This window comes from Bos grunniens, chromosome 5 (genome assembly GCF_055505025.1).
Source record: "Bos grunniens cultivar Pamir isolate PY7600 chromosome 5, Bosgru_T2T1.0, whole genome shotgun sequence".
Taxonomy (NCBI): Eukaryota; Metazoa; Chordata; class Mammalia; order Artiodactyla; family Bovidae; genus Bos; species Bos grunniens.
In genome coordinates, this window is record NC_141169.1 from 51,965,207 (window position 1) to 53,041,537 (window position 1,076,331).

At 38.1% G+C, this 1,076,331-nt stretch overlaps 2 protein-coding genes, 1 long non-coding RNA gene and 1 pseudogene across 24 annotated transcripts; 2 read left to right on the forward strand and 2 right to left on the reverse strand.

Moving 5' to 3' along the window:
• Window positions 1–1,797: 1,797 nt before the first annotated feature.
• USP15 (ubiquitin specific peptidase 15) lies at window positions 1,798–136,663 on the reverse strand. 5 transcript variants are annotated; one of them, XM_086400242.1, is made up of 22 exons: window positions 136,564–136,663; window positions 110,716–110,843; window positions 95,434–95,564; window positions 82,293–82,419; window positions 71,452–71,597; window positions 66,102–66,163; window positions 50,797–50,883; window positions 44,855–44,999; window positions 22,934–23,107; window positions 21,331–21,489; window positions 21,028–21,252; window positions 16,965–17,048; window positions 16,780–16,874; window positions 16,491–16,682; window positions 15,485–15,600; window positions 15,030–15,302; window positions 14,565–14,635; window positions 14,106–14,221; window positions 13,346–13,495; window positions 11,329–11,432; window positions 5,942–6,030; window positions 1,798–2,247 (listed from the first exon to the last, which is right to left on the reverse strand). In XM_086400242.1, exons 1-22 carry the CDS (start codon window positions 136,650–136,652, stop codon window positions 2,065–2,067), a joined length of 2,946 nt encoding a protein of 981 aa, XP_086256368.1. In that variant the 5' UTR covers window positions 136,653–136,663; the 3' UTR covers window positions 1,798–2,064. The 5 variants fall into 5 exon arrangements, with proteins under 5 accessions (XP_086256368.1, XP_086256369.1, XP_086256370.1 ...); XM_086400243.1 differs by lacking the exon at window positions 50,797–50,883; XM_086400244.1 differs by lacking the exons at window positions 50,797–50,883; window positions 66,102–66,163; window positions 71,452–71,597; ... (2 more) ...; window positions 110,716–110,843; window positions 136,564–136,663 and adding an exon at window positions 47,584–49,119.
• Window positions 136,664–220,732: 84,069 nt separating this feature from the next.
• Window positions 220,733–784,728, forward strand: TAFA2 (TAFA chemokine like family member 2). 18 transcript variants are annotated; one of them, XR_015163864.1, is made up of 7 exons: window positions 220,815–222,218; window positions 553,952–554,072; window positions 616,658–616,764; window positions 739,843–739,995; window positions 741,067–741,191; window positions 782,049–782,286; window positions 782,594–784,728. XR_015163864.1 is itself a non-coding variant. In XM_086400264.1 (6 exons), exons 3-6 carry the CDS (start codon window positions 616,659–616,661, stop codon window positions 782,603–782,605), a joined length of 396 nt encoding a protein of 131 aa, XP_086256390.1. In that variant the 5' UTR covers window positions 220,828–222,218; window positions 375,239–375,348; window position 616,658; the 3' UTR covers window positions 782,606–784,728. The 18 variants fall into 18 exon arrangements, 16 of the variants coding, with proteins under 16 accessions (XP_086256387.1, XP_086256375.1, XP_086256378.1 ...); XM_086400264.1 differs by lacking the exons at window positions 553,952–554,072; window positions 782,049–782,286 and adding an exon at window positions 375,239–375,348 and having other exon boundaries at window positions 220,828–222,218; XM_086400258.1 differs by lacking the exon at window positions 782,049–782,286 and having other exon boundaries at window positions 220,828–222,218.
• Window positions 763,456–764,139, reverse strand: LOC147371946 (sentrin-specific protease 8-like; annotated as a pseudogene).
• A 25,923-nt stretch (window positions 784,729–810,651) lies between the features above and the next one.
• LOC147371947 (uncharacterized) lies at window positions 810,652–821,073 on the forward strand. The gene is made up of 3 exons (XR_015164835.1): window positions 810,652–811,344; window positions 814,438–814,558; window positions 816,430–821,073. It is a non-coding gene; the product is annotated as an uncharacterized LOC147371947 (long non-coding RNA).
• Window positions 821,074–1,076,331: the final 255,258 nt, after the last annotated feature.

Below are 1,076,331 nucleotides of genomic sequence, written 5' to 3' on the forward strand. Positions count from 1 at the left end.
AAAGTTTACTAGTTGGTAGATAGGAGAAAGCCTGTAAGCTCTCTGGGTGCAGGGATATTGTTTACTGCTAAATCTCAAGACTCTAATTGGTATACAAACAGTTGCTCAATGAATATTTAAACTGAAAAAGTCAACTTTAAAACATGTCCTTAACAGGAAGATTTACCTCACTACGACATGTTTTCCTTTCTATTTTTAACTATATAACTAAAAAGTAGAGCATATGGTCACTGACCATAAAATAGGGGACTTTTATTAAAAGATTCAGAGTAAGAAATAAAAGACTAAATAAGGCCTTGAATAGCTTTATTGAAATCTGTATAAATAAACATGCACATTTCAAATGTAAACTCAAGTGAACTCAAGTGCAGACAAAATTTTAACCTCTGTCATGCAGGAGGTTAGTTTACATTAAAAAAAAAAAAGAAAGAAAGAAAAAGAAAAGGAAAGGATAAAAAGGAAAAACGCAAAACAGCTTTAAAAATACCAGGATGAAAAACCAGCTTTAATATTAAGGTATAAAGCAAAGCCATGATCAACATACCTCATTTATCCTGGTTAAATGCATTTTTCTTTCACGTTTAAATGCTAACATAAATAAATAATTTACCAAAATGTGCACTCACAGAGTGAACTTTTATTTACAATACACAATTTATAATCTATTGTATTTGATTAGTTCAAGTGAAGAACATTATACTTTTTGCTTTACTAATAGTGGGACACGTAGCAATTTCTCAGGTAGTCGATATGTGAAATGTGCCCCAGCATTTATTTTCTATTAAAGGCAGTATTATATGCCAATTGACAATACATTCTTTCAACTAGATCGAAGGGGAAAAAGCAGCAAATGAAAAATGTTTCAAATGTTCACACATATTTTTGGCATCCTGGATCCTTGAATGTGGTGAACTAAAATCAACTTCAAGGTTTGTATGTTATATATACTGTACAGGTTCTGACTCTGGAACATGCAATGCCAATTCTCTTGTAACAAGTTCCCTTCTGAGAAAAGCTGTAAGGCTATGGTGAATTCCATCAGGAACACACAAAGAAAGTTAACAGACCTACCTTTAAAGCCAATTGTCCATTAGTAATTTAAAGGCCAGAAAAAAATTTCTCACCTAAGCTTGATGCAATCATTACTATGGATACAGAATACTATTAAATTTGTCTTTATATTACAATACTTGGGAGAGCTAAAAGTTGCCAAATTACTAAAAAATGGGGTAGAGAAAAACAGACAGCCAAAATTTTAATTTTGGACCAACACCAGATTTAAAGATATGCATTTTAAATTTAAAGTAAGTAAAAAAGAATTTGAATATCTAAGGAATAGATCCCAACAGCAGTGAAAAATACTTACATTTAACTGAAAAGTGACTTTCGATGAAGTGTGAAATCTAGAACCTGTTTCCACAGTAGTAGTAAGATGAACATAATATTCTGTTTTTTTATGGTACTACAAAAGGAAATAACTTTTTCAAGACTGCTTCTTGTATCATGATTTAGTTTTATAACAGGCCCACACTGATTCCAGGTAAAGACTTGGAAATTTGGTTTTCCAAGAATACTACTGCAGTATTTATGCCACATTGATACTGCAGCTCATTATCATAGTAGTATGTGGCAGCCTAATGCACATGAACTAGATTATCCAAGAACTAAGTTCAGCCATAGGTTTCTTGCAGTTATTATCTGAGCAAAATAAATGACCAACATCCACAAATTTAACATTTGTCATCAATTAACTCACATCCAAAAAATTAAAGAAAACGTAATTCATCAAAACAGCAGCAAACTTAAAAGGGATTTATTTGTGATTTCCTATATATATTTAGCTTGTAAATACAAGACTGTAAATGTATTAAGAGACAATTTATGTTAAAGTTTTCATTGTGTTTCACTTCAAGTACTGCACAAGTTAAAATCTGATAAAGGATTTACATTCAGTGATCTGAAACTCCCCATCTCAGACTTTTGTTTAATGTGGTGGGTAACTTCATCATTTCAATAGATACCACCAGCAGGAAAGTCTCTCTTTTATGGCTTCTAGGACTTTCATTAGTTAGTGTGCATACAGTTCTCGTTTTCTATATCATTGTCATTATCATTGCTATCTTCATCACTTTCTAATGGGATGCCTGTGGCAGCTGAAGCACCTTTAGTTTCTCGGTCAAGGGGGAAAAAGCCAGTTCCACTGAAAGTGTCTTGTCTCTGGTAGAAGAGTACATATGCTGCTTTGGACTGTTAAAACAAACAAAGAATATTATAATGGTTATGATTCTCAAAGATCACATTAAATATAGAATGAATTTTTAGCTGATAACCAATTTTGGTGATAGGATATAAATCAAGAACACCACACATGGTCAATGGAGGTTACTAAAATTTATTAACTATATCAATAGTATGACTTCTATCTATAAAGGAAGAATGGTCACTGGATTTAACATTTATTCTCTTCTAAGTTAGCTGGACAGATAAATCACAATGCAACCATATCACAGATTCACCTTCTTACTCTAACATGAAATAGAATTCTATGCCTTCTTTCCTCTTGTCTCTAAGGACAAAGCAAGTGTCTTTCTAATAGTAATAGCTTCATTCTGTATTTGTTCTAGATTCCAACTTTTCTTACCATCTTAAGGATACTGCTCCATCAATCATCACTGTGTAACTTTAATGAGTTCTTATCTACTGGACTTTTTTGGCATAAAAAATACTTAAGTCTTCTCCCTCATAAATTCCTCTCCATTCCTTTTCTAGCTGCCATATATCTCTTACTCTTCCTCGCAGCCAGGCTGGGGTCTATAGAAAATCTAATATTCATCATTTACTCTCATGCACACTCCTCAATCAATGTGATTGCTGCAACCACTGTAATGAAATGCCTTTCACCAGGCTCAAAACCCTCTTATAAACAAATTAAATGGGTGCCTTTTTTAGCCAATCTTTCAGTGGCATTTAATGCTTTACTCCTCCTCCTGCATTAAAGCATTTTTGGCTTCTGTTATACTACTTTTCCTTAGATGCTTCATCTCTACAGTTTCTTCTGATTTTCCTGTGGGCTCATTAAATCCTGACTTAAAGTAAAAAAAAAAAAAAAAAAAAAAAAAAAATCATGTTTTCAGTCCTCAGCTCACTGCTCTTCTGAATATGTATCTTCCCATAGGTGACTCATTCAAACCTATGGTTTTAACTGCTACCTAGAACAGACAATTCAAATTCATAACTTAAGCCAGTTCTCACCCCTGAACTCTAGTCCAATTAGTCCAACTACCTAATGGAAATTTCCACAGAACTATTATACAGGTATCAATTTCACAGCAAATTTTCTTATTCACTATCTTTGTAAATGTCAAAGTACGAGTCATCATCTCCCTCCCCCCTCTATATTTACATGTCATCTTAATCAAGTTCTAGTATTTCTATCCATTAAAGAGCTCACAAATCCATTCTCCCCTGTCTATATACTTATTACCACTGATTTAACTTTAGAAGATCTTGTGGCTTAAATTTCAGGACAGCCTCCTTTCCTCTGGAGGCTGAATAATGGCCTTTGGGCTTCTTTACTGGGTGCCCTCCAATCTGTCTTCTAAAGTGTTCTCAAGACATGTTAAGATGGAAATTTAATAATGTTCTTCTGTTAGTTAACAACCACCCAATACTTCTTACAGACTTTAAGAAAAGATCAAAACAACGAAGAACTCATCTTTCATGATCTGAGTGCCAAGTTTACCCCCGGTCTAATTTTTGCTCCACATTCCTAACAAGTCTTTTGTTTCAGTAACACCAAATTATTTGCTGTTCCCTTAGCTAAATGGTATATTCTGCCACACCTCCTTGCTTTCATAGCTACTGTTCTTTTTGCTAAGAATATCTTTGGTTTTGGTTATTTTGTCTAATTTACCACTATTCATATTTGCAGACTCAGATCAAACACTCCCTGCACTGGTTCTGTTTCCTTACACTCCAATTAGTTGAGACAGCTGCCTCAATCTATACAGTCAAGATATTTAACAGTAATTATCATATACAATTGTCAATTCATGTCTCTGTCACCTATAGATTGTAAGCTTCTTGACATTAGAGATAGCTGTCTTTTTTGGCTTCCCTGGTGGCTCAGATGGTAAAGAATCTGCCCATAATGCAGGAGACTCAGGTTCAAACCCTGGGTCAGGAAGATACCCTGGATGAATGGCTACCACTACCCACTCCAATATTGTTGCCTGGGAAATCCCACGTACAGAGGAGCCTGGTGAGCTACAGGACTAAACGATTAACACTTTCACTTTCAACCTTGTGTAGAATAGTGTTATATATAGAATGTATTCAAACACTTGTTGACTAAATGAAGAATTATTACTGTTAAAATGTAAGGTAACATCAAATTCACATACTGTATATAAACAAGATATTTATCTGAAAGCAATATTAGGGCAGTGTTGTCAAATAGACTTTGAAGGAGAAAGTAGGCAACTTAAGGGTTTTGGTTGGGAGACTAAAGAAGAGAACAGAACTGAAAAATGAGGGATATGATATAAAATTAGAAGTCTAAATATACGACAAAAATGTAGTTAACTTAAGCATAAACACATTTTAAAAAATACTAAGACTTCAAAAGTCTCTTTTTGTTCTTTGCTGTAGCTATAGGGAGATAAGCAATGATATGTATGTATATAAATCATGTGTACAAACAGGTGATAAAGATATAAAACATCTATAAACAACTCAAAATAACTTCATATCTATGTATACAATAACTGATTAAAACTATGCCAGTAACTGGGCTCAGAAGTTTATTAATTTATTAAACTGACTTTTAAAGCATTATAAACTAAAACAAAACAAAAAGCTAGTCTCTGCCCTCAAGGAATACATAATTTAAACTGGGAAATAAAGTAAAGCAATCAGTGCTCCCCACATCAACAGAAAACCTCTGTATAGGAAATATCATTGCATGAGGAAATACTACATTTCTCATTCATTGTAAATACTGTGATCAATAAGCAAAATTTATAAAGGCAAAATTTATAGAATAATAAATTCTTATCAAGCAAGCCTTAGTTTTCTTCTTAGAACATTATTAGTCACCTGTCATCTATTCATCAATCAATAGAGGCTACCCTGGTGGCTCAGCAATAAAGCATCCACCTGCAGAGCAGGAGACCATCTATAATCTAGGAGGCACAAGTTTGATCCCTGGGTCAGGAAGACCGCTGGAGAAGGAAATGGCAACCCACTCCAGTATTCTTGCCTCGAAAATGAGGAGCCTGGCAGGCTACAGTCCATAAAAGTTGGACATGATTTAGTAACTAAACCAACACTGTCAATCAATATTTGATAATAAAAATGTGCTCTGATAGGAAACAAAGCAAATGCCAATATTTTTGCTCCAGCTATGGCTGACAAGCTGATGCAAGTGTGAGCAGATGTAACTTCCTAATTTTTCTACTATTCAGAAAACATCAGACAAATACACAGGGTTAATTCTGAAAATTTTGTAATTTGTTTTACCTAATTATATCATTTCGAGACTTTGAATATGTAATTGTCATAAAGGATAAGACTTTTCTTTAAATATCTCAGGTATGGTAAGGCCCTTAAAAGTTTTTTATTTTTCTAATTTAGCATTCTGACTTTAGCCAATGTCTAGAATGTCTGAGCCTATTGTTCAGGGGAGAATTTAATATTTTCATTAGAAAAGTCCAGTTTTCATGTTGAAAACTACCAGAAAAGTTTTCATGTTCAACTTATGCTTCTGCTAGTGGACAAATTTAGAAGACAGATCTCCACTTAAAAGGACAATTTTATGTTATCTTTAAATAAGAACGAGTCCCTCAACTATTAGAACTGCTAGAATATAGACTATAGTGCTCCATGGGCCCCTTTTAAAACAATGGATTCCTTGATCTTCAAGATTAAAAGACATACTTACCACAATCTGGTCTTCAGACGCAGTTGAGACACTACTATCATCAAAGTAGTACCATTTTCCATCATCTTTATTTTTTGCGAAAGCAGTATCTAATGAAAAAAATACAATCACTTCTATCACTTAAATGATCTGTGGTTTTCTGGGAGGGAACCCTCATGACTTTAAAATTGTCTATATAAGGAATACCTATTAAAATTACATGATAATCACCTACATTAGGCCAATCTATCGTATATTCAACTGATTCCAATGTTTAAAGGTTTTCAGAATAATTTTCTATAATCTGGAAGTCTATGATACTTTCTATCTATACTTTTTTTTTTTTTAATCCCAGGAACATACAGGGCATATTTATTATTTTTTTAATACAAAGAATAACAATACTAATGACAATAAATGGTGATTAGCATTTGTATCGGGCCCAGTGCTGTATTATTTCATAAAGAAGGTATTATCATTACTATTCTTCTAATTTTACAGATGAGGAAAGTGAGGCATCAGGAGAAGTTTAATTTGTCCAAGAGTATAGCTGTTAGGCAGCAGAGTTAGGATTTACACTCAGCTCTGTTTATGATTCCAAAGTTTGAATTTTCAAGTGTAAGTTTAAATTTTCTATGACCAATATTTTTTCAACAATACTATAACTCATTGATCTGTATTGTTTTGTTTTTTTTTACATCAGAATCATTTCCAGTCTTCAACAAAAGTACAGGGCAAGAGAAATGTAAAAAGCGATCAATTAATCTGCACAAATTTTAAAGATTTGCTTTATCATTAAGTTAAAAAAATGCCCACTTTTCCTATCTCATACTTTGTATAAACTACCCAATAACTAGAAACAAAGCTGCAAAATGTACTCATAACAATTATCTGCTGTCATAACTTTTAAAAAGTGACACTACAGATTTTGTCTTCTAAATAGTTCTACTCCTCTTAAAATTATTCTTCGGAGTGAAGCCCATTATGGGTTGTAAATTTGTCAATCTGAAATCAAGTCCACCACATTCACAAATTTAAAGAAACATATTTTCAGACCAATAAGTCTGACACTAAAAGGACAAGATTGAACAATAATATTGGGCTTCCCTGGTGTCTTATCTGGTAAAGAATCCACCTGCAATGCCGCAGACCTGGGTTCAAACCCTGGGTTGGGAAGATCCCCTTGAGAAGGGAAAGGCAACTCACTCCAGTATTCTGGCCTGGAGAAGTCCATGGACTGTATAGTCCATGGGGTCACAGAGAGTCGGACACGACTGAGCAATTTCAAAAAAAAAGAAAAAAAAAAGAGACACATCTAACAAAAAGGCACACAGAGTTTGCAAACTAAATGATGGTATCAAAAGAAAGCTAAACTAATATTTGTAATTCTGAGAAAAAGACAAAATGAAAAATGAGTATCAAACTCAGGTAAAAAAGAATAGATAAAAGAAGAGCTATCCATTTTAAACATAAATGCAACTAATAATGCAAAACAACTAATAAAACTGTTAGATGAAACAGATAAATCATTTTAGTAGTAGTCCTGACAAATTCATCCCAGAAAAAGAATGAACATCAAAAATAACCAGAAATAGTTGTGATTTAAATAAAACTAATAAGATTAACTGTAATAGAAACAGAGAACTCTATGTTTGAATGGGGAATACATAGGCTTTTAAAGTACATAAACATTTAAGAAGCAGTCCATGTATTAAGCTACATGAAAGCCTTAATAAACTCCTAAGGTTAATATAGATAATGGCCCTAATTACTATAAAATAAAATTAAGAAAAAAAGGACAGCTTTACAAAAAATATATACTTGAAAAAGCACATGAGACAATCTTGTGATATTCAGAAAATTATATAGGAAACTAAAAACATACACAGAATTCAAAGAAAAAGAAGACTACTTTTTAAAAATTTATGTAACAGTGATAGAGTATTTAAAGGAAAACTTATGGCTTTGATTATAGCCTTCAACAGAGGGAAAAGAATGAAAACAAAGTTAAGGATGCAACCTAAGCAACCAAAGGAATAACAGAGCAAACTCAAAGTAACAAGAGGAAAAACATACCAAGGAGAAGAGAAGAAATCAACAAGATAGAAGACATACCATGTATAATAAAAAAAAAACAAACATAATACAATAGAAAGTCTAATTCTTTCAAAAGACAGAAAAGAACAAGGGACCAAAAAATATAGCATAAGAGTATTATAAACAACTATTCTCAAATAAATTGGGAAATACACATTTTAAGAAAAATGGAGAATGTCAATATGTACACATTCTGCAAAAAGAAAATCAATAAACATGACATAAATAGAATAATTTATGCCTGAGAAGTCCAAATAGTTTTATTGGATGAATTCTACGAAACTTTCTTACTAGTTAATTCTTATATTATACTAGCTGCTTCAGGAAACATAAAACAGTAAAATGTCCTAGCCTGTTTCATTAGACTAGGTCATAATCTTGATTCCAAATTCAGACTTAAATTGAAGAAAGTGGGGAAAACCACTAGACCATTCAGGTATGACCTAAATCAAATCCCTTATGATTATACAGTGGATTGAGAAACAGATTTAAGGGCCTAGATCTGATAGAGTGCCTGATGAACTATGGACAGAGGTTCATGACACTGTGCAGGAGAGAGGGATCAAGAACATCCCCAAGAAAAAGAAATGAAAAAAAGCAAAATGGCTGTCTGAGGAGGCCTTACAAATAGCTGTGAAAGGAAGAGAAGCGAAAAGGAGAGGAGAAAAGAAAGATATAGCCATTTGAATGCAGAGTTCCAAAGAATAGCAAGGAGAGATAAGAAAGCCTTCCTCAATGATTAGTGCAAAGAAATAGAGGAAAACAATAGAATGGGAAAGACTAGAGATCTCTTCAAGAAAATTAGAGATACCAAGGGAACATTTCATGCAAAGATGGGCTCGATAAAGGACAGAAATGGTATGGACCTAACAGAAGCAGAAGATATTAAGAGGAGGCAAGAATACACAGAAGAACTGTACAAAAAAGATCTTCACAACCCAGATAATCATGATGGTATGATCACTCATCTAGAGACAGACATCCTGGAATGTGAAGTCAAATGGGCCTTAGAAAGCATCATTACGAACAAAGCTAGTGGAGATGATGGAATTCCAGTGGAGCTATTTCAAAGCCTGAATGATGATGCTGTGAAAGTGCTGCACTCAATATGTCAGCAAATTTGGAAAACTCAGCAGTGGCCACAGGACTGGAAAAGGCCAGTTTTCATCCCAATCCCAAAGAAAGGCAATGCCAAAGAATGCTCAAACTACTGCACAATTGCACTCATCTCACACGCTAGTAAAGGAATGCTCAAAATTCTCCAAGCCAGGCTTCAGCAATATGTGAATCGTGAACTTCCAGATGTTCAAGCTGGTTTTAGAAAAGACAGAGGAACCAAAGATCAAATTGCCAACATCCGCTGGATCATGGAAAAAGCAAGAGAGTTCCAGAAAAACATCTATTTCTGCTTTAGTGACTATGCCAAAGCCTTTGACTGTGTGGATCACAATAAACTGTGGACAATTCTGAAAGAGATGGGAATACCAGACCACCTGACCTGCCTCTTGAGAAACCTGTATGCAGGTCAGGAAGCAACAGTTAGAACTGGACATGGAACAACAGACTGGTACCAAATAGGAAAAGGAGTACATCAAGGCTGTATATTGTCACCCTGCTTATTTAACTTATATGCAGAGTACATCATGAGAAACACTGGACTGGAAGAAACACAAGCTGGAATCAAGATTGCAGGGAGAAATATCAATAACCTCAGATATGCAGATGACACCACCCTTATGGCAGAAAGGGAAGAGGAACTCAAAAGCCTCTTGATGAAAGTTAAAGAGGAGAGTGAAAAAGTTGGCTTAAAGCTCAACATTTGGAAAACTAAGATCATGGCATCTGGTCCCATCACTTCATAGCAAATAGATGGGGAAACAGTGGCTGACTTTATTTTTTGGGGCTCCAAAATCACTGCAGATGGTGATTGCAGCCATGAAATTAAAAGACGCTTACTCCTTGGAAGGAAAGTTACGACCAACCTAGACAGCATCTTAAAAAGCAGAGACATTACTTTGTCAACAAAGGTCTGCTAGTCAAGGCTACGGTTTTTCCAGTAGTCATGTATGGATGTGAGAGTTGGACTATAAAGATAGTTGAGTGCAGAAGAACTGATGCTTTTGAACTGTGGTGTTGGAAAAGACTCTTGAGAGTCCCTTGGACTGCAAGGAAATCCAACTAGTCCATCCTAAAGGAGATCAGTCCTGGGTGTTCACTGGAAGGACTGATGTTGAAGCTGAAACGCCAATATTTTGGCCATCCAATGCAAAGAGCTGACTCATTTGAAAAGACCCTGATGCTGGGAAAGATTGAAGGCAGGAGGAGAAGGGGATGACAGAGGATGAGATGGATGGATGGCATCACTGACTCAATGGACATGAGTTTGGGTAAACTCCGGGAGTTGGTGATGGACAGGGAGGCCTGGAGTGCTGCAGTTCATGGGGTCGCAAAGAGTCGGACATGACTGAGTGACTGAATTGCTAATGAAAGAACAACTAAAAAAAAAACTACAATATCATTTCAGACATGAATTAAATTTTATTTAATCCTAAACAAAACTAGCTAACCAAATCCAACTGAGTATATTAAAAAAAATATTTAATGAATAGGATTTACCCCAGAATACAATGATGGTTCTTCAGAAAAACCTATCAACTGGAGAGCACAGATTGGTATAATCATCCTGGAGTGCCGTTCACAGTACTTTACTCCAACCCAGCAATCTTATATCTGGGTATGTAGCTCAAAGAAATTCTCACATAGGAGACTAAAAACACTGATGTTTACTGTTCTCGAAATGGTAGAAAGTTAAAGTTAATGTGGATGTCCACCGTGAAGTGAAAAGAGAGAATATGGTAGATGTAAGTCATGAGTGGTTAGAAGCAATGAATTAAATTGACACAAGTAATATGGAGAAGTCTTAAGTGTCAAGAGAGAAGAGTAAACTCTACAGCAGAGCAACAATCATATAAATTAACAATGATGTGTGATTTGTGAGAGCGCATACAACAAACATGTTAGAAAGGGGAGGAGGAGGAGAAGGCGAAGGACAGGAGCCCTGAACGGACCGGTGATTTCCTGTGCTCTGAGGAGTATGATTAACTCAATCCTCTTCTCTTAATGTTAAAAAAAGAAAAAGAGTTTCAAAAGCTGATTCATTCATTAATCAATATCTACTGATGTAGACACAGTATCTACTGTGTAAGACACATCTCACATTTTTCTTTTAAGAAGTAATAAATATTTTAAGGAAAAAAGTCTGGCGTTATTAAACATCATGACTTTAGTAAAAAAGTAAATTATCTACTTACAGTGTCCTCCTCCCATTCCTCCATAGTGGTTGGAAACGGCAATCAAATTATAGCGGCAAGGACCTGCATTTGGATTAATTAGGAATTCTGACATATCCAAATCACTGTTTAAAAAAGAGATCAAGTTAATTTTATGTTTCCCCTAAATGTAACGAAATTTTACTCTTCAGTCAGTGTTGTTTGACTCTCATTTAAATATACTCCTATACACACACACATATATATCTCATTAAAGAAATTACTAAGGGCCAAGTAACTATAAAATTATACAAATACCCTTGAGATTTGAGTGTTTCAGCAAAAATTTTCTTAGGGATTGAGAGAATTTAAAAATTCTCCACTGATCGTTTGTATTCAGATTAGTATTTTCATGCTAATACATTTCTTAGTATAAGAGGAATTATAGACATCACCATTTATCATGTGGGTTCTTTTTTAAAGTCATTTTCAGAAATTATTTATTTAAGGAAGAATAAAGGGATAGTGAAAAAAAACTTTCTTAGAAATTGTATCCTAATTTGAATATAAAATATATTTAAATATAACCCCAATATCTATTCTATGTTTTCCAAGTTTTGATGACCTATGCATCCTAAATGAGCAACATTCTCTGAAATACAACCAGCTGTTTATAATTTATCACACACAAAACTGGAATATGACCATTTTATAGTTTATCTTTTTTTCTGGTTATTCTTTTTATATTTGTATAATTAAAAAGCAATAACAATTCTAAATTTCAAATAGATCTCTAATAGATTTAGCTTATCATTACTCTTGTTTCTTTTTTTACTCGTATTTTCAAAATGCTGTATTCTTGAAAAGTTTGATGGCTCATAATTTTGTTTTGTTAAAGAGAAAATAAGCATTTTTATTCTATAATTGCAAAACATTTTCAATTTTAAATTTATAAACATGGATTAGAATAAGCAATCCAGAGAATGTTTTCAGTATTACATTATTTATTTCCTTCCAGTCACCTCTGCATGCATATACAACACCAGTCTTCAGTATCTGTTTACTTACAAACTGTAGTAAGTAAATTTGGTATGCCAATATTATGAAATATGAAAGAATACTGCCAATTTTTTTTTCAGGAAAATGGGAGAGCAGCATGGTGTTTTTACAAAATAGGGTGTAATGAAGTCCTTCCTGGACTCCATGAATGAAGATACATTATTCCCTTTTTGTCCATCTGAATTCTCAATGATTTTAATTTAAGAATAAAAAAAGACTACTGATATGCTGTATATAGACTTCTTTATATATTTTTACAAATAGGATGACTTACTCTGGACACTGAAATAAGAAAACCAAAAGATGACAATAGGAATGACTTATTACTCTACTGATCATCTGCCTTCTAAACAATTCCACTATTCAGTTTTCACATTAGTTTTTTTTAAAATGCATTTAGGAATAATGGAGGATTAATGATGAAAACAAAACCACTAAGATCCCATGAAGTATCTTAGATTTACAAACAGGGCCAGTGAACTCAAAAGATAATGTAACATAAAATAAGTTTTACTTTTTTTTTTTAATGTATTTTCTCTTTGTCCTTTGAAAGATCTCTTAAGGAATAAAAATTGTTACTAATCCATACAAATTGCTAGAACAACCCCAAAAATACACTCAAAAACTGAGACTGGATCTAAAACAAAACAAATGAACAAATATAACAGAATAGAAACAGACTCACAGATACAGAGAACAATCTTGTGGTTGCCAAAGGGGAAGACGGGTGGGAGGATGGGTAAAATAGGTGAAAAGGATTTAGATATACAATAAGTCGAAAGGACTTAATGTATAGCACAGAAAGTACGGCTAATATTATAGTAACTTTGTATGCTGTGTAATGTATAAAATTATCAAATCACTATACCTTACACCTGAAACCGCATAATATTTAAAGTCAACTATGTGTAAAAATAAATAATAAAACACCTACAATTTGGGAGTGATGTTAAAAAAAGTTAGAGGTGCCCAAGGTTTATTAAGTTCAATCAGAACTTACTTGATAGGAAAATCAACTAAGGTATCCAACTTGTCTCTCATGTATCGACTATAAGAAAATCGCTTGAGATGTACCACAAGTACTGGAGGCAGAGACCATAAATCCAATTTCTTTGTGGCTTGCTGATGTTCTTTACAATTGGGACAATACCTAAATATATACAGAAAGATTTAAAGTTTAGTAGAGATAATGTCAGAGGTAATATCAGGTAATGCCTAATATGTAAAAGACTGACAGGAACTTGTTATTTTTAATCAATACATGTTTCAAATAGATTTAAGTAGTGAAAATGAGTATGTAAATAAGTATCCAAAGAAATAACGAGGGCTAGATTATTTACATTTTAGTAAGCTAAAAAAACATGGATGTAGCAAAACTGTGCTGAAATAAAGGTATTAGAAAAATCTTGAGACTTTCTGGACTCAAATTAGTAACAACACAAAAGATATTGTGATTTTCCTAAAAAAGCTTCTGTTGGAATACCTCCACAGCTAAAAGTTCCTGGAAAAATGTAACTAAAATGAATTATTCATAGTAAAAGAGCTATTATGGAAAATATACTAAAACAAGATTAAAACTTAACATTATAAAACTTTAAAGACATTTTCATTCTTAATATATTATTAGCATATAAACAGATGCTTATTGTTTAAAATATCAAAGGGAATTTAACTATTACTTTTTCAATTTGAGGTAGCACATACATCAGTATATACCCTTAAAAAATAATTAGAAACAATTATTTAATTTTGTCTCTTACCAGGGATCTTCAGCACCTAGCTTTTCTTTTGTTGTAAAAAGCTCAATGCAATCTTTTAATTTCACAAAGGGTTTTTTAGGAGGTTTGTATTCCACACTTTCATGTTTTTCAAAATCCTAAAGAGAAGTATTTCTTGAGTTAAGAAAACAAATGAAACAAAACTAATTTTAGTGATATCATATTACTATGAATAGTCATGAAAAACTCCTAAATGTTCTAAAATAAATCAAAAGCTTATTTCAGCTGACATTTACAGTATTTCTAACACTTCTTGTATACATACCTATACAGACAATCAGGAAGTTTAAATAGTAGGTTCAAAGAAGATGAACCTTTTGTCTTTTAACACATAACCATTTTTAAAATTGCAAAATAAACATATTTGGTAGAAGAAAAAGAGTGTAACAAAACAGTGTGATCAATATGGAAAAGAGAAAGAAGGAATGAGCGATGACTTACCTCAGCAGCATTTTCATCAAAATATCTTTTTTTCAAATCAGGATCCCAATCCAAAGCAAGGAAAGACCTTTCTAAGGTGGAAAACATATTTTTTTCTTTAAGATTTAATATGCTGTATTGAGTTAATATATTTTAAGATATAAAATAATACATTTTAAGATATATAGCAGAATAGAGAGATTGCTGTACTAGGTGATCAGGGTAATTTGCTATTTCCAAGCCATTAAAATATTTTAAAAAAGATACAAAACTTAAGCGTAAGTCCAATCTTCATTTAATAAACGCTGACATGTTTTAGTATACTTAGAAATGAAGGCTTTTTATTTAAACATGTAGATAGATAAGTAAATGTTACTTCCTAGGACAGTGCTGAATTTCAAGGTTTCATCTCAAAAAAAACCAAAAAAAAACCCCCAACACACTTTGGTCAGTTTAGTGTTTAAGTCATTTTCCACAAATACTTACCATCTAACCTAAGCTGCCTATCATCAAATCTTATATGCCTGGTATCATCTTTGATGTAGTTGATATCAGTATTGCCTAAGTTGTTGAACTGGAATGTAAACAATCGCTTTTTGTGTCCCGTGAGTTGACCTCTGCAAGTTTCTTCAGTACATAATCCATTTTCAGAATCATTATCTCCTCCAACTGAATCTTCCGACTGACTGTTCTCATTCTCGGAGGGCAGTTCTTGATCCTGGCTGGATTCATCATCTGGCTCATCTGTTTCCATTTCACCTAATATTAGATATTAGAAATCTTTATATAAACCCAATGCTACATTATTAATACTTATTGATATGAACATTTTCCCCCCCAGGCTTGCAGATATTGTTAAGTTCCTTAATCCTCATCCTCTTAATTTCCCTCTGCAGCAATAACCCAAGAGAAAATTTTACAATTTAATACATAAATCTTACTTGGTGAGCCTTCTTCATGGATGCCATTTGGGCCATTCCCATTAATATTTTGGTCCTTACAGCAGTGTAGGGATCCTTCAGTGTCTTCAGTGTCAGTAGATATTTTGACATATCGGCTGAAATAAAATCAGAAATCAAACAAGTTCAGTTCTACTAAGGTAAAAACTTAGAAAAGTTTTCCATTCTTTCAATAAAACAAAACTTAAAAATGCAATTAACAGTGGTCATTTAGTGGATTCAATGATAAATTCAGGCTCAAGGTATGGTACCATAATCATCTGTGTTTGGCTGTCTTAAAAAAAAAAAGTTAATTTGTTACTTCTAGGGTTTTAACATCTTCCTCTTTTATGTTAAAAGTTTGTGGGAAATAATTTCATAAAATTATTTTATAAAGATTCTCATTTAGATGATGTATATATATAGTACACTAAGACCACTTACAGATTGTAATGTGATCTTTACATATGGGTTATGGGACTATAATGATTAAAACAGGTATGCAAGAAAGAATACTAAATATGTCAGTTATAACAGATAAAAGAAAGGGAGTAAATGGCATTCTTGATTACTCTAATTCAAACCAAGGTTCAATTCAAAAAGATGTTGCCTTAGAAAAGAAAGAATCATAAAAGCTTATCCTTTTAAATAAAACTATTTATTATTATGAGTTCTTGTTATCAGTATGAGCGCTGTGTATAAAGAAATGAAGCATAAGACATTTGTTATGATTTCAAAGTGCATACATGATAAACTATTTTCTTCCAACTATAAACTTTTGGTGTAAAACAACTAAGAGAATTTATGCTTCCTGTATTTGAAATTATCTCAGTGAAGCGTTTCACATGATCAAGAAACTGATTAGCCTATAATTTGATTTCTTACACTGCTACCTGTCTAAACAAAGATAATATAGATGACTAATTATGTTCTGATAGTACCTTGCATGTTTGCTTTTATTAGCTATTTAATATTTTATTTTGTTAATGCAGAACTGTTTGGCACTTACCACATTCTCACAAGCAAAAGATTATAGAGTTTATCTTCAGTATTGTTTCGTGGAACAGCCATAAGAAAAGGCTGACCAAAAAGTGAAGAACCAGTATGGTGGGTGTAACTTGAGTGTCTAAATTTTTCTCTCAGGCAAACAGGAATAATCACATGCTCTGTATCTTCTGTCCTATTTATGTTAATCTCAAACCTGCAAGGATAAAACTGACTGTAAACTTTGAAAATTTTATGATATTTCCTTTCATTTTTTTCTCAAGAAATATTTGTGCAATGAATTTCATACTTACACATAAATATCATCACGTTCCATAATACTACTAAGATTTTCATCCATTGCAAATATTCTGTGAAATCTATGATTGTATATATCAGTAACTATCATCTAAAAGGAAATAAATTTCTATTAAGCAGGGTTTACAACAGTGAAAAACTAAACTCCAATTTACCTACTTTAAACCCAGAAACATCCTACCTTATCTGCAGGTACGCCTGACAAAAGAGACAATGCTGTACAAAGATCAAGTATGTTTCCAATTTTGGGGACAACCACTTTGTACTAAAAAACAAAAAAGAAAATTGCAATGACTTTATTACTTTGGAAAAAATACTCACTAGTGAGACTAACCTTCTGGTTGCTTCCTCACATTCACTTGGCATTTGGCTCACAGTATCTGTCTCCGATCTTGCCATTGTCCTGGGTGACAAAGTCCATGTGGACAGTTTATCTTAGCCTTATTATTCCTTCACTGCTCAATTCAAAGGCCTACACTTGCATTTAACCATGGTTCACGTCTCAGACCTTGCCATCTCCTTTTCCACCTGATACCTTAAACTCTTAACTGTCTAAACACTATTTATTTTTCCTGGAGACCCATTCTTTCCTATTCTTGGCTTGCACTGAGATATCTAGTCCTTTTAACTCTCAGTTTTTTCCACTGGCTCCTTAATATCTCCATGCCCTTCCATCCCCATGATTTATCCCTTCATTCCACTGCAAAAACTTTTAACTACTTTATTATTCAGCTATTCAATTTTATTCTTGCTATACTTTCTTAGAGTTCTTTAGATATGCCGGAGTAAATTGCCCAACTTTACAGACTGGTGTTTGTACTACAAACTCACAGTGCCCAATCTCAATGGATCCTTCAATCCTAGCCAGAAATTCTTCTGTCTCCTTTATTTGCTTATTCTCATATTTCTCTCAATAACTATTTAAAATCGTCACTATTTCTTAGGCTTCCTATTTCACCATTACTCCTCTCACTATCAGCAGAATACCTATTTGAGTGAGAAAACAGCCTAGGCGATAGGAAAATCTCCAACTTATTGTTTCCCCTGTAAACCTGAGTCTAAAAAGTCCTTTTCTCTGTCTCTTTTGATACAAGGAAAGGGAATCAGGTGGTACTCTTCCCATTCTAAAAGTGGTTTAAAAAGATGCAAACAATTAAAAAAAAAATGCTTTGCAGCTTAAAACAAACAAAAAAAAGACTAACCCTGGCATCTATATATTCTCTTCTGACTCCTCTAGAACATAAACTCAGCAATTATCCTTTATTTCATTTTATCTTGGTGGCTCAGACAGTAAAGAATCCACCTGAAATGCAGGAGACCCAAGTTTATCCCTGGGATGGGAAGATCTCCCAGAGAAGGGAATGGCTACCCACTCCAGTATTCTTGCCTGGAGAATTCCATGGACAGAGGAGCCTGGTGGGCTACAGTCCATGGGGCTGCAAAGAGTTGGACACAACTGAGCGACTAACACTTTCACTTTACTTTTTAACTCTTATAAAATCAGAAATGTCTCAAAAAACAAAACCATCTCTCGTTGCTTTTTAATAATTCTCCACTAATTGTCTCCCTTTCTCTTCTGATTCATAAATAGCCTTGTTAAAAGTAATGTCCACACTCTTGTAACTTATCTCCCATTCACTTATTAATCCACTCCTGGCTTCTGTCCTCACCTCTTTAACCTGTGATCAAGGCTACCATTTAACCAAGTCTTTATCAGTCTTTATTTTATTATCTCTCTGTAGCAAGACTGCTGACCACTGCCTCCTTCAAAATCTTCCTTTCCCTACAACACTACTACATCTTATTCTTTTCTAATGCCTTGGTCAAATCTTCTTGAGGAAAGAACTAACCCTCTAGTGTAATCCTTCAGGCTTTTATCTTTAGCCTTCTTGATTCTATATGCTCTCCTTAGATTAGGTGACAATATATCCCAGTTTGCTTTGGCCAGTCCTGGGTTAATCTCATGTCTTGGTATAATTATTAATATGGCCCTTTTCATTTTTCAAATTTCTCTGGTTTAGATGATCAATTAAGTTATCTCATCCTTCTAATACATTCCCTACCATCTTCATAGAGCTCACCACTCAATTTATCTCTCAAGCATAGATCTCTCTCCTCTAGTCTACACATATAAAGTCAATGCTTATTGATACTTCTCCCAAATTTTCCTCATGATTCTCAATTTGTCCAATACTTAACACAGATTTAAGTCATGTTAAATCAACATATCCAATACTAAATTAGGCTGCTTCTTAAAACTTTCTTCCTATATCTTCCAGTAAAACAAGCAGTACCATTCTCCTCAGTTTTCCAATCCCATAAACTTGAATATCTTAATATATTTTCAACTCCTATATTCAACTGGCTTCTACCTGCCTGTCATCCTGATACTTAGCTCGAGAGTCCAAACCCTTGTCATCTGTCATCTCATCACTACAAAAAAACCTTTTATTTAACCTTTTACTTAGTACATCTGATCTAAGCCTCTCCAATCTAATCTCTGCACTAGCCAGTGTTCTTTCTGAAACAAATCTACCATACCATCTCTTTACTTAATAAGCTTTAATGGTTCCTTTAGTCTTTAGGATGAAGTCCAAGCTTCTTGTGATAGCACATTAAGCTTCTTTGTGATCTAGCTTCTGTTTACCATATTATCTACCTGTAGTTTCCAGAAGTGGGCCATGTTCTCTTTTGCCTCAGCCCTTTCTTTGTATGTGTCACTCTCTTGGTATTTATTCCCAATTTTCATGTGCTTAAATCCTAATCATTCTTCAGGATTCAGCACAGGCGTCACTGCCAGTTTGGGTAGGTTATTCCTTCTGTATACTCCTCGAGCACCCTGTCGGAGAACTCTTCACACTGTATGACGAACTTCTTGAGAACAAGGACAAGGAATACCTTTGTACATCCAACACCTTGCATAGTATGTGAGTTCAATACATAATACATATTCAATGTAATTACTAACAAACTTCTTAATTTAAATCAACTTCAGTGATGGGAAACTCATCTGATGGGCTAACCACGCTAATTCCTTTTTCTCTAGAGCCTGTGTTCCCGCTATCTCCCTGCCCTGTGAGGATGCATTTGAGGAGGCATCCATCTGTAAGTGACGAAGAGAGTCAGCATTAGAAACCACCAAGCTGGTTCTCTATATTCTTCCATTTCCGGCCTCCAACTGTGGGAAAATAAATTTCTGTTATGTCACTCAGTCTGTGGTATTGCATTATGGTGGCCTGAGCAGACTAATATAACTTATACGCTCTAAAAAACTGCACTTCTGGCTGGAACCTATACTAGGATTTTAGTAAACAATTTTTTAAAGGATGAACTATGTTTACTTTATTTACCAGAGTTTTATACTCTGAAAGTACCCAACACATATTTGAATGAATAAAATTTTTGAACACTTCTAAGTCATGAGGATTGGGAATAAAAAGATTTCCAAAGTTCCTTTCTTCAAAGAATTCACAGTCTAGGGGACAAAATTTAAAATAAACCAAAGGTCATAAAAAAAATTGGTAGGTGTTAAAATAGAATTTAGGGGAACAGAAGGTAGAAAAGGAAGGAAATACTTTTATTAGGGTAGGTCAAATGTCAGAAAAGGATTAACTGATTAAAAAAGGGAAAATACGTAGTACTTTGCTTCATAAAATGTAAAATAACCCAATTATAACACTAGGCAATGGAATCAGGCAGACAATTGATATTAAGGTCTACCACAGGGCTCTTGTATAGAATAAAGTTCTTCTCTTCTTGTGTAGACTAACCAAACTGTTAAAATATTAGAACATTACTGAAGCAAGTATTCTTACCCTAATTAATTTCCACTTCTCTTCCAGGTTCTTAAAATGCTTAAATATTACAAGTATTTTAAATATACCATTGTCTTATCATATCATGAATCACAATGTACAGCAAATATTAGTTTCACTTCCAATGGCCAGTAGGAAAAAAATTACAATGAAGATTAAAGAAAGTTCCAGTTGGAAAACTGGGTAAATAATACTATATTATTAATCTTTGTAAGCTACTATTCCTAACCATATTATAAAATCAAACCTCTCATTTTTCTTCGATAAGAAAATGCCTTTGAGAATTTTTTTTTTAACATGATGAGTTGTACTAATTTTCAAAGTATTTAGCATATAAAAATCTCTTATGCAAAAAAGTTTATTACTGAATTGTACTTCAGGCATAAGGACTCAGCACTAACAAATTCCAAGAAAAGAATCATTACTTACCTGCATAGGTTTGGTAAGTGGATCCATTCTAACTAAATAAACTTCCAAGGTACGTTCCTTCTTCATGGGCAATGGAAGTGTCAAGTAACAAAAAGGATCAAATGTTACTGAAATCTTAGCACATTCCGGACAAACTAAAGTTGATTTAAAAAGGCCATGAAATATATCTACTATGATAGAGTCATTTCTTTTTAAATGGTTTTCCCAGGCTTCTTCAGCAACTACCTATAAGGAAAACAGACACACATTACACAGAGATATCACATTATTGTAACAATGTGACAATAATATGATTAAATTTACCTTATCTGGTCTTCCATCAGCATCTTTTAATTGTATATATGGTTTTTTCCTAATTCTATTCAAATCCTCATGTAGTCCATCTAATAGGAAAGCTAATAGTTCTTGACAGTCCTGCTGCTGGTATCCAGAGAACTGAGGTGCAAAACGTCCTACTTGTGTCTGTAAGAAAAGCAAAACTATAAAATCAGTTCTAGGGATTTAAAAAATTTATAACTGATAATCCATATCTGTGAATTCATCTACTTCCTAAAATTTATTTGTAATCCTGAAATCAACCTGTGGCACTTTTGCGCTAATTTTCAGATATGATAATTACATATGGATAAATACACATAAATAATTACATATCTAAAAATATTTTAATAATGGTAACTAATGTGTAAAATAGAAAAGAAACGTTGACCTGAGGAAAGAACAATGAGAAAACATTGCAGTTTTGTACAAAGAATTGGGAAACACTAAAGACTTGCTCTTAGTGGAAGCGATTCCATGAACAGAGGAAGCCTGGTGTCTATGGGATCGCAAAGTGTCGAATATGACTGAGCTCACACAACACACAGACTTAAAATTCAGTAACATTTTTGGGTCACTTGAAAACTACAGTGCTCTCATTTAGCTTCTGTGTTTAAAGAGAATAAATCTCATAGAGACAAAAGGAATATTCATGCTCATACATACTTTTTCTAGTCATTGCAGTGCTAAGTATTTTTTTGATGAGACTGAAAAGAAATGTCAAAGAAAAAAGTCAGGTATCAAGGACCTATTTACAATGTAATTTTAAATGAGGACATCTTGTAAAATGAAAAGTAACTGGAATTACGGATAAAGGCTGAGGAATGATTTGTCTAAACCAGTTGGTCCAAAGTCTGGAAAGTTAAGGAACAAATGTAGGAGCTTTTCTGCTTTGTTGCTATTTATTTTTAAAAGAACCAGCATACAGTTAATAAAATGTTGTCCAGTCGATTTCCTATAAGAATATCATTTAAGTTGTATAAAAAGTGATTGAAAACTGCTAGGAAGAGCTCCTGGAGGAGGAAATGGCAACTCACTCCAGTATTCTTGCCTGGAGAATCCCATGGACAGAGGAGCCTGGAGGGCTACAGTCCACGGGGTCGCAAGAGTCAGACATGAATGAGTGACTAAACTACCACCATCACCATACTCAATATTTAGTGCTTGCTTTGCAGACTAATTTCAGTAATTTTTCAAACTTATGACTTTCAAAATAAGAGTCCTTAGAGCTTAATGATATGCCCAAATTTAGTCTTTACATTTGTATAAAATATTTAGGTAGGTTTCTTAGAGATATGCTGCAGTCTAAAACAATCTGCAAGTGCTCACTGCTGTCTGTCTGTTGTCATTTTGAACCATGCCTGTATTTCTCAACTTTTATTTATGTCCTTTACCATCTCCCGGAACTCATCTGTTCTGTACCCCACCCTGAAAATTTAATACTTTATTTGCTGCATATCTATTTATATGCTAAGTCCCTCTGGAGGGCCACAAACCATTATAATAGCTATGATTCTTTGCTCTTTTCCCAAAGACTTCTGTCCTCTTGGGGGTGAAAAGGACTTGATGAAAATGTATTTAAGATACTAACCTTAAAGGCTCTTGGTGTGACATAGCTGTACTTTCCAGACCACATTTGCTTGATCAATTCAGCATAAGATTTAGCTATTTCACCTCTCATTCCTAAGGGATTGTCAAAATTCAGTTCTTCTTGATACTTATCATTCAGAAAATATTCAGTAAGTGGAGGTGTATTGCTCAAACACTGCAAAAAATAAAATATATTTTCAAGTAAAAGAAACCATACATATTAAACACTAAAATGCAGAAACAAAGTGATTATATATATATATATATAAATTTACATTGATGGCCTCTTGCACTAAAATAAGTAACTGATCAAATAAACATTCAAATGATGTACTCAACTATTCATTTCCCAAATTTCAAGTCAATTATTTATAGTAAACAAAAATGCTAGTATCTGTTGCTGCAAAACCTACATTAATTTTAACCACAGCAAACTACTGGTTAACTGGGAGAGAAGTTCAGAATTTTTTTTCTGGGAGAAATTATGGATTGTCTAACCATCCCAAGCATTTGCCAATTAGCCTGAGTAGGAGCTAAAAACTGAGATGGAACACAAGTAAGAAATGAACTTTAAAGAGGTATTTACTGCTTCCATTGTCAATTCATCATCATGAAAGAGCAGCCTTCTAAGTTTTCCTTTTGGGTCAATCATTTTCTAGAAGGGACAGTACAGATCAGCTGAGCCTGAGAAAACAAACTTCTATTATGTGAACTCTGGCCAATAGTGTTCTTACTTCTTCCAGCTCTATTTAATAATACAACAACCCAATTTTACTTTATGGTATGATTAAAATTATGAGTAAGTTAATTCTCCAGCTCTATTCCATTTTGAATAATTTAGGATCTAAAATAAAATAGACAGTGGGAGTACAGTTTTCCCAGAATATTTTATCTCAAGCTAAAATAATTTTAAGTTGATAATGCTATATAATGTGACTTCATTTTGAACCCAATATTACTTTATCAATTAGATGTCTAGAGCCATTAAGTAGAATATGTAAAGACTGACACAGGCATAGAGTCATAGAGGTAACTTTTTGGCTGCAGGAAGATATTTGTTTTGGAGTATAGTGACAAAATGCTTTAAGTGAAGCTAGCTCTTTGCATGTAAAGTAGTAGAAACCCATTCATAGAAGAGTTCAGAATTCATATTAATGGAAATGAAAGTTTTTCAAAGCTTGCTTACCACTCATAAGAACTAAGTTAAACAGTCTGGGTAACTATGAAAAATTAAGCCTGCTGAGTTTATGCTGATAACTTGGATGTTATAAACTATATGTCATATACTGTTTGGCTAAAACTTAAGCATATTCAATCTTAAAAATAAATCATGGTGTTATATTTTGTGTTTTCAATTAAAAGTCAATTTCTGTGTACTCGTAACCATGATATCTAATTTGGAATTTTCTGTCTAATAAAAATAATACTGTTCAAGCTGGTAGCCTGGCCCCAACCTCAAGATAAGAGGGAGAACTCTTTATAATATGGAACTTGTTATTACACTATTTTAGGCAGTGAAAACAGTATCAACAGTCAAAAAATGTTTGAGGTGGGCTACATAGGCTGTGATTTACAAGTTATTTTCAACAGTAAAAATTTTTATTTTATTTTTTTACAGTATAAGATGCAATTAGGGAAGGATTTTTTTTTTTTTCTTTTCCGTACTTTTGCTCCTAACTCCTTTTATATCTCAAATTTTCCTAATCTTACAGGCTTTCTCAGTTTCATTTTCTTTTTATAATATATATTGGTTTTATACCCAGCTTGGAGGTAGGGGCCAGCAACCTAGAATATACCATGACTACACAGGGCATAAATGCCATCACTCAGTAGTATCATCTGATTTAGTACAAACAGGACCAACACTAAATTGTCAATGAAGCAAAGTGGAGATAAGACAGCATTTACAACAATTATAAATTAGTTTTCAAATCCTTATATTTGATCAGCTCAGGGTTATACTAAGAATGTATAATATTCTACTACTGTGTGCAACAATTATATAAAGAAGTTAATGTTTTACCAAACACTTTAAAGAATCAAGCTGTGCAAACATGAATAATTCTTGCAGTTTGCTTTTACTTATTCATAGTTATCCTTATCTTGCAAAGAGCTTCCAACTATAATTAAAAAATTTTTAGTTTTGCATCCATAGTGATCTTTCTAAAATTTGTCACTAAAATTTAAGACTTGATTATGTCACTTCCTTGCTACAAATCCTTTAATAGTAATCTCAGACTAAAATTTCAAATTCAAAAAGACAACACCTATTAAACCTCCCTGGTCCCTTTTTGACTTTCATTTAATCTACCATTTGCTTTGTAACAGGTCTCTACTTGGATTTTTAAAGAGAACAGTGCTTATTTTCATAGTGACTCATGCCAGTTTGAAACTGATTATAATTAACTGATAACAAACTAAACAACAAAACACAATGGTTCAGTAAATAATTGCCTGTATTTCCTGTCAAGATATAAAAAAATTTTTTTACTTTTTTTTAAAATTAGAGGATAACTACTTTACAACATTGTATTAGCTTCTGCCATACGTGAATCAGCCATAGGTACATAACCTATGTATCCCTGAGATAAACCTTATTTTAAATGTGAACTATTAAGTCCTAAATAGTCTCCCAAAGCATCTTATTTGTTAAAGGTAATGTTTTCAGGAACTCATGACCTTAATTTTTCTAAAAATTTGTACAAATACATACAAATACAGATATTCAATTGTTCTAATACACAGTCCATAGTATTTTAAAAACTAAACTGATATCAGATTTTTCTTCCACCTCTTGAAAATACCATACTTTTTTCCCTTGCTTTGAAAATAATGGAGTCATTATATTCTTGAAATAATACAAAAACCAGTTATATATTAAGTTCTCTTTGGGTATCAATTTCAAGGTACAGTTGGAATAGAGCTCAAACAACTAAAATATTTTCACGTTCCAGGTGATATCAGTATTCAATGCCATCGCTCTGGCAGAAGAAAAGAAGCTGGTTTCTTAAATTTGCTCATAATACAATTGATTTGTAATTTATGCAACTCATTACTCAATCTTTTATCATGAGGCTTTCTCAGAAACATGAACACCTTTGACAATTACCAGAAAATTTGATATTGGACTGGCTTCCATTAAGTACAATATTTTAAAGAATAAAGATAAATTTAATTAGTACAGTAATAAAAACTAGAACCAGAGTTCTAAAGCATATCTCTCAAAGATTCTTCTAATATAAAAAACACCACTTTCCTATCTGTTTGGAAGTGTTCCAAGATAATTCCTTTCCTAAGGCATATGAATTCCTATATATGTAGACATAGAAAATGTCCTTATTAACTCATAAGCTACTTTACTCCAACAACAGAATATAGACCAGAAATCATACAACGTACGTTGTGCCTATGTGTATATATCTCTTATTCTCAATACTTTCTGAACTGGAGAAAACAACCACCACCACCCACAAAACTTTCATCCATAACATACATCATTTTTCTTATAAAAAACTGAGAATTAAAAAACAAAACACAAACCCTGAGAATATATATGAATGTATCATAAAAACAAAAAAGGATTATATAAACAATATTAGCATGTTATTTTTATGGCCACTTATGAGTTTTTTTTGACATTCTACTCGTCATATGACATGCTGAGCTTCACCTCTATTACATTCATTTGATTTCAAAGCTTGACACTGACTAAATGCCAATACTTCCATAGTTTAAGAACTAGCTCTTACAATTCACCATCAAAAAACGAGGTCCAAATATAAAGTAATGTGACTAATCGTAAAACACGTATCTTAAGCCATATTTTGTTTGTATTACAATTGTATTTAGAGTCAGTCCTAATATTGCATAGAATTTTGTCAAATACCATTTTAAAAATGAATCAATAATCAGACTGAAGAAAAAGATTCTGTATTAGTAGTTTCAATTCTTTTTTTCAGTTCTACCTCTGTTAATTGCTACCAACCCAACTCTCTCCACCCACCATCACGTGTGCGTGCTCAGTCGTGTGACCCCACAGACTGCAGCCTGCCAGGCTCCTCTGTCCATGGAATTTTCCAGGCAAGAATACTGGAGTGGGTTGCCATTTCCTTCTCCAGGGGTAGTTTCAATTCTTGATGCAAAAGAGAAAAAGTAAAAAAACCTACATTAATTAACAGGCAAATGCACTTGTTAACTAGGGTAAATACTCATTTAAACTTTTTATGATCCCAGGGCAAGTTAATACTGTGCAAAACTGACAAGAGCATTTGAAGATCTAAGTATTAAAAACTAAATTGTGTATTTAGTATATGGTAATATGAATACTAAAATTTCATATTTAGTATATAGTAGACTTTGGTACCCTTGCCTGGAAAATCCCATGGACAGAGGAGCCTAGTAGGCTGCAGTCCATGGGGTCGCTAAGAGTTGGACATGACTGAGTGATTTCACTTTCACTTTCTTACATTGGAGAAGGAATGGCAACCCACTCCAGTGTTCTTGCCTGGAGAATCCAGGGACGGGGGAGCCTGGAGGGCTGCCCTCTATGGGGTCACACAGAGTTGGACACGACTGAAGCAACTTAGCAGCAGCAGCAGCAGACTTTTGGCATTCATTATTTTAGCCTGTGTGACTCAGCATCTTCACAGCTGGCTAACTGGAAGGTTCAGGATATAAGCTAGTATGAAAAGATGTTGGTCCAGGAAGAATGATGAGAATGGTGTATTATGTGCAAACCAATCATTCTGTGAGCAAATGTATCTGTTCCTCAATGTGGCTTTATACTTCTCTACTTGTGCTCACATATGCATTAAAATCAAAATTGCATGTAAGAATGTGAATTTGAATTAGGGATCTTATGATATATTTCTTAAAGTATTAAGACTGAGCCTTAGCATGTACTCTTTCCCTTAGTATGTTCTTCCCCTGTAAGAAATTCCTACTTATTCTTTAAAACTCATCTCAGTATCTCAGTACCTCAAAGATAAACTAATGTTCCTTCTTCTGGACTAACTCTATTAACTTGAACTCTTATACTGTCTTTATCCTGAGAGCAGAGTCCGTGTTCTATTCACTTTTGTAACTCAGCATCTAGCACAATGCCTGGCACATACCGTAATAAAGGTGTGATGAATGAATTTAAAACTTATATGGTAAAGCAGTTCTTACAGAGACTGAGAACAGTGGGAAAACACTTGACTAAGATCTGAATTGCAGCCTGCTATATAACTATAACTTACTCAAAGCTCTACAAGTTAAAAAATAAAAGTCCAAATAATGCCTAAAGAGGGTTTCTTAATGAAGAAAAAGTTAACTAATGTGAATTCTCCAAAAAATAACTCTCAAGATAAATCCATATAAGTAAAAGATACGTGAAAGGAAAATATATGGTAATATATTTTCATGATGACTCTTTCCCTCAAATCAACCTGGAACTAGACATAATAATTCTTCAGAGAATTACTCTAAATAATCAAATATCTCATCTACTGGACAATGTATATGGATCAATGTATACAGACTTTTAACCACTGTCACCATGAAGAACTCTTTTTTAAAAAATGCATATAGTATTCAACTATTTTAAAAAGTGTTAATTATCTATGAAAAACTCTGGTTATACATTTCCACCTTTAACCCAACATGCTATAATTGGTGTTATTATGTGAAGTCTGATTTTCTCTAATTATTTAAATTTCTTGGAAAGACTACAATGATTTTTAAAAATAACTTCCTTAAACACACATGCAAAAATCCTATTGTTCTTATATTACTGTCAATAAGTTCTTCCATTAAATGTTCTGATCAGTAAGACTGATGTTTCTAGAATTCTCTGAAAAAGTGACTCATTTTAAGAGTCTCTATTTTGTATTTCACTACAATCTTTCAGTTTTTAAAAAAACTGACCAAGTGATATCAAGTTCTACTACATAACCAAATCTCAAGTCTATAATCAACATATTTTAGGAAATGAATAATTAATAGCCATCCCAATAACTTGTAATGAATCTGGAATTTCCCCAGTACCTGGAAAATAGTCAAAGTAATCCCCTTCAAAAAGAGAAAGTTGTCTTTTGTAATGCTGAATATGAACCACTCCCTTTCTGTTCAGGTGCTCCAGAAGCCCAATTTTCAAGTGATCATGTATGCTCACTATTTTAGTAAACCGGTAACTAGAACAGGAAAGAAAACAAACTTAATTTTTGATTACCTAAAGCCTTTGAGAATTGTGTAACTCATTCTGTAACTGATCAAAATGTAATCCCACTCACAACTCTTAAAGTAGCTACACTTTCAAACTGACCAATGCTAAATATAGGAACCCAACCTAAAATGGAAATTATTTTCTTATGATTTAAAAAATAAAACCTAAAGTAATCCATGGTTAAAGTAATCTTAGAATACCCCCCAATATATTTTTCTGGATTTTAAGATTAGATGGATAAAGAATTTTCAGATTTGTCAGATTGGACGTTTTTTTTTTTTTTTGTCATGACAACAGTATAAACATTCTAAAAAGGTACTGTATAACTCCAAAGCATTCTATTAAAACTGGGATACTGGCTCTATTTATGTAATAAAGTAGTGGATAAGACAGAAAAGTATGATGTAGACTTTCACAATGAAGAACTACAAATCTAAGCCTGCCCTTTCACCATGGAGATTTGAAAAACGAGATTTATAAGACACTTCATATTTTATTTTTTGTTATTTTTCTCCTTAGAAAAGGAAAATCTCATATTTGAGGGATCAATTTTGAAGTTTCTCTATATATTCTGGGGAAACAAATACAACTAAAGCCATGTTTTGCTTTACATTTCCATTCTCCAAGTTTTCTTTAAAGAATAAATTTGTGTATGTAAAATACAAATGGATATAATTTTCTTTTTAGTTTTAAAAAACTTTAAATATTTTTTTCCCTCTCCCACCTACTTAGTGAAGAGAGAATTGGCATACACACTACTTAAAATATTGGAATTTTACATAAAGCAGTTTTAAAGGCAGCATTTTTAACTAAACAAAAATATTCTAACATTTTAACATTTTACCATTAATCTGGCACTATGCTTAGGACATGAAAAAATTAAACTTCATTTAAAATCTCTGCTATCACCATTTTCTTCAAATTCTATGGAATCTATTTTTCACACACTACTTGAATTTAATAAGAATTATTATGAAAATTTAGTTAGTATGACAACTAATGGGAAACCTTTTGGCTAGCAAAGAAATGTCAATGCCTCTTCCCCTTCACCTACAGGACTGAGAAAGAAGAATTCTGTCAGCAAGACTACACTGCTACTTACAGTATCTCCTGTAATTAGAACTGTCATGCTTAAAAAAGCATGATTATATAAGACTAGTGCTTTTTCATATTTAAAGCTAAAAGTAGAAATTGGATAGAAGATCCACTGGATAGAAGATACCACAGAGATATATTTCAAAACTTTTGGGATAATGATTATATCAATAAGGATACTACAAGCTTCAAGAAGTTGCATGATGTTTTAAAACTAATGGACTGCCAACAGCAATTGTAAAAAAAAAATTTTTTTTAGTAACAGGTTATATATTGAATGATTTTATGTTTAGATATTCAGTTTACTGAAAGCATTCTAAAGCTAAATGATTCTAATAACATTAGTAAATGTTAGTGCAAGTTGTATTTTAGAGGACTAAAGCTTACAAACTCAATTTTAATGTTTAGCAGCTTATCTCCTACTCTGTTTTAATAATTCAGAACTGGCTCACAATAAAATTAATGTCAACATTTTAAGCAAGGAGACTGTCAAAGGTTTTAAGAAGAAATAAACTTTTATAATTTTGTGAGTGTTCAGTCCCTCACAAACAATATTCAGTAAAGAAACATTTTTGAATAAATGAGCATTAAGAACTGCATGAACCATTCATCTTTTAGATCTAGGCACATACAGAAAGGTATAGCAGAATTTTTTTAAAAAAAGCTTCACTGACTTACTACATTCTTTAAGAGAACCACCAAGTCATATACTTCTCTGTATCGTTTTATGGCACTAGGCACATAATTGACAATATTTAAGCTGAGTTGAAACAGAAGTTTAAGAACTATGTGATAACATGAACTATGAAGGTTTCTATTTTCATAATAAAAAAGAACTCAACAAATATTAAGAACAGAAGATCATTATTTTAAGAGTCTCTAGAAATATAATGTTCTAAAATGATGTTTTCATATCATTCACTGTGAAATCATTAAAGAAACACTTTGCACACGAGTGAGGGTATGTTCTGACAAGCTGTGATTAACATGGCAGGCCACTTCAAGTGCTATCAAACTGGTTACATTGGCAGGTCTTTGTAAGAACTACATATATACATATATATTACATGTTATAATTCTTTTAAAAATTATTGTGCTCTTTGACACTTAGCTCCAGAAATATCATTAATGTGGTACAGGTCAAGCAAATATTTCAGGTAAATTTTCCTAACTGAGTGTTTTTCAAACCATCTATGTGGAGGGACTAATATGTTTTAAATTCTTCAAATTGTCATAGACTGATACTTTATAAAGTTCATAAAATGAAAATGAACTACTAGAAAAATGAAATAAGAAACAACATACAGAAAACAAAGCCCCATTTTTAAATTATTAGATTTAATAGAAATGAAATTACCTTAACTACTATGAAAGCTTTGGATCACTTATGCTTAATTTGTACAGTTATTTTATTGCTGACCAGCACAGTCTCATCCAAACACTGTGAGAAACACTATTGTAATGTATTGAACTATTATCTGCCATCGTATCAAACATTGGGGATATAAAAGAAAGCCAAAGACAGTCTCGAATTGTATGATTCTCACTGCGCAGTAGTTATCCGTCCAGAAGAGACAGAGGAAAAGAGGTGTGTGTGCATGTGTGTGTGGGTGTCCATGAGCAAATATGTGGGTGTATGAAAGGCAACTAGGAAGGAGGCAACATTAAATATAAAGAGACCTCAGACTTAATAAATTATGAGAATCCTTTTAGTTAAGGAGCTAGGTAGGGTCCAATTTGGATTTTATCCTTTAGGTGATACGAAATGAGTTTTAAGCAAGGAGGTATTTGCATTTAAAAACAATGACACTTTGTACTAAATGAATTAGAAGAGAATAAATGATGAACAAAAAGATGAGTTAGGAACAAAGAAATGAGTTAGATATATTTTTCAACAGTTCATTTAAAAGGCACTCAAGTGTTAAAATACTGTACTGGCAGGACAGAAAAGGATAGATACAAGTGATATTTAAGAACAGTAGAATCAACAGATTCTGTGGTAAGTCAGGTTTTGACTTGGGTCAATGATTGCACCTATAAGGTAGTATACTAAATAAAAGCACTAAGCTTCTAGGAAATACGTTCAGTCACAGACATGCTGAGTTTGAGTTATCTGTAATATTATTTAGTCAGGGATGTCCATCTAATAGTTACATTTTGGAGGAAAACTCAGGAGGGAGAATTATGGTGGAGAGAGCTTTGCGATTTGTCAGTTATAAGCAGATTTCAACTAGAGGGGCTACAAAGAGCCTAGTGAAACAGGGAGTCAAGAATGACCTTTCCAAATATAATTTCTGTGGAGTGGTATAATGGTCACAGTGATGATACAGCAGCAGTTGATACCTACACAATGCTTGTTATGTGCCAAGTACTTCTTAAGGATTTTATCTCCATGTAACAGATAAAATTAAAAAGTTTCTTATCCAAGATCATACAACTTGTAAAGTTATAGAACTAGGATTTGAAGCAGTCAAACTGCAAAATCCAAGCTTTTACCTACTGTGCTATGCTGCAGTCATGAGGATTACTGAATGGAATATGAGAAAGTAGGGAGAAAGCACAGACCATCCTTTTCAAGGTCAAGGGTACTCCATCTTCCTCTTACCTCATTTTTTTAAATAAGACTTGACCATGTACATATGTTGAAAGGAAGACAGTGAAAAGGTGAGGTTAAAGGTATAGAACAAACAAGAAATGATTAATGGAACAGGTTTCAGGGAAGGTAAGAAAGGTCTCAGGAAGATGGTAGTATAATTATGATGATATAGATACTTTGATATGGTATTCAATGAATATAAGAGGAATCATAAAGGATATATTAATACTAGGAATTTCCTTATGAACAGTAACATTCCGGTAAAGAACTTGTTTTTAATTTCTTTTAGGAACAGTTAATGGCACCCCACTCCAGTACTCTTGCCTGGAAAATCCCATGGATGGAGGAGCCTAGTAGGCTGCAGTCCATGGGGTCGCTGAGGGTCAGACACGACTGAGCAACTTCACTTTTCACTTTCATGCATTGGAGAAGGAAATGGCAACCCACTCCAGTGTTCTTGCCTGGAGAATCCCAGGGACGGGGGAGCCTGGTGGGCTGCCGTCTATGAGGTCGCACAGAGTCGGACACAACTGAAGTGACTTAGCAGCAGCAGCAGCAAGAAGAGTTACTGAAAGCTTTCTCTTGGGCAAGGTACATGATGTTTAAAAAAGCCCTGGGCAATTACTGAAAATATCAGTAATTGCCTGATATTTTAATACTGAAAATTACACAAAATATCTCAATTTTATACCAGATCTATTTAAAAATATATGTATTCATTCATATATGCATAATAAACATGCATGTGTATGTATACTAGTGTTTGTGTATGTGTCAGTCAATGACTCGATTTATATTCAAAGCAAAATCTGTCTAAATGAACACAGATCTTTAATTACACATGAGACCTGATTATTAAGCAAAGAGTGATTTTCCAGTAAACCCTTCAAATTCAAATGAATGTCATCTTTGACGCAATTACTTTAGGAGACTTTATGTTTGTTTCACTGATACTGTCACTGCTCAAAATATTTTAGGTACTTCTCTTTTTAGAGCTGACAGATGTATGAAAAAGCACTGTTATCTATATAGCATCCAGGAGGTATCAATATGTTTATTGAGTGTATGAGCAATGTGTTTTTTGCTATGGTAAAATAAGATTTCTGATGTAGGGATTTCTATGATAAAAAAAAAAAAGGGGTGCTCATCTGAACAAGTATGAGCTCTAATGTTATATAGTTCTACCTCTGGTACGTCACTGCTATTTTTATCACCAGGTTAACCAAACATAAGTCTTAGTGAATAATGTACTCAATCAAATGAAATCAAGAACCAATTCAACTGTAACCTCCTTAGGGGAAGCCTCACTTATTTCCCAATAGATCTCTTCTCTTTGCTTCTAAAACAGTTGGCTATCATGCTTTCTATATCACATATTATACCTTCTTTATTTACATGTTTATCTTATTCACTACACAATGAAATTCTAGAAGACAGGCACTGTCTTTTTCAACTCTGTATTACCAATGTCTATTCAACTCTGTATTACCAATGTCTAGAACAATGCTTGGCACAGAGTAAGTCTCAATGTATGTTTATTGGATTAGCTAAATACATTAGCCACCCAAAACAAGAAGACTAGCCTAGCTGCTCTTAATTTCTTTGACCCCTTTTTTTTTCCAACTCGAGATGAACCCAATTGTCTTATTGTATGAACCCAGCCATCTATTTTATGCATTATGTAGCTAAACACTGTTAGAATTTTAAGTGAATAAATTTATATCATTCTAAATTGATGGTCTTCAATCTCAAATGAGATCTCAGTATTGCTGAGCAATCTTGTTCTTGTGTTCTTAGCTTATAATATGGTCTCATTCTTTTGGAAGTCATCACAAAATCAAGAAACTACTTGAATCCATAATCCCCTTCTATTCTCTTGTTGCAACAGTAGTATCTTTCCTCCACTCACATGTTAAACTGTAAATCTTAGTTTAGTCCTGGAATCTCTTTTTTACAGATGCCCTCTCTTTACAGATGTAATCATTTCCCTGATGTTAAAACCAACTACAAACAGCCACATTTTTATTTCCAGTCTAAGCCTGTGTCTGTATTCCATACTCTTAGAACATCCATCTGTCTATGATGTATCAACTTGGATGTTTCATGGGCATGACAAACTGCATAAGCCTAAAATTAACTCATAATCTTCTCCTTACTCCAAACCTACCTCCCCTGTGTCTCTCCTCCCATTGTTATCATTATGTCATCATTATGATGTACAAGCCAGAAGCCAGACACACACTTGTGATTTCCTTTACTTTTCATTAATTTGAATGCTGGCTACATGCCAGACACTGTTTGAGGTAGCAGGGCTATAGCAGTGACTAAAACAAAGTTCCCATGCTCATGGAGCATGAATTGGAAGTAGGGAGAGGCAAACAGACAAAAAAACTCATATATATACATATGTGTACATATATATATATATAGAGAGAGAGAGAGCACGAGTGCCCAAGTATCAGGTGGTCATGCAATGGTAAGGGCAATTACCACTATATATAGAGCGAGGAGGGGAACATCTGACTCATATAAGTATAGAGACCCCAAGGCAGGAACATTTGTGGAATACGTGAGGGGGCTAAGTGAGGAGGGAGCAGAGTGAGCATGGAGGAAAGTGGTAGAAAATAAGATAGCAGGAGCCAGATCACGCAGGGCCTTATAGTCTCTTTTAAGAACTGTAGCTTTTGCTTAGTGAAATTAGAAGGCATTCAGTGATATGAACAAGGAGTAACAGGAAATGTTTTAATTAAAAAAAGAACCACCACAAACCTATTTATTTGGCCGTGCTGGGTCTTAGTTGTAGCATGTGGGATAGTTCCCTGAACAGAGATTGATCCCAGGCCCCATGCATTGGGGGCATGGCATCCTAGCCATTGGACCACCAGGAAAGGCCCTATTTTAAGTTTAAAATGATCTCTCTGAAAGTTCATTTTTGAGGATGAATCATAAGGGCTAAGGGTATAAGCAGAGAAATCAGTTAAAAGATAACTGCAGTAAACTAGATGAGATGATAGCTGCCTGGAACCTTTAATGCCTTTGTAATGCATTGAAATCCAAATTCCCCCTACATGATCTGGTCTTTGCCTATTTCTTTGAACTCATTTTTATCACCACCACCCCCATTTTAAATATTATCCCACGGGTTACTCATCTTTGGCTCCTCAAGCTTGCCTGCCTTAGGAGCTTTGCACATGCTGTTGCTCTGTCTGACTTCAATTCTCACCTGCCTAACAATTATTCTTTGGTCACCATTCAAACATTATTTCTGGGGAGCATGACATCCAGTATAAATCAGATGCTCTCCCAGCTCTTGTTATACTCATTGTACCTTCCATGATTTTTTCTCTTTATGATGCTTATCATGCTCACAATTTAATGTTTATACTCTACTAGACTAGGGCTTCCCTAGTGGCTCAGACAGTAAAGAATCTGACTGCAATGCAGAAGACCTGAATTTGATCCCTGGGTTGGGAAGATCTCCTGGAGAAGGAAATGGCTACCCACTCCAGTACTACTACTGCCTAGAGGATTCCATGGATAGAGGAGCCTGGTGGGCTACAGTCCATGGGATCATAGAGTCAAACATGACTAAGCGATTATCACTTTCCTCTGCTGCTGCTGCTGCTAAGTCACTTCAGTAGTGTCTGACTCTGTGCGACCCCATAGACGGCAGCCCATCAGGCTCCCCCGTCCCTGGGATTCTCCAGGCAAGAACACTGGAGTGGGTTGCCATTTCCTTCTCCAATGCATGAAAGTGAAAAGTGAAAGTGAAGTCGCTCTGTCGTATCCGACTCCCAGCGACCCCACGGACTGCAGCCCACCAGGCTCCTCCGTCCATGGGATTTTCCAGGCAAGAGTACTGGAGTGGGGTGCCACTGCCTTCTCCGTCTACTAGACTACAATTCATGGAAATAGTACTCTTTTGTTCACCACAGCATAGTCAATGTCTCCCAGAGTGAAAGGCACTTAGTGAGCCTTTGGTGAATATTTGCTGAGTAAATGAATGGATGTGCTAAGTCACTTCAGTTGTGTCTGACTCTTTGCGACCCCATGGAGTGTAGCCCACCAGGCTCCTCTCCGCATGGGATTCTCCAGGCAAGAATACTGGAGTGGGTTGTCATTTTCTTCTCCAATGAATGGATGACTTAACACTTATTATTTGAAAAAAATTATACAGCTTGATCCCCTACAATATTCTGGAGATAAAGCTCTGAATAACATTTTTTGAAAATCAACTTTATCATCAAAGGAAGAGAAATATCCATCAGTGATATTCAGAAGAATGAAAGCAATTCTAAAAGGAGTTCTTAAATTATTTCTAACACACCATCAAATATAATCTCCCAGGGAAAGTGTCTGAATCATAAAATAGTAATACTACCTTATGGAAACATTTTGTATTATGGGGACCATATATTTGGCATAAACATAAAAACATTTTTAATGGATGCACAACAATGTGAATATACTTAATACCACTGAACTGTACACTTAAAGATAGTTGAAATGGTAAACGTTGCTATGAATATGTGACCACAATAAAATAAAAGATTTTAAAAGCACTTCTTACAAGTTGACTAGTATAATTATGAAAGATACATTATCTCAGCATGTCTGAATTAAAACTGGCACACATCCTAATGTCAGCCAGTTTTAACTCATTCATTAAATTGTCTTAGTGAATGACAAGTTACTTAAACTTTCCTTGCCTCAATTTCCTCTTCAGTGAAATAAGGATACCAGATGCCCTAACTCAAAGGTCTCTATGAAGGGAAAAGTAAGAACATGACAGTGATAGGAAAAACCACCTTTACTATGCAAAGAAGGATACTGTTACTATCAAAGGTTGTAGGTTCACTGCTGCTGCTGCTACTAAGTCACTTCAGTCGTGTCCGACTCTGTGCGACCCCATAGACGGCAGCCCAACAGGCTCCCCCGTCCCTGGGATTCTCCAGGCAAGAACACTGGAGTGGGTTGCCATTTCCTTCTCCAGTGCGTGAAAGTGAAAAGTGAAAGTGAAGCCGCTCAGTCATGTCCGACCCTCAGCGACCCCATGGACTGCAGCCTTCCAGGCTCCTCCGTCCATGGGATTTTCCAGGCAAGAGTACTGGAGTGGGGTGCCACTGCCTTCTCTGGTAGGTTCACTACTGGGCTCTTAATATTTTAATATGAGTTTATGAGAATTAGTAATCTATTTTAAATACTATTATTAATTAAAGCAATGGTTTTTAGTAACCAACTCGCTCGCCAAGTATAGTTTAGAAATTATTGTAAAGAAGTGATTGGTAACACTAAGCAAAAGTTTCCATATAGATAGTACTAAAAAAAAAAAAAAAAATGAACTAAGCTAACCCCACTCCAGTACTCTTGCCTGGAAAATCCCATAGACGGGGGCGCCTGGTGGGCTGCAGTCCATGGGGTCGCTAAGAGTCGGATACGACTGAGCGACTTCACTTTCACTTTTCACTTTCATGCACTGGAGAAGGAAATGGCAACCCACTCCAGTGTTCTTGCCTGGAGAATCCCAGGGACGGAGGAGCCTGTTGGGCTGCTGTCTATGGGGTCACATAGAGTCGGACACGACTGAAGCGACTTAGCAGCAGCAGCAGCAAGCATCCATTATTGGCAAAGAAAAAACACTAATGAAGTTGATCACTGGTAACATGAATTACCACAAACTATTTTTACTCACAAACTGAAATGGAAAGATGATCTTAAGTGTGACAGTAGGAAAAAAAAAATCAAATAGAGAGGGCTTCTTGTAATTAAAACAGCATAACATTAACTGACTAGAATTTAAATACATACATTAGGACAAACAGGCAAAAGATAAAAAGCCTTTAAGATATATTTAGCATGGCCTTCTGCTTTCTAAGGCTCTATCTGTCCAATAGCTTATTTTTTCCAGTGACTAATAATACCAATTTATAAAATTTAGAACATAAACCTGATATACTTCAGAACATTCCAATCATAATGTGTTGAGTGACATGCATATTTTTAATAAAGGAAAAAAAAGGATTTTGGAAAAAGTTTTTGACGTCAAGGAAATGAACTGTTTTTGATTGTTTAGGTAATACAAATAAATCTGAAACCATTTTTTGTTTTCTTGCTTCTTTACTATGCAAAGAAGGGTACTTTGGTAACTACTAAAATGGGGCAAGTTTTAGTAGTTACCATTATAAAGACTGACATTTCTTATGTTTCCAATTACAAGTACTTTGAATAATTATTAAAATCAGTACAAGATAATTCAGTCTGATTATATTAATAACTGCTGCTATATGTTAGCACTCCAAGTAATTCTACCTCGTGAGTGTAATGTAAAACAATTCTGTATTAAAATCAGATGTTATTATCTACAACTCCTTGAAATAATATTATCTACAACTCCTTGTAATCTGTACTCATGTCATTTCGTATTCTAGAATTAGGGACTGACAAAACATAAGAAAATTTATATTAACAGAAACAGAAGCATTAATCATAGAGAAATGTGTATATTAATTTGGAAGAATGTGAAGAACAGACAAGTAAGATCACTGGTTATGAAAGGCATATTTTCATGATCAGAAATCACCATTAGCCAACTTACACAGGTACAAGGCATTCGATCAGAGATACTGCTTCTGCCCCAGTTATGAAAACTAAATACTTACAGAATTATGCTATATATATACTCTTTCCCCTAATAATCTGCCTGACATTAAGGTTCTCTTTTCCCAGTCCCCTTACTTTTTCTAAAGGGAAGAAATATGTCTCCCTTTCCCTAGTTCAAACAAGGGAGAAGTAAAAACACTGGCATCTGTGATAAGAAAGTGAATGTTCTAAGTAAGGTTGTTTCCATTTCTTTACCTTTATCAAAATGGAAAGATCTGATTGAGTTGCCATTTGACAAGACGATTAAACCGTATTTATGATGCTAGTCTGCCATGTAATTTTAGGTACACAGTATGGAAGGAGCTCAAATATATTGAGTTTAATTAATTGCTTGGGTAAAAATCTGCCATAAGAATAGTATTTGAATTTTTCATCAGCCACACTCTCAGTTTATCTGAAGTTATCATTTTCTTCAAAATCTTAAACTATTTAAAAAAAATTCTTGTTTCTGTGGTTAGGTGTTTCGTTTTTGTGATTGAAAGAAACTATGTTCATTTATTGAATCAAAAGTTTGGTTAATTTGAATAAAAATTAGAAAGTTTCATGTTAAACTGTGTTTCCAAAAATTTCTTCCAATAAATGCAAAAGAAAGCTCGAGGAAGGTATAGAAAAGCATTATACTTAGTTCTGTTCAAAGCTATGAAGTACTCCAACACAGAAATAATAGCTTTAGTAGTGACTTTTTCACAGTTTTGCATTATATGAGAATCCAGTTTCTTAAAAGAATGTTATTTCTGTGTAATATTACTCATTCTCTTTAATTACATCTTAAAAAAAAAGACTTTTCAACTTTCTATATTCTTTGAAAACTTTCAACATTCTTTGGAATTTACAGAATAACTTTTTACCTAACCCAACAGACCATAGGAAAAAGCTGACTTTAAAAACATTTGAAATTTCAACTGACATTTATGACAAAGGATAAAAAATAGGTCCTTATCATCTCTTTTTTTCAATGACTTCTTAGTGTCTATTTTAAAGAAGCCCTATTACTTTCAAGTAAAGAGTTTGAAAACAACCATCTTACGCCATGCTGCTTTCCAGTGGAAAAGACCATATCACTCCCTTGCTTCAAATCCATCTGAAGAGTTGCTTCTTCCAGGAAGCCAATCATGAGCATCCTACGCCTTGACAATGAAAAAGACAAGGGTTGGAGTGCTCCTGAAATCTACTCAACTAATGCTAATTAAAATTACCTCAAAAAATGCAAATTTTAAAAACCAGACATTTTCTCAATGGAGTAGTATATTAAGGGCACTGAAAAACTACTTTGCTAACTCATTTTGCTACTGGAACACAGTGATGTATGCCTATAATCATAACTACTGAGGAGGCTGAAGCCAGAGATTGCTTGAACTCAAGAACTTTAAATTTCCTGCAGACTGATTATTCATGAAAAGTTCTATGCTGTTATATCCCCTGCTTAGTCAGTATGCCTAGGAGAGCTAAGTTAACAAAGCTCAGAAATGGAGATGATAAATATCGTTATTGAAATAACACTAAACGACAACAACAAAAAAGTTAAAAGTACATTCAATTTTTCCTTCATTCGCTAGGTCCAGGCAAAGCGGAATAAGACTTGTAGGAAAGGAGAAAAAATAAACACAGGGACTATGGATGGTAGAATTTTCCCACAGTCACTCTACTTGCTGCTGCTGTTGCTGCTGCTAAGTCGCTTCAGTCGTGTCTGACTCTATGCGACCCCATAGACGGCAGCCCAACAGGCTCCTCCGTCCCTGGGACTCTCCAGGCAAGAATACTGGAGTGGGTTGCCATTTCCTTCTCCAGTGCATGAAAGTGAAAAGTGAAAGTGAAGTTGCTCAGTCGTGTCCGACTCTTAGTGACCCCATGGACTGTAGCCCGCAAGGCTCCTCCGTCCATGGGGTTCTCCAGGCAAGAGTACTGGAGTGGGTTGCCATTGCCTTCTCCGGTCACTCTGCTTAACTCCTTCAGTAAAAAAAAAAGATAAAATATCAACGTAATGCCTATTCATTTATGATGTGCCAGTCACTATCCTAAGAACTTTATATTCATCAACTCAATCCCCATAAAACTCCTAAGATAAGGGGACTATTGATATTATTTTCCTCACCTGAGGAGAAAAATAAGTTGGAGAAATAACTTATACAGGGTAGCACAGCTAATTAGTAGGAGAGATGTTAAACTACTCCTAAAGTCCTAGGATTCCATGAGCATGCTCCTGGGGCCATTAAATAGAAGAAAAGCAGACAGCACTCTGGGTACTTCAACCAACCAAAGCAACTTCATTGTATCTATTTAATTGCTGAGGAGACAATTAAAGTTTTCACGGTAATAATTCAAAAAAGATTTCACGTTAAAAAGCAAAACATCTGAAAATTACAATATCAAGGCTATAATCTTAATAGGTCAGGACATATGTCTAAATGTATCTCACATGTTTGACATCTAGCAAATATTAACTAGATAAACAAACTATATGGAAGTACTATACTCATCAGAAAAATTTAACACTTATCCATACCATTAAATCAGAGAAAATCTTGAGTACCAGCATTTTTAAACTGAATAATAACAAAGATAATATTAAATAACACTCAAATTTGTGCTGCTTAGTTTTTAATCACAAATGATCAATTTCATTATCTCAAGGCTACTGATGGGTTAAGCATAACCTATGCTCACACAAAAAAATTGCAATGCTTTTGCACCCATGTTTTTAAAGATATTGTCAACAATTATACTGCCTGATGTACTAATGCTCACTCATATCTTTTAGAATTACTGAATTAATAAGAGATTATATTACAATTCAAATTGTCAGTAGAAAATTTATTTTATAATATTTATTGAAGTTAATGAACTATCTTTCATTTCACAGAAGTTACAAGGAAACTTAAATGGTGAATTTTCTACTTCAAAGCTGACATCTAAAGCAATTAAAAATTATAGATGCTTTAAGAAAATAAAACTGAAGTACTAGCTTTTCGAATTCTGCATGTGGATTAAAATTCAAAAGCAGCAAAAATTAAAACTAATTTTTTCTCTTCCCCAACTTGGAAAGTTTTATTTTAATGCGAGTAGTTCTTTAAAATACTTTGCTGAAATTTTCATGAAAAATTTCTCTTTTATGATTATCAGAAAATTACAAACTATCACCCTAACAAACCTCATCCTCACATCTGTATCTCAGCTGAAATGAAACAAAAAGTGAAATATATTAAAGAGAAGTCAGCATTAGGTATACCAGTTTATTGTAATAAAACTGCTTTCAACAGAAGAATAAAGTAGTAAAATGAAGTTTTTACCTTAAATATACACAAGGGAAGTTCAACAAATGCCAAATCTAGCTCAACATAGTTGATTAGTAGATTTCATTTTAATATTCATTTTTGAGAAACTGAGTTAACCATATGGGGATAACACTAAATAGACTATAACAAAGGCACAGGAAATGAGAATGTAATATTGCCTTAGAAGAAATTTAGTTTGAATGTAAGCCAAAGACTCTCTGGCATTAGCATGAACACTAATTCTTGTTCTAATGGACTGAAATTTTTTATGCTTATGCAACTACAATTTTTACAAAAGTCCTATTCTTAATCCTTATGAAAAATCACCAAGATTGGTTTTCCATACTAGAATGTTAAAACAAAAACAAAACCCAAAAGACCTCAAGATATCAAGCCTCCAGAATGAAAATAATTTTGGTAATGCAAGGATAAGCAGTTGTATAAAAATTAATGTGACTGGCGATATGAGAAAGGGTTTTCTGATACTGATATAACCACTGTTTATATATATAAAACATTTTCCAGAGATGGCGCTAAATATGATTTTTCAGTGATTAGGTAGAGTAGTCCAACAGATACAGAAACAAAATGACAATGTCTGCCCTGTCCCTATCTCAGAAAGCTCAGCAGCCATGCACTGTATTATCTAAATTAAACTGTCAGGATAACAATAGTTTTGGCTTGTTCTTTTCAGATGAGTTACCTTTCTCTTCTTCCGAAAAATAAAGACAAAATATTTTAAAATTAAATTGTCTAACTAGTGCTAGGATCCTAGAAAAAAATTTTGGATAAAGTGATTCACATTAAAGTATAAGCAGTATTAATCATCAAAGTAGGTTTAAAGGAAAAGTTTATTAAACCTACACAATATCTGCTTGAGCAGACAATTTATTGACTGGCTCACCTTTAAACCAAGATATCTGGAATTTATCAATTTTACACACCCTAGTGTGTGTCTTAAAAAAACTGTCAACTCCTAGTCAAGAGTTATGATGGCTAAATTCTAATTTTTCAAGAATGCTATAAAGACAATGGTTAATTTAGGAAACAAGTGGATTAATGAGAATGTATAAATTATTTAGAATTTTGAATGAAGAAGAGTCCTATACTTTTTTCAGACAGTCAAAAAGATTTACAAGTATGTCCTTTTCAATCTACATTTGTGTTTAATCTGTATCTTTGGAGGGTGCCTCCTGGGCATAGGCAATTCAGTATTTAAATCTGAATAGAGAACAGAATACTGTAGATTTAGAAATAAAATTCATAATTGGGGGAAAAAAAGACTTGACAAATGTAGGTAAAATTCAAATATCAAAATAGTATACCATTATCTTGGGCTCTTTGAAACACAAAATTTTATTTTAAAAGGGAAATAAAATAACCGGCTATAATTTTATGCATAGTGACAGTGATATTCAAGTATATACAGATCTTGTTACTTCTAAATCAAAGATATCAGTATTTCACAAGTAAAGTTGGAAGAAGGTACAGACAATAGGAAGAAAAAGGAAGCTCTATGGAACAGACAAAGGGGAAAAAAGGGCAGTGATCTCTTATATCCCCAAATTGAAAGAGCATTAAGGGAAAGTGATTTTTTAAAATGCATATACAAAATTTCATTAAATTTTATTTTTTAAAATCTTAATTTCACATTAAGGTAAAAAAAAAGATTTAAAAATAATTTTTTTTTTTTTTTTTAGAGGTAGAACATTGGTGACCATAAAAAGCATTTTCTGAGATTTCTACCCATGTCTTAAAAAACAAGAGACTTCACGTAAAGGAGAGATCTCACTAGTTTTTTTTTTCTTCTCAGAGACCCTAGGTTTTCTGATTGGAATTATATTTTCCCATGAATTTATATTTAATCTACTATGTGATAATCAATCACATGCCACCTAACTGAGAAGCATAAGGTATTCTACTACCAGCATCAGAATGAAACAAATGTGCATTCTTCAAGCTTCCATGAAAACAAAAGCTCTTCAAACATATTATATAATATTCAAGTTCTGACATGTAAAACCCAACTCTATTCCTCCTGTATTAATGATTTCCATAAAGCACAGGAGTTTCACTTTGTTTGGAAAGACCTACCTGAAAAGCTGAGTTCATGAAACACGTATTTCCCAAATTACTTAGGCCACAGAGGCCTGGTTGTTCATTGTTTCTTCCAGGTTCTGAATAATCATAGTTCTTATAAGCGGTATATGATGGGAGACAATAATTTGAGTTTTTCACACTGGAAGAAAAAACAAAAAATATTTTTCATAATGCACAATTATCATCATACAGTTATAATGAACAGGGTCCTATTTGAGATAGGTGGTCAGTTATTAATTTTTTTATAAAGTACTTAACTGAGGTACTTCTAACATGAACCCAAATCACAACAATCCCCTTAATTAATTCCTCATTCAATCAACAAAATCACTGTATCATATACCACATCAACCAATACAAACCACATTATATCTTTCTACCCTTAATTAACTGGAGCAGCTTCACAGCTTGCTCTGTTCTTCACTGCTCCAACAAATTTGAAAAATTCAGATTTTAAACACCACCCGCAGCAATAAATCACCTCATTTATGTCCATTTTACATATTGCTATTGTAATAGAGTGGGAACAAGAGAAATAGGAAGACTTGTGCTTTAGTTACAGGTAAGAGCACAGATTTCCAGGGCCTCTGTGACATCACTATTCTGATGCACTGAAGATTCTATTTATAGTATTCTATGCTAGATCAGCAAAACTAGTATTCAAATGCAGAAAAACATCTGGGATGATTAGGTATGCAAAACTGAAATGATTCTAAGCAAGTACATTTCAGTATTATTATTACAGAAAGAATCTTCTAGCTTGTTAGATAAAAGGAGTTTATTTAACTAGATAAATACAACTTCAGGATAATATGTACTATGATGAGTACAATAGATAATAATCTTTAAAAAATGATGTAATATTCAACCTTTAGAGAATCAGAGTAATTTTACAAAGAACTAAGAAAATCAATAAGCTAGATTCCTTTTTTTTATATGTAGTTAAAAATTCGTTTGTGGAAAATAATGGCTCCTTAATTTTTTTTTAATGAATTTATTTATTTTAATTGGAGGTTAATTACAATATTGTATTGGTTTTGCCATACATCAACATGAATCCACCACAGGTATACATGTGTTCCCCATCTGGCTTCTTAATTTTTAATAGGTTACCTTATAAGCTATTTATGATGAATGCTTTGGATAAACCTAAATAAGAATCAAGGTCATTTGGTAAAAACAAACAAAAGAACACACTATCACAAATAAACTTGGTAAATCAGTAACTCTGATAATCTCAATTGGCTATAATTTATTCCTGGTATTACTTTTTCAAAAACAGTTTTTACTTGTAATTTCAAATAACTTTTCATTGTAGCTTCTATACTCTCACTTTATAATTACAACAGTTTAAATGAACTGTACTACTGTCTGTTCTAACAAAACCTTAAGTAAACATACATGCCCCAACACAAAATCCTATCAATCAATAATTATACACATAATATTATACCATTAATATTTTTGTATTCATTACAAATAAAAGATCAACTCTCATACTAAAAAATTAATCTACCCTAAACTTAAAAATAGCAGGGTCCAAAGCGGATTCATGTTGATGTGTGGCAGAACCAATACAATATTGTAAAGTAATTAGCCTCCAATTAAAATAAATAAAAGTGCTTCATAGACTTGTAGCTATTTACTTGTTTTAAAGTTAGAGGAAAAAAAATGGGTTCAAGCATCTTTCAAAGATCACTAGCCTTATAATTTTTATTACCAGTAACTAAGTCCAAGGCACCTGTCAACAATTCAATATATATTAACTTAATAACTGATTCTTGACTCTAACTTCTAGGATATGTAACAGAAAAACTGAATTGTGTTTTTCTTTCTTCCCTTTTAGAAGCGCTTAAAATCAAGGCCAAAGGTCTACATTTTCAACATGTTGAAAACCAATATATATATATATATATATAATTGTTATATTTAATATATGTATGCTATATATATATATATATATCAGCTATAAAATTATAATAAAAGAAGACATAATACAGAGGGAAAGTAGGCCCAAATGTATGTTCATGCACATACACACACCCATATCCACACTCACATCCAAGCAAATGAAAAGACTAAAAGCACACTTATAAGCTTATTCATATTCTGATACTCCCTACCCCCAATAACAAACAAATGTTGAAAACTCAACTCTTCTTTGTGGCAAGAGGATGGAGTTTGCTGGGACAGGGATTCCTATTTACTGAAAAATGAATACAAAACTCATATGCAAAAGCAGTGTTTGGTTTTATCTTTTAAGATCTGAATACTTAAAGGATATCTGTGTTTTAGTTTAAGTGACAGGATAAGAATAAACCTTGTCCAAAGACTGAGATACTAGTCTAGATGCTCAATGATAATAATGAAAACAAATTAAAAATATTTTAATACTGTTTTCATTGGTCACTTAAAATCCACATCTTTTGTGCTCTTTAAATCAAATAAAGTCTGCTGAGGAAAATACCAAAGCCAGCAGCTCTTTAAACACTTAAACAAAGAACATGGAAACCTAAGCCCGAAAGACAGTTTCTATACCTTTCATGATGACTTCTGCTATTTTTTCCTAAAAAGTGTAAGCTAGTCCTTATCCCATAGGGTTTGCTACTTTGCAAAAATAAATGAGTTTTCCAGGAATCTTAATAAGAATTTTAATACTATATTAATTATGTATTATAAATCTATCATCTTAAATGAATATACATTTAAAAGTTTATGCTTACTTTGCAGTTAATGAAATGATGCTTCCACCAAGTAACTTGTCAAAAGCCAGATCACTAGCTAGCTCTGGCAGTCGTTAGTTCCAGTTCCTTTTCATCGCTTAATCTCTTACACAAAGTCATTTCCATTGCAAATGAAAGAGTTTTAAATGAATTAACAGAAAAACAGAATGTGCTCTGATGTGGAAACCCATGAGTTGAGACAATAAATACATTGAAGATATTTATTTTTAAAGGCAGTATTATAGCAAAACAAATGTAGCAAGACAGAAGAAAATGCAGCGAAAAGAAAGATTTTGGCATATATAATGAATATTATATGAATTAATAAGAAAACTACAAGGAAAACAATATTCAGGCATCTGATTCTTCATAATATTAGTCTTTAATAAAAACTTAATCTTTATTAAACTTATACAATTCCAAGTACACTTTGTTATTACTATAACAAATATTCTTATTTCTAAAAATGAAAATTTTGTATCTTAATAATGTATCAGTTTAAAGCTTGAATTTGTAAATAAATGCCATATAAACTTGTATGTCAGAACTATTGGTTTTAACATGCACTTTCACTGGAGTATATAGCCACATACATGAAGTTTCATAAATGTACTTAATTTAACAATGTTACTACCCATTTTACATACTTTTAATTAAAGAAATCATGCTATTTCCATCTGAAGTCTTAAGCAGCTACTTATTTCCACAAGTTGAAAAGAAAGTCAAGAAGTAAATTTTATGTAAGATAATTGTTTAGGTAAACATGACAACATTAATTCAAGTTTTTTCAAGTTAAAAAAACTCTTCATTTCATAAATGTTTAAATTTTGTTCCTTACCTAAGAAAGGTAAGTTTTACTTTGAAGTAAAGTGGTACCAGCAACTATTTACTATTAAAATTTCCAATATGAAAGGACTATTTTAGTGTCTACACAAATATAAATAGCTAAAAACATAATCTAGTCATAGGAGTATAATCATTATTCATGTTTTAAATTTAAGAAACCACTCCCAATTCCCCTTTTTAATATTTTCTCCAGTCAGAGGTTTTGAAATCACATTGTACTGTCATATTTTTACAATGAGAAGGAAATAAGACAAAAATAGAAGCACCAGACCACATGTACTAATATGGCTACTCTGGTCAAAATACAGTCTATGTTCAATACAGTCTATAACATTGTTCAATACAATGTCAAAAAACCTCTCTCCAAAGAATAACTATAAATACATGTAGAGAATAACTAACATGTATAGAATAACTATAAATACATGGAACCAAATTCTTTTACAGTAAATGTGGGAGCCATCTGCAATCGGCAGAAACACAAATATTTTATCTCATATGAGAAAATTACTTTTAATGAATTAAAAGATACCATGTAAAATACAAACCAGATTATAGGAGGATTCCTTTCACTCTTTTGCTTGAGAATAAACATTTTTGAATAGAAGAGAACATACTACATTGAAATTTTGGATATCCAGTGTCTTCAATATTTCGCTATTATACTACAGTGTGCATATCTTGTTACTACTGAAATAAAGGAATAAATGTTTTAAATCTTGATACAGATAGCAAACTCTTTTCGAGAAAAGTTGGACTAACATTCCAACCACTCAAACAGAATCCTTACAAGAAAATATATCATCACTTAACTTTTCCCAGTGCGATGGAGGTGGGGGGAAGTAGATGGAGTTGTTAATGGTTTTAATTTACCTATCTCTAGTTAGTGAATTTGAACATTTAAAATGTTTAATTCTTTTATTTTTACAGCCCAGCTACATCATTTACTCACTTTTCTAGCCATCTGAAAAAATTCCTTGCTGGTTTTTATAAGCTTGCTATATTAAGAATATTTGCCCTTCATTGCCATTTCTGGCAAGAATTTTCTCCACTTATTTGCCTTTTAATTTTTATATATCTGACAATTAATACTTTTTAATAGCAATCTAATTTTTCTAACAGCATTTCCTGGATAATCTGCCCATTCTCCATTAGTCTAGAATATTGATACTTTCTGGTCACATTAAATTCTTTTGTATGTAACAGTCTGTTTCTGAGTTGTCTTTTCTATTCCATTGATCTGGAGGTGTATTACTGGGTCAGTACTTTGTTGTTTGAATTCTATCTTTATAACAGGTTGTGATATTTAATAGGATTAATCATTTTCAATGTTTTTCCTTTCCAAAGTTATTTTGGCTATTCTTATATATTTATAATCCAGATGTATGTTAAAATTGGAATCATTTTATCAAGCCCCACCCTCCATAAGAATTTTAAGGGAACATTAATTAAACCTATAAAGTCAATTAATGGTGCTTTTTAAAAGAGTATTTCACAAATAGTCTCAAGTATTTTTGAATTAATTCTCTAGAATAATCAGATGTCATTTATGAACTGGACAAGCAGTGTAAATATTTAATAGCATAAACACTGTAAATCTAATATAGAAGTGACAATGTATACATCCAAGAAGTAAAAGGATGATAATCATCTCTGGATTAAAGTTCTTTCCATAATGGACCAGACTAATTATAGTTTTCTTTTTAGCCTTTCCTATAAAACCATGTCAATTTTCAAGGCAATATATCCATGTCAGATGTTATTGTGAATACCAAGTGACTTTCATCATTTTTCTTATAGCAATATATTCAAAGGCACACACTGTCACGTAATTTTTATTTATCCCAAGATTCTGAGTATTCGTGGTAGAGCAAAGGAATTGTTTCTCCAAGCTATTTAAGAAAAAGTAATTGCTTTTTTCATAAATAAGAATTTGTATACACTTTTCAATTTTACTGACTGTACCTTCCAACTGAATCACAGATACACACTTTAAAAAAAACACCATATGCTGTCTGTGATTACATGTCTAGTTCTAAAATGACATCTGAAATTCATACTCTTCTTAAAAATTTGAATGATAACAGACTTTATATATGTCAATAATTAGCATTTAGAATATAAAACTCTGAAAGTGCTTTATTTCTCTTTTAGTAAATTATTGTAGTATATATATTAAATCAAGAAGTTTATACTTCTGCTTGCTTTCTTGCAAAGTTACTCTTAGAAGAACTGACAAGTGATTTAAAAGAAAATCAATTTTAATGCATTAAGACTTTTTTATTCTGAATTTTAGTTACAAGAGATTTTTTGCAACCACAATAGGGTGATCAATTAAACAAAGAGTTTTTAAGATTCAGTGCTTACTTTCTGTTGTTGATGTTGTTATAATTATTTGATAGAGATGAAGGAGAGATCTTTGGTAAAGTTGAAAAATTGGATGCACCTGGGGACCTTTAAAAATATGAAAATGTTAAATTAGATAAAAAATGCTGAATTTTGAAATTAATTATGAAATAAAGAAAAGAACTAACAGATGACAATGTATGTAGTAAATGAATGCTGGAAAACAGATTTATGACAAAATCATCATCCTTTGGTTTTCAATTTCTGATGTATTCATTCATATAAAAAATAATGGTATATAAGGGAACTATTTTCAAAAGAAATTTATCAAATTAAATATAACACTTAGTATTATTCTCATAAATCTACTAATGCAATACACCCATTTCTGAGTTCAGGTAACCATTACTGATATTTTACAATCAATAATTTTCTTAAGTCAGTGGAATTAAAATACTGAATTTTTAAAGGAAGCATGTTAAAGAAATCCACTTTGTCTCAGTAGATACCGAGCACGCATGCTCAGTTGTTCAGTAGTGTCCAACTCTTACAATCCTATGGACTGTGGCCTTTTAGGTCCCTCTGGCCATGGGATTTTCCAGGCAAGAATACTGGAGTGAGTTGCCATTTCCTACTCCAGGGATCGTCCCAACCCAGGGATTAAACCCACATCTCCTGCACTGGAATGCAGATTCTTTACCACTGAGCCACCTGGGAAGCCCCCAGAGTGTACCATGGCATTGTGATTATACACAACACAGATATCAGAGGATTTACCAATTTTAAAAGTGTAAGGCAAGAGGGATAAAAGAGCAAAGAGAATTCCAAACATAATCCCATGAAGCAATATTTGGCCAAATTCATCCCTGCAAAAACTGAACAGATACAAATCTGACTGCATACTACACACCTCACTAGTTCAGATCTTTTTGGAGAAATCTCAATTACTAGTGGCTTTTAATCAACAAATATGATTTGAAGGCATGATTTATAATAAACAAATCCATGATATACAAACAATTATTTTCGAGTACTTAGAAGTTTCTGAAAGATTTAATTTTTCTTGTAAATTTGTACTCAAATTTAATTTACTAGGCAACATCTAGGCCACAGGCTGTAGGGCCTTAAGAAGTTAATACTTTCAGTCCAGTATCTTAGTCATCAGAAATTCTAAATTAGTGAGGCCTAAAGTGATTACTGTTTTAAAAATTATTTTATTTCTTTTACTCAGGTGACAATGAACACCAATATGGTCAATGAGCAGGAAAGTATATAATCTATAAAATTTACTTTTTGGTAATTTGAATTTTGCAAAGTGGTCAGTAATAAAATTTCTTACATATAAAAATTTTATTTAACTTTTGAAGTTTTATGAAATCTTGGTAAAATTTTTTCTTCATTTTAAAGGAGGATTTTTTTGCTGTTGTTGACTATATACAGGTAAGATTATATCAAGTGGGACTTCTATTTAGCTGCCTTTCTGACAGAAGACCCTTGCAAGATTTTATTTAACTGTACTAAGCTCAAAACAAAAAATATAGCCACCAAGTTTTAATATAAAACAATGTAGAAGATGCACTTAAAATGCAATTTTAATATATATACTAATATTTTAAGGTATTTATTTTAAAATGTTAATAGTAATAAAGAAGCATTCTGGCATTGTTTGCCTTCATATTATTAATGCTAAATTAGGGAAACAAACTAAAAACACTGCACCTAAGTTATAAGAATTAAGGAGGTTAATCTTTCAAAATGTGACCCATGTGACTACAATTTAATTCAACTCACTACAAGTTTTCAAGTATACAGAAAGAGAAATATTCCCTTAAATTTTACTTATACTAAAAGTTATGAAAATAAACATTTTATTATAACATATATTTATTATATATATGGCTAAGGTCATATATCATGTGAAATGCCTATATATACACACACACACACATATATATATTTATATAAGTGAAAAAGTTGGCTTAAAGCTCAACATTAAGAAAACTAAAATCATGGCATCTGGTCCCATCACCTCATGGCAAATAGATGGGGAAACAGTGGAAACAGTGGCTGACTTTATTTTTCTGGGCTCCAAAATCACTGCAGATGGTGATTGCAGCCATGACATTAAAACACACTTATTCCTTGGAAGGGAAGTTATGACCAACCTAGATAGCATATTAAAAAGCAGAGACATTACTTGGCCAACAAAGGTCCGTTTAGTCAAGGCTATGGTTTTTCCAGTGGTCATGTTTATGGATGTGAGAGTTGGACTATAAAGAAAGCTGAGTGCTGAAGAATTGATGCTTTTGAACTGTGGTGTTGGAAAAGACTCTTTAGAGTCCCTTGGACTGCAAGGAGATCCAGCCAGTCCATCCTAAAGGAGATCAGTCCTGGGTGTTCACTGGAAGTTCTGATGTTGAAGCTGAAGCTCCAATACTTTGGCCACCTGATGTGAAGAGCTGACTCATTTGAAAAGACTCTGATGCTGGGAAAGATTGAGGGCAGGAGGAGAAGGGGACGACAGAGGATGAGATGGTTGGATGGCATCACTGGCTTGATGGACATAGGTTTGGGTGGACTCTGGGAGTTGGTGATGGACAGGGAGGCCTGGCATGCTGCGGTTCACGGGGTTGCAAAGAGTCGGACACAACTGAGCGACTGAACTGAACTGAACTGATGGTATATATGTGCTGTGCTTAGTCGCTCAGTTGTGTCCGACTCTTTGTAACCCCATAGACTGTAGCCCGCTATGCTCCTCTGTCCATGGGGATCCTCTGGGCAAGAATACTGGAGTGGGGTGCCATGCCCTTCTGCAGGGGATTTTCTGAACCCAGGGTTTGAATCCAGGTCCTCCACACTGCAGGCAGATTCTTTACCGTCTGACCCACCAGCTGCTAAGTTGCTTCAGTCGTGTCTGACTCTGTGTGACCCCATAGACAGCAGTCCACCAGGCTCCTCCGTCCCTGGGATTCTCCAGGCAAGAATACTGGAGTGGGTTGCCATTTCCTTCTCCACTGACCCACCAGGGGAAGCCCCAAAATAGTGGAGTGGGTAGCCTATCCCTTTCTCCAGGGGGGCTTCCTGACCCAGGAATCAAACCAGGGTCTCCAGCATTGCAGGCAGATTCACTACCATCTGAGCTACCAGGGAAACCCATATGCAGGTGGGGAGTGTGCGTATGTGTCTGTGTGTGCGCGAGTGTGTGTGTGTGTGTGTGTGTAACGTTTTTTCTGCCCATCTGTCAGTTTTTACTATTCATTAGCAACTCTACTCCAAGACAGTACAGGATTTCTTGCCCTTGTTAAGTCCAGCAATACAAAGACAGACACAGTTCCTGATCTCAAATAGCTCATAATCTAACGGAGAAATGACACAAGCAACCTATAAAACAGTTTAAGTTCTAAAACAAATTTTAAAATTATAACAAAATCAAATTTTGTGGGTAGTACATGAAGTAATTTTAAAATGTGCACAGCTGGAAGGGTAGGTGGAAACTGGAACATAAGAGTATTCTAGGTGCAAAGAACAGTATGTGAAAATGTGTGGAGCTACAGAAATCATGATGCGTTAGGGAATTATCAATAAATAGAAAGAGTAGGAAGTGTGCAGTGTTAGAAACAGAGGTTAGTAAGGCAGGTGTGATAATAAAGAACCTCTTATGTCCTCTGAAGGAGTCTGAATTCTATCCAATTGTGCTGTGGCATATTGAAAGATTTTAAGAGTATCAACATAGCCAATTTGTATTCTAGAAAGTTAACTCATGAGGAACAGAAAGAGACTTTAGACTGGAAGAGCATTTAGGAGACTACAAGAACAACAAATGTGAGAAGTAATAAAGGGGGACTAAGACAGTGGAGTGGGCACAGGCAACATGTCTTGGAGATTCAGAAAACAGTACTCAAGGTGCAATCCATGGACACCGAGCGGGCTACAAGATCTTTTCCAGGCAGCAGTCCATGAGGTCAAAACTATTTTCACAAAAACACCAACATGTTATTTAAACATAATCTGACTTCCTTCACTGGGTAGATATTTGCACCAATAGTACAAAAACAATGGTAGATAAAACTGCACAGTGCCAAAGAGGGCCTTTTACAGATTACAATGTGAATGATGTCCCCAGAGTTGTGCAGTATGAAACGTGCAAAAATAGGCAGGCAGCCCTAGAGAGGAAGAGAGCCAGCCAGTTACAGGATTGGTCAGAGTCCTGAAAAACTGGTATAATGGTTTCAAAATAAGAGAATTTCTGTACGAGATAGTTATCAAAAAGAAGTATTAAAGAGAGAGATCAAATAAATTAGGTTTTAAAAAAGTTCAATAAGGACTCTGCTACAGAGAAGGCAATGGCACCCCACTCCAGTACTCTTGCCTGGAAAATCCCATGGGCGGAGGAGCCTGGTAGGCTGCAGGGTCGTGAAGAGTCAGACACGACTGACCAACTTGACTTTCACTTTTCACTTTCATGCATTGGAGAGGGAAATGGCAACCCACTCCAGTGTTCTTGCCTGGAGAATCCCAGGGATGGTGGAGCCTGGTGGGCTGCCGTCTATGGGGTCGCACAGAGTCGGACACGACTAAAGTGACTTAGCAGCAAATCCTGAATAGGTGATAAGGAATAGTAAGCACTGCCTTTTTAAAGAAGTTGGCTATCAAAGGGAGAAAAACTAAATGATATTCAGAGGAAATTAATGGTCTTGTTTTTAAAGATGGGAGAGATTTGTTTATATCTATCAGTTAGCTTGGAAAATGATACTGGAAAAGAAACAAAAGCACAAAATAACGTTAACTAGTGTCTACTATATATGGGCAGTATGCAAGGCATTTATATACACAGGAGTGAGTTGATAATGAAGGAAAAGCAAGGTCAAGGAAACACTCGGATAAATCCATTGGTAGAGAGCTTGCTTTTAAAGAGCACAGAGATCAGAGCTGGATGGATGTGGTCCACAGGTAAATAGAAAAGTTTGATAAAACTTTTTAAATCCTGATACAGACATTATTGTTAATAGTTAGATCACTTATCTACTGTGATTCCAACTTCTGACCTAGATTACACGTAGCCCAATCTAGCTAATATTTGTGGAATTAATTTAGGGGTTGATTAGTCAATCTATGGATTATAGCCTGAACACTAACTCTTTCTTTAATACAATTTGGGAATCACACTGTTTACTAGCAACTTTGCACTAACAGCTTTCTAAAGAGATGAGTGAAAAAAAAATGCTTAGAATATTATGCACAAACTAGATGCTAAGCCAGTTATCTAGCATTAAACTCATTTTGGCTAGTTAGGGCTAAGTGTAATATAAGACAGTGAATCGTCTCTTAACAAGACAGAAAAAAGTAAAACAGCGCAACTGAATTGATTTCATGAAGTGGGAAAATTAAACTTCACCCCTGACAACTGAATGCAGTATTTTAATTCCCCTATTCCCAGCGTTTCAGCTAAAAGCCTATAATTCAAGGCCAAGTTAAAATTCTTACATGAACAGAAAAACACAACTTTACCTAAATATTCAACATACATGGAAATCTAATATATATTGAACAATGAAAATATAAAGAAATTAAGTCTGAATACTGACATATCTAATTTAAAACTTTTATTTTCAAACATGACATAAAACCCAAATTTTTAAAATTTAACATTAAAAAACAAAAATTATTAAGAAAAACAAGACTGATCTTAACTTTCCCAGTTTCTAACAATCATCCTAAACTAAGTTCTTAGAGAAAATGAAAAATTTAAATCTCTTGAAACATTAAGCACCTTTACTGCTGTGAGATACAGATTAGTTCAATTCAACAAGCATTTGCTTTGTGTCTCCTTTCTGTCAGGTGGCATGTTAAATACTTAAACAAAAGAGAACTTATGAAAATTTACATATATGATGCTTCACATAACGTAATTTTTGCTTCCCATTTTGACTGCTCTAATGGGATCTGACAAAATATTCCACTTAAAAAAAATTAGTTACTTTTCTTTAATCATTATCACTCTCAACACCAAAACTGCAACCCAATTTTTCTGCTGTCTTAACAGAAAAAATTTTCACACACATGTCCTCATGTGCCCAGTATCAGTCATTCAGCTTCAAAAATTATTAACATTCTACCACTCATTTTATTTATAAAGCCCTCAACTTGCACATTCATGTTTTTGCCGCACTATTTTAAATTTATAAGTACACCTGTAAATACTACAGTATGTCTCCCCAGCAGGTTAAGAGATCTTTTGCGATACTACTGTCTGCCCCAAACTAATATTCAGTTCATGTTCACATTTTTTCCCCAACTGTCTCAAAAATTGAATTAGTCTGAATAGGGATCCCAAAAATGTCCTTACACTTGCAGATCAATTTTAGTAATTCCAAGAGCCCTTACCTTAATTCCAAGAGCAATTTCTGCTCCTACCAGCTAACTCCTCTGATTTCATCTTACTATGCATGTTTGTTTTTATTTTCGTCCTGACTTTTTAATCTAGTCATACAGTCAACCTTGACTTATATGTGTCACTGTAAATTGTTCAAACATTTGGAACAAACCACAGGATAAAGAAAGTATCCAATAATTTTTTGTGAGTACCTCTGAATCAAGCATCTATTTGAGAACTGAATACGTAAGTTTCATTTATGCATGAAATATACTATCTAAATGTCATTACTTCAATTTAATTTGGATACGGCTTTTAAATATTAAATCTAACACTAACTAATAAGCTTGATTGTGACCATGCTCCCTTTGGTAAAACTTGGAGACATAGTACTAGGTTATACATTATCTTGCCACAACAAGAAATAGGTAGTGTTTACACAAAGATTTATTTAATCAATGTGCATTTTCAGAATTTTAAAGGAAAATCTGTATACACATTCAAGATCTTAGTGAATATTAAATTCAGGAACCACAAAGTATAGTTATGGGAAGTGTGTGTTTATGTATCAATACAAGCACAAGCATTTCCAAAAAATATCTGGGTCTGGACCACTAAAATAGCTGGAAAAAATTAAGTTTTTGGTAAATAACAATACACAAGAACTTCATTCCACCATTATGCTGCCTTCATCATTAGGTAACAAATAGCTAGGAAAGGATGTATATATTTAAATAATAAATATATTTATATATAATTTTTTTCTCTCTCTAGGAATAATGCCTTTCCAACCAAGTACCACCTTATTTTTCTTCTTTCAGTACATTTCATGATGAGTGATCTATATGAGGTGTTCCATTTTCTGACTAGGTATTCATCCCCTCTTTCCCTATACTCTATTTCTTATTCCCATCATGCTGTCTTCATTTGTCAAATACACGGAATCTCTTGTCTCCCTCTAATTTCTGCATCATTTAAATACATTGCTTACCATTCCCTTTATTCTATAAGCTCTTTTTCCCCTTGGCCTTTATGACCAAACAAGAGTCAAGATTTCCTAAATCTTCAGAATTATTCATTTTATCTTTTTGTCTTATATCATTACTTACGGACACTTTTAAAGGTTTAGTATACAGTTCTTTACATTTTTAATTAGATAATTCAGTAATATTTCTCACTTCCAGGAATGTAACTCCATTCCTGTAATTCTCATTACTTTCTAAGCTTTGGTTGCCCATAATAACTGCATCCTATGCAGTTCCATTACCTTAAACTTTTTAGTTTCAGAAAAAATCATTGTTTCTTAAAAAAATTTTTTTATTGGAGTATAGCTGATTTACAATGTTGTGTTCTGTCTTTTTCTTACTCAGACCAATGAGATGAAGCATGAAAGAAAATTTATAAAGACTCAAAATATCTTTAAAAATGACAACAAATTGCAGCTTTTGGAATGTTACTCTAGATTTATGGTTCATAGGCTGCATTTTAAATTGAAGATGTTATTAATTTGAAAAATATGAATTTGAATGACAAGGAATGAAAAACTGGTTCCTGAGCCATCTTCTCAACTCCTACAACCAAAATCACAGTCCCTCACCTTTCAATATTTGAACAAGGTTAAAATTGGTAACAAATTTGTATACTTTCACAGAAACTTTAAGAAAGCACTTTCTGTGAACTGTAATAACAATTGTTCTTTTAGTACTGAAGTAAAACTATCATAACCAAATCTGTTTCAAATAAACAGAGACTGTCTTGCTTATAAATACTTAAAAAGTGTCTATTCAGGTTATTAAAATGAAAACAATACTTTATCTCACAAGAGTTTCCTAGTACGAATTTTCAATTGAACAGGTCTATCCACCATTTCTGAATCCATTTATACAGTTAACCTTGCAATTACTACACATGCAAACTGGGCTTAATAAGTCTTTAAAAAGTCCTAAAGAAATATATGCTAGGCTTTTCTACCTATATTTAAACAGATACAAAATCAAAACAGCTGGTGTAAAAAAAACAAAACAATTATTACAGTCACCTAGATGTTTATTGTTTATCCTAAATAAAAAGTAGTATGCAGTGGTTTTATTTATAAAATGTTTCCTCTCTCCAAGTAGAGCATTCAGGGACAGAGTGCTGTAAAAATATTAACATACCACTAAGATGAAGTTTATACTTAGTGCTCAGTCACCAACTTGGAATTCTGCTAATCAGAACACCACAGATGGCAGAGGGCCAACATCTGAGTTAAGAACTACCAGCTTAGTTTTCTATTTGATTTATTTTAGCCTGTCATGTCTTACCTGGTTGATTTCGGATTCTTCTCCAAATGTTTTCTAGCTTATGAAAACTGCCTCTTCAGTCATCAATGACCCTTACTTTTTTCAACAGATTCTTAATTACACATCTCTTGTCAGTATTTTTGAGCAATTAATGAAAATGTCTGAATTAAAACAACTTCTCATGCTATTTTTATAAGAATTTTTACTTATTTTAGAAAAACAGCAAAATATGGATATTTTAATTTCTAAAATGTTAGTACTGTCAAAAGCACTCTTTGAGACAATTATACCTAAATGAAATCATACAGAAAAAAAGTAATAGTACAATTTAGTTAATTAATCAAGTTATACTGCTTCTAACTAGGGGATAAGGTGTTAACATTAAACAAATTTTCTCGAGAGTAAGGGGTAATCTGTTGATTAGATTTCTCCTCTCTTTAGGAACACACAGGATTCTAGAATTACTCTATTTTAAAATAATTAAAAAAAAAAATAAGCTGTAACTAGCTACACACCTCCAATTGAATAATAAGACTATCCACCCAATGACAACATTTTCGGAAAGATAGTCAAATTTAACACAACAGAAAAAACATTACAATGGTTGAAGCTTTCATAAAATATTATTAGAAAATAATGTGTTTTTGAGCAGTTTTAAGAAATTAAATACTTAAGAACTAGATTAGAAATCCAAGTTCTGGAAAAAACTAAGCATCTCAATTAAAAAAAAAAAAGCATGAATATAAAGATGAAAAAATAAAATTATAAATTGATATCCAGCAGACAAATCTGAATAGATAAAAATAGAAAACTTCTGAATAATTTTTAGGTCGGTTCTTAAGATTTCCAATTAGATTTTGGGTTGTCGTAGGTTAATACATTTTTATAAACAGGACTATATGTTTTAAAAAAATTATATTTTATGCTTAATATGGCTTTTATATTTAGCAGTTCCTCAGGTTAGGATATATTGTCTCCATTCTGATAGAAATGGGCCCAGTATGATTTTTAGGTCCTTCAGAACAGTTAGTTTTCAGTAGTATAGAAAAGTCAAGACAGTTAGATACTAACATGCTTTCTCTCAATGCCTACTGTAGTGGTGTTCTTGTATTTTCTTCTTCATAAGCAGCACCTAAAATTCAGATTCCTGAGTCCCCTCATAAAGATTTATACTCGCTGGTCTGGTGGGAAGGACTGTGGAAACTTCTGTCTATAGTGGTTCACACAATACATACTAAGAAACATTATCTACAGAATTTCTCAAAGTGTGACAGATCAACAGCATTAGAATCAGCTATGAGCTTATTATGAGAAATGCAAATTCACGAGCCCAACCCAGATCTACTGAATCAGAAACTCTAATGATGGGGCTTAGGTAACAGTGTTTTAACAAACTCAACAGGTGACTCTTCCTTTCATCACCATATTACAGCTTTTAATGATTTTTTCCTTGGCTTTTGACACTCTAAGTAGGAAGTATTTATGTGCTAAGCAGTATGAGCACTGGACAGACCCCAGATTAGTGGTAGTCATTAGAACTAGCATCTTCATACTATGCGGAGGACCAAGGGTTGTCTTCTGACAGACATGATGACAATTCTAAGTGTTACAGTTGTTCTGTATTTTAATATCTTGAAGTTTCTTTTTTGAGGACCTTAAAATTACATGCCTTCTGCTACAGTTGAATTTGTCTAAGTCACATGTGGTTATAATGTAGTAACTTCAATGAATACACAGAATTTCACTCTTTTAAAAAAAACTGGCATTTATCCAGAAAAAAGGAATTTGCATCTTTACTTCAATTGTAAATGATAATTCCTCAAACTTTTTTTTCCCGTAATCTGTACTATTTTCCTCCACTTCAGGTGCCTTCTCAATGTTCTTGAATATTATAATTTTATATAATATGTTCTGTTCCAAGTTTACCTAAATGATACTAAGTTAAATTTCATTTTGTTTTTATTTTTTTCTCTCAACTGTATGTTTTAAAGTTTATTCAGTTTTAAAGATCTTACCACTGTTACTTCTACTTACTGCACTGGTTTTCCATAATACATCACCATCATTTTTCTTATTCATTCTACCTGAAAAAGATATTTAGCGAGGCTGCCTTCAAATCCCCACTATCACAAACAATGCAGCTACAAAGACTGCATAATATATTCAGGGACCTGTGTAAAAAATTCCACTGAGTGCTGGGTCAGACGCATTAAGCATTCCTAATTTAATTAAACACTGACTGATTTATAGAATGGTACTAGTTTGTAGTTCTACCATCAGTACCTAAGTCGTCTCCTACAACTCTCCAAACACTTCTTACTAGCACCCTTTTAGGTTTTTGTCATTCTGATGGCTATTAGGTTGTATCTCATGCTTTAATTTTACAAGAGAGTTTGTATACCACCTCACTACTTGTCAGCGCTTGGGCGTCCCCTTCTTTAAATTTTTTAATCTTTTATTTTTATAAAAGGTTATCTGCTTTGTTTCCGTTAATTCACAGCAGTTCTTTGCACACTATAGTATTATTCCCTTGTAGGCTTTAGATTTTTCTAAAACCTACATTTGACTTTTAACTTTGTATACAGTTCCTTTAACAGAAATACTTAATGTAATCAAACACATTAATTTTCACACTATGTTCTGTGATCCCTTAGTCACAGATACTATCCAAATTATCTTATTAAAGTGGGTTACTAATGTTATATATCATGGTCAAGAATCTATGGCACACAAGCCAAATCCACATTTTTTTAAAAACAAAGTTTTACTGCAACACACCATATCCATATGTTTCCACAATGTTTACTGCTACTTTCAAGCTGTATCAGCAGTTATAGTTGAGTCAGAGACCCTATGGCCTATAAAGATAAAAATACTTATTATATGTTGTGTTGTGATAGTTGCTCAGTCATGTCTTGACTCTTTATGACCCCATGGACTGTAGCCCGCCAGGTTTCTCTGTCTATGGGACTTCTTCAAGGCAGGCAAGAACACTGGAGTGGGTTGCCATGCCCTCCTCCAGGGGATCTTCCCAACCCATGGATTGAACCCAGGTATCCTGCATTGCAGGTGGATTCTTTACCAGCTAAGCTAAAGAGTATTGAACTATGGGTATGGAAAACACCTGTTAATTTTTATAAATTAATTTTATATTATATAGTATTGCTGAATTTTCTTAGTTCTAGTCTCTTGTCTTTGGATTTTATGAAGACAGTATTATTATGTGCAAATAGTGTATTTTATTTCTTTTTAAAATTTCTAATCTTATTTATTTTGGGTTCAAAAATTTTCAATTACATGTTTGCTACAGATTCTAGACTTATAGGCTTTATTAAGTTTGGACAATTCCCTTTTATTCTTAGTTTTTTGAGAGTCTTTCCATATACTAGATGCTAATTACAATTTTTTTTTGCATTTTTAATACAATAATATTAAGTAATAAACTATCATTTGGCAATTTATGACATACTGCTATATTGTATTTCTCACATTTTACAGTGAACGAATACTTAAACTTTACATGTTTTAATATTTGGGTTTCCTATAAAACTGGCTGATTCAGTGAAGAATGGGACTCAATTGTACTTCTGTGTATATCTCTGGTATAGTACCTTCACTTACCAATATTTACTACATGTGTATAGTGTGTAAAGTATTATATAATAAACAATGTTTTCTCTTACAAAAGCAAGTAACTATAGCTGTTTAATAAACTAGTACTGTGCTAGCAGATAGGAACAAAGATAATAAAATAAAATATTAATATGTAGTTTTATCTCTTAGGTGAGTATCAGTAATTTTAAGTTGAAAAGATCTATCAATCTTTGAAATTCAAGGGACTTTTATATTAACCCACAAGCAAAGTTATTTAAAGCTGTAACAGGTATACAACTATCTAAAGATAAGCTAGAAAAAAAAAATAGTAGTTCTGATCTAAACACTAAATGTGAATATTCACAAAGAAAATATTCCTAACTTCTAAAAACTAAACGCATCAAGAAATCTACATGATTCTACCATGTGTTTTTTAGTATCTCTCTAAAATAATTTCTACTCTTGTATTACATCCAACTAAGTGGAGTAAAAATAAAATGTAATTAATATACTTGGGCATATTCCTACAAAAAATTTAAATAAACTTCACAGAAGATAAAAAGGACAGAGAATAACTCACTAAAGGTATATTTTAGTTCTGAAGGAAATTAAGTGGCAGGCTGTTCTCTTTTATTAGCTAGGTTGGTTAACAATGACTAAATTATCATAAATTTAAAAACCGTTATTTTAAGGATTTCAAAACACAAATTCACAATCTTTCATCAGAAAATCTGAAATTTCAAAAGCTTTGAAAACTTAAAAAAATCTCCATGATTCCCTTAAGGGCAATCTAACCTGAACTGATATGAGCTATTTATACTCCTTATTTATCCTGCTCTGTGTGAATACTTAATGAATACTAATGTGCTTAACTATGAGAGTCTCCCTGGACGTTACAGAAATAGTAAAATAGTAAGTGGCACATGTGACACATTACTTCTCAAATGTCTACAAAGTCGAAATACTGAAATACAACTAGCCCTAAGTGTTTTTGATAATGAAATGTGGATCTGAAAATCCTAAAACCAGTAAAAATACTTCCTGCCATGCAGCATGTTACCCTTTCACTCTGTTGATTGTTTCTGTTACTGTGTGCAAACTTTTTAGTTTGATATAGTCCCTTTTGTCTATTATTGCTTTTGTTGTCATATTCAATATATCACTGCCAAGACCAATGTCATGCTTTATAGATTCAGGTCTTGTTTTTAAATCTTTAAACAACATATCTGATAAGAGGTTAATATTCAAAATATCAATATATAAGAAACTCATTACAATTCAACAGCAAAACCCTCAAATAACCAGATTTACAAATGGGTCTAGGGCTTGATTGAACAGACATTTCTGCAAAGAAGGCACACAAACAGGTAATAAGTATGTTAAAAAGATGCTCAATGTCAGAAATCACTGGGAAATGCAAATCATACCACAATGAGATACCACCTCACACCTGTTAGGGTGTTTATTACCAAAAGAACAAAAGTAAACGAGAGCCAGCAAGGATGTGGGGAAACTGGAACCCTTGTAAACTGCTGCAGTGTAAAATGGTATAGGCACTACAAAAACAGTAAGCAGGTTCCTTAAAAAATTAGAACTATCACATGATCCAGAAATCTCACATTTGGGTGTACATACAAAGGAAATGAAATCAGTATCTTGAAGAGGCATCTGCACTCCCAAGTTCATAGTAGTATAATTTAAAATAGCCCAGATGATAGAAACAACCTGAATGTTTGTTGATGGACAAATGGATAAAGAAAATATACAAAGGACTTTTATTCAGCCTTGAAAAAAGAACGAAATCATGCCATATTTGATAACATGGATGAACCTAAGGGACAGTATGCTTGGTAGTGGGTTAGTTGCTACATTGTGTCTGATTCTTTATGGCCCCATGGTCTGTAGCCTCACCAGCCTTCTCTGTCCATGGGATTATCCAGGCAAGAATATTAGAGTGGGTTGCCATTTTCTTTTCTAGGGGATCTTCCCAATCCAGGAATCAAACCCATGTGTCTTGCACTGGCAGGCAGATTCTTTACCACTGAGCCATCAGGGAAGCCCTTGTTACTATTAAGCCCTGCAAAGATGATCTTATTCCTACAGACATCCAGCCCAATGGCTTTGTTAACAGCATGGACTGTATTTAAATAATGCAAAAATCAGAAGAATTGAAATTTTGCAAAGGATAATATAAGCAGGCTATACAATACAGAGATAATCGTATTTCACTTCATGAAAGCTATCAAAGACTAGATTTTTTTCAAAAAGCAATAAGTCCATATGACTGAGGATAATATGTCCAGTAAAGTAAGACAATTCTCAGAAAGACAATATTGTGTGATTTCACTTGTATGAGGCTATGCAAACTAGTCAAACTCATAGAAACAGAGAGCAGAATAGAGATTCCCAGGGGCTGAAGAAGGGAAAAATGAGGAATTACTGTTCAACAGGAATAAAGATTGCTACACGATGAATAAATTCTAGAGATCTTCTGTAGAACAATGTACCTACAGTTAACAATACTGCAAAGTGCACACACTTAAAACTTTGTTAAGCGGACAGATATCAAGTTATGTTTTTTTTACCATAATTTAAAAAATTTTAATAGAAGATTCCTAATTTTTTCATTGCTCTTTTACCATCAAAATAAAACTCTTCTATCTCTACTTGTACTTTTATACTCTATTTATTTAAATAAATAAAAAGTATTACTTTCACATCAGATTCATTTTGATAAAGAATATTCTTTTAACAGACACTTTAAAAAAATCACAAAAAGCTTGAAAAATATTAAACAAAATGTTTAGTGATTTGATTGTATTAGTGCACCATTACATTTATAACATTTATACATTATTTTAAAAGAAATTAGTATTGGAAAGCTTTTAAATTACAGCATATTAATTTAGGTGCAAATTTAGACAACTCCTATACTGAGAATAAAACACTAAAGTATTAAAAAGTTAAATACATTTGGATATATATTTGGATATAATTACGTTCTTCTATCATTCTGTATTATCTGAAATCAAAGCTTCAAAATCATGTATTAAGCCATAAAAGGTGAGAGCACTTACTTAGGAGTAGACGGACCCCTTGGCCATGTTCCATCTTCATTTTTCTGTTCTATCACTAACACCTGCAAATAAGACAATAATAGAGTGTTTTTCCTTAACGCTGAAGTTAAAATAGCTTAAGAAGATTAGCTGTATATGCTAAATAACTAAAGCAACTCTGCAGTGACTTATAGGACACAGTAGACAAGGTGAAGAGGTATCTGCACTTTGATTTCAAAGCGGGTCAAGGGAGATAAAGAGACCTTGAATATAAGACGTCGGCAATGACAGAAAGAAAGAAGGTAACAAACTACAAGGAAAATCACTGGTTCTATGACTTAAAGCATTAAAAAAGTTTAAACCAAGTTGATAGAAGTTTTTTGAATCTGGGGAGTATGTTTTCTGTTTGTTGCTTGTAAAAGTACTGTGCAAAAAACAGATGCTCAATAAATGGTTATAGTTGTTCTTAAACATACTGATATATGATCTCAGTCAACTATTGTTACGCAAATACTGAGGAACAGAGACAAAGACAGTTCCAAATTACAGATTATATATGATTTGTCAGGGGCTTTGATTTGAGAGAATAGCATTGAAACATGTATATTATCATATGTGAAACAGATCGCCAGTCCAGGTTCGATGCATGAGACGGGGTGGGGTGCTCAGGGCTGGTGCACTGGGATGACCCTGAGGAATGGGACAGGGAGGGAGGTTCAGGATGGGGAACAAATGCAAACCCATGGCTGGTTCATATCAATGTATGGCAAAAACCACTACCATATTGTAAAGTAATTAGCCTCCAATTAAAATAAATAAATTTAAAATTATAAAAAAGAAGAAATTTGTCCTTATTTACATTATCACTGTATAAATTAGAAAATCTTTTAAGATATAAATGATAGAACCATGTATGAAAATCAGACTGCAGTTCCCTACTGCAGCATAGTTAGGGTAGACACAAATCACCTCTAGCAAATGAAAGGTACAGGCTGAGGTGAACTATATTTTAAAATAAAACCCCAGAATCTTTTTTCATTATCTTCCAATCTAAAAAAGAAGGCTCTCTTCTAGGTTTTAGTAGGGGTGAGTCTGTGCAAAGAAGAAAAACCAAAATAATTAACAAAAGAAATAAGTGATCTCTACAAGTTAGTATCTAAATTTCCACAGGAAAACTATAATATAGAAAATATGCCTGGAAGCAAATTCAAGGCATTAAAATTTGCATATATTCTACACTACATTTTTATCAACTCTTTTAAAGTTGCAATTTTGTTACCTGTTCTATATATTCTTAGTAATATACTTCTTTATTGATAAAATAATTAAAAAAATTTTTATTTGGAGGATAATTGCTTTACAATGTTGTGCTGGTTTCTGCAGTATAACAATGTGAATTAGTCATAAGAAGGGGACCTATGTATACTTAGTAATATACTTTTGTGGACTATATGTTTCAGGCAATTTCTAAGTTGGCATTTGGATATTAACCATGTAAAAATGTAAGCCTGATTCAGAATACATATACAAATGAAATACTGATTTAAAAAATTCATGGAACCATGTTGTTGATGAAGAAGTGAAGTCGCTCAGTCGTGTCCGACTCTTTGTTGTTGATAAACTATGCTAATTAAAACACTAATGTTATCTTTGTGTGCGGTGTGTTAGTTGCTCAGTCGTGTCTGACCCTCTACGACCAATGGACTGTATGTAGCGCACAAAGCTCCTCTGTCCATGGGATTTTCCAGGCAAGAATATTGGAGTGGTTTGCCATTTCCTCCTCCAGGGGATCTTCCCAACCCAGAGATCGAACTCGCATCTCCTATGTCTCCTGCATTGCAAGCAGATTCTTTACCCAGTGAGCTACTGGGGAAGCCAAAGTTACCTTTAAATTATTTCCTATAAACAAAAAGCACATGTGAGGAACTTCCCTGATGGTCCAGTGGTTAAGACTCCGTGCCCTTGGTGCAGGGAGCACATGTTCAATCCCTGGGTGGGGAACTAAGATCCTGCAAGCCATACAGCTTGACCAGAAAACAAAAAACAAACTCCCAAAACACACATGAAGTATAGGTAATACATTAAGAATAGTGCACTGTATACCTGCCATCCTGACACCTCCCTGATCATATTCCTCTCCCTAACTACCACAGGCAATTAACTATTATGCTCAATTTCTGGTTTAAGATGATATAGTCATATATTTACATAGTTTTACATGTTTATAAAGTTGAGTTTGCTGAGTAATTTTTAACTTCTGAAGGAAGGATTTCCTGTGCTACAACTTATAACTGTATAGACATCTAAGTAAAAATTATACTTTATTAAAAAACATATACACATAAACTTTGTCTCTGCTGCTGCTGCTAAGTCACTTCAGTTGTGTCCGACTCTGTGCGACCCCATAGATGGCAACCTACCAGGCTCCTCCGTCCCTGGGATTTTCCAGGCAGGAACACTGGAGTGGGTTGCCATTTCCTTCTCCAATGCATGAAAGTGAAAAGTGAAAATGAAGTCGCTCAGTTGTGTCCCACCCTCAGCGACCCCATGGACTGCAGCCTTCCAGGCTCCTCTGTCCATGGGATTTTCCAGGCAAGAGTACTGGAGTGGGGTGCCTTTGCCTTTTCTGAACTTAGTCTCTAGCAGCACTTAAATCAGCTATAAAGCAAAAGAGTATAGCTATAGAAAATGTCAAAGGTATATATTTAATATCTTTGCTTACAGTTTGTTTTTTAAAGGAAGATCCTAAAGCTGAAGAATCAAAAAAATATTTAAAGTTTAACTGTAACCTTTAATCCCAAGCAGTATTTGTATTTTAAATTCCTTTTGTCTTTACAATTAATGTTGAATGCCATCAGAAATGCTAAAACTCATTTCCTTACTCAAATGTATCATTTTCTGAATAAAATTTTCATCATTTAAGGTTAAAACCTTAACTCAAAATGAAAATATTTAAAAAAATATTTTAAGATTTAATTAAATTGAACATACACATACAAGAAAGAGAGGTAAAGACCATCTATTTTGAGAGGCAAACTCTTCAATAATGTATCTTTGTTTCACTTTCTAATGAGGATACTTTCTATTTCAGTAAGAAAAAAAAATTGTTTTAAGTCTAAGATAGTGTTCAGTTCATTCATCATCATTCAGAAAATAACTGGTCAAAAATCTAGACAATTTCATGCATTTTCTCTGAACCATTTCTATTTCAAAAGATCAAATGTCTCTAAAGATATTCTATAAGAATGTTTAATAAGATATTTAGTCTTATTAAAATAATTCTGTCATCTTCATTCTGATAGATGCATTCCTATCAAGAATATCAAATTACTTAAATTCTCTAAGCCTCAGTCTAATATACATGACAAGGAGAATTACAGACATTACACAGACTCAATTACTGAAAAGATTTAAGAAATAATCCTACATATTTAAACTGTATTCCCTGGAGCAACCTCATGGCCTGATGGATCTTTCTACTGTAAGAGAGAGAGAGTTGGATGGATAAGGAAGGGAGCGTCAAGTAGCCAGTAGTTCCAAATGTCTCAATCAGCTTCAACTGGGTAACTCCTTTAAATTAGAATACATGTTAGATTTTGTAAGATTTTACTTAAGAATATAATGGCTAAAATAAGTGTGAAAATCACTGTTTTACAGCTCAGGACAATATTTGATTATAGTAGGAACAATTTCCATCACATATCAATATCAATTTTAAATTAACACAAAACAAAGCAAAAACTTCCATATCTTGGGGCAGCAGGCTCTGTGTTAGGTATTAAAATATAGGTCCTATTTAGGACACAAAATCCAACCAAAACAAGGACTTCATAGTTTAGCCAGGGAGCTTAATATATAAATAACTGAAGTACACAATGAATGATACAAGCTTCCCTGGTGGCTCAGACAATAACGAATCCGCCTGCAATGCGAGAAACCTGGGTTCGATCCCTGGGTTGAGAAGATCTGCTGGAGGAGGGCATGGCAACCCACTCAAGTATTCTTGCCTGGAGAATCCCATGGACAGAGGAGCCTGGCGGGCTACAGTCCATGGGGTCATAAAGAGTCGGACATGACTGATCAACTAAGCACAGCAAAGTATACAATGAATGATACAAGACATACATGTAAATCATTATGGAAGTTAAGGGAGAAATTTTTTCTCCAAAGTAAAAAAAAATTCTATGCCTTAGTTAGATACTGAGATAAACAGATCATGAAAGGCTGAAGAAATGATCTGATATTGGAATTGGAAGGATGGATAATCTGATCTGGTTAGATTACATGATAGGATGGGAAGCTTCATTTTAATATTTGGATGTTTAAAAAGAATTTTATTTTGGATGAATACAGGGAATGGAGAGAACAGTACAATGGGCAGATGAAACAACATATATCAAAGAACAAGAGAACGGAACACCATAATAGACTTAAAGACTATAAGTAGTTCAGTTAGGTTTTGTTAGGAATGCAAATCAAAAGGCAAGATTAATCAAAAGATGCTGGAAGAATAAGGTAAAAGGATAAACCATGACTTGCATGCTATGTTAAGGTGCTGGGACTTTATTCTACAATTGTTAAGGAGCCAGGGAAGATTAGTGGAAAGGAAATAATAAGGTTTACATTTTAGAAAGGGTATTCTGGCAGAAATATGGAAGGTTGAGAATGGACATGAAAAGACTGGAAGCAGAGGGATTTGTTAAAACATTACTGAAAAATAAGGGCTGGAAATGGAACAGAGATTAATTAGAGAGAGAGGTGGAAGGAAGAATCAGTAAGACTTGCTGATTGTGTCTAGAAATCTTCATTTCTCAACACATTCGTTTGTTTGGATTACATCATAAAGTCTTTCATTTGTTTGGATTGTATCATAAAGAAAGACCAAACTGGGGGTTGACCCCTTCTAACAGGTATTGGCAAACTACAATTCACTCAGCTCACTGACTGCTTTTGAAAATAAAGTTTGTTGGAACATAGCCATATCCATTTTCTACATATTGTTTACCGTTACTTTCTTGCTACTACAATGGCAAAGTTGTGGTCATGACAGAGATCATAAAGACCGCTGAAACAAAAATATTTATTACTTGATCCTTTACAAAAAGTATGTTGATCCCTTATTACATCAGTTATTTGTCAATGGAAAATAATTTATTTTTAAAAAGTAGGTTATTCTCAAGCTCAAGGAGAGAAGAAGTTATAATTAGTGCATAACTAGTGACCAGCAGGGAAAAGAGAACAGATGAGTTAGAAAAGAGGAAATCAGAGATAGTAGAACCCATTGTAGAGTGTCAGGATAGCCATAAAGTTTATGAATCTCAAAAGCTTCATGGATAGTATGCTTAAAATAAACAGTATTGCTAAACAATACCTGTCCTTGGTATAAACCAGCATCCTGAATGGTGCTGTCTGGTTTATTCAGTGGTTCAAATGTATTACTCATGTATTTGTTCCACAATCTGGTCTCCTTTTCATCTGGAATATTGAAGATTTTTCTTATTTCCTTTTCAATTGTATCTAGACATAAGGAGGAAAGATATGTAAATATAATAAATACTTAATAATGTACACACAGAGATAAGTGCTCACTAGCATAAAAATCCTAAATTTAGAATACTGATAATAATAAGAGAAGATAAACAAATACATAGGAAATATATAAAGCAATCAAGTTTTTGAGACAGGGTATACTTTTTAGGAACAAAATGATAATTGTAACTCTGACAGATAATTACTTGGAGAAATTAATATCTCAAAGGTAAGAGTTCAATCACATAATACTAAAATATAGTTTACATTATACAGGGTGCACTTTAACTTCTTATACATTATAAAATTAATGTATTTTCTGATGATGTGTTGGTGTTAGAAATTAAAGTATGATTCAGAGATGCCACAGGATGAAATTTCGTTACAACAAAATCAATTTAAGAATAATTTATACTAAGCTGAATATAATTTACAGTTTAAATAGCTAACTGAAATTAAATAGAATATGGAGACAAACAAAAAAGTGCCATCTTTGAAGAGAAGTTGGTCAAAAATCTCTTGATTCTAAGGTAAAACCAGGTATCTTATTTCTAAACCAATTACCTGAGTGGGAGAAGTCTTTTTTAAAAACCCAGAGCAGTTTATCTGTTGTAAAGTAAGATACAGGAGTATCTACATGTTTGAGAGTTATTAAGTTTTGGTACCATATTTAGATGAATCTTTAAAGTATTTTTAAACATTGTCAATAACTCACCTAACTTAGATTTCAAGAAAATTACACTTAAAATATTTTATAACATATGAAGAAATATAAAATACCTCTTTTAGAATACTTAATTTTGGACAAAACATTATTTGTAAAATACTAAGTCTAACAATACATGTTTTCTTAAAAAATAAAAGCCACACCTAACCTACATAATCAAACTTAGTTCAATAGCACTGTTTATGTTCTACTTAGCTTTTAATGCTCTTTAACAGTCTTACAGTGAAAGACAGTTTAATTAAGGCATTAATTACATAGTAAACATTAAAGTGTACTTCAAAACTTAGAGCAAACTAGCCAGAAGATTTAAAAAATTACATCAAATAACTGTAAGTATACTATTAATACTACTTTGTATTTTGGCAGCACTGATTTTTTAACTGAAGTGTAAATCCATATGGAAAAATGCACAAATCGTCAATATATAATGATGAACTTCGAAAGTGGATACACCCATGTAAGCAGTACAAAAAACAGAAAATCACCTACGAAGGAGGCTACAGGAAGAAGTCAAGGAAGGGAGGTTATTTTAGTCTTTCTATAAAAATGAATACTTGTTTCCTGATTGAAGCAATAAATCTTGCTCATTGCAAAAATACATAAAATACAAATAAAATGTTCACCTAGAGATAACCACTGTTACCATTTTGATATTTTTTCTTCTAGGCATTTTTCCTATTCAGTTCAGTTCAGTTCAGTTGCTCAGTCGTGTCCGACTCTTTGCGACCCCATGAATCGCAGCACGCCAGGCTTCTCTGTCCATCACCAACTCCCGGAGTTCACTCAGACTCACGTCCATCGAGTCAGTGATGCCATCCAGCCAACTCATCCTCTGTCGTCCCCTTCTCCTCCTACCCCCAATCCCTCCCAGTATCAGTCTTTTCCAATGAGTCAACTCTTCGCATGAGGTGGCCAAAGTACTGGAGTTTCAGCTTTAGCATCATTCCTTCCAAAGAAATCCCAGGGCTGATCTTCAGAATGGACTGGTTGGATCTCCTTGCAGTCCAAGGGACTCTCAAAAGTCTTCTCCAGTACCACAGTTCAAAAGCATCAATTCTTCGGCGCTCAGCTTTCTTCAAAGTCCAACTCTCACATCCATACATGACCACTGGAAAAACCACAGCCTTGACTAGACAGACCTTTGTTGGCAAAGTAATGTCTCTGCTTTTGAATATGCTATCTAGGTTGGTCATAACTTTTCTTCCAAGGAGTAAGCAGCTTTTAATTTCATGGCTGCAGTCACCATCTGCAGTGATTTTGGAGCCCCCCAAAATAAAGTCTGACACTGTTTCCACTGTTTCCCCATCTATTTGCCATGAAGTGATGGGACCAGATGCCATGATCTTCGTTTTCTGAAGTTTATTAACACATACATATTTGTATGCATAATATATACAAGTAATATGGAAATGTCCCCTTGATTCTGGGGACAAAATCAAAGGCCCTGAGATGGGTACGTATTTGGCATGTTTTAGAACACCAAGGTGCACCAATGTAGCTGAAGTGGAATTTTGTTGTTGTTCAGTTGCTAAGTCGTGTCTGACTCTTTGTGACTCCACGGACTGTAGCCCACCAGGGTCCACTGTCTATGGGATTTCCCAGGAAAAAATACTGGAGCGGACTACCACTTTCTTCTCCAGGGTATCTTCCCCACCCAGGGATCTCCTGCATTGGTAGGCAGATTCTTTACCACTGAACTACTAGGGAAGCCTGAAGTGGAATGAGCAAGATGAAAAGCTCAAGGTACTAACTGTAGGATCATACAGAATTTAAGTAGTTATGAAAGCATTCTACTTTATCTGATTTTATCTGATTAAGAAGAGAACTCACTGAGGGGTTGTGAGTAGAGAAGTGGCATGCTCCAACTGACATTTTAAATGCTCACTTTTACTGCTAGTAAAGAACAAACTAAAGAATGTCAAGGATGGGAGACTAGGCTACTACAGAAATCCAATCATGGTGATAACATTGGAAGCAACACTAAGCCGTCAGACTGAGAATAGATTCTAAGGAATGCTTACAAGTTATGTTGCCAGATTATGTAGGTGAGAAATGCAAGGCAATCAGAATGATACCAAGGATTTTAGCTTAAGCAATAAGAAGAGTGCTAGTGATGATTACTCAGACAGGGAAAAATAACAGAGTAGTAAGTTTTAGGGGGAAGAAGAAGAGTTTAGTTTCCGACATGTTCTCCTTAGATTTTCATCAGACACAGATGATGATATGGAATGGATGAAACTGGAATTAAGGGAGAATTTGGGTAGGAGATATAAGATATCAATATATAGAAAGGATTAAAAGCCAGGGTAAAACATTAAGGAAAAGAAAGGAGATCCAAGGACTAAGCATATCACACTGATGTTTTGAGGTCAGAAATATGAACAGCATCTTACAAATGACTGAGAAGCTGCAGCCAGTGAGAACTTGTGCGCTGGCAGCCATGTGAAGAGAAAATATTTCTAGGTGGAAAAGTAAATAAGTATGTAAATTTTTGCAGGCATGCTAAGATATGCAGAGTACATCATGCAAAATGCTGGACTGGATGACGCACAAGCTGAAATCAAGATTGCTGGGAGAAATATCAATAACCTCATATATGCATATGATACCATCCTTAAGGCAGAAAGTGAAGAACTAAGGAGCCTCTTGATGAAAGTGAAAGAGGAGAGTGAAAAAGTTGGCTTAAAACTCAACATTCAGAAAACTAAAATCATGGCACCCGGTCCCATCACTTCATGGCAAATAGACGGGGCAACAGTGGAAACAGTGAGAGATTTTATTTTCTTGGGCTCCAAAATCACTGTAGATGGTGACTGCAGCCATGAAATCAAAAGATGCTTGTTCCTTGGAAGAAAAGTTATGACCAACCTAGACAGCATATTAAAAAGCAGAGACATTACTTTGCCAACAAAGGTCCGTCTAGTCAAGGCTACGGTTATTCCAGTAGTCATATATGGATGTGAGAGTTGGACTATAAAGAGAGCTGAGCACCGGTATTGATGCTTTTGGATTGTGGTGCTGGAGAGTCCTTGAGAGTCCCTTGGACTGCAAGGAGATCCAACCAGTCCATTCTAAAGGAAATCACCCTGAATATTCATTGGAAGGACTGATGCTGAAGCTGAAACTCCAATACTTTGGCCACCTGATGCGAAGAACTGACTCACTGAAAAAGACCCTGATGCTGGGAAAGATTGAAGGTGGTAGGAGAAGGGACGACAGAGGATGAGAGAATCGAATGGCATTACCAACTCAATGGACATGAGTTGGAGTAAGCTCTGTGAGCTGGTGATGGACAGGGAAGCCTGGTGTGCTGCAATCCAACGGGTCACAAAGAGTCAGACATGACTGAGCAACTGAACTGAACTAAGACAATGAAGACTTTAACCACTGGATTTATTAATGTAGAAGTAATTAAAGACCATCACAGTATAATCAAGGGAGTGATAGGTTTGATCTAGTGAGTTTGAGGGAGAAGGCAATGGCACCCCACTCCAGTATTCTTGCCTGGAAAATCCTATAGATGGAGGAGCCTGGTAGGCTGCAGTCCATGGGGTCGCAAAGAGTCAGATAGGACTGAGCAACTTCACTTTCACTTTTCACTTTCATGCATTGGAGAAGCAAATGGCAACCCACTCCAGTGTTCTTGCCTGGAGAATCCCAGGGATGGGGGAGCCTGGTGGGCTGCCATCTACGGGGTCACACAGAGTCGGACACGACTGAAGCAACTTAGCAGCAGTAGCAGCAGCAGTGAGTTTGAGAGAGAATAGGAGCAGAAGAAGTGGTAGTCAGAAAGCAGTTTGCTTAAAATGATATATGGCAAGTGCAGTTGTAGATAATGTCAGCCTAGGGTATATTTATGGGAACTGGTGATTGAGTCTGAGTGCAGATCAAGATCACCAGAGTGAGAATGTCAAGGTATTGAGATAATGTGCATATTTCTATATATATTAATCTGACAATATTAGGCAGTTAATGAAAAGGATAAAGAGATAAAAAAGTATTAACAGAGAAAAAATAAATAAAATTACTGTGACAAACATTTTTTTAAATAAGAAAGTTAAGCAATTCTATTAATAAATTTTAAAACAAATCACCTTTCAAATTTTATAATAAAATTATTTTTCAGTGGTATTGAGAATAAATAAAAACATATTTTATCTTTCTTATTGAAACATCTTCAATATCTAGTATTTCAATTTAGGGAGAAAAATATTAAAAGGCAGAGTATTTTGGTCCTGAATATGGTAAATTATTTAGATCCTACTTATGGCTGTCATCATTTTTATTATAAATCAATGCAGGCATTATTAGCTGAAAATGGAACATTTTATTAATTTGGTAAAAACCAAAAACAAGTGCTTATATTTTTTAATTGTTTGTAAAATTTGTATACTGTAGTCAATTCTAAAGGAAATCAGTCCTGAATAGTCACTGGAAGGACTGATGCTGAAGGTGAAGCTCCAATACTTTGGCCACCTGATGTGAAGAACTGACTCACTGGGAAGGACCCTGATGCTGGGAAAAACGAGGCAGGAGAAGGGGACAACAGAGGATGAGATGGTTGGATGGCATCACTGACTCAATGGCCATGAGTTTGAGCAACCTTCGGGAGTTGGTGATGGACAGGGAAGCCTGGCATGCTGCAGTCCATGGGGTCGCAAAGAGTCACACACAACTAAGTGACTGAACTGAGCTGATATTGCATTTCATATACATAGCTATTTTGATCCTTTTTAGACAGATTGAGAAAAAAACATTCAGGGAAAAAAATATACATCTCATATTTCCTTTCTTATCAAATTCTTTATTGTTTCAAAACTCACTTGCTCTAGAAAAACAAAATCAATCCAATTAACACTTGTACAGATTGTGTAAAGCAGCAAATTAAGAGGCGAGACTCTGATATAAAAGGTCTAGTTAAGGAGTCAAAATACTGGCTCTATCACCTGGTACCAGGGTGAAACTTTATAGATTACCTAATCTTTCTAAGCCTAGGTGTCATCACCTTTAAGATGTGGGTACAGTAATCTTGAGGTTTAAATAAGAAATTTCCTACAAAGTGCCTAAAACATAGGAAAGTGAAAGTGAAAGTGAAGTCGCTCAGTCATGTCCGACTCTTTGCAACCCCACGGACTGTGCCTATCAGGCTCCTCCATCCACGGGATTTTCCAGGCAAAAGTGCTGGAGTGGATCGCCACTGCCTTCTCCAGGGGATCCTCCTGACCCAGGGATCGAATCCAGGTCTCATAGGAAGTACTCAGTAACTGCTAACTACTATGATAATTATAACCATGAAGTTTCTAAAATTCCTTACTTAATTTTAATTTTTGCAAAACTTTTCACTTAGAAAGCAAACATGTTCTAATACAGATTTTCAAATTTTTAAAACTAGGACCTATGGTAAGGAGCTGTGTACACATATATGTAGATATTCTGTATTCTGATATTTTCCATTCTCTTTATCCCCCAATGTTTAATGACCACAAAAGTACAGATAACATAGTTTGAAAAAATCATTCCAATACAGTAAGAAGTGTCAGCTATATAAAAAATTTACTCATATACAATTTTAAGGCATATACCCAAAATATGTAGCATTTTAAAGTATTAGTAAATTTAAACTATGAAAATTAAAATCTATTAAATCATAAACTTTTTGAAGCAGAGATTCTTTACAAATAATCTCCTTGATAATTCTTGGTGGTGGTGGTGGTGGTGTAGTCACTAAGTTGTGCCTGACTCTCATGACCCCATGGACTGCAGCCTGCAGGTTTCTCTGTCCATAGGATTCTCCAGGCAAGAATACTGGAGTGGGTCGCCTTACCTAGTACCTAATGTAAAGACACTGAAATACTGTTTTGAGTTCAGAAGTTAAAACTTAGATCTTCATAAAATGAGTTTTAAAACATTTTTTCAGTAAAACTTATTTTTCAGTAAAATAAGACTTTTATTTCCTCATGTAATTTACATGTAATTTTCCTACAGAAATGAGGTAACGAACAAAGAAAATAAAGAAAAACAAAAGAAACTTTAAAATAACTAGAAAACATTATTTACATCAAGCATTTAAGAGGTAGTTTATTTATATTCTAATTGGCTGTAAATTTCAGACATTAAGTCTCTGAATTAATTTTAATAGATAATCTTTGTTGGATATAGATTCTTAGTGTGCACATTTTGATATCATGATTAATGTAATTTCATAAATTATATTTAAAATTTTCAGTTTTCATGATGTAGAAATGTTTTACTTTCCTGAATATGTTCCCAAAACTGAGAAGCACAAAAGTTAAGTACTTTATCCGCTATAATGTAATAAAAAAGACATTTATATGGAGTTTCTAACATTTTAAGTATTCTTTTAGAAAGATGACTGTATGAGTTTATTGAAATTGCATCTCAACTTATAAATGTTTTAGCTAAATAAAGAGAGGGAGAATAAAAAATTCATACATAATATATGGCAGAAACATTAGGATTAACCAAGCATTAGGTACTAAAGAATGGTACTACTTCATGAAAATTATGGGTTAAAAGTATTTTCTTGCAGTGAAATGGCTAAGTGGTGAAAGTCAAATGTACTTATGAAATTCAGAAATATTTTATTAACCTGGTCTTCACTTCATTTTGGAACAAGATAAGATACAAGAATTTATACCAGGTCTATTGGAACTATTGTTTGATTGAATATAATTTGAAGGTTCTTTTTATAAACCAAATATAGAAGTATAGAGATATTGAGCTTAATAGTGTTTTTATTTTTTATTGTCATTTACTTCTATTTTATTTTCTTAGGAAATTACAAATTGTCACTTTTTATAAAATCTACCCTATGGAGTTGAAATGCACTTTTCTGAATATTTCTATTCTGTTTTTAATGCATTTTAATTATGTGAATTAGTAAAATAATGACCCTAAATATATCAGTTCAGTTCAGTTCAGTCGCTCAGTCGTGTCTCTTTGAGACCCCGTGAATCACAGCACGCCAGGCCTCCCTGTCCATCACCAACTCCCAGAGTTCACTCAGACTCACCTCCATCGAGTTGGTGATGCCATCCAGCCATCTCATCCTCTGTCGCCCCCTTCTCCTCCTGCCCCCAATCCCTCCCAGCATCAGAGTCTTTTCCAATGAGTCAACTCTTCACGTGAGGTGGCCAAAGTATTGGAATTTCAGTTTTAGCATCATTGCTTCCAAAGAAATCCCAGGGCTGATCTCCTTTAGAATGGACTGGTTGGATCTCCTTGCAGTCCAAGGGACTCCCAAGAGTCTTTTCCAACACCACAGTTCAAAAGCATCAATTCTTTGGTGCTCAGCTTTCTTCACAGTCCAACTCTCACATCCATACATGACCACTGGAAAAACCATAGCCTTGACTAGACGGACCTTTGTTGGCAAAGTAATGCCTCTGCTTTTCAATATGCTGTCTAGGTTAGTCATCATTTTCCTTCCAAGGAGTAAGCGTCTTTTAATTTCATGATTGCAGTCACCATTTGCAGTGATTTTGGAGCCCCCAAAAATAAAGTCTGACACTGTTTCCACTATTTCCCCATGAAGTGATGGGACCAGATGCCATGATCTTCGTTTTCTGAATGTTGAGCTTTAAGCCAACTTTTTCACTCTCCTCTTTCACTTTCATCAAGAGGCTTTTGAGTTCCTCTTCGTTTTCTGCTCTAAGGGTGGTGTCATCTGCATATCTGAGGTGATTGATATTTCTCCCGGCAATCTTGATTTCAGCTTGTGCTTCTTCCAGCCCAGCATTTCTCATGACATACTCTGCATATAAGTTAAATAAACAGGGTGACAATATACAGCCTTGACGTAGTCCTTTTCCTATTTGGAACCAGTCTGTTGTTCCATGTCCAGTTCTAACTGTTGCTCCCTGACCTGCATACAGGTTTCTCAAGAGGCAGGTCAGGTGGTCTGGTATTCCCATCTCTTTCAGAATTTTCTACAGTTTATTCTGATCCACACAGTCAAAGGCTTTGGCATAGTCAATAAAGCAGAAATAGATATTTTTCTGGAACTCTTGCTTTTTTGATGATCCAAAGGATGTTGGCAATTTGATCTCTGGTTCCTCTGCCTTTTCTAAAACCAGGTTGAACATCAGGAAGTTCACGGTTCACATACTGCTGAAGCCTGGCTTGGAGAATTTTGAGCATTACTTTACTAGCATGTGAGATAAGTGTAACTGTGTGGTAGTTTGAGCATTCTTTGGCATTGCCTTTCTTTGGTAATGGAATGAAAACCACATATATATTTGAAAGTGGATGTTGTTCTTTTAGTTCAAATTGTATAAATATGGATTTTTCCATGTGTACTTGTAAAGATCTTACGTAAAGTTTCATAAACCTACTTAATTGAGTTTGTACAACATTGTTTTCAGCTGTGTGGCATATACTCATTGATTTCTGTCATTTACACATATACTGCACATATCTCTAGAAACTATGTTTTGAAACATATATTGCTTTTCTAAGAACATAAATGTCTGACTTTGCTTTAGAACAAATTGTGCTATTTTAGTGTAGTTTTATAATATGCTCCCATCATGTCGTTCAAATACCATTTTAAAGATTATTTAAAACATTCTGCATGAAAATAGCATTAAAGTATTTAAGAAATAAAAAAAATAAAATAAATAAAATAAAATAAAGTGCATCTAATGACTGATTTCAACAAGGAAAGTTATATAGGTGTAATTCATAAATTTGCTAATCTCACTTCCTTGCTGAATTCTACATTAAGTATTATGTCCTTCTCCAGTGACCATTTACATTTTATAACAAGATCAATGTTATTACCAATAATTTTCTTTTCCAAGAACTTTATTTGAAAATAACTACTATTTATAATTTTTATTTTCAGTTTTTTCATCAAAAAGCACTGCAATTGTTAGTAAATGCATAACCATGTATTTACAAAGCATTTTATTCAATATATTCCTTTTTAAAACTGAAGTATAATTGACTTGCAGTATTATATTAGTATTAGGTGTGTGACATAATGGTTTAAAATTTACATTTTAGCCACTTTCAAATTTGCAATATAATATTACTGAGTACAGTCACCATGCTGTACATGAAAGCCTCATGATTTATTTTATAACCAGAAGTTTATACCTCTTAATTTCCTTCACCCATTTCACCCAACCCCCGAGCCCCACTCATCTGGCAGCCAATCTGTTCTTTGAATCTATGAGCTTTGTTTTGTTTATTCAATACATCCTTGATCTATAATTAAAATGTAGCTTTTAAGCAGAATTTTAAAAATTTACATATTTTAAAACATTTACATATATTTTAACATTTTATACATCTATTTGTGTAGATAGGTAAATATATGGGCTTCCTTGGTGGCTCAGACAGTAGATATATAAATATATGTAGATATATAAATATATAGACAGAGTTAGGCACACATATTTGATACTATAATTCTGTAACCTACTCATTATATAAAAAAAAATCAGTGAGTCATAATAATGCTAAGCCCACTACCTTACGAGCTATTTGATTGTATTTGGACTCCCAAGAATGAGAGAAAAAACAAATTAAACAAGTCATTTTTCATGCTAAAGAAGGGTAAATTATTATTATTAAAAAGTACATTACCTGACAAAGTTTTACCTAAGCAAGTATTTAAAGTTCTACATTAATTTATAATTCATGTTACAAACATGACATATATTTTCAAATGCTAAATTAAAACTATAATTATTTGATTTTTTAAAAAGTAAAATGGCACAAATATTAAACTCATCTAATAATGTAAAGTACATCTAGAAATGATAAACAGTTCAACTTTAAGCTATGACATATTGTATCAAGCTTGGAAATCTGTAATATCTAAGGATAAACCTTTAAAACTGTTTTCATCTTAGTAGCATAGAACAAATAGAATTTTAAATAAACTTTGAATAGCAATGGTTTAACAAAGAAACAGGATCTTGCATTACCTATTGTGTCAGCTTTGCTAAATCTTCGTGTTACAACATTGTTCATGTTTCCATTTTCACAGAGCTTCAATTCTGTGAGATATACTTCTACTTTGCAGTGCTTTACAAACATACCCTGTTCAACCACCTAGAAAACAAAACAAACTAGTGTCAGCTATAGCTTGATATATCTTACTGTTTTGAATAACATATCTCTAAAAAGACTTTAGAAAAAGCAGATGTCCAGTGAAAAAACCATAACTATTAAAACTCATTAATATAAAAGATACTGGATAGCTGAAAAAGAAAGGAACATTTTTGGAAATATTAATATTTAACAGAATATGAACAATCATGATACAAATATTAACAGACAGTATAGTAAGGCATTCTACTACTCTATGGAGATACTTTGGTATACTATAAATAATGAATACACTTAGTATTTATGATGAGAAAGTGCATGCAAAGTGTAAATACGGTTCGGATTAAAGATACAGACATACTTTATCTTTTAGCACTTGATCTCAAGCAAAAAACCTTTAAAAACCACTTAAAGTTTTATATAATTTCAGCTAGCAACAGCTATAATAACACTCTGTATGTTAAAATAAATCTTTTAAAACGGTAACTCCAAATTACTGTTGCCAAAATATTCAGCTATGCCCTGTAATTGATATGTTAGTTTTCCATCCTAAGATGACTTTGTTTGACCTTTAAATGCACACTGAGTAGTTCCAGGCAACAAATGAAAGGGAAAAAAAAGTTGCTAAACATGCAAGCAATAAAGCAGAAAGAGAAGAAATGTATATATTAGGGTCACCTTTTTAATAAGTATATTTCCTTTTGATCTTCTAAAGGTTAACTGTAGGATTTCAGTCATGAATACTGTTTCTGAAAATAGTAATCAGCCTGATACGTGATACATTAGACAAATATGGCAAAAGGGAGGCTCCAAATGACTGTTGTACTCACTTGCTTAGCATCAATTCAGTAAGGGACTCAGAATTTGTCTTTCACTTGCAGGGAAGTTGTTTCAGCTCAAAAAGTTCAAAGGTAGTTTGCTAGCATTTAAAACGTCCAATTCAATGCTAATTTTTATGATACTTTATAATATATATTCTCCTAATCATACTTGTTACATTTCTAAAGTAATAGTGTGCGATTCTGTAATGAACGCATTATATAAACTAGTATATTACTGTCTAAACCAGAACTAATTTGTTTTATATCATATTTGAAGTTAAGCATGAAGCAAAGGATATTACATTATCTATAAGATTAATGGAGCTATAAAGCTAAGAATCAAATATTCCTAACAATCAGAAATTTCTGCTCTGGGACTCAATATTCGAGTAAGAATATGTTAGTTACTAATCATCAGTAGGTTGCCAAACTGAGGTACTCACAGGCCTCATTTTATGCAGGGGGTCGGGGGTGGGGGAGGAAATTCTAACAGTAGAGCAGGTAATGGGATAAGTAAACAGGATAAAATTTTTTAAAAAAGAGAAAACCGTCCATTATGATTTACATTGAGGTATGTATTCTCTAAGTAAGCAGTTTCTTTTCCTGGAAAGAATCTGGTGATTTAACTGTCAGAAGCTCACTGTCAACAATAAATAAACATTAATTCCCTATTTCACTACTATATTACAACACAGACATCAACAAGGATCTATGGTATAGCACAGGAAACTCTACTCAATATTCTGTGATAATCTACATGAGAAAAGAATCTAAATAAGGATGACTACATAGACATGTATAACTGACTCATACTGCTATACACCCCAAACCAACGTAACTCTGTAAATCAACTATACTCCAAAAAACTAAAATTTTTAAAAAATTAAGAGTACTTCAAAACACACTCTTTATTAGGGTTCAGAATTTTTTCATTTTTTTCTTTTCTCCAACACCTTACAGTGATAATTAGCACTACTCAGAATACTATTACTGTACTTAGAAGATTATACTGTTTCCAAAAGTAGTATATTAAAAAGCAGTTTTTTAAAGCAAGATATGAATTTGTCCTCCAACAATTTTTATTTGAAAGAATCATACTACATGAATGATTAAAGACTGAATACAACAGCACTGCATCAGAGAAAAATAATTAGCATATTTATATATTAGTGTCATAATATGTACATTATTTGTTCATTTAGTAACTCCTTTATATTTGTGTATATAAAGTATCCTATCTTCATTAAAAATGTTTGTGCTGAAAATAACCTTTAAAATGATGGCTATTAAGACTGTAATAGGAAGAAACAGGTTTATAAAATACCAGATACAAAGTTACATTTATCTAGTTACTATAACCATTAAAATATACATTTGATATAAGACAGAAAGGTGAATGTTCAGAAATAACAGTTATGTTTCAGAATTAGAGATGACAGCTAAAATGTTTTTTTCCTAGGTGAATTATAATATTTTTCTACATCAGAGATAAAGAGCAAGCACAAGATGAAATCTATGCTTGGATTCTATTAATTCATGGCCACAATGAAGGTCAAGTTTCTTTACTAAGTTAGTTAGGGAAATACAAGATAAAGCTGAATTAAACATAATTTCCATTTGTTCATTTTGCTTTGAACATTAGTGGGCAATCTGACTAACATCATGAAATATACCTGATAAACCTAATGTAGTGTACTCTTTACAGTGGCTTATGAAAGAATTGACTTCAAGTGCCTACTTCTCCCCTCTTGGAAAGAGGAAGTAACTTCTAAAGAAATCTGTTACTTCAAAACAATTTGATAACACTGGGCCTAATGGACACATTTACTATTTTTGAGGAGTTATACTCATTTTAGCAGCATTTACTAAGTACCTATGTTCAGTGTTAGAAATACACAATGAATTAGATGCAATCCTTGAAATCAGGGTAAGAAAACCTAGTGGTAAAAAGACAGACAGACTAGTAGAGAAGTATAATACAAATATGAAATCACAGGTGTTAATGTGTAACACAAATCTTATTTGTGATATTCTATACAAACATTTCAGGATACTTTAAAAACAAGAACACAAACATAACCATATTATCACACCTAAAGTATTAAAATGAATACCTTAATATCAAATATCCATTAAATTAAAACCAATTAAAATAAAAATGATTTTTAATATCAATCCAAATAAAGCCCATACACTACAATTGAGAAGTCTCAAGTGTCTTTTAACCAAAAAATTCACCATTTATCTTTTTATTCTTGCAATTTTTAGTAAGACTACTTCATAGATTGTGAGTTATATTCTAATAAGATGCAGATAATATCTAGTTGCCCCTCTTTTCATGATGTCGGTGGCTCAGATGGCAAAGAATCTGCCTGCAATGTGGGAGACCCATGTTCAGTCCCTGGGTCAGGAAGATCCCCTGGAGAGGGAAATGGCAACCCACTCCAGTATTCTTGCCTGGAGAATCCCATAGACAGAGGAGCCTGGTGGGCTATAGTCCATGAGGTCACAAACAGTCGGACATGACTGAGTGACTAAGCAGCAGCAGCAGACATTAATTAACCAACACCTAGATCAGAGGTGGGGCTTCCCTGGTGACTCAGTGGTAAAGAACTCATTTGCCAATGAAGGAGACAAGGGTTCAATCCTTGGGTCGGGGAGATCCCCTGGAGAAGAAAATAGCAACCCACTCCAGTACTCTTTTCTGGGAAATCCCATGGACAGAGGAGACTGTAGGGCTACAGTCCATGGGGTTGCAAAAGAGTCAACAAAGCAACTAAACAACAACAGACCAGGGGTGGGCTGACTCTGATCCATAGGCTAAAACTATTTTTTTTTTTTTTTTGTAAATAACTTTACTGGAACACAGTTATTCCCATTTGTTTCAGTTCAGTTCAGTTAAGTCACTCAGTCGTGTCCGACTCTTTGCGACCCCATGAATCGCAGCACGCCAGGCCTCCCTGTCCATTACCAACTCCCGGAATTCACTCAAACTCACAACCATCGAGTCGGTGATGCCATCCAGCCATCTCATCCTCTGTCGTCCCCTTCTCCTCCTGCCTCCAATCCCTCCCAGCATCAGAGTCTTTTCCAATGAGTCAGTTCTTCGCATTAGGTGGCCAAAGTACTGGAGTTTCAGCTTTAGTATCATTCCTTCAAAAGAAATCCCAGGGCTGATCTCCTTTAGAATGGACTGGTTGGATCTCCTTGCAGTCCAAGGGACTCTCAAGAGTCTTCTCCAACACCACAGTTCAAATGCATCAATTCTTCGGCGCTCAGCCTTCTTCACAGTCCAACTCTCACATCCATACATGACCACTGGAAAAACCATAGCCTTGACTAGATGGACCTTTGATGACAAAGTAATGTCTCTGCTTTTCAATATGCTATCTAGGTTGGTCATAACTGTCCTTCCAAGGAGTAAGCGTCTTTTAATTTCATGGCTGCAATCACCATCTGTAGTGATTTTGGAGCCCCCCAAAATAAAGTCTGACACTGTTTCCACTGTTTCCCCATGAAGTGATGGGACCAGATGCCATGATCTTGGTTTTCTGAATGTTGAGCTTTAAGCCAACTTTTTCACTCTCCTCTTTCACTTTCATCAAGAGGCTTTTGAGTTCCTCTTCACTTTCTGCCATAAGGGTGTTGTCATCTGCATATCTGAGGTGATTGATATTTCTCCTGGCAATCTTGATTCCCACTTGTGCTTCTTCCAGCCCAGCGTTTCTCATGACATACTCTGCTTATCAGTTAAATAAGCAGGGTGACAATATACAGCCTTGACGTACTCCTTTTCCTATTTGGAATCAGTCTGTTGTTCCATGTCCAGTATCACCAATGGCTGTGTTTGCACCCAAAACAGCAGAGATAAGTAGCTGCCAAAGTGAATATTTTGGCCCATAAAGCTGAAAAGATTTATTGTCTTTTACAGAGTAAGCTTGGTGACCCTTTGACCATTAACTCATTAGGTCTTCTTCAATTTTGCTCAGTAGTGTTTGGTAATTTTCATTGTAGAAAAGCAGTTTTTCTAAGTTTTATTTCTTGGTACTTTTATCTCTTCAGTTCAGTTCAGTTGCTCAGTCATGTCCGACTCTTTGAGACCCCATGAATTGCAGCATGCCAGGCCTCCCTGTCCATCACCAACTCCCGGAGTTCACTCAAACTCATGTCCATCGAGTCGGTGATGCCATCCAGCCATCTCATCGAAACATTATTTTAAAATTCAACTTTGTTGATTATATATAATTGGTTTTTCTATTAATACATTTACTTTATATCCATTCCCCTTGTGAAACTTAATTATTAATATTAATGGCTTATTTGGTAGAGCTTTTGGAATTTTCAACATATACAATTATGTCTTCTAAACATTACTATTTTACTTCTTCATCTTCAATCTTTATTCTTCCTCACATTACCACCTGGCTAAGACTTCTAATACAGTTATCCTTGTCCCTGATCTGAGAGGGACAGCTTTGAATACTTTATCAATAAGTATTGTCTGCAACAGCTTTAGCTTTCTATTTCTAGTTTTAAAAAAAATCATAAATTGATACTGAGTTTTATCAAATGCATTTTCTGTATCTACTGAGATGGTTTTTCTACTTTATTCAGATAATACTAAAATTATAACAAGTGATTTTCTAAGTAAAATAAAAATTGTGTTTGAAAAAAATCCAGCCTATTTATTTTTAAACTTTTTATTTTATATTGGAGTATAGACAATTAACAATGTTGTGATAGTTTCAGGTGAATAGTGAAGGGACTCAGCTGTACATATACATGTATCCATTCTATCCCTGCAGCCTGGCCATTTTTAACTCTTTTTTTTTGCCCATTTCTGGCCTGGCTTGCTAATACTGTGTTATTAAATATTTGGTAGAATATTCACTGGTGATGCCTTCTGGAGTTAACAGTCTTCTTTGTGAAAAGATGTTTATTTAATGATTTAGCTTCTTTATTCAGACATGGCAATTGAGATTTTCTATTTCTCACTCAACACTAGTACATTCTTCTCTAGACATTTGACATTCTTCTAGACATCTGTCCACTTCACCTAAATTTTCAAATTACATAAAATTGTTCAAAATCAATCTTTTAAAAAAGGTCTTTGGACTCTGCTATTGTATTCCCCTTTTCATTCCTAATACAGATGACTTGTGCCTATTTTCCTTTTATTCTTGATCAGAGTCTTCCCAGGACTCATCTTTATTTTACTAGTCAAATTGCAATGTTCTTTACAATTAGTCAACTTTGGTCATTTAATGCATTTTTTTTGTTCTGTTTTATGTCTACTTCATTTAGTTCTTGATTAGTCTTAATTTCCTTTTCTTCTTTTCTTGAGACAACAGTCTTCCTTCTTTTGCAGTATTTACATTCAAAGAATGACTTTAGTCACTTTTATGCTGTATAGTTACCAACCAGTTCAAAATATGTCTAATTTTACATGTTAATCTTCTATGACCGAAGAATTACTTAGAAGTACACTGTTTCATTTCTAGGTAGCTGAGGGATCATCTAGTTATCTTTTTGTTACTGACTTCTAAATTCCTTGAGAGACAGAAAATACACTGAATAATTTCTAGCATACAGTATTGGAATTTGCTTGATGGCCCAGCATGTGTTAAAAAATATTTGTATCCTGCACTAAGTGCAGCGCATGTCAATTAGGTCACAGTGGTTAATCACGTTCAAATCTGCTTCCGAGCTTATTCATGTGTTATTGGCAGGCCTCTGTTCCTTTGCAGCTGTTGGCAGAGACTTCAGTTCCTCATCATGTAAGTCTTTCCATAGGCTGAATGCATGACATATGGCTTCACTCAAGAGTGACTGATCCAAGAGAAAGCAAGAGAGCCCTCCCAAGTTAGAAGTGTCAGTATCTTTTATAAACTCATTTTGACAACATATAATACTATAACTTCTGCTGTATTTTACTAGTCACAGAGACCAACTCTGGGATGATATAGATTACATGAGTATGAATAACAAGAGGTGGTGATAACCTGGGTGCAATCGTCAAGGTTATCTCCTACAGTACACTCCTCTGGTACCAATAAAGTTATTGTTCCTGTCACCAACATGCAAAATACACTCCACCCCTGCAAAGCTCCCAACTGGTCCCATCCCATTATAGCATCAACTCAAAGTTCAGACACCTGTCATCTATATCTGATGAAGGTACAGATGAAGATTCTTGGGTATAAGTTCCTTAAGCATCTTGAGTATGGGCCTATAGATCTATGGGCCTGTGAACGAGAAGATAAATTTACTGCCCCACTTACACCCAAAATAAAATGGTGGGGAAGGCAGAAGATAATCTCAGACAGATATTTCCGTTAAAGTGGGGAAATGAAGGGGTACAAAGAAGTTATTAGTCTACAGAAATTCTGAAATCCACCTGAGCAAACACTGAAAGTTCCTTGATTAGGGCTCACTCTTGCCTTGACCTGAAAAAACTACTCTTCGTAACACCTGGTTGTTTTCTGAGTCACCTTCTTTCATGAAAGTCAGCACATGTTTGCAGTTGAGTAAATTCTTAGTCTGATCCCTGCTTGTGTAAGTCTGGGAGGCCAAAGGTTTCTAAAATTTTACGCTGTCTCTACAGTCCAAAATGACAGTGATTCTTGAAAACACTGGATCTTTACTGGATTTCACTGGAGTTTCACCCAGGAGGCAAAAGTCAAAACCACAAATGTTATCTAGGTAAGTCCCTTCTACTCTGGGTTTATATTGAGAAGGCTCAGGGACACCATCCTGAAGCTTCTTAGAAGCCCTATAGTCCTAAAAGCCATATATTGAAAGGAAGAGCAAAGAACACCCTGAAATTCTTTAAAGGGCCTTTTTTTCTGAAGTGTACTCTGAGGCACCACCTTCATCTTTTCTGAGATCTTAACAAAGAAATTTTACAGTCACAACCTTAGGTTTCAACTTTAGACCATGCTTTCTTGAGAATGCCTTGAGTTTGATTTTTGCTTGGAAGCATTTCTTTGTTTCAACATTGTCTGTCATCTGGAGAGGGTAATTTTCAAAACTAGCAAGTCTTGGCTCCTTTTTATTTAACAGTCCTTTCTTTAGCTTCTCTTTTCTCTCATCTGACTAGAAGCAGAACAAGAAGAAACTCAGCAGTACTTTCAATGTTTTGGCAGATTATTAAGTTTATTAAGTGTATTTTTTACCTTTCAGTGACATGTTGTTAAAAGTTTCTTCCATCTTATGACAAAAATCACTGGGTTCCAAGAAGATTTTCCTCACTTTAAGATCTCACTGGCAGCCTCCTCAAAGTCTAAAACTCTACTACTATTCAGGGCACTTTAGGCTTTCATTAATACTCTTAAAATTCTCACAGCTTTTACCCACTTCCCAGTCCCAAAGCCGCCACCACATCTCAAGTCTCTGTTACCATAACACACAACTTCCAGGTACGAAAATCAGTATTGCTACCTGTGTGTGTATGCTTATTTGCTCAGTCATGTCTGACTCTTTGCAACCCCATGGACTTAGCCCACCCAGGCTCCTCTGTCCATGGAATTTTCCAAAGAAGAACACTGGAGTGGGTTACCATTTCCTCCTCCAGGGAATCTTTCTGACCCGGGGATCGAACCCAGGGTCTTGTGTCTTCCAGCATTGGCAGGTGGATTCTCTACCACTGTGCCACCTGGGAAGTCCATATTAGCTACTTACTACTATATAATAAATTCCCTGAAGTTTTTATCAGCTTAGCAAAGCAAAAGGTATCTCACATAGTTTCTGAGGGTCAAGAATCTAGGGCAGCTTAGCTGGGCTGGTCTGGCTTGGGGTTTCTCACAAGGTTGTTGTCAAGCTGTGGGCTGGGACCTCAATTACTCAAAGTTCAAATGAGACTGGAGGTTTCACTTCCAAGCTCACTCAAATCATTGTTAGCAGATATCCATTCTTCTCTACTGCCCAGAGATCTCAGTTCCTTAACATGTGAGCCCATCCATAGGCTGCCTGAGTATGCAGGTGAATTTCTCAGACTGAGAAATGAGACAGCAATAGGGTGTGTGCACCCAAGACGTAAAGCCAAGGTGTCTTTTATAATTTAATCTTTAATTTTTAAAATTAGGAGCAATAACATATTAGTTTCAGGTGTACAACACAATATTCAATGTATTCAATATTTATACACATGGTGCAATGATCACCACAGCTAAGTCTAGTTAACATTCATCACCTTACATAATTATGTTTCTTTTCTTACAATGAAAACTTTTAAGATCTTCTAGAAGTCTTAGCAATTTTCAAATATGCAATATCATATTTTTAACTATAGTCACCATGCTGTACAATATATTCCCATGACTTATTTTACACCTTTTGACCTAAAATCTAATCTTGAAAGTGATATACTGTACTATGATTCTGCTATATGTCACTGGCCACAAAGACCAGTATAATACAAAACCAGTACAGACCCTGGTACAATGTGGATGGGGACTATTCAATGCTGTGGCTACGAAGAGATGGAGATAATGGGGGTTGTCTTGGGGCAACTATCTGCTAATATTGTTATGTACATAATTTGATACACACCTGACCCTCATAAGAAATTATTACTATTTTAAAGAGCCTACCTTAACACTCATTTATAGTATTTGCTTCTGCCAGTCAGCATTTTTTCCTGTGTTTCCAAGCTTCTGTACAGAGTAAATTTTCATTCTGAAAACAATTTTTATTTCCATTGGCGCAAATATGCTGGTAACACATCCTATCAATTTATCTGAAAACAACTTTTTTCACTATTATTCTTAAGGATGCTTTCCAAGGTTATAGAATTCAAGGTTAGTAATTATTTTCTTTCAGTGTATTGAAGATACAGCATTATTATTATATTTTATTTTGGCTTTCTCTTGAGAAAGCATCTGTCTTACCCTTACTTTGAAGGTAATAAATCTTTTTTTCTGCCTATTACTGGGGATATCTTTGTTTTCTTAACAGTTTTTCTGTGTATGATTTCGTCTGAATTTTTTCAGCTTGGGATTCAGAGCATTTCTTTAACCTGTAGCATGATACCTTGCATCATATTTGGAAAATTCTCAACTATTATTTCCAGTATTACTTTTACCCCATACTGTCTTTCCTTTCCTTTGAGGAGACCACTTAAATCTATGTTACGCTTATTCATTGCATTCCATGTGTCCCTCTTTTTTCCTTATTTTCCACTCTTCAGTCTCTTTAAGCTTTAGTCTATTTTCTAATGGTGTTATCATTTACACATTGTTTCTTTTTAGTCTAGTATTTCACCCAAATAACCACAGATATACAAATATGAACTGTTAATGGGTCAACTTTGTAACATGCTTCAAATAAATCCAAATATGGTTTGGTCAAATAACAAGCACTTAATTCTTAACGTTTTCATATTAGTGTTCAGTTTTAGAATTACATTCTTTTTAACTTTTTTTTTTTAACATAACAAGCACAATATTTTAAGGTTTCTAATACTTCTGTCATCTGGATTCCTCATGAATCTGTTTCCATTATCCATTGTTTCTCTTGGATTTTGGTTCCACTGTACTTCCTGCCTATTTGCCTGTTTTATTTCTGGTTTTAAGATGAATGCCTGTTATTTTAAGTGAGACATTTTAGTGATGATTTGAGGCCTAGGAATATGGTTAACTTTGTTTCTACATGAGAGCAGGGGTATTACCAATTCTAGATTTCTTAATGCAATCAGAAATTAGTAAAATTTGAAGCTGGGCTTCAGATTCTAAAAAACCAGTCAAGTCTATTCTTTGAAGTAAGTTCTACTGACATCAGGGTCTGTTCTTTATGTGAGTCTACTGGGATTAGAAGCATAGGAAAAATGGAAATTCCCAGACTTACTGATTTAAACTAAGATCGTGGCACCTGGTCCCATCACTTCATGGCAAATAGATGGGAAAACAGTGACAGACTTTATTTTTTTGGGCTCCAAAATCACTGCAGATAGTGACTGCAGACATGAAATTAAGACATTTACTCCTTGGAAGGAAAGTTATGACCAACCTAGACAGCATATTAAAAAGCAGAGACATTACTTTGCAATAAAGGTCCATCTAGTCAAATCTATGGTTTTTCCATTAGTCATGTACAGATGAGAAAGTTGGACTATAGAGAAAGCTGAGTGCTGAAGAATTGATGCTTTTGAACCGTGGTTTTGGAGAAGACTCTTGAGAGTCCCTTGAACTGCAAGGAGATCCAACCAGTCCACCCTAATGGAAATCAGTCCTGAATATTCATTGGAAGGACTGATGCTAAAGCCGAAACTCCAATACTTTGGCCACTTGACGTGAAGAACTGACTCATTAGAAAAGACCCTGATGCTGAGAAAGATTGAAGGCAGGAGGAGAAGGGGACAACAGACGACAAGATGGCTGGATGGCATCACTGACTCAATGGATACGAGTCTGAGTAAACTCTGGGAGTTGGCGATGGACAGGGAGGCCTGGCGTGCTGCAGTCCATGGGGTTGCAAAGAGTAGGACACGACTAAGTGACTGGACTGAACTGAACTGAACTGATTTAAGTTTGAAGGAAGACATTTTAATAGGTACTCTAGATAGTTTAATACACACTAAAGTTTGAAAATTATTTTACAAGTGAAGCAAATTCCAACTGCCTCATTAAAAATAAATATATAATCTACTAATAGACTTCTTGGGGTTCCCTGGTGGCTCAGATGGTAAACAACCTGCCTATGTTTGGGAGAATCCAGGTTAAATCCCTAGATCAGGAAGATCCCCTGGAGACGTGAATGGCTACTCACTCTAGTATTCTTATCTGGGAAACCCTAGGGAGAGAGATGCCTGGCAGGCTTCAGTCGGACACGACTCAGCGACTAAACAATAAGACTTCTTAAACTTTTTTTCCTTCTCCCTATATGAAGTCTTCATCATTCTTTATCTTCTTTAATTTGCTTATCAGACATAGAGTTCAAAAAATGCCAATAAGGCCTCTTTCAAGAAGAAATGTCAAAGGAGTTGTCAGCTGATCAGTTTACTATACGATATTCTACATTTATTAAGGAAAAAACACATGTCATTAATGTTGAATTAATACAAGTTAACACATTTGAATGTATTCTAGACATAGGTTTTTCTTTACCCAGGAATAAAAGTCTTCTAGAGAGTTTTACAGCTAAATATTTTACCCTTCAAATGGTCAAAACACTCAGTTCTATAGGAACTATAGATAAAAATTGTAGGCCATTATATATACACACACATATATGTGTGTGCTCAGTTGTGTCCAACTCTGTGACCCCATGGACTGCAGCCCTCAAGGCTCCTCTGTCTATGGAATCTTCCAGGCGAGATTACTGGAGTAATTATATATTTTATATATACATATATATATATATAATTTATTTATGGCTAGCATTCCTAGGAGAGATGACTCTCAACTTTAAATTGGCTATAAGACTGAGTGAAATTAAGGAACAAAACTTAACTAAATCAAAGGCATATTCACATTCTATTTAGAGAACAAAATTCAGTTCTATACCTAAACCACAGATATACAAATACAAACCGGTAATATACCAACTTTGTAGCATCAGTTTCAAATAAACCCAATTATGGTTTGGTTTACTAGAAGTTTATACCCTTGTGTTATATAATTGACTTTTTAAATCATTTTTATGTGGAAATAAAACCAGATAAATAATTCTGCTCTACCTGACTACACTATCAAATACTTCTGTAAGGTTGACAGATCTACCTTAAGTACTGGGTATTATTCTACTATTGCAATACTGACACTTTCATAAATGACTTTTTAGCTCCCCAAAATAAAGAAAATGGGTCATTTTTAATGTTTCTAGACTGTAATTATAAAGCTTAAAATCAGGATAAGAAAAACAACTGCATTTTCAAGTTTAAAAAAATTTAAGTATGTAAACTCACGTGGCTTTCTAAAAGATCCTGAACCTTGCTACCTCTGTCCTTATTTCCTCACCTATAAAATGGGGATAATACTTACTTTAGAAAGACTTTTCATGAGGATTAAATTAGTTAATAATGTATATGATATGCTTATATCAGTGGCTAGCATATAATACACCCTCACCCTATGTGCACTAGTGTACAGTAACATTTTGATGGTCTTTTTCTCCAATTCAGGCTTCATAAGTCATGGAAATTAACAACAAAATATGAACTGTTTAAGAAAAATATTTCTGTTCATTTCTTAATATGTACCTTTCGTGCTATTGGTTCCTGACCTTCCATCAATGTGTACCAGCTGACAAGTTTGTTCCAGCCCTCAGTTGGCAACAGTATGTAATCCAATTCATCAATAAGGTGCTCCTTAAGTGACTGGGCATCACCATCTACAAAACAGAAAATAAAATCAATACAGAAAAAGAAGTAATACTACATAGCTCTAAATACTGTGGTCGAACATACTACAAATTATGTAAATTCATGAAGACTAATTCAGGTATTTAAATAATGAGTTTTGAAAGAACCTCTGAAGAGGTTCACAAACTTAAATCTAGGCATTTCAAAATAAACTGTTGCTTTACAAAGTTTCAGTATGTATAATTAGTCAACCAACAGTGTTTTAAAAAGTAACTTTTCTATTATTGAACTCTTAAAGAAATACTATACTGTTGGTCAGAGGATCCCAATGAAGAGTGTTTCCCAAATATCTTGAGTATCAGAGATCTGTCACACAGTAATAGTGATCAATTCAGCATTAGCTGATGAAGAACATTCAGAAGCAAATCAATAATCTTTCACAATACCAAAGCACATGGACTGAGAACCATGATGGAAACCACAAAAGGGTATCTCATTACTCCAGAGAGTCCACAATCTAGATTCCTCCACAGATCCAGAGTAGAGGTAGTTGTTCAGTTATGCTTCTATGATCCATTTTCAAAATTCCAGTTGGACAGGGCAGGCCAGAGATCTAGAAGCAATACTGTGAGCTGTACCTATATCACAGTCCTAACCTGAGACTCACTGATTATTATTTGGTCACTTGAATTTCCAAAGTGTAAAAAACAGAAACAAATAGTTTACTGAGTTATTTGTAAATAACTCAAAAATATAAAGAAGATTTTCTCATTCTAAGTCAGCCCTGAATTAACAAACATGGGAAGCAAAATTGTTACAGGCAGCATTTCAATGATAAAGTACTACTTTTAACAAGATACAATAAAAATCAAGAAGCAAGAGAAATGCTTTAAAAAAATATTATTTACTCTATGTACGATCAATACAAACCTTTGAGAAAAACTATGCTTCATATAGAACACAAATGAGAAAACTCTGAATTTTATATGAACTTCAATAGCTGGTACAAAGTAAGTATTAATTTTAAAGCTCAGTTTAAAAAATTCTTAGTTGTAACTTTATTAAATTCTTGATGAGACTGACTATTTGGAACAAATTTTCAGAACCCTCTGAAAATGAAACTCTCTTATGCATCATGTACTAAGTCATGTTATAGCAGATGATCATGTTATCTCAGTCAATTCTGAAAACAATCCTATAAGATGAATATCTATTTTAGATTAAAAAATACATTCAAAGAAATCAAGTAAATTGCCCAAAACATTCACACAGAAAATTGCAGGTACAATGAAAGGTACCATTATGGAAAATACTTTTATCTCAGTTGATTTTCAAAACAATATTATGAAGCAGACAGCTTCATTTTACTTAGTAAATAGATTCAGGTATTGATTAACCTGCCCAAGCTCACATACAGAAAATTGTAGGCTAGACTCAAACATGTATCTATTTACACTAATATCCGTTTTCTTTCCACTATAATCAGCTGCTTCAAAATAAATTTAGGGAAAGAAAAAAAGTTTAAAAATTAAGATGTCTATGTTATTCTCCACAATAATTCAAGAGTCTGGATAAATGATTTTATTATGTAACAGAATCAAATAGTAATTTATATCTAGTTGTTGTTTAGTTACTAAGTTGTATCCAACTCTTTTGCAACTCCATGGACAGCAGCCCGCCAGGCTTCTCTGTCCATGGGATTTCCCGGGCAAGAATACTGAAGTGGGATGCCATTTCCCTCTCCAGGGGATCTTCTCGACCCAGGGATCAAATCCATGTCTCCCACACCGGCAGACAGATTCTTTACCACTGAGCCACCTGAGAAGCCCTATAGTGGATAAAATAAAATGATTAATTTTTTAATCATTTTTAAGGGAGGAAGAACAACCCTAAACACAGAACCTCTCATTTTTGTTACTTCTGTGTTTTTGATATAAAACTGATATCAAAACTGCTGAGATTTAAAGTGTAAAATTTATTGTTGTGACATAGCAATACAAGTGTGAAATCATCATTACCAAAACAATAAACATATCCATCAGCATTTCCCCTCACCCCCTGGCCACAAAGGCTTCCCTGTCGCCCTTTTTTTTGGTGTAATCTCTCCTTCCTGTCCATCCAGGTCCACTGTCTTGTGCCCTGAAAACTGCTTATCTGTGTTTTCCAACTGTAGACTAATTTGCATTTTCTAGATTATATAAGATTGGTATGTACTGCTTTATTTGGCGTCATTTATGCTGCATCATTATCTTGAAATCCATCCATATTTTTACGTATCGGGAGTTCATTCCTTTTAATTGCTGAGTAGGATTTCATTACTTTATATGAACATTCTGTAATTTATTCATTCAGCTACTAACGGGCATTTTGGACTGTTTCCAATTTTCTCTACAAGTAACACTGATATGAACACTTATGTGTAAGTTTTCTCTTCATGTCTCTTGGGTAAATACCAAGGAGTGGAATGATTGGTTCCTATGGTAAATGTATATTTAGCTTTTTAAGAAACTGCAAGACTATTTCATTATCCAAAATAGTGTATGAAAGTTCTACTTGCTCTACAGCCTCATCAATACTTGGTATGGATTTATCTTTTACATTGTAATTTGAATCATTGTAAATGATTCAAATCATGCACAGCGGGACCTCACTGTGGTTTTAATCTTCATTCTTCTAATGACTAGTGATGTTGAGTATTTTTACATGTGCTTTCTGAAAATACCACCTTCTCTGGTGAGGCATCTGTTAAGCCTTTTGTCTATTTTTTCCACTGGGCTTTATGGAATTCTTTATTCTGCATCTATTTTATCAGCTAAGTAATTTGCAAATACTTTCTCCCACATTGTGGTTTATCTTTTCATTCTCTTAACAGTGTTATTTGAAGAAGCTTTTGTTAATGATGAATTACAAATCATCAATTTTTCCCTTTATCAATTGTACTTTTTAATTCATACTTAAGAAATCTTTGCTTAACACAGTGTCACAAAAATCTTCTAATTTTTTCCTAAGAGTTTCATAATTTTGGTTTTTACATTTAAGTCTATGGTGTGTTTTGAGTTAATTTTGTATATGGAGCTGGGTACAGGTCAAAGTTTGTTTGTTTCTGGCAAATAGATACTTAACACTCAAGCAGCATTCATCTATTTAAAAGACTTCACTGAATTTCTCTTACATTTTTATGTAAAATGAACTGCATATATGTGTGGATCTACTACTAGATCCTCTAATATGTTCAACTATTTTTTATCTCACACTATATACAAATATTAATTTTAAATTGATCAGAGACAGAAATGTAACCGCCAAAACTAAAGAACTCTTAGAAGAAAACATGTCTTTTCTGATCCTGGATTAAGTGATGGTTTCTGCAACAAAATCACAAGCAACCAAAGGAAAAAAATAGATAAACTGGACTTCATCAGAATTAATTTGCACTTTAGAGGCACCATCAAGAAAGTAAAAGACATACACAGAATGGGAGACAATTTTTGGAAATCTTGTTTGATAAGGGACTAGTATCCAGAATACATAAACAACTCTTAAAACGTAACAGTAAACAGACAAATAACCCAATTAAAACATGAGCACAGGATCTGAATATTTTTCTTTTTTTTTCTGAATATTTTTCCAAAACAGATATAAGCAGCACAGATATGACACTTAACATCATTAATCATTAGGGAAATCAAAATAACAAACAGATATAAAAATAACAAATACAAATCTATTGTTACAAAAGTAACAACAGATATCAGTTCACTGGAAAAGACCTTGGCCCTTGGAAAGACTGAAGGCAGGAGGAAAAGGGTGCTAAGGAGGATGAAATGTTTGGATAGCATCACTGACTATAAGGACGTGAGTTTGAGCAAACTCCAGGAGACAGAGAAAGACAGGGAAGGCTGGCACCACTGGGTCACAGAGAGTCAGACCTGACTTAGCAACTGAACAACAACAACCATTTCATACCTATTAGGATGGCTATAACATAAAAGAATAGACAACAATAAGTTTGGCAAGATGTGGAGGAACTGGTAACCTACTTGCTGCTGGTGGGAATATAAAATGGTGCCAACTATTTTGGAAAAGTTAGGCAATTCTTCAAACAGATAAACAGAGTTACTATATGACCAAGAACACATCTACACAAAAATCCGTACATGAACAGTTCATGAATGAATTATTCATTCATAGCCAGAAAGTGAAAACAACCCAAATGTCCATCAGTTGATGAACGGATAAATTAAACGTGGCATATCTCTATACAATGGAAAATTATCCATCCACTAAAAAAAGAATAAAATACTGATTCATGCTACATGAATGACACTTGAAAACTCTGTACCAAGCAAAAGAAGTACAATACTACGGACACGCATTGTTTGATTCCATTTAGATGAAATGTTCACAAAAGGAGAATCCACAGAGACAGAAAATATATTAATGATTGCCTAGGGCTGGGGTCTTGAGAGGGGATGAAGAGTGACTGCTAATGGATATGAAGTTTCTTTCTGGTGTGATGAAAATTTTGTGGAATTAGACAATGGTGATGGTTGTAAAACTATGAATATAAAAAAAGAAAGCCAGTGAATTACAGAATTTCAAAGGATGAATTTTATGGTGTGTGAGTTGGACATGACTGAGTGAACTGAACTGAACTGAACTGAAACTCTATCTCATATTTTAAAAAGCCTACTAGGAATGTGATTTGAAATTGTGTTGAATCTATAGACTGAGTGGAGGAATTAAACAATACTGAGTTTTCTGATCCAAAAATATAATTTCTCTCTTTATTTAGGCTTTAAATTATCTCAGCAATATCCTGTAGTTTTTAGTTTACATGTATTATAGATTTATCTGCATTTTATATTTTGGTACTATTATAAAATATGTTTTTAAAATTTAAATTCATGTTAGTTCATTTTTAGTGTACAAGAAACACAACTGGTTTTTGAGTAATGGTCTTGTATCCTATAGGCTAATTTCATTTATTAATTCTAGAAGCTTTCTTTTTGTAGATTTTATTAACTTTTCTACATAGACACAGGTATTTGTGAATAAAGGAAGACTTACTACTTTTTCCTACAGGGATCAAGACCATCCCCATGGAAAAGAAAAGCAAAAAAGCAAAATGGCTGTCTGGGGAGGCCTTACAAATAGCTGTGAAAAGAAGAGAAGCGAAAAGCAAAGGAGAAAAGGAAAGATATAAACATCTGAATGCAGAGTTCCAAAGAAGAGCAAGAAGAGATAAGAAAGCCTTCTTCAGCGATCAATGCAAAGAAATAGAGGAAAACAACAGAATGGGAAAGACTAGGCATCTCTTCAAGAAAATCAGGGATACCAAAGAAACATTTCATGCAAAGATGGGCTCGATAAAGGACAGAAATGGTATGGACCTAACAGAAGCAGAAGATATTAAGAAGAGATGGCAAGAATACACAGAAGAACTGTACAAAAAAGATCTTCATGACCCAGATAATCACAATGGTGTGATCACTGACTTAGAGCCAGACATCCTGGAATGTGAAGTCAAGTGGGCCTTAGGAAGCATCACTATGAACAAAGCTAGTGGAGGTGATGGAATTCCAGTTGAGCTGTTCCAAATCCTGAAAGATGATGCTGCGAAAGTGCTGCACTCAATATGCCAGCAAATTTGGAAAACTCAGCAGTGGCCACAGGACTGGAAAAGGTCAGTTTTCATTCCAATCCCAAAAAGAATGGCAATGCCAAAGAATGCTCAAACTACCGCACAATTGCACTCATCTCACATGCTAGTAAAGTAATGCTCAAAATTCTCCAAGCCAGGCGTCAGCAATATGTGAACCGTGAACTTCCTGATGTTCAAGCTGGTTTTAGAAAAGGCAGAGGAACCAGAGATCAAATTGCCAACATCCGCTGGATCATGGAAAAAGCAAGAGAGTTCCAGAAAAGCATCTATTTCTGCTTTATTGACTATGCCAAAGCCTTTGACTGTGTGGATCACAATAAACTGCGGAAAATTCAGAAAGAGATGGGAATACCAGACCACCTGATCTGCCTCTTGAGAAATTTGTATGCAGGTCAGGAAGCAACAGTTAGAACTGGACATGGAACAACAGACTGGTTCCAAATAGGAAAAGAAGTTGGTCAAAGCTGTATATTGTCACCCTGTTTATTTAACTTATATGCAGAGTACTTCATGAGAAACGCTGGACTGGAAGAAACACAAGCCGGAATCAAGATTGCGGGAGAAATATCAATAACCTCAGATATGCAGATGACACCACCTTTATGGCAGAGAGTGAAGAGGAACTCAAAAGCCTCTTGATGAAAGTGAAAGTGGAGAGTGAAAAAGTTGGCTTAAAGCTCAACATTCAGAAAACGAAGATCATGGCATCTGGTCCCATCACTTCATGGGAAATAGATGGGGAAAACAGTGGAAATAGTGTCAGACTTTATTTTTCTGGGCTCCAAAATCACTACAGATGGTGACTGCAGCCATGTAATTAAAAGGCGCTTACTCCTTGGAAGGAAAGTTATGACCAACCTAGATAGCATATTGAAAAGCAGAGACATTACTTTGCCAACAAAGGTTGGTCTAGTCACGGCTATGGTTTTTCCTGTGGTCATGTATGGATGTGAGAGTTGGACTGTGAAGAAGGCTGAGTGCCAAAGAATTGATGCTTTTGAACTGTGGTGTTGGAGAAGACTCTTGAGAGTCCCTTGGACTGCAAGGAGATCCAACCAGTCCATTCTGAAGGAGATCAGCCCTGGGATTTCTTTGGAAGGAACGATGCTAAAGCTGAAACTCCAGTACTTTGGCCACCTCATGTGAAGAGTTGACTCACTGGAAAAGACTGATGCTGGGAGGGATTGGGGGCAAGAGGAGAAGGGGACGACAGAGGATGAGATGGCTGGATGGCATCACTGACTCGATGGATGTGAGTCTGAGTGAACTCCGGGAGTTGGTGATGGACAGAGAGGCCTGGCGTGCTGCGATTCACGGGGTCACAAAGAGTCAGACACAACTGAGCGACTGATCTGATACAATCTGTATGTCTTCTACATTTTCTTTTTGCTTTATTAAACACTGTCTAGAACCTCCAGTACAATCTTGGCTTAAAGAGTTGAGAGTAGGCATCCTTGCTTTTCCCTGATTTTAGAGGGGAAGCATTCAGTCTTTCACTGTTGAGTATGTCATCTGTAGATGCCCATTTTCATAGATGCCCATTCTGAGGTTGAGGAAGTTTCTTTGTATTTTACTCTTTTATATAGTATTTTGGTAATGTTTTTTCTATATACCTATCCTCTTTATTTTTGGACTTGATTTACTAAAATTCTGTTAATAATAGATGCATCTATGCTCATCAGGGGTATACTGGTTGAGAACTTTTTTTTCTTGAAATGTCTCTCTTAGACTTTGGTATCAAAGTAATGCTGGTTTCACTGCATGAAGCAGTCTCTCCTAATTTTTGAAAAGAGCTTTTGTTGAATTGGCATAATTCTCTTAAACAGTACTGGTAGAATTCACTAGTGGCACCATCAAGGTCTGATGTTTTCTTTGTGAGGAAATTTTAAACTACAAATTCAACTTCTTTAATTGATATAGGGCTCTTCAGAAAATTCATTCTTTTGGAATGAGCTTTATGAGCTTTATTAGTTTTCATCTTTGAAGAAGTATTTCTTTATTGTCCTTTTGCTATTTGTAGATTTCTATACAGATGTTACCTCTCTTGTTCCTGATACTGGTAGCTATGTCTTTTACCTTTCTTTTTGGAGGAAATGATGCTGAAGCTGAAACTCCAGTATCAGCCACCTCATGTGAAGAGTTTACTCACTGAAAAAGACCCTGTTGCTGGGAGGGATTGGGGGCAGGAGGAGAAGGGGACGACAGAGGATGCGATGGCTGGATGGCATCACTGACTCGATGGACATGAGTCTGGGTGAACTCCGAGAGTTGGTGATGGACAGGGAGGCCTGGTATGCTGCAATTAATGGGATCGTGAAGAGTTGGACACGACTGAGGGACTGAACTGAATTGAACTGTGATCAAACTAGGTCTTTATAAATTTTATTATCTTCATAAAGAACCAGTCTTTGGTTTCATTGATTGTCTCTATTTTTCTGTTTTCCCTTTATTTGATTTCTGTTCTGAACTTAGTATTTCCTTTCTTCTGCTTGATTTAATTTGTTCTTATTTTTAGTTTTCTGAGTCAGAAACCAAGGTCACTGATTTGAGACCTTTTCTTTTCCTTATGCACGTTAAATGAGCTATAAATTCCTCTCCACTTACTATTTGCCTTCCACAAATTTTGATATGTTTTGTTTTCACTTTCATTTAAAATACTTCTTAATTTCTTTGAGTTCTCTTTGATCCATGAGTTATACAGAAGCATGTTAAGTTTTCAAACAATTGAAGATGTTTTACCTCTCAGTTATAACCTTTCCTTTTCCTTATACATGTTAAAAGAGCTATAAATTACCCTCCACATACTATTTATCTGCCTTCCACAAATTTTGATATGTTTTGTTTTCACTTTCATTTAGTTAAAAATACTTGCTAATTTTTTTGAGTTCTCTTTGACCCATGAGTTATGCATAAGTATGTTAGTTTTCAAACACCAGGACGTTTCACCTCTCAGTTATTATCCCTCTGTAGTAAGAAAACATACTTTGTATGATTTAACTCCTGCTAACTTTACTGAACCAGGTTTTATGCATAATACAGTTTATCTAAATGCTTCATGTGCACACCAAAAAGAATTTTCATTCTGCTGTTGTTCAGTGGGAATACAGTAAGTCCTCTACACATGAACAAGTTCCATTTCAAGAGTGTGTTCATAAGTCCAATAAGGTTAGCCTAGGTATCTAACACAACTGGCTACACAGTACTACACTATAATAGATTTACAACACTTTCCACACAAATAATATTTAAAAACACACAAAAAATAAGGAAAACATTTTTAATCTTATAGTACAGTACCTTGAAAAGTATAGTAGTACATAGAGTACAACAGCTGGCATACAGGGGCTGGCATAGAGTGAACAGGCAAGAAGAGTTACTGATGGAGGCAGGAGAGGAGGTGGGAGATGATAAGAGCTGAAAGACTGTCAGCAACAGGAGGCAGAGGGCAAGGTGCAATGTCACTCATGCCTGATGCTGATGACACGGGTTCTGGGTCCTTGCCCGATTCAATTCTATCTACCCTGTTGAAAAAACAATCCAGTGATGTCTGGGTAAGTAGTTCTCTTTTTTCTTGTCACAGATGACAGAGTAGCACTGGACTGCATTCTGAACAGCAGTGGCACTTGGGCCCCACACCTCAAAAACTAACAGTGCCTCCTCAAATAAAGAAAACCCTTTGCCATTTTATGTGTCATTAATCTCTTTGTTCTTCGGTTATTTCTTCTTCCTCTTGTCTCTCTTCATCCTTTCTCTGGGCCTCCAATTCCATCAGGTCTTTATTAGTAAGCTCCTCATTTTGCACAGCAAGGTCAATGAGGTCATCCTCTTGCAGATCTAGCTCCAATTTTTTTCCTGAGGGTCACTAAGTGGCTGAAGACCTCTTTTGATTCTTTGTCTACCTTCTCAAATCCATGAAAATGATGAATAAATTGTGGGTAAAGGTTCTTCCAAATCCCATTCATGATGACAACTAAATATCACACCAAGCAAAGTCAATGTTTTTTATGGGTTTGTACATGGTACAGCCCTTCCAAAACTGTTGCAAGGTGGTTCCTGATTTGTCACTTGCCTTTATTGCCTGACAAAAAGTGCAATGCGAATAGTATTTCTTAAAAGTCCACAGGCTTTTAACCCCCTGGTCCACAGGCTGGATAACTGACATAGTATTTGGTGGCAGATACACACTGGGATGAAAGTCATCCATGAATGACTTTGGAGGGTGGCCGAGAGTATTGTTGAGCAGCAAAAGAATGCTGAATGGGATGTCTTTCTTCAAGCAGTATTTCTCAACTCTGGGATAAAATGGTGGAAAAACCAATCCTGGAAAATGGCCTGTGTAACCCGGGCTTTGGGGTTTCTCCACACAAAAGGAAGAGAGTCCCTGTCTGTTTTTAAAGGCTCTTGGGTTCTCTGGATGAGAAACTAAAAGATTCTCTGGCTTCATACTGCCAGAAGCACTGCCACCAAACAAAGAGAGTTAGCCTATCCTTTAGTGTTTTATAGCCTGGCATCAACTTTTCTTTCTTACTGATATAACTTTGGTCTGAATTCCTCTTCCAGTACAGTCCTCGCATCCACATTAAAAACCTGCTATAGTAAATACATTCCTTCATCAATAATTTCTTAAAGCATTTTAGGAAATTTCCAGGCAGGTACCATACCTACACTCACTGCCTTGGCACTTACCTTTACATTGTAAAGCTTCGCTCTAGCCTTGAATCGATAAAAGCATGGTTGGCTTTAAAAGATGTGCCTTCTGATTTTTCACCATGTTTCTTCTTCAAGTCTTCATAAGGCTTTTAACTTTCTCTTGCATCAGCATTAAACTGAGAGCAACTCAGCTGACACCGATCCTGCATTCACATACTGAGAAGTTTCTCCATCTCCTCCATTACTTTTCCATGCTCCTTTGGTATTATTGTCAACATCATTGGCATGGCATACTTCACATGTCCAAGACTGAATGATTCATGTTATAAGAATAAGTGATCTTCACCATCTTTTTGCCTTGCTCCACTCTCTCAATTATTTTCACTTTTGTTTTCATTGTTATTGCTTGGTGCTTCTTAGCAGTACCAGCTACATCACCGCTGCTTTTATGCTTGCTTCTGAACATCCTGGGCTTGAAAAAAAGATACTGCACCACTGTACTCTATACAGTACTTTACAGTAAAGTACACAAAAGCACAACCACTTGTAAGAGGATGCATGCATGTAACAACGTATTCCAGACACATGAACCAACTTATATGACTGGATATGTGAATGCATGTACTTTGAAAGTTCGCGGTTAGTATATAGGGAACGTACTGTATTCTATAAATGTCAGGACAAGCAGATTGATTTATTTCCTTTCTACTTTTTTGTCTACACTTTTTCTATTATAAGAATAGTACTGAAATATCCATTATATAATTGTGGATATTTTTCTATTTCTCCTTGTGGTTCTGGTTCTGTCAGGTTGTACTCTGCATATTTTCAAGTAACACCATTAGATGGGTATATATTTTTAGGATTATTATGTTTTCTTAATGAACTGTCCTGGCCCATTTACGATTATGAAATGCACTTTTATTCCTGATAATGTTCACTGTTCTAAATCTCAATGTCTGATATTAAAATGGCCACTCCAGCATTCTTTTGATTATAGTGTTGTATGCGTTCATTTCAGTTCAATCACTCAGTTGTGTCCGACTCTTTGCAACCCCATAGACTGAAGTTAGTATGTGTCTTAGTTTTCTACTGCTAACAAATAACCATAGTAGCTTAAAACAATACCTATTTATAGTCTCATAGTTCTGTGGGTCAGAACTTCAGGTGAGTTCAACTGGGCTTTCTACTTCAGTTCAGTCCCTCAGTCGTGTCCAACTCTTTGTGATCCCATGAATTGCACCAGGCCTCCCTGTCCATCACCAACTCCCGGAGTTCACCCAGACTCACGTCCATCGAGTCAGTGATGCCATCCAGCCATCTCATCCTCTGTCGTCCCCTTTTCCTCCTGCCCCCAATCCCTCCCAGCATCAGAGTCTTTTCCAATGAGTCAACTATTCGCAGCAGGTGGCCAAAGTACTGGAGTTTCAGCTTTAGCATCATTCCTTCCAAAGAAATCCCAGGGCTGACCTCCTTTAGAATGGACTGGTTGGATCTCCTTGCAGTCAAAGGGACTCTCAAGAGTTTTCTCTAACACCACAGTTCAAAAGCATCAATTCTTCTGCGCTCAGCTTTCTTCACAGTCCAACTCTCACATCCATACATGACCACTGGAAAAACCATAGCCTTGACTAGATGGACCTTTGTTGGCAAAGTAATGTCTCTGCTTTTCAATATACTATCTAGGTTGGTCATAACTTTTCTTCCAAAGAGTAAGTGTCTTTTAATTTCATCGCTGCAGTCACCATCTGCAGTGATTTTGGAGCCCACAAAAATAAAGTCTGACACTGTTTCGCCATCTATTTCCCTTTCTACTTAGGGTCTTACAAAGAGGAAATCAAGATGTCAGACAGGCTTCTCTCCTATCTGAAGGCTCTGGGAAAGAATCTACTTCCAAGTTCATTCAGATTGTTGGCAGAATCTAGTTCCTCATGGCTGCAGGTATGAGGTGCCTGTTTTCTTGCTGGCTATAGGCACAACCATTCTCTTTGTCCCTAGATGACACCTGTATTTCTTTTCACATAGTCCCATTTTCAAATCAGCAATGAGTTCTTCTCATGCTTTAAATCCTAACTTCTATAGTTACCAGCCAGAGAAAGCTCTGCTTTCAAAGGGCATGTATGATCAGATAAAGCTCACTGGGATAATCTCTGTTTTGTCATATAACATAAATAATCACAGGAATGATATCTTATTCTCAGGTTCCACTCACACTCAAAGGGGAGATGGTTATATAAGAGTGAGGATGACTGGAGGTTAGTCTTAGAATCTTTCAATCTCTATTTGTACTCTGTATTTAAGGTGGGTTTCTGGTAGACAGTATACAGTTGGGTCTTTATTTTTTAATCCATCTTACAGTCTCTACCTCAAATTTACATTAAATACAATTGTTCATAGAGTTGGGTTTAAATCTACCATCTCACTTGCTATTCACTTTTTATTTCTTTCATTTGCTTTGTGTTCTTCTCCACTTAAAAAAAATTTTTAAACGTTGCTATTTCTCCTTATTATGCATTATATTTTCTGCTTCTTTGCATTCTGGGTACTATTTGTTTGGATCCAAGATATTAAAAATTTTATCTTGTTGGATGGATGTTGGATATTTTTGTATTCCTGCTTCCCAGGTGGCATGTGGTAAAGAATCTAATCTGCCTGCCAATGCAGAAAACCCAAGAGACACGGATTCAATCCCTGGGTGGGGAAGATACCCTAGAGGAGGAAATGGCCACCCACTCCAGTATTTTTGTCTGAGGGACAAAAATTCCAGGGACTGAGGAGCCTGGTAGGCTACAATAGATGGGGTTGCAAAAAGTCAGACACAATTGAGCGCGCACGCGCGCGCGCACCCACACACACACACACACACAAATACTTTTGTGTTCTGTTCTGAGATGCAGTTAAGTTACTTGGAAATAGTTGCTTTTGATTTAGAAGGACAAGAGGATTCATTTTGCCCTTCTATAGAGGCAAACCCATTCTCTGCAGTCTACTCCATGATTTATAACGTTTTCCACTCTGGCTACTGTGAACACATTATTCTTGCTCCTTTATGAGTGAAACTGAGGGTACTCATCAGTTAGATCCATTAAACTGTAATTTCTTAATGAACAGTGAACTGTAACATGCCTTCACTGATCAAACTCACTTTGATTGTTTTTACAAAAACTCGCATGTCCTCCAAGTTTCATAAAGTCTAAAAATAAGATACTTTCCTGAGATGTTTTTCAGGAATTTGAAATCAGCTGCGTTCAGTTCTAGGTAGAGCTAAGATTAAAACCACTAACTGTCCAACTGGGCTTGTATGAAGTGTCCACTTGGTGACCTTTTGACGTGAAAGGGCCCACAATTCCACCCTCAGAACATGCTAACGCCTCCATTTTCTGAACATGTGTCTTATGGACAAGCAAGCAGCTTACCTGCATCTGCACAAGAATGACTCACTTTTTTCTTATCATCAATTACCCTTCCCCATGCTCTGCATACCTTGGACTACCCTGCTTCTTTATTTCCACAAATACCCTGAGTCCCTTGCTATCAGGTAGGTGGATTTGAGAGTTGTTCTCCCCACTCCTCACTTGGTTGCCTCACAAATAAATCCTTTCCCTGCTGCAAACTTTGCCATGTCAGCATCTGGCTTGTAGCACATCTGGCAAATGAACCTGATTTGGTCACATGAACCTAAATGATTGCTCTAATTCTTTGGACAATTCTTTTCTTGGCTTTGGGTGGCTTGTCACACACATGCACTAGTCAATTGTCAGCTGAAGACTTACAAGAGTCTTCAGTGGTTTCTGTAGATCTCTAGGTCTCTCTCTCTCCTTACGTGCTACTCATTCCTCTCTGGTTCTCTGCCCTGGAAACTCTGGCTGTCTTGGTCTCCCTGGACTCCAAACTCTTTTCTCAACTAAGGGAGGTTGCCAGGCTTTGCATGGGTCTCCCCTTTTGTGCTGTGCCTTGGAAACTCTCTCAATACAGTAAGCTGAGGAAAACACAGGGCTCATTTCATTTGTTTCATACTTCTCAGGGATCACTGTTCTTCAATGCCTGATGTCCAATGTTTTGAGAACCACGATTTCATATATTTTGTCAGGGTTTTGGTTCATTTAAATGGAAAGATAAGTCTGGTCCTTGTTATTCTACCTAGGCCAGTAATGAAAGTTCTAGTACTTAGGTTTTATTCTCTTTAAATGTTACCAGAGTTTTAGAAGAGCTGACAAGTATTAATAGTAAGGGTTGTAGAAAAAAAATCCAAAAATCCAAGAAGGTAACATATACCACTGCTCCCCAATTAAAGAAGTTACGTGTCTGTTAGCAAAATAATAACACAATAGAGCATTTCCCCCAAACAGTAAGATAGTGCTATCTAGTCTTAAAAGCTAATAAACCCTTTTTACATCATAAATGACAAAACTTGTCATAATATAGAAAACTAATTATGACAAAATAATCTGAATTCATTAGGTCAAATCTATAATATAGTCGGCCCTCTGCATCCACCGGGAAGAAAAACATTCCAGAAAGTTCCAAAAACTAAAACTTGAATTTGCTATGTAACATCAACTATTTACATAGCATTTATATTTTGTTAGGTATTAAAAGTAACCAACAAAAGACTTAAAGTTTATGGGAAGACATATAGATTATATGCAAATATTATGCCATTTTATATAAGGGGCTTGAGCATCCATAGATTTTAGTATCTGAGAGGGGTCGTGGAATCAAACCCCACATGGACACCAAGGGATAACTATATAAGAAATTTCTGATTTATCAATTTATTTACATTAACATTTTCCACATTATATATGTTGACCATAACATATTAAAATGAACACATTTACCAACTTGATTTAAGGAAATAATACCTCTAAGAAGCCCAGAGTTATCAATGGGTCCAGGATAAACGTTTTGATCTCCCATCTGGTATTTGTCCCAACTGTCAAAGCCAACATACTTTTTCCACTGTTTGAACCAGCGACTATCGACTAGGTACCTAAAAAAGAAGAGAAATTGGTAAAAGAAAATATCAAGAACGTTAAGAATAGCAGAAAAGCTATCTTTTTTTTTAATATATATATTTTTAATGTGGACCATTTTGAATGAATTACAATGTTGCTTCTGTTTCATGTTTTGGTTTTTTAACTGCAAGGCATGTGGGATCTTAGCTCCCCAACCAGGGCTCAAACCTGTATCCCCCACGATGGAAGGCGAAGTCTTAACCAATGGGCCACCAGGGAAGTCCCTCTATTTTTTATATTTCACTTTATATCAAAGTACATATCTATTTCAAAGGATTACTGAGAATAACTAATGCCACAGTTGTAGAAGAGAAATATTTCACTTGTGTAAGGTATTATTTCTATTGTTCTATAAAATATCTACTACAGACAACTACTGACATACACATTAAACAAAAAATCCTTAATAGAACTTTTAAAAAAATGCAGTAGCTGTTCAGCACAATATGTGCCAACTGAACAAAAATTCAAATGACAATGACAAGCGTCAATCAAGGTAAAATTTTACATGCAACATGGTAAAATGTTAACATGAAAAATGGTTCTTTTGCAAAAAACTTAAAAATACAGTATGCTAATTGTATATGTTTTACTGTATCTTTCAGGGAGTAAGGAAAGCAATTATTAAAGGTTTGGAAGATTGATTTTAGTAATTATAATCAAAGTTTTAAAAGAAACTTTAAAAATATCTAGCTTCTTTACTAACAGAAGTTGATAGCAACAACACTGTCTCCCACTGTTTCTTGTACATAAGTAAAATTCGCTGGGGCAAGCAACTGGTTTTTAATTGATTTCAAAAGTATGAAACCAAGCACTATAACAATTACTGAAACTATATTCACCCTATTTTCAAATATCTAAATTAGCTTTCTCATCAGATGACCAGTTACAGAAAAAGTAAAATAATAGTCTCTAGCAAAGAAAGCATAAAAAATTATTATTCTAAAAAAACCATAGAAATTTATTTATATTATATATACCATGCTTTGCCACTGGTTCATAATTATTTTAAAATTCTTTTCAGAAACATTTTCCCTCACAGTTAACTAGGCTCAATCACAAACAAAAGCAAAGGTTAACAAGATGTTTAAAGTCCACGTGTGTAGCCAAGTTTTTTAGAACATCATTCCAATGCTTCCATGCTTACAGTACTATTCATAGAGCCCTGTAGGAATGAAATGCTATCTTTATGTCTGAAAATACTTGAAGTAAAGGCACCAACCTAACAAAATCCCACAATTTTTAAGGAATATTCATCAGCAGTTCGATTTCCTAAAAATGGGTAAGGTAGAAGAATTATCTATACATGAGTATTCCAAACATACTATCAGGGTCATACAATGGAATGCCCCCAAGTTGTAGATTTTGATCTACGAGGAAAAAAGAGAATTGAAAAACTAAGTTTTAAGAAAACCCTGTTTGTAAGATAAACAAAATAGATTAGACTAGCAACATCTTTATATGTTAAACTGAATAAAGAAAATTAGACTTAACTGTATGTGTGCACGCGTGCTCAGTTGTGTCTGACTCTTTATGATGCTGAGGATGGTAGCCCGCCAGGCTTCTCTGTCCATGGGATTTCCCAGGCAAGAATACTGGAGTGGGTTGCCATTTTGGTCTCCAGGGGATCTTTCTGACCCAGGGATTGAACCTTCGTCTCCTGCATTGGCAGGCAGGTTCTCTACCTCTGAGCCACCAGGGAAAGCCAATGAAACATGAGGGAAGCAGAAAACACAGGAGTATCTATTACGGAAATAACGTGCAGTCTTCTTAGGTATACTCTTGAAATTAGATAAAGTGGACATATAAATGAAAAAAAAAAAATTCTAAGACATTTACATGGATTTGTTGTACTGTAAAAACTTTAATCTATTATAGACCTGCCCCAAACACAAGATTCCTCCATTTTAATTCATAAAAGCCTAGGACAAAACCAACAGCTCACCAAGATTTTAAGTGAAGAAAGACCTAAATTTATTATACATTTTCAACAGCACTCTTAATCTTTGATACGTTATTAAGGTCCAGATGCACCCAACTTCTGAGTTCCTTTTTTGAATAGTTTTAACTATTTGTAAAGGTTGATATTTCATGGGTTTTATTCTTGAAATGGCAATCTTTACAAATAGTTATACTTGATTTTAAGATGAAATCTAAAATCGGAAACTTTGCCTAATAGGTCTTGCATGATCTGATCTGCTCCTACCTCCCTCTTTAGTCTTAACTAGTACCATTTTTCTTTTTGCTGAGATCTAGTTCCTAGACATACTATTTTCTGCCTCACGGTTCCTTCTGCCTCAAATATTTTCCTACTGCTCTCACCACCTAGTTAACTCTTATTATCTTTGAGATAATTTAAACATCACTTTTCTCAGGGAATCCTTCCATAAGCTTCTCCCCATTTCCTGTTAGTTTGGAAAAGAAAATACAAGATGGCAATCTCAGTTTACTAGCTCTCAAGACTCTCTATTTAGTTACAAGGATTACTTTAACAATAACAAAATAACTAACATTTGAGCTTTACTCTTGGGCAAGGCAAGTACTTCTAAGTACTTTAATGTACTGACTCACTTACTCCTTTAATTACCCAATGAGGTAGGCATTCCTATAATTTCACAGGCACATAGAAATTAACTTGCCCAAGGTTACAAAGTTAGTGCCAGACCTGTGATTAAGAAAATGTGTTAGCAGCATAGGGAGAAGCAAAAAGACCAATGAAAGCACAAAGAAACAAGAACCAGGCTCAAGTATTCAACATTTGTGGAACTACGCTACATGCTAAAAGCATCATTACAAACCCATGTAGAAAGATCTGGATATATATACATGGAAAAAATTAATTAGAGCTCTACACCTCACATATATAGTCAGTTCTACTTGAAAAAGTTTAAGAAAACCTGAATGTGTTAAACATGACTGATATAAGGGAACAGTAACACAAAGTCTGCGTATGCTTAAGTACTACTTCACTCTAGTGCGAGGACTAGGGTAAAGCAAGTGAGATGCCAAGGGACCCCAACAGGGAATGTGTCCTTCTACACCCTAGGAGCCTTACTTGTCTCAGCCTAGCCCTAACTCCAAAACAAACACTAGATAAATGTGGACAACTACCCAGCTATACTGAGTGGCACAGGTATGCACAAAACATACATTTTTACATCTACTTACAATCACCATGTGCATTATGAACTACACACTCCACATCTGTTACAATTTCTTGGCGCATTTTGGATAACCTTCCTTCTACCATTTCACAATAACTTACAGGCTGCAATGTTTCTGAATCCCACTTCAAGCAAATTTCCTTTTTTTCAAAATAAAAATGACATATTTTTTGTGGTATTAGTGTATTATTTAACCTTTAATAAATGTAAAACTATGCTACCATTTTTATTAGGTATCATGGGTCGCTGCCAAGAAATTTTCAAGTGCTGTGCCCCAACACTATTTTTCCCATATGCCCTGTGGGTTTTACTGCATGGTTTTGCTTATAGCACAGTGATTTTCAGGAAACATGCTCTGTTACAGCAGAAACTGTACAAAAATAAATCATAGTTGGATTAAAAACATAAATGTGAAAGCAAAAATATAATTTTTTAAAAGATAATGGAGAAAACTCTTGTTACTTCAGAATATAGGAAGAGTAAACACAAAAAGCAAAAACTCTTAAAAGTAAAGGTTGATAAAATTGCAAGGTTAAAATGAAAAGCTTCTGTTTAACAAAGGAACCAAGTAAAGAAAGACAGAGATTGGGAAAAATACTGCCTATAACCAACAAAGGATTAGAATACATGAAAAACTCCTTTAATTTAAGAAGAAAAAAAGGACAATACACAGGACATCAGAATAGCCTCGATATCTATATCATTAGCAATGTAAAAAATACAAATTAATATCATACCACCGCGTTTGCATGAAATTGGTGAACACACAAGCACACGTACATGTGTCAATAATATTGTGTGGAGAAGATGTGTAGTAACTACAGCTCATAAACTATCACTTAGGGTGTAAACTAGAATCCTCATTTTGGAGAATAATTCGGCAAATTCATTAAAGGTGAAGATGTGCATACTGCAGAATCACATATTGTCATTGCTAAGTCTTATAAGAAACTCTTGCACATATTTACAAGAATACAACTTGTAATGCAGTTACATTATATATAACACAACATAATTAGCAAATGGAAAACAGGAAAAGCTCCCTAATACCCACTATTCCTATCACGACATATTATACAAAAACTGAAATGAAAAATACAGCTGCAAGTATTAACATGGATAAATCTCAAAACTGCAATGTTGAATAAGAAAAACAGAAGCTGCAAAAGGATACATGTAATATAACACAAATACATTAAGATACAGATATGCACACACAGTACAACTATAGAAAATTTTTAAACATGTGACAAATAATAATATTCATAGATTCATGTATACATATTGAAAATATAAGTAAAGGGAATAATAAAAATCCATTTCTGGATGGTGGCTCCCTGTGGCAAGAGAGGGAAGGGGTTAGGATGAGTGAAAACAGGTACAGGGAGATTCAACTGTATTTGTAAAGCTTTTCTTTTTTAACTAACAGAGGTTTACACAGCAGTTTTGTTACATTTTTCTTTGTATTCTGTTTTCTGAAATAGTATACTTAATATGGGAGAAGGCAATAGCCACCCACTCCAGTACTCTTGCCTGGAAAATCCCATGGACAGAGGTGCCTGGTGGGCTGCCGTCTATGGGGTCGCATGGAGTCGGCCATGACTGAAGCAACTTAGCAGCAGCAGCAGCAGATGACATACATCTTTTCCTTTTGTGAGCTCCTCAAGATCAGATGCCATGTCACATGAACCTTTGTAATTCCAGTCCCTCACTCAATTCCTGACCCAAAGCAATTGGTTAATAAAAATTTACTGAATGAATGAATAAAACTGCTTCTGGATATGCTTTTATTTACCAAACTAACTTGCTACTATGTATTAGCTTAACAATATCATTTCCTGAATACTCAGTAACACTTTAATAGTCACCAGTTGAAACTTGATTTCCTCTCATGTTGCACAAAATAACACCCTATTTGACATTTTTTGTCATTGTGTTTATAAATCTTTCTTATTTGACATCATTATTTTAAATATTCATATAAGTTGCCTAAGGGTTAGTTTTCAGAGAAGGCAATGGCACCCCACTCCAGTACTCTTGCCTGGAAAATCCCATAGATGGAGGAGCCTTGGAGGCTGCAGTCCATGGGGTCACTAAGAGTCAGACATGACTGAGTGACTTCACTTTCACTTTTCACTTTCATGCACTGGAGAAGCAAATAGCAACCCACTCCACTGTTCTTGCCTGGAGAATCCCAGGGACAGGGGAGCCTGGTGGGCTGCCGTATATGGGGTCGCACAGAGTCGGACACAACTGAAGCGACTTAGCAGCAGCAGCAGAAGCATACTTAATATGATTAATATGTTTCCTATTTAATACAGAATAACCGTTTATATGGGCTTCCCTGGTGGCTCAGTGGTAAACAATCTACCTGCCAATGCAGGAGACACAGGTTTGATCTTTAGGTCACGAAGATTTCCAGAGAAGAAAATGGCAACCCATGCCAATATTCTTGCTTTGGAAATCCCATGAACAGCGGAACCTGGCAGGCTATAGTCTATGGGGTCACAAAAGAATTGGACACGACCTAGCAACTAAACAGTAACAATGGTTAATGTACAATCTTCATATACATGCACAAAATGAAAGAGTCAAACATACAGACTATGAATAATGTTGCAGTCAACCAAGCTGATAGCAAACGAGATTTCAAGCATAAAAACGGGATAAAAATGTGTACAGGAAAATGTATAAAATGCACAGCTTTAGTTTTATTACTCTTTACTTTTTAAAAGAAATTCATTATTTTCTATTATTATTATTTTCTATTACCTCATATTTATTTTATACTATCTCTTTGAAAAGAAAAGACCCTGATGCTGGGAAAGATTGGAGGCAGGAGAAGGGGATGACAGAGGACGAGACGATTGGATGGCATCACCAACTTATTGGACATGAGTTTGAGCAAGCTCCAGAAGTTGGTGAAGGACAGGGAAGCCTAGCATGCTGCAGTCCATGGGGTTGCCAACAGTCAGACACAACTGAGTGACTGAACGATGACAAATCTCTTCCAAATCCAACAGATTAATTTCCATTCAGTTCAGTTCAGTCACTCAGTCGTGTCTGACTCTTTGCGACCCCAAGAATCGAAGCACGCCAGGCCTCCCTGTCCATCACCAACTCCCAGAGTTCACTCAAACTCATGTCCATCGAGTCGGTGATACCATCCAGCCATCTCATCCTCTGTCATCCCCATCTCCTCCAGCCCCCAATTCCTCCCAGCATCAGGGTCTTTTCCAATGAGTCAACTCTTCGCATGAGGTGGCCAAAGTATTGGAGTTTCAGCTTTAACATCAGTCCTTCCAATGAACACCCTGGACTGATCTCCTTTAGAATGGACTGGCTGGACCTCCTTGCGGTCCAAGGGACTCTCAAGAGTCTTCTCCAACACCACAGTTCAAAAGCATCAATTCTCTGGCGCTCAGCTTTCTTCACAGTCCAACTCTCACATCCATATGTGACTACTGGAAAAACCATAGCCTTGACTAGACGGACCTTTGTTGGCAAAGTAATGTCTCTGCTTTTGAATACGCTATCTAGGTTGGTCATAACTTTCCTTCCAAGGAGTAAGCGTCTTAATTTCATGGCTGCAATCACCATTAGATTCTAAGAAAAAGTTACATAAACCTTGAAGAATTTTCTTTAGAAAAACATGACTTGTTTCCAAATTGATCAAATTATGAATCTGATATATAGTAATGCATTCATTTTCAAGAAATTATTTCCTTTTGTTAACTAGAGCAACTACTAACTAAGCCAGAAAGGTGAAAATGATTGGTTGACATCTCGTAAGAAAAGAAAAGCACAAAGTACAAAAATACAGATTATTACCCTTGTTATCTGGGAAGATATGTAAACCAAACAATCAAAAAATTCTAAAACTGACATATATACTGACTTTAAGCTGATCAAGCTTTAGTACCAAATATTAAACTTACCAAATATTAAACTATAGACTTGCAACCATCCTGCTGCTGCTGCTGCTAAGTCGCTTCAGTCGTGTCTGACTCTGTGCGACCCCATAAACGGCAGCCCACCAGGCTCCTCTGTCCATGGGATTCTCCAGGCAAGAACACTGGAGTGGGTTGCCATTTCCTTCTCCAATGCATGAAAGGGGAAAGTGAAAGTGAAGTCGCTCAGTCGTGTCTGACTCTTAGCGACCTCATGGACTGCAGCCTACCAGGCTCCTCTGTCCATGGGATTTTCCAGGCAAGAGTACTGGAGTGGGGTGCCATTGCCTTCTCCTGCAACCATCCTAGGTTCAACTAAATACTAACATGCAAACACCTAGATAGCCCAGAGTAATTATTAACCTCTTTATGATAAACAAATTTAAGTTTCTTACACAAAAAAGTTAGTATCATACAGATGAAACTGAGGATGAAATATTTCTGAATAATATTGAGCCATCTGACTGTGTTCCTATATAAAAAGCTATGAAGTAAACGTACCAAAATATGCTCAAGATCATTTCAGCTTTTGGGTGAGGCTTCGGACTGTGGCTGAATCACTATCATTTCCTGTTTCAGGTGAAAAGTGAAAGTGAAAATCGTCCAGTCGTGTCCAACTCCTTGCGACTGCATGGACTATACAGTCCATGGAATTCCTCAGGCAGAATACTGGAGTGGGTAGCATTTCCCTTCTCCAGGGGATCTTTCCAACCCAGGGATTGAACCCAGGTCTCCCGCATGCAGGTGGATTTTTTAACCAGATGAGCCACCAGGGAATACAAAGGACTTTAATGATGATGCCTCACATTTCTCACTACCCAAAAGGCCTGTTTTCGTTCCAATCCCAAAGAAAGGCAATGCCGAGGAATGCTCAAACTACCGCACAATTGCATTCATCTCACACACAAGTAATGCTCAAAATTCTCCAAGCCAGGCTTTAGCAATACACGAACCATGAACTTCCAGATGTTCAAGCTGGTTTTAGAAAAGGCAGAGGAACCGGAGATCAAATTGCCAATACACACTGGATCATCGAAAAAGCAAGAGAGTTCCAGAAAAACATCTATTTCTGTTTTATTGACTATGCCAAAGCCTTTGACTGTGTGGATCACAACAAACTGTAGAAAATTCTGAAAGAGATGGGAATACCAGACCACCTGATCCACCTCTTGAGAAATCTGTATGCACGTCAGGAAGCAACAGTTAGGATTGGACATGTAACAACAGACTGGTTCCAAATTGGGAAAGGAGTACATCAAGGCTGTATATTGTCACCCTGCTTATTTAACTTCTATGACAGTACATCATGAGAAACGCTGGGCTGAATGATGAAGCACAAGCTGTAATCAAGATTGCCGGGAGAAATATCAATAACCTCACATATGCAGATGACACAACCCTTAGGGCAGAAAGCGAAGAGGAACTGAAGAGCCTCTTGATGAAAGTGAAAGAGTGTGAAAAAGTTGGCTTAAAACTCAACATTAAGAAAACTAAGATCATGGCATCTGGTCCCATCACTTCATGGGAAATAGGTGGGGAAACAGTGAAAACAGTGGCAGACTTTATTTTTGGGGGCTCCAAAAATCACTGAAGATGGTGATTGCAGCCATGAAATTAAAAGATACTTATTCCTTGGAAGGAAAGTTATGACCAACCTTGACAGCATATTAAAAATCAGAGACATTACTTTTCCAACAAAGGTCCATCTAGTCAAGGTTATGGTTTTCCCAGTAGTCATGTATGAATGTGAGAGTTGGACTGTAAAGAAAGCTGAGCACCGAAGAATTGATGCCTTTGAACTGTGGTGTTGAAGAAGACTTTTGCGAGTCCCTTGGACTGCAAGGAGATCCAACCAGTCCATCCTAAAGGAGATCAGTCCTGAGTGTTCATTGGAAAACTGATGTTGAAGCCGAAACTCCAATACTTTGGCCACCTGATGTGAAGAACTGACATGTGAAAAGACCCTGATGCTGGGAAAAACTGAAGCCGGGAGATGAAGGAGATGACAGAGGATGAGATGCTTGGATGGCATCACTGACTCAATGGACATGAGTTTGAGTAGGCTCTGGGAGTTGGTGATGGACAGGGAGGCCTGGCGTGCCACAGTCCATGGGGTGGCAAAGAGTCAGACACGACTGAGCCACTGAATTGTACTGACTGATGATTCTCAAACACTAGTATATCAATATGAAAATGTTTCTATAATGATATTATGAGTTCAAAATTACTAAAGAAAATTTCAGAGATTAAGTATCTATGGTCTTCAATCGATTTCAAGTCCTTTAAAAACAACCAAGAATCCTCCAGCATATCTCCAGTTTAGCCTTCTCTACTTTCAATAACTATTTCAAACCTTTTCAAAACTTTAGAGACTTTAGAGACTTTCAAAAAGTCTCTAATCCATTAGGCTGAATAGACAGCCTTGCTGCTTACTTTTCAAAGAAGCCCCAACATTCTAACTCTCTTATTCCACACCTTTATCATCAGTGATTCCCTTATATACCCGTGGAGTATATAACTCTCCTTAAATCTAAGGCTAATAATTTTTGTTCCTATTCTTTGGATCTAATTTCCTTCTGCCTCCTTGGAGACTTAACTTATAAACAGCCACTACCATCTTTTTTTTCCCCCATATCTATTCTGTTTTTTTAACTTAGCATATAAGAAGATCCATCCACTCTTTTCCCCCTTCTGCCCATATGACTGCCCTACTCACATACACATTTCCTCTTCTATCTGCTCCCATTTTTCTGATTTGTCCTTGTAGCCAAGCTTCTCCTTCCTCAATCTTCACTTACTCTTCACCAAAGCACAACAGATCTTGCTATCCCAATGGGCCCTCAAAAAGGTCCTCGTGAAGTCACCAATGGCCACCCTACTGAATACAAAGGATTCATAATTTTGTTACTGTATCAGTGCTTTTAAAAATAATCTCAGTGATTGTACCTTTCCGGAGGGCAGGAATATATCTATATCTAAATATATTTAGCTATTTTACAAGATTCCCTACTTCTACCTAAACATTAATGTCACAGAGCTGCTCTTCAATTTCCTCTTTTCTCACAGTCAATAGTCTCAGTGATACTGTAACTTCACCAGGAGTCTAAAATCTGCATGCTAAGACCAATCCTCAAGTTCTTGAATATTTCCAATTTCTATTCATCCATGTCAACTTGGATTTTTTATAGAATTTCAACTTCAAGTTGTCAACTGTCTTTACATCCTCAAATGTACTCCTTCTCTAATATCTCTTTAATAAATGTCATCAGTAATTTAGTTTCCCAAACCAGAAACCAAATTATCCTATATTCTTCCATGACCCCTTAACATCTAGCAACCAAGTCTGTCCCTCTCTTCTTCATGCTCAGAAAAGTATCTTAGTTCTGTAACTCACCCTCCTCATCAGTCTTAAGTGGCATAGAGTACTATAACAGCTGCCCAACTTGTAAATGCTTTAAATTTGCTTGCTTCCAATTTAGCCTCCATTCTGCTGCCAGACATTTTAAAAACACAAATATGATCAATCACTCTACTGTTAAAATTAAAATTTAGTGTCATGTAACAGACCATCTTACCTGTCTCCTGAGAAACCTGTATGAGGGTCAAGAAGCAATAGTTAGAACCCCGTATGGAACAACTGATTGGTTAAAGATTGAGAAAGGAATACAACAGGGCTGTCTGCTGTTACCCTGTTTGTTTAATCTATACACTGAGCACATCATGAGAAATGCTGGGCTGGATGAGTGACAAGCTGGAATCAAGATAGGTGGGAGAAACATCAACATCCTCAGATATGTGGATGATACCACTCTAGTGGCAGAAAGCAAAGAGGAACTAAAGAGCCTCTTGATGAGCGTGAAAGAGAGAAAGAGCTGGCTTAAAACGAAATACTAAAAAAACTAAGATCATGGCATCCAGCCTGATTTACTTCATGGTAAATAGAGGGGGAAAAGGTGGAAGTAGTGACAGATTCCCCTTCTTGGGCTCTAAAATCATTGCAGATGGTGACTGCAGCCATGAAATTAGAAGATGTTTGCTTCTTGGCAGGAAAGCTATGACAAACCTAGACTGTGTTGAAAAGGAGAGACATTACTCTGCCAATCAGGTCTGTATAGTCAAGGCTATGGTTTTCCCAGTGGTCACATACAGTTGTGAGAGCTGGACCGTAAAGAAGGCAGTGCCAAAGAATTGATGCCTTCGAACTGTGGTGCCAGAGAAGGCTCTTGAGAGCCCATTGGACAGCAAAGAGATCAAACAGTCAATCTTAAGGGAAATCAACCCTGGATACTTGGAAGTACTACGATGCTGAAGCTGAAACTCCAGTATTTGGTCATCTGATGTGAACAGCTGACTCTCTGGAAAAGTCCCTGATGCTGGGAAAGATTGAGGGCAGAAGAGAGTGTCAGATGAGATGGCTGGATGGCATCACCAATGCAATGGACGTGAACTTGGGCAACTTCAAGAGATGGTGAGGGACAGAGTGTCCTGGCATGCTGCAGTCCATGGGGTCACAAAGAGTCAGACACAACTGGGTGACTGAACAACAACAAGAGAATAGAAATGTTTTAATTTATATTTATGTAAAGTTTTTTGTATAAAGTGTTTTCAAATTAATCTTTAGAGTAACTTTTTCCCCTCTTTTTTTAATTTAGCTGATGGGGAAACCAAAACTCAGAGCAACTATGTACCTTAACAAGGTCATACAACACTGAGTGTGTAGGGCCTGTTTTCAGTATGCACTCTAGTTTTCAGACTCTAAAGTTTAGTGTTCTTTCTACTGTATTAAACTGTACTTTGGAAGCCATTTACTAACAGAGAACTAAGGCTTCCCAGGAAGCTCAGTGGTAAAGAATCCGCCTGCTAATGCAGGGGATGCAGGTTCAATCCCTGTTTCGGGAAAATCCCCTGGAGAAGGAAATGGCAACCCACCCCAGTATTTTGGTCTGGGAAATTCCATGGACAGAGGAGACTGGTGGGTTGCAGTCCATGGGTTGCAAAGAGTTGGACACAATGCAGTGACTGAGACACATTTAGAATAAACAAAATCCTTTTTGAAAAAATAATATCTTAGCGTATGAACAGGAGTTATTTCATGAAGAATAAGATAAAAAGCTATCTAGATTGAAGGAACAGCACATGCTAGGCCCAGAACAACTTCGGGATTCAGGTATACTAGAAGAGTTAAATGCAGTTGGAGTTTATGACAAAGGGAGAAGAGATGCTGGATAAGGGAGGCTGGGGCCACACTACAGCACCTTTAAGGTAATCAAAGATTTTATCCTAAATGCAAGGAAAGCCACTGACAGATTTTTAGAAGAGATATAATCTGATTTACATTTCATGAAGATCACTGGGAGTATCTCACAGGAGTGTTGGGAGGTTTAAATACAAGTGAAATGTTTAATAAATCAAACTTACATAAAGTTATGAGTACTTCAAAAAGGCCTAAACTGTATGGTGCTAAATGTTCTACTGGTATCAAGACAGACAATTTGTAATGTGGTCTGGACAGAATAATTTTCAATGGCTACAGAGAAGCAGGATCAATTTTAGGACCCAAAACAAATCAATTCAAAATGAGTCAATTTTAAAACAGCCCTCAAATGCAGAAAAGCTATTATAAGAACTGAAAAGACCAGTTGTAGGTTTTTCGCTGTTATTTGTGGGTTTTTTTTTTTTTGCGGGGGGCGGGGGGGAGGTGGTAGAGAAGAAAGGTAGGAGCCTCAAAAGCTGGCTAGTGTCTCTGTACACTCTAAAAGAAAATTTAAGAAACACATAAAGGGACCAATGAATGATTCAGAACAGTCGTAAATACAAAGACATTTAAAAGCAATACAGGGAAATGGGGAAATCCCAAGAGCTGGATTCAGAAAACCATAGGGCTAGTGAATGCATGGTTCTGTTTGCTTTTTTGGATTAGTATACGTCTATGCTGACAATTTTCAAATAAGCAGTTCCTTCTTAATTGCTTAATACTGATATATGATGTTTATTTTTTTTTAAAACCCTACCTTTTTCTCTGCAAAGTAGATATAAGACAGTCACTATTTTGCAACTGAGGAGACACACAAAAACTTCAGCCTAATTCAATGTAGCACACTTACTCTGAGAACATGTATAAAACTGTTGTGTGTAGAATTAACAGCATTAACACTTTTGGATATTAATTCACTCTATAACTAATCATCTCATTGAATAAAATACTGTTTCAATTACATTTAAGTTGCAACAGCATAAGCCATTTTTTAATACTAAAAGAGATACTTATAGTATCTAGTACTTTAAATCATTATAAAACTAGATACCTCACTGATTTTTTTTAAGTACCACAAATGAAAACTCTTCAGTAAAACATAATCAAGGAAAGCTATTAAGTTGTTCAAATAAACCAATGGTTTGGTTAATCATCCCTTTATATCTTAATTTTTAGGTCTGAAGCATTTCCAACCTATTTTTTGCTCTACACGTTAAATTAATCAGTTGGCAAGAACTAATTTTTATGACCTCTTTTACATCTAAACTAAAAGACAAAGAACTCAGGAAGGAGGCCAAGTAAGATTGTGAAACTGAAAAGAAAACACACAGAAGTGGAGAAAATGTTGCGTATCATCTATCTGATAGGGGCTTTGTATCTAGAATATATATGAAGAACTCTTAAAACTCAGTAATGAAGAGAAAATTGCCAAGTGAGAAAATGGGCAAAGAATGTAGACAGGCATTTTTGCCAAAAGGGCTAATAAGCATATACGAAAAGATGTGCACCAACATTTGCCACTATGAAAATGCAAATTGAGCCTCCAATGAGATACCACTGCACATCCCCCAAGATGACTATAATCAAAAAGACAGGTAAGTATCACAACAATGCAGAGAAACTGGACCCTTATACATCACTAGTGGCAATGGAAAATGGCGTCACTGCTTTGGAAAAGAGTCCATTAGTTCCTCAAAAAATAAACACAGAGACTCAGCAATTCCATTGCCAGATATGCACCCAAGGGAAATGAAAACTTATGTCTAGACTAAAACTCGCATATAAGTGTTCATAGAAGGATTATTCATAACAATCAAAAAGTGTGAACAAGTCAAAAGTCCATCAACTGAAGAAGGAATAAACTGAATATGGCATCCCTATACAATGGGACATTTTGTGGCAATAAAAAGAAATGAAGTGCTGATATACACTACAAAATGGATGAATCTAAAAAGCATTATGTTAAGTAAATGAAGCCAGAGATAAAAATCACACATATATGATTCTATTTACATGAAATATCCAGAAGGCAAATTTATAGAACAAGAAAGTAGATCAGTAGCTGCCAAGAACAGCGGGATGTGGGTAGAAAAGGGGGTGGGGGAAACTGCTAATAGGTATGTGGTTTCTTTTAGGGCTGATAAAAATATTTCAAAATTGATTGTGGTGATGGTGGCACAATTCTATGAATATACCCAAATTCAGTGAATTGTACACATCAAGTGATATGTGATACCACTCACCGATTTCTTTTCTCTGCCCATGTTCCTTTCCTCCAGAGACAGTATGATATGTCAATTATACACAATAAAGCTATTATCTTTTTTCAAAAGTGTGAAAGGGCCATAAATCTGGATGGAATTACTAGGAATAATTTTACAAAGATTGGTTTTGAAGTAAGTGAAAGTCAAGACTTAGTAAAATGTACTGGAAATAACATGAATGATGTGTAAACTCCTATAAGGAAGAAATAAGTAAAGAATCTGCAGGAAACAATACTTGTATCAAAGAGCTATATTAGTTAGAAATGAGACTGCCAAGACTACAATACTAAACCAGAAAGACCTAGAAAATTCTGTAGTTTCCTCATAGATAATAGATGAACATGGTATTTTACTAATATGACAAAACTGCCACTTCTTAATTCTAATACTTTCAAGTATTCATCCCTCAAAGAACTGTTTCCCACAAAACGGGTATGGCTCTCACTCAAAGGCAGGCAGTGGCAGTGCATTTTAAAATGTGGGTTTCAGAGGTGACTGCCTAGATCAGAACCTCTGCTGCACCACTGACTGACCACATCACCATGTGCACTTAGCTCTGTACTCCAGTTTCTGAAACTGTAAAAGAGAACACTATCACTTATTTCATACAGACTCATACATGAATGGTAGTATTTGTAATCATAGCCACAACTGCATGGTACATATAAATACTTCGCTATACCTTTTCTGAGATTTGAAAAGCTTGAAATTCATTCAAATTTAAGAAAATAAATTTTCCATCTATATCACAGATAAATCTCTTGATTAAACTGTTAAACTTCATCAAGTTGCTATGACATATTGCTAAATAATATAAAGCAAGCCAAATTATCAGATCTCTTATGGTTAAAGAGATCTTATGGTTAGATCATTTAACCCTTATCATTCTTTTTTCTTTCTTCTAGTTTTATTGATACAATTGACATACAGCACTATAAAAGTTTAAGGTGTACAGCATAATGATTTGACTTACATACATCATGAAATGATTACCACAATAAATTTACTGAACACCCATTAGCTCATATAGATACAAAATTAAATAGAAAAAAAATTTCCTTATGAGGAGAACAGTGGCCACAGGACTGGAAGAGGTTCAGATTTTATTCCAATCCCAAAGAAGGGCAATGCCAAAGAATGTTCAAACTACAACACAACTGCACTCATTTCATATGCTAGCAAAGTAATGCTCAAAATCTTTCAATAGCATGAGAACATCCAGATGTACAAGCTGGATTTAAAAAAGGCAAAAGAACCAGAGAGCAAATTGCCAACATCCACTGGGTCACAGAAAAAGCAACAGAATTCCAGAAAAACATCTACTTCTGCTTCACTGACTACACTAAAGTCTTTGACTGTGTGGATCACAACAAACTATGGAAAATTCTTCAAGAGATGGGAATATCAGACCACCTTACCTTCCTCCTGAGTAACCTGTGTGCAGGTCAAGAAGCAACAGTTAGAACTGGACATGGTATGGGGAGGGAGGAGGGAGGAGGGTTCAGGATGGGGAACACATGTATACCTGTGGCGGATTCATTTTGATATTTGGCAAAACTAATACAATTATGTAAAGTTTAAAAATAAAATAAACTTAAAAAAAAAAAAAAAGAACTGTACATAGAACAGCAAACTGGTTCAAATTGGGAAAAGAGTATGTCAAGGCTGTGTACTGCTTATTTAACTTAAATGCAGAGTACATCATGTGAAATGCCAGCTGGATGAAGCACAAGCTGGAATCAAGAATGCTGGGAGAAATATCAATAACCTCAGATATGCAGATGACACCACCCTAATGGCAAGAAAGCTAAGAGGAACTAACGAGCCTCTTGATGAAGGTGAAAGAGGAGACTGAAAAATCTGGCTTAAATTCAACATTTGAAAAACGAAGATCATGGCATCTGGTCCCATCACTTCATGGCAAATAGATGGGGATAAAATGGAAACAGTGACAGACTTTATTTTCTTGCACTCCAAAGTCACTGTGTATGGTGACTGCAGCCGTGAAATTAAAACATGTCTGTTTCTTGGAAGAAAAGCTGTGACAAATGTAGACAGTGTATTAAAAAGCAGACATCACTCTGTCGACAAAGGTCTGTCTAGTTAAAGCTATGGTTTTTCCAGTAGTCATGAACTGATGTGAGAGTTGGACCATAAAGAAAGCTGAGTGGTGAAGAATTGATGCTTTCGAACTGTGGTGCTGGAGAAGACTCTTGAGAGTCCCTTGGACAGCAAGGAGATCACACCAGTCAATCCTAAAGGAAATCAATCCTGACTATAGACTGGAAGGAGTGATGCTCCAATACTTTGGCCACCTGAGAAGAGCCGACTCAGAAAAGACCCTGATGCTAAGAAAGACTGAAGGTGGGAGGAGAAGCAGACAAGAGAGGATCAGATGGTTGGATGGCATCACAGATTCAATGGACATGAGTTTGAGCAAACTCCAAGAGACAGTGAAGGACAGGGAAGCCTAATGTGCCACAGTCCATGGGGTGGGCAAAGAGTCAGACACAACCGAGTGACTGAACAACAATGATGAGAATTCTTAGGATTTACTCTAACAACTTTCACATATAATATTCAGCACCGTTAATTATATTACAAAGGAATATTGTTTTTGTTGTTTAATCACTAAGTCATGCCCAACTCTTTTGCAACCCCATGGACTACAGTTGGTCAGACTCCTCTGTCCATGGGGTTTCCTGCAGTGGGTTGTCATTTCCTTCTCCTTCATCACTGAGTCACCAGGGAAGTCCCACAATGGAGTATTACTCAGCCATAAAGAAGAATGAAATCTTGCCAGGTGCAACAACATGAATGGCCATGGAGAATATTATGCTAAGTGAAATAAGTCAGACAGATAAATATGTATGATTTCACACATATATGGAATCTAAAAGACAAACATAAGAAAGCAGAAATAGTCATAGATACAGAAAACAAACAGGTGGTTGCTAGAGAAAAGCAAGGTAGGCAGAGGAGAGAAGTAGGTAAGTGAGATTAAGAGGCACAAACTTGCAGTTGCAAAATAAATGAGTCCCAAGCAGGAAATGTACAATGTGGGAAACAGAATCAGTTACCATGTAATACCTTCGTATGGTGACGCATAGTAACTAGACTTATCCTGGTGATCCTTTTGAAATGTATAGAAATAGCAAATCACTATGTTCTGTAACAGGAAGTAACAGTGTTATAGGAGAACCAACCAACCAAACTCATAAAAAATTAGATCAGATTTGTGGTTACCAGAGGCAAGGGCATGGGGGAGGAGGACTTGTAAGAAGGCAGTCAAAAGATACAAACTTACAGTTAGAAGATAAGTACTAGGGAGGTAATGTACAACATGATAAATGTAATTATCACCCTTAATCTTTTTTTTACTACAGGAACGTGATGCTGTTTTCACTCAAGCAAAGAATTTTTTCTCTAATGCTCCCCAGTTTTGATTTCACTGGCTAAGTGAAATAAGTCAGACAGAGAAAGACAAATATCATATATTACTTTTATATGGAATCTTAAAAAAATGATACAAATGAACTTATTTACAAAACAGAGACTCATAGACACAGAAAATAAACTTTTGGTTACCAAAGGGGAAAGTGGAGATGGGGGGATTAATTAGGAGTTTGGGATTAAAATATACACACTACTATATATAAAATACATAACCCACAAGGACCTACTGTATAGCATAAGGACCCATATTCAATATCCTGTAATAGCCTCTAATGGAAAAATCTAAAAAATATGTATCTATATCTGAATCACCTTGCTGTACACCTGAAACACAACATTGTAAATCAACTGTATTTCAGTTTTAAAAGCAAAAACTGGCTCTCTAAAACTTAGATTAGCCTGGTCTCAGTGACACTTTGGACTTGCTTGTGAGAGAGCCTTTGGTGCCTTTCACTAAAAAGTCTTTTCTAAGGCCACGTCTGCTAAATCATTTTCCTGAATTACGAGGAATTATCACACTAATACCTGGACCTTCTCAAAGCTAAAGGGAGAGTGGAAGGGACAGGATTCTTAGTATTCCTCCTCGTAAAGAAGAAAAAGTAGTCACTACCCTCCTTTTCTTTTTGGAGAACTATAAGAAAACCGAGTGGAATCTTACTGCACGAGCAGTATTCTAGGCAGAACCAAATATAGGTTAACCCTACAGAGGTTTTCTGCCTTATATTAGAATCTGAGCTTTTTCTTTTTGAGGAGCTGTTCTTGATCGTTCCCTCAGATACATCACTTTAATCTGCATTCAAAACTGAGGTCACTTACTACCAATCAGTCTCACTCTACGTTTCTTTGGTAGTGGCTTCTGTGTACAACGGATGGTGACGCTAAACGGAACTACATTTCCCTTTCTAAAGAATAGATGGAGAAAGAATCTGAAAAAACAACTTCAAAGGAATAAATATAAGATACAGAGTGTGAATTACAGTGGTAACTAAGGAAATGAAAATAAGAGGCACAAACCAAACTGACATTACTCAGGGAGGAAAAAAACCCAGCAACTGCAGACAAATTCTATATGGAGACTAAGAAGAAACAGTTCAATGGTTTATGAAATACTGTTTGAATTACACTTGAGTAGTGACACCACAAAACATTTTAATACTAAAAAGATACTAATAGGATTTAGTATTTTAATCATTATAAACCAGGTATGTAAGTAATATTTTAAAAACCAGCTCTTAAACCCTCAAACATCTATAAAATGAGGTAAATAAAACTCTTGCTTTAATAGCTGCACAAGTATAAAGCATTTAGGATAGTGGCTAGAAGAGAGTAAGCATTCAATACATGCTCACTAGTGGTGGTATTATTACCTGTGAACCACATGCAAACCAACTGATTTCTCTCAACTCAGATTTCTCATCTACAAGAACCGAATATACACTTATTTTGAGAATCCAACCAGATGTGCACAAACACCTTCACCAGTAATTCTCAACTTTCCCTTTATCTCCCTGCCAATATAGCTGATGGTTTCAATTCACTTTTATCAATAATCATAGTTTTTCAGTGAAGTTAATTCTCACAGTGAGGAAAAGAAAAATCACTCTAAACTCTTGTCCAACTTAATGGACATGAGTTTGAACAAAATCCCGGAGACGGTGAAGGACACAAAAACCTGGCGTGCTGCAGTCCATGGGGTCACAAAGAGTTGGACACGACTGAGTGACCGAACATCACGTAATAAAACAAATATATCTAATGACTAATAATACGGGAAAACTCATTTTATCAGCAGTGATACTACATGGACTGTCAGTTTTCAGATGTTAAAGAGGTATCAATATGGTTATGTACCTTTCACTGTCTTAAGTGTGCTTTGACTTTGAAAATTCACAAGAAGTTGGTAATCATGGAACGTAAAATATCAAACTTTCACATTTGCATTTTCTGGGCTATTTCTATGGATTCTTAATGGGAAAAAAAAAGACATTTATTTGTGATTTATACTTTTAAAATATGGGTAAAGTACTAAAACAAAATATCCTACTCTTACTACAAGCTCTTACTATCTGCTCGATATGCTGTTTCTGTAAAACTATACGTTGGTAATCATGGAACGTAAAATATCAAACTTTCACATCTGCATTTTCTGGGCTATTTCTATGGATTCTTAATGGGAAAAAAAAAAGACATTTATTTGTGATTTATACTTTTAAAATATGGGTAAAGTACTAAAACAAAATATCCTACTCTTACTACAAGCTCTTACTATCTGCTCGATATGCTGTTTCTGTAAAACTATACGTAAAGGGGGCCATATGGCTTCTAACAATCGCTTATGATTACTAATAAACAAAATCCCAAATCTAAACAATACATGAGCCCAATTGCTTTTGTTTAAATGTACTTTTGGACTGAAATATTTGTTCTACATATTCAGTTAATAACCTACTAATCCTTAAACATATTTTTTTTTTCCCAAAAGCAGTATAAGATTTTCCATCATATCAAAACTAAACAGTCACAAGAAACAAGTGTGGGATAAAATGGTAGAATTCTCTTCCTAAATATAAATTAGATTCCATTTAAAGAGAAAAGAATGTCCATTTAAAAAAACAAGTGGAACACTTTAAAATGCATCTTTAAAAGGCTGCTGCTGCTGCTGCTACTAAGTCGCTTCAGTTGTGTCCGACTCTGTGCGACCCCATAGACAGCAGCCCACCAGGCTCCCCATCCCTGGGATTTTCCAAGCAAGAACACTGGAGTGGGTTGCCATTTGCTTCTCCAATGCAGGAAAGTGAAAAGTGAAAGTGAAGTCGCTCAGTCGTGTCCAACTCTTTGCGACTCCATGGACTGCAGCCTACCAGGCCCCTCCATCCATGGGATTTTCCGGGCAAGAGTACTGCAGTGGGGTGCCATCGCCTTCTCCATTTAAAAGGCAGTGTAGCACAATAACTTTAAGGCCTGATTTAAAAGCCCCAAACTACTTGGGTCCAAATCTCAGATGTATCACTGTGTGAACACTTCTTCAAGCCTATCTGGGGAAACTCCTATTCTGGCCAGTGCGCACTGGCACACATTCACATTCTGGTACCCTAGAATAGTAGTAATGAGGGACTAAGTGATTCAGCAACACCTAGCACAGTGCCTTTTTAATGTAATATCATAGGTCATAGCCTGACAATTCTTTTCTCATCATACTTACATCCAAGCAAGATTAGTAACAGTTATGAAATTATTTTCTAAAACATCTATTTAATACTTTGTATGTGCTAATGAAAAAAGGTGGTATGATTTAGGAAAAAATAAAATCTGAATGTCACTAAGTAGATGCTAAAGCTCTGGATATGCTTGGCCAAATGGGGTACATTAAATCTTGGCTTCACTAACAACTTACAAGTGATTTTAAAAATTATGAAAAGGATTAAATAAGGAAAAGCTACTTTTCTCAGTTTTAAGCAATTAAAATGTGAAAAATATGCTTTAACGTCCCTACTTCTGTTATGTTCATCAATTGACCAGCACTAAAAAAGTTTTGCTTTCTGGTTTCATTTGATGCAAATGATATAACATATATCCTATTTTAGAGGTAAACACTTTGATACAACTAAAGCTAACAGTAAGAGTAATATAAAAACTTCTTGGCAAGCACACACTAAACAATTTGGAGTTCATATTGATTAATAGTTTCCATTTCCATTATTAACTGATGGCCTGATTTAAGATTATTTTGTTAGTGTGAATCAAAGTTGCAAAAACATAAAGGACTACATAAAATAAAGATTTCTAAGTAAAACAGTAGGAAAGGAAAGCTCTAAAATGGAAATTAATGCCTCCTCTATCAAAAAAACTTGATTGGTCCAATTCCTCTGCAGTTTGAGACAAAAACATCACACATGGCTATATGAGTACATTTTTAAATGACTATAAATGAAAGTTACTCTTCAAAGTTACCTTAAATCTACTAATTTTATTAGAGTTTATACAAAAATGACATGCAAGATTTAATCTGTAAAGTAAGCTTTGAACATACTTGAACATAAAAATTAGTGGAAATGATTGGTAGATACATAACATTTAATATAATGAGGGAATACAGCAGTGATTTTGGTGACTTATAATCATCTATCTATTTACTTACAATAAATCTATTTTAAAAGAAATCACCTAAGGGAGTACATAACCCACAACATGTATTTGTATATTTCTATACTTACTTATTTAACTATCATTCCCTTCAATAGGTTCTTCCATCCCTGATAATACTTAATGCAATGTACTTTAAACAAATTTTCCTTTTATCTTATTAGAAGAGACTACCATGTACCTAAAAATTAAGTTGTCTTTCATTCATCCTAGGCCAAACAGTTCTAGTTCCTTTACTCTTTTTCTACACTTTCTAAATTCTAATAGTGTTGTTCATAGTTTTCTGAATCTCTCCATGAAGCTAAACACAGATGAGGAAACAGCATAAAAGATCACGCCTTCTAACACAGACAGCTGTTACTTTTATACCCAACCTTTTTAAGAAGTGTATCTCTTTTACATCAATTTTGACATTTTTCTCACTACAAAATTTAATACCAAACATATCATAAGGTTTGTTACTCATCTCAGACACGTGTAGCTTATTTTCATCTCTAGAAAGTTAGTTTCCAGATAAAACTCATCCACTATACAAATAAACAGAAATTCTAGTATCCACATAGAAGCAAATCTGTATCCTTGGCCAGGTGTTAGCATTAATTACCAGAGTAGTAGGAGGCAGTCCTTATCTGCAAAGTGCTCACAACCTAATTAATGATCTTTACTTATTTGAATGTATTTGACTATAACATGAAACGTTAGTATTAAAATTTCAAGAATAAACTCATGGTAAATCTATCATTTTTTCTTAACAGTCCAATCAGTCTTTTCAAGATGGTAATATACATATGCCAAGACAATGTTCCATTTGCATATGGCCCATTTCAGCTACTAAAAAACAAGCAGAATTTGCCCAAACACCCATAAATGACTAATCCAAGGCTTTTTAAAGACTTTAAAAAGAGAAATAACTGTTTAACAAGTTTTGCTGCTGCTAAGTCGCTTTAGTCGTGTCCAACCCTCAGCGACCCCATGGACTGCAGCCTTCCAGGCTCCTCCGTCCATGGGATTTTCCAGGCAAGAGTACTGGAGTGGGGTGCCATTGCCTTCTCCGTAACAAGTTTTAATGAGTACCAAAAACATGAACCCAAGCTACAACTAAACCATTAAATATCTTTACCAATTCTGTACTCACGAACACATTATCAAATTCATACTTAACAAATTATTCTCCTTAAAATTCTGAATCAAACTTTTGCTAATTCCTTTTTTGATAGGTTTCACTTGCTAATTCCAAGTAAACTGGCTCACATATAAACCAAATTAGTTTCTGGAGCATCCCAGTACCATCTTTTCCTGCATTTTTTTCCTGTAAATGAGAGGGGAAATCAATTGTGAGGATAAAAATTTGCACATTCTGCTGTTAATTAAATGTCTGAGCCTCAGTTTTAAGATGGAAGCACTAAAATGACTCAAATTTATGAACTTCCTGTATTTACTCTTATAAATATCAACAAATCTTTAAAATGATTTACAGTAACTTTGTCAAAAATAAAAATGCTAAACTTTAATGCTCACAATATCCATACTGCTTTGATCATCCTTTATGGTTAACACCACCAATTATTACTCAGTATATCAAAACCACAACAACATTAACAAGGAGTAATATACATATAAGTAATATCTATATATTAAATTAAATAGCATCACCAACTCAATGAACATGAGTTAGAGCAAATTCAAGGAGACAGTAAAGGACAGGGAAGCCTGCAGCACTACAGTCCATGGGGTCACAAAGAGTCAGACACAACTTAATGACTGAACATCAACAAATATATTAAATTGTAGATTTGTATTTCATGAAAATCCACATTTACCTTAGTATAAGGTGGTATTAGGAAAGGTAAATTAAGAATGTTAAAATGTTCTTTAACAGGAAAAAGCAAAGATTGATTTCATCTTTAACAATTCACAGGAAAAGGTAAACAAAAATGTCCTAGGAAATATCCAATTTCCCCACAATAATAAACATCATAGGAACACTCCGTTATGAGCAAAAATGATTATTAAACCATATTTTTTTGCTGCAATCCAACAAGTATATGTTTACACTCTCAGGGATTTTTAATCATATAAAACTTACAGTGTAGCCTAACAAAATAAGAAAAAGTACCAAGACTTAGACCAAAGTATTTAAATTCAAGTCCCAAGTCTGCCATCTACTAGCTTACTTGACAGTGATTCTAGCTTACTTGACAATGATTCTAGCTTACTTGACAATGATTCTAATACCACAGCATTTTAACAGAAATGGTAGTAATAAGAAGGTAACTAAAATTTAATGTTATCTCAAGGCAGAAAATCTTGTAGACTATTTCACTGAATCAGGATAAACCCCTAAATGAAATCATTCTGTCCATTTCGTAGATGAAATCATTGAGATGCAATTTAAATTAACTCTCCTCAAAGTCACACTGCAAGCTAAGTGGTGGAAAGGCTAACCTAACTTGAGTCTAAATCTTACCCTCCTTCCACTAAGCCATAATGAGGAAATGAAAAAACATGCTGCATATTATACACGACGATAGAAAAGTGAAAATAACTTTTATTATAATAAAGAGGCACATGATCCTTCCTAATGAAACAGAGCACTTTCGGTTACATATTCACATACTTAAGTTATTTTGAATACCACTTGATATGGCCCACAAATATTAAAATCTACAAATACTTCCTTCGATATTTTAAGTATATCCTTTGGTATTTTATAAGTTTGAATGTTAGCAAGTGACTGAAGCTTCAAGTGGACTTATCTACTTCTTGCAGGCCTACGTTATCCTTCCAGTAAGAGGGAAGGGCTGCACTTCTAAGAGAAACGCTGCCGGCGTCTATCAAGCCTCCACTAAAGCACAAGACCACGTGGTACCACTCAAAAGCCTAAGGTTCAGTACTCCTCTCCCTCCTTTTGACAAGGAACTAGGAACTAGGTTCCTTTCTCTTAAGTGGCGCCCTGACACATGCCACCTGTGTAGTACGAACCGCAAACATCCTGCAGCCGGCCTCCCGGAAGAATACGAGAATCAGAATAGGGGAACTTGGATGCCGACAATGTAGGGAAAGGAAATGACTAAAGAAGTGAAGCGGGTGAGATCGCGATCAGCCGCGAGACCAGGACCTGTCAAACATTAAGAGACTCATACCGAACGAGAGTAACCTATCGTTCGGGAAGGCCTGAAGTGGGAGCGGCACAACCAGAGGAAGAAGGACGAGGAGAACCGCACGAGCCGCCGCCGCCGCTCCCCGCAAGCCTTTCAGCATGCCTCGACGAGCCATGAACTGTGGCCCTCATTTCGGGTCCAATCTTTGCCCCAACCTTGCGGAAGCGGCCAAAATCCTGCTTCCTGAGGCCGCCGCCGCCGGACCTGCCCGCACCTGTCACCAGCGAGACACCAGCCAGCAGTTCCCACCGAGTTCCCCACCACCCTCGGGCAACCGCAGCCGCTTCAACCTCTTTCCCTCACCAGGTGTCCCCTTTCCGGAGCGAGGTTTTGAGCAGCGTCGCGATGTCAGAACGCTGGATGTCCAGATCTGCCGCTCCGCCTTCCGCCATCTTCTTCCACTAGCGGTAGCGGAGGCGGCAGCGACGGCGGCGGCACGCCCCAGAGCATTGTGGGAATGGCGTCCCGCGGCCCCTCCCAGTCGGCAGGTCGAAACCAAAAGAGACGAAAGGGTGGGGGGGTGCGCCTCCGGACCGGCGTTGGCCCCGGGCGGAGTGAGTGCGCCGCCGTGGTCGGCTGCCTCGCATCGGCCCCTGCCCGTCCAGCAGCTCGCCTCGGCCTCCCACGACCCGGGAACGCCTGGTTTTAACTCTCGACTGTGGGGCCTGGATCGTGTCTCACTTGAGCGGTGCCACCGCCCTGTCCATCCTGCCTTCTGCCTTCCCCTCCGTCTTTCCCACAGACGCCTGAAAACCCTTATTTGCGCATTCACTCACGCTTGAGGGCGGGGCGGGGCGAGGGGGCGTGGGGACGGCTGAAATATGGCAGAAAAATTTTAACAGGTCTGTGACTCAAGTCTTTCCGTTGCGAGTCCCAGAACCTAAACTCGGTGAAGATTGGACCAAACCTAGCAACCCGAAACCCAACGCTTAGCCGCAGTGCTCTTTCTGGGTTCTTTCTTGCGCTCCTACTCCTGCTGTAGGTGGAGACCTTTTATAGGCTCTTTGTGACGCCTCCCCAGGCACACCCAGATAGCTAAGCTGCAGTGAAAAACACGTTCCAGTTCCTCGGTGAACAAGGTGTAAAATATGTATCGAATAGTGCCAGGTACTAAAATAAAGGAGCGAAAACAGGCGAGAAACCCATTCTCCTAGATACTATGAAGTTACATATTCCTAGCCACACCTTCCCATGGTGTGTGCACCTGAAAGTAGGTAGTAGTAGCTATTATTTGAAGCCGATTATGTTAAAAATGGGAAAATCGAGTCTCAAAAATCAAATGCCAAGGTCACACAGTAAGTGGAGAGGCAAGTTTATAATCCAGCTTCACATGCACACTGGCTCGCTGTCCAGTATAGTACACTAATTACCACTCCTTACGAAAGCCTAAACTAACATAGAAACTAGGCTGCACTAATTCATTTAAAACAAACAAAAAACAACACCTTTGTACACCTAGTGGCTAGCGCTTTGTACATCTAGTGCTGCCTAACATAAGAATGACCTAAATATGTGTTTAAGAAATAAATTGTGGCAAAACTGCGTAAGTAATTCCGAGCATGAAGATGTCCAGCGATTTGACTGTAAGATAACATGATGTGAAAAGTCTAAAAGATGGATAAGAATTCCAGCATGATCTCTCTTGTGTACTAGTTTTCAGCCCCTATGGAATGCAGAAAATGGGTGTAATATAAGTGTTGAACCCTTCCAAGTCAGGGTAGTATAATTTGTGTGTATCAGCATTAGGATTGCTTATTTTCTTTGAAATAATACTGTTTTGTATTCTTGTATCATCCTTGATTTGAAAGTCTGAAAACAGCTTCCAGTTCCTGCTATTTCTTATACTATTTGATTTTTGACGTTAAAAATTAGTTTAACCATGAGTACTATCAAAGGGTTAAGTTTCCCTCCTTTCCCACCTAAACTCTGAAAGAGAACTAAGTAATTTTTCAGAAAGGCCTACGGATATGGGAAGAATAATGGAATCATATGAACGAACATGAATTCAAACCTCATGTTCACGCCTCAACCTCTAGCTGCAAAGTATTTAGCTATAGTTTAATCATCAAATTGAGAAAGATAATACGTGTGTTAAAGAATTTTTATGAAGATTAAGAAAAACAATGTATGTGTATTACCTGGGACACAGTAGCCAATCAATAAACGCTAATGTTCTCTACTGATGGGATTATTTGTAACAGTGTATTAATTGTATCTCAATAAAGTTGTTGGGAAAAAGAAGTTACAGGTTTTGAAGGCAAAGATCCTCTCCATCATTTTATAAACACAACAACTGAGAAGTGAGGCCTCATGCATACCCTGCTATCCAGCTTGGTTTTTTTTTTTCAAAGACAGGGCATTTCTGATATGTTGAACTCTGTATCCATGCAACAAAATGAAATAACATTTTATTCGTTTGCATCATGTTCAAGGCAATGAGTTAACTGGATATAGATGTGTAAGTTCAATGTCAATTTGAATTATGTCAGATTGATGAAGTCATTTTGTACACATAACTAGTTGCCTTCAGAGTCAAAAAAGAAAGAAGAGTCACAGTATTTTATTTAACAAGCACTTATACAGTGCCAAATCAGGTTCTAAACACTTTTAAGTGTTATTTTGAGTCTCCTAACAATTCTATGAGGCAAGTATTATTACTACTCTCAATAGGTAGATAAGGACTTCCATGGTGGCTCAGACGGTAAAGCGACTACCTACAATGCGGGAGACCACGGTTCAATCCCTGGATCGGGAAGATCTCCTGGAGAAGGAAATGGCAACCCACTCCAGTATTTTTGCCTGGAAAATCCCATGGATGGAGGAGCCTGACTCTTTGGGACCCCATGGACTGTAGCCTACCACCCTCCTCTGTCCATGGGATTTTCCAGGCAAGAGTACTGGAGTGGGTTGCCATTTCCTTCTCCAGAGAATCTTCCCGACCCAGGGATCGAACTTGGATCTCCCTCATCGTAGGCAGACACTTTACTGTCTGAGCCACCAGAGAAGCCTATTAGGCTACAGTCCATGGGGTTGCAAAGAGTCCTACTCAACTGAGTGACTTCGCTCACTCACTCATTAGGTAGATAAGGAATTGAGGCAAGCAGCAGAACCCAGATTTGAAACCAAGCAGTTTAGTTCCAGCATCTAGAAGGTTTGGGTGAATTTTTATTTTTCTACTGGGCTTTACGATCTTGATAATAACAATCGATTGCTATAGTTAGTAAACTTAAATTGCTTAGATTAGCAAGCAGATTTACAAATTTATGGAAATTCTGCTTATCATACTTCTACACTCAGTTATGAAGAGAAATAAGATACTGTTTATAAATACTAAATTGGTTAAGGTTCACTACTGAATATCTTTTTTCTCTAGTGAATAAGTAGATAATTGATGAGAAATGTTACTTTCCTTTGACTCACACAGATAACTGAACCAAGTATTACATTGACTTGTTTGGAATAAGTGTCTTCATTGATGCTTCCCTTAGTTAACTTTATAAAAAATGTACTATTTTCTTGGTGATTGCTATTACCTTCTCAGACTCTGCACCTTTCTTACCTATTAAAAATTTAACCTAGGACTTTGAATAGGGAAAAGGGGTATCTGAGTACTTTAGATTTTAAGCTTGATATGAATCAAGTGCACTTTACCTAAAAGCAGGATTCCTTCATCTTCAAATAATTCCCTCTCTACTTACTGATGTTTAAGTGATGTCTTTCAGAAAAGTTATTATATTCAACAACTAAAAGGTAGGACTTCAAATGTCAACAATCTGGAAGAGAGTAAATCTTAAAACTAAGGTGTCAAATGAGTGCTTGATAGACCTCAGATGGACCAGAGAAAGAAGAAAAAGAACTACATCTTTAGGTAGAGTTGAATGCAAGAAAGTACAAAGAATTCAGAGGAACTTTGAATATTTAACAATTTTGTTTGGTGTTGGCTGCATGAGCCTAAGGAAAAATCTGCTAGAATCAGCACATTCCATAAAGGAACAATGATTGATGACCTAGCTGTCTTTATTTCTCAGCTCTTCCTATCTCAGGGTCTTCAGGAACCACTGCTTCACTTTTTCCTTCTTCCTTGTCCTTCATCTACAGTTATTCCTTTTGATAACTCCCCACTCCCCCATGCCTGTTCAACTCTCTAAACCCTTCATTCATTTCTCTTTTGTAACTTTATAACTCCATTTTCCCCTTTACTAGCTCTCGGAACAGCTAAAAGGCAGTGGAAAGGAGGGGGAGTAGTGCAAACACCAAAACAGCATGTAGTAATATGCTTAATCTGTTAATGATATTTTGAAACTTGAGATATGAACAAAAATTGTAAGTGCCACGATGCAGTTTTTAAAACTTAAAAAACCCACAGTCTTCTTATTTCCGATAAATGTTATGTTCTGATAAAGAGAAAGAAAAAGTAGTGAAATGAATACAGTGTCTTACACAAAGGGCCAGTGTACTTGGATTTTGACTCTGGCTCGGTGCCACTAACTAGCTTGGTCACCTTGGCCAAGTTATTTAATCTCTGTGAACATTGTTTGTTTGTTTTTTTTTTTTCATAAAAAATAAGGTTATTAGACTATTCTGGGGCTGAAACTCAAATGCTTGCAAGGGTTTGATAATAGCTAATGTAAATGAGTGAAGCAAAACTGTTGTTAAGACAGTGAGGAGTTGTGGGAACTCTAATGAAAGATCTGCCCTAACTAAAGTTATTTAAATTAAAAAAAAAAAAGAGAACAAACAAAATTATACCTTCTATCCTAAAGGATCTAGAACGTTTAATTTTAACCTGGGTGTGAAGTCTGCCAATGGATTATTTGGAGCTGCTACTTTAAATTCTCTGTTTTGGAAGCATAACCAAAATGCTGAGAAAGCTGACACTACTCTGGAGGTTGATGTCAATCTATGGTAGATACTAAATGATTAGAGAACTAAACTGAGTTAACAAACAAATCAAATATTCTCATAGATCTAGAATTATAGCAAAAAAAATTAAGAGAGTATATTCTGTTGGTCCTAGATATTTCAAAATGAAATGTACTTGTATAGTGCAAAACTTTTCCAAGAAAAGAGTTCGGTTATCCTGTCCAACAGAGTGGCTGGTGGTGGTTTAGTCATTAAAGTTGTTTGCAAGTCTTTGTGACCCCATGACGGTAGCCTGCCAGGATCCTCTGTTCATGGTATTTCCCAAGCAAGAGTACTGGAGTGGGTTGCAATTTCGTTTCTCCAGGGGATCCTCCGATTGAAGGATCAAACTTGGATCTCCTGCTTGGCAGGTGGATTCTTTACCGCTGAGCCACCTGGGAAGATATCCAACAAAGAGTGATATAGATTAAATCAAGGTTAATAGGAGGGAAATCTGCCCATTTTATTTTTTCTTTATTTGTTGCTTACATTTATTGACATATTAAAGGTTTAATGTGTTATATTTATAAATAGAATTCAAGGTTCATAAATGACTACTTCAAGAAAAAATAGATACGTTAAACAGCCTCTGAGTCCTTTTCCCAAGCTTCATAATAATAGATGGATTTTAGAAAGCTACATCATTTCAAACATGCTGATCTTTTGTTTTAAAAGACAAGTTAAACAAAATATTGATTTTAACATTATATACTTGATTATTCTTATTTTATATCAGTTTTGTGTAAGAGTTTAAACGTTTTCTTTTATGCCCCTGTATCTTAGAAATCTAAACATCCAAAGTGAGGTAGAGACTTGTGTAACAATTCAGTGATTCTGCAACTATATAAATTCCAGAGAGATTAACTTTGTTTCCTCCCAAGAGAGTATCGAATTATTCAGATTTTCTGTTTGGACACTCCTCTTCATTTTGGCTTAGATAGCAAAAAGATTTAAACTGCTGACAAAGAGTTTTAGAACAATATATTTTATAATAGTATGTCTTAAAGAGTACATCTATATTCTGGGAGTGATGTAAACTTTGCCATGAGGCATTTTTTTCATAATGTTGTCTTCCAGGTATGTCTAAGCAATAGGGACACTATGGACCATATGGAAGCTTTAGTCAAGTTAGAAGACATCAACAATGAAGGTAAAACAAGTCAGGTGATTTAATGAAAATATTTACTATCGATTTTTGCTGCTAGCCAGGATGCTTCTCCAGAGAAGGCAATGGCACCCCACTCCAGTACTCTTGCCTGGAAAATCCCATGGACAGAGGAGCCTGGGAGGCTGCAGTCCATGGGGTTGCTAACAGTCGGGCACTACTGAGTGACTTCACTTTCACTTTTCACTTTCCTGCATTGGAGAAGGAAATGGCAACCCACTCCAGTGTTCTTGCCTGGAGAATCCCAGGGACGGCAGGCCCTGGTGGGCTACTGTCTATGGGGTCACACAGAGTCGGACACGACTGAAGTGACTTAGCAGCAGCAGCAGCAGCAGCAGGATGCTTCTCTCTAGGCGTTTTTGAACTGTCATCAGTTGTGCGTTTCTAAAATTATTAGTGGCCTGAGACCACTGTGTAACACACTGAAAGTAATTTGTATATCATGAGGGATTCTAGATATGTACAGGAAATAATGATATACCTCCACATATAACTTGATTTACTTAATGTTTATGGAAATTTAATACAATATAGCTGCTGCTGCTGCTAAGTCACTTCAGTCGTGCCTGACTCTGTGCGACCCCATAGATGGAAGCCCACCAGGCTCCGCCGTCCCTGGGATTTACCAGGGAAGAACACTGGAGTGGGTTGCCATTTCCTTCTGCAAAACATATAGAGGGAAGGTTATATATTTTAGAATTAGAAATACCTATATTTGAATGCCCCACTCTGCTACTTACCAGCTTTGTGATACTGGAAACTTTTGTTTCCTCATCTGTGAAATGAGAATAATAGACTATAGCATTCAGTCAAAAAGAGCATGAAGTAATGAATGTAAAACTCATCATAGAGCCTAAAGTATAGGAGCAATTCTTATTGACGAGCTACCTATCCCTCTTAGACTGGAGCATCTACTAAATGTCTAAAAAAATTCACTAATATCACAAAGTTGCTATGCAGTGATGTAAACATTTATATTAAAATTAGCAGTATCCCATCTCAAAGAAACCCAATCATTACAGGGGCTAAGATGGATAATATTGAAAGTTCAGCTTTACTCTCAGTCTTTTCTGTGAAGGTGTTCTTAAGAATAAAACAATGTACTTAGAAGCCAATAGTGGAATATACAAAAATAGTTTCGTATGCATGGGAATCTCCTCTAATTATACACATAATAGATCAAATACATTTGTTATAGTCATCTTGGCTTCCCTGGTAGCTAAAATGATAAAGGATATGCCCCCTACACGGGAGACCTGGGTTTGATCCCTTGTTGGGAAGATCCCCTGGAGAAGGGCATGGCAATCCACTCCAGTATCTTGCCTGGAGAATTCCAAGGACAGAGGAGCCTGGTGGGCTCCAGTCTATGGAATCACAAAGAGTCAGACAAGACTGAGTGACTAACTTTTTACCTTCACTAGTCATCTTACCTGTGGATTAAGACAGACAACACAGAAGAAAGAATAGTGGCTGGATGTCCACGTCGTAATCCTGGTACCTGTGAATATGTTACCATGTGTGGCAACATGGCAGAAGGGACTTGGTCAATTTGATTAAGGTTGAGGACCTTGATCATGAACTCCTTATTACCAAATTCAGACTTAAATTGAAGAAAGTAGGGAAAACCACTAGACCATTCAGGTATGACCTAAATCATATCCCTTATGATTATACAGTGGAAGTGAGAAATAGATTTAAGAGCCTAGATCTGATACAGTGCCTGATGAACTATGGATGGAGGGTTATGACTTTGTTCAGGAGACAGGGATCAAGACCATCCCCATGGAAAAGAAATACAAGAAAGCAAAATGGTTGTCTGGGGAGGCCTTACAAATAGCTGTGAAAAGAAGAGAAGCGAAGAGCAAAGGAAAAAAGGAAAGATATAAGCATCTGAATGCAGAGTTCCAAAGAATAGCAAGAAGAGATAAGAAAGCCTTCCTCAACGATCAATACAAAGAAATAGAGGAAAACAACAGAATGGGAAAAACTAGAGATGTCTTCAAGAAAATTAGAGATACCAAGGGAACATTTCATGCAAAGATGGGCTCGATAAAGGACAGAAATGGTATGGACCTAAAAAAAGCAGAAGATATTAAGAAGAGATGGCAAGAATACACAGAAGAACTGTACAAAAAAGATCTTCACGACCCAGATAATCATGATAATGTGATCACTGACCTAGACCAGACATCCTGGAATGTGAAGTCAAGTGGGCCTTAGAAAGCATCGCTATGAACAAAGCTAGTGGAGGTGATGGAATTCCAGTTGAGCTATTTCAAATCCTGAAAGATGATGCTGTGAAAGTGCTGCACTCAATATGCCAGCAAACTTGGAAAACTCAGCAGTGGTCACAGGACTGGAAAAGATCAGTTTTCATTCCAATCCCAAAGAAAGGCAATGGCAAAGAATGCTCAAACTACCGCACAATTGCACTCATCTCACACGCTAGTAAAGTAATGCTCAAAATTCTCCAAGCCAGGCTTCAGCAATACATGAACCGTGAACTTCCTGATGTTCAAGCTGGTTTTAGAAAAGGCAGAGGAACCAGAGATCAAATTGCCAACATCCGCTGGATCATGGAAAAAGCAAGAGAGTTCCAGAAGAAACATCTATTTCTGCTTTATTGACTATGCCAAAGCCTTTGACTGTGTGGATCACAATAAACTGTGGAAAATTCTGAAAGAGATGGGAGTACCAGACCACCTGATCTGCCTCTTGAGAAATCTGTATGCAGGTCAGGAAGCAACAGTTAGAACTGGACATGGAACAGACTGGTTCCAAATAGGAAAAGGACTACGTCAAGGCTGTATATTGTCACCCTGCTTATTTAACTTCTATGCAGAGTACATCATGAGAAACGCTGGGCTGGAAGAAGCACAAGCTGGAATCAAGATTGCTGGGAGAAATATCAATAACCTCAGATATGCAGATGACACCACCCTTATGGCAGAAAGTGAAGAGGAACTAAAAAACCTCTTGATGAAAGTGAAAGAGGAGAGTGAAAAAGTTGACTTAAAGCTCAACATTCAGAAAACGAAGATCATGGCATCCAGTCCCATCATTTCATGTGAAATAGATGGGGAAACAGTGGAAACAGTGTCAGACTTTATTTTTTGGGGCTCCAAAATCACTGCAAATGGTGACTGCAGCCATGAAATTAAAAGACGCTTACTCCTTGGAAGGAAAGTTATGACTAACCTAGATAGCATATTCAAAAGCAGAGACATTACTTTGCCAACAAAGGTCCGTCTAGTCAAGGCTATGGTTTTTCCAGTGGTCATGTATGGATATGAGAGTTGGACTGTGAAGAAAGCTGAGTGCTGAAGAATTGGTGCTTTTGAACTGTGGTGTTGGAGAAGACTCTTGAGAGTCCCTTGGACTGCAAGGAGATCCAACCAGTCCATTCTGAAGGAGATCAGCCCTGGAATTTCTTTGGAAGGACTGATGCTTAAGCTGAAACTCCAGTACTCTGGCCACCTCATGTGAAGAGTTGACTCATTGGAAAAGACCTGATGCTGGGAGGGATTGGGGGCAGGAGGAGAAGGGGATGACAGAGGATGATATGGCTGGATGGCATCACTGACTCGATGGAGGTGAGTCTGAGTGAACTCTGGGAGTTGGTGATGGACAGAGAGGCCTGGCGTGCTGCGATTCATGGGGTCGCAAAGAGTCAAACTTGACTGAGCAACTGAACTGAACTGAACTGGGGACCCTGAAGTGGGGAGATTATCTTGCATTATCCAGTTGGACCCAAGCTAATCACGTGAATCCTTAGAACTTGAGAAGCTTTTCTGGCTGTGGTCAGAGGTAGATATGACAATGGAGGAACAGTTTTGAAGATGGAATAAAGGGACCACAAGCCAAGGAGTGCAGATGGCTCCTAGAGGCTGGAAAAGGCAAAGAAATGAAGCCTCCAGAAAGGAATGCTGCACTGATGGTTTTATTTTAGCTCAGTGAAATCTGTATTCCATTTCTAACCTACAGAAATGTTATATAAAACATGTGTACTATTTCAAGCCACTAAGTGTGTGGTGACTTGTTATAGTAGCAATAGAAAACTAATACAGATTGGTAGGAAAACAGTCTATCTGGAGGAAATAAAAACAATGCAAAGTATTTTCAGACCTAAAATTGGCAACTGTAAAAGCACTACACAGATATGTTATATCATGGGTCACATAAGAAATTGGTCTCAATAAGATTTATTCTCTGGACTGCTGGTTCACAAAAGTATGGCAATGAACTGTAAAAGTGACTTCCCTGATAGCTCAGTGGCAAAGAATCTTCCTGCAGTGCAGGAGACTGCCTGTAAAACAGGAGAAGTGGGTTTGATCCCTGGGTCAGGAAGACTCCCTGGAGAAGGAAATGGCAACCCACTCCAGTATTCTTGCCTGGGAAATCCCATGGACAGAGGAGCCTGGCAGGTTACAGTCCATTGGGTTGCAAGAGTCAGACACGATTAAACCACCACCACCGATATAAAAGTGACACAATACAGAAAGTAATAAGCCATACTAAAGTCTTTGATGATTATGAGATTATTTTAACTTTTTTTTGCAATGTCGCCAAAATCTTAACATCAAATTTAATAAATATTCATCAAGAATAAGGACCTGAAGCTTGAGAATTATGCTGATTACATTTCCACTGGGTCAGATATAAGCCATGCATAGATGATAGTAGATACAAACAGCTTCTAGACCAGTTGTAATAGATTTAATTATTGTCATACTACACAGGAGAAATGCTATAAAGACTCACTAACAGAGACTCTGAAACAGTTCAGGGAAGCAAGAGCAACACTTAAGCCAACATCATGTATTACAATCAGAGGAAACAGAGTAGAGATGAATTATGAGGAGCAGAGCTGTAAATACACATGAGCTGGATAATACATATAACTGCTGGCTAAAGTAGATTATAAATTAACACTTTTGGTCAAAACTTGGTTTCCTTCCTTCCTTCTACCCTCCTTCCCTTCCTGCCTACTTGTCTTCCTTCTGATCTTCCAGGGTATTTGATACAGTTGTGGACAATGGTTCCTGGAGAAGTACTTACTGAATGTAATGGCTTTGCAGGCAAGTTAAAACTAAGAATAAAGCCCATGTCCACTGACTACGTAAAGTGGTTAATGGAAAACAGAAGTAGATTAAGGTAAGAAGGAAAGTACCTTGTTTTGAGTAGAGCAAGAGCTGAGTGGCTTTAAGCAATGGACTTTAGACTCTCTAATCCTCTAACTGCTTTTGAATGGTTCAGGTATTGTAAATGGTGCTATACAGCAAGTTTCTTTTAGCCCTTTCAGAGAAAAATGAATTTCAAGATTTTTTGTCTTGAAGGGGAAGTAAAAGAAATGTGGCAAATTAAAAGACAGTTCCAAACTGTCAGACTTCCAAAATAAAGGAAGTTTTCTCCAAATTCTTCTACTGTTTAACAAGGTTTGCATTTGTAAGCTTTCTCTTTACATATTGCATAAATTAATTCAGAAAACAAATAATAACTTATAAAGATTTGAACATTTTTTTTTAAATTTATTTTTAATTGGAGGATAGTTGCTTTATAATGTTGTGTTGGTTTTTGCTGCACAACACTAATTAGCTATAACTATACATATATCTTCTCCTTCTTGAGCCTCCCTCCCCCACATCCCGCCCCTCTAGGTATGAATACTTATTTATTTATTTATTTATTTTTGACCCTGCTGCGTGGCTTGCAGGATCTTCATTTCGCCATCCAGGGATCAATCTCATTGTAGAGGCATGTAGTCTTAACCACTCAGTTCAGTTTAGTCGCTCAGTCGTGTCCGACTGTTTGCCACCCCATGAATCTCAGCACGCCAGGCCTCCCTGTCGGTCACCAACTCCCAGAGTTCACTCAAACTCATGTCCATCGAGTCGGTGATGCCATCCAGCCATCTCATCCTCTGTCATCCCCTTCTCCTCCTCCCCCAATCCCTCCGGTATCAGAATCTTTTCCAATGAGTCAACTCTTCGCATGAGGTGGCCAAAGTATTGGAGTTTCAGCTTTAGCATCAGTCCTTCCAAAGAACACCCAGGACTGATCTCCTTTAGAATGGATGGACTGGTTGGATCTCCTTGCAGTCCAAGGGACTCTCAAGAGTCTTCTCCAACACCACAGTTCAAAAGCATCAATTCTTTGGCACTCAGCCTTCTTCACAGTCCAACTCTCACATCCATACATGACCACTGGAAAAACCATAGCCTTGACAAGACGGACCTTTGTTGTCTTTGCTTTTGAGTATGCTATCTAGGTTGATCATAACTTTCCTTCCAAGGAGTAAGCGTCTTTTAATTTCATGGCTGCAATCACCATTTGCAGTGATTTTGGAGCCCCAAAAAATAAAGTCTGACACTATTTCCACTGTTTCCCCATCTATTTCCCATGAAGTGATGGGACCAGATGCCATGATCTAATCATCAGATCGTTTTCTGAATGTTGAGCTTTAAGCCTACCTTTTCACTCTCCTCTTTCACTTTCATCAAGAGGTTTTTTAGTTCCTCTTCACTTTCTGCCATAAGGGTGGTGTCATCTGCATATCTGAGGTTATTGATATTTCTCCCAGCAATCTTGATTCCAGCTTGTGCTTCTTCCAGCCCAGCGTTTCTCATGATGTACTCTGCATAGAAGTTAAATAAGCAGGGTGACAATATACAGCCTTGACGTAGTCCTTTTCCTATTTGGAACCAGTCTGTTGTTCCATGTTCAATTCTAACTATTGCTTCCTGACCTGCATACAGGTTTCTCAAGAGGCAGGTCAGGCGGTCTGTTATTCCCATCTCTTTCAGAATTTTCCACAGTTTATTGTGATCCACACAGTCAAAGGCTTTGGCGTAGTCAATAAAGCAAAAATAGATGTTATTCTGGAACCACTAGACCACCAGAAAAATCCCATGAATACTTTTTTTTCAAGTCTGAAAGAACTTTAAGTTAAAGAGAGTAAATTAGCTTTTTTTAAATACAGAAAGACTCATCTAAGAGAAATGATAATTCACTGGAAAGGAAATTTTCCCCGACAATGATTTCATTAAGTAATTGCTATCATGATATGGAAGAACATTTATGATGAAATCAACTTAGGAATTAGGTGTTCCTTTATATATACCTGTGGCAGATTCATTTTGATAAAACCAATACAATATTGTAAAGTTGAAAAATAAAATAAAATTTAAAAAAACTATAGAAATAGTATTATCTGATTAAGAATTGACTCGGGCACCTCAAATTAAATTTTAGGCCTTCTCCTTCAAAAAGGAGCTCTTAAGGAGCAAGGAATCCAAGAAGAGAATGCAGCTCTTCATCTGAACTTCAGAAAGGGATAATGGAACTCATTTGGAATTTGCTCTTCCTCTCCAACACCAAAAGCATGTTACGTATCCAGTGAACTATTAATGGCTGGAGGGTTAAAAAGGAAAAATCAAAAAAAAAAAAAAAAAAGGAAAAATCATTTCAGCCTCAGGTAGTATTCCTGAAAGTGTGGCCTCTGAATTAGCTATATCACAAAGAAGGTGCATTTAAAAATGTGGATTTTTAGGCCCAACTCCAGATAGAGTGAATCAGAATCTCTTGAAGCCTGCATATTAACAATCTCACAGGTGATTCTTGTGCTCTCCAGAATTTGGGAAGCGGCAGGAGGAGAAGGGGACAACAGAGGATGAGATGGCTGGATGGCATCACTGACTCGATGGACGTGAGTCTTGAGTGAACTCCGGGAGTTGGTGATGGACAGGGAAGCCTGGTGTGCTGCGATTCATGGGGTCGCAAAGAGTCAGACATGACTGAGTGACTGAACTGACTGACTGAGTGCGGTCCACGGGGTTGCTGAGGGTCGGACATGACTGAGCGACTTCACTTTCACTTTTCACTTTGATGCATTGGAGAAGGAAACCCCAACCCACTCCAATATTCTCTGCCTGGTGAATCCCAGGGACGGGGGAGCCTGATGGGCTGCTGTCTATGGGGTCGCACAGAGTCAGATATGACTGAAGTGACTTAGCAGCAGCAGTGTAAAGAGAGAAGTTGGCTTCTGAATTAATTTTATCCAAATACAGGCAATGACCTTGTGATAAGGGCACAGTTTTTTCTAGCTGTAAGGCTGGATTGTCAGTTCTTGATAGAACAATTTCCATCTCTAGCCCTCCAGGAATATTTAGTCTCAGTAAATTAAATAAACAAACCCTAGTATAACTCTCATATACCGTAACAGGCATCACTTCTCCTAGGATGTTTTTTCTTCTTAAGAATTATGACAATTTCTTAAATAAAGATGCTGGCTTGTATCAATGGACTGATATTATACTCAATAATTTCTTCTATTTGAGGTCTCTATATTAATCCTTTATAGTCCATTGGGTTTCTTTTTTAGTAGATAAATCATATTTCAGTTAAAACACAATAAACTAAGAATTGTGTATCCAACTGATGATAAATATTTTTAGTAAGTGGGCTTCCCAGATGGCTCAGTGGTGACGAATCTTCCTGCCAATGAAGTAGACACAGGATATGTGAGCTTGAGCCATGGGTTGGGAAAATCCCCTGCAGGAAGAAATGGAAACCCACTCCAGTATTCCTACCTGGGAAATCCCAGGGACAGGGGATCCTGGTGGGCTACAGTCCATGTGTTTGCAAAGAGTCAGACATGACTGAGCAACTGAGCATGTATTTTTAGTAAGCATTGTAAAAGTAATTTATTTTTATGTTAAAAATATAGCCTATACAAATAGATCTAATTTAGATTTGTTAAGCCTGGTTACCAATGGCTAAATATAAATATAATTCAAATATATGCTATGTCATATAGATTTAAAAAATATATTGTATATTATATTTATATATGTGTATATACTTAGATAATGTTTAAGCAGAGGGAATGAAGTACTTGTATAAATAGTGTGCCGTATATTATATATGTGTATACCACATATTTATCTATGATAACTTAAATGTGTGATAATTTGCAGACTGTATGTAAAACCTGTTTGCTTCAGATTTGTAAGGATCATAGTATTCATTACTGCATTTAAAGATCATCACACTAGAAAATCTCATTAAAAATGGAGCCTATTTTGAAAACACTGAAAAGATCTTTTTGTAGGCTGCTATGCAGCCATGAAATTAAAAGACACTTACTCCTTGGAAGAAAAGTTATGACCAACCTAGATAGCATATTGAAAAGCAGAGACATTACTTTGCCAACAAAGGTCCGTCTAGTCAAGGCTATGGTTTTTCCAGTGCTCATGTATGGATGTGAGAGTTGGACTGTGAAGAAAGCTGAGCGCTGAAGAATTGATGCTTTTGAACTGTGGTGTTGGAGAAGACTCTTGAGAGTCCCTTGGACTGCAAGGAGATCCAACCAGTCCATTCTGAAGGAGATCAGCCCTGGAATTTCTTTGGAAGGAATGATGCTGAAGCTGAAACTCCAGTACTTTGGCCACCTCATGTGAAGAGTTGACTCATTGGAAAAGACCTGGTTCTGGGAGGGATTGGCGGCAGGAGGAGAAGGGGACGACAGAGGATGATATGGCTGGATGGCATCACTGACTCGATGGACGTGAGTCTGAGTGAACTCTGGGAGTTGGTGATGGACAGGGAGGCCTGGCGTGCTGCGATTCATGGGGTCGCAAAGAGTCGGACACGACTGAGCGACTGAACTGACTGGTCATACACAGACTTCTATATATGTAAGAAGAAGGTATGAAATATGTAAAAGTGGCACATTATTGGGTACCTCTCAAATTGGAAAATCAGGAGGTCAGAACTAGGAATTTGATGTATTAAAAGCCCCCTAGATGATTTTATGAAGTTAAACAGTCCTTTGAGAAATCTCAGTTATATAGAGGAGACCACAACATATGTTAAAAGTGAAAGCATCAGTAATTATTCTTTTTAGTTCCAAACATTCTGCATTTTGTATTGTGGCAGTGAACACCCACCCCTATCCAACCTCACCCTACCCCCAAATGAGTTCTAAATCATTTTTTCTTCCCTGGACCCATGTCTCTTCAATGAGTACAACATGCCTAGGGAGCAGCTTAGGGATGCATGGGACTGAAAACATGGCTTCCTTGAAAAGCACTGAAAGTGCCTATATATTGATTTATACAACTAACTCCTTAGGACTCATATTTTGACAGGTAAGAGATAATACAGTATGAGATTCAAAGGCGTCTTGAATAAGTAAACTTATACAACACAGAAAGACGATGGCAATATGATGATGGTTTTTAAAATAACTAAAAAAGATTAAATATACTTAAATTTAAGAGCAAAACATCAAGACAAATGCTATTTAGTGATACATTTCCCTTAATTGGAAACAGAAATGAAAGGCTTGGGTTAGCTGTAACTAAGATTTATTTATTTGGGAATCATTGCCAAATAATTCAAGTCTTACAGTTTATAGTTGTTATAATCTCCTTTACTTACAATTATAGTCAAATATTTTCCTGTTTAAAATCAGAGTTTCGGATTTGTTACCTTGATTTAATTTAGCCTTGAGTGTCTATAATAAATATTAAGGAGAAAAACTCTCATTCACTTTCAGTACCTCAAATAGTAAAATACAAACTCTTGAAAGGAAACGTAAAGAGCAACTATTTGAGAATGAGAAGTAAATACTATGGAACAGTATTTACAGTGGTTGATATACATGAAGGGGGCTCCTGGGAACACTGAACAAGTTTCTGACTCTTGAACTGACAAATGAGGAGGAAACAATCTGTGAAAATCTCCATTTGTAGCGTCAAAAATCAAGTGTTCTTAGACCTCAATGGACCTAGCAATCATCTCATTTCATCCTTACCTTTTGGATGAACAGTTTAATAAGTGAGGTTGTGACCTTCTAAGGTCATAAAGCTAGTGAAAGGGTAGGGTTAGGACTAGCAGCCAGATAACCTGACTGTTACTTTTGCATAATGTCACACTAATTCGGTAAGTCACTATATTACTGATATTGGGCATTCTTAATATAACAGATTTTCTACTAAATTGGAAGCTGGGTATGCCAAAAGTCATAGTACTCCCTATGGCAGAGATTGCTTATGGTCTACAAACCTATACTCTAATTTTCTTCCATAGCAACAGAAGTTTCAGCTGAACACATGGCTACACAATCAAACACTCTGAATGCGTTTTCTTTTTAAAAACCACTTTGAGATATAATTCCACATGCCATACATTTGACTCCTTTGAAGTGCGCCACTAATGTCTTTTAGTATATTCACAGAGTTGTGCATCTATTGCCACAATCAATATTAGAATATTGTCATTACCCTCCCCCAAACTCCACACCCCTGGGCTGTCACCCCAAAGCCCTCAGCCCCTCAGCCCCAAGTAGTCATGAATCTACTTTGTATATGTTATATGCTATGGCAAGTCTCTCAGTCACGTCCATGGACTGTAGCCCGCCAGGTTCCTCTGTCCATGGGGATTCTCCAGGCAACAATACTGGAGTGGGTTGCCATGCCCTCCTCCAGGGGATCTTCCCAATGCAGGGATCAAACCCAGGTCTCCCACATTGTGCGCAGATTCTTTACTGTCTGAACCACCAGGGAAGCTACTTTCTATATAGATTTGCCTTTTTGGACCTTTCATTTAAATAGAATCATACAATATATCCTCCCTTGTGACTGGGCTCTTTGATTTTGCGTAATGTTTTCAAGATTCATCCATGCTGTAGCATGTATCCGTGCATCATTTCTTTCTATCAAATAATAATAATTCTATTGTATAGATATACCACATTTAATTTAATCTACTCATAGTTGATGAACATTTGGGATGTTTTCACTTTTGGACTACTGTGAATAATGTTGCTGTGAACATGGTGTTAAATTGTTTGTGTGGATGTATATTTTCACTTTTGGGGCATATATACCTAGGAGTGGGATTGCTGGGTCAAATGGTCACTCTGTGTCTAGTCATTTGAAGAACAGGCAGACTGTTTTCCAAAGTGACTGCACCATTTTACATTGCCACTAGCAGTCTCTGAGAGTCCCTATTTCTCCAACTCTTAGAAACCTTTGTTATTATCTGTGTTTCTGACTATAGGCATTCTGGTGTGTGTGAAGTGATGTCTCATTGTGGTTTGATTTGCATTTCCCTGATGGCTAATGATGTTAACATCTTTTTTTTTTTTTTTTTTGCTTATTGACCCTTTGCATATCTTCTTTGGATAAATATCTATCCACATCCTTTGCCCATTTTGTACTTGGATTATTTATCTTTTTTATTATTGAGTTGTAAGTGTCCTTTAGATATTTTAGATACTAGATCTTTATTATATAGACAATTCTCAGAGTCTTATAGCTTGGATCTTACATTTAGTCTTTGATTCATTTTGAGTTAAGTTTTGTATGTGATGTGAGGCATGGGTCTAATTTAACTCTTTTGCATGTGGAAACTCCAGCACTACTAGTTAAAAGTATTATTCTTTCCTCCGTTGGTCTTGGCACCTTTTTGAAAATTAACTAACCAGAGCCACAAACACTCTCAGCTCTATTTCATTCACTTCTATGTTTATCCTTATGGCAGTATCACATTGCCTTGATTACTCTAGCTTTGCAATATGCTGTGAAATTGAGAAGTGTGAGTTCTTCAACTTTGTTCTTCTCTCGTAGGATTGTTTGTCTATTCTGAGATTCTTGAAATTCCATAAGCATATTAGAATTAGCTTCTCAATTTTTGTAGAGTAGTTGGCTGGGATTTTGATAAAGATTGCCGAAATTTGTAGATCAATTTGGTGAGTAATGCCATCTTAACAATGTTGTCTCTCAATTTATGAACAAGTGAACACACCATGGTTACTTAATCTCCCTTGCTAATATATGTGGTCATGTTCTAGGTTGTGGTCAATAGAATGTGAGCTAAAGTTATGTGTGAAATGTCATATTCATGCTCATATAAGGAAGGATCATGTTTATCACTCCCCCATTCCTGTTCTTCCTTTCTGGTGGCTAACAATTAGAGATGATAGTGAGAGCTAACGTTACCGTGTTTTCTGTAAACTGGAGTTGATCTCCTGTCCTGGATTAAAGGACTTTAATCCCATCCCGAGGGCCCCATTTTTATGACCCAATCTATCTCTAATCACTTCCTAAAGGTCCCACTTCCAAATACCGTCACATTGGGGATTAGAGCTTAAATATTTGAATTTGGGGGATGATGGTATACAATAACATTCAGTCCATAGCATTCTGGCACTGGCTTTCCCAAATTTATATCCTTCTCACAGGCAAAATACATTCACTCTATCTAAACAGCCCCCAAAGTCTTGACTCTTTCCAGGATTAACTCTAAAGTCAAAGTCCCATCTAAATCACATGTGGGTGAGACTTCAGGTATGATTCATCTTAAGGCAAAAATTTCTCTGGAGCTATGAACCTATGTAACCAGACAGGTTTTGCACTTGCGTAATTCAGTGTGAGACAGGTATAGGTTAGACATGTCCATTCTCAGTGGGAGAAGTGTGAGAGAAGGAAGGGTGTGGGTCCCAACAAGTTAGACTCTAGCAAGGCAATTCCCATTGGATCTTAAGGTGAGAGAATAGTCTTGGTTAGATGCTCAAATCTCCTGGAGTGGCAGTATCTCCCCAATGGCTCAGCGGGAACACGCAGTCTACACCTCAGCTCTAGCAGTGGGCGTCATGCCTCCACAGCTCCAGGCAGTCTCACTCTGGCTTCCCTTGGTGGCTGTCTAGCCTGTTGAAAATGTGGTGGTGGCCCTGATGATCTCTGAATCGCCCCCAGGGCCATTCTTCCCTTATCTTGAAAAATAACACCTGTTCACAGCTAAACAGCATTATGGTTTGGGTGATTTAGGGTGTAAAAACTCTGACAGCTTTCTTTGGTTTTGTCCCCTCTCCATTCCTTTCAGTTCAAACTGGCAGGGTTGCTGGAGTGGTTGATTAGATCTGTGATTAACACCCATGTTAAACTCCTAATTGAATGGTCAGTCAGCCATACCCTTAGCATTCTCTTATGAATACACTTTGTTCTTTTTGTGTGTGTGTGTGTGTGGGGGGGTGGGTAGGATCAGAATTTTCCAAATATTTAAGTTCTAGTTCCTTTTTGCTCAATAGTTTTATCTTCAGTTTAAATCTGTCTTAGATGCAATCAGAAGGAACCAAGCTACTCCTACTTCTTCACACTTTGTTTAGAAATCTCAGCTAAAAATCCAATGTCATCATTTGCAAGTCCTACCTTCCACTATACATTAGAACACAAACACAAGTCAGCCAAATTCTTGGCCACTTTTTAATAAGGAAAGCCTTTCCTCCAGTTTCCAATAGTCTGTTCTTCATTTCTATCTGAGATTTCATCAGAATGACCTTTACCATCCACATTTCTACTAACATTCTGTTCATGATTATGTATTTTCTAAGAAGATGGACACTTTCTCTCTAGTTCTCCTCTTTCCTTTCTGAGCTCTCACCACATCACCTTTAGCATTCCCTTATGACAATATGAGCTTTTTCTACCAGGCACTTCAAAGTTCTTCCAGCCTCTTCCCATTCCCCAGTTACAAAGCTGGTCCACATTTTTAGGTATTTGTTACAGCAGTATCCTACTTCTTAGTACCAATTTCTTTATTAGTCAAGATCCTTCAAAGAAACAGAACTAATAGGACATATATATCCTATATATATATATATATATATATCCTATATATTTGTATATATATCCCATATATATGTATCCTATATACACACAAATATATAGGACACACATGTACATATATAGGATATACATATATATATGTGTGTGTGTGTGTGTATTGGCTTAAACACTTATAGAAGCTGAGAAGTCCTGTGATCTTCTGTCTGGAAACTGGAGGGCTAGGATAGCCATTGGTATAAATTCCAGTCTGAGTTTGAAGACCTGAGAACCTACAGAAGGTGCAGATTGTGTAAGTAGTCCAAAGACAGTCGGTGATTGATGGCTGAATTCAAGTAGTTAGTCAGGGTGAGAGAGCCATCTCATGTTTTTTCCTTTCTTTTAATAAGGGCACAAATCCCATCATGAGGACGCCACTCTCATAACCTAATGTAATCCTAATTGCCCTCCAAAGACCCCACTTCCAAATAGCATGGCACTGGGGATAAGGGCTTCAAAATATGAATTGGTGTTGGGCACCACATTCAGGTAAAAACAACAGGTCACATTACAATTAAGATGAAAATAAAGAAACAACTCAGAAATTGCATCCTTTCAAACTTTATTTTTTATTGAAGTATAGTTGCTTTATGATATAATATTAGTTTCAGGTATACAACATATTGATTTAATATTTTTATATATTATGCTCCATTTAAAGTTATTACAAAATAATGTCTATATTTCCCTATATTGTATAATATATCTTTATTGTTTATTTATTTTATACACAGGAGTTTGTATCTTTTAATCTCCTGCATGCATGCCCAATCACTTCAGTCGTGTCCAACTCTTTGTGACTCCATGGGCTATAGTGCACCAGGCTCCTCTGTCCATGGAATTCTCCAAGCAAGAATACTGGAGTGGGTTGCCATGCCCTCCTCAAGTGGATTTTTCTGACTCAGGGATCGAACTCGTGTCTCCTGCAGCTCCTGCCTTGCAGGTGGATTCTTTACCGCTAAATCACTGAGAAAGCCCCATTAATCCCTAACCTCCTCCCCCGCCCCACCTCAAATTGAATTCTTTTTTTTTTTTTTACTTTTATTTTTATTTTTTATTATTTTTTTAAATTTTATTTTATTTTTAAACTTTACAATATTGTATTGGTTTTGCCAAATATTGAAATGAATCCGCCACAGGTATACATGTGTTCCCCATTCAAATTGAATTCTTTATCTGAGAAAAAATCTCCCTATATTACTTTGCTTTCACTGTGTAGCCAATCATCCAAACACTTGGTGGCATACAGGGAATAGACTTTCATTTATTTCTTGCAAGTCTATTGTTACTAAGGTTTGAGAAATCTTACTTAAACTCAATTGGCTTTGGCTCTAGCCACAAGTTCGGTCTAAGTATGCCCTACATTTCTGTTATCATAAGAATCAATATACCTGAGGCATATTCTTCTGATGTGAAAAGCTGGAATGCAAGAAAGAAATCTTAGTCATGTAAGCACATTGCAAGCCTCTGGTCTTGTCATGTCTATTAACATTAATTTGGCCAAAGGACATTATAAACTCCAAATTCAGTTCAGTTCAGTTCAGTTCAGTCGCTCAGTCATGTCCGACTCTTTGCGACCCCATGAATCACAGCATCCCAGGCCTCCCTGTCCATCACCATCTCCCGGAGTTCATTCAAACTCACATCCATTGAGTCGGTGATGCCATCCAGCCATCTCATCCTCTGTTCCTCCTGCCCCCAATCCATCCCAGCGTCAGAGTCTTTTCCAATGAGTCAACTCTTCACATGAGGTGGCCAAAGTACTGGAGTTTCAGCTTTAGTATCATTCCTTCCAAAGAACACCCAGGGCTGATCTCCTTTAGAAGGACTGGTTGGATCTCCTTGCAGTCCAAGGGACTCTCAAGAGTCTTCTCCAACACCACAGTTCAAAAGCACCAATTCTTCAGCACTCAGCTTTCTTCACAGTCCAACTCTCATATCCATACATGACCACTGGAAAAACCATAGCCTTGACTAGACGGACCTTTGTTGGCAAAGTAATGTCTCTGCTTTTGAATATGCTATCTAGGTTGGTCATAACTTTTCTTCCAGGGAGTAAGCGTCTTTTAATTTCATGGCTGCAATCACCATCTGCAGTGATTTGGGAGCCCCAAAAAACAAAATCTGACACTGTATCTACTGTTTCCCCATCTATTTCCCATGAAGTGATAGGACCAGATGCCATGATCTTCGTTTTCTGAATGTTGAGCTTTAAGTCAACTTTTTCACTCTCCTCTTTCACTTTCATCAAGAGGCTTTTTAGTTCCTCTTCACTTTCTGCCATAAGGGTGGTGTCATCTGCACATCTGAGGTGATTGATATTTCTCCCGGCAATCTTGATTCCAGCTTGTGCTTCTTCCAGCCCAGCGTTTCTCATGATGCACTCTGCATAGAAGTTAAATAAGCAGGGTGACAATATACAGCCTTGATGTACTCATTTTCCATTTTGGAACCAGTCTGCTGTTCCATGTCCAGTTCTAACTGTTGCTTCCTGACCTGCATACAGGTTTCTCAAGAGGCAGGTCAGGTGGTCTGGTATTCTTTCAGAATTTTCTACAGTTTATTGTGATCCACACAGTCAAAGGCTTTGGCATAGTCAATAAAGCAGAATTAAATAAAGGCAAAAAAATTCTCCTCTCCAGAGGAGGAAGGAGACAAATGACTCTCTGTTGAACAATGTTTTAAATCTAATCTACTACAGTCTTCTTTTACAGTTGTAAATATTCTTTCATCAACCATATGTAATATACACTCTCTTTCATTTCAAGACACCCCCGAAGTCTCATTCAAGCATGACATCAGATTTAAAGTTTAGGATCACATGAATTTTTAGTGTATCTCTTTGTGATTCAAAGACTAGAAACTTATAGGATAAAGTATCTGCTCTCAAATATTCAACATATTATGGTGGAAAAAGGAAAGGATAACTATAAAAGACACTTCCATTTGAAAAGGAGAAGAATGAGATACAGATAGGAGTCACTGGCTCATACCAATTTTGAAATCCTGCTAGACAAGTATTTCCAAATACCTCCACCTTGGGGAAACATAATGTTCCTTGGTGAACATCGTTCCCATCCATGCTTCTTCATGGCTCTTTGCTCTGTCCTCTGGTGAGGTGGAAGGATCTTTGTTTATTTATTTATTTTATACTCCTCCCTAGTCACTTCTGAAAAGGGCTCTTCTTGGTGGCTAAGATGCTTTTACAGTCTGGTCCCTGCCTGTAGAAAGTTGGGGCCTAAAGTTCTTTTTATATCTGTAGAGCCTCAGTTTCTTTCAGTTCAAACCTGTGGTGACTTTTACTAGAACAGCTTGAAGGAACAGTCATGGATTTCCTTTGTATTGATTCCAGTCAATCCTACATACCGAAAGGCTCACTCACAGTTCTTTTTGAGATATGATCATCTTACCTTATAGACTTACTTGGAAATACTTTGGGTACTGTCAAGACTTTGTTGAACCATATCCTTTATCTTTATAGATCCCTTCCCTGGTGGCTCAGATGGTAAAGAATCTTCCTGCAATGCAGGAGACCTGGCTTCAATTCCTGGATCAGGAAGATCCCCTGGAGAAGGAAATGACAACCCACTCCAGGATTCTTGCCTGGAGAATTCCATGGACAGAGGAGCCTGGTTGGCTACAGTTCATGGAGTCACAAAAAATTGGAGAATTGGACACAACTGAGCAACTAACACTTTCACTTTCTATCCAAGTGAAAAGATTTAGTAGGTAACACGTGTAGTAGACACCTACTACCTAAACTCATCTCTATGGCTGCATGATGGATACCTAATGACTAGTTTCCGATAAAAGGAAAAGTTTGAGCTTTATTTATGAATGATTCAAATCAGTATGTGGGTGAAAGTCAAGAAAAGGGTGGTAGTTACTCTACAGATCCATTCATGAGTGGGTTTAAAAAAAACGAGACCAGGATAAATTCTCTCAATCAGCAGAATTTTGGTTGGTACACTTAGTCATCCATTTTGCATGGAAAGACAAGTTTGTTCAGTGACCTGAAAGGAGAAATATTGTTAGTTTGAGGGCCAGAAAGTCTGAGGTAAAGTTATACGGATGGCCCTAGGGAGATGGGCAAAAGTGTCAAGAATTTTGTATTGTATGTGATCACCAACCATAAAACAGATACCCCAGAATAATATTTTGCCAACAAAGATCCTTTGGGATTGGGGGCAGGAGGAAAAGGGGATGACAGAGGATGAGATGGCTGGATGGCATCACCGACTCGATGGACGTGAGTTTGAGTGAACTCCGAGAGTTGGTGATGGACAGGGAGGCCTGGTGTGCTGTGATTCATGGGGTCACAAAGAGTCAGACATGACCAAGCGACTGAACTGAACTGAACTGAACTGAGGGAGATGGGCAAAAGTGTCAAGAATTTTTTATTGTATGTGAGCACCAATCATAGAACGGATACCCCAGAATAATATTGGAACAAACAGACTGAATGACTCAAACAGTTGACATCAAATAGCCTCTATCCTCAGAGCTGTAACAACGAACACATGAATATCATAGCCACAGTTGCAGGGATGATGGCTATACAAGGGGACTGCAGCGCAGTCTCCTACTTATCAAGACTGATCTAGCTGTTACTGCTGCCAAACATCCAACTTATTGGGAACAGAGATCAATACTGAGCCTGTAATATGGAATCATCCCTAAAGGAAGAACAAATGGTGTCATGTTAAATACATTGGACCGTAATTCTGGAAAAGGCAATGATTTATCTTGATTACAGTTTATGTTACAGGTATGAATTTTCCTTTCCTGCCAGCAGTATCTCAAACATCTCCACTAACAAAGGGCTCACAGAAGTTTTGATGTTATTCCCAGGTGGCACTAGTGGTAAAGAACTCGCCTATCAGTGCAGGTTAGACAGAAGATACACTGGTTTGATCCCTGGGTTGGGAAGATCCCCTGGAGAAAGGAATGGCAATCTGTTTCAGTATTCTTGCCTGGAGAATCCCATGGCCAGAAAAGCCTGGCAGGCTACAGTTCATACGGTCGCACAGAGTCGGAAACAACTGAAGCGACTTTAGCATGGCACATAATATGTCAAACAAAAGGCTACCATCTTTAGGAGATGTTCCATTCCAGGGAGCATCCACTATGTAATGACTAGTTCAGTATAGTTAAGTGGCTCAGTCATGTCTGACTCTTTGTGACCCCATGGACTGCAGCATGCCAGGCTTCCCTGCCCATCACCAACTTCCAGGGCTTGCTCAAACTAATATCCATCAAATTGATGATGCCATCCAACCATCTAATTCTCTGTCATCCCCTTCTCCTCCTGCCTTCAATCTTTCCAAGTGATAGGGTCTTTTCTGATGAGTCATTAATTTGCATCAGGTGGCCAAAGTATTGGAGCTTCAGCTTCAGCATCAGTTCTTCCAGTGAATATTCAGGACTGTTGTCCTTTAGGATGGACTGGTTGGATCTCCTTGCAGTCCAAGGGACTCTCAAGAGGCTTTTCCAACACCACAGTTCGAAAGCATCAATTCTTCAGCACTCAGCTTTCTTTATAGTCCAACTCTCACATCCATACATGACTACTGGGAAAAACATAGCCTTGACTAGATGGATCTTTGTTGGCAAAGTAATGTCTCTGCTTTTTAATATGCTGTCTAGGTTGGTCATAACTTTCCTTCCAAGGAGCAAGCGTCTTTTAATTTCATAGCTGCAGTCACCATATGCAGTGATTTTGGAGCTCCCAAAATAAAGTCTGCCACTGTATCCACTGTTTCCCAATCTATTTGCCATGAAGTGATGGGACTAGATGCCATGATCTTAGTTTTCTGAATATTGAGTTTTAAGCCAACTTTTTCACTCTCTTCTTTCACTTTCATCGAGAGGCTCTTGAGTTCTTTTTCACTTTCGGCCATAAGGATGGTGTCATCAGAATATCTGAGGTGATTGATATTTCTCCTGGCAATCTTGATTCCAGCTTGTGCTTCATCCAGCCTGGCATTTCCCATGATGTATTCTGCATATAAGTTAAATAAGGAGGGTGACAATATGCAACCTTGATGTACTACTTCACAATTTGGAACCAGTCGTTGTTCCATGTCCAATTCTAACTGTTTCTGCTGGACCTGCATACAGATTTCTCAGCAGACAGTTCAGGTGGTCTGGTGTTCCCATCTCTATGGAAAATAAGAATTTTCCATACTTTGTTGTAATCCACATAGTCAAAGGCTTTGGTGTAGTCAATAAAGCAGAAATTCTTCTGGAGTTCTCTTGCTTTTTTTTTTGATCCAGTGGATGTTGGCAATTTGATCTCTGGTTCCTCTGCTTTTCTAAATCCAGCTTGAACATCTGGAAGTTCACGGTTCATGTACTGTTGAAGCCTGGCTTGAAGAATTCTGAACATTAATTTACTACCATGTGAGATGAGTGGAATTGTGTGGTAGTTTGACCATTCTTTGGCATTGCCTTTTTTTGGGATTGGAATGAAAACTGACCTTTCCAGTCCTGGGGCCACTGCTGAGTGTTCCAATTTTGCTGGCATATTGACTGCAGCATTTTAACAGCATCATTTTAAAGATTTGAAATAGCTAAACTGGAATTCCATCACCTTCACTAGCTGGTCCCATCACTTCACAGGAAATAGATGGGGAAACAGCAGAAACAGTGTCAGACTAATTTTTTGGGCTCCAAAATCACTGCAGATGGTGATTGCAGCCATGAAATTAAAAGACACTTACTCCTTGGAAGGAAAGTTATGACCAACTTAGATAGCATATTTAAAAGCAGAGATATTACTTTGCCAACAAAAGTCCCAGTAGTCATGTATGGATGTGAGAGTTGGACTGTGAAGAAGGCTGAGCACCAAAGAATTGATGCTTTTGAACTGTGGTGTTGGAGAAGACACTTGAGAGTCCCTTGGACTGCAAGGAGATCCAACCAATCCATTCTAAAGGAGATCAGTCCTGGGTGTTCTTTGGAAGGAATAATGCTAAAGCTGAAACTCCAATACTTTGGCCACCTCATGCGAAGAGTTGACTCACTGGAAAAGACTGATGCTGGGAGGGATTGGGGGCAGGAGAAGGGGATGACAGAGGATGAGATGGCTGGATGGCATCACTGACTCAATGGACTTGAGTTTGAGTGAACTCTGGGAGTTGGTGATGGACAGGGAGGCCTGGCGTGCTGCAATTCATGGAGTCACAAAGAGTCGGACACGACTGAATGACTGAGCTGACTGAGTGACTGACACTAGCTTTGTTCGTAATGGTGCTTCCTAAGGTCCACTTAACTTCACATCCAGGATGTCTGGCTCTAGGTGAGTGATCACATCATCGTGATTATCTGGGTCTTTAAAATCTTTTTTGTATAGTTATTCTGTGTATTCTTGCTATCCCTTCTTAAAGCTGCTTCTGTTTGGTCCATATCATTTCTGTCCTTTACTGTGCCCATCTTTGCATGAAATGTTCTCTTGGTATCTCTAATATATTTTGAAGAGATCTCTAGTCTTTCCCATTCCATTGTTTTCCATTATTTCTTTGCATTGATCACTGTGAAAGGCTTTCTTATCTCTCCTTGCTGTTCTTTGGAACTTTGCATTCAAATGGGTATATCTTTCCTTTTCTCCTTTGACTTTAACTGCCCTTCATTTCTCAGCTATTTGTAATCCCTCCTCAGACAACCATTTTGCCTTTTTCCATTTCTTTTTCTTGGGGATGGTCTTGATCACTGCCTCCTGTACAATGTCACGAAACTCTGTTCATACTTCAGGCACTCTGTCTATCAGATCTTATCCCTGTTTGGCCTAGTGGTTTTCCCTGCTGCTGCTGCTGCTAAGTCACTTCAGTCATGTACAACTCTGTGCGACCCTGTAGATGGCAGCCCACCAGGCTCCTCCATCCCTGGGATTCTCCAGGCAAGAACACTGGAGTGGGTTGCCATTTGCTTCTCCAATGCATGAAAGTGAAAAGTGAAAGTGAAGTCACTCAGTCGTGTCCGACTCTGTGCAACCCCATGGACTGCAGCCTACCAGGCTCCTCAGTTCATGGGATTTTCCAGGCAAGAGTACTGGAGTGGGGTGCCATTGCCTTCTCCGGTGATTTTCCCTACTTCCTTCAATTTAAGTCTGAATTTGGCAACAAGGAGCTCATGATCTGTGCCACAGTCAGCTCCTAGTATTGCTTTTGCTGACTATATAGAGCTTCTTCACTTTTGGCTGCAAAGAATAGAATCAATCTGATTTTGGTATTGACTTTCTGGTCATGTCCATGTGTAGAGTCGTCTCTTGTGTTGTTGGAAGAGGGTGGTTGCTATGATCAGTGTGTTCTCCTGGCAAAACTCCGTTAGCCTTTTCCCTGCTTCATTCTGTACTCCAAGGCCAAATTTGTCTGTTACTCCAGGTATCTCTTGACTTCCTACTTTTGCATTCCAGTTCTCTATGATGAAAAGGACATCTTTTCTCAGCATGAGTTTTAGACAGTCTTGTAGGTCATCATAGAACTGTTCAACTTCAGCTTCTTCAGCATTGGTGGTTGGGGCATATACTTGGATTACTGTGATATTGAATGGGTTGCCTTGGAATGAACAGAGATCATGCTATCATTTTTGAGATTGCAGACCAAGTACTGCATTTTGAACTCTTTTGTTGACTATGAGGGCTATTCTATTTCTTCTAAGGGATTCTTGCCCACAACAGTAGATATAATGGTCATCTGAATTAAATTCGCCCATTCCAGTCCACTTTAATTCACTGATTCCTAAAATGTCAATGTTAACTCTTGCCATCTCCTGTTTGACCGCTTCCAATTTACCTTGATTCGTGGGCCTAACATTCCAGGTTCCTATGCAATATGGTTCTTTGCAGCATTGGATTTTACTTCCATCACCAGTCACATCCACAACTGGGCATTGTTTTTGCTTTGGCTCTGCCTCTTCATTGTTTCTGGAGTTATTTCTCCACTCTTCTCCAGTAGCATATTGGGTACCTACTGACCTGGGGAGTGCATCTTCCATTGCCATTTCATACTGTTCATGGGGTTCTCAAGGCAAGAATCCTGAAGTGGTTTGCCATTTTCTTCTCCAGTGGACCACGTTTTGCCAGAATTTTCCATCATGATACGTCTGTCTTATGTGGTCCTACACAGCATGGCTCATAGTTTCATTGAGTTAGACAAGGCCGTGATCCATGTGATCAGTTTGGTTAGTTTTCTGTGATTGTGGTTTTCATTCTATCAGCCCTCTGATGGAGAAGGATAAGAGGCTTATGGAAGCTTCCTGATGAGAGAGACTGAAGGTGGGGAAACTAGCTCTCATTTTGATGGCCAGGGCCATGTTCGGTAAATCTTTAATCCAATTTTTTTTTGATGGTTGGGACTTTGTTCTCTCCTGGTTGTTTGGCCTGAGGCCAAACTATGGTAGGGGTAAGGAAGGTAATGGGAACTTCTTTAGAGATTTTGTCTTTATCCCAGATCAAGTATCACTGCAATAGATTAGACTTGCTACTTCTCTGAAGTTGGAATTTAGTGATAAACAATTTCTGTTTTAATCCTGTAAGTTTCAAAATTTCTGGACTCTAAGTTTTTCTCAACTCTATAATTCAGGCAGTTCCTTTAAAGTTAATCTCTTTCTTTTTTTTAATTTTAAAGATTTCTGTATTTTGTTTATTTATGGCTGTGCTTTGTTGCTGTCCATGGGCTTTCTCTTGTGGCGAGCAGGGGCTACTCTCTCTAGTTGCAGTGTACAGGCTTCTCATTGCTGTGGTTTCCTTTGTTGCAGAGCACTGGCTCTAGGCAGATGAGCTCAGTAATTATGGCTCATGCATGGGCTTATTTGTCCTGTGGCATGTGGGATCATCCCGGGCCTGGGATCAAACCTGTGTCCCCTGTATTGGCAGGTGAATTCTTCACCACTGAGCCACCAGGGAAGCCTGAGTTCATCTCTTTCTTATGCCTTTGCAAGTGGCAGCTAGCAGCCCACTTTTTAACATTCTACTTTTAAATCATCTCACCTAATTTCACAAGTTTATTAAATATATGTTCTGCCTTCCATGTTATTGCAGGTGACAATTGCCATTGCATAATAATGCTGCCATTTTTCAACTCTCCAGTGACAATTACATCATTGCCTGCTGCCCATTCCTAAGGTTAGTGCTACATAATTTAGGTTTTTGTTACAGAAGGACTTTAAATACCAAATTTTTTATCTGTCCAATTTTTCTGCCTTTCAAAACACCTCCAATCCTACTAATGCACAATAATCTGCATGTATTTCTTATCCTGCACTTGTGAGTGGGATGGAGTTTGGCTGATGTCAGTGGGGCTCAGCTGGTCTCCAAGCTACAGACTGGGACTAAGCCTGCTTCACAAATATCCCATCTTCAAGGTAAACCTGTTCTCATGCAAAAAGCAGAAGACCAAGAGACAAGTCCAACTATGCAAGCCCACAATCAATAGCAGAGAAGTGTATTCCTCATGTAGGGCTAGGGAAAGGTGGTGATCATTTGCTGAAAAATCCTCTGTCTACTGTATTACTGGAATGTAGAATAGATAAGGCATAGAAAATATGAAAGAATAATTATTTAATGGAGAATAGACAAAACTCAACATTTGTCTAATAAGAGTTCCAGAATGAAAAATAACCAATATTAAAAGAGAAAATGATGATTTTTTTTTCCCCCCAGAAACAGAGTCTTCAGATTCAAAACTTAAACTAAACTTTATGTAAGTAAAGTGAGTGTCCAGGAGTCTCCAGCAGAGGTGTGGTTCAGTGGTCGCCTGCTGCAGGGTTGGGGGCACTGAGTGTAGCAGTACATGCATGGGATCTTTTGAAGGAGGTCGCCATTATCTTCATTACCTCCACCATAGTTTGGCCCCAGGTACATCTGGTACCATCACTTCATGGCAAATAGATGGAGAAACAGTGGAAACAATGGCAGACTTTATTTTGGGGGGCTGCAAAATCACTGCAGATGGTGACTGCAGCCATGAAATTAAAAGATGCTTGCTCCTTGGAAGGAAAGTTATGACCAACCTAGAGAGCATATTAAAAAGCAGAGAGCATATTAAAAAGCAGAGACATTATTTTGCCAACAAAAGTCCATCAGGTCTAGGCTATAGTTTTTCCAGTAGTCATGTATGAATGTGAAAGTTGGACTATAAAGAAAGCTGAGTGCTGAAGAATTGATGCTATTGAACTGTGGTGTTGAAGAAGACTTTTGAGAGTCCCTTGGACTGCAAGGAGATCAAACCAGTCCATCCTAAAGGAGATCAGTCCTGGGTGTTGATTGGAAGGACTGATGTTGAAGCCGAAACTCCAATACTTTGGCCACCTGATGCAAAGAGCTGACTCATTTGAAAAGACCCTGATGCTGGGAAAGATTGAGGGCAGGAGGAGAAGGGGACGACAGAGGATAAGATGGTTGGATGACATCACCAACTCAACGGACATGAGTTTGACTAAACTCTGGGAGTTGGTGATGGACAGGGAGGCCTGACATGCTGTAGTCCATGGGGTTGCAAAGAATCAGACAGGACTGAACTGAACTGGACTGAAATAACAGGGAGGGAACACAGCTCCACCCATCAACAGAAAATCGGATTAATATTTGCTGAGCATGGCCCCACCCATTAGAACAGGAACCAATTTCTCCCTCAGTCAGTCTTTCCCATCAAGAAGCTTCCATAAGCCTCTTATCCTTCTCCATCAGAGGGGCAGACAGACTGAAAACCACAACCACAACCACAAAAAACTAACAAATCACATGGACCATACATAGCCTTGTCTAACTCAATGAAACTATGACCCATGTCGTGTAGGGCCACCCAAGATGGATGGGTCATGGTGGAGAGTTCTGACAAAATGTGGTCCACTGGAGAAGGGAATGGCAAACCACTTCAGTATTCTTGCCTTGAGAACCCCATTAACAGTATGAAAAGGCAAAAAGATAGGACACTTGAAAGATGAACTCCCCAGATCAGTAGCTGCCCAATATGCTACTGGAGATCAGTGGAGAAATAACTCCAGAAACAATGAAGAGACGGAGCCAAAGCAAAAACAACACCCAGTTGTGGATGTGACTGGTGATGGAAGCAAGGTCTGATGCTGTAAGGAGGATAGGAACCTGGAATGTTAGGTCTGTGAATCAAGACAAATTGGAAGTGGTCAAACAGGAGATGGTAAGAGTGAATGTTGAAATTTAAGGAATCAGCAAACTAAAATGGACTGAAATGGGTGAATAACTCAGATGACCATTATATCTACTATTGTAGACAAGAATCCCTTATAAGAAATGGAGTAGCCATCATGGTCAACAAAAGAGTCTAAAATGCAGTACTTGGATACAATCTCAAAACCAACAGAATGATTTCTGTTCGTTTCCAAGACAAACCATTCAATATCACAAAATCCAAGTCTATGCCCTGAACCAGTAATGGTGAAGAAGCTGAAGTTGAATGGTTCTATGAAGACCTATAACACCTTCTAGAACTAATACCCCAAAAAGATGTCCTTTTCATTATAGGGGAATGGAATGCAAAAGTAGGAAGTCAAGAAACACCTGGAGTAACAGACAAATTTGGCCTTGGAGTACAGAATGAAGCAGTGCAAAGGTTAATAGAGTTTTGCCAAGAGAATGCACTGGTCATAGCAACCACCCTCTTCCAACAACACAAGAGAAGACTCTACACATGGACATCACCAGATGGTCAATAGTGAAATCAAATTGATTATATTCTTTGCAGCCAAAGATGGAAAAGCTCTATACAGTCAGCAAAAACAAGACCAGGAGCAGACTGTGGCTCAGATCAGCTCCTCATTTCCAAATTCAGACTTAAATTGAAGAAAGTAGGGAAAACCACTAGACCATTCATGTATGACCTAAATCAAATCCCTTACAATTGTACAGTGGAAGTGACAAATACATTTAAGGGACTAGACCTAATAGACAAGCAAACAAGTGCCTGATGAACTATGGATGGAGGTTCATGATATTGTACCGGATACAGGGATCAAGACCATCCCCAAGAAAAAGAAATGCACAAAATCAAAATGGCTGTCTGAGGAGGCTTTACAAATAGCTGTGAAAAGAAGAGAAGTGAAAAGCAAAGGAGAAAAGGAAAGATATACTCATTTGAATGCAGAGTTCCAAAGAATAGCAAGGAGAGATAAGAAAGCCTTCCACAATGATCAGTATAATAAATAGAGAAAACAACAGAATGGGAAAGACTAGAGACCTCTTCAAGAAAATTAGAGATACCAAGGGAACATTTCATGCAAAGATGGGCTCAATAAAGGACAGAAATGGTATGGACCTAAGAGAAGCAGAAGATAAGAAGAGGTGGAAGAATACACAGAAGAACTGTACAAAAAAGGTCTTCACGACCTTGATATTCACGATGGTGTGATCACTCACCTAGAGCCAGACATGCTGGAATGTGAAGTCAAGTGGGCCTTAGGAATCATCACTATGAACAAAACTAGTGGAGGTGATGGAATTCCAGTTGCGCTATTTCAAATCCTAAAAGACGATGCTGTGAAAGTGCTTCACTTAATATGCCTGCAAATTGGAAAACTCAACACTGGCCACAGGACTGGAAAAGTCAGTTTTCATTCCAATCCCAAAGAAAGGCAATGCCAAAGAATGCTCAAACTACTGCACAATTGCACTCATCTCACACGCTAGTGAAGTAATGCTCAAAATTCTCCAAGCCAGGCTTCAGCAATATGTGAACTGTGAACTTCCAGATGTTTAAGCTGGTTTTAGAAAAGGCAGAAGAACCAAAGATCAAATTGTCAACATCAACTGGATCATCGAAAAAGCAAAAGAGTTCCAGAAAAATATCTACTTCTGCTTTATTGACTACACCAAAGCCTTTGACTGTGTGGATCACTACAAACTGTGGAAAATTCTGAAAGAAGTGGAAATTCCAGATCACCTGACCTGCCTCCTGAGAAATCTGTATGCAGGTCAGGAAGCAACAGTTAGAACTGGACATGGAACCACATTGGTTCCAAATAGGAAAAGGAGTACATCAAGGCTGTATAGTTATATACAGAGTACATCATAAGAAACACTCGGCTGGATGAAACACAAGCTGGAATCAAGACTGCCTGGAGAAATATCAATAGCCTCAGATATGTAGATGACACCAACCTTATGGCAGAAAGTGAAGAAGAACTAAAGAGCCTCTTGATGAAAGTGAAAGAGGAGAGTGAAAAAGTTGGCTTAAAGTGCAACATTCAGAAAACGAAGATCATGGTTTATCACTTCATGGCAAATAAATTGGGAAACAGTGGAAACAGTGGAAACAGTGACAGACTTTAGTTTTGGGGGCTCCAAAATCACTGCAGATGGAGACTGCAGCCATGAAATGAAGAGATGCTTGCTCCTTGGAAGGAAAGTTATGACCAATCTAGACAGCATATTAAAAAGCAGTGACATTACTTTGCCAACAAAGATCCGTCTAGTCAAGGCTATAGTTTTCCCAGTAGTTATGTATGGGTGTGAAAGTTGGACTATAAAGAAAGCTGAGCACAGGAAAATTGATGCTTTCAAACTGTGGTGTTGGAGAAGACTTTTGAGAGTCCCTTGAACTGCAAGGAGATCCAACCAGTCCATCCTAAAGGAAAACAGTCCTGAATATTGACTGGAAGAACTGATACTGAAGCTGAAACTCCAATACTTTGGCCACCTGATGCAAGATCTGGCTCATTTGAAAAGACCTGGATGCTGGGAAAGATTGAATGTGGGAGGAGAAGGGGATGACAGAGGATGAGATGGTTGGATGGCATCATCAACTCAATGGACATGAGTTTGCGTAAACTCGGGTAGTTGGTGATGGACAGGAAGGCGTGGTATGGTCCAGTCCATGGGTTCACAAAGAGTCAGACATGACCAAGGAACTGAACTGACTGATGTATGTAAAACTAAACAAAATCAACTCTCTCTCCATAGACACACACACACATACATTCTCTCTTTCTCTCTAAAGATATGTAAACACATATCTATGTGTACAGAAATCAAAATGAGTTTGATAAGAAAAATAAATCCATACATATTCATACCTACATATATATAGGCTCTTTTTCATGAACATAAAAAAGAAATCTGAGAAAATATCTTAAATACTAAGGAAAAAGACAGTTCTCTATTAGAGAAATGCCATTTAGATAGAAAACTTCCCATCAGTTATAGTATATGCAAGAAGACATTGAGAAAATATCTTAAAGGTACTGAAAGGAGAATTGCTATCAGCTTAAAATTGTGTACTCAATTGAATTATTCAAGATGAAGATGAGGGGAAATTATAGATTTTTAGGAAAAGATTGAGTTTATAACACACTGAACTCACAGTTTCTCACATCATGTATTTTAGGAAGATGAAAATTGAATACAGAAGTGGATGTAAGAAGCCATTTTGAGCAAAGAAATAAATACATATAGCTATTGATTAGACTGATTTTAAGAAGAGGTATTTTTAAAGAGTAATTTTGTGAATGAACCTTGAGAATATTATGCTGAGTGAAATAAGCCAGTCAGAAAAAGAATATAGGATTCCATTTATACAAGGTTCCTAGAGTAGTCAAATTCATAAAGACAAAATATAATGGTGGTTATAAAGGGCTTGGGAAAGAGATGAATGGGGGGGGTTGTTGTCTAATGGGTATAGAGTTCCAGTTTTGTAAGATGAAAAGAGTTTTGGAGTTTAAGTGCATAACAATGTGAAAATATTAACATTACTGATCTGTACACTTAAAAATGGTTAAGATAGTAATTTTGTTTTGTATATATTACAGTTAAAGAAGTTGAAATAATCTCAATAAGTACAGTAAATGGTCTAAGTATTAGCAGTATCCATTAACTTTAGAACAAGTGTGTTAAAACTGTAGGGGTAACTATCATTAAAAAAGAGGAAAAAAAGTAAATTAAACCACTTCACTAGAAGGAAGACAAGGAGAACAGCAAGGAGATCAGCAACAATACCAAATAGGGAGAGATTCAAAGAAGCAGCAATGGAAAGTATAGCATATAGAAAGCATAGCATATCTATGAGTAGCTGCTGCTGCTAAGTTGCTTCAGTCATGTCTGACTCTGTGCGACCCCATAGGCGGCAGCCCACCAGTCTCCGCCGTCCCTGGGATTCTCCAGGCAAGAATACTCGAGTGGGTTGCCATTTCCTTCTTCAATGCATGAAAGTGAAAAGTGAAAGTGAAGTCGCTCAGTCGTGCCTGACTCTTAGCGACCCCACGGACTGCAGACTACCAGGCTCCTCCGCCCATGGGATTTTCCAGGCAAGAGTAGTGGAGTGGGGTGCCATTGCCTTCTCCATCTATGAGTAGAAAGAAGGCCAAATACAATCACAGTAAATATGAGTAATTGGACTTGTTAAAAACCAGAGGCTTTTTAGTACTTAAAAAATAAAACACCCTTAAGCAGTTTATAAGAAGTATCTGAAACACGAAGACATATAGAAATATTGAACATAAAAGGATGGAAAATAACATGCCAGGAAAATACCAAAGACAGTTGGTTTTGCTGATATATCAAAACCTATTTTGGGTTGTCTTACCATCTATTATCAATCAAATTTCTATCAGATAGACTTTGAGGCAAAAAAAAAAAATTATTAGGAAAAAGTCACCATTTAATGATTAAAGTAATACTTTACAAGGGAAATTTAGCATCTGGAGTCTTTCTGTAACTAGAGGCATGATCTCAAAACATATAAAGCAGAAAGTCTAAAGAATTATAAGTAGAAATTGAGAAACTCTTTTAAAAGATGACAGAACAAGCAGAAATCAGTAAAGATAGAACATATCAGGACATCTTCAGAAATATACTTTATCTAATAATCATATATAGACTCTTTTGGCCAACAATTAGAGAATACAGATTATTTCGAACAAGGGTAAGGAATTTATAGAAAGCAAGCAGTACAAAGCCAGAAAGATTTCAGAAAATGTCAAACAATCCATGTCCTAAAGAGCTCCTTTTCTGAACAAAATTAGAACTCTAAAAGAAAGATGGCCCCAAATACTATGTATTTGAAAACTAAATGGTTCATGGCTAAAATATTTCGAATTGGAAACTGCATAACATTTATAAAGTAATAACAATGAGAATAGTCTGGTGCTAAAATAGAACCAAGAGTGACATGTAAGGTCTAAATGCATAAATAAGAAAAAATGATAATTAGGGAGCTAGATTTTCATTTTTAAATGATAAAAGTACAACAGAGTAAGTCACAGAAATTAATAAAATAGAAACAAAAAGAGTAAAAAAAAAAAAAAAAAAGCCAAAATCTGGTCCTTTGAAAAGGCAGGTGTATTTTATAAAATGAGAAGAATGATGCCAGTGCATAACGAATGTTAAATAATAGCTATAATCATTAAAAGAAGATTGCTACTGAGCCATCAACTTAGTTTTCTGGATTTATACCATGTAGTTAGGTTTTGCTGGTTCAAGTCTCTGGCATTTAACCACACAATAAAACAACAACAAAAAAATCAGTCCATAAATGATAGCCTTTACAAATAATCATGAGTGTATATTGTTGCTTGGTTTAATCAACTGCATAATGTTTTATAAAAATTACTTCATTTACTTGATAAACTGAAACGGCTATGGGGCTTGATTCCAGCCCAAAGGTACATGATATGCATTTATAAATATGTAATTAGGCAGCTCTTAAAGCCAAATTTGCCACTGCTACACTGCAAGTCTAGCATTATAAGTACTAAAGCGTTTTCCTGCCATGCTTCCTTTATCAACTTTATTACTAAGTGGAGAAGCTCGGCATTCGAATGTAGTCTCTGTATGGAAGTATGTAATGGAGAATCAATAACCTGTGTATATCCTATATAATATTCTCATACTATATAAATATTTCACAAATAGGGGTGTTTTCATTTTCTTAATATCTTGAGTATCGCAATATTTAAAATATTAATAGCTTAAAATCTTAATAATTTTGCCTGTAGTTTTCAACACAATTTTATGTAAAACACAAAGTTACTGTCTACATTTCAGGTCAGTGACTCATTTAAAATGACTTTTAAATGAATATAACTTTTGGGCTTTCCCTGGTGGCTCAGATGGTAAAGAATTTGCTAGTAGTGTAGGAGGCCTGGGTTCAATCCCTGGATCAGGAAGATCCCTGGAGAAAGGAATGGTTACCCACTCCAGTATTCTTGCTCAGAGAATTCTGTGGACAGAGAGAGGAGCCTGGCATGTTACAGTCCAGGGGGTTGCAAAGAGTTGGTTTTGGGAAGAAGTGTGCTTATTTTTTTTTTGAAATGTGCTTATTTTTAAATAAAAAGTTTTTGATTAGAGTTTTACAAGTTGGTTAGTTACTACAGATTACATTCATATAGGGTATGTAAATTTCAATCTGTGTGAACTTTACTCCAATCAAAGTATTGTGTTTCCTCAGGTTAAGAAGACTTTGCTTTTTAATCTTTAGATGTATAAAGCTAAGTGTGTGTGAAATTCAATTTTAGAATTTGGGCAATTAAATTTTAAACTTTGAAATATTTGAAAAATACAGGAAATTACAGAAATAAAACATACACCTGTAAAATGACCATAAAACATCCTCAATAGTTAAAATTTTATCATATTTGCTTTATCCTTTTATAATATAGTGACTAAAACATTTAGAATTGAGAGTCATTGTCCCTCCTATCTAGTCCCATTTCCTTCCTCTTTCTCTAGTAAATTCAGTGTGTCTTTTCATTCAAATTTTATGCTTGTGCATATGTAAAAATATAGTTAGATAAAATTTAGAGTACAGTTTTATGTTTTAAGCTCTACTTAAATGAATTCATTCTGTATAAATCATTCTGCAACTGCTTTTTTGGACAATATTGTTTTTATAATCCACTATTTACACACACACACACACACACACACACATGTAATCAGTGGGTTGCTTTTACTTGCTATATGATGTTCTGTCATTTAAACATAGCACATTTTAGTTATTTTCCATCTGATTGACATTTCACTTCTGGTCAATATTTTGAATACATACCCTTTTATAAATATGTGTGAGAGCATCTCTAGAGTATGTATCTAGAAATAGAAATGTTGAATTTTACAGTATGTTCATATTAAACTCAATGCCCTTCATTTACTTTTTGCCAAAGTATTATATCCAAATAGTTAAAAATTCAATGGGCATTATAGAGTATAGCATAAAAATTGTAGTCCCTATTTCTGCCTTCTCTCATACTTGTCCTTGGAAGTCACCACTTTCAACTGTTTTAAAAGTTTATTCTGATATTTACCCCATTATATAGAATATGCACATGCTTTCATCATAAGCATCTATTGTCTTCTTGCTTTGAAACATAAATGCTTTATTTGGCTCATTCATAGCTTCTTATTCCTTTCTTCTATTTTTCTGTATAATTTTGTCTCAGTTTTTGATTATTAAACCTCTAATTGTGTCTGTATCTTTTGACTCCATAAATATTGATCACTCCTGAGCCGTGTGTTAACAGTATTCTTTTGTTCCCTGTTGTGTTCTTTTTTTCTGAAGCTGATAATTGCTTGATTTTTAAATTATTATTTTTCTTTGAAAATTTGAATAAAGTTTTCCCATAGCTCTAAAACCTCCATAGAATATATCTCAATCTAATTTTCATAATTTTCATCAGGCCTAAACTTTAAAACAATTATTCTATTGCTCCCTCCCCCTGAAAACAATAACACTGGACTTATCTGATACCCTGCCAATCTGAATTGGTTGCATTCTCAGCTTTGATGTTCATTGTTATTTTGGAGCTTTCTTTTGTCATCATTTTTGGAATTTTGTTTACTTTCTTTCTGTCTGCTTTCTGGAGCTGAAAAGAGGAAAGAGGAAGAGAAGCACCCCACTGCTCAGTATGAACTCTTTTCACCACTCTTTCATTTGCCTGGTAATCTCCAAACTGGTACCTCTCTGTTATTTCCAGAGGACAAACACTTATTTCCCTCTGGTGACTGGGGAAGTTGCCCGACTTGTTTGAGGGTGAGGAATTGGGAGTTTTGTTACAAGCTGTACAGTTTTACAAGCAGTATCTGTTTTCAGCTCCTCTGCGTCACTGCCTCCAACTCTGGAGCCATTCAAGGGTTCTGAGGGCCAAGGCAGCTTGCTTATATTTGCTTCTCCCAGTATAGGCAAAAATGTTGTGTTTCTGTTTCTTGTTATTTGAGATAATTTCCAAATGGGGGAGCAGTCAGAAATGTTTTCTGTTCCTTCTGCCACGGTATATTGCTTTTTCAGAGGACCCAGAAGTTAGATTTCCACATTCCCAATAACTACTGTGGCAGCAGTTGCTGGAACCAAATTAGGAATTCAACTGAAACATCAGTAAATGAGACTGAAATTAACCTGGAGAAAACTAGATAAAACACGTGCATCAGTCAAGATAAGGACTTAATGTTGTAAAATTAAATTGAATGCCAAAAAGAAAGGAAAGGGTAGCCCCTTTTCAAGATGACAAAGGTATTTCTCAGTCCTCCTTTCGAAAATTCCTTCAAAACAGAAAAATGAAACAGAGTTTATCTCTAAAGAAACTTGGAGACATTTGTATCTCTGAACCACAGTAAATGAAGACAAAAAGGAAGTAGGTCAGATCTGACGTCTTTACAACAGAAGTATCAATGTGAGGCAAGTTTGCATGATCTGACCCAATCTAGTGTATCTTTTGTCACTTTCTTATGAGCATGCTAAGTCGCTTCAGTTGTGTCTGACTCTTTGCAACCCTATGGACTGTAGCCTGCCAGGCTACTCTGTCCATGGAATTCTCCAGGCAAGAATACTGGAGTGGGTAGCCATTCCCTTCACCAGGGGATTTTCCCAACCCAGGGATCGAGCCCACATCTCTTATGTCTTCTGCATTGGCAGGCGGGTTCTTTACCACTAGTGCCATCTGGGAAGCCCTTATCACTTTCTTACCTGTATCTTATGTTTAAACAGAAACAGGTCCTTCAGTTTCCTAGACTATATTTACATTTCATATCTTCTTATGTAGGACACATGCTATTCTCTCTGCATAAAATAATGGTTCTCAACCTTGTCTTGTGTGTGTGTAAGGAGAGGATGTTGAAAATTAAATATTCTCCTAGTGAGCTAGTAACATTAGAAACCATGGGACTGGAATGTCCTCACAATACCTTTTCTCTTCTGCCCTCAAACTTTTCTGTAGCAAAACTCTACTCATTTTTTCTGATCATCTCAAGGTCTACCTCAAACTCTTCCTGACCCTCTCACTCTCCATTGTCCTATCCAGATATTATCTCTTCTTCTAGTTATTCTCCCAGGCTCTTTATTTGTATACTTCTTCTGGTACATATTATATTCTTCACACAGAGGAATGACACTTGTTATTTGTTTTTGTCATCCCTAGACTATAAATCTATGGAAGGATTGAGCCTCTATTTTTTCATTTTTACATCTTTCAAAGCATCTAGCACAAGGGCTTTCATATAAATGGGTACTCAATAAACATTGGTTACACTAAATATTCAAAACCTTTTTTAAAACACTTTTTATTTTTTTATTTTTGGTCGCGTTGAGTACTTCATTGCTGTGTGCAGGCTTTCTCTAGCTGTGGAGAGTGGGGCTATTCTTAGGTGCAGTGCTCAGGCTGCTCACTGTGGTGGCTTCTCTTGTTGCAGAGCACAGACTCTGGGTGCACAGGCTTCAGTAGTTGTAGCTTTTGGGCTCTAGACTGCAGACTCAGAAATTGTGGCACACAGGCTTAGCTGCTCTGCGGCAAGTGGAATCTTCTGGGACCAGGGATCAAACCGGTGTCCTCTGCATTGGCAGCAGATTACTACACACTGTTCCATCAAGGAAGTTCTTCAGAATTTTTGAATGAGATGCTTTTTTTTTTTTTTTAACTGAGAAAACAGCTTAGAAGTCTGTGGACTGTGAAAATAAGGGCATATTCAGTGTCACGTCAAAATTAATGACTTTTTTTTCTTCCATGTTTGAATGTATGGTTTAAAATACTAAAAGTCTGATTAGTTATAATGTTTCTAACACAAAGATAAGTAACATACAGATCTTCAAAGATTTACCCAAGTTTATAATTTCTAATTTTCTATGTCAGAAAGCAACTCTGAAAAGAGAATCATCTTAATTATTATGTATTTCCAGGCCCAATAATTAGAAAGTCAATTAAGTAGTATCTGCTGGCTAGAAAATTACACAACATAGGAAAGAGGAAATTATAGTGCAATATATCAAAGCAACAGTATTTATAAGTTCAAATTGCTTGTCAGTCAGCCTTTACCTGGTGCATCTTATATATTCATTGTTTGAAGGGCTTAAGTAATACAAGATGAACTGAAGTAAAAGTCTGATGAGGCAGGTCAATGCTAAAGATTGGGGGAGGGGGCAAGAACATGGTGGTAGCTAAAGCCTAGAGAATAGGTGGGATTACTTCAGAAAAGTATGTCAAGAGAAATGTGTGGACCAAGAGTGACATCCTAAGATGCAATAGCATTTAAACGATGTCTTAGGCAGAAGAATTTATGAATGTAAATGAGGAGGATAGGACAGACAAGAAAAGGAAAAGCAGGAGGGAGTTGAATTGCAGAAGCCAAGGGACTAGAGAGTTCAAGGACTCATGAGCACTTCTGATTTGAAGATGGTAGCATATATAGTTGGCATTTACCTTTTCTCTTTTGAAAAATCATCTGAAAGCAACCAGGGGAATGAGAAAGTAAAAGAACACAAACCAGGAGACAGCTAAAACCCCAATCCACCAGATAGGTGGAAATGATGATGAAAACTTTAGAAATTAAGCAACAGTGTTTGTAGGAGGAAGCATAGAGAACACACCATTATGAATACCTTAAAAAGAGCCAGCAAAGTAAACTTGCCAGAGGCAATAGGCATAGCCTTGGAGCAAAATCTAAATATGTTGTTTGGGAATAGGGTGTATGTTTGTTGCATGAGACCATCTGTAGGATAAGTTGCTAGAAGTGGAATTGCTGAGTCAAAATGCAGGAAACCCTGGAAATTTTGATAAATATTGCCAAATTGTCTATAGATCTTAAACTAATTTACACATCTACCAGCAATTTATAAAAATGCTAGCTTCTCTATACTCTATTAAGCTGTCTAATCTTTGCCAAATTTATAGGTGAAAATGGACATTTCAGTGTATCTTTATATATGTTTCTTTATATATGTTGGCACAATTTTTCTAATGACCAGGAACCCATGAAATGTCTCTAGATGTTCCCTCATTTTCCTTATTTTTTCTGAAAAATACTGATTTGGAGAAACTTTTACTATATAAGGGAAATTAATCATTTGTCAACGAATAAGTTGCAAGTTACTTCTAGTTTTGCTCTTAAAAAAAACACTTCTCTTGATTTTTCCATGTATTTTTTTTATAAAAATTTATTGTAGTCAAATTAGTCTTTTCTTTTATGGTTTTTAAGGTGGAAAGCACACACTTAGAATTTACTTATTTCAAGACTGTAAAATTTTTTCCACATAAATTTTTCTAATTTCTTTATGAAAAAAATTGGAAGTGAAAGTTGCTCAATCTTGTCTAACTCTTTACGACCCCATGAACAATTTAGTACAGATTGATACTACTATTATTCATGCTAAGGCACCAATAGTTTATCCACCAATGCTTTTGCACCATTATCACAAATATCAATCAGCGACAAGGGCAAATAACATCTTTATTTTATTATGAAAGTGGTTTTGACTTCATGGGACCCTTAAAGCATCTTAGACACCCATAGGGGTTCTCTGAAATGCAGCTTGAGAACTGCTGGTTGAAGCATCAGAGTCTTTCTCTTTGTGACCCCATGGACTGCAGCCTACCAGGCTACTCTATCCATGGAATTCTCCAGGCCAGAATACTGGAGTGGGTAACCATTCCCTTCTTCAGGGGATCTTCCCAACACAAGAACTGAGCCTAGGTCTCCCACATTGCAGGCAGATTCTTTGCCGTCTGAGCCACCATGGAAGCCTCTATTAATATTTGAGTCTGATAAATCTGGAATTTTTCTCAGCATAAGATGGGATATATGAATCCAATTATATTATTTGCCACAAGACTATTTCAATGTTATTTATTAATTAAATAATCATCTTTCTCAACAACTCAAAATAATTTTATTGTATTAGATCTGTTTCTGGTCACTCTCAGTTCAGTTCAATTCAGTCGCTCAGTTGTGTCTAACTCTTTGCGACCCCATGAACCGCAGCATGCCAGGCCTCCCTGTCCATCACCAACTCCTGGAGTTTACTCAGACTTGTGTCCATTGAGTCAATGATGCCATCCGACCATCTCATCCTCTGTTGTCCCCTTGTCCTCCTGCCTTCAATCTTTCCCAGCATCAGGGTCTTTTCAAATGAGTCAGCTCTTCGCATCAGGTGGCCAAACTATTGGAGTTTCAGTTTCAACATCAGTCCTTCCAATGAACACTCAGGACTGATCTCCTTTAGGATGGACTGGTTGGATCTCTTTGCAGTCCAAGGAACTCTCAAGAGTCTTCTCCAACACCACAGTTCAAAAGCATCCATTCTTCGGTGCTCAGCTTTCTTTATAGTCCAACTCTCACTTTCATACATGACTAGTGGAAAAATCATAGCCTTGACTAGACGGACCTTTGTTGGCAAAGTAATGTCTCTGCTTTTGAATATGCTATCTAGGTTGGTCATAACTTTCCTTCCAAGGAGTAAGCGTCTTTTAATTTCATGGCTGCAATCACCATTTGCAGTGATTTTGGAGCCCCAAAAAATAAAGTCTGACACTGTTTCCACTGTTTCCCCATCTATTTCCCATGAAGTGATGGGACCAGATGCCATGATCTAATCATCAGATCATTTTCTGAATGTTGAGCTTTAAGCCAGCTTTTTCACTCTTTCACTTTCATCAAGAGGCTCTTTAGTTCTTCTTCACTTTCTGCCATAAGGGTGGTGTCATCTGCATATCTGAGGTGATTGATATTTCTCCCGGCAATCTTGATTCCAGCTTGTGCTCCATCCAGCCCAGCGTTTCTCATGATGTACTCTGCATAGAAGTTAAATAAGGAGGGTGACAATATGCAGCCTTGATATACACCCAGGAAGTAGAATTACTGAATCAAATAATAACTATGTTTCATTTCTTTTGAGAAAGAACCGTACTGTTTTGACAGTGGCTACATCATGTTGCATTCCCTTTCCACTCTATTGATAGCGTCCTCTGTTGCACAAGTGTCACAATTTTGATGAAGTCCACTTTATCTTTTTTTTTTCTCTTTTGCTTCCTGTGTTTTTGGTGTCACATCCAAGATGTCCTTGCCAAATTCATTGTTATAAAGCTTTCCCCCCCTCTATGTTTTCTTCTAAAGATTTTATAGTTTTAGTTCTTTCACTTGGCTCTTAATCCATTTTGAATTAGTTTTTGTATATGTTGTAAGATGAGAGTCCAACCTTACCTTTTTGTGTGTGGATATCCAGTTCTTCTGACATTGCTGAAAAAACTGTCTTTTCCTATTATGGTCTTGGTACCCTGTCAAAAATCATTTGATCACATATTATTTGTTTATGCATTTATATACAAAATTTAGAATCTGTTTGCCTAGTGGAAAAGTCCTGTTAGTATTTTTTATTTATTTTTTGTTAGTATTTTTTAAATTGAGATATAATTGACATGAAACATTATTTTAGTTTCAGGTGTACAACATAATGATATAATATTTGTATATATTGCAAAATGATCAGCACAGTAACTCTAGTCAACATCTGTCAAGCATACATATCACAGAATTTTTTCTCTTGTAGTGAGAACTTTTAAGATTAACTCTCTTAGCAACTTCCAAATATTCAATGTGATGTTATTAACTATACTTATCATGTTGTATGGGCTTCCCTGGTGGCTCAACAGTAAAGAATCTGTGATGCAGAAGACCTGGGTTTGATCCCTGGGTTGGGAAAGTCCCCTGAAGGAGGGCATGGCAAGCCACTCCAGTACTCTTGCCTAGAGTATCCCATGGGCAGAGGAGCCTGGAGCATGGGAATCCATAGGGTCACACAGAGCTGGACATGACTGAAGCGACTAAGCAGCAGCAGCAACCGTGTTGTATAGTACATCCAGTGACAACTTATTTTATAATTGAAAGTTTGTACCTTTGACTTTCTTCACCCATTTTGTTCATTCTCCATCCCCCACCTCTGACAGCCTTCTTTTCTCTGAATCTGTCCTATTAGTATTCTTGTTGGGATTGCATTGAATCTACAGATTAATTTAAGGAGAATTTATATCCTAACAGTATTGAGTCTTACTAACCAAGAATATGGTATGCTTCCTCATTTGTTTAACTCTAGTTTTGTGTCCTTTAATATTATTTTAACATTTCTTTGTATAGATATCACACACTTTTTACTTAATAAAATCTTGGCTGTTTTGTCTTTTTATTATTATCATAGGTGAGATCTTTTCTTAATTTTAAAAAACTGATCACAGTATGTATACAGGAATTATTTTGTTTCAGTTCACGGAGAAAATATGAATATATATTAATTTCATGGTGAAATGAGTGGGTCACAATTTTTGCTTATTCTTCAGCAATGTTTTCTGGAGAGTGTTTTCAATTGTCTTTCCTTATTTGTTTACTCTGGTACAATCTTTGTGCAGATCTTGTGCTGGCTCTTTATTGATTACTCATTTGTAAGAAAGTTTTTGTGGACAAGAAGCCAGAGCTGTGTTGAGACTAGCGGAAATTTCCTTATGATCTAGAAGTATGTGTGCGTGTGTGTGTGTGTGTGTGATGTGTTTTAAAGCCTTTAATTCTCTCCAGTCAATGGAGAAAGACATGTATGTCCAGGGGACTAGAGGTTTTCAAAATACAATGTCTCTTCACCCTTCTGTCACAGACACAGACTACTTCCTAATATGTCTTTCTTGTTTTAACCCTTATTTAGCCCCACTCCATCTTTTTGTTAGACTTAAACTCTTTGTTTAATGTGGTTTAGAATCTTTACTCTGGAAGTCTCCAACTTATGGATTTGTAAAAGTTTTCATATATTTTGGATATTAGCTCTTTGTTGGTTATATGTGTGGAAAATATATTCTCTGTACTTTTCTCTTTTCACCTCTGTATACTGTCGTTTGATGAACATTAACTCTTCATTTTAATGTGCTAGCATTTTTCAATCTTCATTTATATAGTCAGGGTGTTGGTGTCTTAAAAAAAAATTTTTTTTTCCTCAAAGATCATAAACTATTCTCTAATGCTATTACTGAAACTTTTTAATTTTGTCTTTACATTGGCTTCTCTAATCCTCCTAAAATTGATTCTTATGAATGGTGTGAGATTAGAGCCCCGTGTCATTTCCCCCAGTTATCCCAGGATCATGTATTCAAAGGTCCATTCTTTATCCACCAATTCATCATGCTATTCCTGTGGTCATACTCGAGCAGGTCTTTCTGGGTTATCTATCCTGAATCATTGATCCATTTATTTATCCCTGTGATAATATTTCATTGCCTTAATTATCACAGCTTAATAATAAATCTTAATATCTGTTACCAACTTAGATTCCTAATAAAATATGTTAGAGTGCATTTCAATATTTTCAGTATTTTTGGACACTGCATATTAAATAGTACTCTTTTAAAAAAATATATATATATTTTCAGTGAATTCTGTGAGGTCTGAAACATTTTTAAAGTTAAATTCTTTAGTCAGTGTTGGTCTATTCATATTCTCTATCTCTTTAAATATATTTTTAGTATTTTACAACTGTTCATGCATTTACCTTTGATTATTATCTTTATTACTATACTATTAAAATATTTTCAGTAATTTCCAAATCCTTTTATAGACAGCATGAGTAATTTCTGGTTATAATATATATGATAATAGCAATGTATGTATATCATAAAGAATTGGGAAGTATAGAAAAGTATAAAAAAGAATTAAAATGACCTATATTCTAACTACACAGAGATGATTATTTTGTTGAATATTTTGCTTCATTTCTTCCAGGCATCTCCTTTTTTTTGTTTTATTTTTAAAAGGAGGCTTTAGCTTTTAGAGAAGTTTTAGGTTTACAGTAAGACTGAATGGATGGTATAGAGATTTCCCATATGCTCCCTGTCCCTACATGTAGGTCTTATCAACATTCCTTACCAGAGTGGTCAGTGGGTTACAGCCTTCACTAGCATATCATTATCATCCAAAGTTCATAGTTCACAGTAAGATCCACCCGTGGTGTTGCACATTCTATGGATTCTGACAAATGTATAATGACAATGTACTCACCATTGAGTGAGTACAAATGTAGTCACCATTATAGTGTTGCAGAGAATAGTAGCACTGGCCTAAAAATCCATTGTGCTTTGCCTATTCATCCCTTCTCCCAAGAACTCCTGGCAACCACAGATGTTTATACTGTCTGTATAATTTTGCTTTTCCATAATGTCATATAGTTGGAATCATATATTAATAGTATTTGGCCTTTTCAGATTGGCTTCTTTCACTTAATAATATGCATTTAAGTTTCTTCCATGCCTTTTCACAGTTTGGTAACTCATCTCTTTCTTTCTCTTTTTTAAATTGGGGTATAGTTGCCTTACAATGCTGTGTTAGTTTCTGCTGTACAAAGAAACATATCAGCCATGTGTATACATATATCCCCTCCCTCTTGGACTTTCCTTCCATCACTCCCCCATCCTACCCATCTAGGTCACCACAGAGCACTGAGGTGAGTTCCCTGTGACGTACAACAGGTTCCCATTAGCTATCTATGTTAGGACTCATTTCTTTCTTTCTTCCTTTTTCTTTTTTCTTTTAATTTTGGTTGCTCTGGTTCTTCGTTGCAGTGTGTGGGCTTTCTGTAGTTGCAGCATGTGGGCTTCTCTTGTTGTGGAGCATGGGCTCAGTAGTTGTGGTTTGTGGGTTTAGCCGCTGCACAGCATGTAGGATCTTAGTTCTCTAACCACAGATTGATTCTCCTGTGTTGGAAGGTGGATTCTTAACCACTAGAATACCAGGGAAGTCCCAGGGTTCATTTCTTTTTAGCTCTGAATAATATTCCATTATCTGGATGGACTATAGTTTATTTATCCATTCACCTATAAAAGGATATCTTCATCTCTTCCAAATTTTGGCAGTTATGAAAAAACTACTATACACATCTGCAGGTTTTTATGTGGGCATAGGTTTTCAACTCATCTGAGTAAATATCAAAGAGTATGATTGCTGGATTAAATGTTAAGAGTTTACTTAGCTTTATAAGAAATGACCACACCATCTTCTAGAGTGGTTGTACCATTTTGCATTACTATCCACAATGAATAAGAGTTCCTGTTGCTCCATGTCCTCATCGGCATTTGGTGGTATCAGTGTTTTGGACCCATCTTTCTAATAAGTGTGTAGGGGTATCTTATTGATGTTTTAGTCAGATATTTAAAAAATCTCTGGGTTCTTATATTTAGTTTCTCACTTTATTAAATGGTATTTTCTTCCTTTTCACTAAACGGGCTTAATTTTGTAATTTCTTTTTCAAAATAATCATTAGTGTTTTTTTTTTTTTTAAACTGCATTTTTCCTTGTAGTTTATTTCCACTGCTTACTTTCACATGACTTATACTTCATTTTAATTCTTTTTTTTTTTTCATTCTGGTAGTTTGTTTCTGCCTCTCATTACATTTTGCCTTTAGTAAAGTCATTTTAAACAGTTTTTTAAGATGACATTTCAATAATTCAGCTGTTTAATAGACTTCATAATTTTGTTCTAGACTTTTTCGCTTTCTGAAACGTAAGTATTTTCAGTTTTCATCTCACATTCTCTTTGATCACTAGGTTAAGAAAAATTCCAAATCTGTAGGTTAGCTTGTTGAGTAAGCCCTGTGACAGAATGAGATTTTGTGTTGTATCTTAAAGTTAATATATTAGAATAATTTAATGTAGAAAGTTATTTAAGGAGTAAGATGCACTGATACAGTTGTGATTTAATGGAAGAAGGCACAGTTTTATGTACAGAGTAGGTGGGTCAGTAGTAATAAGAGCAGTGAGGTTATATTTAGTGATATAATTGTCCTAAATTTAATGAGAAAATTCAACTCCTTTTTTAAAAAATATATATATATTTGTAATTTTATTTTTATTTTTTTAATAGTATTAATCTTTTTTTTAAATTTAGTTTTATTTTTAAACTTTACAATATTGTGTTGGTTTTGCCATATATCAAAATGAATCCACCACAGGTATACATGTGTTCCCCATCCTGAACCCTCCTCTCTCCTCCCTCCCCACACCATCCCTCTGGGTCATCCCAGTGCACCAGCCCGAAGCATCTAGTATTATGCATCGAACCTGGACTGGTGACTCGTTTCATATATGATATTATACATATTTCAGTGCCATTCTCCCAAATCTTCCCACCCTCTCCCTCTCCCACAGAGTCCAAAAGACTGTTCTATACATCAGTATCTCTTTTGCTGTCTCGTTTACAGGGTTATTGTTACCATCTTTCTAAATTCCATATATATGCGTTAGTATACCATATTGGTGTTTTTCTTTCTGGCTTACTTCACTCTGTGTAATAGGCTCCAGTTTCATCCACCTCATTAGAACTGATTCAAATGTATTCTTTTTAATGGCTGAGTAATACTCCATTGTGTATATGTACCACAGCTTTCTTATCCATTTGTCTGCTGTTGGACATCTAGGTTGCTTCCATGTCCTGGCTATTATAAACAGTGCTGTGATGAACATTGCGGTGCACGTGTCTCTTTCAGTTCTGGTTTCCTCAGTGTGTATGCCCAGCAGTGGGATTGCTGGGTCGTATGGCAGTTCTATTTCCAGTTTTTTAAGGAATCTCCACACTGTTCTCCATAGTGGCTGTACTAGTTTGCATTGCCACCAACAGTGTAAGAGGGTTCCCTTTTCTCCACACCCTCTCCAGCATTTATTGCTTGTAAACTTTTGGATCACAGCCATTCTGACTGGCATGAAATGGTACCTCATAGTGGTTTTGATTTGCATTTCTCTGATAATGAGTGATGTTGAGCATCTTTTCATGTGTTTGTTAGCCATCTGTATGTCTTCTTTGGAGAACTGTCTATTTAGTTCTTTGGCCCATTTTTTGATTGGGTCATTTATTTTTCTGGAGTTGAGCTGTAGGAGTTGCTTGTATATTTTTGAGATTAGTTGTTTGTCAGTTGCTTCATTTGCTATTATTTTCTCCCATTCTGAAGGCTGCCTTTTCACCTTGCTAATAGTTTCCTTTGATGTGCAGAAGCTTTTAATTTTAATTAGATCCCATTTGTTAATTTTTGCTTTTATTTCCAATATTCTGGGAGGTGGGTCATAGAGGATCCTGCTGTGATGTATGTCGGAGAGTGTTTTGCCTATGTTCTCCTCTAGGAGTTTTATAGTTTCTGGTCTTACGTTTAGATCTTTAATCCATTTTGAGTTTATTTTTGTGTATGGTGTTAGAAAGTGTTTTAGTTTCATTCTTTTACAAGTGATTGACCAGTTTTCCCAGCACCACTTGTTAAAGAGATTGTCTTTAACCCATTGTATATTCTTGCCTCCTTTGTCAAAGATAAGGTGTCCATAGGTGCGTGGATTTATCTCTGGGCTTTCTATTTTGTTCCATTGATCTATATTTCTGTCTTTGTGCCAGTACCATACTGTCTTGATGACTGTGGCTTTGTAGTAGAGCCTGAAGTCAGGCAGGTTGATTCCCCCAGTTCCATTCTTCTTTCTCAAGATAGCTTTGGCTATTTGAGGTTTTTTGTGCTGCTGCTAAGTCGCTTCAGTCGTGTCCGACTCTGTGTGACTCCATAGATGGCAGCCCACCAGGCCTCACCATCCCTGGGATTCTCCAGGCAAGAACACTGGAGTGGGTTGCCATTTCCTTCCATACAAATTGTGAAAAAAATTCAACTCCGTATGGCAAATACTGTTTACAACTTTAAGTGAAAAAAAAATTTTTGTTAGCAAATAAATGACTCATAAAATATATTTTTTGAAGTCAACAGTCCTAAAAATTTTACTATTAGAATTAATTTCTGAATATTTAAGAAAAACTCTGTCCTTGATATACAGAAATCTAGGTTTATATTAGTTTAGATTAAGTATGCTGCCAAGTCGCTTTAGTTGTGTCCAACTCTGTGTGACCCCATGGACTGCAGCCTACCAGGCTTCTCCGTCCATGGGATTCTCCAGGCAAGAACACTGGAGTGCGTTGCCATTTCCTTCTCCAATGCATGAAAGTGGAAAGTGAAAGTGAAGTCACTCAGTCATGTCTGACTCTTAGCGACCCCATGGACTGCAGCCTACCAGGCTCCTCCATCAATGGGATTTTTCCGGGCAACAGTACTGGAGTGGGGTGCCATTGCCTTCTCCCTAGATTAAGCATAGATTTAATTTATTTTGCTGTTACCATTTGTACATGCTCTCTAGTCTTCTCTTGTATCTACCAATGCTTGGCATTCCCCACTGGTGTTAACAACATTTTCAAATTTTCTATTAAATACAAGTAAACCTGTGACCCGAGGTTTCACTTATAATTTTAACTAAAGCTAATTCTTCATTTCACACTTCAAATAACCAAATTAATTTCTCTTATATCTGTATTTGAACTCCTATAAATAAACCTAGATTTTTGTTTTTAGAAACAGAGTGTAATTTTATTCATTGATTTATGTAAGTATAATATTAATAAGAGGAACTTAAATATTGTGTCTTTTCAGAAATATTTTTCCATAAATTTTTTTTCTTTTGCTATACTCACCTTGATGTATTCATTCATAATATATTATTCTGTTCTCATCTTTTCTCATTTAGTCCAAATCACAGTTTTCGTATATTGCCATTTTAATCTCATCATCTCAAATCCAAAATGCCAAAATGTCTAGCTATTTTGCAAGTATGATATTACTGAATGTCCTATGTAAATGTGTAACTGCTTGAAAAAATGTCCTTCAGGATATCTTTAGTAAATAGAAAACTATTCCAATTTAAATGTCCTTTTGATATCTATTCTGATTATCATTGCTTTATTGACTTTGTGACTTGCAATGAGGTATAAATGAAATGTAAAAGAGAAGGAAAGTAAGTGGCTAGGAATAGCGTTATATCCAATAATATCTGAAATATCTATTTGGCTTATAGATTTAAGAGTGTACATAAAGATAATGCTACTATATTATAGAAATAGATCAGTGCTTGACATATTATAAATGCTAAATAAATATTTATTTAAAGTAAGTGAGTGAAATTCGGGATTTTCACAGGAGGTAAAAACAAGTAGAGTTTGGGTTAAAATGTTTAGCTTCTTTGTTGAATAGCAAATGGTAGTTTTTCTCTGGAGTAATGTTATTCTTCATTTCAGTTAACTTGTGAAGTGAAAGGCTACACAACGCACTACATAGCTTTTCAAGGAATAGGAAGGTGTGTTTATCAAAGATGAGGAGGGGAGTCTTTTTTGCCTTTCCTTTTTCTCCCTCTCTTCCACTCTTTTTTCCTTATAAATTAGAAATCAATTCACATTTATAAAAACCTAGAAGTAAAGTTTCTTTATTTCCCCTTTCCTCCCTTCATCTAATGGAATATAATTTTGGTATGTATATCTTAGGTAAGTTTTCTGGAGGAAAACATTCTCAGATGCACATTTGTTTGCAAGAAATTTATTGAAATATGTCCTTGAGATCAATATCCATGGGGAATGAAAGGAAGTAAGAATGGTAAGAGGGAGGAGTTGAGCTGTGATGCAGTTGTGACAAGGGCCTCAACCATCTCAAGGGGAACTTTGGAACTAGTATGGCCTTTCTGAGGTGCTCCATTTTGAAGGAAGTGCTGAGCGTTTATACCTTTGTATCTGGATTTGACTCTGGAGGTGGGTGGAACCCAGGAAAGGAATTCAGTTTTGGCCACATGACTCTCTTGAGCTGACTTAGGGAAGGTCTGGCAGAACCCACCTCATAATGAGCAGTACTGGCCCACTGGTCACCTGAGTCTCCACTGATCAGGCTCTGTGTCTTTATGAAGGTCCAGTAGCACTCCAGAGACCTATTATTATGTTTTTAAATGCTGTACAACTCACTGCTACAGATGACATAGTTTGATAAGAATCCTAAGGATGTACATTGTGATTTTACTTTGGGAGCTTGTCTTAAATTTCACATGGTATCTTTTCCCATCACTCATACCTTGAATACTGAAGGATCTGCCAAGTCATACAGTCCAAGCACTCAGCCTGGACCTGCTGCAAGTCTCTTTCCTGCTTGAGCCCCACTCAGACTGTCATGCCACATGTTAAATATACCAGCAGTCTTGTTAGTGTGTAATATGTTACTTTCAGAACCAAAAGACAAATATTGGACATTATGCTTCCTTCTTTGTGCATAGAGACAAGTTGCAATAATTTGTTCCTTAGTTTAGAAAGAATGTCATGACTTGTCCCAGAGCCCTGGACTCTTGCATGTTACTTGTATAGCATTTCCCTGAATTTTTTTATAGTTTAACGCCTACTTTTTGGAACACATATGTTATACCAAGGCCTATAATATGTATGGAACTTCTTGCTCATCCAGTCCAATTATGGTACCATCAGCAAAGTGAACCAATGCTATGTCTTGCCAAATGACCAGTTCAGATTTCAATGACTATATTATGTCAGAAGGCAAAAGCATTAACCTAGTTTTGTTTTTTTCATAAATATATATACATATTTGCTTCAGGTAAATTCAAACAATTTCTGATCTTTCCAGTAGGGATGGAAAATGACATGTTTATCAGATCAGTGATAGTATAACATGCACCCAAGGCCATCCCAGGTGGCACTAGTGGTAAAAAATCTGCCTGCCTACTTTTCGACCCCTGGGTTGAGAAGATCCCCCAGAGTAGGAAATGGCAATCTATTCCAGTATTCTTGCCTGGAAAATTCCTTGGACAGAGGAGCCTGGTGGGCTACAGTCCATGGGGCTGCAAAGAGTAGGACATGACTGAGCACACATCCCAGGCCACAGTAATCTATTCTAGCAAAGAGATCACATCTGACATAGCAGCTGCTATTGGAGTCGCTTTCTGATTGAGGTTGCCTTATGCTGTCATTATCCAGGATACTTCTGTTTTTTCTTTTTTTTAATACTTTCCAGGTTGGTTTATTAAATGGGGATATGATGAGAACTAGCAACCATGCATCCTTAAGGTCTTTAATGGTGGCCCTAGTCTCTGCCATCAACTCCCAACCAGGGATGAAATACTTTCAGAAAAATTAAAATCTTGATGGGGGTAGTTAGAAGTTTTTAATTGGCTTCTTTACTGCATAGGTCTTATCCCACTGAGTATGAGGTATCTGCTAATCACTGAGTATTGTTCGTAGTGGTTATATGTTTGGGAACAAGAGAGGGAACAAATAGGCACTGGAGGTCTCTGTGAATCCACTTTTAGCAGGAATTTGACAGGATTGCATTTGTGACTTCACCCCCATATTCTGGTACTCTAACAGAGGTAACATGTGATGTTTCAGTGTCAAATCAAACCCTGTGTCCAAAATCCCTTGGAAAGTGTGAGTATTCTCTTTGCTGACTATATAGTCTTAGGTCCTTTGGGGAAAGATTAAGAACATCTTAAACTTACTCACTTGCCATGGTGATACAGGTCTTTGGGACTTGTTCTTTCAATGGGTAAAACTTGTAGTCTTCACAATGATACAATTTTATTTAATGCTCATCATGTGAATAGCTGACAATATATAAGTGCCCTCTCCCTACAGATAAAAACCAAGTTTCAGGGAGTTTAGACTACATAAATAGTAAGTTGCAAAACCTATGTCTGTACCCATATCTTTTATTTTGTCGATTTGTGAAACAGTGTTCTTTTTCTTAAATCAAATACTATTCTGGATAGGCTGTGGCTACAATAAATTTACCGAAAGTAAGATTATATTTATTCTTCATATCTGAAAAGCAAAGTTGAAAGGCAAAAATGTCAGTACTTCCCTAGGCTGTGGGATATGCTAGTAAATTTATCATTCTTGTATCCTATGAAGTGAAATGAAAAAATGCTGATCTTTTTTCATTTCAGAATATTCCCACTGTTAGGGCAACTTCTGGGAAAATGAATGACTTAGGTCTAGTACACAGTGATTTTTCTGGTGACAATATCAGCAATGCAATTAATAAATACTTTATGAGAAAGTGACATCACTACTTAGAAAGTTTCAGTCTCCCATGTGAATATACATAGGTATCTTATACAAAAATGATTTAAGTTTTTAGTAATCTCTCTCAGATGAGTGTTCCAAACCTTCCTTCCTTTTCTAGACATCTTTTTTTACCTTGAAGCAGGAGAGTGAGTCTTAGCACTGTTGAAGGAGTATGAGTGAACATTCTTGTGTCATTCCTGACCTTAGATAAAGGCTTTTAATTTTTCACCCCGGTGGCTCAGACAGTAAATAATCTGCCTGCAATGTAGGAGACCTGAGTTTGATCCCTGAGTCGGGAAGCAGAAGGGAATGGCAACCCACTCTAATATTCTTTCCTGGAGAAATCCATGGATAGAGGAGCCTGGCAGGCTATACAGCCCATGGGGTCGCAGAGAGTTGGACATGACTGAGTGACTAACACTTTCACTTTCATTGAGTATGATATTACCTGTGGGCTTGTCATATATGGTCTTTATTATGTTAAGGTATAATGTAACTATACCTTCTATACCTAATTTGTTGAGAGTTTTTATCGTGAAAGAATGTTGACTTCTGCCAAATGCTTGTTCTGCTTCTACTGAGTGAAGTGAAGTGAAAGTCTGTCAGTGTGTCCGACTCTTTGTGACCCCATGGACAATACAGTCCATGGAATTTTCCAGGCCAGAATACTGAAGTGGGTAGCTGCCGGGAGCCGGCATATTGCATATTGAGTGCATATTGCATATTGAGTGCAGCACTTTCCACAGCATCATCTTTCAGGATCTGGAAGAGCTCAACTGGAATTCTATCACTGCCGGGAGCCAGCGTGAGGAACTCCGCCCATGACAAAGGTCATGAGGAAGGAGGCTCGGCATACGCAAAGGCGGGATCGAGCCTCAGGAGTCCCCCATCTACCCCCAAAACCAGAGTCTGCCTATTTTCTGCTTTGTGCTTTCACCTACACCTCTGACTTTATGAGGGGCTGTCCCCCGCTACCTCTCTCTGAAAAAAGAGTTAGCTTACAGCTCCAGTTAATAATTCCTGGGTGTGACAGTGTTTCAACCTACAAACTCCTTTGGAAATCCTCTAGCCTGCCTGAATAGGTTTTTCCAGCCACATGTGATTGTTCAGAGCCTCCCAACTGTGAGAGGCAGGAGATGTTCTAAACTGTCTAAACACAGATTCTTTTGAGTAGTTAAAAGATTGATTAGAAATTGTATTGGTGAAGGGATTTTCACTTGTTGGGCCAATGTTTGCTGCTAAGTTTCCATATCCCTTACCTGCTGTGTCCCTGGCTGTGTATTGATTAATATAATTGGTGTAAGTAGTAGCTTTAATGTTTGTAACCTGGGACCCTTGAGTTAATTCTTTTTCTTGTTATAGCCCACCACACCTTTGCTCTGTAGGAATGCAACTTTATCTAATGCTTTTGGAGGGTGGCGCTTGACTTATCACCTTTAGAGAAAAATAAGTTTTCTGAAGAAAGGGTCTTAAAATGTTAACAGGCCTCCGGGCCAGAAGATGATGCAAATCACCTAAGCTTTTGCATAGGATAAGTTTGCAGGAAGAAAGCCTGGCTTGCTGCATGACTCTACCCCTTCCCCCATTATCCTCTATGCATAACGTAAGGTGTAATAACTACTTTGGAAAATAAAGTGCAGGCCTTGTTCACCGAAACTTGGTCTACCATGTCGTTCTTTCTCTTACCTTCTGGCTGAATTATTCAGCCTCTTTTCTCCACTGAATTTCCTCACTGAGCTATCCATATTTCAGCCTCTTTTCTCCACTGAATTTCCTCACTGAGCTATCCTCATTCTATTACTCTTTATATCCTTAATTAACGTTTAATTAAGCAATTGTTTCCTGATCTTCGCCTACGCCGTCTCTTCTTCGAGTACCCTGGATCAGCCGGGGCTGGACCCCGGCAGGTAGCCTTTCCCTTTACCAAGGGATCTTCCCAACCCAGATATCAAACCCAGGTTTCCCACATTGCAGGCAGATTCTTTAACAGCTGAGCCACCAGGGAAGCCCACTTCTATTGAGATGATCATATAATTTTTATCCTTCATTCTGTTAATGTGATGCATCCTATTCATTGATATGCTTATGTGCTACCATCCTTGCATCAGGGATAAATCAATCAGGGATAAATCCACCTTGATTATGGTCTATGATCCTATTAATGTGCTGTTTTTAAATTTGACTTGCTGGTTTTTTGGTTGTTCTTGTTGGGGATTTTTGCATCTGTATTTATCAGGGTTATTGGCCTGTAATTTCTTTTCTTGTAGTGTCTTTGGCTTTGGTATCAAGCCATTTTGTCAGGCTAATTTTTGGGGAAGATCTTGAAAGGAGTTGGCATTAAATCATGTTTAATATTTGTAGAATTCACTAGTGAAGCCATCTTATCCTTGCCCTTATCTGCCCCCAGGTGTTCTAACTATGCTGGTTGCCTCAGCGCTCTGAATGAAGTGAGACAGAAATAAGTCTCTTGGGCAGTTCCTGAAAGGCTACATACAGATGCTAGGTGGACATGTCATTCATTCTTTCCCCTGAAGATCAGATTGCAGGCTCAGTGGTCTCAGCCCTGAACTGGTGGCTTGAGGGAGGGGCCGACATGAATCAAGTGAAACCATTTTATTTTCTTGATTTTGTGCTCTTTTGGGGTGTTGCAAATTCTTAATTGGACACTGAAAGCCTCATAAAGGTATCTTGGCCCAAGTATTGTTGCTTTATTGATGTCTCTGTTCGGGGATCAAGAGGTGGAAATTTCTATTTCATCATCTTGTTAATGTCACTCAGGTGTCTAAATCAGCCCTTCTGTTTTTTTCTTTTCTTCTTCAAATGTGTGTCTTACATTTCTTATTAATTTATTTGGCTGCCCTGGGTCTTAGCTGTGGCCTGTAAGATCGTTGACCTTCTTTGTGGCATGTGGGATGGTTTAGTTGGGGCATGTGGGATCTACTTCCCCAACCAGGGATTGAACCCAGGTCCCCTCCATTGGAGCATGGAGTCTTAGCCACTGGACCACCAGGGAACTCCACCTGAATCAGCCCTTCTTAGTGGGGGATTCCTTGGTGGTTCAGGGGATCACTGGACTCCTTGAAACTGTTATTTAAATTTTAGAAGTATGTTCTTTCATCAGGTTCTTATTGGTTCCCCCAAAGGTAAGAGTCCAAAGGGTGTTTACATTCTGATAGTAGTATCAACTGGAAACTTGATTCAGCATCTCCTTTTTTAATGTCTTTTTTTCTGAATTTTTTATTTTGGTACACAGGTCTGGGAACCGACTCTCTGTTTCAATATTGTTTTCACAGATGAGGACATTCTGAGTTTCAAATAACATATAATGTCTTGAAAGACATCCCATTGTAAGTTGAAGCTCCCTACAGTTGAGATAAAGAATAAATGTTTTTGAAGGATTTCAGAGACTGATAAACATTTTTATTCTCTGAATTGGATTATAAATTCTAAAAGACAAGACCATGTATATTTAAAAAGCCCAGTACTACACAAAGGAGTACCTAATAGCAAACTGTACTTTGAATAATTATTAAACAAATTGAATTTACGTTGTTTAAGTATTCATAAAGAAAACTAGACAGATTGTTTATAAACAGATTACAACCAAGGATTTCTCCTCTGAATTCTAAGTATGGCTTAGAACTATTTCATTCTTCCTCTTATTGGGAAGAGAAAAATTTCCCCTCCCTACCTCTCTTGAGTTCTTGTGGCTGGACAAATAATAATATGGATACAAGAGAGATTAACAGGAGAAAAAGAAACAAATTTTAATTCATGTATATGGAGGTCTCATAGAAATGGAACCTAAGAAGTGCCAAAGCAGGGTAGCTTTCATACTTTCTAGAAAAATAAACAATACATTGTGAAGAATGGGCAGGACAAAGAAACAATGTTTGGGTATTTAATTAGTGAAGAATCTAAACAGAGTTTGGGCTTGTAAATTAAAGAAGTAACAAAGTTTGTTTACACAGGCTTTTTGGCTCCCAATTCCCTATCTCTAGTGATAAGAACGTCCTTCAACCTCCAGATGCAGGGAGTGTACCTTTCACATGACAGATTTATTTCCAGCTTTAGGGAGAGAGAGAGAAGAGTCAAATGGTCTCTCTTTCATCATGCCAAGTTGCGTCAGTTGTGTCTGACTCTTTGCAACCCTGTGGACTGTAGGCCACCACGCTCCTCTGTTGATGGGATTCTCCAGGCAAGAATATTGGAATGGGTTGCTGTGCCCTCCTCCAGGGGATCTTCCTAATCCAGGGATTGAACCAGCATCTTTTATGTCTCCGGCATTGGCACGGGTTCTTTACCACTAGCGTCACCTGGGAAGACTCTTGCATTGGATCTTCCCTAAGTAGCTTTAATTCAAAATAATCAATATGCCACTGAGGCACATTTAGGGATAGTGGGCCCTGAGTTCCAAGAGTTTTCTGCTCTGAAACTTCCCTGGAAGTTTTACATATTAAAATTTGAGCTGGTATATTTTTCCATCTCATTGAACCAGTCTCTTAGCCTTGACAATAGGCTAGTTCACTTAGACCCATTTGCGTAGGTGGTGATCCAGGTGGGTTCCCAAAATTAGGTCTATACTTCAAGCAATTGTATATTTAATAAGAAGCATGTCCATGGAAACAAAAGAAAGACAGAGGTTAATGACTGGAGCAGATTATAAACCAGTTTCTGAGCCCAGAGGCCAGTTATTCAAGATGTCTAGATATCAGGGTTGAAGCATCTTTTACAGTTTGAAATGTCTCTGATAATATCATCAGTAAGCTTTTCTGAATGGCTCATACAGCAGAGCATGAAGACTGTGGCAATTTCTCTGAAGTTTGTATTAAGTCATCTAGTATCAGTTTGCAGGCCTTCAGGTAATAGGGCAGTTTTAATTCTCAGTGATATCAAATGAAAAGGATAGCATAAATTTGGAAATGTTAGTTTGGAGAGTCATAGCCAGATGTTAGAGGAAACTATCTTTTTGCCTTTTCATGCTGTTCATGGGGTTTTCAAGGAAACAGTATTGAAGTGGTTTGTCATTCCCTTCTTCAGGGGACCATGTTTTTGTCAGAACTCTCCACGATCACCCATCCGTCTTGGGTGGCCCTACAGGGCATGGCTCATAGTTTCATTGAGTTAGACAAGGCTGTGGTCCATGTGATCAGTTTGGTTAGTTTTCTGTGAGTGTGGTTTTCATTCAAGGTTCTGTTTGTGCCCTCCAAGACTCTGTTTCCCCAGTCCTGTGTAAATTCTGGTGGCTCTATGGTGGGGTTAATAGCGACTTCCTCCAAGAGGGCTTATGCCATACCCAGGTCTGCTGGACCCAGAACCCCTGTCCCAGCTGCAGGCCACTGCTGACCCATATCTCCTCAGGAGACACTCAAACAGTTCTGGCTCAGTGTCGCAGGGTCTCTGGGTCCTGGTGCACACAAGGTTCATTTGAACCCTCTGAGCATTGCTGGTGGGTAAGGGGTTTGATTCTAAATGCGATTTCACCCCTCCTACCATCTTGCTAGGGCTTCTCCTTTGCTCTTGGACATGGGGTATCTTTTTTTTTTTTTTTGGTGGGATCCAGTGTTCTCCAGTCAATGATTGTTTAGCAGAGAGTTGCAGTTTTGGAGTTCTTGCAGGAGAAGATGAGTGTAAGTCCTTGTACTCTGCCATTTTCCAGGTTGTTCTACTCAAAGTTCAGAAAACTAAGATCATGGCATCCAGTCCCATCTGCTGCTGCTGCTGCTGCTAAGTCGCTTCAGTCGTGTCCGACTCTGTGCCATCCCATAGACAGCAGCCCATCAGGCTCCATCGTTTGGGATTCTCCAGGCAAGAACACTGGAGTGGGTTGCCATTTCCTTCTCCAAAGTATGAAAGTGAAAAGTGAAAGTGAAGTCGCTCAGTCGTGTCTGACTCTTCGCGACCTCATGGACTGTAGCCCACCAGGCTCCTCCGTCCATGGGATTTTCCAGGCAAGAGTACTGGAGTGGGGTGCCATTGCCTTCTCCACCAGTCCCATCACTTCATGGTAAATAGATGGGGAAACAGAGGCTGACTTTATTTTTTTGGGCTCAAAAATCACTGCAGATGGTGATTGCAGCCATAAAATTAAAAGGCACTTGCTCCTTGGAAGAAAAGCTATGACAAACATAGACAGTGCATTGAAAAGCAAACACATTACTTGGCCAACAAAGGTTCGTCTAGTCAAAGCTATAGTTTTTCCAGTAGTCAGGTACGGATGTGAGAGTTGGACCACAAAGAAGGCTGAGCACCAAAGACCTGATGCTTTTGAACTGTAGTGTTGGAGAAAGACTCTTCAGAGTCCCTTGGACTGCAAGGAGATCTAACCAGTCAATCTTAAAGGAAATCAATCCTAAGTATTCTTTGGAAGGACTGATGATGAAGCTGAAACTCCAATACTTTGGCCACCTCATGCGAAGAGTTGACTCATTGGAAAACACCCTGATGTTGGGAAAGATTGAAGGCAGGAGGAGAAGGAGACAACAGAGGATGAGATAGTAGATGGCATCACTGACTCAGTGGACATGAGTTTGGGTGGACTCCAGGACTTGGTGATGGACTGGGAGGCCTGGTGTGCTGTGGTTCATGGTATCGCAAAGAGTCAGACACAACTGAGCGACTGTACTGATACTGATACTGATACTGATTAACTGGAACTTAATTCTTTGAAACTTAATTTTTTAGTAAAAATGAAGAAGTAAACAGTTGTGAATTGTAATAATATTATGTGGCTTGGAAAATTTTTGCATACATTTTATAATTTCTAGAAACATAAGCTATTTCATAGTAGAATCTTTCAATAAACCATTAAATACATTAACTAATAAACCAAAACTTATTTTGTTGTTGTTGTTGGGCAGTTGCTCAGTTGTGCCTGATTCTTTGTGACCTCATGGACTGCAGCATGGCAGGCTTCCCTGTCTTTCACTGTCTCCCAGAGTTTGCTCAAATTCTTGTCCATTAAATCAATGATGCCATCCAACCATCTCATCCTCAGTCGACCTCTTCTCCTCCTGCCCTCAGTCTTTCCCAGCATCAGGGTCTTTTCCAATGAGTCGGCTCTTCTCATCAGGTGGCCAAAGTATTGAAGCTTCATCTTCAGCATCAGTCCTTCCAATGAATATTCAGGATTGATTTCTTTTAGAATGGGCTGGTTGGATCTCCTTGCTGTCCAAGGGACTCTCAAAAGTCTTCTCCAGCACCACAGTTCAAAAGCATCAATTCTTTGGCCCTCAGCCTTCTATATGGTTCAACTCTCACATCTGCACATGACAACTGGAAAAAACCATAGCTTTGAATAGACAGACCTTTGTTGGCAAAGTGAGGTCTCTGCTTTTTAATGCACTGTTTAGCTTTGTCATAGCTTTTCTTCCAAGGAGCAAGCATCTTTTATTTTCATGACTGCAGTCACCATTCTCATTGATTTTGGAGCCCAAGAAAATAAAGTCTATCTATTTGCATTGTTTCCCCATCTATTTGCCATGAAGTGATGGAACTAGATATCATTATCTTAGTTTTTTGAATGTTGAGTTTTAATCCAGCTTTTTCACTCGCCTCTTTCACTTTCATCAAGAGGCTCCTAGTTCCTCTTCACTTTCTGCCATTAGGGTGGTATCTGCCTATCTGAAATTATTGATATTTCTTCTAGCAATCTTAATTCCAGCTTGTGATTCATTCAGCCCAGCTTTTTGCATGATGTACTCTGCAATAAGTTAAATAAGTGGGATAACATCCTTGACATACTCCTTTTCTAATTTTGAACCAGTCTGCTCTTCCATGTCCAGCTCTGTTTCTTCTTGACCTACATATAGGTTTCTTGGGAGGCAGGTAAGGTAGTCTGGTATTCCCATCTCTTAAAGAATTTTCCACAATTTGTTGTGATCCAAACAGCCAAAGGCTTTAGCATAGTCAATGAAGTAGAAATAGATGTTTTTCTAGAATTCCCTTGTTTTTTCTATAATTCAACAGATGTTGGAAATTTGAACTCTGGTTTCTCTGCCTTTTCTAAATCCACCTTGTACCTCTGGAAGTTCTTGGTTCATGTACTGCTACTGCCTCACTTGAAGGATTGGATCATTATCTTGCTAGCATGTGAAACGAGTGCAGTTGTGCAGAAGTTTGAACATTCTTTGGCATTGGAACTTATTTGGTCTCTGTAATAAGAGGTCAAAAGTAGGTAAACAGACTTGTTCAGCAATAAATGTTTTAGTATTTTACCTTATTTGGAAATGATCTAGACATTAAATGCATCCCCATCATTTAATTTAATGTTGCAAAACTCTAACTGTATAATTACTAAAGAGATTTAGGAAACTATGTAGACATATCATAAAGTAATTATTGTTAAAAATTTAGTTTAAAAACTCTTATCTCATTTACATCTATTTAAATCATTTGTTTTTAAACAATATACTTAGATTACTCATGATGATTTCATGAGACAGTAAAGCACTTAGTCATTATCTTAAGTTTTGCTGTTATTGTTGACATACTGCTAGAGAGACTACATGAGGCCATTTGACTAGTATACCCAGGTAGAATAAAAGTTGTTTATCTGCACTATATTTAGTGCTGGCAACTCTGAAGACATACCTGTATTAATTAAACCAAAAAGCTTCAGTCTAATGCTCTCCCAACTGAGTTATTTCAGCCATTTAGACCAACAAGCCTAAAGTTAGCTTTTATTCACCAAAGATTATTCTAGATTATGTGAACTTGAAAAATATTTGGATTAGTTTTTATTATATTTTTGAGAACGTTTATAAAAGCACTTGCTTGTTTAGGTCAAATACATAGAGCTCTTTTACAAATTAATTTTGTAAAAACATACAATGGTAGAAAAATAGGGTATCTACAATGCACACGTGTAGATATGTAGAAAAGCACCACCACAGATCTCATAGTTATCATTTTAAAACTTTAGCCATTAATCAAGTAAACTAAAAAACTCAGTACTTGATAAGTAACAGTTGGAATAAATGAAGTTTACTTGCTCATATAGCTAAATTCTCTTATTATTTGTGGAGAATAATTTAAGATCTTTATTTGCCCTTGACAAGCAATTATAAGGAGGCTGTGATTTATTAGCGATGCAGGAGCAACCTTTTAACGATTTGTATTTAAAAAGGCCTCTTTCCTTTTTTGTTTGTTGTTTCAGGTTCTACCAATGGAGCTAGTATGGGCTCAGTCTCAGGCAATGTGGGCTGTGTTTACATTTCAAAGACATAAGAAGATTTATAACTTTAAGGGACAGAGAAAGAAAATTCAAGTTTTCTCCTAGGAGTTTTGGAGTATATTTCTCTATCATAAGTCTTAGGGTAATTATTATTAAAAAAAATTTTTTAAGTATGGAAAATGTTGCTTCATTATTCTGATCTTTTATAGTATCAACAAGCATTTTGAGAGGAATAGGTGAAGTTTTGGGACTGGTAAAAAATGTGGGCCTTGATTTGTTTCTAGAGTTGCATTTCTGGTGGTGTTGAGATTTGTAAGAGAAAGACAGTTGTTTCTAATAGTCCTTGAATATTGGCTTCCAGATCATGTTTCTTCATTGTTTGTAGGAGAGTCTGGAGATGTTTTGTTTTGTTTTGTTTTCTCCTAAGAAGAGAAATTTATGTTGGATCTTTAAGTCTAATTTTTGTTTTTTTTTTCAGAATAAAGGATCTTTAAGGCTAGACATTATACTTTTTTCCCCCTCTCAGTTTGAGTACTAATATGACAGTTGTTTATAATGACAGCTCTAAAAAAATTTTCCTTTAAATATAACCAATTTAACGGGTCCATTGTCAGGCCATTGATGAGTAGGATCTTATATTAATTTCAAATAATGACTCAAACCAATAAGCCTTTTTTTTAAATGGCCTAACTAAAGATGCAAGGAGGCATCCCACATGAGAGCCTTCACAAAATCCAGAAAGCTCATTCCCAGAGTTCATCTAAGAAAGGGGATAAACTAGGAATTTGGAATTAACAGGTACATACTGCTGCTGCTGCTAAGTGGCTTCAGTCATGTCTGACTCTGTGACCCCATAGATGGCAGCCCACCAGGCTCCCCATCCCTGGGATTCTCCAGGCAAGAACACTGGAGTGGGTTGCCATTTCCTTCTCCAATGCATGAAAATGAAAAGTGAAAGTGAAGTCATTCAGTCGTGTCCAACTCTTTTCGACCCCATGGACTGCAGCCTACCAGTCTCCTCCATCCATGGGATTTTCCAGGCAAGAGTACTGGAGTTGGGTGTCATTAACTTCTCCAACAGGTACACAGTACTGTACAGAAAATAAACAAAATGGTCTTACTGTTTAGCACAGGGGAGTATATTCAGTATTGAGAGAGCTAATTATTAGAAAGAAAAGTGAAAGTGAAAGTGAAGTGGCTCAGTCGTGTCCGACTCTTTGCGACCCCATGGACTGTAGCCTACCAGGTGCCTCTCTCCATGGGATTCTCTGGGCAAGAATACTGGAGTGGGTTATCATTTCCTTCTCCAGGGGATCTTCCCGACCCAGGGATCAAACCCAGGTCTCCCGCATTGCAGGCAGATGCTTTAACCTCTGAGCCAGGTTGATAAATAGTCCAGTAGTCATGTATGGATGTGAGAGTTGGACTATAAAGAAAGCTGAGTGCCGAAAAACTGATGCTTTTGAACTGTGGTGTTGGAGAAGACTCTTGAGAGTCCCTTGGACCGCAAGGAGATCCAACCAGTCTATCCCAAAGAAAATCAGTCCTGAATATTCATTGGAAGGACTGATGCTGAAGCTGAAACTCCAATACTTTGGCCACCTGATTTGAAGAACTGACTCATTTGAAAAGACCCTGATGCTGGGAAAGATTGAGGGCAGGAGGAGAAGGGGATGGCAGAGGATGAGATGGTTGTATGGTGTCACTGGCTCAATGAACATGAGTTTGTGTAAACTCTGGGAGTTGACGACGGACAGGGAGGTCTGGTGTGCTACAGTCCATGGGGTCACAAAGAGTCAGACATGACTGAGTGACTGAATTGAATTGAACTGGTAAAGAGTCCGGGGCCCTCAGGGAGGAAGGTATCCAGGGCCCTTGAGAGGAGAAAGGAGTCCAAGGCTCTCAAGGAAGAGAAAAGTACAAATGGGTCATATAACAATGTATCTTGCTCTAGGACATGTTTCTCCTTTTAACAAAGGCCTTCTGACTAATCTTTTTGTCTTAAGACTTGTGGGAGTGGATCTGGTAAGGCCTTTCTATTGTTAATTCCACTCTTGTTGATTTAAGATGCATGTTGTGGGAGTGGGTCTGGTTAAAATATATAAGGCCTTGATAAGACTAGTGAGGGGGGCACTCTCTGTTCCCCTTCTGATGTCTATGTCAGAAGCTTTCTCTGTCCCTTTTTTTACTTTAATAAAACTCTGGTCAACACCAAAATCAGATTGATTATATTCTTTGCAGCCAAAGATGGAGAAGCTCTATACAGTCAACAAAAACAAGACCAGGAGCTGACTGTGGCTCAGATCATGAACACCTTATTACCAAATTCAGACTTAAATTGAAGACAGTAGGGAAAACCACTAGACCATTCAGGTATGACCTAAATCAAATCCCTTATGATTATACAGTGGAAGTGAGAAATAGATTTAAGGGCCTAGATCTGATAGATAGAGTGCCTGATGAACTATGGACTGAGGTTTGTGACATTGTACAGGAGATAGGGATCAAGACCATCTCCATGGAAAAGAAATGCAAAAAAGCAAAATGGCTGTCTGGGGAGGCCTTACAAATAGCTGTGAAAAGAAGAGAAGCGAAAAGCAAAGGAGAAAAGGAAAGATATACCCATCTGAATGCAGAGTTCCAAAGAATAGCAAGGAGAGATAAGAAAGCCTTCCTCAGTGATCAATGCAAAGAAATAGAGGAAAACAACAGAATGGGAAAGACTAGAGATCTCTTCAAGAAAATTAGAGATACCAAGGGAACATTTCATGCAAAGACGGGCTCGATAAAGGACAGAAATGGTATGGACCTGACAGAAGCAGAAGATATTAAGAAGAGATGGCAAGAATACACGGAAGAACTGTAAAAAAAGGTCTTCACAACCCAGATAATTATGATGGTGTGATCACTCATCTAGAGCCAGACATCCTGGAATGTGAAGTCAAGCGGGCCTTAGAAAGCATCACTATGAACAAAGCTAGTGGAGGTGATGGAATTCCAGTTGAGCTATTTCAAATCCTGAAAGCTGATGCTGTGAAAGTGCTGCACTCAACATGCCAGCAAATTTGGAAAACTCAGCAGTGGCCACAGGACTGGAAAAGATCAGTTTTCATTCCAATCCCAAGGAAAGGCAATGCCAAAGAATGCTCAAACTACTGCACAATTGCACTCATCTCACATGCTAGTAAAGTAATGCTCAAAATTCTCCAAGCCAGGCTTCAGCAATATGTGAACCGTGAACTTCCTAATGTTCAAGCTGGTTTTAGAAAAGGCAGAGGAACCAGAGATCAAATTGCCAACATCTGCTTGATCATGGGAAAAGCAAAAGAGTTCCAGAAAAACATCTATTTCTGCTTTATTGACTATGCCAAAGCCTTTGACTGTGTGGATCACAATAAACTGTGAAAATTCTGAAAGAGATGGGAATATTAGACCACCTGATCTGCCTCTTGAGAAATCTGTATGCAGGTCAGGAAGCAACAGTTAGAACTGGACATGGAACAACAGACTGGTTCCAAATAGGAAAAGGAGTATGTCAAGGCTGTATATTGTCACCCTGCTTATTTAATTTATATGCAGAGTACATCATGAGAAACGCTGGACTGGAAGAAACACAAGCTGGAATCAAGATTTCTGGGAGAAATATTAATAACCTCAGATACGCAGATGACACCACCATTATGGCAGAAAGTGAAGAGAAACTAAAAAGCCTCTTGATGAAAGTGAAAGTGGAGAGTGAAAAAGTTGACTTAAAACTCAACATTCAGAAAACGAAGATCATGGCATCCGGTCCCATCACTTCATGGGAAATAGATGGGGAAACAGTGGAAACAGTGTCAGACTTTATTTTTTTGGGCTCCAAAATCACTGCAGATGGTGACTGCAGCCATGAAATTAAAAGATGCTTACTCCTTGGAAGGAAAGTTATGACCAACCTAAATAGCATATTCAAAAGCAGAGGCATTACTTTGCCAACAAAAGTCTGTCTAGTCAAGGCTATGGTTTTTCTTGTGGTCATGTATGGATGTGAGAGTTGGACTGTGAAGAAGGCTGAGTGCTGAAGAATTGATGCTTTTGAATTGTGGTGTTGGAGAAGATGCTTGAGAGTCCCCTGGACTGCAAGGAGATCCAACCAGTCCATTCTGAAGGAGATCAGCCCTGGGATTTCTTTGGAAGGAATGATGCTAAAGCTGAAACTCTAGTACTTTGGCCACCTCATGTGAAGACTTGACTCATTGGAAAAGACTCTGATGCTGGGAGGGATTGGGGACAGGAGGAGAAGGGGACGACAGAGGATGAGATGGCTGGATGGCATCATTGACTCAATGGACGTGAGTCTGAGTGAACTCCAGGAGTTGGTGATGGACAGGGAGGCCTGGTGTGCTGTGATTCAAGGGGTCGCAAAGAGTCAGACAGGACTGAGCGACTGAACTGAACTGACATAAAAGCTCTTGCGTGATCAATCCTGGTCCTTGGTTCCAAAGCTAAATCCTTTTCTTTGGAGATCACAAATCTGATATCGTTCACTGTAAGTTGTCAGTATTTTATATTGCTGCCGCTGTTAGGTGCTTCGGTTGTGTCTGACTCTGTGCAACCCCATAGACAGCAGCCCACCAGGCTCCCCTGTCCCTGGGATTCTCCAGGCAAGAATACTGGAGTGGTTTGCCATTTCATTCTCCAATGCATGAAAGTGAAAAGTGAAAGTGAAGCCACTCAGTCGTGTCTGACTCTTAGTGAACCTAAGGACTGCATCCTACAAGGCTCCTCCATCCATGGGATTTTCCAGGCAAGAGTACTGGAGTGGGTTGCCATTGGCTTCTCCAGTATCTTATAATAACTTTCCATAATATAATGGAAAAGAATCTGAAAAATATATATGTTTGTATATGGAAAACTGAATCACTTTGCTGTTCACCTGAAACTAACACAACATTGTAAATCAACTATCTTCAATTAAAGAAAAAAAAGCAAATCAGAGACCATATGTGGGAGGAAAAGGATTCCTAGGGATCACTAAGTCCAAAGAACTAGCTCTACAAATATTTTCTTTTGCTAATTCTAAATTTAGAGAGAGAGAAAAGGGAATCTCACCACTTTTCTTTCCAACAGACCTTGCAGGCACTTGGTAAGAAGTCTTACCTTCTGCTAACTTTAGTCATGTATGGGTGAAAGAGTTGGATTATAAAGAAAGCTGAGCACTGAAGAATTGATGCTTTTGAACTGTGGTGTTGGAGAAGACTCTTGAGAGTCCCTTGGACTGCAAGGAGATCAAACCAGTCAATCCTAAATGAAATCAATCCTGAATATTCATTGGAAGGACTGATGCTGAAGTTGAAGCTCCAATTCTTGGCCACCTGATGTGAAAAGCTGACTCATTAGAAAAGACCCTGATGCTGGGAAAGATTGATGGCAGGAGGAGAAGGGGACAACAGAGGATCAGATGGTTGGATGGCATCACCGACTCAATGCACATCAGTTTGAGCAAACTTCGGGAGATGGTGAAGGAAGGACAGGAAAGCCTGATGTGCTGCAGTCCATGGGCTTGTAAAGAGTTGGACACAACTGAGTGACTGAAAAACAAGAACAACAATCACCTTTGTCAGATATCCCAGGTCTTCTCAGCTGCAGCAGCCTCAGGATAGGAAGTGGGGCCAACTAGCCCTCTGGTGGCTCACTAACTTTCCAGGAGGAGAAAATTTCCCCTTTTCGTCTCTTGAGTTCTTGTGGCTAGACTAATAATAAAATGGACACTGGAGTGGATTGCCATTTTCTTCTCCATGAGATCTTCCTGACCCAGGGATTGAACCCAGGTCTCCCACATTGCAGGCAGATTCCATACTGTCTCAGCCCCAGGGTAGCAAGACGGACACACGAGAGATTAACTGGAGAAAAAGAAACACGTTTTAATTCATGTGTATGGCAGTTTCATAGAAATAGGACCTAAGAAGTGGCCAAAGCAGGAAGCTTTTGTGCTTTTTAGACAAGGAAACAATTCATTTGTGAAGAATGGATAGGACAAAGAAACATAGCCTTTGGGTACTTAATGAGTGAAGAATCTAAAACAGAGTTTGGGCTTGTAAATTAAACAAATAAAAAGGTTTGTTTACATAGACTTCTTGGCCCTATGTTCCCAATTTCTGGTGATAAGAGTGTCCTTGTACTTCTAGATACACATAGGGCACCTGTTATATGAGAGATCTATTTCCTGCTTTAGGGAGACAGAGAGGAGAGTCAAGCTGGACCTCTTGCATTGCCTCTTTCTACAGTAACTTTAATTCAAAGTATTCAATACACCATCGAGGCACATTTTGGGGCAGCCTGGCCTGGGTTCCCACACACTCAGCTACTCTCCAGCTGTGCTCCATGTCTAGTCAGGAGGGACTGAGCACTGTGTGGTATGCCAGTAGTTGCCTGGTCTAAACCTAGAAAAGAAAACAGGCATTTAGAGTAGCTTCTGGGTACAAACTGATTCAGAGGCTAAAACTGGGGCCTCGAAACTTCCTGGGTTGCCAGTATATGTTCCACTAATACAATCATTTCACAGCCTTTCATATGGTTATTTCCACCAAAGAGAACAAAATATGTTATTCGTGGCTTCCATTTTACATAATTTCATAGTTGATTTTTTTTTTTTTTTAAGAACTAGGACATAAGGCAGAGACTTCAAGTTTCAACCATTTGTTTGGGCTTATTTTCAGGCATCTTCAGGAACTCTGATATTAAAAGTTTTAATTATACATAGCTTTAGATTCTGATGCTGGGAGGGATTGGGGGCAGGAGGAGAAGGGGACGACAGAGGATGAGATGGCTGGATGGCATGGCCGACTCAATGGAAAAGAGTCTGAGTAAACTCTGGGAGTTGGCGATGGACAGGGAGGCCTGGCGTGCTGCAGTCCATGGGGTTGCAAAGAGGTGGTCGTGACTGAGAGACTGAAGTGAACTGGACTGCCTTCATACAGTTTGGTGATTTTGTTGCAAAGTTAGTCACTCATAATAAAGTGACTTAATAAAGCACTACATTTTGGGAAGTTTGTATGAAATGTAAACTGGAGAAGTTATCCTTATGATTGTCCTTCATGACTGCCCTGTTTACTCAGTTGTATTAGCTATACTTTGTCAGTGGGAGAGAATGGACTTATAGGAAAGAAGACAAGAATTTTGAATAATGGGCCGGTGGCTCGGCGGTAAAGAATCTGCCTGCCAGTGCAGGAGATGTGGGTTTGATCCTTGGTCTGGAAGATCCCACATACCGGGGAGACACTAAGCCCTTGTACCACAACTACTGAGCCTGCACTCTATAACCTGGGAACCAAAATTAATGAGCTTACTGCTCTGCAGCTACCGAAGGCTGTGTGCCCTAGAGCCTGTGCTCGGCAACAAGAGAAGCCCCTGCAACGAGAAAACCTTGCACTGCAATGAAGAGTTGCCCCTGGTCTCAGCAACTACCGAAATCCCGAGTGCAGCAACAAAGACCCAGCACAGCCAAAAATAAGCAAATAAAACTGTATGAAAAAGGAATTTGGAATAGTCCTGGTACATTTATGAAAATATTTTCTGTCACACACATGAAAACTAATCAAAATGTTGAGAGCTACCAGTCCAGTCTATTACATAACCTTGTACACATGTGTTCTGTGTTGGGGCCAGCACCCTAGTAGAGCTAGGATTTCACAGTAGAATCTGACCCAGAGAGCCTAAGCACAAAATGAATAATTAAGAAAGAAGACATATTACCATTAAAAATCCTTTCCCTATCTTACGTACGGCTCTATGGCTATTTGTCTACCTTTAAAATTTTAACTATACCCCATCCCTAAAATTCACTCCTCTTTATCATTCACATAATTGGATTAGGAAGCTAATAACTTCATTTGTAGTGATGCCATCATTTTGCTGTCTTGGACTTTTTGAAAGGGCAGGCGCCATTTACATATAATTAAGCGTGTAGTAAATTCACTTAGATGATGATGCTGTTCTAATGTTCGTCTTATTAGATTGCTTGCTGCATGGTGTTCCCTTGCATTTGTTATTACTACTTGAGGGAACTTGATTTCTATAGGTTTCCCATCAGTTGTCTAGCTAGAGATTTTGTTGAATACCTCCAATATTGGCAATTCCACTCACTTTTTTTATGGCTCATTATCACCGACTCGATAGACATGAATTTGGGTAGATTCCGGGAGTTGGTGATGGACAGGGAGGCCTGGCGTGCTGCAATTCATGGGGTTGCAAAGAGTCGGACACAACTGAGATACTGAACTGAACTGAACTGATGCTGTCTAATGAACCTATACATTAAAGTATGTTAAAAATGTGTTAAAAACTAAATTTATCTCCTCTTAATTTTGACTGATTCTTTTCACACACTTAAATTTTATTATCTCATTTCCTTTTACTCCTTTATTTCTTCTAGGATTTTGTAACAGGCACATCTTTGTTGATACTACTTCACTGGGATGACCCAGAGGGATGGTATGGGGAGGGAGGTGGGAGGGGGGTTCAGGATGGGGAACATGTGTACACTCGTGGCGGATGCATGTTGATGTATGGCAAAACCAATACAATATTGTAAAGTAAAAAAAAATAATAAAAATAAAATAATAATTAAAAAAAAATAAACTGGATCCTAACAGGAAAAAAAAATTTTTTTTGGCTTCTCATTTTCACTTGCTTCTTTCTGTTGTGGGATTATCTTCTAAACGTACAAGCTTTACCTTTGAAAGACTTTAGAACTTTTGTCATGATTTATTTTTGTTGCTGTAAAGCAGGCAGTATAAACTGTAGAGACATCAGCACTTGCCTGCAGTTGCTCTGTTTTGACACTGGGTGGCTGAAATACACATAGAAGATTCTTGAAACTGTCTTAAATCTCTGTAGGCAACGTTTTGATCATGTTGGATGACAGAAACCATTTTTGTTATACTAGAAATGGGAGGAAATTTTGTACAGAAATCCAGAGTTCCAATGGAGGAATTTCAGGGTTTGAGTTTGAGCTTTCTGGAAATGATTAAACCAGAACAATATATGTAGAGAAAAAGAACAATGGACTAAGTGATACGAGTTTTTATTTATGCTCTGGAGTCAGATCTAATTGCAATTCTGGCTGCTATCACTTTTTACCTGAATCGTTGGGCAATTTACTTAATCTCTGAGCCTTAGTTTAGAAGTCATAACATGAGATATCTCTTTTATAAAACTATTATGAGAAGAAATACATTAGTTTTCTTTCGTTTGTTTTCCATTTCTGAATAAAAACTTGTAAACCTTGTCCTCTACTTAGTTTCAGTAAAAACAATCTTTGGTACATGATCAATTAATTCAGTGGATTTGACACTCCTTTCCCCCTATACTTAGCCACATTCTGTGGATGAAAACTATGGGTTATTAATAACTCATTGGCAAATAATACAGGGAAATGGGATTCTGAGCTAAAGACTAGAAGGACCAGGCTCTTAAGCATGGTACTGAAATCTGACTTTCATCTTGGCTTGTACCTTTGCTGTGTGATATCTTTTGTTCCGTGATAAAGTGAGAGTCTGTCTGCTTCTACAACCTTGCAGTGGGAAAGGGAGGGAGGCAGGAGGGCAAACAGGAGTGGAGACCAAAAGCAGTCTAGTTAGTCCAGTAAACCAGGCAGGAAGAACGAGGATTGGAAGAAACACTGATTGTCCATGATTACCATGGGCATGATAAAGTCAAGAGACAGATAATCTGGAGCTGGTAGCACTGGCAGAAGGCTGTGTATCACACTTCAGGCGTAGACTGAAGGACAACAAATCTTTGTCATTTATGAAAATCATATGAATGAAGACAGCCAATGACTTAAGTCAGGTAAGGTTGTTAAAGACCCTAGATTTCCTACCTCAAACCAAAAGAGATTTTAATTTCTAGTGGAGGAAGGTAGTAATTTAGTAAGACAACACTCTTAATCCTAAAGATCCAGCCCTCTAACCTATACTGCTGAGACTGGTATGTTCATTACATGGACCATTAATTTCTCATAGATCTGGCTCTTGTCAGTCTCTGCCTAATCCTAAGCCCATGCTAGCCATTCATAATGATTTTATAGCTACTTACTTGCTTCCTATTTAGTTCTAGAAATCATGAGACCTCCTGCCTACTATGATACTATAGCATCTTTCCACCAGCAAGTGGTATATGTAAATAGTTTCTTTCTGCGTTATACTGCATGGGTCAAAAAGTTTGTTTGGGTTTTTCTATAAGATGGCATGAAAAACCCAAAAGAACTTTTCGGCCAACTAAAACACTATATGACTAACAGGTCCCAAAGGCCAGTGTTCATAGAACCCAATGTTCAGGCCATTAATAAACAGAATGGATACAAATTAAGTGCAGTCAAAAAGCAGTTTAAAAAAAATAGTTTTTTCTTCCATTGCTTTGATGTCTCAGGCGGCTTGTGGGACACCTGCTTGGTCTGTGGAACTAATATATATTCATATTTGGCCCATGAAATTTGCCTCTTAACTATCTGATAACCTTTTTTTTTTTTTTTTCCTGGTCTGCAGTTTTTGGTCCCTTCAGCTAGCCTCGTATCTTTAGAATTTTTCAGACAAGAAAGAGGTACTTTTCTCTGATTTCACATTTTCCCCCCAAACTACTGGGAAACAAATTTTAGATTCTCCTAAGGGTTCTTTGTAAGTCAGGTCTCTGCAACTCAGCAAGCAACTGGCCAAGGAGTGAGACAAGATTGTCCACCTTATCTCATCCTTCCCTGTGGCCGACCTCAGGTTCACAAGGAATGAGGATGTCTAGACTCGGGCTCTATACCAATACAGTATGTAAGGTGTCATAGGGAAGGGCTCCTACTGGGTGCAGCATGAAGCTGACACCAGGTCTCTTTCTTACCTAGCTACTCTGGCAATGTGGGCACATTTTGGGGAAACTGTCTATGTGCTTGTAACTGAAACAAGTTGCTCACCAAGAGATGGGTCTTTTAGAGTCTGGGGCTATTTTTTTTTTTTTTTTTTGACCTTGGACTGACTATAACATTGTGGAGAAGTGAAACTTTCCCTGTACTCTAGGAACCACTGCAGTTCAGCTGTTGGAGGAAAGTGAACTTCTGTTACTATTCTAAAGTGGGGCTTCCTGCTAAAGTGTGCATAGAGGCAGCTGAACGTAGGAAATAGAAACAAGCAGGTGGGACTCTGTAGGTCAGCAGGACAAGAGACCTTGAGGAATGCATTTGAGTTCCTGTCTCTGGTGTGTGTGTGTGTGGTTGCAGTAATAAAGAAGACTAATTTTATAAACCATGTCAGCATTTTTCAAGATTGCCAGTAGCTACTTGGACTCTAGTGCCTAGACGAAGGTAAACCCTGTGATTAGCAAGATGAAGGCCTAAAGTCATTATTATTGAATATGAAAATAAATGTGACCATATATTGTCCCACAATTTTGTGAATTGAGATCAGTTGCTCATCCATTCATGACTGTAGCTTTGGTAGATGAAACAAGAATAAACATGACTATGTACCTTCAAGAGCATATAGTCTAACATAGGGTGATCTATTAAAAATGACTCAATTACAATATGTTGTGGTAAATGTTAAGATAGAAGGAACTATTAGGTGTTTGGGAGTACATAGGAGAAACAAGTTAATACAGTGGATTAAGGGAATTGTGAATGAGTTTTTGGAGGAGATAACCCTTGTTCTGAGCCATAATGAATGAGTTGGAATTAACCAGGTAGATTGTTTACAGATAAGGTGCATTTCAACCAACTGCATTTGGAAAGCCATTATAACAGGTATTACTCATCTCATTCTTTGGAGTATGGTAAAAAAAATCAGGAACTAAACAAATAAAGTCTCTAAATAACCAGAATTGATACTATTACCTCCATGTACCAAAGATGACATAATCTCTGACATATAAAACTTGCTAGTGATTTCTAGCTTAACCAGTTAGATTTTTATAATACTGTTGATAAATCTGAGTTGTAAATTAAAGCATTGAGATTAATTCAATGGCTAATGTGGAAAGTATATCAAATCTTGGGAAATTTGTGCTTTCTAGTGAGACAGAATTGTAGAAACATGTTCCAATGTATTGGTGAAAGCTGTTGGATGGACTGTATCTTTTAAACTGATCATGGGAACAGTCCAGGGACTCCATAATCTGGGCAAACTTTTTGTTTGTACCCAAGACAGGTGTCCTTTAATCTATAATGGGAATACTCTGCTGTGCACAAGTCAGATCACAATACTCCTGCTGGATTAAGCTCCTGTGCAAGATGCTAGCTATTATACTAGATTGAAAAATTGAACACAAAACCTTTCCCCCACTCTTTAACGTGTTTTTGTAGTTCTACCCATTGAGAGATGGAGTCCTTCTTCACCCCTTGAATCTGGGCTGGCCTGATGAACTGCCTAGCCAAGAGGACTGTAGCAAACATGTGAGCAGAGATTTGGAAAGTGCTGGGTATTGAGGCTTCCCCTATTGCCACTCTTAGAAGCTTATGATTGCCACCGTGTTAAATGAGAAGAGACAAGCAGCTTATTTACTCTCCAGTTCTCCAGGTTTCGGTCAGTCAATGGGGTGAGGTACTATACTGCTGGTTGACTATAGGCACAAGAGTAAGCTCAGCTGGAACTGAGGAACTGCCCAGCTGAGCCTAGATGCACTCAACCCAAATTGCCAATCCCACAGAAATGTGAACTAAATAAATACTTGTTCTTTAAGCCACTAACTTATGGAGCGGTTTGTTGCATTTGCCTCCATACCCCACAAAGGGCAGTGCCTATGTACTCCTGCCTTAGTACTTTGTCTTACCGCTCTGAGTAGTTCTCTTCGTTTATCACCATGGTTTCAGTCTGTTCACTTGACCAATATGGTTTCCTGATTATTGACTATAATGTATTTATATTTATTGTATGTTAGGTACTATGCTAGGTGATGGGGATTCTAAAAGTTAATAATGTACACATGCCACCTTGAGTGAGTGAGTGAAAGTTGCTCAGTCGTGTCCAACTCCTTTCGACCCCATGGACTATACAGTCCATGGAATTCTCTAGGCCAGAATACTGGAGTGGGTAGCCATTCCCTTCCCAGGGAATCTTCCCAACCCAGGGATTGAACCCAGGTCTCCCGCATTGCAGGCGGATTCTTTACCAGCTGAGCCACCAAATGGATGCTATGCTTCCTTCTGTGTACCTGATTCATGAAAACGAAAGTGAGTGAGAGAGACATTACTGAAAAAGATGGAATGAGGTGATTAGCACCAAGTAAACCAAATGAAAGGAGACAGCAGGGAATGAGCGGCACTTGTCTTCACTCATACACTAGAAATCAGAACTTTTTGCTCATTTGTTTTAATATCCTAGACCCTCAGAGCACTGAGGGAAGCTGGTGCTTGTTTTTCTTCTCTCTCTCCCACAAATAACTTCCTTCTATTCTTATTAATGTACCCATGTTCTTTGGTTTTTTCCATGCATGATGCATGTTAAGTCACTTCAGTACTGTCCGACTCTCTGCGACCCTATGGACTGTAGCCTGCCAGGCTCCTCTGTCCATGGGACTCTCCAGGTAAGAGTACTGGAGTGGGTTGTCATGCCCTCCTTCAGGGGATCTTCCTGACCCAGGGATCGAACCCGAGTCTCATGTCCCTTGCATTGGAGATGGGTTCTTTACCACTAGTGCCACTGGGAAGCCCAAGTTTTTTCCCATATCCAGGTCCAAATGATTTTAATTTCCCTGTAATATAGAAGATAGCCTATTTTAGTGGTGGTGCTGGGGAGGGTAGAAAAAAAATAAAAACCAAGGCGTTTCCCTGATGTCTCAGTGGTAAAGAATATGCCTGCCAATTCAGGGGACACAGTTTCAGTCTCTGACCCAGGAAGATCCCACATGCTGCAGAGCAATTAAGCCCCTGTGCCACAACTACTGAGGCCTGTGTGCCCTAGAACCCATGCTGCACAACAAGAGAAGCTGCTGCAATGAGAAGCCTGAGCACTGCAACCAGAGAGTAGCCCCTAATTACTGCAACTAGAGGAAAGCCCCAAGCTGCAAGGAAGATCCAGCACAGACAAAAATAAACAGATTAAAAAAAAATTAAAGCCAAAACCAAACCAAAAACTGGTTTTGGATTCAAGTAGATCCATCTAGTTTGATTTCCAGCTCTGCCACTTAATCACAGTGGAACTGTCTCAATTTTTTTTTTTTTTTTAATGTGTAAAATGGGGTTATATCATGTACTTTGGTGGCTCAGATGGTAAAGAATCTGCCTGCAATATGGGAGACCTGGGTTCAATCCTTGGGTCAGGAAGATCCCCTGGAAAAGGGAATGGCTGCCCACTCCAGTATTCTGGCTTGGAGGATTCCATGGACAGAGGAGCCTGGCAGGCTACAATCCATGGAGTCCCAAAGAGTCAGACACAACTGAGCAACTAACACACACACACATTGTGTACTTTATGGCATGTTGTGAGGACTTAAGAATTTGAGTTTTTTTTTTTATAGAAAGCCTCTAGCAGAAAGCTTGCTGCTGCTGCTGCTGCTGCTGCTGCTAAGTCGCTTCAGTCGTGTCTGACTCTGTGCGACCCCATAGATCGGCAGCCCAACAGGCTCCAACGTCCCTGGGATTCTCCAGGCAAGAATACTGGAGTGGGTTGCCATTTCCTTCTCCAATGCATGAAAGTGAAAAGTGAAAGTGAAGTTGCTCAGTCGTGTCTGACTCTTAGCGACCCCATGGACTGCAGCCTACCAGGCTCCTCCATCCATGGGATTTTCCAGGCAAGAGTACTGGAGTAGGGTGCCATTGCCTTCTCCGAGCAGAAAGCTTGAAGTGCCCCAAAGTGATGTTTCAGTAAGCCCTCAGAATGTGAAGAGCTGCACATGGAGTTGCTATCAGTGAAGTTCTGCATTCCAAGTAATTTTTTTTACTGTTTATATCAGATGAGGCAGGCAGTTTAAATAAACAGATGATTACAAATATCATCTCAAGATTTCTATTCAACTGGGACATATTTGCTGCTTTGTTTCAAAGGGAAAACAAAATACTTGATTTCAAAGTCTGGGAGGTGCTGGAAATAGGAAAACCTTGATCTAAAATTCATCAGATATTATCTAGATATTTACGAAAAGTACAAAGGCTATTACAGAATTATGAGTGTGGATAAGAAATTCTATTATATTTTGTAATTAACTTATACATTTGTTCTCTTCATGAACTTCTTTTCTGTATTTTTGTAAAAACATATGGGTTTAATATTGAAAATAAGGATGAAATGGCATACATTTTAACAATAAAATACAAATTTAGCAATATGAAAAAATGATAGATTTTCCTATAGTCACTGAGAGCTACTGAATTAGAAGCTAGAAGGGTTGAAAGTATGCTTTATATTTCTTGTAAGAAAGGAAAGCCAGTGTTCTGAAATGATTTTGTAAACGGCTATTCCTCCCAGCACAGAGCCCAGGTTCCCAGTCATTCCTGCTTGGATTCCATGCTACTACTTAACATAGCTGATTGAGAATTACTGTAGGATTGGCAGTGAAACAGTAGTGCCAAGTGTCTTAAAATGTAAACCTTGCTTCCTGAGGAAAGTTGCTAGGCAAGAGGAACAAAGTAAAAATCTTTGACCATATGATATGAATCTTTTGAAAGAGACCAGGTGAGGGTGCCTCAAATGATTGACATGTATTTGACTGATTCAAATCTACTCTAGTACAATTAGCTGAAAGAATAAAACCACATTATTTAGTTTTGGCTTGTGTGTGTGTGTACACATGCGTGCATGTGTGTGCATGTGCGTGTGCCATGAGGATTTCCCAGGTGGCACAGTGGTAAAGGATCCGCCTGCCAATGCAGGAGACACAGAAGACATAGGTTCCAACCCTGGGTAGGGAAGATCGCCTGGAGGAGGAAATGGCAGTCCACTCCAGTATTCTTGCCTGGACAGAGGAGCCTGGCAGGCTACAGTCCATGGGATTACAAAGAGTCGTACATGACTGAGCACACAGGCACATGTGTCATGCTATTATTCAAATGAAAGGGTAAAAACTACACTGTACCAGGAAATAGCAAATATGACAGTATTTTACAGCACAGCATCATAGAAAATCCCATGCAATGCTGTAGAGTGGAAAGTAAACTCACCAGATACTGTATATCACCCAAAGTGTCCAGGAAACTGCAATTAGAAAGCTGAATTTGGCTTTAAAAATATTCGCTCCTTGTTTTAAATGACTTCAATTAGTCTAAGCTATTTTTTAAAATAAATTCTTTTCTTTCTTTAACCCTAAACTAAATTAATTATCACATTAAAATAGAACTACTCCAGAAATTCAGAGTGAATGGAAAGGAATTTAACAAAAACTTGAATACATTTAAAAATAATTTTTAAATGGAATTTTTGTTTTCCTGCTTATTTTGACTATTTAAATTTTTATACATTTTTTTAAAGGTTACTTTTCACTTACAGTTATTACAAACTATTGCCTATATTCTTATGGTTTCCCAGGTGGTGCTAGTGGTAAAGAACCTGCATGCCAATGCAAGAGACATAAGAGACATGGGTTTGAACCTTGTCTTGGAAAGATCCCCTGGAGAAGGGAATGGCAACCCACTCCAGAATTCTTGCCTAGAGAATCCATGGGCAGAGGAGCCTGGTGGGCCACAGCCCATGGAGTCGCAAAGAGTTGGCCATGAGTAAACAAGTACATTGGGTGCAGTCTTGGTGTTGTACAACACATCCTTGAGCCTACTTTAGACCCAATAATTTGTACCTCTCTTTCCCTCAGCCCTGTATGGCCCCTCTCCTCCCCTTACTGATAACCACTTGTTTGTTCTCTGTATCTGTGGGTCTGCTTCTTTTTTGTTATATTCACTAGTTTCATGTATCATACAGAAATATTTTGAATTAAAACTTTCAAATAGTTCACAAAATCTAAATATTAATGTTACCGCTGGGCCCTAGCTTTAACTTGACCAAAGTAATAAAATATTGTAACATCTGTGACACTATCTTATTGAAGCAAACTTGTGTCCACTCCCTCTGGTTTAGTAAAGCCAATCTACTCTCTCTGGGTTGTGGTGAAGGAAAGAGCAATGTTTACTGTAGGCACCAGACAAGGAGTGCCAGTGCTGTTGCTCAGAAAACCCAGAACTCCTTGTCTGATGTCTACAATAATCATTGCATTTTCCCTTACTACAACCGAGTGTCGGTAGACTGGCTTTACTGCCCAAGGGTGAGTGGACCCAAGTTTTGGTTTGGTAATTCAGTTCAGTTCAGTTGCTCAGTTGTGTCTGACTCTTTGCAACCCCATGAATCGCAGCACACCAGGCCTCCCTGTCCATCACCAACTCCCAGAGTTCACTCAGACTCACGTCCATCGAGTCAGTGATGCCATCCAGCCATCTCATCCTCTGTCGTCCCCTTCTCCTCCTGCCCCCAATCCCTCCCAGCATCAGAGTCTTTTCCAATGAGTCAACTCTTCACATGAGGTGGCCAAAGTACTGGAGTTTCAGCTTCAGCATCATTCCTTCCAAAGAAATCCCAGGGCTGATTTCCTTCAGAATGGACTGGTTGGATCTCCTTGCAGTCCAAGGGACTCTCAAGAGTCTTCTCCAAAACAATCACCCCAGCCTAGCACAATTTAAGATGGCTAAAAAGTGAAACTATGTTCCACATTTCTTTGTAAATGTGGTAACCAGTATTACTTATACCTGTAACTGATGAAAGGAGTATGTGACCGTCTGTCAATGGTTTTAGTGTATTAGAACTATAAAAGCACAAAACTTCAGAGCTAGAAGGAATTTAGTCACCTTGACAAAGACTAGTTAAATAAGGTATGGATATTGGCTCCAAAGCAAGATCTGTGAGTTATCGCTAGATATAAGGGGTTTGTAAGATTTCCTGGATCCATCAGGATCATTTCTTTGTTTTAGATTTTCTTTTTCCAAATTCATTATTCATACTTATTCATTTTTGCATAATCCTCTAGTCACTAGATTAAAGTTTTGCTCATGGCCAAACTTAATCAAACTGAACCTTAGAAGACTCTTCATTTGAGCCCTTATGCCTACTGTTCAAGTCAGCGCTCAAATTGACCAAACCTGTAAGGACATGACCTTTCAGCATTTTGCTATTAAATTTCTGTAACGACTGTAAGGTTCCTTTATCAAAGACACTGCTTATCTAGGCCTTCGGTACAAATCCTGTCTATAAATAAATTAAAGGTTGGAATTTGTAAAACGAAAAAAACTCTCTGAAGCCAGATACTCTTCCTTTGTGGAAAAGTTGAAGTCCCAGTTACAGCCTGTAAAGCGTACTAACCCGGATCTCCCTCTAGAGGGAGACATAGTCCAGCTTTTACATCTGCCCTCTCATCTTTTATTGCCTCTTTTTCTTCAAGACCGCAGTTTGCTCTCAGAAGCAGGTGCGGCTGCTGAACAGAGGTGGCTATTGGGAAGAGAGATCGAGGGAGGCGACGCCGCCTGGTCCTGCCCTTGTATTTTCTAGCTTAACTCAACCTGGAGTGTTGGCACCTGTTTTCTCCTTGCACCTGCGTTCTCCTTGCACCACACAGGGAAGCCAGTCATTCCGAACTCCCTGGACTTCCAGGCTGGGTGGAATAAGGGGTCTGGGTGGAACAGGGGATTCTGTCCTCTACGGTGACTTTCTAAAAGGTACCCACTAGTGTGTTTTTGACAGTGCAGCACCTAGGGTGCGAGGCGGAGAGGAGGCTTCGGTTACTAAACCGCTTCTTTTTATTCTGGGGATCTGATTTGTTTCCTCCGCCTTCTCCCCCGCCTCATCTCTCCAGTTCTTTAGCGAACTGACACAGACAGCACCTGCTGGCTGGTGTTCGATGTTGGAGCTCGCACCTTCTCGGTGGTGACGGTGCCAGCGTACTGGGGACAGGGGGACAGCGGCGATTTCCCCTCCATCCAGCCCATGATGCCTAGAGGAGCAGCGGCTGGGCTGCGTGGGGTTCTGCCCGCAGCACTTCGAGGCGGGATTGAGGGGCTGCAGCTGGCTATGAGTTGCTGTTAAGTGGACTTGGCGCCAAGTCTCGGAACCGGCATCAGCTGAGACCTATCTGCTAAAAGCCGGAACACAAGCGCCTGCCTGCACTGGGCAACTCCAGCGTCTTGAGGGCGGAGGACAGCGAGCTCGGAGCCTCTTCTCCGTCCTATCCAGAACCTCCCCAGCCACTCTCGCACGTCGGAGACCCGGGACCTGCGAGCCAGGGAACTGGAGAAATACGCGGCGGAGGCTGCTTTCCTGAAGGTGAACCGTTCCGTCCAATTGCCTTTCCCCAGAGAACAAAGGGGAGGGCGGGAGAGAGTGAACTGAGGATGTGTGCGTGTGTATCTGTGTGAGACGACGTGCAGCGGGAGGAAGAAAAGTCGTTACTCGGCGTTTTAAAAGCAAACAAATCAGAGATGGATAAGAGCGGCGATTGCTGCGAGACCGCCTTGATTCTCGCAGTGTGAGGAGCTGAGCGCACCGCGCGCACCGGCGAGGACAGCGGGCGACCGCGGGCGCTGGCGAGGGCTGGGGACTTTGGCTTCTCCCCTAGCCCACAAATCTTTTGATTACTTTGACTCGTGAAAAACGAGAGGAGGAAAGACACGTCACCTTCCATCCACTTTAAGGGGATTCCAGTTTGGATGTCAAGAGATTCCTGAACCCTCTTTGCTATCGGAGGAGGAAACACACGCGCGCGCGCACACATACACACACGCACGCTCGGGGCCACACTCACACGCCCTCCACTAGCACACACCTCCAGACTTCGTTTCCCTATGCCCCAGAACGGTAACGGCGGATTGGCATCTTGGAAGCGATGCGAGAGCGATAAGGCTGGCGCGGGTCCGCGGAAGCTGCAGGAGCATCGCTAGGTGTTGCCGCCACCAGGAAGCCGGGCTGCAGGTAGGTGCCGGCCGCGCCTCCCGCCGGCGCTGGGGACTCGCGCGGCAGCCGGAGGACCTGGGGGTCGGGGGCTGTAGGGAGCTCGCCGGGGGACAGCGAGGGGGTGATAGCAGATGCTAATTGGGAGGCCGGGGTAGGGGCGGGAGTAGAGGAACGCCGAGGGGGTCAGAGCAAGCGAAGGAGGTTCCAAGAGCCTTGCCCTTCCTCTCTTCTCTCTCTTCTCTGCCCCATTTCTCCTAACACAGAGAGCCACCCGGCCGAGGACTGAAGTGGGTGTTAATTCTATCCCTCTACCTAACCGATCTCGGTTGGTAATCATTTTGGACTCCTAATAAGAAGCTGGGGGTCGCGTATAAGGGACCCTGACATCAATAGCGTTTCAGGTCCTCTTTCTGAAATCCCCACTTTCTGTCTACTTCTGATTATTTCTCGGGCCTGTCTGCAGAAGGTGGGTGTTTCAATGAGGCGATTGCTTTCTCCACCTCTGACTGTTTTCATAAAGAATCATCTGGATAAGTTCTGGCGCCGTGTCTCCCTCCGTAAAGGCTTTACTTAGATTTGGTAGCAGACGCTTTACTACTGAGATAAAGATCTAGTAAAGGATACTACGGGAGAGGTTTAGGACAAGGATCGTTTTAGGAATAGCGTTCAGAAAACAAAACAAAACACAGCTTCGAGAAACTGACGGTTTTTCATTTGTTTCCGGATGGATGTCCCCACAATCTTGCTAATACTACACGGTTTTTCTGACCCACTGCTTGCCTGGCCCTTCCTCTTCTATTCCAGAAGGCCAGATTCCACCAAGAAGTGTTTTCTTTTAGGCCACTGTCAGTGGGAAACCTGTTATTTCCAAAAACTGCCTTTGCAAAGGAAAGTTTGAGGTCCATCGCCCTCTTTCCCCTAGAACTGCAGGCTGAGCTATCTAGTCTCCACATAAAGAGGACGAACTGTCGGTGCTGGAGAGCCCCTGAATGATGCGAAGCTTTCCGAGTCAGTGAGTCAGTATTCCACTTCCTGAGCAAATGTTAAACAATTGCCTGGAGCATGTGGAATCACAGGTGTAGTCACTACAGTAACTAGCTAGCCACTCTTCACCTGGTGCTGGGTGAGTTGGGCTTGTGGCCATAAGACAGAAAATAATCTTTTTGAGAGTGTTAAATACCGTCTTGAATTTTGCAAGCTCTGTTCTTGAAAAAACAAAGCCAAACCTGTATGCAATCTTTGCTCTGTAAAGTAACCCCAAAGCAGCCAGTGCATAAGGGTCTTTTACTCATGACAGGATGAATTTTAATGATTATTGACTGCATGATAATTATCTGATTCCTGTCTTCCCCAGCTAGATTGTTTGAGACATCAGCATTCAGACTGTTATCAATTAACACTTTAAAACTGATCTATTAGGCAGTGTAAGTTAAGACAAATGAGTAATTAATTTAAGATTTCTGTGTAAAGTGCTAAATGGCAATAACTAGCAGAGGAGACTGAAAGCACTTCTAAACCCTTTAAAAACCAAGCATTAAGATTATCTGTATTTATTCCAGCCTTCCAGTGTTTGCACATGTACTCTCAGACTGGTGAATCTTTTACAGTTTCAAATCTCACATCTAAGATTATTAAAAATGACCGGACACATTTAATCTTCTCTCTCCCTACTTTGTCCTGTTTTGGATCACCTCCTGGGTCAGTTGTTTGCATATTGACCTTTGTAGAATCCTAATTTTTAAAGTTATCAGTAGCCATTGAAAGGCCATTACTAACCACACTGGAGTTTATTTTATTTTCATTTTCTTAACTTCCAATGAAAAAAATTGGGTTACATTATTTATAGATATAATACTATGAGAACAGTGTTACACTGCCAACTGACTTCTTAGATACTTAGATACTTTTAAGAGGCATAACACAGTTTTAGTATGTTGCTTTTTTCAAGTTAGTTTTTTTTTTTTGAGACTGGAATCTTGATTCTTGCCTTTAGCATAGTTTTATAGTTTAGGGTGCTTGAACTTACATATTTATACATAGTGCTATGACGTACGTCTCTTAAGGAAGAACCAAAAAACTTGGCATAAAAGCAAACACCTATAGTGCTACAAGTTGTGTTAAAAAGGAACCTAAGGTTACTGAGTTCGTGTGATTTTGAAGCTGCAAAGTATTAGCTATTTTAAGTGACAGATTGGAGAGTGAAGATTCATTGACATCCCATGGATCTATGTGAAGAAAGGTACATATTTCTTGAAGACTGCTTTATAGTGTTTACTAAACACCAAGTTATAAAATGTCATAACACAGCTGTAAAAAGATCTGTTTTTAGACATGGCCACTTTTCCTTTTTAAAAATTTATGAAGTGATGAAACTTAGGCGGTGATAGGTTTTATGGAAGTTATTTTGTATAGCATCGAAGTTTTAGTGGTCCTGGATTCTATATCTTCAATATAGTATTTTAATTTTGATTCTTTTACCAAGTGTTCTTGAGTATTGAAATGTTGAAAGTGCATTTTAGGGTTGATTTATCACTAATTGCAAGTTATGGATTATCCTATATAGATAGGCTAATATGTGCTTCTCTAGCATTTTCCAGGCTTTTTTTTTTTTGAATCATGAGCTCTGATAAAAGGTACTGTCAGATTCTGCCTAAGTTTGGCTGTGGTAGCAAACTGATGGGCGTTTGCTTCTCTAGTGCATGTCCCAAACTAAGAATGTTCTAAAGTGTCATCAGTTTATTTCTAATATATTTGAGACGATGAAACAACCAGAGTACAAACAGTTCAGTGCCCCTGCTTTTACTTCTCCAGTATTTTATTAGGGATGCCTCATTAAGTCACATTATTCTGCGACTGTTTTGTTCGTTGAAGATTCAAGTAAAAATAAGGAACTTGACTGTGCAATGCAGTTTTGTTTTCTAGGTGAAAAACCATAAGTTGAAGTAAAATAAGCATCTAATGTAGTCCCCTTTGATCTATACCTGACATTTACAAATGCAGTTCATCAACCTGTTATTTGTAGGGCTCCATCAAAGCAAAGAGAAAGAAATGCATTAACACAGACTGTTTCTAGATATGAAGGCCAAACCAGCTGCATCAACCTCATATCTGGTCCACATACCTGCACAGTGTTTCATGAAATATATATTGTTTATGAACCATTGATTTTAATGCCAGGTAATACGGTGAATTTGCCATTTTGTTTGAAAATTCTTTGATTTATTTTGAACTACTTGGAGCACATGGAACTGTACCATTGAAAGAGGAATGTATTCTCACAATGAGTCTTTTTAGAGAACAGTCTTACTTTAGGTTTAGAATGCAGTCTGAAATAAGGGAGAGGGAAAGTCAGGCCCAGCAAACAGCAGCCTAGGAGTTGGTTTTGGTTTTTAAGTTGTCATTGACCACTGGTAATTTTTAGAGAGCCTGATTCTGTTCATTTGGCACAATGAGTCAGTGCCCTTGTCAATGAAATCCAGCTAACAATTTTTGTCTTCTCCTCATTCTTGACAGAAATTTTAAGAGGAATGGTTAGACGTAATTGGAATGTGAAGAAAAACGGAATTTAAATACTTTTTTTCTGGCGATATGACTCTAATCTCGACTTCTATATGTTAATGTATGTACATGCATACACACATCTGCATTTAATGTATTGAAGGGGAGAGAAGGCCTTTAAAAAAAGGTCTACATTTTAAAGGTACCTAATATTTCACTCTTTTACATGATTTGACCTACAGTGCAACTGTAGCTGTCATTTAACAAGGTTGCTTATAATTGAGCTTTAATCTTTGAGCCACTGTTGCAGGCAGTATTTTTTCTCTTCAGTTCTCTCTTTTGGAGATATTTTTATTCATTAGGCTACAAATGCAAAAAACATCAGTTTTGTCCTCTATGTAAGGGCTTTTTGGAATGTGTTTATTGACACCATGACTGGCAATCTCAACACATTTTAAACAGTGACTATATCTATATTCTCTTTATTGAATATGTACCTCTGCAGTCAAAACACAAACTGTGCATTACATGAGAGAATGCTATTCTGGTTTCAAATGGTATCTATAAAATTTCCAGAAACATATTGATATTACACTCCAAGTTTGTTAAATTTCCTGAACCCACCTACTTCCAATGTGTGTACTACATGTATGTGTTGGGTTTTACCCTAGACTATAAGTATAGGCCACTTAGTGATTGGAATTAGTGAAAATTTTATGCAGTTGATTTTTATTAACATTTAAAAAATAGAAGACTTTCAGGTTACTTGGGCTTTATATAAGACATGAATATATAAGCTATGAGGAAAGTATTCCATTTTATTCACAATTATCCATATGGGATATATAATATAACTAGGGAATCAGAGCTTATATGCTTTTATTTGATAAAGTCCTTTTAATCACTTCCTTTAGTCTCCTAAATTACTCCATAGCACCTGTAATTATTTTATGATTTACCCTGAATGGCCAGTTAGAGAAGTTACATCTCCCTTTCCCCTAGCAATAGCCAAAACATACTTATTCAATTACATTTATATTTATAGTTCTCCTTTTACACAGTAGATTTTGGAAACTTTTTATATAGAGAGAGATTGGATAATGTGATAATGCTGCCTGCTTAGCAATTATAGTGGTAGGCTGAATTTAGTACTTTGACAAAACGGGGACAATCAGCCCAACAAGTCTCCTTTGCTCTTTTATCTTCTTGAGCTATAAGTCTTCATATAGAGCCTGGAGAGTGCAAAGTAGCTTTTGATGAATGCAAGGTTTGTTTTACTAAATATTTTTGAGTTTTTTCCCTGCTATGAACTAGTCACTGTATAATTGCATGCATGTGAATGGGCAACTGTGTTGACCTTTAAAGGTCATGCAAAGATTCTAAGCCTTACTATTTGCAGTGTTAATTGGCTATGGCCTCCTATTGCTGCATATGGAGCTTTCTGTTGAGTTTAATAATACAGAACAGATTATGGAGCTAGCAGATTATACAGCTCTTTATAAGTGAATTCATGAAGATATCCATGGTAGGCACTGTGACAGAAGATTTTTTGAAAAGCCTATATGTGCTTTAAAGTTAAAATTTTTGAGGAGAATCACCTGGGCTATGAGAAGACAGATTATTTCTGGTGCAAAAAACTGATCATTGAAAATTATTTTTGTGTAAAAACCGTGCTTTGGTTTTATTTGGCTCTGACTGAGTTTTCACTCTCAACATTCTTGGAGATCCGCAAAAGAATTGTACTTAAATATTAGAGAAAACATATGCTTGTTCTTTCCTGCTCTGTTACGATAAAGGCCATCTAGATGAGAAAAGCAAGGTGTGTTATTTGTTCTAGTCGGCATTATCCTGGCTTCATGTTTTTTGACTTTATAGATTGGAGTAAGCAAAGACGGGCAACTACAAAAGGGTTATGTGGTCATAGGAATAGTAATAACAAAATCTCAGTCTAGTAATAGAACACTGAGACTGTTAGAATATGTTCTTCAAGATAACAAGCCCTTTAAATCCCTAGAACTTAACGTCTACTCAAATAATAGAGCTTTGTGCATTGATATAGCCAGTTTGGGACTGCTCATATCAGTCAAGAATTCAGAAGTGGTCAGTTCAGATCATTTAAGGAAAGCAACATATATACTTTTTAATTTATATTAGTTTATGACAGTTCCAAATTATTTAAGGTAGAAAACCTAATTACTGTTACTACTTCCTTCTTAGTTTAGTTTTACCTTTTCGTAGGGGTATGATGGATGGCATACTCAAATTTGTTGGTGCTGAAGAGTTCAGTAAATTCTTCCTTAGAATGGCCATCAGACATATCAGCAGCAGTGACCTGGTCCTGCTTTGGTTTGTATTTTCTTCAGAAAGTTGGCTTGAATTGAGTGAAACAGTTCTAACTTTAGTTTTCTTTCATGGCATATAAGGAGAAAGGAGGTAGATCATCTACCTTTTGGGCAGGCAATCCAAAGGCCAAGGGTATTGACATCTCAGACTCTGGAAACAGAGGCCCCATTTTGGGCAGCTTTAAGTTCAAGGAAAATTCTAGCCTATTTTTTTTTTTTCCTCTAGCTTTAGGTCCTGAAATGTTATATCACAGTAGTTTCCTGCTAAGAAGCATATTTAGCATTTGTTGCAAACTTCTTTTAGATTGATTGTTGGTGTGTGTATAAATACACCAGAACTGGGTCAAAATTTAGACTTTGCTATTTGAAGATATATTTGCTCATCACATTATTTGTTGAAGGGTTAAAATTCATTGGCTTGCATTTTGGTTAGCAAATAAATTTTGAAAATGATTTTTATAAAACCCGTGTGGTACTGTGGTGAGACCTCTGGAAATTCTTTTGTAGCTCTACCAATAAATAACCACATAACCACAAGAAAATCACTTTACTTCTCTGTGCCTCAGTTTCTCAGCAATATATTTTTTTCATTTAAGTTTTCAAGATAATTAAAAATGTATTTTTTTGCTGTGTCCTGACCTATTAAGCTTCATGGTGTGGGAAATGTAATAATGCTGCAGTACATGCCTTTATTTAGAAAGTCAAGAGATGGCTAGCATAGAAAGTTTCTGGAACACCAGTAAATGTTCCATAAATGCTTTTCAGTAAGCAGTTTGTCAAAGTTCAGTTTTATATGATTGGGATGGTGATGATGTTAATGATGATTATGATGACAACTAAAGACTATAGATGAAGGGACACAAAATCGAATCAGACTAACTCTTATTCTGTTTATCCATTTTTCCTAATTTGCATGATGCTTTTTTGTTGTGGAACAAGTTGTAACAGGCCTTGAGTCTTTGGTTTGTTGGAGTTACGTGTCTCTTCTCTACTGCTGGTTTTCAGAGTCACCGAATGAAAATGATTTGGTTGATTAACCCAAACAGAACTAGGTTAACAAATGAATAATCTTCATATACCTGTTGATAATTAAACACCTTCATTCAAAAATCTGCATGTGAACTTTTGACAATTTATACTCCTTGGGAAAGTCCACAGATCTATTCAATGTCTTGAATACTCATTAGGTGCTTGGGGGTATTTCAGTAAACAAAGCTACAGAATTTACCATTTTAGTATAATACTTGACGTTTTGAAATGAATCTGGAGGAATGGTTCAACAATGTATTTGTGTTATAGCTGCTTTTACTATTCTTGTTTATAACTGGAGAATAGTTCCAAAAAGAAATAGTTAAAATATCTGAGTTGGAATGAGTTGTGAAGAATAATATCACAATATATATTTAAGGTGAGGTAATATGTAGTTAAGTGGGTTGATTCTAGCTCAAAAGATGGATTTTTAAACCAGTGTAACACAAACAATGGCTCCTTTTCCTGTTTTATGTACATGAAAGAAATAAATTCAGATAGGCTAAATGACTTGATCAGTGATGTGATGCTCCCTAGAGACTCGTAAAGGGGTTGCAAATTCAAATGTGCATAGGAGTCTGGCTGGGAATGTGAATTAATGAAGCTGGCCATGGCAACAGACAGTCTCAGCTACAGTGTTGGGGAGATTGGGGGGAATGGTAGACATTCTGGCCAACATTCAGAATGGGAGAACTGAGCCTTGGCTCCATTTGTTGCCATGCCAGAATGTGGGCCTGGTGTTGCTAGATTTTCCGAATTGTAGAAGAGGACTTAGAAGTGTAGAATTTTTAATGTGAAAGTTTTAGATTTATAAATGATGCTATTCAAATTTGAAATACTGGGTGGGCCAACAGACATATCTGCAGGCTGTATGTAGGCCAAGGGCCATGATTGTGTCATTCTTGAGAGGGATATGTGAAGACAGCTAGCGAGGGAGATATGTGTATGCCTGCCCTTCTGTCGTCTGTAGCCACAATCCTCCAACCCCAATTGCATCTGGAGCCAAGGTGGTTGACAGCAAAAGGGTTAGCTGAAAGAGCTGACTGATCATAATGAGAGGTTCAATCTCACCCCTGGTTTTAGTTTTCTTCTTACTGACTCATTGTACCGTTGATGCTGAACTCATCTTGATATTGGTGGTACTTTGGAGGGTTTAAGCAATGTGCTGGGAATACAGAAGTTTAAGTGTATGCCAGATATCTGGAATAGCTCTATAGTTCTGTAAAACCATTTCCTTTAGATCAGTGCTTCTTAAAGTTGGAAATGTACACTAATCATCTGGGGAAATTTTGCTAAAATGCAGGTTCTGCAGTGGGGCCTGGAGATATTGCATTTCTGATAAGCTCCTGGGTGGAGCTAATGCTGCTGGCACTGGAGTTGCAAGGTTTTAGAGAGTTTCCTCACCTGAATTTCACTCCATGCAAGCAGAAAGGCTCCTACTATTACTTCTCCGACAGGCTTCTCATTGTAGTAAGCAGCCTGAACTTGGCCACTGACCTCAAACACTTGTCTCAAAGGTTCTTTAATTTGCCCATAGAATTCATAAGCGTTATGCTTAGTTTTCTAGTCTTCTATTTAGAGAACATATTTTCCCCCAGAACATGTCAGAAATTGCCTTTTCTTCACATATTAATGAAAATTTCATTTATTTCCTACAGTTTGAAGAAATAAGTTTATTTTATAAGTAAGGCATTATCTTAAACACAGATTTAGTCAAGTCAGTTTTAGCTCCTCAAATAATTTTTGTAATTTCAACAGTAACTTCTTTCTTTAAGGTTTAAATGTCACAATTTTGGCCACAATGTCTGGATTTTTGTTCAATTTAAGTAGTTATTTGGAATATGTGGGAGGATGGAGTTGGAAAAAGATGGTTTTCCTTGTGTGTTTATTGTGCTTATAACTTTTTTTAAATTTAAATTTATTTTAATTAGAGGCTAATTACAATAAAGTGAATCTTTCTCCTTTTCTTTTTTGCTCTGCTAATCAATCCTAAATAGCTTTCAAAAAAAAGTGATTTCTTTAACATTGAAGGCATAATAACTTATTATGTAGGGTATTTGACTTTTTTATAATTAATATTTTTTTTCTAAACCAGTTTTACTAATGCCAGAGGTGTTGTATCTCAAATGTGTAACTCAATTCAACTGAGAGATGACCTAGATCTCATGTTACAAGCCCAGTTAAAAAAAAATTCTGTTGCCAGTTTTTATCAATGTCCTGGAAATTCTCAGGTTTTCTTCTTGGTATGTTAATTTCAATCTGAGGTTAGATTTAGACATGTCAGAGGGAAGCAGTTTGTTTTCTTGCATGCTGAATGATTAAAATAGTTTGTAATAGTAATGCTATTAAATCTTACTCAATTTCTTTTAAGTGCTTTAGAAGTTTCTATTACATTGAATAGCTTTGCTCATAGCTGAGTAATGATGTGAATTGATTTTACTGAATCTGTTAGACTGTAAGCTCTGTGAGGCAGAACCATAAACATGTTTCTATTAATTCCTGGTACTTAGCACAGTGTCTGGCATCTAACAGGTACTTAATACATTTAACAGGAAAACGATCAATAGCTCATGTTGATAGAATGTCTTTTTGTATGTTGCTTCAATGTGTGAGGAAGTATTATATGAACTGTCATTTATTCTAATTGTGTTCAGTGTGGCTGTGTGTGTGAGAGAAAGAGGGTTTATTTTGACTTGGAATTTCCATCTCTAACCTGAAAGGTATATTGGCATTAAAAAAATAAATGCATTCTAGTCAAAACATCAAAGACAAAAAACAAAATGAGCATGCTGACCGATATTCCATTCTTTCTACAATTTATTGTAACCTGGAGGTTTAGAGACTACGTGTGCTTATGATTCTGCGGTTGTATAAATTAAATAATATTTGTCAATGTCAAATTTAAGTGTTGTTAATCACATATGGAATATATTTTGATTGCTCTTGTCAGTGACTTGACTCATCATTCATTAGGGAATTTAAAGCCATTTATTCTTATCCACGTAATTACCATTTTCATAATTTATCATGAGCCAGATTTCCTTCACTCTTTTGCCTTCAGAAACACTATTGACTGTGATATCATTGTTCTTGGTTTCAGTGATATTGAAAATTACTGGTGTTCTAATTTTAAATGCTATTTTGTACAGATAGTATGCGTTCAAGTATTGATTTTATTTTAGTTCTTCTGGGTTAAACAGAGCTTTTAAATGCTTGCCACCGTAGATGATTTCACAAAATTAAAATTCTTTGACTGTAATTGAATATGAAGGAAACTCATGTGTATCATAAAAACCAAAACAGTCAACTGATTAGTTCATTAAAAACTTAAAGTTGGATTGTGTTGTTTTCATTGTAAAAGATTGCATTAAATTGTATATATTTAGCATCCCTATATGCTTCAAAAGGTGCTCAAAGCCCTTAGACATAATGTCTTCAGTCTTTGAAATATAAAACATATTTTTGGAACTTTTTAATGTGAGTCAAAGGACAGGCTTTACACTGACTAGATCTGGTTTTTCTTGGTATTGTTCAAAAACATACTTTATAATTAAGATCTAAGGCTATTGAACTAGGGCCATTGTGGAACATATTGAAAAAGATAGATCTATGCTTCTTCCCCAACTCAATCTCAAATATGAGGTTAATGAAAAATTTAAGTACTGTATAGTACTGAAAGATTTTAAAAATCAATAAGTAGAATTAAAGTCAAGCTTAATGTATACTGGTGAATTTTTCCTTGGAGCAGAGTTTCTGTTATATATCTAGGAAGGCTATTTAAGTTATAGTCATCTTTGTCTGGTATCTTTCCTTGCAGCTGATTACATCTAGTCTTTAAACTCAGGGTTTGGGGCTAATATTTCACTTTGTATTTTGTGAAATCTGCTTTAAGTTCCCGGAGTGGATGCTATGGCAGACTGGAGTGAAATGAAAGCAGGAAGCAGACTGAATAGCTGGCAATCAGGGATTAAAAAGGTGGCAGGGTTAGCATTTTACAGGATATAGTGGGGAAAAGGTAATAGATAGGGACCAGATGGAATGAAAGGGAAGAAAAAAGGTCAGAATGGAAGTTTGTTCTAGCTAGAATTTTTATACAAGAAGAAGAGGAAATGACCTTAGAGAGAAGGAAAAGTTAGACAAAGAATACATCCATTATAATTCTTGGAACAAAGAGGCAAAATGGCAACAAACTAAAGCTACAGAGGAGAGAAAGATGTATGGTGCCAAATGAATTTTTCCCTCTTGATCTTGTAAAAATTCTATCCCGGAATAGGAACTTTCTACGAAGGTGTTTTGTTTTGTTTTTCAACCAAACTAAAAGACTGGATTCTAGTTCTGACCTTGCCTCTAGATAGGCAACCCTAAAAAAAAGTTACTGAACATTTTTGTCATCAGTTTTTCCAATGTAAATGAGATGATTGGATTTAATGATTACTTAGATCCCTCTAAACTTTGTAAGTCAAAGATGACCATAGGTCATCCTTCTGTGCTTCTGTTCTGTCCCCTGAACGTTATCTTAGACCATGCTCTGTCCGCGTCCTTCCTAGACTGTGAAATTCTTGAGATCTGGAAATGTTTTGTTCTTTACCTTGTACCACCTAAGCCTACCTTAGAACATACTCAGGCATTTAATAAGTGTTTTACTAATTGATCTTTAATTTTATTATTCTAAAATTCTAGATTTTTCATCTACATAATAAACAGTGCATTCCAGAGGCATAACTAATAACCACATTTGCATGCTGCTTATTGTTATAGAACACTTTCATGCATGTGATTTTATTTGATATCTAAAGTCGCTATGAGATCAGGATAACTGCTATCCTCAATTTCAGGTAAAGAAATTGATGGAGACTGGTAAAAATCACAACTAGTGAGTGCCAAGAAGTTGGCTTGAATTCAAAGCCTAACTGTTGGGAGAAAATTCTCTATGTGTCTCTCAAGACACTAGGTATCCTATAGTTCTGTAATATCTTGTTCAGTTCAGTTTAGTCGCTCAGTTGTGTCCGACTCTTTGCGACCCCATGAATCGCAGCACGCCAGGCCTCCCTGTCCATCACCAACTCCCGGAGTCATATCTTTTTAACCGTGTTTAAAAAGTGAATGGTCCTGGAATAATGTCTCCCTCTGAATCACAGGGCAGATTTGCTTACTGTTCAGCATTAATAAAAATAATGTCTCCCTCAAAGGCAAAGGGCATATCTACTAGTAGTTTATTATGAATGATTTCCTAAGCCCACATTCCTAATTTCCACAAAGCAGTGCGTATGCATCGTCCATATGGGCTGTTTTGTACTGTACCTGTGGGACTTGGTGGCAAAGCAACTGACTCGAAAGTGATGTTCATGCTTCTTGCTGTGTAATAGCTCCTCTATCTTTTAACCAAGAGTCTTGTGTCTTTTGCCATTAGTTCTGGGGTCCTTCTTGAGACCCATCCTTCTCTGATATTTAGAAAGATCCTTTGGTGGCACTATAGAGGTTAAGTTCCATGAGGGTTTGGAATAGGAAGTCAGGGAGACCAGCTAGAGAGCAAGTGAGAAATGGCAAGAATTTGAAGAAAGAAGTTGGAAGAAGGGAGGAAGAAAAGGCAAAGGTTAGATGTTAGGAGATGGAACCAATTGATCATGGAGACTAAATGTGTAAAAGAGGGAGAGAAAGAGTCAAGGATAGGTCTTTGCTTGGGTGACTAGTACTGTGTTACACAGTGTGACCCCCAAAGTTACCCTAGTCTATCTAGATGAAGATAGTTGGTTGAATTTTAAGCATTTTGAGTTTGATGTGCCCTTGGGATATCCAAGAGGAAGTCTAAATAAGTAGTGGTAAATTTGGGTCTGGTGTTTGGGACAGAATTATAGTTTAGACATGGGGATTTGGGAGTCATTGGTGTACATGCTGCTGTTGAAACCTAATTAGATGTGCTCTCCAGGAAGAGTGTTTAAGAAAACACCAAGGAGAGAGCCCTGGGGAACAATGAAATATAGAAAGGAATCTCAGCTCTTTTTTTATGTCATAAAGAAGAGTCACCTTTCTCTCTATTTGTTCTCTCTCTGGGTTTTTGCTCAGCTTGCTACAACTTGGCCTCATAAACTAAGGAGTCCACCTTTCCTGTTATGATCTGCTGTATAGAGATGCTAATGGTAGCAGAAGGAGAGAGCAGTGGAGGAAAAGTGGGGAGTATGCCTGGAGTTCCTTATTTCCATTTTCCCCTCTGCTATCCCTGGATATCATTGTGTTTTAAGGCTGTACTCCTCAGGACTGTTGGAGAAGGGAATGGCAACCCACTCCAGTATTCTTGCCTAGAAAATCCCATGGACAGCAGCCTGGTGGGCTGCTTGCTGTCCATGCGGTTACACAGAGTTGGACACGACTGAAGCGGCTTAGCATGCATGCATGCATTGTAGAAGGAAATGGCAGTCCACTCCAGTATTCTTGCCTGGAGAATCCCAGGGACAGAGGAGCCTGGTGGGCTGCCGTCTGTGGGGTCGCACGGAGTTAGACACAACTAAAGTGACTTAGCAGCAGCAGCAACCTCAGGAATGTCATGGACAAGCACAATGTGAGGGGGTAAGGACTTTCCCCCTGTGGTCTTTACTCTTTATGGAGATCTATAGACATTTTAAAAATTAAAAATTTGGGCTTTTACAACATTCCAGGCACTGTACGAAACACTTCATGAATTATCTAATATACACAGTAATTCCAGAAGAAGGTACTACTGTTATCCCTATTTTGTAAGTAAGTGGCTTGACGAAGACTGCCCAGCTTGTAAAAACCAGGTGAATCTTGAATCATCCTGCCTTCAGGGCTAAGTTTTTAACCATATAGTATTACATCTAAGTCATACTTTTTGGAAAAGTAGACCCATTCTGCTTAATACACTGCTGGTTAAAACACTGTTGATTCAAATTATTTCTACCTAAACATCATAAGTCGGAGAAGGCAATGGCACCCCACTCCAGTACTCTTGCCTGGAAAATCCCATGGACGGAGGAGCCTGGTAGGTTGCGGTCCATGGGGTCGCTAAGAGTCGGACATGACTGAGCGACTTCACTTTCACTTTTCACTTTCATGCATTGGAGAAGGAAATGGCAACCCACTCCAGTGTACTTGCCTGGAGAATCCCAGGGACAGGGGAGCCTGGTAGGCTACCGTCTGTGGGGTCACACAGAGTCGGACACGACTGAAGTGACATAGCATAGCATAAACATCATAAGTAGGTCTTGTCTAAGTTTAGAATTGTACCATTAAAATTACACTATAACATCCATAGCATTTTTTGAATCTCTCTTAGATTTCCCATATGTAGCTTTGTATGGTCCTCCAATTTCATATGATAAGACATTAAGTAATGAGATAAAGAGCTAGCATTCAAGAAAATATGAAAAATTTATTCATATATTCAAATATTTGTTCCTTTGAATCAAAAAAGGAAAAGCTCCAATTTCAAAACAAATGTGAGCTAAAATGTGTCTTTTTCTGGAATTTAAATTCAGGCTGAAACATTCTATTACATTTATCTTACAAAAATCTCTCTTGGGCTCTTGGTTATATAAGAAATGGGTTTCTTAAGGGTAGAGTGGGAATAGCTTAGGCAGCAGTCCTGGCTGCCAAACTCAGTTGCCTCTGTAGAACATCAATATAAGACTAATTAGATGCTAAATGCTTGGTGAGTATTGAACAGTGCAATCTTCTAATTTTCTGATTAATGACAAAGCTTCATGGAAACATTAATTATATTGGAAGAATTCAGACAATCCCATTTTTGAGTAAAACAGAAAATATATATGTAAATGGATTTTCCCCCTAATAATATAGCAGCAGACAGTCTATGGTCACATGAATAGTAGGTTCCTATTCTTGAGGGTTATGGATGTTTTTAATAATATGATGACAAAATTGAAGGAGGAGTACTGTATTATAGCTACATTATATTTTCTTTGGAATCTGTCTTTAAAGCTCAATGTTAGAAAAGAACATATTGAATCTTTTTTTTAAATGAGAAGTATCATGCAATGCAATTATATATATGTATATATATGTTCAGAATATATATGCTTTATATTCTCTTTGTATACTTCCTTAGTCTGAATTACTTGCTTCTAGAATGGATTAGTAGTTGATGATAATTTGTCTTATTTATCAATAATTTAAGTATCACTATAGATTATACTCTAAAACTATAAAAAGCCCCAGCTAGAAAGTTTTGTTAGTAAGAGAAAGGTCTCTTGGGAAAGATACGATTTAAAATCATAACAAACAAGAGTGTACTTTAACTTGAAGAGCCACTTTGTTGAAGATGACAGGGCAGTTTTATTTCAAATGACTGGGGATATGGCAAAATGAAAATGTGGTATAAAAGGAGCTTATTGTAGATACACAATAACTTCAGAAAAGAAGAAAAGTGTGCAGTTCAAAGAAATGATATAATCAGAGCAATCAGTAGGCATTTTGAATATTTTTCTTCACTCATTTTATTATAACATTTATACCTGATTCCACCCCTTCCCTGCCATAATATAATAGTTTTAAATCAGGAAAAGGCCTTGGAAATGTAGAATCCAAAAGTCTCATCTTATAAATGAGGTCTCAAGGTCGAAGAAGTGGCCAAAATGTGCTACAGGACACAGAAATAGTGTCAGATCCAGGTCTGAAACCTAGTTTTTCGGATTTCCTGAAGGGATGTTTCCACTGCAGACACACTTCATCAGTTTTTAACAGTCAAAGTTCTGGAAGGGAGTTTCAGAGGGCACCTAATCTATCTTACTTTCTTACACTGATTTAGAAAGTTATGTGAACATTGATCCAATTAAGGAAAAAAGATCTACAGAGAAAAGAATGCTAAAATTTCATTCAATAATTTATTCTAGAGTTTAGTACCCTGTTTGTCAATATATGTTGATACAGTTGTTCATGAAGTACCTACTATGTGTCAGGCACTATCCTATGTGCTGCAGATACTTAGTAAAGCAGAAAGAGTCCTTATTTCTTGGAGTTTTAATCCAGTAGGAGAGAAAGCTAATACACATACATGTATATTCATGAATATATGCATATTCATATAGACACAAATATATTTGCACATTAAGGTAAGGCTGTATCTTCAAATATTTAAAAATAGTGTTGTATCAATGGATAGACATACAAGGAATAAGATTTCGATTCACAAGGAGAAAAATATTGGAATTATTTAGAGCTGTCTGAAGATTAAGAGCTTTAGAAAGTGGTGATTTTATAACATTGGGGTGCTCATGAAAGTGCAGCTGGACAGCTTCCAGGAGAGCATTATTTTGGAGGCATTCAAATGCTAGATGGACCTCTTATTAAGTTATTTTTCTTTGAACTTCTTTATGGGAAAAATTAAATTCTTTGCCCAGTGGATTTTATTTAGGCTTCGTTTTATTTGATTTCTCTGACATTTGATTTAGATGGCCATTACCTTCTTCTCCAGCTCAACTTCCCTCCCCACCCCCACAGGCTTAATAAACAATATTTGTGGTTCCTTTCTTTATTCTATGGTCTGTCTTTAGAACCTCTTTTGCTGGCTCCTCTTCCTCGGTTGTTGTTTAGTCACTCAGTCATGTCTGACTTCCTTGAAATAATGATGTTCCCTAGTACTCTGTCCTTAGAATATCTACATATGCATATTTCCTTGATCTTATTTACTCTCATCACTTAACTAGTGCCATTGTGTTACTGATTTCCAAATCTGAGATTCCAAGCAAGAGTTTTTCAATTGAAATATCCAACTGTATACTACACCTCTCTATCTGGATGTCTCAGATTGAACTCATTCTCTACTCTCAAAATTCTTCCGTGTTTTCCTTTGTCACCAAGTAATATTTAAATCTAACTAAAAGTTGTTTCAAATCTAGATCAGAAACTAAGACACAGGTTTCAAAGACTCTGGTCTGGAACAAAGTCCATGGCATGTGGTGAAGCAAAGTTGTTCAGTCGTGTCCGACTCTTTGCGACCCCATGGACTCTAGCCTACCACTCTCCTCTGTCCATGGGATTTTCCAGGCAAGAGTACTGGAGTGGGTTGCCATTTCCTTCTCCAGAGGATCTTCCCAACCCAGAGATAAAATCTGGGTCTCCCGCATTGTAGGCAGACGCTTTACTATTTGAGCCACCAGGGAAGATGGCATGTGGTAGATATTTAATAATAGTCAACTAACTGAATGGATTAAACTTATGCTTGATATTGAGGTCACGTTCTTTCTTCTGCTCCTCAGTTCAGTTCAGTTGCTCAGTCATGTCTGAATTTGCAACCCCGTGGACTGCAGCGCGCCAGGCTTCCCCGTCCATCACCAACTCCTGGAGCTTGCTCAAACTTGTGTCCACTGAGTCAGTGATACCATCTAACCATCTCATCCTCTGTCGTCCTCTTCTCCCGCCTTCACCTTTCCCAGCATCAGGGTCTTTTCTAATGAATCAGTTCTTCCCATCAGGTGGCCAAAAGTACTGGAGCTTCAGCTTTAGTATCAGTTCTTCTAATGAATATTCAGGACTGATTTTCTTTAGGATGGATTGGTTTGATATTCTGTCAAACCAAGGGACTGTCCAAGGGACTCTCAAGAGTTTTCTCCAACACCACAGTTCAAAAGCATCAATTCTTCAGTGCTCAGCTTTCTTTATGGTCCAAATCTCACATCCATACATGACTACTGGAAAAACCATAGCTTTGACTAGATGGACCTTTGTTGGCAAAGTAATGTCTCTGCTTTTTAACATGCTGTCTAGGTTGGTCATAGTTTTTCTTCCAAGGAGCAAGCATCTTTTGATTTCATGGCTGCAGTCACAATCTGCAGTGATTTTGGAGGCCAAGATAATAAAATCTCTCACTCTTTCCATTGTTTCCCCATCTATTTGCCATGAAGTGATGGACTGGATGCCATGATCTTTGTTTTTTGAATGTTGAGTTTTAAGCCAACTTTTTCACTCTCCTCTTTCACTTTCATTAAGAGGGTCTTTAGTTCTTCTTTGCTTTCTGCCATAAGCATGGTGTCATCTGCATATTTGAGGTAATTGATATTTCTCCCAGCAATCTTGATTGCTGCTTGTGCTTCATCCAGTCCAGCATTTTGCATGATGTACTCTGCATATAACCATGATGGTGTGATCCATTGTGGTTATCTGGGTCATTAAGATCTTTTTTGTGTAGTTCTTCTGTGTTTTCTTGCCACCTCTTCTTAATATCTTCTGGTTCTGTTAGATCCATACTGTTTCTGTCCTTTATTGTGCCCATATCTGCATGAAATGTTCTTCTGCTCCTAAGGGAGGTTAAACCATTTGATAAGGAAGATTGTGGAATGACCTTTTTCAGTACTCTAAGTTCAGAATGTCTTCAAGGGAAATTAAGGAAGAGAAACTTCAAAATCTTCTCTAGTTAGGGGACCTCATTTTTTTTTTCCTGTGTATGTAGTGAAGACAGGAGACTCGCATCTATTGAGTACTTTACATTGGACCATGCCCTGAGTTAGTAACATTTATATATATGTATTTGTTCATTTATTCCTCATAATGAGCTAAGGGCCCCAGGGGTTAGTATTGATATCTTCTACTTCATTTTATGGCTAAATAGTTGATTGTCAGATTAAAAAATAGTTCTGTTAAAGGTCACTAAACTTATTAGGTGACTGAGCTAAAATTTGAACCCAGATTATTTAAATTCAAAGGCAAGGGCTTCTTCCAGCCTTCATTTGTTTTCTGTCAATCATTTTCCATTTACCAAGGTCACTGGCATTGTAATTCCATCTTTATATATGAAAACACTTTGCATGTTCATGTAGCTTTGAGTGTGAGTGTGTGCTTAGTCACTCAGCCGTGTCTGACTCTTTCCGACCCTATGGACTGTAGCCTGCCGGGTTCCTCTGTTCGTGTGATTCTCCAGGCACGAATACTGGAGTGAGTTGCCATTTCCTTCTCCAGGGGATCTTCCCAACTCAGGGATTGAATCCAGATCTCCTGTATCCTTGTAGGCAGATTCTTTTCCTTCTGAGCCACAAGGGAAGCCCATTTAGTGTGTAGTTAGTATGTATTAAACACCTACTTTTTACTGAGTATTATACACAATAAAAAGAGGGAATAGTCAGCTCTTGCCTTGAAAGAAATGACATAGGGTTATGTCCACAGGGTTATGAAGCATTCTCGTTAGGCCTCATGGAGATTGTAGAAAACTAATTAAAGCACTCTGGATCGAAGATTAATTCCTGTGATGCTTTATTTTTCTTGTTGAATTGTAGTTACATGATCTTAGAAATACTTTTTGGTGTGTTGATGAATATATCACTTAAGTCATGTCAAGAGTCTTCTATTTAAATGGAGCTAAGGTTCCTCTTTTAAGCACAACTTTGATTTATATCCCTTAATGTATCCACTTTACTTTGTTGAAAGTATTTATTTGCCTTAGTCACTAGATTATGTGATTCTTGAAGGCAGAGACTGTTCTTTGCTTATTTTCTGGCATATTGTTGTTCCTTAATGTTTATTGGAAAAGGAAGGGAGGGAGGAAGGAAGAAAAGTATCCTTGTCTTTTATCTCCTGAACTTATAATTTTGTTAAATAAAAATATTAAATTTGTCTGAAGGGTTTTATTTTTTCAATAGTCTTTCTACTACATGATCTATATGATTTTTCTCTTTGATAAAGATTTTTATGATGATTTGCTTTGGTAGGTTTCATTAAAAAAATAAATATGATATAGTTCTCCTCTGACCATCTTCCTAATCCTCCATGAATTTTTAAAAATGATAGGTGTGGGCCTATGGCCAGTTTCTTAATATTATAATAGATTAAATGTGTTTATTCATACTTTATTTCTGTATTATCAGTATACAATGCATCAAAAGAGAAGAAGAGAGGTCCTTTGAAGTCTCTGGTGAAATTCTCTTTTTTTGAGGGGGGGATGCCTCTTCCTACGGAGAAGGCAATGGCACCCCACTCCAGTACTCTTGCCTGGAGAATCCCATGGATGGAGGAGCCTGGTAGGCTACAGTCCATGGGGTCTCTAAGAGTCAGACACGACTGAGTGACTTCACTTTCACTTTTCACTTTCATGCATTGGAGAAGGAAATGGCAACCCACTCCAGTGTTCTTGCCTGGAGAATCCCAGGGACAGAGGAGCCTGTTGGGCTGCCGTCTATGGGGTCGCACAGAGTCAGACACAACTGATGCGACTTAGCAGCAGCAGCAGCCTCTTCCTAATCATTTATTATAAATGGAGTGTCATGCAGCAGAAGTTTCTTATTACTGTTCAAACTTTGTTCTAGTCACAGCTGTCGTTTTCTTTCAGTACCACTGAATATTTCAGAATTTGGAATTGTTCTGTAATATAAAATTTTAGCAGAGTAGAGCTGAAGGATTTGCTTATGTTCTCTTGTTCTCTTCAAACACTATAGATCATCTACATGAATCAGTTATCAGTAATGAGGTGATGGTTTATAATAAATAATAAAAATGATTAATACTAAAATAATCATAACAGCAATAATGTAATTTATAATAAGAGAGATCATGTGGTAACCTTAAGAGTGGTGAGTCATAGCAAAATGAATAATATAATGTTGTTAGGTTATAAGCTGGCTTCCCCAGTGGCTAAGTGGTAAAGAATCTGGCTGCCAGTGCAGGAGATGCAGGTTCAATCCCTGGGTCGGGAAGATCCCCTGGGGAAGGAAAGGGCAACCTGCTGCAGTATTCTTGCCTGAAAATTCCATGAACAGAGGAGCCTGGTGGGCTACAGACCATGGGGCTGCAAAGAATCAGACATGATTGAGCACACACATATGCACACACATAGGTTGCAAGCTACTTATTGTTTTCAGAATAGAGATCAATCAAGAAATGCTATAGCAGCCTGAACAGATGAGTGAGAATGAACATGTTTTCAAAATTTGTGGATATGTTAATAAAGTATTGATGGGTGGAACTATAACAATAGGCCAAGATAGTCTGCTATCTGATAAAGCCCATATTGCAGTTAGGGTTTACAGTTCTTGGGGGTCTCTCTTGAGTAAATACTACGGAAGTAATAAACAAGTACATTACTCTGGTAGAGCAAATATGGAAATGGAAGAACATAAAAGCAGAGTTATCTATCTCAGGAAACTGGCTGACGTGATGTATGTGTTAGACAAATTTCGAAGCTAATATTTCTTTCATGTTTTGGCAGCGTTTCAGAAGAAGGTGAATCTTTACACTCCCTTTATCACTAGGAGATTTGTTTTCTCAAGGAGATTTGTCTAAAGTACCCACCCAGTGTGATGCTAATGACCTAACATCTGATTTACCTGACTGTAAAAGTACTTTTGCTTATTATTATGATGATGATAACACTGGACTCTGACATATAATTTTCTCTGTTTGGCATTTAAAAATGGGATATCAATTATTTTAGGCCCAAGGGTACTATTAAATCTTGCCCTAGGGTCCTTGGGACTGCAATTTTCTCTTAGAGCTTTCATAAATCACTGGCACAACAAGACAAACAAGACAGTTATGCTGCTTGTAAAGAACTTGGAAACTATACAATAGGGGAATTGTCTTAGAATCTTAATTTAATTTTTAGATTTGTGTTTCATGGTAAACTTGTTTCTGTTATAGTCCTCAGATTCATTTCTATTATATAGGTGCTGTCATTTATGAATATATTAACAAAAATGCTTTTTAAAAGGGCCTGTTACTTAGTTTAAAACATCTATTTTTTGTGTTTTCTAAGTCTAATTTACCACTCTTCTAGTTGGCCTCACGTTTTACTATAATAGGTACACACTTATAAAACTCTTACTAAATGCACATTTAAGGGCTTCCCTGGTGACTCAGATGGTAAAGAATCCACCTGCAGTGTGGGAGAACTAGGTTTGATCCCTGGATTGGGAAGATCCCCTGGAGAAGGGCATGGAAACCCACTCCAGTACTCTTGCCTGGAGAATCCCCGAGGACAGAGGAGCCTGGCAGGCTGCAGTCCATGGGATCGCAAAGAGTCGGACACGACTGAGCCACTAAGCACAAGTACACAAGGCGTGGGAAACCCTGGAAAGCTAGGTAATATAGGCAGTCATCAGTTTACAAATGGTCTTGTGTAGGCATCTGTGTAGTGCATTTGAGAAAATCTCGGTGTACCAAACAGATCATAGACTTTGGCATCAGATAAATCAGATGAGTTCTATTGCTTACTGCTGCTGCTGCTAAGTCGCTTCAGTCGTATCTGACTCTGTGCGACCCCATAGACAGCAGCCCACCAGGCTCCCCCGTCCCTGGGATTCTCCAGGCAAGAACACTGGAGTGGGTTGCCATTTCCTTCTCCAATGCATGAAAGTGAAAAATGAAAGTGAAGTCGCTCAGTCGTGTCTGACACTCAGCGACCCCATGGACTGCAGCCTGCCAGGCTCCTGCATCCATGGGATTTTCCAGGTGAGAGTACTGGAGTGGGGTGCCATTGCCTTCTCCCTATTGCTTACTAGGTGCATGATATTTGCCAAATTACCAGCTTCCATAAAAAACAATTTATGGCTGGTTTTGTTCATCTATATCTTCATCTATTCCTCTACCCCTAGATTAGAGAGTCCAAGTTAGCTATTATTTCTTCTTAAAATATTTCAGTATTTTTCTATAAGATAGTAACTTTTAAAAGTTTTATGTATTTTGGATATTAACCCTTTATCAGCTAGATGATTTGCAAGTATTTTCGGTTTTGTGTGTTGCCTTTTCATTTTTTCAAAAAACTACGGAAATGCTGTTTAATTTGATGTAGTCCCGTTAGTTTGTTTTTGCTTTAATTTTCAAATCCAAATAATCATTGCAAAGACTGAAGTCAGCGAGCTTGCCCATTATGTTTTCTTCTAGAAGTTTTATGGTTTCAGGTCTTATGTTCAGGTCTTTCATTCATTTTGAATTGATTTTGTGTATTGAGTAAGATAGTGGTTCAGTTTCATTCTTTTGCATATGACTGTCTGGTTTCCCCGGAGAAGCCAATGGCACCCAACTCCAGTACTGTTGCCTGGAAAATCCCATGGATGGAGGAGCCTGGTAGGCTGCAGTCCATGGGGTTGCACAGAGTCGGACACGACTGAAGCAACTTAGCAGCAGCAGCAGCAGCAGCAGTCTGGTTTCCCAATGCCATTTATTGAAAAGAGTATCATTTCCCCTTTGTGTATTCTTGGCTCCTTTGTCACAAATTAATTGACTATATATATATATATATATAGGTTTATTTATGGGCTGTGTATTCTATTCCATTTATCTATGCATCTGTTTTTATGCCAATGCCATACTACTTTGATTTGTAGGTTTGTAATATAGTTTGAAATCAGGAAGTGTGATGACTCCACCTCTGTTCTTCCCCAGGGGTTGCTTTGTGTTTTTAGGTCTTTTGTGATTCAAAACAAATTTTAGCACTGTGTGTTCTATTTCTGTGAAAAATGCCATTGGAATTTTGATAGGGACTATATTAAATCTGTAGATTGCTGTGGGTAGTAAGGACATTTAAACAATATAAATTCTTCCAATCCATAATCAGAGTATCTTTCCATTTATTGTATCTTCCTCAGTGTTTCATCATTGCATTATAGGATGTAAGATGTTCTATACTGTATATGATGCTATATACTGTGTATGACATTATATACTATATATAAGATGTTATATGCTGTATATATGTAATATAATATATAAATGTATATGTACTTAAATATATAAATAGGTATCTAAAATATATGTATGTGTATGTATATAAAGTACTCCTGCAACTCAACAGCAAAAAAACAATTCAATTAAAAAATGAAGAACTAGATAGACATTTTTCTAAAGACATACAAAGGACCAATAAGTACTTGAAAAAGTACTCACCATCACTAATTATTAGGGAAATACAAATCAAAACCTCAGTGATATACTTCATATTGTCAGATTGGCTATTATTAAAAAGAGAAGAAATAACAAGTGGTGAGGATATGGAGAAAAGGAAACTTTGTGTACTGTTCGTGGGAATATAAATTGGTATAGCTGCTATGGAAAACAATATGGAGGACTCTCAAAAAAATAAGACTATATCTACCATTCGATCCAGCACTTCCTTTTCTGGATATATATCCAAAGAAACTAAAATCACTATTTCAAGAAGATATCTACACCCTATGCTCATTGCATCATTTTTTAAATAATAGCCAACACATGGAAACAATTGAGAGATCCTTTGATGGATAAATGAATAAAGAAAATGTGGTATATTTATACAATGGAATATTCTTCAGCCATAAAATAGAATGAAATCATGCCCATTGGTGACAACATTGATGGACCTCAAGGGCATTATGCTAAATGAAATAAGTCAGACAGAGAAAGACAAACACTGTATTATTTAATTTATATTGAAATAAAAAAAAACTTACAGAAACAGAACAGGTTGGTGGCTGTCAGAGGCAGGGAGTGGGGAAATGGGTGAAGGGGGGGTCAAAAGTTTTAACTATAAACTTCTAGTTATAAGGTGAGTAAGTTATAGAGATGTAATGTATAGCATAAAAGACGCTTACTCCTTGGAAGGAAAGTTATGACTAACCTAGATAGCATATTCAAAAGCAGAGACATTACTTTGCCAACAAAGGTCCATCTAGTCAAGGCTATGGTTTTTCCAGTGCTCATGTATGGATGTGAGAGTTGGACTGTGAAGAAAGCTGAGCGCCGAAGAATTGATGCTTTTGAACTGTGGTGTTGGAGAAGACTCTTGAGAGTCCCTTGGACTGCAAGGAGATCCAACCAGTCCATTCTGAAGGAGATCAGCCCTGGGATTTCTTTGGAAGGAATAATGCTAAAGCTGAAACTGTGGTGCTTTGGCCACCTCATGGGAAGAGTTGACTCGTTGGAAAAGACTCTGATGCTGGGAGGGGTTGGGGGCAGGAGGAGAAGGGGACGACAGAGGATGAGATTGCTGAATGGCATCACTGACTTGATGGACGTGGGTCTGAGTGAACTCTGGGAGTTGGTGATGGACAGGGAGGCCTGGTGTGCTGCGATTCATGGGGTTGCAAAGAGTCGGACACGACTGAGTGACTGAACTGAAGAGAATAAATCTCAAATGCTCTCATCATAAGCAAAAAGAATATGTAACTATGTTACTATGTGAGATGATGGATATTATCTTACTGTGGGGATCATTTCACAATATATACATATATCAAATAATTATGTTGTACACCTTAACTAATAGTGTCATAGATAAAAAATCACAATATCTTCATGCTGAAACATTTAACATTAATTCCTAAATATTACCAAATATCCAGCAGTTGGTGTTGAAGTTTTTATGAGAACTGCTAAGATCAGGATCTTGAAAAAAATATATATAGACATCTTGGATCAGGATATATATATAGTCCATCTATTCATGACTGATGCCTCTGTTAAATATTTTTAAACCTATATTCCCCCTCCATCTCTTTTATTCTTCTTCCTTGTAATTTATCAGTGAAAGAAATGAGGTCATTTGTCCAGTAGACTTCCTATAGTCTGAATTTTAATGATTGAATTCTTTCTATGTTTTTAACGCATTTATTTGTTCCCTATATTTTTGGTAAATTGGTAATTCAAACTAGTAGTGTGGTCATCGGAGAAGGCAATGGCAACCCACTCCAGTACTCTTGCCTGGAAAATCCCATGGATGGAGGAGCCTGGTAGGCTGCAGTCCATGGGGTCGCTGGAAGTTGGACACGACTGAGTGACTTCCCTTTGACTTTTCACTTTCATGCATTGGAGAAGGAAATGGCAACCCACTCCAGTGTTCTTGCCTGGAGAATCCCAGGGACAGGGGAGCCTGGTGGGCTTCCATCTATGGGGTCGCACAGAGTCGGACACGACTGAAGCAACTTAGCAGCAACTTAGCAGTGTGGTCATATTCAATTTAGATTTTTTGGGACAAGAATACGTCACAGATAGTGTTGTATACTTGCGTAATATATGATTTTCTTTCTTTCTTGATGTTATTAATCACTATTCAGTGCTTAGATCTAGTAATTTATGAAGGGTTACAGAGTAGTGATATAGCAATTCAATTATTTGTTTTTTATTTATTGGCTATTCTGCTATAAGGAGAAATCTCTGCTTATTTGTTTCTCACACAGAGGTACAGTGTAGAAAAGGCAGTATAAAAATGTGATTTTTTTTTTTAATTTACAAATTTTCAAATATTATTTTAGCATCTTTAAAAGGTGCCTAATGAAAAAAAGAAGTGACTAATGGGTCCCTTAAAAATTGTAATTATGAAGTCATATTTCATATGTCTCATTCCACTGCAGATATTATCCTTATTAATGCTTAAATTGCCCTGTCTTTGGTCAGTATGAACCTTTTCAAGTTTCCTCATGAGTTTTTTTTAACAACTCTATTTTTAGTGTGACAAGATGTCTCAACCTTTTAACAATACTTTTCTTTCTACAAACCTGGAACAAACTATTTTTCTCAAGTAGCCCTGCTGCTCTTTGATAGGAAGTGGCATTTAGAACTAGGATCTGGGAATTAGGGTTGCCCATTGCTATTGGCTTGTATGTTGTTGCAAAGCCTTTCCAGTGTATAGAACTAGGAAATGCTGAGTTTTATGACATTTTATTATAAATTTATAATAATACCTCCAATAGGACTATAGAGCTTTTACTTAATTTCTTTGATTTTATGTCTTAATCCCATGCTGGAAAACCTGGTTACCAATGACAGCAATATAATTGTGCATTTGTTTCCTCCGACAGTATACGCACAACAGGCTCAGGATGACGGTACCAACTCTATCACCAATGAATGAGTGCTGAAAACATCTAATGTTAGTTAATAGTTTCTCTTTGTGCTTAGGCTACATAGATTCATTGGTTTCTTATTGCTTTTAGCTTTCAGAGCTTGCTTTTTAAAATTTGAAAGTAAAATATTTGTATCTAAAACACAAGGCATGTTCAGAGAACTCTGGTTTCTATCCCTGCCCCCTTCCACTGCTTCCCTCCCTCCCTCCAACCCTCCCTCTATATAGGTAACTGTTTAAGTTTTTGTTTTTATAGACATTTAAGAATAATTAAGTGAATGTGTATATTTTTACCCCAAATCTTTAGATAAATAGCAGCATATTGTACATATTTTTCTCTCCCCCCTCTTTTTTTTTTCCCACTTAAAATTTCTGGAAATCATTCCATTGTAATATATGGAGATTTCTGAACATGTTTTACACTTGCATAGTGCTCATTTGGTGTATGTAATAGAGTTTATTTGGCTAGTTCCTGTAGATGGACATTGTGGGGTCGTCAAATATAATAGCTAAAATGATTCAGGTAGAGATTACAGGCTTTATTGAGCTGATGAGCACTGGGAAGTACTTGAAAATCAGATAATTCCCCAAGCTGTTTCAGACCTGGAATTTCACAGTGTGATAAGGGATGGCCATGCTGCTGCTGCTAGGTTGCTTCAGTTGTGTCCGACTCTGTGCGACCCCAGAGATGGCAGCCCACCAGGCTCCCCATCCCTGGCATTCTCCAGGCAAGAACACTGGAGTGGGTTGCCATTTCCTTCCCCAGTGCATGGAAGTGAAAAGTGAAAGTGAAGTCGCTCAGTCATGTACAACTCTCAGTGACCCCATGGACTGCAGCCTATCAGGCTCCTCCATCCATGGATTGTCCAGGCAAGAGTACTGGAGCGGGGTGCCAGTGCCTTCTCCAGATGGCCGTGCTACTTCATCTTAATTGTTGGAGAGCTTGCGGCTAGGACAGTTAGAGGTGGTTTTGGTTCTTCATGCCTCATGTTTGGGATCATGGGTGTCAGTCTCCTACCAGCAACTGTCAGAGCAGTTCTTAAAGAGTATTTTTGGAATCTTTGTAGTTTTTTAAGGTCCAGGGGTGGGGGGGTGGGGGGAAGTGAACGCGAGGTAGCAAACAGAGGGGAAAAAGGAAAAGGAAGCAGAGATTGAACAAGAGAAAATAGGGTCTGTTTAATTCATTTGTAAGCTGTTTCCATTCCTTTGCTATTATTAAATAGTGCTTCAAAAAAGGGCTTTTTTTTTTTGGCCAGTATTACTTTGGAATAGATTCTTGGAAGTGAAATTGCTGGCTTATAGGCTAAAATCACATGTAATTTTGCCAAATTTTCCTCCTTAGGGTTTTAACTTTTCTATTAACACAAGTATTGTATGAAGTGCACATGGTTCTACCAGACTGCCAAAAGAACATGTTAGATTTTTTGATTAGTGTCATTCTGATAGTTAAGAAGTGGTGCTTCAGTGTAGCTTTAATTTGCATTAGAGGTAAATATTCTTTTTAAGGAGAGATACATAAAAGAAAAAGAAAGTATGAGAAAAATCAAAGAATTGTTATTGTAGATATGTTTCTTTGCAGAAGGATTAAGGTAATAGCCTTCTCAAAAGAGCATTCATGATACTAGTCCCTAAACATCCTGAGAAGTCAGAATCCAGATACTGTTTGTTAATAATATGGAAGAAAGAGAGACTGACTCTAGTATGTTTAAGTAACCACCAATTAAGAAGAAAAAAAAACAGCCCAGCTGACAAAACATTAAATTCTAGATTCTCTAAGCAGTAAGTTTGGGGCAGACTTCCTTACCTTTTTGTTGGAGAAAATGAAACAGATTTCCTGCTTTTCTTTGGCGTTATTATCGAGACTGTATTTTAACCTGAATTGTCTGTGGAAGACAATGCTTATAAAACCTTTCTAGAAAGTGAACTTCATTTGGAAAATGTTACTAGTGAGTGACATCAATTCTAAAAAAGTATTAGGTTGTTTAAATTTAATTTTTGTTTTTGTAAGAAAGAAACAATCACATTAATTCTGAGCACTATATGCCTTTTCTCATTGCCTCAATAATGTCAAAGAGAAACATTAAACATACTAATTGACATGTAACATTGCATTTTACTGAGAAATGGAACAAACATGGTGGATGACAGGGCCAGGTGGTAGAGAGTTCTGACTGCAAAAGCAAAGCAGGTAGCTCCTGTCTAGTAGGTGCAGTGAAGTAGTTGGACAGATTTGACCTGAGGAAAAATATGATAAAATGTGTGTGACTCAGGAAGACAGGTTACTGTCAGGGAGTTTGTAAGATGGTGAGAAATAAAGGCAGAGCCATTTCAGAGTAGTTGCTGGTAAGGAACTAAACTAATGTAATACTTGTGTTACTTGTGGGAGAGGAAAGGAAAGAGAAAAGAGATGCAACAGAATTTGTAATCAATCACTTCCGAAAGGCAAGGAGACTCAATGATGTCTTCATGGTTTCAAGACCAGAAGAATGATGGAACTGTTGACAAACTTTGAACATGAAGATTTTGAGCTACTCTAGAGGGGAAGATGATAATTTTTATTCCAGACCTAGTAATTTTGAGGTTATATTGGAACATTTATGTGGTAATGTCTGGTAGGAAACTGGAAATTTGCTGCTAGATTTCAAGAAAGACCTGAGGGCTGAAGATGTTTTAGAGAGAGTCCTTGGAAATATGTGTGAACTCTAAAGGAGAGAGAGGATTCAAGAGTTTAGCTCTGCAGAGTCCCCTTCTTTGGGCGCCTGAAGGAGCAAGAAAGTAAACAGAGAAGGAGTAAATAGACAGGAGTTGGCTTATGGTGATGTTGCTGAGGCTAAAGAAGAAGGCAATGATGATGGGAAAAAATATGAGAGGTTCAAAGAAGGTAATGACTGAGGGAAAGCCCATTACATTCTGAAATGATAATCAGTACAGAGGCTGAGAAGGCTTGCCATTGGAATATAGAAATGAAGATTCACCCTTCTCTCACAGGATCTTTCGTATGACAAAATAACTCATTATAATTGAAAAAATTATTTCCCCCAAGGTATTGGGAAAAGACTATTAGACGTGTAAGGGGGCCTGCATTCCAATTTCAGCTCTGCCACTAGCCAGTTTTGTAACCTTGGGCAAATGATTTAATTTTTCTGGGCTTCATTTGTCAAATGAACTGTTCAGTGAGGGGAGGGTGGATGACTATTGCTACAGCTACCACTACTACTGTGCTGAACTGCTCAGATGAGATCAGTCGCTCAGTCGTGTCCGACTCTTCACGACCCCATGAATCACAGCACGCCAGGCCTCCCTGTCCATCACCAACTCCGGAGTTCACTGAGACTCACGTCCATCGAGTCAGTGATGCCATCCAGCCATCTCATCCTCTGTCGTCCCCTTCTCCTCCTGCCCCCAATCCCTCCCAGCATCAGAGTCTTTTCCAATGAGTCAACTCTTCGCGCGTGAGGTGGCCAAAGTACTGCTAGCTGTTGCTTATTGAACCCTTTGTGCCAGGCCTTGTACTTTATTCTTTCATTCATGTGATACTTAATGTTCCTTTTCTTGGTGGCTCAGACAGTAAAGAATCTGCCTGCAATGCAGAAAGTTCAGTCCCTGGGTTGGGAAGATCCTGTGGAGAAGGGAATGGCTACCCACTCCAGTATTCTTGCCTGGAGAATTCCATGGAGAGAGAGCCTGGCAGGCTACAATCCATGGGGTTGTAAAGAGCCATGACTGACGACTATCAAGACTTTATCAAAACATCATGATTTAATCTGAAACATATGAGAAGCTCTAACACTTGGAAAATACTTTCAAATAACCAAGATTATGTCTGAATTTTTCTAGTTGATTAATTTTTTCCAATTGATTAACTGCTGGGTAGATTTATAAAAAATAAATTATTTTCTTAAATCTCAAGTGAATCATGTGTGTATGAGAGTGTAAGTCCTGAACCCTGGCTAGATTTAAAATGTAGACATTTCCACAGAAGGCAGCCGTTGTATTTTTATGCTTATTTCTTCCACTAAAGACAGACATGCTTATTAAGATACTAAATGAAATATATCTTTAAAAAGAACTCTGTGTCTCAATAAGGCTGCCTGGCTTTGTCTGCAAGGCACAATGATGTCCTGAGTATAAAACTGTATCTTAAGTTCTTCAGGTACAAGATAGATGTTCTCAGGTTTGAGAGAGAGAGTTGTTGAGAAACTAAGTGAAACTTTGGCTGCCCTTCAAAGACCTCAAATTTACCAAATTGCAGATCAATGGACTCACCTCTTACTGAAACTTCTAAAGGAGAGTCCTATACAGAAGGATTCATGGCATAAGCACAGATGTGCTTTGAATCGTGCTTATGAAAAACAAATCAAATACTAGATTTCTTTTTCCACTCTCTTTGATTGCTCAAATAAGACTATTCATAACAGTTCCATTTTCTGTTTTCCAAAAATAAATTAGATCTTGGCTCTGATTATAGAAACATCTGTTGAAGTGAAAATCCTTTTAGTAAAGTCATGGGAAAGAGTTAAAATGCAGCTATCCACCACCCCCCATACCCCCAACCCTTGTGTTTTTACTATCCCTATCAAAAAAAAATATGACATGTTATACAAATGGTTACTGTGGACCTCCATTTCTTCCTTTGCCCACCAGTTTGAGGATCCATTGCAATGAATGTAGGCCAGTGAGAGTTACATTACTTGGAAAACAAACAGGTATATTTGCTGTACTTAAATACAACCTCTCTTTAAAATCATCTGTCTTTGAATGCAGATATCATAAATGAAAGAGGACATTCTATGGGTTCTTACATTTCCGTGACTGCTCATTTGGTTTCAACAAATCATCTTTAAATAGGTAAATTACCTCCGTGAAAACAAGCAGGAAGGTCAAAGAAAAACTAGAACCGCTGGCCTTAGCCTCTGTGAGTGACAGCATAAGAAAAATGAGAGCAATGGTTGCTCTGGCCCAGAAGATCAGGAGTTGAAAACAAAGAAATTGTTCTTCTAAAGAGCTGTGCCATCTTAATAACAACACCCCAAACTGCTGCTAGCTGTTATGGAGATAGAACTGATAACTGTGGTCAGATTAAAGACCAGCTCGTAAGAGCAGTGAAAAGTTGAGATTTATGTTTTCTTCTGGTGTTTGAAGATTTTGTCTGGAATTGAGGATAATTTTTACAGAATTGTAAAGAGTGTAGCACTGCCCTGGTGTTCATAGCAGCACTGTTTATAATAGCTAAGACATGGAATCAAACTAAATGTCCATCAACAGATAGTGGATAATGACGATATATATACATACATATACTCATCTTCATATATATGTGTATACACACACACACACACAGTGGAAGATTACTCAGTCATAAAAAGAATGAAGTATTGCTGTCTGCAGTAAGATGGATGGACCTAGAGATTGTCATACTGAGTGAAGTAAGTCAGAGAAAGACAAATATCATGTGATACCACATATATATAGAATCTAAAATATGATACAAATGAATTTATTTATAAAACAGAAATAGATTCACAGACATAGAAAACAAACTTTTGGTTGCCAAAGGGGAAAGTTGTGGGGGAGGGGATAAATTAGGAGTTTGGGATTAACAGTTACACACTACTGTACATAAAATAATCAAGGTCCTAGTGTATAGCACAGGGAACTATATCCAATGTCTTGTAATAACCTATAAAGTAAAAGAATTTGAAAAAGAATATATATATATAGAAAGATACATATGTATATCTGAATCACTTTGTACACCTGAAATATTGTAAATCAACTATAACCTCAGTAAAAAAATAAAAAAGGAAGTGTGGCACTGAACACACCCTTTTGTATTTCTCATGAAAGATCTTTGCTAAATTTCAGAGACAAGCCGGGTTATGTTTTGAGTCAAGAGGAAACTCTCATCCGGCATGTGGATCTCTGCATTCTTATCCTAATGTCCATGACTGGTTTTTACTTCCAGTCTTCTGCATGCACACAACATCTCAATGTGACCAAACTTCTTAGGGTTCTCTAAACACTTTGCTTTTCCTTCAGTGAACTTTGTTCATGCTGCGTCTTCTCTGTGTCATCTTCCTTCATTTCTGCTTTTAAAGAAATCTTCCCTTTCCTTAGACCTTAAAAGTCCTAAAATCTTAAAGAAAGCTTGTCTTTTTGTGTGTGTGTGTGGAATGCCACATAGAAACATCCATATAATAGATATAGAATTCTTAGTTGACATCTAAATTCCTTTTTAAATAAGGTTTCATTATTTTCTGACTTCAGGATCCAAAGAGGAATCCCAGTGAAACGTGGCAGATTTGCTGGTGACTGGAGAAAAGTCTGGGCTTCCCAGATAGCTCAGTGGTAAAGAATCCACCTGCCAGTGTAGGAGATGCAAGAGATGTGAGTCTGATCCCTGGGTCAAGAAGATCTCCTGAAGAAGGAAATGGCAACCCACTCCAGTATTCTTGCCTGGAAAATCCCATGAACAGGAGCCTGGTGGGCTACAGTCCATGGGGTTGCAAAGAGTTGGACACAACTTAACAACTCAGTGCACATATACACACACAAGGGAAAGACTGCAATACATTGGGCATTTTTCTGCCCAGAATTCATGCTGGATGCTGTTGGGGAAATAAAATTAAAAACAACATCTCTTTCCAACTTAGGAAATCTCTCCACAAAGGTAGAGAGAAAGATAACAGTTTTATCATTGAAAAAGTATTAAACCAGAATGTAATGTATATCTAGGTGATTTATAGAGATTATAAAGACAAAGAGATCTCAGCCTTTTGGATTGCTAGGCATGTTCTCCAGATACATAATGACTAGTCCTCAAGTAAGGAGACTAGACAGTATCGCTTGTCAAGCATAGTTTATCATATATTCACCTAGTAATTGAGGTGACTATCCATATTAGCTAGTTGACTTTACCCAGAGGGAAACACACTTCTCATGGCAGGTGGTAGCTTTTGCAATTTGGCATGAAGTTCCCACTGAAGTTAGTAGTCATATCTTCTTAGATGGGGGTGGTCATCATCTTAGAAGATGGGGGTCCTATCCTAGATGATTATGTTTCAGAGAGTTGGATTCCAGGTCCTTGAGGGAGACATGCCTGGTTTTTTTTTGACCACACCATGCAGCATGTGTGATCTTAGCTTTCTGACCAGGAATTGAACCTATGCCCCTTGCAGTGGAAGTGTGGAGTCTTAGCCACTATACCTTCAGGGAAGTCCCCATTCCTGGATTTTAAAGTCAGCAAGAGATTGACTTATCTTTTAAAAAGATTTATGTGTATTTTGGAGAGAGAAAGAACTTATAAATTACAAGTGTTTGCAAGTAACTAAGGAAAGGGATGGTCAGTGGGGAGGATATATCTTATTTTCTTTCTTATCAAAAAATAATTCCAAGATTTGAAACTTTCTTTAATATCCAAAAGAGCAATCCTCTCATTCACTGTGCTTTTGTTGTGTATATACATTTAAACTTTCTTTACTCTCTGAAGTATTTTTCTTTTCTGGTGGTATTTTATGCATCAGGTTATTCATTTTTTTATTGTAGTAAAATATATATAACATAAAACTTTCTATCTTAATCTTTTTAAGTTTACAGTTTGGTTGAATTAGGCACCTTCCTACTGTGTGTAACTGCCACCACCATCCATATCCAGAATTCTTTTCATTCTATAAAACTGAATTTTCACTCCATAAAACTTAACTAAATAATTATTTAGTTAAATAATGTTAACTAAATTAAATAATAACTTAAACATATTTAATAACATTAAATAATAACTCTAAGACTCTCTCGCCCTAGTCCTTGGCGATCACTATTCTACTTTTTTTTCTTTTTAAAAATCTCCCCTTTTCCGCCTGTGCTGCAGGCTCTGGTAACTCCCATTCTACTCTCTGTTACTATGAATTTGCCTTAAAAATACAAACACACACACACATACACATCACATATAAGGGAGATCATGCAATATTTGTCTTTCTGTGTCTGGCTCATTTTTTCGGCATGATGTATTCAAGTTTCATCCATATTATTGGAAATGGCAGAATCTCCTTTTTAAATAGAATTCTATTGTTAATGTACACCACATTTTCTTTATTCATCTGTTGGCAAATATTTAGGTTGTTTTCCTATCTTGACTGCTGTGAATGATGCTTCAGTGAGCATGGGTGTGCAGATGTCTCTTCTAGACAGGGATCAAGTTTTCTATTTTAAATTTGTATTTGCCCTTACAATACCACCCTGAGAGCAACAAGACCTAATTTCAGACCTCTGTCACAGGTAAGGACCCGGAACTGGTCAGAGGCATACCTATGGGAGACAGACCTGCCTCATACTCTTGTGCACTTGCAGTTGATCATATTGAAGTCAGAAATTGGCAGTAAGAGTTTGTACTTTTCTGTTACGAGACATTACTTTCTGCTATATATTAGAGTTATTTATATGCATGCCTCATCTCCTTTGCATGTCTTGGAGCCCCTGGGTGGCAGGCAAAAACCAATTTCTTACTGTTTTCCAACTCACTCCTGTTTAGCCACATTTAATATTTTTTTGTGGTAGATACTGTGCTAAGGCTAAGGGAAAAGAGTTGAATATGAAAAAATGGCACCTTATTCAGAGTTACTAAGTATTTGCAACACAACTGACCAAGGCCTTTAAGAGGAGAAGAAACAGAATGTATGCGTGAGAAACTACCTGAAAAATTCTGGAAAGATTGTTTTAGGAAGTGTGGTGGTTAATTATGTATGTCAACTTGAGTGGGCCATGGGTTGCCCAGATTAGGCATTATTTCTGGGCATGTCTGTGAGGTTGTTTCTAGGTGAGATTAACATGTGAATTTGTGGATTCAGAATAAGTAGATTGCCCTCCCCATTGTGAGTGGGCATCACCCAGTTTTGGGGGGCTTGGCTAGAGCAAAAGGGAGTAGAAACAGAAATTAACCTCTTTTTTCCTGCCTCATTGCTTGAGCTGGAACATCTCCTCTTATTTTCCTTGCCCTCAGATGTGATTTCCCTTATTGGCTCCGCTGGTTCTCAGCTCTTGGGACTTGGCCTGAATCACACCATTGCCTTTCCTCAGTCTCTAGCTTGTAGACAGCAGACTGTGGGACTTCTCAGCCTCGATGTTTGCAGGAGCCAAGTCCTTGTAATAAATCTCCTTTTATAGCCTATTGGTTCTGTTTCTCTGGAGAACCCTGACTAATACAGGAAGTGACACTGAACCTTGGTAGAAATCTCTTTTATCAGTCTACTCATAGGTATATTGACTTTTTCTTAATCACCATCTGGAATTGTAGAGCTGTTAGGGAAAGAAGAAAGACCAAGAGAGAGAGATTGTGTGTGTGTGTGTGTTGGGGGAAAATGGAGGAGGAAAGGGCAATTGCATGGCTAGGTTCCCAGGAGATTTTCAGAAAGGGCTTCAGATATACTCTTATCACCAAACACTTTGCCCTCTGAGCTCCAAAAAAAACATGGGGTCTGATGGGGCTCTGGATCACAGAGGATGTCTTCTTGCTTGAGCTGAATGTGTTGGATAAAGGTACAGAGCTGAGAGGAGATCCTTGAAGACACAGAGCTCCACAGGCAGGGCATCCAAGAGTGTAGGAATAGGCATATCATGGGGCAAGCTATGGGCATCAAACATTGTCTTCCTTTACTGCTTTACTTCATTTGCACTGAGCTTAGCTCAGAAACTGAGACTTGGTAGAGAATGCAAGCCTATCATTCAGATTCTGCCATAAAAAGTATTTATTGTGGCTTTCTGTTAAAACAACTTGGAGTTCTGACACTCAAAGGAGCAGCCTGTTCCTTTTAGAATATTTCTTCCTGAGTTATAATCCCTAAATGGGGAAATGCATCCTACAAGGTACTTAAGAATTTTATGATGCTCAGTAATTCACCATGGTCTCCTCAGTTTATGGTGGCAGTTCTGCTGGTAACGGTAGCATGAATATTTTTATTAATGGCCATTACATTGAATGTTAGTTTCTTCAGGATTATTAAAATCCTTTGTTTAGTTATTTGTTTCTGTTTTATTCTCCCCTGAACCTACCTTTTGGCAAGTGATTGACTACAGCCCTGCATGAGTCAATACTTTAAAGAAACAACTTGAGTATTCAAAAAATGTCTTTTAGTCACATCTAATGCAGTTATAGAAACAGAAGAGTTCTTCAGTGCTATGTCAAGTTACACCATGGGACAGGAAGAAATTATGTTTCTTCTATAATGAGTCTTTTGACAGCCTGAACTCTTAATAATTTTTTTAGAACTCCGCATTGAATTAAAAATTCAGTTGTATACCTGTATAATATGTGAAGTTATTACCTTTTACTTCTAAACTGGAGTGTTTCAACGGAAGAGAAATATTTCTTCTTTCTTGCTTTAACTGAGTTGAGGAAGGAGTTGAATGCTTCATATCCTCCAGTTCCTTTTCATTTGTACTGAAAGTACATGAGCTTTAAGTGCTGGAGATAATTAAGGAGGTTAACATTCTCTTTTGCTTTTAATGGCATTATCTTGCCTTTACCACCCTGTCTTGGAAACTAAAAGTGAGAGACTAGCTGTGATAGAAAGAAAAAAAGAAACATCTAGAAAAAGACCAATTGTAGTTTCACAACAATGTCTTTATAACTGGGCAGGGTAGGAAAGAAGTGAATCTGAAGAATAGAGACCTAGGTCTAAGATACAAGACGCAGATTTAAGGGGCCAAAGCAATTTGAGATGGAGAAGGCGATGACACCCCACTCCAGTACTCTTGCCCGGAAGATCCCATGGATGGAGGAGGCTGGTGGGCTGCAGTTCATGGGGTCGCACAGAGTCGGACACGACTGAAGCAACTTAGCAGCAGCAGCAGCAGCAATTTGAGAGTACCAAGTCTAAGGAATTTAGCTGATAGCTCTGAGAAGATTTGACTCTGTTCCTGTAGAGAATTGACAGTACCTGGAAAAATATGTTCTTATATGCTAATAAATTGTGACGAACTCACCAGGGGAATATCTGGGTCAACTCTTCAGTTGTTTTGTTTTAGTACTTAGAATACTTCACTCAGTAGAAGTATGCCAAATAGAATATGTTTTAATAAACTGTTATGTGAAAATTATGTTTATGATTTGAAATACTGTCTACTATATTCACCTATATGCAGCAATTTAGTCCTTCCCAAATATCTAAATGTGGTTATATAAACTTGTTGTTTATGGAATGCACATGCATCTTTTTTTCCCACTCAACACATACTTAAGCAGCACTTACTTTGTGGTGAGCCCCGTCTTTGGTACTAGAGATAGAGCTATTAAACAACACAGACCTTGCCTCTGCTTTTTTGGATCTTATATTCTAGTCTAGTAGGGGCATGTGTGCTAAGTTGCTTCAGTCCTGTCTTTGCGACCCGGTGGACAGTAGCCCACCAGGCTCCTCTGTCCATGGGATTCTCCAGGCAAGAATACTGCAGTGGGTTGCCATTTCTTGCTTCAGGGGATCTTTCTGATCCAGGGATCAAACCGGCACCTCTTATATCTCCTGCAGTGGTAGGTGGGTTCTTTACCACTAGTATCACCTGGGAAGGCCCTTATTGGGGTAGGCATAGGATTAAAAAACTGTCAGATAATTGTAAATGCTATGAAAAAAATAGAAGCGAGATGATGGTAGGACCTGGACCTGGACCTCTCTCCAGGGCGGGAGAGGCTAGAGGAGGTTAACTGTTTAATTAGGATGTTCCCAGAAGGCATCTCTATGGAGGTGATGTTTGAATCAGCACTGGGATGATGAGAAGGAAACAGCCATTGGAAAAATGGGAAGATGACAGCAAGTGCAAAAGCCCTGAGGTGTTAGTGAACTGGTGAGACTCAGGGCGACAGAGGGGTAACGAGGGAGGCAGGCTTGACTGCAGAGGTCTTGTTGGCCGTGAATAGATGTAGGTAAGGTGATTCCTGAGGTTTTCTAAATATCTACTCCTTAATATCACTTACCACTTTAACATCGCTCATATTCAAATTGCATTTTAATATCTGCCTATGCTCTGATATTCAATAAAAATCAAGTAGCTGTGCCAATTGCTTCTTCATAGGGCACTATAATTATATTGTCACTGAGACAGAATATTTTCCTAATTTCTTCTTTCCTGCATTGATTTTTTTATTTAAAAAAAAAACCTTTCCCTCAGGCCATTTTCTAAGATATGAAAAATGTAAGACTTCTTGAAAGAAAAAAAATATTTTCTATTATTTATTTTTGAATACTGAAGATAATTATTTTAAATTTCATGCTTAGGATTTTTTATAGTTTTTATTTTTTGAGGGAGAGCATAGTGTTTCAAGGTATTTTAATGTACAAACTGCATAATTACTATTAATTTCATCACATGTAAATGAAGTAAAGGCATATATGCTCCATTTTTAGACAAAAACAAAAAAAGGTAAATAGTGTATTTACATAAAAATAAAGCAAAATGTAAAAAGCTCCTACACTGTGCTTTAATGTTATATACCATAACTGAATTGCATGCTTTTAATTTATGCTATCTTAAATGCACAAGGAAAAGATATTCATTCCTCCCATTTGTTTCAAATGTATGTGTGTGACCTAATATTACTATATATTAGTTAATGTGCTTATATATTAGTTAAAATATAGTATATATTTTACCTTAGTATCTTTTTCCAAGATACTGTATATACATGAAAATAGTATAATATTTATTGCACTTAAAAAAGTTCAACTTTTGGAATACTGTTCAGCCATAAAGAAGGATGAATGTTTACCATTTAAAACAACATGGATGGACCTGGAAAGTATTATGCTAATTGAAATAAGTCAGACAGAGGAAGACAAATACTCTATGATATCACTAAGATGTATGATCAGAAAAAAACTAATGAATATAACAAAAAAGAAACAGACTCACAGATACAGAGAATAAACTAGTGATTATCAGTGAGGAGAGGGAAGAGAAAGACAGGTAAGGGATTTAGAAACACAAACTAGTATGTATAAAATAAACTGGAAGTATATATTGCACAACACAGGGAATATAGCTAATTTCTTATAACTATAAATGGAATATAACCTTTAAAAATTGTGAAACACTGTTATATACCTGAAACTTAAATAATATTGTGGATCAACTACACTTCAATTTCAAAAAACAACTTTGTTTAGCTCTCTGGATAACAGAACCTTTTCAAATATGTTATCTCATATAATCCTTGACACCAAGTCTGTAAAGAATATTGAAGCAGACATTGCTAGTTACCTATTCATTCCAATCTCCCTTCTTTATTAACACAACTTCAGTTTTGACTGGGTTGGACATGTGTTCATCTTAAAAAGTGTGCATTTTTAACCTTCCTTGCTACCAGTGGTGTGTGACACAGTTGTAGCCTATGAACTATAAATGGAAGTCTTACATGGATCTGGAGTCTTTTCTCTTCCAATAAAGCTTCTGTCCCCACTTGTTGCCTTTCCTCCTTTTATCACAGACACAGTTATTAGCTGGAATGTCAGGTCCATGAATCAAGGCAAATTGGAAGTGGTCAAACAAGAGATGGCAAGAGTGAAGGTCAATATTCTAGGAATCAGCGAACTGAAATGGACTGGAATGGGTGAATTTAACTCAGATGACCATTATATCTACTACTGTGGGCAGGAATCCCTCAGAAGAAATGGAGTGGCCATCATGGTCAACAAAAGAGTCTGAAATGCAGTACTTGGATGCAATCTCAAAAACGACAGAATGATCTGTGTTCGTTTCCAAGGCAAATCATTCAATATCACTGAAATCCAAGTCTATGCCCCAACCAGTAATGCTGAAGAAGCTGAAGTTGAATGGTTCTATGAAGACCTACAAGACCTTTTAGAACTAACACCCAAAAGAGATGTCCTTTTCATTATAGGGGACTGGAATGCAAAAGTAGGAAGTCAAGAAACACCTGGAGTAACAGGCAAATTTGGCCTTGGAATATGGAATGAAGCAGGGCAAAGACTAATAGAGTTTTGCCAAGAAAATGCACTGGTCATAACAAACACCCTCTTCCAACAACACGAGAAAAGACTCTATACATGGACATTACCAGATGGTCAACATCGAAATCAGATTGATTACATTCTTTGCAGCCAAAGATGGAGAAGCTCTATACAGTCAGCAAAAACAAGACCAGGAGCTGACTGTGGCTCAGACCATGAACTCCTTATTGCCAAATTCAGACTGAAATTGAAGAAAGTAGGGAAAACCACTAGACCATTCAGGTATGACCTAAATCAAATCCCTTATGATTATACAGTGGAAGTGAGAAATAGATTTAAGGGACGAGATCTGATTGATAGAGTGCCTGATGAACTATGGAATGAGGTTTGTGACATTGTACAGGAGACAGGGATCAAGACCATCCCCATGGAAAAGAAATGGAAAAAAGCAAAATGGCTGTCTGGGGAGGCCTTACAAATAACTGTGAAAAGAAGAGAAGCGAAAAGCAAAGGAGAAAAGGAAAGATATAAACATCTGAATGCAGAGTTCCAAAGAATATCAAGAAGAGATAAGAAAGCCTTCTTCAGCGATCAATGCAAAGAAATAGAGGAAAACAACAGAATGGGAAAAACTAGGGAATCTCTTCAGAAAAATCAGAGATACCAAAGGAACATTTCATGCAAAGATGGGCTCAATAAAGGACAGAAATGGTATGGAGCTAACAGAAGCAGAAGATATTAAGAAGAGATGGCAAGAATACACAGCAGAACTGTACAAAAAAGATCTTCATGTCCCTGATAATCATGATGGTATGATCACTGACCTAGATCCAGACATCCTGGAATGTGAAGTCACTATGAACAAAGCTAGTGGAGGTGATGGAATTCCAGTTGAGCTATTCCAAATCCTGAAAAATGATGCTGTGAAAGTGCTGCACTCAATATGCCAACAAATTTGGAAAACTCAGCAGTGGCCACAGGACTGGAAAAGGTCAGTTTTCATTCCAATCCCAAAGAAAGGCAATGCCAAAGAATGCTCAAACTACTGCACAATTGCACTCATCTCACATGCTAGTAAAGTAATGCTCAAAATTCTCCAAGCCAGGCTTCAGCAATATGTGACCCGTGAACTTCCTGATGTTCAAGCTGGTTTTAGAAAAGTCAGAGGAACCAGAGATCAAATTGCCGACATCCGCTGGATCATGGAAAAAGCAAGAGAGTTCCAGAAAAGCATCTATTTCTGCTTTATTGACTATGCCAAAGCCTTTGACTGTGTGGATCACAATAAACTGTGGAAAATTCTTCAAGAGATGGGAATACTAGACCACCTGACCTGCCTCTTGAGAAACCTGTATGCAGGTCAGGAAGCAACAGTTAGAACTGGACATGGAACAACAGACTGGTTCCAAATAGGAAAAGGAGTTCGTCAAGGCTATATATTGTCACCCTGTTTATTTAACTTATATGCAGAGTACATCATGAGAAACGCTGGACTGGAAGAAACACAAGCTGGAATCAAGATTGCCGGGAGAAATATCAATCACCTCAGATATGCAGATGATACCACCCTTATGGCAGAAAGTGAAGAGGAACTCAAAAGCCTCTTGATGAAAGTGAAAGTGGAGAGTGAAAAAGTTGGCTTAAAGCTCAACATTCAGAAAACAAAGATCATGGCATCCGGTCCCATCACTTCATGGGAAATAGATGGGGAAACAGTGGAAACAGTGTCAGACTTTATTTTTCTGGGCTCCAAAATCACTGCAGATGGTGACTGCAGCCATGAAATTAAAAGATGCTTACTCCTTGGAAGGAAAGTTATGACCAACCTAGATAGCATATTCAAAAGCAGAGACATTACTTTGCCAACAAAGGTTGGTCTAGTCAAGGCTATGGTTTTTCCTGTGGTCATGTATGGATGTGAGAGTTGGACTGTGAAGAAGGCTGAGCGCCGAAGAATTGATGCTTTTGAACTGTGGTGTTGGAGAAGACTCTTGAGAGTCCCTTGGACTGCAAGGAGATCCAACCAGTCCATTTTGAAGGAGATCAGCCCTAGGATTTCTTTGGAAGGAATGATGCTAAAGCTGAAACTCCAGTACTTTGGCCACCTCATGAGAAGAGTTGACTCATTGGAAAAGACTCTGATGCTGGGAGGGATTGGGGGCAAGAGGAGAAGGGGATGACAGAGGATGAGATGGCTGGATGGCATCACTGACTCATTGGAAGTGTGTCTGAGTGAACTCCGGGAGTTGGTGATGGACAGGGAGGCCTGGTGTGCTGCGATTCATGGGGTTGCAGAGTCGGACACGACTGAGCAACTGATCTGATCTGATCAGATTTGTTAAGACCAGAGGGAGAGGCCAAGAGAACTCCATGACTCTGGCCTTGCTTAAGTCACCAAGCCAACTCCACGCTCCTGGGCTTCTTGTGTGAAAACAGCCCTCACAGTTATTCACCTGCAGGCAATCCATTACTAACATTAGTAGGACTCTTAGGTTAGAGTTTCAGTGAATTGACTAAGAGCACACAGCACATAAACCTTGGGACTTGAACATTAGTCTTTATTGTTGTCGTTCAGTCTCTAAGTCATGTCTGACTCTTTGAGACCCCATGGACACAGCACACCAGGCCTCCCTGTCCTTCACTATTTCCCAAAGTTTGCTAAACTCATGTCCATTGAGTCAGTGATGCCATTCAACCATCTTATCCTCTGTTGCCCCCTTCTCCTCTTGCCTTCAATCTTTCCTGGGATCAGGGTCTTTTCTAATGAGTCCGCTATTCGCATCAGGTGGCCAAAGTATTGGAGCTTCAGCATCAGTCCTTCCAATGAGTATTTTGGGTTGATTTCCTTTAGGATTGACTGGTTTGATCTCCTTGCAGTTCAAGGGCCTCTCAAGAGTCTTCTCTAGCACCACAGCTCGAAGGCATCAATTCTTTGATGCTTAGCCTTCTTTATAGTCCAACTCTCATATCCATACATGACTACTGGAAAAAACATAGCTTTGATTAAATGGACCTTTGTGGGCAAAGTGATGTCTCTGTTTTTTAATACACTATCTAGGTTTTTCATAGCTCTTCTTCCAAGGAGCAAGTGTCTTTTAATTTCATGGGTGCAGTCAACATCTGCATTTTGAGACATGTGGGATTTTGGAGCCCAAGAAAGTGAACTCTGACACTGATTCCCCCTTTTCTCTTTGTTTTCCATGAAGTGATTGGACCAGATGCCGTGATCTTCGTTTTTTGAATGTTGAGTTTTAAGCTAGCTTTTTAACTCTCTTCTTTCACCTTCATCAAGAGGCTCTCTAGTTCTTCTTCACTTTCTGCCAAGTGGTATCATCTGCCTATATGAGGTTGTTGATATTTCTTCTGGCAATCTTGATTCCAGCTTGTGCTTCACCCAGCCCGGCATTTCACGTGATGTCCTCTGCATATACTTGGGCTTCCCTGGTGGCTCAGAGAGTAGGGCATCTGCCTACAATGAGGGAGACCTGGGTTTGATCCCTGGGTCGGGAAGATCCCCTGGAGAAGGCAATGGCAACCCACTCCAGTACTCTTGCCTGGAAAACCCCATGGACTGAGAAGCCTGGTAGGCTACAGTCCATGGGGTCGCAAAGAGTCGGACATGACTGAGCAACTTCACTTTCTTTTCACTCTGCATAGAAGTTAAATAAGCAGGGTGACAATATACAGCCTTGACGTGTTCCTTTCCCAATTTTGAACCAGTCTGTGTTCCATGTCCAGTTCTAACTGTTGCCTCTTGTCCTGTATACAGGTTTCTCAGGCAGCAGGTAAGATGGTCTGGTATTCCCATCTCATTAAGAATAGTCCACAGTTGTGAACGCACAGTCAAAGGCTTTAGAATAGTCAATGAAGCAGAAGTAGATATTTTTTGGAATTCTCTTGTTTTTTCTATGATCCAGTGTATATTTACAATTTTATCTCTGGTTTCTCTGCCTTTTCTAAACCCAGTTTTTACATCTGAAAGTTCTCCATTCACATACTGCTGAAGCTTAGCTTGAAGGATTTTGAGCATAATCTTGCTTACATGTGAAATGAGTACAATTGTGCAGTAGTCTGACCATTATTTGGCATTGCCTTTCTTTGGGATTGGAGTGAAAGCTGACCTTTTCCAGTCCTGTGGCCACTGCTGAGTTTTCCAAATTTGCTGGCGTATTGAGTGCAGCACTTTCACAGCATCATCTTTTGTGATTTGAAAAAGTTCAGCTGGAATTCCATCACCTCTACTAGCTTTGTTAGTAGTAATGTTTTCTAAGGCCTGCTTGACTTCACACTCCAGGATGTCTGATTCTGAGTGAGTGACCACACCACTTTGGTTACCTGGGTTATTAAGAGCTTTTTTTGTACAGTTCTTCTGTGTATTCTTTTCTCCTTTTCTTAATCTCTTCTGCTTCTATTAGGTCCTTGCCATTTTTCTCCCTTATTGTGTCTATCTTTGCTTGAAATGTTCCCTTGGTATGTCTAGTTTTCTTGAAAAGATCTCTAGTCTTGCCCATTCTATCATTTTTTGCTATTTATTTGCACTGTTCTCTTATGAAGGCTTTATATTCTGGATCATATATTCTTTTTCACTGTTGTTTTATTTGTATCATACAATTGAGTTATCATTTTTATTTCATATTCCTGTTATTGTCCAAAATCTTGCCTGATTAGATGCAGCATTTTCTAGAGTATGTCCTAATGTTCCTCTTCACCTGACATGATAATGTGATGTGATAGGTTTGGTGGTCAGCGTGCCAAGCTTATGCCAGAGGTAGCAGGTCAATCCAGTTTTGTTGTAGTGATCACCCTGCTTTGAACAGTCATCACCAGCTACCTTTGAGAACAACTATAGCTGTCCTTCTACCTTCATATCACAAATTCCTAGTTCAAATTGTAGAAATCAGAAGTTGTATTTATTCATTAAAAACAACATTATTGAATGCCAAGCACTGGGTAAGGTGGTGGTACTAGAATTATTAATGGAATCTTACTATTAGTATAATGAAGCGAATGTCCCTCCTCTGATTGTTATGCTAGACATCAACATATCACAACATTTTGGCATTTTTTTATTTGCCCTAGAGCAAGGGTTCAACACATTCTTGGAGCTTGATTAAAATTAAAACATGAATACTTTCTGGAGAACTGGCTCTATTGTTGTAATATAATTTGACACTTCAGTGGCTTTCAAATCTGTCTTTAGAGTCACAATTATGCTGGTGATTTGAGCAAAAGCAATTACCCATGCAAGTAGCTGCAGCTGTGTACAAATAGCCTAAAATTATTCATGGCCCCCATCACAGCTCTATGCCTCCCTTCTATGAGAGAGTGACCCTGAATTTCAGAATAGCATTTAAACAGGAGATGAATTACTATGCAGTGGAAGACACTGTCAGAATGTTCATATCTAGCCCTCAGATCCGAATTAGACAGTTTTGGATTTCACATTTCCAGAGAACCGGAGACCTCTTTATGCCACAGGCAATCAACAAATAAGTAAAATCTCCAAACACTGAATGTTTGGTCACATTTTAGTGCTGCCTTTTGGATCAAGAGTGAATTGCTGAGTTTAAGGGGTTTCAAGGTGCCATATCTTCTTGGAGGGGGTCTTCTTCCTCCCTAGTTGTTTTATCCTCTGTAAGGAATTGACATAAGTTTACATTTCTCTCAGTAGTTCGCATCAAATCACATCCACATTGAGGTTTTTTCTTTCCATTGTTAACTGTGCATACAAATAAGTAATCTGAGAATGTGAATGTAATTAAAAAATGCGCTCTCATGAGCGTGGCAGGAAAAACCTTCCAGACGTCATCTTTTTTCCCCGCCTCTAGATACAGTTGATTGCAATGTAAGGTGTTTGCACATTTTCCAAAGCAGCATCGTTGTGCTGTATATTTTACAGATCAGCTTGCTGTTTCAGAGGACTGTACTAAATCAGAAATGTCTGTTTTATTGAAAATATTTTGTACTACGGTCTTGCATTGTGTTTCCTCCCTAGAACCATAAACATCTAAAGGCTAACATGATTTTGTTCCTCTAGTTCACTGGGTAACTGTATCTGATAACTAAATGAAATGTAACAGAAGAATTTATTTTTTGAGTCTTGTTCATATTCCTAACCCCCTTAATATACTTCTCTAAATAATAGAGTCTATTCTAATGTATGGCATAGAAATCTCATTGGGCTCAAGTGTGTGTAGAAAGAGATTTCTTTTCTATGTACTAGATACACAAATCTGGAGGGGAAGGAAATTAGCTTTGGAACATTTCTTCTACCAGCGTAAACTGGCCAAAGGATTTTCTTCTCAATGATAATATGTAATTGCGTTATGAAATTGTTACTAAAATCTTAAAGTATCAGGTCTTTTCTATATGACACGAAATAACTATACACACATCAGATATTGCAAATGTACCATATATATTGTCATTCTGGGCAATCTTCTGCATTTAAAGTAGAGAAGACATTCCTTTACATAACGAATACTTCCTAGACTTCTCTTCAAGTAACAAAATCTAGGAACACCATCTTTCTCTGTGGAGACTTTCAACAGGGACTGATTTGCAAGAGGCATGCACTGATGGGCTGTGGACAGTCGTCATGGACAGCTTTCCACACTGCCTCATGGGTTGGCTTTCTTCTTCATGGAGGTACGATGACAGGAAGCTTAAACCTGCAAGGTGGGTGCTTGTTGGCTGGGTGACCTTGAACTATGGTTTGCTAAAGTGGTTGAATTGATAAAAAGAGCAGCTTTCTTGACTAAAGGAAAGAAACCAGTTTGCATCTCAAGGGACCTTTTAGAGCTCCTCTGGCTCCAGGAGTCAGATTTCAGGGCACATTTGAAACAAAATTTGAAACTGCAGAATCACTCCTTCCTGCTGCTTTTGGTGTTGGTGTTGGTGATATGAACGTGGCAAAACTGGGAAATAAATAACTTATGATGGTGATGATAAGATCCCAAATGGATAAAAAGTTGAATTTTAGGTGAAAGTACACATGTATTGATGGTCATTTCTTCTAGAATGACGGGGCTTTACACATTTTGATATACCTGTGGTTTAGGAATGGGTTACCCAGTTCCCTCCTCTCATAAACACAAGAAGGATGGAGCATTAGGCAGGTTCTATATTCTTTGCACCAAGACTATCTCTGATTGCTGCTGTTTGGTTGATTTTGAGGACCAGTGTGTGGTGTGGCAGCTAACACTTTTGAATAGGTGAGTGATGTGATCAGGAAAGCCCTATTAGGAAAATCAATCTGATTGTAGGATGGATTGGAAGAGAGGTTCAGTAGATAATGATTCAGGAAGTGAAGAGAATATAACTCATCTACCCCTCTAGGCAAATTTAAATTAATGCCTTCTCTTTCCAAAACATGCTAGTTCATTTTGTTTGTTTACCGGTAATACTGTATGTGTTTTCAAAAACAGATATGAAATGGGTTAAAAATAAAGATACATACAAAAAATCATGAAAATAGAACAAGAGCTGTCCAGCCAAGATCTCTTGTAGGGAAGGCATTATGTTTTTTTATTTTTTATTTTTTTATTTTTAAACTTTACAAAATTGTATTAGTTTTGCCAAATATCAAAATGAATCCGCCACAGGTATACATGTGAACCCTCCACCCTCCTCCCTCCCCATACCATTCCTCTGGGTGTCATTGGTTCCTACTGCAATGCTTGGCACCTTACCGAACCATTTAATATTGGCTGAATTAATGAAGAGTCGGGTGATAATTGGGTCAGAAAAAACAGCATCTTGAATATAGGTCCTTTCCCTGACTCTGTGCCCAGATTTAACTTTCAATTCATTGGCAGCTGAAGGCAAATCTAAATGACAGATTCTTTGATATCTTGAAAAAATAAACATGGAAGGTTTTTATGGCTCATGGCTTTAAGAGAAGTTCATGGCATGTGTTGTTATATAAGGGACCTGGACAAAGTCTTCAGTAACACTGTCACAAACCAAACAGAAATGTTTGTCATAAAGAGGTTCCTTATACTGACCCCTGATAAAGGCCAAGGCATAGTATTATACTTCTGTAAAGGCATTTCTGTGGCCAAGTTAGAGTTGAAGGAAGTTATTTGGCATAGCTGAATACTGAAGAGTGAAATGCAAAATTATTGACTGCATTTTGGCATAGTTATTAACACCACCTGTTTTTTTTACACCACTTTTTTTTTTGAATGATAGTTAATTGGTAAATAAGTTCCTCCAGGAAGCTTTTATTCTTATTTGATAAGGGAAGAAAATATGTACTATTTGGTTCATCTAAAGAAATTTATGTAGAAAATGTTTATTGTGGGGTGGCAAAACCATTTCCCTCAAATAAAATATGAATCCTAATATATGAAGCTAATGAATTCTGGTTGACAATGTGTAAATTGAGAGAGCGGAAAGAACCACTACCATGAAGGTTCCTGTCATCTCTCTGTGGAATGCTAGGACTCTGCACAACCTGGTTTTGAAACCTCTTCCTCAAAGCTTTAGAAAGTTGCCTAAAGATCTATGTCTTATCCCTAGTTTTCCAACATTTAGAGGACCTGAATTTTAAGTCTTAAGAGCCAATCCCTATCCATGTTGATTCTTAAGATGTATGGCAAAACCAATACAATATTGTAAAGTAAAAAAAAAAGAAAAAAAAAAAGAAAAAGGAAAAAAAAAGAAATTACAATAAAGAATCTGAGGGAATGTTACTGGGATTTGTGTCCAGAATGAATAGTAGATTCATGAATGTGTTTGTCTTGGAATCAAAAGCAAATTGTACATTAACAATCACTGTAACTCTATGCTAAGGCCTAGCTCAGGGTCGGGCTGAGAGTATGCTCACTCCAACTGAATTGTACCAGTGAGACAGGGGCCAGACAAAGAATTCCAAGTCATTCTAAGATAATAATGTCAGGTAATGAGGTCACAGAAAATGGAAATTTTGAAAGACTCTCAGGTTGGGATGTCTGAAAAATCTTTGAACACTTTGATAAGAGGAGTCCAACATATATAGTAAGACACATTTGATGATTTATTGAGGAAGAGGTCATATGAGCATTAGACGGAGTGACTTCTAATTGGTTATATCAAGTAACTGAGAAAAGTCCCTCTGAATTACCAACATCAGTGAGACAAAGCCCCTTTGTTTCTACATTGCCCAGTGATCATATTAATATTTTAATGAAGGACCTAAATTTTAGCAAGAGGCAGTCACTCTCTAGATCTCTGGCTCTGTATAAACAAGGTTTTAAAACTCCCAAATGAAGATTATCAGGTCAGAGTCTGTATTTGACTCTTTATTTTGTCAAGTCCTAGAGATTTTAGTCCTTATCAGATATATTCCAGAGATCATGGAGAAGGCAGCCTTTTGCCACTTCAGGCTTTGGAATGTGTTTCTACATGTAATGGGATTGTTAAGTGACATTTTTTGCCTGAGATATAGAGACTAGATTTCAAAGCTAGAGACAGAGAGGTTAAACCTCTACTCTTCTTTTTCTGACTGTGTCAAGTGCCTTGCAAAATTTAGTTCCCTGACCAGGGATTGAACCTGGGCCCTTGGCAGTGAAATCTGAGAGTCCTAACTATTGGACCACCAAGGAACTATCTAAACCTCTATTCTTAAGAGAACTACTATAATGGAGAGCCACAGACTTCACTCAGGGCTGAGAGGCAGGAGCCTTGCTACCCCCAGTCATTACCCAACCTTCTAGTCCCCAGTTCCAGTCTATAAAAGTTAGGTGAGGGAAGGGGGAGCTTTGTAGGCACACAGAGCATAGCCTCTAGGAGTGTGGTGCTTGATAATGGGAGCAGGGAAGAATAATAAGTCTGGGGAAAGGTATTTACTTTCTCAAGGTGAAATGAGGGTGACCTGGGAAAACTCCTTTTAGAGACTTGGGATGACTGCAAGAAGGGGAAACTGTCACTTCACTCCAGGATAGATGTTAGATTTGGCAAAGGACTTGATAGATCTCTGTGTTTATGTAAGCAGGGAAAAGGAGAACTGGAGTGAATTGCATGGCCAAGAGAAGAGAGAGGGAGAGTAGCCTGCCTTCCTACCATTTGGCGCTGAAAGGAAGGATGAGTGAATTTCTCATTGGTCACAGAGGTGTCAAGAAGTAGCTGTCTTTCTTGGACCCCACATAGTATGAAGGGCATCCCCACAAAAAGGGCTTTAGGGTATATACCACTCTGCTGAGAGTGGGCCAGCAAAGAGGTCAGGCTGGAACAAGATTTCCTCATGTCCAGGGACTGTGCATGGAGGACACCTTGCAGAGTCAGCTGACAGATTCACACATGTTCCTCACGAGAGAATGAGAAGTTGGACATTTTTTCCAGATTTCACATTTATGGCCAGTGGTACCCGGTGCTGTGCTGTGCTCAGCTGTGTCCGACTCTTTGTGACCTCCTGGACTGTAGCCCTCTAGGTTCCTCTGTCCATGGAATTTTCCAGGCAAGAATACTGGAGTAGGTTACCATTCTCCTCTCCAGGACATACCCATGGCCAGTGGTACCCAGTAATGCTATTCAAGTAAGAGGTGCTTGTTCCCTTCATCTGAAGGAGAGACTTAGTGGGGGAGAGCATGTCCTAGAGGGCAGTTTGTGGATGTTCACTCTAAAATAAATGAGGAAGATAAGTTAAAGAATATATTTTGCTCCACTCTGTTCATATCGTTTCTACCACAGACTGAGCAATGGCAAGTGGGGAAAGCTTTAGCTCTGATATGAGACTGGAAATCAGGTTGAACAAATGATTGATAACAAAAGGTGATTAAGGAGTGATGGAGCCTGCCTAGGATACTGTTAAATGCTCTGCTACGCTGAGAAAGGAGGAGCTTTGGAGAGAGAGAAAAAAACACTCCATTTATATTTCACCGAGGAAAAGTTTTAAATAAACTGGTATGTGTAGGTGATGATATACTAACACTTTCAGGTTGGATATCAAGGCTAAGTCCATCAGGCTGAGGCATAGCTTCCAGATCAATTTCTTATAAGATGAGAATATAGACCTCCTTAACCAGTCCATCTTGAGAGCAGCTTAGTGAACAAACTGCCAGCCATGGGGCAATGTGATGATATTCTGTGGCATTGGAGCTAGGTGGTGTTCTCTCTAAAGGGTCTGGGATATTGTTTTAAATGATGCCATATATAGGGAGTATCTTCTTTTGTGATAATTTTAATGTATATTTGAAATTAAGAAAAGAAGCAAATCTAGTTACTTTACAGATATAAATCAGTGAAGAGTTATTCTTCTGCTTCTTTGTTCTATGTCTAAAAAAGGATCACACAGTATTTATGTTACCACACTGGACCAGCTCTCTTGTGGGTTCTTTTTCTTAATTTTTTTCTACAAATGTCGAACTGTATCTGGACCTTTCGTTCTTTTTTTAATGGAGGTGAGGGATAGGGTCATTCCTTTGTAGAGTTTTGGTGACTTGACCTTTTTTGTTGACCTCTTCTGAGTAGACATGATTAGCAGAAATGATATCCAGTCATAACTGCATGATTCAATAGTGATTCCAAAAGCAGACCACTTCCTTCTTCTTAGTAACAATGTTCAATGGGAAGTTGGTAAAATTTTGGATAAATATATTTCTTATAGGAACTTGGCTAACATTTCATGCTCTCTCTATTGAACTGTATCTTCTAGTGAAGGGCACACACATCTTAAGAACAAAAGCAGTTATCATTTGCTAGTTCCATTTGAGTTAAACAGGAAAGAAAAAAAACTATCAATTATGTGGTAACATAAGGGAGCATTAGAACTTTAAAAGATAATTTGACTCAGTTCAGTTCAGTAGCTCAATCGTGTCCGACCTTTTGTGACCCCATGGACTGAAACGTGCCATGGACAGGCCTCCCTGTCCATCATCAACTCCTGGAACTCACTCAAACTCATGTCCATTGAATTGGTGATGCCATCCAACCATATCATCTTCTGCTGTCCCCTTCTCCTCCTGCCTTCAATTTGACTGATGGTCTCCAAGAAATGGATACCATCAAGAGGAGACTTGGTGAGTAAGACTGGAGCAGGCAAAGAAGACTGCTATGAGATTGCCATTAGCTGAGTCTGGGCTGCTGCTCAGAGCTGCTCTGGGCATATACTGCACTGATCTAGGCAGCTCCCTTCATGTGGATCACATAAATGATACCTGCTGGAGTTGTGCAGTGTGGTGGCTCTAGGGATGTGACTCTGGGCAGATTTTACAGGTGTTGAGATAAGTTCCTAGTCAGGTCATCTTTGGGCTGGTCAGATTCTTTGACGAGTTCAGCAGGTGAAAACATTCCTGTATATGATTAGTTCTAAGGTCTAAGTTCTGCATACTGATCACTTGGCTTTATAGAAGGTTGGGCATGCCATAACAGTACCTAGTTTTTTTCCTAAGTAAGTCTGCAAATGTGATTAGAGACTCTCTCCAGATGACCGTTGTGTATGGGAGATTCTTCTGCCAAAGGGGCTTCATGTTTTTGGGAACATAAAGAGATCTGTTAGTCTTGAAAGACTATGAGATTTTGTCACAGATAGATGAGAAGTGACCTAACATGTAGTCATCTCCTTATTAAAAGAACTTGTTAGGCACAATTTACAATATTTTCTTGTTTTTGGCTGCACTGGGTCTTCATTGCGGTATGGGTTTTCTCTAGTTGTGTCAAGCTACTTTCTAGCTGTGGTGTAAGGGCTTTCCATTGTGGTGGCTTCTCGTGTTGCCAAGCACAGGCTTCAGAGTGTGTGAGCTCAGTAGTTGGGGCTTGTGGGTTTAGTTGCCCTGTGGCATGTGGAATCCTCCCAGACCGGGGATTAAACACACATTCCCTGCATTGCAAAGTGGATTCTTAACCACTGTATTAATAGGGAAGTCCTGCTGCTGCTGCTGCTAAGTCGCTTCAGTCGTGTCCGACTCTGTGTGACCCCATAGATGGCAGCCCACCAGGCTCCCCTGTGCCTGGGATTCTCCAGGCAAGAACACTGGAGTGGGTTGCCATTTCCTTCTCCAATGCATGAAAGTGAAGTTGCTGAGTCTTGTCAGACTCTTAGTGACCCCATGGACTGCTGTCTACCAGGCTCCTCTGTCCGTGGGATTTTCTAGGCAAGAGTGCTGGAGTGGGGTGCCATTGCCTTCTCCGAGGGAAGTCCTAGGCACAGTTTTAAACTTAGCCATTTCTTAAGTCTCTTTAAAGGCAAAGAAGTCTGGAAAGACAGATACAAAGGAACTGTATAACAGTCTCTGGCACTGGAGTCAGTTCAGTTCAGTTGTTCAGTTGTGTCTGACTCTTTGTGACCCCATGAACCACAGCACGCCAGGCCTCTCTGTCCATCACCATTTCCTGGAGCTTGCTTAAACTCATGTTCATTAAGTCCGTGATGCCATCCAACCATCTCATCCTTTGTCATCCGCTTCTCTTCCTGCCCTCAATCTTTCCCAGCATCAGGGTCTTTTCAAATGAGTCAGCTCTTCGCACCAGGTGGCCAAAATATTGGAGTTTCAGTTTCAACATCAGTCCTTCCAATGAACACTCAGGACTGATCTCCTTTAGGATGGACTGGTTGAATCTCCTTGTAGTCCAAGGGACTCTCAAGAGTCTTCTCCAACACCACAGTTCAAAAGCATCAATTCTTTGGCACTCTGCTTGCTTTATAGTTCAATTCTCACATCTATACATGACTACTGGGAAAACCATAGCCTTGACTAGACAGACCTTTTTTGGCAAAGTAATGTCTCTGCTTTTGAATATGCCATCTAGGTTGGTCATAACTTTCCTCCCAAGGAGTAAGCATCTTTTAATTTCATGGCTGAAATCACCATCTGCAGTGATTTTGGAGCCCCCCCAAATAGTCTGCCACTGTTTCCACTGTTTCCCCATTTATTTGCTATGAAGTGATGGGACCAGATGCCATGATCTTAGTTTTCTGAATGTTGAGCTTTGAGCCAACTTTTTCACTCTCCTCTTTCACTTTCCTCAAGAGGCTCTTTAGTTCTTCTTTACTTTCTGCCGTAAGGGTGGTGTCATCTGCATATCTGAGGTTATTGATATTTCTCCCAGCAATCTTGATTCCAGCTTGTGCTTCATCCAGCCCAGCGTTTCTCATGATGTACTCTGCAGATAAGTTAAATAAGTAGGGTGACAATATATAGCCTTGACATACTCCGTTCCCTATTTGGAACCAGTCTGTTGTTCCATGTCCACTGGAATACCTGGGTTTAAATCTTGGCTAAACCCTTATTCATAGTATGACTTTAGCATTTTCCTTAACTTCTGTGTGCTTCACTCATCTCCACTGGAAAATGGGGACACTAGTACTACTTACACAATAGAGTTTTCATAGGATTAAAGATGTTAATCCACATGGAGTAGGTAAAATGTTGCCTGGAAAATAGTTACAATTCAATAAATATTAACCATTTAAACATCGTCTCAGATACCCTGCTTTGACAAGAGGTGAATCTGTTTGATTTCTTTGGGAATCCATTTAATTTAAAGGGAATTTGACTAGTTATAGGCTGTTAATCATTCTTTCAGAGAATGCAATGGCACCCCACTCCAGTACTCTTGCCTGGAAAATCCCGTGGACGGAGGAGCCTGGTAGGCTGCAGTCCATGGGATTGCGAAGAGTTGGACACTTACTGAGCGACTTCACTTTCACTTTTCACTTTCATGCATTGGAGAAGGAAATGGCAACCCACTCCAGTGTTCTTGCCTGGAGAATCCCAGGGATGGGGGACCCTGGCGGGCTGCCATTTATGGGGTCACACAGAGTCGGACATGACTGAAGCGACTTAGCAGCAGCAGCAGCAGCAGCAATCCTTCTTTAGAAAATATCAGGGAATTTTGCCTGAAGTATTGCTGAGGCATTTTATTGAAAGCTCTGACTTGGGTAGAACTTTTCTCCTACTTTATTCTCAGTTTCTCCAATCAATATTGGGTGGTCATGCTTAGGAGAGATTAGCAGTTTGGTATGTCTCTAGCTGTCAAATTTTTCTGGAAATATAAGAGTGCTATGATCTGAAACATGATACAATATAGTGAAAGGAACTAAGGTATTTAGAAATTGAGACACAAAGTTGGAATTCCTGGTATTTACCAAAGTGTGACTCTGGATGGCAATGAGCCACCATTTGCTGCAGAATGTCCTCATCCATTTTCTTACAGTATTTCTAATTCTCATCGCCTTTAGGCCTTGTGAATTTCATTCATTCAAGAAATGCTAACTGATGTCCTAGGACTAATTGATAGCCTAGCATTTGATGATGTGAGCCAGGCGGAAAACCAGGAGTGTGAGTACTGCACAGGCTCCAGTAGTTATTTTTCCCATTTTATATGGGCCAGAACTGGCTTGGATAGGTTAAATAGCTTCTCTAAGATCACATTGCAAAGAGAAGTTACTTAACCTTTAGGAGCCCCTGCTTCTTTGATAAAAAGGAGAAGATAATACCTATTGCAGCTAGCACACATGGATATGAACATATCTCCTTAACTGACTGACGAGGATCACATGTAAAGTCTGGCATTTGTAGGTACTCAACGTGTTGTGTGTGTGTTAGTTGCTTAGTTGTGTCCGACTCTTTGCGACCCCATAGACTGTAGCCCACCAGGCCCCTCTGTCCATAGGATTCTCGAGGCAAGAACACTGGAGTGGGTTGCCATTTCCTTCTCCAAAAGGAACTATAGAAAGAAAGAGAGAGAAGTTGCTCAGTCATGTCGAACTCTTTGTGACCCCATGGACTGTAGCCCACCAGGCTCCTCCATCCATGGAATTTTCCAGGCAAGAGTACTGGAGTGGGTTGCCATTTCCTTCTCCAAAGTACTCAATAGATGGTTGCTAATAACAACAGAAATGATGATAATTTAGTGTGAAGGCCAGTTTCAGTGCATTTCCATAGGGAAATTTAGTTTGAATTCTCCTAGATTACCAGGAAACCAATGATGACTGTAGCTCTGTCAACTGTTCTTAGTTGATGGAGTTTAGTGTTTACTGAGGCTTACCTATGAGTTCCATTAGGTTTATAAGATATGTCTGTGCACTAACAAAGCATTGCAAATCAACTGTACTACAATAAAGATTAACAAACCAATAACAACAAAAAGAAAAGCCTGTGCAGAACTAACTATAGAAAATAAGCATTTGTTTTCCCTATTTGTGGCATGGCTCTCCTCTTCATTGCTTTGCTCACATTGTCTCTTATTGTTTACAGTTTAAGCATTTTAAAAGGCAGATAACGGTATAAAGCCAAATCAAAAGATGGCTCACGAAAAAAGGCAAATTGTTAGGCTCCAATATACAATAAAATTTAAGCATGGAAATAGCGAAGGGCCGGTTCTTTGTTTGAATGTTGTGAGTATCAAGTCTGAGGTTTACCCTCAAAGCAGGGAGCAGATGTGGAAGGTTTCAGGTAAAGTTTCTGAAGGTTGAGGTTTAGATGAGAGCCCATCCAATAGCAACAGGAACTAGAATTTCCAGGCTGGTACCAACAACCTTGAACCATTTCAGAAAGAAGTGTATCCATTAGCTGAGATAAGCCCTCTCGCCTGTTATGTTCTTGTCAGGCTATAGGAACACACAGGCCCCAGAACCCAGACATCATTCTGAATTTTCAATCTCCAAAGATGCTTCAGGGCTTTAAAACGACATTCTGTGTATGGAATGAAGAACTTTGTTTATTGTTAAAGGAATTTCAGGCATCTGTGATCAGGTTAGTGACCTTGAAGAATTTATTTAGCTTCTCTTGTTTCTAAAACTGTAAAACAGGGATGATAAAACCTACCTCAGAGCAGAGGGTGGTTGTGATGATTTAAAGGAGCATTATACAGGCATCACCCAGAATAGTGCTGACCAGGAAAAGCTAATTATGATAAAACATGAACAGAGAGTCCTTCCTTAGTATACACTTCACCAGGGACCTGTCTGTCCTCTCTATAGTCTAGGCTGTTTTCATTCAGCTTATGTGCTAACTTTTTGATCTGATGTGAGCAAGGCCTATAGTCTTTGATCAGCTAGTCTCTCAAATTTTCCTGTTCCCACAGGAAATAACCCACTTCTGGCAGTACCAGTGCATAATCTGCACTGGGGAAGTTGATGAGAGGATGAACTGGGTACCACCCGGGGCTGGCTGAAAGTTTGTGGTTAGGATGTCTGTCTGAGAAACAAAGTAAATGTTTGTTGTAGGTTGGATTGAGTGGAGGCAGATGCTGGGACAGAGTTTGGGGGACAGTGTATTTATTGAGGATCCACCCCTGTGAAGGGAAAGAGAAAGAAACAGAATTGGGTGAAGGGAGAAGTAGAATGGTGATGTAGGTCTGGCAAAGCCTTGCTCCTCCTGGGCGTGAGCTTTGGACCAAATATCATGCTTCAGAGTTGTCCTGTATTTGCCCAACTGTTTATCCTCCCACCTTGCTTGCATACTGGATTTGGGTGCTACCAGAGGGCTTGATGGAGGAAATGGCAGCCCACTCCAGTGTTCTTGCCTGAAGAATCCCATTGACAGAGGATCTGGGAGGACTCTGGTCCATGGGATTGCAAAGAGTCAGGCACGACTTGGCAACTAAACAAGAGGGTGTGAGCTCCAGTGAGGCAGTTCTGCAGCTGATGGGAAGCTGGAGAAACTGAGAGCTTAAGCTGTTCTTTTTGTTGGGCAGGAGGAAATCCATCTTTGAATGTCTACCAGAACATTTTAGAATGAAGAAAACTGTCATTCCTGTTGCAGATACTCCCTCACAAAACTGCTTCTTATCTGCAGACATTGGTTTGGGGAGGCTGGGATAAAAATTTAATTCAACAACCGAATAACAGGAAACTGCTAAAGTATTTAACAATAAAATCCGCCAAGTTCCCAGGACAAACCTCTTTATAAAGCACACTCCCCCAAGAGCCCATATGCTCTGGGGAAGTGAAATATACACTGCCCCTCTGGTGTTGTCTTTCTAAGGTCTTTATATTAAAAATACAAATAAACAATAATAAATGACCATGACCTTTCTCTGTTTTTCCTCCTGCTACTTAAAAGAAAGGTAAACCAGGATGTCTTGAGTACTCAAAATATAGTGAAAAGATGGTTGATTGGGGGTTAGGAGACTTTATCTTGGTCCTGGCTCAGTCACTGTGTAAGCTGGGTTAGTCACTTCTCAAGTCCAGACCTCAGCTATCTTGTCTGTATAATGGAAAATTGGGCCGGATGCCTTCCATCTCTGGTGTGTTGGAATAATAAGAAAGCTTCTCTCTAAAGTGTTGGCTCCTTGGTCTTTTTTTAAAATCGCATGCCATGGTTTCAAGCAGTGCTTGTTGTTAAGACATAGGTCATTGGTCCCACAACCTGCTCACTGGAGAAAATGTTCCTCTGCTCTAGACTTTGGCTAACATATTCTTATTATTTCCAACCAGTAGAAGATGTAGTTATGAATGTCTTGATCTGTTGTTTAATTTTATATTAAATCAGTGAGTCAACTATAAAAGAGTAGGCATAAACTTCATATTCTGTCATAAAATTCTGTTTCGCTTTTCTAGTAAAAACAACTTGGAGTGCTGATTCTCAGGGGTAGAATGTTTCAGTTTATCCTGCTGCTGCTGCTGCTAAGTCACTTCAGTCATGTCCAACTCTGTGCGACCCCATAGACGGTAGCCCACCAGGCTCCCCCGTCCCTGGGATTCTCCAGGCAAGAACACTGGAGTGGGTTGCCATTTCCTTCTCCAATGCATGAAAGTGAGAAGTGAAAGTGAAGTCGCTCAGTCGTGTCCGACTCTTAGCGACCCCATGGACTGCAGCCCACCAGGCTCCTCCATCCATGGGATTTTCCAGGCAAGAGTACTGGAGTGGGGTGCCATTGCCTTCTACGACTTCTTTGTAAATTACAGTCCCTAAATAGGGGAAATGAATCCTACAAAGACTTGAAAATTTTATGAGACTCAGTAATTGAGTAAAGAGTAGTCATTTTACAGAGTTGGATGCACTGGTTGCGACAGCTCCAAGTAATTATAATAATGACTATCTTTCTGACTATGTTCTTCAGGAGTGTTAAAACACATTGACTTATTCCCCAAACCTGCCTAGACCTCTGTCTAGGTTGGTATTAAAGGTATTAAAGCTTTGAAAAAGTCCCCCCTTCCATGTTCCCATAATTTAAACACATCTAACAATGTAAAAAATCTTAGAGTTTCTTTTATTTATCTAGTTACTCCATGGACAAGGGCAGAAATTATTATTTTCATCCTATCACTGGTCCTTGGGTGGTGTGAGATCTATTAATTCTTGTGGCACTCATTATAGGATTAAGGATTCCGTTGGCGAGCCTGTTTAAAATGGAAAGCTCACACCTCTTCTGAAAAAGGTTATTTTAAATTAAAATGAACGTTTCTGTTTCCATTGTTTTAGATGTCTTAAGTGGTGCACTGAACTGAAAAGAGATGTGAAGCAGACGTTTGGTTGTACCAGGGGAAGTCAAACTTTGCTGAGTGCTGTGTATGCACCCAAAGGCTGCATTTAATTGGCATGCAGTAGAGTGTAGCAAGGCAGCCCTCCCATTACAGCAGCCATCATCCATATAGGTTTCAGAAGACTGCACAATTCAATGCCTTCTGTTGGTCTGTCAACTGAGACTTAAAGTAGTAGTGGCCATTTATTCATTCATTCATTCATCAAGTGTTGATTGTGCACCTACTATGGCCTTGGCATTGTTCTGGCGATTGGAGCTATAGCAGTAAACAGGCAAGATTTCCTGTTCTCGTGAATCTTATATTCTGCAGGGGGCAGAAAACAGAACGTAAGTGAACAGGTAACATTAGTGGTATGTCAAATGATAATAAGTGATATAGGGAAAAATAAAGAAGGGTAGGGGGATAAGGAATGTCGAGGTAGAAGTTTGCATCTAATTTAAAATAGTGTGGTCAAGAAAGACCTCACATACCATTTCACACCAGTCAGAATGGCTGCGATCCAAAAGTCTACAAGCAATAAATGCTGGAGAGGGTGTGGAGAAAAGGGAACCCTCTTACACTGTTGGTGGGAATGCAAACTAGTACAGCCACTGTGGAGAACAGTATGGAGATTCCTTGAAAAACTGGAAACAGAACTGCCTTATGACCCAGCAATCCCATTGCTGGGCATACACACCGAGGAAACCAGAATTGAAAGAGACACGTGTACCCCAATGTTCATCGCAGCACTGTTTATAATAGCCAGGACATGGAAGCAACCTCGATGTCCATCAGCAGACGAATGGATAAGAAAGCTGTGGTACATATACACAATGGAGTATTACTCAGCCATTAAAAAGAATACATTTGAATCAGTTCTAATGAGGTGGATGAAACTGGAGCCTATTATACAGAGTGAAGTAAGCCAGAAAGAACACCAATACAGTATACTAACGCATATATATGGAATTTAGAAAGATAGTAACGATAATTCTGTATGCGAAATAGCAAAAGAGACACAGATGTGTAGAACAGTCTTTTGGACTCTGTGGGAGAGGGAGAGTGTGGGATGATTTGGGAGAATGGCATTGAAACATGTATAATATCATATATGAAATGAATTGCCAGTCAAGGTTTGATGCAGGATACAGGATGCTTGGGGCTGGTGCACTGGGAAGACCCAGAGGGATGGTACAGGGAGCGAGGTGGGAGGGGGGTTCAGGATGGGGAACATGTGTATACCCGTGGCGGATTCATGTTGATGTGTGGCAAAACCAATACAATATTGTAAAGTAATTAACCTCCAATTAAAATAAATGAATTAAAAAATAGATAAGCAACAAGGCCCTACTGTATAGCACATGGAACTACGTTCACTATCTTGTAATAACCTGTAATAAAAGAGAATCTGAAAAAGAAAAAAAAAAAAAGACCTCACAGAGGAGATGGCCTTTGAGACAAGGTCTTAAAAGATATGAGGGAGTTTGTAATGGGGAATCTGGGGGAAGAATATTCTTTGCAGAGGAAATAAGCAGGTATGGAAATCAAGAGGTATCAGTACATCAAGGAGGACATTTTACCTAGTTTGAAGCAATTTGTAGGGAGAGATTTCGAAGACCCAAGGTAAGATCAGACAGGCAAGTGTGGGGGCTAATGGAACTGGACTTTGTAGGCTTTTGTAAGGCATACAGTTTTAAAAACTTTAAAAAATATATATAATTTGTTTATATATTTATATAATTTTTATTGGAGTATAATTACTATGCAGTGTTGTGCGTTTCTGTTGTACAATGAAGTGAATCAGCTATATGTATACATATGCCCCCTCCCTCTTGAATCTTCTTCCCAGCCCATTCCTCCATCCCACCCATCTAGGTCGTCACAGAGCACTGAGCTGAGATCCCTGTGCTTTATAGCAACTCCCAGCTAGCTGTCTGCTTTACACATGGCAGTGTATACAATGCTACAGAGTCAATGCTACTCTCTCAATTTGTCCCACCCTCTCTTTCACCCCTGTGTCCAGAAGTCTGATCTCCTTTTCTGTGAACTCTATTCCTGCCCTGAAAATAGATTCATCAGTACCATTTTTCTACACTCTGTATCTATGGCATATGGTTTTTATCCAAAATATATTGGGGAGATATTGCAGGATTTGAGCAGAGGAGTGATGCTATTATCTAATTTATGCTTTAAAAGGACCACTTTGGCTGCTGTGTTGAGAGCAGAATGCATGGGAGTAAGAATGGGATCTGGGAGACTAGTGAGAGGAGGCTATTATACTATAGATGGAGATGATGGTGGCTTATACCAGGGTGTTTGTAGTAGAGCTGGTGAGAAAGGGTTGGGAGACTTTGAACTAGATTAGGTATATGCTCAAGAAAGAGGCCTGGGCTCTGTGTGTATTCTAAGCACTGTGAATGGTTAGGCCATCAACTTAGCTGTGGGGTAATAAAACAGAATAGCACGTGGGCTTTGGAATTAGAGAAATCTGGATTAGAATCCAGTTTCCTTCCCATATCAGGAATGTGGGCTTGGGCAGGTTACTTAACCTTATGGAACCACTGCCTTTGAATGGGAATGCTGTAGTCTGAATGTTTGTGTTCTCCAAAAATTCATATGCTGAATTTTAATTTCCAAGGTGATGGTGTTAGGAAGTGGAGGTGATTGGGCCATGATAGGTGGGACTAGTGCCCATATAAAAGAGGTTCCAGAGAGATCCCTTACTCCTTCCACCACAAGGAGAAGTGCTAGCTGTGAACCAGAAAGGAAGTCCTTGCCAGAACACATCCATGGTTAATGTCTTGATGTGACATGCGAACACTTGACGTCTTCATTTGGAAGTCTTACAGTTCTGTTACCTTGATATTGGACTGCCAGCTTCCATAGCTATGAGAAATAAACCTGTTGTTTATAAATTACCCAGTCTGTGGTATGTGGGCTTCCTGGGTGGTGATGGTGGTAAAGAACTTATCTGCCAACGCAGGAGACGTAAGAGATGCGGGTTCAGTCCCTGAGTTGGGAAGATTCCCTGGAGGAGGGCATGGCAACCCACTTTGGTATGCTTGCCTGGAGAATCCCATGGACAGAAGAGCTGGAGGGCTACAGTCCATGGGGTCGCAAAAAGTCGGACATAACTGAGGCAACTTACTGCATACAGTCTGTGATATATTGGTCAGCAGCTTGAAGAGTCTAAGGTAGGGAATAAACAACAACTCCAAGGGCTCTTATGAAGATTTAATATGGTGACAGAATGACAATAACCTGTAGAGGGATTAGCCTACTTAAGTGCTTGAAAGTATTAGTTTTCTTCAATTTTTCATTAGCTTAGATATTGTCACCTGTCTTGTAAACTCAATAGAGCATGGTTTATTTGCCCATAAACTATTAATATGTTACCCTGACTCTCTGGGCAGAATCTGTGCAGGGTATTCCCCAGTACATCTATCCTTGAGGTGGCAGGGGTGACATGTAGGAGGTTTTCTGGCCAAATGACTGTAACCATGTTGAAGACAAATTCCTAATATAATGGTTTTTTTTCTTTCAGTTTCAGTCCCATGTTAAAGGTGAAGGTCCTCTCTAAAGCAGAGACTTTTCTTGGGGATTGGGGGATGGTTTTCAAGGATAGACTTAAAGGGCTCAGACAATCTCAAATATTATCAAAATTTTGTGTATATGCATTTTTTTCTGGGAATAAGAAATTGAAGATTATAAGAAAAAGAGGCCCTTGAGCCCCCCAGTATTATCAACCACTGTTCTATAAATCTTTACTTAGCCAATGACTGTGTTCTAAATACTGCCTCCCCATCCCCCACTCCCTAATGTAAGAGAAATTGTTGCCTACTCTTGCTAATTCTTTTAACAAATATTTCACCACAAAACACTTTGTGGTTAGGAGATGTTATCCCGGTTTCTTATATTTCTCAGGATGTCAATAGCTTCTGTCTTTGACTCCCCGACCACTGCTAATTATACACTTCTCTGCGTATATACTATTTACAAAAAAAGCTCAGGAGATCTTTATACCTTATAATTATTGTTGTGAATTACATGAATAGCTTATTTTTCCTGTGAAATGCTCCCCCAAAACCTGGAGGGAGTAGGGATCATATTCTGAAAGGTTTGTCCTTTGCTATTTGTATTTGTTGAATTGGAATGATAGAGTTTTCTAGAAGGGTAAAACAGGTATCTTTGAAAATTATCAGGGTTGAGAGAAGAATCATGGAAGAGATGGGAAGGGCTACATTATGATTCTGAATTTGTACCTATCTAATCCATCTGTAGCCATACTTAAAATACATGATTCATACCAATTGTGAATCACTGTATTAACTGAAATAACTTAAAGTTTCATGGATCTTCTGAATTGATGAAAGGGAACATACATTTTCTCTTAATGGAAATCTCTGTAATTTAAAAACAAAAACCTGTTCACTTGTTAACTTGGACTCATACCCCAAATACTGCTGTGTGTGCAAGCCAATGAATTTACAAACTTGAAAAATTGCATGCAAAATAAGTGTCTAGGCAGTGATGAGTCAAATATCGTCTCATCAGCATTCATCATGATGCCTCTGGCATGAAAAAGAGCATTCTTCTCTTGAGACACAGAGAGAGCAGAGAAAAGTCAATCAGGGTGAAGGAGCCAGGCATTCCTTCTATACATACATGATTTCTCCTGAGATTTACATTCTTTATCAGGTAGTTCACATTGCAAATAAGTCCTCATTCTTTAACTAGCTACTGACCGGTCAAAAGATACGCTTTTCTAAGAGCACTTCATATGATTTTTTGCATGATTGCATAATGCAAGCTTTGTTGCTAACTTAATTGAACTGATGATATCCATAAGTGGGGATAATTCAAAGGTGGTAAATCAGCCTCTAAATTTGCTTTCTAAAAGGAAAGCTTGTTTTCTTATTTAATTTGGTTGTTTTACCATGAGATATAAGATCTATTTTTTATTACATGTTTTTTCTTTTCAATGTTTATTTTCATTTTCAAACAATCCATTGCTTTATAATGAATTTTCCAAATCTTTCTCACCTTGTTGTAGTAACACTCTGCTGGCTCTATAACCTTGTGATGAAGGGGTTTTTTACTTTTGTTGAGTAGTTGAGTTTCCAAATCATAAATCTGATGGCAATCTTCTGATGCCTGTCACTGGATTGCTAAGCAATTTATTGAGGAGTCAGATTTTGCTAAGAATGTGGCTTTGCTTGGGTCATTTGGAAACACACACACACACACAACTGGCTCTTTCGTGCAACAGACTCTTGTTCACAACCTCAGATCAAGTACCCGTTTTATTGAGAGAAGGAAGGGAACTGGTTTCGTTAAGTACCTATTATGTGCCTGCTGCAGTGGCCAAGATACAGTCCTATTTCCATAGAGCTTACAGGTGACCAGGGAAAAGAGGTAATTAAGTAAATATTATAATGTGATTAGTATTATAGTATTAGTATTATACCATTATTCTAGTGGGCAGTAGTGGGGGCTTTACTTAGTATTATGGGCCAGAGAAGGCCTTCTGGAAAAGAATGATGTTAGGATGAGATGTGATAGAACAGCAGAAATTAGACAAGTGATGGGAAATAGGATCAGGAGCGGAGGTAGGTAGTACTGCAATACTGAGATGAAAGATGACTTTCGGCAGGAGGTGTAATATGTAAAAGCATGTTTGAAGAATTTAAGTCCACAAAGCTACAGAATATAGAGTTTGAGTCATATGAGGTGAACTAGAGAATTTAGCTCCAGTCATTTGACAATTATGTGCTAGATGTTGTGATAGATGAATTAAATAGATATGCTTCCTGTCTTTATCAACTTTACATTCTGGAGAGAGCAACACTAGATAAATAAGGGAACAAATCAAAACCAAAATTAACATAGATTGTGCTAAGTGCAGTGAAAAAAATAAATGGTATGCCATAGAAATGTGGGTGTGGCTACAGAGTAGTCAGGATGAGTTGGTAGGGGAAGTGACCCTTATGCTGAATCATGAAGTACTAGGAAAAGTCAGCCATTAGAAGGGAAAGAGAGGGACTTGCCTGGTGTCTAGTGGTTAAAACTTCATTTTCCAATGCAGAGGGTGTAGTTTGATCTCTGGTCTTGGATCTAAGTTCCCACATGCCTTGCAGGCAAAAAACAAAATGTACAACAGAAGCTATATTGTAACAAACTCAATAAAGACTTTAAAATGGTCTATATAAAAAAAAATCTTTTTTAAAAAAAAGGGAGAGAAAGAGCATTCCGAGAAGAGACAATCTTAAGGACATGACTGGTGAGGTTGTTTGCCCAGGTTATCCCAGGCAGTGAATGGCAAAGCTATGAAGATAGTATAAGCCTTTATTCTCCATGGTTGTTTGTCCAAGCCTATGTTGTTTGTTTAGTCATTCAACTGATTAATATTTATTGGCAACCAGGCACCATTCTGTGCTTCAGGGACACAAAATTATATCAGATATTCAAAATTCTTGCCTTCATGGGGTTATGTCTTGCTCTTTTCCCTGAGTCATGTTGCATCTTTGGAGGGCAAGGGGAAGATAGAACACTTTCCATCTGTAAGTAATGAAAAAAATAGATTAGTATGAGTATGGCTTATGAATTAAAGGGAAATTGTTTGCTTATGTAATTGAAGTGAGGCTTCCAGGATGATTGAGTAACTCTCCATCTCTATTTTTCTCCTGTCCTTCTCTTAGTTCTTTTCTCTTCTGTGATTTAGTATTGCTCAGTTCCAGATTTTGTATTCACCTACCACACTGTCCAAAAAGAAAAAAAGTTTCCAGAATTTCCATCATTAGTTCTGAATTTTGTTTTCATTGTGTTGACCTTGATGGAGCCAAGGTAACATTCATGATGTCTGGCTTAGGCCTCGGCTCTGTATTTATTCCTGTGATGAGAATATTGCCAGATTCTTAATGGGGAGTGATATCAATCCTTGGGTGTGTATGTGCAGAGACTTAGGAATGCTGTGTTATCACAATGAAGGGAGGGAGTTCCTAACTGACATTTAGTCACTGAAGACCAGGAGTGCTAGAGGTTCTTCAGTGCATGGGACAGGTTTGTACCACAAAGAAGTGTCCCATATTCTGCATACCTTTCGGATGTGCTTCTAGACAATATATAGGTGAAACGTTTTATGTAATCATCTGAACTTAGAGTTTAGCTGTGCCACATTTAAACACAAAATGGAGTTTGGGGAGTGTGGGGAGGAATATTTTAATATGTAGTGAATTTCCCAGAAATGTCACTATTGGATATTTGGTGAGAATATTGTACTTTGTTCAGAATTTTTCTAAGATTTGTTCATCCATTTGAAAAATCACATCAGGATTGTTATGATGCTCTGATATTTGAGATGTTTGTGCAATATACCTTATCAGTTGCATTTGTAGGAGTCTCATTTCATGGTGGTTCCATGGAAAGGTATAGGTATTTGACTACATTGTGTTAGTTGCTTAGTCATGTCTGACTCTACAACCCATGGACTGTGGCCCACCAGGTTCCTCTGTCTGTGCAATTCTCCCAGCAAGAATACTGCTGTGGGTAGCCATTCCCTTCTCCCAGGGATATTCCCAACCCAGGGATTGAACCCGGGTCTCCTGTATTGCAGGTGAGTTCTTTACCATCTGAGCTACTGGGGAAGCCCTTGACTACAATAGCATGCCTAAATATTTACATCCTGAAATATTTTTGTCTTATGAATTCCTTTTACTTCTACTTTACATTTTATTTTGAGCCTTATGTTGATTTTTGAAATCATGGAGAGAATTGTTTGTATATTTATTTATGAATTAATTTTTTGGTATAAAAGGGATATTGGAAAATTGTTATTATTAACAGGGGCTGATGGACCTGGTGGGGTTGAAATCGCTGGTTTAGACCTATCAGAACCCACCTCTGCAGTTGGGGGTGAGGTTGATACTGTACAACCTGTTTAATATGCACTGGGGAAAATGTAGAATGGATATTGGGAAGATACAGTGTCAGTGGGATCCTCATTTTATTGTTAAAAATGTGCTTTTCTGAAGACAGAAGTGACGTGATTACAGTTTAATATTTTTTTGCATGTGTTTTATCAATCTCATAAATGACATACATCTCATAAATGGCAGACCATCACTTCTGCCACATTCCATTGATTACACAGACCAACCGTGACACAAAGTAGGACTACACAGGAGTGTGAATACTAGGTATGAATACCAAGAAGTGACAGGCTCCAGTACCCTCGGGTAGCTGAAGTGCCATTCTAAACTTTAGTATAAAACTAAGGTTTCTTTTTTAAAATTGAAGTATAGTTGATTTGCAACGTTGTGTTAGTTTCAAGTGTATAGCAAAGTGATTCAGTTATGCGTGTGTATATATATCTCACACACATATGCACACACTAGTTTTTCAGATTCTTTCCCATCAGAGTTTATTACAAGATATTGAATATAGTTCCCTGTGCTATACAGTAGGTCCTTGTTGTCTCTTTTATATATAGTAGCATGTATTTATTAATCCCATACTTCTAATTTATCCCTTCCCCCTTTCCCCTCTGGTAGTCGTACATTTGTTTTCTGTGGCTGTGAGTCTGTGTCTGTTTTGTAAATTAAGTTCATTTGTACCATTTTTTTTTTTTTTAGATTCCACATGTGAGAGGTATCATTTGATATTTGTCTTTCTCTGATTTACTTCACTTGGTATGATAATCTCTAGGTCCTTCTATGTTGTTGCAAATGGCATTATTTAGTCCTAATATTAAATGCACTCTCAGGTAAAATCTGGAGAAGGCAATGGCACCCCACTCCAGTACTCTTGCCTGGAAAATCCCATGGATGGAGGAGCCTGGTAGGCTGCAGTCCATGGGGTTGCTAAGAGTCAGACACAACTGAACGACTGCACTTTCACTTTCCGCTTTCATGCATTGGAGAAGGAAATGGCAACCCACTCCAGTGTTCTTGCCTGGAGAATCCCAGGGACAGGGGAGCCTGGTGAGCTGCCGTCTATGGGATCACACAGAGTCGGACACGACTGAAGCGACTTAGCAGGTAAAATCTAGATTAAGGTAACTTTTTGTTGTGAATACTGGCCCAAAGAGTTTATTTTCAAAAGCAAGTTCACCTGGGATGAAATGTGACACATTTTATTTCATGTTGAAAATTTTGTCAGTTTAGGTTTCAGATTCTTGCTTTTGACAGTTCAGTTTGTATAGGCATCTCTCATTTGCTGCTTTAACATCACATTTTCCATATTAATGTCATGCACTAAATCCATGCTTCCAGCATCTAGAAGGGTTCTCAAACATAAACTTGATCTGGCCTGAAGTTGTTAAAGAGGGATGATGACTGAAATACTAATTTCTAGTAAGAGAATCATCATAGAATCAATAGTAGGATAGAAATGGAAGGCAGCAAGCAAAAAAATGGAGAATTTTGGCTTGGTTTATTTAGCAGGCTAACCAGTTGTGATAGTAACTCAGATAAAAGTTGAATAAACATATCTGGTTCCTTTAAAGCTGGGCTTAAAAAAGATAGAACATTTGAAAATGGCCATTTTAGCTAGGGGGAATAGATTTTTCTCTGCCGCTACAAAATTCACACCTAAGTGAATCTCTTATCTGTTTCCTTGAATTAAATGAAAAGTGTTTCTATTGCTTTAGTCATAATGTATCTGGTACAGTGCACACACTGGGCTCTTCCAGGTGCACAACCGAGAGCCATTTGAATTTTGCAGAAGGATTTGTGGAGAGCTACTGGGAACATGCCCAGAGACCTTCACTTCAAGGACTTTCTAAGTTTCTATAAAATAATGGATTTATATGCCAAGTTCCCTCTAACTATGCAGGAGTTAACTACTTGCTGTTGGATAAGCTTAAATGCACAGAGAAAGTGCAAATGTGACCTCTTTTTTTTTTTCTTTCTCCCTGTGTGTGGATGCCAACCAGAGAGTCTTTACAATTTCAAGGGTTGTAGGTGACCTCTTAATTATAATTACTTAGCAGGGAACCAGCTCTGACATTTTGCCTTTGTGCCCTACATTTCTAGCTGGTCTAGTGAACTGCAGTGCTGCATTGCCTCATATGTTGCCTTCTTCCCACAAAAGCCAGTGAGCTCTATGGCATTGGCCCTTTTCATTAGTAAGGTTTTCCCATTTTAACATGTTGTCTTATGTCAGTTGGCTTTTTTGGTTTTGCATCAACATTGTAATCAGTCGCTACCATTTTGTTAAGCTATTTGTTGATGCTTATCCCTTGTCGGGTTCTCAGTTTACTAACCACTGATATGATTTTCACTTTTCAGAAAAGGATTTTTACAGTTTAATAGAATGTTCCCAAACAGACCATTTTCTCTCCCCTCTCTTCTCCCTTTCTTGACTCTTGCTTATAAATTGGTATGTTCCTCTCAAAGAAAACATACTGTGTTTGGAAAACAGGAACAATTAAAACATATCAAATATGAGTCAGTGGATTTCAAGTGCCAACTAGAATGCATGCTATGGGAAGCATGTCATATGTCTACATACAGAAATGTTCTCGACCTCTGTGAACAGCTCTTGTGCTGTGCCTGCCATTCAGTGAGTGCTCCTCTGGTGAAGGCAATGGCACCCCACTCCAGTACTCTTGCCTGGAAAATCCCATGGACAGAGGAGCATGGTAGGTGACAGTCCATGGGATTGCAAAGAATTGGACACGACTGAGCGACATCACTCAGTCACTCCAGAAGTGCCAAATGGAACAAATTGAGGAACACACCAAATAATCACTTTCTAAATCTAACTAATAAGGAACTCTCATTTTCATTCATATTTCTACCATAGTCTATCCTGGTGAGTGAGTTGGGCAGTAAAAATATCATCAACTGGTTTTACTTTATAAGAAATATTAGTTTATATATTCATTTATTCCTTTCTCCCTTGAAGCAGATAGCTTACTTTTGCCACTTCAGTTTTGAGCTAAAATGTAAAATGCTTTCCCTCCTTCAGGTGAGTTTCAGCAATAACAGGAGAAACTCTGAAGGCTTCCTGATAACAGTTGAAAATATACGTTACCTTCTTTGCTGCCAGTAAAAGAAATCGAGAAAGGGGACATTATGTATGAGGTTACAACTGTGGTTTTGAAGTCCCTCAGGCTCTCCAGTTACTTGTGACACTGGAGGCAGTTTACTTCCAAGAAGAGCTACTTCTTGTCTTTTATTAATAATTTATTCCTAAAAACAGCTGCTAAAATGTGAGGAGATTAAGTTCATGAATAGAGCAAATACTTTGGATTTATGTTTATCATCTGTTGTAACAAGGAAATGGGATTTCTGGCTTAGTCTAATGTGCTGGTTAATGGAGTGTTACCAAAGCATAACAGAGATACTTCTTGTTTATCCAATATTGTTGGGAAATGGAATATTATGGTATTTTTGATCCTCAAGAATTGCCACATATGCCTGCTGAAGCAGTAACTCTCAGCTGGGAACAATTTTGCTCCCTAGTGGACATTTGGCAGTGCCTGCGGATATGTTTGATTGTCAGGGTGGTGGGAGGAAGAGGTGCTGCTAGTGTTGAGTGGATAAAGCCCAGGATACTCTGCATCCTGTGACACACAGGACGGTTCTCACAAGACATTATCTGGTCCAAAATGTCTGTAGAGACTCTGCTATGCAGCCTGGCACTTTTTATCAAAGTAGAATTCAGCAAAATTCAGTTAACTACAAGATGACAGCGAATACTTTTGGTGATTTAGATGATAATTTAACATCTTACAGTGCTTCAGTGTCTTTATCAACATTAATTACCACTGTGTTGGTAAAGGATAGGAGTGTTGGTTTGTGAAGATTCCTGGGTGCTAGAAGGCTAAAGATGTTATGCTGTGGTGCAATTATCTGAAGAGGCTCAATTAATTCTTGTGTCATAACAGTTATTTGAGTTAGAATTGCTATTTCTTTCTTATAGGGAGGATCATTTACTTTTCACATTACCACAAAATTGAAATATTACTTGGTCTCTGTTAGTGTGTTTTAAATATACTTTAAAAATAATAGGTGACATGGTCTTGGAAGAATACTTCTCTCAATACAGCTGTTGTTACAATATTCCATGCTTTTATTTTAAGCCTACTAGGGGAATATACAGAGAAGGCAATGGCAACCCACTCCAGTACTCTTGCCTGGAAAATCCCATGGATGGAGGAACCTGGTAGGCTGCAGTCCATGGGGTCGCTAAGAGTAGGACACGACTGAGCGACTTCGCTTTCACTTTTCACTTTCATGCATTGGAGAAGGAAATGGCAACCCACTCCAGTGTTCTTGCCTGGAGAATCCCAGGGACGGGGGAGCCTGGTGGGCTGCCGTCTATGGGGTCGTACAGTTGGACATGACTGAAGCAACTTAGCAGCAGGGGAATATAAGAAGGAAGGAATTTTTCTTCACTCATTTGGACAAAGTTTGTGTGCACAATACAACAAAATGGAAAAGAAAAATACTGCTTCTGGTTAGGAAAAATGAAGGAATCTGTTTATTATTAGTCAATGAATTAAATATTATGGAAGCTGTCTCATTCACAATCTGGGGCTAGCACAGCAAATAAGGTAGAACTTTTTATGATGTCATTTACTGAATTTTTTGAAAAATAATAGAAGTCTCAAGCATGACACTAAAAGTAATTTTTTGTGTCTGTAGTAACTTCTTGCACACATGGATTCAGGTGTGATATATGAGATTTAAGAATGTGGAGACTTATGTCAATGTATGGCAAAACCAATACAGTATTGTAAAGTAATTAGCCTCCAATTAAAATAAATAAATTTATACTAAAAAAAAAATAGAGCATGGAGACTTAAAAAAATAGAAACCACTGATTGTGTGACTCTAGTCTTGTCCTTTGAACCACACTGAGTTATAAGGTGATTAAGTATAGGTTGTCATCAGTAAGTAGGCTTATGCTGTCAATGATTTCTTTTTACTAAGCACATATTAAACACCTAATATTTGCTATGCTATTCTGGGAAGAAGAGATTAAAACATAAATCAGGAATAGTCTCTGCCCTTCTGTGCAACTGCTGGAGGAGGTTCTGGGGCCGAGGAAGAGAGAGTTGGACAGGGAAGTGTTGAGATTGTGGAGTGGGACAGGAGCGGTGGGGAGTTACATGAATATTCACATCAGTGGTAGGAGGATAAAAAACAGCATGAAAGAAACAAAATCTGTCACTTATACCTGTTTTGACCTCTTGTTTTTTTTAGCTGGGATTTGTTTATTTTTTACTCTTTCTGTTAGACACATTTAACTCTCAATTGTGTTGAATAACAAGCCTTGGGAAGGGCATGGTAAACATAAGCTTAGTATGTGTTTCACAAGCTCTGAGTTTCCTAAGAAATGAATTGTCTGAGTGTGCACTCAGTGCATTGATTTTTGTCATGCTTAAACCTGTGGCTTCCAGGGCCATTCTCTAAATAGATTAACATTAAATAAACAGTGAAAAATCTTGAGCCTATATATTCTGCAGTTTCTATTTCAAAGTGTAATCCTAATTAAACTTTTACATAGTTTTGTTTTGTCCTAGAAGAGAGTGATCAAATTGACCTGAACAAACTGCTGAGATGGAAGGGAAAAATGTAACCTAGGTAGGCAACAATCTCAACACGTTCAAAACAGAATGTATAATTTTCCACCATACTCTTGTTTCTTACTCTGTACCCATTTTTTTCTTGCCTTGATTGTGCCTCCAGTGGATTTATTTTTTGCCAGTCTTGATAGTTTCAAATCTGTTCTCCACATGTGATGTCAGTAATCTACAGAAACCATAAATATGACAGGAGTAATATTAGCAGATAACATTTAACTAATACTTACTATGTATTTGGTATTCTTCAAAGTGCTCAATATATAGTAAATCTCAATTTTCACAATACTGTGATATCAGAACTATTATTACCTTTAATGCACAGACAATCTACATAAAATGAAGATTTATTATACTTGCCAAAGGAGGAAGACAAGAATTGGGAATGGGTGGTGAATGATGGAGTTGATCATTCTTTGGAAGTTGCCATCTTCTTTCTGACCCATTTCCTTTACCAGTTCTTCAGCACTTTTGGATTTATAATTATCTTGTACTCAAGCTCCACTTTCTAATGCGAGCACAGGAGAACACCATTAGGGCCAAACAGAGGCTAAATCCAAGACTACATCCAGTACATGAACCCATGATGAAGCATTCATGTACCCAGCAGACTCTGTCGCTCTCAATTTTTAAAAATGTATTCCACAAAATACTGACTGAAAACTGGTAAGTCAAGTAAATTGGTGAGTATCTTCCTAAAACAGTAAATCAGTATATCATGTATTATAGAGTATTTATTTAATGGATTTTGAGGGAAAAAAAGTTGCTCTATTAAAAGATTTGTTTAAAAAAAAGGCATAACTTTTCAAGAGCCATAATGCTGAAACATGGTTCACTTAACAGTTATTGTGAAATAGTTTATGCTTTTCTTAAAGTCCTTCAGGGTTCTGCTTTTGGGTGATTCTCTAGCATCATTTTTCCCCACTTCCCATCTCAGCCCTTTTTGATGTTGTTGTTCAGTCACTCAGTCATGTCCGACTTTTTGTGATGTCATGGACTGCAGCATGCCAGGCTCCTCTGTCCTCCATCTCCTGGAGTTTGCTCAAATTCGTGTCCACTGAGTCAGCGATACTATCTAACCATCTCATCCTCTGCTGCCCCTTCTTTTGCCTTCAGTCTTTCCCAGTTACTTGTTGAGATTGTTGTTGTTGTTCAGTTGTTCAGTCGTGTTCAACTCTTTGTGACCCTATGAACTGCAGCATGCCAGCCTTCCCTGTCCTTCACCATCTCCTGGAGCTTGCTCACATTCACGTCCATTGAGTTGATGATGCCATCCAACCAACTTGTCCTCTGTTGTCCCCTTCTCCTCTTGCCTTCAATCTTTCCCGGTATCAGGGTCTTTTCCAATGAGTTGGCTCTTTGCATCAGGTAGCCAAAGTATTGGCGCTTCAGCATCAGTCCCTCCAATGAATATTCAGGATTGGTTTCCTTTAGGATGGACTGGTTTGATCTTGCAGTCCAAGGGACTTTGAAGAGTCTTCTCTAACACAACAGTTCAGAAGCATCAATTTGTCTTTATACTTAAGCATCTACTCAGTGCTGTTTCATACCTGGGTTCCCACTGCATTAAATATCCATTTCCCCCTTCTTTATGCACAGAGTGGGTGTGTGGCTCAATTGAGGAATTCTGAACTTTGGAAACCTCAACCTTTTAAAGGGGGCTATTAGCAAACCTGTTCCAACTGTGTCCTGGAAGGACACATTATCTTTATTCTTCTGGTCAAAAACCCTCTGCCCTGGAGAGAGAATCACTGTATCTTGCAAGACTGTTTGATAAACATTCCTGAGCAGCTAGTCTAGAATACAATAGCTGATAATGCTTTTGCTCAGAAAGTGCAGAAACAGGAGAGCTGCTTGGAGAATTGTGCTCCAGTTGTTGCTCTTGGCACATATTAAAATTACTCATTTAAGTTTCTGGTTGGAGAGCTTATTTAGAGCAGAAATTTAATCTTATCAATCTTTACATTCTTAACATTTAGCATAGTGCTTATCCCAGAGTAGAGATTAATATTTGTGAAATAAATGAATAAATGAAGGCCTTTAGAAATAAACTACACTAAGCACAACTGTTTCAAATGCCAAGTGGCTCATTGGTAGCCACCTGGTTTTCCATGATCCAGACTCTGAAACCTTTGAAATAATTTTTTATTATATAATGATAATGCCAAATGTATTAGTTATTATGGACCCAGAACTTAAACTCTTTATAGATAATGCCTCAATATGTCTCGATAAGCAACCCTTTGAAATGGTACCATTATCATTTGCTATCAAAAACAGAGATTCAGAAAGGTTATGTAACTTGTTCATAGTCACACAGATGGTCAGTGGTGGAGATGAGATTTGAACAATGGCAAGTTGTTTGACTTTGGAGATTGTGTTTTTAGCCACTTAAGTGGTAGAGGCCCTCATAGGAGAGGAAAGAAAACAGTCAGCCTGAGTTATCGTAGGTTTTCTCAACAGATACTCTGTCTCCAAAGCCAAACTTGGATAGATTGAACAAAAAACAGATTCTGACATGCATTTGGTGAACTAAACAGGTTTTGATAAAGATGTCTTTCTTGCAAAGGAAATTCTTTGAGGATAGTAAGACAAAGGTAGCATCTTTAGGGATGAAGGATCCACGAAGACATTATTTTTGCTAACCTCCAGCTAACTAGGCTAGAGTGGGGCCAGCGTCATGGGCCTGTTACCAATGTAGTCACATGGGGTCTTGCACTTAGAAGGGTTGTGCTTTGAAGGGTTTATTGGTTGGTTTTGTGCTCTGCTCTCCTGTCTTGAAATTCTTTTTTAAAATTTCATTTAGTTTTATAATATCATGTATGAAACGAGTTGCCAGTCCAGGTTCGATGCATGATACTGGATGCTTGGGGCTAGTGCACTGGGACGACCCAGAGGGATGGTGTGCGGAGGGAGGAGGGTTCAGGATGGGGAACACATGTATACCTGTGGCGGATTCATTTTGATATTTGGCAAAACTAATACAATTTGTAAAGTTTAAAAATAAAATAAAATTAAAAAAAAATTTCATTTAGTTTTGACTGTGCTGGGTCTTCACTGCTGTGTGTGAGCTTCCTGCAGTTGTGGTGAGCGGAGGCTACTCTCTGGCTGCAGTGTGTGAGCTGCTTATCGTGGTGGCTTCTCTTGCTATGGAGCACAGGCTCAGTAGCTGTGGCACCTGGACTTAGTTGCCCAGTGGCATGTGGCATCTTTTGTGGATCAAACCCATGTCCTCTGCATTGGCCTGTGGATTCTTAACCACTGGTCCTCCAGGGCAGTCCTTGAAATTCTTAATACTTTTTCTGTAAGGGGTCCTGCATTTTCCTTTTGTTCTGGGCATCTCAATTTTTGTAGCTAGTCATGGGCTGGAGTCTTGGTTAATCATTTATGTGGCTAATTATTTGACAACGGGGAAGGAAGATGGACTGGCAACATCAGAGGAGCTACCAGTAAAGTCTTCAGTTTCTCAGTATTCATACTAGAGCTCTGGAGAGAGAAGCTCAGGCCTTGAATTTCTAGGCTGTGGAATATCTAATTCCTAAATATTTGATGATTCTACAAGATTGCCTTCGGATTGATTTTAAGATATTTATTGTAGAATACCAGTCTGTCTTAAGGGAAAAAATATTACAGATAGTATTTTCTGGAGTTTTAAAGATCTTAGATCTATTTTCGTTCTTTTTCCTGGTTGGCTGGTTTGTTTGAGGTCAATTTAACCATTCTTTTTTTTTTTTTAACAAGCACCAAATCAATTAAATGAGAAATAATATTTCCTTGTAACAGGAATCAATATCTACCATTTCCATTTTGATAAGTTACATTTCTATTATCTTTCATAAATGTGAATGCACTTTGTGACTTCAGGTTTTTTCTTTCTTTTTGATGTGTGTGTGACAGTGTAGGCTCAATATGCTTTATATCATCAGGTTTGCTAGTATATTTCAGTGATGTTATCAAAGATTCTATTTGTGATACCTCAGTAATTCTACCTACCTACTGCTGCTTTTTCTTTATGTCCTCAGGAACCTTACTAAGAGACTTTCTATAAGTTTGGGTGACATCCATCTGCATTTGCTTCCGACAAAGTGAAAGTCACTCAGTTATGTCCAACCCTTTGCGGCCCCACGGACTATACAGTCCATGGAATTTTCCAGGCCAGAATACTGGAATGGGTAGCCTTTCCCTTCTCCAGGGGATCTTCCCAACTCAGGGATTGAACCCAGGTCTCCCATGTTGCAGGTGGATTCTTCACCAACTGAGCCACTGGGGAAGCCCTGTTTCCAACAAACACACATGAAATCCAGATCTTACTTCTGATGACTATTTTCTTCTGTACGTGTTTATATCATTGTCTCTGCCATCTTTGAAATTTACCCTGCTGAATTCCACCATTCTCCATGTTAAAATAAGCAGGGGTAAAGAAAACACTGATTTGTGATGCAGTTTCTTAAAAACCACTTGTCCTGATTTATCGTTACAAATTTTCCAAGTCCTAAATCTTTTCTGTTTTCAAATGATTATATTCTGATGAATACTGAGTTGAATTTTACGTAAAATAGGAGAGATTCTCTAGGGAATGAGTTCCATAACCTCTGATGCCACAGTTACCTGTTTTACTGCCGCAGACCCAGCAGAGGGAGCCCGAGTTAGTGAACATAATTTTCTCTGTAACTATTTTGATGACCCAAATGAGTAACTCATGGTCCAAAGGAGATTTTTTGAGGGGCATGGGGAGCAGTCAGAAAATATGGGGTATATGTGTACGTGTGTTAGAAAGAGAGTAGAAGGGAGAAGTAAAATAGAAGTTGCCAGCCATATGGATTTTAGGATGCACTTGAAATGTGGGAGATATATGACATCTTCTGAAGGGAAACGACAGAACTGATGGAGAGAAGCATTTAATTTTCAGATCCTGAGGAGGTAGTTTCATGTTAAAGGTATAAAATTACTTTCTTTTTCTTACTTTTCCAGTTAGTTCTCCCTTTAAAACTTTTTATTAATAGATTGAATTCTTATACATTTCCATTTCTTGTGATTTTTATATTCAGGGTAATTTCCCATTGAAAGCTTTTTAAAAAATTCCCTTTCTCTGTCTATTACCGTACTGGCCCAGACATTTTGCATCCTTGTCAGAGTCTAGAAAATCTTGGAGCTGTTTAAATTTAGGTGAATATTTATTCAATAGATTAATCAATTAGTCCACCAACTATGCAAACAGTAGTTATTGAACTTTTAGTGCTATATGAGGTGCAGAATGCGTGTACATCTGTGTATATGGGGAAGCAGTGTAGTCAGAGGGGAGAATCGAAGCAAGTTTCTGTGTGCAATGAACTTACATGTAGTTGAGTCGATAAGTGTGTTTGGTAAAACACAAAACCTTATGTATGCGACCAAATGTTAGGCAATAGTTCTAAGTGCCCACAAAGTTAAACTGAGCATAAAGTAGGTGTTCACAGAAGAGACCTGCAGATCCTTGAGGTGGCTGGAAGAGCCCAGAAAGGTCTCAGGGAGGATATGAATGGGCCTGAATGATGAGTGGTTCTGTGTGTGGTGAGAGCAGAAGAGAGGAGGGAGCCAGGCCTCCCTTGGTAGAGGAGCAACTTGAGAGAGGCTGTGAGAAAGAAAGCATGGTTATGATGGCGATACGGGGCAACTGTGAGGGGTTATGGTGTAGTGTACCGCATACTCCTGGGGGCGCCACTGATACCAGGCCTATGTGAATGGTGCTACTGGAGGCACCTAGCACCTTAGAATGAGTTCTGGGATGACGATGGTTATGTTGAACAGTGACTTCTCATTCTTTGTATATTGTATTAATATAACCATCAATCTACTCTATTGAGAGGAATCTATATAGAGACAAGAGAGCACAGCGGGTCCAGATGAAATGTATAGTTAGACAGCCTAGATTTGAATCTTGGGCACATCAAAATATAGATGTGTGACTGAGGTAAGTTTTCAACCTCTCTAGGCCTTATTTCCCTCTTCCGTAAAATGGCAAGTAATAATGGTTTCTATTGCATGGAGTTGTAATGGTTAAATGAGATAGTGTCATATGCTTAAAACAGTGCCTACACTAGGCACTGTGAGCCCTCAGCATTAGCTATTATCATAAGAGAACTGATGTGTGACTCAAACAGAATTCAAATATCCTACTCTTTCAAGTGTAGAAATATTCCATTAGGCTTTCTTTTATGAAAACCCAGGGTGTCATCTAGGTATCTTTGTCTTTTGCTGGTGAGGAGTGATGAAACAGATTATATAGTTTAAGATTATACCAGTTTCACAGGCTGATTTATGTAAATAAATCAGGTGTGACCAACCTTGTTTCAATAAATTGAAGATGACACTCATTTCAGTCAGATTGGTGCTCACCTGGGAATTTGATGGTTCTGATTGTGCTTGCAGTGCCTCCATATTTTCCAACTGTTTCAGACCATGGACAGAATATAAGCTCTCTGAGGGCAGGAACCATGCCTACCTTGGCTATTCTTGTATGTCCTTGTCATCTCAGTTCAGTTCAGTGGCTCAGTCACTCTTTGCGAGCCCATGGACTGAAGCACACCAGGCTTCCCTGTCCATCACCAACTCCTGGAGCTTGCTCAAACTCATGTCCATCAAGTCAGTGATACCATTCAACCATCTCATCCTACTGAACTATATTCAATAACCTGTAATAAACCATAATGGAAAAATACATGGAAAGGAATATATATATGTGTATATAACTAAGTCACTTTACTGTATAGCAGAGATCATCAAATACTGTAAATGCTGTAAATTAAGTATACTTGAAAAAAAAAGATGCAGCAGCTTATGTCATGGCTGCAGTCTGATCACCATACAGTTAGATTTTTCCCTTTGGTGGCAATTATAGTATCTGCAAAGCACCTCAGGAACGTGCATCAGACACTGCTATCTATATCTTTCAGTTCGGTCACTCAGTCATGTCTGCCTCTTTGCAACCCCACGGACTGCAGCACACCAGGCTTTCCTGTCCATCAGCAACTCCTAGAGCCTGCTCAAACTCATGTCCATCAAATTGGTGATGCCATCCAACCATCTCATCCTCTGTTGTCCCCTTCTCCTGCCTTCAATATTGCCCAACATCAGAGTCTTTTCCAAGAGTCAGTTCTTTGCATCAGGTGGCCAAAGTATTGGAGCTTCAGCTTTAGCATCAGTCCTTCCAATGAATATTAAGGGTTGACTTCCTTAGGATTGACTGATCTGATCTCCTTGTAGTCCAAAGGACTCTCAGGAGTCTTCTCCAACACCACAGTTCAAAAGCATCATTTCTTCGGCCCTCAGCATTCTTTGTCCTGGTACCTGACATTTACTCTTTATTATGGGTCAATGATTGAATGAAAGCATGATTTTGAAAGTTCTCCTTGTCTTTTACAAATGTGTGGATAGTTCTATTCCTGGCATAGATGAAGTAGGCATTACAACAGAATGTCTTGAGTGATGTCTAATTAAATATCTTTCCTGGTGTTTTATCATTGCCATAAAATGAAAATCACATATTTTAGATCACTTAATAGCTTACAGATGTTGTCTTATACTTCATGTAATTTTCTACAGCATTCATATGAATTTGCTAATAATATTCCTTCCATTTAATAGATTGAGCCGTTTAACTCTACTGAGATTCAGTTAGTCAATCTTACACATGGATTATTGTGGAATTCAGGCTTAATCTGAGGTCTTTTGACTGCAAGTGCAAAAATCTTCCTTTTAATTTTTGCAGCACCATACTTTTTCTGCCTGGATTAAAAGCCTACACAATTACATTTGCTGCCCAGGGAAGGATGAAGTGAAGTTGCTCAGTCGTGTCTGACTCTTTGTGACCCCATGGACAGTAGCGCACCAGGCTCCGCCGTCCATGGGATTTTCCAGGCAAGAATACTGGAGTGGGCTGCCATTTCCTTCTCCAGGGGATCTTCCCAACCCAGGGATCGAACCTGGGTCTCCTGCATTGCAGACAGACGCTTTTTACCGTCTGAGCCACCAGGGAAGGATGGGGCTTCTCTAAATTTCTCATATGGGCGTACGTTATTTGTGAGATTAGGTTTGAATTACTTTGGAAGACACCCAAAGCTCTTAGGGGATGTGATACTGACCAGAGCCTTGAGGTGTGAAGAGTAGTGGGCAGAGTTAGAATCTACCTTGGGTAGCTTATAGAAATCATGGCATGTCCTTTGGAACTGGAAGGCCTGGATGGGATGTTCCACTAGAAGTTTTGAATAAAGGCAGTGGGAGTGTGGAAAACAAAGACAGGGAAGGAAGACTGGAAAAGAAGGGCCTTGCACAGGCATTACAAATCTTCATAATTTTATGTAGAGCTGATCTTGTTATTGAGTCAGATAGAAACCTAAAGCCAAGAAACTGAGTAGGCTGAAACTGTTTGACTGTATAGGGCTTCAGAACGAGAGAGTTTGGAAAGACCCTGTTTTTCAGTTCTTCTTCTGGGTTTGGAGAAAAGTCTTCATCAAATATATTGGCAACATTCATCATCTTCTGTGCCAGTCTTTTGGAGAAGGAAATGGCAACCCACTCCAGTATTCTTGCCTGGAGAATGCCATGGACAGAGGAGCCTGGAGGGCTACAGTCCTGGGTTCGCAAAGAGTCGGACACGACTGAAGTGACTTAGCATGCACACATGCATGCCAGTCTTTACATTATGCTCTGAGGTAATGCCTAGAAATGGATTTTGCCTGACAAATTTTACTGCTGTTGACAGTTTTTATTCTAAATTCCCAACATCATGAAATTACTAAATGAACTTTTTAAAAAGAGATTAAAAATGCCTATTTAGTGAGAACTTTGAAATGTACAGTGCTGTATCCTCGTAGGTACTTAGTAATTACCAACGTTCTTGAACCCAGTCAACATTTGTGGGCACTTCCATTATATAGCTTATCATGGTTGGTCCCACCATAAATTTATGTCTCCCTGATTTTATAATAGAACAAATTTGTGTCCTTTATATTATCTAGGTCAGTGCTCTGACCATAGTAGATGTTTAATAGATATTTGTTAAAATGGATTAGAAATTAAATACTGTCACTTTTATAGAGTAAAACGGTGGAAAAAAGAAAAAAAAACTCTTCTGAGATAGTGGATATTTGGCAATTAATTTACTTTTTGGTATACCACTTTTTTTTTTTGAAGTCCTTTATATATTTATTTTTATTATTATTATTTTTTACTTTACAATATTGTATTGGTTTTGCCATACCTCAACATGAATCCGCCACAGGTGTACACGTGTTCCCAATCCTGAACACCCCTCCCATCTCCCTCCCCGTACCATCCATCTGGGTCATCCCAGTGCACCAGCCCCAAGCTTCCTGTATCCTGCATCAAACCTGGACTGGCGATTCATTTCTTATATGATATTATACATGTTTAAATGCCATTCTCCCAAATCATCCCCCGCTCCCTCTCCCACAGAGTCCAAAAGACTGTTCTATATATCTGTGTCTCTTTTGCTGTCTCACATACAGGGTTGTCATTACCATATTTCTAAGTTCCATATATATATGCGTTAGTATACTGTATTGGTGTTTTTCTTTCTGGCTTACTTCACTTTGTATAATAGGCTCCAGTTTCATCCACCTCGTTAGAACTGATTCAAATGTATTCTTTTTAATGGCTGAGTAATACTCCATTGTGTATATGTACCACAGCTTTCTTATCCATTCATCTGCTGATGGACATCTAGGTTGCTTCCATGTCCTGGCTATTATAAACAGTGCTGCAATGAACATTGGGGTGCACGTGTCTCTTTCAATTCTGGTTTCCACTTCTTTTTTATTATTATTTTTTAATTTTTGGCTCTGCTGGGTCTTCATTGCTATGTTGGCTTTCCTCTAGTTATGGCAAGTGGCTGCTGCTGCTGCTGCTAAGTGGCTTCAGTCGTGTCCGACTCTGTGCGACCCCATAGACAGCAGCCTACCAGGCTCCCCAGTCTCTGGGATTCTCCAGGCAAGAACACTGGATTGGGTTGCCATTTCCTTCTCCAGTGCATGAAAAGTGAAAGTGAAGTCGTTCAGTCGTGTCCGACTCCTAGCAATCCCATGGACTGAAGCCTACCAGGTTCCTCCGTCCATGAGATTTTCCAGGCAAGAGTATTGGAGTGGGGTGCCATTGCCTTGGAGGGTTACTCTAATTGCAGTGTGCGGGCTTCTCGTTGCAGTTTCTGCTCTTGTTTCAGATTACAGGCTGTAGGGCCTGCAGGCTTCAATAGCTGTGGCTCGGGGGCTCTGGAGCACAGGCTTAATAGTTGTGGCACTCAAGCTTAGTTGCTTCATGGCATGTGGGATCTTCCTAGATCAGGGATTAAACTGTATCTCCTGAATTGGCAGGTGGATTCTTTACTATTGAGCCACAAGGGAAACCATGGTATACCATTTCTTTGTGAACCAATTTTATATATAAAGTGAAGTGAAAGTCACTCAGTCATGTCTGACTCTGCAACCTCTTGGACTGTAGCCTGCCAGGTCTCCTGCATTGCAGGGGGATTCTTTACCATCCGGGCTACCTTGGAAGACTTTTACACAAAAGGTGGAGGTTAACTTGATTTCATTTAGAGTAGAAATCAAAATAAGCAATATATGAAATGCCCGTAAAAACAAATTAAATCCTAGTAGGAATGCAAAAATGGAAATGGGAGTGGATATGCAGAGCACTGATTATGCTTGCCTTTTCCACATTGCCATTGCTTTCCAGGCATGGTGTGTGTATGTGTGAGTTTGTGTGTTCCAATTAGTTAAAATAGATTTTTAAATATGTCTTGATGAAGGGATTAGGGATTCTTAGTTGTTTCTCTCCTTTTTATAATCATTCTTACTGTATGTGATAGAATTAGCAACTTCAGTTACTACTGTGTAAGGTTTTCGTTTAGGAAGGCATTGCATTAATATAAGTAAGTAATATCAGAATTTTGGGATAGTTTATTTTGGAAACGTGTAATAGCAATTTCCTGTAACTAGAGATCAATGCTTGAAGAATAAATACTTCATAAGTATCAAGAAAACTAGGAAATTCGATCCTTACAGTATATTAAAAAAAAACCCTCAGCTCTAGATGGGTTAAGAATTTAAATGTTAGCAAATTTTTTAACACTTAGTAGACTATACACATGAATGCATTTTAGACCCAGAAGTCAGAAAATATTCCTTAAATAAGGCATCAAACGTTGACTACAAAAGAAAAGACATACATTTTACTATATTAAAATAAGAAATTTATCAAGAGACCACTTAAAGAAAATGAAAAGTCCTATCACAAACCAGGAGAAGATATTTCTGATATATACAACTGACAAAGGACTGGTGTCAGGAGCATGGAAACTTTTGGCAAAAAATTAAAAGCCTGAAAACAATAATGGTTGAAGATATAGATACACTAGATGTTTATTATGGGTCTGAGTGTAAATTGGTGCAATCATTTTAGAAAACATTGAACATTTTGTTGCACATTCATATATCCTAGGATCCAGAAATTCCACTGCTAGATATTCAGTAAACCACATGGGCATGGGTGACAGAAAACATGTACAAGGATGTTCGTATTAGTGCTAGTCAAAGAATAACCTGCACATGACCCAAATGTTATCAGTAGAAGCATGGATGAATAAAGTGGGATATATTCACATAACATGATGTAGTAGTCAAATAAAACACTGCATTTACAAATATGAGGGAACCTTATCTATGTAATCCTAAGTAAAAGTATCATTCTAAAAAAATTATGCCATTTTTATAAAGTTAAAAATAGCTAAAATATCTTGAAATACGGCTAGATGTAATAAGTCTGTTAAACAAGGTCATCAAGGGAATGCTGAATATGGAAATGAATATGGTTATTGCCTTAGGTTTCAGAATTGGAAAGGTTATCATATGAGGTGACCATGTAGCTGAATGTGGTTCAGGATCCTCTTAACTTCTTTTGGGTGGGCAAATTTGTGATTCCTTACTATATTATTCAAAAATGGCTAAATAAATGGAAGTGGGTCATACAATTACCAATGATGTGAGTATTGTATAAGCCAAAGATTATGATTAATCCAACTTTGTGCACCTCAAATACAAAGAGAAAAAGATGAACTAGTTCCCAAAATATATAACTATTAAGGACATTCAGTATTTAACCATATTTTCAGAGTTGACATGGCATACTATATTACCTTACTATTTTTATATTATGTATCTATGCTTTTTCAGATTATATGTTACATGAAAGAACATTTTGATCTTATTCCCAGATTATTTGTGTCTGTCACATAAAAAATAAAACATAAAAGTCATTTACCATTTTCTTGGTGCGTATTTTAATTATATTTAATCTATTTTTAAAAACAAGGCAGTATCTGAGACCAACTTGTCCTGCAGAAGTATTTAAACTTCATAAAGATTAGGTACTTGAAACATTTTAAGTGCTAAACATTTAAATAATGAGCCTAAACATACCTGTTAGAAAGATGTGGGGTCTTAGACTGAATTGATCTTGGTCAGTATGTGGAATTTCCCATCTAAAATATCGTATTTCCTAAAACACATTTCCTAAAATACAGTTTGTTATACTTAGAAAACAAAATTGAAAGCATCTCAGAATAGCAAAATTAAATCTGTTGTGAATTACTGTAACTACAATACAATACAAATATAAAGTGGCATATACAAGATCCACGATTATGAGAGAACTAATCAATAACAGGGATAGGAATTTCAGCTGACAAAACTAACTGGCAGTTTTTAAAATCTGAAAATACTATTTTGCAATGAATCCCAGGTATTTATTCACATTTGTATGAGTTTGCTGGGACTACCATAAGAAAATCACAGACTGGGTGCTTTAAGCAATAGAAATTTATTTTTTCACAGTTCTGGAGGCTAAAAGTCCAAGATCATTGCACTGACAGGTTTGATTTCTTTTGAGGCCTCTCTCCTTGGTTCACAGATTTCCACCTTCTTGCTCTGTCCTCTCAGGGTTTTTCTTCCGTGCGTAAACATCCCTATTGTCTCTTGGCTCTTCTCAGGATACCAGTTGTACTGGACTAACCCCCTCCCCACCCACCATCTCCCAGCAGCAGCTGCATTTTAACTTAATCACCACTTCAAAGAATTTTGCTTTGAGATGCTAGAGCTTAGGATTTCAACATATGAATTTGGGGGAAACACAATTCAGCCCATAACGCATCCTTTTCTGTGACTGATTCTTGTTGTAAGTGTGTTCCAGGCTCCTTTTTAGATGTTGGGGAATAGCACTAAAGCTTATTATCTGGGTCTCACAAGGCGCTCAAATTAGAGGAAAAGTCCTATGGCATTAAATGTGCAAATGCTATTGTTTCCAAATCCCTGTAGTATTTACTAAGGACTAGAGGCTTCTTCCTCCATTAATTGTTTAGAAGAATTGAAAGTGAAAGTGTTAGTCACTCAGTTGTGTCCCACTTTTTGTGACCCCATGGACTGTAGCCCACAAGGCTCCTTTGTTCCTGGGATTCTCCAGGCAAGAATACTGGAGTGGGTTGTCATTCCCTTCACCAGGAGATCTTCCCGACCCAGAGATTGAACCCAGGTCTTACTCCTTGGAAGGAAAGTTATGACCAACCTAGACAGCATATTAAAAAGCAGAGACATTACTTTGTCAAAAAAGGTCCGTCTAGTCAAGGCTATGGTTTTTCCAGTGGTCATGTATGGATGTGAGATTTGGCCTATAAAGAAAGCTGAGCACAGAAGAATTGATACTTTTGAACTGTGGTGTTGAAGAAGACTTTTGAGAGTCCCTTGGACTGCAAGAAGATCCAACCAGTCCATCCTAAAGGAGATCAGCCCTGGGATTTCTTTGGAAGGACTGATGTTGAAGCTGAGACTCCAATATTTTGGCCAGCTGATGCGAAGAGCTGACTCATTTGAAAAGACCCTGATGTTGGGAAAGATTGAAGGCAGGAGGAGAAAGGGATGACAGAGGATGAGATGGTTGGATGACATCACTGACTCGATGGACATGGGTTTGGGCAGACTCTGGGAATTGGTGATGGACAGGGAGGCCTGGTGTGCTGCAGTTCATAGAGTAGCAAAGAATTAGACACAACTGAGCGACTGAACTGAACTCAACTCCTGCATCAGCAGGCAGATTATGTACTGTCTTCCACCTGGTTGGGAACCCTGACAACTGATAAAGAAATCCTTGTTGTTACTCACTCTAAGAGTCCAGAGCAGGCTGTATGGAGTTGAGCATGTGAGAGCAGCTTAATTGCAAGGGAACACCCATAATTAGTAGCATGTTTCATTGTGACAGTCAGTTGTGGATTCTTATTGGAACCTCTGTATTTTCTTTACTGACAAGGTTGTGCTTCATGTCTGAGATGCGTCTTCCCTAATTGTGGTCATGCGGGTCCCTTGCCCCTTGGAGTTAGGTGGCCATCTTCTAGAGCAACTATCTCTCTTAAAGTATTTCTCAGTCCTTCAAAGGGAAATTTGGGTTCCCTGGTGGCTCAGATGGTAAAGAATCAGCCTGCAATGCAGGAGACCTGGGTTCGATTCCTGGGTTGGGAGGATCACCTGAAGAAGGGAATGGCAACCCACGCCAGTATTCTTGCCTGGAAAATCCCATGGCCAGAGGAGCCTGATGGGCTTCAGTCCATGGGGTCCCAAAGAGTTGGACACGACTGAGTGACTAACACTTTCACTTTCACAACACAGCACATATTTGAAGTCAGAGACCCAAACATACCCTCTAAATTTTTCCTTGTTTTTTTTTTTTTTTTAAGACTGTCTTTGTAATACCGTGTCACATTCCCAAAACTAATAACTTTCTGTGGTTATTAGACAATACAGGCCACTTTAAGGCAGGAAATGGATGGTGTCACAGAAATGGAGAAAGGTGGCTTGGTCAAGACAGAAGCATCCTAACACATCGCCATCAGGTTGCACTTCCCTGATAGCTCAGTTGGTAAAGAATCCACCTGCAATTCAGGAGACCCTGGTTTGATTCCTGGGATCAAGAAGATCTGCTGGAGAAGAGACAAACTACCCACTCCAGTACTCTTGGGCTTCCCTGGTGGTTCAGCTGGTAAAAAATCCACCTGCAGTGCAGGAGACCTGGGTTCGATCCCTGGGTTGGGAAGATCCCCTGGAAAAGGGAAAGGCTACCTACTCCAGTATTCTGGCCTGAAGAATTCCATGGACTATATAGTCCATGGGCTTGCAAAGAGTTGGACATGACTGAGCAACTTTCATTTTCACAAGCAGTCTAGGCTGGCAAGATGGCTCCAGAGTGGAGGGGCACTGAGGTCCTGTCTTCTTTTAGCTCCCTAAATTCCCAAGAGTAGTTTTCAGCATCAGAGAAGCCTGAGTGTAAATTAGTCCAATCTCTGGCCAGTGAAGTCAGCTTGCTTTTGGCTACAAATGCTATATTGAAATGGCTTGAGCAGTTCAGCAAAGTATTTAATTGCTTCACTTGACCAAGAGTAGGCAGAGATGAGGCGGCATGTCTGTGAGTTCATGAAGAATCCTAGCTCTTTCCTCACCTCTGTTCTGCTTTCTTCATCTTGTTACCTTTGGGTCCTTGAGATGGTCACCCTGTATTCAAAAAATGACCCCAGACATTGTAGCCCTATACCAGTGCCTCATTCAGATAGGCAGGGAGGGAACTTTTCCTTGTATGTCTTCCTTTTTTGCTTTCTTTTAAATTAGGGAGCACAATTTCTCGAGAGCCCCTATGAAAACCTCTGCTTGTGTCTTTTTTTCAGTTTATCTGAAGAAAAACAAAAATGATTCACCCATTTCTCTTGCACTATATCTGTTGCCTCTGGCAACCAACAATCTGTTCTTGTATCTGTGAGCTTGGTTTATTTGTTTATTCGATTCCACATGTAATATAGAGCATTTGGTATTTACTTTTTCTGACATATTTCATTTAGAATAATGTCCTTGAGGTACATCCATGTTGTTAGAAATGGTAAGATTTCATACATTTTTATGGCTGAATAATATTCCATAGTGCATGTGTGTGTTTGTGAGAGAGAGAAAGAAAGATATATATAGTTTCTTTATCTGGTCATCCATTGATAGGCACTTAGGTTGTTTCCATATCTTGGCAAGTGTAAATAATGCTGCAAGAATACTATAACATGACACCACCCTTATGGCAGAAGGCAAAGAAGAACTAAAGAGCCTCTTCAAAGTGAAAGAGGAGAGTGAAAAAGTTGGCTTAAAACTCAACATTCAAAAACTAAGATCATGGCATCCAGTCCCATCTGCTGCTGCTGCTAAGTCGCTTCAGTTGTGTCTGACTCTGTGCGACCCCATAGATAGCAGCCACCAGGCTCCTCCGTCCCTGGGATTCTCCAGGCAAGAATACTGGAGTGGGTTGCTTTTTCCTTCTCCAATGCATGAAAGTGAAAGTGAAGTCTCTCAGTCGTGTCCGACTGAGACTCCATGGACTGCAGCCTACCAGGCTCCTCCGTCCATGGGATTTTCCAGGCAAGAGTACTGGAGTAGGGTGCCATTGCCTTCTCCCATCTGGTCCCATCACTTCATGGCAAATAGAAGGGGAAAAAATGGAAACAGTTACAGACTTTATTTTTGGGGCTCCAAAATCACTGCAGATGGTGATTGCAGCCATGAAATTAAAAGACGCTTACTCCTTGGAAGGAAAGTTATGACCAACCTAGATAGCATATTAAAAAGCAGAGACATTACTTTGCCAACAAAGGTCCGTCTAGTCAAGGCTATGGTTTTTCCAGTAGTCATGTATGGATGTAAGAATTGGACTGTAAAGAAAGCTGAGCACTGAAAAATTGATGCTTTTGAACTGTGGTGTTGGAGGAGACTCTTGAGGGTCCCTTGGACTACAAGAAGATCAAACCAGTCCATCCTAAAGGAAATCAGTCCTGAATATTCACTGGAAGGACTGATGCTGAAGCTGAAACTCCAATACCTTGGCCACCTGATATGAAGACCTGACTCATTGGAAAAGACCCTGATGCTGGGAAAGATTGAAGGTGGAAGGAAAAGGAAATGACAGAGGATGAGATGGTTGGATGGCATCACCAACTTGATGGACATGAGTTTGAGCAAGCTCCTGGAGTTGGTGATGGACAGGGAAGCCTGGCATGCTGCAGTCCATGGGGTTGCAAAGAGTCGGACAAAACTGAGCAACTGAACTGAATACTATAACGATCATGGGAATATATAGATGTTTTCAAATTAGTGTTTTTGTTTTCTTTGGATAAATATCTGAAAATTAAATTGCTAAGTCATATAGGAGTTCTAGCTTTAATTTTTTTGAGGAACCTCAGTACTCTTTTCCATAGTGGTTGCACCAATTTATGTTGCCAGTAATAGTGCATGTGGGTTCCCTTTTCTCTACATTCTTGCCAAGACTTGTTATTTATAGTCCTATTGACAGTAGCCCTTCTAACAGATGTGAGGGGATATCTCATTGAAGTTTTGATTTGCATTTCCCTGATAATAAATGATATAGAGTATCTTAAACCTGTCAGCCATCTGTACATCTTCTTAGGAAAAATGTTTATTTGGATCATCTTCTGTCCATTTCTTAATTGGATTTTGTTTTTGTTTTGTAATTATGTTGTGTGACTTCTTCATACATTTTGGATACTAGCCCCTTATCAGATAAATGATTTGCAAATGTTTTCTCCCATTTGCTAGGTTGCCTTTTCATTTTGTTGATAGTTTCTTTTGCCATGCAGAAACTTTTTAGTTTTTTGTAGTCCCACTTGTTTATTTTTGCTTTTGTTGCTTTTGCTTTTGATGTCCGGATTCAAAAAATCATTGCTAAGACCTATGTCAAGGAGCTTACCACTTATATTTCCTTCTGGAAGTTTTATGGCTTCAAGTCTTACATTCACTTTGAGTTAATTTTGTGAAAGATGTAAAATAGTGGTCCAGTTTTGTTCTTTTGCATATGGCCGTCCAGTTTTCTCAAATAGAAGAGACTGTTCTTTCCCTATTGTATATTCTTTGCTCCTTTGTTATATATTAATTGACCATATGAGTGTAGGTTTATTTCTGGGTACTTCATTCCCTGCTTTTATGTCAAAACTATTCTGTTTTAATTATTTTAGCTTTGTAATATAGTTTGAATCATGGCATTTGATGCTCTAGCTTTGTTTTTCTTAAATTCACTTTGGCTAGTCTGGATCTTTTATATTTCTATTAAATTTTTGGGATTGTTTATTCTGTTTCTGTGAAAATGTCATTGGAAAGCTCTCTAAATATTAAAGTTGATCAATTATTTTCATGTTTTTAGACAAGTTACAGAACTAGTATCTCATTTTATTTAAAAATGTGGTTGGTTTCTCTTTAGATTATCTAATGCTTTCTTCCTCCTTCCATACTATTTTCTGTTATTTGGGAGTCTAGACCACAGAAGGTTGTAGAGAAAAACAGTCGAATAATTTTATTGAAGTTGAGGTATCTAGAGGTGATGGGGTGATTGTGGATGGGTATGAGTTTACACCTGGCAGTAATTTCCTTGGGTCAGTGGCCAAAGACTAAAAAGGAAGCTGGATGTCTGAGTAGATACCATTGCAGATAAACAGCATGAGATTCATTCCATACTCTTTGGATTGTGGTACAATTATGCTCCCTCCGCAGGGTAGAAATCAGATCTAACCTTTGGAAACCACGACTGTGGGGAGAGCAGGTGAGTGTAGATGAGAAGATGCATCTTTAAATTTATTGAAATGACATTTCTATCACATGGTTATAGAAAGATCAATATATAATATTTCTTGCCCATCTGAGTTTATGGTTTGCAATTTGAACCTGGCACTGTCCATTCTATATATTTCAGTTTAGATACAACAATCTCTGGTAACAAGGACTGAAAAAGATTGAGCAGCAGCATGGCTTGATCCAAGGCTAGAGAATCATGAACTGTAAAAATCTTACCCTAGCTCTTGTAATATGCTGTCATAAATTGAAAAAAATCAGTACAGTGTGAAATACTGGCCTTCTGCAATAGCATGAAGATGATCTGATATATAAACTTGGAAAATGGGGGCCTAGAGAGAGGAGCATACACAACCTTGGTACAAATGGGAAGGTAACTGTTGTTAGTTTTCAGTTTGGTGATATTCTGATCAGGCTGAATTTAATAGTTTCTCTTCAGGACTTGAGATTAACATAAAAATAGAAAATAGCCAAATTATGGGGAAGGAATTACTCAAAGGAGGTCACTATATTGAGAAACTATTTTAAAAAGGGACGGTGCTGTGTTAGTTTTAGAAATTAGCTTTGGCCTAAATGACCAAAATCACACTGCATTTCAATAATCCATAATTAGATCAGCTCATGTTCCATTAAATGATGCCCTTGATTTAGAAATGTCCCATAAAAGAACTCTGACAAAAATTGTTAATAAAAATAAAATTCTTGGGGTAATCTTTGAGGATGCTTAGAGTCATGAATCATACTAAGAAAAACAACTTGTATAATTACAACAGTGTGACAATAATAAATATGCCTGTTAATATACAGCTGCTGCTGCTAAGTCGCTTCAGTCGTGTCCGACTCTGTGCAACCCCATATACAGCAGCCCACCAGGCTCCTCTGTCCATGGGATTCTCCAGGCAAGAACACTGGAGTGGGTTGCCATTTCCTCCTCCAATGCATGAAAGTGAAAAGTCAAAGTGAAGTTGCTCAGTCGTGTCTGACTTCTAGCGACCCTGTGGACTACAGCCCGCTAGGCTCCTCCGTCCATGGGATTTTCCAGGCAAGAGTACTGGAGTGGGGTGCCATTGCCTTCTCCACCTGTTAATATAAGTAGTGGTTAAAATCCTGGACTTTGGATTCAAGTAGGCTCTGATTCAAAGCCTTTCTCTACCAGTTAGTATCTGTGACCCTGGGCAATGCACTTTGCCCTTCTGTAAAATGGGAACACACGTACAATTCCACAGTATTGTTATAGATGTTAGATCAAGTATCTAATGTGTGTGGCAATGGTAATAATTTATATTATTATTAAAAATCTTTTCAGTTGGAGGCTTTCAGCAACCTGACCCATGATCTAAAATATTGCTTTTGGTTGGCTTTACAAAATAAATTTAAGTATTGAGACATTATGATTTCTTGCATTTCTTAAACAATCTAATCTTTTAACACATTAGAAATCACTGATACACAGGTAGTAGCTTCCATATGGTTTTTCATGAAGTATGGCAAAAAAAAAAATACCATGAAAAGATAAATGAAAGAATAAGTTCTTTAGACAATACTGTTCATAGCTTCCCAAGCAAGATAGGAAAAAGAGAAGATAATTGTAATGGCGTCTGGCAGATACTAACAATATTAATGTAATAAATACTATAGTAATTTATGTTCTATTTAATAGCATTCTTATTTCAGTCATCTGGGAGAAATAAAGCTACTTTTATATGCTAAATGTGGAAATAAGAGGTTGTTTTTATGAATGTGCACTGAGGAAAATAGAAATGCAGAAGAGTTAAGAAATCCAGGGAAATGAGTTGTACCTATGGCTGATTCTTGTTGATGTATAATAGAAAACCACAAAATTCTGTAAAGCAATTATGCTTCAATTAAAAAAAAGAAATCCAGTGAATATCCTAAAGAAATAACTTTTCTTTCAGGTCTTTTATTTCAATTTCCTCTCTGAATACAAGCCCTACTTAAAATAATTTTAGTTCATTAAATCAGAATCCTGAAAATTTTGAGGATACTATACTATAACTAAGAAAACATGACTTTAAAAAATTCCTCAGAATTCACTCCTGTTTTTCATTTTTAAGACAGAATGTGGTTTATTTGGAAAAATAAAGTCCAATCAAACTTAGGACTCTGGCTGCATTTACTTGATATTCCCTTTGGTAATCTTCCTTTTTTGCCTTTGCCATTTTGAAGAAATGATCATTTTTCTATTAACTTTGTTAATCCTGATTGGTCTCTCTTTTCAAATTTTTTTTTTTAAAGAAAATATCAATTTTTTTTTAAAAAAAAAATCAAAAATTAAAATTTTTGCCTGTACTACAGAGTGACCTGGGCTTCCCTGTTGGTTCAGACAGTAAAGAATCTGCCTGCAATGCGGGAGACCTGGGTTTGATCCCTGGGTTGGGATGATCCCTGGAGGAGGGCATGGCAACCCACTCCAGTATTCCTGCCTACAGAATCCCCGTGGACAGAGGAGCATGGTGGGCTACAGTCTACGGGGTCCCAAAGAGTGGGACACAAGCTGAGCGACTAAACACAGCACAGAGGGACCTAAATTTTTTTTTTTTTTGCTTTTCACTTTTTATTAATTACCTTTAATTACTTATCAGTAAGGGAGAGAGGGTGTATCTTCACAGTCTAAGTATATGAAAGCAAAAAAAAAAAAAAAAAAATGCATGAGGAGGATTAAGAAATCTTTGTTAGGGATTTTGTCTTGATCTTTATCATGGAGGCTCCACAATTCCGCAGTGCAGGAGATAATGGAGACCGGGTTCGATCCCTGGAGAAGGAAATGGCAACCCACAGCGGTATTCTTGACTGGGAAATCCCATCAACAGAGGAGCCTGTGGGGCCACAGTCCATGGGGTTGCAAAAAGTGGGACACGATTGAGCACACATACATTGTCATGGAGCAGTGGAGAGGCTAACAGTGAGTTAGTAAAGCAAAGCTCTCATTTCTTGAGAAATTCTTTGCGGGAGTCAAAAGATAGCAATGATCCTTTGGAAACAGAACGCTGTACAGCAGTAAGATGAAGCTCTTTTGCAAGTCTCTCCGCTGCTGCTGCTGCTGCTCCTCCTGACAGGGAAGCTATTTTAACTTTTAATTTGCTGAAAGGCAAATAAGGCAGCTGTCTTCACAGTAGGAAGTTAGGGGGTGAGTGTTGGAGACACAGCTCTCTTTTCATGTAAATTAAAGGAGAATATACTAAAGGAAACTATACTGTTGCTGTACAGACTCTCAGCAAGCAGGCCAGAGTGTCATCTTTAGTGATTCTCTTATGATTTCTTTTAATTTGCCAAACACATCAGATCTGAGAACAGATTTTATATTTGACAGCACTGAAGCATCCCTGCCCTTTTGCCTTCCTCCACCTCTCCAAACACAAAAACTCAGGAAACGTTTTGGATGATGTTTGAATTTAAAACTGTACTTAATGTTTTCACTAAGCCTTTATTCTTTTCTTTATGATATTCCTTTTTATTGAAGCATTTTTCCAAGGGAATTGAAGCTCATGAGGGAAGAATTGTGATTGCACCTATTTTTCATTAAATAGGACTGTGTAAGTAACTTCTCAACGTTGCATGGAATATAGTAATGGCAAGTCTCTGGATGATTCCTTTTGATGTTGTCCTCTAAAAGTCTCATCAGAAAGCATTGCTCTCTGCATTGTCGGTGGTTTTGTTTTGTTTGGCTATTGATTGGTATGACACATCCCTCTTAATGCTAACGTTAGATGATGCTTTATAAGAGCACTTAGTGGAAAATGACTGTATGTAGGTAGAAAGTTCATTAAATGGTTTGAACTATTTGTCTGAAATGCATTATCAGTCAGATGTATGTTCCAACTATAGGACTGATTGGGAACTTTGGTATGTTGACTCCTTTAACTTATCTCTACTATACTTCTCTTTTGTAGGGTAAAATGCATTATTTAGAAGAATGCGAAACTTCTCTTTGTTCTCAGTGTAATACATTTTTAATGGCTAATGATTGTATAGATAGATAATCTCATATGGGGAGCAAAAATATTTCCCTTTGGTTATTATAAATTTACTTCCGAACAAATTAAAAATGAAATCATCATCCCTGTGAGAATTGGGCAAGGAAACAAAGGTTTATTAAGGAGTTGTTTTCCCTTCGTGAAATATATTATCAATAATCATTGTAGTTCATAATGCATGTGGTTTGGCATGATGTTTTAATTTGTGCTGATTTGATGGTGTAGAAACCATTATATTTTACACTTTCTTGTCTGAGAACTTGCAATAGTTACATATCTTCTGTAAATGAGTTTGGAGGTGGCTCAGTGGTAAAGAATCTGCCTCCCAATGCAGAAAATTCAGGTTCAGTCCCTGAGTCGAGAAGATCCCCTGGAGAAGGAAATGGCAACTCACTCCAGTATTCTTGCCTGGAGAATCCCACCGGCAGAGGAGGCTGGTGGAGCTACAGTCCATGGGATCGCAAAAGAGTCACACATAACGTAGCGACTAAACAACAATCACACTGAAACTGGCTGGTATCAGGACAAATAAAAATTAAGAAGCTTAATCATCACTGTTGAAAATAAGGGAAGAGACTCCCCCCTCCCTTTTTTTCTTTTCTTTTACTTTAGAAAACTTGTTACTTGTACATACTTTCCCCTCTCTTCAAATGTATATATATCCTCTGAAAACTGGATGCACCTTTCCTCAGCTTTGTGACCCTGGAGTATCTTTCTCAAGGGCCTGGGCACCATCCCTTTGAAATGTCAGCACTGAAGAAGAAAGAGCCCCTGCATCCCTGTGTCTCTGGCATGGTAGGAGCCTAACTTTTGTGGGACCTTCTCACCAAGTTGACAAAATTACCTCTTGTCATAAAGAATGAGCAGTTTGCTTCTTCTCTAAATAAAGCTAATTACCTCACACAGATGGTTCCTCCAATTACCAGGTAAATTTAAGGTGAGCTACATGTGACAAATTGTGCTGTTAAGTCCTCTTGCTTGAGAACTAACTATTGTTAATCTTGAAAATATGTGTGCAATAATTTGTGTCCTCTTGACTATATAAAAATAAAGATTTCTTTCCATCTTTGCAATCTCCCAGTGGATCTCAAGTGATGCACATTACATTCTGTTTTAATAATTCTTCAAAAATATAAGTGTTTTCTTTTACTATACCACCTTTAGGGAGAGTGTTTAGAGGAGATTTTGTTTTTAATTCCATTCCCGCAACAGTGGTCATGTGTGTGCTAAGTCGCCTCAGCTGTGTCCACTTCTTTGTAACCCTATGGCCTGTAGCCCTCCAGGCTCCTCTGTCCCTGGCATTCTGCAGACAAGAACAGTGGAGTGGGTTGCCATGCCCTCTTCCAGGGGATCCTTCCAACCCAGGGATGGAACCCGCATCTCTTATGTCTCCTGTATTGGTAGGCAGGTTCTTTATCACTAGTGCCACCTGGGAAGCCCCAGTAAAGGTCATCAGTTCAGTTCCGTCGCTCAGTCTCGTGCGACTCTTTGTGACCCCATGGACTGCAGCACGTCAAGCTTCCCTGTCTATCACCAACTCCTGGAGCTTGCTCACACTCATGTTGTCTAGGTTTGTGATAGCTTTTCTTCCAAGGAGCAGGCCTCTTTTAATTTCATGGCAGCAGTCACCATCTGCAGTGATTTTGGAGCCCCCCAAAATAAAGTCTGTCACTGTTTCCATTTTTTCCCTGTCTATTTGCCATGAAGTGATGGGACTGGATGCCATGATCTTAGTTTTTTGAATGTGGAGTTTTAAGCCAGCTTTTTCACTCTCCTCTTTCACTTTCATCAAGAGACTCTTTAGTTTCTCTTCGCTTTCTGCCATAAATCATCTGCCATAAGTGGTGTCATTTGCATACCTGAGGTTATTGATATTTCTCCCAAAAATCTTGATTCCAGTTTGTGCTTCATCCAGCCCAGCGTTTCTCATGATGTGCTCTGCATAGAAGTTAAATAAGCAGGGTGACAATATACAGCCTTGATGTACTCCTTTCCCAATTTGGAACCAGTCCCTGTTGTTCCATGTCCAGTTCGAATTGTTGCTTCCTGACCTGCATACAGATTTCTTAAGAGGCAGGTCAGGTAAGGGAATAGTGGTCATGGACTATTATAAAAAACACTTTGACCAACCTGTGCCTTGAGTTGTCTTTCCTTCTTTAATCAGATGTTCAGTTCAGAGAGAACCCTCTTGGCTAAAATCGCTAATCAGTATTGTGTAAAGAACAAACAAGACTGTTTCATTAGCATTTTTTTTTAGAACAGCCAGCATTCCATATTCAACTGTGAAAGCGATTGTGAAGATAGAATTAGCTAAGTGGCGCATTTGTCACTCTTTCTTTTAATTACTACTTAATACATTCTCTCAATCTATTTTTAGGCTAATGTTATTCTGTTAAAGTTACCACTATTCATTTTAAATACAACTTGCTTTCAGTTATATTGTTTATAATATCCTTATTATATTATTAAGGTGCAAAATGTTAAAGTTGGCATTGCTAACTCAAAGGTGACTTGTGGCATAGGAATGATTTACGCTTGTGGGATTGCAGAGTCTAAAAATAGGGCTTGATGTTGCATATGTACTGCAGTATGGAGGCCCAATAGGGTCAGAAGAGGATGGGTTTTCATCTCTATCTATCAGTTTTCTTGCTTTTGTCTCCAAGTCTGAGCAGCACTGGAATAATTAGATTGCCCATTTGTATCATTTCCCATCAGTGCATACCTTCCGGCCCCGCCAACTCCCAGGTGTTTACAAGGAAGCACATAGTCTGTAAATAGCCTTTCTATACAACCCTAAATACTATCTTACTTTGAAGATGTGCTTAGTTGCTCAGTCGTGTCCGACTCTTTGTGGCCCCATGGACTGTAGCTTGCCAGGCTCCTCTGTCCATGGGGACTCTCCAGCAAGAACACTGGAGTGGGTTGCCATGACCCCTCCAGAGAATCTTCCCAACCTAGGGATCGAACCCAGGTCTCCTGCATTGCAGGTGGATTCTTTACCATCTAAGCCACCAGGGGAGCCCATGAATACTGGAGTGGGTATCCCCCATCTATTGAACTGGGTGGTGATAGACCCTTGCTGTTAGGTTCTGGTGTGGTTAGTGTGGGACTTTAACCTTAGGATGACACTTTCATCAGAGTGTCTAGACATAGAGCAAATATTGCAAAAAGAAGGTATTTCTGCAAGCAAGGTGCATGACAGCAATTCTGGGCAAGGAGCATTTCTGAATGAACAACACACATTTTGGTTCTTGTTCCTTCTGGTTTGATGCATCTGCTTGTGGCTAAGTGTGAGATGACAGTGTTGACAGATGCTTTCCTTCAACCTTTCCAAGTATGAACTCTAATCAGATGAGTGGAAGTCATGTAATTGAGTTCACAGATCTATTGTTGATGGGGCCAGAAGTTGCATGAGCATAAGGGTGTGCTATAGAAAGGGAAATCAAGGCCAGTACCATTCAGAATATATATGGGTGACTCAGGAATTGGGTAGTTTATCTCCTCATTGGCTGGACTGGATTGGACTGTGGATAAGACAGATAAGCTGACGGAGCATTTATGTTCGGTATAGCTCCAGGCCCTTCTTTAATGAAATCTGTGAGGATTAAACATGATAGCTCTGAGTTTGTGTAGATACCATGAGTCACTAGCTTAGTTTTTCTCTATCAGAATATATTTGATTATGTTTCTTAGTTTAAGGTGATGGGGCCATTGGGTTCAGGCTATATTATTATCCTGTGAAAGAGGAATTGTGTAGATTTTGGAAATAGCTCTGGAGTTCTGTAAAGTTGTGGTCATTTATAACTGTTCTGACACTGTTGTTTAATAGGTAGTTCAGCTCTTGGAGTTTCCTGGAAGAGATCTCAGGGATCAGCCTCTCAGCAATAATTTTATGTCAGTGTAATGGCTTCTGTGTTGCTGTGGTGTAACAATGTGGAACCTGTTATACTACTTGCCAGCTGCCAATTTAAATACACACTGGGGAGAGTAATCTAATTTTCAGGGAGTATTAACTTGATCTTAATGAATGTTGATGTTTAATTTAATTGTGACCTTTTAAGTTATACTTTTTGAAGAAAAACGTCTCATGTTTTCACAACATGAACTGTTGCAGAGTCAAGACACTGATTTTATAATGGATCTCGAAAAACATTTTAAGTAGAACAATTTAAATATTTTGAATCTAGCCCATTCCATTTTAATCCAAAAAAATAAACTTAGTGAATCTCTCCTGATTACCTACTTTAAACTCAAAGAAAATATAGTCAAAGGAAAACAAGCACTAATATGAGAGCAGAAAGAAAAATTTCCTCTCACACACTTATAATTAATTATACAGGAAGAGTAAGATTACTCCCACTAGCTCTATCTCAGCTTCTTAACCAGGCAAACTCCTACTTGTCCTACAAAACCCATTGATAAAATTCCTTTTTTTTTTTTTCTCCTGTGAATACTTCCCATTTCCTGGGCTACCCACAGGCAGAGCTCATTACTCTCCCAGCACTTTGTTCATATTTTGTTAGCACTGCTATGTTTTAAGAATTTACTTTTATATTTTCCTCTTTCCCTTGACTATGAGTTTCTTGAGGATAGAAACTATTTCTTACTTATTTCAATATATCATTGTGTAATGTTAAACTTAGTATTAGACGTACAGTAGGTACTCCAAAAATACTTAATAAAAAAAGAGAGGAATGAATGGGCTCTCAAACTCAAGAAATGGTCCATCCTCACTGTGTTGAAGTAGAATTTTCTATATTGGGGGGTGATGGTATATGTCCTCCAGTGGTTTATTCTTATAGAAGCTCTACCTAGGGTCCTGCAGTTCATCCACTGCAGATTGACCTTGGAATCCCCTTACACTCTTAAGCACTTTGTCTTTCAGGATAAGAGCTATGTATGGGCTTAGAGAAGAACTAAGTCTCAATCTAAGAAAATTTGATAAGCAAGTATTATATGATGATTGTGTATCTCCAGGTAAATGCAAAATACCTTCAATCTAAGTTTAAACTCATGATAAGCATGAGTATAGGTCAGAGATGTGTCAGTTCTGTGTACCTTTATACTTATTTAGGAGATGGTCTCATAATTAGGTGTCAGCCTTGGCACTGTGTGGGTCAAGTTCATTAGTCAAGTATATGTTGGCTCTTGTGGATCTCAGGTGAATACAGATTATTGGTTAAGGAACCTAATGTGGAGTGCTGGATTCTCAAGCTGCTCTTATGTTTGAGGGATCACTTGGAATCTTCAGGATTGTCCTGGATCTTTGTATATTCTGGAGTGCTCTTGAAAAACAAGACTGTGAATCAAGGTTGTTATTGTATAATCTGCTACTAACCTAGACCATTTCTGCACTGTGAGTGTTTGTACAGGATATTGTCTTAGTTTGGGCAGCTTCAACAGCAGACCTTTATTTCTCACAGTGCTGGAACCTGGAAGCCTGAGGTCAGATTGCCAGCATGTCTGGTTCTTGGTAAGGGCCCCTCCTTCTGTTTCAGTCTTCTAGTGGTCACCTCACATGGCAGAGAGAGAGCAAACTATCATGTTTCTTCTTGTGAGGGCACTGATCCCATTCATGAAGGCTCTACCTTCATGTCCTAATTACTTCCTAAAAGCCCCACATCCTACTAATATCATTTTAGGAGTTAGTTAGGATTTCAACATATGAATTCGGGTGGCACAATTAGTCAGCCCTTAACAGGTATGTCTTAAAGTGTAACAATTAAACAATAGTCTATAGGAAACTATAAGATGTCACTTATCTGTGATTCAGGCTGCTCTTTCTGATGTAGCTCTATTATTTACATAACTTTTCAAGCCTTGTTTCCTCAATTTCTGTGATAAAGAGAACAAAGTGGTACCGAATTTTAGGCCACTGCCTGAGGTAGGCATTGCTTTTCCCCAGGAAGCACAGTTCATATTGTAGTCTGCTGCTGCTGCTAAGTCGCTTCAGTCGTGTCTGACAATGTGCGACCCCATAGACGGCAGCCCGCCAGGCTCCTCTGTCCCTGGGATTCTCCAGGCAAGAACACTGGAGTGGGGTGCCATTTCCTTCTCCAATTCATGAAAGTGAAAAGTGAGAGTGAAGTCGCTCAGTCGTGTCCCACTCTTAGCGACCCCATGAACTGCAGCCCACCAGGCTCCTCCATCCATGGGATTTGCCAGGCAAGAGTACTGGAGTGGGGTGCCATTGCCTTCTCCAATATTGTAGTCTAAGTGACTACAAATTTGAAGGAGCTCTCTTAAAATTCGAAGAGCACGGTGTGTGCAACCACTACTGGAAGACCTGCATGGTTATGAAAAGTAATGAATCCCTGCACACAGAATGCTCTGCACAGTTCCTGGGACATGTACAGAAATGACAACCCCCATTGTTACAGGAAGGATCAGATGTTCTTTGAAGAAGACTGAATAGGATAAGGGATATGCTATGTTGCTCTTGTTCAGGTGCTAAGTCATGTCTGACTCTCTGTGACTAACATGCCTGACTTCCCTGTCCTTCACTATCTCCCTGCATTTGTTTAAACTCATGTCCATCGAGTCAGTGATGCCATCCAACCATCTCATCATCTGTCATCCCTTTATCCTCCTACCCTCAATCTTTCCCAGCATCAGGATCTTTTCCAGTTAGTCAGGTCTTTGCATCAGGTGGCCATAGTTTTGGAGCTTCAACTTCGGCATCAGTCCTTCCAATGAATACTCAAGGTTGATTTCCTTTAGGATTGATTGGTTTGATCTCCTTGCAGTCCAAGGGACTCTCAAGAGTCTCCTTCAACACCACAGTTCAAAAGCACCAAGTCTTCAGTGCTCAGTAATCTTTATGGTCTAACTCTCACATCCGTGGATTACTACTGGAGAAACCATAGCTTTGACTATATGGACCTTGGTTAGCAAAGTGATGTCCCTTTTTTAATATTCTGTCTAGGTTTGTCATAGCTTTTCATCCAAGGAGCAAGCATCTTTTTAATTTTGTGGCTGCAATCACTGTCTGCAGTGATTTTGGAGCCCAGGAAAATACAGTCTGCTTATAGGTTATAAGGAATACCATTTCAGAGTGATGCTAATAAGTGAGTAAAGGATTGAAAATGCAAACACAATCTATTTCATCAATTATTGGTAGACTTTATGTTTAGAAGTCCGGAGAAGGCAATGGCACCCCACTCCAGTACTCTTGCCTGGAAAATCCCATGGATGGAGGAGTCTGGTAGGCTGCAGTCCACGGGGTCGCTGAGGGTCGGACACGACTGAGTGACTTTACTTTCACTTTTCACTTTCATGCATTGGAGAAGGAAATGGCAACCCGCTCCAGTGTTCTTGCCTGGAGAATCCCAGGGATGGGGGAGCCTGGTGGGCTGCCGTCTATGGGTTGCACAGAGTCGGACACGACTGAAGTGACTCAGCAGCAGCATGTTTAGAAGTCAGCTTGTTTGCTAGAAATCTTAGACCAAATTGCCTAAGAATATAATTACAGTCACATTTCACATATTTGGAGGTGATTTTCTATCTCTAATCCTGCTTTCTGAAATGTCAATTCTTTAGGATATAACTTTTACTAGACATGAGATAATAAACTGAGGAGGTTTCAGAGATGCAACCGTGAAGATAAGGAATTGACTTTCTGGGTTCTTGTAGAATTTTATAACTCTTAATAAACCTACAGTTCTCAAGCAGCATGGTCATCTTGTTTCCCCATCCATAGCAGATTGGAAGAGCAAACTTGAAGGTGTGTGTGTGTGTGTGTGTGTGTACATACATGTATCTGCTGCTGCTGCTAAGTAACTTCAGTCGTGTCCGACTCTGTGTGACCCCATAGATGGCAGCCCATCAGGCTGCCCTGTCCCTGGGATTCTCCAGGCAAGAACACTGGAGTGGGTTGCCATTTCCTTCTCCAATGCATGAAAGTGAAAAGTGAAAGTGAAGTCGCTCAGTTGTGTCCGACCCTCAGCGACCCCATGGACTGCAGCCTTCCAGGATCCTCCATCCACGGGATTCTCCAGGCAGGAGTACCAGAGTGGGGTGCCATTACCTTCTCCAATACATGTATCTAGAAAGCTACAATTAGGAAGACACAATACACAATGACAGCAAGTAGAATAATCACAAGCTTGGCTTGGAGGGGTTAGAAAGAAAAATGAAAGAAAATCCTCCATATCGATTATCCCTGACACATTAAGAAAATATACTCAATATTTTCTATTTAAAAATGAAATTCATATCTAAAATTAATTCCCATTTTGTGAAAGTGAAAGTCTCTCAATCATGTCCTGCTCTTTACAACCCCATGGACTATATAGTCCATGGAAGTCTCCAGACCAGAATACTGCAGTGGGTAGTCTTTCCCTTCTCCAGGGGATCTTCCCAACCCAGGGATCAAACCCAGGTGTCCCACATTGCAAGCAGATTCTTTACCAGCTGAGCCACAAGGGAAGCCCTCCCATTTTATGACCATTTAGTAACTAAAAATGGTCTAAATAAAAAAAAATTGTAGCTAAGAGAAGGCATATGATTGGTGATATGACTTGGCATTCGAATGGGTTTACATTCACCTCTTATGTTTAAGTGATGTGGGCAGATTAGTTAGTGCTGTGAACTTCTGTTTTCTTATCTCTCTTCTCTATAAAGTAGAGGTGATACCCCCATGCAGGGATGCTGTGAGGCTGGGATGACATCATATATGTAAAGTGCAACCAGGAAGGACCCCATACATTATTGCCTCTCATTCTATTATTTGTCTCCTTATCTGTTTGGTGAAATCTTTGTATCTAAAACACTCTATTCCCAATGAGGTTTCACTGCATTGCTATTTATTGATACTTGACTGAAAATTAAATTTATAATTCACATCTCAGATAACTGATAATTATATACTTTGAATGATCTAGATACTGCTAAAAGCCTGCAGGTGTGAATCGGCAGCAAAGTGCTAGGGTTGTCTAAATCTCAAAACTATTTATAGTTTTGTGAGATTTCTGGAATGTTATGACTCTCTAGTATGAAGGAGAAAAGATACATTTTATTTATTACCTGTGTAACTGAAGTTAAGAAGACTGATTACATTCTTGTGTTAAATGCACTTTGGAAATAGTTTGGATAATGGTTCTGGGCTGTGTTACAATTCACTTTTTTTTTTTTTCATTTACTCTTAGGTGCTTCTTGTCATTATTATATATCTTATTGATTTGCAGGATGTTCTAGAGACATGTACTATTGATTGGGCAGTGTTTCTATATTTTGTGATTTACCAGTTTTTGCTCCTTATATCATTATTACCACTAGAATCAAATTGAAAAGACTCACAGATCCTTTTCTATCATGGAATTTTTAGAGTTATTTTTATGACATGTAATGGATTAAAGAATTTAATGGTGGCTGCCTAATTCCTTTAAAGTTATCTAAAATATGCTATCTGCTTTATAACCTCAAGTGATCTTATGGTTTATTAATTTTATTAAGCAAACATTTAATGTATAAATATGATTTAATAAGCTTTCCGCAGGTGTCTAATTGGGTTTTAATTTCTTCCACTAGAATTAAATCCAGTAAAACGTATGTAGGTCTCTTAAGTCACAGTAATGTCTCTGAATGTTAGCTGGTCAAATATAAATTTGTATTTTGGTTCAATTTCAATTTTAATATCTATCAATCTCTGTTGGATTCTGCTACCAGATCACTACATTAAAGAGATGATTCTTAAGCTTTCAGGGGTAATTTATAAGCCAGAACTAATTCTGCTGCAAGAGACAGAGAAGTCCAACTCAGACTAGCTTAACTGAAAAAACTGATCATCTCAGATAGCTTGGAAGAACACTAGGGTAGATCTCCGAATTGGAAGAAGAGATGTAAGAACTAGACCTTAATGAGTGAAACCAGGGACCCAATGATCACAAAAATCTATCTGCCTAATTTTTTTTTTTTTACACCCATGTTTCTATTTCTTTACACATTTGTTCTGTTTTGGAGAGATTTATTTTTTCCATTTGGCAGGGGACAAGGCCATTGCAGCCCAAGCTTAGCAACTCCAGTGGAAAAAGTTTCTTTCTCTTCATCTTCATATGTCAGTGCCAGGGAGGACTCTGACCAGGCCTTGGTTACATGCCCATGGGTGATGGGAAGGCTTGCTAGGCACAGGTAGGTTGACCTCAGTCAATCACTCTTGAACCCTTCTGACAAGCTGATGAGTGTTATAGACCTCTGTAGGAAAATCTCTAAACACAAATGTGTCTGATTATTTACATATTCCTCCAGGGGGCTGGTTAATAGTCTCTCCTTAGAGGTGTATAGACTGCAGGTTAAGAACCCCTGTGATAAAATGTTAAGGCAATGTGAGTCAGCATTGAAATGAAATTTTGGCAAATGTTTTTATACTTCCAAAATATTAAATTCTTTAAGTTAAATAAGTGTGTGTGTATGATATATACTTATATATGCTTGTGTATGCTTGTATATGGGCTTCCCAGGTGGCTCAGCAGTAAAGAAGCTGCCTGCAATGCAGGAGATCCAGGTTCAATCCCTGGGTCAGGAAGATCCCATCTGAAGGAGGGAATGGTGATCCACTCCAGTTTTTTTGTCTGAGAATTCCATGGACAAAGGATCCTGGTGGGCTACAGTCCATGGGGTTGCAAAGAGTTGGTCACGATGGAGTGATTAATAGTTTCACTTTGATTTATTTATATATATATATATATATATATATATATATATATGGTATCCAATAGAATTTTAGGAACTATCTCCTTTAGATACAAGGGAATATAAACACTTAATTATCTGGGGATAAACTTCAAAATCTTAAAACATCTTCAGGCTGTAATGATGAAGCAGCTTCCAAGAACAGTGAATATAGCTTAGAAGCATCAGAACTTTTCTTACACTATTATATGATTTGTCACGTAGAAGAAAAGAGGGATTCCATTGTCTCTAATAAGTCAAGGCCTTCCATGAAAAATAAGAGTCGGGTATACATGACTGGAGGGGAGAAGGAGCTCACGGAGAAAAAAATAAAAAGGAGTCTCCCTGTGTCGCTGCCGTGCCTCTAATTGGCCTGCTACCTTCCACCCTTGGTGCTTCCCCAGGGAACAGACAGAGCAATCATTTAAAGTACAATCAAGCAGATCATGTCCATATTGGCTAGTCCTTGTGCTGAAAATAGTTACCATGACCTATATGCCATGATCTGGCTCCTGCTTCTTCCCCCACCTCCATCATTTCAATTTTCCCCTTTGCCTTCCCTTCTTTCCATTCCTCACATTCCATTCTTTCCATTCCTCACATATGCCAACTCTCATTGATCTTAGGCCTTTAACCTGCTGCACCACCTTTCTTCTTTTTTTAAAAATATTTATTTGGCTGGGGCATATCTTAGCTGCAGTGTGTGGGATCTTTGATCTTTGTTGTGGCATGCAGGATCTTTATTTATTTATTTAGTTGTGGCATGAAAACTTTTAGTTGTGGCATGCTGGGATCTAGTTCCCTGACCACAGATTGAACCCCTGCCCCTATGCATTGGGAGCACAGAGTCTTGCCCACTGGACCACCAGGGAAGCACATTATTTCTTGAATGTCTTCTCTCCACTCTTTCCTGGCTCTCTCCTTCTTATCCTTCATGGCCTTGGTTTCATTATTACTTCCTCAGAAAAGCTTTCTGGAACCTGAGTCTCAAAGAACTGCTTCTTATTCCACCCCTTGATAGTATTGTATTACTGCAAGTTGTAAGGACATATTTCTTTGTTTAACCTCCCACTCTCTATTTTGCATTAATAAGCTCTGTGTGATCAGGTACCATGTTTGTTTTGTTCATTTGGTGCCTAACACCGTGCTTGGGGACTTAATGCTTTTTGAATAATCACTGAAGAAATGCAAAGAGAATAGTGGAGATTAGAAACAGCTGCAACAGCTGACTAAAAAGCTTAGAAGTAGCAAGGGATTGTAACAGCAGTAGACATTCTGGTGGCTGGGTCAAGGATAGAGATGCGTGCACAAAGCTCATGGAACAGAGTTGCAGTCCGGGGCACAGGGCTGTGTGATTTCAGGCGTGTACCCATGAGGACATGCACAGGCACATGAGCCTTCTGCTCAACAGCCTTGTGTGAATCAGGGTGACATTTGGGAGGCCTGGCGATCACCACAGCTTAGCAACCTTGGGAACGGTTTGCACATGGCCTGTGAGTGACAAGCTAAGCCATTTGTGCCTGTGTGTCAACACTAGCTCCGCTGGCAGGTTTGGCTTCATTTGTAACCCTGAGTTCGGAGAAGGCACTGGCACCCCACTCCAGTACTCTTGCCTGGAAAATCCCATGGACGGAGGAGCCTGGTAGGCTGCAGTCCATAGGGGAGCGAGGAGTTGGACACGACTGAGCGACTTCACTTTCACTTTTCACTTTCATGCATTGGAGAAGGAAATGGCAACCCACTCCAGTGTTCTTGCCTGGAGAATCCCAGGGACGGGGGAGCCTGGTGGGCTACCGTCTACGGGGTCGCACAGAGTCGAACACACTGAAGTGACTTAGCAGCAGCAGCAGCAGTAACCCTGAGTTATCATTAATGAAATATTGGAAATCAAGTTGTACATTTTGGAAGTATTTTCATTAAAAGTAAAGGCAAGATTTGATTGTTTGCCTTCTTGGTGTGTGTACTTAAAAAAGGGGAGACTCAGCTGGAATTGGACTTTATAATCCTAGATACCCAATTTAGCTTCAAAATAAACTTTATTCCTCTGCTTTTTCAGCTAACATTTTCTATTTCCTTACCCATGAACAGGATCACATTGTGAGGTGTACCATGTCATTTTACATTTCTTGGCTTTTTTATTTTTTTAAAGTTTCTTCTTGATTAGGTATAGTTGGAGCAGAGCTCCACTTCCCTGCCATTTTCTCCACAGTATGGATGGGATTTTAGTACTAGTTTTATCATGATGTGCGGGTGCTTGACTTTTAAAAGAGCACATCTCAATCTAAGCAGTGTCTTGGCATCATGATAGGAGTCCCTGGATCCATCTGGGAACTTGGGCTGTGTACAAAGATATTAAGAGCCCACCAGCAGATAAGATCTGCAAATAAGAGAACCTAAGGCACCCCTCTGCTTCTCTTGATACTGGCTTCCACATCTTCTCTCAGAACGCTGGTTTCATGGTGTGTGTGCGCTTAGTTGCTCAGTCATGTCTGAGTCTTTGTGACCCCATGGACCCCACCAGGCTCCTCAGTCCATGGGATTCTACAGGCAAGAATACTGGAGTGGGTAGCCATTCCCTTCTTCAGGGGATATTCCTGACCCAGGGATTGAACCTGAGTCTCCTGCATTGCAGGCAGATTCTTTACCATCTGAGCCACCAGAGAATGGTATTGGGAAGTGGTAAAGTAAAAACGTATTAAGAGAGAGGGCAATATAGAGAGACATTTTCCTATTATCAGTCTTCATGAAAATTTACTCTCTGAACCAGATCTGTTATGCCCTTCTTTTGGAGCTTTGCATAACTGTATCCTCTCATTTATCAGATTTCAGTTTAAATACCGCATCCTCAGAGAGGTTTTTTCTGATGTAGGTCAGTTCACGAAGACTGCTTCATACTTGTGGGTTGACAAACAAGGATTCTCATCTTCGAGCAAGCTCTTAGGTTTCTTTTGTATTACTGTGAATTAGACAGTAAGAAGTGCAGGGTACACGTGTATTTAACAATACAGTGGTGAGGGTGGATTCCTGGAACCCCCTGTATTTTCCAGAGGCTCCGCCAAAATATAGTAGAATCAGGTGTGAAGGACTCTTCAGGTAAGAGGAAGTTTTGTCTTTTAATACCTTATTAAGCCCCTTATTAAAAAAATGCCATTTGAAGTGTACCACTCAGATATGGATAATGGTTTCATAGTTTTTTGCTGTGTCACTTGTACATCTTATTCACTGCTGTGCCACCTGGCCTTACAGGGTTTCACTGTTTTGGGCCTGACTGTGATTCTCTAGAAATTTTGATCATCCTCTTACCACAGTGCCTTGTTTATTTCCATCATAATTCAAATAGCACTCATTTATTTGCTTGTTTCTTGACTGTCTACCTCTTAACTCCAGCAAGGTGGTGATTACATCCCTTTTTATAGGTGCAGCCTCAGTGCCTAACATAGTTTTAGGAACCTTGAATTTTCTACCCTTATAGTATCATGCATGTATTGCTCTTGTGCTTGTATATGTCATGAAATAGGAAAGCTTTATAAGAGAGCAAGGCAGACACTTTCACTACATCTATTAAGTCTGGAGCCTGGGATCTGGAGCTAGGTGAGCAGGTTTAGTGATATTATCACAGACATCTTTAGCATTTGGAAGAATGGGCAGTTAGAAGAACTTGATGATGACTGAAATTTCTTTGTTAAATCTCCTCATTCCTGCAAATTTTATCACCTTTGAAACACACTTTGCTAACTTGTCATGATAATACAGCCAATACTCTAGGCAGTATAGGCTTTTATTTCAGAGAGTAGTCTCTCGATTGAGTTGCCTTTGTTTCTGTCCTCTGTCTACCTCTTGAGTTATTTGATTTTTGGTGGTTTCTTAATCTCTCTGATTTCAGTTTCTCCATTTTAAAAATAAAGCTGATAATAGAATTTATTAATATTTTATAAGGTTCCTGTAAAGATGAAATCAATGTGTTTAGAACAGTATCTTGAACAGTAAGCATTTAATACTAGCTAAAATAAACAAATATATTAGCTAATTTGGGGATAAAATTTGGGTTTACATTTGTTTTGTAAGAGGTAAACTTATTTCTTTCTAAAATTCTTTCTTATTAAAGCCAACAGCTGCTTTAGTCAATGATACTAATCTTTTTAATGTTGGGAGATGTAACCCTGAGAAGGTTGGGGAAGGTTGGCTCTTAGGTGTCTAAACTTGCAAATACCCACAGGAAAGAAATGTTAAAACACAAAAGTTTCTGAATGTATTATCCAAGTGATTGATACCTTTCAAAGTATTCACTCCTGGAGGCTGCACACATTTCAACTCTGCTGTAATCGCTCAGTACATGTTAAAATCTCTTCCTGTTTTGGACTTGCCTTCGGAACAAATTTGACAATCTTTACAAGTACATCTGCCTTTTTATTTTGTATTATATTTAAATCTTGTTTTAGACTCAAGATAGTGTTACTCAGTTTTATTCACTTGAATTTATTGAAACTGACACCAAATAATTTTAGTTCTTAAAAAAAAAAGCCACCCTCAGAGTATGAACATGTTGCCCTCTGAGGACAATCAAAAGTGTGATGTGGGCTTTGGGAATGTTTTCAAAGGTAGAGGTCCAAAAACGTTCTGAGCCTATGGCTTCATCACTGGAAGATGGTGCAGCCTTGCAAGGTTATCATTTTGAGGAGGACAACACCAAGTTGCATGTATAATTTCTAGCAATTATTATCTTTGTAGCTAAAAACTTAGACTCACCAGGGGATCTGGTTAATTCTTTGCTGTTAAGACACATAACAACTTTGAAGCCAAAATTGTATGTGAATGCTATTAGTTTAAAAAAAAGTCTCTTCATGGTGATGTTTAGCAGAAACCAACAAAATTCTGTAAAAGCAATTATCCTTCAATTAAAAAATAAATAAATTTTAAAAAATACAAAAAAACATCTCCAGTAATGCCAATACACAATCTATTCTTGTCATTGCTATATCTTACCATTAAATTAAATATTAATTTTACTAATTATAATTAAATAGCAAATATAATAATTAATGTAATATAGTACAATATAATTTTACTATTTAATTATATATATAATTGGAGAAGGAAATGACAACCCACTCCAGTGTTCTTGCCTGGAGAATCCCAGGGATGGGGGAGCCTGGTGGGCTGCCGTCTATGGGATCGCACAGAGTCGGACACGACTGAAGCGACTTAGCAGCATAGATTAAATAGTAATTTATAATTCAAATTGCTATTAGCTGAGATTTTCATTTCTGTCATTAATATCTTGATAAACCCAGCATGTACGTAAGAAGGGCTTGTGTTAAAAAAAATATATAAATACATTCAATTATTGCTTTTAATCTCAACACATTCCTGCAAATGATTATATAAAGCAGATAATATTTTTCCCAAAGGAATGATATTGTTGGAGGTTGTGCGCCTAACCAATGACAGAGAATCAAATAAATCAGAGACATAGCATTAATGCATTTTAAATGCAAAATTATAACAGGCAAGTTTTATATAATAATCTAAAATAATAAGTTGTATACTAAGTCCTATCAAATATCCATAAATATACTGTGCATATTGATAATAAAGAGAATATGAATGGACTATATGTTTTCATATTGCAAGCAAGACCTCTATTGGAGTGTAAATTTGACTGGAAACTAATGTCTGATCAGTCATAAATGGTAATTATTCATTTAATTATAATAATTTAAAAATTTTATGGTATTTGGAGGTAGGTTTGCAAGGCTCATGTCTTTGGAATGGTCTAAAGAAATTTAAACATTATGACTTTTCTCCCTTGATAGAATATTCCCATAGCAGGCAAATTTGTGAGGAAAAAAAAAATTAGTACCATTGACCTCAGATCCATCTCCCAACCTACTTTAGCAGGTTTCCAATACATTTGTTGGGAGATTGATTCATTGATTTCTTCAAGATATTTATATTAGACATCAACCGTGATCCAGGCCCTGACATCGGGTTATTATAAGTTGGGGAGTTGATCAGGAAGCCATAAAGGAGGCCGAGAAGTAGTGGAAAGGAAAACCAGAAGGATTCTAGAAGTCAGTTGAAGAAGGTATTTCAGGGAACCTGGGATAATTAGTCCTCATATTACTGGAAACAAATAAAAACTGACCACAGAATTTATTGAAGTGGAGGGTCATTTGTGATCTTGATAGGAGTGGTTTTGGACAGAGTGGAAGCCTGATTGGAGAGAATGGGTGGCTAGACATTGGAGTCAGGAATTTAAACAACTTTTAAAGGAGCTTTGCAGTAAAGGATTAGAGAGAAATGAAGTGATTAAGAAATGAAGGTACAGGGGAAAGAGGTCAAGGTTTTTTTTTTTTAATAAAATGGGAGAAATCACAGCATCTTTGTGTGTCGATGGTGCTGATCTATAAAAGGGACAATCTGTTTATAAAAGAGCAAGGGGAGATGGGCTGAATCAATGTTCCTGAGTAGGTGTGAGTAGATGGGATCTAGTGCGCAAATGGAGAGTTGAGCTTAGCTAGGCGCACAGATGGTTTCATGTTATCAAGACAGGAGGTAAAGTATGTGGGCAAAGATGCCAATAGGTGGGTATTATTTACCCTTTTAAAAATAAATTTAAATATTCAAAGGATTCATTATTGTTGCCCAGTGTCATACTGGATAATGATCAGCTGTAAAGAATATGTCACTCAACTTGATACTCTGTTGATATTCATTAGAATTGCTTTACTTTTCATTGGAAATATATTTAAAAACACTTAATAGCCACTCTTCCGGATGTGTTTCAAAATTCCTTTCCTATAGCAGGTATGAGCCAGTTATGAAAGAGTCTGATGACTGAACTTACATTTCAACTTCAATTTGACAAATCATTCAGTGAATGTATAGGGGCTGGGATCACTTAAGTGTGGCTTTAAATGATTGCATTTGAGATGTGAGTAATGAGAAAAGATGGCAAAGAGCTATATGAAATATGAATTACCTGTTTGGACTATCAATTATCTATCAGTTTTTCGTGGATGGTTTGGTGAGCCTCCTCTTCTCTACCTTCTACTCATAAAAAGGTTATAAAACTCATAAAATGTAAGACTTGTATCAGGAGAAATGTTACATGCAGGGTTTCCTTGTGTTTATGTAAGTATGTGTGTTATTTTAAAGAGGGAAACATGCACTTAATATTCGTTTCCTGTATGCTAAGCATGTGCCAAGCTCTGTAATGATATTTAATGTCTCTTGGATGTTCACTACCTTGGGTTGAATTGAGAAATATAGATATGAATGCTATATTGTTTAGAAAAAGACTGGACTGGAATAGTTGTAGAAAACTTGGATAAGAAATGAAGAACTTGCGTTGGGACTTCAAGCCAAGTCTTTGCCTTGGCACCTGAGATAGGAAGAGGATGAAGGATGTATCTGTGCCTAGCAAAATGCTCGGTGTATATTAAGTACTTAAAAGTACCTGTTTGATTAATTTTGCTACATTATGTGTGTGAATATTCAAACCTTTGGTTCGCATTTCCTAGAAGTGGGAAAACAATGGAGACTAGGCATACATAATATGTAGTAAAGAATCCAGTTTTGCTAGCATTATTCAGTCTTAATTATTGGAAATCTAATTTAGATCCAAATTGGCTGTGCTCTGAAGGATTTATGAAATGTTTTAATAAAAGTGGCAGATTTCTGGAAAGAACTAAAAAACCAAAGAGGAGATAACTTGGCTCATTCATCTTGATTGAACTGGGAATATTTTTCCTGGAAAATGAAGGTTGCTATTGGGATTATCTATTCTTTAGAAAAAATATTTGTTGTGTTCAAAAGAAAAAAAAGGTTTAATTAAATGATTGTAGGAAATAAACAGAGAATAGACTAGTTTTTCAGTTGACCTTGAGGCTCTAGCACTAGAATTGACAGTAACTCTATTTCAGCCTCAATTTATTCTTCAATTGCCAGGAAAATGTCTTATTCACACAGTCTTGAGGCAAGCTCTAAGTTATCAACAGATTGCTCAAAGTGATGTCAACTGTTTTCTATAAAAACCTATTCTTCAAACTGTAAAAGTATGCTTCTGTTTTCCAAAGTAGAAACATATTGTATTTTCTGTTTTCTTTGATTTTGTAGTATAATTTTGATAACTTTGTAGTAGAGTTTGAAAATTTTTGATTATATTATGGGCATGTAAATGATTGCCAGGATATTTTGTTCAGAGTCCAATTTCCTATAGCTTGTCACTTGTTTGTAGAAAAAGCTTTCAGTTCAGTCCATTGGTTGAAATTTTTGAATAAATCCTACCACGAGTTTAACTCTACTGGACTAGAGGTTGTACAGATGATTTTGAAATCATGTTTAAATTTTATCCACTGAAAAAGCCAAGATCTGAATGTGAACAGAAACCAAGGGATACTAATATTGGAAAAGTCCCTGATGCTGTGAAAGACTGAGGGCAGAAGGAGAAGAGGGCATCAGAGAATGAGATGGCTGGATGGCATTACTGATGCAATGGATATGAACTTGGGCAAACTTTGGGGGATGGTGAGGGAGAAATATCAATAACCTCAGATATGCAGATGACACCACCCTAATGGCAGAAAGTGAAGAAGAACTAAAGAGCCTCTTGATGAAAGTGAAAGAGGAGAGTGAAAAAGTTGGCTTAAAGCTCAACATTCAGAAAACGAAGATCATGGCATCTGGTCCCATCACTTCATGGGAAATAGATGGGGAAACAGTGTCAGACTTTACTTTTTTGGGCTTCCAAATCACTGTAGATGGTGACTGCAGCCATGAAATTAAAAGGCACTTACTCCTTGGAAGAAAAGTTATGACCAACCTAGATAGCATATTCAAAAGCAGAGACATTACTTTGCCAACAAAGGTTGGTCTAGTCAAGGCTATGGTTTTTCCTGTGGTCATGTATGGATGTGAGAGTTGGACTGTGAAGAAAGCTGGATGCCGAAGAATTGATGCTTTTGAACTGTGGTGTTGGAGAAGACTCTTGAGAGTCCCTTGGACTGCAAGGAGATCCAACCAGTCCATTCTGAAGGAGATCAGCCCTGGGATTTCTTTGGAAGGAATGATGTTGAAGCTGAAACTCCAATAATTTGGCCACCTCATGTGAAGAGTTGACTCATTGGAAAAGACCCTGATGCTGGGAGGGATTGAGGGCAGGAGGAGGAGGGGACGACAGAGGATGAGATGGCTGGATGGCATCACCGACTCGATGGACATGAGTTTGGGTGAACTCCGGGAGTTGATGATGGACAGGGAGGCCTGGCGTGCTGTGATTCATGGAGTCACAAAGAGTCGGACATGAGGGAGGTGGGAGGGGGGTTCAGGATGGGGAACACGTGTATACCCATGGCAGATGCATGTTGATGTATGGCAAAACCAATACAATATTGTAAAGTTAAAAAAAAAAAAAGTCAGACATGACTGAGCGACTGAACTGAACTGAACTGAGGGACAGGGAAGCCTGGTGTGCTACAGTCCATTGGGTTGCAAGGGCCTGAAGGTAACTAAGTGTGGAACACATTGTGTAGGCAGCCTTAAGAGACTGATAATATTTAGGTAGCACATAGCTATAAAGAACAATATCACTAGATATCCTTCTTAATTTTGGAGAAGGCAATGGCACCCCACTCCAGTACTTTTGCCTAGAAAATCCCATGGACTGAGGAGCCTGGTGGGCTGCAGTCCATGGGGTCGCTAGAGTCGGACACTACTGAGCGACTTCACTTTCACTTTTCACTTTCATGCATTGGAGAGGGCAATGGCAACCCACTCCAGTGTTCTTGCCTGGAGAATCCCAGGAACGGGGGAGCCTGGTGGGCTGCCGTCTATGGGGTCGCACAGAGTTGGACACGACTGAAGTGACTTAGCAGCAGCAGCACATAGCTATAAAGAACAATATCACGAGATATCCTTCTTAATTTAGACTATAGGATAGAACGATGAGTGAGGTTTGGATCTTCAGAAATACCTGTGACTAAAGAACTGTTAAAGGAATAAAGCAAATGAAGGTGACAAGATGAATGATGTTTGCATAGACAAAAGCCTCATCAAGTATGTTACCCACAGTTGTTGATCTTGGAAATCAGGAAAATATGGACTTCCCCTAAACCATCAATTCTAATGACTCTTTGGCAATTACTTGTTCCAACTATGGTTTTTAAAAGATCATTCAGATACTTCTGTGAACCATATATTTTTAAAAGATCATACCAGGTTAACAGGAATATAGAATAGATTCAGTTGGCCTAAAGGGATTGATAGTATCTCCTGTGGTCACACCCTGCCCCCTTCCACATGTGCCGTCCCCTCTCCAACACCCTGCCATGATGTTACACCTGAATTTAGACTCTAGTTCAGTCCTGTTGCTCTTCATATCTTGTTTGTCTCATCCTAAAGCCATTAATTGACAAACTCTATTGTTGTTGTTGTTTAGTCACCCAGTCGTGTCCATCTCCTTGTGATTCCATGGACTGCAGCATGCCAGCCCTCCCTGTCCCTCACTGTCTCCCGAAGTTTGCCCAAATTCATGTTCATTGCATTATGTCATCCAGCCGTCTCATCCTCTGTCACCCCTTCTCCTTCTGCCCTCAGTCTTTCCCAGCATCAGGGACTTTTCCAATGAGTTGGCTGTTCACATCAGATGACCAAAATACTGGAGCTTCAGCTTCAGCATCAGTCCTTCCAATGAGTATTCAGGGTTGATTTCCATTATGACTGACTGGTTTGATCTCCTTGCTGTCCAAGGGACTTTCAGGAACCTTATCCAGCACCACAATTTAAAGGCATCAGTTCTTTCGTGCTCTGCCTTCTTTACACTCCAGCTCTCACAACTGTACGTGACCATTGGGAAGACCATAGGCTTGACTATATGGATCTTTGTCAGCAGAGTAACGTCTCTGATTTTTAGCACACTGTCTAGGTTTGTCATAGCTTTCCTGCCAGGGAGCGATTGCCTTCTGATTTCATGGCTGCAGTCACCATTCACAGTGATTTTAGAGCTCCAAAAGAGGAAATCTGTCACTACTTCCACCTTTTCCCTTTCTATTTGCTCTGAAGTAATGGGGCTGGATCCATTATCTTAGTTTTTTAAATACTTAGTTTTAAGCCAGCTCATTCACTCTCCTCCTTCACCCTCAAAGGGCCCAGTAGTTCCTCTTCACTTTCTGCCATTAGAGTGGTATCATCTGCATATCTGAGGTTGTTGATGTTTCTCCTGCCTATCTTGATTGCAGCTTGTAACTCAACCAGCCCAGCATTTCTCATGACGTGCTCAATATATAGGTTAAACAAACAGAGTAATAGCAGACAGCCCTATGGTACTGCTCTCTCAATCATGCACCAATCAGTTGTTCCCTGCTGCTGCTACTGCTAAGTCAAGTCGCTTCAGTCGTATCTGACTCTGTGCGACCCCATAGACGGCAGCCCACCAGGCTCCCCCGTCCCTGGGATTCTCCAGGCAAGAACACTGGAGTGGGTTGCCATTTCCTTCTCCAATGCTTGAAAGTGAAAAGTGAAAGTGAAGTCGCTCAGTCGTGTCCGACTCTTCGCAACCCCATGGACTGCAGCCTTCCAGGCTCCTCCATCCATGGGATTTTCCAGGCAAGAGTACTGGAGTGGGGTGCCATTGCCTTCTCCACAGTTGTTCCCTACAGGGTTCTAACTATTACTTCTTGACCTGCATACAGGTTTCTTAGGAGACATGTAAGATGGTCTGGTATTCCTGTCTCTTTAAGAACTTTCCATGGTTTGTTATGATTTACACAGTCAAGGCTTTAGTGTAGTTGTTGAAACAGAGGTAAATGTTTTTCTGGAATTCCCTTGCTTTCTCTATGATCCAGTGAACGTTGGCAATTTGATCTCTGGTTCCTCTTCCTTTTCTAAACTCAGCTTGGACATCTGAAGTTCTTGTTTTGCATAATGCTCAAGCCTAGCATGCAAGATTTTAAGCATGACCTTACTAGCATGGGAGATGAGTGCAATTGCCCAATGGTGACACCTGAATTTAGACTCTAGTTCAGTCCTATTGTTCTTCATATCTGTTTATCTCATCCTAAAGCTATTAATTGACAAAAATCTGTCACCAAAACTAAAAAAAATCAGTCCTGAATTCTTGGGTACTGTTAGAGTTCTTCCATTTAGGCTAATACCAGAATCATAGTATGGAGATAGATCACAAAACTGAAGCTTAAAATAGTCTAGAAATTATGGGTGGTAGGTGGAGAACAGCAATTCCCTTTGAAACACAACTAATCTTTCTGTTTGCTTCTTTACCCAGATCACACTACTCACTGACAGTCCCCAGTCAATTATCAATCACTGGAGGGTTCAGGATGGGGAACACATGTATACCTGTGGCGGATTCATTTTGATTTTTGGCAAAACTAATACAATTATGTAAAGTTTAAAAATAAAATAAAATTAAAAAAAATAAAAAATAAATAAAAAGTTTATTGGTGTATTTTCTAGTAAGACATTTTAACTAACTAGCCTTCAAATATTAATAAAGGAGAATAATTCTAGTACAGAGCTTTGGTGTTCATATGGTTAACAGTTGTCTCAGATTTGGTTTGAAATCCTATTTTGCCTTGAAATCTGTTGAACTTTAAAATTAAGAAAACTTGAGAGAATTTTTCATTGCTACTGCTTCTTCTTTGAAGAGGGAAAAAAAAGTGATGCTATTGATATTTCCATAGAGTATTTTTGTTTTCTGGTTCTTTTTATTTTTTGGTGAGAATAGGTAACAGGTCAGCCAAAGTTGTTTTTTTTTTTTTTTTTTTTTTCTCAGAATGCAAAATAATACTAAGTCTAACCCTCATTGAGATTATCTCAGAAAATGACAACTTCTAGATATCCAGACCTATTTCTTGACTTCCAAATTTTCCATATGGCTAACTCCATCACTTCTGAGTATTTAAATGCAAGGCATTCCTGTGGCACTAACTTCCTCCTAAGGAAGAATTCTTATATAGCCTTATTCCCCCACTTCTGATGTGTATTTTTTAAACTCAATGTCAGTGCCATTTTCTGTGGAGCAAGCAGTCTGTCTTTAGAGCTTTTTCCCCTGAGGCTTCCCCTGTCTTTCCTTCTATTCACTTCATGGGATAAGCCCATTGCAGGCTCTAGGCTGCAGCATACAGCTCACTTTAGCAGCCTTGCCAGGCCACCGATCCTCTTCCAGATCTTTGTTTCTGCATAAATAGAAGGACTGGGGGCATCATGAGAGCCGCTCCTGCATGTGCTGCTCCTCCTGGAAATTGTTCTTTTTTCCTTTATTTTTCTGGCCAGTTATTTAAACTTTATTTAGTTGGCTGATTCAATTTGCCTTTTTTTTTTCCTACTGAAGTTTTGAGATGCATACGTATCTACTGAATTGAGATGGAATGAGGAACAGGTGCTTCTTGACTGATCATGGACGAAAAGAACTGATGGATAAAATATGGAATCCAGGGTGTGACTGAATATATATCGGAGAAGGCAATGGCACCCCACTCCATACTCTTGCCTGGAAAATCCCATGGATGGAGGAACCTGGAAGGCTGCAGTCCATGGGGTCGTGGAGAGTAGGACACGACTGAGCGACTTCACTTTCACTTTTCACTTTCATGCATTGGAGAAGGAAATGGCAACCCACTCCAGTGTTCTTGCCTGGAGAATCCCAGGGACGGGGGAGCCTGATGGGCTGCCGTCTTTGGGGTCGCATAGAGTCGGACATGACTGAAGTGACTTCACTTATATATATATATTTCTTTTTCATATTCTTTTTCATTATGGCTTGTCACAGGATTTTGAATATATTTCCCTGTGCTGTACAGTAGAATCTTTTTGTCCATCCTTTATTTATATAATAATTTGCCTCTGCTAATCCCAAACTCCAGTTCCTTCCCTCCTCTACCCCACATCCCCCTTGGCAACCACAAGTCTGTTTTTATTTTGTAGATATGTTGGTCTGTATATTTTAGGCTCCACATGTAAGTGAGATCATATGGTATTTGTCTTTTTCTTTCTGACTTTGCTAAGTGTTATAGTCTCTAGGTCCATTCATGTTGCTGCAAATGACATTATCTCATTCTTTTGGTGGCTGTGTGATATACCATTGTGTATGTGTATGTATATATATATATATATATCTCACAACTTCTTTATCCATTCAACTGTTGATGGACATTTAAATTGTTCTCATGTCTTGGCTATTGTAAATAGTGCTGCTATGAACATAGAGGTGCATGTATCTTTTTGAATTACAGTTTTGTCTGGGTATATGCCCAGGTGTGGGATTGCAAAGCTCCAACCTATTAAACAACAGCTTCCTATAAATCCCTTGCCCTTGCCTGAACCCCTGGCATCCACCATTTTATATTGAATCTCTATGAGTTGGACTACTCAAAGTACCTCATATAAATGAAATCATACAGTAGTTGTGCTATTTTAATTGGCTTATTTTATTTAGCATATGCTCTCAACATATGCTCTATTTAGCATATGTTCATATGAAAGTGAAAGTCACTCAGTCATGTCCAACTCTTTGGTACCCCATGGACTATATAGTCCATGGACTTCTCCAGGCCAGAATACTGGAGTGGGTAGCCTTTCCCTTCTCCAGGGGATCTTCCCAACACTGGGGTCGAACCCAGGTCTCCCGCGTTGGAGGCTGATTCTTTACCACCTGAGTCACCAGTGAAGCCCCCTACTTTGATTTCTCAAGATTCATATATATTGTAGCATATGTCAGAGTTTATTTCCTTTTAAATCTGAATAATATTTCCTTAGTTGGTGATGGACAGAGAGGCCTGGCGTGCTGCGATTCACGGCGTTGCAAAGAGTTGGTCACGACTGAGCGACTGATCTGATCTGATCTGATATGTGTATAAACCACATTTGTTTATCCATTCGTTCATTGATGGATATTTAGTTTACTTTCACCTTTTGGCTATTTTGAATAATGTTGCTATGCATACAGATTTCTGTTTGAGCCCCTGATTTCAGATCTTTTGGATATATACTCAGAATTCCTGGAAAAAAGTGAAAGTGTTAGTCTCTCAGTTGTGTCCAACTGTTTGGGACTCCATGGACAATAGCCCACCAGGCTCCTCTGTCCATGGAGTTCTCCAGGCAAGAATACTGGAGTGGGCAGCCATTCCCTTCTCCAGGGGATCTTCCTGACCCAGGGATTGAACCCCGTCTGCCACATTGCAGGCAGATTCTTTACTGTCCGAGCCTGGATCATATGGCAATTCTATGTTCAAGTTTTTCAGGAATCACCATACAATTTTCCATAGTGGCTACACCATTTTTCATTCTAACCTATAGTTGAGAGCTTTAATTTCTCAGCATCTTCACCAAAGCTTATTCTCTGTGTGGGTTTTGTTTGTTTGTTTGTTTTTGATAATAGTCATCCTATTGGATGTAAAGTGGCATCTCATCGTAGTTTTAACTTGCATTTCTCTAATGAGTGATGTTGAGCATCTTTTTTTCATGGGTTTCTTTTTTTCTTTTTTTTTTTTTTTTACAGATACGCCTATTCAAGTCCTTTACTACTTTTTATACTGTTTCCTAAATCTAAAAAATGTATTTATTTATTTTTGCTGCCCTGGGTCTTTGCTGCTGCATGGGCTTTCTCTGATTGGGTGAGCGGGGGCTACTCTAGCTGTGGTGCATGGGGTTCTCACTGTGGTAGCTTTTCCTGTTGTGCACAGGTTCAGGTGCATGGGCTTCAGTAGTTGTGGTTGCACGGGCTTAGTTGCCTTTTGGCATGTGGAATCTTCCCAGACCAGGAACTGAACCCATGTGCCCTGCATTGCAAGGCAGATTCTTAGCTACTGGACCACCAGAGAAGCCTCCTTTGCCATTTTCTTCTTTTTTTTAATATAAATTTATTTATTTTAATTGGAGGTTAATTACTTTACAATATTGTATTGGTTTTGCCATACATCGACATGAATCTGCATCAATTTTTAAAAATTGAGTTATAGGAGTTCTTTATATATTTTGAATATATCCTTATCAGATAGATGGTTTGCAAATATTTTCTCCCATTCTGTGAGTTGCCTTTTTATTCTGTTGATAATGTCCTTTGATGCACAAAAGTCTTCAATTTTTTTCTTTTTTAATTGGAGGAAAATTGCTTTACAATGTCATGATGGTTTCTGCTGTACAACAATGCAAATAAGCCTTAATTAAACATATATCACCTCCCTCTGGAGAAAAGTTTCTAATTTTGAGCAAGTCCAAATTATCTGTTTTTTCTCTTTGCCTGTGCTTTTGATATTATATGCAAGAAATAATTGCCAAAGTCATTGCTATAAAGTTTTCCCCTGTGTTTTCATTTAAAACCTTTGTAGTTTAGTTCTTAAATTTTAAATCTTCTATTTACAATTAATTTTTGTATATGGTACCTGTTCTATTTTTTAATTTCCATCACTCCAATAAAATATAAGCTCAATAAAATTATAGATCATATCTGCTTGGTCTGCATCATATCCCCACTCCTTCATGAGAGTTTGGCATATAGTAACATACGAAATGAATGAACTAAAGACATGCATGTGAAGTTTCTAAGGCACATAAATGTTTACTTTTTAGAATCATAGAATTTTGTGCTAGCATCAGAGTTTATTTAATTTGTCTTGGTCACCTTCTAGGTCAACTTTCTTCTGTTCGTATTTCTTTTATGACCATATAGCCTAGAAGTTATACTCTTGGAAGCATGGTTAATCAGACTTAAATTATCACAATCCTCTAAGACTGGGATAAAACATAACATAGATAATGTAACAAACATCAAAAAGTCTTCTTTTGTACAAAGAAGAAATTGGGGCAATGAGCTTCAGAATAGTTTTTTTTTTTTTTTAATTCTTTATGTTTCATATATCTTTTCACTTTAGCTTTGGCCAGTTTCTTTATTTACCTGGGGAAATACAGTCCTATTTATGATTCTTAACATTATGTGACCCCATAATTGAGGAAATGGGCCTAGAAACTTTGACATTCCTCCCCTTAATAATTGATTGGAGGGTAGAGAAGACTCTTCTTTCTGCCATTACTTCCCTTACTGCCCTTACTTCAGGAAAATCTGCTTATACTATCTGTGAAAGAATCTACTGATGGCGATAGGGAGATCTGATAAAAAGAAGACAAGTCATAGTTTCCTTGATGGAGATTGGAGGTACTGAAGGATGGATTTAGGTTTGGGTAGCCTGGAACAGTGGCAAACAGACTTGTCTCGGTCAGGGTGGCAGTAATCACTCCGCTTAGGGCTTCCCTGGTGACTCAGATGATATGACTGCAATGCAGGAGACCCAGGTTCAATCCCTAAGTCAGGAAGATTCCCTGGAGAAGGGAATGGCTACCCACTCCAGTATTCTTGCCTGGAGAATTCCATGGGCAGAGGAGCCTGGTGAGCTACAGTCCATGGGGTCATAAGGAGTTATACATAAAGCATGTCTACCATGTGGGAGACCCAGGTTCAATCTCTGGGTTGGGAACATCCCCTGGAGAAGGAAATGGCAATCTACTCCAGTACTATTGCCTGGAAAATCCCATGGACAGAGGAGCCTGGTGGGTTACAGTCCATGGGGTCGCAGAGAGTCGGACACGACTGAGCAACTTCACTTTTCAAGCGACTAAGTATACCAAACACACACAATTGCTCTACCTGGCTCTGGATTGGGGCAGGGAAATTTGCACAGATAGAAAGAAGTGTTTATCTTGAAGGAGCCTGGCTAGAGAGGGGTCTGTCAAAACCAACAACACTGGATTTTTAAATTTCTTAGTGAATACAGCAGCTGAAGAATTGCTCATGGATCCTAAAGCTTGAAGTAGTGTGATGAATGCAGTAACTTCTGGGCACCTTAAATGGGTTCTCTTTCTCTTTTTGAAGAAAGAAAGAGACTTGGATAATATTTTAAAAGTTCACATCATAAGTAGAACTGAATTTTGTGTCCACCCTCTGGCTCTCGAGTTGTAGGGAACAACTACTGTATCAGGAAAGCCTTAGTAAATGTTCTAAGTGATGCTAACATGTCTTGCCTTGAACTTTTCTCTCTCACCATTTTTTTTTTTGAAATATGAGATTTCTTTTTCAATGCTTCAGATTATGGTAAAAGAAAACAAAATAAATTCTCTGGGTGTTTGTTAGAGTATTTCTTAAAGCTTCTATCATTCAGATACCTATTTGCTATCTCTCCTATTTTTTTGTCCAATCTTTACCTCTAGGCATGAGTGTTTTTTTTAAATTTTATTTTATTTTTAAACTTTACAATATTGTATTAGTTTTGCCAAATATCGAAATGAATCCGCCACAGGTATACATGTGTTCCCCATCCTGAACCCTCCTCCCTCCTCCCTCCCCATACCATCCCTCTGGGTCGTCCCAGTGCACCAGCCCCAAGCATCCAGTATCATGCATCGAACCTGGACTGGCATCTCGTTTCATACATGATATTATACATGTTTCACTGCCATTCTCCCAAATCTTCCCACCCTCTCCCTTTCCAACAGAGTCCATAAGACTGTTCTATACATCAGTGTCTCTTTTGCTGTCTCGTACACAGGGTTATTGTTGCCATCTTTCTAAATTCCCTATATATGCGTTAGTATACTGTATTGGTGTTCTTCTTTCTAGCTTACTTCACTCTGTATAATAGGCTCCAGTTTCATCCACCTCATTAGAACTGATTCAAATGTATTCTTTTTAATGGCTGAGTAGTACTCCATTGTGTATATGTACCACAGCTTTCTTATCCATTCATCTGCTGATGGACATCTAGGTTGCTTCCATGTCCTGGCTATTATAAACAGTGCTGCGATGAACATTGGGGTACACATGTCTCTTTCCCTTCTGGTTTCCTCGGTGTGTATGGCCAGCAGTGGGATTGCTGGATCATAAGGCAGTTCTATTTCCAGTTTTTTAAGGAATCTCTACACTGTTCTCCATAGTGGCTGTACTAGTTTGCATTCCCACCAACAGTGTAAGAGGGTTCCCTTTTCACCACACCCTCTCCAGCACTTATTGCTTGTAGATTTTTGGATCGCAGCCATTCTGACTGGCATGAAATGGTACCTCATAGTGGTTTTGATTTGCATTTCTCTGATAATGAGTGATGTTGAGCATCTTTTCATGTGTTTGTTAGCCATCTGTATGTCTTCTTTGGAGAAATGTCTATTTAGTTCTTTGGCCCATTTTATGATTGGGTCATTTATTTTTCTGGAGTTAAGCTGTAGGAGTTGCTTATATATTTTTGAGATTAGTTGTTTGTCAGTTGCTTCATTTGCTATTATTTTCTTCCATTCTGAATGCTGCCTTTTCACCTTGCTAATAGTTTCTTTTGATGTGCAGAAGCTTTTAAGTTTAATTAGGTCCCATTTGTTTATTTTTGCTTTTATTTCCAATATTCTGGGTGGTGGGTCATAGAGGATCCTGCTGTGATGTGTGTCAGAGAGTGTTTTGCCTATGTTCTCCTCTAGGAGTTTTATAGTTTCTGGTCTTATGTTTAGGCCTTTAATCCATTTTGAGTTTATTTTTGTGTATGGTGTTAGAAAGTGTTCTAGTTTCATTCTTTTACAAGTGTTTGACCAGTTTTCCCATCACCACTTGTTAAAGAGATTGTCTTTAATCCATTGTATATTCTTGCCTCCTTTGTCAAAGATAAGGTGTCCATATGTGCGTGGATTTATCTCTGGGCTTTCTATTTTGTTCCATTGATCTATATTTCTGTCTTTGTGCCAGTACCATACTGTCTTGATGACTGTGGCTTTGTAGTAGAGCCTGAAGTCAGGTAGGTTGATTCCTCCAGTTCCATTCTTCTTTCTCAAGATCGCTTTGGCTATTCGAGGTTTTTTGTATTTCCATACAAATTGTGAAATTATTTGTTCTAGCTCTGTGAGTGTTGATAATAGTCTAAGCATGAAGCCTACTAATTAGGAAGAAAAAATTCAACTTTAGTAAATGAATCAGTGAAGGAAGAACTTCCTTTGCCTATTCTCTTTTTCCCCTTTGGGGGCAGCAGTATTTCTCTCCTCATAATAATTTTTTGCAGACTTATGTCCCAACATTGCTCTCCAGGTTTTGGTAAACATTTTCAACTGTGCATTGGTAAAGCTGCTGAGAGATTTTCCCCACTTCTTGTGAATCTGACTTTGCACTGCTCTTTTTGGCATCATTTGTATTACATCTCTGCCTTTTGTACTGTGTTATTATAAACAGAGAAGAGCAAATGGAAAAATGCTAATGATTGTCATAATTGGGTTCATTATTTAAACAAGTATTAGATAAGCTGTTAGGTATTTAAGTATTAAGCCTATAATTGGGAAGTGGTTTTGTGCTCTCAAAAAGCTTTCCTGTAAACTTGGGTTTGAAAATTGTAAAAGGAATATAAAAACGTGAGAGGAAATATTAAAAAAAAATGTGTTTCTGCCAGACGATTTTGTCTCCCTTTACATACTTAGGGCAGATTTTGATGAAAGGTTGGCTTTTTTTATATATGTAAGAAATGCACTGTGTATTCATACTTAAGCCATAAATCTCTTGAATTTGGAGTTCAGTTTAAAAACATGCCAGGAATACTGATGTATCTCTTCTTGAATGTATCTTTTGAAACACACACACTCAATCACATACACACAAAAAGATTAAAGTGTTATCCAAATAGCAGCAGTGTGGAATGAATTCAAAATAGATGATAAAAATTTTTAAAAATCACATAAAGGCTAAGGCTACTAACATAGTTTAAATGTTCTAGATATTTTAATGACAGAGATATTCTGTTGAGACTCCAGCACACTAAAGATACTACTGTATTGGTTTCTTCACTATCTATCTGGCCATTGCACCATAAAAGTATTTAAGATGTTTTTCCTGTCTTATGCTGAAACTCTGGGAGACAAAGTGCTAATGCAGAATAAAATGTTATTTGTAAATGACTGAGGTTTGAAGCTTTAAAAATACTGTTTAGATTCAGATTAACAAAAGCTCACTTTATTTTTGCTTTTGTTTTGATAGAGGGGAGGAGAGATATATTAATAAAATATAGACATATCTAAAAGATCAGACCTATACTTGACATGTACCACCAGAGAATATGTTTAAGCATGCTTTGGAGGATGTCCAGTAAGCATCATTCTATGTTCTCCTTTACAAATGAAAACTCTTCAGGTAACAGAAGAAAGAAGTGGTTTCTACCAATGTAGAAGTTACAGAAATTTTAGTGATGCATTTTCTACCCAAAGAGACGATTCACATTAAACCATGTCATAGTCCTATCAGATCATAGCAGGTTCATATAAGATCAGCTATCTGCTTCAGTTTATTATCTCCATTACCTAAACATAGAAAGTAAATTCCCAGTGCCTGTAGTTTAGGAGACACTCAACAAAATTAGATATTGTGGCAACAGAGTCTACTGGTGAGAACCTTGATTCTGGAACCAGATTATGAGAGTTTAAATTTCACTTCTACACTTACTGTGTATGATTTTGAGCAAATATCTTTTTTTTGGCTTTAGTTTCCTCATCTTTAAAGATGAGGATAATAATAGTACCTACTCTTGAAGGGTAGTTTGAAGGATTAAATGGGAAAAAAATAATTATGGAACATGGTGGACCTATAGTTCCATAATGTGTTAACTGTTCAGTAAGTGAGTTCAATTCAGGTCAGTTCAGTCGCTCAGTCATGTCTGACTCTTTGCAACCCTATGAACCGCAGCACACCAGGCCTCCCTGTCTATCACCAACTCCTGGAGTTTACCCAAACTCATGTCCATTGAGTCAGTGATGCCATCCAACCATCTCATCCTCTGTCGTCTGCTTCTCCTCTCACCTACAATCTTTCCCAACATCAGGGTCTTTTCAAGTGAGTCAGCTCTTTGCATCAGGTGACCAAAGTATTGGAGTTTCAACTTCAACATCAGTTCTTCCAATGAACAGCCAGGACTGATTTCCTTTAGGAAAGATTTGTTGGATCTCCTTGCAGTCCAAGGACTCTCAAGAGTCTTCTGCAGCACCACAGTTCAAAAACATCAGTTATTCGGTGCTCAGCTTTCTTTATAGTCCAACTCTCACATCCATACATGACTACTGGAAAAACCATAGCCTTGACTAGACGGACCTTTGTTGAGAAAGTAATGTCTCTGCTTCAATGTGCTGTCTAGTTTGGTCATAACTTTCCTTCCAAGGACTAAGCGTCTTTAAATTTCATGGCTACAGTCACCATCTGCAGTGATTTTGGAACCCCCCAAAATAAAGTCTGACGCTGTTTCCGTTGTTTCCCTATCTATTTGCCATGAAGTGATGGGACCGGATGCCATGATCTTCGTTTTCTGAATGTTGAGCTTTAAGCCAACTTTTTCACTCTCCTCTTTCACTTTCATCAAGAGGCTCTTTAGTTCTTCTTCACTTTCTGCCATAAGGGTGGTGTCATCTGCATATCTGAGGTTATTAATATTTCTCCTGGCAAACTTGCTTCCAGCTTGTGCTTCATCCAGCCCAGCGTTTCTCATGATGTACTCTTCATATAAGTTAAATAAGCAAGGTGACAATATACAGCCTTGACGTACTCCTTTTCCTATTTGGAACCAGTCTGTTGTTCCATGTCCAGTTCTAACTGTTGCTTCTTGGCCTGCATACAGGTTTCTCAAGAGGCAGGTCAGGTGGTCTAGTATTCCCATAACTTTCAGAATTTTCCACAGTTTGTTGCGCTCCACACAGTCAAAGGCTTTGGCATAGTCAATAAAGCAGAAATAGATGTTTTTCTGGAACTCTCTTGCTTTTTCCATTATCCACTGGATGTTGGTAATTTGTTCTTTGGTTCCTCTGCCTTTTCTAAAACCAGCTTGAGCATCTGCAAGTTCACGCTTCATGTATTACTGAAGCCTGGCTTGGAGAATTTTGAGCATTACTTTACTAATGTAAGGGAGAAAAGGAAAGATATACCCATTTGAATGCAGAGTTCCAAACAATAGTAAGGAGAGACAAGAAGGCCTTCCTTAGGATCAATGCAAAGCAATAGAGGAAAACAATAGAATAGGAAAGACTAGAGATCTCTTCAAGAAAATTAGAGATACCAGTTAGAGATGCAAAGATGGGCTGAATAAAGGACAGAAATGGTATGGACCTAACAGAAGCAGAAGATATTAAGGAGACGTGGCAAGAATACACAGAAGAACTATTCAAAAAAGATCTTCACGACCCAGATAATCACGATGGTGGGATCACTCACCTAGAGCCAGACGTCCTGGAATGTGAAGTCAAGTGGGCCTTAGGAAGTATCACTGTAAACAAAGCTAGTGGAGGTGATGGAATTCCAGTTGAGCTATTTCAAATCCTGAAAGATGATGCTGTGAAAGTGCTGCGCAATATGTCAGCAAATTTGGAAAACTCAGCAGTGACCACATGACTGGAAAAGTTCAGTTTTCATTCCAATCCCAAGGAAAGGCAATGCCAAAGAATGCTCAAACTACCATACAATTGCACTCATCTCAGTGAGTAAATGACACAAATTCTTTTTAGAGTCTGTATTTTTAAATTATAGTAAACGTTCTTCAGAATTCAACTGAAGTGTTCCATTGTGATAAGTTTATGACTGGTTACTACTTTGATACATGATGTGATTACTGTCTTTTCTTGACTTCAGAGCCTACACCAGAAGACTCTATGAGCTTATGAGCTCAATAAAAAATAGAAATCTGCTTTTTCTTGTGCTCCTAACTTGCTTAAGAAAAATTATTTAACCTTTTTAGACTCAGGTCTTTTCCCATTTGTAAAATGAGAAAAGTAATATGTACTTTATCTATTTTGCATTAATTTCTTAAATTATAAAATTGATGTGACAATAATTGTGAAGGTAACATGAACAGTTAAAATGATAATTTCAAAGGTATTTAATTCTATATATAGAAGTAATACTTAGGGGAAAGTTTTAATGCTAAGGGAAAATAGTGAAAATTTTTTTTATGAACTGGTTGTATAGACTGCTCTTCATGGACATAAAAATACAGTGAAGTTTGGGCCATTTTTTTTCTTTTCTGTCACCTTGTAAGCTTTATAAGTGTGTTATTTATGAATACATAATCATACGAAGTAGGAATCATTATTTTATACATAATTAAACTGAAGGCAGAAAAATTCAGGGATTTATTAGATCCACATTGAATAATGTATAGATTTCAGAATTTTGTAAAGTTCGTGTATGTGGCAAATCAAAGAAGCCATAGCCGTAGCATACATCCTTCTCTCTGTGTCTATTGTTTCTTTCTTTTTTTCCTCATCTCCTTGGCCAAGATATAATTCAATCTAGCACATGATTGTGTGTTTGGAAAAAACTATTATAAGTAGGAAGGGTCATATGGGAGGGAGAGTGTTAAGAGGGCCCATGAGAGTTCTACCTTCTGGAGTACATCTTGATATAATCCCCTCTCTTTAAATGTGAGCCTGCACTAGGCCCATGATGAAGTTTTAAGAAAGAGAGATTTTCCTTGGTGAGCCTGAATCCATCAGATGAGTCTTTAAAAGGGACTGCACTCTTCCCTGATGGCTCAGCTGGTAGAGAACACCTGCCATGCAGAAGACCTGGGTTCATCCCCTGGGTTGGGAAGATCCCCTGAAGAAGGGAACGGCCATCCACTCCAGTATTCTGGCCTGGAAAATTCCATGGACTGTATAGTCCATGGGGTTGCAAAGAGTCGGACACAACTGAGCAACTTTCACTTGTACCTCACTTGCAGTCTTCCTAGAGAACAAGATTCAGATTGAGTGGGAATTTTTGACAAAAGGAAAAGGTCTTGTCACTTGCTTTGAAGACAGAGGGTCATATGGCAAGGAATGAAGCTGGCCTCTGAGATCTGAGAACAACCTCCAGCTCATGGCCAACAAGGAATTGGGGACTATAGTCCTCTGACTGCAAGGAATTGAATTCTGCCTCAACTTACTATCTTATAAGATGAGCTGAGTTCTAATTGAGAATACAGACTGACTGATACTTTGGTTTTAGCCTGTGAGACGTGAGCAGTGAAATCAGTGTCTTTGTGCTTGGACTTCTAACCTAAAGAACTATGAGCTAATAAATTACTGTTTTAAGCTGCTAAATGTGTGTTGATTTGTGATGCAGCAGAAGATAATTAATGTGGAGAGATTAAGGGATTGACTTTGCGATGGCTGTGCTACCTGATTTACTTTCTGTGAGCAGCTTCTGAAAACAAACAAACAAAACACAAATAGTGTGGCCCAGATGAACCAGTATTCCAGACAGGAGTACTGATTTCAAAAAATGGATTTAGTAACAATATGCTGTTAAAACTTTACTTGAAGTCAACAGCATGGCTTGACATAGAGATCTGTCAGAAACACTGAATAATTTGAATGTAATTGACAAAGTACATTTTTATTAACTTCATTTTAAATGTATGCTCTTTGTTTCTTATGTCAGTTTGCTACCTGTCCCAGTGACAGGGATAAAGATGTCAGGAGATGAAAGTTTGCAGATTTGGAAGTGTGTGTGTTTGTATGTGTGTGTGTTTGCATGTGTATGTATGTATGTGTGATAGAGAGAGAGAGTGAATATGAGAGTACATTGAGATTACACAGACATTCAGATGTTTCTGGGTATATGAGACCAGCAATTTCCCTAGGCTTCTATGTGCTTGGCTAGACTTACTTGAAAGAAAGAAGCTTATAAGAGAGATACTAGTGTATAGAGAGCTAATTTTTTGATAGAACTGAAGTTGCAGATGATAACATGACATTGGGAATAGAGCCTGACTCGGTGAACCACATATGACCTCATAGAGAGAAAGGTGGTAATTACAATTTAAGAAATTGTTTTAAAGAAAATTTGTGAAATATGTACATAAACTGGGCTGCATGTATCTCCAGGGTACAAAGCAAATAAAAGTGGAGGATTTTATTGTTCTCTCCTTTTCCTTATGAAGTATGGCATTGTTCTGGTGGTACGAAGGCCATAGATACTCATGGATGTACCCAGAATGACATGGACAGTCTCTGACAGAGAAAATGGAAACGATTTATTGAGAGAGGGAATACAGGAGAGCTAACAGATGATTTGAGTGTGGGTTAGGAAAGAGAGAGTAAATTTGAAACATGTTGATTTTGAAGTCCTGGGGTATAGAAGTAGAGGTTTTAAAATATGGATTGGGTTCATCATTCCATATGTATGAGTTAATATAGGATACTTGTTTTTCTTTTTCTGACTTACTTCACTCTGTATAAGAGACTCTAGGTTCATCCACTTCACTGCTAGAGAACAGACTTGGGTTCACAGCGAGGGAATGTGAGGGTGGAATGAATTGAGAAAGTAGCATTGACATATTACATTACCATGTGTGAAATAGATAGCTAGTGGGAAGCGGCTGTATAACACAGGGAGCCTATCCTGGTACTCTGTGATCACCTAGAGGGGTGGGTTGAGGGAGGCTCAAAAGGGAAGGTATATTATGGGTGTGTGTGTATATATCTATATAATTATGACTGATTTACATTCTTGTATGGTGAAAATGAATACAACATTGTAAAGCAATTTCCCACCAACTAAAAAATAAAAGAAGTATGGATTGGGAACTTAGCATGAGGTTTGTGTTGAGGATGTGGATTTTGACAGCGTATTGGTGCTAGTTGAATTCACGGGTGTTGATGAAATCATTTTGGGAAAGTATATGGGATAATAAGAAGTAGCTCTGGAGATAGACAGGGCATACTGGAAAATACTGCTAAGTTGTCAGAATTTAGAAGAGAATTGGAACAAAGTTGGTATCCTGGCAGTGAAGGGAGAAAGAGGTTTTATATCTTTGTAAAATTTCTTCCATGCTTTATAATACCTGTTGCATAGCCTTAGGGGGATTTAATGATCCAGTCATTAAAGTAAATTCTCAGAAATATGCCACAGTTGATGCTAATCCTCATTTCTTCACCAACAATATTACTTTCCTTTCAAATATTCAGAAAGAAGTTACTAAGCATTTCCTCTTTTGTAATTAAACAATCATTACTTGCTAATTTAAGAAGGAGCTTTAATTTTTAATTTACTCTTATGTAAAAGACAGCATATGCAGTGACTTTGAGCCAAAATATCCGTGAATATTTCGTTGTCAATTAATGAAAACAGAACACAGAATAAAAGCATCTCATCAAGCTGTGTTCATATGTTTTGCAGCTTCTGAAATCACTAGCGTCAAATTAATTGAAATTTCTTTAAACTGTTGGTTTTAAAGAGAGACCTAATCAAGTCAGCCAACAATAATTCTCTAGGTTGGTAATTAATGAGTTTAATAATTTATCTAGTGTTGAATAATTCTTTTTATGGCTGATGAATTTATAAATAATTATCTAGGATTAGAAGAATATGCAATATTTTCATTTATATTAAATATCTCAGAAAGTTAATCACCTAAATCTGGACTGATATCCTGGAGGAATCTAAAATTCATTGAGGCTTCATTTCTATCAGAATTCCACGTTTGAGGTTTCTCCTTTTCAGAGGTTCTGGTTTCATATTATTTTTTTTTCTCAGAGACTTTGCTACCTTAGGCAGCTATTTACATCTTCAGGGCCTTCAGAAAAACTATCTTATCTAAATAATGTCCTCACTAGCCCATGGGGATACTTCTGGGGATGAGAAGTTATATTTTTATTCCTTCTGCTTTGTAAGTATAACAGTATATTGTTGTTGTATAACAGTAAAACTTCTGGTTAATGCTGTGGAAAAAAGAATTGGTGGAAGCTGTTGTCTGACGTCCTTCTTTTGATGGTTTCAAATGTGATGTGAGATTGAGTGAGGAATGCTCATGAAAGATTCCTGGCCAATACACACAGGCTTACCTGTGGTATCTAACCTTAGTAAAAGAAGAAAAGAGTCATCAGGAGAATATTTGATTTTATTGAGAAAGATACCTGCAAAACCCTAAGGAATCCTTGTGTGTGTGTGCTTAATGGCTCAGTCATATATGACTCTTTGTGATCCCATGGGCTCCCGCCAGGCTCCTCTGTCCATGGGATTTTACAACAAGAATACTGGAGTGAATTGCCAGTTCCTACTCCAGGGGATCTTCCTGACCCAGGATCAAACCCACATCTCCTACATTGCAGGGGGATTCTTTACCACTGAGCCACCTAGGAAGCCCAAGGAAACCTTAGGAAGCAGAAAAAAAACATAGCTCACTCAACTGTCATATCAATAATAAGACTTTGTTGAAATCCAGGACAGGAAAGTGATTTTAAAAATGTTACACATATTTTGCAGTGAAAATATTTATTTATTAAAAAATCTCTATTTCTAAAGCCTTAAATTGCACTGAATTACCCTCCTAACAAAATCTAAAGATAATTTGAAGGTTTTTCCTTAAGAGATTTGGAGCTTTAAAATTCTTCATTTTTCTTTTTTGATTAGATTGCTGCAAAAGTAATTCTATGAATTTTAAATCATTATAACTAGACTCAAACACATCTTTATTAGTCAAAATAGGAACCATTACAATCAACACATTTTTGCCAATGAGAAATAAGTTTGTTTATTCCAATAGCATAAAAATCCCTGCTTCGGGATTCGACAGACTCTTGGAAAACATTTTCTGCCTCCTGCTGGTTGTGGAAGTGCTTTCCCTGTAACAAGTTGTCAAGATGCTTGACGAAGAGGTAGTCAGTTGGTGAGAGGTCAGGTGAATATGGTGGATGAGGCAAAACTTTGTAGCCCAATTCCTGCAACCTGTGAAGCGTTGGTTGTAGAACACGTGGTCGGATGTTGTCATGGAGAATTGGGCCCTTTCTGTTGACTAGTGCTGGTTGTAGGCATTGTAGTTTTCAGTGCATCTCATCAATTTTGCTGAGCATACTTCTCAGATGTAATGGTTTCACCAGGATTTAGAAAGCTGTAGTGGGTCAGATGGGCAGCAGACCTCCAAACAGTGACCATGACTGTTTTTTTTGGTGCAAATTTAGTTTTGGGAAGTGCTTTGGATCTTCTCTGTCCAACCACTGAGCTGGTCATTACTAAATGTTGTATAAAATCCACTTTCCATCACACATCACAATCCGATTAAGAAATGGTTTGTTGTTGTTGCATAGAATAAGAGAAGACAACAATTCAAAATGAAGATTTTTTTTTTTCTGTCAGCTCATGAGACACCCACTAAGTGAGTTTTCTCACCTTTTCCGTTTGCTCCAAATGCTGAACGACTGTAGAAAGTCAATGTTGAATTTTTTGGCAGCTTCTCGTGCAGTTTTAAGAGGATCAGCTTCAATGATTGCTCTCAATTGGTTGTTGTCACCTTCCAATGGCTGGCCATTACACTCATCTTCAAGGCTCTAGTTTCCTTTGCAAAACTTCGTGAATCACCACTGTGTTGTATGTTTGTTAGGAGTTCCTGGGCCAAATGCATTGTTGATGTTCCAAGTTGTCTCCACTGCTTTATGACCCATTTTGAACTCAAATAAAAATCACTTGAATCTGCTTTTTGTCTGACATCGTGTGTATGTGCACGTGTGTGTGTATGCTCAGTTGTGTCCAACTCTTTGTGACACATGGACTATAGCCTGCCAGGCTCTTCTGTCCATGGAATTTTTCTGGCAAGAATACTGGAGTGGAAGACGAGCCATTTTCTTCTCCAGGGGATCTTCCCAACCCAGGAATCGAACCCGCATCTCTTGTGTTCCCTGCATTGGCAGGCTTCATCACTTTATCACTCAGGTTTCTTTATCATTGGGCTACTTGAGAAACCCCTAATATCATTGCCATAGTCTAAAATAAATATAATATAAGCAGCAAGTAGTAAGTCAGCAAAAAAATAAAGTGAGAAATGCGTATTAAAACATATAACATAACCACATTTATGGAGAATGTATTCCAATATCAAATGGCAAATTTCAACAGTCCAAAAACTTCAACCTAATACTTCATATAGGTCTGTTGGATTTTTCAGAATAATGCAAAGTACATCAGACGTGCTCAAATACATAGAAGTAGGAAAGTCTCAGCATAGATAATTATCAATAAAATAACATAAGGAATAATTCACTTCCTGTTTGAAATGTACAGTTCAAATTAGCTGAATTTACCAAGTCAAACATTAGCAATATTGTTACAAAGAGATGGTATAGTGTAGTGTGAAGAACACAGACTTTGGTTTACAGCCTCCTCTGCTGACTGACGGGTGTGTGCTATTTGGCAAACCACTCAACTGCTCTGAATATGTTTAGTTACAAAATAAAAGGAATATAATGAGGATCAAGAGAGAATGTTTTTAGAAATGTTTTCTAAACTGTAAGTTCAAATGTTATCATTAGCAATAATAATCTGGAGAAGGCAATGGCACCCCATTCCAGTACTCTTGCCTGGAAAATCCCAAGGATGGAGGAGCCTGGTGGGCTGAAGTCCATGGGGTTGCTAAAAGTCGGACATGACTGAGCGACTTCACTTTCACTTTTCACTTTCATGCATTGGAGAAGGAAATGGCAACCCACTCCAGTGTTCTTGCCTAGAAAATCCCAGGGATGGGGGTGCCTGGTGGGCTGCCGTCTATGGGGTCGCACAGAGTCGGACACGACTGAAACGACTTAGTAGTAGCAGCAGCAGCAGCAGCAATAATAATTAGAAAACAATAGTTTCATTTACAGTTCATGTGAGTGATCTTGATGTTTTGGTCTGTACTTACTCTTAAGGAATTTATTGAATTAATAATCCTGCAAAAGTAAAACCAAAAGCCTCTATTGGTTATTGCCTATAAAACACACACATATATATACATACATAGAAACATACATACATGCATGTATGATCTATTGATTAGACTAGCTAAGTCACTGCAACAAACAAACATCAAAATAGTGGTTTAGTAAACAATTTTACCATGATGGTGTGATCACTCACCTAGAGCCAGACATCCTGGAATGTGAAGTCAAGCGGACTTTAGGAAGCATCTCTGTAAACAAAGCAGGTGGAGGTGATGGAATTCAGTTGAGCTATTTCAAATCCTAAAAGATGATGTTGTGAAAGTGCTGCACTCAATATACCAGCAAATCTGAAAAATGCAGCAGTGGCCACAGGACTGGAAAAGGTCAGTTTTCATTCCAATCCCAAAGAAAGGCAATGCCAAAGAATGCTCAAATTATTACACAATTGTACTCATCTCACACTCTAGCAAAGTAATGCTCAAAATTCTCCAAGCCAGGTTTCAACAATACATGAACCATAGCTTTCTTATCCATTCATCTGCTGATTTGAATCAATTCTAATGAGGTGGATGAAACTGGAGCCTATTATACAGAGTGAAGTAAGCCAGAAAGAAAAACACCAATACAATATACTAACACATATATATGGAATTTAGAAAGATGGTAACAATAACCCTGTGTATGAGACAGCAAAAGAGACACTGATGTATAGAACAGTCTTATGGACCCTATTGGAGAGGGAGAGGGTGGGAAGATTTGGGAGAATGGCAGTGAAACATGTATAATATCATGTATGAAACGAGTTGCCAGTCCAGGTTCGATGCAGGATACTGGATGCTTGGGGCTAGTGCACTGGAATGAGGAGGGAGGAGGGTTCAGGATGGGGAACACATGTATACCTGTGGTGGATTCATTTCGATATTCGGCAAAACTAATACAATATTGTAAAGTTTTAAAAAAAACAAAACAATACATGAACCATGAACCATGAACTTCCATACATTCAAGCTGGTTTTAGAAAAAGCAGAGGAACCAGAGATCAAATTGCCAAAATCCATTGGATCATTGAAAAAGCAAGAGAGTTCCAGAAAAACATCTACTGCTGTTTTATTGACTACGTCAAAGCCTTTGACTGTGTGAATCAAAACAAACTGTGAAAATTCTTCAAGAGATGGGAATACCAGATCACCTTACCTGCCTCCTGAGAAATCTGTATGCAGGTCAAGAAGCAACAATTAGGACTGGACATGGAACAACAGACTGGTTCAAAATTGGGAAAGGAGTATGTCAAGACTGTATATTTTCACACTGCTTATTTAATTTATATACAGAATACATCATGTGAAGTGCCAGGCTGGATGAAGCACAAGCTGGAATCAAGGTTACTTGGAGAAATATCAATAACCTCAGATATGCAGGTGACACCACCCTTAGGCAGACAGTGATGAAGAACTGAAGAGCCTCTTAATGAAAGTGAAAGAGGAGAGTGAAAAAGTTGGCTTAAAACTCGACATTCAGAAAACTAAGATCATGGCATCCGGTCCTATCACTTCATGGCAAATAGATGGGGAAACAATGGAAACAGTGAGAGACTTTATTTTCTTAGGCTCCAAAATCCCTGAAGATGGTGACAGCAGCCATGTTATTAAAAGACTCTTGCTCTTTGGAAGAAAACCTATAACCAACCTAGACAGCATATTAAAAAGTAGAGACATTACTTTGCCAGCAAAGTTCCCTCTAGTCAAAGCTATGGTTTTTCCAGTAGTCATGTATGGATGTGAGAGTTGGACTATAAAGAAAGCTGAGCACCGAAGAATTGATGCTTTTGAACTGTGGTGTTGGAGAAGACTCTTGAGAGTCCCTTGGACTGCAAGGAGATCCAACCAGTCCATCCTAATGAAAATCAGTCCTGAGTATTCACTGGAAGGACTGATGCTGAAGCTGAAACACCAATATTTTGGCCACCTGATACAAAGAGTTGACTCATTGGAAAAGAGTCACCCTGTGGCTGGGAAAGATTAAAGGCGGGAGGAGAAGGGGACGACAGAGGATGAAATGGTTGAATGGCATCACCAACTTGATGGAAATGAGTTTGAGTAAGCTCCGGGAATTGGTGATGGACAGGGAAGCCTGACGTGCTGCAGTCCATGGGGTTGCAAGAGGCGGACATGACTGAGCAACTGAACAGAAACAATCTTAAGTGTTTTCATCTGGCTGGTAACTCTGCTGCTTATAGTCAAATAGGAGCACAGCTGGAATGACCTTGTAGCTGTGAAAAGGAGGAGAGTGTCTAGTCTGGTTGCACTGATGTCCACTCAAGCAAGTAAGGTGAAATGTGCACAAATTGCTTCTACTCACATTCTATTGTCAAGAGCTTGGGCACATAGCCACATTAGGTGAAGGGACCCTGGGCGTACACAGGGTCTATCTTTGCATCTGTATCCAACCTAGAACTTTATTCCTATCAAAAGAACAGGTGGCATGTCCACCATAAAGGGTACTGCTTTTTCCTTATTTTGCTTTTAGTGGAATACCTAGTACATTGAATGATTTTGATATTAAATAAGATACCATGTGGATAGTACATTTGTGTTTGATATATGGTCAGTACTCAACTGATAGTTGCTATTATTACACAAATGTTTCAGTTAATATCAGGGAACAAAAATGTATTTTTGGTACAATATTTGGTATCTGAAAAGGTAATAACTCATGTTCATGTTTCATCCATGACATTTCCTATAGTCATTAAAAATGTAAAAATCATGTAGATAAAAGGATTCCAGTCATATTAGATGTAAATATTGCATATATGAGTTTGCTTAATGCTGTTAGTCATGAACCTCTTCATGGATCACAGCCTTGTCGTGGCAAAAGTGTTTCGATAACTCAATGAAGCTATGAGCCATGCTCTGCAGGGACACCCAAGACAGATGGGTCATAGTAAAGAGTTCTAACAAAATGCGGTCCACTGGGGAAGGAAATGGCAATCTACTCCAGTATTCTTGCCTGGAGAACACCATGTCAGTCTGAAAAGGCAAAAAGACATAATACTGGAAGATGAGACCCCCAAATTGGAAGGTGTCCAATATGCTACTGGGAAAGAGTGGAGGATAGTTACTAATAGCTCCAATAAGAATGAAGTGACTGGGCCAAAGCAGGAATGACACTCAGCTGGGGATATGCCTGGTTGTGAAAGTAAAGTCCGATGCTGTACAGACCAACACTGCATAGGAACCTGGAATGTTAGGTCTATGAATCAAGGTAAATTGGATGTGGTCAAGCAGGAGATGGCAAGAGTGTGCATCAACATTTTAGGAGTCAGTGAATTACAATGGATGGGAATGGGTGAATTTAAATTCAGATGACCATTATATCTACTCCTGTGGGCAAGAACCCCTTAGAAGAAATCAAGTAGCCATCATAGTCAACAAAAGAGTCTGAAATGCAATACTTGGGTGCAGTCTCAAAAACAACAGAATGGTTTTGGTTTATTCCCAAGGCAAACCATTAAATATCATAGTAATCCAAGTCTATTCCCCAACCACTAATGCCAAAGAAGCTGGAGTTGAATGATTCTATGAAGACTTACAAGACCTTCTGGAACTAATACCAAAAAACATATACTTTTCATCATAAGGGATTGGAATGCAAAGGTAGGAACTCAAGAATTATCCAGAATAATAGGCAAGTTTGGCCTTGGACTACAAAATGAAGCAGGGCAAAGGCTAACAGAGTTTTGTCAAGAGAATACACTGGTCATAGCAAACACCCTTTTCCAACAACTTAAGAGATGACTCTACACATGGACATCACCAGATTGTCAATAGTAAAATCAGATTGATTATGTTTTTTGCAGCTAAAGATTGAGAAGCTCTATAGAGTCAGCAAAAGCAAGATTTGGAGCTGACTTTGGCTCTGATCATCAGCTCTTCATTGCAAAATTGGGCCTCAAATTGAAGAAAGTAGGGCAAACCATCAAGCCATTCAGGTATGACCTAAATCAAATCCCCTATGATTATACAGTGGAAATGAAAAATAGATTCAAGGGATTAGACCTAGTAGAAGTAGATAGAGTACCTGAAGAACTATGGACAGAGGTTTGTAACACTGTACAGAAGATGGTAACCAAAACCATCCCCAAGAAAAAGAAATGCAAAGGCCAAGTGGTTGTCTGAGGAGGCCTTACAAACAGCTAAGAAAAGAAGAGAAGTGAAAGGCAAAGAAGGGGAAAGGTATAACCAAAGGAATGCAGAGTTCCAGCAAATAGCAAGGAGAGATGTGAAAACCTTCTTAAGTGAACAATGCAAAGAAATAGAGGAAAACAATAGAATGGGAAAGACTAAAGTTCTCTTTAAGAAAACTGGGGATATCAAGGGACCATTTCTTGCAAAGATGAGCATGATAAAGGACAGAAACAGTAAGATTCTAGCAGAAGCAGAAGAGATGAGAAAGAGGTGGCAAGAATATACAGAAGAACTATACAAGAGAGGTCTTAATAATCCAGATAACCACTGTGATGTTGTCACTCACCTAGAGCCAGGCATCCTGGAGTGTGAAGTCAAGTGGCCTTAGGAAGCATTACAAAGAACAAAGCTAGAGGAGGTGACGAAATTCCAGCTGAGCTATTTAAAAAACCTCAAAGATGATGCTGTTAAAGTGCTGTACTCAATATGCCAGCAAATTTGGAAAACAGCAGTAGCCACAGAACTGGAAAAGATCAGTTTTCATTCCAGTCCCAAGAAGGGCAACGCCAAAGAATGTTCAGACTACTGTACAGTTGTGTTCATTTCACATGCGAGCAAGGAAGTGCTCAAAACCCTTCAAGCTGGACTTCAGCAGTACGTGAACCAAGACCTTCCAGATGTACAAGCTAGGTTTCAAAGAAGCAGAGGAACCAGAGATCAAATTGTCGACATTTGTTGTATCATGGAGAAAACAACGGAGATCAAGAAAAACATCTACTTCTGCTTCACTGACTATGCTAAAGCCTCTGACTGTATGGATCACAACAAACTGGAAATTTCTTAAAGAGATAGGAATGCCAGATCACCTTACCTGCCTCCTGGGAAACCTGAATGTGGGTCAAGAAGCAACAGTTAGAACCAAACATGGAACAATGGACTGGTTCCAAATTGGAAGAGGAGTACGTCAAGGCTGTATATTGTCACCCTACTTATTTAACTTAAATGCAGTGTACATCATGTGAAATGCTGGGCTGGATGAAGCAGAAGCTGAAATCAAGACTGCTGGGAGAAATATCAACAACCTCAGATAGGCAGATAATACCATTCTAATGACAGAAAGTAAAGATGGACTAAAGAGCCTCTTGATGAGAGTGAAAGAGGAGAATGAAAAAGCTGGCTTAAAACTCAACATTCAGAAAACTTAGATTATGGCATCTTGTCCCATCACTTCATGAGAAATATAAAGGTAAAAAGTAGGTTTCTGTAGAAACAGTGACAGATTTTATTTTCTTGGGTCCAAAATCACTGTGTATGGTGACTGTAGCCATGAAATTAAAGTCGCTTGATCCTTGGAAGAAAAGCTATGACAAACCTTGACAGCATATTAAAAAGTAGAGACATTACTTTGCCAAAAAATGTCTGCTAGTCAAAGCTATGGTTTTTCCAGTAGTCATGTATGGATATGAGAGTTGGGCCATAAAGAAGGCTGAGCACTGAAGAGTTGATACTTTCAAATAGTGGTGTTGGAGAAGACTCTTAAGGTCCCTTGGACTGCAAGGAGATCAAACCAGTCAATCCTAAAGGAAATCAACCATGGATATTCAGAAGTACAGTTGCTGAAGCTGAAGCACCAATACTTTGGCCACATAATGTGAAGAGCCAGCTCATTGGAAAAAGACCCCGAACCTGGGAAAGATTGAAGGCAAAAGGAGAAGGGGGCAGCAGAATATGAGATGGTATGTAACATCATTGACTCAATGGACATGAATTTGGGCAAACTCTGGAGGATAGTGAGGATAGAAGAACCTGATGTGCTAGAGTCCATAGGGTCACAAAGAGTCAAATATTACTTAGTGACTGAACAACAGCAATTTGTCATAAAAGTAAATTGATGATCAAAAGATGCATCTTTGAAAGTAAGAGGGAAACAGAATTTATTTTTAAAGTGTTTTATGAATCTGTTCAGTTCAGTCACTCAGTCCTGTCCAACTCTTTGCAACCCCATGAACTGCAGCACACCATGCCTCCTTGTCCATCACCAACTCCTGGAGTTTACCCAAACTCAGGTCCATTGAGTCAGTGATGCCATCCAACCATCTCATCCTCTGTCGTCCCCTTCTCCTCCTGCCCTCAATCTTTTCCAGCATCAGGGTCTTTTCAAATGAGTCAGCTCTTTGCATCAGGTGGCCAAAGTATTGGAGTTTCAGCTTCAACATCAGTCCTTCCAATGAACACCCAGGACGGATCTCCTTTAGGATGGACTGCTTGGATCTCCTTGCAGTCCAAGGGACTCTCAAGTCTTCTCCAACACCACAGTTCAAAAGCATCAATTCTTCGGTGCTCAGCTTTCTTTGTAGTCCAACTCTCACATCCATACATGACCACTGGAAAAACCATAGCCTTGACTAGACGGACCTTTGTTGAGAAAGTAATGTCTCTGCTTTTCAATGTGCTGTCTAGGTTGGTCATAACTTTCCTTCCAAGGAGTAAGTGTCTTTTAATTTCATGGCTTCAGTCATCATCTGTAGTGATTTTGGAGCCCCCCCAAATAAAGTCAGCCATTGTTTCCACTGTTTCTCCATCTATTTGCCATGAAGTGACAGGACTGGATGCCATGATCTTAGTTTTCTGAATGTTGAGCTTTAAGCCAACTTTTTCACTTTCATCAAGAGGGTCTTCAGTTCTTCGCTTTCTGCCATAAGGGTGGTGTCATCGGCATATCTGAGGTTATTGATATTTCTCCTGGCAACCTTGATTCCAGCTTGTGCTTCATCCAGCCCAGAGTTTCTCATGATGTACTGTGCGTATAAGTTAAATAAGCAGGGTGACAATATGCAGCCTTGACGTACTCCTTTTACTATTTGGAACCAGTCTGTTGTTCCATGTCCAGTTCTAACTGTTGCTTCCTGACCTGCATACAGGTTTCTCAAGAGGAAGATCAGGTGGTCTGGTATTCCCATCTCCTTCAGAATTTTCCAGTTTGTTGTGATCCACACAGTCAAAGGCTTTGGCATAGTCAATAAAGCAGAAATAGATGTTTTTCTGGAATTCTCTTGCTTTTTCGATAATCCAGCAGATGTGGCAATTTGATCTCTGGTTCCTCTGCCTTTTCTAAAACCAGCTTTAATATCTGGAAGTCCACGGTTCACGTATTGCTGAAGCCTGGCTTGGAGAATTTTTAGCATTACTTTACTAGCGTGTGAGATGAGTGCAATTGTGCAGAAGTTTAAGCATTCTTTGGCCTTTCTTTGGGATTGAAATGAAAACTGAACTTTTCCAGTCCCATGGCCACTGCTGAGTTTTCCAAGTTTGCTGGCATATTGAGTGCAGCATTTAAATGGCATTATCTTCTAGGATTTGAAATAGCTCAACTGGAATTCCATCACCTCCACTAGCTTTGTTTGTAGTAATGCTTCCTAAGGCCCACTTGACTTCATATTCCAGGATGTCTGGCTCTAGGTGAGTGATCACACCATCGTGATTATCTGGGTCATGAAGGTCTTTTTTGTATAATTCTTCTGTGTATTTTTGCCACCTCTCCTTAATATCTTCTGCTTCTGTTAGGTCCATACCATTTGTGTCCTTTATTGAGTCCATGTTTGCATGAAATGTTCCCTTGGTATCTCTAATTTTCTTGAAGAGATCTCTAGTCTTTCTCATTCTATTTTTTTGAATCTGTTAGTTATGAAATCTGTTATGAAACTGTTAGTTATGAAAAAAACTTTGACATATATAATTCTTACTGCAAATATTCCCAAATTAATAAATTTATCACCATCTAATAATTTTTGTGAATTATGAAATAATACATCACTCCCTAAGCAATTAAATTGCAGTATAGACTAGAATTTGAGGGATTTAAAAGATCTTTCTTTTTAAATTAGCCCTTCAGTTTCAAGGCTAAGCAAGATTAAGTATGGGAATTTTTGCAATGCAAAAAAATTTCTTAATGACGTACAGGAAGAACTATAGCATTCTTGTGCTGTCTTGCTGGCTGGAATGTTGTGATGACTGGTAGTCTCTGTACTGTCTGAGCACAGAAATTTAAAGCTAACCTTGGTTTTTCAGTGCTTTAAATTTCCCTGTGTGTGTGTGTGTATGTATGTGTGTGTGTGTGTCTGTTAAGTCTGAGATGTAAAGGCGTAATAATACAGTAAGTTAAATCACTATTGCATCCATGTATTCTGCTAGGCAAGTCAATCAAATGAAAGCAAATTTGCATCCACCAACTGAAGTTCAAATTTAACACATACCTTAAATATGCTTCTATCATTAACATATAACATAGTTGAGCAGACAGAGATCTAACTTACTATCAGTTCAGTTCAGTCGCTCAGTTGTGTCCGACTCTTTGCGATCCCATGAATCACAGCATGCCAGGCCTCCCTGTCCATCACCATCTCCCAGAGTTCACTCAAACTCACGTCCATCGAGTCGGTGATGCCATCCAGCCATCTCATTTTCTGTCGTCCCCTTCTCCTCCTGCCCCCAATCCCTCCCAGCATCAGGGTCTTTTCCAATGAGTCAATTCTTCTCATGAGGTGGCCAAAGTACTGGAGTTTCAGCCTCCACATTCCTTCCAAAGAACACCCAGGGCTGATCTCCTTTAGAATGGACTGGTTGGATCTCCTTGCAGTCCAAGGGATTCGAAAGAGTCTTCTCCAACACCACAGTTCAAAAGCATCAATTCTTTGGCCCTCAGCTTTCTTCACAGTCCAAATCTCGCATCCATACATGACCACTGGAAAAACCATAGCCTTGACTAGACGGACCTTTGTTGGCAAAGTAATATCTCTGCTTTTCAATATGCTATCTAGGTTGGTCATAACTTTTCTTCCAAGGAGTAAGTGTCTTTTAATTTCATGGCTGCAATCACCATCTGCAGTGATTTTGGAGCCCAAAAAGTAAAGTCTGACACTATTTCTACTGTTTCCCCATCTATTTCCCATGAAGTGATGGGACCAGATGCCATGATTGTAGTTTTCTGAATGTTGAGCTTTAAGCCAACTTTTTCACTTTCCTCTTTCACTTTCATCAAGAGGCTTTTTAGTTCCTTTTCACTTTCTGCCATAACAGTGGTGTCATCTGCATATCTGAGGTTATTGATATTTCTCCCGGCAATCTTGATTCCAGTTTGTGCTTCTTCCAGCCCAGAGTTTCTCATAATGTACTCTGCATATAAGTTAAATAAGCAGGGTGACAATATGCAGCCTTGACGTACTCCTTTTCCTATTTGGAACCAGTCTGTTGTTCCATGTCCAGTTCTAACTGTTGCTTCCTGACCTGCATACAGGTTTCTCAAGAGGCAGGTCAGGTGGTCTTGTATTCCCATCCCTTCAAGAATTTTCCACATTTTATTGTGATCCACACAGTCAAAGGCTTTGGCATAGTCAATAAAGCAGAAATAGATGTTTTTTTGGAACTCTCTTGCTTTTTCCACGATCCAGCGGATGTTGGCAATTTGATCTCTGATTCTTCTGCGTCAACTTGCTATAGCAGCATACAAATGTGAAGGCTGGTCCTTCTTATCAAAATAGTCCATGCTCTCTCAGCACTGTATAGAAGGATTTGTTCTTGTCTGTGTAGCCATGGCATAGGAAGTCCTCAGTGCCACTTGAGTCCACCTGTCACTTTATAATGGCAGATAACTGAAAATATACTGTGCACCTACTGTGTAACCAGAAATGCATATAGTGAACTATAAAAAATTAGTTATCTTTAAATTCAATTCATTCTAAGAAAAATTGGAAGGCACTACATGAATTTTCAAGTTAAACAGAACTGAAGTACAATCCTAGCTCTCAAACTTACTAACCGTGCAATACTACAAAGTTATCTTTTCTGAACATGAGTGTTCCCATCTGTATAGTAATACCTCAAAGAGCTTATGGGAAGATTAAATGGAGGAAGACAAGCAATGAAAAATGTCAAGTACAGATGGGGAAAATCATAGAGTTACAGGGAAACCTTTAGGTAGAACTGTTTCGATATGGTATTTGTAGTAATTTTTTCTCCCCAGGTTCCAGTCTCTCTTTCCCTCTCTCTTTTGATTACTTCTGCTCACTATTCAGCATTGCTTGCTTTTGTTTTCTGAAATATGATAGATGGGATGTGGCACGTCCTGTTATCCAAAGCAGTGTCTTGGGTTAATTTGTTTCGGCACTTGCCCTGTCCTCTGTGTTGTTCTGGTGGGAGGAATTTAAAGGTCTCAGTGGCTTCAAAAGAGAACAAGAACATCCAGGAACTATATTTTGACACTGATTTCTCTTTCAAACTAAACAGTCTGATTGTATAAGAATGGCCTGCTCTTGGATGAAAGCCAGTGTTATCTGTTGATCAGGGTATTTGTTCTCTTTTTTTCCCTTTGCCCCATCATTTTGTCATTCAGTATCTTCACCTGTGGAGTGGGGCCATGGGTTTAGTGTTGAGAGTGCAAGATTATAATCACCCAAGGATCCTCATGCCCATTTTACATGTCAGCTTATCCATCTTTCTTCAGAGATGTAGCTTTTTCTAATGCAGGATACTTGGAGAATGAGTACAACAGAATAGTGATATGAGAATTTTGATATGCCTATTATGATACTAATTGTTATAAACATTAGGGTTGTGAAGTACATTGCTTGACGAAACAGCAGACCTGGTGTGCCTAGGTGTCTGAAACAGAACACAACCACAACAAAACTGCATTTCCTCTACCCCTTCTAGTCTTTCCCATTTCAGTACTGGCACTGTCATCCACCTGGTACTTGTTCAAGCCAAATGTCTAGGAGGTAGCACTGTTTCTGACTTTCCAGGTGCTAATAGTAAAGAACTATCCTCCCAAAGTAGGAGACGTAAGAGACGCAAGTTTGATCCCTGGGTCTGAAAGATCTGCTGGAGGAGGGCATGGCAACACACTCCAGTATTCTAGCCTGGAGAATCCCATGGACAGAGGAGCCTGGTGGGCTACAGTCCACGGGGTCACAAAGAGTCAGTATCTCAGATCTGTCTTTTCTTTTTTTCCCCTAACTTTCTAGTCCAAGTCAGCATGGTATCTTCTTTGTGTCCTTTCTTGGATAGTTGCTCCCCCTGAATTTATTATGTGTCTCTCTCCTGCTTCAGAACCCTTGAAAGGTCCCATCCCACTTAGGAAATCCACTCTCCTTATTCCAGCTTTCAAAGTCCTACACTTGCCTACTCCTCTGAGCTGCTTTTGTGGTACTGTCTCTCCCTAGCTTGCTCTGGCCACATGCCAAACGTCTTTGTGCTTAAATCCAGTGCACTGGGTATTCCCTGTGCCTAAGAGCTCTTCCTCCTTATCCTCAGAAGATGTTTCCTTCCTGACATTTCAATTTCAGCCTAAAAGACACCTTCTCAGAGAGGACTTTCCTGTTGCTTTCCTTCATGTGATTACTTTTAGTTATCTCCGAAGCATTTACAAGCCTCTGACCCCTTAGGGGCTAAGTTCTTTCACCGTATTCACAGAACCTGCAACAATGCCTGTTTACAATCTATTTAGCATGTATTTATTAAAAAGCTTTTTTGCTTTTTCTTTGCAGTTTGTATATTAAGCAAGATTTAACTTCACATCAATTGTAGGAGAGCATTAATTAGTAATACCTATTATCAAATGGCACAGTGTTAGAGAATCTGCCTGCCAGTGCAGGAGATGTTGATTTGATCCCTGGGTCAGGAAGATCCCCTGGAGAAGGAAATGGCCACCCACTCCAGTATTCTTGCTGGGAGAATCTCATGGACAGAGGTGCCTGGTAGGCTACAGTCCATGGGATCACAAAGAGTCGGACACAACTGAGCACACACACACACACACAAATTAGTGATAGGTTCAGTTCAGTTCAGTTGCTCAGTCGGGTCGCCTTTGCGACCCCATGAATCGCAGCATGCCAGGCCTCCCTGTCCATCACCACTCCCGGAGTTCACTCAGACTCACGTCCATCGAGTCAGTGATGCCATGCAGCCATCTCATCCTCTGTCGTCCCCTTCTCCTCCTGCCCCCAATCCCTCCCAGCATCAGAGTCTTTTCCAATGAGTCAACTCTTCGCATGAGGTGGCCAAAGTACTGGAGTTTCAGCTTTAGCATCAGTCCTTCCAATGAATATTCAGGGTTGATTTCCTTTAGAAAGGACTGGTTGGATCTCCTTGCAGTCCAAGGGACTCTCAAGAGTCTTCTCCAAATCCACAGTTCAAAAACATCAATTCTTTCCTCTCAGCTTTCTTTATGGTCCAACTCTCACATCCATATATGACCACTGGAAATCTGTTACTAGGTCACTCTTAATTTATTAGTTACAACAGGTGTAGCCTTAACCACTACAGATGAGTGTAACCCTAACTACTAGTAGAGACCAAGGAATGGAGGTATGGCACTTTCTCCATCAGTTAAGGAACACTTAACATAAATGCTCTAGCCAAAGAGCTGCCACCAAAAGTCTTTTTGAATTAAGTCAAGTGAAAGATCACATTGTTGACTGTATTTGCTTTTATAGTTATTGCTCCTGGCTCATGTGTTTTGAAGCCTATTGTTCAATATGTATTTGGTGAGTATTATAGCATATTTTCTCTCTCACTCTTGCCCTCCTCTTTCTCCTTCTTGTCCCCTTTCCTCTCTTCTCCTTCTTCTTCCCTCCCTCTACCCATGAGCCATGTGTGTGTGTGTGTGTCTGTGTGTGTGTATACACACACATACACACTTTTCTGTCCTTGTGGAAGGAATAATATCCTTTGAGGTTTGCTTAAAAAATTACCAGTGGTGCCAGTGTTAGAGATTAAGAAAGTCTCTGCAGTCCATTGCTATTATTATACCTCATTCAATACAGTTTTAAACTTGAATTCTCCAATAATGTTTTAAAAATAAAGCAGTGCAAGCAATAAATATCTTAAGAAGGAAATTGACTTTATATCTTTGGAATTTCCTTTAGTTCTTTGTTGAGAGCTGATCTCAGATGGCTCATGAAAGAATGAAAGAATGGACAAATTAATATTACTCTCAAGACTATCAAGCAAGTGTATAAATATATTTGAAAAGTAAGGCTACCTTGCAACATTATAAGTATTAAAAAGAACTTGACAGATGTGCTTTGGCCATAATAAGCATGATACCTAATCCAAATAAAATTATTTTTATTTTAAAATGTGATAGCAGATCTTTTCAGTATTTGTGGCTCAGTGGTAAAGAATCTGCCTGTCAATACAGTAGATGTAGATTTGATCTCTTGGAGAAGGAAATGGTAACCCACTCCAGTATTCTTGCTGGGAAATCCCCTGGACAGAGAGCCTGGTGGGCTACAGTCCATGGGGTCACAAAGAGTCAGATTTGACTTAGCAACTAAACAGCAACAAAGCAAGTCTTTGCAATATTAATGAAGAGTGCGTTGGCCATACCTACTGAACATGAGGCAACGTGCATGATCACTGTTTTGTTGTTCTTCTCACATGAAAGAATCAAAATTCAAAGATCCAAGGGAGGCAATTGAGTCCTGAGTAATATGTTCTTTACTTACTCCTTTTTCCCCCCCAAGAGTAAGAAAGAAGTTCTTAGACTCAATATACACATGTAAGGAACCTATTTACCTGTTTACCTGGCTCTTAGGAGCTGCTCAACACACATTAGCTGGTGTCATTATATAGCATAAGGCATTTCTTATCTATTGTTCCTATTCTGCTGGAAGTCATTCATGCTATTAAAATACAATTTGGGAGGACTCCTGGGAAGTGTAGCTTCTGAAGGTGGTTATCTATCCAGGAGGCAGAGCAACCCTGGAAAGCTACAGTTCAGCATGCTCTGTTTCGGTAGCGTGCTAGGTGTGTATAGAATAAAGGATTAGAATGCTGTCCTTTCCCCTTAGACTCATAATAAGAGCACCAGATCAGTGATTTCCAGAAAATAAACAACACCGACCTTTAAAGAAATCTCTGTTTTGATTCTTCCCCTGCCTCTGTGCCAGTAGGGATTTTCTGTTATGGTCAGAGATAAACAAAAAAGGGTAATGGGCTGTTATGAAACAACGAGAAAATATCCATCCTGGAGGGCAGGAGACCTGTGTGTGGCCAAGGAGACACTTATTGGGGGCTTCCAGAGATTGCACAAGCTAATCCCCTCTGTGGAAATTGCGATTCAGAGTCACTCTGCTTCTTTTGTGATTCAGGTTTTTCAAGCTGGCTTTGTTCATTTTTAGAGAGGATATGCTTTGTGATAGCCCTACCTAAGAAACTTTTAAGACAAGAAAAGTATCAGTGACATCTCTGAGAAGTATCATTCCATCGGTCTGTGTGTTACTGGGTCCAAACTCGCTCTGCTCACTGCACAATGCGCCAATGAATCCAAGAGACAGGTTGAGGCATGGAAGAGACTTTAATTGGGAGCCAGCTGACTGAGAAGATGGCAAGCTAGTGCCTCAGAATAACCATCTTATCAGGGTCTGGATGCCAGGTGTTTTCATAGATGAGAGATGAGGACAGTAAGGAAGCAAAGTAAAAAGGCCATTAATCTTGCAAGCATCTCCTAGAATGGCAAGCCTCAGGTGGATTATGTGTTAATTTCCCCCTTCCATCCATCTACAAGCACACAGGGTTCTGAACAAAGGCACTGTAGCTTAATAGTCAGGCAGAGGGGCAGGATTCTTGGAGGCAGGCCATTCTGTATGATTATAATAACAAAAGCAAGGAAAAGCAAGTCAGAGGAATGGTTCCATTGTGGAGTCAGAATTGGCTTCTTCTCTGCAACATGGGCAGTGGTATTGATAACACTAATGTGTTCCATCTGTAAGAATTCATCGTTTCTATTTTTAAATGGCTACCTGTGATTGTCAATATTCCTGAGATTTGCAACCATGGAGGCTGCAGGTTCACATTTCCTGATAATGCTTAACAGTGACCGAGTCGTACAAAACATCTGAAATTCTCTCTGGGAAGTCAAAGATAACACTTGGCTTGGTGATGGAGAAATCCTCTAAACTGAATTTTTGAATAATATTTGGAGTCTGTGAATTTTTCCATTTCCATATCCAAACAGAAAGGGAACCCATCTGATAATTTGACTGGGGTGATGTATGAGCCCCTTGCCTAACTATTGTAAGACCTATTCCAAGGAGGCAGGTGGAAGATGAGATAATTCCTCTTAGGGCGCCAGCAGGAAAAATAGCTTAGCTTTGATATTTTTCAGCTTTTCAAAAGAGAGCACAGGTGAGGTTATAAAAAGAGAATCTCATCTCATCTCTCTTTCCCACAGTTCCATCCTACAACTTTGTGAGTGCCAAGTTATCTATGAAGGGGATTTGTACAGGTAACCGAGGATGTACTATTGGAAGTGAAGAGAGACCATGAGTCAACCATATTGGGGTATTTGTAATTTAATTTAATTTGTAATTTAAATTTCCTTGAAGGTTAACTTTATAGTTCTAGTTTTTTCCTTTAAATTATATTTGTAAGGACTTTCATCACAGTGTTTCCTATAATGAAAAGATATAAAAACATAGAGATCTGTTCTGAGGTGCTTTGACGTTTGTATTTTTGAAGTGAAGCAAGTAAATAAGCCTTATTATTTCTATTTTTGTAAAAGCCAAGGGAAATGGAATTATAGTCCAGTGTCAATAGAATTGAGCCACTGTGGAATTAGGGGATGGAGTTTGTAGAACTGAAACTCTGATGCTGATAGTCTTCCTTTCTATTCAGAAGAACCTGAACAAATAAAAAAGTAAAAACAAACATTATTAGAAAAGTAAGTAATAAAGAGATATACAAATCGAAATGTCATTTAATAATGAAATAATGCAAACCTAATTATGAAATCTGATCTTTTATTTGTCTTGTTTGTAATTCCTGGATATTTAGGAGACACCCATATAGTCCTTGAAATTTCCTTTTGGTATTCTAAAGAGAGTAAATTTTTGACTGATGCTTTATCATTGAAAAAAATTGGGCTTTTTCAGGAAAAGGGGAAGGGTTAGCAGCCTTTTATTTATATGGGGAATTGTCCTATTTTTGCTTTCAGTTACTAATTGTCATTATCTTTTCTCTATGAAAAATTACTGTTCCTCATCACACAGAAATGACAGGATTTATCTCAAGATTTTCATACATGCATTGACACTGTCTGGATTACACTGACATTAATCATTGTAACCAGTTGTTTTTTAAAGTGGTGTGCTTCTGGAGACTGTTGGTGTGTTTATAACTGACGTACCAGAAAAAAGCTTGTTTTTCTTTTATCATTTTGTGGATGATAATGCTGAGCACAGGTGTAAAAATTATTTTAAGGTGAAAGTTCTAGTTCCACCCCTATTAATAATTAATACACACATCCAGAGAGTCAGATATTTTATCAGTATACATAATATTGCTTGTTTAGTCAGACTCTATGATTCTAAAAATTGATCACACATAACGATCTGTATGATACAGAGGTCAGCTAAGAATAAATAGGAAGAAGTTCATGCTGCCTCTGCTGCTAAGTCGCTTCAGTCGTGTCCGACCCTGTGCGACCCCATGGATGGCAGCCCACCAGGCTCCCCGTCCCTGGGATTCTCCAGGCAAGAATACTGAAGTGACAGTCATTAAAAAGAATACATTTGAATCAGTTCTAATGAGGTGGATGAAATTGGAGCCTATTATACAGAGTGAAGTAAGCCAGAAAGAAAAACACCAATACAGTATACTAACGCATATATATGGAATTTAGAAAGATGGTAACAATAACCCTGTATACGAGACAGCAAAAGAAACACTGATGTATAGAACAGTCTTTTGGACTCTGTGGGAGAGGGAGAGGTGGGATGATTTGGGAGAATGGCATTGAAACACATATATCATATATGAAAAGTCTCCAGTCCAGGTTCGATGCATGATACTGGATGCTTGGGGCTAGTGCACTGGGATGACCCAGAGGGATGGTACGGGGAGGGAGGAGGGAGGAGGGAGGAGGGTTCAGGATGGGGAACAAGTGTATACCTGTGGCGGATTCATTTTGATATATGGCAAAACCAATACAATATTGTAAAGTTAAAAAATAAAATTAAAAAAAAAGGGAAAAAAAAGGGGAAAAAAAAAAAGAATACTGGAGTGGGTTGCCATTTCCTTCTCCAATGCATGAAAGTGGAAAGTGAAAGTGATGTCCCTCAGTCATGTCCGGCTCTTAGCAACCCCATGGACTGCAGCCTACCAGGCTCCTCCATCCATGGGATTTTCCAGGCAACAGTACTGGAGTGGGGTGCCATTGCCTTCTCCCAAAAAGTTCATATTAGTTCATAATATATGAAGCTCTGGGCCTGTACCCAGATACACACATTTCTCAGTCTGAATACTGATTTTGCAAGTCTAGGTATGATTTTGGAGTTTTCAACTTCACCTTTTCCCATTGTTTTGATATTCTTGTTGGTTAGGTTACTTAGGAAAACAAGTCACTTGTGTTATGTTCACTGATTGTTTTTTTGAAGTACAACAGGTTGCTGAGTACTTGATTTTTGCAATTTGGAAATTTTTATTCCTGTTTACTTCCCATACAAATATAATTGACATTTTGACTGCTCTCTGGTTTTTCCTGGGAGTGTGGTGTATCATCTTAATGAGCACTTTCTTAGTAAAATGCATATGTGAGTAGGATGTTCTGATTTCATGCAAAGTTTGTACTCGGTATGAAAAAAACTTGCAAAAACCGTTTGCATCGTGACTGGTTTGGGGAACTAGATTCCTCGGAGGAAAAACAATGCTGTATGATTTGCTAACGCTGAGAGAGTTCCCTTAGGCATAGTGCTAAAATACAGCAAAACAGCTATCTAAAATAATATTGTACATAGCATTCAATTATATGTGTACAGGACCTCATAGTGTTAATTAAACTAGTAAAATTAATACTAACATAGATAACAGAAACTGGACTTCTAGTTGAAAAGATAGAGCAAATTCAATAGAAGACTTCTGGCAAGGATTGTCAGTGTTACTTCTGTGGTGATAGTTTTGGAGGTTTTGTGAATTATGTGGACACTAAGCATATTTGAATGTTACCAACCACCATTTTGTTTCAGGTTTGCAGATGGATTAATACATAGTGAACTAGTATGTATCTTAATATCATTTATTAGGGAATACAACTGAGTGATATAAGTAAATTTTTTTACTAAAATTATACTGTATATGAAACAAGGGGAAACAATGATTATATTGAAAAGAAACATATTTGTATTTAGACAATTATTTTAATATTTTGCATTATCTCTGTTGAATCCCATGAAATCAGGTTTGAAAACCGAAGTCCAACAGATTTGGTGATGTATATTTTTCCTTTTATTCTCCTCTTATTATTTTTGGCTTGCAAGCTAGGCCTGGGTTCCCTCTTAATGTTGTACTGGCAGTATGTTAATTAGAAAACACAAGTAGCTATTTCATTGTCTACAACTATTATTGTAGGCTAATACATAAACTATTTTTTGTCTCTGTGTATATTCTTTGTTGGGAGAAGGAAATGGCAACCTACTCCGATATTCTTGCCTGGAGAAATCCATGGACAGAGGAGACTGGTGGGCTACAGTCCATGGAGTCATACGGAGTCGGACACAACTGAGTGATTAACATAACGTAACATTTACAGTTGTTGTCACTAAATCATGTTCGACTTTGTGATCCCATGAACTGTAGCATGCCAGCTCCTCTGTCCTCTGCTATTTCCTGGAGTTTGCTCAAATTCATATCCATTTAGTCAGTGATGCCATCTAATCATCTCATCTTCTGCTTCCCCTTTCTTCTTTTGCCTTCATTCCTCCCTAACATTAGTGTCTTTTTCCAATCAGTTGGCTCTTCATATCAGGTGGCCAAAGTATTGGAGCTTTAGCATCACTCCTTCCACTGAATACTCAGGATTAATTTCCTTTAGGATTGACTGATTTGATCTCCTTGCTGTCCAAGGGACTCTCAAGAGTCTTCTCCAGCACCACAATTCAAAACCATCAATTCTTCAGCCCTCAGCCTTCCTTATGGTCCAACTCTCACATCTGTACATGACTACTGGAAAAACCATAGCTTAGACTATACGGACCTTTGTTGGCAAAGTGATGTCTCTGCTTTTTAATATGCTGTCTAGGTTTGTCATAGCTTTCCTTCCAAGGAGAAAGCATCTTTTAATTTCTTGACTGCAGTCACTGTCCATGGTGATTTTGGAGCCCAAGAAAATGAAATCTATCACTGTTTCCACTTTTTTTTCCTTCTATTTGCCATGATATGATGGGACTGGAAGCTGTGATCTTCATTTTTCTAATGCTGAGTTTCAAGCCAGCTTTTTCATTCTCCTCTTTCACCCTCATCAAGAGGCTCTTTAATTCCTCTTCACTTTCTGCCGTAAGAGTGGTTTCATCTGTGTTCTGTGAGGCTGTTGCTATTTCTCCTGGCAATTTGTGTGTGCATACAACGTGGCAAAATGTGTTACAAAAGCCCACAAGAGTGTCCTTTTCCCAGAAGTTAAAAACTGTTAGCTAAGATTTCAGTAAATTTTAGAAAGATTGTGGGCTTTGAACTCGGATTCAAAAATCCCCACTCTGACACTTATTAGCTATTTAATCTTAAACAAATTTTTTAAATTGCTCAAAAAATGAATCTTTATTTTCTCATCTCCAAAATGGTCATGCCACATAAACTACACAATTGTTAGGAATGTATTAATACATAATTAGCACTTAGCTCTATCTCAGGAACAGAGCAAGTGAAGAGTAAACAATAGCTCTTATTACTGTTTTTCTAGGGAGTTGCTTTTCTTTTCTTGCTCTTAAACATTAGAGTCACTTTCTGTGCATAGCCAGCCACCTTTCTTAGGGACAACAATCAAAATCATTGGCTTTCTTTGTATTTGGATTCATTTCTGAGATCTCATTAATGGTGATTAAGTTTTGTTCTTAATTTTTTTTTTTTTTTTGTAAAGATTGATTCCTTTAATAGTTTACTAAGGAATTTTTTTCCCCCCCAAAGGAAGTAAATTAACATTTATTTAGTTCCTCTTTATGCCTTGTTCTCTTCTGCTTTCTGATTGTAAGAAATCTATGTATCACATGTTTCTATTAAACATAATATTTGATATATTTAGAATGCTTTATTCCCATTTGGATAATGAATTTGCTATGTGAATATCATTTGTTGGGCAAATAGAAAATATGATTTGGTTAAGCATTAAGATGAATACTCCATTGCCTCTGTATCTGCCTTTTGATCAAAGGTGCCTTTTCTAGGAGTACATACTGAATAGATTTCATTGTCATAGAAAGATCCCAAGGGCGTTGACTAAAGGTCAACTCAAACTGTTTATAGAATACATATTTCTGTTTTCTCAGATAAACTTTAGGAGATGAGTGAATAAGAAATTTGTGCTATGATGTGGCATCTGGATTTATTCATAACACAAAATAGATAAATAGTCCAATTATTGTATCTATTGGCTTAGGTTAGCACTGGAAATTACAGGACTATTTCATGTTAAGATTTGGGCAAAACTTCAAGAATAAAAGGTTATAACCAATTTTACCTTTTACAAAGCACCTATCACTTAGAAGAAGGCTAAAATGACTAAATAATACTCAATAAGAAACTTATCTTTTAATGGAATAAGTAAATTTACTCTGAAATCACAAAAAATTTTTTTTAAATTGCCATTTCAGGTTGAATTAATGGAAAACTTTTGCATCACAAAAAGGACAGTTATCCTAAAGTGATAAAGTACCACGAACATAAACCTAGAGAAAGCAAAAAAAAAAATGAATGTGTTATCATTATTAAATTTTTTATGGAAACAAATAATATTTCCCTGTTGTGACATGGTTTGTTATTAAAGATTTGAATTATTATTGTTTCACAAAGCATCTAAATGACATATAATAAGAACTTTTATAGTATGTAGCTTGAAAAGTTATTGTTCTGCATCACAAAATAAGTATACCCTGATAAAAAATTCTATTCTAATTACTTAGGAAGTTTATTTCCTCTTTTGAAACTTTCTAAAATCACATTTGTATGAATAGTAATTTAATTATTGTAATTATTTGAAGTCTCTCATTTTTTGCTGTGCATGATGGAAAGAGGCCATTAATAAAACTTCTTCTTCCCAACCCAGCCTTGTTTGTAGGCATTACAACTTTCTTGCTTAAGGACCATCATGGGGCCAAGTTACTAGGGTTGTGTGGAAGCAGAATGAAGTGAAAGTGAAAGTGAAGGCCGCTCAGTCATGTCTAACTCTTTGCCATCCCATGGAGTCTACAGTCCATGGAATTCACCAGGCCAGAATACTGGAGTGGGTAGCTTATCCATTCTCCAGCGGATCTTCCTAACCCAGGTATCGAACTAGGGTCTCCTGTATTGCAGGTGGATTCTTTACCAACAGAGGGAAGGTCAGAAGCAGAATAATGGATCCCCAAAGATGTGTGTGTCCTGAGACTCAGAATCTGTCAGTATGTTACCTTACCGCTGTCTTAGTCAGTGGTTGTTGTTTAGCCACTAACTCTTGTCTCTTTGTGACCCCATGGACTGTAGCCCTCCAGACTCCTCTGTCTATGGAATTTCCCAGGCAAGAATACTGGAGTGGGTTGCCATTTCCTCCTCTAGGGTATCTTCCCAGACCAGACATTGAACTTGTGTCTCCTGCATTGGCAGGCAGATTCTTTACGACTGAGTCACCTGGGAAGCCCAGTATGGGCTGCTATAACAGAATATCATAGACTGCAATGGGTGGGGTGGGGGCTTATAAACATCAGAAATTTAGTTCTAACAGTTCTGGAAGCAGGAACAGAGGTTCCAGTGAGGACTTGATGAGGACCCTATTCTGGGTTGCAGATGGCTGTTCTCTTGATTCATAGTGAAGGGGGTGAGAAAGAGCTTTCTGGGGCTTTTTTTTTTTTTTTTTCTTCTTTAGTAAGTTCCCATTCATGAGGGCTCTACTCTCATGATCTAATTACCTATCAAATGCCCTACCTCCTAATAACATTACATTGGGGTTTAGGATTTTGATATGAATTTGTGGGACTACCTGGAGAAGGAAATGGCAACCCACTCCAGTATTCTTGCCTGGAAAATCCCATCGATGGAGGAGCCTGGTAGGATACAGTCCATGGGGTCGCAAAGAGTTGGACATGACTGAGTGACTTCACTTTCTTTTGTGGGAATACCATGAAGTCAATAACTATTGCAAAAGAGGCTTTGTAGATATGATCACAGGTAAGGGCAATGATCAAGGGTCAGGTGAGAGACTTTACTGGATTATCTAGGTGGGCTCAGCTAATTACAGGAGTCCTTGAGAGTGGAACACCTTTCCCTGGTGGGTCAGAGAGATGAGACAGAAGAAGGAGGAGGAAAAATTTGTGAGAGGGACTTGACCACTGTTCCTGGATTTTGAAATGGAAGAAGGGGGCTGTGAGTCAAGGAATGCAGCGGGCTTTTAAGAACTGGGAAAGACCTTTAGCCTATAGCTAGAAGGAAAATGGAGACCTCAGTTTTACAACTGTGAGAAACTGAATTTTGTCAACAAGCAAGAAATAGCTTTTCTCTTAGAGCCTCCAGAAAAAAATGGAGCCTATCAACACCTTGGTTTAGTATAATGAACTACAGAACTGTAGATTTCTGCTGTTGTAAGCTGTTATGTTTGTGGTAATTTGTTATGGAAACAATGGAAAACTAATACAGGTGAGTTTACCACTCCGCAGCATTCCAAGCAGATCGCAACAGGGCAGTGGTGTTGGGCTCTTAAAAAAAAAGTAATAACACTTGCTCTACTACTTGGCTAGGTAATTTTGAGGACTATGTATGAAAACTATTGCAAATTGTACAAATACCAGTGGAAAATAGACAGGTCCTTTGATAAATCAGCCTAGTTGAGCAAAGAATTTGTCCCAGAAACTAGTCTTTCCATTTATTGGTTCTATGATCTTAGGCAGTTCATTTGAGTTCCAAGTCTTGATTTCCTCATTTTTAAAAGAAGTATGATGATAATCTCTGTTTCATAGGGTTGGACTATTATTAGACTTAGTGGGCTTCCCTGGTGGTGCAGATGGTAAAGAATATGCCTGAAATGCAGGATACCCAAGTTCAGTCCCTGGGTTAGGAAGATCCCCTGGAGAAGGGAATGGCAACCCCCTACAGTATTCTTGCCTGGAGAATTCCATGGATAGAGGAGCCTGGTGGACTGTAGTCCATGGGGTCACAGAGAGTGGGACATGACTGAGAGAGTAACACACTTACTAGATTTAACTTTAGAGTGAAAAGAGGCCAAGTTGGCCTGGAACCTATAATGCTACATGCTTGACCAGCCTTTCACCTCAACTGCACAATGACGAGAGAACTTGAAGAGTGAGATCCTTTGATGTAATTACTCCTTTTGTCATTATAAGTTTTGGCTCCAAACTCTGATCCTCATAAATTGGGCTATACTATGAGTGGACTTCCAGCTTCCCTTGTCTTTCTGATGTAAAGTGTTAGTTGCTCAGCTGTGTCTGACTCACTGTGACCCCATGGACTGTAGCCTGCCAGGCTCCTCCATCCATAAAATTCTCCAGGCAAGAATACTGGAATGGGTTGCCATTCCCTTTTCCAGGGGATCTTCCCGACCCAGGAATTGAACCCCAGGCCTCCGGCTTTGCAGGCAGATTCTTTACCATCTTAGCCATCAGGAATGTAATGCTATGCTATGCTAAGTCACTTCAGTCATGTCCGACTTTGTGTGACCCCAGAGATGGCAGCTCACCAGGCTCTCCCGTCCCTGGGATTCTCCAGGCAAGAACACTGGAGTGGCTTGCCATTTCCTTCTCCAATGCATGAAAGTGAAAAGTGAAAGTGAAGTCGCTCAGTCGTGTCCGACTCTTAGCGACCCCATGGACTGCAGCCTACCAGGCTCCTCTGTCCATGGGATTTGCCAGGCAAGAGTACTGGAGTGGGGTGCCATTGCCTTCTCTGTCAGGGATGTAAAGCCTAGACTAAAAACAGCCACATTATTCTCCTTTGTCCAGGCCAATACTTTGAACCTGATTCTTGTGGTCTTCCTACCAAGATGAGATGAGTAGGGAAGGATGAACCCAAGGAAAGAGGCATTACATTTCTTGCTGAGATTTAGAACAGAGATGGCCTAACTAGCCCACTCACAGGTGTCCTCAGAGTGGGAAGGGAGGGATTCTCCCTAGCTTGGCAGTCCTAGTGAAGACTGTCTTTCCACACTCACTGCATAGGAGCATAGCCTTGAAAACAAGGCTGAGAGTCAAGAAAGCAATAGTCTTAAAAAAAAAAAAAATCAGTGGTGAAAGGATTCTAGGCACAGAAGAAAAGGCCTGTAATTTCTTATCATGTCACACTAAAGCCCATCTCCTGTGCCAATATTGTTATTATTTAATCAAAGAAGAACTTGTGTATTTTTATAATTTTTTATTGAATTATAGTTGCTTTACAATGTTGTGCTATTTTCCACTTTAGAGCAAAGTGAATCAGCTATTTTTGTTGTTCAGTTGCTCAGCTGTGTCTGACTCTTTGTGACCCCATGAACTGCAGCACACCAGGCTTCCCTGTCCTTCACCATCTCCCAAAGTTGCTCAAACTCATGTCCATTGAGTTGGCCATATGTACACATATATCCCCTCTTTTTTGGATTTCCTTCCCATTTAGGTCACCACAGAGCATTGAGTAGAGTTCCCTGTGCTATATAGTAGTTTCTCATTAATTGTCTATTTTATACATAATAGTGTATATTTGTTGATCCTAATTCCTCCCACTCCATTTTCCCCACTTGGTGTCCATGTGTTTGTTCTCTACGACTGTGTCTCTGTTTCTCCTTTGCACATAGGTTCACCTGTACATTAATTTTATCCTCCATCAATATTCCCCATCCAGATGTAAGAAAATTTGTTCCCTCCATAGGATGGACTGTGTTATTAACAGACTTAGCAGACATTTTAAATTAATAAATTTCATCTTGAAAATGAAGGCTCAATCTGATTTTCAGTCACCTGGTGAAGTAAAAGAGTTTTATATTTTTACATCTCTTTCTTTCCTGAACCTCCTTTGGACCTCTTCATGCCAAAGGGGGTCTTTCCCTCTCTTACAATAAATAGCTTAATGCCCTCATGCTCAATAAAATACTTAGTAGAGGCAAGTTCCCTGTGGACAGAGTTTTGTCGCTTGCATCTACTGATGTGTCTCTAACTGTTGGAGAATTGTCTGACCTGATACCTTGTAGGTGCTCACTAATACTTGTTGAATGAATGGATGATGTCTTCTTAATTTTTCTGGCACCTTATAACATCCTTGGGCTTCCCAGACAGCTCAGCTGGTAAAGAATATGCCTGTAATGCAAGAGACCCTAGCTAGATTCCTGGGATGGGAAGTTCCCCTGGAGAAGGGATAGGCTACCCACTCCAGTATTCTTGGGTTTCCCTTATGACTCAGATGATAAAGAATCCACCTGCCATGTAGGAGACCTGGGTTCGATCCCTGGATTGGGAAGATCCTGTGGAGGAGGGCATGACAAACCACTCCAGTATTTTTGCCTTGAGAATCCCCATGGACAGAGGAGCATGCTGCTGCTAAGTCACTTCAGTCATATCCGACTCTGTGCGACCCCATAGACGGCAGCCTACCAGGCTCCCCGTCCCTGGGATTCTCCAGGCAAGAACACTGGAGTGGGTTGCCATTTCCTTCTTCAGTGCATGAAAGTGAAAAGTGAAAGTGAAGTCGCTCAGTCGTGTCTGACTCTTCACGACCCCATGGACTGCAGCATACCAGGCTCCTCCATCCATGGGATTTTCCAGGCAAGAGTACTGGAGTGGGGTGCCATTGCCTTCTCCACAGAGGAGCCTGGTGGGATACAGTCCATGGGGTCGCAAAGAGTCAGACACGACTGAGCGACTAAGCACAACACAGCACATAGCGTCTTTATTCCTGTGGTGCCTTCACTTTCCAAAGCAATTCTTAAACCTCATACATGAGAAACCTCCTAGTGGTGATACAATTAAATTATATTGAAAGAATGTACTAAAAAGCATAGGATTTTTTTTCTACCTCATATCTTGTGACTGCCCTTTGATCACCCCATTTTCTATAGGATATGTTTAATACTTACAGCATCCCCAAAGACATCTGACTATAAGAACCACATAGTGACTACTGAAGGAAGGGACAGGAGACAAATTTTTAAGACCCACCCCAAGTGGGCAGTTTTAAAGACCAAAGGGTGGCATCTCCAGTGAGAGTAAACCAGTAAAATCTCATTGCGCAGAAAGACGATTCAAGAAGATGTGCTTGTCTGGATGTTGTTGTTGAGTGGCAAGGAGGAAAAATGGTCATGCATGCTGCTACTGATGCTAAGTCGCTTCAGTCGTGTCCAACTCTGTGTGACCCCATAGACAGCAGCCCACCAGGCTCCCTCGCCCCTGGGATTCTCCAGACAAGAACACTGGAGTGGCTTGCCATTTCCTTCTCCAATGCATGAAAGTGAAAAGTGAAAGTGAAGTCGCTCAGTCGTGTCCAACCCTCAGTAACCCCACGGACTGCAGCCTACCAGGATCCTCCGTTCATGGGATTTCCCAGGCAAGAGTACTGGAGTGGGTTGCCATTGCCTTCTCTGGGTCATGCATGAGACTTTGTAAAGACAAAATGGCTCTCATATAAAGTTGAAATTTGAATAGCCATAAAAAACCTGAAGCCAGCAGCAGATTTCAAAGTACTCTAAATTTCCTTCTTTTTCTTTCTTTCTCTTTTTTTCTGAGGCTACTGGTAGAAACAAAGCTCAGTCTTTCCTAGAGGAAGGTTTCTTCTATCTATGCCTCTAAACAATTTCATTAAATAAGATAACAAAGCAAATACCTCAAATTTGTGAAACAGGGCTCCACATGAGAGAACCAGCTGAAACGATAGATAATAGAATCAGACCCAGGGGCAGACAGACTCTAAGGGCCCCATGGTCCCTACTCCCTGACATTCATACCCTCGTGTAGTTTCCTCTCCTTGAGCATAGGTGGAACCTGTGACTCTTAACGAGTAGATGACAGAGAATGGATTGTCATTTCTGTGATTAGGATACATAATATTCTATTGCACATTTTGCAAGGAGATTCTCCTTTGGTGGTTTTGAAAAAGGAAGCTACTGTGTTGTGAGATGGCCCCATGGAGAAGACCCCATATAGGGGTCTGCCCTGGAGAAGGCAGCATCCAGCCAATGGCCAGCAGAGAAGTGAAATCCTGGGTCTGGAAGATTGCAGGGAACTGAAGGCTGCTATGGAAAATTCTGAAAGAGACGGGAATACCAGATCACCTGATACGCCTCTTGAGAAATCTGTATGCAGGTCAGGAAGCAACAGTTAAAACTGGACATGGAACAACAGACTGGTTCCAAATAGGAAAAGGAGTACGTCAAGGCTGTATATTGTCACCCTGCTTATTTAACTTATATGCAGAGTACATCATGAGAAACACTGGACTGGAAGAAACACCAGCTGGAATCAAGATTGCCAGGAGAAATATCAATAACCTCAGATATGCAGATGACACCACCCTTATGGCAGAGAGTGAAGAGGAACTCAAAAGCCTCTTGATGAAAGTGAAAGAGGAGAGTGAAAAAGTTGGCTTAAAGCTCAACATTCAGAAAACAAAGATCATGGCATCCTGTCCCATCACTTCATGGGAAATAGATGGGGAAAGAGTGGAAACAGTGTCAGACTTTATTTTTTTGGGCTCCAAAATCACTGCAGATGGTGATTGCAGCCATGAAATTAAATTCCAAGCTTACTCCTTGGAAGGAAAGTTATGACCAACTTAGATAGCATATTCAAAAGCAGAGACATTACTTTGCCAACAAAGGTCCGTCTAGTCAGGGCTATGGTTTTTCCTGTGGTCATGTATGGATGTGAGAGTTGGCCTGTGAAGAAGGCTGAGCGCCAAAGAATTGATGCTTTTGAACCGTGGTGTTGGAGAAGACTCTTGAGAGTCCCTTGGACTGCAAGGAGATCCAACCAGTCCATTCTGAAGGAGATCAGCCCTGGGATTTCTTTGGAGGGAATGATGCTGAAGCTGAAACTCCAGTACTTTGGCCACCTCATGGGAAGAGTTGACTCATTGGAAAAGACTCTGATGCTGGGAGGTGTTGGGGGCAGGAGGAGAAGGGGATGACAGAGGATGAGATGGCTGGATGGCATCACTGATTCGATGGACGTGAGTCTAAGTGAACTCCGGGAGTTGGTGATGGACAGGGAGGCCTGGCCTGCTGCGATTCATGGGGTCGCAAGGAGTTGGACACGACTGAGTGACTGAACTGAACTGAACCGAAGGCTGCCAACAACCATGGGAACTTCCCTAGTTGAGCCTGTAGCCCTGGCTAACACCGTGGTTGCAGCTGTCTGAGACCCTGGGCAAAAGATCCAGTTAAGCTTTGACTCCTGACCCTCTGAAATTGTGAGATACTAAATGTGAGTTGCTTTAAGTTACTAAGCTTGGGGACTTCACTGGCAGTAGTGGTGAAGATTCCTTGCTTTCAATTCAGGGGCTGTGGTTTTGATCCCTGGTTAGAGAACTAAGATCCTACATGCTGGGCAGTGTGGCCTTCCCGCAAAGTTACTAAATTTGTAGTGATACTGTTATGTAACATTAAGTAACTAATCCTCAAAGGTATCAGATATTGGAATGATGACAGAAAATATAATGAATATATATTTGAAGTTTGAAGAAATTAAGGATGGGATGAAAATGTGAGTAAGGATCAAGAGACTGTGAAACTGATCGAACAGATATGAAAAAGGAAATAGAACTTCTAAGTGAAAAATTAAAAAAAATGATATTAAAAACTCAATGGACAGTCTCAACAATAGACATAGCTGAAAATGGAATTAGTAGCCTATAAGGAAGAGCTGATGAAATCATTCACAATGAACTTACCTTGACTCTTGCTGTTTATTATATGGTCATATGGCTTGCTGCTTCACTCCTTACAGGTTTCTACCTACACATTACCTTATCTGGGTGGTCTTCTTGACCATCCATGATAAAAGAGCCACCCACCCTCATTCCTGCCTGTCTGATATCTCTCACCTTGCTTTATCTTTATTCAGAGTATTTATTATCCAGTGACATACTGTTTATTATTTATTTTGTTTATTGATTGTGTCCCCATATCCCACCTTACAGACTATCCTTCGTGTTTAGTGCAGCAGCCCTGGCACCTAAATAATGCATGTCCATTAGTAGATGCTCAGTAATTACTTCTTGAATGAATGAGTGAATGAAAGTGGCCCAGAGAGAAAAAGAGATGAGAACACATCTAAGGGAGACTGGGAGATGAAGCACTTAGGCTTATCAGACATACAACAGCTGTGATTATTTCCCTACTGTCTGCCTTGCCTCCTTAGAATGTTAGGACGCTGAGGGAAGGGTTTGACTGTGTTATTCACTGCTGTATTCCCAGTGCCTAAATGAGTCTGGAATTTAGTACTACTGAATAAAATAATACATGAAAAGTCTATTATCTTTCTAATCAGAGTTTTGGAAGGAGAATGAGGGAGAGGTGAATTTTGAAAAGCTAATGACTGGGAATTTTTCAAAATGGATAAAAGATATTCTTTTTTATTAAAAAAATTTTTTTATTTCATATTGGACTATAGTTGATTAACGATGTGTTAGTGAAAGATATTAATTATTAAGTTTAAGAAATCCCAAAGAAGCCCAAGTAAACAAAAGGAAATCTATATCTGAGGCCTATCATAGTGAGAGTACAAAAATCTTACAAACAATTTGATGAAAAGACAGATTTCTCTACAAAAGTTGACTTTTCAATGGCAAGAATGGGAGCCAGAGAGTAGTGGAATAATATCATAAATTATATGAAAATAAAACAATTAAATAATTATAACTTTATGTTCAGCAAACCAGTCTTTCAAAATATGGGCAAAATAGATATTTTCAGAGAATTAAAGAGAGATTCGCTAAAGGAAATTCTAAAAGATATACTTACACGTGATTCCTTAAAGGGAGATCTGAATGTAAGGAGGAATGGTGATCAAAGAAAACCAGAACTTGTGGTTACAGCTAACTGATACCCAATACATGAATCAGTAATGACAGTGTCTAATTAGTGTGATTAAATAAATTAAAATATTTGGCAATAACATATAATTGAGTTGAAGTATGATAGAGTATGACAAGACTTAAAGTATCTTGAATTCCTTATATTTTTTGAAAGGAGGGAAATAATGTTGATTAATTTTAGGCTTTATGTTTTAAAGTATGCATAGTAAAATTTTAAATTTAAGACTCAAAGGGGACAGAGTTCATAATTTCCAAATTAGTGAAGTAAAAAAATGGAATGAGAAAGAAACTTAATTTAAAACAAGGCAAGAAAGGAAAAAAAAGTCTAGAAAATAAGAGAAAAAAGGAAGCACAATATCATATAGTAGGAATAAACCCCCAAATAATCACAATTTAGAAAGAAAACACAGTTTTAAAAGATAGGACCACCAAAGTCAGAATTTGTTTCTTTTACAAGACTAACATAATTAGCAAATATCTGGCAAGATGGATTACAAGAAAAAGAGAAAAGCAAGAACAAATTGGTAAGAATAAAAAGGGGACACAGATGAGAAATTAACAAGATCAGAAACATGAGGTGAAAAACTTAATCACTAAATTTGAAAACTAAGACAAAAATGGGGGGAAATAATTACTTTTCATCAAGACTCAGAAAGAAATAGAAAACCTGAACAAATTCTACAAGCACTGAAGAAATGAAATGAATTTTAAATATCTTCCCACAAATAAAACACCAGGCTTTGATGCTATTATGGGTAATTCTTCCTAACATTCAAGGAACAAATATTTACAATATTCCACCATAAACTTTTCCAGAGAACAGCAGTGGATGTATAGCACAATCTTGACACCAAAATCAGAAAAGGACAGTATGAGGAAAGAAAATTTGCAGGCCTTTCTGTCTCAGAAATGTAGACAAAAGCCCTAAACAAAATAAATACTAGCTAATCTTGTCTTGGCAGAGGATTAGAAACCACCATCTTCATGTTTCTAAGGAAAGAATTATCCCCGCCCCCCCCCTTTTTTTTTCAATTGTATCAGAGGCAGGCAGCCCCCCCTGTTTAGCCTGCTAGGGAGTGCAGGAGTCAGTGTCTCTGAGGTAGTTCTTGATTTTCATTTTCCCTGGAATGTCGAACATTTGTGACTTCACTGTTTTGGAGACATTATGGCAAAAGAGTTTGTTCATCCCCAGGTATTAAGATCAGTATCAGAGTAGCCAAAAGTGTTCAGTGGTTGCCATAAATCAGCCCCCCAAAGTTGCAGACTGCTGAGATGAACACCTCCAGGGGAGTGGTTGTGTTGTGAGGGAGGTAAAGTGGGTAGGGGAACCTATGGACCATAAACTCCCCAGGCCCCCAAAGTTCTAGTGCAATTCCTCTCTCCTAACACCAACTCGATGGACATGAGTTTGAGCAAGCTCCGGGAGTTGGTGATGGACAGGGAAGCCTGGCATGCTGCAGTCCATGGGGTTGCAGAGAGTCAGACATGACTGAGTGACTGAACCGAGCTAATACACTATCGGTGAGTGCTTTAGACCATATGCTGCTAGTACTACTTATTGTTCAGTTCAGTTTAATTATTATATGCGACACTGATTATATACATTACTAACTTTTCCAAGTTTAGACATTCTGGTTAGTTACTTTTATAGCATGATGTTCTATATACATTTTTGAAAATCAGAGGGCGTATTGGTTACTGCTGCTGCTGCTGCTGCTGCTGCTTCACTTCAGTTGTGTCCGACTTTGTGCGACCCCAGAGACGGCAGCCCACCAGGCTCTGCCGTCCCTGGGATTCTCCAGGCAAGAACACTGGAGTGGGTTGCCATTGCCTTCTCCAATGCAGGAAAATGAAAAGTGAAAGTGAAGTCGCTCAGTTGTGTCCGACTCCTAGCGACCCCATGGACTGCAGCCGACCAGGCTCCTCTGTCCATAGGATTTTCCAGGCAAGAGTACTGGACTACAATAGCATATTGTTGAAGTGAAGATTGGAATGTTTGACACTTCTAGGAAGCTAGCACTCTAGTGTGTGGGCCGTCTTGTGCTTCCCAACTTCAGATATCAACCTCCTCCACAAAAGGAGTTAGAAGAGGTGGATGGAGCAATATAAAGAGAAAAGTTTTACTTCCAGTTTTTAAAAATGTAGATCATAACATCAGGAATGAAAATTTGAGCTTTAATGCAAGGAATCATTTATTTCTATATTTGCTAGAATTTTAGATGTTGTGGAAGTGTATTAAATTCTTGGGTTTGAACTACAGAGATAAATTGTAAGCAAGAGTCAAGAGTTTTACATTTTACTTTTATACTTAAATTTATGCATAATAGTTCTCTATTGACTTTCAAAGATTTTTGACAGTTACCTATAATAAGAAATAGGTTTTAATTATAACCTAATATGCATAAAAATACATAACTGAAAAAGACATTATATGAAAAGATACTCATTACATATGATATAATTTAATATTCTATCATTTAACTAACAAATACACATTGTGAACCACTAAATTGATTTTGTGACATATTAATAGATTACAACCTCCAGTTTGTACTATGTAAAATATAATTAGATTGATAATGTTGCTTTAGTTGACTATTGATCTCTTTTATTGAATATTATTTATGAATAGCACTTCAAAAATTTTTTTCAGTCCTTGTGTTACCAAACTCAGGTTCAGTTGCTCAAGAATCCAATACTGAGAGACAAGTGTTGGGTGGAATGAAAGAGCTTTATTGAGGAAGCTGGCAATTTTAAGAAGGAAGCTAGCATGTTCCAAAGAAACCAAGCCAACTCCCCAGGTTTTGCTCAGAAGTTATATAGGGAGAAGAGGAAAGGACTATGTATTGGAAAGGGGTAAACTATTTTTAGAGATGATTGTCTTAATCAGGTAGTTGTAAGTAGCCATCAGGTGTTGCCTGCAGGTGGAACACTATCTGAGCTGTAAATCTTTGGTTAGCTATTCCTGGAGAATAAGGAACAGGGTGAAGCTTATAAAACAACTAATCTTTAATCTCAGTACACCAACAGCTTTCTCAACCAGCAGTAAGCTAAGCGTAGTTAATGTTGAACTAGGGTAGAAGTCAGGCATAGTAAACATAAGATCACAGCCACATCATTACTAAGAAACAGAGTTAGAATAATGCCAAGGAACCGAGAGCCCCTGGTTAGTGTCTCACTGCCTCAGTTACAATCCCCACTGTCAGGTTTTCTATTTCTATGGAAGAGGATAAAGAATTGTCTTCTGTGACTTCTTAAAGCTGAACATGGGCAACCAAGGATTCTTAGAGTGGAAGGATCTGATGTAGTGTAGAAAATAGTCTGGTTCCCTTAGGTGCCTGCTGAGGTCCCAGAAGAGGCATCCTAACCTTTTTAGTAATTATTTTGCAAAGAGTCATTATGCCAGTTACGATCTCCTTTTTTATTGGTTTTTAGTTGCTAAGTTGTGTCAGACTTTTTTGGAACCCCATGGACTGTAGCCTGCCAGGTTGCTCTGTCCATAGGATTTCCCAGGTAAGGATACTGAAGTGGGTTGCCATTTCCTTCTCCAGGGAGTCTTCCCAGCCCAGGAACTGAACTTGCATCTCCTGCCTTGGCAGGTGGATTCTTTACCAGTGAGCTGCCAGGGAAGCCCCATGACCTCCTTCACTAGAAAAGAAAATCCCACAGTAAAAGAGTTAGTTCCAATGTAAGGATTCCTTCAACCATTCACCTAATTCCAGAGGGAATCCAAGAGAATAAGTTAGTAAACCAATCCCACCCTCCCTGAAATAGGGGAGTATGGTGGTCTAAAGTCTGTTGGCGCCAGGTAGCCAGTTGTCTAATCTTTTTAATACTAGTCTCAAGCTAGTCTCACGCTGTGAGGAGGTATTTATGTAAGAGCAGCAGGCATGGACTATGTGCAGGACAGCACAGTCAACTCGGACAATCATCTTGAAACTGGTCATGTGGTGGTTTGGTCAAATCATACTGATTGTTTTAAATGCTGCTGCTGCTGCTGCTAAGTCACTTCAGTTGTGTCCGACTCTGTGTGACTCCATAGACTGCAGCCCAACAGGCTCCCCCGTCCCTGGGATTCTCCGGGCAAGAACACTGCAGTGGGCTGCCATTTCCTTCTCCAATGCATGAAAGTGAGAAGTGAAAGTGAAGTCGTTCAGTTGTGTCTGACTCTTGGAGACCCCATGGACTGTAGCCTACCAGGCTCCTCCATCCATGGGATTTTCCAGGCAAGAGTACTGGAGTGGGTTGCCCTTGCCTTCTCCTGTTTTAAGTGCAGTTAATCTTCAACTCCAGGACTGTTTTTTTCCCCCATCTCTTGAGGCCAGTTCCTGGAATTGTGCAAGCCATAGTTTCAGTACTGATCTAGTTGTAGCAACTAGGTTGCATTTATGTTGCTACACAGGCATTATTCCATTCTTTTCTATGGCTGAATAGTATTCCATTTAATATATGTGCCACATCTTCCTTACCCATTCATCTGTCAATGGACATTTAGGTTGTTTCCATGTTTTGGCTCTTGTGAACAGTGCTGCAGTGAACATAGTGGTGCATATATCTTTTTAAATTATAGTTTTGTCCGCATATATTCCCAGGAGTGTATACACACACACACACACACACACACACATGGCTGTATACAGTCACCCTGCTTATTTAACTTATATGCCGAGTACATCATTCAAAATGCCAGGTTGAATGCATCTTAAGCTGTAATCAAGATTGATAGAAGAAATATTAACAACCTCAGATGTACAGATGATACCACTCTAATGGCAGAAAGTGAAGAGGAACTAAAGAGCCTCTTGATGAGAGTAAAAGAAGAGAGTGCAAAAGCTGGCTTAAATCTGACATTCAAAAAGCAAAGATCATGGCATCTGGTCCCATCATTTCATGGCAAATAGGAGGAGGAAAAAGTAGAAGCAGTGACAGATTTTTTTGAGGGGGGCTCCAAAATCACTGCAGACGGTGACTGCAGCCTTGAGATTAAAAGATGCTTGCTCCTTGGATGGAAAGCTGTGACAAACCTAGGCAGCATTTTAAAGACATCACTTTGCCGACAAAGGTCTGTAGACCTTTATAGTCAAAGCTATGGTTTTTTCCCAGTAGTCATTTATGGATGTGAGAGTTGGACCATAATGGAGGATGAGTGCTAGTGAATTGATGCTTTCAAACTGTGGTGCTGGAGAAGACTTGTGAGAGTCCCTTGGACTGCAAGTAGAACAAACCAGTAAATCCTAAAGGAAATCAACCCAAAATATTCATTGGAAGGACTGACACTGAAGCTCCAATACTTTGGCCAACAGATGTGAAAAGTTGACTCATTGCAAAAGACCCTGCTGCTGGCAAAGATTGAAGGCAAAAGGAGAAGAGGGAAGCAGAGAATGAGATGGTTGGTTAGATAGAATCACTGACTCAATGGACAAGAATTTGAGCAAACTCTGGGAGAGAATGAAGGACAGGGGAGCCTGGCTTGCTGCAATATGTGGGGTTGCAAAGAGTCAGACATGACTTAGTGACCAAACAACAATTACCATCAGTTGGATTGCTGAATCATATGGATGCAACTAGAGATTATCTTGCTAAGTGAAGTAAGTCAGAAAGAGAAAGACCAATACCATGTGATAAGACTTATACGTTGAATCTAAAATATGGGGCAAAAGAACCTATCTACAAGATAGAAACAGACTCATAGACAAAGAGAACAGATTTGTGGTTGCCAAGGGAGAGGGGGAAATGAAGAGGGATGGACTGGGATATTTGGGTTGGTAGATGCAAACTGTTACCTTTAGTATGGGAAAAAACCAGGGAACTATATTCAATAACCTATGATAAACCATAATGGGAAAAATTGATATGTGTATAACTGAGTCACTTTCCTGTATAGTAGAGATTGGCAGAATATTACAAATGCTATAAATCAACTATACTTGAAAAAAAAAGATGCAGCAATTTATGTCATGGCTGCAGTCTGGTCATCATGCAGTTAGATTTTTCCCTCTGGTAGCAATTACAGTATCTGCAAAGCACCTCAGGAATGTGTATAGACTGTCATCTGTATCCTTCAGTTCAGCTGCTCAGTCATGTCCACTTCTTTGTGACCCCATGGACTGCAGCAGGCCAGGCTTCCCTGTCCATCAGCAACTCCTGTAGCCTGCTCAAACTCATGTCCATCGAATTGGTGATGCCATCCAACTTCTCATCCTCTGTCGTCCCCTTCTCCTCCTGCTTTCAATCCTGCCCAGTATCAGGGTCTTTTCCAATGAGTCAGTTCTTCACATCAGGTGGCCAAAGTATTGGAGTTTCAGTTTCAGCATCAGTCCATCCAATGAACATTCAGGACTGATTTCCTTTAGGATGGACTGGTGTCCTTGCAGTCCAAGGGACTCTCAAGACTCTTCTCCAACACCACAGTTCAAAAGCATCAATTCTTCCCTACTCAGCTTTCTTTATAATCCAACTCGCACATCCATACATGACTACTGGAAAAACCATAGCTTTGACTAGATGGACCTTTGTTGGCAAAGTAATGTCTCTTCTTTTTAATATGTTGTCTAGTTTGGTCATAGCTTTTCTTCCAAGGAGCAAGTGTCTTTTGATTTCATGGCTGAAGTCACCTCTGCAGTGATTTTGGAGCCCAAGAAAATAAAGTCTCTCACTGTATCTATTGTTTCCTTGTCTATTTGCCATGAAGTGATGGGACCAGATGCCATAATCTTAGTTTTCTGAATGTTGAGTTTTAAGCCAACATTTTCACTCTCCTCTTTCACTTTCATCAAGAGGCTCTTTAGTTCTTCTTTGTTGTCTGCCATAAGTGTGGTGTCATCTGCATATCTGAGGTTACTGATACTTCTCCCGGCAATCTTGATTCCAGCTTGTGCTTCATCCAGCCTGGCATTTTGCATAATGTACTCTGCATATAAGTTAAGTAAGCAGGGTGACAATATACAGCCTTGACATACTACTTTTCTGATTTGGAACCAGTCTGTTGTTCCATGTCCAATTCTAATTGTTGCTTCTTGACTTGCTTACAGATTTCTCAGGAGGCAGGTCAGGTGGTCTGGTATTCCCATCTCTTTCAGAATTTTCCACAGTTTGCTGTCATCCACACAGTCAAAGGCTTTGGCATAGTCAATAAAACAGAAGTTTTTCTGGAACTCTCTTGCTTTTTTGATGATCCAATGGATGTTGGCAATTTGATCTCTGGTTCCTCTGCTTTTTTGAAAATCCAGCGCAAAGATGTGGAAGTTCATGGTTCATGTACTATTGAAGCCTGACTTGGAGAATTTTGAGTGTTACTTTGCTAGTGTGTGAGATAAGTACAATTGTGTGGTAGTTTGAGCATTCTTTGGCATTGCCTTTCTTTGGGATTGGAATGAAAACTTACCTTTTCCATTCCTGGGGCCACTGCTGAGTATTCCAAATTTGCTGGCATATTGAGTGCAGCACTTTCACACCATCATCTTTCAGGATTTGAAATAGCTCAACTGGAATTCCATCACCTCCACTAGCTTTGTTCATAGTGATGCTTCCTAATGCCTACTTGACTTTGCATTCCAGGATATTTGGCTCTAGTCCAGTGATCACACCATCGTGGTTATCTGGGTCATGAAGATCTTTTTTGTATAGTTCTTCTGTGTCTTCTTGCCTTCTGCTTCTGTTAGGTCCATACCATTTCTGTCCTTTATTGTGTCCATCATTGCATGAAATATTCCTTTGGTATATCTAATTTTCTTGAAGAGATCTCTAGCCCTTCCTATTCTATTGTTTTCCTCTATTTCTTTGCACTGATCACTGAGGAAGGCTTTCTTATGTCTCCTGCTGTTCTTTGAAACTCTGCATTCAAATGCTTATATCTTTCCTTTTCACCTTTGCCTTTAGCTTATCTTCTTTTCTCAGCTATTTGTAAGGCCTTCTCAGACAACCATTTTGTCTTTTTGCATTTCTTTTTTTGGGGGATGGTCTTGATCACCGCCTCCTATACCATGTCAGGAACCTCTGTCCATAGTTCTTCAGGTACTCTATCAGATCGAATCCCTTGAATTTATTTGTCACTTCCACCTGTATAATCATAAGGGATTTGATTTAGGTCATACCTGAATGATCTATATCCTTCAGGGAGGAACTAAAGATTTTGTGACTTTATTTTCCTAATCATTAACTATATAAGCTTGCTCTTTTGTGACTCAGGGGAAGGCCTGGGAGACTATTGCGTTTCTACAAGAAGGAGACAAGAGACATGGAGGGGCTTTTGCACCTGGAAGGGCCCTCAGGACCTCAGGGTCCTGCCAGGTTTCACTTGGAGTTTGTCCTTGGAATGGTGGCAGCATGGTAATTGTGACCTTCATAGCACATAATCAGCTTTGATAAGTTTACTTCTGCTGCTGAAGGTCTAAATGAATGACAGTGGTTACTGAATATGGAAATACCTATACTTATTGTAATAAGTTGACTAAATGGCTTGTGGAAAATCAGATGTAGAGGCTTTTATTTTTTTTCTGGCTTTATTGAGATATAATTTATATACAGCCCTGTATATGTTTAAAATGTACAGCATAATGATTTGACTTACATACTTCATGAAATAATTACCACAGTAAGTTTAATGAGTATTAATCATTCATACAGATACAAAAAGAAAAAAATTTTCCCTTGTAATGAGAACTCTTAGAACTTACTCTCTTAACAACTTTCATATGTAGCATACATCGAGCTTGATTATATTAATCATTGTTGTACATTACATCCCTAGTATTATTTATCTCAAAACTGCAAGTTGTAGCTTTTTACCACTTTCATCCAATTCCCTCTCAAGAGAGTCATTTCTTTTTTTTCGTATGTGCGTATTTATTTTTAATTAGAGGATAATTGCTTTACAATATTGTGTTGGTTTCTGCTGTATAACAATGTGACTCAGCCACATATACATATATCCCTTCCCTCTTGAGTCTCCCTCCCACTCCCTACTTCATCCCATTCCTCTAGGTCATCATGAAGCAACAGACGAGGCTTTTTTCTGTTGCACATATTTTTTAAAAACACTCTGGACTAAATGGGCTAAATATTAACTATTATAGTGGTCCAGGAAAGCCTATTATATATTTGAGAATAAATTTTGCTCTTTATTATATTTAGAAGATAAGAATACTGTTTTAAAAATAAAACTGTGTTGAAATCACAGTGTTCCCATACTTTAAACTGGGACACATTTATAATTCTTTAGTTCTGATATCACCAATAAATGCAGGTCCAGAAAACAAAGCATTTTAAAATGCCATGAAATGTACCCATGTGTTATGTATTTAGAACACAGCTTTACAGATTAGAATGTTGTTTTATGTAAAGTAGTAGCTTTCACACTTCAAGTATCTGGAAGAGTTTTATAAAACACAGCATTACGTGTGAACTGCTCCATTTTTATTCAAAGTTTATGAGATTCCAGAAGTACCATTATATTGCCTTTACTTTAAAGTACAATTCACAGTAAAATACACCTTCCCTTTCTTATTTAATAAGTTTCAGTGGGCTACAGCTTAATATGTCTTGTAACTGGTTTCCATCTTCTTCAGGCTGAAGACATTGAGGTGAATTCAGATTTTTGCCTCATTTGAGACTTCAATTTAAGTGTTCTGGAACTTTATTTTTGAAATGTTTCTTTGTTGGCAGCATAATGGGCAAGTCTTTATACTCAATCTAAGGCACTAATGAGGAAAAGGCCTGAAAAGGCAAAGTATAAACCTTGTAATATCATGTGTACATTTGAGTTTGTCGACATGCAGGCACGCTTTCCATATTTTGAGTTAGAGGTGTTAACTGTCGAATCTGTTACTTTTGCTTTTTGGTTTTTTGGTCAGCTTGGTGTTGCTGGCTGAAAGCATTGCTTTGTCATCCTGCCTGCAGTGCTCTGTCTAGACCAGTGTTCCCCAACCTTTTTGGTACCAGGGACTGATTTCGTGGAAGAGAGTTGTTCCACGGACCGATGGAGGGTGGGATGGTTTTAGGATGATTCAAACAGATGACATTTATTTTGTTGCCGCTGATTTAACAGGAGCCAGAGTTCAGAAGGTAATGTGAGAAATGAGGAATGGCTGCAAATACAGACGAAGCTTTGCTCACCTGCCATTTATCTCCTGCTGTGTGGTCTGGTTCCTAGCAGGAACTGGTACCAGGGGTTGGTGACCCCTGCACTAGACTGGCCTTACAGCTGTTACTGGTCATTAGAAGTTCACAGTTGTATCCTATGTACTGGGGTGTCCTCTTGTCCAAACTAAAAGACCCCAATTATCCTTTCTATATGTAGCTATAGTCTCTTGTTTGCAGTTCAAGGTCAACCTGTAGTAAATAAAATGACATAAAACCAAGAAAAATGAATGTATTTGATGGCTAACATTTATTCAACATTTTCTATGTACTAAGCTCTGTTTATTTGCAGATTACAAGTATTTTCTCACACAGTCTCATATCAACATGACAAAGGGCTTCCCTTGTGGCTCAGCTGGTAAAGAATCCCCTTGCAGTGTGTTGGTTCCTGGGTTGGGAAGGGAAGGGCTACCCACTGCAGTATTCTGGCCTGGAGAATTCCATGGACTGTGTAGTCCATGGTGTAGCAAAGAGTCAGAAAGGACCGAGCAACTTTCCTTTCACTTCGCTTTCAACATGACAAAATAGGTTCTAATATTATTTCTATTTTACATGGGAACAAACTGAGACCCAGAGAAACGTTAACTTGACCAAAGTCGCTCAGTTACTAAGCAACTGAGGCAGAATTGGTGTTAGTAGAATTTAATTCTGCTGTGTGAGATAGCTTCTCAACTTGCAAAGAAGTGAAAAAGGGTAGCGTCCCCCCAACATTTTCCTGATAAATTGAGGCCTTTTTTGTTGCATTATAAATGCTTTATGTTAAAATTATTATTTTTTAGTTAAAATAAATATTTCTGATAGGATCATAATAAAGTTACAAAGATTTTAGCTTATTTATTAATTTTATTTCAAAGTTAGTAAATTATCCATTTCTTCATTTCAGTTCAGTTCAGTGGCTCAGTCATAACACGCCAGGCCTCCCTGTCCATCACCAACTCCTGGAGTTCACCCAAACTCATGTCCATTGAGTCGGTGATGCCATCCAGCCATCTCATCCTCTGTCGTCCCCTTCTCCTCCTGCCCCCAATCCCTCCTGCCCCCAATCCCTCCTAGCATCAGAGTCTTTTCCAATGAGTCAACTCTTTGCATGAGGTGGCTAAAGTATTGGAGTTTCAGCTTTAGCATCAGTCCTTCCAAAGAAATCCCAGGGCTGATCTCCTTCAGAATGGACTGGTTGGATCTTCTTGCAGTCCAAGGGACTCTCAAGAGTCTTCTCCAACACCACAGTTCAAAAGCATCAATTCTTCAGCGCTCAGCCTTCTTCACAGTCCAACTCTCACATCCATACATGACCACAGGAAAAACCATAGCCTTGACTAGACGAACCTTTGTTGGCAAAGTAATGTCTCTGCTTTTGAATATGCTATCTAGGTTGGTCATAACTTTCCTTCCAAGGAGTAAGCGTCTTTTAATTTCATGGCTGCAGTCACCATCTGCAGTGATTTTGGAGCCCCCCAAAATAAAGTCTGACATTGTTTCCACTGTTTCCCCATCTATTTCCCATGAAGTGATCCATTTCTTAGAGTCATATAACAGTCTTAAATACTCTTCATGTTAGTTTCTCTAAAAGATATTCTTTCAAACTCACAATGAAAAAATAAGTGAGAATAGTTTTAAACATATACCAGAAGATTAAATGTGTATTCAGAGCAGCATCTTATATTGACCAAACAAGTAAAAATCAATTACTGAGTAAATATTAATCTGAGTTGTAATGATATACACAAGACACTTGAAGGAAGGAAACATTGCTGCTTGGGGAAAATGTACTGTTCACTTTTTATGTGTTTTCATGATTTTGATTTGGATGACAATGAATGAAATTAACTTTGATTTTAGAAGTCTTATGGGACCATCAGTAATTGCTCCCAGGAGATTAAATTTTGTATTTCTGCACTGTTTTAGCTTAATGCTCCATTCAGAAAATTCTATGTAATAAAAAGAAACACTAAACTCTCAACTTTTTCTCTCCATAATCTTTCACTTCTTTTAATGAGCCAATGTTAGTTTACTTAATTTATGAAGAAAGAGTGAACCATAAACTTCTCAGTAAACTTTCAAGTAATACTCAAATAATGAACCTTAAAAAAATTATCAGTTTAAAATTTGTACTCTCTGTTTGCTGCTGCTGCTGCTAAGTCGCTTCAGTCATGTCCAACTCTGTGCAACCCCATAGATGGCAGCCCACCAGGCTCCGCCGTCCCTGGGATTCTCCAGGCAAGAACACTGGAGCGGGTTGCCATTTCCTTCTCCAATGCATGAAAGTGAAAAGTGAAAGTGAAGTCACTCAGTCGTGTCCGACTCTTAGCGACCCCCTGGACTGCAGCCCACCAGGCTCCTCCATCCGTGGGCTCTGTTTAGCAAACAATAAATATCAGTGCTTGGGTGTAATCTTCATTTGCCGCTAATATATTCACAATATCCTCAGATTGTCTTAAATTCTACTTTTATGTGCTAGGTCCGATCCTGAAGTTCTAGAACAATTAGAATTTAGGCAGAGCAGCTTCCATCATTTTAATGGAACTGCTGAAACCAATTGCCTTTTCTGAGGGGCTGCTATGTATTAATGCCTGTTCATTATAGGTGTTAAGAGACTGGTAGAGGGTGCATAGGCAGAGAACTGTTTAAAGTAAAATATTATTATATGAAAGTATATAATCACTAGTTGCTTAGAGCAGACATTAGGACCGTCTTCCTGATATGAAGAGAAGGTAAAACAAGGAGGAGATAGTAGCAAGGATTAGAAGATGTTTGAATTGGCTCAGTTTTTAAACTTGAAATTGATATTAGCATACTATGAAATTGGCATGCTATTGAATTAGCACACTATGGTCTGTAGGCCACTTGTGGCCCACTGCCTGTTTTTGTAAACAAAGTTTTATTGGAACTTGGCATGCTTGTCAGTATATATATTAGCTATAGATGCTTTCATAGTACAAAGGCAGAGTTAGTCATTGCAACAGAAACCATATGGACTGTAAAACCTAAAATTGTTATCTGGCGCATTTTAAAAAATACTTGCTGACCACTTGTATAAATTTATATGAAAATTATCTTAAGTTTCTTTTAAGATATTATATATATACATGTAAGTTGATATAATATCATGCAGCTAGAGTATTGTGATCTTTTAAGACTGCCACATGGAATAATTATTAAATTGTTTAATGATATAAAGAGATATATTCAGGAGCTATCTTTGGAAAAATGTTTAAAAAAATTTTTTTAGAATACAACTGCTTTAGGAACAGGTTGTTGTGTGTTCCTTTGGATGAAATAAATTTTTGCATGGAGATTTAATTCTTAGCGATTATATATTTTGATCATGTTGTAACAAAATTGGAATATTTGTTGTTCGAGTTTGTTAATATGGGGTAAACTATGTTTAGTTTTTACTTTGTTTATTGCATTAGATATTTTGTTAATGGAAATTAGTATATGTTAATTTTCTCATTTATAAAAGATTTTAGTTATTTATAAATGACAAAATATCAGTTGAATATTTCTTAGGCTTGGTAGCAATCTATGACATTAATGTGTGATGCACATAAGTTTCATGTTATATGACAACCATTAATATTATAAAATGCATTTAGTGGTTAAAGAGAAGGGTTCCTTTAGTATAATTTGTTCTTTCTTTGAATGGAGCAGAGAATTATTTTAGAAAGAATGCCAGCTGGTATATGTTTTGGTTTTATTTAATTCAACAGTTTTTCTGACCAAATAGAATATGGTTTTGAGGACTAGAGTGTGCCTTACTGCTGAGTGGCATCCTACATACAGCTCATACTTTAGTATAACTTTACTGGTTGCATGTCTGTTTCTCTCACTGTGTTTCTATATCATTGTGGACAGAAGAGGTATGCACAGTGCCTGGCTCTTTGTAGTCACTAAATATGAATTGCATTGAAGTATTTGTGTAATGAGAAATTATTTATTTTTGAAATTCTCCTGGACTCCAAATTATTCTTGCTGTTCCTATTTTTATTGTTACAAAATATTCTTGCTGTTTCTACTCTGAAAATACACAAGGAAGCAGTTGTTTAGATGTCTGTCTGCCGGCTTGATCTTATAACCCTTCGTAAGGAGGGACTGTGCTTGATTCGTTTTTTCATTGCCAGTGCCTGGCACAGCACAAGGAGCACATGCTTGCAAAGCAAGGTGATGAGTAATATGAGTGCCATTCCTCATCACAAAGAAGGGGCATTTGTTTGTGCATCTGGATGAAGTCTTTTTGCATGAAGCAGGCAAGAGGAGGAGGAATAAGGAGTAAATGTGTACGCCTCACTGGGTTAAAGGTCTGAGTAGTCAAGGATTGCTGAATGAATGAATGGCAGAGTAGTAATTAGACTCCTAGCTGTCAGGAAGCATGAAACTGAAATATTAGAGTAATACCAAAAGCTGATTTAGTAAAAAAAAAAAAAAAAGTCTTCCTCTGGTGTAATTTAGCAACACTAAGGATGCTGTTAAGGTGTGCTCCCTTGGAGAGAGTGAACTCTCAGACTTGAAAATGTTGGTCCTTTGGAAATCCTGGAGCACTCTTCCAGACTGAGAGATAGGAAGGGATCCAAGTTTGCCTTTTATAGATCTGACACAAGGATGCTTAGAGTCACAGTAGGCTGGTAAACGTTTAACAACTCCTCTCTAGCAGGGGACACAACTCTGATTTGCAGTGTTTTCCAGTTTCTTTGGTATAAATACTCCCACTATGGCTGTTAAGTTATTGACTTGACCTCACTGAACAAGGAGTTGGGAAGAAGTACCATACATAACTGATTCTCCTTAGCTAGTGCTAGCCGGCTATAGCACACAGCTGGTTTCAAATCACTTTAACTTTTGCTTTTAGGGATTTCCTGCCAGGTTACCAGGAGTTATATGGAGGTGTTCCATGTTGTTAACTAATAAGTATGGATACTATTTGTTTTACATACATGAGTGAATGTGGAATTGCAGTTTTTATTTTTTTTTTTATCTTTGTGACATCTTGGCAAGAGATGCAATTGTAACTTTTAAAATGTGTGTGTCTGTAGACCAAAGGGCTGGTCTCAAGTGTTTTGTTTGCCCTTCAGAAATGGTAATAGCAGCAGCATGCGGGCATGCTCAGTTGTGTGTCGCTTTTTGTGACCCCGTGGACTGTAGCCCACCAGGCTCCTCTGTCCGTGGGATTCTCCAGGCAAAAAATAGTGTAGCAGGTTGCCATTTCCCCCTCCAGGGGATTTTCCTGACCCAGGGCTCAAACTCATGTCTTCTGTGTCTCTTGCACTGGCAGGTAGATTTTTTACCACTGAGCCAAGTAGAGGCATCTTGCAATTGTCTTTCCAAAAAAAATCGGCTTTCTCAAAGGTACCAGGGAGAGATGGCTTTGCTGTATACCCAAACAAGCTGGCGCTGTGCCATTGCTCTGGCCAGCATTGGTCTGATTTTATACTTGTGAATCTACACATTGTCTGAAGGTAATTCACACTTAGCTAAATTATTCATTTGTGATATTCAGGTGGCAGCTTGGAAATTTTTCAAAGCTGCTCTTTTACAGGTAACTGTTAACAATGCTTCCCTGCAGAACCTTGTCAATGCTGTTTGTGTGTGAGGTGCAGAGGGTTTTCTTGGTAAGACTCTAATTTACTTTTTATGTTGTAAATATGTCACTCACTAAATCTAATAGCATCTTATATAATATATGTAAACTGACTTCACCTGGCAACCTGGTTTTCATCTCCTTCTATTTTTCCCATATATGTTGACTTTCTTCTAATGCTATTAAAATGTTAAAGATGATTGGAAACACCCCTTCATAGTCAGTCTTCTTGGAGAAAGGGTTTATATATTTTTTTTCATTCATTCATTTCTTCCTGAATTCAATGTTGTTTAGCTTCTTTCACCCATTATTCATGGAGGAGGAACTGGCAGCCCACTTTAGTATTCTTGCCTGAAGGATCCCATGGACAGAGGAGCCTGGTGGGCTACAGTCCATTGGGTCACAAACAGTTGAGTACTACTGAGCGTGCACCCATTATTCAACTGAAAATATTTTAGTTAAGGACACTCTGTTCTTCTCCTTGTTGGCTTGTTTCCTGTATGCTGCTGCTGCTGCTAAGTCGCTTCAGGCGGGTCCGACTCTGTGCAACCCCATAAATGGCAGCCCACCAGGCTCTGCCATCCCTGGGATTCTCCAGGAAAGAACACTGGAGTGGGTTGCTATTTCCTTCTCCAATGCATGAAAGTGAAAAGTTGCTTCAGTCATGTCCGACTCTTCACGATCCCATGGATTGCAGCCTGCCAGGCTCCTCCGTCCATGGGATTTTCCAGGCAAGAGTACTGGAGTGGGTTGCCATTGCCTTCTCCAGTTCCCTGTATGACTTCCTCCAAACTCATGCCTGGGTTCACCTGCTTCCTTTTCATCCTCACAGCCCCTGGGTTACATGCCAGACACTTCTTACAGGGTCAGTGTGCTTGTCTGCTCATATCTCTGTGACCTTACATGTCTCCCCTCCAACTCACAGTGCTGCCACAGAGTGCACCATCTAAAGGAAAATCTGATCATGTTAGGTGACATCTGGCTGCCCTGGTTAAGCAGTGGTTTCATGCCCCTTCTGGAAAATTCTCTTTATTAAAAAAAATTTTTTTTTAACACCAAAAACATTTTGTATTGGTGTATGGGTGTTCTTTGGAAGGAATGATGCTAAAGCTGAAACTCCAGTACTTTGGCCACCTCATGGGAAGAGTTGACTCATTGGAAAAGACTCTGATGCTGGGAGGGATTGGGGGCAGGAGGAGAAGGGGACGACAGAGGAAGAGATGGCTGGATGGCATCACTGACTCGATGGACATGAGTCTGAGTGAACTCTGGGAGATGGTGATGGACAGGGAAGCCTGGAGTGCTGCAATTCATGGGGTCACAAAGAGTCGGACATGACTGAGCGGCTGAATTGAACTGAACTGATACGCAATTAACAATAATGTGATAGTTTCAGGTGAACAGTGAAGGGACTCAGCCATACCTATGTATGTATCCATTTTCCTTTAACATTTCTTTGGAGGGATGCCAATGGAGGGAGTGGTGGGTACAGGAAGGATTCTGGAGGCTCACTCAGGGAATGCCACGTCCTTCCCTTGAAGGCACATCACCAGAGCTGTTTGAACAAATACCACTGGAGGAAATACTCTTCGTCTTGAGACTTATTCTTTCATACAGACTCTCCTTGAGATAACTTTGTATCAGCACAGTTTTCTCCAATTTTCTAGTGATGGTTTCTTGATAACATGAGCAACTGCATGGCGAGTCAGCTTCTTAATGTGACTCTGCCTACAGATATCTTGCTTATATTATCAGATCATTGGTGATACATTCCTCTCCTTCGGTGTATGTTCGTTATGTATGTGGTTTCCAGCTAAAATATTTACATATTGCTAGTGGGTCCTGTTATCTACTATGAAATAACTCAAGAACGTTTGGGCCTTGGATTATGTAAAACCATTTAGTTCTCTATTTTATTAATTCTATGATTTGGGCAATTTGTATATTGAGTTTACTCATAATACAGCTTATCTGTCCACAATACAGGAGACCTGGGTTTGATCCCTGAGTCAGGAAGATCCTCTGGAGAAGGGAATGGCTACCTACTCCAGTATTCTTGCCTGGAAAATTCCATGGACCAAGGATCCTGGTGGGCTACTGTCCATGGGGTTTCAAAGAATGGGACACAACTGAATGACTAACACTTTCACTGTGATTATAACATGAAACTATGAGGGCATAAGTGTAAATGAATTTTATGAAACAGCATTATGATAAAATGTTGAATAGTAACTGACAACAAATGAAGATTCAGGAATCTGGGAATCGTAACTAGGAAAATGTGTACTGCTAAGTGAGGATTTTAATTTCTAGTATCTCAAGAGTGTTGTTACAGTCGTACATTTGCTTTTCCCTAAGTGATTCACTGTAGATGTTGAGAGAGAATTTCCCTGATTGGAAGCAATCTCTATCTTAAGCTGATCACCAAAAAAAAATTGTTTGAAAAAATATACTTCAGAGATCACTTTATCATAACACATTGTTTTCTTTAAAGTAAGAATGTATGTAGTTGTCTTTTTTTTTCTCTCTCTCTGATGTTTTAGGGCTTCCCTGGTGGCTCACACAGTAAAGAATCTGTCTGCAATGCAGGAGACCTGGGTTCAGTCCCTGGGTCCGGAAGATCTCCTGGAGAAGGGAATGGTTACCCACTCCAGTACTCTTGCCCGGAGAATTCCATGGACAGAGGAGCTTGGTGACCTACAGTCCATGGGGTTGCAAAGTGTCAGACAAAGTACTTGTGAGGAGTTTTCATTCAGAAACTTTCTGACTGAGAAAGTAATTGCCCATTTTCTGTTTTAGCCTCTGTTTATGCATATCCTAGTATTCCAGAAAATTCAGAACTAGATCATTCTTGAAGGCTAGTAGACTGAAGTGAAACTAAAAGGTTATTATTTACTTTTAAAAAATCTCACTAAGATAGTAAAATGACAGTTGCTTTGCATTTTGGCTATGTGTACTTCAAGGAAAGAAGATAATTTATTAATTAGTTAAATAAGATTTATGCTCAAATAAGTATTTATTTAAAAATGCCAAACTAACACTTTGGATAAATAAGTTTGAAAATCTGCATTGAAAATTGAATTAATGAAACTTAACAGTACTCTGTGATCAAATAAATTCAGCATCTAATCCAATTTATTCTTCATTATTTCTTATTGTTTCCTCTGTTGAGCTGAACATTGGTGGTAGTAATATATTTATATTATATTGGACTTTATCATTTATAAAGTAATGCCACTTGCACCATCTAATTTAGTTATCACAGTGCTCCTGGGACACAAGCTGAGCTTATATATTAAGGAAGAATTGTGGTTTAGAGAGGTTATGACTTGTCAGATGTCATGCAAATTATCAACTGGGGATCAAAAATTCAGGCATTCAGACACCTGGCCTTCCATATTTCTCTCTCCCTCTATCCTAACCTTATTTCTGTCCTAAAGACCTTGCTACTGCTGAGATGCTGCAGAGATATCAGAAGTGATGAAAATTTCTCTGATAATATGTTTATCACATATTAATAAATCACATTTGTTGATGCTTCAGTTCCTGATGTAATTAGTATTATTACTATTTTACTTAGCTAATTTTAGGATCTTAGTCTTCTTGCAAGTATTTTCTTTCTTTCTTTTTTTTTTTTAGCTTTTAATTTTGTATTGGGGTATAGCCGATTAGGGCCTAGATCTGATAGATAGAGTGCCTGAGGAACTATGGAATGAGGTTCGTGACATTGTACAGGAGACAGGGATCAAGACCATTCCCATAGAAAAGAAATGCAAAAAAGCAAAATGGCTGTCTGGGGAGGCCTTACAAATAGCTGTGAAAAGAAGAGAAGCGAAAAGCAAAGGAGAAAAGGAAAGATATAAACATCTGAATGCAGAGTTCCAAAGAGTAGCAAGAAGAGATAAGAAAGCCTTCTTCAGGGATCAATGCAAAGAAATAGAGGAAAACAACAGAAGGGGAAAGACTAGGGATCTCTTCAGAAAAATCAGACATACCAAAGGAACATTTCATGCAAAGATGAGCTTGATAAAGGACAGAAATGGTATGGAGCTAACAGAAGCAGAAGATATTAAGAAGAGATGGCAAGAATACACAGAAGAACTGTACAAGAAAGATCTTCATGACCCAGATAATCACGATGGTGTGATCACTGACCTAGGGCCAGACATCCTGGAATGTGAAGTCAAGTAGGCCTTAGAAAGCATCACTACAAACAAAGCTAGTAGAGGTGATGGAATTCCAGTTGAGCTATTCCAAATCCTGAAAGATGATGCTGTGAAAGTGCTGCACTCAATATGCCAGCAAATTTGGAAAACTCAGCAGTGGCCACAGGACTGGAAAAGGTCAGTTTTCATTCCAATCCCAAAGAAAGGCAGTGCCAAAGAATGTTCAAACTACTGCACAATTGCACTCATCTCACACGCTAGTAAAGTAATGCTCAAACTTCTCCAAGCCAGGCTTCAGCAATATGTGAACCTTGAACTTCCTGATGTTCAAGCTGGTTTTAGAAAAGGCAGAGGAACCAGAGATCAAATTGCCAACATCCACTGGATCATGGAAAAAGCAAGAGAGTTCCAGAAAAACATCTATTTCTGCTTTATTGACTATGCCAAAGCCTTTGACTGTGTGGATCACAATAAACTGTGGAAAATTCTGAAAGAGATGGGAATACCAGAACACCTGATATGCCTCTTGAGAAATTTGTATGCAGGTCAGGAAGCAACAGTTAGAACTGGACATGGAACAACAGACTGGTTCCAAATAGGAAAAGGAGTTCGTCAAGGCTGTATATTGTCACCCTGTTTATTTAACTTATATGCAGAGTACATCATGAGAAACGCTGGACTGGAAGAAACACAAGCTGGAATCAAGATTGCCAGGAGAAATATCAATAACCTCAGATATGCAGATGACACCACCCTTATGGCAGAAAGTGAAGAGGAACTAAAGAGCCTCTTGATGAAAGTGAAAGTGAAGAGTGAAAAAGTTGGCTTAAAGCTCAACATTCAGAAAACGAAGATCATGGCATCTGGTCCCACCACTTCATGGGAAATAAATGGGGAAACAGTGGAAAGAGTGTCAGACTTTATTTTTCTGGGCTCCAAAATCACTACAGATGGTGATTGCAGCCATGAAATTAAAAGGTGCTTACTCCTTGGAAGGAAAGTTATGACCAACCTAGGTAGCATATTCAAAAGCAGAGACATTACTTTGCCAACAAAGGTTCGTCTAGTCAAGGCTATGGTTTTTCCTGTGATCATGTATGGATGTGAGAGTTGGACTGTGAAGAAGGCTGAGCGCCAAATAATTGATGCTTTTGAACTGTGGTGTTGGAGAAGACTCTTGAGAGTCCCTTGGACTTCAAGGAGATCCAACCAGTCCATTCTGAAGGAGATCAGCCCTGGGGTTTCTTTGGAAGGACTGATGCTAAAGCTGAAACTCCAGTACTTTGGCCACCTCATGGGAAGAGTTGACTCATTGGAAAAGACTCTGATGCTGGGAGGGATTGGGGGCAGGAGGAGAAGGGGACAACAGAGGATGAGATGACTGGATGGCATCACTGACTCGATGGACGTGAGTCTGAGTGAACTCCGGGAGTTGGTGATGGACAGGGAGGCCTGGAGTGCTGCAATTCATGGGGTTGCAAAGAGTCGGACACGACTGAGTGACTGATCTGATCTGATCTGATAGCCGATTAAACAGCAAAGGGACTCAGCCATATATATATATATGTATACATACACAGACATACATTTATCCATCTCCCCCAAATTCCCCTCCCATCCAGGCTGCCGTGTAACACTGAGCAGAGTTCCATGTGCTCTACAGAATGTTCTTATTAGTTATCCATTTTGAATATAGCAGTGTGTATATGTCTATCCCAAACTCCCTTACTATCCCTCTCACTCATCCTTCCCCATACCCCTTCGCAACCATAAGTTCGCTTTCTAAGTGTGTGAGTCTTATTTTGTTTTGTTAGTGAGTTCATTTGTATCATTTGTTTTAGATCCCTCATATAAGGGATGTCGTATGATATTTCTCCTTCTCTGTTGACTTACTTCGCTCATATCTTACATGCATTTTCTCTGTGTGTTAGCTTAAGGAATAAAAAGTAAAAGTGTAAATTCTTGGGATTTTGCGAGTAATATGTTAAAGTATTAACTCCATCTAATGAACAGAGCAGTAATCTGTTAAATAACTGTTAGACCAAGACAAATCCCTCAATCCACATGGTTTTAGTTATTCATGTATTGATCCTGACCATTGTTTTTGCTGATTAATTATGGCATAGGCAGTTAGAATGAAATGGGCCAAATAGCAATTATAGTACCAGAATTTACTTTATACTTGTATAAATATTTTAAATTTATATAAATATTTTTATATTGGATAGATTTGCTCTGTCAAAATAAGGGCACTTTTAGTTTCATTTTAAAATATTTTTTTTCAGTTTGATAACAGTAACCCAAAATTCAGAATAAACATGTTTAAGTGTTAACATTTGTTTTTCCCTTTAACACTTGCAGTGATTTATAACTCATATTAAATGAGATTCTGCATATCTTTTTGTGTAGTCAATTGAGATAGAAGATTGCAAAAGTGTAGCCTTTACAGTATCTTTTTCCTTTAATCTTTGTTTCTGATCAGTGAGCCGGAAGCTCCCTAATTGGTTAGCAATAAATCATAGGAACTGACTTATCTTAACTCATTTTTCTAGCTCTGATACACAACAAACATGGGAGCAGATTGAATTTTAGGGTCGAATAGTATTAGAAACACACTTTAATCTTTTGGATCCAGTCGTAGTTTTTCAAAAGCAAATTATAGCATTGCTGCCTTTGGGATCCCTTATTATAGCCATGGGCTACTCTGACCTTTGTATCCCTATCTAATGGGGGTCCCTTATTTCTCTAGCTTTTCTTCCTTTCCAGTTTCATCATTTCATCTGATTTTCCCTCCAATGTTCTTATCCTTAAGTTCTCTGTTAGTGCTCAGCTCCCTTGCTCTAGTCTTTCATACTGCAGGCAGTCTGTAATCTTTCTTGTCTTTTGTTGACTCTGTAGGCAATAGTGGTTTGAGAAGTTTCCTTGTGGTTTGTTACCTGTGTGTTGAGAACAATGGTTTCTCTCATATTGTTCTGGTAGCCATTGTAATTAGATTGATTTGGGGAAGGGGAAAGGAAAAATGTCATGTTAGATTCTCTCATATGTAATATTTTTCAGTTTTTTAAATAAACATTACAAATAGCCCCAGGTAATATCTGGCACCCCAGATATAGGTTCATTTTTTTTTTTTAATAGAAGACATGACTAAAGTTTGTAGGGTGTAAGTTGAAAGCATAACATCTCTACCTGTAAATAATTTGTTGCTTTTGAATATTTTAGTTTTAACTGCAAATTTTAGAATCCATGTTACTTTGCTTTGAAAGAAAAAAGTAAGCATCCCTGTTTTTTTTTTTTTTTTAATTTTATTTTATTTTTAAACTTTACAATATTGTATTGGTTTTGCCAAATATCAAAATGAATCCGCCACAGGTATACATGTGTTCCCCATCCTGAACCCTCCTCCCTCCTCCCTCCCCATACCATCCCTCTGGGTCGTCCCAGTGCACTAGCCCCAAGCATCCAGTATCGTGCATCGAACCTGGACTAGTGACTTGTTTCATATATGATATTATACATGTTTCAATGCCATTCTCCCAAATCATCCCACCCTCTCCCTCTCCCACAGAGTCCAAAAGACTGTTCTTTTAATGCTAACATCTCTCTGGGGAGTATGTCATGTGTGTTGTATGATGAAATATAGATTTGTCTGTTATAAGTTATTTATAGGAAAGCATGCAACTTCATTGCTTGGTCAGATTCCAACCAAAAGCACATAGTATTCAATGAATAACTAATACAGATAATTAACAGATTAAGAGAATGTGTGAGCCTAAAGCATGAACAGAGAAATTGACAAGGAGGTTATCAGCATAAAAAACTTTGGAAATGAACAGCACAACTGGAGCATGAATGGAATCAATTTAATTTGTGGGAATAATATTTCCTTAGAATTATATTCTTATTTCTTTCTTATCACTTTGACTATATCCACATTAAGTAAGGAATATCCAGGTCTCAGATGTCTGTCAGATGGACTAGTTACATTTCTCCATAAACAAACTCATTGCTATATTAAATGGATGGTTGTATGTTTTTCCATTTATTTTTTTTTCTTTTTTTTAAATTTTATTTTATTTTTTTAACTTTACAATATTGTATTGGTTTTGCCAAATATCAAAATGAATCCACCACAGGTATACATGTATTCCCCATCCTGAACCCTCCTCCCTGAATACTCCCTCCCCATACCATCCCTCTGGGTCGTCCCAGTGCACCAGCCCCAAGCATCCAGTATCGTGCATCGAACCTGGACTGGTGACTCGTTTCATATATGATATTATACATATTTCAATGCCATTCTCCCAAATCATCCCACCCTCTCCCTCTCCCACAGAGTCCAAAAGACTATTCTATACATCAGTGTCTCTTTTGCTATATCGTATACAGGGTTATTGTTACCATCTTTCTAAATTTCATATATATGCGTTAGTATACTGTATTGGTGTTTTTCTTTCTGCCATCTCTGGTGTTCAAGGGCTCAAAATATCAGGCACAGTGATTTTCAAAGGGCCCAAGAAACACAGATGGGGACGGGTTTGTGCCAAATGAGAGGAGAAGCAGAAATCAGCCCAGCCATTCTAGGTCTTGCTCTGTTCTCACATAGTTTGGAAGCTTGAAGGAGATGAATTGCTTGTCTTCGCTTTCCGTACCTGAGAGAGATTTTAAGCCCAGCCGTTCAGCTAGCATTTGGCTAGTGGTACTTCAAAAGAATTAAAAAGACGCTATTCTCATGGAATCTTCCAAAAAAGGATTGGCCTCCAAGATGTTTGGCATAAGGACTAATGTCTGCTAAAGACTATTGATTTATCAGCATGTAAGCAGCAGACAGTGGAGCCAGATCAAAGGAGGATGAGTCTGAGCTAAAAATCACTCCACCTCCATGTTTATTAATGCTTGGTCTGTTGGCCGTTTCATGATGATGCCTGCCTGGTGCAAGCCAACACAGGCTGTTCAGACTTCCCTGCTCGTGGAAAATACACATGATTGGTCTGGTTTTATCCCCAGAATATGTTGCCCTTTGCTACCTTTTGGAAACTCCTTTCCCAGGTGTGGATTCCTGGTATCTTCATGATCTGTAACTTTCACTACTTTATCTGTGGATACAGAGATTTTGTTACTCTAAGTTACATGGACATAATAGCAGCTTTAAAGTATTAAACCTAGGCAGCATGTTAAAAAGCAGTGACATTAATTTGCCAGCAAAAGTCCATCTAATCAAAGCTATGGTTTTTCCAGTAGTCACGTATGGATGTGAGAGTTGGACCATAAAGAAAGCTGAGTGCTGAAGAATTGATGCTTTTGAACTCTGGTGTTGGAAAAGACTCTTAAGAGTCCCTTGGACTGCAAGGAAATCAAACCTGTCCATCATAAAGAAAATCAGTCCTGAATATTCATTGGAAGGACTGATGCTGAAGCTGAAACTCCAATACTTTGGCCACCTGATGCGAAGAACTGACTCATTTGAAAAGACACTGATTCTGGGAAAGATTGAAAGTGGGGGGAAAAGGTGACGACAGAGAATGAGATGATTGTATGGCATCACCGACTCAATGGACATGAGTTTGAGTAAACCCCGGGAGTTGGTGATGGATGGGGAGGCCTGGTGTGCTGCAGTCCATGGGATCACAAAGAGTTAGACACGACTGAGCAACTGAACTGAACTGAAAGTGTTAAAATTCCTAGATTATTGTTAGTTGTGTTTATATTAAGAATGTAAACTAGAAAGCTTTGGTCCATTTAAACAACAGGGTATAGATGAAAGGGAAGGAAGATTTTGTAATCTGAGTTTTTTTGGTATCTAGAAAACAAACAAGCAAAACAATCCATAACTCCTTAATATCCTCTGTACCCACTGCCTCCTGTCTTTCACAAAGGAAAATGGTGTTAATTTAGGATCATACTGTTAATGGATTCTCACGTACTTCTGTATGTATCTGAAAATATGCATTTCAAAGATGAAAACGTTTGGAAACTGTGAAGAACAGTTAAAGTCTCATGAGTAATTAATAGAAGATTTTTGAATTTAAGAGGATTATATTTGCTTTAGAATGTTAGAACAAGTGCCACTTGTTATCTTTTAGTGCTTTCCTTTGTTTGGTCTATTTTTCCAAAATGATTATCATAATTGTTAAGGCAGCATTCAATCTGATGGCAGTAAAGCTTTTATAAATCTTAATAAAATTCCCCAGCACGTGGTTTCAACCAATGTATAGGGATTTATGGGTTTAATATCAGATGGAATTATCACATATTATATGTTAGACAACTTAGGCCTTTCCTTTGAAGAATAGGCTCCTTGCAAGGTACTTAGTACGTGACATATTTCCAAAATTATTTGAAGCAAAACAAAACACCAACAGGTAAAATTTAAAGATTATTGTGACTAATTCTTGAGATTCAATTACTGTATAATTTTCATTAAGTGCAAATATTACTTATCCCTCTGAAATAAGGTAGGATTTAAGCCAAACACTGAAATATTAATTGAAGTGGCATCTTTTTTATTTTTAGAAATGAGACATACTACTTATAAATATTTGTTGCTTCATCATTTATGGCTGATATCTCTAGCTCTTTTTTTTGAGGTTCTGAATTTTATAAAACCATTGAGATTGGTAGAAATTATGAAGTTTTGAGGAAGAAGACTCTAAAGGATGCAGGAAAGACAAGGTGATGACAATTCTGTATTTAGGTGAATCCAAAAAGTGATCAGACGGTAGGTTGTGCTCAGGCCTGGGCTGTAGCACAGTTAACCTTGGAAGGATAGAGTATATTGAAAGGCCATCTCACTGGAACGGAACAGATGGTAAGATGATATATGCAGTTTAATATGGTTGATGAGATGCAGAGCCCGTTGTTAAAAAGTATAGCAACAAACAAAATAAAGGCTCTTCATGGAGTTATAAGTGTTTTGACAGGTAAGCTAACATAATATAATGTAAGTACTTAGGGCTCCAGGCAGACCTTTAGGCTGGTAGGACCAGAGAAGACATTCCACTAATTGTAAGTTCTCAGCCACTAGAATGGCATGTAGGGCAAGACTCTATTCCAGCAGAAAGGCTGCCCAGATGAAGCCAAAGTCTCTATTTTGGAGGAAAACATGCACCATACATGTTACTGAACCAAAGATTTGAGTGCAGAAACTAGAATTAAATATCAGTATTTGGTTATAAGCACCAGGATTGAGCTAACATCCAAGGAGACTTATGTTGATTCTATTTTATGCTAAATTTTGGGTTGGAGTTGCTCATGTTTTTGTTTATGATCTTATTAATGTTTTTAATAAGATTAGGATCCTAAACTCTGGGGCACAGTTGAGACTTCAGGTTAATTTTGATAATGGGAAGAAGAGAGCCTGGGGACAGATGAGGACTATCCTCTCTCCTGGGAATTCCCTTCAGGTATGGAATATTTGGCATTGTGGAGGTCATCTCTCTAAGAGACTTTCCATCATGATCATTATTTAAAATACATTTCTGTAAGGTATTAAGTCTACATGGATAAGTTAAATGCCTCTTGGATAAGCTTTATAACTCTGAGTCCAAAAATAAATATTAAATAATAAAAGAATGCTATCTCATTTGCTTTTCTGGATACTTGGATTTTAATCAGTATTGTAATCTTCTTTTAGAACTTACAGATGCACAAAAAATTACCTTAAAATGAATTAGGTTAGCATTTGAAAAAAACCTTTTAGGTCCTGTGAGAAATCTTTATTAAACCATAAAGCTTTATTTAATATTCAGTGTGGTAAGAAAACATGATGCTATTAAAATGCTTAAATTTTACATTGTAATGTGCCATATGGTTTGTGTCCTAAGTTGATTTTCTACTCTTTATCAAGCAGAATAATAAATAAGTATACACATGATTCTGATTATGACCTCCAAATTCTACCTCAAGATTTCCTAACCACATAGCCGGTTAAAGTTGTCCACCTGACCAGAAAGTCCATTTTATTAATACACACTGGTAGGAAATATATTTCTTTTTGGCAGCAATAAATTCTAGGTACTTCTCTGTGAATTTTCTTTAGTTGCTCTGTGCACAAAAGTTCTCTCGGAGAGGAGAAATATCTTTTAATTATTACTGTGAAGTTAAGAAGACAGAGTTTCATTAATCTTCTTTTAGTACCTATCTCATGGTAATAATTACTGGAAAATAATTAAGGAGAGAACTGGATAGCTACATGCAAAAGAAAGAAAGTGGACGACTATCTTACCTCATACACAGAAATAACTCAAAATAGAATAACAGTTTAAACTTAAGACCTGAAACCATAAATCTCCTAGAAGAAAACATAGAATGTAAGCTCCTTGATGTACCTTAGAAATAATTTTTGACTCTCATACCCAAAGTAAAGGCAACAAAAGCAAAAATAAACAAGCAGGACTGTATCAAGCTAAAAGACCTCTGCGCAGCAAAGGAAATCATCATTTCTTCATCAAAAGAAAGTAAAAACGCAACCTACTGAGTGGGAGAAAATGTTTGCAAATCATGTACCCCACAAATGGTTAATACCAAACATATATAAAAACTCATACAATTCAATGACAAGAAACAACCTGATTTAAAAAATGAGCAGAATATCCTCAAATAAACAACATACACGACAATCTAAAGAAATTAGGAAAAAAACAAAGCCCAAAGTCAGCAGAAGGAAGGGAATAATAAAGATCAGTGGGGAAATAATTACAGTAGAGACCCCCACCCCAAAATAATGGGAAAGATTAATGAAACCAAGAGTAATAGTACTTTCGGGTGTTAACTCAAGGAAAACAAAAACACTATTTGGAAAAGATATATGAACCCCTTTGTTGCAGCACTGTTTACACCAGCCAAAATATTGGAAGCAATGTAAAGATCCATTGATGGATGAATGGATAAAGAAATTGTGGTACATATATGAAATGGGATATTATTCAGCCATGACAACTTGGATGGACCTCAAGGACATTATGTTAAGTGAAATAAGTAAGACAGAGGAAGACAAATATTGTATGATGTTTATTATACATAGAATCTTAAAAAAAACAAGTAAAACAACTAAGCTAATAGATTCAGAGTGGTGGTTGCCAGAGGCAGGGGGTGGGAGATGGGAGAAATGGGTGAAGGGAAGTCAGAAGGAAAATATATATAGTTCTATTTTCAGTACTTGACTAATTTCAGTAATTATTCCACAGAGTTCAGCAGTCCCAATGGAGGTCTGTTACCATGTAGTGGAAAGAACATGAATTTTAGAGGCAACAGATGAGTTTGACTGCCTTTAAAAAAAAAAAACAAAAACCAGTTACGGCTCTCTGATTCTGGACAGTTTGCCTAACATTTCTATATTTCTGCTGTGAAAGGTAACAACTCCCTCAGAAGATAATTGTAGACACTAAATAAAGAAACAATTAACATAATGTTGGCACTTTGTAATTTCACTTAAAGTTCAGTTTTCTTCTCAACTCTATTAAGCAGTGGAGGCTATGTATACCTCATCAGATTGTTTTAAGAGTCAGTGATAAAAATGTTTTGAATAGTAAGGTCCTATAGACTTGTAAGAATTTGTTATAGTTCTTTTCGGCTAACAACTGATGTCTCAAAAATGTTTTGAGATTTTCTTATCACATGACCAGTTGCTCACTTGACCAGAAAGATCATTTTAAAGGGGAGGCAAGTATTTAGGTAATTTCTATGAAATTCTTACATGTTTCTCTTTAATCCAAATTCAGTTTGACCTCTTTCCCCTTTGGTCCTATGATATAGCACTTTTCTCTATCCAACAATGATCTCTTAGCTTCCTTTGCTAGCACTTCCTCCTGTTCCTGTGTGTGTATATATGTGTGTGTGTATATATATATATATATATATATAAAACCAATATTTCATGGGGAATAGATGGAGAAACAGTGGAAACAGTGTCAGACTTTATTTTTTGGGGCTCCAAAATCACTGCAGATGGTGACTGCAGCCATGAAATTAAAAGACGCTTACTCCTTGGAAGGAAAGTTATGACCAACCTAGAGAGCATATTCAAAAGCAGAGACATTACTTTGCCAACAAAGTTTCATCTAGTCAAGGCTATGGTTTTTCCCGTGGTCATGTATGGATGTGAGAGTTGGACTGTGAAGAAGGCTGAGCGCTGAAGAATTGATGCTTTTGAACTGTGGTGTTGGAGAAGACTCTTGAGAGTCCCTTGGACTGCAAGGAGATCCAACCAGTCCATTCTGAAGGAGATCAGCCCTGGGATTTCTTTGGAAGGACTGATGCTAAAGCTGAAACTCCAGTACTTTGGCCACCTCATGCGAAGAGTTGACTCATTGGAAAAGACTCTGATGCTGGGAGGGATTGGGGGCAGGAGGAGAAGGGGACGACAGAGGATGAGATGGCTGGATGGCATCACTGACTCAATGGACGTGAGTCTCAGTAAACTCCGGGAGTTGGTGATGGACAGGGAGGCCTGGCGTGCTGCGATTCATGGGGTCTCAAAGAGTCGGACACGACTAAGCGACTGAACTGAACTGAATGTTTGTATTAGTTTTCTAGGGCTGCTGTGGCTTAGAAAATGTGTGGCTTAAGGCTTAGGGCTATGGCTTAGGGCTTCCCCAGTGGCTCAGTGGTAAAGAATCTGCCTGCAATGCAGGAAACACAGGAGACACAGGTTCGATCCCTAGGTCAGGAAGATCCCCTGGAGAAGGAAATGGCAACCCACACCAGTATTCTTGCCTGGAGTATCCCATTGGCAGAGGAGCCTGGCAGGCTAAGGTCTATAGGATCACAAAGAGTTAGACACAACTGAAGCAACTTAGCACAGGCACTAGTATATATGCATCTCAGGATTTTCTAAGCAACAGGTGGTGATGCCAGCCTCTCCTTGAGGTCCCCTTTCTTGAGTTCTTAGCAGCAATCCTAAGCATACTAACGGTAAATATGGCATTGATACTGAGGCAGTGTAACATTAATTTTATCTGAGTTACTTTATTTTTTTATTATATAAAACTTTTCATTTTATTTATATGAGACATAAGCAGTTTCTTTTTTTTTTAAATTTTATTTTATTTTTAAACTTTACATAATTGTATTAGTTTTGCCAAATATCAAAATGAATCTGCCACAGGTATACATGTGTTCCCCATCCTGAACCCTCCTCCCTCCTCCCTCCTCATACCATCCCTCTGGGTCGTCCCAGTGCACTAGCCCCAAGCATCCAGTATCGTGCATTGAACCTGGACTGGCATCTCGTTTCATACATGATATTTTACATGTTTCAATGCCATTCTCCCAAATCTTCCCACCCTCTCCCTCTCCCATCTGAGTTACTTTAAAAAGTCTTATTCTAAGCTCCATTTGGCAACAGATCTCTCTTGACACTGCTTAATGCCCTGCTGTCAACCATCAAATTTCTGCTTTACAACTGCTTGTCCAGAGTAAGAATCCAGTGAAAGGCGTTTCTCTTCTTCTTTTTTTTTTTTTTTTTGAGGAAATATGTTATGCACATCAGCCTCTTATTATCCTCTCCAGGGGGACCTGTGTAACATAAATTATAGTGATTTATTAGGAACGGAGAACCTATTAGAGTGTCCTTACTCAGTGGTTTTCATGGAGTGCTCTATAAGTAGAATATTTGTCATTGTTGGATGGGTTCAGAATAAATAAAATAGAGAACTAGTATATCGTGCATAGAGTTTGACACATCAGATGAATTTGTATATCCTCACAATCCAGTGTACCCGTGGCATTTTGTACATGCATATTAGGAATTCTGATTCTGCATTTCCTGTTCTGCATTTTCTCTGCATTTGAGCTGCTGATGTCTCAAATCGAATGTGGGATCTAGAATATCCTTTGTGGGCCACTTGTGGCAAGGACAGAAACTATTACACTGTTTTAGAAAAGATGCAGGCGTCTTCTGAGGCAGATATTGCAAAACAGTAATGCCATGAAGTGCAGTCAGGTCGGTGAATGGGCATATGGGAGATGACTGGGTGAGGAACTCGGGAGTAATCTAATTTCTTCCTGGGAGCTTGATGACTATCATGTACAAATGGCTGATTTTAATTTCCTGTAATAATTGAGACTTAAAATACACTCATGGTGGAAAAGATGGGTGAACGGAACATGGATTTCCTTCCTGGGAACCTGATATGTTGTACTTTCTTGCATAGCACCTCTAAGTGATAAAATGAAATGAGGATCCTGGCATTCCATTTTTTCCCCTTGCTTTATGTATGTCTAGAAGTTTTTCTTATATACAAATGAAATAAGAAAACTGATTAGAGTTGATATTCATGTATGTAGATAAGTACTTATTTTTCTGAAATTTGTTGAGTATCTGCTATATGGCTAGTATGGGGTACAAAGGTGTTTATGGTATTTTGTTTCCTCCAAAGAGATTTCAGTCTAGTAGAGGAAACTGTCAAATTATCAGGTATGAAAATTTATGTTGTCAATTATCTTTTATCTTGACCAATTAATAAATTGTTTCAGCAATAATTATTAATTATTGCTCTATTCTATAAAGTATAGGAATGACTCTCAGATTTTGGTGCACATCAGAATTTGGCATGCAGGATCTCTTGTGGATTTTTAAAAAAGTATAAGTGGTCAGCTTCTATCTCTGGTTAATCTTATTCTATAAGTCTGTAGTGGGACCTGGGCATATATATTTGTAAAAGGCAGTGCAGACAATTCCGATGCTAGCCAAAGCTCTTGAACCCCTGCTACAAGTGCTTAGAAGCAGATATACATTATTTACTTACGGCATGAATGGTTTCAAAGTCATATGGTTTTTTTTTAGCTATAGCATGCAAACTCTTAGTTGAGGCATGTGGGATCTAATTCCCTGACCAGGGACCAAACCCAGCCCCCCTGCACTGGGAGCACAGTCTTAGCCACTGGACACCAGGGAAGTCCAGGAGCATTGACGTATACACACTACCATGTGTAAAGTGGATAGTGGGAACTGCCTATAAAGCACAGGGAGCTCAACTGGATTCTCTGTGGTGGCGTAGACAGGTGGGTTGGGAGAGGGAGGGGGGCTCAAGAGGGAGGGGATATATGTGTGTATATATATGGTTATTTCACTGTGTTGTACAGCAGAAACTAATATGACATTGTAAAGCAACTACACTCCAATTCAAAAAAGTGGTGGGGGTGAGAGGGAAGTTCAAGAGGGAGGGAACATACATATACTTATGACTGATTCATGTTATTGTACAACAAAAACCAGTACAACACTGTAAAGCAATTATCTTCCAATTAAAAATAAATTTTAAAAAGTGAAGAAAAACAATCATATCATTTTGCAGAAGACAGGAATTTGTCTGGAACTTTGAGCCAGAATTTCAGTGAGAGCAATTCAGTGACAGCACTGGCTGTTGGAGACTTCACCTGGCTCTTGGGTCAAAGGGATTCAATTGGCAGTGTTTATCCATCCCAGTTGGATGCTTAGGGACACTGGTTCTTGCTTCTTGGTTACTGGTTTGAATGAAACTCATCCTGCACAGATGGGCCATGGTTTGTGAGCACAGATGGAGAAGGAACAAAAAGTTCAGTGGCACAGCCCACACATGGGAAGGAGCAAGAGAGAAAAAGAGACAAAATCTGAAGGTGGAGGCACTAAACAAAATTAACTTTCACCTGGTCAGTGTTATGACAGAAAGCATTTGTTTATGGTTCTTAATGAGGGTGCACATAGCAAGTCTTTTAGAAGCTCATCCAGATTTACTTCATTTATTGCCTCTAAATAACATGATAAATACCCACCAAGCACTCACTGTATAAAAATCACTAACAATGCAGCAGGACTGAAGTAAAAAGAAACCTCAGTGACAAATTACATGTTTTTCTTAAAGCAGAAGGAACCGAGTTAATAAGGGTGGAAACAGTTGACTGGCATTCTGTTGTAAACAATAAAGGTCTCAAGTTAGTACATGGGATTTCTCTTTAAAAAAAAAAAGAATTACTCCTTCTGGTGACACGATGTCTTCATTTTCAGTATTTGATATTTGCTCTGGCTTTGAAATTTGATCTTTTTAGTTTTGTGATGAAAGTATGAGAGTATATTCATATATATATAAATATGTACACACACACACACACACACACACGAGGACATACTTAAAGGAGCATAAATTATATGGACTGTAACCCACCAGGCTCCTCTGTCCATCGAGTTTTCCAGGCAAGAATACCAGAGTGGGTTGTCATTCGCTTCTCCAGGAGATCTTTCTGATCCAGGGATCGAACCCCAGTGTCCTGCATTGCAGGCAGGTCCTTTACCACTAAGCCACCAGGGAAGCCCACAATCATTGGTACATATTCTATATTTTATAATCCTCATTTACAATTTATTTCCCATACTAAGTTTTAGCAAAATCCCACTCCCCCAGCATTACTCCTAGGCTGTTTGGTGAACACAGATGCACAAAAGGCGCCTGAAGTCTAAATGATGCAGATAAGTGAATGGACAATGAGGAAATATACAACCAGTGGTCCTGTGTCCACTGCCAAGGAGGCAGCTTACCTCATTTAGAACATCTCAGGAGGGGTCGACCAACTGATCCCCCTTCTCTTCTGTAGGTTTGGAGAGCTATCGTTTCTCTGACAGCTGTAGAACTTCACTCTTTAATTTCCTCTTGCCCTACCCAGGTTGTTTGAAAAATCACTCATTTCCTTATAGTATTCAGTATTATGTCATTGCTTGAAGCATAAAGGTCAGACTCAGTATTAATATCACCTACAAGGCCTTATGGCAGTGGTTCTTAACTGGGGATGGTTTTGTCCCCAAGGGCACATATGGCAAAATCTGGAGACATTTTTGATTCTCCTAGGATGTGAGGATTAGGGAATAGTGCCACTGGCATCTACCATGTAGACACAAGAGATGCTGTTGAACATCTTCCAGTGTGCAGGGCAGGTCCTCACAATAAAGAAGTATTGACTGCAAATGTCAGTAGCACTACGATTAAGAAACCTTGCCCTGTGGTATCTGGCCGCTGCCTGTTTCACCAGCCTAATCTCTGACTACCTTCTTATTGCACTGTGCACTCCAAGGCACGCTGGTTTCCTTTCAGTTCTTTGAATAACTTCTGTCCCTTTCTATTTTTAGGCTTTTGCATTTGAAACTCTCCATATTCAGACCCCATTTCTACTTCTTTCATTTGTCTTTCATGGTAGGAATTCACTCTGAACCCTTTAAAGCTCAGTTACCAGCACTCCTCAAGCACACATTCCATATCTCTCCCACTAGGTTAGGTGGCCTTATCTGGAAGATCCCCTGGTGAAAGAAATGGCAACTCACTCCAGTATTCTTGCCCAGGAAATCCCATAGACAGAGGAGCCTGGCAGGCTACAGTCTATGGGGTCGCAAAAGAGTCGGACAACTGCAGCAAATGCTCTTAGAGCACCATGCATTCCTGTGCCTTTGACCTTAATAACACCCTGAGTGTATTGTATAATCGGTTGTTCACATCTTACCTTCTTCCTGAGAATATAATCTGCAGCAGGGAAGGGCCAATTCAGTTTTGGATCTCCTGGGACTCTCATAGGGCTTTACACTTGGTAGTCACTCAATAAATATCTCGAATGAATGAATGATCAAATAAGTGATTTATAAAGTGATTTGTTGAGTAGACCTACTGCTATTTTTGACACATTAGCTGGGAGTGACATCTCTCCTCTAAATCTATAGAGCATTTTCAAATTTAAACCATGTCAGTTATTAATCACATACTGTTTTGTATAGTAATTATAGACAAAGTAGGATATATTGGTTGTGGCTTTTTGTTTGCTTGTTTGAAAGGATTTCATATCTTTATTGTTAGAGAGTTCCCATGATAAATATGTGAAGTCTATATATTTATCAGTTATGGGGATTTGAAGCGTTCAGTCCTGGAAAATACGGAAAATACAGATAAATCTAACTTTCTAAAAGAAATTTTTTTTCTTTTAAATTGGAGTATAGTATATGTGTATCTCCTTTTCCTTAGATTTCCCTCCTATTTAGGTCATCTGAGAGAATTGAGTTGGAGAAGGCAATGGCAACCTACTCCAGTACTCTTGCCTGGAAAATCCCATGGACTGAGGAGCCTGGTAGGCTGCAATCCATGGGGTCGCTAAGAGTCGGGCACGGCTGAAGCGACTTAGCAGCAGCAGCAGCAGCAGCAGAGCATTGAGTAGAGTTCCCTGTGCTTATTCAGTTGGTTACCTATTCTCATTAGTTACCTATTTTATACATAGTAGTGAAGTGAAGTGAAGTTGCTCTGTCCTGTCCGACTCTTTGCAACCCCATGGACAGTAGCCTACCAGGCTCCGCCGTCCATGGGATTTTCTGGGCAAGAATACCGGAGTGGGCTGCCATTTACTTCTCCAGGGGATCTTCCCAACCCAGGGATTGAACCCGGGTCTCCTGCATTGCAGGCAGAGGCTTTACCATCTGAGCCACCAGGGAAGTCCCCAGTCTCCCAATCCATCCCACTACCCCTTCCCCCTTGTGGTCATGGCTTTTTTGAGTATGGTAGTTTTGTTACAAGTCCAAAATCACTCGCCTTTTTTTTTTTTTAAATCATCATTCCTTGCTGTCCTTATTCTCTCTCACTCCAATTACATCTGACTGACTTCCCTGGTGGCTCAGATGGTAAAGCATCTGCCTACAATGAGGGAGACCTGGGTTCGATCCCTGGGTGCGGAAGATCTCCTGGAGATCTTCCAGTGATTAGGAATAGGTAGAGAATTTACATTTACATCCTGGAGAAGGAAATGGCAACCCAATCCAGTATTCTTGCCTGGAAAATCCCATGGATGGAGGAGCCTGTAGGCTACAGTCCCTGGGGTCCCAAAGAGCCGGACACGACTGAGTGACTTCACTTTCACTCGATTTCTACTTTATCTTTGCATTGTTTGATTTTTTAAAAAATTAATGACTCTTACTTTATATTCAGAAAGATGAGTAACATTTCAAAATTCTATTGGAATTGGACTGGATTCTGGGATTGTCTCATCTAATTCCCCAAAATATAATTTTATAGGAATTTAATAACAAGAATATAGCACAAAATATGGCTATGGGGAAATTGGTGAGAAATTTAATTGAAGATTAACTATGTACATTAGAGTTGAGAATAAGAGATCATATTATGATCCAAACATCCTGCTTGGCTCACTGTCTAATATATACTCGGTCAAATATAGTTAACATAATTAGGCAGCTTACATAAAGCAGAGGTGTTCATCCTCTAGATTTTTCAAATAGAAAACAGACTGAATATCCTTATTATATTGATTAATCTATTATTCTGGAAAAACCTGAATGAACATTACAGCTAAAGAGAATAATGAGAAAACTTGAATTATAGGCCATTATATATGAATAAATTTGTGGAGAATGAATTGGCTCTGACCTTTCCTGTTGTAGGCAAGTCTAGTAAACATTTGAGTGTGTACATGTGATTTGTCTTCCAAGTAATGCCTAAACATCCTCCTGTCCCTTCTTAGGGTGTGGGCTTGGCAAAGGGAGTTGGGGTCCAAGAGAGGTGAAGACATCTACTGCTTACATTGCTTTCTAATGAAGAAATGTGTGATCTGTTTTTAGCTGCCCTTGAGTCAAAATGCATCAAATTGCTGTCCATAATGTCATGTACCTGTTACACACATTTGTGTGTTAACTGAGTAATGATCTGTAAATACAGGACTTTGACTTACCCACCTTTGTTCCCAGCCTCTTTTATTCTTGGGCTATACAGTTAATTTTTCTTGAATGAATATATCAGATTTAATCATATGAAGTTGTTGATATTCAGCTATTATTTGACCTACATATATGACATTTTCATATGATTCAGTTTAATATAAATGAGTGAATGGATGAACTCTAGATTTGTTTTTTTCCATAGAGAAACAATGTTCTAAGTGATAGTGAAACAAATTTGAAATAGTATTGTTTGCTTAGGCACATAATAGTTCAAGTAGATTTTCATAGGTTAGCCAGGAAACCTAGCCATTTTTTAAACCATTGATTCTGTAGGAAAATGCATGTCAACTACAAAATTCAACTTATATATGAACATTTGATACACAATGTATTCATAAATTGGTGACGTAAATCATTACACCTGTAAGAAAGTTCTTCATATTTTGGCAGGATCATTGATAGAAATTTCTCTGCTAGTTTTTTGGTTTAGGACCAGTGATTAGGAATAGGTAGAGAATTTACATGATAAAGTCAGTGTTGCTGGAATCTTTTTTTTTTTTTTATATTTATCTGAGTAATACAAAAACACAAATTTGACGAGATACATACACCCCTATGTTCATTGCAGCATTTTTCCTAATTGACAAGACACTGAAACAACCTAAGTGCCCATTGGATGAATGGATAATGAAGATGTGAGATATATATGTATACACATACACACACAATGGGTCCTTTTCTTGAGGCATTAACTCATTAATGGGAACCTCGGTCACAAGAGAACTGGATCTTTGAAATCTAAAGAAATGTAGCAAAAATGTGCAGAACTAATAAAAGCAAACATCTTTCCTAAGTGCTGATACATTCTGTATCAGTGATCTGCAATGAGTGAGATCATTGTTAGTCATTATCTATTTCCTGCTCTTAGGATTTGAAGAATTCCTTTGCTCATGGATGTTAAGATCTCCAAACACACAGGAAGTATATGCAGTTTCATGAGAAACCTCATGATGAGAGTAGGCATATGGTAATGTTTCATCAGGAAACACAGGAAGGGTGATATTTCTGCCAAAGAGTGATGTAACTCACCATAATTTCAGCCTTGGAAAAGCAAGGGTAATTACTTAGCTCATTGCTCTCCATGTAGAAGTTGAACTAACTTTCCAGGTGCCAGTGTGACATGGCTGAAGGAGTGAGGTAGCCATCCATGCACGTGTTTCCTTGCAGGGAAGATCCTTAGTTGGGGGAGAGGAAGAGACAGAGGTTTGGATCATAGGTGTTTATTTACTCTTTAAATCCCTTGATGATATAACAACAGCAACAACAATGATAAAAAGTCATGAAGAGTGGGAATCATTGCTGAGGAGGAGAATATTCTTAGGTGAGAATGCTGCTTCCTTTTCTGATTTTATTTTTTAGATAAAAAGGAACATGGGAACGTCAACATACTTTTCCACTTGCCTGATTAATATTGAGCAGGAGAAACTAACAACACTCTTAATGCTCATAAATATAAGTAGCTGTAGGCATGTTTGTTGTTTTTTCTTATTAGAAGAGACCTGGAGATTTTTCTTTAATGCATCAAGAAGTCTTATATGATGATTTTTTTGAAGGAAAAGCAAGCAAAACCCATTATTACTATGGAACGTAATTAAAAATAAGATGAAAAATGATATGATTGCCAATCCCTTTATCATGCCAGGGGTTCTTAAGGCTGAAAACACTTCATGTGGTGAGACTAGAAGTAAAACTAAAATTATTATTATTATTACAGGTACAATTATAAGCATAATGCTTTGTATTCCCTATAACCCTTTTACATACTTGTGTTTTCAAAACAATTCTCAGAACAATTGTCACAGATATTGGCAAAGTTTGATTCAGTCTTAATGTGCATGTTCTATTAATGTCAAGGTTACTAACAGATCCATCAGAAAAATTTGGGGTTGAATTGTATTGAGAGGAGTCATATTGTTGAATGAAGTTCTGTCTGTTCTGTTTCTCTGGTGTGTTTTTCCCTCGTCATAACCATCTCCTTCTGCTTTGTATGTTCAACATTATTCTTTGTGTTAAAATTAGCAGCAGAGGTGTTCGTAATTCATCACTTACCACTGATCTCTTGGACTAACACTTGCTTTGCATTTCCAGGTTGGTATTGTGCCATCAGTAACTGCTTTTTAAGCACACTTGCCAGCCAACTTTTAAATGTTATTTACATTATGGACCATATCTTCCCAGTTTGATCATTGAAAGCAAGCAGGGCCTAATTAGAATCTTTGCTGTTACGAATAATTTACTGTTTCTTCACAATATTCCTTATCCTATATCAGCTATATATTTTTTTACCAGATAAGAAATTAAATTGGTCTGGAAAATTCATTCTGAAAATATTAGAGCACACTTGAAACTAAATAAGATTGGTAATACAGTAGGTCACCATAAATATTTGAATTGTGCTCCATATGCTACAAAATATAGGTGATCAGAAGTGACACCATTTTGAAACATGGAGACATTTGTGCTTTTATTGCAAGAGGAATTTATAGCCTAGATGACTATTAAATTTCTGTTCTCCAAGTTCTCAAGATAAATACGCACAGCAATGTGTATTCTTTGTAATATTCTGTGGGTTCATCAGCACCTGTCTTGGTTGTCGAAAGTTCTTGGCTTTTGCACTGGACCCACCTCTTGATCTTCTCATGTATTGACTGGGACACGCCTTGTCTTCCTCATGTCAGTCAGTCCCAATACCAACTTTCAGTCTTCCATGTCACACCCCACCATGTCCCATACCCAATTATTTCAGCTTCTGTACGCTGTCTTGTCCCTTACAACACTCCTCCCTGACTCCTAAAACCTCTTCCTGGTGCTTTCTAGAGCCCATGGACTGTTATCAGAAAAATACGTGATAGTTTTAGACTTTTCTCTGTATATTCCTTTTACTTCATCTGATGTTTAATTTTCTCTGAGGTTGCTGTTTGCATGGCCAGCCTGGCAAGAAGTGTCTATCCCCCTCCTGTGCCTCTGCTTTCTAGCCCCAGGCCTGGTGATGGGATCCAGGTTTTCCTCGTTCCTCATTGCTGTTTCCAGCCCATGCTCTGGCCTCCTCCTAAACTCCTTTAAACTGCTCTTACTCATTTCTTTGGCCTCCAACTCCCTTGGGTCTTCTCTTTTTGTTTCTCCAAAGTTTCCCTCATGGCTCTCTCTCTCCATCTTAATTTTTGGTCATTGAAATGTACACTTAGGCGATCCTTACCATACCCTTGTCTCTGAGTTTCTAGGAGTCTCCATCTCCATTATCTTCTAACCCCAACCAGCTACCTCCTCACTCTGCCACCATCTGTGGGTTTCTAAGAATTCTGGTGTATTTTTACCTTATCTGAGCTTCTCCTCCTGAACAGTGAAATGATGAAAATTAATGAGTGGTGGGAATGACCATTGTGAATTCCTCCTGTAGGATAAATTGTGTACTTTTATGTTGCTAGAATATACATGAGTGACACCATGGAAGAATTCTTGTGATGCCTATTTATATGAAGGAGTCCGAAGAGATCTCAGTGGGAAATAAAAGTACTTTACTCTAAAAGCAGTGCCCTATGTTAATTCTGAGGTCATTTGTTCCATATACTGGTGTGATGCTATTGCTAGGTTCATCCTGATTCTCCAGAAACTTCTCTAGGCCCTGTGTGGGGGGGGTGTGTGTGTGTGTGTGAATGAATTAGAGAGAGAGAGTGAGAATATGAGAGAGAAAAAGAGAGAGAGGAAGGAGAAATTCCTCTCTTATGTAATTCCATCTATGTAGCCATGATCATGAGAGCTAGAGTCAACTTTCCTCATCTGGGTTTATTGTTCTGGCCATTTTAGAGAGACTTTGACCTCTATTTTAACTAGTGAAGCGATATAGAAGTATAGAGTGATTGCACTTTCTCTTGCCTTAATAGTCGACATTTTTTTTGTGGATGGGTATAGGGGAAGAACTGTTTGTCTCATCAGCTGAGGATGTCCTGCCATATTGTCTGATAGGCACTCTCTCATGTGAATTTAAGTTTTTCAGGCATGGGACAAAGAAACTACAGTGCATAGTTTATTGGAGCTGGTAACTTTGCAAGCAGAAGACATGCTGGTTTTTACCTGCATGACCTTAGATGAGTCACATCTCTGAATTACTATAAAATGACTACGATAATACCATTTTGTTATCTATAAAATGCCTATGATAATACCTCCCTCACAAGCATAATATTAGTGTTGAAAAGAAACATACAGGGCAACCTGTCCAGTATGTCAGGCACATGCTAGGTCTTCCATAATTTAATGGCTTTCTTCTTTGCATATCAATCGACCCCGACAGTACTGCCACTGAGTGTCTCCCTTGTAGATTATGTGTCCAACTCAGTGGTTCAGAATAGCTGGCCTGTTTTCACTTGGGATAAAAATATAAAAGCTGTTTAAAACCAATTATATGAGTTAAAATGTTACCTAATTTTTAATTAAAAATTAAATACATCGACAACATTTTGCATTTTCAATATTTACCATATTGTTCATTTAAAATATCCATCTTTATAAATTTTCTAATGTGTATCTATTAATTATACATTAAATACACGTTTAGCCCATGTATTAAGAGTGAAAATAATTATGGTTTTTGTGGCATGTTATTGTTATCACAGTACAGATAATAAGTGCCAGAGATCCCTCTTAGATATGTATTAGATGGGAAGAAGGGGTTGACGGAAGCAAACAAGGACTGAATAGTTTGGTCTACATTTTGTCCTTTGGGGTGTTTGTACTGGCTGTTATGACAGATGTCCCTTTTGCTGCTTAATAAACAAAGCTGATTTTGCTCACATTTGTTCTTGGCTCCTACCTTACAACAGGTGGCCCATCAACCTGGTGTCAACTTTGCAACTGCTGGCTGTCAGGGGCTTTGAGAACCTTCTGTTATGATTAAAGCAATAGTTTACGAGAAACTTAGGAAAACTAACTGAGTTTACACAATCTGTTTAAACTTTCTTGTAATCTGAGACGGATTCTAGGTACTCATGTGATGCTTTTCTTTTGTGCCATGTTGACATGTTTGACCACTGGGGCTTCTATTGTTGGCCACATTGTGAGTACTGAGTTGCTGGCAGCTGAGAATTATTTCGTAAATGTCTTTGCTTGAGCCTTAGATAGAAGTGGTCTTTTTCTAAGACCTACTGATTTCTTACCCTGCAGACAAAAGAGGTTGAGGTTCAGAAGTTAAAGATGGGGAGAGAGAGGAGAGGCTCACTGTGGAGGGGCGAATGAACATCAGTCTTCCTTTCCCTTCCTGGTCCAGCTCTTGGTAGACAGACTAGGTCCTCAAGCTCAGACTTATCATAGAAAATGAGTATGAACATGAGCTTTGTATACATTCCTTGAGAACTTGATATGGCACTAGAGTAGTAGAAAAATATTTGGGGAATTTTCTCTCTTTGGAAAATAAGAACACATCCATGACATGGCTTCCTGGGATTTGAACCCAGCCAGCTTGATAATAGAGCCTGCCTCTATAGCTCTGATGAGTCAGGAAGTAAACATCAAGACTGAAGCGTCAGAATCCTTTCACACAGAAAAAAGGATGACTGATTTGGATAACATGGAGACAGGAGATTTTTAGCCACTGCACCTCAGAACTCCTGAGCTTTTTTCTTATGTAATCTGAATTACATAAGATCTGAATCAGTCTGGTGATGGAAAAGCATTAGAACAGGCTGATGAAGCCTGTGAGTGGTACAGATACCTGGATTAGAATCTCTGCTTGATCATTTTTTACCTTTGACAAATGGGTGAATTTGTCAAAGGTAATTAATTAAACCCTGTGTTCTTCAATTTCTTTATCTCTAAAATGGGAATAACTGCATAGAAGATTTAGGTTACAAAGATAGAGTTCAAACTGGGGCTGGCATATGGCAAAGTGCCACATATGAAGATCTTTTTTTTTTTTCCCCTGGAGCAGGAGTTAAATTTACTCTCTATAAAGTAGGATAATGTTGATGTACTATGCAAGGAAAAAAAAATCACCAGATTGTTTTGGGTTTCTTATATGAAAATGCTATACAAATATAAGTATTATCAATCATAACACTAGCAAAGAGAAACTATGAATCTTTTCTTGCTTTGCTTGTTACAATGAATTTCATTTTCTTAAAAAAAAATTTATGTAACTTATCTTAAGAATAATTTTACCTAGTAACTTTTTTTATCCTTACTCTATTGTCCCATGAACAACATTAATTTATTTGATTGTAAATATTATCCTCTTAGTCCATACCTTATGTCTAGGGCCATGTGCAAAAGCTGCATATGGCTTGTTGATTCTTTGTCTTGCAATCACATAAAATGCAATCAAAATAGTAACTTACCAAGTAATTTTCTTGGTCCAGCCTAGAAAATTTTCATTTACATATTTTAAGTTAGTCTTTTAGTTCAATGATTTTGTCTAATTTCATAGTTATAAATATGTGGCAGATGTCATTTAGCTAAATTTGAAAATTAGGATTAATTATTGTAGAAATAGTGCTTTTTAATATGTCATTCTATGAACCATGGGAGAGCTATTATGCAAAACAGAAGAATATTCTGTGGAAAAATGTAAGTCTTTGAGCTATTGGTTTTTAAAGGAAAGACCCTAAAATTATTATGAAATCGGATAAGTTAGGACTATAATTTCATGCTGTGTTCTGATTTATCTCATGCTGTTTGATATTGCTATATAAGTGATGCCAGCATGGTCAAGCATTTAAATGCAAATTTATAATTCTAAGTGCTCTCCTTTGTTGAAGGCATTTTGTTTAAGCTTGGAATCCCCAAAAGATTTACCACAATTTTGATTTCTTTCTGAAATGGAAACCTTTGATAAAAATAGGAGATACAGAGAATAAGCCAAATAATAGCATTAATCAGCAAATTCAAAACAGGCCATTGCCCAGGCTCTGCAAACCAAAACAAAATTGGACAGAGTGACCCCTGTCTGCCAGCTGATAGAGGAATCAGAGCTGTTTGTGAGAAAAAAGACAGAATATGCTGCACGAAAGGTCAAGTTGGGCTGGAGCTGAAAAGAGAAAAGCAGATTAGCGAGCAGATGAACCTGTCATAGTGACAAGGGATGTTTCCAGGCTTTGCCAAGAGACTGGAGGTTCCCCTTAGCCAGAAGGAAGCAAATCCATCATGGGTTCATCTCAGTGCAAATTGTGGGGAGACCTGGCAGAGAGGGGATCATGTGCTCCTCTCTCTTCTTTGTGTGACTTCTCACATTGGCTACATCCATCTGCTAAGGTCAACCTTCCTGACACATGGAATGTGTGAGCAATGGAAATCACACAAGGGGAACACCTAACCAACCTTCCCATTTCACGAGAGATTTGTCAGAGGGCTAGAGAAAGGCAGTTGACTAATTCTGATTAATCTTTTTCATGGTTAGTGTTTGTTTATCTAAAAAGCATGATGTGAATGCCCCTTCTAATTATTGTATTATTAGATTTTTTTAATCCCTTAAGATATAAAATATTAGTGGTCCTCATTGATTTGGTTTCCAAAAGTGCTAAAATATATATGGTATAAAAAAATGAAACAAGGTTGATTGTTTGCCATGTTAATATATGTTAAGTTATTTTAGAGTCTAGACTACTTACTCATCTTGGCTTTCTGTACAGTGCACATAGTAGGTGCTCAATATTTTTTATTAGAGTTTTTCTCTAGGTAGGCTATGGCTGATATAGATAATGACTCCTCTGATGGATCTGGGCAAAGTACAGTTGACCCTTGAATAATGCAATTTGAACTTCGTGGGTCGTCTTCTATGCAGATTGTTTTCAATAGTGAATATTGAAGTACTACATGATTTATGATTGAACTGTGGATACTGAAGTCCAATTGTAAGTTACTTGCAGTTTTGAACTGTATTGAGGGTTGGCATCCTGAACTCCCTCATTGTTCAAGGGTCAACTGTAAATTGAAAACCTTCTGGAAAGGAGTCACCATTCCAGATGCCATTGAGGATGTTTGTTATTCATGGGAAGAAGTCAAAATATCAACAGTAACAGTAGTTTGGAAGAAGCTGATTCCAGCCATCCTGGATGACTTTGAGAGCTTCCACACTTAAGTGGACCAGGAAGCATCTGCAGATGTGGTGGAAATACCGAGAGAATTAGAATCAGAAGTAGAGCCTGAAGATGTGACTGAATTGTTGCAATCTCATGATAAAATTTTAGCAAATGAGAAGTTGCTTCTTATGGTGTGCAAATAAGTGATTTATTGAGATGCAATCTACTCCTGGTAAAGATGCTCAAAAGATTGTTGAGATGACAATAAAAGATTTAGAATAGTACATAAGTTAATAAAGCAGAAGCACAGTTTGAGAGGATTGATTCCAATCTTCAAAGAAGTTCTGCTGTGGGTAAAATGCTATCAAACAGCATTGCATACTATAAAGAAATTGTTGGTGAAAGGAAAGGTCAACTGATGCAGCACATTTCATCATTATCTTTTTTTTTTTTTAAAGAAATTGCCACAGCCCCCTCAATCCTTCAGCAGCCACCATTCTGATCAGTCAGTAGCCATCAAGATCAAGGCAAGACCTTCCAGCAGCAAAATACTCAGGACTAGCTGAAGACTCAGATGATAGCTAGTATGTCTTAGCAATAAAATATTTTAATAAAGGTGTGTACATTATTTAGACAATGCTCTTGCACACTTAATGGCTACAATGTAGTGTAAACATATAGGCATTGGGAAACCAAAAAATTCATGGGACTTTTTACCTGTATTGCAGTGTATTGTATTGTAGTGATCTGGAACTGAAACTGCAGTATCTCTGAGACATGCTTTATTAAATGCCTTTAAAATGCATGCTTATTATGCTTTACTAAGTGTGATGCAAAGCAAGTTAAAGCATATATATATATATATTTTTTTTTTTACACTGGCATTAGCAAAATAGCAGTAAGATGTTCTTGCTAATTTTCACCTGGTCTGCCTGAAATATAGATATGTTTTCTGTAGAAACTCTTCACTGTGAGTTGAAACAGTCCACAATAACATTTTTTTGATCTCTGTCCTACTGAGAAAAAGCATCAAATAATAGATCGTCATTATGTAGGAATCAGAATTATTTCTCAGGTGGAACAGGAGTTTCATCTATCTACAAAGTAGAAACAGTCTGCAGAGGCTGTGTTCAAGTTAGTGAGTAGGCACCTTGAACACTGTCACAGAATCATTTTAGAAGAAGCTATGCCTATGAGAAGCACTGTAGCCCACCAGGCTCCTCTGTTCAGGGGATTCTCCAGGCAAGAATACTGGAGTGGGTAACCATTCCCTTCTCCAAGGGGTCTTCCCAACCCAGGGTTTGAACCTGGGTCTCTTGCATTGCACACAGATTCTTTCCCATCTGAGCCACCAGGGAAGCCCTTATCTGTTGCTAGGCCCAATTTATCAAACTCTCCATGACTATTCAGCCCACATAATATGGTTAGGTTACTTAGGCTGTAGATTTTGGAAAGTTATCTTTTCGGTAGTATATATCAAGTCTGTACAGAGAGCTAAGGAGAATGAATGCTGAGATCATGGAGCTGTTCATTGACTTTTCTAGTGTAGCTAAGGGTGATTGTACCAAATTATGGTGTGGTCAGATGGGGAAGGGGTCCAAATGATGCAGAGAATGTCTCCACATCCAAGGCAAGTAAGAGGAGTAGAAGCAGAATCTCTTCAAGCAGTAGAGGGAAGACAGTTGAGCCTGAGGTTGGAAAACTTTTAATTAAGTCAGACACAGAAAAGTACTTTAGAACAAATCTGCACTTCTGACACGACAGGCTTAACAAATGTCTATTTATCTCTTCTTTAAACTTTCTAATTAGGTAACTTAGGTTAGTTACCACAATAAGGATGATAATTTGCAGTAAAGAAAAAAAATTGAGAGGTAAATGTTGGTAGGAAGTTTTGGGAAGAGACCTGTGGTTTTCCCTACCTATTTTTTTTCTCTTTGCCTTTCAAAATCCCGTTTGTCAGGGTGTCAAGTTTAGAATATGAAGAGTGAAAGTACAGTGGTAAAGCTACCCATCTCAGGTGCATTGAAAAACATACAGAGGCACAGGATGCTGTCTTTCCCTCTTGGGGCTGTTTTCTAGTGAGTCTCAAAGGCATATTGCTACTGTAAGAAGTCTGCAGGGAATTCCAGACACACTTTAACATCTTTCTAATCACAAAATCATAGTTTCTAATTTGTGGTCCATAAGTCTTGGGTTTGTAAATCTTTTAGTGTGTGGGCAATACTCTAACACAATGGTAACTTTCTTCTTTGTCATTTGATATTATTTAATTTTCCAATGAAGTGATTAAGCCTAGGAAATACACCATAAGACACTGGTATCCTAGATGTACATGTAATTGCTAAATTTAGATCTAAACTTAAAAACAAATCGATTTAATATAAGCAAAATACTTAGAGGTGTGAAATACTTTCTAGAATAAATGAAGGCAAGCGCACCTCTTGTCCTTAACCTTGGTGGGTCCACCTCCTGTCCCCTATGCCCTTTTCCCTTTATTTCTAAGCTAATCATGCCAAGTAACAATCCCTTGTTATTAGCTTTGTTTTTGGGAAACAGGCCCAAAGTACCATGTGTGAAGCACTGACTTCTGTCTTTTTTGGCTTCATTCTCATTACCAATACTTGTTAATTCTCTTTCCATCTTTCTATCATCTTTACTGTAACATGCATCCACAAAACTATTCAGAAGTGAAAACTTTAAGAAGAAAGTTTTCAAGGATTAGGTATATCCAACAGGATAATGCTGTGTTACGTGATGGAATGATCAGTGACTGGGTTTCAGGTCTGAGATTGGTGGTGTGTTTACTTTTCGTATTTAACTGTTGGAACTCCTGGGAACAGAAAAAACCACTTGCAGTTGTATACCCTGGCCTCTTCACTTTGCTTCCTGACACGTGAGAGACACTTAGTACCTGATTGTAGGGAGTGATGAATGAGGATGAATGAATGATGGCTCAGCTACCTGTCTTGCTTGATAAAAGGAGTTAAGGTTATGCTGCTGCTGCTGCTGCTAAGTCGCTTCAGTTGTGTCCGACTCTGTGCGACCCCATAGACGGCAGCCCACCAGGCTCCACCGTCCCTGGGATTCTCCAGGCAAGAACACTGGAGTGGGTTGCCATTTCCTTCTCCAATGCATGAAAGTGAAATGAAAGTGAAGTCACTCAGGTGTTCAATATTTTCAGCTGGTGGTGCTTTAGTCACTAAGTCATGTCCATCTCTTGTGACCCCATGGACTGTAGCCTGCCAGACTCCTCTGTCCATGGGGTTCTCCAGGCAAGAATACTGGAGTGGGTTGCCATTTCCTTCTTCAGAGGATCTTTCCCACCCAGGAATTGAACTCGGGTCTCCTGCATTGCAGGCAGATTCTTTACTGACTGAGCTACAAGGGAATCCAATATATTCACCTAGGATTGAAAAGAATCATGTGATTTGAACACTAAAAATATTTTCTTCCAAGAAAAGGGTTAAATCCAATCATGTTATTGTATATATGTACCCAGTTGAGTAAGAATTACTTGCACAGTTAACATATGTAAAACTTTTAGCAACTGCCTAGTGAGTAGTTACAATAAGTACTAGCTATTACTATTGGGGCTTCCCTGGTAGTTCAGTTGTAAAGAATCAACCTGCAATGCAGGAGACCCCCGTTCAATTCCTGGGTTGGGAAGTTCCCCTGGAGAAGGAATAGGCTATCCACTTCAGTATCTTTGGGTTTCTCTGGTGGCTCAGACAGTAAAGAAAGAATCTGCCGGTAAGGTAGGAGACCTGGGTTCGAGTCCTGGGTTGGGAAGATTCCCTGGAGTGGGGCATGCAACCCACTCCAGTATTCTTGCCTGGAGTATCCCTGTGGACAACTTTATTTATGGACACTAAAATTGGAATTTCGTACAGTTTTCATGTACCTTGAAATGCTATTCTTCTCTTGATTTTTTTTCATCCACTTAAAAATACAAAAATTGTTCTTAGTTTGCAGGCCATACAAAATCAGGCAGCAGGAAAAATTTGGTCTGTGTGCTGTTTGCTGCTCCCTAGTCTAGCAAAATGCCTGGCATGAGAATAGTGCTCAGCCGGTGCATTTGAGTGTGCATGGCAGCTCACTGACACAGGGAATTGACGTTCTCTAAAAACAGCATGTCTGTTTCTACCTGTAGGCCATGAGCCTTGTCTCTTTCTTTACTGAGAATGTCCTTTCTTGTTTTTGTTTGTTCGTTTTAATTTTCTGCCTAGTGAGCTAGTATTTGTTCTTCAAGATAGAGGATCAGCTTTCCAAAATAGAATTCAGCTCTCCTCCAGGTGAAAAAGGAGATGGGGTCTTTGACGAGTCCATATCCATCTGTGCTTCTATGGAGCTTTGTATTAATATTATATATCCCATTACTGTAGCACTTTTCATACTGTATTTTAATTATCTTTGCTTGTGTTGCTCTTTTCTATCATTTCCTGAAGTTATACTATATGCCTAGTACCAGTATATGATATGACATGGATAGTCATTTAGTAACAATGAAATATTTTTATGAGAATTCTCAATATTCTGTTGAGACTGCTTGGCATCAGTCTAATCTATAATGATGAGACTGTCTTTCATTATTGATAATGAGGTATCTTTGGTGTCTAACACTGAAATAAATACAACTGAACTTGACTAAACGTGTTAAGTATCACTAAAAAATGAAAAACAATTGAATTGGAAGCTCAGGAAGTGAAAGCTTTGTGTGTGATATAAAACATCAGCTTTCTAATTTCATTTAAGCTTCAGTTCAGTTCAGTTTCTCAGTCGTGTCCAACTCTTTGCGACCCCATGAATCGTATCATGCCAGGCCTCCCTGTCCATCACCAACTCCTGGAGTTCACTCAAACTCATGTCCATCGAGTCAGTGATGCCATCCAGCCATCTCACCCTCTGTCAAACCCTTCTCCTCCTGCCCCCAATCCTTCCCAGCATCAGGGTCTTTTCCAATGAGTCAACTCTTCACATGAGGTGCCCAGAGTATTGGAGTTTCAGCTTTAGTATCAGTTCGTCCAAAGAACACCCAGGACTGATCTCCTTTAGAATGGACTGGTTGGACCTCCTTGCAGTCCAAAAGACTCTCAAGAGTCTTTTCCAACACCACAGTTCAAAAGCATCAATTCTTTGGTGCTCCGCTAAAATCTGTAGATATATTTAAAAAATACTGTCTTAAGCCTTTGCTTAGCAACACTATTTAATTACATGTATATATTGCTATTCTTTCCTGGAAAGATAAGGGAAACTGGTTGTATTAGAGATTTCATGGTGAAATGTAAAGGATTTTGACTAATTATTATGTTATTTCAGCAAGTTAACTGCTTTCAAAAGTTTACTTTGGGGTTTGCCTAGAAGAGATAGGAGATATTTTATAACATATCTTAGTTATAGTGTCAGATATTCCATTATAAATTCTCTCAGGCATCTTATATATGCTCAATACTTATTTACTGTGAGACTATCCAGTACCTTATATCATATATCTCTCTATTTCCTTGGGGAAATTTCCTGCATTCTCCCAAACTATAAGATTTCCAATTGAGATCAGTGTTCTGGGTAGATTTCACCACAAATACATTTGGAAATCTCAGTAGGAATTGAAAGCACATCACCATGTGAGAAGAATAAGAAGCTTTTTCATTATTGATAATTTATTTTCATTCATTCTAATCAGAGAAAATAGTAGTGAGTGTGGTAACTTAGGTTGTCATTATAAATAGAATGTCTGAATGCAGGCTGCTTATCTTCTTTTATTGAGACAATTGCATACCAGTGATTGGAAATCAGCATGTATTCAATTGGTACAGGTGTTTATAAAATATACGCCATATCAATGTGGAGAAAAGAGAAACCATGCTTGGGTGAACTTACCTAGTATTTAACTTGTAGGAAGTCATATTTCATAGAGGAAAAAATGTCAAATCGCATTTATGGGATGGAAGAATGATGCTGAATGTAACAGAATACACAGAACAGGGATATTTTACACAAAACCCCAATCCTTGGTCCATTGGTCAGCTGTCTTAATTTAAGATAGTATGTATTTTCTTGTAAATTCATTCATTAAGGTTTAAACACCTTAATGATAGAAATTTAATCATATGTCTTTGTGTACATTGTAGTGTCTGGTACAGGGTTTTGCATATAACAGGAACACACACATTTGCTGAATTGTATTTATAAACAGTTCAGTGTGTAGAAAAAGTAGCAGTCTCTGAAATGTTCCCCGAGAATAACTTTTCCAAATATGTGCTATTTCTGTAAATGTGTAGTAATTAAACCATGGCATCAGCTTTCATTCATTGAGAGCCTACAGTATCCTATTTTAATTTTTTTTTTACACATTAACTCATTTAACTTGCAAAACAATGGTATGAGTTGGTATTAATCCTTTCCCCCTCCCAGAGAAACTGAGCCTCAGGGAATTTAAATAACCTGAGTTTATGTGTAAAATAAGAGTGGTATGTACTTTATAGGGTTTGTGAGGATTAACTGGGATGGATTATAGACCAAACTTCCTGGTGTGTGTTAAGCCCTTTGTTACTATTAACGATGTGCAGCTAACAAATTGTGAGTTGCAACTGCATCACAGTTAGTCTCACTTCAGAGCCCACACTCTTCATCATTGTGTTCCGATTTTCAACCCTAAATACAGAGTACAAATCATCTTCCTTCCTGTTTCAAGCTCCTGTAGGGCAAATGATAAGTCTTTCTTTTGTTTTATCTACTAGTACCCTGAACACATGATCATAAATGTTGTTGACTGGCTTGACAGTGACAGTTTATGGTTTTGTTTTCCATACGAATGGTTGGTAGATTGCTTGATTCTGAGAAGGACTCAAAGGAGTGTTGTCACAGTATGCCTTGCATTTTATATCCAAAAAAGTCCCCCTCCCCCAATAATACGCCACCTGCATCCTGATTCTAAATTTTGTTTCCCTTGGTGGTGGTATGAAGAAGGGACTGAGAACAGACACGGTATTCAGGTGGTGGTAACATTTTCCCGTGAGCTTTGTCAATTGCATCCTGAAGTCATTTCTGACGGTTGTGTCTTAGGATTTTTCAGAGTTAGACTTTTTTTTTTTACTTGAGAGGTAAAACTTTCTCTGTGTTTTGAAGGTGAGAGAATTAAAAAAAAAACAAAACACTGGATCTCGTAGCCCTGGAGAACTTTCCTCAAAGGGAATCTGAGTAAAAAATGAGCTGTCAAGTGTCCTTGAGGTTCCTTGCTAGTCATATAATGATGCATCATTTGTCAAATGCAGCTGTCTTTCTTTATGTGAAGATCCTGATACTGGGGGTGTTTCTCCATCCTTGAGCACGTGGAAGTCAGTAACAAACTCAGGACCAGCCCTTTTGTACGTGGAGGTGCTAAACGACGATCATACTCTCAGAAGGCATAATCAGCTTGTGTGACTCCGTTTGTTTTTTTTTTTTTTTTCATTGTGGAAGAAATGCATAACATAAAATTGATCATTCTGATTAAGTGTACAGTTCAATGGCATTAAGTACATTCAAATTGCCCTGCAACCATCACTACCATCCATCTCCACAGTTTTCCATCCTCCCCAAATGAAATTCCGTGCCCGTAAAACACTAACTCCCCATTCTCCTCTCTCCTCAGCCCTTCATGACCACCATTCTGCTTTCTGTCTCTAAATTTGACTGCTTGTTTTAGTTTTATAACTCCATGATTTATTGGTTTAAACTGAGGCCTACATTTTCCCACTTTTTCTTATAATGGTTATTATCCAATTACTGAGATTGACGTTCCACTGCTATATCTTTGCAGTGAACTTGTGAACTTAATGCAGTAAATATTCTACTTTACTTCTTTGTATAGTAAACTCTTAAATCTTGTTATCACATCCTGAGGGGAAGACCTGTTATCTGTTCTGTTACCAGTGTTTGAGGCATTGTTGTACGTTGTGGAGCAACAGTAAATATGTATAGAATAAAGATACTGCTGACTTTCATTATTGGACAAGTTTGTTTATTTAAAAAACATTAAAAAATATTTTACTGGACTTTTCTACTATGTAGGAGACCAGTTAAATCAGGTACTTCCTCTTTCTGTGATAACTTCTCTAAGTTTTTAAGAATTAACAAAGTTGAATTTGGGCTGATGCCCTCCAAATCACGGAGAAGGCAATGGCACCCTGCTCCAGTACTCTTGCCTGGAAAATCCCATGGACGGAGGAGCCTTGTAGGCTGCAGTCCATGGGGTCGCTAAGAGTTGGACACGACTGAGCGACTTCACTTTCACTTTTCACTTTCACGCATTGGAGAAGGAAATGGCAACCCACTCCAGTGTTCTTGCTTGGAGAATCCCAGGGACGGGGGAGCCTGGTGGGCTGCCGTCTCTGGGGTCGCACAGAGTCGGACACGACTGAAGCGACTTAGCAGCAGCAGCAGCAGCCTCCAAATCATTTGCTTATTCATCCATCGCCTGAATATCCATCACCTGGGTACTGCTGTATGCTGTCTCCGTCTGCTAAGCACTGCTGTGCCTTAGGTGCTGGCTGTGCAATGGTGCACAAATGGCCTTGATCCTTGAACTCAGAGCCCTAGTGGAGAGCACAGGAGGTAAAAAGTGAACACACAGCTGATACATTCATTGTAAATTATGTGAAAGAAGAAGATGTGATGCTATCAAAAAGATCGATGATGGACAGACCACGTTAAATTGAAGGAAGTGGAGAAGTGATAACTGTTTTCATGTTTGTGATGAGCTATGCTCTCGTGTAGGACAGCAAGAGGGCTTGTTTGAAAGATTCAAGAGGTTGTAGGATAAACATTCTTGTGCGTGTGTGCATGCATGCTTCAAAAATAAAATGCATGGCCTTTTCCAGATTGTTTGTCTCACTGCTGAAGGTAGTTAAACGTGACTTTGTGGAGATATTATACTCAAACACTGGCAGGTTGGTTTTGAAACCTGGTTGAATATCAGAATCATCAATTTATGTAGGAAGGTTCAGTCCATTGATTGATATTTAATAGTTCTGCTTAATACGTGCTACCTGAATCTGACTTTGAGTTGCTTTTTGGGTATATACAATGATGGCAGCCAAGATGAGAAGTAGCTGAAAATGGTTTTAAATTCTTTCCAGCTCGCAAACACAAAATTAATTACTCAGCAGCACTGGTTAATATACCGTTTGATTAGGTCTGCATATTGGTATCTTGTGCCAATTTTGACTCACTAATATTCTAAATGTACACAGTAACCTTGAGGACGTAGCTTTTAATTACTTGCTTTTTGGTGCCTAATATAGAATCAAGATTAGTGATATCAGTAAGGCCTTTCAACTTAATGTATGTTATAGAACCCAGTGGAATAATGTGTATTGTAAAAATTTGGTGAATTTGTTTCACAGTAGCTCACAAAAGGTATCTGTCAACAATCAGCTATCTAGTATTTCTGGATCATCTCTTGTGTCCTAGGCACTATTTGTGAAAAGTGTATCTAAAAAGTTGGTCATTTCTTCTCTGCATATATTGATGAGACCAGCTGGGTATGGCTTGAGAAATGAAACTTGTTGCTGCTATATCAACTTTTGTAAAAGTGTAATGGTGTTTTGGCTTTTGACTATGCTATATTTGAAGGGAACCTTACATGGTGGCTTAAAGGTTAAAGCGTCTGCCTGCAATGAGGGAGACCTGGGTTCAATCCTTGGGTCGGGAAGATCCCCTGGAGAAGGAAATGGCAACCCACTCCAGTATTCTTGCCTGGAGAATCCCACGGACTGAGGAGCCTGGTGGGCTACAGTCCACAGGGTCGCAAAGAGTCGGACACGACTGAGCGATGTCACTTCACTTACATGATGGCTTAACTTACATTTAATTTATCATATTTACATGTTGAATCTCTCATAGTGCCTAACTGTAAATGGTCAAGATTTAAAGACTAAAGTAGCTGAGTGACTAAGATAGGTTATCCAGTGGAATGACCTGGTTTCTACACATTCTACTGAAAAGCAGTTTCACGTTATTGCAGTTCATTAAGTACTACTGTGCACCTCACAATGTGATTTATTACTCACACTGTGGTATTGGAATAGTAGTAATAAGGGTGCTTTTTTATAATAGATTAAGTCCAGCAGAGTCACCATGCTGTGTGATGATGATGTTTGTGGTGGTAAATATCTGGGTGTATTGTTTGCCTGAAAAACTGGATATTGGAATTATAGATTTATTATGTATTTAAGTCTCAAATGGTACCTAGTAGCAACAGAAAGTCTTCTTTCCTTTTTCTTGTTGTGTTTCTTAATAAACACTCTTAACAATTTTTTTAAAGTATGTTAACCAGGAAAATTGTGTTCTACTTAATCCTATATTAGTTCAAGTCTGTTAACATACTATGATTAGAGATTTGTGGGTGGGTAGAGGCAGGCATTGATTTCTATTGTGTTGCCCTTACCGTAAATACCACGAATTTATAAGCTGCAAAGCTTGAATTTACCTCACTGATTTCCATGTAGTAAAATTCTTCCTCATTTATAATCTGGTAACCTAATCCTTCTCACATAGCCTATCCCACTGAATTTACTGATTCTTTGTCTGTGAACTGCAAATGCTCTGTAATAGGCTAAATTCGCATGACAGCATCTGGAGATAATCTAAATGTTCTCCCTGTGAACCTGTATGATTTTAAATATGGAACCATGAATGCCTCTTAGGCAAGGAATTAATTTCCAGCATTTTAATAAGAATGAGGCCCTAAACTCTTCGTTAACTGGGCAAATTTTGTTTGTTTGCGGCATGAATGCACTTACATTATTTTCTGTAAGCTACATTTTCCTCCAGTATTTATATTTAAGTGATTTTTTTCCAACCTTGCAATAATTGAGAAAAGAGAATTTAATTTTTTTCTTCCGTGAGTGCATTTTATTGTGGAGTATTTGGTGGTATTATTGTGTCTAAAACATATTGATTCTCTATTGTTATTGGTGAGATTAAATTTCAAGTACTATGTTATATATGGGATTCCTAGCCATTAAAGTTCCACATATTTGTTTTTGTAGTATAATTTTAGGAATAGGATAAAGTCTGAGATGAAATAATTCGGACACAATATCACTCTTGCAGAGATTTTTCTACTTGTGTGCTTAGACAATTGAATAAGAGTATAAGCAATGAAACTTTGAAAGTACTAAGAAAAATGGGAAATACTTTCTGACCATAGGCACCTCTGCGCTACCACAAAACATCTACAAGAAGTTAAAACAACAACAGCAACACTGTTATTAAAACAACAACAACAGCAACACTGTTATTAAAACAACAACAGCAACACTGTTATAAACCAGCAGTTTGTTAGAAATGCTGGGAAATGGAGAATATGGTGTGTGTGCTTTTCATTAGTTTCAACGTGATATATTAAGAAAATAAAAGTAATACAAATAAGTTTTGTTACAGACCAGATATTTTGTTTTTTATATTTACCTTAGGAGAAATACAGATTTATCAACTTTTAATAATGTAACAGATAATTAATATTTATTGATAATTCTCTAGGCACTAGATTATATCAGGTGGTCTGAATTTTTACTGTCATTGCTAAATCACTTTTATGTACTCAGCGTCTACTGGATATGACTAAAAAAATTAGACCTTAAAGGTTCTAGATTTCTATAGATTCTATCTGTAATGTTGCACGTACATTATAAAAATGACTTAAGAACATTTGAAAATTATATACAAATGTATGATTTATGAGAAGGCAATGGCACCCCACTCTAGTACTCTTGCCTGGAAAATCCATGGACGGAGGAGCCTGGTAGGCTGCAGTCCATGGAGTTGCGAAGAGTCGGACACAACTAAGCAACTTCACTTTCATTTTTTACTTTCATGCACTGGAGAAGGAAATGGCAACCCACTCCAGTGTTCTTGCCTGGAGAATCCCAGGGACGGGGGAGCCTGGTGGGCTACCGTCTCTAGGGTCGCATAGAGTCGGACACGACTGAAGCGACTTAGCAGCAGCAGTAGCAGTATGATTTATTTAGCATTTATGTCTTGAGAGCTCAACCAAGCATTTCACAAATGTGGTGGTCAGTACTAGCTCTGTTATACAGGTGAGGAAAACTGAGGTTTCCAGAACAGCTTAGTGGAGTTGCTGAGATGCTGGTGTACTTAATGCAAGACCTGGAGCTCGTTGAGTATCTTATACTACAGTTTCAAATTAATGGTTTTGTAGGGATGTTTTAATGCTGCAAAATATAGTAAGAAGATATAAAAATTAGTGGAGACTGGTGTGTTTCTTAATCACATCTAAATATGATATTAATAATAAGGCTACCTCTAAGAAGGCTACTTCTATAGGCCACTTCCCTTTATGCTTTTATGGTAATGGAAAAGCTGTTTGGAGGCCTTTTTCAAAGTACACTGAATTATTTTGACATACAGTGCAGTTGCACTAAGGCATTCCCATCAGAGTCTGAAGAGGGAAACAAAAGGAAGATGCATTTATTCTTTATGGTAAGATAAATTGTTATAAACAGAAAAACCATAGACTTAGATGCTAGCAGAACAGAGTTCAGATCTAAAATCTTATTTTTTCCACCTTGTAGGTGTCATAAAATTTTCAGAACATTGGTTTTCTTATATGCAAAACAAGGAATGTAATTCTCTTAGTACTTTCTGAAAGTGAAAGTGAGAAATACTCAGTTGTGTCCAACTCTTTGCGACCTGGAATTCTCCAGGCAAGAATACTGGAGTGGATAGCCTTTCCTTTCTCCAGCGGATCTTCCCGACCCAGGAATTGAACCGGGGCCTCCTGCATTGCAGGTGAATTCTTTACCAACTGAGCTATCAGTGAAGCATCTTAGTACTTTCTAGGGGTGATAAAAGGATGGAATGACATAATGTATTGCTTGCAACGGCTTAGTCATTTGAAATAATATCAAACTTTTACATAAAATTTTTATATCTGAAATGGCCAAATGAATGTGTCTAAATTGCTCCATATCTAATACTGTTTCTTTTTGACTTATTCCATGGTGGTAATGTTATCCACCAAATCTTCCCAGGTGGTGCTTGTGGTAAAGAATCTGCCTGCCAGTGTAAGAGATGCTTAAGAGATGCAGGTTTGATCCCTGGCTCGGGAAGATCTCTTGCAGGAGAGAATGGCAACCCACTTCGATATTCTTGCCTGGGTAATCCCATGGACAGAGGAGCCTGGCAGGCTATGGTCCATAGGGTCACAAACAGTCAGACATGACTGAAGTAACTTAACTAGCATGCATGCATGCAGAAGTCCTGTTTGCTATGTTATTAATTCTGTCAGATCTAAAGGGGTTCAAACTATATATCATCTTTATATTCTCAGCAGCTGCTAGTTCCTGACATATACTAGGCACATGGTTTTGGGATCTTGAGGTTTCTCACCTGCTTTTTGATATCTCTGTAAAAAAGGATGGGTACCAGGGAATATGATGATTTCCTTCTCCACCTTTTGCTCTTATGATATTCCCCAAATTCATTTAATTGATTTTAAATAGTTTACTACTTTGCAAAATGTTATGAAGATCAGAAGTTATGCATTCAAGATGATGATTCTACAAATGGCTAGATACAGAAGTTCTCATGCCTTTGTCTTTTTTCAAAAAGCTGGTTATACATGCTACCAGATTTCCTTTCTTGTAATTTGTACTTGAAAGTGAAAATGATAGTTGCTCAGTTGTGTCTGACTCTTTGTGACCCCATGGACTATACAGTCCATGGAATTCTCCAGGCCAGAATACTGGAGTGGGTAGCTTTTCCCTTCTCCGGGGGATTGTCTCAACCCGTGAATTGGACCCAGGTCTCCTGCATTGCAGGTGGATTCTTTACCAGCTGAGCCACCAGGGAAGCCCAGGAGTACTGGAATGGGTAGCCTGTCCTTCTCCTGAGGATCTTCCTGAGCCAGGAATCAACTGGGGTCTCCTGCATTGCAGGGGGATTCTTTACCAGCTTAGCTACCAGGGAAGCCCTCATGTGTACTTGGATGGAAATTTTCATTCAGAAGCATAACAAATTTTACTGGTTTCGAGGATTTGGTCATTTGAGAAGGAGATACAAGTATGATCACAACAAAAGTCCTTTCTGTCAATTTCTTTTTGATTTTTCTCTATTTGACCCCACAATTTTCTTCAAAGGTCATTTCTCCCATCATGTATAATATGGGGCCTAAATGTTGGCAATAAAATGGATAGTGTCAGGTATTTTTCTAAACACCAAATGACTGCAATCATTTTTCTTCTGTGTAATCCTGGTACATCTAGATATATGGTAATAGCAGAAAGCCAACTAGAAATATTTGGATATGTTAACAATTCCATCACTTTGCTTATTCCTTAGTGATTACAAGTATACTTAAAATCTGTCCTTCATAAAGTTGGACTTTTATAGTAGCAGTATTTTTAACACAGTCTAATATTTCTTTTAGATGAATTCTAGGCATATCATCTTTGGATCAAACTTAGAAGATGTCACAGTGTGTGATCATATGTTGAAATGCTTCTATTTTAACAAGTGTTGACAGTATCATAACAAAAAAAAGCAATAGGTACTAGCATATGTTCACACATTTAAAATGTATATTTTTTTCTATGTCACCACTTTCCCTTTTTCTTTCTCGAGAAGCATTATTCTCTTAAAAGCTTTATTTTTAAAAGAACAAGAACTATGTGAAATATTTAACATTTAACCACTTAACTACTTCCAGGAATGTGATATTTTTATAGTTGTTTTTTGTTGCTATATTTTATTTGTCTTAAAATGATTGATCAAAAGGAAAAGACAATACAGTATTCCACCCCCTATCCTTGGGGAATACATTCCGTGACCCCCAGTGGATACTTGAAAGTATATTCCATGGATGGAGGAGCCTGGTGGGCTGCAGTCCATGGGGTTGCTGGGAGTCGGACACAACTGAGCGACTTCACTTTCACTTTTCACTATCATACATTGGAGAAGGAAATGGCAACCCACTCCAGTTTTCTTGCCTGGAGAACCCCAGGGATGGGGGAGCCTGGTGGGCTGCCATCTATGGGGTCACACAGAGTCGGACATGACTGAAGCGACTTAGCAGCAGCAGCAGCAGCAGAACCCTATATACTATGTTTTTTTCCTATACATAAATACTTATGAATAATTTATAAATTAGGCCCAATAAGAGATAACAGCAATAATAATAGAATGATTATAACATTATAATTTAATAAAGTTATGTGAAAGTGGTCTCTCTCTCTACATATCTTTACTCAGCCTTCTTCTTGTGATAATGTGAGATGATAAAATGCCCACATGATGAGATGAAATGAGGTGAATGAAAGGCATTGTGATGTACCATTAGGCTACCATTGACTCCTTTTTTTAAAAAGACTTAAGTTATTTGTTACTTATTTTTTTTAATTGGAAGGTAATTGTTTTACAGATAAATGTCCGTGTTGGTTTCTGCCATTCAACAATGCAAATTAGTCATAATTGCATGTATATGTGTATGTGTGTGTGGGTATCCCTCCCTCATGAGCCTCCATCCCCTCATCCCAACCCACCTTTCTAGGTCATTGCAGAGCACCAGGCTGTTATATGGCAGCTTCCCGTTAGGTATCTGTTATGCATAGTAGTGTATATATGTCAATGTCTCTTTCTCAGTTCGCCCCACCTTCTCCTTCCCCTACTGTGTGCACAAGTACAATTTGTATGAAAACACAAAACACCCCGAATAGCCAAAGCAATCTTGAGAAAGAAAAACGGAGTTGGAGGAATCAATCTTCCTGACTTCAGACTATACTATGATGCTACCATAATCAAGTCAGTATGGTACTGGCACAGAAACAGACATATAGAACAATGTAATCAGATAGAAAGCCCAGAGATAAACCCATGCTCCTATAGGCACCTTATCTTTGACTAAGGAGGCAAGAGTATACAATGCAGAAAAGACAGCCTTTTCAATAAGTGGTACTGGGAAAACTGAACAGCTATGTGTAAAAGAATGAAATTAGAACACTTCCTAACACCATACACAAAAATAAACTAAAAGGCTTAAACATAAGGCCAGAAACTATAAAACTCTTAGAGGAAAACACAGAAAGAATAGTCTTTGATATAAATCACAGCAAGGCCCTCTTGGACCCACTTTCCAGAGTAATGAACGTGAAAACAAAACTAAATGGGATCTACGTAAAAGGTCTTGTATTATTGACCTTCTATATGATATGTCAGGAACAGCATCTGCTTCAGGTGATCGTGGATCATCGGGCCATGAAGGATGGTCAGATGTCAGGAACAGATTGTGTGAATGGTTGGGGATCCTGGGTAGAATTGAGTGGAATGGTGTGAGACTGCATCATGCTACTCAGAATGGTGTGCAATTTAAAACTTGTGAATTATTTCTGGAATTTCTCATTTAATGTTTTCAAGCCACAGTTGATGGCAAGTAACTGTGACTATGGAAAGTGAAAATGAGGATAAGGGGAGACTACTGGAATTCAGAAGAAAAAAATATTTTACATAGTAGTGCATTCAATTATTTAAATATCTCATCAATCTTTTTTCATGGTGTCTGCAAAATTTATTTGGTTAATTTGTTTATAATTTTTTTCTTTGCATAAAAAGGACTAAGAAAGGACTTATAAGTCCTGATTATGAAGACTTCTGAAAGTACTTTCTTAATAATCAATGGGAAGAAGATGGGGGTCTCTTTATTCACAATGATTTTTCTTTATAAAATCACAGAATGGGGCTCTAGAAGTCATTGGTTTATTCTCCCATTAAGAGCTGAAATTATCTCTGTGTTGGGCTTTCCCAGTGGCTCAGCAGTAAAGAATCCACCTGCCAATGCAGGAGACATGGGTTTGATCACTGGGTCAAGAAGATTCCCTGGAGAACGAAATGGCAACCCATTCAAGTATTCTTGTCTGGGAAATCCCATGGACAGAGGAGCCTGGCAGACTCTAGTCTATGGGGTCGCAAAAGAGTTAGGCATGACTTAGTGACTAACTGCAGCAACAAACTCTATGATATACCTGCTAAGTTCATTCATTCATTCAATAAAAATATTAACTGATTAACACATGCATATGAGTGCTGAAGAATTGATGCTTTTGATCTGTGGTGTTGGAGAAGACTCCTAAGAGTCCCTTGGACTGCAAGGAGAGCAAACCAGTCCATCCTAAGGAATGATGGGCATGAGTTTGAGCAAGCTTTGGGAGTTGGTGATGTACAGGGAAGCCTGGTGTACTGCGGTTCATGGGGTGGCAAAGAGTCGGACACAACTGAGCGACTAAACTGAACTGATATTGGGCTAGATCGTGTTCAGCTCTTTGTAACCCCATGAACTGTAACTTGCCAGGCTTCCCTGTTCATGGGATTTTCTAGGCAAGAATACTAGAGTGGGTTGCCATTTCCTCCTCTAAGGGATCTTCCCGACTGAGGGATTAAATCCACATTTCCTGAGTCTCCTGCATTGGCATGTGGATTCTTTACCATTGAGCCACCTGGGAAGCTTAGTAATTGATTACCTACTATGAACCAGATCCTCTTCTACTCATTGTGAAAAAGCAGTGAACCAAATAAATAAACCCCCTGCCTCACAGAATTTGCTTCCTAGTGGGAAGATATGGACTGGAAAATCACTGTAATAACAGGAAATGAAAAGTGCTAGGAAGAAAGTCAGCATAAAGGGTATTATTTTATATAGGGAGATCAGGGAAGAGCCCTTTGACATGGTTGCTGATGCTAAGTCACTTCAGTCGTGTCCGACTCTGTGCGACTCCATAGACGGCAGCCCACCAGGCTCCGCCATCCCTGGGATTTTCCAGGCAAGAACACTGGAGTGGATTGCTATTTCCTTCTCCAATGCATGAAAGTGAAAAGTGAAAGTGAAGTCGCTCAGTCATGTCTGACTCTTAGCGACCCCATGGACTGCAGCCTACCAGGCTCCTCCATCCATGGGATTTGCCAGGCAAGAGTACTGGAGTGGGGTGCCATTGCCTTCTCCACTTTGACATGGTGCAGAGCCCTAAATGAACTGAGAACAGGTTCTAAGCTGTATACAGTCTTAGGGTCAGCATGTGCAAAGGCCCAGGGGCATGGTGTGCTTAACATGGGGTCACTATGGCTGAAGCAGGGGTAAAATGGTAGGAGAGCTGACCAGGGGACAGATAACATGCACAGATCATCATCACAGCGTATCTATCATGCTTCAAGGCAGGATCTGTTACTTGACCCAACGTAATAAGGGACATGGATTGTCCCTTTAGTCCACAAACAACCCTATAATGTAAGAAATGTTGTCCTAATTTTATACCCTATATATATATATATATATAGTTTATGTAACTTGCTTGAGTCCAAAGCACAGACTTGTAATGAACATCTGAGGTGAACTGGGGATTGTCTCTCTTTTGTCTTGCAAGCACGTATTAAAAAGATCGATGGGGAATTACTCAAGAGCGGTGATAGAAAATGGGTGGAGAGAGGATGTGTTGGTCACAGAATTTGGTGACTTCCATTTAAATGACAGTGTCGGTGCTTGCAGTTGCTATTTTCCAATTGATAAGCAGGTGACAATCTGCTTGGCAAAATATGTTGAAAAATTGGAGTGGCTCCATCTATCTGAGGCAGATTTAACATTCTTTTCCTAGTGACAGCTTCCTAGCCATAGCTCGTTGTTCGACTTCAGTTAGTGGTAAAACAAATGTAAAATGTTGAAATAAATATAAATCCTATCATTCAATTTCAGTTTCTATGTCTCATAAATCTATTTTTCTTTCCAACTTTGAGTGCCTATACTACAACATGATGGTTATCTTAAAAATCAATCATTTGTAGTGTAGTATATTTCAGATCTTTAGATAATATCAGATATTCACATAACTCATATTTTCTTCTTTTTACCAGCAGAGGGCAGACTTCACAACCCTGTTTTCTTTGGTCAATAACAAGCACAGATGAATTAGAAAGAAAGGTTTAAAAAAAGAACAAAACCTTTCCAAAATGTTGAACTTTTAAATCCTCTGTACACAGTTTACAAAAAAAAAAGTATCCAATGGAAGGGAACTTAGGATCTAGTCAATACTCCTATTATCATGCCATATTTTATAGTTTCATGTCATCCAAGAGAGATTAAAAGTTGTTTCTCTTAATTGAGAGAAGAAAAATACAATAATAAATCCTTGCTATGAGCCTTACTGCTATTAAAAAAAGAGAAAACAGATTTGTTTTGCCTCAGTAGAGCTTGATATGAAAATAATGCAAAGCAAATTGTAATAAATAGATGATTCAGGTGTAGATTATCCAAGGTTTACTTGCTTTGCAGTTGTTTCCTTCCAACTGTGACTTTCCTTTGACAGGTACGCGTATCAGAAAGAGCATCAGACTTGAGCTGGGCACTCACTGTTTGCACAGCTTAGAGTATATGACCTGTCTCCTCGTCAATTTCCTTCTTTGTAAAATGCATGTAGTAAGGCTTGCCTGGCTTATTTGTGTCGGTTACTGGAGAGAAAGCAGGAGGTACAGAGAGAGGACCTGCATTATAGGCCGACTTTCTGACTCTAGACAATTGAACCTTGTTGGACCTCATTCTCCTGCTTTCAAAATGAACAGTCTGGACTAGAGTAACTACAGGTGGTACGTGGTCCCTGAAAGCACTTTTGTACTAAAATCTTAGCTTAAAATGGCTAGTAATATGGAAAGTGCTATATAAATGTAATTGAATAATAAGGCATGCATTTCACCAATATTTTAAAATTAAATTATGTTGTATGTGAGTTTCCAAGAGCGTATCTGTACTCTGAAGCCACAGTGGATCAGTATTTAAAATCTGATTGGAAAGAGAAAGACGCAAAGCTAAAGTGAAGGCAATATGAATAAAAATAGCACCCTTAAAAGGTAATCAGAATGACTGGTCATCAAGATATGACACTTCTTGCTAGGCGTCTTTCTTCCCAGAATGAAAGCAACCCTCAAGTTACAAACATGTATATAATATATTTAATAATACAGCTTATTATTTCATTCACTGATTATTTTATTCACTGATTCCCTAATTGAACATTTATATTGTCTTCCTTGTATTAAAGGCAGTTTATGCGTTGTCACATTTTCTGCCAAATGTGGAGATGCTGTTTTTTTCTTTTTCTCTCCTCATGTCAGAGCAGAGATGAGATGTTTTTTTTTCCTTTTCTACGATACAGCTATTTTTAGCTCAAGTAATTTTTCTTTTTTTTAACACCTTTTCGCACCCCCTTCCAGCTGTTGCTTAGTGATCTCAAATATACCTGCTCTCCTTTACCCTTTCCAACTCTCTTTTTATTTCATTTAGATGAGCTCAAAAGAACCTGAATGTGGACTGGAAGTTGAACAGCAGTGCTGGTAATCTATTTGTAACAGGGATAAGCTTTGAGGTGAAAGTAGATATAACAAAGGCCCCATTTCTAGTAACCTTAAAAGGGCCTTAGAGTGCCCTTCAGAACTGATACAAAATTTCTGTCTTCCTTCTCATTTTCACTCTAATTAAATATGGCTGCTCTTAAGTGCTGGTATTCATAAAATAAGACTTTTATTAGTTGTTTTGCTTTTGAAAAAGGGAACAACCTTACTGGGGGAAATTTACATGCAAGAAAACTGCACATATTTAATGTATATAATTTGGTGAGCTTGCACACATGTACACAACCACAATACCGTAACCACAGGTGACATATCCATCACCTTCAAAACTTTGTGTTTTTCAGTTTTTAAAAATTCATTTTGGCTGTGCTAGGTCTTCTCTGTGGCATGTGGGCTTCTCTAGTTGTAGCACATGGGCTTAGCTGCAGTATGTAAGATCTTAGTGCCCTGACCAGGGATTGAACTCAGGTTCCGGCAGAGTCTTATCCCCTGAACCACTGGGGAAGTCCCTCCTTGGGTTTTTCATTAATTGCTTGATATTGAGATGGTTTCATTCACTGTTTTCCATTTATAATATATGGCATTTTAGATAAATATAAATTAATCATACTTTTATAGACTTAGTTGTGGATCTACAATTAGGACATTTGTTACTTTTAGGGAAAAATACAGAAATCAGCTTTTAGACTTTAATATATGGGTCATTAGGAACTTTCTAATCTTTTTTAACACACTTTTTGCAGAAAGATTGTACACAAGGAATCTGAAAGGTTTTACTACAATCTGCCTTTGGTTCTTTTGAAATCCAGCCAAGTCACACACAAAAACATACTTATGTTTAATTTCTTTAAGTATATTTATTGTATATCTACTATGTAGTAGGCATTGTTTTAGGTACTCAGGATATATAATTAAACAAGACAGATGAAGACCTTTGTCACTCATAGAGTCTGAATTCTAATAGTGGAGGAGCAAGGGGAAGCAATTAACATAATAAATAAATTTTACAGTATAGTGGATGGATAAAAGAGCAATACTAGTAAGAAAAATAGTGCGGAGTGTGGAGGGTTGGGAGTGCTAGTCTGGGGTGAATGGGTTACAGTTTTAAATAGGATTTCAAGGTAAGCCTCATTTAGCAAAATTTGAAGACGAAGGAGAAACTCATGGGGACATACCTAAGATAAGAGCATTCCAGGCAGAGGAGACGGTGCAAAGACCCTGATGCATGGCATCTCTGGTGGGTTTGAGGCTCATTGAGGGGATCCGTTGCTGTCTACAGTGAGTGAACAGAGAGTAGTAGGAGAAGGGGAAATCAGATATGAAGGGCATGGATCATGACTGGGCTTGTAAGCCAATGGTTAGACTTTGGATTTTACTCTGAGATGGGAGTCAGTGGAGGGTACTGAATAGGAAAATTACATGATCAGACTTACTTTTTTTGAAGGATCCTTCTGAGCGTTCTGTTGTCAGTAGGTTGTTGGTAGATGAAATTGGAAGCTGGAGGACATGTTAGGAGACTTAATGTGAGATGATGATGGTGACAGAGGAAAGGATTTAAGAATAACTGCAAGGAAGTGGTTATAATAATTTTTCATGGAATTTAAATCTATGTAGGAGGGTGGAGACATATCAGGAGGGTAAAGGACAGTGAAAATTAGTAGGATCAATGCTCTGCAAGTTCCTATGGGGTCTAAGCATTGTCAGAGTGATCTGAAGTACAAGAGGAGGCATGCACCTGAAAATGGGACGTGATTAGGAAACGGGATGCATGAAATATAAATTTTTGGAGGATTTATAGATAATATCAAGGTGAGGAATGTGACTTGGGAGTGAATGGCTAGAGGAGGGCATAGGACATGATTACTGGAGGAAAGAAATTTGGGGAGAGGCCAGGCTCTTAGAAGACCTATTTATGTATAAATTGAAATAGCCAAAATACGAAGAAAGGAGTTGAGCTTTAGAGAGTCATAGTACACAAGGAGCTAAAACTGTCAAGAGAAGATGGCGTCAACATTGTGGGCTTGGGGTGATTAAATCTGATAAGACTCCAAGCTAGGATTTTATATGGAGGAGAGAAGGAGAATGTAATGAGAAGAATGTGTTGTAATATGAGAATGTAACCAGAGAGAGACACTGCAGTGAGAAACGAGGGTGCCTACCTCACTCCAAGGCCCGGCTGCAGGAAAGGAAGCCCGAGTCCTGAGACTCAAGGGAAGCAGGCTGCTAAAGGAGGAGCCAGAATTTCTGTTAGAGGAAGAAGGTGAAGATGACAAGATGGCTACATTCCCATTAAAAGGAGAAACCAAGAAATGCCTTTTATGATTGAAGTGTATGCCTCACAGAACACTTTTATCTCAAGGAATCAAATCTACCAATACTTATTGAATACCTGTAATATGTAGAGTCAGAGAAGGCAATGGCACCCCACTCCAGTACTCTTGCCTGGAAAATCGCATGGACGGAGGAGCCTGGTAGGCTGCAGTCCATAGGGTGGCTAGGAGTTGGACACGACTGAGCGACTTCACTTTCACTTTTCACTTTCATGCACTGGAGAAGGAAATGGCAACCCACTCCAGTGTTCCTGCCTGGAGAATCCCAGGGACGGCGGGGCCTGGTGGGCTGCTGTCTATGGGGTCACACAGAGTCGGACACGACTGAAGCGACTTAGCAGCAATATGTAGAGTACTATAGTTTATGGTCCATGCAAACACAATGAAGCAGGAGCCTCTGTAAGATTCACTGGCTGTGACCTGCCCGATCATATCATGTCATTGCCTGTCCCTGAAGATTTTTTTCCATTGGATGGACGAAAGGACACTTGGTGTGGTTCATACAACAAGGAGAGTCCGGAGGGCTGAGGGATCTTTGGGCTGCTGATAAAACCATCTGGATCTTATTTTTCTGGTAACACTTCTATTTGTACCATTATGGGATCGTTTGAGTCCAAGTTTCATTTGTATTATAACTGACAACATCATCATTTAAGAGCAGTTATAATTGTAGTTCCCCTAGTTTCTTCTGATGTTTAGTTTTTAATTAATTGTAATCATAGTGTATTTTTGTTTTACTTTTTATGTACAATTGAATCACTATATATTGTGTTGCCTAGAATAAAAGATGTCAGTTCAATTCATGCGTTTTTCAGATGTGGGCACACAGTGAAGTTTAGCAGCTTAACTGACTTGCAGAGCTGTCAAGGAAGCAATTGAACTTCAAAAATGTCTTACAGACCAATGTTCTTGCTCTGATGCTCTTTCCCTTGCCTTTTAGAATTCCTGTAAAATATTCATAAATTACAGTGATATCATTAGGAAGGGGGGAAGGCAGTGGTGGAGCATAATAATGCTGATCCTCAAGCTTTTTGCTTACAGAGACATGTTTTTTTTCCCCAATGTGCCAAGAGTCCCTCTTATGTCCCTTTCCCAAAGGCAATCGCTATTCAGATTTCTGTCTTTATACATTCATTCTACCTGTTTTTGACCTTATGTAAATTGATTCATAGAATATGAACCTCTTTGGGTCTAGTTTCTTTTGCTTCACATTCTGTTTGTACAAGTCACCATTATTGATATGAGAGGAGATGGTTTGTTTTATTTCATTGCTGCACAGTATTCTATAATTGTATTGCAATAATTCCTTTATTCTCTGTCCTGAAAGAACATATAGATTGTTTCGGTTTGTGGATATTCCATTTACTACTGTTTTGAACATCTCTGATGATTTTGAGGGTACACATTTATACATACATGCTGAATATGTACGAGTAGTGGAATCACTGGGTCATAGGGTATGTATATGTTCATCGTTGTCATTCAGTCACTAAATCACATGTCTGACTCTTTGTGACCCCATGGACTGCAGCATGCCAGGCTTCCCTGTCCTACACTCTCTCCCGAAGTCTGCCCAAACTCTTGTCCATTGACTTTGTGATACTATCCAATTATCTCATCCTCTGCTGTCCCCTCTCCTCCTGCCCTCAATCTTTCCCAGAATGTATATGTTCAATTTTCATAAATACCGCCAAACATTTTTCCAAAGTGTTTGTACCAATTCTGGCCTCCCTCTTGGAATGCATGAGAGTTCCATGTGCTCCATGCCGTTGGTACTACCTGATATGGAATCTAGTTCACAACTCTCATGATATCAAGGTCCTGACCATCTGTTATGTATTAGAAATTATAGCAAGTGTTGCAGGGAGTAAAAAGAAAGTATATGGTGTGGTTTATCTCAAGCTTCTCCTAACATAGTTGGAATAGCTAAAACATATGAAGAAAGTAAAGAATGACACAGGCAAAATGATAAATTAGAGGGTTAGGCTAAAAGCTGCATTTATTATCTTTTATAATTTAATTTTGTTTGCTATATTTGTTTTCTTTTAAAAATGTACAAGAAACAGAAAGTGGCAGAAATCTTAATGGAAAAATAAATGAGTTGGTTAATTCAAACAAACATTTGATCAATTTATTTTGGAATGTCTCTGAAACCCATATTAATTTTTTGTTTGTAAGATTTTTCTCTATAAATATATGAATATTTCTGAGAAAGTGCACCTATGTCAGAAAAGAGAGGTAAAAAGAATTTATATTAGCCACTATGTTACCTCTTTACACAATCTCACAGGTTTGGGGAAAGTCTTTATCCATCATTTCTGACATATGTCATCCAGGTCACCTTTCCACCCTTCTGATGGGAGGAGCTCAATTATTATTAGTTTTCATTGCCAAATTTTTCCTTTAAGTTCATTAAAAAACCTTTGTGCTCACATACATAACCTTGATTAATCTTCAAAATATTTTCTGGGATATAGGTACTAGTATTAATGTCATTATATAGATAAATAAGCAGGTACTGGTGATTAAGGAATTTGGTTAGAGCTTTTGAATTACTCTCTATGAAATTGTGTTGATTAGCATGGAACTGGGCACATGACAGGCTAATCAATCAGACAGCTAAAGGATTAACCCACCATCAATGGATGATCAAGGGGCTGATCATCACTTTATGAAGCTGTATCCATACATATATCGTCTCCATACTGTACAAAGTTATATGCTTCTATGTAAGACATTTAAGGTCTCTGTCCTTTAACTTCTTTATTTGGCAAATGCAGATACTAATACCTGAGGATCTTCCAAGTTGGATTTTTATGAGCTTAAGTTTAAATACTTTAAAATGAAAGCCTAATTGTATTCATATGTTGAGGCTGTGGCATGAATTGTTTGGTAATGTCTGGGAAAATTTCATGAGAGTCTTAAGGCCACTTTGAAGAATGAGGCATGCTTTGGTAGACTAGGATTTTGAATTTTTCCTTCAGTTATGTTGGAAGAGGAAAAAAAACCCTCACATATTGATATCCTCTTATGGCAAGGGTATTTTTCAGTCTTAAATGAAATCTCTAGAGGAAAGAAGTGACAAAGCCTAGTATTTGAAACTAGGTCTTATTCACCCAACTGAGTAAAAACCCGACCTCTTTAGCATAATGCCCTGGTATTATTATAGAGCAGGTTAGCGCTTGACTGCTATGCCCGGAAGAAAGTCCTAGAAACACACAAAAGAAAATGTTTAGCATATTAGTCAGTTCAGTTCAGTTGCTCAGTCATGTTTGACTCTTTGCGACCCCATGAATCACAGCACGCCAGGCCTCCCTGTCCATCATCAACTCTCGGAGTTCACCCAAACTCATGTGTATTGAGTCAGTGATGCCATCCAGCCATCTCATCCTCTATCGTCCCCTTCTCCTCCTACCCCCAATCCCTCCCAGCATCAGGGTCTTTTCCAATGAGTCAACTCTTCACATGAGGTGGCCAAAGTATTGGAGTTTCAGCCTCAGTATTAGTCCTTCCAATGAACACCCAGGACTGATCTCCTTTAGGATGGACTGGTTGGATCTCCTTGCAGTCCAAGGGACTCTCAAGAGTCTTCTCCAGCACCACAGTTCAAAAGCATCAATTCTTCAGTGCTCAGCTTTTTTAACAATCCAACTCTCACATCCATACATGACCACTGGAAAAACCATAGCCTTGACCAGACGGACCTTTGTTGGCAAAGTAATGTCTCTACTTTTTAATACGCTATCTAGGTTGGTCATAACTTTCCTTCCAAGTAGTAAGCGTCTTTTAATTTCATGGCTGCAATCACCATCTGCAGTGATTTTGGAGCCCCCCAAAATAAAGTCTGACACTGTTTCTACTGTTTCCCCATCTATTTCCTATGAAGTGATGGGACCAGATGCCATGATCTTCATTTTCTGAATGTTGAGCTTTAAGCCAACTTTTTCACTCCCCTCTTTCACTTTCATCAAGAGGCTTTTTAGTTCCTCTTCACTTTCTGCCATAAGGGTGGTGTCATCTGCATATCTGAGGTTATTGATATTTCTCCTGGCAATCTTGATTCCAGCTTGTGTTTCTTCCAGTCCAGCGTTTCTCATGATGTACTCTGCATAGAAGTTAAATAAGCAGGGTGCCAACATACAGCCTTGACGTACTCCTTTTCCTATTTGGAACCAGTCTGTTGTTCCATGTCCAGTTCTAACTGTTGCTTCCTGACCTGCATATTCTCATCTCTTTCAGAATTTTCCACAGTTGATTGTGATCCACACAGTCAAAGTTTTGGCACAGTCAATAAAGCAGAAATAGATGTTTTTCTGGAACTCTCTTGCTTTTTCGATGATCCAGCGGATGTTGGTAATTTGATCTCTGGTTCCTCTGCCTTTTCTAAAACCAGCTTGAATATCTGGAAGTTCACGGTTCACGTATTGCTGAAGCCTGGCTTGGAGAATTTGGAGCATTACTTTACTAGCGTGTGAGATGAGTGCATTTGTGCAGTAGTTTGAGCATTCTTTGGCATTGCCTTTGTTTGGGATTGGAATGAAAACTGACCTTTTCCAGTTCTGTGGCCACTGCTGAGTTTTCCAAATTTGCTGGCATATTGAGTGTAGCACTTTCACAGCATCATCTTCCAGGATTTGAAAGAGCTCAGCTGGAATTCTATCACCTCCACTAGCTTTGTTCATAGTGATGCTTTCTAAGGCCCACTTGACTTCACATTCCAGGATGTCTGGCTCTAGGTGAGTGATCACACCATCGTAATTATCTTGGTCATGAAGACGGTAGGTATTGCGAGAGGCATCAGAGGGCAGACACGCAAACCATAATCACAGAAAACTAGTCAATCTAATCACACAGACCACAGCCTTGTCTAACTCAATGAAACTAAGCCATGCCGTGTGGGGCCACCCAAGATGGGCAGGTCATGGTGGAGAGGTCTGACGGAATGTGGTCCACTGGAGAAAGGAATGGCAAACCACTTCAGTATTCTTGCCTTGAGAACCCCATGAACAGTATGAAAAGGAGGGTAAGAGAACCCAGGAGAACAGCTCTGCCGCATGGCTTGCAGTCTCATGTTTTATGGTGATGGGATTAGTTTCCCGGTTGTCTTTAGCCAATCATTCTGACTGAGAGTCCTTCCTGGTGGTGCATGCCTTGTTCAGCCAAGATGGATGCCAGGGATAAGGATTCTGGGAGGTAGTAGGACATGTGGTGTCTCCTTTTGACCTTTCCCGGACTCTTCTGGTTGGTGGTGGCTTATCAGTTCTGTGTTCCTTACCAGGACCTCCTGTCTTAAAACATCTCATGCAAATGGTTACTATGGTGCCTGGCCAGGGTGGGCGGTTTCAGTCAGTGTGCTTCCCCTAAAAGACAGAGCAGCCTGGTGAACTACAGTCACTCAGTGGCAAAGAGTAGGACATGACTTAGTGACTAAACAACAGCAAAACATTTATCTTAAAAAAATGTGTAGATCTGAAATCATCATTTCAATGAAACCTCATATTTCCCCTCATACTGATGTTCTGAGTGACAGGAATTAGCAATCATACTTTTTAGGAAAACCTCTACTCTTCTTTTACCTGTCCTAGTTTATTCCCCAAATTCCTTCACTAAATGTATTCATTAAATTCCTTTTAATTTTCTCATCTTTCCACCTGTGAGCCTAGGATTTTCTTTTCCCTTCAGACTTGTATAATTTACATTTGACCTTTGATTTCCTGTGGATTGTGACTGAGGAAGCTGATCTAAGTTCTCTCCTTAGCATAAGTGCTTAAAAATAAGACTTCTCTTTGTCAGTAGTATGAACTGTTGTTTGTACTTTACTTAAAAATTCCATTTAAAATTTTGTTTTAATGTGAATTTAGCTTTGGGTCAAAATATTCATTTGCAAGAAAAACTTACTGTTTGAGAGGATTAACGTGTTCACTTTTCTTTTAGATGCTTATGTCATTTGAATGCTTTCTTCCTCCTTGCATCTTTATCTACTCTTCTCTCCCTAGGGACCACTGTTAAACCTTTGTGTTGGTCCCTGGATCTTCCACTTCAGCCCTTCCAAAAAGGCTTCCCCACGTAGCAGTCAGAAAGATCCTATAGAAATGTAAATTCAGTCACATTTCAAAACTCCCCTGTGGCCACCTCTTGCTTTCCTCTAACTTCCTTCAAGAATTATGCTGCCTCTTTCCTGCCATTCTCGCGCTCCTTCAACTCCAGCTCTCCTGCCTTCTTGCTCTTCTTTGAACAGACCAAGTTCATTCCAACTGCAGAGGCCTTTGCCTTCCTGGTGAATTTGAGGTTCTTGCTTCTTGCAAAAGAATTGGAGATGAAGTGATAGGTAAAAAGTAGATTTTGTTCATTGTAGTCCCTAATTTGTGTCTGACTCTTCGCAATCCCAGGGACTGCAGCGCGCCAGGCTTCCCTGTCCTTCACTATCTGCCAGATTTTGCTCAAATTCATGTCCATTGAGTCAGTAATGCTATCTAACCCTCCTCTTCTGCTCACTTCTCCTATTGCCATTGATCTTTCCCCAGCATCAGGGTCTTTTCCAAAGAAGTGGATTTATTTAAAGTGAAACAGATTCCACACAGAAGATTGTGGGCCATCCCAGAAGATGAAAGAGCCTTGAAATCTGGCATAGTTAGTTTTTATGAGCTGGGTAATTTCATAGGCTAATGGGAGGGTTATTCCAGTTGTTTGGGGGAAGGGGTATAGATTTCTAGGACTGAGACACCACCAGCTTTTTGACCTTTTATGGTTCACTTCAACTGTCGTGGTACTGGCGGGCATGTCATTTAGCTCTTGCTAATGTATTACAATGAGTGTATAATGAGGCTTAAGGCCTATTGGAAGTCAAATCTTCCTTCATGTTTGACCTAGTTGGTTCCAGCCAGTTTTTGTCCTATCCTATGGCCAAAGTTGTGCCTTGCCCTCTTCTCCTGGTTCCCTTCTCACTTCATTCAGATCTCTGCTCAGATACCACTCTTTCAAAGAATCCTTCTCTTGTCACAACCTCTTCTCATCACTCATTATCACTATCCTATTATTTTTAATTTTCCATCTATCACTAGCTGATATATATTTAATTGTTTGTTACTTTTTGCTTTCCACTAGAATATAACCTCCAGAGAGTATAGATATTTTAAAATTAAGAACAGTTGATGTGGTCAACTAGCGTGCTGCAGTCCATGGGGTCGCAAAGAATCAGACATGGCAGTGACTAAACAACAATAGCATTGTTGATGTGCAAAACTATATAAGCTTCAGGTATACAGCATAACGATTCACAGTTTTTAGAAGCTGTATTCCTTTTATAATTATTACAAAATATTGGCTATATTCCCAGTATTGTAGTACATCCACGTAGCCTATTTATTTTTTATGTAGTAGTTTGTACGTCTTAATCCTTTACTCCTGAGGATGTAGATTTTGTTGTGTCCACTGCTGTATTTCTAGGACTTAGAAGGGACCTTGGATTATAGTGGATAATCAATATTTGATAAAGGAATGCATGAATTGAAATGATTTGTTGACTAAAGTGGCTTGGCAAGTGTGTAGACCTAAGAAGAATTTATTGCTATCTTATCTGATTGATATTATGTCATAATTTGGATTCAGGGTATTTGGTTTCTCTTGCTAAGCTGATGAGAATAGAGAAATATACTTTGAAGAGTGCTTGAAACTAAGACTTCTCCTTCCTAAACCATAACTCAAGACAAGGGCTTTCACACAGGTAGTTGATTTGGGGAAGTGACCCAAGGATGAAGAAATGGACCAGTCGTGAAAGAGAAAGAGGGAAGCAATCATAACCTATCCAAGGTGAATTTTTGAACTGTTTGCTGCTGACTTAGCAGCTAAACAACAACTCTAGGTTTGCACATATACTGGACTTGATGGGCATTTCTGCAGTGTCCCTGTGGTTGCAGTGGGGGCCCCTGGTAGAAAGCTGAGGTGAGGGGCTGTTAGGTTACACCTGCACACAGCTGGTTACTGAAGTACCAGTTAGAGTAAAAAAGGGAGGGAGGAGGATGACAGATGGGTAACAAGAGGTTTCTTTTTTATGTTTTCCTGGCTGCGTGGCATGTGTGATTGCGATCTTAGCTCCCCAGTCAGGGATTGAACTCATGCTCCTTGCACTGGAAGCATGGAGTCTTAACCACTGAAATGGCAGGGAAGTTCCAACAAGAGTTTTCTGATGCAGTAATCTTCACTGTTTCCCTCTTATGCATCTTAAACTGGATTAAAATGATTCTTCATACTCTTTAAGGGCAGGTTAGAGGCCTTTTTCATTTTGGTTTCCTTCAATATCTCACATGATATATAGTAGGAGTTGGAGAAATACTTCTTTACTACTTGATTGTCTTGCTAGCATTATCCCATATTCATTTACTTTTGGATAGTAACCTTAACTATTATAAAACAAAGAATCTCTAGGTTAGTGTACATCTTTTGTCAATGAAATGTAAAAAACAAACATATAGACCCAATCAACCCATGGATTAGTTAACTGTACTCTTTTGGGGGGGTGTGAACAGCATTATTGTTATGCAATTTACATACTTATACAACTTACCTATTTATAAGTATATAATTTAGTGATTTTTGTGTATTTGAGAGTTTGTGAAGCCATTACTGCAATCCATTTTAGAACATATTTATTGCTTCAGAAAGAATTCCCATACTAGTGTTTAGCAGTCATTTCTTTCTTCTCAGCTATCCCCAGCCATAGACAGTGACTCACCTACTTTCTGTTTCTATTGATATGCATATTCTGGATATTTTATATAAATGGAATCATAAATATACTAGCAGATACACTCTTAAATCTTGCACATATTCACTGAACCTGAATTATTTAACTATCTACTATGAGCCAGGTACTACGCTAGGCATGGGGGAACGTGACGTTGGAAAAAAGCAGACCAGGTCCCAGGCTATACTTTATTAGAGGAAGCAGAAACAAACAAAACAACAAATCTAAACAACTACATAAAACAATTAGATATGTGCTATATTGAAGACATAGTATACAGAGAAAAGTGATGATGGCAAAGACATTTTGATGGAATTGTGAGGTCATGAGCAAACACTTTCTAAGCAGGTGACATTTTTGTGGAACTTGAAGAAACTGATCATATGACGATAGAAGGGTGTTTTGAGAAGAGAGAGCAGCATGTGTAAAGGCCATGACATGGGCAGAAACTTAGCTTATTTGAGAAACTGAACCATTGCGGGTGAAGCACAGTGAGCTAACAGTGACAGGGGTGCAAGACTGTGCACTCAAGTCCTTCTGGGACAGGGTAGGGGTGTGGGGAGTAGATGATGCAAGGCCTCGGAGATCAGTTTAAGAGGCTGGAGTTTACTCTCTTTGTATGAGAGGCTACTGAGGGTATTGCATAGGAGAGTGAAGTGAACTGACTTGTGTTTAATAGGATCATTCTTGTTGAATGGCAAATGGAAGAGATACAAGATAAATGAACCAATGAGGAGGCAGTTTCAGTGGTCTAGGCTAGCAAGGATGATGGCCTGTGAAGGGTTGATTTCAATGGAGATGCAGAGGAGTGAACATGTTCAAAATATATTATAGAGCGTAGAGAATATGACCCAGACCCAGATTCTGAACAAACGTTTAGAGATGAGATAAAGAAAAAGGAGACAGAGAAAAGTCTCCAGGCAAGTAAGAAGAAAGCTGAGATTTTAAAGATGTAGAAACCAAGGATGATAGAGTGGGCAACTCATCAGAGGCTATGAGGATGTCAAAAAAGAGGAACAAGGAAGAGTCCATTACCTTTGGCAAAACAGAGGTCATTGACAACTTTGAGGAAAACAATATTGATGGAAAGATGGGTAGAAATGTGGTTGCTGCTGCTGCTGCTAAGTCGCTTCAGTTGTGTCCGACTCTGTGCGACCCCAGAGACGGTAGCCCACCAGGCTCCCCCGTCCCTGGGATTCTCCAGGCAAGAACACTGGAGTGGGTTGCCATTTCCTTCTCCAATGCATGAAAGTGAAAAGTGAAAGTGAAGTCGCTCTGTCGTGCCCGACTCTTAGCGACCCCATGGACTGCAGCCCACCAGGCTCCTCCATCCATGGGATTTTCCAGGCAAGAGTACTGGAGTGGGGTGCCATTGCCTTCTCTGAGAAATGTGATTAGATGGACCAAAATGGGAATGCACATGAAAAGGTAGAGGTAGTCTGTGTAGACTATTAAGGAGAGTAGAGAAACAAGTTGGGGGGTAAGTGAGTTGGGTGGGATGTTTTTTTCCTCCCTCCAGTTGGGACATATTGAAACACATTTGAATATTAGTGAAAATTACTCTGGAGAGGGTTTGAGACAGAGAGGCTTAAGATTCAGGTGAGAGGTCTTGAGAAGACCATAGGATAGGAGATTGAGTATGATATGACTGGAGGCATTGGCTTTTAATAAGAATAGTGAATTTTCTTCATTGTAATCAGAGGGAAGAAGACAGAGCCAGCACAAACAGATAGGTTTGTTTGTTTAAGTTTGTGCTGGTGACAGAATTCCACTTTGATGGCTTCTTTTTTCTCAGTGGAGATGTCTGGACTCTGAAGAAGGGGAGAGTGTCCATGGAGCCTAAACTGAGGGTGGAAAAGGTACACTGTACAGGTGAACCTACCTGGGCAAGGGACAAAGGATAGGGTAGATGTATTGTTAAAAAATATTTGCAGAACCTGAGAGTTGCACGTTAAGTTTTATTTGGGGCAAAATGAGGACTGAAGCCTCAGAGACAGCACTTCAAATAGCTCTGAGAAACTGCTCAGAGAAGGCAAGGGGAGGTGCTAAGATGTATAGGAATTTTGCAACAAAGAGTAGGTAGTCTGAATGCTGAAAGTTTACTGTTAATTAAAGAAACCAGATATCTTAAGGAATCGAGTGCTTTGCTACGTATGGGAAGATACAAGAGTCTGGGCTCATTGAAATCATTCCTTTGACGTGCACCTCAGCTATGTGGCGCCAGTGTCCTGTGTTTTTCACGTCCTGAGTTCCCTCAGGGCTTGCCAGCTCACCATCCGTGGTGGCTGCAAGTACTGATGACTGTGGAATCCTTGTTTACCAATATGGCAGGAAATATGTTTATCAGTATTATGTGCATATGACATCTCATTGAATTACTTAAAATGAGCAAGTTTATTGGCTGGATTATTAGTTACAAAGTTGCAGGCCAGTTTGTAGAGTGGGATCTGGTGTTGAGCAGTTTGTGGTGTGAGTCAGAGATGAATCTAGACGTCATTCTATGTAGAGAGCTGTGCAGAGTTTCATAAGACAGCAAGAAATTTGAGGGATATGGTATTTAAGGAACATGAATCTTTCATCTGCTTTCAGTCTAAATTGGAGGGGAATGAAATGCAAAAACTTGAGGCAGATAAGGATCTTGTTAACACACACACTTTAGTTTCTGTGTTAGAAAATGATTAAGCATCTATTTCAGCATCTACACCCAACCGTGACCATTTGTTGAGTGTCCTCAATTTATGAATGTGAGAACTGAGGGTTAGCAGGACTAGAAAGAAAAATCCTGATATATGAAACTTGGATTCATCTAAGCAAATGGATCTCTACACTCTGAACTTCTGTGTCTGTCCAATGATAGGACCATTTGGCAATGATGAGGTTTGTAGCTTCTGACATCTAGGTACGTTGTATTCTTATACATATTTGTGTATCTTCTTGTCAACCCATCACTTAACACCTATTAGGAACATGATGACCAAGATATGAGGCAGAAAGACATTTTAATAAAATGGGTTCCAAATAAAGCCCTGAATGATATCTGTTTGGCAGATAAGATTAGCACACATACAGATTAGAAAATGAGGAAAACATGTATACTTGAGAGGACCGTGGTACCTCACAAGCTTTAAGCACTTTAATTCTGAGAATGGAGACACTGATATGAATTGGAATGATTCATATGGATGAATGGGATGCTGAAAAAGGAAATTACTAAGAGAAGCGCTGATTCATAGTGGAAATCTGAGATTTAGGATTGTAAGAAGGCATTCTGGATATAGTAAGAACACCAGTTTAAGGAATGGAAATGATGGTGGAATATTTAATGAGCAGAGAGACCTGGTGAAATGAATAGAGACTCTAGTTAAAAAACCTTACTGCTGCTGCTCTCCAGCTTTGTGATTTAGGATGTGAAATATAACGTTCCTGGGATTCAGCTTCCTCATCTGCATAATAGGGATAATGATGCTTGCCTTTAGAGTTCTCATGAAGATGTGACATACTGTAGGCATTGGGCTTGACACTGAATGTGTAGGAGCTATTATTTATGGCACAACAGAGAGAGAAAGGATCATCATTCATTCAGTCTATTCTTTCAGAGAGTATATAAATGTGCTCGGCACTGTTCTTGGTTCCAGGGATGCAGCGGTTTATAAAATGCCCAAGTTTCCACTCTCATAGAACTTATAATCTTGTGGAGGGATGTATATTGAAAGAAAAGGAAGAGTAGTGTAGGTGAAGCAGAAAAAGGTGGATGAAGGAGCTGGTGAGGAGTGAAGGCTGTCAGAGATGAAGCGGTGGTCAGATCATATAGGACCTTAGCGAAGGCACCATCAGGGTCTGTGGTAGAGACAGTGGATTTGACAGATTGAAATGTGAAACCATCTAGATATTTGAGGGCAGTGGTGATACACATATGTTAAAGGCTCACCCTGGCTGCTGTGCAGCAACAGGCTATAGGGAGATGAGGGTGAAAGCACAGTGAATGGCTCTTGTGAAAAGTCCAGCTGAAAGGCAAAGGGGCCCTTGGGTTAGAAAGCAGTGGAAGCTATGAGATCTGATTAGTTGTTGCCTATATTTTCAATAAATAGTTGGCAGGATTTGTAGATGGATGGAATGTGGAGTATGAGAGAAAGAGGGTGATCAAGAAATATTTCTTCCGAATGTAGTCTCCATATACTAAAATTAGGGAGATAGAATAGTAGCAGCCATGTGTGGAATGATCAAGATTTCTGCAGGACATACAAACTGAGGCTCTTTTTTAGGTTTCCATATAGAATTAACTAATAGAGTTTGGAAGTTTGTCTGAATTTCAGGAGAGAGGGAGGGCCTAAAATACAAATTTGAGAGAAATTTGCACTTAGATATTTTTAAAAAGTCATATAACTGGGTGAGATGAACTAGGGAGTTGGTGTAAGAAGACAAGAGATCTAAGGATCGAGTCCTGAGTTAGATCAGTGCTTAGAGGTCAGGAAGATGAAAAGGAACCATCAGCAAAGAAGACTGAGAAATAATGTAAGAGAAGGATTGAAAGAGTAGTGTTTTAGAAGCCAAAATGTAGAGGCTGTTTCAAAAGACAGGGAGTGATCAGTGAAGTCAGTTTTTAATAGATGAGTGAGAAAAGCCCTGAGCAGTAGCAGTTGGGTTTGACAGTGTTGATTACTGACCTTGACTGGAGCTGTTTTTGGAAAACTAGCAGGAAATTAACTAAGTTAGAATAGGTTCAGGAGAGAATGCATCAGGATATTCAGACAGCAAGTATAGATAATTCTTTTAGAAAGTTTTGCTGTAAGAAGAAGCAAAGACATGAAATAAGGAAGATCAACAAAGCTTTTTTAAACAGGAGAGACGTAGCATTAATTTATGCTAATGGAAAAGAGCCAATAACGGGGCAATTGATATAACTGAACTGTAAAATTCATGTTCAAGGATGTGAGAAATATTTGGATAGTAGATGATAATATTAGACTTTAAAAGCCAATGAACTGGGACGACCCAGAGGGGTGGTACGGGGAAGGAGGAGGGAGGACGGTTCAGGATGGGGAACACATGTATACCTGTGGCGGATTCATGTTGATATATGGCAAAACCAATACAATATTGTAAAGTTTAAAAAAAAAAAAAAAAGCCAATGAAGAACTTGAGACCATGTTGTAGGCAACATGAAACCTTTATAGGAACTTGAATAGAGAAGTGACATAAAATGTATATGTGCCTTCAGTAAAACTCAGCAAATTGATTTATAGGCATCATTATGCTTATTACCCCATTAAATATAAAAATTGGGAAAGTCTCTGCATTGTAAACACACAATTCATCCTTTGGTGGGAAGTGCTGTAGAACTTGAACTCTAATATGCTAGTCCACTGAATCCTCCTATCAAATCCAGAAGATGGATACTATAATTGACCACATTTTATAGAAGAGGAAACTGAGACCCAGAAAGTAAGCAGCTTTTCCTAGGCAGTAGATGAAAGTGGTAAAGCTAATAATTGCACCTAGACAATCCAGTTCTGGAACACAGTGTAAAGTAGCATGTTCTGTCGCTTCTCTCCATGTATTGTCTTATAATTTATAAATTTCATTTGGCCCCATTTATAGTTATTTCATGAATATCTAAAAAAATTTACTGTGTTCCTCACTTAAATATCCTGTCTCACCATTTCTATTAATTCTACAAATTATATTTCATTTGTTATAGCTCACATATATTATAATTTACACATCACTGTGCATAATTTACAAATCATGTACCCACAAATTCTCTTTCTATACATATTCACCCCTTGATGTGATGGTCAAATGCAGAATCAGCTTAAAATGTTTTTAGTAATAGCCATTTCATAATTGCATAGTGCTGTATTGTTTACCGAGAACTACCCACATAAACAATTTTATTTAATACTTGTAACTACCTGGTATGTTTGTCAGAATAGATATAAATATTGCCCTTTAAGATTCATTGCCATTTAAACAAATGAAGAGTCAGAGATACTGACACAGTGCTTAGCTCAGAATAGACACTTAGTTGAATAAAAAAAAAAAATTGAATGAACAAATGGTCCATGGTTTTAGTCATAGAGTTTGGAAGAACAGTGCCATCATAGAAAACTGAGACTCCTGACTGTTAATCCAGGGATGTGCCCATTATATTGCAGTTGTCATGAATTTTTTAATCTTTATTTTTAAATGAAATCCTTTGGCTTCCAAGTACTAGCAGGTAAAATATAATCAAAGTGGTGAGATAGAATTCTTTATGTGCTGTATCTCAAATTGAGAGCTGGTTTTCGATTGGAGAATTGCCATGATATCAGAGGTAGCAGACATTTCTTTGGGTCAATATTTAATTAATGTCTCAGCAGATTGCTAATAGAGACTGAATCGTAGGGAGGGCTGTTTGGGAGGTGAAACGGATGAAGAAAAGATGATTCTCAGTTACTGAAATCATTAAAATAGTGAAGGTGATTATTTACACATTTAGGGTGCATTAATTGTTCTGACATGGGCACACTCCAGCCCGGATAATCAATGTCCTCTTCATATCCCTCTCTCCAAGTCATTTTTAACAGGCTCTGAGGGCAATAGGTTTTTGGCATCCTGTTTTGTGCACTTCTATACATTTGCTTCAGATGATGAGCTCTGCCAGATGCCGCGCTTGAAATACTTCTATTCTGGAGGTGGGTGAAGAGGTACAGGTTCTAACACCCATCTATGAATATAAGTTGTGAGTTGGCTTTGGCTTTTCTCCTCTAAAAGGTGGGCAGTGACATTCTTTCTGGATGAGGACGGCGGTTGCAGTGGTGGTATTGAGGGCTTTGGTAAGCAGTTAGAGTGGGGAGCACATGTTTTTATACTCTTGGTTAGCCAGGAATGATTTCACATAGCCTAGAAACTGTTGGAGTGTGATGGGCAATTTGGCCAAGTCAGGTACAAGTGTCAAAGTTTTACTCTGAGGGGAACTTTAATGGGAGGACCCAGCTTTTCAATATGTCTTTGACATGAGCCTTTTGGGGAGCAGTGGATAACCGTTGTGTGTGTGTGTGTGTGTGTGTGATATGAGGTAGTTGTTACTATTGTCCATCTCCTCTATGGATTGCCAAGCATCCTCCCACATCTTGATGAAAGGATACAGGCAGCTCTGTTATAGAATTCCATGCTTCTGCCCCAAACTAGTAAGCATAGGACCCTCTTCCAGCTAACTCTTCTTGGTGGTGAGTGTCACGAGGCAGTGCTACTTTAAATGTGTCATCTTAAACAGGTATGATCAATATAGCATGCTATCAACAAATATCTGTCTTAATTTTTTTTTTTTCATGTTCAGAGGTATCTGAATCATGTAAGAAGCATTTGAGCGAAAAATCTTTACTTTTGAGAAAAAAACTGTTCCTGTTCACAGATACCTCTGTATCTATCTCTATATCATGATGAGACTGTTTTCTGAAACAATGAGGAAAGTTGAATTCCTAAGTGTCAGCGTAAGATGACTACTTTTGCTTCTGTGACATCAATTAGAAGTGTAGACTCCTACTTCATACATCTCTTAGCAGAAAGCCCAAGCTTGCATGTACAGCCTCCTCCCCAAAGAGGTTTGAAATGGTATTTTGAGAAACAGTCCAAGAGACACGCTGTTCAATGAGAACTGAATAGTCTCTCAATTCTGTTGCAGGGGCCAAACTACATCACCAGAAGACAACACATCTTAGCTAAAACCTTGGTTTTCTAGTAGAATACATTGGTTGAGTAGTTTTTCTGAGTTTTTGTTTTGAGTTTTACTGGTGGAATATAATTAAATATTATATCATTGGCTTTGAACAAAGGGCAAGTTAAGAAACAGCTCTATTTGAAGAATTGTTCTTCATCAGAATTGCAGTGCACATGGCAATTGCTGCCAATAAACAGTTGTTGAATTAATGAATGAATTGAAGACATTCTGTACTCTGCTTCTTAAGGTTCTGTGCAGGAAGGATCAAGTGGAAAACTCCTCCATGAGTTTATTACTAGCAGAGTTTTTGTTTCCATATGGGCTCACATACTTTTGATTTCATTACTTCCTAAATGGCTTCTGATCCATTTTAATTTTTAACTCAGCTGTTTTATGTATCTTAATATTATAAAAAACTCTCTAGACTCTAAATCTTGGAGCATTTCAGAATACATTTAGTTTATTTCGCTCTCTGTTGCCTGAAATGCTTCAAGTCTTATTGGGAAATGAGGCGGCCATATAAGATATATGAAAAAGAAGCCAACAAAAAATAATTTTCCCCAAAGTGCTTCCTCAGGAGAAAGAGAGATTTCCACTGAGACTTGTAAAGGAGGGAGTTTAGCTCAATCTGGAATTCACGATGGGCTGTGGTGGCTTAGGTGACACTAGTGGTAAAGAACCCTCCTGCCAATGCAGGAGACATAAGAGTTGCAGGTTTGATCCTTGGGTCGGGAAGATCCCCTGGCAAAGGGCATGGCAACCCACTTTAGTATACTTGCCTGGAGAATCCCATGGACAGAGGAGCCTGGCAGGCTATAGTCCATAGGGTCACACAGAGTTGGACATGACAAGCAACTTAGCACACATGCATGGCCCAAGAAATAATCCCTCAAAACCTGTGCATTTCCAGGGCAACCCTCCAACCTGACTGTACCCCACATACCTGTCCGAAGCACCAATTTATCCACTGTAGAAGAATACTAACTGAAAGAAGGTTTCACTGTGATGATGATTTATCATTTTTAATTTATTTTATATGATTTAAGCCTTAGGAGAATTTATTGACTTTAATAGGCTTCAGCAAACATTGCTGCAAGCCTTGATTTATGTTGAGGTATTTATGAGAACCATTAGATTTCCCTCCCTGCGCTTCCTGAGCACACTCTGTTTTGGGGCAATGTTCCTGTGTCTATTGACTTCCTTCCACCAAAGAGAGCTTTTGTGAGATGCTACTTATTATTTTATTTGCAGATCTTGATAATTTCCTTTAGGTGAAGGAGCAGCCTGAATAATTTAATTTATTTGGGGTTTAGGTATTATTCTCAAAAGTACAGTTTTCAACAGGTTAACTGTCTTTGGGATGGGTGCAGACTTTTTTGGACTCTCTTTAGTTTGGGAGCTCGCAGGGGAATACTATTTACTGTCCGTTTCTAACAAAGGCAGTATGCATTTTGAATATGGCAAGACACAAATTAGGCATGATACTCAGGCTGTGCAGTAATGGCCCCCAGATCCTGAGAGAAGTGCATTTGTACATCTGCTCGGTGATGAGTTGGCCACAACCATGTATTCCTTTGTCCTGGACCTAAATGGGTTACTGGCTTGAAGAGAAAGCAGAGATCTATAGATAAAGTGCTCATTCTAACAGAAACTAGCAGTACTATTGCTCACCACTCCTTATTGGTTTTTTAATTCAGCCACATGTGAAAAGGATGCCAAGAGGAAGCACATTATGATTTATGAGTCGTGGAGCTTGCTGCACTAAGATTCTGAAAACTGTACCACAAGCTTGTTCTGTGAATTTTGAAAAGAACACAAAGTTATTTTTATCCTCCTCATTTATAAAACTGGATGCTTAAAAACTATAACAAAATTATGATTTTAATGACTTTGTTTATATTTGGAGGAGGAAACTCAGCTATCTCAGATGAGATTCTTAGAGAAAATAATTAGTGTCTTCTGTTTTAAATAATTCCCCAAGATGTGGGTTTGCTGGAGCTCTTTTTCTTGACCAAGAGAATTCGTTTTATCAGGTGGTGGCTTTAGTGCTGAGGAATGTGAGCCTCTGACATAGAAGCTTTGCTTGTCTTCTCCTTGGTTTGACTTTTATCAAGGCTGATTTATATAATATCAGATTTTTATGTAATTCTTTGAAATTTGAATGATTTTAGTTTTCAAACATAAGAGAACTGGTATGCTTTTGACTCTTATACACTTATAAATATATTTCTTGGAATAAAAAAAAATTATCTCTCTTATACATACCCTGATCCTAACATCTGAGAGAAACAGCCATGAAGAAGAGGAAAGTGAGAATTTCTAATACATGTATATTGAGTTGTTTCAAAAGAGCCTTCTTTTTGTAAGGACTGTATTTTATTTCTGCTTGAATAAATACCACATACTGAAGATTGAATTACATTTGTGATTTCATTACTATTGACCAACTACACAGACACATGCACTTTTTTCATACTATACAGTAGCACCATTTATTTTTATTTGATGCAATTAAAAATATAAAATACCTTACTAATTTTCATATTAATTACATGTTGAACTGATAACATTTTAGATATACTAAAGTATAAAATATATAACTAATAAGGACCTATTGTATAACACAGGGAACTCTACTCCATACTCTGTAGTGACCTATGTGGGGAAAGAATCTAAAAGAAGTGTTGGTATATGTATATGTATAACTGATTGACTTGGCTATATAGCAGAAAGTAACATACATTGTGAATCAAGTATATGCCAATAAAGGTTAAAAATGAAATATACAAGTAGGCAAATTAAAAAATTACCATACAGAATTATCATAACAATTCAGTGTATTTCATGATGATAGACAGTATAAAATAAAGAACTTTGTTTTTCTCCCCTAAGAGTTTAGGACTAAAGACTGTTGCTTAATACTTTGTCCTTGATGATTCCCAGAAGATAAAGTGTATAAAGGATAAAATAAACTTCTAGTGGAAATTATTTGCAAAATACTTCTATTTTCCTTTGTTTATCCATATTTAGGATATAATATACAAATCAAAATAAATCCAGTATTGCTATCCAGTCCTGAGGTCTGAGTCCTTAAGCTCTCAGTGCAGCAGCTCGTCTCCTTGATTGGATTTCTTTGGTGTCAGACAGCATTGTCCATCAACACGAATGAACTGTGGCTTCTAGAGGGTAAATTGCATAATCAGCCCAACTTCACATTCAAAGCAACTTTCACCTTCTCCATCTCTCTAAATTAAATTCTAGGACAGTGTTTTAAACTTCAGTTCCTTTCACTTTCCTCAAGTTTAGTCAAGGAGAGTCTGGCTTATAATATAAAATACGATGTTTATTCTTACCCCAGTGAATGTGGACAGCAGCTGTGTGTTCTAACTTGCTTGGTAGTAGAACATCATCACAATTCTAACAAGACTTGGTGGATATTGCTTTCATTCTGTTAGAAAATAAGCATCCTGACTTAATGGGGACAAGTTATATAATCATAGAAACAATTCCAAATTGTCAGTTCTTGTACCCCTTGTTAAACCATACATGTGATTATGTATATGTGTAAATGTATGCACATCGATTAAATGACTATGGTGATAATTTATTTAAAACTTAAATGCTATCCCATGTATGAGAAACATAACTGAAAACGCTCTTTAGAATAATAACAGTCTGTGAAGAGTTCTCACAGCTACTTTCTCTTTTGTTGCCTCTAAGCTGAGTGTGCTGTGTGCTTAGTTGTTCAGCCTTGTCCAGCTCTTTGCACCCCTGTAGCCTGCCAGGCTCCTCTGTCCATGGAGATCCTCCAGGCTCGAATGCTAGAGTGGTTTTTCATGCCCTCCTTTAGGGGATCTTCCTAACCTAGGGAATGGATCTCTGGAAAACCATAAAAGTGTTGAAGATACATGATGGAAAAAGGCAACCACCTTGGCTTTTACAGCCTCTTTTGTCATATTTGATAATGTCTTCCCTCAGCTATTGGTATGGAAAGAGCTACCTGGTTCAGAAGACCTGAGTTCTATTGCAAAGCTTACAGCTTACTAGTCTGTTTCTCGTATGAGAGTGTATTCTCCATGAGGGCAGGGACTGGGCTCTCGCCTCATTCATGATTTAGATCTTCAGTGGTCTATCATAATCTAAACTGATTTGTTCCACAAATATTTGAGAACCTTCTTTGGGCCATGTGCTGTTCTAGATGCTGGTGGTAGCCCAAGAAAAGAAACAAAATCCTTGTCTTTATGGTGTTTACACTCTGCTGCTGCTGCAGCAAGTCACTTCAGTCATGTCTGACTCTGTGCAACCCCATAGACAGCAGCCTACCAGGCTCCCCTGTCCCTGGGATTCTCCAGGCAAGAATACTGGAGTGGGTTGCCATTTCCTTCTCCAGTTTACACTCTAGTTGGGACATATATGTGATAAGTACACTGAAAGATAGTATAGCAGAGCATATAAGGCAGAGTGCCATGAAGAGTGGCTGTGGAGGCATTTTTGCTAAATAGAAATGAGCAAAGCCAGGAATGAGCCATGTGGATAGATGGGGATAGAGAGTTCAGGGCAGAATAATAGCAAGAGACCTTGGGTTGCTTGATATATTTGCAGAGGAGCAATAATAATAAAAGTGAACAAAAAGGAGTAAGCCTGAGATCATAGAGCTATTGGTATTAGGGCTTGAGGCTATTAGCTTTATTTGGTTAATAGGAGCTGTTAAGCTTGTTTTTCAGCCTCTGAGCGGGATATGCACTGACTTCCCTAATTCTCAAAATGCAGAACCTTCAGATTGATTTTTAGACTGCTGATTAATAACTCTAGGGATCTAGACCCTCGAATTCCACCCATCCCATTTTACTACTTGGTGATAATAACAGAAAGTTTCCAGAAGGAAAGTTACTGGCAGTCTGAATGGGAGCTTTTCTTTGTTTTCTTCCTCAAGGGTGTCATTTCGGATCTCATTGGGTATAAATGGGAGAGTGTATTTATGGGAGATGTAGTGTATTGTGAAGAACAAAATAAATAAGGTGTTCTGTAGAAAACATACCATATTCCAGCACTGTTTAGTTTTTTAACTTCCCAGTGCTAGTCCTGGTACATGGTTGAGCCTTTTAAAACAGTGATATATTTTATCACCTACTCAACCCAAATTATTTGAGTTCATCAAACAGTTTGTTCAGGTTTTTCCATAAAGTGTTATGCGTACATGTTTTCATAAGATGTTATGTAATACATGTAAGCTGTTGACCTTGTGCTTTCAGAAATAGGCCTTTCTTTCTCCTTCCTTTTTAAAACTAGACTTGAATGGAGTGTGGATCCACAGAGCAGGAAAGGGAATTAAAGAGCTTTTAAACATATGAAAAGCACCTAGGACAAAATGTTTTTTAATACTACCTCTTTTTTCCCCACCCAGTTGTTGGTAAGAATACAGGCATAGCTCAGAGATATTGCGGATTTGGTTTCAGATCACCATGCTAAAGTGAATATTGCAATAAAGCAAGTCACAAGCTTTGGTTTTCCAGTGCATGTAAGAGTTTTGTGTATACTATAGTGTGGTCTAGTAAGTGTGCAGTAGCATTACATCTAAATAACGTACATACCTGAATTAAAGAATGCTTTATGGTTAAAACATGCTAAACATCATGTGCACCTTCAGCAAGCTATAATCTTTTTGCTGGTGGGAGAGTCTTGCCTCAGTGTTGATGGCTGCTGACTGATCAGAGTGGTGGTTGCTGAAGGTTGGGATGACTGTGGCAATTTCTTAAAATAAGATAGCAATAAAATTTGCCCCATCACTTGACTCTTCCTTTTACTTGAACACTTATAGGCCATTGTAAGTTTACTAATTGGCCTAATTTCAGTATTATTGTGTCTCAGGGAATAGGAAAGCCAGAGAGGAGGGAGAGAGACAGACGAGATCAGTTGGCAGAGCATTCATAACACATACATGTCTTAGTTTAGTTCGCTATCCTATATGGGTGTGGATTGTGGCAACCCAAAACATTAACAATAGTCACATCAGAGATCACTTAGCACAGATCACCATAACAAATAAAACAGTAGTAAGAAAGTCTAACACACTGCAAGAATTGCCATACTGTGACACAGACACATGAAGTGAACAAATGCTGTTGGAAAAAATGACGTTAGTAGATGTGGTTGACAGCAGGTTGCCACGAACCTTTGTTAAAAAAAGCAACTTAAAACAAAACCCACAGTGTCTGCAGAGTGCAAATAAAGCACCACACAGTAAAACAAGGGTGTGCCTGTCTAGTCATTCTGGAAATTTATCTGATAGAAGTTAATGAAATTAAGTTAACGTGTGCTGCATGGCCACTCTCTCAGGCCTAGGTATGCCTGACAGCAAATTCTAACAAAGGTAAAGGAATATATCAGAGGATTATCTTCTCATCTGTTTTGGTGGTGATAGGAGTAGTACTTAAGAGCTAGAGGTGCAGAGGTAGAAAACTTTTCCCTTCTTCCATTCTCAATTCTTTGGCTGGTCTAATGTAAATGTATAGCTGATTCACTTTGCTGTACAGCAGAAAATAACACAATACATCCTCCAATAAAAAATTTTTAAAAATTAACATAGGCATATTGTCAGGACAACATTTTCAATTTACTTGTACAGGAGATTATAAAAATACAAGGCCTGACCAAAGAAGGCAGCATTTTATACCTTTTAGGTAATTTAGACAATACATTTGTGAAGACCTGACAAAGCACAGGGGTTTGGGTTTGGGGTAGCAAATTAGTGACGAGGTCACAAATATTGTTTATACAGGTTTCTTGGCTCTAAATTCTTTGGTTCTGTTGATAAGGATGCCTTTTATCCTTTTGGTACAGCGAGGGCACTTTTCACATGTGAGATTTGTTTCCTGTGGACAGAGGAGGTTCACAATATCTTTATTTATTGGTTTTTCCTTAAGTAACTTCAATTCAAAATAATCAGTGGCATATTCTGCTCTCTTGGGCTCCAAAATCATTGGGCTTTCCTTAGAAGGAAGGCTATGACAAACCTAGATAGTGTATTAAAAAGAGACATTACTTTGCCAACAAAGGTCCATCTCATCAAAGCTATGGTTTTTCCAGTAGTTGTGTACGGATATGAGAGTTGGACCATCAAGAAGGCTGAATGCCAAAGAATTGCTGCTTTCAAATTGTGATGCTAGCGAAGACTCTTGAGAGTCCCTTGGACAGTAAGGAGATCAAACAAGTCAATCCTAAAGGAAATCAGTCGTGAATATTCATTGGAAGGACTGATGCTGAAGCTCCAACACTTTGGCCACCTGATGCAAAGAGCTGACTCACTGGAAAAAACCCTGATGCTGGGAAAGATTGAGGGCAGGAGGAGAAAGGGATGACAGTGGGTGAGATGGTTGGATGGCATCATCGACTCAATGGACGTGAGTTTGAGCAAACTCCAGGAGATGGAGAGGGACAGGGAGGCCTGGTGTTGCAAAGAATCAACAGAACTTAGCAACTGAACAGCAACAATAATAACAATAACAATAGCAATATTCTTTATCAGAGGCAACAAAGATTTTTGTAACTAAGGAACTGAAAAGTAAAGTGTGGAGGATGTATACCCAACTTGTGCACTTCAAGGCAACAAATAAGATATAGATGGAGCAAAATGGACAGATATTAAAAAACTTAGATATTAAGAACCTGGTATAAGTTTAGAAAAAAAAGAATAAAAAAAATGAGATGCGTAGTCTACTATTTACTTTTAATAAGTGAAACACATTCCTATGAACTTCCTATTTTCAAAAATCTATGGCCATATTTCAGGACATATAGCAAGCAGTTTAGGAAAGGGGTTGAAACACCAAGCAAGGTAGGATTTAGGAATACATTGGAAATTATGCCAAAGAGAGAGGCTTTCCAATGATGAGAGTGCCCTGTTTCCTTGCACCTGAGATCCAGAAGATAAAGGTAAGTCATGCTCTGTTATTTGAAAATCAAATAATCTTTTTTGATTCTCTGTTACTGTGATTCCAGGGACGTATTCCTGTGGGAGAACAAGTATTTGGAAGTAATTCTGAACAATGCATAACCATGAAATACACTTCAAAGATAACTTGTGTAAAAGAAAATAAATTATTTTCTAAATAAACATGCACAGTGATGCCTCTTGGCAGTATGGTATTTAAAGTATTCTTTCAGAGAACATAAGGTTAGTAGGGCTTGCCTACAGAATGTGGGGAGGGGAATGGACTTGGAGGGCTGGCTGCTCATTTTTCCTTTTTATTTTTCTATTTCCACAATTATTCCTTTGTGAGATGTTTCTTCCCATCAGGTTCCCCATTTCTGTGTCTTTCACTAACTGGCTTCCTTCTGGGTGCTTTTACTGCCATGACTGGTGGCCTGGGGTGAGGGCCATGCTGGATGCCTACCTTGTGTTCAGAGTGCTTTTCTTTTTGAGATCGATTTTTCTTTTTTCTTTCACTTTTCTTATTTTCTCTGTTATTTTCTTAACTTCCTCCTTATGAACACTCCTTCCTTTTCCAATTTGAATGACATTTTATCCGATTCAGAACATTTTAGGGGCAGTACTTCAGTGACTTACTAGAACATATATTACCTCCCTCTTTCACACTCTTTCTATGCCCTGGTACGTAGATACACTGGATTTTAGCATTTTTAAGTAGAAAAGGTGAACTTATGCAGTCAGTTTTCAGTTCTGAAATGATAATACAGAAAATGAATCATCTTTTCAACACATTTTCTCTATTTGACTTTGTTTCTTTTTCATTAATATTATTTAAGTATTCATTTTATTCATATTCATTTTATTCATATTATTTAAATAATATGATCTAAAATCCATGATTTTGAGATATTCTTTAGTGGATTAATTTTTAAACCTTCATTGAAGATTTCTTTCCCTTGTTGATCCAGTAAGGCAGTGATTCCTTTTCTCATACACAGATTCCACTTAGTTATTGGTTCTCCAAGGATAATTACTATTTAACTAATTATGTGCTAAGTGCTCTGCAGTGGCAGGGTAATTATACAACTGTACTGCACCATAACAAAGCAACTGTGGTGTTTGGGGGAGTTTGTTTGACCAGAATTCATTTTGATGGTAATTCATTTGATACCAAGAGGGCATAACATCAAGTTATTTGTAAGAAAATGGCAAATGTCATTTAGTTTCACATTATAACCTATTATAGTTTAGCACTGAACAAGTGAAGTGCATTCTCTCATGAAAATGAATTTCACACACATTCTTGGTTACTGGAGAGCTAAGCTTTTGGTTTTTCCGATTGGGAGATAGTTGCAAGGGTTCATTTAGGAAATATTGACTATGTGTGCCTAGTTTGAAATGCCATGCACATATAGGCAAGATTAGGCAAGAGTCAGTAAGCATAGCCACTGCTCACATGAGACTTCGGTTCTTGCATTTTCTTGGAGTACAGTGCATGGACTGCTGCTTTGCAGTCACTGGTGAGGACACTGAGCCTCAGAGGGGATTCTTCTAGGGATTTACCCTTCCCCCAGCGCCCTAGGTTCCAATTCAATAGTTTACATGGAGGCCCAGAAATCTGCATTTTATCCACGTAGACTTAAATGCTCCCCAGTTGAGTCCAAGACATCTTCAACTTTGATAGCTACTCAGCGCCACAAGGACAACCAGGTTAATGCATGTGAGGGTGTGTGTGACCTGTGGGCTGCTTGTTCTTTATTGTCCTCGCCCCAGTGCTTCTCTCTGACAAAGATGTATGTCACATCTTCTTTCTGATATAGGAACATTTATCCTTTGTTTTCAATTTCAAAATTCATGTTCATTTTGAAAATGATTAAGTCCCCCATTTAGAGTATTTGTTACAAAATATTGTGACATTAATAGATGTATATCTTGGAATGTGGGATATGGTGTGTATGATGAATGCAGCTCCTGGATTCACCAGTTATTTTAGAAGTCATTTTTAGAGGGTGTTAGGCTTTTTGGAGATCATTATTAAATTCTCCTTTCAAAGTAAGGATTAATTTAATTTGGCAGTTACTCAGAGGGGCAGAGTATTTTATGTACATCATCCCTTTTAATCCACCTCCTCTTGAGAGAGTAATATTACATTTATTTCCACATGGGAAAATGTGGTATAGGGAAGCTAAGAAACTTGCTTAAAATCACACAGCTCAGTAAAAATTCATTGCTAAACAAAATCTCGGTAATGCTGCTATGGGGAAAGAAAAATAATAATTTTTCCTCAACCCTTCTAGATTCTTGGCTGAGACCTCCCTCCTTTAATAAATAATAGATTAACAGGACAAAAACAAACAGCAGATGACTTGTTTACTTCTTATATACAAGGGAGATATGTAGGAAAATTAAGTGACTTCCCTAAATGACCCAAGCTACCACCTTAAATCCTTTCTTCAGAGAAAGACAAAGGAGATGTTGGGAGAGAGAGAGGAGGTCGGTTTTAGAAGGTTGCCAGGGGAAACACAGCCATCAAGGGTAGGATTGTTATGTGGATTTAAATTCATGCCTTTTCCACTGATAAGAGATTCTAGAGATTTAAACATACTCCTCCTGGTATGGAAAGGGAGATGTGGTTACAAATGGAGACTTCCTTTGTAAATATCTCTTACAAAAGGGTGACTTCTACTTGGTTTTCAAGAGCTTTTCCTATGTCTGCTATTTCTTAAGAATAACCAGTACCCTAAAATAATCCTTATGCCAAGGGGACATATTTGAGGTAAATTCTGCCTTCCTTCACTGCTTCTGACACCCATACCATAGACAGTGTTGTGGGGCTGTTTTCATGAAAGTGAAAGTTGCTCAGTTGTGTCCAACGGTTTGGGACCCCATGGACTATATAGTCCATGGAATTCTCCAGGGCAGAATACTGGAGTGGGTAGCCTTTCTCTTCTCCAAGGGATCTTCCCAACCCAGGGATCAAACCCAGGCCTCCTGCATTGCAGGTGGATTCTTTACCAGTTGAGCCACAAGGGAAGCCCAAGAATACTGGAGTGGGTAGCCTATCCTTTCTCCAGGGGATCTTCCTGACACAGGAATAGAACCGAGGTCTCCTGCCTTGTAGGTGGATTCTTTACCAACTGAGCTATGTTTTCATGATTCCTAAAAAATAAATTCTTAATCAAAAAGAAGGCAACTCTTAGTCTACTGAAATCTGTATTACGATCCTTCCTTTTCCCTTTACCCTGCAATAATCAAAGGATGTCTGAGGACTGATCAGAAGAATGAGGACACCACTATGTTAGCATTATTAGGAACCTGGCTGAAAGACTGTTGTTCACAAAAGTGGCTGTTTTGCATTGATTTATGCTGAAAAAGACAAAGGGAAAGAGTGGCCACATACTCTAGGAAATGACAAAGACGTGTAGAATTAAATGAATGCAGCCACGAGAAAGCTCTGCTTTTAAAAAGAGTGACAATTTTACTTCCTTGGTCTACCAACTATAAGATACGCAAATACGATGTTCTTTTTAGAGGCCAGGTTCAGGGTTACTGAATGAGTTTCATGAAAGAAGAGGTTTCAGTCAGAAAGGGCTTGCTGACAGCAGCACATCCATTGTCTGAGCTTTGCAATGAAAGACAGGACATGCTTACTTGGTGAACAACATCAAATAAGAAAATCAAACAATAAGGCATTTTTGTTTCATAATTTGCTAGAGCTTTTATAATTTTTCTAGTGTGAATACAAAGAGCCTAGACCATCTTTTAGAGAAGGAGATAATTAAAAATGCTTTTTTTAGTATTAGCAATTTAGAACCATTTTAAAATTTGGAGATGAAATGTTTTATTTATCCACGGATTTTGCTAAGAGAAGAATTGAAATATTGATCATATCAACCATTTAATGAAGCTTGGGCAGAAAAGTTTGTCTTTCATTTGGATTAAAATATATTAAATTTATAAAGCAAGTTCACAGGAAAATTGCAAAATGTTTTGTGCTTAAAATGAATGTTTCTTATATTATTTTCCTTATAATGTTTGAATCGTAATAAACGTTGCTGACCAGATTCAAAGTAAAAACTGATTGAGTCATATGTGTTTCTTTTAACAGCTAAGATAGTCCATTTAAAAATTGTTTTTATGATATTTATTTTCAGAGTTATGTATGTTGCAAGATAAACTGAAGCATATTAAAAATTTTTGGAGTCTAATTGAGTAAAAAATCGATTCCAGTTTGGCAACATCAAAATTATTAAATAGAAGTAGTTAGGAATGCTTCTCCTACAGGAGCCAGGGAAAAACTTACAGAACAGAAGGTGTGGAAACAAAGAAAGTAAACTATTTGCTTGGCTATGGCTTAATGCCTAGTTGGCTGTTTGTGATTGGTCGTTCTTAAGCTTTGATCTTGTAGCTCTGAGACATTTACAGGCTTAGATTTTGGGTAGGTTCCATAGAACCCCCCGTGGCATTTGAGCCACGTCAGTTTAATGACCTCATTGTTTAGTTAACAATAACAACTCAGGTTGTTGGAAAAAAACATATGTCTTTTGATTGGGTGCCTAGTGAATTCAACAGTGGCTCAATGAAGAGATTGAAAGGTCAAATCATATCATCTTTGACTTTTTCATCTATGAAAGATTTGTCTAAGCTGGTGAAGCGGGAAAATGATTTTTAAAGGTTTGCCTCTTGAATTCCTCTTGATGTTTCAGGATAAGACTGCTAATATCTAGAATTGCACCTACCTTTGCATTAGAAATTGCAGATAATTTAAAAATTTCTTGGTTCATCTGGCTTTAGACCAGGGATTTACATTTATAACAATGGCCGAATTCTCCCCAAATGATTGGCTGTGTTGGGCAGGTGGAAATGTGCTCCCCTTTGCCTTCTTGAATTCTTTTTGGCTGCTCTAATAATAAAATTGAAACAAGACAGTCACATGTGAAAAAAAAAATTAATTGATTTGCACAGAAGTCTCATAGAAATGAGACCCCCCAAAGTGACTAAAGCAGACTGTATATCATTACTAGACAAAGAACCAGATCTTTGTGACGATTTAACAAAGAAAAGGTGCTAGTCCTTAGGCTAACCAACTAGTGAAGAAATAAGTTTGTTTATGCAGCTTTCTTAGCTTTGAATTCTTTAAGTCTGATGATAGGATGCTTTCTATCCTCTGGGTTTAAGGAGGATACTTTCATATGAGTTTGTTTCCTGCATTCAGGGGGAAAGCAGGTTGTAACTTTAATTGAAAATAAAGAATATGCCTTAGAGGCATAAGGAGCAGTCTGTTCTGGCCACCAGCAGCTGTGTAGATTGTTTGCACAGAACTTTGTCATAACCATGTGCTGTCAATTGGTGTTGCATGCCTAGCTGTTGGGGTTTCCCAGGTGGCTCAGTGATAAAAAATCTGCCTGCCAATGTAGGAGACCCAAGAGACACGGGTTCAGTCTCTGGGTCGGGAAGATCCCCAGGAGGAGTAAATGGCAACCTGCTCCGGAATTCTTGCCTGGAAAATTCCAGGGACAGAGGAGCCTGGTTGTGTTATAGTCCCTGGGGTTGCAAAGAGTCGGAAACAACTGAGCACGTTTGAGCACTGAGCCTAGCTGTTGTTTAGATGAACTGATGATAATTGAGACTTTTTATTTTTGGACCAAGCAGTCAGTTTGCCACTGATGAAAAAAAATCTTTCCTCCATTTTTGTAGCACATGAGTTTTTTTCACCAAAGGAAACTGCATTGATTAATAATTCAAATGCTAGTATCCTTGCAAGTGTCTTATCACATAAGCCGTAGAGACTGGATTTCATTTTGCTGTGAGCATTGTGCAGGAGATCAGCTGTTGTGGGTGGCATTGCTGCTGTAACAGTGTGAATTGCACTTTTAATTTGTCTTCCCATCTGACAGCACATCTAATTATACTTTATAAAATCTGTTTTAAATGATACTTATACCTTCCATTGAAAGATATTTACATAAAGGCGAAGATTAAATAAACATTTAAAAGTTATGTCATCAAATCATTTAATTCAATCACCCCTTCCATTGCATTTGAAATGTAATATACATTTTGTTCTTACTTAGCTAATTTTCAGGAAAACCAGAGAGTGGCCAGAAACGACTGATTAGAATGAGAGTGAGGGATGAGAAATGACCTTTACTTGCTTTGAAGTTATTGGGTCACCCAATTTACATATCTGAGTATTTGGAAACTTTTTTCTACCACTAAACTTCTTTCTTTTTAAGTTTTCTTTAGACTTACATGTTTGGCAAGAGTAGTGAATAGGCCAGGCACATATTTTAATTACGTAGAGACTGAGAGATTCAATCACACCTCTTTAAATGCAATGGGTTACATTTCTTTTTCTCCCTTTGTCTTGCTTAGTCTTTTTCTGCTGCTGTCTTAATTTTTAATACTGCTAACATAATAGCTGATCTGCTTACTAGAGCATCATTATTTTTACATAATACACATTCTTATTCTTCTTCTTTTTCTGGAGAGTTTCAATAAGAATTATTACATTAAAAAATAAAGCTTTTTCCCCCCCAGACATCTAATGATTGTGATTACTTTTACAAGCCATGTTGATTCTTAAACTTGGCTATACATTTGGAGATTTAAAAAACAATTAATGACTGGCTCTCATCTCCCCAAGTTTATAATTAAATTAGTCTGGGGTGCAGCCAAGTTCTAGGGATTTAAGAAGTTCCCAGATGATCCTAGTGTGCAGCAAAGTCTGAGAGCTGCTGTTCTCAAGGGCTAATCAGGGTTCCTTGAGGGAGTTCTGTATTAACAATGGTTTCCAACCTGTCTGCACATTGGGATCCCCTGCGGAACTTCAAATAATAATGATGCTTGTGCCTCAAACCCAGAGGTTGTGATTTAATTGCTATAGATGGTAGTCTGTGATTTGGAATTTTTAAAATTCCCCATATGATTCTAATATGAAAAGGAGGTTAGGAACCACTGTGTTAACCTATAATTAAAAAATAATAATCTAAATGGTATTTTCTAAGGACATCACAACTTATCTACCTTTGCAACATGTAATAAAAATGAGATATGAAGTAGTCTTTCCCCTTGACTGTTATATAAGGGAGTAGGTTAGAGGCACTTGAAACTTATAGCATTTTTGTAGTGTACCTTTAATTTGTATTCCTGTCTGCTCCTAAGTAGAAGAAATGAACTCAATGACTTTTAGTAGTAATATCTATAATCTGTTTTTGATAGGTGTATTAAAAACATGCATTTATCTTAATGGATATGATAATGCTTGATGAGGAAAAAGTTGTTCTCTTATACAATTCACGTGAATATTTTCACCTTGGGATGATAATAAAGTGTTCTGTTTTCTGGTGCTAGTATTTTTTTTTTTTTTTTTTCAGAAATATTAGTTGTTTATGATCCTGTACCACCAAGGATATACCAACAGCTAAAACTGTTGACTGCAGTTGTAGCTGAAGGCTTATATAGGCAGTAGTTTACAAGGACTATCTAGAGTGATTAGCATATTCAGTTCAGTTCAGTTCAGTCGCGTCTGACTCTTTGTGACCCCAGGAATTGCAGCACACCAGGCCTCCCTGTCCATCACCAACTCCGGGAGTTCACCCCAACTCATGTCCATCGAGTCGGTGACGCCATCCAGCCATGTCATCCCCTGTCGTCCCCCTCTCCTCCTGTCCCCAATCCTTCCCAGCATTGGAGTCTTTTCCAGTGAGTCAACTCTTTGCATGAGGCGGCCAAAGCATTGGAGTCTCAGCTTCAACATCAGTCCTTCCAATTAGCATATTACAAACATTCAAAAACATTCCTGGTCACTTCCACAGTTTCATGTTTTAAACTCCTTTATCATTACTTTGATAAAATCACCAAACAGGATTATTGCTGAAAATAAGCTATTTATTTGCCTGCTGTTTGCCTAGCATGTGATGAGGAAGCAATATGGTTTTCAGTTATTGATTTTAAAGCTTACTAAACAGCTAATTTCAAATCACATCCCATAAGGCTGAGAGAAAAGAAAATTACCACATTGTCAACAACTTGAGTCACTTTGATACCAGTTTCAGTTCTTAATATAAACTCCTAATACTAATGGTATACATTTTTGAGTTTCAAACATACTGATCACTGTCATGAAAGTAACTGAACTATTATATCCAAAAAACTATTATATCTTGGACCTTAAGAGAAAACACATTTCACTAAAATCTACTGAGTTTTATATTCTTTACCCATTTGCAATATTGGTTTGTCAGTGTCCTTACTATAACATCAACAAAATACATCCATCAGTGTGATTCCTATTCAAAAGTCATTTGTAAATATGGTGCTAGTATTTGAATGGAATATTGAGGTAGGTGGGAAGATGATTTCTAAAGCATGAGTTATTTCATTTGGATCACTCGATTTTTGTGTAAGATACATCCTCTACTTCCTATCATGGATCTGTAATCCAGTTGATCCTGGTTTAAGGGTTACTCCTTCCACTTTCCCTCTGATAGTTCTTGTATGCTTCTTTCTCTTGACATCTCATGCCCTTATGCCCAGCTCTTCCTCCAAATGACTTACTGCTGCCAATAATATCTATTTCCAATTATCAGTTTGTTCTTAGGTACTAGTGATTTGATCTTTTAGAAAAGTCTTTCTACTTGTTCACATTGCATTACAGATTCTTCATTCTGTATTCTTTTTTTACTGCTCAGTTCTTTCCCCATTTCTAGCTTCCCTAAGTTATCCAGACCAAATACCTTTATACCTTGCCCATCAGTAAGGGTTTGGCCAAGAAAACAAAATGCAAGCTGTGAATTCTAACTGCAAATGTTTTAATATATGGACTTAGGATCCACACCGGAGAAGGCAATGGCACCCCACTCCAGTACTCTTGCCTGGAAAATCCCATGGATGGAGGAGCCTGGTAGGCTGCAGTCCACGGGGTCGCTAAGAGTCAGACACGACTGAGCGACTTCACTTTCACTTTTCACTTTCATGTATTGGAGAAGGAAATGGCAACCCACTGCAGTGTTCTTGCCTGGAGAATCCCAGGGATGGGGGAGACTGATGGGCTGCCGTCTATAGAGTCGCACAGAGTCAGACACGACTGAAGCGACTTAGCAGCAGCAACAGCAGGATCCATACAACTTTGCAAGGTCTAGGAGAGTGAAATTAACTAAGTTAACTAAGCTAATTTAAGGTCCTCCCTTCTTAACTTGTTCTCTATAAATACTGATGCCCTCACCCTGGTGCTTGATTTATTATTGGATATAACTTATTTTCCTCTATTAACTTCTCTTCTCATAATATTAATAACAAAATAGAATATATTCAAGAATATTATATAATTTACCATTTTCTGATTCCTTCCCATCTTTAAAGACCCAGGTAAACTTTCTTTTTTTCTTTTCTTTTTCTAAAGGAAATCTCTGATCACCTTTTCTCATGTGATTTTTGGATGCATATTCAACATACATTGTCTTTGACTTCCAATCATTCCTTGTTCTTTTTTTCACTAATTTTGTCACTCCTTATTTTGCCCTGCTTTCCATAACCTCCAATTTTTCTTTTCATTCTTTAACTTCACTAATGACATGTTTTTCTATATCCAGTAACTTTTTTCAATCTTGATTCATCTAGAATTAATGAGTCACTAGATGTAGGGGTTACCTTCTCATTTTTGGAGTTCCTAGGTCTAAATGCAGATGTGCCAGAAGAAATGTTCCTCACCTTGCTAGTTTTTCATTTGTTTGTTTTACTTGTTTAAAGTGAATCACTGAGGACCCTTTTTTTTTTTTTTTCCATTGCCTAAACCGTTTTAGGATTTTTCTTCTCTGTTCACAATGCAGCCATTCTGATTTGGGTGTTCACGATGCTTTCTGTAGGAGCTTGCTAATTGGTGACTGTGGTTTCTGTAACCACTTAACAACTCCTCTATCCTGGCCCAGTAGGGACTTAATGCAGGTTTGGTAACTAATTTTCTTTAAAAAGTGCTTCCGTATGTCATTTTCTTGTAGAAGACCTTAGTTTTTGTTATAACCAAGTTCCTTTGACTATTGTAAGGTCCTTCAGGCTCTGGGCTTGATCTGCTATTTCATTCTTAACACCATAACCTCTGAAAGGAAAATGTCATATTGGCTACATTGATTTATTTCTTATATTTCACATGTGTTATTCCCCTTTTGCTCATTTAACTTTTACGTATCTTTGATAGCTAGCTTTGTTCTTATCATATTTAATAAATTACAGCTTCTGACATTATATTTTTACTTTTGTGGCCATTACTTTTTAAAGTCCAATATTTGGGAAGCAAAAATATATATAAATTAAGAAAATTTGATTCTTCAATCAATTTTTAGTTGCTAACAAGTTTTATCATGAACACTTTTAGTCATTGTCAGTTCTATTCTCATTTGACGATCTCTACTTATAATTTCTGTTATCATTGGATAATTGATTTATTCTTTATCCTTTTTTATTCTTAGTGCCAAGAATAAAGAGTAGTATTTTATTCAGTACACACACACATGCACACACACACGAACACATATATATTTTAACCACAAAGGTACAGAAATCTGGTGTACATCTGGATTCAAATGGCAAGTCAAATATATTCTCTGGGTTCAAATGATAGAGCCCAAATTTCTGCTATGACTCTGTGCTTCTTAGCATGGCTATCAAGGTCTTGTCAACTGGAAAAATAGACTGTACAATTTAAGTGCTGTGAGTTGAATCTCTTCAGTGTCTTACTGAGGGACTCTGGCCCAGGAAACAGCCTCTCAGATAGCTGAGAAATTGTTCTGAAGAGATAAGAGGTGGGGCGAGGTCTACATATATATGCGATTTTGGTATCGCGCACGTGTAATCAAGCACACATCTAGACAGAAGGTTGCTGCTAGTCACAAGGGGCAGATATCTTAGTTAATGCTTTTCTTACTACAGGAATGTGCAGGAATTTGTGTTCATTAAGTTTTCTCTTGAAAATATCTGTCTGAAAGATTGTTTTGCTAGTTTTCCCAGAACACAGTATCTCATTCCTAACATCTGTCCTGAATTCCTTTCAGGGTGTTTGAAGGTCATCAGTACAGTGGCTAATGACTTAACTCTTGTAGAGCAGGTGGGAGTGACATACCTTAGTCGGCAGTCTTCAGCATCTGACTGTATGCTCCTTTCTTGTCCTATCTCTGATAGTACATCTTTATTTGTCCTTTTCTTTAGCCATATTGGATTTCTTGACATCCTCTGAACTTAATACATTGTAATTTTTTCGTGCACCTGTGCAATTGTTCTCACAGTTTCCTCCATATAGAATATCCCTTTGTCTCCTTCTTTGTCTGTGAACTTGTATGCTTTTAAAGGGCCAAATTCAAATGTGTATTGAGTTCTCTGATCCTTCAAGCTTAGTGAATATCTCCCTCATTTGTGCCATTATATTATTATTTTTGTACCTTTTAAAAAGTGTTTACCACCTTATGTCATATATGTTTTCTCTGTTAGACTATGTGTTCGTTGTTAATCAGGTATATGTCTTCATTTATTTTTCACTTAGTACCTACTTGATCTTTCATTTGAGATGCTGATGGGTACATGCCTCTTATACACTGCTATCTTACACAATGTGTAATGTAAGATTTGGGCAAACAGACTAGATCCTGTATTTTCATAGATGTCTAATAGCCCCATGCTGGGTGAGGGTTATCCTTTGCAGTCACTGACTTTTTCTCCAGACATCCTGTTACATTGTAGGTTTTCATATTCTTGGTATCTATTCAGTAATGGGTAATAGATTCTGAAGTAAGGAAAAAAGGAAGTTTAAAGTAGTTTTTCAAAAGAGTTTTTAAAAAACCTTTAAACTGCTTACTATTTGAGTATATATTTTTCCTTAAAAATAAAAAATACATAGTCACAAAACATTTATGGATTACTTATGGTACCATTATTATACTAGGAACAGTAGGGCACAGCAATGTCATAAAGATATTTCTTAACTTGAAGAAAAAGGGAAGAAGAAATATAACTAGCTAAATATTTCTGTATGATAGTCACCTTTTTGTGTTTTATCCATAATTCCTGTTATTACTTATAATCACATTATTTTCTTCATGAAGAAATGTGGCTCAAAGTGGCTCATGAACTCACCTAGGGTAATATAGCTTGTGAGGGGTAGAGAAGGTATTTGAAATCAGTCTCTAATTTTGTGCATCTCAATTTTGTGTGTCTCTAAAGATGACACTAGTTCCACCCTTTACTATAGATATCATCTCTGCTGCTGCTGCTACTGCTAAGTCGCTTCAGTCGTGTCCGACTCTGTGTGACCCCACAGATGGCAGCCCACCAGGCTCCCCTGTCCCTGGGATTCTCCAGGCAAGAACACTGGAGTGGGTTGCCATTTCCTTCTCCAATGCATGAAAGTGAAAAGTGAAAGTGAAGTCGCTCAGTCATGTCCGACTCTTAGTGACCCCATGGACTGCAGCCCACCAGGCTCCTCCATCCATGGGATTTTCCAGGCAAGAGTACTGGAGTGGGGTGCCATCGCCTTCTCGATATCATCTCTAGCAGATGTGAATTCACAGAGACAGGAATTCTAGGGCAAATTCCTTAACCTCTTTTCTCTATCAGTTTCCTAATATAGTTAATTGAAATAATTATCCTCATACCAACTTAACTGAAGAGCAGTGTTTCAATGATTGAAAAAATATGTGTAAAATGACTAGCACAGTGACTGAAACAGAGTAAGTTCTCATTGGAAGCTATTGTGATTATTACTATCATTAAATCATACTATCTCTAAAACAAATAAGCAAAGCAGGTGTGTGTGTGTGTGTGTGTATGTATGTATGTGTGTGTGTGTGTGTATCTCCAAACAAACACAAGAAGCTCAAAATGTTGAATGTAGGACTTTGATAATGGCAATGAAACTGAGGCCCATGTTGTGTCTCAGGGCTTCCCTGATGGCTCAGAGGGTAAAGTGTCTGCCTGCAGTGAGGGAGATCATGGTTCAATCCCTGGGTCAGGAAGATCCCCTGCAGAAGGAAATGGCAATCCACTCCAGTATTCTTGCCTGGAGAATCCCATGGATGGAGGAGCCTGGTAGGCTATAGTCCACGGGCTCACAAAGAGTTGGACACAACTGAACGACTTCACTTTCACACTTGTGTGTCTCATGTTTTTGTACAGTAGTTTAAGATGAGCAACAAGCTTTAACGTGCACTGTTGAAGCATGTAAAATGTAGAGGCTAAAGCACAAGCTTATTATACTATAATACATTTATAAAGTCTATAAGTTTGAGTTTATAGGAACTCAAAGTGATGCTTGGCTTGGAGAATGAAGTGAGTTAGGGAAAGTTAAGAGTGCTGACAGGGTTGTCATAGAAGTGTTGGTAGAGGGATTACAGAAGATATACCATGTAGCATGAAGAAAGACTCAGAAATCAGAATAAGAAATTGTATATGAAGAAAATGAAGTCAGTTCAGCAGAAATGAAGGCTTTTAAATATTTCATTTTCTAATTATCTAGCCACCTGTATAGCTACCTCAAAGAACAGCTAATGTTGAAAGGAGATAGGGAACAGGTTTCAACACCTTTCAGTGATAATATGATGTCTGTTGAGTGATGAGCTCCCACTGCACCAGCAACAAGACCTTGATAAACAGTAGTTGCCCACCATATTACCAGGCCAGGACAAAAATTGCAGAAATAATGGCCGGCAGACCTGTTTATGGGATTTGTTATTTGTGTGGATATCATGTTTGGATTGTTATCTTCTTTGTTGGAAAATGGGTGACACTGGTAAGTAGATTATGTTTTCTCTTCATTCATGTAATACTACACTCCATAAATCCTGACTAAGTGCATGTTAGTTTGCTTTCTTCTGATAGGTATATTTTTACTCCTCCTGCTACTATTCATGATTGCTTTTTTAGTTGTGAACTGGAATGTATGAAAGTCCACAGGAGAACACTTCTGTGAACACTATTTTGAATGATTCAAGTTCTTTAAGCTTTCATGCTTTCATTTCAATTTCCAACATCTTGCATTATTATAGATTGAAAGAACAGTTCCAGTATGTTAGTGTTTCTTGTCTATGTTGACTGCTGAACGAGTTTTATTTAAACTCATAGATGGAACAATGGAGGCATAATATTTGATTTTTAAGTCTTTAGAATCAAAAGATTCTTGAGGATCAAATCATTTCACTAACTATGTAATAGATGGCTGTTAGATTCTCTGTAACTTATCCTTTACAGTTAGATGACTGTGTTTAAAAACTTGAAACTTTTTCTGGTATAGAACTTCTATGGGACATGGTTATTCCCAGATGGTATGTTACCTCTTGGGATCAAGTTAAACCCTTGAATTCTTCTTTGTAACCCCATTGAGCCTAGCACAGTGTTTATATTTAGCAGGAGATTAATTAGTGTATCTTGATTGAGTTAATTATTGCCTAGTTACAGAAAAGTACATGTGCTGCTCTGAAAACTTAACACAATAAATATACAGGTAGAGAAAGATACACTAAAATGTCATCTCCTCACTGAAGTCTGACCCACAAGAAAAGATCGAGACCTTCTGTGGTATAGTCCCTCAGCACTTCTCACTGTTAATTTGAAGCAATTTAAAAATTTGTTTGTAATAATAGATGCAATTTATCCCTAGGGCAGCTTGGCTATTATTCTCCCACATATTTGCTGCTCATATGTAAACTTAACACAATAGGATGTATACATAGAAAAAGATAGATACAGAAAAATGCTTCATTTGACTGGAAAAAAATTTTTCATATTTATTTTTGAAATCTCCCATCTTAGTGTTGTAATGTGTCTACATAGTTTAAAACACCTCAAATGAGAAAGCAGGAAGCTAGAAGTTGTGTTAGCATAGCTGCAAGTGAGAGCAAAGTGGGCTGTCCTCCAACCTCCCTTGAGATAGGATCCTTCCATGTGATGTGCATCTGTTCTCCTTGGATGCTTCTGAGCTGAACTTTTTGCCAATTTAATTCCATATGTATTTATTGAATATTTATTATCTTATTGGGCATGAACTTGATGATGTGGATGATTTAAAAGATGATTAATACTAACTCACACCCATTAGATTAAAAACAAAAAAGACAAAGTGTTGGCGAGGATGAAGAGAAATTGGAACACTTATACACGGTTGGTGGGAAGGTAAAATGGTACAGCTGCTATGGAAAACAGTATGGCAGTTTCTCAAAAAGTTGAAAATAGAATTACCATATGATCTAGCAATTACATTTCTTGGTATATATCCAGAAGAATTGAAAGCAAGGTCTTGAAATTTTGTACACCTATATTCATAGCAATATTGTTCATAGTAGCCAAAAAAGTGGGAACAACACAAGTGTCCACCTATGGATGAAGAGATAAAATGTGGCATATACATATAATGCGATATGTTGTTTAGTCGCTCAGTCATGTCTGGCTATTTGCGACCCCATGAATTGCAGCACACCAGGCTTCCCTTTCCTTCACTATCTACTGGAGTTTGCCCAAACTCAAGTCCATTTAGTTGATCATGGCATTCCAACTATCTTTGCCCCCTTTTTCTCTTGCCCTCAATTTTTCCCAGCATCAGGATCTTTTCCAGTGAGTCGGCTCTTCACATCAGGAGGTCAAAGTTCTGGAGCTTCAGCTTCAGCATCAGTCCTTCCAATGAATATTCAGGGTTGATTTCCTTGAGGAATATGCATGCATGCTAAGTTGCTTCAGTCTTGTTCTACTCTGTGTGAACCCATGGGACTGCAACCCACCAGGCTCCTCTGTCCATGGGATTCTCCAGGCAAGAATACTGGAGTGGGTTGCCATGCCCTCCTCCAGGGGATCTTCCTGACCCAGGGATCAAACCCACATCTCTTACATTTAATCTGCTCTGGCAGGCAGGTTCTTTACCACTAGCGCCACCTGGGAAGTATAATGGAATATAATACAGCCTTAAAAGAAAGGAAACTCTGACATATGCTATAATGTGAATGACCATTATACTAAGTGAAGTAAGCCAGTTACAAAGAGAAGACAAATACTGTGATTCCACTTAAATGAGGTACCTAGAATTGTCAAATTCATGGAGACAGAAAGTGGAAAGGTAGTTTCCAATTATGGGCAGAAGGGGTTGTTGTTTAATGGGTATAGAGTTTCAGTTTTGTAAGATAAAATGAGTTCTGGAGATTGGTTGTGTAACAATGTGAATGTACCTAAACTTTAAAATGAGGAAGATAAAAATTGTTTTGTATATTTTACAACCTCCCCTGCACATACACACACCAATTAAGACAGTGTTACTGCCTTTATGGTGAAAAAGTGAATGAAATTATAATTACCTGAGTGGAAAACTATAGAATAAGTGGGAGCTAGCTAGATAAGGAGAAGAGAAGGAAAAAAATAGAAGATTCTGGGAGAGGCACATGGAGAAACTAGATGCTAGGATGGCTGAAGCTTAGAGGATGTGCTCAAAGGACAATAATATCAGATGAGCCTGGAGATGGAGGCAGGGTTCATATTTTTCAGAAATTTCTAGGCCATGTTACAAATTTTAGCTTTTGGCCTTTTGACTGGGGGGGGGGGGGGTGTGTCACTGATCTGCTTGTCATCTCAGTCTCATTCCCACTTCACAGTGCCATTTAAAACTAGTTAAGGAGTAATAAGGGCTTCCCTGGTGGCTCAGTGGTAAAGAATCTGCCTGCCAATGCAAGAGGCATGGGTTCAATCCCTGGATTGGGAACATCTCCTGGAGAAGGAATGGCAACCCACTCCTGTATTCTTGCCTGGGAAATCCCATGGGCAGAGGAGCCTGGTGGGTTACAGTCCATGGGGTTGCAAAAAGAGTTAGACATGACTTAGCAAGTAAACAAAATAAATAATTTCACAGTTGTGTCCAAGTACTCTTGGAACTGGTCAATCCCTGGTTATTAGACTTCTTACTTTTTGCTCCTGAGATTCAGTCCTGTCCTGCCTCTAGTGTTCAATTCCCTCCTCCCCTCCAGTTTTATTGAGGTATAAGTGACAAATTAAATGTGATATATTTAAAGTGTACAATATGATGGTCTGTTACACATTAAGAAAGTATTCCCTGTATTTAACTTGTTTTGTGTGTGAGAACATTTAAGTTCCTTCTTTTAACAGATGTATACAGTACCATGTTATCAACTATAGTCACCATGTAGATCTTCAGACCTTATTTATCTTGTTACTGAAAATTTTTGCATATATAAGCAATACTATGTGATATTAATAGTTGTTTCTCTTTCTTTCTGACTTATTTCAATTGGCATAATGTCCTGTGGGTTGACTCATTTTTGTACCAAGTGACAGGATTTCCTTTTTTGTGGCTGAAGGATATTTCACTTATTAGAAATACTATTCAAGAAAATTAGAGATACCAAGGGAACATTTCATACAAAGATGGGAAAAATAAAGGACAGAAAAAGTATGGACCTAACAGCAACAGAACAGGTGGCACGACTACACAGGAGAACTATACAAAAAAAGATCTTCATGACTGAGATAACCATGATGGTGTGATCATTCACCCAGAGCTAGACATCCTGGAATGTGAAGTCAAGTGGGCCTCAGGAAGCATCACTATGAACAAAGCTAGTGGAGGTGATGGAATTCCAGTTGAGCTATTTCAAATCCTAAAAGATGATGCTGTGAAAGTGCTGCACTCAATATGCCAGCAAATTTGGAAAACTCATCAGTGGCCACAGGACTGGAAAAGGTCAGTTTTCATTCCAGTCCCAAAGAAAGGCAATTCCAAAGAATGTTCAAATGACCACACAATTGCGCTCATCTCACATGCTAGCAAAGTAATGCTCACAATTTTCCAAGCCAGGCTTCAACAGTACATGAACCATAGACTTCCAGATGTTCAAGCTGGATTTAGAAAAAGCAGAGGAGCCAGAGATCAAATTGTCAACATCTACTGGATCATCAAAAAAGCAAGAGAATACCAGAGAAACATCTACTTCTGCTTTATTGACTATGCCAAAGCCTTTGACTGTGTGGATCAAAACAAACAGTGGAAAATTCTTCAAGAGATGGAATACCAGACCACCTTACCTGCCTCTTGAGAAACGTATATGCAGGTCAAGAAGCAACAGTTAGAACCAGACATGGAACAAATTGGTTCCATGACTGGTTCCAAATTGGGAAAGGAGTATGTCAAGGCTGTATATTGTCACCCTGCTTATTTAACTTAAATGCAGAGTACATCATGAGAAACGCTGGGCTGGGGGAGGCACAAGCTGGAATCAAGATTGCCAGGAGAAATATCAATAACCTCATATATGCAGATGATGCCACCCTTATGGCAGAAAATGAAGAGGAACTAAAGAGCCTCTTGATGAAAGTGAAAGAGGAGAGTGAAAAAGCTGGCTTAAAACTCAGCATTCAGAAAACAAAGATTATGGCATCTGGTCCCATCACTTCATGGCAAATAGATACGGAAACAGCAGAGATAGTGAGATACTTTATTTTTGGAGGCTCCAAAATCACTGCAGATGATGACTGCAGCTATGTAGTTAAAAGACACTTGCTCCTTAGAAGAAAAGCTATGACCAACCTAGACAGCATATTAAAAACAGAGACACTACTTTGCCAACAAAGGTTTATCTAGTCAAAGCTATGGTTTTTCCAGTAGTCATGTATGGAAGTGAGATTTGGACTATAAAGAAAGCTGAGAGCTGAAGAATTGATGCTTCTGAACTGTGGTGTTGGAGAAGACTCTTGAGAGTCCCTTGAACTACAAGGAGACCAAACCAGTCAATCCTAAAGGAAATCAGTCCTGAATATTCATTGTAAGGACTGCTGCTGAAGCTGAAACTCCAATACTTTGGCCTGATGCAAAGAACTGACTCCTTGGAAAAGTTCCGGATGCTGGGAAAGATTGAAGGCAGGCGGAGAAGGGGACTATAGAGGGTAAGATAGTTGGATGGCATCACCAGAGCAAGCTCCTGGAGTTGGTGATGGACTGGAGGCCTGGTGTGCTACAGTTCATAGAATCGCAAAAAGTCGGACATGACTGAGCAACTGAACTGAATATTTCATTGTATACTTATATACCATATTTTCTTTATCTATTCATCATTGGCAGACACTTAGTTTTTGTCCATACATTGGCTATTGTGAATAATGCTCCTATGAACATGCGAGTAGGAACATCTCATTGAGGTCTTGATTTCAATTCTTTTGAAATTATATACCCAGAAGTGAGGTAACTCTCATATGGTAGTTCTATTTTTAATTTCTGAAGGAACCTCCCATACTGTTTTGTATAGTGGCTGCATCAATTTATGTTCCCAACAGTGTACAGATGTTCTTCTTCTGCATGCTTACAAGCATTTGTTCTCTGTTTTGATAAGTCATTTAAACAAGTGTGACATGATACATCATTGAGCTTTCGATTTGCTTTTCCTTGATGATTATTGATGTTAAGCACCTTTTCACGTACTTCTTGACCATTTGTGTGTTGTCTTTGGAAAAATGTCTGTTCAAGTCCTTTGTCCATTTTTAAATCGGGTTACTTTTTAACATTTTTTTGCTATTGAGTTGTGTGAATTTCTTCTTTATTTTGGACATTAACCCCTTAGTGGATATGTGGTTTGCAAATATTTTCTCCCATTCTTTAGGCTGCACTTTTGCCTTGTTGCTGGTTTCCTTTGTTGGGCAGAAGCCTTTTGGTTTGATGTAGTCCTGCTTGTTAAGTTTTTGCCTGGACTTTGGTCAACTTGTTGTCTTGCTCCCTGATTGAGTTTTGCCTGTTTACCTGCCCACTATATCACTCTTTTCTCAAGAAATGAACCATTCTTGCCAGTTACCTTCTCCCAGGTGATTGCTTGCTTGCCTGAATTTGAAAGTCTGACCTTTCCTCAAATATTGTGTGACTATGCTCTGCTAACATTGATAGTTCACCTTTGAACCTCTCTACTTACTTCTTGATGGGAACCTAAAGATAAATAAAGCATTTTACTGTACTAGAGCCATTATAATCTGGTAGAGGGGGTATAGATAATTTTCCAATTCAAATCAAACTGCCCTGCATGTTTTAACAGAAGTATGTAAATTAATAATTTTTTGGACACATAAGAAAACCAATCGTATGGGGAAGATGAGGAAAATTTAGAGGTTCATATAGGAATTACAAATGACACTTGGACTGTTCCTGAAGGATGAATAAAATTATGACATTAGGCAAAGTGAGAAGAGAAAGAAAAATCTGGTGAAAAGAACAAATTGAGTAGTACCTAGCATTGTTCTAATACTTAACTAGGGTGTTGAATATTTGTTTAGTGAATAGATGAATGAATGAAGAAAAGTGTGGGATGAGGAAGAGGGAGTGATCAGAGATGACTCATTGTTGCTAACTTGGTAATGCCAAGACTCAGTGAGACATGGCAGACTGGGGGAGGCGGGGCAGTAGAGGAAGAGAGTTATTTAGCATGTGGTAAATTTGAGGTGTCTGGGCATGTCTTATCTCCTAGAGGTTAAAGCATTCTGATAGCTCAGCTTCAGCATAATTGAGCAGCTCATGGAGGGATGAAAAAGAGTGAAGGGGAGATGATTTGGGGACTTTTATAAAAATCTAGGTTAAAATGACTGTCTAAATTATGGTATGGGGAATATCAGTAAGGAAGGAGTGATAAGATTTGCTAATAAAGAATTTTATGAGCATGTAATCTGAAAACAAAGAAAGCCTAGTATAGACTACATATTTGGAGAAGGGAATGGCAACCCACTCCAGTATTCTTGCCTGGAGAATTCTATGGACACAGGAGCCTGCTATATATTTGGAGAAGGGAATGGCAACCCACTCCAGTATTCTTGCCTGGAGAATTCTATGGACACACGAGCCTGGTGGGCTACTGTCTCTGGGGTTGCAAAAAGTTGGACATGACTAAGTGACTAACACAGTAATAATGATTAAAAGGATTTAGAAACCAAATAAGCAAGAATAAAAATCATAAGACTCAGTTTTCCATCCACTCATGACTGCATTTTTTAGAATTATAAGCATGGCTATTGTCTACTTTTCAGCTCCTAGGTGACTAAATAGAACACTATTAAGGAAAAGATGAACAGATCAAGCCTTTACCCATATAAAATAAGGACCTTATATATATATAAAATAAGAACTATTTCAGGGAGATAATTTACATTACTTGTGTTATGTTTTGAATTAAACTGTGATTCAGGTACTTGTTACTTTTCATGGCTTTGGGTTAAAATAATGAAGATAAGCAGGAATTACTGGAAGTTCTGTATTAAATGTAAAACACATGATCTTTAACCAATGAATGAATCAAGAATGAATGTGGCATTTGGTGGATTTTAATGCAAATCAATAGTGAAAAGTAGTGAAAGTATTGTTGTAATAAGCAAAGTTCAAATTATTGAATTCCAGTGTAAGGAAAAACACCAATGATAGCTAAGGTTTTTGTCAATTAGAGGGATTAAGCATTCTGTTATTAAAGTGAAGTTGAATGCCGTCCATTTGTTCATGGAGAAAGCACCAGATCGACTTGGCTCAAGTAGATAACAAGATAAAATCAAATAAATTTGGGGAATCTTTTTAATCTAAACATTTTGTGTTATAGAAGAGATTGCAACAAACATAGGCTTTATCTTCAAAACAAACAAATGAAAAACTTCTGGTCACATGGAGAACCTGAAATATACTCTATTCCATGGCTGGAGAAGTAAAAAGAACAGTTCCATAAACTTGGTGTCATAGGACCTGGTGTGTATCTCTGCACGACCATTCAATGTTTTTGTGACCGAACAAGTATGTGATGCTTATCCTCTTTAGAACATAACTTCTTTACCTATAAAATAAAGGGGAGAAGGTTTGCCCACTGACATTAAATTTATGTAAAAGCACTGTGGGATATAAAGTGTTATGTCAAGCCAGAAGTTCCCAGAAAGCAAAGCCAAAAAATCCCAGAAAGCAAAAGGTTTAACTCTAGAATAAAATTTTGCTTAGAAACCGTATTATCTCATCAGCCAAGATGACCACCATTATATAGCATTAATATTGGACAGAGAGTATATATCTAAGTAAAAATGATAGACCCAAGTTGATTGCAAATACGGAAAGGACAAAGAAGAGTTCCACTTTTTTTTTTTAGTCACATGGTACATGCTTATGAGATACTGTAGATGCTTAGTTTAACAAGGCAAGTTTGAGATTGGAAGTTTTTTTCACTTAGGCAGGACTACTGCTGCTGCTAAGCCGCTTGTCATGTCTGACTCTGTGCGACCCCATAGACGGCAGCCCACTAAGCTCCTCTGTCCCTGGGATTCTCCAGGCAAGAACACTGGAGTGGGTTGCCATTTCCTTCTCCAATGCATGCATGCATGCATGCATGCATGCTAAGTCGCTTCAGTTGTGTCTGACTCTGTGAGACCCCATGGACAGCAGCCCACCAGGCTCCTCTGTCCACAGGATTCTCCAGGACTAAATGGCTATAATTTTTAAAAGGCACACTGATAGCTTTAAAAATATCTGGAAAGGTAGTATAATTGACTGAATCATACAGTTGATTATATAGCTAAACTCTGCTTTAATTGGAGGATGTACTACTTCTGATCATGTGGGTAACAGGAGTAAGTATGTGGGAGAGGAGCCAGAAGACCAGATTCCAGTCTTGTACCATCACTCTCTGAGCTGCTCAGAGTTGATGCCTTCATCTGAGACATGAGATTAATGATAAAGCATTTCTCACAGAGTGGCTGTGAAGATAAAATAAATCAATACAAATTGAGTGTGAACCACAAAACTCTGTTCAACAGACATATTTTGCACCAAAAATATGCCCAGCAGTGTGTTAGTTATTGAGGATACAGTGGTAACTGGGTGTAGCTTGTTCCCTTAAAGAATTCACCATGTAATGGGCTGGGCACCTTTCTGTGCTATCTTGTTGCTATGTAGAAATGCGTGCATAATGATTTGGGAGCGCAGAGGAAGGAGTGTTGAACCCAGAGATATTTTCTAGAGAAATTGAAGATAGAATCATAGTATAAAACAACAAACCAATTTCAGTTAAGATTTAAACTCATAGGCTTAAAGTGGTGAATGATAAAGACATTATTCAAGTTATTTAAATGTGAAATTGAAAATGTGAAATTGAAAATGAAAATAGGAAACTAAAAATTAAACAAATCCAGCATACAAACCATCCCCGTTTACTGGATAAAAAGTAATGCACTGAAATTTTTGATAAGCTGTAAATTTATGAGATAATTTCAAATATTTAAAGAAAAAGCAAAAATGCATACTTCGGACTGGAGAAGAAATATATGGAAACTGAGTAATAATACATGAAATCTTAGTCCATATATTTATTAAATATCTCAGGAGAGACATTCTGTTTTTCCATCTCCATACAAAGGCATAGTGGTTGATGTTGGTATTATGGCCTTAATCTTCGTGTCCATTCCAGGACCCACACTGGTTTTACTTTATTCTTACTCAATAAAGCATGTATCTAAGATGTATATTTGTACTGGATATAAACAACTGATAGAATTAATGACAGAATTTGGTAAGTTTGCCAAATATGCACTACCTAAACAAAAGTAAGCAATTTATTTTCTTTGTCCTAGTAAGACATACCTAGAAATACTATATTACCTTTAGTGATAAAACTGTAAAATAGTTAGAAGTAAACTTACCCAGAGGAGTAGAAGACCTATACAAACAAAAACTGTAAAGCAAACATTGCATAAAATAATAGATATATTAATTCTTAGATGGGGGAGGCATATAATGAAAATATCAACTTTTCCAAAATTAACATGTATATTTAATGCAATTTCAATGAGAATCCCAACAGATTAATTTCTTAAATGGATAAAATGGTCTTATAGTTCATATAGAAGAATAAATAGCTGAGAATAGTCAATAAAAATGTGAAAAAGAAGGATATGGAGATGTTTTTCATATTAGATAAAACAACACACTATAAACCCTCTAGTCAAATCATTATAAAAATAGATGAATAGATTACTAAATAAGAGAATAATGAAGTTAAATATAAGGAGTTAATATTCAGACATTGTATCTTCAATTTCTTCAAAAGAGAATAAAAATGGATCCCTATCTTATGCTATATACAAAATAAATTTCAGATTAAAGTGTAAAAAGTTAAAAAATATATAAATGATTCAAAAAACATAAAGGTTATGGAAACTTCATTAACCAAGATGAATAACTGATTATGTACAAAGGAAAAAGAAAGCTTTTATCTAATCACTTAAAAGTTGAAAATCTATGTATGGAAAAAAAAAGATAAACATGTGATAGATTTGGGAATATATACAGTCATGGTGATCAATATTTATATAGTTAAGAAAATTTTCAAAACAAAGGTAAACAGCCCAAGAAAAATAGGAAAAGGAGTACGTCAAGGCTGTATATTGTCACCCTGTTTATTTAACTTATATGCAGAGTACATCATGAGAAACACTGGACTGGAAGAAACACCAGCTGGAATCAAGATTGCCCGGGAGAAATATTAATAACCTCAGATATGCAGATGACACCACCCTTATGGCAGAAAGTGAAGAGGAACTCAAAAGCCTCTTGATGAAAGTGAAAGAGGAAGGTGAAAAAGTTGGCTTAAAGCTCAACATTCAGAAAACGAAGATCATGGCATCCGGTCCCATCACTTCATGGGAAATAGATGAGGAGACAGTGGAAACAGTGTCAGACTTTATTTTTTTGGGCTCCAAAATCACTGCAGATGGTGACTGCAGCCATGAAATTAAAAGACACTTACTCCTTGGAAGGAAAGTTATGACCAACCCAGATAGCATATTCAAAAGCAGAAACATTACTTTGCCAACAAAGTTTCGTCTAGTCAAGGCTATGGTTTTTCCTGTGGTCATGTATGGATGTGAGAGTTGGACTGTGAAGAAGGTTGAGTGCCAAAGAATTGATGCTTTTGAACTGTGGTGTTGGAGAAGACTCTTGAGAGTCCCTTGGACTGCAAGGAGATCCAACCAGTCTATTCTGAAGGAGATCAGCCCTGGGATTTCTTTGGAAGGAATGATGTTGAAGCTGAAACTCCAGTACTTTGGCCACCTCATGTGAAGAGTTGACTCATTGGAAAAGACTCTGATGATGGGAGGGATTGGGGGCAGGAGGAGAAGGGAATGACAGAGGATGAGATGGCTGGATGGCATCACTGACTCGATGGACGTGAATCTCAGTGAACTCTGGGAGTTAGTGTTGGACAGGGAGGCCTGGCGTGCTGTGATTCATGGGGTTGCAAAGAGTCGGACACGACTGAGCGACTCATCTGATATGATCTGATGATTTGCAGAAGGGCAAATACAAATGGTCAACAAATGTGAATAGATGCTCTAATCTAAATGTAGAGAAATGGAAATGAAAGTAAAAATGAGATATAACTTCATAATTATTAGAATAACAAAAATTTTGCCTATGTTCTCCTCTAGGAGTTTTATAGTTTCTGGTCTTATGTTGAGATCTTTAATCCATTTTGAGTTTATTTTTGTATATGGTGTTAGAAAGTGTTCTAGTTTCATTCTTTTACAAGTGGTTGACCAGATTTCCCAGCACCACTTGTTAAAGAGATTGTCTTTAATCCACTGTATATTCTTGCCTCCTTTGTCAAAGATAAGGTGTCCATATGTGCGTGGATTTATCTCTGGGCTTTCTATTTTGTTCCATTGATCTATATTTCTGTCTTTGTGCCAGTACCATACTGTCTTGATAACTGTGGCTTTGTAGTAGAGCCTGAAGTCAGGTAGGTTGATTCCTCCAGTTCCATTTTTCTTTCTCAAGATCGCTTTGGCTATTCGAGGTTTTTTGTATTTCCATACAAATTGTGAAATTATTTGTTCTAGCTCTGTGAAGAATACTGTTGGTAGCTTGATAGGGATTGCATTGAATCTATAAATTGCTTTGGGTAGTATACACATTTTCACTATATTGATTCTTCCAATCCATGAACATGGTATATTTCTCCATCTATTAGTGTCCTCTTTGATCTCTTTCACCAGTGTTTTATAGTTTTCTATATATAGGTCTTTAGTTTCTTTAGGTAGATATATTCCTAAGTATTTTATTCTCTTCGTTGCAATGGTGAATGGAATTGTTTCCTTAATTTCTCTTTCTGTTTTCTCATTATTAGTGTATAGGAATGCAAGGGATTTCTGTGTGTTGATTTTATATCCTGCAACTTTACTATAATCATTGATTAGTTCTAGTAATTTTCTGGTGGAGTCTTTAGGGTTTTCTATGTAGAGGATCATGTCATCTGCAAATAGTGAGTTTTACTTCTTCTTTTCCAATTTGGATTCCTTTTATTTCTTTTTCTGCTCTGATTGCTGTAGCCAAAACTTCCAAAACTATGTTGAATAGTAATGGTGAAAGTGGGCACCCTTGTTTTGTTCCTGACTTTAGAGGAAATGCTTTCAATTTTTCACCATTGAGGATAATGTTTGCTGTGGGTTTGTCATATATAGCTTTTATTATGTTGAGGTATGTTCCTTCTATTCCTGCTTTCTGGAGAGTTTTTATCATAAATGGGTGTTGAATTTTGTCAAAGGCTTTCTCTGCATCTATTGAGATAATCATATGGTTTTTGTTTTTCAATTTATTAATGTGGTGTATTACATTGATTGATTTGCGGATATTGAAGAATCCTTGCATCCCTGGGATAAAGCCCACTTGGTCATGGTGTATGATCTTTTTAATGTGTTGTTGGATTCTGATTGCTAGAATTTTGTTTAGGATTTTTGCATCTATGTTCATCAGTGATATTGGCCTATAGTTTTCTTTTTTTGTGGCATCTTTGTCAGGTTTTGGTATTAGGGTGATGGTGGCCTCATAGAATGAGTTTGAAAGTTTACCTTCCTCTGCAATTTTCTGGAAGAGTTTGAGCAGGATAGGTGTTAGCTCTTCTCTAAATTTTTGGTAGAATTCAGCTGTGAAGCCGTCTGGACCTGGGCTTTTGTTTGCTGGAAGATAGGCAAAACACTCTCTGACATACATCACAGCAGGATCCTCTATGACCCACCTCCCAGAATATTGGAAATAAAAGCAAAAATAAACAAATGGGACCTAATTAAACTTAAAAGCTTCTGCACATCAAAGGAAACTATTAGCAAGGTGAAAAGACAGCCTTCAGAATTGGAGAAAATAATAGCAAATGAAGCAACCGACAAACAACTAATCTCAAAAATATACAAGCAACTCCTACAGCTCAACTCCAGAAAAATAAATGACCCAATCAAAAAATGGGCCAAAGATCTAAATAGACATTTCTCCAAAGAAGACATACAGATGGCTAACAAACACTTGAAAAGATGTTCAACATCACTCTTTATCAGAGAAATGCAAATCAAAACCACTATGAGGTACCATTTCACACCAGTCAGAATGGCTGCGATCCAAAAGTCTACAAATAATAAATGCTGGAGAGGGTGTGGAGAAAAGGGAACCCTCTTACACTGTTGGTGGGAATGCAAATTAGTACAGCCACTATGGAGAACAGTGTGGAGATTCCTTAAAAAACTGGAAATAGAACTGCCTTATGATCCAGCAATCCCACTGCTGGGCATACACACTGAGGAAACCAGAAGGGAAAGAGACACGTGTACCCCAATGTTCATCGCAGCACTGTTTATAATAGCCAGGACATGGAAGCAACCTAGATGTCCATCAGCAGATGAATGGATAAGAAAGCTGTGGTACATATACACAATGGAGTATTACTCAGCCATTAAAAAGAATACATTTGAATCAGTTCTAATGAGGTGGATGAAACTGGAGACTATTATACAGAGTGAAGTAAGCCAGAAGGAAAAACATAAATACAGTATACTAACGCATGTATATGGAATTTAGAAAGATGGTAACGATAACCCTGTGTACGAGACAGCAAAAGAGACACTGATGTATAGAACAGTCTTATGGACTCTGTGGGAGAGGGTGGGAAGATTTGGGAGAATGTCATTGAAACATGTGAAATGTCATGTATGAAACGAGATGCCAGTCCAGGTTCAGTGCACGATGCTGGATGCTTGGGGCTGGTGCGCTGGGAAGGCCCAGGGGGATGGTATGGGGAGGTTGGGAGGGAGGAGGGTTCAGGATGGGGAGCATGTGATTTTTTTTTAAAAAATAAAATTAAAAAAAAAAAAAAATAACAAAAATTGAAAGATATTAGTGATAGAAATTATTAGTAGGGATGTAGAAAAAAAGGTTATTCATATATTGCTGATGGAAATAGCCACTTTCAGAGGTTGTTTGAAAAAAATTAGAATTGTGTTGTTGGGAATTTATACCATAGAAATAAAAGCACCTATTTATAAGTAAATATTTACTAAGGCATTTTGTCCTGTTGAAAATCAGAAAATAAAGTGTGTGTGTATGCTATATATAATACATGTATCTCCATAGTTTGGAATACTATGTAGCCATTTAAAGAAAATATTACTGTCATAACTTGGAAGAATTTCCATGAGACAGTATTGTGTAAGAAAAGGGAAGTTTAATAATATGGCTCATTTTTGATAAAACAATGACAAGAAAATTATATATATGTATCTGTACATATCTTTCTGTGCACATCTAGGTCTGTATAGGATTATATGAGTAAATAAGAAAAGAATACGCACCAGTTTGCTAACCTAGGTCCCCTGAGGAGCAAGGATGAGGTGCTATTGTAGATGGAGGTTGGAGGAGATGGCTGAAGGATAAGGGGATGTGGGAAGCTGAGTAAAAAGGGAAACTATAAGAAGACTGCCCTTCCCAAAAGTGTGAGCCACATTTATGCTTTTATGTGTGTGTATGTATGCATAATTAAAAACATTAACAAACTAAAGAGGAAATTATCAAAATATGAGTGAGAGAAATGGCACTCACAGGTTATTATAAATTTGCCTACATTTGCAAACAAAGTCATTTATAAATGTTAATATTTTATTTATGTAGCAATTTACTTGTAATCCATCTCAAAATTCAAGCCACAGTTAAGTCACTAATCTGGATAGGGGTTTCCCATATTCTTCATCTCATAGCACATGTTGGAAATGATAATATTTACTTGGAACATTAGGGCTTTGGGGGAGGCTATTTGCAGATTAGATATTATGAGGGTCTCTGCTCTTCTGGAAGCCATGTGCTCTGCTTCCCAGGGCTCTCTAGAGTTTCTCTTCCAGAGAACCACGGAGTTCAGATGCCTGTGTGGCTACTCAGAATGCTGTGATTTCTGTTTTAATGATTGCTTTCTATTTTACTTAACCAGGAATCCTGATGTTACACGTGGATTATATTAGCTCATGCTAAATTTTTAAAACCTGGATTACAAATCTTTATATCCCATAGCCTAGATTTCTCCTCTGGTAACATATTCTCAAAAGAAGCATTGCATAAATGCCAAAGAAAGAGATGTCTGTGGTTCATTCATACTTAATTTTTTAAGAATTAACTTCAGAATTTTATCTTTCCAACTGAACTTATAATTTTACCAAGAACACTGTTATTATAATAAGGGAATCATGTTTGCCAAATGTCTCAGCCAAGATTGTTTTCTACTGTTAATTACAGAAAACCTGACTAAACTGGTTTAATATTGCTCACATAAAAAGAAATCTGGAGGAAGCAACCCAGAGTTGCATTATGAGTTACATGTTTTCAGCAATGTCCTGGGCTCGCTCTTTCTGTTCCACCATCTTCAGCATGTGGCTTCCATCTCTGTGGTCACAATTGGGATTCGCTATGTTCAGAAAGAAGTGGGAGAAGGCAGTGACTACACTTGAAAAGTAAAAACAGTCCCAGAACTTTGCAGCAGACTTTCCTTTATGTATTGTTCACAACCATGTAACATGTCATACTCAACTGCAAGGGAGATCTAAACTTTTAGCTGAATACATGGTAACAAAGGTTTTTTGACCAAACTTTGGATGGCTCCTTTGAGTCCTCTTCTTGACTCGCCCTCAGCTTTGGCTCCCACTCTGTCTTTGGCCTGCCCAGCCCAGTGTTAACAATAAATCCTGCTAAGTCATTTTAGTGAGAATTCCCCCACCTTTGATCTTGGTCACGCTGTTCATCCCCCATCTTTAATGTACAAATCCTTGACTTGTCTTAGCAAGAATCCTATTAGGTTATTTTAGCAGGAATCCTCTTGTCCTTGATGTTTCCTCTCTATAAATTTTTATCCACTGGCCCCTCAACTCTGTTCCTTGCCTGTAGATCCCCAGTTGCCTTTGTTCTTGTTGTTTTTAAAAATTTATTGATTTGGCTGCATGGCACAGGGTCTTCAATCTTTGTTGCAGCATTTGGGATCTAGCTCCCTGACCAGGGATCAAATCCAGCCCCCCCTGCATTGGGAGCATAGAATCTTTGCCACTGGGCCACCTTTGTCTTTGCTGTATTTGGAGTTGAGTTCGATCTCTGTCTCCTACTGCAATATCCCTATTGCTGTAGTTCTGGATTTAAGCTCTTATCATCTGAGGGCTTCCCTGATAGATCAGTTGGTAAAGAATCTGCCTGCAATGCGGGAGCACTGGGTTCAATTCCTGGGTTGGGAAGATCCCTTGGAGAAGGGAAACAAGTGTCAGAATTTTTTCTTTAACAATGGCCAGTCTGAACAGAAAAAGGATTCTGTTAGCTGAGAAGAGAAGAACGGATATGGATAAGCAACTAAGTGCCTGTCACACTAAATGTCTCCTTATTCTAAACTCAAGTCATTTATATTTGAGGAGCAAACATGATATGAAGTTATAAATCCTTGTGAGTTTGGGACTTATATTTAACTTCCATTCTCTTGGTGATATACCAGGTGATACACTATTTACATTCAGTAAAATAAAGCCTATAAAACTTTCTACCTATGTATTTTGCAGTGAAGTTTAATTAGCTAATGGTGATAAAATGATGTGAAGAAAGTTACTGCAAGTACATAAAGCTTTGTTAGATAATGTGTGAGTAATTTCACAAAATCTGGATAACGATCAAGTAATTAAAGGCAAATGCGCTGTGGAGGCAGTTATGTGACTTCCATTAGCGCTCATCAGAGGCTGACACACCCATTGAGGGAGGAGCAGATCTTACGCGGTTCTGAAATGGTTTTTGAAAAATCCTTACTCCTCTTTTAAAATCACTTTCACCATCTGCTGGTAGAAGAATTGAGATGGCTGCCTGTGAACTTAGCAATTAAATGTGCTAATACAGTAGCTGGAGAAAATGACTGTCACACCTGTTTTTAAAAAACAACAACAACAAACAAAACAAAATTCCACTACCACCCCCAAACCAAAAAAACACCATCTGGTCTTCTGTGAAAACCTAACTTCAGATTCTTAAAAAAACAAACCCAACGACATTTTCAGGTATTATTATGGATACTGAAAATGTAGTCATTTTATCCCAGTTAATTTCTCAAAAAATTGGCATTTCAAGGCAGAGAGTCATCAAACCAATATTACTGTGTGTTTTCCTTCCTCTTTTTGGATTTCAAGAAGACGGAGGAAGGGACAAAAAACAACTGTGAGAGAGTTGTTTAATTTTGCTTTGTCAGTGAACTCCTTACTCCACCTACAAAAGACAAGCATTTGTTTCTATTGAAGACATATTAGTTGTTGAAGATGAGCATGTATAAAGCTGATAAGGGAATACATAGCAAAAGAATTCTTTTTTTTTAACAAAAGAATCTAGTGAGACAAGATGCAATAAAATGGAATATTTTGACCCTGACAGGGGTTCCTGAAAACCTTTGGAAAGTGTAGGACAAAAGTATTAGGGGAAAAAAAAAACCAAAAACTAACTAGTCTTCATAAATTAGTAGGCCACTAGAATCTAATTTTCTGATAATTGTTATTCATGTCTTAGTATCTGCCACTAAATCTCATGCTCTCATCTTAACAGAGAAATTGTGGTTGAGACTAAATTAAAATGTTTGTACATATTATTGGGCTATTTAAATTTTAAAATCACTAAAATTACATCATTAAATTTGGGACATTAAGAGGACTTCCTGGCACCAAGAAAATTGATATAAATAAAATCACTACATGCTCTTGTTGATTCATGGTTCAATCATATCCACTGCTCCAATGTCCAGTGTGAGAACCATGTAATGCTGTACGTTAAGCAGTTCCTTCCAGAAAAAGTCAATCCAGCTCTTGACTATGTATTAAAGTTAATTTAATACACATTTTAATTAAATTTAATCTTTCTAGAAACATCTATTGTATGAAGGTAAACATAGGGTAATAATATTATTATTATTTGGTCTAAATAATGTAGTTAACATATGTGCCCAATCAATATTAATATTTTATCTAAATTAAGCAATAAATATCAGCTAGTAAGTTCATAATCCAGTTATTGTATTACTCTAATAATATGGGTCTTTAAGACACTATTTTTTAGTAAAACTAATATTATTTCCAGGTATTGTAGTCTACTCTCAATACAAGACCCTCAAAATACCTTTTACTGGGATGATGGTGTGTGTGTGTGTGTGTGTGTGTGTGTGTGTGTGTGTGTGTGTGTGTGTGTGTGTGTGTGTGTGTGTGTGTGTGTGTGTGTATTCAGGGAGGGTTATATTACCCTGGTACTTGTGAGCTTCTAAGAATTATACAATGAATGAAGACTTCAAGTTAATAAATCTTTTCTCTGGTTTAATGATTTCATGTAGGTCAACAAACCCTGAAATAAGGCTTGCTCTGAGAAAAAGTTCAAGTGGAAATATCTGTGTAGTAATGTAATAGCTAGACATTTTTTTGGGGGGGGGTTCTGTTCCAGTTTCTAACATTAAAAGTTACCAAATGTCATTTATGTACATGAGTTTCCCATTTTGCAACAAACTGAAATTACATTTAACACTGTAGTAAGTAGCTCACCCAAAGAGAATTAAGTATGATTTGGAGGAAGTTTTAGAAAGGATGTTGATTATGTTCTCCACCCACTTTGCTCCCCACAATCACAGTGTTTTTTCAGCTCAATCTACTTCACCTACATATCTCCAAGCAATATTACCAAAGGTATTTTTCCATTGTATATAAAATTCCCCTACCAAGGGTGCTGACAGATGAGCTGGGTCAGGAGAAGACACTGATGCCCCGAGACTGCCCTTCAGTGGTAAGGCTGGAGAAATGGGCAGCCATGGCCTCATTGGTGGCATTTGAGACACCTCACAGATGCTGGGCCCCGAGAATGTGCAATGAAATGACACATGCAGGCTGCGTGGCCTTGGACCTCGGCAGACGTGCATTTGGAGCCCCGGAGTTCTAGCCCAGAAGCCCTTGTGACTACCCGTGGCTCTTGAGGCTGCCGGAAGGCTGCAGATTTCTGGCCCACACATGCGCAGTTCCCTCCCAATTCTGTCCTTAGGCACTTCCTCCCCTGGTAAGCATTCAGGCCACAGACAGTTCATACACCTGGACAGTCCACTGAGGCGAGACACCTCATATTGGGGTGAAGACTGCTGGGGAGACCTTGAGGAGGATTGGTGTTTGTACGAAAGGTGGAATGAGCCAGGCCCTTATAGATGAGTCTGGGAGGAAGAGTCTCTGGGAGGGGTCTCCCAGGTGTTTTTCATCCTACGAATCCCCTATGGGCCCTTGTAATATCCTAAGGTCCGGTGACTGGACTTTCTTTGGGAAGATTGCTCATGGCTTCAGTACCTTCACCTGATTCACCTTTTCTGGGTTGTTTTTGCTCCTGGGCACTACCCAACCCATCCTCTCCTCTTCCTTCATCAGGACCCAAAAAGGAAAAGAGAAAGAAAATCTTATAAGGTTAAAATAGATACACATAGGAAAAATATTGGTTGACTGTGATAAAATTTATACTATACATGAGATGCCTCTTGTTTTCTAAGCAATTAACTTGAATTTAGATTTATATATTACTGACTCCAAGGGCTACTTTGGAGAGTATTCCATTCTCCCCTTCCACTCCTCCAGAAAAAAAAGAAAAAGTAAATGTTCTCTCTGGAGTCTTGAGTGGACTTTTTGAAAACCTTTATTAGTCCCCATCAGTAGCTCTGCAGTTGCCTTAAAATTAATCCTGTAACTTCAGTGTCACCCCTAAACTCTCTTCTAAACCTTTGCATGCATGCATGCTAAGTTGCTTCAGTTGTGTCCAACTCTTTGTAACCCTGTGGACTGTAGCCCACCAGGCTCCTCTGTCCGTGAGATTCTGCAGGCAAAAATACTGGAGTGGGTTGCCATGCATCCCAGGGCATCTTCCCAACCCACGGATCAAACCTGTGTCTCCTGCAACTCCTGCATTGCAAGTGGATTCTTTACCACTGAGCCACCAGGGAAAGTCTCTCTAAACCCTTATTTCTAAATAAATTCAGGTAAGGGTAGATCTAAGAAAGTATGTTCTATTTTAATATATTTTTTAGAAAATGTGCATACAGTGACTTGTCATCAGTGAAATACCTATATCTGTGACTGATTGTGTGATACACTGTTCTGTCCTCCATGTCCCTGTGATTCTGAAAGCACATAACTCAGACAGAGACTTGAACCTGCTCTTTTAATTGAAATAGCACACCTGTTTATGAAGCTCAGGTTTTTTATGTCTGGACTCAGAAAGAATTCAATGAGGGACAAAGTGATAGGTAAACAGTGGATTAATTTAGGGAGATACACTTTCTATAGAGAGAAAACAGTCCCTCTCAAAAGGCGAGAATGGCCTCAGGGCACAGGGTCATCTGAAAAAGGGAGAACACCCCTAATATAAGAGGAGGTAGTTTTCAATGGGCTGGATGACTCCATAGGCCAGTGGGAGGATTATCCTGATTAATTTGGGGAAGGAACAGGGATTTCCAGGAAGTTGAATCTTCTGCCATGTTGGACCTAGTTGATTCTAACCAGTTTATGTCGCATTCTCAGCTGCTATGTCATTCTTTTAAAGCTTGTGTCCTGCCCCTTTCCCTACTGTTTCAGTACTACATTGGTTCAACTATGCCCTTGTATTTTGCTGGGTAAAGTACTTCCAGTTTAAGGAAGACATTGACACAGGTTCCCCAATAATATAGAAGTCATGAAGCTGTTATATCCTGTGTGTTGTTAACAGCGTACTAACTGAAGTCACTGCTTATTAATCATACATATTTGTGAGTGTGTGTATGTGTAGGCTAAAAATCCCATGGATATGTAGCAAATAAACTAGGATGTAAGCTAAAAGAACTGTGAATTCTTAGTAAGAGATTGGCAGTTGTTATTAATCTCAAGGTAAAGCTGAATCATAGCTGCACTTAATTTGTGCTTATTTTACAATGTAATTTTGGTGAAATTATACCTCTTTTGAATTACTGTTGCTCAACTATTTTCCTGACTTGAAAGGTGTTACTAACTTGTACCTGTTTTTCAATGGAGTAGTATCTTGCATTTAACTTATTGTTACTAATACTTGTAATTCAATTGAAATAACCACATGAAAAATAGATTAGTTGAGTGGTGGTAATACAAAGATGCCAAAGTTGGCAAGGTTGGTAATACAAAGGTGGCAAGAATACACAGAAGAACTATACAAAAAAGATCTTCATGACCCAGATAAGCAAGATGGTGTGATCACTCACCTAGAACCAGTCATCCTGGAGTTCGAAGTCAGTGGGCCTTAGGAAGCATCACTATAAGCAAAGCTAGTGGAGGTCATGGAATTCAAGCTGAGCTATTTCAAATCTTAAAAGATGATACTGTGAAAGTGCTGCACTCAATATGCTAGCAAATTTGGAAAACTCAGCAGTGACCATGGGACTGGAAAAGGTCAGTTTTCATTCCAATCCCAAAGAAAGGCAATGCCAAAGAATGTTCAAACTATCTCACAATTGCACTCATCTCACATGCTAGTAAAGTAATGCTCAAAATTCTCCAAGCCAGGCTTCAACAGTACATGAACCATGAACTTCCAGATGTTCAAGCTGGTTTTGGAAAAAGCAGAGGAACCAGTAATCAAATTGCCAATATCCGCTGGATCATTGAAAAAGCGAGAGTCCAGAAAAACATCTATTTCTGCTTTATTAACTATGTCAAAGCCATTGACTATGTAGATCACAACAATCTATGGAAAATTCTTCAAGAGATGGGAATACCAGAGCACCTTACCTGCCTTCTGAGAAATCTGTATGCAGGTCAATAAGCAACAGTTAGAAGTGGAGATGGAACAATGGACTGGTTCCAAATTGGGAAAGGAGTACGTCAAGGCTGTATATTGTCACCCTGCTTATTTAACCTCTATGCAGAGTACATCATGCAAAATGCCAGGCTGGATGAAGCACAAGCTGGAATCAAGATGCTGGGAGAAATATCAATAACCTCAGATAAGCAGATGACACCACCCTAATGGCAGAAAGGGAAGAGGAACTGAAGAGCCTCCTGTTGAAAGTGAAAGAGGAGAGTGAAAAATCTGGCTTACAACTCAACATTCAGAAAACAAAGATCATGGCATCTGGTCCCATCACTTCATGCCAAATAGATGGGGAAACAATGGAAGCAGTGACGAACTTTATTTCTTGAGGCTCCAAAACCACTTCAGATGGTAACTGCAGCCATGAAATTAAAGACACTTCTTCCTTGAAAGAAAAGCTGTGACCAACCTAGAAAGCATATTAAAAATCATGTCTCTACATTATTTTGCCAGCAAAGATCTGTCTAGTCTAAGCTATGGTTTTTCCAGTAGTCATGTATGGATGTGAGAGTTGGACTATAAAGAAAGCTGAGTGCCGAAGAATTGATGCTTTTGAATTGTGGCACTGGAGAAGACTCTTGTGAGTGCTTTGGACAGCAAGGAGATATAACCAGTCAATCCTAAAGGAACTCAGTCCTGAATATTCATTGGAAAGAGTGATGCTGAAGCTGAAACTGCAATACTTTGGCCACCTGATGTGAAGAACTAACTCATTGGAAAAGACCCTGATGCTAGCAAAGAAGGCAGGAGGAGAAGGGGACGACAGAGGCTAAGATTGTTTGATGGCATCACCAACTCTATGGATATGAGTTTGAGCAAGCTCCAGGAGTTGGTGATGAACAGGGAAGCCTGGTGTGCTGCAGTCCATGGGTTCGCAAAGAATCGGACAAGACTGAACGACTAAACTGAACTCAATACAAAGTTACAGGTCTTTTTTAAGGGGAGTGCCATTTTTTTCTTTGAAAAGTGCAAGCATGCAATGCCTTTGCATAGTGCTTTCAGATTTGGGCAATGTTTTCTCAGGACACTGGAATAGCTAAGTCTTTACTTAATATTTCTCTAATTTCCAGAAGAGCCTTATTGCTTCATGGAGGAAATGATAAACATGAACAGGAGATTGGATGAAGAGACACTGTATAGTTTTGCTTTGGGTGAATGTGCTTTATTATTGACTCAGAATAAAATGACATACTTAAAAACTGGTCTTGGTTTTCTGGGCTACTTTGACAGATTTCTATTTTTACAAACTGTAAAGGAGGAGAAATTGTCTTAAAAAAGGTCATCTTGAGAGCAAAACCAAAAACACTTGTCTTAGGCAGACGCTTTACTATCTGAACCACCAGGGAAGTCTTTTATGGCCACATAAATAATCAAATATATTTGGAAACATTTAGTCAGGGAGTATGCCTGATTCTGAGACTTGTAAATGATTTTTCTCAAAGTCTTATCTATGTCATAACTTTCCCACAGCTTCAGATATACAATTTTTTAAGGCAATGAAAAGAATCCTAAAGATTAACAAAAAACAAATTGGAAACCTGGTAGTGAACGAAACTTAGGTCCACTTATTCATGAGCAGTAAAGCCAATCTACTGACACCTAGTTGAGGAGAAGGAAAGTGCAGCGTCAGTATAAGGTGCCATACAGAGTCCAGGACAGGTAGCGACCAAAAACCCCAAACTCCCCAACGAGTTTCAGGAAAGCATTTTTAAAGGTCAGATGAGGGAGGGGAGTCTCAGCATTTGTGAATCACCTAGTGCACAATTCTCTGACTGGTTGAAGGTGAGGTAACAGAGCTGGGATTTCTTTGGAAGGAATGATGCTAAAGCTGCAACTCCAGTACTTTGGCCACCTCATGCGAAGAGTTGACTCATTGGAAAAGACTCTGATGATGGGAGGGATTGGGGGCAGGAGGAGAAGGGGACGACAGAGGATGAGATGGCTGGATGGTATCACTGACTCGATGGACGTGAGTCTGAGTGAACTCCAGGAGTTGGTGATGGACAGGGAGGCCTGGCGTGCTGCGATTCATGGGGTCGCAAAGAGTCGGACACAACTGAGCGACTGAACTGAACTGAACTGTACAGAGCCTTGTCACTGGGGGATTAGTATTATTAGTCCTCAGGCTCCCATAGGCCTGGGGCTGTGTGGTCATGGTCATTAAGTAGTTAATATCTGCTATTTGGTGGAGATTTTAGCATCTGTAAAACAACTCGAGAAGTGTGCATAAGATATTATTATCTAGGTAATATAGATCATGACATCTGGTCTCATCACTTTATGGTAAATAGATGGGGAAACAACGGAAACAGCGACAGATTTTATTTTCTTCAGCTCCAAAATCCTGTGGATGGTGACTGAAGCCATGAAATTAAAAGACACTTGCTTCCTGGCAGAAAACCTATGACAAACCTAGATAGTGTATTACAAAGCAGAGATATACTTTTCCAACAAAGGTCCATGTAGTCAAAGCTGTGGATTTTCCAGTAGTCATGTATGGATGTGAGAGTTGGATCATAAAGAAGGCTGAGCGCTGAAGAATTAATGCTTTTGAACTGTGGTGTTGGAGAAGACTCTTGAGAGTCGCTTGGACTGCAAGGAGATTCAACCAGTCAATCCTAAAGGAAATCAATCCTGAATATTCATTGGAAGGACTGAAGCTGAAGCTCCAATACTTTGGCCACCTGATGCAGAGAGCCGACTCTTTAGAAAAGACCCTGTTGCTGGGAAAGATTGAAGGCAGGGGGAAAAGGGGACAGCAGAGGATGAGATGGTTGGATGGCATCACCAACTTAATGGACATGAGTTTGAGCAAACTCTGGGAGATAGTGAAGGACAGGGAAGCCTGATGTGCTGCAGTCCAGAGGATATGGGGGAAGGGTCTGTCCCAGGAAGGCCCCTTCAGGTCCTGCTCAGTTAGAAAATCTTGGTGTGGATACATGAATATGTGGATTTAAAAAGCTGCCTGCCATATCAGTAAACAAAGGATGTTGCAGATTCAATCCACTACACCTGCCCCTCCCCCCAGGGCGAGCCCTAAGGGAACTCTGGATGGAGACCAAGGGGCTGCAGCCACCCCCAAGGGTGCATTCTCAGGGGACTCAGAATGGAAAGAACAGGATACTGGCCCCAGATGGCCAAATTTTTTGAAAGTGAAAGTGTTAGTTGCTCAGTGCATGGAATTCTCTAGGCATGGATACTGGAGTGGGTTGCCATTCCCTTTTCCGGGGGATCTTCCTGACCCAGGGATTGAATCCCGGTCTCCTGCATTGCAGGCTGATTCTTTACTTTCTGAGCCACTAGGGAAGCCTGAGATAGTTAAGGAGAATATCAAAGGAATGATGTTAGTGAGCCCAGATTCTTTTATCTTCCCATACGTAGAAAAGTGCTAAATTCATTAACATGAGATGTCTGGTTTTCTTTAATTAACAGTAATCTGTTGATGTTCTGACCATTTAGTCTGTTGCAAAAACATTCATATCCTGGGTCTTCCCTTACCTGGTCAGAGCAGTCCCTCTCGGCTGGTCTGAGAGGCTGCCTCCCAGGCTTGACCTAGAAAGTCCGCCAAATAAAACGTAATTCTCAACTTTTATGTTGTGTATTTTTTTGTTTTTTAGTCATCCAGTGTATCATCCAATGTATTTATGTAGAAATATTCTGTAAATAATAAAATGTAAGCATTGTATTTCTGAAAGCCTGTTTCCAATGAGCTTGTCTTTGTCAGTTCTTGGAGTTTTTGTGTTGATCCCAGGAAGATAAGGATTTAGGTACTGAAAATCTAGGAAAGAATATATTAATTTGAATTAATTAAAAAATCTTGAACATAACAATAAGAGATAAAAATCTAAAACCTCAGGATGGGGCATGCAAAATAATAGTAGAGAAAACTGATAAAAACCTTTCATATTTAATATTTTATTTTTATAGTCTATTTCCCTGCTGAACATCTCATAGCTTCTTCATTATTACCTAATAGATAAAAATAATTATCTAATGAAAGCACTGAAATATAGATTGACATTATGGACATTTTTACCTTAAGAGAGTCTGCGGTGGAAAATGATCAGCATAGATATCTGTCTTGGTTCTATCTGCCCTCTTCCTGTCAATCATCACCTGGATAAATGGTCACATTTGCAGAGACTTGGTACTAGTCATGTGTGTCCAAGAAAAAAATCAGAAAAAATGTGGCAGTAGCGATGAGAAATACATTCTTTGGCAATTCATTTTCCTCACCACTTAGCCACCATTAACACCAGGAAGAATTCAAATTGCTACCCTGGGTTTAGCTGTCTTGGGTTATTACATTACTTAAAGTCCTTTGCATTTTTTCTCAAATGTGTATTAAGCTATATTTAACTTATTTTTTTCTTCTTATGAGGTGAATATTACAGGTTACAGAAATCTGACTGAAGCCTTAAATGTTGACTAACAAATTTCATTAATAAGTGCAAATAGTGATTAGTTTGGCAGAGTTGTTAATCATGAATTCCAAGAATGGAGACCTGGTTGGCGGGGGGAACATTTATTTGGAGTTTGTTAGGGCTGTAGCCCCGGAGAAGGCAATGGCACCCCACTCCAGTACTCTTGCCTGGAAAATCCCATGGACGGAGGAGCCTGGTGGGCTGCAGTCCATCGGGTCGCTAAGAGTCGGACACGACTGAAGCGACTTAGCAGCAGCAGCAGGGCTGTAGCCCAGCAGACACAGATACAAGATGTGCTTGAATTGTGTGCTGCTGGACCACAAGTGGGAGGAGATTATAAAGTAAGACACCTGCAAGGTTATGTAAATTGTTTGTCAAGAATTAGGATTGGAACAGATGAGAAGTAATAGTGCTTGTTAAGAAACAAGTGGTTGGGAGAGGGGGGGCACATAGTATTTCAAGGCGGAAGCCCTGTGTGTCTCCCTTTGCCTGGCCAAGTAATAAAGCTATCCTTTTCAACTTCACCTAAAACTCTGTCTCTGAGACTCGATTTGGGACCAGAGTGCAGAGAGACTGAGCTTTTGGTGGCAGCAGGAGCTAAGATTTCTGGAGTCCTACTAACATCACTGTGTGTATGTTCTCAGTTGCTCAGTCATGTCTGATTCTTTTGTGACCCCATGGACGGTAGCCCACCAGGCTCCTCTGTCCATGGAATTTTCCAGGCAAGAATACTGGAGTGGGCTATCATGTACTCCTCCAGGGGATTTTCCTGACCGAGGGATCAAACCCACGTCTCTTGAGTCTCTTGCATTGGCAGGCAGATTTTTTACCACTGTGCCACTGCTATCACTAAGACAATAATAAATAACACTTAACATAAATCATGTTTCATCTGCTAAAATATCATAAAGTAAATTAGGACCTGGAGGAAAAACAAGACTATCAAGGAGTGTCACTCCTTGTTGCAGATGTGGAAGCTCCTGCCTCCATTAAACCATTAATATCTCTGTTTTCAACTCTGGGCTCTTTCTTTGGTCTTGAAGCTGGGAAAGCACAGGTCTTGTAGGCCTTCAAGATGCAGCCCAATAATTGGCAGAGCAGCCAGAGACTGAGGAAACTCCTGTGAGTGGCAGGATGTGGGGAAATACAAGACAGGATGGAAAGAGGTGGGGGTGGTCCACCAGCATGTGGGGCCGGAAAGTTGTAGGTGTGAACCTGGGCTGGCCATCCGTGAACATAGGGCCTGCTTCACCTACACCAGACGCATATTGACTTACCTTCCTAGTGCATGCATCTGTGCTCAGTTGTGTCCAACTCTACGATCCATGGACTGCAGCCCACTAGACTCCTCTGTCATGGAATTTCCCAGGGAAGAATGCTGGAGTAGGTTGTCATTTCCTATTCCAGGGTGTCTTCCCGACTCAGGGGTTGAACTCACATCTTCTGTGTCTCCTGCATTGGGAGGTGGATTCTTTACCACTGCCACCTGGGAAGTCGAGTATTCACTCCAGACCCAGCTGGTGATTGTTTGTAATCAAAGAGATGGTGAGGAGCATGCCTCTCTCCTGGTTTCTGTGATAACTAATGAGCCTACCTGATGTAGATTTCCCTATAACTGGTAATTTCCTCTTTCCCCCTTCCCCAGGGGCCAAGACTGGCTCCATGTCCTGCTGGCCATTTGCAGCATATAATGGCGTGTCACTCCAGGACCTTGCTTCAGATGTGTAAGCTCCCCGATACATTAAACCATTGATTTCTCTGTTGCTGGAAAAAAAAAGAAAAAGATTGGTTAGGTTTTGAAAAGTTTACATAGTTGGGAAGATTGTGGGTGGAGGAGGGCTTTGGAACTACAAGGTTGCAGCTAGCAGCTACTAGCAAATTCTGTTTTGAAAATGGCTGATAGTGTCCTCAAGTTTGATTTAGTTTAAAAAAGTCAAGTTCTCAGTGATACTGGAACATGTCTGAAACCATATCCACAGGTGGCCACCTGGCTCCATTTTGGATGCCTGAACTTTCATGAACCTTACTTCATTTTGATTTTTAAGTGATCTTAAATATGTCACCAGAAGTATGCCTTATTTGATAATTCCAGCGTTTGAAACTGGGTTGGTGATTATGTAATCAGGATCCTAGGGGTGTGGCTTATTTTGAAGTAGGAGAGTTGGTGAAGGACTGTTTAGAGTCACGATGGATGACAAAATTGGGACAGCAGAGACGCAGCAAGGTGATGAGAAAGTGGTCTGGCCATAACTCTGGCTATGTGACCTTCAACAAGTAGCTTAAGTTTTAAGTCAGTTAACTGACTCTGGGTCTCAGTTTTTCCCTTTGTAACACAAGGGGGGTATAAATGTTTGCTGGGATCCCTTTTATTTCTAACATTCTATGAGTTGGGAGCCTGAGAGTTCTGACTACAGCAGCAGGATCAATTTGGGGAGGCAGACAGTGGAGAATACTTGCTGTTCAGGATCCATTTATCTTCAAGCTGTATAAGTGGAGGTAGTCCCTGTGTCCTGTTTGAGGAAGATTTCCTTATTTTCTTTAGACAGTTTTTGACCACATATAGAGTCTAGCTTTTATTAGACATTAAGAATACCAGGGTTTATTTTTGCCTCTGCAGTTGTAGCTTTAGCTAAATTTTGCTTGACCATCTGAAAAACAGTAATATAATCTCTTTCTTTTGTTCAGATGTGTTTTTTACAGTCTTAGACTCAAAATTAAAGCCAGGCAGGTAGCACCTGATGTAACTCTATAGTTTGTGATATGACTTACCTCCCCATTGCTTCTCAGCCTTCCACAACCCAGTAGTGAAATTGAAATCAGTTATTACAAGAGACACTTAGCCCAGAGACTCCTCTACTACTAAATAATACTTCTAAAATATAATATATATATTATTATATATTATATATAATATAATAATACTCCTCTACTTCTAAATAATACTTCTAAAATATAATATATATATATTATTATATATTATATATATATAATGTATAATATAATAATACTTCTAAAATAAGAAAAGCCAAACTATAAAAATGCATTTAAGCTGGAATATGTTGGCAACAAATGTTTTTTCTGTTGTAAAACCATAAATCACTCACAGGGAAATAATAAAAAATTAAGTAGCATTTTATCAGGACTTTGCAGCCTATTTTCAAATAGGTATTTACTTTACATAATAGGCAGTATTTTGAGAAAAGTGAATATAATGTGTGTATTATATGTACATACATTTCATATTTTATGTTTTTATTTAACATATTTTTCATATGCCAAGTCCTTTTCCAAGCATCTTAGAAAAGTTAATCTATTTAATGATTATTGCAGGTATGAAACTCTGTGCCAATGCACTTATTCATGAATTTACCAGCTAATTTTTTCCATGAAATATTTAAAATTTTAACTTATATTCACCTCCTAGCTTTCCTGAGTATATTCTAGTATATAGTACAGGTACAAAATATAAATTATAAGTATAAACTATCAGAATAAATATTAAGAGGAAAGAGGCATTATAGATATCGACACAGTTACATATTGCTTTCAAGATTTCCTTTACTGACAGTCCTTCCAGAACCCAGGAATGAAACTATGACACAATTTTAGCTTGGTGAATTGATTTCCTGACTTATTTTGAAATTCATAGTACATGCTTCAGGGTCATGTGGAGAAAGAAAAAAAAGGATAAAGTATGCTTCCTTTGTGACACATGTTCACTGTTCTCTTTCCTTCAGTGCCCTTCATCTCCTTTCCCTCTGTAGTTTTGTTTTCCAGACAAAGTTGCCAAGGCTTTCCCCTGTGGTTCTGAGCTTTCTCTCCTCTTTCCGATGGTTCATTTAATTTTCATCTCACAACCAGTGGTCAGTTGTCTAATTGGAGCCACCATATTTATGCATACCTGTGCACATTTATTGCAGACATGGGCATCCACTTTTTGTTTATTCATAGTTTTCAGTCTAAATGGTGTTCTAAGTGGGAATAGTCCAAATTGCTGATATTTTTCTTTTTAAAATATTAGACTTCTTTTATTTTAACCATTAAAAAAAACCTTTCTAGAATGGATGTTTGCCTATAAAAAAAAACCCCACAAAATTTAACCTCTTGGTAAGATCATTTTTTTAAATTAAAGTATAGTTGATTTATAATGTTGTGTTAGTTCCTGCTGTACAGCAAAGTGCATCAGTTATACACACACATATATCCACTCTCTAGATTTTATTCCCATATAGGTCATTACAGCGGAGAAGGCGATGGCACCCAACTCCAGTACTCTTGCCTGGAAAATCCCAGGGACGGAGGAGCCTGGTAGGCTGCAGTCCATGGGGTTGTGAAGAGTCAGACACGACTGATCAATTTCACTTTCACTTTCACTTTCATGCATTGGAGAAGGAAATGGCAACCCACTCCAGTGTTCTTTCCTGGAGAATCCCAGGGACGGGGGGCCTGGTGGGCTGCTCTCTATGGGGTCGCACAGAGTCGGACACGACTGAAGTGACTTAGCAGCAGCAGCAGCAGCAGCAGGTCATTACAGAGTAGTGAATAGAGTTCCTCGTACTATTCAGTAGGTTCTAGTTTGTTATCTATTTTGTATATAGCAGTGTATATATATCAATCCCAATCCCCCAATTTATCCCTCCATTCCTCCTTTCCTCACTGGTAACCACAAGTTTGCTTTCTACATCTGTGACTCACTTCTGCTTTATAAATAGGTTCATTTGTACAACTTCTTTAGGTTCCACATATAAGCAATATCATATTTTGTCTGTGTCTGACTTCACTCAGTGTGACAATCTCTAGGTCCATCCATGTCACTACAAATGACATTGTTTTGTTCTTTTTTATGGCTAAATAATATTCTATCATATATATGTATCACGTCTTCTTTATCCATTCCTTCATGGATGGACATTTCAGTTGCTTTCATGTCTTGACTGTTGCAAATAGTGCTACAGTGAACATTGGGATGCCTGTATCCTTTCAAATTATGTTTTTCTGTGGATATATGCCCATGAGTGGGATTACTGGATCATATGGTAACTCTACTTTTAGTTTTTTAAGGAATCTCCATAGTATTCTCCCTAGTGGCTATACCAATTTTTTCATTTTAATTAGTCCTTCAAGTGATTGGATGAAGGCAACCCATGTTAGCAAGGACAATCTGCTTTACTCAGTCTACTGTTTCAAATGTGTTTATTGTTATTGTTTAGTTGCTAAGTTGTGTCTGACTCTTTTGCCACCCAATGGACAGTAGCCCACCAAGCTCCTCTGTCCGTGGGATTTCCCAGGCAAGAATACTAGAATGGGTTTCAGTTTCCTTTCCCAGGGGGTTTTCCTGATGCAGGGATCGAGACTGGGTCTCCTGTGACCCAGTCAAGTTGATGTAAAATTAACCATCACAAGTGATAAGCAGTAAATGATAGTAAGACAGAGAGGAACTACTTAAATAGGATAATTTGGCTTGGGTGGGGAGATGATGATTAAAGTAAGACAGAATGCTGAGTAGGACTCAGCAATGGGGAGAGGCACTTACTGACCTCTGCTCCTCTCCTGTATGGGTTTAATAGGAATGTGGGCTATAGAGCTAAGATGTCACAGCTATTGTATTTGCATAAAAATATATATACAGTTTTACTAAGAATTACAATGTAAACATCCAAAAACTACCAGCCACATCAATAAATGGATCATTTACAACACTCTTGAGCTCCCCATGATTACAATAAATTCTCTCCCCAGGGAGAGACCAGCATCCTGCCATTGTGAAAATCATTTGCTTGCTTTTTATAATTTTTAAAATTTACAGACACATCATGAAATGATATAACTTGTTCTGCCAAGTTTTGTATTTTATATGAATCAAACCATTCTGAATATATTAATCAATCTTTAAAGTGACCTTCCCTGTCTCTGATTGTCTTATTTCCAAGGTCTTCTGGGGTGTCACACTATTGCCCCCATATATTTCTGTGGACAAAATTTCCTCTAGTCGATTTCTCCAGCTTTCAGATTTGTAACTGTTTGTATTAGAAGTTGTTTGCATTAAGGTTATGCTTCCTTCAGATCTCAAATATAAGGGACTGCCTAAACTTTTAATCTTGGCTTTGATGCTTATTAGCTGTGTGCCTGTGCGCTCAGTTGATAAGTTGTGTCTGACTCTTTGTGACCCCATGGACTGTAGCCCACCAGGCTCCTCTGTCCATGGGATTTCCCAGGCAAGCTTACTGGAGTGGGTTGCTATTTCCTCTTCCAAGGGATTTTCCCAACCCAGGGCTTGAACCCACATCTTCTGCGTCTTTGCATTGGCCTGTGAATTCTTTATCACTGAGCCACCTGGGAAGCCCTATTAGCTGTGTAATCTTGTGTAAGTTTCTTATCCTCTGCTCTGTGTAATGGGGATAATAATGCTATGGACTTGTGAAGATAGAAAATAATACATGTAAGGTGTTTACTGCCATGTCTGTTGAATACCGCTCAGTGACTCTTAGCGTTTACTATAACAGTGAGGGGTTTTGTGAAGATTAAATTTGAAACTGTTGCTGCTAACATGTAATAGGTACTCTGTCATTCTTGGTATCATTTCTCTGTTTTTTTTCCTTTGAGGTGTGTGGCTGCTTGCCAGATATTTGTGATTTCTATGTCATGAAACTTCCCTGGTGGGCTCAGACGGCAAAGCATCTGCCTACAATGCGGGAAACCCAGGGTCAGTCCCTGGGTTGGGAAGATCCTCTGGAGAGGGAAATGGTGACCCACTCCAGTACTCTTGCCTGGAAAATCCCATGGACAGAGGAGCGTGGTAGGCTACCGTCCATGGGGTCACAAAGAGTTGGACATGACTGAGCGACTTCACTTTCACTTTTCATGTCATGAAAAGTATAATGCACTAATGCTATCATCTCTATACCAAGGAGACTGGGAAAATCTTGGCTTACAGGAATCAGAAAATTCATCCTCGAAGAGCATATATTGCTGGTTAAATTTTTGAAGACAGTGAGTGAGAGTGTTAGTTGCTCTGATGTGTCCGACTCTTTGTGACCCCACAGACTAGCTCACCAGGATCCTCTGTCCATAGAATTCTACAGGAAAAATACTGGAGTGAGTTGCCATTTCCTTCTCCAGGAGACCTTCTCAACCCAGGGATAGAACATGGATCTCCTGCACTGCAGGAGGATTTCTGAAGGATGGGTGAAAACTGGCTCATTGAACCGAGGTGGGGTTTTCTATGAACAGAATGGTAATTGGACATGCAAATTTTTAGAAAGGAAACATTACCTGTTCCTTTGAACATCATTGTTTTTCAGTTGCTGTAGAGAAGCTCGTGATGAAAGAGGTGACCAAGTTCTTAATTTTGGCAAGACCTACTTTTGTTTACAACATTGAATCTATTAAACCAATACTGTCTAATAAAATATAATGTGAGCCAACATGTTATTAAAATTTTTCTAGTAGCCACATGAAAAAAAGTAAAATAACTGAAGTTAATTAAAAAATACTTTGTATACCATATCTAGAATTATTTTAATATATAATCAATATAAGAATTATTAATAATCTATTTTAAGGTTTTGTGAATAGTAGTCTTAGAAATTTGGTTACAGTCAACAGTTGTACTATTATCAATTCAAATTATAAATTTTCATGAAAAGCACTTGATTTGTATTTCAGTTTTGTAAAATTACAGTTAAAAATAGATTCACATACACATGCTGTTCAAAACAAACATAAATGTTTTTAAATAACTGAATGAGGTTTATGTTTTAAAACTAAACTTAAAGTTGTCTGTGTGTTAGTTGCTCAGTCGTGCCTGATTCTTTGTGACCCCATGGACTGGAGCTCACCAGGCTCCTCTGTCCTTGGAATTCTCCAGGCAAGAATACTGGAGTGGGTTGCCATTTACTTCTCTAGGAGATTTTCCCAACCCAGGGATCAGACCCGGGTCTCCCGCATTGCAGGCAGATTCTTTACCATAAGTTAACTAAAATTTAAAGTTAAAAATTGACTTTTCAGGTAGCGCTAGTTGTAAAGAACCTACCTGCCAATGCAGAAGATGTAAGAGACACAGGTTCCATCCCTGGGTCAGGGAGGATTCCCTGGAGGAGGGCATGGCAATCCACTCTAGTATTCTGGCCTGGAGAATCCCATGGACAGAGGAGCCTGGCAGGCTACAGTCCATAGCATCTTATAGAGTTGGCCATAACAGAAGCAACTTAGCACACACAGTTAAAAATTTAGTTCCTGACTCACATGAGTCATATTTCAAGTATTCAATAGTCATAAATGGCTAATGTTTCCTATGTGGAACAATCTGGCATCAAACTATATTCATCTGAAATAAATTAATACAATTTTCCCTAATGTAACTAAATGATAGACTCACAACTATAGTATTTTATCAGCTTCATGAAGTAGTTTATAGATTTGACCTGTTTTTTCACACATCTCTTTTTTTGAAGTTACCATTATAGCCCCCATTTATTTAGGTGGATCAATTTGTCTATATGGAAGGATCAATTCTCAGTCCTCTTACTTGACCTCTTACTTGACTAGGGCTCAGTTGGTAAAGAATCCACCTGCAATGCAGGAGACCCTGGTTTGATTCCTAGGTCAGGACGATCTGCTGGAGAAGGGTACTTTCATTGCTCCTTCCAGTATTCTTGAGCTTCCCTTGTGGCTCAGCTGGTAAGGAATCTGTCTGCATGTGACTTGATCCCTGAGTTGGGAAGATCTCCTGAAGAAAGGAAAGGCTACCCACTCCAGTATTCTGGCCTGGAAAATTCCACAGACTGTATAGTCCCTGGGGTCGCAAAGAGTTGGACCTGACTGAGCAACTTTCACTTTCACTTTACTTGACCTCAGAGCAGAATGTGTGTGATGCAGTGATCATCTTCTTCTCCTGGATGTACTTGCCTGGGACTCATGCCATCATACCTTCCTAGTTTTGCTCTGATCCCACTGGCTGGTCCTTCTCAGTTTTCTCTGGTGCTTCCTCTTTCACTCTAAATGTTAAAGGACTTTTGGTCTCAGTCTTAGACCTCTTTAAATCACTTATTTGATGATCCTGTCCAGTATCATAACCTTAAATATCAATATGTTGATGACTCCTAAGTTTGAATCTTTAACCTAGACTTTCTCCTGAATTCCAAACCCATATATCTACTCTACTGCCTACTTTCATATCTGATTACACATCTCCAGTATACTCTTGAATAACATGAATTCGACATGCACAGTTCCACTTGTGCACAGATTTTTTTTTTCACTAAATACATACTACAGTACTGTAGGATCAAAGATTGATTGAATCCATGTGCAGAACCATAGACACAGAGGACCTACTTTTCTGAGTGTGTGGAGGGTTGGCACCCCTAACACCCACTGCTCAAGAGTCATCTGTAAATTATCTAAAACTGATTTCCCACCAAACAAGCTCTGCCAGTATTCCCCATCTTAATGGTTAATGGTAACTATCCTTCTAGTTCTTCTGAGTAAGGTCCCTGGAGTCATTCTCTTTCTCTTACACCCACAAATACATCAGTTAGTCCTGTTGGCTTTACTTTCAAAAATATATCCAAAATCTAACCTCTTCTCACCAATTTTTTTCTGCTACTATCCTGGTGTAAGCCACCATCATTCTTATCTGGATAACAACAACAAGCTCCTATTGCACTCCCTATATTTGCATTCTTAACCTGTTCAGTCTATTCTCAAGCCAGAATCCATAAATGACATTGTGCAAAACATCAATGACTTCCCATATCTGACTAAAAGCCAAAGTTCTGGTTATGGCCTCACACTGCCACTTGCCTCTCTGACCCTGTTCCACCCCCACTTTGGGCTTTTTAAAGAAAAAAAAAATTTTTTACTAGAATTTAGTTGCTTTACAATGTTTTGTTATTTTCTGCTGTACAGCAAAGTGAATCGGTCATTCATGAACATATATCCCCTCTTTTTTGGATTTCTATCCTATTTGGGTCACCACAGAGCATTAAGTAGAGTTTTCTGTGCTGTACAATAGGTTCTCATTAGTTATCTATTTTATACATAGTAGAGTGTTTATGTCAATCCCAATCTTCCAATTCATGCCACCCCCTGTACCCCCTTGGTATCCATATGTTTGTTCTCTACTTCTGTGTCTCTATTTCTGCTTTGCAAATTGATCCATCTGTACCATTTTTTTCTGGATTCCACATGTATGCATTAATAGGGCTTTTTGAACTCTGGGCTTGTGCAAGAATTTGAGACAGCTCCTGTCTCAAGGTCTTTGCACTTACTATTCCCTTGGCCTTCTCCTCTTCCTCCATTCTGTACAACTCATTTGTTCACCTCCGGTGACCTTTATTCGATCGTCACCCTTTCAAAGAGGCCTTCTTTTACAAGCAGCCCCATTGCTACCTTGTCTGTGTCAACGAAGTGGTGCCTCCCTGGAAGCATGGCTCTGTGGTTTGCAAAGGGACAAGGAGACCGGCTGCTGGGCTACTGCATTGAAAGGTACCTGTGACACTTGGTAATCTGTGTAATTGTCCTCTCTTGTGCAAGCTATCTGGAAAGCTGCCCACAGTTTTCTGCAAAGAAGACTCTCTCTACCTCTAGGTGGTTTTTGACTTCCCTTGCCTGCTCAGCCGGGCACCCTCGTGCAGCTCAAGATGCAGAGGGTCGTGCTGAGGCCCTGCTGACCACTCCTCCCACCACATGTCTCCCTATCTCCCTCCTCACTTTATTTTTTTCTACAGTTTTACCTGCCATCTAGGAAATGCAAATGTCGGGCCACTTGTTCACAAGTATTCAGAATTTCAAGGTGACACCAGCACAATGTTAGGCCAAGCACAGGTCCTTCTGATCTCAGACCCTTGTGTTTTTGAAGTTGGCCCTGCTGTCATGTAAGAGACTAAAGATGACACTTGTGTATTCAGCCTATTGTTTGTTCTTAGCATACTCAAATATAACCTCAACTGGGGTCTGGGCTTTTTTTCTGTTCTGTTTCTCTGTTATATCTGCAGCCGCTGGAACCTATTCTTTGACAGATAAAGCGATGTGCTAAGCACGACGTATAGGTGTTAAATATATTGTCAATAAAGCTGATTTTACACATGGGAAAGGTGAGGAAGATTGAACACTGTTCAGTGTATTGTCACATGTGTGGAAAGTGAGGGCTGGGAAGCTGTTCTATTTAGAAAGGGAGGCTCAGTGAAATTTAGGAACTTCCCCAGGAGTGAACATTTCAGTGCAGAGTATTGCTCTTTTTCTCTGAGTGCTACTTCAGCAAACAGCTTATTTTTGGCTCTTCTGCTATGAGTGGGTAAAGAGAACAGTCCCACCAGGAGAGATAAGTAACTAATGAATTTCACGGTTTCTCTCTTTTCAGTTGAAAATTCCCTTGATAATAACATTAAGTACTTGTATGTAGCTCATAAATTGTCCCATTTGCTCCACAAAAATTCTCTGAAATAGACAGAAATTGTGCTTTTTCCTACTTTATAGATGTGAAATTTGAAATCCAAGTTGGCCAAGATTATGCAGTTTAGTGAGGAGTAGGGCTGTCAGACACCAAGTTTTTAAAGTCTCAGTTTGTCTTTGGGTTTTGTTCACGTTGATCATTGCAAAAAATGATTTTTTAAAACTTGTGGCAGGTTTCTTTGATCAATGGTTATAATTTTTCTATTTCAAGGTAATGAATATACTGAAGAATGTCATATTCTTTTTGTTAAAGCTGTGGTGTTTGTGAAACCTGTGTAAATCTCATGCTAAAACTATGTATATATCAGGAATTAGTTTCTGATTATATTTCATGGAGTTTAAAATTGGTGTGATGTAGCACACTGATACTTAATAAGGTGTTTATAAATTGATAAATAGCTCAATGAATTATTTCATTGATTCAAGTATTAAATGGAAGTTTAGTGTGGTGGCTTTTGATGAATTAGAACATGATAAAGTTTCCTGGAGGACTATGATATAGGCAGTTGCTTATAATGAGTTTCTATCAATTGAGAAACAGATTGTATTTCTGGAAAAGGTAGCTTGAAGTATTGCTTATCATTTTGGTACTTGAGTTTCTTGGCATTCACTATCAAATAATTATTTTTGGATGATATTGTCAGAAACCAGACATTTTAAAAATAAAGCACACTCTCATAAAATTAACATTTTTTCAAGAGTTGACTCATTGGAAAAGACTCTGATGCTGGGAGGGATTGGGGGCAGGAGGAGAAGGGGATGACAGAGGATGAGATGGCTGGATGGCATCACTGACTCGATGGACGTGAGTCTGAGTGAACTCCGGGAGTTGGTGATGGACAGGGAGGCCTGGCGTGCTGCGATTCATGGGGTCACAAAGAGTCGGACACGACTGAGCGACTGAATTGAACTGAACTGAAGGAATATTAGCAAAACTTAGCACTTTGCATATGCAGTTCTATTTTTCATCCTGATTCAAGTGATGGTGTTATATAGTCAGTGATTAGTTTTTTCATATATGCATTCATAACAGGCTTAGTTGATGTTTATGACTTCAGCCAGGTGGACTCATTTTTCATAAATCTTACCTGATCTGAGACAAATTGATGTTCTTCATTTTATGAATACATATCCCGATGAGTGAAAGTGTGGAAGGAGAGTCACACATTAAGTGTGATAAGGAAGTGATTATTTAAGGAAATTTTTTCAAGAAGTGGTGAGTCTTTGTAAAATCAATATATTTCATTTATTTAGATTTTGGACTAGCTTTTTTTTTTTTCCTTCCTGAATAAGCCATTGAATTCACTATGTGCTAAATGTCAAGAGTGACCGCATTGAAAGTTCTGTCTAGAGAAACTCTCACTCAACTTGGGTATCTGTAGCACAGCTTCTGAGATATGGAAAAGTATCTTTGTAAAGTGTCACAAATATTATAGAATGAAGATGTGTCTGGACGAATTGAAGATAGTTTCTCTCTGCTTTGAGGCAGGGTTTTCTCAGGCAAAGGAGCATCTAGTTGGTATATATTTGGTGGTTCCAGGAGTTATCATATATCTCATCTGAGTTCAGCTGGGCATGATAAAGAAGTATAGGAAAGGGGTTCTTCATCATTATCATGGTAATTTTGATCCTTTCTGAGGTGCTAAATGTGATTCTAGTTGATGTTTGGACTCACCATTAATTCCTAACAGAACAGTTACTTACGTCCTGTACTTTAAATTTATTTTTAATTGAAGGATAATTGCTTTACAATATTGTGTTGGTTTCTGCTGTACATTGCCATGAATCAGCCTCAGGTATACGTAGGTCCCCTCCCTATTCAACCTTCCTCTCCCCTCCCACCCCTTCCTACCCATCTAGGTTGTTACAGAGCCCCGGTTTGAGTTCCCTGCAAATTCCCATTAGCGATCTGTTTTACATATGGTAGTGTATATGCTTCCATGCTACTCTCTCCATTCATCCCACCCTCTCCTTCCTCCCCCTGACCATGTCCATAAGTCTGGTCTTTATGTCTTTGTCTCCATTGCTGCCCTCCAAATACGTTCATCAATGCCATCTTTCTAGGTTCCATATATAGGCATTAGTATAGTGTCATCCGTGGTGGTGAGGGTTAGGGTTTATTCATCAATCTGGAGTCTCTGAGCTCTTTTGAGTAAGACCTTGGGTTCCTCTAGGCCACCTGTTGAGGACTTCATGATTAGATTGGAGGTTCTGGTCTTCTCTCTCTGATGGGTATAGTACTGCTTAATAAGTACAATATTATTAGTATAATATATTAATTATATATTAATAGTATAATTTTATACTATTAAAATTATAATGAAAATTATACTATTAATATATAAATTAATATAATAGTATACTATAATTTTAATTATATCATGATATTACTTTACTAGTTTCTGGTTAAGGGAGTCTGTGGAACAGTTTTTATCTGACTGTCTTGAGCTCTGCAATGGGAGTATTTATGGTAGTGAAGATATATGGATTTACTTGGGCCCCAAGGATCTCTTTTACTTTTAGGTCTTGAGATATGTTCCATATACTAGGGAAAACTATTGTATTTAGAATACATGAACAAGATGAGCATTGGGAACTTCTTATCTGTCTGATCCTGGAGAAGTTACTTAACCTTCTTCAAGTCAAATTAGATGCCAATTTGGCAGACCCTGGAGTCCAATCAAGGGATGAAATCTCTACCTATCCAGCTTTCTCCTTACTGTTTGCACCACTCCATAGTGATAATTTTCAGTGAAATAACATCCATATTGTAAGGCTTTTATGAGATTTAGGAATACTATGTGCATATGTTAGGGCTTCCCTGGTGGCTCAGTGGTAAAGAATCCACCTGCTAATACAAGAAGTGCAGGTTCTATCCCTGGGTCGAGAAGATCCCCTGGAGAAGGGAATGGCAACCCACTCCAGTATTCTTGCCTGGGAAATCCCATGGACAGAGGACCTAGCAGGATACAGTCCATGGAGTTTCAAAAGAGTCAGACACGACTTAGTGGCTAAACAACAACAATGTGCATGTGTTAGCACTGTACCTAGTCTAGCAAGTGTTCAGTTAAAGGTCATTATTATTGTTCTTACTATATCTGCTACTATGACAATAGCTGCTGTTTTGAACAGTTTTAGTTAAGGAGGTGACATATTTTTAAACCCCTGGGTTCACGTTCTGCACCTTTATTGTTTTATTTAAAACTTTGTTGTTTTATTTAATCATGACAAACTAATGAAGTAGTTATCACCTTCCCATTTACATAAATGTAGAAACTATAGCTCAGAGCAATTAAGAATGTATTTGTTAAGAATCTTTATGAGATTGAACTGGGACTTGGGTTCAGTCTGTCTGGTCCTAAATTCCATGTTCCTTCCTTGCTGCCTTGAAGCATCTGAGATAAATCTAGAAATGAAACAAATGTGGGTTAGCACACAAAGATTCCTTCCTACATCAGCACAAGTATCTCTTTTACCTTGACCTCCAGAGCCCTTTTTCACTATGTGGAAGTTTGGGGAACTTGATTTTAAGCTCAGCTGGGTAAACCTAATTTCTATCTATTTCTGTGTCTACCTAGAGCCCTGCTTAGCTTTCATAGTTCCCCAGAGACAGCAGCTTGTAGCTTAGGGAAGCCTACATCTAGTATTTAATTTGATGGCTCTGTGATGCAGCAAAAAGTGTACCATGCAGAATAATTTCCAGTGGATTTTCATAAAATATATAACCATCAACTCTCTGCCAGGGAGAAGAAGGATATGAGAAGGTTAATGGAACCTTAACCTTTGGCACTTGGGTGCCAAAAATCTAGAGTCTTATAGAAAAAAAAATGTTTGACGGGCGATTCTAGGGCATTAAAAGACTTGAGAGTGTGTGTGGTATCTTTCTTCTCCTTGCTGGACCATCATCTGATTTTTCCCTTTCACCTCTGTAGCTAATTTTCCCAGCCTCAGAAAGTATTATTACTATTCTCATTAAAGGGTTACCACCTTAAAGTTTCTTTTCAAAAGTTGTACACAAGTAGAAAAGAAAATAATATTTCATCATGTGTATCTTAATTCCTTTTTTTGTTGTCAAGAGCCACATGAAAAGATGTTTAGCATCACTAATTATTAGAGAAATGAGAATCAGAACTACCGTGAGATATCACCTCACTCCAACCAGAACGGATATCGTCAAAAAATCCACAAACAATAAATGCTGGAGAGGGTGTGGAGAGAGGGGAACCCTCCTACACTGTTGGTGGGAAATGTAAATTGGTACAGCCACTATAGAGAACAGTATGGAGGTTTCTTAAATAACTAAAAGTAGAGCTACCATATGACCCTGCAATCCCACTCCTGGGCATATATCTGGAGAAAAACATGATCTGAAAGGATACATGCACTCCAGTGTTCATTGCAGCACTGTTTGCAATAGCTAAGCCACCTAAATGTCCAACAACAGAGGCACGGATAAAGAAAGTGTGGTACATATATACAAAGGAATATTACTCAGCCATTAAAAAGAATGAATTAATGCTTTGCAGCAACATGGATGGACCAAGAGGGTGTCATACTGAGTGAAGTAAGTCAGAGAAAGGGAAATAGTGTATGACATCCCTTATACGTGGAATCTAAAAAGAAATGATACAAATGAACTTACTTACAAAATAGAAAGAGACTCACAGACTTAAAGAACAAACTTATGGTTGCTGGAGGGAAGGGATAGTTAGGGATTTGGAGAAGGAACTGTACATACTGCTATATTTAAAATGCATAACCAACAAGGACATTCAATATAGCACACAGAACTCTGCTCAATGTTATTTGGCAACTTGGGTGGGAGGGGTGATTGGGGAGAATGGATATATGTATATGTATAGCTGAGTTCCTTCACTGTTCACTTGAAGCTATCACAAGATTGTTAACTGGCATTACTCCAATACAAAACAAAAAGTTCAAAAGAAAGAGCCCTATCACTGATGGAATTGGTGATATAGGAGCAAAACTTGCCACTCCAAATGTCTCTGTGGCATGCAGATTATTTTGCGCTAGAAAAAAAAGAAATTCAAGACTCAGGAAGAAAGACTGAGAAAGAAACTTTGACCTTCCTCCTAACTGCCTAAAAGAATCTAGACAGGAAGTGTGTTCCCTGGAATGGAGCTATCACCAGAGATATCTGCAAAGAATGTGGGCCAACAGTGGTGAGGGAAACTCTGACTGGGTACATGCAATCTGTGTCTCATTTTCTCTACAGTTCAGTTCAGTTCAGTTAAGTCGCTAAGTCGTGTCTGACTCTTTGTGACCCCATGAATCGCAGCACGCCAGGCCTCCCTGTCCATCACCATCTCCCAGAGTTCACTCAGACTCATGTCCGTCGAGTCAGTGATGCCATCCAGCCATCTCATCCTCTGTCGTCCCCTTCTCCTCCTGCCCCCAATCCCTCCCAGCATCAGAGTCTTTTCCAATGAGTCAACTCTTTGCATGAGATGGCCAAAGTACTGGAGTTTCAGCTTTAGCATCATTCCTTCCAAAGAAATCCCAGGGCTGATCTCCTTCAGAATGGACTGGTTGGATCTCCTTGCAGTCCAAGGGACTCTCGAGTCTTCTCCAAAACCACAGTTCAAAAGCATCAATTCTCCGGCACTCGGTCTTCTTCACAGTCCAACTCTCACATCCATACATGACCACGGGGAAAACCATAGCCTTGACTAGACGAAACTTTGTTGGCAAAGTAATGTCTCTGCTTTTGAATATGCTATCTGGGTTGGTCATAACTTTCCTTCCAAGGAGTAAGCGTCTTTTAATTTCATGGCTGCAGTCACCATTTGCAGTGATTTTGGAGCCCCCAAAAATAAAGCCTGACACTGTTTCCACTGTTTTCCCATCTATTTCCCATGAAGTGATGAGACTGGATGCCATGATCTTTGTTTTCTGAATGTTGAGCTTTAAGCCAACTTTTTCACTCTCCACTTTCACTTTCAAGAGGCGTTTTTTCTACAAGGCTCAGCAAACGTGTGTTTAGCAAACATTTGCTTTTCCATCTCCTTGTGAGTTGCCTTCCTTCCCTTCAAAGTCCAAAACCACTATCCCCAATATCCTCTTTTATCTTCAGTTGGAGATGATATTTAAGGTGAGGGTTTTGCCCATTTTGATGAGTTACTGTTTTCCTGGGTCTCTCTCATGTATACTTGTTGTTAACCTTTTGTTTAATTCCTCCTGTTAATCTGTATCATGTTGATTTACTTCTTAGACCAGCCAGAAGAATCTAGAAGGGTAGAGGAAAATTCCTCCCTCCCGAGCAGTGGACTGAATTTGTAGTTGGCCTTCAGAAACCATTTTCCCCAAATGGGAAAGTATACAAATTGTTTTTCTCCTTTGAAAATACCATATGGGTGCTTTTTGTTTATGTACACTAATAATATACATTCTTCTACTACTTTATTTATTTATTTATTTTTTTTATTCTTCCAATTTTATTTTATTTTATTTTTAAACTTTACATAATTGTGTTAGTTTTGCCAAATATCAAAATGAATCCGCCACAGGTATACATGTGTTCCCCATCCCGAACCCTCCTCCCTCCTCCCTCCCCATACCATCCCTCTGGGCCGTCCCAGTGCACCAGCCCCAAGCATCCAGCATCATGCATCGAACCTGGACTGGCAACTCGTTTCCTACATGATATTTTACATGTTTCATTGCCATTCTCTCAAATCTTCCCACCCTCTCCCTCTCCCACAGAGTCCATAAGACTGTTCTATACATCAGTGTCTCTTTTGCTGTCTCGTACACCGGGTAATTGTTACCATCTTTCTAAATTCCATATATGTGCGTTAGTATACTGTATTTATGTTTTTCCTTCTGGCTTACTTCACTCTGTATAATAGGCTCCAGTTTCATCCACCTCATTAGAACTGATTCAAATGTATTCTTTTTAATGGCTGAGTAATACTCCATTGCGTATATGTACCACAGCTTTCTTATCCATTCATCTGCTGATGGACATCTAGGTTGCTTCCATGTCTACTACTTTAGATAAGGAAATTAGTTTTCTGGTATAAAATTTAATTTGAAATGAGTCAATAATTTATAATGCTATTTGAAGTAACTGAGGTGAAAAAAGTTACAAGGTAAAGGAGAAAATTTATGCTTTGGTGTAATATTTGCAAGGAATGAAAACATTGATGAAGCAGAATTGTCTTCAGATACATTTTTGTAGGCAAGCAAGAGCCCTGTAATTGAAGAAGGAAATGGCAACCCACTCCAGTATTCTTGCCTGGAGAATCCCAGGGACAGGAGAGCCTGGTGGGCTGCCGTCTATGGGGTTGTACAGAGTCGGACACGACTGAAGCGACTTAGCAGCAGCAGCAAGAGCCCTGTATACAGAATTTTGATTATCTGTAGAAATTTCCTGGCACAAACCTGATACAAAAATTGGTTTGCTGTATATTTTTTGTGTTCTAGAAGATTTCCCAAAGAAGATAATTCACCAGATAAAGTTGCTTTATAAGCCTGCTGTGCATTTTAAAAACAAAAGCCCTAGTAACATTACAAAATGACAGTGACCAACAGGGATACGCGCAGCTTGAGTTAAACAGCACCTTCCATGCTGGAGATTAGCTTATTTCTCTTTAGTTTTTGAAATTATTTGGAGTAGAGCAGATCAAAGATTTTGTGTGTTCTGGAGGGTTTCACAGAAGACCACAGGTAAGCTTCAATAATGATTACATGGTAGGAGTGTAGATTCCTCAATCATGGCCTTCATAGAATATGCTTATAAGAAAAATGCATTAAAAGGTATCCACTTTCACTGCACCTGGACCGTGCTTTGTGGTGTTCCTCACAGGCAGAGGAACTGGCATTGTGCCCTCTTGGTTACACTGATTTGAATTGGAGTATTGCAATACTTACATCTAAAATTAAGGTGTTTTTATATATTAGATGAACCAAGGTGTCTGAGACTTCCAGTCTATTATAGGCATTCAGCATGAGGATTAATTTGTATGTGCTTATAGCAAGGATTGATTATTGAATGCTGAACGATAATGCATGGAACAGACTAGAATCCTAAAGTTGGGGGAAAAAAAAGATAATACACTTAATCATAGAATGCCTTGGGGAAAACTAGAGCTATTTGTGATCATGATTAAACTGATGGTGGCATGAGGAGCAAGAACATGTTGAATAGTGTAATTTCTTCAGCTATTTTGACATATAGTAAAAGGAAACAAATGACCTCTCATTGGTCTGTCTAGTTATGTATTTTATCAAACCAACTAACTATAACCAGGCTTAAGTAGGAGACAGGTTCTCACTGTATTCATTAAGATGTTGGCGCCAAATTGCCTCTGCTATGGAATCCTCTTAGGATTTAACATCAAGGCTCTCAAAGGAAGCGCTGCTCCCAGGTGAACCACTGTGCCCCGTGGCACCTGACAAATTGGATTACAGACATTGCTATTCAGGGGCCTTAGTTACTCCCTATCTCATGCAGAGTGCTGTAAGGGGAGACTGAAAATTCTGAAAGTATGTTCCAAGGTTTTGAGGAACTTAACTCCAGTGGAGAAATAAGCCCTTTGGAGATATCCACTGAATGTAATGTACTAACATAAAGTAAGGTCCCAAAATAGTGACTATACAAATGGCTTGCTCTACTACTAGGTGTAAACAGTATGGAGCGTGATGGTTAGGATCAGGTGCCTTGTATCCAGCAGCTTGAATATTGATTTTTGCCCCTGGATAGGTATGAGGTTTCACTTTTCTCATCTGCAAAATAGAGTGAATCATAGTTTTTACTTGTAGGGTTGCTGTGAAGAGGAATGTGATAATCCATGTAAACTGCTTAGCATGAAGCCTACCATATGCTAAATGTTCAATGCATGTTTCCTACTTTTGTTGAAGCGGCTTCTAGTATTCATGGGGTACAAAGATGTAAACCTTTCTGTATTCCTTTATCTGAATTTTAAACTTAATTTAAACTAAATTTAAACTAACATTAACTAAATTTTAAACTAAATTTAAACTAAAAAACCCTTGACGCTTTCAAGGCTTCATTTTGACTTGTCTTTTTTAGGGTTATACAGTCACTTCTGACTTAAAACCTAAGTCTGTTTTGGGTGAATAGTCAGATTCAGGGTTCTGTTCTCCTTTTCTTCCCCTTCTTCCCAAGGCTGATTCTGAGAGCTTTTGGATTTTGGCACCAGGGAAGTATTACATGGTCTGTGCTGCTTTTCATTTGCCATCTGCTGCTCTGTTGTATGTGTGGAAATTGCACAGTGATGGATTGATCTGGGGAGATCAATCCAGACTCAGTCTGATGTGGACTTCCTGTGATGACTTAGCCCCACCTTGGCTCTGGATACGGAGTTGCTCATCCAGTCTTCTTGGCCCCATAGCTCTCGCAAACTGTGCTTAATCAGATTATGTTTATTATTATGATTATCGATGTTTCTGACTCTTCCAAAAGAGTCTTCTAGAGATTAGAATAACACAAATTAAATATGGGTGCTAAGGGACAGCTTCTGTGACCATAAATTACTGTAGGGTCACAATGGCCAATGGGAAGCTGGTGATTAAATCTGTAAAAACAGTTACAGTTGACCCTTGGATAACACAGGTTTGAGATGTAGTTTCACTTGTATGTGGACTTTTTTTCAGTAGCAAATACTACAGTACAACACTATCTGATCTGCAATTGGTTGAATCCATGCATGCAGAACCACACACATGGAGGAACCATGTTCACAGAGGGCGGACTATATCTTATGTGTGGGCTTTCAAATGTGTGGAGGGTCATGGCCTACAAAGTCAACTGTAGTTTGATAACCAGTTACTATAACTAAAATTTAACCTCAAGTGTTCAGTTTCCAAGTCTCATCTCCTTTTCACTGTTGCTTTTACCACCTCTTCCCTGGTAGCTCAGCTGGTAAAGAATCCACCTGTAATGCAGGAGACCCTGGTTCGATTCCTGGGTCGGAAAGGTCCTCTGGAGAAGGGATAGGCTACCTACTCCAGTATTCTTGGGCTTCCCTGGTGGCTCGGATGGTAAAGAATCCACTTGCAATGCGGGAGACCTGAGTTCGATCCTTGGTTTGGAAAGATCCCCTGCAGGGGGAGGGTATGGCAACCCATTCCAGTACACTTGATTGGAGAATCCCTGTGAACAGCAGAGCCTGGTGGGCTACAGTCCATGGGGTGGCAAAGAGTCAGACACTACTGACTAAACACTACCTCAATTTTTGTTTTTTTAACAGATCTGTTTTTCATACAAAATTTTACTTTGTATTTTAAAGGAAGAACATACATCCCACCAACCGGAGGGCTAAGAACACTCCATTGCTCTGGACATATTTAATTTCATCTAAAAGGTCAAGAGAGAATTCTTCCATTTATTCCAATCATTCTCAGCCTCACTATTATTGGGTTGGCCGAAAAGTTCATTCAGATTTTCTGTGTGATTGCATGGAAAAGCCTGAACAAAATTTTTGGCCAACCCAATGCATTTTTGCCTTGAGCATGTAAGGACTAGTTTTGTTTGCTCTCTATTCCTTTAAAGTTGTTCTCCATAAAAGCTCCAGACTTCTCACACGTGCTAATTCCCATTAGGGTTGCCCATCCCCTCCTCTGTCTCTGCCTCCTACTCTCCTCATCTCCCAGCACTTTTACACTGGGCCCTTTAAGGTCGCTTGTAAACAAAACCTCTATATTCCCCATTTTCTCTGAACAGTTCCTTCACCTTCTTGTACTAATGATAACCTGGCTCTTCAGAGAATATTGCTTCCCCTGAAGGTATTTCAAGTGGTTGCTTTTTTCCTCCAATAGTTCTACTATCAAGGTTGGAAACGAGGGAGGTTTCCTAGTTACTCATCAGCAATTCTAACTCGTTCCCCCTTCATCCTCTCTCAAACACCCTACTGTTGAAACTCATGTCAGCAGAATATATGATCTGCTGTCTCTCAGTGTTCTTACCACTGATTCTTAAACTATTCTGTACTTCCTGATGATTTTACCTTCTGCCACTGTTAATTCATGGAAATTTTGATATAACTGTGTATAATCCTTCCAACACTTTGACAACTTAATTTCTTTCTTTATTTTTTAAAAACTTTTTGGCCAAGTCACACGTCATGCAGGCTCTTAGTTACCCGAACAGGGGTTGAATCCACACCCGCTGCCTTAAAACATGGAGTCTTAACTACTAAGCTACCAGAGAAGTTCTGACAGCTTGGTTTCTTAAACTCCCTTTCTCTAATAGTTTGTCATGCTTCCTACTTCAGCCATTTAATCCCAGGTCATCCTCAGGCCTTGGCACTATTGATAACTATAACCCACACACAATTTCAATTTCAGCTGGGCTACTTTCTGACTACCATCCATGGCCTTTTAATTTAATTCCTTTTTCTATACTGAAATCCTTCTAATATCCTTCATTAGCCCTTCAACCCCTCCAGGATCTTCAACCCATTAATCATACCAACTTTTTACTATCCTCCAGTCTCTTTATCCTCTCAGCCCTCTCTACCTAATTTTAATCCCATGGTCAGTTTATACACTCACTACCTTGCCTTTGTTCTTGAATTGCCCTTCTTTTGCATCTTTATACTTCCTCGGAGAAGCATAAACTTCTTTAAATCAAACTTCTCTGTTTCTGCACTGGCCCAGCTGATTTTTCAGTTCAGTCACTCAGTCGTGTCCGACTCCTTGTGACCCCATGGACTGCAGCACGCCAGGCTTCTCTGTCCATCACCAACTCCTGGAGCTTGGTCAAACTCATGTCCGTTGAGTCAGTGATGCCATCCAACCATTTCATTCTCTGTCGTCCCTTTCTCCTCCCGCCTTCAATCTTTCCCAGCATCAGGGTCCTTTTAAGTGAGTCAGTTCTTCGTATCAGGTGGCCAAAGTATTGGAGTTTCAGCTTCAGCATCAGTCCTTCCAATGAACACCCAGGACTGATCTCCTTTAGGATGGACTGATTTGGTCTCCTTGCTATCCAAGGGACTCTCAAGAGTCTTCTCCAACACCACAGTTCAAAAGCATCAATTCTTCAGCGCTCAACTTTCTTTATAGTCCAAATCTCACATCCATACATAACTACTGGAAAAACGATTCCTTTGACTAGAAGGACCTTTGTTGGCAAAGTAATGTCTCTGCTTTTTAATATGTTGTCTAGGTTGGTCATAGCTTTTCTTCCAAGGAGAAAGCATCTTTTAATTTCATGGCTGCAGTCACCATCTCCAGTGATTTTGGAGCCCAAGAAAATAAAGTCTGTCATTATTTCCATTGTTTCTCCGTCTATTTGCCATGGGATCAGATGCCATGATCTTAGTTTTTTGAATGTTGGGTTTTGCTGATTGAGGCAAGAGTGAAACAAGTTGACTGGTGTCTCTTTAAATATGTAACCATATACCTCAAATGGGTCTTGAATGCTTCTTGGCAATCATGCTGTCTTCTACTCTCCACATGTCTATTTCACCATTTTCCCTCCCTTCTCAAAGGCCAGAACCCCTTCCTCATCCCCATTCTTCTCTGAAGGCCTTGCTTCCTGAGTCTCTCAGAAAACTGAGGAATCAGCAGAGAACTTTCACCAGCACGTCTACCCACCCATCACCCTCTACCTTCCTTCCTCCACTGTAGAGCATTGCTGTCAATCCTGTTGGCACAGTTAGAATCACATGGAGGTTTTATAAAACTATTGATGCCTCAGCTCCTGCACTAGATCAGTTAAACTAGAACCTACCTGGGCATTGCATTTTTAAAAGACTCTCCAGGGGGTGTTTCTGTCCTGCCAGCATTGTGAACCATTGCTATAGATGAATTATCTCTGTTCATACCTAAAGCCAGTCCCTCCACTTACTCATTGGAACAATGAACCTCACCTCCCATCTCCCAAGGACATAATTATGGATTCTCCCTTCTTTTTCCATCATCAGTTAATTACTTCTCAAGTGGATCATTTTTTTACCAGCAAACATAACATTCAGTAATTTATGCAGGATTTTTAAAGTAATTTTTTAAAATTTTATTTTAGTTTTAAACTTTACATAATTGTATTAGTTTTGCTAAATATCAAAATGAATCCACCACAGGCATACATGTGTTCCCCATCCTGAACCCTCCTCCCTCCTCCCTCCCCACACCATCCCTCTGGGTCGTCCCAGTGTCAAAAAATGGGCCAAAGAACTAAATAGACATTTCTCCAAAGAAGACATACAGATGGCTAACAAACACATGAAAAGATGCTTAACATCACTCATTATCAGAGAAATGCAAATCAAAACCACTATGAGGTACCATTTCACACCAGTCAGAATGGCTGCGATCCAAAAGTCTACAAATAATAAATGCTGGAGAGGGTGTGGAGAAAAGGGAACCCTCTTACACTGTTGGTGGGAATGCAAACTAGTACAGCCACTATGGAGAACAGTGTGGAGATTCCTTAAAAAACTGGAAATATAAAGTAATTTTTGCCACAGTTCCCCACCAGTTCCATCATTTTACCTCCCTTTGAAGAAATCTTGCTCTTCTTCCATTCTCTCTCTCTTTTTAACCCTTCCAATTTTATTGAGCTATAACTGACATACAGAACTGTGTGGGTTTAAGGTACACAGCATAATGATGTGACTTACGTACATTGCAAAGTGATTGCCACAGTAAGTTTAGTGAACACCCATCATCTATATCATGTAGATACAACATTAAGGAAATAGAAAATAATTTTTTTCCATGTGATGAAAACTCTTAGACTTCTTTTTCATGTGTAATGTAGGGCAGTGACTCTAAATATTTTCTAACTTTAATTTTGTTTTAGAGTGATGTAAAATATTTGCGTGTTTCTCTTATAACAAATATAATATGGTCTTTGTGTTCCCTCTTATTTAAATCTGCTCTAGTTAAGATAACCAGGGACTACCCCAGCAGTCCAGTTGTTAAGACTCCAAACTTCTGCTGCTGGCGGTGCATGTTCCATTCCTGGTCAGGGAACTAAGATCCCACGTGCTCTTGGTGCAGCGCCCCCAAAATAAATAAATAAGATAACCAAAGACTTACACATGGCTAATGCCAATATTCAGTTCTTAGTCCTCATCTTCCTTGAAGAATTAACAGCATTTGACATAACTGATCACACGCTTCTCCCTGATACTCTTTCTTTATTTGACTTAAAGGATACCACACTCTTCTATCCTGCTTCATTTTTTCTCAGTCTCCTTTACTGGTTGCTTCTCTTTTCCCTAAATACTCAGTGTTTGTGAGGTCTTGGGCTCAGTTTTTAATCCTGTTTTCTCTTCTGTATATACTCACCCATAGTCATAGTATCTAATTCTCACTTTTGTATTAGATTGCTTAATCCAACAATTCCACATGAAGAGCTGATAGACAGCTGATAGCCCTTTCCATCTTTGATAGTGGCAGTTCTATTTTCCAAAACCTTGAAGTCAACCTTGAGTACTCTTTTTCTAATACTCACATTCAATCTAATGGTAAGTCTTCATACTCTGCCTTCAGCCACATTCAATCGATCAGTAAGACTTCTGATTCTACCTTCAAATTATATCCAGCATCTGGCCACTTCTCACCACCTCCACTGTCATCGCTCTGACTTCTGTCACCATCATTCTGACCTGGATTAGTACACAGTCTCCTTGCTGGCTCCCTTGCTCCCTTCCCTACTTCACAATATGTCTCAGTCAAGCAGGCCAGAGTATGAATTTAACACCTCAGTCATTCCTCTGCTCAAACACTCCTGTAGTTCTCTTTACCACTCAGAGTAAAAGCCAATAAGCCAATTCCTCATAAAGGCCAATAAGTCCCATTATGACCTGGTCCACCTTTTTCTTTTGAATTTTGGCTCCTACTACTTCATTTTCTTCCAGTTCTGCTCTAACCACATTGGCCTCCAAACCCACCTGTCACACTGTTGCCTCTTGTATTGGCATTTCCAAAAGGAATTTTTGCCCCACATATTTGCTCGGCTACTCTTTCATCTTCTTTAAGTCTGTATCTTCTCACGAAGACTTCTCTGGCAACTTTCCACTTCTCCATTTTTTTTTTTATAGCATCTTAATATTGCTGTCTAGTAGTCTGTATAGCTTTTGTTGTTGTTTAGTCGCAAAATCATATCTGACTCTTTTGCTGCCCCCATGGCCTGTAGCCCCCCAGTCTCCTCTGTCTATGGGATTTTCCCCGCAAGAATACTGGAGTAGGTTGCCATTTCCTTCTCTAAGGGATCTTCCCAACCCAGGGACTGAACCCACATCTCCTGCATTGGCAGGCAAATTCCTTACCACTGAGCCACCTGGGAAGCCCTGTATGACTTACTTATTATCATAACATTATTAAAAGATCATATTATTCTATGAAGTATACTTAACGATTTATTCAGTTGTCAAGGAAAGAATGAATATTTAATAATTCATTGTCTCAATTAGTATTTAAATTAGTGCTGATTTGTTACATCAGTTATATATTATACCAACAGTATAGATCTTTTAATTTCATTGCTTGATGGTGTTTCAAGTACTTAAAAAATTGCCTATGTGCTCATTACTTTTTAAAACATTTTGCTTATAATAATTTCATATTGGTAATGAACTAATGAGACTGAGAAATTTTCACGTGAGTCAACAGCAAGAAAGTGAAGTGGAAAATTGAGATTACAATACTGATAAGCTAGACCAAAAATGTATTTGCCTATATTAAGCAATTTGAAACAGACTTTTATTGTTTTGGGTTGAGTGATTAACTACTGTATACTGCCCTATTGCCCAATTTCCTACTCTTACTGCAGATTTAGACTCAATGATCATATGAGATAAATGAAGAAATTTACCATTATACAATTATAATTATGAAACAAAATACGATGATCAGAAAGATTGCATTGGGGAGGTGATGGTTGATTTGAGTGTTTCACAGATGGAAAATATTTATTCAGAAAGGCAGTCAAAAGAGCTTTCTAGGCAAAAAGTGCAACATGCCAGTAGGCTTGTTTTAGAGAAATGGCAGTAGAAATCATGGGCTGGTGTCTAGGAGAGGGCAAGTTGAAAGAGGGAAAGGTTGGCTATGAAAGGTGTACTGAATATCAAATATACCATTTTCTGGTTGATTTTTCTATGTCCTATTTCCAAAGATACCTTCTGAATTTCACACAGAGCATCAGAAAAAGAAAGGCAAGAGGGAAAGTGGTATTGATGGTTTAAGTAATTCCTTGAGGGAAAACTGAAATTCACACATTGTAATAATGAAAAGTAAAAAATGATGATTGCTGCAAATTACTTAATGGGCTACTGTCAGTTCAGTTCAGTTCAGTTCAGTCACTCAGTCATGTCCGACTCTTTGTGACCCCATGAATTGCAACACGCCAGGCCTCCCTATCCATCGCCAACTCCCGGAGTTCACTCAGACTCACGTCCATCGAGTCAGTGATGCCATCCAGCCATCTCATCCTCTGTCGTCCCCTTCTCCTCCTGCTCCCAATCCCTCCCAGCATCAGAGTCTTTTCCAATGAGTCAACTCTTCTCATGAGGTGGCCAAAGTACTGGAGTTTCAGCTTTAGCATCAGTCCTTCCAATGAACACCCAGGGCTGATCTCCTTTAGAATTGACTGGTTGGATCTCCTTGCAGTCCAAGGGACTCTCAAGAGTCTTTTCCAACACCACAGTTCAAAAGCATCATTCCTTTGGCACTCAGCTTTCTTCACAGTCCAACTCTCACATCCATACATGACCACTGGAAAAACCATAGCCTTGACTAGACAGACCTTTGTTGGCAAAGTAATGTCTCTGATTTTGAATATGCTATCTAGGTTGGTCATAACTTTCTTATAAGCATTGTGTTATAGCTTTACACACATTGTCTTATTTCATTCTTTTAACACCTTAAAGAGATTGTTAACTATGATTATCATCTCCATTTTACTAAAGAAGAAATATGGTTGGTACTGGCAAACCCAGGTATAATATTAACTCACATCTTTCTGACTCCAGAGCTCTTAATCATAGCACCTATATTTACCAAAGAGCCTGCCCTTGTTACATATGAAGTCTCCTGGGTCCCACACTGGACTTATTGAATTAGAAACTCTAAGGATAGAACCCAGTGCTTGCTAAATTGCTTCAATTGTGTCCAACTATTTACAACTCCTGGACTGTAGCCCACCGGACTCCTCTGTCCATGGGATTCTCCAGGCAAGAATACTGGAATGGGTTGCCATGTCCTCCCCTAGGGGATCTTCCCGACCCAGGAATTGAACCTGCATCTCTTTGCATCTCCTGCATTGGCAAGCAGGTCCCTTACCACTAGTGCCTTCTGAGAAGCCCATGGAACCCAGTAGCTTGCATTTTAAATGAGCAGGTTCTTAGCCCAATGTAATCGGGAACCCCTGAACTACACACTACTGTCTCTCTAGAACTGCATTTGTTCATAAGATTCAGGAAACTTCTAAATGAACGGTTGTCTTTTTTGTTTCCAAAATTTAGCTATTGATTCTCTTTCTTTGGGCTAGGCTTTCCCTGCTGTTGGCTAAATTGTATGTGTGTGTGTGTTTCTTTTTTAACCACATGGCTTCTTGGGCCTTTAGATCTATGTCTGATGTAGGAATTGTGTGACTTTGATAGACTTATATCCAGGGACAGACAAACATTCTCATTCTGTTTTTTTTTTCAGGCCCCTAAAGGGCTTGTTCTCTAGTAGGAATAAGTTGGCTGGCCTGCTTTAATGGGCAACAGGAAAAATGCTATGTGTCCAAATACCTACCAGCCCTTTCCCCTCAATTTCCCACCTATTGAGCTTCCTGATATGTGACTCTAGTGAGCAGAGGTCAATTATACCAGGGAGTTAAGGAGGGTACAGAGTTTGATCTAATAAAATGAGCAAATGTCTAACCAAAAGATAGTCCATCAGCAGAATGCTATGCCTTATGAGATAGTGAGCCTCTCACTAGTGGACATAATCAAGTAGAGCCTGGGTATTTTATCCTCAGGAATACCACATGAAGAACTGGATATAACCCTGACCTTGTTATTAAAAAATGAAATGTTTAATTTTTGACAGCTGAAAACTATGAAAAAAGTTTTGTATTTCTTTCAAAATGCTATCTAGACTTGGACTCATAGGGGAAGTTTCATGCTTTTTCATACTATTTTATTATCTCATGAATGCTTTCCTTGTTAAAATGTCTCCATGTCCAATGACTTCTGATCTATGCTGTTAGGGTTCTTACCAGGTTCTTCTGACAGTTATCCCTGTTGATCTTGAACACTCATCTTCATCTCTCTCTCTTATCCTTGTATATTCTAATGGCAGGACTGGGGGCTGGGAGATCCACATGACTCACTCTCCTTGCCATGTACAAGTTCTTACTACTCCCAGTTGGGCATTTAGGTTAATTAGACATGAATGACAATGATGTGAGTGAACTTATCATAGTTAATGTAGCTATTAAGAATACATTTCCAGGCAACATCTGTACATAATTTGGATAAGGAAGCATAAACCCTAAAGTATATCCTTTTAAAATTATTTCTCAAGCAGAAATGGAGAGCATCTTAGATTAATTTGGAATTTTCACAGTGATTCTACTAATTGGGAATAAGTGATCTTTTTGAACATGTGTTACAGATTCACTGTAACATGTGGCTCAGATGTCTATGCTCAGAAATTTTTTTCTAAATAATAGTGGAATGAAAGCAAAAGCAAGCCAAAAAATCAGCAAATAAAAAAGCAAAAGTACAATATTGCAGCCAAAAGTGAAAAATGAAAAAAGACAATAGAGAGTCTTTAAGTAAGTTCAACAATTTCAAAGATGACCTAACAGTCACACTTTACTTTGGTCTAGTCGGATTACAGCTAGAAAGTAAAAATAATAACACTGTAAAAACAACTACCATTAATTAAACCTTTGCTATTTGTGAGATACCATGCTGGACAATAGACATGCTCATCACATTTAAACCTTGTAATCAACCTTTGAGGAATGTAACGAAACATTCTGATTCCTAGGACACAGAAGTTGCGAACCAGACTCAGAGAGGTTAATTAACTTGATGAAAGTCAAAAATAGTTGGCAGTTTTAGAGCTGAGGTTCTAACACAGATCTATCAGACCCCAAAGTGTATTTTAAAAAAATTATTATGATATAAATTCTCCTTTTATTATGTTTAGCTCTGGATCTCATCTTTCAATAGGAACACAGAAAAATTGGAACCTATACAGAAGAGAATAACTCCAGTTAGAAACATTTTCATGCCATTTCATATGAGGAATGACTGAAGTCCCCAGAGAGGACTTAGATGAGTCAAGAGAAAGGTGAGAGCTGTCCTCTTAGTATTGAAAAATGCACGTTTGGATGGGGCCTTTGATTTGCTTGCCTTAGGATGAGGATCTACTGGGAAAATGCGTCTGTCCTAATTGGTGGAATTGAGTTCCTTTGCTTGGGGTGATTTCTAGAACACGTGCAACAGGCACTTGGTGGGGATCTTGCAGAGAGAACTGACAGATATGTGGACTACATAAGTTCGTCGTCCCTTCCAAATCTTAAACTATGTTAATTGGGGAAACAGAGTTTAGAGCAAGTTCCAAATCATGTCCACTATAAAACAGCTATAGAGAGACTAAAAGCCTTGTATAGCTAATTCCTTGTCAACTCTGGATCCCTTGCCTGGCATATAGCATTCACTGAAGTACGAGTTGAAGGAATCAGTGAATGGTATATGATAATATTAAGGTGAAGTCTTGAGAATGTAATGGCAGGTCCTACAATCTAGCCATGAGGATATTTTTAGATATCTCTTTTGAAGGAAAGTCTCCCACATGTAATATTTTCTGCTAGGTAGTCTCTGCTTATTGACGGACCAAGAGAGTCTTTAACTGGAAGAACATTAATCATTTTCATGGGGTTTAGAGTGGACTCACGGCTTCCAATAACTAGGCTTTCTAAATAATAGATTCCAACCTTATGAACACTCAGGCAATTGCCCAAACTCCCACACTTTTGGAGAGTTGTGCAAACTTTGGGGAGCTGTATGGTGAAAGTGGGGCTTACCAGGTAGTGCTAGTGGTAAAGAACCCTCCTGTCAATGCACATAAGAGACACAAGTTCAGTCCTTGGGTTGGGAAGATCCTCTGGAGGAGGGCATGGCAACCAACTCCAGTATTCTTGCCTGGAGAATCCAGTGGACAGAGAAGCCTAGCGGGCTGCAGTCCATTGTGTCACAAAGAGTCAGACATTACTGAAGCAACTTAGCATGCATACATGGTGAATATGATGCTCATATTTTGAGTCTTCCTCCTCTCATGTGAGACAAACTGTAGACCCTTTACATAAATTTAATATTAGATCCAAAGACATGCCACTTCCCATGGCAAAATTAAGAAGTAAATGAAGTTTGATTTCAATGCCTTCATCCTAAACAGTGAACACTGTTATCACCTTATACTTAGTGAAATTCTACCTGTGGGTTTTCATCTTTAAAGGTACAGCATCAGGGACAGGTGTGTGGAGAGAGAGGGGGGATTAGGGTAGATTTCCTGGCATCCCCAAATTTTATCACTCTTTTTGCCTATAGTCAAGACTGATCTCATTCTTGCATGGTATTATTATAATTGTTTAGGATAGATGAAAGGAACAAATCTCTCCCTTCACAAACCACAGAATTCTAGAATGTTGGAGATGTTAGGGGATGGAGTGACTACTTAGTCTAATTCCAGCAAGGTTGTGTCCTGCTTCAAGTCAGTCGGGATGGAAATATAGTTGCTCTTTCCCTTTCAGTCCTGTGCTTGTAGTTACTTTGTGACACAGCTGCTTCCAAACGTGCTTATTTAAAGAGTTTTTTTTTTTTTTTGTCACCTCTATTCTGGATACAAGGAAATAATAGTTCTCAAGACTCAGATGTTGGGCTCTAGTGAAGGGTTGTGAAGATATGGCATCTACTTTCTCCCGTCATCTGACTGTCCTGAAGTCAGGCTGGGCATAGCTACCTTCCAGGCATATGTTTTCTAACCAGATTGTAGCTCTGGTGCATAAAGGACTTTGGTTCATTTTTTGCTGACCCCATTCATTTGCATAACAAATTACGGAGAAAGTGAAGCCATACAACAAATATTAATAAAGAATGTTACAAACAGAAGTTGGGATCATGATCTACTTGCTCCCTGTCATTCACATCCTCCTAACTTCTATCCTAGGAACCAGAAGGATGTGATCCACAGACATCAGAGGCTGGAAAAGAAGTCAGGCTTTTAAACTGCTATCTTTTTTTTTATGTGGCCCATTTTAAAGTCTTTGTTGAATTTGTTACAGCAGTTCTTCTGTTCTGTGATTCAGTTTCTTGACTACAAGGCATGTGAGATCTTAACTCCCTGACCAGGGATTGCCCCCTGCATTGGAAGGTAAAGTCTTAACCACTGGATCACCCACTTTGGGACATCCCTCAAAGTGCCATATTAAATATTGAAGCTTGGAGTACATTTCTTTCTCAGTATCTCCCATTTTTTTTTTCCCCCTGTGCCAACAAGAGCTATTGAATTAGAGCTGTCTCCAGGGATTAATGTATGTAATAATCAATACATATCTGTAAAATCTTTTAAGAGAAGTTGGAAGTTTTCTCTGTCAATTGAAGATGCTGATTTCTTGAGTTCTATAAAGGTGGACACTTTGTCTAGCAATCAGGACCAGTTCAGCTTTTTTAGTACTTTGCCTGTGTATTTTCTTTCCTGGTTCTTTTTTTCTTTCTTTACTTGGTTTTCATTCTAGTGCACTAAAGCCAACAGCCTCAAAACCAGGAGAGGAGATTGTTCATAGTTGCCTCCATAGCAATTATTGGACAGTTTTTATTTTATTTACTTATTTTTAATTTTTAAAAATTTTTATTGGGATATAGTTGGTTTACAATGTTGTAAACCATTAATTTACAACTGTACAGTTTCTACTATGTTAGTTTCTACTGCACAGCAAAGTGAATAAGCCATACATATACATATATCCTCTCTTTTTTGGATTTCCTTCGCATTTAGGTCACCACAGAGCAGAGTTCCCTATGCTATACGGTAGATTCTCATTAGTTATCTATTTCCCATACGTGAAAAGTGAAAGTGTTAGTCCCTCAGTTGTATCCGATTCTTTGTGACCCCATGGACTGTAGCCTGCCAGCCTCCTCTGTTTGTGGGATTATTCAGGCAAGAATACTGGAGTGGGTTGCCATTCCCTTTTCCAGGGGATCTTCCTGACCCAGGGATCGAACCCAGGTCTACCACACTGCAGGTGGATTCTTTACCTTTTAAGCCATCAGGGAAGCCCATTTTATACTTAGTAGTATATATATGATAACCCTAATCTATAAATTCATCCCATCCCCTGCAGAGTATTTTTCAAAATTTGAGATTCGATTCTTTGAAGACAGACATCTGTCACCTATTTACCGAACACACGGCCACTCCTTTTTGTATTAGTAGTTCACCAGAACTGTTCTTCTTATCTGTATAAACAGCAAAGGATTCTATAAGTTTCTGCAAGTCTGTGACCTCGGGCCTACATGGCTGCTTCCTTACTGAGGTAGGGTGAGGCTTCCAAGCTCTTATACAAGTTAACTAAGGTCAGAATAGAAACCTCTGATCTGTTATCAGGTCTATTTTACTATTCCTTGAATCTTCTGTGATTCACTTCTGTTTTATCATGGTCATTCAAATACCTTTTGGAAGAGGCAGAAATTTCTTAGCTATTGTAAGAGGAAATAAAAGAAGAGTTTGTTTCCGTACTTGGATGCTGGTGGCTACAGTAAACAGAGTGATTCCAGCAAGGAAGGTAAAATCAGGAGCAAAGTTAGAACTTTCTGTTGGCTTTTTACCTGTCTGAATATTCTTCATAGCTAAAACTTTGGGCTTCCCTGGTGGCTCAGATGGTAAAAGAATATGCCAGCAATGCAGGTGATACAAGAGACATCGATTTGATCCCTGGGTTGGGAAGATCCCATGGGGAAGGAAATGGCAACCGGCTCCAGTATTCTTTGCTTCGGAAATCCCATGGACAGAGGAGCTTGCGGGACTACAATCCATGGTGTCACAAAGAATTGGACATGACTGAGCAACTAAGCATATATTTAAAGTCCTATTTGTTTTAATGCCATTCTCCCAAATCATCCCCTGCCTCAATATTGTAAAGTAAAAAAAAAAAAATCCTATTTGGAGACTCTATTTTTTCTAAGTTCATTTAATTATTTATGTATTTTTGGTCTTGCTGGGTCTCCATTAGTGTGCGTGGACTTTCTCTAGTTGTGGTAAGCAGAGGCTTTGTTTCAGTCATGTCTCAGTCTTTGCAACACCATAAACTGTAGCCCATCAAGCTCCTCTGTCCATGGGATTCTCCAGGCAAGAATACTGGAGTGGGTTGCCATTCCCTTCTCCAGGGGATCTTCCCAACCGAGGGATCAAACTAGAGTCTCTTATGTCTCCTACATTGGCAGGCGGATTCTTTATCACTTGCTCCACCTGGGAAGCCAAGTTGTGGTGCACAGGCTTCTAATTGTGGTGGCTTCTGTTGTGGAACATGGGCTCTGGGTGCACGGGCTTCAGTAGTTGTGGCTTGTGGGCTTTAGTTGCTCTGTGGCATGTGGGATCTTCCTGGGCCAGGGATTGAGCCTGTGTCTCCTGCATTGCAAGGCAGATTGTTAACCAATGGACCACCAGGGAAGTCCTATGTTTTGTTTTAAAAAGGACTCAAGAAAGACTGAATTTATGCTCTAAGATAATCAACAGCAATATGAGGTATATAGAATAAGTATTAAATATTAATTGAATATATTTAACTTTTCTAGTTGTTGTTGTTCAGTAGCTCAGTTGTGTCTCTTTGCAACCTTATGAACTGCGGCACAACAGGCTTCCCTGGCCTTCAGCATCTCCCAGAGCTTTCTCAAACTCATATCCTTTAAGTCAGTGATGCCATCCAACCATCTTATCTTCTGTCACCCCCTTCTCCTCCTGCCTTTAATCTTTTCCAGCATCAGAAGTCAGTTATTCGCATCAGGTGGCCAAAGTATTAGACTTTTAGCTTTAGCATATTCAGGACTGATTTCCTTTAGGATGGACTGGTTTGGTCTCCTGGCAGTTGAAGGGACTCTCAAGAGTCTTCTCCAACACCACAGTTCAAAAACATCAATTCTTCAACACTTAGCTTTCTTTATAGTCCAAATGTCACATCCATACATGACTACTGGAAAAACCATTCCTTTGACTAGATGGACCTTTGTCAGCAAAGTAATGTCTCTGCTTTTTAATATACTGTCTAGGTTTGTCACAGCTTTTCTTCCAAGGAGACAGTGTCTTTTAATTTCATGGCTTCAGTCACCATCTGCAGTGATTTTGGAGGCCAAAATTAAAGTCAGCCACTGTTTCCACTGTTTCCCCATCTATTTGGCATGAAGTGATGGGACAGGATGCCATGATCTTCGTTTTTGAATGTTGAGTTTTAAGCCAGCTTTTTCAATCTCTTGTTTCACCTTCATCAAGAGGCTCTTTAGTTCCTCTTCACTTTCTGCCATGAGGATGGTATTCCCATCTCTGGACGAATCTTCCACAGTTTGTTGTGATCCACACAGTCAAACCTTTAGAGTAGTCAATAAAGCAGATGTTCTTCTGGAGTTCTCTTGCTTTTTCTATGCTCCAGTGGATGTTGGCTATTTGATCTCTGGTTCCTCTGCCTTTCCTAAATCCAGCTTGACCATCTGGGAGTTCTCAGTTTATGTACTGTTGAGTCATATAAAAAAATAAGAGGGAAAATTAATTTTCACCATGTATTTTATTTAAATCTATATCCAAAATATCATCATTTCAACATGTGGCTCTAGTTACCGTTTAAGTGCTTGATAACCACATGTGGCTAGTGGTGACCGCAGTGGACAGCACAGTTCTAGAATGAGAACTGCATGCATTTTGCTTGCACAAACTCCATCATAAATAGCATATTGTAGAGCAATGAGCATTTTGAATCCCAGCTCGGGCTCTTACTGTTTGGGTGACCTTAAGAAGTTACATACGTTTCTGCAGTTTGGATTTCTAATGTATAAAATAGAGTATTGATTAATGCCTAGAGAGTTGTTTTGAGGCTTAAATGAGATAACATGCATATGATGCTAGGCACACAGGCACTTGATAAATCAGTAATTATCAGTATCGGTAAGTTTCACTGTGGAGTTTGGATAAAATTGTTAAGTTCTTCCTCAAATAAGAGCTGGATGAGAACACTTAGCAAGTAGGGATGAGGCATTGACTTTGGCTTGGCTTTCATTTGGTTCTTTTTTAAGATTTTCTACATCCTTTCTGGTGTCCTGTGTTGTTTGCATTTTCATTGCTCACTTTCCTCTTCAGAGCCTTGCTTGTTGCTTCTTGGCTGCTGTTCTGGTGTTTCACCTTCTCAAGTTCTTGATGTCTCTCATTCAGAGTCTCTGTAATCAATTCTGGTTTTATGCCCAGTTCTATTTGTGACTCACTGTCTGGGCCTGATGCTTGCTTTCTGCTTCCCTGGCACCAACTCTGGTTTTATTCTTGTTCTGCCCCGGAAAATAAACTAGGACAGATAACCTTGCTCACTGGATGCTTGATGAGTGTGGGCTTTCTAAAGATTGGGTGTGATCTTCAGTACCTGTACCTAAGCCTAACAATGAATTCCTATGGGATTTAATTTGATACCCCAAGGTGAATTAATTTAAGGGCTATGTAAGTGGAAAATATCATAACTCAGACATGCAAAGAGTTAACCACAGTGGAGCTTGACTTAGGAATTGTGAAAGAAATGGTAGGGTTGTTTATAGCTTAGGGGTTTTGATGGATTAAGGATAGGGCCAACTTCAGTGCTTATTTGCTTAAACAGTTGCCCAGAGACTGGGTGAAGGTGGGAATACTGAGAATTGGGGTAAGGAACTTCCTGCTGCTGAGTGATTCTAGGAGTGCTAATTATGGTAAATTGCTGTGATTTTTTTGGTTTGGTTTTTGTTTTTTAAATGCAAAACTCAAAGAAGCTTTCCAATCCAATCTTAAATGAATGGCCCAGAAAAGAAAACCTAAAGTAAAGGTGGCTATTTTCTTCTGAAAATCGTGAGGACAATATGTGAATAAATGCAACCTTCGTGAACATCTGTACAAACTATAACTCCTTAGCTAGGGGGGGAACTTGGAGGCAAATTACTTGTCCTATTTTTGCAAGTCCTGAAGACAAAGCAACAGTCAAGTATCTGATCTTTGTGGTGAATATCTCCTAAAATAGAGTTGTTCAAATCATTGGCAGTGTTAGGACTGCTGGTTACCCGCTTTGAAGAAATACAGATGATTCTGAGTTGCACAGGGTGAGTTTATCAAGAGTGATGACAAAGGGGGTACTGATTGTGATGGGATTGGATATTCTTTGCTGTGCTGCATGGGGTCTCGACCTTTACCCAGTTTTAAGACCCAGTCCAGTTCCTGCCTCTTTCATAGCTTTCCCTTAAATGTATTCTTTTTTTCTTTAAATACATTTCAGTCTATAGCATGAATTTGATAAAAATTCTGTATAATCCTGGAGAAGGAAATGGCAACCCACTCCTGCAATCTAGCCTGGAAAATTCCATGGAACCTGGAAGACTAGAGTCCATGGAGTCACAGAGAGTTGGACATGACTGAGTGACTAAGCAGCAACCACTGCATAACCCTAGGGAAGCTCTCTCATTGTCTTGACCAGTCTACAGAATCTTAATGTTATTTAAGATTTCTCATGGGTAAGTTTTATTTTCCAACTAAATTGGGAGCTCCTTGAGGACAGGGGCTATTATTTATACTACTTTAACCCCCAGCCCTGCCCAGGAGGTATTTATTGATTATATTTATCCCAGAGTCAATCTCTGGGGTGAGTGTTGTTCACATAGTTGAGACAAGTGGATAGTCACAGCCTTAGATCCCCGCCCCCAGCCTCTTCATGTGTTGCTTGTCCTCAGCTTATTGTACCCTATGGAAGTCAGGAGGGAGTGATCCTTTCCAGTCTTCCTAACACCTAGTTAGTCCTAGGAGTTATGTTCCTAATACTCAAATTCTGATATGTAAATGAATAAAAATAAGAGACCATTTCTTTCCATGCTGTGGGTTGTACTCCCAAGTTGCATGAATCATCTAATGAATGCATGCTTTGTATCCTGAGGGACTGAAAGAGAAAAGAGGGTTAATGGATCTGATAGCCACCAGCTCCAGAACACACAGACACACACACAAACACGAGGATACTTGTGACTCTTGGGGACTTACTTTGTGTTGTACTGGAAATTATTTACACACTTGACTTTTTAACATCTGAGATTTATCTTATGTATCCTTGTCTTTTCCTATAACCTCTTTTAAAAAAATATTTGTTGTATAAATGCACTATCTTTACACATTGAAAAGTCAATAAGTATGTCAGTTGTTCATTTCAGTGGTCAAGAAAAGTTTTTAAGTTTTTATTAAGTAGCTTCCTTTCAGTGACTATTCCAAATTTTTACCATTCCCTTTAAGATCCTACTAAACTTTTCCACTTTGATTTTCTAAAACTTAGTGTGCCTTTTCATGTATAAAAAAACTTAAAGCCTTCAGATGTGATCAGTCTCAAGTCTTCCTTTCTCCCATTTCCAATCTCTATTATTCTTTTTAAAATACACTTATCTACTTATTTTTGGCTGTGCTAGGTCTTCGTTGCTTCTTGGGATACTCTGTGGTTGTAGAAGGCTTCTCATTACTGTGGCTTCTCCTGTTGCAGAGCACAGGCTCTAGGGCATGTGGGCTTCAGGGGTTGTGGCTCCTGGGCTCTAGAACACAGGCTCAATAGCTGTGGTTCATGGGCTTAGTTGCTCCTCTGCAGGTGGGATCTTCCTGGACCAGGGATCCAACTCGTGTCTCCTGCATTGGCAGGTGGATTCATTACCACTGAGCCACCAGGGAAGCCCTCTTTATTATGCTTTGCTACATTTGCCACTGCTCTTTGATTCCTTCCCATGTAACTCTATCCCCCATTGGCTGCCTAATCCTTGCACACTCTTGGCACTTCTCATGCCTCTGTGTCTTTGGCGTAGGCATCTTTTCCTTTGCTTTTCCTTAAATTTTGGCATTTTTCTTCTACAGCTCTGCTAACACCAGACTTTTTGCTGGTTGATCACATCATGCTTCTCACTCGTTAACTACCCCTCACCTCCTCACACATATCCATATGCTCTGATTCTCAAATGTATATTTCTAAACTAGATGTCTCTCCCCACGCCCCAGAGGCTCAAAATCTCATAGGGAAATGTCCTCCTGGTCAGCTTTACCCATGAAGAGGCTGTGTGCCCTACTTACCCTTGCATCTCCAGGCACTACTAGTATGCTCTAAAATGGCATGATTTTTTTCTTATGCTATGATATCTCACCTCCATGTTTATAGACAAGTAAATAGAACCTTGAAAATGTTGTGACTTCAAGGTCAAAATGCTCGGTACAGTTTACAAATTTGTGACTAACTTCTTATCCTGTGTAGGGCCTTGGGTGCCTTTCTCTCTAGATTTCCTGATATGTGAGCATCCTTCATTGTGTCCATGGGATTACAAACTGTCATCTCTGGTAACTCTCTGACAGTGAAATGCAGGCTCCTTCACGCTTCCTGAAATTGCACTGTTGGATCACTCTAGGATTAAAAATCACACTGCAGACCAGGGAATAAACTGACTTTGGGGGAAAGTTAGCAGCAGTTGAGACAGGCTGAGATTTGTAGAGTGCAACATTCTGATCATACAGTGAAATACGCAAATGGGAGAGACCGTGAGATACTATCTAGTTTATTCCTTCATGCTCAGATATAGGCAAAATTGTTTCTGTGTTGCTATGTAAAAAGATTTCCTCAAATTTACTTGAGATGAGTTCATGTTCTTTAATGATATTATATTCAGTGGATCACCTTTTGGTGTTTGATTTTGGGTGTCTGGGTTGATGATTCTTGACAGACGACATTCTGGGACATTCTAGCACCACATATCACTGTGTTTGACACTTTCAGAATTTATATTCTGCATATTTTCCAGAGTCCCCTGGAACCCGTATCCTTGTAGTAGGATTTGTGACATCCTTATATCCTGCAGATGGTGATATTCTATACTGTGGTGGAATATAGGTGACTCTTCCATATTTTCAAGTTAGCATTCAATGTTTAAAATAGTTATACTTTTTCTTGTCAACCCATTAAGGACCAAATTCGTGTCCCTGCAGTTACTCTGAATTAGGTAGTATACTGTCTTTGTTAAAGGGAGATTAAAAGTACTAAAGATGCATGTTAACAACTTGATCACTGAACTTAGGCTTTTTCCATGTATACTCAGATGAATTTGATAAAGTATTAAAAGAGACAGCTTTGGGGCTTCTGTGTGAGAGAGTGTCTGCATGCCTGGTAGCAATAGATAGATGTTAAAGGCATTTTGTTCAGGGCCTTAGTAAAATGAGTGTTTGCCTTTTTGTAGTTTTCAAAAAGCTATTATCCCCTATGTATGAGAAAGGGATTCTGCATTGTGATTTGCTTTCATAACTGAGGAGGACAAGAACCTTTTTTTTCCTGATTATAATCTCATTTCATACTGATTTGATATGAGGAAATTTTTCTACAGTTTTTAGGTAACAGTGGTCTGTCTGCTGATGCTAAGACTCTGGTGCTACTAATTCTATTCATTTATTTAGCATTTTTATAGTTTACATATTCACTTATGTACAGTAGCAAACTTGATCCTCAATGTTAATGAAATAATATTAAGAACATCTTACCTTTTGAGGGGCTAAGCTGAGGATTTATTGTCTTTAGTTTGGATCATCATTATTATAGCTATTTATAACTCTCAAAACTAGTATCTTAATGTTAAGATAATAGTAATGTTGGGTTATTGAACTGTGGTTTCAATAACAACTGACAGCTTATTGCGCTTTCATTTGTGGTACTTCTTATGTCATTTCAGGTAATTAGCACACTTATTAAAAGCCCTGGCAATGGCTTAGGCTTTTGAACAATAATACGATCTCTTACTCTAGAAGATAAGAGATTACATTTTTAAGATAGTCATAAAATATTTCTATTACATTGTAAGAATCTCATGTACTGCTGAATTAGGTACAGTAATTCTCCATGAAACAGAGTAATACTTGCTGGCTATATTCCTAGATTTAACCAATTAATTCTTAGGAAATGGAGAACCAGAAAATGAAAAAAACAAAACAAAACTCATAATTCTTCATTAGGTACTGAATGTACACTTTCTTCTGACTTCTTTTTAGCATCTAATTTTTAATGGAAACCTGCTGAAGATATTACATTTAAAAATACCTTGGCTGGTAAATGAAATCAGCATGGTAGATTTTTGTGGTTTTTCATTGACTGAAAGAATGAGGCCAATGAACCATTTATTTAATAAACCTTTCAGCGTACTGACATTTTCTAGGTACAACTGCTCTTGTAGTCTCATTCATTTCATGCTCAGGCCAGTAGTTACAGTGTGCTTCTTGCCAGTGGAACCGAATAATGTAGACTATACATCGCTAGGAGGAATCGCATAGCCCATTGGTTAATGTAACCTGGTTGAAAATTATGAAAATAAGTTGTTTATCGAAGTGTTTTCATTTGCGCCATGTATGTCACCCACTTTAACTTGGTTGATCATCAATGGAGTTAGTATTATTTCCATTTTATCCAGGAGAAATCTAAAGGCTCTAAGTGAAAGTCTCTCAGTTGTGTCCGACTCTGCGACCCCATGGACTAGACAGTCCATGAACTCCTCCAGGCCAGAATACTGAAGTGGGTGTCCATTCCCTTCACCAACCCAGGGACTGAACCCAGGTCTTCCACATTTCGGGCAGATTCTTTACCAGCTGAACCACTAAGGGAAGGCTAAAACTAAGTTTCTACACTACTAAAGGCTTATTTTATAGTCCTAGCAACTAGTGTAGTCTCTAGGACAGAGTACTTGATGAGGAAACATAGGTAAAACAATCGAGTACAAACTTGTAAGAGGCAGACCCAAATTTTAAACTTCTATCTAAAGTCTCCCTATACTCTCACTTTTCTACTCTGCCTCTTAAATAACTGAATTTTGGGGGAAGTTAGTCCCACTAGAAAAAACATCTGTAGTATTTTTCGTCCAAATGCCCAAACTTTTTTATTGAGGATGGTTTACCTTCAACCTGGTATTGTGATTGCAAAGCCAGGAGGGTCTTTATAGTGTGTTGTCTTTAGAACATCATCCCCAGCTGCCATAGTGTATTGATGGAGATCAAATTTGTATTTTTTTATGTTATTAATAATGTAGTCAATATAGAAGAATGCTTTAAGGTTTCTACTTCTAACTTCTATGATGTGTCAGTTTTTTAGTGTTTCAAAAGCATGGCTTTACAGTTGCAGAAATCTTTAGTAATTCCTGATGATGATTCTTGAAAATATAGTAGACTTTCCGAAAGTCAAGCATTTTTCTCAAATCACTTAGACTGTTACTATTCCATTGTCTGAAAGGCAGGTAATTGAATGAGTGTAAATTACAGTTGATGTTTTAGAAAATAGCGTTTGATCTTGAACTTCCTTAGAAGTAAAATTAAATGTTAAGTTTTCAATTTCATGAGTGCAGTTGTGTTTTTGACTCACATATAATGGTTGATGTACAGAGAAACTGTAGAGATTTAAAATCACTGTCTCTTAAAATTAGAGAATAGAACACAAATCAAGCAATTTCTCCAGGACTGTTCAATTTGATATGAAAATAAAAAGAATTCAGGGCCTTTTTTGGGAATGGCTCGTGGGTATCAGAAGGAGGGGCTTTATAAAATTTTTTTCTTTCATAAATATTTATTGAGTGCTTTTTATGTGTCAGTCACTGTTCTAGACCGAGTAATGTGGAACCCAGTAGTGAATAAATGCTTCATATGGAACTTAGATGCTAGTGGTAGGAATCATAAAATACACAAACAAATGCACAAATACATTATTATTGATAGTGCTGTTCATTGGATGGAAATCAACTGGGAACTAAGCTTTACATAACAGGTGGAAACCCTCTTGGAAAAGGTTAAATTTGAACAGAAATCTGAAGAATGAGGGAATGAGAGAAACTTTCAGGGAAAGGAACTAGACAATGTAAAGGACCTGAGGACTTGTGTGTATGTTCAGTCACTAAGTTGTGTCTGACACTGCAATCCCATGAACTGCTGCACACCTGGCTTTCACAATCTCCTGGAGCTTGCTCAAACTCATGTCCTTTGAGTTGATGATGCCATCCAACCATCTCATACTCTGTCATCCCCTTCTCCTTGTGCCTTCAATCTTTCCCAGCATCAGGGTCTTTTCCAATGAGTAGGCTCTTCACATCAGGTAGCCAAAGTATTTGAGCTTCAGCATCAGTTCTTTCAATGAATATTCAGGGTTGGTTTCCTTTAGGATTGACTGGTTTGAAATTTGAGTTTAGAATTTTTAGGAAAGAGATGAGTGGGAGGGAGAAATATAATAGATCAAATGGCAGAGGTAGAATGGGCCAGACCATGTGTGGCCTATGAGGCCACAAGCAGGAGCTGGGATTTTATTCTCAGTAATAACAGCACATTGGTAGTACCATGGCAGATGTTACATGAGCCAGTGTAAAATTTGCACGTAAAAATGGAATTTGCATGATGGCTTTTACATTATTAGGAGAAAAAATTCTACAGTGAAAGAGTGGAAGCAGAGAGGTCAGATAGTACCCCATTGTAGTAGTTAAGGTGAGACTTGGACAAGAATGGAGGGGGAAAGAAGTAGATAGATTTAATGTATATTTAAGCTACCGAGTACAGGATGTGCTGAAAGTTGGGAATGGGAGGGAAAATAGGTGACTTCTGATTTATTCACTTGAGAAGATGGTGGTATAATGAAGAATAGGAGAAATAGTGGGAGAGAACGATGGAAATGCATGACTCTATCTTTTAAGTATGAGATATTCATTAGTCATATACTTGGAAATGCTACGTTTTCTTTTTGGCCATGCCACCAAGACTTGCAGAATATTATTAACATTTAATAGTTTCCTCACCAGGGCTTGAACCTGGGCCCTCAGCACTGAAAGCACAGAGTCCTAACACCTGGACTGCCAGGGAATCTCATAAATTGTTATTTGAGTATGAAAGTCTGCCTCAGGTTAAGATGTCAGGGTTGGAGGAAAATTTTGTAAACAGTGAGGAAATCATATTAAAACCATGAGACTTGATGAGGTGATCTGGGGATACACTGCAGACAAAGAGGGCTCCAACAGAGCCATGAGACACTGTGATAACCATTCAGAGGTCAAGTTGAGGAGCAAATATAGGCTAAGCACCCTGAAAATGAGAAGCCAGGAAGGTAGCAGGAGAATCAAGAGTGTGAAGGTGTTCAGTGCGTCACTCGTAGAAGAGGGCAGAGTGTTTAAAAATGAAGGGTAGGCTCAGTTGTGTTTATGCCACAGACAGGCCGAGAAGATGAGGAAAGCAAGGTTAACTCTAGCACAGGAAGTGGTTTATGTGCTATTTTTTGAACTAAGCATTGATAGTATGCAATCTCCAGCTTTGAGTAGCTGGGCAGATAGAAAGTAGTCATGGTATTAATATCTTATTTTTAAAAGTTGTGACAGTCATTTTATAAATATATCAATAAAGCTGTTAACTGAGGTGATATATTTTTCCTTGATTCCACAGTTTGGCTAGAATTCTTACATTGTGTTACTGTACACAGCGTAGACTTCATAGGTAAACAAGAGGTTAAATACCTACAGTGTCATACCATGAAAATATAGAATCTTTAATGTTAACGCCTGTGGCTAAATCAGTAGGTTGCAGTGAAAGAGCTTAAGTGGCAGAGGTGCAGAACTGGAAACCCTATCCATAGTCACAGGAGCTATAAAAGTAAAAAAACTGTGTTTTCTAGAATCGTAATCATATACATTAAAGAAGTAAAATTTGATACCTATGCATGAAGATTTTCAAAGAAACAGACCCCATTATCAGAAATGTATCGTGGCAGATCTGTGAGAGGATGCATAGCTGTATAATCATCATCATTAACTGATGTGGTTTGGCAATCTAAAATTGTCTCTTGATGCTGTGGGAGACATAATGTCACAAAGCTGTATGAATTCAAAATGTTTTATGGGTATGGTGCCTTCAACTCAACGTTAAATCTCATTGTATTTCTTCTGATCTTATCTAAGAAAATACTTTTTATAGGCCAAGTACTTCTACTTTCTTCAGATGACCTCTTGCAAAAAATCATGATTTTGCATTATAATTACATTGTTTAGATGTCTTTTTCTGCTGTAGGAATACCATGTACTTATTTTGCCATAATTTGCAAGTGATGATAAAATTTAGAGAATTTTTTTTTAACTACAACAGTGGAAAGTAGAATTTAAAAGTATTTTAAAAAGTGAAATTGAAGAGTTGAAACTCAGAAAGCAGATCAAATTTGGCAGCATTGCTCTTTTTCTTCAGTTGCCAAATCTTGTCTGACTCTTTGGGACCCCGTGAACTGAAACACGCCAGACTTCCCTGTCCTTCATTATCTCCTTGAGTTTGCTCAAATTCATGTCCATTGAGTTGGTGATGCCATCCAGCCATCTGATTTTCTGTTGTCCCCTTCTCCTCCTACCCTCAATCTTTCCTACCATTAAGGTCTTTTCCAGTGAGTCAACTCTTTGCATCAGGTGGCCAAAGTATTGGAGCCTCAGCTTCAGCATCAGTCCTTCCAATGCATATTCAGGGGTGATTTCATTTAGGACTGACTGATTTGATCTCCTTGCAGTCCAAGAGACTCTCAAGAGTGTTCTCCAGCCCCACAATTTGAAACCATCAGTTCTTTGGTGCTCAGTCTTCTTTATGGTCCAGCTCTCACATCTGTACATGGCTACTGGTAGAACCATACTTTTGATTATATAGACCTTTGTCAGCAAGGTGATGTCTGTGCTTTTTAATATGCTGTCTAGGTTTGTCATAGCTTTTCTTCCAAGGAGAAAGTGCCTTTTAATTTTGTGGTTGCAGTCACTGTCCACAGTCATTTTGGAGCCCAAGAATATAAAATTTGCCACTATTTCCCCATCTATTTGCCATGTGATGGGACAGGATGCCATGATCTTAGTTTTCTGAATGTTGAATTTTAAGCCAACATTTTCACTCTCTTTTTTCACCCTCATCAAGAGACTCTGTAGTTCCTCTTTACTCTCTGGGCATTAGAGTAGTACCATTTGCATATCTTAAGCTATTGATATTTCTCCCAGCAATCTTGATTCCATCTTGTGAGTCATCCAGCCTGGCATTTTAAATGATGTACTCTACATATAAGTTAAATAAGCAGGGTGACAATATATAGCCTTGAAATACTCCTTTCCCAATTTTGAACCATCCAGTTCTAAACTGTTGGTTCTTGGCCTGCATACAGGTTTCTCAGGAGGCAGGTAAGGTGGTCTGGTATTCCCATCTCTTTAAGAATTTCCCACAGTTTAGAAAACAGACAGAATGCTATTGGGAAAATATTCTTAGTCAAATAGACATATGTAGGCATACATTTTAGAAAGATCATTAAAAAGTGACCAACAGCTTCTTAAAAGAAAATCCAATATGCTTCTTATAAAAACAGATCAGAAATTGATAATCACATGGACAGCTTAACTTTCTTTACTGGCTGGTTAGTTCAGTGGTAAAAAACAACAACAATGTGATTTTGGTGGCTCACTGATAGAAACAAAGGAATAATGCTGAATGCTAACATTAAACATCATTTACTTATTCAGAAATTAATGAATATCAATGAAAATCATGAAGTTAGACAAGCATCATATAAAAAGATATCAGCTAATAAAATGTTGATGTCAGCTGTGTGTGATAGTTGCTGAGTCACAAAGTCAACTCTTTGTGACCCCCATGAACTGTAGTCCACCAGCCTCTGCTGCTATGGGATTCTCCAGGCAAGTCTACTAGAGTGGATTGCGATTCCCTTCTCTAGGGTATCTTCCAACCCAGGAATCAAACCTGGGTCTCCTGTATTGCTTTCAGATTCTTTACCATCTGAACCACCAGAGAAGCCCATATATCTGCTATATCTCAATAAAAATTTGGTCTTAAGTAATGATAAAGGAAATACAAATTAAGATCAAAATGGATACTGTTTTAAACCCACTAGAATGCAAAAAAAAAAAAAAAGAGAGAGAGAAGCCTTCCTATTAATATATCGAATGTTGGCAAGAGTGTAGAGTAATGGAAACTCCAACAGTGCTGCTAATGGGGGTGTAAATTAGGATGGACACTTTTGCAAACAATTTAGTATCATCTTGTGAAGTTAAACACATACATTCCCTATGACTAACAATTCTTTTCTTAAGTATAAATTCCAGAGGAACTCTTAACACATGTGAACCAGGAGATGTATATAAGAATATTTCTAGTTGTATTATTTAAAATGTCAAAAATACAAAAACAGAAATCCCTAGGAACATCCTAAATGTCCAGTGACAAAAATGGATAAGTATATTTTGCTAAAGTCACACAAGGGATTATCTAACTTTGAAAATGAATGAATTACAGTTGAATGCAATGACACAAACACATCTTTGAAACATAATGTTGAGTGAAAAAAAAGACCCAAGTTTCAAGAGATTGTGTATAGTGTGATACCATATTTGTAAAGCTTAAACTAAGCAAATTGAATTAGTGCATTGGCTAGGAATACATATATAGCTGCAAAAATTACTTAAAAAAAAAGTTAGTGATTACTTCTGGATGAGGAGGAGAAGAAGGAAGGAAACTGGGAAAATATATAGCTTTAAGAACAGTAGTAATTTTTTTGTTCTTGGTGATGGGTTTAGTAGGTGGTGGTTCACATCCACTTTTATTCTTCCTAACTCTACATATATTACCTGTTTTTCTGTGTATCAAATAGGATAGAAAGCAATCGCTTATGAAATCAGTTATTGTTCAAAACATCTTGACTGACAGCAGAGATAAGGTACGACCTAGGTAGGGCACCATGTTCTCAGATAACTATATGCTCCATTTGCTGTTTATATCACCAATAGCTTGATGGCAAGCAGAAGGAAAGAACACTGATAATACAGTTACATCTCTCTTTAGAAGCTTAGCTCAGATACTGGGCTGTTTCAGAAATCATTGAGTATATTTAAAATTTCCATTGACAATGAGACACGTTGTCCAATGCCTGCTGAGCCCTCTTTCTTCCTTCATTCAGTTTTCAAAGTGCTGCCAAGATAAGAATAAAGAAAATCAAATAAATCATTTGTCAAAAGACTCATGTGTAAGGTATAGGTAAATAGTGTAGGAGTACTGATTAAAATGAGCAGATTGAAATGCTGATAACCAAAACCTCTCTAAGCAGATAGAGTGGCAAAGTAAGAGCTTCCAGCATTTGAAGTGGCCCCATAATATCAGGAACAATGATGTGAATGTGAATCTCAGCACTTGTTGAGTGCTGTGTATTTAACTGAAGAGATAATTGTATGCAAGTCTGTGGAATCCCTGGGCAGATTAAAAACACATGGTATTTGGTAGATTATAAAAATATTTCATAATGTTTTTTGTATTCATGAAAGTATAGTATAATTAGATTTTGGCTTCATTTGTGCTTGTGACTGCCATTGTTAATTTTTTTCATTCCAAAATTTTATTAACTCATAACCTCAGAGTCATTACTTTCCTTGTGTATTTCATACTTAGCTTTAGCTAAGTTTAAGGATGTAATTGCTATGGAAGGAGAAATGAAAAATAGAATAAAGAACTGGTTCCCTGTTGCCTCATCTATGGTCATAGATTTTTAGGTGCTATCCTCTTGATCCAACATTCGATAGTTGCATTCCTTCCCTCCCTAACCTTTGTATTATATCATCCTTCTCTTCCTTTCTCCCTCCGTTCTTTCTCACACTTTGCTCTGTCTTCCTGTCTTCAGGTGCTGTTTGGATTTGTAGTCTTATGTCTTAACAAAATTCTTATTCACAATACTTTCGGTGGAAGGGAGTTACTCCTATATAAAATTAAACATCTGAGGAATTGGCATAATCTGTTCTTTATACCTTAAATTAGAACATTAGATTACCAGGTTGCCTAGGAATGCCTTCCTCCATTCTTCCATTTACTTATTCATCCAATAAACACATGTACTGAGTATCTAGTACATGGCAGTGCTCTTGTGGACTTCTGGGATACAACTCTGCAGAATGGCATAGTCCCAACCTCTGAGAAGTTCCCTTTATGAAGAGTCTGCTCAATTTATAATTTAGAGATATAAGCTGTCAAATATATGAACTATTGAGGTTATTTAAAATAAGCAAGGGTGTCTTTCTAGGGAATGCTGACCTTTGTGAATCCCTTTCTGAATCTCTCCTCCATTGTATTTGTGTTGGCTTTGAAGTCCTTGAGTAAATTCCAGGTGTGTGTGTGTGTGTCTGTGTGTGTATGTGTGTGTGCACATTCTCAGTCATTTCTGACTCTTTGTGACTATAAGGACTGTAGTTCAACAGGCTCCTCTGTCCATGAAACTTTCTAGGCAAGAATACTGCAGTGGGTTGTCATTTCCTTTTCCAGGGGATCTTCCCAACCCAGGGGTGGAACCTGCATCTCTTGCATCTCCTACATTGACAGGTAGATTTTTTTTATCGTCTGAACCACCAGGGAAGCCTTCATCAGGTCTTACACTGATTGCAGCATTATTTACAACAACCGAGACATGGAAACAATCTCAGTGTCTGTCAATGGATGAATGGGTAAAGAAAATGTGATATTTATATAGTATGGTATATTATTCAGCTGTAAAAAGAAGGAAATCTTACCATTTGTGACAACATGGATGAACTGTGAGGGCATTATGGTAAATAAAATATCAGATAGAGAAAAACAAATAGTGTATGTTTTCACTTATATGTGGAATCCAAAGATGTTAAAATCATAGAAATTGAGAGTAGGCTGGTGGCTGATAGGGAGTACGAGAAATGAGATGTTGGTCAAAGCCTGTAAACTTCAAGTTACAAGATGAATTAGTTCTGTAGATCTAATGTACAGTGAAGTGACTATACATAACAATACTTTGCTCCATATTCGAAAGTTGCTAAGACAGTACATCTTAAATGTACTCTCATTACACATACAAAACTGGTAATTTGGTGAGGGGATAGAGGTGTTAACTTACCTTAGTTTGGTTGTTTTTCAATATATACTTAGATCATCATATTGTATACCTTAAACATACACAATGCTTTATATCAATAAAGCTGAAGAAAACTGAGCTACAGTGTCATTGGTTTAGTTTTTGAGATCTGTTTTATTTTTGAGTATGTGATGACTAGATCAGGAAATAGTGAGTGTATCCTTTGTGAAGGGTAGAAAGATATCGAAGGACTGGACTTTTTAATGGAATCAAAGTATTTGACACTTCAGTACATTTCAATCGCCCAGTTGTGTCCAACTCTTTGCTATCCCATGGACTTCAGCACGCCAGGCTTCTCTGGCCTTCACCATCTCCCAGCACTTGCTCAAACTCATGTCCATCAAGTTAGTGATGCCATCCAACCATCTTGTCTTCGTTATTCCCTCTCCTCCTGCCTTCAATCTTTCCCAGCATCAGGCCCTTTTCTAAAGAGTTGGCTCTGCACATCAGGTGGCCAAAGTATTGGAGCCTCAGCTTCAGCATCAGTCCTTCCAATGAATATACAGGATTGATTTCTTTTAGGATTAACTGGTTTGGTCTCCTTGCACTCCAAGGGACTCTCAAGAATCTTCTCCAACACCACAGTTCAAAAGCATCAATTCTTTGGTGCTTAGCTCTCTTTATGGTCCAATTCTCACATCCATACATCAATACTGGAAAAATCTATAGCTTTGACTAGATGGACCTTTGTCAGCAAAGTAATGTCTCTGCTTTTTAATATGCTGTTTAGGTTTGTCATAGCTTTTCTTCCAAGGAGCAAGCATGTTTTAACTTCATAGCTGCACTCACCATCTGCAGTGATTTTGGAGCTCAAGAAGATAAAGTCTGACTGTTTCCATTATTCTCCCATCTATTTGCCATGAAATGATGGGACTGGATGCCATGATCTTAGTTTTTTGCATGTTGAGTTTTAAGCCAACTTTTTCATTCTCCTCTTTCACTTTCATCAAGAGGCTCCTTAGTTCTTTACTTTCTGCCATAAGGGTGGTATCATCTGCATATCTGAGGTTATTGATATTTCTCCCAGCAATCTTGATTCCAGCTTGTGCTTCATCCAACCCAGTATTTCACATGATGTTCTCTGCATATAAGTTAAATAAGCAGGGTGACAATATACAGCTTTGACATACTCCTTTCCCAATTTGGAACAGGTGTATTGTTCCATGTCCGGTTCTAACTGTTGCTTTTTGACCTGCATACAGATTCCTCAGGAGGCAGGTAAGGTGGTCTGATATTCCCATCTGTTGAAGAGTTTTCCACAGTTTGTTGTGATCCACACAGTCAAAGGCTTTGGCATAGTCAATAAAGCAGAAATACATGTTTTTCTGGAACTCTCTTGCTTTTTCTATGATCCAACAGATGTTGGCAATTTGATCTCTGGTTCCTTTGCCTTTTCTAAATCCAGCTTGAACATCTGGAAGTTTTTGATTCACTTACCATTGAAGCTTAGCTTGGAGAATTTTGAGCATTCTTTTTTTTATTTTATTTTTTAACTTTACAATATTGTATTGGTTTTGCCATATATAAAAATGAATCTGCCTCAGGTATACATGTGTTCCCCATCCTGAACCCTCCTCCCTCCCCCCTCTTCCCTCCCCATACCATCCTAGCGTGTGAGATGAGTCAATTGTGTGGTAGTTTGAGCATTCTTTGGCATTACCTTTCTAGGGATTGGAATGAAAACTGACCTTTTTCCAGTCCTGTGGCCACTGCTGAGCTTTCCAAATTTGCTGGCATATTGAGTGCAGCACTTTCACAGTATCATCTTTTGAAATAGCTCAACTGGAATTCCATTACCTCCACTAGCTTTGTTCATAGTGATGCTTCCTAAGGTCCACTTGACTTCTTACTCCAGGATGACTGGCTCTGGGTGAGTGATCACACCATTATGGTTATCTGGGTCATGAAGATCTGTTTTGAATAGTTCTTCTGTGTATTCTTGCCACCTCTTCTTAATATCTTCTGCTTCTGTTAGATCCATACTGTTTTTGTCCTTTATTGTGCCCATCTTTGTATGAAATGTTCCTTTGGTATCTCTGATTTTCTTGAAGAGATCTCTAGTCTTTCCCATTCTATTGTTTCCCTCTATTTCTTTGCATTGATCCCTGAGGAAGGTTTCCTTATCTCTCCTTGCTATTCTTTGGAACTCTGCATTCAGATGGGTATACCTTTCCCTTTCTCCTTTGCCTTCACTTCTCTTCCTTGTCACCTGTCTGTGGCTTTATGGATTGTGGCTAGTTATTGAGAATCTTGTATATGTGTTATTTTTCTCACCTGATAAGAAAACATTTTTTTTTGAAGTGTGGTTGACTTACAATATTGTGTTAGTTAGGTGTACAGCAAAGTGATTCAGTTATATTTATATATATATATATATACATACATATATACAGACACATATATATTTGAGATTATTTTCCATTATTGGTTAAGATATTGAACATAGTTCTCATTTTTATACAGTAAGTCTTTTTTGCTTATCTAATTTATGGACAGTGGTTTTTATCTCTTAATCTCAATATTCCTAATTTATCTTGTCCCCACCCTGCCCACCCCTGCTTACTAATTCCTTTTCTCTTTGGTAACCAAAAATTTGTGCTCTTTGTGAGTCTGTTTATGTTTTCTATATAGATTGATCTGTATTGTTTTTTAGATTCCACAAATAAGTGGTATCATATAATGTTTTCCTTTCTCTAACATACTTCACTTAGCATGATATTCTCTAGGTCCATCCATACTGCTGCAAATGTTAATATTTCACTATTTTCTATGATTGAGTGAGATTGCGTTATTATCTTCTTAAGATAATCATTTGTTGATGGGCATGTAAGTTGTTTCCATGTCTTGGCTAATATAAATAGTGCTGGTATGAACACTGGGGTGCGTGCATTTTTTTGAATTAACTTTTTTGTCTTTTCTGAATGTATACCCAGAAGTGCAATAGCTGGATTAAACTAGCTCTAATTTTAGTGTTTTTTATTTTTTTGGCTTTTTAAAAAAATTTATTTTATTTTATTTTTTAACTTTACAATATTGTATTGGTTTTGCCATATATCAACATGCATCCGCCACAGGTATACATGTGCTCCCTATCCTGCCCTCCTCCCTCCTCCCTCCCAGTACCATCCCTGTGGGTCGTCCCACTGCACCAGCCCCAAGTATCTAGTATCGTGCATCAAATCTGGACTGGCGACTCATTTCATATATGATATTATACATGTTCAATGCCATTCTCCCAAATCATCCCACCCTCTCCCTTTCCCACAGAGTCCAAAAGACTGTTCTATACATCAGTGTCTCTTTTTCTGTCTCGTATACAGGGTTATTGTTACCATCTTTCTAAATTCCATATATATGCGTTAGTATACTGTATTGGTGTTTTTCCTTCTGGTTTACTTCACTCTGTATAATAGGCTGCAGTTGCATCCACCTCATTAGAACTGATTCAAATGTATTCTTTTTAATGGCTGAGTAATACTCCATTGTGTATGTGTACCATAGCTTTCTTATCCATTCATCTGCTGATGGACATCTAGGTTGCTTCCATGTCCTGGCTATTATAAACAGTGCTGCGATGAGCATTGGGGTACACGTGTCTCTTTCCCTTCTGGTTTTCTCAGTGTGTATGCCCAAACCCAGTGGGATTGCTGGATCATAAGGCAGTTCTATTTCCAGGTTTTTAAGGAATCTCCACACTGTTCTCCATAGTGGCTGTACTAGTTTGCATTCCCACCAACAGTGTAAGAGGGTTCCCTTTTCTCCACACCCTCTCCAGCATTTATTGCTTGTAGACTTTTGGATCGCAGCCATTCTGACTGGTGTGAAATGGCACCTCATAGTGGTTTTGATTTGCATTTCTCTGATAATGAGTGATGTTGAGCATCTTTTCATGGGTTTGTTAGCCATCTGTATGTCTTCTTTGGAGAAATGTCTATTTAGTTCTTTGGCCCATTTTATGATTGGGTCATTTATTTTTCTGGAATTGAGCTGTAGGAGTTGCTTGTATATTTTTGAGATTAGTTGTTTGTCCATTGCTTCATTTGCTATTATTTTCTCCCATTCTGAAGGCTGTCTTTTCACCTTACTTATAGTTTCCTTTGTTGTGCAGAAGCTTTTAAGTTTAATTAGGTCCCATTTGTTTATTTTTGCTTTTATTTCCAATATTCTGGGAGGTGGGTCATAGAGGATCCTGCTGTGATGTATGTCGGAGAGTGTTTTGCCTACGTTCTCCTCTAGGAGTTTTATAGTTTCTGGTCTTACACTTAGATCTTTAATCCATTTTGAGTTTATTTTTGTGTATGGTCTTAGAAAGTGTGCTAGTTTCATTCTTTTACAAGTGGTTGACCAGTTTTCCCAGCACCACTTGTTAAAGAGATTGTCTTTAATCCATTGTATATTCTTGCCTCCTTTGTCGAAGATAAGGTGTCCATATGTGCGTGGATTTATCTCTGGGCTTTCTATTTTGTTCCATTGATCTATATTTCTGTCTTTGTGCCAGTACCATACTGTCTTGATAACTGTGGCTTTGTAGTAGAGCCTGAAGTCAGGCAGGTTGATTCCTCCAGTTCCATTCTTCTTTCTCAAGATTGCTTTGGCTATTCGAGGTTTTTTGTATTTCCATACAAATTGTGAAGTTATTTGTTCTAGCTCTGTGAAGAATACCGTTGGTAGCTTGATAGGGATTGCATTGAATCTATAAATTGCTTTGGGTAGTATACTCATTTTCACTATATTGATTCTTCCAATCCATGAACATGGTATATTTCTCCATCTATTAGTGTCCTCTTTGATTTCTTTCACCAGTGTTTTATAGTTTTCTATATATAGGTCTTTAGTTTCTTTAGGTAGATATATTCCTAAGTATTTTATTCTTTTCATTACAATGGTGAATGGAATTGTTTCCTTAATTTCTCTTTCTGTTTTCTCATTATTAGTGTATAGGAATGCAAGGGATTTCTGTGTGTTGATTTTATATCCTGCAACTATACTATATTCATTGATTAGTTCTAGTAATTTTCTGATGGAGTCTTTAGGGTTTTCTATGTAGAGGATCATGTCATCTGCAAACAGTGAGAGTTTTACTTCTTTTCCAATTTGGATTCCTTTTATTTCTTTTTCTGCTCTGATTGCTGTGGCCAAAACTATGTTGAATAGTAATGGTGAAAGTGGGCACCCTTGTCTTGTTCCTGACTTTAGAGGAAATGCTTTCAATTTTTCACCATTGAGGATAATATTTGCTGTGGGTTTGTCATATATAGCTTTTATTATGTTGAGGTATGTTCCTTCTGTTCTTGCTTTCTGGAGAGTTTTTATCATAAATGGATGTTGAATTTTGTCAAAGGCTTTCTCTGCATCAATTGAGATAATTATATGGTTTTTATTTTTCAATTTGTTAATATTACATTGATTGATTTGTGGATATTGAAGAATCCTTGCATCCCTGGGATAAAGCCCACTTGGTCATGGTGTATGATCTTTTTAATGTGTTGTTGGATTCTGATTGCTAGAATTTTGTTAAGGATTTTTGTATCTATGTTCATCAGTAATATTGGCCTGTAGTTTTCTTTTTTTTGTGGCATCTTTGTCAGGTTTTGGTATTAGGGTGATGGTGGCCTCATAGAATGAGTTTGGAAGTTTACCTTCCTCTGCAATTTTCTGGAAGAGTTTGAGCAGGATAGGTGTTAGCTCTTCTCTAAATTTTTAGTAGAATTCAGCTGTGAAGCCATCTGGACCTGGGCTTTTGTTTGCTGGAAGATTTCTCATTACAGTTTCAATTTCCGTGCTTGTGATGGGTCTGTTAAGATTTTCTATTTCTTCCTGGTCCAGTTTTGGAAAGTTGTACTTTTCTAAGAATTTGTCCATTTCTTCCACGTTGTCCATTTTATTGGCATATAATTGCTGATAGTAGTCTCTTATAATCCTTTGTATTTGTGTGTTGTCTGTTGTGATCTCCCATTTTCATTTCTAATTTTATTGATTTAATTTTTCTCCCTTTGTTTCTTGATGAGTCTGGCTAATGGTTTGTCAAATTTATTTATCCTTTCAAAGAACTAGCTTTTGGCTTTGTTGATTTTTACTATGGTCTCTTTTGTTTCTTTTGCATTTATTTTTGCCCTAATTTTTAAGATTTCTTTCCTTCTACTAACCCTGGGGTTCTTCATTTCTTCCTTTTCTAGTTGCTTTAGGTGTAGAGTTAGGTTATTTATTTGACTTTTTTCTTGTCTCTTGAGGTATGCCTGTATTGCTATGAACTTTCCCCTTAGGACTGCTTTTACAGTGTCCCACAGGTTTTGGGTTGTTGTGTTTTCATTTTCATTCATTTCTATGCAAATTTTGATTTCTTCTGTGATTTGTTGGTTATTCAGTAGCGTGTGGTTCAGCCTCCATATATTGGAATTTTTAATAGTTTTTGTCCTGTAATTGAGATCTAATCTTACTGCATTATGGTCAGAAAAGATGCTTGGAATGATTTCAATTTTTTTGAATTTACCAAGGCTAGATTTATGGCCCAGGATGTGATCTATCCTGGAGAAGGTTCCATGTGCACTTGAGAAAAAGGTGAAATTCATTGTTTTGGGATGTTGTTGTAGTCGCCCAGTTGTGTCTTACTCTTTGTGACCCCATGGACTGCAGAACACCAGTCCTCCCTGTCCCTCACCATCTCCTGAAGTTTGCCCAAGTTTATGTCCATTGCATTGGCGATGCCATCCAGCCATCTCATCCTGTGACCCTTGTCTCCTTCTTCTTCTATGCTTGTTTAAATAGTATATAATAGTTATTTTGAACAAACTAAAATGTAGGAAAGAATGGACTATTTTGTGTATGTATTTTTATGTGATCATTTATAAAATTTGAAAACAATGGAAACTATCCCCACATCCACTATCTTCTTTCTTTTATGGTGGAAAATTTGCTTCTACTACTTTAAGTCAACCCATCTGTCATGGTTTGGATCTCATTTCCTCTCAAGGACTTTGGTCCTACCATTTTCATGCTTCTGAGTCCTGAGTTGTTCACTTTTCCTTTTCTACTGAATCATTCACGCCAACATACACAAATCCTCCTACATTTCCTGACCCTACATCTCCCCATGCTACCATCCTGTTTTCTATGTTCACTGTTTCCACTTCTTCATCTCCTTATCCCACTCCTAAGGGACTTCTGTTCCTCCCCTTCACTCTTGCTGCTGTTTCCAAGGTCACCAAGGCTTGCTTCCCTGTTATCCACTGTCATGGTTACTTGTTGAGTTTCTCTTATTCAATCCCTAGGCAACAGTCCACACTTTGGTCTCGGTTGACTATCTCTTTCTTTTGGGGATGTCTTTTTTCTTTTTATGCTTGTGGAAGCAATCTCTCCTGACTGTCTCCCCCTTCTAGGGCTCCTTGTAAACAATTTTATAAACTCTTCTTTCTCTGTTACACCTCTAAAGTTCAGAGTGTACTAGGTCTTGGTCTTTCTTATTTAAAATCTTACTTTGAGTTGGGGTTTCCAGATATATCAATTAAAAATACAGGATGCCTACTTAAATTTGAATTTTATGTAACATTTTTTAATGTAAGTAGACCATCCCCATGGAAAAGAAATGCAAAAAGCAAAATGGCTGTCTGGGGAGGCCTTACAAATAGCTGTGAAAAGAAGAGAAGTGAAACGCAAAGGAGAAAAGGAAAGATATAAACATCTGAATGCAGAGTTCCAAAGAACAGCAAGAAGAGATAAGAAAGCCTTCTTCAGCGATCAATGCAAAGAAATAGAAGAAAACAACAGAATGGGAAAGACTAGAGATCTCTTCAAGAAAATCAGAGATACCAAAGGAACATTTCATGCAAAGATGGGCTCAATAAAGGACAGAAATGGTATGGACCTAACAGAAGCAGAAGATATTAAGAAGAGATGGCAAGAATACACAGAAGAACTGTACAAAAAAGATCTTCACGACCCAGATAATCACGATGGTGTGATCACTGACCTAGAGCCAGACATCCTGGAATGTGAAGTCAAGTGGGCCTTAGAAAGCATCACTACGAACAAAGCTAGTGGAGGTGATAGAATTCCAGTTGAGCTATTCCAAATCCTGAAAGATGATGCTGTGAAAGTGCTGCACTCAATATGCCAGCAAATTTGGAAAACTCAGCAGTGGCCACAGGACTGGAAAAGGTCAGTTTCCATTCCAATCCCAAAGAAAGGCAATGCCAAAGAATGCTCAAACTACTGCACAATTGTACTCATCTCACACGCTGGTAAAGTAATGCTCAAAATTCTCCAAGCCAGGCTTCAGCAATATGTGAACCGTGAACTTCCTGATGTTCAAGCTGGTTTTAGAAAAGGCAGAGGAACCAGAGATCAAATTGCCAACATCTGCTGGATCATGGAAAAAGCAAGAGAGTTCCAGAAAAACATCTATTTCTGCTTTATTGACTATGCCAAGGCCTTTGACTGTGTGGATCACAATAAACTGTGGAAAATTTTGAGAGAGATGGGAATACCAGATCACCTGATCTGCCTCTTGAGAAATTTGTATGCAGGTCAGGAAGCAACAGTTAGAACTGGACATGGAACAACAGACTGGTTCCAAATAGGAAAAGGAGTACGTCAAGGCTGTATATTGTCACCCTGTTTATTTACCTTAGATGCAGAGTACATCATGAGAAACGCTGGACTGGAAGAAACACAAGCTGGAATCAAGATTGCCGGGAGAAATATCAATCACCTCAGATATGCAGATGACACCACCCTTATGGCAGAAAGTGAAGAGGAACTCAAAAGCCTCTTGATGAAAGTGAAAGTGGAGAGTGAAAAAGTTGGCTTAAAGCTCAACATTCAGAAAATGAAGATCATGGCATCCAGTCCCATCACTTCATAGCAAATAGATGGGGAAACAGTGGAAACAGTGTCAGACTTTATTTTTGTGGGCTCCAAAATCACTACAGATGGTGACTGCAGCCATGAAATTAAAAGACGCTTACTCTTTGGAAGGAACGTTATGACCAACCTAAATAGCATATTGAAAAGCAGAGACATTACTTTGCCAACAAAGTTTCGTCTAGTCAGGGCTATTATTTTTCCTGTGGTCATGTATGGATGTGAGAGTTGGACTGTGAAGAAGGCTGAGCGCCGAAGAATTGATGCTTTTGAACTGTGGTGTTGGAGAAGACTCTTGAGAGTCCCTTGGACTGCAAGGAGATCCAACCAGTGCATTCTGAAAGAGATCAGCCCTGGGATTTCTTTGGAAGGAATGATGTTAAGCTGAAACTCCAGTACTTTGGCCACCTCATGCGAAGAGTTGACTCATTGGAAAAGACTCTGATGCTGGGAGGGATTGGGGGCAAGAGGAGAAGGGGATGACAGAGGACGAGATGGCTAGATGGCATAACTGATTCGATGAACGTGAGTCTGAGTGAACTCTGGGAGTTGGTGATGGACAGGGAAGCCTGGCGTGCTGCGATTCATGGGGTCACAAAGAATCAGACACGACTGAGCGACTGATCTGATCTGATCTGATCTGATGTCCCGTGTAGTGTGTATCCACATACATCTGTCTATATCTATCTATCTACCTATCATATAAACTATTGGGACATACTTTTGTATGTTTCATGCGGTGTTTGGGACATACTTTTCACTAGGATATAATTGAAATGCAATAGCATGTAAGTTTAAGGGGTATGACATATTGATTTGATAGATTTATGTATATATATTTATATGATTGCCATCGTAGCATTAGCCAACACCTCTTTCATATCACATAATTACTTTTTCTTTTTTTGTGGTGGAAATAATTAAGATCTATTGCTTGGAAAATCCCATGGACGGAGAAGCCTGGTAGGCTTCAGTCCATGGGGTCGCGAAGAGACGGACACGACTGAGCGACTTCCCTTTCACTTTTCACTTTCATGCATTGGAGAAGGAAATGGCAACCCACTCCAATGTTCTTGCCTGAAGAATCCCAGGGACAGGGGAGCCTGGTGGGCTGCTGTCTATGGGGTCACACGGAGTTGGACATGACTGAAGTGACTTAGCAGCAGCAGCAGCAGTCTCTTAGCAAGTCTGATGTATATAAGATAGTGTTGTTGTCTATAATCTCTATACTGTGCATTAGATCTCCAGGACTTTCTATCTGCTCTACTGGCTATTTTATAATTCCCATATTCATGAAACATAAAGGCAACTGTGGGAAAATAAAAGTGAACATATTTCCCACCTAAGCATTTTTCTTTGTAAGTTTGTACCCTTAAACATCATCTTTCCTATTTTGGGATATACTTAAACCAAAATCATTCATTATGTCTGAAATTCATGTTTAGCTCGTGTCCTGTATTTCATCTGGCAACCCTACCCAGTGTGAGTTCATATGGATACTTGGTGTTAAACAGCATCTGTCTGCCCCAGAATTTATCTCTCTTAGCTCCAGGTCTGGGTTCCCAACTTCCTAAGTATCATCTTGGACACCTCTCTTCTCAAACTTAGTATGTCCAAAGAGAATTATTCATTTCCATCTCCTCTCTTTCTTACTAATGACACCAATATTTTCTTTACTACCTTCTCATAAAATATTTGGACAAGCTCTGAGGTGTATATGCTCAAAACATACCACAGTGTATGCAGTTTTATTCATCTTTGCTGATACCTTATTTGGTCAAGCCATCATAACAACTCACTTGCGATGGCCCCAGCTTCCTCCTAGCTCTATTACATCAACTCCGTACAATTCTGTATCCATGTAAAAACTCTTTATAAAGTGATCTTTAAAAGATGTTCATGAGATCATGTTATTTGACCTATTGTAAATTGCCCTATTGTAAAGCTCCCTCCACTTCTACCTTCCAATGACTTTTCACTGCACACTGAATAATCCCAAATTATTTTTTAAAAATTAATGTATTTTTAAATTGAAGGATAATTGCTTTACATAATTTTGTTGTTTTCTGTCAAAAATTGACATGAATCAGCCATAGATATACATATGTCCCCCACCCCTTGAACTTCCAGCCCATCTCCCTCCCCTGAATAATCCCAAATTCTTTATCTTAACCAAGGCCTCTGTGATCCAACTCTTGCCAGTATCACTTTTCTGACCCATGCCTACCTGCTGTGGCCACACTGCCTTCTATTTCAATATTTCTCTATTTTTCCCCTTAGAATATGCTTTCCCTTTTTTTCTCATGGCTAGTTCCTTTGACTACTATTTTTCTCACCATCCTCTCTGATGTTGCTTTGAAATCTCCAGCCTTCCATCACTGTCTATCACGTGGCTCTCTTATTTTTTTCATCAGCTGTAATTAATACTTGAAACTACCATATTGGTTTATTTAGATGTTCATTTACTTTCACTCTTCTGGAACATAGATTCTGTGAGGAGAAGGACTTTGTTTCTTTTATTAACTATTTTATCTATAGCTCCCAAAATAGAACATAGTAGGTATTCAATAAATATTTGTTGGCACTGAATTAGTGGTTTTCTAAAATGCATTTGAGCCATGAAAATTCCAGCATGTTACCCTTCCTTGGATTTGAAGGGGAGCCTGGTGGGCTGCCGTCTATGGGGTTGCACACAGTTGGACACGACTGAAGCGACTTAGCAGCAGCAGCATAGAATGAAAATATTTCCACTTCTTTTTCCCACTGGCACTTATGTTATGATGTTGAGTTGGACATGTTGATGAAAAAAACAGCAATCAGTACCAATGAAAACGCAGAATGATTTCATCTGCTGGTATGAGCTGGTTCTGCCCCTGGGGAAAAGCCTGATATATTATAGCCAGTCAGGATCCTACAATGGATTGTCTTTCAAAGTCAAATTTCAGCCTGTCAAAGAGGTGGAGAAAATGATTTGTGACCTGAAGAGCTGGTAGATTAATATTTCTGAAAGAGTGTTCACTAAACCCCCTGCAGCTACTTGTTTGTTCCTCTATTAAGACATCTCTCCCTCTGGTGTAGGAACTGCTTTGCACAAAACAGCACCTTTGCTTTGTGTATAGACATTTCCCCTGCCCCAAGATGGGGTTTCCCAGTGAGGTGTAACTTTCATTAGCCCCTTTGGATGATGCACTTGCTGAAACAAGTTTGTGTCTTATTCTCAGAGCTTCATTTCAGAGCCAGAATGCACTGGGTGTCTGGGGGAGCTGTGATGTATGGAGCGGAAAGAAGATTGATTTTCCACCAGGTACCAAGTACCTGGAGTAATGAGAATGGCAAATTACTTGCTCACTGAGCAGACATGACAAGAATGTCATGGAGTGAGTTTGTATGTATGCAAACACTCTGTGGTCACATGGGGGAGAATTCCACAAAGTGACCTTATCTCTGGAAGGTATCTCTCCAAAGCACCACCATATGCTGGGAAGGCTACGCTCAATGAAAGCTGTGTAATAGCTGCTTAAAAACAAATGCTTCTAATGAATAATGTAATGCTCATGGTACAGTAGGAAATAGGATAAATTGTGATGCCATTTTAAAATGGAAGTCTTCAGCTCACAGGCTATTTCTGCCATTCATCTTGAATTTTGTGGCAGTAGAACATAAAATATCTCCTTTAATAGAGTAAATGAAATGGGGTGATTTATCCTAGTCACTGTGGGCCTTTAGAATCTCTCATTTGGTAATGGAAAAAATCAGTGGTTGATGGAGAAGCAGATAATTTTTCGATGTTTAGGCAGTCCAATGCATAGAGAACATACACGCTTCTCAGAACATTTGGGGCAGAAAGAAATTTTTTAAGTCTTTAAGTGACAGAAGAAAATGGTGGTAATATTCCATTAAAACATTTCAAGATCTCCAACATGACAGTTTACACAATTCACTTTAAAAAGCATTGCTAGTGCTTTTAGCTGTAAACTCTTAAAATAACATTAAAACGATAATTTCATTTTCTTAGTTTAAAAGCCTGCTGATTTTAGCAAGTCGTCTTGGATTTAAAATTTTTTTCCCTTGTTTGATATTTATTTGTTGATCATTCATCATTTGTTGTTTTGAAACCTTGGTTTGTGCCTGATGTTATGTTATGTTAAATGTATGGTCCACAGAGATCAAAGAAACCATCCAGGTCCTCAGGCAACTCATTCCTAGTAACTTACATTGTAAGGTAAAATAAAGCCAGAGAAAATGAACTTGTTAAGCCTAGGTGGGGGGACTGAGCTCTGAGAAGCAGGGTGGAACACACCATTGTGAGAGAGGAGTTATCTGCCTTGGCCCCCCAGTAGTCCCCAGAACATTGACTGGAATACTCAGCAGGATCCAGTTAGTCTAGATATTTGTCAGCAACAAATGTGACATCCTTTAACTTGGTACCCAATGGATAAACAATATATATGTTTTCTGTGTGTCATGCAACATCCTAACTGTTTCACTTGTCACCTGGCTTAGCTAATTTAATAACCCAGGTTCGATGCACGATATTGGATGCTTGGGGCTAGAGCACTGGGACAACCCAGAGGGATGGTATGGGGAGGGAGGAGGGAGGAGGGTTCAGGATGGGGAACACATGTATACCTGTGGCAGATTCATTTTGGTATTTGGCAAAACTAATACAATTATGTAAAGTTTAAAAACAAAAATTAAAAAAAAAATAACCATGCTATTCCTATTCGGTAAATTCTGGCATTAATTCCACTTTGCAGGCAAGGAGATGAATAGAGAGTGAGAGGAAATAATTCTACCAAAGTCATACAGGCAGTTTGTAGTCAAGGCCGACTGGCTGTAGACCCCTCTGGTGTACAGCCTCCTACAACCCCAGGGGAGTTGACCTCTGCTGGGAAGGAAGAGGATCAGGAGGGCTTTGTTTGAAAATAAATGAATCCTGCATTTTGGAATAAGAAATATACTCTAAAATTTACTTTGTGACTGCCTAAAGCATGTTTACGTACAAGGCAAATTCTATAGACTGAAATTCATGTTCATTTCTAGGATCTGTTCACTAAGAATATGGTAATATACCCACACCTTGATCCACTAAAATTTTCTTTCTTTAGGTTGCTTTGATCCTCCTTGGTGCTTGCCTTGTCCTAATATGTGTTGGATTATTGCATTCTTGCTTGGGGCCGTCATTTTTATTCTAAGGTTCTTTGTGTCTACTGATCTTTTAAAGTGTAGCCTCTTACTGAATTTCTAAGAAAGATTGCATCCTTTAAAAGCTTTGCAGAACATGAGTTGTTATATGTACTTATCATTCTCACTTTGCCTGCTTTTCTGTTTGTAAGAGGATGTAGCTACGGTTGCTTCATGTGAATGACTTTTCTGTGTGGTGTTCTTTTACCTACAGCTAAGATTTGCATTTACTTTTGGTGGGAAGAGTTCCGATTGGGGCTGGAGTAATGACAAACTGCCTATGAGTCAGGAGCATGATACCTCCTTGCTCTAATCACTTAGAAATGTTCTGATTTCATCATTTTCTCTCCCTGAGTATTGTGTGGGTTACAGTAATAATAGAAGTTGGCAAGGCTATGGTTTTTCCTGTGGTCATGTATGGATGTGAGAGTTGGACTGTGAAGAAAGCTTAGTGCCAAAGAATTGATGCTTTTGAACTGTGGTGTTGGAGAAGACACTTGAGAGTCCCTTGGACTGCAAGGAGATCCAACCAGTCCATTCTGAAGGAGATCAGCCCTGGGATTTCTTTGGAGGGAATGATGCTGAAGCTGAAACTCCAGTACTTTGGCCACCTCATGCGATGAGTTGACTCATTGGAAAAGACTCTGATGCTGGGAGGGATTGGGGGCAGGAAGAGAAGGGGACGACAGAGGATGAAATGGCTGGATGGCATCACTGACTCGATGGACGTGAGTCTGGGTGAACTTCGGGAGTTGATGATGGACAGGGAGCCTGGTATGCTGCGATTCACGGGGTCGCAAAGAGTCGGACACGAGTGAGCAACTGAACTGAACATTTCAGTATTTGCTAAGTGCTTTATATGTCTTAACTAATTTAATAATAAAGCTAATCCTATCAGAAAGCATTATTTTCTATTGTGTTGGCCAAAATATTCATTCATGTTTTCCATAAGTTGTTGCGGACAAATCTGAATGAACATTTCAGTTCAGTTTAGTTCAGTCACTCAGTCATGTCCGACTCTTTGTGATCCCATGAACTGCAGCATGCCAGGCCTTTCTGTTCATCACCAACACCCAGAGTTCACCCAAACCCATGTCCATTGAGTTGGTTATGCCATCCAACCATCTCATCCTCTGTCATCCCCTTCTCCTCCTGCCCTCAATCCCTCCCAGCGTCAAGGTCTTTTCCAGTTCATGAACCACATTGTTTTTTTCTTTGATATTTTAAATACCTATAAGAACTAACAATATAAAACAACAAAAGTCAAGAACCAATTATGTATATTCTCAGTTGCTTCAGTTGTGTCCAACTCTTTGCAACCCCATGGACTGTAGACCACCAGGCTCCTCTGTTCATGGGATTCTCCAGGCAAGAATACTGGAGTGGGTTGTCATTTCCTTCTCCAAATATTATATACATAAATTTTAATATATATATGGGCATAAATATAATTATATATATGCATGTATATGTATATATACATATCACACATAAATATATGTATGTATGTAATATGTGATTTATATTATATTATGTGATTATATATATTTATATTTATTACATTATAAATATGTTATTTATATTATATATATGTATGTAATATGTGATTTATATTATTATGGCAACCTACTGGAGTGGGTTGCCATTTCCTTCTCCAATGCATGAAAGTGAGAAGTGAAAGTGAAGTCGCTCAGTCGTGTCCGACTCCTAGTGACCCCGTGGACTGCAGCCTACCAGGCTCCTCCATCCATGGGATTTGCCAGGCAAGAGTACTGGAGTGGGGTGCCATTGCCTTCTCTGATATATATATATATATATATATATATATACATATACATATATATATATACATACACACCCCATATATATATGTGTGTGTGTATATTTGGGGTATATGTTTATATATACTTATCTATTTATATATATTTGTAAAAATATGTAAATACATATATTTATCTATATCTACATCTATATATATATACACATATATGTGTACATATGTGTATACACATACACATATACATAAATACATATATACCCCAGATACGTGTGTGTGTGTGTGTGTGTGTGTATTTATTTCAGTTAGATTATAAGCCCCCAGTGATCAAGTAGACACAGATGTCCATTTGGACTCAGAGCTAGACCTTGACGTTATGAGGGCCTGATAGTGGGATCAGGCCAGCTTGGGTCTTTGAGGGAAGTTTCATTCTGGTAGGTGAAGCCTGGTATCTAGGCCATAAGGCAAAAGCAGCATAGCCCAGAGAATTCTTGTGGAGAGCAGGAGAGGTATAAGCAGACAATTAATGTCAAGGGAGACTATTGGGAGGTAGCAAAGACTAGGGCTAAGTTTCAGGATCAGAAAGAACTCCAAGGAGATGGCAAGAGCAAAGAGAAGTCCTTTATAGGTGCTAGATAAAGAAATCAGGCCTGGAAAAATGATAGAAGCTCCATTTCCAGAACCAGGGCACCTGGTGAGGGCCAGACTGACAAATGTGATGCGAGTCCCATGGTTTGGGGCCAGCTGTACTTAAAGTTCTCATTCCAACTGCTAGAACTGATTCTAAGTACTAGAGGGTGGGATGAGGAGAGGCAGATAGGTTCGAGCTTGAGAAAAATACTCTCCTTGAAACAATTTTTTAATATAAATTTATTATTCATCTTTTATTATTGTCCAATATTTCATTTTTTAGAATGCTTAAGTGAAATGCTATCAGACAAGATTCAAGTGTTCAGCTAGTGGGTTAAACACTTCAGCTTCATAAAAGCCCTCTCCAACAGTCTCAAATGGGATTTTATGGTGTGGTTTTAAATCTGGGTGATATATTCAAAACTCTCTGCTCTGAAACACCTTGATTACTGTCTGACCCTAAAACCTCTATAAAAGCTCATGGAAATTAATGTTCTTATGGCCTGAGTTTGAACTACTAGGCCACATCATATATCCTAAAGGGTATATTTTAATATCAGCAAAAGTTTTACTGATTTGGAACCATCATAAGCACCTTAGAAGTAGTTAACTTCTAAGTTAACTACTATGGTTAATATTATATAATTTACTCCTGATGTTCAAAGACTGTGCATGTCCTTTTAATGGCCAGATTTTACTTTACTTCAGTCTTTTTTTTTAATTAAAATTTTTGTTTCTTGTAATTGGAGGATAATTGTTTACAATGTTGTGTTGGTTTCTGCCATACAACAATGTGAATCAGCTTAAGTATACATAATCCCCTCCCTCCTGAGCCTCTCCCCCGCTCCCTATAATGCACTCTCCTTTATCAAAGGGAGGCCTTACCCATATCATCACTCAAATATTAACCAATTTTTTGTCAGAACTATGGGAATATTTCTAGATTTAGGTGTATTCCATTAGTTATACTTACTGGGTTTCTTTCTGATTGGTTCTTGAGATGGAGTGAAGATAGTACCCTAAACAAATTTATTTCTAGACAAATTTGTTTCCTTACATAGAAATGAACATTCTGAAAGGAGAGAATACTAGTTTATATCAGTAGTGTTATCCTTTGTCAGAAGATGGAAATGAAGCCTGCTAAGGCAAGCACAACATCAATGGTCAAGTCACTAGCATGGAAGGAGGAGAAGAGTTCGACTCATTCTGTTGAACACAGTAGAGGAATAAAAAAGGGCCAAACTTCTCTGTCCCCTGGCATTATGTTGTCTTTCTCCCTTAGTGCAAAAATGGCAACCAATATGAGACCCAAAACTCCTTCTGCTCTTTCATTTGGTGTATAACATTCCCACTGTTATTGCCGTAGAATGATTTGAAGGAACAAGAAATTTGTAATCAGAGGACCTGGATGGGGGCCTAAGTCTACCACTTATGGTTGTGTCCCTATTGGGCAAGTCATTTCATCTCCCTGAGGCTGTTTTCTTATTTTTGAAATGCTTTGTTCTAGACTTAACTTTTTACTCCAGTCCATGGACTTAAGGATGAAGCCAAGTGAGACTGCTTGCCATTTCTAATCCTTGCATGTTTCCAGTTCCATGTCTTTCCCTAGATTAAATTAGCTTTATCATTTTCTCAGTACTTGTAGATTTGGTGGTAGGACTTCTGAATCTTTGCTGTTTGCTTAAATTTGTCTAAACATACCCATTACAGAATGAATACTTAAGTCATGATAGTTTCCATTTCTTTAAGATGATGTGACATTTGTATTAAATTAAACTTAATTTGAATATCAAAAATGTATCTTGATATGTCATGCTTTCTTATCATCTGTGCTTATTAAAATCTTACCCGTATGTTAAGATTTAGCTCAGTTATTTCCTACGTCATATACAGGGTTAACATTTATGGAGGATGTTCTTAGTGTCAAAAACAGAGAGGGTGCTTCCCATTTGTTGCATAATGTAACTGCCAAAATTGTGGAGGAACTGATATTCAGACAAATCTGCTTATTCTATCTTGATTTTTTTTTTCAGAAAAAATTTGAAAAAGCCGTAAGATTGGTAATGTTTTATTTTTTTATTATATAGATACGAAAACTGGCTTGAAATAATTTATTTCCATTCATATAACCAGTTTGAGTGAAGATATGATTAGAATCTAACTCAGAATTACTAGTCTTGTGCTTTGTCCTATTTGTAAACATTTTATGAAGGTACGTTGAAAGGGATGTTTGGTCACTGTCTCTGCTGCTGCTGCTGCTGCTAAGTTGCTTCAGTCGTGTCCGACTCTGCGACCCCATATACGGCAGCCTGCCAGGCTCCCCCGTCCCTGGGGTTCTCCCTAAACCTCTACAATCTTTTATTTAGTATTCCATGCCTCATTCTCCTACTTAAGTGATCTTATAAATCTCATGTCCGTTCCTCTATTATGAGTCCCTTAAAGGAGGAAGGAATTGGGGCTTGCTGATCTTGGTATTGCTTACAATGCCCACCAGAAGGCCTTGCATGAAAGACTCTTAAGAGTCCCGTGGACATCAAGATCAAACCAGTCAATCCTCAAGGAAATCAACCCTGAATATTCATTGGAAGGATTGATGCTGAAGCTCCAATACTTTGGCCACCTGATGCAAAGAGCTGACTCATTGGAAAAGACCCTGATTCTGGGAAAGGCAGAGGGCAGGAGGAGAAGGAGGTGGTAGAGGATGAGATGGTTACATAGCATCACCAACTCAATGGACATGAGTTTGAGCACACTCTGGGAGATAGTGAAGGACAGGGAAGTCTGGTATGCTGCAGTCCATGGGGTTGCAAAGAATCGGACATGGCTTAGCGACTGAACAACGATATTGCCCCAAGCCAAACTTGGAGTAAACAGTTGCATTTCCGTTAAGTTTGCCTAATGGCAAATATATCTATGCTGTTTAATAATTATCACATAATGATGATGTGTATATAGTAAATAATAGTTTGTGAATTCAGGCTCAGTGTACTTCAGAATTGAATCTATGCCATTATACTCTTTTATTTATGGAAATTAATAGAAAATGAGCAATACATGATTAAAATGTATTTATAATCCTTTTATTAGCTGAATGATGAATTATTTTGTTTGCTATATTTTTGTCAAAACTTAAATCTACAACTTTAATCAAACTGTATACTCCATTTGTGCAAGGATCCTGCCTGTCATTTTCACAGATACATTATAGCCATTATTTAAAGTAACTGGCGTATTTGTTGGATGATTGGTGAGGCTATGGTTTCATTGAATGATGAACCTTTGACTCTTTAGATAATATGATTATTAGGGTTAAAACTTATACATTTTTCACATAGATTAGCTCTTTTGATTTTCTTAACAATCCTGTAAAGTAGTTAGAGCAAGTATTATACCTTCAAAAAAAGCTGAGGCTCCAAGAGATAAAATAACTCCAGAAATCACTTCCCTAAGCAGTAGCAGGTGACCAATACTTGAATTCAAGTATTTTTACTCCAAATCATGTGTGTGTTCTGCATTTTCATGTAGTCAGTAGAGGATTTAGACATAGATTAGAATGTTGGCCAAGGTATTCACGTTTGATACTTTTTAGAGGTGCTTTCTGGAGAGTTCACTTCAGTTCAGTTGTTCCATTGTGTCTGACTCTTTGCGACTGCATGAACTGCAGCATGCCAGGCCTCCCTGTCCATCACCAACTCCCGGAGTTCACCCAAACCCATGTCCATCGAGTTGGTGATGCCATCCAGCCATCTCATCCTCTGTCGTCCCCTTCTCCTCCTGCCCTCAATCTTTCCCAGCATCAGGGTCTTTTCAAATGAGTCAGCTCTTCACATCAGGTGGCCAAAGTATTGGAGTTTCAGCTTCAACATCAGTCCTTCCAATGAACACCCAGGACTAATCTCCTTTAGGATGGACTGGTTGGATCTCCTTGCAGTCCAAGGGACTCTCAAGAATCTTCTCCAACAACACAGTTCAAAAGCATCAATTCTTTGGCACTCAGCTTTCTTTATAGTCCAACTCTCACATCCATACATGACTACTGGAAAAACCATAGCCTTGACTAGATGGACCTTTGTTGACAAAGTAATGTCTCTGCTTTTTAATATGCTGTCTAGGTTGGTCATAACTTTCCTTCCAAGGAGTAAGTGTCTTTTAATTTCATGGCTACAGTCACCATCTGCAGTGATTTTGGAGCCCCCAAAAATAAAGTCTGACACTGTTTCCCCATTTCCCATGAAGTAATGGGACCAGATGCCATGTTCTTCATTTTCTGAATGTTGAGCTTTAAGCTAACTTTTTCACTCTCCTCTTTTACTTTCATCAAGAGGCTCTTCAATTCTTCTTCACTTTCTGCCATAAGGGTGGTGTCATCTGTATATCTGAGGTTATTGATATTTCTCCTGGTAATCTTGATTCCAGCTTGTGCTTCTTCCAGCACAGAATTTCTCATGATGTACTCTACATATGAGTTAAACAAGCAGGGTGACAATATACAGCCTTGACGTACTCCTTTTCCTATTTGGAACCAGTCTGTTGTTCCATGTCCAGTTCTAACTGTTGCTTCCTGACCTGCATACAGGTTTCTCAAGAGGCAGGTCAGGTGGTCTGCCTGAAATTCTCATCTCTTTAAGAATTTTCCACAGTTTATTGTGATCCACAGTCAAAGGCTTTGGCATAGTCAATAAAGCAGAAATAGATGTTTTTCTGGAACTCTCTTGCTTTTTCGATGATCCAGAGAATGCTGCCAATTTAATCTCTGGTTCCTCTGCCTTTTCTATAAATTGAAGTGTTTTGGTATGTGAAAGATGGCACTGCTAAGGAAGTCATGTTACTGAGGTTGGTGAAAGAATTAATTTGAAGCAGCTATGATTGGCCTTTGAGCCTTATACTGTGAGAAAACTAAGTACAAACATTTTATTCTCTGCTTACTTTGCATCTATATTCCAGCTTGTCTGAACTATGAGCTATTTAAGGCTTCACATTTTTACCAGAGTCTTTTGAATATCCTTTTGCGCTCTGTAATTTTTGTTCCTCCCAGTTGAAAAGAACCAGCTGACTTTTTTGGTATTTTTATACCCTGTGCTTTATTGTCTTCCTCCTGTGTTTTCTACCCGACGCCAAAGTGCAGATGCTGTGATTACTACTTCTAGTTCAAGACATCTGATTTTCAGTAGGTCCTTTTCTTTCGTCCTCAGTTAGAATCTTTATGTGAGCATAGCATTGGATCTTGTCCTTGCAAGAACAAATACTCTGTTTTTAGCCTCTGGATTCTCCCATGGACAGCACACTTAGTTTTATGTTGCATTCATGTTCTAAACATCTCTAAATCTATGAATTTTAAAATATTCCTAAAAGTACAGTTCTCTGATGCAAAAGCACTCATTGGAAGTCACAGGTCTAGACACAATTTTCAGTTGGGTTAAATAAGAAGAATGGGGATGTTGTTTTTCAGTTGCTAAGTTGTGTCCAACTCTTTGGGACCCCATGGACTGCAGTGTGCCAGACTTCCCTGTCCTTCACTATCTCACTGTTTGAGAGTTTGCTCAAACTCATGTCCATTGAGTTGATGATGCCATATAACCATCTCATCCTCTGCTGCCCTCTTCTCCTCCTACCCTCAATCTTTCCCAACATCAGGGTCTTTCTGAATGAGTAGACTCTTCTCATGAGGTGGCCAAAGTATTGGAGCTTCAGCTTCAGTATCAGTCCTACCAATGAATATTCAGGGTTAATTCCCTTTAGGATTGACTGGTTTGATCTCCTTGTAGTCCAAGGAACTCTTAAGAGTCTTGTTCAAAATAATAGTTTGAAAACATCAATTCTTTAGCACTCAACCTTCTTTATGGTCCAAATCCCACATGCATACATGACTACTGGAAAAACCATAGCTTTAACTATACAGACCTTTGTTGGAAAAGTGATGTCTCTGCTTTGTAATACACTGACTAGGTTTGTCATAGCTTTTTTTTCCAAGGGGCAAGCATCTTTTAATTTCATGGCTGCAGTCACTGATGGCAGTGATATTGGAGCCCAAGAAAAGAAAATTGGTCACTGTTTCCACTTTCCCCTTTCTATTTGTCATAAAGTGATGAGACCTGATACCATGACCTTAGTTTTTTGAATGTTGAGTTTTAAGTCAAATTTTTTACTCTCTTGCTTCATTCTCAAGAGGCTTTTTAGTTTCTCTTTGCCTTATGCCATTATTATGGTATCATCTGGATATCTAAGGTTGTTGATATTTCTCCTGGCAATCTTGATTCCAGCTTGTGATTCATCCAGCCTGGCATTTCACATGATGTACTCTTCATAGAAGTTAAGTAAGTGGAGTGACAATATACAGCCTTGACATACTCCTTTCCAATTTTGAACCAGTCCATTGTTCCATGTCTAGTTCTAACTGTTGCTTCTTGGCCTGCATACAGATTTCTCAGGAGACAGGTAAAGTGGTCTGGTATTCCCATGTTTTTAAGAATTTTCCACAGTTGGTTGCAATCTACACAATCAAAGGCTTTTAGTGTAGTCAATGAAGCAGAAGGAGATTTCTTACTGAAACCCCATTGCTTTCTCTGTGAGCCAATGAATGTTGGAAAATTCACCTCTGGTACCTCTACCTTTTCTAAATCCAGCTTATACATCTGAAAGTTCTCAATTCACTACTACCAAAACCTAGCTTGAAGGATTTTGAGCACAAGCCTGCTATCATGTGAACTGTGTGCAACTGTACAGTTTTTGAGCATTCTTTGGCATTGCCCTTCTTTGGGATTGGAATGAAAACTGACCTTTTTTCAGGCCTGTGGCCTGAAACTGCTGAGTTTTTCCAGTTTGCTGACATATTGCATGCACCACTTTAACAGTATAATCTTTTAAGATTTTTAATATTGTATTAGGTCATTTTTGCTATTAGATGCTCTCCTCCTGCTTGTTTTTCTGATTCAAGTCAAACAGAGTTTCTATAGCCTATGACTAGGAAGTTCTGTCTGTTCTAAAACATACCCCCCAAAATGGCATATTAGATCAGAGGCCACGCAGCTGCCCGCAGGCAGTATTTGTCATGCAGAGTGTTGAATTATTGAGAACATTTAAAAATTGAGAGATTTCAGATATGATTCTGGATTTCTGGTTCCTAATGAGAATGGGAGGTATGACAGAACCAAACTCACATTTCCATGTACATTTCTTTCTCCTTTTCTCCTCTCTATCCCTCTGCCTCTCTCTCTTCCTCTTTCCCTCTAGTCTTATATCAGTAAATAGCTAAATTTATTTCCAGACATTTATAATTTTAATCTTTTTGAGCATGTAAAAAAATCCATGGTCAAGGTATCTTTTTTCTTTTTTTTGTATAAATCCTCCCCCACTCCCAAATATAGTAGGAATTCTTTAAAAATACATAATTCTATTTTAAAATGTGTTAAATAGGACATGAGCATTGTTGTTTTCATTACCAAACTGGAAAGAATTTTGGGCCTGGAGCTAAAAGACCTGGTTTTGAGTTCTGGCTCTGCCACTTAGTAACTTTGAACAAATCCATGAATTTCTCTGAGCCTGTGTCCTCATCTCTGCAGGGGGATGATTATATCCGCCAGCCTCATGGTCATGTGTATCAAATGTGATCATGGATGTGAATGTTGTTAGTATACCATATGGCACTATGGAAGGTAAGATCCTTTTTAGGGAAGCAGAGCTATAGCATATGGCTTCTCAAGGAGCTTAGGATGTGGTTACAGAGATGGGACTCACATAAGATAGATTAACAGTTAACAGTATCCTATTGCCTGCAAGGGGTGGAGGAATTAAATGTTATCAGACATAAGAAAAAGTACATGATTATGTAGTGTAACCAAGTTCAAAATTAAAAGGATATATGTAGCATTTCTTTGTTTTATTAATTCATTTATTCCATGCCTACTCTGTGACAAGAAGTATTGTAAGTAAACTGGGGATAATGTAGTGAAATAGAAAGCCTGGGTTCCTGCTTTTATGGGGTCTGTATTCTAGTAGGGGGAGAGAAGAATACTATACAAATAACATATGCTGCTGCTGCTGCCACTAAGTCGCTTCAGTCGTGTCTGACTCTGTGCGACCCCATAGACGGCAGCCCACCAGGCTCCCCCGTCCCTGGGATTCTCCAGGCAAGAACATTGGAGTGGGTTGCCATTTCCTTCTCCAATGCACGAAAGTGAAAAGTGAAAGTGAAGTTGCTCAGATGTGTCCAACTCTTTGTGACCCCATGGACTGCAGCCTAGCAATCCCATCCTCTGTCCATGGGATTTTCCAGGCAAGAGTACTGGAATGTGTTGCCATTGCCTTCTTCAAGGCTGCATGATATTCTGCTAAATATACACAGCATGATGTTTATCCTGTATGATATTAGCTATTGTAATGTGATTTGGTAAGAAGTATAATTTATAAAATACTTTACAAAGTACTTTAATTATACATGGTAAGAAGAGTATTGGGCTTCCCTGGTGGCTCAGATGATAAGGAATCCGCCTGCAATGCAGGTGACCTGGGTTCGATCACTGTTTGGGAAAATCCTCCTGAAGGAGGGCATGGCAACCCACTGCAGTATTCTTGCCTGGAGAATCCCCATGGACAGAGGAGCCTGGTGGGCTACAGTCCATGGAGTCTCAAAGAATAGGACATGACTGAGTGACTAAGCACAGCACACACATAAGAAGAGTGTTAACTCAGGGATTATTGGTTAAATTGCTGTTAAACTGACATGGTATCTGGCACAGTTGTTGTAAAGTATTCTACCTGCTGTGTCTTGGATTATTGTTCCCGACAATGAAGTAAGAGGATATAAATTGGGAGGAAATAAGGTCAGTAGGTTTTCAACAAATATGGAATGACTGGCTGTAATGGGTTAGTTGCTAAGTTGTGTTCAGCTCTTGCAATCCCATAGACTGTAGCCCACCAGGCTTCTCTGTCTATGGATTTCCCAGGCAAGAATACTGGAGTGGGTTGCCATTTCCTTCTCCCGGGCATGTTACCAACCCAAGGATCTAACCTGGGCCTCCTACATTGCAGGTGTATTCTTTATTGATTGAGCCATCAGGGAGACTCAATCAGTAGCTTGGACTAATCCTACCTGCCCCGGCCCCAGTGTAGGACTTCCTTCTAGTCTGTGTTATTTTGGGGATTTTTTCTGAAAGAGATTCAGGTAACACCCTTCTGCCACCACTTTGGGCTATAATTTCAGAATCTAATAAGTCTAATCATTGGGGAAATGTCTCAAGAGTGCACATTTAACTGCTTGACTGCTGCTTCGCTGTGTGATTTGCATACTGCTGGAACATACCCGCCCTCCAACCAAAGAAACCAAGTTCACAGTAAAGAAAATGATAGGGATGGAAAGAAATGGCTAGTGGCAAAGATGGAAATACTGTATATTATGTGATTTTATTCGGAAAAGGAAATTCCAGATATTGGAAAGGGTAAAAAAGTAAGATTTTAAAAGGAGCCGAAATCTTGTTGTGAAAGGAAGAAGCCAGTAATCAGTATGTATGTGTGTGACTCTTTGCTACCCCATGGACGGTAGGCTCCTCTGTCCACAGGATTCTCCAGGCAAGAATACTGGAGTAGGACAATGAGGTCTAAACATATAGTGGTTGCTGCTTTAACTCTTAATGAACTAACTTCTCAATTGCTTATGTTATTAACTGAACAGTAAGTATAATACTTTACTATATTAAAATCTGCTCATGTGCCACCCTTCTCTCTAAAGGATTTCATTAACATTTATGAAGTTATGTACAAATATTGAACACACACAAGGAGTGTGTGTACAGTGAAGTAGTGAAAATGTACACGTCTCAGAACTGCAATCTCTTTTAATCATGCATTGCAACACTGCTGTGCTTGGAGTTAAATGATGGTACACATGGGTGTCCAAACATTTTGCTCAAACCATTACTCTTAGAGCAGAGTGTGGACTCTGTTGAACTTGATTACCTCTTCTTGGACTTCTTTCCATTGTTTTTTGTTTGTTTTTGAGGCTATAGAATGGCATGTGTTTCAACACAGCTCTCAGTGCCTTGTCCAAGGTTTGCTTGCTTTTATACTTTTCGAAGGTAAGGTTGAAATGAGTTAATATTAGTACCTTTTGGGAGATGGTTATATGTGAGGAGGCCTTCAGAAATACAACTTTAACCTTTTAGGTCACTTACTGCTGAGAAGGTTCTATGCTGAGGGAGGGACTATATTGCAGTGGTTTATTGGTAAAGACATGTTTCTCTCCTGAATGTATATTATTAGTGGACAATGTGTGATGGCCTATGGGCCACACTGGATGCCCTCAGACCTGTAGCTGTAGTTACAATGAGAAAGTGTCCTTGTGTGTGTGTGTGTTCAGTTGATCAGTCATGTCTGACGGATTGTAAACCGTCATGTAAATCCTATGGACTGTAGCCCTCCAGGCTCCTCTGTCCATGGGATTTCCCAGGCAAGAATACTAGAGTAGGTTGCCATTTCCTCCTCCAGGGGATCTTCCCAACCCAGGGATCAAACCCATATCTCCTGCATTGGCAGGCAGATTCTTTACTGCTGAGCCACAGAAAAGCCTGAATGTGTCATTCTTAAGTTACAAAAGTTATCCTAACAAAGAACCGTTGAAGATGAATTATTTTTATCATTGCCACTCATTCTTTTGCTTCTTTGTTAGCATGAAGGAGAAATTGCGAAGTGGAGTGAATTTCTCCTGCAGCCTCATTTCCTAAGAGAACAAGGATAACTAGAGCAAAAGTAAAAAAGTACTTACCTAGTCTCAATGGTAATTGAGTGGACAAATATTTAGAACTGATTTTACGACTACAAAATATTTCCTTTAATAATCATAAAAGGTTTACTTAAAAGGGGAAGAAAATATTTTGTTATGAATCTTGTATGTGGAATTTAGATGTTATATGTAGAGCTGGTGATGATTTTGCCATACAGAATCACAAAATTATATCCTAGGTTTGTGATTTTGGCATCTATCAAAGAGTGAGTATGATTGGGAGTTTTCTTATTCTATTTAGTTATATGCCACCCAACAGCTGTGAAACATCACCATCTCTGTCACTCAGGAGTGGATGTTTTGTGGCTTGTCTACATACTGCCTGTCTCCTACCACCTGTTTCTAGCCATATTTTGACAGAGAATCATTGCTGTAAGAAGGTGGGAGGAGGTAAATCAAGATTTTTCTAGTTGACATATTTGCCTAAAGTTTTTGTAGGAGGAGATTGAGCATGAAATAAGATTTGTGTTGTCTAGATTTTAATAATCTAGCTATCTCCTTTATAAATATCATCAATGCACCATCATTTGATAGTACACGTATATTCTATATTAAATGGTACGGCCTAGGCTTCTTTCCAATTAAATAGCTCTACTTCATTTTAAGTTTTATCTCAGTTATACTCAAATTTGCTTCTGGTTTATTGTTTGATGTCATATATTACTTGTTGTGGGTGGTTCGGTGTGAAATCTCACTTTGACCATACCAGGTAATCATAATGTTGTTTATTGTTGTTCATTCACGAAGTCCTGCTTGACTCTTTTGTGACCCCGTGGACTGTAGCCCACCAGGCTCCTCTGTCCACAGGATTTTCCAGACAAGTATATTAGAGTGGATTGCCATTTCCTTCTCAAGGAATCTTCCCAACCCAGGGATCAAACCCACGTCTCTTGTGTTGGCAGGAGGATCCTTTACTGCTGTGCCACAAGCACATAACCATAATGCCTTCTGCTAATTTTTTCCCTTGGGAAGAGCAGATTTGAATTGTGGAAACAGTGTTTCATAATTAAAAAGAATGATAAATAATCGTAAGAGTAGGGCACTAAATACAAAACAGAAATGCAGAGAAAGAATTTTATTTAAGGTTAATATTGTGAAGTGAAAGAGAGATTAAATTAAAATCTGATTGATTTAACTACTATACTTTGAAAGGAGTAAAACACCCCAACAGGGCATGTAAGAATGAAGGATAGGTGTTTAGTGTTGTCTTCTTTGTGCCTTGTGGCAAAGATACTGAGATCAGTTACCTGGTTTTTCCGTATTGAAAAAAGAAGTTAATCACAGAAGAATTTTAAATGATTATTGTGTCACAGCTGGCATTTATAGATCAATTACTATGTGTCAGAATCTGTGCTTAGAAGTTTAAATAAATTAACTTACTTAGCATTCCAGTAGGTATTGTTATTATCTACATATTACATAAGCAGAAACTAAGGCTTTATGAAATTAAATAGCATGTCTCTAGCAGGTGGTACAAAGTAGTCTCAACATCCCATTATGACTTCAAGCCTCATGTCCTTAGTTGCCATAAGACTAAATTTGCTACATTTTAAACTGGAATATACAATTCATATCTTAAACACTGGTCAGAAGAACTTAAGCCAAGTTGAAGAAGTAGTTTTTAGACATCTTTTCTTGAGTCTATATGCAGAAAATAGACAATCAGAAAACATATGAAGATTTATTTTATTTTCTACCATTCTCTATATTCTAAGTATGTTTTTTTTTTCTTCAAGCATGTTTCCACATAGAAGTCAATGTTAATGTCTTATTTAAATTAATTGGAGAAGGGAATGGCAACCCAGTCCAGTACTCTTGCCTGGAAAAGCCCATGGACGGAGGAGCCTGGTGGGCTGCAGTCCATGGAGTTGAGAAGAGTCAGAGATGACTGAGTGACTTCACTTTCACTTTTCACTTTCACGCATTGGAGAAGGAAATGGCAACCCACTCCAGGGTTCTTGCCTGGAGGATCCCAGGGACGGGGGAGCCTGGTGGGCTGCCATCTATGGGATTGCACAGAGTCGGACACGACTGAAGTGACTTAGCAACAGCAGCAGCAGTTAAATGTGAATTTTAGATAAATCTGATAAGGGATTTATTTCTGAAATATAAGGAACTTTTTATAATCTAACAGCAAAACAAAATAGATTTTAAAATGGGCAGAGGGTTATATAGACATTTTTCCTAAGAAGACTTACAGGTGGCTAACGGGTACATAAAAAGATGCTCAATATCATTAATCATCAGGGAAATGCAAATCGAAACCATGGTGAGATATCACCAAATAGCCAAAAGATAACAAATGTCAGTGAGGTTGTGGAGAAATTGGAACCTCTGCACTCTGTTGGTGAGAATGTCTACAAAGCACTGTGGAAAACACTTTTCAGGTTTCTTAAAACATTAAAGATAGGAATATCACTGTCGTGTTCAGTTGCTCAGTCACATCCAGCTCTTTACGACCCCATGGACTGCAGCATGCCAAACTTCCCTGTCCTTCTCTGTTTCCCAGAATTTGCTCATACTCATGTCCATTAAGTTCGTGATGCCACCCAAAAAATTATTCCATATAGGAATACCATAAGAATCTAGCAATCCCATTCCTTGGTATATTTCTAAAGTACAATTGAACTTAATATCTTGAAGAGAGATCTGCACTCCCAAGTTTACTACTGTGTTGTTAACAATAGCTGAGATATTAAAACCACCAAAATGACTACTGACAAATGAATGGATATAGAAAATGTGGTATACTCACTGTTGTTTAGTTGCTGAGTTGTGTCCGACTCTTTTTTCTACCCCGTGGACTGTAGCCCACCAGACTCCTTTGTTCGTGGGATTTCCCAGGCAAGAATACTAGAGTGGGTTACCATTTCCTTCTCCAGGGGATCTTCCCCACGCAGGGGTCAAACCCATGCCTCCTGCACTGGAGGACAGGTTCTTTACCACTGAGTCACCGGGGAAGCCTGGTGTACTCATGTAGGGAAATATTATTCAGCCTTAAGAAAGATGGAAATACTGCTGTTTGTGATTACATGGATGGATCTGAAAGACAATATGCTAAGTGAAATAAGTCACAAGAAGACAAGTACTGCATAATTCCACTCATGTGAGGTATCTCATCAGTCAAACTTACAAAAGCAGAAAACAGAAAGTTGTTTGCCAGAAGTTGTGGGAGAAGATGGGGAGTTATTCAATAGGTATAAAGTTATAGTTATAAAGCATGAATAAGTTATGAAAATCTGCTGTACAGCATAGTGTGTATAATTGACAATGTGGCATTGTGCACTTTGAAATTTGTTTAGATGGTAGAATTCATGTTAAACATTGTCCTTAACAGACTTATACACAGAGGGAAACAACACAAGGAAACTTAGGAGGTGATGGATATTTGTGTGTCTTGATAATGATGATGGTATCATGAGTGTTGACATGGCCAAATGCATCAAACTGTATACACTAATATTTGCAGCATTCTAATATATTATTTTTCTCAGTAAACCTGTAAAAATATAAAAGTGACTTTAAGTTGGCATCCTTTATTTTATCTGATAATCCTAAATTTGTCACTTCTGGTGTAACAATTTTATTAGGTCTAATCTCAATAGACTAATATCTGGTAGATATTGGACCCTTAACTCTGAAGTTTTAATTCACCTTTCACCAGATCATGCAGTGAGTATAAATAATAAAAGATACACCATTTAAAGATTGATTGTTTTGTAGCCCATAGACCACAGTAATGAAAAACAATAGTCTTTCCTTTATCCAGTGTCATGGAAATATGGTGATCTTCTTTTGGTGATTTTCTAGATAAATGATAGTTAGAACTTGCTTTTAGTCTTTTTTTAAGTCTAAAATGTACCATCTACTTTGGGGCCCATTACAGAGTATTTGGAGTATTGTTAACTTGCAATGAGAACTGAACCAGTGGGCAGAAAATTGGTTTCAAGACCCTCCTCTACCATCTACAACTTGTCTTCAAATGTTCTTTCAGATTTGATCTGTAATCTGAGAATATTAATATGTACAAAGCTTACATCAGAAAGTTATTGTGAGGATCTTTTCACGTGCCTGTTGGCCATCTGTATGTCTTCTCTAAAAAACGTCTATTCAGATCTTTTGATCATTTTTGATTGGGTTGTTTGTTTTGTTTTTGATATTGAGTTGTATAAGCTGTTCATATGTTTTGAATACTAACCCCTTAGCTGTCATATCATTTGCAAATATTTCCTCCCATTCCGTAGATTATCTGTTCATATTGTTGATGGTTTGCTGTGAAAAATTTTTAAGTTTAATTAGATCCTATCTGTTTATTTTTGCTTTTATTTCATTCAGATCCCCCCAAAAATGTTTCTACAGTTTATGTCAAAGAGTGTTCTGCCTATGTTTTCTTTCTAGGAGTTTTAAACTTTCATGTCTTGCATTTAGGTCTTTAATCAATTTTGAGTTTATATTTGTACATGATGTGAAGAGATGTTCTCTCTCTCGTTTTTTTTAAAAAAAACATAACAGACTCTTTTTTTTAAGATTTATTTATTTTGTTTTATTTTTGGCTGTGGTGGGTCTTCGATGCCACGTGGGCTGTCTCTGATTTTGGCCAGTGGAGCTACTGTTCGTTGCAGTGAGCAGGCTTCTCCCTGCGGTGGCTTCTCTTGCTGTGGAGCACAGGCTCTAGGCACGTGGGCTTCAGTAGTTGCAGCATGTGGGCTCAACAGTTGTGGCTCATGGGCTCTAGAGAGAGGCTTAGTAGTTGTGGCTCATGGGCTCTAGAGAGAGGCTCAGTAGTTGTGGCGCATGGGCTTAATTGCTCTGCAGCATGTGGGATCTTTCCGGACCAGGGATCAAACCCATGTCACTTGCATTGCAAGGTGGATTTTTAACTACTGAACCACCAAGGAAGCCCAGGAGATGTTCTAATTTCATTCTTTTTCATGAAGCTGTGCACTTTTTCCATAACCACTTATTGAGGAGACTCTTTTTCTTCATATATTCTTGTCTCCTTTGTCATAGATTAGTTGGCCATAGATACCAGTATGTTTAAAACTATAAACATATGTAGCAATATTAATAACTTCAGTTAGCATGCTGTGTTCCAGGTATCTCTACAGGCATTAGAGATAGCTAATGATCTAATGTATCTAATGATCTTAGAATTCTGTACATTTATAAATTTGATGTCTATTCTCTGATATCCCAGTATCAGTATTCATTTTGCAGAGCCATCTGAAGACTCTATTAATTAGCCTTGCTTTTTTTTTTTAAGACTTTTTCATATTCCTGTCTTTAATTCTATAGACTTAGGATAAATTCCTAAAAGTAGATTCATTTTCACCTATGATTAAAACATGTAAGTTCTTTTACTTGTTGCTCAAAAACTATTTCTCACTAATTCCCAGCCAGGTGGCTATGCCCTAGATGTTATTAATAATGTATAATAATCACTACAGTTTGAGTGTCTACTTTATTCTGGCTTTGTGTCAGATTCTTTATATACACTGTATTTATTCCTTACAACAGTCCTACTAGTATGTAATAGTATTTATGCATTCTGTATGTGGGCATTGAGGCTCATAGTTGTTAAGTACACTCGACAAAGGCATTTTCCTATTGTATGTCAGAGCTAGGATCATATTCAGGTAAGCAGTTCTGCCTTGCAAGCCATGCTCTGAAAGAAGGATCTTTGAAGAAATAGTAGTATTGCTGATTTAGCACATAACTTTCTTTTAAGTTCAAGCCATCACACAATTTCTTATTAGTTTTAATGACATTCCTATTTGAAAAAATAGATGGCATTCCCATTTTATAGGTTGAAAAGGAAGGTAAGTGATTCAGTTGTAATAACATGCACAGCAATGTGGTTTAGCTTAGCCCTCGTCATTTCAGGTGTCTTTCATAAATGATTGCTTTATTTTGCCTATAGTGTTTTTGTCTGTTTTGGGTATTAGCACTTGGAGCCTTAGAATATTGTATGTTTCAGGAAAAATCATTTGAATGATAATACATTTCTATTTCCTATCATTATGGTCTGTAGGTGGCAAAGGCACTTATGTAAAATCAGCACTTTGGTTGTACATTACTAGGCATCAAGCAAAAGCACTCCTGGATTTCTATACCCACCAAAATTGCAGTATTGTAGGAAAATGAATGGAAGTATAAATTTTGGGTGAAGGAAGGAGGCAACAGTGGTTCTTAAAAGAGGCTTATATTTGCTGCCAGGCAATCCTTAGCAACCAGTGGAGCTTTCTTGGCTAAATCTCCAGGGTCGACTTCTTAACTGAATGGAATGTAAAAGGTACATTCATCATGAAACACTGATGTATTGAGTGAATTTTATAGCTATTGTTTCCATTTAGAAAAATGTGAGAACCAGGATTATATTCCAAAGTCTTTGCTTTGAAGTTACCTAAAAAAAATGTGAATTGGACTAATCTTATGACTGGCATATAAAAATGCAAAGTAAATAAACTTTACTTTTTAGATATTCATTTGGCTACTTAAGGTCTTGCTTGTGACATATGGAATCTTCCACTGGGACGTGTGGGCTTCTCTCCAGCTGTGGCGCTCAGGCTCAGCAGCTGCAGCACACAGGCTTAGTTGCCCCTTGGCATGTGGGATCTTAGTTCCCTGACCAGGAATTGAACCCATTTCCTGCACTGCAAGGTGGATTGCTAACCACTGGACCACCAGGGAAGTCCTGTAAGTCTATAAACTTTTGATAATTTTAAAATGGGAAATACAGATTCTATTCAGTGGGTAGATTCTAATTCAAATAACATACACAGTTAAGTGTGGTGTGAAATACTATAATGTCATGGTATTGGATATGTGGTATAAAGTGGATCCAAATGAATACCAATAATAAAAATGAGTAGAGATTACCACCTCAGCTTCTGGATAATATAATACAATACCACAGGATTATTGGTAGGGTCACATGATTATCTCTTAAATTTGCTACTATATATTGTATGTACAAAATATGTACACACACGGATTCCTTATACTTTAATATGCATCTATATTTATCTAATCTCAATACTGATATCACTGTCTGCCTGCCTCAAAGAATATTGCAATAGCAATATTCTTGACTAGCATAAATGCTAGTCAAGTTGGACATTATTATTGGATAAAACCAGCAACATAGTGAAATTTGTGGCTCAAGATGTCATATTTAGTAGGGTTATTGTAATAACCTATCAGAAAACAAAGGATAATTAATTTTGGAAGATGCATTTGCTTCAATATAAAATAGGGAAATTAAAAGTAATAACAATACTTAGGATAATAATAATATTGTCATAATAACTTGTCTTTGTAGAGCATAGATATTTACAAAAACTTAGTCTACCCTGACTTTGGTATTTTTAACATACCTCTTCCTTCTGGCTTTTTCCAATCACCTGTTCAAGTCTCTCGCTACCATTTTGTCTTTACTTCCCTTTTCAGTATGTTTCTTAAAAGAGTGATTTAGTCTGTTTCCATTTTCTCATCTCCCATGCTCCTCACTTCATTTTGTATCTCTCCACACACCAGCGTGTGCACCGTACTTTCCACTGACATTCTTAGCCACTGAGTATAGCAGACATTTAGTTGTTTAAAATAAAAAAGTAATGAAACCTCCATTAAAAAGGATTCATTTGTTCTGATTCTAAAATCAAGGCACAGATTCCTTCATTGAACATATGTTGATGTTCTGTGAGGTATTCTTTGTGCTGGCACAGTGATTAATAGAGAGGAACTTGGACTTCCCTGGCAGTCCAGTGGTTAAAGCACTGTGCTTCCAATGCAGGGACACAGGTTCAATCCCTGGTTGGAGAAGTTCTACATGCTGTGTGGTGGGGCAAAAAAAAAAAAAAAGTGGAAAGGATTTGTCCTTATAGAAATAACATTTTAGTGAGAGAAAGAAGAAAATAAATACCTCAAATATGTAAATAAGTGAATAAAATAATTTCAGATTATAATAAATGGAGGAAATACAGATGGTCCCCAACTTTAAATGGTTTGCATTCATATAACTTTGAATTTGACTATACTTTCAAACTATACTTTGAATTTTGAATTTTTTTCTTGTCTGGCAATATGTGGTACAATACTTGCTCCTGATACTGGAAAATATGGGTGAATTGAAGCTTCCTGTTAGCCATATGATCCCAAAAGTAAATAGCTGCTTCACTTAGAATCATTCTGTACCCATACTACCATTCTGTTTTTCATTTTCAATATAGCACCCAATAAATTTATGAGATATTCAATACTTCATTGTAAAATAGGCTTTGGTGGTTTAGTCACTAAGTCATGTCCAACTCTTGTGACACCATGGACTGTAGCCTGCCAGGCTCCTCTGTCCATGGGATTCTCCAGGCAAGAATACTGGAGTGGGTTGCCATTTCCTTCTCCAAAATAGGCTTTATGTTTGCCCAACTGTAGGCTAATGTTGGGCTTTCCAGGTGGTGCTAGTGATAAAGAACTTGCCTAACAATGCAGGAGACTTAAGAAACTTGGTTTCGATCCCTGGGTCAGGAAAATTCCCTGGAGGAGAGTATGGAAACCCACTCTGGTATTCTTGCCTAGAGAATCCCATGGACAGAGGAGTCTGGTGGGCCACGGCCCACCGGGTCATGAAGAGTTGGACACAAAGCGACTTAGCATGCATGCAAAGGCTAATGTAAGTATTCTGAGCATGCTTAAGGTAGGCTGGTCTGAGCTCTGATGTTTTGTAGGTTAAGTGTATCAAATGCATTTTCAATGTACACTGAATTAATCTGGATGTAGCCCCATTTTAAGATGAGGAAGATCTATATGACAGGATATTAAGAACAAGAGAGAGTGGGGTGGGTGTCTCTGGACTCTGAAGGGTAAGATGCTCAGGAGTTGTTCTCTGTGGAGGTGACCATGAACTGAAACTGACCATGCAAAGACTAGAGGGAGAGCTTTCAAGGCAGAGCTAACATTTAATTTGGGTTCTAGAATGAATTTGGCTGCAAGGGGATTGGTTTACACCCTTGAAGTTTCCAGGGTGAAATCTGAAACTGGCCTCCATATGTGGAGGGTGAGGAGGGATGCACAAGGGAGATTGGTAAGTGGAGCATTTAACAAGCAAGGGAACTTACATTGGAGGCTTGTCTTAGGTGCTGGATGAGGGAAATCATTCCTCAGCTGCCCAGCAAATCTTAAGAGGCTTTACTAGGGTTCAGTCATGTATTCAGTCTGGATGGTCTTAGCAGCACACATCACCTCTCAAGGTACATCCCTGGAGTAGCTCTCCCTGTGGGCACGGTGGGCAGAATATACATTCCTAGGACAGGGAAGGACCCTCCGACTGCCTGGGTATAGCTTGAGTATCAACCAGCAGTCATGTCCTCCTGATTACCTCCTCTGACAGGAGGGCCAATGTGTCTGAAGTGTAAAGATGGAGGGGAACATGGATGTGAATTGAGGTCAGAAAAGTCAAGCAGGGAGATGATGTTGAACGTTCTCTCCAGTGAGAAATTTAGATTTTTACTCTTATTTCAATACGCAGGTAAATTTCTAGGGTTTTCAGTAAAGAGCGGGGTGTGGTATTATTTGATTTACATTTTATAAATACCATTCTGGTCCCTATCAGGACAGAAGGAACTTATCAGTTGGAGCATTCTATTTCAAGGTTAAATCCCTTTACTAGATTTGGCTGTTAAAGTTCATGCCATCGTAATTTGTTGACACAAGGTTGATATGAATGTTAGATCAGTGTAGAAAAACATCCTATAAAAAGACTTTTGTACTGAGCTGGCCCAAAAGTTCCTTTGGGTTTTTGTAACATGGAAAAACTCAAATGAACTTTGTGGCCAACCCAATATACATTGCCTTATATGACCATTATTAAGGCTCCCCTGATGGCTCAGTGGAGTAAAAGAATCTACTTGGAATGCAGTAGACACAGGAGACTCAGTTTCTATCACTGGGTTGGGAAGATCCCTTGAAGAAGGAAATGGTAACCCATTCCCGTATTCTTGCCTGGGAAATCCCATGGACAGAGGAGCCTGGCTGGTTATAATCCATGGGGTCGCAGAGTCAGAAACGACTGAATGACCAAGCGTGCCTAAACACACACATACACATGACCTTTACTTCCACAAATAAGTGCCTTAAGCTCTAGGAGAGGCCAGGTGATTGGGTTCCAGGCTCCAGCTTTTTATCTTCTTGTTTATAAGTCTTTCCCACCTTTATTCCCTTTCCATCTTCTTTATATTAGTTAAACCTGCTTTCTGTTTTTATGGTAAAGTGATTTTTCTAGGAGCATAATAGTTTCTTGCTTATTTATAATTGAAATACACTTTTAACATCAGTGTGGGGGCAGAGGGTTCTAACACCATTCAGACATCTGAATGGATATAACTGAAACATAGTACAGATGAGAAGAGCAAAAGAAAGTCTGGAGATTTAATTGTCAGTTCTCTACTTTGACAGCTTTTCACTTCAACATCCTTCACCGCCAAGGTTAGCATTTCTCAATTATTCTATTTCCCCTGTCTTGCCAGCGGCTGCTGCTTGGGGAGCAATTTCAAGGTTTCATCCTCTCTGTGAATTTATCCTTCAGTTTCCAGTTTCTTCTTCTCACAGCTTTTGCTGTTCTAAAGTTCACTTAAATGTTGCTTTAAAAAAAAAAAAAGAAAAAACAAAACAACAGTGTGACAATTTTGAAAGTGCATTCAACCTTTGACTATGGGGGAAATTTTTAGACTGAGACCTGGTGTTTAGCACCTTGAATGAGAAGTGAGTGCCCCCACCCTCTGTGCTCTTGTACAAGGTCAGGAAGAAGCATACCATCCAGCCTATTTTCTTTAGGGTTTTCTTCCTGGGTGCTGCCCCTTCGTGGAACATCAGTCATCACTCTGTTACATTTCAGTTTGCTCAATCTTGGTTGTTATTTTAAAATCAGAATAAATCACATTCCAGATTGGATTTCTCCCTTCTCTTTTTCTTCTTCGCTTTGTCTTATCTTCCCCTCTCCTACCCCTATCTCACTTTCTTCTTTCTGTGGGTCTTTTCCTAGTTTCATCCTAAAATAGTGACACACACTTGCTTCCTGCTCATGTTGGCAATGGCACGATATCTTTGGCTCTACAACATGATGTGACCCACGTTCAACAAATACTCTCTTAGTTATTGAGCTGAACCTTGGGCCAGGCTCTTTTTTATTGTTCAGTTGCTAAGTCATTTCTGATTCTCTGTGACCCCATGGACTGCAGTGTGCCAGCCTTCTGTGTCCTTCAGTACGTCCCAGACGTTGCTCAGATTCATATCCATTGAGTCGGTGATACTATCTAACCATTTTGTACTCTGTCGCCCACTTATCCTCCTGCCCTCAGTCTTTCCCAGCATCAGGGTCTTTTCTAATGAATTGGCTGTTTGCATCATGTGGCAAAATTATTGGAGCTTCGGCATCTATCCTTCCAATGAATATTCAGGGTTGATTTCTTTTAGGATTGAGTGGTTTGATCTCCTTGCAGTTCAAGAGACTCTCAGGCTCTAGGTATTTTCAAATGTGTGGTTCACAGTCCCTATCTTTAGAAATCTTGTATGACAGTAAGGGATGGGGATAAGTAAATAGAAAATTATATTACAGTGTGACATGTGCCTGGTATATATAGAGTAGGGCTTTTAACATGCTGCTGCTGCTGCTAAGTCACTTCAGTCATGTCTGACTCTATGTGACCCCATAGACGGCAGCTCACCAGGCTCCCCGTCCCTGGGATTCTCCAGGCACGAACACTGGAGTGGGTTGCCATTTCCTTCTCCAATGCATGAAAGTGAAAAGTGAAAGTGAAGTCGCTCAGTCGTGTCCGACTCTTAGCGACCCCATGGACTGCAGCCCACCAGGCTCCTCTGCCCATGGGATTTTCCAGGCGAGAGTACTGGAGTGGGGTGCCATTGCCTTCTCCAGCTTTTAACATGGTCTTGACCAAATCCTGTAGAAGGAATTCTAAGCTACACCCTGACCAATGAATAGAAGTTAGCAGTTTGAAGAGTCTGTGACACATGGAGGTGGGTAACATGTTTCAGGTGACATGGAGATTTAGCTGGAAGATGTAGAGGAAATTTTGTAGAGTTAAAATATTGACTATGAGTGTACATGGAGAGAGAGTTGGGGAAGAATGGTGTAAAGTAAGATTGGAGACAGAAAGACAGAAAAAGTAAAGTTATTGTTTTTAACTCTGATACCAGTACAAGTTTTGTTTTTTTTTTTTTCTTTCCCTTAAACCTAGAAGAGAATCGTGTGAAGGTTTCAATCACATGAAGGGGGTCTCATGATCATAGTTACATGTTTGGCTACAATATAGAGTGTGCTATACGGGTTTTCCTGGTGGCTCAGATGGTACAGAATGTGCCTGCAACACGGAAGACTTGGGATTGATCCCTGGGTTAGAAAGATCCTTTGGAGGAGGGCACAGCAACCCAATCCAGTATTCTTGCTTGGAGAATCCCATGGACAGAGGAGCCTGGTGGGCTACAGTCCATGAGGTCACAAAGAGTCAGACACAACTGAGTGACTAAGCACAGCACACATAGAGAATGCGTTTCGCTCAGTTAGCAGTATTTATCAGGTACTTCCTAAGTACTAAACATGACAAACAGAATCATATGAAAAGCAGACAAAGATTCAGCCTTTGGTTCCCAAGGACGACAATACTGGCAGCAGGAAGTCCAGTTAGGAGGCTGCGTGTTGCCCATGAAAAATTTTGGTGGCCTGAACTGCAGTATTGCAGCAGGGATGTGTGCATAAGTAAGAGATATTCAGAAAGCAGTATTGACAGAACGTGGTCATTGACTGGATAGGGGTAGGGGTGGTATGAGAGGAAAGGCAGGGGTCTTTACAGACTTCCATATGTTGACCTCCTTTCTCCTTCCTTTTTCAGTTTGACAGCCTGGTGACTTTGTGGGTGTTTCTGTTTCCATATGTCTAGTTATCTGTTTGACCAGTTGTCAGTTCTGTCATGCCATGTGGTCAGGGAACAATGATAGGGAAAATACAATGGGTCATTGACCTTGTAGCAGAGGCCATTTGCTACGGGAAAGCTATTATCAAGAATTATGCTAAGCAGCTCTTCTTGTCAGATGAAGTTTGCTAAACTGTTCATTCTGTTATAGGTTATGCAGTACAATATTGTTGCAGGGATTGGATGTAGGAGAGGAGGCAAGATGGTGGCAAAAATGTGAGAAAAAGAAGAATCTCATAACAAAGCTAACAGTAAGAGTGCCAAAAAACCACAAAGGTAATAGAATGGAAGATTTTAAATGGGAATTAAATGGGCACTTGAGATTGAATATCCCTAAACCAGATTGTTTTTCTAAGATACTTCCTGAGGACATTAGTATACTGTATTACGCTGTGAAGAAAGGTTTCTAGACAATGCTGTACACTCAGATATGCCTCTTGTTTCAAAAAATCTGGTTGCACCCAGAGTTTTGTAAATCTACTTGCCCCCTTTGTTTTTCAATACTGTATTAACATTCTGTGAAGTGATGCCTCGCAGGACACACAGATTTGGGAAATGCAGGTCTAACAAAGTTATGGCCGTAGTAATGGTTAACACCTATTGAGCATTAATTATCTTGTATGTGTAGTGGTAAATTCTTTCCATGAACTAACTCCTTTAGTTTTTGTACCAACAACTATGAGATAGATATTATTCTCATTTTGGTTGCAAAAATACTTAGTTAAGTAATTTATAAAGTCATATAGACAGTAGGCAATAAGCCAGATTTTAAACCAAGCCATCTAATCCAAAGGTCAACACTTATTCCTTTGTACATTATCTAAACACGTCACAAGACCAAGGTCCATGGAGGACTTGCAGCTGTTGGGCCCACTGAAATTCCCTTCAATCATCTCATGCATGGATGGGCCTCTCATGTACTCCAGGAACAACAAAACATCCAAATGACTGAACACTTTCCAGGCTCATAGTCATTGAGCCCTTATACATGCCAGCCATGGGGCCAGGCTCTTCACATACATACTCCATATGACAGAAGAAAAAGTTGAAGCAGGAGATCCAGAAACTCACACAAGATTACTCAATCAGAAGCCAAGAGAGCCAGACTCAAATCCAAACAGTCTGATTCAGGAGTAAGTCTGGAGTCTGTGTTCTTAGTCACACATTGCTGCCCCCTCAACATCTGAATCAGTGTGAACAATCTCTCCAGGCCAAGAAGTGTAACTGTGTATCTGTATTAAATATGCATAAAATATCAATTTATTTTTTATCCATTTATTGGTATGAGTGACTCCTCTTCAAAATTATACAGTCATCATTGCTACCACAGAGTCATACTTTTGGAGACAGAATGTTTTGGAAGTGAAGGTGTGAGCAAAAAGATAACATGGAGGACTCAGGAGGAGGAATCAGGCTAGGTGAGGAAGCGACCTCACAAACTTGCACTGGAACTAAGACAAGAATGCAGGTCAGATAAGAATGGAGTTCTGTCCATTCAAGATCGAATCTGGGGAGGTACAGTGTGATGGATGTATATTTTATCTCCCTCATAAATAAAATGCGGATGGATTATATTTTATGTTTTGCTTACCCCTTAGCAATATAATAGTTAATGTAAAGATTTTAGATTAAGGCAATTTGGTGTTTGAGTTTTCACTCTATCATTAAACACATATTTAATGTAATTTCTGTCCTTCATCATCTACAAAATGGGGATAGACATACCAACATCCCCAATTTGTCCTGAAGAACAGTTGAAATAATGTTGTATTCAGTGCTACAGAAAGTAGGTGCTAAACTTTTGTTTTGGGTAGCTATTATTTTATTATAACATTGCTTTGTTTTCCTGTTTTGTAGTCTCAACTTGCAAATGTTAACTTGCTATTTTTCATTCTGCTATTTCATTTTTCTTCTACTCATAAAGTACAGCATGGTAGGTTCCAACAATATTAAGACACCTGTGTTTCAGCAGTAGTGATGTCGTACAGTAAAGTGACTTTTAAAAAGCACATTAGAAATAGTAGATTTGAAATGATTTTATTCTGTGCAGGAATTCATCAAATGCGTTTTATCTCAACTGTTTACCCTGACCGTTTGACTTGGCTTTGAAGAAGAATTTTTTAAAAGTAAAACAAATCACTTACTTAAAGATTATTCAAACAGCTGTGCCTTGAATTTTTTGAAAAAGATGAATCTATATTTATATGGAGAGAAAAATAGTAATGTTTTTTGGTTGGTTTCAGCTGTCATTAAGTGAAACAAGGTTGATAGAGCTAGGGCCTCTCTTATCACTTGCATTGTATCAAGGTACTTTGTTTGGAAAACTTTAATCTTTTTTCTGTTCATAATTTATATGCAGAGAACAGTATTTTAATATAAGAAATGCAAATGTAGGTGTTAAAATGTCATAGGAACTTGTAAATGTACCATGATTATAGTGGAAAAACAGTGGGTTCACATACTTAAGATTTTTATTATTATTATTATCATTTTTTGCAGGATGAGTAAGAGATACTTACAGAAAGCAACAAAAGGAAAACTGCTAATAATAATATTTATTATAACCTTGTGGGGGAAAGTTGTATCCAGTGCAAACCATCATAAAGGTAAGTTCTTCTCATTTCTTCCTCGCTGTCTATGGAAGGAAACTCTGTTTAATACAGACTATTGTGTTCTGCCTTTACTGGTGAGTTACTTTTACTAAATATGGGTCTGCCCATTGCAGTTCTTTTCAAGTGAAGATGCAGAGATCCTAATATGGCTTTGATAGGGAATGAATGAGTATTAAAATGTTTCCAAGATTACTGTCACTTCTGCAAATAATATTCAGAGTACAGAACCGTGAATCTGCTTTATTCCTACCATTTCCATTTTTAAGATGTTAAAATGTTGAGTTGACAGGCAACAAAGATGAGTTTCAACGTGTAATTATCCAATAATGAAAGCACCTTTAATAATATTTATCTTAATAATATGTATACATGTGAATTTCAGTACTTTTTGTAGGTCATATTTCTTCATGCCAGAGTATATCTTTGGCCACTATTTGGGTTTTACCGCTAGTATGATATTAAGCAGGTTCAATCCTGCCATGAAACAGGGGAAGGGAGGATATTTGTCTTATTTATGTGTGTTAAGCTTGATAGCTCAAAATTATGCCTCTTTCTGTTCTCTTTCCTGAGCGTGAGACTCAGCATAGTGAATAAATACTTTTTCCTAAATGAATTAAAATGGGCTATTTCTGGACTGTTCCTACCGTAATTAAGTATTCATAACCTGAAAAGTCAATTTAGATTTTTCTGTGAAATATGATTTTACAATCTAGTTCTTTTTCCTCTGTAAAGTCCACAGATTAGCAACTTACTTTCTTATTTTTGATTAGAGTTAAGCGTGCCTTGAATTTTGTTAACACTTAAAATAGTTACACATGTGCATTTAATTAGCATTACATGGAAGAAGTATGCCAGGGAGGGAAAGATGTGGTGTGACACTTATAAACACTTATAAATCTTTCCCCCCTATGTTTAAAACAAAAAAGTCACCTTTGAAAATATGAATTTTATAAAAAGTTTCTTCATATTTCACAATCCTGTTTTTGCCCCACTGTGCATGTTTTCTTCTTTTCCTTAGTATAGCTCACAGATCCACAAATAAAGCTTAAAAATTTTTAAATAAGGGTTACTGGTATAATATTAAAAAGGTGTTAAGGAGGATATTATTCATCTGCCTCCAAATTGGCTACAGTGAACCAAACTGAAGAATAATGCAGCCTTAAATTGTTGTTGTTCAGTCAACAACAATCCTGTTGTTGACTGAATCCTGTTCAATCCTGTCCAACACTTTGAGACCCCATGGACTACAGCATGCCATGCTTTCCTGTCCTTCACCATCTCCTGGAGATTGCTCAAACTCATGTCCATTGAGTTGGTGATGCCATCCAACGATCTTGTCCTCTGTCATCCCCTTCAGCCTTCAATCTTTCCCATTATCAGGGTCTTTTCTAATGAGTCAGCTCTTCCCATCAGGTGGCCAAAGTATTGGAGCTTCAGCTTCAGCATCAGTCCTTCTAATGAATATTCAGGATTGATTTCCTTTAGGATTGACTGGTTTGATCTCCTTGCAGTCCAAGGGACTCTCAAGAGTCTTCTCTAGCACTATAGTTCAAAAGTATCGATTCTTTGGCACTCAGCCTTCTTTATGGTCCAACTGTCACATTCACACTACTGAAAAAACCGTAGCTTTGACTATATGGACCTTTTTTGGCCAAGTAATGTTTCTGCTTTTTAATATGGTGTATAAGTTGGTCATAGTTTTTCTTCCAAGGAGCAAGCATCTTTTAATTTCATGGTTGCAGTCACCATCTGCAGTGATTTTGGAGCCCAAGAAAATAAAGTCTCTCACTGTTTCCATTGTTTCCCCATCTATTTGGCATGAAGTGACGGGACCAGATGCCACGATCTTAGGTTTTTGAATGTTGAGTTTTAAGCCAGTTCTTTCATGCTCCTCTTTCACATTCATCAAGAGGCTCTTTAGTTCTTCTTCACTTTCTGCCATAAGGGTGTTTTCATCTGCATCTCTGAGGTTATTGATATTTTCTCTCTGCAATCTTGATTCCATCTTGTGCTTCATCCCAGCCTGGTATTTTGCATGATGTACTCTGCATGTAAGTTAAATAAGCAGGGTGACAATATACAACCTTGACATAGTCCTTTTCCAATTTTGAACCAGTCCTTTGTTCCATGTCTAGTTATAACTGCAGCTTTCAATATTCACCTTTTAAAAAGGGGCAAACTACTGGGGCCGAGCCCCCTGATTTGGACTTCACTAGAGAAGACACCACTTTTCCAGTGGTCATGTATGGATGTGAGAGTCAGACTGTGAAGAAAGCTGAGTGCCGAAGAATTGATGCTTTTGAACTGTGGTGTTGGAGAAGACTCTTGAGAGTCCCTTGGACTGCAAGGAGATCCACCCAGTCCATTCTGAAGGAGATCAGTCCTGGGTGTTCATTGGAAGGACTGATTCTAAAGCTGAAACTCCAATACTTTGGCCACCTGATGTGAAGAACTGACTCATTGGAAAAGACCCTGATGCTGGGAGGGATTGGGGGCAGGAGGAGAAGGGGACGACAGAGGATGAGATGGCTGGATGGCATCACTGACTCAATGGATGTGAGTCTGAGTGAACTCTGGGAGTTGGTGATGGACAGGGAGGCCTGGCGTGCTGTGATTCATGGGGTTGCAAAGAGTCGGACATGACTGAGTGACTGATCTGAACTGAATAGAGAAGACATATCATCCATATGGTCCCCATGGATGGTCATCCCAGTGTACCTTCTCAGTCTATAAAAATAGAATTGAGAGAAATGGGAGAGATTCATAGTAATTGTGAGTGTCAGTCCAGCAAAACAAGGGCTCATGATAAGGATGTTTTCTCATCTCCAAAGCCAAGTCGTGGGGTCTCTAAGAGAATCAATCAAAAGGACTGCTCCATAGTGAATACTGCATACAATTTTTAGAGCTGCTTTTAAGAACTTATAAGTTGTGCTCTGTTCTGTGCTAACCTCAAAACAAAGATCTTTTCTTACTTTTTGCCAAAAAAAAAAAAAAAAAAAAAAGAATGTTTCTTGAACATATGAGATTGACTCAGAAAACCTACTCAAAGTGCCAAACCCAGTGCAGTATAGAAATGACTTTTGTATTGTTTTGCTGATCCATTTCCACCCTATAAGAATATTTTGGAGGAAGAATGTAGGAAAATTTTCTCTTCCTCTTTCCCCTTTTCCTTTCTTTCTTCCTTTTATATTTTCTATGCAAATATTCCTTTTGTTTAAACTATTTTACATCTAATAAGTATTATTTACATATTATTTGACATGTACATAATATTTTAATTAATATACATACAGCAATACGTGAACTGTGAACTTTCAGATGTTCAAGCTGGTTTAGGAAAAGGCAGAAGAACCAGAGATCAAATTGCCAACATCCGCTGGATTATGGAAAAAGCAAGAGAGTTCGAGAAACATCTATTTCTGCTTTATTGACTATGCCAAAGCCTTTGACTGTGTGGATTACAATAAACTGTGGAAAACTCTTCAAGAGATGGGAATACCAGACCACCTGACCTGCCTCTTGAGAAACCTGTATGCAGGTCAGGAAACAACAGTTAGACCTGGACGTGGAACAACAGACTGGTTCCAAATAGGAAAAGGAGTACATCAAGGCTATATATTGTAACCCTGCTTATTTAACTTCTATGCAGAATACATCATGAGAAAAACTGGGCTGGAAGAAGCACAAGCTGGAATCAAGATTGCCAGGAGAAATATCAATCACCTCAGGTATGCAAATGACACCACCCTTATGGCAGAAAGTGAAGAGGAACTAAAGAGCCTCTTGATGAAAGTGAAAGAGGAGAGTGCAAAGGTTGGCTTAAAGCTCAACATTCAGAAAACGAAGATCATGGCATCTGGTTCATGGCAAATAGATGGGGAAACAGTGGCTGACTTTATTTTTGGGGGCTCCAAAATCACTGCAGATGGTGATTGCAGCCATGAAATTAAAACACACTTGCTCCTTGGAAGGAAAGTTATGACCAACCTAGACAGCATATTAAAAAGCAGAGCCATTACTTTGCCAACAAAGGTCCATCTAGTCAAGGCTATGGTTTTTCCAGTGGTCATGTATGAATGTGAGAGTTGGACTATAAAGAAAGCTGAGCGCCGAAGAATTGATGCTTTTGAACTGTGGTGTTGGAGAAGAGTCTTGAGAGTCCCTTGGACTGCAAGGAGATCCAACCAGTCCATTTTGAAGGAGATCAGTCCTGGGTATTCATTGGAAGGACTGATGTTGAAGCTGAAACTCCAATACTTTGGCCACCTCATGCGAAGAGTTGACTCATTGGAAAAGACCCTGATGCTGGGAAAGGTTGAGGGCAGGAGAAGAAGGGGACAACGGAGGATGAGATGGTTGGATGGCATCGCCAACTCGATGGGCCTGGGTTTGGGTGGACTCCGGGAGTTGGTGATGGACAGGGAGGCCTGGCATGCTGCGGTTCAGGGGTCACAAAGAGTTGGACACAACTCAGCTACTGAACTGAACTGAATATTTAGGACATATTCTTAAAAGAACACAAGTGTGCTCATCACCCGATTGAGACATGTAACATTTCTAATTCTTTTGAACATGTGTCTTCCACTCTAATTTCATTTCTTTGCCTCCTTACCTAAGCTAATCCCTATTCTAAACTTTGTATTTATAATTTCTTTGCTTTTATTTATAATTTTACCATGTATCTGTGTATATCCACATGACATGCTGCTGAATTTTGTTATTGATTTACATAATAGTATTATACTGTGTTTTTATAATTTGCTATTTTGCCAAATAGTATATTTGTGACATTCATTACATTTGATGGTAAATACCTGTGGTTAATATTCTTATTATTTAATGTTGCTCTGTTTTTTTTTTTTTGGCTTCCCAGGTAGCTCAGCTGATACAGAATTCTCCTGCATTGCAGGAGACCCCAGTTTATTCCTAGGTTGGGAAGTTCCCCTGGAAAAGGGTTAGGCTACCCACTCCAGTATTCTTGGGCTTCCCTAGTGGTTCTTTGGTAAAGCATCTGGCTGCAATACAAGAGACCTGAGTTCGATCCCTGGGTTGGGAAGATCCCCTGGAGAAGGGCATGGTAGCCCATTACAGTGTTCTTGCTGGGATAATCCCCATGGATAGAGGAACCTGGAGGTTACAGTCCATACATGAATATTTTGTGTTCTTGTCATTATGAACTAAGTTTCTATGAATATTCTTGTGTATCTTTCCTGTTGTACATGTGCAAGGGTGTCTCAAAGGCACATTCCAATGAATAAACTTCTAGGTCATGGGGCATTGCATATCTTCAGTCTTGCCGGATTCTGTCAAATGGGTTTTCAAAGTAGTACTAAGAAAGTTTTTCAATTATTTCTTTTTATTGAGGTATAGTTGATTTATAATACTAGATTAGTTTCTGGTATATAACACAGTGATTCAAAATTTTTATGGATTATATTACATTTAATGTTATTATAAAATGTTAGCTACATTCCCTGTGCTATATACTATATCCTTATGGCTTATTTTATACATAATAGTTTGTGTCTCTTAATCCCCAACCCTTATTTTTCCCCTCCTCTTTTCCTCTCTCCACTATTAATCACTAATTTATTCTCTATACCTAAGAGATTGTTTCTGTTTTACCATATTCATTTGTTTATTTTAATAACATACAACGTTTGTCTTTCTCTCTCTGACATATTTGACTAAGCACAATACCCTCCAGGTCTATCCATGTTGTTGCAAATGGCACAATTTCATCCTTTTTATGGCTCAGTAGTATTCCATTGTGCATACATACCACATCTTTATACATTCATCTCTCTATGGATATTTAGGTTGCTTTCAAAACTTGCCCATTGTAAACAGTGATGCAATGAACATTCAGAAGCGTGTATCCTTTCAAATTATAGTTTTCTCTGACTATATTGGTAAAATACCCTGGAATAGAATGGCTACATCATATAATAGATCTATTTTTCCATTTTGGGGAAAGATTCCATCCTGTTTTCCATACTGGTACACCAATTTACATTCCCCTTCTCACCAACAGTGTACAAAGGTTGTTTTTTCTCCATATCCTTGTGAACATTGATTACTTGTGATCATTTTTGTGATAGCCATTTGACAGGTGTGAGGTGGTATCTCATTGTGATTTCACTTTGCATATCCATGATGATTAGTGATGTTCATCTTTTCATATGCCACTTGGCCATCTGTGTGTTTTCCTTCAGAAAAATGTCTATTCACTTATGCCTATTTTTTAACCAAATTGTATTTTTTTGAGTCGTATGAGCTGTTTATATATTTTGAATATTAACCCCTTATCTATCATATCATTTGCAAATGTTTTTGCCCATGTAGTAGGTTGTCTTTTGTTCTATTGATGGCTTCCTTTGCTGTGCAAAAGCTTTTAGGTTTAATTAGGTCCCATTTGTTTATTTTTGATTTTGCTCCCATTGCTCTTTAAGAGAGATTCAGAAATATATTGCTATGATTTATGTCAAAGAGTATTCTGCCTATGTTTCCTTCTAGGAGTTTTATAGTTTCAGATCTTACATTTAGTCTTTGATCCATTTTGAGTTTATTTTTATGTATGATGTGAGAAAAATTTCTAATTCTGTTCCTTTACTTGTAGCTGTCCAGTTTTCCCACTGCTTATTGAAGAGACTATTTTTTCTTCATTACATACGCTTGCCTCTTTTTTATAGATTAGTGACCATGAGGTGCATGGGTTTATTTCTGGGCTGTTTATTCTGTTCTATTGATATAGATATATGTCTGTTTTTGTGCCAGTACCATCCTAATTTGATGGCTATAGTTTTGTTGCATAGTCTTAAATCAGGAAGTGTGACACCTCTAGTTCTGTTCTTTTTATTCAAGATTCCTTTGGGTATTCCGGATCTTTTGTGTTTCAATACAAATTTTAGAATTATTCATTCTAGTTGTATAAAAAAAAATCAAAACACCCAGCAGCACACTCTTCTCTTGTTATCTAAGCTATATGCTCTTGAGATTCCCTCTAAGAGGGCTGTCTAGGTCCTTCTGTTGTGACAGATTGACTGTGTAGGCAGTCTGGTGGGTTTTGTTGGCTTCTGGCCCAGATGATTATCAGACCCTGCCTTGCTAGTGGGGCCTGATCAGGAGGCAGCTGATTGCAGAATCCCAGGATGCCCTGAGGCTAATACTAACTCACTGGTGGTTGGAGTCAGAGTCCAGAAGACTCTGGGACTATCGTACCCACTACTGGTGAATGAATCTGAATCCTGGAGTCAGTGCCAGACTACTGGCAGGTAGTAAGATCAGTCCTAGAGCCTGGCTTCAGGTTCCAGGGATCCCAGAGCTGGTGTCAGATCATTGGTGGACAGGGGTCTGGTTCTTGACTCAGTTGCATATGTGGTCCATGGTGTCCTGAAGCTTGTGTTGGCCTGCTAGTTACAGAGCTGGGTCCCCACTGGTCCCAGGGTAGCATCTGGCCTGATGAGGTGGACTATGTCCTCAGGCGAAGAATTGTGATTTTCTTACTGCTGTCTTATCTGCTGTCTGCCCCATCATAGATTAGGCTGGTCTAGAGGCTTGTGCAGGCTTCCTGGTGGGAGCTGCTGGTGCTGGCCTACTGGTGGGTGGAGCTGGGTCTTGGCCTTCTGGTACTATGGACCCTTTGGAAGTGCTGAGTTTAGAGGTGGCTGTGAACTCGGGAAGTTTTTAGGCAGTCTGTTTGCTGATGGGTGGGACTGTGTTCCCAAACAGTTAGTTGTTTGGCCTGAGGTTTCCAGCACTGGAACGACAGAGGATAAGATGGTTGGATGGCATCACTGACTTGATGAACATGTGTTTGAGCAAGCTCCAGGAGTTGGTGATGGACAGGGAAGCCTGGTGTGCTGCATGCAGTCCATGGGGTCACAAAGAGTTGGACATGACTGAGCAACTGAACTGAACTTCCAGCACTGATGTCTAGAAGCTGTTGGATGGGGCCAGGTCTTGGCATTAATGAGCCAGAGGGAGGATCCCACGATGGCAGCTGCAAGCAGCAGTGTCCATGCGGTAGAAAGCTCCCATATATGGCTACTGTGAATGTCTATGTCCCCAGGGTGAATTGCAACCAGCCCCTGCCTCTCCAGGCAACTCTGCTAGGTCTAGCTCAGGCTTCTTTCAAATTACTACTCCTGCACTGGGTGCCAGAACATGTGGGAGTTTGTGTGTGCTCTTTAAGAGTGAAGTCTCTATCTCCCACAGACCACATGGCTTTCATCATAGGTTAGGTTTAGGGCAAAGGAGGCCTGTTTGCTTATTTTCATTTTTTATTGTGAGATAATTAATAAGAAATCTGTCTCTGATCCAGAGCACACTGTGTGAGCATTCAAGGTAAAAGTAATACAGATGAATATTAAAAATCCAACAGCTCTGTTTTAAGAGCTTTGTAGATATGAACTCATTTAATCCTTATGACAATCTATAATGTAGCTACTATTATTTTATCTGTTATATAGATCAGAAACTGTGGCAAAGAAGAGTTAAATCATTTGACCCAAATTGCCTAGCTAGTGTAACTGTTGGGAGAAGAAATCAAATCTCGGAAGTCTCATTCCATGTGACATGACAAATATCTGGTAGTGAATTTCTTTGTATTATTTGGGATTTAGTTGACTTCCTGTGGATTGGTGTCTTTCATGACCTTTGAAAGAATTTCAGATATTACATCTTGAGATATTCCTTCTGTATCTCTACTGAGCTAGAACTATGGTTATATGTACGTCAGCTTCCCCTCTCTGTACTGCATGTATTTCAGTCTCTTATATTTTGCACCTTCAGGTCTTTCTGTGCTATATTCTGCAGTATTAATTCAAATCTTTTTTTTCCTACCAAAAATGTGTTCTCTTCAGTCTAATTTGCTCTTCCATGTATTTACGGAGTCTTAATTTCATCTATTACATGTTACTAAAAACTCTTTTTTCTTACAAATTGACTTGGCTTTTGATATATTTTGTTCTTTATTTGCTTAGTTTCTATTTCTTTTTATACATTATATATCAAATGTCACACATATAAAATTTGAGGCTTCTGTTTTATGAAATTTTTACGATTTCCTCCTCATGACTCTCACTCATCGTACTTTATTTTAGGGTTTTGTGATTTTAAAATTTTGTGAGCTAATGTTTATTGGAATCATATTGTGAGAGTTTTTAAGGCCTATATTTAGAATTCATTCTTCATGAGTTGATTTGCATGTGTCATAGGTAAGCTTCTCTAAAATCAGAGCCAAGTGAGGAATTCTTATTTATGTGATTTACAGAAAGAATACTCTCAGGAGGTGGAGAGCAAGTGCAGCAGGATAGAGTTGGGGACAAAAGTTGAGCACAAATAGGGTCTCAGCTGGAGAATAGCCTGGTCAAGTCCTTCAGGTGGCTCAAAACATAAATTGCTTCACAGAGTTGATTCCCTCCTTGAAGTGAGATAAAGAGCCTCTTCTACATTTGTGTCCATTTGGCACTCTCTGTTGACATGTTAAACACGGTAGGGAGTAACCCTCCTGGAATATTAAAAGCTTCTCTTTAGCAGGTGGTAGAGCTCTAAACAAGGGAGGGGCTGTGAATTGTAATCTCCTACCATTCACAGCAAGTGTGGGTAAGGTGCACTGCTGATAAAAAGGGTCTTGGTAGTGAACCAACAGCTACGTATCATGCAGTCCACTTCTTTTACCCCTTAGAGCTGCTTGCTTCTTATTTAAACTTACTCTGTCCAAGCAAAGCTTATCAAAGATTCTGGTTGGTTACAATTTCCAAAAACACTTACTTGAGGAGGAATTGTGGGGCCATCACTAATGCAGTTGATACCAAGGCCTTAGCTGATACTCATTATCTGCCCACTTCCTTAGCCATTAGATTCCTATTTCCTTCCTATTCAGCTAGAAGGCTTACCTTGATGATTTACCTAGACCTCACAGCTAAGGGTTCTAAGCTCTGTGTTATTTTGCTCTTAATTCTGGGGTTGTTGTACTTACAAAATTAAAAATTTATGGTTGTAACTGGGCATTGGGGTTGCCAAGAAATACCTCAGTGGACGATATGAGAACCTAACCTATTTTCTTCTGTCCTGGTACAGAACTGGTACAGAGGGTAGTTGTCCAGCAAGTACCCTCTTCCTTGTGACCAGTGAGGTCATTAACCTCATCACTATTTAAGTCCCTTTTTTTTCCTTGCTCGTCTATGGGGCTGTTGTTTTTCAGTTGCTCAGTTGTGTCTGTCTCTTTGCAACCCCATGAACTGCAGCACACCAGGCCTCTCTGTCCCTCACCATCTCCTAGAGTTTGCCTAAGTTCATGTTCATTGAATCACTGATGCCATTCAGCCATCTCATCCTTGTCACTCTCTTCTCCTTCTGCCTTCAATCTTTCCCAGCAACAGAGTTTTTTCCGATGAATTAGCTGTTCACATCAGGTGGCCAAAGTATTGGAGCTTCAGCATCAGTCCTTTCAATGAGTATTCAGGGTTGATTTCCTTCAGGATCTACTGGTTTGATCTCCTTGCAGTCCAAGGGACTCTCAAAGAGTCCTATATGGTTCTGAGTAGGCAGCAATTGAAGCTGTATGTTTAGTAAGATTCTTATTGTTTCCCCTTGTACACACTTTCCCTTTCTGGGAACCAGGATTGCTAGACTCAAAGAGTCTGTTGGTAGTTTTCACAGGAATATAAGTGAATAATTCTGATGGAAAATATGTTTTACTCAATAGTTTTCGAGTACCCACAATAAGGACTGAGAATATTGCAGTACATATAAGAGGCAAAAATGTTGTACTTGTGGAGTTTTTGTCTTAGAGATGGGAAGATGGAATAAAAAGGAAACCAGTTTTATAGTGTAAATGCTATGGAAAAAAGAAAGGAAGAAAGAGGTATGAGAATTGTTCAAGATGGATTGTAGTTTTAAATAAGGCCTTTGGGTAAGACTTAAAGTTTCCAGTGGAACTAGCCGTGAAAATATCTGAAGGAAGGATGTTCCAGGCAGAGCAGTAAATAAGTATGAATGCTTTCAAATAGGAGCATGCCTGGAGAATGACGAGTAGCAAGGCTGCTGTGCATAGAGCAGAGTATGTAAGGGAGAGAGTGGTACGAGATGAGATCATTACAGAACAGGTAAGTGTAGGAGATGAAACAACAAAAGAAATAGCTCTTCCAAATACCAGTGCAATAGCACTGTGTTCTCAAGAGCAACCAATTGCAGAATAGTTTTACTCTGTTTTTTTAACACAATGTAGAAACACTGTAGAAATCTAGAGCATTTGTATCTGAAAAATGAGATATCTAAAAATCAGAAAATGTCATTGCCTGCTTAATAAAGTCTTCTGAGCTTTGGCCACTAAAAGTCCCTCACCCACAGACAAATCTCCACAGATATTCTGTCCTGAATTCTCACAGTTGTTTCAGGCTGGGCATTTTGGGAAGGGTGTAGTGATTAACTCAGAGCATTGTGACAGCCAATCAAAAAGTATAAGCACTATTTCCCCTTGGAAGAAATTACATCAGGTATAGCTTCAGATAGTGGAGATCAGAGAGGAAATGCCAAGTTCCCAATAGAAAAACAGTCATAATCTTAGAAGACTGTTTTCTTGCCTTTTCTTCCTATACCCATCATATCTAAACTAAATTTAGATAGAACGAATCATCATTGACTGTTTGAGTTGGAAAGTGATCTGTATTTAGTGTGGGATATAGTCACCTGGACTGCAAGCAGATCTAACCAGTTCATTCCAAAGGAAATCAATCCTGAGTGTTCATTGGAAGGAATGATGCTGAAGCTGAAACTTCAATACTTTGGTCACCTCATGCGAAGAGTTGACTCACTGGAAAAGACCCTGATGCTGAGAGGGATTGGGGGCAGAAGGAGAAGGGGACAACAGAGGATGAGATGGCTGGATGGCATCACCGACTCGATGGACATGGGTTTGGGAGAACTCCGGGAGTTAGTGATGAACAGGGAGGCCTGGCGTGCTGCGATTCATGGGGTCACAGAGCTGGACACGACTGAGCGACTGAACTGAACTGATACACAGATGAGAGTTAAACACACACACATTTTTTTATTTATTTATTTTTTTAATTTACAATATTGTATTGGTTTTGCCAGTTCATTTAATTATATGTTATCCTTCGGTGTCATATTAGGTGATAACTAATATGAGTTGGAACTTTTGATTAAATGAAATTTTTTCAGAAAAAAAGTTAAACTGTGATTTTCAGCCTAAAGCCTACATGAGAGAGCAGCCATTTAGTTTTTTCCTTTTGGTAGTTCTTGATTTATTTGTTGGTTCATTTGATAGTTTATTTATGTGTCCAACCAGTTACCCAATAAACAAAATATATTTTTTTCATTAAAACAAAATTTGTTTTAATTCCAAAGCAATAAATATTTACTAACAACAGTACTTTGGCCACCTGACACTTAAGAGCTGACTCATTGGCAAAGACCCTGATTGGGAAAGGTTGAAGGCAAGAGGAGAAGGGGGCAACAGAGGACAAGATTGTTGGATAGCATCACTGCCTCAATAGACATGAGTTTGATCAAGCTCTGGGAGATATTGAAGGACAGGGAAGCCTGGCATGCTGTCATCCATGGGGTCACAAAGAGTTGGACACAACTGAGTGACTGAACAACAACAATAATTGATATTTTAAAAATATAGATAAGCAAAAGAGGCAGAAATAAGAGTCATTCATGATTTCATGTTCCAAAATAACCACTGTTACGCTTTCAAAAACTGTATAAAATTTTGTGACCTCCTTTTCTCACTTTAAAATGTACAAAATACATATTGAGTATTTGTTAAGTGTTGGGTTTTAGGTCAGGTTCTGGAGGTTAATAAGTGACCAACACAAGCTTGTTTCATGCTCTGTGGAACTTACAAAATAGTAGGTGTGAAAAACACTAATTTGATAATTGAGAAAATAGATATTTAATTATAAATTGCATTAAAGTATTTAGAGATATTCAGGATAAGAGTATATAATATACAAAATGGGTGGAAGGCAATCAGGAAAGTCTTTTCTAGGGAAGAGACATTTGAATTAAGGCCTAAATGGAGAGCAGGAGCTGGCATCCAGGTAGGATCAGTAGCCTGTGCAAAGGTGCTAAAACACGAAGGAAGAGAATGCTTTGGAGCAAAAACAAGATCACTGTGTCTCAAGGACATAAAGCAGGGAGGATGGTGTGTGCAGTTAAACAGGGGATGTGGCTGGAGCGGATCCTTTGGGGTCATATTCAGTTAAAATTGTTTGATCTAATTTAGCTAGGATGTTACTATGTTCTCTTGTGCTGGTTTGCAGTTGACTATGATGTACACCAAAATTTAAGAACCCTGATTTATAATTCATAGTGTTTCAAGAGCCTTGTTTATAAGAACAATTAGATTAAAGGCCTAAGAGAAAGAAAAATGGCCATAACATTAACTGACTGTACTTTCGACTTTTAACAATACGTTTTATTATTTATTTCATTGAATTTTCAAAGTAATGCATGTTTATTTGAGAAGCTTTGGTAAGAAAGAAAAATATCAAGAAGAGAAATCAAATTACCCATAATTCGTGCACATAGAATTAATTAGATGGCATGTGGGCATATTTTCATCTGATTTAATTTATGAATGCATTAGACATATTTGAGAGCATTCTGTTCATTCAGTTGTTATTTATTTGTACATTTATTGACATGGACTAGGTGAGAGACTATGCGGTTCTGGGCTGGTAGTGTTATTGTTTAACCACTGAGTCATGCCCAACTCTTTTGTGACCATGGTCTTGGTGATTCTGATTTAAATGATGTAGATAAAGTTGCGGTTTTCCTGGAGTTTAATATCCTGAGTTTTCTCCTCTTTTTAATATTAAGATATCTCATGAATACAGAATAATGCACAAAACACATATGTACACTCAAAATAACAATTATAAAGATAGCAATTGTTGTAAAATACCAACCAGGACAGTGAATAAAATATTACCAGCCCCCCAAAGTTCCTTATCCCTCTTCCTGATTACAACCCTTTGCCCACAGAGGTACCTCTCCTTGTCTTCTTATGCTTAACTGTAGAGGGTTATTTTGTCTGTTTTTTGATTTTGTTAAATTGGGATCATGTTAGGTATTTTTAAAAGTGTTATTTGAAACATATAAAATATCATGTATGAAACGAGATGCCAGTCCAGGTTCGATGCACGATACTGGATGCTTGCGGCTAGTGCACTGGGACGACCCAGAGGGATTGTATGGGGAGGGAGGAGGGAGGAGGGTTCAGGATGGGGAACACATGTATACCTGTGGTGGATTCATTTTGATATTTGGCAAAACTAATACAATTATGTAAACTTTAAAAATAAAATAAAATTTAAAAAAAAATAAAAATAAAATAAAATAAAATAAAAATAAAAGTGTTATTTGCTTCTTCCCTCAACATTTTTTTTTCTTGAGATTCATCCACATTGTGACATAGGAGTCCATTGTGTGAGAAGAATGTGATGCATTTATCTTTTACTGAGGTGGGCATATGGGTTTTTCCAGTTGTTGGCTGTTATTGCCAATGATACTGTGGACATTATTGTACATGCACTTTGGTTCACAGGTTCACAATTTGCCCCAAGTATATTTTTCTGAATAAAACTCTACAGGCTATATATGATAAGTACATATTCAAATTTATCTTTTTTCCCCACTTAGTACTATAATTAGCAATAAATGCTAAATTAAAAGACAATTGCTTCTTGGTAGGAAAGCTGTGACAAACCTAGACACTGTTAAAAAGCAAAGACATCTCTTTTGCCAACAAAGGTCCATATAGTCAAGGCTATGGTCTTTCCAGTAGTAATGTATGGATGTGAGAGCTAGACAATAAAGAAGGCAGAGCACCGAAGGACTGATGCTTTCAAACTGTGGTGCTGGAGAAAACGCTTGAGAGTTTCTTGGAAAGCAAGGAGATCAAACCAGTCAATCTTTTTTTAAATATATATATATATATATTTTTTTCTAATTACTTTTTTTGCCATACATCAACATATATATATTTATTTTAATTGGAGGCTAATTACTTTACAATACTGTAGTGGTTTTTGCCATACATTGACGTGAGTCAGCCATGGGTGTACATGTGTCCCCCATTCTGAACCTCCTTCCCACCTCCCTCCCCATCCCATCCCTCACGGTGTCCCAGTGTACCAGCCCTGAGCGCCCTGTCTCATGCACTGAACCTGGACTGGCGATCTAGTTCACATATGGTAATATACATGTTTCAATGCTATTCTCTCAAATCATGCCACATTCACCTTCTCCCACAGAGTCCAAAAGTCTGTTCTTTATATGTGTCTCTTTTGCTGTCTCGCATATAGGATCACTGTTACCATCTTTCTAAACTCTATATATATGCATTAATATACTGTATTGGTGTTTTTCTTTTTGACTTACTTCACTCTGGATAATAGGCTCCAGTTTCATTTACTTCATTAGAACTGATTCAAATGCATCTATTGAGATAATCATATGATTTTTATCTTTCAATTTGTTACTGTGGTGTATCACATTGATTGATTCGTGAATATTGAAGAATCCTTGCATCCCTGGGATAAAGCCCACTTGGTCATGATGTATGATCTTTTCAATGTATTGTTGGATTCTGTTTGCTAGAATTTTGTTAAGGATGTTTGCATCTATATTCATCAGTGATATTGGCCTGTAGTTTTCTTTTTCGTGGCATCTTTGTCTGGTTTTGTTATAAAGGTGATGGTGACCTCATAGAATGAGTCTGGCAGTTTACCTTCCTCTGCAATTTTCTGAAAGAGTTTGAGTAGGATAGATGTTAGTTCATCTCTAAATTTTTGATAGAATTCACTGTGAAACCATCTCAAACCAGTCAATCTTAAAGGAAATGAACCCTGAATATTCTTTGGAAGAACTGATGCTGAAGCTCTAATATTTTGACCACCTAATGCAAACAGCTGACTCATTAGAAAAGACCCTGATGCTGGGAAAGATTGAAGGCAGAAGAAGATGGTGACGGAGGATGAGATAGTTGAATGGCATTACTGATTCAATTGGACATGAACTTGGGCAAACTCCGGGAGATGGTGAGAGACATGGAAGCCTGGTGTGCTGCAGTCCATAAGAGTAGCAGAGTCAGACACAACTTGGCTACTGAAGGTGACTGAACAGCAACAAAATAGCAACAAATGATGTGTATTTACTTATATATCTAAAGTGAAAGTGGAAGTTGCTCAGTCCTGTCCGACCTTTGCAACCCCGTGGACTATACAGTCCATGGAATTCTCTAGGCCAGAATACTGGGTAGCCTTTCCCTTCTCCAGGGGATCTTCCCAACCCAGGGATAGAACCCAGGCCTCCCACATTGCAGGCAAATTCTTTACCAGCTGAGCCACAAGGGAAACTCAAGAATACAGGAGTGGGTAGCCTATCCTGTCTCCAGGGGATCTTCCCAACCCAGGAATCAAACCAGGGTCTCCTGCTTGCAGGCGGATTCTTTACCAACTGAGCTATCAGTGAAGCCCTTATATATTTAAATATATATCTAGATATATTTTTTATATATCTAAAACTATCAATAAAACATTTTTTAATTGGGACATGAAAAAACATTGTAATAATGTACCCTAAATTACATAAGAAAATCTTTGTTGTTAGATTTCTTTGAGACTGTTTTGTTTGTTAATATTAATATAAAAACATTTGTGTGAGAACTTTTATTTATATTTGATATTAATATTAATTTAGTTCAGTTCAGTCGCTCAGTTATGTCCGACTCTTTGCGACCCCATGAATTGCAGCATGCCAGGCCTCCCTGTCCATCACCAACTCCCAGAGTTCACTCAAACTCACGTCCATCAAGTTGGTGATGCCATCCAGCCATCTCACCCTCTGTTGTCCCTTTCTCCTCCTGTCCACGATCCCTCCCAGCATGAGGGTCTTTTCCAATGAGTCAACTCTTCTCATGAGGTGGCCAAAGTACTGGAGTTTCAGCTTTAGCATCATTCCTTCCAAAGAACACCCAGGACTGATTTCCTTTAGGATGGACTGGTTGGATCTCCTTGCAGTCCAAGGGACTCTCAAGAGTCTTCTCCAATGCCACAGTTCAAAAGCATAAATTCTTCGGTGCTCAGCTTTCTTAACAGTCCAACTCTCACATCCATACATGACTACTGGAAAAACCATAGCTTTAACTAGACGGACCTTTGTTGGCGAAGTAATGTCTCTGCTTTTTAATATGCTGTCTTGTTTGGTCATAACTTTCCTTCCAAGGAGTAAGCGTCTTAATTTCATGGTTGCAATCACCATCTGCAGTGATTTTGGAGCCCCCCAAAATAAAGTCTGACACTGTTTCCACTGTTTCCCCATCTATTTCCCATGAAGTGATGGGACCAGATGCCATGTTCTTCGTTTTCTGAATGTTGAGCTTTAAGCCAACTTTTTCACTCTCCTCTTTCACTTTCATCAAGAGGCTCTTTAGTTCCTCTTCACTTTCTGCCATAAGGGTGCTGTCGTCTGCATATCTGACGTTATTGATATTTCTCCTGGCAATCTTGATTCCAGCTTGTGCTTCTTCCAGCCCAGTGTTTGTCATGATGTACTCTGCATATAAGTTAAATAAGCAGGGTGACAATATACAGCCTTGACGTACTCCTTTAGTTATCAATTAATTAAATTTTATTAATGCATTTTGTTCACTTTAAATTTATTTACATAGTTAACACAAGTGAGAACTTTTGAGGTGAAAAAGAATAAAATGATTAGTTTTGTGTCATTCAGCATTCACTCAGTAAAAAGGAAATCACAGTAAGTGGTTTAAAATAAGGAACTGATTACAACAGTGTTGAAAATGTTACTATCCAGACATTGGTTAACTACAGAAAGCTATAACTGCCCATAAGGATGGGAGAGCAAAAAGGAAAATGGAGTACCCAGTGAAGTGAAAGTCTCTCAGTAGTGTCTGACTCTTTGTGACCCCATGGACTATACAACTATACAGTCCACGGAATTCTCCAGGCCAAAATATTGGAGTGGGTAGCTGTTCCTTTCTCTACCCCAGACCAGAATACTGGAGTAGGTAGCTGTTGCCTTCTCCAGGGGATCTTCCAAACTCAGGGACTGAACCCAGGTCTTCCACACTGCAGGCAGATTCTTTACCAGTTGAGCCACCAGGGAAGCCCAGAGTTACCCAGAGTTCCAACTTATAGTGTTTACTGTTGAGACTGCTGAAGCACTGCTGGTGCTTTGGGAATCACTTCCATTGCTTCTAAGCCAGAAGCCTGAAACCAATTCTGTCTCGAGATTCCAAGAGCCCACGGGCCTCCAGCACTGCTGGGCTCTCAGCAAATGCTGCTGAACTCTCAGCAAATGCTGCTGAAGTCAACAGACATTCACACAATCTCCCTTAGCACTTCTGAAGCCAGAAGCTGGAGAAAAAATTGGACTCCCTCTTTCTTAAGAGCACTTTCCTCCAAGAAGCAGACTCCAGGACAGAATTCAATGTGCATGATTGTTTATTGTGGGAAATACCTTTGAAGTATAAAGAGGGAGGGAGCAGGAGTAGATGGGGTGAGTCTTCAGACCAGGAGGAAGGCTTGACACCTGTGAAAGAAGAGAAAGAAGAGAAAGAAGGAAGGAGGCTTCAGTAGGAAGAACCCTAAACTTTAGCCCAGTTTTGAAAATGTCTTGGCCAGGCCAATTCTGAGTCCTGGAGCAAAGGCTGCCCATTGGAGGGAGTCCCATAAAGGGCTGTTGTGTCACTGCCTGCTTGCCGCCCAAATGAAGTGTGGTCTTGACACAGATCCACAGGTGGAGTTACTGGAGGCCATCACTCAACTATGTTATTTGCAATGGGTACTTTTGAGGGAGAACTAAGCATCCATCTTTGTGGCTGCCACACTACCGTGTGCAGAATCTAACCAGAAGCCAGCTGGCAAGAAAGTCGGAAGAATCTAGTATAAGTTTTCAACCCACTTCAATACAGACAGGAATATAGAAAGATACATGTTGAAAGAAAATGACAGGTAGCTGCTGCACGAATATTTATACATTTTGTCGAATTACCTTTTATTCCTTCACAGAGGTATATAAGACTTTGCTTCTCACCAGTCTGAAAATATTGGCTACAAATCAATATCTTTGTTAAGGTAGAAGGTCCTGACATAGTCTCTTATTCATATTTTAATTTATATTTTCTGTTAATGGATAGTTAATGTTTGAATTATTTTCATTTTCTAATATTTGATTTATTCATTGATTCCTTTGACAGTTTAATATTTCTTTCATTGATGTTTGAAAACCTTAGATAACTTTTAAACCTTGGTCACATCCACTGTATATTTTCCATTTACATGGTTTTCAAATTTAATGTTTATAGATTGTAGTTTTTCAGAACATAGAGTGTCTCACTGTTGTCAGAGAAAATTTGAAAATGTATAAAATATAAAAAAGAAAATTTAAAACACCTGTAATCCTATACATATATAATTATTAACTTTCAAATATTATTCATATAATATTGGGAATATACTGTATCCATAGATTTTTCTCCTTTCTTATTGTGAGCACTTCTTCATCTTTCCTGTGAAAATATTTATTTAAACATACTATATAATTGGATAGTAGAGCTGTTTATTTTTCTTCTAGTAAAAATAAAGCTGCAATAAACATTTATATGTGCAGTTGCTTTTTCCCATATCTATTTATTAGGTTAAATTTGCAGTGATCGAGTACTAGTTCAAATGGCTTAAATTTTAACATGTTTTAAAAATGATATTTTTAACTATAAAAATAACGTGTTCATTTTAGAATATTTGTAAAGTATAAAAGAAGCACTGATAAAATTAAAATGATGTAATATATGTAATATATTCACGAAGTGAAAGTGAAAGTCGCTCAGTCTTATCCGACTCTTTGCAAGCCCAGGGACTATATACAATCCCTGGAATTCTCCAGGCCAGAATACTGGAGTGGGTAGCTGTTCTCTTCTCCAGGGGATCTTCCCAACCCAGGGATCAAACCCAGGTATTCTGCATTGCAGGCAGATTCTTTACCAGCTGGAGCCACCAGGGAAGCCCAAGAATACTGGAGTAGGTAGCCTATCCCTTCTCCAGTGGTCTTCCCACCCAGGAATTGAACCTGTATTGCAGGCAGATTGATTTATTAACATGATGCACGTTAAAATGTGTGCATTTTGATATTATTGAAAAATTACAAACATCCCTATTCATATTCCCATCAGCAAAGAGCTTACATACTATTGTCAACACTTGGCCAGACCAATTTGGAGTCCTTGAGATTTATCATTCTAACTAATTTTTGTCAATTTCATCCTGTTTTAATTTTTGATTTTTGGTTATTAAAGATTAAATTTTATTGGTTTATTGACTGTTGATTTTTTTTATTAATTGCGTTTTCATGTAATTTATCCAGTTTTTATTAGGTGACCCTGTTTTATGAGAGCTCTTTATAAAGGATTAACACTTGGAGCTGTTACCAGTAGTTTACATTTTGCCTGATCAGTGCATTTGCATATAATATGCAGGAGCACAGCTTCAGAACTCCAGACAATGTGTGTTTTCAACCACGTTTGTTCTTTTACTAGCTATGGGTAATTTTTCTTTTTTTCTTTTTTGTTTGTGGTGGAGTGATGGTGGGTGTGGAGTACCTGAATCCTTTTAACATAGTTTCTTTTAATTTAGGACTTCCCTGATGGCTCAGATGGTAGAGAATCTGCTTGCAATGCAGGAGACCTGGGTTCAATCCCTGGGTCACCTTAAATTAAAAAAAAAAAAATTGCCAATATATATCTAGGTTTTGTCCTTTTAATTATTGAGTGAATCTTTTCAAGCTAGACTTAAGTTTTAAAAGATAATCTTACTTTCACTTTTATTTAACTAGTGCTCCGATCTCTGTGTCCAGTTTCACTTTTTTTTTTGTATTTAAGTAGTGCTCCTATCTCTCTGTCCAGTTTCACTTTTTTCCTCCTCGCTCAGTTTTTGGATTTCCTATTGTTTGGCTGTTTGACCTCCTGAACTTGTCTTCTAATATTTTTCTATATTCTTTGTGTTCTTTTGCTCTTTTTGGAGGAGACGGGTTGGGTGATTTCTTCACCTTTATTGCCCAAACTTGTGCAAAATCTTATTCTTTTATACTTTTAATTTTTTGAATGCATACCATGCAAAAAAAAATATGTTTTCTGAATGTTCTTATGCCCATGCCTTGTGCCACCTGCCCCCAGCTCCCTGCTCCATTTATGAGTATTTCTTCTTGCAAAGTCTCTTTTTTCTCTTAGATTTTTTACTGTAGCTTCTTTCCCTGCTTTCAGGAATTTTTTGTTTTTGTAATAAACTCAAAGCAAGTCTGCTAAGAGAAGAGTGAATCTTACTATTTTAGGTGGGTATAGTTTTCTGGTGTTGGTTTTGATACTCACTGGATGAAGTTATATCATTATTGCATAGTTATGTGCTTAAAAAAAAGAGATGAAAATTATGAAACATTTGTTACCTTTTGACCGTGAACCATTCATTAATTTAAAAATATTCAGTTATTTCCAGGTGTATATACTAGACACTGCACAGTTATCAACAAGCATTTCATAACTCATTTTGGGGAATTTCTATAATGTATTCCTATGACTGATTGTAATCACCTAGCAACAATTAAAGGATGTCAAAGGAGTTTTGAATTTTTTTTAACTTACTGCAGAATTTGCTAATGCTTATTTACATAGAGCAGTGTTTTTCAAGTCTTTTTCTACTTTTGCTCTCTAGGGAGATTTTTAGATTTTTTTTTAATTGATTCTCACCCCTTGAAATTTGTATATATGTGCTGCATGTGTATCTGTGATTTTTGTAGATAAAGAAGGTAAGAGTTTTCTATAGTTTTTTCATGGTTCCCATGAAGCAATTTTCACACTCTTGTGGGATGATATTACTCTTGTTGCAAGTGCATGACCCAGAGTTAATCAATTTTCATTACTATGATTTCTGTTTCATAGTAATATTCTTTTCCTCTCATTAATCATTGTAAAAATTCCTAGTAGCATTTGATATAAAGACTTGGAGAAGCTGATATAACCTACTAGATCAGTAATCTATACATTTGTGAGTTCATATGAAAAAATATTTGAGGAAAAAGTTCTTTTCTATATCTTATAGTTTGTTTTATTTGTATTTTTTAACAGTGTCATAACAAACAGATGATGGCTTATTGAAGTACTTAATTTTTTTTTTTCAGTCACAATAGACTTCTGTGAATACCTTTCTTATCAAATTACCAAATCATACTGTTCTATACTTTTATAATACAAGTTATCAAGTCACTGGAAAACATGTCTAATATCTTCTATAGTCTCTATTGGGCTTCCCCTGTGGCTCAGATGGTAAAGCATCTGCCTGCAATGCAGGAGACCTGGGTTTGATCCCTGCATTGGGAAGATCCCCTGGAGAAGGAAATAGCAACCCACTTCAGTACTCTGGCCTGGAAAATTCCATGGACAGAGGAGCCTGGTAGGCTACAGTCCATGGGGTCACAAAGAGTCAGACACGACTGAACAACTTCACTATAGTCTCTCTTTTTTCATATTGTGAGCTCCATTTGGGTATCACTAATGTACTGGCTGTCTGTATAATGGGAAGTAATTTACTTACTAAATCACGTCTGGTCATGATATTTGGATGTTAATAAAATGAAATCAACAGGACACAAGATTGGCTATTAAATTATCAAACAAAATGACTACTTAGCTGATTACTCATGATGAACATGTCTACTTCCCCAAATAAATTGTTTATAAGTTCACAGTGGATATGAGAGAAGACTGCATCTGTAGGATATGCAAACTGTAAAACTAATTTGAAATGGTGCCTAAGCTACTTTACAGAGTGGTGAAAAAAGAAGATTTGGAGTTAGGAGAATTTAGGGTTTGAGCTGAATGCCCTTGGGTGAAATACATTAACCTTGAGATATTAGGGTATCTTAAAATAGGAGTGATAGGTGTTCATTTTCCTACACTGGATTGGTATAGAGGTAAAAAAAATGATAATGCATATGAAATTTCTTTTAAAGTGCCATAACTCATTATAGTTTCTACTATATACAAAATTTTTAATTTTTACTGATAATGCTTTTATAAATATTGATAGTTTTGAAAGGCATTTCTTGGGAAATAAAATTAAAGTGTGAATCATAAAGGAAAGACTTTCTATTTTGAAATATGGTATATATAATAATCAACCCCATACATGAAATTAAAATGCTTTTGCAAATGTGCATCTATAGGAGTGTTTAGAGGAAACTGAGTGTTACCTGTTAGAAAAAAAAAAAAGATCTATCTGCTTGATAATATATTGTAAAGTTATAACTAGTTCACTGGAAGGTTAATGCTAAGAAAATCAATAAGTTTTTTCCTGACTTGAAACATTAGAGCTATAAAAAGAAGTGAAAATCAGCTATAGATAAAAGTGACAGCCACACTAATAGAGGATTCAGGGAAAAAACATGTTAGCATGCCATTTTAATAAATTATTAGGCTATTTGTGTTTGTGTAGTAGCTATGGCCTATGTGTTATTTCCTAACTCTGCAAATGTCTTGTCTCAAAATAGATGTTACTTAAGTAAAACCACTCTTGTGTTTGTTTCCTAACAAAGATATGCTATTCTAAAACTATAAAAGTAAAGGAAAGTGAAGTTGCTCAGTCGTGTCCGACTCGTTGCGACCCCGTGGACTGTAGCCCACCAGGCTCCTCCATCCATGGGATTCTCCAGGCAAGAATACTGGAGTGGGTTGCCATTTCCTTCTGTAGCAAATACTCCTCTACAAAGCTCATGCCTTGGGGACATTTGGGTCAAAGATGGATAAAGCACTTTCTTTCTTTGCAATATATATATTCTTAAAATTTATGTTAAATAAACTTTGTAAATGAATTCATTTTAGAAATGAGGAAATTTCAGTCTTTTTAGGTCAATTATGTTGACATGGGAATACATGTGTCCTAACGTATTTTTCTTAAACATTTTACATATTATAGTTTTTCAAAGTATTTATATGTATCAAATATTGAAGAGAAGTTACTTTCAGAAATAATATCAAATTCCCATTGGTTTTTTCTTTCCATTTAGTTTTCCGATAATTTATATATCATTCATTCATTCAACAAATATGTGTTGTGCATTTATTACATGCCAGATACTATTTAGTCACCAAGAGACTATCAAAGTGAATTAGATCATTGTGCTCTCAAGGAACTCATCAACTAAAAGAAAAACACAATTATCCAATGAAAATCTGAACACAATGAGTATTTAATAAAATCTTACCTATTCACAGACAAAGACAAAGCATGTGCACAGGTATATAAACAGCAGAAGAAATGATAGAGACAAGTCCATCTTAGCGCTAAAGAAAAAGTAAAATGACTAGAAAATGCATAAATATGTGTCAGCCTGAGAAGGTTGGTGAAAGCAGGAGACAGAGGATGTGTAATGAATGAGTAAAGGATTTGTGATGGGAGGAAATGTGTCAGGGCTGAAACGGGGCTCAGAGAAGCATGGGGAATCTGTGTGGGAAGTAAGAAGGAAGGCAGGATGCAAGCTATGATCACAATATGAATTATCTGATGAAATACCTCTGGGACATAAAATTCAAGTCTTTAGTTTTTCTAGACTAACAACTTGGATTTTGAAATTGCAAAACTTTGACCACTGTAACTTAACAGCTGTTGAAATTTCTTTGTGTTTGCACGAAACACCTTTCTAAAATGTGACTGTCAGTCTCAGAGCTGCCTTTGGCCAGGCAATTGTTTTAGGTTACAAGTCTCATTTAACCACAAATCAAGTTTTTAAGTGAAATAATATTCAAGTTACATAAACAAAGATAGTAGCTCTAATCAAGTCAACTTGGATATCACAGAAAGATTTATAACCAGTTATCCTTCAGAGATTTCTTACTTGAATTTGTTTTGGACTTGTGATCTTATTTTATCAGAGTACAGAATTCTCACATAAGTCATAAACTTTTAAGAAATTATATCATTAATGAAAATTCCTGGTAGAATTACTACCAAGAATATTATCTTGGTATAAGTACTAGAATGAATCCCATTCATCTTTCAGAGGTATTTCTGAACTTGAATCTAACCATGTAGAAAAAGCTATTGAAACCAAATACGTATATTTTTTGATAAAGAGAAAAATTGAGAACAATTTCTTAAAAACTTGGACAAAAATATGCTATAGAACATCAAACGTCAAACCACAATAATTACACTATGTTAATAAGATAGGAAAAAAAGTCTATTCATCTAGTATGTTAGATCTGCAATGACAGTACCTGTGAAGATACTCTGGGATTTTGTATTAGTATTGATCAGTACTGGAATTGCCACTTTTCAAGGTTGACTTTGTTGTTCCTTAGGTAAAGTTTCATTTTTCTAAGAGAATCTGGACTTTTACTTTGGACTCTGAATATATTTATTTCAAAGTATAGGTTGATATTATTTTTAATGTCCTCAAAGTGGAGTAAAAACTTTTTTTAATACAATGAATTCTCTGGTTATTTGAACACAACCATTCTATTATATATTGATAGATGTTTATTGTAGTGTTAGTGAAGGAATTATGATCTTAGGAAATGGGCTTCCCTGGTGGTTCAGATGGTAATGACTCTGTCTGCAATGCAAGAGACCTAGTTCTATCCCTGGGTTGGGAAGATACTCAGGAGAAGGGAATGGCTACCTACTCCAGTATTCTTGCCTGGAGAATTCCACGACAGAGAATGGGGTTGAGAATGGACAGTCCATAGGGTTGCAAAGAGTCAGACACAACTGAGCAGCTAACACTTTAACTTTTCCTGTTTCCAAATGGGTTTAGGCAACTTTATATCTATTTTATTAATAGGAACATCCTGGAATCTTTCTACAAAGTATGTTGGTATGTTGGATGTTTTATATGTTTATAGAACCTTACTTTATGGATTGTTTATGTGAATGCTAGCAGCAAAGTGCTTTATAGAGTTAGCAAATGATTGCTTGAGCCTCTGGACATACTGGGGAACTTCAGTAATAATGTTGTATTTCCAAGTGCTGAGACACTCTCTTTGGAAAATCGGTAGTTTCTTCCCCAAAGGATACTAACCTAACTCATCCCTTGAGGGGATTTTTAAAAACTTAAGTACACTTGATTTACAATGTTGTGTTAGTTTTAGGTGTACACCAGAGTGATTCAATTATGTGTGTGTGTGTGTGTATTCTTTTTCAGATTCTTTTCCATCATGGGTTTTTACAAGATGCTGAGTACAGTTCCCTATGCTATAGGGAAGTAAGTCCTTGTTGAGGGGATTTTTTTTTAGTGTTTCAAATATGGCTTCTCATATCAAATCCTCCCAGGGACAATTTCTGTGCTAAAGATCCTATTCTTATTGATAAATCAAAGATTGATCATAGAGGCACAATGCTTCATGATGTGATATTTCAAGGTCTCTATGTCAGTTGTCCTGACCCTATAAGGTGATGAGAAATGTGGGGCTTGGGTTATTGGGAGCCAGAATCTGGGGGTGCCTAAGCTCTTGGGCATATTTGGAATCTCCATATGCGTTTTCCCCCCCTAAGAGATAGTGTCACAGAGTAAACAAGGAGGGAACCTAGGTACAAAGTATTAAGAATACTGTAAATAAAAATTTGAATATATTTACACTTTAGTAAGTCTCACTGAATGGCCTGTGTCACAGTAAAGAAACTCCTGTATTTTTGTCAGTGCTACAAATGCTGTGGACACGATTAGGCTGCAGCTGTCTTAGGCACCCAAGATTTACAATGTCAACTCAACCAATTGCTTTCTCAGTTTATCATTTGACTTTTTTCTGTTTATGAAATTTCTGTTTATTCTCTACTGTTTACCCAGGAACCATCAGCTACCACTTCAAGTAGACTACTTCATCATTCTTAATTCATTTTGACTTACACACCATTTCTGTACTTGGTTCTAAGTTCAACATAATGGTAGCTTTCTTTGAATTTTAGATAGTCTATATGTAATATATAAATATACACTGTGTATATTACTTCTAAGTTTTGTAATACTCCAGATAAAGTTGCTTTGTGGAGTGTTTTTAAGGCAGGAAACAATACTACCTAGGTATGAGAAAACAACAAGTTATCCCTCATAGACAAAGATGATTTTCTATGAACTAATAATAGATTCTCACATGGCTGATAATTGTTCATGAGTTGTGCTTTTTAGCCAGTTTGTTACTTCTCTATAACTGTGTTTTGTGATATTTTATTGAAGCACAGTGACTTCTTATTTTAGGAGAATAAAATTATTATTTCTGTTTACTTTCATTTCAAATTAGATCATAATGGAAATCTTTGGGTGTAATGAGCTTTAAAACCTAGTTTCTATAAAAATGATTCATTTTAACCTATAGCAAAATGACTTTAGTCTCAGTAATATAAATTTTGTATCCTGAAGAAATAACAGCACATAGAAAATATGTAGAAAATGCTTTCTTTTGTCTTACTATAAAAATAAAGCAAACTTGTCCTTCTATTTTGACAAATGACTCCATATATATGATTCAGTTCTGAATATAGCAACACTGAAACACTACTTGACCAGATTTCAGTCTTACTGAAAATGCCTTGAAATATTTCTCAGAAAACCACTTAAATAAGAATCTTTTTCAAACAGGAGATGCCTGCCACTCCATGTCATTCTGAAGTTCAAGGCTGAAGTAATTCTTTATTGGCTGAAATGTGGAATTAATTTAAAGTGGACTTCTCATGAAGTCTCATGTGGCTTTTCTAGGGAAGAAATTATTCAATGAATAATGAGAAGGCACTGGTTTATAAAAACTCTGATCTTTTAAAGCATCACCTGCCCCCCATTATCTACATCTCTACATAAATTATTAAGTGCTTCTAGAACCACCTCTTATTAGCCAAGTATGTATTATTTTTCCAGTATTATTATTAACGCTGAACATTTGCTCTTTCCATGTTAACCAATTAACTCAAAATTTCAAAAGTGAAAAATTCTTGGAGGTCATATACTGTAACCATTAATCAGAGCATGACCATTCTGTCAGGTTGGCCAGCAAGTTCATTTGGCTTTCCCAACTGAACTTTTTGGCCACCTCAATGCAATACTCCTGACCAGTCTTCAGCTTTTTTAATGTATTGCCACAATCAGCAGTTTCAGTGTTTGAAATATCAAATCATTTGAACTTGTTTGAAAATTTTTCTCATGTCTGAATATATTTATATATTTGTTCATCTGTGTTTATATGTGCCTACTTCCATAATTAGAAGTAATAATATCTGCATAATTGCAACCAGTTGAAAACAGATAACAAAGCATCACATGACTATTCCTTCTGTGTAATGATCCTGTCAGTATTTTCAGGCACACATCTTTTAGTCCTCCTTTCCTTAGAATTAACATCCGCTAATTTCTCAATTCATTTTCAAAAACAGGCTTACCTTTATGATCTTTGGAGTTACTTCTGTGTTTTACAGATTACTCTAATTCTAGACTATTCCAAGCAGAATAAAATGAGAAATACAGTTTCCTAAAGTCTTTATGTTGCTTTTTCTGCAATTCCAGATTTTCCTAAATAACAATTTCCCCAATATCTAGAGTTCAACTGCTTCCTAATAACCCCCTCTAATCCATGGGGGATACATTCTAAGACCCCAAGCAGATGCATGAAACCAAGGGTAGTACCAAACTATATATATATATATATATATAGTCTTTTCCTACACATACATACCTATGATAAAGTTCAATTTATACATGATGCACAGTAAAAGATTAAAATAATAACTAATGATAAAAGAAAACAATTATAGCAATATACTGTGATGAAAATTAATGTACAAATGTAACACCTTTTCCATCTTAACCAAGCACTTATGCACTGTGGCCTTAACTTTTGCAGTTTGAGGTGTGACAGCAGAGCTAGAGTGACTTTTTTTCCTCCTTCCGAATTTCACCAATGGAAGATTCATTCTTACCATAGATCTTAACAGTGAAGGTACACATTTTTTTTCTTATTAAGTCAAGAACTTCGAACTTTTCATTTATAGGAAGCACTCTACAGCTTCTCTTTGGTATCTCTGAATTGCAGCATCACTACTCTGGTGCTTTGGAACTGTTATTAAGTAAAACAAAGATGACCTGAACACAAGTACTGTGATCCTCTTATAGCTGATCTAATAATGTTGATTTACAGTCAGAATACATATACTGGACAAAGCAAAGATTCATGTTTAGGCAGGTCTGAGCAGGACATTGTGAGATTTCATCATGCTACTGAGCATGACATGCAATTTAGAATTTATGACTTGTTTATGTCTGGAATATTCTGCTTACTGTTTTTGGAAACCAACAGTAAGTGAAACTGTGGATAACGGGGAATTACTGTAACCCAACTTTGTTTTGGATGAAGCACAAGCTGGAATCAAGATTGCTGGGAGAATTGCCAATAACCTCAGATATGCAGATGGCATGACCCTTGTGGCAGAAAGCAAAAGTGAAAGTGAAGTTGCTCAGTTGTGTCTGACTCTTTGTGAAACCATGGACTGTAGCTTGTCAGGCTCCTCTGTCCATGGGATTTTCCAGACAAGAATACTGGAGTGGGATGTCATTTCCTTCTCCAGGGGATCATCCCAACCCAGGGATTGAACTTGGGTCTCCCACATTGCAGACAGACTCTAGCATCTGAGCCACGAGGGAATCTTGGCTTAAAATTCAACATTCAGAAAACTAAGATCATGGCATCCAGTCCAGTCACTTCATGGCAAATAGATGGGGAAACAATGGAAACAGTGAAAGACTTTATTTTCTTGGGCTCAAAATAACTGCAGATGGTGACTGTAGCCATGAAATTAAGAGACGCTTGCTCCTTGGAAGAAAAGCTATGACTAACCTAGACAGCATATTAAAAATCAGAGACATCACTTTGCCAACAATGGTCCTTCTAGTCAAATCTATGGTTTTTCCAGTAGTCATGTACGGATGTGAGAGTTGGACCATAAAGAAAGCTGAGCGCCGAAGAATTGATGCTTTTGAACTGTGGTGTTGGAGAAGACTTGAGAGTACCTTGGACTGCAAGGAGATCCAACCTGTCTATCCTAAAGGAAATCAGTCCTGAATATTCATTGGAAGGACTGATGCTGAAGCTGAAACTCTAATATTTTGGCCACCTGATGAGAAGAACTGACTCACCAGAATAGACCCTGATGCTGGGAAAGATTGAAGGAGACAGGAGGAGGGGCCAACAGAGAATGAAATGGTTTGATGGCATCACTGATTTAATGGACATGAATTGAGTAAGCTCTGGGAATTGGTGATGAACAGGGAAGCCTGGTCCATTGGGTTGCAAAGAGTCAGACACAACTGAGTAACTGAACGGAACTGAACTTTGTTTTAAGGAAAAAATGATGTAGCGTAATTTAGCAAATAATTTATCTGATGCAGGTAGCTTAGACTTGCAGTTACAGATAGAAAAGATTTTTCTGAAATAACTTTCCATATTGCCGTCTTCTTCGTCATGTGCTTTTAGTGAGGGAAGTTTGTTGCGAAATTTGTCCCTGGTCTCCTGTATGACCTAATAAACATACAGCAGGCCATTAGTGTCTCTCCATGTGGTAATTAATCTCAATACTACCCTGAATGTCTGGGACATTCTTCCCTCTGTAGACCTGCTCAGCTTCTCCGTGCATATGGCCACTCATCTACTCTCCAGTTTATTCAACATTAGTTGCAGCCACATGATGAATCTGGGGCTAGTGCAGTTCAAATATCAGTGAAAATTCATCAAAGAGATGTCTTCAGTAACAGTGCTGCTGTGCTTAGTCGTTCAGTCATGTCCAACTCTTTGCAACCCATAGACTGCAGCCTGCCAGGGTCCTCTGTCCATGGGAATTCTCCAGGCAAGAATACTGGAGTGGGTTGCCATGCCCTCCTCCAGGGGATCTTCCCAACCCAGGGATCGAGCCCAGGTCTCCTGCATTGCAGGCGGATTCTTTACCATCTGAGGTTTAAATCTGACTTGTGCAGGGCATTTCAAAGAGAAAGAACATCTACTTCAGCGTTGTATAGCTCTTTGGGTTTTCCTAATGTTCAGTTTGTGGCTACTACTTTGTATTTTTCATTTTTGATGAAATTAAAACGTCAAATATTTGGGGCTCCTCATGCTTTGAGGGTTTTGAAAAAATGGGTCTCATCTGACTTTTTCTATCCTAGAATATGTGTTTTTGTTTGATTTATTGAAAGTATTGCACTGAGTACACTTGGCCTTGACATGAGAATTCTTTAAATGGGCTCATTATAAAAGTCTCACAAACCTGAATATACTCAGGTCCTTAACTTGGCTTCTTATTCTTCATACACATTTATGTAATCCACTGTTTGGAGGCTGAAGATGTCAGACACTTCAGAGGATTTGTACCTGACATTTTCAAGAACAAAAGAGTTCAACTTAAAAAAAAAAAATCAGGAACATGCTATGTTGAAACTGGATCTGCCTTTAGAATACAGACTCTTGGTTGCACTTGATATTGAGCATTTGTTGCTGCTGCTGCTGCTAAGTCGCTTCAGTCGTGTCCAACTCTGTGCGACCCCATAGACGGCAGCCCACTAGGCTCCCCCGTCCCTGGGATTCTCCAGGCAAGAACACCTTCTCCAATGCATGAAAGTGAAAAGTGAAAGTGAAGTCGCTCAGTCGAGTCCGACTCTTAGTGACCCCATGGACTGTAGCCTACCAGGCTCCTCCATCCATGGGATTTTCCAGGCAAGAGTACTGGAGTGGGGTGCCATCGCATTTGACCCCCCCACCAAAATAAAGAGCAAGTTCCTCCATGTGGGAGAAGCTCTTTAGTTGAATGAATCAGATGGTATTTTTTTTTTCTACTATATATCTTTTGTCCCTGTGTGCTTTTGTAGGTGGCTGAGAAAATTCATGATCTAGTGTTAAGTGTAATTATTTTCAATACATCTTTAAATCATGAGCAAAAACAGAAACAAAACTTACCTATGAAGACTGTGCCATTAAAACCCCCTGGTCCTTTTCTTAAATCTTAAGCTTTATCTGGCATTGACCAGTATTTTAGTTGAGGGTAAGAAACTGAAATATAACTTGGCTTATCTGGGCTCTGTTTGTCTATTACCTCCCTTGACCAATTTGGATACCCTATTATCAGTTGGAGTTTCACAGTGGTAAAGAATCCGCCTGCCAATGCAGGGGATGCAAGAGACGTGAATTTGATTCCTGAGTCAGGAGATCCCCTAGAGAAGGACATGGTGACCCACTCCAATATTCTTGTCTGGAGAATCCCATGGGCACACATACAATCAGTCAGCTTGTAAACTTTTACTTTTTGAATTAGCCCCAGCCTTAAGAAGTATGCTGGCTTGAGAAAGGTTCTTCCAAAATACCTTTCTTTTGGGAAGAAAAGTCCTATGTTGACTATTTAAATTTAGAATAAAGGGAGAGAGCTTGTCATAATCTAATGCAGCTCTTTTGCCAGGGTCTATTCTCGCTGTGCTTGGACACTATCTGTGATTGTACACAGTTCTCATGGACCACATTTATACTGTGTCTCACCAAATGTTGGACACGAATGAACGACTCAGCACAGCACAGCATAGCACCTTCTGGTACAAGCAGTCTGTGGCCTGACTTCTAGCTCAGGCTGACCCTTGCTCCAGCTGGAGACATGGATATTCTTAGGGCCCTGGGAGGATTAGACACTCCATCAGTCTGTTGAATTAAATTGAAGATGCTTTGTGCCAGTATAAGACTCTTTTTGTAAGTGGGATCTTGACTCTCCTGCTGATGGTTGACCTTACTTAGCCTTGATTTCCAGCATCTCTATAATTATTGGCCTCTGACCGCTGGCCTTGACCATACTTTAACTCTAAATTTCCCTCATGCCTTCTGTTCCCAGTCTCTGAAGTGTCTATCGGTGTAACACCATCCTCACTGTTCCAGTCTCAGAAGAGAAACCGAATTAAAACTGATTCAGACAGTACAGTCCATGGAGTTGCAGAGTCGGACGTGACAGAGCAACTAACACTTTCAGAAAAGAAACAGATTATTGTTTTCCTTTGTTCTTTTAATAGGAAGTTGGTCAGGAAAATAGTAGCTTTTTTGTTTAGCTGGAGATCTAGATTATTTTAAAGAATAAAAGTCCTTTAATGAAAGAAAAAAGCCTAAAAATTTTCTGATGTATAACTACTGAAGACAACAAGCTATGTTGGGAGTTGCCTTAGAAACATAGATAATTCACTGGCAGCCGGTATCAAATTGTTTTTCTCTCTACCTGAGATTTTTCAGTAGGCTTATTTGTTCTGTCATCTCTCAACCAGTGTCTTTAGTAAGTCTTCTAGTTACACAATCTGTGTAGCTTACTGTCTGTTCTCTGGTTGAAGGGTATATGTTGGGCTTCCCTTGTAGCTCAGTTGGGAAAGAATCTGCCTATAATGCAGGAGACCTGGGTTCGATTCCTGGGTTGGGAAGATCCCCTGGAGAAGGAAATGGCAACCCACTCCAGTATTCTTGCCTGGAAAATCTCATGGACAGAGCAGCCTGGCAGGCTACAGTCCATGTGATCGCAAGAATTGGACATGACTTAGTGACTAAACTACCACTAGTTACAGAATCTGTGCAGCTTACTGTCTGTTCTCTGGTTGAAGGGTATATGTTGCAGACTAACATGTATATAAAATTAAAGAAATGGTTGTCAAGGAACAAAAATGGAGGTGAATGTTTCATATACCCAGCCTTATGACCAAAGTAAATTTAAGAGGTTTTAAAATATGTAAGGTTGATTCCTTGTGTCAGTCAAACTGACTGGTTGTGAAACATGCCAAATAACATTATCCCTGATTTATCACACTCTCAATATACAGGCACAGTGAAATACAGAACTCAGGCACTTCAGGCACATACATAAAAATAGACTTGAAGCATATTAAGTCAGAATTAACCTAAAAATGCCACTACTTCCTACTTCACAGTATACCAAGTCACAACTCTGCTTTGTTAGCCGGACTGCCGCTACATTAGGGCTTCTCAAGTGGTACTAGTGGTAAAAAAAAAAACAAACAAAAAACAAACACCTCACCTGCCAATGCAGAAGATGCAAGAGATGCAGGTTTGCTCTCTGGATTGGGAAGATCCCCTGGAATAGGAAATGGCAACCCACTCCAGTATTCTTGCCTGGAAAATTCCATGGGCAAAGGAGCCTGGCAGGCTACAGTCCACGGGGAGACAAAGGGTCAGACATGACTGAGCATGCGCGCACTCACTGCGGCTACATTGCTTTTAGTTTGAGTTCCTGCCCCTCTGAGGACAGCAAGGACTTACCCCTTCACCATTCTATTGGTTAGCCTTCCCCTTCCTGGGTTTTCAGCCTCAGATTTCCTGAGGACCTGAGCCCCATGGACATTCCATGCACTCTTACAGCTCTGCTGCTGCTGCTAAGTCGCTTCAGTCGTGTCCGACTCTGTGCGACCCCATAGGTGGCAGCCCTAGATCTTCATATTTCAGGCTCCTTTTACCTGCAATCTTTACTCCATTGTCTACTTCAGCTTTGCTTGGCTGAGTCCTTGTCATTCTTCTGATACTGATTCTGCTCATGCTTTTATCTTCTTGCTGCTGCTGCTAAGTCGCTTCAGTCGTGTCCGACTCTGTGCGACCCCAAAGACGGCAGCCCACCAGGCTCCCCCGTCCCTGGGATTCTCCAGGCAAGAACACTGGAGTGGCTTGCCATTTCCTTCTCCAATGCATGAAAGTGAAAAGTGAAAGTGAAGTCGCTCAGTGCTATCTGGCTCTTGGTGACCCCATGGACTGCAGCCTACCAGGCTCCTCCGTCCATGGGATTTTCCAGGCAAGAGTACTGGAGTGGGGTGCCATTGCCTTCTCCTTTATCTTCTTAGGCGGCTACTAAGACATATTTCACCTAGGAAGTGTTACCTGATCCCCTAGTCTGGGTTAGATTGTTATTGTTTTCAGTTGTGTCTGACTCTTTGTGACCCCATGGATTGCAGCACACCAGGCTTCCCTGTCCTTCACTATCTCCTGGAATTTGCTCAAACTCATGTCCATTGAGTCAGTGATGCCATCCAGCCATTTCATCCTCTGTCACCCCCTTCTCCTCCTGCCCTCAATCTTTTCCCAACATCAGGGTCTTTTCCAATGAGTTGGCTTTTCCCGTCAGGAGGTCAAAGTATTGGAGTTTCAGCTTCAGCATCAGTTCTTCCAATGGATATTCAGGTTTGGTTTCCCTTAGGATTGACTGACTTGATCTCCTTGCAGTTCAAAGAACTCTGAAAAGTCTTCTCCAGCGTCACAGTTTGAAAACATCATCCTTTGGCACCCAGACTTTCTTATGTTCCAACTCTCACATCAGATAGTCACTTCATTGTTTTACATGATCATATGTTTATTGGTATCTTAGGATTGATTGTTGTCTATTCATCTTCATATCTTTCTGTCCTATGGCCCCCATTAGTAAGTTTCTAGACTGCAACAGATGGCCTGCTTCAGTGTTCCCGAGGCATAGGCAAATTTTAACACCTGATAGAACAAGCCTGAATGAAATCTCCACTTTTTGGCAACTTCATGTATAATAGCTTTGCTATCACCTTGTTTACCGTAAGGCAGGGTTTCTCAACCCTGACAATATTGATACTTGAAGATGGGTAATTCTTTGTCGTGGGGGGCCTGTCCTCTGCACTGCAGGATTTTAGCAGCATCCCTAATCTCAACCTGCTCAATACAAGCAGTTCCCCTACCCCAGGCCTGAGAACCAAAAATGTATCCAGACATTGCTGAATGTCCCTGGGAATGGGGAGCTGGGATTTTCCCCAGTTGAGAATCATAGCTTTAAGGTTATTAATCACAATATTTACAAATGTTTTGTTGCTTCAAAATTATTGACAAATGTACTTTAAAATTCTTTAAATTTCTTTTTTCACCATTAAAAAATTGAAGTATAGATAATTTACAGTATTGTGTTAGTTTCAGGTGTACAGCAAAGTGAGTAAGTGTTGTGTGTGTGTGTGTGTGTGTGTGTGTATATAAATGTCCTCTGGGAAGTCAAACTCTCATCCTTCCACACTTATCCTTCCCCTGACTATCCTGCTGCACTTCTGCAGTACCTGGCATCTAATAGGTGCTCCAAAGTGTTTGCTGAAAGTACTTAAAACTACCTAGGAGGAACATGTTTTTCAGTCATTGAATTGCCTTTTGTGTTTGTTTGTTTCCTTTTCTGCTTCAGGAGGAACAGTATGAATATTTCTCATAGGCTATATCCCAGACTCTGTAGATGGTCCATAAGGCCCCCCAGGATTCCAACTCCTCCTACCTTGTCTCATCTCAGATGATTTCTCTTTTCATCTCGAAGGATTCTTTCAAGGTGTCAACTTTTTGTCTGCTTTGAGCCTTGGTGTCTGTTGTCTTCTCTGTCTGGAATACACTTTCTCCCATTTTACCTGCTTTTGTGACTTAGCGTGCTTTGGGTTGAAATGAAAAAAGAAATCATATTCTACAAGCTTTGGCAAATGTGGAATTTATTGGAAGCATGCTGCAGCACCTCCCATAGCTGTATGAAAGGCAGGAGTGATCCAGGTCTTGGGGACAACTGCCTCAAGAAACTTAAGTATTGCTTGGATTCCCTTTTGTCTCTGCCTCTCATGTCCATAAATCTCTCATATAGCCTTTATTTTCTTCTCCTACAATTTCTTCCCTCCCCATGCAAAGAACAGCCACAGCAAAGTGCTGGTTCTCCCTCCTGTGTTGACTCTTCTATGACTGGAGAGGCACTGATTCTCCTTTCTTAGGGTTAGTCCCCAGAATTGCCTCACCTTGGATCAAATGTCCATGCCTACTTTAATCAGCTCAGGCTGTGAGCTAAGCCTGTGTAAAACAGATGTGGCAGTGCAGAGTTCTTTGTGAATTTTGTGAGCCACTCAGCCAACTCCAAAGTTGTCTACTCTACTGGCTAATTATTCCCATTACTTCAGTGCTCCTCTCTGAGAGTAGTTCCTCAAAGAACCCTAATTACAAGCTCTTGTAGCGGTTTGCACTTCTTCATAACACTTATTAAAATTATAATTACTTTTTTATTGGTATAATTTGTTTGTCATTGCTCTTCCCCAGTAGAATGCAAGTTTCAGGAATGCTGCAACCACATCTGTTTGTTCTGTGTTATTTTCAGCAATTAGTGCAGAATCTTGCTAAGAGTACTATCTGATTAGTAGTTATTGAATGTAGTAATGCATTCCTGGATTCAGTCACAAAATTTCTAAATGAGCCGATCAGAGATAACAGTGATGATTATTAGAGATGAAGTGTTCACAGATTCCAAATTAGTTTCATTTAAAAGAATATTAGTGGATTTCATGTAGGTAGTGGATTTCATGTGATACTTTCTTTCATCCTGTCTAAACCAAGAATATGACTCATATTTAAATACTACTGGAGAAGGCAATGGCACCCCGCTCCAGTACTCTTGCCTGGAAAATCTCATGGATGGAGGAGCCTGGTGGGCTGCAGTGCAGTCCATGGGGTCGCTAAGAATCAGACATGACTGAGCGACTTCACTTTCACTTTTCACTTTCATGCATTGGAGAAGGAAATGGCAACCCACTCCAGTGTTCTTGCCTGGAGAATCCCAGGGACCGGGAAGCCTGGTGAGCTGCCCTCTATGGGGTTGCACAGAGTCGGACCCGACTGAAGCGACTTAGCAGCAGCAGCAGCAGCTGAATGGTTATATATCAAAAGTGCTTTGCAGTTTATGTAACTGTCAAGTAGTCAACAATGGGTTAAAGGTTATGATATGAAGAAAGAGCAGTGTCATTTTTTATGCTTGTGAGGAGAGATGTTAAAGAATGAAGAAGAAATCACATAGAGGAATAACAATGTGTGCCACATAATCTTTGATTCAAGGCAAATTGGAAGTGGTCAAACAGGAGATGACAAGAGTGAACATTGACATTCTAGGAATCAGTGAACTAAGATGGACTGGAATAGGTGAACTTAACTCAGATGACCTTTATATCTACTAGTGTGGGCAGGAATCCCTTAGAAGAAATGGAGTAGCCATAATAGTCAACAAAAGAGTCTGAAATGCAGTACTTGGATGCAATCTCAAAAATGACAGAATGATCACTGTTCATTTCCAAGGCAAACCATTCAATACACGGTAATCCAAGTCTATGCCCCGACTAGTAGTGCTGAAGAAGCTGAAGCTGAACAGTTCTATGAAGACCTACAAGAACTTCTAGAACTAACACCCCCAAAAGATGTCCTTTTCATTATAGGGGACTGGAATGCAAAAGTAGGAAGTCAAGAAACACCTGGAGTAACAGGCAAATTTGGCCTTGGAGTACAGAATGAAGCAGGGCAAAGGCTAACAGAGCTCTGCCAAGAGAACACACTGGTCATAGCAAACACCCTCTTCCAACAACACAAGAGAAAATCTACACATGAACATCACCAGATGGTCAACACTGAAATCAGATTGATTATATTCTTTGCAGTCAAAGATGGAGAAGCTCTATATAGTCAGCAAAAACAAGACTGGGAGCCAACTGTGGCTCAGATCATGAACTCCTTATTGCCAAATTCAGACTGAAATTGAAGAAAATGGAGAAAACCACTAGACCATTCAGGTATGACCTAAATCAAATCCCTCATGACTATACAGTGGAAGTGAGAAATAGATTTAAGGGACTAGATCTGATAGACAGAGTGCCTGATGAACTATGGATGGAGGTTCATGACATTGTACAGGAGACAGGGATTAAGACCATCCCCATGGAAAAGAAATGCAAAAAAGCAAAATGGCTGTCTGGGGAGGCCTTACAAATAGCTGTGAAAAGAAGGGAAGCGAAAAGCAAAGGAGAAAGTTAAAGATATACCCATTTGAATGCAGAGTTCCAAAGAATAGCAAGGAGAGCTAAGAAAGCCTTCCTCAGTGATCAATGCAAAGAAATAGAGGAAAACAATAGAATGGGAAAGACTAGATATCTCATCAAGAAAATTAGAGATATCAAGGGAACATTTCATGCAAAGATTGGCTCAATAAAGGACAGAAATGGTAGGGACCTAACAAAATCAGATGATATTAAGAAGAGATGGCAGGAATCCACAGAAGAACTGTACAAAAAAGATCTTCACGACCTAGATAATCATGATGGTATGATCATTCACCTAGAGCCAGACATCCTGGAAAGTGAAGTCAAGTGGGCCTTAGAAAGCATCACTACGCTAGTGGAGGTGATGGAATTCCAGTTGAGCTATTTCAAATCCTGAAAGATGACGCTGTGAAAGTGCTGCACTCAATATGCCAGCAAATTTGGAAAACTCAGCAGTGGCCACAGGACTGGAAAAGGTCAGTTTTCATTCCAATCCCAAAGAAGGCAATGCCAAAGAATGCTCAAACTACCGCACAATTGTACTCATCTCCTTGCTAGTAAAGTAATGCTTAAAATTCTCCAAGCCAGGCTTCAGCAATATGTGAACTGTGAACTTCCAGATGTTCAAGCTGATTTTAGAAAAGGCAGAGGAACCAGAGATCAAATTGCCAACATCCACTGGATCATTGAAAAAGCAAGAAAGTTCCAGAAAAACATCTACTTCTGCTTTATTTACTGTGCCAAAGCCTTTGACTATGTGGATCACAATAAACTGGAAAATTCTGACAGAGATGGGCATACGAGACCACCTGACCTGCCTCTTGAGAAACCTGTATGCAGGTCAAGAAGCAACATTTAGGACTGGATGTGGATCAACAGATTGGTTCCAAATAGGTAAAGGAGTACATTGTATATTGTCTGTATATTGTGTGTAAAAGTCTATATATTGTCACCCTGCTTATTTAACTTATATGCAGAGTACATCATGACAAACACTGGGCTAGAAAAATCACAAGCTGGAATCAAGACTGCCGGGAGAAATATCAATAACCTCAGATATGCAGATGACACCACCCTTATGGCAGAAAGTGAAGAAGAACTAAAGAGCCTCTTGATGAAAGTGAAAGAGGAGAGTGAAAAAGTTGGCTTAAAACTCAACATTCAGAAAACTAAGATCATGGCATCTGGTTCCATCACTTCATGGCAAATAAATGGGGAAACAGTGGAAACAATGGCTGACTTTATTTTTATGGGCTCCAAAATCACTGCAGATGGTGAATGCAGCCATGAAATTAAAAGATGCTTATTCCTTGGAAGGAAAGTTATGACCAACCTAGACAGCATATTAAAAAGCAAGACATTACTTTGCCAACAAAGGTCTGTCTAGTAAGGCTATGGTTTTTCAGTGCTCATGTATGCATGTGAGAGTTGGACTGTAAAGAAAGCTGAGTGCCCAAGAATTGATGCTTTTGAACTGTGGTGCTGGAGAAGACTCTTGACAGTCCCTTGGACTGTGAGGAGATCCAAAGCAGTCCATCCTAAAGGAGATAAGTCTTGGGTGTTCATTGGAAGGACTGATGTTGAAGTTGAAACTCCAGTATTTTGGCCACCTGATGTGAAGAACTGATTCATTTGAAAAGACCCTGATCCTGGGAGAGATTGAGGGCAGGAGGAGAAGGGGACGACAGAGGATGAGATGGTTGGATGGTATCACCGACTTGATGGACATGGGTTTGGGTAGACTCCGGGAGTTGGTGATGGACAGGGAGGCCTGGCGTGCTGCAGTTCATGGGGTCGCAAAGAGTCGGACATGACTGAGTGACTGAATTGAACTGAATCTTGATTGTTAAAACTTAAGAAAATAGTAATAAAAGGAAAGAAAGTAAAAATAACATTGCTCTAAGATAGAATATTGATTGCAATCCTTATCAAATCTATTGATTATTATATCATTCACAAGGTGGAGATATGTTTAAAGAATAAAGTTATAGAATAATGACTATGACTATATGATACTTTAAAAGTTTGGTCAGTTAAGCAGACTTCAAAAATTATTTATGACAGGTAATGAGGTAATAGCTTAAATACATTAAGAATGTTTTTTTAATACAAGCCATTAAGGGAAAACCCCAAAAGCAGTCTTAGAGGGTAGCATAAAATTCACAAAGGAAGAAACACAAATTCCCAGTAAACATAGAAACATTCAAGTATTGTTTCCATTTCAGTATTAATTTTCTAAAAACATAACAATTACACACACACACACACACACACTCTTGGCAAAGTTTCCGAATTCTAAGTGATAGCTAATTTATGATAAAAAAGACATATGAATTAGTTTTGAGGAACAGAATTAGATAAACTTTCAACAAAGCAGTTTGGAACTATTTTATAAGAGCTTTGCTTCTGTTAAGGAATTATTTATATTTTTAGGTGTCATTGAGACCAGCAGAAATAGTCCAACAGCTGGCTTAAGGAGGAAATCATAAAATTTAAAACTGACAAAAATGTACATCAATTCACTCAATTGTTATGGATGGCTAAGGCCTTTACTTGGAAATTGGTCCTCTGAATAAAGTTTTGCCTTATCTTCCCTGTATAAATAGCACTCAATGTATGATCTAAATTTCCAGGTTGGGATTCAAGAATCTGAGATATTTTCCGAATAATCTGTGTGCAGCATTTTTCCATATATTTTTCTCTAATCTTTTACACTTTTTACTTATGTCTGTCTTCTCAGAAGTACATTTTTAGTTAATCGTCTTTCTTGAATCTTACCAAATCTTTCACATTTGAATAGTATCAATTTTTGTAATAGTTAATTGGATTATGTAAGTACAGTTACAACTGATACAACTATGTTTGTGAGGACACTCAATTGATTTTTGGTAAATACAAAATTTAACCAGTAGGAACAAGTAGCCATAAACCAAGAGTATGCTGCTCTTGGTGTTGGGGAATCCACTAGTCAAAGGCTAGGAATGGAGGACATCAAATAATCCAGAGTTTAAAAATAGACGTGAGTTAAGGGAATATCTACTCTACTTACTGTTATTTCAGTACTGAAGATGCTTAGTACTTCTAAGTACTAATAATTGTACAATTACTGTTTCTCCTTCTGGACAGGAGGCCCCTTAAGGATGGGTGCTATATCTTGACCATAGCTGTATTTCTAGAACCTGTGGCAGGGTCTGACACAATATAGATGATAAAAAGCATAGTTTTTAGGTTAAATGAAGAAAGGAACAGAATGTTTGTGGTCTTTCATTCAGTAGTATTTCATTTCTATAAATCTATCTCAGGACAAATTCAGACCTGTGTCAGAGATCTATGTTGTTTTGTTTTTGGGCTCGCAGGATCTTAGTTCCCTGACCAGGGGTGCAACCTGGGCCCCCTGTAGTGGGAGTGCAGAGTCTGCCAGGAAATTCCCAGAGGATCTATATTTAAAAATGTTTATTCATAGTTTTTTTTTTTTTTCTGGATAATTTAAAGTTAGCTATTGTTAAGGATGACACCACCCTTATGGCAGAAAGTGAAGAAGAACTAAAGAGCCTCTTGATGAAAGTGAAAGAGAAAAGTGAAAAATTTGGCTTAAAGCTCAACATTCAGAAAACAAAGATCATGGCATTCAGCCCAATCACTTCATGGCAAATAGATGGAGAAACAGTGGAAACAGTGGCAGACTATTTTTTTGGGCTCCCAAATCACTGCAGATGGTGACTGCAGCCATGAAATTAAAACACACTTACTCCTTGGGGGAAAAGTTATGACCAACCTAGACAGCATATTAAAAAAACAGAGACATTACTTTGCCAACAAAGGTCCATCTAGGTAGGCTATGGTTTTTCCGGTAGTCATGTATGGATGTCATGTAAGAGTTGGACTATAAGAAATCTGAGTGCCGAAGAATTGATGCTTTTGAACTGTGGAGTTGGAGAAGACTCTTGAGAGTCCCTTGGATTGCAAGGAGATCCAACCAGTGCACCCTAAAGGAAATCAGTCCAGAGTGTTCATTGGAAGGACTGATGTTGAAGCTGAAACTCCAATACTTTGGCCATCTGATGCAAAGAGCTGACTCATTTGAAAAGAGCCTGATGCTGGGAAAGATTGAAGGCGAGAGGAGAAGCGGACGACAGAGGATGAGATGGTTGGATGGCATCACCGACTCAATGGATCTGAGTTTGGGTGAACTCCGGGAGTTGGTGACGGACAGGGAAGCCGGGCGTGCTGCAGTCCACGGGGTTGTGAAGAGTTGGACAGAACTGAGCGACTGAACTGACTGACTGATAGTGTTGCTCATAGTGTTGTTTGTAATAGTAGATGATGAAAAGTATCCAAATATTCAATAGTTTGAAAACCAATTTATCATAGTAGTGTCTAGTAAAATATTACAGGCATTAAAGATAATTTGTTTGTTAAATATTAAGTCTTCTTTCCCAAAGAACGAGAAGTGCACAAAATTTGACATATATAATTTAATAACAGTAAAAACCTTGTATAGTGTTATCCTCATTTTAAAAATATAGTTATTTATATATGGATATATCAAAACCTAGAAGGAAAAACATTACTGTTAACAGTGGCTCAGTTTGGATGGTATATAGTTTTTATGTTCTTGATGCCTGTTCACAGGTTTCATGTATTCTAGAGTCAGACGAAGAGAGTAAAGTTTGGGGTCAAGCTGATTTTTCTCAGGCAATGAAGAGAAATGGATTAGCATCTAGTTAGAAATGTAGAAAGCAGTCAAGACGGAGCAACTGAGACAACACAAGTAATTCTAGAGGCTCATAGTCACAGAGGAAAAAAAGTTAAGAAAATGACAGACAGGAAAAAAAAAAAAAGAAATATTGTGTTCCAAGAATTGTTTTGAGGGACCATGGAAGAAATAAATTACATGATTTTATGTAAAAAATGATTGCTGTGGCTTCAGTGAATTATATAATGTTACTGATTTTATTGCATAAGGAGTGATAATAAAGAGAAATGACTGTCACTTAGGCCAGAAAAAATAAGAATCTAGTCAAATGGTAAAATCAACTGTTGGTAGGATTTCAAAGCTGGATATTTCTTGCAGTTATTTCTCACTTATTTTTATCTTCAGGGTTTGTTCACTGTTTGAAGTTATCTAATTGGGATAGTCTCCTATGAGTTGATGTTTTCCTCAGGAAGAGACTTGGGAAAACATGTACTGACCTCTTAGCAAAACATTGTACAAAGCTCTGTACACCAGGTCAGAGCACAACTGTATTGAGACTTACAACCAGTGGGTGGGCTCTATTACAAATGGAGCTGCAGACTGGCCTGAAGGCGAAGTCAGTCCACCAGATTTCCCCCTGCAGAAGCTAAAGTCACTGGGTCAGTCTAAGGTCAACATTGTGAATCACAGGAGTTACTCACTGCAGAAATAAGGGCTGATGTGCAGGTAAGGAATCCAGCAGCAAGTCACATCAGGCAGCCTGATACTATTGATTTTACTGACTTCCTGCTCATGCTGCCACATTCCCATTTCTCTTGAGTAAGAAGCAGACGTCTATAAGCTGGGCACATGTCCCTGTGAGGCGCAGGAGCAAAATGATGCAAACAGGAAGGAACCCTATCTAAGCTATGTTGATTTTTGGTGCTTGTAAGGATTGAGTGAGGTAATGTGTATGAAAGCATTTAGATCACTGCCTGGCATATAGAAAAAAAATAAACATAGTGTAAGTGAGAAAGTAATGAATTTCAGCAGAAGGAGTAGTGATTAAGAGATATCCCCTGGATCTTGAAGGATGAGCAGATTGTTAATGGGTTCATTTGGCACAGTGGTTTCCATTCTTGGTTTAGGGACCAATCTGACTGCATGAGAATCACATGAGAATAGTGAAAATCTCTAGCTTCTACCTCAAATCTTGCAATGGGGCTATTTAATGTGTGTGTTGCTGCTGCTGCTGCTGCTAAGTTGCTTCAGTCGTGTCCAACTCTGTGCGACCCCATAGACAGCAGCCCACCAGGCTCCCCCATCCATGGGGGATTCTTCAGGCAAGAACACTGGAGTGGGTTGCCATTTCCTTCTCCAATGCATGAAAGTGAAAAGTGAAAGTGAAGTCGCTCAGTCGTGTCCGACTCCTAGCGACCCCATGGACTGCAGCCTACCAGGCTCCTCTGCCAATGGGATTTTCCAGGCAAGAGTACTGGAGTGGTGTGCCATTGCCTTCTCCGAATGTGTGTGTTACACCTCCCCAAATTATTCTGATGCACAGCCAGATTTGAAGTCACTGATGTTTTGGAGCTGTGGAAAGAGTAAAACAGCATAATGAAATGTAGGGAGTCGTGAAGGTTTATGGCATGTTTGGAGTAGTAAGTCTCCCCAGTTTGTCTGGGCAATAGAGTTCTGGAACATTATAGATGGAGATACATTCAGAAAGATAGTTATTGATTGGAGCTATTATATAAGGGCTCTTGGGTACTATGCCAGAGATATTTGACTTTACTGGCTAGGAAGTAGAGACTCATGAAGAATGAGTAGGGACTAAGAGTGATGTCCTTGATCCCAAGAATCAGGAATGTAAATGTTACCATTTCTAAAGGGGTTTGGAAAGAATCATACTGCCTTTTCTAACTTGAAATTCATGGTTATCAAATTAATTGAGACTTAGCTGCAATTAATAATTTCATAGGTAGCTCTTAAACAATAACTGTGCTTTGCTCCCAATTCCTGAAGATCTGCTTTAGCCTTGATGAGATGGACCTTTGTTAACAAAGTAATGTCTCTGCTTTTTAATATGCTGTCTAGGTTGGTCATAACTTTCCTTCCAAGGAGTAAGTGTGTTTTAATTTCATGGCTTCAATCACTATCTGCAGTGATTTTGGAGCCCCAAAATATAAAGTTTGCCACTGTTTCTACTGTCTCCCCATCTATTTGCCTTGAAGTGATGGGATTGGATGCCATGATCTTAGTTTTCTGAATGTTAAGCTTTAAGCCAACTTTTTCGTTCTCCTCTTTCACTTTCATCCAGAGGCTCTTTAGTTCTTCTTCACTTTCTGCCATAAGGGTGGTGTCATCTGCTTATCTGAGGTTATTGATATTTCTCCCAGCAATCTTGATTCCAGCTTGTGCTTCATCCAGCCCGAAATTTCGCTTGATGTACTCTGCATATAAGTTAAATAAGCAGGGTGACAATATGCAGCCTTGACATACTCCTTTCCAGATTGGAACCAGTCTTTTGTTCCATGTCCAGTTCTAACTATTGCTAGTTGACCTGCACACAGATTTCTCAGGAGGCAGGTCAGGTGGTCTAGCATTCCCATCTCTTGAAGAGTCTTCCACAGTTTATTGTGATCCACACAGTCAAGGTTTTGGTGTAGTCAATAAAGCAGAAGTAGATGGTTTTCTGGAACTCTCTTGCTTTTCCAATGATCCAGTGGATGTTGGCAATTTGACCTCTGGTTCCTTTGCCTTTTCTAAATATTGCTTGAACATCTGGAATTTCATAGTTCACATACTGTTGAAGTCTGGCTTGAAGAATTTTGAGCATTATTTTGATGGTGTGTGAGGTGAGTGCAATTGTGTGGTTGTTTGAATGTTGTTTGGCATTGCCTTTCTTTGGGATTGGGATGAAAGCTGCCCTTTTCCAGTCTGTGGCCACTGCTGAGTTTTCCAGATTTGCCGTCATATTGAGTGCAACACTTTCACAGCATCATCTTTTAGGATTTGAAATAGTTCAACTGGAATTCCATCACCTCCACTAGCTTTATTCATAGTTATGTTTCCTAACATAAGCCCCCCTTGACTTCATCTTCCAGGATGTCTGGCTCGAGGTGAGTGATCACACCATTGTGATTATCTGGGTCATGAAGATCTTTTTTGAATAGTTCTTCTGTGTATTCTTGCCACCTCTTCTTAATATCTTTCCTTCTGTTAGGTCCATACCATTCCTGTACTTTTTTGTGCCCATCTTTGCATGAAATGTTCCCTTGGTATCTCTGATGAAATATAACTTATTAAAAATGTCTTCCATTACAACTCTACGTAAAATAATACCCCTCTGTCCTTTTCACCCTGCTTTCTGTTTCTTCATAGTGCTGATTTCTATGTGGGATATTATATTATTGTGTACTAGTTTATTTTCTGTTTATTCTTATGGAAATGTATGCAGTCTCAGAGGAAGGATGCTGTCTGTATGGTGCATAGTAATATATATCCACACCCTAGAATAGTGTCTAACACATATTGTAGGTGGTCGATAAATACTTATTGAATGAATTAATCAATAAACGAATTTATAACTTAAATCCTAGCAATGGATGAGGTAATCAAAAGGGAAAGGGTTGAATAAAGGACCTTTGGGATTCCTTTGAGAGTTTATTCATTCAGAGGAAATGAATCCACTGAAAGAGATTGAGGTAGTGAGAGAATCAGAATGTGCTATGTCATGAACATACTGGTAAGATGAATATTTAATATAAGGTTGGAAAGGATGAAAAATGAATAGAAAACACTGGATTTAGTTAATAAATCTGTGAATGTTCTGGTTATTTACTGCTGCATAATCATCTATCCCAAACTTAGTGGCAAAAAGATGACCATTTTATTATGCTCAAAACTCTGTAAATCAGGAATTGGGACACGACAGAGCAGTGGTGGGTTCTTTGGGGTGTCAGCTGAGAATACCTGGTTGGCTTGTTGTGACTTGAAGACTAGAGTTGGAGTCACTTGGAGACTTTGTATGTCTCGTGCCTGGTCAAACATGAGTGGCAGAGGGGGTTCAGCTGGGACTGTTGACCAGAGCACCTCTGGGTGACATCTCCTCTGGCTTGGGCATGTCACAACATGGTGCCAGGGTTGTTTCTCAGAGGAAGTGTCTAAAGACACATCTGGAACATCTGATAGGTGGTCTTTCCAAGAGAAGCAGGTGTAAGGTGCATGGCCTTCTGTGGTCTAGTTTGGGAAATCACACAGTCTCAATCTACTGCTCCATAGTTTGGGGCACAAGCAAGATACTAAGGACAGCTCAGATAAAAACAGGATAAGCACACTCAAGGAGAGGGAAGTAGACTTCATCTCTTGATTGGCTAGTGCTAGTATCACATTGCAAAAGAACATGTGCAAAGGGGGACTTCATTGCCATTTTTCTCTCAAACCTTCTTCTTTTATGTACTTGTGTTCATATTTTCTCTGAAGATGATTTGAAATAAATATATTTTAATATTGTCAGTACTTATAAACTAAATAATTATAGAAAAATTAGCATTATAATCTTTACTATTCTCCCTTATTATCTACATATATTACTATTATTTACATTTAATAAAAATTTTGGGATCAAAAAGAGATATATTTTTCCTAAAGATGTCTAGCTAATGTGTATTTTTTTGAAATTTATTAAATACATACATGTCCCTATTTGTTTAAACCTTTGGATGTTTTAAATTGTTTTTTTTTTTATGTAAAATTAGCAACTTTCAATATTAAATATAAATTATTGCATTTTCAGTTCAGTTCAGTTCAGTTGCTCAGTCGTGTCTGACTCTTTGTGACCCCATGAATTGCAGCACGCCAGGGCTCCCTGTCCATCACCAACTCCTGGAGTTCACTCAAACTCATGTCCATCTAGTCGGTGATGCCATCCAACCATCTCATCCTCTGTTGTCCCCTTTTCCTCCTGCCCCCAATGCCTCCCAGCATCAGAGTCTTTTCCAATGAGTCAACTCTTCGCATGAGGTGGCCAAAGTATTGGAGTTTCAGCTTTAGTATCAGTCCTTCCAAAGAACACCCAGGACTGATCTCCTTTAGAATAGACTGGTTGGATCTCCTTGCAGTCCAAGGGACTCTCGAGAGTCTTCTCCAACACCACAGTTCAAAAGCATCAATTCTTCAGCACTCAGCTTTCTTCACAGTCCAACTCTCACATCCATACATGACCACTGGAAAAACCATAGCCTTGACTAGACATTTTACTATTAGAAAAAATAAATTTACATTAGTGACTAAAATAGTTTAATATATAAAGCTCATAAGAACATTTCCTCCAAGTTACATGTTCTCCTATTAACAAAGGAGCCAAGTAACTTGCTGTCTTTATTTAATTTAAGTTACTGTGATTAGGAATTATGGTTATCTACCTGTTCATTATGTGAGCACTGATCACACAGAAGTTCAATGAGGCAAGCCTGTATTGTATGCACAACTCTTTTTAAAAACATAAGTGTCCAACAAACAGCTCAGAAACTAAATGTATCCTGAGACCTTTATAGTTTTAAATAGAATTAATGAATACCCACAAATATCTTACCAGTGTGATGAGACATTTGAATAAGCTTAATTTAAAATTGTAATTGGGAAAAGAAACAAAAACATCATTAATTTATTCAAGATTATATTTGTATTCAGAATCAAACTGTCCATGTAGAGTCATTAGATAGCTATTCAAATGTTTAAATATTACTTGGACCTCAGTAGAATCACTATTAATTCTCTTTAATTAAACTTCTGACATTTAGTGTTGAAAGCTACAGTTAGTAAGGTCTAAGAGATTTGATTGAAATCAGTTTGATTAAAGTTACTGAATGCAGCTTAAAAAAATTCCTGAGAACTATATATTTGGTTAATTTATTAAAGGGTAGCAAGTAATCTGATTGAAAACAGCTTGATCAAAAATTGGCCAAGACAATAATTCTATTAAAAAGTTGATCAAAACAAATAGTTTAGATACTCTTTTCTCAAGTATCAATTATCTTGGCAAAACAATTTTTAATTTCATAGTTAAACAGTTACTATACCATGCACATTACTATTTGTATAAAATTATGCTGTAAATTATATTATTTTGGCTTATTGTTGCTCAGACTCAGTTGTGTCTGACTCTGGCTGATTGCATAGATTGCAGCACACCAGGCTTCCTTGTCTTTAACCATCTCCTGGAGTTTGCTGAAACTCATGTCCATTGAGTCGGTGATGCCATCCAACCATCTCATCCTCTCTTGTCCCCTTCTTCTCCTGCCTTCAATCTTTCCCAGCATGAGGGTTTTTTTTCCCCCCCCAATGAGTAGTCTCTTCCATCAGTTGGCCAAAGTATTGAAACTTCAGCTTCATCATCAGTCCTTACAATGAATAATCCAGGATGCATTTCCTTCAGGATGGATTGGTTTGATCTCTTTGCAGTCCAAGGGACTCTCAAGAGTCTTCTCCAACACCACAGTTCAAAAGCATCAGTTCTTAAGGACTCTGTGGGAGAGGGAGAGGGTGGGGAGATTTGGGAGAATGGCATTGAAACATGTATAATGTCATGTATGAAACGAGTCACCAGTCCAGGTTCGATGCACGATGCTGGATGCTTGGGGCTGGTACACTGGGACGACCCAGAGGGAGGGTATGGGGAGGGAGGAGGGAGGAGGTTTCAGGATGGGGAACACAGGTATACCTGTGGCGGATTCATTTCAATGTTTGGCAAAACTAATACAATATTGTAAAGTTTAAAAATAAAATAAAATTAAAAACAAAAAAACAAAAAAAACAAAAGCATCAGTTCTTTGGCACTCAGCTTTCTTTATGGTCCAGCTCTCACATCCATACATGACTACTGGAAAAACCATAGCTTTGACTATACAGACTTTTGTCAGCAAAGTGATATCTCTGCTTTTTAATGCCACCGTCTAGGTTTGTCATGGCCCTTATTTCAAGGAGCTAGCATCTTTTAATTTCATGGCGGCAGTCACTGTCCACAGTGATTTTGGAGCCCAATAAAATAAAGTCTGTCACTGTTTCCATTGTTTTCCCATCTATTTGCCATAAAGTGATGGACCGGATGTCATGATCTTCATTTTTTTAATGATGAGTTTTAAGCCAGCTTTTTTACTCTCCTCTTTCACCTTCATCAAGAGGCTCTTTAGTTCCTCTTCAGTCTCTGCCATAAGGATGGTGTCATCTGCATATCTGAGATTATTGAAATTTCTCCCTGAAATCTTGATTCCATCTTGTGCTTCATCCCATCCAGTATTTGGCACGATGTACTCTGCATATAAGTTAAATAAGCAGGGTGACAATATGCAGCCTTGACGTACTCCTTTCCCCACTTTGAACCAGTCTGTTGTTCCATGACCGATTCTGATTGTTGCTTACTGACCTGCATACAGATTTCTTAGGAGACAGGTAAGGTAATCTCATATTCCTATTTCTTAAAGAATTTTCCAGTTTGTTGTGATCCAAAAATTTTTAATAGACTGTGCTTTATTATGACTAATGAAAAACTAATGTGGCCCATGCACATATGGTTTGATGGCCGTATAATGTGGCAGTAATTATTGATTAGGAGATTAGATGTGGAAGACTAAAGGAGCACTTAGGTTACATAATTCTTTGACATTCCAACTCTCAGGATTCTAGCCAAGTGGCAAGTAAAGAAATGGGTTATAGTGATTATCTGAAGATTATTGACTTTCTTTCAATGTTATTTGCTAGGTTATCAGATGATTGAATGAAAGTAAATTTTCCTTAATTTACTCCTTCCTCTCTAATGTGTAGAATGCTTGTGAAACTAAAATGAATTGATAAAACATTGCTAAACTGAAACTGAAACCCTCGGTAGGTTGAGTATATGAATTGTTTCAAATGAGTTCATTGAACTTTCAGATGCCATCATTAAACTGGTAAACCACCCTTAATACATTGTGGCAAATGGAAAGGGGGTAAAAAAGGAGGACATGGACACATTTAATAGAACTAATTAATATTATCCTTAATTAACTTTATTTTCACAAGTGAGAAGTGGTTGAAATGGACCATCTTTTGATGTAATGAGTTTTCTGTTATTGGATGGTATCTAAGCAAGAAATGAAGAGCCATTTGTTGAACATATAGTAGGGCTTATGCATTAACTAGTGATTCAGAATCTCCAAAGAATGTTCTACAGAAGAGTATTTATGAAGTATGTTAATACATTTGTGTTTAAATGTTTCTATATTATGTTTCTAGGGGGAAAAAAGTTAAACATTTTCATTTATTTTAGGAATACTCTTATTTTTGGATATACTAATATGCCTCATGAATCTTAAGGGAATTAATTTTAAGTGCTTTCTAAACTTTTTTACTTTAATACCCTTTATTTATATCTTATGAGACTTCTGCTTATCCAACTGACTACACATCAGGAAACATCAAACCACGTGTTACTTAAAATTTTTACTGCTCTGAGATTATTTGAATATAATCATTTTCTCAAAGTGGAGCTACAAGTTTAAAAGGAAAATAAATGGGAGGGAGGAGGGAGGAGGGTTCAGGATGGGGAACAAATTTAAAGAAAAAAAAAAAAAACATTATGTAACCATGTAATATGATACTGAGGTACTGTGCAAAGCAATGGAGTGATCTTCAGATTCTATTATTAGACAGAAAAAGCAAAGTTTAAAAGAGTGTATCTATTATACGATATTTTTATAAGAATGGAAAAGGATTTATGAATAAATATATGTATAAATATTCAAAAAAAAAAAAAAAAAGGAAAATAAAGCAAGCATGATTTCTAAGAACAAAGAACACCAGAGAAACTATTTCCTCAATAATACATGAGTGTTTTGGAATCACAAAGATAGGTTAGCAAGATTCAGAGTAATACTGCTTTAAGTGAGATGGAAGGTTATTTCTCTCATAAAATTCTGAAATGGTATTGGAGATGTGTGACAAGAATTCATCAAGATGGAAGATTCTTCTCCCTTAGTGCTTCAGCTTCCTAATGTGACCCCTTCATCTTCCTGGACCATGGTGGTGGAAAAGGGGAAGGGGAGGACAGGCTACTTTCTTTTATTGACAAGGGTACAACTTGTCAATTGTATATCATACTTCTACTGGCATCCCTGTGACCAAAACTAAATCAGAAGGCTACCTGCAACTGCAAGAGACTGGGCTTAGTTCATTCTGAGCTAAAGATTGGGAAGTTCTCTTACTGTACAAGATGGAGGACATGGGTATTGGAGAATAATATTCGGTCTCTGTATTGTCAGTACAGTTCTTTCCATATTTGTAAGAAAACATGGCCTCTACAAATTGACTCCATTTGTTTTTTGACATCTTGTCATTCCTTAAGTACATAAGACTGAAGGAAGTATGAAAATATTAGTAAGAGAACTGAGAGACAGAGAAATTGAGTGAATGAGAAGGTAAGCACAGTCTAGACTGTGCATATTGCATCTTGCATGAGTCAAAGCTGAGGGTAATATTTTGCATTTATGGTGAGATTCCCTGGCCACTAGGAAATTAATATGTACTATATCAAAACCCATGAGACCTCCTCAATGGATCAGTGGTAAAGAATCTGCCTTCAGTGCAGGAGATGCCAGAGAGAGGGGTTCAATCCCTGGGTTGGAAAGATCCCCTGGAGTAGGAAATGTCAACCCACTCCAGTATTCTTGCCTGGAAGATCTCATGGACAGAGAAGCCTGGTGGACTAAGTCCATGGAGTCTAAAAGGGTTGAACACAACTGAGTACGCATGCACTGCACCGTGTTAGAGCTCACATGGGTGGCCTGACTTGTGGCCACTCAAACTTTCGTAAATTATTTACTTTATGTTGGTGTTAATATTTCTAAGCTTAGAACTGTTTCCCAGTTTTCTTATTTTTAATCACGAGACTTGTCATTGACTATTTCTAAGTTGCATGTTTAAGTATTTAATGAGAATTCACTTTGCTAGCTATTTTACATCTGTTTTCTCACTTAAAACACAATTTCAACTTTACAGATATGTGTATGTATAATTATGGGTCAGTGGATAAGTGTAAGCACTTTCTCCGTGTGATTGTGTTAAGTGCTGTGTTGAGATGTGGAAGAGCGGCACATCACGCTATGCGTGTTCTAAAAATAGAAACCATGGAAACCTGCTAAAACAAATGCAAATTATAGGATTAGTGGGCATGGTGTTTGCTTGTCTGGACCTAACATTCATCATCAAGAAATAACTTGCTTTCCATAGCTGAAAACAAAGTGCTATAATCTTGCATCTGGCTGTCATTGGTTCAACTCAGGGTGCTGTATTAAGAATTGGAAAGCATGTCAGAAAATTGCCCAAAGAAGATATATAAAATGACTTCAGGTTTTTCACAACTTTCATCAACCTTTCCATATTCAATGCAGCTATACATACATTCCATTCTTATAGCTCTGTGGCTTATTTATATTCAAAATAGAGATAGAAAGTCTTCTTTCTCTTTAATTTTCCCTAATAGAAAAGGAACTTGCTATTCCAAAATAACAATTATAGTTTAAATTTGTGCTTTATAGATTTCTATAGCATCTTTTAATAAATATTTATTTTCATATTCTGAAAATACTCAGATCAGAGCTCTCTCCTTTTGAATTGTTCTTGTAATACATAGCCTGAAAAACATCTAATCTTGTAAAACAGCCTGAAAAACTCCAATCTTCTAATTTTCCCCACATTTTTATTCAAGATCCTTGTTGCTTGCATGCATGCTAAGTTACTTCAGTTATATCTGACTTTTTGCAACCCTATGGAATGTAGCCCACCAGGGTTCTCTGTCCATGGGATTCTCCAGGTAAAAATACTGGAGTGGGTTGTCATGCCCTCCTCCTAGGAATTGAACCCGAGTGTGTTACATCTGACACTGTGTAAAGAGTCGGACACGACTGAGCGACTGAACTGAACTGAACTGAACTGAACTGTGTTACATCTTCTATATTGACAGGTGGGTTTGTTACCACTAGCGCCACCTGGGAAGCCCTTGTTGCTCAGTCTCCTTGAAAAGGTATTAAATATATCACTGTGCCCATTTTTTTCTCTACCAACTTAGACTGACTCATCATAAACCTAACACTCAATCAGAACTACTGCTTTAGTTGTTTCCTCATTCCTTGATCTCCTTCTCCATACCTACTTCTCAGCCCTCCCTTCTAACTAGCCCTTTAAGTAAAATAGGTACCACATCCAACTATTCCCTCCTCACAAACTGGTACCACCTCTCAGCTTTCCTTACTCTGTTAATGATGCTTCTATTCCCTCTCATGTAGGCTTGGAATATCAGAGTCATTTTCAAGTCATTTCTAACATCTGTCTCATGCAGTCAGCTGTTTTGCTTATTCTAGGGTCCACATCCATGACATCTTTCTTGTCTGCCTGGATCCTCTGTTGATCCCAGCCTGTTTCAGGCCCTTATTATTTTTTAACTGATGCTCTATACTGTGCTGTTTATTGGGATCTTTCCAATAAACCATGATGACTTTCAAATGGAAATTCTCTATTATTTGAACATGCCCCTTATTCTTAGGGGCTTCCCTGGTGACTCAGCAGTAAAGAATCTGCCTGCCAACACAGGAGTGTTAGTCACTCATTCATCTTCAACTCTTCTCGGCCCCATAGACTGTAGCTCAGTAGGTTCCTCTGTGCATGGAATTTTCCAGGTGAGAATACTGGAGTGGGTAGCCATTCCCTTCTCCAGGGGATCTTCCCAACCCAAGGATCAAACTTGGGTCTCCTGCATTGCAGGCAGATTCTTTACCATCTGAACCACCAGGGAAATCCACCAATGCAGGAGACTTGGGTTCAATCCCTGGGTCAGGAAAATCCCTTGGAGAAGGAAATGGCAACCCCCTCCAGTATTCTTGCCTGGGAAAATCTATGGACAGAAGAGCTTGGTGGGCTACAGTCCATGGGGTCACAAAGAGTCAGACAAGACTTAGCAACCAAACAACAGAAACTTATTCTTAGCTCTGTGTGCCTTTATTCACTGTTTTCTCCCATAGAGTGTTCTCTTGCATGTATCCAGTTATTGAAATATTACCCATCTATAAGACTTATGGTTATTTACCTGAAATCAAATTTTTAAAAAACAGATATTATAGATGGGTTCATACAAGTAATTTTACTTTGCAATAATGCATGTATTTTCCTCTTTTCTGAAACTATGATCCATTAAGACATACAGTATTATAAACAACTTAAAACCTTTTTGCATGCACAACACATTGTCAAAACTTACTGCGGCAGAGTTGTAATTTTCCTTAGGACATCAGTCATGCCTTATTCATATCTGGATTCCCCAGAGTACTTTCCACAGTTTCCACAAAATAGAACTTCATTAAATATTTGATGACTGAATAAGTGAATAAATTTAAGATTTTTATTCTTAGTATTAGTGGACTCTAACTGCAATGAATGGCCAAAGACCTCATCAGTTAACTTTGAGCATAAGTTCCTCACTTATTTTATAAGGTATTCTTTATTTCAATTTTCTGAGAGAATAATGTGTTACATTTTGGAGGGAAATAAAATAGCTTTATCTGTTGTTTGAATAGAGAGGTGAAAATTGATCAGAATACTTTTTACTACCTAGCATGGCACTGATGAGCACCCTACACAAAATACAGGTATGAAAAGACCAATATTACCTTCACTGTTGTATTAGTTATCTATTGATATTATTACATTACAAATTACCACAAACTTGACAGCTTCAAATAACACGTGTTTTATTATCTCATGGTTTCTGTGAGTCAGGAGCTCAGACACTATATAACTGGGTTCAGTGGTTTAGGATCTTACCAGGCTGCAGTCCAGGTTTGGGCTGGATCTGCAATTTCATCAGAGGCTCAACCAGGTGAGAGTTTTCTTTCCAAGCTCACTCAGGTGATTGGCAAGTTCATTTCCTTGTTGCCTGTAGGACTGAGGCTGCCCTCAGCTCCTAGATACCAGCAGATCCCTGTAGTGTGTTTTCACTTCCTGGCAGCTTGCTTCTTCACAGCTGTCAAAGAAAAGAGACTCAGAAGGCATTCTGCTGGCAAGACAGGGTCTCATATAACATAATCAGAAAATGACATCCCATTACTTTTGCCATCTTCTACTTGTTAGAAGCTCATCACAGGTCACACTTATACTCAAAGGGAGGGAACCCTCAAGGGTGTGGACATGAGTAGCTGGGTATCTTAGAGGCCAATTTAAAATCTTGCACCACAGTGATGGCTTTCGGCATATGGTTGCTATTTGCTCATGCATAAGTCCTTCTTCAGATTATGTTGTTAATATTATGCTAGGAGTCATACCCCTACTTCTTTTTTGAAAAAAAAAAAGTATCCAGAATATAGAATTTCAGACTTATTATTTATTCATTTATTTTGGCTGCACTGGGTCTTCTTTGCCGTGCAAAGGCTTTCTTTAGTTGCCACAAGTGGGGGCTTCTGTCTACTTGCAGTGTGCAGGTTTCTCATTGCAGTGGCTTCTCTTGTGAAGCACAGACTCTAGAGCATGGGATCAGTAGTTATGGTGCATGGGCTTAGTTGCCCCAAGGCATGTGGGATCTTCCCAGAATAGGGATCAAACTTATGTCTCCTGCATTGACAGGCAGATTCTTTTTTTTTTTTTTTTATGGAAAACTATACTCTTTATTATAAAATTCAACCCACACATCATGTAGTACAACAAATAGCTTTCCTACCTCTGTTTAACTATTTGTATCTGTGGTCATAAATTGACAATGTTTTATTTTAAATTAATTTATTTACTTTAATTGAAGGCTAATTACTTTACAATATTGTAGTGGTTTTTGCCATACATTGACAAGAATCAGCCACGGGTGCACATGTGTTCCCCATCCAGAACGCCCCTCCCATCTCCCTCCCCATCACATCCCCCAGGGTCATCCCAGTGCACCAGCCCTGAGAATCCTGTCTCATGCATCAAACCTGGACCAGTGATCTGCTTCACCTATGATAATATACACATTTCAACTCTATCCTTTCAAATCATCCCACCCTCACCTTCTTCCACAGTCCAAAAGACTGTTCTTTACATCTATGTCTCTTTTGCTGTCTTGGATATAGGGTCATCGTTACCATCTTTCTAAATTCCATATATATGCGTTATTATACTGTATTGGTGTTTATCTTTCTGGCTTACTTCACTCTGGATAATAGGCTCCAGTTTCATCTACCTCATTAGAACTGAATCAAATACATTCTTTTTAATGGCTGAGTAATACTCCATTGTGTATATGTACCACAGCTTTCTTATTCATTCGTCTGCCCATGGACATCTAGGTTGGTTCCATGTCCTGGCTATTATAAACAGTGCTGCGATGAACATTGGGGTACACATGTCTCCTTCAATTCTGGTTTCCTTGGTGTGTATGTCCAGCAATGGTATTGCTGGGTCATATGGCAGTTCTATTTCCAATTTTTAAAGGAATCTCCACACTCTTCTCCATGGTGACTGTACTAGTTTGCATTCCCACTAACAGTGTAAGAGGGTTCCTTTTTCTCTCCACCCTCTCCAGCATTTATTGTTTGTAGATTTTTGGATAGCAGCCATTCTGACTGGCATGAGATGGTACCTCACTGTGGTTTTGATTTGCATTTCTCTGATAATGAGTGATGTTGAGCATCTTTTCGTGTGTTTGTTAGCCATCTGTGTATCTTCTTTGGAGAAATGTATGTTTAGTTCTCTGGCCCATTTTTTGATTGGGTTGTTTATTTTTCTGGTATTGAGCTGCAGGAGCTGCTTGTATACTTTTGAGATTAATTCTTCATCAGTTTCTGCGTTTGCTATTATTTTCTCCCATTCTGAAGGCTGTCTTTTCTCCTTGCTTATAGTTTTCTTCATTGTGCAAAGCTTGTAAGTTTAATTAGGTCCCATTTGTTTATTTTTGCTTTTATTTCCATTACTCTGGGAGGTGGGTTATAGAGAATCCTGCTGTGATTTATGTCAGAGAGTGTTTTGCCTATGTTTTCCTCTAGGAGTTTTATAGTTTCTGGTCTTACGTTTAGATCTTTAATCTATTTTGAGTTTATTTTGGTATATGGTGTTAGAAAGTGTTCTAGTTTCATTCTTACAAGAGGTTGACCAGTTTTCCCAGTACCACTTATTGAAAAGGCTGTCTTTTCTCCATTGCATATTCTTGCCTCCTTTGTCAAAGATAAGGTGCGTGGCTTTATCTCTGGGCTTTCTATTTTGTTCCATTGATCTATATGTCTGTCTTTGTGACAGTACCATACTGTCTGGATGACTGTAGCTTTGTAGTATAGTCTGAAGTCAGGCAGGTTGATTCCTCCAGTTCCATCCTTCTTTCTCAAGATTGCTTTGGCTCTTTGAGGTTTTTTGTATTTCCATACAAATTGTGAAATTATTTGTTCTAGTTCTCTGAAAAATACCATTGGTAGCTTGATAGGGATTGCATTGAATCTATAGATTGCTTTGGGTAGTATACTCATTTTCATGACAGGCAGATTCTTAACCACTGGACCACCAGGGTTAACCATTGGACTAGCAGGACAGCCCATCCCTACCTCTCCTTAAAAAAAATAAAAAAGAAGAAATTCATGCCAGATCTCCACCGGTAGGACACAAACCTTGAAGGACCTGATGAATTAGGAGGGGATAGAAGACTATGTTTTGGAGAAGGCAATGGCACCCCACTCTAGTACTCTTGCCTGGAAAATCCCATGGGCAGAGGAGCCTGGTAGGCTGCAGTCCATGGGGTTGGTAGGATTCGGACACGACTGAGTGACTTCCCTTTCACTTTTCACTTTCATGCATTGGAGAAGGAAATGGCAACCCACGCCAGTGTTCTTGCCTGGAGAATCCCAGGGACAGGGGAACCTGGTGGGCTGCTGTCTCTGGGGTCACACAGAGTCGGACATGACTGAAGCAACTTAGCAGCAGCAGCAGCAGACTATATTTATCTGGTTTTGTTTCAAGGACTGAAACTACTGCAGAGTCCAAACTAAGATTCCTGAAGAGCAATTATACCAGGATAGAGTGCTCTGAGCAGGAAAGAACTTGTGAAGTTATCTGGTACAACTACTCACTTTGCTGACTTGCTAACAAAAGTACTCAGAGATTGAGTGGTTTGCCCAGAATTGAAGCTGAATTTGTGACCTTCTTGGAGAACCTGGGCTCTTAGATAGCAAAGTTAATGAGCACCTGCACTGAAATTACTTCACTTCAATATAGTTTATGGAGACTGGCTTTGATCCAAAGAAGCAGGTTTTTTAATATTTTTACAAACATTTTTAAATTGGCATAACACAGTGAAAATCACACAGATATTATGCTTATTTTGGCACATAAAGAGGAAAATTAGAAGATTCTTTTACACAATTTTTAAAATGGGATATTTAATGCATGTGCTAGCTGTTAGCTTATGGAATAAAAACAACTACCATTGTATTTCCTCAGAGTTAAATATAACTCTACAGAGAATACATATGGAATGAATGGTTGAAATGATCAATTATGAATAAATGAAGAACCTTTATCTGAATGTTGGCTGTATTCCTGGTGCTTTCTCTGATCCTGATTAGGATCTACTCCTTGGAGAATATATTTGTATTTCCCTTAATATAAATCATTTATTCTTAATTACATATTTATACACTTTAGTATAAAGTGTCTACATACTAGACATTACACTGGCCCTAGAAATACATAGGTCAAGACTTAGTTCTTATTTTTAAGTATTTCATAGTCTATTGGGAAAGAAGGAAACATAAACAAAATTATCATGCAATATGTTAAGGTTAGTATAGTCAAAGCTCTGATTTTCCCAGTAGTCATGTATAGATGTGAAAGTCAGACCATAAAGAAGGCTGAGCACCAAAGAATTGAAGCGTTTGAACTGTGGTGCTGGAGAAGAGTCTCAACAGTCCCTTGGACAACAAGGAAATCAAACCAGTCAATCCTAAGGGAAATCAACCCTGAACATTAACTGGAAAAACTAATGCTGAAGCTGAAGCTCCAATACTTTGGCCACCTGATGCAAAGAACTGACTCATCAGAAAAGATCCTGATGCTGGGAAAAATTGAAGGTAAAAGGAGAAGGAGGCAGCAGAGGATGAGATGTATAGGTAGCATCATGGACTCAATGGACTAGATTCTGAGCAAACTCTGGGAGATAGTGAAGGACAGGAGATCCTCGAGTGCCACAGTCCATGGGGTCACGAAGAGTCAGACATGACTTAGCAACTGAACAGCAAAAACACATGTTAAGAGTGTGGTGATATAAACTAACCCTAGAGCAAATCTGCAGTTGGAACAGTTCCTGTATCTGAAGGGCTGGAGAGACTGACAGAAAAGTGACGGTTAACACCAGGAAGGTACACAGTGAGCAAATATCTTGTGCTCCAAGCTGGTTTCTTAGTTTTCTAGCAATTTTACCTTATCTGCATTTTGATTCTTCATGGTTGAATTTTCATTCTGATTTAGAGTATTTGTTGTTGTTATTCAGTCCCTCAGTTGTGTTCCACTCTGTGATAGCTTGCACTGCAGCATGCCAGGCTTCCCTGTCCTTCACTCTCTATCCGAGTGTGCTCAAACTCATGTCCATTGTGTCAGTGGTGCCATCCAACCGTCTTATCTTCTGTCATCCCCTTCTCCTCCTGCCTTCAATATTTTCCAGCATCAGAGTTGTTTTCCAATGAGTTGGCTCTTCCCATCAGGTGACCAATGTATCAGAGCTTCAGCTTCAGCATCAGTCCTTCCAATGAATATTCAGGATGGATTTCCTTTAGGATTGAGTGGTTTGATCTCCTTGCAATCCAAGGGACTTTCAAGAGTCTTCTCCAACACCATAGTTCAAAAACATCAGTTGTTCAGCATTCAACCTTCTTTCTGGTCCAAATGTCACATTCACATATGACTACAGGAAAAACATAGCTTTGACTAGATGAATCTTTGTCAGCAAAGTGATATCTCTCCTTTTTAATATGCTCTGTAGGTTTGTCATAGCTTATCTTCCAAGGAGTAAGCATCTTTTAATTTCATAACTACAGTCATCATCCACAGTGATTTTGGAGTCAAAGAAAAAAAGTCTGTCACTGTTTCCATTGTTTCCCCATCTATTTGCCATGAAGTGATGGAACCAGATACAGTGATCTTAATTTCTTGACTGTTGAGTTTTAAGTCAGCTCTTTCACTCTTCTCTTTCACCTTCATCAAGAGGCTCTAGTTCCTCTTTGCCTTCTGCCATAAGGATGGTGTTATCTGCCTATCTGAGGTTATTGATATTTCTCCTGGCAATCTTGATTTCAGCTTATGCTTCATCTAGCCTGGCATTTTGCATGATGTATGCTGCATATAACTTAAATAAGTAGGGTGACAATATACAACCCTGATGTACTTTTTTCCTGATTTTGAACCAGTCCATTGTTCTAACTGTTGCTTCTTGACTTGCATACAGGTATCTCAGGATACAAGTAAGGTGGCCTGATATTCCCACCCCTTTAAGAATTTTCCACAGGTCGTTGTGATCCACACAGTCAAGTGCTTTAGCATATGTAGTCAATGAAGCAGACATAGATGTTTTTCTGGAATTCACTTGCTTTTTCTATGATCTAGTGGTTGTTGGCAATTTGATCTCATATTTAGGTGGGTTTATTGTAATAGACTGCAGTTAGAGGCATAGATGATTCATTTCCTTTACTACTTTATATTACCCCCAATTTAATGCTACAGGGTTTCATGGAAAATGCATTAATAAATATGTAATAAATAGGTGATTTATATTATATCTGCAGTACACGAATTACAAGATTTTGATGGTGAAAGAACCAGTTCTCAATGTTTTAAATTTATGTTTTCTCATCATCAAAGAATAAGATGAAAACCTTTAACTATAGTAGCTACAGATTGAATTAGTACACAAATTAATATTTTCTTTTCATTTTATCTTAAAATAAATGAGAAATTATAACTCACAAAATATATTCAAAGAGAGATTTTCCATAAAATCTATCATTAAATTTCTTGTATTTGTTGCTTTATAATTGATTTTTAGTTCTAGAAAGTTTTAAAATTAATTCATTTAATCACATATAACTGTGACTATCTATAAAATGGGGCTAACAATTCCCATTTACCCCATAAGTGGATTAGAAACTCAAAGATAAAAATGAATAGGAAAATTCCTATGAATTAAAAGTTCTACAGAAGTGAAAATCACTTAAAATTTGGAAAACTAAGTTCAGAAATTTTACTAAGTTTTAGAAAAAAGTTTTAAGGCATGGCAGAAAATGAGTTAATTAAAAAAAATTTTTTTTCTGTGTCTAAATCCCATAAAGTCAGTTACGCATTGTTATAATTAACATTCTCTTGCAGAAGTGCTTAGTGGATTTTTAAGGATAGAGAATAGATGTGTTCTTATTAGAGTTCTTACTTGCAAATTTATGTTAGTATGAGTCACAGTCTGAGTGAGGAACAAAATTCCTAGAAACGTTTCCAACAGTCTCTCTCTCTTCCTCTCTCTCATTCTCCCTCCCTCCCTTCTTCCATTGTTTTCTTCTCTTTTTTCCTTGCATTCTACTTTAATAAAAGATAATATTCACCAGGCTACCTGAAAAGTTCAGGTTGAGTTCTGAAAAATAACTTTTATTTAACTGTGGTTTTCTTTTTATTTCCTAACCACTTCCTAGATTAGCTGTTAAAAAGAATCATAAAAACAGATTCCATTTAATAAAATATTGAGAATTTTCAAGCCACTTACCTATATGATAAATACTTAATCATGAGTCTAAATGTATCAACATTTTACCCTATGGCTAGAAAAAGTGAGTTAAGAGATATATTTATCTTACATGCAGTAGTTAGTTCAGATTGTAATGGGATGTTTTAGTGCCCTCATTTAATTGCATGGTGTGTGTGTTTGGTGCATGAGCCCTATGAAATGAAGTGTCAATACTATAAGTAATCTTTAGGAAAGAAGAGGAGCTGGTCCTTGAATGAATGCCTAATATGTAGAGGCAATAAAAGATGCTGTCTCTCTCACTAACAAATTAGAGAAGGTATAGACATCTCAAAGTTTGGTACAGTTATATCCCTTGACTGAATAATATTTCAAAACAAAGAACAAGAATATTTCTTTCTCTCTCTCTTTTCTCTGCATGTGTGTGTAGGTCCCTTTGTTAAAAAAAAAAAAAAGAAAACAACAACAACAACCACAAAATAAAAAACCTAATAGAATGTTACTGCTAGAATTACCAGTCACCTAGTCCCAGTCATTTGTTCTATACATGAGGTCCAGGGAGGGCAAGTATGTTTTCAAATATTCCAGCAAGGAAAAAGAGCTTGGATTAGAATCCATCTCATTTTCCAAGTAGAGTTATTTTCACATTCATGTATTAGGCTTATCTTTATGTTTTCTTTATCTTTTTCTTTTCCTCTCCTCCTTCTTTTCCTTTCCTCTTCTCTCTCTCTCCCCCTCTCCCCTTCTCTACCTTCCTACCTCCTCCTCCTTTTGTGTTACTGACTCTGACAGGCAGCATTCTGGATAGTGGAAGTTCCTAAAACTCACAATTAGGTAGAGTGAAAGAATCATATAGTTAGAAAGAAAGAAATAATGCTATTATTGCTTCTTAGAGGTAAGTGAAAATCAATGAAGGGATGAATGTAGATGTTAATCTAAACATACATTTCCCACATTATTTGAATACGGTGAGACAGATTTAAGGTTGGAACACAATACAATATTATTATTATCTCTTGGTGTCCAGTTATTTGAACAATTCATGCCCACACCATCGTTTTATAAACATGTCATGTTGCAGTGAATAAATTAGATGCACAGTCTATCAATATGTCATCATTGATCCATAGAGTAATGGAATCCTTAACATGGTGAGAGATGTTGGCAACTATTGGAGAAGAAACTGATGTAAATGCAGATTCTTTAAGAATTCAACAGTGATTATTAAGACTTGTACAAACAATTTCTCCCCATGTTGTCTAGATAGGGAAGAGTGGCTCTTTTCAAGATCAGCTACACTTTTAACAAGATTTGGAGACTAAACGAAGTTTCATGATTATCTCACAAATTTGCCCATAGATTTTGAAATGAAAAATGTACAACGATTTTGAAACTTAAAACTTTGGTGGAGAAAGTTTTAACCTCCCAGATGTTGGTGCACTTATGAAATTTAATAAAATTTCATGGAAATGTGTACTGAAAAATGCCTTCCGGGACATTTGTCAGATTCTCAATATCGATTCATGAAATGGAAAACAGAAGCTGTTCTGAGCTGTCACCATTATGTAATAGATAGTAAACTTGTGTTTTCGACAAGTGAATAGTTAGCAAATTAGGCATCTGGATGAAGTAGAATTTTGGATTCTAAATTGCATAATTCACCCCTGAACATCTGCCAGAGGAAAAAGAGCAAAGATAGCATAGAATCTGAGGAAAGATAGACGCTGATAAATAGGGAGTGATAATGCAGTATCTCACAAGTTTTTGAGTTCAGATCCCTAGTATGTTTTCTACAATGATACTATTTCTGTAATTATCCAGAGATATTTGGATTTACATAAGAGGTATTCTGGGGACGTGTAATTCAGCTGGTTATATGAGAAAAAAAATCTGCTTATCTTTACATTTTACTATTGGAAAGATTTTACAAGTCCTAGAAATCCCATAAATGCCCTGACTTGATGATACTGAATGGGTTAAGAGGAATTCACAATATATTCTTTGAAGTAAACTTTTCAGGTAATCACAATTTTTCTAGTACATTTAAAAATTTTTAGGTTTTGCACATTTTAACTATTTATAAATTTATCAATGTTGTCATCTCTATTTCTCTTTAGCTCAAAACTATTATTTCTTAGTGGTCTACATAAACCTGCTCCTTCCTACTGTTCTACTTTTAACTAGGATAAGTATTCCATGGGTCAGATATGCTTAACATCCATGTAAGAGACTGTAATTAACCAGTGATGATGGCTGATGAAGGCTAGGTTAGGAAGAGGTGATGTGGTTTAGAGGCAATATACAATAATAGGATAAGCAAGAGTTTGAATCTCATCCTAATCTCTTACAAATATGTAAACCATCAGGTTACAATCTCTGAGTGTGTGTCTTTTCATTTGTAAAAATGAGTATGATAGCATTGTTGGGGGGAACTGAATGAGATACTGTTTATGGGTCAATTCAATAAAAGAAAAATTAACACTCAACAACAATATAGTTTCCTTGCCTCTCAATCTTCCTCTCCACATTAAATAGAATCTTTGGATATTGGAGCTAGACAGGAACTTCTTGATCACTTTGTTCAAAGACAGTTGTGTGCCCCTTGGAGTCTTGAGACTTAAAAATATCTCAGGGGCTGTCATAGGAAAGGGTGATGATACTCCAGGGGACAGGACTCTGGAATCTTATTTCAACCTGCATCAGATGGTGATGGAGGTGATCCATTCCAGGTGATTTGCTTTGTATATTGATATACAATAGTATTTGCAGAAAGAATCTCACTATTTAATAAAGGTCTGAAAAATACTAATTTTAATCCACCCTACCCCAATTTTACTGATGAGAAGATGAAGTCCCAGGGAAGTTATATTACTTATCCAAAGTGAATATTTTTTTTGGCACATTACCAGTTAAACAGGCTTCCCAAGTGGCTCAGTGGTAAAAGAATCCACCTGCCAATGCAGGAGATGCAGGAGACGTGGGTTTGACCCCTCAGTCAAGAAGTTTCCCTGGAAAAGGAAATGGCAACCCAGTCCAGTATTCTTGCCTGAGAAATCCCATGGACAGAGGAACCTTGTGGGCTACAGCCTGTGGGGTTGCAAAGAGTTGGACACGACTGAGTGACTGAGCATGTGGCTATTAAACACAAGCAAAATAATATGAGCACTGAAATGAGCACAACTTTTATGAAATCGTGTTTGGCAGATGCTATATGGTAAAAGAAGAAGAAGAAGAAGAAGAAGACATGTGACAGTATAGATCAGAGAGAATGAGGTGAAGATTTAATCATGGTTGAGTAGGATAGAGAGGAAGTTGGGGCTTCAGAAAAATGATCAGTCAGTTGGCTCAAATCCCAATGGAGGAAGATGTGGATTCCATTCTCCTGGTGAGGCTGGCTGCCATCCTGTGCTGAATTATGAGGAGGAATGATACAGCTGATGCTGGACACTGGGGAGAATCTGTTTTGGATAGCTGGCAGCCCTGGGTGTTGCTGAAGGATGATGGAAGCAAGAAGTGAAGGAAAACTGAACAGTGGAGGCTCCCCAGAGCCATCGCTGTGATTTAAAGTTTCTGAGAATGAAGTTTGGAGCATTTGGGGGAAAATGCCTGGAGAAAAGTAGAGGTTGGTTGAAAAGACCACAGAATTGTATCAATATGTCATTTTGAGGTGGCTGATTTATGTTTATTCTGGTGATTTTTATATATCACTGTTATTGCTTTTTGCTAAAATTCACTCATTGTGGCTTTTTTATGGCTGCCTTGAGCTATACTAATCTGCATCAAAACTGGAGAGAGTTATGGCATTGGTTTTTAAAGACCTAGGGCATAGCTAGTCACCACTTAACACAGAAAATATCTTTAAAGCACTACCTTTAAGATGACCTTTGAGTAGGAAAAGATAAAAATCTCACTTTTAGGGGGAAAAAAATCTTGTCTAGGAATTGATTGTGTATGTTTAAGAATTCCAGTAAGTCAAAATCATATAATATAAATTCTTCATTATATATTCTCTATCTCCAGAGTATATTTTGCAGTTTAGTTTCTTAATAATGTTATCCTATTAATAATTACTGACTGACTAATGATTAGGATATATTATCTGAAATACATATTATTTTTACTATCATGATAATCATTTTGTTGTTTTCCCTTTCTGACTGACTTAGCCCTGTCACATGAACATGGGACAGGAAGATTTGTTTATTTCCATTTACAGATTAGAAAATTAAGTCTCAGAGTTACTTGTCAAAGTCCCCAATCCTATTATATGTGAGGTCTGGTTTAAGAATCTTGCCTTCATATAAGCCCACTTTTAGTTCACTTTATCAGGATGTCATTATGTCACATATAATGTAGCAGGTACAATATGCCTCCTGACATATTTGCATTTCAGTCACTGTGTTTTTATACATCAGATCAGATCAGATCAGTCACTCAGTCGTGTCCGACTCTTTGCGACCCCATGAATTGCAGCACGCCAGGCCTCCCTGTCCATCACCAACTCCTGGAGTTCACTCAGACTCACGTCCATCAAGTCAGTGATGCCATCCAACCATCTCATCCTCTGTCGTCCACTTCTCCTCCTGCCCTCAATCCCTCCCAGCGTCAGAGTCTTTTCCAATGAGTCAACTCTTCGCGTGAGGTGGCCAAAGTACTGGAGTTTCAGCTTTAGCATCATTCCCTTATAGTCTCTTCAAACAGATTGTGAGCTATTGGAAACAGCAACAAAATCTCTTTATTTCTTTTGATCTCCCAAATCTAGCACACAATAAATAGTTATCATTTGCTCATAATGTTTCAAAGTCATGTATAATAATATAGATCATAATAATAGCTCTATCAGTGCCAGATTCTGTACATACAAAAAGAATTAGTTATTAGTTAATACATTTGTTCTCTAAGTGCTCAGTCAAATGGGAGAAGACAGGTAAGAAGTCCAATAAGTATGGCTGCTCCTTTGCCATACACAAGGAAGGGTTAGGGGTAGGGTTGTCATACACACGTCAGCTTAAGTGTTTCCTCAATGAAGGAGTCTCTCACTCCCAATCTAATGATGCTTCCCTCCGCTAAACTCTAGTACTTTTTGTCAACTGAAGAAGACTTTTCCAACTGCTTCATTCATTTCAATCAGCCCTGAGAACCCACATCACCTCACTTTATTTTGTTATAACACTTATTTTAATTTATATTATTATTTATTCATTTGTTTTATTTTGTTTCACTGGAATAAATGCTCCATGAAAGCACAGGCAGTCTTGTCTTGATATTCACTGTTGTAATGTCCCAATATTAGAAAAGTAAGTGCTTAATAAACAGAGCATGGGGGAATATTTTATATAGCCTCACAGCTTTAACTACTGTCTAAATACTAATGATTCCCAAATTCTAAGTAAATTTTTTGTCTCCAGCCCTTCCCTCTCCTCTGAGTCCCAGATGAATATACTCAATTGCCTACTTATCCCCTCTTGAATGTCTAAAAGGCATCTGAAATTTAACATTTTCAAAATAAAACTCTTTATTTTCCCATTCTTCTTCCTTCTCAACCTGTTTTTTCCACAATTTTCCCAACTTAATACATGTCTTCACAGTCTACTTCTTCAAGTCAAAATCCATTAGTCTAATGCCTCTTCTACTAGGTCTGCCTCAAAAATATATATCAGATTTTTCCATTTCTCTACTATTTCTGCCACTGCTGCTCTATTCATGACACTATCTTCTCTCACATTTAAATACTTGATGCAAAAACCTTATGTATTTAGTTTCCTATTGCTGCTGTAACAAATGACTGCACACCCGGTGACTTAGAGAAAAACAAATTATCTTACAATTCTGTAGATCAGAAGTTCACAGTGGATCTTACTGAGATAAACTCAATGTGGAGTCAGGGCTTTGCTCCTTCAGGAGCATCTTGGGCAAAACCCATTTCCTTCCCTTTTTTAGCTTCTAGAAGGCATCTGCATTTCTTGACTCATTGCCCCACCCTTCATCTTCAAAGCCAGCAGTATAACATCTTCCAATCTTTTTACCTCTGTTTCCACTATTATATTCCCCCCCCCCCCTTTTTTTTTTTGACATTCTCTCTTAAAGGACACTTTTGAGAACATTGGGCCAACCTCCAGGATAATCTTCCCATCTGAAGGTTTTTTAAATTAATTATATCTTCAAAGTTCCTTTTGCTATGTAAGGTGACATATACACGGATCCTGGGGATTAAGATGTGGACATCTTTGTTGGGGGGAGGTGAAAGTGAAGTTGCTCAGTCGTGTCTGACTCTTTGCAACCCCATGGACTGTAGCCTACAGGCTCCTCCATCCATGGTATTTTCCAGGCAAGAATACTGGAGTGGGTTGCCATTTCCTTCTCCAGGAGATCTTCCTGACCCAGGTATTGAACCTGGGTCTCCCACATTGTAGGCAGATGCTTTACCATCTGAGCTACCAGGGAAGTCTTATTGAGGAGAGGTATTGGTCTGATATTCATCACAGTTATTAATATTAGTCAATAATGAGTACAAACTAATTTTATAATTGGGTCTTTTTTGATAAAATATGATTTAGTCAATTGATGGGATGCTATACAACCACTATGATGAAAAAGTTTTAAAAGGAGGTTATACAACAGAAAGAGTTATTTTTGTAAAGCAGTATTCTGTGTATATACTCAAGGGAAAATTAAGGAAGGAACTATAGCAAACAAGCTAGGAAGTTATTTTGCATTTTTTAATTCATCCAAGTTTTTAAATCATCTTTGGTAAATTTTATTAAAAAGAAAAGTAAAGCACCAAACAAAATGGCCATTACACTAACACAGGGAGAAGAAGATGAGGCTCTTCAGGTTTGAACCCTCTAGTTCAATCCATACTCAATCACTAGGTTTATTGATCACATGGACTATAGCCCGCCAGGCACCTCTGTCCATGGGGATTCTCCAGGCAGGAATACTAGAGTGGGTTGCCATGTTCTCTTCCAGGGGATCTTCCCAACCCAGGGATTGAACCCAGGTCTTCTTCATTGCAGGCCAATTCTTTACCATCTGAGCCATGAGGGAAGCCCTTATCTAGCTCAGGGGTCCCCAACCTCTGGTCCATGGACCAGTACTAGCTGGGTCTATTAGAAACCTGGCTGCACATCAGGAGGTGAGAGGCAGATAAATGAGCGAAGCTTCATCTGCCACTCCCCATCACTCACATTACTGCCTGAACCATATCCCCACCTCACCTCATTCCCAGTCTGTGGAAAAATTGTTTTCCATGAACTTGGTCCCTGGTGCCAAGAAGGTTGGGGACCACTGATCTAACTGGTATAAAACTCTGCTAGTGGCTTTGTTTATGTGCTTAATAAAGTGAAAACTTAGTTTGATATTCAAGATTCACTATGAACTGTTGCTACTTATTTTTCTGGCTCTTTGCTCATTCATTTCCTGTGTTTGATTATAGCATGTTTTTGTCCACTTGATTTTTTCCTAACTTGAATTCTACTCATTTAGGAAGGGCCAGACTAAGTGCATTTTCTATGAAAACTGCACTCTTACTGGAAAGTGAACGTTCTCACTTAAACTCTCATCATAGTCTTCAATATTATTATGACATATACTTTTGTTTTCTTATGGTTATGTTGTACATGGTTTGTCTCCAAATAGTTTTAAAATTGCTTCATGTCATGATTTATGTCCTTTACATCTTGTTTCCCAAAGTCCTTGAATATCGTCATGCCCTGTATATAAACACTTTCTAATTGAACGGACAGTCAACTTATAGATTTGCTTTTTTTCTTATTGGCTTGAATTTCTTAATATTCTCTTTGCTCTCTAGCCATATGATTATCTTCCATTTGAGTATTTTAAATCCCTTCTCTACCAACTAATAACAATATAATCTTGGTTCAGTCACTTATCCTCTCTGTGCTTTACAGTTTTTAATGCTAGGATTTTCAGAATTAATTGTGATAATTATATAGAATTATGGGAGACCTGGGTTCAATTCCTGGGTTGGGGAGATCTCCTGGAGAAGGGAACAGCTACCCACTCTAGTATTCTGGCCTGGAGAAGTCCATGGACAGAGGAGCCTGGCAGGCTACAGTCCATGGAGTTGCAAAGAGTTAGACATAACTGAGCGACTTTCAGTTCACTTCATACATCATAAACAATTGATAAATATTGGACAAATTATTTTTTTTAATTTATTTTTATTAACATTAATAATAGTTTATCACTTGACATTGCTATTTAGAAATCTTCCTTTGAAGATTTCCTTTGAGAGAAATTTTTATTTTTATTTACATGTAAATTATGTAGTATTAATGTATTAATAGTTGACTGTATAGTAATCGGACTGGGTAGATTAGCTAGGGTTACTCTAGCTTCTGTAAAAAAAAAAACAAAAACAAAAACAAACCACCAAATCTCATATGTTCATACAATAAATTCTATTCCCTGACAGTGCCAGGAAGAGTGGTGGGTTGGTCTCAATTCTCACCCAGTTTTTCAGAAACCCAGGCTGACTAAAATCTGCTTTCTTCAAAACCTGGCTTAGGAAGTCCCCTTAAGCAAACACTTCCAGCTGGCTGACATGGGAAGAACAGCAGATCACTGAGGATTCTATAGGACATTTTTATGCCCCAAGAATGGAAGTGGTGAATCTCACATCCACCTTGATTCCACTGACTACAGCTTGGCCCCACCAAGGTAAAAGGGAAGATGGGAAGTGTAGTCTTTAGCCAGGCAGCTACTTTCCAGCAATGACTCTGAAATAAGGAAAGGAGTACAGGGAGATAGCTGTCTCATTAGATCACAAGCTATTTCTGCCATATTATTTAAATTTTATTAGTGCTTAAATGTTATGAGGGTCTTCTTAAAGTAATAGGAATCGTATCATGTGAAACAATAATTTGAATCTGTTCTCGGTTGCCAGCACTGCTCTCCCAAATTATCTAAATTTTATCTGAGGCTACATTTAATCCCCGAAAATGCACTTAAGTGTAAGTGGAGATATCTACATTTAAAGACAAAGGAGTCTTGCCCTAAAGTTATAGCATTTTTTTTTAAAGGAACTCAAAGTAATGACGATGCCTCCTTTAACACACTTCCTACTTCCCAGCTCCATTGAAAAAAGAGTCAAAATAACTCTAGGAAGTTAGGTTTAATACATTGAAGATCAGAGGCAGAATTTCTTAAAATATTGGGCAAGGCTTATTTTAAGGAAAAATATTCTGGTGTTCATTTACCAATGTTTGAGTAATCTTTAAGTGATGAAACAATAGGAACAGTAAATCTATATTTATTTTTTTACACAAAGGAAATAATATGATCAGATGGCAAAGACGATGAGAGAAGAAATGTAGTTCTCAGGAGGACCCCATGGACAGTAGCCCACCAAGATCCTCTGTCTTTGGAGTTTCCCAGGCAAAAATACTGGAGTGGGTTGCCATTTCCTTCTTCAGGGGATCTTCCTAACCCAGGGATCAAACCTGAGTCTCTTGCATTACAGGCGGTCTCCTATATCGCAGGCAGATTTTTTACCTACTTAGCCATCAGGGAAGCCCCCAACCTCAAGACTAGTAACTAACATTTATTGAAGCTGACTATGTGTAACCTGAGGGCTTTCCAGGTGGCACAATGGTATATGGCCTGCCAATGCAGGAGACCCAGGAGACATGGGTTTGATCCCTGGGTCAGAAAGATCCCCTGGAGTAAGAAATGGCAACCCACTCCAGCATTCTTGCCAGGAAGATCCCATAGACAGAGGACCCTGATTGGACATAGTCCATGGGGTCACAAAGAGTTGGACATGACTGAGAACATGTGTGCAGACGTGCACACACACACATGTGTAAGACAGTTTACGAAGTGCTTTACTTTTATTATCTCAGCTAATCTTATAAGTACTATTATAATGCCATTTTAAAGACAAAAGCACTATTTTACTATCAGTATTTTAAATATGAGAAAACCGCGGCTCACGTGGTGAAAGAACTTGCCCAAGTTTAGCTAGCGAGCATTAGGACTGTGATATGATCAAAGAAGCCTGACTTTTGATGCTGCTCACTGAACCTTGTGCTCTCTGCCTTTCCATTGGTGTGATCTTGCACAGAAAGCACCTTCAAACTGTGTGCTTTCACATAGCTCCAAACTTGGGTGTCCTCTGTGATTCATCTGTTTCCCATCGCCACCATTTCTAAATGCCTTTACTAGCCTCCCTTTCCATTTTGATCTCATAGTTCATTCATTGATTCTTCACTTGGTAAACATTTACTAATTGTATATTGTGCTGCAGGCACCGTGTAAGGATGTAAGGCTATTGCCAACCACATTAATTCATTGATTCCAATCTTCACCCCCATAACCCATCCTGCAAGACTCCTTTCAGACCAATAGTCCTTCAGTGTTGTTTTTATCCTGGAAATCTAAGCTCTTCTGCTTAAACTTAGAGGCTTTTAAAACATCAATCTAATCTTACCATCCTACTAAATATCATGCCCTATCCTCTCATTTGTCCAGTTCAGTCACTCAGTCATGTTCGACTCTTTGTGACCCCATGGACTGCAACACGCCAAGCTTCCCTGTCCATCACCAACTCTTGGAGCTTGCTCAAACTCATGTTCATCGAGTCAGTGATGCCATCCAACCATCTCATCCTCTGTCGTTCCTTTCTCCTCCTGCCTTCAATCTTTCCCAGCATCAGGGTCTTTTCCAATGAGTCAGTTCTTTGCATCAGGTGGCCAAAATACTGGAGCTTCAGCTTCAGCATCAGTCCTTCCAATGAATATTCAGGACTGATTTCCTTTAGGATTGACTGGTTTGATCTCCTTGCAGTCCAAGGGAGTCTCAAGAGTCTTCTCCAACACTGCAGTTTAGAAGCATCAATTATTTGGCGCTCTCTCATTTGTACTTCTAAGCTTTTGCACATTGCTTTGCTTCTCAGCTTATCTAAATTCTAATCATCCTTAAAGGTTTTCCCATGGGGTTTCTTCCCCGTGAGATGGGGAATGCATAGACATATACACACATACACTTATATACCATTTTTCGGGTCACTATACTTTTAGACAGAAAGGATAAAATACAAAAATAATGATACATTTTCCTTTCAAAATTATAGCACAGTTTGGGGAAACAAGTCATCATCTGCCCTCTCTATCCTTCACATCTAAGTAAGCGATTTTTGTTGTTGTTGTTGTTTATTTTTTTAAATTGGAGTATAATTGCTTACAATGTTGTGCTAGTTTCTGTAGTACAACAAAATGAATCAGCTGTATGCATGCATATATCCCCTCCCTCTTGAGCCTCCCCCACCATCCCATCCCTCTAGGTCACGACAGAGCACTGGGCTGAACTCCCTGTGTTATACAGCAGCTTCCCACTAGCTATCCACTTTACATATGGTAGTGTATATATGGTCAGTTTTCATTCCAATCCCAAAGGAAGGCAATGCCAAAGAATGCTCAAACTACTGCACAATTGCACTCATCTCACATGCTAGTAAAGTAATGCTCAAAATTCTCCAAGCCAGGCTTCAGCAATACGTGAACCATGAAATTCCAGATGTTCAAGCTGGTTTTAGAGAAGGCAGAGGAACCAGAGATCAAATTGCCAACATCCGCTGGATCATGGAAAAAGCAAGAGAGTTCCAGAAAAACATCTATTTCTGCTTCATTGACTATGCCAAAGCCTTTGACTGTGTGGATCACAATAAACTGTGGAAAATTCTGAAAGAGATGGGAATACCAGACTACCTGACCTGCCTCTTGAGAAACCTATATGCAGGTCAGGAAGCAACAGTTAGAACTGGACATGGAACAACAGACTGGTTCCAAAGAGGAAAAGGAGTACGTCAAGGCTGTATATTGTCACGATGCTTATTTAACTTCTATGCAGAGTACATCATGAGAAATGTACTGGGCTGGAAGAAACACAAACTGGAATCAAGGTTGCCAAGAGAAATATCAATAACCTCAGATATGCAGATGACACCACCCTTATGGCAGAAAGTGAAGGGGAACTAAAAAGCCTCTTGATGAAAGTGAAAGAGGAGAGTGAAAAAGTTGGCTTAAAGCTCAACATTCAGAAAATGAAGATCATGGCATCTGGTGCCATCATTTCCTGGGAAATAGATGGGGAAACAGTGGAAACAGTGGCAGACTTTATTTTTCTGGGCTCCAAAATCACTGCAGATGGTGACTGCAGCCATGAAATGAAAAGACACTTACTCCTTGGAAGGAAAGTTATGACCAACCTAGAGAGCATATTGAAAAGGATAGACATTACTTTGCCAACAAAGGTCTGGCTGGTCAAGGCTATGGTTTTTCTAGTGGTCATGTATGGATGTGAGAGTTGGACTGTGAAGAAAGCTGAGCATGGAAGAATTGATGCTTTTGAACTGTGGTGTTGGAGAAGACTCTTGAGAGTCCCTTGGACTGCAAGGAGATCCAACCAGTCCATTCTGAAGGAGATCAGTCCTGAGATTTCTTTGGAAGGAATGATGCTAAAGCTGAAACTCCAGTACTTTGGCCACCTCATGTGAAGAGCTGACTCATTGGAAAAGACTCTGATGCTGGGAGGGATTGGAGGCAGGAGGAAAAGGGGACGACAAAAGATGAGATGGCTGGATGGCATCACTGACTTGATGGACGTGAGTTTGAGTGAACTCCGGGAATTGGTGATTGACAGGGAGGCCTGGTGTGCTGCGATTCATGGGGTTGCAAAGAGTTGGACACGACTGAGCTACTGAACTGAACTGAACTGAACTGAGTGTATATATGTCAATGATACTCTCTCAATTTGTCCCAGCCTCTCCTTCCCCCATAATGTTCAAGGTCTGTTCTCTATGTCTGCATCTTTGTTCCTGCAAATGTGTTCGTCAATACCATTTTTGTAGATTCCACATATGTGCATTAATATACGATGTTTGTTTTTTCTTTCTGACTTCACTCTGAATGACAGACTCAATGTTAATTGTTGTTAACTTCATTCTCTTCTATATATCTTGATTGTAGACACTATATCTTATGTTTGTATTTAGTGTTGCATATTGCCGAGTACATAAATAAACAATTTAATATTTTATTAATTCTGTTGAAATAAAATCATCAGAAATTTAGGGTCAATTCCACCCTAGCTCTGTGGTTTATGAATAGATAATTGTCGTATTAAAAACATGGTAATGAGTTCTGCTTATTAGTATCCCTGTGCTTTCAAAAGGGAAAATTAAACAAGTTGACATTTGCACATGCTAGTGAATACACTTCCTTATTTCTACAGCATGTATGTATTCATTCTGGAAATTTAAAAATTATAGCCTAAGGTGTCTTGATGGACTTACTCTGCACTGTCACTGGTGAGGGCCTGAGTTGACCAGGGATTGAACTCAGGCCCTCAGCAGTGAGAGTGCAGAGTTGTAACCACTGGACTGCCAGGGAATTCCTCCCCCAATTTTTTTTTTTTAATTTAATTTTATTTTTAAACTTTACAATATTGTATTAGTTTTGCCAAATATTGAAATGAATCCGCCACAGGTATACCTGAAGTGTATTTTGTGTCCATTAAAAAAAAAACATATTATTATAAATTTAGTAATATGTAATCTAATAGTCATTGAATTTGAGTGTTTGAATTAAAATTGGATGTTTCTATATATAGTCAGGAATGAGGTAATGTATAGATATCTCACTAGCATGTGCTATGGGTCTCATTTACCCATTTTTTAGGACTGCTAATGTGTTTTAACAAATGATAATATTTACATATTGTGGTCAATTTTTGTGCATTAGAAAGCATTGTGCCTTCATTATATCCATTATATTTCTTCAAGTACTATTTATTTTAAATTAGTGAATCATCATTAAAATAAAATTTTGATCATAATATATGTTGTGTTTATCATGGATTAATGTGAGATACATATTCTATTATGGATAGATAAAAATAGAATTGTTGATTTTGTGCAAGGAATGATTATAGCATTTATGCTATCCATTAATTCTGCTTTTAAGCTTAATTAAGCTTTAAGCTTAATAATATGTGAATGTTACAGTAAGACTTGTCCTGCTGTCTGGCTACAATGTCAAATCATTTTTATGTAAGAATAGGAATGCTATGGATAAAGGATAGGTAACTTTCCAAAGGCCATTGAAATTTGAAGTTTTGTTAATTTGAGTCTTGGTTCTACCCACTATGAGTATATAATCTTAGGTTGTTACTTAATCTATAGGTGCCTCAATTTTCTCATTTGATAAGTAGGAATAATAAGAGATACAAACGGTTAATGTAAGGTTTAAATGAGATAGTGTGTACAAAGCATTTGGGACTAGAAAGTGCTTCAAAGGTGTTAGAATTTATTAATTTTTAAAAGACTTCTGGTCATAATGATTCCTGGAAGCATACTTACTGTAGGAGCTTGTTTCATAGAAACTTACCTTGGTTTGATGACCTTGACCCAAAGATATTATATGAATGACATCCAGAATCATTGTAATATAAAATGCAGTTCCTGACTCAATTCTCTGCTCCAGACTCGACCTAATCTACATTCTGGGTGACATTAACATAAGTTTATGAGTAGGAACTGGTTGAAGTACCCTTCTCATGTCCTTCTCTCATGGAGAAAATCATGGAAAGTGTGCCTGACGAGCTAATTCAAGTCTCCCTGAATCTGAAGTTGTGAGAAGGGAGTAGTATAAACCATATGGCTTTGTTTATAGCAAGTTCTTGACAGATATGCTTGTGAATGCTTATAATTAGTGACAAGAGTATTTGAAGATGGACATTATATCCTATATATTAATCACATTAATAGTGAATTGGGCACTTGTGTCAACTCCCTGTTACATGTTGAAAGTTTATAAAAGAGAAATATGAGTCACAGATTTTTTTTCATTTAAGTATGCAAAGCCATTGTATTCTAGTCTTGACTTGGATAGGAAACTGTGGATTGGTACTTGAGGTCTCAGAATTTATACTGTCATTTGAAGATGTTGAGTATTTTGAGTGGGAAAGTTGTAACAAATGCACTGAGTTTGGTGCTATTTTTCTTCCTCAATTTGATAAGTGACGAATATTGTATCTAGTAATAGTACCTCTCTTATGGTCTTATTAAGAGTATTAAAAGAGATAATATACATAATATGCATACAATTACACTTGGCACATGGGGAGTGATATGTAAATCTTAGCTATTCTTATTGTTCTTAGTATTCTGGAATATGTATTATATTTTTGTTATTTTAGTGATTTGTAATAGCTAATCTCCTGAGATCTCATTTAGCTAGTCATGAAGGCAGAAGTTACTATGCTTCAGATTTTAAAAATTCACAAAAATACTTAGTAAATCAGCAAGCTATAGTTATATTTATTAAACAGTTGAGCAAAATCTTAGAAAAAAATTGTGTTTATGTTCAGTTTATGTATATATGCCAGCACAGGGTTGACTGATACAACATATGCCTAAGGGGATTTAGGCTAATTTTTTTACCCATAAGATGTACAATTACTGACATAGGTTCTTGCTTTTAATAATAGAATAATCTTATTCAGTGTATCTAGAGTGAATAGAACATTGATGCTTAAAGTTGGGAACAAAGTTGGTTGCAGAATTTGAATGAAATCTACCCTAAATGAAATCAGACATTGTTTCGTGTCACTTGAGAGTGAATTTTATAACTTTGCCATCATTGATTCCTCTTTTTCACTTTCTACTCTGTTGCATGATAGACTTAGAACTCCAGGGTAAAGTCTCCTTGGCCAGAGACTTTGAGCTAACAGAACTTTGGGTTTTAGAGCTGAAAACATAGCCAGCCATGCTCGCTAGTAAGTCATTCCTATCACTGGACATATCTTTCTTATCAGTTGCCTTGTCTTGTTTATCATCTGTACCACATGGATAAAAGTATTGGTTAGCTCTATATTCCACTGGAGGAAAATGTTAAATAGTTATTAATGCTCTCCATTCTTAAAAATGGAATATATTGCCTTTCAAAGTTCAAAAGCAACTTTTAAAGGATGGTGGATGTTTCAAGTTACAATGCTTTCAGTGTAGAACGGCACACACATGGAGCTCTCTGACACTGAGAATACCTAGCCCCTGGATTCCTTTGAGGCAGTCTTCGTAACTGACATGCACTACAGTGATCCTTGCTGGCTTTACAGTGTCTTACACTGAGAATGATAAATGGCATCTCATTAACTTTTATCTCTTTTGTTCCATGTGGAGTCTATTTCTGACCCTGTGACTTGTAAGTGTTCTCTTGAAGGTCAGCAAAGGATTTTTCTCCCTACGGGTCCTTCTTAGCCTTTCTGAAGCATTTGACACAGTTGCCTACAACCACTTTCTCAAATCTGTCTTCCATTTCCATCTCTAGTTGGCCTTACCCTGATTCCCTTATATCTCTGAATATTCCTTCTCTTTCATGGTTCATTCTCATCTATTTCTAAAATTCTGCCTTCTGAGTCCTTATCATTGATGGTGCCCTCTCTACTCTTAAAGCTTCATGGATTTTACTGTTGTAGCAAATGACTTCCCAGCTCATTTCTCAGGCCAATCAATTTTCCACATTTCCAACGAAGTCTTGATGAATTTCTCCCTCTATATTGGGCTGTTACCAGTAATTCAACATGTCCAAATAAAGTCCTCTCATGTTTTCCTGATTTCAGTTATTGAATCAAGGTTTCTCACTGGCAACTTCCTCCTAATAAATATAAATTGCCTAAAGCTGTCAAATTTTTCTTCTGAAAGGAAGGTTCCAATTATGCATTTCTTTCTCTATCAAGTTTTAAATTTGAATTCAGAGTTCCCATACAAGAATATTATCAACTTCTTAGGGTTGTATTGAAAATTAAAAGAGACATCATAGATAAAGGTTACCAACATTATATGTACAACATGGATAGATAGTCCGTATATTATTCAAGACTATGATTAATTATATTATCTTATGATTACTACTTTTATTACTTCAACTATGTTCTGCTTTTTAAGTGCCATTTAAATTAATTCTATGATATTTTCTCAGTTATCATTTATAAAAGTATCGGTTACCTACCATTACAAATGATAGTATTTATTTGCAAGCAATGTAATTTACTTGATTTATACAATCTTAAACTAGATGGATGGAGAAGGAAATGGCAACCCACTCCAGTATTCTTGCCTAGAGAATTCTGTTGACAGAGAAGCCTGGTGGGCTGCTGTCCATAGGGTCGCACAGAGTTGTACACAACTGAAGCGACTTAGCAGCAGCAGCAGCAACAAACTAGATGGAATAGAAAAATTAAGCCTTTTCCAGAGAAAAAGAGAACTGTACTAGAGACCCGAAACCATCTCTCTTTGCCTGGATTCCACCCTTGAGTAAATTATTTTATCCTGTTATCCTTGTTTATTTAATCTCTAAATTGGACATATGCATATATTTTCTAATTGTTTACCTTAGAAGTTTGTGGTGAGCCTTGGATGGTGGTCCTACCCCATTAGGGCTTTAGTTTTCTTGCCCTCTTGAAAGGGCTATACTCTTGGCCTCAGCTCTCACAAGCCCCTCTTATACACATCAAAACCTGTCCCAAGGTAGGACCAATGTCCTTAATGACAAAGTCTAAATTATTGATAACACCTATATATGACTTCTTCCCAAAAGTTAATAATAAATAATAATAATAATAATATACTACTAAGCAGTGAATGGAACATTATTTTTAAATATAAAGAAAAAGAAGAACAAACATATGCTGTGAGATCACAAATGGATTCTGTAATATTGTTCCCTATCCACAAAGTATTATTATCTGTCTGTGAATTTAAAAAATGAAATATGGATTTTAATCAAATGTTTGGTAATAAAGACTATCTGCAAATTTGGTACAAGTCATATAGAGAACCAGTGGAGCCGAGAATGAAGGAAGCTGTGTTCTCTATCTGTTTTTGTTTTTTGGTTGAAAGCTATTTTAGGATATGCTGCTTCTTGGTAGGTTCAAATTATTGGCACTTGGACCTTTGAAGGAAAAATGGAGAAGAAAATTTGGTGATGCTAAGTATTTCCCTTTAAAGATCATATAATCAGTTATCTTAGATACTATTCTATAGAATATTTTATTTTATTTTTTTATAAATTTATTTATTTTAATTGGAGGCTAATTACTTTACAATATTGTATTTGTTTTGCCATACATCAATGTGAATCCACCACAGGTATATACATGTTCCCCATCCTGAACCCCCCTCCCACCTCCCTCCCCATACCACCCCTCTGGGTCATCCCAGTGCACCAGCTCCAAGCATCCTGTATCATGCATCAAACCTGGACTGGCAATTCATTTCATATATTATATTATATTCATATATATATTAATTCATATATAATATATCATATATTATACATGTTTCAATGCCATTCTCCCAAATCATCCCACCCTCTCCCTCTCCCACAGAGTCCAAAAGACTGTTCTATACATCTGTGTCTCTTTTGCTGTCTCGCCTACAGGGTTATTGTTACTATCTTTCTAAATTCCATATATATGCATTCGTATACTGTATTGGTGTTTTTCTTTCTGGCTTACTTCACTCTGTATAATAGGCTCCAGTTTCATCCACCTCATTAGAACTGATTCAAATGTATTCTTTTTAATGGCTGAGTAATACTCCATTGTGTATATGTACCACAGCTTTCTTATCCATTCATCTGCTGATGGACATATAGAATATTTTAAATATCTCATGTAGATCTCTGTATCACTGATCTGTAGTATCTTTTCATAAGGCATTTAACAATATAATATATAAGTATGAGAGAACTTCACATTTTGATGATGGTTCTATTATATACTTATTCCTACTTTGTATAAATATTATACCTTAAAAATGAGCCTTAGTACCTAAGGTAGTCAGATTCATAGATATAGAAAGCAGAATGGTGGTTGCCAGGGTTTAGGGAGAGAGGGGGTGGGAAGTTAGTGTTTAATGGGTACAGAATTTCAGTTTGGGAAGATGAAAAAGTTCTGGAGGTGGATAGTGGTAATAGTTGCACAACAATGTGAATGTACTTAATATCACTGAACAGTTAAATGGTTAAAATGGTACATTTTATGTTATGTGTATTTTTCCACAATAAAAAAATTTAATCACCTTGTCAGGGCAGTGTTTTCTGAACTGCATGCTATGTGTGTTAGTTGATCATGAAAGCATTTTAATAGGTCATGTGTGTGGCTGCTAAGTTGCTTCAGTTGTGTCCAACTCTTTGTGACCCTGTGGACTGTAGCTGGCCAGGCTCCTCTGTCTGTGGGATTCTTCAGGCAACAATACTGGAGTGGGTTGCCATTTCCTACTCCAGGGGATCTTCCCAACCCAGGGATCCAACCTGCGTCTCCTACATTGGCAGGTGGGTTCTTTACCACTAGCACCATCTGGGATGGTTAACATATAAACAAATGAAAGAAAGAGGATAGAACAGAATAAAATATATAAATGCATTGCTCACCATAAGGGGAAGTACGGTTCAAACTTGTGTTTCATGATAATGTAGCCAATTGTCATGGCAGTAATAGGCTGTACATGGCTGATGTCTTAGTCCCTTTGATAAATTCCCTATTCTGATAGGAGATGTGCCAGTGAAAAATTGATGCCAGTGACACACTGAGTGCTGAATATTTGGAAAATCCCCTCTGTAGGTAGGGGTTACTGATATGAAATATATTTCTTCTTGTGGTTGATATTCAAAATATTAAAAGACAAATATTTCAGATGGGAGGAAATCTAACTGATAGGCAGTAAACTCTTGCATCAACAAGTCCAGATAACTGATGTCTTACAGCTTTAACTGAAGCATCAGCAATAAAGCTTTATCTGCCTCTCTGGCCAAGGAGGGGTCTTGACTTTGTGGAAGATGAGATCACCTTTCAGGGAAACATGCTTTCACCAGTGAAGCACTGATTGAATAAATAAGTCCCTGTACCCTGAGGAGGCTGAAGTCAGATGGATGAAAACTGGCCAGATCCTAGAGTTTCTACATGGACTACTCCATCTGTGGTTTTCTATTTTTTTTCTTTTTTTTTCCTCACAGATTTTTGCACCCAGCTGAGTCTAGGCCGATTTGCCATGTAATTCATGTAAAACTTTCCCTGAATCAGCAGCTATAAATCCATCCAACTGTCCACTGCAGCTCATTGGAAGTGTCCTGATACTATTCTGGGCTTAATTTCACTGGGTCATTAGTGCATAACTCTCAAGAGAATGCTTACATTTTGACTTTTCTTGATTTTTTTCCCAAAGAGGAAAAGTTTTCCTTGACAGATGGCTGTTACTGGTGGCTGGCAAGCAAGCTGATGGATGAGGGTTTTTTTTTTCATTTGGCGTATGCAGTGGGGCATGCTCAGCAGTGTGGCTGTGGCAAACCATTCATTAGCCTCGCTTTTGAAGGCTACTAGAGATGATATTAATGTGTGATGCTGTGTGAACTCTGCTCACATCCAACTGGAATAAATAGGTTAATTGCTCAATGAAATTAGCTCATCTAAGTTAGCTGGTCTGGCAACTGGGTGGTAAACAGTTACCGAGAATTACTCTTGTGAATTTACTGACTACTCTCTGGAACTAGTGGTCTGGTTGAGAGTTTTGTAACGGCTGCTTGAAAGATATATGACGAAGGATGTCCACTGTACCTGCACTGGCTTGGTAGTTCTTAGGAACGTTCCTGCATTGTAACAGGTTGTTGTTGTTCAGTTACTAGGTAGTGTCTGACTCTGCAGCCTCATGGACTGCAACATGTCAGGCTTCCCTGTCCTTCACTATCTCCCAGAGTTTGCTCAAACTCATGTCCTTTGATTAGGTGATGCCAACCAACTATCTCATTCTCTGTCACCTCCTTCTCCTCCTGCCCTCAATCTTTCCCAGCATCAGGGTTTCTGCATTTATATTTATGTTAAACTGTGCAGTCAGTAAATTTCAGATTCAGAAAGACTGCCTGTCACGTCTCATAATCTAGGAACAAGAAGATGCTTCACTGTTGTTCAGAGCTAAATTTAAGACAAGTTTAAAGCTAAGTTACTTTTGTCCTCTATTCATTGCAAAGACAATAGCTGGACTCAAAACTCCTAGACATGCATGACTTTTCAAGTCAAATCACAATTTTAATAATACCTTTCAAATCTCATTTCTTGAGTTTTTCCCCATTTGACTAAGAAATTTCTTTCTTAGAATAGGAGAATAGTGTAATTTTTTCCTTTAAAATATTGCCTTCCCACTTTTCCTCACTTTATCCTAGCTCCCAACTTCCAGGCAACCATGAATCTGCTTTCTATCATTACAAATTAGTTTGAATTTTTCTAGACTTTTATATAAATGGAATTATATAATATATGCTCTTTAAATCTGGCCACTTTCATTTTCAGCATAATTATTTGAGAGACATCTATGTTGTTGATTGTATCAATAGTTCATTGCTTTTTTACTACTTAGTAGTAGTATATTGTATGATTAGATCACAATATGTTTATCCATTCACCTGTTGATGGCTGAGTCATTTTAAGCTTTTGATGAGTATGCCTCTTTGTGTGTATATCTGCTATAAAGGTTTATTTACAAGTCTTTATATAGATATGCTCTTACTTCTTTTGAGAAAATACTAGGAATAGAATGATTGGGTTATATGGAATATTTAGCACTCTAAGAAATTGACAAACTCTTTGCAAAGATGTTGTTCAGTTGCTTAGTCATGGTCGACTCTTTGCAACCCCATGGACTGAAGCACGGCAGGCTTCCTTGTCCATCATGAACTCCCTAGCTTGCTCAAAATCATGTCCATTGAGTTGATGATGCCATCCAACCATCTCGTCCTCTGTTGTTCCCTTCTCCTGCCTTCCATCTTTCCCAGTATCAGGGCCTTTTCTAATGAGTCGGCTCTTCACATCAGGTGGCCAAAGCACTGGAGCTTCAGCTTCAGCATCAGTCCTTCCAATGAATATTCAGGAATGATTTCCTTTAGGATTGACTGGTTTGATCTCCTTTCAGTCCAAGGGACTCTCAAGACTCTTCTCCAACACCGCAGTTCAAAAGCAGCAATTCTTCGGTGCTCAGCCTTCTTTATGGTACAACTCTCATATCCATACATGACTACTGGAAAAAAACACAGCTTTGACTATATGGACCTTTGTTGGTAAAGTAATGTCTCTGCTTTTTAATATGCTGTCTAGGTTTGTCATTGCTTTCCTTCCAAGGAGCAAGTGTCTCTTAATTTCATGGCTACAGTCACCATCTGCAGTAACTTTGGAGCACATTTGCTGTGATTTTTAAAGTAGTTGCTCTGTTTTACGTTTCCACTAGAAGTGTATGAGAATTCTAGTTCTTCCATTTCCTTCACAGTATCGCCAAAACTTGGTTTAGTTAGTTTTTTCAATGTTAGCAATTGTGATAGGTGTGTTAAGAAGGTACCATTGTGGTTCTGTTTGCATTTTCCTAATGACTACAGATGTTGAATGTCCTTTCACATGCATATGTGCTACCTGTCATATTTTTGTTGTTGTTGTTGAAGTGTTCTGTTTACATGTTTAGACAATTTTCCCAGCACCATTTGTTGAAAAGATTGCATTTTCTTCACTAAATTGCCCTTGTATTTTTGTTGAAAATTATCCATATGGGTGTGGGCCTATCTCTAGTTTCTTTATTATGCACCACTCTTCTATTTTTCAACCTTCATGACAGTACTATATAGTCTTGATTATTCTCAGTTCAGTTCAGTTCAGTCGCTCAGTCATGTCCGACTCTGTGACCCCATGAATTGCAGCACGCCAGGCCTCCCTGTCCATCACCAACTCCCGGAGTTCACTCAAACTCATGTCCATCAAGTCGGTGATGTCATCCAACCGTCTCATCCTCTGTTGTCTCCTCCTCCTGCCCCCAATCCCTCCCAGCATCAGAGTCTTTTCCAATGAGTCAACTCTTTGCATGAGGTGGCCAAAGTACTGGAGTTTCAGCTTTAGCATCATTCCTTCCAAAGAACACCCAGGTCTGATCTCCTTTAGGATGGACTGGTTAGATCTCCTTGCAGTCCAAGGGACTCTCAAGAGTCTTCTCCAACACCACAGTTCAAAAGCATCAATTCTTTGGCGCTCAGCTTTCTTCACAGATCAACTCTCACATCCATACATGACTACTGGAAAACCATAGCCTTGACTAGATGGACCTTTGTTGGCAAAATAATGTCTCTGCTTTTTAATATGCTATCTAGGTTGGTCATAACTTTCCTTCCAAGGAGTAAAGTGTCTTTTAATTTCATGGCTGCAATTACCATCTGCAGTGATTTTGGAGCCCAAAAAAATAAAGTCTGACACTCTTTCCACTGTTTCCCCATCTATTTCCCAGGAATAAACCTTTATATAAAATCAATACAATATTGTAAATAAAAAAAATAATAATAATAAATTAAAAAAAGAAGTATTAGTTCTGTAGCTTTTGTTTTGTTTTGTTTTCCAAAGTTATTTTCAATATTCTAGCTCTTTTGCACTTCTGTAGTAATTTTAGCTGCATTTATAGGATTCTACAGAATCTTCTGATAGGTTAAGATCACGACAAATCTAATGACCAGTAAGGGGAGAACTGACATCTTAACAATGTTAAATGTTTTGATTCCTGAATAAGATATATCTTTCCATTGATTTAGATATTCCTTAGTTGCTTTTATTGCTAAAGTAATCATAATTTTTGATGCTATTTAAAATTTTTCATTTTTTTAATTGTTGCTCATATATAGAAATACAATTTATGTTTGTTAATGTTGTATCCTTCAATCTTGTTAAATTCACTTAGTTCTAGTATCTTTTCTGTAGATTCTATAGGTTTTTTTTCCCTGTAGGTGATCATGTTATCAGTTAATGCAGTTTTATATCTTCGTTTTCAATCTGGATACTTTTCATATTTTTACCTTGCCTGATTGAACTATTCAGAACTTCCAGTAAAATGTTAATAGTAGTTGTGAGAATGGACATCTTTGTCTTTCTTCTGATTTAATATGTCACAGTTACATAGAATAGTTGTAGGTTTTCCATAGATACTCTTTATCAAATTTAATATGTTGTCTCCTACTCCTAATTTCCTGAGAGTTTTTTTTTTTTTTAAATCAGGAATAGATGTTGGATTTAGTCAGTTTCTTCTTCTGTATTTATCAAAATCATTTTCTCCTTGATTAATGTGGTAGATTACACTGATTTTCAAATACTAAACAAACCATGCATTGCTAAGATAAACCCTACTTGATCAATCTGTATTATCATTTTAATATATTGTTAGATTTATTTTGCTAGAATCTTGCTTTAAATTCTTACCTCTAAAAAAATAAATAAATAAATAAATTCTTACCTCTATGTTCATGAGGGATGAACAATAGTTTTCTTATAATGAGTTAGCTGGTTTAGTTATCAGGATTATATGGACCTCAGAGAATGAATTGGAAAATAGTCTCTCCTCTTCAATTTTCAGAGGGTTTTGGTAGATCTGGCATTATGTCTTCCTTAAATATTTTGTAGAATTAATAAGTGAAGTCATCCAGGCATAGAGTTCTCATTGTGGAAAGGCTCTTAGCTAAAAATTCAATTTCTTTCATAGATATGGGCTATTTGTGTTATCCAATTCTTAAGTAGAGTTTCTAACTTATGTTTTTCAAGGAATTTGTCCATTTCATCTAAGCCATTAACATTATTGGCCCAAAGTTATTTTCTTTATTTCTCCCCTTTTAATATCTATAAAATCTGTAGTGAGGTCACATCTCTCATTCTTGTTATTGGTAATTTTTTTCTCCTCACATTTGTTCTTCATAATCCAGGCTAGAGGTTTATGAATTTTATTAAATTGCATAAATGTCTCAACCAGTTCTTGGTTTTTATTGATATTCTCTATTGTTTTTCTATTTTTCTAGTTCACTTATTTTTAATTCTAATCTTTAGTATTTTCTCTCTTTTGCTTACTTTGTGTTTAATTTCCCCTTCTTTTTGTAGTTCCTTAAGAAGGAAGCTGAGGGCATTGATTTAAGATTCTTATTATATATAAGTAATATAAGATAATACAATAATAATATATTATTATATATAATAATTTATATTTAATTAAATAAATAAGAATAAGAATATATTTTTATTCTTTTTATAATGTAGGTACTTAGTGCTGTTAGTTTCCCAGCATCCCACAAGTTTTGGCAGATTATAATTCATTTTCATTAAAATTTCAGTTAAAAGTATTTTACTTTCTCTTGCATATCTTCTTTGACCTATGACTTAGAAGTATGTTATCTTGTCTCCAAATAATTGGGCAATTTCTAGATCTTTCTAATTTAATTCCACTGTGTCCAGAAAATATTCTTTGTATAACTCAACTGTTATATCCTCTTGATAAGCTGACCTCTTTATCCCTGTTTGTATTCTTTTTTATCCCTGTTAATATTCTTTGCACTGGAATCAACTTTGTTCAAAATTAATACTCATTCCAGTTGTTTTGATTAGTGTTGGCTTAGTATGGCTTGTTCTACCCTTTAATTTTAACCTATTTTATCTTTAAATAGTTATCTTGAAATTTCATCTAATTTAATTATCTCTGCCTTGTAATCAGCATATTTAAACAGTTTTGTTTGATTATTTATATGGTTGTTTAAATCACTCATCTTCCTATTTGTTTTCTACTTGTCCTATATAGTTTTTACTCCTTTTTAATATTTTTTTTGGCTTCTCTTGGATTGAGTACTTTTATGATTCCGTTATATCTTAGTTGGTTTGCTAGTTATAACTTTTGTTGTTATTGCAGTGGATGCTTCAGAGTATGCAGTACACATCTTTAACTAAAGGTAACAGTTTATTTTCCAGTGATATTATGTTTCACAAATACTGTGAAAATCTTACGATAGTGTACTTCAGCTTCCCCTTTCTGGTCTCTGTGTTATTGCTAACATACATTTCATATCTACATGTGTTATTAACCTCAAACTATATTGTTACTGTTTATAAGAAGTCACTCTTTTAAATAATTAAATTATAAGAAAAATCCTATATATTTTCCCACGTCATACTATGTCCTATATTCTTTATCCCTTTACATAGATTCATATTTCCATTTGGTACAATTTTCCTTATGCCTAAAGGACTTCCTTTAACATTTCTTGTAGTGCAGCTCTGCTGGCGATGAATTATTTAGCTATTGTATTTCTAAAGATATCTTTATTCTGCCTTCAGTTTTAAAAGATATTTTTTTGCTGGATACAGAATTATCAGTATGACAGTTTTTATCTTTCAGCCTTGAAAACATGTTCCACTACTTTTCAGTTGCATTGTTTCCAATGAGTGATCTTCTATTTTCCTCATCTTTGTTCTTTTGGAGCTTATAAGTCTCTTTTCTCTGGAAGCTTTTATGATTGTCTGTTTATCAGAGTAATATCATTATAATGTTCCTTGCTGCTGTTTTCTTCATGTCTCTTCTTGGGGTTTGGTGAACTTTTGATATCTGTAGTTTTAAATTTTTAATCACATTTGGGGGGTTTTATCCATTAGTTCTTAAAATATCTTTCTTTATCCTTCAACCTCACTCCCTTTCTTCAGAAACTCAAAGTGGATGAAAGACAAATAAATAAATGTAGTTGAAACATACACACATATAATTAAAGAAATTCCAATTACACATAGTTTAGACCCACAGCTTGCTGGCTCTCTACTTATGGTTTATATTTTTAGTCTTTGTTTTGCTTCGTGTTTTATTTTGGGTTGCTCTGCCTTTATAGTATTGTTTCTTTCTGCAAGTCTGCTGGTGCTGCCGCTAAGTCACTTCAGTTGTGTCTACTCTGTGCGACCCCATAGATGGCAGCCCACCAGGCTCCCCCGTCCCTGGGATTCTCCAGGCGAGAACACTGGAGTGGGTTGCCATTGCCTTCTCCAATGCATGAAAGTCTAAGCCACCACAAATCCTATCCTGTGTATTGTTTCATCCCAGACATTGCAGGTTTCATATTTCAGAGTTCACTTTGAATTATTTTTGTCTTTTCCTTTTCTCAAAACATTTTCAGTCTTTTTCTCTCTCACCTCTTAAATATTTGGAATGCAAATACAATAGATGATTTGAGGTTTGTCTGCTAATTCTAACATCTATGTCAATTATGGATCAGTTTCATTTGCTTCATTATTTTATTTTCTTTTTTATAGGTCGTATTTTCCTGTTTCTTTACATGTCTGTTAATTTTTGACTGGTTGAAAGTCTTTATGAATTTTGCCCTTTTGGGTGCTGGATTTTTTAAAATTATAAATATTGTTAAACTTCATTTTGGTACACTGTTAAGTTACTTGGAAATAGTTTTATATTCTCTGGGTCTTGCTTTTTAAGATTAGTAAGGCAGGACCAGGGCAGCATTTAGTCTAAAACTAATTATCCTCTACCACTGAGGTAAGGTCCTTCTGAGTATTCAATACCTCATGAATTATAAGGTTTTCCAGTCTAGCTGTTGAAACCAGGCACTATTCCCAGTCCTGTGTGATCTCTAGCTACTGTTTCCTTTAATCCTTTTGGGTGTTTCTTTTCCCTGCCTCAGATACTTTCTTCAGAAGCATGTGCTGATTATTACTCTGCTCTTTACTCGAGTTCTCTCTCTGTGTAGCTTCTCCTCTATGGTAAACTGTTTTGTAAACTCTAGCTGTTTTTTCCTTCCTGGACTCACAACTCTGTCTCCTCAACCAAGAATCAACAGTTTCTAACTGGGATCTTCCTCTCTATTTTCTAAGTTTAATGCTTCATTTTGTACATGGTTCTGCTGCTGCTGCTAAGTCGCTTCAGTCGTGTCTGACTCTGCGACCCCTTAGATGGCACCCCACCAGGCTCCTCCGTCCCTGAGATTCTCCAGGCAAGAACACTGGAGTGGGTTGCCATTTCCTTCTCCAATGCATGAAAGTGAAAAGTGAAAGTGAAGTCGCTCAGTCATGTCCGACTCTTAGCGGCCCCATGGACTGCAGCCTACCAGGCTCCTCCATCCATGGGATTTTCCAGGCAAGAGTACTGGAGTGGGGTGCCATTGCCTTCTCCGTATATTCCCCTGCTGCTGCTGCTGCTGCTAAGTCGCTTCAGTCGTATCTGACTCTGACAGGACTTACTTACTCACCTCATTATCAGGAAATAAAAGAGCTCTTTCAAATGTTCCTAAATACTTTAAATGAATAGAAAGTAAATATATGTGCTTCACCTAAGCTCATAAATTCTGCATTACATACAATGTCAACTTTAGTTAAAACCTCTTCTAAACCTTTCCTAAATTAAGAGGAATTTGAAACCTGGCCTTGAACAAGTTGCTAAACCAAACTTCTTTGAGCCTGTTTTAAAACTGTGAACTTTCCCTTTTATGAAGTTATAAAGTTTATATGAGATAATAGGTATAAAAACAGATTCAATATGCTATTCTGGGTTCTTCTTAAAGGTAATACTTGTTTTTTTTTCTTCCTGGATATCAGTTGAGGAAAAAGACCTGGTTTAGATGATAATATACCAGTGTACTCAATCATTACAAATTAAGTATGAGTTATGATACAGAGACTGGTGGATAAAAGTTACTTTTATGTATGCATTTTATTTTAGTGCCAGAACAGCAAGTTTAGATGATATGGCATATTTATTTTGTAACTTGGAAAGTATTTAATACTTAAATCCTCTTATAAACAATGTATTTGGTAAAGCACTTTTTCTGTTTTGTACTCAATTTTTGATTTTTTAAACTTCCAATATCTCCCATTTTTATTGATCGTTATTTTCTTTTTCCAACATGTCTTTCATAGGATTTTGCAAGGAGCATGTGTATATATAAATGACTTTTTTTTGGTTTGCATCAGAGTAAATATGTTTGTATCAGTAAACAAATATAATACAAATGTGCTCATATACTCAAAGTCCAGAGGTGTTATACTCCACATCCATACAGACAGTTCTAGGCATGATTGGCACTTCATTGACTACAAAAAGGGATGAGGTTCCCCTTTCATATTTACAGTTAATATGGCATTGCCAAAAAATAGGAATAATCTGGGCATTGGTTCCATGGAAAAACTACACTGTAGTAAAATGTGGTAACATTCATTTCCTGTTAGGATTCCTTTCTTAGGAGTCAGAAAATTAAATTTAAAAAGAAAAAAAAGGAAATAATTTTAAATGAGAGAATGTAAAAAGACTAAATATATAAAGCTTTCCTTCCCTGTAATGTAAATTTGAAATACAATTTTTTGAAAAATGAGAAGAAGATATTGCAAGACACTTTGAATGTCCCGTTTCATTAAATTAGAACTTGTGATGAACTCCCATCTAATTTTCTTCTCTTTTGATAAATTATTGAACACTTGAAATTTATCTCTAAAGTATTTTCTCCCCCTATACTGGACTGTGAAAAGTTTCTCCCCAAACTCTTTTTCCAAACTGTGGATTGGAAACAATTCCATGAAGATGATACTATGCCAGTGAAAGGGGAAAGAGGAAACCCAGTCTGTATAACCTACAGCAAGACAGGGTTCTTACTTCTGATCTTAGATACAATGAAGACCAGGGGTGAACCATGTGTTACACCTTTCTCAGGGAGCTTCTTTTATGTCACTTCTCTTGATGTGCTTGGCATTCTTTGCTATGCTGATCCTAGGTACTGGATCCTTCTTTTAACAAGAAAATTTCTCAGAGCCTCTCCAATCATCCACACTTCAAAAGATTTAGAGCGAGAGGCAGTCTCTGCTGTGGACTGAAGCCTTATGTCCTCGCTCCCCAAATCCACGTATTGAACCTCCTAGCCCCCTATGGGATGATATTAGAAGATGGGGCCTATGGGAAGTAATTAGGTCTTGAGGGTGGGGCCTTGATAAATGGGGCTTGCACTCTTACTAAAAAGATAGGAAAGATATAACCTCACTCTCTCTCAAGCGTGTGAGGATATAGCAAAAAGATAGCTGTCCTCAAGCCAGGACACTCTCACTGGACACTGGATCTGCTGGGGCCTAGATCTTGGACCTCCTGGCCTCTAGAACTGTGAGAAACAAATGTTTGTTGTTTAAACCACCCAGTCTATAATACCGTTGTTGTAGAAGCCCAAACTGATGAAGTCTGCTCAGTCTCTTACCATCTTTCCCCCTCTTTCCTTTCCTTTCTTTCTGCATGGGATGGACTCATTTTAAAACTCTCAAAAAGATTAGACTATGACCTTTCCGTCTCTATCTTTCCACTCTTTTCCAGGAAAGGCCTATCTCACAGGAGAAAGCATGATCACCTAGATAAACCTTGATCACAAAAGTCTGCTGCTGCTGCTGCTGCTGCTGCTAAGTCGCTTCAGTCGTGTCTGACTCTGTGCGACCCCATAGACAGTAGCCCACCAGGCTTCATAAAGTGACCATGCTGTTTTTATGTCTCTGACTGCCATTTGATCTTCTGTTTATGCATGATTTAAGTTTGTCTTAGGTTACTTATGTAGAATTACCACTATATTCATCTTCTCTGACTGATTGAACTACTAGTAAAAGCCTTGAAATGGAACATTAAGCTATATAAATATTGAAAAGACATACTTCTGTTCCTTCTTAATGACACTGACTTTAAAATTGTAAATATAGGGTGCTGAATTCTTCAGTTTTTAGTGGGGTCTTGATTTTGTCTTGGAACTTAAGAATCCAAATGAATTACATTTAAAATAGTTTAAAATTATTTCAGAAGGAATGCAGTCTATACAACCTACAGCAAGACAGGGTTCTTACTTCTGATCTTAGACACAATGAGGACCATTGTCCAGTGGATCAGCTAGTAGACCACCTGTGCTCTACTAGTTTAAAGAGCAGATCCTATTGGCTGCTTCCCTTTTCTGAAGTAATTTTTTATTAATAAAGTAAGTAATGTCAAGTCTGGAATAGAAGGTGAAGCATGCTTTGTTAGCTTCCTGTCTGGCATATCCTTAATGTTCATTCATTTCTATTCAGTAAATGTTTATTGAAAACCTACTGTCTACATAAAACATACTCACAACCTAAAAGTTGAGAGTTATGTTTTATTCAGTGGGAAATTTTAGGATGTCAAACCCAAGAAACAGTATCTCAAGTAACCCTGAGAGAACTGCTCTGAGCAGGTGAAGGGAGGAACTAGGTTATATAGAAGTTTTGAAGCAAAGGGCAGGTAGTCTGAACATCAAAATATTATTGTTAAAGAAAACCAGGTATTTCAAGTTGAGGAATTTAGTGTTTTTCTGTGTATGGGAAGATGCAAGAGTCTGGGCTCACTGAAATAAAATTTCTTTCATATTCATCTCAGCTATCAGGGCCAGTATCCTGTGTTGTTCACATCCTGAGCTCCCTTGGTGCTCACCTTAGGGAGTGACTGCAGTCTGATGGCTACCAGACTGTTGCTAGTCTTCCCTTAGGGCTCACCAGCTCACCTTGAAGGGCTGCAGTCACTGATGACTGTCATGTCCTTGTTTATTGACATGGCAGCCAGTATTCCATTTTCACTACTCTGTGCCAAATTAAGAAATCCCTGTCTTAGCAGAGGAAGCCAATTTTTACAATAGAGTTTGATAACTAAGTACACTAGTAGGACAGAGAGGAGTGGTACCAAATTCTTCATTATCAGAAACAGTTTATTATCAGATAGTATTATTATCAGAAATAGACTTGATTCTGTCATGTATAATTAGACATTATGAAATCAAGGCCTATTCATATGAATTTGTCTTAACCAAAAAAGGGAGGTATTATTCAACAGTACCATGTAAGTGAATACTAATTTTTGTATTCTTTATAATATTTCTTTATAGTTTGGTTTTTATATTTCTGATTGATCTTCTGTGGGCGCCAAACACTTCAAACTTCCTTGCCTGAGGCTGCTTATCAGGTAGTTACTGATCTGTAAGCAGTGTTTTATCTAAGTATTTTTCAAAAAACTTATTGACCCTTTTATTAAAGTACAGTATATTGAGAACAAAATATGTGAAGTGTTTTAGCATAGATTCTCCACAAATATTTTCCTCAAGCTTTAAGATTAAATTCTAGGACCTCCTGGAAAATAGATATAAATGTCAGCTCTGGTCTTCATTATCAGGAAACAAAAGAGCTCTTTCAAATGTTCCTAAATACTTTAAATGAATAGAAAGTAAACATATTTGCTTCACCTAAGCTCATAAATACTGTATTACATACAGTGTCAACACTAGTTAAAACCTCTTCTAAACCTTCCCTGAATTAAGAGGAGTTTGAAACCTGATTAAATAACAAAGGGACAGGGAAAATCTTTACAAGCTTATTTTTTTAGGCCAAGAATTTAACCTTGTACTTTTGGGCTCAAATATTTACATGGGATAAAAGGCTTTTTTTAGTAGTCATTTACACCACCACTGTGTCTAATACACGATCCCTCCTGGCCCAAATCCCACTGTTTCCTAAGGAGGACCCCAGTTCAGGAGGTATAAGAACAAAATTCAGAACAGGTAGAAAGGGTTTTATGAGCTTTATGGGTTGGTGAATGACAAGAAATCTCATAAACTGCCATTTTTACTTCTATTGGCAATTATCCCTAAGTGAAAGTAAAATTGCTACTCTTCTGAATTTTAAATTGTAATTATTATTATTTTAGTTCAATTATTTTGTTATAGGTTATTCAGTAAAATTTTTTTGTAGTAACATATTATTGTTACAATATTTTTTCTATAAGATTCACTAATGACTTTAAGATATATGTTTGTGGTTTATTTCTAACACTTTTACACTGAGGGCTTTTTTTTTCCAACATGACATTGTCTGTAATGGAGGGGGATTGATAATTTTTGCTTTGCCTGAGGCTGTATTGTACATGTGTGCACACACACACATACCACAAATTTGATTCGTGCCGTAGAAAGAAAAGTGGAAAAACCATGTCAGATTTCAAGTACAGTGATATTCTAAAATCTAAGCTACTTTACAAGAAGTCAGAGTGTTTAATAAAACAAACCCTGAACATCTTCATTAATCAAGCTGAGTGTGGCAGCCTGTGTTTGCAGCTGCAGGACAAAAATACCTCAGCCCCTAACTTCTTTTTATCCCACCCAGCTGGAGGTAGATGAGGCAGACTCTAGGCTAAGCTGTAAATGTTGTGGTATTTGTCTTTTCCCTCCTTTTTCTGACTTTTCCCCTTCTCCCCATTTCCCCTTTGTCCTTCTGTTCTTCTCATGCTTCCTGCTACTCAATCCAAACAGGAAAGTATCTTATAAAGACCTATTTATACCTATTGATTGACTGATTACAACACTTCTGAAATGCCTTCACACTGAAGCATTGCATCAGCCAGACTTTTCTCTCCGATTGTAGGACAGGCTTATTCCCTGTTAGGAATACTCTGTTTCCTCAGCAAGCTAGTAAAGAGATTGTCTGGAAAGTGAGATTAGGAGGAGGCTCTCAGGAGCCTCAGAAATCACATTTATCCTGGTCACACAAAGTTAATTTAGACCTTGTAATGTTTTCAGTATCCAAGCACTGCTGTACATTGAGAGCCTGTGAAAGAAAATTTTGTGCTTTGTTGTTCAGTCGCTAACTCATTACAACTCCATGGACTGCAGCATGCCAGGTTTCCCTGTCCTTCACTATCTCCCAGAGTTTACTCAAACTCATGTCCATTGAGTTGGTGATGCCATCCAACCATCTCATTCTCTGTCATCCCCTTCTCCTCCTGCCCTCAATCTTTCCCAGCATCAGGGTCTTTTCCAATGAGTCAGCTCTTCACATCAGGTGGCCAAAGTATTGGCACTTCAGCTTCAACATCAGTCCTTTCCATGAATATTCAGGGTTGATTTCCTTTAGGATGAATGGGTTTGATCTCCTTGATGTCCAAGAGACTCTCAAGAGTCTTCTCCAGCACCAGAGTCAATTCTTCGGCACTCAACCTTCTTTAAAAATGTCAAGGAAGACTTCATTCAAGACTAGTGCCAAGGGAAGAGAGATGGAATATCACTGAGAAAAAAGGCAGGAGAATTTTTAAACAATGGAAGCAGGGCTGGGAGGAAGAGGTTGAGTTGGAGGAAAAGTACTGGAGGACATTATCGGGAGACTGGTCTATCTGTGTTCCTTTGCATCTGCTAATTGGTACAGATTAAAGTGAAGCTCGTCCTCTCCCACAGGGACTGGGACAGGCTCCAACTTCTTTGATGATTATATTTCAAAAGGATGGCTTCTTTTGCATCCTTGAGAAAAACATTCCTGGATGGTAAAACTGGCAGGAGTCTGGGAGACAATTCATATCTCAAAGGAGGAAACGAAGAATTTTCAATTGCAAATTTGCTACAGTAAAAGCTATTAAAAAAAAAAAAAAAAAAAAGGACAGTCAGGGGAGTATAGTGTGCAAAAAATCCATCTCAAGTTTAGTCAAGCTGAAGAGAACTTGATGCCTTCTGGCCATCCACTTTCCACATTCTTTCCCTTTCTAACCTCACCTCTAAGCTCTTCAGTTTTTGAAAAACATATGAAGGTTTCTGGTTCTCACTGAAGTTGATCTCATGTCCCTGCATATTTATGTGCTTAGTTGCTGAATCATGTCCAACTCTTAGTGACCCTTTGGAGTGTAGCCCAGTAGACTATGCTGTCTATGAAATTTCCTACTCCAGGGGGATCTTCCTCCACCTAAGGATCAAGCCCACGTCTCCTATGTCTCCTACATTGTGGGTGGATTCTTTACCCACTGAGCCATCAGCTGCTTCCATTTGTGACCCTTGTCCTGCACTAGCACAGGTGTGCCTGTTGGCATTTATCTTCTCTGTATATGTTGCCTGCCCACCCTTCTGATCTGAGCTCTGCCATATTTTCCATAGGCTCTATGCCTCGGAATCACCTATATTATGTTCAGGGAGATTTGACATTGTTTTCATGGGCATTTAATGACTTTTCACATTGTAACTGTCCTTTTCTGATCTCCTCAAACACACTTTGAACACAAAAATACACCTCTGGTTGTAAAGTTGTGCCTAAGATCAATATCATTTGGGCTGTATTCTCTTCATTAATAGAGATGTTATCTTATTGAGTATTAATGTTTATAGTAACAAAGGAAAAGCACAGATTTAGTACAAAGACACTGCAGATGCCACAGTTTTCTTACTGAATCAAAGCTTACTCTGCTCACTCTATGAGAGGCCAATGAATCTGAAGGGTGGGGTATTGAGTGAAGGGATAGGACTTTATTTGGATAGCAGGCTGGTGGAGAAAATGGCTGACTAATGTCTCAAAATAACCATCTTGTCAGAGTCTGGATGCCAGGTTCTTTTATGGATCAGAGATGAGGTGGAGATGTGGAAACAAAGTAAAAAGACCATTTAATTTGTGCAAACATCTCCTAGAATGGCAAGCCTCAGGAGAAGGCAATGGCACCCCACTCCAGTACTCTTGCCTGGAAAATCCCATGGACGGAGGAGCCTGGTGGGCTGCCATCTATGGGGTCGCACAGAGTGGGACACGACTGAGCGACTTCACTTTCACTTTTCACTTTCATGCATTGGAGAAGGAAATAGTAACCCACTCCAGTGTTCTTGCCTGGAGAATCCCAGGGACGGGGGAGCCTGGTGGGCTGCCATCTTTGGGGTCGCACAGAGTCGGACACGACTGAAGCGACTTAGCAGCAGCAGCAGCAGGCAGGGGGATGTGTTAGTTTCTTTTTCTTAAAATCATTCACAGGTGGCGGGGTCAGATTATCTTTCTCTGATCTAACCAAAGACACTTTAAGTGGCACAGAGCAGGCACGGTTCTCTGAGGCAGGCCATTATGTGTGATTATAATAAGAAAAGTGGCCAAAGACACAGATCTAGCATGGAAGAGTCAAAATTGATTCTTGCTAATCAGTTTTGCTTTGTGGTAGTGAGAGGAATGGAGAAGGCAATGGCACCCCACTCCAGTACTCTTGCCTGGAAAATCCCATGGATGGAGGAGCCTGGTGGGCTGCCGTCCATGGGGTCGTGAAGAGTTGGACACGACTAAGCGACTTCACTTTCACTTTTTACTTTCATGCATTGGAGGAGGAAATGGCAACCTACCCCAGTATTCTTGCCTGGAGAATCCCAGGGACAGGGGAGCCTGGTGGGCTGTGGTCTATGGGGTCGCACAGAGTCAGACACGACTGAAGCGACTTAGCAGCAGCAGCAGCAGTGAGAGGAAACTACTTGATTGTACCTGGGCAAAAACCTGGAGCCCAGCATATGCTTTTCAGAGAAAGAAACAGTGACTGATTCCTCAGAGTGAAAAATTCTCCATCCCCATTTAGGGAAGCCTGTACTTTCCCAATTGCTTTTAGTCTCTTCTGGAATTTAAGTCTCCCCTAATCCCCACCATGAGAGTTCATAAGACATAATGATCCACAGCAGCACATTTCTAAAAGCTTGGGTATTTAGGCTAGAGTAAGACTATTCCTATCAAAGGCAGGCTTTGGTTCAGGGTGAGCATTGGCTATGATTATATGTTCCAGTTTGCATACAGCCAGCTCCATTTAATACCTATTATTTAAGCATAATCATTAATAGCAAACCTTTCACTCTTGAATGGGTCCTGAGTCAGATAATAAATGATATGGTCCTTTGAACTTTGTCACTCAAAGTATTGATTTTTTCTGTGGGTCCTTGACTCCTATACCAGTGTATAGTAAAAGTACTCCTCATTCTGTCTGATTTCAGATGTGTGAAAATTAGATTAAAATTTCTCCTATTCTTTCTCACACACACACACAGACACACAAAGACATGTACAATGCTACAAAGAATGTACAAAGAATGCTTACAAAGAATGTACTTCTCAGTCTGACTACCTTTTAAGCATAATTTAAGAAGAAAAATGTTTTCTTAAATGCAACATAATGTGCAAAGATACTTGCCCAAGGTGAACTCAGAGCTTTATATTATGACACTAAGCACAGTTCATTCTCTAGTGGAGCTCATTGCTTTGTGTTTTCAAAAAACAGAGATGTGGTGGTGATCTTTTATTTATAGAAAGATAGCCAAAGCTTTGAAAACGTATTTTTTTTCCTTTTTATCAGATCATATTTTAAAATAAGCTTCCTCTTCCATCTGTCTTTGCAAGCAAAGGGTCACAGGTAAAAGGATTTCTTTTCCTTTTTTGGTCTTAAGCAAATTACCAAGACAAGTAGTAGGTAAGTAAATGTAAGAGGGTTAGTCTTCTAGTTACAAGTGGTCATTGGTATTCACATGTCCCCACAGCTGAAACTTAATCTTAGAGCAATGACATAGGTCATTGAAGACAGCTAATAAGCATGAAGACCTGGGCTGATCTGACTCCATGGGTGCTAAATTGCTTCAGTTGTGTCTGACTATTTGCAACCCTATGTACTGTAGCCTGCCAGGCTTCTCTGTCCATGAGATTCTCCAGGGAAGAATACTGGAGTGGGTTGCCATGCTCTCTTCCAGGGAATCTTTCCAATCCAAGGATTGAACCCATGTCTCTTATGTCTCCTGCATTGGCAAGTGGGTTCTTTAACCCTAGTGTCACCTCAGAAGCCCAATCAGTTTCCATAGCCTGTATCCCAAATCATTCCCCTGTACTGCCTTCCAGCTCTATCATAGTTTGGTCAAAGTTTGTCTTCTCCACCAAGGCAGGGTTTGGCCTCCCTACGTTTAGCATACCACAAGTCATTAGTCAATAATAAATGAGTGAATAATTGAAGTTATGCATGAGAAGGGTAATAGGATGAGAGATAAGAGCTAGGGTGAGTAGGTGGGAACAGAATTGGACCAAAAGGCCAAGGATGATGGCAAGTGCCTGTTGGCAAATGTTCACAAGGTGTCATGAGGACTCTCATTAAGAACCCAAGGTAAGAAGCAAGTTCAGCTTGGGGTTGAAGGAAGAAGAGATGATATAGTGATGAATAAGGTTCAAGAGTGGGGTTTGGTGGCAGAACAGTTTGACAGTTTTTCTGAGTGGCTTTCTTGGGCCTTAGCCTAGACAGACAATGCCCAGCAGTGGTTAAGTTGAGGGCTTTGAATTGACATAGTCCTTAGGTCAAGCCTTCAAAAAGAATTTCCCAAGGCATAGAGGTAACTACTTCACATCCAGTATTCCATTTCATCCTCACAACATTTTCATTAGGTGGATAGTTTGTATCCCACTTTATGACTGAGCCCCTTGAGAATTTGAAGTGAAGTAACTTCAGTGAGGTTAGCTTTCTAATCCGGGTGTTTCTGACCCTAGAGAATGACCTCTCAGCTATCCTATTCCTCAGGAAGGCTTCTTGAGAATATTATTTTGCGTAGTTAAGAAGTTACCTACCACCAACCACATCTTCCCCCTCACTCCCCACTCATCGTTCATCAATGACACTACCTCCTGCTTCACCAAAGGTGTTAAGCAAATCATCATTTATGTCAATAGCAAACATTTACAGAATATGTACTGTGGCCAGATACTGTTATTGCAAATGCTCTCTATTTATTAGCTATTAAGTCCCTAAAAATGTGCTGTGAGGCAGATACTATGATTTTTCTTCATTTTACAAATGAGGAAACAGAAACATGGAGACATTCAGTAACCTGTCAAAGGTTATGCAGCAAGCAAAGAGCAGAACTGGAATTTGAATCTGAGTAAGGCAATGGCAACCCACTTCAGTATTCATTCCTGGAGAATCCCATGGACAGAGGAGTCTGGTAGTCTATAGTCCATGGGGTCGCAAAGAGTCAGACATGACTGAGTGACTAACACACAGTCTGGCTCTGGAGTCAGCAGTAAAGAATCTGTCTACAATGCAGGAGACACAGAAGCCTCAGGTTCAATCCCTGGGTCAGAAAGATCCTCTGAAGGAGGAAATGGCAACCCACTCCAGTATTCTTGCCTGGGAAATCTCATGGACAGTGGCAGGCTACAGTCCAAAGGGCTGCAAAGAGTCGAACATGACTGACCACATGTATGCACGCACACACACACACACACACACAGTCTGCCTCTAGATTTGTGTTCTCAGCTATGGTTGACCCATGAACAACGTGGCAGTAGGGGGCATCCACACTCGGAGCAGTCAACAGTTCCCATAAAACTTACAGTCCACCCTGCCTATACATAGTTCCGGTACCTTCAGGATTTCACTTGTGCAAATTCAATCCAGCATGGATGGTGCAGTACTATACTGTTTGCTATTGAAAAAAAATTTGTGTGTAAATTAACCATCACAGTTCAAACCCATGTTGTTCAAGTGTCAGCTATGCTATGTGCAATTATTTATATATTGGGAAAGATTAAAGGCAGGAGGAGAAGGAGATGATAGAAGATGAGATGGTTGGATGGCCTTACCGGCCATCCAACCAGATATGATTGACATGAGTTTGAGCAAGCTCCAGAAGTTGGTGATGGACAGGGAAGCCTGGCGTGCTGCAGTCCATGGGGTTGCAAAGAGTCAGACATAACTGAGCAACTGAACTGACTGACTTAGAGAAGAGAGTAACTTGCTGATGACTAGATCCATAAATTAGTTTCCTTTTATTCCTTGTTGGAGTATAATTGCTATACAATGTGTTAGTTTTTGCTGTAAAACAAAGTGAGTCAGCTATATGTAAACATATATCCCATCCCTCCTGAGCCTCCCTTCCACCTACTCCCATCCCATCCTTCTAGGTCATCATGGAGCACCAAGCTGCCCTGTGTAGCAGCTTCCCACTGGCTATCTGTTTTAGACATAGTAGTGTGTGTGTATATATATATATCAATGCTACTGTTTCAGTTAAAACCACTGCCATCTGTCCTAGCTCTTATCCTGACGACTGTCCTCAGAAGGATAATAGGAGCCCTGTATTTGTAATAATATTGTTGATAATAATAGCCAATAACCACTGAACACTGTCTATGTGGTGGACACAGTGCTAAGAGCTTTACCTACTTTCTTTTATTGAATATTCCTAACAAGATTGTGAAGTAGCTTTATTATTCCTGTTTGGCAGATGAGGAAACTGCAGCTTGACTGTAAGAACTTTGCTCAAAGTCACACAGCAAGACTCAGCTGTGGCAAAGCTGGCATCTGTCTGATTTCCTCTTGAAATCACCAGATGCTCTGCTACCCCCTAGCAAAAGACCGCCTGAGCCTCTGACTCATTAATTAGTTTTGCTGGATGGTGTCCATTTTACACTACCCAGGAGGGCCTTACTGTACATGCTCACATCACTTTTAGGAGAAAAAGTCAAATTATGCAAAGAACAAACTGACACCAGGGACCTTTTCCACTAAATAACATTCCTGGGATGTCACCCGGTTAGTATTCACTCACTGCTACATTTCACACTGAGTCTTGTGTTTTTTCGCATCTGTGTAAAGCTACACTTCAGCACATCGGAGGGCTGGAAGCCGACAATCATGGCCAGGATTAATACTGAAAGTAAAATGATACTTAGGAGATAAATGTTTAAAGAAGCAGGACAAGTGTTTTAGAAAGGTTTATATTCTAAGTATTTTAATATATGGTTTTGGATGGTACATGTTCTGTGGTTCAATATACACATATTTATATTTGGCAAAGTAAACCAAATCAATATAAACCTTTCTATATTTTTATTGAAAAGGTCAATGAAATTATAGAAATTTAAAACCAGAGGAACCTCAGAGACCATCTATTCCAGATCAGGAAGCTAAGTGAGGTCAGTGTTGCTAGTTTGGCTTGGCAAGCTTTCAAGCATCTTGCAAAATTCAGATTAAACATCTTCTTTACAAATTATTTCCTATTTCCCTTCTCATGCCTGCCCCTTCCTGGGTAGAATTCATGGATTTAGATTATCTTAGTACAATCTGTGGCTATGAGTGTCATGGCCCTTTAATCACTTTATTTTACTTGTTGTGCACATGGCTCTCTTCCTCTACTGCCGTCTGAACTCATTGAGAGTTGTTTTCCCTTTGGTTTTATAGTCTCAGGAGACAGCACCGTGCCTGAGATATAATCAGTATTATGTATGTCTTCCATGTGTGAATGCAGGGTTAGTTGGTAGTGGAGTGCAAAGGAGGGCATAGATTTTTCCAACTCATCCAGCAATGATCCTTCTACTACACTTTGCTATTTCTCTCTTCTAATTTGAATTTCCAATCAAATGTGAATTCTGAACACATTTTTAGAGAAGACATTATCTAAGAAGCTATCAACAACCATAAAATTTGGTTTTTATGACAGTGTAAAGTTCTTACCCAGTGACTAGGTAGTACGGAATATAATTTCTCAAAGAGCTACTGGCATCTGAAAACTAAAAAAAGCCTTGTCTAGTCTGCTTTAATAATTTGACTTAGGATTTATATCTTTTTGATCTAGAGTGACACTCAGAACCCAGAAGTTCCATATTGAAATTGCTGAAGTAGTGAGGAAAGAAAACCTAAATTTGCTTTTCATGTCAATCACTGGGAATAAAGAAAACCTTCCATGTATGAGAAAAGATTTTGTTGGAAGCCAGAGATTTTGTTCATTCTTGAATAATGTTGATTACTTCTGTTTATAGATATCTTGCTGGCCCCACAAAATGCCTCCAATGTAGAAAACCTCTTAGTACACTGAAGGGTATGGCATTATGAATCTGCAAAATTAGATCCAGGAAATAGAAGTTCAACCTTCTCTCAGGGTATAATCATTTCTTAAAATTAAATGACTTTAGTGCCTCTATCTAGATTTGTATGTAGCTTACAGTAAATTTTCAGAGTGGAAAAGAAACAGAGATCCTTCTAATTGTGTGGTTGACGAAACTGCAGTCTAAATAAGTAAAATGATTTTTCAAAGAGCTTTCCTGACCAATTTGAGACCAAAGTTAAGGTCTCCTGTGTCAAAGTACATCATCACATGACTTCTCTGATGAACAGACTTTTGGTGATTATGTTGGAACTTTCTTCTATTATGTACAAATGCTACTGGTTGAAATGCTTTTAGCTGACATATTATTTTCCTTATATATGATATTAAATAGTTTCCTATTTTATATGGCCAACTTTCTTATTTTGTGGATGATAAATTGTGATTTAGAGAGATTAGGTGATTTACTCACAATTAGTTGTGATAGTGAAGTGAAGTGAAGTGAAGTGAAAGTCACTCAGTCATGTCCAACTCTTTGTGACCCCATGGAATTCTCCAGGTCAGAATACTGGAGTGGGTAGCCTTTTCCTTCTCCAGGCGATCTTCCCAACCCAGGGATCGAACCCAGGTCTCTGGCATTGCAGGTGGTTTCTTTACCAGCTGAGCCACAAGTGAAGCCCAGTACTGTGATAGTACTGGAAATGGAATTTAGGGCTTCCAACTGCCTAATCCAGGGCTCACTGAATGTGTCTTTCCTCTTGAAACTCTACTTGGTTCTCTGATAGAACAAATTAAACACATATTCATGTATCCATTTCAATATAGCAAGGTCAAATGTTTTTACAATTCTAATAAGTTCATCTAAGACTGGACTTGAAAAAAATGATTAAAACTTACGGTTTTTTTCCCTCTCCTGAGAACTCTTATAGTAAAGCATTTATTTATTCATGTATTCATCAAAGATATTGATTTCTCTATTATGGATCTCAAACTGTGCCTCAAGCTAGGGATTCAGAGATGAATAATCATGAGTTTGGGCCTCACAATTTAGTAGAGGGAAAGAGAGATATAAAATGTAAATATAGAAAACTGCGACAAGTGTGGCAAAATAAGAAAATGTTAACCAGAGGACAGAGCAGTACAGTCTACCTGAGAGGTTGATTAACAGCTTCATAGTTTTCTGAACTTTAAAGATGGGATAGGTGTTTCCTTAGAGTAAAAAGTGGGCCAGTATTCAAGAAAGAGTGAAGGTGCTGAGCAAAGATATAATAAGATTATAAAAATAGTTTATATAACTTCTGTGTAGGTTGTGTCAAGAGTACCCAGGAAAGTGAGGCTGGAGAAATCAGAATTGGTCTGATGGGAGGATGCTCATGCTATGCCCAAGAGTTTTGAATTTATCCTATGAAAAATAAAGAGCCAAGAATACTTTTAAACCATAGCCTTAATTTTATTATCTATTTATAATTTTTTTAGAAAGACCTACCAAGGTAGATGGTGTGTGTTTTTTTTGTGTAAGGGAATGATCTAGCCAATAGGGATCCTCATGATTATTTAAGGAAAAGTTGCTATGGATAGCTTGGCTAAGACAGTAGAAGTGAAGTTGTAGAGGAGAGAGAGAAAATAAGGAGGTTTAAAAGAGGCAGAAGAGAGGAATTTGGTGAACAGAAATGTGGGGGTTGGTAATGGAAGTGACACTGGACTAATATTAAGAGAGCTGAGTACTAATCTCTGATCTTGAATTAACATGTTTTCTCACCATCAATTTCTGACAGGGAAACCTGGTGTGCTACAGTCCATGGGGTTGCAAAGAGTCAGACATGACTGAGTAACTAAATAACAACAAAGGACTTTATTATTCTAGAAGTCTCTAAAAATCAATGATTCTCTCTTAGATATCTGCATTGTATATGAATAGATTCAAGGGTTTAAATAAGGTATCCATAATAATTCTACCTAGCATCTAATAATTATAGCTAAGATCTACTCTTTCTCATATATAAGCATCATTATGAATGTTGACTCAATTGATCTTCATTATAACCCTTTAGATGATAATGTAATTCTCATTACACAGATGAGAAGCTAAGGCTTAGAGAGGTTAGGTAATTTTTTAAAAATCACATCTTTTGTCTTCATGTTTCAGTCCACATGGAGTGCTATGACAAAATACCAAAGACTAGGTAGCCTATAAAAAACAGAAAATTATTTCTCACAGTTCTAGGGGTTAGAAGTCTAACATCAGGATATCAGGTGGTAGTATGAGGGCCTTCCTCTGGGTTTCAGACTCCATGTTGTATCCTCATGTTACAGAAGAGTAAACTAGCTTTTGGGGAGTCTCTTTCATAAAAGCACTAAATCTAATCACCTTCAAAGATCCCAAAGTTCCTTCTTCTTAATACCATCACCTTGGGCATGAGGTTTTCAATATATGAATTTTGAGTGGGAGAGGAGACACAAACATTCAGGCTCTTTTTATTCTCTGTGTAATTTTTCTTATCAAATGTTTGGAGTGCATCCAACTCCTTCCTACATCCATTACTAGGAATATTATTCCATACTAATTAATATGTGCTATTCTAACAGCTGTGCTTAGTCACTCAGTCATGTCCGACTCTTTGTGACTCCATGGACTATAGCCTGCCAGGCTCCTCTGTCCACTGGGATTCTCCAGGAAAGAATACTGGAGTGAGTTGCCATGCCTTCCTTCAGGTGATCTTCGCAACCCAGGGATCGAACCTAGGTCTCCTGCATTGCAGGTGGATACCTCTAAATCTTACTGGTTTAACAAAGCCTAAGTTTATTTCTTGTGCATGTGAATCCAGTTAGTATCAGAGGGTAGATCTTTATACATCATTCAGGGTCGCAGGATGATGGTGACTCTTCAGGATAACCCTTGACACTGACTTCTATCTGAAAGAGGAAGACAGAGAGTGGCTGATAATGGGGGAGGGTTTTTGAAGACCTGATCATGAAGAAGTATAGCTCACTCCTGCCCTTATTCCACGTGTTGCATGCCAGGGAGACTGGAAAATGTAGTCTACTTGTGTTCCCTGTGGGAAAGAAAAGGGAGTCTTGGTGAATAGGTAGATACTTGATTTTAAAGGTGGGACTTGAACCTCGACCATCTGACTTCAGACTCCTCACCCAAACCACCATGCTATATATAATATTCTGACTTGATTGCTCTCATGGAATCAACAGTAATCAAACTATTTTGTGCATAAAGCAGGATGAAGATATAGGTTGACTATATAGTGAATATTATACTGTGCAGTTAAGATTCATGGCTTCATACAGATAAGAAATACATTCACAATATAAATTTCATAAACTCTCTTCTCAGTTTCTCATTAAGTTCAGTGACTTAATGAAGTTAATTTGTGAGTTTGGATCAATTAAAAATATGTTTTACTTCGACTTTCACTTTCTATTAGGTCTAATATATTGTACCCATTATAATGGAACTTGTCATTTCATAAGCTCACAGCATTTTAGAATTGGAGGGAACCTCTAAATTAACTCTAAAACTAGTCTGATTTCTTCATTTTGCAGATGAGGAAAGAAACTCAAACACTCAACATTTCACTCTTCAGGGACAAAAATCCCATGTTTTTTTCACTGCTCTTGTTACTCACTCTATCATTTTCCTCAAAAAGCACTTGGGCTGCACTGCCCTTCTTCCTACAAGCACTTATAGGAATACTAACAGTCATAAAAGAATAGCATTGACTCTCATAGTATTTAGGAATTGAGGGTGTTATGATTCTTCACATTTTGGGTGTATAATTTGGGATTAAACAGGAAGTTTATTTTTAAGTGTCTGGAAATGGCAACCCACTCCAGTGTTCTTGCCTGGAGAATCCCAGGGACGGGGGAGCCTGGTGGGCTTCCGTCAATGGGGCCGCACAGAGTCGGACACGACTGAAGCGACTTAGAGAACTAATACAATTATGTAAAGTTTAAAAATAAAATAAAATTTAAAAAAAAAGAAAATAATGGACCATGTCCCCCTCATAGTAATTGGTGATAGTCATCTTTTGAAATGTCAGTTTTCAATATGAGATAAATATAGAAAGTGAGATGGTTGAATTGTGAATTTCCAAGATCCTACTTTGAAGGTAGAAATTTGTCTTTTGCTCTTGGAAGTGGGGGTAGAAAATATTTCTTTTCTTAATTGAAGTATAGTTGATTTACATTGTTGTGTTAGTTTCTGACGCACAGCAAAGTAAATCAGATGTGTGTGTGTTCTTTTTCATATTCTTTTCTATTATGGTTTATTACAGGATATTGAATACAGTTCCCAGTGCCATACAATAGTTCTGATTGCTAATTAGCTTTTGTTAATTTTAACTTTATTTAAAAAGAAATAGCCTAGTCAGTATATTATTTGGGGGTCAAAGAACAGAGACATCATCAGATTATATCAGGAAAAAGGGATTTATTGAAACCTATTCTATAAAATGTTTCAGGAATTGAGGGAAAAGTTCAGGAAGCCCAAAGGAAAGGCAGACACGAGGGTGGATGGTAGAACTACCTACTTCTTTATCTCTTACTTCTGCCCTCATGCTTAGCTCCTGCTCTTACCTGCTTCTTGTGAGTCCCTATCTCTCAACATCATGAATCTTGCAAAAAGCTCTCCACAGGTCAAGGTGTGACTCCTGACACCAAATGGCCTTTGGATGTAAGGGTCCATTTCCAGGGGACAATTCTGTAAGTCTGAGTTCAGATTTTTAGAGAGATGGATTTGATGGGTCCAGTTCCTCTTTTTCAGAGCAGGCCTTACCAGCAGAAGTTGCTGAACAGTTTATAAAGAGACCAATATTCCTTGAGGTTTACCTTCCTCAACATCACTTCTCATTTAAAACATAGTGGAAGGTGTTCATGATTGAGCTGAGGGGCAATAAATCTAAAACTCTTCCAAGAATAAATCTTTTTTTCTGCTTCTTTCTCTTAAAACAGATTGCAGGACATCCCCTGGTTGAGGGTTTGCTTTTGTTAATGGAGACTGTACTGTTATTAGGATTATTATCGTTTAGTGGCAATCTGGTTTTCCCCAATGATTTTATCTTTTCCATATGAAACTGGAGCAGTTTTAGAAAACAAGATCTGTAAAAGTGTCATTGGCATTTGGCTATTTCCTCCCTGATCACCCTGACTTCATAAATTATGTGAACTTTTGAAATTTCATTGAGTTTTTTAAATGACCATTTCTTTCAATTAGATTGCTTGAGTATGAAAGTCTAAACATGTGCCCCATTTTTTTCAGTCTAATGAATTAACGTGAGAAACTAGCTGTCTCAAAAAGTTTTTGTTTCAGCACATTTTTTCCATTCAACGTGATTTACAGCAACCTAAGTCCACTAATAAGCTTGCATTTCAGATACCTTTTGGTGAATGTAGGTGATGCTTTATTTCTGCTTAGAAATTGTAATGCAGACTGTCTGGGGAGCTAGTCAAGATGATAAAACTATTCAAAAGAAGTATATGGAGACAAAATTTCAGAATCAATGAGACAAATCAGAATACAAATAAGAACTGAAATCTAATGGAGAGGAAATCAAGTTGGAAAAATTCACAACTTGATGCTAAGTTTACTCTCTTCTGTGGCTTGTGTCAGATTCTTTTTACAAGCATCTCATGTCAACATAATTAAGTATATATTATGAAATTAGAACTTTTATAGAATATGGATCTTTCTCAGCTCTATTTTTAAAATGTATATATGTTGAATCATTTTGATATTCATTTCATTAATAGTTACAATAAAAATTTTTAATGGTATACAATTTAAAAGCAGTTTCACATACATTATCTCATTTAAATCTTTATAAGGACTCTGGAGCTATTTTAGAGAGGAACAGCAGTTCTTTGAAAGGCAAATAGACTTAAACATTCACTCAAGTATAGTGCAGTACAGGGCAGAGTTGTACTGAAGGATTTCAGTTCCAGTGCCTTCGTCCTTTCAAGGCTACCAAGCATCCCTTGTAGGGACAGTGATACACTTTGTGCTTTCCTTCACATCATCGGAAACTATAGTTTACTGTATGGTGTGCAGAGCTCCATAGAAAAGGCATTACATGACAGAGTTGAAGATCGTGGCTTCTGAAAGCAAACTGCCCTGAATTCTCACGTCTGGTTTTGTCTATTGGCTATTTTATTTTGGCCAAGTTACTTCCGTTTCCTGGCTCAGTTCCTTCATCTGTAAATTGGGGATAATTATAGTTTCCTCTTTAATAGTTGCTGTGATAATAAAATGGAATAATGCATAATATACAGTGAATATTCTATAGATGTAGGCCATGGTAATTATCCCTTGAATTGTTTCCAGAGCGAATGGATTATTCTTACATTTAGAATGTGATATGCATAGCTTTGTGTTCTTATTAACTAAAGGCAAGCAACCACTACTCAAGGTAAATGATTTGCATAAATATTATTCTACTGTGAATCAATTTTTCATATTTATGTATTTCTAGCAGGGCTTCCCTGGTAGCTCAGCTGGTAAAGAGTCCGCCTGCAGTACAGGGTAGCCCAGTTTGATTCCTGGGTCAGGAAGATCCTCCGGAGAAGGGATAGACTACCCACTCCAGTATTCTTGGGCTTCCCTGGTGGTTCAGACAGTAAAGAATCTGCCTGCAATACGGGAGACCTGGGTTTGATCCCTGGGTTGGGAAGATCCCCTGGAGAGGAGAATGGCTACCCACTCCAGTGTTCTTGCCTGGAGAATTGCATGGACAGAGGAGCCTGGCAGCTACAGTCCATGGGGTCTCAACTGAGAGACTTTCACTTTACTTTCTTTTCAGTTGGTTCATAGGTAATGAATAAAATGTGACTGTATTAACACACACACACACACACACACATATATATATAAAGTCCCTATATAAACAATATGTATATATAATTTTATGTGTAAATATAGGTATCTGCATATATATATATATTTAATTTGTGCACACATACAAACCAAATGCTATTCAGATTTTTTTCTCCTGTGGAGAAGGTGAAATGTAGTTAGAAGCAAAGGATTTAGTAAAATGTCTTACAAGATTTCATCCCAGTCACAATGGCTTTGCAATAACATTTAAGAATCTTGAGATACGATTTAAGAGGCTGTCTCTTAAGGCCATGTTTCTAGGGAACCAGTAGGGCCATATCCTATTGTTGAAATGAGATACAAGGGTAGTAAGCTTGTTGTTGTTTAGTCACTAAGTTGTATCCAACTGTTTTTGACTCCATGGACTGCAGTATGCTAGGCTTCCCTGTCCTTCATTATCTCTCGGAGTTTGCTCAAACTCATGTCCATTGAGTTGGTGGTGTCATCCAACCATCTCATCCTCTGTTGCCCCCTTCTCCTCCTGTCCTCAATCTTTTGCAGCATCAGGGTCTTTTCCAATGAGTGGGCTCTTCGCATCAGGTGGCCAAAGTATTGGAGCTTCAACTTCAGCATCAGTCCTTCTAATGAATATTTAGGGTTGATTTCCTTTAGGATTGACTGGTTTGATCTCCTTGCTGTCCAAGGGACTCTTAAGAGTCTTCTCCAGTGCCACAAGTTGAAAGCATCAGTTCTTTGGTGCTCAGCTTTCTTTATAGTTCAACACTCACACCCATACATGACTACTGGAAAAACCGTAGCTTTGACTATGCAGACCTTTGTTGGCAAAGTGATGCCCCTGCTTTTTATTACATTGTCTAGATTGGTCATAGCTTTTCATCCAAGGAGCAAGAGCCTTTTAATTTCATGGCTGTAGTCACCATCTGTAGTGATTTTGGAGCCCACGAAAATCAAATCTTTCACTGCTTCCAGTTTTCCCCATCTATTTGCTGTGAAGTGATGGAACCAGATGCCATGATCTTAGTCTTTTGAATGTTCAGTTTTAGGCCAGTTTTTTCATTCTCCTCTTTCACCCTCATCAAGAGGCTCTTTACTTCCTTTTCATCCTCTGCCATTAGAGTGGTATTATTTGCATGACTGAAGTTGTTGATATTTCTCCCAGAAATCTTGATTTCAGCTTGTGAGTCATCCAGCCCAGAATTTTGCATGATGTATTCTGCATATAAATTAAATATGTAGGGTGACAACATACAACCTTGTTGTAGTCCTTTCCCCCTTTGAACTAGTCTGTTGTTCCATGTCCTAACTGTTGCTTCTTGACCTCAATACAGGTTTCTCAGGAGATAGGTAAGGTGGTCTGTTATTTCTAATCACTTTAGGAATTTTTCACAGTTTGTTATGATCCACACAGTTGAAGGCTTTGGTGTAGTCATTGAAGCAGAAGTAGATGTTTTTTTCTGGAATTCCCTTGCTTTCTCTATTATCCAGTGCATGTTGGCAATTTGATCTCTGGTTCCTCTGCCTTTTCTAAATCCTGCTTGTACACCTGGAATTTTTCCATTCAGGTATTGCTCAAGCCTAGCTGGAAGCATTTTGAGCATTACCTTGCTAGCATGTGAAATGAGCACAATTGTGTGCTAGATTGAACATTTTTTGGCATTGCCCTTCTTTGGGATTGAAATGAAAACTGACCTTTTCCAGTCCTGTGGCCACTGCTGAGTTTTCCAAATTTGCTGGCATATTGACTACAGTACTTTAACAGCATCATCTTTTAGGATTTGAAATAGCTAATCTGGAATTCCATCACCTCCATTAGCTTTATTCAATAGTAATGCTTCCTAAGGCCCACTTGACTTCACACTCCAGGATGTCTGACTAGGTGAGTGATCACACCATCGTGGTTATCCAGGTCATTATGACCTTTTTTTTGAATAGGTCTTCTGTGTTTTCTTTTCACCTCTTCCTAAGCTTGTCTGTTTCTTCTTAGGTCCTTATCATTTCTGTCCCTTATTGTGCTCCTCCTTGCATATGATATTCCCTTGATGATATATGATCTGACAACGTGATTCACTGGAGGAGGGAATGGCAAATCACTCCAGTATTCTTGCCCCATGAATAGTAGGAAAAGACAAAAAGATATGACACTGGAAGATGAGCCCCACCCCCAAACTCCCACCCAGTTTGAAAGGTGTTCAATATGCTGCTGGGGAAGACTGGAGAAATAGCTCCAGAAAGAATGAAGAGGCTGGGCCAAAGTGGAAATGACTTTCAGTTGTGGATGTGTCTGGTGGTGAAAACAAAGTCCGATCCTGTAAAGAACAGTATCGAAATGGAACCTTGAATGTTAGGTCCATGAATCAAGGTAAATTGGATGTGGTCAAGAAGGAGATTGGCAAGAGTGAACACTGACATTTTAGGAATCAGTGAACTCAAAGCAATGAGAATGGGCAAATTTAATTCAGATGATCTCTGGTTTTGGAGGCTTTGAACTGCCTTCTTAAGTGTACAATGCAAAGAATTAGAGGAAAACAATAGAATGGGAAAGAAGAGAGATATCTTCAAAAAAACTTGCGATATCAAGGGAACATCTCATGCAAGGGTAAGCATGATAAAGGACAGAAATGATAAGGACCTAACAGAAGCAGAAGAGATTAATAAGAGGTGGCAAGAATAACCTTGGCAGGCAACAATTAGAGTTGGGCAAGACTTGGTATTCCTGTTTTCATAGGAATTAAGCCTATGTGTGTCTAGTGTCATTTCACCAAGGTGTAAGAGGCAACATTTTGTGCTCTGCATTATGTCCAGGGAGGAGAAAGTAGCAGAAAGACGTGAGGGTTTTTTTGTTGTTGTTGTTATTGTTGTTCTTGTTGTTTTATCTTTTGTGACTTGGGGATTATGACATCAAGGAAATTGGTTGTTCTTTTTTCATTTAAATCTTCTCCAGGGTGTCTTGCATCATTTTAGTATGATGCTGATTGTCTGTGAAGTCTATTTTGTTAATTTGGAAAGGCCTAATATTTGACTAGATTAGTTTATCATGAGCTCTGCCTGACTCTGGGTAGAGAAGTCTAGTAACTGCTTTAATTTTTTACAGTCATTAAGCTTTTAAAGGAAAACCACAGAAATTAGTTTTACCTTCTTATTACTTGTTTACTAATTATTAAACATGTACCACATACTGAGCAGTTTACATGAAAAATTAGCCTTTGTCTATAAGAATTTGATGTAAGAGTTAAGTTATATAGCAGAAAAATAAGAATTATATATGGGAACACCTATGCAATGCTTTGCTGTTGTTCAATTGCACAGTTGTGTCCTCCTCTTTGCGACCCCATGGACTGCAGCATACCTGGCCTCCTGTCCCTCACCATCTCCTGACGTTTGCCCAAGTTCATGTCCATTGCATTGGTGATGCCATCTAGCCATCTCATCCTCTGATGCCCTCTGTTTCTTCTGCCCTCAGTCTTTCCCAGCATCAGGGACTTTTCCAATGAGCCAGCTGTTTGCATCAGGTGACCAAAATACTGGAGCTTCAGCATCAGTCCTTCCAATGAGTATTCAAGGTTGATTTCTCTTAAGATCTACTTGTTTGACCTCCTCGCAGTCCAAGGGACTCTCAGGAGTCTTCTGCAGCACCACAGTTCAAAGGCATCAATACTTTGGTGCTCTGCCTTTTTTACAGTCCAGCTCTCACAACCATATGTGACCACTGGGAAAACCATAGGCTTGATTGTATGGACTTTTGTTGGCAGAATAATGTCTCTGCTTTTCAACACATTGTCTAAGTTTGTCATAGCTTTCCTGCCAAGAAACAATTGTCTTCTGATTTCATGGCTGCAGTCACCATCTACAGTGATTTTAGAGCCCAAGAAGAGAAAATCTGTCATTACTTCCAGGTTTTTCCCTTCTATCTGCCATGAAGTATTGGGGCAGAGTGCTATGATCTTAGTTTTTTTAATATGTAGTTTTAAACTGGCTCTTTCACTCTCCTCCTTCACTCTCATTAAGAGGTTCTTTAGTTCTCTGCTTTCTGCCACTAGAGTGGTATCATCTGTGTATTGCTTCTCTGGTGGCTCAGACGGTAAAGCGTCTGCCTGCAATGCAGGTGACCCGGGTTTGATCCCTGGGTCGGGAAGATCCCTGGAGAAGGAAGTGGCAACCCACTCCAGTATCCTTGCCTGGAGAATCACATGGATGGAGGAGCCTGGTAGGCTACAGTCCACGGGGGTTGCAAAGAGTCAGACATGACTGAGCTACTTCATTTTCACTTTTCATCTGTATATCTGAGGTTGTTGATGTTTATTTCACCTGTCTTGATTCCAGCTTGTAACTCATCCAGCCTGGCATTTCTCGTGATGTCCTCAGCCTATAGGTTAAATAAAACAGGGTGACAACAGATAGCCCTGCCATACTCCTTTCTCAATCCTGAACCAATCAACTGTTCCATAAAGGGTTCTAACTGTTGCTTCCTGACCTGCATACAGGTTTCTCAGGAGACAGGTGCCATGCTTAGGTGAATTAAATTTTGCTAGAAGATTCACTTGTCTGTTTTGAAGTATCTCATTTTGTTTACCACATTAACTGGCATATATAAAAATATTGAACAGCCAGTATTCTCCCTACCCATGTCTTCAAACTCTTTGAGTGTAGGATTATCCATCCTTCCATCCAACCCTCCACATCTACCTGCATATATTCCTACCATCTATTCCATTTTTAAAAATGTAATTATCCTTTCTTGTTCTCAGTCACTAAGTCATGTCTGATTCTTTGTGACCCGAAGATCTCCAGTCACCAGGCTCCTCTGTCTGCTTCCCAGGCAAGAATACTGGAGTGGGTTGCCATTTCCTTCTCTGATCCCTTTCTAATTCCCCTGAAGAAACTTTACAACTTTAATTTTTAATAAAAAGAACAAAGGTTGATAGAGTTTGTTTGTTTGCTTGTTTTTTACAAAATCCCACTTCTCACAAGGAAACAATCTGTGTGTCTGTGCACTTAATTCATAGGCAGAAAAGCTGTGGGTCTGTGAGGCTCGGTCTTCCAGGTCACCTTTATTATGAATCCCTTAACATTTAGTCCCTTCTTCTCTGAAGGGAAACATGCCTCTCTTCTTCTCAGCGCAGCTCCAACCTTATCTTTCTCCTTATACCATATGGGCACCATTTCACCTTTTTTCTCCTCAAAGAAGAAAGAAGCACACTTTCTTCACCAGAGCTCTGACATACAGAATTTAGCCAGCATTCAGTTCAGTTCAGTTCAGTCACTCAGTTATGTCCAACTCTCTGCAACCCCATGAATCGCAGCACACCAGGCCTCCCTGTCCATCACCAACTCCCAGAGTTCACTCAGACTCACGTCCATCAAGTTGGTGATGCCATCCAGCCATCTCATCCTCTGTCGTCCCCTTCTCCTCCTGCCCCCAATCCTTCCCAGCGTTATCCAATTGGAAATAATTTATTACAATTCATTTAATTATATAAATGTCTAAACAGCATTTTCTTATATATATTTATTCATTGACTCAATGCCCTAGAATGATCTGGTTTTGAGATTATCATTCTTCACTGACTTGTCCACTCACCAATGCATTTGTGTGTGTGTGTGTGTGTGTGTATATATGTGTGTGTGTGTATATATATATATATATATTTCTATCTATCTCCTGTTGAACAACCTAGGAAGCAGTAGAAAGTACTACGGTATTGTCAGGGTAGGCTGTTTTGTGATATTAACAAGCAATCAAATTTTAGAGTCTTGTAACACTTTATGGTTTATGTCTTACTCTTATGTCCATGTGGTTGGTGGGGGCCCTGTTTCATGTTTTTTAACTTGGGAACTGAATTTGGTATAGTGTTTATCATCAACCTACCTACCATCTATTCTATTTTTTTTAAATTTAATTATCCCTTTCTTGTGCTCAGTCACTAAGTAATTTCTGTATAATTTGTTGCTCTGGCTGGTGGGGAAAAATCTGGTGAATGAATACTATTAATATGTCCTCACAGACTGATATCCTTTGCTTTTGCTCATAAGTCTAGTTTTCATTTCATTGGCCAAAGCAAGTTCCATCACCACATCTAAATATAATTAACGGGGTGGAGAAGTACAGTTTTTCTTGTCAGGCAAAGTAGAAAAGAATTTTGACATTGGGAAGGGGAAACCAGATGCAGATTTTTCACCAACTTTCTTTTCCAACTTATGATAAAATCTCCATATGACAAAGATGATAGAATGGCCCTGGTGGGTAATGCTGAAATGGTGTTTCTTGTCTCAGGGTAGGGACCCATGGAACCTCACTGTGTGCGCCTGTCTTCTGTGGTTCTGTGAGAGAGAACTGAGCCAACATCTGGCTCTCCCTGAAGCTGTCTCAGATCAGTGCTCTGCCTAATAGCATCACTATCTTAAGAAACCCTAATAATCTCTTGTCTCTGGCTTCCATTCAAAGACCTGCAGGACACATCCCATCATCCCTATTGGAGGTCCAAGCATCCCAGGTAGTCTGTCATCACACAGATGTTTATTTCCGTTTTGTGCTATAATCCCACCCCTCCGTTCATTCCACTATGTCTTCTACAGTTTACCGTGTGCATCAGCCAGCTCCCTGCCAGGCATTCCCACCACTCCTTCCCAGTACATTTATTCTTCCTCTTTGAAATACATATTTCATGTTCTTTTTTTTTTCTCAAACATCTCTCATATTTCATAGCAAATGAGATGACATCAGATATGAAACTGCATTATCTTCTAACCATCTAAACGGCTCACACCTACCTGACTAAATTCACGCATCCCACCTTCACTCTTGTTAAAATGGATTAAATGTCCCCACATGAATCTAATGCCAACCCCACCACATGCCCTGCATCTTAATTCTTTTTTTTCCCCTTTCAAGAACAGTCTTTTTAAATTACCCTCTTTCTCTTCTATATTGTCATTTTCTTTTTCTACTAGATTATTCCAGCAAGCAAGCATGCTTTTATGGCATCCATTAAAAAAGATTTCCCTGACCCTTAGACTCATTCCAACTACTGCTTCATTTTCTTTTTCCCTTTACAGAAAAACTCCTTGAAAGAAATTTTTATAATTGTCTACAGTTTTGCATCTCATTCTTTAATAAACTTACTTTAATCATGCTTTTATCTCCATCATGCCATTAAAATGATTTTCATCTGGATCAAGTGCTAATAATAGCTAACACAGAGTGCCTGCTATGAGGCTGGGAATGCTCTAAATACTTTGTACATATTAACTCATTTAGTCCTCTAACCAGTCATATGAAGATAGTGCTATTAATATTCATCCTTTAGATATGAAAAATGCTAATCAGAGATAGTTGCTGACTTGGGCAAGGTCACACTACTATTTAGAAGAGCTTAGATGTGAACCCTGGAGAAGAAAATGGCAAACCACTCCAGTGTTCTTGCCTGGAGAATCCCAGGGACAGGGGAGCTTGGTTGACTACCGTCTATGGGGTCGCACAGAGTCGGACACACTGAAGCGACTTAGCAGCAGCAGCAGCAGATGTGAACCCAACTACTTCTTGCCTAGAGAATCCCATGGTCAAAGGAGCCTGGTGGGCTGTAGTCCATAGGGTCTCAAAGAGTTGGACACAACTGAAGCGACTTTGCACACGTGCACTCTGGTTTTGGAGGCTCTGTTTGAACCGCTGCACCATAATACTGCTTTAGTAGACAATTATTTTGCTTTATTTATTAAAGCTTTCAGCAGCATTTGAATAACTGACCAATCTATGTTTCTTGAAACAGTTTATTCTTTAGTTTTCCATGCCTTGTCTCATGTTCTTTTCCTCTTACTTCATGTTCTGCTCCCCAATTCTAGAATTAGGTTCTAGACTATTATTTATCTGCTTCTCTATCAGTAGTCTTTTCATGGTAATTAGTCAGTGTATGACTTTAAATATCACCTATTAACCTAACTCACTTAAGTGTTTATCTGCAGTCCAGATCTCTTTCCTGAACCCCACTGTGTAAATGATGCTGCCTGATTTACACCTCTCCTCCAGTGTCTTATAAGACTCTCAGACTTAACAAAGACAAAACAGAAGCAAGCAATTCTGACCCAACCCAACTGTTAACAAACACCTCTTTCCCAGGCCTCTTCTATCTTCCAGAACCACCAACTTTTAATTCCTTAGGACAAGCTTAAAAATAATCTTTAACTCCTCTTTCCCTCACAGCTCACATTCAGTCCATTCAAACCAACTCTACCCTGAAATACCTCCTCATCTGGCACTTCATTCCAACTCTTAGTCTAGTCTGTGTCCCATCCTTCATCTCCTGAACTCCTGTAGCCCCTTCATGATTGGTATCCCTGCTTCCACTCTTGCTTTCTTCAGTCTTTTCTCTAAAGAGTGGCCTGAGTAAACTCCTAAAGCACTAATGAGATGATGTGCCTGACTCTTTGTGACCCTGTGGACTGTAGCCTTGCCAGGCTCTTCTGTCCATGGAATTTTCCAGACAAAATTACTGGAGTGGGTTGCCATTTCCTTCTCCAGGGGATCTTCCTAACCCAGGGATCGAACTCAGGTCTCATGTATTGCAAGCAGATTCTTTACTATCTGAGTTACGGGAGAAGTCCTAATAAGATAACATATCCACTCAAAGGTTTTGTCTTGTAATGAGAAAAAAATTCAATCTCTTTACTGTGGCACACCTGCCCCTAAGCCATTTCCCTCTGTTTCTGACACATTGTCCTCAGCCTCTCAGTTGTTCCACCATGGTGCAGCCACACTGGTCATCTTGCTGCCATTTCCCCATTTCAGAACCATGTCATCTGCTGCTCCATCCCTTTGGAAACTTATTCCTTTCTTAGCTCTTCATCATGGAGGCTTCCTTTCTCATCACTCAGGTCATCACTCAGATTACTTCCTCAGAGAGGTCCTCCCTGAGACTCTTATACAATTCTGTCTTCTCTCCCTGTTTGGTTACTCTCTATCACATTACCCTATTGCATCTCTTTTAAGAAGCTAGAAAATCTACTGTTTTCTTACTTAATTATTAGTCCCTAAGGATTATTCACTTTCTCCACAGGCGTATGAGCTCTTCGAGGGCAGGTCTCTATTCATCTTATGCATTGTTGCATCCCCATTACTTAGAACTATCCCTGATATGTGGTAGTAACTCAATTAGAGTCTGTCATACAGAGTGAAGTAAGTCAGAAAGAAAAATAAATATCGTTTATTAACATATATATGTGGAATCTATAAAAATGGTACAGATGAACCTATTTGCATAGCAGGAATAGAGATACAGATATAGAGAACAGACGTGTGTACACAGGAGGGGAAGGAAAAGGTGGGATGAACTGGGAGATTAGGACTGACTTACACTACCATGGAAGGACTGATCATTGGAAGGACTGATGTTGAAGCTGAAACTCCAATACTTTGGCCACCTGATGCGAAGAGCTGACTCATTTGAAAAGACCCTGATGCTGGGAAAGATTGAGGGCAGGAGGAGAGGGGATGACAGAGGATGAGATGGTTGGATGGCATCACTGACTCAATGGACATGAGTTTGGGTAGACTCTGGGAGTTGGTGATGGACAGGGAGGCTGGGCGTGCTGCAGTTCATGGGGTGGCAAAGAGTCAGACACAACTGAGCGACTGAACTGACTGACACTACCATGTGTAAAATAGATAGCTAGTGGGAACCTGCTGTATAGTACAGGGAGCTCAGCTCAGTGCTCTGTGGTGACCTAGAGGGTGGGACAGTGGGTTAGGAGGGAGGTCTATGAGGAAGGAGATATACATATACATATAGCTGATCTGCGTTGCTGTACAGCAGAAATTAACAACATTGTAAAGCAATTATACTCCAGTAAGAAAAGGGAATAAGTGAGGTTCAGTGTAGAAAGCAGTACTTTGACCTGAATATTACATAAAGCATTCAATAAATTGAGAGAAAGTGAATCATTATTAGCTAAGAAAATATTGTTGTCTAGAGCACAAGGAACAGAAATTTGGCTTTCAAGTTTTTACCTTTTGTAGAGATAGCCTTCTGCTTGAAGCACACACAGAGAAATCCCTGTTTGTATCTACCATGGCAGAAAAACCTTCATGACATTGGAAATGGTACTTGCTTCTTGCAATTCTTTTGAGGATTATGTGTCAAAGCTATACCTGAGTCTCTTGGTCTCACATAGGGAAGGAGGTGGACAGTGAATGTGATCTGTTCTCACGAGAAAAATCTAAACAGTCTAGCCTGAGTCCCTGCTCAGTGGTTCCCCATCTCTAAGGGGAAAATTAATATAAATGCATGATGTCCTAACCTTATTTACAAAATGGGTCTTAATATGTTTATAACATTAAATAACTTCAGATGTCCTACTTTTCTATTTAAATCTCTGTTTTTATAGCAATCACATGCTTTAAAATTTCTGAAAACATAACATTTCAACAAACGTTTGATTTTAAGCTGTTTTTTATTTTTAGCAGATGGAACTTTTGGTTTATCATTTCACAGTAGGGTTACTACTTTGAAGAAGATATGCTGGGGAAAAAGAAACAATGAAGGCAAGCTTGAACCCTATCCTAATGTGATGAGTGGGGTCCAAAAATGTCAATCACCTCAGCAGCTGGGTAGCCTTACTGTGAGGCTGAGAAAACGGCCAGTGGAGCCTCACAGCGTGTTGGACTGGGTTTTGCCAGGGCAGATATAAGTCTGTCCACATTCTGGCTGTGGTTGTTGCCATTTGGTGGCAGTTGTTCCCTCAGGCAAAATCCGCAGGAATGATCTGTGGGTCCTGAGACTGGATGGGACTTTCAGGAAAATGGCAGCAATTTTAAAAAATCACCCAGTTAGTTCATTTCCAAGAAAACTGAGCAGAAGAATGCTGAGGAGGTGGGTTCCCACCCTCAGACTTCCTAAGTTCTGAAAAGAAATTCCCTTCCTGACTCTTAGCCTCAACCCGAGAGAGAATAACCTAAAGACTATCACCTTTATCAGCCCACCCACTTTGAGAATAAGGCTTGTCTCAGCCCCAGTAGAGGGCACTTTGTCTATGGAGTGACCCTACTTTGATCAACATATTGAACAAAAAGGTGTTAAAAAAAAAAAAGCCACATGCAAATAAATATATTTTTGATGGCACCACATATTGCCTCTATATTTCAGACTGTTTGTTCTAACAGCTCATTCTAATCTAGCCACTAACTGTTCCTGCTTCACCAGGCATTTACTGATAGAAATGGTCCTACTACATTTAGCAAAGAAATCAAATCTGCCTTATGGAGTCAGCATCATTGTATTTCTAGTTTCATGCATGGTGGACCCTTTATAGAGCTATATTTAATGCACTTCTAATTAAAAAGGGAGGGAAGTATCCAAAGCTTTCTCAGTGTTGTCTCATCTTTTGTTTTTTTTGTGTGCAGCTCACCATGTTAAAACAGGCACTTGCGAAGTGGTGGCACTCCACAGATGCTGTAATAAGAACAAGATAGAAGAACGGTCACAAACAGTCAAGTGCTCCTGCTTCCCTGGGCAGGTGGCGGGCACCACGCGAGCTGCTCCATCTTGTGTGGATGGTGAGGCTTTCCATTGCTCTTGTGATAGTGTAACTGGGGACTGCATAGAACTGGAATCTCACAGTGATTCTCAGTTCTGGGGTTCATCTGGGGGGCCACACCATCAATCATATGGTTGGCATGAGATCATTTGAACAGCATTCTGAAATTTAAAATCCACTGAAAGAAGGTCTAAGGACTTGCACAGTCTTATAGCAAAAGGCACTATAATCAGGTTCCAAGAAGTCCATGTACTTCTTACTTTGATACCATGAAATACTGATTTGCTAGTGGAGGGCCAGTGTGTATGTTTGTGTGTGTAAATTAATTGGCAAAGGCAATATAAAAATAGATGATTAAATAGTTTGGGTCCTTAAACCCATGGATGGTTCTTAAGAATGAAAAAATAAATATCATACATATGAATGAATGTTTAGTTGTGGATAGAAGTCACATGAAATATTTTTATAGAGATTCATCAAAATGTTAATTTCTTTCTTGGAGGATTCACCAAATAGGATATAAATATTTATGTGGATCTGTATAATTGATGTGATCATAAATAATATTTTGTTAAGTGCTCATATATTTTCATGATGCATTCTTTGCAATGATCGTTACTGCCCATAGTTTAAAAAAAAAAAAAAAGACATCAATTTGAATGCCTTCCTGATTTTAGTCTACTTGGGGGAGATATTACATTGATTCTAAAATATTGATTCTAAACTGGTCATAGACTCAATTTCTTATATGTTTATGTCTATACATAAACATAATACTACATCCACATAATTTGTTTCTAATATGCTAATTTCAATGAAACCTATGTGTTTGTATGAAAAACCCTTCAAAAATGTGCCTATCATTAACAATTCTGTATTATACACTGAACATATATAATAATATTTACCCTCTTAAAGTTTTAAGTATTCTTATCACAGTAAAATTTTTTAAAATTAAAAATATTTTTAGTCAGAAAATCTATAAAAATTTACTACCTTTGGACCAAAACAACAAAAAAAAGCATGCACACCCAGACAATTAACAAGCCCAAATAGAAAATCTTGAATTGCTTTTTTTTTCAATCTATAGCTTCCATAGTGGAACAGAAATGGTGGTGCCATATGCAACCATGTCTTGAGGGAGAGGAATGTAAAGTTCTTCCAGATCGGAAAGGATGGAGCTGTTCCTCTGGGAATAAAGTGAAAACAACTAGGGTAAGTGGACAGTCAGTCTGTGAAAGTTAAAGATCGCTGAATTCATAGAGCATGGAGCATGTGCAGTGACCTCTTTAAGTGGTTGTAGGATTGAGAGGGTACAGTTTTACACGGTACATTTTTTCCTCATTTTCTCCCTATTCATTTTTTCATAGCACATTTTTGTTTCACTCAGAATAACATCTGTAGGTTGCCAACAACTGTCGTGTTACCTAATAATTAAATACTGTTTATTCCTTGATAAGATACTCACAGTAATGTGAACCGCCTCCGACCCCTGCCGGAGGATGCATGTTAAATGCTGGGGAGGTGACCCTAATCCCTGATTCTTCTGATGGATAGTAATCTGAATAAATCCTGAAAAAAAGGAGAATTTATTTATGACTCAATAAACATTTCCTAGTTAATATTCTTTCATTTTTGTGAAAGTAATTCTTTTGACCTCCCTAATTTCTGGATCAATAAATAGTTTTCTAATGGTTGCGTTTGTAATCACTGTAATGAATTACCTAGTGGAGTTTTCAAATCTCAGGGTCAGTATAAAAGGAATGCTCTTCAGATGGTGATGTATTTCACCTTGCAATGACTGATTTCTGGGGAGAAGTGAAAAATACTTTTATTCTTTGATTTTCTAGTTACCTCCAATGGATATTGTAGACTGGCAGAATTTAAATTCTTTGTGGAATCAGCAGATGAAAGTTCTGTCTTATTTTGATTTTTGCTCTGAAGGGAAAGCTGACTATTGCTTATAATTGGATAATTGGGGACTAGAAGATAATAATGTTTTATAAAAAGTAACATTAAACTAGAGACTAGTTAGGGTATTATTTAACAATAGCAGTTTCTTATTTTTTTTTTTTTAAATCTTGTCTGGACATATTCAAGAGGATTAATTTAAAATCCCATGAGATATATAATGTTGAGTAATATCTTTAGTGTATTTTCTGTGTATTCAGCCATACACAGAAGTAACCAAGTTTATAATAAATAATAACGTTATATTTTGTCAAATGAATCATGACTCTAACTTGTCAGTTAAATGCTGACACTCCTTTCTAAAATCCATGGAGGGCATGATCAGTTAATTAGAATAATTGTATTATTCAGTTAGCACATGATATAACCCATATTGATTTGTTAAAATCATTCTAGCAATATAAAACTTCCTTATAAGCTACTTATAGCATGAAAATCCGCCCCCCCAATTATTAATCCTTGGTCTAAAATAACACTCATGGAAATGTGTGAAGATTTGATTATGAAACAATTTTTTTAAAGTAGTGATTCATCTAACATCTATGGTTTTCATCCCTTTTTATGGCTGAGTAATATTCCACTGTATATATGTACCACAGCTGCTTCTTTATCTGCTCCTCTATTTATGGAAATTCTGGCACCCCACTCCAGTACTCTTGCCTGGAAAATCCCATGGACGGAGGAGCCTGGTAGGCTGTGGTCCATGGGGTCGCTGAGGGTCGGACACGACTGAATGACTTCACTTTCACTTTTCACTTTCATGCATTAGAGAAGGAAATGGCAACCCACTCCAGTGTTCTTGCCTGGAGAATCCCAGAGACAGGGGAGCCTGGTAGGCTGCCATCTATGGGGTCGCAAAGAGTCGGACACGACTGAAGTGACTTAGCAGCAGCAATAGTAGGTTGCTTCCATATCCTGATTATTGTAAATAGTGCTGCAGTGAACATGGGTGCATGTACTTGTTTGAATTATGGTTTTCTCTGGGTACATCCCAGGAGTAGGATTGCTGAATCATTTGGTAGCTCTAGTTTTAGTTTTTTAAGGAATTTCTGTGCTATTCTCCATATTCTTACCAACAATCCAAGAGGATTCCCTTTTCTCCACATCTTATCCAGAATTTATTGTTTGTAGATTTTTTCGATGATGGCTATTCTGACTGGTGTGATGAGATATCTCATTGTAGTTTTGATTTGCGTTTCTCTAATAATTAGTGATTTTGAGCATATTTTCATGTGCTTGTTAGCCATCTGCATGTCTTCTTTGGAGAAATATCTGTTTAGGTCTCCAGTCCATTTTTGATTGGGTTGATTTTTTGATACTGAACTATATGAGCTGTTTGTATATTTTGGAGATTAATCCTTTGTCAGCTGTTTCATTTGCAAATATTTTCTCCCATTCTGAGGGTCGTCTTTTCGTTTTGTTTATGGTTTCCTTTTGCTGTGCAAAAGTTTTTAAATTTAAATAGGCAGAGTTTTGAATGGACCTGGAGATTGCCATACAGAGTAAAGTCAGAAAGAGAAAAACAAATATTATACATTAACACATACATGGAGAGTTTTAAAAAATGGTATGATTATCTTGTTTGTAAAGCAGAAATAGAGACACATATGTAGAGAACACATGGATACCAAGGAGGAATGCTGGGGAATGGAGGTAGAATGAATTGGGAGGTTGAGATTGACATATATATAAATACTATGTATAAAACAGATAATTAATGAGAACGTCCTATCTATACAGCACAGAGAACTCTATTCACGCTCTCTGGTGACCTAAATGGGAAAGAAGTCAAAAAAGGGGATGTATGTTTATGTATGGCTGATTCACTTTGCTGTACGGTAGGAACTGACACAGCAGTTTAAAGCAACTATGCTCCAATAAAAAGGCTCTATGTTTTTATTAAATGAGCGGATAATGATGAAGCTAACATTTATTAGATACGTAAAATATATGTCATATACTGAAAACGTGCTTCATGTGAATTAGCTTATTTAATCCTCTTAATAGCCTGGTAAAGAAGGTAATATTATCTCCTTTTCACAGCTGAGTAAGTCAAAGCTTTAAAATGTTAAGTGACTTTTCAAGGTCATATAGCTAATTAATGAGAAGTTAGGGTTCAAACTATACATTTTTTATTGCAGAACCTAACCTCTGAACCCATAGTTTATACTAGCTCATTTAACTTATATAACTGTGATTAAAACTTACTATAATTCTGTTCAAGCAGACCTTTAAAAATATTTTTAGCTTTTCAGAACATTGAAATGAAAAGGTCGGGACCATGTGATCTAAATTCTTGTAATTAATTCTTTCACAAGTGTTGCTTTACTCCCTGTTTGGCCATATTATCAAGAGTTCAAATAAAACTGAGTCTCTTCTTCACAAATTCTTCCTAGTGTAATTAAACAAGATGGATAAAAGACTGAGCGCTTGTGAGTAGGGAACACCACATCTAGATCCTCTGGTTTATTTTAATTATAAGTTTATATAATTAATGTACTTACAGTGGATTGCCCTTTTTATTTTTCCTTCATCTCTTTTGCCCTGGAGAACAGCTGTAAAACCTCCTGGAAGACACTGTTGAAAGGTTTCATGAAACAGTAGATGTTTGTATTAAATTATGTTTTAATAATTCCTTCCAAGCCTGAGAGTCTTTGATTCTCATTTAAAAAGGAAAAATCATTATATATAAGAGAAGATAAAAGGCTTGAAAGAAGGAGCTTCTTGATTATACAATCAAAGTAAATTATTTTTATTTTTTGCTTCACAAGTAAAAAGATTGCTGGTGAAAATGAAGCTACTTAGATGTTTTCACCTAAAGGAGCATCATGGCATTTCAAATGGCTGGGCAAAATGATGTTAAATTATGAATGTGAGTTTGGCTTACACAACAACGTGGGTGAATTTCCCCGAAGCCCCAAAGAAGAAAAGTTCCCAAGGTCACCATGTTGTTATTGTTCTGCCATCTCTGTTGAAATAGCCCCAAAAGTACAGGAGATAAGAAAAATTCTTGAAACAGTTCTGGCACATTACTTTACCCATAGTGAAAGTGTTGGATAGAGGTAGGGTCTGCCATACTTAGATAGCAGCAATATTGTTGAGAAGAAATCTGATTACTGTTCTAACCACTGGTATTACTATCCAGTTGAATAAGGTAGCCATGACTGTGGGGAGCCAACAAGCCCTTGAGGCCCTGATTTGGCAGGTCCTAGCCACAAATGCGGAGAAGGCAATGGCACCCCACTCCAGTTCTCTTACCTGGAAAATCCCATGGACAGAGGAGCCTGGTAGGCCACAGTCCATGGGGTCGCTACGAGTCGGGCACGACTGAGCGACTTCCCTTTCACTTTTCACTTTCATGCATTGGAGAAGGAAATGGCAACCCACTCCAGTGTTCTTGCCTGGAGAATCCCAGGGACAGGGGAGCTTAGTGGGCTGCTGTCTAAGGGGTCACACGGAGTTGGACACCACTGAAGTGACTTAGCAGCAGCAGCAGCCACAAATGGGAACATCTAGAAGTTAAGCAGGAATAGGTTATAAAGTAACTGAAGAGCTGCTCTCAGCCAAAAGCCATTTGGGTTTCTTATGCAGAATATGTTGATCTTGTGGGATTACACTGCAAGCAAAATGGCTCAAGAAATGATTAAAATTTGCAATAACATACACCCTCCCTCATAATTGCCCATATCCAATCTGGAGTACTCTGGTAAATTTAATGTTAGAAGAGAAGCAGTCAGCCAAAAACATCAATGAGGCTTGCTTGGCCTCAGCAGAGATGCATGATACTTTCCAGAATTGACTACAGATCAGGGGCTGGGTGAATTCCTCATTTAAGACTAATTTGGAACTTACATTGTACTTCCCATAAATGCTAATTATATCCTCCTTCTGTCTTTGTACTAGATTCAGGAAGCTTATTGTTATAACCCATTTTCTATTTGTCCTAACAAGGGGAAAAGGCATAGCATAGACAGGCCTTGTTGGAGCATCAATATTTTGCATACATGCTCTTCAAAACTTCAAACATTTATGCAGAGAAAGGAGGATGCAACATTTGTTTCCCAAGCCCTACTTCTCACCTAAAGGTAAAACTTAATGACTGCATACAACATCTGTAAGCATCTAGTGTATTACTTTAAAGAACTCCTAAGTTAAAAAGAAAAGAGCCATGAAAGGCTTTTGATTTCGAACTCACTTTCAAAGATAAATAATAAAGAACTTTTCAAAGAGTCATTAATAAAAGAATAGTCTTTCCACTGTGAAAGAGCACATAATTATCTGCTAATTATAGAATAGAAAAGTAGCAGAGGGGAAAGGTGCTATAGAACATGTAAGAGTTGAGAAAAAAAAATCTTTGATAACATTGTTGGAATCCTCAGAAAAAATAGACTGTGGTTCATTTCTTTTAATGTTTGGATATACTTTCTCTGTGGAATATCTCCTAAAAGAAGTCACATTCTAATTTTAGGATTTACAGCCCTTCAGCATTGGTACAGATTTCAAATTTCAGTGGTCACACAGCTCTGAGGTCTGTTTCTTACCTAAGGATAAGTGAACTTGAGTTGATATTATACAAGAGTTTTATATTTTCATTAAAGATATTATCTTTATGAATCATGAATCCTCATATGCCTAACAAGACATTTTCTGAGTAATTTTTAACTAATTGGAATTCTTTCATCTTTACTCGTTTACTTAAAATGCCTTAAACAGATAAGAACTCTAATTTTTTAACATCACTTCAAACATAATGGATTTTAAGGGCATAAAATATGATTTTACTTTGTTGTGTAATTCAATGAGAATCAAAAATACTAAAAATTTCCTGTACCTAAATATTTTATGGTAAAAATGCTCATATTATAATCAAAGCAACAAAATCAAATATGAAAATATTTACTTAGCTCTTAAAGTATGCTGGGTACTCTGCTAAATACACTGAAGGTATTATCTTATTTAATTTCCCCAACTACAGTAGTCACTAACTAGAACACAAAGATATATATATATATATAGCATGTTGCCTGCCCACCAGGAATATGCCCTTGAGTAGGGGAAAAAGTAGTATACAATTGCATTATTCTTTTGCTATCCATATGCAGATCACTAACAATAAACATTCGGAGAAGGCAATGGCAACCTACTCCAGTACTCTTGCCTGGAAAATCTCATGGATGGAGGAGGCTGGTAGGCTGCAGTCCATGGGGTCGCTACAAGCTGGACACGACTGAGTGACTTCACTTTCACTTTTCACTTTCATGCATTGGAGAAGGAAATGGCAACCCACTCCAGGGTTCTTGCCTGGAGAATCCCAGGGATGGGGAAGCCTGGTGGGCTGCTGTCTATGGAGTCGCACAGTCAGACACGACTGAAGCAACTTAGCAGTAGCAACAATAAACGTTGGAATCTACTGGTAAACATAAGTCAAGAATAACATTATTATAATAATAGGGATAGCATAAGCCTGTAGTTCAGCTTCCTCATCTGCAGAAAAATGAGAATATTGATCTAGATTCAATTTCAAGTTCCTCTAACCACCATTTATTCTTTGATTCCTTGTGCCAAGGACATTTCCAACTTCTTTTCCAGCTAAATTTATATGACACTAATAACTGGCTGATATCAGAAGATAAATAAGTGCTAGGTTTTTCATCCTCTCTCTCTAAGGGAGAAAAGAAATAGCATCTTAGGGTGCTTGGCTGATTACAGTCTCAAGTCACTCCTTTCCAGATGCTGCCTGATTTTATACCAAGACTTGATGACTCTGAGTTGGTGGGTCTGAATGGTGTCCAGGGGAGCAACTCCAGGTCCAAGGCAAGGCAAGAACACAGCAAGAGAAGAAAGGCTCATTTTCTCACTTTAAGGTGGTACAATTTGTGTGAATTATTCAATCACAAGCTCCCTTCTTGACTTGTGAATTTAACATAGACTTAGGGTAGTATGGTCTTTTTTTGATCAGCCCTTTCTAACAGACACATTCGTCATTCTTTTGTCTTTATCTCACCTCTGACCAGGCCCTGAATTGCATTCTTGTCCGTGTCCATCCATGACAGATCATGATGACTCTTAGGGCTGTAGTTTTCAATTATTTTGATGGGACCTAAGTAAGAAATACATCTTACATTATGATCCAAGATATATACAACACCCACCCCAATACACACACACTCATATACCCCACACTATAACTAAAATTCTGATTTTTGTGTTTTATTTCCTTCCTTTGTTCTCCTTTCCTTCATTCTTCCCTCTCTTCATCAACCCCATAAATTGATTTTTATCACCCAACAAGATGTTTCAACATGCAAGTTGGAAACCATGACTTTAGAAGTGGTGTTTGACTGCTGCTTGTGTTGGCTGCATGGAAGTGATAGCCACTGCTGACTTGCAAAGATACAAGCTATTGAATAGACAGTTTTCAAGTCAATTCGTGTTTTATATTTTAAATATTTTTTTGTCAATATTTTGGGGTAAAAATTTCACAAGATCTTTTAAAATATAGTTTTCATGGGAAAGAATGTGTATACTGTATCTGTTCTTCAATTTAGCAACTAATTATTGTCTTTTATTGTCAGGTATTATTCTAGATTCTAGTGCACATGGCCCAGATGGTAAAGAATCTGCCTGCAATGCAGAAGACCGAGGTTCAAGCCCTGGGTCAGGAAGATCCACTAGAGAAGGGAATGGCTACCCACTCCAGTAGAGGATTCTGGCAGGCAACACTCCATGGGCTGAAAAGAATCAGACATGACTGAGCAACTAACACTGTCACTTTTCTTTTTTCATAGCACAGCACAGGGGAAAACAGACTGGATCCCTGGCCTCACAGGGCCTAGATTCTTATAGGGTGTGTTGGTTTTTTACTGTTGCCTTAGCAAACTTAGTGATGTGAAGCAACATCCATTACTAATCTGTAGGTCCAACTTCCATGCCTGGCTATGTTTCTGCTCTGTGTTTCACAAGGTTCAAACCAATGGGTTCTTCATCTTTTCCCAACAGGGCTGTTTTTTTTTTTCTGTAGGCTCTAAGGGAAAATCTGCTTCCAAGCCCATTCAGGTCATTGGCAGTTTGGTTCCTTGTAGATGTAGGAATGAGGTTTCTATCCCTCTGCAGCTGGCATCTGGAAGACTCTCTCACCTCCATCAGAATGCCTGCTTTCTCTATCACATTGCCTCCTTCATCATCAAACCAGCCAGGGCGCATTCAGTCTTTCTCACACTTTGAATCTCTCTGACGTCCTTATTCCCTCATTTCTCCTTTGTCTGACTCTTGGGCTTTTAAAAACTCAAGTGATTACATTAGTCCCACCCAGATAGTCCAGGATGATCACCCTATTTTAAGGTTAGCTGATTAGCAACTTTAATTACCTAGCAAAGTCCCTTCACAGAAGTACTAAGATTAGTGTTTCTTTGAATTGCTTGGGGACAGGAATCTTGGGGATATATCTTTAGAATTCTTCCTGTCACACAGGGAGAGACAAAATAAAGATAAATGAGTAAAGTATATATTAGATGGTGGTAGATGCCATGGGAGAAAGTAAAGCAGGGAGGAGAAATGGAGAGTGCTGAGCCAAGGGAGTTTGCATAGTGGAGTCTCAAAGGAGATATGAGGACAAGCCACATGACTATCTAGAGGCTATGCTTTTCAGGTAAAGGGAAGAAAAAGCACAAAATACCTGCCATGGAAGCTCCTCTGGGAATATCATATTCAAGAGATAGCAATGATGTTAGTGTGCCTGAGGGGAGTGAGCAAGGGCAAGTGGTCACATTTTGATTAGAAAGGTAATATGAGGCAAGTCAGTATTGACTTTAATTTTTGTCTTGAGCAAATAGAATGAGGAATTTGACGTTATGTGAGTTGGGGAGAACTGTGGGGAGAACAGGCTTTATATTTTACATTAATACCCACTAAATCTAGGTTATGTAGTAGAAATTTAAGCATAACTTCTTAAATTTGATATTTATTAAGAGGAGTAGGTAAAAAATTTTTTATCATGGTAAGAAAAATGGAGATATTGAGTGAAATTCATACTAGAGAAGATTTAAAATCTCAAATGACACAGACATTTGAAAAAAGCATTTAAGCAATCCTGTAATTATTGTAATATTAAGTTTTAAAAAGAGATGTAGACAGAATGTTTTTTTCCTCAATTAGATTTGAGTCTAAGAGTAGAGGAATACCAAGCTAGATGTCCAAGCAGTACCACTTCTAAAAGTGACATTTTAAACCTAGTATTTTAAATTTAAGAGCTGCTTACTTAATTAATAGTAATATTAAATTTAGAGAGTTATTAGAAATTATTGCAAAGACCTTTAACAAATAAATCATCAGAAAATATATTCTTTTAAAAAAACTTGGCTTACATTTTTACAATTAAAATGAGAAATGGACAACGCATGAGTGTTTTGAAGTTCCTATAAGATTTAAATGCTTCTACAGTACTTGGGCCCGGTATTTTTTGTGGGTGTTACTCTGAATATTGTGCTTATAATCTTATAATTAATTGTGAATGTTTGCACATTGTAATGGGAATCTAGTTCAGGCATCATAAAATTTCATTATGACATTTCATAATGTCATTAGCACTATGAGGTTTATATCTTTAGGCTACTGCCTAAATAGCATTCCTGTCTGTTATGTGAGGGCTAAAACTATGTCAGAGATTTATTTTTAATATTAAGGAGCTTGCTATTTGTTCAAAGTTATATTCCTGGGGGACTTCCCTGGTGGCTCAGTGGTAAAGAATCCACCTGCAATGCAGGAAACATGGGTTTGATCTCTGGGTCGGGAAGATTCCCTGGAGAAGGATAGGGCAACTCACTCCAGTATTCTTGCCTGGAGAATTCCATGGACACAGGGGCCTGGCGGGCTACAGTCCATGGTGTCACAAAGAGTTGGATATGACTGAGCACAATCAAAGAAGAACAGTATGTCATAGGACTTGGCAGAACAGGAAGTTGGAGCATCTCTAGCTAGTGGGGGTTCTATGCCTCTTTCTTTTCTGTGGTGTATAACAACCCCTCTATTAAAAATATAATCTTTCCTGAATACATTCTCCAATTGCTCTTTCCCACTACTCTCCACACACTTTCTATGAAATTTAAATGCCTGAATCAATGATTTCAGATCCATTTTTATTTTCTTTGGAGAGTATGGTAAAATTTCCCTCAAGCTCAGAATTCCAGATGCTTTGTGCAGAAACAGCTGTAGTCTAACTCTCTTGGATGAGAGTAAATCCCATCCCCCTCCTCGCAGACTACCTCTAAATAATGGCCAGTTGGTTGTGAGGTGTACAAAAGCAGGGTTGAGCTTAACTATATAATGGTTAGACCACATCTGTAGTACCCATAAAATTCTAGACACCAACGTTCAATGGGCGTGAAAAAAAGAAGTTTATATAAAGGATTTTGTTGATATTTTCCTCAAAGAATAGAAGCACTAGGAGTAATAGTTTTTTAATTTTTTAAAGATATAACATGCAAAAGAAAAACATTAGACTTGTTCTATGTGACTACAAAGAATATAATTAGGGACAAGGAATAACTCTCTTGGTGTCAGCTCAAGATGATGTTGAACGGGCTGCCTTGAGAAATGGTAAATTCCTCATTTCTGGAAGTCATCAATTTGTGATTTAAAAGGATAAGCAGAAGTTCAGAGTTAACTAGTTCATTTTACTACAACAAACACAAAACAGCTTATGCAAAGCCAGGGAGGCATAGATGAGCATGTCTTATTCCTGGAATTAAAATCAGCTCATGGGGTAATTTCATATGTGTGATGGAACCCCTGAGAAGGGAATCACAATGGCCTTTTAACTGCCATGCTAAAAGAAGTGGGTGTTATTCTCTAAGCAATGGTGAACCACTGAAGAACCTTAAATAGTAAAGGAGAAGAGTCTGATTTACACTTTACAAAGTCCATTTGGCTACAGTGGTGAATTGTAGGGAACTGAGATAAGGATAACAATTTTGAACTAAGGGGAAAAAAAAAAAAAAAAGTGATACACTGAGGGTGTCCAGGAGTAGGAAAGGAAAATCAGCAAGGCTTGGTAACAAACTGAATATAAGAGGCTACTGAGAGAAAATTATCTCCCCATATTTCTGGCTTAACCTGTTTGGTAATGCTAATTGATAAAGACACAATGAAGTAGAGATATTGAGTGGATAGTTTACTATATAGCCCTAGAAATCAAGATAGAAGTCTAAGAATAATCATCCCTGAAGTGAAAGTGTTAGTCACTCAGTCGTGTCCAACTCTTTGGAGACCCCATGGACTTCAGCCCACCAGGCTCCACTGTCCATGGAATACTCAAGGCAAGAATACTGGAATGGGTGGCCATTCCCTTCTTCATGGGATCTTCCCTACCCAGGGATTGAACCTGGGTTTCCCTCATTGCAGGCTGATTCTATACCATCTGAGCCACCAGGGGAGTCCAATCATACCTAGATGGTGTTGAAATAATTAACTAAAAAGGCTGTCCTAAAAGGAATATGTTGAAAGGGAAGAGCATCAATGACATTTTAGCTGGTAATGTATAAGGTACTTGCTAAGGAACATGAAGTGTAGACAGAGAACTCGGAAAACCAAGAGAGACAAGATTCCAAGAGAACACAGAATGGGAGAGTTCCAGAGAGACAGGGCCATCAGTTGATCCAACAAGGACATAGAATCTACAACAGATTATATGGTCTTTAAGTTTCTTTCTGGGTGTGATATTTGAAAGAAATACTGGAAGTTCATGATCTGTCAGATGAATATTACTTACTATCAAAATCTTAATACCAGAATCCTAGTTGGATGGTGTCATTGGTGACACATTGTAAACACTGCAGAATATACATCTATTTAAAACAGAATGGAGTGTTAGAAACATTTTTAAAATAGGAGTATGACTCCCTTTAGCAGAACCAACTAACTCTATTTAAGGGAAGCCTATCCATTCATTTGTTCATTCAGTCTGCAAAGATCAATTGGAGGTCTGTTATGTGGCACTGAGCCTGATAGTGTGGTAGGCTTTGGGGATTCTAATTAAAAAAAAAAAAAAAATCAAAAAACTTTGCTGTCCAAGAGTTCACGGTCAATTGGAGAGAAAGTCAATAAATCACTTTCATGTGCAGAACTGGTCGGACAGAGGTTTGTATAGATGCCACGGGAATGCATGGGCAGTGTAATGTTGCTGGCCTATAACCTTCCTAAAACACATGGACAACAGGTTTTTAGACCATTCAAAGGCAAATTACTAAATAATTTGTCTGCTTAATAGATAGTGACTAAGCACAATGGAAATATTATGTTCTGTGATGTCAAAATATGCTTTCATTGTTTTCCACCTTTGCATCTGTTATTCTACTGCTATAAGAAAATGAAAATCCATTAGGATGCTTTTTCGGCTAGATTCTTTCCTCTTGATGAACTATTCATAGAGACAACACTAAGTACTTTCTGGATTAGACTTTTAAATCACTTAAAATTTTTCTGATAGTTTTAAAATATGAGAGAGGGGAAGGAGAAAGATTTGTATATGGGACCATAGTAATAGCTCTAATTAAACGGAGAATAATTTAAAATTGCCACCTGAAAAGAAGAATATTGGAGCCTTATAACACTGTGCATATCTATTAATGCTTCAAGCTTATAGAACAATTTTAAAATCTTTAACATATTACTAACAGCAAAACCAACCATTCAGTTAAAATGTCACCCAAGATATAAAACTCAAATTGCCAAATTAAAGCAAAGAAGCCAAAAATCTTTATAGTTTATAACTAAGATAGGGAATTCCATGTATATAATGCTTAATATTGAACTTATTATAGACAAGAATTATTTAGCCGCTGAATGTACCTTTTGCTGCTGTGGTTCAGTATTATTGTGCTTTGCTCCTATTAAGTTGAGATGTTGGCTTCCTATGATTTATGATGGGATTAGCCTGAAGTCAATAAAGGGCTGTTCTGCTGAGGTTCTGTTTACTGTTGGCTCTTTTACCTTTACTCTTTATTGCTTATTCTCTTCTGGTGGCAAATATATTTTACCTTTACCTTGCCTCTCCTATTCTCTTTCTAGCCCTATTAAAGGAACACTAGAAGTAAGAGAGACAGACAGACAGACAAAATAATACCAGGCAGTGTAAACTCATTTTCAAAGGATATTTGCAAATAATCAAATGCAATGTGTTTTACAACTTTAAAACACCCTATTCTAGAAAGGACTGTTTGAGTAATCATGAAGAGAGTTGATTTGGTCAGCCTGTTTCTAGGATTCATAACTGAGATGCTTTTATTCTATCTTGAAATAAAATTGAATATTCTCAACAAACACATTGGCTGACAAATAAATTTAAACAGGTATCATGATTAGAAATCTCAGCCTCCAACTTCAATTACAACATGTGATCGATTTATGAGATTACTGATGGCAAATGTCTGCCAGACAGCCAACCATTGTTTGAGATTAAATTTCAGCAGTGAAATCAACTTGTTGAGAGCACCCCTGCATGTATAATATAGATGTGAACTATCTGCCTCCACATTATAACCTTGATGATTTCTTGTATGAGCTGTAAGGAAAGTCCTTTATGAATGAAGCTTTCGGTTAATGGTGACTTTTGACAAATTCACATTTCACCTATGCAATGGTCTAAGGAGACCCTAATTCAGTGCAACTATATCTTATCACTGTATATTATACCAAAGATATTGTAACATGAAAGAAAAGTGTTCATTATCAATAGATTAAAAATATCTAGGGTAGAAGTTACAGTTGACATCAGAGATTTCAACTGTATAGATCCACTCATGTCAATGTTTTTCAGTAATACTACATGATCCATGATTGGTTGAATCTGTGGATAAGGAATTGTGTATGTGCAGATTTTTGACTGTGCAGGGGTGGTACCCCTAAGCACTTCAGTATTCAGATCTCTGCAAACCCATCATGAAGGTAGACTAATTCCTGCTCAAAAGGCAAATGATAGCTACAACTTTATAGGCTTTACAAGTAGAATGGTCATATTGAGAGTGTCCCTTTCAAGTTCCACTAGAAAGAAATTCAAGAAATATTGCAACTGTTGCTCAGTCATCACATGATCTTGATTATTAGAAGGCAGTAAATATAGGAACTGTGTGTTCAGAAAGTCAGAAAGTCAAGGGCAAGGTATTAGTTGGTATATGGTTAATATTATATGTACATTTGTCTGGGCCATAGTGCCCAGATGTTCGGTCAAACATTTTAGGGGATGTTTCTGTGGAGGTGTATGTGTGTCTGTATGTGTTTGAGGGAAGAGAAAAACAGGTTTAATCAGCACTAGTAATTCCAAGGTCACCCCCACCCCCAAGTGACAGTAATCTTAAATGGTTTAAGCTACCTTTTGCATGAAGTCACAAGGTCTCAAAACTGTTTTACCTTATTTTAAATGGGGACAGCATGTTTACGGAATTACAAATGCCATGACACAACACATTGGTATATTCTCATTTTTAGAAATTATTGGAAAACTGATTTCACAGTTTAAAGGAGGACACACTACAGTATCTAAAAGATCAATTTTAGGGGTAATAACTTAATACCTAATGCATCTGGATCTAGCTATAATAACTCATTTGAATTTACATTTCTTATCTCTGGAATATTCCATTCCATAGTTTCCAAGACTAGGGACAGTTACTGCTGCTGCTGCTGCTGCTGTTGCTAAATCGCTTCAGTCATGTACGACTCTTTGAGACCCCATAGACAGCAGCCCACCAGGCTCCCCCATCCCTGGGATTCTCTAGGCAAGAACACTGGAGTGGGTTGCCATTTCCTTCTCCAATACGTGAAAGTAAAAAGTGAAAGTGAAGTCACTCAGTTGTGTCTGACTCTCAGCGACCCCATGGACTGCAGACTATCAGGCTCCTCCATCCATGGGATTTTCCAGGAAAGAGTACTGGAGTGGGTTGCCATTGCCTTCTCCAGGGACAGTTATTATAGGAACTCAAATCAGATAGTCATTCCTAAAGGCTTCTATAAGGCTGTTTTTAGGAGCGATTTAAATTTAATTGGTGGACTTGAGTAAAGCAGATTACCCTTCATTTGGGTGGGCTTCATGCCATCATTTGAAGTCCTAAATGGAACAAAAGACTGAACTCCTCTGTCTTATCAGTCAAAATACATAGTGAAATGGAGATAAGTAATTTTCCTGGTAAATAATTCCAAGTAATAGTATTTAAGCATGATCACTGTACTTGGGAGAGGAATAAATGAACACAGGGAAAACCTCAATATGAGAAGAACATATAAAAAGTACCAAATAGAAGTCACAGGACTAAAGTTTATAATATGTGCTTAGTTGCTCAGTAGTGTCCGATTCTTTGTGATCCTTTGGACTGTAGCTTGCCAGGCTTCTCTGTCCATGGGATTTCCCAGGCAAGAATACTGGAGTGGGTGGCCATTTCCTTCTCCAGGGGATCTTCCCAACCCAAGGTCCGATTCTTTGTGATCCTTTGGACTGTAGCTTGCCAGGCTTCTCTGTCCATGGGATTTCCCAGGCAAGAATACTGGAGTGGGTGGCCATTTCCTTCTCCAGGGGATCTTCCCAACCCAAGGATCGAACCCATGTCTCCTGGGTCTTTATCCACTGAGCTATCAGGGAAGCCAAAGTTTAGAATAACTGATCTGAAAAATATTTACACTACAGGGGTTCAACAGCAGACTAGAGGAGGCAAAAAAAGACCAATGAACTTGAAAACAGAACAGTGGGCATACCCTATCAGAGCAGTAAAAAAGAATGAAAAAAAAGTCAAGATTAGCTTAAGGAACTTAATGGACAATATCAGACTAACACTGGCATTATGGGATCACAGAAGGAGGAAAGAAAAAAAAAAGGCAGAAAGCTGATTTGAAAAAATAATGGCTGAAAACTTCCCTAATTTGGAGAAGGAAACAGACATTCATGTTCTGGAAGCCCAGAGAGTTCCTAATAAGATGAAAACCAGAGAATCCAATCTATATTCATACATCATGAGAAACACTGGACTGGATGAAGCACAAGCTGGAATCAAGATTGCAGGGAGAAGTATCAATAACCTCAGATATGCAGATGACTCTGCTCTTATGGCAGAAAGTGAAGAAGAACTAAAGAGCCTCTTGATGAAAGTGAAACAGGAGAGTGAAAAAGTTGGCTTAAAGCTCAATATTCAGAAAACTAAGATCATGGCATCTGGTCCCATCACTTTGTGGCAAATAGATAGGGAAACAGTGGCTGACTTTTATTTTTTTTTTTTTTTGGTCTCCAAAATCATTGCAGATGGTGATTGCAGCCATGAAATTAAAAGACGCTTACTCCTTGGAAGAAAAGTTATGACCAACCTAGATAGTGTGTTAAAAAGCAGAGACATTACTTTGCCAACAAAGGTCCATCTAGTCAAGGCTATGGTTTTTCCACTAGTCATGTATGGATGTGAGAGTTGGACTGTAAAGAAAGCTGAGCACTGAAGAATTGATGTATATACCTGTGGTGGATTCATGTTAATGTATGGCAAAACCAATACAATATTGTAAAGTAATTAGCCTCCAATTAAAATGAATAAATTTATATTAAAAAATAAATTAAAAAAATGTAAATTGAGTGCCAAAGAATTGATGCTTTTGAACTGTGGTGTTGGAGAAGACTCCTGAGAGTCCCTTGGAGTACAAGGAGATCCAACTAGTCCATCCTAAAGGAGATCAGTCCTGGGTGTTCACTGGAAGGACTGATGTTGACGCTGAAACTCCAATACTTTGGCCACCTGATGTGAAGAGCTGACTCATTTGGAAAGACCCTGATGCTGGGAAAGACTGAGGGCAGGAGGAGAAGGGGGCGATGGAGGATGAGATGGTTGGATGGCATCACTGACTCAATGGACATGGGTTTGGGTAGACTCCGGGAGTTGGCAATTGGCAGGGAGGCCTGGCATGCTGCAGTCCATGGGGTTGCAAAGAATCGGACACGACTGAGCAAATGAACTGAACTGAAAATGTCAAAATTAAAGACAAGGAGAGAATCTTAAAAACAGCAAGAGAGAAAACAATCTGTAAAGAAACCGCTGCAAGACTATCAGCAGTTTTCTCAGCAGAAATTTTGCAGGTCAGAAGGAGGTGGCATGAAATATCCAAAGTACTGAAAGAAAAAATTACCATCTAAGAATATTCTACCTGGCAAAGTTGTCATTTAGAATTGAAGGAATGGATGAATTTTCCAGACAAATAAGAACTAACCAAGTCCATTATTAAACTGGCTTCCCAAAAAAATGTTAAAGTGACCCCTTTAAGTTAAAAAGGAAGGGCCCTAATTAGCAACAAGGAAACATATAAAAAGTATAAATCTCACTGGTAAAGGTAAATATATGGAGAAGGTAATGAATTACTTAGAAAGCTATTATGAATAATGAAAGATAAAAATATTTTGTAAAAATAACTATAAAATTTGTTAAGGGATACATAAGATAGAAGGATTTAAAACATAACATCAAAAAGATAAAATGTGGTATGGGAAATAAAACTGTAGAGCTTTAGATTATTTGTACTTAAATTATTATCAACCTCAAATAGAGAGTTATAAGTGTAAGTTGTTATATGTAAGCCTCATAATAACCACAAAATAAAAACCTAAGAAACAAGAAAAATCTCTAACAATCCAACTTTACCCCTTAAGAACCTAGGAGAAGAACAGCAACCTAAACCCAAACATAGTGGAAGGAATGAACTAACAAGGATGAGAGGAATAAATGAAAAAGAGACTAAAATATAATAGAAGAGATAAGATATTGTTCTTTGAAAAGACAAAATTAACATTTTATATATATATATACACACACACACACACACACACATATATATATATATATATATATGACACCTATATAAAAAGAAGTGATATCTTTCTATATGCCTAGAGGATGTTTTTCATGTGTATAGTTTGGCACTCTATGTAAATACGGAGAATTTTTTTTACCCTGTATATCAGATCAGTTCAGTCGCTCAGTCGGGTCCAACTCCCTTCTCCTCCTGCCCCTGATCCCTCCCAGCATCAGGGTCTTTTCCAATGAGTCAACTCTTCACATGAGGTGGTCAAAGTATTGGAGTTTCAGCTTCAGCATCAGTCCTTCCAATGAACACCCAGGACTGATCTCCTTTAGGATGGATATAGTTCCTATCAATAGATATAGGAAAACAAAATCAAATCTGAATCATTATTTACTAAGCACTTATTGAACATATATTCAACGCCAGTCATTGTATCAGGAACTGGATATCCAAAGACAAATATAATCACAATATTTCTGCTGAATGGAGAAGTCTCTTCGAATTACATATTTTCCTATCTACAGTAGAAGTTTTGACATATTTTCTGATCTCTTTAGTCTACATTCTTCTTATTATGACTATTAGATACAAGCTTACTTTGGAAAGGGCAATCTTCTAATAAGATACATAAAGCAGACAAGTAGTTTGAAAAGTTGTAATCTTAAATCATCTATGTCTAAGTATGTGATTTTGATAAGAAAAAAAAACAAAAAACTGTTACAACACCAAAGAAAACAATCTCACTCCTTAGTTATACCACATTCAACAGAGCTAAGAAGTAGAGTCATAAAAACACTCTGGAACTCTATGCCTAGCTGCTTAGCCTAACATGTAAACAAAGAAGCTTTGTTTTTTGGAAGGGGAGTAAATAGTCTATGTTTAATTTAGTAGGACTTTTACATTAAAAAAAAAAAAATTGTTGAAAACTCTAGGAAGGATCCCAGAGTTCTATTAGCATTGCCTTAACCACTCTCAGTGGATACATTGTCAGGAATGTCTGTCTGTCTTTTCACAATGGATCTCATTTGCTTCAATGAGAAATGGAAGCTGCGTTCCATTGAGAAGTCTTCAAGGATGGTATAATGATTAAGAAACCAACTGTCTAGAAGTTAGATTACTTGAGTTCACATCCCTGTTGTGCAACTGAGTAATTGATGGACTTGAGCAAATTGCTTTACATCTGTGCTCCTCAATTTGCACATCTGTGGGATTGGGGCAGCAATGCACTTACCATATAGTTTCCATATTTGGATTAAATGAGTTAATATTTGTAAAGCACTTAAAAGAACTCTTGGCTGAATGCAAGGGCTATATGGCCTTGTTAAGTGAAATAGATGAATCAAGCAAGTTACTAATAGGCTCAAAAAGTGGACCAGTTTCCTCATAACTCAAACATAAACACTATTATTCCACAGGAGTCAGTCTTGTTAAATAAATACTGACACAGAGATTTCTCAAGACTTCTTTTACCACCTCCATGCACATTGAAACAAAGGTTTTAAAGAAAAAACACAAGTTCCTTGAGGTTGGTCTATGTGTACCCATTCCCTCCCCTTTGGATTAGCTACAAAAATTCATCCTAAACCATAGAGATGGAGTAAGTGGATTCCAGTGCCTGTAATAGTCACAGGATCTGGGCCTTTCCAGTTACCTATTAAAGATAAGATAGATAAGCCTAGTGGGAACTTCTGTATTAATCAGTTGTAAAGGTATCTTTCCCAGGTTTATGCTGCAGGAACTGAAACAGTTTCTCCTTTGGTGGCTTTTCAGCAGCTTCTTTTGAGGATTTCTTGAAGTTACAAAGTAAAGGTGGCTTTTTTTTTTTTCCCCCCCTGCCTATTGTTGACATAAACTTCGCTGATACTTTTATATTCACTGATACAATTCAAGGAGGACTCACAGAAAGTATCCATTTATGGTTAAATTGTTAACTTGAAAGGGAGGGATGTTATGTTGTGGTTTACATGCTAGGTATGGGGGGGGGGTTCTTTTTTTTTCCATGTAAATTTGTTGCAATTGTTTGCCTATAGCAATGTGAGATGAGATTAGTTGCTGTAGCAGTAAAGGACTGTTTTATTGAATGTGGAGCTCCCCTTGCCCATTCTGCTATTGCTAATACAACATTAATGCTCTCACTAAATCACAAAAACACCAAGTAGAAACTGATACTGGAAGTGTTTATAGACATTCAGCAATTAGCAGAGGCCAAAAATTCCTATTTATGGCATAACAAATAAAACTTAAGTGATTTTTTAACCTCAGTATATTTCAAACAAAATATGTTATACGTAAGTTTTTGATCTCAGGAAATACACTACATTAGGTCTTATGTCCATAATATGCCTTCTTTATAATTTATCCTCACTCTTATATAACCTTTGAAAATAAAGTGGACTTGACCCAGGAGATGCATAGCATTGAAAGGACAATGATATTATCAAAGAGCCAGAAATGCATTTACATTTAATGCCTTGTTATATAATTAGAGTTCATATTTTATAACAGTGGAATAATGAGAATAATCTGGAGTAGCTAAACATGTTTTTGTTTTTTATTTTTCCTTGTAGAAGGAGTAACATTTCTTTTTACTCCTGTTCCACATTTCAAAAATTGTATCGTCTGCATTTTGAATTAAGTGAGAGTTGAGAAAGGTCACTTTTTCTCCTTTATATCTCAAAAATAAACCAACTTTTAGTAAGTTTCAGATGTAAAACAAGAGGTCCACCACAGACAAATGTCTGTGACAAACTTTCAACAAAGTTATTTAAGATCCCCCCTTTCTTAAAGTGCTCTAGGAATCAGATGGGTGACTATGGGCTAACGCCATCTCTATCAAGTATTGGCAAAGGTTATACTAGGAAAGCTTTTGCTTGTTGAATAGAATAGGTATCACAGAACTGAGTAACTGATAATACTTCAATCTTGAATTAGGTTAGGTCTTGATCTGCTTCTAGCCAGTTGATCTCTTGAAATATGTGGGCTGTGCGGTAAGTTTTGGTTGCTCTACGATTTTTTTCTTGCTTCTAGATTTCACATATTCTCAATTTGTTTTAGAGATCAATCTTTTTTCTTTGGAATTAACCAAGAACTGGAAAAGGCCAGTTTTCATTCCAACCCCAAAGAAAGGCAATGCTAAAGAATGCTCAGACTACTGCACAATTGTACTCATCTCATACGCTAGTAAAGTAATGCTCAAAATTCTCCAAGCCAGGCTTCAGCAACACGTGAACCATGAACTTCCAGATGTTCAACTGGTTTTAGAAAAGGCAGAGGAACCAGAGATCAAATTGCCAACATCTGCTGGATCATGGAAAAACGAAGAGAGTTCCAGACAAACATCTATTTCTGCTTTATTGACTATGCCAAAGCCTTTGACTCTGTGGATCACAATAAACTATGGAAAATTCTGAAAGACATGGGAATACCAGACCACCTGACCTGCCTCTTGAGAAACCTATATGCAAGTGAGGAAGCAACAGTTAGAACTGGACATGGACCAACAGACTGGTTCCAAATAGGAAAAGGAGTATGTCAAGGTTGTATATTGTCACCCTGCTTATTTAACTTATATGCAGAGTACATCATGAGAAACGCTGGGCTGGAAGAAGCACAAGCTGGAATCAAGATTGCTGGGAGAAATATCAATCACCTCAGATATGCACATGACACCACCTTTATGGTAGAAAGTGAAGAGGAACTAAAAAGCCTCTTGATGAAAGTGAAAGAGGTGAGTGAAAAAGTTGGCTTAAAGCTCAACATTCAGAAAATGAAGATCATGGCATCTGGTCCCATCACTTCATGGGAAATAGATGGGGGAACAGTGGAAACAGTGTCAGACATTATTTTTTTGGGCTCCAAAATCACTGCAGATGGTGACTGCAGCCATGAAATGAAAAGACGCTTACTCCTTGGAAGGAAAGTTATGACCAACCTAGATAGCATATTCAAAAGCAGAGACATTACTTTGCCAACAAAGGTCCATCTAGTCAAGGCTATGGTTTTTCCAGTAGTCATGTATGGATGTGAGAGTTGGACTGTGAAAAAAGCTGAGCGCTGAAGAATTGATGCTTGCTTTTGAACTGTGGTGTTGGAGAAAACTCTTGAGAGTCCCTTGGACTGCAAGGAGATTCAACCAGTCCATTCTAAAGGAGATCAGTCCTGGGTGTTTTTTGGAAGGACTGATGCTAAAGCTGAAACTCCAGTACTTTGGCCACCTCAAGCGAAGAGTTGACTCATTGGAAAAGACTCTGATGCTGGGAGGGATTGGGGGCAGGAGGAGAAGGGGAGAACAGAGGATAGGATAGCTGGATGGCATCACCGACTCGATGGACATGAGTTTGGGTAAACTCCAGGAGCTGGTGACGGACAGGGAGGCCTGGCGTGCTGCAGTTCATGGGGTCGCAAAGAGTCGGACATGACTGAGCGACTGAACTAAACTGAACTGAATGTGTATAAGGGAGCCCAAAAGGGAATTAATCAATTTTTGTGCATATTTTGAAGACATCTTTACAGAACATATTGCTCTGAAGTTAGGGTTAAAGTGACACTTTCCACTAGAATAATGCAGAAGACAACATTCTTTCAGGAGAAGGTAAGCATTCTAAGCATTCCTCTCCCAGGCATCTTCCCTCAGGCACTGAGATTGCAGCCTCCAACACATGGGGACAGCAGAAGGAAGAGACTTCAAAAGTCAAATATATTTCAACAGCTCATTTTTAGCAAGTCTGGCAGTGAGATCTTTCCATTCTTCTCTCTTCTCTGTGATGTATGTAAGCGAGTAGCTGCAGTAGTGATTCTGGCTGTTGTCTAAAGAAGTTCTGACACAAGGCCTCAGTGTTCCATTTCACATACATCCCACAGTCATAGCTGTTTTGTTGAGCAGGGGTTTTCTCTTCCATAAAGGCCAGTTTGTTGCCTTTTCTGCCTAAGAAAGCCTCCAGTTTCTCTGCTACCTGCTTCACATGGAGTGAGTTACTATTACCATAAGAATCATAATGAAAAAGACCATTTTTATCTTGCAGATAAACCAAAAAAGCTCCAGTGGGTTCCCCCAGCTGTGTGGTTGGAACTATCATTGATGGCTAAAAATATAACTCTTACTGGGGAGGTCCAAGGGTTCAAGGAACATGGCACTCTCTGCTGGGCTGCCAGTGCACTTGATGAACTGAGTAACTTCGGGGCTGATGAAGTAGACATGGTCAGAGCAGTCATGAAACTGACTGCTGGAAAAGTACTCAAAGGCAAACCCAATAACATGAACATTGAGCCAGCTTGGAGGATCCAGTAGTGAGAAGTCTGATTGCCACAGTAGACTGTCCATGTAACTCAAAACTACTGGGTCCATCTGGTATTGACCAGGGCTGCTCAGAAATTCCAGAAGCTGTTTCAGGCCTCACCATCCCTACCAGCCTCCAAACAGCTCTGTACTGGCTGGAAAAGCAATGCTATAGTCTCAAATCCAGAGTTTTCTACCCCAAAATTGTAACATTCCCCTCTAGTTCTCTAAGGCAGAGGTTCCCACCTCTGCTGTAAAGTGAAGAAAAGAAGTTTGGGCAGAGCCTCCTGAGGGCAATGAAATGGGGCCTAAACTTATGTTTTTGAAAATATTTATTTTCAAGTACTGAATCAAAGTGTTTGTTAGGATTTATTGTATTCTCACTACAGGCATTATTGCATTTAATCTTCACAGTAGTGGGATGAGATAGGGATTATCTAATTGTATAGGGAAGAAAAAGTTAATGGAGGTGATGGAATTCCAGTTGAGCTATTTGAAATCCTAAAAGATGATGCTGTGAAAGTGCTGCACTCAATATGCCAGCAAATTTGGAAAATGCAGTAGTGGACTGGAAAAGGTCAGTTTTCATTCTAATCCCAAAGAAACACAATGCCAAAGAATGCTCAAAATACCACACAATTGCACTCATCTCACATGCTAGTAAAGTAATGCTCAAAATTCTCCAAGCCAGGCTTCAACAATATGTGAAGTGTGAAGTTCCAGATGTTCAAGCTGGTTTTATAAAAGGCAGAGGAACCAGAGATCAAATTGCCAATATCCATTGGATGATTGAAAAAGCAAAAGAGTTCCAAAAAAACATCTATTTCTGCTTTATTGACTATGCCAAAGCCTTTGACTATGTGGATGACCATGAACTGTGCAAAATTATTCAAGAGATGGGAATACCAGACCACCCGACCTGCCTCTTAAGAAATCTGTATGCAGGTCAGGAAGCGACAGTTAGAACTGGACATGGAACAACAGACTGATTCCAAAATTGGGAAAGGAGTATGTCAAGGCTGTATATTGTCATCCTGCTTATTTAACTTATGTACAGAGCACATCATGAGAAACGCTGGGCTGGATAAAGCACAAGTTGGAATCAAGATAGCTGAGAGAAACATCAATGACCCCAGATATGCAGATGATACCACACCTATGGCAGAAAGTGAAGAACTAAAGAGCCTCTTGATGAAAATGAAAGAGGAGAGTAAAAAAGTTGGCTTATAGATCATGGTATCTGGTCCCATCACTTCATGGCAAATAGGTGGGAAACAGTGGTTGACTTTATTTTTTGGGGCTCCAAAATCACTGCAGATGGTGACTGCAGCCATGAAATTAAAAGATGCTTACTCCTTGGAAGAAAAGTTATGACCAACCTAGGCAGCATATTCAAAAGCAGAGACATTACTTTGCCAACAAAGGCCCATATAGTCAAGGCCATGGTTTTCCCAGTAGTCATGTGTGGATGTGAGAGTTGGATAATAAAGAAAGCTGAATGCTGAAGAACTGATGCTTGTGAACTGTGGTGTTGGAGAAGACTCTTGAGAGTCCCTTGGACTGCAAGGAGATCCAACCAGTCCATCCTAAAGGATATCAGTCCTGAATATTCATTGGAAGGACTGATGCTGAAGCTGAAACTCCAATACTTTAGCCACCTGATGCCAAGAACTGACTCATTTGAAAAAGACCCTGATGCTGGGTAAGATTGAAGGAGGGCGGAGAAGGGGACGACAGAGGATGAGATGGTTGAGTGGCATCACTGACTCAATGGACGAGTTTGAATAAGCTCCCAGAGTTTGTGATAGACAGGGAAGCCTGTCGTGCTGCAGTCCATGGGATCACAAAGAGTCAGACATGACTGAGTGACTGAACTGAACTGATAGGGAAGAAAACTGAGGGGTTTTTGAGAGTGAAATAATAGGGCTGCACAGTTGACAAATAGCTACCTCAGGATAAGCTCCCTGCCTGGTTGATGTTCTTAATCCCATGCTCTTAACCATTGCTTATAATTACTGCCTGCCTAATTTTCTGAAAATCCTAAATTCATCATTTTCCTCCTCATCATCATCAGTTAATGAGCATTCATATGAGTCAAACATGTAAACTTTTTTTAATTGGGAGAAATTGAAATTTACAAATGATTGCCTTTTTCAAGTTCGGGCAAAATTGGGAAAGTTCCATCATAATAGAATTTTTACTTATAAACTAATAGACATAACCCCCCAAATTCAGGAAATGAACCCTATACTTAAGACAGTGTTTTGAAATAGACCTAGATTTTGTACAAAGCCTATTTGCCTTTTTATTATAACAAATATTTTATCTTAAAAGTAATAGTCTATGCAATAGTGTTAATTTGCTTTTCAGAGTTCATGACCTTGGATTATAGTACTAACTAATAATATTATAGTCAATTTTTCACATTACAACCTCTATGTCTCATTTTTATGATGGAAAGGTTGAAGAACTTAGTACAGAGCTATATCTAGGAACCCTTCTTCAATGCCAGCCTTAAAAATTTATTAGCAATTTCATGTGATTTAATGGGTTTCAGAAATGTTTTATGCTTCAAGTTATGTTCCCTTTTTGCCTGAATTTCAGTGGCTGATATTCTTGTATCAGAGAGTCATTCATTCATAGCTTAAAGATTTCAACATTCAGGAATTATTTATTAAAATTCAAATTTCCACAATAAGGGTAATTACTCTATGTAGGTGATAATAGAATTTATGGTCCTGAGGCCTTATTTCCAGGGTAGACCCAACAGGAAGTCAGGACGACAGGTGTAAATCAGGATTATCCAAGGCAAACTAGAAAATATAGTCAGTCCAAGTATAAGCAACTTAATTTCTAGTCTGACCATTAGATGAAAGTAAGTTTGAAGAGAAGACTTGGGTTAAACATGATTATAATGCAGAGGTATGATGCAGGTAAATATATAATGCAGAGGTATGATGCAGGTAAATACCAAAGTAAATCTGAACTGTTACTTAATTTGTTGGATGACTAATCAACACCAAGTTCATCATTAAAACTGATCCCACATAACTTGACTTTCACTTTTAGTAATGGATATTTAGTAATATGGTCAAGGTACCCCTTTCTTCTTTCCTGCCCCCAAAAGGAGATTGAAGAATTTGACAAATTATAAGGTGGTATACCTGGAGGCATTGAAAAGTCCACAAGAAAGGGAAGAGCATCTAGTCTAGAATCCAAGGTCGAGGGGTGGGGGGCAGGGAGGAAGGGTGGAGAAGTGGTGGTGAAGAGCAAGAGAGATTAGTCCAGTCTTGGGAGTTACTAAAGCCTTGGAGGTTACTGTCAGTGTTAACAAAAGAAGGCAAAGGAGAGGAAAATGGAATCTAGAATAAGTGAAACAAATAGCAAGTACTTGGTAGTTATTAACCCATATTTGTCAGTGATTATACCAAATCCCCCAGGCCTGAATGACCCAATTATTAATAACAGGCAAATACAATGATTGTCAATCTGGATCAAAAAATCAAAACACAAGTATATGTTATTTAACAGGAGTACCTGTTATATATAGTGCCTCTGAACTATAAAAATAAGGGAAAACAAAATTAAAAAAAAAAAAAAAACCAGAAAAAATACACTATGTAAAAACTAACCTAACAAAAAGTGATACAGTAATACTAGTAGTAAAGAAGAATTTGTGGCAACAATTACTGTTAAGGAGGGATATTTCCTAATAAAAGGTTTAATTCCTCATGAAGAAATCACATAAGTGACTTTCTGCATACATTACTGCTTCATGCTACTTCCCTTTTTACTAGAATTAGTAAAAATAACTAAGTTCTCAGTATTATCAAGAAGTATTATAAGCACTTAACACATATTAGTTCACTTAATCCTCACAAACATGTCATGAGATAGTCATGATTATTATCTTCATTTTACGCATGAGGAGATTGAGAAATGAAAATGTTGCCCAAAGTTTCAGAGCTAATAAGCAATGGAGCTGGGATGAAATGCAGGCAATCTACCCTTTAAGTTGTAAGAATAAATATTTGAGTAGAAGAGCCTAAATGGACCAAATAGTTTTTGGCTTTCCCTCTAGTACACATTTCAAATGAGTTTGCCATGGATGGGGTAGTACCTAAGATATTCTTTCCCCTGTACTTCGGATATTAGTTTAGCTGCTTTTCCATCTCTTTCTTTCAGAATCTTCTAAAAGCAGAGATATGGTATTTTTTCTCATGACTGAACTCACATTTCTCTTTAACTTCAATAGCTCAAGAACAGCTGAATAGTTAGGGGGAGGGAACATGGCTTTAAAGCTTTTCTTGTAGACATGAAAAACTAAGTGCTACAATGGAGGGATGAGTGACCTTCTTATTTCTAGATTGGTTTTCTATACTAGAAGATGTCTCAATTTAGCTGCAGTAGGAGTGAATGTAACTCATGTTATGCAGGAATTCTTTGCCACCAGTCAGTGGAAAACATTTGCCAGGAAAAACTTCTGTTGCTTGCCCTATGTGTGTGGATACAGTCCCTGACTACCCTCTTCCTTAAAACACTGCAAGCCTTCATTGTCTAAACAGAAAGAACAGTAGCCCTCTAAGTTATAAGAATAAATATTTGAATAGGAAGAGAGTCCATTATGAAAAGAAGTCATCGTGGTCTCGTTCATGTATGTACTTAGGCTCTCTCCAGGTCCAACTTCCAGGAATGAGGCTTCTAGAGGGAGGAGCATACAAAGCCATGTGTGTTTCTGATAACTTCAGTGTGGTTTCTTTTTGTGCCCCCATGAGAACAAGGATAGTATCTGCATTGCCCCTTTTTACCCTAGTAACATAGGAGCAATAACACTTGTGGAATAAACAAAGAAATAGATGAATGAACAAATGAACAAACGTCTGTGACTTCATCTACTACCACTCTCCTCACTGCTTACTCCATTGCCACCACCCTGCCCTTCTTACTTTTCTTGTTTCTGGACATTTGCACATGCTGTTCCTTCCGCCTGAAATGTTCTTCCTCCAGATGTCAGCTTGATTGGCTCTCTTATCTCTGCGGGTGTTTCCTGCAATTTCACATTCTCAGCAAGCCTTCCCCATCTAACTGAACTTGCATATTCCTGCCTCAAAAATCCTTTTGTTTCTCTTAACTTTCTGTTGGCATGGCCTAACATACTTAAAAATTTTACGGGTCATGTCTGTCATTTGGCTCTCTAGATTGTCAGTTTCACGGGAGCAGTGATTTTTTTTCCCCCCCATACAAAGGACAGTGCCTGCCACTTATTATGTGCTCAGTAAATATTAGTCAAACAAATGAATGGAAGAACCAGGTATGCAGGACCTGTTTCACTAGTTTTAAAGCCCCCCAAATAGGGATCACAGCCCCCAGAGTATCACTTACACTTATATGCGTCTTTGAGAAGCTTCACTTTTAAGTTATCTGAGCTTCAGTTTCTTCAACTATAACCTGGAGATAATAGTACTTAGTAACAAAGACTAACAATAAATTGTAAAAGTTGAAAAATTTCACATAATAATCATGAGGATTGCAAAAGAAAATGGATGTGCACTCAGCTGTCTACTGATGCTGGCAATTATGACCTGAGGAATGAATGCAAAGGAAGGGTGATTCCAGGTTTCCCTGAGGAGCAGAATGATTCACTGTCTTTGGCATTAGAATGTAGAACAGAAAATGCAGTCAGCTGCATTTTGCTAAGCAAAAATGAACTTGTTTGCCTTTAAAAATACTAGTCTCTTTATTTGAAAAAATAAAGTGGTGGTTGGAAGGGTGAGGCATCTTAAATATAGAGGCTATAAATTAAGTTAGTATGTCTATAGCATGTATGGTGGAGAGAGAGAAATTGCATGTACAGTATTTTGGGAACAAAGCGCTCATCGTGGTATCTGTTACTTTGTTACATCATAGGAAAATTGATATTTCATTTGTACCACCATACCTGATGCAAGTGAACATGTAATACCTAGATGTAGGGTAATTGTCACCACATAGTATTTCATGAGAAAATATCCTGACAGTGTTAAGCAGAAGTATGCAAATTACTCAAGAGAGTGATTTTTTTTAATTAGGATAATTTTTAACTGAAATATTAACTGTAATGAATATGCCAGAATGAACCTTGATGTATCTATTTGGACATTTCCTACATCCCAAGTGGTTAGTCTAAAACCAATTAAAGCACCACAGATTGCTATTATCTTCTTGCATTATTATTTTCCTGAATTAATTTCATTTTAAAAATCAGACCTTCTCCAAATGAGAATAAATTTAAATATCCGGGCTACAAATGTGAAGCTGATGTCAAGACCCATGCATATCTATAATTTCAAATTCTGAAACCACAGCATCATGGGAATAATCATAATTTTTTTTTAAATGGAGGTACTGACCTTTTGGGTCACTTAATCATTCCTCTTGCTATTCCCAGAGAATCCAAATAGTATCTCTAGTTTCCCTTCTGAAATTACTTATCACTTTTCCCTTATATTCATACATTAATTTGTTCATTTATCCATCCACCTACCCATTCCTCATTTCATCCTTTCATTTAGTAAGTATTAGGCATCATTTTGGCACCCCACTCCAGTACTCTTGCCTGGAAAATCCTATGGACGGAGGAGCCTGGTGGGCTGCAGTCCATGGGGTTGCGAAGAGTCGGACACGACTGAGCGACTTCACTTTCACTTTTCACTTTCATGCATTGGAGAAGGAGATGGCAACCCACTCCAGTGTTCTTGCCTTGAGAATCCCAGGGACGGGGGAGCCTGGTGGGCTGCCGTCTATGGGGTCACACAGAGTCGGACACAACTGAAGCGACTTAGCAGCAGCAGCAGCAGCAGCAGTAGCAGCAGGCATCATTTATGTACCTGGAATGAAATACGGCTTAGCACTGAGGAAACAAAATGTATGCTAATATTTTTTCAGTACATCATAGTTAAGTGAGAGAAACAAACAGGTTAATAAATAATCATAATGCAATAAGATAGGTTTTTTTAAATTTTTTTAAATTTTATTTTATTTTTAAACTTTACAATATTGTATTGGTTTTGCCAAATATCGAAATGAATCCGCCACAGGTATACATGTGTTCCCCATATAGAAGTATGGAAAAAGTATGTTTTCCATCTATTATGTTGACTGGATGAATCACAAAGCTTATGATTTAGAAGTGGTAACGTTTGTTCTGAGGTTTGAAAGGAAAATATTTTAGGCAAAGGTAAAATGTATCCAAAGATAAGGAGATAGGACAGGGCATATCAAGTCCTAGGAGGATTAAATCATTAGGTGTGACTGGAGTTGGGTCTGTGTATCTCTGAAGAGGGTGGGAAGAGGAAAGATGAAGCTGGGTGGGTTGAGGTCTTATCATAAACGACTGTCTGTATTACCAGCAAGAATTTAGATTTCCTTCTATAATAGGACATTTTTATAGCTTTTTCTTTTCAGGATCATGATAGCAAACAGGAGGAGAAGCTCCAAGGCATGAGACCACTCAGGGAGACAAATTAGGAGGTTATTCCAACCCCACAAACCAGAATAAAGACTTCGATTAAGATAGTAACAATAAGACAGAGGGGGGAACTGATTAAGAAGATGACTAGGGTCTAGAAACTAATTAGAGATAAACATCTGGAGAAAATGCTATCATTGTTAAAAATATTCAATGGGGAGAAATGAAATTAAAGAACCATCTATAAGGCTTTCCATGTTTTTGAACAATATGAAGAAAATGGAGGCCTGGAAATATGAATTAGTGTATTTCTCATCTGTCCCTTGCTTTTTCTGAAAAATGTGAAGCTCTTCTAAATTTTCTCCAACTTCACCCTTTGCCTTCAGTCACATGTGACCATGGCAAGTCATGACATTGACCCACTTTATAACTGTATTGGCCCTGATATATCTGGATAAAGTAAATGTGACTAGAACCCAAAATTCCGTTCTTCCTCAGACAATCATTTTTATCTCACATTTTCTGGTTAGGTAGAGAGAGGCCAAGGTGATAATGATGGGAAAGAGGGATCTGTTCTTGTTGCACAAAGACTCAGGGATCTGTTCTTGTTGCACAAAGACCTCTTTTTGTTTGTCAGACACGACTGAGCCACTTCACTTTCACTTCACTTTTTTTTTTCAAAATTAGAAAATATCTTTTTATATTATGACATGATTAATCTTTCTGCTATTAATTTTAACTATCCAGAACTCTCACTTTATGTAGGAAATGTTTTTCTTTACTTTTGATTCATTTTACCAAAGCTCTCTGTTATCTGACCCTGATTACTAGCCACTCCTTCAGGTGATTCATGTTATACTGTCAAATATTTAAATATTTGAAAATCAAGTATTACATGTTTTATATTTTGGGGGTACTTTGGGAAAGAGGGATTATAAAGAAAACTTTTGAAAGTCTGTCTACAAAATGTCATAAATTACAACTGAAAAAAGTCATGAATCCCATTCAGACCATTAGTGGGGGTTACAAAGTTGATGATAGAGAACCACAAAGCTGCCTTGAGAATTGAAGGCCCGTGGATGGCCAGGCACACTGGGTAAATGACATGGCCTCATTTATCAGCATTAAAGTAGGTATGATTCAGGTTCATGCTTCAGCAAATTACAAATTACTGTAGATATAGATGTGCAGGCAACCTATGAATGGTTACAATTGCAAATATTAAGTCTGCGGATTCTAATTGAATATTGTTACATAATGTTTCTACAATTCTCTTACCCTTTTATGTTAAAATGGTTGTCTATTGATTTTTATACACTTTCTTCCTTGATTTTAAATGAACTCCTTTCTTACATTTGTGCAGAATGCTTCCCAAAATAGTCACGAGAAATGCTTACTATCCTTTTATCAGTTTCTCGTAAGAGCTGTTTATTTTAGGCCTTATTTATGGGTATGTGTTTCTCTGAAATAAAAAGAATGTTCTAAGAGTTTATAATCCTCTAGGAAAGATGCAAAACTGTCCCCATTGTGGGTTTTTATGGAGGTAAAGGAAGTTATTGTCTTGCTGTCCCTTTATGGTTGTTGAAATATTCCCCTTTGCCCAGGTCTGTTTCCTGTAATAATGTTTTTAACAGTGGCGTACCTGACATGGGTTTGTTCCTTAGGTAAACGTGTAAAACTCTTCAAATTTGAATGGAGTAGAAAGAGAAGGTTTCTGCTGTGTTTGATGATAGTTTTTTTATTTTTCCACATCCAAAAATGTTCTGGCTCCATGTTGGAGCATTAGTGTGGCAAATCCTAGCGTTGGTGACATTCTAAGGAAGGGACAGAAGTTTCATTAAGGAGTAAAGATTCAAAATGACTCCAGAACTGCCTCAGTGGTCAGTAAAGAAGGCTCTGAATTATTCTTCATAAAAAGGGAAAAAGGGGAGGCATCATTTTTTTAATAGGAGGCCCTCAAACTGGCCACAAATAGCCAATGTCATTGTTGGTCAACCGAATGTTGTCACCTACAAAGACCCTGTAGCTAATATATTGTTCTCCTAAGAACAGAAACAAAAACCCTGAGTGTATAAGTGGACCTCTGTCAGTGTTCAACCTGCCTATGAGTCTGTAAATTAGCATGAAAAGCATGGAACCATCAAATTTTTACCTAATCTCCATAAGCCAAATGAAGATTGTGTTCTTACCTAATCATTCATTCTTTGTATGTTAAATTGCCCCTTAATTGAATAAACTATGTCATACCGGCATCTAGGTAATTAGAACTGGTTAGATTTAAAGATTCATATTTTAATCAACTTTGGGAATTTGAGACTACTGGATTAAGACTATTTTTTAAAAAGTGAGAAATATATCTGGGAAATAGAAACAAAGCAGAAACTTCCAACATATTAAACATCACTGCCTATGCTGCCCTGACCTTCAGAAAATGAATTCTAGCTTTTTTAACTTAGAGAATGATTTTTTCCCAAAGATATACCACATGTGGAGTGGTCATCTCTAAACTTAATTTTACGGCAGAATATAGGGATGAAAAAGAGTATATGCTGCTTCAGGCATGGTACTAGCTTCATGCTTCCACAAATTTCACCAAGTTCTTTTCAAAACGACAGAGGCATATTCTTTACGCAGACAAGTATCTCAAGGAAAAGTTGTTACCAAGAGCAACTTACATTTATAACTCAACCAACCAGAAGCTAAGGGAAAATATTGCTCTTGGTAATTCCTACACCAGTAACTCAGATTTCTTCAAAGTGTCAATCCTTCTTCCAAAAGTCCACTTATCTTAAAATCATCTTTTAAGCATAATTTTTTAGTGCTTACTTCTGTTAGCCCTCATGTGCTGTGAGGCTGAAATACTTGACTGTGATGCTTGAGCAGATATAAATTTTTAAAGTAAGTGTTTATGACAGAAATTGGATAAAAACTATCCATTCAAATAACTCCTTTATAAATGAGAAGTGAGTCTAAAAAAATGAACCAATCAAACTTAGGTAAAGTGCCTTTCCAACTGCATTCAAAGTCTCAACTGTCTCTAAAAATAGGTAAACTTTGCTATTAATAGTATATCGGAGAAGGCAATGGCACCCCACTCCAGTACTCTTGCCTGGAAAATCCCATGGATGGAGGAGCCTGGTGGGCTGCAGTCCATGGGGTCACTGAGGGTCGGACACGACTGAACGACTTCACTTTCACTTTTCACTTTCATGCATTGGAGAAGGAAATGGCAACCCACTCCAGTGTTCTTGCCTTGAGAATCCCAGGGACGGGGGAGCCTGGTGGGCTGCCATCTATGGGGTCACACAGAGTCGGACACAACTGAAGCGACTTAGCAGCAGCAGAAAAATATTATTAAAAATCTACCAGCTTTCCTCAAAGCATTCAAAATAACTGTTCCCATTTTAAGGACTTTATCATGTTTCCATAAAGTTTGAACAGTGTAACCCCATTATACTGTTGTCTTTCAAAAGCATCTATTTTTTGTCATTTTCCACCTGGAGTAAATGTAAGAATGTGTATGGTGCAGGACCAGGAGAAGAAGAAAATTTTAAAATTTTCTTAATGTCCCAGAGGAAATTATTAAATACCCAAGGAGAAACCAGGGAATGTTTTGTTTGGCTAACAGTTAATGTTAGCTGATCTGCCTCTGAGTGGATGAATGTGCATGAACGGCAATGGAAACAGTCATCTTCTTTCCTGATTCACATAGAAGAAAGAGTTCATGGCAGGCACACTGCACAGCTTTCAAACTTCCAAGAAATGGTGCAAGTCCATCTGTTCCCCAAGATTCATTTCTAGTAGAGATCTTCATTGGCACAGCACAGGAAGCTGAAAGCCACTGACAGATGTTGTATTTGTGGTAAAAAGCTCACTAGTTCTGCATTCTAATATAGGCTTTTCAGAAAAATGAAGTCTACATGGTGGCTATACCACCCATGAATTTAAGTAATCAGGATAAAGTTTTATCCTCTTTTGAATTAGTCCTTAAGAAAAGTCATGAGTTTGGGGACAGAAGGGAATCAGAAACTCACTGAGTCCAGCCAACTTGTTTGGCATATGTAAATGAACCCTGGAGATTCAGAGATTTTTTTAAAGTGACTTGTTCAGAGTTATAAAAACCAGACGGTAGTATCACTGTTATAAACTCTTATCAGTACAAGGCCACCTCTTCTCAGTCAATCTGGGGCTCTGTTTTCTTTCTTTTTTTCCCCCCAGAAGTCTAGGAAGACTATGCCATTTTCTGCTTCCATATTGGGACCCACACTGTGGTACACATACATAGAATCAATTAACTACAGCTCTATTGTTTGAAATGACTATATTTCTAATTGCCCAAGGCTGTTAAATTTTTTTGAGAATTCCTAGAACAGATAACAAGGTCAATTCACACTAATGTTGACTGTAGCTGAAGTGATAAGTAGATTGGCTTTTTGCCCCAAACGTGGAGGCCAATCCATAGCACCAGTCATTCTTGGGAAGGAAAATTAAACTATGATATGAAAATGTAGTCAGTTTCAGGGCTTATCGGAATCACCTCCAACACCATGAAAGCAAAATAGAGGCTTACTTTTTTATATAGATGTACATGTTTATGACAGTAATTCATGTAAGTCATTGCCTCATATTGCATCATCTATACTTAAAAGCTGTCTGGTCAGCTTGCTCTTAAATGATTACTTCAGACCAATAGGAAACTTTCATTTCATAATACCTCATTGCATAAGGTGCTTTAAGAAAGCACAAGCTCATTCATGTACTGTTACAACCAACTGAATGGCAGCTTTTCTCCTGCTTAAATGAGAACGCCTGCTACTGCAGAGTAATGATGTTTTAATTGCACATTTAGTACACAAAGAGTGAAGCAAGAATTTAATTCATGTACTTGTAACAGCTACATTAAAAAAATACATTTGCAGTGAAGCAGCAATTATATTCCAAGCAAGAAAAGTTCATTCAAATCAGCATTTAGTGGTTTAAAAAATTGGGATTGCTTTAAGAATCCAGTTACTGATTCAGAAAGATTTTAAATGGTAGATTACCTTATGTTATACACATGAAACTAATATAATGTATATCAATTATATTTCAATAAAGAAATTAATTTAAAAAATCAGCATTTAGGATTGTGAGGGTATTCTAGTCTTCCTTTACACCTATATTGAGTAAGTTAAATTTATTTATTAAAACATTCATTTGAAATGGGGCCTGTTAAGCAGTTGTATTGTAAAAATTGGACTTGTACTGCATTTCAACCTACTGCCTCCCTTCAGAAATACAGCTGCATAGTCCTTGCCTTCCAGTTGTTTAAAGAATATCCATCAGTCTAAAGATAAGTGTTTCTCTTATTACACAGATATTTTAGCAAAAATTTAACTTTTAAAAAAATGAAATTGACTTGTAATCTTCATAAGGCATTGTCTTTAATATTTTGTATATGTGACTTATTTTACATTCAAAGGAATATAGTTCCTCATAACAAGATTTTCGTGACCACCCAGGAAAAATAAGAATATTTTGTAAATTAAGCTAATATGATAAGATTCACATGTATATTGTAGAGTTTTGGCATTGATTTCACAAACTTATATAGGTGGGCAAAGTGAATATCTAAAATTAAAAAAATAAATATCTGAGATGTAGGATAGAACTCAAATACATCAGAAGAAACATAATGAATAAGGAAATTTACAAATCTGCATTTTGTTTGGCATGATTATACCACATTTATTTTTAAGCCTAGATGGTTAAAGTACAGTACTAATTTCCTAAATATTTTTCCTGCATTCAGAGTCTGATGGCAGCTGATTCATCAGAAAGACCAATAATGGAATTGCCTATAAAGACTAGTAACATATGCACAGAAATAATTGAGAGCAAAACTAAGAATTCAGTGCATTCAGCTGCCTAGAAATGTATTCATATCTGAATAATAATAGTTACCACTTACATAATGCTCATTATGTACCTTGGAATATAATTATCTGTGTTAGTCGCTCAGTCATATCTTACTGTTTGCGACCCTGTAGACTGTAGCCTGCCAGACTCCTCCATCCATGGGATTTCCCAGGCAGGAATACTGGAGTGGGTTACCAGTATACCAGTGGGTTCCTTCTCCAGGAGATCTTCCCAGCCCAGGGATTGAACCTGGGTCTTCCACATTGTAGGCACACTCTTTACCATCTGAGGCACCAGGGAAGTCTTAGAATATAAGCACTTGACTAATTAATTTATTTTTCCTCAGCTCATACAACCCTATGATGTAGGTACTAATATTATAGTTGTCTTATTCAAGGTCACATGCTGAGTTATCAACAGAATGAAACATTGAACCTACACAGCCTGACTTCAAAGTATATTCTTTTTGACCATTAAATACCCTCTCACCTTGTCTGAAACAACAGTCTCTCCCAAAGGCAACCAAAACAATAGTGTTTTCTTCTTTATATATAACTACCATCATATGACTTTGATTAACAGCATATGAAATGAATGATTGCAAATTCAGTTACTATAAGACAGAAAATTAACTAATTAAATCAATATTTGTAGAGAAACAAGATGTAATGTCCTCTGCCGTAGATACCCTATGTATCACCTTTTGAGTCTTAGCTGGGAATTACTACTGTTACCACCTGTTAATATTTGAAAAGCATTTGCCTGGACTGACGCTTTGCAGGGATTATCTGATTTAATCACAATAGCAAACTTATGAGGGCTGATAATACCATTTTTGTATTTCATATGGGGAGACTAAGGCTCAGGGAGTTTAAATAATTTATTTCAACCCCACAGTGTGAGAAAGTGATAAGGCAGAGATCTGAACTCAGGCAGTCTGTCTGCAGAGCTCACACTACTTGTCACTATGTCTCTCCCCATAGTGTGCTGTCTCCCATTGGTAACCTAAACAGCATGACTTAAACAGGGTAAAAAGAACTGTAGATGCTATACATATAACGATTTTAGGAACTGTATAGAAACATCAAAGCATCTTTTACATTTGGGGACAGAATAGATTCTTGAATATTTTTCCCTTTTAACCTTTTAAATTTATTTTACCTTGAAGATAGGCAGAGGATATAACACAATGGTCAAAATACAAAATTAATACAGTATGAAGTAGAAAATGGCAATCCGCTCCAGTACCATTGCCTGGAAAAATCTGTGGATAGGGGATCCTGGCAGGCTACAGGCGAAGAGTCATGACTGAACAACTGAGCACACACAATTTTAAAATAGTTGACTTCACTTAATCTCAAATATGCCATTTACCTGGTTTTGGTTTCTCAATTTAAACTGGTGAGCAGACTTAAAAGACATGATTTTAGCATAAATTATTGAGAAATTTGAAAGCCCTATAATAGATTTGTTCGACTGGAAGAAATAAATGGATGCTTTCATCTAAAAAAATTATTGGTGCTTCTTATTGAATGTTACCAGATTAGCTTCTTCATCCTGGTGGCTCATTACCAAGGTAGCTTTGTGCTTGTAACTAGAAATAATAATACTAATGGTTATTATTATTGCATGTGTTCAGCAGCCCAGCAGTTTCACTTACTGAATTGGCTGGTGTGCAGCACACACAAATAAAAGTTGCATGAAAAAGAACAGCTGTGTAGAATACTGCCTTTGGAAAGGCAAATTTACTGAGACAGTGATTATAGCGTATGAAGCTCAAGGCATATCCGTAATGATCGTAGGACCATTTCTCTCTCTCATGCAGTATTTTATATCTATTGCCCTCAGAATGAGAAGACAGTGAATTCATGATAGTAAATGCAATTTCCTATCCTGTAAAATTGATTTTATTGCAACCTCCTGCTTTTAGTCACTGAAAACTTGCTGAAAAGCTTCCTTAGAAAGTAAAACTTTTACTAGTTGGCCTCATCCAAAAGATAGGGCTTGAGTGAAAAGAGAATAATATTTAAGTTCTAAAAAAAAAAAAAAGGCAGTGTTTCATTTGGTGTACTAAAAACTTACTTTTAAGTGAAAGAAAATTTTTTAAATGTTGAATTGTATAAGTATTGCCTGAGATCTCTCATATTAAGAAATTTCAGTTAAAAAAAAATAAAGTTTCAGTTTATCATCTATAAAGGTTAAAATGGCAATCGTTTCTCCCCCATTAGCATGTCAGAATTTAACTATGAGTCACTTGGACTTAATGAGCATAAAAACCATAAATGCATTTTTTTGTATTACATTTTAGACAATTATTTTTAAAATGTTATTTGGATCTTGCATATTAGATGATGAAAATTGGTGATAAGGTACCTGTATTCAGAATCATCTGCCTGTTTTAAAATCTTTGGCTTTGCCATTTTGTTTGGTACAAATCTGGAGCTTATCAAGGAGGGTGATGATTTATGTTCATATTTATATTTCATTGAAAAGGGCAAATTACGACAGCCTCTGTTTGAATTCTTAAGTGCAGTCCTCTAACTTGTCTGTCAGTAGGATCCTCTCATTCTACTTTCAGTGGTTCTCTTGTTAAAGATTTATGTATTGAAAGAAAAAAAAAAACTGACCCCAACTCTAAAACTTTTATTTTATGGTACTTTATAGTTGAGAAAGCTAGGTGTTCATAAATATACTTGATCCTCACAGAAACACTGTGAGGCTAACAAGATTATTCCGTTCTACACATGGGAAACTGTGGGGCCCAGATATTGCACGACACAGTCAGTGTCATTATTGCCACACTGACCTAAATCCAGCAACTATATGCCAACCACAGGGGCTCTCTGATCACAATCAAATAATTTGCAAAAATCATACCTAAAATTAATTGTCGCTTACTCTTCATCTCATAAAATGTAGGGTTTTTTAGGATTAAAAAACTAGGAAACATTGTGTAAAATTAGAGAATAAGGAAAAGCTTTCATTGTTTCAATCCATGCTTATTTAGACAATTACTTCTTTGAGTTAAGCTTAGTTTTCTAGCAATTATTTTAGCTGATAGAAATGTAAATGTACATATATATAATTCACAGCATAGTATAAGTGTACATTTATGAGGATCTGGATTGTATAGTTGTGTTTGTATATACTTATGTTTCCTCTACTGAGATGGAGGAAGATTGTATTTCAGATAGATAAGTCCTTGGTTTTATACTGTAAATTTGATGTCTGTTTTTAAAATTATTTGAAATTGAAATTAAATTTATGAAATTAAATTGAAATTAAAATTATGTGAAAATAAAGCTTTAAATACATAATAGTTGAGAGAATCACTCCTCAGCTTTATATAAACCAGCAGAACAAAATGCTTACCTTGGAATGAAGATGTAATAATGTGTCCGCCATACCCACCAATAGATTACTTAGAATCTGGGCTTGTAGTAGTTCAAAAGGACATGTTACTCACTTTCCTGGAGTTGTTGCAGCGTGTCCCTTGAGTGCTGAACCTCTCCTGAGGCTAAATCATTTGTTCTCTTTGTTATTCCTGTCATTTCAAACACTGGTGCCCATATTACATTTCACAGTGATTTCTTCCTGCAACCAATAGGAGAATTCTCAGAAAAGGCAGGTGAATTTTCTCAGCCACTGGAAATCAAAGACTGTATTAAATCAATGTTTGTCAAAAAAGTGTATCATAAAAGTAAAATTTCTGTATTTTTCACAATGATGAGTTATCTTCATTAGCAACCTATGACACATAGAAATATATGTCCTCCCCATATTCTTTTTACACTGACTCCCAGCCTGGGAACCCTTCACAGAACTTGTATAAAGTAATCACTGAGTGGCAGACAAATTGATAATAAAATCGCTGCCCTGTCTAAGACACCCCTGCTCCCAGAATCTCTAGAGGCCAGCAGGCCCATTATGTTTGTATCCCTCCATCATCAGTTCAGTCCTCTGTGAGTGGGAGTAAGAAGCTACAGATTTGCAGGCAGAAGCTCCACCTTTGGGAATGAAACTGACCAAAGAGACACAAACATGGTTGCTGCCTCCATGCAGAATATACATGTTTGAATTTTACACCTTTCTTTTATACTGTAATTTGAAACCAGCCATGGCAGAGCAACATCTTGTTACTTTATGTTTTTATTTTTCATAGTTGATCAAACTACAAACAAAACAAAAACCCGTCTTTTGGCAAATGTTTCGTTAAAAGATAAGTAACTATGTTACTTAATGAAATAAAAATAAAATATCCACAATAATTTTTAAAAATTCACTTTTTGTTGTAAGCATCACTGGAAAAGAACTGTTAGGCAATCCTAAGTACCATGGTATTAAGAGCATAACTAGAAATTCATTGACACAGCAGAAATCTTTGTCTCTCTTTGTATCATATTTCTTCTGCATACATATAATGATATCTATGTACATATTAGGTATTCTAGCTATTATTCTTTTTTTCCTGTAAATAAACATTCTTTTGACTTGAGTACCTGTGAAAATCCACATGATTGTGCCTCAATAATATGTACAATAGCATTAATAATACTGCTCTAATAAATTTCATGAGAAATTTTGGGGACCTTAAAATTTGGTAAAGGATTGTACTATAATTGTTTTTCTCCCCAATTTTTTTTTTTTTTTGCATTATGAATAGTGGATTTTCTGAAATGCAGTTGAGTCAAATAAGCATTCAACTTGTCAACAATTTCAAGAATGGTTTTTATGGAACCAAATCCCAAGGGCTTTCTTGAAGATGTGGTCTGATTGGATTCCTAAGAACAAAAGTCTTTCATTCACTGACTCCTGGCATGAAGTGTATGATCTCTGGATTATAGTCACAAAGTCTATGCAAAGAACATGGATTCCAGAACCATTCTTTGGGTCCAAAAGGGGTAACTATTCCAGAATCATTCTTTGGGTCCAAAATGGGTAACTTCTCCAGTTGAGATCTTCCTGGTCACTGTTGGAGTCACTTGGATAACTGCAAATGGCTCTCAAAAATATTATGAAAGAATAGAGAAAATAATTTTAATAAGCTAGAAATACCTAAATATGGTAGTCCTTTAAAATTCAGTAATTTATTTAATATAGCAAATACCAGCACTTTGAGTTTTTACTTATTCATTTCTAATACTTAATTGTGTAGAGTTTTAAGATGATAGCTGTTATGAAATGATTCTACTTTCTTTTTCTTTGTAGGTAACCCATTAACCAAGGTGAAATCAAGTGATCCTCAAGGCTGATTACATTGAACATATGCATACAAACATAATTCATAGGTGATCTTGAAGGAAAAATTTTATACAGCTCCGAAGTGGCACTCTGGAGTCTATTACTTCTGGGGGATTTCATGGCTCATAATCAGCTTCTTGGAATCAAGACTTTTTAGAAGTCCTACATGAACTTCAGTATCATGAAGATTTCATCAGATTTGAACTGCATTCAACTTGTATAATTGTACTTAAAAAAAGAACTTGAAGTTGCTCTCTGAAGAGTTGGCATTTCTGGATGGTATCAGAGACACCTACCCTTTGGGCTCTTGGTCCCAAATGTGACTGCCTTTCTTGTTTCTGAAAGTCTCTCAAGTGCACTGGCCTTCTGTCATGGACCTGTTCCTGGGTCCTGTGTTCACTGGCTAGGATTGTACATGGCTTCAGTGACATTTCCTTTGCAAATTTCTCCTCTGGCATGGTGTAGACTGAGACAATTTAATTGGTATCCTAACCTTGGAGCTCTGAAAGCCTACATGTTTTAACATCTTAAAGTTGCTTTTGTTAAAGGAATGGAAATATATATCCATTGATAATAATTATTGTTGGCAAGTTGTAGTTATCTGAAAACATCAATCATATAAGAATGTATAGACAAGCTGACATGTTTCCCCAAGGCTAACACACTACTGCAGCTCTCTGTCAGTTAAATAGGTAGTAGTTAGAACTGAATTACCATTTTCATTATATACTCCTATTTGGTACCTCTAGAGTACATTCCCTTTCAGAGTTTTTTTTTTTTTTTTAAGTGAACTTTTTCTTTTATTTTTATCTTTACTTTTTCCCTTCACAGAAATCATCAATGAGCAGTCAAGTATTTAGGTAACCTTCAGTTTCAAAAAATTGCCATGGATGCATGTGGGTTTTGATTTCTTAGCTCGAAAATTATTTGCTTAGATTTCTTCTAATATTTTTTTAAACTGTCATTTCTATCTTATTTTTAAAAGGCTGTCTCTTGCTTGATTCCAAGGACTGTTTGAATGCCTATTTGTTTATTCAAGTCTGTTGGTAGAATAAATTGTTCATTTCCTTGGCTTCAAATTTATAAATATTTGTTTCTAGTTTTCCCATTCAAACAATTTCTTAGGTCAGTTTTTGTCCATGCTTTTGTAGTCCTTTTCACATCTGTGGTTTTCAGTTCTAAAGGAAAATCTTACAAATATTTCAAGGCCTTAAACACGTATGTACTTTTTTTTCTAAGTTATTCACAGAATGTATAATTTTATACTACTTTTATTTTGCTTCATTTGTTATGTGGAGGGAAAGAAGAATGGACATTGCATAGCCATTCTGTAACAATACTGTGTAAATGTATAGTTTGAAGGATTGTAAAGGGAGAGGCTTCTGTGTTTACTCATCTTAGATTGATAAGAAGATACTTCAGAAATTGTCCTATTAGACATTCTATTATGTTAGACAGAGTGTAGGTATCTTCTATGATTTTAAAACTCACTCACATGGCCAATTATGTATATGTTGATTTCCGTGATGGAGGCTGACCTACAGACCAAAGCTCTCCAGGGTAAATTGGTAACAATCTTCAAAGACCAATATATTACCCAGAATCTTTTCTCAGCAGAATGACTAACACTGTAAAATTTGTTAAATATGAAATTTGTAAAGTATACTTTTGATATTGAACTAAAGTATACTGACCCATAAATCCATGGAATGACTTTCTTCTTCCATTTTCATTATGCATACAATTAGATGGCTCTGAGTGAATTTTGCAATGGTTCAAGACTGTCTGAACTTGTAAAGAAAGGAGTAATAGTTGTGCTGGAGTTTCTGCATCAGTGATAATATTAATTTCTTTGGAACAAAGTGGAAAATTATATTATTTTAGAAATTATGAATTTGTCCTAGGTTTGAAATTATAGATTATGCTCTCTTTTTTAAACTATGTCCTTTAAAACAACACTGGAAATACTGTATTATATTCAAGTGTAATACATGCATATCAATAGAAAAAATAAATGGAATTTCAAATATACTAACTAGATTATCCCCAGTAATATTGTGACTCTTCAGAAAAGGTGAATAAAATTGGAATATAAAAATGGACTCTCTTTCCTGAGTTATTTTCAGAGAATCTGTTTTTCAGTGTTCTATTTTAAAAGCACTTCAGTTACTATCCAGGAAAACCTCTGATTTTATGGGAAAGCTGACATATATTCTTTAATTGTTTTATAAAAATCCATGGCAAATCTTGCCATTTACACAAGGTTCCAATATTTGGGTTGCTTCTTTGCTAAGAAACAATTGAAATAGATATATTTATACTTGTGCCTCTTGCTCACATCTTGACTATGAGCACAACTGGCAAATTTTTGCTAGCAATATACAAAACTCATTTTATTAAAAAAAACTGTCTAAAAGAATATACTGTTTATCCTTTGAAATTCATTATACAGTTGACCCTTGAAAACACAGGTTTTAATTGCCTAGGTCCACCTATACATGGATTTTTTTCAACAGTAAATACTTTAGCACTACACAATCTGAGCTTAATTCCAGGGAGGTGAAATCATGCATATGGAGGAATCACAAACAGGGAGGATGCATTCTAAGTTATATGTAGATTTTTAATTGTTATCTCCCCTGACCCTAGCATTGTTCAAAGGTCAACCATATATGGGAGTGTTAATTAAAACAAATATGGCTATGATTTAGCCTTTTAAATTACTTTAAATAGCTTTGATTTTGAATTTAAATTTTTTATAAAAAGTTATGAAAACAGTTCAGAAGCCTTCTGTGTACCCTTTCCCCACCATTCCCTAGTGATAACATCTTATACAACCAAGAAATTGACATTGGTACAATACTATCCTCTCAAATACAGAACTTTTCAGACTTCACTTGTTCCACATACACTTTTGAGTATGTTTATTTTTGTGCCTGGGGTTTCCCTGGTAGTTCAGTGTTAAAGAACCCACCTGCTAATGCAGGAGATGTGAGTTCAATCCCTGGGTTGGGCAGATCCCTGGAGAAGGAAATGGCAACCCACTCCAGTATTCTTGCCTGGGAGATCCCAGGGACAGAGGAGCCTAGAGGGCTACAGTCTATGGGGTTACAAAAGTGTAAGATATGATTTAGAGACTCAGTCAGTTCAGTTCAGTCGCTCAGTCATGTCCGACTCTTTGCAACCCCATGAATCGCAGCACGCCAGGCCTCCCTGTCCATCACCAACTCCCAGAGTTCACTCAGATTCACGTCCATCGAGTCAGTGATGCCATCCAGCCATCTCATCCTCTGTCGTCCCCTTCTCCTCCTGCCCCCAGTCCCTCCCAGCATCAGACTCTTTTCCAATGAGTCAACTCTTCCCATGAGGTGGCCAAAGTACTAGAGTTTCAGCTTTAGCATCATTCCTTCCAAAGAAATCCCAGGGCTGATCTTCTTCAGAATGGACTGGTTGGATCTTCTTGCAGTCCAAGGGACTCCCAAGAGTCTTCTCCAACACCACAGTTCAAAAGCATCAATTCTTCCACGCTCAGCTTTCTTCACAGTCCAACTCTCACATCCATACAAGACCACTGGAAAAACTATAGCCTTGACTAGACGGACCTTTGTTGGCAAAGTAATGTCTCTGCTTTTCAATATGCTATCTAGGTTGGTCATAACTTTTCTTCCAAGGACTAAACAACAATAATATGTGATGTATGATCCTATTCTTTTTAATTAATTTGGTAAATATCTACTCCAGTATGTGACAACACAGAGTATGGGTCAATAGGTGTTTGATTTGTGATAACTTTTTTAAAGTTCTCTATTTATGGAATGATATCCTATAGAGTTATTTTTATACATTCTTATTGCATTAACACAATGGAAGCCTTCAGTTTTAACATCAAACCAGTACCATATAAGATTTCAAATTTGCAGTTGGCATTAATGGATAGGAAGAGGTCTGAGATTCTGTATCTATGGTTGAAATAAAAAAGGAGTTTGTTACTGTTCTTCATTTTTCTTAGCAAGACCCATATATACAATCCAAAAAATTGGATTGTGACTTTTAATAGTACACAATGGTTAGTATCACAGCAATTAAGTGGGACATTAACTGGGTCATGATCTTTTAAAAGTTTTGATAATTTTCTCAATTCATGATCATATGTGAAAGTTGCTCAGTCATGTCTGATTCTTCGTGACCCACAGACTGTAGCCTGACAGACTCCTCTGTCCTTGGAATTCTCCAGGCCAGAATACTGGAGTGGGTAGCTGTTCCCTTCTCCAGGGGATCTTCCCAACCCAGGGATAGAACCCAGGTCTCACACATTGCAGGCAGATTCTTTACCATCTGAGCCACCAGGGAAACTCTCATGATCATATATCCATCTGACAGAGCAACATGTGCAAATATATCTAGTAGTATTTATCATCATGGAGATGTTTCTCATTTTCACCCACTTATGTAGAGAGAATTAGGAAAAACAAAGACATCTTAGAGAGGCTGAAAAGTTGGGGAGACTTATACTGGGCATCTCCCGTTCCCCTTATCCACATAGAGAATTCATAATAGAACATTACTGTTTTTATTGAAGTATAGGTTTGTCTGTCTGTCTGACTTCATACCTGCCTTCCCCTCCTTTCTTTTCTTGTTTTCTTCCTTACCCTCCTTTCCCTCCCATCCTGCCCTTGCTTCCCTTCTTTCTCTATTGTTTTAAATATATAGAATGCTTTGAAAAAAGGGTAGAGGTAGCAGATTTTATTCACTACTTGGTGTGATACTGAAAAGTAGTATAAATATTACAATTATCCAGCATCTAATTGACTTACTAAATTCCTACTAGACACAAGCATATTTGGCTAAATCAGGTGTTACCTCAAGTTTAACTTTTAAAGTGGTCTTTAAAATCTGTTCAATGGATACTTTTAAATGCCATGAATCTTCAGGGCACTATGCTAATCAATGGAAAGTAGGTACAGAGAAGACTGAAGTGTTTCACAGTTGTTTTGATTTTTTTCAAATCTTCGCTATATTTCAAATTACTAAATGGTATGCACTTTGTCAAACATTCTTCTGGAAGGTTTTATCTGTTGCACAAAGCAATTGAACTTTATTCTAGAAGTTATGTGAGCAGGGCACTGCAAAGTTTTGTTTCAGAGATTTCAGCAAAAAGTGATAGAAGGTCTTAAAGAAGAGAGATTATGGGCTTGGAGAGAAGTTAGAGGCGACTGACATAATCCCGGAGAGCTACTGAGGGCCTGAGCTTGGACTATTACCTTGAAGAGAATGTGGGGAAGCAAATGGCTATCAATCCTAGTTGTAATTTAAATTATGTGAAGATATAAAACTACCAATGTCCAACTCTACTTTCTGAGAGTCTCTTAATTGGTTTAGGGTTAGAGTCTGGGCACAAATATTTTTGAAAAGCTCTTTGGGTGATTTCCCTGGTGGCTCAGAAGGTAAATAATCTGCCTGCAATGTAGGAGACCTAGGTTCAATCCCAGCCTTGGGAAGATCCCCTGGAGAAGGGAATGGCTACCCACTCCGGCATTCTTGCCTGGAGAATTACATGGACAGAGGAGACTGGCAGGCTGCAGTCTACGGGGTTGCAAAGAGTCAGACATGACTCAGTGACTAACACTTTCTTTCACTGGGTTAAGAAATAATGAAGGATTTTGCCAAGGTAGAAATGAGAAGTTGGGTAGGATGATTGGATAAGTATAATGAAGATGTGGAAGAGAACTTAGTCCTGAGCCTACTAAAATGGGATAATTGAGATTTAGTTAAATATTAGAAAACTCTGGAGGAAAAGGAGTTGAGTGGCAGGTGGAGATGAGATAAATTTTTAAGCCTAATGAGTTAAAAGTGCCAAGGAAACATTCAGAAAAATCATGTTGGATAAGAATTGAACAGGTTTTATTGGATTTGTAATTACAGTGTGTTGGTCTTGGAAAGAGCAGTTTCAATGAAGTGTTTATTGTAGATTTGAGATTTCAGTGGGTTGGAGAGTAAATGAGAGATTTGAAAGTGGAAACAGCACATGTTTTTAATCCCCTTCTATTTCCAAAGGAAATAAAAAAGAAAAGCAGCACAGTGGTTGTGTCAGAGAGGCAGAATTGAAACTTCATTTTTCTTAATATAGAAATTAGGCTGTGTTTATATATAGTGTTATAGAAGGAAGGAAAGGAGGAGAGGCATGTTAAGAACCTAGGGCTAAAAATATAAAGCAATAAAGGAATAGATGGAAATAGGGGTGTTCCTATCTAGATGGAAAAAAGAAAATGTATGAGGAATAAGCCGGACCAAACCCCATAGAAATTCTATGGGGATGTGAACATTGACGAGTCCATTGGTGTTTAGGTATTTGGTGACTGATGACAGAGAAGTGTCATTAGGTAGTTAGACCATGAGTCAAAAAGCAATCACTGAAGTTGATCAGCACGTAGATGATTATCAGCTTGTCCCTGGGCTATTTAGGCTTACAGAATTACTCTAAGATCATAAATTCAGAAAACTAAGATCATGCATCTGGTCCTATCACTTCATGGGAAGTAGATGGGGAAACAGTGTCAGGCTTTATTTTTGGGGGCTCCAAAATCACTGCAGATGGTGATTGCGGCCATGAAATTAAAAGACGCTTACTCCTTGGAAGGAAAGTTATGACCAACCTAGATAGCATATTCAAAAGCAGACACATTACTTTGCCAAAAAAGGTCCGTCTAGTCAAGGCTATGGTTTTCCCAGTGGTCTTGTATGGATGTGAGAGTTGGACTGTGAAGAAAGCTGAGCGTGGAAGAGTTGATGCTTTTGAACTGTGGCGTTGGAGAAGACTCTTGAGAGTCCCTAGGACTGCAAGGAGATCCAACCAGTCCATCCTAAAGGAGATCAGTCCTGGGTGTTCATTGGAAGGACTGATGCTAAAGCTGAAACTCCAATACTTTGGCCACCTCATGCGAAGAGTTGACTCATTGGAAAAGACTCTGATGCTGGGAGGGATTGGGGCAGGAGGAGAAGGGGATGACAGAGGATGAGATGGCTGGATGGCATCACTGACTCCATGGACGTGAGTTTGGGTGAACTCTGGGAGTTGGTGATGGACAGGGAGGCCTGGCGTGCTGCAATTCATGGGGTCTCAAAGAGTCAGGTACAACTGAGCGACTGAACTGAAGATCATGAATAGATAAATGAGAGATAAATTAACTAAGTCTCAGTATCCTTATTCATGAAATGAAGATATCTACCTCACAAGATTGTTGTGAAGATTCAGTGAATTAATACATGTAACATGCTCAGCACCCTATCTTGTACATAATATTTACTCAATGGTGGTTCTTTTATTGTGAAAAATGTCAAAATCCCATTTGTTCCACAATGGTGTAAAGTCAAGTTGGTAGAAAATAATAAAGTCATATATGATATAAATGAGTTTGGAGCTGGGTAGTATCATTACAAATGATAAATAGAAGAGGACAGTGTAGAAGCATTATATTTAAATAATTTCCTCCCCCACCCCTGGAATTAAGTGTAACCTTACTCCCAGACTAAGTGAAAATATTTTTTCTGACAGGTGAAGGCAGAAAGGTTTATTGGCTGAGTGCAAGGAGGCAGTAGGGAAGGAGAAATTGATAAAGGGAGGGATGGATTAATATCCTGGAGGAAGGAGAAACAGGTGGGGTTGGGAATATTAAGCAGAAGGGTTAGTGGGCGAGGAATAACCTTTCTTTTGTCAGATAAGCAAAGAAAAAGATGGATGAAGCTGAAGACAAATTTAGTAGTGAGGCCAAGGAAAATAATGCTAGAAGCCGCTGGGTGAAAGAATGGCACATTCAGGTATTAAGTAGATTTTTGTCTGCTGAGTATACAAGGGGCAAAATTCAGTTTGGAATCTCCAAGGGGAGTAGAAAATATTTCAAGTAAACCTTGACGTTTTTAGATGCCTCTCTTGAGCTTACTGTGTCCCAGATGTTCTTTCTAAGTACTTTAAAGTGAAGTCGCTTAGTTGTGTCTGACTCTTTGCGACCCCATGGACTGTAACCTATCAGGCTCCTCCAACCATGGGATTTTCCAGGCAAGAATACTGGAGTGGGTTGCCTTTTCCTTCTCCAGGGGATCTTCCTGACCCAGGGATCAAACCCAGGTCTCCTGCATGGCAGGCAGACGCTTTACTGTCTGAGCCACCAAGGAAGCTTCTAAGCACTTTAAGTATGTATTTAATCTTACTTGAGATCTGTGTTATTGACATTATGATTTGCTAATTAAAAAAACTGGGGCCACAGAGTGTTTAAGCAATTTCCCCAGTGTCACAAAATAATAAGTGGCAGAGATAGGATTATAACCTCTAGAGTAGTAACTAGTAGGGTGTTAATTTAGCCATGAAAAGCATGTGTCATGAGCTGTAGGAAAATTCAAAGAGCAAATAAAATGGAATGTTGGTTTTTAAATCTAGGGAGGGGAACAGAGACTTGAAATAGATTTGAAAGTGGAGAACACTTATTAGGGATGAGTATTAATTAGGAGAGAGCCATTAATTCATTAACAAACATTTTTGTGTTCCTACTATGTGCCAAGAACTATGTTAGATGCAGTGAATAAAAGTTTTACCTTTTATTCAAATGATATCCTTCCCGGGAGTGATAATAAACTGAATTTTTAGTAAATGAACTTAATCTTCAGATAAATTCCACAAAACACTGAGTTTGCATAGAGCGGCACTCAGAGAGAGAGTAGTGACTCAAAGTAAAACATGGAAATGAAGAGCAGGAAAACACAGTGCTCCAAAAAGAAGCCTATCATTTTGATGAAGGTAGGCTACGTTAGCAGTGAGGAACCTCACTAAGGCCTGAGTATGTCATAGAAGAAAGAATTTGCATAGTTTGCATTCTGTGTTAAGGATTTATGTTTGATTTTTAACTGGAAGCTGTTTCCTGTTACTATATCCATTCATAATGCATCAAGGGAAGATTTGTTAGAATGATGTATCAGTTACCCCCTGCTGTGTAATATACAATTCCTGAATGCAGTAGCATAAAAAAATAATGCCTCCGAAATCTATAGGTCAACTGGGAAGTTCTTCTGATCTTGGCTAGGCTCACATTTATGTCTGCAGGGAGCTGTGTTTGGACAGGCATTGCTGAGTCTATCGACTTTTTCACATCTCCTGGGAATATCTGACTGTAAGCTGGTCTAGGATGATCTTAGCTAGAACAACTGGACTACTTCCAAGTGGTAGTTTGGCTTGTTCTCATGGCAGAGCAGGCAGGGTTCTGTAACCATGAAGATACACACTCAGAACTGGTAAAGACTCACTTTGACTACATTTCATGGCTACAGCCAGTTACGAAGGTAACTCATTCTGCAGGTGGAGAAAGCTGAAAATCACTGCAAATCACTACTTCTTACTGAAAGCTGCTGTAAAGTCACGTTGTAAAATTAGATAGAAGAAAGGATGAAGAGTTGGGCCCATGTTTTCAGTCACCTCTAGTGGCTTCATGCTAGTCTTACTCCCCTCCAATACAAACTTTGCTTGTTTATGTGAATAACCTTTCAGTTCTAATATGACTTTTGTACACATCAACTTTAAATTCTCCAATGGCTCCTCATGGTCCTGATATGAAACCTATACTCTATATCAGACATAAATGGCCTTCCATTTTCTTGCCCTTACATACTTTCTGCCCCCCCCCACCCCATGTCTGTACTAAAAGAATCCTAAAGGAAATCAACCCTGAATTATTCATTGGAAGGACTGATGCTGAAGTTGAAGCTCCGATTCTTTGGTTACCTGATGCAAAGAGCTGATTCATTGGAAAAAGGACCTTGATGTTGGGAAAGACTGAAGGCAGGAAGAGAAGGGGGAGACAGAGGATGAGATGACTAAATGGCATTACTGACTCAGTGGACATGAGTTTGAGCAAACTGTGAGAGATATTGAAGGCCAGAGAAGTCTGGGGTGCTACAGTCCACGGGGTCACAGAGTCAGACACAACTTAGGGACTGAACAAGAATGCTTGTACTGCTAATCCTATCACACCCAATCCTTGCATGTAGTTCTGAAAACTTCCTTCAGTTCAGTTCAGTTCAGTTCAGTCGCTCAGTTGTGTCTGACTCTTTGCTACCCCATGAATCGCAGCACGCCAGGCCTCCCTGTCCATCACCAACTCCCGGAGTTCACTCAAACTCATGTCCATCGAGTCGGTGATGCCATCCAGCCATCTCATCCTCTGTTGTTCCCTTCTCCTCCTCTCCCCAATCCCTCCTAGCATCAGAGTCTTTTCCGATGAGTCAACTCTTGCATGAGGTGGCCAAAGTATTAGAGTTGCTCCTCCCAAACACCTCTTTTGTCTCTGAAGCTGGACTCTACCTTTATCTTCCTCCTACCTTGCCAGTCAGTTTTTTAAATCACATCTGTAAGTTTAAATTATCAAATTATGTTAACAATTCTACCATAGAATTAAATGGGAAAAAATTGAGACATCATAAGATTACTATTGGTAAAATAATTTTTAAACAAAGTCTTCCTAGAATGAAGCTCTCAAGAAGGACTTAATTCAGCTAATTCAGCATGCTGCTGCTGCTAAGTCGCTTCAGTCATGTCTGACTCTGTGAGACCCCATAGACAGCAGCCCACCAGACTCCTCTGTCCCTGGGATTCTCTAGGCAAGAATACTGGAGTGGGTTGCCATTTCCTTCTCCATAATTCAGCATAGGTGGTATTAAACTATTATTATTAATCTTAGTTATATATATATTTCCTGTTGATATCTTAAAGTTTGAACTGAATATAGTTTACATAGAATTTTTAAAAGTTGCTTGTGAGGTAATTATCTGCAGTCAATTAAGTCCTCTTTTTCTTTTATAAAATAAGGAGGTGGAAAAAAATAAGCACTTTCCTTCAGTGAGTGTCTCTGCCAAGTCTCCCCTGACCTGCCTCTCCCCCTACCCAAGCCAACTCTGATGCCTCTTCTCTATGTGCCCACTGCTTTTCTTTATAGTGTTTATTTGTTTGCTGTCTAACGTCTGCAGTCCTCGCCTTTTTGTCTCAACTTTAATTGTGCAAGAATGTCTGGGATGCAGCAGGTAGTGAAGACATTGCTTATTAAATGAAATCATTACATGATTCAATATGCACTACCTAGTCACACTTAGTAATAAGTGAGTTTGCTTCTTGTTGACTAACTTGTTCCTAACTTGGAAATGCTGAGTATCAGCTGTTAAGAAAGATTCTGGCAAATGGAGCATGATTGTGATTTGCAGTGCAAATGTCATGTTAATCTTTGTTTGTTTTCTGGCTGATAGTTAAATCTCTTGTACTATGCATCAAAAATGTCACAGCTAAACAATCTGAGGGATTAAATGGCTCCTTCTAATTTCCATGCTGCTAACTGGCAGAAAGATAATCACTGTTGTCAGTCTTTGCTGGTGAGTTCTCATAGAACATATTTCTTTTTTAATTTCAAGGCATTAGGAAACACTCAAATTATAATTTAAATGTTTATTCTAGAGTACACGAACAATCTATTGCTAGTTCATTGTCAGGCATTCCAAATATATTACTAAAACATCACCAGCATTGGTCATATTTTTACCTTAGATGCTTTTTATTAATTTATTCTGTGCTATTTTTTTTTTAACTGGAGGATACTTGCTTTACAATGTGTTGGTTTCTATTTTTTTCAAAGATGATTTTAGACATTTTAAAATTCTGTGTTATTTTATTATGAAAACTAATGATATGTATTTCCAATATCTCTAAACACTAATAGAAGCTTAAATATTTTGTTGGCTTAACTGTTTCTAGTAGCGTTGTAATGACGTTGAGTGAAACTTATTTGGCCCTCCTCATCTCACCTCAAGCTAAACATTATATCCTTTTGTCTTATGATTCTTATTTAGTTTTTTAAAAGTTAAAACAGCCTGTTTTCTCTATTAAAGGAACTCATTATTGGAACCAGTTTCAAAGAAGACCATGTGGCAGTTGTGAAAGGGAAGGTGTGAGGTATCTCTTAGCATCCCTAACAGGTTTACTAAGAAAGAATACTTGAGAATGTATTACACATAATTACTCCACAAGGCACTTTTACAAATCCAATTACCAGATTTCTGATTTCAGTGAAAATATGGGGAAAAAAGGTTTCAGACTCACATGAAAGGTGCTATTGTGCAGAATACCAAGTCCATCTTCAGAGTTCAACTGTGGGAAGATTTTGTAATAGCAATGTCTCCCTGTAACAGAACTCCACAGATAGCATTATGATGAATCTTCTGTGTGTGTTCATTTAATTTCAGGCATTGCTGCACTAAACAATAAACCAAATATGAGAAACTGAATCCGGATGTACCTTGTCACTTTCTTTCCCAGTCAGTTCAATCAAATGTCATTCTATTCAATTGAGTATAGACAGGGTGAATTTCAAGTAAAAGAAAATTCAACCAGAGTGACAAATATTCTCTTAAAGTTACTTTATTTGATTTCATCTTTGTTTCTTCTTTGGGGTGAAAACACAATGAAATGGAAATCAGGATGGCAATTCTACAGCTGCTTGGTGTTTCTAACTTGAGCTTTTGGATCAGTAAAGCTAGTTGTTTCATCCATACCTCATGTGCTCATATGGGTTGGGCACTGCACAAACTCAAGAAGCACCACTTAGCTACACCACTATGAGAATGTCAGTCCCTCGCTTTGTGCAGCATCCATCTTATGCAACTGTAAACAGAAGCTCTGCTGAATTTCCCCATTGTGAAAGAGGTATTTGTTTCAAGGAAATATAAAGAATAAGAGTGAAAGAGGTTTTTGATTTGTGACTTAGCCGTTATTTGAGAGCACTGCAGAGAATCTGGGCCATGAAATAAGTTGAGACTTTAGTCAAGCACATTACTTTTACATTTTTTGAGCCTTGATTTTCTCATCTGTGAAAAATAATAGTATCTGGTTTTCTCTGCTGCCCTAGACTGTTATAAAGATTAAGTTAAAGTAGCAAAGAAAACCATAAACAAAAGGACAGTGTACAGAACTGGGAGAAAATATTTGCAAGTGATGTGACAAACAACGGCTTAATTTCAAAAATATACAAACAGTTCATACAACTTGAAAACAACAAAACAAGCCAACTAAAAAATGGACAGAGGACCTAAAGAGATACTTCTACAAAGAAGAAATACAGATGGCCATCAGGCACACGAAAATATGCTCAATGTCACTAATTATTAGAGAAGTACAAATCAAAACTACATTGAGGTACCACATTGCATCGGTCAGAATGGCCATCATTAAAAAGTCTACAAAGAAATGCTGGACAAGGTGTGCAGAAAAGGGATCCCTCCTATACTGCTGGTGGGAATATACGTTGGTGTAGTCACTGTGAAAAACAGCGTGGAAGTTCCTCAGAAAACTAAAAATATGATTACCATGTAATCCAGCAATCCTATTCTTGGATATATCCAGACAAAACTATAATTTAAAAGATACATGTACCCCTATGTTCATAGCACTATTCACAATAGCTGAAACATGGAAACAAGTTAAATGTCCATCAACAGATGACTGGATAAAGAAGAAGTTTACATATATAGAACAATACTGAATACTATCAGCCATTTTTAAAAAGGACAAAATAATGTTATTTTAGCAACATGGATGTAATGAGATCATACTAAGTCAGAGAGAGCAAGACAACTACCATATGATATCATTTATATGTGGAATCTAAGTATGACACAGATGAACCTACCTACAAAACAAATATAGAATCATGTACATAGAACCAGACTGGTGGTTGCCAAGGGGGAGGCCAGTGGGAAAGGATTGGGTTGGGAGTTTGGGATTAGCAGATGCAAACTGGCACATATAAAATGGATAAACAACATGGCCCTACTGTATAGCACAATGATAAAGCATAATAGAAAAATATTTAAAAGAAGGCCTATATACAGATAATTAAGCTTCTTGGCTGTACAGTTCAGTTCAGTTCAATTGCTCAGTCATGTCCGACTCTCTGCAACCCCATGGACCACAGCACGCCAGGCCTCCCTGTCCATCACCAACTCCCGGAGTTTACCTAAACTCATGGCCATTGAGTCAGTGATGCCATCCAACCATCTCATCCCCTGTCATCCCCTTCTCCTTCTGCCTTCAACTTTTCCCAACATCAGGGTCTTTTCCAATGAGTCAGTTCTTCTTTGGCCAGCATAAGTGGCCAAAGTATTGGAGTTTCAGCTTCAACATCAGTCCCTCCAATGAACACCCAGGACTGATCTCCTTTAGGATGGACTGGTTGGCTCTCCTTGCAGTCCAAGGGACTTTTCCAACACCACAGTTCAAAAGCATGACTTCTTTGGCACTCAGCTTTCTTTACATGCATTACAGGCAGACTCTTTACCATCTGAGCCACCAGGAAATCAGGAAGATCCCCTGGAGATGGAAATGGCAACCCAGTCCAGTATTCTTGCCTGGAAAATCCCAAGGCTGGAGATGTCTGGCTGACTAGAGTCCTTGGGGTCACAAAAAGTTGGACACGACTGAATGATTTCACTTTCACTTTTCTCACATCCATACATGGCTACTGGAAAAGCCATACCTTTGACTAGACAGACCTTTGTTGGCACAATAATGTCTCTGCTTTTTAACATGCTATTTAGATTGGTGATAGGTTTACTTCCAAGGAGTAAGTATTTTTTAAATTTCATCGCTGCCGTTACCATCTGCAGTGATTTTGGAGACCCAAAAAATAAAGTCAGACACTGTTTCCCCATCTATTTCCCATGAAGTGATGGGACCAGATGCCATGATTTTAGTTTTCTGAATGTTGAGTTTTAAGCCAACCTTTTCACTCTCCTCTTTCACTTTCATCAACAGGCTCTTTAGTTCTTCGCTTTCTGCCATAAGGGTGGTATCCTCTGTGTATCTGAGGTTATTGATATTTCTCCTTGATTCCAGCTTGTGCTTCATCCTGTCCATCATTTGGCATGATATACTCTGCACATAAGTTAAATAAGCAGGATGACCGTATACAGCCTTGACGTACTCCTTTATTTGGAACCAGTCTATTGTTCCATGTCCAGTTCAAACTGTTGCTTGTTGACCTGCATACAGATTTCTTAGGAGTCAGGTGGTCTGGTATTACCATCTCTTTAAGAATTTTCCACAGTTTGTGGTGATCCACACAGTCAAAGTCTTTGATGTAGTCAATAAAGCAAAAGCAGATGTTTTTCTGGAACTCTCTTGCTTTTTCAATGATCCAACGGATGTTGGCAGTTTGATCTCTAGTTCTTCTGCCTTTTCTAAATCCAGGTTGAACATCTGAAATTTCATGGTTCACATACCATTGCAGCTTGGCTTGGAGAATTTTGAGCATTACTTTGCTAGCATGTGAGATGAGTGCAACTGTGCAGTAGTTTGAGCATTCTTTGGCATTGCCTTTCTTTGGGATTGGAATGAAAACTGACCTTTTCCAATCCTGTGGCCATTGCTGAGTTTTCCAAATTTGCTGGCATATTGAGTGCAGCATTTTCATAGCATCATCGTTTAGGATTTGAAATAGCTCAAGTGGAATTCCATCACCTCCACTAGCTTTGTTTGTAGTGTTGCTTCCTAAGGCCCTCTTGACTTCTTATTCCAGGATGTCTGGCTCTAGGTGAGTGATCACACCATTGTGGTTATCTAGGTCCTAAAGATCATTTTGTATAGTTCTTCTGTGTATTGTTGCCATCTCTCCTAATATCTTCCGCTTCTGTCAGGTCTATACCATTTCTGTCCTTTATTATGCCCATTTTTGTGCAAAATGGTATCTCTGTTTTCTTGAAGAGATCTCTAGTTTTTCCCATTCTATTGTTTTCCTCTATTTCTTTGCATTGATCACTGAGGAAGTCTTTCTCATCTTTCCTTGCTATTCTTTGAAACTCTGCATTCAAATTGGTATATCTTTCCTTTTCTCCTTTGTCTTTAGCTTCTCTTCTTTTCTCAGGTGTATCTAAATACCTTTATTTGAGTAATTGTTGTTTGTATATGGCATTCTATGGAATGAGGTTCGTGACATTGTACAGGAGACAGGGATCAAGACCATCCCCATAGAAAAGAAATGCAAAAAAGCAAAATGGCTGTCTGGGGAGGCCTTACAAATAGCTGTGAAAAGAAGAGAAGTGAAAAGCAAAGGAGAAAAGGAAAGATATAAACATCTGAATGCAGAGTTCCAAAGAATAGCAAGAAGAGATAAGAAAGCCTTCTTCAGCAATCAATGCAAAGAAATAGAGGAAAACAACAGAATGGGAAACACTAGGGATCTCTTCAAGAAAATCTGAGATACCAAAGGAATATTTCATGTAAAGATGGGCTCAATAAAGGACAGAAATGGTATGGACCTAACAGAAGCAGAAGATATTAAGAAGAGATGGCAAGAATACACAGAAGAACTGTACAAAAAAGATCTTCATGACCCAGATAATCACAATGGTGTGATCACTGACCTAGAGCCAGACATCCTGGAATGTGAAGTCAAGTGGGCCTTAGAAAGCATCACTATGAACAAAGCTAGTGGAGGTGATGGAATTCCAGTTGAGCTCTTTCAAATCCTGAAAGATGATGCTGTTAAAGTGCTGCACTCAATATGCCAGCAAATTTGGAAAACTCAGCAGTGGCCACAGGACTGGAAAAGGTCAGTTTTCATTCCAATCCCAAAGAAAGGCAATGCCAAAGAATGCTCAAACTACTGCACAATTGCACTCATCTCACACCCTAGTAAAGTAATGCTCAAAATTCTCCAAGCCAGGCTTCAGCAATATGTGAACTGTGAACTTCCTGATGTTCAAGCTGGTTTTAGAAAAGGCAGAGGAACCAGAGATCAAATTGCCAACATCCGCTGGATCATGGATAAAGCAAGAGAGTTCCAAAAAACATCTATTTCTGCTTTATTGACTATGCCAAAGCCTTTGACTGTGTGGATCACAAGAAACTGTGGAATATTCTGAAAGAGATGGGAATACCAGACCACCTGACCAGCCTCTTGAGAAATTTGTATGCAGGTCAGGAAGCAACAGTTAGAACTGGACATGGAACAACAGACTGGTTCCAAATAGGAAAAGGAGTTCGTCAAGGCTGTATATTGTCACCCTGTTTATTTAACTTATATGAAGAGTACATCATGAGAAACACTGGACTGGAAGAAACACAAGCTGGAATCAAGATTGCCGGGAGAAACATCAATAACCTCAGATATGCAGATGACACCACCCTTATGGCAGAAAGTGAAGAGGAACTCAAAAGCCTCTTGATGAAAGTGAAAGTGGAGAGTACAAAGTTGGCTTAAAGCTCAACATTCAGAAAACGAAGATCATGGCATCTGGTCCCATCACTTCATGGGAAATAGATGGGGAAACAGTGGAAACAGTGTCAGACTTTATTTTTTTGGGCTCCAAAATCACTGCAGATGGTGACTGCAGCCATGAAATGAAAAGATACTTACTCCTTGGAAGGAAAGTTATGACCAACCTAGATAGCATATTCAAAAGCAGAAACATTACTTTGCCAACAAAGGTTCATCTAGTCAAGGCTACGGTTTTTCCAGTGGTCATGTATGGATGTGAAAGTTGGACTGTGAAGAAAGCTGATCGCTGAAGAATTGATGCTTTTGAACTGTGGTGTTGGAGAAGACTCTTGAGAGTCCCTTGGACTGCAAGGAGATCCAACCAGTCCATTCTGAAGGAGATCAGCTCTGGGATTTGTTTGGAAGGAATGATGCTAAAGCTGAAACTCCAGTACTTTGGCCACCTCATGTGAAGAGTCGACTCATTGGAAAAGACTCTGACGCTGGGAGGGATTGGGGCAAGAGGAGAAGGGGACGACAGAGGATGAAATGGCTGGATGGCATCACTGACTCGATGAACATGAGTCTGGGTGAACTCCGGGAGTTGGTGATGGACAGGGAGGCCTGGTGTGCTATGATTCATGGGGTCGCAAAGAGTCAGACACGACTGAGCGACTGATCTGGTCTGACCTGTATGGCATTCTTCTGCTATTCTAAGCAGTGAATCGTATTTTATCTTCTCACTTCTAATTATAAATAAATTTTCTTCAAATGACCATTTCTAAGTTAGCAGTCTTAATTTAAAGACCAAATAAAAACAATACTTTATTTTAATTCAGTGTTTACTTCACATTTTTAGGTGATTATGCCATATAGTTTTAAGCCCTCTACAAATTTTAACTCATTTAGTCCTCACAACCATTAATGAAGGTGGTACTATGATTGTCTACATTTTGCTGATAGGAAACTGAATAGAAGGGGTTAAGTATAATAATTTGCTAGCTAAAAAGTGGTAGAGAAGGATTAAAATCCTGGCTATCCGGCTACAGAGCCTGTGGTCTTAAACATTGACTTGTTATCAATTTTGGTGGGTAATAAATCATATGGGTTATAAGTAAAGATGCTTACAGTTTCTAGGTTAGTTGGTTTGAATGCTGTACAAATAAAACCAAGATTAAGTGCCAGATTTGCATGTAAAACTCTCCAAGTGGATCAACACTATCTATGCAGATGATATCTCATCTGGACTAAACAACGTAAAAGAAGAGATGAGCAAATATCTAAGATCTTAGTAGAGTCATTGTGTGCTCCCCACTGCTGACCAAAAGTTGTCTTTGAATATTTCCACAACCATGGCTTCTCAGGTGGCACAGTGGTAAAGATTCTGCCTGCCAATGCAGGAGATGCAGGTTTAATCCCTGGGTTGCGAAGATTCCCTGGAGAAGGAATTCCCTGCTCCTGTATTCTTGCCTGGAAAATTCCATGGACAGAGGAGTCTAGTGGGCTACAGTCCATGGAGTTGCAGAGTTGGACACGACCGAGCACACACACACACACAACCATGATCACACATGGGATGCTATCACAAGTCAAGATTCCTCCACATCCAGCTTAATATCTTAAAACAAATGTCCAATTAGAATAAAGAGGTTTATATGTCTTTTGTTTAAAATTGTGTGACTTAGTTATGTTTCACTGTAACTCTGTCAACACTCGTCAGTTTGTAAAGAATCTGCTTGAAATGCAGAAGACCCTGGTTCAATTCCTCGGTCAGGAAGATCCCCTGGAGGAGGGATAGGCTGCCCACTTCAGTATTCTTGGGCTTCCCTTGTGGCTCAGCTGGTAAAGAATCCGCCTGCAATGGGGGAGATCTGGGTTCGATCTCTGGGTTGGGAAGATTCCCTGCAGAAGGGCACAGCTACTCATTCCAGTATTCTGGCCTGGAGAATTCCATGGACTGTATATCCTTGGGGTCGCAAAGAGTCAGACACAACTGAGGGATTTCACTTTCACTGTTAACACTATGGTCAAGTGAATTCTGCATTACTTGGAATTATTATGTAACCTAGACTAGAATCGGAGAAAGCAATGGCACTCCACTCCAGTACTCTTGCCTGGAAAAATCCCATGGATGGAGGAGCTTGCTAGGTTGCAGTCCATGGGGTCACTAAGAGTTGGACATGACTGAGTGACTTAGCTTTCACTCTTCACTTTCATGCATTGGAGAAGGAAATGGCAACCCACTCCAGTGTTCTTGCCTGGAGAATCCCAGGGACAGAGGAGCCTGGTGGGCTGCCGTCTATGGCATCGCACAGAGTCGGACACGACTGAAGTGACTTAGCAGTAGCAGTAGCAGTAGACTAGAATACATTAACTCTTTGTGCCATAATCCAACCATTATTTCTCTTTTAGTCTTTGGAAATCAGAACATTTACTACCCTTCATCTCCCAGTGCTTCTACATTATCTCTGATTATTTAATGATTGTTATTTAATGATTTGGTGCTGTAATCTGAATTCTTTCAATAATTTGGAGAAATAATCCATCTGAAACTGATGCATGAATCCATTGAAAGAATGTCTTCCTATATACATATATATGTGTCTGATTCCTTATTACTCATCTTAATTATCTGATGCAGTAGGAAGTGATTCTTTTGGAGATAGCAAGCAGAAATGAAACAGAAATTAAAGAAAAAGACTGTCTTTTAAAACACCCCTACTCTAACACCAGACCCTTGATTTATATAATCTCATTTAATACTTAAACCTCTATGTGGAGATGTACATAATGACTATGAATTTATAGGGAACCTTGATTCAGAGACATAGCTATCTCAGGGCTTCAAACCAGTAGCTGGTCTCTGCTGCTGCTGCTGTTAAGTCGCTTCAGTCGTATCTGACTCCGTGCGACTCCATAGACAGCAGCCCACCAGGCTCTGACATCCCTGGGATTCTCCAGGCAAGAACACTGGAGTGGGTTGCCATTTCCTTCTCCATTGTGTGAAAGTGAAAAGTGAAAGTGAAGTCAGTCAGTCGCTACCGACTCCTAGCGACCCCATGGAATGCAGCCTACCAGGCTCCTCCATCCATGGGATTTTCCAGGCAAGAGTACTGGAGTGGCTTGCCATTGCCTTCTCCTCCCAAATGCCAAAATACTTATACTCTCCATTATATTTTGAAATTCTCTCTCAATCACCATTTAACATACAAGCATCTGGCCAAAAAGAAGTGTTCTGGCCTTTCTATTGAGAGGAAATTAAAGAGAGTTAGTTTTACAAGAATTTTCCAGATGTCTCAGTTATTGATTTCTAATTAATATTCATACAAATCTGTATTATACACAGTCTGTACTTAATGTGTTCTTATCTTTTGCACATATCTTTTTTTATTTAAATACTTGAAGATCCTTACAGAGCTGTTGGTAGAGCCATATCATTATCTTCAGGTAAATTCCTCTACCCCATTTTCAATAAATATACACATTTTTGAATCAACTTTTCTTTCAGCCTATAGGGATTCATCAATATCCATGACTAAAGATTCATTAAAAAAAGGCTGTGATACACTCCAAAGCAGACCTGAATCTTTTCATTGTATCCAGAACACTAATCCAGTCACTCAGGGTCCTTTGAAACACATAAAATGTGAGAATTGATTGGAATTATGAGGGTTGTCTTCACTTATTATCATAGTTTCTGAGGTTAAAAATACATCATGTTTAGCCAACATAATTTATTTCAGTATTTTTTTTTTTTTAGTTTCATTGAAGCTATTCTTAAAAGATAAATGATTATACAGCATAAGCTAAGGCCTTTTATTTTATCAGATTCTAATTTTTAGGTGCAATAACACACATACAAGAGACTACTAAGATATATAATTTAAATTAGGTAATTAGTAATTTCTTACAATAAAATATATTAAAGTATTTGATCAAAGATGCATGCCAAGTATAAATAATTAAATAGAATTTTACTGGATTAGGTTAGTAGTTAACACAACTTTATCACTTTTAGGAAATATACACATGTGATCTTTCAGGAGACTTAATTTCTTAATCTAAGACAATGATGAAAGATTTGATCTTTTCTATTTAGATTTCCTCCCTAAAAATATTATTCATGCTAATGACTCCTCAAATTTAGTATCTCAGCCCTAATCTTGCCCTTGAATGCCGAGATCCTTACTCCAACAATCTACTTGACATCTTCACTCAGATGTCTAACTAGTGTTCAAACAGAATATTGACAAAACAGAAGTTTTGATACCTCTGTCTTAACTTTCAGCTCTCCTTTCTCAGTCTCCTTTAATTTCATAAATATAGTTATAATACACTCAGTTTCGCACATTAAAACTTATTCATCTTTAATTTTTTTTTCACTGCTACAACTAATACCATCAGCAAGTGCTATTTACTCCACATCTACAAACACTCTAAATCCATTGAATATTTTGTTTTATCTCCTCTGCTATCACCTGTTACAATTCACCATCATCTCTTACCTAGACAAATGAAAAAAAAAATAATTAACTGGTCACCTTATTCCTATTTGCTGCTCTCCCCCCATTTCTCTGTCTGTTCTCTGACTAAGCTGTGTTGTGCTGTGCTTAGTCACTCAGTTGTGTTCGACACTTTGTGACCCCATGGAGAGTAACCTACCAGGCTCCTCTGTCTATGGGGATTCTCCAGGCAGGAATACTGGAATGGGTTGCCATTTCCTTCTCCAGCAGATCTTGCCAACTCAGGGATCAAACCCAGGTCTCCTGCATTGTAGGTAGATTCTTTACCATCTGAGCCACCAGGGAAGCCCAAGAATACTGGAGTGGGTAGCCTATCCCTTCGCCAGTTTGATCCCATTCCAGGAATTGAACTGTGGTCTCCTGCATTGCAGGCGGTGCTTTACCAGCTGAGCTACCTCCCTTTACCATAATCCATTCTCCATACAATAGTCAAAATAAAATTTCCAAAGTATAAAATTATCTTCAACAAATTGTGTGGGGACAATTGTACACTCACAGGCAAACACTAAAACAGATCAACAAAATCAGAACCCCAAAAATCTTAGCTTAAACTTCACACCTTATACAAACATTAACTCCAAATAGATTGTGGGCTTAAATGTGAAATGCAAAACTATAAAGCTTTTAGGAAAAAACATGGGGGAAAATATTTGGAATCTACAGTTAGGCAAAATGTTCTTAGACTTGATACTAAATATATGATCCATGAAGTGAAATGAAGTTGCTCAGTCGTGTCTGACTCTGTGACCCCTGGACTGTAGCCTACCAGACTCCTCCATCCATGGGATTTTCCAGGCAAGAGTACTGGAGTGGGTTGCCATTTCCTTCTTCAGGGGATCTTCCTGACCCAGGGATCAAACCCGGGTCTCCCACACTGAAGGCAGACCCTTTTCCATCTGAGCCACCTGGGAAGCCCATATGATCCATAAGTATTAATTAATAGCTTGCATCTCATTAAAATTTAAAAACTTGCTTTGTGAAATATCATGTGAAAAGATTGAAAAGGAAGATGATGGACTTGGATAAAATATTTTCAAACCACATATTCAATAAATGACTAGTGTCTAGAGTACATAAACAACTTCCAAAACTCAACAGTAAGAGTTTAATTTCATGATGATACAGGAAGCTTCTGAACTTACCTCCTCCATGGACACACTAAATCTACAGCTACAAATGGAACATTCTTTCCTCTGAAAGAAATTCAGAAATGAGCTGAGTGAGTGGCTCACATACATTTGACAAAAGAGAAAAAATGGGTAGGAGAGGCTGAGGAGATATTTTGTCATACCCCTTTCTTGGCAACATATAATTGGGACACATGAGCATCAGCATATAATGGGAAGGAAGTCACAATGCTTCCCTGAGAAGAGAAAGGTTTAGACTCCATATTTCATGCCCCATATAATCTTTTCAGATTTATACCTGGGAGAAAGCTCCCTAAAACATCTACCTCTGAAAGACAACAGGTATTGTGTCCATGAAACCCATAAGGCTATTGTGAACTAAGAAAAGAGTTCTTAATGGGCACACATGGACTCTCCACTGGAATCCTCCCCCAGCAGGACCCACTGCAGAGGTACTAGACTGAAACATCCTGTCTTCCCACTAAAGAGACCTATTGATTTATTATAAAAGCTGTCATCAGAGGACCAGGTTTCTAATTTAACACATATCCAGGAGTTGACTGCAATACTGTCCAGATAATGGAGAGACTAGCTGTCATATCTCCCTCTGTCTCACTTTGGTATGCTAGTATTGCCCCAAAACAGATTGTGCACATGTCTGATATCCAAGCTAATATGCCTTCTGTTCAGAGGTCACTTCCTTTGATAAGCCTGGCTCTGAGGACTGCCAGGAATTGTATTCATTGGCCTGAGTATGGCAGCAAACAAACAAACAGTTCTTGATGCTCTATCCACCTAAGATTTGACCAGAGGGAGCAGGCAAAAATACCCATCTCCTGATCTCCCCTAAAAGAAGTATATTTACACATTTTAAAAACTGTTACTTGAGGATTCAGTTTCTAATAAGCCTGCATCTAGGTGTTGACTGAGATTCTCCTCTTTGAAACACTGACAGGTCTTGGAACAATGTCTAATACTGGGAATCACTATGAACAGAGAAAGCTGAACAATCATGAAAGTTTGAGAGACAAGAGTGAGGACAAAGGTAAACTAAAATTTTCATTTCCTACATGTGGCCACTTCTTCAAGACAGAGAGGATACCACAAAAATACACTATATCATCATTAACAAAATGTAGGAGAAAAATTACATGATGGTTACAAACCATAGAGGCAGAAAAAGCAGTTGACAACATTCAAAATACGTTCATGATAAAAGCTCTCATAAACTTGGCACAGAGGGAACTAACCACAACATAATAGAGGTTATATATGAGACCACAGACTCTATGTTTAAAAGCTACAAGCTTTTCCCCAAAGATCAAGAACAAGATCAGGAACCCACTCTTATCACTCTTGTTCACCACAGTACTAGAAGTAAGAGCTAGAGCAATCAGGCAAGAAAAATAGACAAAATGCATCCAAATCAGAAATGAAGTAAAACTGTCTTTATTTCCAGATGACTAGATATAACATGTAGGAAAACCTTGAGAGTCCAAACAAGATTTGTTAAAAGTAATAAACAAATTACACTAAAGTTGCACACAAAATCAAGATACAAAAATCAGTTATGTTTCTATATACTAATAATAAACTATCAAAGGTAAATTAAAAAGTCATTTTTACAATGGCAACAAGAATAAAATGCTCATAATAAATTAACTAAGGAAGTGTAAGACCTATACATTAAAAACTGTAAGACACTGATGAAAGAAATTGAAGACATCATAAATAAAAGATATTTCATGCACATACACTGGAAAAAATTAATAGTTAATACTGTTATTACTGTTAATACTCCATACTACTTAAAGCACTTGACTGATTCAATGCAATCCCTATAAAAATTGGAAGGTCATTTTCCACAAAAATACAGTAAACATTCTTAAAATTTGTTTGGAACCACAAAAATCCCCAAATAGCCACAGCAAACTTGAGAAAGAAGAACAAAGATGGAGGCATTACACACTTTGAATTCAAACCATATTGCAAAGCTACAGTATCCAAAATAGTATAGCATTGGCATAAAACAAAACAAACAAACAGAAAAAAACAACAGGCACATAAATCAATGGAACAGAATAGAATGCCCAGAAGTAAACCCATGCATACATGGTCAATTAATTGTTAAGCCAAGAATACAATAGGGAAAGGATAGTCTTTTCAAATGTTTGCTTGCTAAGGTACTTCAGTTATATCTGACTTTTTGTGACCCTAAAGACTGGAGCCCACCAGGCCTCTGTCTGTGGGATTCTCCAGGCAAGAATACTGGAGTGTGTTGCCATGCTCTCCCCCAGGGGATCTTCCCAACCCATAATGAACCCTTGTGTCATTATGTCTTTTGCATTGACAGGCAAGTTCTTTACCACTAGGGCCACCTGGGGAGCCCAGTGTCCAATAAATGGTGTAATACAGCAACATGTAGAGGAACAGAGCTGGATTCATACCTTACACCACACACAAAAGTCAACTCAAAATGAATTAAAAATTTGAATGTAAAATCTGAAAGCATAAAACCCCTAGAATAAAACAGGGGGCAAGCACCATAAAATTCATCCTGCCAACGAGTTTTTATATATCACACCAAAAGTAAAGGCAACAAAGCAAAACAACAAGTGGGACTATATCCAACTAAAAAGCCTCTGCACAGCAAAAGAAACAAGAAAATGAAAAGGCAATTTACAGAATAGAAGAAAACTTTTGCTAATCACATATCTGTAAAATGGTTAATTTACAAAATATATAAAATCTCATTCAGTTCAGTTCAGTTCAGTTCAGTTGCTCAGTCATGTCCAGCTCTTTGCGACCCCATGAATCGCAGCACGCCAGGCCTCCCTGTCCATCACCAACTCCTAGAGTCCACTCAAACTCACATCCATTGAGTCGGTGATGCCATCCAGCCATCTCATCCTCTGTCATCCCCTTCTCCTCCTGCCCCCAATCCCTCCCAGCATCAGAGTCTTTTCCAATGAGTCAACTCTTCAACTCAATAGCAAAAAAAAAAAAAAAAAATCTGATTAATAATGGACAGAGGAAGTGAATAAATACTTTCCCAAAGAATATATTAAAATGGCCAACAGGTGCTGGCTGTTGAAAAGGTGCTGAACATTACTAATCATGCTGCTGCTGCTGCTAAGTCACTTCAGTTGTGTCCGACTCTGTGCGACCCCATAGATGGCCTCCTACCAGGCTCCTCTGTCCCTGGGATTCTCCAGGCAAGAACACTGGAGTGGGGTGCCATTGCCTTCTCCGACTAACCATAGGGAAATGCAAACCAAAAACTTATTCCCACCCTTGTTAGGGTCAAAAAGATAAAAGGCAAATGCTGGAAAGGGAACATTTGTGAATTGTTTATAGGAATATAAATTGGTACGACCACTATGGAAAACAGTATGAAGGTTCCTCAAAAATTAAAAATAGAACTATCATATGCTCCAGCAATTCTACTTCTAGGTTATTAGTTAAAAGAAACAAAACCACTATCTTGAAGGGGTTTCTGAACCCCCATGCTCAACACTGCATTCTTCATAATAGCTTATCAACAGATAAATTTATAAGGAAAACATGTACGTGTGTATGTGTGTATATATGTATGTGAGAGAGTTAATTCTTAGGCTGATAAGGAGTCCAGGGCCCTCAAGGAGGAGAAAAGTCACATAAGACATTCTTTCTTTAAGCCCAGAGACAATGATTACACAACAAAACAACTCATCTTGCTCAAGGGTATGTTTTACTTTAAATTCTGTACTAATAATTATATAACAATAATGTATCTTTTAAAAATTGGATTAAAGATTTAGTGAGCATAGCCCCCCCCTCCCCCCATCAGAACAAGACCCAGTTTCCCCCTCAGTCAGTCTCTCCCATCAGGAAGCTTCCATGATCCTCTTATCCTTATCCATCAGAGGGCAGACAGAAAGAAAGCGACAGTCACAGAAAACTAACCCTGTTGTCTAACTCAATGAGATTATGAGCCCCATGCCATGGAGGATCACCCAAGATGGATGGGGCATGATGGAGAGTTCTGACAAAACATGGTCCACTGGAGAAGGGAATGGCAAACGACTTACAGTATTCTTGCCTTGAGAGCCTCATGAACAGTATGAAAAGGCAAAAAGATGGGACACTGAAAGATGAACTCCCCAGGTCAGTAGGAGCCCAATATGCTACTGGATCAGTAGAGAAATAACTTCAGAAAGAATGAAGAGACAGAGCCAAAGCAAAAACAACATTCAGCTGTGAATGTGACTGGTGATGGAAGTAAAGTCCAATGCTGTAAAGAGCAATATTGCATAGGAACCTGGTATGTTTGATCCATGAATCAAGACAAATTGGAAGTGATCAAACAGGAGGGGGCAAGAGTGAACATTGACATTTTAGGATTCAGCGAACTAAAATGGATGGGATGGGTAAATTTAACTCAAATGACCATTATATCTACTATTGTGGACAAGAATCCCTTAGAAGAAACGGTGTAGAAATCATAGTCAACAAAAAAGTCCAAAATGCAGTACTTGGATGCAATCTCAAAACCAACAGAATGATCTCTGTTTGTTTCCAAGGAAACCATTCAATATCACAGTAATCCAAGTCTACGCCCTGACCAGTAATGCTGGTAATTCTTCAGTAATGAAGAAGCTGAAGTTGAATGGTTCTGTGAAGATCTACAAGACCTTCTAGAACTAACACCCCCAAAATATGTCCTTTTCATTATAGGGGGCTGGAATGCAAAAGTAGGAAATCAAGAGATACCTGGAGTAACAGGCAAGTTTGGCCTTGGAGTACAAAACAAAGCAGATCAAAGGCTAATAGAGCTTTGCCAAGCTTTGGTCATAGCAAACACCCTCTTCCAACAACACAAGTGAGGACTTTACACATGGACATCACCAGATGGTCAATACTGAAATCAGATTGATTATATTCTTTGCAGCCAAAGATGGAGAAGCTCTATACAGTCAGCAAAAACAAGACCAGAAGCTGACTGTGGCTCAGATTATGACCCCTTATTGCCAAATTCAGACTTAAATTGAAGAAAGTAGAGAAAACCACTAGATCATTCATGTATGACCTAAATCATATCCCTTATGATTATGTTAGGTAGGTAGAATAGGGAAAAGGAGTCCAAAATGGAGGTGGCTAAAAGACAAGGAAGGTCCGAGGACCAGAGTGAAGACTTCAGGCAGAACAAACAGAACAAACAACACTTCTGGCTAAGCCCAATTTGCATAGGGCAGGCCCAGGTGGAGGAAAAAACATATAAAAGGAGCAGCCAAAGCGCTTTCTCTCGGACTCTCTCTCCTGCATGCGTGCGCGCACTCTCTCTCTCTCTTTCTCTCTCTCTCTTTCTCCCTCCCCATGCACTCCTCCACTCTCTTCTCTTCGAGTCTTGGATTCTCCTGCTATCTTATAAATAAAATGGAGCTGTAACACTGATTTGCCTAAGAGCTGTAACATAGTTTGTCCTAGACCCGAGAGCTGTGATGTGCTGAGGGCTTTAATGTCCATTGCTCCAAATCTTTGTTGTGACGAGACAAAGAACCAAAGAACACACACTCGAGTGACATCTATGGGGCCGTGACTCGGATATAAACTGGCTGAAACAACCTCTGCGTGGAAGAGGCCAAGCACAACAGGAGCCCAACTCAGCGAAGCTCCCGCACTAGAAGCGGAAGGCGAAGAAACCCAGCAAAGGGGAAGGCCCATCGTGCTGGAAACCGGGACAGTGAAAAACGAACTCAGCAGAAAGCTCACGCAGCCCAGTCTCAGATTCCAGAAGACCTCCAGTTAAGGTAAGAGGTCCTCGCTCCTATGGCTGGAGGGACCTTTACAATCTCTCGTTTCTTGTTTCCTTGAACCTCCTGCGGACAGGCGGGCGGCAGGGGCACAATTGAGGGACTCTGGAGAGGCTACTCCTCAGCATGTCCCAAAGGCGCTATCTGCTGAGTCCCAGTAGCTGTTACCCAAGCTGGTGGGGGTTCTTCTGTCCTTTCTCTTCTCTGTGCCAAAGTTCAGACCAATGAAACTGTGAGCACCGGTCAGATATTTAGCAAATTTTCTGGCGGGCTATGAAGGGGATTCCTTGGCATGTTTTTCCCACTGCTTTTTCCTCCTGTCCTTCAGCTCTCTCCCAGGACTCAAGCCCAGCCAAAACTAGTGAAACTCAGGCTCTGATGTCTCATTGCAAAATTTCATTGAGAGACAAAGTGATAAGAGGTAGATTTGTTAGGATCCAGAGAGAAGCCACTCTTCAGGGTGTGAACCATTGCCGAGGGCAAGGGCTTCGGCCATGGTATTAGGCCTGGCTAGGTTTTGTGAGGGGATGGAATTCATATGCTAATGAGTGAGAGGATCATCCCAGCCATTGGGGAACCACCCACTCCTCCCTCTTTTGACCTTGTGCCTTGGAGCTGTCCTGCCACCTCTGGGTGTGTCTGTTGGTTTATAGATTGGGGATTAAGGTTTACTTGAATTTGACTTGTCATCTTGGACCCAATTGATTTTAATTGGTTTACATTATACCCTTGTGCTATGTCATTGTTTCAAAGGTTGTGCTCTGCCCCCTTCCCTCCTGTTTCATGCTCTTTTCCTGAGCCCCATCCAGACCCACAAGGCTGCCCCTACAATCTTCTAGAGAGACAACCAGAAAATAGTTGGGAAATACTCTATAATATCCAACCCCTAATCCTACCCAATACTGGTCACACTGGAGCTCTTGGGTACGCCCAAACTCCAGTCCGGGGGGGTCCCAGGAGGTCATCACGCCTTGACCTGCCTAGGGATCGGTCTTCGAAAGGTTGTCACGCCTCAACCTGTTCAGGGATCCTTTAGTCCCAGGGGTCCCAGGAGGTCGTCACACCTCGACCTGCCCAGGGACCCAATCCTCGGGAGGCCATCACGCCTCAGCCTGCCTGGGGATCTGCACCCTGACCCGGGGAGGCCTGGCTCTCAGGTTGCAACAGTTCTGGGTAGGATAAGCTTCAGAAAGACTCACCCCTAAGGAAGTCCAACCATGGAAACATAAAGAAGCCTATTACCTGTGGGACTGTGCCCAGTCTCAGCAATAACTCAGGAGCCCAATGAGAACCCCATTGCCTTTCTGGAGAGGCTTAAAAGAGGTACTCCAAAAGTTTACCAACCTGGACTTAGACTCTTAAGAGGGATGGGTGATTTTAAAGGACAAATTCCTGTCCCAATGTGCATCAGATATCAGAATTAAGTTACAGCAGCTACAACAGCAGGACCCTGCTGCCTCTTTAGATGAGATGGTCCAGACAGCCACCAATAACTTTTATAACAGAACAGGAGAAGGAGGCCAAGGCCCAGGAGAAGGAGAGAAAGAAAGAGACAAGGCATGCCCAGATGCTGGCCGCCTTCCAGAGAAGCCCTATGGCAAACCCCGAGTCCTTGAGGGACAAGGCATGAGACAGACGCCTGATCTGTAGACAGGTGGGGCATTGGGCCAAAGAGTGTCCAAACCATGACAAGTCTCCTAGAACAGTTTGCCACAAATGCCATCAACTGGGACATTGGGTGGCACTCTGCCCTTGGGACCCAAGAGCCTCAAGGTCAAGCGCCAAGCCTACCCTCACGATGGTTCAAGAGGACTGAAGCGGCCCGCTCCAGCCAGCCCGCCTGTCACAGATAACCTTCACAGGGCTGGAGCCAAGGGTGCAACTGGATGTGGCAGGTAGGTCCGAGAATTTCTTGGTTGACACAGGGGCTGCCTACTCTGTCTTGATCTCCTACTCCAGAGCCTTCTCCTCCCAAACCTGTACCATTTTGTGTGCTACAGGAAAAGCAACTACTAAAGGATTCACCCAAGCACTTCTTTGTTGCTGAGATGGACAAATATTTTCCCACCAGTTTCTGGTGGTCCCTGAGTGTCCTACCCCCTTATTGGGAAGAGATATACTCACTAAACTGGGGACCACCCTTGTGATGGGAAGTTTTACAGCCCCTAGAACTCTACAGCTCCGGGTTACTACTGAAGAACCCATTACACCTTCAATAGAGAGGGACCAAAAACTATGGGAAGACTAAATTAACCCCCAGGTGCGGGATCAGGGGATTCCTGGATGAGGCCACCAAGCTGAACCAGTCATCATTGTCCTCCAAGATCCCACTCGGTTTCCTAACCGGAAACAATATCCTCTCAATAGAGAGACTGGGGACTTACCTGGGAGTTCAGATTACACACGGGTCCAGGAGGCTGTCCTCTGATCGGGCACAAGGAATCCTCCAGTTGCCCTCCCCCACAACTCGAAAACAGTTGCGAGCTTTCCTGGGGCTAGCTGGTTATTGTAGAATCTGGATAACCAACTATGGTCTAATTGCCCAGCCCTTATACGAAAACTTAAAGGGACGAGATGATTCAATCCCACTGATGTGGGGAACTCCTCAAAAGGAGGCAGAGGCTACACTAAAACAGGCCTTAACTCAGGCACCTGCCTTGAAGTTGCCAGACCCAGAAAAAGCATTCCAACTTTATGTCCATGAAAGAGAGGGAATAGCCTTGGGAGTGTTAACTCAAAGGTTGGGATCTGAGCTTGGATAAGTAAGCCTGTAGCTTACTTATCCAAGAGGCTCGATCCAACTTTCCGAGGTTGGCCCCCCCTGCCTTCGAAATCTTGCAGCTATTGCAATCATGATAGAAAATGCTTTAAAACTCTCCTTTGGGGGCAAACTAACTATTTTTACCAGCCACCAAGTAAAACAACTCCTAAATGGGAGAGGCCATTTATGGATGCCTGATCAAAGAATCCTCAGATATCAAGTAATGCTGATGGAAAATCCAGACCTCACTATATCCCCTTGTGAGGTTCTTAACCCAGCCACCCTCCTATCCACCCCCGAGGGCTCTCTCCCATTTCACTCTTGTCTAGAAACCTTGGACCACTGGACAAAACCCCTAGAGGGATTGTCAGAAGATCCTCTGACCAATCCTGAGGAAATCTGGTACACTGATGGAAGCAGCTTTGTCTTGGATGGAAAAAGAAGAGCCAGGTATGCAGTAGTCTCCAATTTTGAGACCATAGAGGCTAAGCCTCTGCCACCAGGTACTTCAGCCCAATTAGCTGAGCTCATAGCCCTGACTTGAGCTTTAGAGCTGGGAAAAGGAAAAAGAATAGCCATTTACACTGACTCCAAGTATGCCTTTCTGGTGCTACATGCACATGCGGCTGTTTGGAAAGAAAGGGGCCACTTGACCACCTGAGGGTCCCCAATCAAATATGGTGATCAGGTTCTTCGACCCTTGGAGGCAGTCCACCTGCCTACTGAGGTTTCAGTCTCCCACTGTAAAGGACACCAAAAAGGGAACATGGAAGTGACACAAGGGAACCAAGCAGCTGATCAGGCAGGTAAGATTGCAACATTACAGAACCATGACCTAATAGGGATTGCCACCTAAGTTCCACAGACTAATTTGCCAGAAACTCCTTCATATACTGAAGGTGAGACTCTTAAAGCTAAGAGCGAGGGCTTTCAAGAAGATCATATGGGGTGGTTCCGAAAGGAGGGACTCCTTTTTCTGCCTGGAAACCTCCAATGGAAGTTGGTTAACTCCTTACATGCCACTACTCATTTAGGAGAAAAGGCCCTCCACAGATTACTAGAAAGGTCCTTCAGAGGAACAGGCCTCCAAACAACTATAAGACAGGTGGTCTCCTCTTGTCCCATTTGCCAATTAAATAACCCTCAAGGAACTTGAAGACCCCAGCTGGCCCAGCCCGTCCAACAACGTGGGGCCTACCCAGGAGAGGACTGGCAGATGGACTTCACCCAGATGCCAGTTTCTCAAGGGTATAAATACCTATTAGTTATGATAGATACATTCACAGGATGGATTCAAGGCTTTCCCACCCGGACCGAGAAGGTTGAGGAGGTAGTTAAAAAACTGCTCCATGAAATCATTCCAAGATTTGGTCTGCCCAGGTCATTACAAAGTGACAATTGGACATCATTTACTTCTAAGGTCACCCAAGGAGTCTCGAAAGCATTGGGCATTACTTATTATCTCCATTGTGCCTGGAGGCCTCAATCTTCAGGAAAAGTAGAAAGAGCCAATCAATTCTTAAAATCAGCAATAAAAAAGATAACCCAGGAGACCTCCCTGGGATGGAAGGAGGCTTTACCAATAGCTCTCCTCCGTACCCGCATTGCCCCTAAGGAACAGGTTGGTCTTAGTCCTTATGAGATGCCATATGGGAGACCTTTTGTTTATGTCAATGGCCTCTTCCTAGATCCAGAGGTTCACATCCTCCAGTCTTATACCATGGCCATTGGGCAATTCCAACAGGATATACGCTTGTGGGGTATGAACCAGGACCCAAAAGATTCTAAAGAGTCACCACTATATGCTCCAGGAACTCAAGTCCTAATTAAAGTCTGGAAAGATGGGTCCCCAAAGGCTCAACTCCAGCCCACATGGAAGGGCCCCGACCCTGTAATACTTTCTACCCCCACAGCAGTCAAGGTACCAGGAAATGACTCCTGGATTCACTACTCATGAATCAAGCCATGGAAGAAAACAGAAGAGGACACTCGATACACCTTTGAGCCCCTGGGAGATCTCAAATACCTATTCAAAACTACCAATGAGTGCCATTCTAATGAAGACCCCCCAAAATCTGGTTTCTGGGGATAAGATTTCTCAGGATAACTCTAAGGAGCCAACACAGCTTGACAGAGACTGTACTCCAAGACAGACAGGATATAGATCTTCTGATCCCTGAACAAGTAGGGACTTGAGCTATCCTGGCGATGTGAATTTAAAATTGACTAATGTCCCTACTAGTCCTTGTTATGCTATATTGATGATGCTTATGATTATTCTATGTACTGTCAATTGTCTAACCTGTTTTGTCTCTGCCCAGGTCAACCAGCTACAACATGCAGTGCCAGTTCTACAAAGATATAAAACTACAGCTGACCATGGAAAATATCACACACACCCTTGGACACCGCTATAAGGACTCTGAGGCTTGAGACTAGCAAGAGGGGGAGGCCCAATACCCCTCGCCGTCCCAGTTCAGCAGGAAGTAGCCAGAAAGACCTCGACGCCCCTATTCCCAAAGAATTGGGCCTCCCATCTCTTGAGGGGGAATGTTAGGTAGGTAGAATAGGGAAAAGGAGTCCAAAATGGAGGTGGCTAAAAGACAAGGAAGGTCCGAGGACCAGAGTGAAGACTTCAGGCAGAACAAACAGAACAAACAGCACTCCTGGCTAAGCCCAATTTGCATAGGGCAGGCCCAGGTGGAGGAAAAAACATATAAAAGGAGCAGCCAAAGCGCTTTCTCTCGGACTCTCTCTCCCGCATGCATGTGCGCGCACTCTCTTTCTCTCTCTCTCTTTCTCCCTCCCCATGCACTCCTCCACTCTTCTCTTCGAGTCTTGGATTCTCCTGCTATCTTATAAATAACATGGAACTGTAACACTGATTTGCCTAAGAGCTGTAACACGGTTTGTCCAAGACCCGAGAGCTGTGATGCTCGGAGGGCTTTAATGTCTGTTGCTCCAAATCTTTGTTGTGATGAGACAAAGAACTGAGGAACATACACTCGAGTGACAATTATACAGTAGAAGTGACAAATAGATTCAAGGGATTAGATCTGATAGACAGAGTGCCTGAAGAACTATGGACGGAGATTTGTGACATTGTATAGGAGGCAGTGATCAAGACCATTCCCAAGAAAAACATACAAAAAAGCAAAATGGTTGTGTGAGGAGGTGTTACATAGCTGAGAAAAGAAGAGAAATAAAAGGCAAAGGAGAAAGGGAAAGATATACCTATTTGAATGCAGAGTTCCAAAGAATAGCAAGGAGAGATAAGAAAGCCTTTCTCAGTGATCAGTGCAAAGAAATAGAGGAAAACAATAGAATGGGAAAGACTAGAGATCTCTTCAAGAAAACAGAGGTGACAAGGGAAAATTTCATGCACAGATGGGCATAATAAAGGACAAAAATGGTATGGACCTGACAGAAGCAGAAGTTATTAAGAAAAGATGGCAACAATACACAGAAGAACTATACAAAAAAGATCTTTATGACTCAGTAACCACCGTGGTGTGATCAGTCACCTAAGCCAGACATCCTGGAATGTGAAGTCAAGTAGGCCTTAGGAAGCATCACTACGAACAAAGCTAGTGGAGTTGAAGGAATTCCAGTTGAGCTATTTCAAATTCTAAATGGTGATGCTGTGAAAGTGCTGCACTCAATATGCCAGCAAATTTGGAAAACTCATCAGTGGCCACAGTACTGGACAAGGTCAGTTTTCATTCCAATTCCAATGAAAGGCAATTCCAAAGAATGTTCAAACTACCACACAGTTGCAGTCATCTCACACGCTAGCAAAGTAATGCTTGAGTAATTCTCCAAGTCATGCTTCAACCATATGTGCACTGTGAAATTCCAGATGTTCAAACTGGATTTAGAAAAGGCAGAGAAACCAGAGATCAAATTGCCAACATCTGCTGGATCATTGAAAAAACAAGAGAGTTCCAGAAAAACATCTACTTCTGCTTTTTTGCCTACACCAAAGCCTTTGACTGTGGATCACAATAAACTGTGGAAAATTCTGAGAGATGGGAATACCAGACCACCTGACCTGACTCCTGAGAAATCTGTATGCAGGTCAACAAGTAACAGTCAGAACTGGACATGGAACAACACATTGGTTCCAAATAAGGAAAGGAGTACATCAACACTGTATATTGTTACCCTGCTTATTTAACGCATATGCAGAGTTCAGTTCAGTTCAGTCACTCGGTCATGTCTGACTCCTTGTGACCCCCATGAATTGCAGCACGCCAGGCCTCCCTGTCCATCACCAAGTCCTGGAGCTTACCCAAACTCATGTCCATTGAGTTGTTGATGCCATCCAGCCATCTCATCCTCAGTCGTCCCCTTTTCCTCCTGCCTTAAATCCCTCCCAGCATCAGGGTCTTTTCCAATGAGTCAATTTACATGCAGAGTACATCATGCCAAATGCTGGACTGGATGAAATACAAATTGGAATCAAGATTGCCAGGAAAAATAACAATCACCTCAGATATGCAGATGACACCACCATTATGGCAGAAAGTGAAGAAGAACTAAAGATTTTCTTGATGAAAGTGAAAGAGGAGAGTGAAAAAGTTGGCTTAAAACTCAATGTTCAGAAAACTAAAATCATGGCATCCAGTCCCATCCCTTCATGGCACAAAGATGGGGAAACGATGGAAACAGTGAGAGACTTCATTTTTGTGCTCCAAAATCACTGTAGATGGTGACTGCAGCCATGAAATTAAAAGATGCTTGCTCCTTGGAAGAAAAGCTATGACCAACCTGGACAGCATATTAAAAAGCAAAGCGATTACTTTGCAACAAAGATCTGTCTAGTCAAAGCTATGGTTTTTCCAGTAGTCATGTATGGATGTGAGAGTTGGACTATAAAGAAAGCTGAGTGCTGAAGATTTGATGCTTTTGAACTGTGATGTTGGAGAAGACTCTTGAGAGTCCCTTGGACTGAAAGGAAATCAAACCAGTCAATCCTAAAGGAAATCAGTCTTGAATATTCATTGGAAGGACTGATGCTGAAGCTGAAGCTCCAAAACTTTGGCCACCTGATACAAAGAACTGACTTTGAAGAGACCCTGATGCTGTGAAAGATTGAAGGTGGGAGGAGAAGGAGGGACAACAGAGGATCAGATGGTTGGATGGAATCACCAACACAATGGACAAGATTTTGAGTGAGCTCTGGGAATTGGTGATAGGGAAACCTGGCTTGCTGCAGTCTATATGGTTGCAAAGAGTCAGACACCACTGAGTGACTGACCTGAACTGAATATATCTTGCTCAAGGACATGTTTCTCCTTCTTAAGAACCTTCTGACTAATCGTGTTATCTTAAAATGTAAGTCATGAGAATGGCTCTATTTTTAGTAACCAATTGAAAAGGTATATAAGGCTTTGAGAACACTGGGGAGTGGGGCACTCTCTGTCCCCTTCTGATGGCTGTGTCAGAAATTTTCCTTATCCTTTTTATACTTTAATAAAACTCTGTTACATGAAAGCTCTGGGTGATTAAGCCTTGTTCCTGGTCCCGAAGCTAAATTCTCTTCCTTAGAAATCACAAGTCTGACACTGTTCACCATAAGCTATCATCTGTGTACATACATACAATGGAATATAACTGATTATTTAGGAGGAAATTCTGTCATTCATGACAAGGTATATAGACCTTGAGGGCCTTATGCCAAGTGAAATGTCAGACATAGCATACTGTATGATCTCACTTATATATGGAAACTACAATCAACCAAACTCAGAAACAGACAGCAGATTGGTCATTGCTAGAGGTGGGAGAAATCAGTTCAGTTCAGTTCAGTCGCTCAGTCATGTCTGACTCTTTGCTACCCCATGGACTGCATCAAGCAAAAAGGGAGAAGACTCAAATCAATAAAATTAGAAATGAAAAAGGTGAAGTTACAATAGATTACACAGGAATACAAAGGATCATAAGAGAATACTATGAGCAACTTTATGCCAATAAAATGGACAACTTGGAAGAAATGGACAAATTCTTAGAAAAGTATAACCTTCTAAAACAGAACCAGGAAGAAATAGAAAATATGAACAGACCGATTACAAGCACAGAAATCGAAACTGTAATAACAAATCTTTCAATAAACAGAAGCCCAGGGCCAGATGGCTTCACCAGCAAATTCTACCGTAAGTTTCAAGAAAAGCTAACACATTCTCTGCTCAAACTCTTTCAGAAAATTGAGGAGGAAGGAAAACTCTCAATCTTATTCTGCTGCTGCTGCTGCTGCTGCTAAGTCGCTTCAGTCGTGTCCGACTCTGTGATACCCCATAGACAGCAGCTCACCAGGCTCTCCTGTCCCTGGGATTCTCCAGGCAAGAACACTGGAGTGGGTTGCCATTTCCTTCTCCAATGCATGAAAGTGGAAAGTGAAAGTGAATTCCCTCAGTCGTATCTGACTCTCAGCGACCCCATGGACTGAAGCCTACCAGGCTCCTCCATCCATGGGATTTTTCAGGCAAGAGTACTGGAGTGGGTTGCCATTGCCTTCTCTGCAATCTTATTCTACAAGGCCACAATCACTCTGATACCAAAACTAGACAAAGATGCCGCCAAAAAAACAAAACAAAACAAAACAGGCTAATATCACTGATGAACATAGATGCAAAAATCCTCAACACAATTCTAGCAAATAGAATCCAACAACACATTAAAAAGATCATATATCATAACAAATGCATCCCAGGGATGCAAGGATTCTTCAGTACAAGCAAATTAATCAATGTAATTTGTTAATTTGTTACCAAATTAACAAATTGAAAGATAAAAACCAAATGATTATATCAGTAGATGAAGAGAAAGACTTTGACAAAATTCAACACCCGTTTATGATAAAAGCTCTCCAGAAAGTAGGCATAGAAGGAATATAAACAGTGTTAGTCAGTCATGTCCAATTCTTTGTGGCCCCATGGACTGTAGACTCCTCGGTCTATGGAATTCTCCAGGCAAGAATATTGATGTGGATACTCATTTCCTACTCCAGGGGAATCTTCCAGACCCAGGGATTGAACCTGTGTAGCTTGCATCTTTTGCACTGGCAGGTGGATTCTTTACCAGTAGCACTACTTTGGAAGCCCCTAGAAGGATTATGAAAGTGAAAGTGAAAGTGTTAGTCACTCAGTCATGTCCAACTCTTCGTGAGCCCATGAACTGTAGCCTGTCAGGCTCCTCTGTTCATGGGATTCTCCAGGCAAGAATACTGGAGCGGGTTGCCATTTCCTTCTAGAGGGGATCTTCCTGACCCAGGGATCAAAACCAGGTTTCCTGTACTGCAGGTAGATTATTTACCATCTGAGCCACTAGGGAAGCCCTTAAAAGGAATATACCTCAGCATAATAAAGGCCATATATGACAAACCCACAGAAACCATTATCCTCAATGTTGAAAAATTGAAAGTATTTCCTCTAAATTCAGGAACAAGAGTGCCCACTCTCACCACTATTTTTCAATATGGTGGAAGTTTTGGAAGTTCTAGCCACAGTAATCAGAGAAGAAAAAGAAATAAAAGGAATCCAGATTGGAAAAGAAGTAAAACTCTCACTGTTTGCAGATGACATGATTTTCAAAGAAAATCCTAAAGATGCCACCAAGAAGTACTAGAGCTAGTCAATGAATATAGTAAATTCACAGGATATAAAATTAATTCACAGAAATCTCTTGCATTCCTATACAGTAAAATGAAAAATCAGAAAGAGAAATTAAGGAAACAATCCCATTCGCCATTGCAACAAAAAGAATAAAATACTTGGAAATTAATTTCCCTAAAGAGATGAAGACCTGTTTGCAGAAAACTTTAAGACACTGATGAAAGAAATTAAAAAATGACCCAAACAAATGGAGAGATATACCATGTTCTTGGATTGGAAGAATCAATGTAGTGAACGTGACTATACCACCCAAAGCAATCTATAGATTCAGTGTAATACCAATCAAACTACCAATGGTATTTTTCACAGAACTAGAACAAATAATTTCACAACATTTATGGAAACACAACAGACCCTGAAAGGCCAAAGCAATCTTGAGAAAGAAGAATGGAACTGGAGGAATCAACCTACCTGACTTCAGACTATGCTACAGCCATCAAGACAGTATGGTACTAGCATGAAAACAGAAATATAGACCAATGGAGGAAAACAGAAAGCCTGGAGATAAATCCATGCACCTATGAGCACCTTATCTTTGACAAAGGAGGCAAAATCATACCATGGAGAAAAAACAGTCTCTTCAACAAGTGGTACTGGGAAAACTGGTCTGCTACATGTGAAAAAATGAAATTAGAACACCTCCTAACACCGTACACAAAAATAAACTCAAAATGGATTAAAGACCTAAATGTAAGACCAGATACTATAAAAACTCTTAAGGAAAAAAATAGCATAACACTCTCTGACATAAATCACAACAAGATTTTCTATGACCCACTTCCTACAGTAATACAAATAAAAACAAAAATAAACAATGGGACCTAATTAAGCTTAAAAATTGTTTCTTTCTTGTTTTTTAATTCACAATGAAAGAAACTATAAATAAGGTGAAAAGACAACCCTGAGACTGGAAGAAAATAATAGTAAATGAAACAACTAACATAGAATTAATCTCTAAATTATACAAGCATCTCATGCAGCTCTTTATCAGAAACCAAACAGCTCAATCAAAAAGTGAGCAGAAGACCTAAAACATTTCTACAAAGAAGACATACAGATAGCTAATAAACACAGGAACATATGCTCAACATCACTCATTATTAGAGAAATGCAAATCAAAACTACAACATGATATCTCACACTGCTCAAAATGGCTATCATCAAAAGTCTACAAACAATAAATGCTGGAGAGGGTGTGAAAAAAAGAGAACCCTCTTACACTGTTGGTGGGAATGCAAACTAATACAGACACTATGGCAAACAGTATGGAGATAACTTAAAAAGATAGGAATAAAGCCACCATATGAACCAGCGATCCCACTGGGGTGGGGCATACACCCCAAAGAAACCAGAATTGAAAGAGACACATGTACTCCAGTGTTCACTGCAGCACTATTTATGATAGCTTGGACATGGAAGCAACCTAGATGTCCATCAACAGATGAATAGATAAGGAAGTTGTGGTACATATACACAATGGAATATTACTCAGCTCTAAAAAGGAACATATTTGAGTCAGTTCTAATGAGGTAGATGAACCTACAGAGTGAAGTAAGAAAAAGGAAGACAAATATTGAATATTAATGCATATATATGGAATCTAGAAATATAGTACTGACAACCTACTTTCAGGGCAGCTAAGGAGACACAGTTATTTTGGACCCAGTGGGGGAAGGAGAGGGAGGGATGATACAACAGAATAACACTGAAACATATACATTACCATATGTAAAATAGGTAGACAGTGGGAATTTGATGTATGACACAGGGAAGCCAAAGTCAGTGCTCTGTCCTGACTGTGACAACCTGGAGGGATAGGGTAGGGAGGGAAGTGGGAAGAGGGTTCAGGAGGGATGGGACATATGTCTACCTAATGCTGATTCATGTTGATATGTGGCAAAAACCATCACAATATTGTAACATAATTATCCTTTAATTAAATATATATATATATATAATATCAGATCAGTCACTCAGTCGTGTCCGACTCTTTGCGACCCCATGAACTGCAGCATGCCAGGCCTCCCTGTCCATCACCAACTCCCGGAGTTCACTCAGACTCACATCCATCGAGTCAGTGATGCCATCCAGCCATCTCATTCTCTGTCGTCCCCTTCTCCTCCTGCCCCCAATCCCTCCCAGCATCAGAGTCTTTTCCAATGAATCAACTCTTCGCATGAGGTGGCCAAAGTACTGGAGTTTCAGCTTTAGCATCATTCCTTCCAAAGAAATCCCAGGGCTGATCTCCAGTATAAAATGGTGAAAGACATGAATATTTCATTGAGGAGGATTTGAAGATGGCAAATAAGTACATGGAAACGTGTTCAAAATAATTAGTTACTACAGAAATTAAAACTACAATGAGATATAAGTCAACACATATTAATATGACTAAAGTGAAAAACAATAGCAAGTAAAAGTGGGATACATTGAATGGATGCTAGTATTCTTTCTGTAATACTATAGTTTTGCAAGATGTTAGCATCAGAAAAACTATACAAGAGGTACAACATGTCTGCCCTTCACCATTCTCATAATTGTATGTGAACCTATAATCATTACAATAAAAAATGCATCAAATGTACCAGTACCCCTTGTTTTTTTGCACTTTCCTTTATTTCACTTTGCAGATACTATGGTTTTTGCAAATTGAACATTTGTGGCAATCCTGAGTCTGGCAAGTCTATTGGCACTTTTGCTTTTTATTTTAAAAGCATTTGCTCATTTAGTGTTTGTCATGTCACATTTGGTAAATTCTCACATATTTTAAACTTTAAAATTATTACTAAATTTGTTATGGCAACCTGTGATCTTTAATGTTACAATTGCAATTGTTTTGGGGTGCCATAAACCACACCCTTATAATATGGAGAACTTAATAAAAGTTGTGTGTATTCTGACTGCTCCACTGACTGACTAGTCTCCCATCTCTCTTCCTTTCTTCAGGCCTTCCTATTCCCTTTGAGACAAAAATACCGAAATTAGGTAAATTAGTTACCCTATACAGAGAAGGCAATGGCACCCCACTCCAGTACTCTTGCCTGGAAAATCCCATGGACGGAGGAGCCTGGTAGGCTCCAGTCCATGGGGTCGCTAAGAGTTGGACACGACTGAGCAACTTCACTTTCACTTTTCACTTTCATGCATTGGAGAAGGAAATGGCAACCCACTCCAATGTTGTTGCCTGGAGAATCCCTGCCATCTATGGAGTCGCACAGAGTCAGACACGACTGAAGCGACTTAGCAGCAGCAGTAGCAGCAGCAGTTACCCTATAATGGCCTTTGAGTGCTCAAGTGAAAAGAGGTGCACGTCTTTCTCTTTAAATAAAAAACTATAAATGATTATTCTTAGTGAGGAAGGCATGGCAAGAGCTGAGATAGGCTTAAAGCTAGGTCTCTTGCATCAAATACTAAGCTACGTAGTGAACGTAAAGAAAAAGTTCTTGATGGAAATTAATAGCGCTACTCCAGTTAACACATGAATGATAAGTCAAACAGTCTTACTGCTGATACAGAAAAAGTTTTAGTGGTCTGGATAAAAGATCAAACTAGCCACAATATTTCCCTGAGCCAAAGTCTTATCCAGAGAAAGACCATTAACTCTCTTCAATGTTTTGCTATGAAGGTTGGAAGAGATGAGGAAACTGAAGAAGAAACGTTTGAAGGTAGCAGAGGTTGGTTCATGAAAGAGGCAAAGCAGCCATTTCCATAACATGAAAATACAAGGTGAAGTAGCAAGTGCTGATTTAGAAGCTACAGTAAGTTATCCAAAAGATCTCACTAATATAATTAATGAAGGTGGCTACACTAAACAACAGATTTTAAATGTAGATGAAACACATTTCCCTTGGAAGAAGATGCCATCCGACTTTCAGAGCTTGAGAGGAGAAGTCAAGGCCTGGCTTCAAAGCTTCAAAGTACAGATTGACTCTCTTGTTAGGGGCTAATGCAACTGGACTTGAAGCCAGAGCTCATGACCATTCCAAAAAACCTAAGGCTCTCTTAAGAAGTATACTAAATCTACTCTGTCTGTGCTCTATAAATGGACAACAAAGCCTGGATGACAACACATCTGTTTACAACATGGTTTACTGAGCATTTTAAGCCCACTACTGAGACCTACTGCTCAGAAAAAAAGGTTCCTTTTAAAATATTCCTACTCATTGACAATGAACCTGGTCACCTTAGGGTTCTGATGTATTCAATACAATGAATTTAATGTTACTTTCACACCTATTACCACCACACCTATTCTGCAATTCATGCATCAGGGAGTAATTTTGACTTTCAAGTTCTACCCTTTAAGAAATATGCAGATAGTGATTCCTTTGATGGATCTGGGCAAAGTCAAATGAAAACCTTCTGGAAAAATTTCACCATTCTAGGTGCAATTAAAAACATTTGTGATTCATGGGGAAGATTCAGAATATCAATACAAACAGAAATTTACAAAAGGTTGATTCCAACCCTCATGGATAACTTGGAGGGGTTCAAGACTTCCTCGGTGGAAAAAGTAACTGCAAATGTGGCAGAAATAGCAAGAGAACTAGAAATAGAATCTGAAGAAGTGACTGAACTCATGATAAAATAAATGAGCATTTGCTGTTAATGAATAAGCAAAGAAAGTATTTTCTTGACATGTAATCTACTCTGGGTGAAGATGCTGTGAAGGTTGTTGAAATGATAACAAAGGATTTAGAATATTATATCAATTTAGTTGATAAAGGAGCAGTAGGGTTTGCGAGGCTTGATTCCAATTTTGAAAGAAGTTCTATTGTGGTTACAGTGCTATCCAAAAGCATGGCGAGCCACAGAGAAATTATTCGTGAAAGGAAGGGTCAATCAAGGGGCAAACTTCACTGTTGTCTTATTTTGAGAAATTGCCACAGCCACTCTAAGTTTCAGCAACAACTACCCCGATCAGTCAGCAGTGATCAATATTAAGGCAAGACTCAGCACCAGCAAAAAAGATTATGATTCTCCAAAGGTTCAGATGATGGTTGGCATCTTTTAGCAGTAAATTATGTATTAATTAAGACATATGCACTGTATTTGAAGGGGCTTTCCTGGTGGCTCAGCAGTAAAGAATCCACCTGCAGAGTAGGAGCCACAGGAGACATAGGTTTGATCCCTGGGTCTGGAAGATCCCCTGGAAGAGGACACGGCAACTCACTCCTGTATTCCTGCCTGAAGAATCCCATGGACAGAGGGGCCTGGATGGCTACAGTCCATGGGGTTGCAAAGTGTTGGACACAATTGTGACTTAGCATGCATGCACATTGCATTTTAAATATAATGCTACTGCACACCTAATAGACTATATTATATGCATAACTTTTATGTGCACTGCTAAGTTGCAAAGTCACTTCAGTCATGTCCAACTCTGTGCGACCCCATAGATGGCAGCCTACCAGGCTCTCCCATCCCTGGGATTCTCCAAGCAATAACACTGGAGTGGATTGCCATTTCCTTGTCCAATGCATGCATGCATTCTAAGTCACTTCACTCATATCTGACTCTGTGACCCCATGGACAGCAGCCTACCAGGCTCTTCTGTCCACAGGATTCTCCAGGAAAGAATACTGGAGGGGGTTGCCATTTCCTTCTCCAAAATAAGGGCAATGGCAACTAACTCTGCAGCTGTGAAAATTTTATGAAATAATTAACATCAAGAAGGATCTGACAGGGAAGTGGTTATCACAATTGTTATTGAGTAGTTTCCCAACTAATACATTTATTTTAAAGAATAGCTTTATCCTACTAGAATAAAGGATAAAATACAACATTCAGATAATCAAAACTTTCATTTTTTTCACCAGAGTGAGAGTTACCAGTATGAACAAATATATACCCAGGTTCAAATCAGTCAGAATGTTTTGAAATAGAATTGTTTTGTTTCTATTGAGGCTTGACACTCTAATATTTAGGTAAGATTTCTTGAATATTATTTTACCTATTTTGGGGCTTCCCGGCTCAGTGGTGAAGACTCCACTTACCAATGCAGGAGATATGGGTTTGATCCCTGGGTTGGGAAGATCCCCTGGAGTCAGGATATGGCAACCCACCCAGTATTCTTGCCTGGAAAATTCCATAGACAAGGGAGCCTTGTGGGCTATAGTCCATGGCATCGCAAAGAGTTGGACCTGACTGAGTGACTGAGCACAGATGCATTTTACCTATTTATGTCATATAAATCATGATTTCTATCAACAATTCTATTAGAAAACATTTCTTTTTGGTAACTTGCTATTTGGTGGGCAAGGTCTTTGCAGTGGCACAATTGGTAAAGAAGACCTACATAAAATGTGACACAAGGTGTCATGTGACTTTTGCCATTTGTGACTTTTTTAAGCCCTTGGCCCTCCCTCTGTCACTGATGCTAATGGAAAAATTTTATAACTGTAATCTCAGTTGAGACAGGGGTGACAGGGAAAAAGTCTAGATTTGAAAAACAAGCATTCATGTAACATTTTTAACAGATGACAAGTTCTAAGAATACAGTCTTCTTTGACTTACACTGGGCTTCTTTCAGGGTCCCAGAAAGTTGGATAGAAAGTTTTGTTTCCTTCTTAAGAATCATTTTTTAAAGAAGCCAAGAAAGGTAGAAATCTGTAGACTATGTATTCAATATGATAAATTTAAGCTTGAATTTGGAATGTGAAAAGTAGGTTATCTTTTATACTCTATGCTTTGATAAGATTATATAAGCACTTATCACTTTTCCACTTTTTTAAGACTTTGTAAGGATAGGCTAGAAACAAATATGCCAGGAGACAAAATTTACTCAATTTTCTTCCCTGTTGAACAGATTGAAAGAATAATTGTTTCTAGTGACTCACCATATAGATGAGTCTTGATAACTCAAGGAAACCAGATTTTTGTCAGGTCTAGTTTATGGGAAAGATACACAGAACCATAGGCCTGGGCTTTTATATCAGTCCAACAGTGGACTTATAATCACTGTAAAGTTGGCCCTGGAACAATGTAGGGTTTAGGGCTGCCAACTCTGAGCAGTGGAAAATCCACCTATAACATATAGTTAGCCCTCCTTAGACACAGTTCAGTTCCTCTGTATCTATGGTTCCATACCTACAGATCCAACCAGCTAGGAAATATGTAGTACTGTAATATTTATTGTTTAAAAAAAGGGGGTGTATGTGGACCTGTACAGTTCAAACCCATGCTGTTCAAGGGGCAACTGTATCTGTCATGTAGAAACAAGTTAATTGGAAGAAATGCTAGGAATCTAAACAAAGGATGTCATGTAAAGAAAGATGTTAAATAGCCATCAGTGACATATTTTCATATGCCAAATGAAATATAGAATTAACTTAATTATACATATAGGTTAAAGTAAGAAGTAGATTTATCTTTCTCTTTTCAGGTATAAATCAACCTGGCAAAGGAAATGCAATGATTATGTAGAGTATCAAAAACACTAAGCACTGCTTGCCTGAGAAGGAAGGGATTTATAATTTGGTAATATTCAGGTCAAACAATGCTGAAGGCTGATTTTTATGTTAAATACCTTTTCCTATAAAAGGGTAGTTGTACTTAAAATTTATAGCATTGATTATAGAAGCAAAGAGGATAATGCCTAAGAAAAACATGTCAGGATAACCATCAGCTCCATCATATTAAAGCAGCATATAGCTGTTTTATAGATTTATTGTAATAGTTTTAAAAGGTCATTTAAATATGAAGATAATCGTCAGGCTTGGCCCTTTAAGAATTTGCTTTTAGCAAAGTACGTTAAGACTTATGTTAATGGAATTTCCAGGACCATGCTTCTAGTTAGATTTAGACCCCTTCAATATTTTTAACCTTTTACTATGATCTCTGGGTTTGAAAGTGGTGACTCCATTTCACTCTGAGACCAGTCCTGCTAATATTCTGCCCCAATGGGCAGCCTCCTCATGGAATAGAATAAAGGTCTAAGAATCAAAATACCTCACTTTCTAAAAGAAATTCTGGTTTTTAAAAATCCCCTTCTATTTTCTTAAGTATACTTGTATGTGTCACACTATGCAGCATTATTTTCAGTTTTAATAGAAAAATTACCATTGATAATATACTTATAAATATTCAAAGTTCAGAAACCGGGAAAATAGAACACAAGTCTGAAAATCTCATCTTGATGTTTCAGCAGGTGGTTCTGGATTTTCTCGGCTCTACCAAGACTCTCACAGTATTAATTTTCATTTCCATTGTGCATTTCTCTCTCACAGTTGCTCAGTCGTGTCTGTCTCTTTGCGAACACATGGACTATAGCCTGCCAGGCTCCTCTGGCCATGAAATTCTCAAGGCAAGAATACTGAAGTGGGTTGCCATTTCCTTTTCCAAGGGATCTTCCCAACCCAGGGATCAAATCCAGGTCTCTCACATTGTAGGCAGATTCTTCACTGTCTGAATCACCACAGAAACCCTTCATTATGCATTACATAAAGGAAAGTAACAGTAATTCTAAGTAAAAGGATGTTTAAAAAAAGAAACTAGCCCATTAACAGAACATGTGAGCGTGTGTGTGTGTGTGTGTGTGTGTGCATGCTTAGAAATTGTAATCATCCTATACAAAGGAAATAATCACTTTACTGGGGAAGAATTATGTTGTACAGAGATTCCTGGTTGAAGATAGGTGGTCCTAGAAAGTCCGATGAGACATGAGCAGTTACTTCCAGGTCATCTGGGACAAAGCTTGCTTTGTCTGCATGTAGAGGCAGGGTCCAATATCTCACACATCCCCATCGCAATGGGTCCTGAATTCACTAAAAGGGTCTCTGGTTGCTTCTGTGAAAAAATGTTATTCTGTAACTATTTCAGGAAAAACTCAGCTTGCCCAGTGGGGTGCTACAAGGCATATTCCTGATGAATTCACTTCAGCATCTTTTCTATATTTCTGTCACTTCCAGAAAAATGTCATGCAGCAACTGAATAGCTCTTGAACTTAGATTTGGAGGCCTGCTAAAGTTTAATTTTAAGCAATAATTACCATGCCATTGAAAGTGTGATGGGAAATGTTAATGCATCAAAGCAGGAACACATTATATTTTATTAAATTTGGAAAATATGTTTGATAGGCAATAAACATTAAGGCTAAGAGTTCTAATTTTTTTTTTTTCTACAAAAAGCTCTAATTTTCATTGTTGGGTCCTATAGTATTTCCTACATAGAATTTAAATGTCAATAATATTGAGCTGGCAATTTAATTTCTGTTCAGTTCATTTAAGTAGAATCTTTGTCCAAACTAAAAGTTATAGAAAGTCCACATATTTGTAACTCAAAACAGTCTTTTAACTTTTACTATATAAAGTGAAGTGCTGCCATTTTTTGGATTGCACAAAAAGTAGTAATGACAATGTTCAAAAGAGGTTTACTTTAGTGATGCCAAATGGCAGTTTGATGCAATTATGTGTTTAATTCAGGGGAAGGTCCTACCCAGTGAGCTGTATATTAAAGTAGCATGCTTATTTCCTAAATTCCTTGTAGTCTACATTTTCCTAATATCTACTTTGGCAGCTACAACTTCAAACAATCTAATATAACTGGTTTTGTATATACCCATTGTGGGATAGTAAACAATAACAAAACCCAAACCTTTAAAAAGTCCTAGAATTCATATCAAGGGTCAAAGCAAGCACTTCATTCATTTTTCATTTTAGTGACATTCTTTTGTAGAAGACCCCAAAGTGACTTCAGTAGTTTTCCTAATGCTAGAGAAGCTCCAGTTTAATTTTATTTTCCAAACGGTGCATATTTTCTTATAACTAAACAGAGAGGTAAGAAGTCCAAGAAGAATTTCCTTGATTTGTCTCAAAACTGGAATATTATTTAAATATATTTTGTTTGGTGAATAGATGTAAATTCACTCAACTCATTCACAATAAAAGCTATGGTACCTTAAACTGCTTTTGCCAGTTACAGCCCTGTCAAGGTGACTTCTCTTTCTGTTTCAATTACTCAGCTTTGCCATTGTTTAACTATTACAGTGATGGAAGGCTTGCACTACTCTTATTTATGGAGGGTGACATTTCACTAGAGAGAAATCTCCCCCACTGAATGTAGAAGGAAATGTTACATTAAAGGATACCAAAAAAGATGCCATGAAATAGCGAAATGAGCAGTTTCTATTCTGAAAGATTTGGAAATCAGAAAACATTATTTCTAATAAGTGAGGGATCATTACCAGTGCATGTTTTGTGCATAGCTTGCTTTCCTACCCTTTTGTCAAAGAGACACTATAGAGGCCCTTGATGTCTGCAAATTGGTGACATTTTCCCCATACCCTTGAAAATAAGCAAGTAATAGAGCCTTTTAGATATACTTTTGCATGGCGTTTAACTTGAAATACAATAGAGTTGGAGGTGACATTTCGAATGGGCTAATATATTTTGTTAAATGGCATTTTCAATAAGCTCTATAAGCTTCATTACCAGTTTCTCAAGCACAGTGAGTCTCAGATGTTTTGACCATCAGTCAATGCTGAGGCATATAGGAAAACATTACCTTGAAGTGCTGTAGAAACTTATGAATTTACCACCAATTTAAATACTAATGGAAGAAACTATGGATTGCAGATCCAGATAGAGACCACAGCAGGGTTTTGTCATAATTTTTACAAACAGTCAATATTATTCTTAAATCAAAGTCCATCAAAGAATAAACAACAGTAGGTAACCGTAGTATGCTTAGTGACTGCTTACCATGTGCTAGGCCCGGTCCTAAATGCTTTTCACATATTCTCTCACTTTATCCTCAGACTGTGTACCATGAAACAAAATGATAGTCTATTTACAGATGAGGAAACTGAGCCTTAGGTTGTTTAAATAATTTGACCTGATTCAAAGCTAGCAAGCAATGGGTGCATATCCACTAATATGCTTACAAAGCCCTTAAGTATAACCAGGACATAAGACTGCCTCCTTTGTTCTTCTTAATGTGTTCTTCTGCTTCATATAAGAAGTACTGATACACAAGTAAAAACTGCTGGAAGACATTTTTATAGGGATGAAGCTATTTCTTGTCAGTGAAATGAGAGTAAAACCCTAAGAAATACTGACAGAAGCTTGGTGTAAACCTGTTCCTATGCAAATTTCTGCAGATGCTGCCACTGCTCACAGCTCAGCAGAGCTCTAGAAACCTTCTGTTTTTAAGAACATGCCATTCTCTTTATTCAGATGTTGCAGAGATCAATGTAATGGGAAACTAAAAAGGTGGTACTTGGATTCTATGGCTATCAAATAATCTAGTTCAAAAAAGCCAGGTTAAATACACTGTTTAAACACTCATTCTTGACAGACTGCCATAGTGGTATGCTCCCTGCTCGTCTCAGATCAGGAAATCTTCAAAGGTCATAATTCCCTTCCCCATTATATAAACATTTCTATTATATTAGTAGGAAAATGGTGAAGTGAATGGGTCAGATAGGAAAGCAGTTGAGAGTTTGGCCTGTAAGTACATGTATAACGCTAAACATGAATCTTCATAACCTTTTAAACTACTTTGCTTTGAGAGAAGAGAGTTTTATGGACAAAATGGTTGGAGCTCCTTGAAAAATCTTCCTCTTTCCAACAATACTATGAGTCAATTGGTCTCCAAATCAGTCAATATATAGCACATTTTTAAACATACATTTTAATATAAATGGTAGATAATTAAGGTATACGACATGATTTGATATATACACATCAAATATATATGTATATCAAATCATGTTGTATAGTGAAATAATTACTAAATTTAAGTTAATTAATGCATCTCCTCATATAGTTATCAGTTCTTTTTATAAGGTACCTGAATCTATTCTTAGCATATTTCTGGTATTCAGTGCAGTATTAACTATAGTCACTATGCTGCACATTTGATCTCTGGAATTATTCATCCTACAAATGGCAACTTTGTAGCCTTTGACAAGTTCTCCCCATTTCCCTCACCCCTCTAGCTCCTGTAACCACCTTTCTACTCTCTACTTCTATGCATTTAATTTTTTTGTAGATCCCGCATACAATATTTGTCTCTCTGTATCTGGCTTAATCTTAGCATAATCTTTTACAGGTTCATCCATGTTGTCACAAATGCAGGACTTCCATCTCTCTCAAGGCTGAATAACATCCTATTGTGCATATATATATGCACATATATGTATGTAATTAACTATATTTATATTCATTTATTTTGACATTAGAGTCCACACAAAAGTGGGATCACAGTATTTGTCTTTCCCTTTCTGACTTACTTAACTTAGCATAATACTCTCTAGGTCCATTTGTGTTATCACAAGTGGCAAGATTTCAATCCTTTTTATGTCTGAGTATTATTCCATTTTATATATATCCCACACCTTTGTTTATCCATTCATCTGTTGATGGACACTTGGGCTATTTCCATATCTTGGCTATTGTGACTAATACTGCAATGAACATGAGGGTGCAGATATCTTTGAGTTCCTGATTTCATTTCCTTTTGACATATAACCAAGAGTGAGGTTGCTAGATCATACCTTTATAAATTTTTTGAGGAAAACTGTATCATTTTCTATTGTGGCTGTACCAATTTACACTAGCACCAAGAATGCACAATGGTTTCCTTTTCTCTACAACCTCATAGCACATTTTATTACTGGTTTTTGGTGTATATTTCTCAATGATCTATCACATATGTGCATATGTATGTTGTACCTGTCATTGCTCACTATATAAGAAAGGTAACAAACAACTATGTATCAATAAAGAAAACTGAAGATGGGGAAAATGAATGTAAATCCTTAATGAACAAAGGTAAGGTCTAGGGATATTCTTAATGAGACAGCATTCAGTGATATTGTTGTTTACCTATTCTCCTTATTCTCTACACTTTAATCTCTGAAATTTGAATCCATTCAGATCAATGAATTTTTTTCCCCTTAAACTCATGACATTGAATTTATAACATAAAAAGGGTTAATTAAGAGTCATTACACCAACTGGATCATATACATTTCAGTATTTTGAAAACTGTTAATAGATGGCAATCATCCATTCAGCCATTCATCCAACCACACATTTCTCTCAAACCAAAAATGAAATGTGCAACCGTGCTGTTAAGTCAAATCCTGCTAGCTTTCCACCAAATTTTGCTCTTTACTTCTTTCAGTGGAATGTGGGTAGAAGTGAAATGTGTCCCCTTTGGACTGCAGGACCCTCCAAACTCAGTTCTACTATGCAGTTGATAACAATGCCCATAGGATAGTAGAACTGCCCTGCTCATCTGAACCACAGATTGCCTGATGGAGTGGAGCTTGCCTGCCAATCTTGCACAGTTAAAGTGCAAATTTCTATCTTATTTGAACCATTGATTTTGGGTCACTCTCTAACTGGCTCAGACAGTAAAGAATCTTCCTGAAATGCAGGAGACCTGGGCTTGATCCCTGGGTTGGGAAGATCCCCTGTAGGAGGGCATGGCAACCCACTCCAGTATTCTTGCCTAGATAATCCCCATGGACTGGGGGGTTACAGTCTGTGGGGCCACAAAGAGTGGGACATGACTGAGCGACTAGCACACACAGCACACTGCAATATCAAGTTGGCTTTCATACCAATCAATATACGTAACTTGAAAACTGGAACTATATCTAGCTTAGATTGTATGTGTTAAAAGCCTTGATCCTTAGCCTTCCTTGTATATTATGGAGTTTAGTAGCTTTATAATCCTCTTTTCTATCAGAAAGGAGTTGGCTCACCACACTGTGATCACTTCTTTATATTATCCTTGATATCCAAGGTGCAGACAGTTCTTATGCTCTCTGTATATAAGTCTATACAATTCAGATTTTAAGGTGCAGAGTCTTTATCAACTATATTTATGTAGTACTGGCTATATTTTCCTGTTTGCTACTGAAAAGATCCTTGTGATACTGGACTAGGGTAGCTGCATTCTCTGCATTCACTATCTTGAAGCTAAAGGTCATGTTTCATTTCTCTCTGGGTCTTGGTGGAAATTGACACATGAGACTAGGATTTTCTGAGTTATTGGCTACTCTGGTTTGGGATTGGGTGGGCCAATTATAACTTTGATTAAGTTGTGTGAAGAACTCTGTCACTACTCATAATTCACATTATTTAACTTCCTTTGCTAAACTATTACATTTCCTATTTAATAAGGAAGTAGGATATATTTAACTGTATATATTTTGGTTCTCTTTTTCTTTAAATCTTTCCCAAAAGCTGTAAGTTACACATACCTTAGGGAAACAAAAGCCTTAGTAGCAGAATAACTGAGGCAGAAGAATGGATAACTGACCTGGAAGATAGAATGGAGGAAGTCTCTGCCTTAGAACAGAATGATATAGAACAAAAAGAAATGAGGACAGTCTTAGAGACCTCTAGGATAACACTGAACACACCAACACTCAAGTTATAGGGATCCCAGAAGAAGAGGAGGAAGACAAAGTGTCTGAGAAATTATTTAAAGAGATTATAATTGAAAAACTTCACTTCCGTGGGAAAGGAAATAGTCACCCATGTCTGGGAAGTGCAGAAAGTCACATACAAGATAAACCCAAGGAGAAACATGCTAAGACATACATTACCAAACTAACAAAAATTTAATACAAAAACAAAATATTAAAGCAGCAAGGGAAAAGCAATAAATAACATACAAGGGAATTCCCATAAGATCTATAGCTGATTTTTCAGCAGAAACTGTGCAGGTCAGAAGGGAATGGCAGGATATATTTGAAGTGAGGAAAGAGAAAAACCTACAACCAGCAAGGCTCTCATCCAGATTCAATGGAAAAATCAAAAGCTTTACCGACAAGCAAAAGCTAAAAGAATTTAGCACCACCAAATCCAGCTTTACAACAAGTGCTAGGTTGGAAACACAAGACAAGGAAAAGACATAAAAACAAACCCAAAACAATTAAGAAAACGGCAATAGGAACATGCATTTCAATAATCACCTTGAATGTAAATGAATTAATTGTTCCAAACAAAAGATAAAGACTGGCTGAATGGATCCAAAACCAAGACCCACATGTATGCTGTCTACAAGAGACTCACTTCAGATCTAGGGACACACACAGAATGAAAGTGAGGGAGTAGTAAAAGATATTCTATGCAAATGGAAATCAAAAGAAAGATAGAGTAGCAATACTCCTATCAGACAGAAGAAACTTTAAAATAAAAGCTACTATAAGAGACAAGGAAGGACACTACATAATGATCAAGGGATCAATCCAAGAAGAAGGTATAACAAATATAAATATTTTTGCACCCAACATAGGAGCACCTCAATCAATATATAAGGCAAATGCTAACAGCCATAAAAGGGGAAATTGGCAGTAACACAACAGTGGGGGGCTTTAATACCCCACTTATACCTATGTACAGATCATCCAAATGGAAAATTAATAAGGAAACAGAAGCTCTAAATGACACATTAGGCCAGATAGAATTAATTGATATTTTTAAGACATTTCCCTGGTGGCTTAGATAGTAAAATGTCTACCTACAATGCGGGAGACCTGGGTTTGATCCTAGGTCAGGAAGACCTCCTGGAGAAGGAAATGGCAAGCCACTCCAGTACTCTTGCCTGGAAAATTCCATGGATGGAGGAGTCTGGTGGGCTACAGTTCATGGGGTTGCAAAGGGTCAGACACGACTGAGTGACTTCACTTATGTTTCATAAAAAGCAGCAGAATATACTTTTTCCTCAAGTACACATGGAACATTCTCCAGTATAGTTCACCTGTTCAGTCACAAATCATGCTTCAGTAAACTTAAGATAATTGAAATCATATCAAGCATCTTTTCTAACCACAACACTATGAGATTAGAAGTCAACTACAGGAAAAAAAAATACTGTAAAAAACAAACTCTTGGAGGCTAAACAGCATGCTACTAAATAACCAAGAGATCACTGAAGAAATCAAAAGAGGAAACCAAAAAAATGCCTAGAAACAAATGACAATGAAAACACCATGACTCAAAACCTATGGAATGCAGCAAAAGCAGTTCTAAGAGGGAAGCAATACAATCCTCTGTCAAGAAACATGAAAAATCTCAAATAAACAACCTAAACATACATCTAAGGCAACTAGAGAAAGAAGAATAAACAAAACCCAAAATTAGTAGAAGGAAAGAAATCATAAAGATCAGAGCAGAAATAAATAAAAGAGAAACTAAGAAAACAGCAGCAATGAACAATAAAACTAAAAGCTGGTTCTTTGAGAAAAAGAATAAAATTGATAAACCTTTAGATAGACTCAGCAAGAAAAAAGGGAGATGTCTCAAATCAATATAATTAGAAATGAAAAGGAAAATGTTACAACTGACACCACAGAAAAATAAAGAAGCTTAAGAAAGTAAAAAACAGATATATGTCAATAAAATAGACAACGAAGAAGAAATGGACAAATTCTTAGAAAGGTCCAGCTTTCCAAGACTGAACAAGAAAGAAATAGAAAATATAAACAGACCAATCACAAGTAATGAAATTGAAACCATGATTAAAAAATCTTCCAACAAACGAAAGTCCAGGACCAAATGGCTTCACAAGTGAATTCTATCAAACATTTAGAGAACAAAGAGCTATCCTTCTTAAATTCACCCCAAAAATTGCAGAGGGAAAAACACGCCCAAGCTCATTCTACAAGGCCACCAAAACCCTGATACCAAAACAAGACAAAGATGTCATACATAAAAGTAAATTAAAGGCCAATATCACTAAAGGTGGGCTTCCCTCATAGCTCAGTTGGTAAAGAATCAGCCTGCAATGCGGGAGACCCCGGTTCCATTCCTGGGTCAGGAAGATCCCCCAGAGAAGGAAATGGCAACCCACTCCAGTATTCTTGCCTGGAGAATCCCATGGAGAGAGGAGCCTGGCAGGCTACAGTCCATGGGGTCACAAGAGTTGGACACAACTTAACAACTAAATCACCATCACTAAAGAACACAGATGAAAAATCCTCAACAAAATACTAGCCTATAGAATTCACCAGCACATTAAAATGATCATACACCATGATAAAGTGGGTTTAATCCCAGGGATGCAAGAATTCTTCAATATATGCAAATCAATGTGATACACCATATTGAAAAATTGAAAGATAAAAACTATATGATAATCTCAATAGATGCAGAAAAAGCATGACAAAATTCAACACCCATTTATGTTAAAACTCTCCAGAAAGTGAGCAAAGAGGAACCTACCTCAATATAATAATGGCTGCATATGACAAAACCACAGCAATCATCATTCTCAAAGGTGAAAAACTGAAAGCATTTCCTCCTAAATCAAGAACAAGACAAGGGTGTCCACTATCAGAGAAGAAAAAGAAATATTAACTAAAAGAATCAAAATTTGAAAAGAAGTAAAACTGTCAGTGTTTGCAGATGACATGATACTATGCATAGAACATCCTAAAGATGCCACCAGAAAACTACTAGAGTTAATCAATGAATTTGATAATATTAAAAGATACAAAATTAATGCACAGAAATCTCCTGCATTCCCATATACTAACAGTGAAAGATCAGAAAGCAAAATTAAGGAAACAATCCCATTTTTCATTGCAACTAAAAGAATAAAATACTTGGAAATAAATCTACCTTAAGATGGAAAAAAAAACTGTACTCAGAAAACTATAAGATACTGATGAAAGAAATCAAGAATGATACAAACAGATTGAGAAATACACCATATTCTTGGATTGGAAGTATCAATATTGTAGAAATGACTATATTACTGAAAGCAATCTAAAGATTCAATGCAATCCCTATCAAATTGGCATTAACTTTGGCATTTTTCACAGAATTAGACTAAAAAGTGTTCAATTTATATGGAAACACAAAAGACCCTGTACAATCAAAGCAATCTTAAGAAAAATGGAGCTGGAGGAATCAGGCTCCCTGGCTTAAGACTATAATACAAAGCTACAGTCATCAAGACTGTATTGTACTGGCATAAAAACAAATATAGAACAATTGACCAGGGTAGAAAGCCCAGAGATAAACCCACACAGCTATGATCACCTAATTTATGACAAAGGAGACAAGAATATACAATGGAGAAAAGACAACCTCTTCAATAAGTGGTGCTGGGAAATCTGGACTGCTACAAGTTAAAAAAAAAAAAAAGAAAGAAATTAGAATGCTACTTAATGCCACGCACAAAAATAAACTCAAAATGAATTAAAGACATAACTGTAAGACAGGACACTGTACAACTCTTAAAGGAAAACATAGGAAAAGCACTCTTTGACATAAATTCCTACAAGATCTTTTTTGACCCACCTCCTAGAGTATGAAAATAAAAACAAAAATAAACAAATGGGATTTTGTTTAATTAACTAATTGTACTTACGTTTTTGCACATCAAAGGAAAGTGAAAGTGAAGTCGCCCAGTCGTGTCCAACTCTTTGCGACCCATGGACTGTAGCCCACCAAGCTCTTCCATCCACGGGATTCTCCGGGCAAGAATACTGGAGTGGGTTGCCATTTCCTTCTCCAACATCAAAGGAAACTGTAAACAAAATAAATAGACAATCCTCAGAATGGGAGAAAATATTTGCAAATGAAGCAACTGACTAGGATTAATCTCCAAAATATACAAACAGGACTTCCCTGGTGGTCCAGTGGTAAGAATCCACTTGCCAATGCAGGGGATACAGGTACAATCCCTGGTCCAGGAAGATTCTACATGCTGTGAGGCAACAAAGCCTGTGTACCACAGCTGCTGAAGCCCATACACCCTAGAGCCTATTCTCCAAAACAAGAAAAGCCACCACAACAAGCACACTCACTCCAACTAGAGAAAGCCCATATGCAGCAACAAAGACCCATCAGCCAAAAACAGATAAATTAAAAAACAACCTGCCTTCCAAATATACAAATAGCTCATGCAGCTCAAAACCAAAAAACCCCCCAAAACCCAATCAAAACATTGGCAGAGGTCTAAATAGACATTTATGCAAAGATATATAGATGGCCAACAAACACATGAAAAGATGCTCAACATCAATAATTATTATAGAAATGGAAATCAAAACTATAAAGAGGTATTACATCAATCATAATGGTCATCATCAAAAAATCTACATACAATAAATGCTGGAGAGGGTGTGGAGGAAAGAGAACCCTAACACAAAGTTGGTGGGAATGTAAATTGATACAGCCACTATGGAGAACAATATGGAGGTTCCTTAGAAAACTAAAAATAAGACTACCATATGATCCAACAATCCTACCTCTTGGAGTATACTGTAGAAAAGCATAATTCAAAAAAATACATGCACCCCAATGTTCACTGCAGCTCTGTTTACAATAGCCAGGACATGGAAGCAACCTAAATATCCATTAACAGAGGAATGGATCAAAAAGATGCAGTGCACATATACAGTGGAATACTACTCAGCCATACAAAAGGAAAGAAATTGTGCCATTTGCAGAGACATAGATGTACCTAGAGACAGTTATACAGAATGAAGTAAGTCAGAAAGAGAAAAAACAAATATTGTATATTAGTGCATATATGTGGAATCTAGAAAAATGGTATAGATGAAATAGCAAAGCAGAAATAGAGAAACCAGACATACAGAGTGAACATATGGATACCAAGGCAGATGGAGGGGTGGGATGGATTGGGAGATTGGGATTGACATATATACATTATTATTGTATAACATACATAACTAGTGAGAACCTACTGTGTACTTCAGGGAACTCTACTCAGTGCCCTGTGGTGACCTCAATGGCAAGGAAATTCTCCCCTACATCCAAGAGGGGATATATATTTATTCACTCTACTGCACAGAAGAAATTAACACAACATTGTAAAGCAACTAGACTCCACTATAAATAAACGAAGATGACAGTATTGTACTGAAGAATTGTTGAAATCTTACATGCTTTCAATTAGTATATGAATATTTTGCCAAAATAATGAAAAATCAGGAAATTCTTAAATAAAAATTCTGATGATAAATTTGGAAAAAATAAAGATTCAAAAATCCAAACAGCAGATTGTCAGAAATCCTTTACTTCAAAATCATAATCTTATCTCACTGTTCTAAATTCATGTACCTTTAAAATTGGGAAGAGAAAATTCACTGACCACCATGCAATTAGTGGGAGTGCCACAGTTCAAAAAGTCAATAGGTGAGTTGAAGGTAGCTAAAAATGCAGTTCTGGGTTCCCTTACCCTACTGCTTTCCACCTGGGTGCCCTTTCCCAATAAAGTCTCTTGCTTTATCCGCACATGTGTCTCCTCGGACAATTCATTTCTGAGTGTTAGACAAGAGCCCAGTTTCGGGCCCTGGAAGGGGTCTGCCTTCCTGCAACAAATGGCGACTCCACGGGGACTCTTCTTTGCTGAGACTGACATCCTGACCACTTGGGGTACTCAGGGGTCAGCTTGCCTGCCAATGGACCAGACCCAGCAGCCACAACTGGGACCCTTTTGTCCCTGATCTCCTCCTGATGCGGACAACCAGCCAGAGTGCCCTGACCAGGCCCTACAGTGGATTGGTTTATAGAGAAGACAGCTGACCTGATCTCACCTTAAAATGATGCTCAAGCAGGAGAAACTACACTACACCAGGATGAAAAGATGATGACATCAGAGGTAGACAGCTTGCCCAAGGTGCTGGACATGATTTGTATGATCATTTATGTTTTCTTAACTTCTTAGACCTCTGCATATAAATCAAATGCTTTTCTATCATAAGCCTGATTCTATGCTAGTTTTAAAAATTAATTCAATTGTTGGGTTTGTGGCCAATTACCTGTGTCTAGTTCTGGGTTACCTTGTTAAATTTCTCTACTACAAGACTCTAACTGGTTGGCTCTGAGAAAATTTACTTAAAACAAAAATTATAGTCATATTCAGGTAACTGTGATATTACTAGATAGGATCCCCTCACTGGGCCAATTAATTATGCTGCTTTGACTCTGGCCATAAATTTGAGCTTTTTTTCTATTACTCAAGCTCAGTCAGAGCAACAAGAAAAGTTTCAGCAAAGGAGGAAAAAATCTCCCACAATTAAGGGATGGATTTATATAGATAACACCAGGCTATGGTAATTTAGGTTTAAAGTCTCCTCTGTGTTGGAAACAATTAGATCATACTAAGGGCAGACACACTGAAACCATACTCACAGAAAACTAGTCAATCTAATCACACTAGGACCACCGCCTTGTCTAACTCAATGAAACTAAGCCATGCCTGTGGGGCAACCCAAGACGGGCGGGTCATGGTGGAGAGATCTGACAGAATGTGGTCCACTGGAGAAGGGAATGGCAAACCACTCCAGTATTCTTGCCTTGAGAACCCCATGAACAGTATGAAAAGGCAAAATGATAGGATACTGAAAGAGGAACTCTCCAGGTCAGTAGGTGCCCAATATGCAACTGGAGATCAGTGGAGAAATAACTCCAGAAAGAAAGAAGGGATGGAGCCAAAGCAAAAACAATACCCAGCTGTAGGTGTGACTGGTGATAGAAGCAAGGTCTGATACTATAAAGAGCAATATTGCATAGGAACCTGGAATGTCAGGTCCATGAATCAAGGCAAATTGGAAGTGGTCAAACAAGAGATGGCAAGGGTGAATGTCAACATTCTAGGAATCAGTGAACTGAAATGGACTGGAATGGGTGAATTTAACTCAGATGACCATTATATCTACTACTGCAGGCAGGAATCCCTCAGAAGAAATGGAGTAGCCATCATGGTCAACAAAAGAGTCTGAAATGCAGTACTTGGATGCAATCTCAAAAACGACGGAATGATCTCTGTTCATTTCCAAGGCAAACCATTCAATATCACAATAATCTAAGTGTATGCCACAACCAGTAACGCTGAAGAAGCTGAAGTTGAACTGTTCTATGAAGACCTACAAGACCTTTTAGAACTAACACCCAAAAAAGATGTCCTTTTCATTATAGGGGACTGGAATGCAAAAGTAGGAAGTCAAGAAACACCTGGAGTAACAGGCAAATTTGGCCTTGGAATATGGAATGAAGCAGGGCAAAGACTAAAAGAGTTTTGCCAAGAAAATGGACTGGTCATAGCAAACACCCTCTTCCAACAACACAAGAGAAGACTCTACACATGGACATCACCAGATGGTCAATACCGAAATCAGATTGATTATATTCTTTGCAGCCAAAGATGGCGAAGCTGTATACAGTCAACAAAAACAAGACCAGGAGCTGACTGTGGCTCAGATCATCAGCTCTTTATTACCAAATTCAGACTTAAATTGAAGAAAGTAGGGAAAACCACTAGACTATTCAGGTATGACTTATATTAAATCCCTTATGATTATTCAGTGGAAGTGAGAAATAGATTTAAGGGCCTAGATCTGATAGATAGAGTGCCTGATGAACTATGGACTGAGGTTCGTGACATTGTACAGGAGACAGGGATCAAGACCATCCTCATGGAAAAGAAATGCAAAAAAACAAAATGGCTCTCTGGGGAGGCCTTACAAATAGTTGTGAAAAGAAGAGAAGCAAAAAGCAAAGGAGAAAAGGAAAGATATAAGCATCTGAATGCAGAGTTGCAAAGAATAGCAAGAAAAGATAAGAAAGCCTTCTTCAGCGATCAATGCAAAGAAATAGAGGAAAACAACAGAATGGGAAAGACTAGGGATCTCTTCAAGAAAATTAGAGATACCAAGGGAACATTTCATGCAAAGATGGGCTCGATAAAGGACAGAAATGGTATGGACCTAACAGAAGCAGAAGATATCAAGAAGAGGTGGCAAGAATACACAGAAGAACTGTACAAAAAAGATCTTCATGTCCCTGATAATCACAATGGTGTGATCACTGACCTAGATCCAGACATCCTGGAATGTGAAGTCACTATGAACAAAGCTAGTGGAGGTGATGGAATTCCAGTTGAGCTCTTTCAAATCCTGAAAGATGATGCTGTGAAAGTGCTGCACTCAATATGCCAGCAAATTTGGAAAACTCAGCAGTGGTCACAGGACTGGAAAAGGTCAGTTTTCATTCCAATCCCAAAGAAAGGCAATGCCAAAGAATGCTCAAACTACTGCACAATTGCACTCATCTCTCATGCTAGTAAAGGAATGCTCAAAATTCTCCAAGCCAGGCTTCAGCAATATGTGAACTGTGAACTTCCTGATGTTCAAGCTGGTTTTAGAAAAGGCAGAGGAACCAGAGATCAAATTGCCAACATCCGCTGGATCATGGAAAAAGCAAGAGAGTTCCAGAAAAACATCTACTTCTGCTTTATTGACTGTGCCAAAGCCTTTGACTGTGTGGATCACAATAAACTGTGGAAACTTCTGAAAGAGATGGGAATACCAGACCACCTGACCTGCCTCTTGAGAAATCTGTATGCAGGTCAGGAAGCAAAGTTAGAACTGGACATGGAACAACAGACTGGTTCCAAATAGGAAAAGGAGTTCATCAAGGCTGTATATTATCACCCTGCTTATTTAACTTATATGCAGAGTACATCATGAGAAACGCTGGACTGGAAGAAACACAAGCTGGAATCAAGATTGCCGGGAGAAACATCAATAACCTCAGATATGCAGATGATACCACCCTTATGGCAGAAAGTGAAGAGGAACTCAAAAGCCTCTTGATGAAAGTGAAAGAGGAAAGTGAAAAAGTTGGCTTAAAGCTCAACATTCAGAAAACGAAGATCATGGCATCCAGTCCCACCGCTTCATGGCAAATAGATGGGGAAACAGTGGAAACAGTATCAGACTTTATTTTTTGGGGCTCCAAAATCACTGCAGATGGTGACTGCAGCCATGAAATTAAAAGATGCTTACTCCTTGGAAGGAAAGTTATGACCAACCTAGATAGCATATTCAAAAGCAGAGACATTACTTTGCCAACAAAGGTCCGTCTAGTCAAGGCTATGGTTTTTCCTGTGGTCATGTATGGATGTGAGAGTTGGACTGTGAAGAAGGCTGAGCGCCAAAGAATTGATGCTTTTAAACTGTGGTGTTGGAGAAGACTCTTGAGAGTCCCTTGGACTGCAAGGAGATCCAACCAGTCCATTCTGATGGAGATCAGCCTTAGGATTTCTTTGGAAGGAATGATGCGAAAGCTGAAACTCCAGTACTTTGGCCACCTCATGCGAAGAGTTGACTCATTGGAAAAGACCCTGATGCTGGGAGGGATTGGGGGCAGGAGGAGAAGGGGATGACAGAGGATGAGATGGCTGGATGGCATCACTAACTCGATGGACGTGAGTCTGGGTGAACTCCAGGAGTTGGTGATGGACAGGGAGGCCTGGCGTGCTGCGATTCATGGGGTCACAAAGAGTCGGACACGACTGAGCGACTGAACTGAACTGAAATGAAAAATGCCGAGTGCTGCTCTACAAGGTGGTCAAGGAACATGACATCTGAATGAAAAGGAGAGGAGAAAAAAGATGGTGACTAAAAGCAAGGAGATGAGTTAATTTCTTAGACATGTCAGGACTGCTCAATTTGTGAATCATGGCTTTGGCATCAGCTGACAAAGACAGAGGCAAGGCATCTACCCAGCCATGAACCTAAGTATCCCTTGGTGATCAGCATTCAGTATGAGGGAGGTGTATCTCAATTGTAGGACTCTTACTCAGGAAAGCTCTGGCTTAATAAGCCATATTTGGAGAAGGCAATGGCCACCCACTCCAGTACTCTTGCCTGGAAGATCCCATGGACGGAGGAGCCTGGTAGGCTGCAGTCCATGGGGTCACTAAGAGTCGGACACGACTGAGTGACTTCACTTTCACTTTTCATTTTCATGTATTGGAGAAGGAAATGGTAACCCATTCCAGTGTTTTTGCCTGGAGAATCCCAGGGACAGCGGAGCCTGGTGGGCTGCCGTCTATGTGGTCGCACAGAGTTGGACACGACTGAAGTGACTTAGCAGCAGCATATTAAACTGTCTCACAGACACTGTGCAGGAAAACTGGTTCCAGTGAAAAATGACACTTCAAGATTTATATATGTACCACTCAACTGACATATTGATTTACTATAATATGCTTTAGCTTTGCTTGTTTTTATGCCAGATAATCCCTAGAGTTCTTGAAGGCTGATTATGGAGAGGAAAAATTTATGTCCATCAGTTGGGCATCTGAGTAAATTAAGGTCATGTTTACATTTTGCTCTGTGTCTGAACACTAACACTCTACCTATTAACTAGAAAAAAGTTCAGTCTTTTACTTGGTTAATTCCATGAATGTTTTCTCCAAATCCCAGATATGGTCATTAACCTCTGAATGAACTTCTATAGGTGACCATGGAACCCTGTGAACCAATGAGATGGAACTCAACAATGCCCAAGGTAGCCAGAGGAAATGTGCTACCATCAAGTGGACCTTACTTGCTTGGGAAATCACTGTGCCCTTGGGGAAGCCAGGGCTGTGATGCTTCCAGGGAAGCCAGAGTGTGAGGCAGTTGCTGTTAGTTTCATGCCCAGGTTTAGCAAGGCAAGAGCACAATGTCACATTCAATCCATGCATCCTATAGCAATCTTTGGAGCCAACAGTGGTGTTATCTATTTTTAAGGGTCTTGCTCTTTGGTGTTACCCTTACACATGTGGAAGATGCCAGGGAGACCGGATCAGCATGAGCAGTACCAGCCCTGCTAGAGCCTAGACATCTCCTCCAAACATGTCTGGGTCTTGGTGCTGCGCCCAGATCATTAATCCAGGCTGTTTACCTTTATGTGAATTTCCCCTTCAGGAGCTACTGGTATTAGTTATGAAGGCTGGATTCAAAGGACTTATTCAAGCTCATCAGCAATATTTTTATATTTAAAAACCTCAGAGAGGGTTCCAGTTCCCTTTTGTTCTGGGAGACTTGTCTGCCTTTCAAGAAGGGAATACTTGCAAATACAAACTTTCAAAGAAAAGCATCATTCAACTCCACTAACATCTGAGATCCTAATAAAAAGTGTCCAGAGATGATCAATGAGAATGTTAAAAAATAGCATTTAGACCTAAAATATAAATGGGAAGCTAAAATGTTCTGCTACTGTCAATAACTGAGAACTTAGGAGAGAATGCACTTTTTTTTTCGGTGGGTGGGAGGGAGGAGGTTTAATAAAACTTGGCACTTTGGGTTCCTTGTTGTGGTGTTATTAAAAGTCGTGTCTGTGTGTCAGCACCAATAGGTATTTATAAAATGCATATTTGAGCGGGCTATGTGCTGAGGGCAATATGAAGTGAATGAGAGACCCAACCAAAGCACTCATAATCTTGGGAGAACTACTTTTATGGGCTCAGTTTTACTTAAATCCCTTATTTTTTATCTTCACTTATCTTTATATCTCAGTCTCCAGTCCACTTACTACTTAAAGTATTAATTCTTAATGTCTGCAAAGACCTCACTGTGGCTTTGCTGTAACTAGGTAGAGAATACCTAGAAAGGAATACAACACATTTGAGAATTAATTAAGAATGCCACAGGGCACAATTTAGAATCAAGGGCAATTTTAAAATCTTGTGTGTGAATTAGCATTACCACCCAGTGTATCTAAAAAAGTTGCTTTTCCCTGGAAAGTCTAGATATTTTTGCTTAGGACAGGAAACAGAGTTTATGGTTTCAAAGCAAAAAAAGTGAGTTAAGGCAACTGTCAGTGACGTTTTTAATGAGACTGGGAACATGGCTGTAATTTCTGTGGTTCGTGCAGGTGCAGTGAAATGTGTGTGGTGACATTTCACAAGTTTTGAAACTATGCTGAGACTGCTCATTTCCATATTAAAGAGCTAATAGCTACCGTCTGCTCTGAAAGGAGATGTAATGTTTTAGCAAGATCTGCTGACAGGTGGGCTCTTTTACAGGTCTCTGCTCAGGATGCCAGTGTCATTACAGAAATTTCTGGTAGCCAAACGTTGTTTTCCACTTTTATAAAATGAGTTTCAGAAACTATAACGTTTTAGAATTGTGCATTGTTCATCACAGAATCTTTGGAGAGAAAACACCAAATAATTTAAGATAAAGGAGGCTTTTTTGGCAAGAAGATCCCCTGGAGGGGGAAATGGCAACCTGCTCCAGTATTCTTGCTGGGAAAATCCCATGGACAGACGAGTCTGTCAGGCTATAGTCCATGAGGTCTCAAAGAGCTGGACACGACTGAGAAACTGAACACAACAACACAGCAATCTATCAGAGGTTAAAGAAAAAGGTAATTTTTATGTGGGTATTTACAGTTAACTTGAGTGAGTTAGTGAGCTGGAAAATCACAATGAACTCTTAAAAAATGGCTTTCACATCATACTTAAACTAAGCAAAATATTTTGTCCAATTCAATAATACCTCCTTCATAATTTTTAAGTCGAAAAGAAAATAACAAAAAGTTCATGCTAGGTCTAACTTAGTTGAATTGTGTGGTTTGTGGCTGAAACTTTTCTTGGGTATTTGATCCTCCTAATGTCTTCTTTCTCTGAGGTCTAATGCTCTTTGCTTATAATCAATTACTTCAACCCTTCCAAAATAGTGCTTTATGCTCCAGTTCTCTCTTTTGACCCTGCCCTTCTTCTCCAGCCTGCCATTCAGATCTTCTCTTACCTGGTTGTCAGAGTGGTAATGAATAGCATAAGTCTGTTTCAAATTTGAGCCTACCTTATGGTATAACTGACATAACAGCTTTCTTACAAACTGTGCTGAGGATTTGTGGGAATAGAGTAACTAAAGTTTACATAGTATTTTTTCTTTTCACTTATAAAACCTTTTTTTTTTTTTTTAATGTGCAAGGCCTTGATCTTCATAATAGCCCTTTGCATTAAATATTATTAGATCCGTTTTGCTAATGATGGTACTAAGAATCAGTGAGGTTAAGAGGTTTGTTTATCAGCAGCAGGGGTTGTATTTAAAGCCAGGTATTTAGACTCCAGAGTGCTCTTCCCACTATCAGCTCAGTTCAGTCGCTCAGTCAGACACTGACTCTTTGCAACCCCATGGACTGCAGCACACCAGGCCTCCCTGTCCATCACCAACTCCCAGAGTTTACTCAAACTCATGTCCATTGAGTCAGTGATGCCATCCAATCTATTCATCCTCTGTCGTCCCCTTCTCCTCCCACCTTCAATCTTTCCCAGCATCAGGGTCTTTTCAAATGAGTTAGTTCTTTGCATCAGGTGGCCAAACTATTGGAGTTTCAGTACTCCTGCAATTATTCTTATTTAAAAAAAACAATAATTTTGACCCTGTACCTACTTTTATTACTAGTAGCTTATAATTACTGAGTGGTTGGCATTGCCCTGGCATTTTCTCAAGCATTTTGCACATTTACGCATTTGCTCCTCACAACTCCAAGCATATGTGCATACAAACTGTTGCTTCAGTTGTGCCCAACTCTTTGTGAACCTATGGACTATAGCCCACCAGGCTCCTCTGTCCATGGGATTCTCCAGGCAAGAATACTGGAGTGGGTTGCCATGCCTTCCTCCAGGGGATCTTCCTGACCCTGGGATCGAACGCATGTCTTAGGTCTCCTTCATTGGCAGGCAGACTCTTTACCACTGCACCACCAGGAAAGCCCCACAACACCATGTTATTATCCCAACCATCTGGTGCACAGCTGAGGCCAGAAACCTGTGGGGAATCTATTTGCCCACAGTCACACAGCAATGCTGACCAGAAGGTGTCTTTCCACATCTGAGTACAAACTTTCTGGCTCTGTCCCCCTAACTTCTTTATTCCTCAGCCCCCAATTCAGAACATATTACATGGGCTTTAGCAGAATTTATAGAGGATTGTAGAATTCTAGAGTTGTTCCCCTGTTCATCATCCATTTCTAAATCCCCGAGGGGCTGACTTTGAAAAAACAATGAATATGTAGAATAAAACAAAATACCAAATACATGAGAAGGCTAATGCCTTGAGTCAGCCTCATTGAGTTCTTCCCTCATGTCTTATTCTTTTCCCTTACATATTTTTGAGCTACATTATACTTGGATCATAGTTGCTAGAACTATTTGCTTATCTATGTTAATTTGACTTTTCCAGGCAATACAAAGCAAATAAGAAGGGTTTCAACTTAATTTTACCATCAAAGTTCAATCACTATGTGGACATTTCTGTTGTTAAACTAACTCTTGTATAACTTCCAATCACTTGAACAAATGATCACTTGATCATTTGTACTGAATACGAATGTATAATTAGTAACTGTTAATAACTGACATTTGCAAGGGACATATGGATCGCTTTTGGTAAAAATTGTTCAGTTTATATTCTCCAGATTGTTTCCTTGCTATAATTACGCTAAAATGGTAGCCACCCATATATTGCTTGGGCATGCCTGCACATGAATTGTGTATAATTACAGGTGATAGAGAAGTGAGCAATAGTGGTGTAGTGGGAATATCTCTGTTATTTTGTTATTGTTGTTAGAAGTCAGGTTTGAGTCCCAGAGTAACTTTATAAATTATAATCTTTGGAAAATGACTTTAATGCTCTAACCTCCTTTTACACATCTGTAAAGCAGGAAATAAGTTTGTTGTAAAAAATCAAATGCTTTAAAATACATTAGGGTCTTTGTAAACTATAAAATTATAGAAACATACACACACACATTGAAAATCTGACCTCAAAATGGTAAATACGTGTCACTCATGACAGTGTTATTCTACTAGTTCATAGAAAATATTACTAATTTCAGTAGTCTTTCTAAGGAGTGTATGTTCGTGTATATACATATTTATTTACATATTTACATTTATAGTCAGAGTCCTTCTCAACATAGCTCCCAGTTGGTCACTACCAATCATCCAGAGATGTCCACTAGTTTAACTTTCTTCCTTTTCCTTGTTTAATTTAGCAAATTTTATTTGTATTTGGAGAAATTGTGATTCATTCATTGAGTCAGCAAACACTTATTAAGTACCAGAAAAGGTACAGGATGCTAATGATTAAAATACAAATAGAGTATATTTCTGATCTGGGAGCTTCTGTCTGATGGAAGAGGTGGTGGAGGAGCTAACATGGTTATGGTAGGGTGATTAGCAATACAGTGTAGGAGGCAGAGAAAGAAATGCTTATTTATGCCCCTTGAGATTACAGATTTGATTAAAGCAGCCCTCAGGGCTGGGCGTGGGATTTTCAGAGGCTGTGTCAGCATGTTCATCCTTGGTTGGAAGTAATGAGAATGTCTAATGCTGTGAGGAAACTTTACTAAGAATGAGAAAGCTGTATCCTTCAATTCCAAAGTTTTTGAAACCTCTTCTACGGAACATGTAAATTGTGAAGGGCTATTTAACTGATAAGGCATTAGGATAGTGACAAAGAGGTTTTTAAGAACAGAGATTAAAAGCCAAACCAACCAAACAAAACCACCATAATGAAGAAGCCAAATTTGAAAATCAGATTCAGATGACTGAAGATTCTGATGGAATCTGGGGAGCACATTCTGGGGAGTGTGGGAGTGAATCTACTCCCACAATCTGGGGAGTAGATTCTGGGGAGCACAAATACTCTTTCCAACAAATGGAGAGAGAAATAAGGTCATTAAAGAAAGCCTTATCATAAATTAAAGATGAACAATCACCCATATTCCTCACTATCCCAGAGGTAACCGTTATTAACGTTTGGATGTATTTCCTGCCAGTCTACATATTTCTTTAATTGAAGTTTGATTCAACTGCAACATTAGTTCCAGATGAACAACATAGTGAGTTACTATTTCTATACATTATGAAATAATGACTGTATTATATCTAGTTACCATCCATCATCATACAAGGATACTACAACATAAATGACCATATTCCCTATGATGTACATTTCATCCCCATGGGTCATTTATTTTGTTACTAGAAGCTAGCACCTCTGGATCTCTGTTACTTATTTCTGTCTGTTCTTATGCCAGAACCACTTGGTCAACATTGTGCTACAGCATGTCTTAAACTGGGTCATCTGTTTCTAAACTGTGCTCATCGATTTTAAACTGTTTTGGTTATTCTATGTGCTTTGCATTGCCATATAATTTTAGAATCAATTTATCAATTTCTAGACAAAAGCATTCTTGGATTTGTATTGCACTTATGTTTAATGATAAATCAAATTGATAATAATTGCCATGTGAAAACCACAACAAAAAAAGACAAGCTTTATGTCAAAAGACCTCTTTTTCACAATACCTGGACTTGTTTTAAAGTTAATTTGTAATAGATGCCTAGAGCTTGGAAAAAGTTTGTCAGCTATTAGTTTCAAAGAGAACAAATTAATCCCAAAGTTAGCAGAAGGAAGGAAATAAAGATCAGAATGCAAATAAATGAAAAAAGATCAGAAACACTAAAGCAAGAGCAAAAATAAGAACTGTTGTATTTTTTAAAGATAAGAAAAAAAAATCCTTTAGCTAGAGTAACTAAGAAAAAAAGACACAAACGAATTAAGTTAGAAATGAAGAAGAGGCATTACAATTGATACCACAAAAATACATAAGGTCATATGAGACTACTGTGAATTATTACATGCCAAGAAATTGAATAACTTAGAAAAAATGGATGAATTCCTATACCATACAACTACCAAGACAGAATCATGAAGAAATAGAAAATCTAAACAGACCAGTAACTAGGAAGGTTTCTAAATAGGTAGTCAAAAACCTTCCAACACAGAAAAACCCAGGATCAGATGGTTTCATTGGTGAATTCTACCAAATACTTAAATAACTAATGCCGTAACTAATGCCAACCTTTCTCAAACTCTTCCAAAAAATCAAAGAGCAGGGAACACGCCCCAACTCATTTTACCAGGTGGTATTACCCTGATTCCCAAGACAGGTAAGTATACTACAAGAAAAGAAAACTATAGGCCAATATACCTGATGAATACTGATGCAAAACTTCTTAATAAAATATTATTAACAATAACTGAATTCAACAATACATTAAGGGAATCATATACTATAACCAATTGGAATTTATCCCTAGGATATATGGATGGGTTCAATATATATCAATCTATAAATGTGATACATCACATTAACAGAAAGATAAAAACCACATGATCATCTCAATACATACAGAAAAAGCATTTGTCACAAGCACAACATCCTTTTGTGATAAAAACACACAACAAATTGAGTATAGAAGATACATGCGTGCATGCATACTGTCACTTCAGTTATGTCTGACTCTTTGTGACTATATGAACTGTAGCTCACCAGGCTCCTCTGTCCATGGGATTCTCCAGTCAAGAGTACTGAAGTGGGTTGCCAGGCTCTATTCCCAGGGATCTTACCAACCCAGGAATCAAATCCATGTCACTTCTGTCTCCTGCATTGGCAGGCAGGTTTTATACCAGTAGCGCCACCTGGGAAGCCCATAGAAGGAACGTACCCCAACATAAAACAGGTTGTTATAGTAACCCCACAGCTAACACTATACTCAATGATACAAGATAGAAAACTTTTCCTCAGATATTAGAAACAAGACAAGTGTGTCCATTTTTGCCATTTTTATTCATTGTAGTACTGCAAGTTCTAGTCAAAGCAACCAGGCAAAAGAAATAAGAGACATTTTAATCAGAAAAGTAAAATTGTCTCAGTTTACAGATGATATGATCTTATATATAAAAAAACTCACAAAAACTGAACCCCACATCATTTGAAACAAATCAGCTAAGCAAAGGTACAGGATGTAAAATCAATATACAGAAATTAATTGTTTATATATAATAACAAATATCTGGAAAAGAGCTAAAATAATACTATCCCATTTATAACAGCATCACAAGCAATAAATACTTAGGAATAAATTTAACCAAGGAAGTGAAAACCTATACCAGGAAAACCACAACTTTGATAAAAGAAGTTGAAAATGCAAATGGAAACGTATCCCATGTTTGTGGATCAGAGTAATTAATATTGTAAAACATCCATAATATTCAAAGCCATCTATAGATTCAATGCGATCCTTTTTAAAATTATAATGTAATTTTTAGACAAAAATAGAAAAAAATAATCCTCAATTTTGCATGGAACCAAAAAATACTTTGAATAGCCAAAGCAATGAGAAGAAACAAAGCCAGAGGCATCACACTTCTTGACTTCATATTATATTACAAAGCTGTAGTAATAAAAACAGCATGTACTGGCATAATACCAGACACATAGATCAATGGGGCAAAATAGACAGCCAAGAATAAACCCACATGTGTATGATCAATTAATTTTTGATAAAGGAGCCAACAATGTATAATGGGATATGGATAGTCTCTTCAATAAATGGTGGTGAGAAAACAAGAGAACCACATGCAAAAGAAGGAACTGAATCCCTATCTTATACCATACACAAAAATCTACTGGAATTAAAGATTTGAATGTAAGACCTCAAATCATGAAACATCAATATAAGATGTAAGAGGCAAACTCCTTGACATGAGGTCTGACAATAATTTTTTGGATATGACATTGAAAACTAAGACAAAAAGCAGAAAACAGTAAGTGTGACTGCATCAAGCTAAAAGCTTCTGCACAATGAGGGAAACAAAATGAAACAACAGCCTACAGAATGGAAAAAAATATTTGCAAATCATATACCTGATAAGGGGTTAATATCCAAAGTATATGAGGAACTCATACAACTGAATGGTAAGAAACAAAACAATTCAATATAAAATGTGCAGAGGAACTGAATAGAGATTTTCCCAAAAAAGACATACAAATGACAACAGACACATGAAAAGATGTTCAGCATCACTAATCATCAGGGAAATCCAACTCAAAACCATAATGAGATAGCGCCTCATACCTGCTATTATCAAAAAGAAGAGAGATAATAGGCTTTGGCAAGGATGCTGAGAAAAGGGACAACTTGTACTCTGTTGGTGGGAATGTAAATTGGTACAGTTACTAAGGGAAATGATATGAAGCTTCTTCAAAGAATTAAAAATAGAACTACCATATGATTGAGAAATCTCACTTCTGGGTATATACCTAAACGAAACGAAAACAGGATATCAAAAGGGTATCTGCACTCCATTATTAACAATAGCCAAGACCTAGAAACAATCTAAGTATCCATCAATGGATGAATGGATAAAGATGTGTTAGCTATATACAATAAAATGTTATCAAGTCATGAAAGAGAAAGAACAACACTGAGGGAATTATGCATAATGAGGAAAGTCAGATATAGAAAAACAAATATTGTATGATATCACTTATTTAATGGAAGTTTAAGAAGCTGAACTTGAAGAAGCAGAGTAGAATAGTGGTGGTTATCATGGATTGTTAGGGAGGGACATTGGGGAAATGTTATTGAAATGTACAAACTTGCAACAAGGAGATAAAAAAGTTCTGGAGACCTAAGGTGTGGCTTAAAGCTAAACATTGAGAAAACTAAGATCATGGCATCTGGTCCCATCACTTCATGGCAAATAGATGGGGAAACAATGGAAACAGTGTCAGACTTTATTTTTGGGGGCTCCAAAATCACTGCAGATGGTGATTGCAGCCAGGAAATTAAAAGACGCTTACTCCTTGGAAGAAAAGTTATGACCAACCTAGATAGCATATTAAAAAGCAGAGACATTACTTTGCCAACAGAGGTCCGTCTAGTCAAGGCTATGGTTTTTCCAGTGGTCATGTATGGATGTGAGAGTTGGACTGTGAAGAAAGCTGAGCGTGGAAGAATTGATGCTTTTGAACTGTGATGTTGGAGAATACTCTTAAGAGTCCCTTGGACTGCAAGGAGATCCAACCAGTCCATTCTAAAGATCAGTCCTGGGTTTTCTTTGGAAGGAATGATGCTAAAGCTGAAACTCCAGTACTTTGGCCACCTCATGCGAAGAGTTGACTCAATGGAAAAGACTCTGATGCTGGGAGGGATTGGGGGCAGGAGGAAAAGGGAATGATAGAAGATGAGATGGCTGGATGGCATCACCGACTTGATGGACATGACTTTGAGTGAACTCCAGGAGTTGGTGATGGACAGGGAGGCCTGGCGTGTTGCAATTCATTGGGTCACAAAGAGTCGGACACGACTGAGAAACTGAACTGAACTGAAGGTGTAACCTGTTAATTACAATCAACAATACTGCATATACTTCACAATTGCTAACAGGCTAGATCTTAAATGTTCTCATGCAACAAAAGAAATAATTGTGGGATGTGATAATGGTGTTAGCTCAAGCTATGGTGGCAATTATATTGCAATAGTTTCAAATCAACACATTACACAACCTTAAACTTATACAATGTAATGTCAATTATATATCAACTCAAAAAAAAAGAACATTTTTCACTGTAGTAAATGCTGGACAGCTAGGATGCAGAATGAGTTATACAATCCTTTTGATGTCAGTGTGTTTATGGGAGAAAGAGAATTCTAATCAATAACTTTACTTCTATAATCCATTGTAATAGATATTGAATGAGAATTTCCCACTGTGATTCTTTCATGTACTTGTGTTCCCCTTCTTTTTCACATCTGCTTTTTTCCCACCCTCTTCTGCACAAGATATTAGTCTAATACACAAGATATTGTTGTAATACACCCTCCTACCCAGTCTCTTTAGGTAAAATCCAAATTGCCCAATGGTTGCTAATCTACAAACAAAATTGCTCCATTTGGGGGAAAACTTCTTTTGACCAATTGTTCCTGGAATTATAAATAAAATCAAAATCTCCTCACAATGTAGAAAACTTCAGCACAATGATAATAGAGAAACATTTTACTACTGAATGAGCATTAAACCAGAATGTTATAGGCACCATAAGCAATTTGTGAAGAGATTACAAAAACAATGAGAAACCACACCCCTTTATAAAGGCAAGCCAAGCATATACAGCTCATTGCATACATGTTCTAAAAATAAATAACTAGTCAAGTCAGGGTACTTGGCAGCACCATTTGTTACACATAGTTCACCGTAAATTCACCTGGTAATTGGGATGACTGTGGTAGTTAATAGTTTTCACACCAAAGGAAAAGAAATGTATCATATCTTTATGACAAGAGGTAGTTTTGCAACTTGAGCCAGGCACTTGCTGAAGGCAGGCTCCTGTCCTCCCAGCAGACACTGGGAAGGTAGGGGTGCTGTCTTCCTTAATGCTTGCATCTCAAATAGATGGCTCCTGGGTCCTTGAGAAAGATATTATTGGCTCATAAAGCTGGCAAGAGGCTTCATAACTTCTGAAAAGATTTACATGTATTTCAAAGAGACAAAGAAAAAACTTATGTTTTTTTAAAATAAATTTTCTAAGGAAAGGGAGGGGTAAAAGTCTATTTTCAAAAATGAAAATTAAGCATTTTATTTTTTAATTAACATTTGCCCTTGCACTGTTCTTTTTATTAGCTGAAAATAGTTAAGCCTCCTGCCAAAGCTCTATAAAGTCACCACCCCTATTTCTCAAATTAGAAAGATTATTTTGTGCCTTCTCTTGCTAGGCATTTTTAAAACAAAGTCTTATGTTAATGGTGCCATGACTGGTTTTCTTCCATACTACTACCAAGTGGAGTCACACTATCCTTAAAGTATTACTCAGATTGACTTAATTGACTTTCCATAGACTGTTGTCTAGAAAAATATGCCTGCAAATATCAGGAGGTTCTGTTCTCATGGATATACCTGATTTCAGCTACTACCTTCATGATCTCAGTTTAGGGATCCTCTTATGATACCATTCCCAGTGTCCCTGCTATGTACCTAGACATCCCAGAGGTGGAATTCTGTCTCCTGGTGCAGATTATATATTTGAGATTTAGAATGATGGACAGGTCTATATTGCATCAATGAAATCAGCTCATTAGGACAACCCTGCTTCTAAGTTTCTCTGCAGTATTCAAAGTCTAGCTGAAATCTTCATTGTCCTCCTTTCTCCCCCTCCTCTCTTTCCTCTTCATTTCCCACCAACAAATTCCTGTTCATTGTCAATGCAGAGCAATAGCATGATAGCTTTTGTAGTCTTGAAGGCTGCCAACACGTGCCACAGGGGCTTACCTTTTCACTGTGGTTTAGAAATGTGTTACCTAATAAAGATAATTTTCTCTAAAAAGAACTCTAATGCCAACTTCTAGGTTAATACAAGTATATTTACTTATTTGAAAATGTAGTCATAGAAAACTACAAGGTCAAAACAAATTAAGTGAAGGAATGAGGTGACTAGGAGAAGTAAGTTTAGACTGAAACAAGTGTAAGTTTTCTGTACAAAATTCACATTCTAAGGTCTTGTATGTTTCTTGGAGGAGGAATAAACATTTCTGTTCTGTAGAAGTAGTTCATCTTTTAATCAAGGCAGAGGTGTGAACAATGTAGCATAAGCAGACCGAGTGGCTAACTAGGGCTACACACACAAGCTAAGGCAGGAATGCTGATTACCCTCAGCAGGAAAAAATATTTTACTCATCAGGATAGAAGCCTGGGGAAAGTACATCTAGGCAAAGGCATAAAATAACACTTCTGGTGTGTAGGTTCAAGGAATATCAGATAGGCCAAACCTGGAACAGAAGGCATGGTGAAGAGGGGAGAACCATGAGGCTGGAAAGGCTAAAGGACCTTGGGTACCTAATAAAATGCCTATTATTTATCTTCAAGTCAGTGGGGGGATTACCGAAGACTTTGAGCGGACAGTGACCTAAACATATTTATATTTGTTAAAATTTTTTTTACTATGATACCAATTATGTCACTGTCTATACATTATTTTCGAATTACTTTACTCATTCATAAATCTCTGCTTGGAAGAAGGAATTTGTGTGTGTGTGTGTGTGTGTGTAACTCTAAGCAGGAATAGCAGTTATAAACATTGTTTTTAGATAAAAGACAAATTTTCACAGAGTTAAGCTTTTGGGGTTATGAATACATGAATCACACACAAAAAAACTTTATTCAGTTCAATTTATATGTAGAGTACAAATAACATATGTGTTTTGAAAACACAGGTGCATAATTTATTGGGATTAGATTCTGGACAATTAATTCACAGATGACTGGCATTTTCTGGAATTCCACAAGAATATGCCTTCTCTTCACCAGGAGGTTAAATTACTGATTCACTCAGAATTGTTAACAAAGCAGGTTGAAAATTTACAACCACACACACACACACAAAGCTACTAAATATCCTCTAACATGAGATACCATATTTGAACATTCTATACTCTCTCACAATCACAATTCAATTTTCCTAAAAACCCATCAAATAAACTAGATTATTTAATACACTCTGTTCTTTCAAATGGTTACTATTTCAGCACCTTTGATGAAGTGAATCGATGTGATTTTATTCATGGTAACAGAAAATACTGCAAGAAGTTGTTAGCAATTAACACATTCAAGTAAGAAATAGAATGCATGTGATTATTTGATCTGTTCACATTTCATAGATATTCTAGATTAGCTAGAGAAAAAGGTTAGCCAAGAAGAAACTGTGAAATTATTTAATTCAAAAGGACTTAAAACTTATTTATAATGCTGTGATGGGAGTTGAGAAGTGTTATCTGAAAAGACCAAAATCCAGTGAGGGGAAAAATACACTCAAAAGTGACACAGTCACAGAAGGAAATTCACTCATACTGACATGTTATTATGTCTGAGATTCCTATTTCTCCTTCCTGAAATATTACACTAAATTTGAGCTAATACATCATTAGGAATGTTGTTTTTGTTGGGTACAATGAATTACAATAGCATGTAAAGGTAAGGATTCATGGTAAATGGTATACTAGAAAAGCACATAATTATATCATAATTTACTTTTTTTCATACTGGTTTGTGTTGATGATGAGAAAAAACACTGAGAGAAATACACTAACCATTTGTGTACTCTTAAGAGACAACTATTTCTTTATCTTTTTTTTTTAAATTTTATTTTATTTTTAAACTTTACATAATTGTATTAGTTTTGCCAAATATCAAAATGAATCCGCCACAGGTATACATGTGTTCCCCATCCTGAACCCTCCTCCCTCCTCCCTCCCCATACCATCCCTCTGGGTCGTCCCAGTGCACTAGCCCCAAGCATCCAGTATCGTGCATCGAACCTGGACTGGCGTCTCGTTTCATACATGATATTTTACATGTTTCAATGCCATTCTCCCAAATCTTCCCACCCTCTCCCTCTCCCATAGAGTCCATAAGACTGTTCTATACATCAGTGTCTCTTTTGCTGTCTCGTACACAGGGTTATTGTTACCATCTTTCTAAATTCCATATATATGCGTTATTATACTGTATTGGTGTTTTTCCTTCTGGCTTACTTCACTCTGTATAATAGGCTCCAGTTTCATCCACCTCATTAGAAGTGATTCAAATGTTTTCTTTTTAATGGCTGAGTAATACTCCACTGTGTATATGTACCACAGCTTTCTTATCCATTCATCTGCTGATGGACATCTAGGTTGCTTCCATGTCCTGGCTATTATAAACAGTGCTGCGATGAACATTGGGGTACACGTGTCTCTTTCCCTTCTGGTTTCCTCAGTGTGTATGCCCAGCAGTGGGATTGCTGGATCATAAGGCAGTTCTATTTCCAGTTTTTTAAGGAATCTCCACACTGTTCTCCATAGTGGCTGTACTAGTTTGCATTCCCACCAACAGTGTAAGAGGGTTCCCTTTTCTCCACACCCTCTCCAGCATTTATTATTTGTAGACTTTTGGATCGCAGCCATTCTGACTGGTGTGAAATGGTACCTCATAGTGGTTTTGATTTGCATTTCTCTGATAATGAGTGATGTTGAGCATCTTTTCCTGTGTTTGTTAGCCCTCTGTATGTCTTCTTTAGAGAGATGTCTATTTAGTTCTTTGGCCCATTTTTTGATTGGGTCATTTATTTTTCTGGAGTTGAGCTGTAGGAGTTGCTTGTATATTTTTGAGATTAGTTGTTGGTCAGTTGCTTCATTTGCTATTATTTTCTCCCATTCTGAAGGCTGTCTTTTCACCTTGCTAATAGTTTCCTTTGATGTGCAGAAGCTTTTAAGGTTAATTAGGTCCCATTTGTTTATTTTTTGCTTTTATTTCCAATATTCTGGGAGGTGGGTCATAGAGGATCCCGCTGTGATATGGACACCTTATCTTTGACAAAGGAGGCAAGAATATACAATGGATTAAAGACAATCATTTAACAAGTGGTGCTGGGAAATCTGGTCAACCACTTGTAAAAGAATGAAACTAGAACACTTTCTAACACCATACACAAAAATAAACTCAAAATGGATTAAAGATCTAAATGTAAGACCAGAAACTATAAAACTCCTAGAGGAGAACATAGGCAAAACCCTCTCTGACATACATCACAGCAGGATCCTCTATTTCTTTATCTTATCCCTTCAGAAATAATTTGGATGATGTTTGAGTTAGTCTTCTACAATGTTTAAAATTCTAGGAAACATGAAGATATGTTTATAGAGATGTTCATCTGATGTGGGCACTAATCATTGCAATTTTGATTATAAATTTGTGCTTTTATTGACATAATGTTAGTATTGCTTACTATTGGGCTAGCCAAATAGTTCAAATGAACCCAATACATTTTAGTGAGCAAGGGAGCAAACAGAGAGGTCTTGTAAAGCCTGTATGTGAGGCTAACCAGATGCTCTCAACCAGCTCTACAACATGTTGGTGTGTCAGGTCTTTGATTCTTTCAGCTCTTGTGGCCTGGGAGATTTTGACACAGCTGAAACGCCAGGAGAATGAACAAATAATACTTTGTCTAAAGTGACTGAGCAAGTATTACCACTTTGTTCAAAAATTTGGGAAGCACTGAAATAACACTTATGGCAAACATGAGATGAGCTAAGGTGAGAATGGCTCTTCTAGGGAAGGTTAATGGAAAGAATCAGAAAGATTCAATGGTGAGTCTTGATTTCCCTAATCTGTAGAGCCACAGTTTTCTGATCTATTTTGAGGATAAGATAATATGTGAAAAGAGCACTTTATACAACTGCAAAGAGCTACATGGATGTGAACACATGCAGTCTGATACCTTCTAGGTCCAATCACCCTTAAGAGAAAAATAGTAGTTCAATGAGTGAACGACTCAATGGCTCACAGATGAATGAATATGCACTTCTGTTGATAGAGTGGTACCATGGAACAACCAAGAGTTTGCAGTGTGACTTGAATTTAGATCTTGGCTCTGTGAACTATTGAGCAAAATAACTCATTTGAACTGTCATAATATTTTCTGAACACACACACAAAAAACCAGGTAATTAAAATTCACTTTGGAGGGTTATTTATAATATTTCTATGCATCTACGTATCTATCTGCAGGTATACCTGTGTGTGCACATACGCAATGCCTTCTTCATGAGGAAAATGGAGACAATACCAAGATGACAGGCTTATTGTGATAGGGAAGATTAGAGACTGATGTAATAATGTAAATACCTATGTCATCTGCTTTTGGCTTCCCACCCTCGCCCTCTGGCCTTCATTCTGGTCATTGCAGTACATACCAAGTTTTTTAACATAGCACATTGATATTTTGGAATGGATAATTCTTTGTTGGGGAGGGCTGTCCTATACATTGTAGCATGTAGAATGACTCTAGACATCACAAACTGTCTTCTTGTAGCAAAATTGCCTTCTGTTGAGTACTATTACTCTAGGGTTTTCCAGAACAAGAACTCATTACCAAATGGGAGATAGTTAATAGTTACTTTGTACAAGCCTTAATAAGTTACAAAGCATCAAGATCTCAAAAAGATAATGTGGAGATACTCCAAAGAGGTGCCCTCCCTGCCAGAAAAAGGCAAAGAGTGCATGCTATGGAGAAGCAGGGTTCATTCTTTTCTCTTTTAGTCAAAAATATACCCCGGCATCATTACCAATGTCTTTATATTTCACCTATGCCTCCTGGCACTTTTCTTCAAGGTAGAAAGTAGTAGGGAGCACAAACTCTCTCTGGTGATCATTGTATACCTAGTACTGGACTCTACCGGGCTACCCAGGTGGTGCTAGAGGTAAAGATAGTGAAGTCCCTTAGACATGTCCTACTCTTTGCGATCCCATGGACTACAGCCTGTCCATGGGATTTTCCAGGCAAGAATACTGGAGTGGGTTGCCATTTCTTTCTCCAAGAGTAAAGAATCCACCTGCAAATACAGGAGATGCAAGAGACGCAGGTTCAATCCCTAGGTTGGAATGATCTCCTGGATGGGAAAATGGCAACCCATTCCAATATTCTTGCCTGGAGAATCCCATGGACAGAGGAGCCTGGCAGGCTACAGTTCACGGGGTCTCAAAGAGTCAGACATGACTGAGCAACTAAGAGCACACACATTGGATTCTATCACTACTGATGTATTAGCATCATTTTAGTTACACTGGGTAAACTGAATTAATGTTTTGATTAACTGATTAACATCTGAAATTAACTGTATTTAATAGTACCATATGTATGAGAAAATAAATTACAATAACCTTAGATCATATGGAGCTGAAGTAAGATACAATATTGTGATAAATTTTGCCATTTTGAAATGGAGCTATCTACCATGAAGTGAGTTTAGTTCTTGCTATTTACTTCCTGCATTTTCATGCAGATTGTGCAGCAACAAGAAAATTGGCAATCAATCCCCTACTGTGAAGTATTGGTTTCTAAAGCAGAATCAAGCCCATCCCCTTCCTGAGGTCCCATTAGTACATTCTTACATCATTTGGGGCTTATATTTACTAAGAAACAGTAGAACAGAAGTTGAAGATGATACTCAGTAGGATACAGGATTCTGATATATATATATAATTTTCTTATGCCAAATATTGTGGATGAAAAGGAAGAGTGAAAGATGTGTATACAATACATGTTTGAAGATGTGATCTCTCGTCTTCCTTTATACATTATAAACCTGTACAAGGAAGAAATACAGACTGGTGCACAGAAACAATTTCTGTCTCTGACAGAGAGTCAAGGAGGTTGGGCAGCAATTTACCTTTGTTCAGCAAAGTCATACCAAATGAATTCCTATGGATAAACACAAGTGAGCTATGCATTTCTTTTTATATTTGTTTACTTTAAACCTGACAGAAGCAGTTTTATAAGAGCCTAAGGACTAAGGAGCAGAATAAAAGGTTATCTGTGTTTTCTTTCTACTGACAATCTGAAGCCAGGTTAGTTTTACTTTATTAAAAGAAACAAGCTGATATCATTAAGATGGCAGAATAGGTGCTCCCTGACTTCAATCCCACTCACAAGACTAGCAACTATCCACAGAAAAGACACCTATACGAAGACCCCAGAACCCATGGGTTAGGCAGAAGCACTCCCTTGGACCACAGAGACTGAGAAGGACCACATTAGAAGTGCAAAAGGAATGATTTCACTTTGATTGCATTGCCCCTCTCCCCACACTGGCACAGCACCAAACTGAGAGGAGCCTCCCTTGGCCTTCAGTTTCTCCATTGGGCAAAAGAAAGCCCAACCTACGTAGACATTCTTCTTCACACCATTGTCAGATGCTCCCCAAAAGGGCCACTTGGATCTTGCCTCTAAGGCATCACTGGCTGTGCCTGGACACCCAGGGATCAGACAGGGATGGAGAAGGGGTTCATAGCAACCAGTGCATGAATATTGGCAGACCACATTTCTGCTGGTGGTGGTACAAGCAGAATCCCAGCTGTGGCTTCATTTGGCCAGAGAACTCAGTGAGCAATTATACCTGGGTTGTGTCCCCAGCCAGCAGCCATATAAGCCATGGAGCCCATTCTTGTCAGTCCTACCCAGACAAGAAAACAAATTACCAACCCTGTCCAACCGCTGAGTGTGGTTCCCATACTGCCGCACCAGGAAACACAGCCATAGATGCCAGGCAGCTGCAGAGCACATTCTAAGGCATGGCTGGGTAGGGAAATAAGTCAGCAGACCTGTCCAGTTCCTCAGCAAACCCTCCTGCCCAGTCTGACCAGGAAGACCAAGCAGTGGTTCCAGCTCAGACCCATCCTATGGAACTGCCCAGCCTCAGAGACTGGTTTGCAGCCCTGCCCAACAACAGAGTGCAGCCTATGGCTCTGCCTTATTGCTGAGTACACTCCATGACACCACCTGACCAGGGGCCCTGGACAGTGACCCACCCAACCAAGAAGCACAGCAGCCTCCTGCCATATCTAACTGCAGGATTCAGCTGGAGGCCCACCTGACCAGGGAGGTTGGCCAATGACCTTGCCCAACAGCAGAGCACAACCAACACCTGTCCAGTGGTGGAGCCCACTTGCGGCCTGATCTCACCTCAGGGCACAGGCTATGACTCTCTTGATTGTGGAGCACGGCCTGAGGCCCTGTCTGATCATGAAGCTCTACTTGCAGCCCTGCCTGAATGCAAAATCTACACAACTCGATTTGGGGAGCACAGCCTAAGGCCCCGTCTGGCCAAGAAAAGTTGAGGAACTCACCTTGCAGCACTAATTAAAGACTCCAACCAGGGGCATCACCCTGCCACAGAACACAGCCTGTGGTCCCACCGAACCAGAGGTGACTGTGGAGCCCAGTCAAATGTTCCAGTTTAAAATAGGATGTTTAACTACAAAATATCATATGTAGAACTTCACTGGTGATCCAATGGTTAAGAATGCGCCTGTCAATACAGGGGACACGGGTTTGATCCCTGGCCTGGAAAGATTCCACATGCTGTGCAGCAACTAAGTCCATGTGATCAAATACTGAGACCACGCACCACAACTACTGAAGCCCTTGTGCTCCAGAGCCTGGGGTTTGCAATAAGAGAAGCCACTACAGAGAGAAGCCTGAACACCACAGTCAGAGAGCAGCCCTTACAAATCTGTGTGTAGTAATAAAGACCCAGCCCAGCCATAATAAATAAATTACGTGTAGATGCATGGTAAGCATAAAGGAAAAACCTGTAGTACAAAAGAGTAAATTAAAGGAATCAAAGCAAACTGCCACAGAAAGTCATCATATCACAAAGGAAGACAAGAGAGGTAAAGGGTAAAAGAAAAACAGAACATAATGAACAAAATGGCAATAGTGAGTCCACATCTATCAATAGGTCCTTTGAGGAAATTTTACAAGCCAAATGGAAGAGTGACTGAATGAATAAAAAGGCAAGGTACATAAAATGCTCCTATAAGAGACTCCTTTTAGCCATCATGACATGCCTAGACTGAAAGTGAAGGGATGGAAAAGCTATTCCAAGCAAAAGCTTATTGAGACCAAGTGTTGTCATACTTACACCAGACAAAATAAAATTTAAGTTAAAAATGGTTACAAGAGACAAAGAAGGTTATTATGTAAGGATAAAAAGGTTAATTCATCAAGAAAATACAACAGTTGTAAATTTTTGAGCATCTAATGTCAGATTAGCTAATTATATAAAGCAAATACAAACAGATCTAAAAGGAGAAATAAACAGCAGCACAATAATAGTAGAAGATTTTAATATTCCATGATCAACAGTGGATATATTAGTCAGACAGAAAATTAATATAGAAAGAACTGATTTCAGCAAAGCTGGATTTCAAACAAGTACAAACATAGGTAAAGCATCTTATCAATTTTTATGTTGATTACATGTTGTTAACGATATTATTTTAGAAATAATGGGTTAAATAAAAGATGCTATTATTTTTTATTTTTTAATGGGATTCTTAGAACACTTAAAATTACACATGTTTTGTAGTATATTTCTGTTAGACAATGCTGGCCTAAAGTAACACTTCTGAAACTTACTTGTTAAGGGACTGTTGTTATAAGGATGATGAGTTATGTGTGAGGAAAAAAAAAAAAAACTTGCCTTGAAAAAATAATTTGGTTAGCTGTTACACAAGATTTTTCTTCAGTATGTTCAAAAATATTATATCTATGAGAAAGTTTTCTAAGTATCTAAAATACAGCCTCTACCAATTCCTTCCCTCCTTGTATGAGAATATTGTTCTTTCCAACAAAAAAGTGGAACTTTTTCCTCCTCTTGCACCTACGCAGGTCTTAACTTTTTCCTGAGTAATTTAATGCATCAGAAGCTGTCTTGTCTTAGGATTTCTGATGCTAAATTCATTTTATAGGTGCTGTTTGGGATTATCAGAATAATCTTTCCTTGAACAATGGTCTGAAAAGATATATGCACCCCAGTGTTCATTGCAACATTGTTTACAATAGCCAAGACACGGAAGGAACTTGGATGTCCATCCACAGAGGAATGGATAAAGAATATGTGGTACATATATGGAATGAAATATTACTCAGCCATTAAAAAGAATGAAATAATGCCACTTGCAGCAACATGGATGGACCTAGAGAGTATCCTACCAAGTGAAGTAAGTCAGACAGAGATGAAGAAATATATGACATCCTTTATATGTGGAATCTAAAAAGAAATGATACAAAAGAACTTATAAAACAGAACCAGACTCACAGACTTCCAGAAGGAGCTTGTTGCCAGGTGGAAGGTTGAGGATAAAGAATAGTAAGGAATTTGGGACGGACATGTACACACTGCTATATTTAAAATGGATAACCAAGAAGGACCTACTATACAGCATATGGAGCTCTGCTCAGTGTTATTTGGCAGCTTGCATTGGAGGGGAGTTTGGGAGAGAATGGACACGTGTATTCATGGCTGTATGGCTGAGTGCCTGTACTGCTCACCTGAAACTATCACAACATTGTTAATCAGCTATACGCCAACAAAAAATAAAACGTTAAAAAAAAACACAACACTTTTCTTGGAACCTAGTCACTACCATGTTGCGAGAAGAAAAAGTCACGTGTTAAAACTGTGTGGACATACTAGTTGGTTAGCCCAGCTCAGACTCAGCAACAGCCAGGATCAGCTACCAGCTGTCATAGTGAATACCCTTAGGCATCTACCATAGTTTTGAGTTCTAATGACTGGAACCCTGTCCCTCCTGACAAACTCCAAGACCCTGAGCTGAACCCGCTCACCCTAAAGAATTGAGAGAAAATGGTGACCTGTTGTAAGAAGCCACTAAGATTGTGGGAAGGGTTGTTACATCCCTAGCTTTTCAGAAAAGGACTATTTATTAACATATCCTAAACTAGTTCTTCTCAGAATGACTCTATAAAATAATAACATAAAAAATCACAGAAAAGGACTATTTATTAACATATCCTAAACTAGTTCTCAGAATGACTCTATAAAATAATAACATAAAAAATCACAGAGTTTGTGCATTTTTTTGAAAAATCTGAAGTAACCACTATAGAATCAAATACTGTATATGTATTTTTATAACTGGACAAGGAAGAATAATAAAGACTGTATGGTGGAAGACAGAAACCTAAATGAAGGAAATGTGCGGATGTGGGAAAAAAGGAGCCTTTGCACATGTTTGTAGGGATGTAAAACGGTACAGTCCCTGTGAAAAACAGGATGGAGTTTCCTGAAAAGTTAAAAATAGAACTACCATGTGACCCAGTAACCCAAATTCTAAGTGTTTGTCAAAAAGAAATCAAATCTCTATTTTAAGAGATATCTGCACCTCCATGTTCATTGCTGTATTAGTCACAATAGCCAATAACACATGTAAACATTCTAAATGCCTATTAATGAATGAATCAATAGGTAAAATAGATAAAATGTGTTGCTTGCTTACAGTGGACTATTATTCACAGTGATTAAAAAAAAAAGAAATTATGCCATTTGCAACAACACTGACAAACCTTGGGGGCATCATGTTAAGTGAATTTAGTCAGAACCAGGAACAAAAACTATATGATCTCATATGTGGAATCTAAAAAAAAATAAACTTACAGAAGCAGCAAATATAATAATAGCTGCCAGAGGCAGGATGTAGAGACATGGAAAATGGATAAAGGTGGTCAAAAGGTACCAACTTACAGTTATAAGAATAAACAAGTCCTGGGATGTAATATGCATCATGGTGATCATACTTAACAGCACTGTATTGTATATCTGAAAGTTCCTAAAAGATCCTGCTTATTTAACTGATATGCAGAGTTCATCATGAGAAACGCTGGGCTGGCTGAAACCCAAGCTGGAATCAAGATTTCCAAGAGAAATATCAATAACCTCAGACATGCAGATGACACCATCCTTATGGCAGAAAGTGAAGAGGAACTAAAGAGCCTCTTGATGAAAGTGAAAAAGGAGAGTGAAAAAGTTGGCTTAAAGCTCAACATTCAGAAAACTAAGATCATGGCATCTGGTCCTATCACTTCATGGGAAATAGATGGGGAAACAGTGGAAACAGTGTCAGACTTTATTTTTTTGGGCTTCAAAATCACTGTAGATGGTGACTGAGGCCATGGAATTAAAAGACCCTTGCTCCTTGAAAGAAAAGTTATGACCAACCTAGACAGCATATTAAAAAACAGAGACATTACTTTGCCAACAGAGGTCCGTCTAGTCAAGGCTATGGTTTTTCCAGCAGTCATGTATGGATGTGAGAGTTGGACTATAAAGAAAACTGAGTGCTGAAGAACTGATGCTTTTGAACTGTGGTGTTGGAGAAGACTCTTGACAGTCCCTTGGACTGCAAGGACATCCAACCAGTACATCCTAAAGGAAATCAGTCCTGAATATTCATTGGAAGGACTGATGTTGAAGCTGAAACTCCAATATTTTGGCCACCTGATGCGAAGAACTGAGTCATGGAAAAGACTCTGATGCTGGGAAAGGTTGAAGGCAGGAGGAGAAGGGGACAACAGAGGACAAGATGGTTGGATGGCATCACTGACTCAATGGACATGAGTTTGAGTAAGCTCTGGTAGTTGGTGATGGACAGGGAAAATTAAAAAGAAATGCAGTATATAATCATGTTTAAATATTTTATATCGATTAAGATAATTTCTATGAAGTGTTTTAAATTACACAGCACATATGATAAGTTAAAATGTAAGCTACATAAAAATATTATCATATATAGAAAAACACACATGAATTTGTAAGAAAATGTGAAAAGTATTCTAAAATACTAGATCTTTAATTTTATCAGATGGTTCTCTCCTGGTGATGATATAATGACAATTTGTATTTTTTTTTTGCTATCTCATGAACTTACCACATTTTTTTTTAAAGATAATATTTAAAATCAGAATTTCTTTTTTAGAAGAAATTAATGCCTCTTTTCCATTTGTAATGGAATGTAATTTGCCCTTTGCTTTATATACAATTTGTGATGTGAGAAAAACCATGGTCACATTTTCACTTCTTTGGTATCAAATAATTTTAGTGAAGTGTCAGATGTAGAAGCTGAGCCAGAGCAGCTGAGTGCCTGTTCTTGGCCTGATATGACAATACTCGCTTTGAATATGTTTGAGTTTAATGCCAATTCAAGGACTATAAACACTAAGATGCCATTTTGGTAATCCAGGCTTAAAATAAAGACTATAAACAGAAAAATTTTCCCAAAGAGGGAAAAAATAAAAACACCCTTACACTGTGGACTGAACTTAATCCATAATGTGGGAAAGGGTACTTAAGATGACTGTTTCTCTGTTATTGCCCTGTCACACTCTTTAGACACTAAATCTGACTGTGAGGATAGAAAGGATGACCAAATAGAAACACGGGGTTTGAGTGACTGTTTCCACATGGATTCCCTTAACTTTTCCCAATAGGGCTATTGACAATGTATATGTGAACCCGTATGTTCATAATATTGTGACTCAGCTTTAGGTTTTATTCAAACTCTCTACATTTTGTAGGCAGATTGGGACTACAATTCAATAGTTCCAAAGCTGTATTTTTCTGCATATTTGAACTTTTGTTCATTTGAATGCTAAGAGCTATTTCAACTCAAGGGAGAGATAATGTGTGGGTGGCAGGATGCTGCCTCAGGAAAAATTAAATTAAATTTCTTCTCAGGATCAACTGAAGGTTCTATCTATCATCTCTTATAAGATAACCCTGAAATGTAAGGGTGAAGTGAGAAATTTTTTGTAGGGGCATATGTTCAGATTTACATTTTAGGACATATGAACGGTGGAGATAGGAGTTATTGATAGATTCTAAATGACTTAGAGAATGCCCTCACTTTATTATTGACCCAGCCCATGCAGTTGTTCTTTTAATAGTGTTGCCTTGGAGGATCAATCCTATTTTAATTGAGAAGTTGATTTCTAAGTGGATTTCATCTTATCATCTTTTTTTGATTGATGATGTATGCATATAAATACACACATATCTATGGAGAACATGGACTTTCTATTCTTAGCTCATTTTCCATGGGAAATTTTAATCTTGGTTGGCCATATCTTTCTTGACAAAAATTTGAAATGTCTATGATATTAATGTATTATTATTTTCCGGTATTTCTCAATGCATATTATTTCCCAAACAGTTTTGAATCTTACACTATTTCCCCTTTTAAATGGAATAAATAACTTCATTCTCTGAACAATCTTATAAATAGCACAATATAACTGAATAATTAATAGAAGCAGTGCCCTGGAGTATCTACAGGAAGACATGTAGTGTAGTGGAATGAATCTTGATATCAGTGTATCTGACTTTTGGTTAATTTTTAATTATGACAGAACCAACAGACTTGATGGCATTACCTATTCCTATTCCAAAAAGTTTGCAGAGACAGAAAAAGAAACAAAATAATCTGATTAACTTTTGGACCTCACTGAAGTTGTTTAATTACCAAAAAAATTCCAGAATGTACAGGTCTTATGATGTTTGCTTTGCTCTAAGCTGGTAATAGTAAGAGGCATACGGAATGAAAGTCCCTTTTATCTGACAGGACTATTACCTAAACTACTTATTAGAATTTTATAGACTAGCAAAAATATTACAGTTACCTCCAATTATACCAGAAAGTGATATATGTTTGTAACCTTCTGATACATATATGCTTTTAAAGTATTTGATGCTAAGATAGACATAACTTCTCATGGAGCCACAAATTAAAGGTCTAAATCAAATCAAACTTTTCTTTCACAAAATGCATATTTTCTAAAGAAATTGTCCATAGGTAATTTATGATACCTAATGACTAAGTTTTCATTAAGCATTTTGAGAAAGTTACTGTCAATATAAGTAAATGAATAGTCAGGTCAATTCCAAAGACTTTTCTTGTAACTACACTCAGTATTCTTTTCAGAATTTGGTATTTTCAACATTCCCTGTAATATTTGCATGTATCTGGAGTAAGGAAATTCTGTCATTGAAATTACTCTGATTTTCAGGATTCTGCATCTGTCTCCTGTTCACTCTCTCACCTTATCATTGCTTTCCGCAAGATTTCCCTTCTCTCATTACTTTCTAGAGAGTGATTGATGAGTGTGCCTCCCAGTCCTTTCTCTTGAAATAAGGGCAAGCGTGCAAATGTGCCCTGCTGGTTCCCGCCACCCCCCTCTCCCCCGCAACTGTGAGGACAAGGATATACCCAGACAAAATTTCCGTGAGTTAGAAATGTGATGGATATGTTAGCAACAGTGCAAGGAGATCTGAGTCTGAACTGAAAACAGGTTTAATCAAGAGATTTCTCCAGCACTGATTGAGTTCTTTTCAGTCAGTGGGTCACATTCCCATGGTTCTCCTATGAATAGCAAAAGGGAACAAGAGAGGGCAGCCGTTTTTTCAGGCCAGTAAAATCAGTACTCAGGCATTCTGGTCACAGAAATATTTGCAGAAATCACTTAATTATTTACTGAGGGCTTATCAGGTGCCAGGTAGTGTGCTTGGCAATGAACAGGATAGAAAAATGTGGTTCCTATGCTGAAGAATGTACAAACTTGTTAGAAAAAAAAATTGGGGAAAACACAAAGTAAGCCACTTATTGTGACCCACAGGTCATAGAATATGAGCATTTTAAATATCACATCGCTTAGCTCCTTCAAACTGATAAAAACATTAAAAAGGAAGGTGTTTTCAGTCCAGGTAACCATCCGAAAAGTATAATTTCTGACAACAACAGAACCCAGTTTCCCTATTTCTCCTTTCTAGACTATTTGACTAGAGTTACAGCTCCAACAGGTTTCCCTGATGGCCCAGTGGGTAAAGAATCCTCCTGCAATGCAGGAGACACAGGAAATGAAGGTCAGTCCCTGGGTCAGGAAGGTTCCCTGGAGGAGAAAATAGCAACCCACTCAAGTATTCTTGCCTGGAAAATCCAATGGATAAAGGAATCTGGCAGACTAGAGTCCAGAGGGTCAAACAGAGCTAGACAGAGCTGAGTACATACACACAAGGCTCCAACAAGTACAGGGCCTGAACCTGCCTTTTTTTCTTTTTTTCTTTCACAGAGAGAGCCAAGTATAGTGTCTTGCACACAGCAGATGTTTACTATTTGTTGAGTAGTATTATTGAGGAAGAAGAAAGGGTTTAATTCCCAGTTTAAAGAGCTTCTCCTTTACAACTTAGAACATTTTTTGAGGATTCTATTTATCAGTCAGGAGTGCTGTGACGCTACTGCATATGAAGATGAGTACTTGTATGAGGAGATAGAGTAAGAGAGTTATTTATCCTTGACCCAATATATAAGCTTACCTGTATAAACTTCCTAACATAAAAAGAAGGGAAGTAGTAAAATATACAGGGCTTCCCTGGGGACTGACATGGTAAAGAATCTGCCTGCAATACAGGAGACCTGGGTTCAGTCCCTGGGTAGGGAAGATCCCCTGGAGAAGGCAATGGCCACCTACTCCAGTATTCTTACCTGGAGAATTCCATAGACAGAGGAGCCTGGCAGCTATAGTCCATGACATCGCAGAGAGTCACAAAACATATAATGCCTGCTTAAATTCTGAGTACTGAGACAGGGCCCAGAGGAAATATATATCTTGTGTCAGCCAAAGCAGGGACCCCAGAGCACAGAGAAGGTAAGGGTCTCTCTCCATGGGCAGGTGGAGGGAATAAAAACCTATATGGTAGGGGGCCCAATAGCTAAGACAAGTTTCTAGATATCACTTCCCATGTCATGATTCTGTCCAACCAGGGGGCCAATATTGATGTGAGCTGCTTACTCTAGGATGGAGCAGCTTCCCAGACCACCTCCCAACCTGGAATTTGGTTTTGAGAGTCTACTTTGTTGCTTATCTGCCAACACATCCAGAGATAATTTGGACCAGTCTTCAAACTAAATTCTTCACTGATGCAGGATAACCTTGGTTGAGAAGTTATGTTTTCTTTTTCCTGTTTCCTTTATACCACAGAAATAGGAGTAGGAAGAGAATAGATGCATAAAATAATCTCTGTTCTTGAATTTTAACTAGATCTAGGGTAAAATTGTTTACTATTGAGGAATAAAGTAAAGTTAGAACTTGAAAATCCAAACCCAAGATATAAATGGATGTGCATGCATGCTAAGTCACTTCAGTCATGTCTGACTCTCTACAACCCTTTGCACAGTAGCCCATCAGGGTCCTCTGTCCATGGGATTCTCCAAGCAAAATTACTGAAGTGGATTGCCATGCTCTCCTCCAGGGGCTCTTCCCAACCCAGGGACTGAACCTGTGTCTCTTATGTCTCCTGCATTGGCAGGTAGATTCTTTACCACTAGTGCCACCTGGGAAGCCCCAAAACTTAGCTAATGAATGGCCAAGCACAAAATACAGAACTTGTAAAGACAATGAGCAGAAATGCATCATGTCAGTCATCTCCAGGCCTAAATAGTACATTAGCAAAGATATTACTAGCTGCTATAAAAGATAAAATCTCAAATTTCAATAAATTGTATAGTCTATTTTTTTCTCCCATGATGCCCAAACAGGTGTTCCTGATTGATGAAAGGCTCTTCTCTCAGTGACAGAAAACCTAGTCTCCTTTCTTCTCTTAACTATTCAAGAATTTTCAACCTATGGCTTACAAAGGGGCCCTCAGGGTCATCTTCCTTCCAGCTAGTCAGCAGAGAAACAAAGCATGTTGAATCCCTTGTGGAGGGTTTTTATGGTGTGGCTCCCTATCCACAGTCCACTGGTCAGAGCTTAGTCACACAGCCACATGGCTCTGTAGACTAATATAATATACTCCTGTCTCAGGAGAAGGAGGAGATGGGTTTGGTGAGCAACCAACTTGTCTCTGGCCTAGACCAAGTACTTAGAAAAAAGCTTCAGCAAATTTAAAAGGTAAAATAGAGGATAAAGATTCAGTGATAAGTAAGTAATACCTCTGAACTGTCTTTTAGAAAACAAATTGTGTGGAGTCTACAGACAAAGATCAGCTATTTTGACAACACAGGAACAGGAATCCCAGTTGAACCAGTGCCATATTAGGCTAAAGATTGTCACCATTGCTTAATAAGAATAAACAGGATTAGTATCATAGCTCTACTGAATATATAGCTTTTAAAAGTATAATGTTTTCATATAATTATTCTAAGTAATATGTATATAATTCTTATTCCATAGTGGGGGATACTCTCAACTACATATTTTGCTATCTTTACAAAGTTAAGAATAAAACAGCTTCAGTTGCTCAGTTATTCTCTTGGGTTGATATCTAGATGAGTGGGTCCCATAGAATTATATTTAAGATTATGGTACCCAGAATGAAAAAACTTGGGGTTAGGAACCCCTTTATAATTTTTGATTTTTTTCAAGTTTCCACAGAGGCAGAACTTATTTACTCTTCAAAGAAACAAAGAGAAATATTATAGACAGCAAACTGTGCCAGAGCTTGGTACAGAAAAAAATTTATCCATTATCATGTGATCAAAGATTAGAAAAGTAAGTGAATAAATTTTGGTATGCAGTTGCAAACCAGGTGGCAGATGAAAGAATATAAGAAACCTTATTGAGCTGCAAAACTGCATGGACTGCAAGTTCATAGAAAAAATTGTAAGTGTTTGTCACACATAGGGCAGTACATACTGACTTGAATTTCATTAAGAACTCTCACATTTGGAACTCACTAATATCTATGTTGTTATATAAATGTACCTTGTTTTTTTAAATGTCTTAAACAGCCCCAGTCACAATGCATGCTAAAACTTTAGCAACATAAACCCATGGGAAGAAAAAGTGTTAGAAACAAGATTTGATTTGAGAGTAACAGAGGCTTCCCTGATGTCTCAGTGGTAAAGAATCCACCTGCCAATTCCAGAGACACAGGTATGATCCAGGGATTGGGAAGATCCCCTGGAAAAGGAAATGGCAAACGACTCCAGTATTCTTGCCTGGGAAATCCCATGAACAGAAGATCCTTGAGGGCTACAGTCCATGGGGTTTCAAAATAGTCAGGCATGACTTAGCAACTAAACAATAACAAACAGAATTGGCTACAGGTCTTAATCTATCAGGGCATTACAAAAAGTTCAATGTAAAGTGTTAGAAGAGTTAGACTTGATTTAGGCTAGTAAAGGTAGGCATGAAGAGCCAACCTGAAATATATTAGATGCTCAATATGTATTTGTTGAAAGAATGACTGAATCTGATGAACAGATTATAGAAAGAGGGGTCCAGATGACAAGGTACACTTGTATTGTATTTATGGCCGGGTCAACATATGTACAAAATTTATCTCCAAGGGAAAAGATCCAACCTGACCTAGATGGCCATCAACATAGTAAAATGCAGAGCAGGAGGACTAGAAGAGAAACAAAGGCTGAAGTAGAGGGATTGTACACAAAGCAAAGGTAAGGTTAAATTTCAATTTAGTGGAGTTCTAAGATCGTCAAAGAAACATGAGTTTTCTTCTTGTTAATTCATGCCTGCTTTGGCCAGGAATAATTCAAGCTTCAGATACAGCTAGTCTAAAATTAATAGCTCTCATTTACAGTATTTGGAAAGGACAATGCACCTTTCTTACTTTTTAGCCTGTAAACCTCATGTAAACATGGAATAATCTTTGATTCTCCATTTTACATTCCATATATTTATAATAGTGTTAAGTACCCAACATATGTTAGTTTACTAGTTATATTTTGAACATAGAAGTTGATTCACTCTATATGAGATTTTTAAAAAGTACTAAGTAGGATGAACATCAAGAAGATACAGTTCTAGTTTAAAAGGTGCTGGATTTAACACCATGTTTAAATGACAGATATACTTCCTGAGAGCACTATCACTTAAGATAATGAAGAACCCCTTTCACTCTGCCTCATCCAGAAAAGTTGAGGGTTGGATCAATATTTCAGGATAATAGGTTATCTAGTTCCTCCAAATCTATGTGACTACACTACAACAATTCAGTTATATCCCAAATTGTAGATTATGACCATTGTTTTCTAAATTTACAACCAACATAAAATATTACATTGGTTTATCTTTTCACTTGTTTCATATATTACTGTGCCACAACTAATTTTCTTTGTTTCTGCTTTATTAATCTTCTGCATTTTCCATCATCCTATCCTTATCGGTTCAAGTTCTACTTAGTATTCCATTAAGATGTCTCACAGCTTTCTCCCTTTTCTTCTGCATTCTATGTACCATTATTCTAGCTGGACTTAAATCACCTATGTGCCTAAATTTCTATAGCTATCTCCTGGCTCAGATATGAGCTCAACAACCTCAGACTTGCAGATGATACCACTCTAATGGCAGAAAGCAAAGAGAAACTAAAGAGCCTCTTGATGAAGGTGAAAGTTTCATGCTCTTGCTCATGATCAGTCATGTCCAACTTCTAGCAATCCCATGGACTGTAGCCCACCAGGTTTCTCTATCCATCAGAGTTTCCAGGCAGGAATAATGGAGTGGGTTGCCATTTCCTCCTCCAGGGGATCTCCCTAACCCAGCGATCAAACCTGAGTTGCTTGTGTCTCCTGCATTGGCAGGTAGATTCTATGGCAGATAGAAGGTGAAAGAGAAGAGTGAAGAAACTGGCTTAAAACTCAGCTTCAAAAAATGAAGATCATGGCATCCGGTCCCATCACTTCATGGCAAATAGATGGGGAAATAATGGAAACAGTGACAGACTTTATTTTCTTGGACTCCAAGATCACTGCAGATGGTGACTGCAGCCATGAAATTAAAAAACGCTGGATCCTTGGAAGAATAACTATGACAAACTTAGCATATTAAAAAACAGAGACATCACTTTGCCAAAAAAGGTCTGTATAGTCAAAGCTATGATTTTTCCAGTAGTCATGTATGGATGTGAAAGTTGGACTATAAAGAAAGCAGAATGCCAAAGAATTGATGCTTTTCACAACACCAACTGTGGTATTGGCGAAAACTCTCGAGAGTCCCTTGGACAGCAAGGAGATCAAAGCAGTCAATCCTAAAGAAACCAACTCTGCATATTCATAGGAAGGACTGACGCTGAAGCTGAAGTGCCAATCCTTTGGCCCCCTGTTGAGGAGAGCCAACTCACTGAAAAAGACGCTGATATTGGAAAAGATTGAGGGTGGGAGGAGAAGGGGGTGGCAGAGGATGAAATGGTTAGATAGTAGCACCGACTCAATAGATATGAATTTGAGCAAACTCCAGGAGATGGTGGAGGATAGAGGAGCCTGGCATGCTGCAGCCCACGTGGTTGCAAAGAGCTAGACATGATTTAGTGACCGAATGGCAACAACTATCTCCTAGCTTAGTCTCCTAATTCTGGTCTCTCAATCACCAGGGCATACCGAGTGCTTTTTGCGTGTGTTTTAAAATTTTAGAGTTTAAAACAATCTGCCAAGCCCACAGCTAAAATCATACTCAATAGCAAAAGCTCTGCACAAATATTAGGAACAAAACAGGGTTTTGTTCACCATTTCTATTGAGCATAGTACTGGAAGTCCTAATCAGAGCAATGAAAAAAAATAAGGCATTACAATTGGGAAGGAATTTAAATTATCCTTGTTTACAGATAACTTGATTTTATACATAGAAAATCCTAAGGACTCCAACAGTAAAACCCTGTTACATTAATAAGTGAATTCAGTAAAGAGGCAGCATATCAAATGAACACACAAAAGTCAGTAGTGTTTCCTCACACTAACAACAAAATATCTGAAAAAGAAAACTCATTTAAATAGTACCAAAAGCAAAACACTTAGGAATAAATTTAACCAAGGAGATGAAAGGTTTAATACTGAGAACTAAACATATAGATGAAAGAAATTGAAAACACATTGATGGAAAGATATCCAGGGCTCATAGATTAGAAAAATTAATATTGGTAAAGTGCTCGTGCTTCCCAGAGCCATCTATAGAGTCAATGCAATTCCTATCATTATTTCAATGTTTTTTTTTTTTTTAATAGAAATAGAAAATGAATTATAAAACTTGTATGGGACCAAACAAGACCTTGAATACCCAAAGCAATCCTGAGAAAGAAGATCAAAGCTCAAGGTGTTACACTTCCTGATTTCAAGCTATATTCAAAGCTATAGTAGTCAAAAGAGTATGTGCTGACATAAAACCAGAAATGTAAATCAATAGAACAGAATAGAGAGCCTAGGAATCAACCCACACATATGTGGTCAACTGCTTTACAACAAAGGATCCAAGAATACACAATAGGGAAAGGGTAAAAAACTTCTACATAGCAAAGGGAACAATAAACAAAATTAAGTGAAAACCTACTGCATAAGAGAAAATATTTGCAAATAATGTATTTGATAAGGGGTTAATATCCAAAATATTAATATATAAGGAAATTCTACAACTCATAGCAAAAATATAGATAATTCAATTTTTAAAATGAGCAAAGTACCTGAATAGACATTTTCCAAAAAAAGATATTCAAGTGGCCAACAGGTACATGCAAAGGTGTTTGACATCATAATCATTAGGCAAATGCAAGTCAAAAGCTCCTCGCTTCTGTTAGAATAGCTATTATCAAAAAAGAGATACGGTTCAAAAAGTTACATGCCCACCTCAATGTTCATTGCAGCACTGTTTACAATAGCCAAGACATGAAAGAAACCTAAATATCCATCAATAACTGAAGAATATACAGTACATATATACAATGGAATATTTCAGGCATTAAAACTAATGAAATAATGCCATTTGCAGCAAAACAGAGGACCCGAAGATTATCATACTAAATGAAGTAAGTCAGACAAAGACAAATATCATATAATATTGCTTATATGCAGAATCTTAAAAATGATACAAATGAACTTATTTACAAAACAAAGAAGTTTCACAGACTTAGAGAATGAATTTATGGTTACCAGGGGGGAAGTGAGAGGGGAGAGATAAATTGGGAGTTTGGGACTGAAATGTACATAGTGCTATATTTAGAATAGATAACTAACAAGGACCTACTGTAAAAATAAACAATTTTTTTTAAGAGACATGTTTTGCAAGGATGTGAAGAATAGGGAACTCTTGAATGCTGTTGGTGAGAATGAAAATGGGTATAGCCACTACAAGAAATAGTAGGAGGTTCCTCAAAAAGTTAAAAATACAACTACCATATGATCCAACAACTCTACTTCTAGAAAATATCTGAAGAAAATGAAATCACTATCCTGAAAAGAACACACTACCCTGTTTATTGCAGCTTTATTTAAAATAGCCAAGACATAGAAACAACCTAAGTATCTACTGAGGGATGAATGGATAAAGAAAATGGGGAATATATATGTGAGCTGGCCAAAAATTTTGAGTTTTTTGTAATACCTTATGGAAAAATTTGAATGAATGTTTTAGCATACCCAATATTTACATATTTTCATATATTTATATATGTTTATGTACATAAACACACATATGTACAATGGAATAGTATTCAGCCATAAAAGATATGGAAATTCTACCACTTGGCAACAACATAGATGGAACTTGGGGGCATTATTCTAAGAAATAAGTCAGAGAGGAAAACACTTTATAACTATTTATGTGGGAAATCTAATAGCCAAAGTCATGGACACAGACCATGTTTGTGGCTATCAGGGCAAGGGAGTGGAAAGTTGGGAAATCTGTAAATGTGGTCAAAAAGTTCATACTTCCCATTATAATACAAATAAATTCTGGGGATGTAATGTATAGTGTGATGACTATCATTAATACTATATTTAGTATTAATACTAATACTAATATTAATACTATACTATCATTATATATTTAAAAGATGTTGACATAGTAGATCATAAAAGATCTCGTCACAGAGGAAAACTTTTTTTAACTATGTGAAGTGACAGATGTTTACCAAACTTATGGTAGTAATAATTTGGCAATAAATATATATATTAAATCATTATTCTGTATATGCTAAACTAATGAAATCTTACATGTTCATTATGTCTCAATAAAACTTGTGGGGAAAAAACTACCCTAAAAATATTTCTCCCAAATACAACATACTGTATAGCAATTTTTATTTCTAAGAATTTCAGATCATTAAAAATTTTTTTTATTAAAATTTAATTATTTGAGAGTAAAGAGGATATTGTTAGGACCTGTGACTGACTTATTACAAACACAGAATCTCAGGTACAACCCAGACTCACTGCATCAAAACATGCATATTGACAATGTCCCCAAGTGGAGCTTATGCATATTAAAGTAAAATAACCACTGTATACAGTCTGATTCTCCATTTGGTTCACATTAGAATAACCTGGTATGTTTTTTAAAAAAATGGTAGTGTCTGGTCCCACACATACAAATTTGTTGTATTTCTATCCCTCTTAGGTTTACTAAGATATAAGTGACATAACATTGTATAAGCTTAAGGTATACAATGGGATAATATGATACATATATATTACAAAATGATTACCACAATAAGGTTAGTTGACACCACAAAATATCTCACATAATTACCATTTTTTGGTGGTGAGAACATTCAAGAACTCCTCTCTTGGCAACTTTCAAGTATGTTAACACCATACAATGTTGTTAATTATAGACAGTACACTGTACATTAGACCCTCCACATTTATTCATGTTGTAACTGGAAGATTGTACCCTTTCACCAACATCTGATTTCCTCAGCTCCTGGAAACCATCATTCTACTTTCTATTTCTAGGAGTTCAGTTCTTTCAGATTCTATATATAGGTAAGAATATACAGTATTCATCTTTCTCTGGCAGACTTTCTTCTGAATACTTTGCAATTATACATCTTAAATCTACTTGTCCATGAACTGGTGATGGATAGGGAGGCCTGGCGTGCTGCAATTCATGGGGTCACAAAGAGTCGGACACTACTGAGTGACTGAACTGACTGACGGACTGATAATATCATTCTCCACATTAAAGATAGATGCACATGTTCTCCTTTCTACTTCCTCAAATTCAAGCTACTCTGAGAGTTTTTAATATGACATAATGCTTTCCATCCATCTCCATTTCCTTCTATTCCTGAAGCCACATCCTGTGTTTAAATTATATTTGTGTAGCACCTTAAAGTTTAAAAGAAGCTTCAGAAATCTCATCTTTCTCACAATAAATAAAGTGGGTATGATTGTCCATTTTATAGAGATCCTAGAAGGCAATGCAAATTTGCCAAGGTCACTTAAAAAAGCAAATGGCAGAGCTCATTCCACAGTATTACAGTATAACTCCTGATACTTGTTTTTCATAGATTATAGTTCTTGTTCTTTTTTACTTTTAAAAATTTTGCTTCTTCCCTATTCTGTTAATTATAACTATTTTAGCCCACATTCATCATTTTGGTGAGTTTTTTAGGTAAAATTCATGTATTCTAAGACCAGAACTTTTTATAAGCAGGGATCATGTTTTATTTTTGTAAAATTGTTAGGTAGCTAGAATAGGAAACAGGAGTCCAAAATGGCAGTGGCTAAAAGGCAAAGAAAGGGAAAAGCCCATGAAAATGAAACAAAATAAAATCCAAGGACTGGAGTGAGAACCTCAGATGAAGCAAACAGCCCTCCTGGCTAGCCCAATCTACATAGAGCAGACTCAGGGGAAGGAGACAGAACATATAAAAAGAGGAGCTAACACTGAGCCTCTTCTTTTGAGTTCATCTGCTCTCAGTCCTCAAGGATGTATTTTCCTTTGCTTGCCAAATAAAACTGAGCTGTAACACCAGTCTGCCATTTCAAATTTTTGCTGCAGTGAGACAGAACCCAGGAAATTACATATTCCCCTGACAAAATCATTATGATATCTTTTATAATATTGAGCCATATTTTGGATCAATACTTTTAGTTAAGGTGAATCAAACAGCTATTATATATACATGAATATATGCTGAACTTGGCAACTGTGAAAAGGTGGTCCTTGCCTGTCCTTGAGAAAATTTTAGCCAATTGTGGGTTTGGGGAAATAAAAATTAAATAAATAACTCTAAATTAAAAGCAGTAAGAAAGGCTCTAAAACAGAAGTATGTTTCAAGAGCTATGGGTAATCAAAAAAGGAAGAGATCTAGCTGTTAGAAGAAGTGGCAAAGGCTTCATGGCTCAGGTTACATTTGAAAAGGTCTTTGGAAGATGATTAGCAAAATAAAGATGGTACATTTGAAATTTAAAATATCTGCAAACATAATATAGTATGAATACTAAACACAGAAGTTATAAACTAAGAGCTCAGGTCATCTGAAAGAAAATGCAAATTTTAAAATATTCAATCCATTACTACTCATTCATTCACTCATATGACAAGTATTTGTTAAAACCAAAATATACATGCTACCTTCAGGGCACCCAAGATCCCTAGGGAAAAAAAGTCATCCAAAGAAGTGTGAAATATGAAAGAAAGGGCTAGAAAGGCAGTGTGTACATAACATTACAGGAGCACTGTGGTGAGAGCCTCTGTCTTTGTGTTCGAATAACTGAAAAGTACTGCAATGGTGAAAACTAGACAGAATGGGTAATGTAGCTATGTTGGTCATTTGCATTTGAACTCTCCGGATTGGTGGTTTAAATTAATTTATTCTGAGCAAGTTGAGTTCCCTAGGCAGACAGGTTGATGTATCGCATTACATTATTTTGCTAGCATCCCATGTTCTCCCTCAAAGTAGAGCAGGAATTGAGTTCATTGCTCAGCAGAGCTCTTATCTTAGGCTTGTTAACTTCTTGGATGTAGCCCATGAACATTTATGTTCGTGTGAGAGAGGTTATGAAAATATCTGTAAGTGAATTGAGTCAGCAGGGGGTTACTCTAAGTGAAGACTCTGGAAGCAGGCATTCACTGAAAGGGTCTCCTGTGAAAAACACTGTTTGTAAGAGCTGACTGATTTTATTTGAAAGCATAAGCAGTGGGTATAATAAAAGAACACAATTACTGAGCAACTTTGTCATTTTGTGTTAATTTAACTGCGGTAATGGAATTAAAATTAAAATCTGTGATTTTTTTTTCTGGCAGGTATGCAATATTTGTTTTACAGTAAACTCAGCAAGAAACACTACTAACTTCTTAATAGTTCTACTATAACTGGCTTCTATATTGTTACTGAGTATTTAAATAATTTCAGACCTATTTCACCTTTATATGTAAGCAGTTCATTAAACAGTCTGGACTAGTGCAAACACTTTTCATTCCAACTTGACCCTCAAATCAAATGTAATCACAAGGACTTCCGGGAATAGAAAATCCTGTGTTTTATAGTTAGCAACTGTGCTAGCAACCACCAACGCTTGAGGACTCCTGCAGACTCACACTGTCCCTGATGCTATTTTGCTAAGTGACCGCAACTTGCTGTCTTTTTACGTGTTGTTAGAAGTAGCTCCAGGCTAGGACCAGTAATGTTAGTGCCCACGTGTGCCTCAACATGTTTCATTTTGCAGTGTGACCTTGGCGTGCTTCTCAGTTGGCCCACCACCTGTACCAATGAGATTTGGCAATGACATGAGAGAGGAAAAAGAAGATTAAAGCAAGATCTGAAAGAAAACTTTAGAAAATACCACTCCCAAATTAATTATCCCTTGTAGAAGCAGCTCTGTGAAATATTCTCGCCGCACACCCTACCTCCTGCTATTATGGAGGTGGTGCAGCAAGATCATTACAAGAAAAAGAGCTCAGACTTCAGTTTCACATGGCTGGCTTGTTAAAAGAAAGGACCTTAACCTGTGTTCTTTCACAGCATTTAATGAGCTGGTATGTCTACAATCAGTGGAGAGAAAGGGACAAAATGTACCTGTAAAGTTATATTAGCAAGTTATTAGCCATTTGAAATGACTGTAAGGAGCACATTGAGGTAAGATCAATGGGATGACACAGTCAGTGCAAGCCTTTTATATGAAAAGCAATTCTGAAACACAATTGCTAATAACAGATCTATTAATACTATAAAATATACTAACGGGTTCATTCTAGGGAGTAGGAAGTAGGTGATAATTAAGAAATTGGAGGTTTAAATGGCATGAGGAACCCTAGCAAGGTCCCCTGCCTACACTGTAGCATGCCCCATGTTACATGTGCCTGGTGATAAATTTCAAAGCAAAAATATATTTTAAAGGAAATTTGAGTCTTTTTTTTTAATTTTCAAATGTTCCATGTAATTTCAGAACCTCTACTTTGGTTACCAGCAAAGCAAAATATTGGAGGCAGAGAAATGGGGAATGGATATAAGGATGTGTGTGTGTGTGTGTGTGTGTGTGTGTGTGTGTATAAGGGTGAATTGTGCACTCATAGTGTGTGTGCACTGGTTAAAACAAGGGAGGGTTTTGCAACAGCATGATTTCTTTTGCACCTCATACTGCTTGCTTTTAGACTGTTCCTTTTCTTTTTGTATTGGGTTTCTTTGAAAACACTGCAGGAGACTTCTCAGTTTGCCTCGTGGCTTGACAGGCCTAGTATAGAACCAGGATTCTAGGAACACGATTTTAACCTCACAACTTCTTAACAGGTTCCACTTTTTTATGTCTCTCATCTTCTACCCTATTGAGTAAACCTCTTGCTAAAAAAAGAAAAAAGAAACAAACCAAAAATAAAAGGGAAAACCTCAGGCAAATCACATGGTAAAATGATTGATTATGCTAACTTAAAACACCTCAGGGCTTAATGCAAACATTAAGTTAAAATTGTCTGCTAATTGGCAACAAAAGATGCTGGTTTAAAATTTCCTCCCATGACTTCTTTCATTTTCTCTTTGAAGTCTCAGACCTGTTAATTTCTTCTCTAAACTCTGTCCCTGGAATATATCATGTATTTCCACAGATCTGAAAATTAAGTAAATTCTTCTCAGTATTGTCTTGCATACCTGTTATGGTTACCTTCACTCTCATCTCACATCTAACATAAGGATAACTGAATATATTTATTCTTGAACAGAATGACTACTTTTTCCCCAGAGATTATCAGAAACATTAAACCTAAACAATAATATCAACATATGTGATTCTTTATACAGGTAATCTCATTTAATCTACATAGTAACTGTGGAGTGTATACACTACCTCTATTTTTTAGATAAGAAAGCCTCAGTTTGGGTAACTTGTTCAAGTTTTCCTAGTAAGTAGCAGACTCAGGACTTCAATTTAGGTGTTATTTTGATGCTTTTGAACCATGGTGTTGGAGAAGACTCTTAAGAGTCCCCTGGATTGCAAGGAGATCAAACCAGTCAATCCGAAAGGAAATCTGTCCTGAATATTCATTGGAAGGACTGATGCTGAAGCTGAAATTCCAATACTCCAATACTTATGCAAAGAAGTGACTAATTGGAAAAGGCCTGGGATGATGCTGGGAAAGATTGAGGGCAGGAGGGAAAGCGGACAACAGAGGATGAGATGGTTGGATGGCATCACCGACTTGATGGTCATGAGTTTGAGCAAGCTCGGGGAGTTGATGAAGGACAGGGAAGTCTGGTGTGCTGCAGTCCATGGGATCACAAAGAGTCAGACACAACTGAGCAACTGAACTGAACTGAACTCTTATTTAACTTCCTTTTCCATTCATAGGTGTATCTCAGCTACAGTGAAGGTTTGCTTCCAGACAACCACAGTAAAGCAAATACTGTAATAAAGGAAGTCACACAAATGTTTTGGCTTCCCACTGCATATAAAATTTATGTTTACATTATATTGTACTCCATTAAGTGTGCAATAGCATTATATGAAAAACAATATACATACATTAAAACTTTCTTGCTGAAAAATACTAACCATCATTTGAATCTTCATCAAAGAGTACTATTTTCACTGGGAGGGTTTGAAATATTACAAGAATTAGCAAAATGTGACAAAGAGACATAAAGTGGACAAATATTGTTGCAAAATAGTACTGATAGACTTGCTCAAAGCAGAGTTGCCAGAAAGCTCCTATTTGTAAAAAAAAAAAAAAAAAGCAGTATCTTAAGTGCAATAAAGTAAAGAACAATAAAACAAGGTATGTCTGCATTAACTTTGTGCCTTTAGACAAGTTACTTCTCATTGCCTTGTTTCCTTATCTGTTAAAGCATTGTTGATAACTTGCTTGACTCTACTGGACACACGATCCTGAATTGCCACCGTTATTATTCTGACTCTAGAGTTTGCTTTCCATGCCAGGGTTTCTCAAACCTTTGGGTTCACTGGAATCACCTGGGATCCTCATGGCTCTGTAGGTTGGATCCAGTAGTTCTAGGTAGGATCTGAGATTTGGTGTCTCTGAAAGCTCCCAGGATGCTGAGGCTGCTAGTCTGCAGGGTTGCCTACCACACTCTCACTTAGAGAGAGTTTCACTTGAATTGTTCATAGGGAAGTGGTGGCCAAAGTTTCATTTCTCCTTTGGGAAGATGAGTTGCCACAGTTCAGTCAATTCATTCACTCAGTCATGTCCAACTCTTTGCGATCCCAAAAGTCAAAGCATGCCAGGCCTCCCTGTCCATCACCAACTCCCCGAGTTCAGCCAAACTCATGTCCATGGAGTCGTGATGCCAACCAGCCATCTCATCCTCTGTAGTACCCTTCTTCTCCTGCCCCCAGTCCCTCCCAGCATCAGGGTCTTTTCCAATGAGTCAGTTCTTCGCATGAGGTGGCCAAAGTACTGGAGTTTCAGCTTTAGCATCAGTCCTTCCAATGAATACCCAGGACTGGTCTTTAGGTTGGACAAGAGTCTTCTCTAACACCACAGTTCAAAAGCATCAATTCTCCAGCACTCAGCTTTCTTCACAGTCCAACTCTCACATCCATACGTGACTATTGGAAAAACCATAGCCTGGACTAGAAAGACCTTTGTTGGCAAAGTGATGTCTCTGCTTTTGCATATGCTATCTATGTTGGTCATAACTTTCATTCCAAGGAGTAAGTGTCTTTTAACTTCATGGCTGCAATCACCATCTGCAGTGATTTTGGAACCCCCAAAAATACAGTCTGACACTGTTTCCACTGTTTCCCCATCTATTTCCCATGAAGTGATGGGACCAGATGCCATGATCTTAGTTTTCTGAATGTTGAGCTTTAAGCCAACTTTTTCACTCTCCTCTTTCACTTTCATCAACAGGCTTTTTAGTTCCTTTTCACTTTCTGCCATAAGGGTGGTGTTATCTGCATATCTGAGGTTATTGGTATTTCTTCCAGCAATCTTGTGCCTCTTCTAGTCCAGCATTTCTCATGATGTACTCCGCATATAAGTTAAATAAGCAGGGTGACAATATACAGCCTTGACGTACTCCTTTTCCTATTTGGAACCAGTCTGTTGTTCCATGTCCAGTTCTAACTGTTGCTTCCTGACCTGCAAATAGATTTTTCAGGAGGCAGGTCAGGTGGTCTGGTATCCCCATCTCTTTGAGAATTTTCCACAGTTTACTGTGACCCACACAGTCAAAGGCTTTGGCATAGTCAATAAAGCAGAAATAGATGTTTTTCTGGAACTCTTGCTTTTTCGATGATCCAGCGGATGTTGGCAATTTGATCTCTGGTTCCTCTGCCTTTTCTAAAACCAGCTTGAACATCTGGAAGTTCACAGTTCACATATTGCTGAAGCCTGGCTTGGAGAATTTTGAGCATTACTTTACTAGCGTGTGAGATGAGTGCAATTGTGTGGTAGTTTGAGCATTCTTTGCCATTGCCTTTGAGTTGCTACAGGTCATGTTATTCTAGTAAGATACTTTGTTGAGCTATCAGTTTTCTATTTTATTTTCTGTACCTATTTTGTCTAAACTTCTTCCCCCTGGCCCTTTAGCCTTCCTCACTTCAATGGTTTTTTCATGATAAGAAACAGAATCATGTTGCCAATTTCCTTTGCATTAGAATAAAATCAACTTTATTTTCTTCTGAAAGACTGAACCCATTAAAGAGATGATGGATCCTTCAGGAAAAATGAATAACTGTCACTAATGTAAGGGAGAGAAAGGGAAAGAAGAGAAAAAAATGGGAAGGGGAAGAGGGAGGGGGCAGAACAACGAAGGAAGGAGAAAGAAAGAAAAAGAGGGTGTCTAGGTAGCTAGAGGGAAGCTTCTGTATAATACAGGGAACTCAGCTTGGTGCTCTGTATGACCTAGAGGGGTGGGATACAGGAGGTGGGAGGAAGGGATGTATATATAATCTATACATATAATTGATTCACTTTATTGACAGCAGAAACACAGTGTTATTAAAATAAAAAACTAAGATGGTGCCTCCAACCAGGAAGGTGCAGAGCTTGACGAATGCCCACATGAACGGGTCATCTTCTGCCTCATTTCTTGGCAGAAATGAAGCAGGTGGCAGACCTACAAAGGCCTATAAACCTGTCAAGAAAGGATCAGAGATAGTAGGAGTCTAAGACTAAACTCTGTTCCTTTCTTGGTGTATGGGCTACTGCTGCTGCTGCTAAGTCACTTCAGTCGTGTCCGACTCTGTGCAACCCCACAGATGGCAGCCCACTAGGCTCCCCCATCCCTGGGATTCTCCAGGCAAGAACACTGGAGTGGGTTGCCATTTCCTTCTCCAATGCATGAAAGTGAAAAGTGAAAGTGAAGTCGCTCAGTCGTGTCCGACTCCCAGCGACCCCGTGGACTGCAGCCTACCAGGCTCCTCCATCCATGGGATTTTCCAGACAAGAGTACTAGAGTGGGTTGCCACTGTATGGGTGGTAGGGTGTTAAAATTTTTTTCACTGGATAAAATCGGCAAACAATTTGATTTTAGTCTGATACTATTGCCAGAGATAGGTGGGTGAGGAACACATAGAGTCTGGATACTTAACTAGGAGGAGAGGAAGGGTGGGAGAATTTTTAAGAGATAGTGTGTGTGTGCATGTTGTGGTGGGAGGGTGTGTGTTGGGGGGAATCTTAGGCCACTTGTGTTTGCTAATTGCTCTTACCCAAAAGAAAGGTAAAGTTGAGAGAAGGTAGTTTTAAACTCAGACAAAGACACCCACAGGAGTTAGGCTCCTACCCTCCCACAGAGACTGGGAGATAAGAGGCTCTATTTTCCTTGCTAATATTTCAAAAGGATGGCTCCCAGTTTCTTGAGAAAGATATCCCTGGCTTGTGAAACTGGTAAGAGGCTTTTTAAAAGATTACATTTAAAAATGAAGGAAATGAATGTACAGTTACAAGTTGTTTTTGTTCAGTCGCTCAGTCGTGTTCAACTCTTTGCAACCCCATGGACTGAAGCACGCCAAGCTTCCCTGTCCTTCACTATCTCCCGGAGTTTGCTCAGACTCGTGTCCATTGAATTGATGATGCCCTCCCACCATCCAATTACAAGTAGTCTAAAGTAAATGCTGTAAGAAAAGGGAAGTCAGGAGCCTATAGTCAGGACAAAACTGGTCTAAAGTTTAGTCAAGCCAAGGGAGGGAACGGTGCTGGTCAAAGGTTATTGGACTTGCTAAGATCTCATTTGTCCAAAGTTACAACCCAAGACTCCACCATCGCCGTTCTCCCTCAAAGTCCTGACATAAAAGTCTCTAAGTCAAAAAAAAAAGTCTCTAAGTCTGTCTCCTATGTTCCTCCATGAACATCACAAATGGAAGTACATAGTCCATTTATATAATGATTCAGTCATATAACTTTGGTCAGCAGGATATGATTCTAGTAGTAGCAGTAATAATAGTAACTTTGTATTTTAAGGAAAGGTGATTTCTTTTTAAACAAATAAATTTGGAGCTAATAGAGAAGGTTTCCTCAAATATTAGATAATATGTAAATTCAGATCTTAAAGCCTAATCACTAGCTCTTTCAATTGTGAGAATTTTCAGGAATCAAGGGTGATGACCAGCAGGGCCTGTGCCCAGCTTCTCCCCAGTTCTGCTGAGATACTTAGTCATTATCTCCTTAGCAAACCCCACTCCCTCTAGCTATTTAAATTTAGAACTTTTCCAAGGCAGAAGTGGTATGTCTTCCTAGATGTTGTATTACTACAATAGAATTATCTTGCAAATCTAGCTCATGTTTATTCAATGGCTACTTTGTTCTAGGTAATATTGAATGTCAGCTATTACTATTCCATTCAACATGAAGGGGACTGAGACTGTTGTAGCCATGCGTTCCAGGAAACAAACTCACTCAGAAGGACAATGCAGGTAGTGGAGTGCAGTTTATTACACTGGCGGGCCCAAGGCAGAGTCTCCTCTTAGCCAAGGAAACCTGACCAGTTTTTGTGAAAAACTTTTATACCCTAAGTGTATGTGCGCAAAGCTGTGCACAAAGCTGCCTCCCCAAATTCCCTGAAACTAGTCTGAACAAAGGAAAAATAAAGATACAGTCAAAGTTACCTAGTGATTTATATGCCTTACCTAGGTAGTTAACAGTGTACAATTATCAATAGGCCTGTGGTCATACCCCAATAAGCATAATAGAATGTATGATTCTATTCGGTTACACAGGTAGTTAGGGTATTATTTTAGGCGATGGAGAATCTAAGTATGAGCCCTGGGGCTCTTCCTTCAGGGGGCCTGGCTTTCCAGTTGGTATGTTGTTTCCATAGATACTGGGCATATAGCTCAAAGTCCACAGTCTGGCCCAAGATGGAGTCCTGCTTTCAAGATAGAGCCTGTTCTGTTTCCTCCTTCAAGACAAAGAAATAGCATAGGTACAAACAGAAGCAAAAGCTCAATCTTGTGGAAAGAGCCATATACAGCAGAGGGGCCAGCCCAGATGGTCCAGAAATTAGTATGAACAAAAAGAATGAAAACAGGATTTGAGAAATCATCTGTTCTTCAGAGTGGAGTCACTGAGAGGTCTCTGCAGTGACCTATATTTCAAAATTTTGGGGGCTTCCCTTTTGGCTCAGTGGTAAAGAACCCACCTGCCAATGAAGGAGATGTGGGTTCAATCCCTGGGTCCAGTAGATACCCTTGAGAAGGAGACGGCAACCCATTCCAGTATTCTTGCCTGGAAAATCCTTTGGACAGAGAAGCCTGGCAGGCTAAAGTCCATGGGGTCGCAAAGAGTCAGACATGACTTTGGCAACCACACATGCAGGCACACAAATGTGAAACAGCTCCATAAGGTCCATAAGCTAGGTTTAAATATATCAAACTCAGCTTGCTGATGAGGAGGGGTAATTTGGGGTAAACAACAATAGAAAGGTCTTAAGCAACAGTTTCGTGGATGGGTAAACTTCATAAAGTTTAGGAGTTGCCTAAGCTTCATGGGAAATAGATGGGAAAACAGTGGAAACAGTGTCAGACTTTATTTTTTTGGGCTCCAAAATCACTGCAGATGGTGACTGCAGCCATGAAATTAAAGGATGCTTACTCCTTGGAAGAAAAGTTATGACCAACCTAGATAGCATATTCAAAAGCAGAGACATTACTTTGCCAACAAAGGTCCATCTAGTCAAAGTTATGGTTTTTCCAGTGGTCATGTATGGATGTGAGAGTTGGACTGTGAAGAAAGCTGAGCACCAAAGAATTGATGCTTTTAAACTGTGATGTTGGAGAAGACTCTTGAGAGTCCCTTGGACTGCGAGGAGGTCCAACCAGTCCATCCTAAAGGAGATCAGTCCTGGGTGTTCATTGGAAGGACTGATGCTGAGGCTGAAACTCCAATACTTTGGCCACCTCATGCGAAGAGTTGACTCATTGGAAAAGACCCTGATGCTTGGAGGGATTGGGGCAGGAGGAGAAGAGGATGACAGAGGATGAGATGGCTGGATGGCATCACTGACTTGATGGACATCAGTTTGAGTAGACTACAGGAGTTGACGATGAACAGGGAGGCCTGGTGTGCTGTGATTCATGGGGTTGCAAAGAGTTGGACACGACTGAGTGACTGAACTGAACTGAAGCTTGCAATTATTCAAAATTTGCTTTTATGTTAAGTCACATAATGACTCACCTGCTAGCTCTAGGAAAATTTCCCAATTGTATTTTCATGCCTCTTATGATGTTCTAAGCTAGACAATGTTGGAAAGCAGTTAGGTTTGATTTTAGCTCTACTGTTTTCCAGGATTCTAGATTCTCTTTTTGGCTTTTCCCCCAGACTTAATGGTAAGATCATTATAGCTCTGTTTGAACTGTCATTAGCCTCCATAGGATACTGATAAAAGATCAAACACCTAATAAGCTATATCCTTCCAAATGAGGGGTGGTGCTGCTGGAAAGCAAAAGTCTGAGCAGCTGTAATATTGTGAAAATGGGTTAGGAGTTGATGTGCACCTGGTGGTCTTTCTGTGTTTCCTTTTAAGACCAACTCTATTTATTTTATAGCTTAAAAACCTGCAATTGGAAATTAATGTGATCAATATATGTGACTTATAAATTGTTTTGCAACCAAACTCTAGCAATCAAAGCCCTGTATTATGTTAGAAGGCATAACTTTCTCCGCATTTTCCCTTTAGCTTGAAAACAGGGAATGTGAAACTCTAAAAGGCACTGAGATAATGGCTCTGAGCTAGAGAATTTTAAATAGGCTTCCAACTTATCAAAGCTGACTTTTCCCATTCCTAATAGATAAGCAGCTTTGTGACATAGAATGAAGAGGAAATGCTCTGTCATAAGCATTCACTAAAAAAACCTATGCCCACGAAAGGCTTTCTTTCCCTTTGGGAAATTCAAAACTTCTGAGTAATAAATTGCTCTGGGAGGACACGTCGGTAGCATATAACAGTGTGTTGGCTGTTTGTCCACCCCGTGGAAGTTCATTATCTTCTAGGCTGGCATCACCTTACTTGTGATGAAAGGCACTTAGATTATTGTCCCTTCTCTTTCAGGCTCAACAATGACACAAATGCACAGACCTACTATCATTGTCAAGCAAATGACATATTCATATACTATTAAAGCAATTTTCCAGGGGAGTATACTATAATGATAATATAATGTCTATTCAATGTAAAGTCTGCCAAAGTAGTGAAGATATTTCCTGGTCTGTGACAACAGAACTATTCAGTTACAAAGTCAAGTAACTGTGCTTTTTAAAAGTTTTTAAAAGTTGTAATTTCTCTCAAATATAATCACTGCATTTAAATTCTCATTTAAGACTTCTGTCTTCCCCTTTTTTATTTTTCCTGATTTTACTTTCTATTTTTGCTCTGAATAAGAACATCTCTCCTATATTTTGTTCAATTCTCAATCTCATTATTTTTTGTTTCCCATAGAATCTATCCCTCTCTTAACACCCACTTGTGTATACCCCAAACAAGAACTCTGCTTATTCTCTCCTTTCACCAATCATATCCACTAACAATTCTGTCCATCCTTTTTCAAATTATATTATGAGTGTAGCCAATTAGAACCACCTTCACACTTCCATATACCCACTTCCATGTACCACACTTCCATGTACCTAGTCTCTTACCTAGTCTCTTACCTAGATTACTATTAAATGCCTTTTAATTACTTAACCTATTTCTATCAGCATATTCTATAGTTTCTTCGCCAAACAGGAGTGATAGCCTTTCAAGACACAAATCAGACTGTATCACTTTTTTTCTCTGAACTGTGCAGTTGGTTTCCATGATATTTATAATAAATTCAATTGTTTTACTGTGGTCTACAAAGGCCTGGGATGGTGCTAGTGGTAAAACAATCCACCCGCCAATGCAGGAGATGTAAGAGATGTGGATTCAATCCCCTAGATCCCCTAGAGAAGGAGAGGCAACCCAATCTAGTGTTCTTACCTGGAGAATTCCATGGACAGAGGAGACTGGCAGGCTACAGTCCATGAGATCACAAAGAGTCAGACACGACTGAGCACACACACACACAAAGCCCTACATGACTACCTTTCAATCCTTCTCTCACTTCTGTCTTTGCTCAGAGTCCCATTGTCCTCCCTGTCATTCCTCAAACATGTCAAGTCCCCACCTCAGCAAATTTCCACTCACTCTCTTCTCTCTTCCTGGAAGCTCTCTTGTATCCTCACACACCCGGATCCTCATGTGGATCATTTCTCATTCCCTTCAGGTCTTTGGTCAAATGTCACTTCCTCTGACATTCCCATCTGCTCACTGAATCCAAAATATCTATGCTGCCCACTTACCATCTTCATCCCTTTTTATACTTGTCCTACTTTCTTCTTTCTTGCACACATCTCCTGCCATTGTATCATATAATAATCTGCTTATTCTCTTTCTATGTGTCTCTCCCACTTCAGTGCAAACTCTGTGAAGGTGGAGACATTTTCTTTTTGGTTCCTCATCTTAAACATGAGATATAGAAGTGCTGCCTAGTACAAGCAAATGTAAAAAAAAACTATTTAAATGAATGAATGTTACATTTTCTACAATGCTTTTATGTTTTTGGAATTTATTTCTTATCAGCTGACAAACTACATTTTTCAAACTCTTCCTCCAAAATAAAAAAGAAAAGCATGACATCTACATTTTGAAATGCTATATTCAAAATGTCTGAAACTAAAATAAAAAATGATCACAGTGGAATGCAACATGATCAAATAATGCTAATATACAGACTTCTGATTTTAGTAAATTCACTGAGTAGTTAATTTGTTTATAGCTTGATGCAGATCAAAAACTAGACTATGTCTAAAATTCAACTTTCCATTTTATTCAAAGACATTAGTCCTGTTATTCTAGACATATATGATCTGTTCTTCGTTATCTATCACCTTATCTCACTGCTTTCTAATCATATCTTCCATTAGGTCAAGCCTATTTTCATGTCATTTCTGTCAGAGGACTTGCTGGTTTAAGGTTTTGGTTGTGCCCTGTCTTGGATCCTGGAATTTTTTCTTCTCTATTTCCAACCAGTCTGAAGTTCTGTGATGATCTATACAAGGTCAGCCTTGCTCACCCTTGTATTCCCAGTGACTACTGCAGTCCCTGGCATACACGAGGTGTTCACTAAATGAATTAGCATACTGGCCTTTACTAATATACTTCTCTGTTGTGGATTGTATATCTCTTCTTTGACTGTCTCCTTTCTACAGTAAACTTTTAAGGTATAGTTTTTTTCTGAAGTTACAGGAAATAAGATAAAAGAATTGCACAAGAAAATGGTCCATATATTTCTAACTAACAAAAATTATCTAGAAAACTGATGGAATATTGACCTCTATGCCATCGTAATAACGATGACTTAGTTACAACTGACAAAATAAATCCTTGTAAATATGAAATGCTAGTAGACAATTTCAAAATACATTGAAATGTTAAAAAAATAACAAGGTTTTTTCCCCTCATAGCATATTAATGCACACAGATTTTGTTTATTCATTAACATTTCCTAACAGGGCAAAAATAAATGGAAAACTGTAGGCGCCTATAACACTCATCTTATTGAAAAAAAATGGATAAATTTTTAATTGCTTAATACATTTCCAAGAGTTCTAAATTAAACTTAATATTCATAAATGCCATATTATTACAAAGAATTGTACTGTAAATTATAGTATTTATCTAATAGTTAATGAAAATATAACGATCTTAGTGAAACTTTTTCGTATAGATATAAATTTGTTTTATGCTGCTTCTTTCAGAAATAAGAGTAAAGAGACTCAACAAAAATTTATTTTGCAGCTTATTTTCATGCATTTATTTGGTAGAATATCAACTTAAAAATTTTATTTTACCACCTTTTGCAAAACATTTTGCATAACCTTTTGCAAAAAAATTATAGTAGCATTTAAATATAGTACCCTTAAAATGTGTTGTGCCTTTTCTGACAAGAATGAAGAGTGACTGTGAAGTTATTAGTTAGAGCTTTAGCCTCTGTTTTCCTGTTATGAGAGGTTTATGAGTAGAATCACTTTATTCCAATAGTCTTCAGATCAGATCAGATCAGTCTCTCAGTCGTGTCCGACTCTTTGCGACCCCATGAATCGCAGCATGCCAGGCCTTCCTGTCCATCACCAACTCCCGCAGTTCACTCAGACTCACATCCATCGAGTCAGTGATGCCATCCAGCCATCTCATTCTTTGTCGTCCCCTTCTCCTCCTGCCCCCAATCCCTCCCAGCATCAGAGTCTTTTCCAATGAGTCAACTCTTCGCATGAGGTGGCCAAAGTACTGGAGTTTCAGCTTTAGCATCATTCCTTCCAAAGAAATCCCAGGGCTGATCTCCTTCAGAATGGACTGGTTGGATCTCCTTGCAGTCCAAGGGACTCTCAAGAGTCTTCTCCAACACCACAGTTCAAAAGCATCAATTCTTCCGCATTCAGCCTTCTTCACAGTCCAACTCTCACATCCATACATGACCACAGGAAAAACCATAGCCTTGACTAGATGCACATTTGTTGGCAAAGTAATGTCTCTGCTTTTGAATATGCTATCTAGGTTGGTCATAACTTTCCTTCCAAGGAGTAAGCGTCTTTTCATTTCATGGCTTCAGTCACCATCTGCAGTGATTTTGGAGCCCAGAAAAATAAAGTCTGACACTGTTTCCACTGTTTCCCCATCTATTTCCCATGAAGTGGTGGGACCGGATGCCATGATCTTAGTTTTCTGAATGTTGAGCTTTAAGCCAACTTTTTCACTCTCCACTTTCACTTTCATCAAGAGGCTTTTTAGTTCCTCTAAACTTTCTGCCATAAAGGTGGAGTCATCTGCATATCTGAGGTTATTGATATTTCTCCCAGCAATCTTGATTCCAGCTTGTGTTTCTTCCAGTCCAGCGTTTCTCATGATGTACTCTTCATATAAGTTAAATAAACAGGGTGACAATATACAGCCTTGACGAACTCCTTTTCCTATTTGGAACCAGTCTGTTGTTCCATGTCCAGTTCTAACTGTTGCTTCCTGACCTGCATACAAATTTCTCAAGAGGCAGATCAGGTGGTCTGGTATTCCCATCTCTTGAAGAATTTCCCACAGTTTATTGTGATCCACACAGTCAAAGGCTTTGGCATAGTCAATAAAGTAGAAATAGATGCTTTGCTGGAACTCTCTTGCTTTTTCTATGATCCAGCCGATGTTGGCAATTTGATCTCTGGTTCCTCTGCCTTTTCTAAAACCAGCTTGAACATCAGGAAGTTCACGGTTCACATATTTCTGAAGCCTGGCTTGGAGAATTTTGAGCATTACTTTACTAGGTGTGAGATGAGTGCAATTGTGTGGTAGTTTGAGCATTCTTTGCCATTGCCTTTCTTTGGGATTGGAATGAAAACGGACCTTTTCCAGTCCTGTGGCCACTGCTGAGTTTTCCAAATTTGCTGGCATATTGAGTGCAGCACTTTCACAGCATCATCTTTCAGGATTTGAAAGAGCTCAACTGGAATTCCATCACTTCCACTAGCTTTGTTCGTAGTGATGCTTTCTAAGGCCCACTTGACTTCACATTCCAGGATGTCTGGCTCTAGGTCAGTGATCACACCATCATTATTATCTGGGTCGTGAAGATCTTTTTTGTACAGTTTTTCTGTGTATTCTTGCCATCTCTTTTTAATATCTTCTGCTTCTGTTAGGTCCATACCATTTCTGTCCTTTATCGAGCTCATCTTTGCATGAAACGTTCCTTTGGTATCTCTGATTTTCTTGAAGAGACCCCTAGTCTTTCCCATTCTGTTGTTTTCCTCTATTTCTTTGCATTGATCGCTGAGGAAGGCTTTCTTATCTCTTCTTGATATTCTTTGGAACTCTGCATTCAGATGTTTATATCTTTCCTTTTCTCCTTTGCTTTTCGTTTCTCTTCTTTTCACAGCTATTTGTAAGGCCTCCTCAGACAGCCATTTTGCTTTTTTGCATTTCTTTTCTATGCGGATGGTCTTGATCCCTGTCTCCTGTACAATGTCATGAACCTCATTCCATAGTTCATCAGGCACTCTATCTATCAGATCTAGTCCCTTAAATCTATTTCTCACTTCCACTGTATAATCATAAGGGATTTGATTTAGGTCATACCTGAATGGTCTAGTGGTTTTCCCTACTTTCTTCAATTTAAGTCTGAATTTGGCAATAAGGAGTTCATGATCTGAGCCACAGTCAGCTCCTGGTCTTGTTTTTGCTGACTGTATAGAGCTTCTCCATCTTTGGCTGCAAACAATATAATTAATCTGATTTCGGTGTTGACCATCTGGTGATGTCCATGCATAGAGTCTTCTCTTGTGTTGTTGGAAGAGGGTGTTTGTTATGACCAGTGCATGTTCTTGGCAAAACTCTATTAGTCTTTGCCCTGCTTCATTCTGTATTCCAAGGCCAAATTTGCCTGTTATTCCAGGTGTTTCTTGACTTCCTACTTTTGTATTCCAGTCCCCTATAATGAAAAGGACATCTTTTTTGGGTGTTAGTTCTAAAAGGTCTTGTAGGTCTTCATAGAACCGTTCAACCTCAGCTTCTTCAGCGTTACTGGTTGGGGCATAGACTTGGATTACTGTGATATTGAATGGTTTGCCTTGGAAACAAACAGAGATCATTCTGTCATTTTTGAGATTGCATCCAAGTACTGCATTTTGGACTCTTTTGTTGACCATGATGGCTACTCCATTTCTTCTAAGGGATTCCTGCCCGCAGTAGTAGATATAATGGTCATCTGAGTTAAATTCACCCATTCCAGTCCATTTCAGTTTGCTGATTCCTAGAATGTTGACATTCACTCTTGCCATCTCTTGTTTGACCACTTCCAATTTGCCTTGATTCATGGACCTGACATTCCAGGTTCCTATGCAATATTGCTCTTTACAGCATCAGACCTTGCTCCTATCACCAGTCACCTCCACAGCTGGGTATTGTTTTTGCTTTGGCTCCATCCCTTCATTCTTTCTGGAGTTATTTCTCCAGTGATCTCCAATAGCATATTGGGCACCTACTGACCTGGGGAGTTTCTCTTTCAGTATTCTATCATTTTGCCTTTTCATACTGTTCATGGGATTCTCAAGGCAAGAATACTGAAGTGGTTTGCCATTCCTTTCTCCAGTGGACCACATTCTGTCAGATCTCTCCACCATGACCCGCCCATCTTGGTTTGCCCCACAGGCATGTCTTAGTTTCATTGAGTTAGACAAGGCTGTGGTCCTAGTGCAATTAGTTTGACTAGTTTTCTGTGAGTATGGTTTCAGTGTGTTTGCCCTCTGATGCCCTATTGCAGCACCTACCGTCTTAAGACTAAATAGAAACACACCTGGGGAACCGTTTTGGGACACTCACTGTCACTTTGAAGTTTCAGGGTTCTGACATTTTGTTGCAACCTGAGAACACTTGCATAGCCCTCTCATGCTTCCTTTTGGTAAGACTTTTTGACAAGAATTATTATTCCTCTTTTCAAAGATATAAATGAAGAATAATTGGAGAAAATAGAATTTGGGTGGCTTCTCACTGCATTGTATATTACAAGGGGTGTGACAGCCATTACTCCTAATTATATTTAAGCTGAGGGGCAATTAATTTAGCATTTGTCTCTATATTCCTTTGAATTTTTGCTTTTATTGTATGATTTCCCATTTTCTTATCTCTACTGATATTCATTATTCCTCAGGACAACATGCAAAGAATAAAGAATTCTTGGCATACTCTCTAAAATCCACGACAATGTTACAAACAGGAGGTGGTGATAATAATTAGCTTAGTGAATAAATGAGAGTGAGGTATAAAAGACAGTATAAGCATCATCTTTAGTAGCCCATAAGGAAAATCACTGCCCACAAATTTGATTGTGAATTTTCCTCCTCCACCTTAAAAAAAAAAAAAAAAAGCTGGCAAGTAGAATAAATAGAACTTTTTTTACTGGACTTTTTATTTGTATATCATATCACTCAGGGCCTGGCCTTGCATTGTAGCTCATGATGCTCAAAGTTCCGTACTTAATAACATTAGCTGTAACCAGCTATACATTTTCGAGGGTTAGCTCTGTAAGGCATATAGTCCAGGTCTCTGCTCCCTGTTTTCTGAACTTTTCAAAGAAAGCTTATAGAAGTTAGTCAGTGTAATACTATCTTACTCCAGTTGCAAAGAGAATGATCTAAACTTGGATTGACCTAAAGATATAAATTTTATGTCCAGGAATATATTAACTTTTATTTTTGCATTCATTCTTTCATTTATCCATTCACTGATAGAAAAGTAGCCATGGACAAATAAATATCACCACACTAGGGTGGACGCCTTTCACTACAGTCACTATGACACTATAATTCCTCCATGGCAGTGAAAGACCTGAGTCCTAACCACCAGTCCTAACCAATGCCGGGGAACTCCTAAAAGTTTGCTGTCTTTGGGGGGAAAAACAAACTCACAATTGACGGTGATCCCTGAAGTTTGATAGTATGGATTTTTTAAGTCTTTAGGAGAAAGAACCTCCACTTTGGAAAGAAAAAACTAGGTTTAGAAGGTGATTGAAGTAATTATTAGTTTGTGGGATCGAGCACGTTATGTAATTTATCTGGACTCCTCTGTCCAGATTGGCCAAGGATGGTGTGAGGATTAAATGAGATTAAGTATGAAAATCACCAGGCACACCAGTTCAGTTCAGTTCAGTCGTGCAGTCGTGTCCAACTCTATGAGACCCAATGGACTGCAGCATGCCAGGCCTCCCTGTCCATCACCAACTCCCGGAGTCTACTCAAACTCATGTCCATTGAGTCAGTGATGCCATCCAAGCATCTCATCCTCTGTTGTCCCCATCTCCTCCCACCTTCAATATTTCCCAGCAGCAGGGTATGTTCTGGTGAGTCAGTTCTTTGCAACAGGTGGCCAAAGTATTGGAGTTTCAGTTTCAGCATCAGTCCTTCCAATGAACACCCAGGACTGGTCTCCTTTAGGATGGACTGGCTGGATCTCCTTGCAGTCCAAGGGACTTACAAGAGTCTTCCCCAACATCACAGGTCAAAAGCATCAATTCTTCGGCACTCAGCTTTCTTTATATTTCAACTCTCACATCCATATGCGACTACTGGAAAAACCATAGCTTTGATTAGATGGACCATTGTTGGCAAAGTAATGTCTCTGTTTTTTAATATGCTGTCTAGGTCGGTCACAGCTTTTCTTCCAAAGAGCGAGCGTCTTTTAATTCCATGGCTTCAGTTACCATCTGCAGTGATTTTGGAGCCCTGAAAAATAAAGTCTGTCACTGTTTCCACTGCTTCCCCATCTATTTGCCATAAAGTGATGGGACCAACATCTGGAAGTTCACAATTCAAATATTGCTGAAGTCTGGCTTGGAGAATTTTGAGCATTACTTTGCTAGCATGTGAGATGAGTGAAATTGTGCAGTAGTTTGGACATTTTTTGGCATTGACTTTCTTTGGAACTGGAATGAAAAGCGACCTTTTCCAGTCCTGTGGCCACTGCTGAGTTTTCCAAATTTGCTGGCATATTGATGCAGCACTTTCACAGCATCATCTTTTAGGATTTGAAATAGCTCAACTGGAATTCCATCCCCTCACTAGCTTTGTTTGTAGTGATGCTTTCTAAGGCCCACTTGACTTCACATTTCAGGATGTCTGGTTCTAGGTGAGTGATCACACCATCGTGATTATCTGGGTTGTAAAGCTGTTTTTCGTATAGTTCTTCTGTGTATTCTTCCCACCTCTTCTTAACATCTTCTGCTTCTGTTAGGTCCGTACAATTTCTGTCCTTTATTATGCCTATCTTTGCATGAAATGTTTCCTTGGTATCTCTCATTTTCTTGAAGAGATCTGTAGTCTTTCCAATTCTATTGATTTCTTCTATTTGTTTTCATTGATCACTGAGGAAGGCTTCCTTATCTCTCCTTGCTATTCTTTGGAACTCTGCATTCAGATAGGTATATCTTTCCTTTTCTCCTTTGCCTTTCACTTCTCTTCTTTTCATACCTATTTGTAAGGCCTCCTCAGACAAGCATTTTGCCTTTTTACATTTAGTTTTCTTGGGGATAGTCTTGATCACTGTCTCCCATACAGTGTCATGAACCTCCATCCATAGTTCATCAGGCACTCTGTCTATCAGATCTAATCCCTTGAATCTATTTCTCACTTCCACTGTGTAGCTGTAACGAATGTGATTTAGGTCGTATCTGAATGGTGTAGTGGTTTTCCCTACTTTCTTCAATTTAAGTCTGAATTTGGTAATAAGGAGTTCATGATCTGAGCCACAGTCAGCTCCCGTTCTTGTTTTTGCTGACTGTATAGAGCTTCTCCATCTTTGGCTGCAAAGAATATAATCAATATAATTTTGCTATTGACCATGTGACGTCCATGTGTAGAGTCTCTCAGTGCATCCTCTTGGCAAAATTCTGTTAGCCTGTGACCTGCTTCATTCTGTACTCCAAGGCCACACTTGCCTGTTATTCCAGGTATCACTTGACTTCCTACTTTTGCATTCCAGCCCCCTATAATGAAGAGGACATCTTTTTTTTTTTTTTTTAAAGAGGACATCTTTTATGGGGTATTAGTTCTAGAAGGTTTTGTAGGTCTTCATAGAACCATTCAACTTCAGCTTCTTCAGCATTACTGGCCAGGGAATAGACTTGGATTACTGTGATATTGAATGGTTTACTTGGAACTGAACAGAGATCATTCTGTTGTTTTTGAGATTGCATCCAAGTACTGCATTGCAGACTCTTTTGTTGACTATGAGAGCTACTTCATTTCTTCTAAGGGATTCTTTCCCACAGTAGTAGATATAATGGTCATCTGAGTTAAATTCACTCATTCAAGTCCATTTTAGTTTGCTGATTCCTAAAATGTTGATGTTCACTCTTGTCATCTCCTGTTTGACCACTTCCAGTTTGCCTTGATTCATGGACCTAACATTCCAGGTTCCTATGCAGTATTATTCTTACAGCGTTGGACTTTACTTCCATTACCGTTCACAATCAAAACTGGGTATTGTTTTTGCTTTGGTTCCGTCTCTTCATTCTTTCTGGAGTTATTTCTCCACCGATCTCCAGTAGCACCTAGTGACCTGGGGAGTTCTTCTCTCAGTGTCCTATCTTTTTGCCTTTTCATGCTGTTCATGGGGTTCTCAAGGCAAGAATAATGAAGTGGTTTGCCATTGCCTTCTCCAGCAGACCATGTTTTGTCAGAACTCTCCACCATGTCCCGTCGTCTTGGGTGGCCCTACATGGCATGTTGCATAGTTTCATTGAGTTAGACAAAGCTGTGGTCTGTGTGATCAGATTGGTTAGTTTTCCGTGATTGTGGTTTTCAGTCTATCTGCCCTCTGATGGAGAAGGATAGGAGCTTATTATGGAAGCTTCCTGATGGGAGAGACTGACTGAGGAGGAAACTGGGTCTTATTCTGATGGGTGGGGCCATGGTCAGTAAATCTTACATCCAATTTTCTGTTGAAAGGTGGGGTTGTGTTCCTTCCCTCTTACTTGACATGAGGTCAAACTATGGTGGAGGTAATGAAGATAACCTACACTTTCAAGGTCAGGAGGGTCGGCTGTGAGGAGATACCCCCTCCTCCAAGGTAAGGAGCAGCAGCTGCGCTTTGCTGGAGCAGCTGTGAAGAGATACCCCACGTCCAAGGTAAGAGAAACCCTAAAGTAAGACAGTAGATGTTGTGAGAGGGCATCAGAGGGCAGACACACTGAAACCATAATCACAGAAAACTAGCCAATCTGATCACATGGACCACAGCCTATCTAACTCAATGAAACTAAGCCATGCAGTATGGGGCCACCCAAGATAGATGGGTCATGGTGGAGAGGTCTGATAGAATGTGGTCAGTCCACTGGAGAAGGGAACGGCAAACGACTTCAGTATTCTTGCCTTGAGAACCCCATGAACAGTATGAAAAGGCAAAATGATAGGATACTGAAAGGGAAACTCCCCGGGTCGGTAGGTGCCCAATATGCTACTGGAGATCAGTGGAGAAATAACTCCAGAAAGAATGAAGGGATGGAGCCAAAGCAAAAACAATGCCCAGTTGTGTATGTGGCTGGTGATAGAAGCAAGGTCCGATGATGTAAAGAGCAATATTGCATAGGATCCTGGAATGTCAGGTCCATGAATCAAGGCAAATTGGAAGTGGTCAAACAGGAGACGGTAAGAGTGAACGTCGACATTCTAGGAATCAGCGAACTGAAATGGACTGGAATGGGTGAATTTAACTCAGATGACCATTATATCTACTACTGTGGACAGGAATCCCTTAGAAGAAATGGAGTAGCCATCATGGTCAACAAAAGAGTCCAAATGCAGTACTTGGATGCAATCTCAAAAACGACAGAATGAACTCTGTTCGTTTCCAAGGCAAACCATTCAATATCACAGTAATCCAAGTCTATGCCCCAACCAGTAACGCTGAAGAAGCTGAAGTTGAACGGTTCTATGAAGACCTACAAGATTTTAGAACTAACACCCAAAAAAGATGTTCTTTTCATTATAGGGGACTGGAATGCAAAAGTAGGAAGTCAAGAAACACCTGGAGTAACAGGCAAATTTGACTTGGAGTACGGAATGAAGCAGGGCAAAGCTAATAGAGTTTTGCCAAGAGAATGCACTGGTCATAGCAAACACCCTCTTCCAACAACACAAGAGAAGACTACACATGGACATCACCAGATGGTCAACACCGAACTCAGATTGATTATATTCTTTACACCCAAAGATGGAGAAGCTCTATATAGTCAGCAAAACAAGACCGGGAGCAGACTGTGGCTAGATCCTGACCTCCTTATTGCCAAATACAGACTTAAATTGAAGAAAGTAGGGAAAACCACTAGACCATTCAGGTATGACCTAAATCAAATCCCTTATGATTATACAGTGGAAGTGAGAAATAGATTTAAGAACTAGATCTGATGAATTATGGACTGAGGTTTGTGACATTGTACAGGAGACAGGGATCAAGACCATCCCTGAGAAAAGAAATGCAAAAGAGGAAAAAGGCTGTCTGAGGAGGCCTTACAAATAGCTGTGAAAAGAAGAGAAGCAAAGGAGAAAAGGAAAGATATAAGCATCTGTATGCAGAGTTCGAAAGAATATCAGGAAGAGATAAGAAAGCCTTCCTCAGCGATCAGTGCAAAGAACTAGAGGAAAGCAACAGAATGGAAAAGACTAGAGATCTCTTTAAAAAAATTAGAGATACCAAGGGAACATATCATGCTAAGATGAGCTCAAAAAAGGACAGAAATGGTATGGACTTAACCGAAGCAGAAGATATGAAGAAGAGGTGGCAAGAATACACAGAACAACTGGTCACTTCATGACCCAGATAAGTTTTAAGGGTTGGCTTAAAGCTCAATATTCAGAAAACTAAGATCATGGCATCTGGTCCCATCACTTCATGGCAAATAGATGGGGAAACAGTGGAAAATGTGTCAGACTTTATTTTTGGGGGCTCCAAAATCACTGCAGATGGTGATTGCAGCCATGAAATTAAAAGACACTTAATCCTTGGAAGGAAAGTTGTGACCAACCTCAGTAGGGTTCAGTTCAGTTCAGTCACTCAGTCGTGTCCGACTCTTTGCGACCCCATGAATTGCAGCACGCCAGGCCTCCCTGTCCATCACCAACTCCCGCAATTCACCCAGACTCACGTCCATCGAGTCAGTGATGCCATCCAGCCATCTCATCCTCTGTCGTCCCCTTCTCCTCCTGCCCCCAATCCCTCCCAGCATCAGAGTCTTTTCCAATGAGTCAACTCTTCACATGAGGCGGCCAAAGTACTGGAGTTTCAGCTTTAGCATCTTTCCTTCCAAAGAAATCCCAGGGCTGATCTCCTTCAGAATGGACTGGTTGGATCTCCTTGCAGTCCAAGGGACTCTCAAGAGTTTTCTCCAGCACCACAGTTCAAAGGCATCAATTCTTCAGCGCTCAGCCTTCTTCACAGTCCAACACTCACATCCATACATGACCACAGGAAAAACCATAGCCTTGACTAGATGAACCTTTGTTGGCAAAGTAATGTCTCTGCTTTTGAATATGCTATCTAGGTTGGTCATAACTTTCCTTCCAAGGAGTAAGTGTCTTTTAATTTCATGGCTGCAGTCACCATCTGCAGTGATTTTGGAGCCCCAAAAAATAAAGTCTGATACTGTTTCCACTGTTTCCCCATCTATTTCCCATGAAGTGGTGGGACCGGATGCCATGATCTTAGTTTTCTGAATGTTGAGCTTTAAGCCAACTTTTTCACTCTCCTCTTTCACTTTCATCAAGAAGCTCTTTAGTTCTTCACTTTCTGCCATATGGGTGGTGTCATCTGCATATCTGAGGTTATTGATGTTTCTCCCAGCAATCTTGATTCCAGCTTGTGCTTCTTCTAGTCCAGCATTTCTCATGATGTACTCTGCATATAAGTTAAATTAGCAGAGTAACAATATACAGCCTTGACGTACTCCTTTTCCTATTTGGAACCAGTCTGTGGTTCCATGTCCAGTTCTAACTGTTGCTTCCTGACTTGAATTCAAATTTCTCAAGAGGCAGATCAGGTGGTCTGGTATTCCCATCTCTTTCAGATTTTCCACAGTTTATTGTGATCCACACAGTCAAAGGCTTTGGCATAGTCAATAAAGTAGAAATAGATGTTTTTCTGGAACTCTCTTGCTTTTTCCATGATCCAGTGGATGTTGGCAATTTGATCTCTGGTTCCTCTGCCTTTTCTAAAACCAGCTTGAACATCAGGAAGTTCACGGTTCACATATTTCTGAAGCCTGGCTTGGAGAATTTTGAGCATTACTTTACTAGTGTGTGAGATGAATGCAACTGTGCGGTAGTGTGAGCATTCTTTGGCATTGCCTTTCTTTGGGATTGGAATAAAAACAGACCTTTTCCAGTCCTGTGGCCACTGCTGAGTTTTCCAAATTTGCTGGCATATTGAGTGTAGCACTTTCACAGCATCATCTTTCAGGATTTGAAAGAGCTCAACTGGAATTCCATCACTTCCACTAGCTTTGTTCGTAGTGAAGCTTTCTAAGGCCCACTGGACTTCACATTCCAGGATGTCTGGCTCTAGGTCAGTGATCACACCATCGTGGTTATCTGGGTCATGAAGATCTTTTTCGTACAGTTCGTCTGTGTATTCTTGCCACCTCTTCTTGATATCTTCTGCTTCTGTTAGGTCCATACCATTTCTGTCCTTTATCGAGCCCATCTTTGCATGAAATGTTCCCTTGGTATCTCTAATTTTCTTGAAGAGATCTCTAGTCTTTCCCATTCTGTTGTTTTCCTCTATTTCTTTGCATTGATCGCTGAGGAAGGCTTTCTTATCTCTTCTTGCTATTCTTTGGAACTCTGCATTCAGATGTTTATATCTTTCCTTTGCTCCTTTGCTTTTCGCTTCTCTTCTTTTCACAGCTCTTTGTAAGGCCTCCCCAGACAGCCATTTTGCTTTTTTGCATTTCTTCTCCACGGGGATGGTCTTGATCCCTGTCTCCTGTACAATGTCACGAACCTCATTCCGTAGTTCATCAGGCACTCTATCTATCAGATCTAGTCCCTTAAATCTATTTCTCACTTCCACTGTATAATCATAAGGGATTTGAATAGGTCATACCTGTATGGTCTAGTGGTTTTCCCTACATTCTTCAATTTAAGTCTGAATTTGGCAATAAGGAATTCATGATCTGAGCCACAGTCGGTTCCTGGTCTTGTTTTTGCTGATTGTATAGAGCTTCTCCATCTTTGGCTGCAAACAATATAATCAATCTGATTTCGGTGTTGACCATCTGGTGATGTCCATGTATAGAGTCTTCTCTTGTGTTGTTGGAAGAGGGTTTTTTATGATCAGTGCATTTTCTTGGCAAAACTCTATTAGTCTTTGCCCTGCTTCATTCCGTATTCCAAGGCCAAGTTTGCCTGTTACTCCAGGTGTTTCTTGACTTCCTACTTTTGCATTCCAGTCCCCTATAAGAAAAGGACATCTTTTTTGGGTGTAGTTCTAAAAGGTCTTGTAGGTCTTCATAGAACCGTCCAACTTCAGCTTCTTCAGTGTTACTGGTTGGGGCATAGACTTGGATTACTGTGATATTGAATGGTTTACTGGAAACAAACAGAGATCATTCTGTCGTTTTTGCGATTGCATCCAAGCACTGCATTTCGGACTCTTGTTGACCATGATGGCTACTCCATTTTCTGAGGGATTCCTGCCTGCAGTAGTAGCCATAATGGTTATCTGAGTTAAATTCACCCATTCCAGTCCATTTTAGTTAGCTGATTCCTAGAATGTCGACATTCACTCTTGCCAACTCTTGTTTGACCACTTCCAATTTGCCTTGATTCATGGACCAGACATTCCAGGTTCCTATGCAATATTGCTCTTTACAGCATCAGACATTGCTCGTATCACCAGTCACATCCACAGCTTGGTATTCTTTTTGCTTTGGCTCCATCCCTTCATTCTTTCTGGAGTTATTTCTCCACTGATCTCCAGTAGCATATTGGGCACCTACTGACCTGGGGAGTTCCTCTTTCAGTATTCTATCATTTTGCCTTTTCATACTGTTCACAGGGTTCTCAAGGCAAGAATACTAAAGTGTTTTGCCATTCCCTTCTCCCGTGGACCACATTCTGTCAGATCTCTCCACCATGACCCACCCATCTTGGGTTGCCCTGCAGGCATGTCTTAGTTTCATTGAGTTAGACAAGGCTGAGGTCCTAGTGTGATTAAATTGACTAGTTTTCTGTGAGTATAGTTTCGGTGTGCCTGCCCCCTGATGCCCTCTTGCAACACTTACCGTCTTACTTGGGTTTCTGTTACCTTGGGTATCTCTTCATGGCTAGTCCAGCAAAGTGCAGCTGCTGCTCCTTACCTTGGACGAGGGGTATCTCCTCACTGCAGCCCTTCCTGACCTTCAACGTGGGATAGCTCCTCTAGGCCCTCCTGCGCCCGTGCAGCCATGGCTCCTTGGACGTGGGGTTGGTCCTCCCAGCTGCCGCCCCTGGCCTTGGGCATGGGGTTGCTCCTCCCCGCCACCGCCCCTGGCCTTGTGGGTGGGGGCATGGGGTAACTCCTGTCGTCACAGCCCCTGACCTCAGACGCGGGGTAGCCCTCTCGGCCGCCCCCCACCCTGACCTTGGACGCAGGGTAGCTCCTTTTAGCCGTTCCTGCACCTTAGCAGCCTGGCACTCTCGGCTGCTGCCCTTGACCTCGGGCATGGGGTAACTCCTCTTGGCTGCCGCCCTTCAGGCATGGGGTCCTCCTGGCTTCTGCCCCTGACCTCAGACGTGGGGTAGCTCCTCTCGGCCGTGCTTAGTGCGCCGGTCGTCGCAGCCACCTGCGCTTAGTGCACCGGTCGTCGCAGCCATCGCAGCCGCCTAGTAGCATACAAAAAGCAGAGATATTACTTTGCCAACAAAGGTCCTTCTAGTCAAGGCTATGGTTTTTCCAATGGTCATGTATGGATGTGAGAGTTGGACTGTGAAGAAAGCTGAGCGCCAAAGAATTGATACTTTCAAACTGTGGTGTTGGAGAAGAGTCTTGAGAGTCCCTTGGACTGCGAGGAGGTCCAACCAGTCCTTCCTAAAGGAGATCAGTCCTGGGTGTTCATTGGAAGGACTGATGCTGAGGCTGAAACTCCATTACTTTGACCACTTCATGTAAAGAGTTGACTCATTGGAAAAGACCCTGATGCTGGGAGGGATTGGGGACAGGAGGAGAAATGGACGACAGAGGATGAGATGGCTGGATGGCATCACGGACTCAATTCACATGAGTTTGGGTGAACTCCAGGAGTTGGTGTTCGACTGGGAGGCCTGGCATGCTGCGATTCATGGGGTCTCACAGAGTCGGACACGACTGAACTACTGAACGGAACTGAATGAAGATAATGGTGTCCTTCTTCAAAAGAGTCATGCTGCTACACTCAGTGTCCACAACCCTGCAGCAAGCCACCATGAACCCATGTCTCTGCCAGAGACTCCTGGACCCTCACGGCAAGTCTGGGTCAATCTCTTGTGGGGTCACTGCTCTTTTCTCCTGGGTTCTGGTGTGTACAAGGTTTTGTTTGTGCCCTCCAAGAGTCTGTTTCCCTAATCCTGTGTAAGTTCTGGCAGCTCTATGGTTGGTTAATGGCGACCTCCTCCAACAAGGTTTATGCCATACCCAGGTCTACTGCACCCAGAGCCCCTGCCCCTGCAGCAATTCACTGCTGACCCATACCTCCTCAGAAGACACACAAACACAGTTCTGTCTCAGTGTCTGTGGGGTCTCTGGGTCCTGGTGCACACAAGGTATGAGCCCTATCTCTGGTGGGTTTGGGGTTTGATTCTAAATGCGATTTCACCCTTTCTACCATCCTGCTGGGCCTTCTCCTTTGCCCTTGGACATTGGGTATCTTCTCAAAGTCACTCCAGTGCTGCGCAGCTGCTGCTCCAGTGCCTGCTGTTTTGCTGGAGCTTCTCTGTCCCTGGATGTGGGGTATCTCCTCACAGTTGCTCCAGCACTGAGCAGCAGACATGGGGTATCTCCTCACAGCCACTCAGCCACCATGCAGCCACTGCTCTAGGGCCACCAGGCACATAGAAGACAGCTAAAAATGTTAACCTTGCTGATCCCTCATCTGTTCTCCTTCAGTCAAGGTCAGGAGTACATTGGAAGTAGGAGGTTAAAAAGGAGAAGAAAATAATGTATTTTTTTCTTTGAAACACATACTATACCCGCCAATTTAACCTATGTTTTTTTGTGGTTAAATAAATACCTAATCAAAACTCCCATGGGCCTGGGGGTAAATTCTTAGGCATTCAAGAGTTACTGTTGGGATTTTCACATAATCACAGTGCCAACATTTATATTTGTGTTTAAGATCTTGTTTGTCCAGATGAAGACCAAAAGCCCCATAAGGTACTGTGTTGTTGTTTAGTTGCTAAGTCATATCCAACTCTTTGTGACCCATGAACTGCAGCATGCCAGGCTTCCTGTCTTTCAGTGTCTCTCAGAATTTGCTCAAACTCATGTCCATTGAGTCAGTGATGCCAACCATCTCATTCTCTGCTGCCCACTTCTCCTCTTGCCCTCAATCTTTCCCAGCATCAAGGTTATGTAAAGGAGGGTATTGATGTAGCTTAGAGAACATCAGTGGAAAATTGAGATTCAAAGTAGTATAGGTACAGCAAGTGTGAGGAAGCTGTGCTGAAATTGCACTGTCTATAAACATTGTGACCAGAGTTATAGTAAACCTAATTTGTATAGATCATTTATAGCATTTCATTAGCATGGACTATGGTAAAAGTATTAAATTATAATTATTTTCCAACATCTATCAATGATTAAGTTTTCATTCAGTTTAATACTAATTTGAATGAGAAAGTTTTCAGACTGACTTTTGAAACTGACATTTGAGAATATGCTTAATAGCCATGACTTGTAAGTGGTAGTTGTCTTGAATTTTCTGAAATTGGGATCTATTAATGTATTCTTACCATATTTTTGCAAAAATCCATGTTCTGAATTAAAAATTAAAACTGAAGAATTATGACATACAGAACTAGTCTTGAGGCTCCATCTTTTAACTGTTAAACCCCAACCTTGTCAATTTAATTCCAGGACACAACCTCATCCATCACAATAAATAAGCTGTAACTTTTTTTTTTTTAGTGTTTAAATATTTAAATTAATTTCAGGGTTATGGTAGTTAAATTATAAAAATGAAATGATTTTACATCTGGTTTTGTGTTTGTTTAACTTTGAAGTCATTTTACAAAAAATTTATTTTAATATCAATAGTCTTTAAGACATTGTTTTTTCAAAGTGGTTTGTACATTTTAAGTTTTAGAAACATTGACAAAATGGATGGATAATAATAGCTAAAAGAATGCAATAACCTCCTTACCTTATTTAAATAGAGAAAGATGGTTTCTAAGTCTACCTCCATTACTTTATTTGAAGATCTCCAAAAATAAACAGCAAATGTAACTTAGACTATCAGAATTCCCTCAAAGTAATCACCTATGGAAGAAGAGAGAGAATTAAAAGTCCTGGTTGAATCTGCAAATGTAATTGAATCAGAAACACAAGGATTAACTTCTTAGCACAAGAATCCAGTCCTTCTAAATAAATGCCCTAGGTGCTTGGCTTAATCAAATGTCACTTTGAAAGCAGCAATGATAGTCTTGTTACCCAAATGCCTTACCCAAACTTCATCTGAGAGAGGAGAAATTACAGGGGATCAGTGGAATAAAGTGTTAAAAGAAGAAATTATCTCTTGTCTTTGTAATTCCCAAGCATCTTCAAATCTATTAATATATTTCTTTTGGAGAATATGGACTGTGGGAATTAAAACATTCATTCAGGAAGATCAATATCTTTGCCTCAGATACATGATGACTTAGATTTTCTAAGTCAAGCTAGACATATTAGCTGAGACTTATCTTAAAACCACTAGAAAATGACCAGGAGATATTGACAATAAATTAAAAACTGTCTTTACATAGTACAAGGTAGACAGTTGTTTTAAAATCATGTCCTTTGAATCACCTATGATGTTATAGAGATTAATGAGTCATTTTACAGCTGCTTTCATTTACAAAATGAATCTTCCTACTTAGACAACTAGGAGCAGTAGCGTATTTTCGTGTGTGAGATTAAAAGTGATTTAATGAATATGAAAATTAGAGATTACTCACATGGGATAGAGAACCCAATTACATTTCTCAGGCTCTTAAGTATAGGTAAGCAGTAAATTTACATTATTAAGGATATTAGGCAATGAATCAAAAGGTGACCATTTTTTATATAACCAAATTCTACTTTGTCTATTGATGTATCTCTTTCAACTAGAAAGTAAAACTCACATATCCTGCATAGCTTCATGGCTAAATTTTAATTATTTTCTAATAATTTATAATTTATAAAAATTATTCTTTGAGAGTTAAATTCTTTTTATTTTTATTTTTCAGTTTTCAAAACTTTGAACAATGCTTTAAAGTTTTAACTTTTAAAATTCCTCTATTTGAAGAGGGCAAAGATTTTATGCTATGAAATTTGAGGCCCTTAGCTAACAGAACTATTTTTAATTATCTAAGGAGTACGTCAAGGCTGTATATTGTCACCCTGTTTATTTAACTTATATGCAGAGTACATCATGAGAAACGCTGGACTGGGAGAAGCACAAGCTGGAATCAAGATCGCCGGGAGAAATATTAATAACCTCAGATATGCAGATGACACCACTTTAATGGCAGAAAGTGAAGAAGAACACAAAAACCTCTTGATGAAAATGAAAGTGGAGAGTGAAAAAGTTGGCTTAAAGCTCAACATTCAGAAAACGAAGATCATGGCATCCGGTCCCATCACTTCATGGCAAATAGATGGGGAAACAGTGGAAACAGTGTCAGGCTTTATTTTTTTGGGGCTCCAAAATCACTGCAGATGGTGACTGCAGCCATGAAATTAAAAGACACTTACTCCTTGGAAGGAAAGTTATGACCAACCTAGATAGCATATTCAAAAGCAGAGACATTACTTTGCCAACAAATGTGCATCTAGTCAAGGCTATGGTTTTTCCTGTGGTCATGTATGGATGTGAGTGTTGGACTGTGAAGAAGGCTGAGTGCTGAAGAATTGATGCCTTTGAACTGTGGTGTTGGAGAAGACTCTTGAGAGTCCCTTGGACTACAAGGAGATCCAACCAGTCCATTCTGAAGGAGATCAGCCCTGGGATTTCTTTGGAAGGAATGATGCTAAAGCTGAAACTCCAGTACTTTGGCCACCTCATGCGAAGAGTTGACTCATTGGAAAAGACTCTGATGCTGGGAGGGATTGGGGGCAAGAGGAGAAGGGGACGACAGAGGATGAGATGGCTGGATGGCATCACTGACTCGATGGATGTGAGTCTGAGTGAACTGTGGGAGTTGGTGATGGACAGGGAGGCCTGGCGTGGTGCGATTCATGGGGTCGCAAAGAATCGGACACGACTGAGCAACTGATCTGATCTCATCTCATCTGAACCATTCTTTACTTCTGTAGATTGAATCTACATAACAATTATTTGTCCACCTGTGCTAGGTATGGGTCTAGCCTTTGGAGATACAGAAGGAAAAGATTCCTGCTCTTATGGATTTGCTTTCCAGTGTGGAAAGATCCAAAACCAAAACAAAACAAATGATGAAGGAAATCTCATGTAGTGAGTGATGTTATAAGTAAAATAACTGATTTCTACAGGAGTAATGGGGGTGAAAGTCTTACCTTAGACAGGTTGGTCAGGTGACATTTTAGATGTGTTCCTAAATAAGGAGAGAGTCATCCAAAAATATCCACTGGGGCCAAGACCCTTTCTTTGGTTGACAGAGAGCAGGCCTGTGGGCAAGTTCTGCACAAGCCTATAGATCCCAAGAAGAAGGGAGAGGTTAAGCCATCTGTTGTCAGTTCTCTTTCCAGTTTATTGATGCAGTAATTAAAGATACCTTCATGATTAGGGTTTTAAAATGAGGCAAAAGTCTAAAAGTACCTTCCTAAAAACCTTTCATGAAACCAGAGGAGTAGAACAAACATATTTATGTTCCCCTCCAAGAAAAAAAAAATCTAGATTTTATTCTAAGGACAATGTGAAGCAACTCTAAGAATTTAACCAAAAGCATGACCCTGATTTACAGGTTTAAGGGAGCATTCTGGTTGTAGTCCAAGGATGAGATTGTAGGAGAGTGAAAAGTGATAGCAGGCAGACTAGTTGGGAAGCTGTGCAATGACCCAGGGAAAAACTATGGTAGCTGGCTAGGGAAGTCATGATAGGGGAGATAAGAAGTGGTTGAATTCTATGCTAACCATTTTACTAGTGTTATGACCTTGCTCAAGCCACAGAGGCTCGATTCTGAAATCAAAGCTTTAAATTTACTCTTGTTTTCAAACTTAAGTAGAATAGAGATGGTGAGAAGGGGATAGATCTTGTTTTGGAAGTTAAATTGAATGCACTAGCTAATGTATATGTTATGGGGTGAGGGAACAAGAATTAAGGGTTCTGCATACACACTATGAACCAGTTACCCAATCAACAACACATGGTCTAAGGTCTGTTTCAGTTTAGTGGCTCAGTCATGGCCAACTCTTTGCAACCCCATGGACTACAGCATGTCAGGCTTCCCTGTCCATCACCAACTCCTGGAGCTTGCTCAAACTCATGTCCTTTGAGTCAGTGATGCCATCCAATCACCTCATCCTCTGTCATCCCCTTCTCCTCCTGTCTTCAGTCTTTCCCAACAGCAGGGTATGCTCTGCCTTCTCATGTTTCCATGGCTTGTGCATGTTGTTCCCGCCACCTAGGTAAACTATTCTCTAACTTTCTGCCTGGTTAATACCCACTGATCCTTCAAGTTGTAATTAAAATGTCACTTGCTCTCTAACACCTCCCCGATCTAAATTAGATACTTCTCTTTGACCTTCTAAAGACTCAGTGCATGTACTCCTCGAAAATCAATTACCATACTTAATTCCAGACTCTCCTCACTGCAAAGTGTGGGACAGATAGTCAACAGGAAGTATGCCTTTCCCCTCTATACCTCTATTTCTTTACATTTTACCTCCAATATGGTATAAACCTAACATGTTTGTTGTGAAGCTTACATCAGTTCATTGGTGTCAGCTTCTAATCCAGAATGCTAACAATTTTGCTGTGGTGGGGACTGTAAGCAGTATTTGGAAAACTGCCCCCTTTCATTACTTCTCTTAAATGGTGAACATGTTAGAGAACATGGGTGCATTCCTTTAGTAGGTTACATAATTAAATGTTTGCCTACATCAAAGGAAATATTGCACAGGATAAAGTTAAACAGGCAAGGAAAATTTTCAAGATTATTGCAACAGAGGAGAGGCCAGAACACAGTCTGAGCTCAACTCAGTTGAAGCAAAGGGCTGGGGAGTTTTTTAAGAGCTGAAATGAGAAGAGTCTTAGGTCATTTGTGTTTCCTAGTTGGCCTTACCTGAAAGAAGAGTCAACTTTCCCCTATTATCCTAACAGGAGGTAGGCTGTTTTGCAACCTGGATCAAGGAACTCATAGGAGTTAGGCTCCTACAAGTCCTCAGAGAATGGGAAGTGGGTCCAGAGCTTCAGCCTGTATTAGGACAGCATCCCATGGTCTACCTTGGAGCACATGGGTCAGCTTTAGTAATTTTATATCATTCATGGAATATGAATGTATAATCCTTTGCATTCACTACAGGAGGCAGCATAACATCCCTGTGTTTATTTCTTCTCCCCCTTTCAGGTATTCCTGGACCTCTCCCAGAAGCAGGAGCTAAATGAGTGATGAGGAACTTCACCCTTCAGGGAAGTAGAAGCTCCTCCAAAAGAAAGAGCCTTGAGGCCCCAAATACCCTGTGTACCTGTTCACACCTATGGTTGTTTCCTTGACTTTATTTCAAAGAGATGACACCCAAGTCCTTCAGACAGACATTTCTGGGTGGTGAAACTGGTAAGAAACTTTTAGGAAGATTTACATATCAAAGGGGCAAGGAAAGGGTTCACAATCACAAGTTTTCTAATGTAAATTCTGTAAGAAAAGGGATGTTAGGGCATAGAGAAGACCATCAAGCTTTTAGTCAAGTAAATCTAGTAGACTGTCTTGGTCATCTACCACATTTAAGATTATATTTACTTTTACTATGCTCTCAGAGAGCACAAAGATTGCCAGATTATCACTCTAAGATATAATTGCTAGTCCATATGCTTTAATATCCATTTACTGCATATCAGGAGGTATAACAGGCTTTCATGTTTTGGTGACTTTCAGATCCTGGTGAGGAAGTTATGATAATGGCTTTATTTTCTGTGAGTGGAGCAGCCAGTCTGATTTATAATTCTCAAAATGATGTGTTCTTGGTAGATTTGTTCATAATCTACCACGTTGCCACAAATTTGAGACTGGAGACAGCTTCTGTGCCTGCTTAGGGGTTGTGGGAAACTCCTATTTGAGTTTCATGCATTTCAAAATACCTGGAAAAAAAGGTAAGAACCGGATTCTAAGATTTCTTCTCTTGACAGGGCCTTTGATCAAGATTTTGTTTGAATAAAATTTCAGGCTTAGTCTTCAGAACATAAAACTTCCCTCAGAAATTCAGAGTATTCTTTTCTGTGATGTTAATAAACAGACTCATTATTTATTGTAGTGGGGTGCTTTTTTCTTATAGTGTTTGCATAAGGCAGTGATTTGGGAAAAGCTGTATGTTTGTTCTGAAAGTAAAAAATGTGGCTATAGTGAAATTGTTGATTAATTCCCCCCTCTCTCATTCTCAGATTTATCTGTTGGAGACTCAGCATTTTGCAGGCTCATTCTAGAAACATTTTCCTCTCATTACTGAAGCACTGCTGTGTCATCATTTTGATACTGGAAGACCAGATTGTATGACCAATGGGTGGTCAAGCCCTGCAGCAACTAGAATGTCAGGCACGGACTTCTCATCGCTTTTCACAAAGAAGAGTGTTTGAGTGAGGGATTCAGATTGGATGCATGGTTTTCTAGTGCATTTTTATTAAACTCTTTGACTTTGCCTACCCAGAATGTCTAGAAGGGAAACCTAGAGAGGTCCCAGACATCAAAGAACCAAGTCTGGAGGCAAGGAGAACATGAAATACCATGTTCATTTCTTTGGCTGAACCCATGCCCTCCTAGCATCATTCTCCCCCATCAGAAAGGAAAATTGATACTTTTAATTATAAAATTGTTGGAGATCTAAATGCTTGCTGGAAGGTATCCACTGTGCACTTGCCATTCAAAATGTACTCAGATCAGTAGCATTGATATAACCTGGGAACTTGTTAGAACCAGAGACTTGGGCCTCACCCCACACCAACTACATCAGACACCCAGGGAGTTTATATGCACACTGAAGTTTGAGACACACTGCACTCAGGAATAGTTTTCCTTGTCTTATTAGTAAAATAGCTCATTAAAAGCATCAACAATAATGGTACATCAAGATTTCACTTAGCCTTGAGTAACAGAAAAACTGGCAAACAGATGTTTAAACACATACAAGGTTGTGAAAACAAACGAAGACCACCCAAATGAGAAAAAGCAGACTATTTATTCAGAACTTTCTATAGTAAGTGAGTCAGACATTGTCATTTGCATTTGGCAGAGACTCAAAGGCAATTGGAGGATTGGGAAGATTTTATAGTTAAAAAAAAAAAAAAAAGACAAGGTTTCACATGTGCTCTGATTGGAGGCTATTGACTTGGGGAAGCTGGAGGCAGGCTCTCTAGGGATAGGGCATCTTATATGATTGGTTTGGAGGGAAACACTGACATTTGCTGGTTGATCTTGAGTTTGAATGAGGAGAGAAAGCAAAAACAGTTGTCAGGAACCCTTGACAAAGTTCTGACCATTTCTAGGCTCATTGCTGCAGGGGTTTGGCTTCCTGGGCTTCATTTGTGAACCAGAGTTCTATTCCTGTATTTAGTCTGGCCATTGCATGTCTACTTAGCCTTTTAGGGTTAATGTTTCTCATATAATAAGAAGTCCAGTGTAGGCATCCAGGGCTAATATAGTTGTACAAAAAAAGTCATCAAGCACCTGGCTCTTTTCATTCACTTGTTCTACCATTCTTCAATATTTGGATCTCATGAATTCTGGGAAGGGGAATTCAGCAAAGGGTTCAGTAACCACCACTTAAGTCTTCTCCCGGAAGGATCTGTCTTTTGATTTGACATGAAAAGTCCTCCCAGGTATTTCTCTATCCTTGTCATTGGTCAAAACTTGATCTCCTACTCATTTCTGGCTTATAGAAAGCTTAGAATCATAGTATTCTGCACCTAAGCCGATGTTTTGAACAAGACAAGGGGGAAAATAGGAATTTGAGACAATCTGTGTGGCACCCCACTCCAGTACTCTTGCCTGGAAAATCCCATGGATGGAAGAGCCTGGTAGGCTGCAGTCCATGGGGTTGCGAAGAGTCGGACACAACTGAGCAACTTCACTTTCACTTTTCACTTTCATGCATTGGAGAAGGAAATGGCAACCCACAACAGTGTTCTTGCCTGGAGAATCCCAGGGACAGGGGAGTCTGGTGGGCTGCCTTCTATGGGGTCGGACAGAGTCGGACACGACTGAAGCGACTTAGCAGCAGTAGCAGCAGCAGTGTTATCTTTCACACATATAAGGAGCCTTTCTAAAAAGCATATACTTTAACAAAATATGCAGTCGTGCCTCAAGTCATCTGCAATTTTAAGTTACAGCTTTTATAATACCTAAATTCAAGTTGTATCACTCATAGAAACATATTATTATTCCATGGCTGAATACATGGCTGTCACATGTATTAGCTGTATTTATTCACATGTCTCTACATATGGACATGCTCATATCCTTATTCCCACAGCTGTCTCATCAGGTATATACTATGTTCATCCTATTTTTCACATGAGGAAGCTGAGGATAGTCTAGCAATTTGTCCAAGGTCAGAAAGCTAGGAGGTTATGAGATAGGATTTAAACCCAGTTGAACTGGGTCCAGAACCTGTGCTCTTCATCACTCTGCCATGCTGCCTTTCATTCAGTACACAATGGCATAGATGAATTCAATTTAATGGAAATAAGTGTTATGATGGAAAAGCGTAGAGAGTAAAAGGTGAGAGTATATAATAGGGGGCATGGACTGATTTGTGATAGGTTGGGGAAAGCTTCTCTCAGGAAGCTGTATTTATCTGACAGTTGAAGAATGAGTTGGAACACGGTAGAAGAATTTGAAAGAATTCCAGATAGAGGGAAAAACATGAGAACCAAACTGCTGGGAGTTAGAAGATGTGTGTAGTAGCCAGTGTTTGGGCCACAAAATAGGATGCACGGACTGAACAGCAAGGCTCTGAGAGTGACCGATCTTTGAGACTACAATTGGACACACTCTGTGGTCCTGGCTTGGGCACAATGGTGAGGGCACTGATGAGAAGCTAGGGTCTTAAAGATTTTGGATATGAAACTCAGTACCCAGGGAAATCAGAGTTAGGGAAATTCAAGAACTAGGATCTGAGGCTCTCCAACACACAAAGTTCAGGGGAAAAAGAAAAGGGAAAGAAAACCATAATGACTAAAAAAGGGACCAAACAGTGAGGTAAAAATAAAACCAAGCTAGTGCAGGGAGCCAGAGACAGCTTGTTCCCTCTAAATCAGTTTAGCCCTCTCTCTCACAGCAACAGAACTTTCACTTTTCACTACATTCATGGCAGCTCAGAATGTTACCCTCTCAGCTCCCCTGGTAGGAATATGTTGTGTGTTAAGTAGTGTCCCCTCCAAAATTCACATCACCTGAAACCTCAGAATGTGATCTCATTTGGAAATAGGGTCTTTGCAAACATAATTAAGCATCTTGTGATAAAGTCATCCTAGGTTGGGCAGGGGGTGGTCTAAATCCAGTGACTGGTGTTCTTCAAGAGAAGGAGATTTGTAAAAACATACAGAAAAGAGGGCAGTGTAAAGACAGAGGCAGAGGTTGGAGTTATTTTCTCACAGGTCAGGAAACACCTGAGACCATCAGAAGCTAGAAGATATGAGGAAGCATTCTTTCCTCATATTGCAGTGGGATCTTAATCCTCTGTCACCTTGATATCCAAATTCTAGCCTCCATAAATGAAAACAAAGCTCTTGAATTTTCCCCTTCTATGAGATTCACCCATTAAGTGATCTCTTCCAGTCATACATATGTATTTTATTTTTGGATAGGTAATACATCCAGGAAGCATAACCTTCACAAAGTACAAAAGAATATATATTAAAATATTTCTCTCCAGTTCTTGTTCCCAGCCACATAGTTCTCATTCCAAGATGGGACTGCTATCAGTTACTTTTGCAGATAGGCACATGTATGTTTGTGCTGGGCTTCCCAGGTGGAGCTTGTAGTAAAGAACCCACCTGCCAATGCAGGAGGCATAAGAGACCACCAGAAGCTGGATTCAATCCCTGGTCAGGAAGATCCTCTGGAGGAGGGCATGGCAATCTACTCCAGTACTCTTGCCTGGAGAATCCCCATGGACACAGGAGTTTGGCAGGCTGCAGTTCATAGGGTTGCAAAGAGTTGGACAGCAATGACTATGTGTATATGATCTGTGCACACATGCTTGTAGACATACCTATATTTTCAATAGATGCCAGTTCTGGCCTATTTTCACTGTTCTGCATGTTGCGTTTTCACTTAATATGGGAGCTTCCAGGGTCCTCTGTCCATGGGATTCTCTAGGCAAGAATATGGAGTGAGTTGCCACTTCCTTCTCCAGGGGATCTTCCTGACCCAGGAATCGAACCCCGGTCTCCTGAAGTGCAGGCAGATTCTTTACTGACTGAGCTATGAGGGAAGCCCTTCATCTGAAAAGCCTGTACAAATTTTTTTACTCAATCCTAACTAATGGACATGTAGACCATTACCAAATTATTGAAAATGTAATGGAAATACTGTCTACATTAGTCTTTAATCTATAAGAATATCCATAGGCTAAATTCTTAAGGAGAAGTGATTAAAAGAGTATATGGATTAATTTTGATAATCAGTACCAAGTGCTCTGTGTATTCAATGCAAGCCCTATCAAATTACCAATGGCATTTTTTCATAGAAGCAGAACAAAATTTTTTTAAGTTGCATAGAGACACAAAAGACCCCAAATAGCCAAAGCAATCTTAGGAAAAACAGAGCTTGAGGAATAAGGCTCCCTGACTTCAGACAATACTACAAAGCTACAGTTATCAAAACAGTATAGTACTAGCACAAAAACAAAAATATAGACCAATGGAACAGGATAGAAAGCCCAGAATAAACTCACATACCTATGGTCAATTAATTTATGACAAAGGAGGCAAGACCAGACAATGGAGAAAAGCCAGTCTCTTCAATAAATGGTGGTTGGATAACTGCACACCTTCATGTAAAACAATGAAATTAGAACATAATTTAACACCATACACACACACACACACACACACACACACACACACACACAACCTAAAAATGAATTAAAGATCTAAATTTAAGACTGGATAATATAGAACTCTTAGAGAAAAATATAGGAAGAACACTCTGAAATAAATCACAATCATACCTTTTCTCTTTCCTAGAGTAATGGAAACAAATTGAAAAAATAAACAAATGGGTTTTATTTAAAAACAAAAGCTTTTGCATGGCAAAGGTAACCATAAACAAAATGAAACTCACAACCCAGAATGGGAGAAAATATTTGCAGATGATGTGATTGACAAGAGATTAATTTCTAAAATTTACAAACAGCTCATTTGGCTCAATTTTTTAAAAAAAGTATCCCAATCGAAAAGTGGGCAGAAGACTTAAATAGATGTTTATCCAAAGAAGACACATAGATAGCCAAGAGACACACAAAAAGATGCCCAACATCACTAATTATTAGAGAAATGCAAATTAAAATGACAATGAGCTATCACCTTAGACCAATCAGAACGGCCATGATCAAAAAGTCTACAAATAATCTGGAGAGGTTGTGGAGAAAAGGGAACCCTTCTAAACTGTTGGTGGGAATGTAAGTTGGTGCAGCCATCATGGAGAATAGTATGGAGTTTCCTTAAAAAACTGAAAACAGAGCTACCATGTAATCTAGCAATCCCACTCCTGGGCCTATATCCAGAGAAAACCATAATTTGAAAAGATACATGCACCCCAATATTCACTGCACCACTATTTATAATAATAAGAATGTGGATGCAACTAGAATGTCCATCAACAGAGGAATGGATACAGATGTGATATATATATATATATATATGCATACGTATATATACAATGGAAAAGTACTCAACCATTAAAAATAATGAAATAATGCCATTTGCAACAACATGGATGGGTCTGGAGATTATCATACTAAGTGAAGTAAGTCAGACAGAGAAAGATAAGCATCATATGATATCACTTATATGTGGAATTTTTTTTTAATAATAAAAATGAACTTATTCACAAAACAGAAACATGAAATGGAGCAGGACCCTGTGGTCCTTGCCTCCCATCTCCTCTGCCTGTCTTTTGTCTGTGGACAAGATTTAGTCAAAGAATAAGTTTAATCAGAGATGTGACAAAATGCAGAAACAAAAGAAAAGAGTTAAAGGAGACCAAATTATAATAGTTCAATTATTAAGGATATTCAAGGACTATAGATAATATACTGAGTCATAGCCTGTGAGCTGTTTTGCAGATACTGAAACATCTACCAGATGGAAGAAGTTAACTACATGATGACCAGACTGTAGCCAGGACATAAACTGCCATAATTCTGAGAACTGGCCTCATAGGAATGGAAACAAACCAAACCTGGAACTGAAGATCAACTGTGCTGAAAACAATCAAGATGATAATGGTCAGACCACCAATGACCAATTTCAAGGCCACTGTTAGAGCTGACTGTGCTGTTTCTGTATGTAGCCCCCTCCCTCTGCCTCTAAAAGCTCTTGCCCACTGATTGTCAGGGGTTGGGGGAGTTGAGCTTTGGACGGGTGTCTGCCCCCAACCCTCCCAGTTGCCAGCATCCAAAATAAAGCAAACTTTCCTGTCCACCAATTTGATCTCTTATTTGGCTTTTGGGTGGCAAGCAGCTGGCCCGTATTTTCGGTTACAAATAGACTCACAGACTTAGAGAATGAATTTATGGTTACCAGGGAAGAAGAGGGGAGGGGAAGGAGAGAGTGGGAATTGGGGATTGACACATACACACTGCTGTATTTAAAATAGATAACCAATAGGAAGATGTGGTGTATATATAAATATATTGTATAGCACAGGAACTCTGTTCAATATTCTCTAATAACCTAAATAGGAAAAGAACTGGAAACTAAATGAGAAAAGAACTTGAAAAATAATACATAAATGTGTATGTATCACTGAATCACTTTGCTGGACACCTGAAACTAACATAACATTGTTAATCAACTATACTCCAATATTAATATACAAAATATGCAAAATTTAAGAAAAATATACAAAATATACTCCAATATACAAAAATTAAAAATCCATATATCAGTTCCAACATTAAAAAAAAAATTGCCAAATAGCCTTTAATAAAGGTTTTATATACTTTGACTTTTAGCTGCAACACGTAAAAACACCAGTTGCTCCACATTTCAATCACAATGTATTTTATCATTTTTATTGCACATTGAAAAAAGTTATACATTGATACTAGAAAAGTGAGATAAATGTTGAGCATATTAATACTTCTGAGCCATGTACATTTCTCTATATTGATAGTCTTTTTCTTAATTTTTCTATAGAAGTGCTGGTATTTTTCTTACTGATTAATAGATTTTTTTTCTTTTAGAGAAATTAGCAGTTATCTACAATATGAGTAATAAATCTTTCTAGTTTACTCTTTTAACTTCATAATTTTATGATACATTCATTTAAAAATACCTATACCTACTGTATACTAATCTTCTCTTTTATTACTTCTGCGTTTTACCTAGAAATCTCCTATTTCTATTACACCTACTCCTTATTCTTAAAACTGGTAAAGGGAAGAATTAAACATTTTTCTTGACTTGTCAGTAGAAATTTAGACAGAATAACAAATAGACCCAGTTGATGAAAGAAAGGAGAGGAGGGGTTATTTAGTTTTCACCTGTGAGTTGCTCTTCCCAAATACATAACTGACTGTAATTAAAACTTTGGTTCTAAATAACATTTTACAGAAAATGTAAGGGAGAAACAAATTAAATTTTGAGGATACAATTAGATAAGCCCAGAAACAATCTAAGATAGTCTATTAAGACAGTTGGCCCAATCAAAAAACAAAACAAAACAAAAAATCAGTGTCATTAGAAAAAAAAAAAAGGTGTTTAAGAGACATAACCAAATGCAGTCTGATATTTGATTGGATCCTGTTCCAAATAATAGAAAAGCTGAAAGTATTTATAGCTTTCTGACAACATCATAGTCATAAGCAAATTCAAAGTCCTGTTATGCTCAAATTGTTCCTAATGTATTAATTGCATTGGAACAAATTCACATTTCATGAGAAGCATTATAACAGAACTGACTGTATTTTCAATTTGTTAATTGTGATAATGATACTGTGCTTATGTAGGAGAGTATTTTTTTGAAGAGATGCATGATCAAGTACTTAGTGATTAAGTCAGGTCTTCTAAAACACACTTTGAAATAATTGAGCAAAATACAACATAAATGAGTAATATGACGATGTTTAGGGTTGCTGAATTTAAGCAGTGGGCATAGATGTTTATCATATTTCATTTTTAAAATATGAATTAGTTTTCTATTGCTTCTGTAATTTGTTAACTTGAATGGAGATCAGAAGAGCAAGTACAGAATAGTTCAATTGGGACCTCTACTTCCAATATAATAAAATCAAATTTAACTAGTCAGCAAGGCTGAGTTCCTTTCTCAAGGCTTGGGGAACTAATGTGCTTCTAAGGGCAGATTAACTCCTTTCAGTCATAGGACTGAGCTCTCAGTTTCCTTGCTGGCTGTCAGCTAGGTACATCTATCCTCCTGCTGCTGCTGCTGCTGCTAAGTTGCTTCAGTCGTGTCCGACTCTGTGCGACCCCAGAGATGGCAGCCCACCAGGCTCCCCCGTCCCTGGGATTCTCCAGGCAAGAACACTGGAGTGGGTTGCCATCTCCTTCTCCAGTGCATAAAAGTGAAAAGTGAAAAGTGAAAGTGAAGTTGCTCAGTCATGTCTGACTCCTAGCGACCGCATGGACTGCAGCCTACCAGGCTCCTCCATCCATGGGATTCTCCAGGCAAGAGTACTGGAGTGGGGTGCCATCGCCTTCTCCAAGAGGCTGCCACAATCTGGCTCATGGCTCATTCTTTCCAGGTGGTCTCCCTTCAGCAAAGGTGGATCAACATCTTTCAAACCTTCTTCCCTCCAACTTCTGTCACATCACTTTGACTCCAGCCAGAGACAGCTCTCTGCTTTTAATTAGACTGGGTTCACCTGGATAATCCAGGGTAACCATCTCTTTATCTTAAAATTCATTTCCTCAATTATACCTCCAAACTCCCTTTTGTCCTGTAAAGTAATATAGTCACAGGATTCAGGGATGATGTTGTAGGTATCTTTGGGGAGCTATTATGCCTACCATACTATATATTTGAAAATTTTGTAATAAATATAAAAAACATAGAAATGCTTCTCCACTACAGAATATCAATAATAACCACCACCACATTCTATGATACTCCTTTTAGAGATTTTGTGGTTTTATTTTTATATGCAAGTCTTTCTTGTTTATTTCTCTCCTCCTTACATGGGCTACCTAAGGAGGGTGACACATGCTATCAGCAGTGTTAGCATCACCCATTTTTATTTTTTTTTATTTTTTGAGGGGAGGCTGCCACATGCTCTGACCATGCAGTATAATTCATATTCTTACAGATCCTTGTGTTCGAGTTTCAGTTTCAATTAAAACAAAGAAAAATGTCCATCTCATGAAGAAATCTCTTCTGCTCATGCTTAGTTCAATTCAAAAGAATGCACATTAAAAAAAGTTTCCCTGTAATTGCCAAAATTGTCTTAAAATATACTTTTAATCCAAATATGACTGCTTTTTATAAACTGAATTCCTGGGCCATATTGTAAAAGGTAACTGGGCTAGAGGTTGCCTTTGGATCCTGGCTTACTCATTACTTCCTTAGTTAGAACCTACTGGGAATTTAGACTGCAAGAGGATTAACTCACGATAATGAAGCTCTGTGAATTATCCATTATGCTCTGACATGGCAACTGGGACAGCTGGAGCACTGGGTGAGTCTATGGAGGAGAAATAAAACATGGAAAGTGGATAGGATATTCACAGAGAAGAAAGGCTTAGGGAGACCAAGATCTCTCTGGATCAGTGTGTTAGCAGAAATAAGGAACTTTTATAAACATGATAGTAAGCACTGTCTTATTTCTGGTAAATCAGAGTATTCATCCAGAAAAAAAAAATTCAGAGGAAAAAGTTAACTTTCCCAAAAGACAATGAACATGATGGTTCATGGCACTATTTACCTAGATAAGGGCTGAGACCAATTACCAAGACTCCTTGCTCTTACCAAGCTAAGAGTTATGTCATCTACATATTTTCTAGTAGATCTTCATATTAACTAGTAAATGCTTTGCTAAGCTAAGTCACTTCAGTCGTGTCCGACTCTGTGCGACCCCATAGACGGCAGCCCAACAGGCTCCCGTGTCCCTGGGACTCTCCAGGCAAGAACACTGGAGTGGGTTGCCATTTCCTCCTCCAATGCATGAAAGTGAAAAGTGAAAGCGAAGTCGCTCAGTCGTGTCCGACTCCTAGCGACCCCATGGACTGCAGCCTACCAGGCTCCTCCGTCCATGGGATTTTCCAGGCAAGAGTACTGGAGTGGGGTGCCATTGCCTTCTCCCGTAAATGCTTTAACCATTACTTTTTCTAAATCTGATATTTGGCTGTAAAATATGGAAACTCAAACCTTCTACATGCCCTCCAAATTACCTCTGCCTGAGGCTCACAAGCTTTTAGGAACTTTCCACATAGCCTTAGGGTTTCCAACCTATGGAGTAGATTGTAGCCTCTAGCAAGAGAAAAACTCTTTACTCAAAACCAAACTTCTCCCCATTTACAGTTTGCTTTTGGTTGGCCCTGGAAAAGAGACAAGAGAACTCGGTTGGGTTTTAAAATGTATCAAGTTGGAGTTCAGGATTTGGGAAATATATAGCATTCAGCAGATTGAGATTTTATTACAGAAATTAAAAAGTCAAAATGCTTGGAGACAGGAGATGCAGAGTGCTTTTGATTGAAAGTGGAATAGTGATTAGGAGCCAAATTTAGAACAGAATCAAAATTACTGGTGCACATGTGCTTCACAGGGCATAATAGCTTTGGCATGTTCAGAAAAAAAGTTCTACAATTATGGAGCGGTCCTGGCTATTTATTAGGCCACTTCATGACTTTAACTTGCTGGGCCTTTGTTGGTAATAAGAAAGCATTAAAATCTTTTATCAGGCTACTTCCCCAACATAAGTAAACAAGTCTCCTGTTTTTCTCTCATTTTTTTTTTTTTCTCCTTATTCCCTTTCTACTTCCTGCATTCTTTTCTTCCTTACCTTTATATCTTTTTTTTAAATTTTATTTTATTTTTAAACTTTACAATATTGTATTGGTTCTGCCATATATTGAAATGAATCCGCCTCAGGCATACACGTGTTCCCCATCCTGAACCCTCCTCCCTCTTCCCTCCCCATACCATCCCTCTGGGTCGTCCCAGTGCACCAGCCCCAAGCATCCAGTATCGTGCATCGAACCTGGACTGGCGACTCGTTTCATATATGATATTATACTTTTTATCCTTTACTCTTTTTTAGTTTTTGATGAAATTGAAACCATATCTTATAACCATATCATAAGAGCAATACCCACTACCGAATTTAAGTAATTGAACATCGAAGAAAAGGTTTTCCCTTTTGAGGAATAGATCACACTCATTCCACTCGAATGTCATTTGATTGTGTGCTTTAGTATTTTTGAATACTTAACAGGAATTTGCAGATTTTTAGGCCGCCCATGTATCCGTTTTCTACTGTTTCTCTAACACACTGTCACAAATTTAAAGGCTTCAGTTCAGTTTGGTTCAGTCACTCAGTCGTGTCCGACTCTTTGCGGCCCCATGAATTGCAGCACGCCAGGCCTCCCTGTCCATCACCAACTCCCGGAGTTCACTCAAACTCATGTGCATCGAGTTGGTGATGCCATCCAGCTGTCTCATCCTCTGTCGTCCCCTTCTCCTGCCCCCAATCCCTCCAAGCATCAGAGTCTTTTCCAATGAGTCAACTCTTTGCATGAGGTGGCCGAAGTACTGGAGTTTCAGCTTTAGTATCAGTCCTTCCAAATGAACACCCAGGACTGGTTGAATCTCCTGGCAATCCAAGGGACTCTCAAGAGTGTTCTCCAACACCACAGTTTTAAAACAACATAAATTGAGTACAGTATAGTTCTGTGGGTTAGAAGTCCAATACAGATCTCATTGGCTAAAACCACTGTGTCAGCAGTTCTGTGTTCCTTTCTGAAGCCTGTAGAAAAAGAAAAACAAAAACAAAAAAAATTCCAAGCCTTTCATAAAAGCTTTCAGAGGCAACCTACATTTCTTGTTTCACGGTGATCTACCTCCATCTTTAAAGCCAGCAACGTTAAATGTCTCTGAGCTACCTCTCTAGCCTGCTCCTCTGACCACAGCTGGGAAGGGTCCTCTACTTTTAAGGACTGGGTGATTAGATCGGACTCACCTGGGTAATCTAGGCTCTTCTTCCCCATCTCAAAGTCATTTACCACAATCACATAATTAAAAGCTTTTGAACAGCAAAGGAAATCATAAACAAGAGGAAAAGACAACCTTCAGAATGGGAGAAAATATTTGCAAATGAAGCAGTGGACAAAAGCTTAATATCCAAAATAAACAAACAGCTCATGGAGTTCAATATCAAAATATAAATTTCCTTTCTTGTGTAAGGTAAATAGTCACAGGTTCAGGAGATTATGAGGTGGGGAAAGGGGAGTATTCCAACTACTGCAACCTCTATCAGAATCACTTGATTTTCTAGTAATTAAAAAAAAAAATCAAGATTTTAGCACTCTATCTGCACTCTATGCCTATATAAGATTGAAACTCAGGACTTTGCCATTTTAAGAGTTTCCCAGATATTTCATTGCACATACCTTCCTCATTTTATGTACCATTCTTTGACCTAGTCAGAATTGAGTGGCCTGGGGACTCAGAACAAATGCTGAGGAACTTGCATGTTGGTGCAGTAGGTGGTCATGAAACTGAGTCCCAATTATTTCCAACTCCTCAGCATAACTGTGATATCTTTAAAAGATTCCTAAAATCTTCCAAAATTTTAATTTAGATAAAAATGTACCATGTTTAAGTGAAATAACACCTACCAGATGCTTTAGACCAATTTTAAGCAGTCTACAATTGTTCTAAACAGAAGTTTATAGATATGGAGAGCTGTCATGCTCCGTGCTGTTTAATTTAGAATCTGGAATTCACCCAGTAGATCACAATGTCTATAAAGTGAACCATGTGAATGATAAGCGATTCACAATGTGGAATCAAATTTGAGTCAGTTCTAATGAGGTGGACAAACCTAGAGCCTATTATACAGAATAAAGTAAATCAGAAAGAGAAATATAAATATCATATACTGATGCATATGTATGGAATCTAGAAAGATGCTACTGATAAACTTATTTTCAGGGCAGCAAAGGAGAACCAGGGGCTTCCCTGATAGCTCAGTTGGTAAAGAATCCACCTGCAGTGTGGGAGACCTGGGTTCGATGCCTGGGTTGGGAAGATTCCCCTGGAGAATTGATAAGGCTACCCACTCCAGTATTCTGGCCTGGAGAATTGCATGGACTGTATAGTCCATGGGGTTGCAAAGAGTCGGACATGACTGAGGGATTTCACTCACTCAATGGAGAACCAGACAGAGAACAGACCTATGGACATGGGGAGAGGGGAGGAGAGAGAGGGTAACATGTATGGAGAGAGTAACATGGAAACTTATAATACCACAGGTAAAATAGATAGCCAGTGGGAATTTGCTGTATGACTCAGGGAACTCAAACAGTGGCTTGTGACAATCTAGAAGGGTAGGATGTGGAGGGAGATGGGAGGGAAGTTTGGGAGGGAGGGGACATGGGTGTACCTATGGCTTATACTTATTGATGTTTAACAGAAAACCACAACATTCTGTAAAGCAATTATCCTTCAATTAAAAAAAAAAAAACTGGCAAAAAAAATAACCCATACCTGTGCTCTAATAGCTAGACACAATGGGGCAAATGAAGGGCTGAATTTCTTCCATATATTAGAATGTCTTATAGTAATAGAAGTGGGGAAAACTACAAGACCATTCAACTATGACCTAAATCAAGTCCCTTATGACTACAGTGGAAGTGAGATATAGATTTAAGGGACTAGATCTGATAGACAGAGTGCCTGATGAACTATGGACAGAGGTTTGTGACATTGTACAGGAGATAGGGATCAAGACCATCCCCAAGAAAAAGAAATACAAAAAAGCAAAATGGCTGTCTGAGGAGGCCTTACAAATGGCTGTAAAAAGAAGAGAAGTGAAAAGCAAAAGCGAAAAGGAAAGATATTCCCATTTGAATGCAGGTTTCCAAAGAATAGCAAGGAGAGATAAGAAAGCCTTCCTCAGTGATCAGTGCAAAGAAATAGAGGAAAACAACAGAATGGGAAAGATTACAGATCTCTTCAAGAAAATTAGAGATACCAAGGGAATATTTCATGCAAAGATAGGCAAAATAAAGGATAGAAATTGTATGGAATTAAAGGAAACAGAAGATATTAAGAAGAGGTGGCAAGAATACACAGAAGAACTGTACAAAAAAGGTCATCACGACCCAAATAATAACGATGATCACTCACACTCACCTAAGACCTGGACATCATGGAATGTGAAGTCATGTGGGCTTTAGGAAGCATCACTATAAACAAAGCTAGTGGAGGTGATGGAATTCCAGTTGAGCTATTGCAAACCCTAAAAGATGATGCTGTGAAAGTGCTGCACTCAATATGCCAGCAAATTTGGAAAACTCAGCAGTGGCCACAGGACTGGAAAAGGTCAGTTTTCATTTCAATCCCAAAGAAAGGTAATGCCAAAGAATGCTCAAACTACCACACAATTGCACTCATCTCACACGCTAGTAAAGTAATGCTCAAAATTCTCCAAGCCAGTCTTCAGCAATATGTGAACCGTGAACTTCCAGATATTCAAGCTGGTTTTAGAAAAGACAGGGGAATCAGAGACCAAATTGCCAACATTCACTGAATCATGGAAAAAGCAAGAGAGTTCCAGAAAAACATCTATTTCTGCTTTATTGACTATGCCAAAGCCTTTGACTGTGTGGATCACAATAAACTGTGGAAAATTCTGAAAGAGATGGGCATACTAGACCACCTGACCTGCCTCTTGAGAAACCCGTATACAGGTTAGGAAGAACAGTTAGAACTGAACATGGAACAACAAGCTGGTTCCAAATAGGAAAAGGAGTACATCAAGGCTGTATATTTAACTTATATGCAGAGTACATCATGAGAAACGCTGGGCTGGAGGAAGCAGAAGCTGTAATCAAGATTGCCGGAAGAAATATCCATAACCTCAGATATGCAGATGACACCACCCTTATGGCAGAAAGTGAAGAACTAAAGAGCCTTTTGATGAAAGTGAAAGAGGAGAGTGAAAAAGTTGGCTTAAAGCTCAACATTCAGAAAACAAAGTTCATGGCATCTGGTCCCATCACTTCATGAAAAATCGATGGGGAAACAGTGGAAACAGTGGCTGACTTTATTTTTCTGGGCTCCAAAATCATTGCAGATGGTGATTGAAGTCATGAAATTAAAAGATGCTGGCTCCTTGGAAGGAAAGTTATGACCAACCTAGACAGCATATTAAAAAGCAGAGACATTACTTTGCCAACAAAGTAATATAGCCTCTAGTCAAGGCTATGGTTTTTCCAGTAGTCATGTATGGATGTGAGAGTTGAACTATAAAGAAAGCTGAGCACCGAAGAATTGATGCTTTTGAACTGTGGTGTTGGAGACGACTCTTAAGAGTCTCTTGGACTGCAAAGAGATCCAACCAGTCCATCCTAAAGCAGATCAGTCCTGGGTATTCATTGGTAGGACTAATGTTGAAGCTGAAACTCCAATACTTTGGCCACCTGATGCGGAGAGCTGACTCATTATAAAAGACACTGATGCTGGGAATATTAAAAAGCAGAGACATTACTTTGCCAACAAAGATCTCTCTAGTCAAGGGTATGGTTTTTCCAGTGGTCATTTATGGATGTGAGAGTTGGACTGTGAAGAAAACTGAGTGCCAGTGAATTGATACTTTTGAACTGTGGTGTTGGAGAAGACTCTTGAGAGTCCCATGGACTGCAAGGAGATCCAACTAGTCCATTCTAAAGGAGATCAGTCCTGGATGTTCTTTGAATGGAATGATGCTAAAGCTGAAACTTCATTACTTTGGCCATCTCATGTGAAGAGTTGACTCATTGGAAAAGACCCTGATGCTGGGAGGGATTGGGGGCAGGAGGAAAAGGGGATGACTGAAGATGAGATGGCTGGATGGCATCACTGACTTAATGGATGTGAGTTTGAGTGAACTCCAGGAGTTGGTGATGGACAGGGAGGCCTGGCATGCTGCAAATCATGGGATTGCAAAGAGTCGGACATGACTGAGTGACTGAAGTAAACTGAACTGAACTGATGCTGGGAAAGATTGAGGGCAGGAGGAGAAGGGGATGACAGAGGATGAGATTGTTTGATGGTATCACTGACACAACAGACATGGGTTTGGGTGGACTCTGGGAGTTGGTGATCAACAGGGAGGCCTGGCGTGCTTCAGTTCATGGGTTCACAAAGAGTCAGACACGACTGAGTGACTGAACTGAACTGATAGTGATAGATGTTACTTACCTCATTATTGTTGCTTTCATAAGCGTAACTATCGTTCATTAAAATTTAATATCATTAATGGCATTTGAGTATATTAGTGTCCATAAATTAGTATCTACTAAGATTTTGGTAGTTCAATATTTGGCAGATTTGTAACCTAAAGTTTTCAATGATGTCAAGCTGTAATCTTCATTTAGATTCAGAAGATCAAGTTTAGTTATAGCATAAAATAAAACTCTTCTATATACCATGTAGTTCTATAACAGTTAATAAGTGCATAGAAAGAAGAAAATCATGACTCAGCAGAAGGATGGAGACAAGAATTATTGGAGAAAAAACAATAATGAAGGTGATATCAGGTTGGCCTTATTGCTGGACGTGTTACTTGTGTTAGTTGTTCAGTTGTGTCTGACTCTTTGTGACCCATGGACTGTAGCCTGAAGGCTCCTTTGTCCATGTCCATGAAATTTTCCAGGCAAAAATACTGGAGTGGGTTGCTATTCCCTTTTCCAGTGTATCTTCCCAACCCAGGGATCGAACCCAGGTCTCCTGCATTGCAGGCAGATTCTTTACTATCTGAGCCACCAGTGAAGCCAACACAGTGCTCAGCTGTAACATTTGAGCTGCTCATGGGAGAGTGCCTCCTAAAACCCCTTTTCCTTCATTGTGGCCTTTATTCAATGAGACATTTATTTCATTTCTAGGCTTAAGTTTTGAATCTTAAGATTTCTTTGAAAATGCAAATGTTCTTTGAGGAGATACCACAATGAGCATCTAATAGATTAAAATGAAGGAGTTTGTCTAGTTTCCTCCAGGTTAAGAGAGATTGGGAGGAAACAAGCAATTGTTATTATACAAAAATGAGAGTGACACAGAAAATGGAAGCCAGATGTCCCTAAAAGCTACTTCACAGTTTTTCCTGAGTCCAGCGCAAGATTTTGTACATAGGCCAGAAGCCCAATGGGAAGTATCATCTCTCCAAATCCATTCTCCTCTTCTTTTAAAGTAATAGATACACCCCAAATGTTAGTGGTAATATTTTCCCAGAAAAACACCAAAAGACAATGAACTTTTGGCCTCCTTTGTGTGGCCATGACTATGCTCTTTGCATGTAAAATGATGTGATGTTTCCTCAAAGACAAGCCTTTTTCTTCCTTTTTATCCTCCTAGTTCTGACATGCAGTTATGCTACAGATGATCAGCCTTTTTGGCTGCAGGGTGGAATCTTCCTTTTAAAAAAGAGAGCAAAGCAATGTTATGCGACAGCTGGGATGTGAGGGGAATCTGGGGGAGAATGGACACATATATATGTATGGCTGAGCCCCTTTGCTGTTCATCTAAAACTATTACAACATTGTTAATCGGCTATACCCCAGTATAAAATTAAAAAGTTTTCAAAAAAGAAAAATGAGAACAAAAAACAGGGAGACTATAGTACTGATGGTCATAGAACAATACCACCAGCTCTGAAGTGCCTAATTTACATGAGAGAGAGCTAATCATCTTTCTTAATTAAGCCACTATTATTTGGGGTTTTTTGATGCTTGTTGCTAAGATAAATATTAATTAAAACAGGTACTTTAATACATAACAATTTATTTCACAACTGGTTTAGGAGCAAACAGTACTTAAAAAAAAATTAAATAGCAGGTGAGTAAAGAAGGAGTGGGAAAGTATGCTAAATAAATGTTTCATTTGTCTTATTTTTTTTTCCTTCTTTTTAATCAATCATTCTCCCTGATTCTCTCTTCTAATTCCATGCATTCTGCTGACTTATACATATGTTTATCCACCATTTATTAAACACCTATTGAGTTTCACAGCACTGGGCAATATGAAAAGAATACAGATAGGTTTCACAATGAGACATGAATGCTCTCTGTAGCCTTTGCATTGCTAAGGCTAGATTGTAAGTTAGATTGTAGGCAGATTGTAGGACTGAAATTGATCTTAGGGATCAAGAGGGCCAAATCCCCCATTTCACAGGTGAGAAAACCTAGACTCAGAGGTATTGTGTTGCACATTAGGTAGTAGTAGGAGCTGTGGAAGTTGAGGCTCTCATATATGAGACCAGTGTTCTTTCCATTGTACCAGTTTAATTTCAGTGTTTCCCATGCAATGGGGGTTGCCTCTACTTTTGAGGGGACATTTAATTTTGCAACTTAATAGAGGATAAAGGAATATGCTCCAAAATCTAGCCAAATAAATTTGTGCTCCCCATAAACTCTGCCTCCAGTAATTATATGTTGCTTCCTAATAATGTGCAGGGGTGCATGTAGTGATGGCAACTTTGGAATCCTGGATTTTAATTTGATTTTGAGAAATATGGCAATACTTTTATTACCTAAACAGTGGTGATTTTAATTAGGTTTGCACAGTGGTATGGAAGATGTAACCATGTCAGGTTAGATTGGTTAAAAATTGAGTTGCCAGATTGAAAATTAGCTCCAAGTTTTCCTGCCTGTAGGGTCTGTAGAGTTGAGAGAAACAACCCAAAGTGATAGAAATGCCCTGGATTAATTGGGAGGTCTGAATACAGAAATCAGAGCAGAAACAGCTATTTTTCATATCCTATGGCTGTGCTTCTCCTGTTCACCTTCCCCCTGCTGTGAAGTTTTAATGAATTGCTATAAAGAGTGAGGTAGTTTGAAACTCAGGAAAGATAAAATCATTGGGTTCCAAGAAAAACAAAACAGATGGCATGTCTTAAAATTTTTGCTTTCATATTTCAATTATTCAAAAATACCTTCTGCAAAGCTGGTGTCTATTTTGTGAAGGGCCTTTACACAGTAAGGAAGTTGCTAAATGAGTTGGGGAAAGCAGGTTCGACTGCTTAAGGCATTTTATTTTTATTACAGCAGAAAGATATTTTAATTAGTTATTTACAGTGTTTCTGACTTGGAACTAGCTGCTTATGTGGCAGAAAACACCCATTCTCTGTTAGTAAATATGGGCTGATTTCTATCCTGTTTTGCTATTTTGAATTATATTTTAAACACTTGAAGTTTAGATTTCTATCAGATCTTTAGAGTGACAAACTTTATTCACAATCTTTAACATACTTCATACTCTACTAAATGCCAGTAACTTCAAGCAGCAGTTATGAGTATCTCCACATTTTGTGCAATGCTGTGTACTAGGTTCTGTGAATAAAGGTTTCATGATCTCAGGAAACTTAGAGTTTAATGAGAGAGACATAGTTCACTGAAAGAGGAAGGAGAAGGGACCAACTCTTCCTGGAAGAAGAAAAATTTTCATAAAAGGGCTCCTACTTGAGTCAAGAGCTGAAGATATACAAGGCAGACAAGATGGGGTTGGAGAGATTAATCCAGGAAGAGAAAAAGCAAGGATAAATATGGAATCAGAGCAATTGCATGGCATATTCCGACTCTTTGCAACCCCATGGACTATAGCCTGCCAGGCTCCTCTGTCCATGGGAATTCTCCAGGCAAGAATATAGGAGTGGGTAGCCATTCCTTTCTCCAGGGGATCTTCCTGACCCAGGTTGAACCCAAGTCTCCCTCATCATCCTTTAGGCAGATTCTTTACCATCTGAGCCACCAGGGCAGCCCACATGGCATATTTGTGTTATGTTAAATATTTTAGGGTAGTTGGAAAACTGAATATTTGAGGGCAAGTGGCAGGAAATAAATCAAGCAGGTTTCCAATGGAAGATGTTTTCTTCTTGGAAACTTTCACATCCTTACTATGTTCCTCAATCTCTTGGGCTTCCATCTCACCACGTACTTGAGTTTCAGCTGATAACCATGCTTCACATTATGATGACAAAGAAGTCACCAAATGGGCACTTAATCTTTCTACCACCAAATCTAAAAGTATAATTATACCAATCTCTATGGCTTCCATTTATGACAGTGACTCAACAGATAAAGTGTCAGAGGCTAGTTTTTGCTTGTGTGCTTTGGATTCTATTCCCTTTTCCCTTCCCATGAAATTCTGTCTTCTGAGATTTCCTTTCTCTTCGGCTTCTATCTCATTCCTCTCTCCTTCCCAGACTGTTCTCATCAGATAACAAAAATGGATTACAATATCTCCCATCATAAAAAACAAACCAAGCACACCAATCAACAAATAAAAGAATATTCCTTGAGCCTTACCTGCTGCTTCAATTTGGGTGGTATAGCAGTATATGTACACTGACTATTTCAAGAGCTCCCTTAAAATTTCCAATTTTCCTGGGTCATTAGACTGGTTCTGGCTCTTGGAGTGTGAGTGAAAGGTTTATGTAATGCTAAAAGCTGGTGTACCTTTTCCATAGGTCTTGTCACAGTGAACTTAGAGGCCACATGTTCTAGACATCATGATTATGGGATTGGGAAGTGCAGGAAGGATCATCACCAAACACACATGAGTGAGACATACTGACTATGTGAAGTCCTTGGGTTTGTCTGTTAGAGGCAGCTAGCATAAATTATCCTGATACACAGAGCTACCACTCTGTCCTTCCACCCCTTCCCACAGTCAAACTCCTGTAAAGACTTCACACTTTTTCATTTTCTTCACATATATGTCCCTTCTATATATTTTACTTTTCTCCCACTCAGATTACTAAGGACTCCCATAATACAAAGGGAATGAACCTTTTATTTTGTATATATTTTATTAAACCTAGCAGAAGATAATATTGTTGATCACTTTTTGAAACAGTCCTTTCTCTTGTCTTCTGGGATTCCCTGGTGGCTCAGATGTAAAGAATATGCCTGCAATGCGGAAGACCTAGGTTTGATCCCTGGGTTGGGAGATCCTCTGGAGAAGGGATAGGCTACCCACTCCAGTATTCTGGCCTGGAGAACTCCATGGACTGTATAGTGTGTGGGGTCGCAAAGAGTTGGACGCGACTGAGTGACTTTCACTTTGTTCTTTTTTTCTCTTGTCTTCTAGTGTTTTTTCTACTCTTTGACTCTTTTTCTCCACCTCCTTTGGTGACTTCGACTCCTTTCCAGATTTCTCAATAGCAGAGTTCTTAAGGAACTGACCAAAGATCCTCATACATTTCCTTTGTGTACTCTCCTTCTAGAGTCTCTTAAAGCATGGCTTACAATTCATTCTGTGGTGGTAACTCCAAGATTTCTCCAACTCAAACATCTATTCTGAGTTCTACACTCCTCAATCCTATAGCCAAATATTTGTCATTTCCAACAGACATCTCAAACTTAATATTACACAGATACACTTTTGATATACCTTACCCTGTCTCCCAAACTGCTCTTCTTACCATTACCCACAAGAAAGTTCTACCACCATTGACACAATTTCTGAAGTTAAGAATACGGGTCATTCTTGACAAGGATCAGCACACATTCTTGTTTATTCATAGTTCCTTATTTGTTCAATTCAAATAAACTTGAAATCTACTTCACTTGACCTATCTCTGCCTCTGCCCTAAATTGTTACTATGATCTGGCTGCTTTTCTTCCTATCTCATCTCCTAATTCATTTTCCATTCAGCAGCTAAACCAATATTTAAAATTTCTGTTTAAGAGAATTTCATCTATTTGAGAAGAGTGTATAAATACAAATAACTGTTATAATAAGGACATTTTAAATAAATGAATAAAAATGAAGGAAATATATGGAGACTATATATCTAGGATGGTCAGGAAATACACATTAAGTCTTTAGGCACAGAATTTGTTTAAAGTGCCACCAATATGTCACATTCTCAATAGAAAGACCAAAAAATCATCATTTTCCCTAGACTATTACTTTTTTTATTATGAGTAGAATAAATTATTCAATACATACTATTCAGTTAAAAATTTTCCATCTATGATACAACAAAATATGGCAATAAAAAGGTATCATTTGATTTGATAGCAATGTATATACATTTTTTCATGTTCCAGATATGATTCAGTGTGAATGGTGAGTGATACAATTTATCTGACAAGAGTTACCCAACAGCACTGAATGCCAATTGCCATGTAGATAGTTTAATAGTCCCCATTAATATCGAACCCAATGAAAAAAAATAATGCCTTTTCTAGATTCTGTTACAAGTAGTCTTGGTAGATTTTAACTTTTCAGCACTATATATAAGTAGCTGTTTGCAATTTCCTGGGGTCACAGTTCTTTGAATATGCTCCCCAGAAAAGTGAGCATAGTCACAAACACATTTTCTTATCACTTTCGTTGCTATTCTGAAAGATTGCTAGAGATGGTTGGATTTAAACAGCAGGTAGTTTTTTAAAGAGGAATTGTACATGTGTGTTATGTTTGCCTGTTCTTATGAATATGTACTATCATTTACTGAAATGACATTCATGATTCTAACTTCCCCTTATCTCTTCAAAAATATTTTTTATAGTTAATTTAAGTCTTTTAAAAAATCATAATGAGATATCACCTCACACCTGTTTGAATGGCTTCTATCAAAAAGACATGCTAAGTTGCTTCAGTTGTGTCCAACTCTTTGCAACCCCATGAATTGTCGCCTGCCAGATTCCTCTGTCCATGGGATTCTTCAGGCAGGAATAGTGGAGTGGGTTGCTATTTCCTTCCCCAGGGAATCTTTCTGATTCAAGGATTGAACCCGCATCTCTTATGTCTCTTGCATTGGCAGGTGGGTTCTTTACCACTAGCTCCACCTGGAAGATGACAAATTCTGGCTAAGCTATAGAGAAAGGGAACACTTGTGCACTGTAGGTGGGAATGTAAGTTGGTGTAACCACTGTGGAAAACGCTGCAGAGGTTGCTCAAAAATTTAAAATTGAACTGCCGTGAGATCTAGCAATCCCAATCCTGGATATGTATCTAAAGGAAACAAAATAGACCTCTCAAGGAGACATCTGCAACCCCATGTTCGTTGCAGCATTATTTACAATAGCCAAATTGGAAAAAAAAAAAAAATAAGTGTCCTTTGACAGATGAATGAATGAATAAAATGTGGTTTATATATATAATGGAATATATAATGGAATATTATTCAGTCATAAAAAGGAAATCCTGCCATTTAAAAACCTAGATGGACCTTGAAGGCATTATGTGACAGAAAAAGACAAATACTGTATGATCTTTGTGGAATCTAAAAAATAAAAACTTGAACTCATAGATACAAAGATCAGATTAGTGGTTGCCAGAGGTGTGACTTGGGAGCTGGAGTAAATGTATGAAGGTAATCAAAAGGTATAAACTTCTATTGACAATGTAATGTCAATATTATATATTTGAAAGTTGCTTAAATAGTATCAATAGATCTTAAAAGTTTCTTGTCACAAGAAAAAAGTCCCAACTATGTGAGGAAATTTTATGTTAACTAAACTTACTGGGGTAATTATTTTGAAGTATAGATGTATATCAAATTACTGTGTTGTACATCTTAGACTAATACAATGATATATGTCAATTGTATCTCAATAAAACTAGACAAAAATAATTTAAGTCTCTTGCAAAGGAGCAAAAAGAGAGAAGTCCAAAGTGTATAAATCCAGATGTTTACAAAGAAGAAAAACATTAATAAACAAAGCAGGGATGTGTATTCTCTCCCAGTTTTCCAGCCCAGGCTGCATCTTGTGCCACAGCTTTTGAAAGCTGAATAAAGGATAAAATATAAAAGCTGCTTTTAGAAACTCTCTCAAATACTAGAGACATAAGTGCTTGTCATCACACTTCCCTTCTCTTAGCCAGATTACATTTCTGGATTTTGGTTTTAGGAATGCAAACACAGTCGCAGACTTTCTTCCTGTGAATGGTTCAGGTTGATTAAAGTTGTGAGCAACATACAATCGTGCCATATATTTCAGTTTTATTGCAACTTTCTAAAAAAAATCTTGATGTTTCTGAATTTTTCTACATTGCTTTCTTGGAACCCCAACCTCTAAAGTGATGGTGAGAAGGAGTTTTGAGGTAATGGAGCCAATATAAATTAAATTTATCCACTATGATCAAGGGGCTTCCCTGGTGGCTCAGTGGTAAAGAATCCACCTGCAATGCAGAGGCTGCGGGTTTGATCCCTGGGCCAGAGAGATGCCCTGGAGGAGAAAATGGCAACCCACTCCAGTATCCTTGACTGGGAAATTCCATGGACAGGGGAGCCTGGCGGGCTACAGTCTGTGGGCGGGGAGGTGGGGGGGGGTGCTATGTGCTAAGTCACTTCAGTCGTGTCCGACTCTGTGTGACCCCATAGACGGCAGCCCACCAGGCTCCCTTGTCACTGGGATTCTCCAGGCAAGAACACTGGAGTGGGTTGCCATTTCCTTCTCAAATGCATGAAAGTGAAAAGTGAAAGTGAAGTCGCTCAGTCGTGTCCAACTCTTAGAGACCCCATGGATTGCAGCCTACCAGGCTCCTCCGTCCATGGGATTTTTCAGGCAAGAGTACTGGAGTGGGGTGCCATTGCCTTCTCCGGGGGAGGGGGGTAGGGGTCACAAAAATTCAGACACGACTGAGCACAGCAGGGCACCATGATCAAGAGATGTCTTGGTGGTTGTGGTAGAGACGCTGAACTTGTCAGAATGCATAGATATAAATTATGGTTTGTGTCATTTATAGTCAGTGAAAGCTTAATTTTGTTTGGTTGGGGTTTTTTTTGGCCGCACCACACAGCATGTGGGATTTTAGGTCAGATATGTGCCCCCTGCATTGGAACATGCATCCCCCTGGTATTAGAAGTCTCAACCACTGGACCACCAGGGAAGTCCCTCAGTTGTTTTTTATGAATAATATGTGAAATAGGAACAATAATATAATATCTACCCCATAGGATTGTTGGGAGGGAAAAAGTATCTAATCTTTCAAAAAATATTTAGCACAGTACCCTTTATTCAGGGTATGTGCATTTTGCTAAATCTGGATCACAATTCACAGAATTAATACAAATTAACATTAAAGTTTGCATTGTGGAGTTAGAATAGATCTTAGATGGTTTCTACCAATTCACTCTCTTTGTAGGAAATCAAAGCCAGCTGAACTGATTTGCTTGGGATCACACAGCTAAGGGCAGTCCTGGGGCTGAAACTCTGGTTTACTGTGAGCAGCCTTGTGGGCTTTTTACCCGTGAACCTTGCTGGAAGAAAAGTGACATGGGTCACTGTGTACAACCAGGCATCACGTGTTGCCAAATGTGCTTCTGTTAAGAAAAGTAGAACATCTAGCAATTTTATAGTTATGGTGTATGGGGGATTGGGTTCAAAAAGGGCTCTTCTGTTAGCTAACAATGATTTCTAGTGAGTCGCTTTTTAACTTTGGTAGCAGTCTTTATCATAACCCTCTTTCAAAATTGTTGTCTCAATTTGATTATGAAAAGTTATGTGAATGCACCCAGTACCATGTTTTGAACATAGCATTTTCAATAAATGTGAAATTTGGACCTATGTTGTGAATTCATTTAATATATTCTGCCAATCTAGCTAATTTAGACAGAAAATATTCACCTTAAATGGTCTTTTCTCCAATTGTCTAAGCAACTTATTTTTAACTCTCTGAGTCTTAATGCCTCTGGAAATTTGGCCATGATGAGTTGTTATATTACACTAGTTAACTTCCTAAGGTCACACTTCAGCAACAGAAATTGAATCGCACCCTCCAAGTAGCACCCTCCAACTTTCTTTAGATAATCCAGTTATGATCATGGAATTTAATTTTATTTCTTCCATTTTAGCTACTCATTTCACTTCCAGCCATGGTAGGTAAGGGAGATTTTGTTTGTATTGCTTTTTACTCCCCTCAAAATGTTAACCAAAGATACGCAGATATGCCCACCTGTTTAAGAGCCAAAGTGACTTCCAAAAGGGGGTTGCTTTTAATTGGATCTATTTATATTCTTTTTCATTTGGCTGGGGCACTGACCCATGCCAGGGGCACTTCTGCCCGGTGGCTTGCCCCAAATTGATACAGTACTTGACCTGTTACACTCCATTTCCTGAGCTACAGTCCTGATAGAGTCGATTTCCATAACCCTCAGAACCCTGACATCACTGGGATGACAGACTTTTCCTTAAACAATAGCCTGCCCCCAAACCAGCCTCCAATACACTACTCTATTATTAGAAATATATATTTTGTTGGCTATAAAATCATTTATACTCCACAGCTGCTTGATTGTTGGGGTATTTCCTTATGAAAGTTCTTTAAATTCAAGCTGTCACTTCATCCTAAGACCTGAGCAGTGGTGAGTGACTCCAGATGGAGCTTTTCCCTCCTTCCTCAATTGATTATTATAGTCATTTATTTTTTCTGGAATCCTTGATAACTTTTTCATTAATAGAAAGATTAACAGAAATTTAGTGAAATCTTGAGAAAGACTCAGTTTGTATAATGAACATACAATTTTCTGAATGGCTGCTAGTTTAAAAGCAGATTTCTATGCTCTTAAACAGATTGCGAGAGATCAGTATGCCATGGAAAGATGTCCAATACATATTGTTATGTTGTTATTTTAAAAAATTGTAAAACATGCTCCACATAAATATGCATTTGACTTACATGTGCATATATATGTATAATATACACACATACATATATAAAAACATAAATGAAGAGAGATTGAGAAAAAGAATAATAATGCACATACTGTTAACAGTAGTTATTCTGTGAGATTCAATTAAGGAGGATGTTCCCTTTATATTTTATATCTTTCATAATAGTCTGAATATTTGCAGTGAATTACTCCATTAGTAACTTTTTGAAATCAGAATAAAGTGTTTTTAAACAGCAGGAATTCATAAGGAAACTAGAGAAGGTTTGAGCACTTCCATACTCTTCCAGGAAGATGCTTCACTTTTCTGAGTGACACTGTGGAAAAGAAGGAACATGTTGACATTCCTTATGAGTGTTCTGAACATTAAAAAAAAAAAATTAAACTAAGTTAACCTATTATGGAGCTTCCCTGGTGGCTCAGACAGTAAAGAATCTGCCTGCAATGCAGGAGACCCAGGTTTGATCCCTGGGTCGGGAAGATCACCAGGAAAAGGAAGTGGAAACCCACTCCAGTATTCTTGCCTTGATTTCATGGATAGAGGAGCCTGGCAGGCTACGGTCCATAGGGTCATAAAGAGTTGAACATGACTGAGCAGCTAACAGTACCTAACCTATTATGGGCCCCTCTATTCTTCTATATAAAATTATCATTTCTGACCACATATTTAGGCAGTTTAAAATATTTATTATTTATTTACAAAGTCGATTCAAAAGCTCATATAGGTTTAAAATCAAATTGATGGAAGGACTTTAAGTCAGAGAGCATATGCTATAAAGCTGAAATATTCTTTTGTGTTCAATATCAGTTTCGCTTCAACAAAGTTACTTTCACTGATATATGTAAAACTAGTTGTATATTTTGACACTTCAGCTTCATTTTGGACTGGTATGTTACAGCTCATTTCTACACAATTACAAATTAGGTGTTCATCACCATCAATTTTAAGTACATTTTTATTTTTAGATTTTTCTTAATTAACGAGAACTTGGTTTTGCTTCACAATGTGCTCCACCCAAAATTGTATCCACACTGTCATCCCAAGAAAAATCATTTTCAATTTTGAGGATTAACCGAGTTTATATTAACATTCAAACTAATGTCATATATCACCACTGAATTAATGAATATCTTAAAACTTTACTTAGATTACATGAATTGGATGAAACATCATATTTATCAAAATTAATTTTTTTGACATTCTATTTGAAGTATCTTTGTTGTTGTTTAGTTGCTACATTGTCCAAGTGCTTTGCAACCCGATGGAAGGGTAGCCCACCAGGGTCCTCTGTCCTTGGGATTTTCCAGGCAAGAATAATGAAGGGAGCCAGCATTTCCTTCTCCAGGGGATCTTCCTGACTCAGGGATTGAACCCGCATTTCCTGCATTGCAGATTCTTTACTACTGAGCCACCAGGGAAGCCCAAAGTATCTTATGACACAAAAAATTTATATTTTTTGAGTGTCTGTGAAATTCTTCTGCTACTGGAACTAGTATAATAACAGCTATTGCTTCACTTTCTGTATGTGCACAAGAAAATTTGGAATTGAAAGCAAGCAATTTCATCTAAATACAAACTCAATCTTCACAAAATAAATTGTAAACATACAAATAAAAAAGGCTCACAATTTAGTTGGCCATATTAAAAATTTAGTTGGGTGATTGTTTTTAGTTTTTTTCAACATTAAATGATTTGTCTACATATGTAAGGGGAGTAATAGTTGTTAAATATATGTTATAGCTAAATAAACAATATATAAATCTATGTATAATAGACCTAGGCCAATCTTGTGTTTTGATTTGCATTTATTCATCTATAGGCTTAAGCATTGTTTTCATATTTAAAATCAATAACCAACAAGGTCCTACTGTATACACAGGGAACTCTGCTCAATATTATGTAGCAGCAGCCTAGATGGGAGGGAGTATTTGGAGAGAATGAACACATATATAGGTATGGCTGAGTCCCTTTGTTGTTCATCTAAAACTATCACACCATTGTTAATTGGCTATATAAAAAGCTAAAAAATAAGTAAGCTTAAGAATTATTTCGGGAGAAGGCAATGGCACTCCACTCCAGTACTCTTGCCTGGAAAATCCCATAGATGGAGGAGCCTCGGAGGCTGCAGTCCATGGGGTCTCGAAGAGTCGGACATGGCTGAGCGACTTCACTTTCACTTTTCACTGTCATGCATTGGAGAAGGAAATGGCAACCCACTCCAGTGTTCTTGCCTGGAGAAACCCAGGGACGGGGGAGCCTGCTGGGCTGCCGTCTATGGGGTCGCACAGAGTAGGACACGACTGAAGCGACTTAGCAGCAGCAGCTTAGCAGCAGCAAGAATTATTTCAAAATTCTGCTTACCATTTACATGTTTCTTTTTATGAACTCCTCTTATCATTTGTTTATTTTTATATGTTGCTTAACTTTTCATTATTGATTTGAATGATAAAGAAAATATCCTTTGTTTATCACTAATACAAGAACTATTTAAACTCTCTTTATAACAAGTCTGAGATTACATTATCATTTTTAGAAGTAGATCTTACCTATTTTCTATCTAGGGCATCTAGAGTTTCTCCAGTAGTTAAAGTATTTCACTATCCTGAGCAAAGGATGTGGGAGAACTAAGGTTTTTATTTAATGATGGGAATATTGGGTTCCTGTAACACATAGATTTTGATGATTTCAATTTATTATTTATATACATATATTACACAAATAAAATCATAACATTCTCCTATTTTAAAACCAGTGATGCGTCTTATTCTTTGTCCTTAAGATTAAACTTAAATTCTTTTACCATAGCCTCTAAAGTCCTGCATGATTTGAACTCTTTCTATTTTGCACATTAAACCATCTAAACATCTACCATCTTTGGGCTTTTTACAGTTCATTAAATTTTCAAATGTCACTTGGTCTTAGAGCCTTTGCATGTGCTATTCTCACTGCCAGGATACATATCTCCTTCCATCCTTTATATGGAAGACTCCTTTTCACCACTTTTGTCTTACTTAAAATATTACCTTCTCAGAAAGACTGATCCTCACCGCATCTATCATTCGCCGAATCAGTATTTTGTTGTTTTGTTTCTTGCATGAGACTTACAAGGTTAAATTACTTTATTGGTTTGCTTTTAAATTATACATTTGCAAATGATTATTGATAAATTTTCTTTTATATTTTACTACTTTTTCAAAAGTTAAAAGGAAGAGTATAGCTTTTAGTTTCATTTTGCAAATGAATTTCATACACTTTAATGTTGGTGAGAAAGCTATTATTAAATTAATTTTAAAATTAATTTAAATTAAACCCATGGAAATTGTTTTTATTGGATCAACAAATTCTCTGCCTTGTGAACCCATGAAAAATCTATGCTGTGATCAAGAAGTAAAACTGACTGCTCAGAAAATTACAATGAACCTGTCTATTTTCATCTTCCAGTTTGAGACAAAAGGGGGAAGAGTGTTAAATCAAAGTAAACAGAATGTTTACTCTGCTTTCAGTTTTAATAATTAAATGTATTATTCACAGTTAAGGAGCTTTACTGATATACACCTTCCTTCTCTGTTTTTCCATGATACCACATAGAGTTTTCCTTTTATTTTTCCCCAAACTTCCTTATATCTCCCTCACCTACTTTAAATAAACAAATCTATGTAAATTTCTTTGCACATTGAATGCAAAGAAGGTCTATACTTTGTTGATGGATATCTGACTCATTCATAGTTTATATTTGGGTCTTGATTATAATATTTGAAAATAAATTCACCTTTTGTGGTATCATGTTAGCTTAAAACTTAAATAACAATTTTACAAACATTTTCTGAGCCTCCATTATGGCCAAAGCACTGTGCTAGGTACAGGACATATGCTGGTGAATTTAAAGATTCAATTTTTAGACAAATTCAAACTAGCCTTCTAACTTAAAGTCACTTATCACCACTTTCAGGTGCTCCAAAGGGTAATTTATTTTATGTCCCTGTTGGATCACAGGGCATACAAAAGCTGTCACTATGGCTCTTGCAGTATAATGAATATCAGTATTTTCAGCTGCCCAGTCTTCCTTTTTTTGGTATAAGAGAACTCATTATTTTTCTTTTTCAGTTCATGTGATTTGAGTGGAACTGATTGGAAGGACTGAGGCTGAAGCTGAAACTCCAATACTTTGGCCACCTCATGCGAAGAGTTGACTCATTGGAAAAGACCCTGATACTGGGAGGGATTGGGGGCAAGAGGAGAAGGGGACGACAGAGGATGAGATGGCTGGATGGCATCACTGACTCGATGAACATGAGTTTGAGTGAACTCCGGGAGTTGGTGATGGACAGGGAGCCCTGGCATGCTGCAATTCATGGGGTCGCAAAGAGTCAGACACGACTGAGCAACTGAACTGAACTGAACTGATGCTGCCTCCTGGAATGGTCACATGACTCAGGCCTGGCCAAAGGGAACAGAATAACCCACTCAGCTTTTGGACTAAAAGTAGACATGTGAGCAAGCCAGGAACTCAATATCAATCCAAGCATTTTGCTAGAACTGGAAAATGAGTGTGCTCTTTCCATAGTTTTGCTATGCCAGAGCAATGTGAGTGAGCCACTGCCAGAGAATGAAACCAGTAAAGAGTCAAGTTGAAATTACACATGCCTGACTTCATTGCTAGCAGCCTTGTATCCAGCCGGTCCTAAAGAAAGATTTTTCCTTGAACTTTTCACTTATTTAAACCAATACACCTTTTAAGTAAGTTTTCTTTTTAAATGTTGTGATCTAAACAGCTTAGAAAAATATACATAGTAACAGTTGAATTCATATCTAGCCATTTTCTCTAGAACACAATAAACTGGGAACAAACTCAGAGAAGTTACAACTATTTCCTGCAAGTTGCTTATAGGAACTAAATGGGTCAGCCTGAAAAGGAAGATGAAGAGGGAGCTGACAAGATAACTGCAATAAACATCTTCGGATGGCCTGCAGAACACTATAAGAACCATTACTCATTTTCCCAGATGTAGAATCAAAAAGACAGCCTTAGTTACACTGACCATTAGGAAGTAAAACTCAAATGTAACATAGTAGTTATTCTGTTTTTAATAGTTAATGTGATATTTCAACAGATGCATAATAATGTTCAACGGGATAGTTATATTGAAGAGGAAACAGACTGGCTCTGAATGTCTCAAATAGGACAGTCGGGATACATAAGTTTTTGCTCCAGGAAAGAGACTGCGGTACTCTTCTGAGAAGTATCTCATCAGTAGAGTGTTTCCTTTATGTGCCACATAACCACCAGGTGTCAACGTTGATAGGCGCTTAAGCACATAAAAGTAGGCTGGAAATGAGTCCCTTTCCTATCTTGTCCAATTCTGAGATGAGATGGCTCAATGCAAACGGTAATTCTGCCAGACTGGGCAGTTATTCTACCTAGATTGTTGTAACACTTCATTCTTTCTGGAAGGAGGAATTCAGTTCAGTCACTCAGTCCCGTCCGACTCTTTGAGACCCCATGGACTGCAGCACAACAGGCCTCCCTGTCTCTCACCAACTCCTGGAGTTTACTCAAACTCATGTCCACTGAGTCGGTGATGCCATCCAACCATCTCATTCTCTGATATCCCCTTCTCCTACCGCCTTCAATCTTTCCCAGCATCAGGGTCTTTTCAAATGAGTCAGTTCTTCGCATCAGGTGGCCAAAGTATTGGAGGTTCAGCTTCAGCATCAGTCCTTCCAATAAATATTCAGGACTGATTTCCTTTAGGATGGGCTGGTTGGATCTCCTTGCTGTCCAAGGGACTCTCAAGAGTCTTCTCCAACACCACAGTTCAAAAGCATCAATTCTTCAGTGCTCAGCTTTCTTTATAGTTCAGTTCTCACATTCATACATGACTACTGGAAAAACCATAGCCTTGACTAGAGGGACCTTTGTTAGCAAAGTAATGTCTCTGCTTTTGAATGTGCTATCTAGGTTGATCATAACTTTTTTTCCAAGGAGCAAGCATCTTTTAATTTCACGGCTACAATCACCATCTGCAGTGATTTTGGAGCCTCCAAAAATAAAGTCTGTCACTGTTTCCACTGGTTCCCCATCTATTTGCTATGGAGTGATGGGACCAGATACCATGATCTTAGTTTTCTGAATGTTGAGTTTTAAGCCAACTTTTTCACTCTCCTCTTCCACTTTCATCAAGAGTCTCTTTAGTTCTTCTTCACATTCTGCCATAGTGGTGTTGTCATCTGCATATCTGAGGTGATTGATGTTTCTCCCATCAATCTTGATCCCAGCTTGTGCTTCATATAGTACAGCATTTCTTATGATGGAGGCATTCAGTTAACTCTATTTTGCATCTCTCTGTTGATATGTGCTAAGATATGGGGACATGGCTCTCATAGAAATATTGTCATAAGAATTTTTTTTTTTTTTGTATTGAAATGACCGACAAAAATCAAAGTGAAACAAAAACAAGAAAAACTCACTACCTGGAGATCGAAAGGGAGTGAGAATTTGGCAGTCTTCCAACTATTTTGGTCAATATTGTTGTTGCTGTTTAGTTGCTAAGTTTTGTCAGACTCTTTGTTACCTTATGGGCTATAGCCTGCCAGTTTCCTCTGTCCACAGGATTTCCCAGGCAAGAATACTGGACTGGGTTGCTATTTCCTTCTCCAGGGGATCTTCCAGACCCAGGGATCAAGGAGGCAACTACTGCATTGGTAGGCAGATTCTTTACTGCTGATCACCAGTGAAGCAAATTTTGGCCATTAGAGACTGCTAAACTGTAAGATTTAAGTAAGTAATGATTTGGATTTTGAGATCAATGAAATTAACTATGAATTAACAAATGCTCATACTATATTGTGTGGATCATTGTTTTCCAATTATTATGTAGCTTTTAATGTGTGAAACTGTTTTATAATTAAAATTCTATATTTGGTTATTAAAAATAATAAGGACATGCTCTTTTAAGTGTGTAATAGAATAAATGTAGGATTCTTGACTAAAATATATGCTTCTGTCTTGTGGAGAGAGCTCAAGGAGGTGGCATAATATTGTGATCCAGAGAATAGACTTGGGATTAAGATAGCCTTGAGTTCAAATCTTTGAATTGTAGCTTCTGTTCATATACAGTAATTACTTTAATTGTAATTTTACTGTTTTTTCTTATGCCATTATATTTTTTAATCTCCCCCTCTGTTTTCTGTCTTAATCTTTTCTATAACATTGTTTCCTCACACCATGCCTGGCACATAGTGGTCAATAAATATTTGTGAAAGAATATACAAAGGTCTTCTACAAAAATTCAATGAGAGAATGCCCACAGAACACCTAAAAAAACACTGTTTTATCACTGTAAGAAGCTTCTATTAACTAAAACTTTGCACCATCCTTTTGCTCACCAGAATTTTGTCACGGCTACCTTCAAAATTAAAATAATAACACTATCATTTCTATAAATATATATTATAAATTAATTTAAATAGATACAAAGATTCCTTCATAGAACCTACCAAAATTATAATTGTAGAGTTACTTACATTTTTGCAATTTATTGTCTCTGTCTGCCAGTACATTTTAAACTCCTTGAAGACAGGGCCATGTCTGGCTTATTCCATGCTGTACTACCAGTTCATCCCACAGTGCTAAAGCATGGAATTTGAGATTTCTCCTAAGGGCAATGAAATCCTTGAAGTATTTCAAGCAGTGGAGTGACATATCAGATTTGATAGTGTAGAAGATCACTCTAGTTAATAGAAGGAGACAAGGTTCATGTATGTCCAATTGTATGTAGACAGAGCAGCTCTGAGGCTGTTGCAGTTTTCTGTGCAAGAAATTGGATGGCTCAGACTAGGGTGGATGATAGCAGAGATCAGAGATACAGACTCAAGGCTTGTTATGGAAGTAGAATCAACAGAGGCTAAGGACTTATTCGGTGACAGTAAGTGAAGAAGGGAGATAAATCTGCTATTGTTATCTGCTGTAATAATAAGCACAAGTACTTTCATTAGGTTAGATGGTTGGTGGCATATATGTGCTCAGAAGGAAGGGGTTATCAAAATGAAACTGATAAAGTGATAAAATACTCCTCTGTATAGAGTAAAAACATTAATAGAATCAGCAGCTAATTTGTAAAGTATGTATTTGGCAGTTTTTACCTATCCTACAACAGTGGAAAAAGCTTCACACTGAAAGTGCAGGGCATATATTGAGGGCAATATTACCTTGTTTACCACCCTTAGCTGTACAGAAGTATAATTGACAAATAAAAGTTTAAGATGTTTAAAGTGTGTAACATGGTGATGTGCTGTATGTACACACTGAAAAGATTCTCCTCAATTAATTAACACATCCATCACCTCACATATTTACCTTTTATTTATTATTTGGTGAGAACATTGAAGTTCTCTGCTCTTAGCAAATTTCAATTATACAACACAGTTGTTATCAACTACAGTCATCATGTTATACTTTTGAGCCTCAGACCTTATTCATCTCATAACTGAAAGTCTGCACTTTGTTTTCTATGGAGCAGGGAGGGGATTGTAGGGTTGGTTAGTAAAGGGTTGTTTCCAATCTCAACCACTGGGATATCTCCATATTTCTTTCACTGGGTGTGGACAGAGGAGATGACAAGTCAGATCCAGTAGATGTACATGTGTCCTACACAGTTAAAATGATTGGCAAGACCAGAGAGCAAAAATGAGACCAGTGAGGCAATTGACATTTCTGAGATAAGCAGCATTTGCACAAAGAAAATATAACTTGAAACAAAAGAAATGGTAAAGGAAAAGAAATAAAGACACCCAATTCAGCGAGTCCAACATAAGAGAAACTGAGTTCTAGCAAAGTGAAATGAACAAAACTGGAAGGGATACAAGAGGTCCCTTTGAGAAATGGGAGAGTGATCACTAGGATGGAGCTAGCTGGGCAAGGTGTTGTCAAGTGCTGTCATGTTTAGGCCTCCTTATAATCCTTTGAGGTGACTTTCTATTTTCATTTCTTGGAGAATGAAACAGACTTAGCAGAGTTTCATCACTTGCTTATGTTCACACATGTGTCAGTGGCAGAGGCTGGACTCGTTCCCAGGTTTGTCTAACTCCAAAGTTTTTTTTTTTCTTCTTCTTCTTATTTTAAAACCACATTATGCCTCAGATTAATCCCAACTCAAAATCTTTCAGGGGCAAGATAGGTAATAGAAATGAGCAAAACTGACCAAGGTGTGAAGCATTAAGAGTGGAGGATGCATGGGCAAGCATATGGTATGCTCTTAAAGGAGGCAGTGCCCAATTAGCTCCCGGAAGATACTGCCTCATGGGGATGTGGGCTTGGTGTTGTCAGATCTTCAAACTTCATAAGACAAACTGAGAATTCATGTTTTTATGTGAAAGCTCTTAATTTGTAGAGGCTGCTAATTAATTCAGTATTTCAGAAAGCTGTTGACTGATCAAAAGAAACTCCTCTGAAAGCTAAATCCAGTTGATGACTGCAGGGTAGTGACCTTTATGTTACATCCTGCTGATTGGGGCTCACTTGGCTGTTAGCACATTAAAACCTTTTGTGACATAATGGCTGGAGTTTGTGTAAATACATGAACAGTCAAAAAGCTCTAGTCACATAGAATCAAAACAAGTAATAAATAGAAAAGCAAGTACAAGGCAAAGATAACACTGCCACATCACTGGAGGGATTCTAGTTAGAAGAGGAATGAAGGCAGATAATACCCCTATTCCCATGGTCTCTGAGGCTGGCTCACGTCAGTTTATGAGAATCAAAATGTCAAATATCCAAGAATTGTGTTCCTTGACGTTAAAGAGTAGTTAGCTTGTGGGAGAATTTATATCAAAGAAATCTGCAAACACTAATAAGAGATTTATGTTTCCCCAGAGAGTTGGTTTACCAGCACTTCAGTGCCTGTATCTTTTGAAAATGTTTATTTACTAAACAAAACCACTTAAATGTATTTATCATTTTTTATAATATGATTTGGTTACTCCCAGGAATGTATCTGTCTCTGAAGAACTAATTGAATAAATCTATTAAGGAGTTTATGTTCAGGTGAGCTCAGGTTATCATTTCATTTCCATGTTGGTGACCCAGCAAGGATGATTTCAAGACTAACATCTGAGAAGCAACTATTGCAAAAATTGCATCCTGAGTAGGGAATAATTAATTACATGTTTAATTTTAAGTAATATCAGTTAACACATAGAGAACACTTCTAATTGCCAATGTATTATTCTAAGAGATGTACAAATATCAGACTCAATTTAATCTTTATCAGTAAAACTATGTGGTAGAAGTTTTAATGCTATTATTTTCTTGATTATAAAGTTAAGGTCCAGAGAGGTCTCTACAGACAGTAAATGATACAGTTGTGATTTGAATGAGGCTGTCACTCTAGGTGGATCAGATGGGAAAGAATCCGCCTGCAAAGAGGGAGATGTGGGTTCGATCCATGCGCTGGGAAGATCCTCAGGAGAAGGAAATTGCAACCCACTCTAGTATTCTCGCCTGAGAATTCCATGGACGGAGGAGCCTGGCAAGCTACAGTCAATGGAGTCAGAAATGAATGAGCAACGAACACTGTCACACTTTCACTTTCTCTCACTCCAGAGTTTGCTGTACTGCTGTAAACTACGTACACTGCACACTGCAGCACTGAAAATATTAATGGCCTCAAAGTGAATGTTGTAAATAGATCAGCCTGTACACAAGTTTGTCAACAAGATAGTAGGAGAGATAATGGTTAAGTAACAAGCACAGTTCCTGGATCATAATGGGTGATAAATACATGCAATTTTCTTCCTTTCACGTCCTGAAGACTACAAACATTTCACAAAAACATTACTGAGCAGAATGGCCCAGCTTTTCGCCACCAACTTGATATATCTTAATATGATATAAAAACAAATTGTCCAAGTTTATATAATAGCAAACAAATTGGGAAACAATTGGGATATTAAGCTCTCTTTTTTAAATAAAAGATTTTTCTATAAATGCTATACTTTGAAAGCCCCAACTACATACACTTATAATAATTTTTCCTGTGCTTTCCACCTTCTTTCTGAAAGAGAAAGTAAATTATGTAAGCTACCTCTCTAAAAAAATTAGTATAATAAACTGTATGGTACCAGGTATGATAAATCCCATGTAGTTTTATGCTTTTACTAATGCAGTTATATGTTAGAAATTGAGGCTAGAACACATATTCAATTGTTATAGGAATTCTGCGAGATACAGAAATTTTGATTGAATCAGCCTGTACAGAGGTTTATCAACAAGATAGTATAAGAAATAACCCTTATTACTGAGAGGTAGTTTTTTTTAGATAAACACAAGTGTTGTAGAAATTTACTTATTATCCTTCTGTCACATTGCTATAGAAAGTTTTTTTTTTTTTTTTTTTTATTTCTCAGTGTTCCTGAATATACAATTCTTTAATACTAACTACATAAATATTGCTATAAAATTATAGTGTTTAGTTTTATACAAGAGGCAGTGATCAAGACCATCTCCAAAAAAAAGAAAGGCAAAATGGTTGTCTAAGGAGGCTTTACAAATAGCTGAGAAAAGAAGAGAAGCTAAAGGCAAAGGAGAAAAGGAAAAATATACCAATCTGAATGCAGAGTTCCAAAGAATAGCAAGGAGAGATAAGAAAACTTTCCTAAGTGATCAATGCAAAGAAATAGAGGAAAACAATAGAAAGGGAAACTAGAGATCTCTTCATAAAAATTAGAGATACCAAAGAAACGTTTCATTCTAAGATGGGCACAATGAAGGACAGAAAAAGAATGGTATGTACCTAACAGAAGCAGAGATATGAAGAAGAGGTGGCAAGAGTATACACAGAAGAACTATACAAAAAAGATCTTAATGACACAGATAACCACAATGGTGTGATCACTCACCTAGAGCCAAATATCCTGGAGTGCAAAGTCAAGTGGGTCTTAGGAAGCATCACTACTAAAAAGCTAGTGGAGGTGATGGAATTCCACTTGAGCTATTTCAAATCCTAAAAGATGATGCTATGAAAGTGCTGCACTCAATATGCCAGCAAATTTGGAAAACTCAGCAGTGGCCACAGGACTGGAAAAGGTCAGTTTTCATTCCAAAACCAAAGAAAGGCAATGCCAAAGAATGCTCAAACTACCGCACAATTGCACGCATCTCACACACCAGCAAAGTAATGCTCAAAATTCTCCAAGCCAGGCTTCAACAGTACATGAACTGAGAACTTTCAGATGTTCAAGCTGTATTTAGAAAAGACAGAGGAACCAGAGATCAAATTGCCAGCATCTGTTGTATCATAGAAAAAGCAAGAGAGTTTCAGAAAAACATCTACTTCTGCTTTATTGACTATGCCAAAGCCTTTGACTGTGTGAATCACAACAAACTGTGGAATATCCTTACAGAGGTTGGGATACTGAAAGGTTGTTGCTGAACCATGAAAAGATGCCAGGATTCTTGGCCTCCAGAGGAGAAGAATTCAATCCAGGGCCAGAGACAAGGCTTGATTGCTCAGAGCTTTTGTGTAATAAAGTTTTATTAAAGTATAAAGGAGATAGAGAAAGCTTGTGACATAGGCATCAGAAGGAGGCAGAAAGAATACCTCCCTGCTAGTCTTCAGCTGGATGTTATATAGTCACTAGCAGTTTGTTAATGAAAGAAAGGAATGGCTTAAAACTCAAAATGGCACCAAGCCCCTCATCCTTAACATGTATTTTGGGATAATCTTGTCACCAGACAATTCATCCCTGGCCATAAAATGATTTACTTGAATCTTGTAGAAGGGCAGATTACCATACAAATAGTTTCATTTACATTGATTATGGTAACAATGTCTGAGTATAACATAATGGTTTGTCAAGTAGGTTCTGAGCCATTAGGCAGAACTGACTTGAAGACAGATTCTGGGGTAAATGCATAGTACATTAACGTAGCTTAAGACAAACATTTCGATAAGAAAAATGCATTGGTTAACTCAAGGTTTGAGAACAGTTAACTTCAGATGGAACCAGGTGTAATTATGGCAACACAGTATTTTAAGAGAAACCTTTTAAAATTTGTATAGAGAAGGGAATATATATATATATATATATATATATATATATATATCTCACTAGTTTGTTTCCTCCTGTGGCTTAAGAAAGATAAAAAATGTCTGACACTTGCAGCCTATTTCCTCCATTTGCAGACTCCCGGCCTTCCTGACTGTTACCCTCTCAATACCAGACCACCTTACCTACCTCCTGAGAACTCTGGATGCAGGTCAAGAAGCAACAGTTAGAACTGGACATCGAACAACAGACTGGTTCAAAATTGGGAAAGAAGTATGTCAAGGCTGTATATTGTCACCCTGCTTATTTAACTTATATGCAGTGTACATCATGCAAAATGCTGGGCTGGAAAAAGCACAAGCTGGAATCAAGATTGCCAGGAGAAAAATCAATAACCTCAGATATGCAGATGACACCATCCTTATGGCAGAAAGCAAAGAGGAACTAAAGAGCCTCTTGATAAAAGTGAAAGAGGAGAGTGGAAAACCTAGCTTAAAACTCAACTTTCAAAAAACAAAGATCATGTCATCCGTTTCCATCACTTTATGGCAAATAGATGGGGAAACAAAGGAAACAGTGACAGACTTATATTTTCTTGGGCTCCAAAAATCACTGCAGATGGTGACTGCAGCCATGAAATTAAAAGACGCTTGCTCCTTGGAAGAAAAGCTATGACCAACCTAGACAGCATATTAAAAAGCAGAGACATTACTTTGCCAACAATGATCTGTCTAGTTAAAGCTATGGTTTTTCCAGTAGTCATGTATGGATGTGAGAGTTGGATCATAAAGAAAGCTGAGCACCAAAGAATTGATTCTTTGAACTGTGGTGTTGGAGAAGACTCTTGAGAGTCCCTTGGACTATAAGCAGATCAAACCAGTCAAACCCAAAGGAAATCAGTCCTGAAGGACTGATGGTGAAGCTGAAACCCTTATACTTAGGCCAGTTGATGTGAAAAACTGACTAATTGGAAAAGACCCTGATGCTGGGAAAGATTGAAGGCAGGAGGAGAAGGGGACGACAGAGGATGAGATGGTTGGATAGCATCATGGACTCAATGAACATGAGTTTTGCAAGCTCCAGGAGTTGGTGATGGACAGGGAAGCCTGGTGTGCTGTAGTCCATGGGGTCACAAAGAGTTAGACCTGGCTGAGTGACTTAACAAAACTGAACTGATATTAATTTCCCATCTGTGAAAATTATTTTGGATTTCAGGAAAGAGAGTTCCTTTCCCTAATTTGTTAAGTAGTCAAAGGTCTAATAATCCCTTTCTTAAATTTTTTATTCCATAATAAATAAGTTCTTCATAATTATTTTAATCTCATCTTTGTTTTAAAGGTTTCCAGATTTAGCCATATTTAGGAAATTAATCCGGAGAAGGCAATGGCACCCCACTCCAGTACTCTTGCCTGGAAAATCCCATGGATGGAGGAGCCTGGTGGGCTGCAGTCCATGGGGTCGCTAAGAGTCAGACATGACTGAGCAACTTCACTTTCACCTCTCACTTTTATGCATTGGAGAAGGAAATGGCAACCCACTCCAGTGTTCTTGCCTGGAGAATCCCAGGGACAGGGGAGCCTGGTGGGCTGCCGTCTATGGGGTTGCACAAAGTCCGACATGACTGAAGCGACTTAGCAGCAGCAGGAAATTAATCAGTTTCTCATGAGATAGTATGACACTGGACAAAGTTTATGGTTACAGTATAAATGATCTGTATCTACTTAATGCTATAAAAGGGAAACATTGGAATGCCCTACACCTTTTAGGGGGCCTAGGTGATAAAATGGGAAAAATAAGTGAAAAGTAATTAGGAACGAATGCATAAGTGCTGAATCTTGTGAAGAATACAAATGAAGGGGTTGTGCACATAAGAGAGGCATAGGCACAACCTTGGCCCCAGTCCTTGAATGAAAAGGTAAGTCAGGACTGGACATGGTGGGAAAGCTTTATGGAGGAAGTGAGAGTTCAATAGGATCTTTCATGCTGCTGCTGCTGCTGCTGCTGCGTCGCTTTAGTCATGTCCGACTCTGTGCGACCTCATAGACTGCAACCTACCAGGCTCCCCCCTCCCTGGGATTCTCCAGGCAAGAACACTGGAGAATCGTTCATGATAGGTAAGTGTCAAATACTTGTAGAAGAGGAGAAAAGGCCCTTTAAATTGAATGAATCAAGATAGGGATTAGCGTTTAATGTATGTTGGGCAGTGGTGAGCCAGCCCGGCTGGAAAGGAGGACTCCCACTTGGGACATAAAGCTCTTGGACAGAACATATGAGCTTTGTTTGCAGATATGAGTGAGACTAGAATTATAAAGACATAGACCATCCAAAAAGGACTATTTTTTGTTTTTAAAGTTGTGTTCTTAGAAGAATAATGGCAAACCTATAACTGAAATACAATGATTCATTCAACAACATAATGAGCACATTAGATGTGACAGGTAGCCTGCTGTGTACTGAGACATAAGGCCCAGCAAACCATATTCTCTGTCCTCAAGGAGTTAACCAGCAAGTAGAAAAAATGAAATAGATAAACAAATAATTAAAATAACTTTGAAATATGTATTACAATAAGTTTTGTTCAAAGGGCCATGGGGAAAGGAGGGGGGAGTGACTCATTTTGAAGAAGATGGACTGAATGTCTCCAAAAAGGAAGTGATATTTGAGGTTGAGAAAGTGTTACAAAAGAAGACAGTGCAAAAGTCTATGAATTCAAAGGCAGGGAGACTTCTGTTAAAAACATACCTTGAGCCTTGGTCAGACAGGGACAGAAAATAATACACAGCTCATGCGTGTGTGTGTACATGCACATATATGTGTACTCCCATGTATTTGGGTTGAACTAATTGCAGTGGAGAGGTTGTAGAGAGAGGCTTCTGATGGCATTATGCTGTCTTATGATAACCTGCTTGACCATGAAGGCCAGGGTTAGTTGACAGCTGAACTCATTGTTGGAAGTGAATTGGAGATTGGACACTTGTGTTACATGTCTCTAATCATAAAAGCAATTTATTTGTCTCATATTGGAAAGTGATGCTGTCAGTGGTGTTATTTCCTTCATTGAATTGAAGATTGACTTTATGCTGTTCAGTTACAAGCACCATAAACTCTCCTGTGACCTTGTGCTCTAGTCTCATGTAACTACTTGGCTACAGTCTGGATATTATTGACAATACATAATGCATTGCTAAGTCATTGAAAATATGCCACAAGGCTTTGCTCCAAAGAAGTATATTAGATTGGTCTATAGATGACCTTTCATTGCTCAGACTTCGTTAGATGACTAGAGTGGCCCTATTAATCCTTTATACCCAGAGGAGTTGTGTTTCTGAGACCCTGAGAAACATCTTTAAGAACCCTTTGAGAAAGCAAACAGATATTTAGGATTTTTACTATAGACCCTCAATATTATGTAGAGAAGGTATGCCACATGTGATTCAACCTACCTGCTCATTGGGTTTTTCAATAAGCAATTATTGAAAGCTCATTGCATACCAGGCACTTTGCTTAGCATTAAGAAATTAACATTGGATGTGACAAAACCTGGTGGTGCTTGTGATAAAGAACCCACCGCCAATGACAGAGACGTAAGAAATAAGTAGTGTTCAATCCCTGGGACGGGAAGTTTCCCTGAAGGAGGGCACAGCAACCCACAAGGAGCCTGGTGGGATACAGTCCATAGGTTCGCAAAGAATCAGACATGACTGAAGCGACTGTACACACACACGCACACAAGCCACAAAGGTTGCCCCTCAGGATTTTAGTGCAAGTGTGCCCTTAGGACTTTAATGTCAAATTAACATTAAATAAGCCACAAAGTCTGCCCTCAGGACTTTAGTGTCAGGACTCTCTCTATATAAAATATAGTGAGATATTTGCCATAATGGATCTGCACAAAATGTTTATCGGGATAGAAGTAAGAGCACTTAACTAAGTCAGCTTTGGGGAGTCGGGGAAGACTTCAAAGAGGAGGTGATATTTAAGTTGATACAGAGGAGTCACATGAGATGGGGGAATTGGTGCATTGTGAGCTACTGGACTTGAGCCTGGGGAGAATAGAGTATCAGCTCATGAAGGGCTTTATATGGTCAGGAGACTGAATTTCACATTTAAGACCACCATAACCCCAAAGGCTTTGAAAAGGAAGAAAGAAAATCAACTTGGATTTTCAGAAAGATCATTCCAGCAACAGTGCAGAGCTGGGATAGAGAGAATGGAGCCCTTGGGCTGTAGTAACCTAGGCAGGACTGATGAGCCCTAAGAAGGCCCATAAAAATGGTCAAGAGAGAACAGAGTCAAGTGGAATGAGAACTATTTAAGTGTCACAATTTACATGATTTGACTAATTAGATACAACGAACAAGGTGGGGTAGGAGGAGCCACTTTTGATACTTACATAACTCCTTTATATATTAATTTCTGAATTGATTCTCATCAGCCTTAAATGGTCAGGTTTAATTTATGCAGCCATTCCTAATGGGTAAATTAAACCAAAATGTTTTGTTTGGCCCTCTGACTTTCCTCTTTGGCTTTATGAATGTAATTTTGGCAACAGGTGAAAAGTCATGTTTAGTTGTCAAATGAATAATGAAGAAAGTGAGAGAGGGAGCAGAAGAAAAGGGGAAATAAGGAAAGGAGGAGATAAAGGGAGAAAGAGAAGGGCAGAGAGAGCTCATTACTAGTGCTGAACCTTCCATGATTGGTAAAATCACTTATTTAGAAGTGACAAGTTAACAAGTTCTGGTATGGGACAGATGGAAATGGTGAATGATTAGCTGAAGTGAAGTTAATTTAGGGTACTGAGACTCAGCACACAAGTTGTTTGTGGGCATTTAGTGTGGTAAACAGGTATAAGAAATAAGAAGATCAAAGTTGAAACCATAGGATATAAGAGAGATAAATGAGGTCTCTTTTTAAATAATGAAGAATATGAAAAAAAATAAAAGGCAAAAACCTAGAGAATGCTAACTCTTAAAATGTTGAATTAGAAAAATAGGAAATTGTGGTTAGAAAAGAAATAACCAGACAACCTGACCTGCTTCTTGAGAAACCTGTATGCAGTTCAGGAAGCAACAGTTAGGACTGAACATGGAACAACAGACTGGGTCCAACTAGGAAAAGGAGTACATCAAGGCTATATATTGTCACCCTGCTTATTTAATGTCTATGCAAAGTACATCATGAAAAATGCTGGGCTGGAGGAAGCAGAAGCTGGAATCAAGATTGCCAGGAGAAATATCAATAACCTCAGATATGCAGATGACACCACCCTTATGGCAGAAAGTGAAGAGGGACAAAAGAGCCTCTTGATGAACGTGAAAGAGGAGAGTGAAAAAGGTGGCTTAAAACCCAACATTCAGAAAGCTAAGATCACGGCATCCGGTCCCTTCACTTCATGGCAAATCGATGGGGAAACAGTGGAAACAGTGGCTGACTTTATTTTTTTGGGCTCCAAAATCACTGCAGATGGTGATTGCAGTCATGAAATTATAAGATGCTTACTCCTTGGAAGGAAAGTTATGACCAATCTAGACAGCATATTAAAAAGCAGAGACATTACTTTGTCCACAAAGGTCCATCTAGTCAAGGCTATGGATTTTCCAGTGGTCATGAATGGATGTGAGAGTTGGACTATAAAGCTGAGCACTGAAGAACTGATGCTTTTGAACTGTGGTGTTGGAGAAGACTCTTGAGAGTCCCTTGGACTGCAAGGAGATCCAACCAGTCCATCCTAAAGGAGATCAGTCCTGCGTGTTCATTGGAAGGACTGATGTTGAAGCTGAAACTCCAATACTTTGGCCACCTGATGCGAAGAACTGACTCATTATAAAAGACCCTGATGCTGGGAAAGATTGAAGGCAGGAGGAGAAGGGGATGACAGAGGATGAGATGGTTAGATGGCATCATCGACTCAATGCACACGAGTTTGGATAAACTCCAGGAGCTGGTGATGAACAGGGAGGCCTGGTGTGCTGCAGTTCATGGGGTCACAAAGAGTCGGACACAACTGAGTGACTAAAATGAACTGAACTGAACTGAAATAAGTAAAGATAACATGTTGGTGAGGATGTGGACAAATTGGAACACTTTTACACTGTTGGTAGGAATATAAAACAATATGGAGGTTTGGGGAAAAAATTTGGAGGTTCCAAGTGGGTGGAATGTATACCATGATCTAGACCAAGTCATTTACTATAGCCTTGTTTAATCATCTCATAACAGCATTTATACAGAGTCTGTTTATCCTGATCTGGGCCTCCCTAGCTAAACTTGTCAGTCAGCTACTTGAGTCTTAGCTGCTTCAAAATTTCTCTTCTATTATGCATTTTAGATGCCATTTTACAATCAACTCTGTCACTTATTTTGGCATAGAACATTTTTCAGAAAGAAAGTTTTCTATTATCAGTGACGGGGAATATACTTAACATTAGGTGATTAGATGAACTAGTTTGAGCAAGAGCCCCAGGGTTTGAGTATCTGGGGGAACTGAAAGGAAATTAACATTTATCATTACTTGCTATTTTCTAGAGTCTAAGCCAAGAATTTTACATAATCATCTCTTTAATCCTTACAGCATTATAAGTAAAGGATGCAATGAGAGCCATTTACAGGTGAGAAAAGGAAGGCTCATGGGGGCTGAATAACATTGCAAAGCTCCTTCATCTACTGTAAGACATTGATTGCAACCTTGTGGTCTCCACATGCTAGGCATATGGTGACATGGACAGGAAGTTAGCAATTGTCTGACCTAGTCCATAAACCATAAATACAATAGATATGTGGCCAATAATACTTCTTTTAGTAGGTAGGAGATATCTTTAGGGGAAACTCTAATGTAACCATCTTTATGGGAATGATCTAATAACTTTCAAAATTAAAGAAAGGGGATTTGGGAGTTATTCCCAATTTTTGACTGCTGTGAAAATGTATTTAGTACCTCCAGTCCCAAGTTAGGAAAAAGTTCAATATTTTCTTTTAAGGAAAGAAGTTACACACTTTTCCTCCCTGTACCTTTTGTCGATTTATGAAATGCCTTCGCCAAATACTCTCAGCACGTACACATTCATGCACCTTGAACCATGTAATTCTTATTCTTTGATAACAACACCTGAATCATTATTTGCATCACTGGCCTCCATGCTACTTTGAAAGTTAATGTGGGAGGATATGGAACATATTTTAACAATTTTGCTGCATCCTTCATATTTTCAGTGTGCATTTGATGAAAACTTATTAGTTCTTATGTTGGAATGCTTTTTATTTATATTTATTTATGTTTGCTGGTATAATTTATTCTCTCTTTATCTTCTAACCCACACTATTTTTGGATGAGTAAGAAGATCACTGAGATGTGACATCAGAAGAACTGGGTTCTCATTCTGGCTAATACTAATGGCAATAGAACAATGTCAAGAGAAAAATAGCAATACCAAATGCACCAAATGTTTATTAATATTTATTGGGGAAATATTACTATGGAAATATAAATTAATATTGCATATTAATATTATTTTCATTAATATGAAAATATTACTATGGAAATTATTACTATGGGAAAGACTGTTCACTGTTAATTCAATAAATATTTATTGAGCACCCACTAGGTATCCAGGCAATTTTCTATCTGTTGGGGATGTAACCAAAAACAAAACAGAAACAAATTCCTGATGTTGTGGCTTACAATGGGTGTGTGTGTGTGTGTGTGTGTATGTGTGTGAGTTCAGGATATAGACAGTAAACAAAATAACTAAAACACAGAATATATCAGATAATGAAAAATATTATGGAGTAAAATTAAATAGGGAGGAAGTTAGGGAGTTCAGGGAGTCATGCGTGCATGAGAGCTGTCGCTTCAGGCATATCCAAATTTTTGTGACACTACAGCCTGTAGCCCATCAGGCTTTCCTGTCCATTGGGTTCTCCAGGCAAGAATACTGGAGTGGGTTGCCTGGCTCTCCTCCAGGGGATCTTCCTGACCCAGGGATCAAACCCGTGTCTCTTAGGTCTCCTGCATTGGCAGGCAAGTTCTTTACCACTAGCATTGCCTGGAAAGCTCTCAGGGAGTCACGGGAAAGTTATAATTTAAAATCAGGTTGCTAGGCAAGCTGCAAAGGTGATGCTGGAGATAATGAATACAGGCATGCAAATACCTGGGATGGTAGGGGAGGGGCTGTATAGGCAGAGAAGAAAGGCCCTGAGGTGGCTGCATATTTGCTGCACTCTATGAAAACAAGAAGGCCAATGACAGAGGATGAGATGGCTGGATGGCATCACTGACTCGATGGACATGAGTTTGGGTGAACTCCGGAAGCTGGTGATGGACAGGGAGGCCTGGCGTGCTGCGATTCATGGGGTTGCAAAGAGTCGGACATGACTGAGCGACTGAACTGAACTGAACTGAATGTTGAAGGGGCAGGTAATGAAAGGAAAAGTCATTTCAGATCAAGTAAGAGACATGATAGAGGACTAGGTCAAATGGAGCTTTATAGAGCAACATCAGAACTTTGGTTTTGACTCTGAGATGGGGTACCATTGGAGAATTTGAATGGAGTGACTGTGGAATGACAAATTTATGTTTACAAATATCATGAGTTGTTGTGGGAGAATGAAAAATAAACTGTGGGATGCTCAATGAAGAGCCTGTTGGAATAATCTGCATGAGAGATTATGATTTGGCCATGTGGTATGGTGTGGAAGTAGTGAGAAGTGTTATTATCTGCTAAACATTTTATAGACAGTACTTTATTTAACTAGCTTTTAAGAATTTTCTGAAATAAGCAGACTAAGTGTCAGTATAGTCATCTTTAAGATGGGAATATGAAATGGGTTCTATCTCTCAATATTAGCTTAAGGATGGATAGTGACAGCTCCAAAGAGACACATAATCAAGTTGCAGCCGACTAAACTATGAGAATGAGGCAAGATGGATGGCATAGGGAAAAGATCAGTTCTTTGAAAAAAGATAGAGCTGAAAGTTAGAGTTTTGTAAGATCCCATTTTGCCCTGCAAAACTGAACGTCCATGTAAAATAAAGAGGAGCAATCTGAAAACTCAGTTCCAAGATGAGATGCAGGGGAAAAATATATAAAAAACAATCAGAATGACAAAGTGTGGAACAATGTAAGCCGACTGGTTACTGGAGGAGTTAATCAAAATGTGAAGGTCAATTGATGCACACACTGGAACCAGGCAACTGGAGGCTCCCCGACCCCTCCTCTGTTCTTGGAATGTGTATTCAGCTTGCCTTCCTCACTCCCAGGAGCTGCTCCAAGGAAACAGCCTTGAAATAGATATGTGATGATGAGGCTATGGACTCGGCTTATGGCTGATCCCTGGTAAGGCCTACACTGTAAAATTTTAAGATTCTGGCAGGTATATACAGAGATCTATTGGTCCTGTAGCTGCCCAAGACAAGCATCCTATGTAAGTCCTTTGTGTACTGAACCTGCCACCTATCAAATAGAGTAATCTACCTTTTACTTGGGCTTCCCTGGTGGCTCAGCTAGTAAACAATCTGTCTGCAATGCAGGATATCTGGGTTTGATCCCTGAGTTGGGAAGATCTCCCCAGAGAAGGGAATGAGGACCCACTCCAGTATTCTTGCATGGAGAATTTCATGGACAGAGGAGCCTAGTCCATGGAGTTGCAAAGAGTCAGACATGGCTGAGTGACTAACACACACACCAACAGCTTTTTCTTGGTCTCCCTCACCAAGGACAGGGGCCAATTTCAGATTACGCCTGGAAAGTTCCTAAAGTGGTTGTGGAAGCAACACTAGTTGCCCTGGAGAAGCACATTTATACCCTTTTGTGATCAGAATTATAGGAGAAAGAAAACAAAAGGCTCAGTATATACCTCTGGTATGAGACTTCTTGCAGAAGAAAGAGCATATTGGTTGTTGTATCAAACCAGCATAGTTCATTTCACAACAACACTGATAAAAGAGTCATGTTGGCGCTCATACTGAAATGCTGTAGGACAGACCTCCCTGTGTCCCTTCCTCTTGTTCATAGAAAAGCTTTAGCTTCCTAGGCCTTTCCTGAGTTCCAAGGAGCAAATTTAATCAGAGAAATAAGAAAATTCAAAAACAAAGGAAAACAGTCAAACAGGGCAAAATAATAGTAGTTAGCCATAAAACAAAGTCAAGGGACATTAGTTCCTCCTCAAGGGTTGTGATAGAATCCTGAACCATATCCTTGAGCTGTCTGCAGATGGAAGAAATAATTGTATGCTAACCACCTGGATGTAGATCTCAAACCACTTGGAACCGGAAAGTTGATGATTGAGATTCCCAAAATACCACCCAGTTACCTCACCACCAACCAATCAGAAGAATATACACAAGCTGATCAGGTACCCTGCAACCCTCTCCTTTGCCTTGCCTTTAAAAACCCTTCCCCAAAAGGCACGAGAAGTTCAGATCTTTTGAGCATGAGTGGCCTGTTCTCCTTGCTTGGCTCCCTGTTGTGCATCTTTCAATAAACACTGTACGTTTTGCTCATCACAATCTGTGGTCAATAGATTGATGTTGCTGACAGTCAGTCAAGCAGACTCAAGTGCGGTTCATTAACAATATTTCTTCTGGAAACTTTGCACAGTCTCACCTACTTCGATGGGGAAAAAATGGAAACAGCGTTAGACATTTTTTTGGGCTCCAAAGTCACTGTGAAAGTGACTGCAGCCATGAAATTAAAAGATGCCTGCTCCTTGGAATTAAAGCTTTGAAAAACCTGTGTGGATATTCACTCAGTCGTGTCTGACTTTTTGTGACCCTGTGGATTGTAGCTTGCCAGGCTCCTCTGTCCATGGAATTCTCTAGGCATGAATACTGGAGTGGATTGCCATTTCCTTCTCCAAACAAACCTAGACAGCATATTAAAAAGCAGTGACATCACTTTGCCAACAAAGGTATAGTCAAAGTTATGGTTTTTCCAGTAGTCATGTACAGATGTGAGAGTTGGATCATAAAGAAGGCTAAGAGCCAAAGAACTGATGCTTTCAAATTGTGGTGCTGGAGAAGACTCTTGAAAGTTCCATGGACTCTCAAGAAGATCAAACCAGTGAATCCTAAAGGAAGCCAACTCTCAATATTCATTGAACGGACTGATGCTAAAGCTCCAATATTTTGGCCATCTGATGTGAAGAATCAACTCATTGGAAAAGGCCCTGATGCTGGTAAAGATTGAGGGCATGAGGAGAAGGGGGTGACAGAGCATAAGATGGTTGATGGCATCATTGACTCGATGGGCATGAGTTTGAGCAAATTCCAGGAGACAGTGAAGGACAGGGAAGCCTGGTGTGCTTCAGTTTATGGGTCACAGAGTGGACATGACTGAGCAACTGAACAATAACTGGTGAGGAAAACTAAGAGTCCCTTAGAGGAACAAGAAACAGTTCCTCAGGCACCACAAGGTCACACCTTCCAGTGACCTTCCTCTCCATCTTCATGTCATATAGAGGTAGGAGCTTTCATTCAGGAGTTTTGAGGATCTAGCTGGTGGGGCTAAACTAAGAAATATAACAGTGTAAAGTCAAACTGAGTCTTGTCTGTACCCCTACATGACTATAGCTTGAGAGATGGTTGGTAATGCTGAATGAATGATTTGAAAATATACATTTTTATACATGAATAGCATACCAGAATTAAATCTGTACTCAGAAGGGATATCAGGACAGAACATGAGGATAGAAAAAGGTTAATGTCTGACTTTTTCATTCCATGTGCCATCACTTTGACCTCCCTACTCCCCAAAGACTCTCATTAAATGCCTCTACACTACGAAAACCACAGTTGTGCTGCACCTCTCACTCTTCTTTCAAAATTTATCTAACCTAATACCTATTTTTTCCAAGTGTGGATTCTTACAAGATCTTCATAATACCTTGATTTACAAATCCATCGTTCTAGTGGTCTATTCTGCTTTCCTTGACAACACATACTCCTCTGCCTCTGTATTTCTGGTTATTATTTTATTTCCTTTATATACTCCAGCTTTTCTCTCATATCGTGGTATTGATACATTACCATTTTTAGACTTAAATATTTGGTTTGAAATGCCTATAATAAATCTGTAAGGAGATGCTAAATAGGTAATAGACTATATGAACCCTTGGGTCCCAGGCCTAGTGTGATCTAGAGAAGAACATCTAAGAATCATAAGGGAACATGCAGTAACTGGAACCAAGGGAGTAGAATGAATCATCATGTAAAGAGTAGCCTCTGAAGAGAAATTTGCCTCAGAGGTAATGTTCAGGTAGAGGAGACTACCTTGGGAAAGCCCAACATTTAAATTTCAGGAACAGGAGGCTTCTCTGGTGGCTCCTAACAGTAAAAAATCTGCCTGCCATGTAGGATACCTGGGTTCAATCCCTGGGTCAGGAAGAGCCCCTGGAGAAGGGAATGGCTACTCACTCCAGTATTCTTGCCTGGAGAATCCCCATGGACAGAGGAGCCTGGCAGGCCACAGTCCATGAGGTTGAAAAGAGTCGGACATGACTGAGTGACTAACACAACAACAACAGAGGAGATTAAGGCAATGAAGAAGGCCAGGAATGCATAACCTTAAAGGTAGAAGACAAGTTATGAGGAGGAAGTGTCATGAGAAGCAACAGGAGAGAATGCAACAAGAAATTGAGGATGGGCATCTAAACAGTGATGATGAGCTGTCAACTGTGTAGTGTCTACAGGATACAATGATGTTGAAATATTAGGGGACATTATTCAGGGACTTTTAATGGAGCCTGGGTAGGGGGAGGAGCTAGATGAGATGAGTGAAGATGAATGGAGAGGTAATGAAATAGAGATAAGGAGTATAAATAATTTGAAGTCTGTGGAGGAGGCTGACAGAACAGTAGTTAAAAGGAAATGTGGAATTAGAGAGGTACAAATTTAGGAACATATTTAAAAGCTGATCGAGTTTTGTTGAGAGAGAAATAAATTGTTCATGTATACTTACCTCCACACTTTCAGAAAGCCAGTTATGATGAGAATTTAAAAATTAAGAAATATACATATATATGTATATCCACAATGGTGACAATGAGTATGCCATACGCTTTTGAAGAAGCATAGAAATTTAGAAACTAGGCTATTGCAGAAGGAGATATTAATGTCTCTTGCTGAATTTTCAGTACATCTAAAAGACTCAAGACCCTTCATAGAATTTCAGGTCTTAGACAAACCATGTACCATAGAAAGTAAAGAGCAGGCATAGGAAGAAAAGAGAGGGCTCTTGAAGATCTCTGAATGGAGGACTTGAAGTTGATGATCCATGGCCTCAGTCATCAAAATCAGGAGAGTCTCCCACAGCTATCCAGGGGGATTTTTCTCTGAGGAAATTAAATAAAAATGTCAGGACACCTGACACAATAAGATGTGTGTGTGTCTGTATGCGTGTGTGCGCTTTTGGGTGTGTTGATGGTGAAGTACAGGACTAGAAGCAGAGAAATTGAAAGTTTATATACTGAAAAGTGGGCATCCCAATTGTTATTTATCACCCTGCTCCTTAAATGGCAGAAGCCACAAACACACTCTCCTGAAGCACATTTAGAGGTGTGGTATTAGTTTGCTAGAGGCTTCCCTTGTGGCTCAGTGGTAAAGAATTCACCTGCAATGCAGGGGATGTGGGTTTGATCCCTGGGTCAGGAAGATCCACTGGAAAAGGAAATGGCAACCTATTCTAGTATTCTTGGCTGGGAAATCCCATGGACAGAGAAGACTGGAGGTCTGCAGTCCATGGGTTTGGAAAAGAGTTGAACACAACTGACTAAACAATAGCTACAAGTGTCAGTAGGTGAGCTTTACTACATACAGGTGCATGGGCCCAAGTTTGGTTCTGTAACAGTAGAGCTATTTGAGGTGCTCCCGAAGTCCTGCGATTGAATAAAAGTGATGGAGAATGAAGAATTATCTTAAAACTCTCCAAATAACTCAAAACAATAAAGAAAATTTGTGAAATGTAGTATATATATATATACATATGTCTCTCAGTTTTGTCCGACTCTTTGCAATCCCATGGACTGCAGCATGCCAGGCTTCCCTGTCTATCACCAACTCTTGGAGCTTACTAAAACTCATGTCCATTGAATCAGTGATGCAACCATCTCATGCTCTGTTGTCCCCTTCTCTTCCCACCTTCAATCTTTCCCAGCATCAGGGTCTTTTCAAATGAGTCGGTTCTTTGCCTCAGGTGGCCAAAGTATTGGAGTTTCAGCTTCAGCATCAGTCCTTCCAATGAATATTCAGGACTGATTTCCTTTAGGATGGATTGGTTGGATCTCCTTGCTGTCCAAGGGACTCTCAAGAGTCTTCTCCAACACCACAGTTCAAAGCATCAATTCTTTGGCGCTCAGCTTTCTTTATATTCCAACTCTCACATCCATACATGATTCCTGGAAAAACCATAGCCTTGACTAGATGGACATTTGTTGGCAAAGTAATGTCTCTGCTTTTCAATATGCTGTCTAGGGTGGTCATAACTTCTCTTCCAAGGAGCAAGCATCTTTTAATTTCATGGCTGCAACCACCATCTGCAGTGATTTTGGAGCCCCCCAAAATAAAGTCTGTCAGTATTTCCATTGTTTCCCCATCTATTTGCCATGAAGTGATGGCACCAGTTGCCATGATCTTAGTTTTCTGAATGCTGAGTTTTAACCCAACTTTTTCACTCTCCTCTTTCACATTCATCAAGAGGCTCTTTAGTTCTTCTTCACTTTCTGCCATAAAGGTGGTGTCATCTGCATATCTGAGGTTATTGATTTTTCTCTTGGGAATCTTGATTCCAGCTTGTGCTTCATCCAATCCAGCATTTCTCATGATGTACTCTGCATATAAGTTAAATAATCAGGGTGACAATCTATAGCCTTGATGTGCTCCTTTCCCAATTTGGAGCCAGTCTATTGTTCCATGTCCAGTTCTAACTGTTGCTTCTTGACCTGCATAAAGATTTCTCAGGAGGCAAGTCAGGTGGTCTGGTATTCCCATCTCTTTCAGAATTTTCCACAGTTTGTTGTGATCCACACAATCAAAGGCTTTGGCATAGTCAATAAAACAGAAGTAGATGTTATTCTGGAACTCTTGCTTTTTCGATGATCTAACGGATGTTAGCAATTTGATCTATGGTTTCTCTGCCTTTTCTAAATCCAGCTTGAACACCTGGAAGTTCATTGTTCACGTACTGTTGAAGCCTTGCTTGGAGAACTTTGAGCATTACTTTGCTAGTGTGTGAGATGAGTGCAATTGTGAGGTAGTTTGAGCTTTCTTTGACATTGCTTTTCTTTGGAACTGGAATGAAAACTGACTTTTTCCAGTCCTGTGGCCACTGCTGAGTTTTTCAAATTTTCTGGCATGTATATATATATATATATATACACATACATATACATATATACATATACATATACGTGGAACAAACCAAAAGGCAGCCTGGAAATAAGCCATGCTGTAAAAGTAAGCATAAAATGTAAATAATTCAAGTGATCAGTCAGTTCAGTTCAGGCACTCAGTCATGACTGACTGTTTGCGGCTCATTGATTGTAGCACATCAGGCCTGCCTGTCCATCACCAACTCCCAGAGCTTACCCAAACTCATGTCCATTCAGTGGGTGATGCCATCCAACCATCTCATTTATTCAAGTGATATTCTGTATCTTTTTTGCTTCCTCTTTATGTATCTACTTCAGTATTCTCTTTCTACACTAGATTTCACTGCTTGACATGTACATGAACAAACCAGGCCACTTCTCATGTCCAGAGTTTAAATGTTTTCTTTATTCACTTGACCAGCCCAATTCTAAATTCTTGGGACAGAGAATCTAACTGGTGCAACTTTGGTCTAGTATGTTTCCTAATTCAATCAACTATGTCTGTGAAATGTGTTATATACTCTTAACCTGACTTCCCGGGGTCAGTCTTGCAAATTAGGGTTAGTTCTCAGGGAAACATCAAGATACAAGTAGAGGTTTGTGGAGATGTCTGTTTAGGCTTCTAATTCAAACAACTTGTGTCTGTGAAATGTGTTAGATACTTGTAACCTAACTTCCTTGGGTCAGCCTTGCAGATTAGGGTCAGTTCTCAGGGAAAGGGTGTCAAGATACAAGGAGATGTCTGTTGAGGCTTCAGGGAAGTGAGATGTCAGCATATTGGGTGAGATATCCAGATTTCCCCAGGAGGATGGCAGGTTTTGAAGGAGAGATTGTGAGCTAGTTGCCCAGTTTGTCACTGAATGAATAAGTTCTCCAGGTTAGTACTGTAGAGGAACATAACAAGAATTTAGTCAAATTGTAAAATCTTGGGAGAGAGAATCTGATTGGCATAGCTCTGGTCAAGCACCTTTCCTAATCTAAACAATTGCATTGAATCAATAATGGCATTCACTCATTCGTATCAGTAAGTTAACAAGTGTTAAGCATTGCCACTGTCGACAACAGAGAACCAGTATTGGAAATTGGCAAAGACTGAAAACTTTGGAGGTTCAAATCTTTGCTCCTCTATTTACTAGTTGTTTGGCCTTGAGCAAATCATTTGTTTTCAGTCTGAGTGTGCTTTCCCATTTGAAAAAAATAGAGAAAACTTTATCTCTGATTTTAAAGAATTAAATGCTACAACAGAGATCTGGGTACTTAGCATGGAAGCAGATGCAGAAAGAACTTTTCTAAAATGGCAACATGCTGATAAATCAATAACTCAAATTGTTTGAGGGTGACAGACCAGTAAACAAACAGTGAAAAGGTTACTATAGACTTGTGCACACAGAGCTTTGGGGCACAGAGGTGAGAGAGATTTGGGAAGGAGGGACCTAGGAAAGCTTGCATGAAATTCTATGCCTGAATAGAGTTTTGAGGGACATGCTGGAGTTAGCTTTATAAACAGAAAAACTTTCAAAGGAACAGAGATATGGAACCACATGCCTCATTTGCAAAACTCTAATTGGTAGAATAATACTGCAGCAACTGATATAGACATTTTGTTGTTGTTGTTGTTGGAAGGGCAGAAGAGGCTGAGCAAGAGGGTATTACAGGTTCTGGGTATCCTTGTGGCTTAAGCTGGTATTTAAAGTGAAAATTGAGGACCATGTGGGTCTTTGGCATAGGGATAGTAGAAGTCATACTATTAGACATAGAATGGACATGGCTAGGTGGGCATATACCTAGTTGGCCTTGTTACCATACCTAGTTCACAAAATCGCAGTGAACTAAGTAGCAAAGTAGTTGCTACCGAACCTGGAGAGTTGGGCATGTGAGAGCACAAAATTTAGACACATGATACATTCTCCTAGGGTTGGTGATGAAATAAACACAGAGTGTGCACCGAGTGGCCTGATAACCCTAGTGATGAGGGATGGATGTGGTGCTTAGGTCAGTGATAAGTGGAAGCTGAATCCAACATGTGCATTCCACCTGTATCCATCCCCAAGGGTGCCAAGAAAAGGCCTGCTATGGGGAGGCTGTCTCAGCTTTAGGGAGCACAGCTGGATGTGTTGATGGTGTCAGAAGTGCAGTCAGTCTTCACAAGGAAGCCGCCTCAAACCGAGAAAGTAGAGAGGCTGGGAGAGTTGCTAATTCATGACTTTTTGCTGAATGAATATTATATTTCATTCAAAGTCTTTCAGAATTATTTTCAGGAGAAGTGCATGAAAAACTTTCAAGAACTTTCTTTCCTCCTTCACAAGATGAGTTTCTTAATGATTAAAATTTGGGCACATTAGAGGGTTTTCTATGGAAACCAGAAGACGGGCAAATCTTACTTTAGGCGTTAGATGTGACTAGGGAAACCTGTTTAGAAACATATTTTAGCATAGAGAGTACTATATAAGAACTACTTATTTACAAGAGACCCTAAGAAACCCTTCATTAATACTTTTCCTAAAACAAACTATCCCTTAATTGATTTGCTTTTCTTGCAGCTACAAAGACTGTAGACATGGAAAAATACACTGTGTCTTAAAATCTTGTGAGAGATAGATTGATGATTTCGTCTCTCCCGTTTTCTGGGGTCTGCCTTTCTCCCTGTACCTCTGAAATTTTGTCTTAACTCAGAATCAGGTCTTTTCTTTTACGTTCTCTACCTGATTGCATTCAGTCAAGTCACATACTACATGAACCTTTGAAGAGAAGAAAGTTCCATTTTCTGATTGTCTGGGGTCACTTAGAATTTAATCTTAAAAGTGCTGATTACCAGTTCCTTGATTTCTCCCTGGGGCTCTAAAAAGACCTAAATATAGAGAGGTTTTTTTTTTTTTTTTTTTTTTTTTTTTTGCGTTTGAAAGGGTCCTCGAATGTGAAAGCAATGATTAGCAACTTTAAAACTATTTTTCTCCTAAGTCTTAAATTCCTATTTACAAAGCCCAGGTTAGTTTTGTTCCCAAAGAATTGTGATTGGGGAAATTCTTTTCTCATTCTCTCATATACTAAAGCTATTTTAAAAGAAGGAGCCTAAATTGTTTCGTTTTCCTTTTTTTTAATTTTGAATTCATGCTGACTGGTCACATCTTCTTCCTCTCCTCTTTTTCTCCCTTTTATGGCTTCTGGCTCCCCCCAGATCATATCTGGAACAAGATTATTATCTTGAGTGATCTTCTTTTATGAGGTTTTCTTGTCAGCAGCTTCAGTGGAAGTCAGGCATGCAGAGCTGTGATTTATCGCCACCGAGCCCCACGTGATTTAATGCATTCACACATCTAGAAGAACAAGGCTAGTAGATGAATGGACAGCTACTTGGGAATGAGACTAGCTGGTTCACTCACCTCAGCTGGAGGGGGGAGCTGGCTGCCAAGGTAAATGAATTGAGCTTGCTTAGGGAGATGAACAGTTTTTGGAAATCAGGTAAAATGTTGTTGTACTTGCTGCTGTGTTTGAACACAGTATAAAATACTACATCCTGTATGCAGAAGGTTGATTGACTCGTTGTTCTTAATGAGAGAGTTCTGTGCACAGAACTGAGCAAAGGAAATGTTAAGTGAGGGGATAATAAGAAGAAACTGACTTTGCTTCTTAGAGATTCTGAGATAGCAAAGCAGGGGAAATAAAACATAGAAAATGAATTTGCATATAGAAATATATGTCCTAACATTTAAATACTGGATTCATTTTCCCCTAAAAACTCACTCACTGAGCTAAAATAAGAGTTAACCTTTGAAAATCAAACATTCTTAGTCATAGGATGATCTTATGGTTTTGCCTTAAATTTTAGGTTACTTGGCAGAATGATCTCCAGTCACTGACATTTGCTTCTGAGAAATATCCTGCATTTGGCCTCAGGTAAGGACACCTTCTTTCCTATGGAGATTTTGAACCACTCCAGGAAACTTGAGTCATTTTTTTGTAGCGTTCTTTGAGTCAGAACTCCATCCTTTTTTTTTTTGTAGTGGTTCCAGGATTGCCCCTTTGTGGCCCAGAAAAACTGTCTCAGCTCTCTTATAATACTCTCAACATGAAATCACTAGTCCGTGTATCAGCTGCATCAGGCACTGGTGTGCTTTGGGATATACATTTCTGAGAACTACTCTAGATCTGTAAGTTAGAAATACTGGGAAGTGGAAACTATGAACCTACATTATTACAAACCCTCTAGGGGTTTCTTATGTACACTAAAGTCCTGAAGCACTCACTGAAAAATGAACAAAAAGAACACATGTTTATGAACACTTCTATGTGACAAATGTGTCACTTTTCTATGTGCTTTTTGTATATTGGCTGTTCAGTCTTCACATGTGGTATAAATCAGTCATTATTATTTCACAGGGAGAAAATGTGGTTCATCTTTCTCTCCCACGCTCGTAAAGCCAGAAAGTGTAAGTACTTCAATGCAAAGACACGTTTATCTAGTCCAGCTTCAAAGCCTATGTTCTTTTCTTTAAAGCACTGATCTCTTCATCATCGAGGGTGAGTTATGTCGCTGGAACTTTTCCAGGCTGCACTGCCATCCAGCTCTCTGCGATAAAAGTAAATACACACTCATCTTGGCATTGTCCGCTCCTGAGTCACAGCATCTCCTTTAGGGGTACTGCCATGTGTCTCTTCCAGCTCTTTCATAGATAGTTCAAACTAAAAATGAACTCAGGGTGATGCTACAACGGTGATTCACACGAAGGTTGCTCTGCCAATCCATCCGTGTGATTGCTTAGTGTCGTTACAGCAAATAGCGCAACACTACATTGACCTATTGACTCCCAATATGTTTCAGTTCATAAGATTTGATTCTTGGGTTTCAGGTTTCAGATGGCTAAACCCTGTGATGACTCACGTTACTGTGGAGGTTCAATCCGGTTTGCAGACTCGGACATTGCCTCTTGACAAAATGGTTTTCATTCATACAGCGTACTCACACACCAAGTTACAGTTGATTAAATGTGACGTGTGCGGTCTGGCTTTTAAATCACTGCATATCAACCTCTTGGTCAGAACACAATTCCCTCTTACGAAAATATTTGGGAAATTATACTTGGATGATATTTTTTGACTTACAGTGTTATTCTCAGAACTATGACAACTCTGAAATTTTATTAGCAAGAGGGTGGCAGGATTGAAGGAAGACATACATTAAGCTGCTGAATGGTTAATTTATCATATATATTTCTAAAATGACAACCTTACCTTCTTGATTCACCTCAGTGCCTATGGAACACCCTCCCCCTCTCTCATTCTACTATCATTGTTTTCAATGATTGTTAATAGTCTTCCAACTGATCAGTATCAGCTCTGGCCTCATTCCAGACCTTATATCATACTAAAGATAGTGTGATATTTTGAAATCTGATCATGTCAATGCTTGCTCTTAAGAGCAAGATAAATCTCTTTCTATGGACTCCAGGTCAGCCATGATCTGGCATTGCCCCAGTATCTACCCTCATTTCTTGCCATGTAGTCTCTTGCCATTTGCTCTCCCAGAATGTTTATCTTCTTTCAACAATTCTTTCCCACCATGCTCCACCATGTCCGACCTTTGAACATGCGGTTTTCTCTTCCTACTAGTCAAGTTAACTTTTACTCCCCCGGAAAAACCTTTTATCGTCACTAGCTGACCAGAAGTTCCTCTGGCTGGAAAATTAGTTCCAAGTGGCCATCAAAATTTCTCAGTAGCTTTTCAGTAGTCAAATTAGTCCTGTGTTAGCTGTTTCATGAGCTCAGGGCTTCCCTGAATCTCCTGGATTTTGAGCCAGTTTTAGGGTGATGCTGAAGCTGAAACTCCAATACTTTGGCCACCTGATGCAAAGAACTAACTCACTAGAAAAGACCCTGATGTTGGGAAAGATTGAAGGTGGGAGAAGGGGCTGACGGATGAGATGGTTGGACGGCATCACTGACTCGATGAACATGAGTTTGAGTAAGTTTCGGGAGCTGGTGATGGACAGGGAAGCCTGGTGTACTGCAGTCCATGGGGTTGCAAAGAGCGGGACACAACTGAGTGACTCAATTTCAACTTCGAACTTATGGTTGTGAGCTTGGTCAAGAAGCTCACACTCAGTGACCAATTTATATCTGCTCTTTAGATCCTGAGGCATGCTCATCATTTTATCATGTATTCTCATTCATTTTGGAGAAAGCCTAAGTAAATATGTGAATCAACACTAAAACTGTGTGTGTGTGTGCATGTGCTCAGTTGTGTGCAACTCTTTGTGGCCCCATGGACTATAGCCCACCAAGCTCCCCTGTCCATGGAATTTTCCAGGCAGGGCTATTGGAGTGGGTTGCCATTTCCTACATATATATATATATATATATATATATACACACACACACACACACATATATATATACATATATAATTATGTAATTGTGAAACAGTGAATATATATGCATATATAATGAGATAGTTGTGAAACAGTGAACACACACACAATTCCATTATTTCCATAAGGCTGAAAACTTGTCCCTTTGCACCTGTTAAACAGCCACATTAAAAGAAAATACATTAATTCTTCACTCATTCCTCCTCCTGTTCCTTCTTCTAATTATCTCTTATTTACCAAACACTATGATAAATGTTTCACATACACTGTCTTATGAAACAACATTCTGATTAGCCCTGCCTTACAGACAATTTTGAACAGGGAGAGGGTTAAATAATGCACCTAAGATCACAACATAGTTAAGTTGCAAGCCAGCTACAAACTCAGGCTATTTAATTCAAGAGCTACTCCTTACATAACCAGGCTCTTGCTCTTCAAAGTTTGGTACCTAGACCAGCAGCAGCAGTATCTACTGTGAGTTTGTTAGATATGCAGAATCTCAGTCCTGCTCCAGACCTACTGAAATGGAATCTCAAATGTAACAAGATCCTCCAGTAACTCACATGCACTTTAAAGTCTAAGCTGTACCACAGTATGTTATGTAACTTCTTAATTTTATGGAGATCAACTTCCTGTTTTCACATTTGTCTCTGAAGAATATTGTCTTGATTCAGTAGTCATATATTTGTTTCCTTTCATTCAGTGTTATAAAATTTGGGAAAATAGAGCTATAAAGTGCTCTTTGGGCAATTTGAAGGTTGTACTTTTAGTTTTGCTTACATTATTTTAAATGCCTGAGAGATCATCATTCAATGTACCTGAAATAACTTAATCTGCTAATACAGAATTTCATGGGAGATGAATACTTGGGATATGTTTTGGGAGTGGGAATTTGGGGAAATCAATGACGGCAAATTGTTTTTCTACTAATATGTTTGACATGAAAACAAGATGAAGAGGTAAGAATCCTGTTCTGGCCTGAAGTGATCTTTTAATGAACTAAAAAGCTATTTTTGTTTGATATTATCTTTGCATCTGGAGAGTATTTTCTTAAAGAGAAAGCAAATAGAAGGCTGAAGTCTTGGGGGTTGTTGAGTGTAAGGGGAGTAGGAAGCACTGGGATGGTCTGCAAGGTTATGTAATGTCTTCCTGCAAGGAAATGCTTGGCAGCCTGATACCACGAGGGGAGCTTTAAAAGGGAAAAGCATTCTTTACAGTTTGGGAGTGTTTTCTGAATAGTCAAACCTTGACTTCGTTTATTCCTTTGGAGTTGAAGAGGTATCATCATCCAGGACCTTTTCTTGCCTTTGCTTGTGTTTGTGTATGTTCTAAGCCATACTTCTGTAACGGTGGTCATTCACCTGGAGACTAAATGAGGGTCCCCTGTGCTGTGGTTGGGGGCTATAATCTCATCTTTAAGCCTAAGAAATTTGGGCAGGGCTTTTGGTTCTGCCATGTAGGCTGTGTCACCTTGGGCTATTTAGTTAACCTCTATGATCCTCAATTTCTACGTAGTAAGATAAGAATAACAATGACTATCTCTCAAGGTTGTTATGCAGATGCAAAGGGACATGAAAGCAGTGCTTAGCATTCTGTCTGTCAAATGGTTAGTACTCACAAGCCAAATTATCTTACAATAAGAACTTTTCCCCCCTATTTTGCTTGTCACGTAAGAAAAAATCTGTAATTGATATCATTTTAAATATATATATAATGTAAGTGTATACACACACACACACACGCATACGCAAACATCCATCCATAAAGAATATATGTATATACAGTGAAAGCCTTCTAAGTGTCTGGCTTATCACACTGGAGAACCTCACTGTGGCTTGGCTCAGCTTTTCACATTCTTATCCACAATTTCTTCTGGAGGGGAGGTTGTCTAGCCCCCACAAAAGCATGGATTTTTGGATGGATGGAACCCCTCCTTCACTTAGCCCACTGTAGTTTCTGCTGTTAAGTTGCCAGCTTCTTGGAGGGCAGCTTCCTATGTACACAACTTCAAGATTAAGAACTCCCATAGGAATTGAGATTCTACACTAAACAATGATATATGTTCATTAAAATATTAATATGTGAAGCAGAACTTTATGAATTCAAAGTTTTTTAAGACAAAAACACCTTTATACAAAATACTCACTCTATCTGCTGCCCTAAACTAAATTTAGGAAGTCTTTGGATTATGTTGCTGTTTAGTTGCTAAATCATGCTATCATGTCTGACTCTTTTGTGACCCCATGGACTGTAATCCACCAGGCTCCTCTGTCCATGGGATTTCCCAGGCAAGAATACTGGAGTGAGTTGCCATTTCCTTCTCCAGAGGATCTTCCTTACAAAGGGATCAAACCTGCATCTCGTGCAAAGCTGGTAGATTCTTTAGCACTGAGCCAACTGGGAGGCCCCTTTGAATTATACCTTGTATTGATTGTTGTTGCCACCCTGCCTACCCTCAAGGTAGACACAGAGACTTAGCTGCATACTTCAACTTCTGATGTAACTAAAATTGTCCTGTTCTCTATCTGCCTCTAGAAAGGAAAATGGGAAAAATCTAACAATAGCCAAACATCTTGCTGACTGACTAGTTCTACTTTAGTGTGAATGAGTTTCAAATGGTCAGCCTAGACATTTTTGGTAAAGTTTATCTTTCATCTGTTGTGAAATACATGTCTTTTATCTTTTTAAGAAAAATGTAAGATTTAGTAAGCAAATACATTGATTTTTTTCCCAGGATTTAAATGGGAATTCCCTAAATAATATAGAATATTCCATACTGGAATAATAAGCCCTATGAAACTCTTATTCTACCCTGGTAGATTCCTCCTTCCCTAAGAAAGCTGAATTGGGCTTCCCTGGCCACAGGACCTTTGCATAGGATGATAGTGGGTCCTGCAGGCTAATAAGAAGGCCAACTTCTTCAAATTTATGCTTTTATTCTTTCTACTTTACCTCTCCCCTTTGCTCTCTCTCAGTGTCATCCTTTCTCTGTATTTCTTAAATTTGTCGCTGTTCAAAATGAAATTTGTATTTCATATTGAACATATCAGACACCATTTTAAGCTGGTATTTAATATAATTGTCCTGCCTTCCTGATGAAATATCACAAAGTATCTCTATATTGAAAATTATCTTTATTGTCATTTGCTAAGGAATTATTATGTCAGGCAATACATACTTTATGTGTATTTTCTTATTTAATTAAATGAAAGAAAAAAAAAAAAAAAGAAAGTGAAATCGCTCAGTTGTGTCCGACTCTTTGCAACCCCATGGATTGTAGCCTACCAGGCTCCTCTATCCATGGGATTTTCCAGGTAAGAGTACTACTGGAGTGGGTTGCCATTTCCTTCTCCAGGGGATCTTCCCAACTCAGGGATCAAACCCAGGTCTCCTGCACTCCAGGCAGATACTTTACCATCTGAGCTACCAGGGAAGCCCCTTAATTCAATGAAGTAGGCATCATTTCAGTGTTCTTGCCTGGAGAATTCCAGGGATGGGGGAGCCTGGTGGGCTGCCATCTATGGGGTTGCACAGAGTTAGACATGACTGAAGCAACTTAGCAGCAGCAGCAGCAGGCATCATTCATCACCATCCTGAGGAAACAGAAGGACAGACAGGTTAACCGATTTCCAAGGCAAATGGGATCCAATGATGAACAGGCAAATTTAATTTGAGTTTTATTTTGGTAAGTCATTTAATGGGAGGAACAGGCAACTCAACAATAATATTCACTATGACGTGATTAGGTTTTTTGCTTGTTTGTGTGTGTGTGTGTGTGTGTGTGTTTGCTAGAGAAACACATACAAAGAAGGGGCATCTAAGCAAGACTTGGGAGAGGTTGAGTGGATGCTTTCCCAAGTAAGTAACCTGGATCCTGGAATCAATCAGTAGATGTTAGGCAGCAAGGACAAAGGGTAGATTCAAGGTTAAAGAGAGTATTGTTTTTAGGAAGTAAAAGAAATTTTAAAAATATAATAGGAAAAAAAAATATAATAGGGCTATGAGTTTCAAGGGGGGAATGAATATGAAGGGTCCTATGAGCCATTGATAAGCCGAATTACATACCAAGGATAATGAGGAAACTTTTCAGAGCTTAAACCATGGGCCACAGTATGATTAAATTGTCTTTCTGAAGGATTAGTCTAATAGTTCTGAAAAGAATAGTAGAGGGTGAATAGCAGAGGGAGAAGATTGGAGGTAAGGTCAGTTAGGAGGCAGCTTCAGGAATAGAAATGTGAGGGGATGGTGGCTGAACTTGATTAATATTGTTGTTGGTAAGTCACTCAGTCACGTCTGACTCGTTATGACCCCATGAACTGGAGCCCGCCAGGCTCCTCTGTCCATGGAATTTTCCAAGCAAGAATACTGGAGTGGGTTGCCATTTCCTTCCCCAGGGGGACCTTCTTGACCCAGGGATTGAACCTACATCTCCTGCAAGTCTCCTGCACTGCAGGCAGATTCTTTACCACTGAGCCACTAGGGAAACCCATAACCGTGGAGAGAAATGGAGGGAGTTAAGAGGTATTTTAAAAACAGAAATGCAGGATTGGAACCCTAATCTGAAGAAGAACATAGACTATTTATTAAGAGTATGTGATCTGGGGACAGATTTTCGAGGACCAAAATCCACTTTCACCTCTTAAAAGCTTTGTGGCCTTGGTTGAATCACCAAGTGTTCTAAACCTCAGTTTCCTCAGTTTGTAAAACATGTTGTGGCAAGGGTCCCCTAAGCTAACACACGTGAAGCACTTAGTATAATATGGAACAACAGTCATCCCTTAAAATACATAAGCTATTACTTTTTGTACTATAAGCCAGCTCTCTGACATAAAAGTTAATTCATTCACCAAGCTTGTAATCAGAGCCTACTATGTCCTGGTGGATCATTTACTCTTTGGACTTTAATTTTCTCATCGATAAAATGATTGCCTTGGAGAAGTTCTCTGGGTTGCTTCCAGCTGAAATTTGGTTGGACTAATGTTCATTAGCACTAAGACTACCATGCTGATTAAGTTGCAGTTAAGGGAAAAGTGACTCATTTCACTAACCAGGCCTCTGTGTGTCATTTGTCAACCCTTTTCTGTGGAGGGAAGCAGGGAGCAGGAACGTAATTGATTCCAGAACTCTGAGTGACTCCCTATTAAACTGCAGAGCAGGAGGATTTACTCTGGAGCATTTAATGACTCAGGGATAATGTGCCACAGGATAACAAAGTTTACCTGGGCTAGCACAAATTTACTTTCTGAGATGTTATTACAGGACCCTGAACAAAGAGGTGCAAGTGGAGGACAGAATATGAGAAACATAACCTGTCATTGTGCTGGTGCCAGAGCCTCATAGGAGGAATAAAAGGCAGGTTCCCCACTGCTGGGGATTATTAGTGCAGGCAGACAGGTAGGGCTGGGAAATTTTGAAGTGTTAAAGGTGTTTAAATGGATTTCCTGCTGAGTTGGATAATGCCAGCTGTAACTTTAGTGTATTAAACATGGTGTCTCTTGCTCTCCAGAGGTTGGGAAAAAGATGGTGAAAATGTAAAAAATTTCCAAAATGTAATACTGGCTCTCATGTGTTAAGCATTTCCTGTCTATCACATTTAGGTGATCTGATGCATTATGTATATTGACTAATAGTCCTTATATCAGTGCTTCAAGGTAAAAGTTTCATACCTAAATTGCAGGTGAATAAACTGAGATTTGGAGAACTTACATAATTTACTGAGTCCATGTGGCTAGTCTGTGTGGAACACAAGATCCATGCTCCAGATGGTCTTCTTCCAATGCACTACATCTTTCCACTACTATACATTTTGTTTAAATCATCAATTATTTTAAAATTAACTATTTTTACAGATGAGGAAACACAAAATTATCTGCAAAAAACAAATCACTTGATCACCCCAATACTCAGTTTTGTTGTTGTTCAGTTGCTAAGTCATGTTCAACTCTTTCCCTGTCCTTCACCATCTCCTGAAGTTTGCTCAAACTCATGTCCATTGAGTCAGTGATGCCATCCAACCATCTCATCCTCTGTCGTCCCCTTCTCCTCTCACCTTCAGTCTTTCCCAGCATCAGGGTCTTTGCTGGTAAGTCAGTTCTTAGCATCAGATGGCTAAAGTATTGGAGTCTCTTGAGGCATTACTTCCAGGTCATGTGCTTTCTTTAAAAAAAAAAAAAATTCACTGAGTTGTAGAAAGCTGTACATGCTTAATGTATGCAACTCCATGAGTCTCAGGATAAGCATATATATATGAAACTATTGCTACTATCAGTGCCATAAACAAATTCACCACTTCCCCAAATTTCCACTTATTCCCTTTATTATTATACTATTTACTTATTTAGTGGTGAGATGAGTTACTACAGACCTACCCTCTTAGCAAATTTTAAGTATATAATAAAATTAGCTATAGGCATGTTACATAGTGGACATCCAGAAGTATTTCTCTTGCATAACTTAAACCTTGTATTCTTTGACCATCTTTTCTTCATTTGCCCAGTCCCTGGCAACCAACATTCAACTCTCTGCTTCTTTGAGTTTAAATATTTTATATTGCACATATAAGTGAGATAATACAGTATTTGTCTTTATGTTTCTGGCTTATTTCACTTAGTATAATGTGTCCAGATCCATACAAGTTGCAGCATTTGTAGAGTTAGTTTAAGCAGAGTTTTCTTTCACTTCTTCCATTATATTTAAGAATAGAAATCTCATAAAAATTATTAACTACATCTATTTTCTGCTAGATTTTATTCTGGATATATCCTGAACTATTCTCTCTCTCTTTTTTTTTTTTAAGGAGTGGATTAGAAAAGATCAGAATGAATTGGATGGATAATATTTTTCTTAGTAGAATGGTGCTCAGGAGTTATTTCTTTCTGCCTCAAACAATGGAGGGCATGAGAGTCTAGAAACCAGGTGAACCTGTGTCAAGGGTGTTTGGGAAGATGTCATGGTGAAGATGAGGTACTAATGGTAGAGGAGTTAACGGCCACCTGCAGAGTCCAGGAGAAGAAGGCAGGAGCAGTAAGCTTATTGGTACAGGGCCAGGGAGGAATCCCCCTTTTCTCAGGAGTGTGACCTGGCACATCACTTACAGCCCTTAGAGGCCCAGCAAATCTGAGACTGCCCTCAAAGAAAACTTAGTCCTGGGAAACAGAACAAGAATCACACAAGGATTGGTTACTAAAGAAGAGAGATACTGGACCTTTTGCAAATGAATGCTGGATGGATGACAAAAAAATAAGACTTGTTTTCCTGAGTAGGCATAGAGAAATATCTTCTCTTTTTGTTACATTAGTACTGCTGCTGCTGCTAAGTCGATTCAGTCGTGTCCGACTCTGAGCGATCCCGTAGACGGCAGCCCACCAGGCTCCCCCGTCCCTGGGATTCTCCAGGCAAGAACACTGGAGTGGGTTGCCATTTCCTTCTCCAATGCCTGAAAGTGAAAAGTGAAAGTGAAGTCGCTCAGTTGTGCCTGACTCTTAGCGACCCCATGGACTGCAGCCTACCAGGCTCCTCCATCCATGGGATTTTCCAGGCAAGAGTACTGGAGTGGGGTGCCATTGCCTTCTCCGTACATTAGTACACATATATGCTAATATGAAGAATCCAAAATAGGAAGAAGTTAGAAGGAACAGTAACAAAATGCTAACAGCGCTTTGAGGAGATATCTTCATCCATTAAAATCAAGTACTCACACGAACTACCATTATCAGCATAATTTTTGAGATTATTTTTATTAGCAGCAAAGATGTTTAGTCCAATTAGATAGTTGGGTGTTATGATCAAGGCACTATTAAAAAGGAGTAGAATCAAAAATATAAATTGATTACCAGAATGTAAGAATGTAAATGGTGCAGCTTCTGTGGAAAACATGGAAATTACTTGAAAAATCAATATAGAATTACCATATAATCTAGCAATTTCACTTGTGGGTACATACGCCAAATAAATTAGAACTGGGATTCAAACACACAATTGTACACCTGTATTCACAGAAGCATCATTCACAAGAGACAAAAGGTAGACACAATACAAGTGTCCATTCACAGATTAATGGGTAAGTAAAATGTGAAACATAGAGACAATGGAATATTATTCAGACTTCCCAGATGGCGCTAGTGGTAAAGAACCTGCTTGCCAATGCAGGAAATGGAGGAGGCACAGGTTCGATCCCTGGGTCTGAAAGGTCCCCTGGAGGAGGGCATGGCAACCCACTCCAGTATTCTTGCCTGGAGAATCCCATGGACAGAGAGAGGAGCCTGGTGGGCTACAGTCCACAGGGTTGCAAAGAGTCAGACATGGTGAAGTGACAGTTTGCACACAAGAAGGAAGAAAATTCTGACACATGATACAACATAGATTTACTTTGAGGACATTTTGCTGAAAAAAATAATCCAGTCACTAAAGGACAAATATTATATGATTTCACTAATATACAGTACCTAGAGTAGTAGAATTCCTAGAGTTGGAAAGCTGAACTGTGGTTGCCAGGGGCTGAGTGGAAGATGAGATGGGGAACTGATATTTAACGGACAGAGACTTTCAACTTGGGAATATGAAAAAGTTCTGAAGATGGATGGTGGCGATGGTTGCACAAAAATGTGAACATACTTAATGTTCACAGAACAGTACACTTATTGGCTACAATGGCAAAATTTTGTTATGTGTATTTTCCCACAATAAAAAAGTAGATATATATATATATTTATTTATTTATTTTAAATTTAGAACCTTTATCACAGCAATATATATCATAGTGGTGGTAGTTTAGCTGCTAAGTCATGTCCGACTCTTGGGACCCCATGGACTGTAGCCCATCAGGCTGTCCGTGATATTCTCCAGGCAAGAATACTGGAATGGGTTGACATTTTCTTCTCCAGGGGATCTTCCCAACCCAGGAATCAAACCTGGGTCTCCTACATTGCAGGCAGATTCTCTCCCAACTGATATGTGAGTGAAGCCAAATATGTATCATATGTACATTGAAAATAATTGTTCAGTTTAAGTAAAATAACACACCCTATTAAATTACTGATGGAAAATTTGATATTGTTGGTTTGATAGTTTTATCATTTTTAATAATTTTAATAATATTTTTGTTTTGTTTAAAGATTTTATACATTTAGAATAGGTCTTCCTTTATTAAGTCTATAGTTATAGGTATGTATTATAATAAATAAATAAAAGTTGTAACAGCATTTGTGGCTAGATAAATTAAGACAGGAGTCTAAGAATTATTAAATTTGAATCATGATGTTATTATTGCTATACCAATGGTAATTGGTTGCTTGTGTATCTTTGATGACTATTTTTGACATATTTTTTACAAAAATTTCAAGTTTACAACATAATTAAAAGGCTCTTTATTAACTATCTACTGCTTTATATATAGTTCATCAATTGTGGTGTTTGGTCTTACTTGTGTTCTTTGATATAAACTATATTCAGTGATTTTAAGTTGAAACACCTTATAGTTTGGACACAATTGCCCACTGATTACAGTATGTTTGCTTGGGAAGGTACTATCCTTACCTGAATCTGTCAGATCCCCAGTGATGCTGACCACATGCTAGTTACCCTAATGGTGTCTCATCAGAAATTGTCCCACCTATGGTGAACCCATCTTGCAAAATGTCCTCTATGTAATGCTTGTGACTGATTTGGCTACAGTAAATTGGTTGTTAAAAAGTCACCTGCAGATTGCACCTAGAATTTTGATTGAGGTAAAGTATATTTGCTCCTCTAATTCTTTTCACTCTTGCAAGTGGACCCCAAAGGATAAGAAGGTAAACTTGCCCAAGTGTGTGGGCCACTGTGAGCCCTAAAAAGTTTTAGAAAACCCCTACTGCTTGCCAAGAAGAAGAAATGATTGAAGCAGCTCTTTAGAAATGACTTTTTTAGAAAGGTTAGTGAAAATGTTGTACTTTTCTTTCATGGCCTTTTTTACTGATGACACTGAGTAATTCCAGCAGTCTAGGAATTACTCAAAAAATGTAGTCAAAAACAGAAGTCTAGACACTTATTTGCTACTGATTTTCAATCAAGATAGTTCAGGTGACAAATTAAATGCAATAGGAAAACTAAGTATTGGCTCTTAAATTAATACATAATATTAAAAATTCAAATATGTGCTATTCTTCTCCATAATACTTATCCAATGGATCTGGGTTCAAGTCAACTTGTATTTGGGGAGAGTTTGTTATGCTGTGATCAATAGGTATAGACACTTAGTTTCAAAACCAAATGAACATTGACTCTTTAAGAGTTGAATGATCTAACTAGATTTCTTTTGAGTCCATTTAGATGACCCGTAGACTTAATATAGCCAATTCAAAATAAAATAGATTTAGATCCTTAATATATCTTTGAATGTTTGAAATCAAATACTAATTTCATCTAGTTCCTTCTGCAGCTATTTATTACTAGACCTTATACTTTGTTTCTTCAGCACAGTGTGTGCTTTTTAATACCGTGTGTGTGCTTTTTAATACCGTGTGTGAGGTTATAGGTCATACCAAATAGACTTATTCCAGTGTGTCTTTAAAATATGAGATGCCTTCAGAGTATTGTCTCTCTGCGTACATTACTGGTTTGTCCCTGTTAGGCTGGTAATATCTCACAGCTGAAGACTTAGGAAATGGCATGAGGCACATGTTGGTCCATTGTAAACAAGAGAGACAGAAATTTATTGTCCTCAAAATTGAGTTCTCTCAATGATGGAGGGAGTAAAAATGGCTCATTTTAAATATGTTTTCACCAAGTCTAATGAAAATGACTATTAATAAGAGAGTGCATTATCCAAAGCAGGAGAGGAGTACAGAGAAACAGAAATTTTCCATAGCATGAATCACTCAGCAGTAGTAAAAATGTGTTAATGCTTTCCCTACGATAAACTTATCTTTATTAAACCACAAAACCTGGAGTGATAATGGGTGATCCACTTTCAGTATAATACATCCTCTCACTGCCTTCTCTCTCTCCTTTCTTGCCTATTTTCTTGCCTCTTTTATTCTTCCTTTTTTTAAAGAGCAGGTTTATCTTTTTAAACTACATTGTCAGTTTGCCCAAGACATTAGTACTCTGCAGTAATCCCACATATTGTGTATAAATTGGAACCTTACAATTCATGGCAGGTGACCTATAAGACTATGAAAAGCATCAGCTTAGCAGTTAGAGGAGGTAAACATCTATCATTATATACCCACAAGACCTTAATGTTACTTTCTGAGTCTAAGTTTTATCATCTATAAAATAGTAATATTTGTCTGTATTAACAGAAGCACCTATAAGGTTTTCAAAAGTTTTAGTAAATAGCAACTATTTAACAAATGCTTACCACATGCCCTGCATTTTCTGGATATTTTGCATACATGAACTCATTTAACTCTCAGAACACTCTCTCCATTTAAGTATCTTGAAAAAATTAAAGCAGAGATTTTCCCAGAGATTTTCCCTATCTATCTTTAAAATGATATATTGTTAAGGTTGCCAGATAAAATATGGGGATAACTAGTTAAGTTTCAATTTCAGAAAAACGATGAATATTTTTTAGTATGATTATATCTCAAATATTGCCTGCAACATACTTATGCTTAAAAAAAAATCATGAAATATATTCATTGTTACCTGAAATTCAAATTTAACTGTGTCCTGTATTTTTATTTTCTGAATCTGGCAACTCTCTGTATGGTGATTAAATATTTTTCAGAAAATCAAGTTTGGAGGAAGGACATTTAGTCTCAAATACTTTCAGTTTAATGAGATCGAGATTAGAAGTGTAGTGATGAGAGGGAATACATACGGTAGAGAGTAGGGGGATGCCACCAAAAGGCAATGTGGTCAAGAAGAGTGTAAAGGTACCATGCAGTGCTCTTCCATTTTCAATCATCATCTCAATCTTTTGAGGTATTTTTCATATTGAATAAGACAAAATAAAAGCTAAGCTGTTACAGATCACATAGCTAATAAAATAGCTATAAAATAAAAAAGCTTGGTATTGAATCCAGCTCTTTTTGACACTTAAAACTGATTTTTAAATTGCTGTGAGGTTTTCCTTCTTTCAAAGTTAGATGGAGAGGAAGAGTAATTCTTTTTCCCTGATAGAAGGATAAAAGTAAGGAGTTAATTAAGATGTTCAGAAAATTTGAGGTGACAAGGTAGCAAGATGGGGTGGTTCATTGGAACTCATTTTCATCCAATTATAAAATAGTATCATCATAGAAGTTGAAGATGGTAGGATTGGGAATCAATCGTCAAAGAAAATGGAAAACGTTTGGAAACTGAAGTGTGGATATTATGAAGAAGTTAAGTGAGATATTTCATGATAACTGCCTGTATTGTGGGAGACACAGTTTTGATCCCTGGGTCGGGAAGATCCCTTGGAGAAGGAAATAGCAATCCACTCCTGTATTCTTGCCTAGAAAATTCCATGAACAGAGGAGGCTGGAGGGCTCCCATCCATGGGGTCACAAAGAGTCAGACACAATTGATTGACTACACTAACTGGCTTTAAGAAACAGCTAGTTGGAAGGTAATTTATTAACTTTCCAGTCAGGTGATATACTGTGACGTGTGATTGCTAGTGGTTCTGTTATGGTAATATAAAACTCAGAAGTTGTGGACTACATGAGAAATGCAATGGTTTTAGACTTGTGGCCATAAGGGAATGCATGCATAGGCAGATGTCCAGCAGGCAGTTTTAGAACTACATACGAAACAGCAGGGTTAGAGAAAAACAACTGTGAAAAAATGAAGAGGAAATATAGAAAGCAAAATAATAAAGGCATGATTTACTATCTATACTACATGAAGGCATTTTCTAGATGTCTCTGATCATCCAATAACAATACAAGCAGGTATTATGATCATTTGGCAAACACAGTCATACTGAATAATCTGACCCACATTTGATTGTCAGACATAATACTGAAATCTGGGTGTCTCCAAGTGCCATGCTAGTGGTCTTTGGAGAAAGTATACAGAGGAGCAGATCATAGACTGGAGGAAAAGATGTGTATGTTTAAGGGATCAGTAGAAGAGGAAATAAACCAACAATAATTAGAAGGGACCACTAACCTAGATATGTTAATATTGAATGTGCTGATTATTTTTATAATATATTTATCCAATCATCAAATTGTACACTTTAAATATACATAATTCTTAATTGTCAGATACACCTCAATACAAAATTAGCAAGAGAGAACACTAACCCAAAGATATGGAGGAGAGACTTGTCAAGAAGGAATATTGGTTAGTGGATTCTCCTGATGGGGCTGTATTTCAAAGAAGTAGAGACATGACTTCTCCACTTACAATCTCTTAGAGATCAGTCAGAGGGCTGGTATTAGAAGACATGCTGCAAAAACATACACTAAACGTAACTGGCGAGAGTGAAGTTTTAATTTTATATTACTCTTTCAAAATAACAGAAAATTGTGTATGTTGGAACATGACATGTATAAGCCTGCTGCTTAAAGGAGTGAGGTTACAATAGACAGACTGGGAATTAGTTTCCTGCTGCAGCTGTAACAAAGTACTGCAAACTTGGTACTGTTACATTACAGTTCTGGAGGTCAGGAGTCCAAAATGGGATTGGCTAGGCTACAATTAAAGTGTTAGCATGGTTGTGTTCTTTTGGAATTTCAGAGAGAATGTTTCCTTGCCTTTTCCACTTTCTGAAGGCAGACCGTATTTCTTGGCTTATGGTTCCTTCTTTCATCTTCAAAACCAGAAGCATAGCATCTTCCTATCTGACTTTCCTTCTTGCTTCTTTCTTTTACAAGGATGTGATTATATTGGGTGTACACAGTCTACACAAGTAATCCATTATAATCTCCCCATTTCAAAAACCTTAACTTCATCACAAAGTCCTTTTTACCATCCGAGGTAATATATTCACAGATTCCCAGCATTAGGATGATTAAAACATGGACATCATTGGGGGCTATTACTCTACTTATAAAAGTCTGATTTTTTTTTTTTTTTGATCTGGTGACAACTCTCTCAGGAACAGCTCTCCTTCCTCTGGAAATAGCTCTCTTTTCAGTCCATTCACATGGACACTAAGGGGACTCTCATGTTCTTATGTGACCTTGTTCCTCCATTACGGTTCTTTGATACATATTGGGTACTCTATCCAAGCTGAGACACTCTCTTGGCATCTAGAAAGTCCAATGAGTCTTTCAATGCTGAAGCAGTCAGACATAAACCTGAGTTTTATCAGGAGCCATATTTTTGCCACATGTGCAGTTTGTTAGTTTGGAATAAGAGGTTTTTGAGCAGAAGGAGGCTGATTAGGTGTTTAGGACTCCATTCTTACACTGCCAAGGGCCTTGGTTGGATCCCTGGTTGGGGAACGAAGATCACACAAGCCACATGGTATGGCCAAAAACAACAACAACAAGAGAAGGAAGCTGAGTTGAGGCCTGGGGGTCATCCTGTACTGCTCGCACTCTTGTTCCTTTGCTTTCTGAGATCAGCCTGCATTACATGCAAGCTCATTTATTAATTTGGTTGATCAACTCTTTCATGAGGAACTAGATTTTCTATCCAACCAAATCCCCCTTTCTGTTTAGCTTATTTTGAGTTGAGTTTCTTTGTAATCTACATATTCCTTATTAATTCAGGAGCTTGAGTAAGTGAGGTCTTTTAGAATGCAGGAGGGGCTTGCTTGTAAGATGATGAAGAGTCACTGAAGAGATTTCTTTTTAGTCAAAAAAATCAGATATCTGTGTACACATTTCTAATTTGCTTTTGCTAAGGGTAAAAATAAGAATTCTTTCTTGCAGTCTAACCCTATGACCCCTAGATCTTTGCTTCTGTCTTTCCAGTACAAATATAGGACAAATTTCCTTAAATGTTTCATGAAGATCTTTTCTTTCCTTTTGTGAGTAAACTTTGATGGATTAATACACATATAGCACATTAATAAGGTTCTTGTTTTTTAGGATCTAGTCATGAATTTATTGCTTCGCTTCTTCCCCAAAATCTCTTCAGAGGTAAAATAGATTCCTTTTCCCAATTCTCTCTTCTTAAAGATTTCTGAGCCTTGGTGATTATATAGCTTATTTTATAACAAGATAGAAGAAAATTGTTCTATTCTGAGTAAAAGGAGATTTAGTTTCTTTGAGTATTCTTTTTAAAATATTATATATTTATTTACCTTAAACTAGCAACAGCCTGCGGAGAAGGCAATGGCACCCCACTCTGTACTCTTGCCTGGAAAATCCCATGGATGGAGGAGCCTGGCGGGCTGCAGTCCATGGGGTCGCTAAGAGTCAGAAACAACTGAGCGACTTCACTTTCACTTTTTACTTTCATGCAAAGGAGAAGGAAATGGTAACCCACTCCAGTGTTCTTGCCTGGAGAATCACAGGGACGGGGGAGCCTGGTGGGCTGCCGTCTATGGGGTCGCACAGAGTCGGACACGACTGAAGCGACTTAGCAGCAGCAGCAGCAGCAACAGCCTGGCATACATGCTCTGGACCCCATAAAGTCTTTATTAAGCCCAGTGAAATATATCAGGAATCATCAGATGGCCTTAAATGCCTATATGTATATGATATTTAGTGACATAAGTTTTAAACATATACCTCCCACCGCCTGCAGAAACAGAAATTTGCATTATTATGTGGACAAATATCACTGTCTCCACTGACTCACTCAGAAGAACCTATTTGCAGGGTAGGAAGGAGACGCAAGCACAGAGAACAGTACTGAGGACATGGGTGAGCGGAGGAGAAGGTGGAACGAATAGAGAGTAGTATTGACACATATACACTACCGAGTGTGAAGCAGCTAGCTAGTGGAACGCTGCTATACAGTACAGGGAGCTCCGTTCAGTAGCCTGTGATGACCTAGAGGGGTAGGAAGCTCAAGAGAGATGTTATATTTATGCATATACACATACACATACATACATATAGCTGATTTGCATTGTTGCATAGCAGAAATAGACACAGCAGTGTAAAGCAAGTATACTCCAATATATAATATATATATTATATAATAGATACAATATACTATATATATATAAAATAAATAACAAAGCAAACAAATAAATTCTCCTCATTGTATTAGCTCATCTATTAATTTTTAAAATATTTGGTAAGGACATACTATGTACTGAATCCTGGGGGTTATCCTATGAGTGATTTACAGTTGCTCTCACTGTGGAATTTATGATTGAACTGGGCAGGCAAACAAGGAAACAGGTGCTAGAGATAATTAAATACAGGTTCTTTGAAAGATTTAAAAATTATAGAGAGCTTTAGAAGAAGAAGGGGAGGCAATACTTCGTTGTTGTTGAGCTGAGGGTCAAGGATCAAAGGAAGACTGGGAAAAACAGATGCAACAAATGTAAAACTTCATCTTGCTTTGTAGAGAGCAAATATTCCAATAGTTACCTGCATGAAAACAAGGTGAGATCACTCCCACAGACCCAGTACCTGAGAATTCCTCTGGTTCTTGGACTTATGTTTAGTTTTCTACTTTATCTTATTTTCTTATCATTTGGAATGATTTAGTATGTCTATGTGTGTGTGTGGGGGGTGTTGTATAATCAGACAACTGTGGCAAGTTTTTGAACCATTTCAATCAATGATAAGGTGGCCTGTAAAGAGAAGTAATACTTGCTCTGGGATTTTTGGAAAGTTACTAAATGTTTCTGCTCTCATTCCCCTCACAGGTCCATAAGAGAATTAGTTGCCTCTGTTTATATTCAAGGACACTTAGCTCCAAGAGGACTTATCTTTCAATTTCTGGCAGTATTTCCTGCACAAAACCCATCTCAAAATCTGGCCCTAAAAAAGAGAGGAATGGAATTGCACAAGCAGGAAGCATATGTCCTTTTCTCATTCCACTGCATTTTGGAGAGTTGCAAAAAGGAAGGTAATAAAAACAAAGTTTGTTTATCAGTTGGATCATAGGAAAAAGCAAGAGAATTCCAGAAAAAAAAATCTACTTCTGCTTCTTCGCTATGCTAAAGCCTTTGACTATGTGAATCACAACAAACTGTGGAAACTTCTTAAAGAGATGGGAATACTAGACCACCTTACCTGCCTCCTGAGAAATCTGTAGGCATGTTAAGAAGCAACAGTTAGAACCGGACAAGCAACAATGGACTGGTTCATAATTGGGAAAGAAGTATGTCAAGGCTCTATACTGTCAACATACTTATTTAATTTATATGCAGAGTACATCATGTGAAATGCCGGGCTGGATGAAGCGCAAGCTGAAATCAAGGTTGCTGGGAGAAATATCAATAACCTCAGATATACAGATGACACCACCCTTATGGCAGAAAATGAAGAGGAACTAAAGAGCCTCCTGATGAAGGTGAAAAAGGAGAGTGAAATGCTGGCTTATAACTCAGCATTCAAAAAAACTAAGATCATGGCATCTGGTCCCATCACCTCATGGCAAATAGATGGGGAAACAATGGAAACAGTGAGGAAGTTGCTAGTTATGAGTCTTTACATTTAGGGAAGTCAATACCTAAGGCTTTCCTATAATGTATTCATAGTACATTTCTAGTTCCTCTCATCCAAATCCAATTTACCATGCAGGAGTCATTTTGCTAAAGTTAACCAAAGGCCAATGTTTTCACACCATAGAGGAAAGAGTTTTACAAACTCTTTACCTAAAGGTAGAAGGTGATTGAGTAATTCCTCTAAGGCCACACCTCTGGGAATTAGGAAACAGTGAGTTATCAAGGTCTGAACTGAGGTCTTGGAGAAGGAAATGGCAACCCACTCCAGTATTCTTGCCTAGAGAATCCTGTGGACAGCAGAGCCTGGTGGGCTGCCGTCTATGGGCATGATTGAAGTGACTTAGCAGCAGCAACAGCAGAACTGAGGTCTATTTACTCCTACAAGTCAATCTCTTTCAACTCTTAGAGTGTCTTCCAGTAGCAAAGGATTTCTCTGTAAAAGGCAGCAATAACTGAAAGCAGAACAGACATAAACTTAGGAGTCATGAAAAAGACTAGGGTAATTCCTCCTCTGAAACAGGGGAGAATGAGGGAAAGAGAGATTAATTTATAGATTATTAAGAATTGACAGTGTTATTTTCAAGATTTATGACTTGTAGAGTGACAGGCATCAAAACATCCTAGAATCAGTTTTATTGACGGGTAGAATAATCTCTCAGTGTAATGCACTTATTTCTAATTAACTCGTGAAAGTTAATTTCTCCAATAGAGGAGTAAGTGGCACTAACTTAAAATTAGAAGTTATAGACCTCATTACATAAACAGTAGTTCAACAGTTGCAATTTTCTAGTTTCTTTCCTATGTGAATGAATACCACATCCCTTCACATTTCTTGTGTAAATATTTGGTAATAAACTACCTCACAAGAGAGATTCTTTAGATGTTCAACATGATTTACAACATCACTGGACAAAATAAAATATTTGAGCTCACTCAATTCATTTAGTTTAGTGTCAAGTAGAAAGGACGCATATGTATATAAAATTTTCCCTAAAAGTGGCAATATATGATATAGTCATCTTTGAGCTAGTGTAGTGGAGTCTGTCCACTCAGGAGAGCAAGAATTTATTTTGTCAGATTCAGTACTTTTCTAGCCACTGAGATGGAACACACTATACAGGTACTATTACAACTGTCTTGTAATTGTGGATTGTGGATTGCCCAAAGTGCTCATGCTTTTTTCTGTATATTGTTATCTCAGTGGAGTTCCAACTGAGGAAATTAAACGTATGTAGCGGCTTAATGGGAAGCAGAGGTGTTTAAAAATGCTGAAATGGGCATATTCAAACATGGTTTGGTTTAAAATAAAACTGCAGCAGTTTTCAAAATGGAATTCTTACTCTATTAAAATGCAAATAAACAATGTCTTTTTTTCTGCCTTCCTTCCAGACTTTTCAGACTAGTTATAAAATACCTTTGAAATACACTGTCTTTTCATTGTTGGCACATGAACTTCTTGTGCTAAATTTTAATAACAAATTATTGTAAATTCCCTGGAAGCCCAGTGGTTAGGACTCTATGGTCTCATTTCTGAGGGCCTGGGTTCAACCCCTGGTTGGGGAACTAAAATCCCACAAACCATGCGGTTTGGCAACAACAACAACAAATTATTAAACTACCATCTTTCTTTTGTTATTTGTGCAGGAAATTGGTCAGATAAAACTTAAAAACTGATTTTTTAAAACTACAAATACATAGAAGAGATTCCTAGAAGAAATATAAACTGATGAGGGAGAAAGAAGGGAAGCCTCTGAAGCCTGAAATAGTAGCTTCCTCTGAGAATCAGATAGTACGCAGGCTGTTGGATTAGGCTTTGAGGTGATTTCTTTCTGTATTTTAGTCGATCTCAACTCTCCAAAATTAAATGAAGAAGAGAAACTTTTCTTTGCTGATTGTACAACTGCCTTGATGTAAGGAGCTAACATTAATTTCCTGCCTACAGCATCCATCTCAGATGGGTATTTTCTCTCCCTCCCTTCTCCCCTCCTCTTCCTCTCCCTCCCTCCCCCTTTCCTTCCACGTTTCTCTTTGCATTTTCTACCACACTCTCATTAAAAGATCCAGACTGCATTCTTTAAGGGATAGGCAAGGTTCTTCAGTTTCTCTTTGTTACTGAAGTTGAAAAGACAATAGATCATTTCAGTCCTTACACTGAATGTCACTGGGAAATTTAGATGCTTCACATTTTCCAGAAGGAAATTGCTATAAAAACAACAAAACTTTGTCTTGTTACTTTTGTCTGCCTCTCTTAGTTACTTTATATCCAGTCTAAAGCTAGTCAGTCAGTTCAGTCACTCAGTCATGTCTGACTCTTTGCAACCCCATGAATTGCAGCACGCCAGGCCTCCCTGTCCATTACCAACTCCCGGAGTTCACTCAAACTCACGTCCTCTGTCGTCTCCTTCTCCTCCTGCCCCCAATCCCTCCCAGCATCAGAGTCTTTTCCAATGAGTCAATTCTTTGCATGAGGTGGCCAAAGTACTGGAGTTTCATCTTTAGCATCATTCCTTCCAAAGAACACCCAGGACCGATCTCCTTTAGAATGGACTGGTTGGATCTCCTTGTAGTCCAAGGGACTCTCAAGAATCTTCTCCAGTACCACAGTTCAAAAGCATCAATTCTTTGGCGCTCAGCTTTCTTCACAGTCCAACTCTCACATCCATACAAGACCACTGGAAAAACCATAGCCTTGACTTGACTAGACTGGACCTTCGTTGGCAAAGTAATGTCTCTGCTTTTGAATATGCTATCTAGGTTGGTCATAACTTTCCTTCCAAGGAGTAAGCGTCTTTTAATTTCATGGCTGTAGTCACCATCTGCAGTGATTTTGGAGCCCCCCAAAATAAAGTCTGACACTGTTTCCACTGTTTCCCCATCTATTTCCCATGAAGTGATGGGATCGGATGCCATGATCTTAGTTTTCTGAATGTTGAGCTTTAAGCCAACTTTTTCACTCTCCTCTTTCACTTTCATCAAGAGTCTTTTTAGTTCCTCTTCACTTTCTGCCATAAGCTAAATGAGGACCTTTTCTAGCTCAGACAGTAAAGAATCTGTGGGAGACATGGGTTTGATCCCTGGGTCAGGAAGATCCCCTGGAGAAGGGAATGGCTACCCACTCCAGTTTTATTGCCTGGAGAATCCCATGGACAGATGAGACCGGCAGGCTACAGTCCCTGGGATTGCAAAGAATTGGATGTGTCTGAGTAAATGGGTATGGGTTTTTCTCTCTCTCTCAGTCTCTTCTCTTACCAAAGCCTTGCTCCTAGAAAGAACTGGAGAAAAACCTTGTCCTGACATGTATTCAGTATTACATTTATCCATTGTATCTGCTGTCTATTACTGTGTAACAAACTACCCCACAGCTTAAAGACACAAAACAAACAGTTTTCTTATGCTCACAGGTTCTGTGAATCAGTTTAGAAAGGTCATACTGGGGCTAGTTTGTCCCTATGATATTTGGGTCACAACTGGGAAGACCCAAGTGGCTGTGAATGACTTGAATGACTTGAATGACTGGAGGCTGGAATTATCTAGAGAGTTCTTCACTAATATGTGTCTGGAAGATTCTTCTGGTGCCTGGGATTTCTTCATGGCATAAAGACTTCAAGATAGTCAGATACGGAGCTTGAGATTCCAAAAGCAATTGTTCCAATAAAAATAAGGAAAACTCTGCATGGTTTTATATGAACTATCCTCAGAAGTCATATGGTGCTGTGTCCATCATATTCTGTGGTTATAGCAGTCACAACTCCACCCAGATTTAAAAGAAAGGGGCAGACCTCTATTTCTTGATGGTCACAGTACTGAAGACTTTTTGTTCATATTCTAAAACTACTATACTCTTACTTGTAAGGGTATATTTATTTCTTTTGGCTGTTCTTCTTTGTTCAGATCGGCTCACCTCTTCCTAGCAACCAGGCAAGGCATGAATGTAAGTCAAAAAACACCCACATTAAATTTTGTTCAGAATCATCTATTCTGTCAACTTCCATCCGATTTTCTTTGAGTCAACTTTGAGTTTCTTGACTTCATCTCCCTCTCTACTACTTAGAATATTAAAAGGAAGATCTTTAATCAGCAGCTTGAAGAAATATGCTCCTGGTTGTCTGCCACACTAGTTCAGTTCTTATATCTTTCCTATGGATCCAGCCAGATGTGGCTGAACTGACAACACCCCATCATTTAGGGTCTTGCTCTAGCACCTTTGCCTCTTTGAAATGGTAACCTTACAGAGTTGCTGCTGCTGCTGCTAAGTCGCTTCAGTTGTGTCCGACTCTGTGCGACCCCAAAGACGGCAGCCCACCAGGCTCCCCCATCCCTGGGATTCTCCAGGCAAGAACACTGGAATGGGTTGCCATTTCTTTCTCCAATACATGAAAGTGAAAGTGAAGTCGCTCAGTCATGTCGACTCTTAGTGACCCCATGGACTGCAGCCTACCAGGCTCCTCCGTCCATGGGATTTTCCAGGCAAGAGTACTAGAGTGGGGTGCCATTGCCTTCTCCAACCTTACAGAATTAGTTCTAATAAAATCTAAAAAAAAATAAATGCACAGTTACTTTGTAAAGCAAAGGGAATATTACAAACTTAAGTTATTATGAGTAGCCAGGTATTTTTGCAAACTGTGTTCCTAATATATCCTCTGTGAAGATATGGTTTATATCAATTGTGGGAAAATCTCTGTTACTTTTTAGACTGAACAGTGATTGATTTTGTGCATATTGCAACTAATGTTGATGTAGTAATTTGATGACTATAGAGGAGAAGGAAGAATGGCAAAGAATGTAATGTTATCTTTTACTGTTTACACCAACTTTTGGCCTAATTAGGTAAAAGGAAAAAAATACATGCTCATGAAATTTTGGAAATAATATGGCATTTCAATATTATTTCCATGGAGAGTCGTATTTGGTAAAGCAGCAAGAAGTAATTTTAATCAGAATACACCACATAAATATCATGAATCTTGGAATATCACTGATCCATAAAGTGACTAAATTTTTCAAAATAAAAACCAGGACACATGTGCTGACAATGAAATATAATATTTAACTCTGCAATTGAGCTGGAAAATTTGGGTTGTATGGTCTACATAACTATGTAGAAGCATCACATAATTGTTTAAATATATCTTCAGGCATAATTCAGGCAAAGCTAAATTTATTATGCAGCTATATTGATCCTGAGCATAGCTAGTGATTAATAATAATACTTAACCATATTCAGCAGCTCTTTTTGAAGGTTCAAAATTATTCCAGCAAAATGCTATTAGTTTCTATTATCTTGGTGGTATATGGCAAGAATGATTACACTTGACTATATAAAGTAGTGGAGAAGGCAATGGCACCCCATTCCAGTACTCTTGCCTGGAAAATCCCATGGACGGAGGAGCCTGGTGGGCTGCAGTCCATGGGGTTGCTAAGAGTTGGACACGATTGATCGACTTCACTTTCACTTTTCACTTTCATGCATTGGAGAAGGAAATGGCAACCCTCTCCAGTGTTCTTGCCTGGAGAATCCCAGGGACAGAGGAGCCTGGTGGGAGGCCGTCTATGGGGTCGCACAGAGTCGGACACGACTGAAGTGACTTAGCATAGCATAGCACAGAAGGTAGACAGGCAGAGACGTGCTGTACATTTTTTTAACCATATATGAGAAATTTGGAGCAAAAACATATGCTAAGGTTTTGTTTCTTTTTTAGTTCAAGTCTAAAATCTGTGCTTCCTTTTAAAATACTAGTCCAGCAAATATTTTTACTCTTTTATTACATCATTTCAAGGAGGAGAGAATAGTTCTACCCTAGGGTGTTCTCAACTTTGCAGGATCCTATTTGTGAGCAGAAATAATGCAGCTCTTAATCCTGTTTTTCTATCATCAGTAAATGTAACACATTACTGTATTTTTATGTTCTTATATGTTGAAAGATACTTATGAAACTTAAGTAGGACATAATAGAAATATTCAATATATTTTCCTGTGAACTATCCATTGGTTCTAGCTAGATATTTCTTGGACCAACTGACCAGATTGCCAACTGGATTGATAAACTGGCCATTCTGGCTATTCATCCTACGCTGGATCACAGTCCATTTATTTGGCCATATATAAACATACAGTAATAGTAAAACAAGTAATACTTGTTTTGACAGAGTTGCAGATTTCTTGCTAAAGTTCAAATTGTCAAGTGTAGCTTAATATTAACCAGTGGTTCAAGAAAAAGAAGAAAATGTTTAAAATGCAATACGATAAGTAGGGTGATTGTTCCTTTATTATTTTTGTTCCTTTAACAGATAAAGAAACAATCACAGATGTCACAGAATGATATGTACTCCATGAGGTATTCTCAGGAGGGCTGAAGTGCTGTGCTTAGGGACCTGCCCATCAGTCTACATGTCAAGACTTAGAGGAAAACAAAGGATGAAGTTGTTGCATAGAGAGTGGTTTAATTTTTTTCTTGAATTAGGATTCAGAATTGTTTTTGCATAACCCTGGGGAGAGGCTGTGTGGATTCCTTCTCTTTCACAGAGCTAAATATTGAATGGAAGCTTATAAGTGTGTGTGGTTTGAGGATGTCAATTGTCTATATATGGGGAGTACAACACCTGGTAACAAGGAAGAGAAGATAAATTCAATAAAAAAACTGAATTTTCTTACGATTTAAAAATTATTTTAAATATTTGATATATTATAAAGTGGTCAAGATACAAGTATTTTTTAGAAGTAAATTATGTTATAAATTTATATAAAATAAACTATAAATTCATATAAAATATATGAATGAATCATATTTAAATCACTTGAAAATTAATATTATATGGATTAAGAACATAAAAATTACAGATATATTTATTTTTCAATTATAGCTTTGAGCCTGAATTAATTGACTGATTATAGCTGATGTGTTTTAATTATATTTACTTCTAACCCTTTGGCATCTGTTTCTATTTTAAGATCAATCCCATTTAAGATGTTAAACTCGGAGTTTTTTTTAATAATAGTTTTTGCATAAGTATGTGCTGCTGGTAATGGTAGCATGTGATTTTGATATTTCTATAGGAAAAAGAAACAAGATATGAAAGGAGTAATATGAAAATATAAATTACTTACAAGAAAAGATGTTTATTAAGCAGTCGTGCTGAGGATCTAAAACAAGGATATTTGATGAATTGTCACCATCTCTTTTTATATCTTTAATCAATACTCTATTAACTAGTGTTACCTTTTATATATTAAATTTAAGTCAATCAACTTTATTTTGCATTTCATTTTCACCTTCATTAGCCAGAAAATAACACTATTTGCTTTTTGTAGATGAAGTTTTTTATGCATAGTCTACATAAAATCCTCATTAATCACATATGTGTTTCATGTTATAAAAACTCATCAAAATAATAAATGGAATAATTGGAGCCTTTTCAATTTTCCCTTTCAATTCAGCAGAATGGGCCAAAGAGCCCAGAGCACTGTGTTCTGCATTTTTCATTTGCATCAAGTAATAGCCTCTACAGAAGAACTTCACAGTCTGTCTTTCTATTAACATTCCCTACAATTTCAATTCTTTATCAGGCAGTATGTGAATGAATAGGCAGAGAGTGACACATGTTCTCATCACTCAGCTAGGTAACCAGGGCACGTTTCTGTCTCACAGCTTGTATATGTTTTAAGAAAAGAAAATAATGGGGAATCAGTGATTTAAATTTCTGATATTTTTGAATATTGCTGCCTATCTACGACAATTTAAATTCACTTTTCCACATGATGTCACAATCTTATTCTCTATTCCTCTCCAAATCAAAGCCCACTATATAGTCAGAGGTGTGGAGTATTTTACATGATGGAAAAATATACTTTTGTGGGGCTGGTAAATTTACATGGGGTCTCAGGGGATTCATTATCTTGCTCAAAAATATATTTTTATATAAAATATAATAATATAGAACACATATATTTGTATTTACAAATATAGCTGTTTAATTTTCAAAAAAAGAAAATAATTAAGTCTCAGTGGTCTAATTTTAAAGAGCACCAAGCAAAACACCTTTTAGGAGTAAAATATAAATCATTTTGCACATCAATAAATGCTTTTCAGGATGACTATCTTGAATTTGGGATCAAAATGGAACAACCTGAGGTGAAGTTTAATAATTGAATATACTTTTAAAAAGTTAGTAAGATAATACAATAACTCTGTTTAGTCTGGAGAAATTTATAGGGCAAGTGTTCTGTTAATAGGTATTGATAATTCCAGGAACTAACTTTACAGAAAGATGGCACGTAGGCAGAAAGAGAAATCTTTCACTCATTAACAGTTCGGAGAAGGCACTGGTGATCTACTCCAGTACTCTTGCCTGGAAAATCCCATGGACAGAGGAGCCTGGTAGGCTGCAGTCCATGAGGTCACTAAGAGTTGGACACGACTGAGCGACTTCACTTTCACTTTTACTTTCATGCATTGGAGAAGGAAATTGCAACCCACTCCAGTATTCTTGCCTGGAGAATCCCAGGGATGGAGGAGTCTGATGGGCTGCCGTCTATGGGGTCACACAGAGTCGGACACGACTGAAGCAACTTAGCAGCAGCAGCAGCAGCATTAGCTGTTATATGTTTAAATCATTCACTATGCTTCTTTGATATTTATACTTGTCAGAACATTTGGATGGGGTGTAACATGGGATGAAAAGAGACAGTGTTTCAAAAGAAGATAAACTCAGTTGACTCAGGGTTGAGATGTTATGCTCCAATTCTGCTGTCGTATTTATCTCTAGTAGGTTTGAGGGTACAGTACTGATAGGCTGCAGATTTCCCTTGGATACTTGTCTGCAGTAAAGATTGTGCTGCCATCACAGTGCCACTGATGTAATATTTTAGTGACAGTCATTGCTTTTAAGACCCATAGTACTAACCATGGCTTAGTAATGTCTTTCCATTCACTTATAATTTTATTTAATTAAAAAACAGAATAGATGAATAGCTAAACTTAGCAATATTAATTAGCACTGCTGAAACCCTGTTAAAAAAAATACACCTACTCCCAATTTAATGCCCTTAATTTGTTTTCCCCCAACAGAGTGTAAGGCAAAAAAGGCTTTTCTTGAAATAACTCTTACCATAAAGCACATTCTGTTGAAAAGTACAGCGCTGTTTATAGCAAAATTCAGACCTGAAAAGCAAGCCTTCCCTCACCATATCAGATACAGAGAAAGTGAATATTCTGGCCACTGCTCTTTCTTACTTTCTCACTCTCTTTTTGCTGACCTTTTCTGAATTACTTCTGAAGATGATGCTTCTCTGAGCTCTCTCCGAAGCACTTTAGCTTTTCTAAAATCTCTTTTGAAACAATTTTCATGGAAGATGGGGAAAAAAATTGAGATATAGCACCTCACAGACAGACAACCTCATGTATGTTTACATGCTTAAGCATAACGTAAAGAAGGCAACGTGTGGTGGTTGGTGTTGAGTACTAGCACCACTGGCAATTCCTTTGCAGAGAGACCGAGGCTGGCTGAGCAGAGGAGTGAATATCTTGGTTGGATTCAGAACTAAGGTATTCTTTCTGCTTTATTATTGAGAAGAGAATTGTTAAATGGATGCAATTATTCCACAGTGCTATTCCAAAAATATCAATGCTTTCTGAAGAAAAAGAAATTTATACAGATAAATGCCTAGGTACAACTAGACAACTTTTTTTTTCACTAATAATTGCCTTTCGTTGTCTTAAATAGGCATTTCACATTCTTGGTAGAGATAGTAAAGTGAACATTCACATTCACCTTTATTCTCTGTAAAAAATCCCTTTCAAAATAGCAAAAGGATTTATAACAAGATATAAATAGCAAAATAGCAAAAGGATTTATAAACGAGATAATAAACCACTTTTGCTGAGAGCACTGGAACCTGGAAAATTGAGGGTAAGTGATTATTAACTGACCAGCTCAGAGAATGTGATTTGTAAGCCAGTGACAATAAAATCTAAGAAAGGACTTAAATGATGAAATTTGCTTTAAGAGAAAGTTGGTTACCCAGGTCTTCCCTAATTTAGTTCATCCCTAACAGACCGAACACTGGAGTTCATTCTCCAGAAACCACAAAACAGAGTGATGGGTAGAAATACCTTAAAGAAAAGCTTAAGTAAACATTTACACTGAAGGTTGAAAGACATCACCATCTTTTCTTATCTTACAAGCAGGTATGTACTCTTCAGACAGGGGATCTGACAAGCCCAAGATATGAACATAGTGATATCCAGGGCTCCCCCATCAAATGGCCTATGGTGAAGATTGCAAATGGAAAGACCCTTAGCAGGCATAGAGTTTTCAGTCATCTCTGTGTGTGTGGGGTGTGTGTGCTTTGTCGTGTCTGACTCTTTGCAACCCTTTGGACTGTAGCCCACAAGGCTCCTCTGTCCATGGGATTTTTCAGGCAAGAATACTGGAGTGGGTTGCCAGTTCCTTCTCCAGGGGATCTTCTTGATCCAGGAATCGAACTCGTGTCTTCTGTGTCTCCTGCACCGCAGGCAGATTCTTTATCTGCTGTCATCTCTTTGGTACTCTAGAAATAGATCTGTGCATACATTGGACATCACAAAAATCTAAAGTAATGTATGAATAGCAAAGTCCAAAACTAACAAATGGGGAAAAAAATGATCAACTTCTCATTTAACATGGCATTTATAGAGTTCACTTTATGTCAACCATTGTTATGAGTACTTTATAACTATTCAGTTCAGTTCAGTTCAGTCACTCAGTCATGTCCAACTCTTTGCAACCTCATGGACTACAGCATGCCAGGCTTCCCTGTCCATCATCAATTCCCAGAGCTTACTCAAACTCATTTCCATTGAGCCGGTGATGCCATCCAACCATCTCATCCTCTGTCATCCCCTTCTCCTCCACCCTTCAATCTTTCCCAGCATCAGGGTCTTTTCAAATGAGTCAGTTCTTTGCATCAGGTGGCCAAAGTATTGGAGTTTCAGCTTTAGCATCAGTCCTTCCAATGAGTATTCAGGACTTATTTCCTTGAGGATGGACTGGTTGAATCTCCTTGCAGTCCAAGGAACTCTCAACAGTCTTCTCCAACACTACAGTTTAAAAGCATCAATTCTTCAGTGCTCAGCTTTCTTCAAAGTCCAACTCTCATGTCCATACATGACTACTGGAAAAACCACAGCTTTGACTAGACGGACCTTTGTTGGCAAAATGATGTTTCTGCTTTTTAATATGTTGTCTAGGTTGGCCATAATTTTCCTCCAAGGAGTAAATGTCTTTTAATTTCATAGCTTCAGTCACCATCTGCAGTGATTTTGGAGCCCCCCAAAATAAAGTCTGTCACCATTGCCACTGTTTTCCCATCTATTTGCAATGAAGTGATGGGACCAGATGTCATGATCTTAGTTTTTTGAATGTTGAATTTTATGCCAACTTTTTCATTCTCTTTTAATTTCATCAAGAGGCTTTTTAGTTCTTCTTTGCTTTCTGCCATAAGGGTGGTGTCATCTGCATATCTGAGGTTATTAATATTTTTCCTGGCAATCTGGATTCCAGCTTGTGCTTCATCCAGTCCAGCATTTACCATGATGTGCTCTGCATATAAGTTAAATATGCAGGGTGACAATATATAGCCTTGAAGTACTCCTTTCCCAATTTTGAACCAGTCTGTGGTTCCATGTCCAGTTCTAACTTTTGCTTCTTGACCTGAATACAGATTTCTCAGGAGGCAGATCAGGTGGCCTGGTATTCCCATCTCTTGAAGAATTTTCCACAGTTTATTGTGATCCACACAGTCAAATGCTTTGGCATAGTCAATAGAGCAGAAATAGATGTTTCTCTTGCTTTTTCAATGATCCAACAGATGTTGGCAATTTAATCTCTGGTTCCTCTGCCTTTTCTAAATATAGTTTGAACATATGGAAGTTCACAGTTCCTGTACTACTGAAGCCTGGGTTGGAGAGTTTTGAGCATTACTTTGCTAGCGTGTGAGATGAGTGCAATTGTGTGGTAATGAGCATTCTTTGACATTGCCTTTCTTTGGGATTAGAATGAAAACTGAAATTTTCCAGTCCTGTGGCCACTGCTGATTTTTCCAGATTTGCTGACATATTGAATGCAGTACTTTCATAGTATCATCTTTTAGGATTTGAAAGAGCTCAACTGGAATTCGATCATCTCCACTAGCTTTGTTAGTAGTTATGCTTCCTAAGGCCCACTTGACTTCCCATTCCAGGATGTCTGGCTCTAGGTGAGTGATCACACCATGTGGTTATCTGGGTCATGAAGATCTTTTTTGTATAGTTCTTCTGTGTATTGTAAGTATTATTTATTTAATATTTGGAACAACTCTATCATTTATAATATTGATAGATAAAGAAACTGATATTAAAGGGTTAACTAACTTTCCCAAGGTCACATTAACTAATAAGCAGTGGGGTCTTAACTTGAATGCAGGCACTTAGTTACTGGAGTCTGTGCTAATAATCACTATATGACCTCTTGATTTAGAGTAAATATGGGCTTTTAAGGCAGAAGAAAATATTTACAATGTCTCTGATATTTATAAAGCAACAAGAAAATGTACTACACTAATTAAATAAGAAAAACATGCCACAAAAAGGAACATCTAGTTGTAAAGTGAATTCTTAGTTATTGAAATATTATAAAAATAAAAAAAAAAACAAGAATAAGAAGATAAGATTAGGAAAATCTCCTTTCCCTATTTTCTAAGTGATTTTTTGGAGATTTATCAAAGAGATAAAGATATGTAAAGCCAGAGAGAAAAGATAACATAATTATTGAACCAGTCCAGGTGATCCAAGATCACAGCAGCGTGACTGCCAGAATGAAATAGAAAACAAACAACAGAAAATCATCAAAGAAGCAACTTAAGAAAAATACATAGAAATGAATATCATTTCCAAGACTGAGAGTCCCCCCTCCAAGTATATAGCATAGTGGATGAAAAAGTCATACTGTGCCACCTATCACTCTGAAATTTCCAAATGGTACAAAGAAGATGACCTGATATTTTCACAATCAGAATGGTACTAGATAATCTTTATAGACACACTGGAAATTGGAAGGTAATAGAGCAATGGCTTAATAATTCTGATTGAAAAATATTTCCTATCTAGAATCTTTATTTCCAGATAGAGGAAAATATGAAATGAAAAACACAAGGCTCCAAAAAGAATAAAAGTGAAACAAATGCCAATAAATCAGAGAGACATTCCCAAGAAAACAACAGTGTATCAGATTCAAGGACAATCAGGCTAATGCAGGGTAAATGATTCCAGAAAAGATTTCTTTAAGAAAAATGAAAGTAATGCGATAACAAATTGTTTCAGTGTGTTGAGGTGAGGCTTGCACATTTCACTGTGTGCATGCTGCTGCTGCTACTGCTAAGTTGCTTCAGTCGTGTCCAACTCTGTGCGACCCCATAGACGGCAGCCCACCAGGCTCCCCCGTCCCTGGGATTCTCCAGGTAAGAACACTGGAGTGGGTTGCCATTTCCTTCTCCAATGCGTGAAAGTGAAAAGTGAAAGTGAAGTCTCTCAGTCATGTCCAACTCTTCACGACCCCATCGACTGTAGCCCACCAGGCTCCTCCATCCATGGGATTTTCCAGGCAAGAGTACTGGAGTGGGGTGCCATTGTGTGCATGCTAGTCGTGTCCAACTCTACAGACACCACGGACTGTAGCCCATCAAGTTCCTCTATCCATGTGATACTCCAGGCAAGAATACTAGAGTAGGTTGTCATGCCCTCCTCCAGGGGATCTTCCCCACCCAGTGACTGGACCCGTGTTTCTCACCTCTCCTGCACTGGCAGGAGGGTTCTTTACCACTAGTGCCACTGGGAAGCCCCACACATCACATTAGATTTAAGGAATTAAATCAGTGGTGACTACATAGAAAGCTAATCAGACGAGCAGAAAAAAATAATTACAGGGAAAACAAAACATTGTCCAGAAAAGCAAAAATAATTATGGTAAAGGACATAGTTCAGCAGTGACAACCATGCATCTAGTAAAGAAAAACAGAATATTTATCTTAACCAAATTCAGAGGTTAGAGGATTAAGACATGTGAATGTGTATGTGTAGTAGGCACCAGGAGGGCATTATCTACTTACTTCATAGTGCCTTAAAATGGAAATAAAATTTACAAGTATCACTATGAGAAACTATTAGGGATAAGGAAATAAATACGAAAAGTTTTAGCTAAAAGTGAATCCTTTGGAGAGAGGAAATGGTGCACAAAATATTGCTTTTTTTTTTTTTTAATCCTTGTAGAATTACTTGTTGCCTCATATGGTAAGTATATTTATCTTTGATAAAAATGCTAACCAAATTAATTAAAAAGCTCTATTTTCATGCTGTGATGCCTAAAAGATGAGAATGTTTGAGTATTTTCATCATCAGTTTATAACAATAAGAAATACCTAGGTATATCTGCTATTCAGTGACTTGTCTGTTTTCTTGGAATTAATATAGCTATTTCTTGCAATTAATGTAGCTATTTCTTGCAATTTATTGTCAAAATCTTTCTCAGAGTTTAAAGAGGTCTCTGGAACTTTAGGTATGAAGTGTCAGAAGGTTTTGCCGTTTCTTGTAGCTGGACCCATACCTACTTCAGCTTGAAGAATAGCTCATTACTATTTTCTTTGACATGTGGATGCTCTAATTCCAGCTCTCTTGCCTTTGACTTTATTTTTCCTTTTGTATAGTTAAGTGACCAGAATCGGCAGTATTTTAAGGTGCTGATGAAAGTTTGGGTTTCCCTTAAATGGAAAGAAATCTCACCTTCTTTTCTAGCTCTCTGCAAGAATTTTCCTTCTCTATAGATCAAGATTTTAACAGGGTTTTGTATGAACCAAAACTTAATTTATTTCCATACCAAATGAAATTCTTACCATTTTCTTTTGACAGTGCTGAGAATGACAAACGATTTACCTTTCAGAAACAAACCTTTGAAAGAACAAAGTAGCTTCTTCTTCTTATTATTTTTTTTTGCTCTTAAGCGTTATATAAGATTATTAAAATGTTAGAAAAATAGCCTATTTCTAATCCCAGCCATTTAACATGAATTTTAGTTTTACAGATTAACTTCTGAACTTTATGTTTTCTGTAACTACAAGTCACAGTGTCAATTCCTCTCTTTGTTCATTTTTATTTTTATTCTTTTCCCATTAATACCAGAAACTCTGTATTTCTCCATAGTCTTCAAAATTATGATTCTAACGCATGGCATATTTCTTACAGAATTTATGTTATGTGCTACTCAGAGAATACAGGGAGCATGTCTGTGTGTGTTTAGATATGTAGCTAGCATTTGACAGCCCTGCCATGAGCTTCTTTTTATCTATTGATTTTTTCCTTCCATTCAGTTATCTTTATGATGAATTTACAGAGGTGACATTCCTGAGACAAAATGAACATTTTTGGTTCTTGCTATATATTGTTATGGGTGCATGCTCAGTCATATCTGACTCTTTGCAACCCCATGGACTATAGCCCACCAGGCTTCTCTGTCCATGGAATTTTCCAGGCAAGAATACTGGAGTGGGTTGCCAGTTCCTACTCCAGGGGATCCTCCTGACCCAGAGATTGAACCTGCATCTCTTGTTTCTCCTACATTGGCAGCGGGTTCTTTACCACTGTGCCACTTGTTATATTGCTTGCCTTTAGGGTTTTTGCAGCTCAAAATTCAGCAAGTTTTGTATAAGCATATTTGTTTATCTCCAGTATAAATGCTAAGTAGAACTCCTTTCCCTGCAACTTAGTAGGGTTAAAATGATATTTAAATTGTTTTTTATATGGATTTCTAAGTTTAGCAGTGAGGATGAACTATTTTAATGTTTAGAATATTTGCTTTTCTTTGGTTGCTAACGATCTATTCATGATCCTTGCCTATATAGTCTTCCCTGGTAGCTCAGCTGGTAAAGAATCCGCTTGCAATGTAGGAGACGCCAGTTTGATTCCTATGTTGGCTTCTCGGATGGCTCAGCTGGTAAAGAATCCACCTGCAATGTGGGAGACCTGGGTTCGATTCCAGGATTGGGAAGATCCCTGGAGAAGGGAATGGCTAACCACTCCAGTAGTCTGCCTTGGAGAATTCCATGGACTGCATAGTCCATGCGGTCGCAAAGAGTTGGATACGACTGAGCAACTTTCACTTCACTTGCCTGTGTATCTCTTGGGGGTCTTGATATTTTTATTGTAAATACAAAGGCAATCTCTGCATAATATGAACATGAATTTTTTGATATGAACATGAACATAATATGAACATGAACACTTACATATAGCAGGAGTTTGATTTCCTATATGTCTCAGTTTTGCTGATTTCCATTGTAAAGATGTTTCTGAAAGTTTGAAACTGCCTATCTTTTCTCCATGGCTTTTAAAATTTTTCTAAAGCTGAGAAATTATCACTAGTTTCCAGATCTGAAAAATATTTTACTGTAGTCTTCTGCCAAACTTTGTATAATTTTGTGTTTGTATTTCAACGTTTTAATATATCGGTGACTACTTCAGGCATATGACCAGTAAGAAATGCGGGCACCAGATCCCCTATTAGCTGCAAGTGAAAAAGAGAGCTAATTGGGAGGTGCGGTGGGGTGGGGATAGAGTATTTGTTGTCTCCGCTGCAGGTGAGAAGAATGTTCTAACATGTATCAATTGAAGCAGATGTTTATTCAAGTATGGTGGTGGTGGGGGGGTCACTTTTCAAACCACTCAGTAAAAATATTCAAGACATCCAATCATTAGGGGAATGACTTGGCCCCAAGTGAGAGACCAGGGCACAAACTGGACTCAGGACCCAGGGCAAGGTCACCCCCAAACATGCCCCAGTAGCATATTGACTATTTTGAATGAAAATTAAGTAAGAAACAGCCAAATAAGAGGGACACTTTAACTTTCTCCTCTATCTGTCTAAGGCAGGAAATAAGTCAGCCCCAGGTCCAACTGGCTGCCAGACCCTGTCTCATGTGGTGGTTGCTGTCCTGCTGGTGGGCAGGGCCGGGTCCCAGGGTGGCTGGCTGCAGGACAGCCGGGTGGCAAGTGAGGGTGTGTCCTGGGCTGACTAGCAGGCTGGGGCTGGTGCCAGCCCACTGGTGGGTGGGGCCAGGTCCTATGAAGTGGGCTGCTTGACCCATGGGTACCAGGACTTGTACTGGCCTGCTAGCAAGCAGGTAAGCCCCTGCCACTAATAGCCGAGTGGGAAGACACCAAAATGGTGCTTGCCAGCATAAGTCTCTTCATGGTATAACGTTTCCCAAAGTGGCTGCCACCAGCATATGATCCCAGGGGAAGTCCCAGTTTCCTGGAGGGAAGCTTTCCAATATCAGCAAGTGGATTTGACCCAATTTCCAATCAGTCCTAAAGGAAATCAACCCTGCATATTCATTGGAAGCACTGATGTTAAAGCTCAAGTTCTAACACTTTGGCCACTTGATGTGAAGAGCCAAATCTTTGGAAAAGATCCTGATGCTGGGAAAGATTGAAGGCAGGAGGAGAAGGGAGTAACAGAGGATGAGATGGTTGGATCACACCACTGACTCAATGGACATGAGTTTGAGCAAACTCTGGGAGATGGTGAAGGACAGGGAATCCTGGCGTGCTGCAGTCCAAGGGGGCCGAACGAGTCGGACACAACTTAGCAACTGAGTAACAACGACCTTCCAAATTACAGCCTCTACACTGGGACTCAGAGCTTATGAGAAGTGGCATGAGCCTTTTAAGGTTGGAGTCATTTTTTTCAAAATATCAAAGGATATGGAAATTTGTATATTATTTTACTTCTTAAATGCCTTTTTCCTCCTCTAATTCTGCCAACTCTATGTTATTAACTATATGAACATGAAATCTCATGTTCATGAACATGAACACATCGTTTTGGGCTTATTGATAAATTAATATGCAAGTCAGTTTTTAACTACAAAATTTTTAAGCAAAAGAAAAAGGTTTATTTCATAATAAATACAAATTATTTTATAATAAATACAATTTATTTTGTGGTAAATTGTAAATTTATCCAACTAATTTATTGAAACAATTCCAATGAATTGGAAATGCTAGAACTAAAGATACTCTAAATTTATAGCTTGAGTTCAAACTATAATAGACTTTCTTCTACTATTCAGATAGGACTTCATCAATCTTTTCCCCCATTGTTTATATGCTTATGCTTCCTAAAACTGTACATATGTTACATTTTTAATCTTTGGCGATATGATATTACAAAGAAAGTGCTTTTCTTCCGTCATTTTTCAGCTCAGTCATCTTCATATATGCTTAATCCTTACTAGTCACTTGTGTTATTTCACTTTTTTTCCCTTCATTTCCCTTGGTATATCAATGTCTTTGTTACTGATTTCCAGGAACTCAATTATGAGTAAAGATGCTAGTCATTTGTCATGCAATGCAAATGAAATACCATATTTTGTTGCCATCAGTTTAGTATGGTGTTTTGTGCTTTGTGTATTGAATTACAATTGTTATTTTAAAAATAAAGATTGGCACCTCTGGCTCCTACAGTCCTTTGGCTCTCCTATATGCAAGCTCCAAAGCCTTCCAAAGCCAGATGTTCTGGATTCTTGTCTTCCCAGTGCAGGACCCCCAGGTAGGGGACCCCAATATGGGGCTTAGAGCCCTTGCTCCTTGGAGAGAATGTCTGCAATTGTGATTATCCTCCCCAAATCACATCCCAGGTGGATTGCCTACCTGGACTATACTGTGTCTCTGCCCCTGCTCCTATCTTATTGTGGTTCCGTCTTTGTGTATTTCTTTGTGGAGAATCTTTTCTGCTAGCCCTCAGGTCTTTCTCATAGGTAGTTGCCCTGTGAATGGTTGTCATTTTGGTATGCCCATGAGGTGAGATAAGCAAGGGCCTTCCTACTTTACCATCTGGTCACTAGGTCTTTCCCAAGAAAAATTTTGATCAGTTTCAAGGACCGTAAAACTCACCCTTCTTGCAACAGTGTACAAGACCACCAGGAGACTCTGCTCCTTATTTTAATCTTTTTGTTTTTCTTAAACTCTTCTGTGAATCAGATCTTGAATATTTAAAAGATCTTGTTTGTTGTTGGCAAAGCAAAGGAGAACATAATCTTTTGCTCACAGCCATCCTAATTGGGACTGGTTTCTCCAGATCTTCAAGGATCATTACTAAGATAGGAAACATACAATTTTGTGATTGAACTTTTTTCCCCCTTTTTTATGGAGTATTCATTCTCTATTGTGGTGACCATTGTGACCTGTATATGATCACCAGTTCTTAATATATAAACCACACCCTTAAAAATTAATGATTTAAATATTTTTCCTTTTTTCCTACTGGATGGCAATATATGGTGATACCTTCCTTCTTTACAATTTTGATAAAATAATCTAAGAAAATTTGAATTGACTGAATGTTTTTGAGCTCCAAGGTGCCATAAACATAATAGAAGAAATGTCTTTGAAATGTTTACAACTTAAATGACAGATTAATCAGCCGTGGTCCTTATTAAAAATCAAAATTCAACCTAGTCTATCTGAAGAGCTGATTGTTTTATTCAGTGATTCATGAATCAGGCAGCAATACTTCTAGTAAAGTGGGGGATGCTCAGAGAAGTTATATAAAATGGAAAAGATTTTATAGGAAGAAGGGTGGGGCAAAGGAGCTATTAGCAAAATGAAAGCAAGGATTATTTAGGCTAGGACATCTTTTTTTGGGGAAAAGGGAATGTTAAGGGTTTTATCATGCAGATTGCCTCTTCTTCCTCTGTACCTGGTGGGTGTGGGGACTGGGGAATGGAGAGGCCCCAGATGACAGATTATCTCGTTGGTTCTGAGCAGAATTCCAAACTAATCAATTATTATTGTATTTTTGAGGAAGGCCAAAACAGCAATTAGGTTAGGTATTAAATCTAGATTTGGTATCATGGGCAGCAGCACAAGTGACACCTTTTTGGGCTTGTGGTTTTTCTCTTTAACAGCCTTCAGGGAGTTGGCACCATCGATTCAATGCAGATGAGTTTGAGCAAACTCCTGTAGACAGGGAAGGACAGAGAAGCCTGGCTTGCTGCAGTTCATGGGGTCTCAGAGTTGGACAAGACCTAGCAAATGAATAACAACAACAATAAGCGACAGGATTCATTGACAAAAGCCTGTAGGAATTAGTCTTTCCAAAGGGAACAATTAGGGTAATCAGATGTAATGTCTCAAAGACTTTTAATCAGTTTTTTCCCCAACTGGCCCACACCTTGTTTTCTCAGTGTTTTTTCCTATTTTACAGTTTCATCGTTTACTTCTGCTTTCTTTTTATCATTTCTTGTAGCTTTATTTTATGCCTTCCTCATTTTCTGTTTAGAATTTTGCAAGTTGCTACAGTGGTTTTATTCCTTGAATGCTGCATTTTACATTTAAACACCATCCCTTATGCTTTATAAAAGAATCTATCTCAGAAAGAGAAAAATTCACTATTAATAATTTAATAATATACAGAGGAAATATATATTTAGAACGTTTTTATAAATGTGGAGAACTGGCTTTGCTCCAGACACCAGCATCATGGTCCCAGACCTAAGAACATTAAACTAGTTTGCATTTAATAAACAGAAGAAAGGTAAGTATTTTAAAATACTTCAAGTATTCGAAACGCAAAACTGAAATAACCTGCAATGAAAATTTAATGATCAGGTCCATTTATGAAATGATACACTTTCTCATTTTTTCTTTTTCCCTGTTTTTCTCTTATCATTTTCTATTCCCTTTTCTCTTATTTTGCTTCTATGTATATGTTGCAAATACTAATATATGTGCTATGTGTGCCGAGTCTCTTCAGTCGTTTCGGACTCTTTGCAACCCCACAGACTGTAGCCCTCCAGGCTCCTCTGTCTGTCGGATTCTCCAGGCAAGAACACTGGAGTGGGTTGCCATTTCCTACTCCAAATATATGAGAAAGGAGAAAACAGCCATAGAAAGTCATTAATTGGTGCCAATTTGCATTAATTGGTGCCAGAAAGCTGAAGTTTCCTTTGATTTATAGCTATTACTTGTTATTAGTAAAAAATAAAAAAATATATATACATATACATATGTGTGTATGTATGTGTGTGTGTATGTATATATATATATATACACACATATATATATACACACATACATATATACATATACATATAAGCATATATATATATATATATATATATATATATATATATATATGCTTCCCTGGTGGTTCCAGTCAGTAAAGAAACCACCTGCAATGCAGGAGACCTGGATTTGATCCCTGGGTTGGGAAGATCCCCTGGAGAAGGAAATGGCAACCCACTCCAGTATTCTTGCCTGGGAAATCCCATGCACAGAGGAGCCTGGCAGGCTACAGTCTATGTGGTCACAAGAGATGGACATGATTTAGTGACTAAACTACCACTATATATGTATATATATATATATAAGCTTTACCTTGTCTCCTATTTCTTAGCTGAAGTCTACATTCAGTTCAGTTCAGTTCATTCGCTCAGTTGTGTCTGACTCTTTGCCACCCCAGGAATTGCAGCACGCCAGGCCTCCCTGTTCATCACCAATAACTTCACATAATGACAGTATTAGAGAGACACAGAATGAGAATAAATGTTGATTCACATTTTTAGAGATAATGTATAAATAACATTTTAATGTTGGATATAACACCCAGTCTAAACTTCATTTAATAATATTTTTGTTATACACTTAACGGAGATTTGAGTGATTAATGAATAATTCATCTTGATTTTAGTGATTTGCTTTCATTAATTTTTTTTTTCATTTTCTATTTTGACTCTTTGATCCATTATTCTGTGTCTTGGGCTCTTATTATCTTTTCTTCTTCTCTTATGAGAGTCTACTCATATTTCTCTTCCCTTGGTTTTATACTCTTTCCCCCTGGGATTTTTCAGTGGATGAGCATGCATCATGGTCCTGTAATGTTTAATTGCAAATTTACGCATGTCTATCTCTGAGGTATGAGCCAAAAAAATAGAAATCCAGGCAGACATGCCCATATGGGATTGGTCTCAGTGTAGTATTTCTATAACAGGTCTTTTTTAATTAAAAGAATCAATAGCCACTGATTTTGGTGTGGTGAGTAGAGATGTAGTGATGGGAATTCTGATTTTAATCAGATCTTCTTCATCTCTACTTTAAATGATAGACATTCTTTGTTTGACTTCAAGGTTATTTTCTCTTTGACTGAAAGAACTGTGAGACTACTTTGCCTTTTTTACTGTTTCTAGACCAGAGTTTAAAAAAAAAAAAAAAAAAAAACAAGGAAGAGGAAGAAAAAAATAAGGTAAGAATAAACTACAAATGATTTCTTCTTTAATATGTAATGTGAGAAGATTATAGGATTAATTTTCTTAACTGTATTAGCAAATTACACATATTCTGACAATAAGAGGAATAAAACTTTTTTTCTTATCTCGCTCTTACAGGCTTACTTTTAGTTTTAGCTCATATTGATGTAGAAGAGAAGACTGTTATTAATTCCACACCTCATTTAGAAGGTAAATGCTGGCAGTTATCAGATTATGAGTATTGTGAAAATCTTGAAGCTCAGCATGGGATGTGAGTTCTACTACTTTCATGAGACGCTCTGAGACATAAGAGGGTAGTCTGGACAAATGCAATTAGACAAATGTTAGCAAGCTTATTCCTAATTTCCATGTTTGCCTTCTCATCAGCACTTGCTAGCTCCGTTGTCTCTTTGCTCCTCTGAGTCTGTTGATCCCTTCTCAGACTTGTTGCTGAGAGCACGATTTCTATGTGTCTACATCTTAGCTTTTACTCGAAACCCTATACTTGAGCATACAGGCCCCATTTACTCCAGGATCTGAGCCATGCCAAACTGTTTTTGACTCTACTACTGCAGTGTGGGCTCAGAAAATTGTGAGGAAGCTCAATCAAAGACCTGGGACAGAACAGGAAGGGTCTTGTTCAATACAGATCACATCTTTCCTCTGCATAAACCTATGGGAAACGTGGTTTATGCAAGGCTGCTCTGCTGTCCAAATATTATACATTTTTAATAATACAGTTCTTAATAAAAACACTCTGGTTTTTCCATTCTAGCATCTTCTTTCACGTAGTAAATATTTAATAAGTTTCTAGTAAGTCCCCTGCACTATGCAAAGTGACACATACACAGTGGTGAACTAAACAGGTAAAATTTTCACTCCATTAGTGCTTTCGTTCCCTTTTTGTGAGCCCTTTCCTTCTAACCTAGTTGGTAGCTGGAGAATTACTGGATATATAAAGCTTTGCTCTTTGCTACATTGGCCACAACTGTAATTAAATAATTCATTATATGTTTAGTAGTTTTACACCTCTGTCTCCTGGTAAAATGTTAAGTTTATATAGTTAGCACTACATCGGTCTGTATTTCTCCTGATTTCCCACTTGTTAGCCAGTGGCCTTGAAAAAAGTAGTATTCGAAAAATTTATGCTGAATGGCTAGCTGAATCCCTGTCTATTGTTAATGAGGCTTAAATTCATAATCAGCATAAAATGTGCTAAAGCTATCCAGTCCTCTGTACAGATATGGCACTTGAATTATCTCAATAGCAATGTCTAGTCAGGGTCAGTTTTAATTTGATGACCAAAGAGTAGAATCTTGACCAATACTCTATCATTAAAATTGTTAAAATTGACTTTCAAAGAGAAAACTGAAAACAAGTTATTTTGCTTTTAATCCAGTGAGCTTTATCACACACCAGGGCTTCCCTGGTGGCTCTAATGGTAAAGAATCTGCCTACAATGCAAGAGACCCAACTTCCATCCCTGGGTTGGGAAGATCCCCTGGAGAAGGGAATGGCAACCCACTCCAGTATTCTTGCCTGGAGAATTCCACGGACAGAGGAGCCAGCCTGATGGACTACTGTGTGTGGGGTCAGAAAGAGTTGGACACAAATGAGTGACCAACACACTTTTAGTACACACAAGATAGTCAGAAGATGTACCTCCTGAAAATGGCAGAATTCCTAACTCAAGAGAAAGTAAAGATTTTCAGTATGCACCGTGAGTTGCAATTTATAGGGCTGTGTTTTCTAAGGACAGAGAGGGTAACCAGTCTTGATTTCTAAGGACAGAGAGGGTATCCAAGCTGGTTCTGGCATGTCTGATTGGAGGAGGGCAGATATTTTGGCAGAATCATGCTAGAGACAATAAGCATCTTCCAAAGATATCCATGTCCTAATCTCCAGGTTTTAAAGGTTACATGGCAAGGGAATTAATGTAGCAGATGTAATTGTTTGCTAAGAGACTGACTCTGGGATGAGGAGATTAGCCTGGATCATCCAGGTGGGCTCAGTGTAATCACAAGGGAAGAGTAGAGGAGGGAGGTAGAAGAGTAGAGGAGGGAGGTAGAAGAGAGGGAACCAGAGAGTTGGCAGTGTGAGAAGGGGTCAGTTCGATGTTCCTGACTTTGAAGATAGAGGAATGGGGCCACAAGCCAAAGAATGTGAGTGGTCTCTAGGAGCTGAGAAAGGTAAGAGAACAAATCTCCCAGAACTACCAGCAGAAACTCAGGTCTCTCCTTTTGGCTCTGACTCCTCAAACAAAAAGACAGTAAGTTTGTTTTGTTTCAAGCCACTAAGTTTGAGGTGATTTGTTATAGCAGCAATAGGAAACTGATATGATCACATTCTAGAAGATGCAAGAAAAATGTTATAATAAAAACAGGGGAGTATCCTGTTATCTCAGGTCGCCTCCACAGACAACTACAAATCTCTCTCTCTCTCTCTTTTTTTTCCCTAATGTGTCAAAACTGGTCTAGCAGCCAGACATTCAGCATTTAGGCTCCATCTGCACATGAGGCCAACTGATATTTCCAAGTTATGATGCTAAAACTGGCTATACACATCTTTTTCAAAATTGGAATTCATGTTTCTGTTCAAAGTACTGCAATGTTAATCAATTTGTATCATCTTGCAGGTTTTAACTAATATAGAGGAATGTAGGGGAATTCTAGATAAGAAAATTGGATGTGGGAAAGAGGTAATAGGCTCTGAGAACAAAACTACTAAGAAGGTGGGGAATACATATGAAATGAATGGAAACTTAAGTAATTCACAAATATTACTTCTCTCTCGATGGGCATAGTCTTTAGTGTTATTTTTTAAAATAAGTTTTAAATTTTTGGAACTGTTCTAGATCTACAGAAAAATTACAAAGACACTGTTATTTTTTCACAAAAATGTATCCAAACATTCTACTCAATAGACCACTAGATATTCAGTGTTAAAGTGTCTTCTGTAAGCTAGGAGGCAAAGAACAGATATATTAAATTATACGTGAAACAACTAAATAAAGATAGAACATGACTAAACAAACTACTCTTAAAAAAAAAAAAAAAAAACTACTCTAGCCTCTGTTCCCTTAATGACATTTCTTGAATATGTAATTTCCATTGTATTTGTTTCTACAAATTTGTATTTGAATATGTAATGACATTTCTTGAATATGTAATTTCCATTGTATTTGTTTGTCTCCCTGATCGGACTCTGAGCAGTGAAAGAAGGCATCAAGCTTAATTTATTTTCGCTTCCCTGGCACCAAGCACAGTGTAGGCAACTACTCAATCACTGTTTGAAGAATGATGCTAAGATATATGGTATTGATAATATTGGTGTTTCAGAGCATAGGAAGATTGATATGGGTTTGAATGCTAACAGAAAGCTTCATGAAGAAGAAGAGCTTGAGGTAGCCCTTGAAGAAGTGGGTCAATACTTTAATCCCTGAATCCATATAAATAAAGGAAAGGAGGCAGCATGAGCCTGGCTATTTGCAGGACGGACACAGAGGACACAGCATTATGGGAATAAATTGTTTATGTTGAGAACATAAGCGCTTGCTACAGAGAACACAAATGTACTTAATATTATTGATATTATTTGAATTAGGTAGTGTTTCTTGTGCCAAAAAGACTATTTTGTTTGCCCTTTCTGACTCCCCTTTTGAAATCTTGACTTTTTACTTTTCTGCAAGTTCTGCATATTAAACATTTTAGTACATGCTCAAGGTATAAGTATATCAGTTCTATTTAAGCTTGTCTCATTGGGAAGAAAATGTTCCTCACTGAAACCTAACTTAGTTATTCAATAGAGGTTATATCCACTTGTTGTTTTTAGGTGAATTCTTAAAAACTTGGGAAAATATAACATTTCTTTGGTATCTTTTAATGCTTTAAGAATTAAAAAAGACCAAATATATACCTATGGCTGATTCATATTGAGGTTTGACAGAAAGCAACAAAATTTTGAAGCAATTATCCTTAAATTAAAAAATAAATTTAAAAAAGACCAAATAGAGGAAATTATAAACCAAAGATGTTTCACAGTTCATATAACAGAAGTTAAAGCCTTTGGTATGCTAAGAATGTTTAACTAGTTATATCTCTTCTGTCAACAGGTGTTCCAGCAGTGGATACTGAAGACCAATTATTTTTTTAACATTTGCAAGTGTTTTGTGTGCAGTGTAAGTATTATTGGGTTTTCTTTAGCATTTCCTATAGCTTGCTACAGAGAACACAAGTGTACTTAATATTATTGATATTATTTGAATTAGGTAGTATTTCTTGTGCCAAAAAGACTATTTTGTTTGCACTTCCTGACTCCCCTTTTGAAATCTTGACTTTTTACTTTTATGTAGCTCTGCATATTAAACATTTTAATAAGTGCTAAATATTGGGTTTAAATTTTAAAAATTGGGTTTAAAAGAAAGGAACAAAACACAGCAGAGTCAAGTATGTATTTTCTTTGGTCCAGCACATATAGATACCTGAACCTACAACACTCACACTGAGGAAGCTACCTAGAAATCTTTTTTTCTTTCCCTCTTCTGCACACAGCTTCTATTCCTCTTTAACTCTCAGTTTAAACATTACTTCTCAGAAGACTTGCCTGAAACATCATGTTCCCTGTCTTGCCAAAAGCTTGAACAACAAGGAGCCTGTCATGTACTCTAGGCTTATAACTAAAGTATCAATAGTAAATATAATGGATTAAATACTTTACTATTAAATAAATAGTAAATATTATATCTTGTCTTGTAACTGCTGATTTACTTTCTGTGTAGTCCACTGAGAATTCATTTTTATATCCTCAGAATCTAGTACATTTCCCAATACATATTAAGTATTTGAAACTGCTCTTAAATAAACGATTGAATAAGTGTTAAGTAAATTTTGCTACACAGCAAAAAAAAAAAAAAAAAAAAGAGAGAAACTTCAGACTAATTTATTGGTTTGGGATGTAGTACTATGCTGGTTATAATACAATTGCCTTCTTTGCTTTTAGATTTGAAATACTTTTATGTTACAGATGCTTATCTTGGCATCTCAAATACAAAGATATTTTTAAATGCTTATTATATGTAATACTAAATTCAATAAGCAATAAATTGAGAAATGTACTATATTCTATTTAGAAATTTTCCAAAAGACAAAAAAAATTATATTGACTTTAGTTTCACATTCTTTTCCCTCATATATATTGAAAAATTATTAGCATGAGTCAAGTTAAAGAATAAGACTAAAAAAAAACAAGCTTAGATTAAAGCATTGTTTGTGAATTGTATGGACAGGGACTGCATTTTGGATTAAGGACCACCTCCAACAAGTTAATCATGTTTTCAGTCACTAAAGTGTGTTTGGTGGGTTCCCAGACTAATTTCGAAATGTTTGCAGCAATTGACACTTTGACTAGTACTGTACTTACTGATGTTCTTGCTAGCATGGGATGGTATATCTTAAATTTCTGCCAAGCTGCTAGTTTAAAAACAGTACCTTGTTCTTTTATTTGCACTCCCTAGGCTATGGATCGGAGAAGGCAATGGCAACCCACTCCAGTACTTTTGCCTAGAAAATCCCATGGACGGAGGAGCCTGGTAAGCTGTAGTCCATGGGGTCGCTAGAGTCGGACACGACTGAGTGACTTCACTTTCACTTTTCACTTTCATGCATTGGAGGAGGAGATGGCAACCCACTCCAGTGTTCTTGCCTGGAGAATCCCAGGGATGGGGGAGCCTGGTGGGCTGTTGTCTATGGGGTCATACGGAGTCGGACACAACTAAAGCGACGCAGCAGCTTCAGCAGGCTATGAATAAATTGGGGAATTCATACATTCATTTAATATTTGGACTTCTATGAAACTCTTAAATCATTTGTTGATTTTTCTTCATGTTGTTTGCCTTTTCTTCTCAGTGTATAGGTATTTAATGGTTGTTGGATTGATGACTCTTAGTTGTTGTTTAGACACTAAGTCATGTCCGACTCTTTTGTGACCCCGTAGACTGTAGGCTGCAAGGCTCCTCTGTCCATGGGATTTCCTAGGCAAGAATATTGGAGTGGGTTGCCATTTCCTTGTCCAGGGGATCTTCTCAACCCAGGGATCAAACCTATATCTCCTGAATTGGCAGGTGGGTTCTTTTATCACTGAGCCACCAGGGAAGCCCTATTGACTATCTGCCCCATATTTTGCCAATAGTTTTCTTAATCTATCACATGCCTTTGGACTTTGTTTGTAATATATTTATCAAACACTTTTTTATTCCTTTGTATACAGTCAATTGTGTCTACATTTTGTCTTTATACATTTTGGGTTTATAACCTTTGTAGTATGATTTTCTTCATTCCAAATTTACACTGATAATCTCCTACCTTTTCTTCTAACACAGAAGACCTCAGCAAAACAAATGATTGCCTCAGCATTTAAATAATTTTCTCCTTCAGTTAAAGCAACATCAGCAACAAACTAATCAAATATATTAAAATTAGGACAAATTGAATTTAATTAATAAATTAGGATACACATTTCATAAAAGTATTTACTCAATAAATAAATTGAATTTAATAATTTAATAATTAAAATTTCATAAAAGTATTTATTCAATAAATAAATTGAATTTAATAAATTAAATTCAATTTGTCTTAATTTTAATATATGTGTAAATTGTAAAGCATCTTTAATAAGGATATTATATATTTGATTCCTGATAACTGTTTATAACAATTCCCCAAAACAAAATAGCATCTTTTTCTTTAAGTTTACTAAAAAATGACTTCAATAATGTTCAGACTTTCTACCATTCTATTAAATTATTGGTGGTGGTTTAGTCACTAAGTCGTGTCTGACTCTTACTACACCATGGACTGTAGCTAGGCAGGCTCCTCTGCCCATGGGATTCTCCAGGCAAGAATACTGGAGTGGGTTGCCATTTCCTTCTCCAGGGGATCTTCCTAACCCAGGAAGATTATTAAGTAGATCAATTCTCAAATGCTAATGCATAAATGTCCACAATTAATTTATAGGGAGATAAACAGAGAAGTGCAAATAAATGTGTTACAGAAGAGCTTGTGCGAATTTGTTTAGAAGACCAAGCTTCGATTTCCTATCACCGACTGTTGTGTATAGAAAAGAAAGTTCTAATATTGTAAAGTAATTAGCCTCCAATTAAAATAAATAAATTTATATTTTAAAAAAGAAAATTTAAATATAGTCTCTCTGAGATCTGCCCTTCCGAACTTTCACAAGGTTCATTTTAAACTGAAAGCACCACGGTTACCGCTCTTCTAGATCTCAGCCACAGCTGTTCGCTCAGCTACAATCTGGCACTCTTTCTTCACTTTTCATGTTGTGCTTCTTCGGATTCTTCAAACATTATCTGCTTTAAGCTGACACAGTTGGTGCTAACCATCAAGTACTTAACTAAAAGCTTCTACTTAACTTCTAAAGACTATGGAGAATGTTATTTTCTGCATATTTAAAAAAATTAGTGTATCTGAGGATATTCAGAGCTCACTAAAAGTTGGTTGACATAGCAGAGAATTAGTAGCAATGGATTCTGTTTACATTGATAAGATGCTCACATTTGGTTGGCTGAGGCAGAGATTAGGATTTCAGGGTGTGGTAATGAATTGAGAGCTGTGTTTTAGAGCCAAGTGAGCAGTGCTGAGTGAATGTATTTCCAGGTCTTGAAGTTCAGTAAGGTTTAGTATCATAACAGAGAAATCAAACAGCACTAGAGCATCTGCAAGAAGGTTGAGAAAACATTAGGCTGTAAATCCTCCAAAGACTGGAAAAGCTTAACATTTAAGCACTTAAGGTTAGAACGGGTTTCTCAGTTGGCTCAATGGTAAAGAATCCACCTGCCAACACAGGAGACTCATGGGTTCAATCCCTGGGTCAGGAAGATCCACTGGAGGAGGAAATGATAACTCATTCCTGTGTTCTTGCCTGGAAAAGTCCCATGGACAGAGGAGCCTGGAGGGCTATCACCCATGGGGTCACAAAGAGTCAGACACCACTGAGTGACTGAGTGCACATGCCTGTATGTGAAATAAGAGTAGAAATTCAATCAAGTTAGTAGAATACTTAAAATAAACCCAAATAAAACTATAATAACAACAATCCTGAGTCCAGATACACTATCGATGATGAAGATCACAAATATAGCTACCAGGCAGAAAGTCAAATATTTAGAATAATACTGTTCAAAGATAGATAGATAAATGTTCTGTGTTTACAGGGTGGTTGGGGGAGAATGAACCAATAGAGACATGACCTTCCTTAATAATAACTAACCTGTTTGTTTCATCTTAGGAGCAGACAGCAATGGGGATTTTATGTAATTCATGGCGGGGCAGAATCCATTGGGATTCACCAGTCACATTTAAAATGTGACTTCTCTGGAGCCAGAGTAAGGAAGTAGCAATAACTCAATGAACGGTGGAATAAATAGGTGGAGAACAGCTAGGTATTCATCAAATAACTCTGAGAGCAGCTCCTCAGAAAATTATTTTACCTGTAGCAAAAATACATTCGATGGTTCCTGCGTTGATAGAAACATTTCCAGAGAATATCTGATTTAAGGATGATGGGGTAAAGCTGGCATTTCTATTCCTTCCTATTACCCCAAAGCAACAAGAAATACCAAACACAAAATTAACAAATCAATTTTTGTGAAACTAGGAGACAGCTAGACCCACAAAGTAAAAACTAGATGAAAGGGTTGGCAAAGTCTGAGAAGACTGAACAGGAGGGCGTGTGGGAAGAAGAGGAGAAAGTGTATAGCCTCTGCTGGTCTTTAGAACAGCTAGTACTACATGTGGTTCTGGAAGCTAGGGCATTTTGTGGGTTGAAAAATCAAGATCCTTTGTTTACAAAAGCATCTGTTTACAAGATGCTTGCTTGCTCTTATAGTTTAAATTCCTTTGAGCCAAGTTAAGTTTCTGAAAGCAAGAGAGAGGGTTTTTTTTTTTTTTTTTTGAGAAATAACACAAGCTATATCTGTGGGATTCTATTTGACAACAGGGGAGAACAAGTCTTGGTATTGTGCAGAGATCCATGGCAGAGGCTACACGGAGACACACAAAACCCTGGTTCATAAGGAAAAATAAATCTAGCTAGCTGGGAACATAGCTTTAGTCCATGTCCAAATATTTAGTTGTGGCTTATGTGCTTTATAATTTTTTTTATTCTGTGCTTTATAATAATTTTCCTTAATCTAAAGGGAAAAAATAAAATTTCACAATATTCTGGCAACTCACTTACAATTTTGTACAAAGCAAAGGGCAAATGTCTAAAATTATCCTAAATATACCCTGCAGTCTGGTATTTTTCAAAATACAAATACAGGGTCAGGTCAAAATATTCACAATATTATTGAACTTGGATTTTAACCGTAATAAAGAATACACACAAAGGCACACACACATATACTCTTTGTAATACCTATATAGTTAATAATCAAAGGAAATGACTTCTTACCAAGTATCTGTTGTTATTTGTAGAATACAAAGGCAAATTAAATGGGAGAAAGAGGAAAATTCTTCCTTTCTTGGCTCAAGTCTCAGTGATCATGTCTCCATTCATACATATATAATGAGTGCCTATTCCAGTGGTCATGTGTGGATGTGAGAGTGGGACTGTGAAGAAAGCTGAGCACCGAAGAATTGATGCTTTTGAACTGTGGTGTTGGAGAAGACTCTTGAGAATCCCTTGGACTGCAAGGAGGTCCAATCAGTCCATCCTAAAGGAGATCAGTCCTGGGTGTTCTTTGGAAGGACTGATGCTGAAACTGAAATTCCAATACTTTGGCCACCTCATGTGAAGAGTTGACTCATTGGAAAAGACCCTGATGCTTAGAGGGATTGGGGGCAGGAGGAGAAGGGGACGACAGAGGATGAGATGGCTGGATGGCATCACCGACTTGATGGACGTGAGTCTGAGTGAACTCCGGGAGTTGGTGATGGACAGGGAGGCCTGCCGTGCTATGATTCATGGGGTCGCAAAGAGCTGGACACGACTGAGTGACTGAACTGAACTGATTCTTCACATGTTTGAAGAAAGAAAAGAATATGATGTCATCCTTGGCTTCAAGTAGTTCACAACTTGAGAAATTAATGGTGCTTGCACACGTATACATTATTAAAAGCATGCTATTTAAATGTCAATATTAGATCTCTCACACAGTGGTATAAGAGAAGGGATCAAGATTTACTTGTATATTTAAACTCCATGCTCTTCATTCGAGGGAGTTTAAAAAAATGCTATTCTTTAAAAAATGCTATTTTAGTAAAGGGAATTAGAATGACCATGTTTTGTTGAAGCTAAGGTGCCATTTGTTTGCTGTAAGAGGTACTGCAATGTCAGAGATACTAAAGTGTGAGGGGGAAAAGTGCATCTTCCAAATACAGCATTAAGGCTCTTAAACATCTGCTACACTTTCCAATGTTGGGGCAGTGCCCAGCCCATAGTGGGCCCTCAGAGCATTTGTTGACTGAATGAGAGTATCTGCTTTCCAATCCTATCCTATCCACACTGAACTATACACAGCCTTCAAATGTACCGGAGTTGTCAGTATTTAGTCACTCAACCTGTAAGAGATGAAGGACCAGCTGAAACTTCTTGACACAGTGCTTAGACAAGAAACCCAATATTGTTGAATAAGAAATATCTTGTTATATATAGATTTTCCTTTAAGTAGACACATGTATTTGCTGAATGTGTTTTAAAGAGATGAATAATAATAAAACAATCAAGTTCTCATTTCATAAGTAAATTTTTGATAATGCAAGTTATTTCTGTGGCTTCCTATTGTCTTGAGGTATCATCTGATTTAATACTCTCTATCAAGTATATGGTTCAGGAGGACATAAATAATATATATTACTAGAACTAGTAAAAGAAAGACAGATTTGTATTTTTAAAATGTCAAAAAAATGGGAAAATTATATTAAATCTAAGTAATGCTCAAAATTCTCTAAGCCAGGCTTCAGCAATACATGAACTGTGAACCTCCAGATGTTCAAGCTGGTTTTAGAAAAAGCAGAGGAACCAGAGATCAAATTGCCAACATCTGCTAGATCACTGAAAAAGCAGGAAAGTTCCAGAAAAATGTCTATTTCTGCTTTATTGACTATGCCAAAGCCTTTGACTGTGTGGATCACAATAAACTGTGGAAAATTCTGAAAGAGATGGGAATACTAGACCACCTGACCTGCCTCTTGAGAAACCTATATGCTGGTCAGGAAGCAACAGTTAGAACTCTACATGGAACAACAGACTGGTTCCAAATAAGAAAAGGAGTATGTCAAGGCTGTATATTGTCACCCTGCTTATTTAACTTCTATGCAGAGTACATCATGAGAAACGCTGGACTGGGAGAAGCACAAGCTGGAATCAAGATTGCCGGGAGAAATATCAATAACCTCAGATGTGCAAATGATACCACCCATATGGCAGCAAGTGAAGAGGAACTAAAAAGCTTCTTGATGAAAATGAAAGAGGAGAGTGACAAAGTTGGCTTAAGCTTAACATTCAGTAAACTAAGATCATGGCATCTGGTCCCATCACTTCATAGGAAATAGATGGGGAAACAGTGAAAACAGTGTCAGACTTTATTTTCTGGGGCTCCAAAATCACTGCAGATGGTGATTGCAGCCATGAAATTAAAAGACACTTACTCCTTGGAAGGAAAGTTATGACCAACCTAGATAGCATATTCAAAAGCAGAGACATTACTTTGCCAACAAAGGTCCATCTAGTCAAGGCTATGGTTTTTCCAGCAGTCATGTATCGATGTGAGAGTTGGACTGTGAAGAAAGCTGAGTGCCAAAGAATTTATGCTTTTGAACTGTGGTGTTGGAGAAGACTCTTGAGAGTCCCTTGGACTGCAAGGAGATCCAACCAGTCCATTCTGAAGGAGATCAGTCCTGGGTGTTCTTTGGAAGGAATGATGCCAAAGTTGAAACTCCAATACTTTGGCCACCTTATGCGAAGAGTTGACTCACTGGAAAAGATTCTGATGCTGGGAGGGATTGGGGGCAGGAGGAGAAGGGGACGACAGAGGATGAGATGGCTGGATGGTATCACCGACTCGATGGACGTGAGTTTGAGTGAACTCTGGGAATTGGTGATGGACAGGGAGGCCTGGCGTGCTGGGATTCATGGGGTTGCAAAGAGTCGGACTCAACTGAGTGACTGAACTGAAACTGAAACATTTTGTAGTTGAATTTACTTAAAAACCTTAGTAGATGAATTTTCATTTATTTCACTTGAAGGTCAAATTGTTCAATAGCACTACTTATTTACTTAAACTGAAAGCCTAGTGATAACCTTCCTGCAACAGCTTAAAATTTTGGATAACTAATAATGCATTAAAATAAGTGGCTTTCTATAATTTACACATTCATCTCATTATGAAAATAAATATTTTAAAAAATGAAGTGGGTTTAATGTTGATACCAAAGACAGTTTTCCATATGATTTTACTTGCATAGCTTTATTTTTCTCCCCAAATCTAAAGTACCTAAACAAAGAAATATCTGTAATAATTTGCTTGACTACAGCAGACAGAATCACATGACTATGAATTAATAAATTGGTTGTCTTCCACTTCATAATGAGTGTATGGGCATTCCAACAAAATGTCAATTGTTAATAATATGTCTTTCAGTTTTAGCATATAATATTTGGATGTTTATGCATTAAAATTATGCAGGAGGACTAAATGGAACAAGTAAGAAAGACAAACATTATTTTTAAAGATGAAGAAACCTAAAAAATTATATTGGTTGTGATTTTGTTTCAAAACAAGTTTATTTGTAACAGAGCTAAGGTCAATCTCATTACTCGTAATTTGGGAAGAATCAACTCTTTCTAGTTTCTACTAATTGCTTTGTCATATAGAGACACAAAGGTCAATAAAAATTAAAAGCTTGGTTATCACTGTGGAGGACTGGAAAACAGTAAAAGGCAAAGTTCCTCTTTGGAAGACACTTGTACATGGGGAATGATACAAATAACAAATGACATTTTCTACAGCATACATTATCAGTTTTGACTGGAATACTCTTGTGAATGAATTTGGAAAGGCAGAAATTAATATTCTATCACTGGAGAAATTGAGATTAAGAGAGGTTCTGATTTGCATAAGGTCAAAGTATTCAATGTTATTGTTTGACTAAACTCAGAACATTTACCCCATAATAAGTTACTCAAAAAACATTTTAAGCCATGATAGAGGAAGTCTAAACAGTAATATCTCAGTTCTTGAAACTTGTGAAAATTATAATGTCAAATATCAGAAATGAACAGAAGGTAATGTGAGGGAACTGGTGGAGTTGAAATTTAATATCTGTCTTTTGGCTTCTTTAGAAAGAACTGAGAGTTATGTGCCGTAGTCAGAGAGATGGGCATCAAAATATCCCTTTCATAACTGATATCTTACAGTTGGCCCCATCTTCAAATGTATCCAGAGTTCACCCACTTTTTACCACCTCATCTGCTACTTCTCTAATCTGAGCCATAAGCATTGCTTGTCTGTGCTGTTGTAATAGCCTCCTACCTGGTCTCCCTGCCTGTCCTTTTCTCCCTTGCTGAACACTGCAGCAAGAGCAAGCCTTTTTTTTATTTTATTTCAAGCCTTTTAAAATGCCATCAGTGGCTTCCTTTCTCATTTAAGAGTAAAAGCACAAGTGAAAAAGTGCAGGTGTTAGTCTCTCAGTCTTGTCTGACTCTTTGTGAGCCCACCAGGCTCCTCTGTCCATGGAATTCTCCAGGCAAGAATACCAGAGTGGGTAGCCATTCCCTTCAGCAGAGGATCTTATAGGCCCAGGGACTGAACCCAGGTCTCCTGCATTGCAGGCAGGTTCTTTATTGTCTGATCCCCCAGGGAAGCCCAGAGTAAAAGTACAACAGCCATACAATGTCCTGTTACCTTTCTATCATTTCCTTATTCACTTTGTTCAATCAACTTGGCCTTCTAGACCATTCATGATATTTGTATTTGCTGTTAAAGTATCTGGAATACTTCAGTTATCCATATAACTTGATCTGTCACTTTGGGATATTCATTCAACAGTCACCTTTCAAGAGAGGCCTTCTCTGTTGCCCTATCTGACATTGTAGTCCTGCTTCCTCCTATTTCCATGCTTTTTCTTCCTAGCATTCACTACCATTTAATAAGATATCTATTTCACTACTTTATCTTGCTCATTATGATTCTCCCACTTAAGTGAAATTACATGAGGGTGGAAAATTTTAGCTGTTTTATTCAGTGCTGTGTTCTAGAGCCTTGAGCAGTGCCTGCCATGTAAAAGCTGTCCAATATATATCAATTGACAAAAAAAATAAAATTTAATGGAGAGTCATTCAGATCAGATCAGATCAGTCACTCAGTCGTGTCTGATTCTTTGTGACCCCATGAATCACAGCACGCCAGGCCTCCCTGTCCAACACCAACTCCCGGAGTTCACTCAGACTCACATCCATCAAGTCAGTGATGCCATCCAGCCATCTCATCCTCTGTCGTCCCCTTCTCCTCCTGCCCCCAATCCCTCCCAGCATCAGTCTTTTCCAGTGAGTCAACTCTTCGCATGAGGTGGCCAAAGTACTGGAGTTTCAGCTTTAGCATCAGTCCTTCCAAGAAATCCCAGGGCTGATCTCCTTCAGAATGGACTGGTTGGATCTCCTTGCAGTCCAAGGGACTCTCAAGAGTCTGCTCCAACACCACAGTTCAAAAGCATCAATTCTTCGGTGCTCAGCCTTCTTAGTAGTCCAACTCTCACATCCATACATGACCACAGGAAAAACCATAGCCTTGACTAGACAGACCTTTGTTGGCAAAGTAATGTCTCTGCTTTTGAATATGCTATCTAGGTTGGTCATAACTTTCCTTCCAAGGAGGAAGTGTCTTTTAATTTCATGGCTGTAGTCACCATCTGCAGTGATTTTAGAGCCCAAAAAAATTATGTCTGACACTGTTTCCACTGTTTCCCCATCTATTTCCCATGAAGTGATGGGACCGGATGCCATGATCTTAGTTTTCTGAATGTTGAGCTTTAAGCCAACTTTTTCACTCTCCACTTTCACTTTCATCAAGAGGCTTTTGAGTTCCTCTTCACTTTCTGCCATAAGGGTGGTGTCATCTGCATATCTGAGGTGACTGATATTTCTCCCAGCAACAGGGAGAATCATTAAAGCTGTATAAATACAAGAGTACATGGGAGAAAGAATGAGATGAAAGCTGCAAAATAATTGAGGATTCTAACCTACTATACGGAGAAGGCAACGGCAACCCACTCCAGTACTCTTGCCTGGAGAATCCCATTGACAGAAGAGCCTGGTAGGCTGCAGTCCATGGGGTCGCTAAGAGTCAGATATGACTGAGCGACTTCACTTTCACTTTTCACTTTCATGCATTGGAGAAGGAAATGGCAACCCACTCCAGTGTTCTTGCCTTGAGAATCCCAGGGACGGCGGTGCCTGGTGGGCTGCCGTCTATGGGGTCGCACAGAGTCGGACAGGACTGAAGCGACTTAGCAGCAGCAGCAACCTACTATATGTGACGAATGGCATTACTGGTGTCCCACTATTATGCAGAAAATTCCTAATGTCATGTAACACATCTTATAGTCAAACAATTCTCCCAAATTCTCAACATGGTCACTAAACCTTCACCATGTAGCTGACTTTAGTGCCATTGGTGATTGTCTCAGCTTTTTTTCCCCTAAAGAAAATAATAGCTTATAACATGAACTGAACACTGTGTAATACATTAATCACTTGACATATATTTTCTCAATTAATTCAATATCACCCTATTTTTCCAAATAGAGAAACAGGCTTGGAAGAAGCTCAACAACTTTCCTAAGTGATGTGACTGGGATTTGGATCCAAAGTATTTTTCTTCAGAGACTCAGCTTATATAATAATATTATTCTGTCTCCTAATAGAGGCCATCTGGTGTGACTTCCAAGTATTTCCTGATAATCTCTCCTGTCCTTCTTTCTTGATATCTTAGCAGAAATATTATTCCTTCTGTTTTAGGCTAATACACCACTCATATTTTAGAAGCCTATTCTTCTAATTATTTATGTTACCATGAACCTTCAAGTCCCCTCTGTACACTGATGCCTTTTAAGCAAAATACAGACCAAAATGTCTCCCATCTAAAAAATGAAAAAAAAAATAATAAAAACAAAAGAAAATAAATGTAAACAAAAACTTTGGTTTCATCATGTATCTATACACTCTGCATCTTTCTGCAGTTACAGCTTTTATTCTCTGCTTTCTTATATTTTTAAAAAAAGTTTTCTTTTTAAAATTTTATTGGAATATAATTGCTTTATAATGTTGTATTAGTTTCCACTGTATAGCAAAGTGTTTCCTTTTACATCAAGCATGAACTATATATCTCCCCTTGTCATTCACATTTCCTTATTAATTCACATTTATTTAGCCTGACTTTCATGGTGGCTCAGACGGTAAAGCGTCTGCCTACAATGAGGGAGACTCAGGTTCGATCCTTGGGTCAGGAGCATCCCCTGGAGAAGGAAATGGCACCCCACTCCAATACTCTTGCCTGGAAAATCCCATGGACAGAGGAGCCCAGTAGGCTACAGTCTACAGGGTCACAAAGAGTTGGACACGACTGAGCGACTTCACTTTCATGCCCAAACTTCTGCTGAAAAGATTTGTGCTTCCTAATTATAAATTATGTCATTCTTTTTTTTTTTTCCTGTACCACTTGCTACTGCTAAAGCATCTCTTGTTTGAGAACTTATCTTCCCTTTTATCCTATGATGTCAGTCTCACCTAGTCCTTTTTCTCCCTTTTTTTTTTAACAGCTTATTATTCACTATTCCAGGGCTTCTCTTCCACCACTTGCCCCATTCACAGTGTTCAATCCTCAGCTTGAAACTGCATTCATCCTCTCTAATCCTCTTTGGTATTCTCTGTGCCACACTCATAGTTTTAAGTTCAAATTTTATGACTTCTATTTATGACTTCAAATTTTATGACTCAAATTTATGTCTTCAATATCCCTCACTCAGACCTTTCCCTCCGGCCCACATCTATATTTCTCTTTGCCTATTGGACATCATAAACTAGATAGCAACAGACATCTCAAAATCAGCGTTAACAATAAACACATGACCTAGCCTGTCACCTTTCTTCCAGTCAAAAAAGTTACTCTTCCCCTGTTTTTCCTGAACCAGAGAATGTCCACCTTTCACATTCAATTTTGCAACTCAGAAATAAAAGATTCACAAGGGACACTCCTCCTTATTCATATCCACAATAAGTTCATCCTAAAATACAATCCTGCCTTGCAAATTTTTATATTCTCAAATTCCATTTTTTCCTCCATTTTTAAAAATTGTGGTAAATACACATAGCATAAAATTTACCATCTTAACCCTTCTAAATGTACAGCTCAGTGGTATTAAAAACACTCACATGGTGGCATTAAATATATTCACCAATCCTCCCCATGACTCTTTTATCTTATTTTGACTTCCTCTTAATGCTATTGACAATGCTTAATTAAAGCACAAGTTATTTCTTAATTGACTTATGACAATACCCAAGACCTCCTTACTGGTCTGCTTAATTTTCATTTAGGTCTCTTCTGAATGAAATTTATTTCATTTTATCTATTATTTCTATTTATCTCTTTACTTCAATTTAGGTGTCAGTAAATTTTCCAGAAATTAACATCGTTCCTCCATACTTACTCTTGATTGTTTTCTATCTAATCTTTAGGATAAGGTCCACATACCCTAATTGGCCAGGTAAGGCCAGCTTATTTAGGTGATTCCTACTTACCCCTGTAGCTTTATTTTTCATTACCTTGCTACCTCTATCCAATGTAAACAGCATAGAACCCAGACAAGAACATGTACACATTTTATATTCCAGTCACACTGAAATGAAATAGGTTATCTGATGCATCAGAATATCTTTGCTGCATATATTTCTGATAGGCCAGAATACTGGAGTGGGTAGCCTTTCCCATCTCCAGGAGATTTTCCCAACCCAGGGATTGAACCCAGATCTCCCGCGCTGCAGGCGTATTCTTTACCATCTGAGCCACAAGGGAAGCCCATATTTCTATTTGGCTTGCTTCAAATCCTGAATGCACAAATACATGCACACAATCCAAAGATAGAAATTTGCTATTATAAATTCCCAGTTTGCTATGCAGCTTTCCTCTTTGCCCTAGAAAAAGTATTTATATTCATGCTAGCCTGATTTTCATTACAACTTGATGTTGCTGCTGCTGCTAAGTCGCTTTAGTCGTGTCCGACTCTGTGCGACCCCATGGATGGCAGCCCACCAGGCTCCCCTGTCCCTGGGATTCTCCAGGCAAGAACACTGGAGTGGGTTGCCATTTCCTTCTCCAATGCATGAAAGTGAAAAGTGAAAGTGAAGTCGCTCAGTCGTGTCCGACTCCCAGCAACCCCATGGACTGCAGCCTACCAGGCTCCTCCATCCATGGGATTTTCCAGGCAAGAGTACTGGAGTGGGGTGCCATTGCCTTTTCCACAACTTGATGTTAGGGATATGCAAATAATAATGGAACTGTGTTGTTTCTACAATCCCCTTTTCTCTGATAATCCTTTTATTTGTGGCTGCACTGGGTCTTCATTCCTGCACATGGGTTTTCTCTAGTTGTGGCAAGCCGGGGCTGTTCTCTAGTTGCAGCACAGGCTTCTCATTGTGGTGGCTTTTCATGTTGCAGAGCACAGGCTTTAGGCATGTGGGCTTCAGTAGTTGTGGCACAGGGGCTTGGCTGCCCCTCAGCATGTGGAATCTACCCAATTCAGGGGTGGAATCTGTGCCCCCTGCATTAGAAGGTGGATTCTTAACTACTGGACCACCAGGTAAGTCCCCTGATAATCTTAACCTATGTTTTCCCCTCACCTCTTGTGCTTTAGAATGTCAGCTAACTTTGCAACGGATACTTCAATTTCAGACTTCTCCTAATATCATAAATCTCTCTATGACTGATTCACCACACTATCCTTGCTTGTCAGTAATGGGAGGAGAGGACTTATTGAGTAACTGAAGCGAGGACATTTTGAGTGATTGTCCTCTACTTCCACAGAAACTATGATACTAATTCAAACTAATAAACAGTAGGGGACACCAGGATCAGAAACAAGAGATGACTCATGTGTTACCTCACCACAAATTCATCAGCCTTTGATTTCTCTTTCTTGTCTAAGCTTCAGAAGGGCCGCAAAGACCTTAAATACCCTGCAGCAATGTCAAGGAGAAGGCAAGATCTGACAGACTGCTAAGTCTTTCTTTTCTTCTTCTTTTTTTTTTTAACGCACACACGGTGTTCTCTTGCAACAAGAATCATACTAGTTAAATGTAAATTTGAGTTCTCAATTAAGAAACAGACAATAGTATTTGCATTTGCTTCTGGTAAATCCGAAAGAGGAAAAGTTAATTCACTTGATGGTTAGAAGTTGTTGTTGCTGTTGGTGTTCAGTTGCTCAGTCATGTCCAGTTCTTTGCGATGTCATGGACTGCAGCATGCCAGGGTTCCCTGTCCTTCACCACTTTGCTCAAACTCATGTCCATTGAGTTGGTGATGTCATCTAACCATCTCATTCTCTGTTGTCTCCTTCTCCTCCTGCCTTCAATCTTTCTGAGCATCAGGTTAGAGGTCAGTATAAGTCAAATTGATTCCTTGCCATGGATCATGAACAGATAGACACACCCTCTTTCTCCAGATCTACTTGGATAGACTTCTTTCCAAAGAAGTTCAGGTTATATATCATGATTTTCAGACACCATTCCCTGATTCTCCCATCTGAATTAGAAGACATCTTTCTGTGATTCCTTTGTATATCCCTAAATAACATTTAATACACTGAGCCATAATTATTCATCAACTTAACTTTTATCCCTATTCCAACAGAATATGAAAAGGGGAATGAGTTTTATTTAACTTGCGTTACCAGGGGCAAGCAGTTTATAACTGTACACTGGGCACGACGTGTAGTTAGTAATGTTAGTAAAATTAAAAAGAGAATGATGCAGGAAAATGGGAAGGTAAAGGAGTGGAAAGGAAGGACAGGAAAAAAAGTGAAGGGGAAGGAATTTAGGAAAATGGACCTAATTCATTGAGCATACAGTAACTCTCAAGTTTCTAAGCCACCTTTACAGCTAAATTCATGACTATTGTGATATCCGGATGTACCAAAAATTACTCTACTGAGCAAGGACGAGCTTTTCATTCTGCTCTCATTGACAGTGGTGGTAGTCATTACTTACCTCTCTGTGATAGCACAATGAAGCAATAATTGCAATTTCAAAAAAGTCTTTAAGTAGATATTAGATGTCATACCATAACTCCACCAAAGCAACTGTCATGGTCAATTAGGTGAATAATCATTGCTTTAAAATGTCATTAAATAGTTTTAATGATGGGCATTAATAGCTCCTTTGGAGCTGTTAGTTGGATCAATAATTCATATTTTAAAAATAGTGAAAGTACATATTTTTACATTAGATTATTAGGGTCTCCTCAGTCAATATCTTCTGAAGAGATAGATTTACATAGTTAGCAGTTTTATAAGTAATTCAATATATTTCTATGTCAATTAAATAGATTATGCTAATTAAAATTAAACAGCTCATTCCCTCTAAATCTCTCTGATTATGGAGATAACAAGTATGAAGAAACTGAAGAAGAAGAAAATTCCTATTATACTTTATAAATAATTTTAATATTTAAATATTTTAAACAATCATAAGAAATCACAATATTGCTTGGTTTTAGTCAATATTTCTTTAAGTAAATCTTTTTAAGTCTCTGATGGAAAATGATAATCACTGAAAGGGAAAAGTTATTTTTTATAGGAATTTTCAAATATATTTTTAGCTTTATATCATTTCATATTGAAATTCAATAATATGATTTTTGTGAATAAGAAAAGGGATCAAATTAGAGTCAAATAATTGGGAACAATTCTTAAAGAGCTGCAAAATCCCTTTATCTCCATCTTATCTAGTTCCCATTGGTTTACATATTTTATTCTGGGTTTTTTCTATTGTATTTCTAAGAATTATAGTCTTTTTGCATTCAGCAAACATTTATTGATCAATTACTACATGGAATATTATGCAAATATTTTTTATTTAAAGCTTATATACTCAACCAGTCTAATAACTCAAAATGTTCATTTTTATCTTTTAAGCTTTTCAATTGAGGAAATTTTGATTGGGAAGCTTTAAATGACACTCTTATTACCATTTAGAAGGTGATACTAGGCAGAACTTGGTCTTCTGACCCCAGGTTAAGTGTTTTCTTACTAGTCCAAAGCTGCCCAGAATTACCCTTTCAATACACCAGAGACTTTGACAAACTACTGTGAATCACTACCAAGTGGATGATTTGGAACTCAGCATTACCCCAAATTCCCTTTTCTTTTCCATTTGAACAAAACATTAATACAAAAGGGAGACTTTTCAACTATATTGCAATCTTAACAAAGCCTATTTAAAGTCTCTTGTTTATTCTTCCACCCAAATGTCCTCATTGCCTAGTTTTCTTTTCTCCTTAAATTTACCATTCTTGTCATGATGTAAACGTTTACCTGTGTTTTCTCTCTGTTTCTCCTCTTTCTTTCCCCCTTCCTGACCCTCTTTTTCTGTCTCTTCCTTCTTTCCCTTCTGATCATGTATACACTGTTTCTCTTTCTCCTTTGCTTTTGTTCTTTCTTCTCACTTTCCTCTTCTCTTCTCCACATCTCATTCTAATTGTCTGAGAATCTCATGATTCATTTTTCACTCCTACATAGAGCAACAATCAGTTCAGCCTTATCTTTTATTCCCAAATGTCAACACTCAAATTTTCAAGGGCATTAAAAACACAAAAGAACATTCCATTTAAAAGAATCAGACATCTAAGAACCTAAGAAAGCAGTTTAGTGGTACTCTTCCTTTACTGAAATAATCCTGGGGTGGTTAAGAACTAAATGAACAACAAACAGAGAGAGAGAGGGACAGGTTTCCCCAAGGAAGATATTATTGAATTAAATCCTTCCATTCATATTACTTAACGTTGGTGAATGTATCAAGAAATGTTAGTGACAATGCAAACTAGAATATTTCTTGAGCTGACTGTTTATGTATCTACAATTTTAAAACTTATGTATTTTTGGCCAGCCAGAGTTGAATTTTCGTCCTATGTTTTAAGAAAATTATCAAATACACATTATCTAGAAAATCAGTGGAACATTGCTTATAAGCAAAATTGGAAGGGTTATTAATAAATAATAATAAATAATAAATAAATAAATAAACCAAATAAATATTAATAAATAAAAATAAAAATGAACAATTTATTTATTATGTAACAGTTATGTTACATTATGATATAATCTAACAGAATGTGGTACATTATTACAGTAAAAAAGTATATTTATATGTTTCAATATGAAATATATAAGGGATTTATTTCCAGAAGTCTTTTTAAATCATGATCATAGACAGTAACTATAGTATGGTCTATTTCCATTGTAATATCAAGATAATTAAGGACTGTATTATGACAGAGCAGGAAAATAAATATACTCATAGAGCAAAGAGACTATGTGTGTTTTCCCATGCAGTAATAAAGAACAGCCTTTGATCCTCCTTATCGATAAAGATTTGGAAGAGTGCATTGACCAGATCAATAGCTACACACTGCATACCTCATTATTCTCTCCAGTGAAGATACCTCATTTTGCATGGTAACTGTGATTCGGGCTACCACTTGGCAAAATTTATGGAGCTCAACATCATCTGCCACTATCTATTTAATTTTTGCAGAGCCCAACAAATGTATTGATTGAAGATGTAGTGGATACCACCACCCCTAAATCTTTTATGGTGGCATTTATTCCCATACTTCCTTTTGGGATGTATTGTAGCTTCTGATTTATAATATTGATGAGTTAAGGAAGTTTCAGGGACTTCATACTTCTTTTCAGGTCAGAGTTACTTCATTTACAGTTACGATGGGGTAAGAGAATACTAAGAGGAACCCAGGTGGATCACTTATATTCCTTTCCATGCTCATTTTGTAGAAACAGTATTATTCCTCCTACTGGTTAGGATAAATTACTCCCCCAAAGATAACGACTTCTCTTGGTTCCTAGACACAGTTCAGTTCACTTTAGTCACTCAGTCGTGTCCGACTCTTTGTGACCCCATGGACCGCAGCATGCCAGGCCTCCCTGTCCATCACCACTCCTGGAGTTTACCCAAACTCATGTCCATTGAGTCCGTGATGCCATTCAATCATCTCATCCTCTGTCATCCCCTCTCCTCCTGCCTTCAATCTTTCCCAGCATCAGGATCTTTTCAAATGAGTTCAGTTCTTTGCATCAGGTGGCCAAAGTATTGGAGTTAGACACAGGGAATACAAAATATTCTGGTGGCCACCATAGCTTATAGTTCAGTGGGAACTTTATTGTGTCCACATGCAAGATGGCACCACTTATAGAAACAAGGATCACTACTCCTGCAGAGCCCAGGGTTGTGGGAATGGTAAACATCAAGGTTAAATCACTTGATACCATGGTAATGGTCTTACTTTCATACTTTCTTTGCTATGAAGAATATGTCCTGTTTGGGTGTTGTGATGTATCAGTTCAGTTCAGTTCAGTCATTCAGTCGTGTTCAACTCTTTGCAACCCCATGAATCGCAGGCCTCCCTGTCCATCACCAACTGCTGGAGTTCACTCAAACTCACGTCCATCGAGTCAGTGATGCCATCCAGCCATCTCATCTTCTGTCATCCCCTTCTCCTCCTGCCCCCAATCCCTCCCAGCATCAGAGTCTTTTCCAATGAGTCAACTCTTTGCATGAGGTGGCCAAAGTATTGGAGTTTCAGCTTCAGCATCAGTCCTTCCAATGAACACCCAGGACTGATCTCCTTTAGGATGGACTAGTTGGACCTCCTGCAGTCCAAGGGACTCTCAAGAGTCTTCTCCAACACTTTCCTTCCAAGGAGTAAGCATTTTTATTTCATGGCTGCAATCACCATCTGCAGTGATTTTGGAGCCCCCCAAAATAAAGTCCAACACTGTTTCTACTGTTTCTCCATCTATTTGCTATGAAGTGATGGGACCAGATGCCATGATCTTCGTTTTCTGAATGTTGAGCTTTAAGCCAACTTTTTGACTCTCCTCTTTCACTCTGTATCAGTTCAGTTCAGTTCAGTCGCTCAGTCATGTCCGACTCTTTGTGACCCCATGAATTGCAGCACGCCAGGCCTCCCTGTCCATCACCACCTCCCGGAATTCACTCAGACTCACGTCCATCGAGTCAGTGATGCCATCCAGCCATCTCATCCTCTGTCGTCCCCTTCTCCTCCTGCCCCCAATCCCTCCCAGCATCAGAATCTTTTCCAATGAGTCAACTCTTCGCATGAGGTGGCCAAAGTACTGGAGTTTCAGCTGCAGCATCAGTCCTTCCAAAGAAATCCCAGGGCTGATCTCCTTCAGAACGGACTGGTTGGATCTCCTTGCAGTCCAAGGGACTCTCAAGAATATTCTCCAACACCACAGTTCAAAAGCATCAATTTTTCGGTGCTCAGCCTTCTTCACAGTCCAACTCTCACATCCATACATGACCACAGGAAAAACCATAGCCTTGACTAGACAGACCTTTGTTGGCAAAGTAATGTCTGTTTTTGAATATGCTATCTAGGTTGGTCATAACTTTTCTTCCAAGGAGTAAGCATCATTAATTTCATGGCTGCATATAGGACTACTTAATTGTGGATTAAGCATTCCATAAGACCTCAGACAGTGTTGTTGGTTAAGACTCTGAGGGCAGGAAAAGCAAGCACACACTTGGAATTGGTAACTGTCTTCATGAGGATGAACTTCTGACCCTTCCAAATAGAAGAGAAACAATTTAATCTACCTGCTGCCATAACAAAGGCTGAGTGATGGTTTCTGTTCTTGGTAGGCTGGACAGTTAGAAGCAGCAGCATTAGACAGATCTAGGAATGTTGGAGCGGAGAAGGCAATGGCACCCCACTCCAGTACTCTTGCCTGGAAAATCCATGGATGGAGGAGCCTGGTATGCTGCAGTCCAAGGGGTCGCTAACAGTGAGACTGAGCGACTTCACTTTCACTTTCATGCATTGGAGAAGGAAATGGCAACCCACTCCAGTGTTCTTGACTGTAGAATCCCAGGGACAGGGGAGCCTGGTGGGCTGCAGTCCATGGGGTCGCACAGAGTTGGACACGACTGACGCGACTTAGCAGCAGCAGCAGGAATCTTGGAGTCCTTCCTGTTGGGCCCATATAGCCCATATATCTATATATTATGCCATTTCTGGGGTGCTTATGATGAAAGCAGTCTGATCTTTTCTTTTTTTTTTTTTTTGGTGTTTAGTGTATATTCCATGATGCCTGCTTTCTGGTTTTATAGAAATCTTTACATGCTTTGCCAGTTCTTGTTTGTCTTTTCTTTTTCTCTACTAGCCTTCTTTATCACTGATCTTTCAGTCTTCTCTCAAGTGCCTCTCAGATAGCCATGTATCACTGGCCACTTCCCAAGAGTATATATTCTCACTCACATTATTCTTCTACTCTGTCTTTCACATGTGTGAATGCTAAGAGGGTTTAGTGAGTATCTTGCAATGAAGCATTCTGGAGCCTCAGGACAGAAACCCAGAGTTCCAGGGATGGAGCTAAGGAAAGGAACTTCATGATTTGATCTGATCAGATCCTGCCAAAGTTCACAGAACTTGTAATTTCTCCAGTAGCTGGAATGAAATGTGGGGTTGTGAGTGTATGAAGTAGTACACAAGAAGTGTCCTGACAAATCACATTGAACAGCCAATACCAAACGTAAACTGAAGTCTTATAATGCAAATGGGTGGGCTACAGTCCATAGGGTCACAAAGAGTTGGACACGACTGAAGCGACTTTGCACTGGAGCATAAGGCAAATGCCTTTCTGAACAATTATAACTTTTTCCATTATTAACCAAACTTAAAATTAATGGCCATGCCTAGTTTAGTTTGCTGAGAATAATGCTCTGTTAATGAAATCTAGATAAGATGCTAAGTGAGAAAATGAGAGCAGTGTACATATGAAAAGAGCATATGCTGGGGGGAGAAAACAAGTAATGGCCTTCATCAATATGAAGATCATTTTGCTTGATTTATCTGTCACTGATTGTGGCCACCATTTTTTTATGGCTTTTGTGTTTTTTTGTGTATGGTTGTTTTTTGTGTAAGGTTGGTATGGAGATTTGATGTTAAAACAGATACAAAATCTTTGAAAGAGTTAGAATTGCAATTCAAGTTTTTATCCTGGGAGCATTTATTTTTTTTAATGTAGCTGTTAAAAAGAAATGGATGAGGTCTCCAAGAATTAGTTAATTCATAAACTAACCCTTAAACAGCCAAGAGTGGCTTGCATTTCCACCTTATTCAGAGAGTCATCTAATCAATGTGAGAATGTCAAGGTTTTCAGAAAGTTTGAGGTGATTGGTCTTGACAATGACTTCCAGACTTGCCACATTGTAAATGGGATCATATAAGTGAAATGACAGTTTTTGCTGGGTTTGGAGAAAATCTTTCCATTATTTTGCTCTGCCTAGGGATGTCATAATTCCCATATCATTTAGGTCACAGTGCTTAACATAAATTCAGTTAATTAATTGTGATTGGTTGGGACTTGAGCATTCACTAGAATTTGCATTTTCTTGGCATTTAGAAGACAGTATCAGTATTGGTTCCTTGGGCCTTGTAAAGAGAGAAGAAATACCTCAGAGGTCCTCAGAGTTTCATGTATGTTCACCTAAACTGGTTCTACGTATATGTCCCTTTATCAAGCAAGTTTTCTAGTCAAAATACTGTCAGAGATTTTTTTATGGTGTATTTGAAAGAAAATAGTGCTCCATGAAGATGATAACAAGTGTTTCTCTGAGAAAAGCACATGTGCATGAATGGTCCTTTAGGGGACTGGACAGATTCAGAGTTTGATACCATTGCCTCTTTGTATGAACAGCTTACAGAAATTTGGCACAACTACAGAAAGAAAACGTGATTGGGCTGACCTCTATGAAGTGACATTTATTAGTGGTACGGCTTTATACAATGCAGCATTATTGGTGCTGCACTGAGCCAGTTCACAGGTAACTATGTTCCATCCAAAAACTGGTGTGAGGTAGAGGCAGTTGCTACGTGTGGGCTTCAAGAAGTAGGGATCTGTCCTGTATCCTGCTTGTTTGGTCTCTTAGATTTTATACCATCATTGGAAACCTAGATCATGTGGTTATTCAATTTATTAAAAAATTATAAATAATATAGTTTACTGGAATACACTTTGCATTTTGTGAGGAAATACGCTTTAAATAGGCAAGGTTGCATTTGCTGTAGATTCAAGCCCTCATTGCTTTTCTCTGCTCTTTTGTACATGTACCATGCAGAACCTAACAACACGAAAGAACAGTGAGCAGTTAGGTACAAATAATCTTTGTGTTTTACAGTACATTTATGTACATGCTTTTGTTGAAATTTTCCTATAAACAAGACAGAGTTCAGTACTTTGTGTCATTACAGAGTCCATTATCCTCTCAAATACTGAGCATGGAACTAATTTTCTTTTATCAGGTGGGCCAGTTGTGAAACAAATGATGTCATTAGATCCATTGGTTTAGATGCATTTGATGAGTAATAAGAAGGCGTTAAATTGAGTTCAATGGGAAGATTACTAGGAAGGTTGACTCTTTGTTGTGACCTGGAGGTTGCTTGCTTTTAGTCACCTTGTTCTGGCAGAGTAGTGTAAAGGCCTCTATTTCTGTAGAGTAAAATATTCATACTTAAGTAGTGCCAGAGACTTCTAGAAAGACATTTCTTTTGTTAGCCATTCAATACTCCAAATAAACAGCATTTGCAACTAAATCTTTATAAGAATAAAGAAATTTTAGAAAAGCAGCTGTTTATTTTCCTCTACATATTATTTTATTCAATGGTGTTTTAAAAAGAGCATTAAACTCATCTACTGCTTTAAGTATATTTCTCCAAATATTTTGGGTTAGGAAAAAAAGATAGGTTTTAACAAGAATTATATATTTTTAAATTCACACAGGGATTATTAAATATGAAAGTGAATTAGTTTCATTCAATTTAGTTATGTATTAGAAGTAGCTTTGGGAGATGAGAAAAATGTATTAGTGTCATTAATTTTACTCCTTAATAATGTTTGATTGATACTCATGTGATAATAATGAAAGTTCTAAGTATACATTAAATGTTATCCTCGAAGGATCCAGGAAAAATTAACCATGAAGTCCTCCTGATGTTTTTGGAAGGCCACTGATGTTCTGCAGCTTCCCTGGTGGCTCAGATGATAAAGAATCCAGCTGCAATGCAGGAGACCTGGGATCAATCCCTGTGTCAGGAAGATCCCCTGGAGAAGGGAAAAGCTACCCACTCCATTATTCTGGCCTGGAAAATTCCGTGGACAGAGGAGCTTGGCAGGCTAGTCCATGGGGTCACAAAGAGTCAGACACGACTGAGTGACTTTCACTTTCACTGATGTTCTGAGTTTTTAACTTTATTAGAAATTGATCTTTAAAGAGAAATTGCTAGATATAGATTATTTTGTAACAAACAGTCAAAATCAGTCATAAGAGACCTAATAACATTGTAATTATTTATTAAAAACTAGAACTCAAAACTATTAGTAGCTTGATGTGAAAAGTATTAGGAATTTAGCGTGTGTCAGGGGAGTGATATGCCAGTTATCAGTGAATTGCCTCTCAGCTCTCAATTTAACCTTCATCACCCTGCTTCTGGTTCGGATTTCTCTCTGGTACGCTGGCCCAATGTTAAGCAATGCCAGTTGAGGCAGCATGAGGGACACAACATGAGGAAGCGAGTTCTACTCTTTCTGCTGCGATCTTCTTCCTACTGGTTCCTGTGCTGCTAGACTGGCATGCAGAGCAGCCAGTGGAAGAGGCATCTCTGGGCAAGCCTTCCTGCAGGTTCCTCAGGCCCTGTATCTGGTTTCCTGGTCACCATCCTGCTGCTGCTGCTAAGTCACTTCAGTTGTGTCCGACTCTGTGCGACCCCATAGACAGCAGCCCACCCGGCTCTCCCGTCCCTGGGATTCTCCAGGCAAGAACACTGGAGTGGGTTGCCATTTCCTTCTCCAAAGCATGAAAGTGAAAAGTGAAAGTGAAGTCTCTCAGTCGTGTCTGACTCCTAGATTTCCCGTGGACTGCAGCCTACCAGGCTCCTCCATCCATGGGACCTTCCTGGCAAGAGTACTGGAGTGGGGTGCCAATGCCTTCTCCGTTCACCATCCTGCACGTGCATTTTTCCTGAGTTCCTCAGGATGCCCTCCCCTACCTTCTTCCTCAAGGTGATTTCCAGGAGTTCCAGGGGTGCCCCACATAACTTTCTGATAACTTCAGCATCTTTTCCTTCCCACCTTGGCAGGAAGTTTTAGCAAATTCTGTGGGAGTCCAACAAGCTCCCTAGTGAATTTAATGAACTTTAATTTAATGAAATTTAGTGAACTTCATTAACATTATTGGGAAGTTCTCCAACTCCTAGGTTCAGATCAGTGACTATGGACTAGCTCTGGTGCTGGGGAATGCCATGAATTTTTCCAAACTCCAGCGTGCTTCAATTGCACTTTCAAAACAACAACCAAACTCCAACCTGGGAAGGGGCCCATCTCCAAGTTTGTTTTACTCTTGGTACTCTTTCTTAGCTCTAGTGTATTCTTTAGAGTTTTCTTCTTATCCCCTTGAGTAGCTAATTACCTATAAGTAGTTTATATTTCTTCATATAAAACTTCTGCTGTTCAAATTACTGCGTGGTTTTTGCCTCTTGATTAAACCCTGACTGATAAGAGGTTTAAAGAGAATTTAGTGGTAATTATGGTAGTTTACTGAAAGCTTCACTAAGGATATGATTTAATCATTTTGTTTGAAGAATTTTTCTATTTCTTAGTGGAAAGGTACTATTTGGAAATATGACTGCACTTTTAAATGCTTTTAAAAACTAGGGGGAGCTAGATATATTTCAACCAGTAAACTTGGTTATTTTTCCAAATTTGCTGGCATACTGAGTGCAGCGCTTTCATAGCATCATCTTTTAGGATTTCAAAGAGCTCAGCTGGAATTCCATCTTTTCCACTAGCTTTGATCATAGTAATGCTTCCTAAGGCACTTGACTTTGCACACCAGATGAGTGATCACACCATCATGGTTATCTGTGTCATTAAGATCTTTTTTGTATATTTCTTCTCTATATTCTTGCCACCTCTTCTTAATATCTTCTGCTTCTCCTAGGTCCATACCATTTCTGTTCTTTATTGTGCTCATCTTTGCATGAAATGTTCCCTTGGTATCTCTAATTTTCTTGAAGTGATCCCTAGTCTTTTCCATTCTATTTTTCTCCTCTATTCCTTTGCATTGATCAATGAGGAAGGCTTTCTTATTTCCTTACTATTTTTTGGAACTCTGCATTCAGATGGGTATATCTTTCTTTTTCTTCTTTGCCTTTAGCTTCTCTTCTTTTCTCAGGCCTTTCTCTTGTAAGGCCTACCCAGATAAGCATTTTGTCTGTTTGCCTTTCTTTTTGGGGGGTGGTCTTGATCACTGCCTCCTGTACAATGTCACGAACCTCCACCCATAGTTCTTCTGGCACTCTATCAGATATAATCCCTTGAATCTATTTGTAACTTCCACTGTATTATTATAAGGGATTTGATTAAGATCATACCTGAATGGTCTAGTGGTTTTCCCTACTTTCTTCAGTTTAACTTTGAATTTTTAGTTAGAACCAAACATGGATCAATGGACTGGTTCCAAATTGGGAAAGGAGTGCATCAAGGCTTTATACTGTCACCCTATTTATTTAACTTATATGTAGAGTACATCATGTGAAATGCCAGGCTGGATGAAGCATAAGCTGGAATTAAGATTTCTGGGCGAAATATCAATAACCTCAGATATGCAGATAACACCACCCTTATGGCAGAAAGCAAAGAGGAACTAAAGAGCCTCTTGATGAAAGTCAAAGAGGAGAGTGAAAAAGTTGGCTTAAAATTCAATATTCAGGAAACTAAGGTCATGGCATCCAGTCCCATCACTTCATGCCAAATAGATGGGGAAACAGTGACCAGATTTATTTTCTTGGGCTCCAAAATTTCTTCAGATGATGATTGCAGACATGAAATTAAAAGACGCTTGTTGCTTGGAAGAAAAGCTATGACTACCCTCGACAGCATATTAAAAAGCAGAAACATTACTTTGCCAACAAAGGTCCATCTAGTCAAAGCTATGGGTTTTCCAGTAGTCATTTATGGATGTGAGAGTTCGACCATAAAAAAGCTGAGCATTGAAGAATTGATGCTTTTGAACTGTGATGTTGGAGAAGACTCCTGAGAGTCCTTTGAACTGCAAGGAAATCAAACCAGTCAATCTTAAAGGAAATCAGTCCTGAATATTCATTGGAAGGACTGATGCTGAAGCTGACGCAACAATACTTTGGCCACCTGATGCAAGGAGCTGACTCACTGGAAAAGATCCTGATGCTGGGAAAGATTGAAGAGAAGGGGACAACAGAAGATGAGATGGTTGGATGGTATTACCGACTTGATGGACATGAATTTGAGTAAGCTCTGGGAGTTGGTGATGTATGGGGAAGCCTGGTGTGCTGCAGTCCATGGGGTTGCAAAGATTCGGACACGACCGAGCAACAGAACTGGCTGAAATTTGGTGATTTTACCATGATTGAAATCTTCTTTTCTTGTGTTCACACTATTCATTACTGTATTTTCCTGTTTTCTGCTTCTAATATTTAATGTAAATCTTGTTTATATTTTGATTACTTTGTATATATAAGTATCACTTGCCTTTAAATGTAACAAATACTCTGCAATAAATGCATTTTTCTCCTGAAAGGAAAACATATTTGTATTTCCAGAAGTATATTCTTGATACTGTTAAAAAAAAATACCCCCTAACGTATATACTTTGAAAACCTGAGGCTTTTTATATGCAATTATGCTGAAAAGTTTTTCCTAATTTGCAGTCACTTTCTCATTTAATATTAAAATTTTCTGATAAAACAAAATGTGAGTGGTTCTCATAGTTCATTTTAATAATACTTATTTTGTTAAATGTCCAATGATCTAAATTCTAAATAATAAAATGGGAATAAAGATAGGCTGAACATCTGCTTACTGTAATCCAAAATTAATTCTGAACACATGTGCATTATGTAGAGAAATTGGTTAAATGATGACTGCTTTGTTGGTCTCCTTTCTCTACTGTATTTTATTTTCACGTATCTCTGATCCAGGTAAATGAACTATAGTTACAATAACATTAGGTCATGTCTGCACCCACATGAAGCTGCAGATGTCACACTGCCCATATCACAACATTCAGGGTCTATTTATTATATTTTCAGTTTTTTCATGTTCTTTTTCAAACCAAAGTGTTTGATCTTATTGGTGCTCCCCTCGCTATCTTATCTTCCCACTTATCAGCCTGGTTTTGACTCCTCATCTCAGCCTTAGGTTGAAGTTTTTTTCCAAAAATTTGATTGTTTTTTGACTAGTAGGTTATCTCAGAAATAATCTTTCATACTCTGCAACCTACAGTCTAGACCTGATGCCACCCTTGTGGCTGGGACTTGTCTTAGAGTTCTAGCTGAACAAGAAGGGGTGGTTGGCCAGGAGGCTTTGTCTTACAATACTTAAAAATCATGAAACCATGCAAACCAAACAAATGTCAAGGTACTTGAATAAATCACTAAATTATCCAACTGTGTTTTGTGTCTCTTTGAAAAAATCTAAAAGCATGTTTCAAACACGTAGGGTATACACACACACACACACACACACACACACACACATTCTTTCTTTTTCTCCCTCTTTCCCTCCCCCAAACTCAAAGATATGCGCACTCACAAATGTACTCTCCCATATTTGCACATGCACACACCAACTTAAACTCATAGACAGTCGCTGATAACATAAATGTCTAGAATCATAACTTTTCTGTGCTTCTTGCTTGAGAGAGTTGAGTTTTGAAGCCAGGCACTTTGAGCCTTGAAGTGGTCATAGATTTTGGCCTGTGGGTATATTGAAGGCCAAAAGTCAAAGAGCAGGAACAGGGCTGAATTGTTCTTCTATGTCCATGGTTCTCACCCCTGGTTGCACCTTAATGTCACCTGGAGAGCTTTAAAAAGTTAATATCTGGACCCAATTCTAGACCAATTAAAATAGATTCTCCAGTGGCAGGGCCTGGATATTAGAAGTGTTTTACTTAAGGGCTCTCCAGGTACTAATAATTTTCAGCCAGCATTGAAGTCCACTGCTTACTCTCCTATAATTTTCATTCCATTGCCTCCGGTTTTAACTTCAGCCAGGCCTGCAGCAGCAGCAACCATCTTATGTGCTGTTATACAGCTAATTTTGCCACTGCCTTCCTACTTGCTAGCAATTGTTCAGCAAATATCATTGAGCACATACATATGAGCACTTCCATGTTTGTGGCTTTTAGGACACAGAGGTGAGTGAAACAGCAAAAACTCTGTCTCCCTCAGCAGTGGGAGAAGGCAGACAATAAATACATAAACGAGTACACACATAATGTGCAGGTGGCAATAACTGCTATGAAGGAAAATCAAGCAAGATAAGGAAGTGGAATGATGGGGACAAAAAGTGGGTGTACTATTTTTTACATAGAATGTCATGGGTGGTGTCTTCATAAGATTATATTCAACAAAGAGCTCAAAGAAGTGCCTGTGGATCTTGTTGTTTTGGGAAAGAGCATTGTAGACAAAGAGAACCAGAAAATTAAAAGATCCTGAGTGTATACACTGCTGTATTTAAAATGGGTAATCAAAAAGGACCTACTGTATAACACAGAGAACTCTGCTCAGTATTACATAACAACCTAAACGGGAAATGAGTTTGCAAAAAATAGATACATGCATATGCAGAACTGAATCACTTTGTTGTATACCTAAAACTAACACAGCAGTGTTAATCAACTATATTCTAATATAAAAGTTAAAAAAAGATCCTTAGGGAACATATTATTTTTAAGGGGTGTTCAGTAAAAAAGTTTAAGTGTTAATTCCACCGAAAATGTAGGGTATCTCTGTAGAAAAGTGTGCCAATTGCATTTTCTTCTTATTATTAACTTTATTGATGTATAATTTACATTATTAAAATAAAGATATATTAAGTGCATACTTTGATAAATTTTGATAGCTGTGTATACCCGCTCAATCATTACCAAAATAAATGCATAGAAATTTCTCTTTATCCATTTTAACTCATATTACTTCCCCCCCGCCACCCTAGGCCAGGCTTCCCTGTCCATCACTGTCTGCTGGAGTTTGCTCAAATTCATGTCCATTAAGTTGGTGATGCTATCTAACCGTCTCATCCTCTGCCACTACCTTCTCCTTCTACTTTTGCTCTTTCCTAGCCTTGGGGTCTTTTTCAATGAGTTGGCTCCTCGAATCATATGGCCAAATTATTGAAGCTTCAACATCAGTCCTTCCAATGAATATTGAGGGTTGATTTCCTTTAGGGTTGACTGGTTTGATCTCCTGGCTGTCCAAGGGACTCTCAAGAGTCTTCTCCAGCACCACAATTCAAAGCATCAGTTCTTCAGTGCTCAGCCTTCTTTACGGTCCAACTCTCACATCTGAACATGACTACTGGAAAAACCATAGCTTTGATTAGATGGAACTTTGTTGGCAAACTGATGTCTGTGCTTTATAATACGATGTCTAGGTTTGTCATTTTTCTTCAAGGAGCAAGAATCTTTTAATTTCATGGGTGCAGTTATTGTCTACAGTGATTTTGGAGCCTCAGAAAATAAAGTCTGTCACTGTTTTCATGTTTTCCCCATCTATTTGCCATGAAGTGGTGGGATCAAGAGCCATGATCTTAGTTTTTGAATGCTGAAATGCCAATGGGTAGATGGGTATCCCAGGAGGCCCTAGTGGTAAAGAACCAGCCTGCCAATGCAGGAGACATAAGAGACAAAGGTTTGTTTCCTAGGTTGTGAAGCTCCCCTGGAGGAGGGCATGGCAACCCACCCCAGTATTCTTGCCTGGAAAATTCCATGGACAGAGGAGCCTGGCAGGCTACGGTCAATAGGGTCACACAGAGTCAGACATGACTAAAGTGACTTAGCATGCATGCACAGATGGCTAAAAGACATGTTGAAAGCAATGACACCTATTTTTCCATATGGAGTTAATTGTGATGCTAATACACATGCACATATAGCCTAACTTACTTCATGCAATTCACATGTAAGTGCTACATAAGACTCAGAGGATTGTCATTATTAATAATAGCTTATTTAACTTTTGCTGCTAGCCCAAAGGGTGAATAGTGACCAGATTTACTCTCACACCCAAAAACAGCTAAAAAAAATTGGAGACTAATATATGAAACAACTATTTTCAGATATTGGCAGTCTTCCTGAGTTGAGGAGATTGAGTTGAGAGTTCAGTAAGGCCAAGGTAGTTGGAATTCACACAGCAGAGTACAGTGTTTCATAGAGAAAGAGAAAAAAGAGAACACATTTTAGAGATCTTCAGAGTCTCCCTAGAGTCTCCAGCTGAGCACTGATCATATGTCAGAAAAAAATTCAAAGGCTGGAAAAAGAACCACCTTGAAAGGAACAGAGTGCAACCCCTACAAACTCACATATGGCTAGGCCTAGCTGTGTTCCCACCTGCCAGAGGATAAAAGCTTGAAATCCAGGTACATTATGTAGAGTACTCAGAATGGTATCACCTCAGTAGTGAAGTAAAAAATCATCTCTAGACCAAAGACTGCTCTGGTTCTACCTAATAAAACTGAAAAATTGTTTCTAAGTAGCATAAACTGTATCTTAGAAAACAGTTTAAGAATTTATAAAAATACAAAATTTCCAGACTTGATAAGTTAAAAAAAAAATTCAATCAAATAGTATAAGGCATGAAAAGAAGCAGTAAGATACAACCCATAATGTGGATAAAAATCAATCAATGGGAAGAGACCCAGAAGTGACACTGATTATAATATTAACAGACATGGGCATTAACACAGTATTATAATATTTTCCATATGTTTCAAAAAGTAGGGGAAAGATTAATTTCATTGAGCAGAACATGAATGATATATGTATATATTTGAAAGACCAATGTTGAACATCTAGAAATGAAAATTGCAATGTCCGGAATGAAAACTATACTGGAGAAGAACAATACCAAAGAAGTTAGTAGCCTACTGGACACTGCAGAAGATAGGTTTGTTTGGAAAATTTGCAACAGAAACTATCCAAAATGAAATAGGAATTGGAAAAATAAAGGAACGTTCCGTGCTCTAGATAGTACTTTAAGCGTTTTACATACAGTAACTCATCTAACGGAGAAGGCAATGGCACCCCACTCCAGTACTCTTGCCTGGAAAATCCCATGGATGGAAGAGCCTGGTAGGCTGCACTCCATGGGGTCGCCGAGTCGGACACGACTGAGGGACTTCACTTTCACTTTTCACTTTCATGCATTGGAGAAGGAACTGGCAACCCACTCCAGTGTTCTTGCCTGGAGAATCCCAGGGATGGGGGAGTCTGGTGGGCTGCCCTCTGTGGGGTCACACAGAGTCGGACACGACTGAAGCGACTTAACAGCAGCAGCAGCAACTCATCTAATCCTAGTAAAATACCAAGAGAACACTATTATTTTCCTCATATTATACATAAACACAATGCAGAGAGAAATTAATCCATCATACAATTCTTACAATTCACATGGTAACTAAATGCCTAAGCCAGTGTCAGAACATACACAAGTTGGTGAGAGAACGTGTAATCTCACAACATGAAGGCAGAATCAGTCAAGGAAGAGCTGGTCTTAAAATAGAAAGTAGAGTTCTGGATGCTTCATTTAAATTTCAAAGCCAGTGGGAGTATCTAAGCTCAGTGCAGGATGGTACTGTGGGTTTGGTTTGGGTTTAACAAAGAGCAGCTCTCAGAACTGTGTTCTGGGTGGATTCCTCAGTAGCATATTTCATTTACTAATTCTCTTGACTATGCAAGTATAATATTCCTAATTACTTTTAAACCAATAAATAGCTTTATTTTTATTTCTATGATTTTTATGGTTTGTCAATTCTACTTCCTATTGGTCTGTATTGTTATGATTTTATTTCTCATTTTTAATGTCATTTTTTATGATTATCAGTGCTTCTTTATCCCTATCACTTTTTCAAATTAAATGTCTTCAAAAGAATAATTGTAACATATGAAGAAATAACAACAACAATGGTAACATCTAAATACCCCATACTCACTAACATTCATCAGATATTCTTCACTTTGGAAGGCAAAGACCTATATTAGGCATAGGACTGTTACACTATGGCTATGTACATGCTTATATATGTCCTGGTATGCATATGCATGAGCTCTTATAGGGTATATGCCTAAAAGTCAACTTGCTTGGCATATGGTAAGTGTATCTTCAACTTATATAGACAATATTAGAAGGTCTTTCAAAGTTGTTGATCAAATAACATTCCCTGAGCATTGTCACAATTCCAGTTAGTCCACATTCTCCACAAAGCTTAACATTTTTATGCTTTTCATTTTTTCCCATTTTGTGAGTGTGAAATGGTGTATGATTATGCTCTTTTTTTTTTTTTGCAAGTTGTCTCTTCTTACCTTTGCATTCCTTGAGGCTAGAACAATTTTCCCCAAAGTCAGTTGGCAGTCATCAGGTATATATTTGTTGAATGGATAAATGAAGTTCAGGATTCAGTCTGTCTGATTAAGAGAATGGTAATGTCTATGCCCCAACCAGTAACACTGAAGAAGCTGAAGTTGAATGGTTCTTTGAAGACCTACAAGACCTTTTAGAACTAACACCCAAAAAGATGTCCTTTTCATTATAGGGGACTGGAATGCAAAAGTAGGAAGTCAAGAAACACCTGGAGTAACAGGCAAATTTGGCCTTGGAATACGCAATGAAGCAGGCCAAAGACTAATAGAGTTTTGCCAAGAAAATGCACTGGTCATAGCAAACACCATCTTTCAACAACACAAGAGAAGACTCTACACATGGACATCACCAGATGGTCAACACCAAAATCAGACTGATTATGTTCTTTGCAGCCAAAGATGGAGAAGCTCTATATAGTCAATAAAAACAAGACCGGGAACTGACTGTGGCTCAGATCAGGAAATCCTTATTACCAAATTCAGACTTAAATTGAAGAAAGTAGGGAAAACCACTAGACCATTCAGGTATGACCTAAATCAAATCCCTTATGATTATACAGTGGAAGTGAGAAATAGATTTAAGGGCCTAGATCTGATAGATAGAGTGCCTGATGAACTATGGAATGAGGTTCATGACATTCTACAGGAGACAGGAATCAAGACCATCTCCATGGAGAAGAAACGCAGAAAAGCAAAATGGCTGTCTGGGGAGGCCTTACAAATAGCTGTGAAAAGAAGAGAAGTGAAAAGCAAAGGAGAAAGAAAAAATATAAGCATCTGAATGCAGAATTCCAAAGAATAGCAAGAAGAGATAAGAAAGCCTTCCTCAGTGATGAATGCAAAGAAATAGAGGAAAACAACAGAATGGGAAAGACTAGAGATCTCTTCAAAAAAATTAGAGATACCAAAGGAATATTTCATGCAAAGATGGGCTCAATAAAGGACAGAAATGGTTTGGACCTAACAGAAGCAGAAGATATTAAGAGGTGGCAAGAATACACAGAAGAACTGTACAAAAAAGATCTTCACAACCCAGATAATCACAATGATGTGATCACTGACCTAGAGCCAGACATCCTGGAATGTGAAGTCCAGTGGGCCTTAGAAAGCATCACTATGAACAAAGCTAGTGGAGGTGATGGAATTCCAGTTGAGCTCTTTCAAATCCTGAAAGATGATGCTGTGAAAGTGCTGCACTCAATATGCCAGCAAATTTGGAAAGCTCAGCAGTGGCCACAGGACGGGAAAAGGTCAGTTTTCAATCCAATCCCAAAGAAAGGCAATGCCAAAGAATGCTCAAACTACCGCACAATTGCACTCATCTCACATGCTAGTAAAGTAATGCAAAAATTCTCCAAGCCAGGCTTCAGCAATATGTGAACCGTGAACTTCCAGATGTTCAAGCTGGTTTTAGAAAAGGCAGAGGAACCAAAGATCAAATTGCCAACATCCGCTGGATCATGGAAAAAGCAAGAGAGTTCCAGAAAAACATCTATTTCTGCTTTATTGACTGTGCCAAAGCCTTTGACTGTGTGGATCACAATAAACTGTGGAAAATTCTGCAAGAGATGGGAATACCAGACCACCTGACTGGCCTCTTGAGAAATCTGTATGCAGGTCAGGAAGCAACAGTTAGAAATGGACATGGAACAACAGACTGGTTCCAAATAGGAAAAGGAGTCCGTCAAGGCTGTATATTGTCACCCTGCTTATTTAACTTCTCTGTAGAGTACATCATGAGAAATGCTGGACTGGAAGAAACACAAGCTGGAATCAAGATTGCTGGGAGAAATATCAATAACCTCAGATATGCAGATGACACCACCCTGATGGCAGAAAGTGAAGAGGAACTAAAAAGCCTCTTGATGAAAGTGAAAGTGGAGAGTGAACAAGTTGGCTTAAAGCTCAACATTCAGAAAACTAAGATCATGGCATCTGGTTCCATCACTTCATGGGAAATAGATGGGGAAACAGTGGAAACAATGGAAACAGTGTCAGACTTTATTTTTTGGGGCTCCAAAATCACTGCAGATGGTGACTGCAGCCATGAAATTAAAAGACGCTTACTCTTTGGAAGGAAAGTTATGACCAACCTAGACAGCATATTCAAAAGCAGAGACATGACTTTGCCAACAAAGGTCCGTCTAGTCAAGGCTATGGTTTTTCTTGTAGTCATGTATGGATGTGAGAGTTGGACTGTGAAGAAGGCTGAGCACCGAAGAATTGATGCTTCTGAATTGTGTTGTTGGAGAAGACTCTTGAGAGTCCCTTGGACTGCAAGGAGATCCAACCAGTCCATTCTGAAGGAGATCAGCCCTGGGATTTCTTTGGAGGAAATGATGCTGAAGCTGAAATTCCTGTACTTTGGCCACCTCATGCGAAGAGTTGACTTATTGGAAAAGATTCTGATGCTGGGAGGGATTGGGGGCAGGAGGAGAAGGGGACAACAAAGGATGAGATGGCTGGATGGCATCACTGACTTGATGGACGTGAGTCTGGGTGAACTTCGGGAGTTTGTGATGGACAGGGAGGCCTGGCGGGCTGCGATTCATGGGGTCGCAAAGAGTCCGACACGACTGAGCGACTGAACTGAACTGAATGCTGTTAACAGAAATGAAAGGAAAAGGGGGGGAAATAGGATGTGATCATTTCTCTGAAGGTCAGGTAAGATTTTAAAAATGAAATAAAAAGAAAAGTAGATTGCCAGTTGAAAGACAGTGGCCACGTCTATCGAAAAAATGCCCTATATATTACTGCAATCTCCTTTTTGTATTATTGACTCATAAAATTCAGTCCAGTAAGTAAGGATAAAATTATTTGCTATGACTTATTTTTTTTAAGACTAATTGTCTTTTTCATAATAAATGAAGAAAATCATTGTCTTACTTAAATATTTTTAAATTTGGCAAGAAAGTATAAGTAAATTATGTGTGTCTTTTTAGCCATCACTGATATTAAGTCATTGAATTTTTTTATGATTAAGACTGCATGCTGAGATAAATGAGTCATTTGTAAGAAACCTGTCCTGATGATGAATCACCCATTATTTCAAAGAGAAGATGTAAGCATTGTTAATGCTTCAATGTAAGAAATGTTTCACAGTTAAAAAAGGAAATCCCTTTAAAATTATCAATAGCAAACACAAACAAAAACCTTAGGCTATAATAAGCTGATCTAATCATTATGGCTTATAAGCAAAGCCGAGTTTTATGTTCACCAGTGGATTAATAAAGCTTCTGCAACTGGATGTTTTAATTAATATATTTCAACTGACTATGTGATGAACTCGATGTTCAATGAATATTTGCTCAGACTTTCCCTTTAATTTGGTTATGCCTGTCTAAGCCTATCAGCATTTCAGCATGTCATTTAAATTATCATTTCACACAGCTACCTCTTTTTTTATTATGGAAATAATGGCTTAAGAGTAATTTGATAATATAATTTTCAAATTTGGGAAGAAGGATTCTCCAAACATATGGTATGTATTTTTGTACAATCTTGATCCAAAATTGTAATCCCTTTTCATATTTAGGCAAGAGCTAAAGTCCTATACAGAGTGATGTTTGTGTTTGGCACAAACAATGACAAGCATTTATTCCACTAGAAGATATACCTAAATTTGAGAAATAAAAACAAACAAACAAACAAGCAAACAAAAAACGCTCATAAAGCTCTTAAATAGTTGTATCTGTCCATTTGTGTAGTTGCACAGCTGGCTTATTAGACTCATTAGGTGTTGGAAAAGTGAATCTGAATTTCAGAGGATAAACCATAGGGTTGGCAAAATAATGGAAAAAGAAAGTATGGAAAGGGGAAAAAAAAACTGCCAGTATTCATACTATCATCACTTTGTCACACACTTTCTCATTTACTTTTTAATATGTCTCTTATGAATTTACTAGTTTCTATTGTGTTCAAAGTTTTCTGTGCGACATTGTTACAGGTTAAAGTGTGTCTACCCATAATTCATATGTAGGAGTCCAAACCTCCAATAGCTTAGAATGTGACCTTGTATAGAACTACATCGCTGTAGATATAATTCATCAAATTAAGAGGAAGGCATACTGGAGTACAGTGGGCCCATATTTCAATATGGCTGGTGTCCTTATAAAGTGGGGGAGATTAGGACACAGACACATACACAGGGAGGATGCTGCGTGCAGACTGGAGTTAATAACCACAAGCCAAGGAACAACCAGAAGCTGGGAAAGAGATCTGGAACAGATCCTTCCCTTGCACTTCAGAGGCAGCATAACCCCGCAGACACCTTGATTTCAGACTTGTGGCTTCCAGAATCACGAGAGAATTAAGCACAACAAATCCAATGTTTTGTGCTTTGTTATGGCAGCCCTAGGAAACTAATACAGGTGGCTTTTTGACATGGAAGTAAGGTCAACCAAAGCCAGTAGATCCAAGTATATACACAAGATGGAACTTCGTTTTCATCTGTGCTGAGATGAATGAGGGAAGGGCAAAATATGGAGACTATGGGGTTAAGTTAACAAGAAATCAATTTACCTAATAAAAGCTAGCAGTGTTAATTAAGGGGAAAAAACAGTTAAATGGAGAGTTAAAAATATTCATAAATGCCCTGAATATTTTATTTTAACCTGAAACATATAAATATACATTTCTGGTTTTTTGATGCATAGCAAAGACTTTTATTTTTCACTGATTGAAATTCAACATCATTCTTTTGGCATAAACCACACCCATAAGGCATTATCTAAGGTTTCCAGTTTGAATATATTTAAAATAGAATAAGGCTATGTGCATATATAATCATACTGAGTGAATAATTCTGGATGTTTATGACCTTTTTTCCCTCAGTCTTTTAAAGCTGGCAGCCAATAGCAATGTTTTAAAATATAAATCCCATTTATCAAGTCTTTTCATATTATTCAAATTAGTTTTCACAGAAATAACAGTTTTTTTCCTTTCACACTCATATCATATTGATTTACATAATAATAAATTACTTTATGCAATGACACTGACAAGTCCAACTGATAGAAACAGATTGGAAGCCAGTGCTATTGATTTACTAGTAGAAGAAGTAAATAATACTGCTAGGAAGTAGTCTAACAGCGGTGAGATTTCAGTATCCTCTGGACACCAGCCTTCAGAGAGGGAACAAATGCCTGGAAAGTTGAGTTAGTAGAGATTTATCAAAAGAGTTTCCACTGGTACTTAAAAAAGGCAGAGGTGTAAGAGAAGAGGACGTTGGTGAGCAGAAGTGCTGAACAAAATTGATAATCAACTCACAAGTTTGAGTTAAGTACATACTATGTTCTATGCATTGGAGTTACATGAGGGAAGGAAAAAAAGTCCCTATTCTCAAGAAGCTTATATTCTTAATAAACATATTACTATATAATTAATAGAGGTGTGATGAAGACTGAGAAGAAAATTAAGCCAGAGTAGAGAAAGAAAAAAATCAATGTTTTTAGATGTTTGTTAATGAGGGTCTTTCTGATAAGGTGAGTTTTAAGTAGAGACGTTAATAAAATAATGGGGTTACCAATGAGGATATCTGGAACATAGTCTTTCCAGGCAGAGCCTGGAATTACTTGGCATTAATCATAGACGAGTAAGGAGACTACTTGGGACAAAGGAAAGTAAACAAGGTGCAGAATGAGAGGAAATTGAAGCAGTGATCACAGGCTGGGGATGAGGGTGGAGGATGAAGATGGTGAGATTCCTTTTAAGGAAGATGATAATTCATTGAAGGGATTTTAGCAGACAGCAAAATGTTCTACTGTATTTCAAAAGGATCATTCTATTGGCTGTGTGGAAAGTAAAGCAGAGATGAGAGCTAGCAATAGCAGAATTGGTATTTCCAAACTAGATGCTGTTGATCCCAGATCATGCCATTTTGTTTCTTATTCAGTTCACAACCATCTTTAAGCTTCTCTGCTCCTTTCCTAGAATCCTCCACACTGGCTTTATGTTGTTTTGTGCTTAGTCTCTCAGTCGTGCTTGACTCTTTGTGACCCCGTGGACTGTAGCCTGCCAGGCTCCTCTGTCCATGGGGATTCTCCAGGGAAGAATACTAAAGTGGGTTGCCATGACCTCCTCCAGGGAATCTTCTCAACCCAGGGATCGAGCCCAGGTCTCTGGCACTGCATGTGGATTCTTTACTGACTGAGCCACCAGGAAAGCCCAAACTGGCTTTAATTCCAATGAATCCCATGTCATTACATAATCTTCTCCATCTCTCCCATTGTTGATTACATCAACCTGAAATTCATTTCTGCTTCCTCCTTCTCTCTTTCACTGCCCACATCCAATCAGCCACTAAGTCTCTTCTGTCCGTTTCTACTCTTGCAAACTGCTCTAAACTTATCAGACCTCATGGCCCAACATCCATCTAACTCTAATATATTTCTGCCTCAGCTGCCACCCTTATGGCAGAAAGTGAAGAGGAACTAAAAAGCTTGATGAAATTGAAAGAGGAAAGTGAAAAATTTGGCTTAAAGCTAAACATTCAGAAAACTAAGATCATGGCATCTGGTCCCATCACTTCATAGCAAATAGATGGGGTAACAGTGGAAACAATGTCAGACTTTATTTTTTTGGGGGCTCCAAAATCACTGCAGATGGTGATTGCAGCCATGAAATTAAAAGATGCTTACTCCTTGGAAGGAAAGTTATGACCAACCTAGATAGCATATTCAAAAGCAGAAACATTACTTTGCCAACAAAGGTCCGTCTAGTCAAGGCTATGATTTTTCCAGTGGTCATGTATGGATGTGAGAGTTGGACTGTGAAGAGAGCTGAGCGCTGAAGAATTGATGCTTTTGAAGTGTGGTGTTGGAGAAGACTCTTGAGAGTCCCTTGGACTGAAAGGAGATCCAATCAGTCCATTCTAAAGGAGATCAGTCCTGGGTGTTCATTGGAAGGACTGATGCTAAAGCTTAAACTCCAATACTTTGGCCACCTCATGCGAAGAGTTGACTCATTGGAAAAGACTCTGATGCTGGGAGGGATTGGGGGCAGGAGGAGAAGGGGACGACAGAGGATGAGATGGCTGGATGGCATCACCGACTCGATGGACATGGGTTTGGGTGGACTCTGGGAGTTGGTGATGGACAGGGAGGCATGGTGTGCTGTGATTCATGGGGTTGCAAAGAGTAGGACAGGACTGAGCGACTAAACTGAATCCAATACTCTCCTGTGACAACAATGACTAGGGTACAACCTTAGGGAGCGTAGTAGCACGCACCAAGTAAAAGATGTCAAAGATTCACACTGAACACTATTATAGTTAGCATAATTTTATTCTCACATTTGTATATGTTTGTGCATGCCTGCTAAGAAAGGCTATTCAGACAATGCCCTAAGATCATTTAGAAAACAATTCAAGGCTGATTGGGAGATAAAATGACTCAATCATTTTAAAGAGACAGACTTAATAAGTTCAATTTATTTAAGCACAATTTATTTTATAATTTTTTTAAACTTTGCAAGTTCAAAATGATAAAAAGCAGCAGTTTAATTTTATTGCCATGTCTCTTATCATTTCAGAAGGAAAAATATCTAGGCCAAATCTAAATTTAAGAAATATGTAAGCGATTCTAACTTGTCCCATAGTAAATCTCTGACCTCTATGTCAGCCAAGCTAAGAAATATAGAACACAGCCTGTTTCAGTTCAAATTAAAGAAGTCCTGTCTCATTGAAAGGCTGCAGAAAGGTATTCTGTTGAGTGTACAAGATTTTAAATGAGAGTTTACCACTCATCCTTCATGCTTTTTTCCTCATTGATTTTTTTTTTAATACCAGAAATGCTTTCGAACTTCTGCCAGAAAATGAGTTTCTCTATAGAACCACAGAGCTCCTTTGAATAGCATATAAAAGATATTCCACCAGGATGGTATCAGTGGTCACAGAAGCATGTTTTTAATTGAATATACATGTGTTAGCTTTTTATTATTCTTGCATATTAAAATGTTTCAGTGCTTCCAAGTACATTTCTTAAAAAATAAAATTATGCGAAAAGAAATTTCAATGCAAAGTGAGCTACAGCCTTACAGAATCCTTGAATTCTTAACCTAGAAAGTAGGCACTAGTTGATGCAAACCTGGTAACTCCCATTTCAGCACTTTGTCTTCTCTTATATTTGTTTATATTCCCCCACCTCTTTCCTTTAATCACTGGTCTGCTATTCTTTTCTTAGTGTATATTCCTTCCCTTAGATACCTCTTTTACTTCTAAAGCTTTAATCTCACTTCTATACATATGGCTTCCAAAGCCTTCATCAACATAAACTCTCTTCAGTACTCCAGAAACATAGCTATATTTTATATATATAATATATATTATAAGAAATATATATATAATATTTCTTATTGCCAACCTACTCATCCTCTCAATTTCAAATGTCAGGGCCCAAAGTCAATATTGTATCTATCAATCTTCAGTCCTTTTAAAATGTCCTCATTACCGTTGATCAAAATATTGAAGTCTGCTGTAGATCAGAGTGGTGATAATGAGAGAGAAGGTGTTCTTGAACCAGCCCAGTGTAGTCAATCTGGAGTGCCATTAACAACGGAAGTTCTAAAAGGTGCTCAACCTAGACATTGTTCTGTGTCAGGAACAGATCTATTCTCATTTGACCAAGAAGTTAGTAATACACTTCCCAAATGATATCATCTCTGTTTCTCTCGCCCTTTATCTGAATCCACGTTACTTGTGGTTTAAACTATCACCTTTTACATCATTTAGATGATATTTTTCAGTAAGGTCAAGAATTTTTCAGATAATGTTTTTATCTGAAAAACACCAAACAAGCTTCTACTAAGTGCCTGAAGAATTAAAAGTTCTGCATCACTCCTATATAAAGTCTTAAAGTCTTGATTATACTGTCCCTGGGGTTTGTTTTTTCATTTAATTAGAAATATTCCTAGAAATTTCTCATAGAACTAGACAGTGTAATAGAGAATATTCTTCTAGAGACATTCAGATTTCATTCCTTCTAGATCAGTGACAGAAAAGGAAGAATATTACCATATTTTATTATGATTTCAAATTCAAATAATAATAATAATAATTTCAGTTCAGTTCAGTCACTCAGTTGTGTCAGATTCTTTGCAACACCATGAACTGCAGCACACCAGGCTTCCCTGTCCTTTACTAGCTCCTGGAGTTTGCTCAGACTAATGTCTACTGAGTCCCTGATCCCATCCAACCATCTCATCCTCTATTGTCCCCTTCTCCTCCTGCCCTCAGTCTTTCCCAGCATCAGGGTCTTTATCAATGAGATGGCCCTTCACATCAGATGCCAAAGAACCAGAGCTTCAGCTTTAGCATCAGTCCTTCCAGTGAATATTTAGCATTGGTTTCCTTTAGGATTGTCTTGTTTGATCTCCTTGCCGTCCAAGGGAGTTTCACGTATTTTCTGCAGCACCATAATTCAAAAGCATCAGTTTTTCAGTGCTCAGCCTCCTTTATGGTCCAACTTTTACATACGTAACGACTACTGGAAAAACCATAGCTTTGACTACGTGGACCTTTGTTGGCAAAGTGATGTCTCTTTTTTAATATGCTCTCTAGGTTTGTCATATCTTTTCTTCCAAGGAGCAAGCATCTTAATTTTGTGGCTGCAGTCACGGTTGGCATTGATTTTGGAGCCCAAGAAAACAAAATCTGTTACTGTTTCTACTTCTTCCCATCTAGTTGCTATGAAGGGATGGGACCAAATGCCCAAAACTATTTGACTGTCTTTCTCTTATGATTAGTCAGGTCTCCTATCAGATGCCTTATTCCCAGGCTTCATGAGATGCTTTCCATGTAAGTCACAATCCTTCTTTTCTGGATTCTTAAAAAATGGGTTAGAAATATCAATTTTGCTGTTTATTAGTGAGGACCATGACTCACACAAAAACAATATAGAGGACATTCATCATCCAGTAAACTGTTGGAGGCTATGTTGAAACTGAAGAATTTATCTGATATTTTAGGTAGCTCAGTGGTAAAGGACCTTTCTGCCAATGCAGAGACACAGAAGATGTGGGTTCAATCCCTGGGTCAGGAAGATCCCCTGGAGGAGGAAGTAGCAACCCACTCCAGTATTCTTGCCTGGGAAATCCCATGGACAGAGGATCCTGGTGGGCTACGGCCCACAGGGTCGCAAAGAGTTGGACATGACTAAACACACACGTTGAAATATAATTGACAACAATTAGTTGTGTGTATTTAAAGTGGAGAATTTTATAGTTTTGAAATATATGTATGTTTGTGAAACACTACACTCACAATAATTAACAGTCATAATCCTTTTAACTCTCTTCTCTTCCTTTGTGATTCTTCCCACCTGCCTTTCCCTATCCACCTCTTCTCACCCGAACAATCACTGATCAGCTGTTATTTACATATTAATTTGCATTTTCTTGAATGCAAATTACATGAAATTAATACCACGTACTTTTTTGATCTGGGTTTTTCACTCAGCATGATTATTTTGAAATACATCCATGTATTTTCATGAATTGTAGCTCATTTATTTTGATTAATAATATTCCAATGTGTGGATGTACCACAATTTATTTATCCATTTTGGGTAGTTTCTAGTTTTGGATGATTATAAGTAAAGCTGCTATAAATATCCATATATATATGTATATATAGCTTTGTATGGACATGCAATTTTATTTCTTTTGGATAAATACCTATGGAATACAATACATATGGAAGATATATGTTTAACTTTGTAAGTTGCTACCAAACAATTCTCCAAAGTGGTTATACTATTTTACATTTCTACCAGCGGTGTATGAGTGTTCCAGTTTATCCATCCTCAACAACAATTGATATATTAGTTTTTAAAATTTTAGCTACTCTAATAGATATGTACTGGTAGCTTATGTCTTTTTTCTCTGTGTGTTTTATATAGATATCATTTTTATTGAAATATAGTTGACTTACAGTATCATGTTAGTTTCAGGTGTATAGCAAAGTGATTCAGTTATATATACACAACTGAATATATATATGTATATATTCTTTTACATTCTCTTCCTTATAGGTTACTACAGAATACTGAATATAGTTCCCTGTGCTATATAGTCAGTCCCTGTTGGTCTCATGTAGCTTTAATTTGCTTTTTCCTAATGGAAAAGATGTTGAGCATCTTTTCAAATGATTATTGGCCAGGTGCTTCTTTTGTGAAGTAACTTCTAAAATATTTTACCCATTTTTAATATCCTTATGTATTCTGGGCACAAATACTTTATTAGATGTGTGATTTGTAATTATTTTCTCCTTACCTGTGGTTTGAATGTTTGATTTTTGAGAAAGAGTCTTAATTTTGATTAAGGCCAACTTAGTGATTTTCGTTGTTGTTTTCTTTTTTTGCTTCTGGTGTTATATATTAGAAAGTATTGTCTACTCCAAGGTCACAGAGACTTCCTCTTTTATTTTATTTTAGATATTTTACAAGCTGTAAATTTTGTATTTAGGTCTATGATTTGTATCTATTTAACTTTTGCATGTGATGTATGATATAATAGCCAGAATTCATAATATTAGCACATTTGACTGTTAAAAAAAATAGTGAATTGAACTGCTCTGGTCCACTTGTACAGATATTTTCCACTAAAGATGTACTACTGACAGAGTCAATTCCTAGGTAGGAAGATAAGAGGTCCAGGGCCCCCAAGGCAGAGAAAGGGGTCCGGAGCCCTTGGGGAGAAAGGGGTCTGGGGCTCTCAAGGAGAAAAGGACAAATGTTTTTTTCTACATTGCTTTGTCTTAGTCAGCTTCCCTGGTGTCTCAGAGGTTAAAGCGTCTGTCTGCAATGCAGGAGACTTGGGTTCGATCCCTGGGTTGGGAAGATCCCCTGGAGAAGGAAATGGCAACCCACTCCAGTATTCTTGCATGGAAAATCCCATGAATGGAGGAGCCTGGTGGGCTACAGTCCACGGGATCGCAAAGAGTTGGACATGACTGAGCTAGCGACTTAACTTTTTCTTAGTCAATATAACAATGTTGCTGGAGGACATGATTTTCCTTAACAAGAATCTTTGGACTAGTCTTGTTACCTTAAGACATATATTGTGGGAGTGGGTCTTATAAGATCTTTCTATTGTTAGTTCTGGTCTTGTTAATTTAAGATGTATGTTGTGGGAGTGGGTCTGGTAAAAGTATACAAGGCCTTGATAAGACTAGTGAGGGAGGCACTCTCTGTCCCCCTTCTGATGTCTATGTCAGAAGCTTTCTCTGTCGTTTTTTCACTTTAATAAAACTGTGCTACACAAAAGCTCTTGAGTGATCAAGCCTGGTCCCTGGTCCCAAAGCTAAATCTTCTTCAGAGATCACGAATCTGACGGTGTTCACCGTCGGCTATCAGTACTACACGGCCTGCCTGCTTGGTCGAATCTGTAGATGCAGAGCCATGAATAGAGAGCCCACTATAAAGTTATACACAGAGTTTTGACTGTGTGGAAGGTTGTAGCCCTTAGCCCTTACACTGTGTATGGGTCAAATGTACTGTATTCTAGCCATTATGCTTTATGTCATAATATAATAAGCAAACTTAAGGAGCATGGGAAAAGAGGAAGGTAAGAAAATATGTAATAGAGTCATGATAGAAAAAAGTTGTCATATGCTTGACTGATGACTTCTATGTTGGATCCAATAAATTTAACTGCTTAAATTCCAGTTGGGTAAAACATAACTTGATAGTAGAAATAAGTATGAACAAAAGAAATTAGTAATTTTAATGATCTTAAGAGCAATAATAATAAGCCATTTCATTTGCAGATATGTTATTTTGCTATGATATTAGTATACTATACAGAATCATTCAAAGTCTGTTCTCATCTTCTTTGCCAATTTTGTTTTCCAAACTTATTCTTCATAAACTCTAAACTGCATTCATCCCTCATGGATTCACAGCTTTTATTCAGCATGCCATAGTTTTTCTTCAAATTTCATATATTGAAAGCTAGGGGCTGATGTCATGCTCTTCCAACTCAGACATTCCTAGTCATTCAAGTTCAATTATTATCCTATTGTGAAGACTTCATCTTTACAGAAGCCACTGCTCTCTAGGCAGAGTAAGTTGATATATCTCTGTAACTAGCACATTAAATATATCTCTGTTCCAGCACTGTGTGTACCAAAGTATTTTGCTTCCTGTATCATGCTACACTGTGAACACTCTTCAAGTAGAAAGGCCCTATGTCGAGCTCTACTCTTTAATACACATCAGGGCAGAGTTCAATAATGAAGAGCAAAGATAGTGAGAAGATTCAAAAATTGAGCTTTGTTCTTTTCTTTTAAATGAATGGATAAAGAAGAGGTGGTATATATACATATATATATATTTGTGTATATATATATATATACATACACAATGGAATATTACTCAGTCATAAAATGAATGATTTTTTTTTTCATTCTGAAAACATGGATAGAGCTTGAAGGTATTATGTAAAGTAAAACAAGTTAGGTAGAGAAAGAAAATTATAGTATAATTTCACTCATAGCTGGAATATAAAAAAATAAATAAAAACAAACATGTAGACAGAGAACAGAGGAGCAGTTACCAGAGGAAAAGGGTTGGGGCAGGGTGAAATGGGTAAAGGAAGTCAACTGTATGGTGATGGTTGGAAACTGATTTTTTGGTGGTGAGCACCTTGTTAGTGTACACAGAAGTAAAATTATAATGTTGAACACAAGACAGTTATATAGTATTATAAATCAGTTACCTTAATAAAAATGAATAAAAGAGCTCAGTTCGCAAACAACTGAACAGTCTGAGGGATTTTATTTGTAGAAAATTTATCAGAGGCTAGGTTATCTGAAAGACTCTGTGTGTGGAAATGGGATCACACTGTATAGATTCAGACACTAGGATTATGTACACAAGATAGATATGAGATTGTTGGGGTCAGATATTTAAGGAGTTTGCTTTTATACAGTTAAAAGTTACCTGGAAAAAAAATGATCTATTTTAAGAAGCTTATTCTGTTCAGCAGTTTGTTCAATATATGTTCTAAAAATACTTGGCAGGCATATTACAGATGAAACTGAAACATTTGAGGAGTCTAGATGAAAGTCCATCTATTAACATTTCTGACTGTTTAAATTTGGAAGCGTGAACTCTCTATTCAGACTTTGTCCAAGACTTTGTTTCACAAATGTCTTTTCTTTCTTTAATTTCCCACCCTCCCCTTACTTTCCATTATATTCCATTTCAGTACTACTAACAGGCTCTAAAAGAGTGAATTCCAGCAACTAATGCAGTTTAGTTTCTTAATGGGCATGTCTACTTCCAATTCATGTCTTTTCTAATTTATTATTTACAACAGAGTGATGTCTTGAAGACTTTTGCAATGTTATCCCCGTCTACCTATAGGATCAGGTCGGTGATTAGAAGTTATTGAGCATGTACAATACTAATTACTTCTACCATCCATCATCTCATTCATCTCATTTAATCTTCACAACAAGCCTGTGAGGTATTAGTAATATACTTATTTTACATCCGGTGAAATTTGCCCAAGGTAATGTAATTAGTAAGTGATGAAGATGGGAATCTTTCTGGTTTGATTCCAGAACTATTAAGCATTCTTTACATTGTCTTTGAACACCTTATTCTGACTCTCAATAACTGCATTTTGTTCATACTATTTATCCACTCCTATTTTCCACTGGTTTTTGTCCTATATTAATTTATTTCTGATGAGTCGATCAGTTCTCTACCACCTGAATGTGTCTCATGTATTCTTCATACAATAACTTTCTTAGTTTTTCTAAACTTTAGTTTCCTCTTCTGTAAAAGTAGGGTAATACTACTTATTTCTTAAGGCTTTTGTGGGGGTTAGCTGAAAAAATCTTGCATAAAGTATAGACCAGGCACATAGTATGCTTTAAATAAATGTAAACTGTTATCATCCTTATAATTACTACTGTTACACATTCTAGTAACAATTCATGAATGAGGTGTATAAGTAAATATATGTTAGAAATGTGTAATAAAAAAGGACCATGCAAATTCTCATTTGAACCTCGTAGATGGTCATATTACACTGTGATTCCATTGTGAACAGGATCCATGAATGCAGACCCACTGAGTTATTGCTAGTCTATCTTGCACAGGTACTTAACAAAAATTCCTTTGAGTGGTATTTATTTAAATTAGCCTATATTAAAGCCTATCACATGAATTGCTTAATGTAGCATTAGCTTAATGTGAAGTAGATTCAAATATTGTATATTGAATTTTAAAAACTAAATATTGAGATATTTTGGTACTTCTTCCACTTGGTTTTAAGGCATATTAAAGCAAACTGATTAATTTAAATATTATAAAAATAAATGATAATGCTGTCTAGAAAAATTAGAAAAATGATTCAGTTCAGTTCAGTTCAGTCGCTCAGTCATGTCCAACTCTTTGCGACCCCATGAATCGCAGCACGCCAGGCCTCCCTGTCCATCACCAACTCCCAGAGTTCACTCAAACTCATGTCCATCGAGTCGGTGATGCCATCCAGCCATCTCATCCTCTGTCATCCCCTTCTCCTCCTGCCCCCAATCCCTCCCAGCATCAGAGTCTTTTCCAATGAGTCAACTCTTTGCATGAAGTGGCCAAAGTATTGGAGTTTCAGCTTTAGCTTCGGTCCTTCTAATGAACACCCAGGACTGATCTCCTTTAGGATGGACTTGTTGGATCTCCTCGCATTCCAAGGAACTCTCAAGAGTCTTCTCCCACACCACAGTTCAAAAGCATCAATTCTTCTGCACTCAGCTTTCTTCACAGTCCAACTCTCACATCCACACATGACCACTGGAAAAAACATAGACTTGACTAGATGGACCTTTGTTGGCAAAGTAATGTCTTTGCTTTTTAATATGCTATCTAGGCTGGTCATCAGAGAAGGCAATGGCACCCCACTCCAGTACTCTTGCCTGGAAAATGCCATGGGTGGAGGAGCCTGGTGGGCTGCCATCCATGGGGTCTCGAAGAGTCGGACACAACTGAGCAACTTCACTTTCACTTTTCACTTTCACGCATTGGAGAAGGAAATGGCAACTCACTCCAGTGTTCCTGCCTGGAGAATCCCAGGGACGGGGGAGCCTGGTGGGCTCCCGTCTATGGGGTCGCACAGAGTCGGACACGACTGAAGTGACTTAGCAGCAGCAGCAGGCTGGTCATAACTTTCCTTCCAAGGAGTAAGCATCTTTTAATTTCATGGCTGCAGTCACCATCTGCAGTGATTTTGGAACCCCCCAAAATAAAAGTCTGACAATGCTTGGTAAACATGTATTCTGAATTAAAGTATATAAAGGAATTATTTTAAACATTGTTTGCTTTAAAGAAACCTAGTGTCTGGGGTAAAATGAAAGAGAAAGGTAGCAACTTAGTAGAAGCTTATATTCTTATATTTTCTCTGTTATGAGGCTTAAAACATGAAGCATTAACCTACAAATATATCAAGCAGTTACAAAATGCAATGGAGCAAGATCTTGAGTTAAAATTGGCTGGAGATTGAAGTGGGGAGGATCAAAAGCAGAAAGATTCAGGGCTTAGAAAGTACAATCAGAAGACTGTCAAATTTCATTGATATCTCAATGCAGGTTGTAGATTGATGGATGCTACTAATGATACATCAATAGAAATGTCTCTGGCAGTACTGGATATGCTTTTATCAGTGTAAGAAAGGATGTCTGTAAAGATTGATATAAATATTTTGCAGTCTTCTCTCATTATTCATAAGTGCTTTTGATGATCAATTACAGGGCCTATGCCTTATTCCGTTTGTGACTTTCATTGGGAAACGGTGTATAAACATGCTCTACTGCTTTTTTTTCCAAGCCTCATTATTTCAAGTTATGTTATGCATGATGTGTGAGTACACATGAACACATGTGTTTATGCACATGTATATGGTATACATACATGTGCATGCTTGTGCACTATTTTCCTGTTCTTATTGAAGTTATTGCCTACAATTTTTGGTTTCCATGTAGGTGACCATGGCCTGATCTGACCTTTGGTCAGATGTATGCAAAATATATTATTAGCCAGAAAAGACAGTTAGGTGACTCAAGTGCTACATGTTGGAAAAGACCATCTATAATACCTATGTTAATAAAATACGAAGAATATAGTGTGCTCATCTGAATACTCAACTGGAAACAAAATAAGAAAACGTTTTCAAATCCTTTTTTGTAAATAAAGTCATACTCATAAAAAATAATTTTCTGAACTGGAGGAGGAAATCTTTATTTAAAGCAATACTCAATATTGTCAAAATCTTACAGCAATTTGAATATATATGCATAGGATTTTTTGAATTTATAAATCTACCTTTGGTGGACAGACTCAACTCTAAAAAACATTTATCATGTTAAGCTATTTCCATTTGGACTGACAGTAAATTCTTTCTATGAGAACTGTCTGAATGGATGAAATGAGCTCCTTTTTCACTCTTTACATTTAAGTTATGTGCACCCAACACATTTTAGATAATAAATGTTCTTGAGTTTGGTGAGTAAAAAATATAGGAAGTATATTTCTATTCAACCTGATTTTCTAGTGAAACACAGTATGTTTTCTTTCTTAGAAAGGCCTCTGTAGCTCTGGTGCAGATAAATTTTCCTATACATATTTATTATTAAGTGAAAAATATTTCATTTAAAATAAATACTGGTTGAAAGAAAGAATAAATATTTTACCATATTCAATAAACTGGCTCACACATTACAGCAAAATTTAAAAATAACAGGATAAATTACATTTTAAAATGCTTAAAATTTGCTCAATTAATCTACAAAGTTTTAATTAACTCTCTTCTGGGTTGAGTAAGGTGCAATAGATAATTCTGAAGGCATTCTTCAAGTAAAATTAAAATCATTATAAATCACACATTAGTTTATGCTATCAAACAACTGGTTTTATCCCAGTTTTACTGAACTAAAGACATCAAATGTGAAACAAATATATATGCAGAATATAATAAAACTCCCCCAGATAATGCATGGAAATAATAAACCAAAGACTGAAATTGGACTGCATTTTAAAGTCAGGTTTTTTTAGTATTATATTTTTAAATGAGTCTGAACCAGAAATTAATTTACACAATATAAGGGATATTAACTAATTTTGTAACCTCAGCTACTCATCTAGGCTGTGTTTATACTATGGTTACCAATGTCCATTAGCTGAGAGGAATATTTAGAAATCCATCTAGGGAGTTTCAGTAAAAAGCACTAGTCATCATGTAGCCAAGCCATGTCAAAATTCCACCTACTCAAAGTAAGCAGAAGCAATACAATATAACACCCAAAATGTTAGTGTGCATATATATCCTTTCTAACTAAAACATATGCTATAGTAATTCAGCTTTGCTAGTGATACACTTTTCTGGAAAAAAAAAGAAAAAAAAAAAAGCTATTATTTTTTCCTGAATTTGTGAAGAATATTTTTTTGGATAAAAATTCTGGGTTTGCAGTTTTCTTTCTTTCAGCACATTAATATTATTTCACTGCTTTGGGGCTTGCTTGTTTCTCATGAGAAGTTTGTGAGCACTATCTTTGTTCCACTGTATATACACAATGAGGCCTTTTCTCTGGCTTTTTTCCAATTTTTATTTTATTTTTTAGCAATTTGATTATGAG

Coding starts and splice junctions, on each gene's coding strand:
- USP15 (XM_086400242.1), bottom strand. CDS start 136,652: ATGGCGGAAGGCGGAGCGGCAGATCTGGACATCCAGCGTTCTGACATC. Junction 82,420..95,433: donor AGGAACCAATAGCACGAAAG/GTACATATTAAG, acceptor TTTGTTTTCTAG/GTGGTTGAACAGGGTATGTT. Junction 6,031..11,328: donor AGGAATGGGAGGAGGACACT/GTAAGTAGATAA, acceptor TTTTTTCATTAG/ATACTGCTTTCGCAAAAAAT.
- TAFA2 (XM_086400247.1), top strand. CDS start 524,919: ATGAGCCTACCTGATGTAGATTTCCCTATAACTGGTAATTTCCTCTTT. Junction 525,059..616,657: donor CAGGACCTTGCTTCAGATGT/GTAAGCTCCCCG, acceptor CATTTTTTGCAG/GATGAGTAAGAGATACTTAC. Junction 616,765..620,419: donor CAGTGCAAACCATCATAAAG/GTAAGTTCTTCT, acceptor ACTTCTATGCAG/AATACATCATGAGAAAAACT.